General features: G+C 42.6%; 4 protein-coding genes, 2 non-coding genes and 5 pseudogenes across 11 annotated transcripts; 5 read left to right on the plus strand and 6 right to left on the minus strand.

The window, feature by feature from the left end:
* Window positions 1-1,036: 1,036 nt before the first annotated feature.
* WNT5A (Wnt family member 5A) lies at window positions 1,037-12,167 on the minus strand. The gene is made up of 4 exons (XM_008146325.3): window positions 12,073-12,167; window positions 10,593-10,843; window positions 5,634-5,926; window positions 1,037-1,546 (listed from the first exon to the last, which is right to left on the minus strand). Exons 1-4 carry the CDS (start codon window positions 12,150-12,152, stop codon window positions 1,088-1,090), a joined length of 1,083 nt encoding a protein of 360 aa, XP_008144547.1. The 5' UTR covers window positions 12,153-12,167; the 3' UTR covers window positions 1,037-1,087.
* Window positions 12,168-42,539: 30,372 nt separating this feature from the next.
* On the minus strand, window positions 42,540-919,618 carry ERC2 (ELKS/RAB6-interacting/CAST family member 2). Its single transcript, XM_028152806.2, has 17 exons — window positions 919,563-919,618; window positions 887,738-888,534; window positions 769,219-769,635; window positions 664,771-664,845; window positions 637,947-638,102; window positions 625,969-626,136; window positions 564,543-564,710; window positions 517,437-517,574; window positions 510,129-510,269; window positions 506,376-506,516; window positions 492,234-492,427; window positions 486,467-486,478; window positions 450,736-450,871; window positions 385,153-385,313; window positions 257,262-257,409; window positions 222,412-222,546; window positions 42,540-42,894 (listed from the first exon to the last, which is right to left on the minus strand). The coding sequence occupies exons 2-17, from the start codon at window positions 888,392-888,394 to the stop codon at window positions 42,613-42,615; spliced, it is 3,129 nt and encodes a 1,042-aa protein (XP_028008607.1). The 5' UTR covers window positions 888,395-888,534; window positions 919,563-919,618; the 3' UTR covers window positions 42,540-42,612.
* Window positions 609,111-609,860, plus strand: LOC103290412 (proteasome activator complex subunit 2-like; annotated as a pseudogene).
* On the minus strand, window positions 727,911-727,985 carry LOC114233325 (small nucleolar RNA SNORD72). Its single transcript, XR_003619477.2, has one exon. It is a non-coding gene; the product is annotated as a small nucleolar RNA SNORD72 (small nucleolar RNA).
* Window positions 901,695-905,303, plus strand: LOC103290456 (60S ribosomal protein L35-like; annotated as a pseudogene).
* A 50,197-nt stretch (window positions 919,619-969,815) lies between the features above and the next one.
* LOC114233319 (60S ribosomal protein L17-like) lies at window positions 969,816-970,376 on the minus strand (annotated as a pseudogene).
* Window positions 970,377-971,994: 1,618 nt separating this feature from the next.
* Window positions 971,995-972,241, plus strand: LOC114233327 (small Cajal body-specific RNA 13). Its single transcript, XR_003619479.2, has one exon. It is a non-coding gene; the product is annotated as a small Cajal body-specific RNA 13 (non-coding RNA).
* Window positions 972,242-985,462: 13,221 nt separating this feature from the next.
* CCDC66 (coiled-coil domain containing 66) lies at window positions 985,463-1,049,885 on the plus strand. 2 transcript variants are annotated; one of them, XM_028152802.2, is made up of 19 exons: window positions 985,469-985,528; window positions 987,994-988,058; window positions 988,719-988,744; window positions 998,062-998,497; window positions 999,953-1,000,118; window positions 1,000,284-1,000,387; window positions 1,002,023-1,002,144; window positions 1,002,830-1,002,931; window positions 1,025,890-1,026,021; window positions 1,027,870-1,028,099; window positions 1,028,312-1,028,396; window positions 1,030,612-1,030,773; window positions 1,035,580-1,035,724; window positions 1,036,187-1,036,318; window positions 1,045,861-1,046,354; window positions 1,047,239-1,047,279; window positions 1,047,974-1,048,209; window positions 1,048,423-1,048,544; window positions 1,049,793-1,049,885. In XM_028152802.2, exons 1-19 carry the CDS (start codon window positions 985,518-985,520, stop codon window positions 1,049,883-1,049,885), a joined length of 2,904 nt encoding a protein of 967 aa, XP_028008603.2. In that variant the 5' UTR covers window positions 985,469-985,517. The 2 variants fall into 2 exon arrangements, 1 of the variants encoding a protein (XP_028008603.2); XR_008554460.1 differs by lacking the exons at window positions 998,062-998,497; window positions 999,953-1,000,118; window positions 1,000,284-1,000,387; ... (11 more) ...; window positions 1,048,423-1,048,544; window positions 1,049,793-1,049,885 and adding an exon at window positions 989,910-990,114 and having other exon boundaries at window positions 985,463-985,528.
* LOC103290431 (SPARC-like) lies at window positions 1,014,243-1,015,081 on the plus strand (annotated as a pseudogene).
* A 105-nt stretch (window positions 1,049,886-1,049,990) lies between the features above and the next one.
* On the minus strand, window positions 1,049,991-1,109,933 carry TASOR (transcription activation suppressor). 5 transcript variants are annotated; one of them, XM_028152796.2, is made up of 25 exons: window positions 1,109,840-1,109,933; window positions 1,109,081-1,109,455; window positions 1,099,771-1,099,916; window positions 1,097,961-1,098,053; window positions 1,097,041-1,097,113; window positions 1,096,174-1,096,265; window positions 1,095,545-1,095,697; window positions 1,093,687-1,093,811; window positions 1,091,536-1,091,567; window positions 1,090,757-1,090,862; window positions 1,088,281-1,088,384; window positions 1,088,098-1,088,201; window positions 1,072,040-1,072,112; window positions 1,071,882-1,071,953; window positions 1,070,244-1,070,942; window positions 1,066,596-1,066,996; window positions 1,065,241-1,065,379; window positions 1,063,950-1,064,009; window positions 1,059,429-1,060,228; window positions 1,056,205-1,056,327; window positions 1,055,190-1,055,349; window positions 1,054,612-1,054,720; window positions 1,052,966-1,053,144; window positions 1,052,591-1,052,758; window positions 1,049,991-1,051,737 (listed from the first exon to the last, which is right to left on the minus strand). In XM_028152796.2, the coding sequence occupies exons 2-25, from the start codon at window positions 1,109,424-1,109,426 to the stop codon at window positions 1,051,280-1,051,282; spliced, it is 4,815 nt and encodes a 1,604-aa protein (XP_028008597.2). In that variant the 5' UTR covers window positions 1,109,427-1,109,455; window positions 1,109,840-1,109,933; the 3' UTR covers window positions 1,049,991-1,051,279. The 5 variants fall into 5 exon arrangements, with proteins under 5 accessions (XP_028008597.2, XP_028008596.2, XP_028008598.2 ...); XM_028152795.2 differs by having other exon boundaries at window positions 1,059,429-1,060,351; XM_028152799.2 differs by having other exon boundaries at window positions 1,051,647-1,052,010.
* A 4,067-nt stretch (window positions 1,109,934-1,114,000) lies between these two features.
* Window positions 1,114,001-1,115,555, minus strand: LOC129147173 (ornithine decarboxylase-like; annotated as a pseudogene).
* Between the last annotated feature and the right edge of the window lie 20,871 nt (window positions 1,115,556-1,136,426).

A 1,136,426-nucleotide genomic window follows, 5' to 3' on the forward strand; every position in this document is an offset into this window, starting at 1 on the left:
TTTGGATACCCCGGCCTCACCTCCGCAGCGGGGCAAGGAGGGCTCAGGCAGGGCTGGGGTCAAGTGGGAGGGCGGGTTTCACTCTTCCCCTGCAAACAGGTTTTCTGCTCTGGTGCAGCGCTGAACGGCATTCAATTACCTTGGTGTTTGGGCGGAGGGTCTGTGAATGGAATCCGTTTATTATTTTGATTATTATCATTTATTAACCAAGTATCCCTAAGAAAATTACAGTATATTTTCCTTTAGATTCAAGCCAACCTCCCCCGCCCCTCTCCAAACAAAACGTCTACAACCCAGAGTCATTCGGGGATGCTTTCCCGATCTGATAACCTAACTCCTGTAACAGCTTCAAATCAGTCTTAATATAGGAGTTTTTACGTTTTTCCTTTTTTTATCCTTTCTGAGGCTTTCCTCCCTGCTCCCCAAGTTTCAGTAGCTGTTAGAATGGGACCATCTGCGCATGGGATGTTGGAGAAGCATGAGATACATGACATACTTTTTTTTTTCTTTGAGGGAAATGAGATTCTCGCTCTTAAGTTTTAAATTGCCATTGTGAAAATGTTTCAGGCTGGTAGCCCCTGGAGAAAGGGGAGGGGGCCTCATTTTGTTTGTTTGTTTCTCAAGACCTTTCACCAGAGCATTTACAATTCATTCTGGCTGAATGGAGCATAGACTTGGACCAACCCCTTCCAGCTGATGCTACCTGCCCTGCACAACCCCACGGTTGACAAAAAGAAAACGTATTTCCTTTACCCTCTTGATGTACACACACCTAAGTCAGGGTATGTGTTATTTCCCCCTCATCCTACACCATCAAAAGAAGTCTTACCTTTTCAAAGATCCACAAAATAAATATTTTCTTGGTTCCCACCCTCCATTATTGCCAAATAATAATTATAATATTAATAATAAACCACAGAGTTCTTAGATGGGAACAGAAAAAAAAAAATGGTTCCGGTTGCAATTCTCGGGGGGAAATAAAACAATATTAAAAAAAAAAAAAAAAAAGGACAAGAATCACTGTACTTTCTATAAATAAGTGGGTCCTGGGAACGGGGCTGGGTGACAGGCGAGCGGCGGGCGCCCACTATTTGCACACGAACTGGTCCACGATCTCCGTGCACTTCTTGCACTTGACGTAGCAGCACCAATGGAACTTGCAGTGGCAGCGCTCGGTCTGCACGGTCTTGAACTGGTCATAGCCGCGGCCGCAGCACATGAGCTCGCAGCCGTCCATGCCCTCGGACGTCTTGTTGCACAGGCGGCCCTGCGTGCCCAGCGAGCCCGTGCTCTCGTTGCGCACGCAGTAGTCGGGGCTGGGGTCGATGTAGACCAGGTCCTGCGTGGTGGGCGAGTTGAAGCGGCTGTTCACCTGCACCAGCTTGCCTCGGCCATTGAGCCGCATGGCCGCCGCGCTGTCATACTTCTCCTTCAGGGCGTCGCCCACCTTGCGGAAGTCGGCCAGCTGCAGCCAGCACGTCTTGAGGCTACAGGAGCCGGACACCCCGTGGCACTTGCAGGCCACGTCGGCCAGGTTGTACACTGTCTGTGGGGACATGGGACAGTCAGTTTACAAACGCATGGAGGAACCCGGGGGGCAGGCAGGGCTATGTTAACAAAGCTCCCCTCCACCTTCTGGCTGGAGCCACGTTCCCCCCTAAAAACTAGGGGCTGGGCTGCTTCCTCCTCATTCTCCACTACCCAAAGTCTGTACTGCTTTCTTTTTTTTTTTTTTTTTTAATATATATTTTATTGATTTTTTACAGAGAGGAAGAGAGAGGGATAGAGAGTTAGAAACATTGATGATAGAGAAACATCGATTAGCTGCCTCTTGCACACCCCCCACTGGGGATGTGCCCGAAACCAAGGTACATGCCCCTGACCGGAATCGAACCTGGGACCTTTCAGTCCGCAGGCCGACGCTCTATCCACTGAGCCAAACCGGTTTCAGCTGTACTGCTTTCTTTAGACCTGGGGCGGGGAACCTTTTTTCTGCTATGGGCCATATGGCTCTTTATCACATCACTCGCAGGCCATACAAAATTATCAACTGCTATATTGGTTCAAACATTTAATTAACTCACCCCTCGCAGGGCCAGAGCAAATGATTTCGTGGGCCTTATATGGCCCCTGGGCCGGACGTTCCCCACCTCAGCTTTAAACAGTCAACAAAGTAAGTATGTTCTTAGCCCCTCATCATTACACATCATCATCATAAACAGCCACAGCTCTTTCATAGGAACAGGAAAAATGTGTTCCACTTGCCTCTGTGTTGTCGGGAAACAACATTAGCAGCAACTAATGCAGCCTGAACGCTCTTCCCAGAGACGGTGCGAAACTCTTTACCTGCGCCGCCTGGATTGATCCCCACAACCAGCCTATGAGGGCAGCGCTATTATCGTTCCCATTTCACAGAGAAGGAAAACGAGGCCCAGAGAGGTGGGTGACTTAGCCAACTAATGGGAAGTAGGGGTACCAGGATTTGAACCCAGGCAGTTGGGCTCCAAGCTCATGCTCAGTGACTTGCCTATGGGTACCCAACTGATTAAGTGGTACGGCTGGGAGGGGTCCAGCCCGGGTGGGATTAGGGCTCAGACCTTGGCTCACTATGACTATTAGTGCTGTGTACCCGCACTGTATTAAGAGCCTTTACATTCTTTTCTTTCATTTAATCCTCCCAGCAATGGGATCACACAGGCTGGATTAGATGGTGACACACGGGCACAGAGAAGGAGAGTGGCCTGCGCAGGTCACACAGCTGGAGTGTGGGAGAATTGGGCCCGGATCTCAGATCTTCTCCCTCCTGCTTCCTGGACCATCCCTACCCCTCCCTCCACTGCCTAGGCTAAGAGCACCCACCTGGACCCAGGCAGACCTGGATTCTCTCCTGCCTCTGCCTCTGAATTCAAGCTACGGGCATCCCCTCTCGGAGCCTCCACTTCCCATCTGTGTAGGGGACTGTGGCGGCACCAGCCTCGCGGCACCAGCCTCACAGCACTGTCGTCAGGATAAAATTAGAGGATGCTCAGAAAGTACTGAGCGTGCAGGATGGAAGCAGTAAATCTGGTCTTTCTCCAGGGTGACAAGGGCATGGCATCGGGGCCCTTCCCAATCACCTCAGCCTCGGGTCTGGCCTCAGAGCACTGTGCCCAGCAGTCTGGGAGGTGGCGGCTGCCTATTTATAGCCCTGGCGGCCCACGGTGCCTGGACCGGTTACCCTCCAGGGTCCCAGTGCTGTTGGCAGGAACCTGGAGGCTGGAGTGAGTGAGAAGGCTGCTTCCACCCAGCACAGCCACGACCTTCCTCCAGGGGGTCTGCAGGGGCTTTCTTAAAAAGGGGGCCCGGGTGTATCCCCTTGGCATAAAGAGTTTCAGGCACAGCTAGTCTAAGGAAGGGTTTTGCAAACATATTTAACCTTCACTCCCCCTTGAGGAAAATAAAAAGCTATGTCCCGAGGAGATGCTAATGGGATTTCCTGGCACAGTGTCCAAATTCCCTGCCCCACCCCCACCACCCTGGAGAAAAACTGTCTTTTATGTAACCTCATCCGCCAGGATACACGCTCAGCTCACTGCTTGCATTAGAAAACTTAGGGCAGGGGGGAGAATCCCTCAATATTAAAAAAATGCAGATGTTAAATGAAATGATAATATCAAAGGTACTTTTCCAATTCTGCAAAATTCCCTCCCTTCACCTGGAAATCCCTTGACCTGTTCTCCTTGGTTGCTAAGCCCCTGATGACTTTTCTACGTGGGAGAAGTGTAGGGAATCTTCAAAGATGGACGGAAGCACCTCAGATGGGCAGAAGGGGCCCAGAGCAGCAGCCACATCTCTGTCCCAAGGGCATGTCCCGTCTGAGAGAGTCAAGGTGTGCGTCTCTGCTGAGCACAAGAGCAAGGTCTCTGGGCTCCCAGAGAGAGCAGGGGTGACATGCCCGTTGCACAGCCTGGGGTGGGCCACCCTGGGGAGAGAGAGTTCAGACACCCTACGGTGGACGACCTGAGGCAGGGGAGGCCACACTCCCTCTGGAGCAATTATCTGACCCCTCGGGGCAGCCCAGGCGAAAACCTGCAGAGTTCAGTCCGTCCCCGACACCGCCACATGTTTGGCATCAAATCCGAGTAGACAGGACAGCTGGAATGGTCTATGTCTTCTCCTCCCTAAGGTTTAGCATTTATCAAGCACTTTGCTACTGGCCAACACTAAAGGAAGACCTTTGGCAAAACCAGAGGAAGTTGTGATTTTGTGGGTAAGAAAGAGTCACGTATTGGTATTTCACATGATCCCCCTTAGTGCTCAAGATAACTTCAAGCTAATGCCATGGCCATTTAACAGATGTGGAAGTGTGGAAACGGAGGCTCAGAAACAGAAAGGTCCAGACAGAACTGGATTTTAGATTTCACTGTTTCCAAAAGCTATATCCCTTCATCCCTAAGCTGTGATGCAGGAGTTCAATTAAGGAAAAAAAAGCACAAAGCACCTGGTTTATATCTCACTCCTTTAATTCTCTTCCACAGCCATGAAGTGTTTCTCTAGGCCTCAGTTTCCCAATCTCTAAAATGGGGGTGTGCAGACAAAGGGTTCTAAGGCTCCTTCCTTCCAGTTCTGGGTATTTTCCTTTGTGATTATCTTCCCTTCTCCTCACCCCAAAATACAGAAGGGTGAAGTCTCTGAGCAGAAAGTCCCTGGCACCTACCTTTCCCAGGGGCTCTGTGAAAAAAATAATGACCCTGGTTTTCAATGCTGCCAAAGAGAAGTTTTCACCCCTTCATTTTAGAGCAGCCATAAAGTGCCATGTGCTTCCCCGCAGGGAAAAAGGGGTCCTTTTAACTATTGTGGAGAAGCATTTCATGGCCCCACCAGGGGAAGGAGGGAGCAGAATGGGGACACTCAGGAGGGCCTGCAGATTCGGTCCCCTCTGGGCACTTCTGAGTGGCCCTCTCATCCCTCCAGAGGCACCCACAATTGGCCTGATGGTCAGACTAGAAAAAGGCTGTAGTTTTCCTATAAAAGCGCTCTCTCTCTCTCTTTTTAAGAAAAGCCTTCAGTCCATCAAGCTTGCTCTCTAATGACATAGGGAAGAGGAAGAGAGGTAAGTCCTGGAGACTGGGGTGAGGGCTTCTCAGCTGGGCACTTACTGGAGAAAGAACTCCCTCTCCCCAAGGTAAGCCCAGCCACAGACCTGTTCCAGGGAGGAGGGCAAACACTGCTAACTTTTTTACTTCCAAGCTGGGCTGGCCAGTGGCCCTGGGGACTGATTAAAGGGGCCGAGAAAGCTCTTTGTCAGGCTCCTGCAGAAGCACCTTGGCTGGAGGGGGCCCAGGTAGCACTGACCCCCACGAGGCCTTTCTGGGGGGTGTGCCCCTCTCCAGAGAGGCCTGAGGTCTTGGGGTGGAGGGTGGGGGAGTGGGAGAGAGCAGGAGGAAGGGGAGAGAAAAAGAGACAAACAGGGAGAGAGGGAAGGAGACCAGAAAAGATAGAAAGGGAGTTGGAGACAGAGAGAGGGAGACAAAAGATGCGGAGAGACAAAGAGACAGGCACCAGAGGCAGAGGGAGGGGTGGAGAGGCCGGAAGAGGCCCGGCTCGGTTGGGGGGAGACAAAGGGAAGCAGCGTGGACCCCCCGGGCACTCACCCTGCGGCCGGCCTCGTTGTTGTGCAGGTTCATGAGGATGCGCGCGCTCTCGTAGGAGCCTTTGGCGTGGATGCGCTCCCGCTCGCGCGCGTCCACGAACTCCTTGGCGAAGCGGTAGCCGTAGTCGATGTTGTCGCCGCAGCCGCCCCACAGCCAGTCCCGGGGCAGGTCCTTGGGGCGCGCGGCGCGGCTGCAGCCGCAGGTGGACAGCTCGCCCTCGCGGCACGCGCGGCTCATGGCGTTGACCACCCCCGCGGCGCTCACCGCGTACGTGAAGGCCGTCTCGCGGCTGCCTGCGGGCGAGGACGCGGGTCACCGGGCGCTGCGGAGGGCCCCCCCCCAACCCCCCCACTCACAGCAGCCCCTGGCCCGGGAGGGTGTGGGCGGGGATGCTGTGGAGATGCTCGCACACGTGCTGCCCGGGGAGGGACGGGGACCACGGAGGGCCCCATCCCCAACATACTCTCAGGCCCTGCGCCCCCCGCCCTGCTGCTTCCCCCCAAATAACAAATAAATAACAAATAACAACGCAGCAGCAAGTAACAAAGGAGTGGCACATCCCTGAGACCTGCGCTCTTGCCTGTCAGAGCCAAAGGCAGGATTCTAGGCAGTGCTGGCCTGATTTTCTCTCCAACTCTTTTTAAAATATTGGAAACTTCTTATTTCCAAAAAACGCACAAGAAAGGAGTCATTGAGGGGAAAGTCAGAATTTGGGTAGACTTCCTCACATATATTTTAGTGTTTGTATTATTTTCACATGGCGGGCGCACAGCAGTTGCCAGGCTTGGAGCCTCGGAAAGTTTGAGGCCCCAGTGGGTGGCGGCCACTGCAGCAGCCACACGGTGGCCACGTCCCCTCCTCCTGCTGCCTGTCCCCTGGCCCTCCCGCAGCACTAAGTGTGTCCCAGGATGAGGCTCTAGGCTTTCCCAGTGGAGCATTTTCTAAACGCATCCCTAGACCGTTATCAGGGAGCCGCTTCTTTCTGAATCCCAGGCTGACTGGACTGAGACTTCTCATCTAGGTGAGCGTCTCCTTTGAAAACAGCCTGCGGGTCTGCGGTGCCACTTCTGCCACTCCCTGCCATCCCGCGCCTCAGTGTGAGAATATGACAGCAAGAAGGCAAAAGCACCATCTCAAGGGGAAAGACCAAAAAAAAAAAAGCTTCTTCCTCCCTAAGACTTGTAAAGAATATACAAACCTGAAACAGGTTTCCCCTTCCCTAAAGCTTGCAAACACTGCCCCCCTGTAAAACAGGGGCCCTGTCTGTCAGGAGAAAAATGGAGGTTATCACAGACCGCCTTAATCTCCACTTGTACGTGAGGACATTTCTAAGCCTAACAGAAGCCACTCAATAAAAAGCTGTACGATGAGGGAGAAAGGGTTAACACCAGCAGGCCAGCTGAAGCTGGGTCTGGGGGTGAGCTGAGGGGGGCTCACTTTCCTCAACTATAAAATCAGAGTATTGAACTTGAAACCTGGGCGGGAGGGAGGGATTCTCTGACACTAGAATCCCTGCACCAAAATCAGTTTATCCCGCACTGCAAGTGCTTGCTAACTGTTTTGTGAGGAGCGGAGAGGGGTGGCGATGCAACCCGGCCCCAACCAGAAGGGTCCTTCTGCAGGGGGACGGCTGTGCCCCTTCGAGGACCCTTCCTTTTCCTGGGACGTCTGCTCCAACCCCATCCATGGCCATTTCTGACCCCACCCCCACCCCTTCCAGGAATGGCGATGGTTCCCATTTACCACAGACCTTCCCTCCCACATTTTAAAAAATGAATAACTTGAGGCGTGTGCTGGTGGTTGGCAGGAGGATCCAGAAAGTTCCTGTGGGGTGTGACATCTATCTTGCTGGAATTAGTGAGGCAGAGAACATGGGAGGGAGTGGAGAGAAATGAGGAGGGAAGATAGATTCTAGGGAGTTATTTAAGGATGAGCACATAACACAGAAAATGCTGTGGCCCTGGATGGGAGGCTGAGGGAATACAGAGGTAGCTAGAGGAAGAGGAGATAAACAATCCTTCAGAGATACGGAAAATCAGACCCTGTCTTGTGAGTATACAAAGCATAAAAGGTCTTTTATACCAGACACAATCATGCTGCTTGTTTCAGAAGTCTATCTTGAGCAGTTCTTTTTTTGCCCCAGAATACGAACCTGGTAGAAGTCTCCGAGCTAATTGGTCACTGCAGGGGAAACGTGGGTTTGAAAGGGGCTCTTTGGCTAACAGCCTGTGGCTACAGTCATCCTGGATGGAATACTGCTGCTTCTCCTGGGTTTCCCTCCCTGTGAACCTGCATCCTCTCCCATCCTCACACTCCTTAAAAATGGTGCCTCCCTGACATAGCTTTTCACAGCATGGAAACAAAGAAGGGACGGAGACAAAAGCTGGAAGAAAGGGTAGCATGATGAAAAATGAGCAAGTTTCCCAAGTGAAGAGCGGGCCCTTCACCAGGCGATTGTGTACAGTGCCTCCGAGGCCATTGGTACCCTAGAAAAATGAGTTGGGGAGGGGGGTGGAAGTGGCAGCCCTGGGTTTCTCAGACACTGGCCCCATCACAGGGTCAGATTCTCACGGACAAGAATTGCTCTCCATGTCCCTGATGTCCCAAGTGCTTTGGACAAGAATTGCTCTCCATGTCCCTGATGTCCCAAGTGCTTTGGACAAGAATTGCTCTCCATGTCCCTGATGTCCCAAGTGCTTTGGACAAGAATTGCTCTCCATGTCCCTGATGTCCCAAGTGCTTTGGAGCAGGGAAGTGCGCGCACACACACACACACCTTTCATTCTTAAAGGTGTTCTGAACTTTCCCTCCCAAGGTACCCTTAAATGGAAAAGTGAAAACGAAGCCACTTTCCCACGAATGGGGTTGGGTCCATGTTCCTCTTCCACCAAAAGCTATTCTGTTTTTTCTTCTCTCCAAATGTATTTTAAATTTGAGAGAGAGAGAGAGAGAGAGAGAGAGAGAGAGAGAGAGAGAGAGAGAGAGAGAGGCGGCTCTGTTGTTGCTCCAACACAAGCCACCCAGCAGCAGCTTTCTGCCCTGAGACCCCAGGCACCTGGGGAACTGTTGGCAAGGGAGACGGGGCATCTTCCCAGAACAGCAGCTGACTTGGAGATCCTGTCTAGGAGGGCTCCCTCAGAGGCCGTCCCACCCACTTCCCATGGACCCAGACAGACAGTACCACACAGCTGAGGACCAGAGAATGTACTTGCAAGGGACAATTAAATATAGGCCTTTGTACCAAGGGTTCTGCTTGTTCCCCGAGAAGCAGGCTCTTTGAATCTTGGACCACATTTTAAATAAATCTCCAGCAGAACTCAAATCCACTTAGCAAATGATAGCTTATTCTGAACATGTTGGCCCAAAACAGGCTGCATATACAGACAAGAAGAGGATCTGAAACCAAAGCTGTGTCCCAGTGACTACACAGAAAAACAGTTCCAACTGCTGTTTCCCTGTCTGGTTACCATCAGAGGTGTGCGATTTTTGCTAACTCATATTCTTGTGAAAACTGGCCCCACAGTTGGAGGGGAAGGCAGTGTAGGGGCACGCTGTAAGCAAATGTAAGGGGGGAAGGCTGACAACATGCCATTCTGCTATCACTTTAAAAAGAAGTGTCTAGTTCACCCACAATATCAAAATGCAGGGGAACTGAATCTCCACCACACCCCCTGTTACCTACATAAGGCAGCCTATATTCAGGGAAAACTGTTTCTGAGGCTGAACTCCCAGCTCCTGATCCAGTATATACATTAGCACATTTTAATCATTAACAGGAAGGACAAAGCCCTAGGAAACTTTGCAGGCTGGGGCTTCAGACCATTTTCCCATTCAATTAGAAGACTGGCTTCCAGACCTGTATTATTTTAGTTTATGAAGCCGCTTGGCTCAAACATCCACTGACAACTCTTTTTTGTTCTCAATGAATGCACTTTTCAGGGTTTTTTAAAAAAGCATTTTATCCATCCGTGACGGATATTAAGCCAACTTTTTATCTTCAGTCAGTATAAACAGTTAATTGCTTTGATAGATTGCTTCTTATTTTAGGAGTTACTGCAGTCATATTAATTATAAGGGCTTGTTTTGCATAAAAGAAAAGAGGCCTAAAATATTCACACCAGAAAACGCACACAGGACCTAGTCTGTCAGACAGCACCCTGTGCTATTAAACCAAACCAGAGGCAAACCGATGTTTCAAATTCTTTGCCTTTTGTCCAGTTTTAATGCCATCTCCTCCCTGAATGGAACAACAAGTTCAACAACATATTTAAAATAAAGAATCGCATTGTGAGTGATACAATTAAACTTTTTCTTTTAAGTTGCTAGGTTGAGGTCTGAATGAAGGATGTGCTTTTATATCAATTGCCAAAATCGCAAATGTAAATTGAACCATTTCTAATTAAAATTCTTTCAGGGACTAAAAGGAAAGCTTTTAACTTATAGATCTCTATAGCCTCAGGGACTATCTATATTAGGAAAATTAGAACCTGATTCATTTCCAACACACCCAGCATTCCGAAAGATGACAACTTTTAGTTTGCTGCTTGGGCCATTTGAATTGCGGCTTAAGTTAGAAAACTGTTAACAGCTAAAAGAGTTTTGGAGCTTAAGAGAGTATAACTGACTCAGCTTTCCTCATCTACTTTTGAGAAACCAAAATAAGTGTGCTGCTTCTATTGTAACCAAAATGTTTCTTAGAAAAATTACACGTTCAGAAAAAATAATGGCGTCTTAGATGCTCCCCTCCTGATTGGGTGAAGGAAGTCCAGAAGGTTAAAAAAAAAAAAAAAAGGAGTGTGGGAACGGGAATTAACACAGGCAGCAATAAGGACACAAATCCCTAAGCCACTATTCTGCTGGAAGATTCCCTGGGGATCAGGCTGGTCAGGAAACACGAAGGACTTTTTCTAGGAGAAAGGTTTATAGATATATTTAAAAATATGTGAAGTGGTCTCCTACCTATCTGCATAACCCTGCCAAACACGGAGGTGTTATCCACAGTGCTGCAGTTCCATCGCCGATGCCGGAACTGATACTGGCATTCCTTGATGCCCGTCTTCGCGCCTTCGCCAATGTACTGCATGTGGTCCTGGTACAAATGGCAGAGCTTCTTCTGTCCTTGAGAGAGTCCTGCCAGCTGGCTGCAGAGAGGCTGTGCTCCTATGATATATACTTCTGACATCTGAACAGGGTTATTCATACCTAGCGACCTGGAAAGGGGTGGGGGGAGATGTGCGTTTAAGATTTACGTGAACTCTCGAGGTGGGCCCCCAGAAAGCATGTCAGCAAGACATAGTTCTAAGCACACAGATGCTTTTCTCTCCTGCTTGTCCTCATGACAAAGTATGAGAAGGGCTTCATAAAACTCCTCTGTTTCAGCTCCACTCAGAAAACGGAGGTATTGTGTAGTCCCCATCCCGCCATCTGGCCCCTCAGAGTTTTCAACTCCCTTCCTTGCCCCCACCCCTGCCGTATACCTGAACCAGTATTTCCGAAACCCACTCAGAAAAGAGGTAAACAGCGGTTTCGGGACAAATCTCTGACCTTAGAGAAAGTGACTCACTCACTTTGCCCCACAAATTGGACCGATCTGCCTTGAAAAAATGTCTGAATGCCGAGGAAAGTAGACACAATTAGACACGGGCGGCAGATAGCAGTTCCTTTTGACTGATGGAAGAACAGTGGGACAAGTATATGGACGGGAGAAACTTCACCAACGCTCTGGACAGTTTAAAAGGGCTCCTTATGTATGATTGTGAAGGACCCAAGACAGGGTATCCAGTGAACAGCAGTCATGTTTGACAGTCAGAAAAACACTGCTCATTCACAGGGAAAAGTATCCAGAACGCCGTCAAAAATAATCCTCTGGATATACTGCAGCCTATCGGCACGGGCCCTGCCAGAAAGAAACCCTCTCATTCAGGGACATGGGACTACTTCAAGTTCACCTTTTCTTGACCGAATTTCGAGCCCAAATACTTCTCGACTTGAAGTTCAGCTGTCCTCCTAGAACTCTCCCTACAGTAGACCCTGAAGGTTAATAACCTCAAGTGACAGAAAAATAAAAGTTGGAACTCACTTTTACTACCTAGAGGTGGCAAAAAGTAAAATGTACAGATAGGCTTCCAGTGATGAGAGAAGCGACTTTTGGTTCCCTTTCATTATATGATGGACTACAAGCACGCATCTGAACAAGGGCCTCACAGAAACAGGTCTAGATTTATAACTTCTGATTCCCTAGGGAGCTAAAGATAAGCTTTACAATATTAGCAACTTCAAAGAAAATTCTTATTTAAAAAATACATGTAAATAAAAATGTATATGTGTCTTAGATAAATGCACCCAAGCTCATGTTTTAGCTTTAAATATGGCAGCATAATACAAATGTATCTTTTTTTAAAAAAAAATAAAATAAAATATGCACGTAGAATGAACTTACCACCAAGAATTGGCTTCTATTACAACCTGGGCGAAGGAGAAAAATATGGCCAAAGCCATTAGGAAGAACTTGGAAGACATTGCACTTCCAGCCGTCCCCAAAGCAACTCCTGGGCTTAATATTCCAATGGACGTCTGGAGAGGGAAGAAAGGAGCAGATGTTTATTGCCTCTCAGATAATTTTCAAGCATACAAGTTTAAACAACGGAAGCATCCGGGTCTCTTAAGTTTACTGTTGATTGACTGCGCTTCTCCTCCGTGAGCTGTTTGATGAGAAGATATAGGCAGTTTCTTTTTCCAAATGAATCCACCCACGCAACCTCACCAGGAAATCTGATTTCTCTGGGATCCTGCGCGCGGGGCACGCCAGCGGATTACAAACATGTCTCAATGCTGTTGAGTCAAAGCCCGGGTGCCAGGCGCTGCCTCCTTCCTGCTCGCTCGCTCGTGTCCCGCACCCCCTCGCTCCCCTCTAGTTCCCGCAGTGCTAGGTCCCTCCGTGGGAATTCACTTGGGACCCCGCCGCCACCCTCGCCCTCTCCCCGACCTGGGCCGAGCAACAAGTGGAGCCGGAATTAATTCCAAGGGCGAGAGGAGCGCGAAGGAGAGTGGAGCGCGCCGCCGGCGGCTGCGGAGGAGGCGGGGTGGCCGGCGCGGGGGTGGGGGGTGGGGGCAGGACGCGGGAGGGAAGGGCAGGGGGTGGGGGGCGAGGCCCGGGGGAGCAGCGCGCGAGAAAGTGCCCAGCTGGGAAATGCAGCTCTGAATTAACATCGTATGTTTCATAATCAGTTTACGGGCCGCTTTGGGCGAAGCCACTTCCAGAAGGGGGAGGGCAGCCTGGTTTTCCTCAGGACGCTCCTCAGCCGGATTGGAGCTGGAGGAAGGAGATGGGGGGCACAGGAGTCAATGGAGAGAGAGAGAGAGAGATCTGCTCTCCCAACCAAGGAATCCAGAAAACAGGGCGCTCCCTGGGGCTCAGCGTACTCTTGCGTAAGGATGGCACCCCAGAGGAAACAAGGAATCTGGGTCCCCATTGTACTCGGACAGGACCCCTTCCCTGCTCTCCCCACCACCCTCCTCCAAATTCCTTTTCACTCTCCCTCCCGACCCCACTCCTGGCAGCTGCCTGGGAGCAGGGGGAAAGGAAGCCAAGGGGGACTCCAGTTTCCTTTGGTCCTGATCTGGAGTTGTCCGCCACTTCGCCGTCGTCGCGGCACCGTGAGCCTGGCCTTGGAACACCGCCACCCCACCCTCCAGCCCAATTAAAACTCGGCCGGGTCAGTTCTGAACGGCGAGGGTGCAGGTGGAGGCCAGAGCTGGTTCCAGTGAGCCCCCCGACGACGGGGCCAGAGATGCGCAGGCTCGGGCGCCGCCGCGGAGACCCTGGATTCCAGGGCGCAGAGGGCCTGGCGGCGAAGGTTCCAGTCGTCAAGACTTTCGGGGCGGGGGCGGCCTTGGAAGCTTCCGCTGCCCTTCCTCCCCACTGGTGACTTCTCCACCTGCAGGCGGCGGCGGAGCAAAGCGGTGGCGGCTGCGGGTGGGAGGAGCAGGTTTCCAAAGTCCCCGTTTACATCTCTGATAAGTTTTAACCCGGACGCGCTGCGCCTCCCGCAGCTCCCAAGGGACCCCTTCCTCGGGAAAGGATAGGGGAGCCTCTTCCAGGCGACAGGAGGGCCTGGCCGGGAACCTTCGCCATAGAAGGGGCTGAGGGGACCTAGGCAGCTGTGGCAACACGCAGGGGCTCAGAAGCTTGCCACGGCTTTTCCTGGCCAGCCGCCCCTCTGGCCCGGACACCTCGGGGGGCTTCTTCGAGAGGAAATGCTTATGTGGTCCCCGGTGCCCGCTAACCAGGGCTCCGGCGCCCGTGGCACACTGGTCCTCAAAACGCCGTTAAGCTGGGGGCGCATCCCAGAGAATAGAAACCTGGGGTTTCCCCGGCCTTGGAGAGAAGTCTTCCCTCCCCACCCCCGCCCGGAGTGTCAAGTTTCCTCCAGGGGAGGGGGGTGGGCTGCGAGGGCTGCCTTCGCGCGCGCGGCCCCTGATGCAAAGTCGGCTCTCGCCATAGGCGGCCGAGGCCGCGCGCATCCACTCCGGCACAATCACACTCCCGCACGTTCACACACTCACACGCGTGCACAGATACACGGGCTCCGACGTGCTTCCCAGACGGCGGCGCTGGTCGCTGCTGGCCGCGCGCACTTCCCGAGCTTCCCGACGGGCGGGGCGCGCGGGGCGGGGCGCGGGCAGCGGAGAAATTGATAACAGATTCGGCGGATTACAGGGGATCTCTTTGTTAGAGGGGAAGCCACACAAACCGAACCCACTCTCGGCCGACGACCCCGAGAAAAGCCCACCTATTCCCAGAGCTGGGGCCAACTAGTAGTGGGTCACGGGGTCTCTGCAAGCCGGGTCTCCCCAGCTCCAGGCTGGGGTCAGCCAAAGGTATCCCCAAGGGGCTCCGCAGGAGAGCCGGGCGAGTCGTGTCGCCACTTAACCCCGCGCGCTTGCCCGGAAACACCTTGGCCCTCTTCCCCCATCCAAACCCCGAGCAACCCAGAAAAGGCCCCACAAGTTTGAAATATTTAAGGAACCTACCGCGAACTCCCTAATAAATACATCGACTCTGTTGGGTAAACACCCCTGCCTTGTTTACGAAGAGATCTGATCCGAAAAGACAGTACGAAAGGAGACCTCTCCGGAGACTGGGACACCGAGCGAGGGTGAATCAAAACTCCTGGGCAGAAGCTAAGTTTACCAAGAATGGACTAAAGGTTTTCAAAAGCTTTCAGAGCCCGGGAAAGCTGGCTTTGCAAGGACCTCGGAACCTGTTCCTTGTGTGGGATGGGAAGGAGGGTGCATTTGAGAGTTCCAAGCGCAGGGGAGGGGTGAGGTTGGGGGTGAGAACGTTAGTGCGCCCTTGTTTCCAGCCCAGAGCAGCTAATCGTAGCGGCTGCTTATTCTGTCTCTCCTCCAAAGCTTTCACGTTAGATTAAAGGTGTCCCTAACCCTTCTTTTCAACCGGGTTGCGGGCGTGGAGTGATAGGAGGTAAGAGAAAGGAAACCATCAAGCTGTTTGGAAAACGTTCGCGTGCCACGGAAAGCACCGCAAAGCACTCGCAAACCTCCCCGAGTCCTCCGCCCGCCGCCCCTAAAAAGAAATCCCACAAAGGCAGGGCGAGTAACCCCGACCCTGGCCGCTGGCGCTACCTCACTCCGTTAGGGCATGCCCTTCCACCAGGCTCTTTGCGTCCAGCACTCCCCCCCCCCCCCCGCGCGCCCGCCCGTCCGCAAGTCTCTGGAAGTGGAAATGATGGGGGAGACCAACTTGGAGGAAGTGAGTTGGACCTGGACTCACGGTGTCGAAAGGGGTAGGAAACTCCAAGAATCACAGCTCTTGGTGGGAAATAAACCTTGTTTTCCCCACTGCGATCTCTCCCCCAAAGCAAGGAGAAAGATGGAGAAAACTGCGGGAGAAAAACTCGATTGTTGTGTTGGGCTGTCCTGCTTCAGGAACGCCAAGAGAAGTGGGAGGGGAGGGGAGGATGAGCCGGTCAAGGCTGATAGGAGGTCCGCTTTGGGGGAGCAAACCTGGGTGCAGGGCGGGTGGGTGGGCTGCGGCCGCCCCGTGCTGCCGGGATGTATCCAAAGCGCAGTGGCGGGATGGGGGGGGAGGGAGGGAGCTTTCGGAGCCCAAATCATTGCAAGGAACGTGAGCAGCCTGTGATCGCCCTGACGCAAAACCAACAGCAGGTCCAGTAGCAAAGGGTCTCCAAGGGAGGAATAGTAGCCAAGTCTAGTTCTGTCTGTTCCCTGCCTTCCATCGTCCACCCCTGGGACAAGGCTCTCCAGACCGCAACCCCCCCCCCCCCCCCGCCTCACACACACACACACACACACACACACACACACACACACCACTCCTACCTTCTCACACGAAATGTCTAACTCTCAGCACAGGCTCTCAACTTTATCCAGAGGAAGAGCAGAGTCCGGAGGAAGGAGAAAGAAAATGAAACATCAGTTCAACCCCCACCACCTCCCTTCGGAGGCAGTTTCTACTGCGCTTTTTAATAGACAAGAAGCTGAGGACCAGAGAAAGCAACACTTGTCCTCGATTACAGAGGACATTGGTGAGAGCGCCAAGACCAGACCCGAGGCCTCCTAGAGGGCAGCGCTCTCGTTCCAACGCCTCGGAGAAGAGGTACCAACTCTTGCTCCGCCCGCCCCAGCCCCGTTTGCTGGGTTGTGCCCTTGGCCTCTTCCGCATCGCGGTGGCGGCGCAGTGCAGCGGGTCCTCTGGGGGGCCTCGGAGCGGCCCTCCCCGGAGAGGGTGGGGTAGAATGTGCGCAGCCAGAGGTGGGAGCTAGAGGCGAACCCACTCGCCCCATCGAACTGAATCTGAAGTGTCCTACCTCCAGGCAGCCAACAGGGGGCAGCCGGCACCGCGCGGCAGGGAAGAAAAGACTGCGGGGAAAAGCTGAGCTCCCGGCGCGCGGCGCTAACCCCTTGTGCACTGGAGCGCTCCAATGAGGGGAGGGAAATGGCAAGAGAGTCTTGGGTCGGCCTTCCGGAGGGGAGGGACGGTTCTCCTTTGTGGGGCGGTGCGGGACCAAGGCTTACTATACCCAAGACCCAAGAACAACTGACCTTTTTTACACGCAGGACACAAACCCACATACTCGGACACACAATTCCGCTGCCTCTCCATCGTCTGCGCGCTCTCAGCATTACCCTCTCGGAACTCCCCTGGCAGAGGCTGTCTAGAAACTGAATCTCCGCATCTGGCTGAGCCACAGAGAGCGTTGGCGGCAGGGCAGGGGCCGAGGAGGTGTGATCGCACCGCTGGCTACAAGCGACTTCCAAACAGCGAGTTGTCCATTTAAAGAAAGACGAGAGGAGAAGGGGCCCCATGCTGGACTAGGTTTAGAAAGTAAAACAAGGCCGCGGGGGTCTCCCGGTTAGCGGGTTTTTAAAAACCCTTTGGGGAGGGAGAATTTGCTTGCTTTTAGGAAACATCCTCATTCCAATTTCAACCTTATTTTCTAGAAGACGGAAAAAGGGCGAGATCACCAAAAATGGGAAGGATAGAAGCTTGGAGGGCAGCGAGAGGAAAAGTTATTTGAAAAGTAGCAAGTTATATTGCAGGAAGAAATGTTAACTTTTCCTAAAAGTGAACTCTCGGTGACCCTCGGAGTGTGTGACTCGGCTTTAACATACAACTGACAATTAAAACAAACAAGAGTTCACAAACTGCCCCCCGCCTGCTCTCCCAACGCAGACGCCCAAATGTTTCCAAAGGACTAGGCGGGTTCCGCGCAGGGGGCCTGGGCGCGATTTCCCCGCGGACAGGATTAGAGCCGCCACCGCCAGTCCTCCCCGCCCCCATCACCGCCGCTAAGTGCCCAGCTCACCCAGTGGCGGCTAATAATGCTAATAACGCGACCCTGCTCCCTAAGCCGGGGTGCGCACTGGCCCCCCGCCAGGCACTCTTAAAGGTACAGGCCTGCAGCACTAGGGTTCCCTGGCCTGGACGAGCCTGCAACCTGGCCTCTCTGGCTACAGAGGGCGAGGGGTGCGCTCCTCTGGAGCAGCTGGCCCCTAGTCCGGCTGCCCAGCCTCCCAACCAAGGAGGCCACTTCCCCTTTCCAAGCCCTGGCCCACACACCTCCTCGGTGCCCGCGCAGTGGGCACTTGGTAAATATTTGTTGAATTGAATCATTATCCTGTTACTGAAATATACATAGTAAGTACACTCGAGTTTCTCAGGGCCAAAGGGAAGTTAAGTCGTCTGTGAACCGCACTGTTTTTCTGCCTTGGCTCTTACTAACCTTTTCTCCAAAGTCGAAAAGGTTTACAGAACGTTTGGTGAGACAAGAAGAGGTCTCAGGGAGACAGAAGTAGTGCGCAGGGGGTGGGGGGCGGAGGGTAGGGGTCCCTGCCAGCCCCGCGGGAGTTCCGTTCTCTGGAGGCGAAAGGAGAAATGGAGGAATAGGAAGGGGTATGGGGGTTGGGGAGGAGGGGGATTCAGTTAACTTCCATAAGAAAAAAAAGTAAAGGTAAAAAAAAAAAAAAAGTGGCGAGCGTCGGAGGAGCAAAGAACACCTACCTTCATGGCGAGGGGGAGGGGGCCCGAAGAGGAAGTCGCCACCAGAGCCAGGGCAGCAGAGAAATCCAAGCGGAGCGGCCGGTTAAGCCTGGGGGGACGACACGACACAGAGCTGCGGGATCCCACTGGGCGCGTCCCGCAGGCGCAGGGAATCGGAGCCGAAGCGGTTCCTGGAGCCCGGGTCTGGGGGCCCGAGCCTGAGCAGCGCTGCGATGCGCCCGGGATCCGAGGGGGCGCGGAAGCCCGGCGACCCGCAGCAGAGACAGGGCCGGGCCGAGGCGCAACAAGGGAGCCGCGGGTCCGGCGAGGGCGCGCAGGCGACTGCTCCGCGGCGAGGCGCTCCCTCTCCAACGTCCATCAGCGACGGCGGTAATTAGGGCTTTCCAACCCCAAATGTGGGCGTGATTGTGCAAAAGACTTTACAACAAATAATAAAAAAAAAATTCTTCACAAGAGGGTGAAAAAAAAATGCCCCACTACTCAACTATGGCCTGAGGCGAAAGGGGGGGGGGTGATCCGTGCGCCCAGGTGCCCCCAGTTCATTCACACCACGGATTCTGCAAACTCCTGGCGGCTCACGCCCTCCTGATCTCCAGCTCCTCCTCTCCAAGTCTGTGGCCGAAAAGTCTGCTTCCAGGCGCTGATCCTGGGGCCGCGAGTGTGCGGACGTCTGTGTACACACAGACACACACCCAAACACACACACACACACACACACACACACACACACACACACACACACACACACACACACACACACACTCTCTGCAGCGCTGGGGCCCCAGAACAATCAGGCGCGCACGGCTTTTTCTCCGGGAGATGCCGCTGAAAACGCACAAGTCGCCATCCGAGCTGTAAGAGTCAGCGCCAACTTTTGTCCTTTCATTTTAGGGTTTGGCAAAAAGGGAGCGCAAAATGGGTAGTCGTCCCCGGACGTTCTGCCGTACGGTGGTTTCGGGGGGCGATCGCCCCAGGGGAGACACGGGCTCTCCCCTCCCCACCCCCTTCTTTCTCTCTTCGGGTTAATCCCCCTCGTTCCCCCGCCTTTCCAGGGCGAAGGGCGACGCGAAGCGAGGGCACCGAGGGCGTGGGGCTGGGGAGGGGCGAGGGGCTCCGCGGCGGCTGCTCAGCTCCGGAGGTCCATGGCCGGCGGGGCTGCCCACCTTCCTCGTTTGGCGCCCGGGCCCGAGGGGCGGGAGAGCGAGCGGGCGGGCAGGGCGGCGGGCGGTCGAGGGCCCGGCGGCGGCGGCGGGAGGAGCTCGCTCGGCGGCGGCCGCACGGAACCGGACTCTGGACGGCGGAGGCGGCGTCGTGGAGCGTGCAGCAGCCTTCCACGCGATCCTGAGCCCCGCAGACAGGCTGACCGACCGCCGCGAACGCGTCCCCCCCACCCACCCCCGGCCCTTCTGGCCAACTGCCGCACGCTCTCCCTCCCTCTCCGCACTCCTTTCCCCTGGTGTTCTCAGAGAAGAAGAAGAAAAAAAAAATTTTTTTTAAGTTGCAGAACCAAAGGCTGCTGAAAAGAGAGAGGGAAGGGTGGGGGGGGGAGAGAAAACTCAACTTTGCCTATGCGCATGCGTGGTGAGGCCGGCCTATGACAAACTCCGCAGGATTTTAAAGCCGTACCACGGGCTGGGGTGCAGGGGGGCGGGATACAATCCCTGCTCGAGCCCCCTTCCCCGGGCTCCCCATCCCCCAGGCATCTGCTGAAAGAGAGAGGTCCGCTCCGCAGCCGCCGTCTGCCTGCAGCCGCTCTCTTCGCTCCTTCCAACACCAGGGACCTGCAGGAGGCTGAACCCCAACTTCCCGGGCTGGACTCTTGGGCTTGCCTGTCCCAGGCCGCTTCCACGCGGGCTGCTGCCCTGGCACTGAACCTCTTGGAGGATTTCCTCTGCATTCTTGCCCTTGAGGGGTCCCCGAGACAAGGGTGGGGGCTGGAAAATCGGGTAGGTAGGCACACGCATCCTGCAACACGCTCAGGGTAGTAGATTTGGGTGCTTGGGAGCGAGATTGAGCATCTGACTAGGACGCTGGAGCATCCTGATGTGATGCCTGGTCTTGCCAGGTGGATCTTGGTGAGCGTCCCAAGGTGAGAAAGAAGCCTGCAAAGTTCAGCAAAACTGGGTTCCCGGCACTGGGACTTCTGAATACTTCCAGACACCTGGGCTCAGGCAGGGCAGGGTTGGTGGATGAGTGACCCCCACCTTAAGGCCTCCAAACAATGCCTCACACTGGAGCGCAATTCTTGTTCTCAATCCTCCCCATTCTCCAGACATTCCCGGTGGAAGACACACACACACACACACACACACACACACACACACACCTCAACACACCTCAATTTCAGTCATCCATGTGGCATGCACTTGACCTAGGGGCAAAATCCATAGCCAGGGGTACTTGGGGTGGTGGCTGTTTTGTTTTTCTACTTCCCTGCCCTTGTCCTACCCCTGGCTGATCATCCCAGCCTGTGCAGGGAGAGATTCTGGTGACCCGCAACACCCTTGGCTGGTCCTTCCTGCTCCTTACTTGTCTCTGCTGACTGGACCCCTCCACTGCCCTGGCCCAGGGCCACCCTGGCCTCCCTTGCTGGGCACATCAAAATGTCAAGTGTGGGCTTTCCACGAACTGCAAGAGATGCCCTTGCTCCCAGGGGCTGGCTTTCTTTCTCCAGGGAAGAGGGAACCCAAGTTTATCAAAGATCCCCTTGGGACCTCTCTCCACCTCCTCTCATTCTCTCTAGGCCTTCACCGCTTACCCATCAGGTGGGCATTTTCCAGTTTTCCAGTCTTTCCTGAGATCTGCCCATGGGAGATGAAGGCTAAACAAGAGGGCTCTGTGCCTGGCAAATCCATCCTCCCCCAGTCCCTCTCCCCACTCTGTTTTGCCCAGCCACTGCCACCTGGGGTTCTCCTGGCTGGGGAAGCTCAGTGGCTCTGGGCAGGCACCGCAGAGGATGCCTCTAGAATCCATTCCTTGGACCCAGTTCCTGGGCGGAGGCACTGAGAGGTGGCAGGAAATGAATTGGTTAAGAACGCAGCTCCCAGAGGGTGCTGAAGCCACTGGCACCTGAGTGCCTGGAGGCAGCACGCTCAGATGATCCTGTTCCTAAGAAGGAAAGGGCCCTTTCATGTAAGAATTTGCTCCATTCATGCAATCAGCCCAGAAACACTGGCTACTGAACTGCAGACCTTTATTATTTGCTCTGATTCTGAATTATCTGGATAATTTTCTGTTTCTTTCCAATTGCTTTTGCTTGTTTGTGTTGACACAACCCCAACAGTTTCATTTCCTGCTTTGTTCTTTCCCTTTGTGAAGGTGGTGTTAGATAGTGGTTAAGAGTTTGAACTCTGACATCTGCAGTTCCAATCCCCTCTCCCTTACGTCCTAGCTGTGAAAGCTTGGACAAGGCATTCAGCCTCTAGGTGCCTCAGAACCCCCTTAAACACATACAACAACAATAACAACACAACCAACAAAACCAGGGGAAGACAATGACCTGTCACACAACAAAGAAAAGCAGAAAGACAATGACCTCCCTGGTAGGGATAAAGTGAAAATGCAAAGGAAGACCTTGAAAATCAGGGATGTGGGGAGAATGAACGGGCATGATCACGAAGCACTTAGGGTGGGTCGGGCACTAATACCTGCTCTTCTACAGAAAGCAGCTCTGACAACAGACGTTTTTGCCACTCTTTTGGTGGCAAAACTAGACCTCACGTGACAAGGCCATTTATAGTCTTAATTTATCCCAGTTGGCATGAATGTTCATACAGTTCACAGAAGAAATATGAACAGTGTTGGATTACTGGGTCCTTCCCCAGACCTCACGGAGGCTGTTTGCAAACGAAATAATCATATGCCCTATTTTATCTTTCAAGAAAAAATCCCAAAATTTCTGACAAACCTATCGACCCCGAGGACTTCAGGTGGAGGGTTGTGAATTTGATTTGATGATATGAATAATGGGTGTGCTGAGACGACACGGTGAGAATGGAATGAGCTCTGTGGCCGTGTTTTCATGGCTGTAGCCCCATGCCTGGCACTTAGTAGTTGCTCAATTAATATTGGTTGAATGACCAAATAAATGCATGCCTGGATGAAAAGGTTATTTCCAGAGAAAAATGTCAAGGGGAATCAACAGGAAACCCACTTTGACCCTTCAGTCAGAGGGGGGAGGGGGGCTACTCTAGAAAGCCAGGCTCAGTTGCAAAGCTCGTTCCAAGATGGGTCTTGACTGCTTTGGCCGGGCAATGGACAGTGCGAAGGAGGGGAATCCACGCCTCTCCATCTCCATCCCCAGAGGCTCTCTTCCACAGATCTCCAGCTCCTGGATCCCCACCTTCCCCCATGCGCACCTCGTGTGTATCTGGGTGTATGTCCACAGATTGAGTCATCTGCAGACACACTAGCAAGGCATCACCACGCTCCCCTCATTAAAAATGCTTTTGAGTCTGTGGAACAAATAAATCAATATTTTTGGCTGCTCTCCCAACAGGGTTATTTCACAAAACAGAGTGCAAGATAAGGAATTTATGAACCATCTCATCCCTGTGCCGCCGTTCCCAGTGGGAGAAAGCAGAGCCAGGGTTGACATTCTGGGAAAATCCCCCCCCCCTTTTTTTTATGCCAGGCAAATAATATTTTATGGCCCTGGGTTTTATGGTGGCGTTTTAATGATCCGCTGTAGAAAGCGGGTTTTCTCTCCAGTCGCTAGAATTTGTCAAGAAGGGCTGGAGGCCATAAAAGTGGGATGGGCCCCAGGGACAAACAGGCTCCATCTTCTGAAATAAACTAATAAAGAGTCCCAAAATGTTTACTCCTTCACCTCAGAGTCAAGACCAGCCAGGCTGCCTGGGAGGGGCGCCCAGATGGAGCACTAAATGGGACAAAGAGGCCGGAAGGGGGACCACCACATGGCCACAGTCAAAGTAATACGGTCACATTGTGTTCTCACCGGCCACTGGCCTGGGAGGTACAGAGGCTCCCTGCGCTTCCGGGACATTTTTGGACACTGACTCAAGGAGGCTCCTTGAAAATCTCAAACTCTCCTGGCACTAGGCCTAATCACGGTGACCTCCTAACTCAGAGCCCTCTTTATTTGTGTAGTCAAGTGCTTTGGGGCTGCGGGGAGGGGGAGGGCCTGCATGGATACTGGAATTTTTTTTTTTTTTTTTTTTAGTTTTAAGTAATTTCAAAGTCCAACAGAACTGAGTCTGAACCCCAGCTCAGCCTCATACTGACTGAGTGAGCCTAGCAGGGTCACATCCCCATCTAAGCCTTGATTTCCCCCCCTCCCCCCCGTGAGGTAGAGTATGTAGGGGTCTAACAATTGAGGTAACGTTCAGAAGGCCCTGGTGCAGCCTCCGCTCGTGGCAGCAGCTGCTGTGATTATTTCAACACTAGGCATGTTGGTCCCTGGGTCCTGGGCGAAATTCTGAGACAAATGAGTTGCCTGAGGAGGGAGGAGGCAGGGGTCCCAGGAAAATGGAGGGAAATGTGGGAGGCAGTTATGAAATTATCTGCCATGTCTGAATTCGGTAAGGATGAGGCCAATCAGTGCTGAGATAATAATGAGTATTACTTCCAAATAAGAATCGCTGGTAACATTTACTGAGCTCTCACTATGTATTAGAGGCCAGCTACTGTTTAACTCTTCATGTCATTGCTATGTTTCATGCCTGCTCCTTCATAGGGTAAATCCTATTATTTGCACAATGTGGAGAAAAGGAAAGGTTCAAAGAGATGGCAGTTTCTATAAGCCCAAGGTTTCTGTGCTCAAACCCAAGAGTTAGAACCCTGGTACCCCGACTCTAAGTAACAGAGGCTCAGCCCCCATCCTTTATCTACTTCCTAGAGGCCTGGTGCATGGATTCGTGCACCAGTCGGGTCCCTCGGCCTGGCCTGCGGGGATAGGGCCAAAACCAGCCCAGTGCAAGAATTCGTGCATGAGGCCTCAGTATGCATATAGGATCCTCCCCCCTTCTCTCTGAGATTCATCAGTCTGTTCCATGTTTCCATGCCTGTGCATTGAGCATCTTCCCGCTGGTGGTCAGTGCACATCATAGCTACCGGTTGAACAGTCGCTTCGGCTTTTATGTATATAGATGACTGAAGACAAAACTATTTTGTAAAAGGTGTTTCCCTGGTTCCCAAATGCACCCACACTTTCCTCTTGGCCTCTCCTACACAAGACTGACATTAAGAGGAAAGAGTCTTTCTTGAAAGCTCTGATTTACTCCAGGAAGCACCAAGCATGACACCCACCAGAATCGGCCCTACCAGGAAAGCCTGATTCAAGTCCAGTTCTGTGGGACTGTTAAGATTTGTCCTGACTTCACTAACTGCCTTACCACGAAGCTATGACTTCCCTGCCCTCATTCCACCACCACCGTCAGGAACCACAGCTTCCATACTGAGCCACCCACCTGGATTCTGACCTTGTATGGGCAGTGTCCTTTGAATTCCCTGCTCTCTGAAAAGGGCTTGGTCTGGTGCTCCAGGGTTAGCCCTGATGAGGACAGGGGTCTCTCTCCCTCGTGCAGCTCAGATCACATCATTCCTCTGCTTAACGTCCTTCAAGGACTCTCCAGTGTACCAGATAAAGCCCAAACAAGCCAACCTGCCTGCAAGGCTCCTCAGAACGCATCCTTTGCCTCTGTGGCTCCCTCTGCCTGAAAAGCTGTTTTTCTGATCGGGGACCCCTCACTCCATCAGGTCAGCACCTTAATGTATATACTAACTTAATGCAGCCCCCACCCTCCCTGCCAGTGACTCTGTTTGATTCTCTTCTTTCATCCCAATCTAAAATTATCTTATTTGCATGCATGTTTATTTATTTACTAGAGGCCTGATGCACAAAATTCGTGTAAGAGTAGGCCTTCCTTCCCCGGCTGCCGGCACCGGCTTCCCTCTGGCACCTGGGTCCCGGGCTTCCCTCCGGCTGCCCGCAGGCACCCAGGACCCGGGCTTCCCTCGCAGCCCGGCTTTGTCCAGAAGGTCGACCGGAAGGACATTGGGAAGGTTGTTCAGCTGTCGGGTCTAATTAGCATATTATGCTTTTATTATTGTAGATTTGTTTGTTTTATTTTTCCTCTCCTAAAATGGGGCCGGGGTTTCACCTTTCTTGTTCAAAGCTTTAACCTCCAATGACTGGCACAGAGAAAATGCTCAGAATGAATGAATGAATGATCATGCCCATAGCCAGATAATGGCTAAGCAAGGGTTTGAACTTTGGCACTTTGAGTCTAAAAAACTTAACCACCATACTTTATTTACCTATAAATAAAGACAAAACTTTCCTAAAAGGTGCTTCCCTGGATCCCAGAATGTGTCCACATTTCCCCCCGGCCTCTCCCACACAAGGCTTACCTTAAGTGGACAGGGGCTGATAAGAGAAATAGCTTTCCTCTGAAGAAAGACAGTATCCCATTACTCTCCCCTCTTGTCACGTTGTTTTTTTCTGAAAAGTTGTTTTCCCTTCACTGGCCTTTTCTTATAAAATGGTCAGTTTCGTCAGTTTCATATTTTATGTGGGCCACTGGGCATCTAGATGCTAGATTTAGGATATCGATTTACCGTTTTGGGGCAACACAAGTCCCTTCACTTACAGGAAAGAAGCTTTCTTATCTGAGGGACAGAAAAAAATGCTGGAATTTTTATTTTGTCCTATTTTATCCATTGTTTACAATTTTCAATATCTTGTGCCTACATCTGTGTACCAGGATTTAGAAAGCTGCGTCAGGCATTCTCAATAATTACTTTTGTTCCCAAGCAACCCATTACACAGCCATCTCCTTTGGGTATGTAAGAGCAGGCTTTTAAAATCTTTAGAAGTTCCATTTTCTAGAAGGAGAATCCAGAAAACTGTAATATTTCCCCCAAATTTTGGACTTATATACTTTGAAACCAGCTGGCAAAAGAATAAGATGTCGTTAGAAAGCAGCTGGGTAAAGCATATGTTTGGTTCTAGCTAGATTCTAAAACACATCAAATCGATCGCTTTCCAATAGGAAGTAAGGGCAGTCCTCCTTGCATGACCTGGAAAGCCGACCTGGAGGACACGTTGGAATGAGGGCTACGACGGACTCGCCCTGAGAGAAAAAGTGACATCTCAAAACTGAGTAAGAATGTGACCATCCCTTCTGGTCAGTTTCAGCTATGAGACACTAACTTTTTAATATCAAACCAATAAGTGAGAAACATTTTAAGTAAGAGAGATGCAGAATAGCCAAATAAAAAAGCCAGAGTTTAGCTATCTAGTCAATTACTTGGTCTGCCTGACACCAAACTGTGCACAAGAAGCTGATGACATTTTTAAACTTTTCAAGAATGTTCTGACATCATAACAATTTCACATCTTATTGAATCTTAACTGGAGTGACTCTAATATGATATCACTCTTCTATGCAAATAGCCTCAGCCTACTTAAAAGGGACCACAAATAATTCTAAATAGCAGAATTAAATCCCAATTCTTTTTAATGTTGCATACTTTGCTGCTATAATCATCAATGCTCAGTAAAGTGACACTGTTATGATTTCCCAAACCTGTCTCAATAAATCAGTGAATTTTGGATAAAGGCTTTTTTTTTCTTCTCCACCCAGTTAAACCCTTGATTCGCTGTTCTGTAAGTGTCCATTAAGGTCCAGTGACAATTCATTGACTTTGAAAAACATGAGAAACACTCCCAGGGAAAAAGATCCCAATGTCACTGAATGTATTTAAAGTAAGTGGTTTTGACTTAAGCAAAGATTTCTACTTAACCCAGAAGAAAAGCAGTCATTCCTTGGAAATACCACAGAATTGAGGAAAGTGAAATGAATGATGGCAAAGGATTAAATTTACCTATTCCAGCCGGTACATATATCTACTGAGTATATACAGGAACACGATGGCTCCACTCACGTGTCATTTGTGGACAGCCCTCTTCTTCTCAACCCAGGAGCATGATCCTCTCAGTCATGCAGATATGTCATAACAGAGATTAGTCGGTACATAAGCGACATCCCTTCCTCGTTCTGCACGCTCATTTCAAGGATGTTTGAACATATCTCTTTGCTATTTAAAATAGGATTCAATCCATATGATAACAGCATCTATTTCAAAATTCAACAACAGAAAACAGAAACAAATCATAAATTTTGAGAGTCTGTTTATTGGGACTGAGTTATAGCTAAAGGAAATAAAGAGCAGTTTAACATACATGGAGGAAAAGCACATGAAAAGTAATAGCTCTAAGCTTAACTGATAGGCTACTAATTCATTCATTCATTCATTCATTCATTGCATTGTTTGCTCATTCAACAAATATCAATCGATCATATACTATGGATCATCAACCACTCATTTAATAAGCATATGGTACACCCATTCATTCCTCAAATTAGTATTGTATATACCGGATCACGTTGGCTTTTTCATTTTAGTCAACAGATAATTATTGAGCACTTACTGGGTCCTAGACCTGAATAGGCCTCACAAGAAAGTCCCACATGGATGGGTGAGATGGAAGCCCCCGAAACGTTTTTTGTCCACCATCCTGATGTTACTGCTGCTGGCTCAAGGTCACTGGGCCTGTGGCCTCTTGGTTCAGTGGGTTTAGAACAGGGCTTAAAGGGCTTCAGAACCAAGTTCAACATTAGGGATTTCTCCTTGTGCTGGCTGGCCACCCTAGAAGCCCTACGAGTGTTCAGCAAGAGAGAAGGGTTGCCTCAGAAGAATCATTTGCATATTGCCATATGCCTGATGCCGTGGTCACATGGCATCTTTTTACTTATTTTTTGTTTTGAACCTAGCTGTGCAGTCTCATAATGGTACATTCTTCAGTCTGCTTCCAAACTCACTGTTGTGATGGAGAGTGTTCACTTGGGCCATAAAACGGTGAACATGTGTTTGAATGGTGCCCCCCCCCCCCCCCCCAAGACAGGAGTTTGAATCACAGGTGGTTCATCTGTTTCTTCCTTTTTTTATGTTAAACTTTCCTCAATTACCTACTATGTGCCAGGAATTATGTAGATATGGAGAAGCAGAAATGAAGGAGCCATGGCTCCTGCTCTCAAGGGCTCACAGTGAAGCAGGACATCCAGACACGTGCAATAATGATGTGCAGTGTGGTGCTTATTAATGCCACACAATGAGTGTGTGTGAGTCACAGCAATAGAGGAAAAGCAGGCCTGTTATTAAAGAAAGAAGATACAGGACTGTGTCAGCTCTGGAGACAGGGCACCTCCTCTGAACGCTTAGAGCTGTTGCATGTCTAGCACTATTTTCTCCTGCCTCTGGTAGGAGCACCTCATTATCCTTTGAGGTTTCACCTACACTTGCCTAACAGGCCAAGTGATTTAGCAGGGCTGGCTTCATCCCCTGAGTCAAGGGTATGAGCTTGTGACTCAGGCTTGGCCAATCAGAGAAGAGTCATGTGACACAGATCAGTTTTTTGTTTTGGCTATAGTAGGATAGAGGAACCAATTTTCCTTTGAGGACACTAACCTGGTCGGCTGTACATGTAGAGTTTCTGGGTGAGGGATTGGGAAGGACCACATTATATAAGCAATGTTTGAAGTGAAGGCAACAAAAATAAGCCGAGTCCCCAAAATGGAGGGGAAACGATACATTGGTCTTCTGACTTTGTTGGAGCCCTTGGTAAGGCCCATATTAACCAACCTTGCCAGTCTTCCAGGAAATCAGTCTGCATTGGTTTTATCACTTTCAGTTCAAAGAGTTTTGACGATATACAGCATTTGCTTGTTATAGAAAATTAATATTTAAGTAAAAGAGGCAAAGTTGGGCATTGGGTTAAGTGGCAGATAACCTGTTCCCTGCTGGGTTTGGACCAGCTCCCAGAGACCAGAGACAAAAGGAGATGTGATCTGAGACCATCCTCAGTTACTGTGAGACAGAGCATCTAGTCAGGCCAGGAAGAAACAAATGGGAGTGAACATTCAAGTATGAATGCTGTGTAGTGGGAGGAGATTCCATTGGCAAATCAAGCAGGGATTTGGGGAGCACTTTGAGGATATGCTGGTGAGGTCCAAGCCAGGAAGAGAGTATGTGAGGGGTTGGTTTCTCTTGGAGACAAAACACTCGGAAGCTGGGTGAAGGATGATGCAGCCCATGACCTGCTCCTACATCTAGGGGACAGCCGGATTGCACATATTGGAGACTATCAGTGGGAAGGTCAGCAACTACCTTGTAAAAGTAGACTCTTGAATGCTGTGGTCTCTCCATACTGTTTCATTGGGAAACATAATTCAATAATTTAAATAAATTAAATCCATTAGGGTTGACTTTGAAACTTAAAATCCAAATATTCACGAGGGGAGAAAAAAAAAAAAGACCGTAGATTCACTCTGCCCATTAGGAAAATAATATTAAATAACTACATTTTCAATGTGGATTCATCAATTATTCCAAAAAAGTACTTCTTGCAAGCTCGTGTGCCTGGCACTGTGCTATGGGAAAGGCTACAGAGGTGGGCAAAGCTTAGATGAAGTTCTTGCCCTGATGCTGCTAACACACCTCCCCTGCCTAAGAGATCTCCCTCTTCCCTGGTAGTGAACATGTTCATTCATTTAGTCATCCATTCCATGGCTATTTATTTGCACCAACTTGTATAAATATACACATTTATATAACAAAGTAAAAGCTAAAATAGAAGAACGTTTCAGGAAATAGCTATCCTTTCAGGTTAAATTAATTGTTTGGTAAATTGAGAATGTAAAAATTAACATGCAAAACCCCTGCTGTGCTTCTAAAACTCCCATTTCATTACCTTCATTAAAAATGGAAAACCTGCTCATTTCTTCTTCAGTAAATACAGGGGTAAACCTGCTTGACACAGTCTTCAAAGAGTCAGCATGCTGGTGCAGTGGTTAGAGCAGTGGTTCTCAACCTTTCTAATGCCGCGGCCCTTTAATACAGTTCCTCGTGTTGTGGTGACCCCCAACCATAAAATTATTTTCGTTGCTACTTCATAACTGTAATTTTGCTACTGTTATGAATCGTAATGTAAATATCTATGTTTTCCGATGGTCTTAGGCGACCCTGCTAGCAGTTCTCAACCTTTCTAATGCCGCGACCCACAGGTTGAGAACCACTGCTGTAGAGCCTAAGACCATCGGAAAACACAGATATTTACATTACGATTCATTAACAGTAGCAAAATTACAGTTATGAAGTAGCAACGAAAATAATTTTATGGTTTGGGGTCACCACAACATGAGGAACTGTATTAAAGGGCCGCGGCATTAGAAAGGTTGAGAACCACTGGTAGAGCGTCGCTGTCCAGTACCGGGGTCGTGAGCTGCATGTGGCTGTCGAGCACTCGAAACGTAGCCAGAAATGCAAAATATAAGCTGAATGTCAAAGCCTTAGGACAAAAAAGAGAGGATTCTAAAATACCTCATTAATAATTTCTATGTTGAAATTATAATATTTTTGATATATTGGATGAAAAATATATATTCTTGAAATTAATTTCTCCTGCTTCTTTTTACTCTTTAGAAAAATATGGTGCCTAGCAAATGTAAAATGACAGATGTGGCTTGCATTATGTTGGACAGCACTGGGTTAGAACAGGACTCTGACGTCAGAGCGAGGATTGAGATCTGGCTTCTCTATTTAACAACTACATGGCCCTGGATAACGTAACCTCCCCAAGCCCTGGCTCCCTGACCCCCCTGTACAGGGGCCCTAACAGTCCCTGCCTCACTGGGCTGTTGCGACCACTAAATGAGAAAATGCATTTGCAGTGCTCAGCACAGGCTGGACACGTCCTTCCTTCTGAGTGAAGGTCAGCTCTTCAGAGCCACTGCAGGACTGCACCTGGGAAGGCAGGACACTGGGCCAGGTCACTAAGGACAGGAAAATGTGCACGAGAACTTGCATACATCCCTGACACTGAGTCGTTTCCTTTGGATTTGCCATCTCCCTAAATCTCAAGTGCTGGAAAAATGAGGGCACTCTTCATGGACAGTCGTAGAGAGCCGGGTTCCGGGAAAGCACAAGGTCTGATGCGTTAGGAGTGGGTTGATTAAGGGCTAGTACTCACTGGAACTCCTCGCGGTACTGGGAATGCATGAATCACTGTTAACAGAGATGATGTTTCCTGAGAGCAGACTGTGTGCGGGACCCGTGCTAAGCATTTCACCTGAAGGCCGTGCTCCCAAGGCCCTGAAGCACTGGGATGGGGAGAGGTTTGCTCAGGGTCCCCCAGCCACGGGTTGGCAGAGACAGAACTCAGCACAAGTTTATTTTACCCCCAAAGTCAATCTCTATATGACTGGAGCAGAAAATCCCGGGTGATGTTTCATTCCCTGTGACCACGAAGTCATGCAGCCTTTGTCAGAGCTCCGAGGACTGCTTAGAGGAGGAGGATTGGTTTACCTCAGAAGTTCCAGATGATTGCACCAACACAGGAGAACCTGAGATCTCCCAGTCATGCAACGGTCTGCTTTCAAAGGTTTCCAATCCTTAGTTATAAGGCAGCAAAGAGCGTCCATCTATAATAACTGCCCCATTAAATGCAGCCCTTCTTCCCTTCGATTCTACAACATTCCCGGTCAGAATTGCAAAAGTGGTAGAACTTTTCCTCTTGAGAATTTTCTAGGACCTTACAAACATGACCCCATTAATCCACTCAATACCCGGATGAGATAGGTAGTTGGAAGTTATTATTATTGCCACTTTCAAGATAGAAAACCTGAAGCCAAGAGAGATTAAGCAATTAGTCCAAGGTCAAATGGTGAGCTAAAGACAGACCTGGAAATGAAACAATTATCTTGTGAAATTCGACTCAAATGCAAAAAACTGATTGGCTAGTTACCACCACGTGCTACTATCCGGGTAGGTGCTCTCCGTGCGAAAGGACTGGCTTTTCAGCGAGATTTCTGCAGCTGCATTGGACTGAATTTGTATGGAGGGTTTTAATACCAATGTTCAAACTGACATCAGATTTTCCCAAAATATTGTCTGAAGGAAAATACAGCTCTTTGCTCCAAATGTGGTATCCATTTTACCTAGCTCTGCTACATTTAATCATACCTATGAGCACAGTTTGGGAGGATAAAGGGTGAATTGTTCTACCACGAACTCCTGCTTCTGCTTTCTTTCCTTCAGAGACAATCTGTGGCACATGAGAAGGTTTAGGTGCATCTTGTCATTTGCTCTGATGTTGAGACTAAGGAAAGATGACCATAAACTATCTCTGAACTGTACAAAATCTGGAACCCAACTACTCACCTTTGAGCTTCCCATCACTTTACAGTCAAATATCCTTCACTCTTTCGAGCTGTACACGTTTGACACCCGGTGACTTGTTTGAACCCAAGTTGGGGAAAGAGAAGACTTCCTGGTGAGGGGCCCAGGCCTTAACAATTCCGAGGGCACGTGCACAGAAACGCGGCGTACTAGACAAAATGCCACTAATGATTCCTCTCTTCCAACTTGGGAAAAGGCCCCGCCCCTCCAAACACCTGGAGCAAATTTTTATTTCTCTCGGCCCACCTGAGTCTTTGGTTATTTAAAGTCAACTGCTCCGTTATCCATGCTGACTGGTTTGGGGCAACATGAGATATAAAATGTTGGAAGGGAAATAAGGCCCATTTCGGGAACTCGGTAGGAGGGCATCTACCCTTTCAGAAATGCCACGTGCCATGCTCTGAGCTTGTTCCTTAAGAATTCACAGTCATCACTTTGGGACTTGTTGAATCCTGGCTTCTTCCACTAGTTAAATCAGACTCGTGGGCAAATTCTTCTGCCATGACTTGCCAATTTCTGCACGTCCAGGAGATTTGGACCAGATCATTCTAAGAAATTCCAGTTCTGTCCCCTAACACAGCTTAACCTGCTCAACCTTTCCTCAGCCCCCTTGGTCCTGTGCTGATGTGGACAGCTCCTTCCAGAAACAAACTCAACTCAAGCCAACGCCAGGAATGTTGTGTTGCTCATGCACAGACACTGCTGCAGGGGCGAAAGGGGACGGGGATTAAGCTTATCCATTTTCTTCTTTCCAAAAATCAACACTTCGGGGGAATCCAAAGGCAAGACAGTTCCTTCTCTGTAACGCACTTCCACCTCCTTTCTCACAAACTGAAAACATGATGCTCAGAAACCGAAGCATTTTCCATTAGAGTGTGGGGTCCAAGCCCAACATCTAGCAAAGGACTGTCTTGAGCATTTCCAACTGAAGTTATGGTGTCTTAATATTTCCTAGCTTGTTGCTGTCTTGGGATATTTGCATGGAGCCCATTAAGCTGCCCTGTTTGAAGGCTGGTGAATAGCATGGCATTATTTGCAAACAACCATGCTGTAAAGTAAACTACAAAAGGCAACTGCCTTACCCAAGGAACACTAAAGACTAAGGCCATGGATTTTGGCCACAGGCAAGGTCACCGATTCCCAACCAACCCCCAGCTAATTCTAGAGTCTTCTTCTTCTTCGAGACGTGTGCGGGATTTGGGAGGGAAGGGGAAATGGGCCTGTCCAATGCAAAGTCTTCCGATGGCAAACAAATGCTTTGCCACGCCGGTATTAGTCCTTTTTCTGTTTTTCTCACCAGGCACACATTTCTTATCATACAAGTCAAGCAGGTCTTTCCTGCATTTTAAAAAGCCGGTGCTTTATTGTCCAAAACCCTTGCTCTTGAGTGCATGTGTTTTGTGGAAGTACAAGTGGTAATTACACAAGTCTTTCCTTCCCTGTCATTGGCAACAGTCACCAGGGAAATTTACAGCCCCCAATATCCAGATCTGGAAACTGGTTATTAAACGTGGTCGAGGAAAACCCTGACGTGGCAAATGGCCTCCGAGCAAGCAGCAGCTCGGCAGCAGTGCTTGTGAGAGTGGCTGGGAGTCGGCAAGGGACTGTCAGTTTTGTTTCATTGAACATTTTTGCTATTTATGATAATGTTACCACTACTTATCGTTATCATTTCCGTTTGCTTAGAATACATTATGTGGCTGGCATTACATTAAGTGGCCACTTGATCCTTGGGTGTTTGTTTTTTTTTAAACAATCTCCTGGGAATATTTTATAATTTTAGGATGAGGAAACAGACACAGAGAGGCCACGTAACCAGCCCAGGGTTGTTGGTCTGGGACGTGGTGGAGTCAGGGTTTTAACACCTCCAGAGGCTTTGAACTCAGGTATGATCAAGAGTCAGGCAGGAACACACCGGGTGAAGCTGGCCAGGGGTAGCCTTTCAGAGAATAAGGAGGACAAGGGAGAAATGGCAAGTGTATCTAACACCTCCCCAGGCTCCCAGACTCCAAGCTTACCTCTGCTGTCCTGCCAAAACATTCGGAGGCCTAGTGCTGGCCAGAAATAGCTGAAGCCCGAATTCATCCCACTAGCCCTTGAGTTCTAGTCTCTTTAATTTGAAATTTGATTCATGCTTAATGGCATTAAAAAAAATCTCAGGATGCCTTAGCCGGTTTGGCTCGGTGGATAGAGCGTCGGCCTGTGGATCAAAGGGTCTCGGGTTCAATCCCAGTCAAGGGCACGTACCTCGGTTGCAGGCTCCTCTGGCCCAAGCCCTGCTCAGGGTGCGTGCAGGAGGCAACCAATCGATGTGTTTCTCTCACATCGATGTTTCTCTCTGTCTTTCCCTCTTTTTCACTCTCTCTAAAAATCAATGGAAAAATATCCTCATGTGAGGATTAAAAAAATATATATATCAGGATAACCTTTTAAAATGAAATATAACATACAGAGAGAAAAGTAAGCAAATCTTGAAAATATCACTTGATGAATTTTCCATAACTGAACAAAGCCATGTAACCAACTTCCCGGGACAAGCATCACAATAGTGCCAGCATCCCAGACACTCTTTTCGCCTTTCCCAGGCACTAACATCCAGAAGGTTAGCCACTGTCCTCACTCCTAACCCCGCAGATGAACTTGGTCTGCTTCTGAGCCTTGTATGCATAGATTATATAATATGTCCTCTTGTGTTCACCTGCTTTCACCTAACTTCATGGGAGATCCATCCATGTTGTGGCATGTGGCAACAGTCTTCTCAAATCTGTTGTCTGAGACATTCATGTTGATATGTTACACCTGAGTGCCTGAGGAGGAAGAGTTCCTTCTCTGAACACAGGTTCTAGAAAATGAAATAAGTCACTCTAGGATCTTGTTAGAGTTATGAAGGGACTTCGATAGTTAAAAGATTTTTCTAAATATTTTCTCATTTTTCTCCTCTTATAGCCCATGTCAGGTAGTTAGGAGACATAATTCCCATTGGTTAGATTGAGGAACAGAGGGCGCCTGCAGGTGTGCGAGCGCATGTGGTTATACAATTGAGATTTCAGCTGAGCTGCCTTGATTGCCAATGTGATGCTGAACGCACACCGTGGTGCTCCTCTCTGGGCCAAAAGGCCTTTCAAAGGAAAGATGAACCGGTCCCTAAGGTTGTTTGCTGTGTGCATTCAACGTTTCCCTCCTCAGAATTCATTTTCTTTCTTATTCCAGGATCCACCTTTCCCCTTCTTGATCCCAAGATTGAGGAGGGGTCCATTCCTAGCAGCGAAGAGCACATGATTCCACCCCTTGGCAGAGAAACATAGGTTGTGGGGTCTCACACGTAACCTTGAGGGAGCTCGGGAATGCATTACCATGAAGGGTGCAAAACCAAGAAAAAAGAGCGAGAAGTCATTTCAGTTTCTGGAATAAGCCACACCCAAAACCCACTACCTCTAAACTATTTATTGCACGAAGCCATGCATGTATATATTTATTTTTGCTCAAAGTATCTTGTGTTAGTTTTTTTTTTTATTCTTTTCTTCTGAAGGGGGGGGGGGCTTACAAAATAAAAAATCCTGAAAGATACATTTATTTAAATCCTCACATTTCTCCTCCCCAATTCAAGGAGCCGTAGCGTCCTTATCCAGTGAGTGGCAGCTATGTAGACATGGAGGTTTTGTCTTGAATTTATGCAAAGTTGCTCTCCTGAGTTCTCCTTAAGTGAAGTCACTGTGTTGACACAGACAACGTCTGTTTTGAAACCATAGAAATGTTGGCTTTGCCTTGTACTTGGGAAAGGGTCTATACCACCCACATCGACCATTCCTGCCATAGATGCTCACGTAACCTAGCCCGGGAAGGCAAGGCTAAGGGAGGCAAAGATATTGTCAAGGGGTAGGGGAAACTCGTCCAAACAACAGAGCTCAAACAGTCTTCGTCCAAAGGCTTTTGGAATTTCTTGCCCTCTAGCCAGTGTATCATCTACACTTTCCACAGAGTGACAGAGATTTATTCATTCATCTCTGCACGTTAGAAACCCATCATGGGGCGGGGAGAGGAGGGGGGAGGAGTAACTGCAGTGGAGACTCCTGACAGCATGCCTGAGCCAGGTGATCAAGGCCAGGACTCACGCTGAGAGTGCCTGCACCTGAGATGATGTGGTGAGAAGGGTGCTTTACCGCTGTGGTCCTCCTCCCATAAACCAAACCCCAGTCTAATCATGAGAAAAAGATCAGACAAATCCCAGAAGATGGGCAACCTACGATAAACCAGACCCGGGCTCCTCAAAAACATCACGATCTTCAAAACAAGGAGCTGACCACTGTGAGAAACTCACAGCCAAGAGAGCCTACGGAGGTGTGATGTGGTCTCTGTGTGAGATCCTGGAACCGGAAGAGGACATTAGGTAAGACTCAGGGGATCTGAGTGAAGTGTGGACGTCAGTTAATGACCATGCATCAATGGTGCTTTCATTGGTGAGCCCTTACTAACGAAAGGTCTAAATAACAGAGGGAACAGTACGTGTGGGCAGGGGGAGCTTATCTGAGAACTCTCTGCACTACCTGATGCATTTTTTGAAAATCTAAGACTGTTCTAAAAATAAAGTCTATTAAAAATGAAGTTTATTGGAAAGTCCATCACTGGATTTCTATTGCTGCCGGAGGCTTTCCTAAAATTCAGAGACCCCAATGGGTCCTTGCAATGATTTTAGGTAGTTCACGTACAGTCTTAACCTTTTGCACTCGGATGTCGAGTGTGACTTGACATGGTTAGCATCGGTAGCAGCTTGAGAAAAAAGCAAGCGAGGGCAAAGGGTTAAACAACCCTGAACCACGTGGTTAAATGTTCCTTCAGCGACCACTTCTGAGTCCTGATTCAGTAAGAAAGAGGGATTCCCCGTTTAGCCCTGGAAACACTCCTCTAACCATTGCCAGCCTCCCTTTCAGCAAAGAGAAAGCTTCAGGCTCCGAACTTTGTCCTCGTTATTTTATTGTTCTTATATTTGGTGGTGCCTGTGTACTGAAAATGATCCTACTTGCTCATTTCTGATAGTGGTATTTCTTTACATAAAGTAAGCTTATTAAAATAAAAATGTGAGCCCGTTTCGTTTTTTAAAATTACTTACCTCCAATGACATACTGTCTTCAGATACATAAAAAACCAGGAAAGTGGTATTCTAATGACTGAGGATGGGACCCTGTGGCCAACAGCATTCTGCCCACACCCCTCAGCAGGGCACTCCAGCCCTCTCCCACCTGGGGACACCTGTCCAGTCTCTTATCCCAGATGCTCCACCCTGCAAACCCAAGGATGCTAGGGGGTCCGAGGTGCTGATGCCCAGGGCTCAGAAGAAATCAGAAGGACCCATGGGGTAGCTTAAATCCATGTGCAGCTTTGTCTGGACTCTCTTTCACAGGTGGCTTCATTTCCATTGGGATCCCTGGCCATTGTCCCATCATATGGGTCAGCTGTGGTATTGATGAAGCAACCAATTCCTTTAGCTCCTGTGAGCTCTATAGGTGTGTTAGAGACCAAACCTACTCCAGGGAAGCCCTGCTGGGTGGGTGTGGCGAGCTTGCACGGCCATGGCATACTCAGCCCCAGGGCACCTTATGTGCCACACCAGCTCAGCCAGGTTCAGTGACCCTGAGAGGGGACGGTGAAAGATTAGAAAAGACAGATAAGAGAATGAAAGCTGGGTCTCGGTGGGACGCTGCCTCTCTGATGGAGAGACAGTGCCACGGACTACAAGCCGTGTCTTTATTTTATAGCAGATGCCACCAGGCAAAGTAGGGGCGTGGTCAAGATGTTTACAACATTCTCATGGGTTTCGATCCCACTCAATTACATGCACCTGATCAAGCTTTGTTTACTTGCAGCCTATATCACTTAGGCACGTGGGGTTACGTGTTCGGACCATAGGTTCAAGCTTACAACTACAGCTGTTGGCTATAATTGTGCTGGGAGGGCTCTGCTCTCCAAGCTGGGACTTGCACGTGGCCATGAGAGGACTGTGCCTTCTCATTAGTCCGAGGCTTGAACCTGTCCAAACTCTGTAGCCGCTCTCCACAGGTGGGTACCAGTGGAATCTGAACCCCAGCCCCATATGTCCCCTCCCATCTGAACTGGGGCCCGATGCATCCCCGAAGCGGAGGAGCTTGCTGAGCTCTGGGTCCAAAACCTGACTTCACCATGGACCATCTAGAGCAGTGGTCGGCAAACTGCAGCTTGCGAGCCACATGCGGCTCGTGAGCCGCGGTTTGCCACTCTGTTGACTAATGAGTTTGCCGTCCACTGACCTAGACTCTCGATACCAATAATTACAGGCTGTTGTTGTTCCTTGTGATTAAGCCCCTATCCCAGAGATCGGCAAACTCATTAGTCAACAGAGCGGCCGTAGTTTGCTGACCACTGATCTAGGGAAACTTGGTGAGACTTGTAAGCTCCCTGGCCCCCTCTTCTTTTTCTGTGAGAATAATAGTTCCTACCTCCTGGGGTTACTTTGAGGATAAATGAGTTCACATAAGCACAGCACTTACCACAATGCTGGTTCCATGGAAGTCCTCTATAAACACCCGCTGTTGCTGGTCATCTCTGTGGTCCCCACTCTCCTCACTGTCATGTGTGGGGCCTGGCAGTGCCACCTCCTGGGACTGTTGTCAGGAATAAATGAGCCGGTGCACATTAGTCCTCAATGCTGTGGTCTGGCTCCTAGCAAATGCTCATGTTTGTCCGTATTTACTAATTAGAGTAGGATTATTCACATGGATTAGTAATTCCAAGAATTAGAATGTCTCTCCAGTCGTTTGCAACAGCAGTTCACAGATACTAGGAGTAGTCAAGGTTGATTTGCAAGGTCAGAACCTCGGGTGCACCCAAATCAAATCTGTATGGCAGGACTAGCTATTGCTTCTGCCGGCCCAGCGTTCTTCTAGAAGACAGCCCATTTCCCGCTTTGGAAACTGCCCCTCCCACATGCATTAGGCTTGTCAATCACTAGGCCTCACCCTCCAACTCCCTTATAAGGTGATTGGATGCGTGCTCCAAATGAGCCAGTGAGAGTCTCTTTAGGGGCTGATAGGGATGTTGCGGAGAGAGGGGCTCTCCTCTAAAACCCAAAGCTGTTGGGAGTCAACTTTGCCACCAAGAGAGGAGAACCTAGCAGAGTGGCGTCAAGCCCCTGGACAGTGCAGAGGACACAGGGAGAAGAGGAGGAATGGAGAGAGAGGGGCAGAGGGAGAGAGATGAAAAGGGAAGCATTGAGAGAGACAGGCAGAAAGGGAAGAGGGAGAGGGAGGGAAGGAAGACGGGAGATACCGTCAATGACTCATTTTTTTAACATGAACCTCTAGATCCAGCTATGCATAAAAGGGAAATTTATGCCTTGGCTGTTCATAACTCCCCTTTTCCTTTTTATATTTTTCTTCAAGTCCATAGGTTCTTCAAATGGGGTCCCAAGAAAATTAGAAACCACCACAACTGGAGCATTTATTAGAGATGGAATGAACTCACTTCAGAAAGAAACAAAGTTTATTTGATGAATATAAATAAGGCGATCAGCACAAAGTACTTCTCATACACATGGTAACAAATTTATGAACTGTACAGACCTTGTACGTTGTACTTCTACTAGACACGAGGTTACAATGACTGGCTAATACATGCCCACTGGTAGTTTCTGAGGGTTCCTTAGTTTTATTTATTTATTTATTTCATATCGAAGTCCATAATCACAGGGTCAATATCACAACCCACATGCCACTCACTTGAAGAAATATTACAAGAAGCACTATCGAACGAGGGTCTCTGGGAAGCAGATACACTGACCCCTGGCAGCATTCAAACGCCACTCGACACAAAAACTTCTCAGGTAGAACTCATGTCAACACATTGGAGGTCTCGTCATAAACACTGTTTAAAAGTAAATCGAAACCCGCTTTCAAATGAAAGTTGACACGCTGTTCACGTGCATACTGGATACACAAAAATCATTAAATACAAAAATTGAGACTGTACATGGAAATCAAATCGGGCATAAAGGACAAGTCTGCTTTTGCGCAAAGCAAGAAGACCAACTTCTCCCAAATGGTAGCCTCAGCTTCTCTTTTTTTCCAACTTCGTTAGGATTAGGGGGGACCTGCTCAAGTTCGTGCAAAGGAAAGAGCTTCCCAACATCACAGTGTTTGTTGTAAACCCAGAGACTATTTTTAATATGTGAAAAGGGAAATTTTTTGTAACCCCCAAACATCAGGAATATTACAAGAAATGGGAAAAGATGCGATGTTAGAAAAATTAAAATTTTCAGGGACTAAATGACAGGCCCCCATCAATGTAGGCTCAATGATATCGTTAATTAACAAAAGTGGGGCAAAAAATGATCCCCCAAACAATAGCTGTGACAAAATTGGCACATACTTAGGAAGAGCTAACGCTACACGTTTGGTTGCTTCTTCTGTTTCAAGGACCCCATTTTTCCGTCGTGGGTTTCCTGCTTCCTACTTCAAGTGTCAGTTGCAGAGTTCAGGTCGGGACTTGGCTGTAAGAGACAGCGAGGACCCCCTGGGTGAGGACATCCACGCTGTTCATGGGGGCATGTTTGTGGCCTGGGCTCTCCGTGCAACATGGTGTGAACACGTGCTAAATACACTTGCGAAGAACTCTGCTCACTTTTCCAATCGAGACCTACATCCCTTTGATAAAGGACAGACTTTTTAAACATGAATGTATTTGGATGGTTTATGCAACACGGAAGCTTGACAGAGCTCACTATCACTTACAAGGACGAAGCCAGAAGCAAGAAACCTGCTTGAAATCTATGACTCCTAATGCACCGAGAATGAACAGTGCAACCCAGTTTCATCTTTCCCGACAAACGGGGTAGCCTGTCTTTTAAATATCTCTATGGCTCACGGGAGAGGTCCAGTTAGTTGCACCAACATTTGAAAAAGTAATAATAACGACTAAATTCAATGCAAGATTCAGAAACATCGGTTTAGAATCCTTTTCACAGCAGCAAAGAAAGACAACTATATTTATTAAGGCCACTCATGCTTAAATTCACTGTTTGTCCTTTAAAAATGCAGATTTTAATCTTCCACTTGCATACACGTGGAAGGGTTTCTTCCATTGACAAAAAAAAAAAAAAAATGGATCAATACAAGAGCTGCACATGTTTGCCAGACTTGGTCATGAGCTTTATGAAGTTATAACACTTTATTTATTTTTTTTTATCTTCAGAGGAAGCAGTAGGAGTTTAATTCTCCTTAGTACCATGTCACTGTATGTAAAAGACCTCAAAATTTGGTCTCTTTCCCTGGCATGTGCTATAAATAATGACTGTACCCACAAACATGTTGTGTAGAGCTATATACAGATACACAGCTTTTGTGATTATTTCTCATTCATCAATGTTTTCATGTTTGATGCTGAAAATGCTTTGGAATCCATGTTGGAGACTTTTTTTTTTTTTTGAAAAATTGAGAAATGACCCTTCATTTACAGAAGATCTAAGCTTATATTGTTTGCACAGCATTTGGATCTTGAAATGTGAATGAGTCCCAGCTTCTTCATGGAGACCTGCGTGTACGGGAATAGTAAGAGTCTGAGGCTCAGCCACACCCCGGCCACGGGATGTGTGGACCACGGCATAGAAATGTACAGGTGCCTCAGGCTTTTGCCACTCTCCAGTACAGTGACAGGGCAGATAAAATCATGAATGACCAATTTAGATGTGCCATGCATTGTCAGAGACACACACCACATTCTCATAAGGCGATTTCTTGGCAAGTATTAGTGGTTTAAAAAATTGATTTCATTTCCAACCTGGCCCAGAGGTAACTACTGGTTTACACCATCAAAATGTGGTTCTTCGAACAGCGGATTAAAGAAATAGAGGAGGGTAAAGGCTCGCCATTTTTTGGTGTTTTGGTTTCTTTGTCAAACACTCCATGCACCTTGATATACAAACACTGCCAACACCACTCACTCACAGAACTCATCCTTTTTGATAATCCAATGCATTCCGAACGACCTCTCAGACTGAACAGGCAGAAAAGCTGGAGATGAAGCTTGTTGTCCGACAGAAGCTGCATCCACAGTTAGTAAAATCCCACGGAGTTGAAATTTATCCAATGATGTTGATGTAACAAATAAAAAGTTATCAAACAATGATATTCAGAAGAGATGATCACATATTTAATGCCCAAATCCCGACCAAAAAATAAAAATTAAAAAAAATGGAGGATCTACCCTTTTCCTCCTCTGCCACGTTCTTCCTTTCCAACATATGAAACGACATGGGATGATGAAGGGAAGATCAGGTGGAACGGAACCGTGCTCAGCAATGGAAGGGAGACTCCTTTTCAGTCCTGATGAGCATTCCACGTGGTGATGGACGGGGGCGTGAGCCGCACGGCAATGGATTATCAGAATATTGCTGCAGAGCTGCGATTTCCCTTTAGTCAGCCCTTCTGATAGCTGCAACAAGAAAGCACATCACTTAGCATCCCGGGGACTGGCCATGGTATTGGAGGCCATCCTGCCTGGGGCTCCCCACCTCCACCCCTGCACCGACCCTCCTCCACTCTCTAGGGTTGGGGTTGGTTGCGATTGGTAAGGAGAGGGGTTAGCAATGAGGAGGAAGCATATAGGAAGGACAAAGTGAACAGAAAGTTAAATTATGTCCTGCAAACACATCTGAGAAAGAGCCCCTTTCAAAACATGTCACACGTAGGTCTCAGCTATCTCCTGATACGCAAAAAGAAACGGAAAGGAAACGTTTCAGTGGTTATTTCGATGTGATCAAATTATGTGCCAATTTTTCTCTCTCTGCACTTGTCTACAATGAGCATGGTGCTTTTTTGTTTTGTTATTTTTTTTAACTGGACTTTATAGAGATTAGAGAGTTAAAGATGGTTAAGACCCCAGAAAACTTAACATTCACTTACAAACCATGTGCAACCACTTAAAAGAACACTGGACTCGGAGATTCCGCATCCAGGGATAGAGCCAGAACCCATACACCAATGTGCATAGCAGCATTCTTCACAAAAGGTGGAAACAACTTGCAAGTGTCCGTCAACAGATGAATGGCTAAACAGAAAGTGGTGATGTGGAATCCTGTTCGGCCCTTAGAGGAAAAGAAGTTCTGACACATGCTACAGCATGGATGAACCTTGAAGACATGCTAAGTGAAATAAGCCGGCACCAAAGGAGAGATACTGTATGATTCTACTTACATGAAATATCCGGAAGAGACAAAGTCACAGACGCAGAAAATAAAGGAGAGGGTCCCCGGGGCTCCAGGGGAGGGGCAGGAGGGGCTGTTGCTGAGTGGGTACAGGTTTTCTGTTTGGGGTAATAAGAAAGTGCTGGAGAGGGATGGTAGCGTTGGCTGTACAACTCGGCATGTGTACTTAATGCTACTGAATTGCCCACTTTCAACTGGTTAAAATGGTAAATTTTATGTTTATTTTACCACGATAAAAACACATTTTAAAAAAGAATATTGAGCCCGGCCGGCGTGGCTCAGTGGTTGAGCGTCACGGTTTGATTTCCATTCAGGGCACATGAACGGGTTGTGGGATCGATCCCCAGTGTGGGGTGTGCAGAAGGCAGCCAATCAATGATTTTCTCTCTCCCTTTCCCTTACTTTCTGAAATCAATAATATATATATATATATATATATTTTTTTTTTATTTTTTTTTTTAAAGAATATTGACATCTCCTTAAATAGAGCAGAATGTGGCACAGTTGGCTTTCATCCCCACATCTCAAGGCCTGTGTGTAAGCTTAAACCCAGCCCTAAATGCCACCTGCCACCATGCGTTGGCAGTGCTCATGCCCTGGGAGCAGGTATCCAGAGAACCTTAACTTTTCTCACTGTCCCCAGGAGAGGCCCTGAGTGTGGGATACACTGCGGCCGGGGAAGAAGTAGCGCAGGGGGGAGAGGAGAGGACCATCCCGCATCGACCCTTCAGATGATGGCTTTCTTCCCCGCTGATGCTCAGCTTTGTGTGCCTGCCTCATTATCATTCACATATGGCCTTTGAATACTTCGGGAGTTTCCGGGCATATGGCAATAGTGCAGCTATCTGGGGAATATGGCGGGGCGGGGAAAGATCAAACAGGCGCACACACTCACACACGTGTGAGCCATTCTTTATACGCGGCCTGAGCTGTCTGATTTGGTGGTGGATGCGCGGCGCTTCTCAGGCCACACTGACTAATGAGCGCGCCAAAGGTGCCGTGTCCGCCCGGGTAGGCCGCTATCGCAAGCCACCGTTAAACGGTGCTAATGAAGTATGTGGCTTGGATGAACTCTGCTCATTCAGACTCTGAGGAGTTTGGTGTAACCCTTCTGGTTAAGAAACTTGAATCAGAGCAAAAAAAAAAAAAAAAAAAATGACTTTTGCAGAGCCAGAAAGCTAGGGAGTTCCTAGAGCAGATCATATTACTCATTCTGGCACATAAAGTCTCTGCAAACTCCGTATGAAAATTGTAAGTCAGAGCACGCTTTCGGCTCCATGAGCTGTGCATAGCTCTAATTCTTTTGTGCATTAAGCATTTCTTAATCATCCCTTTAAAAGGCTGACCAATATATTAAAAGGGCAGGTGATTAAAAGGTGGAGAGAAACCCGAAGTAGTACGAAAATGCACCGCTCCTATCTAAACGACGGGGAAACGAGTGAAAAATAATTACAGTGAATGTCCGATGTCCTTGATGTTTTTCCAAGATAAAGTAGCAAAGGACAATCATTTATTCAGTTGAGAGAAGATGTCCAGCTGGGTAGCAGGTCACAAGGCAAAACACAGTGCCTTGCAACCGCGGTGCAGTGTTTGGGGGTGCGGCTTGTGCTGCGGAAAAGAGGAGTCTCCAACAGTGTTGCGCCTCCTTCAGTCAGACAACCCGTTTGCCAGGAGGCCTAACTGGATTAGAGAGAAAAAGCTCCAGTGACGTCGCCTGCAGCTGGACACGCTGATGATCCCTGGTTGAGGGACAAACACGCATATGCTTTAAAAAGATGTTAAAAGGAGGTGAACTGGGCAGCCACCCACTGAGAGGCAATCTCTGGCCAGACGTCCCCCACCTGGAGGGCCACCCAGGCCCAACCTGTCCCCACGCATCCTCTTTTGCAGCGCCCAACTCTGCACCCTCCGCGGTGCAGCCGGCGGTGCTGTTTCCATAATGGCACCGACTTCATCTTCATCCCAGGGCTACAGCCCTCATTTCCAATCCCGTTGCCTCGGGGTGGAGGATGGAGGGTGGACTTGGACCATGCGGGCCAGGGCCACCTGGCCCCTCTCTCTCCAGCACCACCTCCATGCCCCACCTCTGCTGAGCCTGCATCTGCAGGCCTGACGCTTCCCCTTCTCCCGCCTCACAATCTTTCCTTTCTGACATGCATTGACGCCAACCCTTGACCTGACCCACCCCTACTTTTGAGTCCACCTCAGTTTAGATGTTGCGTCTTCCCTAGAGGCCTTTCCTGACCCTCGGGAAGGTAGGATGCAGCACAGGAAGTCTCGCACATGCCGCGCTGTCCCCTTCTGGTGACTTGTCTAGACTTTTATTGATCAACATGACAGCCGCTGGCCACGTGTGGCGACTCCGCCCTTAGAACATGGCTAGTCCAAACTGAGATGTGCTGTAAGCGTAAAATCACGCAGGGTTTGGAAGTTTAATATGAAATTAGTTTTTCATACTGATTTTGAATGAATATAAATCAACATTAAATTTTAGCTTTACTATGAATATCATTTTTTGTGTCAATTTCATGTTAAAATGACATTTTGGATGTACTGGATCAAAGTAAATGTATTATTATAATTAATTGTACCCCTTATTACTCTTGTTAATGTGGCTGTCGTTTTGTGGCTCAGACGTGGCTTGCATTATATTTCTATTGACAGCACTGGTCTGGGCTTGACAAGGGCCAGGGCGGGCCAGCCTTGCTCAGTTAGGGTCCCCTGTGCCTTGCACAGTTCATGGACCGGAACAAGCCGATTCCCTCTTCCTTGCCCACGTATCAGAGAGCACCTAGAGTAGGCAGAATCCTAACATCACCCCCTGGCCAAAGACTTCCTGCTCTTTCCCCGGCATCCGGTCTGTGAACATCCCATAGCAGGATCATGCCTCCTGACAAATGTAATTAAGGCTACTAATCACTTGACTAAATTAATCAAAAGAGAGGTGATCTGAGTGTGCCTCCTTTAATCACAGGAGCCCTGTAGTAGCAGAGACATTTCTCGCATTGGTAGCAGAAGGCAAAGTCAGAGCCTTTCCTGGAGGGACATGCTGTGCTGAGATGGAGGGAGCCACGAGGCAAGGACTGGAGCGTGTACTGCAGGAGCCGAGGGCAGCCCCCCGCCCACAGCCAGCAAGGAAACAGGACCTCAGTCCCACCACCACAAGGAATTGAGTTCTGCCAACAACACTTCCCTGCAGCCTCCAGGTTCAAGTCCACCTGGCTAACACCTTGACTTTGACTTTATGAGACTACGGAGACAACCCAGGGGAGCCTGGCTGGTCTTCTGACCTACAGAACTGTCAGATAACCCATGGGCGTTCTTTTAAGCCACTCATTTTGTGGTGATGTTGTTATGCAGCAGCAAAAAGCTAACGTAGCTCTTCACTGTACTGGACGATGCCCGTGGTGCCAAGGACATAATGGTAAAAAAGACAAAATCTCTGCCCCCATGGAGCCTGTATTTTCGGGAGGAAGATAGACAACAAATAGATGCACAGATAAATAAAAGCACGAGGATTTTAAAAACGTGTGACTTGAAGGAAATGAATAGAGAGCTGTGATAGGGATGCTTAGAATTTATTCAGCGACTACATGACAATCACGAGGTAGATATCAATTTCATTATATGGAGAGATAGCCACCATTGTTTCAGTGAAAATAGATTACAATTCTACTTGTATAATTCAATCTTGCATCATCACACACATAAACACTTGCAAGCGTAGGTAGAAGGGTATTGTTAATAATGATCTCTGGGTGGTGTTTTTAAATTTTCTTCTTTAAATTGTTATTGTTGTTGTTGCACTGTTTGGATATTTTAAACCAAAGAATGTGTAACTGGTGTCACAGGAAAATAGAAAGCTATTTCCATTGTGAAAAAGCTTGACTTGGTTCTTCTGAAGGGAGCCCTGCAGTTGGTGTTCTGGGTGGGGCTGTGTATGGGGGTGGGGTGCGTGTGGGTGTAGGGTTGCATGTGGGGGTGGGGGTGCATGTGGGTGTGGGGGTGCGTGTGGGTGTGGGGGTGCGTGTGGGGGTAGGGGTGAGCTGAGCCCAGCAGTGAGATTCCGCCCCCGGACCAGCGCCCCCAGGAGAGCAGGCTATAAATGTGTGGTGTCTCACAAATATGCCTTCAGACTGTTTTTCTTTGGAATAAAGACACCTGCCCGATTATGGCTTTCTTCTCCTGGCCATTCAGTAGTGATTTGCAGAAACAGGCTGGGAGAAAGGGGTCTTTGGTAAACACGGAGGGGTTAAAGGGGAAACTGTTTAATAACAGTAGTAAAACGCGGGCTATTTTTGACATCTGGGTTAATGTCCATTACGCTCCATGTGCTTTCCAAATGTGTGCACTGTGCCCCAGGTACAAAAACAGACACCCATTCACCATGGCCTGGACGCCCCGACCCTGCACATGGTGCCCACATAAAAGCGAGCCCCGGATAGGCTAATTAGCAGGGGTCTGAAGAGGCGCGCTCTCGCGCTGGGGCAGCGGGCATTGTGCAGAGCAGCTCCACTAAGTGACTCCGCGCACAGGAAAACCCAATAGAGTCGTTTCTGCTTAAAAAAAAAAAAAAATCTATAACTACATCTGTGTTATTACTTAACATCTTTTAAAACGGGCCGGAATGGGTTTCCCATTTTCCTCATGAAGATTTATTTATTATTGTTGTGATCAAAGTGGCAACAAATTATGTTAAATCATTTAATTTTCTTGATAGGAGCAACCACCTTGAAGCCATAATTCAAAAATATGAGTGGAGAGCAGCATTTTACCTTGCGAGTGGCCTCCTACAGCTCCACGGGGCAATAAAATGTAACACTTCAGAGCCCGATGCTTGGGGGCGGGGCGGCCCAGCAAGCCTGGGCTCTGAATTGCAAACTGCTGTTTGGGATGAGAGCTTGAGGGTGGGCAACTGAGGGACTCCAGACTTCATCTGTGGTTTCTGTCTGCTGGGGCAACTACTCACAGTATTTTATTTATTAATTTATAGATTTAAAAATTTTTACTTATTGATGAGAGAGAGAGAGAGAGAGGAGAGAGAGAGAGAGAGAGAAACATGGATTTGTTTTTCGGCTTATTTATGCGATCGTTGGTTGACTCTTACATGTGCCCTGACGGGGGATGGAACCCACAACCTTGAAGTATTTGGATGACACTCTAACCAACTGAGCTACCAGACCAGGGCCAGTATTTTAAATGAAGGAAATCAGAAGGGCACACACTGCCGAGTGTCCTTGGGATTTATTTTTGACATCACTGTGGTCAGAATTACTCATGGCTAATGTTTAGTGCACGCTCTCTGCCACGGCGCTCTGTGCTTTTGCTGTGAATTCTTTCAAACCAGCTGGACGATACCATGACACCAACCTTGTTGCTAGCCTGGAGCAGATATGGCAACTGAAGCTTAAGGGAACTGAATGCTTTGGGTCAAATTCCCACCTTCCTGGCATCTGACTGAACCCACATCTCCTCCATCCAGAGCCCATTCTCTCTACCACGAGGATTCTCGAAGCCTTAGTCTTTCGTGTTCTTTCCGCAGAAGTACATTTTTGTTTAAAAGCCTTGGTCTTTTGTAAGCTCTCCATAACACCTGCCACATTTAATTAATATTTTTCTTTAAAATACCTTTTCTAAAAACTGAAATTTCCTTTTTAAGAAAGATTTACTTAATACCGTAACGGTGCCAGTATTTGCCGACTAGACATGCTAATAATCGCACAGCTACTGAAATGAAAGTGCTTGCCCACCTAACACCTACAACTGTCCCCTGCGGGCGTGCAGCGCCCTGCCTGCCCTGGGCCCTGCCTCGGAGGCCGTGCCCCTGCCCAGCGGTGCCCTTCTCCAGCGGGCTGCACCTGGCACGTGTCAGCTGGGCTTGCCCGTAACCTGGGCCGCCGGCCACCCCAGCAGCGCCTCCGGAGACAGTTTCGGCTCGGCGAGTATGGACCGGGCTCTTTTCTTCTCAGAGACAGAGGCAGCAGAAGTGAAAATCGGAAGTCTGCCACCCAACATCAGCGTTAGGTATCCCGTGTAACTTTGAAAACCTTGGTTGAGAGGAAATGTGCTTTTAGTTGTAATTTTTTTTTTCTTAAAATAACACCTTCTTTAGCCTGAGAGACTGCCCACAAGCCAAAGGTGTTTGTCATTCTACTCTCAGGTTTCTCAATCTTGGTCCTGTGGACCTTGGGGCTGGACGGCTCTTTGTTGTGGATGCTGGCCTGTGCATTATAGGATGTGTAGCAGCATCCCTGGCCTCTGCTCATTAGATGCCAGTAGCATCACCCCTTGCCCAATCATGACAATAAAAACTGCCTCCAAATATTGCCAAATATCCCCTGTGGGACAAAATCACACCCAGTTGAGAACCATTGTTCTAATCTATTTTTTTTGGGTATTTAATTGGTTGATTGGGCTGTTTTAAATATAATTATATTTTAATAAGATGTATTTGCATACATGCCTCTACCAACCTGTATAAGATACAAATAATTTGCAGACAGAAAGCTCAATTTGTAAGCTGCCATCATATTATTTCAGACACGGCTGCAGAGATTTAAATGTCCTGTGGAAATGGTTACAACCTAAGCAATAAAAACAATAAAAATGTACAACGTATCTGACATAAAATAGAAATGCCACAATCCTGAGATAGCAAGACACCTAAGACACTTGCTGAGCTAAGTGAAAAGGTAAAATCTAGTTTAAATTTATAGCATTCCTTCAGTGTCCCTCCAGGAGTTTGGCATTTTGCCAGGGTTCCTTGTTAAAAATTTGTTAAACGTGTTTGGCATTAATGCAAACACAAAGTGGTCATTTGTTACAAATTCTATTGGAATGCATTCATTTAAGGCAATGAAGTAGTTACTAGAAAAGAAAAAAAAATGTTCATTAAGTACATTTTAAAAATACAATGATGTATGCAGTGTGTAACTGTGGCGCCCTCGTGGCTATATAAATCGCTGACAGAATAACCACACATTGTGTTTAGTTTGAAATTGGAATCTTTTAAACATAACTGATAGAACAAAAACTGGTTTTGTTTGTTGTCAAAACCGATGTTAGTCTTTCTTTTCTGAACTAGTTAAAATAACCAAAAGTTTGGCATACAATTTCTAACATCTCAAACCAGTGGAACGTATAGGTTAAAATAATGCTTTGGGGATCTTTGGGGGGTGCAGCGAATGACATGGGAGACAAGGCTGATTCAACAAACAGAACGCCCGCGCCCCAGAGAGGGGAAAATGGCCGAGTCATCTGGGGGAACCCCCAGGAGAACCCCACTCGGGCGGGCCCACACCTCAGCGATCTCATCTGTTGTCTCAGGTTATTAGGTTACCTGCAGAGGGAGAACCGTCTGCTTTCATCACGGAGACAATGGAATCCTATGAGCAAATATCCTAAACCCGGTGTATAGAACGTCCACCTTCCTGGCCCACCCTGAGTCCACACAAAGGAATTATTGCTGAGTCATGGTGACTCCTCAGCTCCTGACTCAAGGATTCTGAGCTCAGCTTTGGGAGAAAGGGGGCTATTTGACATCACCACAGGGCCCCTAACTGCTTGCTAAAAGCTGATCCTCAAGGTGAATAGGAAACTCACACTTCACAAGACTATTCAGAAATTACTCACCGCTTTCTCCTTACCCCTCCCGCCCCATTCAGACATACTTCTTGCCCTGAAAATGTCCAGATCATAGAATCCCAGTGGTTTGGGAGCCCCCAGCCCAAATCCCCACAGCCCCTGAGCCTCTCTTAGGCTGGCCTCTTCTGCCATCTGAGGTGTGTATTACCAGGCTGCCCTGGAAGGGGATGGATGCAGGGTCTCTGGGTCCCAAGCTCTTGAAAACATTCTCTAGTTCAAGGGTAGAAACCTTCTCTAGTCAAACTTAGACAACACCTCGCACCCTGCACGTGGCCTGGAGGAGTTTGCCCTTTCCCTTCACCTATGCCATACAGAACCAAGAAGCAAGGAGTCCAAGACCAGGGAGAACATACTTAGCTCCGGAAGCAACGGGATACAAAAGGTAAGAAACACACCTGCGCATTGCAGGGCACGCCCTGGTGTTCCACTAGAACAGTGGTCGGCAAACTCATTAGTCAACAGAGCCAAATATCAACAGTACAACGATTGAAACTTCTTTTGAGAGCCAAATTTTTTAAACTTAAACTTCTTCTAACGCCACTTCTTCAAAATAGACTCGCCCAGGCCGTGGTATTTTATGGACAAGCCACATTCAAGGGGCCAAAGAGCTGCATGTGGCTCGCGAGCCGCAGTTTGCCGACCACGGCACTAGAAGAGGGGTGGGCTCTCTTTGAGAAAAGGGATACAGAAATAGTTGGCTGTTCCAAACGTGACGAAAGTATACGGCCCCATGTACCCATCGATAGGGCCTTGCCCTTGTCTTGGGAAAGGTCTGAGTACTTGAGGGGTTCAGGGTGTAAGCCCCATTAGCTTCACGACAAACCTGTCTGCCTGAAATTAAAGCTGATTTTCCAGACAGCATTTTCACATTCCAGTGAGAATAACGTGAAACCCATTTCAGTTCCCTTAACTGGAAGCCATTCAATGCTAGGATGAGCGCACCAGACAAGGGCGTCTCTGAGGCCTGGGTGCTAAGAAAGCTTCCTGGGCAAGAGCGAGACGCCCCTCCTGGGAAAAGGAGCCGGCGAGGTGTTTTGGAGAAGGCGAGGACACGAAGGCACAAGCTGACATCTCAAGTGTGCCGACCAGAAGTGACTGGGAGGACAAGTGTTCTCCACAGGATCTTCCTAGAGCCAATCATGGCAATTAGTCCCCGGGATTCGAAGGCGCCCTTCCCGCCTCACCTCGCTCATGTGGAATGCCATTTACTCTTGGGCCAGGGACTAATTAGGGGTCTCTTTTGAAGATCAAGGTTTTGCGATCCCTGCTTCTTAATAACATGGTGTGCCTGTCGGCCACCTGGGTCCAGGCGAGACCTCCCTCTCCCCCCTCCCCAAACAACAGGCACTGCCTTAGGCCAGGAGCAAGTGTGGGCAGGAAAGCACACACATCCAGGCGGTGAGCAATTTAACCTCTTCCCCACCAAGGTCCTGCCGCCCGGGGCTGGCTGGGCTGCCCAGACATGGAGGCAGTTGGCCTGGCTTCTCAGGCAGGGCCGGCGGGCTGCGGGGCATGCAGAGGAACCGCGGGCAAGGGGCACACGCCAGGCAGGCAGCTGCGTTCTCGTACGGAAGAGAGGCAGGAAGACCGCTTTTCCGGGCGAGCGGTAAGTCAAGGGGCTCTTTCCCTTCGCTGCTTCACCTTGGGCCGTTTCCAGAACGAATGCTGAACGCGACTGGCTGAGGAAGGCTGCAGGCAGAGGGGGGAGGACACTCAAGTGCACCTTCTGGAGCCCTGGCCTACCTGTCCCCAGACCAAGAGGCTGAGGCGCCGGCCTCGGTGGCCCTCTCGTCAGGGCCATGGCCTTGCTGTAAGGAGGCGGGGCTGGCTGCTATGCTCTTGAAGACATGGCGGCGGGGGCCGGGGGAGGGGGGGGGGGGGGGGACAGGCCAAAACAGCAGGAAAAGTAAGCTGCAAAGAATTAAAGTTGTAACAACTTGGGCAAAGTACAAACAGCCAGCGAGGTCGGTCCTTTGGCTGTTGACACACTCTGGCCTGGGTCGGTTGTGGTCACTAAACCCATTAGCGCTCCGATGTGGCAACAGCGAATGCAGCAAGTTCAATGTGTTTTTGTTTAATTTCTAAATGCTGGGTGCACGCCGGCAATGATGGCCGGGGAAGGCAGGCAACCTCCCTGCCATAAACACAGTCATCGTTGTCAGCAATCTGAAAATCATTGTTTAAACTATTTATTTCTGGCAGATAGGGGCTGCACGGAGTTTTGCATTTGATTAGCTGTGCTTTAATTTTAACATGCTTCAAACTTTTTTGTGTGTGTTTTCTAAGCAACCACCAAATCAGAGTTTCCTGCAACAAAAGGAGGAACTGGCCTTGTTGGGGGAGGAGGAGACTCCCTGGGTAGGTGGAAAGGGAAAAGGAAAATGTACAAGCTCAGGCCGGCAACCAGCTGAGGGAAGTCAGGCTCTTTAGAGAATCCAGGGCCTCTGAGTCCTATGAGCCCCAATTCACACACACCTGAAAACAAAGGCGTGGGAAAAGCTACCCCATTTTGCTCTGGAGAACTGGATGTGAAATGGGTTCTTAAAGGGACACAAAGGCAAATTCAGTTTAGGTTTACATTGTCTTCGAACTTCGTTTTTTAAAAGTATGAGAATCAATCTTTCTTTCCTTCTTCCCTCTCTTCTTCTCTCCCTCCCACAATGTTTAAAGCATCTACCAGGAACAATGCTAAGTCCTCGGGACTGTGGTTGAATGAGGCAGGCACTAGCTCTGACTTCATGGAATACGCGTCTAGTGAGCATGGAGGACAGGGGTGGGGAACCTTTTTTCTGCCGAGGGCCATTTGGATATTGATAACATCACTCCCAGGCCACACAAAATTATCAGCCTAACAACTAGCCTGCTATATTTGGTCAAACATTGAATTAACTCATCCCTAATGTCTTTGCAGGGCCAGGCCAAATGGCTTCGTGGGCCTTATACGTCCATAGGCTGGGCGTTCCCCACCCTGATGTAGGACATTGCATTCAACAAATAATTAATCTGCACGTGTGATTAATTCGTTAGAATCGTGCTAAGTACCGAGGAGAAGAATGACCTGTCAACATTCACTGAGCACCGACTCTTTTGTTTTATGGCAAAACTGGTCCTTACACTCCGAAGAGGTCGCTGTTATGAACCCATTGTGTCGCTCCAGAAATAGGCACAGAGAGTTCAAGATAGACACTCAAAGTCACACAGTTAGTATGTGGTGGGACACACGGAGATGTCAAATTTCCAGCTTATGGGAACACATTAGGGCCCTGGTCTGACAGGAGGGTTGGAAAGAATTTCCCAGGCAGTAACATCTCTGATGGTGTACAATGCCTACTGGACGAGAATCTCCCCTCCTCCTCCTTCCTTTTCCCCCTCTCCCTTTTCTCCTCCTCCTCCTCCTCCCCCTCTCCCTTTTCTCCTCCTCTTCCTCCTCCCCCTCTCCCTTTTCTCCTCCTCCTCCTCCTCCTCCTCCTCCTCCTCCTCCTCCTCCTCCTCCTCCTCCTCCTCCTCCTCCTCCTCCTTCCTTTTCCCCCTCTCCCTTTTCTCCTCCTCCTCCTCCTCCTCTTTCCCCTCCTCCTCCTCCTGCTCCTCTTTTGCACAGTGCTAATTGAAAAGTAAGTCTGAGGATTTCTACGCATTCCTAGAGTTTTGTCCAGACTCTCTCCTTTCAAATGGGTTTTTAGCCTGTGCTTTGTGTCTTTCACCATGAGCTCACCTACAGCCTCCTTCAAAAGCCTCCACTTTAGAGCATCAAGGCACATGCATCCTCCTTCCCCTCCAAGAGTCTGCACTGTGGCCTTCCAGCTTCACGGTATTTGGGATGATTAATCACTTTTAAATATGAAAAAAATTAACATGTCTGAAGCATTCTTCTCCACTGTCAAATGTTTCGCTATAACTTAGATCCAGAAGGTCTCCTTTTCCCAGTGATTCCAAGGCAATACATTTTCTGTTGAAAATTCAACGGCAGAAATCCCATCCAGAAGCCCCAAGCAATATATCTTAACATCTTAATTTCATTTAGGAGGAATGCAGTGATTGATCATGCATCATCCTGAGATTGAGTGAACTATCTGGAGGATTCCAATCTATTGCTTCTATCCAACTGATGGGATATTCACATGTCTTCTGGCTGCAGGAGGCCTTTGGGGTCCAAGCTGTCTTTGAAGGAGTGGGATGCTAAAGAGATTACTGAGGGAGGGTCTGCCTTTACCAGCAAAGTGTAACTCCAAGGCTTGACGTGCTCAAAATCAGAGCCTCCCCCAGTGATGACCAGGAGGTCTGCTGCTGAGTTACCCCCACTCCTCCATCCCTGCGCATGGAACCTTACGTCCCCGCCCTCACCTTTTCATCGGTAGCCTGGAGAGGCCTGGGAAAAACCTTGACATGAAATCTACTTGGCTCCTCATCCAGGAGAGTTCTAGTTAACCTAAAGCTGTTTTGTGAGAAAGGAATTTGTACTGCAGTATAAACAAAATGACACCTTCCTGGGCCAGGTGGGCCAGGCCCTTGGCATTGTAGCTGCCATTTCGGTTTCCATACAGGACATCAGTATACCCTCTTCTTGTTGGGTAGGGTTGCGTGCTCAGCAGCATAACTGGCCAGAATGATACTGAACAAGATTCTTGGAGTGCCTACGGTACCACTGCTCTTGTGAGAGACGTGTGGGTGGGAGCAGGCAACAAACACATAGCCCTCAGACCCAAGTGTCTGTCTCATAATGGTAGATCCCAATTAAGCACCTCGTCTGTGTGTTACACAGTTAGGTTTCAAGAAACACACACAGAAGAAGACGCCTCTCACATGGCAACCAATCTCTGCAAACATGCACAGAGTTTCCTCAAGAAGCCCACTGACTAACGGATCACCTTAGTGGGACACAGTGATGTCCCCTCCAAAGAATGATGTCCCCTCCAAAGAAAGCTAAACCAGCAGAGGTCATTGCTAAGGGAACCTAAGGCCAGTCACACCGGCACAGTGCTGAAAAGCAGGCTTGCCCTCTGGACTGAGCTGACATTTAAATCCCATGCGGAAGTCTGTACTTGAAGGTCTGCAGGGAGCACAGGGGTCCCCAGTCCTATCTCCAGCTCCTGCTTAGGGATATAAGCGAACTCCGTAACCTTCGTGGGGAATGATGGGCTCCACGTGTAACCGGGGGAGTAGCCATGGGCCGTCAGCGGGACCCATTCTCCCATCTGTTAGGAGGTTCCGAGCTATCACCAATGCTTCCCGCTCAGGTGTGGAGGCGCCCTCAGAGGAAGTGCCTGCGCTGCTTTTGTCAGTGGTCACTTTGAAGATTAAAGAGGGGGAAGCTCATTTTCGTAATTCATAACTGACTGGAAGTTTCCCTATTAAATCCCGAGGTCCTGGCAGGGGGCTAGCTTAACTCTTCTAAGACGGACCTGGCCTCCAGGATTGAGGACTAGGAAATGCCCTGGGGAAGAACTGGGTCCGAGATCAAGGAGCTAGGCCATGACAAAGTGGCCACCTGAGGCATGGTAGCAGCAGGTTCCTGAGCCCCCCTTGGAGCCACCTCCAAAGCCCAGTGCAGGAGGACTGCCTATTTCGCTAGCAGTCACCACGTGACCCAGGACGCACCAGGGTTTCGGCTTTGCGGCAGAGGACTTCCTCGGGACCCAGCCCCCTCTGATTTGTTTCCTCCTGTTAGAGTTAAAAGACACACACACACACAACGCCAAGAGTGGTTAAGTATCCTGCCCAGAGACACATCTAAACTAGCAGAAGCTAAACCAGGTCAGAGGCAGTTCAGTTGTTCCATTTAAAGAAGTGTAGGAATGAGAAGGGACTGTCCCAAGGTCACTTAGGTAAGAGGTGACCAGCGTAAGAATGGGGCCATTCCTTACCTTTACCCAGTGAGCTTCCTGGCCATGGCCCTGGGCTGCATTTCCAGACTCTTCCAAACCAGGGCTCTCACTGGGATGGGGCGGGGTTTCTGGAAGAACTCCCATGGATTGGCAGTCGCTTCTCTTTCCCTGGATCAGCGGCCAGTGCAGCCCAGACCCTCGGGGAGCAAGGCTATCAGAAATCAGCAAAGAGAGGTCAAGGGCACCTCACTCCTAGGCCTGGGGAAGGCTGGCTGGCATGTGAGGGGGCAGCTGGGACTCAGACCCCTGCAGGTCTCCCTACATCTCACCATGGCAGGGAGCCAGCTCCAGCCTGCAGCCCAGCTGGGTGGCAGTCCAAATTCAGGCACCACCTAACTTCTGCACTTGCTCAGGCGACTCCATTCCTGGGCCCTCAGACTGACACCCAAGGATGGATGGGAGGGATGACGCTGCCCACCTGTGAGGGTTGCCATGAGACAGGGCCTGACAGGAGCTCTGCACGTGAACACCCATCACTTCCCCCCTCCCCAATGGGTGAGCTCCGGTAAATCATTTAACCTCTGAGCCTCATTTCATCTACAAGGAGAGGGTAATATGCTAACCTGTCCAGGCGGCGGAGAAGATAAAATACAGTGAGCTGAGCCTACAAAGCAGAGCAGCACAAGCACAGTGACATGCAATAGGTGTTCAATGACCATAGTTCTTATTACTCCTTCTCTATAGCAGCCCAGACAGAGCGGGGCATCAGGACCGGTTTGATCCAGAGTGCAGAAAGCACCAGCCTAGGTTCTTGAGAGAGCACATCTCAGGGGCCTGGAAGGAAAAGAGGCAAAAGAACCCACACCTTCCCCCAAACTGCAAATTCCACGCGTCCGACCCGCGGCACGTCCGGCAGCCGGCCACCTTGGCAGCCTCCCCTTTCTCTCTGGGCCCTTCCTGTTGGCACAGCCCACCCGCTTTACAAAGCCCCCGTCGGGGTTTTTCACGGCTCCAGCTGTTAGATAAACTTTCAAGGATATTTCTGTGGCAGGTACAAACCTGGACAGGAAGCCTCCGGAAGAAATCCTAAATTAATTATATGTCAACATTTAAGCCACAAGAAGGAGCAGTTGTCATAAATTTTGGGGAGGTTAGAATCCAATTTTAGTTGTAAATGCGAGCGAGCTCACTGACTCACTTGTGAGCGGTGCCAACAAAATGATATATTTTACATTCTTTCACAGCTTGTTTTGGCAAAACACAATGAAAAAAAAAAGGGGGGGGGAGATTACCGTTTTTATTCTTCAGTGGGCCAAAATTCAATCATGCAAAAGAGCTACACCACACATGTGCCAAAGCAGAAGAAGTTAGCTCAGTTTACCCACGTTTCCCATTGCCTTCCGACTTGATTGAGAAGGCGGGGGGCCGGCGGGGGGGCTGAAAACTCCCCAGGAGGCCACAGGTCTGCAGTCCCCTTCAGCATGGCCCAAGGCTGGGCGCTCCCGACAGTGACAGTGAAGCAAGCCGGCCTCAGGATGCCCTCCTGGTTTATCCCAGCCCTGACCAAACCCTGGCATAGCAACAGTCCCCTGGAGCACACTTCCCTGAGCTCTGGTTCCCGGTTGGATTTGGTGGCAGGTGTCATTGGCAGAAAGGCAGGAAAAAAATCTTCCATTTTCACAAGATTAGGAAGGCAGCTAAGCTCCTGTTACCCCTTTTGCTTTCTGCTTACTTTCTTTTATCCAATCAATTATTCAATTCATAAAGCACTTATTTTTGCTGGCCACGAGCTGGGCCTGTGAGGGGAGTAGGATATAGACCCTGATCTTAAAGTGCTGCAGCCAAGTCAGGGCCATGGAGGAGCAGAGGCAGCTGCCACACAGTGATGTGTGAGTACCGCGGGCGGGCGGGGAGGCAGAACAGGGAGCCGGGCACCTGCTCACGTGTCAGTGAGGCTCAGCAAGGACTCCTCCTAGGAGCTGCCTTCCAGGTTGAGAAGTGAGGAATAAGGAGGAGTTAGCAGAGGAAGAGGGGAGGGAGGAGCTTTCTGACTAGAGGAGCAGCTGATGTAAAGGCCTGAAGCATTCAGAACCGGGGCGAGGCCTCCTCAGAGAGCTGCCAGCGAGAAGGACAGCTGAGTGCAGAATGTGAACAGGGAAATGGGAGCCACAGGGCAACAGGAAGCAAGGCCCGGCCACATGGGACTTTGTGGCTACATGGAGACTGGATGCTTCCCTGAGGTGGTGGGATAGCACCAAAGGGGAGTGATCGGGCCACACGTGATTGGGGCAACATGGAGGCTGGATGGAGGCAGCTGAAGAGGCTGTGGGGCGGTGTATAACCTTGCCTTACGGGACAGACAACCCATGGGTGGGGTGTAGGTTGAAATCTATCCCCTAAAAAGATATACTCAAGCCCTAACCCTAAGTCCCCGTGAATGTGTCCTTATTTGGAAACAGTTTTTACAGATATAATCAAATTAAGATGAGGTTATACTGGATTAGGCTGGGCCTTAATCTAATGACCCATGTCCATGTAAGAAGAGGGAAATTTGGACACAGGGAGAATGCCACGTGGCAATGGAGGCAGAGATTGGAGTGGTACATCTACAAGTCAAGGAACACCAGGGGTTACCGACAAGCTAGGAGCTAGGAAGAGGCAAGGGAGGATCCCTCCTAGAGCCTGGGAAGAGAGTATGGCCCTGCTGATGCCTTGATTCTGGACTGCAGAACGGTGGGGAATGCATCGCTGATGTTTTAAGCCATCCAGTCCATGGCACTTTGTTACAGTAGCCCCAGCAAGGAGGCAGGGTGGGCTGCTGTGTCAACACTCCCAACCCTCTCCCCACAACCCCAACACAAGCTGCCTGTTCACTGACACAGCGGGGTCATCTGAGATCCAAGGATCATCGACACTTGACGCTGGCTCCCTGGGACCTACCTGGTTGAGCAACCACTGCTCCGTAGCCTGATACGGGCCTCTCCCAAGGGTGGCCAAGCGTGAGAGTTAGCCCCAGAAGTCAATATTTGTCCACAGGCAACAGTTGTGTTTGCATTATGGAAGCCCCAACAGGTTGTTTTTGTTTTCCAGAAATTTCAGTCTGTGTGGTCTTCAAGCCAGGGAGTGACCTTGTCCTGAGGAGACCCCTGAAGATGAGCAGGTTCTGGCAGGCAGCGGCTCAGGAAGTGTGGGGACTGGCTTCAGGGCCGTGAACTTCGGGGGGCCCTGCAGACAATCCCCCGCTTGTGCTGCTGGTGGGCTGGACTTCCTCATGCAGCTCAGCTGAGCCTCCCGGCCGGCCCTCGTGCTAACCCGCTGTTCCCAGCTGGAAGCGCTAATGTCATCCGCTTCCCAAGGACACCAGCTGACACAGCTGATGGGACTGAGGGCCAGCAGACGCACACATGGCCCCATGCCTCCTGCCGCCCTGGCTCTGCCTGAGGGGGGTGGGGGTTCAGAAGGCACCTGCAGGGTGACTCGGAGCCTAGAACAGTGCCTGGCACTAGGAGGGGCTCAATACACGAACAAGTAAATGAATGAGGATCATGGGCTGTTTACTCCAATTGAATTGACTTCAATCCTGGTCTGGCTCATGGGTAGCTGTGCAACCCTGAACAAGGGATTGTATGTTTCTGGGCCTCAAATGCCTCACCTGCCTCACCTGTGAGATGGAGATATTAAAAATATAGAGGTACTGGGAGGATTAAATGAGATCATACACATACGTGCTTAGTGGAGTGCCTGACAGAAATCAGGGCTTAATAGATACTAGCCATCACAATTATCATTATGTTTCTTCATGGAATCATGTGCCAATATAACAGAAGTGCTAATATTTGCCAGTTCTAGACTCAAAGCTGGGGGGCAGGGGGAGGGGAGAGAGAGAAGAGACGGGGCAGAAATCCTCATAAGTACTGTTTGCAAACTCCCTCTATTGCCTTGACCACCGCTGGCTGTCGTGACAACTCTGTGACATAGGTCAAGGCTTGTCACCTGCACTTCCTATAAGAGAATCTGAAATTCCCGGCAATTAACTCAGGCAAATACTTCCTAGTGATGTGGCAGAACAAGACCCAACCGCAGTCTTCCCATCACATCCAGACAGAGCACAGAGGCACTCAGGAACTCTTTCCTGAATGAATGAGTGAGACCCGATTTCAAAATGACCTTCAGGAACAGGCAGGGATGCGAGGGCTGAAGAAGTTAAGATGGAAGCACCTTCTTGGCGCCCCTTCCTGCGTGCGTTTGTGCAAGTCAGCACCCTTCTCTGACCCCTGTCCTTAAATCTCATGGAGTTCTCAAACCCTAGGAGAAGGTGATAAAGAGGAACCAGAAGTTACTGACTAGCAGTTATTTAGTTTCTGGAGCCTCAGTTTCCCCACCTGTCCATGGATGAGCGCACAGGCCTGCTCTGAGGCTCCGCCGTGATCCATACATGAGAGGGCTCTGCTCTACCAGCAGGGCTGATATTAAAAAGGATGAAGCAAAATATGATGGCAGGTTGGAAAAGAGAATCGGAAGGAAATGGCCCAAGATAAGAATGCATTAATATTAACCAACAGGTTTCCTCAGAACAGAAAGCAATGAAACAATAATTTTAGGGAAACAAAACCCAGCCTTGGGAAAGTCTGCCAGAGGGAGCGGAAATGAAGGCACAACCAAGTGGCCCTTGGCTTACCTATCTGGAAAACACAAGATAAAAAAGATTCTTTGTAAACCAATATTTGTAAAAGCCCCACTGGGCTTTTTGCCTGCACAGACTGCCTATTATCTTGGCAAAGGATGAAAACAAGTGACTTCTTATTTAAAACAAGCATGAGGCAAATTCAGGTAATCGTTATCGCATCATCATGAGCTACCATTTACTGAATACCTACTATGTGCTGGGCACTGTGCCAGGAGCTGTGCACAGCTACTTTATTTGGGAAATTATTTTAGCACTCTCACAAGTCAATCATACATATATTCACATACTTTTTATGAATTTGTTGAACAGCTATTTCTTAACATGTTCAGTATGTGCAGAATATGGCACTGTTTGGTACACGTATGATGATGAACAAGGTCTGGTCCCTTTCTGTAAGTCAAGATTTCTCAATGTCAGAACTTCTCTAATTCTGGAGCCAACAGTTATTTGTTTGATAATTCTTTGTCATGAGGGAGTGTGCTGTGAATTGTAGGAGGTTTAGCAGCATCCCTGGCCTCTACCCATGTGGATGCCAGTAGCACCCTAGTTTGATGACCAAAATTGCCTCCAGATCTGGCCCTGTCCCGGGGGATGGGAGTGAGGGGACAGTTCCTAGTGGAGAACCACTGCCTTAACTAAAAAGATGAAGAAAGTGAATCTCAGAGAGGCAAAGTCCAAGGCTGCCCCATTAGGAAGAGCGTCATAGCAAAGGCAGAGCCAGAGCTGATTTTTGGCACGGACATGACTTTGTCTCTGCATGCAGAGATGGGGAGGTGGGCGTTCCCAGGCCAGAGCCACCGTGATCTTGTCTTGTTTACTATCGGTTCATGTCCACCCTGCAGCTCTACCTGTGCATTTGTTGGCTTTTTCTCTCCCTATCTGCTAGATCACATCACAAACATTTAATTCTTCCAAGTTGGAGAAAACTCTAGGGAACCCACATTCTCCATCCAAGACATCCTTGAGTACTGCTGGGAACATAGATCAGTTCTCGAGTGAGTCCCCCCTGGATGGCCCTTTGGAACACAGTGCATGGTAGATTCCTTAAACAGTAACCCAGTGGGGGTGCGCAGAAAGTCTTAGAGAATTTTCAGACTTCAAAGTTTGTGTCTCTGTTCCAAGAGTAGCCTAACCTTTGCAAAGGTTACTCTGCAAATACATGCGAGTTAAGAATTCCCTGGGAGAATGTCTGCCAGGATCCTAAGCCTACATTCATATCTAATTTATAATCTCCCTGGAAAAAAAAAATGGGTTCCTTTTACAAGGAGCTCACATTACCCCTGGTCTGGCATTGTGCAGAGGAGTGACAGGTGCAATTTATGTGAATAATCACCGCAATCAGCCTCGCTTAAGAAGCAACCAGGGACTTATCTCCAGAGAGAGCAACAGTCAACCGTCGCTCTCCAGAATGCTTCCAAGGCTACTGGTCACGACTGACCCAGTTTAAGGAAACTTTCGGAGCAGCGGTCGCCAACCGGTGGTCCGCGGACCGCTGGTGGTCCGTGAGGTCCGAAAGGTTGGCGACCGCTGGTTTAGAGGACTCAGCAGAAGTAATGCAGCTGTCTATTGAGATCTCGGATCCCTGGCTTGGGAGAGTAGCATTCTAGTTCCAACCTTGCCATGAACTCATCATGTCACTTTGGAACAAGACTTCCCCCTTCACTGAGCCTCGATTTCCTCATCTGTAAAATGAGGTCACTGAGCTAGATGAGAACAAAAGATTTGTCTTGCTTTAAGCATTTCACCATTTCCCACTGATTTGCCAGAAGCGTCCTCTTCTCCATAGTAGTCGTGGCCTATAGCCTGGGAGTTCCTCAGGGGAAGGACTATGGAGATGATGACATTGATAATAATATCTCAGGGCAAACATTCCTTGAATGAATGACTCAGCAGCGAATGTGTGTGGGAGTGGTTTTCCTGCAATTTGAGAACGGAGCTGCCTCTGCCATCTTATTTGATCCCAAACCAAGGATAACTTACTTACTCTGGGGCATAAGGATTTACAGGTTTGTGAAAACCATCGTGTGGACCAGGGGTTGGCAAGTTAGTAAAGGGTCAGAGAGCATATACTTTAGGCTTTGTGGGTCTTATGGTCTCTGTCACAACTACTCACTTCTGCAATTGTGGCATGAAGGCAGCCATAGACAGTAAGTAAATGAATGGGTGTGGCTGTGATCCAATAAAACAAAAATAGGTGGCAGGCTGGATTTGGCCACGGCTGTCGTTGACTGGTCCCCGTGTGTGGCCAAAGCCTCTGACATGTGTCCTCTCCGTCTTGATCAGCCCTTGGTGCTCTGGGAGTGGAGAACAGCACAACCATCTCCTGAAATATCTGCAATAATAACAGCCTCCTCTCTCCCTCCGCTCATCTTCCTGTGCTCAGAGCTACCAACATCTCCTTACAAGAGCCCAAGATTATTGGCATCAAAAGCCACCCTGTCTCCCTGCATTAGGTTGGGGCCTCAAGAGCCGGGGAATGAGATGGAAAGGATGGATAGAAGGGGTCACCCATGCTTGGCTTATCCTCCCTAGAAAATCAAACCCAAGTGTGAAAGGAGTGATGATGCCCAATTACTGCAGGCAGAGGTTGCAGGTGGGGTGGGTTCTGCTCCCACCTGAACACAGTTTGATTGCGAGGTCATCACATGGGGCTCCAGAGCCCAGGTGACCTTTGAAGTCTGCTCAGGGAACCTCATTATGTTGCATTTCTGAGTCGATTTCTGCTCTGATTTTTCCCAAGTCTCTTTGCCCTTGCATTCCTTTGACTAGATTTTTGCCTTGATAGAGAGGCACAGGTGAGGGGAGGGGAGCCATGGAGGGAACCAGGAGGAAAGACCTGAGTGTAAGTGAATAATCCACCCTGGGGGCCGTGGCCTGCTACTCCTAGGGCTGGACGTGCTAGCCAGGGTATCTTTAAGGAGCACTAATTCTCCAGAAGGCAAGACTCCCATCGCTTACCAACACAATTTGGAATTAATTGATGCAACCCTCGAGTTGCAAGCAGGAACCCCTGCCAAAGCAAGCACAATGTTTCCCATCTTGTAAAGCAGTCACTGGGAGTAGCTTCTAGGGAAAGGAAGCCAATCCCTCCACATGACAAGCCACCCCTCCCTTGCCCCTTGAACATGAATGTGTTTGCTCAGCCCACGGCCTGCCCCTGATGTGCATTTGCGTCGCTGCTGCCATTTTTCATAGTAATGACTCTCGACTTCCTGCGAGCAGAATGTCAGAGCACAGCCAGGTCCCCAAAGATTCTCGGTTCCCTTTAAAAAGATGATAAAGGGGGGCTTGGCGGATAACCACACGCACAAATCACCCACGCTCATGATCTAGTCAGGAAAGGAGGTAATTCTCCCCCTGATTTCAACCTGCTGACGGGAACGCTCAGCCAGGCCCCCACTTCCCGCTCAGGGATAGAAACCGCTTCCCCTGCCTTTCCTAGAAAGCCCGGCTTTTCCCGAGCCACCGGCGACGACAGGACACAATGCCCCTCTTCTCTCTTTCTCCAGCATCAACGTATTGAAAGAGTTTTAAGGCACAAAGCAAACCTGCGGGGCTCCGCTCACTTGTTGAATGAGAGGCTTGGAAATTTCACAGTCATTAAACACGCTTGTAAAAAGGTTGGCAAATAAAGCCCAGGGCACTGTCCTCCGGGCTGCAGCCTCTGCATGCTGATGTCCCGTGTCCCAGGCTGCTTCAGCCCAAGACTCCTGGGCCATTCCAGAGCACTGTTCGGGCCCAGCACCCCTCCATGGCAGCCCTTGATCTCTATGGGGTTTAAAGACAGCCGGGGCCATTTCAAAGGAACTGTGACTCCCAGGAGCTGCCACAGGAATGGAAGGACCACAGGGCTAGTGTCTAGTCATTCCTGGACCTGCGTCCCTGTCCCAGCTTCAGCATGAACACATAGGGCGACCTGGGTTAAATTGCTCAACTTTTTAATGTGTTGATCCGGGCCACTCCAGGTGTACGGGTCACTCCCTCTGACTCAAGGACCAACCCAATATCATTACTTTCCCTTTATCATGACAAACATCACCTGCAATAGGGTGTCCTATTATGTCCTAGACATGAGCTAGTACTGAGTATAGAAGTCAGTAAGACCCATCCCTGCCCTCAAACAAACAAGCAAACAAACCTCTCCGTCTACTCTCCGTGTGATAGCGACGATGATGCTTACACTGAGCACAAACCAAATGCCCAGAACTCATCAGTTCTCCCCAAGTTCCTTTTAAGGATGTGCTCTTCTCATCCTACTTTGAGATATTGGACCAAGGACCTAACAGGTCCAGACACAGGGTCACACAGGTGTTGAGTGATGGAGCCAGGACCAAACTTGGCCTGACTGTGGGTCCCTCCCAAGCTGCACTCCCTCCGCAAGGACACAGAGGTGGCGTGCGTGCCTTCCTCTCCTGAGGGTGCTCTCAGGTCACCATTGCACCTTTGCATTCATTCCAGAACATTTTACTAAACCCCCGCAGGTGCCAGGTGCTGAGGTTATGGGGGCCCTGCTCTCACAGGGCTCACCATGGAGCAGGAAAGACGCCGCACACACACACACCTGCCACCTTTCTTCCCAGCTGACAGGACTGGCTAGCCTGGTCAAGGTTGGAAGGAAGGCCCGTTTTCCCAAAGTACATTTCTCACCTGATGGGGGGACTTCCTTGGTCAGCAAAAGATGTGTCCATCAGGGGACAGAGTGAAGTCTGGCAGGGGAGTCACAGACCGAAGTGGCCAGGCCTCCTAGGCATGGAGGCTGAGGCCACGTTCAAGCAGCAAGCCGAGGTGAGGGGCGGGGCCGAGGGGGAAGCACGGGACCAGAGATTCTAACCAGGCTCAGGGCTCCTCAAATGTCCCCCATCTCCCCTCTATGTCCTTACTGATAATGGCAGTTTTCATGGGAGTCATATTAGGAACCACCAAAGGTTCAGTGCCCTGGGCCAGACATCAGGCTGAGCGCAGGCTGTGTATTTTGGCATTTAACCCTCACCACCACCCTTTTTGGTGGGTGACCATATTCCCATCCCAATTCCGATCCTACTCTCTGCATGTTATCAAGAGGAGGCAAAGGAACCAAAGAGTAGAAGATAGGTGGTAAGGTGAGAAGTTGGGGGTGAGGGGAATAGAGAGGAGACCCAGAGGCAGTTTCCACCCTTTGCCTGGTGTGCAGAGCAGCTAACAATACAACGAAGTGTGTGACCCTCCTGGGAGGAGGTGTGTCTCAGGACCTGGTTCTGCTTACCCTGGATGCTCATGTGCCCACACTCCCTCCAGGACAGCTCTGAATTTTCTGTCTTCTATGTTTTGAGGTTCCTTTTTACAATTTCCTAGTAACTAAAAGTTCCGTATGATTTTGTTAATGTACAGAAAGTGAAACCCTGAGAGGGTAGGTCACCCAGAGGGTGAGTGGTGGTGCAGTGAGCTGGTCAAGAATATGGCCTTGCCCTGGCCGGCGTGGCTCAGTTGGTTGGGCATCTTCCAAAAGGTTGCTGGTTCAATTCCTGATCAGGGCATATGCCTCGTAGGGGGTGTACAGGAGGCAGCCGATTGATGCTCTAATCTCACATTGATGTTTCTCTCTCTCTCTTCCTCTCCCTTTCTCTCTCTCTCAAAATCCATAAAAATATTTGTTTAAAAAAGAATGTAGCCTCTACAAGCAGTGGCACTGGGTTTGAACACCAGCTCTGCCACTTCCCAGGTGCCTTGGGCAAGTTACACTGTTTCTCAAAGCCCAGTTTCTTCCTCCTCTGTACATAGAGAGGATGCACTGGGTGGGTGGGAGGATTTGCTGAAAACCTGAACTAGAGAACTTATCTCAGAACCTGGCGCAAAGTCATAGCTCAACAGACAGTAGCAAGTATTATGTCCAGTCTCATTCAAATGCTCACTCTTATTCTTGGAGTGAGGCTACAACCTCAGGTTAGTGCCAAGCAATGACGTGAGGTTCCCAGTCCTTTGAGAACCAGGACCCAAACAGAATAGTGTGGCCCCCAAGCCTTTGGAGAGAAAACAGTTGAACATCATGGTCAGTGGAAGACATAAGGGTGAAAATGTGCGTGTCCCCAAGGAATCCAGCGACTGCCGTCCAGCCTCTGAGTCAGCCTGGGGGACGCGTGGCTGTAACTCACCCCAGCGCTTTGAGAATGTAGCTTCGTCATGTGTGATGTTGGCACATGAATGGGGCTGTCCATACCCTCTCCAGGCCCATGACCTGGGAAAGGGTTGGGACCATCTCCACCATCCCACAGCCTCTCCATCCCTCGTTATTAAAAGAAAACAATAGCTTAAAGCCCCAAATTCCAATCCATTGTCCCCAGTGTGGCCAGAGTGAACGTACCAAAACGTGAAAGCCATGAAGCCCTCTCTTGTGTAAGAGCCTGCAGCGGTCCCCACTGTTCTCAGGAGAAAGGCCTGAGGCCAATTCACCCACTTCCTTCCCGTCCCAGCTGCCTCCACTGTGCTCTGGCCTCGCCTTTCCTTAGCACCTGACAGACTACAACTCACCCTCCAGGTCTCAGGGTAGACAGTGGCTCCTCCTCCTGAGTCCCTGGTCTGAGTCAGGTGACCCTCACCCCTACTCCCAAGGCCCCCATCCCCTCCTCCCCCTTCCTGGCACTGCCCACATGTATCTGCCTGGTCTTCCCAGCCCCACTGAGAGCCCCTGGGGACAGGGACCCGGTCTGCACAGCCCACCACTGCGTCCTAGCACTGTGCCCAATGCACAGATGTGCTCACTAAATACTTGTTGATGGACTAAGCTGCCTTGTTGTAGGGTTTGGGGTAAGGTCTTACGGGATCCAAATGTTATCAGTCTTTGTCTAAGGCGCTGAAGTCATAAAGTGACATATTGTGAAATATAGAAAGTGAAAGAAGTTTATGCTAGTAGTAATGAATCTGAGCCTCCTGCCTCCTGTGAAGGGGCCACAAGGGTGTGGGCAATGGCTGGCGCGGGAGCCCCCCACTCTCCAGACTCGGATGTCAGGAGACCCTGCTGGCAGCGAGGCAGGCCCTCCATTGCTCTGGCAGCAGCTGCTGGCTCCCGCCCCTTCTGCCCAGTGCCTCAGCCCGACCGGAAGGGACTGTGAAACCTCAAGCTTTTGCCTTGAAATTAGAGGCATCTAAACCTGTAGCTTAAGAACTTTTGCCACATGTAATTATTGACCTGAGACATCAGTCACCTTCAAAAATTCTGCGCTGACAGAGGGCAAAAGAAAAGCGTCTAGAATATCAAAAGGTAAAGAAAGGGTCCAGATTAAAAAGGGAGATGCTAGGATGGCTTTTCCCAAGCCCTAGCCTTTAATTGACTCCAGTCTCTGTGAGCACCTCGGCCTCCTTTGTCAGCATGCTGGGAGGTGGGCTCCCCACGGGTAAGTCGCTGCAGACCTGTGCGCCAGCAGTCACATGTCCCCGAGGAATCCCCCCCTCCCTGCCATGCTGGTGCCACGAGCAATCAACGTCTAGAATGACATGCGCTGAAAGAATACTCGGAGAGGCTGGACAGGTTTGGAGCATGGAGGTGGAGGGCAGTTTCCCTCAGGAGCGATATCAGAGGGTGAAATGCCAGCCCTGAGACCCTATGAAGTCTGGGCCGAAGGAAGGTGGGAGTTGGACTGCGTTTGTCATTCCAAGGTCAGTTGAGCAAACTTCCTAGTTGGCTCATTCCTTCAGGTTCTGGCTTACCAACCTGTGAAGTGGTTCTAGAGACAATCATTTTAGAGCAGAGGCATGTTTTAAATAGAACAAGGGCCCTACCTCTCACACAGGCTGCGCCTGCAGTTGGGTGAGCCTCCAGTTCAATAGGGATGCAGGGTGGGACTATTTCAGAGCTCAAGAGAATTAGAAAGACAAAGCAGAGTACTTCCCGCAGAAAGCCTTAGAGACCAAAGTCCTGCTTCTTCTGAACAGAGAACACACGCAGTGGGGACAGACTTCACCATCTCTTTTTGTTGTTGTTTTATTTGCATTTTACTTTTCTGCAAAGGAGCCCCCCCCAAAACAAACCAATGGGCTTTTGAACCACAAATGCAGCCCTGCCTATTAGTCTAGCACCTTGGTCGGCAAACTGCGGCTCGTGAGCCACATGCGGCTCTTTGGACCCTTGAGTGTGGCTCTTCCACAAAATACCACGGCCTGGGCGAGTCTATTTTGAAGAAGTGGCGTTAGAAGTAGTTTAAGTTTAAAAAATTTGGCTCGCAAAAGAAATTTCAATCGTTGTGCTGTTGATATTTGGCTCTGTTGACTAGTGAGTTTGCCGACCACTGGCCTAGCAGAACACTGCATGCCCCTCTTACATTGTGGAGGAGCCCAGCACCTTGGGTGTGTCCCTCTGGTGGGTGTGTGGGAGGCAGTAGGGAGGAGATGCCGTGTAGGACCAGCCTGTCAAATCCTTGGAGTTCATTTAGTATAAAAACAGGTATCAAAAGGAATGTCAAGCAGAGAAATCTAAATACTAATTAAAATTTGTTTAGTGACTACAGACAGACCATCATCTCTTTCTCTTTGGGTTTCTGTCCCTAGCTCTTTCTTTTTTTCTGAATTCCCTACCAACCCGTGGGACTGCTGGGCAAAACCCAACTCTCCTCCGGTTGCTGGGCTGTGCTTATTAAATGTGGATGAATGTCAATGTCACCCAGCTCATTAATAATTGATTTCCAGCCCTGTCTCTATTTGCAGAGCAGAAGCCACTTACACAGTCTATTATTCCAACTCTGTGTGCGGGTCACGGGGCCAAAGAGGTTCCACCAGGGGTAACCTTTGTTGACAGCAATCACCATGGCAACCCCACACATCTCCAGCCTCAACTCAGATGCCCCAAAAGGTGCACCGCGGAGTCCTGCCTTGCACTGGGGACTGGGCTGGAGTTTGTGGAACTAAACAGCCATATGAGCAACTCTGCTGGCAAAGTGGGATTTTTCTCTTTCAATTTTTTATCTTTGTCAAGCAGAGTTAACAAACGCTTTTGGAAACCTTCACAGAAAAGGGCATTTTCAGATTTAAAAAACAAAACCCTGTTTTTCTTTCTGTCTCCTCGGGCAAAAAACAAAGACAAAGTAAACCCCCTCTGGCTGCTTTTAGGTCATTTTAAGTCAATGAAACCTATCTAATCCTGGAATAACCGAGTGTTTCTTTTCCACAGACCAAAGGCTGCAAGCTTAGACGGGAAGAATTACTGTTTTGCTTTTAACCGCCTATTAATATTTTGTCCTACCAGCCATGCTTCCTCTATCCCTCTACCTCTTCTTTGAAGATTTCCCCACTAAATTAATGTTTAACAATTAAATGAAGCCAGCGGAGAGTTTTGAAAGATCCACACAATTACGGATTGGGTGGGCAGGCAAAGCCTTTAATTTAAGTGGGAAATGTTTCCCAAATTATGGCCTGAGACCTCACAGCTAATTACATAATTTTCTGCATCTGAAAAAACATAAGCTGAGAAAACGCAAACAGAATCACACTGATAATGAGAGAGAAAAACCTGGAAGTGGGTCCATCTATTATTTTAGAAAACAGAGCTACTAGGCATATTGAGGAAGAGTGAAAAAAAGAAGCCCAGTGGTAGAACTCCGCAGGGTGGGCGAGATCGGCTATCCCATGTCTGTCAAGTTGAGGCAGGGCACCTGATTTAACCAGGCTTGTGGCCAAATACATTTGAGAGATAGTGTGTATTTCATCTACACTTGGAGGTTTTCCAAGGCACATTTCCATATTTAAGGCTCTAATAAGTCCTGCAATAAAACAACATTTTATTTTATTCAGAATTGGCCAAATTGATGTGGTTTTCTAAAAAGAATACTTAAGTGATGTTTATTGAGATAAATTAAAGATACTTAAAAATACTTATTTTTAATAAATAATACTGATTTAATACATCCCTGGGAAATTTGTGTTTTTTTTTGTGTGTGTGTGTGTGTGTATGTTTAAGTAAAATTTTTGTGATTCTGTGGGACCTGTATTTCTCAGAATACACTCTCGGAAACGCTGATGGAGCCCCATACCTTATAAATAAAGATACTGAGTCCCAGAAAGAGGAAAGGATTTGCTCAGGTCCCAAGGGCATCTTAGGGGTCTTGGAGGAAGAGGAGGGTGGGTGGCTGCCTTCCCAGCCAGTGCCCTGTGAATTGGCTCTCACTGATGCCCTACCCAAGAGATGAGACTATAGCATCAAGACACAGGCCGGATGGCCTTCAAGTCCATGATCAAGGTAAGTCAGTGTGCCTTTCTGTGGCATCTTTAAAAGATGGCACTTTATAAGTGAGAAGGCAGGATGCACTTGGGGTGATGTGCACCTGGGAGACTGGGTGCCATTCATGAGAGGAGGGGCCCCGTGAGCACTCATGCCACTCACTGCACACTTTTCTCTTCTGCTCTGGCTGATGCTAGCTCCGTGTGGTAGGAGTACTCCAGACAGCGCTAGGAGTAGGTTGGTGCCCTTTAAGGCTTATCCTTGCTACAAAGTATGAGCGCTGAGGAGGCTGGGGACTTGGGGTAAGAGGTAGCCACTCGGGAGAGGAAAATATAAGAGTTAATGAAAGCGTGGCCTCAGACGTGCTGTTTGGGCGCAGGACGTGCCTTCTTATCTGAGGGCTTAGATTTCCCGGCTGTAAGACGAGGGAGGTGAAGCCCCGTATCTGGAAGGTGCCTCCCAGCTTTAACATTCTTTATCCTATTCTCCTGGGAGTGACACTCAAAGCCACAGTCACACAAAGGCTGTGCCAATGAATAGCTGCTTTTAAAGTCAAAATCCTCTTCTCTGGGAAAGAATCCTCTTTGTTCCTGTAAAGAGCAAGGTCAGTTCAGACCAGCACCCCACAGACCAAATGCTTATGCAAAGCTCATGCTGTTTCTGGGAGGCACCTAGGCCCATCCTGGGAGGGGCTGGCTGCTCCTTGCTCCCCAGGGACTGGGAGACCTTCAGATAACAGCTTCTCTTCTTATAGTCTGGCTCCCACTCCCTACAAAGAAAGCAAGAGGTGCAGATATGCAGAAGCCAATAAATATATACATAATGATATATCCAAAGTTTTCCTTGGGAGGGAATTTCAGAAACTCAGATAAGTTAGGTCCCAAGTTTGGGTTCGGCTCAGGTCTCCCTCCTGATCAAAAGTCCCCATTCCTGAAATGCTATCTGATAGAAAACAACTTCATTTAGGACATCAAGCGGTGAAGTCATCAACTTTTGAAAAATATCAACCTCCCAGACCACCATCTGTTATGCAAGCTACATGCAATGTACAAGGTTGCTAATTTTTTTGGCCAGAGCTTCAAATTCCATGCTTTTAAAAATTAAGATGACAAACAACTTACTTTTACAGACTTTACGCCAGCCAAAAATACTCCTGCTCCCCCTCAGGTCCCAGCGAAACCACAGCTGTGATGAGAGTCAGGCCAGGTGCTGGCTGGGGTTTGGACCCTGCATCCCCGCTGATAAGAGCCCTGGTGGTGGGGAATCTAAAGGGTCAGTCATGCCTTTGCATTGTAAATAAAAGGTAGGCATGGTCATTCCCATTCTTGGTTCTTATCTGGCTTGTGCATCTATTATCTCTGGTAAGAAACATTCACAAGACAGTTTAATGATTCATCAAGAGGAGCTTTCACATCTTTATGTTGCCGTCTCCAACATGAGAATTGGACATTTCTCAGCACATACCATCGACAGAATGCAAGAATTGTGTAGCTAAGTGTCTACACAGAATGGGTTGTCTCGAAAACCAGACAAAGACTCTCATTAGAGTCCAGATAATAATCCAAGCAGGAATGTTTTTGCCCTGATTCGTTTCACAAACATTGAAAATAGGCAGGTCAATGTGCTCATGCGCCAAGCCAATGCTGTTTGAATCAGCCCAGTCCCAAACACACGAAGTCGAGAGGGTAGTCTTGAAAGACTTTTAAGGGTTTCCTCAATTTTTGTGCCAAGTACCCTTTGCTGAGCACCGACCATTTTGCAGGCATGGTGAAAAGCAATGACAAATACCAACTTTATTCCTCACAGCAATCCTGCATAAGTCAATAGTTTAGAGCCCATCTTATAGTTGGGGAAATTGAGAGTCAGAAGACCTAATTTATCCAAGATCACAGGGCTTGTATATGATGAAGCCAGCTTCTCTCCCCTACAGCCTGCAGGAGACGTCAATTCTGGTTCTTTTCAGTACAGCTAAACAGGGGTCACCACTCTCTTTGCCCCTTTACCGCTAAATCGAAGGCTGTGGAAGATTGCATCAAAGAGAGGACACTGCTGAAGATGGCAAATAGGTCTCATCTAAGAGTGCTCATCGAGAGATGAGCTGGCCCTGGCTGCCTGGTGAACTCTATTCACCACGGCTCAGTGAAAAGAGAGCTGGGAGGTATTGGTGACACCAGCCATGAGAGAGAAGAGTAATGGCATCTGTAGCAAATATTTTCTGACTCCTAACTATAGGTGATATCAGGACCAAAATTCATCTCCTTCCTCTCTCTCTCTCTCTCTCTCTCTCTCTCTCTCTCTCTCTCTCTCTCTCTCTCTCTCTGTCATCCCTTGAAAACATGACACTCAGTGACTCTATGACATGCCACCAAACTCTACTTCCCCAGGGACTTACTCTAGCAGGGACATAGCCAAGAACAGGAAAAAAAAAGAAAAAAAAAAGATGGTGCACCCAAATCATTTTCTCACTTGCCCCTTCTCACTGATAACTGCTATGGGCCACCTTTTTCATCCAAATTGTTGTCAACTTCAAGGGGACCTACTACCTTGCCTAACAGCAGACCAGATATCTCTTCCCTGACGCCAAAAGGAATGTTCAAAGACTTCTCCAAGTCTTCTAATGGATTCCACTGTGGCCAGTATTTATCTTCCTTTTGCATCCTATTTCCATCCAGAAAGGCAGCTGGTCTTCCTACTCAATCATATACAGTCACTCTCGGCTTCTGTCCCTTAGGAAAAACCCTCTAGAGGGGTCCCTCCTGGGCTTTGGCCACTGGGTGGTCTCCTAGGGCCCATATCGGCTCCAAGCGTCTATATCCCCAGTTACTAGTATACTTTGCAAGCTGGAGAGGGTCCCCCCTCTCCGGGGCCTGCCTTGCTGACTTCCTGCGCCTGCTGTGTCTAATCTGTCCTTCCATCTGTCCCTGAACTCCATCAGACCTCCGTCTCTGGGAGGAATGGGGGAGCAAGGCTGAGAAAACAACAGAGGCTGTTGAGGAGTTGTTTGGGAGGAGAGAAATAGCAAAGGGCTGTCCACGCGTAAGCAGTCAAAAATCTGAACTCTGAGGGAGAGCTGCAGGGAGACAGGGTTCATATCAGCCAGAAACATCGAGGGCCAGAGCTTAGACTAATAGGAAGAAATAAAAGATGGGAATGCTTCGGCTGGACATCAAGAAAAACATCCTGATGAAAAGGGAAGGCTCCCATGTGGGGGACGTTCTCATAAAGATGAGTGAGTGGCCAGGTCACTGCTGCGCTCCCCGACTCAGCTCCAGAGCGGTATAAACAAGGCCGCCCTGCCTCAGCGGGCTGGAGGCTGGCCTCCCTCCAGCTTCCCTTCCCTTGGAGAAGACCAGGATGGTGGGACATGTAGGTGATGCAGCCTGAGGTCAATTTTGGTTGGAAGAGTCAAGGAGGAACTTCAGCTAAATCGAGAAAAACAGGAGTGTGGGGAAGGACATTGCTGGTCCAGAGGGCCTGGAGAAGCACGGGGACTGAGGACTATGGGGAAGGATGCTGCTGGTTCAGAGGGCCTGGAGGAGCATCGGGACTGAGGAGTGTGGGGAAGGACATTGCTGGTCCAGAGGGCCTGGAGGAGCACGGGGACTGAGGACTATGGGGAAGGATGCTGCTGGTACAGAGGGCCTGGAGGAGCATCGGGACTGAGGAGTGTGGGGAAGGATGCTGCTGGTCCAGAGGGCCTGGAGAAGCACGGGGACTGAGGACTGTGGGGAAGGATGCTGCTGGTCCAGAGGGCCTGGAGGGGCATCGGCACTGAGGACTGTGGGGAAGGATGCTGCTGGTCCAGAGGGCCTAGAGGAGCCTGGGGGACTGAGGACTGTGGGGAAGGATGCTGCTGGTCCAGAGGGCCTAGAGGAGCCTGGGGGACTGAGGACTGTGGGGAAGGATGCTGCTGGTCCAGAGGGCCTAGAGGAGCCTGGGGACTGAGGACTGTGGGGAAGGATGCTGCTGGTCCAGAGGGCCTGGAGAAGTGCCAGGAACCAGGATAGCATGAAACTCTTCTCTACTGCTGTGTCTCTGTGCCTTTTGGACGTCCCTGCTGACCCAGTTCTGGTGCCTCACTTGTTCTGCAACCTCATAACTTCAGCTTGCACGTCATGGCTGCCCTGGCCTCTCTTGCCTCGCCAACCTTTCAGCCTTACTTCTCACTGCGAATCCACTCTCTCTCCTCAATTCATATGCCCAAGGACAAGAACCTCACTGGCCCACTTCGTCAGTTCCCGGAAAGCCAGTTTGCAGGTCACTATCCCGGTGATAAGGTGGCCAACCCTCATCCAGTCAGCAATGGTTGGGCAAGGCTGGGTGGTGGGGTCTACACAAGACTGTCTACACAGCAGGAATTACGGGCAGGGAAGAGGTTTCTTTAGCAAGTGATGTGGGCCTTTGGTTACCACCAGACCCGTCTGGGACTCTCGGTCCTCCAAGCCCCAGGTTTCAGCCTCCCCATTAGATCCAGACCCCCTCCTGAGCTCCAAGGCTTTCTGGCTTGGGCTGGGCTAGTGCTCAGCAGATGGGAAAGAGGCCACCTTCCCACTCACACATCTGGCCTGGTGACCAGCTACTGGGTTTATTGGGCCTCAACGACAGCCTTTTATCAGTGACGGATGTGCCATTTGTTCCCCTCCCCCTGCCCAATTCTACCACATCCACCCTTTGCTTCTGGCTGTGAAGAGGTCGGTCCTTCCCCACCTACCAGGTCCCCGTCTTCCCCCACCCCCATACCAATCCTCTATGAATTGTCCCCTAGGGGTTGTTTTCCTCTCACTATCAGAGTCATTCGGGTACATCTGAATTCCAGAATGTTTGCCAAATGCTGGCTCCTTGCTTGATATTCCTTGAATTTGTTAAAGAAGTCATTTTAAAGTCAAGGAATCACTTCTGAGACCCTTACTGGGGCAAGGAGAGTGGCGTAGTGGGTGGGGGGAGACGATGCAATAATGACCATCACTCAACACAACAATGTACAAAGCATCTTAGTGCTGTGGCTATGCCCAGATCCGATCCTCAAAGGACCCTAGGAGATAGGACTCATTGTTATCTCCATCAAGCCAATGACGAGATACATCTCAGGAAGTTTAACTGCCTTGCCCAAGGCTGGGATTAGTTCCAGACGTTACATTGGACATCCATGCTAGTCTTTACGACAGGTATAAACTTTTGCGGTTGTCATTGTTATATTCGAGCCACACAGTCCAGGATAGCTCCTGCTCTCCTGGTCTGTTGTATTGCACCTTCGTTCGTTTGTATTGCTGGTTTCACTTTTATGGCTAAAGGAGTGCTTCCTCCAAAGGACTTCTCCTCTCTCACCTCACCAGTCACCAAGTCCGGCTGCTTTCATCTTCAGAATGTCTCCGGGAAGCGGTGCCTATGTCTCATGCTCACTGTCACCGCTGCCACGTCTCTGTCCTAGTCTCCCACATAGCTTCCTCACAGGGCTCCTGTCCTCCAGTCTCACACCCTCCCTGTGCACACTCCAAACTCCAGATCCTATTCTGTGACTGCTGGGGAGGGACAAGGAGGGCATGGTGAGAAGCAGGGAGCCGGAGGACATGCTGTGGGCACGGATGTCCTGCTGCATTTCTGCAAAGCAGTGAAGGCTCGGGCTGCGTGCCTGGGGGCAGGCGGACAGGTCACGGAGAGCACCAGGCCTGAGCATCTGAGGAGCAGGACATCCTGTGGGTGGGAGTGCCAAGGACAACTTTCTCCCACTGGCAACTCTCTTCCCCAAGGAACACTCGGCATCAGCAAGTCGCTGCCTCCAAGAGAGAGTTTCTGTGTGTCACATGGAGCAGAAACGGTACAGAGAATGGGCTGAAGAGGAGGAGTCCCATGGAGAACAACGGATGCGAGATGGACTCAAGCCCGAGGCGCCGAGGTAGGACCCACTAGGCGGGGACCTCCTGTCATTCTTATAAGAAGCGTAGAGCCAGGTTTTGGGTTCTGGTTCAGAGCAGGGCTGGGGAGCTGGGAGCCACCTGTTCCCGGAGGAATCCATGGGGCAGGGGAGCTAGAGAACCCCATTTAGGGGGCCCCGAGTCTCCTCACCCCATTTCCAGTGCCTTCCTTAGGGTCTCTGAGCACGCACAGCGGCCCTGCTAATTCTTTCAGAAGGGGATGGAGAGAAGGAAGGTAGAGCAGAAGTGGGGACCCAGTGGGCTGGAGCCAGGCAGCACCGCCCTAGGGAAGGTGGCAGGAGAAGCTTCAGATGGGGTGGGGCTCCATTGTTAATTAATGTAATGAAAACAAGAATAACAAAGGCAGCAGGTACTCAGGGGCCAGGGGCTGTGCAGGGCGCTTCCGGGTCTCAGGGCTGCTCCTTCCAGACCAGGCTGGCTCCTCTGCCGGAGCACCCTTTCCTCACCTCTGCCCAGCCTCTGCTCTACGTAACATTTCGACGAGACCCTCCTGGTCACACTAGTAAGGCTGTTCCTCACTCCCACCCCCACCTCTTCTTCTGGGCTGCATTTTTCTCCATCGCTTACACCGTCTTCTGACATTCGGACATCATTTCTTTATTTCTCATATTTAACTGTCTGTCTCCTCCACGAAATTCCAGGCCCCGTGAGGGCAGGGATGTTAGGCTATTTTGTTCACTGCTATATCTGGCACAGACGTCTCTCAATGAACATTTTAGAATGAATCTTACTTAACCATCACAATGACACTCATCAAGCCAGGTGTTGGGGCTCTTCCCATTTCCTAGATGAGGAAACTGAGGCTCAGTGGGGGTTCGGAACCAGCTAAGCACAGACAGCCAGTGAGTGGTGAGAGAGGAAAGTGTGTGTGTGCCCAGGTCTCTGAAACCCGAGAGCAGTCTCCCCACCCCCAGCTCTGTCACTCCAACTTATATGGGACATGAGGACTTTGGGCTCGATTATTTCTCAGACTCTCTCTCCTGAGGCCTAAGAGCCAGTTTAAGTCCATACTTACTTCCTCAGAGGAGGCGGGCTCACAGGTGGTTGGGGCGCTCCCAATGGCATGAGAGTCCCGTGTTTTCCATTCAGTAATGGGACCTGGGGACACTTCTCGACATCTCTGAGCCTCTGTTCCTTCTACTGCGAAGGGAATGATAGCGCAGGTCTATCGGAGAGTCAGGAGGTGGCCGGACACAGGCAGAGGGCTCTCAGAGCCTGGCACCAAGCCAACGCTAGCTGTTCCTATCTCGGTCATTCTGCTGCCACCCGGGACCCTTGCCCCACTCACCCGGCCCTGTTTCTGTACAGTCCCCCACCACTGACTGTCCGGCCATGGGGGAGCACCCCGGCTTTCCTATGCTCTAGGTCTGCCTGGTCCCAAGAGTTCAGTGTCCGAGAGGCAGGGCAGGGCCCAGCGGCTGTGTTTGCTGCCGGCAAATGTTCCTGGAGCCTTGTTTTTTGTTCTGTTGCTGGGCCATTTGTTTTTATAGCTTATCGTTTCTGCAGGGGGGCTTTGAAAGGCTGCCATTGCTCCAATGGATGTTTCCGGTTCGCCTCCATCAAGCCCCCTTTAATGAAAACCAGTTTAAGGTCTTCTTTCTCATAAAATGTCTCATTGTTGCCCCAGCAGCTCCTCTTTGGAAATAATGAAGATGAACGCTCCCTCCGCGGGTAGCACACCAACCCCTCCGCGGCAGGAGAGCCTCGCTCAGTCCCCAGGAACTTCCCGAGACGGAGAAAGGAGAAAAACCAGGCAGCGCAGCCTCCACTGGGAGCAGGCCTGGAGGCTGGCTGCTGCAGGCGCTGGGCATGGGGCGTGGGTCCTTGTCAAGCCACAGGAATGGTCAGACCAAAGGGTTTCTGCTATGGAAGGAGGTCTCCTTTAAGCCCCTCTGCAAGCACGTGAGGCCTAGAGACCTCGGGTCACACACAGCGTTGGGTTCGTTGGGGCGCAGCTGGAAAGGACGCCAGTCCTTCTGGGTCCCCGCCCAGAGCTTTCTGTTCTGGAGGACTGGGCGAGACGAGGACCTTCAGGTTTGTGAGGCCTCGGCCAGGATGGGATGCCTGAGGAGGACCTGATGGGTCTGCAGTGGGGCCAGGGAAGCAGCTCGTGGCCAATTTCACAGACAGCAGGAGGCCCCGTCTGAATACAAAACGCAGGATTTCAGATGCACGTGCCTGACCGCCCAGGCACTCCGGCAACCGGCTGATGTGAGCACCCACAGGAGATCGGTCCTCTGCAAGCAGGCCGCGTGGGGAGGGCCCTGCACGGCCAGTGGTGCCTCCAGGAAATACGCCCATTTTCCTCCTTTCGGTTACCCTTGTGCTAATAAGTCATTTGGAAGTACTCTGCCCATCAATAGCTTTGTTAATCGTTTCAGGAGATAAAGGGGTTAAATATTGTTGACTGACTTGGGTTCTCTGCATAAGTGACGTGGACTTTTCTCCCTTAACTGTGTCTCCACACTTACTCCTGATTTGCCCGTCCCTCCACCTGCCACATGTGCGCCCTTCTCTTCTGGGCAGGAAAGCCAAGAACAGAAAAGGAATGGCCACGAGGGAGCCTTGCTCGTGTGCCAGCAAGGAGGTGACCTGGGGCTGAGCCGGGAGTGAAGGCACCCCAACTCTCTCTCTCTCTCTGTGCCAAGCCTCGCGTCCAAAAGCTGTGTGTCCTTTGATGGGTCACGTGGCCTCTCTGGGGTCAGTGCCCCCGCTGCTAAGTGAGGAAATCGGTTGAGATTAGGGTGACACACGTGTGTGTTTACTTGGGCACCAGCGGTCCCATCGTGGACGTGGAAAGGCCAGTGGGAAGCTGGGAGAGTGCCTCACCCACTACAGGGCAGCCGCCGCCCTGCCCCAGCCAATGCCGCTTCTCAGAAATGGAGATCCCCAGGGGCCAGACTGTCCATTTCTCAAGAGAAACTAAAAACCTCGATTTTTTAATACGAACCACCAAATTCTTAAATCTTGGCAATAAGATCACACGTTTAAGACGCAGTGCCTGCAGGCCAAAAAGAAGAAGAAAAAAAAATCCATTTGTTGATCTCTAACGGAGTCCCGGGTTTAAAACTCTATGATCCACACTTACTTGTTGTAAAACAGAGATCTCAATTTGGCTGCGCAAGACAGGAGCTGGGGCCCGGGCTCCCCACGATCGCCCCGGGGTTGGATCTCTTTGTCTGGGAAAGGAGAATGCGATGTCTGGCCTGCGTCCAGCGTGGCCTGACTATCAAATGGGGTCCCTTTTGCAAAAGGACTCAGTGCTGGGTAGAGTGTCACGCCCCGGTTATCCTCATTATCTAAAGTTATTCTCCTTACCGAGGGGGACCCAGGCCTAACCCCGGGGCTCAGCAGCCGCCTCGGAGGCTGCACTCCCAGCGCAGAATGCCTGAGACAATGTGGGAGCCAGATGCGCAGCAAACACCGCCTTACCTTTCCCCCCCAGCGCTTTTGTAACGTTTCAAAGTCATTCCACATTCATGAGCTCTGATATCACTAAACAGCTGCCCTGCAAGGCCCTTAGGTCAGGTACTCTTGCATTCCAGACGGGGAAACTGAGGCTCAGAGATAAGGGTGACTGGGCCGAGGGCCCAGAGGAAGTAAGTGGCACGAGATGGAGGTCCTGTGGGCTGCTGCCTGCTGGCCATGCTTTCTGGGGGGGCAGCTGCTTACAGATCATGCACCTTTCTAAATACAGGCTCAGTGCATGGGCCCTGGCCTAGGTGAGCAGCAAGACAGCTGAGGGAACTTGGTAAAGAGTACTTTTCGTGGCAGTAAGAACAATGGTAAAAGCAGCAGCTACTTCTAGCTACTATCAACACACACACACACACACACACACACACACACACACACACACACACAATGTTAGTAAAAAACCTTTTCCATGGCATTTTACTGTCACTCAACAGCTGCCCTGCAAGGCCCTTAGGTCAGGTACTATTACATTCCAGATGGGGAAACTGAGGCTCAGAGATAAGGGTGACTGTCCTCAATAACAAGGGTGGGTCTCATCCAATCAGTTGAAGGCCTTAATGGAACACAGAAGGCCTTAATTCTTTCCGAGCAAGAAAGAATTCTGCCTGTGTCTTCAGCCTACCGGCCTCTAATTAGATTTTAAACTCACATACTTTTCAACAGGACTTCCAGCCTGGCCCAGCCCGGTCCCTGTGCGCCTCTGGCCTCTGTGATCTCACTGGCCTCATGCGCCCTCCCGCTCCCCAGGCCTTCTTGCCTCCTCTCGTCTTCAGGGCTTTGCACCACCTGTTTCCCCGAAGTTCAAGCATCACTGCCTCCAGGGTGCCCTCCCTGAAGACCCCGCTCTTGGTCATATTTCTTTGCTCTGAACTCTCGTAGAATCATGGTCTTTACATCAAACTCCTTATTCCAGTTTGTGCTTATATGTTTGGGAGTGTGATGATCCCACTTAGTTCCATCTACTCCATGGAAATCTAAGTTGTTCGAGGGTAGGGGGTCTCATCATTTTGTATTCAGTGTCATAACTACTATACTAGGGATGGTGTACAGTAAATACTTGTTGGATCAGTGCATAAATAACTATGTGAATAAGATTATACCCATCGCCTCATGTAATTCTCTCCAAACTCCATGAAATAGGTACTATGAATGGTTCCTTGTTGCAGGTGGGAAGCCTGAGAGTCTGAAAGGTCAGTCATTTGCCCAAAGTAACACCTCTGGTGGGATGAGGTCAGGATTCGGCCACAGGTCCACCTGCTTTCCAAATGTCCAAGCAGGCACTACTCAGCAAAATAAGATAGTGAGCCTCTGGATAGCCAAGGATCTCCAGAGGAACAGAGCCAACCAGGTGTGTGTGTGTAGAGATTAATATAGATAGGCAGAGAGATGGATAGAAAGACATATTTTAAGGAATTTTCTCACATGATGATGGAGGCTTGGAGAGTTTAAAATCTGATGGCAGAGGCTGATAGGCTGGAGACTCAGGCAGAATTCCTTCTTGCTCAAGGGAGGTCAGTCTGTGTTCAATTAAGGCCTTCAACTGATTGGATGAGGCCCACCCTTGTTATGGAGGACAATCTGCTTTATTCAGAGTCCACTTACTTAAATGTTCATCTCACTCGCCCCCCCAAAAAAAAACAACAACAAAAAAAAAACAAAGAAAATAGCAACAACAAAAATCACCACCTTCACAGAATAATGTTGGAAAATACCTGGGCATCATGGTCCAGTCACATTGACACATAAAATTAAGCATCACAATCTCCCTGTGCCCATCCCTATCCATTGTTATCAAGAAGTGGCTACACTTGCTTCACATACCCCCCCCCCCCCCCCCCGCAACCCCTCCTCCTTCCTCTTCTCCCTCGTCTCCTACTTTTCCTTCTCCTTTGTCTTCTTTTTCCTGTTGGTGAAGTGTTTTGAAACATACCCCCTGGTCCTATATCTGTATACCCCAATCTACTTTTGCCCTCAAGCCTACCCAGCTTTAATGCATGCCCATGTTCTCTGCACCTCAAACAGCGGGCTCCTGTCTTGGAGGAATTGGGCCTCTCAAAATACGGAGAAAAGGCATCATGGTGCTCAGGGCCCAGTCTCCACAGTCTGAAAGCTGAGCTCTGATGTGTGCACAATTTCCATGGTCTTAGCAAGTTTGCACACAAGTTGACCTTGGCCAGGGGTGGGCTTGGGGGGCAGGTCTCAAGGCTTGCTCCTTCCACTCCAGAAAATCCCTCTCTGATTTTCCACAGCCACACATTGTTTTCATGCTCACATTACACCGTCCTGCTCCCCCGTCCGTTTATTGCTTTCTCCTCCCTCTTCCTCCCCCTCATTCTCCTCTTCTGGCTTTGAGGAGTCTGGACGTTTGCACACTAGAGAAAGGGACCCATTTAATCTACCGTTTTTACAAGCTTTGTAAACAAGGTACAGTGACTGAATCATGGAAAAATGCATTTTATGCGAAAAAGTTCATTATATGACTTTGTTCTATTAAAATAGCCTGGTGGAACCTACCCCACCCCCGAATTTGAGAGAGAGAGAGAAAGAGAGAAGAAAGGGACCTCTGGCAATGCCTCATGGGCACGCATGTCCCATAATGCCACATCCACAGCCATATTTTTGTCGCTATAGAAACACTCGAGGGGAGTTTTCCTTTAGGCAGGAGATACAGGGGCTTATTTTTTTGTTGCTTTCTAAGAATATCTTCCTTAAAAATTATTTTTTAATTGTCAAACAGATTTAGGAACTAAGGTTAAAAAGCGACCAACTGAATGAATTCTTGTATTGAGTGGTTGAATAATTTGCAATCATTCCTCTACTTTAGTGTCATTTGTTTTGACTTTTGTAACTTAATAATTCTGTGTTGTTATGATTGTGGGGCTTCCAGATTTTTTCTATTTTTCTTATGATGATAACAATGGCAAGTTATTCAAATGCACCGAGCGCGGTGCTGAACGCCCCACATTAATAATTCTGCTTAATCCTCATGAGAACCTGATGAGGACACAGGACACGGAGGCTTTTCGGGGTTAAGTAACTGGTCACAGCTAGAAAAGGATGGTGCGGAGACCCAAACCTCACAGCCAGGCCTCTGCAGCATTTAAAGTCTAATATTCTAAGCTTAAAAAAAAAAAAATGAGGACAGGAGACCAAAATATACTCATAGTCATGGGATTGTCTTTTTAGGAGGTAGGAATCTGGATGACTTTCAGTTTCTGCTTTAAAGTTAGTAGCATTTTCACGAACCTCGTCCAGCACGCATGACCAGTGGTGAACCTGAGGGGGGGCGGTGAAGGATTAAAGAAAACAGACAAGAGAATATAGCTGTTCTTGGTTGGAGAGACAGTGACAAGCCTGCAAGCCGAGTATCTATTTTATAGTCAGATCCCACAAGGCAAAGCAAGGGCGTGGTCAAGATGTTCACAAATTCTCCCCAGTTTCGAATCTACTTAATTACATGCACCTGAGAACTCTATCAAGCTTTGTTTTGGCAGCACTTGCTGCACCTCCCGAAGCCCACATCGCTCCGCCACCTGGGACCACAGGTTCGGACCATAAGGTCAAGCTTACAACCATAGCCTTTGGCTATAATTGTGCAGGGAGGGCTTTGCCCTCCAAGCTGGGACCTGCACGTGGCTTTGCCACGAGAGGACTGTGCCCTCTCATTAGTCTGAGGCTTGAACCTGTCCAAACGCTGTAGCCGCTCTCCACATTTGCAGATTTTCTAAATCTGAAATCATGGAAGAGGGTTGTTATCACTGCTTTGTGGAGGAAATCATGTAATCCAGCCTAGCCTTTGGCAGGGAAGACTGAATGTCTTCCCAGAAGTGCCTCAATCGTTCCGAGAGGAGAGAACACAAAGTATGCCGGAGTCTGTATACTAAGCGAGAATGCAGCCTTCTGGACCTGGCTGAGCCAGCTGTCCACTCCTCACCTGTGATCCTGTGGGCGAGCTCCTCCCTTTTCCTCCTCAGTCATTCCATCTGTAAAATGGGACTGGTCTATTGAAGGACACTCTGGCTGTAAACTTCTTTGACCTCTTAAATTGCTTATGAAACAACTTAGATGGCCTCTTGATCACCAAACATCCAAAAACACTGCTGCAGGGGAGCTGGCCATAACCTCATCAGTAGGAGGGAGTTTCAGGCACTTCCCACCCTTTTATTATGGTTTTGAAGCCAGAGGTTGAGAGCAGCGGGCCTGATGGGATGAGAGGGGCCTCTCAGGGCTGTGGCAGCGGACACGGGCCTGTGTTCAGGAGACACCGAATGGATGACACCCTCTCCCGGGTAGGAAGCCTCTCAGGCTACTGTGATGGGCTCTTTCTTCTCCCGCTCCTGCCTGGGCAGCCTTGGAATCTCATCAGTGCAAAATAAAGGCACTCGCAGGCTGCATGGTTGTGATTTCCCCCCGCTGTTTCCCAGGAAGCTGGGTTTCCACACATGTGCTCCATGCTGCAGGCCGCCCTTGTTTTCAACCAAGACTTAGGGCTGCGCCCAAGGGCATGGCCAGCCTCTTCTAGGACATCCTGGGTTCTCAAGGCCCGAAAACATCTCCCGGGGGGTTGGGAGGTGGGGCCCAAGGAAGGCTGCAGCTCGCTACTCTGCCTCTAAGCCTTTAGCTCCCACAGCCCTGGAAAGGAAGGGAGCCTGTGAGGCGGGGCCCCAAGCGGACCCAGAGCTCTGGCTCCCAGACAGAACCTTCACCAGCGACTCTGCGGGTCCCACTCCCCGCCACCACACCAGCCACCTTGGGGAAGTCGGTACCAGGCGCCACGGAAAACAATCACAACGCAGGCACAAATAATGGGAATAATCCTAATAATCTGAGACCCGCCGCCCTTGCTAACAGGACCGTAAAGGGCATTTGTTTCTAATTAAACACCAAAACCCTAAACCTTTCAACTCTGCATCCACAACTACTGTAAATGTTTATGAAAAACGGGAAATTCTCCTTTAATTCAAACCATGCCAGCAATGCGTTTTCATTGTCTCCACCGGTGCAGAAACCCTATCAGCTCCAGCTTGAGCACATCTGAGCTTTAAATTAAGGAAGGAACAGGCCTGCGCGCAGAGCGGAGCCGGGCAGGACCCGCGTGAGCAAGCCCCGTCCCCTCTCCACCGCCAGGCGCTCAGACGTGTCTCAGGCAAAAGCCAGAGCGCCTTCCGGAAAGAGAAGTGGGTACCAGAGGTGCTAACATTTTGAGGGGAGGGTTAGGCTTCCCAGCCAAATGGCTGTGAGTGGAAGTCCCAGAACCCGACCAACTCCTGACCACCTGGGTGACCCCGGGCCACGTGGTCCACACTTCCCGGTCTCGGGTTCTTCAAGGATCAGTGTGATCCCTGAGAGGAAGCCCTCAGCACAGCAGCCAGCAGACCGAGCAAGCGGCGCCTCTGGGCTCCCTCTGCGCCTTGTCAGTAAATGCCTTAGAGGGGCCGAAACGTCGCCCGTCACGGAGGACATGGGTCGGGGAGGAAGGCTTCAGCAGGAGGGAGCAGTAATTCCCACATCACTGAGCCCAAGAGCCCTGGAACCTTGAAAGCCTCCCCACCCGATCTTACTCTGCAGGTCACAGCGCCCGGAAACTGTCACCTTGATGCCCACACGGGGCTGCGGAGTTCCCAGAGCAGGAAGAACCTCTGCCTCCTTGATCGGAGGGTGCCAGGCCGCCCTTGGAGACAAACATTGCACATCGGTAGAGAAAGACAGAGCAAGAGAGAGCCCGAAGGACTCACTCAACAGCATTTCCTAACTCTTCACCCAGCCTTAAACATTGCGGGGTCTCCTCTGCAGGTCTTTGAGAGGAAGGGTTAGGACCTAAAATCTAGGGCTGAATCATCCTTTCTCTCACTCTGGATATTCCCATGCTCACAGTGTCAGCAGAGTCCAACACAGGGGCACCTTGCTGCCCTCTAGGCTGATAAAGGGGCCTGGGTGTTCACCCCAGAGCCTCCAGTGACCTTACCTCCAGGAAGGTAGCCCGAATTCTCATCTCCTCGCCTCTGTCCACATGCTCTAACCCCAGCACCTTCCACAGAGCATGTGACTCAGCTCAACCAATCACGGTATCACACACCCTGGCCCACAGTGACTCATTCAGATCCTATGAGGTGTACTGAGAGTTTTGCTGAACTATTGGAACAGAGGAGCCTTTTCTTTGCCAATGGACCTGAACCTGAAAGGATGATGGCTGGTCGCCCTCGTGCTGCCAGGTGGAGCCTGGGGAAGTAATCAACACACAGGAAAGTAAGGCACAGGGTGGAGAGAAGCCAGGTCCTCACCATATCAATCGAGCCCCTGGATCTCACTGTGCCTGAAGGTGGCTCTCAAGCATCCAATTCCACAAGCAAATACATTCTCTCGTTTGCATATGGGATTTCTGAGCTGTTTTTTTCTTTCACTCACAACCGAGAGAGTTAAAAAGAGCTGACTATGTGATGGAAGGAGGCAAAGCCCATCAGCCACATCCAGCAGTTAGTGGAAGCCCGCTCTGTGCCAGGCACTGTGCTAGGTACACTGATTCCAGGATATAAACACACACAGACCCAGAGTTTATACTCTTTCAGGGGAGATGAGACATGAGCTTGAGTGACCCAGGTGGTCAGAAGACAAGAAAATATGTGAATGCCGTGAGAGGGGGACAAAAGTTCTGTGCACACGCGGGAGTGAGAACTTTCCTCTGGCGAAGGGCCTGAGGCGGCTGCGTGGAGACGGCACTGGAGCGCCACTGGGAAGAAAGCTGGGGTTTGACATGCAGAATCTGGGGTGGGAAGTGACAGGTGGCACTCCTGGAGGGGAAAGTGTGAGCCAAGCTGAGGGAGACATGTTCTGGGATGGCAGGTGTCCACGCTGACAGGTAAGCAGCAGGGAGAACAGCGGGCGAACAATGGAAATTTTGGGGGCACAGCCAGGGCCTGCCTCCCTCTCAGGGCACCTCTCACGTCTTTGTCTCCATCCTGCAGCAATTCTGGCGGAAGTTCTGCCATCTTGGGCTGCTGAGGGCAAAGGTTTCTACAACAGACCGCAGCCTGCAAAGGAACCTAGCTTTTGCTTATTTTAGCCGCTGCTGGAGGGAATCCTTTATGCGTGGAGTAGTTGCCACTTGAGTTCTGCTATCTCTGAGAGGGAAACAGCTCACTCTGCATGCCCCAAAGGCTGCTTCCAGCTTAAAGCCACGCAAGGTGGGCAGGAAACCCATTTGGAAGAAGCCTGAGGGGAGGAGCACGCCAGTCAATGCCCTGCATGGTCTGGCCACTGCCGACTGCTTCTCACTCTACCATCCTCTTTGCTTTCTGCATTCGCTATGGCCTCCAGCCACAGGGCCTTTGCACAAGCTGTTCCCTCTGCCTGGCTCCAACTTATCCTTCAGACCATGACTCAATTGCTACTTCTTCACGAAGGCCCCCCGTCAGCCCTACCCCCACCCCCGCCCCCGGACCTCCAGGGCTCAATCCTCCTACTGTATGGGTTAATGACCAGGATTTCAGAGTCAAAATGTCTCGATTTGAGTCCAGCTCTGGTGTTTACTATGCCTGTGAACTTCCTGTGCCTCTTTTCCCTCCTCTGTAATATTGGCATAATAATGGAGAGGCTCTATAATGGCAACAGCGCTAACACATAAAACCACTAAACATGAACCATCATCATATGACCTCAGAGCACCACATCCTTCGGCCTCTCTGCCTCTTCCCAGATGTAATTTAATATATTCATGTAATCCTTTGATTGACATCTGTCTCTGCCAACTGACTGAAGGCCCCACGAGGCAGGGGTAATGTCTGGTTTTGCCCACTGTTACACCTTTAACACTTAGTGCACTGCTGGACACACAGTAGGTGCTGAATAAATATCGCAGGTACGAGTGAAAGAATTCAAGTGGAAAAAAGTTGGACCCCAAATATTCTTATCATTTGCAGAGACCCTGATCTCAAGAAGTCCCTCCAAGTAACTCAGGAGTGATGTCTTAAAGTTGCAAACATCTGTGGTTACAAAAGATGAGGAAAACAGGTTCCAGAAGATGCTCCCGCCACTGAATTCCCCCTAAGCAATTCATTTCCTCCTTCACACTGGATACAAGGCTGCGAGTGAACATGGCCAGCCAAACAGATGCAACACTCCGAAGTCAGCAGAAGTCCGTCTGATGTTCATCAAGTGACTATAACTCCTCTGCTAGCATCCCTCACAGTTCCAGAGAAGTTTCTGTGTTTGCGACCTTTGGCCCAGATTTTAAATAATATTATGCTTTGCTCTGCAATGCTATTGTCTGAGAGTTTACATGTTTGGGGTATGTTTTTAATATGCGCCTCATACCACGGGATGGGCCAAAAATCTCTGAAGTATGGAATGTGTTAGAGATAGAGGGGTAAACAGTGGTTTACATGCCAAACTTTTGATCCATCCTTGCTCTGTGGTCCTCTAAATGGGCGGCTCAGATGGAAATGACCAAAAGTGGGCATGGCTTGCAGCAGGGATGTGAGCCTTTCCCCTGCAGAACCCCTCGCTTTAGTCCTGCAGCAAGGTCTGGAGAGGCAGATGCGCAGGGAGCACGGGCCGATGGAGGCAGAGGAGGCGGAGGCTGGAGCCTCACCTCTGGATCGCCCGCGGCACGCAGCTCCGTCTGGCACGGGTTTCCCCGCAGCAGGACTCTCCGACCCGCTTCCCCCTCGGCCCGAGTGTCTGAGCCAGCCCAGCTGTGCTCACTCCACGCATCCCTCTAGGTCTGAACCACATAAATGTTTTCCTTCCCGGATTGTTCTGCCTTCTGCAAGTTTTCTACATCTTCCTTCCTTCCCTGAAAGAAACCTTTCTCCAACTCAGGTTCCGATCGCAGGCAGCGTCCCTGGAGTGTAGTTCTGAGCCACAGTCCCCTCTCACAGTGGCTTACTGGGGGCACAAGGTGAAATGCATGCACACACCCAACGCCCACACACCACCCTGGGACTGAAGCCACAGCTCTGGGCGCCCGTAAAATCCAGCCCCCTCATATCTTACCAACCCGAACTCCCACCTCTCAGGGGGTCCTCCCTCAGTAGCTTATTTTAGGTCTCAATCGCCACCTGTTTAGCAACAAAGTTGTTGGAAATCAATGCTAGAAATTTAAATTAGCCACGTCAGACAACACGTGTGTCCCGAGAGACCTGGCTGATGAAATGAGGCCCATGAACGTCCCTGATGGATGGGCCTGAGCCCTGGTGGGCGAGGTCTTCAGGGTGCAGCCTAGATTCCTCCAAACTCCACCCAGAGAGGCCTCTGAGGACAACACCCTCGGTCCATCCATCAACGTCCTCCTTGCCTTTGGCCTCTCTCCACTGGAGATGGCGAACAAAGAGAGAACAAGAGAGATTAATTTCTTTTTAATCCTTCCCTTCCAGCAAGGGCCTGACCCCAGACTTTGGCCTGTTTTAGCTCCGTCCCGGGCAAGGCCATATTTCATGCTGAATCATCAGTTTCTAGGGGAACAAGGCACTTACCCCATGGGGTATGGATGGCCATCCTATCTCCCAGGAGCTCACGGGGGCTGCTCAGACATGATCTCATCCATCCCCACCCTCTGGAGCAAGGTGGGGGCAAGGAGCCTTATCTCGGCTGGGCTGCTGAAGAAACGTTAGCCCAGAGGTGAGGCACCCCCTGGAGTCATGAAGTACCAGGAGCAATGCCCACGCCACCCCTCCTCAGCTCCGGCAAACCCTCACAGCCCAGCTCTTCTCTGGCAGGAGGTCAGCATGGTGGTGACAAACTCATTGGACCTCCAAAGCCGCCACAGGTATATGAATGGGTATGGCTGTGTCCCAATAAAACTTTATTTACAAAAACAGACTGTGTTCGGCTCACAGAACAGTTTTGCCAACCTCTGTCTTAGTATAAAGTGTGACAGAGATAGAGTTCCCAGTAAAGAAACTACCTTAGAATGTCAGGCTGGATCTCACACTCAACGTGGGTACTACTGCCATTGGGCCCCATCGTTGTTGTGGGGCTGTCTTGTGCATTTGTTAGCAACTCCCTGGCCTCTAGCCCTGAGCTGCCAATAGCCCCCCTGGGGAGCAAGATTGCTCAGAAGTTGAGAACTACTGGGTGGAGAGAACTTAAAGAGATCCTGACATCTGAGTCCTTTCAACAGCTGTCCCTGCCCAGGGCTACCTAGCCTAGGTTTGCATACCTGGAGGCAGAGGGATGCTTGATGCTTGACACTCTCACCTGAACAACCACTCCACATGGAATCAGAATACTCAAAGGGGTGCCATAGCTCCCACTTACTGAGCACGTCCCAGAGCCCTGCTCTGCACTGCATGCCCTGCACGGGCCATCGCACCAACCCTATGCAGTGGCCACTGCTTTCCCACCTCATCAGGGCAAAGCCAGGTGCCCCCAAGCTACACTCGTGCAGAGTCCACGCTGGTTCTGGCCGGTGCCCAGTCTTCCTGAGGTCTCAGGCTCCTGCTCAGTGACATAGGAATGATGACAGCACTGCCCACGAAAGGCTGCTGGAGGCCCAAAGAGATGGCTATGGGAACATCAGTGCCGTACTGTCACTGGGGCTGACGGTCTCTTTCTATAGGGAGCCACTACTTCTGGGTGGCTGCCTCCCTAGCTTCCTCCTAAGTTTGCATTTTTTTTTATTTTGGGTTCTGGGATCCCTAAGTCCTTCTCTGAGGTTCTCTTGGGAGCCTTTGGAGGGTGGCAGTTAGCCAGATGCCAGGTCCCTGAGTGCCAGTCCCTTCATCCAGAGCACCTCTGCTTTTATCTTCTGGACACAGAGTCTCAACATGCGATTCCTTTTTGTAAAATGGGCTCAGCTGTTAAATGGTGCTAAAAACCACCACTCTAGGGCCTTCTTCTCTACTTGTGGGCCTTGAACCCACATGTTCTCAGGCTCACCTGGGAGACTGTCAGATATGCAGAATGTCAGGCCTCACTACAGACCTGCTGTGTCAAAGTCTGCATTTCCACAAGATCCCCCGGGGAAGCACATGCCAGGGAAGTCTGAGCAGCTGTGCTCCAGGGGCCTCTGACGCAGAAATTCACCTTATTTACCCTCCTGGGAGCTCCTTCACTGGACAAGGGACACTGCTTCAACCAAGTCAATCCAAAGCCGAAGTCCAGAAATCCTTTAAAAATGCACAGATTTCTGTAAACTGCAACAGAGGACAGGGCCCAGAGCAGAGCACCTTGTGGATGAAAGGTGGCCCTGAGAAGAGGAGGCCATTTGCCCTCCTGGTTCTGCTCTGGCCTGAACTGCTTTGACCAACCAAGTATGGTGAAAGGGATGCTCTGGTCCCGCCTGCATAGACCAGCAGCTTTGGCCTTGGTTTCCTGGTGCCCTAAGTGACCACGCAAGGAACCAGACTACCCAGATGGAGAGCCACAGGGAGGGCTCTGCCAGGACATGGAGAAGCAGGGCCCTGTGAGACCAGTCTCCAGTGGTCCCCACCAGGGCACAAGCATGCACTGAAGCCTTCTTGGACTTCTTCCAGCCCAGCCACGTGCTGAATATCCTTCGGTGTGACCTCAGTCCACACCACACGGAGCCAAACTGCCCAGCTGAGCCCTGATGAAATTTCTGAGCCACAAAATTGTGAGATATAAGAAAATGGTTATTTAAGTCACTAGCTTTTGGGTAGTTTGTTATGCAATAAGAGATAACTGGAAAAATTTCAGAGAAAAAGCTATCATATGGTCAAGTCTTAGACCAACATTTGTTAGAAATATGATCAAAGAGGAAACGAATGATCAGAAAGCCATTGCTGTGGCAGGGCGCTTAGGCCATGGTCGTGGCAGACTGTTGACCCCTTAAGCCTTAACGTCCCCTTTCTGAGACACTGAACCCTTTCCCCAAGCAAGACACAGGGAACCAAAGGTCAGAGGGTGTTCCAGACCGCTTCCCTATAGCTTAGGATGCAAACTTGAACGATTGGCTCATCAGCGTACCAATGGCTACAGTAAATATGACTTCATCAGTTCAGGCAGATGGGTTAAGTGATATAAGCATATTCCCAGTAGAAAGTACACCAAACTATTGCTTCTTTTCTTAGAGAGAAAGAGGAGAAAAACGTTGGGTTAGAAATCAGACATCTTGCTACTTAGAAGCAGCTCTGTCACCTTGGAAGGTGACAAGCTTTTGTTCTTGGGAAAATTCCTTTACATCCCTGATTTTTCATTTTTCCATCTGTCCATTATGGTTTTATATGAACTCAGAGATGATCATATATAGGTCTTGGGAGTTCGTGGAAGACCCTCTGAGATGGGTTGTGCTTATGTGGGTAGAGAAAGGTAAGAAGGAAGATTCAGCGAACTGGGGCTGGGTCCTTCAGCTTCAACTCAACCAAAGGCATTTGGCAGAGTATTTAATTTGAAAATAAAAGCTAAAACCATTCCTAAATCTCACCAGTCTTCACGATTTGTGAGGGTTCTTCTAGAATCCTCATCCTGAAATTCCTGGCTCCTCATTTTGAGCGGGTGTGGTGTGGCCACTGCACCTTTACAAAAGGTAGGCATAGTGGACCACTCTTCTTTTTTCCTGCACAGTATCCTCCACCTTCTTCTAAAAACAGCACCCCAAATGTGGGGGAAGGAAACCACCCATCCTCCATTCCCATTCTATGCCCAATCGAAGAATAAGCACGTGACCAGACATGGTCAACCAAAATGCAGCATCCTCTTGGCTATGGCATATTTTTCAGCAATAGATGGCACAGGTCCCAAACCACCCCAATGAGAGTTTGCCCTGGACTTTCCCTGGAACGGCTAGGAAAGCAGCCATCTCTTCATGGGGTTGTTGGATGCCAGCCTGGTGCTGACAGCAGCCCATCTTGCCACCTCAGTGTGAAAGCCAGCCGAAGAAGGCATCCAACCCAGAGGAGAGCAGAGCAGAGCCACGAGATGGAGAGGAGCAATATCTTGATGACATCCTATGTGCTTCTGGACCCAGCTATATCTGAAGTCAATCAGCCCCTGGACCTTATGGTTATTTAAGCTGAAAAATGCCCCCCCCCCCCACCTTCCTTTTAAATTAAGCCATTTGAGTTGGCTATTTGTCTCTTGAAACCCAGAGTCTCAACTAACAGAGTACGTATATATAGCTTAACTGGGTCTGCGGATGTCATGTGAGAAAAGTGTAAGTGTGCTGCATGCCCTGCCTGCGGAGAAAGCAGCCGCCCAGGCTGGTGATGAGAGTTTAGGTGACACTGACCAATACCCAGCTCACTAGCCCAGTTGCCCTCCATCCCTTTTGTCCCATTTCTTCCCAGCTGCACCTTCATTTACCGAGCTCATCTTTCTCCAGCCAAGACATCCCAAATGACATGCTATTGAAAGACATTTCTGTCCATGCTAATACCTGCATTTAAAATTTTTTGTTGTTTTTTTTTTTTAAAAAAAATGATCATGATGTGATAGCAAATGAATGTTGGCAAATTACCAACTGACAGGCGTAAAATTTTATGAACATGCACATTCCAAAGGAATGTGGAAATAAGCCATCTACTGTAGTCCAGTTTGGCAGAAATATTACAAAAATATAAGTTTGGCATATATTGTAATTCATTTAAAGATGCTTAAAAATACATCCATCAACCTTGCACGGAAGGTCAAAGAAACATATGAATCCCAAATAAACAGTAACTGATGTACAAGGAAACGGCCTGAATCTCAGGCCCGGATACCAGAGAGAATGCACACATGTGAAGAAGATGAGGCTTGCTTGGAAGGCTGAGCTTCTAAAACCTTCATCGATGTTTAGAAAAGAAATAATAATGACTTCTTAGCACTAAGTAGGGTGGACTGTTTCCCCCTAAGTGGCCATCTCAATTCTGCTCCTCAGAAAGAATTTTGCTAACGGACTGCTGAGTTCCACCCTTAGAGTCTATATTTTTTACTTCAAGGACCTTATCTGTAAAAAAGAAGAAAATGAGCACAATAGATTGCTCTTGCATGTGTGGTATCTGGATCCCCTCCACCTCATCATGTACCCGGAGGGGCTTACCCAGCCCCAGGATGGATTCTTCACTGGGACCTGGCTAATCGAAATATTCAACCCCAAGTCATGGTGATGGGTTCAAGCATGGCAAGTGGGCCAGCTGAGTCTTCCAAAAGACCCTAAGGTGAGAGAAAGAAAGAGAGAGAGAGAGAGAGAGAGAGAGAAGAGAGAGAGAGAGAGAGAGAGAGAGAGAGAGAGAGAGAGAGAGAGAGAGAGAGAGAGAGAGAGCTCTTTTACTCCAGAATCCAGAGCAGAAAGGACCGTGAGATTTGAGGAAATTGCTACCTTTCCCCCAGCCTTCTGTAGAAGGAAGGGAATGAGGCCAACATGATGAGAGAAGCAAAGAGGAGAGATAAATGCAACACGGGTGGGATATATATCAGATAAGTGAGGGGGAGAGAGAGAGAGAGAGAGAGAGAGAGAGAGAGAGAGAGAGAGAACCTGAGATCCAGCTGTGCAGGCACACAGAATCACCCTTGCCTGGACTCCTCAGGAACGTTAGCCAATAAAGATTCTTTTCAGCTCCAGCCAGTTTGAGCTGGGCTCCTGCCACTTGGAACTGAACTAATTTTGACTGATACAGTTACCCACAATATTTGCAGCATGATCAAGACCATAAAAAAGTTGGATACAGGAGAAGGATGACACGGGTCTTACTTCAAAGGAACTCACAATCTAATTGTGCTCAGTTTGGTAATGGTTTGCTAAGCATCTATTCTGTTCCAAGGCCTGTGTGAGGTGCAGGGTGATCCTAAGATGAATATGACACAGGCCTCCTCCTAGAGGATCTCCCAGTGGAGCCAAGAGGTGGCTTTCTTCTTGGTGTTTTGAAGGTGGAGAGACCTGTGGCTATTTGGGACCAGGAAGGCACCGTTCCGCTCCTGAAGAAGGTGAGCGAAGTCTAGGGAAAGAAGGAAAGCTTGGGGGATATGGAGTAGAGTGTTTTAGTACAGTGGGAAAATATTCAAGAAAGAAGCTTCCTTCATAGCTTCTAATCTCCCAATTGTATGTGGCCTATATTTGTACACATTTTAACCATTTGTGAAACTGGGGTGTGCCTCATATATTGCTTCAGTGCTTGAGTCTCAGCTTCCCAACTGTCATGTGGGAATAACCATATCCACGTGCAGGATTCTGTGACAGAATCACTGCTGGTTGTCCACCTACTAAGTGTTAGACATTCTCCTTAGTCAAAGGCCCTCTGACTCTGAGATAGACACGTGGTGACTAGAACAATGGCTGTATTTCCCAGCCTCTCTGCAGCTGTGTGTGACCACTTGTCTAAATTCTGATTGACAAAATATAAGCAGAAGGGTTATTTATATGCAATGCCTAGGATGTGTCCGTAGGGGGAGAAGGAGGGTCCTTTCTTTCATCCTTCTTCATCCCAGTTGCCCAGAATATAGCCCTGAAGGCTGGGCTTGAGTGGCCATTTTGCATCTGAAGGCAAAAACCTGTCCTGGGACAGGGATCAGCAAATGTTTTCCTTTCGGGGTCAGATAGTAAGTAGTTTGGGCTTTGTGGGCCATATGTTCTTCGTGGCAGCTACTCAACTCTGTTGTAGTGAGAATGCAGGCATAGACAATACGTAAATAAATGAGCATGGCCGCGTTCCAATAACACTTTATTTACAAAAACAGGCGGTGGGCTGCGGGCCAGTTTGCTAGGATGAAAGAGCAGCAAGTTAAAGAAACCAGGGTCCCTGATGACATCATGACACCCCTTACCTGAACACGGACTGCCTCTGACCAGACTTACTTTATATGAGAAAAAAATAAATTTCACGATTGTTTTAGAATGTCTGTCATTCTAAGCCAAACCTAATTCTAACTAACATAGTTGTTTAAGGAATGAATAAATGGTGCATGTAAAAGATTCAGGATAAACATTAAAAGACAAGTGGATATTAAATAAAATGGGTATTTCATAATAATAACCAGATAGCTCTGTTCCAAAGAGCTTTAACCCACCTCCAAGCTGAGGACTCCGTGGGAAGACAGGGCAGGAGTGCGGGCCACAGGCATTGTGCGCGGATTAACCCTTTCTGCCCTGGCGGTGCTCTCTGTTCCACGGGGGTCAGGGAATGTACTCTCCTCTGCTCTCCCCAGCTGGGGTTCCTTCCCAGCCCGCTGAGATGCTGCCACCAGGACGACAATAAACCACTCAGACAAGAAAAAGTGCCCCAGTAGATTAAACATAATAAAAAAGATGTGACTGCTTAGGCCGTGTAAGCTCACTGGGTTAGAGCGCCCAAGCTTGGCCGTAAGTCACCCTCTGGCAACTGAAACCACATGAAGCACAGTGTTGAAAACTTGCTAAATCATTTGTCACTCAAAGGCTTTTAAAATAAAATCCTTTCAGAAATAATCATTGGATTTCAGGCTCTGAACCGCGGGCGGCCCTGAGCTGGATGTAAACGCTCAGCCTCCACGGGCACGTTCAACAGCGACTGCAATCAGGGCCAGGCGAAGGCGTGCTGTCGAGTTTCAAATCCCAAAATACGCTCCTTTCAAATTCCAAATGTTTTCCTCCTTATGACTCAAATGAAATCATGGCGCCCGGTGAGGAGGCAGGCAGAGGTCTCTACGTCTGGGGAAATGTCCTGGTGCTGAGTTTTCTGGCTCTGGACTTAGGTTTGGTGTTTGCTCCATGAAATGAACTTCCTACTGTGTGTCATAGAGCATCTGCTCTATTCTGACTGTGCGGGTCGAAATCCTGGCTTCCTCACTTACCAACTGTGAGACTTCTCATCTGCAAAATGGGTGACATGAAGAGTTAAATTCACTCATTCACTCATTGTAAACCAAGAGTTTTGAGCACCTATTGTGTGCCAGGTACTGTGATATGTGCAGGGAACAAAGTGGACAAATGCCATGGGTGTATTATGCAAAGTAGCAACTACTCAGTTAAGGCTTGCTATTACTATGCTAATAATCCACTCACATAAAAACATGTATGTATATATATTAGACCACATTCTAGGTGCTAGAAATCCAGAGAGCAATGAAAGAGGTCCTTCTTCTCATAGTACTTGCAATATGAGTGCGGAAATCAGACAATATATAAGCACATAGCCTAGCCCAGTGGTCGGCAAACTTATTAGTCAACAGAGCCAAATATCAACAGGACAACGATTGAAATTTCTTTTGAGAGCCAAATTTTTTTAAACTTAAACTTCTTCTAACGCCACTTCTTCAAAATAGACTCGCCCAGGCCGTGGTATTTTGTGGAAGAGCCACACTCAAGGGGCCAAAGAGCCACATGTGGCTCGCGAACCGCAGTTTGCCGACCACGGGCCTAGCCCATGTGCCTCAGTTGGTTGGGCATTATCCTGTGCATTGAAAGGTTGCCGGTTCAATTCCTGGTTGGGGCACATGTCCGGGTTGTGGGTTTGTGCAGGGTGCATGCAGGAGGCAGCCAATTGATGTTTTGTTCTCACATTGATATTTTTCTCTCTCTCCCTTCCTCTCTCTTTAAAAAGCAATGATATATCATATATGCTATATAAGTACACATAAACAAGATCTTTTCCTATGGTTATAACTGCCATGAAGACAACTGGCTGTGGTTATATGATGGAGAGTAACCAATGACAGTGTGGGCAGGGGGCACTCCAGGCAGTGGGCTGGGCGTGTGCAAAGGCCCTGAGGCCAGAAAGAGCTTGATGTGTGTGATGAACAAAAGACTAATTAAGCAAACGGAAAGGTGGTCATAAGTGCAGTTGAAGAAGTGGGCAAGTCCCCCATTATGGGGGACTGGGAAGCCCTAAAAAGTTTTGGATTTTTATCCAAATGAAGCAAAATCCATTGAAGGATTTAAATCTGATTTTTCTCTTAAAATTCCGGTCTTTATGAATGTATAGAGACGAGACGGGGTAGAAAGAGGATGACCAGCTAGGAGACTGCTGTGGTCCAGCTGGGAGACGATGGACTGGTGGTAAATGGTGAGATGGTAAGAAATGGACAGTGGGAGGCCTGGCATACTGGGTACAGGAGGTGAAAGAAAAGGAAGCGATAATAATGATTCCAAGGTTTTTCAGGAGGACTAGATCTGGAACGAGGGTGAGAAGACACTGAGATGGAGATTTCCCAGTGGGGTCTGGAGGCCTGCTCTGGGCTTTCGAGTCATCACCCATGGATGGAAGATGAAGGCAGGGGGACGGATGAGGTCACTCCGGTGATTAGTGGATCAACAGACAGCAGCCTGGAAAATCTCCTTCCGGCCTTTTCGCTCACAACTGTTTTATCACTATCTGGTGAGTTTCACTCCTGGTGATGGCTTCCCTCTTTGGGCCCTTCTAATCTGTTTCCTTTTAGAAGGTGGCTGTTTTCAGTGGTTTTTCATTTCTTTCTCTGGACTAATTTTATTGCTCATAGCCTTCTCTTCAGCTGCCTTGGCAGGGAGATGCTGTATATTAAAATAGTTATTATTTTATTTTATAGCCCAGTCCAATCTCTATTCAGCTCATTACAAGTCTATGGGCCCCACTAGCCAAGTACATTTCATAACGGTGAGCTCTTCTTGAGAGGGAAATCTCATGTTCTCTTGGTATCTCCCAGAAGGCTGCCTTCTAAGTTGTGATGAATCTCATGTGGACACAAGAGGCCCACAGTTTGGGTCAGTTCTACTCAAGCCATTGTCCTGTTCAGCTAAGCAAAGCTTATAAAGCTGGAACCCATGTGGTCTACGCTCAGAGTGTCAAGAAGGTGAGAGAAGAATCACCCAGCAAACAATGGTTAGGAGGCATCTCAAAATGAACATTTCCCACACCTTGCTCCTGATCATCATCAACCGTCCCCTCCTGTAATCTTCCCTGTAGTCTGTGGTGGCAACTCCATTTTTCTAGCGGCTCAGGCCAAAACGTTGGAGCCCTCACTGACTTATGTCTTTCTCACTGCACATCAAATCTTTCAGCAGATATTGTCATTTCTCTCTTCAAAGCACATAGAAAATCCAACCACTTCCCTTTGCCTCCACTGTCACCACCTTGGTCCAAATCCTCAACATTTCTTTTCTGAATTTTTTTAAACTAACCTTCCTGCCGCCGCCTCCATCCTGTCTCTTCTAAAGTCAGCCAGAGAATTTCCATCAAAATGAAGTCAGATCATGACAAACTCTGCCCCAAACCTTCCAATGACTTGCCTTCTCACTCACAGCAAAAGCAGGAGTCCTTACTGTGGCCTATGAGGTCTACACAGCCTGTCTTTCTTCCCTCTCTCACTCACCCTCCTGCTGCTCTCCCAATGCTCACCATACTCATATTGAGAGTCATGAACACACGGCAGACACACACCCACCTCAGGGCCTTTGCATGTACTGTCCCCAGCAGCAAAGCTCACTCCCTCACCTCCTTCAAGTCTTCACTCAAATTTGACATTCTCACTAAGGCCTTCCTAAGTATCCCTATCTACAATTGCAACTGTCCTGCATGTTTCATAGCTTCTGCTTTTGTGGCTCTATTCTACTTCTTCATGATATGAAGCAGAAGCACTTATCATCAACAGACAGCTCACATATTTATCTTTTTCAAATGGCCTGGCTTCCTGCACTGGGATATAAGCGCATGGATTTTTATTTTGTTGGTTGCTGTACCTCCAGTGCCTGGCATACAGTAGGTGCTCAAAACAACCTTGTTGAATAAATAAATTAACTAAAAGACTCTCTTTAAAAATTAAAGTTTTTTTATTGGATTGTCTTTGCTACTAGGAAGGGCACTGATCACATATAAGCCAGGACACACCATGCTGTGCTGCAGTAACAAAAAAATTGAAATCTCATTGGCTTTACACAGCAGAGTTTATTCTTCCTTCATGCTACGTGTCTACTGTGGGCCATCATGGGGTCCTGCCTGTGGTGGTGACTTGGGCCCCATTCTGGCACATGCTCCCAAGGTCAGGAAGGCAGGAGGAAAGGGGCAAGGTGAATCACAAGAGGCCTGAAAGCTTCTGCCCAGAAGTGATACACATTCATTAGTCAGGGCAAGATACAAGTGCAAGGCTGACTTTAAGAGGAAGAGAGGAGGAATCCTGCCTCGTGCCCATAGTGAGATTGGGGAAGGACCCGAATGACCACCCCAGTCCAGAAGGGCACAGTAAAATCCCCTCCATCTGCATTTACTTCCCCCATTCCCTACAGACTCCCCATTTCCTCCTGCCTCATCCCCCAAAGCTCCTCCAACACACAACTCTCCTTTTTTTCTCCAAGGACACCCCTCTCCAGCCCTAACTCTTCCCCTGGACACACACACATCATTGCCCAGATTTTGCATCACAGAAGCCAAGGACTGGATTCAGCAGGGTTGGCCTCCCCGGAAGGTGAGCCTGGTGACTCAGCTGGCAAAGCCAGACCCTTTTAGGAGGCTGGCTGAAGGGCAGGTCTGGAAAAGCTCACATTATTAAGCTTTGTCCAGTAGCTCGGGCCCATGGCACCCTGCCCACAAGCCAGAGCATAGTGCTGGCTGATTTCCACATGGCTGACACCAGGATCTTAAAGGGATTGAGGAAGATCCAGCCTTTTGGCATTATGTGCCTTAAAATATATATATATCTCTTAAGATTATTTTTTTAAATGCATGGAACCTGCGATGGCTAACCAGACTATTTGACCAGCAGAAACACCCATTTCCTTTCCTTTTCCTTTTAATAGAGATATTACTATGTCAATAACTTCGTGAACGCTTAAATCTTCATTCGCCATTTAACAAATTTCTACTGACTGTCAACTCTGTGTCTGTTACATAGTGAAGAAGACAAGGATCCTTGTCTTCAGGAGATGAAATTCTTTCAGAGGTGACAGTGAACAAGTGAGTAGATGGTAAGTGATATGGCAAGAGTAGAGGTGAAGCCGAGGAAGGGGCTGGAATATGGTGGGAGGCGGATCTGTTGTCCCAGGCCATGGCAAGCACAGTGGGCCTGCAGGAAGATTATGGTACACTGTCAGGTCACCTGTGGCCCAAGCACACAGAACGGAAAGCCAGTGTCCCAGGGACGCGGTGGGTGGCTCTCATCACCCCCTCCCCCAGGGACCACTTCTGTTTCTTATCCCCTTCTCTGCAGAGTGATGAAAAAGGCCTGGGTTCTCCATTTTCCTCACCTTTCATTCATCTCTCCTTGGGACCATTCCAGGAACTTCTGGGTAATGTGATTGAGGGAGAGGGGCTAGAAGTTGCCTCTGGACCCACTTCAAGGAAATGCCTCTGAAACCCCAGAATTCATCTCACTTCAGTGAGCAGGTACCCTTGTCTCCAAGGAACCGAGCAGGCAGCAACTTTCCAACCTATCTGATTAAACAAACATACAAGAAGACCACATTTGGCCGCAACAAAAGATTCCAACTCCCTCCATGATTACGGGGCCAAATCTGAAGAAGGAATCTGCACTCATTCCAATAACCTGTTAAAGTTCAGTGGCTGAAAAATCTGCGGAACAAGCCGGGTCCCGGCGTGGAAGGGGCAGGGAGGGAGCACGCGCTCACTCTGCCAACGGGGAGGGAAAAAATTTTAACGAGGGCGAGATAAGAGCCAGACGTGTGGAAATATTTCTCTTTGAGGATATTCTTTGTACCAATTACTCTTCAAAGATATCACGTTAGCGTTTTTGGCACAACTTGACAATTAAATTAGACGAATGGTTTTCAATGTTTTTGCATCTGATGGGCCTGAAACTCTTCGTAACGTTGACATGTTCAGCCTGTCACACACGTTTTAAGAACTTTGGCAAGTCGTATAAACACTGATTTCAATTAAGTAAAAAAAAATCTAAAAAACATCTCACCATTCACCTTATTTTAAAAATGACACGACAAGTAATTAATTGGGCTTGATTATCATTATGTGGCGCCCGAAGTTTCGGGATAGAAAGAAACACAGCCGATACGTTTCTCCTTGGTGCCTTCCAAGATGGCACTGCTTCCTGCACTCCTTGACTCTCCTCTCCTCTCCTCTCCTCACAAAGGTCCATGGTGCCCCGAGTCACCCCCCTTTCCATTTCAGGCTCCAAAACGGTTCCTATCTGGTGCGTTTGGTCCCGACCCCATCGCAGGAGGAGGATGCTGTGCTGGACATCGGGAAGGAGAATGTGAACCTCAGCCGGAGGAAGAGCAAGTTCCAGGTCTTCTCTCTGGGGTTCTAGTTTCCTGGCTGCTGATGTGACAGTGTCACTCGACAAGACGATGGTTTCCAGGCTGGTTCCAAAGGGCCTGGGATGGGAAGGGGCGTGTGGACAGAGGGCCAGGTGGGGCTGCAGCAGCCGCACGACGCAGGCACTGGAAGAGGTGGCTGCCTCCGCAGGACATCTCTCCCGGGAGTTCAAAGAGCTCGGACCATATCCTCGAACGCATTGCTACCCACCCGGGGGAAGAACAGATGGCCTCTGGGCTGATAAGCCATCAAGGCTGGGATGTGATAAGGAAGTTCAAGGAGAAATCTGAAGCCCTGGAGCGTCCCTTTTCTTCTCTGCCTTCCCCTCACTTCCTGCCTTTCTCCTCACACCAGTCATTCTTCCCTTCTCACTCCTGACATGCCCCATTCTCAACCAGGTTAGTCAGTTCGACAACACCACTAAAGAGCAGCAGTGCTCCCGTCTGCACACCCACGGTCTGGGCAGAGGTGCTTCGGGGCCATCATGATAATTGCTTGTGAAAAACCCCACAGAAGCCTGCTCTTACCCTCTTTCATCGCTCAGTGCATTTTATCACGATCAGTTATCTGATGTCTTGTTCCTCGCTGGATGGAAAATTCCATGAGGACAGGGATCAGGTACCCCCTCATCGCCCCAGAGCTGAGCTGCATTAAACATGTCCTTTTATTCGGATGTTTTGACATTGGTGCCTTATGACCCTAGAGGGACTGCTTCTCCCAGGGTTAGCCAATACCTAGAGATAGAAAATGACTTGTGTTCCTTTCACATGCAGCCAACTAACCAAAGCCCATACCCCCAAAGACCTCCTTCATGGGGCATTCATAGGGCTCTTATATTCCAAGCCTAATCGCCACAGGGCCAGACACCAGACAACTCTAGACAGCCTCTACCCACCCAGAGCCTGCCCGAATTATTCCAACTCGCCAATCCTGATCCGGTTTATCCTTCCTTTCCTTTCCTGTAGAAACCACAACAAAACCTCTTGCTCTCCCTCCCCCACTCCTACCACCACTCGACGAAGCCCCAGGGTTAGGACATGGCATGCCTCCTCTTCTTGGGAACTGTGAGTTGCCAATTATTTTTTTAATGACAGCTGCCTCCTGGTCTGTTGGCCTCACCAGACCTCCATAATAATAAAGCTTGCATTTTAAAACACTAGCACAGTGCCTGACACATAGTAGGTGCTCAATTAATACTTCAGGGGGACTGACTAAATAAATAAGTAGATGACTCTTCTGATCCTTCCTCCAAACGTTAAAGTCCACAAAAATTCCTGTCTATTGTTTCCTCAGATTTCCTCACAAGATAATGTCAACACCAGGCCACCCACCTCGGCCAAAATTCAGCCGGTCCCTCCCAACGCAGGGAGTACTGTTCTTCCGGCCATCTGCAGGGCTTGGGTGACTCAAGGAGGTAAGCCTGAGAGTGTTGCTAAAGGGAGACGCTGTTGGGACCTTGAAGGGCTGTCTCTGGCTGCCCATCACCCTGAGACGTTCCAGCCTGCAAGGAGAACCAGGACCTCAGCCAGGGAGCCTTGCCTTTTACGGTTCCATCCTGGCAGCACTTCAGGAACAGCCAGAAAGCAGCCTGGGGCCAGGCAGGCTCTGTCACCCACTTATGTGTACCTGGGCCACCGGCCTCCAGCTAGAAAACCACTCCCCACAGCAAGAGGCACGGGGATCTGACATAGGAATGTGGTTGTTGAGGGGACACAATGCCCAGCAATTAGCTTTCCTTACGCGCATCCCCAATCGTCTCCCATAAATGCTGTGTGGCATCGGAAAGAAAGGACTGAAGCAATTCCATGCTGCAGTAACACCAGAGACCATTTTTGACCCCTGGGGATATTTGGAATTTTCTAGAAAATAAAAGGTAACGTTAATGGAGCAGTGGCTGCATGCCAGGCACCAGAATGAGCACTTCCTATGGGTGACAACCAAACCTCACAATAACCCTGCAAAGGGGTCTCACTACCCCCATTTCCAGATGGGAACATGGAGTTTAACTGGGGTCAAAGGACTTGTTCAAGGTCACACAGTGAGGGGGCCAGGTTTAAGCTGGAGACATCTAGCTTTAAAGTCTGTCCAGTACCCTATGAGACCCCCTTCAAACAGCCAAATTCTATTAAATGTTAAAAATGGGTGACTTCTCAGGACCTCAGTTTCCCTCTCTCTACTGTTCCCCACTAAGGGGCTTTTTATCCTCTATTATTTTGACTCAACAAGTGGCATGTCCACGCACTGCAGATTTTCCTAGCTGAGGAAGCTGAGAGGTGTTTGAAGCCCTGTGTAGTCTGTGTGACTTTGAGCAAGTTGCTTAACTTCCCTGAGACACATACACAGGAACAATATGGTCCTCAAGAAGATGTGACCCCAGAACCCCAATCACTTTCTAAGTATTTGCCACCTATACCACCTGCTTCCTCACCAGTATTCCTGTCTCAAAGTATTTCTGGAATGTTATGGAATTACAGGTTATGGCACTTAGAGGGGTAGGTAAGAAATGGGCTTTGATGTTGGACAGATTGAATCTTACATCCAGTACTTAGCAGGGAATATTTAGCTTTTTCTGTGCCTCAGTTACAGAAAATGGGCACTGACAATAGTCATTGTTCCATAGAGTCATCTGAGAATTTTTTAAAATATATTTTTATTGATTTCAGAGAGGAAGGGAAAGGGAGAGAGATAGAAACATCAATGATGAGAGAGAACCATTGATCGGTTGCCTCCTGCATGCCCCACACTCGGGATCGAGCCCACAACCTGGGCGTGTGCCCTGACTGGGAATTGAACCATAACCTCCTGGTTCATAGGTCAGTGTTCAACCTCTGAGCCATGCCAGCCAGGCTGAGAATTGCCTGAGGCATTTTGCATGGAGCTGGGCAACCAACAGTAAGCACTTCATAAATGTTGGCCATTAATATGATCTTTATGACTACACTTCATGCTGACTCTATTCTTTGCATGCCTCCTACATCAAGAATGATGATGTGAAGAGCAATAAATGCAAGGGCAGTCAGCATGGTGGGGTCCACGGCAGCCATCTGGCAGTGAGCTGGAAGGCAGTGCCAAGAGCCAATGTCACGGCTAGTTGGAGGCAGGCTGTAAAAGGGAAGACTGGCAGCCAAGCTGGGTGACCCACTGGGCTACCCCCCATTGCAGTCCCTCACAATTGCTATTATTTCTTCCTCCATTTGCTCAGCCAATGTCTGTCTGTCTCGTCTGTCTGTCCCTCGGTCATCTGCTTGCCAGAGTCAGCTGCCTGGCCCTTCCCGAGCCCACGTGTCCCTGCCTTATCTTCACCCTGTAGGCACATACCTCAGTCTCTGGCAAAGCCTGGCATAGGCCATCAGCCTAAGTAAAATCCATCCTGTCTACAAACTCTTTTGGAGTGAACTGGAGCCAGGAATTTCCATAGTCCTAATGTGCACTGTTATCCTATCTTTAAACTTTTCTGAAATGAGAATAGTTTACATTTGATGAGTGCACCTGATATGGGGTTTCTTCTTATTACCAAAGAGCTGTTAATAAATGGGAGGGGCATTTAGAATTGAGGGAATATATTTGTTTGTCTTTGCATTTTGTGAAGAGATTAAATATTGTCCTGCTAGGGTTGGTAGTAGTAATGATCATCATTATTACCATTCTTAGCAGCTACTTTGGGTTGAGTTCTTACAAGGGCCCAGGGCTTTACATGTGATATTTTTAATCCCCATAAATCGAGCTCTGAAGTGTAGGTTCTGTTATTCCCATTTGACCAATGAGGAAACTGGAGTCCATAGAGGTGAAGTGACTTATCCCAGGCTTCATAACTGTATGGCCAAAGGGCTTGAGTTTGAACTTAGGCCCACTTGGATCCCAGATTTCTCCTGTTTCATCTACACCATTTGGTAGTTACTGTTTGTCTCTCAAATCCCTCATCGAATTTTTGATAGGATCTTCCTTTGCCAAAGTCCCTTGAGGGAACATTGCAATAAAATAAACATTTATCTCCCAAGTAATCTGGCCAATCATGAACCTAAATAAAAGGATGCAGAGAATAAATCGGTCCTTTGGTGATGAGCCCTCCACCACTAGATAATGTCTGATGGGGTACCAAGTAAGAGTCCTGTGGCCTGGGGTGAATCACTGGGCCTCTCTGAGCTTCCACTGGCTCTGTATTCAGCAAGTGTGCCATGAGAACTAGAGTCTCATAGAGCCATTGGGGATTCCAGATGTTTGCAGGGGACCCACCTAGGATAGCTCAAATGATAGTGGCTCTGGTACCACAACTGTCCCTTCGTCATGGCTGTCCCTTCAAGCTTCAAAGTCCCGTAACTTCTCCTCAGAGAGTCAGAGCCCAGATTAACTATCGCCAGTCCCCACCAGACACAGGTCACAATGGGACCTCTGTTTCCGTGGGGCCAGTTTTAAGACCTTCACTGATCCCCACTGCCACACAATCACCCACTGTCCATCATAGAGAAACCATACATGAAAGGAGTGGCAACTTGGGGGTCCCTCTTGTGAACTACTGGCTCACAGGGGGTCTAACTCCCTATCCCTTTCGTGGTCTGGGCAGCCCAGAGGTCTTCTGGTGGACAAAGCACAGTGGACTAATTGGGGTCCTGTGCTGGGTCCAAATCTCCGCTGCCTCACTCTGACTAGCCTATGTGACCGCTGGAAATCATGCAACCTCACAGTTACCACATCTGCGAAAGGGGATGATGGAAAGAAAACCACCCAGCAGGGCTGCTATAAGAAGTCTTTGGCGAGGATGTACATGCATTAAGTACACACGGATGTCACCACTGTTCTGATGCTCGCCAACCAGGATGCCACACCTGGGTCCTGGCCCCAGAGGCCTCCACCCACCTCCACCCCCCACCACGTGTTGGCTCAAGAGCTTCTCTAGCGCCACTAGGGGCCAAGGGCAAGGCAAGGAGAAGGAGCATGGGCGCCCTCAGAACATTTCCAGACTAAATTCTACCCCCAAGGCCCTTAGTTGAAAAGTCAAGCTTTAGAGGACAATCAGAATAGCAAGAGCAGCCAGGCTGTGCTGGAACTGTGCTCAGCCCTGGGCTGTGCATTCGACATGTCTGATTGCATTTAATCCTGACCATAAATGCACACACTGGTACTTATACTTGTCCATCTGACAGAGGAGCAAGCTGAGACTCAGACAAGCTCCTGAGTGGTCTGCTTAAGGTCACATGGCTAGTTAATAACAGCCAGAATTCAAGCCCAGGTCTGGGGGAGTCTCAAGGCCCATACCTTCACCTCTCTAGAGCCCTACTCTAACATACAGACATTGATGGAGTCCCTGCCATGCACCAGGAACTACTGGCTATTTACACCAATTATCATATTTAATGTCCTGCATGAGTGCCCTTGATGCAGCATTTTCCCTCATCGTCAAATTGCTGTTAATAAATGGAATGGGGCATTTTAAAATGGAAGGAATAGACTCATTTGTCTGTCAAAACTTTATAGACTTAAAGCCCTTCGAGGGAGAGATACATAATTTTACAGATGAGGAAACTGAGACTCAGAGCGGGGAGGGGACATGCCCAAGGGCAATGATACACCAGGACTGGAACCTAGGTGTGCTGGGCTCCAAGCCGGGGGCCTGAGGCATGCTGTGTTGCCACCCTGGGGCTTCTCCCGGTGTCCAGCGCAGAAACAGGAGCAGGAGCAGGAGCAGGAGCAGGAGCTGGGCTTGCCTTTCCAACTCTGAGCCAAGATGGGAGGCAGAGGACCGGCTTTGAAGAAAGCCTACCACCTTTTGGTCCTCCCACTGGCCGAGCGCCCTGTCAGTCGTGCTACAGCCTCCGCTCTCTGCTACTGGCCTCTTCCTGGCTCTTAGCTCTCAGCTCCTGTCCTACGAACCTTGTCGGAAAATTGTAGCTCCCACGTGGTAACACATGTTAGCAACACAGCATCATGAGAGGCTCAGGTCAGAATCTCCTGGCGGGGGCCAGGGGTGGGGGGGTGGGGATGCCACACCCTCAGGGCCCCTGGCCTTTCCTGAGCTCCCTTTGGAGTCTAGGACCAAGGCTCTGGTCTCTCTCCAGAGGAGGGGTTTGCCACACTTGGTCCTAGACAGGTGGGTGATAAAAGATCAAAAGGCGAGCTCAGGCTTCTGGCTTGCCAACCACCTCTGTCTGCCCTCCCCAGAGCCGCCCTCCAGGCCTCAGAGGCCCAGAGCAGCCCCTCTCCACCGGCCACCTTCTCTTTCACAAATGATTAAAAAAATCCCCTCCTGCTCTTAATTGCATGCTGTGTGTTCAGATTTCCTGAAGTTCATGAACTGCTGTGAAATTTAAGACAAGTCTGCCTTCCCGCTGCATTGCTACTTTTTAATTCTAAATTCCACCCACCCTCCCTAGGAAAAAAGAAGAAGAAAAAAAAAGTCAAGCTGATTCAAAGAAAATACATGCCAGTTGAAAGGAGAAAGCCAGCCCCAAATAATTCTACTAAAAGAGCAGTGAGAGACAGGGTACAAGTAATGAGGTTATATCTTCATAAAGTCCCTTTATTTATGATTCCCAAGGCATTGGAGGACACTGGCCCATCAGGGCAGGGTCCCAACTAGAGCATCTGCGCCCAGTGGTTGCCTCCATTGCTCAGGGTGCTCCATAGACACCGGATCCCATGTTCGAGGGCCTTCGAGGTGGGTTGGTGGGCAGCGTAAGTTAGAGGGGTTTTATAGCAGGAGGAAGAGGCACCAAACCCCTAAAGACTTCCTCATCATCCCCTGACGAGTCAGGCTGAACCTCAAGCAGAGCCCAGGTCACACAGCACTCCTGGCCTTGGAGAGGAATCCACTGGGCGGTGGCCACAGGCCTTTAAAAGATGCTTTGTGATAACAAAGACCATGTCTGGGAGCTTTGTTCGGCCTCCACAGTCCTGTGTAAGAGAAAGAGCTTCCCTCCAAAGCACCCCTCTGAAGCCAGGTGAAAGGAAAGGGGAGAGATTGGATAGGACATCATAGCAGGAGTTAGGGATCGAAAATTCTAAGAAGAGCTTTCCCAAGGCAGGCATTTACCAAGGCCTTGCTGGGTGTGAGGCAAGGGAGATGGGGAGACAAAGGAGCTGTGGTCTTCCCTCAGGGAGTTCGCCATCACCTGATGAGAGCACAAGTGGGTCAACAGCAGGCTCTAACAAGGGAGTGTGTGCCGAGTGCTGTGGCAGGGATGCAGCGGGTCTGCCCATGTAGATCCTCCTCCTCTGAGTCGCCAGCATCTCTCTTCCGACTTCTGTGGTTAACAACTGGTTTCCTGCAGCCCCTCTTGCCACGACACAACAGCCAGAGAGTGGGAAAAACAATACCGAGCCAGTCCCCTGTATCAAAGTCCTCACTGCCGTCTGCAGCCTCCACAGTTCTGCCCCTGCCCCTCTTCCAGACATCTTCTCCTACCATTCCCTTCCTAGATCATTATCCCCAAACCCTGCCTGGGCCTTCTTTGTTCCAGGAAAACCCTTGCCTCAATTGTTCCCACAGTCAGCGTCCTCTAATAGCTCAGATCTTGCCTTCCCTGTTTCCTTCTCAGAAAGGCCTTCACTCAGCTTCTTATATGCAATAGCCTGTGCAAGTCTCTCTTTATCATGTGACTCTGTTTTAATTCCTTCAAGGCAGTTGTTCCATCTGAACTACTTATTCTCCCCGAATTTGTTAACTGATATATCGCCAGTCTCCCTGTATTAGTTAGCTATTGCTGAGTAACAAAATACCCCCCAAAAGTCAGTGGCTTAAAATAGCAACAATATATTACTTTCATGAGTCTACAGGTCAACTGGGAGATTCATCTGGTTTTTAGTGGGTTCCTCATGTGTCTACAGGGGTTAGTCAGTTGGCTCTGCTGATCTTGGCTGGGCACTCTCACAGGGTTGGAGGTTGGCTGGCTATGACCTGGTCTAGGTGTCTTGGTTGAGACAGCTCAGCTCTGCTGTACATAGCCTCTATTCTACCAGCAGGCTAGTGTGGGCTTGTTTCCATGTGGCTAGAGTTGAGAGAGAAAGGAGGGGGTGCGTTCACAGGAGTTCACAAGGCTTTAGCTCAGAACTGGCATACTAGCATTTCCACTGCATTTTGATGGCCAAAGACACTCTCAAGAGTAGTCCAGATTCAAGAGGAGACAAAACAGAATTCCACCAGAGAAGCTGCAAACCACATTGTAGAGGGTGTGGATATATGGATCCTGAATAAATGGGGACGTTTTCACAGTCAATCTACCACATTCTCCTTCTCCAATGTAAGTCCCACAAGAGGGAAGACCTCAGTGAGCACTTGCCATGCACCACACACAGCTTTAACCACACCCTTACACAGTATACATAACTCATGATCAGTGTTTGTCAATTTCTTTAAAAATGGCACAAACCCCTTCACAGCACTGGATTCTGGGACAAGGTTGTGTTCCGGGTGAGACAAGTTACAACAGGCATCTGCTGTATGGGGCTGTGCTACGCTGGGAGACGTATTTGCCCCATGGGATATCAAAATCCACGTAATAACAGGTCATGTTATAATGAGGTTTCGCTGCACATGCTTGCTCTCAATTTAGACAGCAGGGCCTGCCAGGTCTTCCTCCAGCTGCTGGCTTCAGACCTCTCTTTCCAGAAGGATAAGAACTACCTGTCAAAATGCAAAGCTCTAACAATGAAATATACAGCGCATGCTGTGGGAAAGCCCTCGGTTTACTTCCACAGGCTACAGCTGGTGTGCGCGGCTGAGATGATTCATTCCTCCACCCAGCAAAACAAGTCCGTTTACAGGGTCTCCCCAACAGAACACATCCTCGGCCTTTCACAGGCTGTGCTTTCGGCTCATGATTTAACCTCCTCTGCGTCGAAGAGCGGCAGACTCGGCAGACTCGTGCTGGAAAAGGAGGCTCCTTCCTGAATTGCTCTCTCTTCCAAGGCAATATACTGTTACATTTCTAGGAAACCAGAACTTCTTTTAAATCCTGCTTCAAGTATCTACACATTCCACGCTAAGCTGCAATGCTTAATTTAATATCTCCACAGCAATGCTCACATTTTACACAATAGAGCCCACAGCCTGAGGGACCCAGGAAGAGAACGCAAAAGGTGATACAGTAGTTCGGGATGATTGTACATAAGATGAGGCAAAAAGACCGAAAAGCAAGAAGGGTTTTTGCCACAACTGTCAAAAGTGGATGTAAATGGCCCTTTAGAGCAGCCCCAGGGCCATCTTTTCTCCCAGGGAAGCTGGAATTGTACCGGGTTCCACTTCTGAGAGGCGGGTGCTGCCAGAGGCTAAAGAATAAAGACATCACTAAGCTGAGAACCTGAGGGCAAGAAACGATTTCAGCCACAAAAAAAGCAGCAAAGGCTTTTCAATGTCAGGAAATCTGGAAGAAAAGACAGAGGAAGGAGACTCTAAAGAGGCCAAGTTCATTTCCTTTGGAAGTCACTGCCTGGACCCGGGGTCCTCAGATTGTTACCTATTCCCAGGAGAGCCTTGAACTCATTTTTCCAAATCCAAGGTGCTAATGGCTTTCATAAGGGCGCTGGCTGGAGCGGAACCGAGAGCATGGCAAGTGTGACGTCCTCATTTCCCTGGGCCTGAGCAGTGTTGGAAGGTGAGCCTCTAGATTGACTACATACATACTCTGATCCCCGTGATGCTTGTCTTCCTCAAACCCACCAGGAACATCACCGGTTCATTCATTCATTTAATGTAGATCGAATACCCCTAATATGTGCTATGTATTGCTCTAGGCTGGCCTGCATGGGACTTCCAGATAAAATCAATAGTGAAATACAAGAGTATGTTAGATGATGATGTGTCAAATAAACTAGCGAAGGGGGTGGGATTTATTTCTACAGAGGGTAGTTAGATGAGGCCTCCCTGAGTAGGTGATATTTGAACAAAGGCTTGAATGAGATGAGTGGTTATCTGGCGGAAGAGAATTCTAGGCAGAGAGAACAGGCAGTCGGCTGATTCTCATTTCAAGTGAGCTCTTGAGCAAGCCCAAACTACTGACTGTCTTTGTGCCATATCTGTCTTCATAACGCCACCTGATAGTCCTGAAGGGCTGCACGTTGAGCCTTCCCATGCCTGAAGGAGTAAATGCTGAGCCTGACCTTGACAGTGTTTGCTAAAACAGATAGGATAGCATAGGTAGCCTGAGTTCAAGTTTAGATTTTATTATAAACCAGCTGAGGGGACTTGGCAAGCTATCTAGCATCTCTGAGCCTCAGTTTCCTTGCCCTTGACCAACTCAATGTAGTACATGGTGGATAAGAAGTGTATGAAGCTTCAGAGGCAAAGCTGAATTTGAAAAAGGACTAACACTTGTTTGCTGAGTGCGCGTTACACAGGTGCCTTAACTTTTGTGGGCTTTAGTTTTCTCATCTGATAAATAGGACTAATAAAGGCTAACTGCAAAACTATTAACTACCTATCCCAGAGACAGAACATAGTCAGTACCAACTAGCTATTGTGTTACTTTCATGGTTGCTGTTATGTTATATAGACCAGAACATAATGAGACAGATATTCTTTTACTAAGAATTACCCAGAGCCTTTAGAGTCAAAGCAAAATTGCCATATTCTTACCCACCAAATGCTGACCTTTAGTCTCGTTGCATTAGTGAATATGAATCTAGAGAATTCATATGTGAAATTAAGTATCTCATAGCTATTGGCTAGTGTCCAATGCAGAAGCATGCGTGTGTCCTTTGTTCATTCATTCATTCGCTCTGGAAAAAAAGGCAAGGATGCACCACCTGATACCAGCTTCCCTAACAATTTGGTGAGTGCAATTCTGTCAGCTACTATGCCCGGTCCTAGACTGGTATCAGACAATATGTGATGGTGGAAGCTGGGGAACCTGCTCAGCACAGGCGACAGAACTAGCCAGGTGTATGATGGGAACGTCCTGACTCTTCCACATATGCCAGGGCTCGTTGAGCTGCCTCTCCCCTATGGCCCTCAAAGGGCAGCAGAGGGCCTAATAGTAGTCCTTGGCAGCGGGTCCACTACACCCCTTCTCTCTAGCCTCCTATCCCAACACAGGCCCAGGGGTTGGGAGTCCGAGTTCCCAAGACTGCCTGGGCCAGAATCTCGGCTCTTCCACATAATTAGTTAAGCAATTCTGAGTAAGTCACTCCACTTCCCCAAGCCTTTGGTTTTTTATGTGTAAAAGAGTAATCACCACTGTATCCACCTCGGAGAGGACTGCAAGGATTAAAGGAGATAATGCGGGGAAAGTGTTTCTTTAATCACGCCTGGCCCTGGGAAAGCGATCAGTAGACAGCCAGTATTATTATTGTTGGCAATCATGGGAGCCTCGGAGACCCCACAGTGTAGCTCATGCTGGAGCCAGATGACCCGGGTTTGAAGCCTGGGCCTGCAGCTTCCTAGTTGTGAGCCCCTGGGACCAGGTGTTTAACTCCTTGCAGACTCAGCTTCGCCATCTGCAAAATGGGATCAATAGCAGCACCCACTTCCTGGAGCTTTGATGAGGACTCAATGAGTTTTAACAGGCACGAAGCTCTCAAGCCATGCCTGCGTTCCATCAATGTGCACTAAAGACAGCTGCTATTGCTGTCAGCTACTCATGCCAGGTGTTCTGGGCTCCGTTCCTGGCTCTACCCCATGTGTAGCTGAGACTCAGAGGAAAGGCAATTGCCGGCCTTGCGAGGAGGTTTTGAAACCACACCTCTCCTACCTTCCCATTCACTCCACTCAACACGGAGACCCTGAACACAGAGCAGACTTGGGAGACTCTCCACTCTCTCGCCCACAGGTCACTTAAAGGAGCCAGCTACGGCCTCGCTCTTGACTGCCAAGAAGCAGCCACAGTCCACATCTCACGGCGAAGCCTGCCTTTTTCCAGAGCCCCCAGAGTGGGGCTAGAAGGACATGTTCAAGGACAACATAAAACAGAGAGCAGCAATTCCTCATTGAGCTGGGGAGACTGACAGGGGACGCCACCTGCAAGTTGGAATCACCCACAGGGCACTCGGGCATTCCCATCCGAAGAGGGAGTGTCCAAACAAATGGCTTATTTCAAGCTGAGCAGACCTTTGATTTTATCGCCAAGTCAATGGACTAGGAGAACCAGACTTGCCTGCGAACGCCCGGGGAGTTACAAATCCAAATACGGCCTTCTCTGCTGTTTCGGGAGCCTGATGTACGTCAGTCCATTTGGTGGTGGGGGTGGGGGGGGGGGGAGCGCAGGCAGACACTGGGCGCTTTTGAGCTGCCTGCGCTGCTGAGGTCCCCGCAATCTGGTGGAGCTCCCCCGTTTACTATAAAATTCAAGTGGTGCCGTTTATTCAGCCCAGATTCCCTGGCTTGTTCTAAGTGGCATCCAGTAGTCTCCACAGCGGTCTGTGCTGTCTGCTGGGCAGCACTTAGCAGGTGGGGTAAGAGCCTTAGAAAACTTCTAAAAGGGGCCTCTATTCCGTTTCCTGTTTCTTCTCTGTCAGGGCTCAGGGTTTCGCAGCAGTAACTGTCCTGGGGCATCCAGTGGCCTGGTCCAAGGCTAGGCCCCTGGGGCTCCATTCAGCCCAGTGCTCCTCCAGCAAGCAACTCCACAGCTGTGACCTCAGGCCCTAAATAATCCAACTAAGGGTCCAGTTATTAAGATATGAAGAAAATTCCCAGCATGCCCCTTTCCCTTACCCCTGCAACTGCTGGGGTTCTAGACTTTACAATGCGATCTTTGTCATATGGTGTTGCTGAAAATAACCAGCAAGATTTCTACCCAAATGCCCTTGTTAGAGAGCTCTTTGGGGGACTTCACCCTGGAAGACAACAAAACCCCAAGTCGTATCAGTATGTTTAATTGTTCTTCCCAGTCATCCAGGCCCAGGGCAGGGCTACTTAGGGGCCTCTGTGGGTTTGAGGTTTCTCTGACCCCAGTCCTTCCTCTGTGGCCATGTGAACCACCTTCTTGATTATTAAGAACACAGAGTGACCTAGAAAAACCCCCAGGTTTCATGGAAATGAAAGATCCGCAAACAAACACAGCTGGCTTGGGCTTTGATGCCGATAAACAAAGCGAGGCAGAGCAGAACCGCAGAACGAAAATCAAAAAACCAGACTGAAAACAAGACAAGAAAATCCTTTCCCCTCAGCCTGTAGTGGTGGGAGGCAAGGCGCAAGGAAGCTTTGAGAGAGCAGTGTTTGAGAGCAAGGCTTCCCCGAGGGGAGGCGGGGAGCCCCTGGGCTGCGTCCCCAGGTCACGCACAGGCCCCCCGCTGCGGGCCTGGCATTCTGGCACTGGTGCTCCTGAGGTGACCCTGAGCTGGAGAAGAAACAGTGATTATGGGGGGTAGAGGAAGAACTAAGAGGAAACCAAGTGGGGGGTTGATACTTCCCCAAAGGGAGAGAATTGGCTGAGGGGACCACATTTCTAAAGGGAGAGCGATGTGCTTGCAGGAGGGAAAAGCAGGCGCCCACAAGCTCTCCGCAGATGCAAGCAGAGGACCCTGGTGTTACACGGCCCACAGACGCCCTGGAAAGATGTGTTGAGTGCCTCTTGGACTGCGCATCTCTCCCTGCCTTTCCAGGGCTAATTCCCAGCCATCCCAGGCCAGCCGGAAGGAGGATCCCAGCCACGATGCTTAGAGAAATGCTATTCATAGATCCCACGCTACTCCGGGAAAGATTTTATAATTAAAGTGTAACTCCATGTTACTGCATTTGAAATGCAACTATTACCAAATATATCCCCCCATTCTGTGTTTGCAGACAGAAACACAGTCATGGTTGTTAGCTATTTTTAAATATCCTAATGCTTCACATGTTTGTGACACAAAATGAAGTTCCTTAGCGCCCACCCCCTCCCCAATCACATTTTGCTGCAGGAAAAAGAGAGACAAACTCCTGGAGAGGAGTGTTGTTGTCACTGTATCATTTCTTCTCTTCCACAGACAACTTGATGTTGTTTATTACAATTTTTACCGTGAAATATTTTAAGCATGTAGAAAAGAAAGTATTTAAAACACGTATATTCCCACCATCCAGTGGAGTAAATAAATCTTAACATTTTGCCATCTTCCCTTTAAATCATTTTTCCAGGAACAAAAAATATAAATATAATTTAAGTCCCCCACATCCTTGATTTCCATCTCCTATCTCCCCTAATCCCAAAGTAAACACTAATGGAAGTTGAGAGTATTATTCCTGTGTTTGTTATACATCTTATTGAATGCTATACATTTAATGCTGTTGTTCTCTATGTTTCCATTCATTAATATATGTAGAATAAATCTTCAAGTTTTGAAATTTTAAAGAAATGTTATCATACGATATTTATCACCCTTAAACTTGCTTCATTCACTCAACATGATGTTTTTGCTATTTATGCATGTGAATGCAATTGGTCCCAGTGCATTTTAATGCTGTGATGTCTCCCACTGCATAGATATACCAGAACTCCTACTAATGAACATTTAGATGAACATTTTGAGTACCATCCAAATGTTTGCTAAAGCTTCAGTGACACTAATTGCACATGTCCCCTTGTACACAGATTCAAACAACTGCCTAGGGTATCCACCTAAAAGTAGAATTCTATGTCATAGCAAATGTCTACTTTCCACGTGACTAGATTTTGCCCAGTCATGCTCCAAAGTGGCTGTCAAATCCATAGCAGAGCCCTAACTGGTTTGGCTCAGTGGATAGAGCGTCGGCCTGCGGATTGAAGGGTCCCAGGTTCGATTCCGGTCAAGGGCATGTACCTTGGTTGCGGGCACATCCCCAGTAGGAGGTGTGCAGGAGGCAGCTGATCGATGTTTCTCTCTCATCGATGTTTCTAACTCTCTATCCCTCTCCCTTCCTCTCTGTAAAAAATCAATAAAATATATTTTTTAAAAAAATCCATAGCAGAGCCAGGCCATCCACGTCCCCTGCGGTCACAGTGCCTTGTCTACTGCGCTGGTGAGAATACTGCTCAGTGGTTTCCATGTGCCAGGCCCTGGGCTAAGCTCTTCACACATGTTATCCCGTGGATTATCCCATGTAATCCTAGCAATGACCTTATAAAACAGGTCTTATCAACCCCGTTCCACAGCCAGGAATCGCAGGGAGCCACTCACACAGGGTCAGCATGACAAGGAGTGCTGGTTGGTAATAGCAACCAGCTGTCTGGCTTCAGAACTCTTAAAAAGTAAATACTGTTGCCTTCAGACCTGCAAAAACGCCCCCTGTCACTGACCAGACACATGATTGGAAGCCACAGAGAGAATAAATTACCCATGGGACTAAAAACATGGTCTGCATTCCTAGCTGAACCCAGAGCTCTGACTCCTTACTCCCCACGTGAGCCTGGCACAAACATCGAGCTTGTTTCCTCAATGGTTTTCCTCAAGGAACCGGCACGAAGCTCCACGCTGAATGGCGTTAAGGGAAGACATCCTTGTTTCTGGAGCCCGGCTGTGATGGCATTCACAGACCCCAGCCCCTCCTTCCAGGAACGTACCTCCAGCCAGGGCCTCCCCACCATCAATCAGGGCGCCTTGGAGCGCATCAGTCATGCAAACCATTTGGAGCACTTTTCCAAGAGCGGGAACAACATCATAAAGCCTTGGCAATTGAGTCGGAACAAATGGATCCTAAAGGTGACTTTCCACTTAGGCCCCAGTAAGCCGACGGAATGTTAAAAAGACACATGAACTTCAGCAGTGAAAGCAGAGAGCGAGAGGGAAATCCCTCCTCCTGATGAATCAGTTCCAGAAAAGCCCTTTCACCAGGTCCGGTCCCCATCCATCAGCACCATCGTCAGAAGATGGGAAATGTTGGCTCTCACTCTTAGCACCTCTGTGTTACCGTTACCCATACTCTGAGTGTGGTCAGAGAAAATGGGTCTTGGGACAGAGAGCAGGAAACCCTGACTGAGGAAGATGCACATCAAAAAAGGGGGCTCCTCCTTCCCAGGCGAGACCCAGAGGTGCTGACCTCCGGATGAGATCGCTGTGGGGCAGCAGCTGGGCCCTCAGGCTTCAGTGTTATTCACAGAAAGGCACCGATGGGTCACCAGGGTCCCTGGGATAGTTTCAAGTTCACCCACTGGCCACACCGCCCTTCTAGAGAGCTGTAGGAACAGAGTGGTGGACTGAAGCCAGTGCTGGTACCATAACCATGGCTTGGGGTATTGCAGAGGACTCTTGGGAGGCAATAGGATCCCAATACAGAGGAAGGGCAGGCCAAGAGTTGAGCACAGACTTTGAGAACAGTTGGACCTGAGTTCACTTATTAGCTGTGTGTCTTGAGAAAGTAATGTAACTTCTCTGAGGCTGTTTCTTCAGTTTTAGAGGGGGGAGGAAGTATAATGTCATCAACTTTAGCAGGCTATTGGAATGATTTAAAAAAAACGAATGTGTTTAGAGCACATAGCATGGTGCTTGGCACATTGTTAACCTTGCTGCCCACTATTCTAGAGATTCTGTGTAATTTTTTTTAAAGACACCCTTCTTCAAGACACTTTACAGCCATCAGGCAGAAATAATTCTGCAAATCTTCAATGACTATGCAGTGAATGGTACCCCCTGGAGTTGTGCAATGGACTTGACCAACCATAGCATTGGCCTTGCACATGGTAAGTGCTCAATAAACAGTAACTAATTTTTATTCATCAGAATAAAAACTACCATCACCCACAGGCCTCACGAGGAGTCTTTCAGACGGTACCAAATTCCTAAAGGAGGTTGTAAAGGGTTCCCAGGACTCTAAGAAGTGTGCAGAGCTCATGTGGGATTTGGGAGGGGTGGTGTGCGCAGGGCAATGAAAGGTTGTCAGGCAATAGTCCCAGCAGGAGACAGGCAAGCAGAAGATTCGGAATTCTCAGGTCAGGCCCAAGAGGCAAGCCTCATCAGTCAGGGGCAAGGTGAAGGTCTGACAGCTAAGAGGTCATCCGGAGCTCAGCCTACCTCCCAGGACTGCACTGAGGAGCATATGGGGGCAATAATACATGTGAGAAAAAATGCCTGTGAACTACACAGCACACCGAAGGAGTTATTACTACCTTTCACTCACCCACTTCCACTCTACGAAACCCTCGTCCTCCCAGCAGCCATGGGAGGTCTTGCATTCTCAAAGCAGTTATCAAAAAACCACTTTATTCATTTCTTAATCAATTATGAAGAGAGACAATACATATTTTTTTAAAGACAATTTCACTTAAAAGGATACAAATGGGCAATTTTTAGGACAAAAAATGGCCAGTGAACACATGAAAAGAAGTTAAATCTACGTAAGAGAAATAAAATAGAAACAGTGAGACAGCTTTCCACTCAATAGCCTGGGAAAAAATTAAGACTGGTGATGCCCAAAGCTGGCAATGTTATGGGGCAATGGGTGCTCCCCACCCTATCGGTGGGTGCATAAGGTACTTTCAAACGTTGCAGAAACCGATGTGGAAGTCTCTATTGGAATTTAAAGAGAGTGTACCCTCTGACTCTGAAGCCATACTTCTAGGAGTTGATTCCACAGAAGTAAAGCCGCCATAATACACAGCAAGTCATAAACGTCCATTTGCTGCAGCCTCCTTGGTACCAACAAAAAGACTGGCAACAACCTACTGCCCATCGAAAGGGTGTGACTGAGTAAATACGGCTTTCCCACACTGTGAAACAGGATGCTGGTTAAACACAGGACGGAGATTTACATATACTGACCTGAAAGGAGGAACTCCATGTAGTATCAGTGAACTGCAATGACCCCAAAATGCAAATTGCGGACCACAGTCCTGTAAAAAGTATGTATCCAGGTCTGTATACATGTAAATAGGGAAATGTGTTTCCAACTGAGGGGGAGAGTGGGAAGGACAGACACCAAAATGCCAAAAGGAGCGGGTGCAGAAAACTGGCTTCCTGTTTTATATCTCCATGCATAACTAGAGGGGGTGGAATTGTGGTTGATTTTCACTTGTGTTTTTAGCATTTGCAAACAATTTTTTCAAAGCATGTGCTCTTTATAGAGCAGTGTTTTCATTTCACTCTTGTGTTTTGTCTCTTCTCTTCCTTAGGATTGTGTTCTGTCACACATGACCCCTTGTGTCCACCTCGGTGGGACCTCGCACTGTGATCAGGAGGGAGGTCTCAGATGTAGAAGGTCTAGCGGACAGTCTCCAGACATCGGGGCTGGAGTGGCACCCAGAGGGGGTTAAAATGAATCAACATCGAGTTTACACCCTTTGTTTTCCAACACAGACACAGAGACCCAGGGCCCAGGCAGAGCCTGCAGGATGTGGTTACTCATGCAGACTAGGAGCTATTTACAAAGAGAATCATCACTCAAAACATGAGCGTGTGTGTGGTTCTGATGGAAGAAGCAGCTGACTGAGGCCCAAACCAAACATCCCCAACAAGGATAAAAAGCTCATGTCTTGGCTGGGTTCTGGGGGTCTCTCCAGCCAGGTTCACTGCCAACACTGACCTTCTCTTTGCCAGACCATCTGTCAAACACCTCATCTTCATTATCCTCATCCTCTCCACAGCAATGGCACAGGTCCAACTTGTCCCATTTTTACCAAGAAGGAAACTGAGGCTCCGAAAAGGTAACCCAGTTGCCTAAGGTCACACAGCACATAAGTGGCCGAAGAGGATTTTAAATCGAGTTATGCCTGTCTACTACTCGGACACATAGGTTCTAAAGAAAAGATGACTTTCCTGTCTCAAAGGCTTTTTGTAAGAAATATTTGTGGGAAAGAGCAGTGCCCAAAAAGATGCCAGCCAAAAGCGGGCCTTGTGAGGAACATCTCTTCAATCATGCCAGGCTGACTGCCAACGAATGTCTGGTGAGGCTTCCCCGGGCGGTTCCAGAGGGTGGGCAGGGCAGGAAGCTGGGATTCTAAGTGACCCAGCAAAACTGGAAGGGTGGCCGGGCCAGACGCAGCCTTCCTAGAGCATATGACTGGCTCACTGGTGAATCCTGTGTCCTCAGAAGCTGCCGCCAGACCCAGGAGGACAAAAGCCACTCATGCTGACTCAGGAGCTCGGGCCACTGAGGGCATGTCCCCAAGCCCAGGCACAAGCTTTGCTCGTTCCCTTTTTCTCATCTGTTGAAAAATACCTGATCTGTAAGCTTTTGTTTTGAAAATAAACACCCTCTAGGATTCTGCACACTCTAGGCCAATCCCTTTAGCCTTTATTGATGCTTCCATCTCTCCCCTCTGCCCTCTCCTTCTGAAGACATATTTTTCTTTTATTCTTTGGGGATTTGGCTGACAATCGATTTCTCCATGCTGGTGGGGTCCTGGGGAAAGGTAGAAAAAGATCTTATTTAGCAGGGAGGGTGGAGAATGTAGAAAGAGTGGATGAGAAGGAAACTGCTTCTTTATTTAGAACCCATTTTCATCTCTTTTTGCCTTGCCCGGACCATAGCTCTGTCTATAATGACAGATCACTATATATTTTTAACATTAAAAATAAGAGATGACTAAATCACCTTGGATCAGATTACTGAAGAAGTAGGAGCTAATTTATCTGTAAGCCAAACCAATAGATGAAGACATTAGGTGGCTCAATCTAAGCCATTCTGTAAAGCCCTGCTAAAAGTATCTCCTTTCACTGGCCCACCAGTGGTAGCTGACATTCTACTATTAGAAAGTCATTCCTTGGAATGATATTGTGCTGCTAAAATGCACATCGGAGTAATAGTCCCTCATACTTGCATAGAATAATGGGATATTTGAAGATCTTTATCTCTCTCTATTAACCCATTCAAATAAATTCTATGAGTACCTCCTATATACCACATAGTAGATAACAGGCTAATGATGGAATGGCAAGCAAGAAAGACATGACACCCTGTGCTATAGAAGGGCACAATAACAGGGTAACCAACTAGATAGACCTGGGACTACACTCCATGCCCTTGACTCTTGAGCCTGTGCTCCTTCCACTCAACTACCTGTCACACTAATGCCTGGGTGGGATGAGACATTACACCTTTGCAATCTTCCTCACCTTGGTGCAGATCATCCAGGGATTTATTTCTATGTAATAACCATCTGAAAGCTGGGCTGAGTATGGGGAGAAGGAAAGGGAGGGGCCCATGGGTGAAGTGGGAGCAGTATAGGGCCATCTGTGGGATTACAGGGTATTTATGGTACACAGAAGATCCTAGGGATAAAATCCTTGACCTTTAAGTGTAGGGGACAACACTCAACCCAAGTGAGCTATACCTGCCAAGGCTCACCTTGTAACAGAAGGTCAAGGTCATTTAACATGAGCCTCACAGATTACACTGTTCCTCACCCATCTGTTCACTGGGGATGTGGTGGATGCTTTTATGGGCCAATCAACTTCTCCTCCTCCTTTTCCCATTCCTCCCAGGACTAATATCTACTTGCTTTTGTATTTTCATACTCAGCTTCCCTTGGCTCCTTCCTCTTGGTCTAAACATATACTTTATTCTCTCTTATCTAAAAAAAAAGTATTTCCACCCTGCAACCTCCTCTCTCTCTTCCATGTCTGTGGCCTCCATGCCCTCACCTCCCAGGTACTCCTCCATCCTTCTTCTTTCACTATCCCAGTGATTTTGTGTCCCAATACCAAAACGGAACCTTCACAGACAAAAGTATTGGTCTTGCTCAACCTTCCTCATCCTAACCATTTCTCTGATATTCAAAATTACTGACCTTCCCCCTCTACCTGGAACTTTGCCTTTCTTTGCTTCTGTGACATTACAATCAGCTTCTGCCCCAACCTCCCTGTTGGCCCTCTCTACACTGCCTTCTCTAAGTTCCACACTCATGTACCCAAATGACTAAAGAAAGAGAAGTTGGCAAAGAAATGGCAGAGAAATGTTCAAAGAAACAGAAGAACTCCAGGACATCTAATGTCATAGATGCCAAGGAGTGAGCAAGCTTTAGGAAGGAAATGGATGTCAAAAGGATCAAATGACTCAAAGTAACACTTCTTAGCCTTTTAAAAGACAGGTGCAGGCCTGAGAAGAAAGTTGTATGAGTGAAGTAGGCATTTGTGGTTTTCTGTCTATAATGGATTTTTATTCAAAAAGGACCTCCTAATGACTGAACGTATCCAAGTAGAAGCTGGGGAACTATAGGGCAGGTAATAACATATAATTCTGCCTTTTCTCAAATTATTTAATAAACGTCTCTCAGCCTTTTTCAAAGGACTCCTAACATTCAGTTATTCCCACTACCACCACCACCGTCTTCATCACCATTATCACTACCATCATCAACATCCTCATCACCACCACCATCATCTCTATTACCATTGTCTGTACCAGCAGCATTGCATCATCATCATCATCATCATCTTTATCATCTTCATCACCAAATGTCTTTAAATGGTCCCCTACTATGTACCAGGTTTTGTATTAAACACTTCGCATATATTACTTTACTTGATGTTCATATCAACTCTGAAAAGTTGATTTATTATTTTAATTTTAAGGAAAAGAAAAACAGAGCTCAGAAGGGTTCATTAACTCATCCACTATCACACACTTAGTAGGTCCTAGAAGCAGAATTCAAATGCTGATCTGCCTGACTAGGGACTTCGCCTCCCATGTTAGGCTGCTTCTCTTGAAATGCAAAAGTAGACAAACCTGCCAATGACATATTCAAGGAGCTAATACAGAAAAGGAAGTTCCTTTAAAAATAAGCAAGAAATCTTGCCATAAATTGCAAACTTGTTGATTCCAGGAAAGTTAACATTCCTGGCCCTTTCAGCACACGCAGTTTCCAGCTTGTTAAAATGAGAAGACTCTACATTTGTTCATGAAGAATTTGGCATCTTCTGAAAAAATGTTGAAAATATAGTGCAATGATCAGAAGATAAAAGTCTTCTCTTTTCTTATTTGCTTAGAAGGACCCAGCCGTTTAAAATGTTTTCTCTGCTAATATACACAAGAGAGTGTATTAATCCCAAATCAAGATATCTGTTTAAATGTAGACCAAAAGATTGAGGTCACAAAGACATAGATATAACTTGCTTATCTTTAACAGGATACACTGAAGCTAAATAGTGGTTTAATAGCAATTTCTAACATTTTGTCTCTTAATGGGCTCTGCAGGATATTTTTACATTGAAATTTTTCCTGTCCAATACTGAAGTTCTTCAAAGACTCTCTTCTCATCCCTTACCCCTTTGGGAGATGGCAGGGGGAGCTGTGCGGGGGGTAGGAGTGGGCAGCAAAAAAAAAAAAAAAAAAAACCTCTTCAAATCCTTTTCCAAAAATCTTTGGCTGAACAAAGACTTTCCCATTTAAGAGCAGGTGACAGTAAGATCTCTCTCATAGGCAGCACATTAAGACTCTCTGCAGAAGTAAACAAATCCATTATGATGAAAGCCGGACACTCCTCGGGGCCAGGATCTAATGAAAATGTCAGTGTTTTATGCAGTTTAAAAACTGACAATTCAACAGTTTTACAGGAGCCATTTAACGTTTATCATCACTTACAAGAGCTGAAATGCAGACAAGGAGAAGGGCAACAGAAGAGACTGTTTGCTTAGAAGCCACACTGTTACCCATAACCCATGAGGATTTTACAGTTTGTCAATGACCAGGACCCTCAAGTAACAGGGCACAGGTCTTGGCAAAGGCAAGTTGGAAATCCATACTCCAAGATACAATCTTCACACTGACCATGTTCTACACTTGCATTTACACCCGTGCCCATTAAAGAGAAAACCACTGGGAGTCAGGACACTAGAGAAAGCCATTAAATCAACTGAAGGAGGTGCATTTAAGGGCCTGTGAGTGTTTCCCAAAATCTGCAGAAGATAATATCGACACTATGAAGAGAAGACAAATAGAATATGTAACTTCCAAATCAGTAGAATAGAAAATAAAAAGAAATAGAGAAAGCACAGTCAATTCAAACAGAGCAGTAGAGAAAAGAAAAAGAAAAGGAAAACACACCCATGATAATAGGACACACAAAATAAAAAAGACAAAGTTAAGTGCAGATGGATTAATTACAATAAACATAAGCAGCTTAAATTCACTCAAAAGGCAGAGACACAAGATTTTAAAAAAGCTTTATGTTATTTATGAAATGGAAGAAAAACGCTGAAAAATAAAAGGATGGAAAAAAGCATTATCACACATATTAACCCAAAAGGTATTGCTACAGCAATATTAACAGATAGAATTAAAATTATTTCCCTTGCCTAGAAAACTGTCCTTATTTTCCAAGGCTTTTGTGGGTGTATGTGTGTGTGTGTCACCTCCTCAGAGAAGCCTTCTCTGATTATCTTAGGTAGAGTAGCTCCTCCTATCCCTATTCATTATTATACGGCTCTATTGAATTTTCTTCATGCAATTAGCTGGTCTCTGAAATCACCTTGTTTGTTTGTTTACTGTTTTACTATTCCCCCTCCCCCCTCGCCCCAAGTGAAATTCATCTGCAATCTCTCACTCCTGGAATGGAGCCTGACACATAGTAGGCACTCAATAAGCATTTGCTGGTGTCTGCCTGACTAGGCAGCCTGCAGTGCTCAGAGCCCCTCATAGAGGTAGAGATCTCTCTTCTACAACAGATCACATTACTTGAGGATTATTATTATATCTGCATATCTAACAGATGCCAAAGAAATGGTTGTTACATAAACTATGACCTGCTGTGTGCCAGAAGAAGTCTGAAACCCCGAGAAGCCATGTGATCAGCTCAAAGCCACATCTTGTTAATGAAAGTGCCTGATTCTTGCCTGGAGAATCACTCTGGTTCCCTGCAAGTGACCGCTGTATCACATCCTATCATGCGTGGAGACTGCAAATGAGGAGAGAAGACAACTTGGAAATATTTTTCTCATCAAACTCAGTGTTTCTGTTACTGTTACATATATATGGTAGCCTTTGCCAAATTTATTAAAATGAACTCAAATAATCATTTCTTATAATAACTGTATATTTATAAGAAATGCATTTTCCAATTAAAGAAACAAGGGATAGAGCTTAAAATAGTAGCTTGTTGACGCAAAACCAGCAGTGTGAATGTATTATCAGCCCAATGGTTAAAGAAGAAGGAATCACTGTGTGACTTTGGACAAGTTGCCTAGTGAGCCTCAGCCTTAGATTCTATCTCTATGAAATAGTCATAAGATCAGTACAAACTTCATAGCTTGCTCTGAAGACTAATTAGATTAATCCAATGAAGCACTGAATATAGTATGTGTCCCGATGAGCCTGATAAATGTCTCTAAGATTTCAGACTTGTGCACAGCCAACTCTATTACTTTGCATTCGTCGTTTGCAAGATTTGCTCAAGAAACTGGTTTTCGATCATCTGCCTTCCGGAGCTCTTCCGGAGATGCAACACTGTTATGGAATGAGTCTTAAAGCTCCTTTGAATCTGATTAAATCCATTCCTTGTTAGAGCTGAGCTAGAACAATCCTGGCGATGCCAGATGTATTTGTTGAATGGCCTTTTTACTGAAGATCTCAGGAAGACGAGGCTGCTGGAGGGGCAGCCAAGATGACAGCACTGATTAGCAAAAGGGGCATATTGTCTGGCACATTCTTCTCTGACCTAACCCTCCTCCTGCCTCTGAAGGAACTATTCTAGAGTGGAAAGTTTCCACCAGAAACATCTGCTCGCCAGATCTGCCCCGACACCGTAGCCACTGGTGAGAGCCATCAGGCATTCAGGGGTTTTTTTCCTTTGGGTTGGGAGCTACTTGACAAAGGCACAACCCAACTTCATGTGTATCATGAACAACAGGAGCAGCACAATTTCGATGGGGACTCCTTTTCAAGATCAAACAATTTTGCATACCCCTCCCCCCAAGTAATAGTATTTCTCTTGTCATTTGATTCAGAAAAACACCTGATGATGAAAAGCTACTAGGAATTCAGTAATGTTTTAAAATGAATTGTTCATTTAGAAGCCTCAATACTCTCTATACACATAGTCAGAAATTGCCACACGTATATTTATGCGGCATTGTGTGGGTGGGGGGTGGGGGGCATTGAGCTGTTTAGCATGGTCCATGGCCTCTGCCTTTTAGATACCAGTAGCACCCTCCTCACATCCGACCTGAAACAAAAAATGTCTAAGTCTCAGGGGTGAGGGGTGGGCAGAACTGCTCCCAACTGAAAATCACCGTGTTTCACTCTCTCCACATTCTACCTTGCTCTAAGGGAAGCTGTTTGGCAAGCTATGCTGGAGAAGAGGGGGTGGGGGGTGAATATGGGGCAAACAGTGCTTAATTGGAATAGGTGCGAGATTTTGATTAGGTTGATGACAGTAATGATTTTTGTCGATGCAATTATTTTGTACCTCAGAGTTGATCTTGTAAGTAGAGTTTTGAGGATAAAAAGGGCCCTGGACTGTAGACCAGTGTTTGATTCTCACCCTCACCAGGAGCCAATCATGCAACCTTTTGGCAAGTCACTCCCTCCCCTGGCCTCAGTTTCCCTATCAGTCTAAAAGCTCACAGGGGGCACTGAGGCAGAGGATGGACAATGGAAGGGGACGTCTACCACCCACCACCCGCTAAACATGTAATAATGGCCTCACAATGGGCAGCAGCAGCAGCTAAGAGCTCAGTCACCAACACCAAAAATACATCCGTGAAATAACGCACACACTTGCGCGTTATCCCAGAATATAGAGATGTAATGTATGAAGGGCAGGATGATGGATATGGGCATTAGATAGTGAAGAACCTGAGGATAACAGATGCCCCAGAAGAAAAGGCTGAAACTATGAAAAGAAGCAATAAATTCATGTAGATGGAAAACATATGTAGCAGGTTAAAAGGGCTTAGTGAACACCAGGAACATGTAAAGGAGGCAAATACTAGATATAGTCTGGCAAAAGTATTGACTTGTCTACATAAAGAAAAACACAGTTCACAAGCATCCAGCAAGAAAATAGCAGGCTGCCTGGAGGAGCACCAACCTGACTGCCCCGGGACCCAGCAGACATAGCAGCGCCTCCCACTCCCGCGTCTGAGACAAGGCAAGCGTTTGTGTCTACCATCTTCCCCACCCAAGTCCCATTTTTTTTGTTTGTATAGATGGGATTTCAAATCAAAATGCTTTTGGTTTTTGCACTTTACCCCTTTTATTTTACAAGCCACTTTGGCATGTGTGTTCTTTGAATCCGTGGTTTATGACCATAGTTTGTGATGGTCAAGACCAATCCAGGAAGAGGACCTGGGCCAAGAAGAGTGCCGATGGGAGCAGAACACTTGTCCAGAGTGCAGGTGAGCTGGGCACAGACCGCACGGAAAGCTTCCCAAAGTGCATGTGACACAGCCCAGAGCAATTGAGTCAGAATCCCTGAGGTGGGGCCTGGGGGCGGGGGTGCCCACTTGGTTCTCATGAGAAGCTCGGGTTGGGTGGGGACCCATTGACATTGACCCTACAGGCCCTGGCATGTGGCATCTGGACAGGCGACTGGAGAGGCAAACCTAGACATCATCCACCCTGCTGCTGACCACAGCCAGCCCACCACCTGGCCCTCCTCTGCAGGTCCCAGTCAGGGCTGCTCACTGTGCTGACAGTGGCCAGGCAGGTAACAGGAATGAGGGGCATGAGGGGTGTAAGCAATGCAGACATTAGTAAGCATAAACTGGAGAGGGCAGTTTACAAAGGGGATTGCTGTGGACTCTGGGAATATGGCCTTGTGTAGCTGGGTCACCTAATCCCTCCCCCACCCCCGATCCAGAAAGCTAGAGTTAATGTGCTATTTGCAGGTTTTGAGGACCCTGTGTGGGCCAGCCAAACTGGCACCCGGGCCACAATTGACTTGTAGGTTCTGTTTGGCATCACAGGCTCAGATTTTTCAGGTCTGCAGAAATGGTCCATTCGCTTTACTCAAAGAAACCCTCTATCTTCTCAGAAACAGCAGGTAGAAACCTAGATGTTTCAAATGACTTTCATCCTTAATTTAAGTTTTTAAAAATCCTATCAGAACACCCAGAAAGTGAATTGCTCCCTGTCAGTTCTGTTCACCCAGGCTCTGTGCAGACGGCCAGTGAGCCGTGCTTGGGCACTCCACATGGCAGAGCACATGCCCCGAATTTCCCCCTATGTGTCTGAAGAGAACCAGACACACTCAGAACCTGGTACCTTGGACTGTCGCTTCTGAATGGCAGGAGAGGGTGGAACAATGGGACTCCTGCATGTTCAGTGGGACTAGAACATGAAGGGACCCAGACGCCAGAGCTGGTTTTGTACCTCCTCTCTGCTAATCATGATGGACGGTGAATTTACCATGTGCCAGGCATGGTGTTTCGGTACAGGGTTAAGCAGTAAGTCCTCCAGAACTGCCTCTGCATGGGCGGATGATAAATAGATGAATCAGGCATCGGTTCTATTTCACATTCTTGAAACCAAGCCTCTGCAGTACAAGGGTATTTGGATTTGCAGAATCCCTTCTTTCATTTGTCAACTATTTCTGAGAGCCAGGTTTGTGCCAAGTCAGCGTGCTGGGCACCAAGAACAGACAGAGAGCCTACCCTCAAACTGTGCTCTGGTTGGGACAGATGCGACATGTGTAGTGACGACTCTTGGTCAAGAAGGCAATGGGCAGAGGCAGTTCCTTCCTTCTAGGAGCTGCTGGTCACACTCAGCAAGATTCTCTTAAGATGCTCAAATGCCTCGCCAAAAAGCCATGTTAGCTCCAGGGAAAAATACATGCCCCGCCCCCCCACCCCAGTAAGCTATGTTCTCAAGAAGGAGACCAGCAGAGGCTCCCCCAAAAGGAGGGATCTCAGAGGGGAACCAACAAAAGGAAGAGAAATACATGCCCAGGTGCTGATGTCACACTTGGGAACCATGCACATGCTGATGTCACACTCGGGCAGGGTGCACGTGCTGATGTCACATTCGGGCATGGTGCACCTGCTGTTAGTGGACACGGGGAAATCGCAGTCCCTGCAGCTCATCCTGCAGGGAGACTGTGTGTTTTCACTGCAGACTTTATGCTGTGGCAGCTTCTATGGACAGAGTCCAGCTAGTAAGGGAGGTGGTGCCAGCTCCCTGGGGACACTCTCACTTACCCACTCCCCTAATGCCACCAATCTAGACACATCCTCCAGTTCTCAACCTAAACCCACAGAGAGAGCCTGCCCTCCTCTCTCCTGTCCCAGCTCCCTTACCCTTCCAAGTGTGCAAATGCATTTGTGGTTGTTTGCTGAAGTCCTGGCCTGCGGGCTGTGGGATCCTGGGGGCAGGGACAGGGCATGCCTGTCTTGTTCACAGCCACCCAGGGCAGACTAGCTGAGGGCTTCCTGGCAAGTCAGGGAGCTCCCGTGCTGAGGAGACCTCTCTGGTTTCCTGGAGGAACTGGATGAGGCAGGGGAAGCTGAGGCGCCGGAAGCCAGCACTTCCCACCGGCCTCCCTCCTGGATGGCTCCTTCACACCGGCCTTCCCTCCTCTGCTGACCATCTCAAATGAGAGGCTCCTAAACAGCCAGTAATATCCCAAACTGCATATGCGACCCTCAAAAAATACTGCCGGGGACTGGGAAAGAACTGTGGGTAGTCAAAACCAAATCCAGACCCAAACCCAAACCCAAACCATGGCCCCTGTTCTTGGCTCGACTCATCCTAAATCCTTAAGACACCCTCTGCCTCTATTTCAAGTTGGTTTTTCTTTAACAGATCCTATTTAAAATGTGTGTTCCCTTCTTATTGTAAAGAGAATCCCAAGGGACCATTTTTTTCACACTTAATACAGATCCAAACAGCTGCTTTGTTCCCAAATCACATGGCACATTTACTATCCCAAAGATCAAAACTGGCATTCAGCAGTAAGTTTCTACAGAGCAAAAGCCTAACGAACACGGTTACTGTCTCCCCTAAAAGTAAGTGAAGGTACCAGGAACCACGCATTTGCTCTGGGGACGTGCTGGTGCCACGCAGGGAAGTTCACCCTCAGCATCTCATGCCTCCAGCCACTTTACTCGGCTACAGTGTGTGGCTGAGCACTGTGCCTGCGGGATTGACTCTCAACAAGAGAAATCAATACAAGGACATTATGCTAACACTCAACTACATTTAATAGTTCTTTCATGACCCCTAAGTCCTCTCAGATGGCTATACTATAAGATGAGGCCACTAATATTCATTATCACATTAACATATGATCCCAATATATGCAAGCATCAATATCCTATCTAATAAAGAGAGAATATGCTAATTGACCCTCACACCATCGCAAAGATGGTGGTGCCCACAGCCAATAAAGAAGGAATATGCTAATTGACTGTCCCCACCCTCAAAGATGGCAGTGCCCACAGCCAATAAGGAGGGAATATGCTAATTGACTGCCCGCCCTCAAAGATGGCAGCACCCACAGCCAATAAAGAGGGAATATGCTAATTGACTGCCCTGCCCTCAAAGATGGCAGTGCCCACAGCCAATAAGGAGGGAATATGCTAATTGACTGCCATGCCCTCAAAGATGGCGGCGCCCACAGCCACAAGATGGCGGTGCCCAGTCCCTTCAGCCCCGCCGGGGTGGTAGGCGCACTGCATGGCCGGGCCTGTCCCCAGGCGGGTCCGGCCACTCTGCGTGCCTGCCTCCGGAGTCCCCCAGTCTCCTCAGCCCCCCAGCTGCCCAGGTCTGGCCCAAGGTGCAGGCAAGCCTCAGATGGCAGCTGCCCAGCCACCCATGGCCGCCCGAGGCTCAGGTAACCAGGGCCGGCCGAGGCTTGTACTGCCGGCAGTGGCAGCAGCAGAGGTGGGATGGGGCATTGCCTTCCCCTTATCACTGGGTCGCCTCCCGTGCCTGAGGGCCCCCGGACTGTGAGAGGGGGCAGGCTGGGCTGAGGGAGCCCCCTCCAGTGCATGAATTTTCATGCACCGGGCCTCTAGTAGTAATATATTAGCCAATAGGAACATTGGTTTAGAAATATTGTGCCATAGGAAAAAATACATCAGTGACCAAGCCTATTATTTAACCTTTGCAATTCTCTCTCTTGTTCTTCATCTTCCTCAACATAGATTCCTGCTGAAACCACAGTCAGTGGGGGTGTCTGGGGAGCAGAAAGGCCAGTGTGAGTGGCAGAGCGCCAGGGCAGGGAGGGAATGCACCAGCTGAGGCGGGCAGGTAGGCAGGGGATGGAGCATGTTAGGCCTTGTAAGCCTAAACCACACATTTACATTTATTCCTGTACAAAGGGAACTGCCTGGAGAGACTCAGGAAGTGAGTGTATGCAGTAATTCACATTTCGTAAAGGTCACTCTGCCCAACTGATGGATGATGCCCTGTGCCCTGACTGGATCACAAGCCCCTCTACGATGGGGATAGTGCCCTCCCTTATTGCCCTCACCTCACACACTCACACAGGTTTCACACCACCAGTTCTCCAACTGTTGTGTGCAGCACAATCCCCGGGAAGCTCTTCCAAACCCAGCTTACTGGACGCGCCCCCCCCCTCACCTGCAGAGTTTCTGATTCAGAAGGTCTGGGTGGGGCCTAAGAATCTGCATTTCTAACAAGGTCCCAAGTGATGCTCAGAAGCCCTTCCTGGTCCAGGCAGGGCACTTATCCAGAGACACAGAACCATAAACAGACTGATGAATTTCAGAGGGAAGGTGGGAGTGGGGAGAGGCAGGCGGGGAAGCAGGAGAGGGAGATATTAGCCGGGGAACTTGTATGCATATATGCAGAGCTCATGGACACAGACAAGGCCTGGGAGAGGTGGGTGCTGGGAGGAGGCGGGGGTCAATGGGAAAGAAAAAAATAAAGAGGACATCAGTAATACTTTCAACAATAAAGACAAATTTAAAAAGAAAGAAAGAAAACTCCATAAGTTAAAAAAAAACACACACACAAATCTGTTCGCTGAATAAGTAAATCAGTCAATGAAGGGACATGAAAGTGTTTTCTCCAACAAAACAATAGAAACGACCAGCGGTTTGAGTTCGACCTACGATGGCAATCATTGACTCTAATTTCCCTTCTTTTCTTAAATGAGTCCTTCACCAGGTGACAAGGGACTACGCTGCATGCAGAGGTACTCCGAGAGGAAATAGATGGTGATTACACAGGATGAGACGCTTCAGACACTGCATCACCAAGCTTAATTATAAATCAGATGTCACACAAAGATTTTTTTGTTTGGATGGTAACTTCTGTAGGCAGCAATCGCCTGCCTCAGTCCAGAAAGGATGTGAGATGGGAGGCATCCCTGGTGCTGTTCCAAACCGAAATGAAACCCACTTTGCCTGGAATTCATGGCCAAGCCCACCATGGCCCATCCTGCCCTGGTCAAAGTGCACAGCGCTGGTGAGCACACCCGCTCTAAGAAGAGGTGTCCTGTAACGTTGTGACAACTGTGGGTGGTGCAGGTGGGTTACTGGGCATATCGGGGGAGCACTCTGTAAAGACTATAATTGTCTAACCACTCTTCTGTACACCTGAAACCAATACAAAATAATACTGAAAGCAAACCGTAATGGAAAAATAAACATAAATAAATAAATAAAAGACATTGAAAAAAAAAAGAGGTTGCTTAAGCTCTCCTTCTTGAAGGAACCCTCAAAGGTTCCAGTTTAGATGTTTATTATGCCAAAGCAGAGATGTTACTGATGGATATAAAGTAAAGAGACTCAGAACCAGCAGAGGAAGAAAATGCTTCAGACTGAGGAGAGACCACGCTGCAAGAAGCAGCCGGTCTCTGAGAGCTCCCCCTGCCCACCCCGGTGAGGCTGTGGTTGCCACATGCAAATGCCCACCCACCCAGAAATGACGATTGTGGCCCCACTGCCAATGGGCAGTCCAAACTTAGGGATGGCTGGGGGTTGGGGGGCTCCTTAGGAAGGCTTCTTGCCTGAGGCCTACACGGTCATCCTATCCTATCTAATAAATAGGGAATATGCTAATTGGCCCTCACGCTATCGCAAAGATGGCAGCACCCACAGCCAATAAGGAGGGAATATGCTAATTGACTGCCACACCCTCAAATATGGGGGCACCCACAAATACAAGATGGTGGTGCCCAGTCCCCTCAGCCCCGCCAGGGCGGCAGGCATGTGGCAAGGCTGGGCCCACCCCTAGGAGGGCCTGGCCGCTCCATGCACCTGCCTCCAGAGTCCCCCAGTCCCCTCAGCCCCCCAGAGCTGGCCCGAGGTGCAGGCAAGCCTCAGATGGCAGCTGCCCAGTCGCCCAGGGCCACCCAAGGCTCAGGTAACCAGGGCCAGCCAAGGCTTGCGCTGCCGGCAGTGGCAGCAGCAGAGGTGGGATGGGGGCGTCACCTTTCCTTCATCACCGGGTCGCCTCCTGCCCCTGAGGGCTTCCAGACTGTGAGAGGGGGCAGGCTGGGCTAAGGGACCTCCCCTCCAGTGCATGAACTTTCATGCACTGGACCTCTAGTAGGTTCATATTCTGCTTAGGGAAAAAGCTGGCTAGACATACCCCAGAATTGTACAGGGCTATAATTAAACACCGAGGCATGGTCCTAAACAAAATCTCATCTATTCAGTAGTTATTTAGGATCTCATGGTCTAGGAAGTTGACCTGGGAGGGGGGATTCAAAACATCAAAAGCCAGCGAACCAAAACAAGAAAGACCATTGAAAATGATAGATGTTAAAGAGCAAATAACAAATATAATAGTCATGAAGCAGGAACCAATGAATGAACCGTACTCTATGTCCACAAAACAAGACACAAACAGCATAAGGCCCATGTGACCATTTACCTCATGTGGATGAGGAACCTGGGTTCTTGTTCTATGCTGGTGGGAATCATGGAACAGTCTATGAATTAAATACAAAAATAGCAATCCCTACACTCCAGGAAAAACTGCAGTGCGTGTGAGCCCCCGAATCCAAGGTCAGAGGCAGATTCTCTCCGAAAGCCCGTTCCCCACGGCATGTGCAGTTACCCACCTCCAAAAGGGTACAAGTAAACACTGGACCTGCTCTGGCGTTACACTGCCACGGCTCCTCCCGCTGGCTCCCTCCTCTTCTTCTTTAAGACAGGTAAAGGTGGATCTCTTGAAGGAACTGGGGGCTCCCACTCTAGGCAAAGGTTGGACAGGTGATCAATGTACAGCATGAGATTTGACTGTGCCTCCGTGCCTCCAACAGAGCTGGATCATCTGGGGCAATGAAAATTATAAGCAACAAGAGAGTGGTATTAACAGCAAGGGTAGGGAAGCCCACGCAGCACACACCACGATGCCCTACGACACCCAGCGACCATGCCTCTCCTAATTCAGTCATTCCAAACATACTCATCAAGCACTGTGCCAGGCTCCGGGGATATAGGAGTGACAGATATAAACACAAGCACGGTCCTCATAGAGCTCATGGGCCGTTTTGAACAAGGAGACAAGCAATTAAAGGACAAAGGAACTTAGAGGGAGTATAAAGCAAGGGCAGCCAACCCAGACTGGTGGTCAGTGATCATGGAAGTCTCCCTGGAAGAAGTGACATTTAACACGGAACCCAGAGGGCCCATTTAGTTAGCCAGACAAGTCTGGGGTGTGTTCAAGAGTCTGAGAATGTGCAAGAATCTGAGGTGAGAAAGCGTGGCTGGTGTGAGGGGCTGAAAGCCCTTTGTTCTCAGCCATTCTCCAGCCTGTAACCCTCCACCCAACCAGAGCACCAGGCCTGGGGTCTGCAGCTCTCATCACAGGCTGCTCCTCCAATCCCCATAATCCAGTCGTGTTTCGACCTCTTCAGTTGGGATCTCAGGAAAGGAAAGAACTTGGAAAATAGTTTGTTCTATAAGAAGATAGAAAAGCAACCACAATGCGGAATGGAACACCACACAATGGACCCCGCCATCTGCTTTCTGCACACCAGCTTGGCGGGTGAGTGACCTGCCATGCTCATTCCAGGCAGTCCGAACAAGACCCTGGACTGCACTTCGGCTTCTTCCCTTCGGCTCTCACTTTGCCCTTCCCTTTCCTCCAAGTCCCCAGGAAATCGCAGAGGGAGCACCTGGCCGCTCTTCCCCCTGGTGTGTTTAAGGCCACCACACACACAGGATACCTCCCCTGCGCCTGATGCCACGAAAGAAACCCAGAAAGCTGATGAAGCCAATCTTGTCAGGGGCCTCCATGCAGGAGGACACAGCAAAATAAACAAAAAACCCGTGAAAGTCCCAGTAGCTTGAGTGTTGCCCGGGGTTCTAGCTGCCTTTGCATGAAAGAGACCACGGAAGGGGATGGTTTAAGACATAGCAATAAGTACGCTGTCATTTTACCAAAATGCACAGTCCAAAGTAGCTTCCCTTTACATTTTCACATTATCATATCATTCAAGTCCTGCAAACACGGAGAGAAACAAAACCCTCACTTCTAAAAAGCGGAGCACGCAGCTATTTTTCAGACAAAGAAAGGATGTCTTTTTTAACCGATGACAACACAAATTTGTTTAGGTTTTCCCTCCACTAAGCAAGTAAGCAATTAGGTTTTTTCCAATAAAAATATCCCCGTGCATGTGCAAACACCAGAGGCAATCATATAATTACCCTGCCCAATCAGATTCAATTGCTGACAGTTGAGTTCCCACTGCTCATTAACTTCAGATCACAATGGGGTCTTTACGGAAGCCCTTTCCCGTCTCTTTACAAAGGTCCCTGTGATGCTGTGAGCAGTCCCAGCACTACCTCATGTAGGATAATCATCACAAAATGGCCAGGGCCAAGGCCAGCCTACTCTGACTTCCCTCTGAAAAAATAAAAAGAGAAACTCGAAGAAAGACTGGCTCAAACACCCTGGCTTCATTTGGGGATCCCACTTCTAAATATAATAGTAACCTTTCACCCCCACACTTTAAGTGCCGTAATTATATAATTAAAACCAATTATGTCATTTAACAGAGACTTTTTCAAGATCCACAGCAAGCCAATTACCTCACTCATTGACCTCAGAAGATTTCCCTCACTGACCTGCAACAATGAGGATTGGGATAAATTTAGACCCCGGCTTCCGAAGTGACAGCCATGGACCAGCTGGATGGGTTGTAGCTGGTCTAGATTCTTCTGGATTCTAAAAGCTGAACTGAATTCATTGGCATCTAAAACAACTACTTGTGTGCACTTGATTTTCAGAACCACCCTAAAAGCATTACTACTTCCATGATGCAAATTATAAAAAGCAGGCAGGGAGAGAGTTGTGGGGTTATCTCAAACTATGCAACCAGTTCACGGCAAAGCCAGGCATTAAGGACGAAGTCAGGGCAAGGACTTGAGTCTTCCACTGCAGAATCCAAAGCCTCTTAACAGCAAGTAGTGTGTGTGTGTGGGGGGGAGGGTGGGGAGCGGGGGGGGGGGGTCTGTGGGGTATGTGTTTATTGTCCTGGGCATCCATTCTTCCTATTCTGATGATCTCACCCCAATTTTTCTTTAAGGCAACACATCTGCCCCACTTCCAGCACACATGGGTCACAAGAGGCTCAGGGGTGTCACCTCAGCCTCAGCCAGTCAGCTCCTAGCACCCCCCTGGCCACAGCATTGGTCAGGGATGAACAACTGACCCAATCAACACCAATGAGAGACACTGTGACTTTGCTGAGAATCCTGGGAAAGAGTCTCCCTCTTCCTCAGGGGGCTTGTATGCGAGAGGAGGTGAGATCGGCTGGTTGAACAGCCACAGAGTGAGGGAGAATGGAGCCGAGAGACAGAGACGTAAAGAGAAACTGGTTCCAGGAAACTCCCTGAATCCCTTCGTGTGGACAGCAGCAAGCAGCATTTAGAACACGGGCAGCATACAGAGCACCACCACCGATAGCTCCATTGCAGGGACGGAATTCATTGACCAGGCTCTGAGTCCTGCCTCCTGCTCACCACACAGTCACATGCCTCCTATTTCTGAGTTATTTAAAGAACATACCATTTTATGGGCAAGAGGAAGCACTTTAATCTGCAAAATGATTTTTATCACAAACTAAACATCCTTGCAATGTTTTGGTCCTCTCTTTGGTCAAAGTTGTCTCTCCTTGGAGCTGAGACAGCTGTTGGTGCGGAGAAGGCCTGCCTCGACCTTGCACTTTGCCCTGCTCAGTGGTACTCTTCTCCTCTCCAATTCCTGGATCCATAGGGGATGTGAGACACCAGGGCGTGTGTACTCATCAAAATGGAGCACTTTCTTTCTTTATTCCCAGGCCTTGAGGAAAAAGAAGAAAAGAACAAGAATTCCTCTAACGCAGGATTTGCAACCTTGGCTCTACTGAAGTTGGTCTTGGAACTGCCTTATAGGATGTGCAGTAGAGTCCTCTGGCCTCTACACACCAGAGGCCAGTAGCACCCCTCTCCCCGAGTTCGGACAACTAGAAATGTCTCTCACATTGTCCAATGTCGAGGAGTCTGGCCCAGATCACCTCTGGTTGAGACCCACCGCTTTAATAGAACGTTTGAGGTCTGTATTGGATTTGCCTCACAGCATCTTTGAAAATATAAGTCCCTGTAGTGCTGTGGTGCCTTCTACTTAAAGTGTGAGGAGTGAGGGAACCACACCCTCACTAGAACTTTACAAGGGCATGTGGGGTACCCACGGAGGAGCGCTGAAGGAACAGGAGCTTCCACTATGGCAGCACTGCTTTCCATGGGGTCTCTGAATCCACGTAAGACAGTTACCCCTTAAGGACTAGGGTGGAGGAAGCTGTACCAATAGAAATACTTTTGCCTAAAGACCAGAAAGTGGAAAAGGAGAAAGTTAGAAATGAAGAACAGGCATTGATAGTGAGAGAGTTCCAAAGTGGGCATTTGAATTCCCATTTCCACAGGAAAGACAATGAAACCTTAAGACTGTTGCTGGGTTTCCTGGATTCAGGTTCACCCAAGAGAGGAAGAGGCTGGAGCCAAACAGAAATGACCCTCCAGCAAAGACCTAAAACTCACTCCGCAGAGAAAAAGCCCAAAATGGTAAGGCCTCACTTATTTGGACAAATGTGGGTAAAGACACTTAAAATAAGCAACATTTAAGGATTTATAGATATTTCCCCCAGGAAAGGCATTCACTTTCTTTGCAGGGCTCCTTCCTTTGAGAAGTTAAGATAGAATTCACTTAATTAGCATATGCATTGGCTAGCCTTCAGGAAGGCCTTTGAATTGGTTTGTCCTCTCCAATGAGCTAATTAGTTATATCCTCACCCAAGCAGCACCCGGGAACTCCACAGGGGACTCTGATGAGGCTCTGCTTCAAGGCACAGACTTCCGAACACCCCCGAGTACTGATTTCTGATCAAGTCTGTCTGAAGAATCAGGTTGGTTTGTGTGTGAAGACTGGTCTTTCGTGGGGCTTCACTGGAAAATGTTTGGGTTCTAGCAATTTCCCTCACCAGAAGTTCCAACGCCCTGGGGTTGGACATGTGAATTAGGGAAGTTAAGATGATGAGAGTTAGGTCAGCACAGCTTCCTCAGTTCCCAGGCAGCTCCCCTCTAGCCAGCCGGCACCCAGTTCTGGCTGCCCCATCCTCTGGCCCTGCATTCTCCAACCACTCTCACTTCTCTCCTTTGACCAGTGAAATCTGGCTGCTAGAGTGTGACTATGTCTCAAATGGAGAAAGAACAAGAACAAAGGAGTCTCTGAGGAGACTTGGCCCTCTTCCCATTGTTATTTCAGGCTTATTAATTTTTGTTTTGGTGAAAAGGTAATGTTTAAAACAAACAATAACAGAAAAATAGAAGTATCCATCTGGAGGCTCTGTAGAGGTCAACAGGGACTCTTACAAGCTGAATAAGGAGCTGTTCTTTGTAGAATTTAGTAAGTAAACCTGGAGGAGCTAGTCCTCAACTCTTGATACATAGAGAATGAGTTTCTCAGGGCATCTTCCTATGGCTAAGCACCCACAGCCCACCCCACTCTACTGGTTACTCATTCCGTGATCAAAGAGAAGAGCAGCCCCCTCCAGTCCAGCTAGCACTAAAGCCACAGGATGGGTTCAGGGTGTTTTGATGGAAGTGCCTCCTGACTGAGTCCACCCACTACCCACTTACTTTTTTATTCTGAGTTGCAGACTAATTTGAGGATATGATAAAAACCATAAATCCACTCCTCAGAATAAAGCATGAAAGTGCCTAGATCAAATATTTTGTTTGTACCAAAGACATTAGTCAAGATAGGAACACGGATCTGCTTGAGCAGACATGTGCCATTATTTCCTAAAAAACAAACAAACAAACAAACAAAATAACCCAAGGCTCTATATACAGCTTAAGACAAGTGCTGCCCTTCCCAGGTCCTTCTCAACATGAAATGTAAGAGAGGCAGTCAGTCTCCTTAGGGTGGCAGGTGTCACCGCAGGTCACCCTCATAGTCAGTGTCTGACCAAGATCACCAACAGCAGCAACTCCTTCCTCCAAAGGTCCAGCAGAGGATTGTCACAGTGCTGGAATCCGGGTGCCCTAGGAGGTGGCCTCTAGAGATGAGCTTCAGGAGATCTAGAAAGTTTGTGCATGATTTGATCTAGGCACTTTCATGCTTTATTCTGAGGAGTGGATTTATGGTTTTTATCATATCCTCAAATTAGTCTGCAACTCAGAATAAAAAAGTAAGCAATCGTTGTTATAAAGCTATCCCTTATTTTTTTAAAAAAACAATTGTCTTAACTATAATTAACACATAATGAAGTTCATCCATTTTTCCGGGTGAAGTTCAATCTTGAGTAAATTGATAGAATTGTGCAACCATCACCACAAACCAATTTTAGAACAGGTCTATCACCTCTGATCCCGTGCTTGTTTAGAGTAAATGTCCCTTAATTTTTGCAATAAAAGTTCCACGGTTGAAAGAAGGCTCTGCATATCTGCAGAGCTGATCCACTTCCCCTTCTCAAGACCTGTACTAAAAAATTACTGGTTCTTGATCTGAAATTCAAATCTAAGTAGGTGTGCTGTATTTTTATTTGTGAAATCTGGCAACCCTAATCAAAGACCAAAGCAAAATTAAGCAAGTAAATCAGTATTTGTATCTAAAAATAAATGCACTCTTTGGGAGCACTGTAAGTAGACATGCGTAATTGTATCAACTTTAAGCCTTCTGGGTTCAAAGATGGCTAGAACCTAGTTCCAGTGAGAGTTTAGATTGAGAACTAAAGCTGCAGGAACAACCTGAAGAATTCTGGGCCCGACTGCTGTTTCACAGCAAGCCTGGGCCTTGGGTCCTCATTAGGTTACGTGCTGCATTTGCCTTGAAAGGCTAAGAAAGTGAATGTACTTGTTAAACTTGTTAACCTAATCAGAACTTTAGGGGCACAAATTATAAGGAAATCATTTTTAACCCTTTGAAGGCTACAAACCCCTTGGAGAAAATAGGATAAAAGTTAGGAACTTTCTCCATAGAAAAATGCATGTATACACATTCTCAACATTTTGCATAGAATGTTTTTGTTGTGGTGTTTTTTTTTTTTTTTTTTTTTTGGGGGGGGGGGGTGTGTGTCAAAAATTCTGTGACATTGGAAGGGTCTAAGAACTCCGCAAGGGCCTGGGCAAGTTGACTAAAGCCATCCCGAATCAAGCCTTGCTTTTCTTTTCCTTCCATCCGAGTGGGAAGGGAGGGGTCGGGGCGATGGGAAAGGAACTGGGGAAGGCAAGGACACTCAGACATCAGGCGTGAGAATTATAGCAACTCACGGAACGCCACCGGCTCCAGGTTCATCGTCCGTAAAATGAACAGATCAACCAAGTCTGTTTTCACAGGTTATGCTGCTCACGCGGATCTAACTGGCAGGGATCCGAGAAGGGCCCTTTCAGATCCTGGAGCACTGCATGAGGTTTTGTATCAAAATCAGTTTCAAACCCACTGGACTATACGGTCCCCAAGGGCATCAAGGTTCTAAGTCATCAGGTTATCTGACTGCAGACTACAGAACAGAGGTCAGGAGACAGCTGGGGAGGAGCTGGGGGTTCTTCTTCTTGGAGCCCAAGGGGAAAGGCCTTTATTTGGCAGGGACAGCGCGAAGGACAGCCTGGTCCTTCCCTCTGCAGTTCTGCACCGTGTCTTTCCTCCTTTGTGCTGCTCCCCCTTCCTTCATGTGGAAAACGCAAACACTGCCCAGTGTTGTTGTTGTTTTTTTTGGCAAGATAATAATTTTTCTCCAATTCCATGAACTTAATGTAATTAATATCCTATTGGGTAATAAAGATACCCAATGATCTCTTATATCATTATATTATAACACACCAACTACAATAGTACTTCAAATGGATAAAGGACATGGATGCCCAGCTCTGTGCTTTAAAAATTGTACCTTTTTTTGTGTGCCTTGGAGCACTTACAAAGTAGGTCCCAGGAGTATCATGACCATTTTTCAGAAGAGAAAACTGAGGGGGGAAAGTTAAGTGACTTATACAACTCACCCAGCTAGCCAACGACAAAAAGGGATTTCAAGTCCTAATGTCTACACTCACGGCCACTCTACTATGTTGAAGAGATTATTTATGCAACTATGCCTTTAAAAAGATAAGGTTTTATTCATTTATTTTTCTCTCAAAAACAAATAATCTACCACTTTAAGCAGATCTACCATGTGCATATTTATCACCTCAAAGGAAAAGATATTATTGAAGTTTGGTCTTTTTATCTTATCCACCCTTGGTCCTTGAAACAGCACAAGAAATGTGTACAGGCTGTTATTATTTGTTGTCATAAGATAGTAGTGACACGCTGGGAAAAGCACGCTGGGAAGTAATGCTCAGGACTCTGTGTTAAGACTTTTCTTTTTTAAACAGAGCTTGTTAAGTCACAGACAAAGTTGACAAATTTCATGGCTTAGTCATGGCTAACATATCAGATTTCACGGTTTGACGGAGATTAACAAGAAAATCATATTAGAGTTACAACTATTAGCAGATTCTTAGATATTTGGTAAGGAAACTCCAAGCTCTCCAAACTCTCCAAACTCCATTGCCCACTGCACACCACGGTCATCTCCCCCCCCCGCCCCCCCCCCCCGAAAAGCTTCGGTGAATCCAGGGAGAGCAAGTGAGGCCCTCTAGTGCCCTCAGCCCCCTCCTGGCTCCCTCCCTCAGCGGTGAGCCAGTGCCTGATGGGCTCCAGGGACAGGTCTAGCCTCCATGGAATAAAGCAAGGTTTACACTTATGACTCAATCCCTAAGAGTGCTGGGAGAAAAACTCACACGCACCCTGTTGGTCCATAGCACAGGCAGCGTGCCCTACCATTGCATGCACTACGGAGAGGAATGAATGATCACAGTTGTTGAAACTAAGATATTTTGGGTAAAAATTAAGTCTTCACTTGTTCGGGAGGAGGCAGTTCAGCAGAGGCCTTGTTAAAAGGAGTGGCATGCAAGCCGACATCAAAAAGCCTGCTGCCTGCCCAGCCATTTGGCCGGAGGGCTCTGCATATCCTCTTTCAGGTAGGAGCCCCACTAGCCTGTCAACTTTGCATAAAAGACAGCCAATTTGTCAGCCATTTGCTTTAATTCTCTTTCCCAGTCTCCCTCATGATAAACTCCCCATACCTTCTGGTCTTCAATATCATATATCTGACTGGAGGATGGAAATTCACTGGCGGCTGGGACCGGTTTCCTCCCCCGGCGACCCTCCTGGGTCTTATAGGATGTCCTTAATCAGAACCACATTCCTGGGCTAGAGGAAGTCCCGCACAGACACTATGGCAAATTAGTTTCAGAACCTGGAGGTCAGGTTGGGAATAAAAGCTGCAGTTATCTATTGTGTTTTCTTTAGTTGAGACAATTAAGGCGGGTGCCTAATGCAATGCGCAGGGAGACAAAGGCCCGGGAAGTAGCAGCCCCTTAGGAAGGCGCTGCATGGACTGTGGAGCCTTACTGGCAGCTGTGGAAACGGAGAGACTCCCGCTCCCGCTCCGGGCATTCTGGACTGGAAGAGGGATTTTCTCATTTACCCAGAGAGGCCTGTATAGTTCAGCAGCACCCTAGGTTGGTGAAATAAAAGGAACTTAAGGTGTGACAAGTTTAGTCAAAAAATATAGTTGTCAACTAACTGTGTGTGTGTACACATATATACAAATCTCTCTCTATTGCAATACATATGTGTGTTAGGTAGAAAAGCATATTTAATCATAATAACAGTCATAACAGCTGCCATTTATGATGTTCTCAAGTGACAGGTACTGTGCTGAACACTCTCCATGCGATGTTCCATTGATGCTCTCAACAAACTAGCATGGCAAGGACTATTGTTCCTATTTTACTGATGAAAAACCCCTTCAATTAGCCACAAAGTTAACCACCGAGCCATCGTTTGAACCCTGAGCCGGGGTTTGGAACCACTGGGGCACACTGAGCCCTGGGCCTTCTCAGCAGTTCCAAGGTGTCTCTGGGAAGAAAGACAAATTTCCCGGTGGGTGGGGATGAGCGGGTACATGACTTCACTAACACGCGGGTGTGAAAGAGCTCTGCCTTCAAGGCTGGGGGGTGGGGGGTGAGAAAAGAAGACCTTGTTGCAGAGACCCAAGACCCCCCTCCTTCCCAGCTCTGCCCAGAACTAGCCTGCCTGGGGACACGAAGAACCAGAAGGGCCAGCGCTTAGTGGAAATCTGTCTCCCAGCCAATTTCAAACGGACAGCCTGCCCTTCTCATGAATGGAATTGCCCTGGAGATTTGAGGCCAGAAACATTTCCAGTGTGCCCCTACCTTAACTAACACCGTGGGGGCAGCGGACAATTACAAAAGGAATGGACTTTTTCATCAAAAGCCCTTCCATAAAACCATTTCCCAGGAAATGTAACACAGCATGGAGCTAGCCGACTGCAATTTTCCACCAACAATGAGCATCGTGGGGCACAGGTACTATATTTAAACGATTTTCCTCCAGCTTTTTGGCAAGACTCCCTTCTCAAGGAGACTCGGGGTTGGGCCGAGGTCTCCTTCCCCTCCAGCCAGCAGGATTGGAATGTTTAATACAGCCCTGTGTCTTCAACACCCATGTGTAAAACGCCAATAAACAAGCCGGCAAAGACCTGCAGGCCTAATTGCCTTTTAACTCCACCAAGATGATAAACTCCCGGAGCAAGGAAGGAAAGACTCCCAGGGATTTAACAAGTTTATCTGCCTGCCACTTGAACATTTTCTGTCTGCCTACACTTCAGTGAATTCGCCAATAAAAGGATAAAAGGGCCCCGAACCTCAGACCCCTCAATGGCCCAAAAGCCCCAGATTCAAAACGTATGGCCAGCAAAAACTAACCCAATAACGGAACCCTGTTCCACGTGTTTGTGAGGTCTGGAGCGGGGAGAGTGGGGCCGCTTGCCCGTTTCTAGCACCCGCCATTTCCTGTTTATTGACCACGGCCTACAAATCTTCACCGACAATAAAGGAAACTGTTCTCACAAGGAAACCGGGAAAAGCAAGTCATCCAGAAACCTCTAAAATTCAGGCCAGGGGACTGTACCAACCAGAGAGAAGCCATACGGTGAGGAGTGGAATGTGATCACTGATGTGATGAGCATCGAGCTCACTCGGGAGGGACATTTTTCATCTTCCCCTCCCTGAACTGCCGTTCAGGGTCAGCATTCTAGTTGCTTTTGTTGCTCTGCACCCTACCACCCAGAAGAGCAATCCTGAGAACTCTGTACCAGTTGGAATTAAACTGGAAAAGCAAAGGAAAACAAAACCAAAAGACTTGGGAGTAGCACAGCAAGATGGTGCCATTCAAGACATAAACATGGGGTGAATGGGCTTAACCGCTCTGGGGCTACTTCAGGATATTTACCAGTACACATGTGCACCTTCCTTTGTGGGGATTTATTCTAAAGAAATTATAGGATAAGCTCGCATAACGGTAAAGCCCCAGGAGCTACAGCATCCTAACAGGAAACGTTTTAAAAGAACTAAATGCTCATCATTAAGGATGGTGAAGTAACACAAACCGGCTATGCTCTGCAGTTACAAAAGTGATACTGTGGGTACATATCAATTAGTGTAAAAAGGTGTCCAACATACAATGTTAAGTTCAAAAAGCAAGTTTTAAAGGCATTTATAATATGGCATCACTTTTTTTTAAAGAGCCTAGATATAGGTAAAAGACTAGAAAGACATATAACCTCGTCAAAATCTCAGTATTTCTAGATAGTGGAATTCTGCAAAGACATTGTGGCATTTGAAATTTTTAGTAATAAAAATGTGTTTCCTTTAAAATCAATGAGGGCACTAAAGCTAAAATATAAACTATCTCATCATCATAAACCACCACCATTACCACCATCACCACCACCACCATCACCACCCCCACCACCACCACCACCACCATCACCACCACCACCACCACCACCACCACCACCACCACCACCATCACCACCACCATCACCACCACCATCATCACCACTCTCTTGATCAACTGGAAGAGAATTACAATTCAAATAACTTATGGAAAGGAAGATCCAGCTTTCCTTTCTCAAAGAACATTAAAAGATTTGATCTTGATTTATCGGCACATATAATTGTTGTTTAAGTGTACTGTCCGATGAGTTGAGAATGAATGGTAAAACTATAAGTGGGCTCAAAATTCCAAAGGGTGTATTTCCCAAGGTGGCCCAGGCTTCTCTCTTTCCTCAAATCAGGATACAAATGCTGAGAGCTCCTCTATTAAGCCGACCTGTTCCACTTAATAAAACAAGAGCAGCCCTAGAGTAGGGTGCTTGCCAAATGAAAAATCTGAAGCACTATTTTTCTATTAAAATCTCGTCCATGTTTTTCCTATTGGAACCTGGAAACTGGACAAATTCTGAAGGAATCCAAAGGAATTTCTTTAGAAAGGAATTCTGTTAACACCAAAAGCTCCCCAAGCACTACACAAAGCAAATGCTAGATTGCATTATGCTGAGATGTAAAAGCAGGGGTTCAAACCCAACATGACCCCAGAAGGCAGAATGTGTCCTTCGCACAGGCTTAGTGTGTATCGGGGCTTATGCGTCTGTACACTGATCCCCGTGCATTTCTGCATCTCCCTGCTTCATAATTTCATAATCAGTTCCAGATTTTTTATTTCTCTCACAGTGTAAGGCACGGAATTCTGGATCGGGGAGATGCAAGGTTTAAGGGTATGGAAGTACAGTGGAAAGTATGATAAAAATAAAACCAAAACTGAAGTTTTGTTTTGTATCCACTGAGAAATAACAAATTGAATGCACACCTCAGGACCCATTAGAAACTGTCAGAACACTGAATACATATTAGAACATGGACACATGTGCAAGCATTTCATGTGTAAAACTGTTAGAACATGGACTCATGTGCAAATATTAGAACATGGACACATATGTAAACATTTCATGTGTATAACACAGCCTTTTGGGGGGAGTCCTTACCAATGAATGGAGCTATGGGAAGCTAAAAGCCTTGCTATGTGCTGTAATACATCAATGATAGGTCCGACTGCCAAAGCACTATAATGCTTCTCTCAAAATTCAGAACTCCGTCCCTGATACACAGAGTCTGAAAGGTCAGGTTAATCCAGGGTAAGTTCATCTCTCCAGTTCAAAGATACTGGTCTCTCTATGGGTTTCAATCGGAGGTTTCTTTGAAGGATTGTTCTCAAATTCATTAAAGAAATTTCACTGACTTCACAGACTTTGTCATTAAATAGATAACCTGAGCTCTTCATTGCCCTGCAAAATGACTGTTCCCCTTTGAAGCTCTGCAAATTGGGATTAAGCTGGCTGCTTGCCTTTTACCCGGAAGATGACTCCACGCCATGGATTCCTGAGCCCTGGGCAATCACCTGGTTGATCAATGACATCAAATATATCGCTTTAACGTGTCTCTTTCAAAATGCACACCCTTTCATGGGTTGGCTTTGGTATAATTGTTGCTTTGGATGTAGTAGTACTGCTGGATACTAATGCCCTCCCTCAGTAAAAATCTTCACCAGACTGCATCACGTTTTGAAAACCCAAGTCTAATTTTCAAGCACGTGGAATTATTCGATGCATCAGCTCCCCATTCAAAGGCCCAGAGGCTGAGGCATCTCATCAGACCCTGGCGGGCTCTTTGGAACAGCATTTACTTGCTTTTCCCAATGACTCTGCACATTCCAGAGAGGGCTCGGTATAAACAAATACCCCAGCCTTCAGCTTTCACCCTCTAACCCCACCGCCTGCTTCCTGCGCATCCCGTAATCTAAAACATCTCCTCTTCACAGGTATATGGTCTTGGATTTGTCACGGTGAACGGGAGACTTTACAAGACCAATAAAATGACAGCTGCACGGGGGGACGAGGTGGCTTTTACCGGCTCTGAAACACCACTGCCTTTAACTCCCAGGGATCAGGAACTTGAAAGCACTCGGATTCACTTAGCTCTGTGTTTGTCATAAAGTTAAGGCTAATCAGATTTCCCCCAACTTGCAGCCCTATCTTAAATCCCCAAGCTTCTCCTCTGCAAACTTAACTGATGGAAGATGTGATTATGCCTTCTCAGGCCGTAAATTCTAATATTTGCAACATAACTGTTGTCATTTAGGTCAATTAAGATGCTTTTACTGGCTCCGAACAACTACCTATGGGTCCTGCCCAATACCCTGACGGTGGTTTATGACCCCAGGGTGATTGTATCTCATAGGGATATGAAAGATGGCTGCACGGAAATGGTCACGAGGCGCTTGAAGCATTTGCCCCATATTACGGTCAACCCGTGCCCATTTCCAATCCATGTATCCCTGGAAGCTCAGAGCCCTTCCTTGGCCATAAAAAACACTGTTGGATCTAAGATTCCCCTTACAGTTGGTTTCTTTGATCACCTTTTCTCTCCCAGAGACCTGGGAGGGGAGATACCGCCTGAGACACTCCGTGATAAAATTCCCCAGGGATGGGCTGGCCAGACCCAGCCGGGAAGCGCCAGGCTTTCGCACGTACGCATTATACCCCTAAGGACAAGTGGGCTTACTTTCACCTGGGGCAGAGCGCTTCCTCGTGACAGGCAGAATAGGCTGACAGCGAAGAAAGAACGGAATATATTTGGGGATTCCAAATAGACAGGTTGCAGCTTCTTTTCCCTGGAGGAATATCACTTATTTACCACCATCTTCCTCATGCTGTTTCTTCTTTCAACAAGGCCCCTGGACCCCCACTGCATCCCAGGCACTGTGCTAGGTGAGGATGCAGAGATCCGGGAATTCCCAGCTGGCTGTAGACACAGAGGCACGTGAATAACGAAAACACAAAGTGCTCACAGACACAAGAAAGTGCTTTACAGCCGATTCTGAAAGCACTGAGAAGTGGCATGTCCACGTTTGCGTGGGAGGGAGGTGGTCAGGGAAGGTTCCTTGGGAAAAAGGATTCCTAGCCTGAAGCTTAGAAAATGCATGAGCCCTGCCAGTGTGGCTCAGTGGGTGAGCGTCGACCTATGAACCAGGAGGTCATGATTCGATTCCCAGTCAGGGCACATGCCAGGTTGTGGGCTCCATCCCCAGTAGGGGGTGTATAGGAGGCGGCCAATCGATGATTCTCTCTCCCTCTCCCTTCCTCTCTGAAATCAATAAAAATATATATATTTTAAAAAGATGAAATGCAGGAGACATCTGGGCCCATTGGAGGAGAAGAGCATTGACAGCAAGGAGAACAAGAGCAAAGCATGGGTCTGGGAAAGGCACGAACGGGTGCGAATGCAAGCAGGTGTGTGTTCCGGGGCCTCGCATACCTGACGGGCCGTGGGGAGCTGAGGCTGGAAAGGAGAGCCAGGGCTAGACCTGGTAGGGCTTTGCATTCATGCTCCATAAGCTATTACCTTTCCTGTTCCAAGGAGATCTGGCATAATGGCACCCTTTTCACAAAACCAACTGATATAGTTGAGGAGGAACTTCTTTTTCCCACCCAAATATGTTTGCCCCATACCTCCAGTAGCAGCTAGCATCGTAAAATCCTCCAGTCTAACTTGACTGACATAACTCTTTGAACCTCCAGTCACACCTCCCTTGGTAGAGGACACTTTGCTTTTGATTACTATCTGCAGGAGCCAGGTAAAATATCCCAAATTCTACCCGGCAAACACATACTAAGCGCTGACTCCAGACAAGGCTCAGTCCTTGGATGAGTCAGAAACGTGGAGGAGGAGGAGGGGTGACCTCAGCACGCAGTGTGATTTTGAGGTGCACAGCGACACACCTTGAGCCTTAATATTTAAAGGGCTTTTAAGAATTGGATTTTTTTCCTTGCGTTTCTGATGATGATAATTTGGTTGGATTTGGCCCAAAACACCCAAAGAGCACAACATCTCCTCGGCAACAGGAGGGTACCGGTGTGACAGCTATGCTCCGGCAGCAGCCATTGAAAGTCTGCTGTTGGGAAAGTGCAAGCTATCAGCAATGCCCCGAAATTAGCTGCTTAAATGTACTGCAGGGACCCAGGGTCAGAGAGTGACCGTGTGAGCCAGGCAGTCACAAGTTTCTCAAACCGATCCAATCTGTAGCTCATTTTCAAGAGTAGCAGTTTTTGCTGCTGCTGAAAATTTTAAATACTTGACTTTGCTTGTTTCTGCATAATATCTACCTTGTTCCCAAATGGATTAAGGTACCTAATACCCAATAGAAGAGGCTCTTATTACTGGAGAAGGGAGGAGTGAGGGCTTGAGTCACACCCCGCCCCCCGTGCAAAGATCCAACTTGTTCCAAGTGGGACTGGGATAGTGCTGATGAAATTTGTAACGCTTTTCTCAAATAGAATATTCTGACTTAACACATAATTCTCCAGGTGCTGCTGAGTGACAGGGGAGGAGCCGAGAACCCATTTCTAGAGGAAGTCTGGGAACCATGAGCTTCATTAGCTGCATAAGAGTCTCAGCTAAAGAATTCGCGCTCGCTCATTTGTTCTCTGTGCCCAGAAGGGCGTTTACCGGAATCTGACCCACAGGGTAGTGCCAGGCAGCACAGTGCAGTGCGGCCGCACTGGCTCTACCGTGGATTGGCATTTCAGTTTCAGCATTTGGGAGAGTCACCTGATCTTTCAATTCCTCAGTTTCTCCATCTGGATATGTAATTAACAGCAGTCGTCACCTCAGAAGATTATTGTGAAGAGTACAAGAGTTAATACATGTAGACAGTGCTTGGTGCATTTTAAATGCTCAATAAACATTAGCTGTAATGATTAATTTCTGGACCTCGGTTAAGTACAGAGAGAACAAAAGAAATAAAGAGCATTACTTTGTCATAAGGAACTTATAGTCTAGATGGAAACAAAACCACCATAAAGGAAACCATTGTGATCAAGAAAAGGAAATTCTGGGGTAAATTAAGTTAGGACTCTAAGAGCCCCCAGAGGTCAGGAGAGAGAGATAATGACATTTACAAAATTTAGAAGAGGCGGGATCCAATAGGTGGTTTAGACAGAAAATAGGGCATTTCAGATAACGGCAAACAATAGGCATGAAGACATGGAAAAAGAAATAAACAGTATATATTTTTAGAAGAGGAAAAAATACCTCATTATCTGGGAATAGTGGAAAATCTATAAAAACTGCCCAGGGGACCTTCGGGAGGAATAAGGGGACAGGGCAGAGGTACTGAGCCTCATGAGGTTGAAAATAGGAGGAGCTGGCCATCTGTCCTAGGAGAGGGACGCAGAGGAGGTGGTGTTGCAGGTGAACCTGGCTGAGGCTTGCAGGTTAGATGAGCTGGGAGAGTTCTGACTCAGCAAAACCACTGAGAGGCCGCTGGAGGGGTGAGGCGATGTGGCCCGCACCAGACCACTGCTGAGAGGACAGACAGAAAGTCGAGGCAGGGAGAAGAACCGCTGGCCTTGGCCAGTGACCAGACATCTGGCCCTGAGGTATAAATGCACAGGACCTGGGGTTCCACGGGAGGGGTCTGAGGCCCAACACTGCTGCTCAGCAGGCCTGAGCTCAGGGCACCGACTCAGTGTGAGTTCAGCTTCCTCCTTTGCACAATGCATGCAAGTGCTTACTTCACATGAATGACTCCTGGCTCATCCCCAAGTGGTCAAAACATGGTAACCATTTCTTTGGTGTTGGTATAAAAAAGAAAGAAAAAAACACAAAGCAAGAAAACAGACGTTCTTCTAAGCCACTGCCTGAGACCCAGGCCTGGTCGCTTCCTGGAGACCTCATTAACGTTTAACATCAGCCATTTAATGCCTCAGAGACAAACAGGTGTCCGTATGAATGAAGACTCGTTTATTGTAGCTCATTCAACACATACCGAACTCACACTCATGTCCATCTTGACGTGGAAACCACGTCTTTCCGAAAATATCAGACCAAAAGAACATGGCGATAACTTTGCTTCATTTAAAAGAAATAGCTCAAGATTAAAAAGGTAAGTACTTTGCACTTTATTTCATAAGAAGAGGGAGGAAAAGGGATGACACATTGTACCAGTGATTACCTGCCCGCTTTAAGCCCTGTCAGCAACACAAAGACTTAAACTGAAGCTAAATCCAGGGCCCATTATCCCTCTAAGCCCCTGTGTTAACTCCAGGGACTGAGAGGCTTGTCTGCATTTCTACGGGAGGTTCGTGGTGGGTTCAGAAAACGCTTAAAGAAGCGCCCTGTTATCTTAGGTAGGTGTGTTCTGAAGAATCTAAACTGAATGTTCTTTTGTCTTAGTTCCTGAAAATGTTTCTCATCCACCTAAGTTCCCGAAGTCCAACTTGCACAATGCAAATTGCAGAGGTGGGTTGTGTTTGACCTAATCAGCCTGGAATGAAACGCCAAGGAAGCGGGTAACACGGGGAAATTAAATTCTTCATCAGCATGCCCTTTTGACCCTTCGCACCAGTGTCCTTGATGGCCCTGCGTGTGCCAGCCTTCGCTTCCCTGGTAAGCTGTGAGGTATTTGAAAACAAAGTTTTGAGAAAAGCCACAAAATCAAAGAAGAACAGGCAAAACGACCTGCTGCTGATTAGTGCTGATAATCAGCTCTGGTGGTCACCAATGGAAGGACTTGTGACCCTTCCAGGAACCAGCAGGAGAGAAATGATAGAGTAATGTCCCTATTTCTACTAAAGCATATCCCCTGAGGAAGGGCCCCTCCAGTCCACAGACTCTCCTGAACTATGGCATGCCTGAGCAATTATTTTTTCCATCGTTTATACATGCAACTGACGAATACTATGACATAAATGAGCTTTTACAAGCCAGCCCTGCTTCCTTAATGAATAGCCCAAGCCAGCGATTGCTTTGATTGCGGAAGGAAATAAATGGCTTCTCAAGGACCGTTGGATAAGGTGGCATTGGAAAAGGAACCCCTCAGATGCATGGAACAGAATTGCTACTGCTCCCCAGAGGCATAAAACCCAACGAGAAATACCTTTAGCTACCACAGAAGTTCCACAAATACCCATAACGTGTTGCCTGTGCATAAGAGCACAGGTTGTAGGTTCTATGCATTATTTAAGACCCACGTGCCCTGGGGCAAGTAACATCTCTGAGTTTCAGTTCCTAGTCTAAACTGGAGCCAATATTTACCTACCTCACAGGACATCATACAGGTCTTCAGAATAATGCCCACGAAGCATTTAGATTTCGCCTGACATGTGTGAATAATTCTGGAATATTAGCTATTGCTATTAATGTAAAATCCAGAAAAGCACAACCTTTACCCACTGGACAGTGTTGTTACTCAGGCCCAGCAGTAAATTCTTTTCCGTGGAGAAATCCTCCCTGAATGAGGCAGGAACAAATCAAAATTGGGCTTCAGCTCCATAATAATGATGGGTCAACTGTTTCTTAAGAAAATTCTCTTTTCTCTGGCTCTATTTAACAATCATCTTTAGCACAGGAACTCAGACTGGCCATATGGGTGATCCAGTATTGTCATTTCAATACTTTAAATGTGTAGACAAGAGTAGAGGGAAGACAATTGGGGCCAAGGAGCTGCCCAGGCCCTTGAAAACCTTTCAGTTTAACTGCCTCATAGTAAAGACACCAGGAGGGAAAATGTCTTGCCTTGGGACACCGGTCATGAAAGGGACAGAGGAAGGACTAAAATCCTCAATCCAAGACTTTCTGGTCACTGCCACTTTTCATTAAGAGATGAGCGGTTCCTTGGAGGTCTAGTAGGAATTAACTGTAAAATCATGTGGACTTGGTGCCATTGTTTTTGGTGATGAGGAAGATGGTGGGGCCATATTTTAGCTACTGATTCAGTTCTTTGGTTACTACTGTATTCAAGCTTGCTTTCTATTTCGTTTTGCGTCAGTTTTGGAAATATTTATCTTGTCAGAAAACTGCCTATTGTATCTGGTTTTTAAGATGTATTGGCACGCCTGGCTGGTGTGGCTCAATGGTTGAGCACTGACTCATGAACCAAGAGGTCACTGGTTTGATTCCTGGTCAGGGCACATGCCTGGGTTCTAGGCTCCATCCTCCCACCCCGCCCCCGGTAAGGGGCATGAAGGAGGCAGCCAAAAGTTGTTTCTCTTTCATTGATGTTTCTATCTCTTTCTCTCTCCCTTCCTCTCTCTAAAATCAATAAAAATATATTAAAAAATAAAATGTATTGGCACAGTTATTCATTACACCTTTTATAATAAAAATGTCCATATTGTATCTGTAGTTGTCCCTGGTTTTCTTCCTAACAAAGCATTTTGTACCTTCTCTACTTTCTCTGGTTTATTAAACCTAGATGAAGGTTAGACTATGGAAGGCACACCCAACGGAACTTGCTGCCACAATGGAAACCTCCCATCATCTGTGCTGTACAATATGGATGGACCTGCCCTGTCCACTAGCCATCAGCTCAAGTGAATCCTTCAAATATGACCAACAAGACTGAGGAACTCAAGTTAAAATTTAATTTGAATTCATTTAAATTTAAATAGTTACATGTGGTTGCCACATTGGATCTTTTCAAAAATCAGCTTCTTTTTCAGCTTTTTTGGTGGACCAGGTCTTATTATTTATTATTGTTGTTTTCAATTTTATTTATGTATGCCTTTGGCTTTGACAAAAAATGTCCTTCCTTTCACTTTGTTTACTCTGTTTTTATGAAGACCAGTCATTCGTCAAGAAACAGACTTGGGCAGCGTTCTTTCAAGGCCCGAATTCCTTCTTCTTTGGATTCGAGTCCCAAAGGCTTGGTAGGAAAGGTCCATGAAAAGGTGATTGAAGAGAGAAGATGAAAAGCTAAAGGCCTCCCAGATGAAAGCCAAGCCCGAAACCTGGCTGTTAAGAATATTTTCTCTCCTCCGAAAAATGAATGAGCTGAATCCAATGTGACACTAAAGGAAAATGAAAATGCTTGACGAGCAGGTTGTGGACCTGAACTCCCATGTAACTGGATTCCTCCTTGGGACTTCAGGCTCCGACACATGATCCTTTGTAGAGAGGGTCCTGCCAGCCCTGCTGAAATCTGGACACCAACGGGCCTTTTTATTTGGGGAATTTTTAATATAAATGGAGTTGAGAACCAGGAACTTAGCTCTCTGGGGATTTCTGCCATTTGGGACGAAGAGGTGGGGATAGAAGCAACAGGAAAAAGAAGCAGATGAACTACTGTAAAGGGACAAAAAGAAATCTCCCTCTGCCTGGAGGGAGTCGGTCTCCAGGCCTGGAGATGAGAGCCCCCACCATAAAGCAAGAATTCATTACACTTCCCGTCCCCCCGGCCTCACAAGAGCTTGAGCCAGCATGCAATATGTATTGTGAAGCTCGGTATCAGAAGGGATGCCAGGGCGGGGGTGACGGCGAGGCCGCAGCTCCCAGAGATGACCAGAGCCACTGAGCGATGAACTCTGGAAGGCTTGGACTGCTGCTGCTTTGATGCCTGGGGTTGGGAGGAATGGGAGAGGCTTACTCCAAAGGGACTCTAAAATGCCAGAGATAAAGGGAATGAACCTGAAACACTCGGAAACTTGTGGAGAGCACTTCAAGCAAAGTTAGTCTACCATTTGAAGTTTTCCTGGTGATTTTACTACAGTAATTCAAGGCTTAGAATATTCCTTGCCTCTTGCTACTTTGGATCGTACTCTAAATGGCCAAAGAATCCTAAAAACTCACGTTATGTAATTATACCCAGAAAGCTACAGACTCAGGTATTAGCTGTTCCATGATAATTTATCTCATTAAACAACCAATTACAGTTCCAGGCAGTAGGCCAGGGGTTGGGCTCACAATGGTAGCCCGTTTAGATAAAGGTACTTCTCATGAATGGATATTCTACTGGAGACAGGCAGACATGTTCGCAAATAAATAACATAATTCACATGGTGACAAGTGCTATCAAGAGTACAAAACCGAGGAATGTGATAGGGAGGGCCTGGAGGGCAGGGGGGAACTTGAGATTGTGGGGTCAGATAGGGACGCTTCCAACAGTCACAGCCTAGCTGAGACCTACATGAAGAGAAGGCATTAGTCTTACACAAGGAGCGGGAAATGGGTTCCAGGCCCAGGAGACAGCAGGCTCAGAGGTCCTGGGGTGAAAATACAGTTGGGATGTTGGGGGATAGAAAGAGAGCCAGGGTTCCAGGAATGCAGTGAACCAGGGAATGTCGACAGGAGGGAGATACAGGGGCCAGACCAGAGGGTCTCTCAAGAGCCAAAGTAAGGGCTGTGGATTAATCAAGGCTCATGAAATATTTAAGGCCACTCTCCTAACACACATTGTGAGCTAAGACAGTTTTTATCCTTCTTTAGTGACTCCAAGTAGAATAGACCTTGATCTGGGCAAGATTTCCTCAAAGAAAAGGCAGATCACATTGGTGCTTTGCACTCAATTAGTTGGGCAAGAAACCAAGTTCTTCCAAGAACTCCCCATGTTCTCTGACCACCAAAGACACTAGTATCGGGGCTTCACAGAGCTCAGGGGCCTCCCTGGTGGGCTCACGGTCAACTCGGGGAGGCCCGAGCCCCTTGGCAATCATCCCTGCTTCCGCCTCTGGGTTTTGCACAAAGATTTTTCCCCCTCCTCTGCCACTGGGAAAAGTACATAAAAATAGGTGTGCCACTTGAAAATTAAACAAAGAGTAAGTCTCCAGGCCAGCTGGGCTGTGATCTAGATAAAACTGGAGAATCTAACAGTGGGAAGTCACGTAACATAAAAATAAGAAAGCAAGAAAGAATCGTGGCAGTAATGATCGGTTTGGAAAAAAAAAGAGAGAGAGAGAGAGAGAGAGATGGAAAGAATTTGGAAGGTAACAACTTCCAGATGGTCCTGGTGGTGAAGATAGCTATATATAGAGAAAGAGGGGCTAATTAGTTCCTGGGCCGAGGCCCCAGTTTCTGTTAAGTGAGTGATTGTCTTGTGGTGGTTTAGTTCAATACTAGGGGACACACACCACATCGCGAGTAAATTAAGTATTTGGGTTTTTTTTCTCTCTCTCAAGCAATAGGAATTGCCCAACCTTAATACAATTAATTAAGACTCAATGAATGTTTAATTTAGTTCTGGTGCTTGTACCGGGGACACAATGGGCTCTTTGTTTTGGTCAAGGCTCCTAAATATTGGAAAAAGGGAGACAGGCGGAAAGAGAGCAAGGGTTGTCAACAGCTTTTCCCCAAATGCTCGGATGCACAAGTTGGTTTCCAAACGTAACAGCCAATTCCATGAAACCCAAGAGAATGCCCTAGAAAGAGGCTGCGGGCCTTCCAGGAGAAAAGGAAAAATACTGCCTCACGCCTCTGGGTTGGCACCGAAAGTTACAAGCCAGTCTTTCAAACACCCTCTCCCAAACTCTCGCTCTGCCAACTAAATGGACCATCTTTACAGTGCATGCTCAACTACACTCTCACTTGGTTTCTTCCTGTTTTTGAGTCAGGAGCTCTTGGCAGCAAAAAGAAGGTTTGAGAAAATGTGGGCGGTAGGAAGAGTGGTTGGAATGCTCCTTCCAGAATACTCTGACCGAATGGGCAGCTTTGGGCCACCAACTATCAACTGACAGGCGGCTGGACAGCCATGTGGGGATTTTTATCACAATTGAATCCACACTCTTGGCTCCTGAGAGAATTCCACAAAGAACAACAATAACAACATTAAAAAGCGCTTCTGTTATTTACTGTGTGTCTACTGTGCGTCAGCCCTGTGTGTGGTGTTCCATGTAGATTATCTCACTTAACTTTCGCAACAACGTTGAGTGGTCAGGGTTCTTATCATCCCCTACGGAACACATGTGGAAGCTGAAGCTTTGAGATGTTAAGTCCTTTGCCCAAGATCTCATAGCTAGTGAGTGGAGGAACTGGGATTGCAACCAAGGAAGCTTGATCCTGGAGCCTGCACTAGCTCTTGCTCACGCCTGATACTGTGCTAAGTTACTCGCTGGGTGAACTCCCGCTGGGTGGATGAGTTAGAGGGGTTGCCAAACAGCTGGCTCTCTCTATGCACACCAGCAGAGGAAAGTTGGACATCTAAGCCAGAGGGCAAACGTGTGCTGTGTGCCATTTACATACCAACTTGCAGAGCTGGCAAGTGGTGAGAACTACTGATGGATCCACAGAACAATGGCTTCCCATCTTGGTCAAATTGGGCCAGAAAATTAACTGGTTGGAGAAGAGAAGCATATGAGGCTCAAGTCACTTTTCCTGGAATCTGGTCCTGTTTACTCTTAATCCACTGCTGGAAGGCTGTCAGGCTCTGGGAGACAGGGTGAGATGGAGATAAGGAAGCAAGGATTATTGTCCCAAATTCCCATCTCTCCTTTCTCTTAAGTTTGGTTTCAGTGAAAGCCCAAGGGGTGACCCTAAGACAACTGATTTGGCTGTGTTAATTGTCTCCAAGCCTCACCCTGTACTATAGGACCTTTGGTAGCCTGAGGTGATTGCAGTCAACCTAGAACTTGAAGTCTACTCAGAAGATGTAGCTCATCTAAACTATCATTACAATGTAGATCTCTTGGGGATAATTTAGACCAATATTTTCTTACTTCTAATTACCACCACCTATAGCCAAGACCCTCAATACCATTCTGTGGAAGAAAGGAACAGAAGAAAGGAAGTTGGTTAGCTAGCTAAGTTTCTAAGACATTAAATGACTTATAAAGGGTCACCAGATTATCAGCAAAATCAGGACAAGAACAGAAGTATCCAAATTCCTAGTTGTGGTCTTTCCATTATAGCATCCTGAAAATCTACAAGCTGATCATATGTCCATCTATACATCCAGTAAGAGAATCCTTATTGCTTACTTTCTGCTAGGCATTGAAAAGTGCAATGATAAGCAACTCTCTTCTTTTATGGGCTTTAAGAAAAGAAACCAATTCCTGTACAGTGCCTGGCCTAGAGAAGCCCTCAATAAATGTTTGCTGCAGAGAAGGTACTCCATAATATTTGTTGAATGAATGAATGGATGGATGGATGAATGGGTGGGTGGATGAATGAATGGATCAACCAATCAATCAATCAGCAAGTAAAGGAACAAATAGAAGTGAGTCCAGCATAATCTGCACCGCTGGGCTTTAAGAACATTAGGCAATAGGGTCTGTGGAGGAATTACTCCTTCACGTGACCTTCCCTAGGGGGTCTTGTGTTAGTTCAGGAGCAAAGATCTCAGGACTCTGGAATCAGAAAGACTTACATTAGAATCCTTCCCTGCCATTAATACATCATGTTCTCTTGGACAAATCAGTATTTTGTCCTCTCTGACTCTTGTTCTTTAAGAGGGCAAAATAGTAGCACCTTCCTACCTTCCTTGTTAGGCTGCTGAGAAATGAACTTGGTAAAGTAAAATGCTCAAGAAATACAAGCAATTCCTACCAGGAGTTCCTATCAGTCCTAACTAAAAGCTTCCCTATTTTATCCATCCATTCATCCATTCATTTCTGTATCACACTTCCTATTTACCAGGCATTATCTTCACACTCTGGAAATATAAACACCCTCAATCTTCAGAACAACCCTCCCAGTCAGGTACTATTATCTCTCATTTTACAGACAAGGAAAACAAAGAGCAAAGAGGATAAATGACGTGGCAGAGTCACATAGATAGAAAGTGGCCGAGTTGGGATTCCCAGGGGAGCAAGCAGCCTGGCCCTGGAGTCCATGCACTTGGCCAACACGTGCCCCTCCCGCCAACAGTGGAAAGAGGCTCACTTCCTGTCCCCTGAAAACATGAATGGCTTTTTCGCCACTATTACCACGTGATTGGAAACTCGGGGACTGTAAGTTTCAAGAGATCAGCTCCTTATGCTTTTAAAAGAGTGTGATCACCAAAATGGCCACGTGAGACCGAGCGACAGGTTCATCAACACCAGGCCCCCGGCGACTGGACACGCACCACCAGCTGTGCCAGTGTGCTTTCCCATACACAATACAGCTGGGTTGGTCTGCACCTGGATATGTACCAGGAGGTCACAGTTCAATTCCCAGTCAGGGCACATGCCTGGGTTGCGGGCTCAGTCCCTAGTGCGGGGCATGCAGGAGGCAGCCGATTAATGATTCTCTCTCTAAAAAAAATAAAATAAACATATTAAAAAAAAAAAAGATATACAGAGTGCTTCCTTTACTTCTCTATCTATCCATCTGCCCAGCACTTTGACATGCCAGGACTGTGCCTGGCACCGGGGCTATGCAGACAAGCAAAACCAACTGCCTGCTTTCATGAAGGTTAATTAACTAAATTCCACAAATTGTGGTAACATGACACAGGATATGAGGAATAGGAAGGACAGGAGAGCACAGAGGAAGGGGACCGGCCCAGGCTGGGTCCAGGGAAAGTTTCCCTGGGGGAAGGCGAGGGGAGCATGGGTTGGAATGAACTGGGCCAAGGAGGTGGAGGTATAGATGGTACTACATGGAATGACCCAGGCCAGGGAAAGAGCATGTGCGCAGGCTTGATGGGAAAGAGAATCATGAGACCTTCCCGGGCAGGCCCTTGCCTGCCTTGCCCATGGTTAAGCACCCGGTCCGGCTGGGAGTGCAGCGCGGCCAGGTCGCTCCTTCCGCCACACGTCTTCCTGCCCTTTATATAGCACGCAGTCCCATGACCCTCTCGTGACAGTATTTTTAGAAATTACACAGTGACTAAAAGGATCAGGAACACATTAACCTTTGAAAATAAAATACTATTTTTCAGCCATACCAAATCTACATAAATCTGAAAAGTAGTCAACGGTACTATATTATTTATCAATCCAGTGGACAGACTGGTGCATTTCAGATTTTATAAAATAGCTCCATTCCCTCGCCCACAGGTTCTGATAATGCAGAAGCCATTGGCTGGCATATGTGTCTCCCCCTGCTGGGCTGTGAGCTCCTTCGGGACTGGATCCTTACTTCAGTGCTTTGCATGTAATAGGTGTTTAACTTAACATGTGCTGATGCAGCAGATACACACGTGGGCACTCAGTGGCCTGTCACTCATTCAACAAATATTTATTGAGTGCCTATTGTGTGCCAAGCACTGGTCTAGAATCCGGGACTGCAGCGGTGAAAAAAATGGGTGAGGTTTCTCCTCTTTTGGAGCTTACATTCTACCGAGTCCACAAAGAATTAATCATTCATTTCTCCTTTGACCCTTCATGCAAAAGCAAAGCTAAACCTTAAATGATTTTGTCCTTGAGCCTTTTTAATTAAAATAAAGATAATTCAGATAATACACCTCTGGAGTCCCCTTTTCTTGGTGACTAAAGGCCTCACCATGAAATATACCACACCTGAGGTCAAAGGTCTTAGATGGAAAAGGCCACGTGCTCCACCCGCCTCCCACGTGGCCCGTTAGAGGCTTCATTTGTGTTCCCAGACCAGGCACCCCTTCAGGCGTGGTGAGTTTGTCAGCATTTATCAAATGCAACAGAGATCTCTGCCGGCTTAGCACAAAGGGCCTGCTCCCTCCTCTCCCCAGGTATGTGGTTTTTACAGGGGATCTGAACGGGTGGCTAGGAATTCAGGTCATGACTGCTCCAGACACGCAGACCGTTTATAAGAATCTGCTCCTGCCATAAGTAACAGGCAGAAGTTGAGGTAATTTATTTTCTTTAAATATTCCATTTTATGTATCCATGCCTTCTCCCAGGGTATCCAATCCACAGACTGCCTTGAAGCTAGTTGGGATGTATGTACACCATACATCCACATTCTATTTATTGGGACCAGCTTGCTCCATTTCTACAATCCTGTCTGAATTCTACCTATTAAATATTGTCAGTCCCGGCTGTAACCTAATCCTGGCCGAGCTTCACATGCAAGATGTAATCTTGACAAGCCATTTGGAATCTCTTCTTAAAAAAAAAAAAAAAAAAGTAAAAGCCAGCATTCTTCCAGAGGAATGAATCAGTCAGATAAAAATGTCTACAGGGGAAGCCTAATCAGTTCACATGAGAGCTTGTCAGTAGAACCTCTACTTGGACTGTGCGATTACACCGTCTCCATAAATTGTCATTAGCGGGAAGCGTGGTCCATTCAGCTAAGATGCTCCTCTCTTATTTCCAGTTAGAAGCTCGGGTTTGCATTTCTCGGATGGGGATGCTGGCAAAAGCCACCACTAGAATGAGCATCAAAAACAAATGTCACTTTTGCTCCCTGATAAGGGTTCATTATTAACCTGCAGGATGGCATCTCTTCTCTCTCCCACCACGGTGTGGGGAGTTCTGAAAAGGAAAACTTGCCTCACTTTATTCTTTCTTTCTTTTTTTTTTTTTTTTTAAACATCCTTTCTCTGACCTCTTATCCAGATAATCACCGGCTGATTATTTTAAAGGTATGCTAATATTTAGACAAATCCTCCAAGATCTCTTTCAGGTTGGAACAGGAAATGCTTTATGTCATTTTAATGTTTATCAACATTAGTGGTGAAATCATGTCATTACAAGGGAAAACATTTTCAGATGATTTTTTGATACCGTTTAAAGCAATTAGTGTGTGAGCTCAGGACGGCGCACAAGGAAGAGCCATCTCAACAGAGGCTGTGCCAAGTCAGTAGTGACTCCATTCCCGCATCACGTTAAATAACAAGAGTTTCCATCAGCGATTTGTAAAATAAATTGTTTTCAGCATGTTTATCTTTCCTTCTCACAGCAATCTATACTAATGGGGGAGGATAAGAACCAATGTGATTCTAATCCTGGTTCTGCCACTTGCTGGCAGCATGACCTTGGGAAAGTCACTCGGCCTCCCCCAGCCTCGACTTCATCATCCGAAAAATGGGACGATGACCTCATCGACTCACACAGCTGTTACAGGGATTGGGCACAGCACCTGTGACATTTTGTGGGCCTAGCACAATGTATAGAGCACCTGAGATGAATACTTATTTGTTCCATGAATGGATTGATGAATGAATCTATTCCTACCAAAACTATAATGTTCTAGATCAGGGGCTGGCAAAAGTTTCCTGCAAAGGGCCAGAGAATAAATTTGTAAGGCTTTGGGGGCCATATGGTCTCTGTCACAATTACCCAACTCTGGGATGTAGCACGAAACCAGCCACAGACAATAAACAAATGGGCATGGCTGTGTGCCAATGAAACTTGATTTGCAGAGGCAGGCAGGGGACTGGATTTGGCCTGCATGCCATAGTTTGCAGACCCGTGTTCTAAAGGCCTAGCCTGCTAATGACAAACCAGACTAACGCTCAAAATGAGGGCTCAGTCATGACTTACCAGCCCAGTGTTAGGTCAAGTCATTCAAAGGGAAGTAGGAGGCAGTGAGAAGTCAGTCCCTCCCAGCTTCACTCCAACCATTTGTTGGTCCCATCACACTCTCCCTCCCCATGGTCAGAACCCTTCAGTTACCACAGGTATGCAGGGGTCCTTCCAGACATCTGGGGACTCTCCATCCTGTACACCAACCTGTTCCACCCAATTCCTTCTTGGGACCAGGCTTGTGGTGAGGCCCTGGCAGGTCAAAGGCCCTACTGGAATGCACCCCTTCTTTTCCTACTCAAACCTATGATGACCCTCTTTTGTCCCAAATCCTCAGAGCTGGAGATGGGAACTTTCTTGTCCACACCCAGGCAAAGAAATGGAAAGGATGGGCCACAGATGCCAGATGCTAAAAGAGGGGCTAGAGCCTTGTTAAGGTAACATTTCTACGTGCTGAGTGCCTACTGTGTTCCAGTCCCTGCTCAGAGTCTCCCACTGCCTACCCTCCTACCCCTGGGTATAGAGGGAGAATGAGAAGCTCAGAAAGCATGGACGAATTGCCCAAAGGCACAGGCTGGGCACAGGGACTGGCACCCAAGCAGGACGGACCGACTCAAAAGCCCAAGTTATGAAAAACCACTCTCTGCTCATGGGTACAGTGGCAGCTCTAACCCAGTGAGTTCTCACTGGAGCAGGCTTTCAAAGTCAGTCCGATTTGCAAGCATTTTACTTACTGATATCTTCACTTGCTTTTCAGCATTTGTCCCACTAGACCATACATTGGAAAGGAACTGATCTGCATACCAGCACAGTTCCTGGCACACTGTTCATCACACATTTGCAGAATTAGTTAAGACAGAATAATAATGAGAACATTAGATAGTAGTTGCTACTATTAGAATTTCATGGGAGGGATCTCATGGCCAGGCACTGGGCTAAGAATTTGACATATTATCTCAACAAACCCTCCAAATCCACATGTTATTTTTCCCAATTTATTGATGATAAAACTAAGGTTCTGAAAGGTTAACCCTTTTAGCTCAAGGTCAGAAAGCTAACAAATGGCAGAAGCAATAACTGAACTCAGGCTCTTAACTCAGATTCCTCTTACTTCATTCAGTTCCCCCCACACAATGATCGCCCTTGTCCCAACCCAGACAGTGAGCCCCTTGGCCCAGGGCCCTGTTCCTTCCACAACAAAAAGTCATCTTTTCCCTTTCTCCCCGACCATGTTTGTTTCTAGTGTCTGAGAATTGCCTTCACCTATAAAATCAGGATAATTTTCCATTGTCAACATACATCCTAACCTCCTCCATGGGGTTTTTGTGAGAATTAACTCCATTTGCAGCTATTAATTAAGTTGTTAAAAGTACAAGTAGCTTTTTCTCCATTTTTACATGGCTTCCCAAATGGTTAATGCTGATTTCTTTCTTGGTGCAAACACAAGGAGCTCATAACTTTTCAATGGATTATGAAAGTTCTCCCCGCAGGGGCTCTGCAAGGCAGTCATCACTGGGCATAGCTCTGACATGACGTCAGTGAGTTCAGTCCTTCCCGCGCTAATGGTGGTTCTTAATAATATTATTGGAATTATTATTACCTTCAATTAAAAGGTTGGCCATGAATGACTTACGACTTCAGAGAGATTCCCCAAAGAATCATGCTGGCCTTTGCTGTCTTTTTGCCAAAGGGCTCCATAAGAATGGGCACCAGAGTCCTCGCCCATCCCCCCAGTAAATATATTAATTAATAAATACACTGCATTCAAATATTTTATGATTTTTGGCTGGTTACCAGCTTTTAAATTGACTTCCTTAAAGGTGGATAGGGCTGGCTAATCACTACCACTTTGTTTTGAAAACGAAAAGGAAGTCAGGAAAACTTTAATTTTTTTTTTTTCATTTTTACTCACCAAACAACATTACAGTATATTAACAGTGCAGCTGCAGCCTTCACAGAAAGGCCCACCTCTTATCTTGCTGGAGACAGGGAAGCACAGGAGTGAGTTTCAAAGACACTATGGTGAATGTCCCTGGTGAAAGCACTGCCTATCACCCCTCCCCTGGACACTACCCGAGGCCTGGAGAAAGGCCTTCGCAGCCAGGAGAACTCTTCATTGGGTCCAGGATCGGGGAGCTTATCTGACACTGCAAATGAGCTTAGAGCTGGAGGTCCTTCTCAACAAAAAAAAGCTGGAACATGTAGGTGAGGCCAAAGGAGGGCTTTGGCTGTGTCTAGAACCTGATGCTCAGACAGCATGGACACATGTCACCCAGATCTGGGAGACTAGGTCTAGGCGCCAGGACAGGAATACTTCCTTCATCTTTGGAGTAGTGTTAGCATCCCCTCAGCCCAAATGCACAGAGAGGAGAACAATCTCAAGGGTATGGGGACAAACATTGGGGACCCAGATGCAGAATTTCACCAGAGGAATCTCTGTGTCCAGGAAAGATGGTGAATTATCCCCAGGAGAGAGAGCCAGGAAGCTGGGGTGCCCACAGAAGGGAGAGAAAGCACAAGCTGGGGCCAAAGAGGAGGAAGATGCTGGGACACAATGTCTGGTTTATCATAAGCACATAAATGCTTGTTAGACTAATGAACAAATGAATGAATGACTGGGAGAGACCTGACATCCTGCTGGGCCTGGAAGCTCTGTCGACTTACATCAGCGTCAGCCGAGAAAGATTATCTGTGTGCAGCACGTACGCTAATCTCAACACATAGTCAAGAATGTGCTCCTTTGCTTTCAACCCAACCAAACCCAAGGCAATCAACTTGCATACATTATGGTACTTTTGTTCCTGTGGGGTGTGTGTTTAATCTTTGTTTCGAATAAAATATTTACTTAATCCCCTGGGCTGCTCACGAGTTTATCAAGAGCAGGGAGAGGTGTTTTGACCCCTGGGGCCAGGCTGGGAGAAGTGGCCCATCACTGGTGACCAGGCCCACCCACAGAGGGCGGTGCCCCAAGGACAGCTATGCCAAACCAGGAGGAAGCAACTTTGGGAGGGCTTCCCTGGGAAAGATGTCAGGATTCATCCAGCTTGTCTGGCTCAGTGGTTGAGCATCGACCTATGAACCAGGAGGTCATGGTTCAATTCCCATTTAGGGCACATGCCGGGTTGCAGGCTTGATCCAGTGTGGGGTGTGCAGGAGGCAGCTCATCAATGATTGTCTCTCATCATTGATGATTCTATCACTCTCTCTCTCTTTCTCTCTCCCACTTCCTCTCTAAAATCAACATATATACATACATATATATATATATATATATATATATATATATATATATATATATATATATTTAAAAAGATGCCAGGACTCACAAGTAAATCCCCTGGCTGCATTTTACCTCCCTGGGGGGATGAAATCCATGGCTGTGTTGGAACAGCCAAGTCCCAGCCTTTATTCTCTGTATCCTTCGTGACTAATATCGCCTCCTGCTTGCTTTCTTCATAGCCAGTCCTTGTCCATCCTCCCTTGTCAAGGAATGAGATTCCAGACTTTTCACCAAGACTCCCAGTCCAGAAATGGCCTTGCAGCCTGATCCTGTCCAAGTTTCTGTGTGTTCTTGACACATATTATTGCTTTCCCAAACAGAAACCTCCCAAACAGCTCGATCTGCCCTAACTTGCTAGAGTTGACTGTACCCAGTGAGGTCTCCTACTTTAGGCAAATCTATACTAATAAAAGGATAATATGCTAATTAGACCAGACATCTTCTGGACGTCCTTCCTGACAAAGCCGGGGGTGTGGCTGGCCGGCAAACCACCTGCAGCCCCTCGCCCAGGCTGGCACCATCCCCTAGCGGGAACCCCCACCCTGATCAGGGGCGGGGTTGGCCTGCAAACCCTGTGACCCCTGCCCTGGTGGCCCCGCCCCCCAGCAGGGACTCCCACCCCAATCTAGGGCCCCCTTCAGGGCAGGCTAGCTGGCCCCCACCCGTGCACCAGGCCTCTATCCTATATAATAAAAGGGTAATATGCAAATTGACCTTAATGGTAGAATGACCAGAACAACCTCTGGACCAGTCACTATGAGGCACACTGACCGCCTCTCGGTCCCTTCCCCCCGCCATCAGGCATCGATCACCCGATAGTGAATGGAGAACCAGGGGTGGGTGAGGTGGGGGGTGGGGCCGGCTGTGGGCAGCTGGGAAAGATGGCCCTGATCGCAGGCCAGGCCTAGGGACTGTACCTGCACACGAATTTCGTATGCTAGGCTTCTAGTATGTCTATAAGTCTGGCCAGAGACCTGTAGCTTGTGGCCTTGTTCTGAGATTGGCCAATGAACTTTGCTCCCCTAGGAATTGAGAAAGAGGGATTCCAACAGACTGAATCAGTCCTTGAAAAGGTGGTGGGGACATGCAGGCTATGGCAAGAGTATAATGAAGGTGGAGGAAGTTGGCTGACAGGGGAGAAAAGAACACACTAGAAACACAAGACAAACATCCTGGTTTTCCCCTCTCCAGACCCAGTCCTGTGCAGCTCAGCTTTCTGGAGGCTTTTAACAAATCTCTGCAGGAGACACCTTTCTGCCTGCTCATCCTTCGGTGCAGTTTATTTTTGTAGCAGTATCTTGACTTTGATCCTTCAGAGAATCATACTTTGCCCATTGTCAGCCCCTGGTGACCAGGCCCATGAAACAGGCTTAATTAATAAAATATCCTACTTCTTAGCTCCGTGGTGACTGGTTCATGGATGGGACTGTGGCAAAAGTTGGTGCAATGAGTTTCACTAGGGGACTTCTGCTGGAACTATTAGGGAAAAGGCTCCCATGCTCCTGGAGTATCTCTATTATCTATATATATAAAACCCTAATATGCAAATAGACCGAACGGTGGAACAATCGAACAACTGAATAACCAGCTGCTATGACGTTTGCTGACCACTAGGGGGTGCGCGGAACATGGTGGGCATTAGCTGCGGTGGGATGGTGGAGCAGGTGAGTGGGGGCGTCAGACCAAGGCGGGGTGCTGGTCGCTGCCATTGGGGCGAGCCTCTGGTAGCTACTGGAAATTCTTTGCTCCCGTGTGCTGTGGTCCTGTCCAGCACTCGCACCTGCCATGGCGCCGGCCCCGCTTGCACCTGCTGCCAGCTCTGATCGCCCCTCAGGGCTTCTCCACCTCCCCCTGCTCCTGAGGGGTGATGGGGGCAGCAGCCACTGCTCACACCTGCTGATGGTGCCAGCCCTGCTGGCACCCACTGCTGGCGCCGGCCCCAATTGCTCCATGCCATCAGCGGGTGCGAGCAGAGCTGGCGCAGTCAGCATGTGGGAGCAGCGGTGGCTGCGGGAGCGGGTCTGCTGGCAGACAGTGGACCAGGGGCCATGGTGGGAGGGGCCGGGCAGGGGCACAGAGGATGGGCCGAGACCCTCCTCTGTGCCCACCGCAGCCTCGCGGCCCACAGTTCCTTTTAAGGTGCAGGAATTCGTGCACTGGGCCCCTAGTCATATGAATATATAGGGATGTCAGCAGCTGTTTTTCTATCTTATGGGGAACCTTTTGGTAGAATTCTGTTAAAGAATAAAATATCTTTAGGAGAAAGCAAAGCCAAAAGGTGGTGAGAGACAGAGTCCTAATCCTCTGGATCCAGTGATACCTGAGGCCATTACACCTTGACTCTTCAGACATAAGAGCCAATATGTTATTCCCTCTCCTTTAAAAACTAGTTTGAGTTGCTGCCAGAGTCCTGACTACGTCTATTCCTCTTGGATGCAGACAGCCTGGATAGGGCACTGTCTTGGCATCACAGAAACCTTCCCTCTCAGCCCTGTCCCCTTTCCCTTCCACTACTTAGCTTCTCAGGAAAAGGTGTTAAAAGAAGAGCAGACATTTCTGCCTTCAACTACCGTGGTGCCCTTGTAAGCTCCACACTCCCTATCTAGCCATCTTTCCTACCCATCTTGCTATCTCATGACATTTCTCAGTCTGATTCAAGTAGTCTTATATGTCTTCTGAGAGCATAAAAGGATCATGAGGGATATTTTATAGTGAAGAATAGAAGTGTTGCCCCTTACTTCCACCCAAATTCCATTGGCCAGAACTGAGTTGCACGTTGGAGAAATGGAGTCTTCCCTTATCTCCAGGAAGAAGAAGCAGTGCAGGTGAGTAGCCACTTTCTGCTGCACTGAAACCCACTGGCTCATAGCAGGCCCTCACTATTCATTGAATGAATAACCAATGAGGAAGATGTAGAGCTGGGGTTTGTGGGAGATTCAGAGACTCCTTCTCACACTATCAGGGAAAGAGGAAAACACGTGGAACCTGTTGGTTTTCACTGGTGAGCACTTTCTCCTGGGAGGAGCCTGCTAAGTTCCATGGCTGCACCTCAGACCTTCTGCAGACCAAAGTTTAACTGATTTATTTTGTTTTCTACTCTGTTATGTGCTCTTCTTGTAAGTACATTGTACCATTCCCACACCATCCCAGTGTGTCAGAGAGCCTGTCCAGTGCGGTGAAGAAAGGGGTGATGGGGGCAGCAGCCACTGCTCGCACCTGCTGATGGTGCCAGCCCTGCTGGCACCCACTGCTGGCGCCGGCCCCAATTGCTCCATGCCATCAGCGGGTGCGAGCAGAGCTGGCGCAGTCAGCAGAGGGGAATTCGCTTGTTACACATCATGTATGGAATTAGAGGTGTTTGACTCTTAGGACTCAGCAGTTCAGAAATAGATGAGGCTCAATGTTTTCCTTGACTGGAAAAAAGATATTTTTACCCTGAAAGTCACAGACATACAGGAGCATGTATGCCTCTATGTGCTTACAAAGGAAATAATTATGAAATCTTGTTGCCACGTGATTTACCTGGGTTTCTATTTTCATGATAAAATATGGCATAGAAATGTACTCTTGAGAATTTTAGAGACATTTTCCTGCAGTGTTGGTCCACTTGTGCTCGTGGGTGGGGCTCTGCACACACGTGCTGCTCACACTGTTATGGTGGGTCAGCAAGTGCACACGTTAAGCAAGAGGTTGTTTTTGTCATGGGTATAAGGCAGGTCTGAATGATAAAATTTTTATGCTTTTCCCTCCCATCAATGGATGTCTTTCAGTTACAGATTAAGCACTTCAGCCTTTTATTTTTATTTAATAATAATTTTCCCCAAAGTGACCCCCCCCCCTTTTTAATGGATTACCTTCTTGTAAAGTTAAATTTTTAAATTTCTCCCTAGATATCTTTTAGGTCAACAAAGAGATCAAAATTATATGTATATTGATACAGTAAACTATTTTCCGATAGAATCAAGGTGTTTTGTTTGAAGAGATATTATCAGACAAGTTTTATCAAGGCAAATAATGGGATTAGCGATCAGACTGAGAATGAGACTTTTTAAATACTTTTAATAACACATCCTAGATGATTGAGACGATTTCTCAAAATCTTATTCTGCCTTGAGGTAATCATTATGAGCATCAATCATCTCGTGGATTCAAAATTCTGGTAAATGCAATGTTAGATAAAAGAGGATCTCTAAAGCTGGTTCTCAGATATGATTCTCTGCTCAAGGCACTTGCAACTATATCAGCAAGCTGAATTTTACCAAACTGGGAGGGATTTGCACACATATTCCTTATTGGAGCTACAATCTTGAGCAAGTGACTCAACCTCTCTGTGCTTGCGTATCTTCATCTGCAAAATGAAGATAATAATAATTCCTACCTCTTATATTTATCAGGAAGATCACACAAGTTAATACACAGAAGATACTTAATAGAGTACTTGGCATAGGGTCAGCTTTATTGCTATGATTATTTACTCATTAATTTTCACCATATTACAGGGCAGGCTGATCTTTCTAGAAATTTGTGGCTGCCATTCATAGTAAAATCAGATTTCAGTCACCATCTAATATTGAAAATAAAATATTTAGAGAAAAGTGAGTGTTAAATTTTAAATAAAACGGGACTCTGAATTATGAATGCAAAGCAGTTTTTACTATAAATATTAGGTCTCTGGGTTTCAAGATATGTGGAAACAATAATGAAAGCCAAACTCGCTAATGCCCTCCAGACTCTGGGATGCTAGGGTAAGCAAAAAAGTGACTGTGGACATACAATGATAAAGGGGCCTTTGTGGACAGGATGAAGGGGGTCAAAGAGATGTCAAAAGTAGGGTGGGGTGTGAGAGGGCAGCATGGCCCCATGCACAGGCTCAAGGCCCAGGCCAGGCAACCTGCGTTAGAGCATCCGTGAGCTGCCAACAGGTCGGTTGATCTTGGCAGGTCATTTGAGTCACAGCACCTCCATTTTAGCATCTATAAAATGAGAAGAATAATAACACCTCCTCTCTCTTCAGTCTAAAATGAAAAAAAAAATGAAGAATGGGGAGCACTTCAAAAGTGAAGAGTTAAATGTGTAATTGTTTTACTACAATTATGCATTTCTTGTGCAATAAGGAAAGACTTTGTAAAAGTTACTTATTAAGAAAAAAAAAAGTTAGTATAGTATGTGAACATACAGAGTTGACTTAATGTTACAGAAAAAGTGAGGGTTACACCTTGGGAAACCCCAGTGTTTGAAATGCAAGAGTAGGCATTACTATGACTTTGAGTGCGTTTCCTAATTTTTCTCAATGCTCAGTTTTTCCAGATGTTAAAATTAGGATAAGCCCTAGCTGGTTTGGCTCAGGGGATAGAGCATCGGCCTGTGGACTGAAGGGTCCCAGGTTTGATTCCGGTCAAGGGCACATGCCTGGGTTATGGTCTCGCATGCAGGAAGCAGCCGATCAATGATTCTCTCTCATCATTGATGTTTCTATCTCCCTCTCCTTTCCTCTCTGAAATCAATAAAAATATATTTAAAAAAATTAGGACAATACCACACACCCCATAGGATCACAATCAGCAACAACAACAACAACAAAAGAAAACAAGATATAAACTGCTCTGGCTCTTAGTAGGAGTGTGTGTGTGTGTGAAATAAATAATATATGATTGGGAGGCAGGGGTACAGATCAAAGGTGGTTTATATCTATGATCTGGTATCTATGATCCATGGATAGACATCTAAAGGGTAGATGAACCCCTTAAAATTTGATTTGTGCATTTTCTAGAGAGAGACTCCCCAGTTATCATGTTCCCCATCCAAGGGGTCCAGGACCTTGAGAAGATTACACATCGCCAGTGTAGACAGGGCGGTAGTTAGGCTGATGGATACTTGCTTCCCATGTTGCCCACTACTCCTACTCCAGAGCGCATGAACAGTGGTCATCTGGAGCAAATACACCAGTTACTCCTCATTGGAGGAAAACTGGGACCTGGAGAAGTGCACCCCTTTGCCAAGGACCAAAACATAATAGTAAATAGCGGAGAAGAGATTTGGGACTTTATCTTTAAAAATGAGACTGAAATTTTTGGAAATGCGTGCGTGTGTGTGTGTGTGTGTGTGTGTGTGTGTGTGTGTGTGTGTGATTTTTTAAAATAAAATGTGGGTTACAATTTCAACAACTCACTAGATTTTAGAAAGTAAGTGTTGATTTACTTGGCCTATTTTGTCTTAACCTGGTTGTATGAGTGCATGATATGACATCCTTCACTTTCAATCAGCACAGTCATTAAGAAAGAGCATGACATTCACAAAACTATGGAACCTTGTACCACTTTCCCAAGGATCTGTCATAAGCCTCTAACATCCAATCATTCACTTTGAAGCCCCATCTCTTTTTAATGGATAACAAGTTATCTTCATTTGGTAATGAATTTGCATGTGACACAAACTGGATTTCAAACATCAACTTGATAAACTGATTGGGAGTCAGGGGTACAGATCAAAATTTGAAAAATTTGCTACTTCATTTTGTAAGTAATGTATATTTTCACTGTATTTCTGGGTGCTGGATCATTCAGAAAAGACAGATTCACAAAGAATTGACTCTCAACATAGTGGGAGGCCCAGCATGAAATAGGGAAGGTGTCTAAGTGAGGCTAACCTCATAGGTGGTCAATTAATTCCTGAATGTTTTCATATTATGACAACTTTGGCTTTTCTGCAATCTTTGAACCACCAGCCTCTGAGAGTGAATTTTCGGATAAGGGGAACCCCTACAAAATTAGTACAGACTGGCACTGGGTCGGTACAGGGACAATGGCCCCCCTCAGTGCATTCTCCCATCGTTGCCCTAAAGGCTGGGGAGGGGGAAGAATACAGTGTGTGTTAGTACACGTGAGGATCAGTCCATGCACTCCAGTCTAGTGTGGAATGAGGCCCACATTCCAAACCAACTTCACAACCCGCCTTTATGTTAATAACAACTCGTTTTTACTTAGGGGAGTGCCTATCCTGCACTTCTGTGAGAGTGAAGTTCCGCTTATTGTGCTTCTGGATAGCAAGGTGGGCCTGTGTCTCTCTCTTGCATATCAGTTTGCAGAAAGTAATTGCCCCGCGATTCTTAATCCAACCCCTTCACGCATTCCTTTCTGCGTTGTTCCAGTTTGTCATGTCTGAGCTGTCACCTGGGCGCTGACCTTCCTTTGCTAAAGTCCATTCAAGAAGCATCTTTATCCTTTGAGGTGTCTGGGGCAAAGATGGACTGTTTTGACTGACCTGGCAAAACATACACAGATCATCTTTTCCCCAAGTACTCGAGTGTTACTTCCTAAAGAAAATCAATTTTTTAAAATAAAATGGTGGAATTTAGACTCATGACTTGTTTTTTTTGGGGGAGGCTGGGGGCGGGAGGAGGTGTTATTATTTTGTAAAAATAACCTAAAAAATAATAACATTTGTTCTTTTTAACCAAAACCTTCTGTGCCAGATAGTGTGCTAAGCATTTTCTATGCACAATCTATTTTAATCCTGATAATAAACCCTCCCTGTGAGTTTTGTTTTCCCCAGGGGAATGGAAGTTTCATAAGGGCAGGTACGTTTGTTTTTTTGTTTCTTGCTGCATCCCTGGTGCCTAGAACGGTGCCTGGTAGAGTAGGCACCCAACCAATATCTGCTGAATAATGAAGTATTCTCCATTTTCAGAATGGGAAACCGAGGCACTGTGAGGCCAATTTTAAGTACTGCGCCCAAAGCCACAGAGGCAATAAGTGACAAATGATACCTCAAACACAATCTAACGCTAAAACGTACACTTGAAGATAGGCTTCCTCCCATCCAAGACACACACAGACACCCACACATTCACGCTCCAATGCACGCAGCCGACACACACACACACACACACACACACACACACACACACACACACACAAAGAGGCTGCCCCAGCTCATCTGCTTCCTCTACCTTCTGCTCAGCACTGGTCCATTCCTGAAGGAACCCCCTCCCCGGTCCCCCAACTTGTCCTCCTCCAACAACAGTCTCCGAGGATCCTTCTGTGGCACTGTTCACCAGCAGTTGGTGACCTCCCTGCCCAGTTCTCATCCCCCATGCTGTACCCCCTGCCCCCCAAAGTCTTGTTAATTATAACCACCACACAGTCTACACCCGCCCGGGAGAGAGGCTGCTTGGCAGCAGCTGCGAAAGCTGAACTAAGTTATTTGGGGATTAATCCGCTGCTGAATGTAGTCTTACAAGTATGGCTTTGGGAGAAAAAAAAGATAAAAGGAGCTAATGCTGTTCGTATAAATGTGAACTTATATACAACACAGACACAGGCACACCCACAAGTACGTTGACTAAAAGTTAAAATATGATTATCAAAGGATAAGAAGGACTTACAACTGTAATGTAAAACATTAAGAAATACGTCCTGGCTTTCTGTGTTCTGCAGGGATACGAGTGTGCTCTGAGCCAAGGAGAGGGGAAAAAAAGAAAGATAGCAAATTGAAATATCTTTAGGTAGACTTAAATATAGCTTCGGAGATTATAATTCAGATCAAGGCTAGAGCTCCATTTCAACATTCCTTTACTGCTAGTAATATAACAAAGGCCTGCAAATTGGGAGGTACGTCTGCTGGGGAAGAGATGCTTATCTGATCTCAGCCCATCTTTCTTCATGTTTCAATCCCCGAACAGCTGCCCTCCGCTTGGTGAGAATCCCAGCAGTGGCACATAAAACTCAACAGGCTGGGAGCCCGGCTGACTCAGATCCAGCTGAGCCGCCTCGCCCTGCGGTGTGCGAGGGGTGGATGGATGTGGGCTCCGGGCAGGAAGTTCCGGCGGCTGCTGGCAGGTAGCTGCCATGCCCCATAATTACACAGTGCCCCCTGTACCCTGATGGGGGGGTGGGGTGGTGGCAAGACAGAGAGAGATAATGAGGCCCTAAGAAGGTGGTGGCCCAGGGCCAAGCATGCTTCTAGAAGCTGAGGGTTAGAGAGGGGTGTTCATTTGTTCATTCATTCATTTGTTCATTCATTCATTTAAACATCTATGGAGCCAGTGCAGTACAATCATCAAATGCACAGGCTTGTGGGACAGACTCGAGTGGGACTTCCAGCTTCCCCATGAACTGGCTGGAGACTTCTGGAAAGTTCCTAAGCCTGACCAAGCGTCAGTGTCCTCGTCTGCACAGAAGGAATGATAGAGAGTCCACACCGCATAGGGCTGCTGAGGGTGCTACCAGTTAGTGCAGGCAAGTCTCTTCATACACCGCCTGACTCACAGTAAGTGCTCAATAAATAGCAGACATTAGCATGATGGGAACAGTCATTTGGAAGGCATTAGGGACGCGTCACACTGGCTCCTGCCTCCTAGGTCACCTTGAAACAGTGTCCAGGGGAAGTTCCCAGGGAGGAGGAGGGACCACTGGGCGGGAGTTTGTCTACCAAAAGAGCATCGCGTGTCGGAGACCTGGCTGCTGCGGCCCAGGCACCAGGCAGAGGCTGGAGCACGCAAAGGGCTCCCAGTGGCTCCGACACCCAGAAGCCGTGTCTGTCCTCAGGCTCCTTCGGGAGCCGTGTCTGTCCTCAGGCTCCTTTGGTGGTCACTGGACGGGAGCAGCAGCGGGGGGTGAAAGTGGGCAGGGGGGGGGACACACGACCGACACACCGAACAACCTGCCGCTCTGAGCCCCTGATGAGGAAAGTGGATCAGGGACATGAAGGGAGGTCCCTTCGATCTCAGTGTCTCAGGACCTCAGGCTTATGTCCGAGATCAGTTCCCTGAGGGCGTCCTGGGAGCACGGGTTTGGGAGGTGTCCGCCCTCAGAAGCATCCCAGGGCCATGTGCATCACTACACCTGTGACATGCATCAGACTGTTTCCCTCTTGGAGCCTGGCAGTGCTCATCAGCACAGTAAAGGCTCTGAGAAGTCCTGCGACAAACCATCTGTTGGACTTAGTTTGGTTCAAAATGATTCCAAGTAACTTTTTAGTAAGGCCCATGTCCCAATCTTCTCATTTCATACCCCAAAGAGTGCAGGTCCAGATCTCAGGATCATAGTCAGGGCACTCCTAAACCTAATCCTAGCTCTGGTGAGAAGCTCTTTGCCTTCCCCCTTTCCCCATGCAGCCAGGGCACCGCGGGCCTGTGCTGCTGCTCCTTGAAGTAGGTGGTGACAATACTGACACTTCTGTCAAGCAGAAGTCATTCAAGGTGACTGCCTTTTAACACACTACTAAAAACAAATCATAAAAGCCCTCTCTGAGATGCCTGATGGGGAACAGATTTTAAATGCAAGTTGTGGGAAGATATGCTTGTGGGTTAGGAGACAGAGGAGGTAGGCAGGGCAAACAACTCAGGATTCGGAGTCCCAGCTCCTGCGTCCGGGCCCAGCCCTCCCACTGCCCACGCCGGCCACACGTGTTGACTCTCTGAGCCTCAGTTTCCTTATTGTAAAACAAAAGGGTTGCTTTCTTTTAGTTCTGGCTGTCTATGTTCCTAAAAGCCTGGTGGAACCCACGTGGACTGCCTGGCATTCTGGGAGTCAATCCACCTCGGCAACTCCCATCCCTGCCTGGGTGACACTTATGCTTCTCTGCCTCCTCACTCTGGCCGCACGGCACTCCCCTGCTCAACAACCCCCCAAGGCGCCCTAGTTCTTTAAGAAGGACATTCAATCTACTGACCCTAGACAACCGACCCTGTGCAAACGGGCTGCTGCCCACCTGTCCAACTTCTCCCACCGCCTTCCTCCACCACCCGGGCCTTCTTTGTGCTGGCTCCTCAGCCCAGGGTCACATCCCACATCAGACCGTTCTATCTGAGGCCGCATCCTCACCCTTGGGCTTGTCCACCACATCACCTCATCTGCTTCTTTGCATATATCACTATCTAAAATCATCTTACTTATTCATTTCTTTACCTGTTTAATTTCCGACCCCTCCCAAGAGAATGTAAAGTCCCCACAGGCAGAGTATGTTTACAGCTCTATTTTTACTGCTTGTTTAGCCGCCACAAAGACAGGCAAGAAGTCAATTTCAATGGAATGAATGAATGAATGAATGAATGCAGTGTCAAGTACAACCCTGCTTACCCCTTCAAGACCCAGGTCAAATAAATCTCTTTGAATTATCCCGGTAGAACTGAAAAGCCACCCTCTTTATAGTCCCAAATCCTTTGTCTGGGTCTCTCAGAGGACACTGAATGTGACACTGCCCTCACCGCTTGGAGGGCAGGGACCTGTGTGTGCCATTCTCTAAGTCCCTGGCCATTGCTGGAGGCTGGCCATGCAGGTCCAGTGCACAGAATATTAATGGATTGCTCTTCTAGAACCCAAATGTCTCTCCCTGTTCACACAACCAGGGGTCTGCTGCCTCTCCAAAGAAGATCAGTCATGGGAGGTTTAAAGGTTACCTTTCAACTGTTTACATGTGTGTCCACCATGAGAAAGATCTGGAAGTCATGTGATCAGTGGAAGGAGCATTTAGCAGAAGCCTTGAATCCTGGGTTCTAGACTCAGGCCTCGATGAGGGACCTTGAGTCCCCTCTCACCTCCTGAACCTTCCTTATCGCTTTATCATATGGAATAGATTGAAAAACATGGAGCATGACTACCCTCCGGCCCTCACCTGTTTGACACTGAGGCTCAGCCCTCCATATTCTCCCTCTGACAGCCCACCCACAAGATGGGATAAGGGCTCTGTCTGATAAGTGTAGACCAGCAAGTATTTGGCCAAGAAAATCTTATGCTAAGAGAAACAGGAGATCATCCTTTGTGCTCTAACTGGCGTTTTAATTCAGACTCAATCTGCCAAGGACCAAGCAAACTGATTTTGGTATCTGTTCAAGATTCAGACTTTTCACAGATTGCAAAAGAAGTCAAAATCACAGCGGCTCCCAACCCCATTGCATTTCATTGTACCCAGCCTTGCAGGTTAGCTTCAAGGCCTGCGTGGTCGGCAAACATTCCTGCTGGCCTGGAAAAGCTCTTCGGTTTCCCCCACTCAGTACCTACCAGCCTGTGAGACCGCAGCTCTGAGCAGTGGGCGCGCCGTTTCCCACTCCTGTGAGCGTTTCGGGGCGCGGAGCCTGCCTTCTTTCAGAGTCTGCGGGCCTTTGCTAATTTGTATGACAGCTTCAATGTAAATAGGACACATCTGCGTGGGTTAAACAAATAGCCCCTCGTTGTAAAGGGCAGTGTACTGTGTTTATTTATCATCTACAACTGGAAATCGGGTTCTGTTTCTGGTCTAGAACAGATGATGGTTTGCGACAACCTCTGAGGCATTTTGGAATCGTTTTAGTTGACTATTGACTTTAAAAATAATTTTACACTCATTTTACTTTCCATGATTCTTTCTCCACTGCTTAGCTGGGGGAAGACAATGAGCATGCGTAAAGGGGGTATTTATGTGGATCTCATGTATCCCATAAGGTATACACACCTGCCAGCTGTCAGCTGTCTACTGTCTGCTGGTGAGCACGCTCCTCTTCCTACTACTAACAACCCCTGTTTGCTGGGCAAGTACTTAGTGCCAGGCAAAGGCCCCCTACATTTTCTCTCCTTTGGTCCCATCAATGACAGAAGGACATACTTGTCATCATTATCTGAGAAATGAGGGAACTGAGACACAGAGAGAGTTAAGCATACTAAAACTGTAAGCGCCGAAGTTGGTATCTGAGCCCACAGCCTATTTTCCTAATCATCTGAAATATCTTGCAGGAGTCTCACACTTAGCTACTGAGCTGGGCTGCCAGTCAAGGAATACATACAAGCCTAACAGTAAATCTTGGCTGGTGAGTGAAGGAATTCATTCAAGACAAGTAACTCAGGTATAGAAGTGACATCTAGTTTTACTTAGACAATTATCTATCTTAAATTTTAATACACTTTACACATACACACATTTCATATATATATATATATGTGTGTGTGTGTATATATATATACACACACACACACACACACATATATATATATCCGTACATACATATATCCAAAAATCATATATATATATATGTGTGTGTGTGTGTGTGTATAAAATCACTATTTCTGTAACCATTTTTTCTGACTTCTTCAATTCTTCACTTTAATTCTCTTGAATTCAAGAGGTAAAATAATAAAACATTACTCCTGCTGGAAATAATAATATGAGCCATCAGCTGGCAGCATTTTTGATTGCTTACCACAGGCTGGCAAGTTTGGAAGCACTCTGGGAAGTCCCCTTGAAAAGTGTAACAAATTACTGTAATCTATCAAAAGAGCACCACAAGCAGCAACAAGGGTTATACTGGTGTGGAAAGATGTCCCAAATCCGTGAAGTGTAAAAGGGGGTAATTTACATAGCACAAGTTCCTTCCTTCCTTCCTTCCTTCCTTCCTTCCTTCCTTCCTTCCTTCCTTCCTTCCTTCCTTCCTTCCTTCCTTCCCCAAGGATGCTTTATTGACTTGAGAGAGAGAGAGGAAGGGGGAGAGAGAGAGGAAGAAGGAGGGAGGGGGAGAGAGAGAGAGGGAGAGAGAGAGAGAGAAAGAGAGACCTTGATGTGAGAGAGAAACATCCATCTGTTGCCTCCCGTACGCACCCCAACATAGTTATGTGCACTGACCAGGAGTCAAACCCACAACCTTTTGTGTATGGGGCGACACCCCAACTAACTGAGCTGGGGCAACAAGCTCATTTTTTGTAAAAACGTGTTGTGTTTGTGTGTGTGCAGACAAGTCTGGAAGAATCTCTGGAAGGACAAAGAGGGGCTGGATTGGGGGGCGTTGAAGAGGGTCCTTTCATTTTCACTTCATGAATCTCTAGCCTGTCTTTTTATGAGCATATACTTTTACTTTAATAAAAGCAATAAAGATGACATTTACACACACTCCCAGCCAGCTGACATCGGCAGCCCCTACCACTGTGAGCCTTTGAGGTGACTCTGCCATTGAAGCCATATCTGCTTTCCTGGGTCACCCACCGGCTAGCTGCAGCTCTATCCCAGAATGCCACTCTGTCTCAGGCCTCGGGGCTGGCTAAGCAGCAGAAACACACAGAGCATCTTTCTGTGAGATTTTTGGTCATCCAGGTCTCCCTGCTCTTCCTGGCTACCTCCCCCCGTGGCCTCACCCTCTGCATGCAGCAAAGGACAACACAGGTGGAAACTGCTTGTGCCCCGGACAAGGGTGTAGCCTTAGCTGTCTTGATGAGGAAGGTTTGCTACAACCCAGCTGGTCAGGAGGAAGATCAGGAGGAACACACAGATCGCAGCACCTGTGCTGAGCAACCCTCCAAGCTTGATTCCGCCTTGGCCCCTGGCCTGTCCAGCGAGCAGCCACACTACGCTCACGCACTGGAACGAAAAACTCACACGCCTGGCTTTTCAGAAGGCGCGCGGCCTGGCCTCGCTGCAGGACACACGTCGGGTGCTGGGTGGCAGCACCTGCCAATCAAACAACGTTTCCATGTGAACCTCCTTCCTCCCCAAACTTTGAGAATGTGGTTTTCAGCCTGACTTCCATGTATCAGGGCTGAAGTTTCAAGGACGCATCTGGACAAAATATGCTTTCCATATAGGCCAACAATTTATTTATTTATTGCTTATGACATTGTACTTGGCAGCTAAGGAGATATAAAACAATTTGAACCACTCTGCAGAAAACGGTTGCAGAGTTGCCACTGGAGACCCCGGTGGAAGATAATGGGGGAGAACGGAATCTCGTAGATCTTTCTGTAATTGACAGGCAGATCCTCGAGAGGCGAGCGCGGTGAGCAGGCATTCCTGTCAGGAGCTCACATCTCTTTCCAGCCTCAACTCCTGCTTTGGCACAAGCAGGAGACCAGAGCCATGTGCTGGGAGCCTATTCTGATGGGACAAATGAAGCCAGGGTGAAGGTCTTCGCCATCCACCCCTATTTGCGGGGGTAGAGGGGACATTTGAAGGGTCTCTTGCACTCTTGCTAGTGCAGTGGCTGGTACTGGCTGCTTCCTTCTGCCCCTCTCACACTGCCACTCTGGGGGTCCCACCCACCTCCAGCTGCTGACCATGGCCTGTCGCTGCCCGAGGGCTTCTCTGGCCCCCAGGGCCCACCCTGCACAGGCTCCCGGAGCAGCCCTCAGCCAGTGACTGACAGGAGGGTGTGCACACATACCCAGTTCCTCACCCTCGAGCAGGTGACTCTGTGGCACGTGTCTGACACTGATAGCCCCCTGCAGGGGGAAGCTCCAGTCACCAGTCACCCAGTGATGACTTGAGAACACCCCTTTATTGGCCTTCCCATCCCTACCCCACTCCCCTGTCCCACGCCCTATTGATGTTTTCTGGGGTCCCATCCCAAAGAAACTGCTTGTACTGCATCCTTGTTGTGGGACCTGCTCCTAGGGAGACCCAAACTCAGCCCCCCAAATCCTGCGCAGATTTTAAGGCAGAGATGGTAAAGAAAGCTCCAAGACAGTTTCTGTTACACAGGCTGGTTGTTTGGCCTGCTGAGTCTTTAAAAGAATTCAAATGAGTTGCTCTCATGTAAAAATGGGATGTTTCACAAAGAAATTGAGAGCACAAGCTTTGGAGCCTTAGTAGACCACACCCATAGCCTACCTCTTCAGTGACTAGCTATTTTTTACTCTTATTGTACTATTGGATGTATTTCTTAATCTTCCTGGGTCTAGGTTTCCTCCTCTGAAAAGTGCAAGTAATTCAAAGGTCTGCTCAAAGGATCAAATAATGCAATGTGCGTAAAGCCCTGAGGAGTGTCTGACAATGGGAAATGGCCAATAAACGGAACAATAATTATGGCTGTGATTATATCATGCCCTGTGTGTCCCCTGCAGCTCCGAGGTATAGCTCCCATCATAGATCTCAAATAATTGCTAAAGTGACTTGAACCAGGACTCAATAATGGACACAATTTCTATTCACCAGGACTCAAACCGGCTTACTAAAAAAAACATTTATTAGTTCTTGTAACTGAATTATTCAGGACTAGTCTGGCTTTAGGCAAGATTGATTCAGGAAATCAAACAACGATTCCAAGGATCTGTCTTTGCCTCTCTCTCTCTCTCTCTCTCTCTCTCTCTCTCTCTCTCTCTCTCTCCTCTCCCCCCCCCCTTTCCTCTCCTTTTTTACATCCTTCTCAGGCAGGCCTCTCCTCATGCTGTGGCTCAGGGCACCCCAAACATCACTATGCCAGCTTATGGCTCTACAGAACAAGCATTTCTTTCTCCAAACAGTCCTAACCCAGTCTCAGAGCTGAGACTCATTGGTCTAACTGGTCATGTGCCCATCCCTGAACCAATCATAGTGGCCCAAGGGATAACTCCCTCTGAGTGATCAAGTCTGGGGGTGGGGTAGAGGATGCTGATTGGCTGGCTTGAGTCATGTGTCCTTATCTGACACAGTGCTGGGCAAAAAGGTAAACTGTCCAGAACTGCAAAAACTGAAAGGAATTCAACAAAGAAAATCTGGCTGCTGATATCAGAAAAGAGGAAGGCAGATTATGTGCAGAACAAAGCAGTAGATGGTAGCTGGATTCCATTGCTAGGCATTGAATGCATTTCATATACTTGCTCAGGAAAATCTCCCTTCCTTGCTGCAGAGCCATAGTCATAAGAAATGGGCTGAAGGCCCATCACTGTGCAAGTGGATCTGTGTGGTCCTGACCCATCAGCCTGTGTCAGGGCTCAGCTGTGAGTTCATGGCAGCCACAGGTGTTTAACCAAGCACATGCCACTAAGCCCCAGGCTCGCTGGCTCTTCCCAGAGCCCAGTCCCAGCTGACTGGCAGTCCTGACGTGAAATGTCAATACCAAGAGTCAAGAGCCCTGTTAAGACATCACAGAGCCTTAGGGCACATGAGGTGGGCAGATGATAGCTGCACTGACCCCTCCCGGGGCCCACAGAGCAACCTGCACTGCACCTTCAATAGGAAAGGCATTCTTCTTGGCAGAAAACAAGGGCCGGGGACAGAAAGAGAACGTTTGAAACTGCGTGTCATTTCCTGTTTTGTTAAGGGATCGGGACTTTGTTTTCTTGAAAGCTTTTATCCTTCTGTCAGCATATTCCAAACAATCAGGAGGCATCATCTGCTCAGAAGTCCCGACACCATCCTCACGGCGCTCGGCCCCAGGCAGCCGAGGAAGATGTGCTTCCTGGCTGATCCCCTCCTTCTCAGGCCTCCACACACGACGGACTTAATCCTCTCTCACCTCTGCAGACCACAGCTCGGGCCTGTCAGCCAGAATGATATTTGGATGATGATTCAGCCAAGGCAGGCCTGGCTGTCATCCTAGACTCCCTTTTCCCTCCACCCTGCCACCAAATCCCTTTGACTCTTTCCCAGATATCCATGGAATCTCGCTGCCTTTCTCCATCCTTAATCTCACTCTCCTTTACACATACCACATTCTCTAGCCTCCCAGTGGTTTCCCTCACCCCTTTCTAACTCTTCCACCAGAGAGATCTGTCTAAAGCACCCACATCTGATCATGTCTGATCAGCTCCCCCCGCTCCCCATTGCTTTCCAAGTTTACATATAATAAAGTTCAGTCCCCTTAAAATGGTAGAAAGCCTTTCTAACCTCAGTCTCTGATATCTTCAGCCGAATCCTTTGTCATTCTGCCACTTTGCCTTCTATACTCCAGATCAATTTATGGACATATGCATGTTTCCAGATCACACCTCCATTATGACATCCCTCCATCTGGGACAGTCTCATATTTATCTGGCTAACTCCTACTTTTCCTTTAGGCCCCAGTTTAGGAGCCACTACCTCTGGTTTCTGAATCTGCGGTTGGCATTTCTCCCACATACTTTCATGGCATCCAGTACCTTCTCCACCACAGCATTTCTCATACCAGCCTGCAATTGCTTGCTTATCCATTCTTCTTTCTCTAGCCTGGGAGATTCATGGAAATCATCTTATTCATCAATGTATCTTCAGCTTCCAATGCAAACTCTGGCCCATGAGAAGCTCGGTTCATATTTGTTTAATGTTTGAATATGTGAGTGAATAAATGCAAGAAGGAATTTGTTGCATGCTCAGACTTTGCATTGACTGAGTTTGAGGTCACACTTTCTGTACAGGCAACTGAGATCACATCCCGCACACTGCCCTTCCCAGATAAACTGTCAGTTATGCACCACCCTTGCTCCACTTGATACTCCTTTTGGCTCCTTATGTTTATGTTCAAGGTATAAAAATGTCTCCAGCACAACTTACACCTCTGGAATTGAGTGCCTGGTGCAGGGAAGAGAGTGCAATCTTTGATACAATCTAGAGCAAGTGGGACCTCCAAGGATTTGAAGAGAAATATAAGAGTGTGCACTATGCTTTGGCTTGAAGAACCCAGGGGCAGGGGAGAGGAGTCTTTTGTTTCCTTGACCGCCCAACTTTGATTTTTTTCCTCCTTGCTCAGCATCCGACAGGATAGGATTCCAAGGGCACCGAAACAAGGTCAGGGGGCCTTTATGTGATAAAAGGCATTCCTGGATGTGAACGTTTAGCAAGAGTTTAAATATCAGTGATTTAGCCCATATTTTATGGGGGGAGGGGTGTCACAGTGGTGCACTGTGAAATAGTGTTGATGTGCATAGACTTGGGTGTATGCCCCATAGAGACGGGGTTGAGTCCCAGCCCTGCCATGTATAAGCCATGTGACCTCTGCCTATGGTCCTAAGCTCTCTTAGGCTTGGTCTCTCATCTGTAAAATGTAGATGATGATAAAAGCACCGATCTTTGTAGGGCTATTGTAAAGAATAAGGTAGCGAATGTACCTAAAACACCAAGCACAGCACCTCTCACGTGGTAAGAATTAAGAAAGTCTGAGCTCTTCTTATTATAACATTGGTCCCCACCCTACTTCTGATGCTAGGGAGTAAGCAATGCACCAGCCTGCCCTATGGGCACATTTCTGCTGTTCAACGCATAGATGTCAGTTCATAGAGGTTGGTTTTCTATTGTTGCCGTGAAAAATCACCACATATTTAGTAATTTTCTGATCTCTCTGCCCTGGGTCTCCCAAGACCAAAATCAATGTGTTGGCAGGTGGCAGTCTTTCCTGGCCCTCTGGAGATGGATCCACCTCCAAGCTCATTTGAGTCCTTGGCAGCATTCATTTCCTTGTAGCTGCAGGACTTTCCCTGTGGACTGTTGGCTGGGAGTCAACCTCAGCATCAGGAGGTCTCTTGCAAAGTCAGGAGGTCTCTTGCATTCTCTGGCTAGTGGACCCTTCCTCCATCTTCAAAAGCCTCTGCTTACACATAGTGTCCCTCTGACCTCTCCTTCCGCTTCCCCTCCCATCCCTCTTTCCTATTCTTCCACAGGTCTCTGACTCTCCTGCTTCCCTCTTCCACTCGAAGGGCCCATTTCATTACACTGGGTCTGCCTGCATAATCCAGGATACGCTCATTAGTAACCTTAATTCACCCCACGCCTAGATTAGGTTTGACTCCCAGGGGATGGGAGTTTGGGGAGACATCTTTGAAACTCTGCCCACCACACCCTGTTAGTTACACTTTAAAACCTGCAGCAAAATTCATGTCAACACAGCACACTCACTAGGTTCTAAGTTTTGACTATTTTGTAGATTTGGCTTAGCCGGGAAGAAAAACATGAAAAAGTTACTTTCAAAAACAATGACCACCCTTTCCTAACAGATTCATCTTCTGTTCACTATCGAGGTGTTAAGCCATTTATCAGGGAAACTCCCCTGATTCTTCTCGTTTCCACTTTCTGCTCAGTGAAGTCCATACCATTTTAAGGCATTTAAATATTGTAACTCTAAGGTTTTTATCTACAAGGCTCAGCTCCAACTTTCAAAATCTGAGCCAGCAGTGTCCAAACATGGAAGGTTCTCAGGCAATCCTGAGTTATTCCAACAGGACAGCATGGGCCCAGAAACTCGAGACGCAGGTTGGAATACATTTGCCAGTTGGCAATGAATCCTGTTCTCATCAGTTTATCAAATCCATCTGATGCATAAAATTAAAACTCTGAGTCTCTAATCTACAGCAATACTGGCACATCTGCCCAAAGATATGTACACAACATTATTTACTGCAGTCTTATTTGTCATAGCAAAAAATAGCAAATAATATAAATATCCACCAACTGTGGTAGTTAAATGAACCTTGGCAGGGGAACGCCGTGGAATACTCCTCTAGCTATTAGAAAAGAATGAGGTAGACTCATATATACTAAAATGGAAGGTTTACCAAGATACTCTGTTAAGTGAAAAATGCAAAGCACAGAAGCATCAGTTTTGCATGATCCCATGTGTGCTACAAAGGACACTTATAAATGTGCATGTATTTGTAAGTGTACATGAAAGGAACATCTATATTGTTCTGGGGAGAAGTGTGCAGTTGGGGAGCAGAGGGAAAGGGACATTTGGGTTTTACATTGTTTACTTCATTGTCTTACAGTGAGAACTGAATCATGAATTAAATGTAGACTAAATAATACATGGGACATACCACTGAGAAATGATCTTATTTGAAAGCGTTTCATAAGTTAAAGCCCACCCATATGCAGCAATGAACAACCTGTGAACATCTCAGCTGACAATGCCATGCTTACTCACGGCCGTAGTAGAGCTAAGCACAACACAGGCTAGACAAGAGAGGGCTATTTGTTCTCTAGTTTCTGAATGACTGTGGCACTCCACAGACCTGGCACATTGTACTTGTAGAATAAAACTACTGGCACACGATTTAATTTGGGAAAGCACAGTGTCTGTCTTTGACGAATTAAAGCAAGCAGACTAAAATCGTGGTAGAGATGGATACAAGATTCAACCCAGTCTCCAAAACGGATGGACAGAAGGGAAGTGGTTTCTGTTATAGAATACAGGCAAGGAGGATTTGGAATATAGATAATCCTGCTCTACTTTAAAATAGAACAAAACAAAGAAGCCCCTGAAAAACAGATCCTAAAAACCTGACTCCAACCCCATGCAGCCCCCTGGGATAAAGCTCTTACAGAGTGCAGCCCCCGGGCAGCCAGAGAAGGAGAAAGGGGCTCAGAGGAGGGGACGTTCCCCACAGCTCTGCCCCTCCATCAGTGGATTTCGGGGGCTGGAATACATGATCGCTAAGCTGCCTTTCAGGGCCAACCTTCCGGCAATCTGTAAGGGGCTGCTCAGGTGGCTCAGTGGCCTCAAAGGAGCTGGAACCAGTTCTCTGAGCTTCAAAGGAACGGAGAGCCTCGGGTTTGCATGTCAAATGTCAGAGTAAACCTAAGCACCCGCCCCCACCTCCGCTGCAGATCACCTGTCAGGGGCTGAGCTGCAAGAGGAGTTGCCCCTCCATTTGGAAGGGCAGGCTCGGAAGGGAGGCAGAACGTGGCGAAACAAGCCATCCCCGTGTCAGCACACAACTGCACTGTCTTTAGCTCTCTCAGGCCCCTTTTTACTCTGAAAGCCACAACTGCACTTTGGATTTACCAACAGTAAATAAGTGACTAAGCAAATAAACACAAAAAGCAAACACGAGGACTCCGGGCCCGGGAATGCAGGGAACCCCGTTTCCAGAGTTGCATGTTCATTCTTAGCCGCTATTGGTCTGTTTCTGCCAATAACCGAGAAACACGCTGTAGTGTGACTATCCTGTGAACCATGAGCTTGTTTTTAAATTGTACCAGATGTGCATCCACTCACTCAGCCTTGTGTTTTCATCCAATTTTTATGTTTTGATGATGTACACTCTTGCCACTCAAAGTGCGGTCCACACACCAGCAGCATTAACCTCGCCTGGGAGGAGGGTTGCCAGATAAAACAGAGGAAATTCAAAGTTAACTGGGCAAGCCAGCTTTTTCCTCTCCCTCGCTCAGTCTGGCAAGCCTACCTGGGAGCTTGTCAGAAATGCAGACTCTCCCGCTCCACCCAGACCTGAGGACTCAGATCCGCCTTTCATAGGATTCCGGGTGGTTGTAAAATTCAAGAGGCACCACTCTCCTGGATTCCTGCGATGTTAACCTTTTACTCTGAGGCAGATTCTGAGCTCACATCTCCACCAAATGCAGATGAAGAGAGGAATCCGTCAACAACCACTTCGGCTTGTGTGTCTCCCTCATCGGAGAGTTTCCTAATGTATTCTGTGTGCAGACGGGGGTGTCATTCCACCTGGGCACACATGGCCTCCCACTTTGCACCACTGATCAGCCAGAGCGGGTCCTGGGAGGGGAGGCCAGGCTGTGTTAATTGCTTGCTGGGTGGTGGGGAGGAGGGGCGGGGTTACCATCTCGCCTTTGATCAGGAGGGAGAAGTAATGGTTTTACTTACATCCTGCTTTGTCTCCACACAGGCCCAGCGCCCAGGATCCATTTCAGGCTCTCTCTTTCTTCCTAGTGTTCCCTTACTGCCTGCATCCTGCAGCCCAGGGCCTGGGGTAGGGGGGAGGGAGGCGGGGGTAATAGGGGACACACCAAACGCTCTTTGTGGTACACCCACATGACAGCCTTCAAAATGGAAACAATATTTAAGTTAAACCTGAAAGATCAAGTCTGCTCAGATCTCACAACACAGGGAGCTTTGGAAACAGCAGCAGGTCTGCGTCTGATGGGGAGAGGAGAGGCCCCGTTACCAGCCCGAATCCCCATGTGGGAATCAGCATTTCCCTTTATTCCTTAGGAATAATAAGGATCATATAATGCACCCAGACAGAACCTGGAGAGTTTCAGTGTCTTTACAACCACATCCCTCTTCAATCTGCACAACCAGATGGGGGTGAAGGTGTAGGAGGCGGTCATCGTAGACAAGGTCCAACCAAGTAGAGGCAATGGAAAAGTAAAATAAAACCAAGACACTTCCTTTGACTGGCACATTCCCTGACTCCTAAAACAGTGCTCTTTCCCCTGCTCATAGAGGTTCATGGATTTGGTCACCCCAAACCGCTCAGACCTCAATAACCCCTCGTGAGACTTCAGAGCTGGAAGAAACCTTAAAAAGATGCACAGAATCCTGTTATAAGTTCAACTGTGCCTCCTTGAATTTCATGTTGAAGTCCTAACCCCCAGTACCTCAGAACGGAAAACATGGTCACTCAGATGCAATTCATTAAGATGAAGACCCTGATCCACCATGAATGGCATCCTTATAAAAACAAGAAATCTGGACACAGACACACCCACGCAGGGAGGACCCCATGTGAAGACAAAGGCAGAGACTGGGGTCTTGCATCCACAAGCCGAGAAATGCCACGGCTTCCAGCCAACCAATAGGAGCCGAGGAGGGGCAAGAACTGGATTCTCTGCCCTCAGAAGGGACCAACCCTGCCAACCCCTTGACGTCTAGCCTCCGGAGCTGTGGGGCAATCAATTTCTGTGGTTTAAGCCACTCTGTGGGTGACACCTTGCTGCAGCAGCCCTAACACACTAATACGTACAAAGCTTAAGGTGGGAAGACTCCACACTCTGTGTGCCCGTTTCATGGCCCCTCCCATTGAATCTGGGAGGTAGGAATGAGAAATGAGGCTGAGGCTCACAGAGGCTGAGGCACTCAGTGGAGATGGCACAGCTAGCAGGTGGCCAAACTGGATTGACACCTGGGCAGTCTGAGTCCAGATCCTGTCTTCTTAACCACAAACGTCGCAGCCTCGGGTGCAGTGGCCAGGACAACCGATTAGCATCTACTGAGCCCTTTCTGTGAATCTGCCAGGCACTTTTAATAACTCATCACACAACCACGAGGTTTCGTAGAAGAGGAAACAGAGGCAACGAGGTTAAATGACTGGCCTGAGGTCATTCCTCCATCAGGGAATAGAGGTTTGAACAAGGTCTGTGAACGCTAGCAGAGGCCCAGCAAACTCAGATTTTCTGGGTTCTCAGTGGTAGGTGTGTGTCCCTTCCCAGATCAGCATCCCTCTCTATGTCACCGGCAGCCATCACCTTTCTGAATCTCTATCCTGCCACAGATGCACGCACAAGCCTTTCCGACATTCATTTCCTCCCCACCTCTATGAGAAAGCGTCGCTTCCCCCAAGTGGTGCAGAAGAAAGTAGGTTCATGTGGCAAAGTCTATGAAATTGCTTCAGTCTGTGGGTCAAACTCTGATAATGTCCTAAGTCAGTCCCAGGAATTTTTCCAGGGCCACACACTGAGAGCGTATCTGGGTGTGGAACAGAGGTTCTCAACCAGGGGCAATCCTGTCTGTCCCTCAGGGGACCTTCACCATTGCTGGAGGCATTTCTGGTTGTTACACCTGGGGTGCAGGGACGCTACTGGTCTCTAGAAGGCAGAGGCCAGGGGTGCTGCAAACATCCTGCAATGCACGTTTGCACAGCACAGACGTGTCCAGCCCCAAACGTCAATAATGTTGAGGTTGAGAAATCCTGACTTGGAGTGTGCCCAGAAGAGGCAAACTGCCCACGTGTGAATTCCAGCTCCATGGCTCACTATTCCACAACCTGCGGCAATTAAACTCTCCAGGGTAACGAATTCTTATCTCCAAAGCGAGACTCATAGTCCCCACCCCGTGCCTGACTCAGTGTCACCCTCAGGATGGTCACCCTCATTATTTCCAAAGCTGGGAGCGAGGCACCTGGCCATGGGCTCCAGTGGCTGCTGCTCAGTTGTCCCAGCTGCAGTTTTAGCTGAGGTCGGCATTCTCGGATCTATGAATGGCTGACTTAGGCACTTAGCACACGCACAAAAGGCAAGGTGCAATGTACAAGGAAACTCTTGTTTCAAAGTAAAATCATGCACAAGAAATAATTTAGGCCATCCCTCTCTAAAACCTTTTTAAAAGTATTTAAGAAACTCCTTGTGGAATCTTTTCCAAGGTCTCCATTTACCTATGCCGCTGGCATTTACACAGCGCTTACAGCAGGCCAGACACTGCATGCTTTGGTGGAATTGATCCTCAAAACAGCCTCGTGCGATGGGCACTTCCTTTCCTGGTTCTTTTTTAAACAAAGCCACTTCTCCTGAAGCATCAGAACCCAAGATCAATCAATGCCTTGTTAAGTTTTCATTCTATATTACTGTTCTCCTTACTACATTATAGCTTTTATCTTCTAATGGATTCCCCAACCCTCTCCACGAGCATTGGAACTTTAGCAACATGACAAGCTTTGTGGTTCACCTTGGACACCTAACACATGGTTTAACATGGGAAATATGCATTATACAGTATGTACAATCCATAATCAATCAGATATATAACCACTCTTTGATTTCTCAACCCTGAGTCAGTTGACTTAACCCACTTGGGGAGAGACTTCGGTATGCGGTTTTAGGAGCTGGGTCTGAAGAGCGCTTTGCCACATGGCGGCCACATCATACCGAAACAAGAGCATGGCATGCCGGTGAAGGACAAAGGTGGGCTCCAGCCTGGACCCTCCACCCCCCAGCCCTATGACCTCGGGGCGTGACTTAGCCTCTTCTCTGTAAAGTGGGACACCTGAGACCTGCGTGTTGGGGTAGAACAAGACTAACCGGAGTTACATGAAGGAGGAGAAGACATTCGATAATGGCCGCTCTCCATCTCTGCTCCTTGTCTTGACTCGGATTCCACGGCCACAAGGCTCATAAGACTCCATTGGCATCTGTTAAACTGACCACAACCCTACACTTAAATGTCATGGTGTCACTTTCCTATCTTCTTTTAGTTCCTTTGTGTGTTACCCATCTTGGCTCCTGACCCTGGTGTTCAGGCCTCATCATACAGCCCTATGTCAGACAACTGCACTGCCCGTGCTAACCTGCTGCTATCCAGAATCAATGGCAATGTGGGTCATGCAAGGTCAAGTTGCCCTGGGCTAAAGTCCGGAGTCCTTGGACTCTTCTTAGATCCTCATATTGACAGATAATTAAGAATATATCTGACTTGGGTAAAATGACTCAGGAGAGCAGGGCCTGTTTCTGTCCAACTGCTATGGAATTGTACATAGTAGATATTCGAGAAATATTTGTTGAACTAATTGCTAAACGGGTGAGCATTAGTTAAGTGCTACATAATGAGGTATGTGGCGCTCTTCCCTCCCAGTGTCTTCTTTCATTTCTTTTCAAATAATCGGAATAATTTGTAGGCAGGAGCACGAGAGCTTAGCTTTTAATCTCATCAACAAAGAACTTTTCCAAAGAGGAGACATTCCTTTGGCCTTGGTTGTTGGCATTTCAGATGTAATTACATTTTTCACCCTAAAATTTCCCAACAAGATTAAGCGTCACACACAAAGTTTCCTTAACCCTCTACTCAAAAGTTTGCAAAGGAGCTCTGCCCACTTTTCACGGACTTTCTGAAGGATGCCAGCTGCCGGCAACCATGAAACATGAAACACAAAGGCCTCGTAATCCCCTGGAACAGCGCCGCCTGCACAGCTCTGCGGGCCTCTCTAAGAATACGCCAGGGCCTGCAAGTGTGTACACGCTTTTCTGCAGAAAGAAAGATGCAACCTTGCCTTTCTCGGCAAGCTGTTTCTAATATTTCCTTTATCTGTTCCGGATCAGACAAGATAAAATTGTACACATATCTAAGCAAAAAGGCAGCGTTAGCATTTCTTTGTACTGTCACTTGCTTTATGGCCTCTGTGGGAGTTCCTCCTGCCTTCACATCATGGTGATGGTTCTGGTAACAGCTGAGAAGTTTTAAGCTTCTCCGGGTACCTGATTCCAATTGGCTATTCACCATACTAGTTTATTGGGACTGTATACGGAGGGCTTTTGAATTTGTGAGTGTAGATTTTTTGTTGCCTAGGCTGTTTGCTGGCTCCTAGGCAAGTTAGGTCCAACCCATTCTGCGAAGGGGGCTTTTGGTCCAAAGCATGAGAACCCCAAAGAGACCGATTACATTTGTTTCTTTGAGGATGTGAATCCACGTAAAGTAGTGACAGTGGTCAGACTGGTGCTCAGTGACCCCCACTCCCCCCCACCCCAGTTCAGGAGACAGTCACTGACCAGACTTTTAGATCTTTATAATGAGCAGCAGATACTCGATAAATAATTCCAGAAATCCTGATGCTGCAAGACTGTCAGAGGTGGTCAGTGAAGAAGGTATCAAAGGAGGGGGTAGTGGGAAGAAAATAAGACAACACGGGCCAGTATTTATTGAATGCTTACTCTGTACCAGCCCTGGGCTAGCATGTTAAGTCATTATCCTATTTGATCTTCACAAGAACCCCCACTTTGCAGATGAGAACTCTGAGGCTCAGAGAGACTAAATAACGTGCCCGAAGTCACACAGCTACTAAGGGACAGATCTGGGAGGCAGAGCTCCCACCCTCGCTCCATGAACTCCCACGTGCAAGATGGACATTTTATTCATGAAAAGGATGAGAGGAGGAAGATGAGGTGAAAGAAGGTGTGAGGAGAAGGGGAGAAGTGAAACATCCCGAGATGGAGAGGAGGCAAATGGAGCCCTTGTTGGCTGTCTTCATGATTTTTGGAAAACAGGCCCATCTTCTCTTTCCCATGAGAGGGTACTGAGTGGGGAGCTTGAAGATTGAATCAGAGATCTGAAAGGGTCACCTTGGGGAATGCAGTGTGACTCAATACAGACAACCAAGAGTGCTGGAGAGGGGCTTTGGAGTCATTTGCACCTGCTTCAAATCCCAGCTCTGACATCCCTGAGCTGTGCAACTTTAGACAAGGAACGTCCCCTCTCTGTGCCTGTTTCCTCATCTGGCAGGACCTACCTAGTTATCACACTCGGAGAGAAAGAAAGGGTTGGCTGGGGTGGCTGTGCTTATTGTTCCTGGCCCGTTTCTTCCCAGACCCTCGTATAGAATTAGCGTCCCCAGAACATATTTGGGGACAGCTTTGCTGCCACCTGCCTTCTCTTTAGTCTTTAAGATGGGCTACTGCCCTAGCAGGTGGAGCTACCACCACTGTTCGGGGTAGTTGACTAGGAGCCCACAGGACCCTATGCCAAAGGGATGAATGGCCTGAAAAGGAGAAGGCACGAGGCCCAGCACCACTGAAGCTCTCATTTCCCTTCCTATGTGCGGCAGCTATGTTTGCCCAGTGTTTACCTGAAACTTGATGGGCATCTGGAGGCAGTATCTAATACGAGGTACAAAAAGAAATCGGGACCTTTAGCCAGTTGCCTTCAGGAGGGAAATGGCGCTGGGGCTATGATGTCAGTAAAAGTGAGAGCTGCCCTCTCCTGTACCATGCTGCCTTCCTCACGCCAGCCACTTCCTAAGTCCGGGCTCAGCAATTTACTTCTATAATGGCCAGATAGTAAATCGTTTAGGTTGTGGGCCAAAAGGCAAAATCAAGAATATTATGTAAGTATTTATTTATATAACAAGAAAGAAAACACATTTTTACAACAATTCAAAATCTAATGAGTGCATTTTTATTTTTGGTAATACATGTCTACTAACAAGAAGGATGGGATTTTTTTGGGGGGGAAAAATCCTTTTCATTTAATTGTTCTCTGTCATCAAGTCTATTGCAAATGTTGAGTGCTTACCATGTTCCAGCCCTGGGCTAGCATTTTAAGGCATTATCTTATTTCATCTTCACAAGAACCCGCACTCTGCAGATGAGGACCCTGAGGCTCAGAGAGTCGAAGTAATGTGCCCAAAGTCACACAGCTACTAAGGGACAGATCTGGGAGGCAGAGCTCCCACCCTCACTCCATGAACTCCCACATGCAAGATGGACATTTTACTCATGAGAAAGGAAAGGACAAGAGGCGGAAGATGAGGTGACAGAAGGTGTGAGGAGAAGGGGAGAAGTGAAACATCCTGAGATGGAGAGGAGGAAAATGGGGCCCTAGTTGGCTGTCTTTATGATTTTGGAAAACATGAATCTGTCATCAAATCTATTGCAAATGTTCATGCGTTGCTATTGGCCTGGAGCGGTATTTTATGCATTTCACCTTTGAAATGTCTGTCCAGGGCTGGTACAGATGGGTGCTACACATGGCGCGCAGCATGCTATCAGGTCTCACTGCCCTGCTGCCGGCTGTACTGTGCTGAGCGAGGTACAAGGCTGTGAGCATGCCCCATGCTGCCTAGTCAGAGCCACTCAGCGGCCACTGCAGTCCAGAAGCAGCCAAAGGCAGCAAAGAAACTAGTGGACCTGGCCATGCTCCAATATGAATCATATTGATAGACAAAGGAATTTCATAAAATATTTCACAAAATATTCTTTTGATGGTTTTCCCAACAGTTTAAAAAGATAAAGAGAATTTTAGCTTGTAGGTTGTACAAAAGCCGCTGGGGGTGAACAGGTGGGCCATCATTTGCCCAGCTCATCTATGCCTGAGGACACTGGCCTATCAAAGGCTCTGCGAAGGCCTGCAATGAAGAAACCTATTTCATTCAGCTTAATCCAGATGTTTTCAAACTTATTTGAACACAGAATGCTTTCATTATAATTTTTAAAAACTAGTGTCTCATCCAATACCATCAGCTCTCTAAGGAGCATCTTAAGGGAATTACTACTACAGGGGAAGGAACAGCTGACCAAGAGTCAGATGTTTAAGTTCATGTCCTACCTTCCGTATCCTATCTCTATATCTCTGGAAAAATCTCAACGGTTGGAATCTCACTTAAAAAAATATAATCCTCATCGAGGATATGTTTTTCATTGATTTTAGAGACAGGAAGGTAGAAAGAGAGAGAGAAAAAAAAACATTGATCATTTGCCTCCCGCACGAGCCTCAGGGATTGAACCCACAACCTGGGTATGTGCCCTGACTGGGAATTGAACCTGCCACCTTTCAGTGTATGGGATGATGCTCCAACCAACTGAGCGACACTGGCCAGGGTGCAACCTCACTTTTTTACATTATAGAAAGGCATGGTGCTACCTGCCCGCCACCTTCACAGAGCTGAGCGGGGATCAGATGAAAATCGGGGATGGACAAGGGTATTTTCTCTGAACTGCTAAGGGAGCTGTCAGTGACACAGAAGTGGGAGAAGCGGCAGTGTCAGCCCTCAGCGCTTTGAGGACATTCCCAGCGATGGTGGACTGGGCACAGAGCTACCGGCTGAGGGCTTCCCCTCAGCTGTCCCTGCCCTCAGTGTTTGTGGCATGGCAGTGACCAGCCGAGGGGAGATGGAGAGAGCCCACCCTTCCCTGTGCCCAGCCCCTGCCCAAGCTGAGAGGCCCACCAAGGAGAGGTACCCAGTTACATAAAGCTCCCCAGGGCCTCCAGGAGTGGGGGTCCGAGCCTCCAACCAGGTGCTCGCGCTCACCCACGAAGCGTGGAAACGGCTTAACAGTCTGGCCTCGACAAACACGTTCGTGCATTTGCAATTTTCAAAAATCATAACATGGAGAAAATTCCTCCGGCGCGTCTGGGCTTGCGCCCTCACCCACAGTCACCGCCTTATCTGCCACATCGGGTTTCGCAGAGTCCCCCGCCTGTTGTGTAAGGAGGGACTGGAGTGCTCTGGGCTCTGAACACTTCCTCGTTCTCCCTCGCTGTCCTCCACATTCCCTCCAAGGGAAGGACAGCTCTTTCCTGCCACTAGTCCCACTGAAAGGCCTGCAGGCTCAGCTGAGTCTGGGAGCTGCTGGTGGAGGTGCTGTTAGCTGGGCCTGTCATTGAGTCATTTCTCTCTCAGGAGAGAACAGAGGTGCTTTCATTCCCTGGTGTGTCACCTGCCTGCAGACAAAGAGGGCGCGAAGGCTTTCCTCTAATGTGATTTCATCCTATCCCCAAGCCGGTGCCCGGCGCCAGGGGATACAACAAACACATGAATAAACCATACGTGCACCCAACAGCGGCAGCAGGACGCTCTACCTGCAGACCCTCGCCAGGACCCAACACCACGGCCACGGAACTCCCCTTTTTAATCACGGAGGGCTTTCGTTGCAGTACAGGGATTTCTACAGAGACTCATCTCCAATAATGCAGTGACATCAGAGGTCAAAGGGCACTGAAAGAAGAATGATGCTGGGGTCAGCAGGGCTGCTAATCCCACCGGCTGACTCGGGGCAGCCACAGGCACCCGGCTCCCTTGCCGACACCTGAGTGGGAAACAAGCAGCCTCACGTGCTGCCAAGCGCAGTGGCACTGGGGCAGCGTTCGCCACTCCCACCCTCCCCAAGGGCTGTTCCGTGCCCGCCCCAGCCTGAGGCTCTCCGACTGGCCAGGGCAGAGCAGACATCAAAACTACACACAGATGTCAGCATGTCCACATGGAAAGACAATCATGGGGCACTGAGTAAATAACAACAGTAACAGCCTTGAGCTTAGGCCAGCACATCCGAGTGGTGGAAGCAGCCCTGGCCGGTGTGTCTAATTGGTTAGAGCAGCGGCCAGCACACCCAAGGGTTGCTGGTTCAATCCCTGGTCAAGGGCACATACCTGGGTTGCAGCCAATTAATGTGTCTCTCTCACATTGATGCCTCTCTCTCTCTCTCTCTCTCTGTCTCTCTCTCTCTCTCTCTCTCTCTCTCTCTCGTATCCCTCCCTTCTACTGTCTCTAAAAATCAATGGGGAAAAATATCCTCGGGTGAGGATTAATTAAAAAAAGAAAGAAGCAGTGGTGGAACCAGTATGGGAACTGGGTCTGCTTGACTCCAGAGCCTGGTGCTCCCCACCCACTCAGCACCAGAAACCATGCAAAGTCGGAGTCTGTGCCGTCAAGTATATATTGGCACGGCCATCTCCGTATAGGAACATGTGCTTTAAAATGGCACTTTTTCTGAACGAGAATTATGAGACATGTTTTTTCTTGATTCCTCATCAAGCTTTCTAAGTTTTCTAGAAAAGTAATAAATGGGGGAAATGAAGCGGTAGCTGTAACATTTAGGTTTCCGGTGAAAGTGGTCTTTGTGATATTCATTTCAGACCTTGTCCTGTGTTTTCCTCTGAAGGATGAAGGTACAGTGTACACAGAGGGCTCTTTAGCCACATGTGGGCTTTGCCTTTTCATTCTGGGTCTAACAGGTTTCACTGAGAAATGATCTTCCCTCAAAGAGGTGATAACACGCTTCCTTCTGTATCATTCCAGCAGTTCCGTTATCAAGCCCTGGGTGTGCACAGTGACCCAGGCACTAAGGAGATGCTTGGAGAAGGACCTCAGCTGCCCAAGCCCTGCGACCACAGTCATTTCTGGAGGAGCCTGACTCATGAGGACACACAGTGGGGTCACAAAGAGCCCAGCTGGCCCTCAGGCTCTGGAAAGCTCCTGAAGAAGGAAAGAAACCACAGGCAGGGCTGTTCTTCATGCACAGAAGCATCCCAGAGATCCTGTCACCACGGGAACAGCCCTGTGCACTGCAAGGCAAGTGGGACCCAGTGCAGGAGCTGCATGGGAGAGCTGGGCAGCCTAGACCTGGACCTGGCAGATGTTTTCTGTTGTTGTGTGCTGCTAATCCCAGCATTTGCATTATATTTTCTGGAAAACATAGCTACAGGGAATGTATATTCCTGTCCCCAAATCTCTGATAGGCACATTCCTAGGAACGGGGCCTTTGGCCACCCCAGGCAAAATGAGATTGTAGAACCGATTTCCTGGGGTCATCTGACAGCCAGGTGGGCCAGCAGGCTCCCTGCAGAGGTCATCTTACTCTGGGGAGGCATAGATGGGGAAGCCCTGAGGATAGAGTTAAGAGGAATCTGGGCGTGACCAATGGCCTCCAGCCAATTGATGCCTCAGTGGCAGAGAGGAATACAGCCATTGCAGTTGGTGGTGGCCATAAATATGCACTCTTACTTTGGATGTTGCTGTCTGGTTTCCCATTTTGTTGGGGCGACGGAGATGGTTGGAAAGAGACAGAGCTGGACTTCCTCTCTCTGTAACACCAAGGAAGTTCTGGCTCAGCTTGTTAACATCACCCATCAATGGATGGCTTCCCAAAGCCGGCCTCCGAGGAGTGTCTACTCTGGGTCCACTGGTCTAGGAAGGAGAACTGAGCCTTCGCCAACCCACACTTACATGTCCCAGGAGGAATCTCTCATGCGCTCCCTGAAAAGGCCTTGCTGCCCTATGTTGGAATGCTGGGTATGAGGAGTTGTGAATCAACACCTGACACTGAACAGTGTCCTGACATCACTTTAGTGGTTGAGTTCTTTAAAAACCCTCCCATCTTCCTGGTCACTGTGGGGATCCTCTGGAAAAGAGGGTGCATAAGCTTGTGATGTCCCAGGTGCAGGACACAGGTTACGGGTGGGATTGTCACAGTGGGTGATGCATGTCCCGGCACCTGCTAACATCCAGACAGTGCTACCTCCCATTGGTGCTGTCTTCTCCCTGCTCTCACCCATGGCTGATGTCCCGAAGTCTACTTGGCTTACTATTTTTCTTTTAGCTTTCAGTTTTCCATACTCCTCCCACCCATAGCTGTCTGATTAATTCTCACCAGATGTGTGTCTGGATTTCTCCAGATTTGTTATTTTCCCTCCATGTTCCTAACCTTCTTCGGGCCATTTGTGTGATTTCTCTGACCTCGCTAGTGTTTGCAACACCTCCCAAATTAGTGTCATCTGCGACGTTCCTTCACATGTCCTTTTCTCCCCTTTACAGATCATTAATAAAGAGGTTAAACAGGACCAGACCAGCACCACAGTGTAGAGCAAATGACAAAGGGGTGGGAGAGGCTGGGCTGCTCCCCGGGCGCCAGCCCTGGCACGGGGAGGATGCAATGCGATGCAACAGCCCTCGCTGGACTCCTCCCGCCTCTGGTCCGCGTTCATTTATCACCACTGTTTGTTTATGCGTTCCCGGCCAGCTCTCAGGTCCTGAGAGTGTGGTCCCATCCAAGCCAACATGCAGTGCTTTGCCAGGTAACTCTTCCAAGCTCCAGAAAAAACCCACGAGAACTTATTTACTGTTCTTAATTCAGCTTAAACGTTTCTACCCAGCACCTGAGTCCATTGGACTTGAGAGCAGAAAAAGGTGGACTGAGACATTATTAATATTACTCTTTTCTCTCTTCCAATTCATCAGCTCACATTGTTTATTAAAATTTCGTTGGCTTTTCACTAGATTTTTTTTTTTTTTCCAAAAGAAACCCTCTGCTAGAGATACAGACTAATCTGAGGTCTCCAGGCGTCAAACCTGCCTTTGCTATTCCCAGATGTCATAAAATTAAAGGTGACTGAAGAGGGTGTGCTTTTAGGGTACACATGCTTGCTTGCTCTATCATCTATCTATCTATCTATCTATCTATCTATCTATCTATCTATCTATCTATCCATCCATCCATCTATCTTTCATCTTTACCCAAGGACATTGTTTCCAATGATTTTTAGAGAGAGTGGAACAGAGGGAGGGAGAGAGAGAGAGAGGGAGAGAGAGAGAGAGGAGAGAGAGAGAGAGAGAGAGAGAGAGAGAGAGAGAGAGGTGAGAGAGTCACATCAATTGGTTGCATTGGGGATTGAACCTGCAGCCCAGGTACATTCCCTTGACTGGGAATTGAACCCACAACCTTTTAGTGTGTGGGCTGATGCTCTAACCACTGAGAAACACCAGCCATGGCAGGATACACCTACTTTAAACTGCTAGAAGTTACGTAGCTGGCTTATGTAATTATGGTCCTGGAATAAATTTCCCCTTTTTATTTTTCTTCCTTCTGAATTTTCTCTTACATCACCCCCCCCCCCCATATTAAGATGCAAACATACAGATACCTTCCAGAGGAGCAGAGATGCCAAAGAAGAGGCACCAGTGGCAACAGGGGAAGGCAACAGAGCAAAAGCACGTACCCCAGCAAAGAATCCTGCCACTGGTGCTTCTGAAACAGCTCATGGCTACTTCAGTTTCTTCTCATTGTAACTCTCTAAAACAGGATGCTGAGAGCCTCTCTTAGAGAAAATTAACAGTTGATGCTTGAACAGCACAAGTTTGAACTGCACAGGTCCACTTATGTGAGCCCTAACCGGGACTCTGTGGATGCAAAGGCCACCTGTATGCATTGTTTTGCACCATCTTATATAGGGAACTTGAGCATTCTCGGATGTGGGTATCCACAGGGGGTCTTGGGCCAATCCCCATGGACACCAAAGGACAACTGTAAAGTCTTGGGGGTGTCAAAACTTTTACGTAGATTTTTGACTGTGTGGGGAGTCAGCTATCCTCATCCCTACATTATACAAGGGTCCACTGTACATTCAGAATTTCAAGATGGGTAGCCATTCATTATAAGCAACCAAAATCTCACGAGGCCGCCCCTTAATTGACAGAATTCTTGATTCCTAGGTAGTTCAGGGGGTGCAAGAGCCAGTGGCACCATCCTCCTCTCTTGGTCCTTTACAATCTCCTACAACTTCAGGAACATGGATTTTTATAGAACACTATGCCCCACACATCTCCGCAACCCATGACTGCTGATTTTCCTTTGCAATCTTTGATGCTCAAGCTCTCTCCTTTCCTTTGAGAGTCAGAGGAGCTGCACACTCTTGACATTAGGCTTCATCTTTGCTGTAAACTCAACAGCCTGTATGTCACTGCAGTGAGAGGCCAGAGACACCCTCCTTCCTCCCTGCCCCACCCCCCCCCCCGCCCCGTGGGCAAACAGGCAAATGGAAAACAGGTTAAGTCAAAGTCTGCCTCTCCCTTGGTCAGGCCAACTGGACACAGCGGGAAAACTGGACTCTGGATTCCTCCCGAGGCCACACCCAATGGCCTGCTCTGGCTTTGACACCCATGGTTGAAATCTGGAGGCATTCTCGATGTAGTCCTTTCCCTTACCTCCCCACCCAAGTGCTCCTGGCTTCCCTTCCTAGTCTCATCTCCAGTTTATCCATTTGTCTGCATCTCCCCCACGGATACCCGGGTCAGCACCATCAGTTCTCTCACAAATGACGGAGCAGCTCCTACTTCTGCTCTTCCTGCCATGACCATTCATCTTCTACAAAGCAGCCAGGGTTTCTACAACATAAATCAAATCATGGCGTGTCCCTGCTTAAAAGCCAATGATTTCCTTTTCTTTTTTCTTTTTCTTAGGCTAAATCCCAAACTCTCTCCCTTGGTCTACATGATCTGACCCCTTCCCACTCCTTCATCTTCATCTACTGCCTTATTCTTTACCCAGAGTCATAGTCTTCAAGCTCTTTCAGTCCATAAAGCTCTTTCCACCTCCAGCCCTTTGCACATCTGCCTGGAACCATCTCCTGGGTGGTCCACATCCTGGCAGAGATACCTCCTGGCTCTCTTCCTTTCAAAGGCAACATAACACTCATTTCCTTGGAGAGATGCTCTACGAACAACCTTTTGGAAGTAGGTTCCTTTTGTTAATCTCAGTATCTTTCTGTCTTCCATGAAAGCAATGATAAAAATGTATAACGATTCCATTCATATTTTTAATTCTATATGATCTGTTTTCCTCAACCAGATTGTAAGATTCACAGAGTAGCAATCACATATTCTTCATCATTGTTTTCTCACTATCTAAGCAAGAAGTTAGCCATTTGATGCAAGAGCGGATGAGGAATAAAAATGATTGAATGGACGAGTAAATGAATGAAAGAAAAGTCTCAGTAGCCAATGGCAGGAGGAGGAGATGCTTAGCCATAGGAGGTGTAGGCTGAATTAAAAGCAGGAGGGGTAAAGGAAAGCCTCCACTCCACAGACAAGCCAGGACTTTGGTGGAGAAGACTAAGAGCCCCGGGCTCCTTCCGAGACTTCCTTCACAGCCACAGGATTCCTCCTGCCCCAGGGCAAGCGCAGGCCCAGTGTCTAGACCCTGTCTATGAAGGAAAAGCAAGAAAGCATCAACTTTCAGGCCACAATAACACACACCTCGTTCCAGTTCTCGCTGCGGGGAGGCACACAGGGAGTTCCCAGCCTCTAGCACTGCTCTCTTGTACAAAACCCCTTCCCTCTGTGCCACGCACTTGCCCTCCGTAACATGGGCCACGTGCTGGTGGCACGGAGCTACCATCTTTCATTTCGAACAGGACGTATCTACTGGCATGACAGCCCCATGCCAATACTTGTTAATGCCCACATCTGTATTTTTAGGAATCAGGACCGAAAAGTTTGCATGTGTTTTCAATCTAAAATGACGTTTTCCTTTCTAGTGATTTAAGAAATAAAAATGACCTTGTGCACTATGTCCACCCAATTACGAGAGTTCACAGTGAAAGCAGGAACGTTCAAATGTCAAGGCCGACGCGGCACTAGGTCTCACAAGGTGCCTCGGTTTGGTCCCTCACTGCCCCACCTCATTAAATGTTCATAACCAAGGTGCTCTTGGGGGCGGGGGGGGGGGGTGGGGGGGCAAGGAAAGTGCCTCCATTCAATGGAAATGAAGAGTTATTTGCCCACACAAATAATTGCCACATCAAGTGGATTTTCCCGAATTAAAATCACGGAGAATTAAGTATCTGCTTTCCCGTATTTTGCGAAGCAAGACAGAAAAGGCAGTGAGGGCTCCAGGAGCACATTTTCACGCTCAGAAGTGGGGGGCAGAGGACAGCGTTTGAATATGCATCTCGGGGAGGCCCAAGAGGGAAATGTGATCCCCTGGGCTCTCTGTAGGAAAATCATGACAGCAAGGCAGGCCAAAGGTCAAGTCCAGCCTCCAGAAAAGAGGAGTAGGGATGAGCCAACAGGGCGGGGAATAGAGAGAATTTGGAGGCAGAGTATATGGTGGACCCACTGTGTAATTTACAGGACCCAGTGCAAAATGAGACTGTTGGCCCCCTTGGTCAAACATTATTAAGAATTTCACAGCAGTGACAATTTCACAGCAGCCAGCGTGGCGTCTCTCTGAGCTGGGGTTCTGTGGACTACATGGGTGACACGCAGATAACGCCCAGGTGGGGTGTGAGGTTGGGGTGGGGGAGGGAGGCCAGCTCTAGGGGCTGTCAGAACGCGTTAGAAAAGCAAACTTTGCCCAGTCCACTTTGCTCTCGGAAAACAGCACCCCGAATGATCACAGTGAGAGAAATCAATCATGTCTCAGCCCAAAGTGGCAAGAAAGGGAGGGGCTGGTGGGGTGGCTACACTAATTCTGATTTGTTGTCATTTTTGGAGCTACTTTTCCTAAATTATGGTTCATTTTAGCACCAAAACACCAGGTACTTCAGATACTATTATGAGCATATTGCTGATGCTTTAGCAAAGTAACGTCTTGTAATGTTTCTTTTATAAGGGCCATAAATCACAATATTCAAAACAGTTAATTTTTAATGTGCCACTATTATCCATCCTCAGTTGTAAATTTCACGTCTCCTCGGGCCCCACAGATTGTAATGTGACTCAGAACGTGCAACGGCTGTTCAAAATAGAAGGTTCCCCAGCATCTCATTATTTCAGTCCCTAAGACACGGTTTTAAAAGCCTGAAGTTATCTGAGTAAACTTGTTTAAGGGAGCCATAAAGAAAGATAAGTAGTTTTCCTCAGAAGCCTATAAAGTTTATTACAACATATTTAAGGGGGATTACATATTGACTAATTTTCAGAAGACAGTAGTTTTTCTGGGGTTCAGGGTGTTGGGGGAAATTCATGAGCAGAGCTAGGTCTTCTATGGGCTTGGGCACGAGTCCCCTCTGAGGATGACAGCACAGGTCCCATCTCAAGGGATGGCAGGGCAGATGCCATGAATCTTACAAAAGAGCAATAAAAATCTTTACGATTCAGGAAAGACAGAGATGCAGCCTCACGCCCTAACCTCTACGATGCAGAAGCAGCAGTATCATAGAAATGCTGCAAGTAGGACCCACACTTCTCACGCCAACCCCCCAAACTCCTAGAGCCTTCCTCTGCCTACCCCATCCATGCATGTGGTGGGCAGATTAGACACCTTTGTTTTTTAATATTACAAAACCTTTCCTTCTCATTTAATATTGTTTTAGGTCCATTTATTTTCTCTCTCTCTCTCTCTTCTCTCTCTCTCTCTCTCTCTCTCTATCTATATCTATATACATATTATATATATATATATATATATATATATATATATATATATATATATTATTGATTTCAGAGAGGAAAGGAGAGGGAGACAGAGATAGAAACACCAATGATGAGAGAGAATCATTGATTGGCTGCCTCCTGCATGCCCCCCATTGGGGATCCAGCCCACAACCTGGGCATGTGACCTGACCAGGAATGGAACCATAACCTACTGGTTCATAAGTCAACTTTCAACCTCTGAGCCATGCCAGCTAGGCCAATTTATTCTTTTATTAGCTTTTCTAAGTGTGTAAATATGGTATTTCTCTTAAAAATTTCCCTAGACACAGGGAGAATTTCTCTGGTTTCCCCAAGTACTCATACCGACAAGCTTCCCTTTGGAGCCACTTTGCATGGAAAAGACACAATTCTGGTACCATTCTTCCCTTTACCCGGGAAAAGGAGAAGCAAGGAGATACTCCGAAGTCACCAGGAAGAAGGTTCTATTGGCGGCAAAAAGATCCAGAAGGTGTTACATCTTTACTTCCCAGAAAGCTACTGTATCTGAAAATCAACCCCCGTGCCTTTCCTGCCTTTCCTGCAGGACCAGAGGAAGCGGCCTGACTCATTGGTGGGACCTAAGACAGCTTCAAACCAAGCAATGAAACACACCCACAGGCAAAACACAGCAGCGATTGTTTTAAAATTCACCCAAGCCCCACTGCCATGAAATAGGGAGCAAGACTTAAGGAAGGGGCGCCTGTTAAGTTTATGCAGAGAACTGCCTCTCTAATCACAGACCTGGTGGTGCTCCAGCTGTGACAGTTCATGTTTGTCCCGGAAAACGAACTACACATTCAGTACTCTGACCATAAGAAAATCACCATGGCACACAGTCTACCACAGGCCTACCATAGTCCATGTCACATAGGTATATGCAACTCCAGGGAGCTGTGGCTTGGTGTTAAGCAGCCTGCTGTGTCCCGGAGAGATGAGTCCCAGCAGCAAATGTCACTAGAGTTCAATGTCCCGTTTATAACTGTGGCAATACATGTACCACCATTCCATTATAATGCATATAGGACGGAAATAGAGGGTGGGTTCTTCATAGCTAAAAGCCAACCTTTAAAAGAGCAAAACATCCTAAAAAATGCAATGCGTGACATTTATAAAGTAAAGCTCGGTAGAAGTGCAATTGTAAAAAGGCAACAGATATGGCACTAATGAGACCTGTCAACATTAATATTTCTATTCTAATTCATTCAGAGAGGTCCAGTTACCCATCCACCATTACTATGCCGTGATCCTTGCGTTCTCTTCAGAACTGCCAGAGAAGAGGTAGCACAATCCATTAAATGGGCTTCTTAGAGATGACAATTTCAGCTCCATAAAAATGTATGTCGTTCTGTTTTCCTTATTCCTTGTCAAACATTTGACACAACCAGAGAGATGTGAGAGTCACACCACACTGGCAGATCTGGCAAAAGCAAACAGTGCTGGAGAATTGTGACAATTTCTGAGCCCACGGCCATGCTTTTAAAAAGTGTGTATAGATTCTAGCAAGGGCAGAGTTTACCTCTTAAATAACACAGAAACATTGGAATCGTGCTTGACCCAGCCCCAACAAGGCAGAGCAATCACGTGGTTTCAGGGTGGCAGGGGGTGGGGGTGGGGAGGAAGGAGAGGGCTCTCAGGGATGGTCACAAAACACAGAAGCAAACACAGGGCACGGTCACAGACATCAGCAAGCACGATCGATCACGCACACAATACAACACCAGAATGCAATCTTTTAAAGAAAAACGATATAAAAGATGGTTTCTCACCCCTCAAACAAAACTGGAACTTTGGTTTACAGGCCCGGCTATGCCCATATGCCCTCCTCGTCATCCTGCGGCCGGCCCGGGGGAGGTGCACGGAGAGGGGGTGAGCACGGAATGAAAGAAGAGAAGGTTAGTTACACCGTGATGCCCTGGAAAGGCACACCGATCTTCACTTTGCTTTTTCATCTGAAAGCACCAGAAAAAAAAAAAAAAATCCATAGTAACTTCAGTTCCACATCACCGACTTGTCAAATACATAACTGAGTTTTGTATCTATGGCAACCCCCACACAAAAACATTCCGCCCACCCAGCTCTGACTCTGTGTCAAGATTGGATTAGGAGATTAAAATTAGTCTGCATTAGCAGATGATTATTTTTGGGGAAGGCATGCCATCCGAATTGCATATGCCTAAGAAGTAGATTAAACCTGTTAAGTAAGCAGAGAAGTAATTACAGTCATCAAATACCCTTAATTTCTCTTAAGCATAAAGTATCAATAAAGGCTGGAGAAGAATTTTTTATTAAAAAGATCTACTTGGGTGGAACAACTTTGGTAGCATGCGATAGTTCACACTGGCTCAGACCTGCTGTGGACTCCATTCCTCAGGTCTGTTTTGCTCTCAGCATGAAAGAGGAAGTGCATGCCACGGAATGATGATCCATTTGCAACCAAATAAGTTTCAAAGAGAAGAGTATCCTTCCAATTCGGTGCAATGCTTGCAGAAAGGCAATGCTGTTTAACTTAAAATTGTATTCAACTGTGGATAAATGGAAACTTATTTGGTCTGAGTTCTTGTTGTTGAAAACATTTCCAGAATGGCTCTGGCCACTTTCCCCACTTAGTGAAGTGGCAGATAGGCAGGGGAGTTTAATCTTTGAAGACAGAAGTGTATTCACAGTAAGACCAGCATCACAAGGTCTATTTTGAACAAGAGTGTTCACTGTTCCCTGCAAGGATCGAGAGTGTAGACGACCCGGTGGTTCAACTCCTGTCCCACACGCACTTTGGGGAGCTGTGTCTTTTAACAGGTCCCTGATGAAACCAGGTTTTGCCAGGGCGTGCTTCTTGGTTTTAAAAACCAGGACCAGAAAAAAAACAAAAAAACACTTGGAATATTTTCTCACTATTTGGAAACTTACTGCTTAGGTTGTTGCAATATTAGGTTGAATCATATGAAAATGCCAGTATTTGGCCATTTCTGATCTAGAAAAACAGCAATTTCATACAGTTCAATCTAATCTTGCCAATAGACAAAGGTATTGTGCATCTATTAAAATATTTAAATCTGTGGTCTTGAACTGAATTTCATATAATTTATTTCCTCTCTATTTCTTCATATTTTATTTTATGTATTTAAAAATATTACTTGGACAAGAGGTTCAGAGAGTTCACCATATAGGGTTAAGAATCCCCACCTGATATGAGTCCATTAGGAGATTTGCACACAGTCAGAACTGCATAATTTGGTATGGATTTGCACTGGACAGTTTAGAAAGGAATATTCTGGTAAAAAAAAAAAAAGGTACAGTTGATAATTTTTGGCTGGATCTTCTCATGTAAAATTGACCTTGCTTGTCACTACACAGTCTAGTAATTACTCTTAACAAAAAAAAATTCCCTTTTTTCTACATAACTTGAGAAAAGTGTGTTTTTACATTCATTAAATGTCCTTTCAGTTCCTGGAGAAAAGCAAAGTTGGTCTCCCTTTTTTATGCTAATAAAGAAGGGAAACTCTACAGCACCTACAAATGGGTTGCCAGGGGTCTAGCAACCCCTTGAACTTCACTGCAGAACCTGTGGGGATGTGTGGAAGTGTAGTTCTCTGGATGGAGGCTTTCATCACAAGGTTCCTGAGCCATGGAGTTACTGCTGTAGGGAAATTTCAGGCCCAGAGAGATGCTGCGATTTGCCAAAGTCAGAAAAAGCAACGCTTTCCCTCTAAGGCAGCCTGCAGCCTCTCCTGACGGCTTCTCAAAGACTACAGTCATTCTCCTTGCAGAGCAGTTTATTTCATTTTGCATTTAAAATCCAAGAGCATGTATACATTCAGTTTGTTTCAAATCCATCCCCACAGGGTTTCAAATTTTTAAAAAAGAAGAAAGGAATAAAAGAGGAAAGCCACTGTCACCAAAATCGACCACTATTTTCTTAACAGTGAAATGTGGTCAAATGCAAATCACTTTTAGCAAATTAAATACATTAAAAAGTGGTAATTAATTATGATTGAATGAGACAGGAGTTGTAGCTTGAAAATATACACTGCCAATATCACTACTGTGCCTCGTCCACCGTAGGGATAAAAAGGAGCTCCCAGATGTCGAGGGTTATTAAAAACCAGATGTTGAGATCGACGTCTTGTATGCCGGTGAATAAAGTAAAGAAATATGACAGTCCAATATAAACTTTGCTAACATTTAACATGGCAGAAATGTGGATAAATTCCTTTACTGAACTTGTAATATTATGCTTTTTTTTCTCAAGTTTTTAGTTTCTAAGGTTTAAAGTTTTTTTAAAAGAAAATACAAAGGGAAGTGGTGGCCATTTCTGCTCTCTCTAATCTTCAAAGCTTCAACATGAATTGACCCTAATCACCGAGTCATCTGGGTCAGAGCGAGTGTCTGCTTGGGGAATAAAAAAGAAAACGCAGGAGCTAATCAGAGAGGAAGCACCAAGGAGTTCCAAATGCTCGCAGCTGTTAGACTCCTGCACTGCCTGCATCTTGGGATGAAACATTAATTCGCTCAGCAACCTTATGGTATAGAAATGTAAATTCGGGGACCAAAAATAAGAAACAGATAGGTATCACTTGATCACTAACTTTATGCCAAGTTGTCTAGCAGTACTCGGAGTTTTAAAGTGTGCCTCCCAGGCCTGGGAGAGTCTGTCTCCTCTCCTTGCACTGGTTGTTCCAGATGCTGCCTGTGTCTGCTCCCTCGTGTGTCCTTCCTGAGTGATGGCTATGCCAGGAGCTGCCAAAGTTTCCGGATGGAAAGAGAGCCTCTAGTCCATCAGTCATCCAAGTGCCTTTGTCCACAGCATCTGGGATGGAAACATCCAAGGTGGGCGGAAGCCCAGAGCGCAGTGACCACACAACAGCAAATTTTGAAGAGAGAGGAAGCTTAACTATCAAATAACCTCCGGAGGTATCTATGGCTACAGAGGTGATATGAGGCCTTGATGGCCATCCTGCAGTCCCAAATGCTGGGCCCTAAAGGGATTCTCTAAATTCTGAGATAAAACAAAATTCCTCACCAGATGGGCCACTCACTGGGCCATGCTGATGACAAGATCTAAGGGCAAAGGACTGAGTCATCGCTGACAGGACAGGAGACTCACCATTATGGGGAGCATTTATTAGCCCCAGAAAAAAAAAAAAGCTCGGGAAGGAACTCTATAATCTGGCATGATGAATAGCCTGGTGTAAACCTTTAATTGGTATCTATTTTGAAGCTTTAGGTACAACCAGCAGGGCAAGCCCCAGCCATCACTGGATATTTAGAAAAACAAAAACAAAAAACCACAACAACCCCCCAAAAAACAATAAACAAAACCTGGCAATTCTCTTTGACTTGATAGCCAGCCTTTTTTTCCTGAAATCAGAGGATGAGGTTCCTGACGGGGACCTTACTGTCACGCCTGTTCTATCTGGAAATGAGAGTGAAATTATGGCAGTATCACCTTCCAATCAGCCCACTGCCCCTCTGAGAAGTCAGCCACTATTTCTGTCAGGAGGAGAGGGGAGGAGATGCAAGGAGAGTGTCCTGGTTGTAATAGGGACAGTCACCAGGCCCACCCTTGCCCCCAGTTCAATTCAGGGCTTCTCTGACATTTCCTGAAAATTAAAAAACCCAGGACTCGGCAGACTTCAGCTGCATGAGTCATGAAAGCAGGACCATGGTGTGGGATTTATGATGTGCCCTGCTCCTGGGTGGGACCAACCCCTCTTGGCATATCCAGCTGAAGGTGTGGCCAGAGCTGGGAAGACAGGTGCATGTGAAAAGGAAAATGGGCCCTGAGACTCTTCAGGGCACTAGTAAGTTTTCCCTCAGGGTCAAGTTCAAACCTTCCCTTTGAAGACCTCCCATTTATGTCTGTCACCTCTCCTGCCTCCTAGAATGCCTAGCCCTTGGATGGGTGCCTTTGTTCAGGTGATGAGGTCAGGAATGGCCATGACCTCTTATAGGATTTGTATTTATTACAGCTTCTGGGGCCCATTTGCAGACAAAGTTCCCCCAAATAATAGGAAAATCCTGTCCAGGTTTAAATACCTGATGGGTGCTCTGTTTAAATATAACTGTTACCTTATCTCTGACCTGGACTAGAAATGAGCCAGCAGGTATCAGAACCTGACCCAGGTTAGAGGCAGTGTGAGAGCTTTCTGTGCTGCTTCCCTGAGTCTCACCGCAGCCCCATGGCAGGCTCTCCGTGCAGATGTGGAAAGGAAGGCTCAGGAAGAAAGTTCTGGTAGCTTGCGACCAGACACCTGGAGCTGTGGGAGCCAGGGTCAAATGCCAATCTGTCTGACCACAAAGGTCTACCCTCTCTTAGATGGGGGCTGTGAAGATTGAGAAAGAAGAGCTCATTTTGACCTCGGGCATTTGCCGGTTCTCTGGGCTCAGCTCTCAAGTATTTCGTACTCTGCAGGCCTCTCTCCAAGCTGTTGAAGGTTCGGTTGGAGTTGGATGGTAGGACTTAGGGTGGGTCCCTCTGGTTCTTGGAAGAAAGGGCACATGACTCTTAAATGGGCATGTCACCAGCACCCCAGAGGTGCTTCCTCAATTTCTGGACCATCGTTGTAGGGCGACGAAATAAGTGAGTTTTCTATTTCCTTCAAGCAAAGCGATCCTGACAAACCAGGGTTTGGTGCATGGCGCTAGCTCCCTCAGCTGAAAGATATCAGAGACCCAGCTGAGGTGGAAAGGCCAGAAGGTTCTATGTTGGCCAACAATACCATTCCGGCGCCCAAAGTCAACATCTGCTCCACGCTGAGCCACTGCCAGATAGCCATAAAAAGGGGTAGCGGTGGGCACAGGATTTACTTTCGCTCCCTCGTCCATCAGTCATTAGTACTCCGTTTTGTTAAACACAGTGAACATTAGGTTTTCACCATGAGTCTGGTTCTGCCATTTCCTGGCTAGTGGGCAACCAAATCCTCAGGCCCCTTGGCCGTGGTTGCCTTAAGAAAGAACATGGGATCATATCCTGACCCTGACACATCATTAGGCTGCCAGGTGAATTAAATTGGAAAATATAAATTAAAGCACTTTGTGGACGTTACAAGCATATATAAATATAACTGGACACACCACCCCTGTTGGTAGCATTTGATAATTTGTTACTATCATAACAAGCTGTTTGATTTTGCACTACGGTCAAGGGCAAAAGGGTGTGTGAGAAAAGACTCTGGTACTGTATAAAACCATCCTTAGACATTTGAGCATCGCTGGGCTGTGTGAAGCTAGAGTTTATTCAGGTCATTCTTTAGAAGCTGAAGCAATTTTTTGAATGCTGTTGTTCTGTAAGTGAGGCAGCTTTCCGAATCTGAGTGTGTGCAGGGTACATTCGAGAATGTTTCCAATCCCCCTTCCTCGGCTGTTCCCTTATCTTCGGAGTGTGGCGAGCGCCTGGAGTGTGTGATCCAAACATGATCCTTATTACATCAGTTCCAGAGAAGAAGGGAGGCAACGGTGTTTAGCAATAGAAAATGGATTTCCCTGCTTTGAGATGTTTCAGGGTTGGCCACCTCCTCTCAATGGGGGAGCTGCGGCTCTGCCTCATAGACAAATGTGAGTGGATTAGAGCAGCGAGTTGAAAAGGAATCAAGCCGCCGATGTTGCCAAGATGAGCTACATCTACAAGCCGGGGAGTGCAGGCTGGGTCTGAACACCCCTGCTGACTCAGAAGATGCTGCAACAAATCTCTTAATGAGACCCTAATACTGCAAACTAGGTTTAAAACTAAAAGGAATCAGTAAAAGGGGGGAGAAATCTTTAACCCAAATAGAGTTAAGACTGGAATTGTCAATAGGCTCAAATCTCCTGTAAGGAAATATCCTTTAACAGGAGGAGCCTGATGCATTAAGCAGCTCTGCCTCTTTCCCATCGGTGATGGCCCTACCTGGCAGGTTTATTGAATCGTGCCCGCCTGTGCTTACAGGTGAGGAATTAACATCACACCCAGGTTAAAGAGATTTGGCAGTGACCTGCTCACCTGCAAATCCACCCTCCCAAAGGCTGTGTCACCCCCGCCGCCTGAATCCTCTTCTGTGGCTTGTAATGGTTGGGTGAGCATGTAACTGCTCTAGAGGAAGGAGCGGTTAAATAGCTCTCACAGCAGCTCAGACATTTGTCCTCATTTCCTTCTCTATCTGTGGCCTCACAGAAAGCCAGGGCAGGGCCACTCCAGAGTTTCCGCTCTTATACTCGGGCAAACAAATGCCTGCCGCCTCCTTCCCAATGCTCAGAATCACATATGCCTCTGGCTCGTGTCTGAGTAGCGTTGGGGATGTTTAGTAGTCTTCGAGGCATAAAGGAAAAGTAACATCTGAGTTATCTTTCTATTTCAAGTACTTAAAAACATGTGTTGCGTTGGAAATGCAGCATCTTCCCATCAACTCTATGATTAAAAAAAGTCTCAGAAAAGGGGAAAGAAACAGGAAAATAACAACTTATAACAATGTGTGGTGATGGATGTTAACTAAACTTATTCTGGTGCTCATTTCACAATATATACACATATCAAATCATTATGTTGTAAAACTAAAACCAATTTAATGTTAAATGTCAGGTATAAATTAGCCCGGGCTTGTTTGCCTCAGTGGATAGAGCTTCAGCCTTGTAGACTGAAGGGTCCCAGGTTCAATTCCGGTCAAGGGCACATGCCCAGTTTTCAGGCTGGATCCCCAGTAGGGGATGTGCAAGAGGCAGCCAATCAATGATTCTCTCTCATCATAGATGTTTCTATCTTTCTCTCCCTCCCCCTTCTTCTCTGAAATCAATAAAAATTTAAGAAAAAATAATTGATTTTTTTAAAGGAAAGAAAATAGGCAAATGGCTCACAATATTTATTTCAAAATGTACCCAGGATATCTTGGGTTCTAGTTGGCAGGACTGGCCCAGAATGGGAACAGGCGACATCTCTGAACCCTTCTCCCATCCGTAAGCATCAGCCCAACAAGAGGTCTCTTCATGGGCTTTTTAATTTGGCATCTACACATGAAACCAAAGCCCAAGGCTTCTTCCAAGAAGTGGGTCAGGAAATTAGATTTGCAATGCAAAAACAAACAAACAAAAAACCCCCAAACAAAAACAAACTCTATTGTCCCTGTTGCTCTGAATTGGGCAAGCTCCAGCCATCCTAGCTTGGATGGGAAATGGATATTAAAAGCCTAACACATGTAATTTTTCTTATTAGGTTACTGGCATGGGGAGCTAACATTTTCTGGGTTTTTTTTTTCCCCCCAGTTGTTCTGTAATGATACTGTAGTAAGCTCTGATACGTGGTAAGTTTTCTTATATGCAGGAAATGTGAAAATGTATTTACACATACACACACATATATATGTATATATAATGTATATTCAAACATGCACTCCGGGGAAGTTAGGGAGAGAAATTTCTAGTTAAACATGATCTTGAGAAATTCTTCCATATGTGGAAAAGTCCTCAGTTCATCTGACATATAGCGATACATACATATACACACTCAGGACACTGTGTATACATTTATCCCACATTCATTTAACCTCAAAACATAAAATAAATTTTTTTCTTCCCGAAGCAAAAGCTAGGGATAACAACTCTATATACAGAATCCATCTTCTGGGGGCCATGAAGCAAGTGAAACCCCTCGTCTGCTTGTTAGAATTCAAAGGGCTGCACTTTGGCTAGTCTGCGGTGCCCAGAGAGCAGGGCATCCATCACAAGCCCAGCCCAGCACTTCACGGAGGAGGGGCCTAGGGTGGGTGTGGAATCAGAGCCTGGAGTTGGCTTACTGAGAAGTAAGGGGTCCGGGGAGGGGCTGCTGTGACCCCTTTGTTTTCCTGGTGGACCATGTGATTCCACCAACTCTTTGTTGACCAAACATAAAATGCAGGCCCCAGGGAGGAGGAGAAAAGCAGGGAAGTGGTTTACCTCACAGTCTGGGGCCAAAAAATACATGCGGCTTGCAAATATTGTCAGTCGACTCCAGCCACCACCTCACAGAGGCCCTGATTGTGGGCATGGCTGGGAATCCCCCTCGTCTGGGAATGCTCTGCAGGACACTGACGAATTCTACCTGAGAGCAGGTACCAGGACTCAGGTGTGTGCAGTGTGGACAAGGGTGGCAGAGAGAGAGGGTAAGAACCCTGAGTTGACTTTACCTTATGGCTCTTTTGTCTGTGGGAAGAGGGGAGAGGGTCTCAAACCAAGGTAACCAGGGAGAGGTGTGGGAAGCCACACTGTGTCTGGCACAAGGACAACAGGAATAGAGAAGAATAAAGGGGAACAGGTGACATGCGGGGGGAAGTGAGAGGAATAAAGTCACAGAACAGACAAATGGAAACAGAGAAAATAAAAGTTGAGGCAAATGGAAAGAGAACTGAGATGACATTTTAATTCAACTTTGAAAAACAAAAGAAACAGGATTAACATTTACTATAATTTAATGGGAAAGAGAAAAGCACATTTGCACTAGAGGAAAACTTGCTATTACAGCCATGCAACCATATTAATACATTTGGTTGCACAAATGCATACATACTAACATCCAGAGAGGCTGGCCACCAGTGTACAGAACCCAGGGACTCAGGTCCTCATTTGGGGCCTGTTGATTTTCTGGGTGTGACCCTGGATAATAGACAACCTCTCTGAGCTCCAGGGTTTTGTGTGCTTTTTGTTTGTTTGTTTGTTTTATGTTTTTGTTTTTTTTTAAATCTGGAAATCCTTTTCTTTACCTTGAAATAGTTCCCAGAGGTGCTGAGGAAACAATGTACTCAACAGACATTTATGTTATATTACATGCCAGACAGGTGTGAATGTGCTTTGCAATATGAAAAAAAAAAAGGATATGAATAACATATCAATTATCAATTTAAAAATATACTATGCCTTCATGCTCCCAGACTTTAACTCTTCCTTAGAAGTAGGATTTCTGAAGTAAAATGTGAAACGTAACTTTTAAATGTGGTCCAAAAATCTCCTGGTAGTGAACATGTGTGGAGCTTCCCAACTCCCCTCAGGGAGCATTTCATTGGAAGGAAGGAGAAAGGAGAGGTGCGTTCTGGGCTTGTAAGTGACCACATGCTGGGGGTTTCTAGCCAGAAATGTTTAGGCTCTTTGCCAGGTAGGGCTCTACACATTAGATTCAGAGAGGCAGATGCTTTAGCAAGTGGAAGTGACACTGAGATCCAGGACCTAAAAGGCGCAATCTCCAACCCAAAGCACAAGCACAGAAATGCAAGTCCTGGACCCAAAGGGGGACTGAACGAGACCTGGCATTGTGTGTTGGCTGGAGTGTGGGTTCACTCTGAGGGTCTGTTTTTTTTTTTTTTTATCTACAGGTTAGCTCATACCTGGGAGCCACTGGAAGGAAATGAATGAAATATGACTTTTTTTTTTTTTGGAACAATGAAAATCATATGATGCCTGGAAAAAGGACTTGACATCATAGATAAGGCAAGGAAAGATACTACAGACAATAACAGGTGATTCTGATGATGACAGGTACACAGGGCATTGAGAATTTAAGTTTCCACTTAGCTTTTCTAAAATCAGTCTTGGCACCTTCACTAAAAATAAAATCACTGTGTCCCCAGCCTGTTCCAGTGACCCTTTGGTCCTTACTGTTTCTCAAAGCTCACCAGCAGCTTGTCACAGGAAATATTTGTTGTCTGCCCTTGTGCTCACTTCTTGGTTGGAAGGACTTCCTGCAGGCATTACTGGGATTGTGTGAATGTCCTACTTGGACATATTCAATGACTATGGCCATCCTGGGGGTCACAGGGCACACCGATGGTTAACTGCTCCTTTCTCGGCCACTGGACTGCCACAGCCCCCCTGATTCCTCTTACATGTCCTCCAAATCCTCCTTCCCCTCATCACACTCATTTCAAATCCCCGAGGGGTTGCCCATTTACTATTATCCTTGCTTTTCTGGGTCCTCATCCTTAGAGTGGCTTCCTTAGTTCAGCCCTATTGGGCTTTGGGTGGAATAACGCATTCTCAGATGTTATACCTTTGAAAAAGGCATCCCAGGAAATAAATGAAAGGGGCACTCTCATTTTCTGCTATGCAAAGCATAGGGGAAATTGCTTCAAAACTCCACCTTAAGATGAAAAACACTGCTGGAAACTAGATCAGCCATGTTTTAAACTGGATAGTCTCCTTCTTCACCTGATACTCTGAGAACAGTATTGCTCAGAGCACAGATGTTACTAGAAAAGAAAAAACAAGATTCTATGATCAAATAAATCTGGGAAATGCTGGATTAAATAAAATTGGAGAGCTTTCTTTCTTATATGACTTTTTCGATCCTTTGATCTGCTAATTGCACCAAGATTCTCCAAGATTGAGTTATAATATGCAGCACTTTCCCGAAATTCTCTACCCAATGAATCTCTGTTTCAAGACTTTCCTCATGGGACTAATGTTCCAAAGTTACTTTGGGAAATGCTAGTCTAGACTTACAACCCTTGGATTCAGTTTCTCCCGAGGAGAAAGCAAAACCATAGTGAAGGAGAGAGGGACAGGGAAGAAATGGAAAAAGAATCTAATTCTGCAAACCTGGCAATACTTAAATTGAATTTCCTAAGGAAAAATGAATTTCTCTGGAAAAGTAGCAAAGTGACTGACTGTTTATAGGTCTTCATTTTCACGTTCTGATCTCTTAATAAATCTCAGAAGATAATGTCAACATTTGCAGGCCCTCTTCCCGAAGACAGTGACGGTCAACCTTCGGGGCACAGGAAAGTCGGGGCTACAAGATTGATGGGAAAGGAACTGGGAATCCTGGAAGCGATATCTTCCTGTTAAGTTAGTGCAGTGAGCATGGGTCCATTATGGACATTTAGTTCAAATCTCATTCATATCATCCATTATTTAGACTCCAGTGTTGTCACACACTGATATGTCTGTCACATTCTCTGGAGAAGTAACTCCACTCCATGCATATTAGCACATATGCTTACACAATTATGTGTAGAGTTCATAATCAATTGGGACAGGCTTCCCAGTCTTTTAAGACTGTTACACTCTGCTCTAACCGGTTTGGCTCAGTGGATAGAGCACTGTCCTGCAGAATGAAAGGTCCCAGGTTTGATTCTGGTCAAGTGCATGTACCTTTGCTTGCAGGCACATCCCCAGTAGGAGGTGTGCAGGAGGCAGCTGATCGATGTTTCTCTCTTATTGATGTTTCTAACGCTCTATCCCTCTCCCTTCCTCTCTGTAAAAAAAATCAATAAAAATATATTTCAAAAAAAGGACTGTTACACTCTGGGACTTGGATTTATAACAAAGCATATATTGATATAAGAGTTTTTGATGATTCTGAATCTCAAATCTTCAGTATAGAGAGTCATTTCCCTAGACCTCAGACAGCTAGTCAAAAAGGGCAATATTGTCACTGGGGTCAGCCTCCTCATATCAGGTCCTTGCTTAGCTCTTCTCTTCTAACTGAAAATGTGCAACAAAGGAGCCTACTGCTTTGCTGACTCATCTTCCTACCAGTAGCAATGAGAAAGGTGTGTCAGAGGTCCTGATGACATACCTTAGCCACACTCCTCAAGGAATGCTAGCTCTTCTGGAAAGGGCCCCCGACCCCGAGCCATGATCCTGCCCTATGACAACCTCTCATGTCAATGGACAAACATAAAAGGGTCAACCAAGCAGGCAAGTACTCTAGTTTATGATTAAAGACCTCTGGAAAAGTAGCAAGAGATAAGCTTTTGTAAGAAATATCATTCATAAGGCAGATAAATTTGATCTGGTGCCCTGCGGGTATCGGGACATATTAGCATGCAAGTCTCCATGATGAAACAAGCCTGTTTGCTATCCCACCAGGTCCTTGTGCAATCAACTCCCCCAGTTTGGCTCCAAGTTCTTCTTTATGCCCCTATGGAGCGTTTTATTCCTGTCTTTCTCAGGGGAAGCCCATGTGGCCTTTTAGCACCAAATAAAGCCTCACACTCACCCCTCATGGGGGAAGGTTGAGGAACAAAGTGTAGGGACCAGGAATCAGAATGAAGAGATGTGATTAGCAGGATGCCAGTTATACTGGGGCAGGTGAGGATGGTGGTGGTTGTGAGGGATGAGAAATGAAGAAATAAAACCAAATCAAACTAAAACCACAGTCATACAAGATAATGACACAAAAATAATATCCCTTTCCACTTTGCTGGTCTCCAAATTGAGAACCATTTCTAGCTAGTGACATGCACTCGTGCCTTTCTGTACTTGGCCTCAGAAACTGACATGTCCTGTGTGTGAACACCTTCTGCAGGTGTTCTGAAAAAGACATTCCAAAATAACCCGCCAGTAGACACTGAGCCAGCAATAGTGCGTATCTATGAAAGAAGAAAAGAGGGGAGGAAAGAACATGCATAACATAAACAAGAACAGACAAAACCTTGAGGTGTCTGAGGGCAAATGGTTCCTAGTACAAGGGTGGGGCCAAGCTTGGATTGGGGGTAGGGGACCTCCGGTTTGAGCTACCTCACTACAAGCCCTAGGGAGCCCTTTTTATGTTGTAGACTATACAAATGGCTCCCCCTGGAGTTGTGCTCCTGGTAAAATATATTGGAGACTTGTAATCTTAACTTCTCTTTTGGGATGCTAGTGGTATGAAGTGAGAATAAAACAGAGCCATCTGAAAAAAAAAAAAAGCTTAGGAGCATATTAAGCACCCTTTCCTCCAACAAACAATTAAAAACCTCTTCACATAGGTCATTCCAACAAGTTCACCCCTCACATATTCAGAAATACATAACAAAGGCATTCATACTTAACAAGATGCTTCTATCCCATTACCTCTGTCTCCGTCCCTCTTGAAATTACAATCTAAGTTATGCCAGGATCATAAAGGGAAGGTCCTAATACAATCAAGGCGGAAAAAATGCTAACATTGACTCTATCATCCTGCTAGCCTGCATCAAATTTAATCATTTCCATGAAACTCACCTTCAAGAGTTTTAATACTAAATGCTGTAAATAGTTTTTGCATTTGGTGGGTGAATGCAAAATAGTTAAAAAAATCACAGGAGATTCTTGTGTTTGTCAATCCATCTTTTCACATGCTTTACTGAGTCAAGGGAGAAGACAGGGTCCAAATCAAAGAAACCCGATCCCCTTGACGTCACTGGGTGTGTTGTTTAGCCCCACTGCTACTTTGCATCACTAAGGAATTTTCTAGGAAAGTGCTCAGCAAACTCAAGGCCTCTCTGGTTGCCAAGCTCGTGGAAACAAAGTGCTTTCTCTTAAAACTGAAAAAGACATTCCAAAGTAAGCCACCAGTAGATACGGAGCTGGCAGTAGGCTGCCTATCTATGAAAGAAGAAAGGAGGGCAGGCAAGAAAATGCATAACATAAACAAGAACAGACAAAACCTTGAAGAGGAAGGAGAAAGGAAAACATTTAGATTCCTTGAGTGATGGAAATAAATACCAAAGCTATTAGTTTCAGTTCAAAGAACGTATCACTTTATGCTGTTTATTATTTCTTGAGGATGATTTATTTTATCTTAAAATATCCAAAGGGTAGAAGGGGTCCTGGAGGTAAGTATGAGGGAACTGACCTGGTCGGGAGAGGGCCTGTGATTGGAATGCTGCGACCTCCCAGGAGACCGGTGGTGGTGGTGGTGGTGGTGGTGGTGGTGGTAGTGGTGATCCTCGTCGTAGTTGTCTGCCATCAGCTTCATCCTGTTCTGGGTCTGTTCAGAGCAAAAGCCAGGGAAGACTCTGTCAGGAGCGAGAAGCCCAGCCAAAGACACCCAGGGCATCATTATAGCACCTAGAGGGCTCCCTTTGCTCCTAATCCACAAGTTTCCATTTGTAGGCACATCGAGACTTAAAAAGGAAAGCATCACGCTTTGGTGAAAGAGGCTTCACCACACCCTTGATGCTGCTTGGACCTTGGATCTGCATTTGTAGATGTAACTGTACTTTCCCACTTGGTTTAAAGGGGAAAGGATGGACTCATCCAAAGGTGCTTTGTTTTACATTGTCAAGCGATCACAGAGACCCAGAGTCAGCTTGCCACCATAGACTGCCAACAATCACATCCTATGCTCTAGAGCAAGCAAGACAAGGAAGCCCTGCATGAAAAGATGGGAGAGGACTGGGTGGAGACACGGAACCACAGACAAACAATGGTCTTGCAGGACAAGGCAGGAAATCCACTGGAGAGCTGCCAAATGCAAAAACACTAATGGAGATGGTTTGTTGCCATGATGACTTATGGCGAAAGAGCACTCTGTGGACGTTGTAACTGATAGAGCTTTGGGGGGAATTGAGCAAAAGGGGCAGAGTCGATGGAGAAGAGCTGACCACTGTAATTTACTCCCCACTATGATTGGCACAGGAGGCAAGCCACAGGTGTCACAGTTAAACCCTCAGGGCCTTAGAATTGTTTTATTGTCTTGTTTCACTATGCAGGGCAATAACATACCAGCGGCGAATTGACCTAAAAGGGTCACAGAATCTAGAATAATGCTTAAAAGGCAGATAAAATTATCCAACCCAGAAAGCTTTTAAAGATGGTTTTAGAGATAAGACTAACTGGATTCAAGTCCTGCTGCACTTCTTTGCTGGTTTATTTTAGTTAACTATTTCTAAGACTCAGTTTCCTCAACTCTAAAATGGGAGGGAGAGTGCCTCCCTCTCTACGATGAAGCTGGCACAATACGGGCTTGCAATAAAAGGCAAATGCTGTTGTTATTATTATTATTGTTATTTATTGTAAGGCACTTCTTATTTTAAAATATTTTTTTATTGCTCTTTACAGAGAGAGAGGAAGGGAGAGGGAGAGAAAGAAAACCATCAGCTGCCTTCTGCCTGTTTCCACTGGGGATGGAGCCCATAACCCTGGCATGTGCCCTGACTGGGAATCGAACCAGCAACCTTTAGGTGCACGTGATGACGCCCAAGCAACTGAGCCACACTGGCCAAGGAACCACTTCTCCTTCTTGATCCGTGTTTCCTTTGCCTGAGACACCTCCCACAGACATCTTCCCTCACCTCTAACCTGTGTGTCTGGCTAACTCACAGCCTTTTCCTGACCCCAACCTTGAGGCCAGGTGATGTGTGCCTCCTACCACTCTGTACCCACAGACTTATCTATCCATCTGTTGGTAGACTCGCGGCTGTTTCTCTCATCTGCCTCTCCCCAGAATCCAGCCCAGGGTCTAGACAGTGTATTCTATGCCTGTTGCTGCAATGTCTGGCTGAAGGAAAGAAGGGGTCGTGACTCTGAGGGATGCTGCCATTCTAGAGGCACGTTGCACCATTGTTTCAGCCAGAGGAGGTCACTGAGAGGGGAGGCTCTCTCATGAATCACGTAACAATCTCACTGGTAGCTTGAGATGACGACCAGCCATCAGCACTTTAGGAGAGCTGGACGTCAGAGGCGGGCAGAACCTCCAACTAGTGGGAATTTTATTATGTGATATAAATAATGCTCTGATAATAATTCTGGACCTCACACAGTGTATTCTTGTAGTATTTTCCACCCACAATCTAACTTACCCTCAAAACGTTCCTGGGACATATTATTACTCTCTCCTTCTGCAGCTAGAAAATTAAGGCATCGATTTCAACCCCCAGAGCCTCTTTCTTGACATAGGGCTTGGAGGTTTTCTGGGTCCTCCAATTCTGAATCGTTAGGCTTTTCCCCTTGCCCTGCTGTTAGCAAAAATGGCAAACAGCTGAACAGGTAGAAACCGCTTCCCATAAATGCTTCGATTCTGTTAAGTCTTGGAAACACCTCACATCCCAGTTCTACCTGCCAAAGAATGTCTCATGATTCACTCATTCCATTTTTTAAAATGTGTACAATATTTGAATGGCCCCAGAGTAGATGTAAAAAAATGCATTATATGGATGAAATCAATAAAATTAGAGGGAAAGATCCACCTAACAATTAAATTAAAAATCCCAGGAAACCTTTGGCAGCTGATAGCATGTCTGTCCTTCATTCACCCCCTGACAGTATCAGAAGACCCAATGGACAAGGTATGTCTTGTGAGAAACAGAAGGTCAGTTGCTGACTAAGTCCTGAGATCTCCCAGATGTCCCTTATTTGGCCAACCCTGGTACAGGAGATGCTGAAATTCAGCGTTCACACCTAAAATTCCAGTATTGTCAGGAGCCTGTTACTTTTGAACTTGTGAACTAATAAATCTGGAATTGTGTCTTCCAATAGAATTCCGGGGCCTAAAGGGAGCTATAAAATCTGCTCTGGCCAATAAGGAAGGGACTTGCCCAAGAATGAACGATGGAGCCTAAATGAACAAATAATAATGGCTATTGTAAATATCATAATGTTCTTACCCTTTGGGGAAGCTCCTGTGATTTTATGAGATTATTTTCTTACCAGTGACAAGCCTAAAGTTCCCTACCTTTGAACTGTATCCCATAAAAGAATGTACAAGCTAAACAAGATGCTATATGCAGCCCTAAATGTGTCTGCTGAAATGAGGTGTTGGAGAGTAGGCATGTCATGGGATAAAGACTGTAAATGAATGATGTCATCTTTCCAATTTGGTGCTGAAATATAAATAAACCACATTGTTCATGTGAATACCAGATCTGGGGGAAATGTACACAGAGCAATTGTGAGCGGAAGAGGCTTCTTTTGATTAGTCTGGGCTGAAAGAGAAGAGTGTGAAACGGAGATGAAAAATGAGAGTTTGGCCTGATACTCTAGACTACTTTTATTTATCTTGCTTGTAACATATCCCCTAAACTGTGAGCGATTTCTTACAGGCTGGTTGCTAGTTTTTCTTCTATAAGAAAGTTTGACCAATCCTGCTTGCTTAATTGTCAGATTGGAAATAAACCTCTTTTAATTTTTTTTAATCTACACTTCCTATCCTCTTTACTACCCAGCTGTATTTGTTTCCTAACACACCAAGAATGGTCGGGAAGGATAGGAAACCATGAATAAGACTCCCTAAAGGCTGATGGAGGGTAGAACAAACAAACAAAACAACACTGAAGAAAATTGTAGCAAGCTTTGGTACAAGGATATTATTCATTCACATAACTTCAGACACGTTTATTGGGTGATTCCATGCATAATGGTTCATATCCCTGTAGCCATCACCTAACACGAGGTGCCTACCACAAAGCCTTAAACAGTAAATCTGGGCAGTCACAATTGCATTCCCAGGAAAACTAATATAAAGTTGGAGAGGGTAGCTTCCCCCTGCTCTGCACTTGGGAACTCATGGACTCACTTAGCAATCCACTGAAGCCCGTTTTTATTTCCTTTCCAGTGTCTACCAAATGGCTGACCTGACACTTTTGCTTTTGGCTAACAGTGTTTTATTGGTTTTACGATATTATGTCATGGCTGCTGAGACCAATCTAATCAGATTTCATTTTCTACTTCCCTTTTCTTCCAGGCACCACCTTATTTCTCCAGGGCAATAGGATCCTAACAGCTCTCCTGCTGTACTCTTGCCTTCCATCGAGCACAATCTGGAGCCAGAGTGACCTCAGACCCATGGACTCCCTGGCTTCAAGCTCCTCACAGGCTCCCACGGCCGCAGGAAAAGAGCCCAGCTCCTCCGCAGCTTACAAGGCTCTTGGGAGGTGACTGCCGTTCACCTCCCAGCCTCACCGCTCATCTCCTCTCCCCGGCCCTGGGACATGCGGTCTCTGTTCTGTCATGCTGTCTTCCTCTACCTTTACAGAATTATACCCTTCAGTTCTTCTCCTCTTAGCTTTGACACCATCACTTCCAGCAATGCCTTCCCCAAACCCGCCTCAAAAGGGAGTGAGTGCTCATCCACTTGCCTTCCCAGAATCCTGAGCCCTCCTTCAACTTCTCACTCATCACAGCACTTACCTCAATGAATGGTAAATAATCATGTGCTTTCTTGGCTTCCTCCACCACTAGGTTGAAAATCTCTGGAGGCAAACACTACGTCCGAATTACCCTTGTACTCAACACCTAGCCCAGAGTCAGGTGTATTAGTAGTAACATGTGTGTGTTGAATAGATGTAGGAATGAATGAATGAATGAATGGAAAGGGAATAGGCTACTTGGGAACAAATGAAAGAAAAAATACACAATTAGGGCCTATGATGGGCCAGTTGACTATGTAACTCTCCATGTGAAAGTTTAACTTTCCCTGTTGTATATTTGTTTTTGGTTGTTGTTGTTCTTAGACATGGGGAGAGCAAGATAAATGTTCTTTTTCAAGAAATATTCCATTCTTTAGTAAAATGGATCCAGTGAGATACTCCATGATGTCCCCGTTTTTTTTTGCCTCATTAATAATGAAGGGGTTGGAGGTGTTATGGGTTAATTTCCTTACTATACCCTAGCCTTTGAAAAAGCAGGGGCCACTAGAATACTTTTGTTAGCACCAAAGTCAACCATGGAAAACTGAAACTTTCTCCATTAACGAAAATCCTGATGAACACCATCTGTGAAAAGGTGCCATATATTCCATCTCTCTTGACATTTCTGAAGAGTTTATCCAAGGAGCCCTTGAAACAGAATGAAAATCCTTGATTGACTAGTAATAGACTCAATAGCTTAATGGCAATATGTAGCTATAAAAGTGTAATATTAAAACTGCCTTTAAAAATATTTTAGCAAGGTGGCAATAACAAACTATGCTTTGATCAGTCATCTGGATCAAGTTAACAATAAAACCTTCATGAATGTGGTTTTAAATAAGAAAAAATATAAGATCTGTTGCTATGGGATATGGAGATAATACCATACAATAGCAATTACACTTTATTCTATCAGGTTTTCCTTTCTCCCTCTTTCTTTCCAGAAATATCCAAAATAGTCCAGAACTATTCTACTGATCTTATCTTTGCTAATTCAGAGCAAGGTCAACAGTTTTTATCTCTGAGTAAAAGATGGAGAAACCAGATAACAAGTGACAATGAAGAAGGGAGGGATTTCCTGAACATCATCAGGCCCACAGGGCAAAGAATCATAACGGAGTGGGCCGGGGTTCCAATGCCTGGGTCACTCTTAGAGGATAAAGTGGGAGGATACAGCAGTTATCAGGAGATATGCTGCCTTGGGGGCTATATGAAAGTAGGAATCAGTAATGGAAAAGATTCTACTGAGGACCCTGCACAGAAATTCATTCAACACTCACTGAACTTCTGCAACTACGAAGACAAGTGCAATGTGTGCCAGGCTAAGTGCTTGACCAGTATGCTTTCGTCAAATCCATGCCTTTGAGGTAGCCATTCTTATGAGGAAACCAAACCCATTATGGCTCAGCTAGTAAGGTAAAGTGCAGGACTTAAATCCAGATTTCTGACTGCACAGTCCTACAGGGTGATATGGATAATCAGAGGACTGACTACAACACGATATGGGAAGGAAATCGAGAGGGAAGGGACTGTTTTGCATCAGGGGTGGGGAATGTCCGGCCCGTGGGCCGTATAAGGCCCACAAAAGCATTTGGTCTGGCCCTGTCAAGGCAACCGTAGGTGGGACTCGAAATTCAATAAATCTAAGAGCTTTTTTGATAGCAACATAAATTTATATTAAGTGAACTATATTAAGCAAATCTATACTAATAAAAGGGTAATATGCTAATTAGACCAGGTCAACCAGACATCTTTCGGACAAAGCCACGGTGGCAGTGGCTGAGGCAGAGGTGGTTAGGGGCGATCAGTCCAGCAGGGGAGCAGTTAGGGGTGGCCAGGCTGGCAGAGGGGCAGTTAGGGGGCGACCAGGCCGGCAGGGGACCAGTTAGGGGGTGACCAGGCTGGTGGGGGACCAGTTAGGGGGTGATCAGGCAGGCAGGCAGGCGAGTGGTTAGGAGCCAAAGGTCCCAGATTGCAAGAGGGATGTCCAACTGCTGGTTTAGGCCCCATCCCTGAGGGGTCTCGGGTTGGAGAGGGTGTAGGCTGGGCTGAGGGGACTCCACCCCCCCCCCCCCCCCGTGCACGAACTTCGTGCACCGGGGCCTCTAGTGATGTTATAAATATCCAAATGGCCCTTGGCAGAAAAAGGGTTTCTCACCCCTAGTTTACATGAATGTCCAGAGGCAGGAGGAATCCCCTCCTAGCTGAGGACAGGGGATTCAGATAAGTCTCCATGGGTCAGGTGCCCCGTGAGCTAAAATTTGAAAGTTGGCGTGGATATGGGTATAAGGAAAAGTGGGCTGGGGAGATTCCATTCTAAACTCACCTTCTAATCGCCTTGAAAGGAAACACAGGTCAATATGGGGAGTGGGGGGTGCATACGCTGCATTCTTCGTTGCTTTATTGGATGTGGAGAGAGTAGAAAACATATTTGAGATAATTCACTTTCTTACTTCTCAAAAGAACTTAAAAACTTGGGTCATTTTGGAAGGAATTTAGGACAGCCATAGCCATATACTCTTATGCTCACACTTGTCAAACTATGACATTTCTGGGAAAAATGCACCAGTCTCTTGACATTTATGCTTTCACAGATATCTACACAATCCACTGCTTTTGCACCAGCCCCGTTTCAAAAATTCATCTGACCTCTCCCAAGTCATTCAGCCGATCAGTCCTATAACCAAACAGAACATTGATGAAACTCTGCCTCCCAACTTTGTTGAAGGCACCTCCCTTAGTCCTTATTTATAGACAGAAAATTAGTACTGGTAGGTCACCAAGGAGGGTTCAGCCGCTATTTTTGTACCTACTCTTTATGTAGCCTTATTTTATTTTAATTGTTACAGAGAATCTCAGTGCCTCTCCACAGCCCCTTGTTCTACCCTGGAGGCCACCTGCAGCTTGAACAGAGACTCTCACTGAACTTCTGCAACCGCAGATGTGCTGCTGTCTTCCCACCTCAGCACCCTACATCTCTCTCTGCCTGACATCTTCCTCTGGCCACAGGTGCAGGCTTGGCCAGGGAGCAGGGCAGACCAGAAGTGCTGGGGAGCTCATGTCCTCAGAACAACTCTCGATCTGTGAGGGAGGGAGGTAAGGAATAAATAACCAGCTTCCTCGCACCTAGTGGGACAACACTACAGTGTGTTCTGGAATGTCCCAGTAGGTCCTCAACAGGGTGCAGGGCTGTTGGTGATAACAGAAAACTGCCCACAGTGTTCCTTTTTTTTTTTTTTAACCTTTACCCTTCCCTGTCTCCCTTCTCCATTTTTTCACCATGCTTCTTGGGACCACTACCCAAATAAACCACCTGCTCTAAATTGTTGTCTCTGGATTTGTTTTTGTGGGAATCCCAGCTCAAACCCTTGTTGAATGATGGACAAGCATGTGCCTAACTTTTGTATCAGACTAACGTTCCTGTGACTATCAGGCCTTTCCATGCTCAACTCTTGAGATTTCCCATCACCTACGGAGACAGATCTCTCGCTTTCCTTAGGGAAGTGACGTGGGCCTGGCACTAATTCTTTTTCTGCCAAATATTCATTCTGAGACTCAGAATGAACCACTTTTCCATGAGCCTCTGTCCCTAGAACAGAGGTAAATGGGAGAGGTAGGGCAGAGTGTCTTTAGCATGAACCAAGCTCCATATGGACAGATGCTGGTCTGCTGTTCTTATTCCTGACTTCACATTTTGTGGAGGTTTCCTTCCTTCCTCCCTCCCTCCCTGCCTCTCTTCCTTCCTTCCTTCCTTCCTCCCTTTTCTTTTCTGATAAAATCAGGGGAAATAAATTTTTCTGGTAAACAACGTCCTGCTGCCACTTTAGAAACCTGAGGAATTCCACAAGGGGTGACGGACAACGCCTGTCGCCAGGGGCATCACCACTTCTGTTGTGCGATCAGCCAGTGTAAACCGTGGGGGGAAGTTATTTATAGAGAAAATTCTATGTACTCTGCCGATTAATGTGGAGATTGGGATCCCGAATAGTGGCAGAAAGAAGACTGGCACTGTGAGAGGGAGCAACCTGCAAACATCAGTGATAACAACCAATGCCTGCCTAGTCCTTCATCCTGTCATCTCACGGAGTCAGTCCCACCAACTCCGTGATGTAGGCTGGAGAGGGCTGTAGTCGGAATCTTTAATAGCTGCTACGACAGAGGCAGAAACTCCTAAGAACCAAGAGTGACTCAAAAATATATGCCCTGAATATCAGCCCTACACAGAGGCTGTTATTATCCCCAATGTAGAGATGAAGAAACTGAGGCTTGGAAAGACTAAGAAACATGCCAAAGATCACACTCCTAGCCAATTTGGGACTATCATTCCAAAGCTTCCAAATTAACCACTGCACTCTGCTGCTCAGATCCATAAAGACTAACTCCTCATAAAATTAAGATTGATCTGGAAATGGGCCCTGACTCTCTGGACAGTGACCCCAGTCGGAGCTGAGAAGAGAAACAGCTCACTTTGATTTTAAAATGCGATGTGAAAAGGATGGAACTCAGACACATTATAAATCTTGATCAAGTCCCAAGGGAGTCGAAGTTGGTGACCTCTCCTAATACAAACTCAATCGTCATTATCTACCATCCACGTTAATTTTGAATGCTCCAACCAACGAGACAGTTTCGAACACATCAGCAATCACAGACAGACAAGGACTTTCTAACATCCTGCACACCTCATGATGGTGGGGTCTGGGGGAAGGGAAGGCCCCAGAAGTTTCCACCCCAAAGTTACTCAGTTAAGCACAGGTCTGTTTAATTAAGTAGTGGGCAGCACATGCTATACTTAGCTTTTAAACACTTGTAAAGTCCTCTTCATTCATTTATCTTACTTGTCACTGACAAGCTCTTCAAGGACTGTAACAGTATGCAGAGCATGAAGAGCCTGGGTAAACAACACATATTTTATGTGGAGTCTAAACTGTTTCAACTCGGAGAGTCAATAGCGGGTTTCTGAAAAAGTCCCAGACTCTCCCAACAACCGAGGGTGCGTTCTGAGCATGGTTTATGAGGAGCTTCTTTAGAAAGGGAGCTTCAAAATCAAATCCCAATGTTTTAGCTAAAAGGAAAAAAAAAATAAAGGAAAAAGGGGGAGGCCAAGAAGATAGAAAAGGAGGGACTAAGGAAGGAAGGAAAATGAAAAGAGAGGAGGTAAGAGCTCAGCTAGCATGGCTCAGTGGTTAAGCATATTCCTATAAACCAAGAAGTCATGGTTCAATTCCCAGTCAAGGCATGTGCCCAGGTAGTGGGCCTGATCCCCAGAGTGGGGCATGCATGAGGCAGCCAATCAATGATTCTCTCTCATCATTGATGTTTCTATCTCCTTCTCCCTCTCCCTTCCTCTCTGAAATCTATAAAAACATTTATTTTTTTTTAAAAAAAGAGAAGAGGCAAGAAAGAAAAAGAGAAGGCTGTTTGTAAGCATTGGAATTCAGCTCTAAAACTGGGCTGACAAGGGAAGGAAAGTTCTTCATTCCATTGGTATCTTCAACAAATGTTTACTACACTGGCCGAGCCAGAGCTGGGATCACCAAATCATCTCCTCAAACAATGAATTAAAACAAAACAAAACACCGCAGGGTATGGCCTAACAGAATGGGCTGCTGGACACTGACAGCGTGGCTGCCTATTCGATGGAGAACTTAAAGCGGTTGGTAGCCCAGCAGCACCTCAGGAAGGGGCAGAGAGAGTCATGGCCAGGAAGAGACGTGTCCACATCTCTGGATTGATTCACAGGGAGTAAATGGACTTTTAATACCTATGGATTGACTGTGCAATGTATCTGAATAAATTAGAATGCATTGTGACGGTGGTTCTCAAAGTGACAGAAGCTTGAGACATTCATCAGAAGGAAAGAGCTAAGCAACTGGGAATGGCCTTGCAAACAGCAGAGACCGGACATCCAGAGCAGCCCAGGGAGAATGACTGGGCCTGAGCTGGAACTGTCCGAGGCCGGAGGACGTTCTCCCTCTGGGGCCAGTGAAACCTGGGCCTGCTCCCAGTTCTGAAGCTGAGTGGAAGGGCACAAATCCAAGACCTCCTCGGCACCTCACCTCCCTCAAAACAAACAAATGACAACAAAAGAGGGAGAGACAGGAGGGTGTGAGCAATGCAAAACATGTGGTGGGGCTGCTGGCCCTGCAGCGCACTGAGAGAACCCCAGGGAGAGGGGCGGTGAGACCGTGAGCAGAGGTTTGGCAGGAAGGAGGGGGCCTGGCAGCTGGGGGAGTGAGAGGCAGACAGGAGAGACAGCTAGGGCCCTGGACAGAGAACAAACCCCTCTCCCAGCTGCTTTCACACTTGGGTGAAACAATTGGAGAAAATGTAAACACCCTCATTAGTCGTTTTCCAATCAGTTGAAAAACAAATGGGAAGAGAGAAATGGCAGTGGAGTGTCCCAAATACCAAATCTATGAAACATTCCCCCAGGCATCTATCTACCTTCTCCTCGGGCTGCTGGCCCTGCTGCCCTCCCTGTGTTTGGATTTCCGTGCCTTTACTGGCTTTAAATGGGATGACCTAGGACCAGTTTAGTTCTACAGGGAAGGAAAGTCTGCCCACATATTCCACTCTGGATGGAAGATCTCCATGAACCCTCCGGAGACACACAAACAAGACAGATATATCATTTACCACACCTTCTCCTGTGAAAACTCACCCCAAGAAGAGGCAAAGTGGGACTCTTGGGCGTGGGGAGCTGACAGAAATCCAAGTGTCAGAAAGGATGAAATTACATTCGAATTCCATCTGGAAATGCCCAGTGTGTTGAATCACACTGCTTTTTTACCCCTTCCCAACACATCAGATTAAATTCATCAATGGATACATATTGAAGATCAATTTCTCTTGGTTACCTGCTTAAGGTAGACTCCAAAAAAGCCTCATTTCCTATGACCCTGCAGTTGAAACAGCGTTAAGTACAAAACATCCAAATGTATTTATATTTGAATCTGCACAAAAATAGATATGAAAGTATATCACTAATGTTTCTTCAGAGCGCTAGGAGAAGTTGAGGTGATTTTCTCAAAGACTCCTGAGGATTTCAGGGGCTATCTCAAGTTTCTCTCCTACAAATGAGGATTGGCTAGAATGACCCAGATGCACACCATGTTGGTTCTAGGCCACACCTTAAAGCAATGAATCCAAGCTCCCTATTTCACAGGAGAGCCTGAGACTCCAAGGGGCTGAAGGTTGGTCACAAAACCCAGGAGAAAGCCCAGATACCTGCCGATGAGTCAGGCCCAGCCCTCCCCTGCCCCGGGCTGTCTTCCGATTTGATTGGCATGCGCAGACAAGTCCACCTGCCCACGACCAGGAACACCAACCCACCTCATGTCTTTCGCGTTGCATTCCAAAGCACTGTGGTATTCATTTCCATTCTTGCAGTCTGAACAGCATCAAACACCTAATCATTTTGGTCTCAATGCCTACAGATAAGTTACAGAATTTTCCATTTTCTTTCAGATAGAAGCCTTGGTTCTCTAGCAGAAGTACTGATTTAGCTTTATGTTTCTTCTTTCTATTAACACCAATAAGTTTTTCATTCTAAAAAGCATACATCCTATCTATGAAATATTAAATAGTACAAAAGACTTTATTTTTTAAAAAAAAGCTATTCCCTTTCCTTCCATCCCAATAACCAGTCTCATTGTTAAGAATTTCTCCCAGTCTTTCTGGAAAATTTTATGCATAATGCAAGCACAGACACACACAAATAACCTTTAAAAATGAAATGTCTCATATGTCTCAGACATCTTTCCATGTCAAGATCATGTTTGACTACCTCATTTTTAATAGCAACATATTATTCCAGTCTATGCATATATTCTCTTTATTTACAAGTCTTCTGAGGTATTAAAATAGTAGGCAGGAAACTTTGTTTATTTTTTGTTGATTTTAGAGAGAGAGGGAGAAAGAAAGAGAAAAACATTGATTTGTTGTTCCACTTATTTATGCATTCATTGGTTGTATGTGCCTTCACTGGGGATTGAACTCATAACCTTGGCATATTGGGGTGATGCTCTAACCAGCTGAACTAACTGGCGAGGGCCTCTTTGTTTGTTTTGTTCAAAGATGTATCCCAAGCACCTAAAACATTGTCTGGCACATAGTTAATGTCTATTGAATGAATGAATGAATGAATGAGTGACTGAGTGAATGAATGATGGGCACTTAGATCATTTCCAATTTTTCATTATTCCAACAATGCTTCAGAGAACACTTTCCCAAAGGTAAGCTTTGCCTGTCCTCATGAACTTGTTTTCAACAAGGATGGATGCTTAAACATATAATAGCTGTTTCTATAATGTGCTAAATAAAGAGATTTGGGAGAGATCCCTGGAATAGAGTATACATATTTTAAACTTTGAAAGATATCCACCAAATTTCCCTTCAAAAATGTTGGCCAACTTCCAGTCTGCGCCTCTTCCCTTATACTGTGCCAACACGGAGTCTTTTCAAATTCTTAAATCTTCAAAAATCCGCTACATGGAATACTGCACCCCATTCACATTTCCCCAATTATAATTGGAGGCTGAGTAGCTTTTCAGTCATTTATTGGCCATTTCCATTTCACTATCTGGGAGTCTCCTTTAATGTCCTTTAGTCCATCTGGGAGGGGGAAGGCGTGGGAGGCTTTTTTCTTACTGTGTGTGAGAATAATTGTATAGATAGAGAGAGCAGTGAGCTGCTTTGGGGAAGGGAAGAACCTGAGTAAAAGTGGGAAGAGAGCAAGTGAAAGCAGGCTAAGTGGAAACAGGAAAATGTGCACAGACTGGGTAGATTTGAAGAGGCCACAATCAATGGAACACATTAACATCTGACATGCTCACTGCAGCAGGAGAGGGAAAGGGAGAAGCGGGAGCTCGTTGGTGTGCTGGGATGCAACAGAGCCAGCCCCTTCCTTTTGTGCCACAGCCCTAGCAGGTGGTGGTTATAGGTGAACCATTGGCAGGAGAAGTAAAATTATGCTTTACTTCTCTGCAAAAGATTTCCATTTTTTTTCAAAGCCTGGGTCATTCATGGGAGAGTACTGAGCATGTAAATGCCACTCATCATGCGTGTGTTGGTGGAAAGAACCTAGTGCAGCCTTCTTACCCAAACAGGACTTGCTGTGCAGCTGTCCTGGAGGACGCGTGATCACAAGGAGAAGGAAAACTTAACCTCTTATGAGACACGCGTTAAATGGCTTAAATGGGATGGCCCCTAACTGACACATTTTGAGCTGTGGCTGCAGTTTCAGTCTACCTGCCCTAATTCTGCCGTGTTGGAGGTGCCCAGGTTTTGAGACATTTAAATACAGCTAAGCCCATGGTCTCGAGCTTATCTAGCCTAACCGTTGTATCCTCTTGACTGGTCATTCTCCACTTCTCCTAGTCCCCGCTCTGGACCCCATCGCATACGGGGTCATCGCAATGTGTCAGGGCGTTTCTTAGAGAATAATTCCCTGAACAGGGTCTGAATGCAAACCTTTACATGTATCCTTCCCTGCACTAAACACAACTTTATAATAATTAATATACTCCGACACTGCATTGATTTCTTAGCATCTGCTGTGCCATGATGACTTGTTGTTAGATTTTCAATTAATTAAATGCATAACCTGGTGGCCAGTTTCCCTGCCATTCACACACACACACACACACACACACACACACACACACACACCAGAATTCTAAGTTTAAATTTCATTCTTTTCCTTACGCATATTTACTTTAGACTTATCCTAACAAGTCTGGGTTTATAGTTCCATTCTGCTGAGGTATTTCTCAGTTCTAATGATGTCTCCCATTGTTTTATAACCTCAGCTTTGAAGCATCACACTTTCAAAGGCTGCATATACAGTTGACCTTTGAACAACACGGGTTTGAACTGCATGGGTTCACTTATATGCTGATTTCCCTCCAGTAAATATACAGGCATCCCTCCATATCTCTAGCTTTGGTATCCATGAATTCAAACAAATGAGAATCGAAAAGAGTGTTTTCCATTCATGGTTGGAAATACCAGGATGCAGAGGGTCAGCTGTATGCATCCTTCTCTACACCATTTTATACAAGGGACTTCAGCATTCTTGCGTCTTGTTATTTGTGGGGGTCCTGGTACCAATTCCCTGTGGATACTGAGGGACAGATGAGGCTAAGTTTATAGGGGAGCCAAAAGTTCTACACAGATTTTCTACTGCCCTGGGGTCGGCACCGCTAACATCTGTGTGTTCAACTGTAATCGGGTCTGTGCTCATTTTGGAAGGACAGAACACAGTGCCTCTGGCAACCTCCCCAAGAGGTGACAGGATTCCCTCTTCAACCTGCTGGGATGGAGGTGTTCAATCCACTATAAACCCATCTTGCTGAACCACCATTCAGTCCTAATTTCTCTGTTTGGTAAAAAGATAAACGAATAAAAAATCCGTGTGTGTGTGAGTTTGTTGTGTCAGATGCCTCACTGAAGCGCTGGTGCCTATGCCTCCGCCGCCATCCCCTGCCCTGTCCTACATTAACCTTATGAAAAACGAAGTGAGTTCAGCATTGCTTCATTTTAGTGAACAAATAGAGGATCTCGGCAACTGCTGACTTTATTGCAACTTCATGAACGCACTTGTCATTTAGACATTTAGAGACAAAGTTCCGGAGGCAGGTAAAATTCAGAAAAGCTAAGAAAATGGAAAGTTAATTTCCCTATTCTTCAGGTGCTTTCATCCTGTTGGCAGGATTGTGAACTGGAATAAGTTTTCTCAAGGGCAATTTGGCATTATGTACTAAAATTCAAACTATGCACGCCCTGGGGTCCAGCAATCTCCTCCTGAAAAGAAAGCTGGACAGGTACACAGGGATGAAAAAGATAAAAAGATATTCACTGGGATACCGATCCCAGTAGCAATTAATGAGAAGTAAATAAAATGTTCATACATCTGGATTTATTTAATAAGTTACTAAATATCCATTATTCATATAAATAAAATCCCCAGAAGCCATTTGAGAGTGATAGATATTCTGTTCTGGCCGGGTGGCTCAGTCGGTTGGGCATCGACCAGAAAGGCTGACAGTTTGATTCCCAGTCAGGGCACATGCCCAGGTTGTGAGCACAATCTCCAGTAGGGGGTGTGCAGGAGGCAGCAGATCGATGTTTCACTCTAACATCGATATTTTTCTCTCTCTCCCTCTCTCTCTCTCTCAAAAAAAAAAAAAAATCAATTAAAAAAATCTTAAAGAAAGAGTGATGGATATTTATATTTATTAGTAGGAAAAAGTATCACATATAATTCCTGGAAGTAGTAGATGATAGTAAAACAACATGTTCATACAAAATAACATAAATATCTATATATAAATATCTGCATACACACACACACACACACACACACACGTATGTATACATGCATACGTAAATATGTGAGAAAGACCCAGAAAGATAAACACAAAATGTTGATGGTTATTGCTGGGTGACTGGATTTCATGGAATTTACATTCTCCTTTATTCCCTTCCACATTTCTTGAATAGTCAAGAAAAGGAAATAATAACAAAACACTAAAAATGTTCTTGGCTCCATATATAAAAATTCTGAGCTACAGGTTATTTTGAAATTAGAAGGAAATGGTGTTGAAATCCTTTCAGTTCAGGGCAGAGACTCCTGAGACTGGCCTTAGGGTGCTTGGACGCCCGCGGTCTTTCATGTTGACCTGCAGCAGCCCAGGATTAAACGAACCCTGCTTTAAGGCCACAGCTCTCCTCCCTCCAGCTTGATCCCCTAAAGTCCTTGGTACTCTGAACAACCAGCATCAACAATCTCTCTCTAGCCTAGCGAGCTAACACAGTAACTTCTTCCTCCAGAAGAGGCAGTTAACAAACCTGGGCCCTTTCAAATACTGAGGGATGCGAGTACCTCACACGGCAGTGAGAGCCGTGGCTGTGGCTGTGCACCACAGCTGGATGGAAACGGAGAGGCTCCCAAGTCCCTGTCAGGCTCAGAACCAATACACTGGTGCCAAATTCAAGTCCTCCCCCAGGAGCCTCAGGGCCCTCAGCTGGATCAAGTCACTGTCCATCTGAGTTTTGCATCATGGGCCAAAGATTGGGAGTATCTCTTTGCTGGGTCTTTTCAAGTTGGGAGAGTTAATAGTACAGCTTCAAGTTCAGGAAATATCTTGTAATAATACAGTGTTTGCAGTAATGTATAGGCTAAAGTCATGCAAAAAATATTTGTCTCATTCCCACACACTGAACTTGGTAATTATATAGGAGTTTGGACATTAAGGACCCAGACATAAAGGAGTAGGTTAAAAGCATAATTATGGCTCAGAAACAGCATGTGCCTGGGGACATTTCAGGCCTACTCCACAAAATAAGAAAATAGAAAATAGCACCCAAAATCAAATAGTCTCTCTCTCTCTCTCTCTCTCTCTCTCTCTCTCTCTCTCTCTCTCTCTCGGAAATAACCCATTAAAAGAATAATGCACCATAATGATTATTTAGGAGCAGATATGAGTTGGAAACTGGTAGCAAATAGGGCCTTTAGTTCTGGGATTTTGACATTAATGGCCCAAAGGACTTCTCAGTTCCTGAAGCTTTCAGGGCACTATTTGAAATTCGGGCTACAGAGGAAAGACGGCAGATCCCCATGTCTCACAGACTGTATAATTGAAGGAAGCTGTTATTTCATCCTCAGTATGGCCGGGGTGGAGGTGCATTAATGAAAGGCTTAGATCATCCCTGACCAACTACTCTTAAATATGCAGAAAACAAGAACAAGCCCTAAGAGGTGCCCACGACTCAGCCGACCCAGGGCAAGCTGCACGCGCAGAAATGACCTAGCCACCAAATCTCAGAAGCCATTTTGTCATTCATAAAACAGGTTGGTTCTAACGTGCTTCGTGTTGACAGTTTTCATATCATACTCCCCCTGAATACACAGTGGCTCCCCACGGTCTTGTGTGTCAGAGAGAAACAGTTCAGTCGCCAGGCAAGGCCAACCTCTACCTTTCCTTCTGAACAATCTACCTCCTTCCAGCCTCCTTCATAAAAACTCTCCCCAAACATGGCCGGTCTGTAACCCCATGTGCACACAGATCCATCTCTATCCTAGCCAGAAAGCATCCCTCCCTACTAAACCAGGCCCTACAGCGTCCATCACAGCTGGGCTCAAAATGGATCCCATTAAGATAAATTCCATAACTGAAAGTGTCCTGGAGAGTGAGGAAAACTAGAAGTGGGATCAGAGGGCCCGGGTCAAATGGTCAAAGTTAGGCCACTTACCAGCTGTTTAACGACCAGCAAACTATTCTTCAACCTCTCTGGTTTTGTGCACAGGGCACCTGCAGGCTGCTGGATATCCAGGGAGGTGCTCTAGGTACCTGAGCACAGTCTGTGGCTTCTGATTCCTTTTTACAGCCCTGGAATGCCTGGACCAGGGCTCAGACCCTCTTGGTGCTCAACAGGGTCTGTGGACCAACGGTCTCTCTTACCCGTTATCATTGTGTGCCCTGTGCTGACAGGCTTATCTCTACTCCAGCCCTCACCCTGCTACATGGTCCTGTGACCACCTTTTCTTGGCACAATTGCAGCCCAAAGACACCCCAATTCTTGCTATTTATTTCCAGTTGACATTTCTGAATTGCAAGGCTGTCTACATATATATAGAGAGAGAGCAGGCATTTGGTGACACAATGATTTCCACCTTTGGAGGTTGATCACTTCCTACATTAGATCAAAGCCTCCAAAATTCTGGGCTATCAATCAGATCCATTGACTTTTGGTGTTTCTCCCCTGAGATTCTGAACATATAGGTGGAAAGGCTGGCCCTGGAGTTGGTATTTAATGAAGGTGGGGAAGAAGCACACCAGGCCATTCAAAACACAGCCAGTTTTAGCTGCAGTTGATATAATTATTTTGAAAATTAAGATACATGTAAATTGCTTTTGAGAATTTTGCCATGGGATAGCCAGAAACACTAGAGAGAACTGGAAGTTAAAATAATAATCTCTATCCTCTTTACTATTCTTTCCTCCCCCCCCCCCCCCCCCCCCCACACACACACACACTCATTTGCAACCTTCCTTCTTCCTCTCTGAATGGATGAGGCATAGCACTAAGCCTTTTGGAGTTCCGTGCTGGGGATCACTAAAGCGGAGAAAGGGTCCCTGTTTCTCACCCTCCCCTCTCAGTAGCCCTTGCTGATCAGAAAAGGATCCCTTCTACCTCCTTTTCACATTTTCTCTCTTCCTCCTCAGCACTGGGAACCTTTCATGCCTATAAAGATCGTGGTGAGGTGGGTATGAAAACCAGCATGAGACAGACCAGCTCTGTCCCTGAATGAGTGTGTGGTTTTTGGTTGGTTTGTTCCAGAAGCTCTTTCTTTGTGATTTCAGCAGTGTGAAAGGTCTGAGAAACACCCTCACACCTGGCAATCCACCAGGAGGATATTGCTTTACCTGGAGGAAAAGACCCCTGCATTCCCAGAACTTTCCTTTGCAGTCTCTGAGATCCACAGAAAACAAAATATAATAATTAAACAAACAAACAAATGAATCAACAAATGAACACTAGAAGTGATACTCAAGACTTAACTTCAGCTGGTCCAAGGTAAGGAGAATAATGTCCTACAAATCAATCAACAGACTGAGCAGATGCTGGGCTGCTTCCTTGATCCCTATCTGGATTCCCAGAGTTCCACGGAACATTCCAAAAGTAATTTGGCTTTCGTGAGCAGTGCACAGGGACTAACGTTTTTCAACAGAATTTCATAAGGAGACAGGGGAGATGATTTGGAGCCCTGGTCTCGGCAGAAGCTGAACATTGGGTGTGGCTAAGAGGAGAGAACTGGGCTTTTTATATGAGCACTCTTCTGAAAACCACCCCAGAGATGAAAAATCACCTGCCCGAACCTCACGGAGAAGTAATGGTGGATCTGCCCAAGAGGATTCCTGCTCATAAAATTGCAAAACAGACCTGTTAATGCAAACCTGCAATTATGACCAGAACTTGAATCTCACTTAAATAATTTTGCGGCTATAACACAACTGATTAATAACCCCTCACCTGATCAGACTTGACAAACTTGACAAGATTCGAGTCCCCTAAAGATGACTACTGGGCATGCATGACTGACAACCAAACTGTGTGGGAGGCTGAAAAAAGAATGGAGAACAGGACAATAGTTTTCAACCCAAGCAATTGAAAAGACAAGACAATGATTTTCAAGGAAAAACTGTTTGGCAGGGGGAAAAAAGAGAGAGAGAGAGAACCTATAGTCAAGAAGATTTTTGGACTAAATTCCAGAAATGGAAGTAAAAGGACAGGATGTGCCCAAGGTCATGTGGATGTGGATGTGGGTGACCCAGGAACGGAATGTGGAATGCCTGACTTCTAGCCAACACCTAGCTCCTTCCGCTTGGAGGAAGGAGGACCAAGATTGAGAAGGATGCTCAGTGAATGCTTGGGGCTGTACCTGAATCCTCGCTGACTCTTTCATGCTCAGTGGAGTTATTATTAAACTAAAGCATCACACATCACTCTAAAATTTTCCTCAGAGAGAAATTCTAGCTTTCGACTTCCTCAATTCTCTTGGTCTTGCTCAGAACATTAATATTTGTTGGACAGCCTGTTTTTTGTTGTTTTTTTTTTTTTTTAAGTGGGAAGATATTTCAAAAATCAAATATTCTGGTTTGTTTCAAAGAATATGTTCTCAGCTAAAGTCATGTTTTCTTCCTGTGGGGGTGAGCCACAGTTGGCCACGATTCACCAAAGTTTCCACCAGCTAACAATAAAAAATGATGTCCCATTCTCAAGAAATAAAAGAAAAATTACAGGAAAGTTGTGCATTTCCGTTCCAGTCCCCAAAGACAATCTGAAGAAGTGGTCAACATGCCAAATTAAGCCATGCGAATTTATCCATATCTAATAAGGATTAGCAAATGTCACAACACGGAACACGGCCTTGACATAATTTATATTCCAACTTCTAAGGCGCTGGGTTCAGTGTGGTCTCATTCCAGCCCGGACCTAGGAGGAGAGGTGTCTTTGGAGAGTCCCAATCATGTGTGTGACAAGCAGGAGGGCTCTTCACGGGACAAAAGAAGGTTTCTTGACACAGAAACAGCACCCTCACAACCAGAATGTGGTGACTGAGCTTAAAGAGCTAACCACCCAAGGGAGATGCAGGCGTTTCTCCCCTCCCGCCCAAGATAACTGTTCTGGAAGCTGCAGAACTGGTGATGGAAGCCTCTCTGCCTCTTGCCAAAGCTGGGTGTCCACCTGCAACTTGAAAAGCTTTGGAAACAAGTCTACGTTACATATTTGGAGCGAGGAAGAGTAAGACTCCTGAACTTTGGGCTAGCCAGCTCTGATTGGGTCTCCTCCACCCCATTTCTCATCCATCCTTGCCAAAAGCACAAAGAGGCAACTGGGACTTTTGCTCAGAGTATCTGCTATTAAGATAAATCAGCAACACTTAAGTGTCTTTGGTTCATAAAAAATAGTCCCCTGGAGATGGCTCTTCCCCTCCAAAATATCAGCTTTTCGTTTCCCTGCCTCACCGAGGATTGCATCACGGGAAGGCTCAGGAACGCAGCTCTCCCTGAAAGCCCGGCCTCATCTGGGAAGCCTCAGAAGACCCTGGCCCCAGCAGACCCCCCAGGAGTCTGGACAAGCAAGACTGGGGCTGGGAGGTCTGGACGCTCCTTTCCTGGAAGGAAGCTTTCTGAACCCACTCTGAACTGGGTTCTTTCAAGGCAATGTTTGTACCTTCTTCACTATTTATTTTTCTCCAAGGATAAATCAGGGTCTGGCTCCCAGAGAAGCAGCAGAGGGGGGCCTGTTTATGAACATTGCCACTCAAGTTCTTTCTTCTTTGGTCTGGGGAACAAGTCCTGTAGAGCAGGTTTGTGTCAATGGATTGTCACCAGAGACAGTTTGGGACCATCACTCCTCAAAGCACAGTGCTACCCTGTGGGGAACAATAAGATGGCCCTGTCCTTGCACCTCAGAACTGAGGTCAACCTCCTGCACATTTGTGCAGCCCTCAGGGTAGATACCTTCATGATAATGCTTTTCTGTGAGTCAGGTAGAAAACAACATACCCATTTTACAGGAAGGCATATTGACCAGCCACCATCATATACTAATAAGTGGAGATCGGTCAGGATTCATTACTTGAGCAAACTTCAGAGCCTTCCTTCCTCCCTGTCGCCTTTACAATCTAGAATTCTCAGATACTCCCTGGCGGGAAAGATGGCAACTTCATTGCAATGGGAAAACAAAGGGGCTCAGAGTGTGACTCCTACAGGCAGATGCACTGAGCATCTTTCTCGACCACTCACCAGCTCTGTGACTTGGTTTGTGAGGATTGTAATAAAACAACCAAACTATAAAATTGTGCTTAGAATATAATTTTTTCAAGAAATGATAGCTGTGTTAATGTCTTATTGAACAATGCACCCCTCTACTCAATGGCAGGCTCCATGAAAGCAAATACTGCCATTTGCTTGAGCATCCTCAAAGTCCTTGGTGTGTAGATCAAGTCCTCAACATACTACTTGTGAATATGCTGGAATAGTCTGTGACTATGAAAACTAAAGGAGCTTAGAATTCTTAGTCCACTTCCTTCATTTTACAAATGGGGAAACTGAGTCTGTGAGAGAGAAGCCAAACGAGATACCCAAGGTTTCTTAGTGTTTTGGGGTCAGAGTTGAGCTGGAACTCTGACCCCCAGATCCATTCTCAGACCCTGCACCTTTTACTGCCTGCACGGGCGTCCCTGCCGAGGCGGGCTGCCTTGTTTTGTTTAACGTTTAACATCCTACTTTCTACATGGCTGCTGTGTCAGACCGCAGAGCATCGGGCCCCCACACCAAAGACGGACAAGAGAAACTCTGCCCGGCCCTGTGGCCCCCACACCTGCTTCCTCCCCTGGCACCCAAAAGGGCTTTGGCACAGCCAATACAGCCCGAAGCAATAGGGTGTCTGGCTGGCTTCTGAGCTGGGTTTGTAATGTTAGGAGTGCTGGAGCATGAGAGAGAGGAAATAAAGCAGCCTCGAGATGATCAGTGGATCGGAGGTTTCTGGGCGTAAGAACCACCCTGGACTGAAACCTTCTGAGTTGCCGTTTGTGTTCAGTCGATTTTCATTGTTTTCTGAAATGACAGCCTCTCTGTCCAGTCTGAACTTGTAACCTCTTTGCACAATTCCGTTCCCAGACTGTGTCAAAGATCACCCGAATATAGATTTGCTAGCTGTGTCCGAACAGGCATTTCCCAATGGCCTATCAGGGCAGAGATAAGAGAGTGGGGTTTTGGTCCTTGTGTGTTTATTTTATTTTTTTAATACTCGCATCTAAACATTGGTGTTGTGGGGTTCTGGCTCCCCCACCTTGTCAGCTCAGCAACTGCACTTGGGACTGGGACCCGAGGACAGATGACAGCTCTCCTGGCTGGTCTGTCCTCACAAGGACTCCCTTCCCACACAATGCTCCCCCAGGCTCACCCCGGCAAGTCTTTGCTCACATGTCCCTTTCTCAGGGGGAGTCCCAGGGACACCCTATTCACAATTACTTCCAAGACACCTCACAGACCGTTTAAATTTCCCCTCACACAAATGATTGCCATCCATCACACCAGGTATTTGATGTCATTGTTTCTCACACGTCCCTCATAGAACACATGCTCCCTTGGGACAGGGATATGTTCATTGCTTTGTCCCCAGTGTCCAGACAGTAGATGGCACATAGTATGTGCTCAATAAAGATTTGCAGAATGGACTGCTCCTGTTTTCCCATGCCTACTCCCCTAAGGAGTTGTAAAAATCTCCTCTGCCTTCTGCTCTCTCAGCTTACTGACCATTTACATTCCCTGTAGTAATACTCTGCCCCAAATCTGAGTGGCATGTTATCAGACTGTAGCTTCAATGAACTTAACACAAATAGGTGGCATTTATGTAAAAACTTACAAATGTCAAGCACTTTGTAGGAGAGAGCTATTTCTTAGTTCTCTAAAATCCTCAAAATGCCCAGAACTCCAATATTTAAACTCTGGGGCATTAATCGTAAGAACAATAATGAAAAAAATATTTATGTACTGAGATGTTTATCAAATGTGATTATAAAGGTGAAAAACTAGGAATTAACTGAAATCACAACAAAGAGAAGAATGATAAAATTAATTATGGCAATGATGGAAGTCATACAACCAAGATATATATTTTTGAAGACTTTTAAGGATGTGGGAAAATGCACACCACATTAAATGTTTATAAGGCTAAAAAATCTTTATTATGCAGTATGTCATGTCTTTGTGTAAATATGTATATAGACAACGGAATGTAGGAAACTATAAATCTTAATGACAGTTACTTCTGAGTGGCGGGAATATGGGGGATTTTAGTGTTTTATTTACATTTTCCGATGTTTCTTTAATGAACACATATTATTTTTATAATAAATCATTTATTTATATGCTTTCAATTATGAAAAACTATCATTTACATAATAAGGATGGTTAAAATTAAGTCCTTCTTATTTATTTATTTATTTTAATATATTTTATTGATTTCTTTACAGAGAGGAAGGGAGAGGGATAGAGAGTTAGAAACATCGATGAGAGAGAAACATCGATCAGCTGCCTCCTGCACACCTCCTTCTGGGGATGTGCCCACAACCAAGGTACATGCCCTTGACCGGAATCGAACCTGGGACCTTTCAGTCTGCAGGCCTACGCTCTATCCACTAGGGCCAGTCCTTCTTATTTTTTTAATATAGTTCATTATTATGGGTTGAATTAAAAAAATAAAACAAGAGTAAACATGGGAAATTCTGGAACTTTTAACTATGCCGTTAGCATGTCACAGAGATGAAAAAAAAAAAAAAGTGGCATCTTCCCCAAAAGAAAAATGGATCTGAGTAAGAGTAAAGAAAGACTTGCCCTAGCTGGTTTGGCTCAGTGGATAGAGCATTGGCCTGTGGACCAAAGGGTCCTGGGTTCAACTCCAGTCAAGGGCACATATGTTGGTTGCAGGCTCCTCCCTGGCCCTGGTCAGAGTGCGTGCAGGAGACAACCAATCGATGTATCTCTCTCACATGGATGTTTTTCTCTGTCTTTCCCTCTCTTCCACTCGCCCTAAAAATCAGTGGAAAAATATCCTTGGGTGAGGAAGAACCAAAAAAGAAAAAGAAAAGAAAAGAAGATAAACTACTGGCAATGTTAAATTCTGTGTTTGAGAACTATCTTCCTCTAATGAAAAATCCTTTTCCTGTTAAATTATTACTTGGAGAGAGAGCGAGAGCGAGAGCGAGAGCGAGAGAGAGAGAGAGAGAGAGAGAGAGAGAGAGAGAGAATTGTGAAGCTGGAAAGGGCGAACTGGGTTTGCAACTCTGCTGATCAACAACAAAATCACTCTGATTTGAACACAGCTATTCAAGGGCCAGGATGAAGTGAGGAGGGAGGGGGAAAAGGACTTTTCTTTCATTTTGAAATTCAGCATTAGGAAGACACAAGGGCAGGAAGTCGGATCTTTTTTCAATTCATTTGAAATGATAAGGTGAAGACAGCCTGGAAGGACTTTTAATTATATGATGAGAGGAAAGAAAGGAGGGAGAGAAAGAAATGGATCAGGAGAAACCTGTTTTTATATGTTCAATGATGAAGAAGAAGATGGAAAACTAAAGGGAAAAATGACTTTCAAGCAGATATCTTGAGAATGAAATACAAAGGTTCCAAGAAGCAAGTGCCAACATTTCATGCTGGAAAACAGGAAATGCAGCACGCGGATCAGCTCCCAGCCCTTCTCCCCAAGGCAGCTGGAATGCCTGGCGATGCAGGAAGAGATAAGTCTCTCTCCCCAGCCTGCACATGTGACCTCAGGTCATGGCAGGAGCCTCGGGGCCCTGGGGAGGGGCTGGGAGTGGTGCTCAGGATCACAGAATAAAGCCTTCTTCTTATGCTACCTTTTAGCCCCATTTCATTGGGGCTATGACCTGAACAAGGTATTGCCCCAACTTGGGGGCATCTGCTGAGAAGAGCATGGGAGAGCCTTGGAGTGAGACCCCCCCCTCACTGGCTGTGGTATCAATTCCTGGACCTCAGTTTCCTCAACTCTGAAATGGGATTAATTACATCTAGTTTACAGAGATGCTAGGATTGAGATAATATATTTAAAATCCCTACCTGTGGTCAGGTATGCAGTAAGAGTTTAAAAAATTGTTAGTCCCTCCCACTCTAAAATATGAGTAGCAAAGCTATCACGAGGAGCAAGAACACTGGACATGTTACACCCACACTTGTTCTCATGAAGCTATGCCTAGCTAAGATCCCCCAAATCTACCCTGTGCAACAGTGGGGTCCCTCTCTTTCCAGAATGAGATGGCTCTGGTGGTGGACAGCTTGGGAACCTTCCCCATAGACACTCTGCTTTGGCGGTAGATCTGAATGTTCTCGGAGGCAGTCATGAACAGGTTAAAGTGGAGGGGATTTCAAACATGTCTAATCCAATAAGAGGCCTGGTAAAACATGCGTTATCACTTAAAGAATAAATGTTTAAAAATAGAGCACAGATGTGAAATTTGAATAAAAAAAAGAGAGAGAGAGAGAAAGAGAGACAGCGCATGAGAGATCTTCTTGGCACTTGTACGCCCTTCTCTGTTTTGGTCACCTTCAGCTAAGCCTGCTATTCCGATGTGTTCTGCCAACTGCTGGATGCTGTGGGGGCGCCTCAAATCACCGAAGCGAAGTTGGCAAGTCGCGCTGTAGCTTAAAAGTCAGACCCACCTCTCCTTTTCCTGCAGTTCTGAAAGCAGGACAGCACAATGGTAAAGTTGGTCTTTCCAACATTTTCACTTAAAATGGTATGCTTGAAAAGCAAAGAGTAAGTTCTTCTAAAACTAGCACCATTTATGCTAGGGTTCTTGAAAACTTAAGAGAAAGTATCACAGTTCCACAAAAAGATAGGCTATGGATTGCCAATCGTAAAATTCTTAAGAATATCTACTTCTGTATGAAGCATTCCCTGACCCCTGCGATGCAAAGACTTCTGAAAGCTGGTAACATTTCTGCAATCCCCAAACAGCAGTCTTCTGTTTCGTGAACTGTCTTTTACCGGTGGGAGAAATGATAAAAACTCAAGGCTCAAGAGCAAAGCCAATACCTCCTTCTATAGCCAAGAGTGCCCAGCACAGCCCCACCAAAGGTGCTCAGGGAAGAGAACAATGGTAGGTTTTAAAACATGGCTTCATTCGATTGATAGACTCAGAAAGTAGTCCATCGGGGTCAGCCTGATGTTTTGGGAAGAAGCACTCCTAAAGGGATTTGGGAAACATGGAATTGCAGAGAAAATACTCTGCCTCTGAGATCTTTGCGTATTATTTTATGGAGCAACTAGACAACTGAATGGATTCCCTGAGCAGCAGGGTTGAGGCACGAGCAGCCTGGAGTAAGTAAGGAGTATCCCCAAGCTAAGAGAGCAGACAAGGGTCCTGACCAAGGACTCGGACACTCGGAGGACATTGTTTTCAGTAGCACAGAGTACCTTTACCTCCATGAGAAAGCCCTGTCCCTGGCCTGCCCAGGAGAGATGTAAGTATTTCTGTTTGCAAAGGGGATTCTCTACAACATACTGTAAATATCCTTGGCATTGAAGGCAATGATAAATAGAGATGTGGCTAGATTTTACCAGTGGGACATGAAAAGCTTAACCCAAAGTGAGTCTGCAGTGAAAACCAATGCATTTGCATTTCAGCAATTCGATCTGGGCAAGTCTGCGATGCATTACAATGCTGGGATCAAATCAAGCTTTTCTGGAGCTCATCCAAGGACAACACGAGGCTATGGGAACCCTACTGCATGGAGCTCCTCCACTGCTGTTTAATTGTGCTCACCCCCTGACTATCAGCGAAATTCAAAGTCATCTGCATACAATGCCATGGGCCTGTCAATAGGAAGCACAACGTAGTGTGGCCTCCAGTAGAGGGGGAAAGAAATGCCTGACCAACCATCCCACTGGGGAGCTTCCCACCTCCCCTGACAGGATGGTTCTACCTCTGCCAAGATCCAGTTTTGACTAGGATCACACCCTTAACCACCAGCTGTCGTGAGCACTTTCAGGGTCAGCTCTGCCTTCTCCTTTTCTTGGCCACACCTGTCTGGATAATTCTTGGAGCCAGTCCTATGACCTCTGGACAACTTGGTGGTGGTGGGGGGGGGGCAGGGGGGGTAGGAGACTACCCAAATAGATTTCACTACGCAGACCTGGCATAGCCTCCAGAATGTTGACCTGGACATAGGATTATTTTTTTTTTCCTCTGAAAACTCTGGGGGGAAACATAGAGAACCAGTGGCCTAGTCTCCCGGTCTTAACACTTTCCTGCTACCAACTGACCAGCGTATTTACTGGTAGCCAAACGCAATGCCCAAAGCTGGCAGGGAAGGAAAAAGAAAAGAAGTACAATTTATCTCTGATCACAAAAGTATTCTAACCAGTTCTGAGAAATAAGCTGGTTCTAATTTGAACTAAACAACAGTGTCTGGCCCTCATTTTAAAAAGGCATTTTCATCAAGGATGTGCGTATCACTCCTTCCACACACAGGGGAGCATTTGGGAATAAGGCTTAGGGGGTAAGATTTAGTTTTAAGCTTTCTTCAAAAACCCTTTAGCAGCAGGAAAATGCAATGATTTCAGAATTAATTATTTTGATGTCAGTCCTTTCTTCAAGGGTGGAGGAAGAGCTGGAGGGATTGGATCCAAGACACAAAAGAAGGAAAGATGGTAATTTTTAATAATATTTTTAGAACTACTCTCCCTAGAGCAAGAACGCAAACAAACAAAAAACTTCACTCATTCTCAATTGAGACCCTCTCCAAAAACTGCAAAAATCTGGAAGCCAGATTTTTTTTTTTTTTTTTTTAGAAAAAGGTGGAGTAAAAGCATCAGAGGTGTGTGCTTATGAAGAAATGGGATTGGGAAGAAGAGAACAGATAGTCTTATCTGTCTACAAGAAACTATGATTAATGCTTTATCTTTTTTTATGCAACACGTAACCGAAAGTTAACCTGTACTGCTCTCTTACCTTTCCACTGTGCTCAGCCCACAACTGACGTTGGCGTCAACACGTGAAGAGTATCATAAAGATTCTTTTGTTGTTAGGCATAGTTGGAATTTCTGAGCTCATTTCATATCACCTTCTCTGGCTCTCCTGACAGATGCTTAACTGAGTGCAGGTATTTCTAGGCAAACTGATTTATGAGATGCTCAGTTTTCAGGGATAAGATGGAAGGGCTTTCTTTATAAAAGTAATCTCTGCCATATCCGGAAACTCACTGACAGTTTAGTCAAGAAGAACCCCCCAAATTGGAGAGGATTTGAACTAGAATATGATGAAGAAATTAAGAGAAAAGGTTGAAAATGGTCATGATTGCAAATAATTCATATGAAAAAAGGTGTTGCTGTAAAGTGTCTTGCGACATGGTAAGAAAGGACACGCACCATTCTGTGGTCATCATTTGGCAAACGGGTCTCATCTCTCCTACGACTCCTATAGGTTGGTGGTGGTGTCTGCCTAGAATACTGGGATAAGAAGAATTATGCAGTTAACTCTTGTTAAAAGCCATAATTGATCAATGATGTCTCTTTTTTAAAAAATAAGCTGCCCTGGAAATTCATTCATTCATTCATTGATTTATACATTTCACAAATAATTGCTAAATGCCCACTATATGCTAGCAATTGTGCTAGGCCTGCGGATAAATGGTCAGCAGAAAAAGTCATGGGTCCTCATGAAGCTCATAAACTAGCAGGGTGAATAATTACTACTTAAGTACTCACAAAGACAAATGCAAAATTGTTTCTATTGCAGTGTAACTAAGTGATGTACATATGCTATAGGAGTGCCCCAGTGGGGGTTTGACCCAATTGAGAAAGTCCCAGAAGGCTTCCCTGGAAAAGTGATGTTGAGCTGAGATTGAGAAGATGAGGGGGCATTGACTAGGTGAGAAAATGAAGGAAATGTATGCCAGGCAGAGGGAATCACATGTGCCAAGCAGAGAGCCCATGGGTCTGAATTTGCCTTTATCCCAACAGCGAAGCAAGCCAGGGAAGGTTTTTCAGACGTGAGGGCTAGAGGGTGATGAGTATCATAAAATGTATATTTAGATAAGATCATGCTTCTGTGGAGTGAGGTCTGAGAGCCTCCGGCTTGTCCTGGAGGCTGGTTGCATTTCTCCAAGGCACAACCATCACCTGAGTAGGCCAGGGCCAGTACTGTCCACCTGCCTGCCTCCTACAGCACACGGCGTGCAGGATTGTGGAATCCAGCGGTGTGTTGTTGAGACTGCCAGAAAGTCCAGGAGGGCGTTTTGTCCTAGGGCCTGTTCCTACTCTATTTGAAAATCTCAGCAGTGTGACAAGACACTCTGGCTTTAGCTCTTTGTGGCTCCAAAGAAAGTGGCAGTGCTTATTATTACTATTATTATTGTTATTATTATTATTATTATTTTATTATTATTATTATTTTAATCTTCACCTGAAGATATGCCCTTTTTATTGATTTTAGAGAGACAGGAAGGGAAGGAGAGAGAGATAGAGAGGAACATGATACATTGATGTGAGAGAGAAACATCGATTGGCTGCCTTCTGCACACATTCCAACCTGGGATCAAACCCACATGAATCAAACCGTGACATTTTGGTGTACAGGAGGACTTTCCAACCAACTGAGCCACACCAGCCAGGGTGTGGCAATGTTTTTTAAAATGCAAGGAAAGCTCTGGGATTCCTTGGAGGCCAGAGCTGGGGGATTTGGAGAGTAGGCTCAGTTGGACAGCCTTAAACAGGGCACTCTGAGTGGTACCCAAAAGAGACCCCCCCTGTTCTAAGGCTGCATGGCTGGTGAATTCTGCTTTCTAACTGCAGAAATTATCTGCTCCAAAATATACCATGCTTAGAAGATTTTGCACTGGCTGTTCTCTCTGCCAGAACACTCTTCCCCTAGGGCTCACTCTCTCACCCACTTCATGTCTTTGCTCAAATGACTCCTTCCCAAGGAGGCTCACCCTGTCTACCCTATTTTACAGTGTCACCAGCCCATCGGTCCTATTCTGGAATGCCTGTTCTCCCTTATACTGGTCTATACTCTTCTTTTTCTATCATATGATATACTTGTTAATTATGGTCATGATTTATTGCTTTTCTCCCCACCACCCATTAAAAATGAAACTCCATGAGAACGGGGACTTTATTTTGTCACTGAGGTATTCCAGAAATGCCTAGCATGTTAACACAGAAAACACCCGTAATGAATAGCTGCAGCTACCCACCTCTGCTCATCCTCGTGCCCCTGGGCAGCTTGGGAGGCACAGGCTGATGCATTGGAAATAGGCTCCTCTGATGGCTTCTGTGAGGGGGCTAATCCATGGCTCACAGTGATGCCATAGGGAGGTAGTATTTAGCCAGCTAAAAGCAAAGTATTGGCACTCCTACAGCAGTGGGGCACAACTCTGCACTGCTACGTATGAGTGGTATGATGGTAGTTGAGTCAGCTGGTCTCTCAGAGCCTTAATTTGATCAACTCAAAAACGAGGGTGATGCTTTTCTCATTGGGGCAGGTAAAATATCTATGGGGATGAATCCCCAGCACCTGGCACAGACCTGGCACATGTAGGTATGCAATACATCGGTTGGTTGACTATGAGGAAAATGTGAGATAATGTTTGTAAACTTACATATACATAAAGCACTTGACATAGAACCTGGCATGTGGGCATTCATTCACACAATAAATAGTTTCAAATCCTACTATGTGCTTGGCAAAGTGCAATAACTATGGGGATTATTGTATGAGCTACTCATGTCCAGTCACTGGGAATGCCATGGGCAGTGTAGAGACCTGCATGAGATGAAACAAGCTCAAAAGGCAGTCTGAAGAGGGTGACACCTCTCGTGACCCAGTCTGCCTCAGCATGCTTGCAGAACATCAGGCAGATGAATACCCACATCCATGGCTTTCTCTCCTGTTAGCCTGGGCGCCTAAAACAGCTCTGCTCACTCAAGCCAGTCACACAGGTGATGATAACTGAGGTTTGGGACCTTCCCTCCCAGAGACGCCCTCTCTTATTGATGTCTATGTGGGCTGGATACACAAATCAAGTAAATTTAATAATAAGCTTGTTCAGTGCAGGCCGGAAGCTGAGGTCTAGAATTCCTGACTTGCCTGCACACCGCTCCCCAAGTGCCTGGATTTGAGGGATGGGAGGACACCTGTATGCTCTTTCTCCCACAGTTCCACAGTATATTCTCCTAACTGTGCTCTATGAGTGGTGACTCCCAGGCATGTAAAAAGCAGCGATAATGAGGTCAAAACCAAGCTGCCTCTGAGGGTTGGTAGTGATAAAATCAATTATTATTAGCAGTATTAATAGCAAGAACACCTCACAAATAAGCAGCACCTATTATGTGCTAGTCATACACAAAGCACTTCTATATTCATTACATCTCACAACAACCCATTGCATTAGGTTATTAGCCCAGTTTACAGATGAGAAAACTGAAGTTCAGGGAGGTTTAGTATCTTGCCAGGATTGCTCAGGTAACAAGAGCTAGAAGCGAGATTCACTCCAGATAGCACCTGCAAGATCCATTTATGGTTGTGTGGCAAGGGTCTCTTCAAGCATCACAGTGTGCCCAGCTGTAAAGCCTGAGCATGGCACCCGACCTCTTTGGACCTCTGGTCCCTTCTCGGTGAGAGCATCAGTCCTTCAGTTGTGTTGGGAGCTCATGAGTGTATGTATGCAAAGCTCTCAGATCCATACCTGGAGCATGGTAAGAGCCAAAAGTATTAGTAATTACTGATGTGATTAAAGAGCCTAAGTCTAAGAGCTCTGGGCAGAACCCACTCTTGGTGAATGGCTGGAGAACATTCTTAAGTGGGGATCTGGGCATCTAAATTCAGGTTTACAAAGGTAAGGGGACCTCACACTTTCTGCTCTACCCTTCTGCTTGTCACTCTGAACTCTTTCCTGAACCTGGTGGGGCATGCGTGGACGGACTCAGGTGGGCCACCCCAAACCCGAGCGCTATTGCTTAAAGCTGTGTGTCCTGGGCTGGTTCTTCCACACTCGGAGTCTCAGTTATGCTCCTAGAAAAGGGATGTAATCCTGGTACCCACACCACAGGGCTACTGAGCGGATGGTAGGACAGCATCCTCTGGACACCGGACACATCCTGGCATCGAGTAAACACTCAGTAAAAAGAGGGTGCTTCATACGCAAATGGATCATTATTCTTAGAATCATGACCATTTACAAGAACACAATCACTGATGTGCCCTTCCTTGCTCTGTGGCGGGGAGGGTGGGGGAGGGTTTCAAACCGACATCACCGAGGAGCCCATCCTCCTCCTTTGCTGCCTCTTCTCCCACAACAGCCTTTCAGACCTGCCTCGGCCCAGGCAGGAGCCTAATTCTGCATGGCTGGGGTTTCCCAAGTGTGCCCCACAACACCCCAAACCAAGCCTGTCGTGAAGAATGAGGGCTTTGTGCGGTTTCCCAGGAGCACGCTGAAGGCCTACACTCAACCCTTCCTGGAATCCTACACTCAGAATCATGCATTTCCATGATACTGAGCAAGAAAAAAAGGAGCCTTAAAAAAAATCCTTATTGGGAAAAGCACGGGGGTATGTGGGGGGCAAAGGATCTAAGAGACAGAAAGAAAAACCTCGTCCGCTATGCCTGACAGGAGGCCTCTGGCAGCCTGGGCTCTGCAGCGATGCAGGACCATTTCAGAGGGGCTGGCCCTGTAGGGGACTCACCAAGTCTGGAACCCTAGGCAAATGTGTAATAAATGAAATTGCATTACAAATTAACACATAATGCTATCATTTATGGTTCCAGACTTTATGGCTACCAAGTCCTGGAAATCACCAGAAGAGGTGAAGGTCAAGATAGGATGTAGCTCTCACGCACCCCCACCCTCCATGGCGGGGGCAAGTGTCTCCTTAGCCACTGACTGACCTGAGACCTTTGGATCATGTGTGCATCGTAGCTGGACCCGTGGTACTTGGCCGTAATATCTGGGCTGTAGCAAGCATCACAAGTGCATGGTATATTCGAGCTCAGGGGCTGTTTCCTAGGTCTATAAACCTGTGGGAGAAAGCTACAATGGTTAGGTGCAGGAGGGGAGGGTGCAGGGCGCACGGGGAAGGAACTAGGAGAAATTAAAGAAGGAGGCTCATCTTGACTTTCTGTGGCCAAGTGGGTGAAAACCCCAGAGTAGAAGATGCACAGCCCCAAACAAGAGGTCAGATGGAAGCGGCCCCCGAGCCCCGGGGCCAGCGCTAGCAAGGCATGCCGCTCTGTGGAATGACCCCCATGACTGGCAGTGCCTGGGACCCTCCCTCTGCAGGAGAAGGTGCCCAGGCATGGTGGTGGTCCCTCTCTTTCAGCAAGGCAGCCCCATGAGAAATGGCCTCTGGTTGAGGGCCAAAGGATGCCTTTTCCTTCCTGAGGAGGAAGGGTTGGCCGAATTGTGAGGAGAAGGGACTTATGCCTTTGGGCTTCCCTTCCATTCACCTTGCACCTTGTGCTCAGCCCAGATCAGCCTAGCAGGCAGCGGGCCAGTCCTGGGGGCTGAAATCAATGTGGACACACTCCGCGTGGTACCATGTGGCATTTAGAGAATTTCAGAGCCACATGGGGCCTGAGCTAAGATGTGGCAGCCACCTTGTGAGACCACAGAGCATTGAGCCATAATAGTTGCTAGGTTTCATAATGAAGCTAGGATCTGAGTGAACATTTGAACCATTGCTTCCAAAAGCTCCCAAGTTATATAGAGAGGAGAAATAATGCCTGAAGATTTCAGGGATGACTTTGCAATATGCTTCAGGTACAATTATTTCCAATGAAGCCACTTCCAGAAGACCCTCCAGAAAGCAAATAACATTGTTTGCACAAATTAGGACTTTGACCCTCCTTCCTTTTCCCTCAGAAGAAGTACAGTGGCCTAGTGAGGAGGAAAATCAGGATAATGAGGTAAACAGGTGATAAAAAAAATTAGACTAAATAATGGTCCGGGAGGGCTCCAAGCATAGCCTGGCGGTGCCAGGGGCTGGGAGATGTCCCTCGGCCAAAAGGTCCAGGAGAAAACAGTTAAAGAGCCAAAGCTGGAAGTCTGGTGAGAAAGAAATCTAAAGAACTGGATGAGGGAAGTTATTTATAGGCCCAGAGAGTGAGCAAGACAGAAGATAACGGGTCCAATGGGAGAGAATGTGCCCAGAATTTAATTAGTAGTTCCTAGGATTTAGTCAGAAGTCACACAAAGTCCACTGGAAGGAAGAGAGCTGAGAGCTATTTCTGGGGAGATGAGGCTAACACAAAAGAAAGGAAAACAGCGCTGGTTGCAAACCACACAAGCCCAGGCACATGCAGCCCACACAGAGAAGCAGTAAAATGGTGTTCCAGTGACAACTCAGGTCATTTCACTCCTACCTGCTTTCAGCTGCTGGAGCCTGCAGGATGGACATGGGAAAATGAAGAGCTGCTAAACCCACAGGAAGCACCCAACGGCCCAAACCCAGCAAAACACACCTGACGGGCAGGAGGCCCCACCTGCTGCTTTAGCTGGTGCACCAGTCGGTCTTTCTCCCGCTTGAGGGCCATCACTTCTTCCTGCGTCTTTTTCTTTTTGGAGGCGGACAGTTCCAGCAGGGCGATGTTTGCATCTTTCTCACTGATTGCTGCAAGCAGAGCTTCCTGTCTGGTAAAATAAAAATTATTGTGATGATGTGTATAAAGTGGGGGAAAAAACACCATTTGTCATTTATAACTGAAATGAGCCACGGAGTATTGTCTCAATGAGAAGGAATTATGGATAATGCTTAAGACAAACTACCTCCTTGACTCTCAGAATAGACAAAGTTGTGTGGGTCAGAATCCCTGAGACCCACACACTGTATCCTCTAAGAGGTGACTTTCAATGGCTTCACAAGATAAAGCGGCATATAAGAAATGGAGGGAGTCCACATGAACATTTGCTTTTAAAACCCCTTCATCCATCTACGCATCTATCCATCAAGTCATTCATCGATATGCCTGTCCATCCTTCCTTCCATCCATCCATCCATCCATCCATCTACCTATCCATCCATCCATCCATCCATCCATCCATCCATCCATCCATCCATTAGCCAGGTAATGTTCTAAGACAACTGGACAAAATTGGGCAGCAACTTCAATATCAAGTATAATTTTTTCCTGTAAGCTTTCCTTTTGAAGGCAGGCAGAGATATTTACTAGGGTTCCCTTCCCATTTTCAATGCAATTAGTGAGGCTTTCTTGCCATTCCACCAAAAATCATTTCTTCCTCGGGATTCCATATCTCAGTAATCACAGCACCATCTATCAAGTAGCCCAAACCCCAAACCTAAAGTCGTCCTTGATTCCTTTCCTCCCTTCTCTACCCAGAGCCAATCAACAACCTCATACATTCCTTATCTAAACTAATCTACTGCTAGGAAATGTTCCCCAACCACCAGCATCTATTCACAATGCTCATTCACTAGTCTCCCTGGTACAGACAGAGGCCCGGTAACCTTTAAATACATTCTAAGTCCGGATTGCATGAATACATTCTAAGTCCGGATTGCATGAAAAATCCATTGCATCACTCTTTAGACTTCAAACCCAGAGCCTTTACTGATGCCTGCAACTCGTTACACCAACTGGCCCTAACCACCTCTGTGAGGTCATCTTTTTCCATTTCTCCCTCCTCAATCATTAGGCTCCAGCACACTTTGTTCCTGAACTCTTTTCTAATCCTTGAAAATGTTACACTTGTTCTCACCTCATAAGCTTTGTCTTGCCATTGCCCCTGGCTGGAATGGCCTCACCTCGCAGCTCCCTATCCTTCAGGTCTCAGCTCCAATGTATCCACTTCAGACAAGCCATCTCCAGCTGCTCTCCTTGGCAGTGCCTCTCCACCTGGCACCTGGTGCCCAAGCCTCTGGCCGGCTACATTACCCTGGCATTTTTTGTTTTATTTCATACAACTCTTCACTATTAGAAAGGATCTTAGATATTGATGATTTTTCTCTACTTGACACTCCATGAAAGGGGAAGCTTCTTGGTCTTAGGCAGCACTAGTTCTCCAGCTTCTGGCAGAACACTGAGCACATAGTAGGTGTCTAAAATGTTTGCTCAAGCAATAGAAAAGTTCACTTTATACTTCTCAAAAACGTTGACGACACCATGTACAACTCTTCTCATGTAAAAATAATGACAATGAGTTGACTCCTGACTACTCTCTGGTCACTGCTTACTCAGAAAAGTGTTAAAAGTTGACTCCTCTAATTTTAACAGTCCAATTTTATTGCAATATCTATAGCAGATTTTAATCTGGAATTTTCTGGAACCATTATTAACTAGGAAATGGTTCACCTGGTGTGTTTTATTGAGTGCTCCTTTCCACTGAGGGAAGTCTTGTCCCAGCCATTGTGTCACTTCAGCCATTGTTTAGATAATTGAGAAGACCCCACAATCCCAGGAAAGCCTCAATATTGGGTACTTTTTTTGCACACAAGTCCCAGGACTAAAACCTGTTTTGCCTTTCTTTAATCCCCACCACCAGACCAGACCCTCCCCAGATGACTGGACAATATGGTCATTATTTAGATCTCAGGTCTCCCCCACCCCTGTTCACTGCAGGGATCTGTATGGACTTTTCTGGGCCCCACTAATGCCAGGCAGTAGAAGCTGCTGACTGAGGCTCAATCAGATTTGTGAGCAGCAGAAATGTCAGGAGAGAGCCCTAACTGGTTTGGCTCAGTGGATATAGCGTCGGCCTGCAGACTGAAAGGTCCCAGGTTTGATTCCAGTCAAGGCCATGTACCTTGGTTGTGGGCACATCCCCAGGTGGGGGCGTGCAGGAGGCAGCTGATCGATGTTTCTCTCTCATCAATGTTTCTAACTCTCTATCCCTCTCCCTTCCTCTCTGTAAACAATCAATAAAATATATTTTAAAAAAAAGAAATGTCAGGAGATATCTCCACTTTCCAGAAGAAAACCAGTGCAGGCTGGACTACGAATAGCAGCATTAATATCTAGCTTTACACAGCCAGTCTCTTTCTGGGTAGCATCCTAAGACAATAGACATGCTTGTTGTTGATGGCCAATGCATATTTATACATAAGGCCAAGCTGAAGAGTCTGCATGGACTTCAAATCTCTACTCCAACTTAGCTACAACACACCCAAGGTGATTGCAATATTTTAGCACACTCTGCCCCAAATGAAAATGTCCAAGTGAAATTTTTCAATGGAAAAAAACTTAAAAATAATTGGGAAAATTGGGAGTTGATAGCAAATTATGCTACATCCCCATGACTCACTCTTTACAGCTATATGCAGCCATGTAAAAGGTTGATAAAAAAATAATATAATATGTGAAAACAGTTATGTTTGGTGAGAGACAATTCTCCATGAGTCTCGTATTTTTGCACACTCTTTATGAGCATAGGCACTATCTTCTTTTCTCACATTTTTTTAAAGGATGTTTGTATAACAAATAGCCTTGGAAGATAGAGGGAGTGTCTCTGTTAGGATCAAAGACTAGCCATGCTTACAGCCCTGTATAATAGTGTCTCCTTCCAGAGCAAAGGGCAGGCATGTTACTGCCTATTATAAAAGGTTTGGGCTCCCTAAGCTCAGGGTTGCCCTCCTTTAATGCAACCCACTGCAGGTGTAGCTATTCATCTGGCCCATCTGCCTTGTTTTCATGGAACTTGGGGAAAGGAGAATTGATATAAATGTGCTGATGTTGCTGTCTGCACCTTGAGCAATAAAGTCCTTTGTCTCTGACCTAAAAGTCTCTGGTTTGCTGCCTGAATCCATGACACTGAACCAGGCTGACCTGTTAGCATACCATAGGGGAAACCTCAGGCCCTTCACAGTTCTTCACATGCAAATATCTACACAATAAGATCCCAAAACATAAAATTCTATTCCCAGGAAAAACAAAAACAGGAAGAAAATGCTAACAGTCATTATCTCATAGTGGTAAAATGAATAGGCTATTTGTAATTCTTTTTCTGTATGTACCTTTTTGCATTATTCTTCCCTTCCACAAAGTATCCTAAGAGTAAAGTCTAAAAAATTGTAAATGAAACTTACAAGATTGTGCCTTCTAAATTCCTTTTGCCCTATAATCCCATAATTTAATATTTTCAGAATTTAACATATATTTCCCCTGTTATAATACTATCAAAAGTTCCAATACATTAATTTCTAATATCAAATTTTTATTGATCATATAAAAACATATCAATTCCTAACTCTTTACAGATGTTATCACTAAATACAGCCCCAAATCTAGTTACATTTAAATCATTTTTATAAAAGTACATTTAAAAACACTCATCAATATTAATATAAATATAAAAGAATCAATTTTGTTCTTCATAATCTTTTCCTCAGTGTCCTTTTTATTTTGTTTTATTTTGTCTGCTTTTGGGTAACAAATCTATTTATAAGTAACAAATCTACTTAGAATGATAGAACTCTGTATAAAATTAGTGTAAGAAGGGCTACATCTATTTTGAAACCCTCATTTAAATATTGACTGTTATTAATGAAAATTTACCCTAAAATACCTTGATTGAACTCTACATTTAATAATTTTAGTCTATTTAAAACAAAGAGTAATTGCCAGAAGGTAATAAAAGTATATAAAACTAGACAAAGATGATCATTTCACACTTAGAAAGAATTTATGATGCTTTTAAAGCTATGTCTGGCCATTACCTATTTCTACAGGAATGCCAGGTAGAGCAAACTCTTAATTCTAGGGTGGCAGAATCAATACATTAATTTTTTTAAGCAACAAGCTTTATAAAATGAATTTTAAAAACTCTTTATCAAGATGATACATTTTAACTAATAATTTAGATCACTGAGAGCTAATTCTGCGGTTAGGGACTTTCATTAACTCTGCTTTAAAAGTCAGGGTGGTTTTTTTTTTTGTTTGTTTGTTTTTAGGGTGAGGATTTCTGAACATCAGATTCTACACCTTTACAATTCCCATAAGCCACTTTGCTGATACATACCTAGAGCACCTAATGATGAAGACTTTACTGAAAAAACACAGAGGTCTATTTTGAGAAAATGGCAAACACTGGAATAAATTAAGAAACATAAATCGAATCTTCCTGCTTTTTCTTTTTCCAACAGGGAATTTTGATCCAGCCTTTCCCATATTGGGAAAATAAAAGAGGTGCCGTGTCAAAAGAATACCAGGGACAGGGCACTTGGATATAAATTGGAAACACAAAGAAAAATCCTCATTCTTTTCCCCAGCAGGTGAATCACCTTCTAGATCCAAGGCCAGATGGACATCACTTCAGAAATTGTTACTGTCCCGTCGACCTGAAGAAAGTGTCCCATGAGCCTGAAATCGCGTTCAGCACTTCATCTGCCCTCTTTGCTTATTCACAGACAATGCAGAGAGAACATACATACTCATCTTTAGAGTTAGTGAGGTTGAGGATATGCCAAAGGCTTGCCACCTTATCTTTAGAAACTGCAATGTTCCAGTGCACAACTACTAAGGTGATCTGTCTATGCCCCAAAATTCAGCTTAAAATATAAAAAGGGAGCCCAAATACGCTAGGAAGGAAGATAAGATAATGCGAAGAGAAATAAATCTATAACAGCCTGCTAAATGCCAAGCTAAGAAAGCGGACCATGGACAGCATTTTATCAAAGTGCAGCCTAAACAAATGTCAAGGGGAATAATTTCTTTAACAAATATGGGCAACAATGGAGTGAAACAGGGGGCAATTCTGTGCCCTTGCGTGCATTTAGTCAGGGCTAACAATGGATAAAAATATGTGCATGGACACATTTAATAACCCTAAACTGTCATTCAGTTTGTAGGAGGTAGTCAAGATATAGCTAATAAAACACCAAAAAAATGGTTTTAGCCACCCTGGGAAAAAAATTCTCTATGGAATAAAACAAAAGAGGGCTGAAAGGTGGCTCCCACTAAGATAAATGCCTTCTTTTGAGTGTTGGCTGTGGTTAACCTTCTCAAAGAGAACTCCAGAATCCGGATGGTAATACATCGCTACTTCACTTATCACAGTCAATTTAAAAGGGAGCTTTATAAACATTTCTATTTCACTCCCTGTTGCTGTCTTTCTATTAATGATGACTTGGGTTGGGGGGGGGAGGGCATCTAAAATTAATTTTCCAAGTTGTAAATGAGGCAGGCTAATTAGGAAGTTATAAATTGGTTGGGGGGGAGAGGCATTAGCACATTTTTTTTTCTGGTGGGATTTTGTTTTAGTTAGCTGACCCATCTTTAGGAACACATTCAATTACAAAAGCAGATGCCTAAAAAAACGCACTCCATTAAGAAATGTTTGGATAATGACATACGAGGGAGAACCTACATTATGTATGGTGCTCAGCCCACAGTCATGTTCTAATCATACTGTGGGAAAAAAAAATTCCGCTCAATCAACTTTGCCAGTTAATTACTGTTTTCTTTCCCTCATGACCCTGAATCTTCCACCATAAGTTCAGTAGGAGGTGACTTAAGACAGCCGGTGACGAAAGATCCTGTTCAAAACAGCCTCTGTCTCACCCCTGGGGTGAGGGTAGGTGAAGGTTCGCTGCGATCAACCCTGGAGAAAGATGCTCATTTGCCTACATGTTCAAAGCTGTATTTTCACATGGCATCTTGAGAACGAAAAGGCTTTCGATATCAATTCAGATCAACACTCGCCACCAGTAAAACGATGCATTGTGCATGCAGAGGGGGGGCCATGCAGAAAACGAAGCCGCTCACCTAAGGTGGGCCCACGGGGGAGATGCAGTGGAACAATCATGAGTTTTAGCAAGGACAAAGAACAGACCAGACTTGTAAAGGCCAGGCTTTGGCAGCCCAGACTTCTTAATGCGGTTTGCTCTCTGTCGCCCACCTAAAACTGACCTCAAGAAATAGTTTACTCCAATTACGCAGAATTTTGTCTTTGAAACCTAATAGCACATGACTGGAATTTCCTCACACGGGGGCCAAAGAGTCTTGTGGAAGCTCTTTGCTCCATGCATTAGCCCCGGCATGACTCGGGGAGGCAGCTAGCCCACCCTAGGGTTCCTCTAAGTGCAACTGGAACCAGAAGCTCGAAAAGGCCTTCAGGGCACTAAGATGCAAATGCTAGCGCCACTTGGCATTCTGCTACAAAGGGGTGTTGGTGAGAGTGAGGCCCACAGGGAAAGGCCCCAGGCCGGAGGAGGGCAAGTGCCAGGAAGAGCTACTGCTCCATCCTGAAGTGCTCTCTCCATTCCCATCCCTTCGGTCAGTGGTCAGCAAACTGCGGCTCGAGCCACATGCGGCTCTTTGGCCCCTTGAGTTTTTAGCAAAGGCCAGCTTAGGAGTACCCTAATTAAGTTAATAACAATGTACCTATCTATATAGTTTAAGTTTAAAAAATTTGGCTCTCAAAAGAAATTTTAGCCCAAACCGGTTTGGCTCAGTGGATAGAGCGTCGGCCTGTGGACTCAAGGGTCCCAGGTTCGATTCCGGTCAAGGGCATGTACCTTGGTTGCGGGCACATCCCCAGTAGCGGGTGTGCAAGAGGCAGCTGATCGATGTTTCTAACTCTCTATTCCTCTCTCTTCCTCTCTGTAAAAAAATCAATAAAATATATATTTAAAAAAAAAAAGAAATTTTAATCGTTGTACTGTTAATATTTGGCTCTGTTGACTAATGAGTTTGCCGACCACTGCCTTCGGTGAATTGATGGAAAGGCAATGAGAGATGAAGGGACCACTGCCCAGGTCCTGGCAGAGGACATGTGTGAGGTAGTACTGTTACTGTGTGCCTGATCACCAAAAAACTTAATTTTAAAAATAGAGGAAGATACAATACTTCCTTTGATTATGTTAGCCTATATGATTTCTGCTTAACTACACAAATAAAATATCATTCAAGACCTAAATGGTTTGGCTTAGTGGATAGAGCATCGGCTTTTGGACTGAAGGCTCCTGGGTTCAAATCTGGCCAAGGGTACATGCTCGGGTTGTGGGCTCGATCCCCAGTCTGGGGCGTGCAGGAGGCAGCCGATCGATGATTCTCTCTTATCACTGATGTTTCTATCTCTCTCTCCCTCTCCCTTCCTCTCTGAAATCAATAAAGAAATACACACACACACACACACACACACACACACACACACACACACACAAACATATATATATTAAAAGCGTAACATGCTAATTAGACTGGACGTCCTTCCAGATGACCTTCCGGATGAAGCAGGGGCTGCCAAGGGAAGCCCAGGTCCTAGGTGCCAGAGGGAAGCCGGTGCAGGCAGCCGGCGGAAGGAAGGCCTACTCTTGCATGAGGCCCCTAGGACATATATATGTATCATTCAAGTCCTTCCTTAAGAGGAAAAGGTCCTGGTTTAGTGTCTCAGCATTGGAGTTGAGTAGACCTGCGTTTGAATCTCCACAATACCTTTTGTTTCTATGACCCTGAGCAAGTGACTTAATGTCTCTGCAACACAAATTTGCTCTTAAATGGACTAAGAAGGATAACAGGAACTCTCTCTTAGATTCTTGTGAGATTTAGATGTGATAATGCATGCAAAGATTTTGTTCAGTGCTTGACATAACTATACAAAGGTTAGCAATTATTATTTCATCATATGGGCACCACCAAATGTAAAGATTCAAAAGTTTTGTATTATTTTCTACCGGACTCCCCTCTGTAAATGTAAATGTGCCAGCGGGTCTCTTAATTTAAAGACAGACTCTCAGAGAAGCCTCTGAAATTGGTTTCTGTTAAGCTGCACATTTGACTTCCATGAGCTGCTGTCTGTTATGCAAACAAACTTAAAGAAGAAAACAGAGTTTGCGTGTGAAGAAGAATCTGTCTATCATAAAAGCATCCCCTCCCAGCCAGGTCCAACTTGATCAATAGCTGTTCAACATCATTCCATCCAAACTGCTAGGAAAGGCCACTCACAGAAGTGGGCAAGGCGTGATTTCATGCAGTATGGGAAATGGAAACATGTTCTAAAAGGTGACCCTTTAAAAGTCAAGGTCAAGTGCAAAATCTAACCAAAGTCAAACAACTTCAAAACAAAAATTCTTCCATTATAAAAAACTTTTTTAAAAGTTGGTGAATTTGGAAGGCAGGGAGGGCAAGTGAAATGTAGGGGCTCCGTGATCCATCAGCAAACCTGGCTGCGGTGTATGCTGTGGTGATGCACATTCATTCTTGTTAATTCCTGCTCAGTGATAAGAAGACTTCCCTGTTGACCAGTGAACTCTGCCAAGGTAGCTGTCTATGTAAAATACACCCAGCAGCCAGACTGCCTGGGAGGGTTATTGATGATTGATAATGAGAAACCAAATACATCTGGGCTTCACTGTGAGCCGGAGCTTTGCCCAGCATTCCCCTAACTAAACCTACTGGCCATGGATAATCAGTTAGTATCAGGAGACTTGCCGAATCACATTAAATTTTTCATTGGAAATGAACAACTGTCAGAAAATAGGTCACTGACTTCAAGGTTTAGCCCCCGAGCCATCTGATCGATTATTTTTTTTTCTTATTGGTGAGATGAACGTGCATGTATGCAAGTGTGTGTTTAAGTTTCCAAAAGAGAGTATATTTTAATTTTCTCTCTAGTATATATTGAGGCGACTAAGATTTGCTAGTAAGTCTCTGCACAGAACAGCAAATTGCCCTCCTGTATCTTGAACTAAAAACTCCCCCTCTTAATTTGACATTTTTGTGCTAAATCAAACCTCCCTTTGTTTATGTTTACATGAAATAGAATATTGCCATCGGCTAAATTATAATGAAAAACACAACAGATTGTCATGTCATTGCTGCAAGAGGGATACGAGCAGAAGGGGGCACATTCCAGAATTTCGTTAACACAACATTTGAAGAAAATCAAATTAGGGTTCTGTGAAGCAGATCTTTGCTGAGAGAAATACAAAAAATTGAGTTCGTTGGAAGCGGCTCCTCTGAGCGAGTTCCTGTTCCTGGGGAGAAAAAAGGCCGTGTGCTCCTGCTCCGGGGAAGGAAGCAGAGTGGCGTGTCTGCATGCTCCGTGGGGATGGCAGTGGCCAGGCAAAGCAGGCTTCTAGGAGGGGCAGGAAGGCATGATACGGCTAACCAGATTCCCATCGACCTGACGCTGTTCTTCCTGGCTGTGCCTGCCACAGAATTGAACCACAATTCCGGGAAACCAACAGGAGTCTTCCTTTGGGATGCTGATGGCTTTTTGAGCATCCTGGGCCATGCAATTCCTCACCTCAATGTCGTAGTGACTTTGAGAAGTCTAGCCTTTAGGTCTGCCATCTCGTGGCCATTGCAATAAATACCGCCCTTTGCTATTTTTCCCAAAGTAGTTACACCTCCATAATCTATATTCTAAAAAGTTGCCACAAAGGGTGCTTATTAAACAAATGAACTTTAGCCACAGGAGGGCTCCACAAGGCAGAGGGAGCTAGGGCATTTCACATTCCAATCGCCTTTCTGCTCTAATTTTTCATTCCTGATGAAAGCCTTGATTCAAATGATCATTTATCAAATTACTAAATAATCATTTGGCACAGGGTTGGGCCTGCTAAGAAATCGGGTATGAGGTAATAGGCATGTTTTAGGTGCCTTTTTTCTTTTTTTTTAATGGACACATAGCTGTTTCCAAATGAGTGAGTCTCTGCATCTCTGTACTTGCCATAGACTTGCTAAGAGAATATTCAGAATAAAACAGATTATAAATGCAAAGGGGCTTATTGCCTGAAAATTAGGAGGGTATGTTTTCCTGGCAGTAACTTAAAGTCCAAATGACAGAGTTCAAAAATACATACATCAACCTTCTGAGGACAAGAAGTAAGACCAAATTTGTCACAGATCCAGGTTAGAAAGAAATTGCTAAAATGCCCCCAGGAAAACACACTGAGCCAGCCTAATGCGCACTCAGCACTGCTTGTTGAACGTCAACTGCACGTGGCCATCTACTCAGCAAGGCTTCCCAAATGTACCAAAACCCCTACACCAGCAGGAGGTGCAAGAGCAGATTTAATGACCCTAAATTAATTTCAGTATAGAACTATACACTTGATGTATTGCATTGCTAAGCAACTGATTAAAAAATCATATATATATATATATATATATATATATGAAAAAATCAGCTAGTGAATCCAGAAATAACAAGGTATATCTGTTAGTTACCTGAAATTTGAAATTTCTGGATTCCTTAAGACAGTACGTGGGACACTAGCAGCGTGTTTCTTCTCAGAGGGTGAGGGAATGTGAAACCAGACAGCGGATGCAGAATGAAAGAGTCTGGTAAACTACCTGAACGCACTCCACATCTGGAAAGAATCGTGGGGGAACCAACCCGAGACACAATGGTATAGAAAGCAGTCTCAGATTTACAGTATGGGTGGCCTTGTGGCTCATGGAAGCGAAATTTCCACTCTGGGAGGAGCAGTCGCCAGAACATTTCTGGAGTGAAATTAGGAAGTCCAACCTGAACCAACTGAACTGTGCGTGTTCCTTTGGGTGGCTGTTCACTGGCCATATAAGCAAATCAACCAGATGCGCAGAGCCCAGATCTCCAATGCCTTCAACACACATTTACTACGCACCCACTGTATGCCAGGTCCCAGGGACAAAAGCACAAACCAGACAGGCACCACTCCTGCTTCTGCGGAGCTTATAACACAGCGGACTCCAGAGACTCTCCAAGGTCATGAGCTGGCTGATCCTACAATGACACCCCCCTCCCCTCCCACCACCACCACCACCACCACACACACACACACACACACACACACACACACACACACACACACTAAAAATAAAAAAGAGAAAGAAAGAAATACCCTTCTATTTCCATCAGGAACACATATCAGATCATCAGCAGTAGCATGTAAAGAAGATACTCATGAATCCCGTTTACCAATCCAAAGTCTTGGCCTAAGAATCCACACAGCATTTCCACCGATATGTATCAGATCCTGGGATAACTGATTCAAAAGCTCCCTCCCATCCCGTCCTCTTCCTTCTGAATGTCTAGTGCAAGCCAGCTGCAATCCAGAAGCTCAAACACCAATAAATACATAGAAACACGAGACCTCATATTCATAGCCATTAGGCTGAATGATAAGTGCACTTTTTGTGTGAATCAGAAGCAATCGAATGTCAGTGATTTCATACAGTTCAACCTTCCATAATAATAGCAACTTTACTGGTTTCTTTGTTTGTTTATAATATATGCCCATAGATAATTTTAATTATTTATCACTTCTATGGGCAAAGATTTAAAAAGTTGAGGTAATTTCCTCTCAGTATCCAACTATTATCCCCCATGTACCCAAGACTAATCACTCGAGGCAATTAACCCAGGAGAGAGCCTGCTACACAGATCACAGGGGAAGGAGGGGTCCTAGCAGCCCAGGATGGTAACAGGGGCCCCCAGACCTGGAAAACCACTTAGTGAGACGCTTCCTGGTGACCAGACTCCAACCTGACACTGATTACCACTCCCCAAGATACTGACCTGTTGACTGATTGCTTTGAGATCAGATCATCGATCTCCCAGGACAGCCTTGAGGCTGCCCAGCCCCACTGAGCAGCAATGGAGCCTCTTCCTTTAGATTTGAACTTCAAGTCACAGGACATAAGGCAGAAGTCAAAGCAGAATGGGGCTGCAGAATTCCTAAAGGGGTTTTCCGAAGTCTCATTGATGAGAGGCTCAATAAAAAAAGCATTCTTGAGGACAGCAACACACTCATGGTGGCAGCCTAAAAGAGCAGTTGAATGTCAACCAGCGTCTTAATATCCCCCCCCTTCCATATCTGAAGAGACTTTACTCTGGACAAAATACTGTGCTAGGTGCTATGAGGGATTGCAAACTTTTCTGGTAACGAAAGCAAATGCAAAGGAAAACTTTAATCACAAAACAAAGATAAACAATTGTTGATTAATGACTCCATTGTTAGAAGGGAGGATAAACAATTATTAATAGTTATCACTTTGTTTGTTATAGGCATATGTGAGGCCTGAGTAGAGCACATTGTTTCATTTAGTCCTCTCAAATTATCCCCCAAGGAGACAGCTGTTATTATTCCTATTGTGAAATTGAGTGAACTGATGCTGTGAGATTTAAGCAGATTGAACAGTCACATTGCTTTTAAACGGTGGGACAGGAATTTGGATCCAAATCTGTGTGAACCGGTCAGTTCACAAACATGCTTGGTTGGAGGAAGGAAGCGACATCAGTTTGGTCTGGGATGACAGGGCTGGGCGTCTCAGAGGACAGAAGAGATGGCTGGGTGTGAGGGAGGGCTGGACTGGCGGGGTTCTGGAAGGACAAGAGAGACTTCCTGCTGGGGATAAGTGTCTGAGGAAAAGCTAAGAAGATTCAGTCATTTAAAATTATTTCTGTCTTCCTTATTTACATCCCCATTTCCAGCTGCGTAACTTCCATGGATTAGTTAAGAGACAGTGTGGCCAAATTAAGTAATTCCTAAGTGCCAACCCAAGGACTGGTACTAGCTGGTGCTGAAGTCTTCATACACACATACACACGTACTTACACACATACACACTCATTTACACATTCATTCACATACATGAAAACATAGATAAATACTGTAGGAATAAGACTGCCAGCACTCTTTCTAGGTATCAGCAATTGAATAGCCTTATGTAACTTAATAGCTTAATTAGGTTGTCAAGCTTTATGTTGGTTTCAAAAATATTTTTTCATATTATTGGCCCATTATATCCAAAGTCTAGAAAGCACGCATTTGATTGCCAAATATTACGATACTGGGGGTGTGTCTGAGGAATACCTGGGGCATTCCCTTTGGTCCTTCTTTACTGAGCACAGGTGGGGACTTACTTGTCCTTTGGAAAGTGCTTGATGTTGCCCTATTGCTGAGGCTCCCAGGCAGGCTGTCCCATCCATGTCATGCTGCACCCCAGTTCTTCCTGCGAAGTGACCATTCCTTGGGCATCTGTATGAGATAGCCTATGTCCTTGGGATCTAGGTGGAGAGTCATCTTTAATTTCACAAACAGGCCCTGTTAGGTCTTTCTGGGGCCTTCAGTGCCCAGAGAAGAAAAAGAAAAGCTGAGTTGGTCAACAGGCATCCTTCGGAGAACCACGCCTACAGGTGACCAGAGGATCCAGTGGGAACTATGACATACTCTGCCTCTCCTTCCACTGTCCCTTTTGTTGGGATGTGATGCAATCTTTATATGGATAGAGCCCGTGAATGTGGGAATAATCAGTGTCTGGGAAGACTTGGGAATATGGTAGTTATTCCTTTAACTCTCTGCTGTGAATATAGGTGAGAAGTGCTCCAGGAGAAGCCTGAGATTTGAACTAGGACCTAAGGATGGAAGTCACAGGTAGTCATACGGCAAACGCCAGTCCAATAACAGGAAGGACTCGAGCCAAGTCACAGCTGTCAAACAAGAGAGCGAGCTGCCTCGTTCCCATCTCCGAAGGCACTGGTGCAGACAACAGAAGACCGTGCTGAGCAATTCCCAGAGAAAGAATTCTCACAAACAATAAGTGGTGAGACTAAACACATGTTTTGGTTAGGTTTCTTTGAATTGCAAGTAACAGAAACTGATTCTGGCTAACTTAGCAAAGAGAGGAAGTATTACAAGGATACTTGGATAGATCAAAGGAAAAAAAGAGCTAACAAGTGAACTTTGGGAAGGTCAGTAAGCAAGTCGCTCCAGGACGCTCATAGCAGGAAATCCCAAATTTTTCATGGGAAGACATACCATTTATGTAATAACTCTGCTACAACCTTCAGGCCTAATGTAAAAAGAATGATGTTTGACCTTCCTGGAAAGAAACAGATTGACCCAATCCAGGTTATTCAGTTATGGCCTGGGGTCCCCGTCACTGGGAACCCACCCTAAATAATGAAGTCACATTAAAAAAAAAACAGGGGGGGGGGGGGCGATAGCTATGATTTGAGGGCTATCCTAACTGGCAATTACGCTAATGGTCTATAGCCTGAAGGGTCTGTTTCAGTGGTGTGCTGGAATTGGTTTTTACTGGCTAGTGAAAGTCAATTATATGCATCTCTTTCCAACTCCAGGGCAGTCTGTACCTTGGCCATGGTAGAAGAATTTATACCATAGAAATTGGCAAACACTATGGATCAGAGTTTTTCCTTTTCATTGACCTGGTTTATCAGCACACCATTGGCCTATTTCAAGATTGGACAGTCGTTCCAAGACTGTTATACACCCCAGAGGACATGCCATAGATCCCACAATAGGGAATATATAGCTAACACTCACCAGCACTTTTTCTATGCCAAACACTATTCTATAGCAGTACTATAGTAACATAACACTATACTATACGCTATACTGTTCTAACTCCTTTATGAATATTAACTCATTCAGTCTGCACAAAAATCGTATGAGGCTGGTACTATTATTTCCCCAGTTGACAGGTAAGGAAATAGAGGCAGAATGGAGTAAATTAATGGAGTGCAGATTTGAACCCAGTCAGTCTATAATAAGTCCTCAAAATAAAATAGACAATGTGTGGCTGTTGTTCTGAGTTGTGATACCTGTGACCCAGAAAAATACAAGCAACTCAACCACTTTGAACCCTCGGCTGGATTCCAATAAGAGGATCACCCCTCAGTCTCAAGGCTGATGTCAGCGAGAACGGCCCGGGATAGCTCTACAATTAGTGCTTGGATGTTCGTTCCTTTCATTACCTCAGATGCTGGGAGACTGTATCCAAATCCACAAGCTACCACAAATCCAGGGGGATGAGAGGGGCTCATAGCATACAGTGCCAGAATCCCCCACGTGAGTGCCAGCAGCATTTCAGGACTCAGTGGGAAGTGCACATCCCATCAGTGTTCCCGAATGGGCCATGATGCCACCACCGCAATGAGAAAGGACAGAAAGTCTGAACTTCCCACCTCCCTCTCTCACTAGTCCTACTGGGAGGCAGACATGGAAAACTGCAAGCAGGGGCCTAATAGAAAGGTCGCCACCTGACTGTAGATGTGTGCCTTGGACAAGTCACTTGACTTTACGCATCTTAGCTGTGGGACTTGTGAAATGGAAATTATGTTATCTACCCCTAAGGTCACTGAGAGCTTCAAATGAGCTGGCCCCCCAGGAAAGCATCTGGTAAGCTGAGCCATGTCACCACTGGAGTGAGCATTGCTATCAGCAGTATCCCTACTCACATGGCAAGTGGGCTCTGAAGCCCGGGCTGGGACAATGCAATTTGATTCATCTCAAACAAAATGTGATATGATCCCACTATTAATTAACCCAAACTAGCCGAGCCGCTGTCAAATCATCAGTCCAAATGGCTGATGGGAGTTGCAGCTGGGACAATCGTAAGTTTGTGAAGGGAAAATGACGATCAGAAGGCAACACAAGCCAGCTTTCCTCTTCCAATGATTCCTTGAGAGAAGTGACCATAATCCATTGGCAGGAAAGACAATCGCTATTTCTAAACAGACTTTAAAAATTATTCATTTTGTGTGGTGAAGGCCTGGGGGAGGAGTGGTGTGGGTGCAGGGTGGAGGGTGTCAATGGAGGGAAAAGAGGACATCTGTAATACTTTCAGCAATGAAAATAAATTTAAAAAATTGTTAATTCCCATAATGAGAATTTCCATAAAACGAGAATACCCACTGAAGATTTGTTGAGTTAGTGAATGTGATATAAACCCTAGTTCTGCAGCACTATCTGCTGTATGATTTTGTGAGGTCAACTGACTCTGCGAATCTCCGTTTCTTCACCCATAAAATGAGAATAATAACCCTCACTACCTGGGGCAAGTGGGGAAGTATTTTGGACTTACGTTCCTGAGAATTATATGAGATAAAATATGTAAACCATTTAACACATTTAGTTGGACACAGCAGTTATTATGGTAAATGTAAGCTGTAGTTAGTATGACTATTATTATTCATTTACTTCATTAATTTACTATTATTATCAGCTACAAGATAAATATGTTCAAATCACCAATCGCCAAGGGAGTAATATGAGTATTCCCAGCTGCTAGAGACAAGACGAGAGAGCTTTTGACTTATTTATTTTTTTAACAAAAAGGAATGTTGAGTAACGACTGTCTCAATTTTCTGTATTTGTAGCGAAAGACTCAATGTGTTTACCATGGTCTCACAAGCCCACTTGCACACACTTGAGCAAATGTAAATTGGAAAGTGGAAATGCATTCTTCTGATAAGTACAAGAAGAACTGCCTTATAAAACTGACAGTATTCCAGACGGCATTTCCACTCTCGATTTGGCTTTCTTTTCTTTTAATCACTTAGCAACTCTTTTGAATATCCAAATCCAATATTTCAATGGATCTTCAGAGCCAAAAAGCTTTCTGCAAAGGATTAAAGAAGTAGCAAAGTGTCATGAAGAACATGAATTCGATTCCCTTGAAGGAAAAAATAAAAGTTGTGTCTATTGCCAGGCCGGTGTGGCTCAGTGATTGAGCATCAACCTATGAACCAGGAGGTCAAGTTTGATTCCAGGTCAGGTAGGGCACATGCCCAGGTTGTGGGCTCAGTCCCCAGGTAGGGGGGTGAGGGAGGCAGCCGAATAATAATTCTCTCTCATCACTGATGTTTCTATCTCTCTCTCCCTCTCCCTTTCTCTATGAAATCAACAAAAATAAATAGTTTTTAAAAAGTCATGGCTATGACAGTTCCCCGTTTTTATGTAAAGAATTTTTTAAACTCCACAAAATTATAACAGGAAAAATATTAACAAACTTCTATGGTCAAATGAACGAAAGTCCCATCAATTTATTTGTAGTCTCTTTGAATCTCACATAGTCGCAGGTGCTAAATGTCTTTCTTTGTCCTGTTAAAGAAGTCTGAAATTCTTAGAAGTTTCTATGGTAAACAACTCAACATAAGCCAGGACAATTCTTTGCTCAAATGGAATGAATTTAACTTCTAGCTTAAAACATATATAAAGTATCTATAACCCACAAACTGTAATAATATAGCAAAATAACTTGTATTCTTAAGTGACAGCTGCATTCTTTAAGTCATTCCTTCCTCTTAAAAAGGGAGGATGAAGGCGATACAGCAAATGTTCTGATATGAAGACCAACTCTCCACTTTTACTTTAAAAAACTAATTAGGAATAAAATGCTGAGCTAATAATTGGCTATTCATCCTCTTTTTTTTTTCCTTCAACTTAACCATTTCCTCAAAGATCAATCTGCACTTCATTTATTTATTTCCACATAAAGACGGCTTATAATTCGCTTAACCCAAGTTTGAAATACTGGGTTGTCTGTAAATATGGAAGCGCCTGGAAGAAGCCCCGGTAATTGGTGCTTTTAGCCGCCCACTTAATCTTGCTTAAATTACCAGCCATTCACCATGAGGAATGACCGAGAGGCACAGGTTGAGTAACCACCAGGATGGCAAATGCAGGGGAGGAGGTTAATAAAGATTATTGTCAGGAATCTGAACTGCTATTCCAAATCGCGGGAACCAGCAAGTCACAAATTAAGAGCACTTGCTAACTAGAAGCGAGGTGACGGCCAACTGCGGTAGTTAAGATATTATTGCTTCTGTAAATGCTAAACTCCAGTATAAAGTAGACGTGTAATCTTCAACTCCCCAAACACCCCAATTTGGCCACTAAAGATGCTGTTTTACATTTCCAAACATTTTCCCCTGTCACTACTTTTTATACTTCAGTTCTCAGGTTGTAAGTATTTGTTACTTGCAAAGAAGCCACCTTTGAACACTGAATCATGGGAGGCATTTGTAACGAACCGCCAATGCCGCCTGCCAAACAAAAACTCCCCGCTGGTGACATGACCACCTAGTGACCTCTAAAAATGTTGTAACAATGTGAAAAATAGCTCCCTCTTGTAGGAAACAGCAATTTTTTAAATTAAACGTACATCGAACGTTCGCTTACATACAGATAAATGGTGTTCAGAGTCACCTTCTCTGTTTCCAATTTCAATCTTTTGAAACCCAGCCCAAACCTAAATAAATAAACGTTGATACTAAGAAGAAACTAAGAGCTCAAGAGCCTTGTGATTTTGCAAACAGCTTTTTTCCATTTTTGAAAATCTAAACTCCGGGCCAGACACTGAACAGGTAATGAAAAGGAACAGGCCTGGCAGTCCCTCTGTGCTTCTAAGCTGAAAACTACGTCAGGCAGAAATAAGTGGCTATAATTTGGCAGGCTTAATGTCTTTAAAAGTTTGCAGCTTGCTAGAGAGAGAAAAAAAGTTTTTTTTATAAAACAGTTATAACATTTACAAATTGAAACACAATCACTAAGCTAAAAAGCCACCTTGACATAATTTCATTATGCTCAGACTTTTTAAACATATTTTTATCATCTTCAAGTGTTGTTTTTTGGTGTTTTTTTTCACCTAATAAAATAGCAGGCACTGATAATTATTAAAAACTGGGGCACCGGGAGGCTTTTTGATGCGAACATAATCTTAGGTGACTGTAATATTGGAGAATTCCGTTTATACTGTTTGACATCCAAATATTCAGGGCTGGTCTCACTTTAAAAGGTGCAACGGAGCTTCCCATACACGCCCAATGGGACACGAGGAATGGGAAATTGGACTTGACAGTAAGGGTTTTTGAGGCTGGGGATCACTGTTCTTCCGGTTAGCTTATCTTTCTAAAATTTCAAAATTAAAAGTCTCAGAGCAGCAGGAGTACGACATGTCAAAGGCTGTTTGACTTTAATGTGTCTGTTGTTCATCCTGACATCTCCTTCTGATGAATTATTTCCAAACACTGGCCCAGGCCACGAAAAATCAGATCAGCTTGAAAGCAAAGTGGCACCAGCAACTGTTTGTTTCCAAGCCATTAAAATCCTGGGAGATCACTCATTTTAGAAAGGGTCTAGCCCTTGCCTCTTTGAATCTCTCACCTAGCCCCACACTGCACCCTGCTCCTCTCTTGGTTCCGAACCCCTCAAAGCAAGTGGACCTACTTTTAACTGTGATTTTAAAAAATAATAAAATGCATAGAAGAAAGGGAAAAAAATGCATATCCAAATCTATGTTAAAATATGCTTCTACCTTTCCAAACGTTAGCTTAAAACCCACTTTGTTTACATGTGAGCACACCGAACTTAATACTCTGGGTGAAGTGCTCCACTCTGAACGGAAAACGATGCCCCTTGAAACTAAAGTGCATCTTGGCAATCAGGAAAGAGCACCGAGTGAGGTGAGTGTAGAGCAGGCTGAAGTATTGCCATTTACCACAGAGGGTGGCTTCTCCTTATTTTGTGACTCTTTCCCTAGCTCTAATTAGCAGCTCCATCATATGCAAGTTGTTCTAGAAAACTTACTCTACACAAGAGCACTGTGATGTTACTGAGCACAAAGCAGATCAGATTTCTGAAGAATCCCGGAGGTAGCAGACGACCTGCCTTGCGGACCAACCGCTCTGCCCCAGGCTTTGGGGTGAGGCAGTTCACACCAGCAGTGTGATTCGAGCAGAGATAAATCCGAATTCATCTACTAATTACAATCATGAATATAAGGTCAGTGTAATGAAATTGTAATAGGTGGATCTACAAAAAAAAAATTCTAGTGTCGGGGAATGTTCACCCCACAAAAGTGACAATATCAAAGGATTCAACCGAATAATAAAGTGCCTTACTTTCTTTATCTGTGAAATGAGTCTCATAATAAGGATCTCACCGGGTTGTTGTGGGACGTCAATGAATACTGTAAGCAAGGGACTTAACACAATGCCTGGCACATGGTGCGCATTCAGTGACAGTAGGAGGAGGAATTATAAACTATAAACAGTGCTCATTTTGAACATTCTAATCGTTTTCGGTGATTGCCACTTACATAAGCAAGCACTTCTTATGAAATAGCTTACAATTTAAGAAATGGAACCACTCCTCTTAGTTGATATTAACTAAGTGTTTCCAGTCAGTTTAATATCTTTAAAAGTCAATTTTATTCTAAGTTCAGATAACACTTCTCTTTTGTAAAAGACAATTCTATTAAATCAAGGTAAATGTATATATATGCCAATTTTATGTCGTTTTTATTTTCTGTATTCAAATAAAAATAGGGACCCTTGTTTATCATCTGCAGAGAATGACATCTGATCACTACCAGTGTGGCTAAAATATTAACTCTTTTCCAATCTCTTGGCTATCCAATATTTCCCAGCAAGTCCCTGAACTGTGCCAGGTGACTCTAGGAATCTGCCATTGTCCCCCAAATTAACATGGACTGTTCTAAATTCATGAGGAAGAGACAGAGCTCCAAAGGTTGTTTCATCTCCAAACCCTCCATGCAAAAACTGCATCGCACTAACTTATGCAGTTCTGAAAACGGAAGGGATTGGAATCTACGGCTGAGACGGTCTAGGGCTCTGACATGGGTGGAAGCCAAGTCCTGGAGCTTGGACGCCCCACTTCCAAACTACGCACACCACAGGCACGCCGCTCACACCCAGGAAAATCACAGAAACCTGTCTCCTCTTTCAAGTTTTTCCCAGAGATCCGTCATTCCCGAAACCGCTCTTCTCGGATTGGTCTTGTGACAGAACCCTTCAGTGGCAACAGGACCTTCAGGAATCCTTGGACTTTAAGATCCCTGCCCCCATTTTACAACTTTCTGAGTTAGATTCCCTTGTCACCCAGGACACTGCCAGCAGCACACTGTGGGCTGGCACTCAGACAACGTGGGCCATGTCTTTTGCCAAAAGAAATTCAGCCATTGAATCTAAGAAATTGTGGATATTGGATCTTTCTGCTCTTCGTCTTATACATTGAAAGGCAAACCAACGCCCTTGCAAAAAAGCTCAAACTGTGTAGTAACATTTTCCAAAAAGGTTACAGTGGGTTTATGTCAATGAAGGTGAATGGATGAAATATATTCTTCAGCGGGGTTGCTACCAACAAATAAGGTTTATGTATATTAAAAGAGAGTCCACTTTGGAAATTCAAAACACTTGGCTTGCCAAGGTGAGGGCTAACCACCGAATTCCACCAGATAAGGTGGTTTTATATTTTTCTTTTTAGATTATAGACTCTGACTAATTCTTGATATTTTTAGCTCTTTGCAGTGGAATTTCAATTTGGAATACGATTTTACTCCCTAACAATTAAGCCGAACCTCAAAAGCAACTCTGTTTTACGACATTTCAGGCTCCCCCAGTTACCTATCAGTGGAATTCCTCCTTTTATACCAATCCAGCAAGGCATAAATTATGAACAGTGTTCTAACAGAAACAGGCTCCCCGTTGGTACACGGTTGTGCCATTTCTCCTTCTCGTTTTGAAAATTACAATCACATTGCCATTTTAAGAAATAGCTTTCTACCGTCTTTATGAATATAGGATGACTACTTCCCCAGTTCACCTACATGCCTGATGTCCCACTCCGTCCTCGGACATTCCCTCCATCTCCTCCCCCTCCCTGGCAGTCCGACCAGCTGGGACATTTTAGTCTCTTTCATTAAAAAAAGAAGGTTAAGGTCAAAATAAGTATGACAAACATGGTAGTATCTATTCTCAATACTCAAGGACGAAAGACTAAACAACAAAAAATTGTAACATTCAAATTCACTAAATGTATGACGAAGAATTGTGTTTTCTTCCCTTGCAACATAATCATGAAGGAAGAAGGGGTTTTTGGAAAACAGCAGACTTTACCTTCAGTAAATCTAGTCTTTTAAATGAACCCAATCATTCATTTTACAGCCCGCATTCCTTAAATTTATGTTTCCAATTATCTGAGTGACTGACACTTTCAAGTTTTACAGTTGGCTTTGGAGAGCAGCGCACGTAAACTTACATAAAGAATATTTTCATATACTAGTACACCCACAAAGAGTAAGGAAATTGGGCTCTACTGTAACGAGTTCATCTTTGAAGTTTTAGCATTTTGGTGGAAGGTTCTTTAAAAGTAAATTCCAACACTGAGACTTTCCACAGCGCAAACTTCATTATGGGGTGTAGCTTCTTTCCCGACGATGTCAGCACCCTTCCCTGACATCAGCCCCTGCCAAACAGTAGTCTAGTGTCAAGGTTATCACATGAAAACAGACCGTGGGCTTCAGTGTCATCCTTTTCTAATCGCTGATAAAGGCACATTCACAGCACCCACAGGGTAACGCATGGACCTCAGAGAGCCCGTGACAGCACAGGTAAATTAATGTGCCTCCCACCGCCCCGAGTCAGGGAGCAGCCCCGACTCTTCAGCAACACATTCTGAAGCCCTTTTATCTTCCAATCGCCTTCTTCCTTGAAGGTAACAGTCTACTGTCTGTAATGTAAGCAAATATCTCAGGTTGTAAAAAATTGATTGGGGGCCCTTTGCAGACCTCAACCCAGTGTTTTTCATAATAGTCACATGGATCAGCGCTTTGATAATTCTGCATACAGCCGCAGAAATGCTTTCTTCTTTACTTAGCTCAGAAACACTTGACGAATGAGTAGCAAAACTTAGTTGCTATGCAAAACATTATTAAAGTATTTTCACATATCTGCTGGGAAGAAAAGCGAGTGAACTGTGATGCACAATTAATACATCGCTTCACAGTTAGAGGACTGGATCACCGTAGCAGGTAAGGTTGGGAAGACTGCCCCGAGAATATCCCTACTAAATGCTCGTTCCCATCAAATCTGGCTTCACACAGTGTGTCTGCGTGAGAATGTGCCATGTAAAAACAACTATCACATAAAATAATCCAGACACAACACCACTATTATTTGACACATATAATAAGCAAACGGCATCAGTTAACGGAGGAATGAAATACAGCAAAGGATAGTGGTTTGGGGGTGCCTTGACTTGTTTCTGGAATAACAGAGGCTAAAGAATGGGAAAAGAATGATGGCAAGTCATAAACCCGCCCCTGAAAGAGAGTCGGTGGGCCCAGGGTGCACCGGACAGGCCAAATGAGGAGACAGGTGATGCAGATTAAGCACCCCACGTGCTCACTGTGTGACCCAGAGACTCTGCCAACATTAAGGAAGATGCTGTGAGGATCAAAAAGATAATGCACTGACACTGATAATGCAAATAAGAGAGTTCGCTGCTATCACTACTGCGATTGTTCTTATTCCTGCTATGCCTTTGCTATTATTGTTATTTATTACTATAACTGGGTGTCAGCCAACTTATTCTGTAAAGTTCAGTAAATATTTTAGGTTTTACAAGTAGGAGTGTCAGATTCCTCAAATAAAAGTACAAGAGTCCCTTGACATTTTAATTTCAGATAAACAGTAAATATGCATCCACTGTTTATCTGATTCTTTAATAATGGAGGCTCCTTATTTTGTCTGGCAACCTGGTTTACAGGCCATGGGTTCTCCACTTCGACTTCTTGGTTCTGCTGTTGTGGTTTGAAAGCAGCCCTGAGAAGACATAGACAAATGGGTGTGGCTGTGTTCTAATAAAACTTTATTTATAAAAACAGATGGGATGATGGGATGAGTTGGCTCATGGGAAATAGTTTTCCAACCCAGAACACAGTTCAAAATTGAGCCTATACTTAGTGAAATGATCAGATGTTAAGAAAAGGATGGACTACCCTAAACATGATAAATGGAACCTTTTTTTTTATTATTCATATAAACAGTATATGCCTTTGCCACTGTCTGGATACAATTCCTAGGTTTCTCCACTTGCTACTGTGTCCAGGAAAACATTTCTAACATTGCAATGCACCTAAGAATGTAATTATTGGAAACCAATTACATGTCCCCAAATCCTATCAAGTATAATAGATACACACATGAATGAGATCTTGTCCTTAACTTTAAGGGTCTCTAACCCAAATCATAAGAATCCTTTTCTTTTCTTTTTGAGTCGTATTAAAGATCATTAGTATTATAAGCTAGTTGGGTCAAGCAATCCTTCCAAGGGGCCAAGATTGGTAGAAGAAACTAAGGGGCCTCAGCTGGCTCAAACCTAAGCAGGCAATGTGGCTTATGCAGACAAATGGCATCTACTCAGGTCATTCACCTAAATGTGGCAGAAAAACATAATCCAACTGGGATGTTTAGTGAAAGAAGAAAAGGCTATAGCCCTGGCCAGGATTGCTAAGTGGTTAGAGAGGGTCTCGGGTTCGAATCCCAGCCAGTGGCATGTACCTGGGTTGCAGGTTCAATACCCAGCCCCAGTTCCAGTGCATGCAGGAGGCAACCAAGCAATGTATCTCTCTCACATTCATGTTTCTCTCTCTTTCCCCCTACTTACCTCTCTGCCCCTTCTAAATATCAATGGAAAAGATATCCTCCGGTGAGGATTACCAACAACAACAAATAAAACAGAAAAGAAAAAGTTACAATAAAGGGAAGCAGAAAAGAGTGGCTGAATATTCACAGGGCTATTGTGTGGGGGAGAGACTCAGTTTATTCCATATAGATTCCAAGGGACCTGAATTATTCCATGTAGCTTGAAGTGGCAGAACCAGAGGCCAATTCAGTTCAACATCATAATTTTCTACTGAACAAATACTAAGGCAGCCAGCTGGAACCTGACCACAGGTAGGCTACAGTCTATCTAGGAAGCTAGAGGTAAATGCATAATTAAAGAGGGCATCAGGGAGGGGACTTGCTTAGGAAATGGCAATATCGGGGGATGTCAGGAATGACCAGGGTTTGGCCAGAAGAAAGGGTGGCAGACAGTCTGCAGGCCGATGGGAAAGCACTGGCAAGTGCTAAAAGTATAGAGACAGCTTGGGAAGTAGAAGGAACAACAAGAAGTCGGTGTGTCTAGGGTGTGAGGTAGGGAATCAGAGGAAGAATTAACTGTCTCCTAGGGATGCTGATGAGACACTACAGAGTGCAAACTAATTAGTAGGTAGGTATTACTTTTACAGAATTAATGTGGCCCAACTTAAGGAAGAGATGCTTACCGTTGAGGGAATGCTGCCCACCCATCGAATTCTCCCAGAAAGGGGAGAATGGACATCTTGACAGAGACTGTGGAGAGAATTCCTGCTCTCGGCAGGGGACTGCACTCACGATGAAGATATATTGTGTGTGTCTGGCATTAAACAAACCAGATTCAGAGTCAGACTCTGCCTCCTACCAACTGGGTGACCCTGGGCTTCAGTTCTGCCATGTTTAAAGGAGGATGGTTTTATTGTCCTTGCAGGGTTGTTGTGAAATTTAGACATGATGGATATCCAGTACCCAGCGGAACTGTCTGGCACATAAAAGGCAGTCAGTAAATAATATAGATTTTCTGACTGTAAATTATGGACAATTTCAAACATACAGAAAAGGAGTGGAGAAAAGTATATTAGACACCCACAAGCCCCTCACCAAGACTTCACAGATATGCCATATTTTCCCATCTTTTATTCCTGAAATATTTTAAAGTAACTTGTACAGCAAGACATTTCTCCCCTACACATATCAGTGTGTGCTTCTGAAAAATAAGAACGTTTTCATATAGAACAGCATCCAATAAAATAAAGAATAATATTACAGTTTAAGCCTCTCCATTTTTAAATGTTGGGTTTCTCATGATATAATTTTATGAAAATTATTTTTGTGAATTCACTGACTTATACACGAGACCTGCCCTATTCGATCCTTTAGAGTCACCAAAACAAGTTATAAATGTTAACATCCTCAGAAACACTTTCCCCATTCCCTTATCCTTTTAGTTCAGAATAAGGTTTTTCAAATCTTACTTTTGAGCCCCACAATGTTCCCCAAATTTAGAGAAAGTGTTTACCTCTCTGAAGACCAACTATTTTAACTGAAATTATGTCTCTGCAATAGCCTCATAACAGATTAGGAAACACCGTTGTAATTACTGGCCCCATTTACAAGCAATTTCTCTTTCTTCTTAGGCAATTATCACTTCTTAAGCCACTCCCTCAGTTCTGCCTGCACCACTCCTGGGGAGAGAATTGCCCTCTGCCACATCCACCATGACCTTGAGTTGTGTCTACTTGTTCATGGATCCTTCTCCCCTGGACTGTGTACACAGGGCCTGCACTCACAGTCTCCAAGACCTTGCCCAGAACCTAGCTGATGCTAACCCCACAGTAAGTATTGGCTGAATGACTACATGAATGAGTAGATGCCTTACGGCTCTAGTCATGCTGTTATTTTGCACGTCAAACTTTCCTAGACAGATCAAAAGCAAACTCATATAATCTGAAAGTCTGAATTAATTGTTTCTAAACTAATAAGGTTTCCTGATAGGATCTTAGGCAACCCTAAGACATGTTGGCAATCATCGAATGAATCCCCGCTTGTACTTATTCACATATCTCCAGAGGACTCATCTAAGACCACTAACACCCAACAAAAACCGGGGGCCTACAAACAGAGGTGCGGGGCCTCCTTTTCCCGTCTTTTATGCGAAGAGAGTCTTCTCCACTGTATGTAGCTGAATGTGACTCTGAACAATGGAACACAAGCCAACCAGGCCCATTTTTGGTGGGGCGTTTCTCCCTTTTGGCAACACGTAGGGTTAGAACACGGCTGCCAAATTCTAGAGCCCTTCAACTCTGGGCCAAACTGTCAATTCCAAGAGTTACCTATTAGAGCAATTTCTAGGAGACGGGTTTTAATCCAACTCAAAATAGCTTCTTAGAAGTTGTCAACAGACTACTGGTTCTTCCAATGGTCATAAAAGTAAGTCTTAGTCAAGTCTCCCTACAAGTTCACATGATCTATTTCTTGCTGCTGCTTCTTTTTTGACTGAATGAAGCTGAAATTCCTAAGATAGAGAATTCAGATCAGGACACACATGTGATGGTAGTATCCTCATAAATCAAATTATGCAAAACACATGCAATTACCCACATTACCTGCTACAAGAAGAAGAAAAAAAGGCTTTTATTTGCCTCCCAAGACACAAGAATGATCTGAAATCTACTTTTCTTGGCAGATTAAGTTGCCCATCCATCTCCGGCCCTTGGTACCTGTTCCAGCTGGTATAGGTTCTGCAAAAGCCAATCCCAAAGGTCCCAGATTCACATTTAATCTAGAGGTAAACGCAGCAATCAATCTTGCCCAGTATCTAAGAGAGCTATTGTTCTCTCCTCCGTGACGTAGCACGTGCAGCTATTGTTATGGCTTCCTGCCCTAATGACTCAAAATGAACATTTTTAGACAATCTAAACTGGCAGAGGCATCCTCAACAGAGGGATACACATCAGCGAGCGGGCTGTTACTTGAGGATTTTCCCTAAGGTTTAGGGAGCAGCTGTCACTGGCGCTATGACATCATGCAGACAGTGCATTAATGCAAAACACTGCACACGCTGCTTTCAATAGGGGCAGCAGTCTAGATCCCAGGCTTCAGGAAACCTTGCCGGCATCAGTACAGCTACTATTCAGTTTGGTTTTAGTGTATTTTGCTAAATAAAATGATTTAGTGACCCCACTGTCTCTGTTTTATTTTTCATTAATCTCAGAAAAAAAGTGTGAGAGGGCAGTAGAGTCGGATGTGGTCTTTGAATGACTCCAAACTGGAGGACAAATTTGCTTGGGGGCTCAGACCCCACACAGGGAGTGCCCACATTCTGCATCCTGGACACAAAGGGAACGGTGGGAACCTGCTGCCCAAGGAGGAGAGACTCACTTCAAGGTCCAGTCTATTCACGGCAGCGCTGAATCCCAGCCGGTCCCCGAGATGACCACTGTCGCCGAGAGCTGGCAACAGCAAAGCTATGGGCTTGGAGAGGTGGCATCTGCTCCACTTAATGTTAGAACATGCCTCCTGGCTCTCTCCCCAAGGAAGGGGAACAGAGACCCAAACAAAACACAAGAGGAAGGGATGTAGTGTTTGGGTGGATGACTTTAATTGGATCAACAACAGTATGAGAGCTCTCCTTGTTTAGCCTTGGAAATGACCCAAGGTGGCCGGGCAGTGTTGGCATTTTGAGTGGATGTGGAGGGGAGCAGGCTGACGCTCACCCCAGAAATAGTGAGGGTGCTGAGCAAAGCGTGGTACAAGGGCTGAGAACCCTCAAAGGAGGTTCTTAGAGGGCACTGCTCCCTCTCTCTGGCCCCACCTCTCATGTCTGGCACAGGCTGGGAAGGGTTGATGATCCTCTCAGAGCCCCCAGGCATGCTGGGAGCTGGTTATGTGCAGAACTCTGGGACTATAAGCCAGAACTCACCTTCTCTGAAAGCCCAATATTTGGGGAGAAAGGGCTGTCAAAATGCACGCTGTATTCCTACTTTGCCTTCCCACCTCCTCTTCCTAAAACAGGAGACCTGAGTATGGTCACCTGCCGGCTCTCCCACATCGTAGCCCAGTTCACCGCCTCCTCCTACCATGTTCTTTCCCTTACCGATGTCCCATAGGTCATATAAACTTGGGGTTTAGAACGTCTTCATTTATTCCCTCATTCATTCAGGCACAAATACTTATTGAGTACCTACTGTGTGCCAGGACCTGTGCTGGACATCAGAGATAAAGTGGTGAGCAAAACCAGGCAAGTGTCCTGCTGCCTTCATGGAATTATGGCTTAGTGGGGGGTGGGTGGGAGGAGAGACATTAACAAGTGGGGAAGTGCTAATTAAATAGTTATATAAATAAAATGTAAACTTTGGAGTTCCAGCAGCATAATCAATTAGCATGCAGTGTTTATAAAATGTAAACTGCTCAGAGGGCTTTGGTGTTTTGCCAGGGGTGCTAGCTTCCAATTCACTACCACCTTCTTCCGTTACTAACAGATCTGCCAGCTCCAGAGCGGCTGGCTCCAGGGGCTGTCGAAGGCCCCAGAGGCTTCAGCAAGGCAGTCCATTCCATTTTTGCTGGCTGTCCTTGACTTCAGGCCAGTGCGAGGGAAGTAAAGCAGAAAAATCCCCGTGTGACAGGTGGCCAGCTCCTCTCAGTCATGCCTCCACTCTCAGCCTAGCTTTCCTTAGGATGCTCTGAATTCGCAGGAGATAAGGAAGCCCTTCATGGATTAGACCTCTAAGGAGCGTGCCTAATCAGACATGCCTGGATCCATGAAGACTCAGCTTAAACCAGGGATGGCAAATAGTCTTGCTCTGATCCATGAGTGATGCCCACCAGGAATACTAGGTCGAAGAGGGTTTTAAAGCTGAGCAAGAAATGATTGCTTTGAGTGATAGGGATGCCTGCGATAGACATGAAAGTGAAATGTCCTCCCTGTGGCATTCAGCCTGTGAACACACTCACCATTCATTCAACAAATATTTGAGTGCCCACTATGTACCAAATGTAAAAGAATGACAAAAAGGCTAATTTAACAATTGAAACACAGCTGGTATGAGCTGTAGAACTTAGTTCTTCATGTTCACTACTATGTCCCCAGCACCAAGCCCAGTGCCTATCACAGAGTTGGTGTTCTTTAACTCGTTGAATGAATGAGTAAATGAATGAGTGAGCGAATGAATGAATGAGTAGTGGGAAGAGGCTGGCTTATGGATACCCAGATGGAGAAATGGGGTTATCCATGAGCAAATCAGAGGGAAGAGCACACCCAGCAGGGGAAACAAAAAGAATAAAACTGTGAGGCAAGAATGACCTTAGAAAAAGTAAGTCAAGGGGGCTGGAGCTTATAGGTGGGAGGGAGGTTGTTTAGGGAGGCAGGCAGTAGGCAAAGGCAGGTTGCATGTACTAGCACTGTATGGGGTCAAAGCTATTCTTAGAATTATCATTTATTTTTATTATTGAAAAGGCTATTTCCCTTCGTTTCTCTCACCTACGAATTGCCACTCATCAGAACTGAGCCCAGCACACGGGAATTGTAAAATCTGCCAAGATGGAAAGGGCCCTGGCCTGAACCAGATCCAGCTAGGTCATCCTCATTTTCATTCTGAGCAACCCCCTTCTTCCCACTGCTCAGCCCCCAAACCTTAGTGCCTACTTTCACACCCCCTTTCACACCCAACTTTGTATATTTCAGCAGTTCTGCTGGCTCTGCCTTCTAGATAAATCCAGAAGAGGGCCACCACACCCCACCTGCTGCCGCCACCTGGAGTGGCTCACCATTATCTCTTCCCAGATTATTGTGATGGCCTTCTAATTGGTCCCCCTACTTCTGCCCTTGCCCCTGCAGCCTTTGCTCAACTCAATCGCAAATGATCCTCCTGAAATATTACATTGAGCAAGAAAAACTCTTCACAAAGGGCTCCCCTTTTACTCAGAGTCAAGCCGAAGGCATCCTGATGCTTCTACTCATCCTTCACCCACTTCCTCGGCCTCCTTGATGGTCCCACCTCAGGGCCGTTGCATACACTGTTCATTCTGCCTAGAATGTTCTTTTTCCCAGATATGCATTTGGCTGGCATCTAACCCCCTGCAACCTTTGCTCAAATCTTACCTTCTCTGTGAAGGCTTTCCTTAACGAAAAACTCCTAAACTCAACATTTCATATTCCCTTTATTACTTTATTTTTTTTTCTCCTTAGCACTTAACACCACCAAAATACCATATAAGTTCAACACTATGAAATTGCCAATTTTTGAAATTGCTTATACAAATGGCAACGTCATAGGGGTCAATCTAGTATTTTTCTTCTTTGTCTTGTTGGTTGTTTCTCTCCCCCTCTAGAACATGAGAGCAGAGATGCTGGGTTTTGTTTGCTATAATCCCAGAACCTTAAAGGAATGCTTGGTACAAAGCTGGCACCAGTCAACAGTCAATACAAAGATGATGACTTGGTGACTTGGTGTTTCTGTTTCAGTAACAAACAAATAAACAAACAAACAAATAAATAAATCAAACTGCTGACAGGTGTTTCGAGAAGAGGAAATTTTGGTTAAAAGTATCCTGGGCTCCTTGAAAGTGCACTGGGAAAAGCTCTAAGGGTATTTTTCGGTTCACTAAACACTTGGGATATACTGCAACGAACAGAGATTACAGAGGGAAAGAAGGCGACCTCTGTATATATACTTATCCAATTTGAGATTCTTGTCATTTTATTCTCCTCTCCCCCAAATTTGGGCTGCTACCCCTGCCTGATGCCCAAAGGACTCTAACCAGAAGCCCCATAATCATAATCTTTTTGCAAAACATCCTTCTGGCTGCCCTGCTTCAGTTAAAGCAGTAATTAACCCCACAGCCTTTTGAGGCATGGAGCACCCTCTTTTAACACACTTTCAATATGACACACTCGGTCTCAAACCAGGCTGGGTGAAACACGGCCCTTACTTCAGGGAAGAGGACACAATGGGACATAACCACAAAGCTCCCAGTAATCCAAGAACCACCTACATGGGTTGGGAAGAAAGCTCGTGCAGGGAGGCTTATGTCAACATCGGTTCTTCTAGCAAGTTCATGTGATTTCCACAACCCAAGCTCAGGGCCAAGTGTGCATTTAGACCCTGGGGAAGGGAAGTTCTGGAGCTGTGGCTTGGAGCAGGACGACAAAGCGCTCGGGGACTCCCAGACGCCATGGTCCTTTGTCAATGTTAGGACGCTGCGGAACCCCCTGTGCTCGGCTCTCCTGCCCCTGGGCTTGGTTCTCCCAGTCCTGCTCCTTAGGTGCCCCCGTGGTCTCTCACAGGCTCGGTTCCCAGATGGTGACATTGGTCCTCACTCTGCAGGCTTGGCTTTGCCAGGCCAGGCCTTGGGAGGCGCTCATCTCCCCCACCCTCTGCCGTCAGCCTGGGAGCTGCCACAGGTAAACAGCACGGTCTGGCTCAGCCAGGAGGAACCTAATATGTTTTTCCAGTCAATTTGCTTTGTTTTCCATTTAAAAAGAAAGTCCCTCACCAGAATATCAAGCCATTAATATTAACTAATTACTAATATTTATTTTAGCCTGGTTAAGAGAATGGCATGTTTTATACGTTTTAGAGACATAAAACACAAGCCAAATTTGGTTCTCGCCTCATTACATTTTAAATTGCTATAGGTCACTGCTTAACACCAACACTAATTCTAACTCCCTGCTCTAACCAGAGAAAATGTTTCAGTTCAGCGGGCATTTTACGAACGTCACCACCCTTTACACAGCTGAAGCAGGAGTCCGCCTTGTCTCAAAAGTCGTCTGTCTTTAACCTCCTTCCACAGCTTTCAACCTACCAAACTTCAGGGAACATAACTTCTCTGTCTTTAATTTACGATGCCCTCCCTCCCCCTGTTATTTCCCTCCCTCCCTCCCTCCCTCCCTCCCTCCCTCCCTCCCTCCCTCCCTCCCAATAATAAAGCTGAGAGAGAGAGAGGGAAAGAGAGAAATAAGTGGAGAGATGGGACACAGTGAGAGAATATAATGAGAATGCCCTCCCCACACTTGACTAGAAACATCTGATCAGAAAAATACTTTCCCTTCTTGACCTTCTGACAGTCATAGTAGCAGAATATTAGTTACAAGCTCAAATCAACGTTTTTCTGACAGTCTGTGCCAGTTTGCAGATAATTTGCTTTGTTCTGTGTGAGGTAGGGGCATCCCGGAGGAAAAGCCTGTGTGTCAGTTGATTCAGATAATCCATCTGCCTTTCAGTTTTAAAGGACAGGACACAGGTCCAGTCTGTGGACCAGAGGGGAAGAGGATTGGGAAGGCAGCTCGGTGTTGGCCCCGCAGCCCAGTCTCACCAGTGGATAGAGAGGGACTAAGCCTTGTTCTACCCGGAGACTGGGCAGGAGAGTCCCCTTGCCCAGGCTCCTGCTCTGAGGACCTGCTTATATTATAACATCGACACCCAGCCCCCACCCCGCCTACACACACACTTTTTTTCTTTGCTGGCTCCTTAAAAAAGTTTTTTGTTGTTGAAATTTTAGTAGCTGACCAAGTAAACTGAAGTTACAAAGAAGGACACACCAGCCACACTGGGTCTCCATCTGTCCTCCTGTCTTAGGCCCTGACTATGTCAGAAGCAGGCCTGTCTGTGCCCAGTGAGAGAGGAGAGGGTGGAAACTGAAGGAGACGGTGTCATGAAGAGGGCTAAGGCACAGGCACATACTGAGGCTTTAAGTCCTCGGGCACCAAATGTGACGGAGGGGCACAGGCCTAAGTGGAAGAGAAGGCAGACACCTTCTCAGTGATGCGGCTGAGAGGATACAACAGGATCCAAAAGGAGATGGTCCAGGGCCTCGCTAGGACCATCAGCTTGGGATTCTTGAAACCCGAGGAACCTAGGAACAGAGGGGAAGTCCTACCCAAAGAATGACGCGAGTCTCCGCTGTACTTCCTGAGGGACAGAAGGGGCCGGTTCAGGGGCCTGCTGTGAGCCAGCTAGTCCGGGGCGTGCATTCTGGGAAACATGGGCTGGGGCTAGTGACCTCAGACGTCCCACTCAGGTTAGAATTACCATCAGTATTAGTTTCAGTATTAGTGCTAATAGTAGCTTTTCTGATGTATTCCATTTGGCTGCTGGGTCTTGGAGAAACGCTGTGGACACTGGTACCTACTCAGTCACATCTTTTCTGGAATCTCTTGCAAAGATTGACCTCTTGTTTACAGGCCTAAGTGTCTTCCTTCTCTCCATCCCCCCTCTCATTCCAAAAGACAGTGTTTTCTCCCCCAAAACAAATGGCCTTGCCAGGCAGAAGCACGTGGCCGCGTATGGTTCCCATCTGGTGTCAGCGGTCCAGTGCCAGGGGCATAGGGCTTTCGGGTGGCATCTGAAGGCCCAGGCATCACCAGGGGCAACGGGGAGGCAGAAGGCACCCAGCCAGCGCAGGAAACAGCTGCTGCTGCATCCCGGTGAAAATGAAATTTCTTGTGGTGTGCTACTGACGTGGCTAAATGGGGGTGTCCTTAACCTACACCCCAGGACACACCCTCCAGGCCGCCTCTGGATGGAAGGCCAGCAGCAGCATCAAGCGCAGACTCCCTCCTGGAGCAGCAGAAGGAGGAGGAAGCCAGGCTTTGTGTCTAATCTGAATTTATTTACGATAGGCTTCCAGCTCCGCTGGAAATGTTGCTCATTACCCAGAAAGCCAACTCTGTGCAAGAGAATTTACAACTTGAAGACGTAATGTGATGGAGTAATCTAGATGTTGATTTATAGTAAATTTCCTACTGGCATGAATTTTTATACAGCAGGCTTAGCCAATCCCCCTAACCGACAAATAATGCTCAGCAATTATACACTATCAGGCAAACATGTTGTAATGTACACTTTTACCCTTAATCCTGTATATAAATTTTACTTCTTACACTGTGTGGTTCTCGTCCACATGTGAATTTCAGAATACTGTGCCCATTGAGTGTACTGTTTACCATGGCCAAATGCGACATAATTGACTATTTCCTATTTGAGGCGATTTTTCAAAATTCAGCTTTGTAGGGTTTCTTTACTTATGTTTTTTGAAAGAAACAAAACTTTCAGGACATAGGACATTTCCTTGATAATGGTCTCCATCCCATTAGGTAAGATTGTTAGTGCTCACTGATGGTCAATGTGATCCTTTTTCAATGGAATAAATAAATCCAAATAAATACAAATATTTTATAATTTTTAAAAAGGGATCTTAGTACACTGCACCCATGTGTACATGCACATATGCTTATGCATATCTACCTGACTACATGAAGCAAGTATGTACTAGTATGTACCTGCACACAGGACTAGACAATGTAGGTGTTTTTTCAATGTTGCCGCTAGTGGTAACTGAGGAGGAAATCAGGTCCTCGGGAAATATGGTCTGGCCAGTCTGGCTGTTGCTAAAACTCTACTTTTGGCACTTTTACTCTCCATGCAGAGTGGTCTGATGAGAAGGAGGAGGGCAGAGGAGGAGGAGAAGGCTGAGGAGGATCATTTGTTGAGTGTCAACTGTGTTTCATGTACCTAGCCAGACATAATGCCAAGTTATTTTATTTCCCAATTTAACTTTCAAAATCTTGGCCTTGGGAGAACTTTTGAAAAGACATGAAATCCAGACACTATTAAAAAAAAAGACTGAAATTCATATAATTATAAAAGTTCTATGGAGCAAAAAACTGAAAAACCACAATAAGAAACCAAAACCAATAGCAGCGAAAGACCTCACACAAGCAAAGGTGTAAGATAAATGACAATTAGGTAAGCACATTTCAGATAAAGAATCTGTATTCACAATATGACTAATGAAAAGGTCCAATAAATAGCCCAGCAGAAATATGGACAAAGGATATGAATAGACAAATCACTGAAGAGAGACAAGCAAATGACTCATTGGTTGAAAGATGTTTACACACACCAATAATTAGGAACACAAAAAAATGAAAACAACAAAAGACATACTTCTTGGGAAGATTAATCAAGAAAAAAAATGGGGGCAGAGAGACATCAAATAATTATAGAATGACCAAAACATAAGAGAATATAACAGATAAAGAAGAGATTGTAATAAGGACAATGGAAATATATGTGAATAAAATGGATAACACTCCGGTAAAATAAAAATAATAAAATTTATTGGGGAAAAGGAAGCTAATGTAAATGGACTAACACCCTTTAAAAAAATCACAAAATAAATGGAAAATGTTGTCAAATAATTATCACCAATAATGGCCCTAGTTTTGAGTCACTTAACAGGAGAGCATTTTTATACTTTCAAGAAGACCAATTTTTTGACTGCTTAAAGAGTTCTGGAAATATAGATTGCCTCACAATTTAATTTTCAAAGCGCCATAGCTTGGATACATAACAGAAGAAAATATAGGCCAGTTCCATTTGCGACTATGACATAACAACCACAAGTCATAATACTTACAAAGAAAACCCAGCAGCACACTAAAAGAAGAATACTAATATGGCCACGTGGAGTAAATTCAAAGAAAGTAAGGATAGTCTAATCTTAAGAGTTCTATAAGGTAACTCATCATATTAATAAGTCAAGAGAGACAAATACACATGGAATCATCCGGATTGATGCCTCTTAGTCAGGGTATACCTCAGAATCCTGGGTCTGGTTTCTAACCATGGCAAATTTTCCTGCAGTATATTTGGAGCAAGTCCTGGTCTTTTTACTTTTTTAAAATGCTCTTTGGAAATTCTTACATATCTTTTGAGAACCACTTATTCAGAAAAATGCTTAAGAGACATGTGATAAAAATGAAGCAATTCCTAATATAAAATCATAGATAACTAAGAATAACAGTATAGCTCTTAATAAGAATGATCTCATCTGAATAGTAAACATAATGATAGTGAATTACTGGCAAGAGTCACATGAAAACCAGGTACAAGACAAGGGTATCCACTACAGTCCCTAGTACTTAGTATTAATTGTTCCAGATATTCTAACTAAGCAATAAGATAAAAAAGGATATTAAACCATAGGTATTGTGAAAGTGAAGTCCAATTGTGATTATTTACAGTTCATATGATTATCTATTCAGAAAGTGCCAGTCAACTAAAAGACAACTGGAACTAATAAAAATAATTCAGGAAGGTGACAGGCTAAAGAAATTCACTAAGCTCTCCTATAACTTGGAACTGCCAGTTGAAAAAGACACGGGGAATAGTTTCCATCCAGTACATCCTACCGTCAATAGGTATGTAAACCACCAATAAATAAACAAAAAATCAATTATGAGTTCCACTTTGAAAAATATCAAAATGGAAAAAAATTGCATCTTAGAATTAAACCCATACAATAAGTAAATACAAATAACATACAACATTTAAGAACATCTCAATCATAACAACTACTATTTACTGAATGTGTAATATGTGCCAGTAATTTTATGGAAATGAGTGATTTACATGCATTATTTCATTTCCTACTCAGAATTCACTCCTAGTGGGGACATGCCAATACTAGACTAATTTTACCCTTGCACCTTTTGCCCAAGGTCACAAAGCTAGTAGGTGGCCTAGCCAGCCAAACCTCCCATGCTCCTGACCATATGCTCTCTGGCAAATATCTCTCCCCAAGGGTCTGGGAGTATCCTGTTCAGTAGTCCTAGGTTGTGGGTCAGTAAATGATATGCCAAGAAGCACTCATAAGAGTCCAGATCTTTCCACATCACTATTTAATAAACCTTCCTACGTGTGGAATAGCAACAAAGGGCTATGAAGGAAACCACTGGTGAAGCACAGGGCCCCGGCTTGTGGTATGTCACCCAAACACATTTGGACACTTTGTCATGGCTGTTGTTTTGGGCTGTTGCCCAAGACTTCGTATTAGACTTTAGACAAGGAAGTTTGCCTTTGCTAAGCTGAGTACTTTGTCAACATTCAAAATAATGCCTAGGCAGCCACAGCACAGCCCAGGAAGGGATGGCCGAAGCCGTGACATTTTGTGGAGGACATCCCACATTCATCCCCGCGTTTCAAGTTCAGACCTGCCCTTGGGAACTCTTCCAGAGTCCTTCATGTGAGAGTGAAAGCCAGAGAAGCATTGGGAAGGGAATGAGACCCTCTATCCCCAAAACCAAGGCCCTCACCACCAGCCCTTCTCTCCTGGGTAAGTGCTGAGAAAACATTCCCGGACTTCATATGATCCTAACGGAGGTCTGGGGGAAGGGCCATTTGTTGTCTGCAAATTTTCAAGTTTATATAATGCATTCATTGAATTTTTAAAAAATCCTTCTGTCATGCCTCAGCTCCTGGCTCCCTTATCTTCTCTGGAAAAGTCTGAGGAGAGAAACAGCCCTTATATATTAAAATAATAAGAAGAAAAAGAAGAAAGAAGAAGAAGAAGAAGAAGGAGGAGGAGGAGGAGGCATAGGAGGGGTAAAAGACCATATTGGTAATGCAGCCTTCATTCAGCTACTGCCCTATAGAATGGGAATGGTTGACTGTAAGAGAAGGGACCTGAGGGGCCATCTCACTGCTCCTCTCCGCTCAGGCTCCCACACAGATTTACTGGGACTATCAGGCAGGGGCATCCCATATTGGTTCCCACTGTGCACCTGAGGCATCCTCTCATAATTGTGAGGCTTCCTCACACCTCAGCTGGAATTCCTTTTCCTCCCACCTCTCCAGGGGAGGCAGCCTACCGAGAGAAGTCTGCCTGTGTCAGGCAGACCCTCGTACTGCTATCAAAGACCATAGGAGCCTTACCTTAGGGTAATGCCAGCATCTTCCTGGGTTCCTTGGGTTGCTCAGTCCCATTACTTTTTCTGCTTATCCTCAACTCCTACATCCTCACCCCTTCCCGCTGCATCCTTTTGCATTTCAGCAAAAGGTACCGCTATCTGGCTATTTAATCAGGCCAGATACCCTTGCCCTCCTCCCTTCTGACCCACCATTCATCCATTTACTCACCCTGAATCAGTACTTTTCTCTCTATTTCCATAGAGAAGACCGCCACCATATCACAGGTCACAACCCCAATAAGTTCCTTACCGAATATCCCACTTACATCCATTTATTCAACAAATACCTAGTCCCTACTATGTCCCAGGAACTCGTCTAATTCCTGGAAACACAGCAGTAGAAAAATAAAAACAAACCCAGCAAACCAAAAACATCAGGGAACATGGAGCAAGGAGTATTGTGTTACTGATAAGCAAAGGATACATCTCCTGGGAAGATATGGGCACAGAGGCTCTCCTGCTCCCACCCTCCCTCTACCAGGCCCTCCCTCACCCACTCCCAGCAGCCAGAGCCATCTTTTCCAGATGCAAATCAGATTAAGTGACCTTTCTACTTGAAACATCCACTGACATTTGGAATGATGTTCATCACCACCACCCCCACCATCAGTTTTTGTCACTGCAAGTAAGATGCATCAAATGAGTATTTGACAAATAAATAGTTTTACCATCACAGTGAATATTTACTCTGTGCCTACTGTATGCTTGGTACTCCATCTGCTTCTTCGATTGCAAAATACTGAAGGAATCTGTAAGGCACACTTGTTACCTCCAGGTCATACAATCCAGTTATCGAGGCAACAACTTCTTAAGCACTTACTGTGTACCAGGAGTTTGATGGCAAAATACAAGCAAAGTTCCAATTTCCTCCTGAATTCTGTCTTCCCACAGGCTCTCTCTTAGGCTTCTAATCTTCCCACGGCTGTTCTTGTGCTGTTTTATGTACAGTGGGTACTCAATAGGCATAATGAGCAGACTAACATTGTGTATGTTCGCTTGACAGCATTTTTGTTGCCAAGACAGGTAAAATATCCCATATTTATATCATTATGACAACAGTATCAACAACAATAAATACTGCCATCCACTGAGCACCAGATTAACTGCTTTCTTCACGTTTTCTCATGTAATGGGCACTGATTTACTGCAGCTCTATGAGGTGTGGCTGTTTCATTCCCATTTTACTAAAGAGTAAAGTGAGGCCCAACAGATAGCAAATAGCAGAACAGGGATTGACGTCTCAGACTCCAAAGCCAGAAACAGCTAGTGTGGCCACCACACCAGAGGCCCCAGAACGGGGCACGTTCCTGCAGTTATCCTACAGTGTCCCGCACAGAGAGCCCCAGTGTGCCTTCTCGTCCACAAATAATTCTCACCCAGTAGCACCTGCAGGGATGCAGTGAATACTCACCGAAGCCTGGAATGAAGGATTTATGTTTTTACCAACGCCTGCACTTCACATGGAAGAAACACATGTGCTCAAAAGGAAGGCATGTGGGCTCTGCCTGGGTTCCAATGCCAGCTTGGCCACTCCCTGGTTGGGTAACCAACCCAGGCCTCAGTTTCCCCCGGGGTAAAAAGGAGTATTTCTAGTACCAACAGGTACCTTAGCATGGTGCCTGAAATAATTGTTATCTTAAAACTATTTTATAAACAAAGGTAATTTTTCTTTTTGTCTTTTAACTGTTTACATTTTTTTTTTTAAATTACTGATTTCAGAGTGGAAGGGAGAGGAGAGAGAGAGATAGAAACACCAATGATGAGAGAGAATCATTGATCGGTTGCTTCCTGCACACCCTGTCCTGGGGACCGAGCCCACGACCTGGACATGTGCCCTGACAGGGAATTGAACTGTGACCTCAACCAACTGAAGTGTGATGCTCAACCACTGAGCCACGCCGGCCGGGCCAAATGTCACTTTTCTTAATCTGACAGTCCACCTATCAGATTACATTTACTAATGCTGAACTGGTTCAATTGCAAGTAATGAGAAATGTAACTTCTACCTTTTGAAATATTTTGCTCTTTGCCCTGGAATGTTAGCCCTAAAGCAAAATATTTCTGCTGACTCCACTTAAAAATATTATTATGGTCTGCAAGGTGAATTCAGAGGTAGATTGGTGGCATGTTGTCAATATGCCCATCACGTAGGGTTTCCAAGTTTGGAGAGCGCGCATCCTTGAGAATATAGTAAAAACAGTCATCTACCTTGCATCATAGCTTACCCCTACAGGTGACAACATGAAGATCACCAAACACCCATTCCCAAGGCAGGGTCCCAACAATGAAGCCACAGGTAACCGAGAGGGCATAGGATAATAATCAGGAAATTAGGGTCAGCTGTCTAATATTCAACATGGTTTGGCTTCCTTGGCAGTGCTATAGCTTTCACCCCTGATTGCTATAGGTTCTCACATTTCATATCCTTAAATGTAAAGATTTTTTTAAAAAATTAATTTCATGTTATTAAGATATTATCTTAAACTAGGATGTTTTCATTCTGGAGGGGAAAAGCACTGGTTATAGCAGATAAAATTTACTGTGAACAGACACACACGGAACATGGTGTTTGGGGAGTAATTTCTCAAAGGTTCCGTAAGAGGCAGAGTCCTTTGTCTTCTGGATGTCTGCGTCCGTTCTGTTTTAGAGAACTCTGACTTGTTTCTCCCGTCCTTGTGATTTTCCCTTTATATTCACAGAGGAATGGAATGACGGCTGAGAGGAAACTGTGATTCGTTTTACAGGAGATTTAAAATTTATGAATATGTCACAGAAGTTCATCATTCCCATCTTTGCTGAAAAACAAAGAGTTTCAAGGGAGTTTCTATAGAGCTTGTCAAGATTCTTCATTTCGGTTACCAATTTATGGAACTGTGTAAAAAAGGCTGCCTGGTGAGGTCATAGGGCCCAAACCAGTCAGATCAACAACAGGACTCTGGGAGACTCTGAAACACTTTGTAGGAACTCATCAATTACGTCCCAAGGGAAAAAGCCTCCCATGGTCTGTTCACTGTTTCAAATCCCTCTCCAAGCATGGGAGCATGATTGGGAGAGTTTTCTTCACCCTTTTTACATTTTACCATCCTACTATTCCCTTTTCCTCCCACATTTTTTTTTAGGTTTTGTGGATTCTACTCAAAGTAAGTCTACACAAATCACAGTAACGTGGGTGAAAATCTTCCCTGATTTTCAAATTATGCTTCACTCATCATCCACAGGAAGCCAACTGGAAAACATCCCTTTGTCTCTCAGTATTTATCAGGAGTTAGTTCTTTGCATGTGGCTGGGGGAGTTGCTGCCTAAAGCTAGAGTTTCCACAAGTGCCAACGAAGGAAAGAGTTGCTCATACGGGCTTTCATTATATATTACTTAGAATTTAATACATGTGGGTAACTCTGGATTAGAAGGAACTCTGGACAGGACAAAACTTCTGTGCCAGAAAGCATTGCAAGGGATGGAGTCAGAGTACAATGCTGGGTGGGGTGCAGAAAGGGGAAAGGTCACTTCCAGCTTCGGGAAAGACTTCTTGGAGAAGGTGTCATTTGAGCTAGGCCTTGAAGGGATGGTAGGATTGTTATGCAGGAATAGAAAGAAAAAAAAGGAGCATTTGGCCTAAATAGAAAGACTGAAAGAACTACCTGGAGGTGGGATCATTCAGGGTACACAGGGAGAACCTTAAAATAGTCCCAATCAGAAGACTTCCTTAATATTTCTGCTTAGCCTTTGAGTGTTTAGAGACAGAGAGGGACTTCATAAATTAACCACCACCATCCTTTGACTTTTCACCAAATCTCACTTCAAATTATGCTAAAAATGGGATGCTATTAAACTTGTAAAGTTTTAAGGTTTCCATCACCACTTTTTCTCAGTTTCTTTTTGTAGCTAACATCTGTCCCTTTGCTGTAATTTTGAACTGGTGTTTTCTTCCTGTCTCCATGGGCAATGGTGGCTTTCCCTGTCTTTACACCAACTGTCTTTCCTCCCGTCCCAAGTCCCCAATGTCCTGCATTCCTCAACCTCAACTGTGAACCTCACATGGCATTGAAGGGTATTGTGCCTTGTTTCAATGTAAAGGCAGTGAGATGTGCCTCCTGAGACCTGTGCAGTCCACATCTTCCCACCGATGCTGCCTGGAAATGCTCTTGACTTTCAGCAATGCCTCTACTTGGGGTTGGATCCTTGACTGGGTCTCCACAAAGCCAGCCCTGCACCACCTTCTGCTCACAGCTTGTTTGCTCCTGCGCCACTGAGTTCAGTCTGATCGTTTCTGATCACGTCTTTAACGTATCAAGGACACAAAGAATTCTAATCCTTTCCTCCAAGGTGCCAGCTACTTCTGAGTGGGTTGAGTTCCAACTCAGTGGTTACAGCGACTTTGAAATCAGCCATGTGTTTAAAATATTGAACAAAGACTTAGATCTTGAAATGTGCATTTATCCTTTCACTTATTTTCTTAATTCATGAACTGACTACCACTTATGGATCCTGCCTGTACATCTGTTTTAAATGTGGGAATTTTTTTAAAATTCCTTCATCATTTGAGTTAAACTCTCCATGGTATGTCACACACGGCTTGCAATATGCCAACATACAGTGGAACAATTATCTTTTCTTTTGCAAATCTGATCGAAAAGGAGCCAAGTCTTGTCCTTCTGTGGAATGTGTATGAATAGTAGTAGGGTGGAGGGGTAGGGGGACCTTTAGAGAGAGCCAGTGTCTGGTTTACCTTATATTTTGGAAGGGATTACGGAGCCCTCTACACACTGAATCTAATGCCATGGTAATTATTCAAGTGCCCTCTGGGTGCCAAGGCCCATGCCCACTGAGTTCATTCCAGAGGGACAAGAGTCTAGTCTCTGCCTTTCCATGCTAGAATTAGGCCACACAGTTAATTTCATGTATGTGACTATGAATGTGGATGTGTGCATGAGGCTCTTCTGTGCTGTTGCTGATCATCTATATATATAAAAACCTAAGTGATCATTATGACGGGTCACTATGACGATGCACTGACCACCAGAGGGCAGACGCTCTACGTAGGAGCTGCTCCCTGGTGGTCAGTGCACTCCCATAGCCAACTTTCCGTGGTCGGCCAACCTCTCGAGGTCCCTCCTCCCAGCCCGCCAGCCACGATGGGCCCCGATCGCCGCCCAGGCTGAGGGACTCCATCCTGCGCACGAATTCTTGCACCGGGCCTCTAGTATATCCATAATTTTGTGATGCTTACTATGAGCCAGGCGCCATGTCAAGTATTTTGCATAAATGTCTCATTTAGCCTTCCCAATAAGTCAGTTATATTGGCTAAGTAATAACAGTTTATAGATGAATAAACTGAGTCTTGGAAAAGTAAACATCATGTGAACCAAATTGTGTCCACTGCAAAGTTTGAGTTCTTGACCAATACCCGCATTGCACTTCTGAATGTATGTAGTGAAGTCAGAGTCCTGGGAAATATTGATGCCAGATTTTGGCTGTGGCTGGAATGGAAGGAGAGTTGAATGAGCCCTACCCAAGGACAATGGTAACATCTCCCTCAAGATTGTGAATAATGAAAAATGCCCCTGGCCCATATCCTAAAAGAAATGTCTATTCATCTCCAGTCCTTAGCAATGCCACTCCCAGGACTAAGTATCATGCTTTGAGTCCCTGTGCTGGAGTACATATGGATGCAACATAAATTATGGGGTTAGATAGAACCTGGTGTTAATACAAGCTCCCCTAACCACTATCTTATTACCTTAGGCAAGGTACTTAGTGTCCTTGAGCATCAATTTCCTCAGCTGTGAAAAAATGGGGATATGAATAGTGTCTATTAATACCTAGTAGTTGTTATGAAAAATATGTTAGATAAAGCCCAGTTCCCAATTGCTAAGAAATGACTTCAATTTTTATTGTTGTTAGCCATGCTCAGCCATCAGATAGAGGGCTTGCTTTGGCATCTTAATTATTTCTTATGAGGCAGAATATTTCACCATTAACTTTTCATGCATTTTACCTCATATAAGATCTTTTTGTTACTAATATTTAATTTTATTTTAAATGGAAAATAGAAACAAGGGAAATAAGAATCATCAATCTCCCCAGTAAGTATACAAAGACCCAAAACAGATCTCCATTAATCATAAGAACTCACTGGAGAAAACTTACTCCACATCTGACAATACCACCCCTGCAGACTCAAAAGAGTCTCAGGGTCAAATATTCAAGAACCCACAGCTCAATCCCAAAGAAGTGTCTCATGCTAATTTCTGAAACACAGAGGCTTCCTAATTCTTGGACATTTTAGTGTCTATGAAAAGAAATCCATGTCTGGATCACATCTCTCCAGCCTTGAGAGATTTTTGATGTACACCCAGACCCCAGTCCCAAGAATTATTGACTAAGAAGCAAGAGCATATCCATTCTTGCAATCCTTTCATTATGTGAACCACACAAAATAGCCCAGTGCTTCCAGATCCTTCTACATTAGGCTTCATAACCCAGTGAAACCCATTTACCTCAAATACTGCTTATACTGAATCTCACTACCTGCCTTCTCTCATCTGCAAGCCAAGGAGAATGTGGCAGGAGTTGGGCCAGCTCTAGGGATAAAGAGCCATGTATCTGCCTTAAAATATGGTCCAGAATCTCCCCTAACAATCTCAGAGTCCCTTAAACACCAGGTAGAAGCCACTCCTCAAAGGGCATCTTGAATCCTAGTCGTGTACTGAGTAGGTGCCCACGAAAGTTTTGTTTTTCCCCAGAAGGATCATTAGCTAAATGGAAAGACAGGAGGCAATTCAAAACAACAACAAAAGCAATACAAAAGCATCTTGATCCTCTTGTCCTGTGGATTTTTGTCTTAGAAGTTATGTTCCTTAAGAATTCAAGCTTGTTCCTAATTCTCATCTGGATATACTGAGCCTGAATTCAATCATCTAGATACACAGGAGCAATGGGCTAGGAGAGGGTCCATTTGGGTGGCATATCAATTCTGGAGCTGTGTGGTTATCTGGAGACCTTGAACACACGCCAACTCTTCCCTGGGTCTTGGTTTCCCAGATGTAAACATACACAGGCTAGAATGGATGGCCTACAGTTACTAGTAGCTCTGTTCACTTCTCAGGTCTAAAGTTTCCATTTTAATTTTTGCTTTGTTTTCAAATAAATGTATTTATTGGAGAATAACATGCACACAGAAAACTTCACATATCGTGAATGTACAGGTCCATGTATCTCACAAAATGATCATACGTGTGTAATACTGTCTATCTTCAGAAAGAGAACCAGTCAGCACCCAAAGCCTCCTTGTGCACTATCTGCCCCTCCCCAACCAGGGTAACCACAGTTGTGAGAACTAGCACCATAGTTTGCTCATTTGGACTTAATGGGATGACATGTTCTTTCTTCCTTCATGCCTAGCTTCCTTCACCCAACATGTTGGTGAGATTCATCTTTGTTGTGGAGATGTGTCACAGAAGCTCACTGTCATTGCTCTGGAGTACACCACTGCATACATAATACCACCAGCTTAAGGTTTAATAGTTATGGTTACTACTAGATGTCCAACTTTGTCCTAACCCACAGCCCCCTGTGATTATCCTGCAACAAGAATCAGAAAAGCTGAACTGCCTGGACCATCCTAGGAGAGACACTTTGTTTTCTGCATCTTTGGGCCATGGATGCTGTGTTCCTTCTAAGTCCTCAGGGGCCCATGCCCATAGAAGCTGAAAGCAAAGTGTGAACAGCACCAGACTCATTTAAGCAATACCTTTATGTGCTTGCTACTATTCCATGAGACTTATACAGATAAAAACCCAGACGCCTTAGCAGTTTCCAAGCTAAAAAGACAACAGTAATGCATAAAGAGATTAAAGACACAGGCAAGAAACCCAATACACAATCTAGTTTAGAGAAAATCCTTCCAGTATAAATGAAAGAAAATAACATGTGCAAGAAGAACGATGCAGGCATTTTGTGGGGTTATATCAGGTAAAAGTGCTATTGTTTTTCCAAACAATTAGTCTGAGAAGAACTCACAAGGAACACTAGACGAAAAGGCACAGGCCTGTTGTAATCTGGGGATAATAAACTGGAAAGAGTTTAAAAAACTAGCCACATTTTTAAAAAAGGAAATAAAATCCTTCCCACTTAATCAAATGATCAAACATTAAGGGTAATGATCCTGCTGGTGATGCTGAAAGGCTAGAGAAGTTCCAGAGCCATTGTCCACATCCTTTGACAAGGCCAGGAGACCTTGGCATCCATGTGATTTGATTTGGCAGCCAACACTGACACTGTTGGGACGTGTCCGCCTGAAGGGAGGCTGTTCTATTAGCCAGATCTGAGGCAATGACTTAACCTCACAAGCCTGGACTATTGCAACATAATCTTAACTGAGCTTCCAGTCTCCAACTGTGACCCCTTCCCTCCATCCTCTGAACTGAAGCCTGAAGGATGGTCCCCAAGCACAAACCTAATCATGAAATGCCTCCATTTAAAACCCTCCGATGAGTCTCCAGTGGCCGCAGGATAAAGTCCAAATTCTCCATTGGCTTTCAGTGCTCTTGGGATCTCACCTCTGCCTACCTTGCCTTGCTCACCTCTCATCACACTCCAACCATATGAACTTCTTATTGCTCCCTCCACTAGAACTCTTTCCCCCACCCCACCGCCAGCCTTCACCAGGCTAATTCTGCTGCACGGCTCTCAGGGAACTCCCAGTTTCTCACGAAAGGCTTCCTTGATGGCCCCTCACTGCCCATGTCCCTCCCACAACACACTGATCACGGATTGCTGCCTGGCTCCCCGCTGAAGCAGCCCTGGCCAGTGCTGTACCCTCACCCCTCAGCACTTGCAGAATCTGCCAACTGTCAGTCCTATTGTGGACGCCCGCAACTCCACCTGCGGGCTTCTTCTTGGCCTGGCCTGCACATACATGGGCTTCTGGGCGCATCCTCAGCTAATGGTGTATGAAGATGGAGGTGAATGCTCCAGGTGTCTCCCCCTCCAGATAAGCTGCTTGCACTCAAATCCTTTCCGAAAGCCTGATTCTGGGGAAACCCAATGGTCCTATTGCCCAGATAGACTGACAGCTCAGTAAAATGAGGGACGGAAGTCTCCCATTTATCAGTGGGCATCACCAGTGCTGAACACATGCCTGGCACATAGTAAACCAATGTTTATGGAATAAAAGGGATGTGACACTCAGTGAACACTTATCTCACTGTTGGTTTTCTATTTAAAGGCAATATGGAGCCTAGCAAAAGCCACCAGCTCTGGAGTCAAAAGACCTGGGTTCAATGAAAAAAAAAAAAAAAAAGGACTATTCCACTTCGGATTAGTGGCCTGGGGCAGGGGGGTGGATGCTGAGACGCCTGAGCCTTAGCATCTCTTCTGTCCAAAGAGGGGTCTTTTTAAGGCTCACAGAGAGCTGTGTAAAAGTGGGGGGATGACACAAGTGTAAACATTTCTTATTTTAGGTGTTCAGATAATTCTTCATGACTGAATTGGGAGAAAAATATATCATCCTAGCAACAATCAACACTTGTGGTGGGAAGAAAAAGTTGATGAAAATAGGGGCTGGGTAAACAGTTAATTTCACTTGGAGAGTAGAAGCTGACATCACTTTTTTGAAAAAGATCATTTACATTCCAAAATAAAAGGATTAAAACAGAGTAAAATAGGCTTTAAAAAGTCTAGGAATAATTGCTAAACATAAATAGGCATAGAAGAATATGTCTCTATCTATCTCTTTATATATATGACAGCAGACTTGTAATGAACCATATAATATGAACCATCTCAACATGTTTTCTTGAGTCACTGTTGACATACAATATTATGTTAGTTTCAGGTGTACAACATAGTGACTAGACATTTATAGAACTTATGAAGTAACCACCCTGAAATGTATAGTACCCATCTTACACCACACTTAGTTGTTACAATATCAGTGACTCTAGTCTCTATGCTGTTTTATATCCCACTGGCCAGTTTTAATAATGCGGTATTTGTACATCTTTTCCCTCCCCCCTTTTCACTTTGTTTTTCTTCCTCAATAGATCCAAAATTCCGAAACACAAACACATACATGCTGAGAATTTCTCAGCTCAAACTAAAATCAAATGTCATCTTCATAATGAGATCTTCATAAAATCAAGTATCTTCATAAATACTGCTTTTATTTTTAGAGACTTGCCAAAACCTATATTAATCCACCAAACTACATACAGGACTAAGTAAAATATAGGACTAAGTAAAATAATATGAGTGAAAAATTAGAATCTGGTCTAAAACAATGTAATTCTTAGTTGTGTCCAATATGAAACATTAATATGAAATTAATTAAACATCCTTTGACATCTTTTTAATTTAAAGGTCAACCTTTTATTTTATTTTTTAAATATATATTTATTGATTTCAGAGAGGAAGGGAGAGAGAAGAGAGATAGAAACATCAATGATGAGAGAGAATCATTGATTGGCTGCCTCCTGCACATCCCCTACTAGGGATCAAGCCCGCAACCCAGACATGTGCCCTTGACTGGAATAGAACCAGGGACCCTTCAGTCTCCAGGCCAATGCTCTATCCACTGAGCAAAAATAGCTAGGGCTAAAGGTCAACTTTTAAAAAAGAGCCAAAATTTAGAAGAGAAGCATAAACTCATTTTCCTTCCCTTCGTTTAATGACTGTTCTGGAGGCAGGAGGAAAACGGAAAACTCTGATCCTTCATCATATTGATTAGCACTCTATAAGAGTGAAAAGTATGTGAAAATTTTTACCCCAATGTTCTCAAAGTCAGTGCTTCCAGGGCTGGGCTTTCTCTCCAGACCCTCACTCATGACTGTGTATCTTATGTATCCATGCACATGGAGGACATAAAATACATGTCAAACAAAATAAAGCAAGTTATTAAGTACAACGAAACCCTAAATCTTGGTGGAAGTCAACAGATAAACAGACTCTAACAGTAGAATAGTCTAAATACACAATGCATAATTCATGGTTAACTCAAGGCTGGGCTTGTGCAATATTTCACCGGCTTTCCATTGCAGTCTTTGAGGTTAAGACTGGGTAAATTGCACTGCCTTTGCTAACTCAGCAAAACTCTAAACAATAAAAAGATGGGAACCCATCTTTTCCAATACGGAGAGTAGGCAAGAAGGCAGAGGGTGGAGAGGGTGTTATTTAACTCTTGAAGCCAGACATTTAAAACAGTGCTGTGTACTAGGCTACTCACTATCTTATTAACAGGTCACTTTATTGTTGGCAAATGTCTATATCTTTTTCAGGCTATTGTGCAACTAAAATGAAGAGAGCTGGCCAACCTCCTTCACCCTACTCCACTGCTCACCCTGTGCTCAGTACACAGTAGGCATCCAATAAACAGTCCTTGAAGGAAGTTCCTTTTGCTTTCCATTTGTTGTCTCCTAGATGCAGCAATGAAGTGCACATGTGAATATATAACGCCCAATACCAATAGTAACAAAGACCTAAATAAAAGTCAACATCTTCATCCATATTGGGGCGAGGCAATATCTTATATTTATCATTTCCCAAATTGTAGGATGAGCTAACATGAGTGCACATGACAAAGCTGATGAGACAAAACCAAGACCTTGGCAGCTGCCCAACGGCCACAAGTGAGGCTCTGTACCGCTAATAAGCACCATATATCCCAGAGACTAGAAAGTTGAATGGGTTGTGGGATACAGTGTAGACTACAGTGTCATTTTTGGCAACTAAGAAATAAGCGAGGGAAGACAAATGTCAAGTCATCACCAGCAGAAAGTTCATGTGCTTCCTGATAATGGGAGAGGCTGGTTGGCGATGCTACAAGCCTGAGCCTTGAGCAGGCCATGGGTCTGTCCAGACAGCAGGATTGGTGCTGAGTTAACTGTGGATGCAATTACATTCCTTCAGGGAACTCTGCAAATATTTGTAATAATGGAATTGAAAAGAATGTCAAGAACAACAACAACAAAAAAGGTGAGAACTGCTAGTTTAGTCTTTCTAAGCTAATGGGTTCAACCAATTGTTAATGTCTTCTTTGGAATATGTTGTGGTTGTTTCCTGATCAAAGATCCAGGTGAACATCCCAATAACAGAATGTTTGTGACAGACAGCGTCTGCAGGACTGGTTTTAGCTACAAAAGCCAACCAACCTCCTTCCGCACACTCCATCGCCCCTCCCTGTGCTCCGTTCACGTGGGCATCCACAGAGCAGAAGAGATACTGGGCCTGCTGTTTTGATTCAGTGCCACGAGAAGGTTCTCCCACACTTTACATGTTTAAAGGGGTGGTAGAAGACAAAAAGATGTATTTTGATCATTACACAAGTCATGTTTGATATGTTGACTATATAAATACAATAACAAAAAATATAGAAATTAGTATTAAAAACAAGTAGTAAAACCTAGATGAAGCAGAAGTAATTCACACTGACTCTGTTTAAAGGGATAACATTATCCCTCCTACGAATAAGCATGTAATTCAGCACATCTGTCTACACTTAACCAAAATACCGAAAACCTTACTACTTTGCTAATGAATAAAGAGAGAGGCAGACCAATAGAAAAATGTGAGTGCTAGCTCAGAACTTTCCAAACATTTAGAAGGTGGTGGTGAGTGAAACTTTTTTAATGTGTGATATACGCATTTTTCCTTGGAAATGCCTAAATATAGAAACAGTGCCAGATCTCTGCACACAGGCACACAAATTTGAATTTTTCTTTGGACCTTTAAAATATGTATTGAAAGCAAAATCATGTACCTTTCACAATATGAAAAAAAAATCCAGTGCTCTCACAATATGTGCCTTCTCTAAGCTGCACTCAGTGTTATGGCACCAGCTTTTATTGGGGGCTCTTACAGGAGACAGCTCTGTGAAAACCACATCTGCATTTGCTGGAAAGGGCTGTTGAGGGCATTATCCATTATGTGGTTCAATATTCCTATAGAAAATCACACACAAGAAACTCCTTTTAATATCTGGTGCCAGGAAAATCTCTATCTCCAGGAACTAGTCTGTTTCCTCCTTTCTAATAACAAAAATGGTACAATTTATCCTGTTTCCCTTTTTGCCCTGGCTGCCAGGGAGTTCAGGGCCAAATTTGATGATCAATCATAGTAATTAAAGTGGACTTTGTGGTTAGCAGAGTTACTTCCACCAGGTTTTCAAGGCTTTATTTTCAATTTGTATTTTTATTAATCATGGTGTGTGTGTGTGTGTGTGTGTGTGTGTGTGTGTGTGTGTGTATTTGCAAACATGGCCTTTATTGTACTTCAATTCCTTTTTGGAAGACAATGGATTATGTTTACTGCATAAAAGTAAAAGATCCAGAAAGGTCAAACTATGCTTTCTCCTGGAACAAATAGTTTTCATTCACAAGTGTGTGAGCATGCATATCTTGTCTTTTTCTTTGGGAATAACCACTTTTATACATGTTAAGTGTGAGTCAATGTTAGTACACCCGTACAAGTTTTATTCTGTTTATGGATTATTTCTTTTTGACAAAATAATATATCTTTATTTATAGTTGATGCTTTTCAGAAAATTAACCCCATAATTCTGCAAAACGTAGTTACGCTCACAGTCCTTCACGAAGACCTTAAAGTTGGCGCTGATGGTTTGGCTGAACTTACAGAATCACTGCAGAGAATTCATTTATGTTACATTTACCAAATGTTTGAAATGGACCATCATGTCATTTTCCCTTTGCTTCAATGTTTTCTTTTTTTTTCTTAAGTAATACATATAAAATTAATGGTTGATTTGCTTCAAATGGTCTATTTTCCTGCCCTGAGCCTGTTCTATTAGCCAGCTTACATTTAAACATATTTTAGTCATATGGATTTTCAACTAATAAGCAAAACACTGCTTTCCAAAAACCTAAGAAAAGTACATTAACTTTCTTTCAAAGTGTTGTTTTAAAAAAGCTCCACATTGAATTCCCAAGCTTGGGACAAACCGGAAAGATCCCATGAGTTTTTAAACCGTATTCATTTCCCTGAGCACGGGGGCTCTGCCTCCCGGATGGCACAGTGCATTCAGTCCTCCTGTCAGTAAGAATTTAGGAAGTCATTTCTCTTTAATGGTTGCCAGACCTCCTGGATAAGCGGGGGCACTTTGCTTTGCCCTGGATCTCCATTGAGAATGCAGCCTTCCTACTTACTTTCCCCTTCACCACCCTAAGAACACAGGAATCCTGCTGGCAAAAAACTGTTTTGACCCCTGAATCATAAAGCTGTACCCTAACAGTGGGATTGTTTGCAATTAAGTAACTGATCCTTTTCCTATTTAACTGGAGTCAGTTCACTTGATACTAACACCAGGCTTCTGCAAGCCCACCTCTCCACCCCCCCACCTCCCACTCCCTTGACAGGTCTCCAAGAATAGCTGGTGGCTTTGTTCTTCAACTCTGCACATAACCAAGAGACCAAGAGGCCACGGAGGGACTGGAGATCAGCATAGGGCCTGGGATCACACAGACCCACCTCAGATTCAATCTGGGGTTTGCTACTCACTAGCTATACAACTTTAGGTAAGTTACTGAATTCTGTGGAACCTAAGACTCCTCATCTGTAAAGGGTGGATACTAATAATAGTACCAGACCTGCCTCAAAGGGTTGCTTCATTCATTAGTTAAATATTCAGAGTACCTACTATTTGCCAGACACTATGTTAGGCACTCGGTACACAGTCAGAATATACATGGATCCTTCCCTCATAGAACTTTCATTCTAATTGAGGAGTGAGATACTGAATAAACAAATGAGAAATAGAAATTCTGATAAGTGCTCAGGATGAAATGACAGAACTCTTTGGCAAGAAACAAAGAGAAGAGGGGGGGAGGGGTGTGTGCACAGAAATGCCTTTATAGAGGGAAATCAAGGAAAGCATCTGAAGTGGGAAGTATTTAGGTTATGATTTAAAGGCTATAGTGGAAAAATCAGACACAGAGCATGTGGAAGGGCAGTCCAGGAAGACGAACTGACTGTGCAAAGGCACTAAGAAGGCAAAGCCTGGCTTTTTTTTTTTTTTTTTTTTTTTGAGAAAGTGGTCCACTATGTCTTTTTTTTTTTTTTTTCCCACTGTGTCTTTTTTTCAGTGGACTATGTGAAAAGGATATCCTCCAAAAAGAGGTTAGTGAATATCAATGTAGATTCAACATGCAAAAGGAAAAAAAAAAAAGTGATCCAGAGTTTAGAATAGATCAGGTATCAGGAAACTACTGCCTATTTCTGCAGTAAAAGTTTTATTGAAACACAGCCACATTCATTTGTGTACTCTCTATGGCTACTTTCACACTACAACAGCAGAGCTGAGTAGCTGGAACAAACTGGAAAATCTAAAATATTTACTATCTGGCCCTTTAAGAAAACGTTTGACAACTCTGAAACAGAGCAACCCTCCATAAAATGTAAGTTAATACCGTATGATTCCAACTATATGACATTCTGGAAAAGGCAAAACTGTGAAGAAAGATCAGTGGCTGCCAGAGGTTGGGGGACATAGGAATAAAAATGATGAGCACAGAGAATTTTTAAATCAGCAAAACTATTCTGTATGATACTATAATGGTGGATATATGTCATTAGCAATTTATCCAAATCCAAAGGGTATATAACACCAAAAATGAGCCCTAATGTAAACTATGGACTATGGATGATAATAATGTGTCAATGCAGATTCATCAGCTGTAACAACTTTACCACTCTGGTGAGGGATGTTGATAGTAGGGGAGACTGCATGAGTGAGGGCAGGGGGTATATGGGAGTTCTCTACCACTCAATTTTGCTGTGAACCTAAAACTAACCTACAAAGAAAATCTATTTTCTTAAAACAAAATTTATATGATCAGCAGCAGCAACATTTAATTGTAGCTTAAAATTTGGGGGGAAGGGGGAAGGGAGGGAGAGGTAGAGAATTGAAGTACATTTCTCTATAAATCAGGCCCCAAACTTTACTTTTCTTTGATTCCACATAAAATACAGCAACTCAAACTGAAGTCTCCCCTGAATTTAAAGAAATCTGAGTTCTTAACAAAATTAGTATAAATGTAATTATTATTATTATTTTAAATATTTTTATTGATTTCAAAGAAAGGAACGGAGAGGGAGAGAGGGATATAAATATCAATGATGAGAGAGAATCATTCATTGGTTGCCTCCTGCACACCCTCTACTAGGGATCATGCCTGCAACTAGGGCAAATATCCCTATCAGGAATCAAACTGCAACCTCCTGGTTCATGGGTCAACCCTCAACCAATGAGAAACACCAGCTTGGTTAAATGTAATTATTATGTTTAAAAAAAGATAAACCATCTTCTAATCAGTGGTGGGGAAACTTTTTTCTACCAAAAATAAATAAATAAATAAATAACAACAACAACAACAAAACTTTAAAATAATCACAGAGGAATGCTAGTCACTTACAATTAGCCAGACATCAGACTTTTCCACAGCAACTATGAAAGCCAGAAGTTAGTGGAATAATATGTTGCTGAGAGAAAATAACTATCAACCTAAAATTGGGTGATACAAGGATGAAGATATGAAGACTGGAATAGCAATGACCAAGATGGATGCATAGGTAAATACTGGTACTTGTAGCTCCCACAGCCACATCAAAATTAAAACTAAAATATAGAACAACTATCATTCAGAACTATCTGAAATCTGGCTGAATGGAAGTCCTACAGCTAGAAAAGTAAAAAAGAAAGCATATTGAGACTGGTAGGAGGGGCGGAGGCATGGAACAGGCTGGTCCAACACCCATGTGTGATTTTTTTCACTCAGGAGGGAAAAAAATTTTTTCAGCTGCAGAGGTGGCCCATGAGAAGCAAAGGTCCTAGCCCCACACCAGACCCCAAGCCCAGGGTTCCAGAGCTTGGAAGAGAAGTTCCTGTAACTGTGGGTGATAAAAAGCAGCAGGGATTGTGGCTGAGTGACATGGAGGCTGCTGGAGTCCCAGGCAGTCCTCATAAAGGGCTGCCACACAGTTCTACTGCCTCTGAGCTCCAGCGCTGGGTGGTGGCATTGGGGGAACCAGGGACATACAGAGAAGAACTGAATTGTCTGTCATTTGGGCAAGAACTCAGAGGCAGCTTTCTCCCAGACAGGGGTGTTCACAGGGGTCACTGTTCTTGTGCTGGGACCTCCCCCTGATGCAGAGCTGACTGGTAGCCATATCTGAGTTTCCATCAGTGTGGTTCACACTGTTGGCTCAGCCCTGGTGGTTCCCTGAGACCCTATCCCATCCAACTTGCAGCCCCACCCAAGCAAAAAGAAAAAAGAATCCTAAAATATGAAGACAGTATAAGGAGCCTCTGGGACAACTTTAAGCATACTAACATTAGCATTATGGGGGTTCCAGAAGGAGAAGAGAAAGAGCAAGATATTGAAAACCTATTTGAAGAAATAATGACAGAAAACTTCCCTTGCCTGGTGAAAGAAATAGACTTACACGTCCTGGAAGCACAGAGAGTCCCAAACAAGAAGAACCCAAAGAGGTCCACACCAGACACAACATAATTAAAATGCCAAGGGCTAAAGACAAAGAGAGAATATTAAAAGCAGCAAGAGAAAAGCAGTTAGTTATCTACAAGGGCACACCCATATGACTGTCAGCTGATTTCTGAACAGAAACTTTGCAGGCCAGAAAGGAGTGGCAAGAAATATTCAAAATGTTGAATAGTAAGGACCAACAACCAAGATTACTCTACCCAGCAAAGCTATCATTTAGAATTGAAGGTCAGATAAAGAGTTTCACAGGCAAGAAAAAGCTAAGGAGTTCATCATAACCAAACCAGTATTACATGAAATGTTGAAGAGTATTCTTTAAGAAGAAGAGGAGGAGGAGAATAATAATAATAAGAAGAAATATGAACAATAAAATGGCAATAAATACATATCTATCAACAACTGAATCTAAAAATCAAATGCACATAGAATCTAATGAACAAAGTAAACTGATGAATAAAATAGAATCAGAGGCATGGAACAGAATGACGAATCTCAGACAGAAGAGGGGAGAGGAGGCAGGAAGAGATTAACCAAAGATATTATATGCATATATGCATTACATATGGACACAGACAACAGGGTGATGAAGGACTGTGGCAGAGTGGGAATGGGGTGAAGAAGGGGGTGGGGGCACAAGGACATCTTTAATACTCTCAACAATAAAAGTTTTTTAAAAGTTAAAAACAAACAAACAAAAAAGAATGAAGGTGAAATAAAGAGAATTTCAGAGAAACAAAATTTTAACATGTTTATCACCAATAGATCTACACTAAAGTACTTGTAAGAGCATTGAGGATTATAAGCTAAAAAGGAAAGTTTGACCTATAAAAAGAAATGGTAAACAAAGTAAATTCTTTTAAAAAATAATTTTAATGCAACTTTGTTTAGAATTGCCTAAAATAACGTATGATTTGTTGATAAAAAAGAGAATAATCAAAGTACTGGACAAGAACATGTACGTAGGAGGATAATGAACAGATTTAACATGTTTTTTCATCTTTATATTGTCTAGAAGAGGGAATTAATTGGCCATGCACAGCTCAGTCATACATAGAGTCTTCTTCTCACCAAGGCTGATCTAACTATTACCACAGCCGAGTACCAAATCTGCCACAGCAAAGGCCAATTCTAAGACCTAAGTATTTGCTACCCAAGGACAGATTGATGACATTGGACTTCTCTGACTTTGAAGAGGTCAGTGTGTTGATTTAAAAATAATAGAAATTTCCTATTTATGAATTGTCCTTCTCTTCTTTAGCACTTCTGCCAGGGTAACAATTCCTGGACATACAAAATGCCTTACATATCACATGAAAATTTATAGTATCACCTCCAACTATGGGACATATTTCACAGCAAAGAACGTGTATCAATGAGCCCAATAGCTCGAAATGCTGTTCTAGCTGAGGGAAAACACACAAAGAGCTTGGGATACTATCCTATAAAAATGCAGTTTATGTCTTAAATCACAGGCCAATATGTAATGCCATCTCCCTCATAGTAAGAATACATAGATCAGAAATCTAAGAGAAAGTGGGAGTGTTTCATTAAAACATCTAATAACTCACTAGCAGAATGTTTGCTTCCACCAAAGGACATTATCATGGTGTGATGAATTAGAAGCTGAGATCATCCCTTGCCTATCATCCTCATTCCATTGAGCCAACAGTCAGGGGAGGAGGTCACCATTACTACTATGCAAATGGTATAAGAAAGCAGATAAGTGTAAACCAAGGATTCAATGGGTGCAAGGAAAGTGTAAAACTGTAATAACCAATAAAGTCAAGGTCATAAAAGACTTAGATCTTGTAGGAATTAAGGTGTGGATCACCCTATTGAGTGAAGAACCCTATCTAGCTGAAGTGCCAGCAGAGGAAAGAGGATCATAGAAGAGGTGATGGAAGAAAACCATGGCCAGCTATAGAGATGGGGGCTCATTTTACTAAGTTGTTTCCTTTTAAACTTTCACCCTCTGCTATCTTACAAGACTGGTAGTAACTCAAGCTTTAGATAGGAATATGACTAAACTGACATTGCTTCAAAATGATACAGGAGACGTGGTGACTTCACACCTCTCCTATTTTGGGGACATTAACTTTACACTGGAAGGAAGGGTGAAAGTACATGCTACGAGGTCAATGGAGTAAACCATGATAGATTTTCTCCGTTTGTCCCTCTACATCCATTTCCACTCATCTCCTCTTGCTTTCTTCCCCACATCAATGTGCTCTGTGCCCTCAGGCTTCCAGCAGAATTAAGCTAATTGCAAGAGATGGATGTAAAAAGTGCATTTATCCCTTTGGTTCCCACCCTGTGAGTTAACTTCAGATTGGCTGTGTCTCTTGACAGAAGGTTATTATCCCTCTCAAAACAGCTTTATCTGATGCTCACTTCTTCCAGACTCTGGGAACCTCTCCTTCCCTTGTCCCTTTGGGCCTAGAAGAGGTGAGATCTCTGCTACTGTAGCCCTGGGTTCTGTATAAACCCTAATGGGTCCTCTACACCAAATCCACACCTTTGGAATGAATCCTTTTATACAATAAGTGTTGTTTAAATGATCTTTTATCAAATCATTTTGGTTTTGATACAATTAATATATAATATAGAGAAAACATTATAGATGAGTGAATTTTTAAAAGTAGAGAATGCCTTATTTCAAATAAGAATAAGATATTTGATTTTCATGCTGACCTATAAAAGGTTAAGAATTATTGTCCTGGCCAGTATGGTCAGTGGATAGAGAGTCTTCTGGTAGATGAAGGGTTATGGGTTTGATTCTCAGTCAAGGGCATGTACCTGGATTGCAGGTTTGTTCCCTTCCCTCTGTCAGGGTGAGAGCACTAGGCAACCTATCAATGTATCTCTCTCACATCTAAGTCTGTCTTTCTGTCTGTCTGTCTCTCTCTGTGTCTGTCTGTCTCTCTCTTTTCCCCTCCCTCCCTTCCACTCTGGCTGAAAAGCAATGGAAAAAATATCCTCATGTGAGATTAACAACAACAACAAAAGAATTATATACTTCTATCCTATATTTAAATACCTGGCCTATAAATAAAACTTTTAGAAATTTTTATATACTTAGAAAAAGTGAAGTATTTGTTGAGAAAATCACTGAGTCTAAGTGAATTTTGTCTGATGAATTAACAAAAAGTCAGGCACTTTATATGAAGAGTAACCTCCCCATTGTCATAGTCTCATGAAGCCACAGATAGTTTATTTCCACAAACATCTCCTGCATCACACCCTGTGGGAGCCCATAACAGCTTCAGGGTCTGGTTTCTCCTCCTGGATATACAGTGTGGCTGGCTGCTAACTATTCATCATTATGATTTCAAAGGATGAAAAGTTTGCTCTTGTGGAATGTAGGTATTCTTGACCTCTGAACTCCATTGTTCTGAAGCCAGGGGAAAATATGAGAATGCTGGCGATACTAAACAAATCTGATCAGGTCATGTCTGGCTTCAAAGAAAGATCAGCAACTGACTGCACAATAGTCTACAATTTCCAGTATATTCTTCTCTATAACCCTGAAATGTTGATAATTAACTGCCTACTATTCTAAGTTGAATTTACTGCCTTTTTATTTTAATTTTAGTAAAATTAAATAATTGTTTTTTGTAAAACATTTTCTAATGACATTGAAAATATAAAGTAAGTGATTTTCCCCACAATCTTCCCATTTTCCACTGAAACATGAAGATTAAAATATATGTTCCACATTACAAGAGTTTACTGGGAAGAATGTTAATGAAGAATGCCAACAAAACTTTATGCTAATTTCTAAAACATAATAATAAATAAGGGAATCTTCAAATCAAAAGTATTTTTAACAGATGAATATTTACTATGAGATTGTGGTAATGTTTTTTGCAAGGGCATCCTTTTTTTTTTTGTTTTTTGCACAATGCAAGGGATATTTTATATCTGGTCCCCTGTTGATTTATATCAGTTTAACTGCCAATATTTTTAAATTCATAATGAAACTGCACAGATCTCAACTTATAAATATTTATCTATACAGTTAACAACTGTGAACTGTGGTGGTGTGTCATACTGTAAACACAGTCATGGAATATTGGTTCATTTTGAGAACAGATGTTGGGCCATCACCATGATGGGGCTGATTGAAGGAGACACAGTAATGATTTAGTCCCTTTCTTTCTAGCAACTTTGAAAAGACATAAGTAAATCCAGGGAAAGCAAAACTTGAACTTGCCCTACTCTTCATTTCCGCCATCATGGCAGACATTATTAAACGCTCCTAGAACTCTTCTGCACTCTGACTAATCAGCATCAATGGATTGTAAGGCAAGAGCAAACTATTTGCTGTGGTTAATTTTTGTATTCTGCAATGGTTCCTATATACTTTTGTGTTCTTTAAAAAGAACATTTTGGTTAATGAACAGTCACCAACTCAAGAGGCAGAGAGAATGATGAGGAGTCTACTGGGTTTGCCAGGTGAACACAGTTAGTCTACCTGGTTTATCTGTCTTATCTCTTTCAATCCTCTCAGCAGCTCTGGAGAAAAATGAGGCTAAGCAAGATTAGCTCCTTGCCCCACAATCCACAGTTGAGAAGTGACAGAGACACACTCCAACCAGGAGATGTGGCGGACTCCATGCCAGAGTGCTTAGCTCCTCTGCTACTCTGCCATCTGGTGACCAATGGAATCCAGTCACTTTCTGCAGCAGGAATGCATCTTAAAAATCAACAGCAACAACTGGCAAAATGAAGTCGCCACCATCACGCTTCCCACTGCCTCCATCAGGGTCTGTTCTATTGAGGGCAGGCACCCCCGTTCTGCATGGACCTAGTGTCTGAAAGCACTGGTTCCTGCTGCTTCCTCCAAGAGGTCTTCCCCTTGCAGGGTGATGACTTGTTGGAAATTAGGTGGATGATAGAGCTTTATGAATGTTAAAAGCCACAGTGCCAGACAATGTGATTTAGGATTACTTACATTTAGCCCCCCCAACGATCATACAGGAGCAATATTTTTAGTCTTACTTAACAGGTGAAACAAATCAGGAAAGAAGAGAAGGACCCTACAAACCTTAATTAAGCACCTACATGTCAATTCTGTTCTAGACAGGTGACATACATGAGCTCATTTAACCTTCACAATAGATACCAAGTATATATATTTTAAATTCTCTGTGGCAATTTTTATTTCCATGTCATCTACTATGTGCTTAAAGTATTTAATTTGTTTATTATCTTTGTCCTGTCCCCCCCCCCCCATTAGATGCTTCATTCCATAATGGATTCAAATTTTGGTCTGTTTCATTTACTGCTTTATCCACAGTAGTGCCTGGCATAGTAGATGGGCAATAAATACTGGTTGAGTAGCTCAATAACTTGCCTGAGGTCACACAGCTTGGAACTGAGTCCTCTGTCATCTGAAACCAAACACCACATGAACACCCTTGTATGACTCAGGGCTAGTAGAACGATAGAAGAGGCCCACAGCAGGCAGAGGGCTGGGGTTGTACAGTAAGGATATGACTTGGCAGTGCATTTCACAGGGATAATGGCATATTTTGACCAGGGGTATCTTGAAATTATTGCTTCTTCACAATAACAAAAAAGAAAAAGAAAGAAGATTAGTCTAGAGATAGCAGCTCTATGACAAAATTTAGCAAATTCTTAAACTAATGGTCCTGATGGGATCATACCAGCAGGAGGCTCTACCCACAGTTCCTCCTTGCTACTTCCCTCCTAGTCTCCAGCCCCTGTGTGGTTCAGATGGCTGCTATTCAACTCAACAAATACTGACTGAGGGCCACCCTGAATCACCTACAAATGGTAGCTGGGAAAGATGCATCCCTAGTCCTAAGTAACTCACAGTCTACGATGCGGAGAGAGGCAGCGAAGGTTTAACATGAAGCATCATGAAAGTGATAACAGCAGCATACAGTAGGAGCATGTACAGAAGGAAAGACTGTCTATCTGAAGGCTGCATCAAGGAAGACTTCAGGAAGTAGGGGTCATGTGACCTGGGCTAAGAAGAGGGTCACCACCCCAAGAAAAGAATCATCCCAAAGTTGCCGCCAAGCTGAAGCAGGGAATCTCGGATTCCTGGAGCACTAGGCCAAACTGAGAGGTGACTGAACTCAGCCCAGTGGTTTTCATCGGGCCTAAACAAGGGGTAACATGTCTAAAGGGTCCCCTGTGTGCCAGGCACTATGCTAGGGGACATTTGACAATGTCTACAGACATTTGTTACAACGAGGGGGATGCCATTGACATCTAGTGGGTAGAAGCCAGGGAGGCTATCAATATACTGCAATGTACAAAACAGACCTCCACCCCAACCCCCAACAAAGAATTATCAGGTCCAAAATGCCAACAGTGGCAAGGGTCAGAAAGCTTGGCTTAGAGCAAAGAGCATGAGCATTGAAGGCAAACAGACCTGGGCTCTGCCCCAAGTAGCCAAATTACACAAGGTGACTTAGTAGCCAAGAGGTAAATGACTTACCCTCACTGAGCATCACTGTGCTCATCAGTTGGGAAAAGATAGGAGTCCTTACCTCACAACAGTTACTCTTTCATTCAGCAAACATGTTGAAAGGGTCCCCTACCAGCCAGGCGCTATGCTAGGTCCCAAGACACTGCAGTGGGAAAGATTAATGCAATCCTCATCCTCATGGAGTTAGGCATGAAAATCAGGCATAGAGATGAGCCATAATCACAAAATGTAGAGATGCTACTGCAGAGATGTGTTGGGGCTAAAGGAGCTCCAAGAAGGAACATCTACCCGAGACAAGAGGGATGCAGCCCAGACCCAACTGCAGCCATACAGATGTTCTCTAAAGGGTCAGACAGCAAACACGGTCAGCTTTGTGGGTTGGGACCTCTGCCACAATTACTCAGCTCTTCTGCTGTAGCACAAAAGTTGCCACAATATGCAATAGGTGGGCATGGCTGTGTTCCAATAAAACTTTACTTATCAAAACAAGCAGCAGGCCCAATCTGGCCTTCAGGTCATTGTTTGCCGACATCTGTGCGAAGGGATGCAGGAGCAGTAAGATGGAAAGAGCCTGGGTTCATGAGTGATGGCAAGGAACCGAACTTCCCTGGCCAGGGCCCAAACACAATCTTGACATTAAAGAACACAATCTCTCCTTTCACAGAGCTTATATGTTCAACCCCTCAAGTGATCTGCACAATATCTTCTGAGCAAAAAAGGAGAGATATTACTTTCCACCCTTCTGCCCATAGTTTGATATGATACAAAACTGGGAATGAGGGAGGTAAAATGCTTCACCCAGAGTATGTTAAGAGAGGAAAATGGGGCCCGAGTCCATGTCTAAGCTGAAAGTACTAGTAACTTAAAAAGTATGCAGTTCAGTCTGATTTTCCCATCTCACTGGTGAGAAAACTGAGGTCCAAAGAGGTTAACCTTTCAAGATCACAAAACTAAGTTAGAAGTAATGGACTTGTGTGGCTTGGGGGAGACAAACAATGGATGTTGATATTTGTTTGTTTGAAATTGGGGAGGAAAACAACTCTACTGTCTGTTTTCCCTTTGTTTTCCCAAGTGAAAAGATCCAGAGGTAAATGTGTGCTTCGATTTTTAAATCAATTTTTATAATCAAATCACAAACTCCTATGAAACTTGGAGGTAATAAAATTTCCAGAATTTTGACAGATTTCTGGAATTTATTCAGTTTTCTAGAGGAAAAAAAAAAAAGGAATGAGTAAGATATTTACATGTTCCTGTCAAATAATGGCAGCTGTGTTCCTCAATACAGCCCTTATTCTACTGAATCCTTTGGCTTTTGGAAATAAGATGGGGGAGGGGACTGCTAATTATGTCTGAATTGAGATGCTAAAGGGGAGGCCTAAGCAAGATTCACCTTTCTGTTCTCAGTTTCCCCACATCTTTGCATAGGTTCATCTCTTTTTTCCAAAGCATCTCACGCCATACCCTGAATTTAGAAAGATGAACATTCCAACACAGCTCCCACGGCAGGGCCCTGGGCCAGGTTGCCACTCAGGGAGTTGCACATCTTGGGAGCTGTCATTCCCTGTCTTCCTCAGGCTGGCACACACACTCAAGTCAGGCTCCTAAATTCAATAAGCCAACACACCTCTCAAAAGACAGAACTAGGCCCGGACAGCGTGGCTCAGTGGTTGAGCATCAACCCATGAACCAGGAGGTCACAGTTTGATTCCCAGTCAGGGCACATGCCCGGGTTGCAGGCTCGATTCCCAAGTGTGGGCATGTAGGAGGCAGCCCATCAATGATTCTCTCATCATTGATGTTTCTATCTCTCTCTCCTCCTTTCCTCTCCAAAATCAATATAAATATATTCTTTTTAAAAAGACAGAACTTGGACATGAAAATGTTAGAAAACGAGAGCCATGCTGTTGATTTACATTTAAGCCATATATTTTACAGTACTTAGTGCAACTGTGTATAATATTCATAAGCCTGGTATTCAAAAAAATATGGCTGACTGTGAAGTTCTGGGGTCGTAACCAAATACGTGGGAGCTCACCCCAGGACCATTTGTCTCTCGACACAACCAATGCATGAAAGTCCCACACTTAGCTGTCCTCCAAATAGGTTGGCATCCATGCCTCAAATCACAGGGGTTCTGTGGTACGATATTAGCTGGAACAACTGCTGGCCAAATTTTTGATCCTCAAAACTGCAGGGGAAATGTGCCTACAAACCTTTTCAACACAATTTCAGATACACCAAATATGTTACCACCAAGGGCATCTCAGGTGGAGAACACTTCTGCTGGCTTCCAAGCCCAGTGCCAAGGGGACCAGGGAGGCTTCTAGTGCAGGGATGTTTTTCACACTGAATAATCCATGATGACAAGATTTTAAGGAGGCAATCCATCTCCTCGCAAAATCTGTGTAACTCCCTTGCATGTCTGCAAATCATCAGGCAACAACTGTACGTTTAAAAAATCTGTCTTAATAGTCTGTTCATGCGTGCATTTTCATATTCTGACATGTGCAAACATTTCTGCTCCTTTTTCTTTCTTGTTGGATTACACACACAGTTCATATTCTAAAATAAAAATAAAAAACTCAAAAGGAAAAAGAAAAACAACGAACTATGATCTCATCAACTAAAAGTAAACAATTTTTGGACCCTTGTAAATAACTCTCCAAATATTTGTTTCTCTCATGCACTCTTTTCCCCTCCCCTCTCCTGGGCAAACACAACATGCAGACATATGCATCCTAAAATGAATGTATATACTACACATACTTTTTTTTCACTCAGTAATATGTGCAGAATGTATTTTAATGAAAATAAATGCATATCTGTATTACCCCTTTTAATGGCTATGTGGTATTCCATTATGAGCATGTATAAACATATGTATGTGAACAACATGCCATTATTTATTTAATTAACCCACACAATCTTTCCTTTCACAGAGCTTATATGTTCAACCCTTCAAGTGATCTTCACAATATCTCCTGAGAAAAATGGAATGTCTCTTTTCCTTCCCTCATCTTCATAAATGATTCTTTAATAAATGGGGACATTGATTACCCAGATCCCTACGTATTTGTCCAATTGTTTCCATGGGTTAAATTTCTAAAAGAATGGCCACAACAAAAAATATCAATATTTTAAAACTTCGGAAGCCCACGATTCCTGCATTTGGATGAGCGTTGGTCACAGCTCTTCAACAGAACTCTGTGATATAGAAATTTCTACATCTGCAGTAGCCACTAACCTCAAGTGGCTACTGAACATTTGAAATGTGACAAGGACAACTCCAGAACTGATTTCTAATTTTCTTTAATTATAATTTAAACAACCACATGTAGCTAGTGGCTACCAAAATCATCAGATGAACTCTTCAGAGGGAATTTGTCATATCAACCATATTTCTTCATGTCTCTTCTTAAGGAATCCATATACAATCTTGTTTTTTTAATGTTAGAGAGAAGGAAGGGAGAAAGAAACAGCATGAACCTAGGTATGTGCCCTGCCCGGGCATCAAACCCACAACCTTTTGGTGTACAGGATGATGCTCCAACCAACTGAGCCTTCTGGCCAGGGCCCATACACAATCTTGACATTAAAGAACACAATCTCTCCTTCCACAGAGCTTATATGTTCAACCCCTCAAGTGATCTTCACAGCATCTTCTGAGAAAAAAAGGATATTATTTTCCACCTCCCTTCCCCTAATTTGATATGATACAAAACTGGAAATGAGGGAGGTAAAATGCTTCACCCACAGTAAGTTAAGAGAGGAAAATGGGGCCCAAATCCATGTTTTCTGCTCTTCTTCCATTGTTCTTTGCTTATAGAATTGGCTTGTGTCCCCTGAACCTCACACACGTGGAGTTCTGCCAAAACCTCAGCCTTTGCCGATGCTGTTCCACTGTCTGGGACACTGATCTAGTTCTTTCCATGTTGTCTACCTACCTACACTTCATATTTCAGAAATCAGCTCAGATGCCACCACCCTTCCTCCAGGAACCCTTCCCTGTATGCATCCCCAAGGCCTGGGTCATGCATGTGCCCCATTCCTCAGCTCCTACAGTATTCTCCCCTCACCCCAAGCATAACACTTCCCCTCATGCTCATAATTGCCTGTTCTGCAGAGGCAGGGGTCATGTCACTGTTGCTCACCTCAAGACCTTCAGCAACTAGCAAGGTGCTTCCCTCATGTAGTAGGCTTCAATAAACACTTGCCAGATCAATGAGTTAAAAGCATAATAGAAGGAGGAATCCCCAAAGCATGTTTGTTAGGAGAGAAGATTCTAAGGTTGAAAAATAATTAATAATCAATAACTAATATAAACAAACCCATTAAACAAATACTTATTGAGTGTCTGTGATGTGCCAGACACTGTGGATTCCAGATCCTGACGGTTCCATAGGGAATAAACGAGACACGACCACTGCTAATATCTGATGAAACAGATAATCAACAAGGCACCCAGTTATCAATGGTGGGGAATGTGATGGAGATCAGCAGGGCAGTCAAAAAACTCGAGAAAATACCTACTTAGAAAGGGGCTAAGGGAGGATTCCTTGCATAGGGAACAACATATACAAACTTTAGGAAAGAGGGTGGGAGAGTCAAGGATCTGAACTGGGGCCAGCGCGGCTGTCGCCTAGTGAGCAAGGAGGGCAGGAAATGGAGATGAGGTTGGGGAGGTAAGCTGGGGCAGAACACACAGGGCCTTGAGGACCATGCTAAGAAGTTCTTGGTTCCCGTGCCCTCATATCTAATCCCCAGCTCTCCCTTACTTTAACAGCTTGCAAGTGTGCCCCTGTAATTTCTGACTATGTCCTCAGAACAGACTTCCATTCCTGATGGCCAGAGTCAAGACTGGCCACTTTGATGATTTCCTATCAGAGGCAGCACTCCCATCATCAGGCCATTAACATAAGGTCCTATCTTAGAAAACCCGGACACTTGTCTGCAGACGAAACCTTAAGACTCCATTCTGTTTCTTCTGGCACCAGAGGTGTTTAGAAACCCCAATAACCCAGTTCCCACTGCCTGACCTTGGCTCTGAGGACCCCCAACTCTACTCCATAGGCAACCCACCCTAATGTGTTTGAACCATACTCTTTTGCTTATACTTGTTCCTATGAGTAATGTCATTACATGGATATGAACTAATTAATTTAGAAAAATGAAGTTATTCAATAGATCTCAACATGAATATTACTTTTTTTTTTTCATTCAGTGGGATGTAATTATAATCTATCCATGTAATGGATACATCTATATGATGTATCTAATCTGTGGCTTCTCGTCACAGTAGTCTGCTCTATGTATTCCATCACATGGGCCCATCAAGGTGCTAGAACCCTATGTTGGCCCTATTGTCCATTACGCCAGCAGCTTCACAGTTGCACTAGCCACATTGTAAGTGCTCAGTAGTCACCCAGAGCTAGTGGCTGCAGACCATTCTATTGGACAGCCTGGAGTGAATGGTTACAGAACCAGGAATATAGCTCAGGTTGCCTCATCCCCTGGTTCTGTCCCACTATCCATGCTGTTTCCAGGACAAAGGCCCCTCCTGTTGCAGCCCCTGACAGAAGCTCAGCAGACAGGAAGGTTCTTTGACACTTCCTTGCACTGAGCTGAAAGGGCACTGGGGAGCCTGGGACAGTCTGACGAGCTGGCCAGCTCTGGATGCTAACTAACCTTTTGCTCTGCACCAAACATTTTTCTTAACAAATGAGAAACTAAGACTGATGGGAGGCAGAAATATTCAGCATGTGTAAATAGTTACATAAGAGAAAATAAAAACTTGCTACAACACCTTCAAAGAGCTGGCCTTATTATAAATGCCAAATTCTTACCATTCCTTCAAAATTATTTCCCCTATTAAATGTGAGACCCTCCATCAAAGCCACATTTGCTCGTTTAGTCAACCGCTCGCCTAGCCTTGGGCGGCACACGCTTTTCCACTTCTTCTCATGTAACCCTCTTGGCTACTGTGAATGCTACAAAACCCACTTCAAAGCATGCGAGAGGCGGGGACAGGATCTACGAGACCAAGAAGAAAAGATTCCGGGGATGGGATAAGATATGAATGTTGGAGAGGAAGATAAAAGCATAGTTAGGACATCTTTGCAAATGCAGGAGCATGAGCAACTTGTAGATGAAACAGAATAAAAACAAAAATAAGATTGTATCCCTGGCATCACAATCAAATGCCTTTTCCCAGAACCTGATTATCAAGAATCCTAAAATTCAGGCGATGCAAGTTAGAAAAATGCTCATTGGTTGTTAGACATGCATCATCAAATCCTCAAGATCACTTCATTTTCTCCTTTTGATTCTCTTGACAACCTTGCAAAGTACACAAAACTAGTAATAGTATGTTCATCTTGCAGGTGAGAAAACCATGACAATTCCAGCTTGCAAATTGCCAGAAATACAGTATCTACCAAAGATTTCCTGCTATCAATTCTAAAGTTTTGACAATATGTTGTTGCGTTTTACTTTATTTTTCCTTTCGAAAGCATGAATCAGATTCGCTACCTCTTCCCTTTCAACTTAAACCTAGAGTGGCCAGGCTTCAGAAAAGAAAGTCTTTCAAATCTGTAGCTTGGGCATGAAATAACAAAGAAAATAGAAAAACCTGCTGATGTGGTCCATCATTCTATCAAAGTAGTTAAATAGCAGATGGCACGCTGTAAGATACAGGTGGGCTGTAAATGAGAGCCACCTACTTAGGAGCCTACGTGAAAGCTGGGTGAATATTAAGCTCTACTCACCTTTCTCCACGTCCCGCATGAGAGCATCTTTCCTGGCCTTCTCCTTCCCATCAAACTCACAAACTGCAACCCCACGCATACCTTGATCTGAGCCTGGTGAGACCCTGAACAGAGAATCCAGCTGTGGCATACCAGAATCCTGAACTACAGAAACCGAGATAGTACAGGGGAGATGTGTGAAGCTGCCACATTTGTGGAATGTGTTATGGCAACAACAGGAAACTAATACAGGAACTTCCTCCAGAAGCAGCAGGCCCTGAGACAGACTTCGACTCAAAGCTTTTAACTGGGTAGGTGATCCCCAGACACTGGTAAGAGAATGAGGAAGTGAGCCAATAGGGAAAGAAAATGCATTCCCTGAGCAGTTACTTCTGCGGGGGATGGATGGAGGCGCAATCCCACTGAACCTCTGGGAGACCTACAGAAAGTGCCTCAGGTGTCCTCTCTGAGGGGAAAGAGCCAGCGCACTGGCCCACCTGCTCCCACCTGGCCTTGGTGGGCCTGCGCCCAGCGGCATCCCTTCTCCAGCCCGTTCTATAGTTCCTTCTCCCTTACAGCCTCTCCCCTGGGAAAGGAAAGCCACCTGGTCAATTAACCCCTTGGAAAGCAGCAGAGACTGAAATCTTACTCCTTGAGTTGGCTATGCACTTACACCATGACTTACAGGGAATGAGGCATGTTTAACCTTCTCAACAGTACAGCTCAAATGGAGGACGTTAGGATGGTGCTGATGGGAGAGGCTTTCCCAGGCTCCCTACTGCCTCATCTCCATCCTGCCCCCTTGTACATCTGCTGGCAAGACATGTCTGACCCAAGCCCTTCTGCAGGTGCACCTCGCCCAGTGCCACAGCTCTGTGCGAACAGGTGTGAGCCCCATCCAGCCTGTCTGTGTGGCCTCTCTCCACACCACTGTGTGCATCTAACCTCGTGGGGCTTCTCCAGGGAAAGTCACATCCTATATAATAAAACCCTAATATGCAAATCGAACGAACTGCGGTGGTGTCTATGACTCGCACTGAGCACCAGGGGGCAGACACTCAACGCAGGAGCTTCCCCCTGGTGGTCAGTGCGCTTCCACAAGGGGAGCACAGCTCAGCCAGAAGCCAGGCTCATGGCTGGCGAGAGCAGTGGTGGTGGCGGGAGCCTCTCCGGCCTCCGCTCCAGTTGGGTGGTAAGGAGTGAGGGGTCCCAGACTGCGAGAGCCCCAGGCTGCAAGCTGAGGGCACCCCCCCCCCCAAGTGCACAAATGTCGTGCACCGGGTCTCTAGTTATCAATAAAAATCATTATTCTTGTTCACCAGTAATGATGACAATAAATCCAAAGGACAGGACTGAGTGCGTGGGGACATTCTGAGGATGTGGGAGACCCACGGAGGAACTGGTTTCTGAGCAGGGGCGTGATTGTGTCTCTCAGATAAAATCTCACTCCCACACGATTCCATTGTTTCAAGACAATTTGAATCTCACCTTTCTTCAGATAAGGCTGAGATTGCAAAACAAGGAGCCTTTTACAGAAAGAATAACCTGAATTGTTCTACAGAACATATTGCATCTGAAAACAGTATTCCAGGAGCAAGCAGAGCAGGCCTAAGGGAGAGGCCTATTAAGTTACCATGAAAGGAACCTGAAAACATGTTCTGGTGTCTAGTATGTGTGGCAGTGCAGGGAAGGTCCTGGATGAGACCCTGCTTCTCAGAAATGGCAGATTGCTCAGAATATTAATATCTAAAGTCTCATATACCACTTAGCACCGAATGCTTCCAGTCCTACTTCTCAAACTTAAGTTTTGTAGGAAACACCCAGTTCCCACCCATGCCCAATACATGCTTGTTGTTTTCTATTTTCTAGACCCTGGGTGAGGCATTCTTTAGGTAATACTCATAACCATCTCATAACCATCTTCTGCTATTACTAATAAATCCATTTTACAAATGAGGAAAGTAAAGGCTCCAAAAGATTAAGTCCCTTGCCTAACTAAAGTCACAAAGAACTAAGATTTGAACCCGGCCTGCCCTGCTACTCTGATCCCTGCTTCAAACATTTCCCAGATTCTAGTGTTCACACTCGAACATGTACAGATCAGGTACCAAGTGAGGTACCTGTGAGGTGAGAGGTTCTCTGCATCACACCAGCCCTGACTGAGCCGCGGCATCCACACCTGGACACTTCTGGAGCTCACCCAAGAAATGGCAGTCCTTGGGAAACATGTTATTATAAGAATAACCTTGAATCCAATCTCAGATACTTAGAGAAAAGTCAACTATTCCGAAACTTGGTTGAGGCACTATTGTGCAGAGGATAAGACCTTGGCCTTAACACCTTTTGAGCTCACCTACTTGTTTCCACCGATTACTAGCCAAGTGGCGTGTGGAGCAAAGCAATCCCAGTTTCCCCATCTGTCAAGTGGACCCATGTATAGTATCTGCTCATGGGGCTGTTGTAAGGATCAAATGAAATCATGCACATAAAAAGCTCTGCACTCTGCTAACAAGCCCTCAGTGCATGTTAGTCTCATCATCAGCGTTATCACCTTATAGATGCCCAGTTCTTTGTTTTAGTGGTGAACCTCCAGGTGCTGAGGACTCAGCAATGCCAGCGAAATCATAAGAACTGCCCTCCAGCTTTCTAACAGGACAAAGCCCCAGACCTGGCCTCTCCTTGCTGACCTTTGGCACCAGCCATTGATGGCTTGTCACCACCTTTCTCACGGGGCACCACATGTCTGGGGATCATGAGTAAGGTTTAAAATCATGATGGGACCGTCAAGTGGAATTCCTTTTTTCTTTTGGCAAAACTGCCAAGGCCTTGCAGAGCTGCTCTGGAAGGACATCATACCCGAATGTTTCCATTCATTCTAGTGACATTTGTGAAATACACACTCCTGGCTGGGGCCTCCCAGATGAATCAACCTGGTCCCTGCCCTGGAGGAAAGCATGGTGAAGTGCCTTTCATCCCACCAGCGGAGAGCAGGACCTGGAAAGAGCAAACAAACCCTTAAAACCAGAATTCAAAAAGAGTGCTATCACCTCCCATGCTAGATGAATGCTGTCAGCATAAGTCTCTTTCTGGATTAAATATTGACCAATTGTGAGGTGTTGTTACACAGATAAGATTTCTATAAAACACACAGTACAACGGTATAACAATCGTTCTTCTTTCAAAGAAAAAGACAGGCACACAGCAGCTGATCCTTGGCTCAGATAGATCCAGGTCTCACCGCTGCCTGGCTCCTGCAGGTGCTGGCAGGTGACCTAATCATCTAGCCTCATTCTCCTCATCTGCAAGGTGACAATGTCACAATCACCCACCTCAGAGGGCCACTGTGCGTGTGGAGTATGACAAGGCGGTTAAAACAGCACAGCACCTGGTATTCAAAAATTATTAGAAATGCTTCTTCGTATTTTTTTTAATTTATTAAATTGATTGGGGTGACATTGGTCAACATGCACATATAGATTTTAGGTGTGTGTTTCTATGTCACAAGATCTGTATATTGCACCGTGTGCCCACCACCCAAAGTCAAATCTTCTCCCACACCCTATATTAGGACCCCCTTCCCCCCACCCCTTCCATCTGGCAACCACCACACTGCTGTTTTTGTTCATGAGTTTCATGTTTATATCCCACATATGGTTCTTAGCTTTCTGACTGACTTATGTCACTTAGCATAATGTTCTCAAGGCCCATCCATGTTGTTGCAAATGGCACTACTAGTATTTCGTCCTTTCTTATGGCTGAGTAGTATTCTGTTGTGTATATAGCTTCTTCTTATTAAAGTGCCTCAAACTCATTAAACAGATTCACTGGCAAAAATTCAGCAAAAACGCTACTGATGGATTTAGAAAAGGAATAATAGGTTTCTATTTTCTAACGTAAAGCTTTCAAAGTTAACATGCATAACTTGTCTCTGCAAATCCTTAAGTGTCCCTGTGTCCACTTGGGCAGTGAGGAAGGGGTTCGTCTTTGCAGAGACCAGAATATACTTCAAGGCTGCCAATGGCGCGGGCTGATGTGGGTCGCCCCCTGGAAATTCACTTTCCTGCATTAACGTTCAACGGTCCTCCTCTGCTGGGCACTTGGGGTTGTGGTTTGAAGTAAATGCATTCAAATAAACATCTTTTGGTGCCAGAACTGCCATAGGCACATACTTTTCCTTCGATAGTCCCGGGAAGTGGTTTGCTAAATGATTGTTCTCGATTAAAAACTCATGTGTTTTTTCAGTCCAATATGGGTCACTGCTTTGAGTGAAAGATCCCCTTGACATGGCAAAACCTCCACTTGTGACAAGCCAGTGCCAAGTATGTCTTAACCAGATGCAGCCACTGAATTCCATGTAAAATCAGATAATGATGGTTTTCCCCCTCTCTGCTGAGCAAATATCCTCGGCTTTTAATCAAGTCTCCATAGGAAAAACCTCTATGTAAATAACTCCACGCAGTACAATGGATTTAAAACTATGGTTCATCTCAACTTTCCTGACCTCTGACTGTTTAATCTGAGAAGGACCTGTGCAATACCAACTCAAAATAAAGCGACTACAATATTTATTTTGGCAGATATCATACAGATATAATAGAAGGACATGTGGTGAGTGGAAATTCTCCACCACACACAGAGAGAAGAGAAAGGAGAGGATCTGGAGCCCGTTTCTGTTTTCCCACTTGTGGGACAGCATCTATTGGATAATGATGATATTAGGACTGCACAGACACGTGCCGCTCTGAAACGCTGCACCAGACCCCGGACTTGCACAGAGAGCTCCTGCCCTGCCCCTCTGGATGCCGAAAGGGTCCAACGGCAAACCTGGGAAACACGAGACTTTTCAGAAGGGCTGGAGCCTCAGCCTGGCTTCATTTCCTTTCTTGTGGGCACAATTTGGGTGTCTGCAGTTAATTATTTGCAGATGCATTTCTGCTGCATGCAATGGACTGAGTTCCCAATTAGGCTCTTGCAGGTGTAATTAGCAATTTCCCCCTCACTTTGAGGGGGCAAGTGGATAATTGTGCCCATGAGGTGGCAACGGTTCCTGACCAGGTTGAGCAGAACGCTCCATGGCTGGTTGCTGGCTGGGCATCTAGCTTCATGAGGCGGTGAGCTGGGCTCCGAGGAACAAGCATTGGGTGTGCACCCGGGGTATAGAAGTCAAGTGCTGCATGGAGGGCAGGTTAGGAGTTCTCCAGTTCTTCATGTCCATAAAAGAGCAGGGAGCCACAAGACAGCATTGAGGAACAAGGACCACAGGTAGGTGCTCTGTGGCATATGGAAGTAACAGCTCTGGGCTGGTGACATTCTGCGGTTTTTAAAAACTAGCTCTAAGAGAGGAGTGGACCAGGACTACAGAATTAACCTTTTTAAATTATTATACCCATTTTAAAGAAGATAAATTGAGACACGTGGAAATGAAGGAACAGACCCAAGGTCACAAGGCTAGTAAGGACTAGAACCAGATCTCAAAGCCAGGCAGGCTGGCTCCAGGACATTAGCTAACTTGCCATTAAAGGTGAGAAAACTTTCAAAGGAGAAGATAGAATCAGGCAGTTAAGGATTTGCTCTGCAGGACACAAGATCGTTCACTTATTCATTCATTTAACAATTCAAGGAACATTGGTGAGTGCTGTGGTCCGGACACTCTGTGAGGCACCAACATACTAGTAAGAAGGAGGGCAACAGACTTCTTTGCACATATGTCAGGTAAGTGTTTTATAATCTAGAAGTTTCCCTGGCTGCTTGTTTAATGTGGGGAAGAACAACCGGGAGAGAGTAAGAAAGAAGGAAGGAAATAGAATGAGCAAAGGAGGGAGGGAGGAATGAAGTGAGAGAGAGAAGGGGGGCAAGAGCTAAAGAGAACGAAGAAAAGGGGGAAAGGAATCCTTTTAAATTAATTTGTCTTCTGAAAACAAATCCCTTCGTGAGAGAGGGAGAGAAGTCACATTAACCAACCAGTGTGATTATAGTGAGGAATGTTGAAGAGAAACCCTGCCGTACCTCCAGATGCGTAGTTCTTGTTTAACTGCAAGAGCAGGTGTTCCATGGGACTGCCAAAAATTATTCCCCACACTGAAATCTGAGCACCAGCATGGACCCAGGCTCCCTGGCCTGTGCGGCTGAGGAAGGGGTCAATGCTACTCAGCGTCAGAGTTCTCGGCTGTCGACCCAATGCACAGCAATGAGCTCAAAGGATCTCTAGATGTGAAGGGGCCAAGTGCTGCTGAGCCAAATTTCATGCACCCTTTCCCTTATTGATCAACCAACTACATTCTGTCATCTTTACTGAAGCCCGTTTTAAGAGCATAATTGCACATTAACCTATTGTTAGCATGAGTGTCTTAGACTGAAACAGGATCAGCAGTAGTGTTTCCTATCTTGCCATTAAAGGTGAGAAAACTTTCAAATGAGAAGGTAGAATCAGGTAGTTTGGTCATTCCTAAAGGATGACCAAAACCCGACAGAGCTCCAGGACTGGAAGAGGCCTCCCACTGCTGCCTGAGGAGGCTGGTGGTCACAGCGAGAGCTGGCCCAGGTGCGCGCTAAATTCTTCCTCTGGAACCGCCATTCGATGCTCACAACAAAAGTATGAACAGCTATGAATCTACAAACCTCCCAACAGCTGATATACAGGGTGTCCCCAAATATGTATACACACTTTGAATAATTATACATTCCAATGGGTTAAATCTGAATAAAAAGGAACATTGGAATTCATAATTATTCAAAGTGAGTATACATTTTGGGGACACCCTATATATTGGGAGCCTCCATGTGCCCTGCACTGTGCAAAGCTCCTTAAGGAAACCATATGACAATGGAGACCATTTCATATGAATCCTTTTAATCAATACGATTGGCTGGGGCTTACCGAAGTCTAGCACCTAGCCCAGGCACACAGCTGGGGGGAGCAGGGCAGAGAGAGAATACATGCATGCGGATACGTTCACTTTGCCGCCAGCGTGCACGTGGTTTAAAAGTGATCTCTCCTTTGATGTTTTTAGGGCCTAACTTAAAAGCTCCAAACATATTTTCTTTTTTCTGAGAGGGTGTTAAGGACATTTCCACTGTAAACTTCCATGTTGCTTTACTGGTTCCATTACATAGATGGACATTTATTCCACTGGCTTACTATAAAGCCAGGCAAGAGCACATTTTAGCTGTCATTTCTGAATTGTCCTGAGGTTTGAACTTGGTACAGTGCAGTCACTCAGGAGATTTTGAACTTGGCATGGTGATAGTCATTCAAAATAATTTCCTTTAAGATCCTCACTTATTCCACAAAGACTTTAAAAACAACTAACACCTAGGGCCTGTTCCTGAAATCTATGCTGTTACAACTTAATCTTCAAATCACTCCACTAGGGCCAAGACCTATTACATCCCTTTAGTTAATTCATCCTTGGGTGGGTGGGAAGAGAGCAACCAAAGAACTTGTATGCATATGTGCATAACCCATGGACACAGACAATGGGACGGTGAAGGCCTGGGGAGGGGGTAGAGGGCGGGCTATAAGGGGTCAATGGGATAAAAAAGGGGACATCTGTAATACTTTCAACAATAAAGATTTTTAAAAATCAAATAAATTACCCTGTCTTACTATGACGTGCATGGCAATAGGGGCTGAGAGACCCTTTTAGTGAGCCTGTTTGATTGTTTTTCTCCTCCTCATCACAGACTGTCATCAGCCAGACTGTTCTTGACTCGCAGGAATTGTTAATAGTCATGCTGCCCGGCATCTCCAGGGCGAACCCCTCCCTTCACTCACCAGTCAGACATGGCTTTGCCAGTATCCGCCTGGCCAAACCGATGAGGTCAGGTACAGTTAGTTCTTTCATTTCCATTTTAAAAGACACAAAGGGCTCACTTGGCCTCTTTGTGCTGAGTTAGCAGACCCAAACTGGGTCCATTCTAATGAGACATTTTATGCCCACTGTAATAGAGCTGGCCTCGTAAGAAAGCTGGTCATGGGCAATCACCCATCTGAGTGATCTGAAGTGACCCTGGAGAGTTCACCTGCCCCAGAGCCTTCATTTCCCAGCATTCAAGCTGGACCACATGTGATGCTCTTTGAAAATGCCAATATCCTCCCAGAGGAAGCACAGTGGACAGCGCTTGTCTTTGCTGGCCCAGTACCCTTCACATTTTGGCAAATGGCCTCCTTGTTATGCCCTGTTGTCCTGGTGAATATCTCAAGCATGGATTCCATTCCTTCCCACTTCAGGGTGGGTATGTTACCCAGTCTGGGCCATAGTGCATGTCCCTTCTCCCCTTCACCCCCACCCCCCAGCAAATGACTGGTTCAGTGGTTTGTTTGAAGCCCAGCGGGGTCCAATAGAGATGAAGGCAAGTGGAGACTGCTGTTCATCCACTGCATGGAGAAAACCCATCACTAATAGAGCAGGGCATGGAATTAAAAAATAAACTCTTTTGGTACAACCACTCTGAAAAATTGTTTTTGCAATATCTGCTAAGGCTGAAAATAAATATATCTATGACCAAACCATCCTATTCCCGAGAGAAATATACATCTATGCTCACAAAGGAAACATCACAAATAGCAACACTATTTGTTATTGCCTCAATCTGGAAACAGCCTAAATGCCCATCAAGAAGAGAATAAATAAGTGAATTATAATATAGCATGCCATGAAATAATGTACATCAATAAGAATAGGTAAACTATTAAACCGTATACACACAACATGAATGGATCTCATAAATATATGTTGAGTCAAAGAAACAGACACAAAGCAATACATACTGCATGATCCCATTTATATAAAGCTCAACAGGTGAAACTAAACTGTGGGGTTAAAAGTCTGGATAGGGGTTACCCTCGGGAAGGTAGTGACTGGAAGAGTGTAAGCGGTTGCTACAGTGATAATCTTGTAGTTCATGATCTTGATGCTGTTCCCTGGGTAAGTTGAGTTTGTATAAAACTCATCAAGCTGTACACTTAGGATTTGTGTTCTTATTGCATGTATGTTCACCTTGAATTAAAATTTGGAAAAACTCCCTTACTTCACAATGTTGCAACTAATGGACTTGCTACTAAAACAATCCTTCCATTTTGGGCTTTGGACTGTGTAAATGGTTACCACTTTTGGCCTTCTCAGTTCCATCTGTCTTGCTCTCTTCTTTTTGCCTTTTCTCATTTCCAACAACCATGTATTGAATGCTTCAGGTATGAAAGGTGGAGGACACATGAGCCAGAATCTTCAGGTAATTCTCCTCATTGTTTTTGCTGGCACCTATGCACTCACCTTCCATCAAAGGAGGAGCTTTATTAGGGCTAGAGAAGGGAGCTGATGATATGGCCTACTAAAATTAATAAGCTTTCTTGAGACCCACAGATGTGTAGTCCAAATGCAAAAGATGAGGCAAAAAGCATGGCAGACACTATTTACTACACTCAGTTTCTCTTCTCCCTGGATGTAGCCAGGTTGCATTTTCCAGACCTCACGGCACTTAAGGATCCATGTAACTAACTTCTAGTTAATGAAGTGTGAGTGAAAATCATGTAAAAATATTAGTTTGCTAGGGCTGCCAGAACAAAGCACCATAACAAAATACCACAGCCTGGGGGGCTTAAACAATAGATATTTATTTGCTTACAGTTCTGGAGTCTAGAAGTCCAAGATCAAGATGTTGGCAGGTTTGGTTTCTTCAAAGACCTCTCCCCTCAGCACATTTTTTAAAAAAATTCTTTATTGTTTAACTAGAGGCCTGGTGCACGCAATTCATGCAGGTGGGAGGGGGGTCCCACAGCTCTGACTGTGCCCTCTCGCAGTCCAGGAGCCTTTGGGGGATGTCCGACTGATGGGGGGGCAGGCCTAAGCCGTCAGTCGGACATCCTTAGAGGCTCCCGCAACTGCCGCTGCACTCGCCAGCCATGAGCCCGGCTTCTGGTGCACTGACCACCAGAGGGCAGCTCCTGCATTGAGCGTCTGCCCCCTGGTGGTCAGTGCACATCATAGCGACTGGCTGTTCTGCCGTTCGGTTGATTTGCATATTAGCCTTTTATTATATAGGATGTATTACATAAGTCTCCTTTTTCCCCCACTGACCTCTCCCGGGCTGCCCCCAACCCCCAGCACACACCCTCCTCTGCTCTCCCCTCCCCCCTGGCTCTGTCCATTGGTTATGCTCATATTCATGCATACAAGTCCTTTGGTTGATCTCTTACTCCCTCACCCCCCCCCCCCCTCCACCTTTCCTCATAGTTTGGATAGTTTGCTGTGTCTTCACCTGGTCTTTTCTCTGTGCACACACATCTCTAATGTCTCTCTGTCCATCCAAATTTCTTCTTAAAAATGCCTCAGTACCAATACTGGGTCAGGGCCCAAAGTAAGGACTTCATTTTAATTTATTAACCTCTTTAAAAGCACTATCCCCAAACGGGGCCATATTCTGAAGTATTGTGGTTAGAGCTTCAACATAAGAATTGGGTGGAGGGGGTGACACAATTCAGCCCATAACACTATTCTTGATTCTCCAGGCTCTCTCACCTCCCACCAGCTGGTCATCAACATCCTAGTGATGTTAGAAGCCATAAGTTGAAGATGGCCAAGCCTCCATCTTCCTGGGTCCCCATCATGATTGTGTGGGAGCGAGATCCTGTTAATTTGGACCCTACTTAGACTATGTAAGCGAGAGGAAAGAAATACTCCTGTATAAGCAAGAAAGAAAGTTCTATATGTTTGAGGATTTACATGTTCAAACTATCTGTTAAAGTATTAGTTGGTTCCAATTATTATAAAGGCCAATGCATTTTTTTTTAATTTTGTTTTTTACATTTTGCCAAAAATCAGCCAGGGTGCAATGATTAGTTATGTTGAGGGTTCTGAGAACGCCCACAATACTTTTATCATTTCCAGCATTATCACAAGGTTTACTTCAGTGTTTCTTGACATGTTATAAAAGTATAGTATCCTGGGCCTCAATTCACACCTGCTAATAAAAATCTCGGTGCATCTGGAGCCCTGCATTTTAGTAAGCCTATATAGTATGTCACTCAGATGAACACTAGCATTTAGGAAGCATCACCTTATCCGGTAGCCCTCTTTCTAATTTTTAATGAACACTGAATGGGTATAGCAAAGCTGTTTTGCCTAAGTGTGGTTAGATATTGAGATAAGGCTTTAGATTTTCTCCATGGAATTACTGAACATGTTCATTTCTATTTCTTCTCTGTTCTAGATAAAACAAATAATTCTTTCTTCCCTTTAATCAACACTACTATATGATGATTTACCACTGGATGGAGGCTACAGCTGGAACTACCATTTGTTTACTATTATGACTTATCTTAGTAACTTTCCATTGAAATTACATTTACATGGGTAAGGAACTTCACTCAAAGAATTTTTCCTGGCGTCCTCATTTCAGGCTGTGAGCAGGTTTGCTTAGCTTTCAATGTCAATTTCATGTTGAGTCAGAAAATAAGTGAGTCACCCTGAAATATTCTTACTCCATTTTAGAAGCCATACATCTGAGTCTTAGGATGGGGCATTTCCCACATTAGTATTTTTGGATTTTAACAGTTGTTGACAAATAAAATGGGTCCATGGTCAAAGTTATTGGGAAATAGAACATAAAAATTTATCACCTATCTTTATCTAATGAGTATATTCTGAACCTTTAAATATCCAAGAGTAGGATATACTCTGTAAAATTTCCCAGACTTAATTTGCCCCCAAGTGTTTGTGTATCTGTGTAACTACTTACAATATTGCTGTTCTTCAGAACACAACATCCATATCAAAAATCTCTAATAATTGTTATTTAAGATTATATCATGATGATTTTTTTTTACTAACATAGTTACTTCTAAATGTTCTTATATTAAGACCATAGGTATGTATAATGGTTCTTTCAGTCCTGTGATAATATAGGCCATCTCTGAAAAGATATTTAAAGAGAAGAGCTCTCCTCTACAAAACTAGTATTTTGTCTGTGGTGATATTACAGAGCCCTAAAGTTAATGCAAAATTATGTAAACTGGAAAACTGTTATATTTGCTAAAGTTAGTGTCATTAACTACTGTGTTTAGTGTTTTTGTTGAAATGACCTTCGGTAACCACCTGGTGTGGATGGCAAGATGTGCCTTCACTTTGCCCTCCTGTGCCAGGGCAGGGCTGGGTAATCCACCAGGCACTATTCTAGCAACTTTAGCCAGTGTGAGCCTCAAAAGGACTACGGACACAGTGCTCCAGGAAGTCACTGCCAAACAACCTGAACATGACTCCAGTTGGCCTATACTACTGAGTAGTTATCATTTTCAAGAGTCTAGAGTTAGAATGCACTAATTGGAAGACTAACTATTTAACTTTGGCAGGTTAGATAAACCTACTCTGAGCCTCAGTTCCCTCACCTGGAAAAATAAAACATCAACAGTATGTATATTAGAGTTGCTATGAGATTAAGTGAGCTAACCCATGATGTGCACACAACAAAAAGCCTGACAACACGACTGTTTAATAATTTTTTTTTTTAAAGAATAGTTTATTGGATTTTTAGAGAGAGGGGAAGGGGTAGGGAGAGTGAGAAACATCAATGTGAGAGCGCAACATTGATCTGCTGACTCCCGCATGCCCCCTACTGGGGATCGAGCCGGAAACCTCCTGGTGCATGGGAACACACCCAACCAACTGAGCCACAGCGACCAGGGCTATTTAATAATTTTCATGTGTTGTGTGCTCTATTAATAAACACCCTCCCCCCATTATACAAAAGGCTGACCTGAGGCCCACAGAGTGTCTTAACCATGTCAAGTTACTAAGTACAAGATCCATGATTTCCATTTCGGTGGTCTCTCTCCTATGTTCATTGTGCAGGAAGCTTTTATTAAATTTATTTGTCAATTAGTAATGTACATCTTCCTATTTTATCTCTAACTACTTAGATTGTTTTAGGAAGATTTAAATAGCTTTCCAATAGAAGGGCTGGGAAGGCATGTTCTGGACTGGGAAGCGTTCCAACTCCTCTGCCCGATTCTCCTTGGCGCCAATGGTTGTCAGGGAAGACCCGGCTGTAGTGAGAGGTCACCGAGAAAAGCACAGCCTGTTTCACTTTAACAACAGCCTCACTTTCCTTGTTACTGACAATGCCCTCCTTTACATTAGCTATGACCCCCAGATGGCTGCCTTAACAAAAGGAAGTGACACGATCTAATTGTTCTGGATTCCTCTGCAACAATTCCCTCTTGGTTAGGGAGCATTCCTGGCCTTATGCCAATATATTTATTTATTCCCTTGGTGTGTTAAAAAAAGAAAGAAATGATAAAGTCACATGGCCAAAATTAACCCCTCAGTGCTTCTACCAGTGCTATGTCTGATTATTCATAAATGCCAATGCACACGTGGGATAAGACAGGGACTGAATAATCTCTACACAAATTTAATCAGTCAATCTATCATGGAAAAATCTTGAGCATAATATAACTCCAGTCCTTCTTTTAATATGTCCATTTCCATAAAATGAGCAGACACCCTCTCTGAAAACCCTAGTCTACCCCTCTCCTGGTACATGGGTTCCTGTGAATTCTGTATTTCTTTACCCCCAATACTGACCAAACCTGGACTTGAGACTGTGGGAAATGCCAGGCATCATTGGGAGCCAATGATAGGACCAAGAATAAAAACTCAGCTGCAGAGAGTTCCAGAATCTCTGATCAATGCAGAGCCCCTCATGAGAACTCATCATGTGTGACATTTACAAACCTGTTCCACGCAGAAGCAATGGTGGGAGCCACACAGCGTGGCCCGTGTTCGGTGCATCCATCACAGTGGTGGACGCGATTGAAACCAGCTGGAAGGCTGTCAGCCATTTTAAACACTCAGCTTGGATTACAGCTGTGCTACCAACTGAGACTATTTAGAAAAATCACTTAAACACTAAGAGGCATGAAAGAATAAATTCTGAACTGAACTTTTAAAGAACATGGGAGAAAACTGCATAATGGCAGGCAACATTTAACCCTTCCAATGATGCCCCAAAACTTCCATGGCTAGCCAGGATGGAGCAGCCACTACAGCTGCCCTCTCTCACTGATTACAACCAAACACTCCGGACAAAACATAAAAGCAACTTCCTGAAAGTGATGTGTCAATAGCAGCCTATGCAACTCTAACTCCAAGATAAATCTTGTCTTTTCCTATAGAATTGGGGAAAGAGGCAGCTGAGCTCAAAGGAGGGCAGGGGAAATTCCCTTTTCCCCTCTTTTGTTCTCTCCCAGTTTTGACCCAACGGGGGGAGGGGGGAACCTAATTATAGAGCTGTGCTGCAAAGGCTGGGGCAGTGGGTGCATAAGACACTAAGAGAAATGCCATTTTTTCTAACCAGGACACTGAGAAAGAGGGCCCTGCACACTGCAGAATGTGGAGGAAATCCTGGAGAGGAGAGAGCTGAAGAAAATCCCGCAATTCTGTGTGTGAATCAGGAACACTACCAGGCCTGTCCCTCAGCTATGTGTGTGTCATGTAGATCTAAAGCCTTTGACAATGGAACTGGCATTGGAAGCCCCACTAACAGAAGCTAAAACAGAATTTGCAGTGTGAACCTAACTAGAGTGACTGCCTGATAAGCAAACAAACAAACAAACAAACAAAAAAACCCACAATATTCTCCAGAGGATTTTAGCAGGACCCAAAGTCTGAACTACATAGAATTTAAAGTATTCAGGATACTTGACATACAGAAAAACAGGAAAATGTGACCAATTTGCAAAGAACATAACCGATAGATGCCAACACCAACACGATGGAGATTATCAGATAAAACTTTAAAGCAACTATTATAACTATTCTCCTTAAGATAAAGGTTAAAACACTTGAAGTAGAAAAATACAAATTCTCAGCAGCTATACAGATTATAAAAATAAAAGTAATTAAAAAGCATTCAATGTCCAATGGCAGAATAAAAATAACCTTGAAGTTAAATCAATAGAAATCATTCAATCCAGAGAAAAGGGAGAAAAAAAAATGTAAGGAAATATAAACACTGCCTCAGAAACAATATCAAAATGTGTTAAATTTGTGCTAGGAGAGGCCAAGAAGACGAGGAAGAGTCTAATGCTGGAAGAAAAAAAAAAAAGACGTTTTATTGTTTTTTTAATGGCAGAAACTTCTGAAATTTGGTAAAATATATAAATTTCAAGAAGCACAGCAAACTTCAAACAGGATTAACTCAAAGAAAAACCACAAACAGCTACATCAAAACCAAACCACTAAAAACCAAAGTTTTTTTTTTTTTAATTCTTGAAAAGAGCTAGAGAAAATGGCATCATGTGAGGAAGAGAAGAATGAGTGGACTGGCTGTGTAGCTCTCATCAGAAATCATGGAGAACAGAAGACAGTGGGGCAAGTTCTTACAAGTCCTGAGAGAAAAATAATGTGATCACTTCAGCAGAAACAGGAAGTGTCCAAATCATGAACAGGCCAGAGCTGTCTGCATGGACCATTTTAACACTGTGATGTAGGTTTCAGTCAGTACAAGAAGGGGGAAAAAGTTTAAAACATCTAAATTTAAAGGAAAAAGTGAAATTATCATTTTCACAGACTACATGATAATTTCCATAAAAATCCTAGAGAATGTTAAAAAGAAAGGTACTAGAACTTGAGTGAGTTTAGCAAGTATATGGAGATAAGATCAATACATAAAACATTCAAAAATAAAGTGCATTTCTATGTACAATGTACAGTCAAAAACTTTCTTTAAAATTTATAACAGAATAATAAAGGTAAAAGAGGGATCTATCTATCAAAGAAACCCATAAGACCTTACACTGAAAACTATAAAATGTTGCTCAAAGAAATTAAAGGTCTAAATAAATTGAGAGGTAGACAGTGTTTTGGATTAAAAGGCTCAATATTATGAAGATGTCAATTCTCCCCAAATTGATCTATAGATTCAACCCAATCCAAACCAAAATTCAGATATATTTATAGAAATTGACAATTTGGTTTTAAAACTCATAAGGTAATGCAAAAGACCAAGAATAGGCAAACCACTTTGAAAAAGAAGAAAAAAGATGGAAGACTTACACTATATGATCTCAACACTTCATAAAAAGCTATAGTAATTGAGATAGTGTGGTACTGGCATCGGCATAGATAAACAGATCAATGAAAAAGAAGAAAGTACAGAGTTCCAAACAAATATACACAATTTATGATCAACTGATATTCAACAAGTGCAAAGGCAATTCAGTGGAGAAAGGATAAATTTTTCAAAAAATATTTCTGGCCATAGCCAGTTTGGCTCAGTGGATAGAGCATCGGCTGGAGGACTAAAGGGTCTCCAGTTCGATTCTGGCAAAGGGCAAGTATCTCATATCTCGGTTGCAAGTGTGGGAGGGAACTAATCAAATGTGTCTCTCTCACATCGATGTTTCTCTCTGTGTGTCTCTCCCCTTCCCTTCCACTCTCTCTAAAAATCAATGAAAACATATCATTGGGTGAGAATTAAAAAAAATAGTTCTGGAACAATCTGATATATACATATATATCTCAGATTGTTCCAGAACTATTTTTTTAAAATATATATTGTTCCAGAACTATTTTTTATATATATATATGCACAACCCTCCACCCCCACAAAAACTAATTTTTTATTCATACTTCACACCATCTATCTATATATATATAAAAGCCAAGAGACCAGAACGCCGGAACGACCGGAACAACCACTTGATTTGACATGCACTATGGCCCTGATCGGCCCACCCACCCCAATTGGGAGCAGGGCCAGCCTGCTGACCTCCTGCGGCCCCTCCCCCATCCAACCGGCCCCGATCAGCCCCAATCAGGGCAGGCCGGCCAGAACCCACCCGTGCACAAATTCATGCACTGGGCCTCTAGTATACAATATTAATCCAAAATGGATATTAGACCCAACTGTGAAACCTAAAACTATAAAATGTCTAGGAGAAATCTTATGAGAAAAATATTTGTGTCCTTAAATTAGGCAACAATTTCTTAGCCATACTGAAAATGAAAGAAAAAATTTATAATTAGACTTCTAAAAATTAAGAATATCTGCTCTTCAAAAGACAATTAAGAGAATAAAAAGACAAAGCTACACCAGAAGACAATATTTGTAAATCATACATGTAGTAAAGCAATCAAATACAGAATATATAAATAACTCTCAAAACTTAAAAATAAAGAAACAAACAACACAATACAAAACAGAAAAAAATATCTTTAAAAACACTTTGCCAAAGAATCTACAGAGGTGGCAAATAAGCACATGAAAAGAAGCTCAACTTCATTGGTCATTAGGGAAAGAAATTAAAACCACAATTAGATGCCACTACATGCCAATTAAAATGGCTAAATTAAGAAGACTGAGCATACCAAGAGTTCATGAAATTTAGAAGAACAGAAGTTCTCATATACTGATGGTTGCAAAGTAAAGTGGTATAACCAGTTTTGAAAAGAGTCAGCAATTTCTTAAAAAGTCAAACATATACCACCATATGACCCAGCCCTTTCACTCTTAGGTATTTACCCTAGAGAAAAAGAAATACTTCTGCATACAAAGACATACACAGGAATGACCATAGTAACTTTGTTTGTAATCCCCCCCAAATTGGAAACAACTCAAATGTCCAACAATAGGTAAATGAATGAATAATATGCCAAGATTACTGGAATACTAGTCAGCAATAAGAAGGCATGGCCTATTGATTCGTGTACTATGGACAAGTGAAAATAAACAAGTCACAAAAGAATACATATGCACCACATAATTCTATTTATATAAAATGCTAGAAATTACAAACTAATTTATAGTAACATAAAGCAGATCAGGGCAGTGGGATGGAGGGAGACTGGAGAGGAAGGACAGATGGACTACAAAGAAGCATAGGAAGTTTGGGGAAGTAAATGTCAAAATCAATAAAGTTTTACACACTAAAATACATGCAGTTTATTGTAAGTCAATCATACCTGAATAAAGCTGTTAAAATTTCAACTAATAAATTCTTAAATATAAAAAATCTGGCAGCAACCAAAACAATATAGCAGCTATATTTTACTGGGCACTTACTATGTTCCAGGTGCTACATTAAATACTTTTTATAGGTTATATCACCTAATTCTTTTAGAAACCCTAAGGCACATACTATTAAAGGGAATCTGAGATACAGAGAGAATATATTTGCCTGAGGTCACGTGATTAAAAAGAGGTACTGCTGGGATTTGTTCCAGAGTCAATCATCTCAGTGATAATACTATGAGGAAATTGAGATCCAGACAAGGCCACACAGAGCTGGGGACCCTTCCTAGATCTGTCTGACTTTAGAGCCCTAGCTATTCATTGTTCATCATACTACATCCCTTGTTGTAAACATCCTGACAAAGACGCACTCGTCACCCTAGAATGACTATGAAACTTGTGCTATGAAACGTGTGCTTTCTGGCCTCCATAGTCAGCCTCGATGGGGCCCATACTCACCCTCCCTCAGTGTTCAGATAGCCAACAACTCTTGCATGAGTGAAAGCTTACCAGCAACATTTTCTCGTGCTATAAAATGGAAGAAATTAAAGCTCAGAAGAAGGTTAAGAAATTTGCTGAAAGCCACACAACAAACAAATAGTGGTAAAACTGGCAGACAAACTCCCGTGGGCTAACTCCAGAGCTAGATGACTTCGGACTCTCTGGAAGAGATGCTGAAAATCTGCCTGCCAGAAAATCACACCCTCTAAGACAACCACAAGTGACTCAGAGGTGTTGAAGGGCTGCAGATGAGCCGAGACAAGCTTACAAAGGAATGCGGTTGTACTGTTCCAAGGACACACCATGAATGCTCAGGTCTCCTGGTCTCTGAAGACAATGCATTCCAAGTGCCCAGTCCTCTTGAAGAGTGGAAGGCCTCTACTGTTCAGCTGTCCAGCACCCCTGTTATCTCAAGGTTAACTAATTATTTTCCTTTATAATTCACTGGAGACTGATAACTATTATTTCCCTGTCTAACACATACTTACAAGTGCCTTGGTTAAATATAGGTTGCTAGGTATTGGGATCAACTTTTTTTTTTTTTTTTTTAGCTCAACTTTACCAAGGTCATTTGGACTCAGGATTCTATAACTAGCCCAATTACCTCAGAGAAATTAACATGTGAACTGAGTAACACAAAGAAAATTTCCTATTTTCTCAGGTTAAGATCTGGGAAAGGACAGGTAGGATCACAGGGTTTGGCTGGCCTTTTCCCTGATTAATGGGAACTTCCAGAGAACAGAAGTGAGTTGAAGAGCTTAAAGAGATGAGTTCCAGCAGAAAAAAAAACATGTAAGAAAGACAAGTAGTGAGAGACAGAAGTAGAGATCAGAGCCCATGAATAAAAATATATGACATAGTTATAAGGCTCCAAAACCACATAGGACTGATAGTAGTTTTCTACTACCCATTACCCTCTTTTTCTTTAAACATATTTTTATTGATTTCAGAGAGGAAGGGAGAGGGGAAAGAGATAGAAACATCAATGATGAGAGAGAATCATGGATCGGGTGCCTCCTGCATGCCCCCCACTGGGGATCGAGCCTGCAACCAGGCATGTGCCTTTGATGAGAATGGAACCCGGAACCCTTCAGTACACAGGCCAATGCTCTATCCACTGAGCAAAACCAGCCAAATCTCTTCTATAGCTATGGAATTTTAGCTGGTCTCAGCTAAGGACTACATTTTTCAGCTTCCCTACCATGGGCTGTGGCCATGGGACTAAGTTTTGGCCAAGGGATGAGTGTGTTAGGGATGTACAGAGCATCCAGACTGTGCCCTTAAAAAGAAAAGGAATTTGTTGTTCCCCTGTCACTTATTCCACCTCTGGTGGTTAGAGCACAGACTGGAGAGAGGGAGCTAGAGAAGCCATCCTAAACCAGGAGCTGGAAACTGTCATGTGTTGAGGATGGCAGAGCAATACAATCAAAGGGGCTTGGGTCCCTTGCACTGTCAATCCACCAAGGCAATCCAAGGTGACCGAGACAGATTGATGTCAGGAATGAGTAAACTTCTCTTATATCACTGACTAGATTTGAGGATCCTTTTGGTATAGCAGCCTAACCCGACTCCTAATTCATATGCCAGATCATACAAGACTGATAATTAGAATAATGATATCAAATTATTTTGATGGAAAGGAGGATTTAATTTTACTGCAACAAACTCTTCTGGACCCACATCCTCTAACCACCAGTTCAAGAAGAGATCAAAAGTGTGATTTGTGGTCATAAACAAAGAATCTAGAAAGTGTAATCAAGTCATAAAGCCAGCTCAATTTCCCCTTGCAGCTTCTTTCTGAAGGCTTGGAATAGTACAGGTTCAGCGTGAATTATTTGGGGGAGGACTCTTGATGCTGAAAAGCACAATTCTTCTGTTCCCTTAATCCCACTGCAAAAATGTGTGGCCCCGATGCTTTATGTCATACCTGTTGGCTCCTTCCTTTGCAAAGACTCTAGTTGTTACCTTAAAATCACACTGGATCATATTAGTTCTTCTCCTCCCAATTTCCTTTCCTGAAAACTTGAAGCCTCCATAATATCACAATGAAGTATTGTAAAAATATAGGGTAACAAATGTTTTCCTCTGGGCTTGGTAAATTGGAATGGGGCAAGGATTGTGCATTTACACCCAATTTACTTCAGACCATATTACCTATAGAATAACTTGTGAGTTCTCGGATAAAAGCAAATCATGGAAACCAGGCCAAAGTAAATGAACATTTTTCAGTTCCTTTCAAATATTAAATACTGATATATTCCTCCAGAAATATAAAAATATACAGCAGCACCGTCCATTTTCATGCAAAATGCAGTACACACACTCTCTACCACCACTTTTGAAAGGCTGACCATATACATTTTGTATATGTCTCCTCCCAGAATTTCTACTCATGAGTACATAAGCAATAGAAATATGCACAAATGCCCACTCAAACACCATTAGTAGAATGTCACAGCAGCCCTATTCATGGTAGTTCCAAAATGAAAACAGCCCAAACATCCATGAAAAATAGGATGCATTTAAAAAGCAAACAAACATGGTATACTCCAGCAAGGGTTTACTCAATTAGAATGAGAATGAATTGACTACAAGTGCACACAACCATATGGGTGAATCTCACAAATGAAATGTTATACAAAAGAATCCTGGGAGAAAAGAAAACATACATTATGATTCTAAAAGCATACATTTCATAACCAAGCATAGTCTACAGTGTTAGAAGTCAGAAGAGTTATTCTTGGGAGAAACAATGACTGGGAGGGTATGAACTCTTCTAGAGGGCACAGGTGTTCTGTGTTGTCAGCTAGGTGCTGGTTACATGTGTGTTCACTTGGTGAAAATTTACCAAGCTGAAATCATTTGACTTGTGCACTCTCATGCATGCATGCTGTGTATCAATTTTAAAACAATTTTTAAAGGAATACATCAATCCAAAATATCAGATTTGTTATAATACCAAAAGCAAAGGAAAGGGAAAAGGTTGTTGCTACTCTCCATCTAAAACAGTAACACTAAAGAATACTGTGAACATATCTATAAAAATGGATAGAATGGTAGAAATATCTGATAATAATACTTGGTTTGATGCTAACAAAATATAACTTCAATACCAATTGTTTTACTTACTTGTAGCAATTTTCACTCTTACACCTCACCATTAAAATTATTTAGACTCTACCTTTTACACTGGAAATCAAAAGATCACTTCAGAATATTTAAAACCTGGATTATTCATACAAAACTAGAGTGTACTAGGCTTATAATGTCTAGAACACTGGGTTCAAGAAGCTTGTTGTGTGTAAAGGAGTGAGGGTAACTCAGCCTCTAGGTGTCCAACTTAATTTTTCAATAGAGCAGCCACCTGCACTAGAAGTTGTGCAAACAGAGCAAGCAGCATATGAAGTTCAGGCTGTCTCTTAAACACATATAAATTTGGCATAGAAATGTCGGCTAACACCAACCACCATTGTGAATAGAAAGGACTGAGGGAATGTCTCAGGGAAAAGGGCAGCCTCTGAATTGGAAATTATTTTTGTACCGATTTAAGTTCTGTCTATCCATCTACCCACCTACCTACCTACCTATCTCAGCATTGATTTTGATTTGGGGTTACGTTTGTAATAGGTGTTTTGTTAGGAGAGGAGATTTCAGAGAGATGGGAGGCTTCCACTTCCAAGACAGTCAGAGCTCATAAAGACATGGTCGCCTGTCCTGCCACTAGGACACTTAGCAGAAAGCTTGTGCCGTCTGTAGGGTAAATGGCAAAGCAATTAAGCAAGTGCCAGACCCACTGATTCAGACATCTATCTGCTCTTTTGGAGGTAATAGAAGATCTTTTCAGGCGTGAGCTAAAAGCCAGAAACCATGAAGAAACGATCGGTAGATGTGAAAACGTGAATGTTTAAATGGCAAATGCACACATACACACACACACACGATTAGAGGAAGTACACTGTAAAAAGACACATAACACATTTCAAGGAAATAACAAAATTTTCCTGGGTTTTGTGCAACCTAGAAACTCGAGGTTCTTCAGAGTTCTACTTAGTTTGGTTCACACTGTTATTATTCAAGGCATGTTAATAATTGGACTCCAGAGCTTTAGTTTTAGATACCTATTCCTTATCTCTTTTGTTTAGAGGCTTAAAAATAGCTTTTATGATAGTATTTTTTTAATTTTTAATTTTTTTGCTTTTCCTGCCAACCTAACTTTTTAAAACTCTAGGTAAGCCATCTGCTCTCATTGAAACGGACCACAACTAAACTGCATTTTTAAAAATGACTCCATTGGATCACACAGGTATCACACCAGTGTTGGCCATGGAAGCCTGTCCTATTACAGAGAGGACATAACAGCAAAAACAGCCAGGGTCTCAGGCCCCTTGCAGAGAACACAGAACCTTTACCGGCAATCATCTTCAGGCTTAATCTGTTCTTTTATTACAAAAGCAATGTTTAGTTCTCGTTTACAAATAAGTGATGGAGCAGGATGTGCTTTAAAATAATTACACCATAAGAAAAAGTCACTTGCTAAGAATTTTCTATTTTACTAATGCCCAACATGTGGATGTTTCATGGTAATTCAATTCCTTCATTTTATGGATGAGGGAAAGCTGGCCCAGGGAGATCATCAGAACTGTTAAATGTCACACAGCTACTTAGTGACAGAACAGGGACGAGAACAAGGTCTCCCAGCTCCAGCTCTATCCCTCACGACCTCCACACAGCCACCCAGTGCCGTTACCAGATGGCCTGCACAGAAACGTAAAAAGTTCTACAAGGGCCGATAGCAGAATTAGCGAAGAGAAAGGCATATGGATGCTTTTGAACTCTCCCACTTTCATGACCCAAGTTCCTCCACAAAACCAGGATCTCACTCTGCATTTGCTTGTGCTGAAGCCCCAGTCTTTAATGTCTCACTAAATCAGAATAAATGGATGACAGCGTAGAAATTTATTTCAAAACTACTCAATAAAATATGTCCTGCATTTTTCTCCAGATTTTTTTCCCTGTAAGTGACTGGCAAATTCATTAACCTTGACAAGATTTCTCAAACTTGGCACTTTTGACATTTGGGGCTGATAATTCCTCCTTGTGGGGGCTTCCCTGGGCATTGTAGGGTGTTCGGAGCATGCCTGCCTGTGCATTATAGATGCCAGTGCCATTCCCTCCTTCCTACTCCCACCCCCTGCCTCAGTTGTGAGAACCAAAAATAATGTCTCCGGTTATTGTCAAATGTTCCCTGGGGTGCCCAGTAGTCCCTGATTGAGGACAACTGATCTACAGAGACAGCATGCATCCGTGCCATTCATGAGACACAAGAGTTTGATGACTCAACCAGCTGCACGTTAACAGATACATACAGAAAGTGCTTGGGCAACACAAATTGGCTTGATATACTTTAATCTGCTGACATCAAACACACTCACTCTTGAAGACACTATGCTAAGTGAAATAAGCTCATCACAAAAGGACAAATACTGTAGAGTTCCACTCACATGAGGTACCTAAGTATGCAAATTCAGAGACAGAGAGCAGAATGCTGTTTCCCAGGGGCTGGGGAAGAGGAAATGGGGAATACTGTTTAATGATTACAGAGTTTCAGCTGGGGAAGATGAAAGATTTCTGAAGATGGCTGGTGGTGACGAGTACACGACAATATGAATGTACTTGATGCCACAGACTGCACACTTCAAATGCTTCCAGTGGTACCTTTTATGCTACGGATATATCTTACCACAATTTTTTAAAATGTTTATTTTTTTGTCATTGCAAGCAAAGCCTAATTCCATAAAGCTAAAGTACCTTCACATGCTTTTAAACTCTCATACAAAGAACCCAGGGTTTTCTGTTGCTGTTTTATTTATTTATTTTGGTTTGCTTTGTTTTGAAAATAAACTCCATCGCTGAGGAATTCAAAGACTAAGAAAATCCCCCTCTTAATTCCTGGCCAGGCTTTCGTGGGCGGCAGCAGCAGCAGCAGCAGCGAGAGGGCTGAGGTGCTCGGCAGAGCAGCACGCACACACACACCAGGGCGCAGGCCCTTGGGGAGGCCCCCTGATTTAAGAGTCTCCCCTGTGTGAAACATAGCAAGTCCAGATCCCCCCAGGACCCGGCCTGTGGGCCATGTCGGCCCAGAGCCCTTCCAATTGCCAGGATGCTCTTGACAAAAGACGGTCTGGCACTGAGCGGCAAGGCCATTATTTTCATTTAAACCATACATGTCATGTCCTGTTTGTGAGAAACACGTTAAACAACTCAGAAACACATTCACACTGGGCTCCAAAGTGGGATTCACATTCCTATGGGCTGGCGTACTGTAAACTGCAGGGGGAGGCTGGTGGGGTGGTGGGCTGGCTTGTCCACCCTTGTTCTAACAGAGGGCCCCTCTCCGAAGCTCAGCTGACAATGGGGCCTTCTCTTTGTTGTTTGATGTGGGTCTTACTGTTTTCTTCAAGTGCCTAAAGAATGAGCCACATTATCCATGAGAGGCCAGAACCTTGAATTTCTTTAAGATTCTCTCTTAATAATTTGTATTTCCATTTAAAAACAAAAGAGTAAGAATTCAGCCAAGGAAATACCCCTGAGGAAGATGACTGCCCCATTTCCACCAAATTGCAAGAGCAGATGATCTGTCTACCATGACTGAAAGGCATCTTGGAGACTGAAAGGCATCTTGGAGATGTAAACGACCCCCAATAAAACCAGAATCTGTTGTCCTGAGCCACCTCCTCACAAGACCATCGTGCATGGAAATATACTCACCTATAACACATAAGCTGAGAAAGTAATTCACTGATGGAAGAAATAACTACCAAACATAAAACTAATTCAGTTAAGTGTAATTGCAACTTACTCTGCCGATCTCTTATTCAGCAAATAGATAGTATTTACATGCAAACCTTCAAGAAAAGTACATTCTCAAATATTAAAACTAGAACCCAAATCTAGGCCTTTGGCCAAGTCAAATAATAAACAGTGTGATAACTATGTCTGCTTTCGTGCTGTGACATTTCTTTAGGGGAGAAGATTTATCATTTAAACTGTACATATCACATCCTGTGGAAGTTTTTAAAAAATGGAACTATTTCCTCCAAATGCTAAAGGCAGATTAACTATAAAGAAAATGTGAATCAAACAGAATCAAAGTCCTGTAGAATCCATGAAGAGTATTTTTAAAAGAACCATATAATTAACTAGAAGCCCGGTGCATGAAATTTGTGCACGGGGGGATGGGGTGTGTCCCTCAGCCCAGCCTGTACCCTCTCCAAGCTGGGACCCCTTGAGGCATGTCCAATCCCAGTGGGATCAGGCCTAAACGGGCAGTCAGACATCCCTCTCACCATCCAGGACTGCTGGCTCCCAACTGCTCGCCTGCCTGCCTTCCTGATTGCCCCTAACCGCTTCTGCCTGCCAGCCACCTGATCACCCCCTAACCACTCCCCTGCCAGCCTAATTGATGCCTAACTGTTCCCCTGCCAGCCTGTTTGCCCCTAACTGCCCTCCCCTGCAGGCTTGATCGCCCCCAACTGCCCTCCCTTGCAGGCCTGGTCCCTCCCAAGTGCCCTCCCCTGCTGGCCATCTTGTGGTGGCCATCTTGTGTCCACATGGGGGCAGGATCTTTGACCACATGGGGGCAGCCATATTGTGTTTTGGAGTGATGGTCAACTTGCATATTACTCTTTTATTAGATAAGATAGAGGCCTGGTGCATGGGTGGGGGCCAGCTGATTTGCCCTGAAGGGTGTCCCGGATCAGGGTGGGGATTCCTTTGGGGTGTGGGGTGGCCTGGGCGAGGGGCCTGTGGTGGTTTGCAGGCTGGCCATGCCCCCTGGCGACCCAAACGGAGGCCCTGGTACCTGGGATTTATTTATCTTCTACAATTGAAACTTTGTAGCCTGGAGTGGAGCCAAGCCTCCTGCTTGCTCCATGGCAGCAGCCATTTCTGTTGGGATTTATGTATCTTCTATAATTGAAACTTTGTAGCCTAGAGTGGAGGCCAAGGCAGGCCAGGGCTTCAGAAGCTTGGCTTCCTCCATCACCAGGGGCAACCCTAGCCTCCTGCTCTTTCCAGCTCCGTGGCTGCCACCATTTCTGTTTGGATTTATTTATCTTCTATCATTGAAACTTTGTAGCCTTAAACGGAGGCCTGGGCCGGCAAGGGCAGGCGGAAAGCTTGGCTTCCTCCATTGCCTGGGAAGCCCAAGCCTCCCTCCTGCTCTCTGTGGCCGCAGCCATCTTGGTTGGGTTTATTTGCATATTCGCTCCTGATTGGCTGGTGGGCGTGGCTTGAGGGTGTAGCAGAGGTACGGTCAATTTGCATATTGCTCTTTTATTAGATAGGGTTAGAACAAAAGTGTAGCCAGCAGAATTCCTAAAAGCCAAAATAATACCAACCAGATTCACTGGGGAGGTGAAAGCAAATGATAGAACACTTCATTTCCCTTCCCTTGGGACTGTCACTTTCCTTGTTAAAGTATCCAAAGGTTCTGCAGTCATTTAAATTTTGCTTTGGCTTTGTGTAAAGAGATATCTCTGGCTCCTTAAATTCAACTGGTGAATCGTATTAAACTTGGCCATTACCCCCAGGTCCTGTTCTTTCCTCTCTGGCATGTCTGTCAAAGAGGAGATGAGCATCCCGCCTCTGAGGAAGATGAAGATCATGTTCTTCCTGGAACGACTGAAAAAGAACTTTATCTTTGCTTTTACTACAAATCCAAGAGGATGTCCATCACAGGCAGAATGGATTCTCCTGATATTAGTTACCAGCACCAAAACTAACCTTGGGCCTGGGGTTGGTTAAGAGATCCCGGTTTGGTGTCTTTGGACTCAGCCTGGCATGCTGGAGGCTGTTTGGGTCTACCAATGCTCCTGTGACAGTGAGTGACAGCTCTCTGTCATATTCCACCCAAAGGATGGCTTAAAAGAAAGAAAGATGAAAGGAGATACTCTGGAGCCCAGGGAGAACTCTGGGGCTCATCATTCATTCTTCATCCACTAATTCATTCCATACACACACACACACACACACACACACACACACACACACACAGTGGTGGTGAGTGCAAGCACTATTTATAGTGGTGCTGATTACTGGGGCGGGGGGGGGGAGGGCGGGAGTAGGAGGTGAGGGATAGGGAAGCTGTACCCTAGAGAAATGTAAATTTAAATCCACATAAAAACTTGTACCCATATATTCATAGCAGCATTACTCACAACAGCCAAAGAAAGGAAACAGCCAGAATGCCCTTCAACTGATAAATGAATAAATAAAATGTGGTATATCAACTCAATAGAATATTATTTGGCAATAAAAAGAAATGCAGGGATACATGCTGTAAAATGCAGGAACCTTAAAAACACTATGCCACGTGACAGAAGCAAAACACAAAAGTTCACAAACAGATTTTGTTTATGAGATACCCAGAATCAGCAAATCCTCTGAGACAGAAAGTAGATTAGTGGTTGCTTTAGGCTGGGAAAAGAGGAAAGAGAAATGACTGCTTAATAAGTATAGGGCCCTGGTCAGGTGGCTCAGTTGGTTGGAGTGTCTCCCTGTACACCAAAGGTTGCGGGTTCCATTTCTGGTCAGAGTATGTACCGGGTTGCAAATATTCTGTGTTAATTTTATTTGTTTTTAAAATATTTTTTAAAAAATAATAATATATTAGTGTAAGAGGGCATAGAGTAGCAGTGGAGGTACTATTTTAATGAATGTGATCAGAAATGCCCTCTCAGATAGGGCAACACTGACATACAAACCTGAACAACCAAATAGCTGTCTTTCTTTTCTTTTCTTTTCTTTTCTTTTCTTTTCTTTTCTCTCTCTCTCTCTCTCTCTCTCTCTCTCTCTCTCTCTATTTCTCTCCCCTCCCCCCACTATACCATCAAAGCCCTCATATTACCATCATCTTTTCATTGTGGCAAAATATATATAACAAAAAATTTGTCATTTAACTATTTTTATTTACAATATTGTGCAATTATCACCACCACCTATTCCAAATACTTTCAATGCCTCTAATAGAAAACCTACATCCCTCTTTTAATGCTACAATTAGTTCATTAATACAGAAGACAAAGCAAGAAAAAGAATAGGCAATTTATAAAAGAAAAGGTGACTGGGGAGTGTACTTATATCACTGTTCGGTTCTCTCCTGTTCAATAAAAAGCAGAGGATGACAATGGCAATAATTGTGTTACACAGGCTACTCAGCCTCTGTGTCCACAGACAGTGGAGGTTGGGGAGGCCGAGGTAGGGAGAAAGAGGTGTCTGGCAAGATTAGCCTTTTGTGAGCAAAGTCCTTCCCTCATCACGAAACATTTGTTTTTCACATAGTTTTTGACTCCTGGGGAGAGTGAGAAATGGCTAGGACCTCCCCCATCCAAGTATTCTACAGAATGAACAGCTATCCAACCAAATCCGGATCTAAACATCCCAACTTCTGTGCCGTGAATAGTACAAAACTTCAAAACAGAGGTATTTTTCCATATCTTGACATCAAACCTTAATAATTCACAGAAAGAACAGTGCTTTTTTTTCACTTTAACTTGTAATATATGTATGTATGGATACACACACATAACTAAACCTCTGCTTTAAAAAGGAAATGTACTCCACTTAAAGACAAAGAAATGCAAAGATGGCTTAAATTTTATTGGTTTGAAATAATCAGCGTTGGTTCCTATTAAACACAGAGTTCTCAGCTTTATTTTCTCATAATGTCATTCTTATTCTGACTACAACCTGGTTTATATATTACATGTCTTTGGTATTTGTAAGAAGGACTTTAAATTTACAATGCTGGCAAGAGAAAAAGATTTATACACTCTAAGACGTAAGCCTTTATTCAACATACTTAAACATACTTAAAACACTACTGATAGGAAGCTGCCATAAGGCAAATGTGTGATCTAAGCAACTATTTGAGCAAAAATACTAAAAGGAGCCCTCGCCAGTTTGGCTCAGTGGCTAGAGCGTCATCCTGTGCACCGAAGGGTCCCAGGTTTGATTCCAGTCCCTCCATTGCAGGCTCCTCCCTGGCCCGGAGCCCTGGTCAGGGTGGGTGCAGGAGGCAACCAATTGATGTGTTTCTCTCACATCTATGTTTCTGTTTTCCCTCTCTTTCACTCTCTCTGGAAAAGCAAGGAAAAAAAAAATATCCTCGGGTGAGGATTACAACATAAAAAATACTGAAAGGAGGTTCTGATGTGTGCTGTAGAGGCACCCTGATGCTCAGATGAAACTGAAGGTAGGAGTCGGGGCCCTGCTGAAAGGCAGCCCATCTCCAGCGGTAGGTGTGTCCGATCTGAAAGTATTCTGATGCCAAGGTGAGAAGGAACTTTTTGATTCAAAACACATGTCTCCATGCTAAGCAGCAATACAAAAAATACTCTGCAATACAACTAGGCTGAAAATACCGAAAATGCAATTCCTGCACGTTCTCCTTGAAACCAGTAACACCGTAGAGCTGACCGGGCAGGTAGAATTTAGGCAGGACCCAGCTCCATCTCTGAACCTCTCTGGGCTTCAGAGATGGAGCTGGATCCTGTTTCCCTGGCATGCACGGCCTACATTCTCCATCTGCCCACTTGCTGAAGTCCAAGCAGCCGGCCTCCCCAGCACCCTTACTTCCCTCTGCCCAGCCCAGCTCCCCTCCTCAAGGCACTGGCCTGCTCCTCTTGCAGCTCCACGTACCCTCAGTGTCTGCCACATTGCACCCAGCAACTTTTTGAGTGGGGCACAGCCATGCACTTGTCTCAGCAAGCCCTCAAACTCTGACCACTGAACACTCTCCAACACTCTAGGCTCCTCACACACACCCTTTCCTGACTGCCCCTCTTTCTTTGGGGGCATCCTTTCTGGGCAGCTGGAGGGAGTTTGTGGGACTTCTCAGCTGGGGTTCACTGTGCTTAGGTCCTTGGAATCACTTTGCTCATTAAATAATCTCTTTCCTTCATTTTCCCCTCTTCTTGTTCTTCCTCTCCATCCCACCCTCGGTGTAACTCTAGACTCTTTAGAACACCTCCGCTCCTGCAGGGCAGCACACAGCAGTGCGGCGGAGTCTGGAAGTGCAGGGGCTGCTGAAGCTGTCTTCGCGGCTGTCCCAGCCACTGGGGCAGGGGTGTAGAATGACCTTAAGTCTCCAGGCTCCCTACCACGCCAGCCCGGCCGGGCTGCTCCTAATGAATAACAAATGGGCCTTCCCGATGCATTTGCTCAGGACAAGCTGCCATTACAAGCCGTTTTGTTTTTTTAGGATTGTGGTAATGTATCATCTTGCTTAGCTGGATGTCATCTCTGAGAAGGTCACCAAAGGTATGTGCGCCCTTCCCCTTCGCTTCCCTCCCACCCGCCTACACCCCCATGGCCACCCCTCCCTTAAAGGAAGGTGTAGCCAACACGGATCAAGGACTCAACACCTTTGTTTGAACCTAGGGAACCAGAACATCTAGGATCCACTCTTGCTGACTGGCGATACGTGCTCCCCGTGTTTGGAAGAGAAATTCTGCAAAAGATGCTACATCTCCAGCACATAGAGAAGACAAGTCACCAGGGGGCCCCAGGGGATGGCATGGTGCCTTCAACACTGATTTAGGGAAGGGGGGGAGGGTGGGGGAGGGGAGTGCCCTTTAGAGTAGAACTTAAAAAATCAGATCTTGATTCACGGAGTAGAAAAGGTTTACTTTCCAAGCCTCCTACTATTCATCTTCATTTCACAGATATTTAAAGCATGTATTATGTTGCTATGGACAATTAGCCTTTTATCCAATTTTACTTGAGAATTTAATTCTCCCACCCGAAGGTTTTAATTATACCCTCAGCCCCATACTTAGGCTCGGTTCCTGCAGCTGGAAATCTGCCCCAGTGATGTTATAACCTTGTTAATGTAACAAAAGAGGAGTTTACTTAAAACTGGACTGACTATGGACTTAAGCCAAATTTACTTGAAAGAGGAAAGAGTCTGTCAAAAATCCTATAGTAAACACGGCAAAGCAGTTCTTTCATAGCCTTCCCTTAATTCATAGCGACAAGCAATTTACATGTAAGTGGATTCATATGCTCTACCAAGAGGCCGCCTCTCTCTAAACTGGGGTGGTGTGCTCTCCCCACCCCCCAGTGCAACCCCCCCCCCCACTTTCTTTTCTTTCCTCCCTTTTAGTTTTTCCCCCTCTCTTTCTTGGTATGTGGAATAGGCCATTCTCCTTAGTGGAAGAGCATAAATCCACAATGTTTTAATCACCCCAAGCACAATTAGGGCCTCTAAACATTTACCAAGCCAGTCGCTCTGAATAAAGGCAGCTGAGATTCTGAAAGCCACTCTTAGACCTGACTGTTGTCCTGTCAAACCCGCACTTCCTATTCCGTTGATGCCTGCTTAGAAACTCCCTGCTAACGAGGAAAGAGTGTGAGCCTTAGGTAGTTGTTGCTGATCAAATACCAGAACCCACGTTTTTCTCTGTTGCCAAAATCCTGCAGGGCTTCTTACCTTCTACTGTTAATTAGATTACCTTTTTCCATCCACACACTAACAGAAAACATACATTAGACTAAACAAGATATGACAACAAGGAAGGGTTGGAGAGAGAGCCTTCTGAGAAAGCATTAAAGAAAAACATCACTCTTAATATCACTGTAGAAAGGCAAAAAAGAGGCTGCAGGTAATTTCAGCCTGCAAAAGGGGAAATCCCTAACATTTTAAAAGCAAAAATCAAAAAATTAATTGCCCCCAAGTAGAAAGCCAGGCCAGGGTTTGCTTTAGTTACATTATTTTCAACTATGCTCTTTGACAAAATCCATCCATAGCAAACAACTGGCCAGCACTCAAGTTTCTTTCATGCACACTGAAAATTTAATTAGTTCTAACTAGATCAAAAGTTGTTTTCCCCCCTTTTGGCATGTATCTGTATCATTTTTGTGCTGTTTGGAAGCTGCTAGACATCAAAGGCAGATCCATCATTCTTGGGGAACCTCCACTCCTCGGAGGCAATTCCCATCCACCTCTCCTTCCATGCTACCGGACCTCGAGGCAGCCAGGGGCCACTCTGGGGGAGATGGGGGTGGGTTGCCCTCTCAGACAAGCACAGAGCTCCTTCTCACTCGGAGCAGCACCAGCACCAGTGACCTGACTGTTCCTGAGTTGCCCCTAGACAACCCCAAATAAACCATTGCTATGTGCAATCATGATGAGTCCCCCAAGACACAGACCCCCTGAAACACAGGGTGGGGCAAAAGGCGGTTTACAGTTGTTCATATGGAAAATAATACAACAATTAAGAAACAATAATACAAGAACAAACTGTTTCATATACTCACAACTCTAAACCTCCTCTTGCCCCAGCCTGTATATGCTAAGATTGAGAGATTCCAGAACCTAGCATGCTTTAGTCCATGGCATGGAGACCTACTTCACCTACTCCAAAGTTAACCTAACTTTTTTTGGCCTTTTAAAATTCATTCTAAGTTCTTTAGCTCTAAGCTTTGAACTGGGTTAGCAAATGACTGGGCAAGTCCACTATCCATGGAGAGCTTTCTTCTCACAGGAAAGCTTGGAGATCATAAAGGCACAGGCAGAAGGCAAGGGTGATCACCCCAGGCCTGCTCCACATTAAGCCACATTAGCTGTGTGCTTTAGGGCAAGTTTACTTAGCTGCTCTCAGCCTCAGTTTCCATCTCTGCGACCTGGGAAGAACAGCTCCCTCATCGGGAGTAAGATGGAAGGCACCGAGCCTGTGCCATGTCCTACAGGCTGACCATGCCTATAGGTCACCCTCAGGAGCTGCTGGACACTGTACTCTAATCAAAGGAACCACCGCCACTTCCAGAGGACACAGTTGTAGTGTTGCCTGCTCTGGCTTTTAACTACAAAGGTAACATTGTTCTAAGATCCATTTTCGTATGATATGCCGTGTGCCTAGAACTGAACTAGGAGCTATTTACATAGATTATATTTTCCTTCGTCAGAAGAGCAAGCTCTGTTGGCTCCACATTCTAGCTACTTCTTCACCCACTCAGAGTCCCTGGCACATGTGTGGGAGAAATCGTGTAACCCATATCAGGCAAATGAGTAGCAAAAGTCCTTGGAAGAAGCTGTCCCTTCCCATTAAAAAAGGATGTCCCGGCCCTGGCCGGGTAGCTCAGTTGGTTAGAGTATCATCAAAGTTGTGGGTTTGATTCCCGGGTTAGAGCACATACAAGAATCAATCAATGAATACATAAATAAGTAGAACAACAAATCAATGTTTCCTTCTCTCTCCCTCTCTCATCAATTAAAAAAAAAAAAATGCCCCTCCCCTCAGGTAAAGTTGTTTGGTGCTTACCCTTCCTTCTGCTAGAACGCAGAGGTGATTACTGAAAACTGCAGCAGCAATTTTGCGAAATAAAGACAAAAGCTGGCCATGGCAAAGGATAAAATAGGGTGGCAAAAGTAAAATACCCTACACACTAGGACTGTCCGCCTCCTGAGTTATTGTTATGTGAGAAAACATATTATTCAACGTGGGGGTTTTCAGTTGGAACAGGCAAGTATATTCCTAGCTGATACCTCCCCTGACCTCTCTGTCGCCCAGAAGAGATGGCTACAGGGAAGAGAGCATTTCTGGACGCCCTGCAGGTCCGTCTGGGCCTGTTTAAGGAAGGACTGGATGGCAACTTGAGACGCACAATGTCTGCCGCCCAAACCCGTCACACTTCCCCTCTACAGCCTCACCACATGCTGCAGGATCACACAGCACAATTACTAAATCGTGGTTTTATCACTGTCTGTGATAGTTTGGCTTCCCTTGGGTTCCAAAATATTATGTTTAAAAATCTCCATACTTGCCCTTGGTTGTGTTCCAAAAAGAAAAGACATTACTGGCGTGCATGTGCCTTCCTAAGAAGCACTGACAAGAGTACATCTTGAAGTGAGCACATTAATGGGTGTCCTTTAAACCCTCTACTTCCCATTTTCCCATTAGAGCCTCCTTAATTTAGCACCCCAGGATTCTACTTAAATTACCTTCTTAGTTGGGATTAGGGGAGCAAAAGGAGACCACAGGGCCCTGACCCTGACAGTTCAAATTGTCAGCGCCAGGAGACTGACACTTTTCTCCCCACTAATCCCGCGCTGCGTGGCATGGTCTCAATTTCGAAGAAATCCAAATGCTTATGCACTTAGCCAATCCCCAAGTGCTTCAGATAAACTCAGTACTGAGTAAGTGAGGCATTTATGGATCTTGAATATCTCTACTTGCTTGATGCCAGGGCCTCAATATTTTGATAAAGTGATGACAAGAAGAACACAGAGAACAAAAAGTAAGAGCAACAAAAATACTGTAAGTACTGTACATGGAAAAAGTAGGAGCCGCTGGAATTTATTTTATATATTAGAGAACGAATGTACGTCCATAATGCAATTTTAAAAATGTAGATTTTGGAAGCCAGATTGGTTTTCCTTCCTTTTTTGAGGAAAGTGAAGCAGATTTGGATTCAGAATATTCAAGGGCAATTTCTAAAAGCCACTTTGAATTGTCTTCCTTCTGAATTTGCCAAAAAGTACACTGAAAAGGACTTTAAAACCCTGTCTGTTGCAACATTGTCAAACAAAAGTATAATACATCTAAATTTTCTAATAACCACATTAAAAATGTAGAAAGTAACAAGTGAAGTTAATATTTTTATGTAGCCCAATATATCCAAAATATTTTAATATAGTTAATATAAAATTATTTTATACTACATTTTTATCCATTTTTTTCATACTAATGTAATTTATATTATTTTTTCATACTAAGTTTTTGAAATCAGGCATGTGTTTTATACTCAAAGTTCACCTTAATTTGGACTAGCCCCATTTCAAATGCTCAATAGCCACATAAAGTTCATACCTACTGTACTGCATGGCACTGGTCCATAATACCAATTCTGCACATACACACACACTCACATAGAGTCAGTGGCACAAAGACTGTCAATAGCAGAATAACATGCATGTTTTTTGATCCCTTCTACCCATCCCACACACTTAGTGAAGGGTTGGGCTTATAAATCAGCATCAGGTATCTTATAGTTTAATCTAGATAAAACTGCTGATAGCCAACTATTTTTGACCTACAAAAATGGCAATTTTGTGTGGTTCAATCTAATATTTTAATTTAAAGTTTTTATGAGAGGCAGAACTTAGGCCCACAGTCAGCCTCCCCCCCAAATAAATCACTAATTTGAGTGGTTGCTGACGGCAAGAGTATGGACCACTATAGTTCTGGTCCAAGAGCAGCAATTCAATAACTGCTAAAGTGGTTAGCTTCTCTTTTACAGGCCAATACACAGTTTCTACAAGCCTGGCTGAAAGGTAATATTTGATCAGAAAGCCAGACACTGGCAATGACAGGTGCTCCAGGCCACTGTATGCTTGCAGCTCAAGGCCGATGGCTGCAGATGCCTAGAAGCTCATCACTTGGAAGCCTCAGAAGCTCCTCAGACTCAGTCTTTGCAAATGCATCACCTCCAAAACCTCCATTACCACCACCATCATCATTATTATCACTCTCATTGGTGCCATCATTGTATTTACCATGACCCCTATCTATACCATGACCTTCATCATTGGGTCATCACCATCACCACCATTATCATCATCACTTGTCATCATCGTCACCCTGATCACTACCAACAGCAGTATCACCATCATCACCATACTTCCTATTTAATAAGTTCTTACTAAGACATTTTCATTCTTTCATCCATTGAACTCCTATGCAATCATTAAGACCTAGTTTAAATATTACCTTTCAAAGTTCTCCCACCTCACAGACAAATGAAGGGCTATCTCGCTTCTGTGGAACCACTGTAAAAGTCCTTTGTACATGTCTAGGTTATAACATAATGACCCAATTATGCAATCTTCTCTCCCTGCTTTCAGCTCCTAGCACTCAGTCAGGCACCTATCGAAGGACTCAAAATAAATATCAATCAGTTTAATTCAAATGCATAGGTTTCATTTCAAGTGCATTCACTGGCTAGTACATTCCTTGGATGCTGAGATAAAAAAATGATTTTGAGGATAACTGATATTTCTAATCAGTTTTATATATTCTGCTTTCAAACACAATGTAAATAAATATGAACATAGACTATAACGTGTATATCTTTGTAGATTACACAGCACTATGCAGACCCCCCTTTAATAGCTTTATAGAGATAAAATTACTTTACCATACAATTTGCCCATTTAAAGAGTACAATTAAATGGGGTTTTGTATGTTCAATTTTAAAATCATCACCCCAATTGAATTTTAGAAAATGTTAATTGCCCCAGCAGAACCCTATACCATTACCAGTCACCTTTCCCCTCCTTTTCCCCCTAGTCCTGGGCAAAGATTAATCTACTTTCTGTCTCTTTATATTTGCCTATTTGCATATGAACTGGATCCTATAATATGTGGTCTTTTATGACTGGCTTCTTTTATTTAGCATGATGTTTTCGGGGGGTTTCCATGTTGTGCTATCTATCAGTACTTCATTTCTTTTTAATATCAAATAACATTCCATGTATGAATAGGTCTTGTTATATGTATCCATTCATCATCAATTCATCCATTTGAGTTGTTCCCACTTTGGGTGATTAATCATAATGTATCTGTGAACATTCATGTGTACATTTTTAGGTAGATACATGTTTTCATTTCTTTTGGGTATGCACCTAGGAGTAGAATTGCTATATCATATGGGAGCTCTGTGTTTCACATTTTGAAGAACTACCAAACTGTTTGCCAAACTGGCTGTATCATATTATATTCCCGTCAGCAATGTATGAGGGTTCCAATTTCTCCACATACTTGCCTTTTTATGTCTGTCTTTCTGATTATAGCCATCCTAGTGGGTGTAAAGTGGTATCTCATTGTGGTTTTGATTTATATTTCCCTACTGATGCCAAACATTTTTTCATGCACTTACTGGCCATTTGTACATCTTCTTTGGAGAGATGTCTATTCAAATCATTTGTCCTTTTATAATTGGGTTTTTAAAATTTTATTATTGAGTTATAAGATTACTTTATATATCTGGATACAATCCCCTTATCAGATATGACTGCAAATATTCTCTCCCATTTTGTGAATTGTCTTTTCTTGATGGTATACCCTGAAGCATAGAAGTTTTTAATTTTTATGAAGTCCAACTTTTTTCTTTAATTTCTTGTAGCTTTTGGTTTTATATCTTAAAAGGCTTTGTCCAACCCAACATCATAAAGATTTATACCTATGTTATATTGTCAGGGTATCATAGTTTTAACTCTCACATTTTGGCCTATGATACATTTTTATTTAATTTTTGTATATAGTGTGAGATAGCCCTTTACATAGCTTAGAGTTTTCAGAACTAAGTAGTCCACACATTTTTGTGTGACTCATATACACGTTACCAATAATTTCTTCTTCAATGGCAACAATACTCAAAGTATGCTATCTCATGAGCATTTTAGAGAGAGACCTAGTATTCTTGTCCTGAGAATTTTATACGGGGAGAATCTAGGAAAGCTAAAAAGACTGTTCCTCATCAAGACATTGTTAATATTGGCAATATTCTCAAAATTTGACTTTATGTTGTTCTGTGATATCTTTCATTGTCTCGATTTCTATATTCTAAATATTGAAAATTCAATAGGTGTTTATGGTTTCTTAGGTTTTTGTGTAATTTCTTCTTCCCTCCTTTCCTCTATCCCTTCCTCAGTCCCTCCCTTCTTCCCATCCTTCTTTCCTCCTTCCTTCCTTCCTCCCTTCCTTCCTTCCTTCCTTCCATCCTTCCTTCCTTCCTTCCTTCCTTCCTTCCTTCCTTCCTTCCTTCCTTCCTTCCTTCCTTCCTTCCTTCCTCCCTTTCTCCCTTCCTCCCTTCCCCCTGTTCAACTCTCCTCCTGCCTTTCTTCCTATATTCCTTCCTCCCTACCTTCCTCGCTTATTTACTTCTTAATTTCTTTTCCATTTCTCCTCCTAACTAAAGTGTAAGCTCACTGAAGGCACCCTCTAAGGTCTTGGTCATCTTGGAAACCACGCCCCACCACTGCCCACACACTGTGCCTAGAATAGGGCCTGGTATATGGTAGGTATTTGATACGTGTTTTAGGGTTTAATGTGAATAGTCAAACTCTATCTATGAGTTCCAAACCTAAACAATAAGGATTCCCTTCTCCCACAGTGACTGTAAAGGCACTATTCTATCCATATTCAACTAAAAACATTTGTTATATAGTAACTGGTGAACAAGAAGCATTACTCCATGTAAAAGAAAAATATCAAGAGAAAAAACAGTAACAGTGCAATCACGACAATGTAAAATGTACTATGTATGGGAAAAGAGATTAAAACGAAAAAGAACTCAAAATGTCAAGTCTTTTCCTTGGGTAAATTCTTTCTTCTTCCTATATGACTCACTACTCTTATTCTGAATAACAGTAACACAATGAATCAATTATCATCCAGTCTAAATACTATTAAATATCTAGCACTCAGAAATTCTGAGCACCCAATGCAGATAATTTTCTATATTCATTTGGCCCTGTCATGATGAGAACATAGCTTTTCCTCTTCTCTCCTGCCTTACTGGTCATGTGTCAGTATGTATTAAACATACACTTGTACATATTAAAGATGAATTTACTGGCTCCTTAATCTCTACATGAAGTAACCTCTATACCTCTGGGGTCATCAGGAAGCATGTGAGTGGGGTGGGGGTGGGGCATGCACAAACACAGTGCACAGGTAAGCCCTGCATCTCCACCAGGCAGGCTTTGCTCCTCAGGTGGGGCAACTGCTCAGAATATAACCTGGATCTAAGATGCAGGGACATCTGCTGGATTCCTGTAATCAGTTTGTTGGCTGGAGTTAAGAACCCTGGAGCCAGTACTTGATCAGTTCTGCTTTGGGTATCACTGTGGCCCAAGAGAATGATGCTAAGAGACTTTCAGGAGACAAGGGCATAATTCAGTCAGCTTATAAAAAGGGGCAGGAAAGCAATCCCTGGCAACAGAAATCAGCTCTCTCCCGACTGATTTTGGAGGGCCCCTGTTCTGAGGACTTCAACATCAGAGGCCAAGGCTCTCCTGCTCTTCCACTGGCTGCTGCTCAATAAAAACACCATCCTGTTCCATCGTTTTCATCATGATTATTTCCTCAGTTAATAAAACTTAAAGAAAGCATGTTTTCAGGGATGCTAAGGGGCAGAGGCCCATTTTGGCTGAGGTAAACCTTGGCAGGAGTCAACACTTTTTTCCTAAGGTTTTATATTCTTTTGGTAAAATTGTTGTATTATTTCAAAAATTAAAATAATAAAACATTAGGTTATGCAATGGAAAGTGGTTCAAGTTTGCCACCACAGATTTTCGTGTGTGTACTTTCAGTTGCATTAAAAAGCTAAACTCCAAGCTGGAGTTTTAAAAAATTTCCAAGCTCAATATCTCCCTGAATAATTCCAGCCCACTTCTGGGAGCCTCTTTAATTGTGTACCTTATTTTTTTAGTCCTTTCTTATTATAAACATATAAATTATTTCTAATACCATCATGAAGGAAAGGTAATGCTGAAAATTTCATATCCAGTTACAGTTGACCAATATGAACGTAGACAGTGTTACTAGACATTGTGGAGATAGCATCTAATGGCAGCTTGGGGAAAAGGACTTGGGTTAGTAGTCAACTTTCAATGGCCATGTGTCAATAAGAATATGACAATGGAGTAAAATGGGGGTCCTATCCCTACTTGGAGGAAAATTACTTGTTTTAGGGCAAAGACAAGGTTAGGAGACAAGTATGTTGTGACAGATTAGCTATTACTGCCTAATTATGGGGGTGACATTTTTGAACCCTTGCCCCAAATCAATGGCCACTTTCAGGAGAATCTTCCAGAGCTGGTTTTGGCCTTTTAGCAGGACTCAATTTGTTCAATCATTGAATTACTTTATTGGCCATTTGAATATTGTATTTGATTGAGTCCCATTTGAACACTCCTCCTTTCTCCCTTTTACACTTGGCCCACTTCTCTCATCCCTTAGGTCTCACATGAGCTGTCCCTTCCTCCTGGAAGTGTCCCCCAACCCCCATGCTTCCTTCCCCTCTGGATCAGATGCCCTAATACCCCAAGACCTCCCTTATCAGAGTTCTTACCCCATCTTCTTCATTTGTGCCTGAGCTCCACTAGGGAGGAACCATGTCACAATGCCCTGCCCACAGAAATGCCCTGTGACTATTTGTGCAGAAAAAGATGCACAAATATCCAAAGGAGATGGGTTAAAATAGGGAGAGTCCTCTAAACATGTTACAAGAAGAAAAGAAACAAGAGAGTACTTTCAAATTAAGATGAGAAGGCTTTGCGTGTGGATAGTATGGGGAGAAGACAGGACAGGAGAACAGTCTTAAATACTCAAAGGTAATAAGAAGGACTAAATGCTTAAGGGGCCTCAAACAGAAAAATGTAAAAGAACTGAAGTATGAGAGGGTGAAATGATAAAGAAAGGTATCTCATATAATAAAAGGCTAATATGCAAATAGACCGAAGGGCGGAACAACCGAACAACTGGTCGCTATGACGTGTGCTGACCACCAGCAGGCATGTGTGGAACGTGGCGGGTGGTGGGCGTCGGCCGTGGCAGGTTGGTGGAGCAAGTGAGCAGGGGTGCCAGACCAAGGTGGGGCGCCGGTCGCTATCATTGGGGCAAGCCTCTGGTGGTTACTGACAATTCTTTGCTCCCGTGTGCCCTGGTCCTGCCTGGTGCTTGTACCTGCTGCCAGCACTGGCCCCCTGCTGGCACCCGGTGCTGGCCCTGATCTCTTGGTGCTGTCAGCAGGTGCGAGCGTCAGCTGCTGGCCCCAATTGTCCTTCAGTGCTTCTCCACCTCCCCCTGCTCCTGAGAAGTGATCAGGGCCGGCAGCCACCTCTCGCACCCACTGCCAGCGCTGGAGCCACTGCTCACACCCACTGCCGGCGCCGGCCCTGCTCGCAACCACATCCACCCAGTGCTGGTCCCTATTGCTCGGCGCCATCAGCAGCTGCTGGCCCTGATCACCCCTGAGGGCTTCTTCACCTTCCGAGCTATTGAAGGCGATCAGGGCAGCAGCCACCACTCGTACCCACTGATGGTCCCAGTCCCACTCACACCCGCTGCTGGTGCTGGCCCCAATCGCTCTGCCCTCAGCGCATGGGAACGGCAGCAGGGGGAACAGGACTGCCAGTAGACAGGGGACCAGGACTGCCAGTAGACAGGGGCTACAGCGGGAGGGGCTGGGCGGGGGCGCAGAGGATGGGCCGAGACCCGCCCCTATCCCCACTGCAGCCTCAAGGCCCACAGTTCCTTTCAAGGTGCATGAATTCGTACACTGGGCCCCTAGTTATAGTATAAAAAAAAACACACAAATCTTTTAAGAGAGGGTTTTCTGAAAAGAGAATGAGCTCCCCCAGAATGCTGATGAGTGCATTTACTAAGACTTACTAAGTAGCAGATCTGGGCTAAGTGTTTTATATGCATTAACTCATTTAATCCTCAGAGGATCCCCATAGGGAAGGGTATGTCATTTACATACTTGGCCAAGGTCACGATGCAAGTAGAATAAGTGGTAGTACTGAGATCCAAACCTAAGTCATGTGACCCCTCAAAGCCCAGGTGCTTGACCCTTATGCTAATACACTTCTCATCACCCTCAGTGCCAGGCAGAGGTTAAAGGACCCCTTCCCAGAGACGCTGTCAAGGAGTCAGGGAGCAGCACCAAATGAGAGGACAGGCTAGATGATATGAAAAACTAAGTTTCCAAGGTGACACTCAATCTTGCTTGGCTCAAGGGCAACTGTCAACTGAAATATAACAGACATAAAGTCTGTTTTGGTGTAGAACTCAAGCCTTCATATTTCCCTACCATTCTGAGGTACCTTCTCTCCCCATCTTCTATTGCAGTTAGGGCTAGAATGCTGCCCACGTTCTTGGCCCAGCTACTATAGCTTCTTGAGTCATTCTCCTCTAGAACAACTAGATTTGAAAGCCAAGCTCAAGGCAGTAATCTGGCTCAACCCAACTAATTCCCATGGTTACCTAGGTGAAGGAGAGAAGGGCACATAGGATATTTGGATATGGAAACCATTCCACTGCTCCCCCAAAGCACCAAGGTTGTATGTACAATGAACAATCAAGACTACAGTGAGCTTTGGGAAAGCAGGGACTATGTCTGAGCCATGACTATATCAGCATCTAGTGCAATGGGAGAAACCTAATTATTGCTCAATTAAACAACGGTTGAATTAATTAATGAGCAAATGCTCTAGAGTAACCCTGCATAAATTAATTTTATTTTCCAAATGAAATGGGAGTTGCTGGGGACAGCGGATATGATCATTAACAAAAATAGAGCAAACAACTGAGTGGATATGTTCTAGCTTCACAAAGATTTGGGAGTCTAATCTCATTACAAAGAGAGCTTAATCTCAGCTTCATTCTATGCAGAAAAGCTATCATTAGTCAAGCTTCCAAACCCTTAGGAGTAGAGATGTGACAGGGTCACCGTTCATGGTCACACGTTGAAAGCGGTTTTTTGCTTTATTTCTTCAAAATCCTAAAGAATTCCTGTTCAGTCAAGAAGTAGAAAAGAGACCCATTAAGAAAAGGCTTTCACTTCCAGTTTTGTGTAGAAATGTCAAGGATCCCTAAGAGATAATGAAAACTCTACCCAAGATGTAATTATGCCAGTCCTGGGAACATTGACACCTAAGTGTAAGCAACAGAGAATAGAGCTGAATATCAATGAAGGAATGTGTCTAGTGGTGTTAATCCTTCTGATTCCTTTGTATAGTTCTGCTGAATGCTCCATTTTGCTGTTTTATAATAAGATTTAAAAAAAAAAATTAAAATCTAAGCCTCTCCCAGGGAGTTTCAACTTTATGGGGAAAGACCTTCATTAGAATTTGCCTCCACTTTAAAGGATTTGCAATTTGTTGTCAAAATGTTTACCTGGAAAAAAATGTTTATATTGAAATATTTAAGGATGAAATGATATAATGAGTGGGATTTGCTTCAAAATAACCTAGGGATAGGAATAGGAAAATGTGGGATAGAAAGGAAACAGGGTTGGCCATGAGTTGACTAATTACTAAAGTTGAGTGAAGGATATACAGGGGTTCATTTCACTTTTGTATATAATTGACATAAAAAACCAACAACATTTAACTGTAATTTATCCAAGCCCATTGGGGCACCAATTAGGAAAGAGATGATCCTCATAGGAATCCTCTGCTCTATTCCATGGAGGTACCCCAGGCTTTTGAAGGAAGAGAAACCACCACACATCAATAGCAGACTTATAGTCACATCTCACTTGCTTGTGCATTTCTCCCCAGATATCTGCATGGATCCCAGGGCAGGCTTCTCAAGGTAATTTATAAAAAATAAAAAAAATGCCCTAGTAGGGAATTTTCAATTGACCAAATTTCTTTCAAATTCTCTTCTCTTAATATGGGCATTTGATAAAGCCACCTTTCCAAGTGTAAAGCTTATCTAACCTTAATATATTTTTCATTGAAAGGCCTTATAAGTCTCCATGGAAAAACTTTGGAACTAAATACAAAATAGTTGCTCCAGAAACATGAGGTGCAGGAAATGCTCAAATGTAAGAGTAGATTTCAGAAAGTTCATGTTGAAATCAGTTGTATAGAAATTAAGTGTCTATGTCTACGAGCCAATGAAAATGGGTCTAAATGATGGCCAAGTGTCTATGTTAGCCCACTAAAGACTGTTATAAGGATACATTGTTGAATGCAGAAGAGACTTCTTTCTAAGCTTTCTGGATCGACTTGGTCTGAGGTCATCTGTCTCCAGACTAGATAAGGCCTAGGTGCTAGGCATGAGCCAGTGTGCAAACTCGACTAGTGCCACTAACACACTGATTCAAGCAAGACCCATAGCATCCCAGGAAAGAGCTGGGCTGCTGGTCCAAGATGAGAAATTATAAACATACACAGGCTAGGTCTGGACCAGCTCTTTACAATCAGGGCTGATTTTGCCTTCTGGAGTATTTCTGGCAATATCTGCAGACACTGTTGATGGTTACAGCTGGAGGAGGGGATTGCTACTGGCATCTAGTAGGTAAAGGCTAGGGATGCTACTAAGCACAGGATAGTCCCCACAACAAATAATTGTCCATCTCAGTGTTAGTAGGGTTGCTGTTGAGAACCCCCAGACTAGAGCAAATAGTTGCCACAATTTCTTCGCAGGCTCCATGCATGGAGGAATGAAAGTGCTCAGGAGAGCAAAACGCAGAGCTGGCAAGAAGAGGGGAAAAAGAGGGGCACGCATCTCCACCAATCCCAGGGCCAATCTAACCCCAGTCCTGTAAATTCAGCTTCCTACAGGTCTCCTGAAATCGTCCACTTCTTTCCATCTCCACTGTGAAAATCTCAAAACAATCTCTGCCTGGAAAACTGCAGCAGCTTCCTAACTAGTATGCTCACATCTGACTCTCCTCTGCCCGAAAGCCAGAGGCAGTGTGGGGCAGTGGTCAGAACAGTGGTCATGACAATCCAGAGGTTCAAATTTCACCTCTGCTATGTGACCTTGGGCTAGTTACTTAACCTTTTTTACCCCTGTTTCCTCAAATGTAAAATGGGAATGATAACAACACTTCGATTGTGAAGATTCAGTAAGTCAATGTTTACAAAGCACTTTAAAAGTTTCTCACACAGGATATGTATACTGTAATTGGTTTTTATTATTTTCAAATCATAATTCCATCATGTCACTCCATTTCAATGGGTTCCTGTTCACTTAGAATAAATATCAACAATCTGAGCACAGCCCCCAAGTCCTGGGTGGTCTGGCCACCCCTCCAGCCTCAATCTATCCCTTTGGTCTCTGTGCTCCAGCTACAGGGCCTCCTGTAAGCTAATGGAAGGCATGCCACTCCCTCCTGCCACAGGACCTTTGCACAGGCAGTCCCCTCCTCTTGAAATATGGCCACCCACCTAACCCCTCTTCACCTAATGAACTTCACTCACCCAACACATCATGGCTCATAACCGCATCCCCAGGGAGCCCTTCTACTACCGTCCGGGTGTTCTCATTGCTGCTCAAGCCTTTCCTTTTGTGCACACCTATCCCAGCTGTAATTTTGCATTCAGATTTCTAATCCTTTGATCAGACATCAGATTGTTCACTCATTCTGTCAATAAATAGCTTTGACTGCCCAGAATGATTTGGTTTATGATTGAACTAGTGCCCTGCACAGGAATCCGTGTGCCAGTAGCTCGCTGCCGCCCTCCAGTAGCTCTCCACCCACTGCCCCGCCCTCCTGTAGCTCCCCCGCTCCAAACCTCCTCCTGTCCCCCATCATAGCTTGCTGCCCTGCCCCCTCCTGTAGCTCTCCGCTGCCCGCTTGTAGCTCGCTGACCCACCCTCCTGCTGATCCGTGATCTGGTCCTTACATGGTCTGTCGTTACCATTTGCATATTACATCTTTATTATATAGGATGAGTCAGTGACTGTCCAAATGATTGACTCAATGAGGAGTGCTTAGCTTGCACCTCAGTCGAGGGTGCTGCATTAGAGCAGTTGCTGCTGAATGCTGCAGCGCCTCTACTTCATGGAAACCCCAAGTGCTCTGAGCTTGGCTGGAAGGATGTCCCACAGCCTGGAGGCAGCTGATGTGTACTATAGCCAGGGCCCCTGAAAATGCTCTTTCCTTCCATCTCATGAACCTCTTCTTGACTCAGTCAAACCAACTCCTCCATGCCTGCAGATAGGGAGGGATTATTTTTCCTTGTATGTGGTGGGAGCAGGGGGCTGTCTCCACTCATCCTAATCCTAGGGCCGAGGCTGACTCTAGGAACATCAGCCGCACAACGTTCTGGGGCCAGGCCACAGCAGTCATTCATGCTGAAGGGTCATTTGGAAGCCAACTGTTTTCAGAAAACCACAGAATGGCAGTTTTGTTTTAGTGTTTTGATTTTAGCATCAAGTAATCTGCTTATTTTTCCAAATTTACTTAATATGGGAAATGTAAACACTTTCTAACAACACTTGCTCAAATAATCCTATTAACTTTCAGGCACGTGACCTTGGCACCAGGGCCTTCTGGCTGTTCCCATCTGGGGCTGGCAGGAAGCAGGGTCCAGCACAGAAAGGCCCAGTGAGGAGACGTCAGTGAAGGGACTACACGAGCAGAGGTAACCAGGGCTCATGAAACAAATCAGACGGGTTGAGGCACCTAGAAAGTGGCAACGGAGGGCATTTGCTACTGCACTTCAGGCCCAAGGGACAAAAGGAAACATGAGTTAATGTCCGTGCCAGTGGGCGCCACGGGTGGAGCCCTGCCTAGAGGAGCTCTGGTCATGGAGAGAAGTCCCTCCTGCCCCAAAGCAAGAAGGGGACAGGGAGGAAATTCTCTAACCTTTTTCACATCCCAGCCTCCCACCTCTGACAGTGCCTCCTATGGGCCCTGGACCCAACCAAGTGTCAGCCAGCAAGGGAGCCCCAGGAATGCAGCACACGGGGGCAGCTTTCCTCCCAAAGAATGGCAGGAGCAGGAGGGAGCCAAGAATAACTGCTGGGCCCACCCAACCCCATCCTGCCTTAGAATAAAGCCTTAGCTGACAGGAGTCTTAGAAATGCATTAAAGGGAGATTTTTCCAAGAAAACTTCCAGAGATAGAGCCAGGAGGAGAAAGAAGCCCCAAGCTCAGGGCTGATGAAGTGCACACACCGACACCACGTTCAAAACCGAAGAGAAAGACAGCAGTTTCACTTTCATCCTCACTGCACGCTGGCACCGGCCCGCAGTGAGCTCTGCAAATCTCTTCAAGTAAGCGCAACACTGGGGGTGAGGATAAGAGAGTCTCCAAGTTGGCCACAGCCTCCTGCGGGTTCAGTTAGATCCCAGGGATATTGGCTTAACCCAAAGATCAAGTCAAACGCTGCATTTCAATGTTCACAATCTGCTGGTTCCCAAATTCCGTCACTGGAAAACAAAAGACTTGGCCATACTTGACTGGTGGCTTGGCTTTGGATGATAGTTCTCAATTGCTTTGCTCCTGGGAACTGAAGGGTCTCCCTTCAACACCTCATTCTCCAGGCAAGGTTGCCAGAGCCAGCCCCTTCTCTGCCCCCAAACACGTGAGCATGCGCACACGTGCACACACACACACACTCCTTCTCAGGTGCTTGATCTGCCTCCTGCCCACTACTCAAAATTAGAATCTAGCAAAACAACCAGTATGTTGAGGAAATATATTGAACTCCACCCGAATATGTGGAGGAAAGGTGGAGGAAAGGAAGAAGAGTGGAGAGGAAGGTCAGGCAAAGTGAAGGGCAAGAGGAAAAGAGGAGAAAGAAGAAAGAGATTGGGTGGAAGAGAAGGTGGGGAGCGGGGAGGGGAAGAGGCAGCTAGAAAGAAAAAGAGTATTATTTTCATCAGCATTCTTTCACTCCTTCCACAAACTTTTATTAGTTCTTCCCAGGAAGCAAGAACACTCAGAGCCTTCCCCACCTCCATGCTATGCTTCATCCTAAATTCTGTAAGTCTAATTGACCTGGAGGTTTTATGATGTCCCCTTCCAATGAGGACGCAGATCTTGATGTTTACCCTCTCCATTCTCAGGGTTGAGGTGTCCCCTGATTATATATGCACTGTATTTTACCCAAGTTTAGGAGATATTACGGGGAGACAAAGACCACTGCCCCTCACCCAGGGATTTGCCCCAAGTCCCACCCTTCATAGTTCTGGCAGACAGCTGGCATCTGGGCAACAGTCTGCTTCCCACTGATGCCCCTGGCCCCTGCTCTGGCATATATTCTCCCACCTCTGCAATGTCTTCATTTTTCTTCTATCCTTTCTGCTCTTACCAACCATGGCAAGAATCGGTTCCCTAAGAAAAGACCAAGCTCCCCAGAGGGATGTGGTGAGAGAAGGAACAAATGGAATGGAGGGACAAAGGTGGAGAGAGAGTAAAATTTATAGGGCTGACTAGAGGACTGGCCCATTGAGGATTATCCCAATTTCATCCTCTTAGTTGACATTTGGGCAAACTGACGACCAGAGAGAGCCGCAGGTTAATGAGTAATAGAATACTGCAGCTGGAGAGGGTTGCTGATCTGCTAAACTGTAGGTATTAATGGATCAGGTATTCTGAATCTTAGCCAGGATTGATATCTTAAAGGGAGTACAGTCTCCTGGGAATTTGGATCTGAGACCAGTGCCAATTCCACTAGGGAGCTACCTGGGGAGCAGGTCTATAGCCCCAAGAAAGCAAGCCAAAGTGAAGAGGTCAAAATCATCTACACAAAATGCAAGTCCCAGGCCACCAGGCCCTCTGGGATCACAATTCTGAATGTGAAAACCACATCCTGTGTGAGTTCTCTCTGAAAACAAATCAGGTTACATTAGAGATGAGATCCAACAAAGCTTTTCTCTCTTCCCTCATTAAATAAACACACATCATTAAAAAGGGAGGCTACTTATGACGGTTTTTTTTCACCCTCCACCATTGGCAGTTGGGGCTGGGTAATTCTTTGATGTTGGGGAGGCTGTCCTGTGCATTGTAGGATGTTTAGCAGCATCTCTGGCCTCTATCCCTAGATACCACAAATGTCTCTAGACTTTGCCAAATGTCCCTGGGGGCGGGGGGGGGGGGGAGGGGGGAAGGGCAAACACCACCCCACCCCCTTTCTGGAGTAAGAACCACAGCTTTAGAGAATAATAGACTATTAACACGGTCATATGAGTCCAGGGCCCTGTTCACAATTAGAAATTCCAGGTCAGGCTGGCTGCGGCTCACTCAGCTACAGCTGCCAGACTCAGGCTGTGAACTCCAGTCCCAGGAGCCCTGCTCACTGCACCAGAGAATTCCTGTTTCAGGACTTGATGGATGACCCAGGCTATGCTGTCTGCTCCTTGGTTTCTCTTTGTGTGATGTAGCTGCCCCATTCCTTGCCTCCTGGGGCTAAACCTGACAGCACCCCCACAGCATACGAGCAAGTTCTTTACGAAATTCCTCAAGAGGATGTTGCTCTTGGATTAGAAGAAAGGACCATAACTGCCCCCTTGCCTTGCTATGTGTGAGGAGGGTGGAAGGCCATACATTTCTCTTTCTCTTTTTTAGTGGGTGACCTTCCCTACCCCATGGAGCTGCTGTGAGGGCGGAGATAACATGAAGTATGGCACTTGGAATTATTTAAGCTTTATGATTCACAGGCATTTAGATTATTTAACTACTGATTATGATTATTTAAGCTGAAAGATTATACTGCTCTAGCTCAGAAAATGTTTGTATTTCCATTAAAAACCACCAGGCCAAGGGCCCTTTTGACTGACATTTTTTCACTATTAAAACTATACATACAGTGCATGCTTTTGGCCAGAAGACAGTGTGGCCCTTATTTTGTTTTAAGATAAGAAAGTTGACTTCAAAGGCTGCCTCCAGCCAAGTCTCTTTCTGCCCCCTCCCGCTGCCCCCACCCAGCTTGTTGTCCTGATCTCCCAGGCAAGTTGGAAGAACCACCTATGGGCCCACTGCCTTCAACTATTTAATCAAAACTGGCTCTGCCGTTCCCAGACTTAGAATTTCAAGAGGCAGTGCACTCAATGGTTAAGATCATGGACTATCATGTCAAACAGATGTGTATTTGAGTTTCAGGTGTCTGGGCCTCAGTTCCTGCATCTACACAGTGGGGCTAACAATACTAGCCATCTCACAGCAGTGGCAGGGATATGCTGGTGAAGAACTTAGCTTCTGCCTGACATGTTATAAGCATTTAGCAAATGTTATTAATATTAACATTAATTAATGGTAATATTAACCCCATCCCCCAAAGTCTCCATGCACTGGAGGGTATATATGCCTGGGCTAGCTTAATTCTCTGCAGGCATTTTCATCAGAGATAGTCATCCATTCCTTAAAGCAGGGAGAGTGAAGGGCCCTTGATTCTACCTGACATGATATGTAACCACTGACTCTGTATCATTTTGTGAAACACATCTCTGCTTGGCTCATACAAACTCTTTATATCTAAAGAGTTTTTTGTGAAAAATAAATGCAATGTACAAAAAAAAAAAAAAAAAGATAAATTTTATTATGGGCCCATTAGAGAGGGCAGTGTACTGAACCAAGCAGTCATTCTTGGCTTTTGGGGAAAGTTCCTGATTTCAAATAGCGTTACTCAAGAGAAAGAAAAAGATGATTCCAACATCTCCTAACGATTTCCATGTTTCAGGTGATTTATTTAATGGAGTTAGGAATAGAATTCCACACTGGAAGGAATTGCGAAGACCACCCTGCCGTCTCTTCCTCAGATATGGAAATTACCTCTAGGGTACCCAGAATGGGTGATTTCCTCCCCACAGGATTTGCTGACAAAACTTCAGGAGCTGCCTCAAAAGGCTGCAGAGTTCCACAAAGCATCAAAGGAGGTTTTCCCCTCCAAATTCTAGATCCCACCTCTAGTGCAATCTTCCAAGGCAGCATACACTGAGTGGCCAGATTATTATGACCACATGACATCTGTAGGCAAATTAGCCATACACTGCATCATATGGGATATGAAAGCCGAAGGCCTGTCTGAACACCTTTGCTGTCTGCAGTTACCAAGATAAAACGTCTCCAATTCGCACAGGAACACAAGGATTGGACAGTCGAGCACTGGAAAAAAGTCATGTGGTCCGATGAATCATGTTTCCAGTTGCATCATGCAGATGTCAGAGTGAGAATTTCATGGAAACAGCATGAAAGCATGCACCCCACATGCATGAGTACAACCCTTCAACCTGGTGGGGGCAGTGTTATGGTTTGGGGCATGTTTTCCTGGCATGATTTGGGCCCATTAATTCATGTGGAACAACATCTGAATAGCACAATATACCTAAGTATCGTTGCTGATCAAGTTCATCCTCTCATGTTGATGGCGTATCCCAATGGAGATGGCTTCTTCCAACAAGACAATGCGCCATGCCACGGTGCTCATATTGTGCAGGAGTGGTTTCAAGAGCATGAGGGAGACTTTACCTTGCTTAGGTGGCCCCCACAATCACCAGATCTCAATCCAATTGAGCATTTGTGGGATGAAGTTAAAAGAGCCATCAGGCAGCTGGTTCCACAACCATCAAATCTCACAGAACTGGACAGTGCTATTCATCAGGCATGGTGTCAGATGCCTCGCATCACCTTTCAACATCTCGTGGAGTCAATGTCAAGAAGAATCGCCGCAGTATTGAAGGCAAAAGGTGGCCCAACGAAGTACTGATGGGGTGGTCATAATAATCTGGCCACTCAGTGTAGATCAAGTCCAGTTCTTTTCTTACATGTCAGCCCTTTAATAGTTGATGGAAGCATCTGCCTCTTTGCCTTCTCTAGACCTAGAACCCTTCACCCATCAGCTATCCCAAGTGAGGCAAGATGTTCAGTTATCACTCAACCTGTTCACTCACTACATGACTTGCCCATAGTGTACCAACCCTGGTACCCAGAAATGAACTAAATATATACTGAACACACATGCATATGAGCAAATGTCTGTTAGAAATACTATCTCTAAAGTTGTCGTTTGCAAAGTTGCTTTTAAGTGCTCAGTGAGATATCATATGAGTTGGCACGTATCTTTTCATATTTTATTTCAGCCAAGACTGCTACTTGTTCCCAACACCCTTTTCTCCCTTCCTCTTCCATTGGTACTGGGTCCCCTGAATGTTAACTGGACATAGAGTCACCCAGCTAAAGGCTGCATTTCCCTGCTAGTCTTGCAGCTAAGTGTTACTTGGTGACTTAAATGATGGCCCATGAACCCCTTTCCCCACCCTGGTTCTTGCACCTACTTAGAATGTAAGATCCAGGAATAAAGGGGTTTTTGTCCTTTCTGTTCACTTAGAACAGTGCTTACATCAGTGCCGAAGGCATAGTACAGTCCGTGCAGGCCATGGATGCTCAACAGCTATTTAATGAACGAGCTGTTCAGTGATTCAGCTGTTCATGGATGGTACGTGCCACCTAAAGGACAGAGAGGTTCCTTTCTCCTTCTGCCTTTCTGCTGGCTTGACTGTGGCTCTAAACCACCAGTTTCAGGGTTGCAAGAGAGAAACAAAAATCATGAGTGGTAAGCAACTCATGTGCATGTGTGTGACTGCCTGCAGCTCAACACAGCCGATGTTGAATGAGCAGTTCTTCATGACTGTAATGCCCTTTCTCTGTGCCACCTGTCCTCCATCATTGCAGGCAACTGAGAAAGCTGCAACGAGCTTATCAGGGTCCTAGCTGACTCGGTTCATTTTTAGAACTGAGCAGGTGGTACATAGCAACAGACAGACTGTGCCATTCTAGGACATATTGCCATATTACTTAATATGTTTAAAAATTGGACACGTTGAATTTCTTCTAAATAAACCACTGGTTAGAGAAAAAATTGTATTGTAACCAAAAAAAAAAAAAAAAAAAAAAGCTGAAAGCATAAGGCAAGTTGAATTTGAAGACAGAATCAGTGTATGCTAACTGTTTTGGGTTTACCTAACATATATTAACATGTAATATTTAAAAATAACTTTCTCATAAATGTGTAATTTCATCCAGTCCCCATAACATCTCTGTAAGTTGGTATATCCTTCTAGCAACTAAGTTTATCAATTTTAAGTAATGATTGCCTTCAAAATTCCTCTCCCAGGCTCCATTTATCCTGTGTAAATTGCCAGGCACTTAGGATTCCTCCCTGAAGAAATGTGATTTGTCTTTTCTCATGTTGGCATGAAGTAAAGAATAAATTGATTATATTATTTTCTGCGCCCTGCCTCTCCTTTGAAGGGTACTTACCTAATGAGTAGGTCTCTCAAGAAGGATCCTAGATCAAAGCGGCCAACAGGATAATGCCTTACCTTACTGTAAACTTCTTAAAATAACTCAATGTATACAAAGGCTTTTGAGGCTATCTGGAGAAGATGTCTAAAATGCATCAAAACCCAGTATATTAAGATGAATCTCACAACATCATCAGATAAGTTAAAAATGTAGAGGTCCCCTTAAAACCTTTCTATAACATAAACACAAGAAACCACCAAAAAAATCTAAAATACACACTTTGAATTATGTAACTATTAACCATCTCTCAAAACCCTTATTCACTCAGTATTTATTACTAAATGGAACATATCAGTCAGCTTGTCTGTCTGCCTATTAAATTACTGTGCAAGTTAAAACTGTCCGAGCAAATGCACATAGATTGTAAGTACTATATCTCATGGCCTTCAGCTCCTTTTAGCCACAGATATCAAATTCACCTGCCAGAAATTAAATAATCGAGCTTTGGTTACTGGAATGTAAGCTTATTAACCAGCATTAATAAAACCAAACATATAGAATGATGTTCTTAATATTATTTTAATAAAATCCCTTTTAAATAGGAGCAAATGTAACAAAACTGAACCACTATGAAATGTTTTAGCAAGAGGTTTTAGATATTTTGAAGTAAAGGAATAATCTTATACACAAGGGAAAGCCAATATTATGCTCTTCTATGGCTGGAAACTGTTAGTACCTTCCAGTGTGAGAATAATGACTGGCAGTTAGAATGCCAACCACTAAAGACCAAACTGAAGAAAGAGGTGCTGCGGGAAGAACCCTACTTGAAACTGAGGCAAAGGCCCTCCTTTGTGGTCAGTTCCCAAAAGGGTTCTCAGGCTGTAGGAGGGCACACTGCATTTTCCATGTCCCTCTCTACCCCAAATAACCATAAGGATCTTTACCGTTGGAAATAGCTTACTAAGTGGGATTCCAAGCTTTGGTTATACAAGAATCTACTTTATTAATCTATCTATTAATTTCTTTCAGTTATTTGTCTGTTAATTTCCTTCAGTCATTTTACTAAAATGCAAACTGGATAAGGTCATGGATTTGTCACTGTTCACTTAGAACAGTACCTACCACATGATATGAGCTCAATGAATATTGTAAGTTTTTGAACTAATTTGTCCTTTTATTCCTTAAACACTTATTCGATCCTTACCACATAACAAGTTCTAGATATCCAATATTAAAAGGAAATTCCACTGTAAGTAAAATGAAACTAACTCATGAAAAATCTTTAGAGGAATAAAGTAATATTTTCTAACTTTAAATTCAGTCTAAATTTAAACTAAGAGGATAATTCCCTGCCCTGCCACAGAAGAATGGCAGGGAAAATGTATACTATCTGGCACTTGTCCCAAAATGATATAACACAAAACAAAACTCTGGCCCTGGACAGTTTGCTCAGTGATTAGAGCGTTGGCCTACACACTGAAGAGTCACAGGTTTGATTCCCAGTCAAGGACACATACCTGGGTTGCAGATTTGATTCCCTGAGCCCTGACCAGGGTGTGTGGAGAGGCAACCAATAGATGTGTCTCTCTCACATTGATGTCTCTCTCACTTTGATGTCTCTCTCTCTCCCTCTCTCTTAAAATCAATGGGGGGAAAATAGCCTTGGGTGAGGACTAACAAAAAATAAAAATAAAAGGAAACAGTTGGTCGTGGGTGTAGCTATCAAAAGGTGGCATGAGGGATCTTTATAATGATGTAACAATATTGTGTCTTGACTATGATGGTGGTTACATACATCTATACATGAGTTGAAATTGATATGTCTCAATTTCACACCCACTCACACATAAATAAGTGCATGTAAAACTGAGTAAATCTGAATTAAAGTTGATGACTGAACCAATATCAATTTTCTGCTGTGATATTGTGCTATAACTATGCAAAAGGTTACCATTGAGGGAAATGTTGGAAATGTACAAGAGACTTCTTTCTACTGCTTCTTGTAACTGCATATCAAGCTATAATTATTTTAAAAGAAATGGAACTAAAGAGCAGAATGCTTATCAAAACATTCTTTATATTACCAAAACATTGGCACCAAGATAAATGTCCAATAAAGGAGCGAACCTATATGACAGTACATTGAGTAATTACAAATATAATTCTATGTTTGTGACAGGGAGGGTATTCCCCATTCAGTAAACAAAAGAAGCAGGATTTACAAACTATAAAAATACGATCTACTTTTGTTAAAAAGTAAAGAGTATTTATAAAGTTATATACCAAAATGTCACCAGTGTCTATCTTAATTTTGCTTCTTCATATTTCTTTTTCTTTTCTAAAATAAACATTATTGCTCAAACAAATATCTAAACCGCTTTCTATCCTCTGGGTGGGGTTCAGATAAAGTCTATGGAGCTCTGGAACCAAAACCAAGACAGGTAGAAAGACTACATGGAAAGGCATTCTAGTTCCACATGAGGATGAATGAGCTACCTGCAAGAGTCATGGGCATGACCATCACATTATGACCCCATGACTTCCACTGTGAATGCTGTTTCCCAGGACCTGGGGAATTCCTATCCGTAATTAAATGGATGGGAGTCTGGCTTATGCAGACTGGGATGCTGGACCCGCTGCTTTCCAATTCTAAAACTCTGTGCCATTTGATTTTGCAATGGATTTAACAGACACCACCTTTCATTCCAAAAGCCCCTTTTTATATTTCAAAGCATTTTCACATATGCTGGTTTATATTAATTTCAGTTTAGTACTTTAAAAAAAAAATCCCTACAACAATTCTATAGAGTAGAGACTATTATCACCTCCATGTTGCTGAAGAGAAAACAGAGGCAACCAGACAGTAATCTCCTGTTAGGGATGAACGATGAGATCATATCTCCCGACTCTTGGCTTAGGGCTCCAGCTCTTTCCTCTAACACCACACAGCCTCTCCCTTCCCACCAGGGACTGGAAACTTGGTGGACTTGGCTGAAAGTTGCCTGCATGTTGCCTGCCAGATGAAAGAAAATCAACAATACCTGGCACAGAGTGAAAGTAATTCTGCCAATGATACACACATCTGACTATTCCCACATACTTAGGTTGACTTGGGTTAATGTCGAGTAACCAATATGGCAACTCAGCTTAACAATCAAGAACAATCAAACCTGTTGGAGGACTTGAACAGCCCAGGAGGCTAATGATTCTAGTTGCTGTTCTCAGTCAATACAATTGCCTCGTACCTTTGTCCACACAGTCCTAGAACGGAGCCATAAGTGGGGTTCTGGGCCAGTTAAATAGTCAATGGGGCTCATATTGGGCTTAGTGAAGCAGGGCTTTGTTACTTTTACCAAAGGAATTAACAGAGGAATTTTGTATTTATTTTGTAGTGGTAGCAGATTAAGCACTTCAGAAATAATGTGGCAATTCACCAAAAGAGGTCTTAGTTAGGTGCTATCTGAAATCATGAAATTAAGTGGGAAAACATACACATGGAAAAGGTTTATATGTTTTAGAAAAATAAATCCAAATTTTAGATAAATGATACTCTTCACAAAGTATACTAAACGAATGATATATTTTCATTGGCTGGTAGCACCATTTACACTCATATATTCTGTTCCATGTGCCAAGCCCTCCTCTGAGGACCTCAGAACCACCCCAGGAAAGTGGTTAGAGGAGGGAACTAGAGGGTCAGTGACGGGCAGGTCACTTTCCTTAAGTCACCAGCCACCAGGTAGAAGCAATAGGATTTCTAGGTCTGATGACTCCCAAACCAGCATGCTTTGCCATTATCTGTTTTCTCAAAATGTTGAAAGAATATGCTCTCTTTATGAAAAGGAAGGAATGAAAATTTCCATAAAATGGCAAAATAAATCATTCCAGGAGATAGTTAACTTGGAAGCAATGAGAGAAACTAGGCTGCATATGACCCATAACAGCACACCAGGAGGCAGAAGTGAACAGATGAATGGAAAAGAATAAAGGCTGATGAAATCAATGTGCCCGTAGTGAATAGATTATTGATTGAGGCGATAATGTCAAAAATGCTTGAAATACTATGCTTCTTAGTTACATAAAATCCAGTCTCCGCATTCAATCTACTCACTTATTCAACAAACAAGTACTGAGCACCTACCACATGCCAGGCACAGTTCTAGGCAAAGTTCTGGGCTGGGTGGTGCTCACATGACTTCTTGAGAAAACGAGGTAATAGAAAGAAAGCTTGAGGTAGAAGGTTTTGGTTTTAATCCTGGCCAGATGGACTTAAGCAAATTACTTGAAAGCTTTCTGAGTCTCAGTTCCCCCACCTCTAAACTGAGGATAAAAATATCTGTTTTCATTATATCATCTTTTATTAGGAAAAATTTGAGTTTATATGTGAGAAAAAACTACTTATTCTTTGGTCTTAGAGAAACTGAGGTAGTTGATGAGAAATAAAAGTTTTGTCCTCATTATTAAATCTTTCAAAATGTTTCACTCCACATTTTCCATGATCTAAGCTCTCGGGTCTAATGTTAACCATGTGTAAGGCGTGTGGGGTCAGGAGAAGGTCATTCTTCCATACCTAGCCACCAATTTCAAAGTCTATGTTACAGGCTTAAGATGTCATCGTTATGTACATTTCCCCTGATTGTGGAAGGAAGGTGGATTGACATTATTTTTTGGTGCTTATTTTATTTTAAAACTTATAGAGAGACATGTTGCTTCTTTAGAAACAGATCCATAGCAATTGATTATTTCTAATATCTTTGAGTAATTTTCTCAGCTATGTTCTTCCATATGATATTATTTCATTGTGAGAGCAAAATAAGATCTAGGTGGAGATGGATGTGCCATAGGCCCACAGGAATGACCACTGCCCAGCATGCAGCCGTACTTTATTGATTAAATCAAAGAAAAGAGATTGGATCCAGTCTCCCCCCTTACCTAACCTTCCCCAGAAGGGGTGGGGGTGCGGTAGGATTTCCAAGCCTGTTTTTATCAGCTCAGCAAATCAGAGTCCTGCTTTCTAAACAAAGAGGTGCCAACCTTGAGACTCTATGAAAGCCAACACAAGCCAGGCATTGTACACAAGTGAAAAGAATATAATTAGCAAAGTTATAGTCACAATTAGGAAATACCTCCTCAGAGAAGTTTCCACTTAACTCGGTGCCCTGCTCAAATTACTATTGTGCTTAATGAGCCTCGGTCTCTGGGCCAGTTCAGACCTTTGTAACAGACCTAAGAATGCCATCCATGAAACAGAAATACAAAATCGAATGCTCAATGCTTTGTTCTGAATCACAGATGTGAAAAATGTGCAAAATGGATCATGGGAAGCTATAATTTAAAAAAAATAAGAAGTGTAGTCCCGGAAATGACTAGTCAGGTGTTAGCTAAATTATTCTTCCTCCAAGCTCTTTCTTCATCTCCTCCAGCCTTCCCTTCCCCATCCCTAAAGAGAGATCAGAAAAGAGAGACCAGGAAATAAAAATGGGTACTCACTTCATCTCCAGGATCTCCTCCAGCTGTTTCCTCCTTTCTATTCGGAGGTTGGCCAAGTGCGCTTCCTTTTCAGCCAGGGACTGCTGTGTGGAGGCCAGGCGTGCCTTGGTGGCGTCCAGCTCCTGTCTGGTCTTCTCCAGGGCGTTCATCAGCTCCTCTATCTGAAAGGCACATGCAACGGGCTGTTATTGCTCCTTCATTCAAACACAAGGCCTTGCTTGCCAGCCTGTGTTCAGAAATAGACACAAAGAGCCATCCTTGAAAGGGACACTGTATCTTGTTTACTTTGTTCCTGGTTAAAAACAAATGTTTCAAACACCGGAAAAGTCCCAATTTCTCCAAGATCCTCATTCAACTGAATTGTCAAATAACCTTCATAGAAACCCATTGATATATTTATTAGAAGTGGAAGGTGAGTGACCTGACCCAATTTCAACGGCGTCTGGCAAAAATCTAAGATATTGCCTCCCAGTGGGTGGAAGGCAACGTTCAAAATGCACTGCGCCTGGCACAATATACTTCTGTGTGTAGGCCCCAGAGTATTCTAACAGCAAGTTAATCTCCGTGTTTCAGAGGTATTCATGTTTGAACCTATCAAAGCCTTGTTTGGCAAAACTGACTTGATGTCCAAGGGGCCTCACCTCACCTCCCAGGCTCACAGTCAAGAAGCAAGATTTGGCCAAAGGTAAACAGAATTTCAGCCACAAAAGGTTCAAGTTTGGTTTGCCCCTGAAGTCTGAGAGGGCTCTAAACTTGAAATAAATGACATGTAACTTTTATAGGGTGCTAATACACCATAGAAATAAGCCAGACTATCAAATAGCCAGGGTTTTCAGCCAGGTTCCACCAAAATTGGACCAAGAAGCCCCAAAGCAAGGCCTTATCCTCCCAAACCACTGGGGGCTTTTAAACACCGATGCACAAGAAGCAGGGCTGGTGTGTATAGCTCTGGCGCAGGGGCTTCCGTGGAGAAGCTGGTGGCATGCCATCCCTTGCAGCCACCCTGATTTAAAACTATGGAAGTTCCAGGAAGTTTCTAGATTCCAGATCTGATGTTTGGGTTTCTAAGCCACCCCTTTCAGCTAAACTTGGCAGAATGGGACCATCCATCACTAAAGGCAAAGGAACACACTTCAGAATGTGTCAGTGACATGTTAAGTTCCAATTCATAAAGACTTTCTACATAATTTCTGCAGCTTTACGTGGAATTTATTCAGAATAAGCCTTGTAGTTCACATCCAAGGTAAATTACAGGCTTTTAAGATCATCAAACTCTCCATTTTGCCCTGATAAAAAGAGGAAACTTGATGACCATGTAATGTAACTCAAAGCAAAACCCAAAACAGCTTAAAAAGCAACGAATATAAAGGTTACCCTATTAAAGTCTCAGAACCTCACCTGCTTAATTGGAGAATAACAAGCATTATTCTTTAACTTTACAAATATACAAAAATTGAAACACAACCACAAAGCTGTTTAGTTTCTCACCTGAGTCCAGAGAATGCCATACATATGACTAGAAGCCCTTCTACAAAGCAGTATTTGGTGAGGCTGAAGCAGAGGTTTTGTTTTTGGTGCATTCAATAGCTGTGTACAGAGATCAAGAGGGGTCCAAACAGTGGCACAGGAAGACGCTGAACTCACCTCCTCCCACTAATACATTGAATGGACACCCGCAGACAGAGCAATTCCACCTGAAGAAGAACTGGGGGCTGGCTGAACAGTGTCTACACGAGAAATGACAGAGACCACATAGAAACAGGCAGGAGAGCTGTGGGAACCCACACCCACAAGTCAACTTGCAATAGGGGTGGAGCACTGAGGACCCTCCTGCAGACACACTGGCCCTAGGGTACAGCACAAAAGCAGTCACTTAAAGGGCACCTAGACTAAATGGGAAAGAAATCAATCAACTGCTTAACTCTAGAGCATCTGCCAATTTGGAGTGGGGAGGCGGGAACTCTCTCTGGGGTTGGAGACTCCAGAGAGCACATTTGTTGTGTTCCCCCACCACCTTGAGTGCAGAGACAGGAGGTCAATCAGGAGCTCTAGCCAGCTGGCCAAGGCCTCCCTAGTGCACCCCAGGCTCTAGGCTCCAGGTCCCAGGCCCACACTGGCTACACCACTTGCCCTGGGGCTCCAGCCATAGCTCCTGTCCCCTCCCCTTAGCCCATGCTAGCTTCAGCTTCAGTTTCTGGCCTGTGCCCCTGACCCCCAAGACTCTCCACAGCCTGCCCCAACTACCATTTCCACCTCACCTGCCAAGACAGGCTCTGGTGTGGCTCATCCCTGGAAACCCTTGGGGGTCACCTGTTCTAGCTACAGTTTCAGGCCCTGGCACAGCTTGTCCCAGGAATTACCATGGCCCATGCCCACACCAGCTACGGATCCAGCCAGACGGCCAGACACCTGGCACACTCACTCTAGAAAGGGGAAGCTCCTACACAAGGCCATCCTTCAAGTCCAAGAGAGGCTGCTATTTTCACCGATTTCATAGATTAAAACTCAGAGAAACAACCGAAGTGTGGAGACATAGGAATATGTTCCTAACGAAAGAACAGAACAAAATTCCAGAAAAAAACCTAAATGAAAGAGACAAGATTACAAACCTAAATGTAATCTACCAGGTAACAAATTCAAAACACTGGTGACAAAGATGCTCAACAAACTCAGGAGAAGAGCAGATGAATTTAGCAAGAATGTCAAGAAAGGGACAGAAAATATAAAAAAGAACCAAACAGAACTGATGAATACAATAACTAAAATGAAAAATATATTAGAGGAAATCAACAAAAGATTAGATAATACGGAAGGCCGAATCAACAACCTGAAAAACAGGTAGTGGAAATCACAGAATGGGGGGGAAGAAGAAGAAGGAAGGATGAAGAATAAGAAGGAAGGAGGGAGGAGGAGAGAGGAGGAGGAAGGAGGAGGAGGAAGGAGGAGGAAGGCGGAGGAGGAAGGAGGAGGAAGGCGGAGGAAAGCGGAGGGGGGAGGAGGAGGAAGGGGAGGAGGGGGAGGAGGGGGAGGAGGGGGAGGAGGAGGAGGAGGAGGAGGAGGAGGAGGAGGAGGAGGAGGAGAAGAGAAGAAGGAGAAGGAGAAGAAGAAGGAGAAGGAGAAGGAGAAGCAGAAGAAGAAGCAGAAGAAGAAGAAGAAGAAGAAATAATAATGAGGCCCTGGACAATTTGGCTCAGTGGATAGAGCACCGGCCTGGGACCAAAGGGTCCTGGGTTCGATTCCAGTCAAGGGAACGTACTTTGGTTGCAGGCTCCTATCCTGCCCGGGTCCTGGCTAGGGCTCCTGCAGGAGGCAACCAATTGATGTGTTTCACATCGATGTTTCTCTCTGTCTTTCCCTCTCTTTTCCACTCTCCCTAAAAATCAATGGAAAAATATCCTGAGGTGAGGATTAAAACAAAAAAAGAAAAAGAAAAGAAAGAAATGACAGTAAGTTTAAGGAACCTGTGAGACAACATCAAGCATACCAACATTTGCATCCTAGTGGTCCCAGAAAGAGAAGAGAGAAGAAAAAAGAACAAAAAAACCTATTTGAAGGAAAGCGTTTGAAACCTTCTCTAACTTGGTGAAGGAAACAGACATCCAAGTCCAGGAAGTGCTGAGAGTCCCGTAGGTGTTTAACCCAGAAAGGCCCACATCAATACACATCATAATTAAAATACCAAGTTTCCCTGGCTGGGTAGCTGCATTGGTTAGAGCACTGTTCTGATACTCCAAGGTTGCAGGTTCAATCTCTGGTCAGGACACACATAGAAGAAGCAACCAATGAATGCATATATAAGTGGAACAACAAATTGAAGTCTTTCTCACCCTTCCCCTCTCTCTCAAAAAAAATAATAAATCAATAAATAAAAATTTAAAAAATCCCAATAGTTAAGGATAAAGAAAGAATCTTAAAAGCAGCAAAAGAAAATCAGTTTGTTAAACAAAGAGGATACCCATAAGGACTATCAGCTAATTTTTCAGCAGAAACTTTTCAGAACAGAAGGAATGGCACAATATATTCAAGGTAATGAAAGAAAAAAACTAAAACCAAGAATATTCTTCGCAGAAAGGCTAGCTTTCAGAATTGAAGGAAAATAGTTCCTGAGACAAGCAAAAGCTAAAGGGGTCCATTACCACTAAACTGACACTATATGAAATGTTAAGGGGGCTTCTTTAAGTGGAAAAAAAAGGCTAAAAATAAAAAAATGGGAGAAAAAAATCTCACTGATAAAGGCAAACATTTAGTAAAAGTAGTAGATTAACCAAGTATGAAGCCACTATTAATGTTAAAAGAGAAAAGTAATAAGATCATCTGTAACTACAATAATACATTAAAGGATACACACACACACACACACACAATGTGAAATATAATGCCAAAACACGTAAAAGAGGGGGAGGGGGTAAAAAATGTAGTACTTTTAGAATGTTTTTGATCTCAAGTGACCATCAACTTAAAATAGAATGCCATAAATATAGCTTGTTATAAATGGATCTCATGGTAACCACAAACCAAAAACCTATAATAGATACACAAAAAATAAAGGGAAAGGAACTCAAATTATTAAAGTCATCAGTCTACAAGAGAAGAGAGAAAACGAAAAGAACAGAAAAGGACTACAAAACAATTAATAAAATTGCAATAACTACATACCTATCAATGAACACTTTAAATATAAATGAACTAAATATTCCAATCAATAGATATATGGTGGCTGGATTAAAAAAAGAAGACATAAGCATATGCTGCCAACAAGAGACTCACTTCAGATGGAAAGACACACTCAGCCTGAAAATAAAGACTGGGAAAACACATTTCATGAAAATTGAAATGAAAAGAAATATGAGGTAGCTATACATATATCAGACAAAACAGACATTTAAAAAAAAGACTGGAACAACAGGGACAAAGAAGGGCATTATGGTACATAATGAAAAAAGGATCAATCCAACAAGAGGATATAGATGTCAACATCTATGCACTGTATATAGGAGCACCTAAATAAAGAAATAAATATTAACAGACATAAGTGAAGAGATCAGAGGTACTACAATAATATTAGGCAACTTCAACACTCCACTTATATCAATGGACAGATCTTCCATCTACAAAATTAACAAGGTAACAATGGCCTTAAATGAATGCCATTCAATCCAAAGGCCTTAATAGATATTTATAGAACATCCCACCCCCAAACAGCAGAATACACATTTCTTTTTCAAGTGCACATTCTTCAGGAGAGACGACAGTAGGTCACAAAACAAATCTCAATAAATTTGAGAACTGAAATCATATCAAGCATCTTCTCCAGTCACAATGGTATGAAACTAGAAATCAATTACCAAAAGCTCTTAAAAAATACAAACACGGGGAGGCTAAATAACATGCTACCAAACAATCAATGGTTAATGAAGAAATCAAGCAGGATATAAAAAATAAAATTTCTTGAAACAAATGAAAACATAATGATACAAAAATCTATGGGACACAGCAAAAGTAGTTCTAATTCATAGAAATACAGGCCTACCTCAACAGTCAAGAAAATCTCAAATAAACAGTCTAACTTTACATCTAAAGGAAAAAGAAAAAGAAGCACAAATAAAGTCCAACATGAATGGAAGAAAATAATGAAGATTAGAGCAGAAATAAATAAAATAGAGAATAAAAATATGTATATGATAGAAATTAAACTAAAAGCTGGTTCTTCATAAAGATAAAATGGATAAAACTATAGCCAGACTCATCAAGAAAAAATAGAGGGCCCAAATAAATCCAACCAGAAATGAGTGGAGAGATGAGAATTGAAAACACAAAAAATACAAAGAATTGTAAGAGAATACTATGAATAGATACACGCTGACAAACTGGAAAACCTAGAAGAAGAAAAAACAGATTTCTAGAAACATATAATCTTCCAAGACTTAATCAGGAAGAAACTGAAAATCTGAACAGACCAATTACTAGTAACAAAAGTGAATCAGTAATCAAAAAACTCCCCCTCACCCCGCCAAAAAAAAAAAAAAAAAAAATTAGGACCAGATAGCTTCACAGGTGAATTCTACCAAACACTCATAAAGAATTAATACCTATTCGTCTGAAACTATTCCAAAAACTTGAAGAGGAGCGATAGCTTCCCAACTCATTCCACAAGCCAGCACTACCCTGGTCCTGAAACCAGACAGAGACATGGCTTTCACATTTATCAACTGTCTCAGTTTCCTCGTCTGAAACAATAGCACTTCTCATAACAAGTCCTAGTAAATGCAAGTGTTAAACGAAGCAGAAGCCAAAATAAAAACACTTAATACCTTTTTAAAAGAAGAGGCAGCATAGCACAGTGGTCACGGACAAAACTGGGGGGCTAATGCACTACTAGTAGCAGGGTCACCCTCAGTGAGTTATGAAAGCTTTCTGAGCCTCAGGCATCTCACTTGTAAAGTGGAAGTAAGAGCAGAACTTAGTTCAAAGGGGTCTGGGGAAGATTCAGTGGGTTGACATGTGTGATCCCCTGAGAACAATGCCTAGTACTTGGTGCCTAGTACCTGGTGTCAGCTTTTATTAATACAGTGCCTGGTAAGTATTCACCCCAGGTTACGTTTGCTTATGACTGAATTCAGGATTTTGTGCTTGCTGTCAACTACCCTAAACCAACCACAAACACATGCAAACCCACCCCTGTGCTAACCCCATCGGTCAAGGCTCTGACATGGAGCCTGGCCCGCTTCACTGGGTGCAGTGAGTAAAAGAGGTGGGAGACCTGGGACAAGTTCTGGCTCCACCAAGAGAATCTCTGTGGCCTTAAGCCAATCTTAGGCCAATACTTCCTAAATGTCATTGCACATTAGAATCCATTGGAAAGCTTTGCAAAATCCTAATGCCATGGTCACACTTGTACCAATGAAACAAAAATACACGCGAGTGGGAGTGAGGCATCCGTATTTTCTTAAAGATACTGATGATTCCAATGTCACTGCAAAGAGCAGCCAAGTCTGGGAACCCTGGACATTACTGACTTCTCTAAGTGGGAAGGAAACAGAGCCATATACAGGATTGTCAAAAGCATACAGGGAGATAATATACACAAAGTATCCAGCCCTCGGCAGGACACCCTGGGAGTGCCCGGTGCATGACAGTGACCATCGTCCCTAGAATGGCTGCTAACCAGGCTACCTCTACCCAACCCAAGTGCCTCCAGTTCTTACTGCCTGCACCTGACTGTCAACCACCTAATCAAATCCACTTCCCACTTCTGCTCAACTATTTCATGTGTGTGCTTAGTTGCTACAACTAGATTGTAATCCCCTGGTGGGCTAGGACCATGTCTCTGTCTTCTCTGGAAGCCCCATAAATACCTGCCACAGCACCAGGGTCCACACTCAGTAAATACCTGAGGAAGGGCAGGAAGAGGAATGCAAAATCGTGACTCTGAAATACCCTCCTCCTTTGACCCACTTAATGCAATGATGGATGAAGTGTAAGCTCGAACTTGAGACTTTCCTACTCTATAAATCAGTGGTCCCCTCGCCATCCTCTGTTTGCCGTCTCTTTTCTAGGGAGATAAGGAGGCCCAGTGACCCAGCTGCTCAGGACTTATGCCCATTGCCACCCCAGCAGCTGCCAAGCATACCCAGGAACCTGCAAGTTGCAGGATGGCACAATAACAAGGTTCCAGGTTGAGCTGGAGTAGAAGCAAGTAGCTCTCCCTCCTGCTATGCTTTCCACAGCGTCGCCACAGGGCCTGGGAGATGAGCGCTCCTTCCTCCCCTCATCCCCGCCTCAGCCTCAGCCTCAGCCTCAGCGGGCGTACCCTGTGTGCCCGGCACTCTGCCCGCACAGTGACAGACCTGTCCTCAGAAGCTGTCTGGCTTGGCAGGCAAGCTTAAATCAAACAACAATTTAATCACAGCTGTGATTTAAAAATTCATTAAAGTACTGAGTGATGAGCAAGAGGAAAACAGGAGCCAATCCTGCCCGAGGCCCATGGCCAGCCTCCCTGAAGCAGGCATGCGGAGTGGCCGCTGAAGAGGGGGGTGAGACACACCTGCTGGTGACCCCCCTGGGGGCGGGGATCCTGTTCACAGGGACCTGCTGCTGGAGAATCCCAAGGATTATGAGCCAATAGACGCTTTGGAGAAACCCAGCAGGAAAGCAACCCATTTGTGTCCATTTGACACAGCATTTGCTTCTTTTAGAAGCACATCTCTGGGAAATTCACCAGACAGTATTTCCTGAGTGGGGGGAAATTTTTTAGAATGGCTGTTTAATTCCTAAAACACCAACCTCAACGAAAACAGAATTCACAGCAACCTCAGAAGTCTTCTATATATGTAAGATATTCCATTTAAGATAATTTCATAATAATAATAATAATAATAATAATAATAATAATTTCCTAAAAGATCCCCAGATATGGCAAGACTAGTATTCTAATCTTACATCTATAAAGCTAAGATTACATTTTAAAATATATTGGTTATAGAACATAATAATTAAAGGTTTCTTCAAGCTAGGTGTCTAGTTTCACCAGCTAAAAAGAAAAAAAAGCAAACCTTTAAATAACTATATGTCATTTCTGCTTTGATTAGTCATTCTATGTGGCAAATCATAAAAATTCTCTTACAAAATGGCTAAGTTACCAGGACTACCCCGTTGTGTTTGAATAATGCATAGCTCTGTACCCTTTCAGAATAATGAAGCCATCAAGTGAATTTCTAAAGAGCCTCGTGCTTATAGCCAGCTCTGCAGAAACTGTCGGGACTTTTAAAGTGAGCAGCAGAGCCTTAAAACAATAAAATAAAAAACCTGTTTAAGACCTGAAATCATTAACATGTGTCGACTTACACTTACACATACATTTGTGTTGTTTAACTAAATATTTGAAAACCAGCTTCTCTCTCAGTTATCTGCCAAGAGCCACGCTCCGGGTTCTGTGTGTCTCTTCCCGACACGTGGCAATGGCCGGTGCTTTTCAGAGGCGTGCTTGGCAAGGGCTGATCTTCAAATATTTTGATAAAACGAATTTATTTTTCTTGAATTATACGTCAGTATTGAGTTAGTATCTATTTTGTGTTAATAATTTGGACTCTTTAAACAGCTTTGAAAGCTTTATTTTAAAAATAGATGGGCTCTCCGGGCCTCACCATCACCATCCCTCCTGGCTTTCTGTCTTCGCTCCATCCAAGAGGATGGCAGTCAGTGTGCACAGAGCCAATGAGATCCCCGCGTCTCGGGTCACAGCAAAACCGGAATGGGAACTGGTCTTGTGGGAAGAGCTGGGATTTGGCTCAGTTCAGCTCTGGACACCGAGAAGGTCACCCCGAGATCAGAAGGTGAAGGTAAATGCCAAGACCCTGCCTTCTTGACAGCAACAACTTCTCAGACAGAGGCTGTGGGCGAGAATCCTTAAAACAGGGACCACTAATCTTATTTTTCCAATTACTCTTATCTGACTTCTATCTCCACCTCCTCCCTACCTCGCCATGGCTGCCTTACAGTGACACCTTTTGGAAAAGGTTGAAACTGAAAATCCCCAGGCTGCTTTCTGCCTGGACCTGACCATCACGCTCAAGCCTGTGTTTGGGCTTTGTGTTCTCACTGAAGTTTAGGCATCCAGGAGCTTTGCTTAGATGTGTCACCTCTGATCCTTCAGCTGCAAATACCGCATCAAGTGTTCGAGCTTAAGCTCTTAGATTCTGACTCCATTTTAAATTCTCCCTTTTCCCCATCTCTCTCCAGGCGCATGAAGGAAACTTCACACCATAATAAAAAACGGGGGGAGGAGAGATGTGCAAAATATGTGCATCTGATGTCACAGATGCGGTTAAATGGACAGTGTTGAGCCGCAGAGGAAAGGTGTCTGCAGGAAGCCTGAGCACTCATTCAGGGCGGCGCTGTGGCACTCCCTGGGAAAGGACTGTGTGGGGCGTGCTCCTGCGTCCCGTTGGTGTAGGTACTGCATGGGCAGCTGGGAGGTACTCTGTTTATGTGTGCACCGTCTGCAGCACGGCAAAGAGCTGGCCTTTTCTCTAACAGAGTCTGGAACATTCTTGAAAAGCAGTTGAGGGAGTGGTTGGTTAAGAATGTGGACTCTGAAGCCAGAGGGCTTAAGTCCAATCAGGAACCAGCGTGCTGGCCCTGTGATCCTGGGAAAGAAAGATACTTGCACTCTATGTACATCAGTTTCTTCCTGTAAAATGTGGTAAATAACTGTACCTCCTAACATCCTTGTGAAGTGACAACAGTTACAATAGTTATGAGCTTGGCACATAGTAAGCACGCAGTAACCTGCAATCATTACCAACAGTGATGTTAGTTTAAACACCGGCATTTTGTTTTCAGCCTATTAGAAGGTAAGCAAGCAGGACAGAGGGTTACATTTTCTTACATTTTCAGAATGACACAGTATTTTTCATCTTCAATGGAATGGTGAAATGTTTACTACTAAGTCTAGTTATAACAAACCAAATTACCATTTCGGTAATCACATGCAAAATGTGTGTTCATATTTTAGTTTTAGCTAAATTCCAAACACAGTCATGCAGGAACCCAGGAAGTTATGAGAGCTGTGTTGTCCAACAGAACTCCCTGCTATGATGGGGGGATTCTCGTCAGAGCTGTCAATACACATGCCACTAACTACCCATGGCTGCAGAACTCTGGAAATGTGACTATGCAACTGAGGAACGGAATTTTCAATTTAATTCCATTTTAATTTTAATGAACTGGAATTTAAATGTAAATAGCCATATGTCTAGTAATTACTGTATAAGAAAGAGCCAGAACATCTAAGTTTTACCACTGTATTGTCCAAAGGTGATGTTTAGAAATCATTTCACTCTTTGTAGAAATTATACCTTTTATGAACATATGAGATAAACTTGAAATTCAGTATAATTTACTAATTATACTGAATAAATTCATGAATTACTATTTGACTATGTAATTCCACTTTAGGAATTAATTATATGAACATAATAAGGGTTGTGCCTGGAGGAATTTATTCTTAGGATATAATAAACATGTTCATTATAATTTATATTTATTTCTTATATAAATCAGGGTAAAATTGCGTATGTATATATGTACATATGTGTGTGTATGTGTGTGTGTGTGCGCGCGCACGCGCACACGTGTGTAAATGTTGCAAATAATGGGATACTAAATCACAGACATCCAGTTGTTATGTTGGTCAGACATTAAACACTAAGTAGAAAGATTTAATGTAAATGAAAGATGTTTAGGAAATCCTAAATGAGAAAAGCAGGTAAGTAAATAGTAAATACAATACAATGCAACTATGTGTGAGCTTTTAAATGCATATTCATAGAAAGAAAGATGAGAAGAAAATGCGCCAAAATATTTATGGCGGGTTTGTTTCTAGGCTTAGAGATTTCAGGTAATCTATTATATTCTTCTTGGTACTTACTGCAGCAAACATGAATTATCAATGTTAAAAAAAAAGTAAATTTTTTAAAAATTGCAACCAAGGAACATCTGCATAGAAAGTACTTCAGCTCTCATGAAAAAATTAATTGCTGGTAGACCATAGCTTCCCAAGGCCAGTGGTAATAAAGCAGAACTGAGAGCAGGACGGGGCCCCCTGGTGGCAGTTATGGGGCAGCTACCCTCAGCCAAAAGGACCTCAAGACAGGCTACACTTTCAGGCATGGCTGCTTTGCCCCTGACAGTCACTTAGATTTATGCTGATTATAATCTGGGTTCACCAGGGAGTGCCGGAGTGTTAGTGACTCCAGAGCTGTCAACAGTCACTCCTGCCACCTCCACCCTGCCCACCATGTGCTTGAATGTGGCTCATTTCACCTTGCTCCCTACTAACATTCCTATGGGTTTTGGAAGTTCAGCATGGTTGTTTGCTTGTGATTTGTTGTTTGTTTGTTTTGTTTTGTGCCTGTTCAGCATTTTCTGATTTTGTTGTTGTTATCATTTTGTTTCTGCAGCACACAAAACACATTGTCAGGCCCTAGAAAATCAAAACCATTTGTCTATGCCACTGGGCCACCTCTATTAGTAAGGTCTATTTATTCCCATTCAACAAGTCAGGGTGGTGTTGTCAAACAGACCTAAGTTTTTGCAATGCAAAGATCAATTCTGAGGCAATCCCAAGGAGGCCTGACAGAAGGAGGCCTCTTTGACTCTGCAGGAGATCCTGTTGATGGTGACAAATTTTAATCAGCCCAAATCAAGCCTGGCTCCAGTCCCTTTCTTGATTCCTTCAGGATCCTCGCATCACAGTTCTCTCCTTAAGTAGTAGCTAGTGGCCTCCCTAGTGCCACCTTGGTGCTTGAATATATGTAGTCTAATGCATCTTTGTATCTTCACACTGGGCCCAGCATCGCAAACACACAGTAGCTGGTCCACAGATAGTAGTGGGAGGGGTGCCCAGATGGAGAAAAGAAGAGAAGGAACTATACCATGGAACAATAATCATTACCTCTGATTTCATTAATATGGTTTCCGAGATACCATTTGACCCTCACATATTCCCAAAGAAGCAGGGCATTTAATTGATGGATAACCCAAGCTCAGAAAGGTAAGGTATTTACCCAAGAACTGCAGATGGCTTGCTCTTTTTGAGGATGTGAGTCTGATTATTGGGTTCGAATACAATGAAACAATTGTTAGAGGGGGCTACACTGAGAGAATCTGGGAAGAAACTCTGGAGCATGATTCCCTCAACAGCAAGGAAAGACCTTGGCTCATTCTTCTAGTGCCCCCCTTCCTGAGCACAACATCTAACATACTGCCAGCACCCACAAATGCATGGATGAACATATTTAGTGAATGAACCTTGAGTCCCATTTGAGTCACTGGAGTAGAACATTCACTATGTGCTTTGATTTTAGCAATGTTCCAAGTTATCTTAGTTGACTTTTCTATTTTCTATTACTATGTAACACATTACCACAAATTTCACAGCTCATGGTTCTGTAGGTCGAAAGACTAGGCAGGAAGCATAATATGAGTAGGTTCTCACAAGATTGAGATCAAGATATTGGCAGACTGCATTCTCACCTGGAGCTCACATAAAACAAAATGAACATGACAAAATACTCTCCACTGTTTAGTTCCCTTTTGCTTTAAAGATATAAAATTGTGTTTCAGAATGTATATAATCAGAGAAGTTTCTTAACTTGATAAAGAGCAATTACCAAAAATAAAAAATAAAAATAAAAATCTACAGATACCAATGGTGAAAGACTGAATGCTTTTCCTCTAAGATCAGGAGCAAGGAAAGGAGACCTGCTCTCACCATCTTCCTCAGCAGTGCTTAGAGTTCTAGTCACTACAATAAGGCAAGAAGAATTAACAAAAAGCATAAAAATTGAAAAGGAAATTATAAAAATGCTCTTCTTTGCAGATGACATAATTATCTCTGTAGAGAACACTAAAGAATCTACACAGAAAAGCCCAGAACTAATAAATGTATTCAGCAAAGTTGCAAGATACAAGATCAACATAACAAAAATCAATTGCATGTCTATATATTAACTATTAACATGGGAAATCCAAAATTAAAAACATACCTGAGTGGCTAAAATAAAAGTAGTAACAAACACCCTGGCCAATGTGGCTCAGTTGGTTGAGCGATGTCCTATGCACCGAAGGGTTGCCGGTTCAATTCCTGGTCAGGGCACATGCCCAAGTTGCAGGTTAAATCCCCAGTCAGGGTGCAGTATGGAAGGCAACCAATTGGTATCTTTCCCTCACATCGATGTTTCTCTCTCTCTTTCCCTCTCCCTTCCTCTCTCTCTAAAAATCAATAAAAACATATTTTTTAAAGTGGTGAAAGTAATGAATGCTGGTGAAGATACAGAAAAACTGGGTCCCTCTTACATTGCTGGTGGGAGTGTAAAATGGTCCAACTGCTCTGGAAAACAACCTGGGAGTTTCTTGTAAAACTCAGCATACAACTGCCATATAACACAGAACTGCACACTTTTTATCATTCGTCTCAGAGAAATATAAACTAATGTTCACACAAAAACCTGTACAAGAATGTTCATAACATCTTTGTTAGTAAAAGAAAAACAATGGAAACAACCTGATGTCCTTTAACTGGTGGACAGTTAAACTGCGGTACATCCATACCATGGAACACTACTCAGCAATCAAATGGAAGGAAGTATTGAGACACACAACTTGGAGGAATCGTCAGTGAATTATGCTAACTGGAAAAAAGCCAACCCATAAAAGTTGCATCCTATAGGATTCCATTTATATAATGTTCTTGAAATGACAAAATTGTAGAAATGAAGGACAGATTAATGGTTGCCAGGGGTAAGGGATAAGCATGGGGGAGGGGTTGGGTGCAGTTGGAAAAAAAAAAAGGGGCAACATGAGGGGTCCCTGAGGTGATGAAATGTTCTGTATCTTGACCTTATTGACATCAACATCCTGGTTGTGATAAACTGTAGTTTTCCAAGAATTACCACTGGGAGAAAGTGGGTTAAGATCTCTCTCTCTTTTCTTAAAACTGCACATAAAGCTACAATTATCTAAAAATAAACATTTTAATTAACAAAAAGTACGTACACATATATTAGGCATACACTTCTGCAGGGAAAAGAAAAGACGGGACAAATTCTGGGGGAGAAGAAGGCAGATGCTCACATATGGTCAATGAGGCCATTCCCATCCTCTGTAGGAAGAATTCTCCCCAAAATGTCACAGCTAGGAGGATTTCAGCAGAGAATGTTCACGCCATGCATGCCTTTCATTCCCCAGAACAACGACATACCCATGTAATACTGTGAGCATTCAAATCAACGGCTATTAAATCAGGATGTGATGTCCTAATTAGTGATAAAAAGGTAAAGTGATAAAAATGTCATAATTGTGGTTCCTTTTTTTACAAAACTATTGCACACACAAACAAGAAGACATTGTAAAGCACCATGTTCAATGATAGATACTAGTGCATCATAAGCTAACCCTTAAAGGCCACCAGCAGGTACTGGTTTCCTTAGTATTATAATCCAAATCAGTACAAAATCATAGTAAAGCTTCATTATCCTCCAACTAAATACACCCCTCAGACTGCTGGCATGGTTAGCGCCTCAGTGGGCAAAAAGCAAAAACCAGGCGCAAAGTGCCAGAATGAACTCTTCTTCTTCAATGTCTCCTGTATTTAAAACACTTTATAGGGGCTTTATGTTGACCCTGTGGCTTCTACAGAAGGAAACCCTCCCAAATGCCTCCCCAGGGCAGAGCACCCCCCACAGTGACCTGGCTCCCTCCTGGGACTGCAACATGGAAAAAATAAGGCTTAATTGGTGAACCTTGGGAAAATCGCTTCATACAGAGAAGACTCAGAACAAAGACTTCCACCCAGTCAGTTCTCCCTAAGCACAAAGCAACTGGCGATGAGTGTGAGACCTCAGACGCAAGGCGGACGGACAGAACCTGGATGCACTTTCTGGCTGAATAGAGGGTGACTCCGTCTGATTTCCTTCCAGCCTCCAAAGGAATAAGTAGGGCCCAGTCACAGCAGCAGTCTGCTCAATTCCAGTTCTGCCTCTCTTCCAGTCTAAGGCATCCATGTGCTGCTCAGCATCCTCTTCCTGCTGCAAGGAACAGTCTGCTGAGCTGATGAGAACAGAGTTATGACACTGGGTTCCCAGGACCAGTTACTCTGCTTCTCACCTGCCTCTGCACCTGAGAGATTGTCTCCTAACCCCCTACCCACCTCCCCCCCGCCGACACACACACACACATTGGTCCTGAAAGGAGCCGGGAGGAGAGTGGATAGATGGTAAGGGTCGGTCAAATCCAGCCCACTCCTATAAAAACAACTAAGACACACATCCCGCCCAGCGTAATGTTCATGCTTAAGAGCAGCAACTTTTGTTTTTTTCCCAGATTACCCTGACGCATGGGAGCACCGACTGTTAATCTGAGCAGAGACAAAAACTACTCTTATCTTAATGTGCGACACTTTGTTCTTCAAAACCCCACAATTGTGATGAAAGGTACTCTGTCGGATGGCATAAATTATACTCACACATTCAACCCCAGGCTTCACCAAATACTTGTATCATGATTTGGAAGTGCATGTCTATGTTTTCCCCAAGGGACATTTTCTACAATTTATGCCTCTGGACCCTTTTGAAAGTAAGTGACTTTTTTGTTGTTGTTAATCCCCATCTGAGGATATTTTTTCCATTGATTTTTATAGAGAGTTGAAGGGAGGGAGGGGGGAAGAGAGAGAAACAAATATATGAGAGAGACACATTGATTGGTTGCCTCTGGCACATGCCCCAACCAGAGCAGGGGATCAACCTGCAACCCAGGCCTGTGCCCTTGACCAGGAATCAAACCTGCAACCCTTCAATACAGGGGTCAACGCTCTAACCACTTAGCAACACCAGCTAATGTGATGACTTTTTTTCCTAGTAGCTCTTTTTAGGTATATATTTCATTACCAATATGAGATTGCAGTCTAGTCCCAAATAAAGTGATTAAACATAACCCTGAATCAGACATAACCCTCATATTCAAACAGTCTCAAGACAAACATCAGTGAAAACACTGGGTTCCTGGCTTTAACGCCAAATATTCACTTAAAGATCTGATTTCCTCAGTTGGGACGTTTTTCTCCCTTTACGACTTCTCAAATCTTTAAATCGCTTTGTTTTAAAATATTTCTCATTATTTCTCCCCTCTTTTCTTCAAGAATTAATACTGTCATAACCGGCTATCAGGAAATCATGGGAGCCAAGCTTCAACAGGGGAGGCAGTCTTGATGTTTAAAATAACTAACCACCATACTTATATGGAGATGAATACCCCATTTTGATGGGTCCCACTCAGTAACCTCAGAGGCGCCTCTATCTGGGCAATAGTTCCTTTTGGACGGAAAACAATTAGGCTGTGTAATGTGCTGAATCCCTTCAGATAAACTGAGCGCACACGGCCCGGCCACTCTCGCGCTGGCTTCAAGGCCGGGGCTGTCAGGCCCACTCCTCTGGTTAATGTCAGTAGCACTATGTATAAAAGGTGACTCCAGTGTGTACAAATGTTGATCTTTGGAGAAGTCATGCCTAGACTCACACACACATCCACTCTTTCGTCCACTGGGTCACCGGCAGGAACAGAGGGCGACCCCGAAAGGGGCTTGCCAAGCGTGGAGTCTTACTTGTCAGGTTACCCTCCCTCCCCACCCCACCCCCGGGACTTCCCTGCCTGAGATTAATTCATAATCCTGTTTTGTGTTTAAAAAAAATCCAGGTTCTGAAAGCCCTGCCTTTGAGACGGTCTCAGAGGCGACAGGGAAATGTTCTAATAGACGGTAACAAATTAAGTGCCGATGCAAGTAAGCGCCGAGAAGAAAGGAACCGTGTGGAGGCGGTGGCACGGAACGGTTGCCCTTGTCCAAAATCATTTCTTTACGGTTCCCAAGTAGATACTGAAAACATAATTTAATGGCTGGAGTACCTGCAGGTTCAAAGAAGCAACGCCGAACCCATCTCTGACTTTCCTGCACAAGCTCAGCGAAACAAAGATGCCCCCGGAGCGAAAGCACAGCCGGGGTGCCGAAGAAGCACAATATTCGCCGGTGTGACTTCCAAACTGAATCTCATCTGCAGACCGAACAGTAAGAAAGCTCTCCTCTTGGCTCCGAACAACCCTATTTTAATGACAATAAAATTGTTTCTTCCCTTGCCAACCTCATTCTACCCCCTTTTGTGACAAAGTTAATGTCCAGAAATCTTCCTTGTACAACTCTAGCAGACCTGACCGAAAACAGGCAGGAATTCCCAACGCTGTAGAAACCATCACGGACATATTCTCATCGGAATTATTCTAAAGAGTGTAACTCGCCCCACCCCGCAGGGATGAAAAAGAACGCAGGGGGGACACAGTGCTGAACGAGGTGGCCACATGAACGTGTCCCCTGTGATCACCTAGGTGTGGACAGGGACAGCAGCCCTGGGGCATCCTCTGCTCAGAGTCAGAGAGAAAGAAAAGCCTGCCAGCTAATAATATAAGTTTCTGTTCAATTTGTGACTCAGACTGGGTTTGCAGTCATTCTGCTAAGATTTAATGTGCCTTCAGATAAACTGAGCGCACTCAGCCCCACCCTACAGAGAAGAAAGAGAACATGGGGGGGTTGGAGGGGGGCACAGGGAACATGCTCCATATCTAATGTTGGCAACGTGATGACCCATTCAAAGGCAAAGGTGAGCATGTAGGGAGCATTTCTACCCAGGTGCATGTCTCTAACAAAAGCAGCGCCAGCGACCAACTGTGAAAATGAGGAGGCGAATCCCCAATCTTGTTACTCAGAGTTTGAAGCTGCATGTGGTGTGTGTGTGTGTGTGTGTGTGTGTGTGTGTGTGTGTGCGCGCGCACAGCATCCTTTCTGTCCTCTCCCTCCAGGGCCCCCTCACATGCTCCCACTCTCAGTGATAACTGGGGGTGAATTTGTATTTCCCGTTTTTTGTACTATGGGTGGAAGGAGCCAAAAACCCTACAATTGAGCAGACTAAGGTATTTTCACACCTATAAGCACTGACTTACAAAATCAAAATGTAGTTTTAAAAGAGGCAGTATGGTTCCTATTGCCTTGCACATAAAAGCCCAACTCATTTCCATGGCCAACAGGAGCCTGTATTATCCAGCCCTTGCCTGCCTTCTCAACTACATCCCATGCCACGCTGGTCCTTCCCTGGGCCTCATAGGATCTTCCTCCTTTACCTTGCCTCGTTTCTCAGCCCCCTTCCAGGCCCTTTAAGCCACAAGCATCTTCTCACCTGTCAGGCCTCAGCATAAATGCTACCACCTCCAAAAGGTCCCTCGAAACCTCTTAAAGCAGCTGCCTGCCTGCCGTCTATCACTGGTATGCCTCATCTCAGCTCCAAGTGTGTTTCCTTTGTAGCATGTATCACAGTTTTAAATTACTCTACCCAACACTTTCTTTATATTCTATTCTCATTTCCCTCTCTAGGCTCTTTGCTCCAAGTCTAACACACCCACCTACTTATCTGTAATGCCCAGCTGGGGCCTGGCACATGGCTGACACTTAGTAAATACTCACCTAACTCATAACTAGAATCAGCCAAAACAATACCACCCGATGCTCACACCAGTGGTTCTCAAAGGGGGGTCCCCCAACCACCAGCAGCACCTCCAGAATTTGCTGGAATGCACGTTCTCAGCATCCTCTCTCCTGCCCCCAGGCCTCCACCTATTGAATCAGAAACTCGGGGGGTGGGGGTGGGGGGTCCAGCCCAATGAGCTCTGTTTTAACAACCCTTCAGATGCACTCGGATGCAAGTTCAAGTTTGAGGACTACTGGTTACATGCCATTCAAACTCCAGTGTCATAGACCTGCCTCTCTTAGGAAAGGAAGAGCGAGCACTCTCTCATAGGGGAGTTATCTTTGCAAACAAAGGAACAGTGATCATTCAGCCCAGAAAGGATCCTAAATTCACAAATACATCTGTGTTTGGAGAAAGGACTCCAATGTATGCCCAGGATACACTGGCTCATTTCTGCTCCTGCAGGCAGAGGGATCAGGCTGGGTCTGAACCTGCTGCAGCCAGACCATCGACAGGAGACTCCTGCCCTCTCCACAGGGATGGCCCAGAAAGGGCCCTACCTTGCCTCCCCATCCCCACCTTGATGGTAAGGTTTCTGAGGAAGACTTGCCTTGCCATCTTTGCTCCCTGGCCTGGACCAATACCTGCACAAAGCGGTCACTCAGAAGGCGTTTGCATAAGAACCACTGGCTGAAGTACCTGTCCTATTCCCTGTACAGCTGCGAAGAAACAAACAGGGGGTTTTGCCTGCTGGTGTATTAATGGGCTTTAATATGAGAACAGGGGTTCGAAACATGAGAGAGCTGGTGGTGGGTGTAGGGCGCAGTCAAGAGGATCCAGGTTCAGAACCTGGCAGCTTGCTGCTGTATGTCTCTGGCCAAGGTACCTGACTCACTGAGCCTCCAATCCCTCCACTGCACACGGAGACGACATGCCCTGCCACATGGGGCAGCTGTGGGGGTTGCGTGAGGTTGCGGGGCAACCTGCAGGCAAATGTGCAGCATAAACCAGGCATGTCATGGGTGCTTAGGACACCGTCACAGACAATTGTAACATCGCTGAATTGTTCAACTGCAGAAAATGGACCAGAGTTCTGTGCCTCTGATATAGTGTGTGTCCTGGAAGCATTAAATGTAAGAAAGTGAGAGACATTCCTGCCCATCTCATAGCTTTCAATGTGATGGGAAATAATCAAATGGGAGGAAACACAGGCTCTGAGGCTAGGTAGCTGGTGGCTCAAATTCCTTCTCTGCCACTTACCAGCTGTGTGACCTTGAGGTAGCCACTTACACTCTCTGGGCTTCTGATTTGTTGACTGGAGATAATAATACACTTCACACAGGGTCATAGTGAGGCCCGGAGATTAAACTGTCTATGAAACACTCAGCCCTGTGCCCTGCCCTTGGTAAGCACTTGATAGATGATAAGTATTATTCACTAAAACCAACAAGAAGCAGAACAGAATTCCTTCTCTGCTTCACAAGAGGCAGAAGCCGAGTGTTAGAGGCAGAAACAAGGAGATGATCCATTCAGACAGGGGGACGGACGCTTCTCAGAGGGATTGCATTGAACAATGTCTTCAAAATAGGGGTTGCAAACACTGGCAGGACGAAGAGGTCATCAAGGAGTGAGACTGGCCAGACAGGGAAAGTGCTCCTCACCTCCCACTATTTCTACCAGGCAACATGCAGGTTCCACGTGGCCAGATCCTCTTATCAAAAGAAGAAAAATGATCTGAATTTTTCCTGTGAAGTCTGATTTTTTTTTTTTTAAATGATGCCTCCATTAAAAAGAAAATCCTACCTGAATTCACATAATACATTTGTGGGCCACGTCTGAATCATTGGCTACCAGTTTTGACCTCCTATTTTAAAGGACAGGTAGAATTTTGTCAATCAGGGATGGTGGGGAGAACCTTCTAACAAAGAAACCGGATGGGCGAAGGCGGTGGGGGCAGGACAGGCCAGGACATGGTGGGAAAGAAGACAGTTGCTCGGGGACGGAAAGGGAGAGGGTGAGGCGCAGAAGGCCAAGAAACAACAAACCCTTGGAGATGGGTTCCAGGATGAGGCTCAGGCTGGAGGGACAGGTAGATCTAGGAATGCTGACAGGGACCAGGAAGGCTTTGAAATGCCCGAGGAACACAAGCCTACCAAGCCACTCTCTCCCTCCCTGGGCCTCAGTTTCCCTCCTGTGAAGTGAACTCCTGAATTAAATGAGCTCTCAGTTCCCTCCCATCCCTTTCTGCACCACTCGGGGTGCCAGAGACATTTCCTCACTGGGGACCCTACATGCAGCTCCTGGGCTCTAGTCTGCGGGGGATGTGACTCTAGGTCACCATCAGGAGGGTCGGGAAGGAAAGGAGCCAAAGTCTGTCCCAAGGGCCACCTTGACCAGCCACCTTGACCAGCCACCTTTCCCAGCTGACCGTTGTAAGACAGAGGGAACTGGAGGCCTTCAGAGAAGACTAGATCCCTCAAGGAAGCAGCAGCTCAAATGATAACAATCCCCTCCTCTGAATGTCTGCCTTGGGCCGGACTCCGGTCTATTTCCTGGGCAGGATTCTTTCATCGAATGGGGCAGGTCCTACCCTTCCACACCAGGCACAGAACGGCTAAACAGGCCCGAAGTCAAATAGCGAGGAACTGCAGGATGCAGCCAGGCCAGGTTACCGCTCTGATCCAGCACCTTGACCCCAGCCACTCCATCAAGCCGCCTCCCCTGCTGGCTTTCACATCTGTGTTTTGGTTTGTGTTGCTTTCACAGTGCTGCCAAAATCACGTGGCAGGACAACCCAACTGGGAACATTCTTTGGCCATGGATGCGAGAAAGGCTAAGGACTAGGGCTCCCTCTCCTGCTCTGGAGGGTGACCCAAGATTTGAGTCCTGGGGAGTTTTGTTCTCTTCTTGACAGGGAAGAGAAGTAAATGGACTTTGATTCCAAAAACCTGGAATTTTGGTCTGAGGAGTCAAATTGTCAGAATGAGTTTGGATGATTGGGGAATGGTGGGACTTGTGAGATTTGGATTCTACCTGGTGGCTGAAGGGGTGGTGGATGCCACAGATGGCAGGGGCCTGCATCCCACTGTCAGCAGCCCCCAGAGAGTGAGGAGACAAGGAGCCAGGGACCCAGTGCTGAGGGCCAGGGCTTAGAAGTGTATTAGCAACTCTACGTTAGCAACCAAGCATCCCAGAGGTAGCCACCTGGACCAAAGACTAGAGGTCTTATCGCAAGCACTCTGGGTAAATAGCCTTAGGGTTCTTATAAGAACCCTGAGAGAGAGAAGGACTCCCCACACTGTCTGAGATTTGGTTTTCTGCCAAGCATGGCTGATGTGGAGGGGGTGTGTGATCTAACATTTGATTTGACTTAGAAAATATAAAATATTCTGTTTTTGCACCCAAATGTTGTGGAATTAATTTAGCCAATTATAACTACTTGCATGAAAAAATATTTATATTGAGAAGGCTTCATATGTTTGAGGAATTTCATCCATCTGATTATGGAAAACCTTCTCTCTCTTATGCACATATGCACTATGTATTCTAATTGTCTTCTCTTTAAATTCTCAATTTTTATGTTGAATCAGTAGCTAGTCTACAAGTTAAATATAAAACTAAAAAAAATGTATATACCTTTATGTGGACACATAAAATATTTGTTTCCATTCCCACTTGAAATGAGAGACAAGGTAATAATATAAGGTTTTACTAAGCTCTAATATCAATACATACTAAACTATATCATAAAGGGCCTGTAGTTGTGACACAGTAATGGCAGAACGACCAAAGACTGGTCACCAGGAGGCTGCATGCGCGGCGAGGCACGGGCAGGTGTGCGGGGACTTGACTCTGGGTCCCGCATCCCACCTGGCACAGTGGGAGTCAGTCTGGGTCCCACGTCCTGCCCAGCGCAGCGGGAGTCATTCTGGGTCCCACCAGCGTGGCGGGTCTGGGTCTTGCGCGATATTGCATGCTGGGCCCCTAGTTAAATAATAAGTATTAATACTAATTAACAATTATATGGCATTTACTCTGTGCCAGACATTGATTTGCATGTGAATAATTGTTTATAATCCTATTTATTTCTTACAACACTCTTTTGAGTTGTAATTCCCATTTTGTAGATGAGGAAACTGAGGCACAGAGAGGTTAAGTAATTTGCCCACGGTCACACAACTAGTAAGTGGCAGAGCTGGGATTTGAACCCAGGCTGTGAGGCTCCAGTCTTTGGTGACCACTAGCACACTTTGCTTCCTAGCATTTATTGTAAGGATCAAAGGTGGGGTAGTTAGCATTTAAAGCTCTCTATATATTCATTCATAAATTCAACAAAATTTACTGTAGCACTATGCCAGGTATGCAGGATTCAGTCAGTGCCCACACTCCTGGTATTCACAGTCTAGCAAGGAACTTGCTCTTAATTCCCCCTCTCGTTCTCTCACTCTCTCTATCCCAAGGAAATTACCCACATGAACAGAATTCATTTCACAACTTTATCCAAAAGCTCACATGCACATATCTTGGTGATACAGGTAAGTCTAATACACATATCTTGGTTATGCAGGTAAGTCTCATACACAACAGGTATGAAAATAAATATAAATTTTTTAAAGCTAAATTTTAAAAAAATCCCTTTATTGATTTTTAGAAAGAGAAAGAGAGGGATAGTGAGATAGAAACATCAATGAGAGGGGAACATCATCAATTGGCTGCCTCCTGCACGCCCCCCACTGAGGACTGAGCCAGAAACTGGGGCACGTACCTTGACCAGGAATCGAACCAGTGAGCTCTTGGTTCCTGGACCAACCCTCAACCACTAAGTGACACTGGCCAGGCTTAAAAAGATTTTTAAACAAAAATCACAAATATTGATCTCACAACTCAAAGATAGTAGGACATGGTCCAATTAGAAATAACCTCAAGTTGCTAAAACATGTAAGCATGAAAATCTAGAAGGCTGGAAAAATAACATTTGCTGCTATTAAGAGATTTATTTTGTATTTATAGTTCACTGGTCAAATGTGATTCATAAACATCCTGGGGTCGGAGGTCCGTTTAAATGTAATATTCTCCTATGTAAGGAAAAGAGCATTGACTTCATCGCAAGGCAGGCCCTGCTGATGGCAGAGGAAGACTGGAATGTGCAGATAATTATCTTTAAGGCAGTCAGCGGCTATATGTCTCCTATAATATCACCTTTCAGATCAAGCCAAGACATTCCAGTCTGAATCAAGGTTTATTTATGAAAGGATTTAACACTTTTAGATCCTATATTGCTTGGAGGACCACCAATTTCATTCCCAAATATCCAATTTCTTCAATTTCACAGAACATGAATGAGATTTCAGGTTCCCATATGTGGAGGGAAAAGTTTAAGACACTAAAATTCCTTTTCTTCAACGACGTGAGTTTCTTTGCTAACACCTCCAAAAAACAAAATCACCACTAGGGACTGAAAGTAGAAAATGCCCTAAGTCATAAGGCCACATTCATGTAGATATGACCCAATTTTCAGGTAATTCTAGCTGAAGGGGCTCCCGTGTTCTCCTCAAACTTGAAAAGTCAAAGGAGCAATTTGATTGTGGGTGCTCCATATGGGCCACAGACAGGAGAGAGAACGGCCCTTCTACCAGCAGGACAAGGAGAGACACAGAGATGTCCAAAGAAAGCAACAGAGTCCAAATGGACATGTTGGCATGATCTACTGGAGGGAACCGTTCATCTTGAAGATTATATAAGTTCCTTCATTGGTGCTGCTAGGGACTGATCAGATATCCTTTTGGAAGAACTGGCATAAACTAGCTTCAACTTGACCAGGGCTGGCACAGGAAAGTGATAGTACCTGCTGAGGAGGAGAGAGATAAGCAATCGCAGAGGCAAGAGCCCGCAGCCCAATATTTCAATCCTGCAAAGTTGTCTGATGATAGCCCAGGCTAGTAAAAAGGATAATGATGACCATGAAGACCAACATAGATATGAAATTCAATGTATTTTTATAGAAAACATTGTATTAGTCATTTGATAACAGTAACTAATTTTAGTCATTTGATGATTTAAAATAATTTAGTAGGAATTAAGCAAGGGAAAAAAAAGAAAAATCATTTTTTGCTAAAGAATGATCAAATGCCTTAACTTTATTATTACCTATTAATAGGTATTAATTACCTTTTAATTAATCATTAATATAACTTTAATATTATGTTAATTAAAAGAGTAATATGCATGCAGTGTGAGTATATATTTATTTATTGATTGATTGATTTTCACTTTTGTATCTTTTAAGTTATTTTTGTAAAATTTTTAAATGACAGTTGCCATACAATATTATATTAGTTTCAGCTGTACAATGCAGTGTTTATACATTTATATAACTTATGAAGGGACCACTCCAATAAGTCTAGTACCCATATAACACAATACATTGTTATTAAAATATTATTGACTATATTCCCTATGCTGTACTCTATATTCCCATGAATATAATTATAACTGCTAATTTATACTTCTTAATACCTTCACCTTTTTTACACATCCTTCTAACCCCCCTCCCATTTGGCAACCATCAAACTATTCTCTGTATCTATGAATTTGTTTCTGTTTTATTTGTTAACTAGAGGCCCAGTGCACAAAATTCATGCATGGGTAGGGTCCCTAGGCCTGGCCAGCGATCAGGGCTGATCGGGGCCTTCCAGCTGCCAGCTGGGGCCTCTCTTCATTTTGAGCCACCCCCTGATGGTCAGCACATGTCATAGCAAGCGATTGGTCTCCCGGCTGAAATACCACAGGGACATTTGCATATTAGGCATATATATATATATATATTGTTTTTAGGTTCTACAAATAAGTAAAATAATATGGTATTTCTCTTTTTCTGTCTCACTTATTTCACTTAGCATAATATCCTCTAGGGTCCATCCGTGCTGTCATAAATAACATTGAAAAAAGAAATTGAAAATACAAATAAATCAATAGGAAGAATTAATATCACTAAAATGTCTATACTATGCAAAGCCATCTACAGATTCAATGCAATTCCTATCAAAATACCAATGGCATTTTTCACAGAACTAGAACAAATAATCCTAAAATTTATGTGGAACCACAACAGGCCCTAAATAGCCAAAACAATCTTGAGAAACAAAAACACAAGGCCAGGACCCAGAGAACCACTGGTGGCCATTTTATAGCCTTCCAGACTTCTTTCCATCTATGTCCATCACTCTAACAAGTCAATCTCACTATAAATACTGCTTTGTGGCCTTCCTTTTAACTTAAGCTCCAGGGATATTTTCCCTGTCAAAAATATTGATCTCATTCATTCTTTAATGGCCATAGTGTAATCTATAATAGCCCTCTCCCAACAGTCCTTACTTCCAAGTTTTTAAATTTTATAAATAACTGTACAAAAGTAATCTCTGAATATCTTATCTGCTTTTGATCCAGTTATTACTTAAGGTAAGTTCCTGGAAAGGCAGTTGCTAGATCAAAGGGCACATATATCTTTAAAGAACAGAATACACACCGATAAACAGACCTCCTGAAAGATCATACAAACCCAGAGTGAAAGGCATACGTTATATTCTTCATTTGGTTTCTTTGTATTTTCAGGGGATATTTTCTCTAACTTACATTTTGCTTAAAATTGCATATGTAAATGAGAAAATTATAGGTGGTTATAGAAAAATAAAAGGAAAAGAAAAGGGACAACTGGAAGGTAACTTTTTCCAACAGAGAATTCTAATCGATGGGACAGGTTTTGCCTGGAAAGAAGATGGGGACACAGGACTCTCTAACTTGATGCTACTGTCCATTACACCAACCCTCTCATGCGCCCTTCCCACACCTGGTCATCTATGGTGGAGAATGCAGTGATCAGTAAACATGAGTGTCCCATCCTTTCAATGGTCATAGTCATCACTCTATTAATAAAAGGTCATTCTGGCTTTTCAAAAACAAAATAATGACTTCCTCTCTTTTCTAGGAATAGCTCTCTTCAAGGCAGAGATTCAAAAGTATCCTCACTGGGTTGAGTTAGGACTTCCTAATTCCCTTCCCTCACCCTTAAACCAATAAAACACTCCTGCTTTTTCCTATTACCACAAATAGTTGTTTATTTGTTTTTTGTTTTTGTTTTTTTTTTTAAAGAAGACATAGCCATCAAGCTTAGGGGGAGAGGGGAGCAAAAGTGATACATTTAAAAAACATATTCAGTTAATATTTTGTCATGAAGTTCATTAACTATCATAGAGAGAAGATGCAGCATGAGATAATGCAGAAATTAGTCAACAACTGAGGGTCCTTTTTATGGACTAGCTTCCTACCAAACAGAACTTTGGGTTTCGAAATGCCCTCTGTTCTAAGCCTCAATCCTTCTAATGTCAAACCTGGCTAACCTGGGGTGGAAGGGAGGGCGGGACTGGGTCTCTTTTCTTTAAATATTAAATTATTCTTAATGCTCTATTTTGGCTAAGAGTGAAATAAAAAAAATCAGAGAACTGATGCTAAAGAGATCACCTTTAACACTTGAGAATACTGCCAGTTTTTCTCTTTAAAAAGTTTTTTAAAGAGTGAAACCTACCTTTACCAAAATCCTCTTTCTGCTGATACATACAAAAGTCTCTTACCACTTTTAGAAAGCCATTGCCCTGTAGGTCTTCCTCTCCCTAGACACAGGTCTGATAAGCTCATGAATTCCTCTGATGCAAGTGACTCCTTGGCTAAGCATTCCCCCAGGCCAGGAAAAATGATTTGTCCATTTATTTTAGCGTCTGCCAACCAGCAGATGTACAAACATGCAAATCTAGACTCACGAAGGAAGCAGCTCTTCTTAAGTTGATGTTGAGGACTTTTTTGAAGCTTATCCCACAGAACCAGACACCCACCGTTGGAAGGCAAAACAAGAGAAACCAAAAACATGTTTCCTTTTTAGATGTGCCTCTTTCTAAGCACTAACTAAAACTGCCGTCTTTTATTTGGGCACAGGATTCAATTTTGGAAATGCATATGAAAATCAAACAATGAATACAGAACCAAATATTATTAAAATGCCTTGTCTTTCAGATCCAGTCTTATATGAAACACTAGAGGCCCGGTGCTCGAAATTTGTGTACTCGGGGGTGGTGGTGTGTGAAGCACTCAGCTAGGCCTATGCCCTTTCGCAGTCCGGGAACCCTCAGGGGATGTCAAACTGATGGCTTAGGCCCGCTCCCAACCACCGCCTCTACACTTGCCAGCCATGAGCTGGCTTCTGGCTGAGTGGCGCTCCCCCTGTGAGAGCACACTGACCACCAGGGGGAAGCTCCTGCGTTGAGCATCTGCCCCCTGGTAGTCAGTGTGTGTCATAGCAACCAGTCATTCTGCCATTAGGTTGATTTGCATATTAGCCTTTTATTATATAGGATATACAATTGTCTCACATTTTGTACATGCTATTTATTTAATCAAGTCCACAGCTGAAAAGCTTATATTCGAGTGTCCCTGATTAAGTCTCTGGATGGGCATTTGTCAAGACATTAGCAATTCCCATATTTGTCTTAACTATATTAAGTATATAAACCCTATGCTCGTTACCATTATTTTTAGCAGCTTTTAGAATAAAAATAAAATTAAATTAAGCTTATTTAATTACACAATCATTTTGTACCAACTAAGATTGTGATGCTTACAAAAGACATTCTCATAGAATAGACAAAAAGGATCATATATCTGATCTAAAAGAAAAAAGTCTGAATTCAGTATATAAAAAGACATTGCCAAGGTATCTATATACACTGAGTAGCCAGATTATTATGATCTCTGAATGCATAATAATCTGGCCACTCAGGATATATCCTATATAATAAAAGGCTAATATGCAAATTTTCTCCTCTACCAGGAGTTCGACCAGAAGGCAGGCTGGCCAACCACCCATGTCCCCTCCCCCTGGCCAGGCTGGCCAGACCCCACCCATGCACGAATTCATGCACTGGGCCTCTAATACACACACACACACACACACACACACACACACACACACACACACACACACACTGAGTGGCCAGGTTATTATGCATTCAGAGATCATAATAATCTGGCCATTCAGTGTATATAAAAGGCTAATATGCTAAGTGTCCAATTGCCGAACCAGTCGCTATGACGTGCACTGACCACCAGGGGGCAGTTGCTCAATGCGGGAGCTGCCGTGACGCGCACTGGCCATTTACAGAGAAATGGCACCACAGACATGATGCCCACAAAGCAACACTCAGCTTTCCCCAAGTGGGACACAGGCCCTGCCACCAACCCAGAGCGACACCGCACCAAATTGCAGATGATGCTTCTGAGACCCCATGGCACAAAATGCAGCCCACAGCCCAGCCCAGCCTGGAAACTGTGGCTGTGGACACTGGGTAATGATGTCATGTAGCATAGCCCGGCTTCCTCTCCCTAGTGACTAGCCTCCTTGGAGTTTTTTCAGTCTAGGAACACGACTTGCTTTATATCCAAGTGGGAACGTTTTACACTTTAACCAAATGTCTGTGAAGCGTTTTCCCATGCCTCATCTCATTTGATCCTCACAGAAGTCCTGGAGTAGGTAGACAGGAGACTTGGTGGAATCCTATTTTCATTAGCCAGAAAATGGATATTTAGAAAGCTTAGAAACTTTACCCAACTGAAAAGAAGTAAGAAATGGTGGACCTTGAAAATGACTTCAGGTTTTCTCATTGTGCAGAATATAGTCAAACACTGCTGCAGTTAAATACTTTACCCATTGTTCTCCCTGCGGGATCTACAATAATAATCTGCTTTGTGTTGATATTTACTGCTGTGTTGCTGACGATTACCTGCAAGATAAGTTGGGGTGTTTCACTAGGCTGGGAAAAGTTTAGCTATATCAGAAAGCAGGTCTAATTAAGCAAGTTTATCTATATATATACACACATACACACACACACATAGATAGATAGATAGATAGATAGATAGATAGATAGATAGATATAAAGTTCTCACTGGCACCAATCGCACACGTGTATTTTGATCTGTAATTGTCGATCATGAATTTAGTTGACACTTCTATTATAGAGAAAGGGCGAATAGCAATATTAAAATATTTCTTCTAATTAATTCCCTTTCAATGTGCATGATTTCATGTACCAGGCCACTAGTGCAGGATATAAAAATCAAATACAAAAAAATAAGAACCATGTATATTAATTTATAACATGCCTTGGCTTCAGGAAATAAATTGCTGGGTCTTTAATATTTTAGGCCTATTATTGATTGTGAGAAGAGTTGAATTGGTTTGGATTCATAGGGGACACATAATATTTGAGCCAGCAGGGATTATTCTTATTGATGTCAATCCACCTATCTACAAGTAATGTCTTTCCTGTTTCATTGGCTGAGGGGTTGGCAGCAAGATAACCACCCTCATTAGAAATATGTGTATATAGAAAGACAACAGGCTCTAATGAAGTTATTGGGGAGAACTGACTTTTATCTATTGGGCCTATCAAGGGGGTTGGGGCTTACTTTATTCACTGCTGTGTTGCAGAGAGTGAAAATGCTAGATAAGTAAGTTCCTAAAAAGTTAGGAGCTACAGATTACTTCAAAAGTTATTTGACTTTTTTAAAAAAAATCATGACTTTTTAGATTGTAAGACAAAAATAAAATATCACTAACATTTTCTTAATGGTTTATAATTTATGTCTTCCAAATAGGATGTACATATTCACAGTATTTGTATAAGAACAACCCAACCCACACACAGCCTCTGCTGACCCAGAGCATGAACTTCACCTTGAGGTCAAGCCAGGTGATTCTGAAAAGAGGGCTAAATCCTTCAACCACTGCCAATCCATTCAACTCACTGTGGCAACAGAGTGGTGAGTATTTCGGTCTCAGTGACCTAAAGAATGAGTAATTCACAAAGCACCCAATTTATTCCCATAAAATGCTTAGCATGCCAGTTGACTTTGGGCTCAATTTACACAAAAATCCAGGTTTTTAGAAAGATTTACTCTAGGGTTTCCAAATGTTTATTGCCTTGCTGACAGATTTTTAGACTGATACTTGTAACAGGTCATTTTTCACACCACAAGGAATCCAGAATGTGATTCCAGAACATGGAGCAAAAATTGTCTCTGAGAGTCTAGTTGATATGAAATTACTAAATTCTAGACTCTATGCAAGCAAGTAAAAATACTTCTTATATGAATGATCATATGTGAGATAGTACAGCATCAGCAAAAGTTATATGTACCTACTACCCCTCCCACTCACCCTCACTCTACAAGGCTCATGCTTACTGGTATTTTCTCTGTTCCTCACACACACTGAGCTTGTTCCTACCTCAGTGACCTTGCCCTTGCTCCTGACACCTGGAGTCCATTCATCCCAGTGCTTTGCAAAGTTGGCTCCTGCTCATCATTCAGCTTCAAATTAGCCCTCCTACCTCTCCAAGCCACACAGTAAATACTATGGCCTACTGATTCCCTTCATAGCACATATTACAATCTCCAATTATCTTATTCATTTTTAGAAATATATTTCTTGTTACTGAGGGCTCGGCCTTTTCTCCCTTGTTCACAGTCACATCCCTAGTGCCCTGAACAATATCCAGTACAGAGAAGGTACTCAATAATGTTTCTAAGTAATTAAGTAAAAATCCTAATTAACCCAAAGTACTGGGGTTCTGCATTAAACTATAGTTCAAAGCTATTAGGTATGGCTTGCATTGTATTCTAATTACTCCATTATTGTAAAAATAAGATACAGTTCAGATCAGACATATGAAGATCATGTTCATGATCTACAGAATGAAGGGGATTATATTAATTTACTAGTTCCAAAAGTTCCATCATGAAGATACCCTGTTGTCGTTTTCCATGATGCCAATGTTTTAAAATAGTTTGTTTTTTATATTGGTAGTGTATCCTTATGAAGTTTCTATCAGAATTTTTGAAAGATAGCAAATAGCATATGGATAAAAAAAAGTGTACAATGAATGTTCATAGCACTATTCCTCATGATAGCCAATAAGTGGAAACAACCCAAAAGTCATCACCTAATAAATAGATAGATAAAATGAGGCATCTCCAAATATCTATACAATGGAATAGTATCATTCATAAAAATGAATGAAGTACTACGATGTGCTATAATATGAGGGAGGCTTGAAAACATTACCCTAAATAAAAGAAGTGAGACACAAAAGAGCACATATATGATTCCATTTATATGAAATGTACAGAATAGGCAAATCCATAGAGATAGAAAGCAGATTAGTGGTTACCAAGGGCTAGGAATTGAGGCAACAGAGAAGGAGAGGGAAGGCAGAAATGGGGAGTAACTGCCTAACGGGTACAGAGTTTCCTTTGGGGGTGATGAAAATGTTCTAAAATTGATTGCAGTGATGGTTTCACAACTACATAAATATACTAAAAAACCATGGAAGGTATACTTTAAATGAGTGAATTGGATGGTATATGAGTTATAGGTCAATGAAATTATAATGTACATATATTTTTAATGGCATGAAGATACCAATAATATCTTTTATGATTAAACTGGATGATTAAGTCTCATCCAGACCTAAAGTCTACAAATAAAGCTCCTCCAGGTTTACATTGCTTTAAGAAAATGTCAGCTGCTCTAACTCTGAAATCTTAGTGGCTTATGAGAAGTTTATTTCTAGCTAAAATAAATTCCAATCAACAGCATGATTGTGTATGGGGGAGAGGGGGTGGAGGCAGTGATGTTCACTCTGAGCAGCCATTTCCATTCTTTCCGTCTAATGGTGCCATCATTCTGGAACCTGAGCCTCAGAGTTCCAGTGGATCTTCTGTATTTGGCCAGTAGGCAGGGACAAGAGGGTTCAGTAAATTACACTTTGGTACTAGATTACCAAAGTAACTATATGCCAAATCAAAAATGGCAAAAATCACTTCCATTGACCCAAACTGAGTAATATGGCCACCCCTAACTACAACACAATCTGGGAAATGGACTCTATTTGTGTGGAGGAGAAAGAGGAATCAGGTTTTGTTAAATGTATAGCAAGACTTAGCAGGGATTACTACCTAAAGAAAAGACACATTTAGGAGGGACTCAGGTGCACCTTTCTGTCACACACACAGTTGCTCCAAAGACAGTCTGTCTTAGCAAATAGTTGGTACCAACTGGAGAATGAATTGGTAAAACTAGTTTTTAGAGAGAAATTTGGCAACAGCTAATAAAGTTGAAGATATGGTAGATTAGAAAACCTGGCCACAACATTTTGCATCTTCTCTTATCCCTTAAATCCGGGCCGGCCTTGTGACTTGCTTTGACCAATAGAATATGGAGGAGGTGTTGCCATGGGCAATCCAGAGCCTAGGCCTTAAAAGGCCTTGCAGCTTGTGCTTGAAATGATGCCTCAATAAGGTCATGCTGTGAGGTAGCATGTGTACCCTACAGGAGAATGAGAAGCCATATGGAAAAGATCTGAGGTAGCCTAGACTACAGACAGTCCCAGTGGTCAGACATGTGAGTGAGGCCACACTGACTATTCCGCCATTGCCACCGTCATCTGATTGCAGCCAGATGAGGAAAACTAGCAGCAGCACACCGCCCACACACAGCACTGTGTAAATCATCACTTAGGCCAGGAAGTTTGGGGGGTGGGTGACACAGCCATAGATAACTGATACAGAAATTTGACCTCTGAGTATAGACTGCAGAAAAACTCAGACATTAGCCCTAAGAGAACGTCTCAAAAACGTCCACTACAGTACTATTTGTACAAAGAAAAACACCACAAACAAAACTAATATGTCAACCATTACAACAAAAATGGATATTTCATAGAAGATTTAGGTAGCCAATGGAACACTACACAGCATGAAAATAAAACAAAGCTACAGAGCCCTCGCCAGTGTTGCTAAGTGGTTAAAGTGTCGCCCCATGCACAGAAAGGTCATGGCTTCAGGTCGCAGGTTCAATCCCTAGCCCCGGTTGGGGCATATACAGGAGGCAACCAATCAATGTATCTCTTTCACATAGATGTCTCTCTCTATCTCTCTCTCTCTCTCTCTCTCTCTCTCTCTCTCTCTCTCCTACTCTCTCTAAAAATCAATGGAAAAAATATCCTCCTAGGGTGAGGATTAACAAAACAAAAAACAAACAAAAAAAGCTACAGGTTTCAACTTTAAACTTAAAATACATACTCTTAAGAAAAGAAAGTGACTATCCCAATGATACATATTCAGTCATCAAATATTTATTGAACACTAGTAGGTGTCTGGGATAAAGCAGTCATGAAAACAGACCACAAAAAGAAAAACAAACTAAAAAACCCTGCCCTCAGTGAACTTGCATTCCAGTGCAGGGAGAAAGAAAATAAGTCAAGTGTTCAGTCACCTGGATGGTGAAAAGTAGGAGGAGGTAAAAATTACTAAATGGTTAAAAGTCCTAAGGAGAATAATGAAGAAGGGAAAGGAGATAAAGGATTGGGGGGATTTGCAATTTTAGATGGGGTAGCCCGGAAGGCCTTAGGCAGAGGCTTTTAAATAAAGCCTGGAGGCAATGGGAACTACAAGTGCAACGTGCCCTGAAGCAGAAGGATGGCTGGCTTTTTCAAGAAACAGGGAAGAGGCCAAGGAGCAACTGGCCTAAAGAGTCATGAGAGAACTATGAAACCATGTACTGTGCATTTAAGAATGTAGAAACAAGCAGTACATATAACTTGATAAATATCTAGTTTTAAACGTCCATAGTGGTTGAGAACACATACAACATGTCAAGTAAGTATAAAAGTAAGCAGGAAATGATACACATTAATTTCAGGATAGGATTTCCTTTGGGGGAAATGGAGGTCACTGGATCAAGATGGAGTATAACAGTTTCTTTAAAAAACGTCAAGCAAATATGGCAAATTTTATTATTTATTTACTTATTTAAGTAAAATTTGTTTAGGGTGGACAAATAGGTTTTAATTATAATACTCTCTGTATTTTCTAGTATGTTTGAAACATTTCTTAATTGGTTTTAAAATGAAATAAAGTAATAAATATTTAATCAACAGTCAGCAATTGTTGACATGAGGAGACATAGTTGGAACACACACACAGTGAGAAGGGAGTTTATTAATTGTCCAAAAGCTCAACTGGCATCTGGTTGGGCCACACTAGGAAGGACACCATCTCTCTTCTAGAGGCAACAGCCACCACATTTCACACATCATATTATGTAGGATTTAGTCCATATGTAGTTACCATAATTCTATTTTGAGAAAGGCAGACACCAACATCAGTTCTACTTTAAACCTGTAGTGCCTCTCTATCTGATTCTAATATAATTTCCAAGTTTTATATGTAAAACTAGAGGCCTGGTGCATGAAAATTCATGCACTGGAGGGGGGGTCCCTCAGCCCAGCCTGCCTCCTCTCACAGTCCAGGAGCCCTCAGGGGTGGGAGGTGACCTGGAGATCAGGGGAAGGCGACGCCCCATTACACCTCTGCTGCTGCCACTGCCGGCAGCTCAAACCAGCCCTGGTTACCTGAGCCTCGGGCAGCCCTGGGCAGCTGGGAAGCCGACATCTGAGGTTTGCCTGCACCTTGGGCCCGCCCTAGGCAGGTGAACAGCCGCCATCTGAGGGTTGCCTGCGCCTCGGGCCGGCCCTGGGTGGCTGGGGGGCTGAGGGCAGGTCCGGCTGCACCATGCGGTTGCCACACCCCCAGCGGGGCTGAAAGGACTGAGGGACTTCAGCGGGACTGAGGGGACTGGGCGCCGCCGTCTTGTGGTTGTGGGTGTCGCCAGCTTTGTGATGGTGTGACAGTCAATTTGCATATTCCCTCTTTATTAGATAGGATTACATTCCAAATAAAAGAGCGCATGCTTCTGAAAACTGGACAGGAAGAGAGGTTAGTAATAATGACAGTAACACACTGCCTTATTGAGTGCTCTGTATTTTCCAGTCCCCTTTTCAAGTTCCCATTTTGAGTATTAGGTCATTTAGTCTTCCTAAGAGTTCTGTGAGGTAGGTACTGCCATGACCCCCTCAGACCAATGAAGGACAGAGGTTCAGAGAGCTGAGTGACTTGCTGAGTTCACACAGCTGAGAAGTGATTAATCAGGCTTCATACCCAGGAGCCTATCTGGTGGCAGAGGCTGAACTTAAACCAGTAGGTTCTGCTGGGAATGCAGAAACCTCTGAGCACATCCTAAACTGCTCCCACAATTCACCACTTGTATACTAAAGTCAAAACCAACTGTGGATATGTTTGTGTGACTGGGCAATAAATAATTAACTATATGTTTCATATTCACTTCAGCTCATGGGATTATAGGCTTCAGTTGAATCAATGTGAATCTTCATTGCCCACCAACATAAATTTGAAATTTTGATGTCTCTTATAAATAAAAAAAATATAAATAAAACTGCATCCAAAATAGTTATGACTCTTTAAACTGTTTAAAATTTTAAAAAATTTTTGCACATCTGATTTTATGTTACTCTTTTTAAAAAATTATTGAATTTATTGGGGTGACATTGGTTAATAAAATTACATAGGTTTCAAGTGTACAATTCTATAATATACCACCCAAAGTCCACTTTTATAAACACTATCATCCTTAAGATGCTATTGGTATTTGGAGAGAAGGAGCAAGGTCCAATTTAGCTCTGAGAAATGCCTCCTGATTCTCATTGAAAACTGTATTTATTTCCCTAAAGGCTATATATTCCCACATATATTAGCCCTACAGAGTCATACAAAGCAAAGTTTGGGAACTGCTTCTCAACTGGGAATTCTCAACAAGGCAGGCCAAAATTCACTGCCATCACAAATGAAATGATCAAAACGAAACATGGTTTTAAAAGGAGAGAGATCTTAAGACCATATGAATATAATGCAAAGGCATCTAACATCACCAAAACCAAAGCTAAAAAATGTAAATAATCTTATCTTTAGCCACAAAAATTAAAAAGAACTAGCATGTCACTTTTCTCCTAGCTTTAGTTTAATAATAGGAGATTAAACATGTATGCAACCCATATAAGGAGAAACTAACCCTTATAACTGAAAAAATCATGTTTGGTAGAAATTAGGTGCAATAGCAAACATAAAAAAGTCTATGGTGGTACATCTGAAAAACAAATTCACTGTTAATCACTTCTTTCAGATAATCTCTATTGCTAATATGCTTAATATTTTCCCTCATTTAAGCAAATGTTTGTTTAAAGAAAAGAAAAAGATCAGACATGCATCTCTCTCTATGTCCTTGATAAATTCTAAGCTTTGTGTAGTATCAATCCAGAAGTACTGTCTCATCCTACACAGTAGCTCATACAGAGAACTTTGACCAGAAGCCTTCCCAAACATACCTCTTGCCATCATTTATTCTTTAAAATAAGAGGACTAGAATCTTCTGTCCACTGTCCCAGAATGTTTCTGATATATAGTTCAAATGAGTGACTTTAAGGAGATTAAAGCTTAATTTAAATTATTTCTATTACTGGAGTCAAAGTAAATTCAATGCTCCCAGAGTGATGTTTCTAACAAAACCAACTCAAATTTCGCTTCACTAAAATATAGCCAACAGAGGGAAAAACACCATAAACATAGTAATTATGGTGAAGTAATCAAAGGCCTCTACACTCAGAAAAAAAAATGTCCTAAAAATGTCACTTGTGGGTTTTGAGGGTTTGGAGCCTTGAAAGGGACCTATTTTAAACAGAAGTCAAGAGGAAGCAACACAAGGTGGATCTCTCTGTCTCTCCTCCCCTTTCTCTCACTCTGGGGAAGGAGAAGACACAAGTTGAGAAATCAAGCAGCACTTCTCACCCCACCCCATTCTTTCTCTGTCTTCACTTCTACAGGAGCTTCAAAACACCCCACTTTACATAGAATTCCCTTCCCATCAGATTCCCTGGCTTGTAATTATCATCAAAGGGAGCTTCTATAGGTTGACTTCGAGAACTTTCGGGCCCAAAACAGGCGAATTCCTGGCTGAAAGTGGTTCTGTTTTATTCTCTTTAAAGAAACCAGCAGTGTGAATTAGCTAGAAGAGTTGATTCAATCTGAATAGACATTTCTCCAGAGAAGATATACCGTAGGTGCATAGAAAGATGGTCAGCATCTCTAGTCATTAGGAAAATGCACATCAAAACCACAATCAATTGCTACTTCCCACAGACTGACTGGGATGGCTGTTTTCAAACGTGTTTGTAACAATGTGGAGATTTGGAGCCCTTCACGCACTGCTGGTGGGAATGTACAGTGGCAAAGCCACTGTGGAAAAAGTGTGTCAATTCCTTAAATCAATGATTGTAGAATTACCATTGGATCCAGAAATTCATCTTCCGGGTGTATGTTCAGAGGAATTGAAAGCAGACTCAAAGAGTGTACATAACAGCATTACTCACAATAGTCAAAAGGTAGAAACAACCCAAGTGTCCATCAACCACTAAATGGATAAATAAAATGTAGTATAGACATGTAAAGGAATATAATTCATCTATAAAAAGGAAGGAAATTCTGACACATACTACAACATGGATGAACCCTGAAGACATTACCCTAAGTGAAATAAGTCAGACACAAAAAGACAAATATTGTCTGAGTGCCCTCATATGAGGTACTTAAGAGTACTCAAAATCATAGGGACAGAACATAGAACGGTGGCTGGCAGGAATTAAGGGGAGGAGGTGCTGAGTTTCAGTTCAGGTGATGAAAAAGTTCCGGAGGTGGACGGTGGTGACGGCTGCACCTCAACGTGGATGTACTTAATGCCACTGAAATGGACACTGAGAAATGGTTAAAACAGCACATTTTATGTTATGGGTATTTCACCACAATAAAAAAGTTGACTCACAGGATATAATGGTTTTCATTAAATCAGTAACCTGCCATTCTGTAGCTCCACACCATTTAGTGTATAAATATGATGCTTTCTGGTTACACACGCTCTCCTCTTAGTGACCATCCGAGCCAAGGCCAGGCTGCCGGAGGCAGAGCACTTGTTCATGCCTTTAAACTTCCTCCTACTTTAGGAAGAAAGCACTAGCTTGAGACATGGACCCCCTTTCTCTAATGCATAGGCCCTGACAGACGGAGAATCATCCACAGCTCTGCTTTGTGCTGAGGCCCCTGGGACTTCATAATCCTTCCCAACATAGGGTTCAGACACCAATTAATCAGAGCTGTCTGTCAAAATGAAATCTATTTGCCATAATGGTCTAGCTGGCAATCTAGTTATTTTTACACAAACTCAAATCTTACACATTAAAAAACAATTACAATTAAGCTGAATACACCAGATTATAGATGTAAGGAGACAGGTGTGTTTTGTCAATCTCTGTCCAAGCCTTTTCATTGTCTTGGATTCTGACAGGTACAGGGCCAGGGTACAAGAAAAACACCTTGGGTAATACAACTCGGGGGACCAGAGAGAGAGATTCTCATAGCATAATAATAAAAAGGAGACATGCCCATCTAGTGAAATCTCTTGTTATGAAAGTCCTCATTGTCTTCCAGAGCAGGGGTGACAAATTGTTTCAGTAAGATGCTGGTGGGTAAATATTTTAGATTTTGTTGGCCATGCAGTCAGCCTCTGTTGCACTCAATGCTGCTCTATGAAAGCAACTATAGATGATACATAGACGAATGGGTGTGGCTGTGTTCAAATAAAACTATTTACAAAAACAGGTGGCACGTGGGACTTGGCCTGTGGGCCATAGTTTGCCAACCAGTGTGCTCGATGTTCTATCTTTAGTCCAGATCTCTCTGAAGGCCTCTTTCCCCTTTTCTTTTACCTCCTTCAGAATTTAAAAGCTATTTCTACCTATACTTAACCCCCAATATTGCTGAATGAAAGGCAACTAGCAGAGCACCAAGCAGGAGGTGGAGAAAGGCAAAGACAGAGGATCCAAGAGGACTGATACCTTTGGCAGGGGGTGATGCAGGTAGAGTTGAGGAATAAAGCTGAGGGAGGATCTGTGTGGTAGGGGAGTCACTCCTGAATTTCCATCTACCCACAATAGCTGGGTGCACTGGGTTCTGTTATTCCAATCTACCCAACATGAAGCCCATCTGCATGGATGTGCTCTTGGATCCTGTGTGTGAGCTCAATGTCGCTAGGAGCCAGTCTGGCTATGGGCTGTGCTATTTGGATAAGAGTAGTACAGGAAGTGATTTCCTTAGATCGCTCTAGAAACGGGTGCAAGGCCTGTTCAAAGCTAACCCAAGGTTACGTCATCAGATAAATTCTGCTCAACGACAATTAGATACACCAAGGTAAGCATGGAGCGAGGCATAGCCAGCCTGCCTCAGTCCTGGGCCGTCCGCTCTGACTCACTGACTCTGGGCAAGCCTGTCCGTTTCTTGTATTGAGAGTGGGAATCCAAATGCTGACTCCACACAAGGATGAGCAAGGAGATCCATTCCAGGTGATCTGCCTTCAGACTGAAAGATAACAGCTAATAAAGGGAAGAAAACTCCCTCATCCCCACAAGGATTTGATGCTCAGCCTTCAATGAAACTTGGAACTGAAGGCACTGTAAGAGATAAAGGCACTTGGTGTGGAGAAACAGGAATGCAGAGAACTGATAGGGAGAAAAATTGTGACTTGAGAATGGAATTATAAAAGCCCCAAAGCCAACACCTAAGCCAGTCTGCAGGAACAACCTAGAGCTTCTTGGAGAAGTTGACACATACCTGAGGGACGTGAGAATAGGCAGGAGTTATCTGGGGAACATAAGGGGCAGTGGGAGCATTCTAAACACGAAGTGAAGAACCCCAAGGACCAAGGCCCAGGGACAGGAAGTGTATGTAGGGAGTTGTTCTGTTCAGCGTTACTAGCCTCTAAAGCTGGAGGCAGGTTCTGGTGCAAAATGAGACTGAGGGTTAGGCCAGAGCAGAACAATAGAGGGTCTCAAATGTCCCAAGAAAGACCAGAGTTTATCCTGCATGACGGCAGAGGTGTTGACGGTATTAGGTAGGGCAGTGATAAGGAAATGTAGAGTCAATGAGAACAGAATCAGGCTGGAAGCAGAGGGGCCAGCAAGAAGCCAGGGCCTAAACCGAGCAAGAAAGATCAGAACAAAGGCAGGTGACAGAAGGGATGGAGAGGAGGGTGTTGATTCAAGAAATATTCACAGGCTAAAGTCAGCGAGACCTGTTGAGCCATTAGATGTGGGGTAGGGGGATGCACGGGACAAGAAGGAACTAAGGGTGACTCTGAGATTTCTGGCCTGGACAGCTGGGCAAATGGCCAGGCTATGTCCCTGTGAGGCCAAACCACCACACACCCCAATATAATCTTTACAACTACAGAGAGAGTCACTCTCCCAGAAAACAGGCAATCTGGAAAAAGTTCCATAGATTAAAAGATGCAAAGACAAAACCAAGTTTTGAAATATCCCTGTAATAAGTACTGAAAATCATAATCACACACATATAAATAAAAGGTCAGCCGAGATGAACAGCTATCCGACGCTACCATTACACCAGGTTTCACTCCACAAGGTACTGTAATATTTCTACAATGTTTCAATGTCCTGCCTGCAAAATACACAAAGCTACAAAGTGTATATCACATGTATGTCTGGGTGTTTTACAACCACCCCGTACCTCAGATGAACACTGCCCTGTAGTATTTCATTAGAATATTTTAAACAATGGAGGAAATTTTAGTAAGTATACTAGTATATTTCAAATTACTCACCCAGAAAAAAGATTAGAGTGGCTGGGCATCCATTTACTGTTTAGGTTTATAAATTATTATTAATCCTATAACTTTTTAAATAGTTTCAAGTTGTCTTAAATGACAGTGGTAGGGGCTTTCAAAACCTGTTCCCTGAGGGGAATTCAGGTCCACAAAGCTGCATCTAAATTCAAACCAAGATCCAGGATCCTGGCTTCTACATCCCAACTGCCGACCTAATGGAACATTTTATAAAAAATACCAGAGAAAGAGCCCTACACACTGAAGGGCACACTGGATCTCATGTAATTTATCAAGTTAGTTTCACAGACTCCTATCTCCCAGTTTTATGTTATGAAACATGCCCGTGTGCCCTTGACAGCAGGTTGGAGGAGATCTCCATGGGCCTGCAGAGGCAGACCCTCCAGCTGGGCTGTGGTGAGCCCTCCCACACCTTCTCCTCCATAGCACTCAGCAAGCTTATCATTAACTCCCTGTTGAAGGTCAGTCTTCACGTGTGGAAGGCAGCTGTGAGGGTGAGGGTCTTGTCATCTTGTTGATTTCTGTAGACCCAATGCTTAGGGCAGTGCCCAGCCCTACAGAGAAGCCCAGTAAGTATTTTCAAGTCACAAACTACCTCCAGGGAAGTTCGCAATTCTTTAAAAAAAAAATATAAACATGTGTGTGTGTGTGTGTGTGTGTGTGTGTGTGTGTGTGTGTGTTTAAATTGATGTATAATCTATATAATAAAGAGCCAGGGTCGTAATGACCATTATGACAGAAGGCTCAACCAGACCGGAAGTCAGTGCTGGGTTGCTGTGCGACCCAATACTGACTGGGGCCGCTGCCGGTGCCCCGACCCAGCACTGACTGCCTAGGGCAGTGGTCGGCAAACTCATTAGTCAATAGAGCCAAATATCAACAGTACAACGATTGAAATTTCTTTTGCAAGCCAAATTTTTTTAACTTAAACTTCTTCTAATGCCACTTCTTCAAAATACTCACCCAGACCGTGGTATTTTGTGGAAGAGCCACACTCAAGGGGCCAAAGAGCCGCATGTGGCTCGCGAGCCACAGTTTGCTGACCACGGGCCGAGGGGCCTGCGGATCAAGCCCAGAGAGAGGCCTGCAGAGAGAGAGGCAGGGTCTGATCCATAGCCTCTGTGGCAGCCATTGATCAGAATTTGCCTTTCTTTCTCTCCTGGCCTGGCCAACAGCTGCGCCTCCATTTCTCTCCAGGCCTCTACCAGGGCTGCTGATCAGCCCCGACTTTCTGATCAGGCCCTATTGATAGGCCCAGAGATGCTGACTGGCATAGAAACTGACCAATCAGAACCAAATCTGGGTGAATGTAAGGAGACAATAGCTGCCTAGGGGGTGGAGCTTTTGACACTGACTGGCATAGAAACTGACCAATTAGAACCAAATCTGGGTCAACTGTGAGGAGCCAATGGCTGCCTAGGAGGCAGAGCTTTTAACACTGACTGGCATAGAAACTGACCAATCAGAACCATATCTGGGTGAATGTAAGGAGACAATAGCTGCCTAGGGGGTGGAGCTTTTGACACTGGCATAGAAACTGACCAATTAGAACCAAATCTGGGTCAACTGTGAGGAGCCAATGGCTGCCTAGGAAGAGGAGCTTTTGATGCTGACTGGCATAGAAACTGACCAAGCAGAACCAAATTGCCTAGCAGAGGAGGGCAGTTGGGGGTGAGATCAGACCTGCAGGGGAGGGCAGTTAGGGGTGATCAGGCAGGCAGAGGCAGTTAGGGGCGATCAGGCCAGCAGGGGAGAGCAGTTAGGGGCGATCAGGCAGGCAGGCACAGAGGTTAGGGGTGATCAAACAGGCAGGCAGAGGCAGTTAGGGGCTATCAGGCAGGCAGGCAGAGAGGTTAGGGGTGATCAGGCAGGCAGGCAGAGAGGTTAGGGGCAATCAGGCAGGCAGGCAGAGAGGTTAGGGGTGATCAGGCAGGCAGGCAGAGGGGTTACGGGCAATCAGGCAGGCAGGCAGGTGAGTGGTTAGGAGCCAGTGGTTCCAGATTGTGAGAGGGGTGTCCGACCGCCGGTTGGACATCCCCTGAGGGGTCCCCGATTGGAGTGGGTGCAGGCTGGGCTGAGGGAAGCCCCCGCCCCCTCCATGCACGAATTTCATGCACCGGGCCTCTAGTCTATATATATAAAACTGTAATATGCAAATAGACTGAACAGCCGAACAACCGGTCACTATGACATAGGCTGACCACCACAGGGCATGTGCAGACTATGGCGGGCATCAGCAGCAGGCAGCAGAGCGCGTAACATGGTGGGCGTTGGCCACGGAGGGATGGTGGAGCAGGTGAGCGGGGGCGCCAGACCAAGGTGGGGTGCCGGTGTCTGTAACTGGGGCGAGCCTCTGGTGGTTACTGAAAATTCTTTGCTCCCATGTGCCACAGTCCCACCTGGCGCTCGCACCTGCTGCTGGTGCTGAAGCTACTGCTCGCACCCGCTGCCAGCGATGACCCCACTCGCATCCACAGTCGGCGCTGGAGCCACCGCTTGTACCCGCTGCCAGTGCCTGGCGCTGGTCCTGATCACTTGGCAACATCAGTGGGTGCAAGCAGCAGTTGCCGGCCCTGATCAGCCCTCAGGGCTTCTCCACCTCCCCCTGCTCCTGAGGAGTGATCGGGGCTGGCAGCCTCCTCTCGCACCCACAGCCAGAACCAGAGCTACTGCTTGTACCCGCTGCCGGCGGCGGAGCCACCGCTCGCACCCGCTGCTGGTGCCTGGCGTCGGTCCTGATCACGCGGCACCATCAGCAGGTGCGAGCAGCAGCTGCCAACCCCAATCGCCCTCAGGGTTTCTCCACCTCCCCCTGCCTCTGAGGGGCAATCGGGGCCAGCACCCGCCTCTCGCACCCACTGCCAGCGACGACCCTGCTCACACCCTTTGCCAGCGCTGGAACCACCACTCACACCCACTGCTGGTGCTGGCCCCGCCACACCCCCAGCCGGGGCTGCGGCTCACACCTGTTGCCAGCGCCTGGCGCTGGTCCTGATCGCTTGGCGCCATCAGTGGGTGCCAGTGGCAGCTGCTGGCCCCAATCACTCCTGAGGGCTTCTCCACTTCCCCCTGCTCCTGAGGGGCGATTGTGGCAGCAGCCGCCACTCGCACCCGCTGCTGGTGCCGGACCCAATCGCTCCACACCATCAGCAGGTACGAGCGGGGCCAGAGCCATCAGTGCGTGGGAGCGGGAGCGGGGCCATGGTGCGAGGGGCTGGGCAAGGGCGCGGAGGATGGGCTGAGACCTGCCCCTGTGCCCACTGCAGTCTCGCGGCCCACAGTTCCTTTCAAGGTGCATGAATTCATGCACTGGGCCCCTAGTTGACATATAACATAATAGTTTCAGGTGTAAAAAACCTTTCTTTATGTAGTTCCTAACAATGTCAGAATTGAAATCCAGATCTCCCAGTACACCCAGGGTGGGGAGGATCACTCAGTTCCGAGTTAGGTCCCTGTCCCTCCTTCTTAGCTGTCAGATTGTTTCGGGACCCATCTCATCCCAATTACTGGTTCCTCTCCCACCAGGCCCTGCAGAGCCAGGTTCCTAAGCTGTTCTCCAGAGCTTCCAGGCTCTTCCAGAAGGGAACAAAAATTCCATTTAGATTTGTCTCAGGTTTCATGTTAAGATCTATAGAGATTGAGCATGGTGTTTTTAAATGGCACATAATAGGGAAGTTAAAAAGATAAGCACAACCTCAAAGTAACTTCTTAGAACTAAGCCTTGTCTCACCCAATTCCTTTCTCTTTAAGATCAGAGGGAATGACCCACCCCAGGGAGACCCACCATCCTTTTGTTCCCGGAGAGGCAACCTAGGGATTCTCCCATCTCCTGGTCCAGGGTCCCTCCTCCTCAGCCAGCAGATAGAAACTCTCACTCCTAACTTCCTTTTTGTATCTGTGGATCCACCTCCGTGGATTCAATAAACCACGCATCAAAATATTCAAAAATAAAAAACGTTATGTTTTGCTGACATGTACTAAGTAGTTAAGCCTATGCTAACTGCATCTGTACTGAATGGATGCAGGTTTTTTCTTGTCATTTTCTCCTAGATAATATAGTATAACAACTACTTACATAGCCTTAACCTTGTATTGGGTATTACAAGTAATCTAGAGATGCTTTAAAGTACATGTCAGGATGTGTGTATGTTATATGCAGATGCTCTGCCATCTATAATAATAAAAGCATAATATGCTAATTAGACCAGACAGCTGAACGACTTTCCGGATGTCCTTCCAGATGAAGCCGCAGTGGCAGGGGCCAAGGCAGAGGTGGTTAGGGGCAATCAGGCAGGCAGGCAAGTGGTTAGGGGCGATCAGGCAGGCAGGCACAGTGGTTAGGGGCGATCAGGCAGGCAGAAAGAGGCAGTCAGGGGCAATCAGGTAGGCAGGCAAGCAGTAAGGGGCAATCTGGCAGGCAGGCAGAGGGGTTAAGGGCAATGAGGCAGGCAGGCGGGTGGTTAGGGGCAATCAGGCAGGCAGGCAGGCGAGTGGTTACGGGGTGATCAGGCAGGCAGGTGAGTGATTAGGGGTGATCAGGCAGACAGGCAGAATGGTTAGGGGCAATCAGCCATGCAGGCCAGTGGTTAGGAGCCAGCAGTTCCGGATTGCGAGAGGGTGCAGGCCAGGCTGAGGGAACCACCCCCCCCCATACACAAATTTCGTGCACTGGGCCTCTAGTTTTATATAAGGGACATGAGCATCCTGAAATTTTGGTTTCCTGGGGGGTCCTGGAACCAATCCCCCAGGATACTAGATACTGAAGGAGGGCTGTATTTCTGTCCACCAATTGTTGATATGCTTCCTGAGTCCTGGGCCCTGGGGAAATGGTTATGGCTTCTTCAAAGAAGGAACTCCCGACTCCCATAAACAAATAGCTCTCTCTAAAAGGGCCTGCTCAGAGCTGCCCCCTGCTGTGCAGTCTGAGTCTCCAAGGCAGGACTTCCTCCTGGTGCACAGGGGCCCTCCTGGTGCACAGGGGCTCTCCTGGGAAGGGCCCCTGAACCAGCCACACCCCTCCTTGGCCCCTTCCCTCCCTCATCAATTTCTTCCAGAATCTACCTCTGGCCACCAACCCAGGCTGAGTTCAAGTTTTGCATATTACTTTTCTGTTGACTTCCACTATTCCCTACATGGCCACTTTCATTTCATTTCAATGTGAATGGCTTAAAGCTTGCTTTCAAATAGACAAACACAAAAGTAGACAAAGCTAATACATAACTTGTAGGTATATGCAATTGGGTAAAAAAATGGACAACAGAAAGTGCAGTAGATTACCACAGAGGTCAGGCAAGCAGTTGTTTTTGGAGGGAGATGAGTTGGTTTGAGCAGGATCTCTCCGAGGGCTGCTGGGATCACTAGAAAGTTCTAGGTCCTTTCATGGGTGGTAGATTCAAAGATGTTATAAATTCATTAACGGGATATGTGTTTTAGCTGTTTTCTGTATTTATATTATACTTAATAAAACATTTTGTTTTTTTAAGCTCTCATCCTCTTTGGCTCTACAACTTAATTCAGGAATAACAATCAACTGGATTTCTGTAAATAGAGAAAATATACAAGTCTCTTCCCATGTTTCTGCAAGTTCTCATCACTGCAATAAATATTTCATATCCAACTTCCACTTGCTTGTCTCCATGAATCAAAGCAGATCTGCTTGAAGACAGAGAGTACGTGTAAGGAAAGCTGGACCCCAGAAAACTTTGGATGATGGACATCCTGGAGGATAAAAGGCCTGAGTAGTCACTAAAAATATAATACCTCTGTCCTTTCATGTCTGTTAAAGTCCTCGTAAGAATGGCTGAGTTCCGAGAAGAACTTTGAAGCAGATGAAAGCAATAATGATATTATTATGACATCTCTTGTTGCACTGTGCCTGCAGCTAAGTATTTAATGGACTTTATCAAAGTTAATCTTTGAAACAACCAAAGGATATAGATGTTATTTTTCTTGATAATTCTATATGGCGTATATTGCTATTCCTCTGACAAGCCAATCCTATCCTCACCCCTGGATCTTTGCACACTCTGCTCTCTCTACAACTCTTTGTGGCTGGCTCCTACTCCTCCTCCCGGTCTTAGCTTACATGTCACACACTCCTCACTGCACAATTAGCCTTCTTCCCCATCCTGGTACCCATTAAAGAATAGTCCCCACACTTCCAGCACTCAGAAAAGAAACTGCCCCATTCCTCATTTCCTGCTCACAGCTGTGGTTGAATCTTCTGAAAGTAACAGGTCACCCTGATGACTGAGCCATCCTAGACTTCTTTCCCAAACATACACATACCGTTTGAGAAAGAACCATGAAAGAGCAAGCAGTTAACACACAGGCCAACAACAACAAAAAAGTTCTTGTTTAATTACTATTAAGAATAAAGGAAATAATGGTGCGCAGTCATAATCACCAATCTTCAGGCTGGGAAGGGAGAGAACCTGCCCTCTATGCAAAGATAAAGCCAAGGGAAAGAATCTTAATTTCTCAGCAAAACAGCTATATATGGGTTGGTTAGGTCAAGTCTTAATTACAAACTTTCAGCAACAATAAAGATGGCAAATGAAATCCTTCAGACATTAGGAGAAGGAGTAATAAGAGCCTCATGCTTTCAGTCCAATAGGGGAGCATACAGTCTTTCTAAAATTTGTATCAGAGCTAAAATGCATGTTTAGCTTGGTTTTGTGGTTGCCTCTACCGCCTGCATGTGCCCAGCATTATAAATACTCCTCAGGGGTCCGGCCTCCCTCCCACACCCTGTAGCATCAATCAAATTAACTAAGTAGCCTTTTGGAGGGTGCTCTGTGGCCCAAACCAACTGGAGGCAAACCGCTTGCCACAGGAGCCCTGCCATTTCCTCCCCAGTCTCCTTGCTCCTGTGGCCTCCGGCCTGGAGACGGTGTCCAGTCTCTCACTTTACGGGCACCCCCTGCCTACCGCCTGCGCGTGGGTACGCAGGACCGTATTTAGCTCAACCTGCTCATACTTCACTTGGCCAGACCAGGTGAAGCCAGGCACCAAGTGAGCACAAAGAAGAAAGGCTTTCTGTGTCAAGTATCTGTCTGTGTGAAGGCAGTGGCTTTTTAAAGGCTACCGCTTTGGTGCTTACGCGCCAAATTCTTTGGGTATTTAATTTAGAGGCAGAAAACATAGTCATTGAATGCCCGCAAGCAGAATTAAGGAAACTGTGATGTTTCAAGGTAAGAGAAAGACAACGTGGGACTGGATATACATATGTGAGTATATGCATGTATGTACATCCATAGATACCACATGTGCATGTACATACATCCATATATACCATATGTGCATGTATGCTCAAACAATGAGGGTATGGCTTGCTGCCAAACATTAAGAAAAGCTTTAAAAATTTATGATTCTGGGAAAAAGTATATGAAGACATAAATCTTAGGTTTTTCTCCCAGTCAATGTTAAAGTACCAGAACAGGCGTGCAAATCATTAAAATAGTATAATCCCCTAAATTGAGAGTTTAACCTAAAATTGAGGAAAAAACTAAAATTGACAATGGCCTCAACAATTGTGTCAGAAAATGACTGATTATTTGGTCAATGATAACTACAGTATCAGTGATGACGGCAAAGTAATTGTGCCCATCATTTCCTGAGCACGTCCCATGTGGAAAGAACTGTGTAATGACTTTACATTGAGGTGTCATTGATTCATACAAACCTAGGAGGAAGATAGTCTTCTTATCCCCATTTTAAAACTGAAAAAGCTGAGGCACAGCAAGATTAAGAAATCTCAACGTCACACAGTTGTAAACTGGAAGAAGGGAATGGGTTCCAGGCCTATGCAACTCTAGATTAAAGAATTGAAAGTGAGACCTGGCCAGTGTGTCTCACTGGTTGAGCATCGTCCCATGAAACAAAAGGTCCCTGGTGGGATTCCTGGTTAGGGCACATGACTGGGTTGTGGGCTTGCTTCCCAGTATGGCGTCTGCAGGAGGCAGCCAATTGATGTTTCTCTCTCTCTTCCTCTCTCCCTTCCTCTCTGTCTCTCTCGCTAAAGAAAAAAAAAAAAAATCAATAAAAACATATTTTAAAAAAGAAGATTTAAAAGTGATAGCCATTGATAGGCAGCTTCCCATAGGAAATGGGAAATGGGAAAGAAACAAAATCAAATCTAGATAAAGAAAGAAAATTATGAAAAACTCAAGGAACTTCCTGGATATTTTAGGCCTACAAGGAGTCAATGTCATCCACAATGTAACACTGTTTTAGCAACATAGAGTTTTTGTGTGGTTGTGACTCTGAGTCTTTCATGGTATAGAAGCAGTCATTTGAAAAGTTAGAAAGCCAATCAGTGTATTATTTAGATGATGCATAGAAACTGGCTTGCTTCATTTCAAAATGAAATAGTGTGGTCTGAAAGAGAAAAGGCAAATTTACAAAATATGCCATAACTTTCCCATTACCGTGCACATCATCTATTCTAAGCAGTCACCATGGGGCAGCCTTTTCTCCAAGGCATTTTGGGAAGCTGGCCTTTGGAACCATCTCCAGAGCTGGGCACAGATCTGTGACACAGTATCATACCAGCAGCATCACTTTATAGTCACATGTATTCTAGAACCAAGTCTGGGAAAGAAGGCTGCTGATCAAAATAGGAAACTCTGGCTTTAGGAAAGAACGTGCTATGATTACAAAAGAGCAAGGTCTTTTGTGTGGCTTTTGGGGGCCAGAGAAGGGCCAGAAAGCTTTGAGTAACAGCTGCCATGCTGGGAATTGTGCACCCGTTCCACTGGGCGATGGGTAAGAAGGAAAACATTCCTTGGGAAATATGAGTGTCCAAAATGAGACTATTTGAGATGTTGGCAGCGACACAGCCATGTGCTCACACAGACTTGGTGCTCCCTACCCAGTGCCCAGCACGCAGCAAGTGCCCACTGCACATTGTCAATGACTCAATGACCCATCTGCCAATTAAACAGGCTCTTTACTAGTGAAAAATTCGCTGTTCATACAACAGTTATCATGTCAAAGCCCTGACCACTCACAAAAGTATGACTTTGTTGGAGAACTGAAATACGAAGAAAGCCTGCTCTGAGGGTCTGACGCTCATTTCGCCACCTCTCTCCAGATGTTTCCATCTGCAGACCGTGTTTCCTAGATGTGTGCACACGGGGTGCCTGCCACACAGGCGGTCGCCCTGAGGCCAGGTGGGATGGAGCTTCCCTTGGCCCCTCATTCTGCGGCCCCTCCCTGCTCTCCTGACAGCCACTCCAAGCAGCTTCCACTGAGGACAGTGCCCCCTGCAGCTTAAAGGAGAAAGGACAACAACCAGGGCAGACCCCTAGAGATGGACATCTTCAAGGGCCAACAAGAAGGTCTCTTGCAGGAAAATCCTGTTCAAACAAACCTCATGACAAAAATCTAGATGGCACTTCCTCTATGTATGGTCAGCCACTCATTTATTCCCATATGTGTCAATAATAATTCATAAATTATTATTATCTTATTACCTATGGGCACTGGAGATGACAGAGTTGAGTAAGACACAGGTCCTCACTGCCAAGGAGGTGGCCATGGAGTGCCAGTCAGAACATACCCCGCTGCTCTCTCCCGGGCCCAGCTGCCCTGCTGACCAGCGTGAGAACTCTTCCCTCCAGGTCCTTCTCCACGCTCTGCCAGGCTGCTGCTCCCAACCCACAGAAATGCTAGGAAAGCTCATTCTCCATTCTGCTTATTTATAATTCTTCATTACTCAGTTAGTCAAAAATATTTATTGAATGCCCACCACAGGCCAACCCTGCTCAGGACACATTTTAGTGAGGGAGATGGACGAAGTCCCTCGCGCTCATGGGAACGGCAGCTGGGAAACGAGTGCACAGATAACTGTGCATTATTATTTTTAGGCTGGATATGCAGGATAAAGAAAGATAGAGTAAGGTCGGGACATGAAGAATGACAAGAATAATTCATTAGAGCACTCAAAGAAAGCTCCTCTGAGGAGATAACATTTGAGCACAAAGTGAGGGAGTAATTCACGCACATATTTGAAGAAAGAATGTTCTAGTCAAGGGAAGAGTAAGTTGCAGGATCCAAGGGCAGGAGAGGCTGGGAGACTGGTGTGCTGGAGCAGTCGGTGACGGGGGCAGCAGGAGGAGAGGGGGATCTCAAAGAAAGCCAGGGCCAGTCACACAGGGCGCCGCAGCCTATGGGAAGGTCTCAGAGAAACCCTCACAGATATGAATGTTGACAACAACATGACATCATCAACACCCTCATTAGCTCCAGCCAACAGATACGCCATGCTGCATGCTGTTTTCTGAGTGACCACAGCACTGGGAGGTGGGTACTAGCATCACCTGGGATTCAGGAACTGAACAATCTGGCACACATCACACAGCTGGAAAGTGCCAACATCAGGGGTCACCAGGAGCCCATGATCTTAACCAGGGTGGTAAAAAAAAACACTTTACAAAAAGCAGTTACAATTATGGATGAAAAAGAGAGAAAAAATATTTACCACTACCAAAAAGATTCTAAAACAAGCCCTTTTCATATCGTGTGAATGGATGTCAGTGGCCTCCAGTGGGTGGCTCACACATAGATTCCCAAAATCCTGGGTTAAACCCCTCAGAGGTGAAGGTGGCTAGACGGAAAAGCCCCTCTGGGTGGGGCGGGGTCACTGGCTCCAGGGGGAGGATGCCTGTGGAGAGTATGAGTGAGATTGGACCATTAAGTACAAGAGTGGCAAAAGAGTAATGTGATTGTAGATGTAACTACATGGACAAAACAAACATTCTAAGTAGACACCTTGACTATTTGGTCTAAAGCCTTACTAAGTTTATATATTGACACTTGAGAGAAAATTGTTCAAATTTCTCTTTAAGAAGTAGGCGGTGGCTTTATAATCAGCGTAGCTTATATTTGGTGATATACAGTGCTACTTCCTGACTCATACATGATGGAAGAAAGGGTTCATCAGAACCAGAGACGGGCCCAACACTCAGCCTGGAAATGTTACAGGAAACCCCAACAAAGCTAGGGAGCGGCCCCGGGGGAAACTCAGGCTGCCCTGATCCACATAGTCATCTTCTGTATGTGCTGCTGCCTAGTCCCACCTACCAAAATGGTTTTCTTTGGGCCGTGTTCCCGTCTCCCAGTATGTCTTATATGATGCTTACGTCTCATGGTTTTGTCTGTCCAGCAGACAGGGTGAAGGGGAAACAAGACTCTCGTCTCAGAAACCCAAGAGTTCAGTACAGAGCCCTACACACATGGCTGCAGAATGAATGGCTATATGAACAACAACACTTTTATTTCATAAGCATTTAAAGTGTAGAGATGTGACTTTATGTTTACATGGGGGGCGGGGGCGGGGAACAAACCATACGCATTGGAAACATTACAGAATCTGTTAGAACTGAAGAGGGCTCCCCCAGCACCTGTAACATTATCTCCCAGATTTCCTAGTCCCTGTAGATGCAACTCTATCCTGGCCTCAAATGGTGGGCTCTACGTGTATGTGGTAATTCCTGGGAGTGGAACTTTATCCAGGTGAACCAAGCCGCAGTCTGGTGCGGCCTTAACCGCCCATTTAGAGTAATGGGAAAACAGCCTTGTAAGATGAGTAAGAGCGTAAAGCCACCATTGAGCCGGGTTAAGAGAGGTGCAGTTCATTCAGAAATTATAGGCCCTTTTATGATCAGACTCGGGCATCCAGGAGACATACACTCAAGGTTTTATTGTTTCACTGTGAACATTTTCAAATGTGCGGTTTTCTAATTTCTCATAAAGATCCTTTCACAGCCAAAAAAGTACAACCAAAATAAAAACAAGCCTGCTGGTAATGACACAGGGACGCTCTGTACTTCATTTTCAAGCCGTATAATTGATTCTGACAGCAACACGGGAACCTCACGCACTATATTCCACACTGCCAATGAGCTGCCCAGCAGGAAGGGGTCCACACTGCACCCCAGTGAGAACTAACAATGGATACCTTAAAAAAGTCAATTTTGTGTTTTAAGCCTGGACTAGTTTCCACATCTTCCTCCAAAACATTCATCATCCGATTTGGATTGGGGGCACAGCATAATGTGAGCTTATAATCAGAAGTCAATGCAGACCCCCAGAGTCAAGGGTGACAGATGGAAATACCACTATGCCTGCCACAAACATTTTTCAAGTTTGCTTCGCATGAACTTTTTAAATGAGGTGCAGTTTTTAAAAAGGCTATCAGACGTAGAATTTTCTTGGCCATCGTTCTGACAGAACTGTTTTTTGAATCAAGTGGCAGGCGCAAAGCCATCCCGAGATGCCCAGGTGAGTTCTAACTCAGCGACGATGATATTATGTTAAATCAAAAGTATCACTGCAGAGCATGTCCGACCTTAAGTTGTAATCAAAGAGCTGATTGCATAGCTCAGTTACCAGCACTGTGACTTGCTTAGCCCAAGTTCCATAAAATGCTAATTCTTTGCAATGTTAATAGATATTCCAGAAAAAAAAAAAAAAAGGATTTCTTTTGTCAAATGATTTGGAGAAATTTTGGATAAAGAGATATTGAACCCTTCTCTTGACTGCAGGACTTCTCCGTGTCTTTAATATGCTAATATGCATGGTGGTTCCTTAAGAGAAGGACAGAGTCTGTACTGTTTCCCAAAGGCATTTGACAAATGGAACCCTTTTTTCTAATAGTATTTTACAGGACTTCACTTTGATAAACATGCTTTGGGAAATGTGAACCTAGATCATATCAACTGGGTTTTTGTCAAATTAGTCTGTTCTATTTTCCCACAGCTCACTATGACCTACCCCCAGAGTCCAGGGGGAGAAAATAGCCCCTATTGACATAGTGGCTTATTAAAACAAGTGTCTACATCACAAACAATGACATTTGAAAACCACATAGCTCCTGCCCTTGAGAAATAAGTCTGGAACCCAGGTGGTTCAATTCTGAGGAGTTCCTGCATTGTATATCTTATGTCCAGACTGTCACTGGTCTAACCTTTATCTTTTACCAAAAAAAAAAAACAATTGGTAGGTGTATTATTATAACTGACTACTCTAAAGAGAGAAAGTATAATGCTTTAGTACATAGTACAAGAGTCTCCTCAAAATGGTAGCTTTGCACTTTAAGTGGAGAACAGAAAGGGTTCCTAGAATATATTATATTTAAGCCAGATAGTGTATTACAGACTGGTCTTAAGGAGACCAGCTTCTCCCCGTTTCCGAACCTCCGGCGAGAAGGCCTCCTGCCGCTAACATGAATGCTCTGCATGGGCTGCAACATCCCCACTGGCCCATGAGCTGCCCTCTCAGATGCTTTTTTTAAATCATCACATGTGTGCATCCTTCAGTGAGTCCCAGGACCCCAGGGATTGAGAGTTGAAAGAGGCCTTACCCCACACAAGCCAACCATTTTGTACATAAGAAAACAGGCTCAAAGAGAAAAAGAAAATCCCTCAAAGTCACACAGCTAATCAGTGACTGAGCCCAGATCGAGCCCAGGATTAACCTGCAGAGCTGAGGTTCGGAAGGCCTTCTGGAAGCTTCCGCTCCGGCTCCAACTGCAGACACAACTCGTTGTAACCTCTTTTGAAAGGTCTTCATCCCAGAGGAAGCAGCAGCCCAGGAAAATATGTTCCAGAAAACTTACAGAAGCTGCTGCAAATCAGCTGCCTGGTAAGGACACCTTTGTTGGAAGAGAAGACCTTGAGATGTTGGAGGGTAAAGAATCTTGACGTACTGACTGTAAGTCCCAGCAGATAGCACAGAGCCCTCAAAAACCACCAGTGAGACTATGTGCTGAAAGACCTTACAAGCCTTTAAGAATCATTTCGTTTTATCCCATTACGCAAAGGAGCTTATCCACTACCCCATAAAACCCATGCAAAGCCTCTTCACCCAAGTTTCCACCATCTAATTGTTCTGTTTTTGAAGTAGCCTGACCATCACCTTCACTGTCGCTATTCACTGGATGATCTAAAGCATATAAAGAAGCAGTTCTGCACAGGAGAGGGGGAGTGCCACGCTCCTGGCTGAGGCCTGGAAAGAAGGCCAGGTCTTTTTCCTGTTAAACATCACCAGGTCTCGATCCTCTCACTCACAAACTGGTTTCACAGACAGTAGCAACCTCATTAGCTTGTTGGGAAGATTAAACAAGTCAATATGTGTACCGAGGAACTTGGCCCAGGAGGACTGGGTTTGTAATAGCTGCTTGTATTGAAAAGGAAGTTGAAGGTGGGTGGGCAAGAGGCCTGTGTGTGTTTGCCGTGGGTGTCGGAGGGGACAGTGCGACACATTGGGTGTTCGCTGTAAACACAGTGGTGCACTGCCCAGATCCTCTTTAGGACTGAGACGCTCATTTCCAGATGCCAGGAATGTGCCTGCCTTGAGAGATGCCCTGCCTATTGGTATGCCTTCCTCAGGAGTTGACTGAATCCACTGACTTGCTGATGGGGGGGTTACAGAGGTACAGCCCTATTCTCTCATTTGGGGTCAACTCCTTTCAAATGGCCACCCCAACTGCAGACCAACGGAGGGGACCTGCTGAGGCCTTTGTTGGAACATTACAATTCAAGTTCTCCAGGCCTATCCCTGCATCTCTCCCTTCCTGAGAGCACTCCCAGGAACCTCCTCCATGTTAATCTCTGACTGTCAATTTCCCAGGGAACTCAACCAAAGACTAACCCCCCTGGCTTAGTTCATTGCCCAATAAAAAATAGCAGCTATTATTCTTATTGTTGAATTGTCTAAGTAATCCACTTGTTTTCCATGACAAGAGACTTCCTGAGTCTCTTTATAGATGACATCCCTTTATGGATGAGAAAAAGAGGCAAAGATATAAATAACTTAAACCAATTTTTATTTATCATCTAAAGAGTCCTAAGCTCCATAGTTTGTTCTCACAGCCGTTTTCTCCACCACTCACTGGTCCCTCTTTAGTTACTCTAATTTTAAAGACATAGAAGAGACATACTAGATAAGAGAATACCATGTTTGTAAAAAATGCACAAAGCTTAGCTTATTGTGAAGGCATAATTTTAGATCATCTTAAAGGGTCAATCTATTATCCAGCATTAAGGAGCACAGGCTCAACCTTTGGGCTTGAAGGCTCAAGGTTCAAATCCGCCTGAAAGCAGACACATTTTATGGAACCCGTGGGCTGCACAAATAGCACTGGACAAGGATGTGAAAGGGCCAGGATCTGGTCTCCCCTCTGCCAACAACTCCCTCTGGGGTATTGGGTAGGTTATTTGCCTTTGCAGGGCCCTACTTTCCTCATCAGCAAAACAAGGAGCTTGTATTCAATAAAGTCTAAGGTCTTTTCTAGCAAGAAAAACTTATGATTGCTTAACCTTACAGAGTTTTTCCAGGCACCATAAAGAAATAAAATGCAAAGGGAAAGTGTAATAGCAGAGAAGAAATTAAAAGTATCATAAATTCAAATTACCAACTTCCCAAGTGTGTATTTCAGAAGAGACTATTAAGTGACTAGAAACAGATTTCATAGTTGAATTTACCTTTCACAAGATTTTTATCTAAATCATTGCCTATGTCATTGTCATTTCCCTAATCTGGAGTGTCTGAATATACAGCTTAGCCATGCTCTGGACAAGCCATATGTCTGACTTAACATTTTAAAAAATTAACCATGCCCAGTTCTCTGCCTTGGGCAGCAATGTGCTGAAACACCAGCATCTATGATGTCAGGATGACATGCACTGTGATTTGCAGGTGGCCCCTGACTAACCTCCAGTAGCTGTATCTGAGGGCAAACCTGCAGTAATTGCCCTGGCCAAAGAGAGCTGATTTAAACGGACTGGCTCTTTTGATGCACGTTGAACACAACTGCCCCCTAGGGATTACTGAGTCTCCTGTGTGAGTTATTATGTAAATTCTACCTTTGAAAAAATTATAAGGTGTGCAGTCAGAATTGTTTTCTTCTTTCAGTCCGCTTGCCTTCCATGTGTGGGTTCTTCGGTAATGCCTTCACCATTTCTACTTTGAAGATTATACTGTACATGCTATGGATTCAAGTAGAATACAAGAATATTTAGATGCTCCAAGCACACACCTCCGATGTCTCATTTCTCAGTGGCTTTTAAAGCATGACTTCTGGTTCAGAAACGTTTGCCTAAGAAAGCATTTTCTTCAGTGTCCAAAAGCTGACTGAGCCTTTGCCTGACCTTCATAAGAAAAACTCTGAAGCCTTGGTTCCTCCTCAAAGCTTTGCCTTTTAGGAGACCTATGATTACAGATGAGTCACTGAACAACTGCCTGAGGCTCAGTTTCCTCACCTATAAATGAAGATATACAAACTTGACCCACCCAAACCTCAAGGTCAATGGGAGGATCCCGCATGAAGCTCAGGCCCTGAAAGCCCTTCGTGAAGCTCACAGGGCTCAGCTGAGATGCATTGCTATTATTACTACTGACCAAACTGATCACCAGCAGTGAGTTTAATACATATATATAAGCCTAAGCGACCATTCGACTGTTCAACCGGTAGCTATGAAGCACACTGACCACCAGGGGGCAGACACTCAATGCATAGGCATGGAAACATGGAAGAGACTGATGAATCTCAGAGGGAAGGGGGAGGGCAGGAAGAGATTAACCAAAGATCTTATATGCATACTAGAGGCCTAGTGCATGGATGTGTGCACCAGTGGGGTCCCTCGGCCTGGCCTGTGGGGATTGGGCCCAAACTGGCAGTCTGACATCCCCTAAGGGGTCCCAGATTGCGAGAGGGCACAGGCCGTGGGACCCCCACCGGTGCATGAATCTGTGCACTGGGCCTCTAGTAAACATATAAAAATGATGTCTCCAGTTTATAACCCAAACCTCCTTCAAAATAAACCCAGAGGTCAGAGTTAAAGGTAAATTGAACAAAAGCAGATGCTACAAGGCAAGCCCTCCATCCTCGCTCCATAGAGCTAATGCCCACTCTGTCCTGTAGCACCCCTCTATGGGCTGATTCTCCCTGGAGATCACAGGAACATGCATGCTGCCTTCCCCCTGACATTTCAGGGACCAAAGGGCACAAAATGGGATAACAATTAAAAAATAGTCTCATCTCCTAGTCACCTCTCTCAAAATGAATAAGAGATTACATATCATTCTACCAAGACTTCTTTTCCAGCCCCCAGCCCCCAGCTCCCAGCCCCTCCGGCTTTGTTATCCCAGAGCATTTACAACTCTGCTCCCATAATAACAGTGATTTCATTTGATAAATATGTTGCATTTCATTCTACAGGATCTTCAGCCTTTGACAAACAAACATGCACTTTGCTGAGGACGGCTGAAGAGCCACTAATGGAGTGAAACCCGAAAACCCTTCAGAAAAGAATAATGAACTCCACTCCATCTCTAGGGGGTAATTTAGGAGGTCGATTAGGCAACACTTGATTAAGGGTAAACCTCTCTTTTCCATAGAAATATATTGTGTTTGTACAGAGGGGCTGTATGAAGTGGAGGATTAGTCACAAATCCTGAGGAAAAAGCAGGAGACGTTTCTCGAAGAAATACGCAAGTTACTGCATATTGGGGAAAACAAGTAATGCTTTATTGGGAAGAAAGGAGAAAAACTCCACACACAACAATTTTATTTACTGGACTTTACTAGTACTTGGCTGCTTGGAACATTTCTAAGGAATGGTTAGTTCCCAAACACAGTGCACAGGAGGCCTGGTCTCCCTGACAGTCCTTGATTTCCTACGAAGAGTAGGGACTTCAATCCAAGGCTACTAGAAGCTGACTGTCAAGTAAGATTTTCTGAGGCTGCCTACAGAGATCTGCTACAACAAAAGTCATTCTGGACTCATGGGGAATGAGAGTGTGAAAGAAAAACAAATGTAAAAATGAATCCCCAAGAACAGAAAGCCCTTCCGCATTAATCTTCAGTCCTACTGGCCAATGTTTGGAGTCCTCTGCAGACTGGCGTATACCTGAGTGCTTTTTGTCATCTGAAACTATGAACAACCTGGAAACATCGGATGCCTCTCAGTCTACATTTCAACACCACCACAGACTTTATCCACAGTTTAATGGAACATCCCAACCTCTACCCATCACGGTAGAAAATCGCAGGACAAAGGAAACACATCACTGTGCTAAAAAGATCAGACTAAGTTAAAATGAAAATGTAAATAAGTGTGGATTTTTCTTTTAAACTGGTGTTAAGACAACTTCTCTCACCTTTCCATATGTTGAACAAGATGGCTAAAATGGAGCCTCCCTAAATCACTCCACACCATGTCTACCCAACAGCCATGAAAACTCAGAACTAAATAAACGTGTGTTGACAGTGATGAATCTCCTAACTCTGCTGGTCAGGTTTCTTCTAATGGCAGCAGGCAGAAGTGCACCGTAACAGGCGAACATAGATCACCACTAGAGTAACCATTTTAAGCTTGGGGAATTGAAAGAGAAATTAACTCATTGACATGGAGAAATGAAAATATCGATATTAAGGCTTAAAAATTGCTTCTTAAAACATCAATGTCCCTCTGCAAAAAAACAACCTGGTGAAGCTTGGGAATTCCATAATGTTTTGCTGAAAGCTAGGTATGTGTAAGGGTTCTGTTGCTTGTTGCACTTCCTCTGTTAGCTGATTCCAAATCTAATTGGAGGAGCAAAGTCAAAGAAGTCCCCTTGGAAAAAAGATACGGATGTCCAGAGTTGCACAAATTGGAAAATAAAATTGTCTTTTGAGCTTTTTTGCTTTTTTTAGAACTCTACTAAAAGGACAAGAATAAATGGGAACATTCATTTGCTTTTTAAACTGATCACACTTGGGCTTAACCACTAGCAGAAAAGAAACTTTACAGTTCCCTGGGAACCTATAATTTGGAAACGGAAGCACACAAGAACAGACTTTAGTTTTCAGGCAATAAATTGAAGAGAATTCTGCAGACATACAACAGAAAAGGAGTATAAAATATTGGCTTGTGCACTTCTTAGAATGTTAGTTCATTAACTTGATAAGCTGCACAGGGAAAAATGCAGCCAAAATCTACAAAGATTCCCACTGGGATTTCACATTGGCATATTTATTCAGCAAGAAATAGCTAGAGGTTGGAGGGGGAAATATGCATCCCGTCCTGGTAGAGACGATTTAGTGTGAATCTCCGGGAAGACACCTTGTTGAAAAATCTCCATGTGGCCTCTAAGGGGACACACGGAAGCCCAAAGCCCCAAGGACAGGCGTAAATATCATGCTCCATCATCTGTGTCCTGGGGAACAGGTCTACGAAATTATACAAGAAAATCACAGTCTTTCACATCGACTTTTCACACATAATTCAGCATAAACTTGAAAAATATTTTAATTTTCCCTCCTTCTTGCCCAAAATGTTTTTGTAATGCTTTATTGGAAACTTTCATTCACTGGCGTGTGCTCAAGATCTGTATTACTCATCAGTATAAAATCGTTAACAAAGGATTTGTCAGGCGATACTTCCAATGGGCACTGTCTTCTATGGTTAGAAGCTCATTAGCTGTCTCTCTGGGAGAAAACGCTAATAACTGAACCTGTAGGTTAGGTACTGTGCTAGGCTCTTTCATAAACTTCATCTTATTTGAACCGTCCAGGAAGGTACTAATTGTAATCCCCACTTACAGATTAAAAAGGTGAGGGTCAGAGAGATTCCCTGCCTTACTCAAGTAATTACATAGTCTTAAACTAAGGTATTTCAGACAAAAAAAAGAACTCAGGACAAACGCACTAAACGGCTAGCTCTTTATTTACAGTAGGAACAGTGTGTCAGGATGTGCAAGAGATGCTACACACCAGGGGTCAGTTCACCTGCACGTGTGCTTCACTGGACCCACGAAGTGTTTAAAACCATTGAACCAACTTTCTAAAATCCACAGATTTCATATAAAGATTCACACGTTATGGCAACCAGAAGGCCCCTTGACTCTAGGTCCACCTTCATGGCAGCAGTCAGCCAAAACTTGGTGGTCCCCATGCCTTCTAATAATGCATGGACTCACAGTTCCCACCACTCTCTATTACATCCACGCAAGCCATGCAGCAGCAATTTTTCATTAGGCTTATGTTCTTGTTTTCCTTATAAAGGAGAACCATTTCTCCAACCGTGTCTCTTTCGACAGACTGAATGGCTGTCTTGCCCCTTTACTATGTCCTCTTTGTGGGTTGAGTGCACTTCCCCAATCCTGTGTCTCCAATTCTCATACCAACTGGTTGAATCTCTTCAATCTTCCTTTGGAACACGATCCAAAAGCCATTATTGTTTCTGGCAATGTTCGGCCTTAGATTTTTCTGGATGTAATCTCTATTTGGCTGAATCATGAAGTCAGAGTACCCAACCATTACAAAATACTTGTGTAGAAAAAAACAAATTTTGTAGGTGCCAATCACACAACCATCAGCTAATCAACCAACCAACCAACCAAGTAAACCAGATGCTAGGTGACTGAAACTTAAAGGGCTTAACAGGCTAACTTATAAACAGGAAGCACTTAAAACAACAGCAGTATAAAAAAAACAAGTGCCCCCAGAAAGGAAAGTTCTGCCTTCAGAAGGCAGTAATTGCTACATCTGAGGACATCTGCTTAACAATCCAGGAAAGTGGGAGTTTTACTCTCTATTAACCTTAACCAGAGACATTTTCATCAAAATTAATCGTGATTACTTTTTATTGCATTTCAAATGCTGTCCGTTATTTGGGGTGGTCAGGAATGCAACTAAGCAATTCCAGACCAGGCTATCTTTTATGAATAAGTCTATGAGGTAGTTACTAAGGCTCCTTATGAAAATATTGCTATACAAAAGTTCATGGGTCAAAACAAGACATTAATTTCCATAACTGGATGTGTCCTTAGAAAAGAAAAAAAAATGACTATTTATAGAAAAAACAGAAACTTTGATGCTCAATGCATATCAGAGCAGAACTGCATAAATACCCATGTGCAGCATGGATACTTTTAAAATGTTTCTTTTACCTTTTCTTTGTTATTATAATAATAATTAAAAAGAGAAAAAGAAAAACAAACAACAAAAAAAACACCCTATCATTAACACTTATTTTGAGTACAGCTTGTGTCAAGTACAATTCTAAATTTTTATATGCATTGACACTTTATTTTTATTTATTATTATTTTTTAATCCTCACCTGAGGATATGCTTATTGATTTCAGAGAGAGGAGAACAGAGTGAGAGAGAGAGAAAGAAGGAGTGAGAGAGAAGCATAATTTGAGTGAGTATATTGATTGGTTGCCTTCCATATGGGCCCTGACCAGGAATCAAACCCACAACCTAGGTATGTGCCCTGATAGAGAATGGACCCCACAACCTTTCAGTGTATGGATGATGCTCCAACCAACTGAGCCACACGGGCTGGGGCTGCATTGACACTTTAATCCTCACAACTCTGGAGTAGGTGCAATTATTATTCCCATTTTACAGATAAACTAGTCTTAGGGAAGTTACGTAACCTGCCTAAGGACATTCAGCTAGTAAATTTTGAAACCTGGAATGAATCATGGACATTCTAGCTACACAGTTAGATAAAGAAATATAGCAACAACACTTACCTCACTGTCACAACGATCAATTGATCTGTTATGTTTTGTGCCCTGACTGTATCTTGCTCTGTGCTACCTCTGTACCTGCCTGGAGGGCCTTCCCTGCTGCTCTCTTCCTACCATGTCAAACTCATTCCACCCCAGTCCCTGTGAAGACTCTGAGAAGACTCTCTCCAAAGTTTTCTCACCCTCCTCTCTTAATTCTCCAGAACCCTCACCATATCCATAATCTCCCCATATGACACTGATATGAAAAAAAACAAATGTGGCTTTGGTTGCCCAGCACCCCTTTTGGTAACAGAACTCTCTTTCTTGTGGGAAATCACCTGTCCCCACTCAGCCAATGGGCTTTGGGTAAGGCTACCCCCTGTCCTCAGGATCAGGTCATGTGATTTATCAGCCTTTGAACTTTATCTAGAACTACTAAGAAAAGACTTTTCTCCTTCCCCTGGGCCAGCGGTCGGCAAACTGCGGCTCGAGAGCCACATGCAGCTCTTTGGCCCCTTGAGTGTGGCTCTTCCACAAAATACCACGGCCTGGGCGAGTCTATTTTGAAGAAGTGGCATTAGAAGAAGTTTAAGTTTAAAAAATGTGGCTCTCAAAAGAAATTTCAATCGTTGTACTGTTGATATTTGGCTCTGTTGACTAATGAGTTTGCCGACCACTGCCCTGGGCTAACAGCGCTCACAGACTCTGTGTTGGCTGCTGGTGGCCATCGTTGGCATCACTGTGGACCACCTTCCTGCGAATCAAGGCAACGAAGAACAATGCACACCTGTGAGTAGGATAAAGTCGATTCCTGATGCCATAGTCTGCAACTAGGAGCCCCGACTAACCCAGTTGACGTAAGAATTAAACAGCTTCTATAAAGTAAACAACACAGAATCCAGCATATGGAAAAGTTTAATAAATAGTACCTAATCCTGTTAATACTTCTCTACATTAGTTTCTTGAAGGTGGAAGACCTGGAGTCAGGTTCATCTCTACTCCATACTAGGATGTCATTTCATTACTTTTCTGAGACTAGTTTTACCATATGTAGAATCACCATTTTTGTGAAGAATAAATGAGAATATGTGTCTGGCAAGGCAATAAAATGTTCTACAAATTTAAGTTAACTGTTATCTCAGTCTGTAGGCTCCAATCTGACGTCTCATAACTCATAGGGAAAAGAATTACAAAACCCTGGGATGTAATTTGCCAAGAACATTGAGGAGGCTGTGGATTCAAACAAGTGACCAGTCCATGCTAACTAAGGTGGTCCCAGGGCTGAACAAAGGAGCGGATTCTAATATTGTGCTATCCAAATCAGGCATCAGTGCAAGGAGGCTTGACTGGCAACCTTCAGGCACCTCCTGGACACAGAGAGAAAAGAAACTACTACGAAGTCATCCCCTCGTGCCAGGCTCAGTGCAGGGCATGTTCTTGCATTTCTTTCTCCGGAATAATTTATTTCTCTTCGGTTCAATTAAAAAGAACAACTATGAGTACATATTGAAATTATCTAACTTCTTCTATCTCCAAGGAGGAAACCTAATATATAACTGGAGAAAGACACTAATTAATAAGCAAAATTTAAAATGAACTCAGGCCAACTTGAACTTGAACTGCTCTGTTTAAAGGCCCACAAATAAATAAAGGAACTTCAAAGCAAATGCCCTGGGCTAGCTTGATTGTTTTATTGAGCACATGGAGAGAGCCCCTTTGCCAAAAATAGGAATGGTTAATGAGGAAAAATGGGTGTCTTCAGTGGGTCCATTGGTTTCTGAGAGCCATCCATTTAGAGATAACTATATTCCACAGAGAAGACAGAATAATGATCTGTCTCAGACCCTCAGAGTTTTAAGCAAAACAAAACCAGTTTTATAAACTGTCTGAGATCAACTTCATGCATCTTTTCCCAAATACCTTCTGGGATAATAGGCACACATTTCCCTTCTCCTAAAACCAAAGTAACTTCCATAATTCTAAAAGGAAGACATTTCTATGTTTTAAGCTTCTTGCCAACTATATAAACGCAGCCCTTAGCTTTTAAGGTAAAGTGCAGGAACCAAGAGAACCTGTGAAGCATCAGTGGCCTCCCCCGTAATCGGCTTTTCTTGGACACCATTTTGAAATGATGCTCCTCACTACAGAGACCTCCAGGTCCCCTGGGGGTACGTGGTTAGTGCTGGATTCAGAGCAGAGGTACGCCCACTGCTTCTGCGCATGTTTTCCCACAGTAGTGGCTACATGTCAGAGCAAGTCGACCTCCAACTATTCAGGCAAGAAGAGGAGAAGCCTGGGCTCACCTGCAGGTGCTGGGAGGTGTCAGCCATGCTATCTTCCCGCCTGCGCACTTCCTCCAGGAGCTGGGCATTCTTCTTCTTTTCCAGCTGCTGGTTGTGCTTGAGGTTGGCCACCTTCTTATTCTGATCCTTCATATGCCTGAGAAAAGTCAGCACAGCTGGGTTAAATTCAACCACTGCAAGGTCGTACGTGATCACAATGGAAGTGCTAAGTACAGACCCGTATTGATATGGGTTCAGGGAGAGTTGGGACTTCAGAATATTCTATTAATTCAAACACACATAGGTATGGAGCGCCTACTTCATGCCAGGGACCAGAAGGGCACTGGGGCTGCAGTGGTGAATAAAACAGGGATAGTCTCCACCCTCCTCATGGAGCTTGGAGTCCAGTAGAGGAGACAGACAAGCACCAAGGAGACACAACTTGGGTTTCCTAATGTTGAAGGAAACACGTAGCATGTTGTGAGAGATGATGTGCCTTGCATGTGTGGAAAGGCGGTGGGTGGAGCAGATGGCTTTAGTCACTGTGTCTAGGAAACCTCCCTAAGGAGACAAGACTGTAGGTGAGACTCAGAAGAACCAGCCAAGAAAACACCTGGGAAGGAGCCCCCCAGGTAGAGAGAACAGCAAGTATAATTCCCAAGGCAGGAAAGGACCTGGCTACTTCTAAGAACTGGAAGACTGCAGGGAGGTAAGTAATGGGGTGGGGTGGGGTGGGGTGGGGTGAGGTGGGGTCGGGTGGGGTCAGGTGGGATAGGCGATAGAACTGCAAAGGTAGGTAGGACTCATGGTATGCTGGGCCCTAAGATCTGTGATGGAACATTTATTTTCTTCTAAGTAAGTGCTTGCTGTTCTAATTATTATTATTCTTTTGGATCAGGTTCTAGTCTGAGATCATAATCCATTACTTTGATTTTAAAATAACAATTACAAGGCTCCAATCAACTACATTGTCATCACTTAGCTCAAACAGAATAACACTTTGGCTAATCATCGTGCTAAATAAGCCCCAGTGCTTGGACCAAAAGTTCTCAATGAATCTATAGGATGTCAAAGTGCAAAATCATAAAGTGATCAAGTGAGTAAAAGATTAAGGATTAAGGGTTAAAACAAAGAAGGGGAGGGAGCAGTTACAGGCGTAATGTGGACTATTTCACCAGCAGCGTTTAGCAAAACATTCCACAGGGTTAGGCAACCATGTCCACGGCAGCTGTTATAAATCTAATCCAACGTGTGAGGAGGCAGGAGGGCCCTCAGAGGGCTCAGGAGCAGTGATTCCAAAGTTGGAGAGCCATGGAGCAGAATCAGCAGGGGACCTTTTAATCCCTTCGCTCACTCTCCCCGGCCTTGCTAAGTGGGCCACTGTTACTGAGCCCCGAGTCCCAAACAAGTGTATTGAGAACCACTTCCCTTATGGAAGTATGGATGAGATGAGAACAAGGTGATAAACAACAAACAGGCCCAAATGAAACAACTAATAATCAAATGGAAGCATTCTCAACAAGAAACTCTAATCTCTAGTGCTCATTAAATTATAGACGTGTCTACTTCCTCCTACTCCAAGAAAAAGCAGCTCAAGGGAATTGTTTATTGAGCTGAAAAATCTTCTATTAGGGGCCCTGCTAATAAAAAATATTCTGAACCAACTAAATATTTGGCTCAGTTGGGTCAGAATATTTATAGAACCAACTGACTCAGTGATTTAAATATTTCTTGTGATACCTATTAAGAGGATATAAGTATATAAGGTAAGACAGAATCACCATTATTTGGATTGGATTACTAGAATTTCGGTCTGATATTTCTCTGCTTTAACCAGATACAGTAATGTACACATATGATACTACCAGCAAAGTCTACATGCTAATCTACTATTAGGAGAGTATTGTTTGGTTACTAGAGAGATGTTAAGAATGACCACTTGCTGCCTAATTGAACAGAGGTCTAGTAGTTCCAAAGTGCATACTAACTCAGGGCAAGTACAATTCCTAGTTCCTTGGAAGACAAGGCCAGTGAACGGTAATAGGACATGATGGAGAGGTCAGTATTACCGGTGAGATTGTTTAATTAGAGGACATGTCTTACAAAGAAATACTTTTTTTATTACTTTGGAGTACACCCTTAAGTAGAACTAACTGCTAAACGTCCCCCGTCCCCCCCGCCCCAAGTACCAGTGATAAATAAGACAGATTATAATTGCAAACATCATTTTGCAAACATCACTTAAAGAACTCCCACAAAGTTCCCAAGCAGACCTTGTTTTCTGGGATACTGCAGGGATTTTTTCAATCCAAAAAGAAGAAAACATTCCAAATCCATGCACCCCTTAAAACTTTCCTGAATTAAGAATGAGCAGCAATCAACTCATGCTATATAATTTCATACAGGAAAATATGCAATTTTAGATGCACAGTTCAATGATCTCTGACAGATGTGTTATGCCCATGTAATTACCACCACAATCAAGATATGGAGCCTTTGCATCACCCCAGGAGTTCCCTTGCGCCCTTTCACAATTAATCCCCTGCCACGACCAAGGCTTGGCAACCACTAATCTGTTCCTATAGATAAATGGAACCACACCGTATAGACCAATTTGTGTCTGCCTTATTTCACTCAGAATGCTGTTTTGATTATTACTGATTAACAATGCAGTTGTCAGGATCAGTAGTTAGTCCATTTTTGTTGCTGAGTAGTATTCCATACATGGTTATTCTAAAGTTTGTTTAGCCATTCATATGTTGATCAATATTTGGGGGTGTTCCAGGTTTCTAGCTATGAAAGTAAAACTGCTATGTACATTAAAAAGAACATAGAATGGGTGGCTAAGAACAATGGAAACTGAAGTTCAGACACTGATGGAGGCATCTCTTCAGTCGTCTCCAACTATTCCTTCAAATACCACCTTATTTAAGACACTAGCAATTGGGAAAGAAAAGTAGGGTTTAGAATGGCACAACTTGGGATTTGGGCCAATAAGATCCATGCAAAATAAGGTGATGAGGATGATCATCTTGTCTTTGTACATGTGAATATCAAGAGATACATGTAAAGTGTCCATAACTTCTTTGTAGGATTACTAGGGTTTTCATATATCTTTCTAGCAATAGAACCCTTCCTTCTAAGAAAAGCTTACTTGAAAGCCAAAAAGAGAAAGAAGAACTGCTCTGCCAGAGGTAGGAAGGAGGAAAGGAGTGGAGTGGGATGGGAAGAGATGGGCACCTCATCCACTGGACAGTTCCCCTCTCAGATGCTCATCAGGGAAGCTAAGGCAAGCTGTGGGGTAGGAAGAGAGAGTAGGAGGCAGGTAGAAAAAGTCACAACATTTAAAAAATGTTAGATCCCTTGGAGAAGAGAAAATACCCCCACACAAGCTCACTAGACACTTGTTGAAGGAATGACCACAGTGATTCTTGCTAGTAGTCACTTCAGCATTTCCAAGAATAAGATGTGTAAGTGGCCTATCAATCAGCACACTTTCCCCACCTGCAGAAGTAAACACACACCGCGTAGGTCATGCTACACTCCGTATGGCTCTCAATGGTCTCTAAAACTCTGTGGGAGTGCAAACCACCAGCCCTCGGGCAGTGCTGCCTGAGAAGAAAGTGTCTCTGATACCAGCTTCCCAAATTCCCTCCCCTCCCCCACACCCCCCAGGCAACTCAGGTTCCAAGACCACCAGAGACTGACCTACTCCATGTCTGGGGGGAAAGTTATTTTGGAGTGATTTTTTTCTCCAGGAAAACAGAATTAAAATATATATAAAATGCAAGTTTTTTTTTTAAAGCAATCATGGGGGTGCAGTTTGAGAGTACAGTGATATGGCCAGTTTTTAATGTTTGCCTTAAATTGACCAGTCTCATTAAGCAAGTCATGTCACTTTTCTTTTATTTTTAATGTTTTTATTGATTTTAGAGAGAGAGGAAGGAAGAGGGAGAGATAGAAACAATGATGAGAGAGAAACATCCATTGGCTGACTCTTTCATGACCCTACTAGAGATTTCCCAAAACTTTGGCATGTGCCCTGACCAGGAATCAAACTGGTGACCTTTTGCTGCATGGGATGACACTCAACCACTGAGCCACACCAGCCATGCAAGTCATGTCACTTTTCAAATTCAGCTATCATTAAGGAATTTGGATTAACTGAAAAAATTCCAGCAGGTATCTAGATCAACAATGGCTACTATAAAGAATGAATGTCGTTCATGGTTGGGTAACTAAGTTGGGTGGAGCATCAACCTGATATGCCAAGGTTGCAGGTTTGACCCCTGATCAGGGAACACACAAGAATCAACTGATAAATGCATAAATAAATGGAATGATAAAATGAATCTCTCTCTCTCTCTCTCTCTCTCTCTCTCTCTCTCTCTCTCTCTCTCTCCTCTCTCTCCCTTCCTCTCTCTCTAAACTCAACAGATAAAAACGTCAGAGAGGACAGACTCCTGCTAGTTTCACTTGAATAATCCATCAAAGTAAAATCAGAACATGTTCTCTAACTTGCTGCTGAGAGCTGGTCAGGCCTCTAGAATCACCTGGCTGGGAGTATGAGCTGGGAGTTAACTATGTTTCTCCAAGAATGTATGTTTATTTGTATAGAAAAGAGAAAACCACACCTTTGCTTTCTTTAAAATCTCAGCAGAAATCAGATGCCATTTTTTACCCATCTGCTCTCAAAAACTTGAAATGATGGATAATATCCATTGTTAGAGAGGAGGCCAGAATCCAGCGCTCTCATCTGTGGTCAGCAGGAGTGTAATTGACAAAGGCATTTTTGGAAACCAATTTGGCAGGATCCACCAAAGTGCACAGACACTTTGCCCAAGCAAACCCACTTCTAGGATAGTAGCCTATAAAAATGCTTGTCCAAATATATATCTACAAAAATTTTCATTACAGTGCTGCAGAAGTGAAAATTTGAAAACTGCCTCATCACCCACAAGGAACCTGGCTGAGACCGAGTACATGCGCACCATGGAACTCTGAGCTAGCTGAGGAGATGAAGGCAAACCTGAGGCATGGAGATGGAAAAACCTTCAAGGCATAGTGTCAACTGAAAAAGAAAACAGGTAGTAGAATAATACCTATAGCTGATCTTGTTTATCATAAAACATGGAAGCCTGTTTGGATGGATATATACAAGCATGACTGGACATGGAAACTCCTAGAAACCCCTCACCAGTCTGTAAACAATGGTTCCCTTTGAGGAAGGGAATGGGTTTGGGGGATTTGCGTGTGCGCGCATGTGTGTGTGTGTGTGTGTGTGTGTGTGTGTGTGTGTGTTACAAAATACATATAAGAAAATGCACAGATATCAATGATTTTGACCAATCAAAATGCAGAGCATTGCCATCACTGCCCAGAAGTGATCAAGGTTCTAACCTTTATTCACATGAATCTTTGACTGCTCTTGCACCGTGTACACATGGAACCAGAAGCACATGTTCTTTTCTGTCTGACTTCTCGGGCTCAGCATAAGGTTTCCGAGATGCATCTGTATTGTTGTGTATAAGTTCCATCTTATTGCTGAGCAGCATCCCAGTCCATGAATATACTACAGTTTCATTAGCTATTCCCTTTTTAAATGGATATTTGAGCTGTTTCCAATTTTTTTTTAAGAATAAGATGGCCATTCCTGTACTAGTTTTGTGTGTGGACGTATGTTTTCTTCTCTCTTGGACACATAACTGGATGGGGGTTTAACTGGCAGTGTTACATGGAGCCATCCCGTGGAAGACAATTTCTGGGCTGCAGTTTTCTAGGGGCAGCTGCGGCAGTAGCTAGGAGTATAAACCGTGGAGCCGAGCCGCAAGGCTCACATCAGAAACCATGGCTTTCTAGCTGTGTGACCATGGGCAGGTCTCTTAGCCTCTGTTCCTCAGCTTCACTTATAAAATGGGAATAAGAATAACCCCTGGGGGTTACTGTGAAGAGCTGACGAGTTAGAGCAGGTCAAATGCCTAGAACAGGCTCCAGCACACGCCCTCTGTTTCACGTTAGCTGGAGGCAGGAGTGTAATTGTGTCTTGTGCAATGTTGGGAACACACATTTAGGGTCTGCTTCCCACACCGGAACAGCAGGTACTCCAAAGGCCTCATTCAATGAACTTCGGAATGGGTTATTAAGCGCTTTTTGTCAGACATTTCACTTCCACTTGTACTTTTCTTAATAATAAGATGAGTTACATTCCTGGAAGGTTATCTTAATGGAAGCATTGCCGGAAGGTCACAATGAGCATGGGTAAATGAGCTGGGATCCCGAGGCGCCTACACAAGCAGATGGGCCACACACACACAATGGAAGCTGACAATGAGTGCTGCGTGCAGAATTTCCAATAATGAAAGCTTCTACTTTTAACCACTGAGATGATCCCATTTTTGTAAAGCTTGTAAATACCATTCAGTACTTCAGCGTAGCTATAAATTTCAGAAACCTAGCATAAATAGCCCAGAGGTATTTTTACAGCACATACAAATGTGCTAAATGTCAGGAGCACGATATTCCTTCCTGGAAGAGGAAGTATCTGGCCGGTTGTGGCTACTTGAATCCAGCCCTCCTCCCCGCAAAAAGTCACCAGGAGGGCCAAGGTCTTAGGACTTAGGTCCAGAAGGAACCAGATCTCTTGGACTCTGAATTTGTCACAGCATCCCTAGCGAAGCCTGCGTGCTTGGCTCCCAGCTTTGACAACTGCCTAAGTCCTTGCCAACACCCTTGAGCAGGTGCCCACTTATCTCCCCATGCTTTCCCTCTCGGCTTTCCTCCTCAGTGGTCCCTCCTCTGCTCCTACCTGTGGTCCTTGCCCCTCTCACTCCCGGGAGGTGTACCCTCCCGTCTCCCATCTCCTGTATTCCTAACTCCCTATGGTGTTTGAGGCTTCCCAAGAACCCAGAGACAGGGCCACCTTCAGTTAAAGCACACAATGACAACACACCTCAAAGAGACACCATTTATCATTGACCAGGCCCGCAGGACATCCCAGAACCTGATAACAAAGCTAAAGAAAGAAGGTGTTAGAGGGGACCGAGTGTTCAGATATGAAACCTGAGAAATGAGCTTCCCCGAGGCAAAGAGAGACTCAGCCGTCCACCTTGTAGTCTCAGGTTCCACTGACAAAAAGCTCCTTGGGGAGATGATCCCAACAGGCTGTCCCTCATTGGGCCTGAAAAATGGTTAAATCATTTGAGACCAAGGTGGGACAGTGTTGCTAGACTGGCCGCACTGTCATCCCAGAAGCATCCTTTACCAAGTGTGGGACTCTGGGCAAGTTATCTCACTGGTGTGTGTGTGTGTGTGTGTGTGTGTGTGTGTGTGTGTGTGAGAGAGAGAGAGAGAGAGAGAGAGAGAGAGAGAGAGAGAGAGAGAGAATGATTTAATTAACCTAAGGCTCTGAAAATCATTAGGTTTCCTGGATGAATCTGCCACACAAGTAGACACGTGTAGTGTGTTTCAGATCCTGACACCTGACTGCATCATAATGAATGTGGTTCTCTTCTTTCCCTACAGACAGGGTTAATCAGAGATGAAAGTTTGAAGGTGATACAATGAGTGAAGATAAAAGTAGAAGCTCAACAAAAAAGGGGAAGTAAGAGATCAACAAAGGACAGTAACAGATAACAGGGAACTTAGGATGGGACTCCTGGGACCACAGGGGAACCCAAGACAGAGCCAAGACAGAAGATTCAAACTCCTGCCCTGCTCCCACCTCATACCTTTTCCTTGCACATCATTTACTTCTTTTCAAATAATAAAAAAGGGAATCCAAACACTTTAAAAACAAAACATTTGTCTAATTGCCACAATTCCAGGGAGCATTGTGTCATTCTAAAAGCCTACGACTCCGCTGTTGGACAGGGGCACATTAGGGCCAATTTGGTAGGGTGTCAGTTGTATTTACAGTTTGGGGTAATATAAAAACAGATGGAAACTGTGAAATTGACCCCTGGGGGGCTAATGTTGGAGGAAACCAACATTCCACAGTCTGGCCAGAGGTTGGGGGCGATTTGCCCAGACAATACACAGCCACAGCAACCTGTGAGCACAGGGGCACTTGGTACATGCAAGACCTGTTTTTATTGCATCCAATCTGGAACTAGGCTGCAGCAGCCCAGACCCAAATTGAAGCAAAGGCATAAGAAGATAAAAAGCTTACATGCTGATTTTCCAAATTAGAGTATAGAAGAAATGTGTCAATGTTTATATTATTTCCTACCAGAAATCAATGCTAAAATATTACTAAGTAATAAAAAAAACACCCTCTTTTCTGGGTGTCATATTATGTGTCAGGCACTGTACTGAACACTGTAAAAATATAATCTCAGTTAAAATATCATTACATGGAGGATATTTTTATCCCCATTTTATAGATTAAGAGGCTTAGAGAGGTTAAGTAATTTGCCCAACATCATACAGTTAATAAACAGTGGATCCAGACTTTGAAACATCATTGCTATGATGCCCAAGCTAATGGTGTTATCTATTATGCTATATAAAAATAATAAAATCTTGCCGAAACCGGTTTGGCTCAATGGATAGAGCGTCGGCCTGTGGACTTAAGGGTCCCAGGTTCGATTCCGGTCGAGGGCATGTACCTTAGTTGCGGGCACATCCCCAGTAGGGGGTGTGCAAGAGGCAGCTGATCGATGTTCCTTTCTCATTGATGTTTCTAACTCTCTATCCCTCTCTCTTCCTCTCTGTAAAAAATCAATAAAATATATATATTTAAAAATAATAAAATCTTGTTATACATTATTATGAGGTCTTTGCCTCAAAAAGAAATGGAGCATTCTAGCCAGGACTGGACATGCCTTTGTGAGAGTTACAATCTCTCTTCTCTAAGAGGGAGGCAAAGCACTAGCCTCAGTACGCAAGCCACCCTCATTCAGGGTCTGGTCCATCTGAGGTATGGCTTATCGGAGCATCCCAAAGAGAGACCAACACTGAATCTGTTTTCCACTGCTGCGTAACAAATTACCACACAGTTAGCAGCGGAAAACAACACTCACTTATGATCTCACACTTTCTGTGAGTCCCAACTCCAGGCACAGCTGGCTGGTCCCTCTGCTCCCAGGATTATCGGGCAAAAATCAAGATGTTTGCAGACTGCATTTCTCATCTGTAGGCTTAACTGGGGAAGAATAAACTTCTGGGCTCACTGGGGTTGTTAGGTCGAAGGATTCCTTTCCCTGCAGCCTTCTGAATGAGGCTGCCGTGTTCACTGGCTGTTGGCGGGAGTGGAGGCTGCCCCAGGTCTCTCAGGAGGCCTGGCTACGTGGCCCTCTCCATAGGCCATTAACAACATGGCAGTCTGATTCTCCCAGGATGGCAGGAGCCCTCTCTCTGCAGTCTGCTAAGAAGACATCTTGTATAATGCAAAGTGACCACGGGAGTGGCTCCATCACCTTTGCCTAGTCTATTCCCCAGGTACAAGTCACAGGTCCTGCCCCTGCCGCACTCACGCGGAGGGGATGGTGAAGGCTGTGGAGCCAGGGCTCTGCTGGAATTCCATCAGTGCACGCCCCATAGAACTTGCTGCAATGGACACGTCCGCTTCTCTGCTGTCCAGTGCAGCAGCCACTGGCCACATGTGGCTACTGAACACTGGATATGCAGCTAGTGCCACTGTGGGACCACGGTTTTCAATACTGTTTCCTCTTAATTAATTTAAATAGTTACATGTGGCTAGTGGTTACCATAATGAGCAGCACAGACGCGGACTTGAACCAATATCCAAATTATTCATTAATTGGTTTTGAAAACTTTTTAAACCTTTATTTTATTCTGTTTGTGTTAATCTTTCAAAATATTTCGCAATCTTTTTACTTCCAATTTCGAACACTTCTCGGGGACTATTTACTACAGTATCTATCTGCCAGACTTCACTTTTCCATTTTCCAAACCATTTTCACCAAAGCAGCTAAGGCATCTGGAAGGGCTAACTTATGGCCAGCGAGGGGTTATGGAAATTTATGCATCCTTGCACTTCCCCCAGTGCTTATCCCCATGGCAACACAGTGCAAAGCTAAATGCCTGTCCCTTCCACTCTTCTTCTCATAACTCAGACCTCTTCTAGCTGTTAGTCTAATGTCAATGAGTAAAACAGAATCGGAGGTGGGTGGTGGATAAAATGAAAATCAATGAAGGAAAACAAAATTGCAGAATTATCAGCAAAAAGTGCATAAACCACTTCCCCCAATTACACGAGGAGACAGAGCAAACCACTTCCCACATGACTGCCTCAGCACAACGAACCACTCCCCAAACACAGCACTGCGACCACCTGTTCCAGTTTCACTGGCTGATGGTTTTCTTAACTCGGTGGTTTACAAACAGTGCTCTGGCGGGGCTGGCCCTGGGGGATGTTAATAACTGTTACCACAACAAAATAAAACAAAAAGAAGGGTTAGGCTCAAATAAGTTTTGAGAGCACAGGAAAAATAAATGTGAACACTGCAGGAGTTTTCAGAGCCTTTACTATTGTAAAGTGCACTGTGAATCTCCAATGTGGAACGTGGTAGAATGTGTTTATTGGACTTATTTGATCCAAACCCTTTTCCCCCCAGAATCATGCTACTAAATTATTGCTCTAAGGTGTAAAATCTGAGGAATGATAGTTTTAATCAGGGTTTCCTAAACGTTGGTCATTAGTGTATCATCTCAATGATTTTTGCAATACCCTAACTACCTGTGCCACCTAATATTTTTTCTTTAAATGCTTTTACCTTACACACCTTTTAGTCTTAGATTCTTTCTAAGCAACCATTAGTGAAATCATGTTTGCTCTGCAAGTTACTGATGTTCCAGTACAAAAAGGCATAGCTAATAAAATTCATAAATGTTCATCTGTACCACCTAAACAGATCCTACATATTAAACACATGTAACTAATGACAACAGAGATTCCCAGGTACCACTTAAGCCAGGGCTAGAAATGACAGAGACAGCATTTAAGAACAAGGAGGAAGTGGAACGCCTTTCCTTTGCTTTTCAAAAGCAATACCAATGGGCCATCCAGGCTGAATCAGGTGGCCCTGGATCAGTTCTAATAACTTCACACTAGAGACAGGTCGAAAGTGACCGTGGGGCAGGGTGAACTTAAGAGCTGGGACTCTGAACCTGATTGCATGGGTTCAAATCTCAACTCAACCATTTCTTCACTGAAGAACCGGGGACAGGTGAATTCATTTTCTTGTAACAGTTTCCTTATATTTAAAACCAGACTTTAATAGTAAAATAATACTTACTCAAAGGAGAAATAAATGAGATAATGTCTGAAGAGTGCCTGGCATATAATAAGGGATCTATGGATACTACCACATAGTAATTTTAATAGTAAGGAAAGAATAATAATAACAGTGGCATCTTTCCTCCATGCATCCAGGCTGGCTTTCTGTGGGGGACAGACACCTCCCTTTACTCAGGGACACCTGTTCCAGGACACTGTGCTGGACCAAGCTGCTGGAAAGAGGACTCCCATGCCCTCAATCCCTCAGACAGGGACTCACCACATACGGTGAATATGGCACCAATCTGGAGTCCTGGCTTATCCATGGTTTAAAGCTCAGATCTCAGGAGGCAGTGAGACCCGGTGATTGAGTCGATTCAGTGCTTCCAGACTCTGTGTCTGGGTCACAGGTTTGCCTCTGCCCTGACTGGTTGTGTGGCCTCAAGTCTGGGGTCTGATCTAAGTTGCTTTAAAGAATGCATATGCATATATGCATAACCCATGGACACAGACAATAGTGCTTTGAAGGCCTGGGAAAGGGGTGGTGGAGGGTGGGGAGGGAGAAGACATCCATAATACTTTTAACAATAAAAATAAAAATAAAGCAATAAAGACATAAGTGTGTGGCTTTTCTTTGTCCTCCTGATTTTGTGGAGCAGAATTCAGCTCTGCTATGTAAGTTATGACAAGTCCCAGACACTTCCCAGCCATAAGATCTGTTTGGGCAGCTCTTATTCCATCTGTCCTTCCTGGGACCCATGCACTCCTGCTCTCCCAACTGCTCCTATAGAACGGTCTTCTACTTGACAATGGTTACTCAAACCAAAGCGATCAGAGAATGCCAAGAGCCAGCCTAGACCTCTGTCCGTATCAGGAAGATTCTAAAAAACACAGTGATCTCTCAGGCTTCCTCCAGAGCCTGCCTGCAGATCCCTGACCCCAGGAACTCCAACCATCCCTTCACACTTCCTCTTCCTGGCCCAGGCTATTTCCTCAAGGGACACAGCCCTCCACACTAGAGTCCTGATGGGATGTTCACTGGAAGGATGCAGGAGACCCCTGTCCATCCACAGTTTTTCCTGCTCTTTCTAGCTTCTACCTGGGTGGCAATGCTTCTGGAGTTCCCAGGTGCAGAGTGGCCCAACTTTTAGGAATGTTGTCCCATCTAAAATCAACACAGTGGCCACCAGGACTCAGGTTCATATCCATGCATGCTACAGGAGGAAGCATTTTATCTACCTCTCTCTGGACTAGGACACGTACATGTTAAATCCTTGGGACTCTTTTATGACCCCCATTATAGACTAGAAAAGTGAGGAAGAGCAGTAACAGGCTCTTCCAGTTAGTAGGAGGAAGAGCTGGGTTCATTCCAATCTGTGAGACTCCAAATCTCATGTCATGTTCCTAACCTCCCATTGCTATTTTTTGATTTATCACACTGGCTAATTTCCTATCAGAGCTAACCAGAATAATCCTTCCACTAAAACAACCCGCCTTTACCTGGCTGCAAGATTGCTTTCCCAAAGCTATGTCACCACCACTCCCCATCAGCAGTTCCAATTATCATCTCTTATTCCCACCAAAGAAAACTCTGCAGAATATTCCTACATCAGGAGATACACACACACACACACACACACACACACACACACAGGCAAACACATATTTAGTTCACACACACACACATCCTTCTTATCTTTATCTCACACACACAAACGTAAGTACACACATATATATTCACATTTCTCTCTCTCTCTCTCTCTCTCTCTCTCTCTCTCTCTCTCTCTCTCTCTCTCTCTCTCTCTCTCTCTCGTCTCTCCTTCCCTCCCTCTGTACCTCCCTCCCTCCTACACAGACACACCTGAGTGGTGCCTGTGAGGGCATCTCTCCTTTAGGCAAAGGCTCTATCCATTGTATAAAACCGACACCATGGGACACTAAGAGCCATCTGAGACTCTGTGAAGACAGATGGACAGACAGGAGGAAGCCTGCTCTAAATTCCTCATACAGCATCCAAGGAACCCATTTACACAGTGAATAGCTGATGTTTGGGGAATCACTGAAGTTTTACAAAATTCCTGCAGAATAATGATATATAATTCAGAAATGAAAAATAACTTAAAGTCATACTGTATAGACTGGTTTTTTATACCAGTAGGTAATGTCATATTAATTTTCTTACTTTAGGAGAAAAACACCATTAATATTAATTAGGTGAATATGCAAAATATTTAAGATTCAAGATAAAGCAAAAAAAATGAAACTCATTTGCCAAAAGTGCCTGTTTTGCTCTGCTAACAGTGTCTCAATCTCATATTTTTCACCCTATTTAGTGATTTTTACTACTATCAAACCCACTTGCCGGCATAAATCTTAAATTCTTTCTTGTTACACCTTGTAAACTCAGAATTCTTCTTCATCCAAGGAAGAGATCAGAAACAAGAAAGATTTTCCCCTTTCCCAACTGAAGAAACTTAAAACCCTATAAATTGAACATAGCCAAAGCCCAAACCAGATAAAAGCAACATTCTATTAAAAATAATCTGTCTAATTAATACTAAATTTTTGTGACATCGTGAACTCAAGTCCTATGTGGGATGTATTTTAATTAATTTTCTTTCTATTTGATCTTTTCTTTTTTTAAAAAAAATTGCGTTTAATTTGGATCTTCTAGAAAACTGGGCTATTTGTTTACATCCTAAATGTAGACGTGAAATACTAGGGAGCTGTAGCTTCCCTAGCTGTTGGCGTTTCCGTAGTGTTGTTTGGTGAAAACTGTTTAAAGAAAAAATCCTGGCAACACCTGAACACATGATGGTTAAAAAAAATCAGACCTTTCTCACTGACTGAATTGTTGGGAATGGAATATTTTATGATACAGATTTACAAATTTCTATGAACTGGAAACATTTCCTGGGCAATTAATCAAGGGGAACTTTTATGTAGAAACACATCTCGATTGAGCTACTCACAAATGATCCCACAAGCTGCAATGACTAATTATAAGCCTCAGACCAGGGCAGTTTGCTGAAATGCTTTTCTGCAGGCCATTAAAAATACCATGACAACATACAAACTCAGCAAGAAGAATAAACTAACTACGGGAAGTTACAATTACAGAAAGGAATTATTCAAAGCATGTGACCTTTGCACAAAAACGATGCACGTTTATGTGATACTACAGGCTCTCCTCTCTTCCCCCCTTTGATAGGTCTGGGTAATTCCCACCAACATTAATGAGAGATATGTGCTAAAAATGAATAGCTGCTAACTCCAGCCATCTGTGCATTCCTGGTACAAATAAAATTGAATGTCATCACTACCCTATTGGATTTCTCGGTAATGCTCTTTGCTGATAAGAACTTTGAAAAAATACCAATGGCTTTTTTTTTTTTTTTCTTTTCCTTACTCATACAAAGCATGCCCATTCCCCCTGCTACATAAAGGAGTCTATTCTACTCTGAATCCAGGCAGCCACTGAGAGGTGGGGTGAGATAAATCCCTTCTTATCAAGATAACTGTTTCCCCACTCAGTATAAATGGAGACAAAGTATACCCAGACTCAAATGATTAAAATGGCCAAATTCTTAGCAGGTTAACTCATTACTTTTCATCCTTCCCCTGCCAGCCCTGAAAGCTAAGTAGCTGTCTTAACAGCCTGCAGCCATCACTTCCAAACAACTCTCTTGCCCTACAGCTATACTAAAATGGAGTTAATTCATCTTTCCTTTATGAATTACTGGCTGTCAAGAATTTGAGAAGGTCCCAGGCTTTAATGGAGACCTTTGGAAAGAGAGACCGTGTGCTGGAGAACCCAAAGGAGGCATGCTGGGGAGCCAGGAAAGCTGGGAGACGGGAAAGCCACTCACCGGCCGGGCATTAGAACTCTCTCTATATTTTTAAAGGGAGAGGCTGGTGTGACCTCTCCAAGCACAGCTAAGTGTCTCCTCAGTGAGAACTAGGCATGTACAGCACATAGGGCCATGCAGTGCTAACCCCCTGGGCACCAGCCAGACCATCCTCAGCAAGCCCAACCTTTCCAGTGGCCCCTCGCCTACCCTCCTCAGGGGTGTGTGCTAAATCTTGTTTCTAGGAACCCAAGGCTATAATGATCGGGTGGGTCACTTCTTTCTCCCAAGCTGCACAGAAGGCTGTGGTGCTTTGGACCCTCTCCTAGATTTGATCGTTAGACCTAGTTTTATATGACACAGGACGACAGAACTGCGGAGAGTATGTATTAGCTTGGCTAACAACTAAAGAAACAATGGCAATCAGAGCTCACTGGAGCAGCGGCATAAATTTCCTTTTACGGCACTGTAAAATAAGGCCATACCTGAGCATGTACATGGGCAATCTATTTGGTTGGAAGTAGCTCAAATTTGGAAGTTCAGTCGTATCAATAGACAAAAGCTAAGCGAATGTTCAAGGTAAAGTCCATTGCAAAGGTAGCTAAGATATCACTAAAACATAGTAAGCATCTATCTACTTAATATCAGCGACCACATTTGTGTTTGTAGGAGTATGTTTGGGGTCAAGATTACATTTTGAAAAAGTTCTTAATATTTGGTAAACTGTTCTTAACCCTAGTTCAGGGCACCCTCAGAAAAGCAGTGCCAGTGTAAAACTCCCAACTGGTCACTTCACTGTAAGCAACATATTTAATAATAAATATAAAAGTATACATGCACTTACTTTCCCTAAGAACATAGTTTTTTAAAGATATCCTTTCAACTTGTTAAAAAAATGTTACCTATTGTGTACTGGACTGCATTTTTTAAACAGAACACAGCAAATACTAAAATTATTAGCTCAAAAGAGAATATAAAAATGATATCCTATATAATAAAAGGCTAATATGGAAATCAACCGAACAGCAGAACAACCAGACCAGTCCCTATGATGTGCACTGAAGTGGCCAACCGCAGATCCGGCCCTGCCCGATTGCCTCACCCCCACCCCGGGCTCAGGTGTTGAGCGTCTGCCTCCCCGCCTTTCTCCCCGCCCCCCCCCCCCCACTCCCACCTGTGGCTTGGTCACCCGAGGAGCCGAGGCCGCTCCAGCGAGTAATGAGCTGCGTCCACACGTACAGCGCCCTGGACGAGACGCCCACAACATCAACCTGGCCAAGTTCACCCAAGGCAAGTGCTCCACCCTCATGGTGACTGACCTGGCGGCGGGGGGCCTGGACATCCTGCTACTGGACAACATCATCAACTTCAGCTTCCGGGCCAAGGGCAAGCTCTTCCTGCACCGCGTGAGTCGTGTGGCCAGGCTGGCCAAAGTGGCACAGCCTACTCCTTGGTGGCCCCAGATGAGGCCCCCTACCTGCTGGACCTGCACCTGTTCCTGGGCCGTGCCCTCACCCTCGCCCGCCCCCACGAGGAGCCCTTAGGTGGGGTCAGCGTGGACGGCGTGCTGGGATGGGTGCCACAGGCATGGTGGACGACGAGGACTGGGGCCTGCGGAACACCCCAGAGGCGTCGCTGGAGCTGCGGGGCCTGGGCCGCGTGGCCGACAACGCCCAGCAGCAGTACGTGCGCCCTCACCAGAGTCCATCAAACGCGCCAAGGAGCTGGACCTCGCGGGGCTGGGCTTGCACCCCCTCTTCAGCTCGAGCTTCGAGGAGGAGGAGCTGCAGCAGGTGAGGCTGGTGGACAGCATCAAGCAGTACCGCTCGCAGGCGACCATCTTTGAGATCAACGCCTCCAGCTGGGACCTGAGCAGCCAGGCGACGTGGGCCAAGAGGCAGAAGGACTGCAGGGCCATCGCCAGCTTCCAGCAGGAGTGGCAGGAGTGGCAGGAAGGTGGCTGGCCCAGCCCTGAGCTGCCCAGCACAGCAGGCGGCGCAGCCTGGGAAAGAGGAGGAGGAAGAGGCGGCAGGAGAGAGCGTGGAGGACGTCTTCACAGAGGCCGTGGCCGGAAACGGCAGCAGCCAGGACCCGAGCGGGGAGCCAAGAAGCGGAAGGAGGAGGCCCGGCCGCTGGGCCAGGATTTCTATGTCTCCTATGGGCCCAAGGACTTCCCGTGAACGGGCCTGAGCGTTGGAGGGGACAGGGGCGCCTCTGAGCAGCAGGTGGCTGGCGCTGTCCTGGACCTGATGGGGGACGAGGCCCAGAACCTGCTCAGGGGCCGGCGGCAGCTCAAGTGGGACCGGAAGAAGAAGCGGTTTGTGGGACAGTCAGGACAGGAGGACAAGAAGATCAAGACAGGAAGTGGTCGCTACATCAGCAGCTCCTACAAGCGGGACCTCTACCAGAAGTGGAAGCAGAAACAGAAAATCGCCACATGCTCAACGCCTGAGCCCCAGCGGGCCGCCAGCAGTGGGCCCTGTCGGCGGCGCTGTTTCGCCCCATCCGGACAGGGCATGTGCAGGAGGCAACCAACTGATGTGTTTTTCTCACATCCATGTTTCTCTGTCTCTCACCTTCCCTTCTACTCTAAAAATCAATGAAAAATGTCCTCAGGTGAGAATTAAAAAAAAAAAAAAAGAAAATATGTACACATACACACATATACAAAAATACATGAATATTGGGGGGCTGGGGGGCGGGGCCCCACAGGTGCATGAATGCACCCGGCCTCTAGTATCTAATAAGTATCTAGCATCCAAAATATATAAATAACTCTTATAGCTCAACAATAAAGAAACAAAGCACAATTAACAAGTAGCAAAGGATCTAAATAGAAATTTCTCTAAAGAAGATATATAGATGGCCAATAATCTCCTGAAAAGATGTTCAACATCACCAGTCATTAAGGAAATGCAAATATAAACCCCAATGGCATACCACTTCATACTACTAGGATGGCTATGATCAAAAGAGAAAACAATAACAAGTGTTTTGGTGAGAATGTAAAGAAATTGGCACAAATATATGGTGCTGGTGAGAATGTAAAATAACACAGTCACAGTGGACAACAATTTGGCCATTCCTCAAAAAGTTAAACATAGAGTTACCATATGATACAGCAATTCCACTCCTAGGTGTATAGTAAAAAAAAACACACACAAAAACACGTTTAAACAACAACTTGCATATGAATTTAAATATCAGCATTATTTATAATAGCTATAAAATATAAATAGCCCTGAAGCTGATCAAATAGTGAATTGATAAAATGTGGTATACCCTATAATGAATATTATTCAGCATAGAAAGGAATGGAGTACAGATACAAGCTACAGTGTGAATGATCCCCAAATAAATGATGCTAAGTGAAAAAAGCCACTCACAAAGACCACATTTTATATGAACCAATTTATGTGAAATGTCCCAATTATGCAAATCCATAGGGACAGAAAGTAGATTAGGGTTTGAGAGAAAGAGAGAAATTACTAGAGAAATGAGTTTGACTGCTAATGGGTGTGGGGTTTCTTTCTGGGGTGATAAAATTTAATTCTGGAGGTGATGGTTGCACGACTTTGTGAATATACCAACAACCATTAAATTATAAGGGTGAATTTTATGGTATTTAAATTATATCTTAATAAAAATTACATATGCTAGTAATAAAAAAATTAAATAGTACAAAAAGTTTATAAAAAGAAAAGATATATGTATTCCCCTTCCACCTCCCCCAATAACCACTTTCACTGTTACGGGTTTTTTGTCCATCTTTTCAGACATTTTTTATGCATGATGCACAATTAGACACAACAAGCCCCTTTAAAAACACAATGGAAACTGCTAGACATTTCTAACATGTATCGGACATCCTTCCATGTCAGGAACATATAGACTGGGGTGTGGATAAAGGGGCTGGCGAGAGACGTGGGGCTGAAGGAGGGAGTGCCAGGCAGCAACCTGAACTCCCACTCTCTGGAGGAGCCAGGCTCTAAGTTTCTACATTTTCAAATGTCTATGAAAACTCTGCCTGAATGTCCCTCAGAGCTCTATGTGTTCAAAACTAAATTCTCAACTGTCCCCTCTCCAGAGCCAAAGGCCACCCTACCTCTTTGCAGCTTCTCTACCAAAGTCATCCTGGATGCGGAGTCAGGAGTAGGTCCGCCTTCTTCCTAACACTTCTGCACGTGCAAGGGATCACCACGACCCACCTTTTAAATGTAATTTAGCATACCTACAAACCCCGTTACCTCCTTTCTATTTGTATTGCTGCCCTCTTGGCTCAGGCCTTTGTTTCCTTTGTCCAGACACTGAAACCTCTTATCTGGTTTGTATGTTGCTTACCTATCTGTCCTTCCATCCATTCTTCATCTACTCACCCAACGAACATATACCAAGTACTAACCGTGCACCAGGAACTGAAGACACAAAGATGAAGAGAAAATTATCTTTAACATTAGAAAGTTCAAAGTTTAGAGGAAGGGAGAAACACTTAGCTGAAAAAAAAATCACAAGATATTTATTACAACATTCTACGTACTGTCAGAACACAAGGTGGAACTACTGTCCTTTGAGAAGAATCAGAGAGTGACATGTGAATTGAAACTTCAAGGATGAGTGGGAGCTTGCACGAAAAGAGGAGGAAAGGGGCATTTGATCAATGGGAAGAGTTTGCTTAAAGGCAGAGAGATGGAAATATCTAGCAAGTATAGGGAAGGGAAAAAATTCAGTGATGCAAACACAGGGTGGAAAATGAGGAGGTACAGGAGCTTTGTGTGTATATTGGGTTTTAAGATACGACTTGAGCCCTGGCTGGTGTGGCTCAGTTGGTTGAGCATCATCCAGTGCACCAAAGGGTTGCTAGTTCGATTCCCAATCAGGGCACAAGCTCGGGTTGCAGGCTCAATTCCCGGTAGGAAGTGTGCAGGAGGCAACGGATTGATGTACTGCTTTCACATCGATGTTTCTCTCTCTCTCCCTCTCCCTTCCTCTCTCTTTAATAATCAGTAAAAATATTTTTTTAAAAGGACTTGAAAACCACCTGGGGCCAGAGTGTGAAGAACTTTATAGACGAGGCACAGAGTTTGCTATTCTGTCCAATGTCTGAGGAGAAGGCAACAGGGTCCTTAGGCACTGGGTGTTGCCTCAGTGAATTTATCTGGAGTCGGAGACGAGGCGAACTGTGACTCTCTGGAAGCTACTGCAATAGACCAAACGACCAATGAGGACAATAGCACTGGAATGGGAACGACCAAGACAGTGATACAAAGAAAATCCAGTGAGTCAGACACAGGGAGGGATGAGTCAAGGGCCACTTGGAGGTTTCTATCTTAGACACCCAGGTGGATGTGGACCAGTTCCTAAACCAACACCAAATGCACCGAGTAGTGATGAGTGAAGGAAAAGGCGGTGAGCCCAGTTTGGGCTATACTGGAAATACAAGGTAGGCATCGTCTAGAACACGATCAGCTCCCCCTTGCCTTCAGAATAAAAAAAAATAATAATTATTTTTATTATGGCAGACAAGAAAGCATCACCTGTGCATGTATCCACGTGGCCCTTGCGATAATCTGGGTTCACATCCAGAGTGACCGTGAGAAGGTTACCAATAACCTCCCTAAGCCACAGTTGACTCATCTGCCCATTTATTTTTACTCACACTACTCTCCGAACAGGGTTGTCATGAGGATTAGAAAAAACATTGCCCACCATTGTTCTGCCCAGAACCTGGCCCATGGAAAGTGCTTAATGAATAGGAGCAAAGTTTCCAAAGAAAGGCACTTAGAATTACTTTTCCCCAAAATTAAGTTAAAAATATAGTGTCACTTGAAAGGTCTTGTGTGCTTTTAAACTTGACAAAAGTTAGTTGATGGCATGATAAAAAACAATAACCACACACCCAGCAGATAACACTTAAAATATGGAAAAGTTAAAGAAAGCTGTTACTTGCCGAAACCGGTTTGGCTCAGTGGATAGAGCGTCGGCCTGTGGACTCAAGGGTCCCAGGTTCGATTCCGGTCAGGGGCATGTACCTTGGTTGCGGGCACATCCCCAGTGGGGGGTGTGCAGGAGGCAGCTGATCGATGTTTCTCTCTCATCGATGTTTCTAACTCTCTATCCCTCTCTCTTCCTCTCTGTGAAAAATCAATAAAATATATTAAAAAAAAAAAAAGAAAGCTGTTACCCACTCTACCCAAAACATCTTCATTTTAGAGGACCGGAGAAAAGTAAAATATTAACGGGAGATGTGAAGGTAAACCAAACAAACTGACAAACAGAACAGAAACCCCACGCTCTTCAGCAGCTAAAACTGGGAGACGCGCACTGAGCCGTTCTATCGAGCATACAGACGCACTCACTAACATTTACAAGTTGAAAGCTTAAAGGTTTGTTTGCTTCTTAAAGCAGCTCTGTAGGAGGAAGACCCTGCATTTGGATGGCATGACACCTGCCCTTTGATCTAACATCATCATGAGAAAGAAATGATCCCACAGTCTGATTGCTGCCTGGACAGGGCACTGGCCCACGGGTTTGAATCCTCGGCCTTTGTTATTGCTGCCAACCCTCCCATTCGTCTCAGACAAGATCAAGGGAGATGCGGATATTATGCTCAGAGAAGACCATCCCTCTATCAGACAGTTGTTTTGTTTGGGCTGATTTTTTTTTTTTTCCAGAAGGAAAATCATCATATATCACAACAAAGACCTTTTTCCTTTTCAACTTTTATGCTGCCGGACTTCTCTGATCCCACTGTGTGGGGCCATGAAGAGCAGTCTCGAGAATGATTCCTGGAAGAAGTAGAAACCCCTCCTGGAAATACATCTTTTTTCTTGGCTTCTTCCCCAGAATTCCCCACAGGGAGCTGTGTCAGGCAGGCAGGAGGATGGATGGCCTGGGGTCTTCCCCCATCTCTGCCGTCGAGGTTTCTTGAAGCCCATCCAGAGCTGATGACTGTCTCCAGTCTACAAAGCCGCGGCTGCCTCCACAGAGGCCCACTCACAGGCCCACTACTCAAACTCTCTTCGCAGAGAGAAACTCCACAGCCCCACAAGAGAGGGCGCAGACTCGGACCAGCAGCTCCAAGACGGCTGCTGGCCCTGCCAACACAAACAGCTTCTCAACTTCCATTATAAGAGGTTTTCATCAACACGTGGAACCCTTTGTATTACAGAAATAGCTTCCCACCCCAAAAGAAGCACATTAAAGAGGGGTCCCTGTGGTACCAGGAGTTCTTGGGCCAAATCAATTTATCCTAGTACAGAAATCCTCACGGCGGAATAGGATGCAGTGGTTGATTCTGGGATGTGGAATCAGAGCAGCGCGTTTTGAATCCTGGCTCCATTAATTAATAGCTGTGTGGTAGTGGGCGAGTTACTTAACTTCTCTGGGCCTTGTTGTCCTCAACTCACAAACGGGACTACTCATAGCAACTACTTGGAGTTACTATAAAGAAAATGTGAGAGAAACCTTGAAGAACGAATAGCACCATGCCTAGCACCAAATCAGTACTCACCTCAGGCTTGTCTTACTTCTGGTGCTGTGACGGCAATAGTAACAACTACAGAGTACTCGGGCCAAGGATCTGCCTCCGCACCTGTGTTTTCTCCCTGCCATTGCAGTCGCTAGGTTGTGTTTCTTTGTGTGTGTGTTTCTGTCTTGCAGGCTCTTGTTAAAACAAGTTTAGTTCCGGAAACTAAAGGATAAATACGCAGGCTGGTGAATTTTGTGTTTTGTCTGTTTGCTCGTTAATTATCCTTGCATCTCTTAAACTTGTTCCCTCCTTTTCACCTCTAGGGCCACCACCTTATTTCAGCACCACGGTTCCCTCTAGCCTGTGCTGCTGCCGACCCCTCTGGCACAGTGAGGCTATCTAGTTAATCCTCCTAAACGATACTCCCCACCGTGCTCTTCCCGGGCTCAGCGAGTTCCAAACCTTTAGCTAAGCACCGGAGACCTTCCCTGTCCTGGCCAACCTTTCTGCCCATCCTCCCCCTGCTCCAGAGCGGAACTACGGAACCCCACCCTCTCTTCTGATCATGCCCTGTACCTTCCCACCTTTGTTGCCTTTGCCCATGCTCACACCTGGTTCCACATCTGATAAAATCTTTCCCTTTTTTTTTCCTGCCCCAGTGGAAATACCATCACATTCATGGAAACTTCCCCAACCACTCCCTCCTCTGAATGCCCATGACATTCATAGAGCGTTTGTCACACTCTGCCATGGGCAATGTCTCTTTGTCTGGTTCCTGACTTCCATTCCAATCTGCCTACTAGACAGGGACACCCAGCTATCCCAGAGCATCCAACACACAGCCTGGACCAAGCCTCTCTGGTCTGGACTCCGGCCCTGTGTTCGATACCTCTTCCTACATCCCGTACCAGTGAGGCGGGAATCCCAATTGTGTAGGTGGGTTTCACTGAACCCAGGGGAAGCTGAGAAATTAGGCTTCCCAAGAAGAAACAAAAATGATATTCCTGCTGGGCCTCAGGACGGGAATGCTACCCAGGAGAACAAGGGATGCCCACCACACGGCTGTGCTATTGCCCGGGACAGCAGAGCTGGCTGATCTGCCACCACGTCCACCCGGTTGACTTGCCCCTCCTGTGAGCCTCAGTGGCTCACATTCCGCTCTGCATGCCTTTTCCGTAGCTTCTGCTCACTCATGATGTCTACCTTCTCATAACTTCAGTTCTTTAGAACTCACTTCACTAATTCATTCTATAAATATTAACCTCTACTCTTCATAGGCACTGGGTGGATAGGACAGGTCCATTCTAGGTGGAAGTCCCACTCTAGACTGAAAGACAGATGTTAAACAAGAATTAAGATGGTGCTTCATGTTCTAATGGGAAATTAGAATTTATAGCAGACAAACCTAATCTGGGCTGGGCCAGCTCCAGTGAAAGGCACATGAAGGAAGTGACATTTAAACTTCACTTGACCTAGAAAAAAATAAAGTTATATCCATACTTCATACCTTACAGATAAATTCCAGATGGTTCAAAGACTAAATGCAGAAAATCAAACCATAAAAATACCAGAAAAAAAAGGATCCCTGGACAATTATTCTTATACTCCTGTAGTATAGAAGAGGTTTCTAACTATGACACAAAATTTAGAAGACCTAAAAGAAAAGACTGAATATGATTGATTAGATAAAAATAATTTTAAAAAATTTCTGTGTAGGAAGAACCAAGATGGCAGCATAGGTTAACCGCCTGTATTTGTTGCCTCCCACAACCACATCAAAATTGCAACTAAAATACAGATCAACCATCATCCAGAACTGCCTGAAAGCTGGCTGAGTGGAAGTACTACAACTAGAGAGGTAAAGAAGAAAGCGCACTGAGACTGGTAGGAGGTGCGGAGGCGCAGAAGGGGCTGGTCAGGCACCCATGTGTGCTGCTTTTTTAGTCGGCAGGGTGATCGCCTCTGCAGAGGCTGCCAGGAGGAGCCAAGGAGTCCCAGCCCCACACTAGACCCCAGCCCAGGGTTCCAGAGCTGGGGAAAGAAATCCCTACAGGCAGTAAGAACTACGGACTGTAAAAACCAAGTACAGATTGGGGCTGAGTGATACACAGGTTGCTGGAGACCCAGCTGCTCCTCTTAAAAGGCCAGCACCACGAACTGAATTTACAAACTCCCGCTTGCTCTGAGCTCCAGAGCCAGGCGAGGCTCTGGGGGACCCAGACACATACAGTGAGAAACTGGACTGTCTGGCATTGGGGCAGGAACTCAGGGGCAGCTTTCTTCCAGATTGAGGTGCTTGTAGTGATCATTGTTCCCATGCTGGAACCTCCCTGGTGCAGGGCTGACTGGCAGCCATTTCTGTTTGCTCAGCCCTGGTGATTTCCTGAGACCCCACCCTACCCAATTTACAACCCCACTCAAGCTGTGCACAGCAGCTTTTGCATATGAATGGTCTGTCCTTTCTCAAGCCTTAAAACCTATCACACAAGCTGCAGCTGGGTCAGGGAGCCCCAAACCTAAAGGCCCAAGACCCGGCACCAGCACCAGTCCACCTTGCTTCACAGCTGGGCCTCGTCTGGGCACTTCCAAGACTATAACAGATTACAACTCTTCACATCCATAAGCGACACACTCAAGGGGCAGACTCAGTGAGCACCCCACTAAAGCAACTCCTGCTCCATAAGGATGTCTCCTGCACAGCAGCTCTCCCACTGTAGTCTCAGCTGATCCCCATAACCAATTGGCCTGGAGGTCAATTCCTCCCAGTGACACCAACAGTAATCAAGGCTCAACTACAATAAAACTGTGCACACAGCCCACAAAGGGGTGCACCAAGAGTGTCCACCTCAGGTGATTGGGGAGGCTGAGCCACTGGGCCCTATAGGACATCTACTACACAAGTCCACTCTATCAACTCAAGGAAACTTAGCAGCTACCCAATACATAGAAACAGACACAGGGAAGCAGCCAAATGCAGAGACAAAGAAACATGTCACAAATGAAAGAAATGGAACAAAGCAAACTACTGGATATAGAGTTCAAAACCAGTTATATGGTTACTCAAGAATCTTCTAGAAACCTCTGAGGAACTTAGTGAGACTTTCAAGGATCTTAGTGAGAATGCAAAAAAAAAATGGAAAAGGACCAGTCAGAAATTAAACTGACTGAAATAAAGAATAATATACAGGGATTCAACAGTAGACTATAGGATCCTGAGAATCAAATCAATTATTTGAAATACAAGGAAGCAAAAAACACCCAACCAGAAAAGCAAAATGAAAAAATAATCCAAAAATATGAAGATAACATAAGAAGCCTCTGGGACAACTTCAAGCATACCAACATCCGAATTACGGGGGTGCAAGAAGAAGAGAGAGATCTCTGCAAGATACTGAAAACCTATTTGAAGAAATAATGACAGAAAACTTCCCCTACCTGGTGAAAGAAATAGACTTAACAAGTCCAGGAAGCGCAGAGAACCTCAAACAAGAGGAATCCAAAGAGAACCACACCAAGACACAGCATAATTAAAATGCCAAGGGCAAAAGACAAAGAGAAAATCTTAAAAGCATCAAGAGAAAAACAGTTAGTTACCTACAAGGGAGTGCCCATAAGACTGTCAGATGATTTCTCAACAGAAATTATGCAGGCCAGAAGGGAGTGGCAAGAGATATTCAAAGTGATGAATAGGAAGAACCTACAACCAAGATTGCTCTACCCAGCAAAGCTATCATTTAGAATTGAAGGTCAGATAAAGAGCTTCACAGAAAGAAAAAGCTAAAGGAGTTCAATAGCACCAAACCAGTATTATATGAAATGCTGAAGGGGATTCTTTAAGAAGAGGAAGAAGGAAAAGGTAAAGATAAAAAATATGAACAACAAAGTGACAACAAATACATATCTATCAACAATTGAATCTAAAAATCAAATGAATAAAAAATCTGATGGAATAGGATCAGGTGCATGGAAATGGAACAGACTGACAATTTGACAATTCTTAGAGGGAAAGGGGTGTGTGGGGGATGCAGGATGAGATTAGACAAAGATTTTATATGCATGTATGCATTACCTATGGACACAGACATTAGGGTGGCGAGGGCCTGGAGTGGGGTGGGAACCAGGTGGAGGTATGGGGCGGGGGGTGGACATCTGTAATAATCTCTATAATAAAGATAAATTTTAAAAATACCAAAAAAAAAATTTCTGTGTAACAAAACAAACAAAAAGAAGACAAACTGGCAGGGGGAGTATTTCAAACTAAAACCAAAGATAAATGGGTGAAAGTAAATATAGAAAGAGCCTCTACAAATAAATAAGAAAAATACCAACAAAAAATATAACTTATACATGTACTTAAAGATGTCCATCTTCACTTGTAATAAGATAAAAGCAAATGAAAACCACACTTAGAGGCCATTTAGGCCATTGCTCCCCTTCCATATTGACAAAGATCAAAAAAGTTTGAAACCCATACTGCATTGGCAGAGTTAATAAAAGACACTCTTACATGTAGCTGACAGGACTGTAAATGGTTTAGTCTCTATAGGAGGCAACTAGCAAAATCTAGCAAATTTAGAAATGTATTAAGAGCAGTCTATGTGAGAGGAAAAGACATGAAACAACATAGAAGTCCTTCAAGGGATACTGGCAAATAGAACAGGATGCAGAGATAAAAGGAATGGAGAGCATTCGGGTATGGGTATCGAAAGATTACACCACCTTCATAAATATCGTGCTATAAGTCCTATTGCTTGCTTCCATCTCTCTAGTAGCTGCTTTGGGAGATAGTTCTAGTTACATCATAGTGCCTACTGCAAAGTAGACACACAATTACTATTTGGTGAAAGTAAATAAGCTAATGCATGAAGGAAATAAATGGGTGAAGGAACACACTTGGGTACTATTTGCATCCCCAATAAATTAGTTGCACCCCAAGCAAAAGCAGTCATTTTTCTGCCTTTGTATTCTATTCTATTTTTCACCCATAGAGTATTCATTGAGTTGGAGTAAATTAAGAAAGAGTGGCAAATATTAAAATCATCAGAATTCCTTACAAAGAAAATCTCCAAAGCTTTTATTAGATATACTGACAACATAGTATTTCCTTTAGAGAAACACACATAGTACCCACTCATTTTTAAATAGGTCCCCAAAATGTAGATATACGTGGATACAAAAGGGCTGGGGCTGAGTCCTGGCTATTCAAGACTACTTCTCAATATGTATACTATGAATTTTCTAGGTTCACTTATTCATATTCTTCAAGAAAAAAAAAAACACAACAACATTCAACAGATCATAATGTTTCTAACCTTCCCTCAAAATCTCTCCATGGTTTAAGGGGAAAACTCAATTGCTTTATTCTAGCCACTGCATTTTCCACAACTAGGAAAGCAAAGGAGGCGGCCTTGACAGGATCATCTCCCACTTCTCTTGTGCATGAACTCCCGACTCTCTCACCTGCTACTCTTGGCATGAAAACCTTCGTCACAACCATCACCATGACACAACCATCACAACCATCACCACTTAATGAACATCTATGATGTGCCAGACCATGCTCCATACTCAATGTGCATTCTGGTCACAAGCTCATGAGGAATGAGGTGTAACACAATTGTCTCCCAATTTACAAATACAGGGACAGGCTTGTATGGACACATGTGGGCGTGTGTCCAACATGACGCAGCTACGATGCTGCTGCTTCTTAGGATGGCATTTATTTCATTTTCTATATGTAATGTTCTGATGATGGATAGCTGTTTGCATAACCTGGATTACAAGTGTAATACTAATATAAAGCAATAACAGGTCTAGGATAGATGACACATGCACGATCCAAGAGCAGTGCTTCTTTATCTGCTCAGGAATCCTTAAAAAGCCCCTGCTTTGCATGTCGAGGTGGCAAAAGAGCACCCACACTCACCAAAGTGATAGGACACCTATGTGCCAATTGGCCAGAGAGTGTTTCTCACCAGGGCCCACTCATCGCAGGTTATCAGAAGATTCCCAGCTATTCATTATTATACCCAACTCATTCTCTCCACGGCAATTATCTGTGAGCAACATATCCTGCTGTCCTTGGAACCATCAAACTGACATATGATTAAATAACAGAGGGCCCCGAAGTTAAATTTAAAACCACTCTCTTACACTTCAACTCACACATCACATCAAGATCTGTCCGGCCATGGGAATATTCTAGCTGATCCACGGAGGGGCTACTCCATTCCTTCACGTGCCCCTCTGAGAAAGGTGATGGTTACGTTCTCAAAACTTTCTAAAGATACTTTCCAGGAACTGAAGTAAAGTTTTGTAAAAAAAAAAAACAACTCCCTGTGTGAAGTCCTGCCCTCGCCCCACATGAAAATATCTTAAGAGTTGCTTATGTTCACCGTTGTGTCTTCACAATTATGTGTGGGATCTCTCTCTCTCTCTCTCTCTCTCTCTCTCACACACACACACACACACACACACACACACACACACACACACACAAACACACACACAACAGTGTATTTATTCAGCACACTGAGAATCACAAGCCTGTCAATTTCCATTGTCAGAGTTACAGTAAAGCATAAGTTACTGCACACTCAGATATATTCAGAAAGACCAATAAGAATATGGTTATGTTAACAACATTACCAGTTAGAAAACAAACTGCAAGAGAAGGTCAGTGGGCAAGCTGCAGTTAGAACGCAAGCATCCCTGCTGCTGGACTCAGAGGGCGGCAATCGTGGCTCTTCAAGGGGAGATTTGTTTTCATTCCCTGACATACTCTATAGTTCTAGAATTAATGCTTTTCCTCAAAAATAATTCTGCACAACCCACTTTATTTTTGCAGAAGCTACATTTGGAAAAACAACATTTTGCATCCCCAATAAATTAGTTGCACCCCAAGCAAAAGCAGTCACCGTTCTGCCTTTGTATGCTATTCTATTTTTCACCTATAGAGTATTCATTGAGTTTGGAGTAAATTAAGAAAGAGTGGCAAATATTAAAATCCATCAGAATTCCTTACAAAGAAAATCTCCAAAGCCTTTATTAGATATACTAACAACACAGTATTTTCTTTAGAGAAATACATACAGTACCCAGTCATTTTTAAATAGGTCCCCAAAATGTAGGCTTCGCAAAAATGCAACATTACTCAGTGTGAAAATTCCACACACCTTCACCCAACGCTAAAGAAAGTCCCAGCCACCAGTTGGATAGGTTTCCCTACAACGTGAGCTGGTATTGTGGATAATGAAGTGATAGAATTCACATTTCATAAGAAAAGCCATATAAAGGAAATAAGATATTATTTTTCTAGAAAGTGATTTATAATAATACTGAGAAGCTATTTTTTTACATTCCTTCCCCTTCTCAACATTTACAGAAAAGGCTAACATATCTTGAGAGATTTACTATTTGCTGATATTCATACACATGGTAGTACCAACAAAAAGCCAGGAGTACGGGAGGAATGGGGATGGGGGGGGGGGGAGGTTTTGGAAAACCACAAAATGGTTAATTCCACCAACTTGGTATCTCTTAGTCTGGAGCCAGGACTTTATTAGGCCAACCTGCCACTATCTCTTAATTGAGCTGCTGTTGTTCTTACTGTTGTCATTGTTTTAACAGATCTGCACATTGAGAATGGCTTTTCTCATCTCTGAGGAACTTCAGAAACATACTGCATCACAAAACGTTTCAGCTACAATTGTGTTCCTTCATCTTCCTCGCCATCCTAGAGCAGCGCTCGCCAATTGGTGACCCGTGGACCACTGGTGGTCCGTGAGGTCCGAAAGGTTGGCGACCGCTGTCCTAGAGGCAGGGATAGAGCATCAGAGTGGCAAGTCAAGCGAAGACTAAACAGCCGAAATAATACAGGGCACAAAGCCCTCGTTCTACAAACTGGAGCTGCCTCAGCAAAATGTCAGCCATGGCAAGTCCCACCAAGGCCAGGTCAGAAAGGTGCAAGAACCAAGCCCTGGATACACCTCAAAGGTTCAAAACCATGTCTAAATATAGATCCCACTTTATGTTTGCAGGAGCTGTAAATCAGGGAAAACAACTTTTTTCCATCCCCAATAAAATATTTGCACCCAAAGCAAAATCAACTGATTTCTGGCTTTCTACCAGTTCTGCTTGGGCATAAAATTTTCTGACACTTCACCAGAAATGTCAGCGTTAGTATAAGGCAGCTTTAAAGAGGGAAATGATTGTCTGACCTGTGGATAACCCCTCAATCCCAACAGGAAAAAGGAGTTTTCAAAAACACCTGAAACCCCGTTTTTCCAGTTATTAGTATAAATGGGAAAAACTATTTTTCTTAGTGGCCAAATCCTTCCTTATAGGAAGTGTTGGTCTTTGAATTCAGTGAGGGGAGAAGCCATGCCTTTTTACTGCGATATTCCCAAAGCCCAGCACAGACCCCGCCATGGAGAAGGATTTCAGTGCATAGTCAGGAAAGGAGGGCAGGGGTGGGAGGGAGAGAGAGGAAAGGAAGGAAGGAGGGAGCACAGGAGAGGGGGGGGAGAAGTAAGGAGGGAAGAAAAGAAGGGGGAGAGGAAAGAAGGAAAGAAGGAAGAGAGTGGGAGAAATGGGTAACTTCAGGAGGATTTCCCCTCTCCTTTTACTAGTGATTTGTTTTTCTTGAATTTTCAAGAATCCAGCTTCATAGAAAACCAATCATATCTTTTCTTAAGGCTTCCCGTCTGGAGCAAGAGAAGATATCCAGGGGAGTGAACTTGGCCTCCAGAACCCACCACCAAATCTCAGTGGGGGCCCAACAAAGGGTGGCAGGAGGGAGAGGAGCTCATGCAGGGACCTTTCTTCAACAGTTTTTTTCAACAACATTCAGGAGTATGACTGGCCCCTCCAGTGGGTGGCACACACGCATCCAGCTAGAGACCCGTCCAAATTCCAGGAGCGTCTACTAGGGAGACGCTACAGAGATTAACCACCTCCATTTGAGAGAAGGTGTGACATCGGGAAAAGGGGTCAGAGAGTGCACTGAGGATACCAAGGAAGGGAGAGATTGCTTCTGCGGGGGGAGGGGGATGGTTCAGAGAAGGCTTGGTGTGGGAGCGACACCAAACTGAGCTGGCCCTGGAGGGGCAGGATCTGTGTACAAGAGACCAGCTCTGGCCCTTGCCAATTTTTTCTCAGTGGTTTGAGCAACAGCCCAGAGACTGCAAGGTTGGGGGTTCAATACCACTCGAGGGCACGTACCTCTACCTCAGTTGCAGGCTCATCCCCGCCCCAGTCGGGCCATGTTTGGGGCATGTGTGGGAGGCAACCCAATCCATGTGTCTCTTTCACAATGGTATTTCTCTTTCTGTCTCTCCCCCCACCACCACCACTTTCACTCTCTCTAAAAAACATAGGAAAAAGTATCCTCAGGGGAGAATTATCAACAGCAACAACAAAGAGAGACCAGCTCAGGCTGGGAGGTGCGTTGGGGACAGGCATGAACCTCGTGGCATCTCCACAAAGGGCCTCATGGGATCTAGTCTATGAACACAAACTTGGGAAACGCAGACTGAGCACACGGCACAGGCCTTGTCAGAGACTTTACTATGTAACTGGGGCTGAAGCGGCAAAACATTCAATCCCTAAATCAGGAAGAATGGCTTTGGGTGGGATCCCCAACACCTTCACTCACACGCTGTACTAACTTGAGCAAAATATTTAGCTTTCATAAATGTGTTTCCTCTTCTCTAATATGGAAGAAATGACATCCTAACTTCATGCAGTTGTCATGAGAAGCAAATGCTACCTAAGAAGTGATGAGTTCAGTGCTGGCCCTTAGCTCATGCTCAGTGTAATGACTGCTGCTGCCACTGCTGCTCTCTCTATCAGCAGCCGCATCCGTGTGCATCGTGAACATAAAACAGAATGCAACGTGCAGCATTTCTTCACCGGCTCCATCAACTTCCCAGCAGCTAGTTTTTGGAAATGCCAGGCCAGCAGGTAGGGCTCAGCCTAGCACATAGTAGGGGCTCACTCCAAATTCGTGGAGGAAGTGGGGCCAAAAAAGACCCTAGGAAGAGCAAATCGCTGGGCAAGATGGTTTTCATTACTTCCTTGGGCAGCAGGCCTCTGAGGTCCGGGAGGAGTGACTTCATCTTTTGCTGGAAGAATGAGGGATTGAGAGCGCAGGGCTCAGCTTTGAGGAAGCATCACAAAGAGTTTATTTTGGTAGAAGTGTTTGAAGTGACTCTGTAACAATGAGCTCATGCCTGCTGCCAGGTGCCAGCCGTCAGCCGGAGCCTGCTCGCCAGGGGCATGCGCCAGGCCCATCAGACACGTGCACTGCGGATCCCAGAAGACCGGCTCCAGGGGCAGCCCCTTCCTCTCCGAGAGGGGATACTGAGGCACAAACAGGAAGCAGCTGGCCCAGCACCCAAAGCACACTGCAGGCTGAGAGAGCCCTGGAGAGGCCCGAGCCTTCTGGTTTTACTTGCTTGATTCTCTGACAGGATTTTGAACGGATTCCCAAAGGATACTTTTCCTCCTTCTCCTTCTCCTTCTTTCTCCTTCTCCTTCTCCCTTCTTCTTCTCCTTCTTCTTTTCTTTCTTTTTTTTTTTTTGTCAAGTGCTGCACACATTTATCTAGATAACTTCATTTGTCATAAGCCGCACACTAATCTCACAAGGAGTTCCTAGAAATGAGCACATGTCACACACACCTTCTCCTGAGCAGGGGCAGGAGCCGCTCGGCCTCTCGGGTTTCCCCGCGCTGCGTGGAAGGAGAGGCTGGACTGCGGTGCCGTTTCCGCAGTGAGAACCTACCTATGCAGGGTGAGACTATGACATTTGCATTTTACCACGCCCGATACCTAATAGCTGTCCACCCGGATCGAAGCGTGAGTGTCTACATAGAATTTGAAAAGGAAATGAGGCCATTTACAAAAGTGGTTGGAGGGGAGACTTTCCCATGGAGCCCACAGCACACAGAAAAGATCCGGGGGGTAGTGAGGTTTTCAAACTTCAGACTGGGCGAGAGGGAGGTACCGGGCAGACTACAAACTTCTACGGTAAGAAAGATCAGGCTTTATTTTTAAATATATGATGACTGTATACACACACTACACACACGCACACACACACACACACACACACGGATGGATCTCAGTTGTGAGCCACGTAAAGAAAGCACACAGGCTAGCGATGCCGTAGTCACCCCTTGTTACACTTGGTTTTAGTTTAGCTGGTAAACCTGGAAGTGGTTGGAAAGAAAGCACAGCTAACCCTGGCAACTTGTCAAAGCTCAAAAAGGCTTCCAGGACTCCACAGACTTTTTTGTTTCCAGGCTCTCCCGCCACTAAAAATAAAACCAGAGGCTGTTTACAAGGGTTGTACCTTTCCTCCAGCATGTGCATCTGGGGCAGGAGGTTAAACGATATCGAAATTATCTGAATCGTGATTCTCCCACTCCATACAGTCACCCGAGGTGCCTTGGCCTGAACCCTTCACCAAACCCACTCGGCACACCTGGCCCCTGGTCCAGAGAATCCCCGTAGCCTACAACCTCTCGAGCCCTAACCCAGCATCCGGTCTTCTGAGAGGCAGAGTTCATTCACCAGGAAATAGGAAAGAGCTAAATACTGTGAAGGAACGCCTATGGACACATCGCCGGGCCCAGGCAGGGAGCCCGATCTGTTACAGCGAAAGGGGTCTCCCGTCCCGAGGGCCTCAATATCAACAGGCGCAGACTAGGGTAGCAAAGGGAAGGCAAAGGAGACAGAAAACAAAAAAGACAGGCAAGGAGGAGAGCGCAGAGCTTCATTACATGAGCGGATCCAAAACTTGGAGGCAAGGTTTGGATAGCCCGTGGCCGAGCCCCTCCCTCCCCGCCCACAGTGTGATGCCTGTTTCTGCACAGAGAGGCCCAGAAAGTGACCCAACCGTCACTGGGTTTCTGGAGAGAGCAGCTCTGCAGGGCTGTGCTTTTAGTCTCTGTTTAGATCTCTGTTTGGGGGACTATGGATTCCCGGTTCCTTCAGTGTGACTTAGTGCAATCAAGACAGTTTCCGGGGCCCACCCCATGTGGCATGTGGGAATAGCAGAGGAGGGGTTCATTTGCAAGGACTACAAGCCACAGGGGTTGGGAGCAGGCAACAGGACAAGATTGGTACGTGGGCAGGAGGCCTTGTTCTAAAATTGTTTGCTGCTGGTGTAAATGCATTGGTCTGGTGGCTTTGGTGATGAGCGGTGGACAGGATATAAAGAGGTGCATTTAGAGAAGAATAGAGAAAATAATATAACTTGCCTTTCAAAAGAGCAATTGTGTCAGCTATCAACTTAATGTGACTCCTTTTTTAAAAGTAAAGTCTAGATCGCACAAATCATACAATGAGCATCTTTTAGTAAACTCATCGATTCAATGATAAAGAAATCACTAGATAATTCTACATATTATCAAAAAGAGAAGTCTTGCCTCATTTAAAGGAGAACCAATTATTGACCCGGGCCCTCTTTCTTAGAGGAATCAAACCTGGGATGTGTGTTCAAACAAAATGTCCATTTTGGATCTTATTATTAGGGTGCACACAATCCACACTGAATCTAGTTTTACATTTGGGCCAATATGCTATTCCGTAGGTAATTAAAGTATGTCTTATGGCTAATAAAAAGAAAGCTAAAAAGTTAAAAACCAAAACAATGACAGGAAATAACATGTGTGTACAATATGTTACTAACATACTGATAATTTTCAAAAGTGACTTTAAAAAAAGTATTATAAATCTTTCAAAACACAGTGATTTATTAAGCGAAAAGTCTCAATGGTTTGCACTATTAAATCTGGCTTTTAAGTTGCTGTGTCACGGGCACATCTTTTGTTCTATTCTCCGAGGTTAAATTTAGCATCCTGCGTTTGTTTTTCCCACTGCTCCATGTTTTATCACCATGCAGTCAATTTTGCACTAGGGAGTTTTCCTGAGGATTCCTCTTATTGATTTTATAATCCAGGAACAGAATGTATCAAATAATCCAACAGCGATTTATTTCCATCTTCTTCTTCGCCTTCCCCCACTTATACAGCCTTCTCGTAAAATAAACCTTCCCTAGGCATGGGATGGAAAAAAAAAAATGTGGTGGCCTGAGCAAAACCATTTCAGAAATGTGTTTGTTAAACAAGTGCAAGCAGTAAATTGAGCTTAGGAGGGAAAGGCAGTTAGAAGAAAAACTGAAAGTACTAACCTGAAAGTCAAGCTGATTGGAGCAAGGGTGAAAGCAGCAATTTGGAGGATAAGCAGAAAGAAAAAGGGATAGCAAAAGAGAATAAAAGGGAGGAAATGCATTAGTTTTAAACATACAGCCAACAGATGTTATATTAGCAGGTTTTATAACCAAATGAAGGACAATAAAGCAACTTTTATCAAGATATTACCACCACCACCCAAAAAAAGCTGTGGGCACACACCATAAGCTGTTATACTGAGTATAATACCTAGGACACAGGTACCTGCTCTCACACCCATCGTCACCACAGGCACTGATGTGAGCCAGAGGTGTGCTCTGGCAACCAGTGGCAGAGCCTGCTCTTTTCGGGAGGAATATTTTAAAAAGTTCCTATCTGTGTGCATGTACAATTCTTATTATTTAATAAAATGAAATGGAAATTGCTGAGGTATTAGAGTGGGCGGTAAGCACCGATGTCAGGAGGATTTTATTTGAACCAGTAAGTCGGATGGTTATACCCTATGAGATAGTTTTCCTTCCTCCCTGAAAACGAAAAGGAGCCGAGCAATTTGGCTTTCTGTTCGAAGGTTTCCATCTGAGATGCTCGCAGAGCGCTGCACCTCACGATGATCAAAGACGCCACGAGGAAGGCTTCTGGTGAGGGGCCATCAGCCTCCCAGGAAAGGACAGTCCCTTCCAAAGCTGAAAGTAATTTTGTTCGGTTGTGAAAAGGAGAATCGTACTTCATCACTGACAATATACATCCACACGCTTGATCACTTATTCGTACAAAAACATTTAGCATGCCCTTCTAATCAGTCAGAACAATAAAATCTCTAATGCCAAGCAAAATTTAAAAGGAAAAGATACCATGACCCCCTTCAGACTCCCTCAGGAGCACACAGTGGGTGTTCATTTTGTCAACCTGTAAAATACCATCGGCAAAAAGCAGAGTGGGTTTACCAGCTATCTACTCAGTGGGACCCCACCATTCTCTACTACTAAGAAGTAGCTTTAAGCATTTTGCACAGGACAGAAAAACAAAACAAATCCTCAGGAGAAAGCTTAAACAAGAACATCTCCAGTGAAAACAGCATTGACTGTCATGATAAACAGGAAAGAGAAAAATTCAAGATTATGCACATGGTGAAAGCATCGATCTGGTAATTCCTGTAACTGAAATCCCCCTGCAGAGTATTCTGTAATTATGAACGCACAACTGCTCAAAAATAAGAGATGGGTCAGGCCATGGTCAGTGTGGGGACGCTGGGGATGCTGGCCCCAGCTGCTGTTTCAAATTCTTCTGGATCAGAGGTGTATCAAGTGGAGATTCATGGTCAAGCTGTAGGGAATGCTAAATTGAAATAGCAAGCCAACATTTAAGATTTAGTTGATTTTTCTAAGCGTTCCTACTTTTCATCAAATTCTCAGAGGATCCATGATATCCATGACCTTCCCCTAAAGGCTGTTAGGGATGGTGTAAAACCACCTGTCACTTATTTTAAAGAAAGTTCTGCAAATATAATAACAAACATAAATGGAAATTACTTAGGAAGATGAGTTTATATCAAAACAAATAGAATTGGTATCAAGTTTCTTCCATGTACCAGGAGATTTCAAAACACACTATCACAGTTAAAAATAAACAAATAAAGCTTAAGTTTACATTTTGTGAAAAGAGTTCTGAAAGGAATCAGAGGAAGTATGTCAGCACATTATTAAACAAATTTAGGAGAAAAAAAAATCATAGCCTACTTCTCAACCTTAGATAAGGCACCTGTGGGCATCTGAAATGATGCCTCGATGTCCAAACATCAGGTGGCATTGGTCCCGACCCAGGTAACGGCGTGCCACCTGGGCTTCTGTTGTGATGTTCTATCTTAGGAGTGGAACCGAGGGAGCCGGCCTCCTCTCCACAGTGGGGAGGGATGTGACTGATGGCTCGACTGGGGCAATCCCTGTCCTTTAGACAAATGCAGCAAAGCCCCTAACATATTTAAGATAATTACATGAAAGGGCACCTGCCTGATTCCTTCCCATGGGTCAGATGCCAGAAATCACCTGGCCCCGTGCTTGCTTGGCAGACTCTGTTCACCTCTCTCCTTCCCCTAAGGCACCAAAAGGATTAATTCTGAAACTAACTAAAATCGCAAGACCCTGATGGGCACCAATACAGAAAGGCCATCTATTTCACTGTCTCTAATGTTCAGTTAGCTAATCGATTGTGTAGGCTACATGCTATCTAGCATTGGTGATCGAATAAGGACCTCAATTCTCAGGGGCTTGCTCAAGGCCTCCCGCCCACCTTGTGCCAAACTTCCCCAGAGCAGCCTGCGGTCCCAGGCAGCAGCTCCCCGCTAGAACCATCGGGATCAAGAGCCCGGCGTACGGCAGAACTGCACGTGGGGACCACACTGGAGCAATATGCACTTTGAAAGGCAAAATCTTTAGTGGCTGATGAAAAACATCACTCACGTGGAATTTAAGAGGTAGAGGCATCCATGTAAGTGCCGGGCATGTGTTATTTGGAATGTATACATTATGGAGAAAATAAAAAGTGGGAAGATGAACGAAACAGAAAGCAGGCAGGAATTGCCCTTGGAGAAGCAGGCCAGTGTCAGAGTCGTTGAGTTACTCCTAACCCCATACCTCTTGCTGCACAGGACTGAAGTGCTGGGATGTTTTAGAAACTAGCTGCCTTGAAAAGGAGGCCTTTCCACTCTGGTAGGTCACATTACAGACCAGAGACCACAAATTTATTTCAAGTTCAATTTCTTGGTTTTCAAAATCACAAACTTAATTGCAAACACTCCTCCGTGACTCCAAAATGGAGATATATGTCACATTGCTAAGAAATCTTTAGTTCCCAACATTATGAGGTATGAATTTGGCAGCCTAAGCCAGCAAATGGAGATACTGCCCAATGTGAACAGGGCTGCCTGACGAGACGAGGAAGATGCGTGGTCGGAATTTACATGTAGCCCGTACAGCAGCAGATAAGGCTCCAGAGAGACAGGCCAAGGCTGCGCGCTCCTTTTCCCAAGATGTTTCCCCTCTTGATCTCCACCCCCAAACTCCTCAGGGGCCTGGGCTGAGGCTGGGGCTCAGACATTTCCCAGACTGTGCTCTGCTGCTGGACCCAAGACACAGGCAGGCAGAGAGCTGGGACGGAGTCAAGTCCCAGCACACGTTTTATGAATTACAGTGCCTGGGAGGCATCAGCTTTAAGGAGAGGCAAAGGCAGAGATAAAGAAAATGTGCAGAAAGTACATAAAGATAAATGCCTGTAAAATCACTGTTGTCTTAATGCATTCCATATTGAGGAAATAAAAACGTGAATATTCTTGATGATTTAATGGCCAGAGCGTCCAGCTAAGACCTGTTTGTCCACCACACAATGATGCTTTTTTTATGCAAATATTTATAGTAGCTGATCCTGATTTTCAATTACAGTTCTGGAGAGCTGGTTTGGGGCAGAAAAATGCTTTCTAAATGTGGGGCACATCAGTTTCCCTCATGAAAGCTAATAAAGATGAGGCAGACCTCCCGAGCCCCAGCTGCAGTGCCTCTCTGCTGGCTGAGTGACTATTTGGTGCTACACACAGTCAGTCCCTCATGTGTCAGACCTGGGTTCAAATCTAGCCTTTGATTCTTATAAACACTGCCATCTTGAGGAAGTTACTTAATTTGTATAAAGTCATAGTTTTCTCATCTAGAAAATGGGGATATGTTGTGGGTAAGATGTAGTGGTATGCAGTATTGCAAGTCAAGTGCTTAGCAGAGCGTCTAATACACGGTTAGCGTAACCTATTATTGAGATTCCAATTACTATTATTAATATCACCAGTATAACTATCTAAGGCATCTTCCCAATGGGGCTCTGCTTCCCAGAGCAGTGGATGAGGGGTCCGGAGACCTACATTACAATGATGTCTCTCTGGCCACCAGGCCAATCCAGAGGCTGTTCCACCTGCCAGGGCCTTGGGTTTTTCACCAGTGAAAGAGGCATGACCATAACTTCCCTGTGATCTAGCTGTTTAAGAAAAATGTTGGTCTTAAAATGTAGCTCCAAAATAGCCAAGTAGACGTATCTAAAATTAACAGTGTTTTTCAGAACCAGTAAACTGGCAGGACATTTCCACATTTTAACATTAAAATAAAGCCCTTTAAAAACATTTTAATTTGTACACTTAACTCAGGAAAATAAAGTTTTGGTTTAATTGCTAAAATTAGTCTCATTCAATAAAAATCAGATTATTACCAAACTAATGCTAAGATTTTTAAAAGGTTATTAGCTGATTTGGAGTTTGAATATATTTAATACTATATTTGAAAATGTCAAAATTTTATTGAGAACTAATCTGTCCATTTAATACCAAGCCACGTAATATTGAGAATTTATTTAACATCCAGCTTTTCATAATGGTATAATCATCCTATCTTACACTGGGAATTGGTACCTACCAAGTATGATACTTTATTTATTTAGTTATTTAGTTAGTTATTTATTTATTTATTTATTTATTTTTGTTTATCCTCATCTGAGAATATTTTTCCATTGATTTTTTGGGGAGAGTAGAAATGAGAGGGAAAGACAGAGAGAAACAGTGATGTGAGAGAAACACATCGATTGGTTGCTTCCTGCATGAGCCCCAACCAGGGCCCGGGCTGGGGAGGAGCCTGCAACCAAGGTATGTGCCCTTAACCAGACTTGAATCCGGGACCCTTAGGTCGGCAGGCTGGCGCCCTATCCACTGAGCCAAACTGGCTAGGGTGATACATTTTAATAAGTTATTAGAGATACACTTCTAACAAGATCCACGGTCACACAGATGGCATGAAGCTGAGGCAAAATCTGAACCCAGGTCTTTCTGTTGCTAAAGCCCATGATCTTTCCACACCCCATAGAGAGCTATTCTGCATATATCCTGAAGTCTGTTGGGCCCGCACGGGTGTCTTGGTCAGAGCTGGCAAACACTCACGGATTTATTCAAAATTGGCTGATCTCTTCCATATGCACTGAATCTAGGAAAGACAAATTCTTCCTTATTACTGAACCAATAAGGAATCCTGAAAGGTTATGGAGTTACGTAAAATTCTTTCCTTATATGAAATACAGGAAAAAGCACTGATGGAAAGCTTATTTTTACAGTTCTTACTATGCATACATACAATATGGACATGATTTATCTAAAAATCTAAATACTCTGGAACCCTGATATAACCGTCTTTGTTTTTAGACAGAATTTGCTATCAGGTAGGCCTGCCTTAGACCCTCTTCAAACGTATTTATTTACCAAATGTCATAAGGTCCTCTTAAAAGATAAACCCCAAGATGAACTTATCGTCGTGTGCCAAAAAAACACTGCAACTCCTTTCCTTTCCCCAATCTTGAATGAATTCCCAACTACCATATAATCTTCCATATTCTTTGCTTGAGACAAACCTAAACCACAAATGTTTGTCTTTGATGGGGGGGAAAAAAGACACTGAGGTTTCAGGTAGTCAAAGCCTTAATTTCTTACACACTTTGCTGGCATCAATGCCAGACCACTATTTTCTTACACACTTCAGAAGTACATAAGCCATCAAAAGATAAGCCAAATGCCTTCTGCGTAGCCCACAGAAACCCAACATCATCCTAAATAGGCCAAACTCCTCAGACGTAACTTGTCTCTGACTCGAAATGTGAACGTGCATTCTAAAGCCAGGTGCCCTGAGATGGTAACTAAGCGATCGATGCTCTCTCGCTGTGGGCAGTTCACAACGTGACTGCAACATTTACCTCTCAAGTTCCGCGATCTTCTTGTCCTTGTCGTTCTTCTCATTCTCCACCTCCTTGAGGATCTCCAGCAACCTGTCGACTTCAGCTTGGGCCTTGCCACACTCATCGCGATAGTACGATGCCTCTTTATCAAGCTGTTTTATTCGGTCTGCAAACTCGGGGTTCATCCTGGAGTCATCTTCAATATTATGAGCCTTCAATATTATATTTTTAAAGAATGGAGTTAAGACAACAATTTAGAACAAGAGATAGTGCAGTCACCAATTGCCCAGAAATTACATTGGGAGAACAAAATAATAATCACCAAGAATTATGGGTATACTGTCAGTTGAAAGGCAAAACGGGAAAAATCACACACGTCAGCTATCTTAGAACAGCGTTGATTTTAAATTATATTACAGTTTCAACAGAGAGTTTCTTTTATTGTTGATATTTTATTCCATTAAACATAGCTACTTTTTTGCTTTTTTGCCCACCAAACATCTCAGGGGAGGTGGGGGTAGGGACTGCAATGCTACCTGGTCATTTGTCAAGCAGAACTAAAACTATTGTCTCACAGTCAAGAAAGCAATTCATACCAACAGTTTCCTTTTCCAATACAGAGAAACCGAGATAAAACAACATTAAACCATCAAGGGCGTATGCAAAGCCAGGTAGCATAGAAGAGACTGGCTTCCTGATCACTGAGCACTTCATCCCACTGAGAAGTTTCAGCAGAAGACGCAGTTTGAAAGGAAGACTTGGACGTGAGGAAGGGCTTTCCAGCTAACAGTCATACCCATAAATTCTTGCTCTATTGGTTAAACTTAACCTGAACCAGGAGGAGGAGGAGCTAGTTCATGAACAAGCACACAGACGAGAATCGCAAACACATGCATGGATGGGTGGCAGCTTTACACACGAGCTTTACACACGAGAACAGACACGGCAACAACACAGCAACAACACTGCAGAATAATTTGCAGCCAAAGTATTTGTGGTTTTGTGTGTGTGAGACTGTGTTATGGCTTTTTTTCCTCCAAAAAAATAAACTTTTGGCTGAAATATTCCCGGACAGATGGAAGTAGCACTGCACTGCGATGTTTTGCCTACCCCTTGTTTCCCATTATTCCTAATTGGCTTCTTCAAAGAGCAGGCAGGGAAAAAACAAGTTGTGTAACAAAAGTGCACAGTCAACATAGAAAGTCATCTATGTATGTATCTCCAGCATCCATGTGTGAAATAAAATGTTAACAATTTATTAGGATGAAGTTGTTCTGCTGTCTTGCTATGGAGAGCAAGTGTTCATTGTGTTTTTGTACACCTTTTTTTTTTTTTTTTTTTTTTTTAGTTTTAGGGAAAAACAAGGCAAGCAAGCTACAGCTACTGTGGGGTCAAATGAATCATGCATGGTTAGAAAAATTAATACTAATACTACTGTTAAAAGGTTGACAGTCTTTGCAATGATTTAGTAGAAAAAAATTCAAAAATTAGTATACATAAAATAAATTTCTTATTTATGACAAAATAATCATTTTTAGAATAATATTTTGCATGTAACATATTATTTAAGCATGAGGATAGAAGGTGAATAATTTGCTTTGAATCTCCTTAAGATCTCCTTATTCAAGAAAAAACTTGACTATACAAAAGATCTTGGAAAAATATAACAATTCAACATACTATCATGTACTAGCTTACCCCCTTTTACCAACATTCCTCAGAAAACATTTATTTTTCATTTATTTAGTTTGTATACTGGGTTTTGTTTTAATGTATTAGTAAATAGTTCAATGTAATTAAAATAATCTGAAAAGGAATATTAAGCAAATTTATCTTCAGGAGTTTATTCATCTAATAATTTTATTTTAAATTACAGTAATGAATATTTTCATTTGTTAATCTCCCCTTTTAAAAGTAGAATAGATAAGAGAAAATACTCCATATAACTACTTCTATTTGTGATATTAAGAATCAACTCATTAGTCTTGTAACAAAAAATATTTATAATACAGTTTTTAAATTGCTAAAAGAATTTCATGTTAATTCTCTTCTACTTCTATAGTATTTTACCATTATTGTTCAGCAGCTAAAAACCTTTTCATGACATTTTTTCTCAAACTACCCAAATAATAACATTAAATCTTTACAAAATAATTAATAAACTGAGTAATGAGCAGCTAGAAACACTCAAATAAATGAATAAGTACGTTTTGATGGCTTACTTCTGACAAGTTAAAATTCCTTTTTGACTCAGATTTAAAGATACACAAAGAGCTAGAAGTCAGCCACTGTGGTTTATTTTGGTTGCTTTTATTCTTAAGATTATTATTATCACTATTTTTAATAAGTGGGTACAGGATTACTAGTTGTAAGACCTAGATTCTAAGTCTGGCCCTGTATCTTATGACGGTAGGTAAATGAATTAGCCTCTCTTGGGACAGTGAAAGCTACAAAATGATAAACATGTGAAAGGCATTATTCATTTGTTTTTATTATGATGATTATTTTATGCCATGTATCCCATCAAGTAGGGCTTGTTACAAGCTAAATTAATAGGTTTATTTAATTTTCATTGACAAGATACTACATATGCCTTAGAGAAGCTTTGCTGCCAGGTTCACAGAGGAAGCTGCTGGCAACAGGTTTATGAACACATTCCTAATTTTAGTTCCTTGAAGAGAAGAAAATGATCCAAGGCTAGCTTTCAGCATGGGTGTGAAATTAGATGGGCTGGTAGTCTTTTCAACCCCAAAAGTGGGTATGGTGAGAGGACTCATGGGAGGTTCAGAGGTACCGAAACCCAAGGGGAAAACATGCCTAAATCTAGACCAGTGTTGACCTCGTGTGGCACTAAAGTTAGGTCATGTTATTAAAATGAAACCTACGCCAAGTTGACAGCTGACTGGGTGTCTGTGAGATCATACCTGTGGGTGCTCATGATTCTCCCTTCTAAAAGGAATGGATAACCTCAAAAATACCTTTGAGTTAAATACATCTATCCATCTCTACCAATATCTACTGATTTCTGGGCAAAATGATTTATGTCAAGCCACCTTCAATACTGGTGCCAGAATTTTTGGAAGGGTTATTAAATAAAGGTGCAAACTGATAGCATTTGAAACTGCTTTAAGCCAGTAGAAAGCTGTAAGAAAGAGTCTCATAGAGATGGGAGAGGAACAGCTGCTCCTGGGTCACCACCAGGGTCTATGCAAACACAAAAGGGAAGAGAGGGGTCCATAGGACTGAAGCCTGGTGAGTGCCCAACCCAACCTGAGTGTTGGATCCAAAAGTCTCTATGGGATTTATAGAAGATACTTCAGGTAATCGGCTCTATTCAGCCCGAATCACAGCATCTTAGAGGATGGGCTGGAATTGTTAACCAGGATAGCATGAGTGTATTATGCTGTGGACTACGGACACGGGGGTGATATTATATTAAATAAACACAGGAGAACTTGAGCTTAGCAAGCCAATGCTTTCTTCAAAGTTGTAAGACCAGAGCCTTCATCAAAAAGGGGGTGAAGAAAGGAGTTATTTGCATTTAGGTAATACTCTTGCCTCTTCACATTGTGGCATGGGTTGTCTAATCTGGACTGGCAGCCCCTGGTGGGGATCTAAAGTAGATAACAGATTTGGGCCCTAATGTACTTTAGACACTGACAGGGGGAAAATAATAGATCTATTTGAATAAAGCATTACCTGAGCAATTCCTACCATGGCATTCTGACCCGTTCAAGGTTTAGAATGAAAATGTACAGTATTTATTGCCCCACTGAATCTGCTGGCTTGAAATTAGCTCCCCCAAAAGGCCAGGGAGCTATTGCCCATTCCATGCTTCCGAGGCATAGCATTAGCCAGGAATCTAGCTCTAGAAAATGCAAATTGGTGTGGCTTTTCCTTTAATGATCTCAGGACTTATTTATCATAAATATAGCCAAGTACATTATCACTTTCAAAGCTACCTACCAGTCATTAAAACCAAAGGAATGCCAATGAGCATTCTTTTCTAACTGTAGAGATTTTATTTTGCTGAAGACACAGCTCAGTTTAAGAGGAGATCCAGGTACACAGTTCTGCCTCAGAATATTTCTGGTAACTTCTAGAGCCACTTTCAAGGATTGTATAGAAACAGAAAATTCGGGGAAGAACACCACAGAAATGTCTATATGACATATTAAACCAGTAAGCTTAGCGGGTCCCCCAATTATGTTTCTTGGATTTCCACAAGGAAGGAAATTTCCCCATAAGCGGGAATAACCAAGATACAGGCTGCTGTAGCCTTGGCATGTGGGTGTGAGCTGATTCTGAAAGCTCGAATCAAGCACAGAGGAGAAATCTAGTCATGACTTACTAATAAAACAGGTGGTGCATAACAATACCCAGGGGTTCTATTCATGAAAGAATTTAGAACTATTTCAGGGAATAGAGCAAAATTTCAGATAAATGCTATATCTAAATCAAAGTTAGGAGCAAAAAGTGGCTGAAGCCGAACCAGGGATTGATAGTATCAATTCGACAAATTACAAGTTTATTGACACTCCTCATGTATCGTTTGGCCATTGATTATTTTCAATAAAAGTGGTAGTTCATCTTTCCAAGTGCATGGAAAGGGAAGCATTAACTTTGGTCCAGAAACCTGCTGTGAAACCAGGCAGGGAATATTCAATTATAATATTATATAACATTCTCTCTTTGAAATGAGCCCCAACAATTTTCATAAAAAAAAACCTTTCTCTCAAACAAATGATTAGTCCTGACCATAAAGTGCAAGCAGAACAGTAACTCGTGTGTCTTCCCTGCGGTTTATGGGTTGTAGCAATAATTTGCTAAATGTATGCGCTGTGAAAATATGATTCTCAACTGTGGGACCTACAGGGGTTTAGTGTCTGGTAACAGCGCTTTAACACTCTGTTCATATCCTAACAGCGAAGCAGGGCGTACAAACTACTTTAAACATATTTGATTTCACTCTTCTAAAAGAAATTATAATGTTCACTTAACTCTGAGTTAGGAACAAAATATTACTTTTTAAAATAAAGTTTTAAGGGTTATTATATAGCTCTAACATAAATTTTAAATTTTATTTTAAGTCTAATCAATTAATAGCATATAGCTGAGATTAAATAATACATTTGGAAACTAATAACAATGAGTCTTACACTATTTACTTCTATGGAAAAGTATTCTTTCACAAATCCAGCTAAATACACCCAGAATGTTCACAATTTGCACGTTATAACTATTCCTAAAAGACATTTCTTTTTGTAGATGGGACAAATAGGATATTTATAAATAAACATAAACAAATGTTCAAAATAATGTTTCTGATGTCACATACACAAAATAAAAAGACTCAACTGTATGCTTAATACTTTTTACATCTTTCAATCAAACAAAAAAATAATTATTAAGGTAATACCTCTAACTAAGAAATCACTTAAAAATAGCAACATAGAGAACTGAGGTAATTGCCTAGATATTCTAAAACAAAACATGTAACTTCAAATCTTAAGTGTCACTTCAAATGTTACTTGAGTTCTTCAGATATTGAAAGCCTGGATCAAGTGTGAGGTGTGTGTGTGTGTGTGTGTGTGTGTGTGTGTGTGTGTGTGTGTACATGCTATGAGTATGTCCTGAATTATCTATCTTGAATCACCTCTTAAGTAGTTGTGATTTGCGATTTGCCAGTCTATGAGTGAATAAACTAAATTTCAAAAATAGACTAAAAGTCATAAAAAGAAACTACTGTACTAGACAAAGACTGTGAAAATATATATAATTCAGCCCAGCATGTTCCTGGGATTACACAGTCCTATAATGACAAATAAATCAGAAAGACTTCACTGAATATTAACAAGATTTCCCCACACACACACACACACACACTGGACTAGCAAAATGCTTGATCTTTTTCTTTTAAACCCTTCTGTAAAATGTGAGCCCTGCAAAAGATGCATTTACAGAAGAGACAGGATTTCAATGGCTAGTGACCGGGCAGGGGACTCACATGCATGTGGGAACATCAGAGGCGTCTCAGGTGAGCCCTGGCCAGTGACAAGGTTGCCCCAGTGCCTCCAGATCAGTCACTTGCTTGGTAGCAGTGAGGGCATTATACAAAGCATTAAACTTAGGACTGAGAGGTCTAAAGGTTTGTTAAACATTTGTAACAGAACTCAGGATACCATCGCTGGGCACAACAGCCTCTGGGACTACCGCAAAGAAGGTATTCCAGACTGATAAAAACACACACACATATTATCTGTCTAGAATTAAGAACTAAGGGAAGAAAACAACTCAACTGAAGATAACCTACAGTGTTCATAATAACAAGACAAAACTACTTTGGGAGTAGAGACTGGTAGTTAAGCTACAGAAAGGTTATTATTATAAGAAATAATAAAGATACAAAGGCAAAGTTTTAGATTCCTAAGAAATGGCATTAGAGTATCACTTAGTACAAAGGTTTTTAAAAGTAGGCTTATTGCTACTTTAAGAAAACATTACTCCCAGGAGGATTTCAAAAAGCTTATTTACTCTGATTTAGTTTAGACTGATGGACATAGGACTGACTGTAAAATTATCTTATTTAACAAAAACAACTAAGTTATAATTCACGAAATTTATAGGCGGCCATATTAAAAAGAAACAGAAAAGAATAAAATTAATTCCATAGTTACCAATAACTGGTTAGAAAATAAAAGGATAACTATAGCATTCACAGCAGTAACCTAAAAATTATATATATGGAAATGCTTAAGACTATACTTTAAAAGTAATACCACAGGCCAATAATAAAAAAATATCAAAACTTTACTATAAAAGATCACTGAAATAAATAAAAGTTGTATTGAATTCATGAATGGGGAGAGATAATATTGAAAAGATATCAAACATTCTAAAATTACTTTATAGGTTAATTAGTATCCAAATTAAAATCACCAACATGTGTGCTTTTTAATTGAAAGTTGAGCCTAAAGTTTACTTGGAACAATAGAAAATTAAAAGCTAAGAGCATTAAAACAAAACAAGACAAAATGAAAAGCAGAAAGCAATAGGGTGGAATTTGTTTCACTAGATGTTTAAAAATACTATAATGACACAATAATTAAAATTCTGACCCAACAAGCAATGAACATTGATAAAAATGAACAGAAGTTCAGAATCTAAGATATTTGTCCATACGAAAATTTATTATACAATAAAATAGTGTCAAGGTCAGAAGATAAAGAAAGATTATTTTTTGTTTAATGGCACTGAGATAACTAGTTGATCCATTGAGAAAAATATAAAGTTGAAACCTCATCACTCACCATGCATCAAAATAAAATAAAGGTAAGTAAAGGGGTTAAATTGATATAAAAATTAACATTAAATTTTTTAAAATATAACTGAGAATCTATTCTTAAAATCAGAAATGACTTCTAAGTATAAAGGCAATGAGGAAATCTCAAAGGGAAACACAGGTCAAAAACCTAAAAATACTTCTCTATGTTAAAAAAAAAAAGTTAAATAAAATTTTGTCACAAATTTAACAAAGGTTCTATTCAAAGCATAGGATAACTCATACAAACTAATGAACAAAACAGTAAACTGAAAAGCAAATGCTTAAATGATTTAAAGGAACACTTTACAGAAAAAAGTACAAATAATGTGTTAAAAATCTCAACCACACTAGTAATTTTAAAAAGGAAAGTAGAAATGAAAAAAATGCACATATACATTTGTCAGAGTTATGTAAAATGATGGTTCTTAGTGTTGGTTGAATGTGGCAGAAAAGGCTGCCTTGATTCAGTGCGGGAAGAAATGTTTCTTGGTAGAACTTTTCTAAAATGCAAAAAGCAAGAACTATTGGGAGTTTTTTAAATCACTGGCCAGGAATTTATTCTATGAAAAAAAAACAAAAAAACAGAAATGTTGGAAAATTAACATAAAAAGATGTTCTGCGGAACATTGTTTATATTGGCAAACGAGAGAGAGAGAGAGAGAGAGAGAGAGAGAGAAGGAAAGAAACGAACAACATTTGGTGAATGAGAAAATAGAGTGGAATAAGTTTTAAAGTAGTGTTTTGGAAGAACAGTGAATAATATGAGAAAATTCTGATATGTTAATAAAAATTAGGATATAAAACTCAATAAACACTGAGACAATTTTGTGAAAAGAAATACAGTATTAGATTTTTTTTTAAATGAAAGGATATAGGGAAGTAGAAAGAAAAGAAAGAGGGGAAGAAGGAAGAAAGAAGGGAGGGAAGGAGAGAGAAAGGAAAGGAAAAAGGAGAAAAGGTGAAACGGAGAGAGGAGAGAAGAGAACAGTAACACCGAAAAGATGTCTGGGTTGGGAACAAATCAAATGTTCCTAGTGATTATCTGTGTGTAGTGAGATGTCTTGTTATTTTTATTTTTCTCCTATGTCCTTCCATACTTTTGCAAATTCTCCACTGTGACCATATATTATTTTTATAACCAGAAAAACAGTCATTTTTTAAAAGACTATTAAGGATAGGAAATTCATCATGCTGCAGCATCCCTATCAGTCCAAAAAAGAATTGGACCCTGAGAATATGTGCAGACAGAGAGTTAAAATAATGAGAGCCTGGCTATATTCCCAGGATGCCAAAACAATGGGTTAGCTTAATTAACTCAGGGGGGAGAAAAGGCAGTCAATGACTTTTGAATTAGTCACCTAAAGGACTTAAAAGTTCACTTTTGCATCCTGGGGACCCATCACTGCGGTGAAAGAAAGGCAAAGTCCAGTAAGTGCCACGTCATCAACATTTCTGGAAATGGTCTAAAGTCCACAGAGCTATTTCTTTGGCCCAACCTACCCCACCAGGGATGGTGAACTCCTACCCTGCTCCTGTTAAATCTGGGCTCCTACAGAGACAAAGCCCTCCCCATGTGCCTAGTACACCCCCAAAATGTGACATACTTAGGTTTTCTTACTATCCTTAACTAGCCAGAATGACACAATTTCAGTGGGATTCCTTTGTATATTTTTTTAATGATCTAAGGAAAACACTCATTTTTCCCAGGGTCAGTTTTCAGGCTTGAAGATATTCCAGTCTTATTTGTCTTTCCTCACCTCCACCCTGTCTTGAGCCTGCATATTAAAACTTCCATTCAAATGTTAAGGGACAGGAAATTTGGATTTTTTGCTGCTCTGCTAAAAATTGTATTTGGGCAAAGAGGTTAATAAAGATGCCCCAACAGGGCATGAGGAGTTCAGTTTGCAAAAATAAAAGAGTGGAGGGTGGAGCCTGAATCTGATTAAAGACACCCAGCATCCTGGGTGTCATGTCTTGGTTTCTGGAGCAGCGGCTTAACAAAAAAGTGGTGGGCTGAGGTGTTTCCTTTATCCATCCCACCCCTTTTCCTTGGGATGGGCATTTATAAATAGGTCATTGGAATGCGTGATGGCACAGATCACATCTGTCAAATGACAAAGTCTGGTCACCTTCAGGTAATATGTCTCCCAGTAAGCAACTTGAGCTGACAAAGCAAGAAAAGCCCTTCTTTAAACTATGTTAAAGAAACAAACTGCTTCACATAAATGCATCCCTGTCATTAGGACAAAGGAAATCAGTGATGGCATCTTGACCATTTTACACATATTTTTACTAGTCACCTGTTTGTGTACCATTAAGCTATAATCAGAACTGTTACTATCTGTTGTTATTAGGAGGCTCTGTTTTAGTTTGTCCTCAGACAAATGACATGTTTTTAACTCTTATAAAACCCACAATAATGTTAGGCATTTACCAGTCTCAAAGAGTATAGCCCTATTTTTAGATCTGAACCTATTTTAACTTCTATCGTTTGAATGTAGCACACATTGACTTGTTTGCTACATGAGTATGCATTTAAGGATCTAAGAAATAATTCCTTGAGCCTAGATCTGCGGCTGACCTCTGCTTTTCTATAGCCTTGGCTTGAAGAAGGTAATATCAAAGCTGGCAACATTTCCCTGAATTCTTAGTTTTTAAATTTCACATTCAAAAGAAATGGCAGTGGACTACGCACAGGTCATTTCTTCTGACAAAACGGAAATGGGAAGAGACTCATAAATATTTTCCAAACCTCCCCAGTATGACACACTGTGACATGTGATCAATGGATCCTCATGCTTTGATATGTTACAGCAGGAACTTTCAGAAATGACTTACTGGGTTGTACATCTGATTGAACAACTGCTCAGCTTGCTACATTGCAAAGTTGGGGAGGCATTGAAGCACAGACAGGGAAAGAAGGAAAGATCCAGAAAAACAGCATTAGCTCAACAAATTCAGTGCATTTGCACAGACAAACTGGTCGTTAAAAAAGAAGAAATTTCAGTTTCTAAACATTCCACAGTGAAAGTGAGAGGCTCTGGGGAAATAGAAATGTTGACTTTGGCTCCTAGAAAAGAATAGCTGGAATAAGAAATTTAAGGTTTGTGTTACTTTCCCTTTCTCAAGTTAAATAACCCATGAAATAAAGAAAGCTGTCCACTTTTGATGATACATGAAGTGCTGGCCTCTAGCAATGAATCAGGAGAAGTACTTTTGGCCAAGCTTGCAATTTATTACCTGAACTTCAAAGATGGTAATAATAAAAGATTAATTAAATCTTATCATTGAATTTATAGCTCTTCTTTTATATTAACACAAGCCTGAATTTTCTATTCAGTCTAACTTTAGAAAAACATAGATCAGCAAACAGCAGGTTAGCAATAGCAAAATATCAGTAAGCAAGACTTTACAGGATTAAGAGTAAATGGGAGAAGTAAAAATTTCAGTCAGCAGGAAGAATAGAGGGAACCAAAATACATTGTTCATTACCAATTTCTACTGTTAGTTTGTAATTAATAAAAAATATCATTTTTAGTGACTATCCTACTATGATCCAAGTGTTTAAGAATTTGCAATGCTCTCCTTTCTATGTTGTGTAGAGCGTTCAATGTTTGCGGACTTACGTGTACAAAACATTATTTTAAATAGTACTGTCAAGTTCTATTTCTCAAATACCTGCATCATTAACTTGGGGACCAACAGCAAGGTGCAGAAGGTAAAATACTGCAGGAGATTTTTACTTTGCTTTACACTAAGACATGTGCCTTTGAAGAGCCTGAATTTTTTTGTTTCTTCAACTTTAATAAAGTAAATGATAACTTTACCATGGTTAAAAAAATACCCTCCTCAGAAATTAACAGAGTGCAAATAATAACATTGCACATTGCTATTGCTTCTCAATTGATTTCTAGTCATCTAAGGTAAATTTGCTTTTACAAATCAAACACCAAATACTCTTTCGAAAGACAAATCGATCCATGTGTCCCTGACCAGTTCTTCTCCATCCCTAGGTGTCTATTTAAGATGAATGAATGCACTAGTTTATAAAGCACACACATAACTAGTAGTTATGCATTATTTGGTTAGTGCCATTTTATCAGCCTATCAGTAGAGATTTCCTCACATGAGAACATTTGATTGCATTGTTTTTAAGACCTGGGATGGAATGTGTAAGAAATAGTTCCTTTTCTGCCTGTAACCATTTTTCAACACAAAGTATTTAATTAACATAGTACAGTAATGGGTTAAAAGCAACTATGTATGTGGAATGTTTTCCACAAACTTTTATATAATCACTCACTTTACTAATTTCAAGAATTGTTTATAAGACAAAAAAACAAATTTAAATCACCATTTGGATTCCATTGTCACTGGCAGACAAGGTTTCTGTTCAGCTAAACACATCTACGTTGTGTAGATTTTTATGGCAAAAATACCTGGACACTCACAAATTGTGAGCAAAATTCCATTGGGAATTCATGGTTTATTTATGACATAATAAAACTATTATGTTTTCAGCTTTCATTTAGTAACCCTTTATATTTTATTCACAAGTCACATACCCTTTTATTTAAAGGGAGGCCCAGACACTCCTTAAGCTTTTATAGCTGCTTATTTTTCCATGAGTAAATGATGTGTTTATATGTATATTCACATACTGTTGGCTTATATTTTCAAATATTTCATGTAGATCTCAATTCTTTTTAAGGTGATGGGTACTTGAGGTTTTTACGGAACTATTTATTAACAGAAATTAAAGACTACTAGAAAAAGTATTTTAAACTTTTGAATTTAGTTGATGCTAGAGAGCCAAAAATAACAAAATAGCATCTGCAGGTTAGGTATGAAAATATTTAAATTATAATTAACTTATTTAATCTTACTATACTATGCATTTAGGAGACACTATAAGCAAAGATTATTTATATACTTAGAAATAAGTTATACTTTCATAAATAAAGTCCTTTAGAGCAAGACAACCATATTTGCTACTTTAATTCTAGTGATGTGGCAGAATATTAAAATATTGTCAGGAATAATGCTAAAATGTTTACAGAGCTTGATTTGTGAATTTCAGTATATGGCATCTTCCTGTGTGTTAAAGGAAACCACATGCTCAAAATGATTTCTCGGTCTAACCATAGCTATGTTGAAAGAAACAAAATTGAACTGCACAGATGCTGATTTATTAAACTAGTCAAGTCATATATACATGGAAACCATAAGCATCAATATGTGAACCTCTCCCTTTTAATTCATTACTAGAGGATTCCAAATCTCATAGATGACTTACACTAAAAGGGAGGGTGTCTAGAGAAATAACCTGCAGAAATAATGTATGGCATGCCCTCATCTCTATAATGGCTCCTCAGAGTTGATGAAGGTGAGATAACACGAAGGACCATCAAAGAGAGCCAATGACATCCCCTCTTTCACAGAGTTATCTTAGAGCCTGCTTTATGATCACAAAAAAGCTCGGTAAATAAAAAGTACATTTCTTGGTATGCACGTGCATGTATAACATATTGCAGAACACATGTATATATGTGTCAAGAATGTATATTTACACCCACTGCTTGAATAGCCAAGTCAATCTCCATTTAAACACCCTCAAATGGGCAATTTAAATTCTTCTATTTATTGTTCAAAATTTCTGCTTAACTGGAAATTGCTTGGAAAAAAAAAGTGAGATGTTGAGTAGATTGGGAAACAGATTTTGCAATATAGAGATTTCCTTGCTGTTTTGTTACAAGGGGATTTGATCTGTATATTTATCTTTTCTGCATTGGTAAGGAGACTTTTTTTTAGTAAGAAGTTTCTCATGACAATTTCCTAAAATTCCATGGTAAAGTGAACATTGTATAATCAATCACATTTCAGTTACATATCGCATCATACAAAACAGTCTATTAAATTTTAAGATATCCAGAATAAATTCTCCACAGATATATAATGCTTTCACATCCCTATCACCCATATCATAGTTTCATAACTTCAGCAAATAAATCCCCATCCAATGTGCTGTGAATTATACGCAGTCAAATTTTTATATGCTTTGTTTCATTTTTTTTTTTTAGATTCTTCTCATCTCCTTTGAATAAGTCTATATGTTGTCAAAGGGAAACAAAATGCTTAAACTCATAATGTTATGAGTTTGTGAACAATGAATGCAGACGCACCAAACAACACAGGGAAAGAGTCAAAGGCACGATGCATGACTGGGAATGTGCTCCACAGAAATGTCCAGCCCAGGGAAAACATGGGAACGCTGCAATATAAAGACCCTGCATTCTTTCCCAAAGCCTCACATAAAACAAGCTTCCTCAGAAAGCAGGGCCAGTTCAGGTCAAATAGAAATAGTCATCCCACAGATATTCCAGGGACTTGACTATTTTGGTGAACTTCTAGAAATTTAATGTTGTCAGGTAAACTTTGCAAAGTTCCAATAGAAAAACTGACCTGTTCCTAAAAGTAGTAAAAGTTTATCAAAGTATAACCGGGCCCCTGGATTCTTTGGTTGGTTGCAAGTATTTCCATTTATCTCTTTTGGTAGTTGAGATTTGCCCAGAGAGTAATGGCTGGCTTTTATATTTTGTTTTTACTTCCACTACTATTTTCATGTATTTTTCAAATTTTTTTTTTTCCAGACAGGAAACCTAAGATAATTTTTCAGGTTCACAGACAGATTTGATGCAGACTTCTTAGGAATAAAGTTAAGAGTGTTTAATTCTTTTATCAGCAGACAGCGGAAGATAAGGGGTTTGTTTCTTTTCCTTTCCCATTTTATAAATTCATTGCAAAATGAACATGTCTTTTTCTTCGGCCTCACTTACCTTTTTTAACTGCGCTTCCAATTTGCTACATTCTTCTTTCTTTTGTTCGATGGCTATTTCTAGAGATTTTAATTTCGAGTCCCTTTTCAGCCCTGCTGAGGCTAATGAAGATGCGTGCTCCTTGAGGTCAATTAAACTAGACTGCAAGAAAAAGAACACCCATAAGGAAGGAAAACACTGCCATTCCTACCAGCAATGCCTTCTATTTGAATACATTGATTCTATACATAGCAATAAAGTGTGCGTTAGGCAGAAAGAGTAAATATAGTCTTACTAACGTAACAATAGTCTGCTCTGGCCAGGAAATTAAAGTTGGCCAGCTTACAGAACCGAGCAGGATCTAATTGCAACAGAATCAAATGTGACCGAATGGTGTGGTCAGTAAATGCATGTTTCACGTCTCCAAGTCCTGCTAATGATCTAAGTCCCGAGGTGGTCTTTACGTGTCATGGCAAAACAGACACCCCGCACCTCCATTTACATTTATTGCTGTCAGGTCGTGCAGACTCGAAGACAAATAGGAAAGAAAACACGTACTTTAGTGCTTTCCCACCCTCCCTCTCAGGGAAAACCACGCATAAAAGAAACACCCTATTAAGGTTGTGATAAAATTCCATTTCTTTAACAGACAAATGGCCAATGGGTTTTCAAACATCTTCTGTGTAATCGAAGATACAATTATTTTAAAATGTAGAGTAGACTTCTCTGTTCCGGTCCTCTGTAAATCCAGATTCAGCAGATAGAATGAATCTCTCCAACTCGGACACGGGGTCACCTAAATTGTTCCATTCATCATTCACACCCAGAAACCAAGGGCTTCCCTGCACAGTCTAAATTCTAAAAAAACTAAAGAAAGAAGTAGTTGCATATATATATATATATATATATATATATATATATATATACTAGTAGCCCGTTTGCACGAAGATTAGTGCAATAGACCTTCATTCACCTGGCTGCCTGCACCAGTTTTCTGCCGGCACCGGGGACCCAGGCCTTGGCTGTGGCCACCGCCTTCTACCTTCTTTCAGGGTCCCGGCTTGGCCCTGGGTGGTGGCCTTGGGCTCGGCTGCACCCAGCGTCCCTGCGACCCGATCGCAGGAGCGAGCCGACCCCCCAGGTCGGCTCTCTCCTGCGATCGGAGCAGGCAGCCCGCTGGCGCCCAAGGCCCGGAAAGCCCCGGGCGGCTTTCCGGGCCTTGGGCTCCGCCGCACCCAAGCGTCCCTGCAACGGTTTCCTGGTGGGCGTGGTTGATGGGCGTGGCTTGGTTGGTGGGCGTGGCTTGGGCGTAGCGAAGGTGCGGTCAATTTGCATATTTGTCTATTATAAGGTATGATATATATATGTGTATATATATATATATATATATATATATATATATTTATATATATATATATATCACAGGACATAACATTGCTGGCTGGGAGGGCAATGTCCATCACTAAATATGAAATCATTAGCAACATCTCACTATGGGACTAAATTGTTCAAGTTTCACCCAATCAGAAGTGTGCATTTCCTATACACCCCTTTGCAACACACAGGTAGACACTAAGCACTCAATGCTCTCTCGGTACATGATGTTGATACTTTAATTCTGGGCTGCTTCCCGGGCACTGGCATCAACACCTTGTTGATGAAACTACTACCACCATTACCCAGCCAGCAGCCCAGCTCCTAGTAACCCTCTGAGGGGCAGGTTAGCCATTCCTATTCTTCAGGTCCGGAAACTGAAGCTCCCATGCGCTACGTGTCTTTTCCAATGTCACCAGGCTATGAAAGGGAGATGCAGGTCTCAAACCCAGGTCTCCATCTCAAATAGCAATACTCTTTATCATATCACTCCACCAGAAATAATAAAGGACCTTATACGCCACACATCCTGTCCTGGTGAAGACTGTTACCGTCCCATCTCAATTATAAGCTCCCTGCTGACAACAGTTACCTGTTGTTTTCCAGATAACTTTTAAACTGCTGGGTGTAACAGCACTGCATGTCAACTTGGCTAGCCTGTCGTCCCCAGTTCTTCAATCAGACACTAATCTGGGTGTTGCTGTGAAGGGATTTTGTAGAGGTGACTAACATCTACAGTCAGCTGACGCTAAGTAAAGGATATTATTCTCCATCACCTGGGTGGGCCTGATCCTAAACGTTGAAAGGTCTGAGGAGCAGAACTGAGGCTTCCCTGAGACAGAAGGAATTCCACCTGTGGACTGCAGCGTCACCTACCCTCTGAGGGTCTCCAGTCTGCCCTTCCTGATGAATGATGGACTTGCCTCTACATTTTAAAATGAGCCAGCCCCCCGAAGTATGTAAGCCAATTCCCTGCAACACATTGCTTAATATGGTTAAATTTCTTAATGCCCTTCTGTTTCTCTGGTGCAAGCCTGACAGACTCTGCCAGCCCGGTGGCAGGCACATTATTATACAGGAACAATAAATGTTTGCTGAAATGCCTGTCTGAAATTCATACAGAGTAGGCACTGTTTACAAAATTATTTTCATTTAAAACTTATGCTCTGCCATGTCATCAAGATCTCGTTTCAAATAGGGGTGTGTGTGTGTGTGTGTGCGCGCGCGCGTGTATTTCAAGGTGCAAACCCATGAAGAACACTTGCCATCGGCGAAGAACGCTGCAAAGCTCTGTGCTTCCGTCACATATCAACTACAGTAGTTATAGATCCCCAGTTTGGATGATCAGGAAATAGGGTAGGAAGAGGATTTATGTTCTTTATTTTCATATACAAACCGTAATCTCCTCTCTAAAAACTTAAATTTTCAATTTAAATTTTAGGGAGCATAAATTTTGCTTCTGAGTTTCTTCCAAACTCCTATTACTCATCCATTCTTCCCTTCTTGGATTCCAAATTTAGACTGTACTTTGATTCCTACAGAATTATCAGAACCCATTGGTTGAGGTAACAGTTTGCCGCTGGGAAATGGGCAATGCTGCAGTGATGGAGCCCAGCAGAGCAAAAGGTCTGGAACAGCCCTGCAGGAGAGGGTGAAGGGACCATGAATAATGGCACCTGTCTCAGAGTTTTGGAGACTGAATAATGCGCATTGCTGCTTCTCAAACCTCCTCCCCAAAGCAACCCTAAGGAAACTGAAGAGTATTGGGTTATAGTCCAAAGCATCCTCTCCATAACCCCCAACGAGAAATTTCTTTAAAGTATATTGTTTTACTGTAAAAATGCAGGTGAGATCTGTTTTCTGTTTCCATGTTTGCTCCAACATAAAAATATTATTTTAAATTATTTACCACCATGTGAAAATGATGTCTCAGAAGAGCAGCCACATTTAACCTATACCTTTGTGTCCAGCCTGGCACCATATCTTTTAACCTGGGGATTGAGTGATCCATTTGAGATGAATGTAAATCACCCAGCCCCAGGATAAGCACACAAAAGGCCTTCAATAAAACGGAGCTGTTATTATTATTACTGATGTTTCTGTTGTTCTCTCAAACAAAAAATATCATGGGACAGTGACATCCAGGCCAAGGCATCAAGAAGAATTTCAAGGAGCTACACCACATGCAGCTAGTAGAGAAGGTCTGCATTGAGCATCACCAATGAGGAGAGTTACAGTATGTATTTTCCTTTGAATTCAGACAGCTTTACCAAATAAGGGTAATGATGTTCCCCAAGCCTTCACAGAGGCCCTCAAACTTAGTCTTCAGTCTCTTGAGGCTGCCATGAATAGGGGTTTATGAGGACTATCAACATGGTTCGTTTGTTTCTCCAGACTCACCTCTTTCTCAGTCAGCTCAGCTTGCAAAGCATTGACCTTCTCTTTCAGGTCTTTGTTCTCTTTTCGGAAAGATTCTATCTCTTCTAGTCTTTCCCGATCATCTCTTTCCCGCTGTTCTTTCAAGCGCTCAATAATTCTTTCCTGGGAGGCAATTGTAAAAAAAAAAAAAAAAAAAAAAAAGTGAAACCCCATCAGTATAATATGGCAAGACATGCTACCAAAAGAAATGAGGCACCCTGGGTCCGGGAGAGACCATGTGTCCCTGGATCCAGGTGAGGCCTTGTGCAACTAAGCCCGGGTGAGGCCACGTGCCCCTGGGTCTGGGAGAGGCCAAGCGTCCCTGGGTACGGGTGAAGCCAGATCCTGGGTCCGGGTGAGGCCGTGCGCCCCTGGATCCATCCGGGTGAGGCTGGGTCCCAGGCCCGGGTGAGACCATGCGCCCCTTGGGTATGGGTGAGGCCACGTGCCCCTTAGTCCGGGTGACGCCGTGCCCCTGGGTTCGGCCGAGACCAAACCAGAGGGAGTCGGACCTCCATTACCACCATTTGTCCACCATCCAGAGCTGAGGGGTCAGTGCTGACATGTACACATAAGGAACTACTGGACATTGAAATTGGGTCTCAAAAGAACTGTTGGTCCAGGGGGAAGCTCGCTACAGATTGATTCATTTGCCTGTCAGCATAACTAATATTGCTCGTCTCACATTCAGTTCTTATTAGTATATATCTAGTGACATATGATCTCGCTCATCTAGGGGAAATGATGAACAACATAGACTGAGGAACAAGAACAGAACCAGAAGCAAGGAGGCATCGATCGGACTATCGGGCCTCAGAGGGAGGATAGGGGAGGGTAGGGGGAGGGTGGGGGGGAGGGGGAGAGTTCAACCAAAGGACCTGTATGCATGCATATAAGCCTATCCAACGGTTAAGTTCAACAGTGGATTGGGGCATGCGTGGGGAGAGGGGTGGGATGGGAATGGGGGGATGAGGACAAATATGTGACACCTTAATCAATAAAGAAATTTAAAAAGAAATGAGGCAATAAATGTAAGAAATTCTCTACAAGAATCAATACACAAGATTAAAAACTGGGTGTGCGAAGAGAGGCATAACAGACGATCAATACAGCTTTTGACTTGTTGATGAAAATTAGCATCATAGAGTCACAAGAGATATTGATGTTCAAACTCTGAGGCTGTTTTGGTTCATGGTGGTGCTTGGAAAATGTCAAGAGCAATTCCAGCAGAGAGAGGTTCAGGCACCAAGACCCCAGACCTGCCAAAGCCTTGCTGGCCCCACCCTCTCTGCTGGCCTTCCCATCTGACAGCAGAGAACTTTCCTTGGCTTCTGAAGACTCTTCTCTGACCAGAAAGTGGATTGAAGTGGGGCAGGACTTCGGACTGACTCAAGTGAAAACTTGAAACAAAATTAAGAATTAGCTGATTGTATATGTGATTGTTCAATGTGTCTTAGAGATGTTTATTTACTTTCAGATTTTTTCAGTGGTTTATTGGCAATCTGTAGAGACTCCAAAACATCGCTTAAATTTGAGCAAAGTTCACATCGCAGCTTTCCTTTACTGAGAGCTTACTATGTGTTAGGTACTATAACCTGCCTGCTTACCTAGTCCTCAGCACAACAGCGAGGTCTGAACCACGGCTACTAGGAACAGTGCAGAAATGAGGAAACCCAGGCACAGAAAGGTCAACTGACTCATCCAAGGTGGCTCAGCTCACAAACAGAAGGCCCAGGCTGACTTCCAGGGATCTCTTAGTCTTAGCTAAGCCCATAAAAACAGACTGACAGCAACATATGCATGGAGCCATCCAAAGAGATCTGAGGACCTGTCTGCCCATGACTTTCATACTAAAATAAAAATACTATGCTGGCCCGACAGGTGTGGATCAGTTGGTTGAGCATCATCCTGTGCACCAAGAGGTCGCTGGTTTGATTCCTGGTCAGGTTACATGCCCAGGTTGCAGGCTTAATTGTCGGTAGGGGGAATGCAGGAGATAGCCAATAGATGTTTCCCGCTTTCCCTCTCCCTTCCTCTCTCTCTCTAAAATCAATAAAAACATATTTTAAAAAAATACTACTCTGGTAGACAACGTCTCCCAAACTGAGCAACTTTACTGATATCAAAATAAGAAACTTTTTTTTTTAAGGAAGGTTCCACTTGAGAAAAGTTTGATTTAGATTTCTAAAATTTGTTTCAAATTACTCAACACATATCTGAACTTCCTTTTTGAAAGCATCATTAAAAATTATTGGTGTGGCCCTGGCTGGTTTGGCTCAGTGGATAGAGTGTCAGCCTGCAGACTGAAGGGTCCCAGGTTCCATTCTGGTCAAGGGCACATGCCCAGGTTGTGGGCTTGATCCCCAGTAGGGGGCATGCAGGAGGCAGCCGATCAATGATTCTCTCTCATCATTGATGTTTCTATCTCTCTCTCCCTCTCCCTTCCTCTCTCTGAAATCAACAAAAAATATATTTTTTAAAATATTGGTGTGGCAATGACACTTAAATATCCTGATATTATCTTTTATATTCTTGTAAGTACATAGTACAAGACAATTCCTGATGCATAAGACAATGTAGACTGGTGTTTAATGCAGAGGGAAGTTAGTTGGAACACTGAGTCTGTGATTTAAGATGCCCCAGGGAAGCAACTGTTCTACCTCAATGACAATAATTTATGTATCTAATGCTTTCAAGGGGGTAAAAAACTACCATTATTGTTTTACAATTATTTAAAAATACTTTAAAATGAAGTATACTATTACAATAGTGGGGGTAGAAATAGAAAAAATGAGTCATTAATAGCCTATATTTGTTTCTTCTTGATTCCAGTTACAGTCCTATTTTACTCTGTCTGTGACACTGGTAAGTGGATGATTATGTGATCTACAAAAGAAGGAAATGTCCTCAGTGTATGGGGAGTCTCTCAAGGGCTTTTAACAATTTCAGCAACCGTGCCCTTGCTGCCTTTTGCCTACACTTAATGCAAAAGCCTTCGAGCCGGTCACCTGGCCACCAGGCCCTCTCCATCTCATCACGTCCACCGCATGGCTGTTGGAGTGACATTTTTAAAGCCCCAAACTGATGGTGTCACCTCACTATTTGGAAACCTTCCCAAGAATCACTCTGGCCTGGTCATGTGGCATTTATTCCCACTCAGCACCCTTCACGTGGCTTCCAGCATGCCCATCCTCCCGGGCCAGCTTCTCAAAGGGCAGTGCTCACATCCAAAGGGCTGGGCAAACTGTCTGGCATACACCAGGCAATTAAAAAGGCTGATGGAAGAAATAAGGACTCAAATGAGGGATCATCTTGTCTTCAAAGGAAGGGAAATAAAACGAAGTGTGTGTGTTAACATCCGGAAGGTGTCCGAGTCATTTGGAGAGCAGGTTGATTTGCTCTGAGCACTTGTACTATTGACTGGGCATTGATGACAAAAAAAATCAGCAAGCAGTATAACGTTTTTAAGTGTTATTGATGATTCAATACTCCAAAATATTTCTCCGTCAATCACAAAACTAATTTAACTGTCAGCCGCACAGGGCCAGATGTCAAAAACATGTGTTAAAAAGCCCTAATATGCCATGATCTACTTGATTAACAGCTAACTTGTAGAAATTCCAACAATGTGTTCTTGTTTTAGTCTTATTTGCATTGGCAAGTGTTCCTGGTGCACTCCTCTGGCTCTGCGCGGTCTAATCTATTTGTGCTTTATCACTGGGTGGAACTGAACTGCAGTGGCCTCCGGCCCTGCTATCTGCTTTTCTCCGCTGCTTATCTACCATGTGGCCACAGCAAGGCTTGGGAGACCACTTTACAAACACCAGGGGTTCTGTCTGCTGAGCTTCTGTGTGTCAATCCTCGGACTAAGTCATACTCAATCTTAACTTGCTAAGTGGCATTATTTTTTTCACACTCCGAATATTTGAGTAAGTTCCTGGAAATGAAAAGGAACCACACACTCCCTGGGATGTAATAATCCAAGTGGAATGGTGAATAATGCCTACCAGGTTCTATTCAATGGCCAAAAGACAGCGAATAATTCAATGTTCTTATGACTCTATAATGTTGAATTAATCGTTTTATTTTTTGCACTGTGTCCGCGTTCCAGAGGATCTATTCAATTCTGTGTGGATAAAATTAGAACTTATGAGGGAAAGGCCATTAAGGACATGGTAATGTCAAAAGCACAAATATCAGAATGGTTGAGATTAAGTCCTATTCCATCACCTGTGAGCTGAGTGGCCTTAGGATCCTAATATGGGGTAGGCAACAAAGTCCCAACCACGGGCCAGCTGAGAACCTAAGGGACTTCCTGGAGTGCTGGCTCAGGAGTTAGCTTGTGCCACAGTTGATTAATGATGTCTGCCCAGGGCTCAGAAATGGCCAATGGTGCTGCACATGCACCAAATTTTTAATTTCTGGGTCAAGTCATTTTCCCTCACTGAGCCCTCTGCCCATCTTACAATGGAAGAACATAGATTTAGTGTTTCTCAAAGTGTGGTCACTGACCATGTGCATCAGAATCACTGGGCGTGCTTGTTAAAAATCACCAGTTCCTGGCCCCACAGTAGAGCGATTAAATCAGAATCGCTAGGAAATGGAACCCTGGAAACTATTTTTTAAAGAAGCTCCTAAGTGATAAGATTATTTGAATGCACACCTAAGTTTGATACCCATTGCGATAAATACTTAAATCTACTATTCTTTGCCCCATGATAGAGGACCTTACCATTTCCTATTCAGTGTTTTTGTCTGTGCTTTTCAAATATGCTAGCATTGTGGCTGTGCCACCATCTGAAAAGTCCCTCTAAATAAATCTCTCTGTTTGCTTTTATTCTTCATTACTGTGAAAGGCAAAAGAGTCGATGCAAATAAGGTTTGCAAGCTAACAGCTCACAGGTCAAAGCTGGCCCACAAAGCTATTTGGTTTGGCTTGAGCATTGTAATTTTTAAAAATCTGAACGTGAATGTTATGAGACAGGTCAAGGACTCTCCAGCTCACCACAGTTACCAATAGTCCCTACTGCATCACACCAAACCCACTTCCCTCATTTTAGTTCCCTGCCAGGCCCTCTGAGACATCTAAGCTCTCAACTCCTCATCTATGGTGCAATTCAGCTTTCATGTGCCTGAGACTGAGGCCCAGCAAACTGAACAATTACGGTCCAGGCAGGGCCCCAAAGGGACCGGAACTTAGCGATCAGCTCATTTAGACGTGCATTTTGAAAATACAGTACTAGCAGACACAGAAGAAGGTAGCCCCTCTTGGTGCTATTATCAGGTAGTGGAGGCAGTTTGAGGGGCCAGACTCCCACAGACCTCAGCTTCCTTCCCAGTCATCCCCTCGGCCTCAAAGGAAGTGCTTAAGGAAGGGAGTAGTTTCAGATTTGGGAATTCTTTGGGATTTAAACTAGAATAAATCAAATCTTAATAGAGCCGGGGGAAAAAAATGATAAAATCCTGCCAAGAATTCACGACATGGAAAATTATATGGTATATGTTTACTTCTGTAAATTTGGAGAAAGAAAACAAGTAGGCTGACATCCTATCGCTCAAAAACTGCAAAAGGGAGACATAATCACTAATAGTTTTGAACCAGCATTCCCTCATTCAGATTTTACAAACAAAACTACTGCAGAGAGCTTTGGCAATACAGTCTCAAAGCTAAAAATAGAAGAATATCTTTCCTTGAAAAGCCATTATATTTAATCTTCTTAAAAGTCTTCAAATAAAATCGTCTATCTTATAACTTAACCTAAAGTTATAATATTATCATTTTAATAAGGAACATGAAAGCTAGCTAGCCATAGAATATGACTATATTTTTCAGCCCCTTTATTTCTAACATAGATCAATGGCTCTCAGACTAGTGAACATAAAGATGACCTGGGCGCTGGCTAAAGTGCAGACTCCCAGGCTCTACTTGAACTTCCAATTCAGTCGGCATAGGTGGTGCCTAATAACAGATTTTCAGCATGCACCTCCTGGTAATTCTGAAGTAGAAGTCAAAGAAGACTTGTTTAAGATACACTGGTTTACAGAACCGGGGGCCATTTAATCGAATTTTCCCATCCCACAAATGGGAAATTTGAGGCCCTGGGAGAGAGAGTGACTTGACCTCTGCAATCCCATGTAGTTACTTATTGATTGTCTGTCTCTCCCTCACCCTCATTAGAATCTAACCTCCATGACAGCCAGGATTTTCACCCATATCCTCTGCAGCAACTCCACTGCCCACAGCAATGCCTGCCATCTGGCGGGGTCTCACTCAGTCCAACTCCGCTGAGCACTCCCCCATGCACATATTATTACACTAGGCAGGGGGAAGGCGAGCTAACCACACATAAGTAACACCCAAATATGGGTGCACTTCTTGGGCTTGGAGTCTAGCAGAGAAGACGGATTAATCACACAGGCATAGATAAAAGCACAATTAAGACTGTGGCATGAGTTCTGGGAAGTTCCACGCTATCCATGAGAACACAGTGAAGGATTTTACCGATGAGGCTGCCCTGAGAAAGTAAGTAGTAAAATAATAACAACAGCTGTAATTTATTATACCTATCGTTCTAAACAAGAACGGAGAAAGAAACTGAGGAAGTGCAAGGTGAAGTCACTTGCCCAGAGTATAAATGGCACACCTAGGATGTGAAGCCAGGCAGTCTGACTCCGATGTCCACATTCTTAACTACTATGTGATATAGCTTCTCAGGAAACTGAGCTCTCAGAAGAAAAGGAGTCAAGTGTGCAGAGAGTAAAGAACATGCTAGGATCAGTGACAGCATGTGCAAAGGGTCTGAGGCAGGAGGGAACATGGTACACTTGACCATCGAGAAGGCCAGTATAGCTAGCACACAGGGGAAAAAGGGAAGAGAGATAGGGGGTGAGGCTGGAAAGGAAGGAAAGAAGGAAGAAAGAAAAGGAGGAAGGAAGTGGGGGACAATAAGAGGGAGAAAGGGAGAGGGAAAGAGAAAGTGGAGTAAGACAGACAGATCAGATGGAGGGATGCACCCTATGGACCAGGTTAAGGGTTTTACTTTTTATCATCCAAGAACAAGGACAAGCAGGGCCAAAGGTGAGGTGCTCAGGTTTGCATTTCCAAAAGACACCCTTGGCTTCCGTGAGCCGAGTCTACTGAAGAGGGCTAGCAGGGGAGTGGGCGGCCCAGCTGGGCCTGGGGGCAGTGTGAGTGCATGGAGAAGAGAGGGTACATTTAAATGCATTTGCAACATCTCCTCCCAACCATGTTTCCCTGAACCCTGATACCCCTGCTTAGTCCAAGCTCACCTTCTCTGACAAGGCCTCCTCGAGCGTCGCCAGGGCAGTGTCGGTGTTACTGGAATCTGTCTGCAAGGACTTCACTCTGTCCTTCAGATTGGTCAGCTGCTTGTCTTTATCCCTAAGTTGTTCTTGCAAGTTTTCAATCTGAAAATAAAGATCACCATATTTAATGCATGGGTTATTACACATCCAGGGCCAAGAATCCTGAAGTGAACTTGTTTAAAAATATAGATTTGAGATCACGGGAATTGACCGCATTACGAGGTTACACTCTGACTTAGAATGAATGCTGTTTGGATGAGGCCTTCCTTCTCCCACATAATTCAAGCTTGCATTTAAAGGGTGCTAGATGAGCAGAATACCAACCTCCATACAAATGCAAGCCCTCCAGACATGTAAGCACTATTATTTCTGTTTCTATCCCCTCCACCAGCCCTCTAAGTCTCTCATCCAGAGACCTCACCATGGTGCAGCGAATCAGAGAAACACACATACAGGGTTTATTCACTCCGTGAACAGAATGGGTACCCAGTCTGCACCCAGCAGCGTATCAGTGTATAGCAGAACCCATGTAGTCATTCACTCACTCCTGTATTCAGTATTAAACCTCGTGATATGCCAAATGTTGTCAAGTGGCTGTTTCAAAGAAACCACATGAAAAGCCAAGTAGGTTATCACCAGGAGACTGTTAATGGGAAGAACTTGTGATATAAATCAAATGTAACAAGTACTAAACACTCCATTTGGCAACTAAGTCATGTGCTGGCAACCTACCAGGCACTTTCATCCACTATCTGCAGCCTGAAATAAACACGCCGAATAGCGGGCTATAACGCCTGCCCGGGAGCGGCAGCCAGGACCTGGCAGCGGGCATTGGGAACATTATCATTCATGCTTTTATTCTCTGCTTTCAAACCATGTATTTCTTATCTAAGGATTTAAAAAAAAAAAAAAAGCTCCACTGTACAAACAATTTATTCGTATTAAGGGTTTTAAAATGACAAGGAAAAATAGCAGTACAACTCTAAGATAAGTCCATTCAAAATATTTGTATTCTGCACCCAGTCTTTCTCAGGAAATCATTCCAAAGGCATGTTTCACAATGTGTGACTCAAACAAATTTTTGGATTACTTGATCCATTTAGCATGAATCTGGAATGGCACTACACATAATGACCGTCGTAGCAGCAATAAGGAGGCGGAGAGGGTGACAGCGGAGGTGGCGGCAGTAGCAGCATCAAAACAGTTCTGAAAACAAAGACGGTTATCCTGCAGGGTGAGGCTTGGCGAACTTTTCCCATGGTTACAAGGGTAGTGGGAGAGCAGAAATGGACTTGGTCTCCTTCCATTCTCCCTTCCCTCCTTCCTACATTCCTTTCTCCCTTCTTTCCTGCTTTTCTTCTTTTTTTTTCCATTTGCCAATGTATCTTTAGTAAGACATGTTTTCCGCCTTGAGACACATATCCTGGAAACTCAGGTTATAGATCAAATAATTAAGCTTCTCCTTCATCAAAATGTAATGTGTTCCTATCCAGCCACCACTGTGAGAATTCACTGTCCCTCCATGGAAAACAGGAAAAAAGGCATCATCATCTGCAGTCAGAACGGAGGCTTCCTCCGTGCCAGACAAGTGCTCAGAGTTATACACCATAAGCAAATACCTGAGTGAGCAAGAATACGGACGGTTACATGTCAAACTGATGGTTGTTATATAGAAGAAGCGAGCGACCGAGCGGCCTGACTCTTCCCACAGTGCATGTTACTGTTTGGAGTACACCCCCCCCCGCCCCCTACAGATACATTTGTGTAAACATGTATGTGCAAATCCATGGTGGTTCTGAGCAAACCGATTAGACACACCTTGTCCAACCTGCAAGACGGTGCCCCGGACAGGGTGGAGGGGACCTTCTCTCAGGACATCAGCCCTGGGGCAGTGGTAGGCACAGATTTCAAGGGCCTCTGAGCACTGGAATCGCAGGCTAATGGAGTCTGGCTGCGAGCCTCTGTGGGAACCCTGGGGCCTCCCCCAGATTACCAGAAAAACAAAGGAGGTTGAGGATTAGAGGTCCTCCCGGTATGCAGGTGGGAGGTAAGAGGTGAAGAAATGTGGGCGGGTGAGGCCTGGGACATACAGCCAACATATCTATTTATCTCACACCTAAGAACCAACAGAAGAGCCGATGTTATCGCACGCCAGCCTGCGTAGCAGATGCGGAATGTGTAGAGCAAGGAGCGCACACTGTAAGACATGAGGCACAAAGACTCCAAGAATGATCTTAATAGAGAAGCACATGGTACAGAACAGTGTGGGAAACCCAGTCTCTGTGTAAAAAAAATAATAAATCTTTAAGCACACAGTTATGTAGCTACTGAAATTAAAACATTTTCGGGGTTGGGGGAAACATAAGAAACTTTACAGTGCTTAACTTTGGGGAAAAGGATCTAGGGTGCAGAAGGTAGAAGGGAGTTTCTGTTTCTGATTTTTGTGCACCTCTATAGTTTTCGGCTTGAATTTCCTAACCATGTGGGTTTTATTAATTTTTAATGCCAACTGAGATTATCTGACTGGTGAGATTATGGGTTATCTTTAGTTGATATTTGTATATAAAAATAACATTATATACAAAAGTAAATAATAAATAATTATGTAAATAACAAATGCCTACTTAAAATTAAATTGTTGCCCTAACCGGTTTGGCTCAGTGGATAGAGCGTCCGCCTGTGGACTGAAGGGTCCCAGGTTCGATTCCAGTCAAGGGCATGTACCTTAGTTACGGGCACATCCCCAGTAGGGGATGTGCAGGAGGCAGCTGATCGATGTTTCTCTCTCATGGATGTTTCTAACTCTCTATCCCTCTCCCTTCCTCTCTGTAAAAAATCAATAAAATATATATATTTTTAATTAAATTGTCCAAGTTACTAACAATTACAGATTGTTGGTACATTTAAGACATTACGTAAATATTTAAAATCACATTTGCATACAAATGCCACTAAATGGAAAGAGTAGAATGCAAAGGGGGTTGGGGGGAAGCAGAATATAAAATAACATGTTTGTTAAAAAAAAGTTTTTACATAGAAAAAATACATATATAAAAGAAACTCACTAAAATGTTACTTTTTGGTAATGGTGTGACTAATGAATTCACTGTTCTTCTTTATACTTTCCTACATCTGCCTTGAACATAGTAAACAGGAGGCTGGGAAGCCAGGGAGAGGGGAAAAAGCCCAGAATGATGCCCAAAGTTTTGATGCAAATGCTAATGTAGACACTGTTGCCTCAGCTGCTGAATACTAGAAACTGAGCGCAAACCCAGCTGTCACTGACCACTGGACACCACCACAAGCCCTGCAGTCATGCAGCCCATGGCCCAGACCTTGCAATCGCTGCAGCAGAGAGTCCCTCACACTCCCAACCTCCCAGCGACTCTGGGGCAGATACACCTAAGGAACAGGATGAAGGTAAGGCACAGCCCACCTGCAAAGGAATCTGAGCAACCACGTGTTGCCATTTTCAAGTCCAGCATGAGAGCCCCTTCATAAGCTCAGGGGGAAATGCGAGTATAGATAGCCAAAAAAAGACCCATATCCACAACAGCAGGGGAGCGCCCCAGTGTTAGCTCCTGAACCCACAAACTACATCACCCAGGAGGAATTACCATATTTTTCTGTGTATAAGACAACCCCCACTTTTCCAATCCAAAATTAAGAAATCAATATTTTAAACATTTTGCTGGTTTTCCTCTTAAGGCCTTCTTCTTTTTTGACATCTTAGGGAGTTGTTCTTCCTGTTTTCTCCACTGTCTGATCACACAGTGGGAGGAGGTCCAAATTGTCTCTTTGCAGCTCTATTTCCATGCTCTTCTGCATAGTTGATTACATTCAGTTTGAATTTTGCAGAGTAGGACAATTGCATACCTGTATTTATCTTTTTATTTTTTGACATCTTTATTGGCTCAAAACACTCCAGTCCCTGTTGCATCTGTGCACTCTCCGCCTCCACCTCCAATTACGGCATTAGCTGATGTCAGTAACAATAAGGCTCGTGATTGGAGGAAGCCTGTTTGACAAGGTATGGGCAGCTACACACCCATGAGGCTCCCTCCTTGGCTGACTTCCATGTATAAGACGCCCCACGATTTTCGTCTTATGATTTTAGAAAAAAAAAAAAAAAGAGCATCTTATACACAGAAAAATACGGTATTCTGAACCCTCTCTCTATGAAGCTCTCACAGGGCTATACATCTAAGCTTTGATTCAGACATTTGGCCAAATGTAGTTCATGCGACCCTTTGTTACCAGACTGTGATAAGAAAACTACTACAGACACGGAGAGTGTCTGAATATCACTCCAATATTCAAGATCCTGGGGGATGGACTTCTCACTTTGAGCAATATATAGACCAGGTGAGATGTTTTTTAACAAATGTGTCACATGTGGCCAGAACCACACAGTTATCATACACAGTAGGACCACATATTGTTACATGACAGATTGGAAATTAAAAAAAAAAAAAAAAAATAGGACGCGACCCTGGGTCTGGGAGAGGCCACGCGCCCCTGGGTCCGGGTGAGGCCACGCAACCCTGGGTCCGGGTGAAGCCGGATCCCGGGTCTGGGTGAGGCCGTGTGCCCCTGGATCCGGGTGAGGCTGGGTCCCGGACCCGGGTGAGGCCGCGCGCCCCTGGGTCTGGGAGAGGCCACGCGCCCCTGGGTCCAGGTGAGGCCATGCGCCCCTGGGTCCGGGTGAAGCTGAATCCTGGGTCCAGGTGAGGCCGTGTGCCCCTGGATCTGGGTGAGGCTGGGTCCCGGGTCCAGGTGAGGCCGTGCACACCTGGGTCCAGGTGAGGCCACGCGCCCCTGAGTCCAGGTGAAGCCGTGCCCTTGGGTCTGGCCGAGACCAAACCAGAGGGAGTCAGACCTGCATTACCACCATTTGTCCACCATCCAGAGCTGAGGGGTCAGTGCCGACATGTACACATAAGGAACTGGTGAACATTGATATTGGGTCTCAAAAGAACTGTTGGTCCAGAAAGAAACTCACTACAGACTGATTCATTTGCCTGTCAGCATAACTATAATTGCTCGTCTCACATTCAGTTCTTATATCTCTAGTGACACATGATCTCGTTCATCTAGGGGAAATGATGAACAACATAGACTGATGAACAAGAACAGAACCAGAAACAAGGAGGCATCAATCGGACTATCGGGCCTCAGAGGGAGGAGAGAAGAGGATGGGGGGAAGGGGGGAGAGATCAACCAAAGGACTTGTGTGCATGCATACGAGCCTAACCAATGGTTAAGGTCAACAGGGGGTTGGGGCATCTGTGGGGAGGGGTGTGGGATGGGAATGGGGGGATGAGGAAAAATATGTGACACCTTAATCAATAAAGAAATTTAAAAAAATAAATAAATAAATAATAAAATTAAAAAAATAAATTAATTAAAAAAATAGGTTGCTTGATACGCACAAATATGTAGGCCTACTAATCTCCCAATGCTTCTGAAATACCTTCCTATTCCCTTTTTTTAAAAATTGTGGTAAAAGACACATAACAAAATTCACCATTTTAACCATACAGTTCAGTAACATTAAATACCTTCATGTTGTGTAGCCATCACCACATCCATCTCTCTGGTCTGCATTTGGTTCTACACAGTTGTATCTCAGGTATAGAACCAGCAAAGTCAAGGTGCAGAACAATCCCATCACCACACAGATGCCCTGTGCTGCCCTTTTTTAACTGCACCCACTCATCTCCTGTCTCTGCCCTATCCCCAACCCCTGGCAACCATGACTCTGTTCTCCATTTCTATAATGTTGTTATCCCACAAATGTTACATAAATGACCTGTGGGACTGGCTTTTTTTTTCACTCAGCACGATTCTCTGGAGATCCATCCAAGTTGTTATGTTTACAAATAACTTGGTCCTCTTCATTGCTAAGTCATATTCCATGATATGGATCTACCAGCTTGTTGAACGATTCACCTATTAAAGCATACTGCTGTTTCGAGTTGGGGCTATTACAAATCAGCTACTATGAACATTCACGTAGAAGTTTTTTCTATGAATGCAAGTCTTCATTTTTCTGGGATAATGCCAGAGAGCCACTGCCAGGTCATGTGGGAACTGAGCAATTTTAGTTGTATAAGAAACTGCCAAACTTCTCCAGCGTGGCCACGCCATTTTACATTCTCGCCAGCTACGTGTGAATGTGCTGGTCTCCCTCCATTCTCACCACCTTCTGGTGTTGTCGCTATTTTTTATGTTAGTAATTCTACATATCACTGTAGTTTTCTTTGCATTTCTCTAATGACTAGAGATTGTGAGCATCTCTTCATATACTTAGTTGCCATCTGTAGATCCTCTTCAGTAAATTTGCTCGTGTCTTTCGTGCATTTTCATTGGATGCTTTTACTGCTGACTTTTGACAGATCTTTATATGTTCCAGATACCAATTCCTTGTCAGATATAAGACTTACAATTATTTTCTGTATTATTTCCCAGACTGTAGCTTGTCTTTTATCCTTTTAACGGATATTTCACAGCACAGAAAAGTCCAGTTTGTCATCCTTTGCTTTGTGGATCATGCTTTTTATGTCAATTCTATGAAATCGTTATCAAGCCCTAGATTCTGAAGATTTTATCCTATATTTTTTTCTAATAAGTGTATAGTTTTCTGTTTTACATTTAAGTCCATGATCTACTTTGAGTTCATTTTCATTAGGTGTGAAGTTTAGGCCAATATTCAAAATAATCAATTAGGCATATTTGCATGGGTGTGCTCCTGAATTCTCCACTTTTTCTATTGATCCATGTTTCTATCTCTCTAACAATACCACACTGTCTTGCTTATGGTAGATATATAGTAAAGGTTAATACGAGTATAGTGATACATACCATCTTATTCTCTCTTTTTTTAAAAGATTGTTTTAGTTAAACTTGGGCTTGTGCTTTTCAAAAAAAAAATTTATAATAAGCTTGTCTATGTAAATAAAAACCTTTGTCAAAATTTTGATTGGAACTTCATTAAACTAGTCAATTTTTTGAGAGTTGACACCTTTACTATGTTGAGTCTTCCAAACCATGATTACAGTACATTTCAATTTGCTTAAGTCTTTTCTGATTTCTTTCATTAATATTTTGTAAATCTCAAAATAAAGATGCTATACATGCTTTGGTACTTTGACGTTATAATGAATGGTATTATATTTTTAATTTTAGCCTCTACATATTCATTGTAGAAATAGAATTAATTTTTGTAAGTGATCTTGTATCCTGAGAATTTACTGAACGCATTTATTCATTTTAGGAGGGTTTTTCTGTTTTTTTCTTTTCAATTATACCATGGGATTTTCTATGTAGACAATCATGTCATCTGCAAAAAAGGAGAAAACTTTGGAATGCATGTTGCATAAAAGTGATGAGAGTAGATATCCTTGCCTTTGTCCTAAACTTAGGGAAAACATATTTAGTCTTAATGATGAGTGATAGATATTAGGTATAAAGTTTTTTTGCAGATATTCTTTATCGAGTTGATGTGGTTTCCCTCTATTCCTAACTTGCTAAGAGTTTTTATCATGAATAGGTGTTGAATTTTGTAAAATGCTTTTTTCTATGTTAGTTAATATGACCATATATTTTTCTTTAACCTGTTCATATGTTGGATTATAATGATTGACTTTTGAATGTTGAACCAGCCTTGCTGTACCTGGGATAAATCTCACTTTATCACAGTATATATTATTATTTTAACAAATGTTTGCTTTTTATTTCTAATATTTTGTTGAGAATTTCTGCATCTCAGTTTATGAGAGATAGTGGTCAATACTTTTAGATTGTGGGGGTTTGTAGGTTGTTGTTTTGTATTGTCTTTTTCTATTGTTAGTATAGAGGATATCCTGGCCTCAAAAATTAGCTGGAAAATATTCCCTCTCCCCTTTTCAGTATAAGACTGAGTAAAATTAGTGTTAATTCTGTCTGGCAATGATCTCCAGTGAAGCTATCTAGGCCTAGAAGTTGCTTTTTCATGAACCTTTAAATTAAACATTCAATTCATTTAATGGGTATAAAACTATTCAGGTTGTTTATTTCATCTTTTTTGAGTTTTGATAGTGTAATTTCTGGATTGCTGAGAAATTAGGCCATTTCTAATAAGCTGTCAAATGTATGAGTATAAAGTTGTCTATAATATACTCCTACTTGTCAATGACTACGGAATCATAATATCTTCTATTTCTGATATTGGGGATTTATATTTTCTTTTATCTTTGTCAGTGTTGCTACTGGTTTATCAATTTTGCTGATTTTTCTCTCCAAAACAGCAGTTTTTAATCTTATTGAGTTTCTCTATTATTTATGTTTTTAATTTTATGTATTTCTGCTCTATTTTTATTATTTACTTGCTTTAGATTCATTTTTTTCTTCCTTTTTTTGTTTATTGAGGTAAGAACTTTGATTATTCATTTGTGATCTTTCCTCTTTTCTAATATAAGCATTTGATGCTATAAACTTTCCTGTCAACACTGCTATAGCTGCATCCCCAACATTTTTTTTTAATATATTTTATTGATTTTTAACAGAGAGGAAGAGAGAGGGATAGAGAGTTAGAAACATCGATGAGAGAGAAACATCGATCAGCTGCCTCTTGCACACCCCCTACTGGGGATGTGCCCGCAACCAAGGTACATGCCCTTGACCAGAATCGAACCCGGGACCTTTGAGTCCGCAGGCCGACGCTCTATCCACTGAGCCAAACCGGTTTCGGCATGCATCCCCAACATTTTGATATTGTATTTTCATTTCCACTCAGTTATATGTATATTTTTCCTGTGAAACTTCATATTCAAAACATGGATTATGTATTTAGTTTCTTTGACCCATGAATTATTTCTACATTCTTATGTCTTTCTATTATTGCTTTCTAGTTTGATTCCATTATGGTCATAGAACATATTCTAGGAATTCAATTCTTCTAAATATGTTGAGGTTTGTTTTACAACCCAGAGTATGATCTATCTTGGTAAATGTTACATGTGCACTTGAAAAAAATGTAGTCTGCAATTGTTGGGTGGAGTGTTCTATAAATGTCAATTAGCTCTTGTTAGTTGGTAAGAGTTCAGTTCTTCTGTATCTTTGCTAATTTTCTGTAATTAGCTTATCAATTACTGATTTTGGGGTGGTGAAGTCCCAAACTATAATTTTTTGTCTATTTCTCCTTTCAGTTCTATCAATTTGTATCTCATATATTTTGAAGCTATTCTGTTTGCTCCATACACATTTAGGATTGCTATGTCATCCTGGTGGAGTGCTTCTTTTATTATGTCATAATGTCACCCATTGTCTCTAGTAATTTTCTTTGCTATGAAGTCTACCTTATCTGATATTAACTTAGCCACTCCTCCTTTTTTAAATTAGTGTAAACATGACATTTTTTTTATTATTTTTACTTTCAACCTATGTCAGTGTGTTTGAAGTGAATTTCTTATAGACCTCATATAGCTGTGTCATATGCTTTAAAAAGTCCACTCTGACAATGTATGTATTTTAATTGTTATATTTTGACCATTGATGTGTCGGGGCTTAAGTCTGCTATTTTATTTTATTTTTTTCTGTTTATTTCCTCTGTTGTTCACTCCTCCATTTCTCTTACATTCCTGAGGGTTACTTGAAATATTTTTAGGATTTCCTCTTCATTTATTTATTGAGTTTTACATTTTTTAAGCAATCGCTGTGTGCAATAGAGTTTACATATGCAACATGTCACAACCTACTGCTATAAATATCTTAGCAATCCAAATGGAGTATTGGAATTGAACTTCATTTAAGACCTTAATACCTTCCCCCATTTTCCATACAATTGTCCATTATTTCCTCTACATACATTGAGCACCACAAAACAAACTGTTACGATTTTTGCTTCAACCATCAACTATGATTTAAAAAACTTACAAGAATAAGGATACAATATATTATATTTACCCACATATTTTTCCATTCCATTGTTCTTTTTTCCTTTCTGGAGTTCTAATTCTTCTTCTGTTAGAATTTCCTTTCTGCTTAGAGAACTTTTTTTAGTCCTCCTTTAAGGACGGATGTCCTTGTGACAAATACTCTTGGTTTCCCTTTGCCTGAAAATGTCTTTATTTCTTCTTAACTCCTGAGGGATACTTTCACCAGCTAGAGAGTTGTGGCTGACAATTTTTTTTTCCTTTCTGCATTTGAAAAATGTGCCAAATCGTTCTGGCCTCAATGGTTTCAGATGAAAAATCCTCTGCTATTTGAATTGGTATTCAGTCTCCTATAAATATTGAGTAGTTTCTCTCTAGCTGCTTTCAGATTTTTATTTCAGTTTTTTGTTTTTAGAGGTTTGATTATGATGTGTCTTGGCATAGATTTCTTTGGGTTTATCCTAGCTGGGATTCACTCCTCTTTTTGAATCTGTAGGTTTATATTGCTTGCCAATTTTGGAAGTTTACAGCTATTACTTCTTCAAATACTTTTCAGCCCTTTATTCTTTCTCCTCTCCTTCTGGAACTCTGACGATATGCTAGGTATTTTGCTATTGTCCCACAGGTCCGTGAGCTCTGTTCATTTATTTTCCAGTCCACGTTCCCTCTGTTGCTCAGCTTGAGTAAGTTCCATTGATCTGTCCTTAGTCCACTGATTCTATCTTCTGTCATTCCCACCCTATGGAATCCTTCCAGTGAGGATTTCCAATTTCTTTCAAGGGAATTTGTAATTACTTGTTCAATCAATTTTATAATAATTGCTATACATTTTTTTTTTGTCAGAAAACTAATATCTGATTCATCCTGGTGTTGGCATTAGTTGTCTTTTCTCATTCACATGGTGATTTTTCTGGTTCTTGCTATGACAAGTGTTTTCAATTATAGGCTGGACATTTGGGATCTATGTTAGAAGGCTTGTTTTGTTTTCCTATTTACATCTCTATCTATTTTAGCAGTCAGTCGCCCTGCTGCAGTTCAGTATGCAGTTCTGGCGGACCTCCCTGGTTTGCTGACACTCCTGCTAGGTGCAGAATGGCTGCTGCTCCAGGGACTTGGAGCTGTGGAGAGCTGGGCCTGTCCTGGTGCTGTTGAGGAAGCAGCTGTGGGCAGCTCCAGCCCACTGCTGCTGGGAGATGGGAGAAGGGGGATGGGTTGGCTAGCAAAGCTGTCATGAGCAGACTTGGCCACTGTGAAGTCCTAGCAGGCTTTTCCTTTCCCAGTCCTTTGGCCTGGAGAGCAAGCACTCCCTTCTTTTCCTCATTCCCTTTTACCTTCCCTTCCTCTGCCCTCCCTCTTCCCATCTGCCCCCTATTTCTGAGGACAGCTCAGGGTTGCAGGGCTCTCCAGCCCCAATCTTGGGTATGTGGGAGATGAGAAGAAAACCCAGAAAACTTGCCAAGGTACTCATCAATTCCTGAGGCCCCCTCTTGAGTCCTCCTTCTTTCCCACCCTTCAGAGTCCTTTAATGATTGTCTATTGAATTAGCTCTAGAGAACCTGAATTAAATTGTATTTAGAGAGAAGGAGCAAGGACAAGTGGAGGCTACTCTATCTTCTCCCATGACTGGAAGACACTCAATGCTTCTTAGAAATTGTTCGTTTAATTTGTTTTCAAAATCCCATCCTGATTTAAAATGAAAAGAAGCAAATAGCTTTTTTTTAAGTGACCCAGAAAACTAGTGGTGATGGAAGGATTCAGAGTCAGACTGTCTGACTCCAGAGATCTCCCCAGCCCTGCACTTGGGCCTCCCCTGAGCTACCCAGCCCCTCCGGCACCAGCAAACCTGGGGCTCTGTTCCCACCAGAGAATGGAGGAAGAGAACCAGAGTCGAGCTGGGTGGTTAAGTAGTTTCCAAGTCTCGCTCCTCTGTTTGAGATTCACTCCAAAGTAGCATAAAGCTACATGGCCAACAAACTCAAGCAAACTCTGTGTTGGTGGATATGTTCTCCACGAAAATACAGAACACAAAATAAAGACAGGACTGGCATGACACCACTAAGAGCTGCATTTCCTATCATGAGGCCGGCACATAGTAGGCCCTCACTAAATATTCCTTGACTGTAAACAAAATGAAAGGACCCTTTGAAATACTGCATGAGCCTTGGCTCAAATTACATTCCACCAGACAGTCCTTCAGAGAACAACCAACCACATCATGACACCCTGTGGAATATTTGAGACACTGCACTCTGCAAATTCTGCCAAAGTCCAAATTCAAATGGATGGGGGTGGGGAGCCGGGGGAAGAGGTAGAGCAGGAAAGGAAACGGCTCCCCAAAGTGCATAATCAACACTTAAAAGTCTAGAATGCTCTTTTATCGTCGGCAGTCTGACCCCAATGGATAAGCACTCTCAACTAAAAGTGCCTGCTTCCCAAGCTCGGTGCTTATCTGAATTCCAGAACATTTATATGATTTCCTTTCTTTTAAAACTAATTTTAAAATATAATCCAAGCCCTAACCAAGACAGCATGTTCCCAAATAGTATGGAATTTTGTGTAATTTTTCCTTTAGACATAAAATGAATAGGCAGCAAATTTAAAACATCCCCAAATTGTTATAAAATAGAACATCCTGAAAATGTCCAGTGATAAAATGACAGGCAAGGTCCAAGGGAGCTTCTAGAATTCTCATGATGTAAAAATATTAACAAGCGGTTGTTGTAGACAAGATCTTCATGGCTTGCTAACCATGGATAAGCATACAGACAGGATAGGGGGCGGGGGGTAAGAGGTCTGGATCCTCCTAATGGGGAAAACTCCTAGTGTCAGACAAACTCATTTCTGCTGACTTGATAGTCAGAAAGATGATTTTACTTTTATTTTTTGCATAAAAAACTAAAAACCCATCAAATATATAAATTCAAAACATTTCAACTGCCATATTTTGAACTCCCCAAAATAACCGAAAAATAGCAATGTATACACAAGGAAATCACTATATGCAACAAATATACATTTGCGCACACATTGAACAGTAAATAATTAAATAATTTTTATGACACTGATTTTATCTGAAAGTCATAGCTTTCAGATTTCAGATATATTACATAGTTTTTGTATCAAGTTTCAACAATACAGGGATTGGGGGGCTGGGTGAAAAAGGTGAAGGGATTAAGCAAAAACATACAGACAACACTATAGTGATTACCAGCGGGACAGGGGGGTGGGGGGAGGTAGAAGAGGATACGGGGGAGATAAATGGTGATGGAAGGAGACTTGACTTGGGATAGTGAACACACAATACAATATACAGATGATGTATTATAGGAATGTACACCTGACACCTATACAATTTTATATATAATCAATGTCACCCCAATAAATTCAATAAAAAATTCAAGCATGTACACACCTGTCATTATTATAGACATGTTTACTTATTCCAATAGTATCTGATATCAGAAAAATTGGTTTGCTTATTGGAACACACAAAACACTATAGAAAAGAAGAATTAAAAAAGAAATAATAAAACAAACAGAAAAATCTTATAACATCTTTAAAATTTCATGAAAACCGCATCTAGATAATTCTGAAGCTCAGATACAACTGATCTTCTGCAGACTTTTGTTTATGTATTTTCTTTTAATATTTACACATTTAATTTCCACTCCCTAATTCTATTCTAAACTTGAAACTGAGTTAGCAAGTTACTACCTGGCTTTCATACTTGTTTTGTTCCTATTTAAGTCCTACGCTGCATTTCAATTGCAGCTAATTTGAAATTTTAAGAACATCGAATAATCTTTGACCATTTAAATAATGTATATTTTAGTAATTTAAAAATTGCCAGTAAGATCACCAAAAAAAAAAAAAATCATTAAGCTCTTCAGAATAAAAGCCTTTTCTTGTCCACACACTGCCAATAAACAGAGTGCTAATCGTGTCAGTTTTTTGGCCACTGTCTCAAAAATGCTTCTTAAGTTCTCAAAGGATTAAATTAAATCTCACCTGCAGACAGGCTTTACAATTCCGCCAAAAACCTAGTTCTCAAAGGAAAATTACTTTCATTATCTTAAGTTAAAACCAAAGATTCTGTCCTTTGGAATTTGCAAGAAAATAGCAGCATCAAAGAAAACAATTCACTTCAAGAGCATTTATTCCTCAAGACCCTGCCTAAAAGAATTCTTTAATAGAGAGTTCATTTGGAGAAATATTTTCTCAAGGTCATTCCAAGACAGCCATAAAACTGTGTCATTTAAATTACTTCCAGTTGATGTTTTTTCACAATTTTGACGGTCTTCGTGAGGTTTTAAGAGGATTTTTATTTTTTAAAAAAATTATTTATCGTCCTTGTTTTGAATTATAATTTTGGCTTATGCTCTCTTGCTTTTCTAAGAGATTATTAATCTTATGAACTAAACATTTAAAACCCATGGAGGGAATAAAGATTAAAAATTTATTTCTCTTGCGTTCAAAAGTGAAATAATAAAAGAAAACGAATTTGAGAGTAAAAGTATGTATGCCTTTTTTTAAATGACAGCACACTAACTAGTATTCAAGAAACTATTTTCCACCAAGATATAAAAAAAAAAAAGAAACTATTTTCCAACTCAAAGTATTCTGTGCTCTTTAATTTAATTTAAGAAATACTTAATAGGATAAAATACTCACATTGCAGAAAATTTCCTCCTAAGAAGAGATAGCATTTCAAATAGGTTCCCCCACCGGTCCCCCACCGTGTTGTTATAAGAGCCACTGGGGGGAGAATTAGGACCTGGTTCATTTTTAGACTCTTGCATCTACTTCCTAAATAAATAAATCCCGGCTCTTTCTCCTCAAATCAAATACAAACCCAGAGGAAGGCCGGGGAGATGAACTACTAGACTGAAAACTAGAAACGTTATGTCAAAGCACCCTACTTCATTATTTGCAGACAATTTATTTTGCTATTGGTTAGTATCCTTCATGCTAAATGTTCTGTCCCCTACAGCAAATGTTCCATTGCAAAAACATAGTAACATGTGCTGGGAACAGAAACCACCAAAGCAACCGTTCCGGTGGCTACAGAATGCCTTTGTGGTAGATTAGAAAAAGGCACATTATTACCGAAGCTCAGAAGGCATGAATTTCACTGACAATATAATTTGTAAATAACAATAAAAATTAAATTCTGTTCCCGTTGGAATAAAAACTGTGAAGTGGAGATTAAAAGTATATTCTACCACCATCAGGCTATATCTAAAAGAAGGCTCTGTATTAAAGGCAATATTTGCAAATTCACTTTTTATTTTCATCTTGGAAACAATAAGTGTAAATGAAGACTAACATGGCTTCATTGAGGTACATGAGCATAACCTGTTGGAGGATCATTCTGTAACTTAATATTTTTTTTCTTTTAACTTTTACATTTGATTCTTCAAACAATGTGCTTTATGTACACTTTATAAGTCTTGCCCAATCCCAGTCCAGAATGGCCCTGACAGGATCTCAAAGATCGGTCTAACCTGTGCCCTAACTCCTTTCACTTCAGATGGCTTTCCTTAGGGACATCTCATCTTAAGTGTCATTCTAACTAAAGCTGTGGTGTGCTGTCAGAGCTTCACAAATGCTATACAATCATTCTGAGCATATGTAACATTTTTCTCAAATATTTTGGAAACTAAGCATGAAAGGATCTCTGGATATGAAGAGATTGTATGAGGCTAAGGCCGAATGTCTTCTCAAGAATTTTTGTGACACAATGAGTTATGTTCTTTATTGGAACAAAGGGGTGAGTAGACAGAAAGCCCACAAGAATGTCCTTCAGCAACCCTTGAGAGACTCCAGCATCCAAATGACTTACACAACTAATACAGGCAGGAGCCCACAGGGCTGGCCTGTTTCTATCACTCACTGTGTTGTGATGAATCGCACATCTGCAATATACTCCCTTATCAAAATGCTAAAATTATCCAAAATAGTATGTCTTCCAACTTGACCACATATAAGAATTATCTGGGTGCCTAATAATGCACGTCCCTGGGCCCCAGGACCAGAGGTGCTGGCTTATTAGGTAGTGGGGGAGGTTTGGTAATCTGCATATTTAACAAATGCTACAGGTGATTTTGCTAGAACAATCCATGAATCAGTTAAAAACAAAACACTGGAACTGAGCATCTATATATATAAAAAGCTAAGTGACCAACCATACGTCCAGCCCATTGGCCGGCTGGTACATATAATGCACACTGGCAACTTAAAAATAAACGTTGGTTTGCGCATGCGCAATATTTGTCCCCTCTGACACTGGCCTCCCATTTAAATTAATTCAAAGACAGTTGCCCATGATGCCAGCATTTGCAATGACTATTAATAAATCACAAGGACAAACTCTAGACCAGGGGTCCTCAAACTTTTTAAACAGGGGGCCAGTTCACTGTCGCTCAGACCGTTGGAGGGGAGTCGGAGAGTGCGGGCGCACATTCCACACATGCGCACTGTGGGCCTGGAACAAGTCGGCTGCTAAGCAGGACAGGCGGCGGCGGCAAAAACACCCGGAGGGCCGGATAAATGTCCTAGGCGGGCCACATGTGGCCCGCGGGCCGTAGTTTGAGAACTCCTGCTCTAGCCAGAGTAGAAATATTCCTACCTGAACCCGTTTTCGGAAACGGTCAGTTATATGTTGCTTTCTCTCAAGTTCAAAGAGCATGTGACGTTAAAGTTGTAAATCCTTCATCACAAGGGAAAGTAGTCAAGCACTCTGAAAATGTTTTTACTCTTAATGTGGTATACAGGGAGATATTAGAATAAGTTTAATCAATTTATCAGTCATTGTATCAATGTTGTTTTTATATCATGTTTTTGTTGTTGCTATATTATGTCTTTGTTGTTGTTATATCATGTTGTTATTGTTTATTTGTTAATCAATTTATATATTATTTTCATGTACATTTTACTAATTTTCTTTCATGGCTGACACTTCTATTATAGAGAAAGGGTGAATAGTGATATTAAAATATTTCTTCTAATTAATTTCCTTTCAATGTGCATGAATACGTGCACCGGGCCACTAGTCTTCAATGAGAAAACAGGGACTGGCCTGGGGAGATCCAATCTCCCTGAATAGCTCTGTAAGTGGGAAGTCACCAGTTACTTATGACAAATCCTATATCCACTGCCAAAACCACTGGAGGTCTGAGATATAACCAAGAGGCTGAGGGTAAAACGAACACCCATAAAAAGAACAAAACCTGGTGGATAGAGCTGTAACATAAATGAAACAGATTTTGTATAGTCTCTGCCTCTCAAGTTCCTGAGAAAAGAACTTCATGGAATTTCATATGGATTGGAAGGAAAGGAGCACAAAGAGATGGTGAACAGCAAGCCTGCAGGCCTATGATTTAAACCCTGAAGCTGGACAGAGGAGCTGAAATGGTTAAAGGGGCCTTTCCTTTTCTTCCTTTCACAGTTTAACATCGTTCATCCCTTCCAGCAGTGCCCATCTGCCTTTGAGAGGTCTGATTACGGCACATGCAGCATTTACAAAATAAAACAATGGCACAGTCTCCGGGTTCATTCGGTTAATGGGAAGGAGTCTGTCTTCTGCAAAGTGTCAAAAATTCAATCTCATCTGCTAGCTCGACACTGAAGAAAACGGAAACCCGCTTTTTCCCCTCAATTAAATTCCTTAAGCTTTCCCGCGAGGCTTGTCTCATTCTGAAATCGGATATTTAAAGAAGCAGTCTGCTTTTGTTTATGCACTTTTGTTTCCTATTAAGATCTAGAATGTGTTTTGTTCTTTTCTTGTCCAACGCAGCTTCCCACCTGTAATTTCTGAATCTCATGGATCGATGTTTCAAGGTGGCCATCAACAACTTCTGTCCTTTGACAATGAACTCTGGCCCCCTAATGTCGACTAAATGAAAAAGTAGGACTTGAACCCAGGTCTACCCGATTCTAAGCACTATGCTTTCTTTAAAAACAACAACACAGTCACCTAGCCACAACTTCAATATTTATTTTTAATTTTTTAACATGGATGGAACACAGAGTGACCAAGAACAGCTCTTCTATAGGCATTTATTCTGGACTGATATGACTACATACTGTTAACATGTCCCTTTGCCCCTCCCACAGATAGGCTCATAAAGATCAAAAGTTACAAGACAGTGCATAGTAAACTGTTCATAGTAAGAAAATCAAGGAATCTTTTTTCCCAATATTGAGCTGATATTTGAATGTTGGGTATCTTTGCAGACATAGAGAAGAAGCCAGACAAGCTCCCTGCCCCCATAGAGCTTATGTATATTAGGGGGCAGAGTTAGTAAATAAGTCAATACATGTTCATAAAGCACTAACTTCAGACAGTGATAAGTACAACGTCTATGAAGAAAATAAACCAGATCAGGGAATAGAGAGTGATGGAGTTGGAACAGTCATGTCAGATGGGGCACTCAAGAAGACTTCTGGGTGGAGGTGACATCTGAACTGAGACATGGATGCTATGAAGAACCTAATAGGGAGCATGACAGTGCAAAGGCCCTGGGGTACAAAGGAGATGGCGGAGTTCAGAACATCAAGAAGGCTTCACAAACACAGCTGGCAGACGGCATCCGCCTGGCAACCAAGCTTTCAATTTCCAAAGAGATGTGATGGATATCTCTGCAAAAGCAGAGGCAGTCACCCATTCTTTTGTTATTTACTTATTCCCTCATTAATTTAACATATAATTGTTGCTATATGAGGGCTGGCTAGTTAAATGATTTACAGAGATTTGTTTCCTGCCACAGGACTCCTAACCTAAGTCAGTTCACCCACAGTTTATCAGAACAGTCACCCCAGAGACAAAAGAGGAGCAAATTCTGATGCCTGGAAACCCAAACGGAACCTCCGGCTGAAATGCAGATCGCGCCGAGGTGAGCTCAGGGTTAGACTGGCAAGCCTCCGGGGTCAAGCAGAGTGAGTGGTGCTCAGTCTCAGACCTTCTGGGTGGGATGCAGGGATACATTCGTGAACCTCAAAGAAGCCAGGATTCTATTTTGAGGGGCTCTACTTCAATCAAAGTTGTAAGAGGGAGGAAAGAACCTGCAGCACCAAGGTATTTTGTGGTGCAGAAACCCGGCGAGACTCCCAGCATTCCAGAGCCGTGTCCTGATGGCAGCACAAGCAGGCCTGAGAGAAGCAGGAATCTCCCAGGAGCAACGTGAAGCCACTCTTTTAAAGGCCCCAGGCTCCAATCTCTGTGACTGGCATGATAGTAGTTTCCCTAGATACAGTCATTTAGTCAACAGATACCAGTTGAGCACTGGGCACCCACCAAGTCCCATGAAATCATTCGGTCTGTCCCTGCCAAGGCATTAGGGTGAGTTCATTAAATGCTTGACCAAAAAGAGCCGGCTAATTTTTAAGTTGATAATTTTGTACGGCTCTTGAATGATCTTATAAATACCCAAATGGCCCTTGGCAGCAAAAAGGTTCCCCATCCCTGTATTAGGTACTGGGACATAGCAGTGAACAACATAGCTCCTGTCTCCAGGAGAAAGCCCAGAAATAGACAGGGAATTGCAATCTGGTGGGAGAGTGTCCATAAGCATAGGGCCAGGGTGGCACCTAAGAAAAGCACCCACCTCATTCTGTAGGGTCAAGAGAGAGCTACTGGAAAAAGGGACACCAAGGCTGAGAACCAAGGGACAAGTAGGAGTCAGCAAGGTGGGAGATGAGGTGGCAGGAGAGGAGAAAGTCTCAGTCTGAGGGAAGAACAGTGCCAAGGATCAGAGGCAAAAAGGAACAAATGTTTGTTCTAGGGTCTGGAAGAAGTTCCGAATGGCTGGAGAGAGTGATAGGGGCAGTGGTTGTACCACAGAGAAGTAGCCTATGGCCTCCAGATGAGACCCGGATGTCAAAGGGTGTTGTGGGGGTGCTCAGGACCTTTATTCTCAGGGCATTGGGCACCTTTAAAGTTTGGAGCAGGGGATGGCATGACATGACTTGTGTTTGGTGAAGATGGCGCTGGCTGCTGTAGTTGACTATGGGAGGGCAGAGTGAAAGGAGGAAGAGCAGGGAGCCCCACAGCCATGCAGACAAGATTACTGTAAAGGGTGCATGTGGCAGTGACTGGACAGCTTCACCAGGTGAATGGACAAGCAACGGCAGCTCATCCATGCAAGGAATCCTACTGGGCAATGAAAAGGACCAGACCACTGATACCCACAACCGCATGGATGAAGCGCAAATGCATTATGTCAAGTGAGAGAAGCCAGACCCAAAGTCTACATATGCATGAATCCACTGATATAATATTCAGCAAAGGGCAAAGATAGGCCCTGACCAGTTTGGCTCAGTGGATAGAGCGTCGGCCTGTAGACTGAAGGGTCCCAGGTTCGATTCCGGTCGAGGGCATGTACCTTGGTTGCGGGCACATCCCCAGTAGGGAGTGTGCAGGAGGCAGCTGAATCGATGTTTCTCTCTCATTGATGTTTCTAACTCTCTATCCCTCTCCCTTCCTCTCTGTAAAAAATCAATAGAATTTATTTTTTTTTTTTTAAAAAGGGGGCAAAGGTAGGACAAAGCAGCAGACCAATGGTTGCCAGAGGTAAGGCCCACTGCAAAGAGGCACCAGGGAATTTTGCAAGAGGATCAAATTGTGGTATATCCTGATTGCTGTGGTGGTCACATGACTATGTGCATTTTTTACAGGTTTTATTTTTACTTTAAGGCACTTTTAGAGAAGTTTTAGGTTCACAGCAAAATTGAGAGGAGATACAGAGATTTCCCATATGCTATCTGCCCCCACACAGGCATAGCCTCCTCCATTATCAACACCACTCACCAGACGGGGACATTTGTTACAATTGAACCTACATTGATCATTGTAATCACCCAAAGTCCATACTGAACACTACAGCTCACTCTTGGTGTTGTACATTGTATGAGTTTGGACAAATGTGTGATATCTATCATTACAGTATCATACAATTCCCTGCCCTAAATATCCTCTGAGCTCTGCCTATTCATCCCTTGGCAGCCTCTGATCTAATCTATTCAATGTCTCCATATTTTCACTGGGTGCATTTTTTAATGCATCCCTCTGCTCCAACCAACTTCTGCCGTCTATGGTCTCAGCACCTACACCTCTTCATGACACTCCCTTCAATTAGTCAGGTCATTAACTCCATAATCACAATTGAGACCCGCCTTTTGTTTTGACTGTCATTTTCCACTGAGATCAGGGACTCCTTCTCACTCACCCCCTGCTATTCCAGACTCTAGCACATAGTAGGTCCTCAATACATGTGCTAAATTAATTTCAACAAATTGCTCATTAAAATTATTAGATCTTTAGAAGATGCTCTGGGAAATCTTCCTGGTTCTTCTAAATTAGTCGTTATTGGGAAGCAAGTGAAAAACTCCTACACAGCTTTTGCAACAAGAAGTAAGTGCCTTCCCCACCCATTTCCCTGATGCCCGAAGCTGAAGTAGTGAAGACAAGACACACCAGCCAGGACCTACTTAGAGTTCAGGATGAGAGGCTATAAGCTTCATGAGAACTTTGCTCTCCTTGTTCTAGAATGAATGCAACTCATGATTAATAGATACAATAAGAGACCTAGGAATCCTTTTCCAAGGCCTCTTGGAACTCAGATAAGTACTAGAATAAAAACATTTACCAACAGATTAAGGTGGTTTCAACATTTCCATTATAAACCCCTATTTTCAGAGACTTATATGATAAGCCAGCTGTAAAACTTAATTCTAAACTGAAACTTGCCAAATAATGGTGAACTATCTCCACGGATTTTTTTCCTTTCTTTTCTCTTCTTTTCTTTTCGTGTCTTTCTTTTTTATTTATTATTTTTTATTTTTTTTGAGAGAGAGAGAAAGAGAGAGAGACATCCAACCTTGGGCCATATATAAGTTACTAAATTGTCAAAAGAGAGAAACTGAAAGGCAGTTTTCAGTGTTTCTTTAAATAATCCTTGTAGAGAGAAAATATCTTTGTTTTCAACCTTAATCTTGAGAACTGGTGATCAGGATGAGACCATTGCACAAGCATGAGAAATGTTTTCATGGGAAAGTTGACTCAGGCAAAATAGGACAACTTCCATCAACACAGCACACTGGGTAGCCAGTTAAAAACAAAACAAAACACAAATTTAACCTGGTCACATTTATTTGTTAGAGTTAGTGTCCCAAGATGTAGGAAGACGGGACCCCTGCTGTTCTTTAGACACAATAAATGGAGCATAAACTATGCTCTCTTAGGTCCCTGACAGCCCCAGAGAGGAAAGGAGACTTTGAGAAATGTCGGCAATGCATACACTGCCCGTTTTGCTTAAAAGAAAGTATACGGGTAAATAACAGTCTCACAATCCCAGCAATGTGCCCTGGGCCCAGACTATAAAATCTCAGCATGGCTCCAGCCAAGTTTGGAGGCAGCACCATCCTGCCCTATGGCTAGTTTAATGATCATTACACACTTGTTTGCTCTGTGCAAAGCCACAGATTGCTCTCAGCAAGAAAAAGAGAAGGAGCTTGAGATGATGTGGCCACGTGGATTCTGTTCTCACTCCACCTTAGGCCTTAAATTAGAGACATTAAATAGAGAGCCAACATTATGGAGAAAGGCAGCACAGTGAAGTGCAAGGTTGGCTAACTAGCCAACCACCTGTTTTTGTAAACAAAATTTACTGAAACCCAGCCATATCCATTTGTGTACAAATGGCAGAACTGAAGAGTGCAATGGAGACCATCTGGCCCTTTAAGAAGCTATCTGTTGATCTCTGGTGCAGGGGAGATGAAGAGATTAGATCTCTGTGTGACCTTAGGCAGGCTAGCTAATCTCCTGAGCCTCCTCCTCTTAGTCAACTGTAAAATGGGATCTAAAATATAATGATACCTATCCCCTGGGGCACTTGTGGTGGCTACAGGAGTTAATGCCTCTGTAGAAAGCTGGGGGGAATGTGATTTTAAAAGCTGGCACCTGAATTTCATTTGGGGATCAAGTCACCCTTGCTTCAGGAAATGTGAAATATTACACAGTCCTTTTCACATGGGAAGGATGAAGGCTGCAGGGATGGTCTGCAGGGAGGCAGGAGAGCATACAGAGACCTAAAGTCCACTATACTCAGCAGGGGTAGGGTGGAAGTGTGAAGGAACGTAGACAGGTGGACCAGGGAGAGAAGCAGGCAAGAGACAGGGCCAAGCACCTGGGTAAGGTGCTGGACTGAGCAGACATGGGTGAGCCAGGAGCAACTCCTGGCGAGGAGTCGGGTATCCTGAGCCTCCCCATCCTCACGTCTGCCCCAGTGTGACCTGCTCTCCCCCTCAACGTTTCAAGAACGGCTCCTCACCCCACGTGGCTGTGTGAGTGGGAAGAGTGGACATGAGGGGATGGGGCTGTGTTCATGACTGGGTAAGTACAACAACCAGACCCCTTGCAGGAAGGAGATGTAGAAAAGCTCAACAGAGCAACAGGGGTGGAAAGTCACAACTGAAGGGCATCCTGAGAACAGGCTCTGAGGGATGGCAAGGACCCCTGGGGAGGGGTGGGCATCGGATTGGATGTGAAATAGGACAAACCAGCTGTATTGACTCATCTCAAAGGACAGGTGAGCTCAGCTGGCACCTTAGCGACACACATCAGGAACTCAGCTTAGAAACTGTCACATAAAACGCTGTCCTGATCTTTCATACGGACTTGCCTTTATAATTACTGTTGTTATTATCTGCAGGGAATCAGAAAACATGATTCCCATTGCTTTTCTAGCTCATGATCTCAATAAAACCATTTAACCACTTCTGGACCTCAGCTTCCTCATCTGCAAAAATGGGAATCACTACAGCTGCCCTGATGACCCCGTAGGGTTATGGAGAGAATCAAATGGCACAGCCTGTGTCCTATGAAAATGGCAAAGTCCCATCCCAATCTAATGTCGCATCATTAAGAAGTAGTTGACTTTTTTTGGTAAAACATTAACCAGTCTAACCCCTTAAAACCAACACTTCAGAGATCGTGAAGCAGTTTACATTTCCCCCCTCTTAATTCCAGGCCATAAAACTGGTAACCTCTTTAAAGTGGCACTGGGAGATAACCAGGAGGCAGCCGGGCCTGTGCAGCTCAGGGTCTCCTCTCCCATAGGCTGAGACCATTTACTCAAAAGTGCACCTTTGAACCATCTGTGAACTCTTCCATCTCTCCCAGTTCCCACTAAGTTAAACTTTGCTCACAGCATTCAAGTGCATGGCAGTCATTATATCCACTTTGTTTTCGGATTATGGCCATACTCTTGGGAAAACAAATGAGAACAATATAAAGCATCCTTTTAATAAAACTGTGTACAATACCTGCGTCCTGACCGAGGGCTATAGACAGGGCTGTTTTTTTAGGGGATGTCAGGTGGTGCTTACAGAGAAAGAGCAGGACTGTGCCCACACATGGCCCCAAGGGGTGCATCTGCTCTGAACTGGAATAGGGAAGAGCAAACTTCGCTGAGCAGAGGACAGCAGGTTCAAGGGTTTCCAAATAAAAACTCTGGAGAAACTCCATTGTATACCACTATAGCCAATGTTATTGTGAGATAATATATGAGTGAAGTGTAGACACCGAACGTGATGGGCGTACAATATTACTGAATATAACTGGACAAATGCCATTTGCATAAATGATAGGAGGAAGAAATATGATCAGCTATTATGTACTCAGTGTTTATTATGTCCATGTGCTCTGCTGGGTACTTTGAACAGTCATCACCCCAATTCAGTCTCACAACAATCCTATGGCAAAGAGATTCTGTGTTCTTATTTTATTGATAAGGAAACTGAGGGTTCAAGGGGAAACTAAATTGAGTAAGTCCACACAGTTAGTAGGTCACTCAAGATACCATCTTTCTATAAAAACACAGGTCACCTTTTTATTTATTTTACTTATTTATTGATAGTTTTTATTTTTTTAAATAGTTTATTGACTTTTTTTTTTAGAGAGAGAGAGAGGAGAACGAAGAGGGAGAGAGAGAGAGAGAGAAACATCAACGTGAGAGGGAAACAGGGATCAGGTGCCTTCTGCACACCCCCTACTGGGATTAAGCCAGCAACCCAAGCACGTGCCCTGACCGGGAATCGAACCAGCAACCCTTCAGTGCATAGGATGATGCCCAAACAACTGAGCCACACTGGCCAGGGCACAGGTCACATCTTTCAAAACAATGGTTAAAATCAAGTGGTTTTGTCAATACTCAAACAAGTTTGAAAAACTGGTGCAGTAACATAATCAAAAACTTGTTTTCAAAATGCTCCCATTTTGATTAAGCCATTCAAAATTGCCTTCATGCTCAGTATTATGTACTTTTATATCAAAAAGCAATTAAGATCTGACATAGGCCAAATGTTGGTCTTCAGAAGGTCACAGCCTTTCTGGCAGTCGATGTAATCCAATATTCCAACACAGGGGCTCCGAAAGACAATGCTAGTGTTGGGTTGCAGCCCTGGTGACGTCAGGCTAGACACAGGCCCTCTGTGTATAAGCTATCAAAGCCTCACTAAACTTGAACTGAAATACTGAACACTGAGACCTGGGCCCCTTTAATCAACATCTGCTCAACAGTTTGCCTCTTTCCACCAGCCAGCAGAGGGAATGTGATACAGCCTTCCTGCTATAAAGCCTGGGCAGGCCCCAGGAACAACCTGCGCATGGGTGCAGGCTACGCGATGGCAGTGCTCCCTGAGGGGAGGGCAGACGTGGGGAGGAAAGATAGGCACCGGTTGCCTTCAAGTTTCAGGGATTTTCTCTCCCAGAAGAATAGCAATTGAAGCAAGTCATTTTCCTCCCTTCCAAGGGATGATATCATTTTTTTCAGACAATAAAATTCATGGAAAGTGAAATGATTTGATTATCTTTAGCACCAGTAAATTTTATTGTAATCCACGGCCAAATATATTTATGTCTGGTTCTGATATACAACCTTAGCATCTATTGTTCAGGAGAAATTTGACTTAAAAGACATTAGTCATCAAGTCTGCCGCAAAGAGTTCAAGTACTTTTTCTACTAGACTGTCCCGTATAAGAGGCGAGACAAACAGACTGCAGCGGCAATGGAGGCTGGCTTCCAAATCGGCCACTCTCCAGAGGCCTGGAGGCCCAGAGGCCCGGAGGCCCCGTCACTAGCACAAGTGGGCTGCAGAGACTCTTCTTGTCTCCAGCGAATTCATCCCACCTCCACCTCTGGGCCCAGCCCACTCCGAGTCTCTCCTCCTACCTGCACTGCCCTCTATGTTGAGTTGCCATGCTGTGATTAGTGCTGTCTGACCACATTTCAACAACAATAACAACAGTGGTGGATCCAGATTCTGAACTGGGGGGGTTTGAATTGGGGATGAGTGGGTAGGAGAGGTTCTTTAAAAAAAAATAGAGAAATACCTTAATTTTGCAAAATTTACAAAAATATATAAACACGAGACCACATTGCCAGGGCTTTGGAAGAGACCTGCACCAGGGAGGGGCATAAACTTGAGCACCATTAGCTTCCCAGAGAATTCACCTTTGTTAAGGAATCATGAGTGCTCACTAAGCAATGTCCAGAAACCCCTCAGATAGCCTGCCTGCCAGGCCCAGGCCTTAACCATTTGCCATGTGACAAGCCTTTCTTCATCTGGAGACAAATACTTTTGAAAACCTGTCCTTAGAGGACACTAGGTTTGGTCTTTTCCATTCCTGAGATAATCCACATCGGTCCCCAAAATGAGAGGGAAGGAAAACATGAAATGTCATTGAGTCTTCACAGCTTTCTCAGTGTCAAACAATGGTCACACACTTGCTATGACTTTGTGATGTTTCTCTTTGGAAAGAGGAGAAACCTACCTCTCGAAGCCCCAAATAAGAGAGGGAGAGTTACAATTCAGTGGCCCCAATGTCAACCACCTCATATAGTAAAGAAGCAAATCAACCATACTGACTGGTTATGTCCTTGAAACCAATGTGGGGTAGATGTGTTTCTTGTCTAGGACTCGTCCGAGAGTGAGGCTCTGCAGGCACTGCCCAGACATAGGAAGCACTCACATGAAAAAGGCCTCAACCTTCAGGAGCTGAGCAATCAGTGTTGGCCATAACTGATCGTTTCTTAATGTCATCTGAGCAGAAAATAAAGGGTCATGTGGAAAGCACTTTCTGGAGTTTGTCTTTAGAGCTCTTACTCCTGCACTCAAGTGCCTTACTAAAAGAATCAAAAAATTGAGTAAGAGTTTGGCAAGAATAAAAGTGTCTACCCTGATCATTTGGTTAAAAATTCTTAACAAAGAGCCAGGCACTGTGCTGGGCCCTTGTCACTCATTCTCTCATGCATTGTCACAACTTCTCTGTGGGGTTGGTACTGTATGTTTATTGCTGAGACTGGGGAAACTGAGGCTGAGAGAGGCTTAAGAACTGATCTAAGCCACTGAGTCAGGAAAGCAAGAAGCCAAAATTTAACTCCAGGTGCTTTTTGCTTCCCATTAAAAATATTTTCATTTCTCTGCCGAAACCGGTTTGGCTCAGTGGATAGAGCGTCGGTCTGCGGACTGAAAGGTCCCAGGTTCGATTCCGGTCAAGGGCATATACATTGGTTGCGGGCACATCCCCGGTAGGGGGTGTGCAAGAGGCAGCTGGTCGATGTTTCTCTCTCATCGATGTTTCTAGCTCTCTGTCCCTCTCCTTTCCTCTCTGTAAAAAGTCAATAAAATATATTAAAAAAAATATTTTCATTTCTCATCTTCCCCTCCTTCCTTCACACATACACACACATCATGAACAATGGCTAATAAATCTTAACACTTATTTATTTTATAAACTTTTCTATTTTCATTTTAATTGTGATAAAACATAAAATTTACCAACTTAACCATTTTAAGTGAACAGTTCAGTAGCATTAAGTACATTCACATTGTTGTGTGATTATCACCACCATCCATACCTAGTACTCCTTTCATCTTGCAAAACTATAATTCTGTACCTATTAACAATAATTCCCCATCATAACACGTTTTGACTGTTGTTTTTTTTAATTTGTCAGCATCATGCCCCACAGCTTCTCAGCTTGGCTTTGCACCTGTGGGATCTTCAGAACTGCTGGATTATTCTCAACTGCAAAGTCTATGGCAAGACCCCAGCTGATTCTGGTTCTTGACTTAGCTGTGTGGTTCTTCAGCCTAAGGTGTGTCTAAAATGCAGCACCAAATTAACTTCTAAGAACCTGGTTTCCTTCTGTTCAATTGGGGTAAGTACAGGACTACCTAACTGTCATGAGGGTGTCATGAGGATCAAGTCAATATTCCACACATATTTATTCAGCTCCTACTTCATGGCTAAGGCTGGTCTGTGCACTTGGGCTCCATCAGTACACAAAACAGACAGCCAGCCCTGCCCTTGTGAAGCTTAGATTCCATCAAAGGGAGACAGATGAAAGACAATAAACAGAATTAATAGGTGATACAGTCTATTGAAAGGTAAAATATTCTGGGGAATAAAACAAGTAGAGCAAGGTAAAAAGGGTAAAGAGTGGTGGGTTAGAGGCAAAAGGCCACACTACTGCAGAATAGTCAGGTCAGGGATCCGGGTGAGCTTCATTGAGAAGGTGACAGTGGAGGAGAGACCTGGAGTTGGTGAGGAAGTTACCTAACACGTAACATGTAATAGCACGTAAAGTAGATAACATAGTGCCTGGCCCACAGGAAATGCTCAGTAAATACTAGCTATTATAAAATAAAATAATAATTACAATGATGTCAGCAATCATAAATACCCTCTTGATCTTGCCCTCAGAAGGGCTGATAAAGCTACAGAAGGGACATTCTTTTACTGTCTCCACCCTGCTGCCTCTTCCATCAGATGATGGACTCCTTACATTAAATCTACATGCACACGTGCACACACACACACACACACACACACACACACACACACGTCCTATACTTCATATATCTATGGAAAGGCAGAACATTACAAGGCTTCTTTGGCTAAGGAGGTCGGTGACTTTGGGCAACTTCCTTCAGCTCTGAAGGCCTCCCTCAGATTCCCCATCTGAAAAATGAGATGCCCTCAGGCTCCCCTTTGCCTAGAAGGCCTTGCTGAGCAATTTGGGAATGCTGGACTTATTCCCTGCATTTAACTCTTTTACCCCAAATCACACCCTATAGTGTCACATCACAATTCTCTCTGTAGTCCTGTAGGAAAAAAACTGTGTTTCAATAGAAAGCTATTATTTTTATCAGACTCTTTCAGGTTATCTCAGTCTAATCCTTCATTGTCTTTGAGCTATTTTACAACTAGATAAATCAAAGATAATTCATAGCAATGAAAATAATTCTTGTCTATGAACATTCAAATTCTAATCTGTCTAGTAGGTTATACTGACTTCCCGCTGCTCTTGGAGAAAAATCAGGTTTGCTGCCATTTGCACATCCATTTCAATATTTCTGATGTATAAAGGTTTCTGTTCTATGGGTTCTCTCTCCAGTTCTAACATCTGCCTGTTTCCTTCACGAATTAATGAGTTAACGAAAATCTTTAACACATGTTCATTTTATATGTGTATCAGAGTCATGATTTTACCGTTTTTTAAAAATTACCTTTAATAGCTCTATTTCCTCTGCTATCCCAGGAACATCTTAGTATGTTTGTACATTTAAGGATGTTTACTGAGTGAATGAACAGTGAATGAATGAATAAACAAATGAACAAACTCTCTCCAAGAGCATATAGGGATACTATGTGCACAGAGATTAAGAGTAAAAATCAGATTACCATCTGGCCAGCATGGCTCAGTCGTTGAGCACTGACCTATGGACCAGGAGGTCATGGTTCAATTCCTGGTCAGAGCACATGCCTGGGTTGCAGAATCCATTCCCAGTAGGGGGCGTGCAGGAGGCAGCTGATCGATGATTCTCTCTCATCACTGATGTTTCTATCTCTCTCTCTCCCTCTCCCTTCCTCTCTGAGATCAATAAATATATATATATTTTTAAAAATCAGACAACCTCAGTTCATAACCTATTGCTGCTACTTACCAGCTGCATTGTGCACAGTGATTCCCTATACCTCACTTTTCTCATCTAAAAAATGGAGAGAAAAAACTCAGGTGGGGTCAATAGGATTAAAAGAAAGAATCCGTGAAAAAGGCTTAGCATTACGCATGGCAGCTTTGAAAGTATTCAGTAAATTGTACCTATTATCATCATTTTTAAACAGGTTGACCATTTGGGCAATTGTACACATTCTATCTTTCTTCAAGCATCCCCCAGAGTGGCCCATACCCAACAGGTGCTTCATAAAGGCTAATGACAGTGGTGGGGACCACAACAGGACCAAAACCTCCTGGCCTGCCAAGCTTAATAAAGTGTGCTATCCATTCTTCCAGACCACTGCTGGGGATGTTACAGCCTGACCTTCTATTGATCCCAACATCGTCCCAATGGACCTTGTTCCATTGTAATTTATTACAAGAGCCAAATTGAATCCACATGACAGTGCTCAGAGCCAATTCTCATTGAGGTTCTCCCCATCCCCCGCCCCACCCCCCACAGCCCCCAAAGATTTGTGGAGACACTGAATTAGATGATTTACTCAATTCCAGATATTACAGCTATTGAATTCCTTTCTTTAATCTTGCACGTCCACCTAGAAAACAATAAAGATGGCCTGGCATGATTTGTTCCGTACTCTCGTAAATTTATTATTAATGTGGAGTCTGTAACCTTCACTTGCCTGCTCAATTCTTCCCAGCCATGGTCTTTATCTTGAGGAATTCAAGTTGGTTGTTGCTACTGACATCTCCTATATTCCTCAAGGCTGAAATCTCAGTTAGAAAGAGGCAAGTCCAGAAAGATAGCTCTCTGGCTGCAGGCATCACTGCACATAAATAACAACAGGCCCGAGCAGAGTCTACATGCACATTTGCCAAAAGATGTCTGAGCAAATTAGCGCCTCCCCTGCACTGTAAGGTAATTCAATAGCTAAAATTGACGTTCTTGATTTCTCCCTTCAATTCAACACAGGGTTGGTGTCTCGGGCCCTTTCCCGTGTCACAGCTCATTGCTTTTGTAAGCATTTTGGACATTACTTTCTAGCTTCTTCTTCTCTCCATGGGCTAGACTAATCCGCGCTGACACTCCAATTGGGAGACTTATCTAACCGAACTAGTTTGTCAACTACCATAATACTTATCACAGTCTCTGCTTCGTTTCCAGGTCCTTGATTGTAGAGACTCCACAAAAGCAGGAAGGGGACTTTAAGGGATGAATTATTCAAAGAAAAAAAAATGTAGCTTAAAAATTTTAAGTAAAGGCCATGTGACACTGATGTGTAAAAATATATAAACCACACAGAAATGTACAACAAATGTTTAAACTGTAAAGGGAAATGAAATACCAAACCAAAGACACAATTAGAGTTCTTCACAAGGCCCATAAGAACTCTTCCTAAGGGTTTAAATTGTTACATGACAAGTAGCATATATTTCCTTACAAAAAATTGCCATTTTTATCAGAGATTTAAGCTAGTTATTGTAAGCAGAGCAAATACATAAGTTACCTTGGATGCTTAACTAGGTCTGTATCCAAGACATTCAGTCAACTGACATAAAATTATTTTAAAGGGGAAGTTTGAAATAAGGCAGAGGAAGATGAGCTGATACAGATATGGATGTACTGGTAAACATGCATTACTGTGACCAACTTAAATTAGTGAATACTGGTAAATGCCTCATATCACTTATAGGAATATTTTTCATATTATAAACCATAAGTCTGTCCTTAAGGTTAAATTTTTATTTTGGTCACTGCATTATGTAATAAAAATGGGTAAATATTCCAATATAAGAGATTCCATTTTTAAAAAAATATTTACTGTTGAAAGTATCACATAGTCCATTCTCCCCCCAGCCCCCATTGATCTCTTCTAGCCCACCCCCACCACCAAGCCTTCACCACTCTATTGTCTGTGTCCACGGGTTATGCATATACTGGTATGCATACAAGATCTTTGGTTCCATTTTTAAAATCCTAATTTGAGTTTTTAAAAAGAAAAAGCTATTTTATTATTTCTTTTTTAAAAAGAAGATAAAATATGGTACTCACACATAAACTAATTATTTTAAAATAAAGTACTTATGCATTTAGAAATAAAATAAAAATAGGATAAATAATAAACAATAAGAGGATACTGTCTAGCCTGGCCGGTGTGGCTCAGAGGTTGAGCATCGCGACCTATGAACCAGGAGGTCATGATTTGGTTCCCAGTCAGGGCACATGCCTGGGTTGCAGGTTCCATCCCCAGTGGCGGGGGGGTGGGGGGTGCAGGAGGCAGCCAATTGATTCTCTCTCATCAATGATGTTTCATCTATCTCTCTCCCTCCCTCTCCCTTCCTTTCTGAAATCAATAAAAATATATTTTAAAACATAAAAATAAATTAAAAAAAGAAAACTTGCTTTAAAAAAAAATACACCGTCTAATTCAGGCTTCAGAGCAAGACTACACACCTCGGTGCACTCGAGGCCTGCCCTGAACTTTGCTGTGGGGAACCTGGTGTACACTGGACCAACCTTACAGGTTTAAAAGACTTGGCCAGTTACCATATACCTGCTGCAGGGGCAAAAGGAACATCCATGATATCTGCTGGCCATTCTCCAAACCAGTGCTTACTATGAATGCTAGAAAATAGAGGTGGATTTATACAAACTCACCCCTATTGCAAAATAATGATAGAAAGTCCTTTCTGCTTATTCTAAACATACACAAAAGTGCTGGTTTGTTATCTATTTAAAATAATTTAATGTCATCATTTCAACACATTACACACACACACACACACACACACACACACACACACACACACACACCCCACACACATACACGCCTCTCCCTGCTCTTCAGGACTTTCCCGCTAGTCCATCGCCAGAACGCTTTACCCTCTCTGACTTCCTATAGAACTTTGCTAGTGTAGCATTAAGGCTGTGGATTCTGGCCTCAACTCCGACTTGTGCTCACCTGGGGGAAGGCATTTGCTTTCTGGCTCTGAGACCCCTCCACTTCTCAACAGGCTGAGTGAAAGGAGGCTGTTTCTCAAGCCTTCTTCAGCGCTAACTCTACACTGTAACAACTGGCTTCGGAACATCCTCAGGGGTGAAAGAACCACATGGGTATGACCCAGAACATTTCAGATACTAGGAGTTATCTTTAAAGTATTATCTTTAGAATGAACTATTGATAAAGACTGCAACATGGATGGATTTCAAATGCATTATGCTAAGTGAAAGAAGCCAGATGTAAAGACTCGATATTATATAATTCCATTTCTATGACATTCTGGAAAAGGCACAACTATAGGGATGGGAAACAAATCGGTGATTGCCAGGAATGGGGCTGGGGCGAGGGACTGACTGCATAGGAGGCAGCACGAGGTGCTGCGACTGTCCGGTGTCATGGTTATGGAGCTACTCACACAAGTCTACGCTTTTGTCAAAACCCACAGAACTGTACAACACAAAGACTGAATTTTACTCTATGTAAATTTAAAAATCAACTTAAAATTATCTTTATGAAGTAATTCCATTTTCTTTCCAAGTTCAATAGGTCTAGCACATCAAAACTGATTTTTAATATAATTTGTTAAGCACCAATGGTGATAGACACTTTGTTCACTCAACAAATACTTCTTAAACACCTACTATGTTGAGAAGAATTGAGACTGAAAGTGAGATGTGAGCTTATCCTCATCCTAAAGGTAGGGAAAATGAGGCAGAAAAATATGTAAGGAACTTGCCTCAGGGTAAAAGCAATTTGAGATTCATAATTTGAGATTCTAAGCCAGGCTGTCAGTCCCTGCTCCAAACAAACAAATTATACTGAGGCATGCATATAGGTACGTATAGAGGGTGTTCCAAAGAATGTATGCACATGTTAACAGCTGACAACTCACTTAATTTTCACTCCTTTTTAGGTTTAACTGATTTAAAATAATGAGAGAAGCCAGATTAGGCTCTGAACAAAGAAAATTTATCCTAAAGTACAACTAGACTTTTTTTAATGGGGATACATAAAAGATAAAAGTTTACGGTACAAAACTAGTAACAGTCGACGAATTGAGGGCACACAAATACCGAAGTGATTCTTGATGTTTGGTTCATGTTATCAGCAGTTCCTGGACCAGAACGGTCATCAGTTTGAAAAAACAGGCATTGACCAAAAAAATTATTCACTTCTGTAGATTCTTTAAAATGTTGAAAATGAACTGTATGTTAATAAACACTGACTTCATAATCATTCAAAGTGTATATACATTTTTGAAGCACTCTGTATGTGTGCTTGCATATGCTTTTGAAGCAAAAATAAGGTCAGACTATAGTGATGAGAGTGTGAGTAAATGCATCCTCTGACCCTTTTCTGTACATACATATCATAAGGAGTTTATTTCAGTTCATGGAATAACAGGAATGTCTTTCTATCACTAAATATTCTTCTATAACATCATTTCTATTGGCTGAATTTCCCTGGAGGAATATACCATTATTTATTTAGTCACTCCTCTACTTTATAATACTTTCACTGATCAGACCAAAAAAATAAAGAACCATGCTATGAACAAGACAACAATCTATGACTACAACCCCAGTTGTTCCTTAGGATGAGTTCCTTTATGAAGAATGGGTAGACATAGCATCTTTGGTCGACAGCCCAAAGCATCTGTCTTCTACCCAGCTACCTGACACATTATACCTCCCATCTGTCCCTCTTAAAGAAGGCTCCTGGACAGGCTCTAGTGAAGTGTTGTTTACAGGGAACTGCAGCAAAGGATCTGCATATCCATACCTACCTCTTCCCTAACCGCGCCCCCCTACCCGCCCCTTCATCTCCGCCTCTAGCTGTTCACAAGTTCACAAGCATTATGCTACCCTTCATTGGTGGTTTCATAAGTCAAAGTATCATATATGACCTACAGAATTTAACTTCATATTTCAAAATTAAAGAAAGCAATATCTCCACGCCAAGTCAATTGGTGCTATTAATTGGAGCATATCCTGTTGGCCTAGCTTTGCTTCATCCAGACTTTAGTCACAAGAAAGCTACAGAATACAACAGAAACTTGGAAAGACCTCACCTGTGGGAGAAAGTGACTTACTTCCCATTATACCAGCAGGAATGTCTGACGCAAACAGTAAATACACCTCCTTCCCCTCAAAAAAAGAAGTACACCTTGTTCAACTCTATCAAATATTTTGAGTACATAAAAAGAAATCTCAAACTTTCCATGAAGGTTGTTTATGTTAAAATCTGAACAGTGTGTTACTACTGAACAGTCACTTTATTATGCACTTGTATAAGTTTGGTCTTGCTCTGTACAAAATACCACCAACAACTTAATGGCTTAAAACAGCGTCCACTTATCAGCTCACAGTTTTGTAGGTCAGAGTCCAGCACAGGTGGCGGGGTCTCTGTTCAAGATGAAATCAGTGTCAGAACGAGTGCTTGTCTGGAGGCTCTAAAGAAATATCTGCTTCTAAGTTATTCCTGCTATTGGCAAAATTCAGCCTCTGGTGGTTTTAGGGCTGAGGTCCTTGCTGCCGCTGCTGGCTTGTAGTGGGAGCCACTTCCAGCCCCCGCCCCCGGGGCTGCCTGAATTCCTGGCCATGTGGCCCTCTCCATCTTCAAGTCAACAGTGGAGACTTCCTCCTGCAGCAAAACCCCTCAAATTTCATCCTCTGACTTCCCTGTTTCTGACCTTAGGATCCAGATTTAAAGGGATCCTGTGATTAGGTCAAACCATCAGAGATGATTTCCCTTTCTTAAAGGCAGCTGTGCCACAGGGCACCATCCAGTCATGGGTGTTAATTACACCACAGTCAAGGTCCTGAGCATTATTCAGGGAATGTATACCAGGGAGGTGGGAAATCTTGGGGCCATCTTAGAATTCTACCTACCACAGCATTTTTGTTAGAATTGTAAATTACTTTTATAAACTACAATTATGTTATCCAAGGGCTGATTACAAGTTGGTGCTATTGCTGTTTCTCAAAAATCAGCAACCTGAAAAGGAGGTAAATGTGCTAAAATGCCATGATGGAGGCACCGTATACTCTGTACCATTAATTTAGAGTTTGACTTCTGTGAAAGTAGTCTGTTTAGAGCAATTACAACTTTGACTTTGAAAAGCGTACAGTATAATCAGGTAAGTATAAAGGGGGAAATGGCAATGAGACTGCAATATCAGAACAGTACGAAGGTGCCCCTTAGCCACAATAACTGTGGGTTATAAGCCCCAATAACACATTACCCCTAATTGACACTTATTCTTATGGAAAACTTAGACACATATGATTAAAGTTTTGAATTATGGACTTCTCGTGCAATACAACATGATAAATGCTAATATAGATATGTTTAAACTCTTCACAGCAAAATAGAGTTCATTGCCAAGTACAGGATAAGTAAAAAAGAGAAATTTTTCCTTCCCTGATAAATAAGGGTGATTTAAATCAAATGGCCTGTGAAGTATGTGGGAAGAAAAATGGAATCATCTCCAGACTGAAATAGGTAAAGGCTCAACCACCTCTAATCCCATCACATGAAACAACATCTACTGGCAGCTGGGATGAACAGGTATGTCAAGATGCCTGTACCCATTAGGATAGCAGCCACAGTCAGTGCACTCTGGCCATTTTTAATCTAAATCTTCAAGGGACTTGCAGGTGGTTATAAACAAAGCTTTTTAAAAATCCATCATGCTATGCCAAAGCAATTTCTTCACAGATACAGCTCCTAGGGCAATGGAAACTAATGAGAAAATAAACAAATGGGATTACATCAAAATAAAAAGCTTCTGCACAGCAAAAGAAACCATCAACAAAACAACAAGAAAGCCCACTGCATGGGAGAACATATTTGCCAATGTTATCATCGATAAGGGTTTAATCTCCAACATTTACAGGGAACTCATACAACTTAACAAAAGGAAGATAAACAACCCAATCAAAAAATGGGCAATGGACCTAAATAGATACTTTTCGAAGGAGGACAGAAGGAAGGCCAAGAGACATATGAAAACATGCTCAAAGTCACTATTTATCCGAGAGATGCAAATCAAAACGACAATGAGGTACCATCTCACACCTGTCAGAATGGCTATCATCAACAAATCAACAAACGACAAGGGCTGGCGAGGATGTGGAGAAAAGGGAACCCTTGTGCACTGCTGGTGGGAATGCAGACTGGTGCAGCCACTATGGAGAACAGTATGGAGTTTCATCAAAAAATTAAAAATAGAACTCCCATTTGACCCAGTGATCCCACTTCTAGGAATATATCCCAAGAAACTAGAAACACCAATCAGAAAGGATATATGCACCCCCATGTTCATAGCAGCACAGTTTACAATAGTTAAGATTTGGAACCAGCCTAAGTGCCCATCAGCAGATGAGTGGATTAAAAAACTTTGGTACATCTACACAATGGAATACTATGCTCTGTAAAACGGAAGGAACTCCTACCATTTGCAACAGCATGTATGGAACTGGAGAGCATTATGCTAAGTGAAGTAAGTCTCCCCACAAATGAGTGAGAATATCACATATTCTCACTCATTTGTGGGGAATATAATGAACAACATAAACCGATGAACAAAAACAGATCCAGAGACAGAGAAGCATCGATCAGATGTTCAAACCGCAGAGGGAAGGTAGGGGAGGGTGGGGGTAAGGGGGAGAGATCAACCAAAGGACTTGTATGCAAGCATATAAGCCTAACCAATGGACGCAGACAACAGGGGTGAGGGTGAGGGTGAGAGCAGGATTGGGGGAGTAGGGAGGGTAATGGGGGGATAAGCACATATTTGTAATACCTTAAACAATAAAAGGGGAAAAAAAGGGAAAAAAAAGAACAGCGGGACTTCTTTTATTAGTATTAACCCCAAATAAATTTCACACCATGGGGCCAAAAAAAAAAAAAAATCCATCATGCTAAAAGTGAGTACAGAATCTAAGGTCTTAGAAGCAAATGCTTAAAAGAGATTTTTTCCTCCCAGCTCAGAACTAGCTCTGTCACTGCATAAGAATCAGTTCTCGGAATGGCGCAGCCCTGAACTGCATTCTGAATTAACTCAGATAGTCACCACTGCCACTTGTAAGTCACAAGGGACTGGAAGAGGATATTTATAATATGGAAGTCAAAATGATTCTCAAACCTTAATAACAAAATACATTTGATTGCTAGAAGACATAAAGAATACAAAAACTTCTAACTGTGATATTTATTTCCTAAATGGGGCAGGGAAGTGTGGTCCATCCATATGAAATTGCTTCTAAATCCACGAAATGCACTGTACTGCCTCTTCTTTGCAAATGCTATTCTCACTGCTTTGACTGGGCAACACCTCCTAGTCCCTGAGATCTTGGTTTAGTCCTCAACTATTGCAGAAGCCCTCCTTCACCACCCCACTCTCCAGAAGGATGAGATTCCCCTCCTATGTGCACCAAGGACCTGGCTGGCATAGCGCACACCACACACTGCCCTGTAATTGCCTGTTTAGTGGATTTTTTCCATGAGTATGAGCTCCCAGAGGACAGAAACTATAACCTCTTCAATAGCCTATGGATCCCCTAGTGTCCAAAGAGCAACCGGATCATTACAGATGCTTCACATGTATTGTTGGTTCACTGGATGGGAGGAAGGAAGGAAGCCCTGACCAGAATAGGGGAATGGTGCTCCAGGCCTCAGAGGCCAGAGGGGCATGGAGAGAAGAAAAAGGAAAGTGTAATCAGAGCCCATGTTCTGTCTCTAATGGTCTTTGTGACTCTAAACAAGTCATTTCATCTGTCAGGACCCCTGTGTCCTAAGTGAAAATGAAAAGGTTGGACTCAGAGGGCCCATCAAGTCTCTTCCCGATATACTGTTTTCACATCTTTCTGTCTTCAGGATCGCCCATGCTTCATCAGCATTCCCATTTTAAAATGTCTTTTAAAGTCCAATAGGATTGGGTTGCATTCCGTAGAGCCAAGGGGTTGAAAGAGGCAGCTGAGGACAGTGCCTAAAGAGGCTGAATGAAGGACAGTGCCCAAACCTCGTTCACTGCTCTAACAGAAGGGGACATTTTTAGCCTTGATTCTTTGGATAATAAAATTTCATTTCATCAATGGCATCTCTAAAAGAAGGGCAACTTCAAAGACTTTAGAAAAAAAGCAATATACACGAAGGGGGATGGTAAATTCAATGCTTCACAAAGAAGCTTCCGTTTACCAAGGAAGCCACAACTTCTACTCAAGAGACACAAAGTGACCTTCGAAATATCACTTCACCAGGGCTATATGGACTTCTGACCAATAGGATCAACTGATAAAACCACCAAACTGTTTGTTTTTTCCCCAAGGCTAATAATTTCAGCCAAGATTATTCCAGGCTTGGTGATTGCTTGTCCTGTGGAATTTAATTGGCACTAGAACTCTTGCATCAACTTCCTGCCATGATAAAGAAGGTATTAAAGATGCCACAACGAAGACCCATCTGCTTAGACCAATGACATACTTCTACTAGAATACGTATAGACAATTCGTTAAATAATATAGTAAGTTAGCCCTCTCACAGTCCAGGAGCCCGAATCGATGGCCCCAAAGAAGTAGGCCACACCCACCCGGCCAGGGCTCTGCTATGGATGCCCCAAAGAGGTAGGCCCTGCCAACCCAGCCAGGGCTTCGGCAGTGGATTGCCCCTCACAGAGGGAGGCCCCGCCCACCCGCCAGTCAGTGGCCTGGGCCTCCCTCTTTGGGCTCTTTGGGGTGATCGTGGAGCCCCCCAATTGATCGATCGCCCTGCTGGCCCGTGGCCTAGGCCTCCCTCTACAGGGCGATCATGGGGCGATGGCCAGGCCCCCGACAAGTAGCATCGCACCTGCCTTGGCTGGCCTGGTGCCAGTGGATGTCATAGCGTGGTCCTGGATGGTCATCCCGATAGTCGTTCTGCTGTTCAGCAGTTCGGTAGATTTGCATGTTATACTTTTATTATTATAGATATTTAAGTAACTGCATTCAGTCCACATTGAACAAATGTTACCATATCACAGGTGACTAGATAAAATATATAAAAATAAATATTAGCCCTAGCCCGTTTGGCTCAGTGGATAGAGCGTCAGCCTGTGGACCAAAGGGTCCCAGGTTTGATTCCAGTCAAGGGCAGTAGCTCAATAGCAGGCTCCTCCCCAGCCTGGGCCACATGCAGGAGGCAACTAATTGATGTATTTCCCTCACATCAATGTTTCTCTGCCTTTCCCTCTCTCTTCCACTCTTTCTAAATCAATGGGAAAATTCCTTCAGTGAGGATTAAAAAAAATAAAAATCTTCATTTGAAAAATAAATAAATAAATATTAAATGTAAATATAGGAATCACATTTTCAGCCCAAAAGCTGACCAGCAACCCCCCCCCTAAATTAGTTGATATAATTAGTGTGATCAGTTTAATAATTCTAATAATTCAAATGTGTTATGTATATACCCTTTATGGATAATTATATGTGAAAATTATGAAATAGAAATAGTTCAAAAACATCTCTCTCTCTCTCTCTCTCTCTCTCTCTCTCACTCTCACACACACACACACACACACACACACAATGTGTACACCTCTGTAAACTGCCTCTAATGGTGCTAGAGAAAAGTGTAGCTAAAATTGTTAATCATATCAGCTGTAAAAATTATTTTAAGAACTTACTTTTTAAAATACTATCTAGAGGCTGGGAGCAGGAAGAGCCAACCTGAGGAGAGCAGTCCATACACGGGAAGAAAAGGACGCCTGCAGACAAGGGTTCGGTCTGGATAGTTATTTGCTTGGCAGGGAGGGGTCTCTTGTACATTGTAGGCTGATAGCAGCATCTCTGAGTCTAGCCACCAGATGCTGAAGCAATTCTCAGTTGTGACAACTCAGACTATCTCCAGACATTGTCAAATGTTCCTGGGGAGAAGGTAGTGGGTTGTACAGTGTTCCCTGGTTGGGAACCCACAGCCGCCCTGGTTGCACTCTGACCCCTAGATGCCATCCCAGTTCCTGCCTGCAGATGCAGAGGGAGTTGACCTACACCAAGGTCAGACATCAGGTGACAGCTCACTGCAAAGTGGAGCGGCTTCCCAGACAAGGTGGGGAGTCCCCTGAATCGTGGGTTCATCTGTGACCAGTCCAGGAAAGCTATGTAGATTTCCCAAATCATCTGTTGAGGTCTCAGTCCTTTAAGCCAAAAAATCAAAACAACTATGACAACAAAAATGATGCAATCCTCTGAAAATGAGGCAGCAAAACAATCTAATGGCTTAGAATATTACAGGCAGAATCTCGTGGGGGGAAGATAAACAGAAACTGAAGGTTACAATGATCTTTACTTTTTCTTAATATGGCTTAGCATATGCTTTTTAAAATTCAGAACTGGTGTTGTATTTTACTAATTTAATTGCTTTCCTATTTTTTATCACATTATATAGTAAAGGCATCTCTGCCTGCTTGGTATTAAAAATAGACAGCCTGTGTATCAACCTTAGGTATGTTGCTCAAATTATAGTTTAGCTAATTCCTAAAAGTTAATGACCTCACTTGTCTGAGGGAGGCAAGATCATAAAGTAGAAAAATAGCAGAATAGTGTGGTGGTTACGAAGAGCTCCATCCAGAGTCATCCCTACCCTGTGACTCTGGGAAGTTACTCTCTAAATCACAGCCTCCAATTATAAAAATAGGAATTATGATAGTACCTACATGCCATTAGGTTTGTTATAAGGACTCATAACCTAAGGCTGCTAAGCCCTGAGCACAGTGTCTGATAAATAGTAAAGGTTCTATCAGTAGATAATCCTCTTGCTATAAAAATTATCGTTTGCATGCTTGTAATTGGAAATGACCATGGATAATCAGCAATTTCATTGTGTCACTCTTAGAAGTGAGAACTGGATGAGAAAACATTCTCTTTGCAGAACATGACAGTATTCTCAATAAACGCTACATTTTCTTTTATTAAAAAGGAAAATGAGGGAAGAATAACCAAGCTCCCTTACTCAAGGTTTCATCCCTTTTTACCTTTCCAGTGTAGTGGAACCGAGGCTGGAGGTATAGATGTGGGTAGAGCAATAGCCATTCCCTCATCTGTGTTTTATTATTCATTGGATGGTTCCCTCCTGCAGCCCTCACAGAACATACTGTCCTGGGAACAATGAGTTTGATTTGACATTTCACTGGGGCAAATGGCTCTTCTCATAGCTAACAATATTCTGGGGCCAAGAGTGGATCTCCAAGTGATTTCCCTTCTTCCAAGTTCTCATTCATTCAGAATTTGCTGATATAATTTATTCACCCAATGCAAACTGATTGAGGATCATCACCTGCCAAGAATTTCGCAAGGAGCTGGAGGTATCTTGATGATCACAGTTGGGGCACTCAAGGAACTTAGCCTGGGAGGAAAGCCAACATTAGCTAGAGGGATGCATAATTTCCAACTGAGCCAGGAAGTAGTTCTTGAAGAGTGTAAAGCCTCCCTCAGCCTGCAGAATCAGCAAAGACTTCCCTGAGTAAGTGACACAAGAACCGAGTGGAAAGCTCAGATGGGAAGCTTGGAACCGCGTTGCCCAGATTCCTTCTAGAAAGGGACTGGTTTCATATGTGTGAAATTTTGAACTCTGTGTCAGGACTTCCAATCTTGGACCAACAACATGATGTAAGGGGAGAGTGAAGAGGGGAAGAGGGCAGGTGTCAATAGAGAAGAGGGCAGCTGTCACCCGACCAGACACCCCTGTTTATAAGATCATGGCACTGTCTGCCTTTTCTTGGTCTCAGAGAGCTGTCCTGGTTTTTGATGATCACTTTAATCTGGTTCTACGAGCCAGACACTGGGGCTCTGGATGATCTTGCAAAAAATTCCCTTTTGCTTAAGGTACCCAGAATTAGCATCTGCCGTTTGCACCCATCAAGCTATTTGCATGCCACATTGCTTTCCTCCACACTTATAGTTAGGATTATGCGTGTCTATCTCCACAACTAGACTGTCAGCTTCTTGAGTTATTTCTCTTTGAACCTCCAGGACCCAGAGAAGTGACTGACTGACAGTCAGCAAATGCAAAATGAATTTGATTCTGCACATGTTCAAAAAATTAGGTTTGCCAATATTAAATACAAAAGTTTAAGTGGATGATTAAACACCGAGAAAGAGCTTGATTGAGCAAAAAAAAAAAAAAAATGCCTTACATCAATTTCACACTAATGTGGAAATCTCTATGCTCTGTAGTTATCTTCTCAGATATTACTTGTTTAAATAAATTGCATGGAGAAACCCAGTGTGCTAATAACCATACTCCTGCAGCATCCTTGCCTCTGAACTTATCATCATTCAGCACTTTTACCACCGCGCTTCCAAATGGGTAAAGCTCCTGAGGTGGGCAGGTCCATAGCATCACTCCCAGGAGCCACCCCCACTCACCTGTCTTTGCCCTTTTCAACCCTCGGGGCAATCCGGGAAGCCCAGTAGACAGCAAGTGAACTTGGCTTCCAGAGAAATCACCATCTGTTTTTCTACCCCTAATAAATAAAGTGCCTCTGCTCTATAGATTCGCAGTGCTGTGGAACTGCGACCTAGAATGAAAATGGAGATAGGTAGTTTTTTGGGGGGCCAGTTTAATGGCTTTTTTAAAAAGATCTTGGATAGTAGGTTTATGCTCCAAGAATCTATGGCCTGCGTAAATTTTATCTGGTTCAAATAATACTACCATGTCCTAAAACTTGGGTATTATACACTTCCAAAATGCACAATGTCGTCAAGGTTTTATGACATTTCCTACAAAAATGACTTCACAGTCAGGTAGCACTTCATCAGCTGCAGTTTGAATTCAGGTATCGGAGCAGAATGCAGCAGGAAAACGGTGCTGCTCCCCTGACTTCACTATCTCAGCCACAGGGGGGTATTCCACTGAACAGTTTTCATCCATGCATCTTTCTATTCCCCCATAAAAAGAATTCCATATCTTGGATTATGGAGTAGAACCAAAACTATGGTGGTAGGACCAAAAATCCATTACTGATGACTTCTATTTTCCTACAAAAGCTTGATCAGAGATATTCTGCCATGTGGGGGGAGTAGGGCCAGCGTCTATTCAACTTCACTTCCTTCTTCAAGTAGCAAAACCGTTAGAGTATCAGGTCCGTGCCTGCTGCGCAAACATGTGACCCCATCCATGTGGCTTATGGAGTACACAAGACTTCTGAGACCCAGAGCTCTGAAGGCGAAGCCGACAGATACGAGGTGCAAGTCTAGCCTCACCAGGTTAAACGTGGCTATGAAAGGAGCATACCTAGTTCTACTGGCATCAAAACACAGCGCTCACTGCCAAAGGGTCTATGAGGAAGAAATATTGAGTAATACGGCACCTCTGACATTGACATGCGTTTGTTATTCTTCTATGCCAGTCCATCCTAACCCAAAGCTTATGCTGTTCCAATCCAGGCCTGCCCTAACCCAGCTAATTATGCGTGAATTTAGGCAAAACACTAAGGAGTATTCAGTCCCAAAGACAATGTTTCAATGGCCCATTAGCTTCTGTATTATTTCCATATTCTGAACTGGGTCCTGAACGGTGTTCATCACTGTAGGGGTTGTTTCTCTTCCTCATCGCAGGTATAATAGAACTCCCCCGCCCACTCACTGTGTTGCCAGTGGTATTAGTTCCTCCCCAGATGTACTGGGAAACACTCAGTGAAAAAGACTTGAAGCGGAACAACCTCTTCAATTATACATGAAGTATTTCTTCATTATCTACATGGTTTAAGTAAGTGGACTTGTGATCATGTTGCCCAAGGAGCCGTGGTATAACCAAGGGCTTTTGTTTTAGGGCTTGCATACTGGTTGCCAAACCTTTGAGTCTGTCCGTGGAGAAAAGTTTAAAATTTCATAAACTATGCACATCGGCAAAAGTGGACATTTGTCCCTTCAGCATGAAAAGTGCCTTTCCCAAATCTTTACTGAGATTATTTTTTATTTCTCAAAAATGAGGGTGCTTAGTCTCACCTCCTGGTAAAACGAACACTTGCGATCTTCTTCCTAGATTCATTCCCACATAGGGTGTCATCGTCAGAAAACTAGAGGAAATGAGGCGTATTCCCTTAATTTGTAATAACCATCTTATCGTATTTTCCCAGAGACAAAAAAAACTTGTATCTAGATTGTATGACCTTGGGTTACCCTACCATAAGCCTCAGTTTCCCTCAGTTTCTTGGCTGAATAACTGTACCTGCTTCACAGAGTCCCAGTCAAGAGTAAGTGAAGGAAAAAAAAAAAAAAACAACAAAAAGTGAAAAAAATAAAAATAAAAGAGTAAGTGAACAGTGCATGTGTATCCAGCACACAGCATTCAACAAAAGTCCGTACAATGAAGGTCAGTTTTGTCCTCATTCTCTGCTTGGTATTTAAATGAAAAGACTTCTTCTGAATCCTCAGCACATGTTCCAAGAACTTCCACTTAACTGTTTCTCTGTTAGTCCCGCCTGCCCTAGACAGCCCCTTTGATTCAGAGGTCCTTGGTGGTCCCTTCCCGGCGATCTTCTAATTATCTGTATCAATTAGCTGGAACTTCAAAAGGGGGATCCAATGACCAGGGCCTTGTCTTTAAAGATCTTGCCAGAAATGAATTAATAATGTGATCTCTCTGATCACCAATATCCTGAGTGCGGTGGGCACAGCTACATGGGCTTGCGACTTGTGCAGTTGCACAGGACCCGCACTCAGAAGGTTTTGATGCTCTGCTATTACCCCATCCTGAAATTCACAATAAAGTTTGAAAAAGGGAGCCCCACATTTTCATTTTTCACTGGGCCCCACAGATTATGTAGCTGGTTGTGACTGGAGAGTTTTGATTAGAGTGATGTGGACTATTTTAAGTTAAAGGGATTGCTCTAGCTACTGTTTTAAGAATAGGCTGTAGGAGCCCCTTGCTGGTTTGGCTCAGTGGATAGAGCATCAGCCCTACGACTGAAGCATCCTGGGTTCGATTCCAGTCAAGGGCAAGGACAAGTTCCTCAGCTGCAGGCTCATCCATGGCCAAGGTGCGTGCAGGAGGCAACCAATCGATGTGTCTCGCTCACATCAGTGTTTCTCTCTGTGTGCCTCTCCCCCTTCCTTCCATTCTCTCTAAAAATCAATGGAAAAATATACCCTCGGTGATGATTAACAAACAAAAAAAAGAATAGGCTGTAGGAAAGGAAAGGGTAGGAGCAGGAAAAACAGCTAGGATGCTGTTGATATATACAAGGTGAGAGATGATGATGGCAAATGACACCAAAGAAGAGACCAGTTAGACTCCATTTACCTGATGCTACGGCACAGGTCACCAGCCACAGGCCTGTCTATGGCAGTGTCCTTGCCAGCTGGCTTTGTGCTCACCACTGGTTCCTGCCCAGTTTCCATGCTGGCTGCCTGCTTTGTACTACATTTTCTTACAAGAGCAGGTGTTTTCTCTTCTTGCCTACCTTTTTCCTATGGTCCCCCCAAAAAAAACTGCATACAGTAGCAAATGGGATTCTCCAAAAGAAAATCAGATGTTGTCACAAAATCTGGATCCCCCCCAAAGGAGAAAATGAGCTGCTGAAAGAAGGAAGGAAAGAAGGGCCCTACCCAGGTCATGCATCTCCTGTGTTAGGTCACTGTAGTCGGGGCTCACTACACACTCCCTATGGTCTCTAATTAAGTAATGGATGTGAACGTTGACCCCCTCCTAAAATCTGTATGGGTGTGCAGGATAAAACCTACTAAAGCTTTTGTATATACAAAATGCATCTAAAATATCTTTAAAACCGATAAAATACTTTGCTCAACTCTCCATAAGGAACAAGGAAAGACTAATTTTTTGAACTTGTTTTCAGACTTACATCTAAATTTGTACAATTCTCTCTATGGTTAAGCTGGCAAATGAAAAGAAAATACCATCACTATTTAGTTTCCAGGTAATCAAATAGAAAACTCAACAGGCCTTGCTTAGAAAGACACGATACAACCACGGGTGAGTGCCATACCAGTCAGTTACAAGCTTGTACTGCCTAATCTAAATTTCTCGAAGAATACTCTCTGCTTCTCAACATGCTCAGAAATGTCTCTGCCCTGACAGAGCATGGATGATACCCATGCCCAGCCTGAAGGGCACTGCCAGCTACTCACCTTTTTCTGAAGAACATTGATTTTCCTTTCCTTCACTTCTAACATATCCTTCATGTCACGAATCTCCCCGGCCAGCGTCCCCTTCTCTTCCGTGAGATCCTGCAGCTGTTTTGTTTTTTTATTGAGAAAGGATTCTTTCTCTTCCAGGCGTAATCTCAGCGCATCTACCTGAAACCAGGAAGAAGAAAGAAGGTAGTGGTTTCGGGGCGGAGTCATCAGGAGGCATCAGTCAAGCCCGGGGAGGGGGTGGGATGCAGCAGGCCTTCTGAGCACAGCGTGGTCACACCACTGCTCACGAGCATCTCGATGCCACGCGTCTGTCAGTCTGTCTCTACCTTAAAGCCCCACTGCCTGTGTATCTGAACAGGGATACATTTTTTAATGTAGACTTTTTTATGAAAGAAGATGTTATGAAAGAGGAGTGTGTCTCCGCGATGCCCAGGGAGGGCATAGCACTCACGCAGCAGCATCCGCCAGGAACCCGGAGAAGAGACATGCCGTGAAGGAACACTGACATGGAGAAAAACACTCCTAAATTAGAAGAATACAGCCCTGCCAGCGTGGCTCAGTGGATGAGCGTTGATCTATAAACCAGAAGGTCATGGTTCGATTCCTGGTCAGGGCACATGCCCAGGTTGCAGGCTCAATTCTCAGTATAGGGCTTGCAGGAGGCAGCTGATCAATGATTCTCTCTCATCATTGATGTTTCTGTCTCTATCTCCCTCTCCCTTCCTCTCTTTGAAATAAATAAAAATATATTTTAAAAAAATACATTTGCCAAAAGGAAGTAAATGCTGCTAGAGGGAGAAAATGTGGAAACGACACCCACTCGCCAGCTTTATGAAAGACTACTTTCCAAAGAATAAGAATAAAAAGAGACGAAGCATCCCCAAAGTGCCTGTTTCTACCTTACCTCAAAAATTAGATTATTACAATCCCTGCTTTTTAAAGGTCAGTAATAAAATGAAGAAATGTAAGCTTTATTTTTTTCCGAAGACCACATGTAAAAGAATTACATGGGCGCTGTGGGGTGTTTGAGTGAAGGAAGATTTTAATCCTCACTCATACCCGGAATTTGATAGGTAGGAACTACATCGACAATCAGGAAATAGTGCTAAAGCCTGTTAGTTATATTATCAAAATAACCAGGCAAAACGAGTAAAAGTTTGTCTCAGGGAAGAAGAAATGGGACAGGGATAAGTAGGGGCTGCTGCATCTCACAGCAAATTGTGCTCACTACACTAAGAGCAAGAAAACGTTAATGAAAAGGGGAAAAAAGACAAATTAAAAAAAAAAAAGATGCAGGAATGACATAATGAGACACAATAAACAGCAACGTAAATACTATGAGGACAGAGTCAAAGGCCTTACTTGGAACAATGGAAAGAGAGCATGAGGTGTCAGGCTGGGGTCTGCCTCTATCTGGCTGTGAGGATGGGGACAAACAACTCACTCCCCCCACCCAGCCTTTGAGCCTCAGTTTCTTCCTTCATAAAACCAAAAGGTCGGAACAGAGTGCCTGACATTTTAGGATTTTAAAGACAGGAATCAATCTTAGGTAGAATACATCATGAAAAGTTGATGCTACTAGAAAGAAAAAAATTATTAGGGTAGAATCTCCATTTCTTACACACATTCCATGAAAGGGGTGCCCAAGTTTGACCTTCCTAAAGGTCAAAAGTGATGAGGAGGTGGGTGAGTAGAGTTTTCCCAGTTTCTGTCCCTGAGAGGAGGATGAAGCTGGGAGGTCCCAGCAAAGGAAGGGGTGACAACAAGAGCCGGAAGTCCAGTGGGCAGAAGGACCCTGACTGCAGTGTGGACAGGACGGGTATCAGTGACTGCAGAGGTAAGAACTGCAGACTCTTCAAACATCTGCTCTTCTCACATAATTACCATAGAGATCTAGGGGCCAGGAAGGTGGGGGGGATGCTCATGTCTGGGGATCTTCCCTCCCCTAAATGAAAATTGATTCCAGTTGCACTGTAGTTTAAACATAGAGATTCTCGAGTGACCTGTCTTTGTTTAAAGTTATCTTCACCTACCAATCTGGAATAAAATCAATACTTGTCTTTGGATTTTCATCGTGTCAGGTAGAAAAGAAATATTTTTTATACGTAAAGAATGGCATCTGTGGGTTCCTTGTAAATTGGCAGGACATGCTGAGCAGATTAGGGCACTGGTTATAGGTAAGGGCTTACACTCCGTTGTGGAGACTTGAACACAGGCTGACCAGGACTCAGTGTGACTCTAAGAGGAAACTGTGGTCCCATTAGCCCTGCATTCCAGCTATGAAAGATGGGTGGTCTCTACCAGGACTAAAGAAAATACCCAATATCCCAAACTGTGATATAAATCAATTGCAAAATGGGAGGTAGTGCGTGGTGCTGATGAGGGTTTAGAAAAGAGACTCTGTATTGATGAAGAATACACGTAGCATGTGTAGCGCCTTCTCGCCATGCATGACTTATCAGTGCCCAGCTGCATCTTCCTGAGCCCAGAAGAGATAAAAATAAACAACCCTGGCTGGAAGAATTTTCCTCCAAGAATAAAACAGAGAGCAGGGATGGTCGTGATCAACACACTACTCGTAACACCCAAATTCTACATGGCAGGAGGACTCTGTGCCAGCTCAGGTCTTCGGCTTAGGAGTTTATTTTCCATGCGCCCAAAAGCATGTACTTAGCTTCAAAGGAATTTGAATCGTGCCCTTCAATCACCTTCACTCTATCTTTACAGCTTTGCACAGTCTCCTACAATCAAGAAACAAAGCTTAAGGGCCTTTTTTTTTCCTTTAAGACAAAACTTTGACCTGAACTGCATCCAATTCTCAACCAACATTAGCCCCGTTTGCAGTAAGCAAGTATGACATCATTCCTAAAGTCAAATTTTGACTTCCAGATGGTGCAAAACCGCAAGCAGACGCACGGGCCTTCTGATGCACAGAAGTTTAAATACAGGGAAGATCAAGCAAGAAAGAATAGAGTCTATTAAAAATTGGAATATGTAGTTTCAAACTGGGTATCAATGAGTAGGATTAAAGTCGCCCTCACTAATATTTGGACTTCACTCAACAGTGTACATCGGTCAAAAAGAATCAGAAAGGCCTTGAAGTTTAGATTATAGTCCAACATCAGGTAGAGACATAAAAGTTAAAATGTTAGAGAATATGAAATACTTTTCTTTGCCTCTTCACTCAACACCAAATAATTTTAAGGGCCCTTGACTCTCTCTCTTAAACTTTGGCAGTTGACTCAATAATAAAACTTGGCAAAGCAAAAAGCACTATTATTTCCCAGAAAAAAAGAAAAGAAAATTAGAACTGTATGATATAGTCAGTGCATAAAGACCCATCGGTTGAGTTTCCAATTTTTACATCTGACTCAACTGCATGGGAACTAGTCACCTAATGTTAAAAGTAGGACAATCTTTTCATTTTAGGAGAATTACTCATTTCCTTCTGATCCAATTATGTGTGTATTTGTGTATGTGTGTGTGTGTGCGTGCGTGTGTGCACGCGCGCCTGCGCGCTTAAGCCCATATAACATATGAAAATTTAACCTTTTATCTGGCAGTATAAAACACAAAACATTTGTTATCACTTCAGTTCCAGGTAATAACTTGAAAGAAAAGGACCATGGCAACGAAATTGGCAAAAATTGCCAAAATCGGAGTTAAACATTATTAATCTTCATGTCAGCACCCAGGAATTATAACCAGCTCCAATGGTGAGGTATGTTTGGAGAAGTTCTGTACATCAGGCTCCCGACCTTGCTGCCATATTTTACACGGGCCTTCAGAAACAGCTTTAATGTTGTGACAAAACACTAAGTGCTACTCGATGTGTCATAAATAATTTTTTTTAAATCAAATGGTTCGTTCCAATGTTACAATGACTGCAGCAACACTTGAGAGAGAAAAAGAAACACTTGAGAGAGAAAAGGGGCCACTTGAAATTTTTCACGGATTAAGTACCACTCACTTGACAACGCTTCGGGAAGTGAATAAACAGGGTATCGCAAAGAACAACTTTCAAAGAAAATGAAGCTGGAGCCCTCACAAAAGCTCCTGATACAGTTTTCTTTCACATTCAAAGTTGAGCGTGTTTGTTTTTCCTAATAGGAGACTTGGGTTAAGGGTGTATTTGAAGTTGATTCAACTTGCAATCATTCAAATGGGAGTCAGCTTCGAGGTTGGAAGGCTGCACAGTGGACACAGCCTCCAAAGACACAAACACTAAAAATACCCTCAAATGTAAAACTTGCTGTGGGAGTAACCACCGCTTCTCACTCGCATCCAGTTTCCCTTTCCTTCCTGAACACAGGGAAGGTCTCCCTTGCAGGAAGATGGGGCCATTTGTCTTATTTAAGAAGTAGAAAACAGAAGCGGCACACCTCACTTCTCCATGCTTCCCCCTCCCCGCTCTGCCCCTTCCCCAGAGACCGTGGAGGCTCCATGTTCAGGATGGCGGAGCTACAGGACAGCAGAACCTCCATAAATCTGGATCCTCAGGAGACTGCAAGAAGGAGGAGCATCCCCTACCTTCCGCCCACCAATCCCCAACACCCAACCTGGGTCGTACTTACAATACGATGCGTTCAACTACTCAAAAATTATTATAATAATTCCCCCCGTTTTTGTTAAGAGGTGGGCACCTTACAAGTAGAAAGATTTGATTGTCTTTGAGATTATCACAAACCTGAAAGAAATAGGGCTGCTGTACCTCCCGCTACTCCTTCTATGTGTCCAATCTCAGCATCTACTTTCTCCTATACTTTCCCCCCCCAAATCCAAAGAGAAGGGAAAGGACAGAGAGCCAAGGGCAGAGCTAAAAGGAAGAGGTAGCAGAACCCTGGGGAATGGACTCAGAGGTTCAAGTTCAAGACCTTAGGGAGAAGAGAGAAAGAGATTGAAGAGGAAGCGTCCCCTTAGGCCCACTGGCTTACACTTCCGTTTGTATAGATAAGTGGCTCAAGGGGACAACTCTGTTTTGCAAAAGTCTCTGCATTATAAATATATGTGTTCAAGCAACTCGTGGAAATGACCAGGGACCTACCCACAGGCCTTCCAAAGGTTGAGAACAAAACTAAGGTGTTATGAGCAAAATGAGGATAATAACAGTACCTCCTTCATCAAGTTATTTTGGGGACTAAATTGAATAACATGTAATGCACTTAACACAGTGCCTGGCACCCAGAAACACTCAATAAATTTTTGCTATTGTTATTATATTTTATTATTCCACTTTCCACAGCCTCCAAGCCAGTGATTTATATACTGTAGGAATGCAATAAAGGCTGCTAATCAACAGCCCTCAGGAAAAGTGGAGAGCCAGCAAATAAGGTTTTGTGCTCTAACATGTACCAGGGTGTTATATTGTCTGTCATTTACTTTAAATTATTTCAGCATACCTTGTATGATATGGGTGTCTGTGTGGAGGGGTGTCTGGGTGGGTGTGTGTATTTCTCAACAGGGAATAAATCCTCCAGGGTAGTTAATTAGCCTTTGAAAGACTTCAATTAAAAGCTGGCATGCCGGAGTCAGCTACCAAAAGTGCCTCGATATTCTTTATATTGATGAACACCTGAAATTTGGTCAATTAGCATAATTGGTGTGAGGAGAGATTTTTCCTTGTTGTAGTGAGTGGTGTTTGAGATGTGTGGATTGCCTGGAAATGTTGCACAGGCACTTGACTCTTACAGGAACGAGATTTCAGGCAGTGTGTCCAATGGCATATGATGCAAGCCACATCCGTAATTTTAAACTTTGTAATAGCCACATTAGAAAAGTTAAAATGAGGTAAAATTAATTTTAAGTATATTTAATCTACACTATCTCCAAAATGTTATTACTTAGGATGTAATGAATATGAAAAAAATTACTGACATTTTATTTTGTATTGTCTTCAAAATGCAGCATTCATGTTACACTTTCAGCATATCCCAATTAGAACTAGCCATCGTTCAGATGCTCAGTGGCCTCATGCAGCTCAGGGCTACCATATTGGACAGTGCAGGTCCATGGTTAGTAAGCCCAAAAGTTTCAATCCATCGATTTCTCTCTCCTCTGAATAAAGATGCTTTCGGGAGGATTCTGGCCCAACAGCAAACAAGATTGTCTGAGACCTGCCATAGGCAGTATCATCACACTGGCCTAATGGGAACCTTCTGTGGCCTCAAAAGGACAGAGAGCTTCAAGGAGCACAGCTGAACAACTGTGATATAAAACCAAGAGTCCCATAGCCATCCTTTCTACAACCATCAGAGGCCAATGACCTCGACCAAAGAAAACCACATTAAGTGTCAATGACCTAATGGGCTTGGTAACTCAGCTAGCATGATCTCTTAGGAGTCTTGTTGAAAAGAAGAGTTCAGAATAATCATTGCTTTTTAAAAGTTCCTGCACCCAATCTCAAATTATAGCAAAAGTTGCCTTTCAGAAAAAAAAAAAAAAAATGTCCTTCAGTTGCTGTTCATAAAAAAAGTGCTATTAGGTGAGGGTGTGTCCGACTCTTATCTTATGCTAGAGTTATGGCCTTCTATTCTTTAACATTTGCAGCTATTTTTATTTCAGAGTTCTCTTCTCTGTAGGTACTCTTGTCTCACCAATAACTAGAATTATTTACTTATTCATTTAAAGAATATAAAGACTAGATTTTGTGTAAGGCATTGTTCTAGTTAGAGATACAGTCTTTTAGCAGGACCGTCAAGTCTATGACCTACTGAACACACATCTGTAAAGTTGGGAGTGCGGTACAGCAAGTTTTTATTATGTCAATATCATTAGTAAACAAGATTTTTAGGACATGATGAAAGTAATACAAATATAAAATCTAAAAACTTATGCAAAATCCTTGTAAAAAACTGTACTGACAAAAGGCTAATTTGTAGATGTCTGTGTTTATTAGTGAAAATGTATATGTGCATGTTTGTGTGCTATAAAATAATAAAATTCATGATTTAATGACTATCTATCAGCTAAAATCTAACCTGGTATTCAACAAAATGGTTTATTTAACTGAGGGCTACTCTTGACTGTGTGATCTTGGAACACTAAATGTCTTTATTGAGCTTTAAATAAGTTTGCTTTATACCTGCTCCACTGTGTTCAGCATCATTTTGGATTCTAATAAATTTGGGTCTAAAAAAGCTTTTTAATACTAATAAGTATAAACACATGATTTTTTTTTTCTTTTAAAAAATGTTTTCTAGCTTTGCCCAATAAAAAGCCTTAGAAAAAGTGACCAATAGCAATGAGAAGCCGTGCCAAACACAAAATTTTAGGTCAATGGCAAGAAATATAGAAACGAGTATAGAATACCTCAGTGAGCCAGCCCGCAAGGAAATAATAAGGACCAAGTCTTCTTACTGGCCAAGGACCAGAGAATTTGATGCTGTTCTATGGACAGACACTAGGGGGCAGGAATGAAGGCTGGGACAGATAGGGAGCTAGGGCAGCCAACCATGGTGGAGGCCCTGATAGCCACAACTAGGATGCAGGCGCTGCAGAGGGAGAATGTGGCTATGTTTGAGACACATTTTGAGATACAATCAAGATGCTGGTGGCAGGACGGAGAGTTTATATGTACAGGGATAAACGGAAGGAAGGAATCAGAGATAACTCCTGGGATACTGGCTGAAGCAACTCCACAGGTAGTGGAATTATTGCCTGTGCTAGTAAAGACTGGGAGAATCAGACTTGGTGGTAGGAAATCAAGAGTTCAGTATTAGGTGCATATAGTTTGAGATGCTAGAAAACATCCAAAGGGCAAACGGCTACATGACTTGGAATCTCCCGAGACAACAGAACTTAGACTAGAGTCTCACCTACATGTGAATGAGCAGTCCTGTAATTATATCAATATTCCTCCGGCAGATGAATTAGGACAACTACTCCGTGTTTACAGACTGATTCCCACTTAGATGCAGCTGCCTGAGATCAAGTTTGAAATATGGTAGTTGAATACAAGAGAATCCCTCTCCTAAAAGGGTCCCTGATTTTCAATCTTTAGTTTACAAGGTCTCTTCCCTCATAGTCCAGAGAAACAAGAGATTTGGTCATTTCAATCATTCCCGTAAGCTCTTCCAGGCGGCTAGTTAATGCCAATGACGTGTTTACCCTCCTGGGGATCAATGCAGTCAGGAGAGGGATACTGACTGGAGAAAAAAGGATTGTAGGATCCCACTTCTGGGTGCTGGCTTTCACCTAGCAACCACAAGCTTATACATTTGACCAGGGGGGAAAAAAACCTAACTTATATTTTTAAAATATAAAATTTAGATAGCACAAATAGAAAGAATAATGCCTGTATTATAGAGTGCTCCATAATTTACAATATACCTTTCGGTTAAATTACAAATCTGTTCTCTTACACAATTTCAATTCAAAAAGTAAAATTCAGGGATATTTAGCATTGTATAGCCTCATGCTGTGCTTATGAAAGTTAAGTTACAATCACCAGCTTGTTAATAACACAGTTGAGATTTTCAGGTTGTAAAGATTCATTTTGTCTTACCTGCCTGTCAAAAAATTATACCCATGTCCCACATGCCACCTACTTGAGGCAAACAATGCTGGGTTATGAGTGCTTTGTATCACCTACAGGGAAGAATTCATATCATATGTGGGTTAATAATCCAGCCAACTTTATAAAGCCTGTTTTCATACTTAAGTTTTTGGCTACTCCTTACACTAAAATTAGGTGGTTTTAAGTGACTAGTCCAAAGTTCAAAATTTAATGTTCAGTTCTGTTCCAGCAAATTTCTGAAAACACATGGGAATTGTAACTCATGTGTTAATACTTAAAGTTTTTGTTAATAAAACTTCCAACACTAACCTTACCTCATTGAACTTACCTCACTGGTTTTTATGCTTACTATAAAACTATAGCTGTCATAATATTTTTGAATTACTACAAAAGGAAGTAAGCCATTCCAAAGTCAATGTTATTTTGCAACATGATGATAGTTATAAATTCAAAATACTTAAAACCAATTTGCAAAGCTATCAATCTTAGTGCCTCCTAACATTTGAAGAGCCCATCTTCAAGACATTTACTATTACAAAAAAACAAGTTTAAGAAAACACTATGTATCATTCATACTGCACTTTCACTTCAAGTAAGCACATTAAATTTAAACATGAACACTCATTTTAACATAAAATTTTTAAATATTGGTCCTGCTGAGATATTCCATGAACTTTCTAAGCTATCACTGAAGGCCAAAGAACTGAAATCACTGATAATTTAGCACCAAGATTAAGTAATAATTTTGTGATCTCAAGGTCAGTGCTTTCCAATAAATCCAAATAAGTAACCTCCACCCAGGTATGCTTGACATATGTGTAAATGACTAACACGTTAGGAGCTGTGGTCATTTTATTTTCAAAGAGAATTAAACCCATATTTTAGTCGTGTCTCCCAAATCAGGGCCGGTACTCCTGGAGGATGGGGAGCAGTGTTCAAAGATCCTTGAGTCTGCTACAAGGATTGCTTTATGTTGTCTTTTCTTTTGGATGGTGAGCTCATATTTAAAAAGGACTTATTCTGGATGATGTAAATAACTCCTTAGAACCAAAGATTGTGAAGAGATTTCAATATCTGCCTTTGTGTTTGCACGTAAAATTCTTTTGGGGTGAAATGGAAAAAGCACAGGACTTCTTATTTCTCTCCAAATATTATATTCCCTCCAATATACTGGCCATGGGACATCATGCTGACCATGAAACAAGGGTTCGACAGCACCATGGAAACCACAATCAGTGAGGAAACGAGGTCACCACACAGCACACCACTCTGCAGACCTCCTGCGCTGGCACCTGTGCCGAGCGGTTGGCTCCATATTCATATCAAATGTAAATTTACGTCCAGCAAACACAGCTCTTTTCCATATAAAGTTAATACCATTAACTTAAATTTTATAGGCTTTGACATCATATTTTCATTGAGTGTGTAATTTTTATTTGGTTTCATAGTTCTGTGAGGCCTACAAGCATGCCTACTCTTATCTTCATACCTAATTAAGTAACACAAGTAATAATTATTACATAAAGCAATCCTGGCTGTCTACAATGTTCTTTTTATTATTTTTTCTTCTAAAAGGAATTTCTTCCCACGTGTGAGACATATAGCCCTAAAATAAACAATATTTGTCCTTTAAAGATCCTCCTGAGTGTTGTGCAAAAATGAAATGCAGGGTGACAATGTGTTCCTTGATCAAGCTGACTTGGGAAACGCAGCTTACTCTCCTGATTTATGGTACACATCAGCATACTAAAGCAAAGATCTTACTTAACTTGATTTAACCGCAGACGCCATATTTTTAAAGAACACATAATAACCTTCAAAGGTAGTTATGAAAGATTGTTCTCAAGTATCTGTTAGTCGCAGCATAGATATGAAATGTTTGCGTATGGTGAAATGTGGACACACCACAGGATTAGATTCAGAAGACCTTGACTCAAAGTAAACTACATTCAGTCAAGCTGTCCTCCATGGCTATCTGTGTGTTACGTGGTGTGCAGCGTGTCTTCTGTAATTCTCAGGGCCACCTGTGAGGTAGGTTTTGTTTACAAGTAAAAACCGTAAAGCTCTGAGAGCTTACAGGTAGATTGTGCTAAAGCCCCATCTTCTAGTTCAAGATCTATTCCACCAGCTTACATCCCAGTTCACTTTTGGCTCTGTGGGCACCTGGGGTTGAGACCTTTGGGGAAGTCACTTGCTTCTTGAGGACTCAGCTATCTCCTCTATAAATTAACAATATTTTGTTCAATGACCTCTAAGGTAATCACCTACCCCAAACTTACATGATGTCAGGAGGTGAGTGATCCAGATACTAAAACATATTTTAAAGCTTTGTTAATTAAAGCATTTTGGTATGGATGCAGTAAAAAAAAAAAAAAAAGCAGACAAAGTCCAAAATAGATTCACATACTTAAGGAAATAAGGAAATTTGGTATAGGATAAAAGTGGCATTTAGATTCAGTAGAGAAAATACATATTATTCAATTAATAATGGCTCAAAACTGACTACTTATCTATAATATGTATCTAAGTGGGAATAAGAAAAGAATGTTTGCTGAGTGTGCATAGAATATTTCTGAAAAAACAAATAGTCAAATAACAGTTTATTAAATATCTACTTCATGCTCAGTTGTTAAGTGATAAAAACAAGAATTAAATTAACAGGCTAGTTAATTTCCCTTGTAAGCTAACTACAGCATCACACCAACTACTACAGGGACCTAAGAGTAAGATAAATCCAGTCAGACCCAGGGCTCCCAGAAAATGAACTGATGAGCTGCATCTCCAAAGGACCCCTCCGCAGGGCAAACAGGCAGCCGGTGGAGGAGACCATCTGTCCTGGAAGAGTTCCTTATGGTGGCACATATTACAGCTGCTATGGTTTTTCATCTAGTATATTAATACATTGTTGGAAGGCAAGAAAGAATAATAGCTACAAGTAGGGGGTCTTAGCTAGACTCCTCAAGTGTTCCATCATTTACTGAGCATGATTTAGAGAAAGATACAATCTCTCAAAAACTTCAGTTCCCCCCTCAATGAAATGAAGATAATAATAGTACCAATGCCACAAGATTAACTGAATCAAGGCTTGCAAGGTGCTTTATAGAAATGTATTAAGAAATAGAGTAGAATAAATCAATAAACAGTGGCTGCTCTTCAATAGTAAATAGTGATATACTAGTAATTTATGATTACCATGATAAATTATATATTGCATCAGACATATATGAGTAAATTTAGTCATTGGTATACTATATGTTAATATTCTACCAGCTACCATAAAAACCTAGTCACACTGATAACTAGGATAACATAAGCTAACACCTATGGAGGAGTTTCATGTGGACCATCAGCCCAATAACTTCGGACAAGTTATTGCTTTCCATTCTACAAGACCCAGAGCTACACAGCTTATATGCAGCAAAGCCTAGACTTGAGCACATGTCTGTCAAAATCCAAAGGGCCCGCTTGGAATATCAAGCTCAGAAAGGGGAAAGCATGGATGACAAACACAAGAGTGAAGATGAACATAAGATGAAACAACAAAAAAGGTAAAGTTGCTAAAATTATAAGCAGTATTGTACCCTTTCTGGTATACTGGTAGTTATTATTTATAGTGAAAACATTAAGCCTTTGAGCGGTCTTCAGGCTGTCATGGTAGAACTGTAATTTATCCTATCTAATAAAAGAGTAATATGCAAATTGACAGTCACTCCAACACACAAGATGGCCGTCCCCATGTGGTCAAAGATGGCTGCCCCCATGTGGACACAAGATGGCCGGCAGGGGAGGGCAGTTGTAGGCGATCAGGCCAGCAGGGGAGGGCAGTTGGGGGCGACCAGGCCTGCAGGGGAGGGCAGTTGGGGGTGACCAGGCATGCAGGGAGGGCAGTTGGGGGGAACCAGGCCAGCAGGGGAGAGCAGTTAGGGGCAACCAGGCTGGCAGGGGAGGGCAGTTAGGGGCAACCAGGCTGGCAAGGGATGGCAGTTAGAGGTTACCGGGCCAGCAGGGGAGGGCAGTTAGGGGCAATCTGGCCAGCAGGGGAGCAGTTAGGCATCGATCAGGCTGGCAGGGGAGTGGTTAGGAGGTGATCAGGCTGGCAGGCAGAAGCGGTTAGGGGCAATCAGGCAGGCAGGCAGGCGAGCGGTTGGGAGCCAGTAGTCCTGGATTGTGAGAGGGAGAGAGGGACGTCCAACTGCCCATGGATCGGGCCTAAACGGGAGGTCGGCTAGGCTGAGGGACACACCCCGCTGTGCACGAATTTTGTGCACCGGGGCTCTAAAATATATATATATATACACATACACACACACACACACACACATATACACATGCATATATATATATATATATGTATATAAAATATGGTTATTATATATAAAATATTATGTTTATGAATATATATTAAATTATATATGCTATAAATTATATATTAAATTATATATAATACATTGTACTTATATGTAATACATTGTATATTATATTATATTATTATTTCTATATCATATTATTTCTATGTTATATTATTATAGCATATTATAATAATACTAGAGGCCCAATGCATGAAATTCGTGCAAGAGTAGGCCTTCCTTCCTCTGGCACCGGCCACCAACAGGCACCCAGGAACCGGGCTTCCCTCCAGCTGCCGGCAGGCACCCAGGACCCAGGCTTCCCTCGCAGCCTCGGCTTCGTCTGGAAGGTTTCCGGAAGGATGTCCAGTCTAATTAGCATATTATGCTTTTATTATTATAGATATTATATAAACAATAACATATAATATATACTACCAAGTTAAATCATATATTGTTGCTGCCATATATTATATGCACAGTTGACCCTTGAACAACACAGATTTGGCAAGTCCAGTCTGCACTGCCCTCCCTCTGCTGAAGCCCAGGGTGAGTGGCTGTGAACAAAAATCCTGTGTCTGGCCCTTTAAAAAGAAAAGTGGCTTTGTCTCCAGCAGGTTCCTCTCTCCCTGGTGGATAAAAGCCCGGCCACCTTTCACCTCTGGATGCTATGTGGGCCGCTGATCCTGGCTCTGACGCTCTGGGCTGGGAAGCCCAGCCTGGAGTCCAGGCCTCACTCCTCTCAGGAGAGACCCCCGTGCCCCCTGCAGCTGAGATATCCCTCCCTCCACAGCCGTGCCTGCCCCCTGTGGGAGCGGGCCAGACCCTCTGGCCACCCCACCCTTCCTACCAGTCTTGAGGTGGTTTCTGCCCTTCCTTGTTTGTAAGTCTCTTCTTCAGCTAGTCTTCAGCTGGTAATTCAGGGTAAATGTTTCCCAGTTTCGTTTTGTTGCCAATTTGGTTCTGGGAGGAGGTGCAAGAAAGATCCACCTACTCCACCACCATCCTGAAACTTGCCCTTAATAGCATTTTCTTCTCTCTAGCCTCCTTTATGTTAATAATACATCACATAATGCAGGTAACATACAAAATATGTGTTAATCAACCGTTGGTTATTGGTAAGGCTTCCGGTTAACAAGTTAAGATTTTGAGGAGCCGAAGTTACATGCAGATTTTCAATTCCACAGGGAGTTGGTGTCCCCCATCAAGTCTACCATATATAATATATGACCACACATATCAGCTCTGTCCTCCATTCATGTCTAAAATTCCCTGAACAAAAAGTTATCAACAAGAAAACCCTGCAAAATTCTTCCTACAGGGTAGATACCATTCCCTCTATATAGTCTTACAATGTGAGCTTTCAACTTGGGCCAAGTACAAGGTGACCAGACGTCCCGATTTTGGCAGGACAGTCCTGGTTTTTAACAATTTGTCCCGCGGTGTTTTAAAAAAGTCCCGAGTTTTGGAAAGAATGCATGACAAGCTAGGGAACGGCGGGAGAACGGGAAGGGAAGTTCTATGAAAATTTTTGTTGCTCCATATAGACCAAATTTTTAATCAAGAACCCCCATCCCCACCCCCCAGTCAATGGTGTCCTGCTTTACCAATGTTAAAATCTGGTCACCTTAGCCAAGTATTTACTACTGAAATGATTTTTGCAGATTTGATTTTTTAAATAATGAAAACACTCCGCCTATCCTAAGATATTCAGAAACCTCTTTTACACACACAAATAGCTGAAGGAAAGAAAAATTTACCACTAAAGTTCCATTGCAACACAACCCACCAGGGTTTGTGTTAAATTTAGGAACACACTTTTGTTTTAAGCCAAGTTGAGGCTTCACATCACTGGCTTTAGGAAGAGCATAAACGATTCTGAAATGGGTGGTAACACTAAACCCTGTGCAAATTTACCTTGGCCAAAGCAAGCAATTGTTTCTCTGTTGGGACTTGTTACAGACTCTTCCAACTTGGAAGCATTTTGTTACTAAGGAATAAACATGGAGCTGAAAATAAAATAAGCTCTAGGAGTGAAAACCAATTAAGGCAGAAGCAAGAACTGCTATGAAGTTTTTAAAATATTAAAGTCATGCTACATACATTCTTTGGTTCTTTTTTTCTTTTTTTTTCTTAAAGAAAAATGAATAGCCATCCCTTTCTGGTTCACTATCATTACTCCTAAAAATATTTACTGTGATCACAGCACTATTATGCCACAGAATATTTTGGTAGGGAAAATCTGTTTCATCTTGCAAGTTTCCTGTGCATAAGTAAATCTATTTACTGCGTAATGATTCAACAATATTCTATTGTGTTATTCTTGCAGCAGTGGTTTCTTTGTTTAGAGTCCTACAACTTTATGAGAGAAATCACAAGCAAACTGCTTGAAGAGTAACAATTAGTGATTGGGAGTTCCCAACATTTTCACATCTGAAAATAAGGAGGCTGAATTCACTAATTTAGTTCCAAATTTATTATTCTACTAGAGGCCCGGTGCACTAGATTTGTGCACTGGGGTGGGGGATGGGGGTGTCCCTCAGCCCAGCCTGCACCCTCTCGCAGTCCAGGACCCCTCGATTCCCCCCAGGGATCGGGCCTAAGCCGGCAGTCAGACATCCCTCTCACAGTCCGGGGCTCTTGTAGTCCAGGACCCCTCGCTCCTTACCACCCGCCTGCAGCAGGGGCAGGAGAGGCTCCCACCATCGCTGCTCCACTCAACAGCCATGAGCCGGGCTTCTGGCTGAGCAGCGCTCCCCCTGTGGGAGTGCAATGACCACCAGGGGGCAGCTCCTGTATTGAGCGTCTGCTACTTGGTGGTCAGTGTGCATCATAACGACCAGTCATTCCACCGTTCAGTCAATTTGCATATTATGCTTTTATTATTTAGGATATGGTTAGTTCATATTCTACAACACTGGAACCATCAAGCCACCCACAAATGAAGGGACTGTTGTTTCTGAGAAGCTTGATATCCTTTAATCAAACCTGTTCTCTAGGCATTTACCCATCTACACTAATAAAAGAAAAATATGCAAATTGACCATCACTCTGCTACTTCTAATATGCAAATTAGAAGGCCAAAGATGGCGGCCGCCCAGCTGCTCCAGGCACGGAGTGGCTGGGCAGGGCAGGACACCTGCTATGAGAGGCAGGGCGGGAGGCAAAGCGATCTACAGGAGCGGCACTCCGGCCACAGCAAAGAGGAAGATGGCAGACTCTGGCCGGAATCTGCAGCAAAGACAGTAGACTCCGGCCGGAGTGAAGGCCTGGGTCCCGGGTGCCAGAGGAAAACCGGTGCTGGAAGCCAAGGGAAGGAAGGCCTATTGCACGAATCTCTTCGTGCAATGGGCCTCTAGTTTAAATAATAAGCATTTCAGTTCAATTTAAGAGGAGACATAGACCGCACATTGCATTGCATTAAGTCTTACAAACTGAGTGTCTTGGATAGAAAATAACTAAAAATCATAGCCCCACCTTTTACAATTATCCACTTTACAGAGAAGGGGGGAATGTGCTGACAGCATCCTATCTAGCTGAAATGCAAGAAAAACCCAGAAATGAGAGAAGTCATCAAAAAGGAAGTACTGTCTGAGCCAGAGGGGCGAAATATGTCTAGAGACTACAACTTTCTGATGATGGAGAAACCAAATGCACCAAGCAAGTTCTATTGGGGATTCTTAGGAGTATGGCACTCTATTGCATTTCAAATACAAGCCAGTTTTCACAAAAGACAAGGTGAGTAAGGATGTTGGGAGGGCAAATATGGACAGACTCCTTTATATCCCCGTAGAATTGGAGTCTTTTAGAAACTGTCATAGTAACCAAGATGTCCCAATAGCTTCTGTAGATTTAGAAGCAGAGCCTGAGGAAGGTGTTTCTTCCCTCCTGAGGAAGGCTTCTGAAGCTGTTTCAATGCCAAACACCCCACTTCCCTTTTCTCCAGCTGCCCTGCTGTGCCCTTTACGTAATTGCCCAGACTTATTCTCCTTTCCTCCTCCCTCTTCCCTCTCTTCTACACCGCAGCCCCCTACTGACCTAGGGGACAGGCGAAATGCAAAGTCAGACCAAGATAGACTAGAAAAGTATTCTGAAATTCTGATAGCTTCCTCTGGAGAAAAGATGGTCTCAAGCAGAAGGGAACCAGCAATTATAGACATTTCTTGGATTAGAACAAAATTAAGGAATCTACCTAAAGATTTCTCCAACTTCTTCCAGGTCCCTGATGGGTTCACAAATGAATTTAATTTAACCATTAGAACATGTGATCCTGGCTATTCTAACCTACTCCAAATAATATAAATACAGGTTGCTGGGAGCAAAACAACAGAATTACTAAATAGGATTGTCTGGGAAATTACTGTAGAGGCGTTTATTTTTATTGTGGAAAGCCAGGTCACCTTAAGAAGGGCTATAGAAAACTAAAATGGGATTTAGAAAGAGAAAGGATCAGTAATAAGCATGGGGATGCTTTGAGGACTATAAGAGGGCATTTGCCCTTCTCCTTACTAACTTTAGGAGAAACTGAAATTACCATCTAAGGTTCTTATAGATACTGGGAATGCTTTACCTGTTTTTAAACATACCAAACTAAGCTGGCTTCTCCCTTGGAGTAAAGCTTCTGCACAAATGGTAGGGATATCTAATCAACCAATGTCTGTTGGTCCATTTGTTGTTTGGATCTTCACCCAAGGATATGTTTTTATTGATTTTTGGAGAGAGAGGAAAGGAGAGGGAGAGAGAGAGAGAGAGAGAGAGAGAGAGAGAGAGAGAGAGAGAGATCAATTGGTTGCCTCCCATACACTCCCCAACCAGGAATCGAACCTGCAACCTAGGTATATTCCCTGATCAGGAATCAAAACCATGACTCTTTGGTGCACGGAATGGTGCTCTAACCAACTGAGCCAAACTGGCCAAGGCCAATGTCTGTTTTTAGGTCAACACCTGTTCTCTTCCAACTCGGGAATGTTACAGAGCAATATATAATTTTGCTAATCAAAGCTGCCCCAATTCACCTGATAGGGTGAGATCTTCTTGAATCCAATGATGTCCACATATCCCTTTTCTAGAAGGGTGACATTTATTTAGAACTAAATAAGTCAGATACTGAACCAATTGGGAAAATAACTATTTTAAAGGAACCTCCACAAGAGGAAATTCATCTTAAGACTGACTAAACATTTGTTACAAGATGTTCCAATGCAACTTCTCCTTTTTTCCAGTCACCAATATCCTTTATGCATGAACTGGAATTAAGCCCTTTATACAAAATTACACTATAAAGGGGCTTTTAATTCCATGTACAAGTCCCTGTAACTCTCCTATCCTTCCAGTAGAGAAACCCAAAGGGAAACAATGGAGATTTCTACAAAATCTTTTAGCTATAAATAATATAGTTAGTTATCCCCAGACATCCTGTGGTTCCAAATCCACATAACTTATTATCAGCTATTCCTGTGGACTGTCAATGTTTTTCAGTGATAGATTTATGTAGTGCCTTTTTTTTCCAGTGTTCCTGTAAAAAAAAAAAAAAAAAAAGACAAATAATTCTTTGCTTTCCCCTAGGAAGATCACAAGTTTACCTGGACAGTAATGCCTCAAAGATATACAGAGAGTCCCATCTATTTCTCATAAATACTAAAAGCAGATTTGAATGGTGTTGAATTTTCCAGATATTTCACTCCAATCCAATATATTTACTTTACTTTTATGCTCTAGAACAGGCCTCCTCAAACTACGGCCCGCGGGCCACATGCCGGTGTTTTTGCCGTTTTGTTTTTTTACTTCAAAGTAAGATATGTGCAGTGTGCATAGGAATTTGTTCATAGTTTTTTTTTTAACTATAGTCCGGCCCTCCAACGGTCTGAGGGACAGTGAACTGGCCCCCTGTTTAAAAAGTTTGAGGACCCCTGCTCTAGAACATATTAGACTCTCAAGAGGACACAATTAACCTATTACAACAGCTCTCCAGAAAGGGACATAGGGTATTAAAAGACAAGCTTCGAATCTGTTTACCCCAGCTAAAATACCTTGGTTATTTAATATCTAAAGAGGGGTTGCTAATTAACCCTGAAAGACTAAGAGAAATAATATCCTTTCCTCTTCTAAAAACAAACAAACAAACAACAAATAGCTTAGAGGGTTCCTGGTCTGACAGTAACCAGTCAGACCCAGGAACCCTGTAAGCTTTGCTACCTTCTTTGTAGAATAAATACATCCATGATTGCATTTTGCTTTACTGACAATGTTCTTGTTTCTAGAAATGGTTTATAGAAAACTCCTATAGATAATGCTGGCTTAATCTGGTTTACAGATGGATCTTTGCAAGATGAACAGGGATGTTTCTGAGCTGGATATGCAGTAACTTCCATGATGGACATAAGTGATGATTCTTATTCAGATGAATAAGATTTGATCAACAAGCTGAATTAGTATTTCTAACTCAGGCTTGTCAATTGGCCAAAAATCAAATAGGCAATATTTGCACTAATAGTAGCTATGCAATTGGTATAACTCACAACTTTAGAATGTTATAGAAGCAGTGAGGCTTCTTGACTTTCTCAGGGAAGCCCATAAAGAATGAAAAGTAGGTTGCAGAATTATTAGATGTCATACAAAAATTGAAACAATTAGCAATTATCAACATTCCAGAACATTCTAAAGCTGCCACCATGAAAGCAAAAGGAAATCATATAGCTGATGCAGCAGCTATACAGGCAGCATTAAACTGCCAAATTATCCATTCCCGAGAATGATCCTTGCTTGTTATTGATTTCATAAGTTACTCTCTTTTACAGTTCCAACAGACAGCTACAGAAGAAGAAAAGTGAATATGGCAACAAAAAGGGGGACCTTTGACAATAAGATATGATTTGGACCCAATCAGAAACCAATCTTACCTATAGGGGCTTAATTACCTATATGTGAACATGTACATGAGCTAGCATATTATGGGTCCTAAACGGATGATTTCATGGAGTAAACAATATTACTGGAAACCTTCTCCTGCTGTAGCTCGTAAAGTGTATAGCAGATGTTCTATCTGTCCAAAATATTACCCTGGAAAATCACTCCACAGGTCCCAAAGACATTTCACACTTCCTTTACATCCATTTGAGGTATGGTAATTGGATTTTATGTCACCATCTCAAAAATACAAATATGTGTTAGTTATGAATTGTATAGGTTGCATCATTCCCTTGCAAGAGAGCAACAGCCTTAATGGCAGGTAAATTATTATTGGAAAAAATTAATATCCAATTGGGGAATTCTCTCTGAGTTATGTTGACTTAGGGACTCATTTCACTGGGCAAATAATGCAATCCATTTGTAATGTTTGATCTATTTTATAGCATTGTAATTGTGCCTATCACCCCAGTCCTCTATGGATTGATGAAAGGTACAAATCGTACAATTAAAACCCAACTAGGTAAATTCTCAGAAGCTTCTAATCCCCTTTGGTCCAAAGTTCTCCCTATAGTGCTCCTCAACCTGAAATCTACTTATTTTAATAAACATATAGCTTTTTCCACATTAAATAATCATTGGTCACCCTATGCATCTGGATATGCACATGAACCAATCTTACTAAAGGAGACATTCTGTATTATTATCAAGGACTTATTAACCAGCTTAAATAAATTGGTAAATTAGCTGATTCATGTCACAGTGTGTTCGTGGGAGAGGAAAACTTCAAATACCACTTCAAAGAGATTTTGTCAACTGGAAAAGACAAAAATTAAAGACTCTCCCCAACACTGTTGGAAGGACCTTATCAGGTTCCCAACTGTGAATGGACATCTGCCCTTATCTCTGACATTCACCTTTGCCTACAGCAATCAAAAACTTCTTGAGGATGAGAAGCTGCCGAGATCAGAAACAGACAGCTATCCCAATGGACAAGGCCTGTATACCTACAAATTGTTATTGAACTAAAAAAAACACAAAAAACATTTGTCTGATTGTCTTTACCTGTCTGCTGATAACATTAGTCATAATGATGATTATATTTGATCTTTGTCTTTTCTCAAACCTTGTGTATATAACCCGACTGTTAATAATTGCTGACCGTATATAAGTTTTGTATTAATAATAATACTCTTTTTATGGGTTTTCCATTGAAATTTAGAAGGAATATTATTGCAAAGAAAGGGGTGTGTGTGTGTGTGTGTGTGTGTGTGTGTGTGTGTGTGTGTTGTGTTTATTTTAAATTTATTTTTATTTAGTTTATTTATTTTTCTATAAAAGTAAGTAGTTTGTCCTAATAAATTGGTTAATTCTGAATGAGTAAAAAGAGACAAACTAAGAAGAACAAGGGAAGTTATAGAATGTTAATAGAAAAAGAATATTGAAAATGGAATTTTATGTATAAATGCTAGAACCCAATTATGGGAATGTGCTTACCCCCTAACCTAGGACTACTGATTGTATTAATTCAGATGGAAGCTGAGTGGCTATGAAATATGGCCTCTAGAACTGCTACTGAGGCACAGGAAATTTACTTATGAGACTCTTACTGTGTTCCTGGCCTTGGAAGTTTTAGATAGTAATTGTAATTTACAGCATTATGTTCTAACAGCCTTGTCCCCAAATAAACCCTAAGGTTACAGTTCTCAATTGCACAACTAGCAGGAATCAGATTAATAATGAATGGCACTTGAGTGCTTCCAATGGAAAGTAGATGGTCCATAGTAAATGGGAGCCCATCTCATGGTCAGACTGTGAAAACTAAAGAGGTAAACCATAGGACGTGTATGCATATAAGCATTGCCAATGGACACAGTCACCAGGGGGTGAGGGCATTTACTGGGGGTGGGAGTGGCCAGAGAGAGGTCAATGGAAGAAAAATAATAATATTGTAATAGCTATGTACAGGCTAGGCAGGATTCTTGAAATATTAGGGGACCACTCTATAAAGTATATGATTGTCTAACCATTATGTTGTGAACCTGAAACTAATACAGAATAATATTGAATGTGAATTATAATGGGAAAAAATTGTATGTTGTATGTTTTTCATCCTTATAATAAAAACAATAAAAAATAAAAAATAGTAGCATTAATAAAAGACACAAATTTTAAAAAAAACTAAAGAGGTAAATGATGTGCTCTCAAACTATAAGTAAATGTTATGCTAGATGCAAAATACAAAACGTGAGACAGACAGCAAAACTTGGATCATGATAGCTTTATGTTAGAAATAACCCAGAGTGTTTTTCTTAATAAAAGCCTCCCATTCACCTGCTCTTCACTTTCGAGAAAAATTTGGCCTTGACTTCCATCGAAGGTTATGGTCTTGCCCCGTTCCCAATGGTCCATCACTCAGCAAGACAATCATTAACACTAAGGCCTCCTAGTAATGAGCCTTTCTAGCACCAAAGGACCACGTGATCCAACCAAAACTTGGTCATCAATGCATCCTTCTGGGTTGATTTATGTTGGAAAGGGGGACGTGATGAAAAGGAGCCACAGACTAAACCTGACAAGCTCAGGGTAGGCCTGCATGGTAGCCATACAAAAGCAGAGACCTAAAGTAATGGCAAAGGATGGTCTGAAATTAAAACTTAACTAAAAGTGAGTCATGGCAGGTACTCACGTCCTAGGCCACTATCATCCTTGGCAAAGGTCAATCTTTATCCGTAACGGAGCCTGTCTAGTGTATTTCTTGCATCTAAGATAACATACTTTTGGAATGTCAGAGTAATCGCTTTTTCCCATACCCCACAGGGCACAATCTCCCACCAGCACAAGACCAGGAAACCCCTCACTGTTTTGTCTCCCCCCATACCATCTCTCTGTGCTGTAAATGTTCATTGTTAACTATCCTGTACCCACCAATGTGAAAGAAGTATGTGTCTCTCCATTTTACTTTTTATCCAATTCCAGAGATTTCCCCCATTTGCTTTCTCCTGCCTCCCTAATCTACCACCAATGAATTTCATGTAACCCTCCTTATGCCTCCTCCTTTGATTGTAATGTATGAAATAAACTGCAAAACTGCCATTCTCTGGAGCATTTTATCAATCCGTTGAGATTTTGCTTCCTGGAAATTGTCATCAGTTTGGCTTAAATAAAGTCTTACATATTTGGAAATTTATTTCGCCGACAGTGTCCTTGCTCTCAGAAGCTTACCTGGCCACACACTGCAGTATGATTTAATCCTACACTTGACAAACTACACTTCGCATACACAAAATGGATGGAGATTTTTTGTTTTGATTGCTAACAACTGCTTGTATTGTTTAGGCCAGCGATTTTCAACCATTTTCATCTCAAGGCACACCTAAGCTATTTACTAAAATTCTGCAGCACAAAAAAATATATGTTTACCAACCTGACAAAAAAAATAGGTATAATTTTGATTCATTCACCCCAGACAGTTACAGTTATGTTGGCTATTGTCATGTTTGTTTGTTTTTAATTTGACAATTGAAGGGAAAACTGGTCAGTGCCCCTGACTAAATAGTTAGGTATTGCATGTTTTAAAAATTCTTGCAGCACAACGGCCAAAAATCACTGGTTTATGCAAAGGAGCAAAATACAGTACCTAAAAAAATTCACCTTTATCAAATGCTATATTTTGCCATACTCATAAGAATCCCCATGAACTTGGCAGAAACAAAAGCATTTAATGAAATATCGTCCCTCAGAAGATCAGGGCTAAGGCATACTCCCATGCCATTCCTTTCTAGTTCATCACTAGTTACTTGATTAACATTAAGTTTAATATATTTATGGTTGTACCACAGTACAGTAAAGGCTATAAAAATGAACTCTTGGTTATTTCATGACTACACATGCTATAAAAATTACAAGGAAGATGGAATCACAAGGGAAGGAGCCTAAAAACTCATTCTCTTACCTCTGATAACTGTCCTCAACACAGAAATTTCAGGGTAAATCAAATTAAGGAGAAAACACACACACACACACACACACACACACACACACACACACACACACACACACATTCTTCCTCTGTTTTTCTCTTCTTGGTACAGTTCTAAATGCAAAGTTATTTTCCAGGCAAAGAGAAAAGAAATTCTGCTCTCTCCAGCCTCTGTAAAGACTGTGAAAGTAAAGATCCATTTCATTGGATAGGACGAGGCCTGCTCTGAAAAGCAGCCACTCTCTGATGTGAACGGCCATGAGTGGGCAGGACCTGCTCTCTGAGCTGTGGGCATGGGGCCTCCAGCCCGCACCTCCATAATCCCCTTCACACATTAGGAAAACAGACTCCACAGAGCTGCTGACACCACGTACTGTAAGAGCACTTCCAAGGTGAACAATAACAACAAAGTTATAATTGTAAAAAGAGAGACTGTTTTCCTTCAAGTTCACATTCACATACATGCCTTTGCTGTTTTTTGAGGGGCTTCATTGTTGTCTCTCTTTAACATTATGCTAAGTGAAATAAGCCAGTCAATGAAAGAAAAATACCACATGATCTCAATCATTTGTGGATAATAAAGAGCATTATAAACTGATGAACAAAAAGATAGATACAGAGGCAGTAAAGCATCAAACAGACTGTCAAATTACAGCGGGAAGGTTAGGGAGAGGTGGGGTAGATAAGAGATCAACCGAAGGACCTGTATGCATGCATATAAGCATAACCAATGGACGCAAAACACTGTGGGGTGAGGGCATGTATGGGAGTGGGTTGGGGGGAGGTAATGGTAAGATATGTACACATATAACACCTTAATAAAAAATAAAATAATAAATAAAATAAAAAATAAAATATATATATAAATAAAAAATAAAAACAACGTTGTAATTAATACTAACAAAACCTCTTGCTATTTAGTCAAAGCATTAAGTGCTACATGGCAGCCTGAGGGGATGATGATGAGCTAGAGGAGTATTTCCTCCAGTTTTCAGAGGACAGTGAGCATCAGGAAAACGAAGAACTCAGCCTGTGAGCCCACATCCACTAAAAGGCAGAACCGAGCCTCCTCTGCCCATCAGAAGAGCCTGGACACTAGGGGGCTGGAGGACATAGGTAACAGACAAGCGAGATCCAACAGCTCAGCTCTGTGCCTCTCAAATCAGACCCAGAGAAGCCATCATAGTTTTAGTGTCCCAATAATGTAAAGGAGGAAGTCATTCGTTAGAGAAGAAAATGTACAGGGCAGGAAACACTCCTCCCAGCGAAAGGAAATGGGATTGATCTGCCTCAGAGGAGAGGATGCATGCTCAGACCAGCTGATCCCAGGAAGGTAGGCTGGAGTGCTTGGTCCAAGAAGCATCACAGCTTCCCCTGTTCCTCTGTAGCCTGTGTGGGTGTTGGGAGCATAACAATGGATTTTGAGCCTTTTTTTTTTTTTTTTTAAGAATTAAATTTTAAATCCAGTAAAACAGGGCACTTTCAATAACAGTTGTTACTGGATCTCTGTCACCTGGATGTTCTTACACTCATATTTTATTCAGATGTTCCCTGACTAACCTTTCCCTCCCTTAACTTCACTTACAAAGCAGACTGAACACTGGAGTCACAAATGAAGTGCCAAGGAGGTCAGGCCAGTGACAATAAGGAGTAACTCTGGCAGAGTGGGGACAGGGCAACCTGAGGGCACGCACATCATCCCAGGCAGCAGCCAGCCAAGGCCTCGCCCACCCAGGCTCGCCAGAGGATGCCATGGCAAGGCTACAGAGCTTCTGCCTATTCAAGAGAAACTAGAAATCTATGTTATTACTAGAGGCCCGGTGCACAAAATTTGTGCACTGGTGTGTGTGTGTGTGTGTGTGTGTGTGTGTGTGTGTGTCCCTCAGCCCAGCCTGCACCCTCTCCAATCTGGGATCCCTTGGGGGATCGGGCCTAATCCTGCAGTCAGACATCCCTCTCACAATCCGGGACTGCTGGCTCCCAACCACTCGCCTGCCTGCCTGCCTGCCTGATTGCCCCTAACTGCTTCTGCCTGCCAGCCTGATCACCCCCTAACCACACCCCTGCCAGCCCGGTCGCCCCCAACTGCCCTCCCCTGCTGGCCTGGTCACCTCCAACTGCCCTCCCCTGCAGGCATCTTGTGACGACCATCTTGTGACCACATGGGGGCGGCCATCTTGTATGAGGGCATGATGGTCAATTTGCATATTATCTCTTTATTATATAGGATGTGACATGTTGTGATTTGTTCATTTCTAACATTTTTTTTAATCAAGAAAAAAATTAAAGCCAAATAAGAAAATTGGGTGAACACAGAAAACTAAGTCTGTGGATTGGGTTCACTTTGTGGGTTTCCAGCTTGTAAAACTTCTCCTAAACATAAGACAGTTAAAGAATAAAAAGTAAGTTAAGATCATTTCATGTATAAGAACCCCCAGAGAAAACTTCTTAACAGTTTTATGTTTTCCTAAGAAAAGATTTACTTTGAATTTACAATCGGACAGGAAAAATATGCAATTCTGTGTCCCTTCTATCGACATTTTGATATTCTAAAATTAAATGTTTGAAGGGGGAAAGTTAAGTTGAATTTCTTCCAATGAACCCATTCATACTGATAAGCTGGTATTTTGGAAAGGGGGAGTCAGGGTGAGGACTTTGAAAACTTGTCTAAAAACATATGCATTATTCACCAAATTGATACTTTAACACTATTTTCAGAATTTTATTTTAATTATTTTCTTTGTTGTCAATACTGACCAAGTGCCAGGTTTTATGCTGAGTTCAGAGGAAATAGTGGTGAATGACATAGCCTGTCCTTCTCACTGAGAGGATAACCTGGCAGGAAAGACAGGCAATTGTATAAGCAATCCCCATAAAGCCTGGCTACCTGTCATAACAGGGAAAGTGGAGAGTGTTGTGAGAGCACCTACATTAGTCTAGGATGAATTAGGGAGAACTGCCTGAAGGAGGAGGCATTAAAACTGAGACTCGAGGAGATAGAGATCAGTGAAAGAGAATCTGAGATAGAAAAGACCTCAAATCTGTAGGCAGGAGATAGTGCTCTGTATGGAACCTGCAAAGAGTTTGAGGCACCTGCAGACTTTAACTGACAGGGTTGGGTGGGGGACAGGAGGGGAAAGGGGGAGAGAGTCCAAAAAGCTGCCAGACCTTGGGATCAAAAAGAGCTTGAAGGGATTTAAGAGGTGAGAAGATACAGAGTAACTGAGTGTTAAACAAGGAACCTGAGCTAAAAGGAAAGGATGGTTGAAACTGCAAAACTAGCCTGGTGTCCACTCCCTGTAGGAAACCAATAAGTACTTTTCAGATGAATGAATAAATAAACAGAGGAATGAATGAACCGGATCTCCTTTATTGAGTCACAAGTAAAGAATTGAGAATTGAGACCATCTTTGTCACTATGACTTCAATACGACTGTTGACTCCCATGTCAACATCTTACTTCTTTGTCCCAGGAAATCTTTGCCCAGAAAACACAAGGCTGTAAACGAATAAATAAATTTACTATTAGCGTCAGAAAATTCTCATTGATTATTTTATTGGTGACAATAATCTATTCATCTGGTCAAACCATTCACTTATCTTCAACTTTTGCTATGTCCACCAAACCTAAAATTTTATATCACAAACGTTGGCCAATTCCAACTAGTTCTGTCTGAAAGGTCCATTTTCAGCCACTTCAGCCAAACCTCAAAGCCCTATAAATATTCCACTTCTAATTTCCCCTTCGGAGAAACTGCGGAAGCTTTGTCCAGGTAGTGTGCTCCCTCACTAAGATTGTGATAAATTTAGCTGGTGATATTTTGGGAAGCGCAACAGAATGGAACTACTTTTTAATTTCTTTAGTGACTGGGCTATGTGCCTTTGAATGTGACAGGGCTGAATCACATGAGATCCCAGATTTTTTTCAGTTATATTTTAGGATCTGTCTAGGATTTTGAACTAAAGCTAAAATACCACATGCACTATGTCTTTTTTTTTTTTTAACATATTTTATTGATTTTTTTACAGAGAGGAAGGGCGAGGGATAGAGAGCTAGAAACATCGATGAGAGAGAAACATCGACCAGCTGCCTCCTGCACACCCCCTACCGGGGTTGTGCCCGCAACCAATGTACATGCCCTTAACCCGAATCGAACCCAGGACCTTTCAGTCCGCAGACCGACGCTCTATCCACTGAGCCAAACCGGTTTCGGCCACATGCACTATGTCTTAAACCATCCACACAGAACTTCATTTGTTTATTTAAAAACTAGAGACCCGGTGCACAAAATTCATGCACGTGGGGGGGGGGGGACTCAGCCCGGCCTGCACCCTCTTGTAATTCAAGACCCCTCGGGGGATGTTCAACTGCTGGTTTAGGGTTAAAACCGGCGGTCAGACATCCCTCTCACAATCCGGGACTGCTGGCTCCTAACCACTGGCCTGCCTGCCTGCCTGATTGCCCCTAACCACTCTACCTGCCTGCCTGATCACCCCTAACCACTCGCCTGCCTACCTGATCGCCCCTAATTGCTCGCCTTCCTGCCTGATCGCCCCTAACTGCCTCTGCCTTGGCCCCTGCTGCTGTGGCTTCGTCTGGAAGGACGTCTGGAATGACATTTGGAAGGTCATTTGGCTGTCCAGTCTAATTAGCATATTACGCTTTTATTATTATAGATATTCATACGGTACCTACTGTGTTCTACTGTTTCCTGTACCCTGGGAATAACAGTGAATAAAACAGCTTCCTGTCTAATAGGAAGAGGGAAGAGGAAAGAACAAAGACCTCAGGCCTCATGAAAAGGTGAAGGAGGTGAAAAGAGTTGGCAATGTGGCAAGACAGTGGAAAATGTTCCTGGTAGAGAGAACTGGTACAAAAAAACAAGGGAGGACACACACCTGGTATGCTGGCGCAACAGCAGGGAGTGGAGTGGTTGGAGTGGAGTGAGCCAGGAGGACAAGAGGTCAGGAGGTGGAGTCATGAGGTGAGGGGAAGGGTTAGGAGAAGGGTTAGGAGAGATCATATCAACCTGATGTCACTTTACCTAAATAAAAATGTAATTTATTGGGGAAAATTAAATACTTACTGAAAAAGTAACTGTTCAAACTTCTCATTCTAACAAAATAAGTGAGAAACATAAGACATGATCCCACCCAAAAAGAAAAAAATTTCTATCTAAATTGATAAAGTTATTCCTTCTAAAATGGCAACTAGTGAATTTTGTCAAACTTTAAAAGAACAAATAATTTCCATATTAAATAAACTACTCAAGAACATAGGGGAGAATATTAATTTATGCTACTAAGAAATATAATTCTGATCTCAAAACCAATCTAGCTATATGTGTATAAAATTGTCCTTATTAGTATAGATAGAGAAGTCCTAAATAAAACTAGCATATGAAATGTAATATACTTTAAAAATAACACTACAGTAAATAGGCTCTCACCTGGGATATGGCAATAAATAAATTTTTGTTAACGGGAACACCATAAAAAAAGCAAAGTAGGAAAGCCAATAAGCACTTGACTTGATTTAAAACATCATGTAATAAAATGCAACTTTCATTCCAATAACATTTTAAAAGGAAAATAGAAGCTCTCTCAACATTAAGAAAACTATCTCCATAGCGAAGAACCATAGTGCCATTATTGGAGAAACTCCTTAAACATTCCTACATCAAATGGAAACATAAATGATTTAATATCTTTTTAAAGTTTGACTACTACATAAGAACCCACAAAAAAATGTTTTCCAAGTAATAGACAACAAAGGAATAAAAACATTATTTGCCTTAACATATTATGAAAATTGAAATGACTAAGAAGTTTTCATAATTCTTACAATAAAAGAGTAAATGAACAAGAATACACACACATCCTATCTAATAAAAGAGTAATATGCAAATTGACCATCACTCCAACACACAAGATGGCAACCTCCATGTGGTCAAAGATAGCTGCCCCCATGTAGACACAAGATGGCCACCACAAGATGGCTGGCAGGGGAGGGCAGTTGTGGGCAGTTGGGGGTGACCAGGCCGGCAGAGGAGGGCAGTTGGGGGAGACCAGGCCAGCAAGGGAGGGCAGTTGGGGGGGACCCAGGCCTGCAGGGGAGGGCAGTAGGGGGGACCAGGCCCGCAGGGGAGGGCAGTTGGGGGAGACCAGGCCTGCAAGGGAGGGCAGTTGGGGGAGGCCAGGCCTGCAGGGGAGGGCAGTTGGGGGGGCCAGGCCTGCAGGGGAAGGTAGTTGTGGGGGACCAGGCTTACAGGGGAGGGAAGTTGGGGGGGGGGGAACCAGGCCTGCAGGGGAGGGCAGTTGTAGAAGATCAGGCCAGCAGGGAGGGCAGTTAGGGGTGACCGGGGTGGCAGAGGAGGGCAGTTGGGGGAGACCAGGTCTGCAGGGGAGGGCAATTGTGGGCAATCAGGCCAGCAGGGAGGGTAGTTAGGGGTGACTGGGCCAGCAGAGGAGTGCAGTTGGAGGTGACCAGGCCAGCAGGGGAGGACATTTTGGGGGGACCCAGGCCTGCAGGGGAGGGCAGTTTGAGGGGACCAGGCCTGCAGGGGAGGACATTTGGGGGGGACCCAGGCCTGCAGGGGAGCGCAGTTGGGGGCGGAGGGGACCAGGCCTGCAGGGGAGGACAGTTGTGGGGGACCCAGGCCTACAGGGGAGGGCAGTTAGGGGTGACCGGGCCAGCAGGGGAGGGCAGTTGGGGGCAACCAGGCCTGCAGGGGAGGACAGTGAGAGGTGACCAGACTGGCAGGGGAGGGCAGTTAGGGGCAATCGGGCCAGCCAGAGAGCAGGCTGGGCTGAGGGACACACACACACCCATGCATGAATTTCATGCACCGGGCCACTAGTATGTATATAAGTGTACTATACACTGTATACTTCATATAAACATAAATTTCATAAGAACATCACAAAGATACAGCACACAGGAATAAACTTAAGGGTCATAAAGTGACCGAAAGTCAATATCTAAGATTTTATTGCCTATGTATTCTTCTCAGATTTTTATGGTTTCATGACTTATATTTAAGCCTTTAATCCATTTTAAGTTTGTTCTTTTATATGGTGTAAGTTGGTGGTCTAGTTTCATTTTTCTCCTAGTCCTGTCTAATTTTCTCAGCACCATTTATTGAAGAGACTGACTTCACTCCATAGTATGCCCTGGCCTCCTTTGTCAATATTAATTGACAAAAAAAAAAATATATTAATTGACCATATTGGTGTAGGTCAATTTCTGGGTTCTCTGTTCTGTGCCATTGATCTATATGCCTGTTCTTGTGCCAGTACCAGGCTGTTTGGTTACAAGAGCTTTGTAGTATAGTTTAATATCCGGTATTGTGATTCCCTCCAACTTTGTTCTTCTTTTTCAAGATTGCTGCAGATTTTTGAGGACTTTTCTGGTTCCATATAAATTTTTGGAATATTTGTTCTATATGTGTAAAATATGCCAATGGTACTTTAACAGGGATTGCTTTGAACCTATAGATTGCTTTGGGTAGTATGAAAATTTTAATTATGTTAATTCTTCCAAGCCGTAAACACATGATATGCTTCCTCAGTTTATTTCTAGAACCGTTTTTCTTTCATTCATTTCTAAAAATAATTATCCATGGGGTACACTTGATCTACAAACTAGCTTAGGGAGAATTGATTAATTTAAAATAAATAAATTAATTAAATAACTAATATATTCTGAAAGGGAAGTAGAGGGGCAGATGACATCGGATTTCCTCCCACTTCCTCCCAAAATCTAAGGTCAACTGAACTAAACTGGGGAATATTCACCCTGAAATACCAGCTGAAGAGTGGCTGAAGAGGAGACTTTTAAACAAGGAAGGACAGAAACCACCTCAAGATAGGGTGGGGACCCAAGAGGCACTTGATGAGCTTTAAGCAGCCACAGGCCAAGAATGAGGAGGGTTCCCCCGGGAGAAGATTGAGACCAGGACCCCAGACAGGGTACCTCAGCCAGGACAGCCAGAGTTGGCAACAGCTGCCCAGGCAGCAACCAACAGTGTTGTTTAGTAGCCAGAGAGGTGAACTGCCCGGAGGCAAAGCCACTTTTTTAAAGGACTGGCGCACAGGATTTTCTTTCCTAGACACTCACCCTAGATTTTGGCAGAGGGAGGGTGGTGTGGACTGAAGTCACTTGAGGAGAGTCAGGTGTGGAAGGAGTTGGGGAGAGTGGTGGGAGGATGGCTGCTGGAAAAAGAAATTTTGTATTGAGGGGAGCAGTCTACCTTCCTATCTAGAACACAGAGTAGGGAAGCCTGGTGCTAGATACTGCACGAATATTTTATTGTTTTGACTGACAAAAGAGAGAGCCCCAAAATAGAGCCAATTATTTATAGGAAACAGATGAAGAGTGGTTCAAAATCAAGGAAGAAAAACAATTCAATTGCATCAGGATAAATTAGTCAAATGGAAAATTTTAACTTAGATTTATACTTTGCAACATATGATAAAAGTAGACTCTGGTTGGATGCTAAAGAGCAAGGTTTTTCAAATAAAGTCTAACTGGCTATATAATTATACTCCAGCCACCTAATGGAATATGATGTAGTAGTGAAGGCATAGGTCAGCTATCTCTTTTGGGTGGAATGAGTCCTTAGGCATAGTTAGTCCTTAGGCATCTAACTATGGACATGGGACACTTAAACTTCAATGTTTAAGTTATTATGATCTTGGACATGGACCATGTTTTCAAAAAGAAAAAAGTAAACTACAAGCATACTGGATGAGGCAAAAGTAGGTTTACAGTTGTGAGTACGTGAAACACAGTGTTTATTCTTATATTATTACTTATTACTTATTGTATTATTTTCCATACAAACAACTGTAAACCTACTTTTGCCCCACCCTGTATTTAAAACTGCTCAAATGCCAAGGTATAAGACAACAAGCTGAAATTAGAACAGAGTACTTCTCTGATCTTTGGAACAACCAAAAAAGTGAAGACAGAAATGGTTGACAGATCCAACTATATTTATAGCCAAAAACTTAATGAAAACCTACAAAACCCAAATTCCAAAGGCAAACAATAAAATGGGGTAAATAGTTGCACCAACGGGGACAAAGAGTTAGTATCTCTAATGTACAATTATACTAAGTAAGAAAGAATCCACCATGGAGAAAATACGCATAGTAAACACAGCATGAACATATACATAATCCTGTAAAGTAATTAAAGTAGTAACCAAGCACAATAATGTTATGCTAAACATTTTAACAGAGCCAGTGCTAGCACGGTTGTGGAGAATTTCACATCAGTCTTTTGCTAAGGCATTATATTTGGTACGTAAGTTTAAAAAAGCAATTTAGAAACATGGTTATATTCTTTGACCCAGCAATCCGACTGTTCAAACACATTTACACTGAAATTTATCTACAATAGTGAAAAATTGTAGAAACAACTGCAACAATCAAAAGTAGGAATGTGGCTAGGGAAAGCACACCACCCAGTGTGATTAAGAATAAAAATAAGGAAGCTTATAATCATATGAGCACACTGTTAATGACATTATGTTAAGTTAAAAATCACAATACCCTAAATTATAGGTATATTATTAAAGTAATCATGTCAAAAATAATGTGAACACAGCATAACAAAGATGAGAAGGGAACATGGAAACAATTTTGAAAATTCTGTCATAATGTTAAGACTGTGATTGACTTAAACATTAATAATGTCACCAGAGCACATTAATAATACATTAAAAGTGGGAGAAATGAGGATTTTTGAAACGTGGCCTATAGGCAGCACAGAAACAGGTTAGCATGTAGAATGATTGACACTAAATGCAGGCTTATTAGATTCTACAAATCTAAGTGGATATTCAGAGACTTATCCAGAATGAAAAGCTATGGAAAGCCTTTGAACTCATTAATCTCATATCTACCAAGGTCACCTCTGGAGTCCAGGACGCACATCTGCTCTTATTAGGATGCCCACCCGTTCCTGTGGAATACCCCTGCCTCTTCTGATTATTGAGCTGATCATTCCCTACCAGGTGCTTTCACAGGGCTGTGGGGGGAAGCCCACAGCCTGACAATGGCTCAAGGACTCCAATTCGCTCTCCAGTTGAGGGCATGAGACCTTGACATCCTCATTACAGACCCAGGAGTGTAACCCTTCATAGCCTTTACAGTAGGAGAAAAATCAGCAGAGTCAAGGTAGGAATGTGCCATTCTAACATCACAGACTTCCAAAATGTCCAACAAAGAAATATTGGTACTCCACTTGAAAAAATATGTTTAAAGGGAAAATATGTTTTCAGGCATGAATTGCAACCCAGAGCTTATGCTGAAGGAAATTGCCCCTGGGGGTCGGTGAGGGTTAGGATTAGGGTTAGTTCTATGAACTGGCGCCCTGCCCTTCAGTTCTGGTGTCTGCTGGAGATTCGCTTTCTATCATCCAAGGCCAGTAGATGGTTTTGACAAAAACAAGAAGACAAGCAACCAGCTCACTCTCTCTTTCTCTCCCCCTCTCTCTCATCAACTCCTAGAATGTGCCTTCTGATTTTGGTGTTAATGAAGTCCGAAAGAACCAAAAGGCAAAATCTGCCAAATAAGGAGAAGTCAGAAACACAGCGGCTTGTTCAGAAAGAGAAGCAGAGGGCCTTACGGAGCAAACACTCTCAGCAGCACCTGCACAAGAAGACATTTCGTTAGTTGTTCATACTCGTCATTAAACCATCTAAGCCCGGGAGAAAACAAAGATGATGGTCTGAAATTCATTCATAGGATTTCAAGACAAAGCCGGTTTTACCTAACTTTACAACAGCCAGATTCCAGTGAACCATGTCCCGGCTCCGCAAGAAAGGCCAAATGGCTCATTATGTGAAAAGTTCCAAAGACTGTTTTTTAATGTTTAGCAGTGGTTTGCTTGGCTCGGCCACTGCAACAAATATTGCTGAACTGTTTAACTTAACGAGAGACGTTTAAAAGCTAAAAAGCCCAAATTCTAAATATGTAATTCATAAAACAGCATATTTTCTTTAATTCATTTTCTCAAAGTTTACAATATCTGTACTAATTCTCTGTAACCAGATATGTTCTGGATACATTCTCAGAGAATCTGTGCAGAATAAAAATTTGAAACATCTTAAAACTAACTAAAAACATCTTTCTAGTATGCTGCGAGGCAAATGCTTTTTAGATGTTTTGCATTTTTATGCTAAACAGTGCAGCTGCGATTGATAAAAAGCAATCAAGCTAATTTAAGTCAATCAATTCCAGGAGGTTCTCATCACTTGGATAAAAATGCTCTCTCACTCCTTAGAAAATAAATAAAGATTTAACAGAGTGAATGTATTTCCCTGACTCTGCTTTCTTGCCATTCCAAAAGCAGCATACAGCCAAGAAATCGTGGTAAGCAATTTCTGTCACTAGGTTAAAGCATTAAGGCAAACTTTTGAGTCATGTTTAATTAAGTAATCCTGGCCAATAGCACATTAGTAGAGAGTAATAAGCCTTGAATGAAACACACACACTCATACACACAGGTACCAAACTGCTGTTAGAGAGGCTATCGATTTCTCTTTAATCACTAAGGGGAGTATCATGTTAAACAATGTAGTTCTGGCTGGTTGTCATTATTAAAAGATGATCCTGGAGTTTTAAAGTCACAATTTAAAATATGTAAGTTCAGGGATAAACTGGAAAGCAGAGTTCATGCATTTAGCTAACTTCTTACATTATGAGAAAACCAGTAGGAATGGTTACAAAGTACTTTACCATGATGAAGATAATGCATGTTTGATATTTGGGGTGGGGCGGGGAGGGGAGGGGAGGAGAGAGCCTAAATTTACTATTTCCACTACCAGGTCAGCACTCCATTCCTCCTGACTGCAGAATTCTAAGATGCCCGCACACATGACCTAACAACGAAACCTGAGCAGCATCAGGAAAAATAGACCAAAGCCATTTGGTTTTCCAGGGAAGTGATCCCCAAGAGGCATCCATGAAAAATCAGTAAATGCTTTTCCGCCTCTCTTGGTATAAAACCCTGGTTGAGTTATGAAGCAACTCCAAATATTCACTTCTCCATCTTATAGATGGGGATGTTAATATCCATTTTGAGAATTAAACTATAGTACTTGACAGGGCTCAGCATACAAGCTCTATTAATAGTTGAGACCTCATAGTGTTCTGTCTTTGACGGGCACTGTGCTAAATGTTTTACCTGCATCCTATCATGGAATACGGAGGCTAAGGTTGGAGGCAGGTATTCCTATCATCCCTGTTTTGCTATTGAGAGAACTAAGGTTATGAAAAATTAGGCAAATTTCCAAAGATCACATCATTTGTCTAGTGATAGAGCCTGGATTAGAACCTGGGTTCCTCACACACAAAGTCTTTGCTCTTAATAGGGGGTGGCCTCTTCCTGGAGTGGACGACGCACTGCCGAGGAGGGTAGGACTGCCTCGGGCATTGGCCCTCGCTATGCTCAGCTCAGTGCGCACTCACAGTGGATAGCGGGTGCTCAATGCCTGGTAAATGGAATTGATAATTCTGGTCATGTTTGAAAATTATACATTGCAATTGTCCATCCACTGTGCTTTGTCACTTATTCGGTAATGGGCCATTGCCTGGACTCTCCAGGTCAATGTGAATTTGACATAATCCTTAGAATGGACCCATTTGGACTCCATTCCATATAAGTAGCTGCTAAGACAAAGACAACTGGCCCGATGGACAGCTTTGTCCTCAATGGCTGTCCTCAGCAATCACGAGGTGAACCAGTGAAGAGCTTGGCCCTGGTGGACACTCCGGTACTGCACACCCACGTCACCCTCCCTAGTCCAGTGACCTTGGCCAGCCTCAGTTTCTACAAATGTAAATCAGGATGATAAGAGGATCCCTTCGAAAGGGTGCTGTGAAAGTGGTAGCATGTATGTGGCATAAGGCCTGCCACATATAAAGTGCTCAGTAAGATATTCGAAATAAGGACAAGAAATCATAGTTGCAGCTCACGAAATACACGGGAAAAACCACACCAAATGAACGCCTGCTCTGTGCAAGGAGCTCATCCTAGTCTACAATGTATTGTCATTTCAGCACCCAATGAGCAGTGCAAAATGTTCAAAACAGGCTGGGAGCAGTCACTATGGCAACAAGAACCAGCTTCTCTAAGATACAGGAGTTTAGAGGTGAGCAGATTTGACAGTGGGAAGGAAAAGTCAAGACTGCTCTGAGCAGAAAAAAAATGCAACAGAGATGCTGTCCCAGGAAAAAGGAATGGGCTACCCTGGCCACAGTGATGACTGAGGCAGTCATTTTACCCACTCTACCTGGATTAACCATGGGACATGGTATGGCATAGTGATCGACAGTATATGCAAGGGCTTTGGTGTTAAGCAGGCAGGAGTTAGAATCTCAGCTCTACCACTTCAGAGTGTGTGGTCCAGAGCAAGTTACTCACCTCTGGGCCTCAGATTTCTTGTCTAGAAAATAAAATCGTTTTATAAGGACCTATGACTGACGTGAGCAACATGCTTGGGCACAGAGTAAATGCTCAGCCCATGGAGTGGTAGTGTCTGTTACTAATATGAGCAGGGCCCATAAAATGGGGATATCTCTCCTTCAGAGGACTGTTGTAAGGGTTCAAGGAGATGACACACAAAGCTCCCAGCATAATGTGTAAAACACCATAGGTGAGTAATACATGTGAAGCATTATTGTTAGTAATGGCAGTAATAATACTGACATAAGACATACTAGCATGAGGCTCAGCAGTTAGAACAGGGGTTTCTAAGAAGATAACAAAAAGAAAGAAGATAACATTAGGAATAACAATAAATAGCAGCAGCAGCATATTATATGCAGGTACCAAGCTAGGTCTCTTCCATGCATTAAAGTGTTCCCTTCCATAGCCCCATGCGAAGGTCATGTGATTTCAAGTTTTTCATTGAGGAGGCTCCTACCACACTGTTAAGAAGGGACTGCGAAGTTTTTGGTAAAGAGCCAGGAAGTAAATAGTTTTGGCTTTGCGGGCTCTATAGTCTCTGTCCCAACTAATCAATTCTGCCATCGTAGTAGGAAAGCAGCCCTAGACAGTATGTAAATGAACTGGCATGGCCGTGCTCCAATAAAAATTTATTTACAAAAGGAGGCAGCAGCAGAATCTGGCCTGTGGGTCATAGTTGTTGACCTCTACTTTAAACCATTAAAATGTTGCGGTTGTTACCTCAGCAAAACCTAGACCAGCGGTCACCAACATTTTGGACCTCACAGACCACCAGTGGTCTGCGAACCACCGGTTGATGACCACTGACCTAGACTATACCATCCTATATAATAAAAGGGTAATATGCAAATTGACTGAACCGAACGGTGGAAAGATCAGTATCATGACATGCACTGAATACCAGGGGGGGCAGATGCTCAATGCAGGAGCTGCCCCCTGGTGGTCAGTGCGCTTCCATGGAAGGGGAGCAGGGGGAAGGGGGGGCACCACTCAGCCACAAGCTGGGCTGAGGGCTGGCGAGCGCAGCGGCCCGCCTCTGCGACAGCGCTAAGGATGTCAGTCGGACATCCCCCGAGGGTTCCCAGACTGCAAAAGGGCACAGGCCTGGCTGAGGGACCCCCCACCCTCAGTGCACAAATATCGTGCACTGGGCCTCTAGCCTGATATAATTACTATTGCACTTGACAAAGGAATCCTGATAGAGAGCTACAGAGCAGAAACAGCACGTTTATGCTTCTCTATGAGAATGCAGTATTCATCAAAATGGGACCATGTAAAATTGCCCTGGATTTAGATCGTGATTTAATCAGGTTGCATAATATCAGGGTGCTTTCACTGCCTTGGAAAGAAAGCATACACTGGACCATTTGGCCAGAAATGCTATTCCATCTTTTTCTCCCGGGGTTTACTCCCACTCATCTTTCGGATCTCAGATCTTGTATCTCTTCCTTCAGGAAACCCAGCCTAGAACCACCTTTCGTTTGGGCAGAGCACCTAACCTACTTTTTCATCGAAATTATATTACTGAGATTATTTGATTAATATCTTTCTCTTCTACTGGGTAATGAACTCCAGAAATGCCGAAGCCATGTCTGCTTTTATTAACTGTGGCATCCCCAATGCATGACCCAGTGCCTGGAACATAGTTGATATTCAATAAATATTTGTTGTGCCATAAAGCATTTAAGACAGATCATTAGTAGTCCCTTTTATTGGTGACTCACACAGCTGCAATGACCCATCCAAGGTAACAGAATTATTATGCAATAGAGCTCTAATTTAACCCAGATTTGGCTGATATTCAAGCCTTGATCTTGAGCAGAATACCCCACTGCCTCCTAGGGATCTAGGGATAATATCTGTGGGAAATAAAAGTACAAGACTGCTTTAGCTGAAAAGTCAGAAAGTATGGAGGGAGTTGAGCAATTACTTCACAATAAGAAAGCTCAATTTTTTTCTTTGATTTACAAAGAGATTCCAAGTGATATCTAACAGATGTCTTTTGGATGTCTTTTGTTTGGCTGCACACTATTGCAAAATAATTTTTAATTAGTTTTCAGCATTGGAAAAATAGAGGTTTCCCACCCCACCCCTCCCCCAAAAAAAGTCTAGATTTCTTGCTTCTCTTAAAGTCAAAATATCTGGCAACACTGGAACTCTAGTTCCTGAGGGCAAGAATCAGCCTTAGATTGAGTGTCTGTTCTCCAATTACAACCGTCTCCATTCAGCTGACTTCTCTGAGTTAAGAAACCTGCCTGGACCTTGTCACATTGATACGGGAACCACAGGTTACATTGAGGTTCAGTGGAGGCAATTTGGGGGAAGCAAGCTACAAGCTGAGTAGAAAAAGAAGAGAACTTGGTTATTTAGTTTCTTTTGGAAAGGATATCAAAAGTAAAGAAGGAAGGAATGGAGATGGAAGGAGGGAGGGAGAGAGGAGGGAAGGAGAGAAATTGCAGTGTTGAAATTAGAAGCCAAAATAGAAATATTGGGGAGGTGAAAAATTTTTCACCTTGGTTGTAATTTTGTAACTGTGTAAGTAAGGAATCAGGGCGGGAAGAGGAAGCAGTCCTGGAGCACATGGCAGTGATGGAGGGAACATCCACAGTGGCTCCTGGGAGAATGACCTTAGTATCATATGCTGGAAGGAGTTCTGCAGACTTGAGGAGTTGTCCATGTGAAAAACTCTTAGCAACTATTTCATCCAAATCCTCCACATTTGGGAGCTATATTGAAGAGCAGGGGTCAGCAGACTGCTCAGGAAAAATCTGCCGTTTTGCTTGCCCAGACCTCTGATAACCTTAAGAATTAACCTTCAGAATTGTTAAAGTCTGTTTTAGAGCACAGTTGGCCAGTGAATCCTATCTAATAAAAGAGAAACATGCAAATTGACCATACCTCCGCTATGCCCACACGCCAAGCCCACCAGCCAATCAGGAGCGAGTATGCAAATTAACCCAACCAAGATGGTGGTGGCCACAGAGCTGGAGCGAGCAGGAGGCTTGGGTTGTCCCGGCGATGGAGGAAGCCAAGCTTCCCGCCCACCCTGGCTGGCTCTGGCCTCCGCTCAAGGCTACAAAGTTTCAATTATAGAAGATAAATAAATCCCAGATACCTGCTTCCAGCCAGCCCTGGCCTCTGCTCAAGGAGATGCTGAAAAAAAAAAAAAGCAAAAAAGGAGGTGCTGGGAGCTTGGGTCACGGGGGGCCGTGGCCAGCCTGCAAAGAGCCATCAGCCCCTCACCCAGGCTGGCCAGGCACCCCAGCGGGGACCCCCCACCCTGAAGGGGGTGTGGCCAGTCTGAAAACAGCCCTCAACCCCTCACCCATGGGGTGAGGGTCCCCGCTTGGGGGGTTGGCCAGCCTGCAAACAGCCATCAGCCCCTCACCCAAGCTGGCCAGGCACCCCAGTGGGGACCCCCACCATGAAGGGGGTGTGGCCAGCCTGAAAACAGCCCTCAGCCCCTCACCTAGGCTGGCCAGGCACCCCAGCGGGACCCCCACCCTGGTCCGGGACAACCTTCAGGGCAAACCAGCCAGCCCCCATCCATGCACCAGGCCTCTATCTATACTAATAAGAGGGTAATATGCTAATTAGACTGGGAGACCTTCCAGGAGACCTTCTGGACGTTCTTCTGGACAAAGCCATGGTGGCAGGGGCCGAGGTAGAGGCAGTTAGAGGCCAAGAGGGGAGGGCAGTTGTGGGTGATCAGGCCAGGATGGGATGGCAGTTGTGGGTGATCAGGCAGGTGGGGGAAGGGGCCGTTGGGGGTAAGCAGACTAACAGGGGGGCCAGTTGGGGGCGAGCAGGCTGTCAGTGGGGGTCAGTTGGAGGTGATCAGGACAGCGGGGGAGGGGGGCAGTTTGGAGTGAGCAGGACAGCAGGGGGGCAGTTGGGGGCGAGCAGGCCAGTGGGGAGGGAAGGTGGGGGTGAGCAGGCCAGCAGGGGGGAGCAGTTGGGGGTGAGCAGGCTGGCAGGGGAGGCAGTTGGAGGTGATCAGGCTGGTGGGGGTGATCAGGCTGGAAGGGGGCATTTGGGGGCGAGCAGGCCGGTGGCAGGGAGCAGTTGGGGGTGAGCAGACCGGCAGGCAGAGTGGTTAGGGGCAATCAGGCAGGCAGGCAGGCAGGCAGGCACGTGAGCGGTAAGGAGCCAGCAGTCCCAGATTGCGAGAGGGATGTCCGACTGCTGGTTTAGGCCCGATCCCTGTAAACCGGCAGTAGGACATCCTTCGAGGGGTCCCAGATTGGAGAGGGTGCAGACCGGGCTGAGGAACACCCCCACCCCGTGCACGAATTTTGTGCACTGGGCCACTAGTGTGTGTGTATATATATCCTACCTGATAATAGACAAATATGCAAATTGACCGCACCTTCGCTACGCCCACCAAACAATCAGGACGAGTATGCAAATTATCCCAACAAAGATGTCGGCTAATTTGCATATCAAGACAGCATAGAAGGAAGCCAAGAGCTGCAGAAGGGAGCAAAGCTGCGGAGAAGCAAGCAAGCGGGGGGGGGGGGGGGGGGGAGAAGGGAGGAGTGGAGGCGGGGCCGGGGGAGAAGGGAAAAGCAGGCGGGCTGGCGGAGAAGGCGGGCCCGGGACAAGGGAGGAGTGGAGGCAGGGCCGGGGGAGAAGGGAAAAGCAGGTGGGCTGGCGGAGAAAGCGGGCCAGGGGACAAGGGAGGAGCGGAGGTGGGGCCGGGGGAGAAGGGAAAAGCAGGTGGGCTGGCGGAGAAAGCGGGCCAGGGGACAAGGGAGGAGCGGAGGTGGGGCCGGGGGAGAAGGGAAAAGCAGGCGGGCTGGCGGAGAAAGCGGGCCGGGGGACAAGGGAAAAGCAGAGGCGAGGCCGGGGGAGAAGGGAAAAGCAGGAAACCCTATTGCAGGATTTTTCCTGCAACGGGAACGCTAGTATATATATAAAAGCCTAATAAGCAAATTGTCCCCACAGGAGATCAATCGCTTGCTATGACATGCACTGACCACCAGGGGGCAGTGTGAAATGAAGGAAGGCCACGGCTGGCATCCAGAAGGCCCCGATTGGCCCTGCTCGCCTGCCAGGCTATGGACCCTACCTATGCACAAATTTCGTACACCAGGCCTCTAGTTTAATAATATAAATCACGATACTGTATCTACCATAAGGAAGGAAGGTTGTTTTAGTTCCTGGTAGTAAAAGTTCTGATAAATTCAAAAAGAAAAACAAACAAAAATGAGGCTAGAATTTTCCATGCATTAAATTGTTCCCTTCCACAGCCCCATGCATAGGTCACGTTATTTCAAGTTTTTCATTTAGGAGGCTCCTACTATACTATTACTACAACAAAACAAACAAACATAGCTGAAGGAGCAGCGAGACAGGCCAGACTGGGGTTGAAATCCTGCACTACCACTTCTCAGCTACACCTTTCAGATATTTACTGTATTTCTTGAGGCCACAGTTTTCTCACATGTCAATGCATCATCGATTTTGCAAGACTGCTAATCACAATTTACTAAAACAAGGTTTTTAAAGAGTGCAGCCCACAGATGCTGCTTTCCCAGCCTTCCATCTTCCTGGAACAGAAAGGTTAACCATTTTCATCCAGTCTTCCTGTCCCACTCTTGAGAGTATCAGTGAACCATACAGTTATGACATGATAAGGACAATTATAACATCCCTGATTTTCAGCAAGTACAAATGGCTTTCCCTACAGCCAAGAGTATTACTTCAGAGATACCCATGCCTCCTGTGAACCTACCTATACGTAGAAAGCATACTAATTATGCCTTTATGACATAAGTAACTTCGGAGATTTTTAATTCATTTTTAAAATATTTTTTTATTGATTTCAGAGAGGAAGAGAGAGTGAGAGAGAGAGAGACATCAATGATGAGAAAGTATCAATGATCAGCTGCTTCTTGCACACCCCACACTGGAGATCGAGCCAACAACCCAGGCATGTGCCCCAACTGGGAATCGAAGCATGACCTCCTGGTTCATAGGTCGATGCTCAACCACTGAGCCATGCCAGCTGGGCAATTCATTTTCAAAAATACAAATGCTCCAACTTGCAAAGATCACAAGCCCAGGCAGTCAGTGTATTTAAATACTTTTCCTTCTCAAAAAATAGTTATTGCTTCTTAAGGCTGAACTTTGAAGATACTGTTTATCCTCTGCATGTTTAATTAAAACTTAAATTTCACTCAGAAATTCTCATTAAAGCTGTCTCTTTAGAAGATTATTTTGGGAACGTTAGTATTTTCTTTTACTAGGTGTTAATGTAAACAGGGCAGTTTACTTCAAGTTTTTCTAGGGGAGACCACAACGCTCACCCTGCCCTGCAGTTCTGATTCCTCCCTGCAGCAACAGAAACCAGGGAAAATTACTGCCACGTGTGCCTAGCCTGCAACCCACACAGCCGCATGGGCTCACCTGCAGCTCCGCCAGCCCCAGGGCTGACACCCTCCACAGCCGCCAAATAACACAGGACTTGACCAAGACTACTTTGGTTTTGCCCAAATAGGTGAAGGCCACACGGTAACACAGCCCGGCTCTTTAAGACAAGTCTGTAATAGCCCTAGCTGGTTAACTCAATGGGTAGAGCATCGGCCCGCAGACTGAAGGGTCCCGGATTCGATTCCGGTCAAGGACATGTATCTGGGTTGCAGGCTCGATTCCAGGCCCTGGCCGGGGTGCATGAGGGAAGCAACTAATCCATGTGTCTCTCTCACATGGGTGTTTCTCTCTGTCTCTCCCCCTCCTCCCTCCCTTCCACTCTCTCTAAAAAGTCAATGGGAAAATATCCTTGGGTGAGGATTAACAAACAAACACACAAACAAAAACCCAAGTTTGTAATAGAAACATTGGAAACAGGAGAATGATTGACTAAAAGCAAGTGAGAGGAGTGAGCAGCAGCTGTGGACAGTGACGCAGGTCTGTGTGGACCAACATAGAAGAATCTCTAAGAAACCGTAATAGAAAAAAGGAAGTTATTGTTTTTCATACCCAATATGATCTCATTTATGTTTGTAAAATCCCCACTTAATACTATGTGTAAAGTATACAAACACACAGAAAATTATATGAAAGGACACCCCCCCAAATGGCAAGGGTGGTTACCCCTGGAAAGGGGACATAACTTCAGTGTGTTCAGGAAGATAAAAGAGAAATGTGTTCTACATTTTAAAAAAATTTTTTATTCTAAGAATTTTATAAAAATCGACAATACAAATATATTCTTGCATTACTTTATAATTTAAAAATAAATAAAAGTCTATTTTAACTATGCCACTTTGCACATATACAAATTTTGTAAAATAAGACAGCCCATCAAGAGGTGAGCCCAGAGACCCGAGATCTAGCAACTGGAGCAGCATGGCCAAGCCTTGTGAGATGCGCCTGAGCGGGGAAGCCCGCAAACAGGTGGATGTCTTCAGGCAAAATCTTTTCCATGAGACTGAGGAATTCCTCTACAGATTCTTGCCACAGAAGATCATACCTGAATCAGCTCTTGCAAGAGGAGTCCCTCAATGTGGCTGACCTGACCTCTCTCCGAGCCTCACTGGACATCCCTATTCCAGACCCTCCACCCAAAGATGATGAGATAGAAACAGGTAAGCAGAAGAAGAAAGAAGTTCCTAAGTGTGGCTTTCTCCCTGGGAATGAGAAGCTCCTGGCCCTGCTTGCCCTGGTTAAGCCAGAAGTCTGGACTCTCAAAGAAAAATGTATTCTGGTGATCACGTGGATCCAGCACCTGATCCCCAAGATTGCGGATGGAAATGACTTTGGGGTAGCAATCCAGGAGAAGGTGCTGGAGAGGGTGAATGCAGTCAAGACCAAAGTAGAAGCCTTCCAGACAACCATTTCCAAGTACTTCTCAGAACGTGGGAATGCTGTGGCCAAGGCCTCTAAGGAGACCCTTGTAATGGATTACCGGGCCTTGGTGCAGGAGTGAGATGAGGCAGCTGATAGGGAGCTCGGATCCATGGTGCTGGACCTAAGGGCCTTCTATGCTGAGCTTTATCATATCATTAGCAGCAACCTGGAGAAAATTGTCAACCCAAAGGGTGAAGAGAAGCCATCTATATACTGACCCCAGGGCAAGAAGAAAAATAAATTACCAATACTTTGTGTGGAAAAAAAAAAGAGAGAGAGAAAAGAAAGCCCATCAAAATCAGGTATCACCAACCTCATAGGACTCATATGAGGATAATTTGACATCACAAATGGGCTTGGCATGTGGTAAATGTTTAATAAACATGATCCGCCACCACTGTGTCAGCTAGTGATATATAAGACGTCCTGTTGGCAAAATGTGTCAAATTGCATTAATGCCATTAGTAATTTCATTCCACTAATTTTTTCACTTGCAAGTACCTAAGGGGGGAAAAACAACACTTCAATTATATTAACCATCTATACAGTATATATAAAAGCCTAAGTGACTGGTCGACTGGCCTGTAGCTATGGCACGCACTGACCACCAGGGGGCAGACGCTCAATGCAGAAGTGGAAACCACAGGCATGGAAACATGGAACAGACTGATGAATCTCAGAGAGAAGAGGGGAGGGAAGAGGGAGGGAAGAGATTAACCAAAGATCTTATATGCATACTAGAGGCCCAGTACACAGATTCATGCACTGGTGGGGTCTCTCGGCCTGGCCTGCAGGGATTAGGCCGATACCAGCTCTCTGACATCCCCTGAGGGGTCCCAAATTGCGAGAAGGCACAGGCCAGGCCAAGGGACCCCACCAGTGCACCGGGCCTCTAGTCAGTAACAAAGTATTCGTTTGCCAAAAGAAATACATAAGACCTGTGAGCTTTAGAAATGCTCCTAAGTTGAATTACAAATTTCATCCTGTAGATAATCAAAGGCCAGAATAAGGTTTTGTGTAATAATTTCTCTCTAAAAGACTGGCATCATAGCAAAGTATTATGAAATGAAAGTAAGTGTAAAACTACATTCACTTTCCCATAGTGGTCAGTCAGTGGGGCACCTTCCTGGGCTCTGAAACATTCCCAGAAGATAAATGGTGATGGAAGGAGACCTGACTTGGGGTGGTGAACACACACAATAGTAGATAGATGAAGTGTTATAGAATTATAAACCTGAATCTTATGTAATTTCACTAACCAATGTCACCCCAATAACAAAGAAAAAAGATTCCTTGACATAAAGCTGGAGTGGGTAACATCAGCCTGCGGGCTGTAGAAGGCCCACTAAATCATTTGCTCTGGCCCTGCCAAGGCATTAGGGGTGAGTTAATTAAATGTTGGACCAAATAGAGCAGGCTAATTTTTAAGCTGATAATTTTGTATGGCACCCGAATGATGTTATAAATGTTCAAATGGCCCTTGGCAGGAAAAAGGTTCTCCACCCCTGACATAAACCCACACCTTCAACAGCTAAAGAGAGTAAATTGAGCAATGCTAGATGTTGCAGAAGTAGGAAAAATGGAAGACAAGATGGCTCCACCTCAAGAAGTGTACAGCCAAGTTCGAGAACAATTCTGGAAACTCAATGTTAACGACTATGCTGAGAGAGGGCAGAAAAAGTGACGGAGGCCATGTCATCCTGGGATTATGAACACAAATAAATGTCTACCAGGACCTAAAGATATGTGGAGAAATGAACAAAAATATATACCCAAAGCAAAGAAAGAATTGGAAATAAGCTTGCCAAAAATGTATCTGTTCAAGTTCTACAACTGAACGAAAGTATTTTCAAATCGCCCATGTCTTAATTCTCCCTCAAATCTCACATAATTTAATGGGAATACCTTCCTTTTTTATGTTTTCAAATACACTCTACAGTACATTAAGACATTTTGATAAAGATCTTAGTTCTATTGTATTTCATCCAATATGTGGCATTACTTTGAAATTCACTTTCTAGAGAAAACTGGCTTAGTTCTTCTAGACTGGGATTTAAATGAACTCAATTTACAAAACACACGCTGACACATTCTAACAAGTCCACATCGAATATGCTTCACCTTTTATAGCATTTAAGAGGCCTCAAAAAAAAATTAGCATGGAGAAGTAATAAAATTAACAAGATTTTACTACCTGTATTTCATCTTTTACATTCTTTCTCCTTCTAAAGTATGGAAGGAAAATATTTAGGATTCCTTGAGTCAAAGTTACGTTTTACTAATCAGAAAACACCCAGATTGTAAGATTAATAGAAGAATCCAAGCAGGCAAAATAAGGTTTTCTAAACCTCTAGGCTGAGAGTAAAATAGAAATTAGATACTCCGATGACTGATACCAACCAATGTGGGTAAAAGAAATGATGTCAAGCAAAAATCATGTGGCCGATGTCTGCGCCTGGCAGCCCAAGCCATTTCCAGGGAAGTTGCTGTGAACTGACCCTGCCTAAATGGAATGAATCATCAGCAGGTCCCTGACATCAGCCAGCTGCAAAGTCTTACAGTGACTGACTAGATTGAAAAAAGATTTCCAAAAGCTTCGACATAAAAAGCCCAACTGATTCAGTTTCCCTATCGGATTTCCCAGTGCTTTCTCCTAGGTCATTTATATCCAAATTACGCCCACCCCCTCCATAAAACAAAGACTACAGAAAGTTAAAACAGCACTTTTTCCTTCTGAAAAGTGTAAGTTAGCTGGCTCGATAAAAGGCCTGAAATCATCTTCAGGGTCACCATCAAGATTAGAATAATTTAGCAACAACAGCATCTGTAAAAATGAAGACATAAATTCCAAAGGTAGGTGGGAGACATCTTATGGCATATCCATGTCACTGATAAAGAATTTCAAAGAATCCATGCAAGCCACTGAGTCGTTTTATTTTTATTTTGTGTTTAATGTTTTCTTGTATAAATATCAAACACATATAAAAGTACAGAAAAGAATATAATACATCTTCATGTACTCATTCCCCTTCTTCAACAATTTTCCACCCTGGCTACTCTTGCCTTTTCTAGGACCCCAATCACTCTCCTTCCGGCTAGCTCCCTAGTTATTTTAAATCAAATCCAAGATATTATATAATTTCATCTGTGAATATTTTAGTATGCATCTTTAAAAGATATTTTTCTATACTAAAGGAAAAAAGTCCATCAACACACCTTAGAAAAATTTACCAATGATTGCTTACTGTCATCAGTTCAACCTTCAAATTTCCCCAGCTGGCTCACAATTTTACTATTTGCTTATTTGAATCAGGACCCTAAGATTCATGCATTATGATTGGTTAATATGTCTCTGAAGTTTTTAATCTTCAGTTTCCCTCTCTATCTCTCTCTCTTTTTCCTTGAAAGAAGAAGAAAAAAAAAGGGTCATCTGTACTGGAAGAGTATCCCATGGTAGAGAGCTTGCTCACTGCAACCTTTAGAGTTGTTTGCCAATTTTCTCTTTATCTTCTGTATTTCTGGTAAGATTCTGGTTTTGTTTTCTGGCAACAGAGTGTGCATCTATCAGGAGGCATTTAATATTTGATGTGATAGCCATTGATAGCTCTATCCTCAGAGTTACAAAATAGTGAGAGTCTAGTATTCTTTCTTCATTTGTTAGCTATAAAGAGAATCTTCTCTTTGTCAACTCTTTGACTACCCTGAAATACAATTTATGTGAAAGAATTACAATGATTACTCATTTCTTTCCCTTATTTATCAGTCTACAAAATAATGTGTTGATTCCCTAGTATCTACAAAAGAGGTTTTATATTAGTTATTTTATGTGTTGTTAATACTCAAATTCTTTGTCCAGTGGACAAATTTTTTTATTTGCTCCTAAGCCTACAGTAATTTTACTTAACTTCAGCAATTATATATCTGTATTTCCTTTCCCCCAAGCTCTGAAAATCCAAGCTCTTACTAACACCAACAGAAACAGTCATTTGTTTTATCCCACTCTTCACACACACTCTTCTATTATGCCTTAGAATAATAATACTCAAACTATAGCCAATAATATAAATACTGAAAAAATTTTCAGATTTTTTGCGGATTTTTTTGTTCTGGATTATGTCGCAATAGAATTGTACACTCAAAAGTACTGTGTTTTAAAGTCACTTGGAATAGAACTGCTCTGTGTGGTTATACCACCACTCAGATATACAGATAGGTTAATTTTCCTTTTAACTTTTTAGCGATTGCCTTTTTAGATTTAATTTTACTTTACAATTATGCAAAACATTTATGTGGTTCCAAAGTCAAACCTACAAAACAAAATATTCAAAGAAGCCTAGGTTCTCTCCATGTCTACTCATTTTACTGCAAAACAAGTAACTTCTTTGTCCATCAATTTTTAAAATAATATAAACAAATATATATATTCATATATATATACATATATGCAAATCTCTTAGGTAGCATATCCTATGCACTTCAACCACGTCCTATTTTTTCACTTAACAATATATTCTAGAAGTCATGCCATATCAGTATATAGAGAGATATTCTTCATCTTTCGCACCGCTACATATTAATCCATTTTGTGGATCACAGTGATTTGTTCAATCAGACCCTTCCTGGTAACCATCTTGGATGTTTCCAGTCTTTTACTATTACAGATAGTGTTGCAATGAACAGTCTTGGATATTCTGTGTTTTTGCTGTATCTCTGGGATCTATTTCTAGAATTGGGATTGCTGAGTCAAAGGTAAACATGTGTAACTTGCCAGATGTTGCCAAAATTCTCTTCTGAAAGGGGATATACCATTTTGCATTCCTACCAGCATTGTTATTAGAGGGCTAGTTTCCCCCAGTCTTACCAATAAATAGAATACATTTCAAATCTTTGGATTTTTGACAATCTAATAAGTGAAAATTATTTTTCAATGTAGTTTTAATATGCATTTCTATTATGTGTTAGGTTGAGTATTATAAACTAAGCACCTTTTACATTTATTTTTCTGTATGCTACCTATATATCAGGCACATTATTCCATAGGATTGTTGGCCCTTTGTTTAACAACTATATATTGGGGCTATGAACTCTTTATTTGCAGCATAACTTATAAGTATATTGCCCAAGTTATTTGTCTTTTACTCTGCCTATAATAATTTTTGCCATGCAAAAAATTCTTTATTTTATGACATCAAATTTATCAATCTTATACATTATTGGAACCAGATGTTGATTCATAGTAGAAGTTTTCCCCAGACCTAAGTTATAAAGGAGTTAATTCATGTTTTCTCCTAATACTAATATTAAAGCATCGCCTAAGACTGGATATTTCTATTGCTACCATGATGCAATATCTCATGTAATTCTCTCACTACACCTCTAGTGATACAGGAAAGCAACAATAAATCCAATAGATATTTTTGGAGTTCCTATATGATGTTAGGCATTGCTCTCAGAGATCATATACCCCAGTGAAAATGCCAAAAGGTCATTTTCTTTAAGAAGCTTATATTGTGATGATGTTTTCCTTCAATGTAAATACTAGGTTTATAAAGGGTTAAAATGAATACTCAGGTGCAGTACAGTAAAGAAAACCCCAGTGAGGCCACAATGACCCATATCAGAGACATTTTATCCAAGAAAGTTGTGCTTGAAACTTTAAGGATTTATAAATGAAAAGAGCTCCAAGCATTAAAATAAGTTGTCCTTTGGTTAGGTGCTTTCACACCCTCACTCAGAGGCATGGTTATATACCCAAGGTCTCTGTGGGCTTGCTCTGTCAAGCAACCGACATTCCACTAGATTGAATCCTTCATGAATCAATCCCAGTGGGTACTCAAGGACAAAAAGAACTACAAAGAATCCTTAAACATTTTTCAATAATCATATTATGGATGATAATGTTGGCAACATTTATCTCTTGTTTACTTCGATATTCCTGGCACCTGGAACCATGCCTAACACACAGTATATAGTAACAAAGAAGGTTACCAAAATAATGCTGCCTACCTAATTTCCATATTTTAGTGCTCTGTCTCTTTCTGTCTTCACACACACACACACACACACACACACACACACACAGTGCAAATATGATTACATGTTTACAAATTAAATCTGTAAAATTCATGTACATCTATCTGCAAATGTTCTTTTTGACCTAGGGTGGGACTGAGGTTGAAGAGTTGACAAATCCTGAGGTCTAGCACTCTGGCAGTCCCTAGCACTTCTAGGCAAGCATTTTGCTCTGCCTGTACAGCATCCAAAAGAGCAGCCAAAGGCGGTTCCCCATGGAGAGAGCGGACCCTTCAGGCCCCGGCGTGGCTGGCACGAGGCTAAGGAGTCACACTCAGTAACAAGAAGTAGGACCTTCTCTTTCCCTTCGCATTTGGCCAGATCCTAATGGCACAACTTACGATGTGTCCAGTTTCAAATTAGCAACTGCCAAGTAGTATTTCAGAGGGCAAACATCATTCTGTTATAAAAGAATTTAAAAAATCACCTACATTTGAAAATAAAATAATAAAATAAAAATAATAAAAGATGCAAGAAAAAATTTCCCACACTTCAAGATAGAAACACTTGCAATGAAAACAAACTTGTAGGGTTAAAATGATCTTCATCCACACAACTTATGACCTCAAGTTGTATTCTCTCCCTCTTTTTTTCCCTAATAAAATAAGAGAAAGAAACCATACGTCTGTATGGAATAAATACCTGTGTTTAATTTTAAAAAGAATGAAGTCCACTGGAAATGGGTAAAGGATTCTTGCAGAAGCCCCGCAATTTCACTCCACTCTTCAGACTTCGGTTTGGTATGTAAACAAGCACGTAAAGAAACCCAACCACAGCGACCGTGAGCCTTTTTCCAGACGAGTGGGGGCAAGTGTTACCGACGTGGGTCCAGTGTCAGGAGAACATAATCACAGTGTAAACTGGCTATTTCCAAATGGTGCCCCCCAGAAGGAAAAAAAAATGAATGGAAGTACTTAATAAATCCTGTTTTCCATAAAATTCATACCCTCGCCCCCCGAAAAAGAAAGAATGTGAGCTCAGGGGTCAGGGAGAGTTTTGTTGGAATTCCCTCCTTCTAAATTCTGTCATCTCCTTTTTAAAGTGGAAATTCAGCTTCCCACAGATATGACAGATATACATCCTTGCTTTTCCTGCAAACCATTCACCAGTGAGCAACACTAACCAGTGGACATGCAGTTTGTCACGGACCATTTGCTAATTGGGTACTGTCACTTCCAGTAATAGCGTAATACAGTACAGAATATGCCTTTTTCAAACAGAAGTAAAACCAAATAAAAATACCAAGGGTCTATGTCTTTTCCGTCAAGGAATATAAAGGGCTCTGGATCCATCTCTACACACCAAAACAATGGGTGCAGATTATGACAGGATTCAATATTTAGCCACACAGGTCAAATAACATCCCATGGAGCTCAAAGAGAAGGGCCAAATTCTTTTGTCTCACTAGAAAAATAAGTTGCTCAAAATAAATTGACAATAGGCTAAGGATTGGAAAGTTTTTGATTAAAAAGGGATTTTTGTTGGAACACTTATAATGAGAGTTGAGCTACAGTAACAATATAAAATTGAAAGCAGAATTACATACAAAACGAGTACTGTAAAATATCATTATTTTAGTACAATGGAAAATAAGGTGTTTGTGGTTTTACTCTATAAATTCTGTGTTGTCTGCTCATATGTATTTCTTCTTGGCTGTCTTCTGAATAGCCATTCCGACTTCCGAGGCCTCTGCACCAGCCTTCGTTTGTGGCGGTGAGGAGGGTGAAGGGGACCCACACAATCAACATCTCCCAGGCTCAACGTTTCCCCTGCATTTTATTGACTTTTCAGGACTAATTCTCGTCCACGCATCGCATTGGTGTTCAGTTACAGGGCAGACAATGAATGTTCCTAATCCATTTAGTGTGCTGACAGCCATGTTCACAATTTATAGGATTTCCTTTTAGACATCTACCTATTTCACAGTTCATTAAGATTCAAACTGAACACCTGTGTTTATGAAGTCAAAAGCAATTTTATACTAACAAGGTGTTAAATAAGGCATTCTCTGAAAAGCCTGAACAACAATAACAACAACAAAAGGACGAGACGCTTGGCCTGTGGAACAGACTAATGTCCGTCGCTAACCTGCATCATCCTTTAATAGACAAAGCATCGCATGGACCTGCAGCCAACAAGCCTAACACAGCTGGATTCCTCCACCAGAAGTCTTTCAGGTTTTGCCTTCAGAAAGCAAGAGCGTGAGGCTGCCGTACAAAGTTCACCCGGGTATCTAAAATCTGCAAAACAGCTACAAATTTCAGGAAGGAAAAATGTGGCCCCTTCAAACAATGTCTTCACTAGCTGGAGAGAAGGACCATTTCAGCATTCTGGGGCCCACAACGCCTGACCCTGGCTCATTTTTATGTGACCCCAAAGTTTTCACATCATTAATAAAGAGAGAATCAAAACAAAGCCCACCGACATCAGGGGAGGGGGAAGTGTGTAGTTTGGCACTGCCATCGTACATACCCTCAAAATGAAAAAGGGGAAAAGGGAAATGCACGTAGCAGAGGTGGTGACCCCTATAACGACTGTGGTTCCCAGGGCTTTTTTTCTACTGGTAATAAAACCATTTTTGCAGACCTCCCAATTGTGGCCACCATGATAGTTACAGCTTGCAGGTTTATGTCTTTTGCTTGCAGCTAAGAGTGTTATCAATAAAAATTGCCAATGATGCTTTTCCTGGTCAAATAAAAACATTTTAAAATGTGAAGTCAGCGACAGGATTAGAATGGAAAAATACAAGTGATGTTGTTTTGTCTATTTTTTTTTTTCCAACAAGCCCCTTAATGTATTCATTTTAAAGGCATCCCTTGCAAGTCTTGAGAGGGAGACAACACCCCCCAATGAGGTCCTGGGTGATTTGACAGTCTTCAAAGTCGGTTGTGTCGGATGCTACCGACTCTCTTAGAAAGCACCTCACTGTGAAATGCCGTGATTATGAAGCGCATTAAACAAAAGTCTATCTCGGAAAGCACGTTTGACGTAATATTCTTGGAAGGCTGGGCTGAAGGGTTAAAAGGGGCTTTTCTGCTTGCTAGTCCACCAAGGCAGGAGGCAAAAAGGGGAACTGAAATGACAGAGGGAGTAAAGGAGACTCCTGGGAAATCCACCTTACGTATGTGACAAATATTGTTTCATTCACTAAAAAACCCTCTTGCTCAAAACATGTGAATTCAGAAGAGAGGTGTTCCTTAGTATCTGGAATAGTTTGCAAAGCCCTGTGTGAATGCAGCTGGCCCCACAGTCCCAAGAGGCCACAAAGCATTCAGACTCCTTAGCATGGTAATCTTTACGCCCAGGAGTCTAGCCTCACCAGAAAGTGAGGCAGAGGGTTCATCTCAATATGAGCAAACCAGGAAACAAGGACTCATGAAATTTGTCTTCTCCATGGAACAACAACATTTTGCTTGGCTTTTATTCTTCAGCTTGAAAACTGACAGCTCAAGCCTGCTCTCTGGCTGTGTTATGACACTGAATCATGCGTGACTCAGAGACCAAAAATCGCTGCCACCTCCTCCTCCACCAGCACCTTGCACAACCTCCCTGAAGAAATGACCATCACCACTTCTGTTAAAAATGCACTTAATAATTTTTTCATTACAAATGTATAATACCTGTATCATAGACAATTTAAAGATCACCTGAGTCTCCAACATAAAGAGAAAATACAGTAAGATAATGTTTTCCATCCTTTTACTATTTTTACAAAGTGTGCATGTATGTGTGAATATATGTAAATGTACATAATTGTAACATCTTTAAAGAAATAAAAATTAAATATTACACAATGAATTCTTCTTAATGCACTAGGATTCTAGACTTCAGGAAAAATGTCACCATCTCTTGAGTTTGGACAATATCCTCCAATATTTTGGCCACAGTGTTATTGTTATTATAGCCATATGTTACTATGAGGAGTTAAACCCCTGAGTTATTCATTCTTATCTCTCTTCATAGCCAGTTTACTAAGCATTCTTGCAATCCCAATGAACTCACCTATTAAGACATAATTATAAAACTTACAATAAACTTTGACATGAACATTAAATGTGATAATGTATGTCAGTCCCTTGACACAAAGGGACTCATGGAAGGCCCTAGATTTAGGGTTAAAAGTTCAGGATTTGAGAGCTGAGGCCCTGTCACTCATCATTCTGTAGCCTTGAGTAAGTTACACATCCTCTCTGAACCTCTATTTTCTCATCTTAAAAACAAACAAACAAACAAAAAAACGAGTCAACAATACCAACTTCACAAGTTGAAAGTCAAGGGTAAAATAAAGTATTGCATGGGACACACTTAGCCACAGTTCCTGGAACTCAGAATGGCAGCCACAAGACACTTGGTGGACATTTGGGCAATACAATTAAATTTAAAAGTCTAAGACCAATAGCTCCTGAGATTATGGATCCAACCTTATCCAATGCTCAATAAAATATTGTCAAGTGATACCTCCCTCATTTAGACAAGATGAGAGAAGGGTCTTTCTGAAGTACAGCCTACTGAAGCATTTCTGAGTAGATGAGGTAACATCTGAAAGAATCAAGCCAGCAGAGTGTCTGTAACCCCATAAATAGCATCCCCTCTCTCAATGAGAGCCAAGTTGCTTGAGTGTGGACTCAAAATAAATCAGCTCTCATCAAAACACAGAAAGAGTACCAGAGTAATCACCTTAGCAATATGAACCTTCCAGTATGAGCAATATGAGTGGATATTTCATACAGCTTGCCTACTTTAGTTTTCAAAGGAGCTAAACATTTATCTCTTTTTATTTCCTCTCCTTCTTTTACTTACCCACTTTAAACAACACAAAGAAGGTAGTATATAATTAAGATATTGTGTGAAATGATTAATAACCAAAAATTCCTGAGCATTTATGGTACTATAAATCAGTTATCTATCATAAATCCATATACCCAATAGAATGTTGGCTGGATGAGGGCTGAAACCATAGTTTGTACACAGTAGTCATTCAGAAACTATGTGTTGCATGAAATCTATAGGGCAGAAATCTTTCATGTGAAATTCTCAGAAATGCTTCAGGGCATCTATAAACTGCCTGAAATTACATTCATTATTGCATGTGAATATGAGTGTGTATGTGCTGAGGTGAATGTTCCTAGGGAATAAGCCTATAAATTGCATGAGAGTCTCTTCTATATGGATTTCATTTAAAAAAACAAAAACAAAAATGCTATGGACCTTTGTTATGGAGCTGCCACTAACCTAACCTGCATGTCTTCAAGAACACAAAACCCTTATATTCTGTCTCCATTAATGGGCTCTCAAGTAGATCTCTTCCCTGACCTATTTGGAACAGCAGTGAGTATAAAAGCAAGCATCGCACCACTGTCATATAACACATCTCCCAGAAAACATGCAAAGGAGTTGTCACATCTGGCTGTTACAAAACATGCTGGGCTGGTGAAAAGTTGCCGGGAAATCCAAAGAAATCTCTTAATTTGGGTCTAGAACCATTAGATGGCACTTTTATAGTAACTTCATTAAAAAGTGACTCCATTGAAATGTAAAAGTCTGAGTTCTGTATCTGTGGACACCAAAATCTCAAAGGAGTCCCACAAAGGCAGAACACACAGAATGGATGATGAAAGAGAAGTGAGCTAGAGCATTCCCCAAACACCTGTGAGATACAATAAAAATAATAACAGCAATGATGATAATCAACACCATTTCTAGCTAAAACCTTTTACCGGAGTTAAAGCACTTTTCACACAGATGCATCAGGTTGACACAAAGACTGCCATTTTATAGGTCAAGACATGGAGGCTCAGAGAAGTTCAAGTCTTATCCACGTCACAGTTATCCAATGGGAAGGCTGAAGTATGTCCACACACCTCCCACTTCTAAATGCTGTGTTCTTCACACAACGTTTTACTTCAGACCATAGAATAATATCTAGACCTCTCTTCTAAATTTCTGGATATATTAGTAATTATTTTTAAATATTTAATGATTTGAGAGAGAGGGGGAAGGAGAGAGATCGAGAGATAGAAACATTGATGAGACAGAAACATCATAGATCAGCTGCCTCCTACACTCCCCCAACTGGGGATCAAGCCAGCAACCCAAGTTGTGCCCTTGTCGGGAATCAAATCAGTGAGCACTTGGTTCATGGGTCAACACTCAACCACTGAGCGACACCACCAGGCAGGTAATTATGTGTTGAAATCAAGAAAAAGCGAGGTGCTAAAGAAAACTAATTTATTACCTCTATTGCCATGTAATTAATGTGTTGGAGGATGGGGATAAGTTGGTACATAAAAAGCATCCAGGAAAGTAGCAAAATAAGAAACGTGGCTTTAGGGTCCTTTGAAGCTATTTTAAAAAGTAAAATGTTATGTTAAGAGCTATGTGGTGTATCCCTCTGTGTGCATAATTATTACTCCATTGATTTATTGCTCACATGTCAGAGCATCTGGGCATTTATGCAAGTTAAAACAACCAACCCAAGAGCCAAGCCACACAGCCTCAAACCCAGACAACTTGCCTCCCACCCCTTGCCCCACTCTTCATCCTGCCACCTCCCAAACGAATATTCTGATAGTAAGAATCTTCCTGGCAGAGATGAACTGTTAAACCAGTGACATTATCATGCACACCATATTCTAAAAGAGTAGCTAAAACCAGTTGATAGCACAAATTTTCCAGAGAAACCAGCAAATTTCTTCTACTTCTAGAAAGAACTCTCTTCTGTTTTGGCAAAAGCTTTTAAGGAGTGACTCAGGAATCAAACTGGAAGGAGCTATCACATGTAACCTCCTGCAAGGATGAGCCCTGATCTGGCATATGGGCATAATGAAACATAACATATCTACTGAATACTCATCCACTAAGGTAGGGAGACTCCTTAGAGGTGGGAAAATCACTTTAATATATTGCACCCTGTTGCCAAAAATCCTTTGCCTATGATCCAACAATTAGAGCAAATTTTAACTGAAACTGCTTCCCCTAAGAGATGGACATTACTGGGTAACTGTCTCCATTTTTATTTACAGAGATCTTAAAAGAAGAAAAAAGGCAAAAAAGAAAATTCCTCTGATGTCTCCAGCTGATAAAATCATTAATCACACGCTCTGAACTTCAAAGCAGAAGACGAGAAAATCACCTCACTTTCTCTGCACATGGAGAATAATTTTTCTACTTCAAAGAACCGTCTTTTTTATTGGGTCATTTTAATTATTGAACGTGGGATGGAAGCTATCCGCATAATGTCACCACTGTCTTTTTCATGAAATATACATAGGCCTAATTTGACTACATTCATTCAAGAGGGAAAACACCAAGGAGAGGATAAGAAAAGGGATATGGGCTGGGGATACAGCTCTCCTCAGTGCAAGGGAGCAGGAGAAAGGAAGTAAGCCTTTCGGGGCTGACTTTTCTCATTCCTTCCTCTTGGAGAGAAATCATCAAGAAGCAGACTGCCTATTTGGGCAATTCCTCAACGCACTGCCTTGCTTCTCAATTCTCCTCCTACCCAACACATGGCAACACAATCACACTACCTTTATTAGTAACTAGAGGCCCGGTACACAAATTCATGCATGGGTGGGGGTCCCTCCGCCTAGCTAGCAATCAGGACCGATTGGGGCCGATTAGGGAGGGCCGGCCAGGGGGAGGGACCACCAGAGGTTGGCTGGCCTAGGGAAGTTGGCTGTGAGAGCGCACTGACCACCAGGGGGCAGCTCCTGCATTGAGCATCTGCCCGTTGGTCGGTGAGCATCATAGCGAACTATCGACCTGTTGTAACCATTGCTTAGGCTTTTATATATACTAGTATGGATGCTGGCATTATTGCCAACTTCAGACAACTGTGGGAACAATCAGTTGATTTGTGAATAACGAGTGTGAAGAAAACCTTGGGCTCCAGAACGAGGGTCAGCAAACTATCTGGCCCTGTTCAGAATAAGACTGCTAGAGAGAGGTCAAGTCAGGCATTCCAATCCCCACTCGGCCCTTTTCCCACAAAATCACAATGCCAAGAATTGGCAAATTTCTTCTGTAAAGGGCCAAAGAGTAAATATTTTTAGCTTCGTGGGCTATACAATCTCTGCAGCTACTCAATTCTGCAGTTATAGCCAAGCACAACACTTAGATACTAGTAAATGAGTATGGCTGTGTCCTAGCAAAACATTACTTCCAAAAATAGGCTGAGGGTGGGATTTGTCCACAAGCCATAGTTTTCAACTCCTATTCTAGACAAGTGCTAGATACTAGAAACATTCCAGCACTGTGCTAGCCAATACAGCACTCATTAGCCATAGCTGACCATTAAATACTTGAAATGTGGCTAGTGTAACTAAGGAACTACTTTTTAAATTTTACAGAATTTAATTTTTTTTTAGTTTTTATTAAATTTACTAGAGGCCTGTTGCATGATATTCGTTCAAGAATAGGCCTTCCTTCCCCTGGCTTCGTTCCTGGTCACCCGGGAGCCTGCAAGTCCTCGGGAAGTTGGCTGTGAGAGTGCACTGACCACCAGGGGGCAGCTCCCGGCAGTGCACCGCTCCTGTAGCTCCCTCCGCCACCCTCCTTCCCCTCATAGCAGGTGTCCCGCCCCTCCCTGCCGCTCCACGCCTGCATATGCAAATTAACCTGCCATCTTTGTCTGGTTAATTTGCATACTCACTCCTGCTTGGCTGTGGGTGTAGCGGAGGTATGGTCAATTTACATGTTTGTCTATTATTAGGTAAGATTGGGGTGATATTCGTTTAATAGGATCATATAGGTCTCAAGAATATATAGGTTTCTATGATACATGATCTGTATATATATCATTTTGTAGCCACCACCTAAAGTCAAATCATCTTCTGTCACCATGCATTTGGCCCCTTTACCCAGAAACTGCATTTTAAATGTTACTGACTTTTAATCATTTAAATTTTAATAGACATAAGGTGGCTAGTGGCTCCAGTATTCGATAGCACAGTGGTAGATTCTTCTCACTGCTCCTCTTCAAAGCAGATTTAAGCCACCTTCCAATCAATGGCATAGTTTAAAAATTTTCCTTAAAAGAGAAAATATCCATGCTTCCACATTCAGAATGAAATGACATACAACTGAAAATTGTATTTCTTAAATGTGGAATATCTACATCATTGAAGCTAAAATAAGTGTTTGGTTTGAATCAATCAAATAACAGCAATTTAGCCAATGTGAAGTGCATAGGGGCTAATTCGGATCCATGCCAAGACTTATCCAATCCGGAACCTGTTTCCTGTCTCCTCTGAACAATGGCCTGCACCTCCACTGAGGGCACAGACCTACTGAATGGCCCCATGAACTCCTAAGGCAAGTCCAAATCTCCCCACAGACCCAAAAATGTATACATTCAAAGACATGGTTCAAGAGCACAAGAGGGAACACGCATCTCAGTTAGGCTGCCTTCTCCCAAAGTGATCACATCGTACGCTGCCTCTACACGGAAACTGGGCATTCACCACATCCTTCGCTACTGCCCACACGAATAATTTATTTTCTGCCAACTGTTTTATTTACACAATAAGTAGCTTGTGTCCTGCATTCCTTAGCCATCCCCAAAATATAATTCAATGAGGAGAAGCAAGGAAATAGGATAGTAATATGTTTGTTTATTTTTTCTAGGTGTGAATAAGAAATAACAAACCAGCTTTTCCTTTAAGAAACTTGTAAAATACCAACTTTCTTCAATGGGTAAAAGAATATTGAAAATTAAGGAGACTCTTTAGAAAGTAAGAAATCTTTGGAATCATAGGTGCCAGGAGGGGGAACTATATAAATATATAACAAAGGAAGGTAAAGGACATTCTGACTTTTTAAAATGGTTTCTGATAAAATAAAAACCATTCCAGATCCGATCATTTATTTTATCTGTGGTTCCCAAATCTGAAAAGCTCTGAAAAAATGAAAGAAAAAAAATCCAAGTATGAAGCGAACTCCCTTTACTGGCACAACCTGAAGCAAACTGGCAGAGGGTTACTTATATAGTCTTTATTTATCCACTTTAGGGTGAGAATTTCTTTTTCTGCAGAAATATCCATGTGTTTGTATAACACTCCCAGCAACCTCACTGGGAGTGTTACACAATCTATGATACATGCAGTAGGTCTTACCTTTCCAAAATCCACCCAAATATCCGATATCCAAAACACCTCTTGCCCCAGGGTTTGGATAAGGAATCTTCTAAAGAAAGCTGTTCAGGTAGAACATTTTCTATCAACTCAGCATCTGCTGCCCAGAATCCTGAGACAGTGCCTTACCTCGGTTTGAAGAATGGCAGCCCGCTGTTCTTTGGCAGTAAGCGACTCTTTAAGCACTTCAATGTGTTGCTTGCAATCTGAATTTTGATTGCTAAGGGTTTCAAGCTTTGTTTGTAAGGCAAGAAGTTCTGATTCCTTCTTTGAAAGTTCCTGCTTCAGCTGATCAATCTGTAAAACAACAAAATTGGAAGAAATTAGAAGCCACAGATACTACTCTCTATTTGAAAACTACTAATTTCTCTTATATTCCTTTCGTGTGTGTGTGTGTGTGTGTGTTTTCTTTAAATGACTTATTTCTTTTTCATAGTTGGTGATTATTATTCCAACAATGCAGGTTTGATGAAAAAGATGGTCCTGGGAGTCACACAGTCTTGGGTTCTGGGGAGGCTCTGCAAATGTGGCGGAGAGTGTAGGAAGCCAGAAAGGTAAGGTCAGCAGACAGCCTTCCATCTTCCACCCACTGAGAACCAAGGCTCACAGTAGAAAGAAGGCTTCCCGGCCAAACCTACTATTCATCTATGAAACCAAACACAATTCACCAAGATCCTCAGAAGGGAAAACAGGGAGCTAATGAAGGTACTTCACCTAAGACATAACCTGGACCTTCTCTACTATTCCATGCTGGAAACAATCATTCAAGGGCATTATTTGACAAAAGAGAATTCTCAGCACCCCCCCCCCCGAAAAAAAAGTATTGGAGGTGTTTCGTTTGCTTATATTAAATACTGAGGAAATACAAAAGAAATAAAATATATATAAAGTATAAGGGAAAATAACACAAGTAATAGCCATCATTCAATTCACCAAAAAAGGTTATTAGAATTATCTGTGCTCCAGCCCATTTCAATCTCCTTCTTTCCCCCTTCAGAAATAATTCCCACTCTAAATTTTATGCTGATCATTTTCTTGCTTGTCTTTTCAGTTCACCATGTGTTTTTTTTTCCATCTGTAAATGATATACCATTTAGTTTTACCTATTTAGGTTTTTTAACTTTGTTTGCAGTGTATGTTTTGTGGGATTTTTTTTTTTTTTACACGTTAGGCTTTTTTCTACTCAATCTTATGTCCTGGAGATTAAATCGTGTACTGTACAAGCAATTTGTTTGTTTTCATTGAAGAACAGTATTCCATTGTAAAACTTCACCGCGGTTTATTTGTCCATTCTGCTGCTGATAGACATTTGGGTTTGTTTCCAGGTGTTGTTGGTTTGTTTTTTTTCCAGGCTATTCTGGCCTGGCCAATGTGGCTCAGTGGTTGACTGTCGACCTATGAACCAAGAGACCACAGTTTCATTCTAGATCTGGGCACATGCCCAGGTTTCAGGCTCGAACCCCAGTGGGGGAACTGCAAGAGGCAGCCTATCAGTGATTCTCTCTCATCATTGATGTTTCTCTCTCTCTCTCCCTCTCCCTTCCTCTCTGAAATCAATAAAAATATATTTTTTAAAAGTGTTATTCTGAACATTCTTCTATATATCACCTGGTACATACTGGTATAGTAAAAATAATCTAAAAGTTACATTGCTGGACCACATAGTATACACACCTTCAACTTCACTAGACAAACAAATGTTTTCCAAAGCAGTTACATTAATATTCATAGTCACAGGCACGGTGTGTTCATCACTCCACAGCTTTGCCAATCTTATGTCACCAGCGTTCTGCATTTCCGCCTGCAGAAGGAATGGCAGCCTCGGCCTCCTCCTGCTGGCAGCCAGCCACTGTGCTAGAAGTCAGCTATCCTACAGCCGCCGTGCTCCGAGGAGGCCATACCAAACACACAGCGGGCAGAGAAAGACAGAGAAGCTGGTGGAAATGATCATTCCTTTTGTCTTGTTCCTGATCATAAAGGGGAGAATTTCAATGTTTCACCATGAACGCTCGTTCATGTTTGTCTTAGCTTTTTATAGGCCCTCTTAGGTTTCAGAAAGTTCCATTTTATTACAACTTTGGAAAGAGTTTTGTTCTGTTTTTTAATCCTCACCCAAGGATATGTTTACTGATTTGAGAGAGAGGAAGGAAGGGAGATGGATGAGTAGTTTCAGTCTTCCATATTTTGATCTTTGAATCTGCCTCATCTGTTAATCACTTAAAGGTGGGTTAAAAACACCTACTTAATGGTGAAATAATAAATTCTTCCCTATAGTTCTACCAATGTTTAGCTCTAAAAATGGTTTCTTTATCTTAATGTCTACAAATTCATTCCTTTAAATGTTATGAAATCTTTCATTAGCTGCATTTTTGATAGCTTTATTGAAATATAATTTACATACCATAAATTCACCTCACTAAAGTGTACTATTGATGGTTTTTAGTATTTTCACATCATCATCATGGTTGTACATGTGAATCATCTCAAAATAAAAACCTTTCCTCATCTCAAAATGAAAGCTTGAAACCATTAGCTGTCCTTTTCCATTCCCCACCCTCGACCCACAGCTGTAGGCAAACAATAATCTACTTTCTGTCTCTATAGATTGGCGTATTCTGGGAATTTTGTATAAATGGAATCACACAATATATGTACTTTGTGACTGGCTTCTTTCATGTAGCACAATGTTTCAAGATTCATCCTTTTTATTGCTGAGTAATATTCCCGAGAATGAATACAGCACATTTTGTCTATCAACTCACCAGTTGATGGGCACTCATGTTGTATCTATATTTTGGCTATTATGAATAATGCTGATATGAATATTCATGCACCAGCCTGGGTGGGCATGTCTTCATTTCTCTTGGGTATATACATAGGTGTAGAATTGCTAGGCCATGTGGCAACGGTATGTTTAGTATTTTGAAGAAATCCAAAATCATTTGCCAAAGTAACTGTAGCATTTCACATTCCCACCAGCAATATATGAGGGCTCTAACTTTTTCATACTCTTACCAGAATTTGTTATTGTCTGTCTTTTTCATTATAGCCATTATGATGGGTATAAAGTGGTATCTCATTATGGTTTTCACTTGCATTTTTCTAACTAATGACACTTAGCATATTTTCACATACTTATTAGCCACTCATATATCTCTTTTGGACAAATATTATGCTTTCTAAAACTGTTTCTTTGTCTTTTATGGATTTTTTGATACAAATAGATAGGTTTCTTCCTATTTCTCCTTTTTGGGGTACTTTGAGCCTCCTGATTGTGGATTGGTACCTGTCATCAGTTTTGGAAAAGTATCAGCTTTTATTTCTTCAAATATGAGTAGTGATCTACTACATCTTTCCTTCTGGAACTCTGATTATACTGTTAATTGACCTTCTTTTTCTATGTATCTTAACTTATCTTTCATGTATTGCATCTTTTTATTTAATTTATTCTGCTCTATTTTCTAGTTTATTAAGTCTCTCTTCTTCTGTGACCCTCCTCTGTGACAACTTTGTAGTGATTCATTGAGCTTTGAAATTTGCATTTTTATTTCCCATTTCTAGAAGTTCTCTTTAAATTTGCTTGGTATTTTAATTTATTTTTAAATATATATTTTATTGATTTCAGAGGGGAAGGGAGAGGTAGAGAGAGAGAGATAGAAACATCAATGAGAGAGAATCATTGATTAGCTGCCTCCTGAATACCTCCCACTGAGGACTGAACCCACAACTCAGGCATGTGGCCTGACTGGAAATCAAACCATGACTTCTCGGTTCAAAGGTCGAGGCTCAACCACTGAGACACACTGGTAGGGCTAAATTTTCTTGAAATTTTTATAGTCTCTCGACTTTTATTTGTATTCAAATACCTTCTTTTATTTATTTAAACATATTAATCACATTTATGTCATAGCGTTTGTCTTAAAAGTCCAAGTCCTAAAGTTCTTGCTACCTGGCTCTGCTATCTGTTCTTTCTACTGACTCACTTACGGTGGCTTGCTTTCTTGCAGATTTTCTAATTTAAAAAAATATTGTGCCTTCATTTTTTTTGGTAACTTTATCTACAGAAATACTTTGCAGCTAAGTTAGCATGCAGCCTTCCAGAGCAGTTACCTCTGCCAATACCTGGGGCCCTACCAAGCAAGGACCCCTTTAAACCACATCCTCTACTTGAAGATTCTGGATCACCTCACACTGCACATCCGTGCAAGAGCCAGCTGTGGGTATAGATTCTCAGAGATGGTTTTTTCATCTTCCACTTGGCTCAAAGTTTTAAAATATATACTTTTCCCTGGAGTCCCCAGTCTGAGTGAGAGGAGAGTAGAATTGGGAGGTTATTTCTGGTTAAACCTCACACTGAAGGGTGATGCTGTCCAGGATCCCAGCCTTATGTGGTGTGGTAGCAGAACCCCTATTTGACTCTTCATCTTGAGCAGGCCCAGGATTCTACCTCTTTTCTTAAATGTCCCTGTGACTGTGAAAATCAAAGCTCAAGTTCACCTGTCTAGCAAAGACTAACAGGAAGATATAACCAGTGCTCTACTGATCACTCCAGCTCCCTACTTTGGCTTAGTTTGGGCCCTTGTGATTCTTTCTAACTTGACAGTTCACAAGTACATTTTTATTTTATTTTCTGTATGTTTTAAATTTATCTTTATTGTTAAAAGTATTACTGATGTCCCCCTTTTTCCATGTGTACCTCCTCAGGGGAAATATGTTCTAAAATACATTTCACCCAGCAATTTTTGTTGTTTTCAGCAACTAAAACTGGCATAAATAAGGACCAAGCTACTGACAATAACTGCTGAGCATGAACCTGAGTGAGATGCTTAAAAAGAAGTGAGACCATCTTCAGAAGTGTTCAGGTTGCACGATTTACTAGAAAGGTTTATATGGAAGGAGATTTCATTCTCAGGGAGAAGTCAGACTGATCGGGGGGCAAATAGGTTGCATCGTTCTTGCCATATCGAGAGGTTTCGTAGTGGCTGGCCGAAAGGTAGTCTTGAGAATGGTTCCGAGTTTGCATGAACGTTCACTGGGAGAGAATCATGATTGATTATCAACATACTGTGGCATGTGTAAGCAGGTGGTGGCACAGCTCAGGTACGTGCAACCCATGAGCTACACTATTATTGTCATAATCTAATCATGTGAGTTGATCATTTTTATCTGGCATAGAGAAAGAAATTCTCTCTCGCTCGCTTTCTTACACACACACACACACACACACACACACACACACACACACACAGAGTGTAAGTAGAGGGGAAATTGGGGTTAGTATTACCTAAAATTACAAAAGAAAAATATCTGTTGTGATCAGCAGTCTTCTCAGGGGATTTGGCTACAAATCACAGGCAGTTGACCTGACAGCACAGAATCTAGTTGATTCCACATATGAAATTTATTTATCTGAAAATAATGCTAAAAACAAAACTTTCAACTCTACATGCCTATGCAAAGATGATGCTTATAGTGAAAAACCCAACCTGTGCTAACTTCTACAAATATTGGAGTAGAAATCCACTGTGAGAGTGGGCTATTGAGAGAGAAATGTGAATGAAATTAACTTGATCGACAAAATGGTATTTTGGTAATAGAAAGGAAGAAAATGGGAGGTTCTGCATACACCTACTTTATTCAATAAAAACAGACTGATAATGATAAAACTCTTTCAGTCTATAAATATTAAATACACAGTTGCTTTAAATAGCTTTCAGACTATCACTGCCATGAGATGAATTTTAAATAAATATTATATGCAGACAATAACAGAAAAAGACTTTTCTAGAGGGAATATAGTTATGGGGTAAAAAAAACACATTCTTCCATAAAAATATGCCTTTGGCTTCTTTTATAGCCATAAACTCAATAAAAATGGAAAGTGATGCAATCGAACATACATGAGAACGGAGGAGGGGGAAGGCTGTCTGGGTGATGGCAAGAAAAGCCCATCGGAATTACATCCGCGCTTTGTATGGAGTCCATGTGGACATCAGGCACACTTCATCTCGTCTGAAAGCTCTTCCACCGCTTAGATCTGTGACACAACCAACACCCTGAGAAAAGGACTCCGCCAAGGAAAACAGCTTCTTTGTCACTGCAGATATGGCCCTCGTGTGTAGCAAGGGATATGCGTGTTATCATGCAGTTTGGGTTATGAGGATTGTAATCCATCAGAGATTAATAAGAAAATGGGTTACAAATTCCAAATAAAGGAGGGGGGTGGAACACCACAGACTGGCGTCTTGGGCGAACTCTGAAAGCAGAGGGAGCAGCTAATATAGAAGCACTGGGATCGGTGGGTGAGAAATGTGTTAGATGAGGAACAAAGCCTTGTACAGAACGAGGGATGCCATCCCTCTTTCCCTACCAGAAAAACGTTTATTTATGTTACTTCCCATTGTTAAAGGCTTAACAGTGCTCCTGAAAGTAATTCATGCTTTTCACAGCCTCTTAGTTCTGCCCTCACAGTCTGATCCCTCCAAGCTCTCTGGGGAGGCCTGTTGGGACAAGGGGGATTCAGGGGGGTGGGGGAAGAAGGTGTAGAAATTGAAGTTTCCAACAGGGAGAGTGGTGCAGCCATCAGGTATCTCAGAGCCTCGGTACTCAGGGATAATGTGCAAGTGCCAAAGGGCTTACAAGACGCCAGAATCTCCATCCAGGACTGTGGCCAGCATCCCTCTGCCTTCGCACAGCTGAGTTTCTGAGATCTGCTTTTACATTTTTGCAATTCACCTTCCAGCTTTCCAGAAATGTTACATCATAGTTTTTCTATGACATCACATTAACAAAAGAAATTTAGGTCTTCACTGCTGCTTAATTTAATCACTGAGCTTTCAAGAGTCCCTACCAGTCCCAGGATCTGCTCAGCATCAAAATAGAGGTGCACGCCCTTTCACGTGACTATTAAAATACTTCCTTTCCCTCCAGCCTACATGCTTGACTCATCTTAATAATTAAGCAGAAATTCCTTTTCATACCACAACATTGGAACATTGTTTCTATGTCAAATTTCACTGAAAAAGTATCTTCAATATAGTACTTCTATATCTAAAAATGCATTTGTATATAACAATTATTATTAGCTGCCTTTATTATCTATTTGGAGCAAATCATTACAGATTGAAATGGAGACTGATTTAACCCTTTGCACTCGCTTTTTTTTCTCGATTCCTTTATTCTAATGCTAACCGTGTCGAGTCACACTCGACATCCGAGTGCAAAAGGTTAAGATCCTGCACTGTTAATGAAAAAGAATCAAATGCTGAGTCAGTTTTATCAACAGTGAATCATAAAAACAATTTCCAGTTAAAGAGTATTTCAAAAATATCAGCAAATGAGAACATGGATATGTGAACAATATTAGGGGCTATTTTTTCATAATCAGGTTGAGTTTATCTTGTCATTGTTTTTTAAAAAATAGAAAACTCCTGCCCTGGCTGTTGTTGCTCAATGGTTAGAGCCTCGGCCCACTCACTGAAGGGTTGTGGGTTCAATGATGGTCAAGAGCACGTGCCTGGGTTGCAGGTTTGTTCCCCAGCCCTGGTTGGGGCATGTGCAGGAGGCAACCAATCAATATGTCTCTCTCACATAGATGTCTCTCTCTCTCTCTTTCTCTTTCTCTCTCTCTCTCTCTCTCTCTCTCTCTCTCTCTCTTCCTCTAATTCTCTCTCTGCCCTCTCTCCCTCCCTTCCACTCTCTCTTAAACAACAAACAAAAATAAATGGGGAAAAAAAATCCCTTAGTGAGGATTAACAAAAAAATAAAAAATACTAAACTTACAAGTAAGCATGACAAAACACGCTTTGACATCTGGTAACGAAGTACTCAGGTCAGTCAGCACCTCCAAACCTGGTCTTGCACACAGTGGTTATTCTAGGTGCCTCTCCAAAAGCTCCTGGTAAAGGAGAACCTTTCTGGGCCACTTTTAAGTTTTCCACACATTCATTACAATCAGCAAGAAGAAGGAACAATATTTAACTGCAATTTTAAGCTTGGTTTCCAAAGAATGTGAGTCCCCTCCTTATGCAGCATTTCATAAAGATGTCTGAAATATTCTACCATGACTCTTTGAATCTTTATAAACCATTAAAACAAAAGTTTGTAAAGTCAACACTCCTAGCCTCAAATCTAGCATTTTCTGTGAGTTGGGATCCAAAGTCCTTTTGTGATTTCCATTTCTATCACTGCCTCAGTAAACCCGGTGACCTTAACAATTACTTTTCTATTTCCCAAGTGAGTTTCAGAGCCTCGAGGATTTATAATTTAAAATTCTTTCCTGTTTTGGAAAACCTGTCATTTCACATAGATTTGAGTTCTTCCTACTTCCCTATCTGTGTGAAGTTGGGGGTGGGATGATATTTTCACTTATCCTTCTAGGTTTTCGCTAACATTGATTTAAGTCTGCATTCTTCATCAGACTTGTCATTGCTGTTTTGACAATCTGAATATTTAGACAAAAAAATACTAACACCTCTAAACCTAAACAACCTGCCTGCATTGCTCTAGCCAGAAGTGAATTCCCCTCCCATCAAATCTTCAGGGTAGTGTTGTTTTGTTTGTTTGTTTGTTTTATATTTTTATTTATTTCCAAGAGGAAGGAAGAGGGGGAGAGAGAGAGAGAGAAACATCAGTGATGATAGAAAATCATTGATCGGCTGCCTCTTGCACACCCCCTACTGGGAATCGAGCCGGCAACCCAGGCATGTGCCCTTGATCAGAATAGAACCTGGGACCCTTTAGTCGCAGGCTGATGCTCTATCCACTGAGCCAAACCAGCTAGGGCATTCCGGGTAGTGTTTTGAGTATATTTCTTTACTACGCGGTCAATATGAATGGACGGAAAATACTTTGAACATGCACTATTTTTAGTGGGCCTCAGTGGCTAGCTCAGTGCCATGTGCTAAAAACAATGTTTAACAAGTCTATGGGGACTGCAATACTCAGACTCCACCAATGACAGCTTTATCCATCCATACAACTCTGCAAAATTAAAGAGTTCAAGAGACCCCCAATGGTGACGCTAAATTGTTCTGTCAATGTGTGTAACCAACTATTGCAAAAATTAACTCCTCACATATCTGTGATGATTTGACAAGCAATAAATATAGTCATGTAAACTTTGTTAAAAAATTGTTCAAATAGGCAACAATGAACCATAAAATATGCTAATGATCTGATTTTAGACACTATCAGCCCATGCCTATCCAATTTCACAAATTCCGTGATAAATGGTTTAGCCACTGGAATCAGTGCACACAACCTAAGGGATCCCAAAAGCACAAGGCACAAGCACCCGGGACTACATGTTTAGCGATAGCTATGTCTTAACAGAACTGCTAGGCCATTCCTAGGTTAAGTAAGGAATCAAAGTAGAAGAAAAACAAGTAATTGAAGTAATGGTACGAAGTTTGAGCAATAACTGTTATGGTTCAACCCAATAAAAACATTCTTTCAATTGAGAAAATATAAAAAGATAACTCTTAGGGGTATTTTTTATCTAATTTTTATCAGTCTGTAAGGGATATGACATTATAAGAACTCATTTTAATTTTATTTCTTAGAATCCCTTGTCCCCATTAATCAAATTAAATACAACATGTATTATTATTATGTTTGGTTATACTTCAATAATAATGGGTATAATTATGAACTGTGAAAATTAATAAACAAAACCTCATTTAAAATGGAGTCGGGAGACTAGAAAACTGTCATGCACGTGTAGACCAACTGACCCCGAGAAGAGGAGACAAGCCTTGCATCTCTGACAGGAAGCAATGCCACATTACTACCACAGCAGGAGGAAGGAAAGACTCCTCCTGGCCCTGGAGCAGCTCAGCCAATGGGAGGCTGCCATAGCTCAGCACTGAAAAGTCACTGTACTTTGAACTTGCAGTTTCCTCCAACAGCCCCTCCCAAGTCCACAAAACTCCTCTCTTTTGTTTCTCTGTATGTGTGTGTGGTTTACCATTAGACCGCATGTCCCGAATTGCAGTTCTCTGTTGTTCCTTAATAAACTATTTTGCTGGAGAAATACCAGGCAGTGGATTAAAAGTCAACAGCTTTTTTTTTTTAAGCCAAGAACTTAAACTACCTTATTTCATGTAATCCTTTAGGACAACCTCGACAGTGGGTGGTGTTGCCCCCATTTTATAGAAGAGAAAAGTGTGGTTGGGTGACTCTAGCCACTCCGCAAAGCCATGCTGCCAGCAAGGGCAGGCTAGAGACTCCCCAGTCTGCCTTCGCCCTCAGCCTGCACTCTTGCCACCCTGCTCCATAACTCCCTACAATCATTCTTCTGGCCTGACCACATTGGGAACCAACCCTTCAAAGTAAGTCTCTCAGACAACTGTGGGCCAGTAACAGTCAGGACTTATTTGCTGAAGACCATAGAAATGCTTTATTTACCTGGACAGGAGTCCATGGTGTGAGTGAAGTTTACAAATTTCATGGCAGTTTTCGTTATAGTAGAGGCTTGCACTATCTCCCACCATGCAATGACAGGGAAGGGAGGAAAGGTTTTAGCTGAAACAATCGTTTTCCCCCAAACTTATTGTGTTCACTCAGATCTGTGCCTCTGGTCTTCATTCCTAGAGAAATTTGGTCATCATCTGCAGGCCACCCTGCAACTGTGCTTGCTGCACCTCAGCTTAATGAATGCTCTGAGAGCGAAGGACTGCAAAAATGAAACCAGAAGGCAGGGCTGAGCAGGAAAACCTATTCTGCATTTTGTGGTGGTCCCTGAAAGGAAGGGGTTAGATTCAAACCCACTGGACATTATCCTTCGCATATCTCCACTCCTTGATCCACATTTTTATTCATAATCTCAATGTCAACTTACAGGTGGAAAGTTGGCAGAATTAAGTACAGTTTTTGTTTTTTCTCTTGGAAAAAACACACATATGTACACACAAATACATATGAGGTGAAGCAGATGCTAGATATTATTATTTCCTCTCTATAATTTGCAAATGTTCTGCAATGAGTATGCATTTATTTCACAACTTATAAAAAGTCAATTATCATTTAAATACTTTTTCTCCCTACTCCCACTGCTTTCTCACAGAAATATGCATTATTCGTAAATCTGCTACATTTTATAAGGCAATAAAAAAGAGTAAAATCTAGATCAAGAGCAGGAGTATTTAAGAGCAAGTGGTTGAAAACAATTTTTTAATTGGTGCAGTTATTATTTTCAGAAGCAAAATGATTTAAAGACAGTAATAGATAAAAGCACCTCAAAGTCTTATTAGACCTATTTGGACTATTCATATAGTCAATAATTATATATATGTAAAAATAATAGATATTCAGGTGCATGGTCCATTTGTAGCCCAGTTCAATTTTGAAAAATATAAGACAAATTTTTCAATACTAGCAATATGAAATAAATTAATGAAACATGTTACTATAATAATACATAAATATTCCATTGCAACAGATAACAATAATAATAATGACCACTGTCAACAACAATGCCTGACATTTGTAGGGATCAGACTAGGGACTATGTGCTTTAAATGCATAATCTCTTGGGATCATAAAAAAAAAATGATAGCGGCAGTTTTCTTTTTCTTATCCCTGTTTCATGGATGAGGAAACTGAGGCTTAGAGAAGTTGAATAATTTGTACAAATAGTAGCATTTGGGACTCAAAGTCAACTTTTGTCTTAAACACTATACTAAAACCTAAATGTCTTCATATCATTCAAATCAGTTAAGTTGACTTCTAAGATCACCTTTTGAGAATCATCTTCTAGGGATGGACTCAAAATGTGGTAATGAAACTTTTTAAAATAGTTTTGGAAATTTAGAAAATTTGGAAGTGAGAGGACTATTAAAAAGTAATTTTAATTCCCAAGACAGAGCAACAACAAAGAAACTCATTAGAAAATCCTGAACCCCTGTGTAGGTGGAATTCTACAAAGGTTTTCCCTGATTTCTTTTTGGAATCTATGCATCTGAACTAAAATTTTTGCATTCCTCTTTCTTGTCCATATATTTCATGATATCATATAAAGCAGATTATGTATTTGGGAAAAGAATGTAAGTAAACCGTAACTTTCCAGTCACACTAAGAGTATAAAAGTTTGTAACTCTGGACCATACCTTAGTTTTCATGAACTTGGAGTGACTTTTGTAAACCTCTATTTGTTTGATCTCTTCTTCACGGTCCTCAGTGTTCAGCACACCATTGGCTTTTAACATCTGGATCTCATCCTCAAGATCCCTTATGTTTCGCTCCAATGAAGCAATTTTTGTGTCCTGTTTGTGAAATTTAAAAAAAAAGAAAAGAGAAAGAAAGAATTGTTTTTAGTGTTATCAAAACAGAATTTCAGATAGGAATTTTGGTAGTAATACATTAACTATGATGTAGACATAGCCGTGAATTCAGAACATTTTTTTTTCACTTCTAAGGAACGTTTATGGGATTATTTTTTAAGCTCCTAATAAAGATCATGTCTCAATAGAATACAGAGGTACCTAGATACGTTTGCCTAATATCTGGGAATCAAATTACCAAAGCAATAGTGATAAAAGTGAAAATATCATTTAAAGTGGTCACATTTTTAATTTAAGATATAGTTTACCACTGTATATTCTTAAGTCTACTTGTAAACATAAAAACGGTGTGTTCGTGTGTACATTCTGTGGCTGGTTTTATAAGGCATGCTTGGAATTTGACTGTGAGAGAAAAGGAAATTAAAATCTACTAATGGGAAAAAGGATTCTCATCTAAAATGCAGACATAAGTGAAATTAAATAACTGAAACTTGACTTAGTATGACTGATACACTAAATATTAAAAGTTTTATAGTAACTGGAAGTAATATATCACAACGTCATGATTTATTTGGCAAGCTGTCAGCTCCTAGCATTGCAGACACATTACTACCTTGAAGGGTATTTCTAACCAATTGATTTACAGTAAAAAAACAAAAACAAACAAACTGAGAATGTAGGATTGAGGAAAAAAACAACCATAGAGAATTTTTTAAAGGAAATGACAATCTCTGTACACACTATAGAACATAATAAGAAATGAAGCATTAGAAAGTAGAGAAGAGAAAGCTCTTATGGGGGGTGGAAATCATCCCTCAAACTTGATTATTAAACTCAAGTGAATCTTGTAAATGAAACATGTGGAAAATTTCACTTTAAGTTTTTCCACAATCACCATCTACCTGCCATTTAATTGTATAGATTCCAGGAGCTTATATACATTTACAACTGAATATTAATTTAAAACAAATCACCAACTCATTTCTTAACAATTCTTTAAGAATATAAAAAGTTAAAAGTTCCAAAATAAAGACGATGAATAAGCTATTCAATTCATAACTAATTCATTAAAAGGACTTATCAACAAATGTGTCCATCCTGACTTTGTGACCATTTTCTATTTTATTTCCCTATATTATATGCCTGAAACATGTCTCCTGTGGCAATATAATAATTGTTATTGTTGTTAACATTGTCATCATAGTTAAAAGGAAAACAAGGATCGGCAAGAATGACTTATTGAGCTCCACTGTCTATGTGCCAAGATCCAAGTGCTCGAAATGCTGGAGAAACTTCTATTAATTCTCAAAAAAAAAAAAAAAAATCCAAGAAGATGAAATAAAGAAATTCTGAAATTTGCAAGACTATTAAGGAATGGTACATTCTGCAGTATTCCATTTCCTTTAAAACATATTTACTGCATTTTTTTTAGTCACAAAAATAATACACTTTAAACTCATTGAAAATGGAGAAAATCCCCTCTGACATCATTAATGTTTTTACATATAGCCTGCCAGGCTTTTTTATTTTAGATGCAATTTCTGGAAGTCTAGTATACTTCCAGTTTGAGTGAGGGGAGTGTTATGGACTGAACGTTTGTGTGCCTCCAAAATTCATATGTTAAAGCCCTAACTAGTAATATGATGGTATTTGGAAATGAAGCCTTTGGAAGGTAGTCAAGGTTAGATGGGGTCATTAGAATTGGGCCCTTATGATGGGATTAATGCCCTCAGAAGAAGACACACTAGAAAAGTTGTGTGTTGTGTGTGTTTTTTTAAGAAAGGGTTCTCCCATGCAGGTGCGGATTAACAGAAAAAACAAAAACAAAAACAAAATAAATGGCAAAGATTAAAGACAAAGAGAGAATCATAAAAGCAGCAATAGAAGAGCAGTTGGTTGCCTACAAGGGATCTCCCACAAGACTGTCAGCTGATTTCTCAACAGAAACTTCATAGGCCAGAAGGAATTGGCACAAAAATATTCAAGTGATGAAAAACAAGGACCTATAACCAAGACCTATAACCCAGCAAAGCTATTATTTAGAATCAAAGGACAGATAAAGTGCTTCCCCGACAAGAAAAGGCTAAAGGAATTCATCACTATCAAACCAGTATTACAAGAAATATTAAAGGATCTTCTTTAAGAAGAATAAGAAAAAATATAAATTAAAGATACGAATAATAAACTGGCAATAAATATATATATATCAATAATTACTTTAGCCCTGCCCAGTGTGACACAGTTTGTTGGAGCATCTTTCCATACACCAAATGGTTGTGAGTTCAATCCCTGGTCAGGGTGTGCATAGGAAGCAACTGATAGATGTTTATCTCTCACATCAATGTTTCTCTCTCTCTCCCTTTCCTTCTATCTCTTCCTTTCTCTCTTTCTAAAATCAATGGCCATGGCTCTAGCCAGTTTGGCTCAGTGGATACAGCGTCAGTCACATGGACTGAAGGGTCCTGGGTTAGATTCCAGTCAAGGGCATACACATGGGTTGCAGGCTCAATTCCCAGCCCTGGTCAGGACATGTGTTGGAGGCAACCAATTGATGTATCTCTCTCACACTGATGTTTCTCTCTATGTGTCTCTATCCCTTCCTTCCACTCTCTCTAAAAATCAATGAAAAAATATCCTTGGGTAAGGAGTAACAAAAAAATAAATAAAATCAATGGGCATGTTATCAGGTAAGGATTTAAACAAAATACAATTACTTTAAATGCAAGTAGATTAAATACTCTAATCAAAAGACATAGGGCACCTAAATGGATAAGAAAACAAGACCCTTCATATGCTCTCCACAAGAGACTTCAGATCAAAAGGCACACACACACTGAAAGCAAATGAATGGAAAAAGTTATTTTATGGGGGGGGGGGGGGGAAACAAAACACCTGAGGTAGCAATACTTATACCAGACAAAATAGACTTTAAAACAAAGGCTATAATAAGACATAAAGAAGGACCAATCAATTCCACTTCTGGGTATTTAACTGAAGAAACCCACATTACTAAATTGACAGTACATATGCATCCATATGTTCATTGTTGCATTACTTACAATAGCCAAGATATGTCAGCAACTTTAGTATCCACCAATAAATGAATGGGTAAAGAAGATGTGGTACATATATACAATGGAATACAACTCAGCCATAAAAAAGAATGAAACCTTGCCATCTGCCACAGTATAGATGGACCTAGGGGATATTGTGCTGAGTGAAATAAGTCAAACAGAGAAAGACAAATGCATATAATTTTACTTATATGTGGAATTTAAAAATAAACAAACAAGCAGAATAGAAACAGACTCATAGTTACAGAGAACATTTGAAAACTTGCCAGATGTAAGGGCATTCAGGGGATGGTCAAAAAAGGTGAAAGAATTAAGAAGAACAAATTGGTAGTTACAAAATAGTCATGAGATGTAAAGTACAGCATAGGGAATATAATCAATAATATTGTAATAACTATGTATGGTGTCAGATGGAAGCTAGATTTATCAGAGTTATCACTTTGTAAGTTATATAAATGTCTAATCACTGGGTTGTATACCTGAAACTAATCTATAATTTTTTTTAAAAAGGGTGTAATATGCTAATTAGACTGGACGTCATTCCAGACATCCTTCCGGACAAAGCAGAGGCCAGAGGGAAGCCCTGGTCTCAGGTGCCAGAAGGAAGCCGGTGCCGGCAGCCAGGGGAAGGAAGGCCTACTCTTGCATGAATTTTGTGCATTGGGCCTCTAGTATACTATAATTTATACATCAACTGCAATTGAAAAATAAAAAATTATTTTTAAAACATTATGTTTTTAAGCCACCAGTCTGTGGTCATTTTGTTATGCCAGTCCAAGCTGACAGAGGTAGGGAGTCATCCTTTGTGACTCACTTGAGCTCTGAGACATGAGAACTCCACATATAAAAAGAGCAGCAATAAGAAAAAGGCTATTGAAAAAGAACCTCTAAAAGTTCACAAGGGTGTTGTTAAAAAACAAGTCATTTTAAACATCCATGTTTTTTTCTGACTATAAAATTGAGACATGTCATTGTAGAAAACTTAAAAAGCTATTGATAATTACAACTGTCCACAATCACATCACCCAGATATACCCATTAACATCTATATGCCCTTGAAAGCCTTATTTTATTTTTACTTTAAAACATAGAAATGATAAATATCAACATGACATAGATTTCTTCCCTTTATTGAGATGTAAGTTGACTATTGATGAGATGTACAAATATCTAAGTAGAATATTTATGAGTTACTGTAAGTTAAGTGTGAAAGAAAGGGCCAGCGTTTCTGCTTTTCCTATATAAAATCTCCTGGAAATTCAGACCCGAGTCTAAAGTGACCAACCATATTCATATGTATGTATGTGTGTATGTATGTATATATGTACACATATACATGTGTAAATGTGGTGTGTGTGTTTGTGTGTATGTGTGCTATGATTCACTTTGTAGTCCTCACATCTTATACCTTATTTTTTGAATAACGCTTGATAGTATTTCAGGGTTCGATCATGTAGACAAGGGAAGAAGACTCCTTCAGCCTTCCAGTCAATACTTGATGCTTTAGTTAGCAATGACCACAACTGCCAATTTCAAAATGGGTTAGAAGGAGCTTCCGCTGGACTTTAAAAAACCACACACTGCTAAAGAAAGATCAGACTGAGGTAAGATAGAAAATATCTTAACACAGAAAACCCTCTTGGCCTATAAACATCTGAGCTAAAATTTCATCAAATGGTGAATCACATTAACTTTTACTAATTTTCTTAAATTAACCAACAACTTTCCTTTTCCTTACAAACTTCTTTTTCCCTTTAACCTTAAGGTGTCCCAAAACAGAAGGAAGAGGAGAGGGAGGGGAGTGGGTATTGCAGAAGTTACTTTAATAAGGGTCTATTTTTTTCTGTTCTGACAAATATTGATATTCTTACATAAAAAGTCAATTTCAAGGGCTGTAGAACTCACACCTGAAATCATGAGCATATAGAAAAGGAGGTAGGAAAATATTATCAAGATCTAGAGAAACAGGTACAACATACATAGATACATAAGATAGTGTATTGACGGTGCCCAAGAAGATAGTCAAAATTCTGAACCAGAGGAAGACAAAAAATAAAAGCAAGTGAAATGTCAGCATGTCAACTGACTCACTTTGAGGAATTCAGGGAGAGAAATGTTTTATTTTTTAAAAATCTCTAAAACTAGGTAAATGACTAGAAAGATACTTATGTTTAAGTAGGGCTATGAAAGATTGAAACTACTTCACAAGTCCTGATGGCTCAATGTGGCACATAGATGGATCCTGCCTTTCAGAATAGATACCAAACGCACATCCTATGTAATAAAAGGCTAATATGCAAATTGTCTCCTCGACAGGGCTTTCAACGGGGAGTTCGACCAAGGGGCGGGACCAACCAGCCAACCACCCGCGGCCCCTCCCCACAGGTGGACCCCACCAGTGCACGAATTAGTGCACTAGGCTTTCAGTGTTCAATAACCCCCGCATTGATCTAGAATAGAGAGAGAAAATTAAATAACAACATACTAGTAGGCTGTAACATCATGAAAAGTAACATTTTAAAAGATAGAGCAACATTTTACTCCCAATTACCAAAGATTTCTTCATCTGAACATCTTCAAATATTATTTGTAACTGATATTTTTAAATTATATATTATGTAGTGATTTTCAAATACTCATCTTGATTATGTTTCACAAGTAAGCAAGCTCTCGAGGCAGAGAATTGTGGGCCTTCCTTAGAAATGGGGAAAGTGAAATACAACACAGAACAGCCTCCACAGAATCCAAACACTCTGTGAAAAGGGGCTCCCAGGGTCAACTGCCTTGGAAATGCCTGTTGGGCATTCCCAATGCACATCAGCTCTGAAGTACTGAATGCTCTGGAAGTACTGCTGCCAATTATTCTTTTTTCCCAGTGTTACCCTAAAGGAGTCAATTCTTGGGGAAGAAATTGGGACTTTAATGATCACATTAAGCTCATGGTTATATACAAAAGTGAAGAATCAAAACAATAATTTGGATTCCTCAAGGGAAAACATGCCACGATGACCCCCAATTTAAAATAACTGGGGGGTTTCAATATGCAAATCACCTTGTCAGCATCTGTCACTCAAAAGTGGTTCACTGAGTGCCCACTCTGAACCCCAGCAGGTGAGAGAACAGACTCCCTGCTCCTGGAACGCAGCGTTTCCTGTCTCAGGTGGCATTCTTCACAATCCTGCGATAAGACAACCATGCAATTGTTTTGCTTTTACACTATTTTATGGTTAAGGACTGTAAAACTGTGGAAAACAAAGTTTAAGGAGAAAAAAATGTGTTTGCTTCACTCCCCACTAGTTAGGTAAAAAATATCTGAATGGAGTGTCTCTTTCAAATAATTTCTTCCCACATATTCATAAAACATACTTGTAAAAATTTGATATATAAATTGCAGATCATAACTCCTACTTAAAGATTCATACCCAAGACTATTTTACATCTATCATTCCAAAACTAATTGATGGGAAACTAATAAATAAGCTACTGGAATTGAACCCCTAGTAATGAACTACCCAATGGGCCCAACTTGCTGATTCTTAAACCAGCCATGAATATTAGCACCAGCCCATGAGCGCAGGAACTATAGCAAAGAGGATGGAAGTCAGGTGGGAAGGCTGAAGTAAGTTTCTCTCTGCTTTATCTTTCTGTCCAAAATAATCTCTGGATTTTTCTAGGACATGGTCTGCTATAGTCGATAGTAAACTTAAACACAGGGAGTTATCTCTTTCCTTCAACAAATATATATTGAGAATCTTTCGGGTACCCATCACTTTGCCAGGTGTGTGAGATCTCGACAAGATTCATAGGCATCCTTCTCTCTCTAATAGGGAATATAGTCTAGATCCCTGTTACTCAAAGTGTTGTCCACAGACCAGCGCCATTGACATCAGCTGAGAGGTTTGTAGAAAAGCAGAATATCAGGCCTGAACGAAGAACTACTGAATATAAATCTGCGTTTCCACAAGGTCTGAGGGTGAGCATGGCATTCTAAATAACTGCAGGCGTCCAGCATATCCAAGGGGCAAGACTGACCAAAGCAGAAGAGACCAGGACAACTTTACTGCCCAAGTATATTTAGAAAAGTCTGAACCTAATCTCAAGAACTATCCACCTTGGCCTGAGTGTACAGAAACCCTGGGAGTAAGCTTTCTGGAGCATCTTTGCCAGTCAGGATGCCTTTATTGCCCTTTTCATGTTTGTCAAACATTACATTCCCCTTATACAGCAAGAAGCCGATTTCAATTCCTCTCAAGGAACTGTGAACACTGAAATGGTGAGTAGGGGGAACATCCAAAAAGCAACATCATTTAGTCACAAAAAGTAATAATTATGTTCTTGCTGAGTGTCACATTGCACTTTCCTTTCAAATACAGTAGGAATTACTGGTTTCACTTTAATATCAGGCCAAGAAAGAAAACACTAGCAGTTTTTACAAAGCATGGAACTCACTGTGATCACATATCGGTCTACGGACGTTGATCAACAAACTTAGGGCCAATTTGGTTTAAAGAAGAAGACGTGATCTAATGTTCAGGAAACGTCCCTACATAATTATATTACACTTTATTTAGAATAAAATTCTAGACTATTATTACTGGATACCACAGAGGTTCTTGAAGTCTTAAGCTTTAGAAATCATCTACTTGTAGTTGCAAACATAACTGAACAGCCCTTGGTCTTAGGCTATCTGAGTAATGCCCTTCCTTTGGAAGGATTTACTGTGTGGGATTAACCGCGGTTATGAGTATGTGAGGCCAAGTGAAGCACTGCAGGGAAAAAAAAAAGTCGGCTTGGGCATAAGCCATGTTAAGAGAAACAACAGAAAACAGAAAAATCAAAAACGTGTCTTCTTGGGCCTTATCAAACTGTAAAGAGATGATGACCTAAGTTAGAAGATGACAGGGGACATGCTGTTTTTTGTTGTGGTGCTTTTGTGTTTGATTGTTCAGATGGCATCTAATGCTTTATAGCAAAATACTAGTATACACACACGCGCAGTATCAGGATAGACTACTTCAAATGAAAAGCCATTAGGGTGCTTTGGGGTTTCTTTTCATGGTCTCATTTTCCTACTGCTGACTCATTCTCAGGAAGCCCATGCCCTGGGAATGTCCTTCCTGTCGGGCTGTTTCTGTGCACATTACTAATGACCCACGGGCAGAAGATGTGTCTCTAGTGGTTCTTGCTGGACACTATGTGACCTCTGAGGTTTTGGTCTCCGTGTGCAAATTTCTTGTTGCCAATGGACTCAAGCCTAACAAAAAAGAGCTCAAGGTGAAACAATCCAGCAGACCCTTTGGAGAGTCACAAACCTGGATGCAAAACGAGGACCACGCTCAAGGGCATGTTAATAAAGTGACAAGTGAAATATAGCACATGAAACGTGCCTACTGCGGAGCCTCCTCCGGGAGAGTACAGGGCCACCATTGTTATCATAAGCCCATTGGCCAGTTCTGTGGGGTACACATGTAGAAGACCACAGCGACTCATTTTAGTCCACCCTGTGTAACATCACAAGCACGTCCCTAATCTTGCTAACCTTGTAAGGTTGCTATGAGAACTTAGTAAGTGACATGTAAACCTTCCAGAATCTTAGTGAACACAGAGTAGGTACTCTATAAGGATTACCTTCCTTCCTATTTCCCATGGTAGCATATACCCATTACTTCTTTGTCAGTCTGTTCAGCTGCTTTTCCTTTGGGGGACCACATTTCCCCGATTCCCTGTGGTTTTCATGGGGTTTTGATGTATGACTCTGCCCTGTGGCAAGTTCCGTGTACCCTCTGGACACAATGATTGATCCAGGAATGCATGCATGATGCCACCGGGCCAATAAGAGCCATTTTAAGGGACTGACATAAATCCTGGGGCCTCTCCTTTTCTGAGTTTATGCTTCTCCCTTCCTGAGATTATAGATCAGTGATGGCGAACCTATGACACGCATGTCAGTGCTGACACACGTAGCCATTTCTGATGACACGCGGGCCGCATGCAGAGGATGAAACATTTGCTGCTCCTGAGGATGAAACATTTGCGACTAGAGTCTTGGAGTTAGTTTTTTCCTCAAAGTGACACACTATCTGAGTTATGCTCAGTTTTTTGGCGAAGTTTGACACACCAAGCTCAAAAGGTTGCCCATCACTGTTATAGATGATAAGGAAAACACAGGCCTGTAGCTGGTTGTAAGCTTCTTTGATTCATGAATGAAGAATCTGCCTGAATTATTGGGCCTCTATAACATCATTTGAATATCTAGATACAGCTACGTCTTAATCATCCACTTCCCAGAATACCAAAACACAACAGCAGTGTTTTGGCCATTTTTAACTGTATATTATAATATGCAAGTGATAGTGTGAAAGATAACACCAAAATATAATTAGATATAATATTCCGTAAGGCTACAGTTAGAGATGTCAAAAATGGGTTAAGACCACTATAGCTGAGTCAAGAAAACTAGAGAAAGTACAGAAGCTTATTGTGGGGTTTGGAGATGGATAAGAATCTATACTAATAAAAGGGTAATATGCTAATTAGACAGGATAGACCGGACGTCCTTCCTGACAAAGCCAGGGCCTGGGTCCTGGGTGCCTGTGGCCTGCCAGAGGGAGGGAAGCCCCAGTCCGGGTGCCTGCGGCCAGCCAGAGGAGTGCGGGGGACGAGGCAGAGGCAGTTAGGGGCGATCAGGCAGGCAGGCAGAGTGGTTAGGGGCGATCAGGCAGGCAAGCAGGCAAGCAGTTAGGAGCCAGCAGTCCCGGATTGTGAGAGGGATGTCTGACTGTCAGTGATGGGGCCTAAACCAGCAGTCAGACATCCCCCAAGGGGCTCCCCAATTGCAAGAGGGAGCAGGCCAGGCTGAGGGACCTCCCCACCCCCGTGCACAAATTTCGTGCACCGGGCCTCTAGTCTATAATAATAGAAGCATAATATGCTAATTAGACCAGATGTCCTTCTGGACCACCTTCCAGACAAAGCCGGGGCTGTGAGGGAAGCCCAGGTCCCAGGTGCCTGCTGGCGGCCAGAGGGAAGCCAGTGCTAGCAGCCAGAGGAAGGAAGGCCTACTCTTGCACAAATTTCATGCATCAGGCCTCTAGTAAGTTTATAACAGAGAAGATGAATTCTTTCCAGCCAGAAGTAATAATACACATGGTGTACAGCACATATTATTTAGTAAATATAAATTGAAAGAATAAGAGAACAAGATCTGAGTATGTATCAAGGAGGGGGAAGAAGACAAGGCTAATTAAAAAGTATAGATCACTTTGTGTGCAGAGGAGTTAGAAATGAAAAGAAGGCGAGGCTGAATGATAGCCAGTCTTCAGAACCCAGCCAAGAGTTTGCACTTGGGTCTGTCTGGGCGTCATTTATAACTGGCTAAAAAAAAAAAAGTCCAATAGAATGGCCTTTGGGAAGTTAATAATAAAAACAGAAGCCAAAAAGGAAGTTGAGACAATAGGAATGATGGATCACCATTCGCCAACATGGTTGAGAATTAAGGATAGAGAAAACACTGCAGGAATCACCAAAGCAGAGGGTAAAATCATGAAGAAGTCACAGAAAATAAGTGAGTGACATTTCAAGAAGGCAGAGAAGTCAAAGAAAATGTTTGGAGAGATTAAAGGCTAAGAAAAAAATTAGGGTATCATTGGTGACATGAGGGCAGTTTCAATGGAGTTTTCTTATCGTCATTGGAAACTGAACCCCAGTGTTTTAAAAACCATAGAGTGGGAGGAGATTGCTGAGTCTTTCAACAATCACTACAGCACAGGGCAGGAACCAAAGGAACAGACACCATCTGGAGCCCTGGAACCAGGTCTGGGAAGGGCCTGCAGGGCCAGGGTTTAACTCTTCAGTTGCTGGGTTGGGGGAATCCCAGGGTAAGGACTCTGGTGAGGAGGTGCTCTGAGGTAACCAGAGAAGTACTTCAATAGTTTAACAAGCAAGATAACTGCACCTGTGCCTCTCAGCTGAATAGCAGCCCTACACAGAAACCTGCTCCAACAAACACTGCAAGCTTTCTACATCCCCAGTGCATGGAAGGAAGCACTGACTAACCCAAATCATTTCCCTCTCCATGTGCCTGTGAGCCACACTAATGCCAGTGCCAGGCTGTGGACCTGGTGCTTCAGAGTCATCTAGGGAGTGAGTAAAAGCTAACGATGATTTAGTCCCACTCCAAAATATTCCATTTCAGGAGAGGAGAGGGTGACACAAAATCTGTATTTGTCTGTTGGGACAAACACACACACACACACAAATTTACTTTTTATACATGTTTTCCCTTCTGTTTAAGTTAAATATATAAATATACTAGAGGCCCGGTGCACAAAATTCATGCACTGGGAGGTGTGTCCTTCAGCCCAGCCTGCACCCTCTCCAATCTGGGACCCCTCAAGGGATGTCTGACTGCCCGTTTAGGCCCGATCCCATCGGCAGTCGGACATCCCTCTCACAATTCAGGACTGCTGGCTCCCAACTACTCGCCTGCCTGCCTGCCTGCATGATTGCCCCTAACTGCTTCTGCCTGCCATCCTGATCACCCCCTAACCACTCCCCTGCCAGCCTGATCGACACCTAACTGCTCCCCTGCTGGCCCAATTGCCCCTAACTGCCATCCCTTGCCAGCCTGGTCACCACTAACTGCCCTCCCCTGCTGGCCCAGTCACTCCCAACTGCCTTCCCCTGCAGGCCTGGTCACCACTAACTGTCCGCCCCTGCAGGCCTGGTTCCCCCAAAATGCCCTCCCCTGCAGGCCTGGTCACCCCTAACTGTCCTTCCCTGCTGTCCTGGTCGCCCCCAACTGCCCTCCCCTAAAGGCCTGGTTGCCCCCATCTGCCCTCCCCTGCTGGCCCGATCACCCCTAATTGCCCTCCCCTGCTGGCCTGGTTGCCCCTAACTGCTCTCTCCTGCTGGCCTGGTCCCCCCCAACTGCCTTCTGTAGATTTCCTGATCCTAAAATGGATAAAGTAAGTACTTACTTCATAGGGTTTGGGGGAAGATTAATGAGATTTTTCTAGGCTTCCTGCCTTTGGTCCCATTTTGCAGTTGTCTAAATGGGAGACTGTCTGCTTCATGAAACATTAAATAACATGTGTTGGTATCACCTAAGTTGTCTTCTTTAATCATTTTTTAACACCTTTAATAATCTGGAATGGTTCCCTCCACAAAGCCTTCCCTTGAATAGGAGAGAGGAGTCCACATACTGGGCCCTTGCCATCTGTCCCCAGGCCAACCTCAGAGAGTCTGGCTTCCGAGAAGGTGCTCACCTAGAAGCTGGGGTGTTTGGGTCCTTTCTCCCACACAGCACCTTTACCCTTAAAGGTCACAGAGCAAGGTCCAAAGAAAATAGCCCAGAGCCTGGGGCAAGAGGAAAGGGAGGAAGAAGTTTCAGAAACTGCTTCCAGGTGAGAGCAGTCCTCAGTGTTCACAGCCCACCCTCCCTCAGGCCAGACGGACATCACCGTCCACATTCATCAGAATACAGTGAGGGTTTGACTTTCCAGAGGTTCCGGGAAATACTACTTTGCTATTTCAGGGAGTCCTAAAAAGATGGTCACGGACCATTCTTTCTCTTCCAATGCTCTTTAGGAAAAGGCTGGGTGAAGAAGCTCTCCTTCCTGACCGTCCAGCAATCTGAACTTGCTCTTCCCGCTCCTTTGAACCCCCTGCCCCAAAGCCTCCAACAGCCCAGGTTTGGGGCTTCATTCTTAGGATTTCTAAAACATACCACAAATCCTTCTATGTTCCACCAGTTTGTCTCATGGAAAAAAGCAACAGGCGGCGGAGGAATTCAGGCCACCCCAAGTCACCAGTGCGGCCTGATGGATGTGGAAACTGGACCATGCCTCAGGGATGAGACATGTGACAGCCGGCACACTGTCATTACTGAGCCTTGAAAGGGGAAGTTCACATGAGGCCTGTGGTAACTTCTAAACCCTGCTGGCCAGGGCGCATGCCAACGAGGAAATTGCAATCCCTAAATAAACAATAGGCTGGGAACCTGAGCACCAGCAAGGGGAGGGGAGGGACTGCGGGCCGGAGCAAGGCTGGCCAAGATGGAGCAAACAAAGCAAAGATTTCAAGTTTGCAAGAATGTGATGTCAATTCAGACACCCCAGGCAGGCCCTTTGAGAATCCAAATAGCCAGTCGCCGAGCCTCCAGACTTGGAAAATTTTTGAAAGCAGGACACCAAGTCCAATCCTTCATATGCCAAATGAGAACAGCGAGAGCCAGAGGGGACAAGTGACTTGCCAAAAGCCCAGCAGCCAGAAAGCTTAGTCCCTAGGCCCACTGGGGGCTGCTATATTTTTTTCCACTGCTTTCCCCTTTCAGAGATGCTTTTAAAGTCTTTCCACAAGCAAACTGTGTGTGTATTCAGAGCTAAGACTGACTGAAGTAAGTTTGTGAAATTCCTTCTCTCTGGTGGTCCTTGCTCAAATGTACCACCTCTTTTTTACAGGGAAAACTACATTTCCAGGCTGAAAGGGAAGGGATGGAGAACAAAAGGATTCCTTGAGCATCTACTATGTGCTAGGGTTTTCCCATGTCTAACTCCACTTTAATCCCCACCATAACCCTGTGCAAGCTGGCATGGCATCATGGTCCCATTTCACAGATGGGAAGGCTGGAGCTCAGAGAGGCAGTAAACCAATTCTAATTTTCATAAATAACCTAACCTTCTCTCTTTTTGAGCCTTCTCAGTTCAGCAAAAGAAAACAATAATAGAAGAAACTGTGCATCTTAAAGTTTTTTTGAAAAATGGTTTTTCTTCTAATCAACTTATTGTTGTTGTTCCTGAATAATAATTCCTAATCATTCCTATACAATGAATGCACAGTAATGAAAACATAAAAATTTGGTGGGGCCCTAACCAGTTTGGCTCAGTGGATAGAGCGTCGGCCTGCAGACTCAAGGGTCCCAGGTTTGATTCCGGTCAAGGGCATGTACCTTGGTTGTGGGCACATACCCAGTAGGGAGTGTGCAGGAGGCAGCTGATAGATGTTTCTCTCTCATCGATGTTTCTAACTCTCTCTCCCTCTCAATTCCTCTCTGTAAAAAAATCAGTAAAATATATATTTTTTAAAAATTTGGTGGGGAAAAAAAGAGAAAAAAAATCCTTTATAATCTCCCCATCCAGGATTAGTGGCAACATTTTGGTACATTTTCCTCCCCCAAGCTTTTATTCCACATTGATAAATATATCTCTTTTATATATTAAGAATAATAAGTCTCTAACTTCTATAAACTTTAGGTATACATCTCTTAGTTGGTTATTTCATAGTTCTATTTTTATGTTTTACTTTGTGTGTGTATTCAGAGCTAAGACTGACTGAAGTAAGTTTGTGAAATTCCTTCTCTCTGGTGGTCCTTGCTCAAATGTACCACCTCTTTTTTACAGGGAAAACTACATTTCCAGGCTGAAAGGAAAGGGATGGAGAATAAAAGGATTCCTTGAGCATCTACTATGTGCTAGGCTTTTCCCATGTCTTTGATTATATATCAATCAAAGTTATTGATCTTTTCCTTTGTAATATCTTTATTTCTACAACTTTATTGATATATAATACTCATACCATAAAATTCACCCTTTTAAAGTATATCATTCAGTGGCTTGTGCGACCATCACCACTGTCTAATTCCAGAATATTTTCATCACTCAAAAGCCCTGTACCCTTTAGCAGTCACTATTTTTTCTCCCCTCTCCCTAGTTTCTAGAAACCACTAATCTATTTTCTATCTCCATGGATATGCCAATATTAGACATTTCATATAAATGGAAATGTATACATATGTGGCCTTTTGCAACTGGCTCTTTTTGCTTAACATATGTTTTTAAGGTCTATCCATGCTACAGCATTTCTTTTTATTGTTGAGTAATATTCCACTGTATGGATATAACATACTTTTATTTTTCCTTCAAGATAATGGAAATTTGGGTTGTTTTGGCTTTGTGGCTATTATTAATAACTAGAGCCCAGTGCGTGAAATTCGTGCACTGGTAGAGTCCCTAGCGGCGAGCAGCTGCCAGCCAGGGCCTCCCTCCCTTCCCCAGCCAGCCACGCCCACGGTTGAACTCCCAGATGATCTCCTGGTGGAGGGGACAATTTGCATACTACACTTTTATTATATAGAATGGTGTTATGAGCATTTGTGTATAGGGTTTTGTTTGTAATTCAGTTAAGGTGTACACTTAAAAGTAGACTTGCTGGGTCACATGGTACCTCTACGTTTAACATTTTGAGGAATGGCTAGATAGTTTTCCAAAATGGACTGAACCATTTCACATTCCCACCATCAATATATGAGGTTTTTCCACATCTTCCCCAACATTTGTTGTCTTTCTTACTTTAGCCATCCTAGTAGAGGATAAATTGTATATAACTGTGGTTTTGATTTGCATTTCCCTAATGATAAATCTTGTTGGACATCTTTTCCTGTTCTTACGGGCCATTTGTATGTCTTCTTTAGAAACATGTCTATTCAGATTATTTGCCCAATTTTAATAGGATTATTTGCCTTTTATTGTTGTGGTGTTCTTCATTTCTAAATGAAATTTTAGATTAAAGTATATTACATATAGAAGGTAGCCATGTCACAGATTCCCAGCATGATGAGTTATGACAAAATGCTTACACCTGGGCACATGGAAACCAGATCATGAAATAGAATATCACTTGTACCAAGAAGCTTCTTTCACACCCCCTCAACCTCCACACGTGCCTTCTTCCTCCAGATTAACCTCTACCCAACACATCTAACACCACTGATTACTTCTGCCTATTTTTGAAACACATATAAACAGAATCATGTTATATATGTACTTGTCTGGTTTCTTTCAACACTGTTTTGGGGGTATTCAATTATGTTATTACATGCAACAATGGTTTGGTACTTCTCATTGCCATACAGCAACTCACTGCATGAATATCCACTATTTATCCACTCAACTGTTAATAACTATTTCATTTGTTTCAAGATTTTGGTTAGTCTGTACATAATTATGTTGTGTATCTTCTTTTTAAATGAGATCTTGAACAACCATCATTAGATTTGCTCTTAGATATTTTAGGTGGTTTTTTTTTAATACCATCAGAAATAATACAGTTATCTAAATTTCTTTTTGTAATTGTTACTGGTAAGTAGAAATATGATTCATTTTAAAATACTGACAACCTATCTGACTAAGTTCATTTATTAATATAATAGTTTATACATGGGTTCATTGAGACTTCTTACACACAAATTATGGTGCCTGTGAATAAAGGTGGTTTTATTTCTTCCTTTCTAATTCTTATACCATGGATATCCAGAATATTGTTCAATAGAAGTGAGAGCAATAGGTATTCTTGCCGTGATCTTTATGTCATAAGGAAAGCTTTCAGCATTTAATAATTAAATATTTTTTCTGTATCTTTCTTGTAGCTACCTCTTATTAGATTAGGAAAATCCCTTTCTGATCTGTTTGCTAAAAGTTTTGAGTTTTGTTTTTTGGGAGGGGGTTTGGCATGGATGGATGTTTCACTTATCAAATGCTTTCTCTGCCTTTATTGAAATTATATTAATTTTGCTCCTTTATCCCATTAAATAACATGTGATATTTGGTAAATAACATTAATTGATATCCAAAAGGTAGTCCTTGTGTTCCTGGAATAAGCACAATTTAGTCATCGGATTTAATTGTCATTGGATTCAGTTCACCAGGATATTTTATATCAGGTTTAAAAGAGATAGCTTGTACATCTCCCTTCTTGAAATGGCTTTGTTAGGTATTAATATCAAGGTTGTATTGGCCTCATAAATAAGATGGGAAGTGCTCCCCTTTTTAAATTCTCTAGAATAGTTTCTGCATGATTGATGTCATTTTTTTCTTTAGATGTTTAGCAAAATTCACTGAAAAAGCCATCTGGACCTGCATTTATTTGGTTTGCTTTCTGAATTATGAAGGGTTTTGTTGTTGGTAATAAATTCTAGAATCATTTTTAATATATGTAACTACTCAGATATTCTATTTCTTCACATGCAATTTTAACAAGTTGTTTTAAAAATAATTTTTCTAAAAATTTAACTCTATGATCATAATGTTGTCAATAAAATCTTCTCCTATTTTTAATGTCAATAAGATTGATAGCCCCCTTTCATTCCTGATAATGGTTACTTGTGCTATCTCTATTTTTTCAATTATAACCAGAATTCGCTTTTTTTTTTTTAATCTCTTAAAAGAAGCAGCATTTGGTTTAGGGGTTCTCCTCTAGTATATGTTTGGTTTTTATTTCATGAATTTCACCTTTTATCTTTATTTCTTGTTTTGAATATTATAATTACAGTTGACATTCAATATTATTTTATAACTAGAGGCCTGGTGCATGAAATTCGTGCACAGGGGGGGGGGGTGTCCCTCAGCCCAGCCTGCACCCTCTCCAATCTGGGACCCCTCGAGGGATGTCTGACTGCCCGTTTAGGCCTGATCCCACCAGGCAATCGGACATCCCTCTCACAATCCAGGTCCCTCCCCTGCTGGCCTGATCCAACTGCCCTCCCCTGCTGGCCTGATTGCCCACAACTGCCCTCCCTTGCAGGCCTGGTCCCTCCCAACTGCCCTCCCCTGCTGGCCATCTTGTGGTGGCCATCTTGTGTACACATGGGGGCAGCCATCTTGTGTGTTGGAGTGATGGTCAATCTGCATGTTACTCTTTTATTAGATATGATAGAGGCCTGGTGCATGGGTGGGGGCCGGCTGGTTTGCCCTGAAGGGTGTCCCGGATCAGGGTGGGTGTTCCCTTGGAGCGTGGGGCGGCCTGGGCAAGGGGCCTGTGGTGGTTTGCAGGCTGGCCACGCCCCCTGGCGACCCAAGCAGAGGCCCTGGTATCTGGGGTTTATTTATCTTCTATAATTGAAACTTTGTAGCCTGGAGCAGAGCCAAGCCTTCTTCTTGCTCCTGGTGGTGGCAGCCATTTGTGTTTGGATTTATGTATCTTCTATAATTAAAACTTCGTAGCCTTCAGCGGAGGCCTGGGCCTGCCAGGGTGTACAGAAAGCTTGGCTTCCTCCATCGCCGGGGCAACCCTAGCCTCCTGCTCTTTCCAGCTCCGTGGCTGCCGCCATTTCTGTTTGGATTTATGTATCATCTATCATTGAAACTGTATTCTTGAGTGGAGGCCTAGGCCGGCAAGGGCAGGCTGAAAGCTTGGCTTCCTCCATTGCCAGGGAAACCCAAGCCTCCCTCCTGCGCTCTGTGGCCGTAGCCATCTTGGTTGGGTTTATTTGCATATTCGCTCCTGATTGGCTGGTGGGCGTGGTTGATGAGCGTGGCTTGTGGGTGTAGTGGAGTGATGGTTAATTTACATATTACTCTTTTATTAGATAGGATAGTTTCAGGTGTACAGCATAGTGGTTGGACATCTATATAATTCACAAAGTTATCCCCCAATAAGTCTATTACCCACCTGGCACCACACATGGTTATTACATTAGTATTAACTATATTCCCTATGCTGTACTTTACCTCCTCAGGACTATTTTGTAGCTGTCAATTGGTTCTTCTTAATCCCTTCATCTTTTTCACTCAGGCCCCCAAGGCCTCTCCCCTCTGGCAACCTTCAGTTGGTTTTCTGTATCTATGAGTCTGTTTCTGTTGTCTGTTCACTTACTGTGTTCTTTAGATTACACACATAAGTGACCTAATATGGGATTTGTCTTTTTCTGCCTGACTTACTTCATACACAATAAGTCTAGGTCTATCCATGCTGTAGCAAATGGTAAGATTTCATTCTTTATTGAGGCCGAGTAATATTCCATAGTATACATGTACCACATCAACAAAACGAAAAGACAACCTACTGAAAGAAAGAAAATATTTGCCAAAGATACATCAAATAAGGGGCTAATATCCAAAATTTATAAAGAACTCATATAACGTTTTATAAAAAACAATCCAATTAAAAAATGGGCAGACCTGAATAGACTTCTCCAAAGAAGACTTACAGATAGCCAGCCGGCATATGAAAAGAAGCTCAGCATCACTAATCATCAGAGAAATGCAAATAAAAACCACAATGAGATATCAACTCACACCTGTCAGAATGGCTACCATCAATAAATCAACAAACAGCAAGTGTTGGTGAGGATGTGGAGAAAAGGGCAACCTCTTGCACTGTTGGGGGGAATGCAAATTGGTGCAGTCACTGTGGAAAACAGTATGGAGCTTCCTCACAAAATTAAAAATAGAACAACCCTATCACTCAGCAATTTCACTTCTGGGTATTTATCCAAAGAAATCCAAGTCACTAATTCAAAAAGATATATGTAACCCTATGTTCATTGCAGCATTATTTACAATAGCCAAGATATGGAAGCAACCTAAGTGTCCATCAATAGACAACTGAATATCTTTATTATTTCTTTTCTCTAACTCTCTTAGGGTTTAATTTAATCTTCCGCTGCTTTTTAAACTTAAAAAGTCTTCTCTCAACCAAACTGAATGACTCGCTCTTCCCAAGATACTCCTCATACTTTCCAGCCCCCTTGCCTTTGCTCATATACTTCCCACTGTTAATAAACCATCTCTCTCCACTTATCAAGATCATACCAATCTTTCAAGGCCTTCAAGTACTACCTCCTCCAAGAAGTATGCCCTGTCCCTCTCTCATTTGACATCCTCTAGCCCCTGCAGCCCATTTTGCCATTTTTATGTCTCTATTTGGACACTGGTTTATGTATTTCCTTCCACAAGCGCCTTAAAGACTGAGCACTCATTTTTTCTGAAAGGCTCTCCATGGTACTGGGCACAAAACAGATGCTCGATAAACACTCCTGTTTGTGACTCAACCTCAGGAGTTGAATTCACACCAACTAAACCTGTTTATTGAAGAAATAATCAACTGGCAACTCATTTAGAATCAAACACATCATAAGGAGCGTTTGGGCAAAGAAGAAAATAAGTCTCATTTTTAAAAAAATCTTCCTTGCCTCTAAATGACAACTATATATCATACAGAGCTAACATTTAACTTGACATTTTGCTTTTTCTGGCTATCACTTCAAACCCACATTTCCCCCCTTATTTAAAGAAAATAGTTAAATAAGACAAAGTTTTTTTTAAGTTGAAAGATGAGAAGATGAAGAAATTTCTCAACAACAACAAAAAAAACAAGCTAAAGGATAATTTTTGGTATTGTAAATGGATAGTGCACACCAAAAACACAAGGCTTTCCAAACTTGAATGAGTTATGCTCCACACTATTATAAAGATTTCAGGGCAAGACTTGAAAGTCAGGCGGGGAAACAGGGCATGTATTGGCTGTAGCGCACATATTTGGAGCCTATTTGGAGGGCTGATAACACATGTGTAAAAAGGGTGAATCTTGCCTTATGGCACAAAACACAACACCGGGCCTTTCCAAAAATACCAAATAAACCTCTCCAATTCTCATGAGCTGCCTCAACCTGTTCTATGATGCAAACCTCAGTGCATAATTTTCAAAGTAAGAGTCAAATGAAAAAATAGTTGAATGGACAAAGGACCTAAATAGACACTACTCCAAAGAGGACATACAGATGGCCAAGAGACATATGAAAAAAACGCTCAGAGTCAATGATCATCAGAGAGATGCAAATTAAAATGGAAATGAGGTATCACCTCACACCTGTCAGAATGTCTACCATCAACAAATCAACAAATGATAAGAGCTGGTGAGGATGTGGAGTAAAGGGAACCCTAGTGCACTGCTGGTGGGAATGCAGACTGGTGCAACCATTATGAAAAACAGTATGGAGTTTCCTCAAAAAATTAAATATGGAACTGTCATTTGACCCAGTGATCTCACTTCTAGAAATATATCCTAAGAAACCCAAAGCACCAATCAGAAAGGATATATGCACCCCTATGTTCATAGCAGCACAATTTACAATAGCTAAGATCTGGAAACAGCGCAAGTGCCCATCAGTAGATGAGTGGATAAAAAAAGCTGTGGAACATTTATACCATGGAATACTATGCAGCAGTAAAAAGAGAATATCTTACCCTTTGAGACAGCATGGAGGGACCTGGAGTATATCATGCTAAGTGAAATAAGTCAGTCAGAGAATGACAAGTGTCACATGATCACACTCATATGTGGAATCTAAGTAACAAAAATAAACTGATGATGGGAGTGGATCCAGAGACATGGAAGCATGGAACAGAGTTCGAAATCTCAGAGAGAAGGAGGGGGAGGGTGGGTGAGTGGAAGTTAATCAACCATAAACCTTGTATGCATTATGCATAACCCATGGACACAGACAGTAGGGTGCTAAAGGCCTGGGGTGGGGGAAGGCTGGAGGGGGTCAATGGGGGGGAAAAGGGAAGTATATGTAATACTTTCAACAATAAAGAATTGTAAAAAAAAAGAAAAAATAATTGAATGTATGGGCCATTTTCAGTAAAAGCAGACTGGAGGATTAGAGTGTGAGAACGTTGGAGGAGAAATCTGTGTTCAAATTTCAACTGCCAACCACTAGCTGTAGAACCTTGGGCAGGTTGCTTATCTCCTTTCAACCATGGCTTTCTCATCTGGCAAATGGGGCTAATTATGCCTATGCACGAGTTTTTATATGTCAGGTACCCTGCGCCGGTGTGGCCAGTGGTGTTCGAGCTGTAGCCTTTCACTGTGGTTGTTATTGTTGCTACTTTCCTTCATAGCCACAAAAGGAGACAGGCAAAATTTAAATCCTAAAGGACATCATAATGGCTTGACTAGAAAAACTAGGCTTGACACAAATGTTATATGAACACATCATCCTGGGATAAGAAATTATTCTGAGTTCAGTGTTTAGACTCAAACAAGTAACAGTTCAAAAGATAGATGAAATAGACACCTAAACAAACAAAAAAAATAAAAACACTTCAGCCATTACAGTTTTCTTGATTAGATCCTAAGACTGGAATTAAGTTCACACTGGAAATTGGGATGCATTCAGTGGCCTAGAACTGAAATGGCTGAATTTGATGAAGCACTGAGATCTCTTTTAGGGGAACTTAACCCAACTGCAGGTCAGCTCAACCACATGGAGAAGAGTAGTCTCCATGCCTGAGCACCAAGACAAGGCTGATTTTTAGTTTTAATAACAAAAATCAACCTCACCACTAGAGTTTAGAGTTTTGCATCTGAATGCAAGTCACACTTTTTCATCAACAGCAAAACTAGAAGTGGACAATTCAGTCAAGCTCAGTCTTGAATTGCTTACAATGCAGCCCCCCCCCACCCCACCCCCTCCATGGTGGGGACAATTTTACTAAAGAAGAACCACACATGACACACAACATGTGCCCTAGTTGGTCATGTGACTGGAAAGCTAAACACCCACAATCCTCACTTCAATTGCCACAGAGTCATTGTCACATGGAGACATTATGCCCCCAGCCTCTTTTTAAATATATATATATTTTTTATTGATTTCAGAAAGGAAGGAAGAGGGAGAGAGAGATAGAAACATCAATGATGAGAGAGAAACACTGATTGGCTGCCTCCTGCACGCCCCCCACTGGGGATTGAGCCCGCAACCCGGGCATGTGCCCTTGACCGGAATCGAACCTGGGACCCTTCAGTACGCAGGCCGAAGCTCTATCCACCCAGCCAAACCGGCTAGTGTCCCCAGCCTCTTAATCTTTAAGAACAAGTTCACCAGATTAAGTATATTTTCTGCAACTTTCACTAAAACCATGACATCACTAATATATGTCCCATTTGATACATTTGATAAATTCTGCTGTTGTTAGGGCTAGAATAAGACTTGTTTTACTTGATGAATGAGTGCCATTTAATTCACAAGTAAAGGAGAACTAGGGAACTCCATGCATTTTATTTTCAGCCTGAGTTGTTAAGTGTGAGTGAGGTTCTATGCTTCTATGCCCTATCTCAGTAATTATTATTCTGGGATTGACTGGGTTTTCTGCGTTTGTTGTTTTGTTTTTTTTTTAAACCCAGCTTTCTTCCTGTTCCTTCCCTCTATGACTGTTGGAGCTACTGCAGCCACCTTGTTCAGACAGGCGAAGAGGTTGTCTGAAAATAGAGCTCACATGAAGGAAGCCAAAACAAGAGTGGACTGAGAGGAAATGAGATCTGTCAATATCTCTTGAGCCCCTGGATCAAGCTGTGCTTGAAGAAATACTTCTGTTGTTTTGTGTTGTGGGTTTTTTTCCCATTGATATGGGCCAATAAATTTCCTTTTGGCTTAAGCCATTTTGAATTAGATTTTCATTCATTTACTAGTAAAAGTTCTGAGTAACAAAGAAAAAAATTTTGAGATTATCTGACAAGTACTGCCATTACTGTAATTCATTTCCCTTTTAAAAGAAAAAAAGTAAGGAAGAATAACACTGGATACAGCTTTAGGGATGAACCCAAGAAAATGAAACTTTTGGACATCATGTTTACGCCATGTAAAAATTATAATAAAAGTAGATTAAAAACACATTCTTTCAAAAGACTTAGCATTAACAAAAGAAAAAAGAGGGTAAAAAGCCTTTCAGCTGCCCTTTTTATTGACAGTTCTCCATAACAGCAGAAAAAAGGATCTGAGTAAAAAAAAATTTAGACACAAAAGCAAGAAAGAGAAAAGCACTGCAACATCCACAGGAAAACTGATTTTTCGGAGAAACACACAGTGTTCTAACAGTGCAAACCAGGAACATACCTGCCAGGCCAAATCGGGGCCAAAATTAAAACTTGGAGCTCCCTGCAAGAAGATAAATCACAAATAACTTCAATGCATTTTGCTTCCCTTCACTTTCATTCAGGTGACCCTCCCTAGGCTCAGCTGGCTGGTAATGGATGTGATGGCCCCCAATGGCCCTCCCCATGGCTTGCCCCACAGAGACCTTCACAACTCCACAAGTGCGAAGGGCACACAGTGAGTCACTGCACAGGTGAGATTGTGGTTCTCAAGTGCTTGACTTCACAGATTTTCACAATAAATACCCTTCTAGAGTTGATGCAAAGTATATGGGTGGTGAAGATGAGAAGTCAGAAAGTCTCCCTCAGATTCACTAAGTAGCAAGGGATAAGTAGGAATAACTTCTAAGCCCTTACTTCACATCACCTCCCTGAAACTACTCATCAACTTAACTCTTGGAAAGCTCCCTTTAACTCCAGATTTTGCCAAGGCGCTATAGATGACACTGATGTTTACCCAAAAGTGTTTAAGTTAAAACACAACAGGTTCTCAAATTCCACCCACCAGAATTAAGGGTCAGATCTATTTGACAGTCAACCCTATAGCTTATAAAGTATTGGTTGCCAATATTCCCTCCAATTTAAAAGGGATGTAATATATATATATAAAAAAAAAAAACACAAAACACACACACACAGATAAGATCACAGCCTCTATCACAAGCTACACACATGGCTGAGGAAATGACCCTCTACCAGCTGCCTCTGTAATTCAATTTATGCATGCTGAGTAGATGCTAATGAGACTCAGACTTCTCCACTGACAAAACAGAAGGCCATACTTTGTAAATAAGCAGGCATCCAAAAGATAACAGAAAAACTCCAGGCACAATTCCCTGACAAATACATTGGTCATCATTTGTCCTTAACCTTTTGCACTGGGATGTCAAGTGTGACTCGACAAGGTTAGCATCGGTAGCAGCTCAAGAAAAAAGCAAGCAAGTGCAAAGGGTTAAAATGCGTTCTACGAATCAGGATCATTGGCATCATCAGAGGAAAACTCCAGACTCAATTTACTGATAATATATGGGTATAAATTTGCCCTAAGAAATCATGTTTTTATGCTTACCCACGTAGATAGCCTAAACAAGTGTTTTTATTTATTATTTTTTGTTTTCTATCAAAACATATGATGTTAAAAACAGTAAGCTAGAATCAAACAGATTTTCTATTTATTAAAGTCACAAATAAGTACTAATTGTCTTTATAGTGACCTCTACTAGAAAAATGCCTACAGCACTGGGAGAGATGTCATTCCTGGCTTCTCCAAATAGTTCTGGGACACATTTATTCTTTTATTTTTAAAAAACATACAATACTTTGGAAATAGATTTTAGATGCACCCTCTTTTCCATTACTAATTGTGTGGATATAGGTGTGGAGGTGGGTAGAAAAGGGACTGAATGATTCTTTGCAATAAAATAAAATCTTTAAAATTAATTTTTTATCTTCTCTTTCTTTTTTTTTCTTTCTCTCTTCCTTTAATTTTTTTTAAACCTTATCAAAGTTTCAAGTTTGGTTCTAATGTGAAGTGAGGATGAAATCTCAGTTATGAACCAATCTCCCTCAGTTGTAGAATAAGTTTCGTTTCAAAATAAGTTAAAATTACATAAATTCAAAATGAATTGATAAGCCAAAATTAGCAATTATTTTTAATCTTACTGGCAGTTGTCGCTTTGATTATATTTTTCAAACCAATTTGCTGCAAATGCATTATGAGTGCCTTGACTCAGGTAACCTTCGGGAGACATATAGTTTGAAAGCAAATGTTCTACATTATTTCCACAAAAATCTACTTGGATGAAGACACTGTCATTGACTAGAGAAAAAAAAACTAAAACAGATTTGTACATGCCAAAAACTCAGTGGTTCATATTAATTTATTTTTCCCCAGAACATGGGAATTTTTGGCAGACAATTCAAAATTATGTGCTATAAGAAAGACAGAGAAGTCATTATCCTATCAGCAAACTTCAGGATTCTCTTGCAGGCTGTTGGTGACAGCAAACTCTTAAGTGTTAAGCTCAAGTGTAAAATTACTGAATTGCAGACATTGTTGTTGCGGTGTTGTCATGGAGCAATTTAAATCAAGAATTATTTATTCTTAAGATAAATACTCTGTTTTCTTCTGGCAAAAACTGGAAGTAACAAGACTTCAAATTTCTAGATACTGACCAAGCAATTGGTTTTCATTTAGATCTATTTCTTAATCGTAAGTCGTGATTTGGCCACCATCATTTACATCTTTATTCTTTAAATGCCCTCAATCCATCCAGGAGTATCTTTGATCCTTTTAAATAGCATATTTCTATGCTTCCACAGCTAAAGAGGATACCTGGAGAGGATTTTAAAAAGTGTTACCTACAAGCTTGGCTAGGAGAAAATACTGGAGCAAAAAAAAAGAAGGTATTATTCTTTGATAAGCAAATTTTGCTAACAGCATCATTTAAATTATTTAATGACTCCATTGCATATAAAGCCAAATCTTAGTTCCTCTAGGTGTCTTTTCATTGCAATGTGAGTGTGAGGGAGAAATATTTTTTCCAGGGTTAGAAATTTACTTTTAAAGCATACACAAAACCTCCCTTAAGGGAAAAAGCATCAGCAATGCCCTGGAAAGGAACCCAGCTCCTTTCAGCTCCTCTCAGCCAAGGGATACTTGAGCCCTTTATTCTTTTGCTCAGAAAAGGAATCTTAAAGGGCCGAGAAATTAAATGTACCCAGGAAGGCAAAAGACCCAGAATAAAAGCACTTACCGGGGTGCCTAGAGAAAAACACAACATTCATTTCACATGTTTGTTAGGCACCATCAAGTTAGAACAAACTCCAGAGCCACGGCTTTTTTGACAAATGTGAACAGCTCCTACCTTCATCTCAATGACAGTCTGGAGAGCCTTCGTCTTGGCTGGCTCCGGCTGAAGTTGGCTTCTCCGGTGCAATTCCTGGGGAGGAACACGATAGAAATAAGCCTGACGGTTCATCCTCCTGTTACACCATGGCCTTTACACAGGTGCCACACAGCCCACCGGGTGCAGGTTTGCTGTGCACAGACATAAACAAGCCACAGGTGCCTCTCCCCCCACCCTCCTTAGCATCCCTCCTGCTTGGAGCCCGAGTTCCGGTGAAAGGCTCCTGGCACATGCGCTATTTCTGAAACTTCCATCAATAATTAATGTCAACTGTGACAAAGCCAGCAAGTAATTATAGTCCAAATACTGTTCAACACTGGGGCTGTTGCCCAGCCATCAAATCATAATTTACTAAATGACATTGCTCTGTGCTCCCAATACAAACACAGCAAGAAAAACGGAGGAAAGAAAATGACTAATGTGGTTGCAAATCTGTTGCACGCATGGCATTTAGCTACCGAGGTAAGTTTGAAATGAGCAATTTAAAACCTTTTCAGGACAACTATGGCACTTTTTGGAGTAAATTGATCTGATGAAATCCTGTGAATCTCTTCCTTCCTAATTTACAGTTTCAGTCCTTGTTCAAAATCACATGTGTGTGTGTGATATGTTTATGCGCTTGTGATGCCAAGAAATTAAAATTGGCGTTAATATCAACAGTGTTAGTGGGGAGGCAAATGGTTAAAGCCAGATGTAGACACAAGAACTTCTGGAATATGATGGCTATTTCTTTAGATAAAAAGCAAACAATATAATTGCAATTTTAAGCTTGAAGGCCCGCTTTTTCCATGCCTCTTCTCAAAAGAACAGTTCTATTTAGACTAAAAGATTGTCTTGGCAGAGGAGAAGAAACGAACAAGGTTTTTTTCTTCATGCTTTGATTTTCTTAGTAATAATTATCAACAGTTTTATGAGAGTAGCCAATGACAGGTGTAAACAGAAGTGCTCACACATGCTGCTGATACAAGTTACCTCTGAAGTAATTCCATTAAGAATCATTTGAATTGTAAGTCACATATGGACTAATTCCAAAAGTTTTATTTGCTTCCAGAAAACTCATTTAAAGTCAACATGGAATAGTTTTAGGCTTTTACATTCCATTGGTCCACAAACATTAAAAAAGAAAGAAAGAAAAGAAACAGCAACAACACATACACACACACACAAAACAAAACACAAAACAAAACAAAACAAAACAAAACAAAACAAAAACCTTGGACATTAAAGAAAGAAGGTCAACATAATTTCCAGCTTTTTCCAAGTAAGGACATTAAAATTAAGTCTACCTGCACCACTACCATCTATTATCATTGTCACTTCATAAAGATAGAATATATTGTCGTAAAAATTGTCAGAAGAACAGAATCCCACAAGAAAAGATAGTCCTTCCCAGGTTAAGATAATACCTTATTACCTTTGTTCTTATTTGCCAGCAGCCCAAGAAAACCTGGTCATGCACCATCATGCACACTGCGGAACCACAGCTGCAGCTCTGGACCATAGCCGTGGGGGCAAGGAAGGGAGCATAATTTCTTCTCAAAGTCATCACTAGCACAAATCAGCAAACTTGTGCAAAACTGTTTCTCAACCTCTAATTTAAGAAGAATTGGAATAGAATCCGTGCTTCTTAATGATTCAAAATGGCCGGACATCAGTTAGGACATGTTTCCCCTCTAACATATCCCTAAAAGGGAGGGAGTCAAGTATTACTGAATCCACTTTAGGATGGAGTCAAGATCCTGTGTCCTTTTGAAGTCCCTGCACTGCAATGATCTGGTAAAACACTGGCCATTTGTAGGCTCCATGGTGATGGCAGAGATTTTCTGAAGGAATGACCTTAAAAGCTGCTTCCTTCACTGTGCATCTACAGTGTCCCTGGTCCTACTTGTCTCCTTCAAGCCTCAACACTACCTATGTGGAGTGTGATCTGTGTGGTGAGTCCTGTGGGCTGCTGGTAAACCTTTAACAAACAGCACCCACCAGGCCAACTTCATGCTACATAAGTGGTGTCACTGAGTGCAGAATTGGGAAGAGAGGTGCAATAACACCCCATTGCATAGTATTTCCACCATATGGACTACGGACACAATGGATAGAATAACCTCAAGAGCATGGAAAATAGTAAAATATAACAAAAATTAGGAAAATGTGAGCTCTTAATACAAGTTCTTTAATTGTGAATTGGGATATTTAATTTGTAATATAGGTTGTTAAAACAAGTTTCCACTATTCAGTTATCATAGCTAGCACAATCCAGTTTCCAGCACACCACTGGGTGAATCACATGGTCCATAAAAATCTACTTAGCCCTAAACATTAATTTCAAGATAACTGGAGAGATCACTGGATCAATAAAATCTCATTGATGAGAAAATGGAAAGTTAAGTCACTTGTCAGAATTGTTCCATAGTAAGTGGGAGAAGAAATATAATTCACAGGTCACTGATTCTGATACTGTTATGGGTAGGGAGCTGCCCATGTCCATACCCGTTGACAGTAGAGGAGGACTTCTTGCAGTGTCATGAGAAAAGGAATTTTCTGAAATTCACATGGGAGAATGAGTGACATTTATTTGCATTAAATTACATCCCTGAGTTTCCAAGGTCCCATTTCCCCTCCATCCCATCAAGGAAAAGGTCCCATTTTGCTTTCAGCAGAGCTAGGATAAAAGCTGTTGTCCAGAGTTGCTGTTTCATGTTTGCATGGTCCAATCCAGCACCAAACTAGCTTAGCTTGTGGTTCCCACTGCAGCCCATCAGCCCATTGCATGTGGAGTTTGCAGGACCACAAGGCCATGAAGGGAACACAGGCAGGAGCAAAGCCAGAGGAACAAGAACGCCAAGAGAGAAAACTCCTTCATCTGGAAGATTATGCATATCCAAATTTTTGGGCTCGCAGTGGCCCCACCCCCTTGACCAATGATCTCTGTTCCAGGTTAGACTAACAGGCACCTTCCCCACATCTCCCCAACCTTAGAGCGAATGCACCCATCTCCCCTTTGTTGGACCTTTCCCCCAGTGATTTTTGGGAAATAGACCAGTGGTTCCCTGAAGAGTGTGAAGTTGCAGCTTCCTGGTAAAGCTGCCCAGATGGCATGCTTACAAGGTCTGGCCTCCCTTTTGCTCATTTCCTATCTATATATATAAAAAGCCAGCGACCATAATGACCAGAACAACTGGTCGCTATGACATCCATTGCGGCCAGTGAACCGGCCTGATCGGGGGAGGGGCTGGCTGGCCAACACCCATGGCCCCTCCCCCCAGTCTCCCCATTCTCATTGGCCCGCCCCACACTGATCGGCCCACAGCCCCTTCCCCCAGCTGGCCCCACCCAATTGTCCCCCACCCCAATAGGGGTCGGGGCAGGCCAGTCAACTTCCTGCAGCCCCTCCTCCCAGCCAGCCCCACCCCCAATCAGCCCCTCCACTTCGATCAGGGGCAGGGCTGGCCAGCCAACCACCCATGGCCCCTCCCTCAGGCTGCTGGCCCCTGATCGCCCACCCACCCCATTTAGGGGTGGGGCTGGCCAGCCCATCACCCACAGCCCCTCCCCACAGCTGACCCCACCCCCTATTGGCCCAAGGCCCCTCCCCCCAGCCAGCTCCATCCCGATTGGCCTCCCACACACACCAATCGGGGGTGGGGCTGGCCGGCCAACCTCCCCCAGCCCCATTTGGGGGCGGGCCTGGCTGGCCCACCACCCACAGCCCCTCCCCATGCCGGCCCAGCCCCCAGTCAACCCCCCACCACAATCAGGGGTGGGGCCTGCCGGCCAATTGCCCACGGCCCCTTCCCCCAGCCAGCCCGGCCCTGATCTGGCCCCAATCGGGCAGGCCAGCCAGCCAACCTCCCGCCGTCTCCTCCTCCCGACAGGCCCAGCTCCGTACTGTCAATTGGTGTCAGGCCGGCCGGACTTCACCCATGCACGAATTCATGCATTGGGCCTCTAGTTATTAATAATTACCTAATTACAATGGTAACAATACCATGTGGCATCAAAAGCATCTTAACAAAGAAACATGAAAATGAAATCCAGGATAATTTCATATCATAGCCAATCCCAGTTTCAAAATAAAAATCATAAGATAATTTTAAGAGAGAGGTTAAGCTTGCATAAAACAAATAAAAATAACCAAGAAGCATCAAAGTACCACAACAAAAATAAAACCCATAAGGTAAAGACATGTGCTGTTATAATTTCTGCCAAGCACCAAAACATTTTTAAGGGAAAATATGCACTAACAAAGCTAAACTTGTAGCAATAGTTTTACAAAAATGGAAACAGAGTTCTCTTTACTATAATTACACAAGTTGTGCTGTAATATAAACCAGCTCAGAATCCAGATTGGGCCCTTACCCTCTGTGTCACTCCATAACAAAGAAAATAACATCTCCAATTGCTGATGAATTATAATTTCCCTTTCTTAACTACACTACTTTTCAGTCAGTCCTGACTTCATGGTTTCTGAGGATCACCTTAATTCTGAAGATGTCAGGTAAGTGAAGATTGTAATCCACATGCAGACTTCATGGACTATCTGAAAGTCCCACCTTAGACATTTCATTCATCTCTGAGATTTGGAAACCTTAAAATGCTCACTCTGACTGTAGCCAAGAGGACCAGTTGTCCACTAATAAAGATGCTCCTCTTCGTTAATGTAGACGAGCAATTCTCAACCTTTTTCATTTCATGGCACACATAAACTAACTACCAAAATTCTGTGGTACAAAATTCTATAGTTATAATTTTGATTCATTCACACTGGAAAGCTATTGTTGTGTTGGCTGTTGTCATTTTTTTATTTGATAATCTAAGGGAAAAGAGTTCAGTGCCCCTAACTAAATAGTCAGGTATTACATGTGTTAAATATTCTTATGGCACACTGGTTGAAAATCATTGGTGTAAAGTGGTTGTTAGGAAGCCTCATCACTACCACCCTTGTTTGGAGATGAGTTCTGTGACTTACTTCTGGCCAGTGGAATGTGGGTAGAAATGAGAAACTCAACTTCCATAAATAACTCCTAGCACAAGCATGTCAAACGCGCGTCTCACGGGTTTGCTTAAACGAGGCCTATGGCCCACAGCCACGAGTTTGACATGCTTGCCCTAGCCTATCTTCAACTCGCCCATTTCCCTGTCTGCTGGCTAGAAGTAAAGGACTTCAAGACCCAAGAACCTGGCAGGACCCCAAGATAAAGGAGCCTGGGTTCCTGAAATGCCATCTGAAAAGGGTGCCAAGCACCCACATTGGATGGTGGTATACATGAAAAATACTCAGTTAGCTTCTGTAGAGATGTACCTGCGGAGATCCCAGCTCTCTCTCCCTTAACTACTGCAATAGCTACAAAGAGGCATCATGCCAAATTAGCCCTCCATTGTGTGTTGCTTTTGAATCACCAACTGATTGCAGTGTGTGAGTACTGGCCAAATTTTTCTAAAGAGACAGTAAGATAGTTGGTGCTCCAGCTCTCCCTAACCATCGAAAGATGGGCCCACTATGCACTGAACTTAAACAACTAAAGAATTTCACCTGGGCAGCTGGTATAGGTATGGGGGGTGTACAAGATTTACATTATTGTGGTAGTTTTTAAGTGACAGTATTAAATCATCGAGAGTGGGGGTACTTATGGTTTTCTGAGTCACAGATCTCTGTAAGAATCAGATGGAAGATGTGGATTCGCTGCAGTAATGGGCACAGAAGCACACATAGACAAAACAGTGTATACCCTTCAGCTGGTCCACAGGGCCTGGTCCAGCACGTGAGAAGTTTGTCATTAAACCAGACTGCAGGCTAAAAACCATTTATTGAGAGAAAGGAGCACTGAACAGAGGATTGGGAATCAGGAGTCACAGTTCCAGACTGAGACCTTGGACACACACAGCCCTCTCTGATCTGTAGAATAAGGAGCTTTATGACTGGGTTGCTAATCGCCCTTCCAGCTCTGAGAACATCCAGACTTTGAATAGGCAGCTGCCTCGGAAATGCTGATTTATGCCTGGTATTTTTAGTCACATCCATTCTCAGTTTTAAAAACAGAGTAAAAATAAAAGAAGTAAATTGGCAGCATCACAAAATTTAATATCTCACTGTAACACTGATCCCCAGCTTATATATTTTCCTATAATTTCATGACTAGTTTGGCCTTAGCTGGTCTAAAACTGCCAGCTCCTCCAGGTGATCAGCATGGAAATATATCAAGAACCCAGAATTCTGAGCATGAAATCTCCGGTGGTCATTGGGATGACATTTCTTGGCATTAATGAGCATCTGGAGTCTAGTGAGTTAATGTGGATGGATACTAGCTCTCAAGATGAGCCTGGCAGAATAATGTTTGCATGCACCATACAGAGGCGGACAAATAGTAGATTTATAGTTGTAATGATAACACAATAAATAATAAATAATAATATAAGAATACACTCTGTGTTTTGTGTAATCATAATTGTAAACCTACTTTGCCCATCCATACATTTCTTCAGTAGACAAAAAAAAAAAATTAATACTTAACTCTGGCCTTTCCCTCTTACTTTTCTGGTAATCTGCCACTGTGTAACAAACCACCCCTAAACTTAGCATTGTCAAAGCACCTCCATTTTAATATGCTCATGAATTCTGCATCAGGAATTCACAAAGGACAGAGTAGGAAAAGCTTGTCTCTACAGCGTGATGTCAGGAGGCTGGAATAGCGAGGACGGGTGGATCCATTTCCAAGATGGTTTCTTCACTCATTTGCCTGGTGCCTTGGATGGAAAAATGTCTTGAAGGCTTGAATTAGCTGGAATTGTCAATCTAAATATAGCTGTCCCTGTGGCCTGGGCTTTCTCACAGCATGGCTGCCTCGGGATAATACAAGCTCTTTGAGTGTACAGACTCCAAAAGCAAATGTTCCAGCAAATAAGCCAGACACTGCATGGCCTTTTATGACCTAACCTCAGAAGTCCCATAGCATCCACTTCCACAATGCTCTGCTGGTGGAAGCAGTCATCAGCCTGCACAGATTCCAGGGAAGAGTACCAAACAATTTGAAGACATATTTTAAAACTGTCACCATTAAGGAACAAAACCAACTGGAGAAACCAACAAGAATGCAGTACTATAATCCCAAATATTAATTCACATCAATTTTAAGATATGGCAGATTCACATATTCAAATAATCATTTGATGCAGGGGGTACAGGAGATACAGCTGTGAACCATACAGACAAATATCCCAGCCCTCATGGGGTTTCATTTCAAATTCCAATGGGAGAAAGGCACAATAATTTTAAAAAGGAGACCAAACCAGTTTGTCAGAGTGTTATAAAGGAAAATAAATCAAGAAGGTGGAATGGAACATGTTGGGGGGTTGGGATAAATTGCAATTTTTAAATAGGGTGATTGGGGAAAGCTTCATAGGAAAGTGACATTTGAGCCAAGAGCTAAAGGAAATGAGGGAACCAGTTGTGCAGATATTCCAGGCAGAGGGAACAGCAAATGCTTAAGTGTCTGGCTAGAGCTGCATAAGGGATGGGAAAGTAGGTCAGAGAAGTTCAGGGGTGGGGAATAATGGGAAGAGGGGTCTTACACTTGGAGTCCATTGTAAGAATACTGGTTTCACCCTGAAAAAAATGGGAAGCCATTGGAAGGCTGTGAGCAAAACAAAACAAAACAAAAACACCATGATATGATACACTTTCTTAAATGATTATTCCAGCTGCTGAATTCAATGTGGTCTGGGGTTGGGGATGGGAGGAAGAAGGGGGAGGTGGTAAGGACAGAACCACAGGGACTAGGAAGAAGCTATTGGAATAACCCCAATGATAGAATCTTGGACCAGGATGACAGTGGAGGCTATGAGAGGAGTTGAGTTTGGATATCTGTTGAAGGTGAGGCTGACTTGACTTCCTGACAGATTGCCTGCAGACTAGAGAAAGAGAAAAGTAAAGACTTCTAAACTTCCAGAAGTCTATTCCAAACAGGAAGAATGGAGGTGGAATACAAAGACAGGGAAGACTGGGGAGAAGTGGGAGTTATGGAAACCAAGAGTTTGGTTTTGCATGTGTGAAGTTTGTGATGCTATTAAGCATTGAAGTGGAGATGTTGAGTAGGAGGTTGAATAGATGAATCTTTATTTGAAGGGAGAAGAGCTACAATTGCAAATCTGAGATCAGTGAATAGATAGTAATTAAAGCAGAGAGCCTAGATAAGATCAACTAGGGACTGAGCATAGAGAGAAGTCAGAGGACTGAGCTCAGGGGCAATCCAACATTAGGGATAGGAGAAGTGAGGAGGAAGCAGCAAAGGAAACTGAGAAGGAATAGCTAGTGAGGTATGAGGAGGACAGGACTGTAGCATCATGGAACTCAAGAGTGAAGATAATGAGTCTAGGATACACGAGTGACCACCTAAGTAATTGCTGCAAAGAGGTTAATAGAATGAGGCCAAAGGACTGACCACAGGACTTAGCAATATGCAGGTTATTAGTAACCTCATTAGTAACCTTGACTACAGCAATTTTGCTAGATAGTATGAGTGAATGTTTGACTGAAATGTGCTGTGGGAAAATGGAAAAAGAGAAGGAACTCAGGCTACTATATTTCCACAGATTTAATTGATCATTTCTTTTATCAAAATCCTTTAAGATTTGTACACCCATGTTCATAGTGTTACCACAATAGCCATAAGATGGAAGCAAGTGAAATGTCTATGAACAGATGGACGGATAAATAGAATATTAGCCTTAAAAAGGAAGGAAATTCGAACATCTGCTACAATATGAATGCACCTTGAGGGCATTATGCTTAGTGATATAAAGCAGTCACAAAGCACACATAGTATATAATTTTACTTAACTGAGGTATATTGAGTCATCAAACTCATAGAAACAGAAAGTAGAATGGTCATTGCCAGGGACTGAGGTTTAGGGGAGAAATAGCAAGTTGTTAATGAACACGGAGTTTCATTTTGCAAGATAGAAAAAGTTCTAGAGATTGGTTGCAAAGCAATGTAAATATACTTAAGATTATTGAACTGCACTTAAAAATGGTTAAGATGGCAAATTTTATGTTTTGTGTGTTTTACCACAATTTAATTTAAAAAATATATATATAAACTTAACAGAAAGTGTTGAAGTTCAACAACTTTTTTCACTGCCATTCTTTTAGGGAGAGACCATCCTCTTCAAGTTGGTGTCTTTCCCGTGCGTGTTTTGTGCTTTTTACATATGTATGTCCTTGTAAGTGGTATAAATCTAACAATAGAGTGCACTGTTTTTTCATTTACATAAATGTCAGCCACCCATATTGCACGAAGCTTTTGCATGTCGGTTTTGACCTCAACAATATATATGTTTATGTAAATTAAGTGTTTCCTACTCTTCTTTTTTCCATTACAAACCATCTTACAATAAAACTCCTAGACATGGGAAAACCCTGTTTTAGGTATCTTTATACCCTTAAATTCACAAGAATTCTAATCTTTTCTAGAACAATCTGTTTCTTCTGTTTGGAATAATCCTCTACCCTTTTATTCTCTTTTGTCTACAGAGGTCAGTAAACCATAGCTCATGGGCCAGATCCAGCCTACCATCTGTTTTGGTAAATAAACTTTTATTGAAATAAACTGCTTGCCCATTCACTTACTTATTGTCTATGGTTGCTTCCATGCTACCATGGCAGAGTTGAATACTTTGACAGAGACCATATGGCCTCGCATATGGCCTTTTAGACAAACAGTTATCAATCCTGGTCTAGACAAACTTCTATACTCATCCTAGTCATCTCAGAAAAAACACCAGTTCCTAATGCGGTCGTTGAGCTATGTCCACAGATCCTCTGACATTCCCATTATAAGGTGAAGCCTAAGTATCTTCTCCTTAACCGTGGCCTCCACTTAGTAACTTACTTCTAATAAATAGAATATGGTCGGAGTGACAAGTGTAACGTCTGAGACTTGGTCATAAAAGACATTATGGCTTCCTTCTTGATCACATTCTTGGATTACATGCTCTGGGGGAAGCCAGCTGCCCATCATGAGGACACTCAAGCTGCCATATGAAGAGGCCTAATGGCATGAAACTGAGGCCTCCTATGAACAGCTACGTGAATGAGCCATCATGGAAGTGGATCTTCCAGACCCAGCCAAGCCTCCAGGTGCTTGCAGCCCTGCCCAGCAGCGTGATTGCACCTCATGAGGGACTCCAGGCCAAAGCCATCCAGGTAAATGACTCCTTCTTTCCTGACCCACAGAATCTATAAGATAATAAGTTATCTTAATCCACTAAGTGTTTGTGGTAACAGGTTATGAAGCAATAGATTACAAATATGTCACAAAAAGGCTATTAGCTGATCCTCCAGACTAATCTACATGCCACACACTCATATACACTCATAGCATTGTGTACTCTCCTTCATGTCAATGGCTATGACTGTAATTTTACAATGACTTATAAAATTAATGACTCAAGTCCATGTTTATCAGTGAGGGCAAACTTCATGAGCACACGGACTCTGTATGTCTATTATATTCCCAGTAACCAATATAGTACCTGCCAAGCATAAGAACTCAATAAATGCCGATTAATTGAATGACACAGTACAAATAACATTGTACTTATAGGCCTAAAAGTTCATCGCTTTTGATTGAAAGGAGTCTGTTCTGAAGGACGATAATAGCTAATAGTTACTTATACACGGCTATGTTGTACTTAGCACTCTTCTAAGCACTTTATAAATATTAAAATATTTAATCCTCGCATTAACCACCTTACGGAGGTATTAATATCATCACCATTTTTCACTCACAGAAACAGAGGCAAGGAGAAGTTAGTAACTTGCCCAGTCCACTGCATTGCACTGCTGGGAATTATCCCAAGCAGTCTGGTTCCAAGGTCTCTGCTCCCAGCCACCATACTACACTGCCCATTTACCACTTGGCTTTGACTGGATATTTGAAGTTGACACCGACATCTCTACTGGTCTCTTTCATTATAGCCATCTCCTTATTTCTCCTTTAATTCAATCTTCCATTTCTCTAATCCCATCAGCTCTTTAAAAGCTCAGAACTTTCTCTGACTGGAGGCAGCAGGAGAGATTCAGCAGATGGGGAGTCAGAGAACCTAAGCATGAAAAGGATCTGCTGGATCTGCTGTGCCATTGCTGGTTCTGAGATGTAGGGGTCATGGGCAAGGTCCAGAGGAGGCCGCTAGGGGTTAGAGGTAATGGGGATCTCAGTCCTACAGATTCAAGGAACTGTATTCAACCAATAACCGAGGTGAGCTTGGAAGCAGATTGAAGTCTCTAGAAAGGAACACAGCCCTAACAACACCTTGATTCTGGCCTCAGGAGATTCAAAGCCAAGGAAACAATTAGCAGTGCTATACCAGGACTTCTGGCCTGTGAGCTAATAAATCTGTGTTGTTCTACGCTGCTAAACGTGTGATCATTGGTTACGGCAGTAATAGAAAACTTTCATAGGTTGGTTAATCTTTCACTAACCTTTGGACTATGCTGTTAGACAGCTTTCTACACTGAAGCAAATACATGCCCTGAAGTTTCTATACACTGACCTTTGTTCTACTCATTCAAGGACACAAGAACAAATCAGGTTTCTCTCCTCTGATGACAACTTCCTGGTCCAAAATCTTTCTTACTCGAGTCCAGCTCTGGCCACTGTCTTATATGGCATGGTGCCAGCTACCTCAGCGGTATCCATGCCACTTACTTTAGTCCACCTCTATGACTTAGGTCAGATTCCTGAGAAGCAGAGTCTGAGACAGGGCTTTTGTGCAGACAAGTTAAGCAAGGATGTTGTTGTATAGGAGACTGAGCCTGAGCCCGAGCCTGGGGGAAGCTCTAAGAAGTAAGCTGTGCTGCAGAGTCTGTCCCACTGAGTCAAGGAGCCAGACTTCTGTACCCCTGCTCCAGTCAGGCACCACCTGGGGGTGGCCCTGGCACTTCTTGTGGGGAGGGGGAAGTTTGGCATCTCCAGCTACCCAAAGGCACACCTCCAGTAAAGATCACAGGTGTGAGTCACCGGCAACAGCACCCACAACCACTGGAAGATGGGCTTACCTGCCCAGTGACGGGATGCCAGGGGGCCTGAGCCAGGCAAAATTAGCATCTGCGGGAGCTCATGGTTCAGAGGTTGTGTACAGAACTCCTGGTTTGGTCTAAACAGTCATGGACTGGGGCAGGTTGGATTCCATTTTTCTTATTCTAGATAAGTGAATTTAAAACTTTTATTTTAGCAGTATAAGTTTGTTTTGTTCCCAAACAAAAGCTTACATCTCTCTCTCTCTCTCTCTCTCTCTCTCTCTCTCTCTCTCTCTCTCTCTCTCTCTCACACACACACACACACACACACACACACACACACACACACCTACTTGATAAAATTAATTGATCATCTATGCTGCAGACAGTGTGATAGCTCCTTCAGATAGGGAGGAAATAAAACAGATTGGTCCCTGTCTGGTAGAAAGGGCATCAGAAATATGTAAAGAAAGAAATTAAAAATTACAAATGTATACAGATGATAAATGCTGTGGATGCTGAATACTGAGATGGAGATAATGGGGGAAGGATAAGGTCAGCCTACTGAACATGGGGTTAAATTTCTAATTCTCTAGTTCTGAACTGCAATATCAATTAAGGTACTTTATTTTTTCCTGTTATCATCCCCTTCACTTTAATTTTTAGGGATTTGACATTTATATTCCTTAAAATGTGGTCACCACAATAAGTCTAGTAACCATCTGTCACCATTCAAGGTTATTACAAAAATATTGACTATTTTCCCTATCTGTACATTATAACCCTGCAACTTCTTTTTTTATCATTGGGGGTTTGTACTTCTTATTCCCCTTTATATACGGAGGAAATTTTCATCATCGCCCTCCCCTCTGGCAACGCTCAGTTTTTCTCTATATCTATGAGTCTGTTTCTGTTTCTGTTTTGTTTTATTTGTTCATTTGTTTGTTTCTCTAGATCCCACATATAAGTGAAATCATACAGTGTTTGTCTTTCTCCGACGTATTTCACTTAGCCCTGTAACTTTAATCTAGTGTTTGGGGAAGGCCTCCCAGAGAGTATGACATTCAGCCAAGGTCTGAACAATGAGCAGAAACTGGCCATGCGGACACTGTGGGGAGAGTGGTCCAGGAAGAGGGAACAAAGAAGTGGAAAAAAGTGGATCTGCTAGGGGAGGGAAGGGGAAGAAAGGCCTTGAGACCCACCACTCAGGCCACTGCAGACACCCCTGAGGTACCTCCTGGGAATTCCAGGGTCCTCAGAAAACCATTTGAGAACCATCATCATAGGGGTCATACTTCTAGTTCCAGATTCTAAAACCAGGTTGAAGAAAGTCACTGGTTTTCTGTCCAGCTGCCCTCAGGGCCACCCAACCATCATTCCGTGTTTCTGGATCTTTACACACTTTTCCTCATGACCCTTTCTCTCTCAGAGCCTTGGAGAGGGTGTGGGAAAGAAATGGCCTGGCAGCTTCACAGCTCCAGCCAGAGGGCCCACTTTGGAGATGCCAGCAGGGGGTGGCATATGAATCAGCTACGTGTTCCCTGCACACCCCCACAGCCCAGATGGCTGCACATCGCAGGAGCAGAGGGCGGCGCCCACGCAGATGACGCTCTGGCTGAAGACACACCACACTTTCGACCATGAGGGAACAAACACTCTGTGGCAGTGTGGTGACATTTTTACAGAAAAGGGCACGGTCTTCTTTTGCTCTCTTTACCATCTGCAGTGAAACCGCAGAGTGTAAAATTCTGAGGGCTCACAGACGTGGAAAGCAGCTCATAGGAATGAGCTGGTGCAGTGCCTCACTCACAGCAGAACGTCTTTCATATCCCTGATGTGGGGCACTGAGCTGAAGCTTGAGCAACTTCAGATCTGGAGGGTCACGCCTCCACAAAGCAATGCTGTGAGTTGGAAAGTTCTCTCCTTGACTCAAAAATATGCTCCCTCTAACTCTCCTCCATTTGGTCTGCTTTTTTTGATTACACAGAATTTAATAATAATACTCACCTGACCATTCATGGAAGTCTGGCCATGTCTTAAACACTGTGCTAAGTACTTGACATGAAATATTTCATCTAATTCTCACCCTAAACTTGGGAGGCAAGCACAAATCTTATCTCCACTTGTCACGAGGAACCTAAACCCCAGGTCCCAGTCTAGGAGCAAGAGCAGGGGGATCTGAAGCCAGGTTCTAGACCTGAGGAGCTGTCTGGGGATAGCTGTGAGTTGCTATCTAGCCCTGCAGCACAGGGCACACCCTCCAGCACATGGGTGAAACAAGAGCACCTAACATCCACTGCCAAGTGCCTCTCTATGCCTGAGGCAGTTTAGGTCCTCTTCATGGGCTCTCTCACACAATCCTCATTTTACAGATGAGGGGATTAAGGCCCAGTGACGTGAAATGATTCGGTGAAATGGATGGATGGATGAATAGATGGACAGATGAAATAAGTTCACATCATGGTCTCAAACCAAAGGCAGAAACCATTTCCTAAGAAGAAGCTTCATATCACCCTCCAATCTTTTCCCACACTAACTTCCCCAAATGCCCTTCATCCATCCACACTTGCCCAATACAGTCCCCATGCCGTCCGTTCTACTGCATCTTTTCATTCACTGCAGTCTCTCAATGGCCCAGGTCAAATCCCATCTGCTGCAGCAGGCTATACATACATACATACATACATACATACATACATACACATACACACACACACACACACACACACACACACACACCCTTCCTTCTCCTCCTACTCTTTGCCTTTATTTCCATTAGAATGCTGATAACAATAGCCAACATTTTAGAGTAGTTTCCATGTACCAGGTACTATGCTAAAGTATAGACATTCTGTGTCCTTCAATCTTCCCAATTCTCTCCATTTCACAGGCAAGGAAACTGAGGAACTAACTGGCCTAAGATAATACAGTTCACATTTAATCGCTAGCCTGTGTGCTTAGTCATTATTACCCAGTTCTTTCCAATATTATGCATGCATGACTATGTGTACATTTTCCATGGGGGCCCTGGGAGGGTGAGGCAGGATGTGGCATTCAATCCCTAACATATTCCACAGTGCCTGCCCACTGTTGACACTCACCCCCGCTTGCTAAGCCTGGTTGACTTCCTTAAACTCCTTCTGTGTTTAAAATGAGGTTAATATTGCCCAGCCAACGTGGCTCAGTGGTTGAGCATTGACCTATGAATCAGCAGTGTTGACCTATGACCAGCAGTGTTGAGCCCCTGAACCAGGAGGTCATGGTTTGATTCAGAGTCAGGGCACGTGACTGGGTTGCAGGCTCGATCCCCATTAGAGGGGTTGGGGTGGAGGGGTGAAGGGAAGGCCATGCAAGAGGTAGCCGATGAATGATTCTCTTCATTGATGTTTCTATCTCTCTCCCTTTCCCTTCCTTTCTAAAATCAATAAAAATATATTTTAAATGAGTTAATATTTATAACAGGGCCTGGCACATGGTAAGCATGAAATAATATGCCTAAATAAACAAACAAATTATGTGAGATGCTACACATAATCTCACTTGTCTTCTATCCATTTACGTCTACTCAATGTTGTTCTAGGAAGACTTAAGGCAATGTTATCCCTTATAGACTTAATGCTCGAGGGCACAATATTATCCCCATCTAAGAACTGAGGAAACTGAGGATCAGAGAATTCATGAACTTTTGCTCAAGTCAAGGAGCTAGTGAGCAGCTGAGACAATTTGAACTAAGGCCTCTCTGGATGCAAGAGACCATGCTTTTCTGTTACATGGGGTTCAGACTTGGGGCCAGACAGGAATGGAAATCACTTCAAGGTGGACTTGATACTACGTTACCTGAATCTGGTGCATTCCCTTCAATGAAAGGGGCCATGGGGTCTTAACTTGGCGTGAAGCTGAGCCTGAAGAGGTGACTCATTGGCTTTAGCGATGGCCCAGTGGGCAGTAAGAAAGCTTTAGAGACTGTGATACAGGCAGACCCTAAACCTTTCTATAAGGACTCCCCACTAAGCAGTACAACCAAGGCCAGCAGCCACCTCCCAACAGAAGGGGCCCTAAGGGCAGGGGCATCCATTGAGCTGTCTCTACTTATAAAACATCCCCATTTTTATTCTTCTCTGTGTATAATTGTTTACTTCATTTACAAAACAGGTATATGATGAAATGACAGTTTATATTAATGATTTTGGGGTAGAAAATTTACTAATATTCACAATTAAAAGAGGTGTTTACAAAACAGTTTTAATAAAAAAAAAATACACTACATGGAAAAAACATGACTGAAATAATATATGTCAAAATGCTACCAGAGATTAGTTACAGGCAATATCATGAGTGATTTTCATGTTTCTTTTTTAGGAATCTACACTTTCTAAATTGCCTAAAGGGAACATGCATTAATCATAAAAATTTACACAGACTTGTCTTTTCTTTAAACTGCTAATGCATGATCTCATGTTAAATGCAACAAGAGCCCATGAGATACTATTATTATCTCCATCTTGTAGCTTAGGAAACTGATACTCAGAGCGGTTAAGTCACTTGCCCAAGCTCTCAAAACCTTGTGAGGGTGCAGTCAGAATGTGAATCTAGGAGCCAAAACCCAGACTCTGGGCCTCAGAAGGACAGCATGAGCAAAGTCGTGGCAATAAACTAACTGGGTAAAGGACAATTCCTCACCTAAGGTCTTATTTGATCTTCATAATTTTCTTGTGAATTAGACAGAGCTATGACCTTGAGGCCAATTGTGTAAATCAATAAACTGAGATATGGGGAACTTAATTAGCTTGAGAAGATCACCCAACTAGGTAGCCATCAGTTCTGATCAAAGTATTCATTGCCTAGTGTCTACCAGGCCCATAAGGTCCCAACAGCAAGTGAAGCATCTGTCTTGGGCATTGATGTCTTGGTAATTCTAGCACATAGTAAGTACCCCCAAAACAGTAGGCACTCACAAATATTTGTTTGAAGAATGAAAGAATAATTTTCCAAAAAAATAACATGTTATAGGTTAAATGGTGCCCACCCCCCAAAAAAGGTATATCTCATCAGAAGCTGCAAGTGTTACCTTTTGTGGAAAAGGGGCTCAGTGGATAGAGCGCCAGCCTGCGGACTGAAGGGTCCCGTGTTTGATTCTGGTCAAAGGCATATGCCCAGATTTAGGGCTCAATCCCCAGTAGGGGGTGTGCCGGAGGCAGCCAATCAATGATTCTCTCTCATCATTGATGTTTTCTCTCTCTCTCCCTCTCCTTTCCTCTCTGAAATCAATCCTACCTAATCCTACCTAATAAAAGAGAAACATGCAAATTGACCGTACCTTCGCTATGCCCACAGCCAATCAGAGTGAACAAGATGGCGGTTAATTTGCATATGCGGGCACTGAGCGGCCTGGGTCCCAGAAACATCCTCCGGATCCAGGTCTCTCCTAGCCTGTAGGCCCGCGCTTAGGTCCTGAGCAGCAGGGGTCCCAGAACGCCCCCTGGCCACTCAGAGCCTATGGGTGCAGGACCCAAGCCGCCTGGCAGGCGGGAACATCCTCTGTCGTTATAGTGATGCGGGGATGTTCCTGCCCTGCCCCCAGCAGCTTGCAAAGGCTCAGGCACAAAGCAGCGGTTTGGGGCCACGCCCCCAGCCAGGCGCCCAGGACCAGGGGCTTGCTTCTGGCCTCTGGGGTGTGCCAAGACCCTGGTGGCCACCGCTGCATGCTGCCCAGGGTCCCTGCATGCCCCAAGCCTGGGGCCCATGGTAGGGCTGGCTGCTGGCCTCTGGGGTGTGCCGATACCCTAGTGGCCACCACTGTGTGCTGCCCAGGGTCCCTGCATGCCCCAGCCTGGGGCCCATGGTGGGGCTGGCTGCTGGCCCCGGGGCGTTTGGAGACGGGGATGTTCCCGTCCTGCCCCAGAGGCTTTCCAAGCTCCAGCACCAAGTGGCGGTTCGTGTCCACGTCCCCAGCCCAGCGCCCTCCACAGGGGGAGGGCTTCTGGCCTCTGGGGTGTGCGGAGACCCTGGCAGCCACCATTGGGTGGCAGGGACACACCCCTAGCCCAGTGGTCACAACCCAGGGGCTGCATGAGCTACAGAGGATACACCTTTTTAAAAAAATATTGTATTGATTTTTTTTTACAGAGAAGAGGGGAGAGGGATAGACAGTCGGAAATATCAATGAGAGAGAAACATGGATTTGCTGCCTCCTGAACACTCCCCACTGGGGATGTGCCTCCAACCAAGGTACATGCCCTTATCAGGAATCAAACCTGGGACCCTTCAGACTGCAGGCCCACGGTCTATCCACTGAGCCAAACCAGTTTGAGAGTAAATACCTTTTCTGACAACTCATTGGCTAAGCTCCCTGTAGGCCACCAATTGCAGTGTTCTTGGTAATCTGGATTATAAGAATCCAAGAAGGTGATCTAGGGTTTTTCCACCACACTCCTGGAGGAAAAAATGAAGGTCCCTTGAGGGGTCCCAGATTGGAAAGACTGCAGGCTGGGCTGAGGGACAACACCCGCCCCCTGCCCTCCCCCCTCCCCCGTGCACGAATTTCGTGCACCGGGCCTCTAGTTATATATATATATATATATATATAAAATCTAATAATAGACAAATATGCAATTTGACCGCACCTTCGCTACACCTAAGCCACGCCCACCAGCCAAGCCACGCCCACCAGCCAATCAGGACGAGTATGCAGATTACCCCAACAAAGATGGTGGCTAATTTGCATATCAAGACAGCGTCGAAAGAAGCCAAGAGCTGCAGAAGGGAGTAAAGCTTCGAAGAAGCAAGCAAGCTGGGGGGGCGGGGGGAGGAGAAGGGAGGAGCGAAGTCAGGGCCGGGGGCGAAAGGAAAAGCAGGCGGGCTGGTGGAGAAGGTGGGGCGGGCGACAAGGGCGGAGCAGAGGCGGGGCCAGGGGAGAAGGGAAAAGCAGGCAGGCTGGTGGAGAAGGCGGGGCGGGCGACAAGGGCGGAGCAGAGGCGGGGCCAGGGGAGAAGGGAAAAGCAGGCGGGCTGGTGGAGAAGGGGGGCGGGTGACAAGGGCGGAGCAGAGGCGGGGCCAGGGGAGAAGGGAAAAGCAGGCGGGCTGGTGGAGAAGGTGGGGCGGGCGACAAGGGCGGAGCGGAGGCGGGGCCAGGGGAGAAGGGAAAAGCAGGCAGGCTGGTGGAGAAGGTGGGGCGGGCGACAAGGGCGGAGCGGAGGCGGGGCAGGGGTGAAGGGAAAAGCAGGTGGGCAGGCCGAGAAGGCGGGGCGGGCGACAAGGGTGGAGCGGAGGCGGGGTAGAGTGCAGCAGGAAATCCTATTGCAGGATTTTTCCTGCAACGGGAACACTAGTATATATATTTATATTTGAAAAGGAGAGACAGACAGGAGAGGGGAAGACAGAGAAGGTGACATGGAGTTGCTGGCAGAGACAGGAGGGAGTGCCACCGAAGCCAAGGAATGTCCGGAGCCACCAGAAGCTGAAAGAAGCAAAGAACAAAATCGCCCCTAAGGCCTCCCGGAGTTCGGTCCTGCTGAGGCCTTTACTTCAGACTTTGGACCCCTGGAGCTGTGAGAGAATAAACTTCTGTCCTTTTAAGCTCCCAAGTCTGTGATAATTTGTTACAACAGCCCTAGGAATCTAATACACCCCCACTAACAGCAACACAGGTGTGGACTGCACTTTACAGTTTATAGCACTTTCATAGACACCACTTTTCCTGACCTCAACAAAAGCCCCAGGGGAATGCAAGGTTATTTGATCCATTTCTTTCAGATCAGCACAGTGAACGAGTAACGGGATTTACCCCAGGACAGAGATAAAGGCCGGGGTGCAATGCAGGTAAAGGGGTGGCTAATTCTCATGAGCTTTAAATGCTGGGCTGAGTCGCTTGAGCTTAGTTTATGTGCTTCAGGAATCACAAAACCAGAAATACACTCAGTGAAGATGAGTCAGACAGCAACCTGAAGGCTGGGGAGATCAGTAAAGGCAGAGACCATCGGGAGCTGTTCCAACACTGAGAAAATGGGGGCTGCAGAGGAGGCTGTGAGCAAGGGGAGGAGGGGGACCACTTGGAAGACAACCAGGCCACACTGACAACAGCTGCTGTTTACTGAACCCCTCCGCTAGGCCAGGCCCCACGCAACTGCTGAAGGGCATTACTATGCTGCATGTCTAATCCTCACGAGGTAACCATGGTTCCCATTTTAAAATGTGAATCTGAAGATTAAGGAGCTCACTTGAGGCCACCCAGCCTTGGAGCAGAGGAGGCCAGTCTTGAACTGACACCTGACATGGGCACCCACATGTCCCACTGCAAGGTGTGGCTACAGAGACAGTAGTTGATATGCAGCTTTGGGTGGAGGAGACATATGTTTTTTTAAAAATGCTGGTCATAGGAGCCACCATTGAAAATGGTGGCTGTGTTTTTTTGTTTGTTTGTTTTTCAAACAGTGCTGGTAAAAATGTGAAATTTACCTGTAATCCCTCTATCAGACATAACTGCTATCAACAGTCTGGCATAACATGCTTTCCAGCCCTTTTCTCCATGACTGTGTGCACACGTGTATATGCAAGGGATTGGAGGGTTGCATATATAGGTGTGTATATGCGGAACCATACTATACATGCTATGGGGAAGTCTGCTGTATGCACTTAACATGAAGTCATAACAATCTGGTCCTTTATTTGGGTTTGATCAGCAGGGCAACAGTGGGTGAAGGGCCAGGGGGAGCAGTAAGAGTGGTCCATCCCATGGGGAGAATTTTATTACTGGTATTGTTTAGAAAAACCAGAGCATTGTGAATAAAAGCGTGCCCATTTTTATACAGCTTGTTTCTAAATCCTCCACAGACAATCCACAGTTATCACCTGTGCCTAGAGAAGGCCACATCTACCCCTGTCCCCTTTGACAAGCCACTGGGCTAGGGGAATGGTGACTTCGGTGGGTGTGGGCAGACAATGGGGGCGGGTGTCAGAGATGGGTATGGCTCATCGGCTGGGCCACACAATGGGAGTTTCACACTATAATCTTGTTAGACAATTGAGAAAACTGCCCCCATCTCCTTCTCACAGAAACCTTGAGAAAATATACGAGGCAATACCCACCATGTCTTTTGTGTACTTAAAAGGAAAAGTATCAGAAAAGGTAAATTTTAAGTATATTAAAAATACAGCCCATCTTCAATGGAGTCCAGGCAACTGCATCCATAGTCAGGCAGTTCCCCCCTAAACTCACTGCTGAGTGGCAGAACAGAGGACGCTCTTCCTTCTTTTTTTCCTTCCTTCCTTCCTTCCTTCCTTCCTTCCTTCCTTCCTTCCTCATATCAAAGATCAAAACTTCTTGAGATGAGTTATTGAGAAAATATAAGGGAAATCGAACTCTAAAACTGCTCTAAAAACAATCAAGTTGTCCATAAAGACACAATCAGAGTTGAGCTTCTAAAAACTGTAATGGCATAATTTTCCTGTTGGCCATTCCCTTGAAATAATAATAGAACTGGCAAGTCCATTCCTCATAAACACTTTCATCATCTTTGGCTTGACAAGGCCTAGCTGCTGAGCCACAGATAAAAGTTTCTTCAAGATAGTAAATCATGAGCCATATGTCAGAAATTACCCTCCTCTCCTGTAAATGGGACTGTACCTCCTTTGTCCTTTCCAAAACAGTGGCGGGATTTGGGGCAGCCAGACTCCCATTAGAATCCCTGGAATAACACTGCTAATCCTCAACATGACACTTGGAAGACTCTGAGTCATGTTTCACAACAGTATTTTCAGTGTCTGCAGACACCATGTTTATAAAAACAGGTTCAAAACAATAAAAAAGATAACTGAAAACTGAGTCCCAACTGCCTCAGGTGTGAGCAAAGCCCCAGGTGTTGGCTATGCCTGTGCCTGAGACAGGCATCATCATGAGAGACTGTCACCATGAAGAGAGAGCCTGGGCTCTGCAGACCAACGTCCTGGAATCAGATCCTGGCTCCACTAATTTCTAGCTCTGTGACCTTGAGCACGTAACTTAACTTCTCTGTGTCTCAAGTCAGTATCTATAGAATGGGAATGGAAATAGCACTTGCTTCGCAGGGTTAAGAGAATTAAGTGTAATAATACAAAAGCTTCTAAACTTTCTGATGGACATTTTCTGAAATACACTTCAAAATAGACCTCTGACTATAGCAAACATGTAGTCATATGGCCAGAATGAAAAAGTAGCTGGGAAATGCAATCCAGTTGTGAACCCATGAAGAATAGGGGAGTGGGGTACTGGTGGCAACAGCAGCCCATAAAAATGGATGTAACGGAAATAAATTCCTCTACTTACTAACTAAACATGAGAAACTCGGCTATTTCTATTCCACTCCATTATAACTTAATTTTTTCATTTAAAACATGTTGGTCCTGACCCAATCAGCTGAATTTCACAATCCACTAATATTTTGCAATTCACCATTGGCTCAGCAAGTGTTTGTTGCTGTTATTGACAATGGTGGTGGCAGTGGCAGTGAGCAAAAGGACAAACTAGATACTTTCAAATTTTTTCAGAAAATTCTTGGTACTTGGGTTCACAAGACTACAGTGAGGACATGCTTGGGTCCTGACTTCAGGGACTAGGAGTCTGAAACATGTATCTAGAAACAATGATCCATACCTAGAGCCCAGACTGCCCTTGGAACACATCTAATTACAATCACACACTGTAGAAACTAATAGAAATAAACATGCACACACACAACACAAAAGTGTGTGCATAAGAATTTAAAATGTCACTTAAAAGAGACCAGAGAAGAGATAGATGAGAAGAAACATGACAAGGAACAGGGAGGTTTGCCCTCTGTGAATACACAGCGGCAAGCACTGAGCCCAGAGGAAGCCCAGCTTCTGCTTTCCCAATGAGCACACAAGCGACGCATCAGGTCTTGCTCTTCATGTCCTCGGCCTACAAATCCCTTACAACTCGTCCACAAGCTCATACAGTGTTCTTCCCTGGCATTCGTCATGTGCTAAGGGAGTTGAACTTCCTCTCGATAGTCATGGGGAGGCTATGTAAGGATTCAAGAAGGTTATGGCGTGATCAGATGTACATTCTGTATAGATAGCTTGGGGCATACGGGATCTGACCTGACTGGAAGCAGGGAGCCGGGCGAGGAGGCTGCTGCAGTCATAGGTCAAAGAAGACAGTGGCCTGAGCTAAGGCAGAGATGGCAGGTAGAGAAAGAAGAGCCCTGAGTCAGAGGCTACACAAAGGTTCAAACTCATAGGTTTTGGTGACTGACCTGGAAATAAGAAAAGTCCTCCAAGGAGGATGCACAGGTTTCTGACTTGAGCCACTGAGTAGATGAAAATGCTCTTTGTTGAGAGGAGAAACACAGAAAGGGAAACAGGAAATCTGATTAATTAAATTTTGTACATGCTGTGGTTGAGGCACCTGGCACTCAGTCGAAAGATGCCCAGTTTGCATGAGTTATATGGACTAGAAGTGAAGTAAGAGTGCTGTGGAGACCCAGATTTTAGGATCATCAGCAAATGAATCTTGGTTAAAATCAGGGGGTCACCCTGGGACTAGATCTAGAACTATGAAGACATCAAAGGCTAACCTCATAATCTCAGTGCTACCAGCTCACTGTACAACAGAAGGTGGAAGGTGGGAGAGGGAATAGGAATGAGCTTACATGCTCACTAGACAGAAGAGGCAATAGCATAAAACCCCAGTGACTTTGGATTACGATTCAGTTTCTTTATTCATCAATAGGTATTTATTGAGCATCTATTACATGACAGGCACTGTGCCCGAGACTGAAGAAACCGTGGTAAACAAGAGAGACATGGTTACCCACCCATGATCTAGTGGGTGCGGCAACTGAAAACAAGGAAGCAAATATAAAATGAAATAGGGAATACTATGAAGTAATTATGGTGCTGAAACAGAGAATATCAGGGAAGTGGGAGGATCAACTTAGATTCTACTCAGTGAAGTCATCTCTTAGTAAGTGGCATTTAAATGGAGACCTCAAGGAAGAGGGGAAGGAAACCCAATGGGGAGGGAAGCAGAGGAAACTAGATTTTAGTCAAAGGCAAAGGAAAATATTGGATGTTTGGAAAACTGACAGAGCAGTGTTCTGGAGCTTAGAAAGCAAGAGGCATGTTAAGTAAGGTTAGCTCATGGGAAGAAGGTTGGATTTCACTCTAAACATGAGAGCCATTGAAGGTATTCTAGCAGGAGATTACATGATCTGACATGTACTTTGAACAGCATCACTCTGGCTGCCATGTAGAGAATGGATGAAAGAGGAACTCAGGGCCACCAGATAAGAAGTCAACAATGATGGGGGTCTAGACCAGAGAATTAATTAGGAACACGGAGAGGAGTCAAATGTTTCTGAAATATAACTCTAGGTATAATTATCAGGGCGTGATTATAAATAGGATGTGGTGGGTGAGAGGAACAATTACAGATGATTCCTATGTTCCCAGCTTGAGCAACTGAGTAATTTGAGTATCTCTCTCTCAAGGTGACTGTGGGAGATGAAGAACATAACCAGAGTGCATCACTCAGCACCAAGGCCAGCACTTCAGGTGAGCAGCTATAAACAGGGCTTCATCTTATCTTTCTTCCCGCACAAGACCCCCACCAAAAGCAGGTTCTCCATTACACAGAACCGTGGACTGCTCTCTGAACTTCTTTCCCATACATTTTGCCTACTCAAACAATCATGGGGAGGGGGGGACCCTAAAAAAAACTATCATTTTGCTAAAATAAATCTTTCCTCCCACCTCAAACAAGTAACTCACATTAGCCAGTTGCTCCCACCAGTGCCACCCTCAACCAGCTGAAAGCATGCTTACCCTCATGCCTATGACTCCAAGTGGCTCTTGGCCAAAGATGCGAGTCTAGAAATTCCCCCAAGCAAAATTCACGTCCCAGAGCCAAGCCATCACTTCCAATAACATATCGCACACTAACACCATTTATATTTTAGTGACTAAGCTAACTTCCTGCTGCTTTGGCGAGGGTGACGAGGAGAACATCCTGCAGATATCTCAGAGGGACTGCAAAGACCTCGAGCAGTACAAAAGGGAAGCAGTCGGGGACGGAGAGGGGGGTGCGGGAGCGGGGGGCGCGGAACCAGCTTATACCTATTCGGGGGGACTGCTCATGTCTTCCCAACCCAGTTCAAAGAGCCAGTTGTTCTACATTTACCAGCACACCAATGAAAGCAGCTCTTATTTTCAAGGTGCCACATAATGGGCACTTACTGTGTACCAGGCACTGCGCTAAGTACATTACTCATGTCACCTCACTGTGTTCAGCAGCCCACAGACAGGACGCTAGGCCTGTCAGAGCACCCACCACTCATCTGGCCACCTCACTCCTCCTTGCCTAACGCTCTAGTTTCCCCTTCTCGCCTCACCCACTTTCACTACCATCTCCCTTACATCCAGCTCAGTTCTCCTTATGAAATCTTTGCTGGGTCCCTCAAGAATTAAATCCAGCAAACTACCTACCATGTACCAAGGAAAGAGAATGACCACTCCTTCGGTGTCCCGTCTCTAACATGCACGGGCTTCTCTTGTGGACGTTTGTTACCTGGAAGCTTATCAATTTGGTTTATCTGAAAACACTCATATTCATTTTTTTACTTTCAAAACATGAGATGCAATCATTTTGGGTCAGTTTGCTCTCCTTGGAAAAACTGTAAACCTAAATTTTATTCCTCTTTATTTCTCTTAATTATCCAAAACACATTAAATACCCTTATAAAGAGGGAAAGGAAAATTAAAATTGCAAAATCTGATTATGTTTTTTTGTGTCTGTATAAACCCTCCTGAAATGTCCTAATTGAGGAATTCATATGAAATTGCATTGTGATCTAAAGCAAAGGACAGTTGGTAACCATAATGCAGACTTCTGAGTCCCCAAACTCAAGCTCTTAAGAGACAACCACGCCCTAGCCGGTTTGGCTCAGTGGATAGAGTGTTGGCCTGCGGACTGAAAGGTCCCGGGTTTGATTCTGGTCAAGGGCACGTGCCAGGTTGTGGGCTCGATCCCCAGTAGGGGTCTTGCAGGAGGCAGCCGATCAATGAATATCTCTCATCGTTGATGTTTCTATCTCTCTCTCCCTCTCCCTTCCTCTCTGAAATCAATAAAAACATATTTTTAAAAAAGAAACAACAAAGCCTATGATATTAACTGCTTTAGAAAAATAAATTGCATTCCACAACCACTGACATTGAAATCACATGTCCTAGATCCAAAGAATCTTGGGTCTTCAAGTTCAGCCAGCTCTTGAACAAAAGACAAAATGGCATTGCACCTGGGCTCATATTTACTGGAAGTCACTGTAGAAGTTTCTTTGTTTAGCTGAAACCTCAACCTTTTAAGGAAAACCTTTCGGCCCATTACCCGCTTATCAGAGTTACTGAGGGAAGGACTGAGGCCTGACAGCCTCTTATGCTACAGTAACTCTAAGAGCTATGGAAGCTGGAGGAAGACAGATTTTCCTGGTCACTTTTGTAGTTCCTGACCTTTGGCTGAAAAGGAGTACAATTAAGTCCTACCCATCGTAATTAGGACAAAAGGGAGAATTATTTCTTACTTGAGCAAAAACCAATGACCAAGCTATGGTATTCTGTCTAATTATATATAATTTTACAGTATTTTCTTTAAAATCTGCATCAAGCCTTTTTTAATGACTCAACAAAATATCAACTGTACATGTTCCAGATCCAATGCAAAGGCGCATTCCTCTAACTATATTGTGCTTATGACAGATCAGGGATTGAGCACCCCCTGAATCATCCCATTACTTGTTCACTATTCTCCCAAAAGGAAGTATATTAAAACCACAAACACAAAAGATAAACTGAAACCTTGGAAACAGGAATTATAATACTTATTTACAATGAAATTTGGAAGTGCTAAGTAAATGTTATACCATTATAAGCCCGTAGACTAACCCAAAAAAACAATTTTATGTAGATGATCCGGTGGGAGGTATTTGTTTATTGCCTTGGGGAAACACAATACAACCTTGAATGTATTAATCAAATAGCTCTACATTTTATGAAGATGAGGTGAGGGTTGGGGGGATGTTGCCTTGCTCACACCACTGTACCCCAACTCCCAACATAAGCCTGGCATGGAGTAGGCGCTCAAAAACATATTTGTGGACTGGATGCATGATTTCATTTTACTTTTGCTCTGCTATCTCTAAGTTCTCATTTTTATTAAGAGACATACACAAGCCCTAGCTGGGTAGCTCAGCTGGTTAGAGCATCGCCCGATATTCTGAACGTTGGGGATTCAATCCCAGGTCACAGCACATACAAGAAGCAACCAATGAATGCATAAACGAGTGGAACAAGGAATCCTTGAGTCAGCTCCTCTCTCTCTCTCTCTCAAATCAATAAATAAAATAAAAGAGATACATACACAAATATTTCAAATTAGTTTCCCTGAAAAATTTAATGTGATATATACATTTAATTAGATGCATATTTAGAAAGCACTGAAAAATCTTCCTGTCACATCAATAAAGACATAGCAGTGCCCCCAACAGAGTCACTTATGCTCAGCATGAAAGGTTTTTTTTGAAGAATGGAGTGTGTGTGTGTGTCTCATTATGAAGCCACAAAGTTGGATTCAGGGTGAATTCTGTTTCTTCAAAAGTATTTTCACATAAACCCTTTTAACACCCCATAAAACTCTGCCCTTTCTTAACATAACTGCTTGTCCCAAGTAGAATCGCCATTTCTTTGAACAAAAACAAAACAAAACACAAACGCTCAAACCCAATCCTTAGTATCTGCCACCCACGCATCAACATCTCCTTCATCAAAGGAATTAGCAGGGAATATAGTAACCAGGTTTTGTCTGCCCTCAGATTATTTTCCCAGCCTCAGACACCAAATGTTTTATTTTATTCATAATTGTGTGTGAACATACATAGAATTGCTACAGAAAGTTTCCTCCTTAAGCCCATCTCCAAATTGTCTCCAAGTCCAGGGTGCTCTCTTAGAAAAGGCGAGTATCTTCTTATACTTTGAGTCACTGGAGTACACTGCATTCTGACAGGACCCCAATTACTCTAGCATCTGATTAATGTCTGTCCAAACTCTTGCCCGGTGGCAAGACCCTCTGTAGCCAGCTAACTGTCTAATAGCCCACATCATCAAGACCCATTATCTTTTATAATGTTGATTCTTTGTGTCCAAGGACTGTGGTTCAGACAAACTATTTAAAGGCCTTAAAAGAACAACAGCCTTGCCAGCTGTGGGCATGGCCACCAAAACTGCCATCAGGTCACAGGCCAGATGCATCAGATGCCAGGAGCAAGACTAAGACAGAGGGAACACCCAATTAAGAAAACAAATCCACTTGTGTTCCCAGAGGAGAGCACTGGGCAGCAAATCCCACGGGCATGGAGACTATCTAGCTGGCAATATCCATGGTGGCAACGCAACTTCCTTGCCCAACTCTATTTAGTTGATTTCTTAAATTGTATCTCCTTTCTTGTCAAATTTTGTCTCGAAATTTTTTAAATCTTAAACCAATTTTATCTCCTTTTTTCCCCATCCATGTGATTCAATTCTACAAAATCACATGTAGAGCTTCTTACAGCAACTGCCACTCACTGCTGTTCTTTTAACTTCATCTGTGACTATAAGCTCATTCGGGAACTGGGATCATTGTTGAGCTCACTACTTGTCAGACAGTATTCCGGATTTTGCCTTGCAACCATATTTTTTCTTGTAACCATAATTTCTGTTTTACAAATGCGGAACAAGAACAAGAAACACTAAATAATTTTCTAAGAACCCAAGTCTCTAACACCAGGATTCAGGTTTTAACCATGATACACTCTACTGCCTCCAAAGCTTTTGGTTCTTAGAATTTATACAAGATGTTCTCAACTGAAAGTCCCCAACTTTCCAAGGATGAAGAGACCTTTCCTAAGATAAAATACTTTATAAATTGACATATAATGAAGAGCTTAGCATAGAGTCTGATACATACTAAACACCCAAAAAAATATTAGATGTGTTATCATCATTAGCATTGTTGTGAAGAACCTCAGAATAGTCACTATACTTTTTAGGATACACCGATGATGATGCTAATGAATGAATAAATTTCATATCCATTATAAGAGCATACACCCTCATTTAAAAATTATTACAAAAAAATACTTACAGAACATACAGAATGGCTCAAAAGTAGGTTTACAGTTGTTTGTATGGAAAATAATACAATAATTAATAAATAATAGTACAAGAACAAACTTTCACTTACTCCCAACTGTAAGCCTACTTTTGCCCCCCTGGGTTTGTGTGTGTTTGTGTAGACCTTGTAACACACAAACATGTATATGTGTACTTGCACATATACCCACATGCACACACACAAACACACACACACATCCCAGACTCAGAACTCCTCTTGAGGTCCCAACTTATCACTGAGCTGTATGCCTGAACCCTCTAGCAGTCCTCTTCCTCTCATTCATGGATAGTATTCTTTTCCTCCAAAGACTCCCAAATGGATTTTCATATCATGCATGTCTTTATTTAATTTCACCACTTTTAACATATCTAAGTGTCCTCCTAGGCTGCTAGATAAGTCAGCCTATACCATAAATATAATAATTTCTCATATACCAATAATAATTCAATTAAACAATAAAAAAAAAACTTGATGGAGATAAGCAAAATGAAGGGCAGCTCCAAGGGGGGAAATAAAGCATTTAGAAGATGAGAAATAGCAGAGAGAATTATCATCAGCTGCTCTCCGGTTGCAAGAAAACCTTGAGATGTTTGGTGCCGGCCTCTCTATGACAATAAAATGTCTATTTCATGGGGACTCAAGACTAGGGATTCTCTTTAATAATATTTCCCTGATTATAAAAGTAACATATGTTATTTTTGAAAATAGAAAAAATACAGAGTAGTTCAGAAAAAAAGAAATTACTATGTCTCTACCACACATAACTATGAACATTTTCCTATACTTCCACCTGCCTCTTATCCATGTATTTATTTATTTTTCAAACTATTTACAATCTGTTTATATTTCTATAGTTATTCATAAAATAAAAATGAATTATATACTAATATTATATTCTATCTTTCTCACTTAGCATTATATCCTGAGGTATCTCCCACTAACTACCTTCAAAAACATTATATATAACTAGAGGCCTGATGCACGAAATTTGTGCAAGTGTAGGCCTTCCTTTCCCCAGCTGCCAGCACTGGCTTCCCTCTGGCACACAGAACATGAGCTTCCCTCCAGCCACCAGCAGGCACCGGGGACCCGTGCTTCCTCGCAGCCCTGGCTTCATCTAGAAGTTCGTCTGGAAGAATATCTGGTCTAATTAGCATGTTACGCTTTTATTATTATAGATGGCATTATAGTATTCCATCTCATGGGCTTAAAAGGATGTTAAAGATTACATCTACCTTTTATTTACATTTAGAAATTTGAACAAAGGGTTGGGAGAAGGTAAATTTTCTCAAAAGAAATAATGCTTTTGGAAATGATTTTTATGGAGTTCAGTTACTTGGTAAACAGCAAATAAAAGGATCCACCCCAACCCAGGCACCCTGAGATTGGGGACATATCTGTCTTGTCCACAACATGATATCTTCAGAGCCTAAAATTTAGACTCCCTGACACAATAAGCATTTATTTCAAGGCAGGGACAACCTGGGTGGGTAGGCTTTGAGTTTGGCATTTTCAGAACACTCAGTTCCTCAATCACTGTGAGCCTCTGCCAGATGGCATGGAGATAAAGAACTAAAGGGATTGCACACATAATTGTATTTTATTGTCTCATAGATGGCATTTTTACTAAGTGTAAACTGCTTCCATTTTGCAGGCATGCAAACTAGTAGACAACACAGCAAAGTCAATTGTGGTAATTTCATCCCCCAAATGCATAAGGGTTTATCAGATCCAGACCATGTGGGAATAAACTGACACATCTTCAGGCAGACTTTCCAATCACTCTCTTCTGGGACATGACTGAGCAGCGTAGAATTTCCATGATTCATTCTATCAAATCATAAAGATGTCAGGGGGACTGCCACAAATGTTGGCAGGGATACTAAGTTCATTCTTTTTGACTGAAAAGACAGCAATTCCAAAATTCATAGAGAGATTCTGAACCAATATTTTAAAATGAGATTTTCTGCCCACAATTTAAATAAAGTTAAATCTACCAAGCTCTGTTTCAGTCAACAGGTCAGGAATTCAGGACACCTCCTCATTTTACCCATACTTGTCTTAAATTGTAGTTTTAAAGCAATGCTTTTCTATATTTTATTATTTTTTTTAGATGTAGCAACAAACTGTGCTAAGATGCTATAAATCCCCAATGCTCAGAGCAGCTAACAAGAAAGAGCAACCGACACCTGAGGAAGGGGGACATTTGTGCTGTTCTTCATACTTAAGATCTTTCTTGGCCCTAGACTGTGGCCGGGAGCTGATAACTTCGCAGAAGTTGACTCAGTGACAAAGGACACCTAGTGCCTCATTAGAAAGAAGAGATGCCCACACCAAACAGTAGGAGATTCTAAGCTCTACAGCAGGAGAGAAAGGATGAGGTCTAAGGAAGTATAGCCAGGCTACTGATATGGAGTGAGGGGCTGCTCTTCAGTTAATGGGCACATCCATTAGATAAAACAAAGAACTTGGATGTGAAAAACAACAATGGGCCCCTCTGCAAAAATGAAGTTGCCGGGGGAGCCAGGGGTCAGAGCAGTAGGCAGGCTAGAAAATTGTAGGGTGGCCAACTGCTTTAGGAGCTCAGGCTCAGAAGTGGGAGCATGGGAATGGAGTTGAGCTCCCAAATCCACTCTCACCCTCCATCCACTTTCCATGGAGTAGCCATGGGGTCAAAACTGACCCCTCCTTTCCTCTGCTGAAACCCTTCTAAGATTCCCCATTGCCCAATGGGTCAAATTCAAGCACCTTAAAGTGGAATTGGCAACCCGCTGCCTTTCTGCCCAGCCGCCTTTCACACCACGGCTCTCCCCGTCTCACTAGCCTTAGAGCTCAGCTGAGTTTGGCTTCTGCTGGAGACCATCACTCACACTTTTCCCGGCCTCCAATCTTCACCCCTGCTGGGCGTCCCTCCTAGTGCACTTCCTTCTGCCTGGCCTGCTTCTGGGCTCTATTCATGTCTCCAGATGCGTGGCTTCACTTCCCAGACTAGGTGTGGTCCCCTCATAGACAGTGCACTTCTCATTCTGGAAATGTCCTTTGAGGTGCCTTTTAGATGCTCAACTCCACGAAGGCGTAGAACACCTGCCGATCCACTGCTCTCTTTCCAATTCCTTGCAGAGCGTGCAGTAAATAAGCAGCACTCAGTAAATATTCGTTAAAAAGGTGAACAAATAAACTTTCAAAGGGTCTCAGAAGGAAGACCGTTGGATCTTCTGGTGCCGGAGGCCCAAAGACCTCTCACAGGTAGAGATAAAAGGAGGGTTTGTCTAAGGGCCCAGGTCCACCATGGCTGCTGCCTCTCACTGTAACTGAAGGGTGTCAATAATCCCATGTATTGTCCTCCTCCTTTTTAACCTACACACAACCACCAGGTCCAGATGTCAGAGAATTCTCAAGCAAGCTGACGATGAAAAATACAACTGACATTTTAATTAAAAGAATGGCATTAGGCCCATTCAGACAGAGCAGCACTGAGTTGAAGGGGAGTATAGTTCCCTTTTTACTTCACTCTGGACAACATACTACAGCATTAAAAACATACTTTAAACACAAATAAATCCCAAGCACTCACTTTAAGAGTACTTTTACAATCAGCAGACATTTTCCCAATATTATCAGCAGGACATATGTAAACACATACTGTAGTAAATTAAAGAGCAAGTTCCTGATCTTATTGTCTTCCTCCTAATTAACTGACAATAGCTTTCTTTTGTTCCAGTGAACTGATAAATCAGACATATAAGTAGAGAACTTGGTAAGGGATTCTAGTCAGTTGCCATGGAGATGTGCAATTGTGGTATTTCCTTTAATAAAAGTTAGTATCCACAGGAAAAATAACTTTTTGAGCTTATCTAATTGAAAAGAAGGAAACATGCCAAAAATGGTACATTTTAATATTTGTGGCTCAAAATCTGTTTTTAAGCCTGGAGAATGCATATATAATAAGGCTAAACGGTTTTTACATAACTTAATTACTGTCCGATGGCACATTCTTCATGGAATCTACAGAGGTATTCTTTGTACTAAGAATTATATTCTATGCTCTAAAACAAATAATACATCCACTCTGTGGGTGTGGGCTTTTACCTTGAGCTTAAGTTAATTATCAGGCATTCCTTGGGAAATTCCACAACTGAAGATTCAAAACTGAATTAAGCTAAGTAAACTGTCAGGGCAAGAGATCTCCATTAATGAAGGAATCTTGGATAGTCCTCCGTGCCTTCTCAGTAAATGGTATTTCATTTATAGCTCATTGTTTAGATTTGCACGTTATAAAGACTGTAACATCAACATGAAAATTATTTGACCAAATGAAGTCATCCTTGATATTAAATTAATATTAATTCAATAGATGATTCCTCATACCCATATGAGCATCTACAATACAAGGACTACATACCGATGCTTTCATCTCACAGCAACCCTATGAATTATACGTTCCCAGCTCCATTTTACAGAAGTTGGAACTAAAAAGTCAAAAATTAAACCTTTGCATTCTCAACAGGGATGGTATCACCACCAGGGGGGGGAAATGGTTCTGATATGATGAGAAAACCTTAGATACTACAATGGTTGGTAGTCCTTCAAAGCCCAACCTACCCAATAAAATCTTCTTGCCTAGCATTTAATTTCTCTCATTAGGGTGAACTTAAATTAAATTTTTCTTCTTAGGTGGGGCAATAATAAAAAAAGGTTGAGGAACACTGGCCTAACCTCTAGTACATGGACCCATTTATTTATTTACTGATATTTAGGGCATTTCTATGGGTCAGGCACTGTGTGGCGACTAGGTGTACAGTGGTGAACAAAACAGACATGGACCCTGAGGGTCCCAAAGCTTCACACGTATACCAGGTAGCCACATAAGTAAATGTACCATTCCAAACCATGGAGAGTGCTTTGATAGAAAAATGGGCGCTATGAACATGAAAGGTCAGTCTCTTTACAGAAGTGGCCTTAGGCTGGAACTAAAGGGCAACAAAGCTCAAGGGCAGCAAAGAACAGCAAGAAATAGCACTGAGCTTAGAAAACCAGCCAGAAAGACCATGATGCCTTGAGAACAAGGAGTTAAAAAGAGTTTGTGCTCCCTGATTTGAGACGCTTAAATAGCTTAGTGGTCAAAGCTTTAATGCTGGTAATCTTGGGCCATTTATTTTACCATTTTGTGCCTCTATTTTGGCAATTGAAAAATAAGGATAACATTGCCCACCCAGAGCTGTTATGAGGTTTAAAATGGAAAGTGCCTGTCATGGTAAAAGCATAAAAAATTGGTTGTCTATTGTAATTGTTTATTATTAACCCTTTGCACTCACTTGCTTTTTTCTCGATTCCTTTATTCTAATGCTAACCATGTCGAGTCACACTCGACATCCGAGTGCAAAAGGTTAATACTAGAGGCCCGGTACACGAAATTTGTGCATGGGGGGGGGGGGGGGGTGGGGGGGGAGGTTGTCCCTCAGCCCAGCCTGCACCCTCTCCAATCTGGGACCCTGGTGGGATCGGGCCTAAACGGGCAGTCGGACATCCCTCTCACAATCCAGGACTGCTGGCTCCCAACAGCTCACCTGCCTGCCTGACTGATTTCCCCTAACCGCTTCTGCCTGCCAGCCTGATCACCCCCTAACCACTCCCCTGCCAGCCTGATTGATGCCTCACTGCTCCCCTGCCAGCCTGGTTGGCCCCAACTGCAGTCCCCTGCAGGCCTGGTCACTCCCAACTGCCCTCCCCTGCAGGTCTGGTCACCCCTAACTTCCCTCCCCTGCAGGCCTGATTGCCCACAACTGCCCTCCCCTGCTGGCCTGATCACCCACAACTGCCCTCCCCTGCCAGCCATCTCGTGGTGGCCATCTTGTGTCCGCATGGAGGTGGCCATCTTTGACCACATGGGGCTGCCATCTTGTGTTGGAGTGACAGTCAATTTGCATATTACCTCTTTATTAGATAGGCTAGCAAATAGAAGCAGAAAATGGCACAAGGAACAAAACTGAGCCTGGCCTCAATGTGCAGGTGCTAGTGATTGCTTACTCGCTTACTTCCTGCAATACCTTGGTTGGGATTATGAAACTCTCTGCAGAGAAGACTAGCTTCAGACACACATGAGGACTTTCTAATCATGGTCATTTCCATAATTAGCACTCTCCCCAGGTCTCACTACAGCATGCCATTCTGCATTTTCCAATGTAGGAATTCCATGAAATGTGCTATGAAAAACAGGTTGTATGGACAAATGGATTTGGAAACACTGTCTTCAATGTAGATAACTGAGATTTGGGTTGCAAGCCAGAAATTGGCTGACTGAATTGGACATGTATCAAAAAGTTAGGATCACTGTGAAGGATGGAAAACCAGGCTGGGATGCCTCACAGCTAAGATCACAACACAAAGCACCAACAACACTCAACCTGGCATAAATGTCCCAACCATCACCACTGCACTGACCACGGCACACTGACCACTGTAATTGGCCCTAGAGCTTGGATGCTTTAGGCGGGACCACTGCCATAGATGGTGTCACAAGTGCCTACTCAAATTCCAGAACTACTGCATCTAATTGGCCAAGTCAAGGTCACCTGCTGGAGGGATGGTTGCATGGGAATCTCGAAAGTAAGCATCTGATATTTTCCATTTCTTTGAGGGAGTCAAGTTCTGTTTCCTACCAAGATTCCTAAGGTAAACATAGAAAGGATACTATGATGCTAAGTGCAAGAAAAACAGAAAAGATGAATGTCTACTATAACAACACGCGATAAACATTTTCTATCAGGACTCTTATCAATAAAAATTGAGTATGCACTCTTAATATCTACATGTATTTATGAATTAAGTATATGTAATATTCTAATACTATGTTAGATGAAGCAACCTGTTAAAGTCATACCCATACACAAATATGTTAGAGGCACACAGTGAAGAAAGGAATTTCAAATTCCATAATTTAATTTGATGATTTGGCAGCTGTCATTAAGATTCTCTTTTGTTCTCTAACTTTTGTCAGACTAACATTAGGTGCTGACTAATCATTAGCAAGTACGTGTCAATGACACAGAAGCCACCCACTTCTGCAAAACTGGAAAGTGAATTTAAGCAATGATATTCTACTGGCTTTGGTTATAGAAATCAAGGGATGTCATTTCAGAGCCCAGCAAAAAGTTATCAGCTCATGGAAAAGACAATCCTGGAGGACAGTGAGTACTTTACATAGAGATCTGCTCAGCTGCTTTGAACCTCCTACAAAAGAGAAAAACAAGGCAATAGCCCTGGCCAGTGTTGCTCAGCAGTAGAGCATCAGCCCTTGGACCAAAGAATCTCGGGTTCAATTCACAGTCAAGGGCACGTGCCTGGATTGCAGGTTCATTCACCAGTCGCATGCAGGAGGACACCAATTTCTCTCTCTCTCTCTCTCTCTCTCTCTCTCTCTCTCTCTCTCTCTCTCTCTCTCTCTCTTCCTCTTCTCCCTCTTCCCTCCCTCCTTCCTTTCCACTCTCTCTAAAATTCAATGGAAAAAATATCCTCAAGTGAGGATTAACAACAAACAAACAAACAAACAAACAAAATAAACAAACCCCAAGAAGCATACAGGTCTTGCCCAAAGGCATGGTACCTACCTCCATGGAAGTATCTGCCATTTTTACACAAAATCTAAGGAGCATTTCAAAATCCCTAAAACAATCTGTAAAACAGTACAATGAGAAACTCTGGCATCTTCTGACATAAGAAGGTAAGATGAATTATGGAGGAAGCTTAGATAATTCACTCACTGGTATAAGGAGGGTGCCATTTTACTGTCATTTACTGTCAAGAGCATTAAAATGTTTTTAGTAATCAAAGACAATGTTACTAACAATCCATCATGGGATTCCAGATGGTAAAAGATATTGAGGGTGCTGAATAAAAATTAAGTGCTGAGAATGGCAGATAATACAAAAGGTATCCTTGTTTATTGAAAAGGCATAGCAGGTTATGGTCATAGATTATATTCTCTGTTTTCATATTTGTGAGAAATGTCCACAATGTACATTTGAACCCAGGGACCTGAGTTCTTTTAGCATCAACCATACCACTTTTTTCTCTTTTCCTGACTTTTTGCAGATGATGCCACTCTGCATGGAACACGATGGGCACGAATATACCACCAGCAGCAGCACTACCTGATCCATCTACCATCCACTGGCCAACTGCAGTCCCTCCCTCAGTTCTCAGCTACAACATCACTTGCTTGGGAAGGCCTGCCTAACTGTTTAAAATAATGTTAGGTGGGGGGGGGGGGGTGGTGTTTGTTTGTTTGTTTGTTTGTTTCCTCACTTGAGGATATTTTTCCATTGATATTTAGGGAGAGTGGAAGAGAGAGGGAAAGACAGAGAGAAACACATCTGTTGGTTGGCTCCTGCATGTGCCCTGCGCTGGGGAGGAGCCTGCAAACATTGTATGTGCCTTTGACCAGAATCAAACCTGGGACCCTTCAGTCTGCAGGCTGATGCTCTACCCACTGAGCCAAACTGGCTAGGGCAGGTGCTTTTTTTTTTTCTGACACTCCCCATATGCTACCCTCCGCTTTCTGAACCATCACAACACTTTTAACTACTTACCTAGTTTTTTGCTCCACTGGAACAGAAAGTTAGAGGACAGACACCACACTGATCTTCAGTAATGAATTCTCTATACCTTGCCCATAGTAAAGACTCAACAAATATTAAATAGATAAATGGCTGAATTAATTAATTAATTAATTAATTAATAAAATCTGCTATTGCTGGATGCAAAATATATCACTGTCACATTATTTCTATGGTTCAAGTAACCATACAAAAGCCTCCTGGTCATGACATGTCAAGATGGAAAAAATACATAAAAGACCCATATACAGACTCATTCAAGTCTGACCGAGCTTCAGGCAATGCCCAAACCTTTCCTCCATCTTGGGAACAACCAGTTCCCAGAACAAGTTGGCTTCTGATTGAAACCATCGTACTTTTCCTCTCTCTCAAGTCTTCCCAATAAGCAACCATCTCCCAGCTGGGTGCCTTCTGCCATGCCAGGAATGAAGACACACTGCACCACCACAGACCGAGCTCAGGAAAGGGAATTTAACCAGCTCCCTCTGAAACACAGGGCAGCCATCCATGTCTGTCAACAAACGGGGCTCTGTGGAATCTGGACTGTCCTCACCTCTTCATTCTTCAATGAATTTTTCAAAGGGATCTGTGTGCCTAAAATGAACATTTTGGAAACCAGAAATAGAGGACCCAAATAGGTCAATATGAATGGTCCCATTTGAGGAGATTCCTTTGCTGGGAGTACGAGGCTGTCAGCACTGTGGTGGGACCTGTTAACCACTGTCCCCATTCCACACACCAAATGAATTATGTCCCTTAGTTGGAAAAACATTTTCCCCTAAACCAAGACGGCATACAAATTGAAGGCAACATATGCTAGGAAATGGCAACCACGTTTGTCAAATAGAGAGGGGACAAATTAATAGAGGGAACAACAAACTCAAGGGTTACCAAAGAAAAATAGCTGAGAAGTGACAACCAGTAGCTGACTTGGCAGGATAACCATATTTCTGGGGACGTTTTAGCCCTGCAATTTCTGTACCTCTCCCCTTTTTTCAATTCACTGCTTCTTGGCACCTGCACCTGAGCTGCTGAAGCTTGCGTTGGCACCTCTCCGTAGTAACTAATCATGTCCCAGCGCTGGTGGTCAGCCAGAGGGTGGACACTTTACCAACGGGTCCTTACTCCCGGAGTGACCATTTCAATGTGAGAATGTATTTGCAATTTTCTCTCCACCAAATACAATTCTTAAAATATTCTACAATACATCATCTCTGACGGTTAAAAGCTGCCAAAAATGCATGTTATTACACCCACATCCTTCTTGTTATACTTTTAGATAAGGTTACATCAATATGTAAAGAGATATCTGTAGCCACTTAGAACATGAAGAACAAGAAAGTGATACGCAGATTTTAAGTTTTTGTATGTCTACCGTGTCAATTAGATTTACTAAGTAATATGTACATATGTACATGCAGAGTTGCGCATAAGCATAAGCTTATTTTTGGATTCAGATCAGCAAACAGGCTCAGGCGTAGCATAGCCAAGGCTGGCCAGAGTGTGGAAAAGCAAGCCCCCTCAAATGTCATCAGTGAGTGTCTGAACAGCACCATCATTTATAAGATCATGTGGCAAGATGTTAATTGACTGGCCCACCAATCCTACTGCTTGGAATTCACCCAATGAATTTATTTATACAAGGATCTTAGCATTTATGTAAAAGAATCTAAAAGGCAGCACTATTTATAACCAAAAGAAAAAAAAGGCACCCAAATGTCCAAATCCAGAATAAAGAGGAAACAAGAAAGATAAAAAGTATCAGAAATTCCTAGAGGTATGGCTTGGGTGGGGGTGAAGGGCTTTTTATGGCAGTGGAATGGGGATGGCAAGGTGAGAGAAACAAAGCAGGTGAGGAGTGTACCTGTTGATTATTACAAGGAAGTATTGTCACAGTCTATTTATCCTGCCTCATGGTATTTGAGAAACTTAACACAGACCTTTGAGCTTCTTTGAAATTAGTGTGTGGTTGCTGGGCAGAGACACCATGTAAAGATGGACTAGGTGGGTCCAGGCTCTCTCAAAATACACACAACCACACACAGGTTTTAATATGCAAGTATACCCAAGGTTACAAGCCCTTTTCTACTCCACATACACACATGTGTTCTACAAATGAACAGTGTGGAGCACCCTCACATGTCATTCTCTTCTACCCCCTGGGAGACCCAGAGATACAAACAAAAATAAGAGGCTCTGTGCACCCACCAGGAGCCAGGCACGTGCTAAGGGCTATACATGGCCACCAGGCAATGGCCCACAGGCCACCCAGGGAATTCCCCTCACTCAGCTGTCATCACCTCCTCTCTGGTGGGAGAGGACCTGCCTTCTCCCCTCTACTCTCTGCCCTTTTATTCTCCCTGCCTGACCATTGTTTATCCTGTTACTCTCCTCAGGTAACCCCTTTCTCATGAACAGCATCATCTTTCACATTCTCCCAACCTCTCATCATCCTTCCTCCTCTACCTGGGTTCTTTAGTAAATCTCTCTCTTCAAAAAATTTCTATCATAAGATTTGGTGCCCCTGTCTTCACGCCTCCTCTTTTCTCCCCATTTGTTAACTGCTCCAAGGGGAAGCTGAAACTCTCAGCATGCTAATAATGGAGGGGGCGGTATTTTCTGACATCGGGAGCTGGCCTGGCACTCATAGCTAGATCATATTTGGACATAAATGACCTCACAGAACACCAACTTCAGACAAGGTTACACTGAGACCATGATAAAGTGAGACAAAACAAGGTCGCATCATAATTTCATCTAAGCAGAGACAACCATAAAATCCCTGTGCCACCAACAAAATACCAAGCAACCCCTTCCCTTGGCTAATACCAGTGATTGCTGCTTCCTTACCAATGACGACTTGATCTTTGCCCTCGTCTGCCCTCCTTATAGGTAAGATATTTAGCTATTCAGTCACAGAATTACAGCCACTTTCTCATGGCTCCAATCTAGAGCAAAACCCCATTCCCTGAATCAACCATCCCAAGTTCAAATCCCGTAAGAGATTTTGCTCCAACGCCCTCTCTCAAGTTTCACCATAGTGACTCCTCAAGTTTCACCATAGGGTGTGTGCACTCTCACTGCAACAAGTACAACAGGTACAACAAGTGTGTCCCTGGTGGCCACTGGCTGGACACTACATCAAGGGAAATGAAGCTCTATGTTCTGAAGGAAAATGGGGTGTCATCCTATTGATAATTCCACCCCATCAATAACCAGTCAGCCAGCTACTCATTCCCAACTTACAGGGCTCCTCCTCAGATCAAGCAAACCTGCCTCCCCACGCAGTAGCTTTATGAAAAATGAGAATGATGCCTCATGCAATTGCATCATCCTTCTGTTTATTGCTCACTATTGCAATTGAGATGCTTTCTACCATTTATCAATGAAAATATATAATATTTTAGCTATATTAATCGCAGTAAAAGGGCCTGAGGCTTTAATCAAGAAATATTATTGTAATTTGCTCCGAGATACAAATTACCAACCTACAAAATATTTCATTACCTGTATCTGATTGCTCCCATGAGCAATTAAGTCTCCCACGGTAAATTAGAGAAAATGCCTCCAGCCTATACGCAAGAAGACTGTTTCTGATTGTGTGTGTGTGTGTGTGTGTGTGTGTGTGTGTGTGTGTGTGTTTTAACTAATCCTCTGCAGACTCTGTGGATCCGGAATTTTGTTTTGTTTGCCATCATCTCCCAAGCACCTAGCACCATGCTTATGACATAGCAGAGGCTCAAAATATTTGCTAACATTTTCTAGTTATATAAAATTTAAGGTACATGCAAAGGAATAATTATATTTTTAAAAGACAGGAAAGAGATGTGAAAAGGTGAAAGTTTACAGAGATGAGAAGACAGCCTCAGGTACCAAGGGAATGTGAAAAGGGTCTCCATCCCACCCCCAGGCTACTCTCCCAGCCAGTGGTCATGGAAGAAGAGTACACACAGCACCGAGAAGTCCTAGGCTCACAGGCTCTCCTGTACATCCCAACTCCTAACATCCTTTCTGGTCACATGTACCTTCTTGTCGGGGACTCATCCAGACTCCCTGGCCTCTTATTTTTGACCTCTTCATCTACATAATCATTTCATTTGCTCTACTGCAGTATGCCCACAAGACCTTGTAAACACCAAAAACTAACTCCTGTTTAAAATCCTCATGCTAATATCCTGTCCTTTAACCTCATTTTTCACACTCCATCTTCCTTGCTCAACTACCTCCACCTCATCCTGATCCACAACCCATGGACCCCATGACTTTATCATCAGCCCTCTGTGGTCATTTCCCCACCTGCCTTGCTTAGATTCCAAATCACTCATTACATGATTGGTGAATTAGGTGAATATACTCAGTATAATGTGGAAGCTGTGTTGATGCATAAACAATTTTTCAGAGGCAATGGGGAATAAGAATACAGCAATAAATTTACAGCCTCCAACAGGAAAAAAAGGAAACAGCTCTCAGCTTGGCTGAAGTGTTTTCAGCTCTATATTTTTTTTAATTTTTAAAATACTTCCTGCGTCTGGACTTCCTCCCCAGAGTCATGTCCCAGCCTTACCTGGCTCTCAGGTGGTAGCAAGTTGCACTTCTTTCTTTGACCTCCTTAATGAAAGCCTTACTCAACTCTGTTTCCATTTGTACTGTCTCAGCTCTCAAAACCTAGCTCTTCCATCCTATTCTTTTTTTGTGCTTTTTTACTATTTCCTGAGACCCCGACAACACCAAGAGTTGGTGAGGAGGCAGCTCAATTGGAACACTCGTACAATTTAGTGTAAGAGTAAATCAGTACAACCACTTTGGAACACTATTTGGTGATATCTACTAAACTACCCTGTGATCCAGGAATCCACCCAAGTGAAATGAGTGAAGATGTCCACCAAAAGCTTCTGTCCACAGAAGCTTTACTTATAATCAACAGAAGCTGAAAACAACCTAAACGTGATGAAGACAGACAAGCATACTCAAGCAATGCAATATTACACAGTAAAACACAATTGCTAATATGCATAGCGACATGGAAGAATTTCATATACATAAGAAGCCAAACATCAGAGTATATGCAATGTAAGTCCATTTATATGAATTTCAAGGACTGACAGAATCGTGGTCACCTCAAGGGAGCATAACTAATGGGGTGGGGCATGAGGGGTCTGTTGGGGACAGGAAATGTCCTATTTCTATATTTGAGTGGTGATTATATGAGTGTAAACATTTCTTCCATTTTTTGTGGGGGTTTTTCTTTGTATTTGTACTTGCAACAAAACATACATAGCATAAAGTTTCCCATCTTAACCATTTTAAGTGTATGGTTCAGTGGCATTAAGTACATTCACAGTGTTGTGCAACCATCACCACCATCCATCTCCAGAATTTTTTTTATTTTCCCAAATTGAATTCTATACTCATTAAATAATAACTCCCCATACTCCTACACCCCTAACCCATGGCGGCTACCATTCTTCTGTCTGTGTAAATTGGACTATTTTAGGCACCTCTTATAAGCAGAATCATATGGTATTTGTCCTTTAGTGATTGGCTAATTTCATTTAGCATAATGTATTCAAGGTCTATCAATGTAGAAGGTTGTCATATCTTCCTTACTTTTTAAGGCTGAATAATATTCATATATATCACATTTGTTTAACCATTCATCGGTTGGTACACACGTGTGTTGTTACCACCTTTTGGCTATTGTGAATAATGTTGCTATAAACATGATATTTAAATATATTTGAGACCCTGCCTGCTTTAAAATTTTTGGGTGTATACACAAAGGGTAAAAAAAGTTAAAAATTCATCAAATTGAATGTTTAAGATGTGTACATTTTGCTGATTAGAGCACTACAAAGTAATAAAAGTGTAAAAAAAAAAACAAAAACTAAACACACACACAAAAAAACATATCCCTGAAATAGCCTCTAGAGTCCAGTGATGGGCAACCTTTTGAGCTTGGTGTGTCAAACTTGCCAAAAAACTGAGCATAACTCGGGTAGTGTGTCACTTTGAGGAAAAAACATCATTTTGCAAATGTTTCATCCTCAGGAGCAGCAAATGTTTCATCCTCGACATGCGGCTGCCTCAGCGGCCACGTGTCATCAGAAATGGCTACGCGTGTCAGTGCTGACACGCGTGTCCTAGGTTCGCCATCACTGCTCTAGACAGACTTAGATGCCTGCTTGAGCTGTCTGTTTTCCTTGGTAAGAGGTAATATCAATTATTGTTTTATTAGTGCTCTGGTTACAAATGTGCCTAGGTATTGAATAGTCTATAGCAATCCTATTTTTCTTATAGGTCCCAATATTTTATTTTTTAAATCCTCACCCGAGAGTATGTTTTTATTAATTTTTTTTTTTTTTTAGAGAAAGAGGAAGGGAGAGAAAAAACATCAATGTGAAAGAGAAACATAGACTGATAGCCTCCGAGGTGCACCCTGACATGGGATCAAACCTGCCACTTAGGTATGTGCCCTGACTAGGAATCAGACCCACAACTGTTGGTGCAAGGGATGGTGCTCCAACTTACTGAGCCATCTGGCCAGGGCCCCAATATTTTTAATGCATAACTTTAAAGAATGAATTTTTAACACTGCATATATTTTGTTTTAATTCTTACTAATTTGTAATATAATTATTTAACATATATTTGGCAGTATTTATGTTTAGTGAAGATACAGCAATAAACAAAACAAATAAAAGTCTCTGCCTTACCTATGGGACAATAGCAAGCATACCAACATTTGCAACAGAGGGGTACCAGAAGGAGAAGAGAGACAGCAAGAACTGAGAACCTATTTGAAGAAAATAACGATGGAAAACATCCCTAACCTGGTAAAGAAAATGTACATATAAGTCCAGGAAGCACAGAGAGACCCAAACAAGATGAACCCAAAGAAGCCAACACCAAGACACATCATAATTAAAATGGTCAAGGTTAAAAGACAAGGAGAGAATCTTAAAAGAAGCAAAAAAGACACTTAGTTGCCTACAAGGAAGCTCCCATAATACTTTCAGCAGATTTCTCAACAGAAACTTTGCAGGCCAGAAGGAATTGGCATAAAATATTCAAAATGATGATATGCAAGGATCTACAACCAAAACTACCCTATTCAGAAAAGCTGTCATTTAAAATTAAAGGAGAGATAAAGAGCTTCCCACACAAGAAAAAGCTAAAGGCGTTCATCACCATCAAACCAGTGCTACAAGAAATGTTAAAGGGACTTCCTTAAGAAGAAGAAGGGGGTTAAAGAACATAAATATAAATTAATAAAATGAAAATTACTATAAACCCATCAATAATAACTTTAAATGTAAATAGGTTAAATGCTTCAATCAAAAGATATAGGATAGCTGAATGGATAAGAAAACAAGACCCATACATATGCTGTTCACAGGAGACTCACTTCAGATAGAAAGACACACATAGAAAAAAGATTAGAAAAAGATATTTCATGCAAATGAAAACAAAAAAAAATGCTGGGGTAGCAATATTTATGTCAAACAAAATAGACTTTAAAACAAAGGTTATAGTAAGAAACAAAGAAGAACATTTCATAATGATAAAGGGAACAATCCAACAGAGTACATAACTCTCTTGTAAATATTCATGCACCCAACATAGGAGCACCTAAACATATAAAGCAAATATTGATGGACATAAATGGAGATATCCACGGTAATACAGTCATAGTAGGGGACTTTCATATGCTATTGACATCAATAGATAGATCTTCCAGATAGAAAATCAACAAGGAAATAGCGGCCTTAAATAGCACACTAAATCAGATGGATTTAATTGATATCTTCAAAGATTTAACCCCAAAGCAGCAGAATATACATTCCAGTGCAAAGGGGACATTTTCCAGGATACATCACATATTAGGCCACAAAACAAGTCTTAATAAACTTAAGTAGAGTGAAATCATATTGAGCATCTTCTCTGACCACAATTGTATGAAACTAGAAATAAATTATAAAAAAAAAACTAAAAACCACACAAGCACATAGAAGCTATATAATATGCTACTAAATAATGAATGGGTTAACAATGAGATCAAGGAAGAAATAAGAAGATACCTTGAGGCAAATGAAAATGAAAACACAACAACCCAAAATCTATGGGACACAGCAAAAGCAGTCCTAAGAGGGAAATTCCTAACTACTGGTCTACCTCAAGAAATAAGAAAAATCTCAAATAAACAGTCTAACCTTACACCTAGAGCAACTAGAAGAACAACAAACAAAACCCAAAGTAAGTAGAAGGAAGGAAATTTAAAAAATCAGAGCAGAAATAAATGAAATAGAGTCTAAAAAAATATAAAAGATCAATGAAAGCAAGAGCTGACTCTTTGAAAAGATAAACAAGATTGATAGACCTCTAACCAAACTCATCAAGAAAAAAAGAGAGAAGACCCAAATAAATAAAATCAGAAATAAAATAGAAGTAACAACTGACACCAAAGCAATACAAAAAATTTTAAATATTACAAACAATTATATGTAACAAATTGCACCAACTGGAAGAAATGGATAAATTCCTAGAAACATACAATCTCCCAAGGCTGAATAAAAAAGAAACAGAAAATCTTAATAGACCAAATTAAGATAACAACATGTGTCAGGTGCTGACTAAGGGCAAAGCATCATGACATGTGCTTTATCTTCTTTTAATCCTCACAACAACCCTAAGAAGTAGGAACTTTTATTACCCCCACTCCTTTTTTTTTAAATGTAGAAACTGAGGCTTAAGCATATTTAAGTTACTTGGAATTCAAATCAGGACAGTCTGATTCCAGGGCTTGTGCCTTTAAGCATCATACTATATACATACCTCAGCTCCTATTCTGAAATCAAATTAAGCTCTCTACAGCATGGTGCTCTAATACCTTGAGTGGCTCCTTAAGTATTAGGAAAAATGTATTACACTCAGTGTTCAAAGCTGTTCCTGCCCTAACTTTCAAGACCTGTCCCTCACACTTCAATCATTGAATGGATTTCCTGAGCCCTTCACCCACCGACTCATCCCTTCCAGTAAAAAACCAACTCATTACCCAAGACCTAGCTCAAAACCACCAGCCTTGTAGCATTCCCCCAACCAGCTGTGCACATGGTGCAGCATCTCCAACTGGCTGCCTTGTACAAGAGCCTTCCAATCAGAATTCCGTGGGAGTCCGTGACATAACTGTCAATGCATTGTAAATTAAAGAGGTTGATTATGCAGGGGTTATAGTTATGACACATTTATCTGCACTAAACATACTTCTCTATCTTTTTCCGCCACAGAGAAACAGGTCAGGCCTGACAGGCTGAATTTTAGCAATCAATCACTAACATTAGCTGTTCTCTTCAAGAACAATATTATTCACATTGTCAACAGTGACTTCAGTAACAGACACATGGTCTAGTTACTGCCTATCAGACCATTTCCCTCATAGAATGTTTAAGTAAGAAAAGAAAATCATTCTAAATAAATCATCTCTTCAGTTGCCTCTAAAAATACTCTTTGGTCACACAAAATAAACATTATACAATTTACACTAAAAAAAATTTCTTTATAAAATATAAGATCAAGATATATTTCTTAACTGTAAAGTAAAACAACCCAAAATAAGGCCCTAGCTGGTTTGGCTCAGTGGATAGAATGTAGGCCCGATAATAAAGGGTCCCGGGTTCGATTCTGGTCAAGGGCTCGATCCCCCACCTGTAACCAATCAATGTGTCTCTCTCACATCGATATTTCTCTCTCTCTCTCTCTTCTCTCTCTCTCTCTCTCTCTCTCTCTCTCTCTCTCTCTCTCTCTCCTTCCCCTCCCCTTCCACTCTCTCTAAAAATCAATGGAGCCCTAACCGGTTTGGCTCAGTGGATAGAGCATCGGCCTGTGGACTCAGGGTTCCCAGGTTTGATTCTGGTCAAGGGCATGTACCCTGGTTGTGGGCACATACCCAGTGGGGAGTGTGCAGGAGACAGCTGATCGATGTTTCTCTCTCATCGATGTTTCTAACTCTCTATTCCTCTCCCTTCCTCTCTGTAAAAAAATCAATAAAATATATTAAAAATCAATGGAAAAATATTCTCCGGTGAGGATTAACAACAACAAAATAATAAGAAACAAAAATCTTCTCTTAAATTAGATACATGAAATTAAAAAGACTAGTTTTGGGATAATCTCCCAAACCAAACAAGGGTCTCACTCAGAGGGCTTTCTCCTAACAATCTAGAATTTCCTTCCTTTTAAATATTTCAGAAAACATCCTCCCACGCTCCATTGGTCTCCAGAAGAGCACGGGCAATTATTGGCTGTATCGATGTTTGTGACTTCACCCTGTGCAACAGTCACGATGCCAGTGGGGCACAAGCAGGGATAACGTGCTCACCCAGCAACCCAATCAGAAAACTGAAAGCGGAATGGCCAGGCCAAGAAGTGACTGCATCTCTATCACACATCGCGCGGAGAGCCCCTGCCCATCAGGAGCGAGTGGGTCTGTGACCAACACCTACACTGGGGAACCAGAAAGCACGTGGGACAGACACTTGGAAAACCAGAATGGGGAGGAAGCACTTAGGGAGAAAATGTACCCTGCAGAGGAAACCTGGAGTTTGTTGACGAAATTGGAAAGAAGGGAAAGAAACAATCCTATCTTGGCAGCGCTGCTGCCTGACAATGAGAGATGGTTATCCAAAGACACACGAGATGGAGTAATCCCTCATGGTTGCGAATGCTACTTCTCTGAAATGCAGTGTGTACAGGCCTCACGTTGGCAGCAGTCTTGAGTTTGAAACCTGAATTGCCACCTGTGACCTTGGGAAACTTACTCTCCTTGACCTTCAAATCCCGTATCTAAAAAATAAAAATAGTGCCTCCCTCAGGGATCTGAAGATTGAGAGAACACTTAGAAAGCAGACAGCACAGTGTCTGCCATATTGCAAAAGCCAATAAATTATAGTTGCTATTATTACCATTTTATTTTTATTAGTGGAAGGCATTAAAACAAAGATTTGTCGTCTAAAGCTGTGCTGCCAATACCACATTTCGTGATGATGGAAATGTTTCTAGCTGCTACTATGGTAGTTACCAGCCACACGTGGCTATCAGGCCCAAGAAATATGGCCTGTCCAATAGAGGAACTGTTTTTTTTTATTTTAATTAATTTCAATATAAACAGCCACATGTGACTAGTGGCTAATGTACTGGGTTGCACGAATTTAAAAGAACTAAAATACCACTTTCCTTTGAAGGAAGCATGACCTGGCACAATGGCTCTAAAACCCATCGGCAGACCAGTGCCAATCTGCCATCAAGTTTTCATTAGTCCACAGCAAACAAACCAAAATGTTCAATTTTATGAATTTTTCACAAAGCTGAACCAATTCCATTTAAAGCACTACTGCTCCTTTTGAGATTGGATGTTCACTCTAAATTTTTATTAATTTATTCATTCATTCAACAAATGTCTATTATAAGCTCTCTCTCTATGCCAGGCGTTATTCTGTGGCTATGGAGTAAACAAAACATTTTCCTGCTTCATGGAGCTTACTTTGCAGTGGAGGGAGAAAGACCATAAACACACACATATACAAATAATTAGTAATAATGAAGCAGGGTAGGGTAACAAGAGGGGAAAGGGAAGGGGAAGGGAAAGGATTAAGGAAACGCGCTCCCATACTGTGCATTGGAGCAAATACATGAAGGAGATGGAAGTGAAGGCGCTAGCCCTGCAAGGCAGAAAGAGCACTCCAGGCATAAGGCACAGCAAGTACAAAGGCCCAGAAACAAAAACGAAGGTGGCATGTCCAAGGGAGAGTTTAGTGTTGCTGAAGCAAGTGAATTGTAGAAGAAAAGGTTAGAGCATTTATCAGAACCAGACCACGCAGTGCCTGGTAGGCCACTCTAAAAACTTAGGCTTTTTTTAAGATAAGATGGTGTTTTTTGAATAGTTTTAGGTTTTTAAAAGTTACAGAGATGGCTCAGAGAGTAGATCTCTCAGCCAGCTTCCCCAATTATTCAACATCTTACACAACTGTGGTGCACTTGTCAAAACTAAGAAAATAACATCAGTGCAACAGTATTAATTAAACTCCAGACTTTACTCAGCTTTCACCAGTTTTCCCACTAATGTCTTCTTCTGTTCCAGGACCCAATCCAGGATACCACGATGTATGAAGACACGTATGTCTTCTTAGTCTCTTCTGCTATGTGACAGTTTCCCAGTTCTTACTTATTTGTCACGCCCCTGCAGTTTTAAAGAGTACTGACCAGGTATTTTGTAGACTGCCATCAGTATGGATTCTCTGAGGTTTTCCTCATGTTTAGTCTGGGGTTATGGGTTTTGGGAGGAATACCACAGAGGTGAAGTGGCCTTGTCATCACACTCTATCAGATGATGATATGATATCCCCATGATTTATTACTGGTGAAGGACTCTGGCTTTTATTCCAAAAGAAATGGCAGCCACAGGAGAACTTTGACCAGACGACAGATATGGCCTCAGCTTTTAAAAGGATCATTCTGGAGCCCGGCCAGTGTGGCTCAGTAGTTGGGCATCAACCCATGAACCAGAAGGTCACAGTTCGATTCCAGGTCAGGGCACATGCTCAGGTTGTGGGCTCCATCCCCAGTTGGGGGCATGCAGAAGGCAGCCAATCAATGATTATCTCTCGTCTTTGATGTTGCTATCTCTCTCCCTCTCCCTTCCTCTCTCTGAAACCAATAAAAACATTTTTAAAAAGGATCATTTGGGAAACAGGCTATTGGAGGCAAGAACCATGAAGAGCAATAGGGAGGTTATTGAATGATTCAGGTGAGAGATGATCATGGTGCTTTAGGCTAGGATAGTGGCAGCTGATGTGGTAAAAAAGGGTTGAATTCCAGGTATACACTGAAAATAGAACCAACAGGATTTGCTCATTAATTGGATGTGAGATGGGAGAGAAAAAGAGGCCAAAAGATAACAGTAAGATTTTTGCCCTGAGCATCAGATAGGAAACACACACACACACACACACACACACACACACACACACACACAGGCCAAGAGAATGGGGGGAGAAGAGATTAAGAATCTAGTTGGATTCATTTCATTTGCAATGTCTATTAGACATACAAACAGAGAGGTGGAATAGCGATTGAACAGATGATTCTAAAATTCAAAGGTGAGGTTGAGGCCAAAGATATAAATTTAAGAATCATCAATAAATAGATGGTATCTGAGGCCATAAAATGGATGAGATCACCCAGAGACTGAATGTTGAGAAGAGAAAAAGTCTAAATTGAAAATGATGAAGGTAGTTGATGATAGCTGTGATTTTTTTTTTAATTTTCTAATTTGGAAAAATTAAAAGCTGGCAACCCTATAGCAATCTTTGAAGGTTTGGTGGCATACATATAAATAAAGATAAATATACTCACTATTTTACTGTATCTTGTTTTGATTCTTTTTACTCCAAATTTCCTGAGAACCATAAATAATATCGCCAGCTCCCTTTGCTATCTTTAGTAGTTTTTCATAGGTTTTTCTGGAAGGCATTCTTTTTTTTTTTTTTTTTTTGACTGGAAGTTTATACTTTGAAAAGGAGGAGGAGGCACGAATTTCAGGGCTTTGGGGGCATGGATGCCCTGACTGCAGCGAGGCTCGGAGAACAGCAATCACTTGGTGCTGTCTCATGGCCCAGTGACACTGGTGAGCGGTATGCAGTGGTGTTTAAGGGCAGAGACTTTGCAAGGGGGCGTGGGTGTGTCCCAGCTCAGCCACTTATCAGCTACAGGACCATAAATCAGTGCCTTCTCTCCTGGAGCCACTGCCTGCTTCTCAGCACAGCAGGTTCTTCTTCTAACGCACTGAAGCCCTACACAGTGTCAAGGCCCCAAACCTTTGACCAGCTGCAATCCTGCTGCAATGCTGCAGACAGAACCAGAATGAATCTTCCTCAAAGCAGTCCTCTTCCAGTTAGGGATGGAGGCGTGAGAAAACGAATTAATGTCACAAGCCACCATGTATAACCATGTGTTCCAACGCCTGAACCTCTACCAGCTGCCTTCCTAATAGAGAACAGCACTGAGGTTTGTGATTTTCAGATTAACAACCAATAAATGAACATAATCCCAGGATGATGACCTTCTTAGAGAAAGCTCAGAAAAGGAGCTAAAAGGAAACCAAGGTTTATTCCAGATCTTACATATCACGTGTATGCAGGAAGCAGGGCAATTGTAAACAGTATTTCCCCCCTGTCTTCTCACACAGTGGCTACCAAGCTTTACTGTGAACCAAAATCACCTGGAGGAGTTGTTCAAAGGTGTGTTGCTGGGCCAACCTCAGCATTTGTGATTCAGTAGGTCTGGGATGGGCCCTGAAACTTTGGATTTCGAACAAGTTCTCAAGCGATGCTGAGGAGGCTTGGCCAAGGACCACACTTTGATAATCATTGCTCAAAAAAATGCCCAATATGTCCAAGCCTCAGTGGAGAAGATTGGAGGGGACACTAATCTCTTATTTACTTCCAGCAGGGTCATGATTGATGGCCCAGGATGCCTGCAAGATTTTACCATAGGATTTGCAAATCCAGCCCCAGATAGTTACTGTATGAATCATTTTCCAGCCATGCAGAACTTCCAGGAATCCGTGGACACCAAACCACACACTTTTGAAAGCCTTCCCTAAAAGGAAAGCTTATGAGAAGCCCAGAGGATATGAAGTAAAGACACTCAAAAATAAATTCCACAATTACTTCATAGCAACACTGTCAAACTTTGACATAACCAAAGGCCATATGAAATATACTAGAAACTAACTACACAGCAAAACCTAAGTAATTTTAAAAAAAAAGTAAGAGGGCCTAGCCAAACTGTGGGAAAAAAATTAAAAATAAATAAATCTTAGTACTTCTTTAAAAAAAAAAAACAACTATACCATAATTGCGGACAAATAAGAAAAGGGAGAAAATTTCAGTTAAAATTGCTCTACATTATAAAGTGCAAATAAAAACTCAGAATTATGATACTTACTCAACAAAATTTGCATTCCTAATTCAATGAAGCATGAGCTGGTGAGTGTCATAACAGAAAAACAAATGTACTGAACACAGAGGGAAACAGACCATCATACTGGGGAAATCCATATTGAGATGGACCTATAAGAATGGAAGGGAATCCCAGGTAGAAGCGCACAGCAAATACCAGGTTCTAAAAATAGACACAGTTCAGGGCACATGGGGGAAGGCTGTAAAATGTGATGAAAGTGGAAAATGCCCTTGGAAGTATAGTAAAGGGTAAGGCTATTAAAGCAGGATCATGTGAGAACCCCAAAGACAACCCATCAGAGTTTGGTCTTGCATCACAGTTAACAGGCAGTAAATGAATAAAAGTGCACCCTGTACAGGAACAAGAGTATCCATGTGAGAATGCAGAATTTAGGCACAGATATAGTAATAAGCAATACCAGGTGCCAAGTCTGAAAATTTTCTTGAGGTCCACACAAAATGGTAGGAAAGGAAGTGAGAGAGATCACGTGTTTGACTGCACATATTCTCACTCTTTCCCCATAATTAGGCACTAGGCAGAAGTGGGGGGATGATCCCAGTTGAGGCCCTACAAGAGATTCTAATCCAGCACCCTCTATTGGGAATCACTTCTAAAAACCAGAAAACTGTCCTCAATGTTCTCTAATATCAGTGGAAATGACAATGAAAACATAAGCAGAGGCTCAAGAAATCGCAGCTCAAACCCAGACAAACCAGGGTGTTGAGTTCCATGACATGACCTTTGTTGCCGCTTGTGACCCCTGCTTGTACCTGCTTGTATCTCTTCAGAGGTAAGATGGTGGGACAAAGGAGAGAGGTGTGGTGGAAACGTTCAAGCCTTTTTGCAGAGGCCAATGTACAAAGTAACTGGACCTATTTGAAACCATTTATCTACAGGTTTTATTCTGATACTAGAGGCTGGGTGCATGGATTCATGCACCAGTAGGGTCCATTGGCCTGGCCTGCGGGGAGCAGGCTGAAACTGGCTCTCTGACATCCCCCTACGGGTCCCAGATTGTGAAAGGGCACAGGCCAGGCCGAGGGACCCCACTGGTGCATGGATCCGTGCACCAGGCCTCAAGTATGCATATAAGATCTTTGGTTAATCTCTTCTTGGGCTCCCCCCTCCCCCTTTCCCTCTAAGATTCATCAGTCTGTTCCATGTTTCCATGCCTGTGCTTCTGCTCCTGTTGAGCATCTTCCCCCTGGTGGTCTGCATGTCATAGCTACCAGTCAGATGGTCAAGTGGTCGGCCAGTCGCTTAGGCTTTTATATATATATAGATTAAAATGAGTATAAACAGCCAAAGCAGGGGATTGGGGGGAGGGGGAGGAGTCATCCGTGTACTCTAATGAAATTCTCAAAGAGCCATCTTCATGGCCACCATGTGGCCCAGGCTACTACTATTCATGCTCACCTTGGCATACAATAACCTCCTAGTGTCCAGTTTGCTTAGGAGAGTCCCAGTTAACGTTGTCCCAGTAAGTATTACCACCTTCTTTCATTCTCAGAAATGCCCCAGTATGGATGATGTATAGTCACTCTACTTCTTATTTATTCTCACCTCACCTCAGTCCTTTCTCCACATCATAGAAAAATTATACTTATTACATTACTACAGTCCCTGATTACTTCCCAGCTTAAAACATCTCCTTGGCTTCCACTGTGTTGGCACCAAAGTCCTACATTGGCTCTTTCGTGCACCTTTCCTTCTATCCATACCAGAATTCTTTAGTTCCTTGAGGATACCAGAGACTTCTGCTCTGGGCCCTCACACATGCTGTTCCTGCTACCGGGAATGCTCTTCCCCATCATCTCTCTTTCTCCGCTAATTCTCACTCAGCATTTGGAACTCAATCCAAAAATCACTTCCACAGGAAAGCCCTCCTTGAGCACCTCTTTGGACTATGCATATGCACTTATAGCATCACATGATTTATAGCATCACATGTGTGACTAAATGCTTGTTTAATGTCTGCCATGGAACACAGCTCTCCGAGGACAGGGACTTTGATGGGGTTCATTCACCCCTGAATACTCAGTGTCTAGAACAGTGTCCTCAACATAGTAGGTGCTCAATTAACATTACTGAATAATTTAATTCACTTAGATCACATGTTACAATTTTTTTTATGTAGAAAATAAAGTCACCATTTGTAAAAAGACTTCATTTCTTTCATCAGGGGAGTAATTTCCCATTGCTGCTGTTACAAATGACCACAAATTTAATGGCCAGAAATTACACAACTCTTCTATCTTATACCTCTAGAAGCAAAAAGTCCAAAATGGATCTCTCAGATTATAAGCAAGGTGTCAGCAGGACCATGTTCTGAAGGCTTTAGGGAAAATCAAAATCCTTTCCTTTGCTTTTTCCTGCTTCTATAGGTTGCCCGAATTCCTTGGCTTATGGGAACACTCACTGCCAAAGCCAGCAATCGTGTTACTCTGACATCTTCTTCCATCGCCACATCTGCTCTGACTATGACTCTCTGCCTCCCCCTTTCACTCACAAGAACCCCTGTGATTACATTGGGGTCACCCAGATCATCTAGGCCCTAAATTCTAGGGTAATCGCCCCATCTGAAGATCCTTAATTTAATTACACCTGCAAGCTCTTTTGCCATGTAATTTAACATAATCACAGGTTTCAGGGATTAGGATAGCCACATCGTTGGGGGTGGGGGGGCGTTATTCTGCCTACAATTTGTTTTTAATGCACCTCTCCCCTTACATGAATACTAATAAAAACAATAACATCACCCGGCTGGCTTGGCTCAGTGGTTGAGTGTCCACCTATAAACCAGGAGGTCATGGTTCCATTCTGGGTCAGTGCACATGCCCGGGTTGGGGCTCAATCCCCAGTGTGGGGCATGCAGGAGGCAGCCAATCAATGATTCTCTCTCACCACTGATTGTTTCTATCTCTCTCTCCCTCTCTGAAATCAAGAAAAATATATATTTTTTTAAAAAAAACAATAACAAAAATGAGACTCTATTACAGTTTTATATCTTAGAGAATCACTATGAAGGGATGGCAACAAGAAAATAAACACCATTCACTCTTCTTGGAACAATTTCTCATGCACCAGACACCTCAGATGACTCACTCAACTGAAAGCAACTGCTTTCATAGCCCAGGTGGAATTGTAGTAACATGGCATAAACAACTGAAGAAAATGCTTTTCCTTTGAGTGAGCTTTATTTTATATATATAAGCTCAACTGTATATTTGGAGAACAGAGAATTTAATTCCATTAAAATTCATGTTTTATACCAACACCCCAAAAATGCAATTCCATGAGCCAGACTATTACCAATGTCAAAGGTTTTGACCCACAGTTCTTAAGAATTTTTCGACCATGGACCCTGGAGTTTCTGGGACATACAGATGACCAGGGGTATTTTAACAGAATGGCTTCCGTTGGAATGTAGACACCATGACTAACAGCAGCAGTAGCAGAAACATTTTTCCTTATAGTCTTGAAACAATTCATTCTTCCTGGTTTCCTTCCGTTTACAGCTTTCAGAGCCTCCCCTGTCCAGAATCCCTTGGTCTCTTTTCCTTCTCAGGGAACCAGGTGTAACTAAAGGCCACATCATTTTTCCTCTAAAATCTGGAATCTTCCCTTAAACCCACCACCATGCACTGAGTTCTATCCAGAAGGGTTGTGCCAACCCGGCAACTGCTTACCCATGCAGAAAAGCAGGTTGGGTTTCATCCAAGGACCAAATTTCCTGTCTTATTTCTTGGGTTTGGCTTTTCTTCTTCCTCCTTTAATTTATTTCTGCCTTATCCATCCATAATCACAACAAATAACACTGAATGCCTGATCAATACCAACCTGAGTGTTGAACTGCAACAGTGAACCAGGCAGGTATGGCCCCTGTCCATATGGCGCTTACATTACATTGGGGAGAGAAAATTAAACAAACAATTATACCAAGAATTGTAACAGTGATGCTTAACCATGCTAAGTCAAAGTATAAGTCACAAAACGGACTGCACATGGGTCAAGTCTAAACAAGAAGTTTAAACAGTTGCTGTTATTTTTTTTAAATAAGAAAATGTCACTATAAATAAAGGAATTTCTGCTACTCTTTTTTAAAAAATGACTACTAGCTTTCCCTTTTGGCTAGCACAGATGGTTTCTGGTTCCACAGTCCTCTTCACTGCCTCTGTCTCCCTGACACTGAGCCACAGTTCAACCACCTGTCATCATGTGTATGCTGCTGTTTGTCCCACGGGCCTGTGCTACCGAATAAAGTATCCACTAGGCCCGTGATCGGCAAACTGAGGCTCGCGAGCCACATGCAGCTCTTTGGCCCCTTGAGTGTGGCTCTTCCACAAAATACCACGGCCTGGGCGAGTCTATTTTGAAGAAGTGGCGTTAGAAGTAGTTTAAGTTTAAAAACTTTGGCTCTCAAAAGAAATTTCATTCGTTGTACTGTTGATATTTGGCTCTGTTGACGAATGAGTTTGCCGACCACTGCACTAGGCACATGTGACTATTTAAGTTTTTATTAATGAAAAGTTGCACTAGCCACAGTAAGTGCTCAATAGCTACCATATTGGACGAGGCAATAGAGGCCACTCCCGTCATCACAGAAGGCTTTACTATCAACAGCCCATTTCATTCTCTACATCACACACGTCGCTCCTATAGGCACACCAGTTTACAAGCCCTGCTTCAGGACGATATGTGGTTGTTTAACCCTTTGCACTCACTTGCTTTTTTCTCGATTCCTTTTATTCTAATGCTAACCGTGTCGAGTCACACTCGACATCCGAGTGCAAAAGGTTAAAGAGGAGAACCAAACTGGATCTGGAAATTCAAGGAAGGCCCTCCGTGGATCTGGGTGCATGAAGGATGCCAATGTTCGCTGGTGGAAGGCAGCTGAAGGAAGAGTGATCCAGGCAGAGAGAACAGTGTGTAAGGGAATCTAAAGTGGGACTTACACTTACAGAAATCTTCCCTGATTATCTAAGCCCGCTTCCTATCTCCTTACTGAAAACCATCCCTGTGTAGCACATATCCAAGCGGCAGAAGGCTGCGTATAAATTCAGATCTTCAGAGAACACTGCCCACTTTTTATTTTTCAAGTTTCACTTGAAAAACCACCTCCATTTGAAGGGCACATACTTTTCTTCCTCTCCGATTCAGGATGATGGTTTCCAAGCCTGAGTCTATCAAGGCCCCGAACGTGAAGGCCATCTGCTGAGCAGACCGTTTCCCTGGGAACGGCACGTGCTCTTCTGGAGTGAATTCCACTCAGTAGTGCTCCTCTCTAAAGGACAGTGACTTCTCTGTGGAAGAAGGCTTTCTCGGATTTTTTTTTTTTTTTTTTTTTTTTAGAATTCGCCTCCTCTGTGAAAATGATGTGACTGGGGAGTTGTTTTGGATCCCATGTTGCTAAAAGCCAAGCTTTTGCTAACAGCTTCTCAGGTGCTGGGCCTATTTATTATTTGATGCATTTTGGACCCTCGGTCGTAAAACTATGGCAGCTGTTCTGACCTTTCCAATGAGGAGACTTTGCTTTTCCTGGTCCGTGCAACCAAATGACAACTAACTCCATGCAACTCAATGACAACTACTTCTGAACCTTCATTGGTTCTGTTGGAAATAGAGAGAAAAACGGGTGGCCTAAAAAGCGCACAGCTCAGGGGTAAAGCAAGACATGTAAATGAGTGTAATCCCTACAATCAATGCAAAAATAGACATGTGATAGGTCTTAGAACAACCAATACATGTGTTGGGGAAAAACATCAAGGCAAGTGGACATATGCAGCCTCCAGGGAGGGGGGAACCAGCTCTCGGGCAGTTCTTCCACTGACCTCTCAGAGGAAATCCAGGGGCAGCATTGGAGGCAAAGACAAACCCAACTTCCCTGCCTAAGCCCTTCTGCCCACTTTCCTCTCGCAGATCCTTGAGACCAACAGGATCGAAGGTTTTATTCCCGTCATCAGACTCCCGCACCCACAATATACCTGCCGGCACCTAAAGCAGCATCTTACACTTCACTGCCTGGTACTCTTCCAGCATCAGTGAGGATCTCCATCACGCCGCCGGATGACAGCATCACCCTTCCTGGACTCCACATGTGTTTATTGCAAGAAAAAATATAAAATCCTCCACGCTCGAGCCCTTCCAGTTGGCCTGTCTACTAGTTGCTTGTACTTTCATCTTTACTGTGAAGCAACCTTGTTAAAAAATTTATTTTTCAGGTGCCACCCCAGATAAATCGGCCTTTTGATCAGGGAAATCGCATGGTGAAATTAAGAAAGGACACATTTTCCTTTTTCTGGGAAGGTTTCGGGGATGTCAGTCACTGTAAAAATCTTTTCCTGGGAATGCCGTCCACATCTGCAAACTGTTGCTGTAAGACCTATGCAGAAATCCATTTAAGAAGAGAGCTTTGCTCCATGATAAGCAGTCTTTCCTGGAAAATGCCAATCCGGCCTCCTCGGCTGAACTAGAAAGTCATGTTGCTTTCTTTTTTCCTATGATGGGACAGAAGGAAGTGATTCACACACCTGAATTCCCTAAGAAATGGAAAATTTCTCACAGGAGAATGTTTTGATAGCTTTTCTTTCTTTCAAAGTCACGACGTGCATGTGAATTTTAAGGGTTCCTTAAACTTCAGGAACTTAAGATGGGAAAGAAAGAAAACTTAAAATGGGAAAAAGATAATGTGAATAATACCTTACTTAAATGAGTTCTGTCTTTTCATTTCTTTCCTCTTCTTACATATTATCAGAAGCAAGCATGTTTGCAAATTACAATGTAGATGGTACAAGTTTGTAGTTTGTGACGAAGATATCACCATCCCTGCACAAACAGTTAGTTGCATAATGTTGTCCAAGCCCCTCAACCTCTCAGACCTAGACCTGAGGGGCCCTTGCCCTGGGCCACGCACATGACAAACTTCAAAATGAATTTTTTTACTTCCAATCTCAAAGGAAGTTTTGTTTTTATTTGGTAATCACCTGAGCCAATGGGAGGGACTCCTTAGCTGAACTTGGCCCCCAGGGCAGAGGGTGCTGATCTGAAAACCATGGAGAAGATGAATACAGCCTCTGCCCTTACCAAGGACTAAATGGGTGTCTGGGTATATCAGACACCCCCGTAACGCTGCTCCCTCCCTCCCTCCCCCCACCCCCCAGCTCAGAGGATGTGGACCTAGAGGCACTTAGAACCCTCTGGAAGGCCCTGGTCAAACAAGGATGGCCTATAGGTGGAGAGCCTGCCAAACCCACCTCTCTGGGGAGCTGGGCAGGTCATTCCCATTTTGGGCTGGGGACTCAGAGGTCTGGGGCCTGGGCCAGCTCCCACCCTGCCCCGCTCCAGCACAACCAGGAGACCACAGGACTGGCACTAGAGAGAGTGAGGCTCCTGCAGCCTCCAGGCACTGGCTGCAGCCCCAGGAGAGCAGGCAGGCAGAACTGGCTCACACAGCCCTGGAGCTCATTTAGATACTTGGTCTGTGGGTCTCCATTAGCGCTTGCACTGGCCCAGAAATGGTAGGGGCATCCTGCCTCAGGTTCCTTGTCTAAAATGTCACACTTTTCACTTAAATACCTTACTTAAGGTAAAGCAAGGGGAAAATTACAATTTAAGATGTCAGGGGGGAAAAAATAAAATAAAATTTATTTTTCCAGTGTTATTCCAAGAAGAAATCTTTGAATGAATTGCAACTTCTGGCTTGCCCTTTCCTACCTCTCGGGTTGCATGCCCTATAAAAAGAATGCCATTAAGTAAAACCATGGTTTGAAATGCTTAGGGATACATACACACAAAATACCGCAAATACCACACTGTAAAATTCTCCATGTGGTATAAGAATCACAGTTTATCGCTCTCTAATGATCAATCGGCAATTAATATTTAACCACGTCCTTACACGGAAGACCTTCTCTAAAATACACAAGAGGAAAAGACTATGTTGAGATTATTTCAAGACTCAGCATTCAAACCATAACTTTAAAGAGAACAAATAAATAAAGCCATGCCAAAAGGAGCCCCACACGACACACACTGAGGAGTATTTGCTATTATTACTTAGAAGCATTAACTTTAAAAATATCTAGAGATGTCAGTTGTGAAATACTAATCTGAATTTTTCATTTTTCCGATTCTTTATGCTAATTACAAAGACAGATGTGCTTACTATTCACAATGCCTAAACCATAAGCACAGTATAAGAAACAGCGTTCCCCTTCTGATCAGAAGCATAAATAATGTTTCTATATTATGTCGGATCCCTATATATCACAGGACTGGTTGAAATGTATCTCTGGCTACTGTAAATCATAACTACAGTTCAGCGGAACCTCCTCCCTGAACGCAGAAAACAAGCACATAGCAATGAAAGCTGGGGTTACACACAACTTGAGTGTGAGTTTCTTCATAGCCCATTTTAATTGATTTATATAGACAGGAAAGAGAGGGAACATTAAACCTTTTACAAACCTTCCCAAGCTCTCCTAATTAGGCCAGTCCTGCATAAAGAACTTCATAGTTTTAGAAAATCTGAGAGCAATGAAATGAAAATGAGATAAACTGGGGGAAAACACAAATATTCCAACACCTGTTCTCAAATTCTGTGCTTCTAACAAAGGGAAAGTTATAGGTAATAGACACAGAGGGCTATGGCCAGGTTCCTCACTGGACCACAAAATGGCATTTTTGTCCATAGTTTATCTTTATGAAGAAAATCTGTGAAACAAGCCAAAAGCATCAAAGAGCACAGAAAAAGCCATGCTTGACATGAGAAGTTTATTTAACAGAACATTAACTGGGACATGTAAAGTAACTAATCTCTGTCAGGACTTACGGTACTAGTTGGTGTTTTGTTTTGTTTTTAAAGCATTTGAATCTTTAGTTAAAATGTTCTCAAAATCTTTCTGTCTAGCAAGTGTACATGTAAAATCTAAAATATCTAAAGTAAATGGCACTGTTCTAGAAAATATGTAAGGCAGTACTAAAACATCTACCATATTTCTCCAGACTCTAAGCCACCATTGATTGTAAGGCATCTTAATTTATATCCAAAAAGAAAAACCGTGTAATAATTACACCATCAAGTGTGAGACGCATCCCAATTTCAAAGGTGCTAAACGTGTAAAGTAAGTCATTAAAATATGAAAAACACGTACAATTATGATACTTGAAAAAGCTAGAATGAGCATTTGTGTATAATGACCACTTAGCAAATACTTGCAGAATAAATGAAAGAGAGAATGACTTTACAAACAACTTTCTTGGTAGAAAAGTGGGATGGGTAAAACTTCTACCAAGTTTTATGAATAAACTCTGTGATCACAGAGACAGATGGTTCTCCTTCATCAAGCCCCCTCCCCTGTGACTCTGGCCCGGCTTTCTCTCCCCATTAGCGCTTCCACAATGTTGCAGTAAAAAGCACACACTCCAACACTGGTTTTATACACATACCACATACATACACACTCAGCCACACTCTAGAGCAGGCGTCAACAAACTATGACACGCACTAAACCCTGCTGCCAGTTTTGTAAAGAAAGCTTTATTTGAACAGAGTCATGCTTTATGTATTGTCTATGGCTGCTTCTATCATGCTACAATGGCAGAATTGAATAATTGCAAGAGATTAAATGGCCCAAAAGCTTGAAATGTTTATTATCTGGTCCTTTTAGAAACAGTTTACCAGGCCACTAGAGCAGGGGTGGGGAACGTCCGGCCCGCGGGCCATATAAGGCCCATGAAATCATTTGGTCTGGCCCTGCCAAGGCAACTGCAGGCGAGACTGAAAATTCAAAAAATCTAGGAGCTTTTTTTCATAGCAACATAAGTTTATATTAAGCAAATGATGTTATCACTATCCAATGGCCCTTGGCAGAAAAAAGGTTCCCCATCCCTGCACTAGAGCATAAAGCCCTAAAGGGCAGGGGCCATATAGAAACTGGTCTTACTCTCCCAGCAGTACCTGGCATCAAGCACAGAGCAGATAATGTATGCTCAGTGGTAGATTTTAGTAATCTAAGGGCACCACACCTCTAAGTTAACCTGAAAGGCCTTGTGACACACAGACCTTTTCCCACTTACCTTTATTCAGGCTACTTCCATTACTAGAGGAATTGCTTTGCCCTCCATTTTACCTTTTTGTACTATTAGGATTTAGTATATATTTCAGTGACACACTTGCTGTCTGACTAATGCAAAGACTAACTACATCTATCTTCCTGATTCGGTTCATTGAATAGATGCTTTAAAAAACAACAGATTTTAATGAGTTAAGTGCTGACATCAATATTGAATTCATATGTCCAGACATTTATTTTTACATCACTCACTGAATAGACGCTTTGAGGGTCATCGATTGATTGTCTTTCACACAACAAACAATACATACAAAGAAGAAGCATTAGCCTCCTAACAGCAAGTCAAGGCACCAATTATTTGCCAGTTAGGCATACCCTTTGTGCTACTGTAGATAAAGAGCTACTAAATAGAATTAGACACAACACCCACCCTCACTTAGACTTAATCTTCTTTTAAGTCTTCATTTCAAAGTAAATAGCATGATAGTTAACAGAACCTCCAGTTGTTGATATGGGGAAGATCCATTAAGTCATTCAATCAGGACTTTTAGGTATTTACTGTGTGCAAAGGCCCTGGGGCAGCTGGAAGGATGTACAGTCATGGCTCCTTACCTTGAGGTTCGTACAAGACAGCAACAAGGGTACTGGTGTGACCAGCTCTAATGAAAGGCAAACCAAAGAACACAGACCTTTGGGTTCCTGAAGAGGGAAAAATTCATTTTGAGAGGATTGGGGGTTGAAGAAGGAAAAAAAGATCTCATGAAGGAGGTTTTAGGGTAGATTTTTAAAAAGAGAATAACCCAGCCGCTGTGGCTCAGTGGTTGAGCGTTGACCCATGAACTAAGTGGTCAGATCTATTCCAGTCAGGGCACATGCCCAAGTTGTGGGCTTGGTCCACAATAGGGGGCGTGCAGGAGGCAGCCAGTTGATGTTTCTCTCTTATTGGTATTTCTACCTGCATATCCCTCTCCTCTCCTCTCTCTCTAAAATCAATAAAAACATATTTAACCTTTTGCACTTGGATGCTAATCGACACGGTTAGCATTAGAATAAAGGAATCGAGAAAAAAGCAAGCGAGTGCAAAGGGTTAAAGGAGAACAAGAAGAACCTTCCTGTGTGAGGAAGGAATAAAGGCACAAAGATGGGGATGCATCATCCCTGGTGCATCTGTACGTGCTCAACGAGGGGAGCTACTATGATACAATCACGAAATGTACCTATTCTGTGCCAGGCGATATATCTGGGAGCAAGACTCGTTCTCCCTGAAGACAGAAAATCTTCCTCTAAAGCTGACTGCATATTGTCATCACTCTAGTCTAAGGAGAACACAGTGTGGGTGAGGAATATGGTGGGAGACAAGGCTCAACACACAGGTTGGGATGTAACTGTGAAGTGCCTGGGATGCCAGGACAAAGAGGTTGGATTCTATGCTAAAGAATACTGTCACGTTTTAAATATCTATGTGATAAATTAAATGCATGTGTATTTACTATCTTGTGAGTTCTGCTCACATTTGAGGGCACTGGAGATCATTTTAACACTAGTCTTCAAAACCGGTTGTCTTTACAGCAAAGTACAGGGCAAAACCTGAATTCAACTCACTATGGAAAGTACCACCACGCCTTCTCCAGCGCTCAAGCTTGCTCACTTTGAGCAATACAGAAGGGAACCCAGTGTACGTTAGCACAGCAGCCGATGTACCGCTAGCTGTGGATTGGAGGTTATTTCCAAATAACTTTAACTTAATACACACTCTACAGTTTGCCAGACCTGTATTTTTGTGTGTTAATGAACACACACCTTTAGTTTTATTTTAAAAAGCAACAAAAGTTCCTCCACTACCTAAATGCTTCTTTATAAAGTAGCTTCAGAAGAGGTGGGAAGAACATGCTTTTAGCAACTTAATCCCCAAACAGCAGCCCCATGGCTTTCTCAGGCATGTCCCACCAACTCTTATGTCCTAGCTGGACTGTTTCCCAAAAGGCAGCTTCCTTTGCCTCTCCCAGAGTGGTACTTCTTCCCCAGTCATCACAGTAAGTCAATTCCCAGGTAAAATACTTATCCTCATGACTTGCCTTCCCCTGATTTACTAGAGCAATTTAATATTTAAACATTATCTAAACATTCAATAAAATAAACAAAATATTTCTTGGCAAATTTATCTTCACTTACATATGCTTATTAGGCTAACCCAGGGTTTCTCAACCTTGACACACTGACATTGGAGACCAAATAGTTATTTGTTCTGCGGGCTGACCTGGGCTTTGTGTAAGGTTTAGCAGCATCCCTGGCCTCTTACCCACTAATCGCCAGTGGGTAAGTTTGGTTGTCACACCACACTGTGACAACCGAAATTGTCTCCCGTCACTGCCAAATGTCCTCTGGAGGTAGAATCATCCCCTGTTAATAATCACTGATCTAAACTCATTAGTTCCATTTTAGAGTAACAGTAAAAGGTAACCTATATTGAGGTTTACAATTGGCTATCCACTATTACAATCATGTTTATAAGTTAACTCATTTAATCCTCGCAATACCTCCTTTTAAAGATGAAGAATTACTCAGAGAAGATAAGTGTCTTATCTAAGGCCAGACAGAACCATTTATTGAATCCAAGCCCACTGATGTCAGAAGCTTGGCTCTTAACTACTTCACCTGTTTGCCTTTCTTAAAGGCACAAAACTGACAGCAGTAGACCAGGTACAGGCTCTCTCTTTCTTCCCTATTTTGTGACCCAACACACATTAAGGACATATTATTTGCATAGCAAAAGCTCTTACATCTTCCAAGGAGTAAAATTCAACTGTTTAACAACTGGTGCCGCTCAGGCATGAGCCAACCCATGGTCCTAAACAACACATCTGAGTATGCCCAGCCTCCTAATGCCGCAGGCTGAATGCCACCTGCATTTTCCTCAACTGAACTTTTGTTTTGCTCAAGCGGGCACTGCCTGGTCAAAAGCACCCACTCATAGAGCACCTACAAGGCAAAGAGCACCAAAACTGGACATGGATACTAAAAAAGTAAAAGACCAGATCCTTGATTTTAAGAAATTTGAAATCTCATGGGGCCAAAGCAACCAGCTACAAAATGACTCAGGAGGACTTACAGCACATCACAACGGCAATAACCTCAACTTAAGGTAAGGAGAACACAAGCTGACTGCGTCAAAACTTAGAATCCTGTATCATAAAAGGCTAATATGCAAACAGACAGAACGGCAGAACAACTGGAACAACACGGTCACTAGGACATGCGCTGGAAGTAGCCCTGTTAATAATCACTGATCTAAGCTCATTAGTTCCATTTTACAGTAATAGTAAAAGGTAACCTATATTGAGGTAACCACGGTGCGTGCACGGAACATGGCGGGCATCGGCTGCAGTGGGATGGTAGAGCAGGTGAGGGGGCGCCAGACCAAGGCGGGGTGCTGGTCGCTGCCATCGGGGCGAGCCTCTGGTGGTTACTGAAAATTCTTTGCTCCCATGCACCACGGTCCCACCGGGCACTTGCACCTGCTGCCAGCGCCAGCCCCACTCACACCCACTGCCAGCAATGGAGCCGCCGCTTGCACCCACTGCCGGCCCTGCTCGCACCCATAGCCAGTGCCTGGCGCCAGTCCTAATCTCTCAGCACCAACAGCAGGTGCAAGCAGCGGCTGCTGCCCTGATCACCTCTGAGGGCTTCTCCACCTCCCCCGCTCCTGAGGGGCGATCAGGGCAACAGCCACCACTCACACCCACTGCTGGCGCCAGCCCCAATCACTCGGTGCCTTCAGCGGGTGTGAGCGGTGGTGGTAACGGGAGCGGGGCTGCCAGCAGACAGGGAACTGGGGGGAGGGGAGGACGCAGCGGGAGGGGCTGGGCGGAGGCACAGAGGATGGGCCAAGACCTGCCCCTGTGCCTATTGCAGCCTCGCAGCCCACAGTTCCTTTCAAGGTGCATGAATTCGTGCACTGGACCCCTAGTTACAGAAAATTTTTCTTAGAAACAATTTTTAAAAGCAAGTAATCAAGCAGGCTAATAAAACGTTGTGGATTAACAGTACTTAACAAGCTTATTTAATGGATGTGAAAATGACCTCCAAACAAATTCACCTATCAATTTGCTTAAATGAATATAGCGTTCTATGATGGCTGAAAGCTATTTGTGCTCTTTAGTAGGATAAACATTTCCCTTATGCTCCTGTGTAATATATTAATTTGCTTAGCAAATCCTCTGCAAAGGTAAACTTTGGCCCAGCCCATACAAACTGGCACACATTTTAAATGAGTGGATTATTAATTAATTAAGCTTTTACTTCAGATATAATTGACCTCACAACTATTAAAGCTGATCAGAAATAATGTGGGGCGGGGGGTTGGGGGAAAGGGGTTCTCAGCCAGTTTCTCTGCATAGTAGAATAACTTGGACCTTATTTCCAGGTTATTGATCTAGGGGGGGACTTGATGTTTGCTTTTTTTTTTTTGGTCCTTTAATCTTTTATTCTTTTAATCTTTATTGTTTAAAGTATTATATATGTTCCCTTTTTTTCTCCCATTGACCCCTTACAGCCTGCCCCTGCTCCCATCCCCACCCCAGGCCTTCATCACCCTATTGTCTGTGTCCATGGATTATGCATATATGTATACAATTTCTTTGGTTGATCTCTTCCCACCCACCCACCCACCCACCCCACCTTTCCTCTGAGATTGGACAGTCTGTTCCATACTTCTATGTCTGTGGATCTATTTTGTTCATCAGTTTATCTTGTTCATTCGATTCGAAGCTCCTTGAATTTTTCTAATGAGCCCCAGGGCTGAGAACAACTAGACCAAAGGAATGTCAATACAAACTAGGTATCAGGAACTCTGCACACCCCACTGCAGACAGTAGGCTCTTGCAGCCCAAAATCAATCAGCTCTTCTACCAGCTCCTACACTGTAACCTTAGGTAGGTTTACTTCTCTCTGATCTTTGGCTTCTTCATCTGTAAAATGAAGATGTTTAGTGGAGTAAATGAGGAAAGCCATGTAAAGCTTAGCATACTGACTAAAAGTACTCATTATATTTTATTTTTTTAATTTATGTTTATTGTTGAAAGTATTACAGGTGTCCCTTTTTTTACCCTTTGACCCCCTCTTCCTACCCCCCCTCAGGTCTTTATTGCATTATTGTCAGTGTCCATGGGTTATGCATATATGCATATAAGTTTTTTGATTAATCTCTTCCCTTCCCACTCCTCTCCCCCCCTCCACCCCCACCTTCCCTCTGAGAATCATCAGTCTGTTGCATGCTTCCATGTCTCTGGATCTATTCTGTTTGTCAGTTTATTTTGTTCATTAGATTTCACATATAAGTGAGATCATATGATACTAGAGGCCCGGTGCATGAAAATTCATGCACTGGAGGGGCGGGGGGGCTCAGCCCAGCCTGCCCCCTCTCACAGTCCAGGAGCCCTCAGGGGCAGGAGGTGACCCAGCGATCAGGGGAAGGCGATGCCCCCATCACACCTCTGCTGCTGCCACTGCCGGCAGCACAAGCCTCAGCCAGCCCTGGTTACCTGAGTCTTGGGCAGCCCTGGACGGCTGGGTAGCCAACATCTGAGGCTTGCCTGTGCCTTGGGCTGGCCCTGGGCGGTTGAGGAGACTGAGGGATTCTGGAGGTAGGCACGCAGAGCGGCCGAACCCGTCTGGGGGCAAACCCAGCCGTGCCACCCACCTGCCGCCCCTGTGGGGCTGAAGGGACTGGGCACTGCCATCTTGTGGCTGTGGGCACCGCCATCTTTGAGAGTGTGGCAGTCAATTAGCATATTCCCTCTTTATTGGCTGTGGGCGCTGCCATCTTTGTGAGGGTGTGATAGTCAATTAGCATATTCCTTCATTATTAGAAAGAATTTGTCTTTTTTCTAACTGGCTTATTTCGCTTAGCATAATAAACTCTAGGTCCCTCCCAAAGAGTTAGAGGTCCTTTTTTTTTTTACTGTTGCAGAGTATCCCATGGTGTAAATGTACCACAGCTTTTTTATCCACTCACCTACTGATGGGTACTTGGGATGTTTCCAGATCTTAGCTATTGTTATTAACACTGCTATGAACATAGGGGTACATATTTTCTTTCTGATGGTGTTTCAGGATACTAAGGACATAGTCCCAGAAGTGGGATCACTGGGTCAAATGGTTACTACAGGCTTTTCAGAAGAGGTAACTTTTCAGTTGCATATTGGTCTTGATGGTAAAAATAAACCTATGTGCCTCTGTCTAATAATTTTTCATTTTACCAGTTAACTTCTTTTTAAAGGGGGGAGTCACAAAATTCAATGATATACTATATGGACTTCCTGTTTATAATTGACATGCAACCTGAAGAACAATTTCATTTGCCCATCAGGCATCCAAAAATCCAACTGATGTGTTATTCTTTGCCACTTAAATCTTTGAGGTCCCTGAACTATTTCCGACAGCCCTCCTACCCTTTTCAACAATTACACAAACATTTGCACCAGCCCCGAATACTAAGGCAAAAATATGTTTTCATCTACATGGTTCCTTGCAATAACTAATCCTGCAAACACAATAAAGTCAATTCCAGGCGGAGCTGAATTTTTTTACAGTATTAGTTATAAACCCCTAAAATAATTTATAATGGAAATTCTGAGATGTCCCCCACTATGGAGGATGTTGGTCCTGGGCCCAACGACAGAACATGTGTTCACAGGCGCACACAACTGTATGTGTGCAATACGCACACACAGAAAAGGGTTCCTTTCACTTAACTCAAATTTATTCAGAACAGTTTTATGTTATTTATTTTCATGAGTTTTAGACAAGATCTTTTTTAGCACATTACAGAGGCCTGGAGGGGCTTTCTGCATAAAAGACAAAGCCAACCACTGTTAATGCAAAGTATAGTAACTCAGTGTTTTGAGAAATACGGCCAAACAGATTTGAATATGAAGCCATTGGGCCAAGAAATCTTAGTGTCTAGAGCTGAGAGCAAAATTGGCAGTTGAGTTCTCACTATCAGGAGATTTCTTGCTACCTTGTGGTCTCTTGGCGTAGCCTGGCTCAACGTTACACAGATTTATATGCATGCTCCACAAAACATTTCGGATGGAATATTTCATATCATTCGTGTGGTGATAAAACATAAGTCATGAAAGACTGGATCTGCAGTCTTTGCTGGGCCTCTGTGTGACATTACTTAACATTAATCCTTCTAACACTCAGTGTGTTCATCTGAAAATGCCATAGAAATAGCATCTGTGGTGCTCTCCCTCTTGGGAGCACGCCCACGCCTTTCCCATCCCCCTCTTCTTCCCCGCAGGTGTGTCCCCTTTACCTTGCTCTTTCTCCTAAGCTCCAGGGGCCCTCCCTTTACCTCTGAAACTTGTTTCCTGAAGCCACTTCTTCTGCAGCTCACTTCTTCTACCTCTGTGACTTTCTAAACTTTTGCTTATAGTTTGAAAGAAAAGGAAAACAATAGCATCTATCCCAACATTTAATCTGTGGAGATTAAATGAGCTAATACATGTAAAATGCTTGGAAAAAATACGTGCTCAATACATATTAACCATGATAATTATTATCTGTTTTACCTGACATTTCCATTATTAAACCACACTCACAAAATTTACATCAAAATTCTCAAACAGATATTCTAACACAAATTGTTTTATACTCTACTATGCTAAAAGTCTAGCACCCCAAGGTGAACTAAAAACCAGGACCCATGCCATGCTGAACATTATGGAAGAAGAAGCTGAAAGAAAACACACACGCACAGCAATTAAAGCAACAGATAGCAGCAGATCTGATAGGCTAAGAAAATCACAATTCAGACAAACCTACCTGTAGGAAGTCTGAGAATTTTAATGCCCATGGGGTGCTATTTGAGGTTCATAAAGCATCTTTACTGGAATAAGATTTAAGAGGCCTTACAAAGATTTTTACCTTCAAAAACTCGCATTGAAAGAGCAAGATGAGACACTAGTCGCAGAGTTTGGCTTCTTATCCTCCCTCCCTCCCCCCACTACCCCCCCACCCCCTCCCACACACAGACAGACCGACATGCATACACACATATTTCAGGTAATTCAGGAAGCTGTTCAGGAAGCCTTCTCGTTATATTTTTAAAAGCTCCCTTTCCATCATTAAAAAGGCACACATTTCTAATAGGTAAACATCCTTCAGTTGGACAAGCTCGAAGTATGACTATTCCTAAGTAAAGTTGCCTTTATTTTCCAAAACTCCTGGGCACACTTAAACCAACGTGTGAAATTCCATGAACTCCAGGCAGGAGGTGAGGGGGTGCTAAAGTGCTTAAGCTCACAACAGTGAGACCCAGTGAAGGACAGACGGACTAACCCACAGAACAGCAAAATCTGAGTGCGTAATAGCAAATTATTTTTAATAAAGGGCCAATCAAAAGTTTACTAGAACATGAAGGAGACTTTAAGAGACCACTTTACACAGCCTGCTGGAAAGCGAGACCTTCTGGAGGTGCACGCCCACCTGAATGTTACAGCATTTCAGTCCCCTAACAAAATCATACACACGCTGATGGCTGAAGACCCTGCTCACCCATCACGGAAAGTAAAGAGGGTCCCAAGGACCACCCGAGTCTCTCAAAGTCTCACAGTTCCACGTTTCAGGTTGATCAATAGAACAACGCAAATGTCTAATTAAATTTTGTCTGGCTAAAGTCTCATGTAAAACATTTTTTTAAAAAGAAGATATATTGGCATTGTTCAGATACTGGTAGTGTGTTTTTTTAAAAAGTTAGCTCTTGTGAGAAAAAAAATTAATATACTATTTCAATCTCGGCTGATATTTATCCCTACAGTTGACACAACTGTTTTATTTTCAAATGGCTTATAAAACACTACTAGAATGGCCTTAGAATCAATTTAATAACTGATCTGCATTCTCCCAGTGCATGGGAGACACAAGGTCCAAAAATGTCCAAAGAGAAACCCATCAAAAATAAAAAGTAAATCTCATTCAAGGGTGCCATCTAGTGGGGAAAATCGGGTGGCTGTAATGGTGCTAAGCAACATTTGGATCGTATGTTTAAAACCCCAGGATTTTGGATTTGGAAAAAACTTAGTTCAGTGTTTCCCAAAATATGTTCCTTGCTAACAGTATTCTGTCATCAAATACATTGAAGACACTGTGGAAACACTGGGTGAAACCCTGTGGAAAATACGTCTTTGCTCCAGAATGTCTCACAACCTAGAATATGCTCACACACGTTGGGAATCTCCAAAGGGGGATGCGGCATTTCTCACATGTATTTGATCAGCGCAACTCTTTACTTGTGGATGCCTCTGAAGTCCTCACAGACCACTGGAGCTTCTCAGAACAATGTTTAGGCAATGCTGATCTACTCCAGCTCCTCCCTCCACACTTACCCAGGAGGGCTCCAGCAGGGTAAGTAACTTGCCCTGGTTCCCAGGACTGCCCAAAGCCCGTCAAGCCCACTGCAGGTCTGTCTTTGTAACTGAGGGTGGATGGAGGTGACCTGAGGAAGGTCCACCACAGGACACTCTCCTTTGTCCCTCTTCTCTGGCATTCAAATTCTATTGTGCCTGTAAACTAGAAGGACACCGTATTGCACTTAGATTAGATAGACTTAAAACTAAAAATAATATTCCTCTTTCAAGTTCTGATGGTTATTATTTTCTAAATCTGGCTACAAATTGATCTTAATGTACATATCAACATGGGTGATAGTTCACCTCTATAAACTGTGCTAACTTTAAAGTTATACTTTCGCAGAAACACAATTTACATGTGGGAACGTTATTTCTGATGCCTCCCATACATGTCCCATTTGAGTGTAAGCCGAAGGGACAACCACAATACCTAGCAGTGATTATGCAAATCAAAAATCAAAGAAGTATGGGCTAAAATGATAAGCTTGAAGAAAGGCGGATCTTAGGTACCTCCCCTACCTACCTCAACTACATAGGATAATAACAATGGCATTACAATAGCAGCTTCCAAAGCTATTGCTACAAATTATCCTGAAAAACCAAAATACACTTTCATTTGGTTGTGTTCATGCACATCCCGAGGAACCTACGATGCACCAGCGACACAGTTCCTTTTGGAGAACTGAGTGCAGGTGGTGACGGCTAAGTGGCCTCAGGCTCCACATCCTCTAGGGATGGACGGCCAGAGCCAAAGTGTCCTGTTACCTGCCCTCTGTACCTTCTGAGCTGGCTCCATAGCCCACTCCCTTCTCTTAAGACTGAAAAATGGGATAATGATAACGTCAATGAAGATTAAAGAAATAAATGCAAGTAATAAAGTACCTTGTCACTTTTAAAATCATTTTGATGGTTACATAATATTCTGTCACTGCTACTTTCTATATTTGGAAATTTTTAAGTTTTCTCTTATTTAAAAGAATGTTCTCTTATTTAAAAAAAAAAACACTTAAGTTTTCCCTTATTTTTTTGTTTTTTGGTTTTTTTAAATATATTTTTTATTGATTTTTTACAGAGAGGAAGGGAGAGGGATAGAGAGTTAGAAACATCAATGAGAGAGAAACATCGATCAGCTGCCCCCTGCACACCCCCCACTAGGGATGCGCCCACAACCAAGGTACATGCCCCCGACCGGAATCGAACCTGTGACCCCTCAGTCCACAGGCTGACGCTCTATCCACTGAGCCAAACCGGTTTCAGCTTCCCTTATTTTAAATGGGGGGAAATTGTTCTCAGTTTCTTTGGGCACAAAACTCTTTCTATTGTAAGAATTATCTCCAAAGGAGAGGTTCCAGAAGTCTTATAAGAATCAAAGGTGAAGACTCATTTATAGTGACGAGCTTTTTTCCTACCGTGGTTGTCCCAATTTACATCCAATCTCCAATTTCTGATCCCTCGGTTCTAAAAGGGAGGCTTGAGAGTAACCGTAGGTGAGCAGACCCCTCTCATGTGGTCCAGGTCAGAATGCACAGCAACTGAAAGGCTCAGGTGTCTGCACACACATTTAGACTTGAATGTGAAGAACCGGCTCCCATATTCGAGATGCAAATTGTAAAGACTCCCAAAACTCTAAAGCCATACGTTTCCAAAAGGACTTGTACTTCTGATAGGAAAAGAAAGGGGGGAAGCCCGGCCAGCGTGGCACAGTGGTTGAGCATCGACCTATGAACCAGGACGTCACGGTTCGATTCCCAGTCAGGGCACATGTCTGGGTTGCAGGCTTGATCCCCAGTGTGGGGCATGCAGGAGGCAGCCAATTGATGATTCTCTCTCATGATTGATGTTTCATCTATCTCTCGCCCTCTTTCCTCTCCCTTTCTCTCTGAAATCAGTAAAAATATATTTTAAAAAAAAAGAAAGGGGGGAAGTTTTTAATTAGGACCCCAAGTCTCAAAACGCTAACAAGAGATTTAACACGTACATATAGGATTGGTGTTTTAATCAGATTAACAGAGACCCAAGTACAGAGTGTTAAGTATTATCAGTGAGATAAAAGTATTATCAGTGAGACTGGATGGGTTAGGAGAAGGCCGGTGTCCAAGTTTGAAATTGGCACTGCTTTGTACCAGAGAGCTGGCTGTGATTGCTTTAGATCTGCCCTGGAAGGCTATCTCTTATGCTGCTCGTGGATTCCAGCAACAGGACGGGGTGTTGTAAAGTGACTCTAAGAGGCAAGAACTGATCAGAAAGACTTAATGGTCCCTCCCACATCCCCCCAACTCCCACTATACTCAGCCTAAAAGTTAACTTTCCTCAGGAGTCCCTAAACCACACAACATTTTTTTTTTTACTTCTAAAACTCTTTTGCTTTCTGAGGGTTTTCTGACGGACCCACAAATGTTTTCAAAGGCTTGGCTCTGAGTTGGATGCACAGCACATTAGAGACAGCTAATCCACTGAGAGGAGGCTCAGCTCTGGTTTATTTTTCTTTCCTTACCTTGCTCAGAACCAGATTCCCAACATACCAAGTAGTCAGCTCATGCTGCCACACAATTGAGCAGTCATTCATTCATTCCAGTATTTACTGTGCTCTTATTATGTGCCAGGCTCCATGCCAGGTTCTGAGAACCCAAAATGGATGTTAAGTCGATAACTCCAGCCTCATTCATTTACCAGTTGTGTGACCTTGGTCAGGTAAGCCAATTTCCCTGAGCCTCAGTTTCCTCAACTGTGACATGTGGGTTAATAATGGAACCTGCCTTAAACTATTAAATAATTGCCCAGCTGGTGTGGCTCAGTTGTTGAGCACTGACCTATGAACCAGGAGTTCACGGTTCGATTCCCCATCAGGGCACATGCCCAGGTTGTGGGTTCCATCCCCAGCAGAGGGCGTGCAGGAGGCACCCAATCAATGATTCTCTCTCATCATCGTTGTTCTATCTTTCTCCCTCTCTCTTTTTCTCTGAAATCAATAAAAAATATATAAAAATATTAAATAATTATACATATCTCTCAAATTAAGTGAAATAATATACATAATAAACATGATTCCCAACACCTGTTAAATATTCAAAAAGTATACCTTAGTCACTAATATGAAAAAATAAGCAGCACAATTAATTTAGCTGCTTCTGGTCAAAAATTGTCAAAGCAATTGTTAATAGACAATCTATGTAATACCTTAATCAATAAAGAAAATAAAAAGATTTCCATGAAATCCCTCCCCCCAAAAAAAATCCTGTATAAATTAAACTATCATGTGCTTATTATGGAAAACTGGTAAAATACAGAAAAGCAATAGAAAAGTGTCTATCATCCATCTTATCATATAATAATAATCACTCTTATCTCCTTCTATATCTATTATTTTCATTGTTGAAATCACACTATGTCTACAGTTGGTTTGTCTTATTGTGGTAAAATATACCAAACATAAAATTTAACATTTAAAAAAAATAGACAATGTGAACAATATAATCTTATATTTGATGTCCAAATATACCAGGTAGGGCAAAAGTAAGTTTACAGTTGTTCATATGAAAAATAATACAAGAATTAATTAATAATACAAGAATAAACTCTGTGTTTCGTGTACTCACAACTGTAAACCTACTTTTGCCCACCCTGTATAATGCTATAGCTCTATAACTGAATATCAATGTAGCCTACAAATTCCTAATTCTAACCCTAGTGGAGATTAAAGGTACAGGTGACTTAACCTTGCAAGTAAAAGTAACTCAGTCATCACTAGTTACTTAAAAGACCATCAGTCTTTTAAGATTCTTTTCTTTCCCCATTTCTCATCTACTCCTGACTTCCTGACACTGGAAAAGCAACTATGGGGCATGCTTGCCATCTACAGGTGGTGTCATGTCAGAGTAGCTGGTGCACCTGGTTTGCATGTTGACTTCTGGCATCAACTACTGATGACAATAGCCCCACCATGGACTCCAACAAGGTCCACCAAGTCTTTTTGCTGCCCATCCAGGTCTCCCCAATCTTTCAACCCTCTCAGCATCTGCCACAGCTCCCCTTGAGGACTCGGGACCTCTCTGCTGCTGTTCCCATACCACACAGGAGCTTGGGTCCTCTATGGCTGTCCTCAGCTATCACCACTTCACTCACGAGGCCAGTTGAATGTGCATCTTCTAGTCTCCCCCGCTACCGCCCCGAGTGCAAACTCAGTTCCCCGACTGCTCTAGATTCCTCCTGAATTATCTTGGGAGGTTTCTGGATCTGAGAAGAGCATACCTAATTCTCTCTTCCCTCATGTGAAATGGGTCTCTTCCAGGTACCCACTTGCTTTGCAACTCCAACCACATCCCCTTTGGAAAAATAAATGGGTCAATATGCTTAAGTACTTAAATGGTTATGACCTTTTGAAGTGCTTCATTAACCAGTTTCCTTCTCTGTATAATCCAACCTAATAAAATAGTAATATGCAAATTGACCGCACCTTCACTACGCCCAAAGCCACGCCCACCAGCCAAAGCCACGCCTACCAGCCAATCAGGGCGAGTATGCAAATACCCAACAAAGATGGCGGTTAATTTGCATACGCTGAGGGAGGGAGGAGTGAAGACTGAAGACAACTTAGAAGGAAGAGGGAGGAAAAGCAGAAAGCAAGGTGGCTGCCAGAGGGAAAGCCCCGGCGGGGCGGAGCGGGGCGGGGCGGAGCGGGGAGGAGCGGGGCGGAGCGGGGCAGGGCGGGGCGGAGCGGGGCGGGGCGGGCGGCAGCGGCGCTCGGGTGCGGGTGCGGCAGCCGCAATGACGGCGGCAGCAGCAGTGCACGCAGTGGCAGCAGGCCGCTTGCAGGATTCTTCCTGCAAATGGGCTACTAATAGGGGTAATAATTGCCCATCTCACAAGGACACTATGAGAATTAAATGAGAAAATATAAGTAAAACCTCTAGAATGAAGCAAGTGCTACCCACCCCTTCTAGGTTTTCCCCTTCCAGGTGACCTTCCAGTCACTGCATTCATATGTATAAAGTGTGCTTGTTCCAATAATAAAACCTATCCTCCCTGATCTTACACCCTGAAAATCCATTTGCAAACATGTGTCCCACGTTTCTGCCCACAAAAATTAATAAAACCTTGCAATTCTTTTGGCATATAAAATACCTTAATGCATCATAGTTCAAAGTCTTCATCAAGTATAAGCAAGCTTGACAACCATCTGCAGTGTAGGTGCCTTAACCTGAACAGCCCCATCCTTATCTCCCCAATCCCAAGGCTTTACTTCCCACCCTGGGTTACTCTTGCAACACACATTTAGATTTTCACTTACTTTACAAAAATCAAAACACTTGAGGAAATTAGGTAAGTAAGAGGCCATTTTCCATGGCATCAGTTCAAGGCCAAATTAATGTACTGATTTTTTAAAATTAGAGCACTTGGCACATTTTCAGCCATTATCTTGTGAACATGAACTTCTCCCCTTCAGCAACTCTAGTCATATCTTCCTTTTTTAAATGTGATTGCACCACAGAAAGAAATTTAGCATCTCTGCCTACAAAGAGAGAAAATGGGCTGCCAGAGACCTAAAAGCAATTTCCAGCAAGTCCGTAATCGCAGAGGCCCATCTCAGCTTGCAAATTCACACTGAGGATTTTTTTTGAGTTGGAGACATCCTGTCAAGGTCACAACCCACTTTGGCTCACAATGAAGATGCACAATTAGACATCGCAGAGAGACCCTCTGCTTCAGAGCAGCAGCTTTGACAGTACTTTTCAAAGAGCACAATCCTTTCTTCCCTCTTCTCAAGTCATATTCAGAAGCCCAGCAGAGCAAACAGGGCAGCCAAAATGCTCTGCATGAAACAGGATTAGGGGCTCAGGTGGCTCAGCGCGCCCTGCCGGGTCTCACCCCATGGCCTGCCTCACAGAATCCCTCAGCACTGCCTCAGATAATCTAAACCAGGGGCCGGCACATTGTTTTTCTGTAAAGAGACAGATAACATGCACTTTCAGCTTTGCAGGCCGTGTGGTCTCTGTTGCAACTGCTCAACTCTGCTGTTATAACGTGAAAGCAGCCAGAGACAATATGCAAACGAATGTTTGTGCCAGTCCCCCAATAAAACTTTAACAAAACAAGTAACCAGCTAGACGTGGCCTGGGGGCTACTAGTGTAGTTCGCTGGCCCTGAATTAACTAATGACATATCTTTTTATTGTCTCTTGGTTCACATGCTTTTTAAGATAGAGAAGCCGAATATCACAGAAAGCACCAGAAACTGTATGTGGTACATCCTGAACTTTGACTTATTTTCATTTTACCCACAATATTTACCAATGTTATGAAAATTGCACCTCATTCATTTATCAGGTGGCTGTTTAGGACCTTAAAACTATATTTTACTCTTTAAATCATGATCATGTCAAATGTAATCTTTCATACACCGTGAATTTTAATTCTTGGTAGATGCATGTTCACTGCAATTCTATAGATTGGTACCCCTTCTTCTAAAAAACTGCATTTCATAAGTATCACATAAAATTAGGTTTTTCCCTTTCTCTCTCATGTGTAAATAGCTGATACTATGAAACACAGAACAGAGTCCAAAGAGTTTCATTATAATAAACATTATATCAGAGTAGCTGGAATGCAACACCTATAGGGGGAGAGACTTGGGTTTTAGAGTAATTTTTTATATAATGTCCTAGATACTGCTTAGTATATTCTATTTATAGATTTACATTATGCATTTATGCTATATGACATATGGCATGATATACCATTTGAACAACAACCAGGCAGAGTCCCTTCCCTATGGGGTCATGGAACAGAGGGCCCAGAAGGCATATTTGTTCCATGTGGTCATCCCCAGCAAGCCAGGCCTGGCTGGAGCAAGGATGAAAACTGACCCAAGCCAGGCCCTCTCCCAGACTCCAGATGGACCTATAAAGGGTAAATTCAAGAGCTCTGGGTTGGCTGATTGTATCACGTGAACCGAGATGCCCCACCGGTCAAGCCTGTCCTCAGAGGGGCCGGAACATTCCAGCAGCCCTGGGGTCCCCATCTCCAGCCTTCCTCGAGGCCAGCAGCATCCCGATTCCACAGCCGCCCTTCCAGGACAGATTCCTCTTCCCATTGTGCTAGCTGGGCTTCTCGCAAGCGGAGTCTTACTTCCACACGCCCTGCTCTGCTCCAGTTCTCATCTCCCCTTCCAGCCATGCCTCCCAGTCTTCTCCAGAGAGAAAGCAAATCCGGTTCACCCGTCTGTTTGGTCTGTGACTGGGGAAAATGAGCGCTATGTGAATGCTGCGGAGGACCCTCAGGAAACCACTCCTCTCCCCTAAGTCCTGGGACTCTCTGCCACTGCCAAACACTTTCTTATGGGAAGCAGATGAGAATAACAGACCTTCCATAAAAGTTTAGTGAGAAGCTGACCAAATAAGGTAAAAGAAGATTGAATGAGATGTCACCAAGGGCCCTTAATTTCTGCACCATGTGAAACAAAAAACAGGAGAACATCGCCTCCGTGTCCCACCCCAGAATGACAGCCTACAGTGGCTCCCAGAGGCCTGGCTGCAACCCAGGCAGCCCTCTGTGGTCGCCCTGGAGCTGGGTGAGCCGAGCCAGCATGGGGGCCAACCTCTGCAAAGCGAAGACGGCAGACCCAGCTTTGGGCTCCGGCCATCAGACCCCAGCGCCTGCATATTAACCAATGTGCTCGGCCTCTTCCCCTCTGACCTCTTCACCTCCTTTCACCCCAGTCCAGTCCATCCCACACCCCACTCCAGATCATTCTTCCTTAGGGACAGCTTTCTTACTGTCACTTTCTTGCTCAAATTCAGGCCAACTGCAGAACGCCATTTTGATTATGTCTCACTTTTTCACAAAACCCTTCAGTGGCTTCCTGAAGCTCTAGGATAAAGTCTTGACTGCTCACCAAGGTCTACCATATCTCATAAAATACCTCTCCAATGCTCCTCTTCGGCCTCATGGAAACCTCTCTCCCTGCTGTCCACTCTGTTGCAGGTACACAGACCTGTGCTGTCCCGTATGGCGGCCACCAGCCAGGTGTAACTAATTAATTCAGTCCTTTGCTTGCACCAGCCACATTTAAGTTCTCCAAGTCACATGTGGCTCTGGCTACCACATTGGATGGCACAGCTCCAGACTTTTCTTGGTTCTTCCAATGGACCCAGCCCGCTATTGCTCCAGCCTTTGCCTCCACTCTCCCCACCGTCTCCTTCCAGGCCCTCCCCTTGAATTTCTTTTGATCCTTGAAGTCTCAGCTTACATACCACTGATCCAGGAAGCCTTTATTTTTTTGGGGGGGGGGGGGGGGGCTGTGATTAGGTTAAGTAACTGTGTTAAACACTCCAAGGCATATTTAATAATTAAAATGATTTAACTACACACAATCTGTTGTTTCCCATAAGGACTGGACATCCTATGATCAGTTTTATCTACAGTACCTGGTGGGCAACATCCTGAAATTGGCCCCCTCTCAAATGCCACTTACTTCAGGGCTTCCCAACACTTAGTGGAAATTGTTCATTCCTTGCACCTTTCATAGACTAGTTTGACAGTACTGCTCTTCCCGTGTCTCTTCCCCCTGCCCTCTGCTGTATGCCTAGAAGGGCAGCGGCCATGTCACCCCAGCACCTAACACCGTGTCTGGCACACGTCTTGCACTCAGTGATGTGAGTTGGTGGGGCATCACTGACTCTCAAACAGAGAATCTCAGACAGTGCCATCAACAAGCGAACTGGAAGGATTAACAAGGATGATGGCAGGATAGAAAATCCAAAAGGAAATTATCTGAATAACATCAGATTAGAGAAGCTGCTGGGAAACCTGAAGAAGCTCTCCAGCATATTTCTGGCAAATGACCCTTTTTAAAAAAAAAATGGTAGTGCAAAGGCCAAACACTGAGTGGCATGCTAGCTGTCAATTTTACCAGAAACATTTCGGCCAAATGAAAACTGATATCTGAGTTTCATTCTTTAATCTTTTTAAAAAGTAGCACATAGTTCTACTTCTCACCTGCATTTTGTAAGATTTGAAAACTTATTTAATACCACTCCATTTCATTTTCAAGATGAACATCCAATCTAAACTTACCAGCTTTATTCTCATTATTTACACAAATTTTGGTCCCCAATTTCGGTCCCGATTTGATCCCAATATGAATACCCTCACTTAAGGAAGAACTCCCTCTTGGGAATAAAGTCTAATTCCCTGTAACAAATTAACATGCCAAAGACGGACCCTTCTTTGGTCTCCCATTGGTGCTACAGAAGTTATCACCTTAGCTGTCTCACAGCACAAGCTAAGTCCTCTAAACAGAATTATCCTCTTACCACCCACATGGAGACTGACCAAGGAAGGCATTTTGAGAAGAAGCTCACAGTAGCAAGAAGAGAAATACAACAATACTAGCCCATTTCCATTCATTTTATGCCCGTTTAGGTAGAAGAGCCTGAAAGGACATAAAGAGCCTTTCACTCTCAGATCATTTAACTTACAAGGTTGTAACAAGTTTTACTTTTAGTCTATTCAATCAGCTTTTAATTGACTCACAAATGCACTATAAAAGATTTCTAATATACATATTTGTTCCAGCCCCCTACACACTCATAGGAAGTAAAAGTCTGATAAATTTTCAGTAGGCCAGAATAATACAGAATTTTTAGTTGGTGACACACAATTAAGAAACTGGTCACATTATATTAATCCTAACTGGTGTACATGACTTGCCTTTCCCACTTAATCCAAAGCAAGTCTAATTACTTTTAAGTTTCAGTCAAACCTTCAAAGACCAGAACAGACAGGCTGGGAGTTTGATAAACTTTACTGTCACCGTCTAACAAAACAGGCTGAGGGAAACATATTGCTTTCAAAGTTCTTATTCTTCTCCTGCCTTCTCCCAGACCTTTCCACACTATGCTCAGCTGACATCCTCCTGTGTCAAGGAATAGGAATTTTAACCTGCTATGTGGCTTCTCCAAATATAGTTACTTAATGTGATGCCATTCCTATTTTCTAGTTACACATGGCTTGGTTGAGGTTAAAGACATGGTCAGGAGGGTAAGTAATAAAGGATTTTTAAAATTTTAGAATCCATCATTGGGGGGGGGGGGGGAAAGAAAGGAAATATCATAAATACTAGTCCTTTGGCTAACATTATGAACATACAAGATCCAAGCAGATTAAATAAAACTATGTTACATGTTCAGATGTAAGAAAGGGTATCTGGAAAGAATGCAGAGTTCCTAGCACCATCTCGACTTAAAAAGAAGTGAAGGCAACATTCTGAGGCAGGAGATCCCTCCTGGTCCTGATCTCTAGTCCTTCACAAGCCCTACTTCACCAAAGGAGACATCTCAACACACGCTCAGATGATCCAAATTCTACACACTAGGACACATTCAATTTACTCAGAGATGGTCTGCTCAGACCCTCATTACTTTACACAATCCTGACAAGTTTGGCAACCTGATGCCCAATCTATGGTGCATTAGCAGTAAAACGCTGAAATGTGAGAGAAATACTAGAGACACCAATATGTCAACAGGGATAAGTGATCTCTAGCATTATGGGGGGAGCCCCACACACACACACACACACACACACACACACACACACACACAACACCAAAGGTGGACATTAGAGGAGAAATCTGAGACCACTTAGGAGAGAGGCAACTAAGCTTATTTTCCCAAGACCATCCAAAGGCACCCACCCCGTCACTGGAAAGAATAACAGACACTTCTAATCTTGGACCTGAGCTATGAAGAAACAATTCCAATCTGCTCAGGACACACTCTGAGTAAGAAAGCCAGGAAGTATTCAAAAAGCTGTAATTTATAAAGATTTTCCTCAAAGTGGTTAATCATTTTTGCACGTGTTGACATGTAAAGAGCAAGGCTCTGGTACTTGGGGAGTTGTCTTCTGAGGAAAGCTCCTTTCTCCCACACCCTCAGCTGACTAGGCACTGAATGGACAGTCCACGTTGGAAGCCGTTCCAAGGATAGCATTCCAAAGTCAGCTATAACAACAAACAGCAGATGTCCTGAAGAGGCACGGAGATCTCCTCCCCACACCCCAAACTGTTTGAGAAGGAAAACATAGACCACCCACTCCCCCACCCCAAAAAAAAACAAAAACAAAAACGTGTGACCAGATAGGCAATTGATTTGAAAAAATAAATCGCTACGTTTCCAAAGAGTACACAAGAGCACCTTAAAAAGAATGCTTTTTTTTAAAAAAAAAAAGACAAATCATTCTCATTATTACAAAAAAGTAATCAAATAAAGTTCCCCTTGTACAACTGCCAGGCCCACAGGCAGTTCTTCCAACATGAGATAATCAAAACTAAAGAATTTCCTCCAGGGATTAGACACTTCCAAGTAGCAAATTTCCATTTTAAAATAAGCATATGTATTGCTGTTTTCTCTAGCGCAACAGTGTGGACGGCCCTTCAATATTAAATTCTAGTTTCTCAACTCCTATAATGGAGGGAAACAGTCCACACTCAGGGTGGGGTCATGCGAGAGTATGAACCTCCTACCCCCTTCCCCACCAGCACCAAAGTACTAAAATCCATCAACTTAGAGAAAAACAGGCCTGAGACATCTGGCTGAAATGCAACCAACGTGGCCAAATAAGTATGTTCCCATCATCATGGTGGGCTATTTATGCACTTATTGATAACTTCTTCACCTGCTTCTAGAAAGACCCAGAGGATCCTGCCTGATGAGCTGCCTAAAAGACCCGCCCCGTACTTTCCTCACACATTTTCGTTATATCCTGAAAAAGTTTACTGGACAAACCACAAACTCATCCAAAAACGCTCCCGAATACACGCAATGGTAAGGAGAATGAAGCCACCCAGTGGTTCCTCCCTTATCCTTCCTTACCTCATCCCTAGCACAGCATGCAGCAGTTGGGTGGCCAACTCCTTCCAATTTGCCCAGCACTGTTTCAGTTTTTAAACTGAAAGTCCTATGTCCTGGAACTCCCTTATTCCAGGCAACTGGGACAGTCGATCATCCTACACAAAACAGTGACATTCATATATCTCTGTGGACAGCGCCCAGAGATGTGGTTATGCACAAACCCTTGTCTTGAGTGGAAATCTGTTTGTCAGGCTTGGGTTCAAATCCCATTCCTTCCACTTCCTAGCAGTATAAAATTCACCTCTCTCAGCCTCAGTTTCTACATCTATAAGATAAAGATAACAGAATCTGCCGAAACCGGTTTGGCTCAGTGGATAGAGCGTTGGCCTGCGGACTGAAAGGTCCCAGGTTCGATTCCGGTCAAGGGCATGTACATTGGTTGCGGGCACGTCCCTGGTAGGGGGTGTGCAGGAGGCAGCTGGTCGATGTTTCTCTCTCATCGATGTTTCTAGCTCTCTATCCCTCTCCCTTCCTCTCTGTGAAAAATCAATAAAATATATTTTAAAAAAAAAGATAACAGAATCTTCCTCGGGAAATTATATGAGAAATAAGTGAGATCATGGATCCAAAGTAAGCTTTCTATTATATAAGCTATCTAATTTTGCACCTATTATTTCAATCATCATTATATTATAATCACATAATTCCATTTTAACACACTAGTTGAAAATTTCATAACTTTAACTCCCATTGAAAACTAATTGTTTCCCTGCATCTTACAACTTTAGGCTTGTAGTTGAGAACCCTAGCACTGAACAGCCATAAAAAAATGACATCACCACACAGAAAAATATATATAAGTGGTATCCTTCTTTGCAAACCAGTGAAAATGACCAATTGGGGCACATCCAAATCCAAGAAAAACAGCCCCAAGAGTTTACCACTGGAAAGATAAAGCAGATTCCCGTGCCTGGTCCTGTCAGTCACTGCCTTCTGTCCCTCCTGCTCTGCCACCTAGAAGAGCACCTGTCACCTGTGTCACCAACGCTGCTGCGTGTAAACAGGCCGAGTTGAAACAGGCATTCCCCTCCTCGGTGACTGTTCAGATGCAAGTCCATGAAAACTGCGGACTAGCTCTAGAAAGGCATGGAGGTAACGTGGAAATACTACAAGAACATGTGTAAAGGGTGTCAACCCAAGGTATGACATATGACAAACGTGTGCGTCACATGACCAATGCTGCTAGGTGAAGAGCCCTCCAATCCAGGAAGCAAAGTCCTGAAGAAGAATGCACACGAGATGTAGTCTCATGTATGAAATGGGTATCGCTGTCCCCATCTCCCCAGCACAACCACTGTGCTACCTGTCTTCCTTCACATCAGCTGATCTTCGACCAATCTGAGCCAATGGGATTCTCCAGTATACCCTAACTAGCGCTTGCTGGACTTAATGTTGGTAAACCCCTTCAACTTCTTAAATTATTTATCCTTCACTTGGGGAAGATGGCAACATACACACAACCATCAGCAATAGTTCAAGATGAAAGGGATATTCAAAGACACCCCTTTTATGCAGGATTTTTTTTCATATTCATCAGATGGAAATTAAACAAATTGTACTTTTCTATGGCTCTCGGTCCCATTCTGACTTCAAGGATAATGATCAGTACTGTCTTTGCATACTAGCATAGAAGCTCCCAAAGAAAAGAAAGATGGTGGGGCCGGCATGGTAGGCTTGTGCAAATTAGAAAAGGAAGTCCCATCCTCAAGATACTTTACCTCCATCTGCCAGAAAACTTGCTATCTAGTGATTTTGTTAGAACATGGGACTGTGTTGCCACATTCTAACAAACTGTCATAACAGATATGCAAATCCATGATGTCCACGATACACAAGGTGCCCCAGAGGTTTGCAGTACCCAACCTACACCTGAACATTGCTCTGGACAACATCCCTTCATCTTCAAAGCCATAACATCACAACACCTCAGGTAAACTACTTGTGATTTGCCTAAAAAGTATCTCCAAAAGTCAGGTTCATATATTGCTTGTGTGAGTGTGTGATTGCATGGACCTATTTTAGACACTATTTTTAAATGAATTTTGCAAAAAAAAAAAAAAGAGAGAGAGAGAGAGAGAGAGAATTGTCTATGTTGAGTTAGATTACTGGCCCAAAGCCGTGAGAACAGCTATTCTTGATATGTCAGAATGAGAAATTTAAAAAATATGTATTTTATATGAAGGCAATGTCATAGTGGGAGAAAGAGAAAATGGGGGAATTCTGGAATCCTGGAAAAATCAGTTTATTCCAAGGCAAAAATATGTACCCTTATCTTGCATACTCTAAAATTTTAACAATAGTCATAAAAATAATTGCTCTATTTCAAAATCCACTTGACATAGGATAGGAATAAAGTTTACCAGCATGGACATCTTCCTTAAATAGTTTTACATTTAGCTGCCACCAATTTCACCCTTCCCACCTTTAGAATCTGGCCTCTAAATGAGACCATTAACAGTTCACAAGACCCAGGATAATGGGTTTTCCAGAAACAGGATCCCAGTTTCCCAAGCAATGGCAAGGCCAGACCACAAGAGCCACAGCTCGAAGAAAGTAGATAATTCAAAAATAAAAATTCGTAAACAAGCAGATTTTTTATGGCCCTCTGTACTGCAGAGCCCTGACTCAGACACATTGTTTTTCCTCGACCTCTTATATCATCACTACAAGTAACTGTGAGTGCAGCAGGGCCAAGTAAAACAGCTTTCCAAAGAGAGGAAAGCAACCCAGCCCACTGGAGTGTCTAATAGGGGCCAGGTGTCCTTTTTGCTGCTTCAGCTGGAATTCCCCCTTTTTAATCTCACATCACAGAAGGTTTTCTTGATCCCATTTTATAGAGGAGGAGGCTGAGTCTCAGAGAGGTTGAACAACTTGCCGAGGTCACACAGCTATCCGTGGGAAGCCCTGTTTGGCTTCCAAGCTCTTGCCCTTCTGCTGCAGCACACTGCCCTGGGCAGAGCTTTAGGCGAGCACTTCCCCACCCTTCATGTGCCCACAGGTTTCCTGCAGATCTGGAGACAGTGCAGATTCTGGTTCCAGGGGCCGGGGTGGGGCCTGAGGTGCTGCACTTCTCACAAGCCCCCGAAGATACAGAAGACCTGTGGGTTGTTGGCCCACACTCAGCAGTAAGGCTTCTGACCAGTGGTTCTCAAATAGGGACAGTGTTGCCCCCTGGAGACATCTGGCAATGTGCGGAGACATTTTTGATGGCCACACTACTGGTGGTGAAGCTCCTGGATGTTGTAGGTGGAGGTCAGTGATGGTGCTAAACGTCCTACAACTCCCAGGGCAGACCCCCAACCCGAACAAACATCTATCCAGCCCAGAATGTCAACAGTGACGCAGTAAAGAAACCCTGTGTTGGAGGTCCCAAGTTCCTTTAAACTTCTTCCAAAGCTGCTGTAATGTTGCAAACTTGCACTGGGGTCAAAGGTAGCTCTATTCTCCTAAAAGCCCAATAGAAAATTTGATGTCATGCAACCGATGGCTAGAGCATGATAAAGTTTCATTTCCTTACAAATATTTTGCCTTTATTCTGAAGAAAATCAAATCAGCTGATCACAAAGAAGGGTTTCACACGCTGCCCGAGTTTCTAGAAGGTCTTTGTTTCTTCACCCCCAAGGTCACAATGGAAAAGGCAAAGGATAAGATTATTTTTAGATACAAATTTTATAATTTCCTGTTCTGGCAGCTCAGACATTTACCCGGTTGACAAGGATCACATGAAACCATCTTTTATTATTCAGCATTGGCCATTGCTGCCCACCATCAACATCATGCTGAGAAATTGCAGGGCTCGTACCCAGCATCCACTCAGTTCCTACAACTCAGTAAAGAAACCAGTCATTCATTTGAGTCTTTAATGTTCATAATACCAAAAAAAAAAAAAAAAGCCTAGTTCAATTTCAATATTTTTCACTGAAGTAACCATGCATTACAGCATTAAGAGAATCTTCAAATGTCACATTGTTTGATTATAGCACAGGCTTTAGGAAGAACACATTTGAATATAATGTGGGTAGCAAATTAAGGTGCGGTTAGAATTAGATGGCTTTTGGGAGGGTCTAAGAAAAAACATCATATGAGCTAATGTACCAGACCCCCAGGCTGTACACATCTTTCTGTCTTTCCTATCGTATCCATCAATGGACGTTCCTGCTCCTAGCCCAAAGGCCCCACCCTAGTGCGGCCCCCAAAACAGGGTCTCTGTCATCTCAATGTCCCTCTCAAAATGCAGGCTAGATTTGAAGGCTCTGACTGAGTGAATGAATGAATGAATGAATGAACTTTCATGCCCTTGAACACTCAGCTCTCTGGGGTCTCCCTCCTCTCTGGATATTTCCTTGTCAGTTTTTTCCACTGTTTCCCTTGCTCGTTCTTTGTCCTAAACACAGATAAACCCCAGCTCTAGCTTTGGGCCTCCTCCCTTTGTAGAGCTCTAAACCTTCCCTTTACAAACAGTTCCCAAACCTCCATCTCTAGCCCAGTTTTCTGCCCTAAAATACAAACCTGTATTTTCAAATGTTAAATTCATCTTCCCCTCCCCAAATCCTGCCTCCCTCATAACTATCGTAGGTATTATCAATGGCCCTATCCCCCAAGCGGAACGCTCCAGCTTCTTTCTGATAGCTTCCTCCTCCTCACCCTTTACATCCTTAGCTGCCATGCCATGTGGTTCCTACTTCAAGGCATCCTCTTCTATTCCTTTCCCAGTCTGTTCCCACTGTCATCACTCAATTCCACCTCACGAATGGTCTCCTACACTCCAAAACTAATTCACAGGTACAGGATGAAGGAGACCAGCATAGGAGATGGTTGTAGACAGCGTATAGGTTGTAACTGGTCCATGAAAAGCCCTCATGACCCCAGATGCTGCACTAGACCCCACCACAGCTCTCTCCCACACACAAAGGAGGTAATGTACCAGACGGTTAGGAACACAGGCCCTGAGGCCACTGTGACTGTGACTCCCTATAAGGCTTTGGGAAGGGTAATCTACTTCCCTTCGACCCACTTTTTTCATCTGTAACAAAGGGAGGTTAATCCACTTAATAACATTCTGAAGAAATTAGAGTGAAACTGGGATGGTGAAGAGAAGGTCACTCTTGAGTTTGCATAACTCAGTACAAATATCTGTGCCCCAACAAGTGACCTGTAAAATGCCGCCAGGTGAGGTTGGATTCTGGAGAGAGAAATCAGTGGTTTGTAAAGGGAACGTGGACTTGCTTTACAAGGAGACCAACTGATGTGAAGGTAACTATAGGTTATCCCTTCCTCACCTTTCTTCAAAGAAACATCAATGATATTTGTTGAGCCAGGCCCTGTGCAAAGTGCTTTGCATAGGTCATTTCATTTGAGACCAAAGAATAAGCTCACGCAGGTGAATGAAAAGGTTTTGAAGGAGGCAAAGAAAACTGCAGATCAAAATTATATTAGGCCAGAAGTCTCCTATAAATTTCACTAGCATTCTTAGGTCTCTTGCAAAACCTCAGAACTGCTCTTGGAATATAACAACAAAAACAATTAACCCCTTAAACAATGCAGATGAAAACACCAGGGGAAGAAAATAATTGAGGTTCAAAATAAAAGAGAAAAGAATGAACGTATTAGGAGAGAGAAAATGATTTTAAATAAAGCATAATATAAACCAGATGAGAAACCTAAATAGAAAAGAAAAGATTCAAAGAAAACAAATCAGAGAGGAGAGGGAGTGGGTCGGGGGAAAGGAGCTAGAAGTTATTTTGACTTTCTACAGATCAGTAGATGATACAATGGTTCTCATTTCTGAGGGCAAGTGCCCTGTGTGGTCTTAGGCAAGTTACTGAGCCACCCTGATTAAGTAACGGGACAATGTCAGCACCTACACCTCACGGGTTGCTCACAGGAGTATCTGAGGACAGCACCAAGTTCTGTACCTACACCAGAGCCTTCCATTTTAACAGCAGTGGTGAGGACGATGATGATTTATGCTAAAGACAGCACCCTGCCAGGACCTCCCAAGACGAGAATCCATGAACCTTCCTCTATTCCTGTGATAACCCTCAGACAATCCTTGCCACACAGATTGCTTGGGAGGCTGCTGCGATTTCGGGAAATGTGGTCATTTTGGACCATTCTCCTTGAGTCCTCTATGCAAGTAGCACATTTGTGTCTGGAAAGCAACAGAGCAAAGCATGCAAAGATAACCTCAGCCCAGAGAAGCGGGGAAAGATAATGAGTTCTTCCAAAAGACTGTGTGTTCCCTGGGAGAATCCTGTGTCATCACATGTCAGAAGTCTCCATGCAGCGTAAGCATCCTCATGTCCCCACTGAACTCCCGCAATCCCTCTACCTGTAACAGTTGCTCAAGAGGCAACCTCAGGATACCCACTGAGGTTAGCACCTGGCAGGTTTGTAAGGTGTATCAAGTTTCCAGTGTGGAACAAGGATCCAGTCATCACACAGCATGTTAGTCTGTCTTTTAAAGCAACTAAAGCTTGAGCCCTTAAAATAGTCTAATACCTGGCATGCATCATAAAGGCAGTACAACAGAGACCTTTGGCCAGAGCACCGCTGGCTATCATGAAGGTCCAGTGGAATATCTACATGAAGCGCCATTTCTACTGGCTAAGGTGCAATCAGGTTGTGCCTCTTCCTTCTTATACGAACTCTGCCAGGATGACAAAGACCTCCCCTGCCTTTTAAAAGAAAACCACCTTGCAATGCATTCCTATTTGGATGTGGATAGAAAAGGCAATGCTTTAAAGAATATTGTTGGTCTGAGCCAGGATAGTTTCCAGCACACGGAAACATATGCATCGGTGGCTAGGGAGCTCTTAATTCCAGGATCAAGTGATTAAGTTGAAAGAGGTTTGGGGGGGCGGGGGGGCGGGCGGGAGCGGGTTAGCAACTATTTAGAAAAATATGTTTAAGTCTGGCCAAGAAATATAAGAAGAGAGCACTAATAAACCCACAGAAATGAAGGTTACAGTGGTAGCTAATCTCCATCAATAGGGTTCTGAGTAGGGGGTATGCTGAGTGTTGATAAGACATTTCCTGGATATAGGACCACGGGCCCCAGTGTGTGGCACTAGAAGAATGCAAACTCGGCCACGCATCTGTGGACTCTCTAAGAGAAGAGCACTTTCCTCTATTAATACCTTTTAAAAACATGCACCAATTCATGCTGGCAGTTCAAATCCTGCCATCAAATTTCAGTAGATGATGAGGCTGAGTTGGAAAAGTCTGCAGGATAAAGAGAAAAACTCGAGTCTAGAGAATATTTGGGGTAAGGGGAAGAATAGTGAACAGAATCCTATAGCCTCAACTTAAAGTTTAAGAGTCAGGAAAAGAGGCTAAAACTAGAGGACTTGGTTAAGTGGGTCAAAAAACAAAGGTTTCGATTGCATAAAAAGCCAAATGTGAGTTCAGATTTTTCAGTGTGATATGCATAAATGCTGCTATTTATACACACAAATATTTGCCTTTACTTGAGATTTAGTGGGACTCTGCTTGAGGCAAGATTTTTTAATAGTAATAATAAAAATAGTTAATAGTACTTAGAGCAAAGCATGTGTGGTCATGATGTTTTAAAGGGGAGAAAGAAAAGGTAATTCTGAACATCTGTACTACATTTCCACATGATAAAACCACCACACTCCCAAATTATTCTGAAGTTTGGGGGTAGGGCATAGTGTAGCAGTCCACGTAGAGAAATGTTTATTTAAAAAACAGAAAGGGAGACTCAAAGGCCATTTTGGAAAAGCAGGGACAATATTTATTGTAAAATAAAACTGCCGATTAATAGCGAGAGTCCAGTAGTCAAAAAGTGAAGTTTATGTGTCTACTCGGATCCATAATTATTACCTCTATAAATACTCCTGAGAATCAAGTCTTTTGTTTTCACAAAATCTCAACCTTCCCAAGTGGTACCTCAGATCAAAATACTATCCCCTAACCCCTCCCTTAGATTTCTTTTCCAGGGCTTTCCTCATTCCTAGCCTTAAATTTTCTAAGAGGGAAGGAGTAAGGGAGGGGTAGTCAAAGGCAGCTTCTCTCTCAATCTCTCTCAATCCCACCCCATCTCTCTGTCTCTCCCTCACTTTCACCTGTACACACACACACACACACACACACACACACACACACACATTATTGATTTCAGAGAATAAGGGAGTGGGAGAGGGAGAGAGAATCATTGATCAGCTACCTCCTGCACACCCCCTACTGGGGACCAAGCCCGCAACCAGACATGTGCCTTGACCCAATATAGAACCCTGACCTCCTGGTCCATAGGTCTACCCTCAAGCACTGAGCCACATCAGCCAGGCTCTTCTGTTTTCTTTTTAGGCTCAAAGCCCCACCTCTCCTCAGCACATCTGTCTCCTAGTTCAATCCACTGTAGTCAGTCTTTGGGTCAAGGAGTATCAGGCTCCGGGCTGCCCTTCCTCAGTAAAACAGAGCTTCCAGCAAGTAGGGCTGGGAATCACTGCCTTTGCCACAGTCGCAAGAAAGATGTATCAATCACTCTACACCAGCAGCTCACAGCCTGGAGATTTTGTCCCCCAGGGAATATTATGCAATGTCTAGAGACATTTTTGGTTGTCACAAGCGGGAGAAGGAAAAAGGTGCGACTTGCTTCTAGTGAGTAGAGGCTCCGAATGCTGCTAAACATCCTACAAGGCACAGAACAGCCCCCACAACACAGAAGTATCCTGACCCAGATGTAGTCAGTGTCAGATTGTGAAACTCTGGGGTACAACCAAGGAAGCAAAATCCCAATGATATGCTGGGTCTTCCCCCAATACTAAAAATGCTATACTTTCAAAAAAACAAAAACAAAACAAAATAAAATGCTCACACAGCTGGCAACCCAGGGTGCATGGTACCAGAAGAGATCTGACCACTTTGGGGGCTGAAAAAGGGGTGGTGGGTGATGAGAGGACTTTCTCAGTTGTCAGGCCCTGGCTTTACTTGATTAGAACACTTTCCAGAAGGAAGCCTAGCGATTCTTTGTCACACCCACAGTTACTATCTGTAAAGACTTCTTCACAGGACTTGTATATATAGTGCACAAGTTCCTTTTTCAGGCCATTTCCTTCAAAGCAGCCACAAATTTTTAAAACACTAATTGTGCAGGCCTGAAAAGTACCAACAAACACGGGCATTAAAAATAAAATAAAAAGGAGTTGGAGGAGTCGGAAGTCTGTTTTAATTGTCAGGATTCCTAAATCTTTTGGAGTGTCAATGCAACCTCCGTTCCTCTGCTACCTTACAGGTTAGTGAAGACTTCACACACACAGTCCCTTTTTAATCCACGTGGGTTTTTCCCCAATGACCTACCACTCCTGAAAGTGCTGCAGACTTCTGTGGTAAGGGGCACTACTCAATGTGCTGTGGCTCTGGAGATGACATCATGGGTCCAATAGTATTAAAGAAAAATGGGTAGAAACGACAGAAAAAGTATTGTCTCTTCATTTAAAAACAAAAAAACAAAAAACCTCAAAAGCTATACACAGAAGTAGCAAGACTTGATATTCATAAGCATAACTAATTGCACATAGGCTTCTAACCAAACATCTTGATTCAAAAAACCACTTACTTGCCCGGCCAGGGTGGCTCAGTGGTTGAGCATTGGCCCATAAACTAAGAGGTCACTGGTTCGGTTTTCGTTTGGGACACATGACCGAGTTGTGGGCTCAATCCGCACTGAGGGGCATACAGGAAGCAGCCGATCGATATTTCTCTCTCATTGATGTTTCTATCTCTCTACCCCTTTCCCTTTCCTCTCTCTAAAATCAATAAAAACATATTTTAAAAAAACAAAACACTTATCATCTAAATCAGGAGTCACCACTCGATCTTAAAGGGCCAAGGAAGTAAATACTTTAAGTCTTTGAGGCACATGAGGCAAAATAGAGGACATTATATTGGTTCTTACAAAACCATTTCAAATGCAACCATTAAAAACCCAGGCCATAAAAAATATATAAATACATAAATAAAATTGTAAAAACCATGGTGGGGACACATTTAGCCCAGAGGGTCTCATTTTGCCAACTCTTGATCTAAAGCAGTGATTTTCAACCCGTGTGCCACAAGAATTTTTAAAACATGCAATACCTGACTATTTAGTCAGGGGCACTGACCTCTTTTCCCTTAGATTATCAAATGAAAAATGACAAGAGCTAACACAATAGCCATCTGGTGTGAATGAATCAAAATTATACTTTTTTTGTGAGATCGGCAAAAAATATATTTTTTGGTGTGCTGCAGAATTTTAGTAATTAGTTTATGTGTGCCATGAGAGGGAAAAGGTTGAAAAAAATCACTGATCTAAGTGAATAGTAAGTCTCTATAATTTTCACTCTAAAGTCTCACTCCTTTTTCTTTCTTTTTACTTTTTCCACAAACTACACATGTAGTATAATTATATTTTTCCTTTAATTAGAAGGGTTCATATGTCCAACTGCTTTATATCCAACAACTTTATATCCAACTGCTGTAACCATAAGCCACACCGAGGAGTCACCCAGCAACCATTCACCTATTTAATACTATTTAATACTACCCGAAACAATGAAGATGTCCTTTAACCTATATCCCAAACTGAAAACACAAATAAAATTCTCCTTTCACATCCAAGACATGGTGGATGGAAAAGTAGAGTTTGCTTTACCAAATTTTAGCCAATTGGAAGAGTAATGAAATGAGGCACCTGTCAGTAGGTTTTAAACACAATTTTAATGTCTCACAACACAGAAAGAAACTGAAAATACACATCAAAAACTAGATTAAAAGGCCCAACTGGCGTGGCTCAGTGGTTGAGCATTGACCTATGAACCAGGAAGTCATGGTTCAATTCCTGGTCAAGGCATATGCCTGGGTTGCGGGCTCAATCCCTAGTGGGGGGTGGGGGGCATGCGGGCATCAGCTGATCAGTGAGTCTCTCTCATCACTGATGTTTCTATCTCTCCCTCTACCTTCTTCTCGGAAATCAATAAAAGCATATTTTTTTAAAAACTAGATAAAAAGGAAACTCAGTTTGTGGAGGCAAAGCATTTCTTTTAGGCAATGAGGTAAAGATGAAGGGGAAAAATGGAAAAGGCTGGCTTTGAACAGATGAAATGCGGAAGGTACAACGCTAACTCCAAACATGCAGTACTGCTACTTGCATTTCCACCAGCCACAGATGGGCTGAGAAGACTTAGCCCCAGTGCTGCCTTCGACATGGCACTGTCTGACCTTTTCACTGCCAGTTACAGGCCCTGAGGAGATGTGGCAAGAAAAAAAGAAAGAGGAAAAAATGGAGCCTTTTGGTACTTACAGAGAAAATATCCCTGAACAAGAAGTCAGAAGACCATAATTCTGGTCTCTGGTCTACTCTGTATCAAGTATCTGCAGATTATCTTGAGCTAAAGGCAATTTTAGTTTTAGGCTCAAGAGAGACTTGCTCATTCCTTGACTACCTAGAAGAACTTGAATTAGGGGCCTTGCCTGTAATGGGAGATTATCAGGTATCTCTTTTTGACTCACCAAAATGACAGGGCAAACTTCTACTAGTGTTTATTAAACATCTGCTCTTATCATCCTGCAATGACCCTCTGAGGGCACGCAGGCACCTTACCTCATCATTAGCCCAGAGTGTCTTGCATACCTCTGAACCTCTCCTGCATGTAGGATCTCTTACTTTCTCACGTGTGCAAATTTCCCATACATATATATCTATTAAATGTGGTTATTTTCTCCTGCTAAAAATAAAAAATAGAAACCCGTGGCAGTATCAAGGAGCGGCTAGGAACAGGTGCCTGGAACCAGCAGACCCAAATTTGAGCTCAGACTACCTACTTTGAGAACCTGGATCAGACACATCACCCCTCTGGGCCTCGGCCTCCTCATCTGAAAGGCAGGGGAAACCACACCCACCACGGAGAATTGGAAGGTTTAATGGCATTCCCAGGAAACTGATCATCAGAGATGTTCCTGAGTGCCAATCCGTGTTACATGTCATCACTACTTAATTCCCCTCACAGGTTAGGGGCAGCGTCAGAGGAAATCATGAAAATGGAATGTGTCCTGTAACATATAAAGCCCCCTCCATACATAAAGTATTAATTAATGTTCCCACCCAAGACACCAGGTCCTGACATAACTGACCCCTCTCAGTGGCCATGGCTGCAGCTTGTGAAACACTGAGGAATCCGCAGTACGGCTGCCACAGGACTTTTCTCCGCTGAGGTTTCATTTGTGGTGCGCTTTTTACCAAAGATGATGGTAATAAATTAGGTCAGGTTAACTAAAGAATATTTTTCAAAGAGAAGCCGCACCCTCCAGGCAGAGCAGCAGGACAGAGCGATGAGGACAGTAATCAGTCTCTCCCAGCATAACCCCCGCCAGTCTCCCCACCTGCCTCTGCCCTCCGCTTTCTCTTTCTCAGCAGGTTCCGAAAGGCTTTGTGCCTAATGGCTCCCTGGGACTCCACCAGCCTGTGTGAGCTGTGAAAAGCAACCAACTACACTCATTAAAGTCAATAAAGGGTAAAACCTGAACCATTTCAAATTAGCATAGTGTTCAAACTTTAAAGAATGTATTAAAAGTTAAAGATAAGGCAAATGTAAGTTGTAAATGATAAATTTCACTTATGTCACTGGTTATTGAGAGGATTAAGTGAAGTACTTTATGCTGGGACCTAATTCGCACTCAATAAAAGTATTTGCCATTGCTTTTTAAAAAAATAAAAAACAAAAAAATAAAGATAAGGCAAATGATGCTAAACAAAAACGAGAGCATTCCTTATGTCTTCAGGAATGAGAAAGGAAAGGCTGTGAATCCTGCTTTGGGACCTGTGGTTAATCAGGGTCCAGAGAGCACTTTTCTGTTGAGATGCTTCATTGGCATCCACCCTGCACAGAGCCCTTGGAGAAAGTGAAACTCGGAGAGAACGAAGGGAATCTGTACCACGTTGGCATCAGTCAATGAAAATTCTATGTAATCTCAAAAGGCATATCATCTTCAAAAGTAAATGTTACTCAGAAAGAGGCATGAAGGAGACTCTCATATGCCATTCCTTGGTCTCCTCCTAAATAACAAAAGGAATAAGTGACAAGGCAGCCTTCAGAAGGGTCACACAAGCTGGGGACTAGGTGGTCACAAATTGGTGGTGTGTGTGTAAACAACAAACCAGTGGCCTATAGTCAGAAACACCAGAAACACCGTATGCACTTGTGCCGAACTTGATCACTTCCTCAGCCATACTCTCTGCCTGGCTGGACAGCGCCACCAGTATTTCATCCAGCTCAGCACATCCAAAGAAGTTCCTCAATCCCAGTACCGCCTGCTGGTGACTCACCTGCCCACTGCCCTGCCATCAGCCCACATCTTGGCCCACAATAGTGGTCTGCTCCTTGCAGCTCCCAGCACACAGGTCCTGCCTGCAGGTGGACATGACCTTCCCCCTCAACTTCTGTGACCACCACCCAGATTCAGACTCTTGGTCACCTGAACAACCACAGTATCCTTCTAACCTCTCTCCATGCCTTTAGTCCCTTCCTAGCCAATCCACTAGCAATTAGCACTAACAATCTTTTCTGATCATGCCATGGTCCAGGGAAAATTCCTTCACAGGCTGCCCAGAGCCTACCTAATAAAGGCCAACCCGCTGTGTCCCAGGGTCAGAGCCCTCAGTGACCTGACCTCAAACCACCTGCTCACCTTTATCTCCTTTCCCTTCTGACAGGTGGAATTTCAGCTGCTCCAAACTCACTGTGCCCCAAACCCACCACAGCCCCGCCCCCACATGCTTGGCTCAGCCATTCCTTTTCCAATCACACTTCCCCATCACCCATGTGTGTTTGAAATCCTTCCTGCCTTTGAGGTCCAGCTGTCATCAGCTCTCCTACTCTAAGATGCAGAGCATTGAAGTGGCATTCGAGGTCCTCTGGGCGCACCACTCTGAGAAGTGGTAGCGTGCAGTGTGCCCAGTGTATTCTCTGGAGACAGACTTCCCAGGTTCTGGTCTTGGTTCCAGCTGCGCTAAGTGTGAGCTGTTTCTCTATTGCCCACCTGAGTCCCCAAACAAGACCGAAAACCTGCCCAGGGTGCCCCCACAGCATCCTACACGTGGACATTCAACATGTGCCCAATGCTGTCCAACACACCTTGAAAAAAATGAAAGAAAACTTCGAATTAATGTTACCCGCAAAGTTACTGTTCCGCTCCAAACACAGAGCAATGAGAGAGAAAAAATAAAAGAGCATGGCACTTAAATAACCATTATAAACTTTTCCAATACTGGCAAAATACACCACAGAGCAATTCTCAAGGTATTTTTTAAACTATTTTTTCACTTTCAAATATTTATTGAGCACCTGCAGGCTCAATATTTGAGGTCCAGGAATATTGATGGAATGTACAGATCAGATAAGAAACTCACTTTATTAAAATAGGGAGAAATTTTTAGGTTCTATAATATATTTATAGGAAACAGCTCTTGGAAAAGAGAGTAAGTAAAATGATAAGTTTATGCAGTCACTTGTGTTTGGGGATGATTTTTCTGATAAGCTTTGTTGGTAGAAACAGAATATATGGAATCTGTAGTCAGAATTAGAAATGCCTGCATTGGCAAAATCATGGCTCATCCAGCAAAATTGGAGACAAGTGTGTATTAAAGAGAAAGAAGCCATATGGTTTAGAGAGAGGAGAGACTAGGGTGGAGTTTAGAAGTTTCGGCAAAGATTATATGGGGGAGGTTTGAGCTATAAGTAAAAGGTTTACGAGCTCAAGAACTTCTAGGTCACAAACTTCCCTTGGTGGATCTCCCACTGGCCTGGAGACAATCTGGATAAATAAAGTAGAAGATCAAGAATTCAGCTCTGACCAGTTTGGTTCAGTGGATAGAGCATCAGCCTGTGAATTGAAGGGTCCCAGGTTTGAGTCCAGTCAAGGGCATGTACCTTGGTTGCGGGCACATCCCCAGTAGGGGGTGTGCAGGAGGCAGCTGATCGATGTTTCTCTCTCATTGATGTTTCTAACTCTCTATCCCTCTCCCTTCCTCTCTGCAAAAAGATCAATAAAATATTTTTTTTTTAAAGAACTCATATTCCCTTGTCCTCCTCCTCCCTCCTTCCCCTTTCCTCCCCTCCCACACAGCATGGAGGGAAGCCCAGGCCCGGTCTCATGAGGGGTTTACTTGGGCTGGGTTAATAGCAATTGTGGCCACTGATGACTTGACAGCTCTTCTGCCCTTGCTCAAGGGGATGAACATAGGAGATCCACAGCGGAGCATATATCCCTCCCTTTCAAACATCTTACAGGGCAATGCGTCCAAAGACTCCTGACTCTCCTCTGAGGACCATCCAAGAATACATTAAGGAGAGTGGATATAGGAGGATCCTGGTACATAAACCCACTTTTTCTTTAATGAGATCAGTAGTATTTTGGGTCCTTGATTACTAAAACCTTTACATGGAACAATATGTTCTTTGCAGAAAAAGCTAGAGAACAAGGTAAACTATTACTACATCAAACAATGTCTGACCAAATCAACCTGGATCCAAAAGCATCAGACAACACCAGTGAGTAATGCTGCATTTCAGCCAACACTTCAGCTCACATTAGCACATCCGTTGTAGTTCTTGGGCAATCATCTTGGTCTTCCAAATAAGCTGAGATCATAATCTTTCTGTTGTTGTTTCCTGCCAGGCACAGAAGTGGTTTCACCCTCAGCCTTTTCCAGACCACCGAAACACAAGACACTAAAGCAATCTGACTCTCCCGTGTGCAATTCCTGCCAACTCGAAATCTCCTGAAACAATAGGCTGCACAAGGCCAGTACTCCAGGAGGTGGGGTTTATACGAGGTCCAGCACCTTTGCCTAAAAATGAATCATACCTGGTAAAAGCACTAGGTCTCTATTCCCCAGCATTACGCCATCTAGCCCCAACAGCGTCGAACCGAGCAAAATAAAAAATAAATCAGGAACACACTGAACTGAAAACTGCAAGTATATTTTAAATCCTATTTTAGATTCATTTAAATTAACTGAGGTCAGGCAACTTCTTTATTCATCTGGGTTACTCTTACTGGTTTAATATCAAAAGCAGTCAGCCACATTTTCCACCAAAAATAAAGAAATTCCCTAACAGAAGAACACTCTAAAACTCAGTAGAGATGTGGAAACAGCTCACAATAAACTATCGTCTAGAACAACTAATGGAGAAAATTGCTGTTATTTGGCCATGGGAAACAACTCTCTGTATATTATTACATAGTTTGCAGGTCACAGATTAAGAGCACAATTTTTATTTTCTAGCATAGCATTCTTCCAAGGTGTTTAACAAACAACACCGGTGCAACAGAGAAAAGCAAGTCAAACAAGGTAAGTGTGAGAAGTTCTGCCTTCCCTAGTCCCCTCCTTGGAATGACTGATGCATATTTGCAGTAAACTCTATGAATCCGGCATTTTCCCACATTTATTTGGCCCTGCAGTCTGTTTTCTCTTAGAGAAAGATTTTTCTAGAAAAGGGATATAATGAAATGGTCCAATAGCTAAGACTCTGAAGTCAGCCTGATTCAAATACCAGCATAACCACTTGTTAGTTATAGGCAAGCTTCATAACATCACTTTGCCCCTCAGTTTTCCCAGATAAAAATTGTCAAAACAATAGCAGCTACCTCTTAGGTGTGGGTCTTCCAATATGAATGCAACAGTCTGCTGAGAGCCTTACATGACTGGTTCCTTTTTGTCACTCAGATCTCAGTTCACAATGTCACCCCCTCCAAGAGGCCTTCCCTGACCACCAATATGAAGTTGGCCCCACCCAAGTCACTAGTTCTTCATCCTCTTCTTTTCTTCATGATACTTCTCTGTTTAACTGTTAAATAGATATTTGTATTCTAGTTGACCCCAATAGAATACAAGCACCATGTAGTCAAACGTTATCATTTATCATTGCTCTATCCCAAAACACATCCTCAAATAAGTATTCATTCAATGGATGGATGAATGAATGAGGTGGCTGTGAGAATTAGATGTGAATCACATAAATCATTCTTTATAATGCCTGACACATGAGCATCAATCTAGACACTGTTTTGAAAACTTTTGATGAATGATGTGGTTAATGCATTTGAAATTCTGACACTTTAACTTGCCTCTTCTTACTGTATCATGCGCAAATATTTAATGGCATTTATTTAGAGGTGTGTTGGTAAATGGGCTTTCAGGAATGGGGCAGGTGGGGGAGTGCAGGTAGCATTTTACTGATTTCCATGGTGTAAATACTCCCACCATGACCAATTTCAGCTATCAATTGTTTAAAAGCAGGCACACAAAATTCCAGAAAATAAAACATATGGCTCTCATAAGACAGTACAAGTCTTCTCTGGGGAAGGGTCTTTTCAGGCCTCCAAGTTTTGTTTGTTGAGTTAAAGTTTAAAATTTTTTTTTAATTTAATTTTTTGCCCTAGCCGGTTTGGCTCAGGGAATAGAGTCGGCCTATGGACTAAAGGGTCCCAGGTTCAATTCCAGTCAAGGGCATGTACCTTGGTTGTGGGCACATCCCCAGTGGGGGTTGTGCAGGAGGCAGCTGATCAATGTTTCTCTCTCATCAATGTTTCTAACTCTCTGTTCCTTTCCCTTCCTTTCTGTAAAAAAAAAAAAAATCAATAAAATATATTTTAAAAATATTTTTTATTGATTTTAGAGAAAGGGAGAGAGAGAGAGAGAAAGAAAGAAAGAGAGAGAGAGAGAGAAACATCAATGTTGAGAGAGAATCATTGACCCGCTGCCTTTAAAATAAATTTTTATAGAGAGATTATTTTTTCCACATTCTCCCTTTTTGATGAGTCAAAATAAGGACTACCCACTGCCTGGTCTGATACTCAAGCAAACTAGTTGGATGTGTTGGACTGCATTTTCTGTGAACTCTCAGACTGGTAGTATTTAAGGCTCAAAGCATAATCTATATCCATATCAGACCAGTGTGAGGACCAACTAACCTCATAAAACACAATTTAGTTTAGATTTATTTAAATGGAGGCATCGACACAAGAGAATCAAGGGACCATCTATTACGTGCCACCAATGAGCAGAATCTGATAACAGAGTAGGAGTGACTCTTATCCTGACCCCAAGATTCCAACATAGAGTGAAGGTCAATGCTGCAGATGGAGGTTTCTCTGGCACCACAGACTTGCTGTACATGCAACATGACCCCTTGGCACCGAAAGCAAAGCATCTGTGTTTTTCAAGTACAGCAATCTACCAACCAGAATTTTGAGATGACACAACCAAAATTCAAAATCCACAGTTACTCAACATGCAAGTGATAACATGCCAATGATTCTTGCTTCTCTTCTGTAAACTATATGGAAAGTCTATGGAGTAAGGCAGGAAGAGACTAGCTTCTAATCCACTGTATCAGCTATCTATTGCTATATAACAATTACCCCCAAAATTCAGCAGCTTAAAACAACACACATTTATTATCTCACAGATTCTGTGGATCAGGAAGCCAGGCACAGCTTAGCTGGGTACTCTGCTTCACAGTTTCTCACAAAGCTGCAGTCCAGGTGTCAGCCCACGGCCTCCCATCTCATCTGAAGGCTCAACTGGGGAAGGCTCACTAAGTGGTTATTGGCAGTTTTCAGTTCTTTGTGGCTTTGTAGTGAGAGTCTCAGTTCCTCACTGGGTACTGGCTGAAGGCTGCCCCTAGTTCCTTATCACAAGGGCATCTCCCACATGGTAGCTTGCTTCATAAAAGCAAGCAAGTTGAGAAGGCAATAGAGTCTTTTAACAAGATGGAAGTAACAGTCTGATGTAACTTAATCATGGGAGTGTCACTGGCATCCCATTACCTTTGCCATTCTCCACTGTTTAGAAACAAGTCACTAGGTTCAGCTTATACTCAAGGGGAGAGGATTACACAAGGGCATTAGGGATCATTGGGGCCATCTTAGAAGTCTGCTCACCACAACCAACCTTCTTGGAATATGATTAGGAAGACCAGGTCCAACAAAACACCTCTTTAAGCATCTCAATGTGAACCCAAGCCATGTGGTTTCCTAAGCATATTGCTAAGGTCTCGTGAAAGCAAGAGAGAATGAATACTGAGGACATTAAGTCTGAAAACACAAAATTCTGTTCAAATAGTCTAACTCTAAGCAAATATAATCTACATCAGAGAAAACCCCTAGGAGCTTCTGTATTAGTACGTCCCAACGTGAAAGCCATTTTTTCTGAACATTGAAATGAGTGACTCATGGGAAGGGCTGCCCATCTGAGCAGGTATAGAACGCCAGGAAATCTAGTTTGGCCTAGAAGCAAATACATTTTGGAATTTTTATTTGTTGCTGTAGCATAATTTGAAAATTTACTTCATGCCATTTTACTGCCTACTATTTTCTGTGAGGTCTGTGTCTCCCACAGCAATACAAACCCATCAGAGTGGCAAAGAACTGCTGTAAAAATGTCAAGCCTTAGCTGTCACCCACCTTCTACCTAAGCTCCATCCAAGCCACATATTCTCAGATACATGAGCATCCCAACATTCAATGGTGGTGGCAGGCCGGAGAGGCTGCTTCTGAAAGACTTGGAATGATTTAATCCACTAAGTACACAACACATAGAAAACGTGGAACACTCAGTCCTAGATGAATGTGAGTGCAAACAACAAAGATTATCTTCAATCTAAACGTTCAAAAGTGCTCTGCACACATTTTACCATGCTTTCCAGAACTATCTATATGCTTTACTTTCTGAAAATTCTGCCCTTAATTCAGCTATAAAAAATAATACTTAGGTGTACTGTTTTGCTAATCACCTATTCATTTTGCTCCTCTAGAGAGATGATTTTTGGTAAACATCTAAAACGTAAACAGTACTGTACAAAGGCCCTGAAACAACCACCATCTGTGGGAGAGCAGCCGTGAACCACCTTAGAGCTGACATGTGCTGCACACGCCTGGACCCTGAATTCGTGTTGAATAATAATGGAACATATGTGTGGTGAGCAGAGACAACAAACTAATGCAAAATTCCAGCTTGAAGGTGATAAGCAGACAGGGAGGTTATAAAACAGGTGACCAAGGGCATTTTAAGGCTGTAGATGTCTTCCAACCTGTGAAAACAACTTGATAACATATTTTAACTCGTAAAGTATAACTTCGGGGCAATAAAGGGAATGTTCTTACCTCTCTCAGATGTATGTTTTCCTTCTCTTTCTGGTCTAAAATCACCTCCAAGTGGCTGACTTGAGACTCGGCCTCTGCCACCCGCCGCGTCCGTTCATTGTCTTCCTCCAGACTTTTGGACGGCAAACCTTTACTTTGTAACATCTCCAGAAGCTTTTTGATGGACTCGTCTCGGGCATTGAGGGTCTGTTTCTGCGTTTCGATTCTCAGCTCCATTTCCTCCAAGGTCTTCCTCAATAGGAACAGCTCCTTGGCCTGCCGGTCATGCTCGGCTTGCAGCCGCCGGAAGTTCTCCTCTGTCAGCTCGATGGTGAAGTGCTCGGCGCCGCGGTTGCCGCTCTCTTGCTGCAGGAGGTGGTTGAGGTCTCTCTGGGTTCGCAGCTCATCCTGAAGGGCCTGGATTGTCAACTGCAGGTGCTGTGGATGGAAAGACGGGGCAGGAGAGGAGACAGGAGAAAAGTCAATGGCAACGCCAAGTGCTGCGTGCTGGTCCCGCACCATGAAGATGGGATGTTAACCATGAGGTCCACGGGGCCAGCGTGAAGTCCTCCGGGGTGACTTCAGAAGCATGGGACAGCACATGGAGAGGGGGAGTTAATTCAATGAGGCTTTCTCAATGTCTTAGGAGGAAAGAAATGCACACATACACAGAAACAGTATACCAGTGTCAGTCACGAGGGAAATTGCAGTCTACGGTTTTAATTTAGGAAGTGGGAAGGGTTAGAGGGAAACTCACAACACACCTTCTTTATGCCCACAGTGCTCCAGACTCAGTATTCCTTGTTTCCTAAGGGGTTCTTTATTCTACTATCCATTATTTTCCATGATAAATGCATGTCCATTTAAAAATAAAAATAATAGCATCCACTACAAGTAGACACAAACAAGGACTTTATTTTTACAAATAAAGCTGTGAACAGGTTTAGTGAACAGGATTACTGCATCTGCAAGCAAAGGGAACAAAGGCAGACGGAGACAGACACTCAAACACATGGGGAAGTGAGGCTGTGCGGAGTAAAACAAGCGAGCTGCAAAGAGTGGACAAACCTTGGTTCTTCTGGCATCCAGCAACTGAACAGCATGGGAAATGGAAGAAAAAAAAATGAAGCAAGAAATCAACACAACAAAAAGTCCAGTGCAAGCAAAGGATATTTAACAGAAAGAACTTAATCAACATAAAGTATCTTCACAGAGAAAAAAAAAAGAAAAAGAAAAACAATTTCTTCTTAGCAAAGACCCATAAGCTACACGGAATCTACAGTACTGATGCTTGATAAATGTGATTTTTTTTTTTAAGTGAGGTTTATTCCACCTTTTCTTTTCCTAAATCTCCCTGACACAGTGAGTCTTGGGTGTGTTACTATGGAGAAAAGCACAATACTCCAGAAGCACCCACACCTAATTCCAGGTCACCCTTTTAACCAAAATTACAGGGAGAGCACCAGAGAAACAAAAGCATTACCAATGTGAGACGAGAACCCCTTGGAAGAATGAAATAATGATACATGTTATAACATAGATGAAAATGTGCTAAGTGAAAGAAACCAGTTACTAGTATTGCATGATTCCATTGATATTAAATGTTCAGAATAGGCAAATACATAGAGACAGAAAATAAATTAGTGGTTGCCAGGGCCTGGATAGGGAGGTGATAAGGAGTTACTGCTAAAGTGTATATGGTTTCTTTTTTGGGGTGATGATGATGTTCTAAACTTTATTATATTGATGGTTATATAACTTTGGGGATATACTAAAAAAAATTCTCAATTTTATACTTTATATATTCCTCACCCAAGGATATGTTTATTGATTTTTAGGGAGAGAGGAGGGAAGAAAGAGAAACATCAATCAGTTGCCTCCTGTATGCACCCCAATCGGAGATTGAACCTCCTACCCAGACATGTGCCCTGATCAGGAATCAAACCCACAACCTTTCGGTGTACTGGGTAACGCTCCAATCAACTGAGCCACCTGGGCAGGGAAGTGGTGCGTTATATTTTTTAAAAATAACTCATAATGGCCATCGTGAAATACGTACCAGTTGCTTATTCCCCCTCAGTACCCTGTGAGGCACTGTGGCACATGGATGCGAAAGTGAGTACTTGACCCCTGTGCTCTAGGAATTTCAGTGGAAATGTATAGATGAAGTGTATATCCGTGATAATTCCTACCACAAAGAGTTGTTGTGAGAATTAAATTAGCTAATACAGTACATATAAAGCTCTAGGAAGTACAGAGTAATGACTTATACTGCCTCAGTCAGGATAGGGTAGAATATGCTGCTGTGACAACAGCAATAGAAACCCACATGCTGAAAGACATATCCCACCTGAGGTGCTGAGGACACAGAATCAGAACTCTTAAAGCTCAAAAAGACCTTAAAGACTCACATGTTGACATCATTTTACAAATGAGAAAATCAGATCACACAGGTGAAATGTCAGGCGCAAGAGCACACAAACACTGCCAAAGCCAGAATCTCTGTTTCTGAGGTCCTGGGCTCCATCCTGGGGTGTATTCCAATAACCCTGAGAGTAGACAAAAAGGGGGTGGCTCTCTACTTTAACGACTAAGGAAATGGCAGTTGTGTGAGAGGCAGAATGAGCGATAACCTACATTGTTTCACTTATACATTACTGGGTCCTGTCCAATAGCTAAGTAGCATGGCACACAACAAGGACAGGGACAATTGATGGAGACCTCCTTTCTAAGGCTTGGAATTAGACTGTTAGCTAATTAGAATTAGCTATTGGAACACAAACTCAATAAAAACCACCTCTAAAGATCATATACAATAAAGGGAAACCTCTCACAAAGCCAAAGCACCTTTTCTGAGGGTCAAAATTTTAGAAAAATGATGCACAGTTTTCAATTCCCCCTTCCCAGATTATTCAGTTCCTTCAGGCTGAATCACTCCCCTTCTCAACTATGAAAGCACATTTCTCTTACGGCAGGCACCCGAGCCTCACTTCAGCTTATGACCTACATCAGGTGCTTGTTACCTACATCAGGTACCTACCTACAAACCAGCAACCTGCAAGGCTGGATTCTAGGGCCATCTCTTGGAATCTCCCAGTCATCACCACAGTCTCAACTTCCCAAAGCCTCGACCACTCCTTCTATGGCTTTCATTCCACGGCACAACTGGAAAGAGAAGCCCTTCAATGTCCACCTACATCAGGAAGGACATCACCACATGATCCCACCTCGTACCTGTGTCCCAGTCAAACTGCTGTCAACTCAGCACTTGTGGCACAGGTGAAACAGGTGGCAAAAACATTCTCTTCAAGTACAAAAGTGAGGCTGTGGTTGGATGAGTATTCAGAAAGCTTTTTACTCCCCACCCTGATTCTGGGATCATCTCCAGTGACTCTCAAAGAATCAAAGCTCAGAAAGCAAACCCCTTTCTCCACAGCCTGCCACCGAGGACATCACGGAGGGAAGCAAAGCAGGTGTGGCAATGGGCATCCAGGCTACTCCTTCCAGTCAGTCCACTGGGAGAACAAACAGAATGCGTCACATCTATCAGGATCCCTAGACTTTGACCGGTTCTTTTTAACCTTTGCCCTCCACGCTTCATCACATGCTTTGAACTCTGCCCTGGAGAGTACAGACTAGCCTCATCTCCAGTCCACAGAAGAAAAAAAGGTTTACAATCATCGGTCTGCCCTTTAAACACAGGTAAACAAAATGGGAGCTGGAAAGATTAGTCTGTCCAATTGATTCCAAGTCTCAGACAGTGAAGGAGGTTACAATGACTTCTCTTTCTGGTATTATGGCAGGCTACGTTTTCTGGTAGGCCCTTCCAGTATGCTACAGGTAGATAGAAGCAAATATGTCTTTCAAAGCATTGTTGTGCTTTTAAAAAAAAAAAAAAAAGTAATCTCCAGGAGAAAGAGAAATGAGCTTCTCAAGGGCAGGTTCTGGGCCAAAATTGGATTATACCCCCAAATCTAGCACATAGTAGGTATTCAATAAATAGAGAGTGCAATATGGGCAGGAAGATGAAAGGACCAAAGGGGAAATTGTCTCCCCAGACAGTTGGCACAAGGGAACAATGTGAGGGAGAAGGGGTTTCCATTCCTCTTTGCTTTGCTGTAGTTAGGTTGGGGGTGAGGAAAATGGTAGGGAGGGGGAGTGTGTCCTTGACCTCAGATTACTCTGTCCCGTTCTGTCCTCCAAAACTAAAAATGCCTCACATCCACCAGGTCACTCGGCTGACAACACTGCTCCGAAGCTGCCAGCACTACGTCCACTCCACAAGGGGATTAACAGGGCAGGCTTACGGGATTGGACTGCAATCACATCATTAGCTGATACAGGCCAGTGTCTAAAATTGAGGTTTCCTCCAGCCAATTCTAAGAACTTCATTTTGCACAACTCTTAAAAGCTCAAGAAAAGGAGAAGAATGCAAATAAAAGAAACTAAGCCACACTTGAGTTTATATGAAAGAGGAGGAGGAATATCCTTTGCCTTAGCCAATGTTTAGGAGGGTGACCTCCAATTGCTACTGGAGTCAGAATCTAATCCAGATTTCAGAATATCTATAGCACAGAAAGGTAAATAGAATGAATATATATATATATATATATATATATATATATATATATATATTCATATGATGTACATGGAACACACAATTATTTAAATAGGGACTAGCCAGATGTTTAGAATCTACTGTGTCTTATCCCCAAATATGGAAAATATGAGTTCCTGGCAGATTTGAAAAAAAATCTGTGACCTTAAGCTCTTTTCCATACTATGAGGAAAAGACAAAAAAATGATAAAGTTTTGTACTATAAAGCAGTTTACGGTTTCATTGCTATGAAAACTGTCTCTGAGCTATATAAAAATATGAATTGGCTTCTACCCAAAAGTCTTGAACTTTTTTTTAATAAATCCATACGGCTTCTCAAGCAAGGGTTTAACATAACTCTTTCAAAGAAAGCGGAATCTCTCTGCAGACAACTTGGCCTGCTCTACTTCTTCTGTGACTTTATTTTCCTATTTGTCATTTCCCAGTTTGTCTCTAATCAAATTTTAAGGGCAGGTTCTCTGATCCCTCTTTCCATAATCCCGTAGGCAGGACGCACAGAACTCCTCCTGGCTCCAAACCTTCATGTGTGTGAAAAGACGAACAGCAGACGTTGGCGGAAAACATATGGCCCCATGTGCTGTGGAAGAGTTGCTCTACTGAGAAAGGTATAAAAAATTAATATTTGGACATATGGTCCTAGGCATTCTCCTTTAGGATAGAGTAAGGACACTAGGTGATTCTTAAAAGCACCAAAGTGCGGGGACCCTGGGTTCCTCGGGCAGACGTGCTGTCAGAGATAACTGTGGAACCCACTTAGGTTGATAATATGTGACATTGTGCCAAGATTCATAACACTGGGAACAGCATCCATGGGAAAGCCCTCTTGGCAGCTGCTTTCATAAGCGAGGAGTTCTGGTTTTCATTACAGACCAATACCATTAGGTGGCACCGTATCAAAATATTGCACTGAGCTGAGAGTTAAAGATTTACCCTCTAAGTCCAACTTTGCTACTAACCAATTATGTGATCTGGGTGAAATCACTAAACTTCTCAAGAGATTCCAAGCACAGTGGTGAAGAGCTGGGTTTTGAGTCCTACATCTACCTATGACAGTCTGTGTCACCTTGGACAAATTACTTAAGTACTCTGAGCGTCAAATTACTCATCCTTAACCGGGAGATAATAATCATAACTAATGTACAGGGTTCACACAAAGACCACATGAGATGCTCATCAAGTAAATGAACAAGTTCCCATAAAGCACAAAACCCAGGGTCCTGGCACATACAAGTGCTCAATAAATGTCCACCATAATCACCACTGTTGAGACAGAGGTGGTGGCTAGAGGCCTGCAATTAGAATTTTTCTCCCGTTTGAGCATAAAAACCAAATTAACATAAATTTTTGATCATCAAGTAAGTGCAATGGTGGGAAACTAAATGCTAAGCGCTTTGGCATTTTTTAAATAAGGGAAAACAAAAAACAGTTGTTTTAAGACAAACTCAAAGACAAATAAAATTGATTTCCCATTAACTGGTCTATAAATAACTCTACAAGGGGCTGCTGGAATACCAGACATTTCTGTTTTGAAGGTCAGGGTTCTTTCCCTACTATTAGTCAGTAATACATAAACAACTAAAGGATAGTAGCATCACCTGCCGTCAACTCTGCTCAACCGGGTTCAGGTTTAAAAAAAAGTTTCAGAAGTATTGATATTTTTCAATGTGTTCAGAGAAGCAACCCAAAACATTCAATCATAGAAATTATGTTTAAAGTTGGAATTTTTGCATTATTAATAATCACAAGCAGTTGCTAGAAAACAAGATCCTTTATTTGAATTGCTTAGCAAATCTTTAAATGGCATTTTAAAATCTTACTACAGTTTCCTTCCCTATCACTTCCTCTTCCCTCTCCAACATGTTCATTACACAAAGCTGCTAATAATTTAAGTATTTTTTAAATATTCTTTATTGATTTCAGAGAGGAAGAGAGAGGGAAAGAGAGATAGAAACATCAGTGATGCGAATCATTGATCGGCTGACTCCTGCACGCTCCCTACCAGGGTTAGAGCCCGCAACCTGGGCACGTGCCCTGACTGGGAATGGAACATTCACCTCCCAGTTCATAGGTCGACCTTCAACCACTGAGCTAATCTAAGGATTTTTCATACAGGTAAGAGGTTTTACCTAAACTAGTATCACTTCGAATAACTAAATGGCAGGCATTGAACTGCTAATTTTTCCTTGCTCTGATCTACCTGGTTTCCTTAACCAAACTCTAGGCCTTGCCATTCAAAGTTTTCATAAGAAGAGTTTTTTCCTAAGTACTCTCCTGCTTCTCCCTGCTTGATGGATCACTCCTCCCCTGAGAAGGGGGAATAACCTCCATTCTATTCAGAGAGTGGTCATTGGGCCAGCAGCATCAGTATCACCTGGGATCTTATAAGAAAGGTAGAATTCAGGTCCCACCTCAGACCCACATTTTAACAAGTGGCCCATCAGAGAGGCACAAAAAGGTTTAAGAAGCACTTCTCTAGATTTCAAAAAAAAATTTCACTACAGATTCAATGCAATCCTTATCAAGATACCAATGGAATGTTTCACATAACTACAACAAATAATGCTAAAATTTATATTGAACCATCTGAACAGCCAAAGCAATCTTGAAAAAAAAACAACAAAGTTGTTTTCAAACTATACTACAAAGCTATAGGAATCAAAACAGACCCATAAGTCAAAGGAACAGAATAGAGAGCCCAGAAATAAAACCACAGTTATATGGTCAATTAATCTACAACAAAGGAGGAAAGAATATATAATGGAGAAAAGATGGTCTCTTCAATAAATAGTGTTGGGAAAACTGGACAGATACAAGCAAAAAATTATGAAACTAGACCACTTTCTTACACCAAACAATCCAATGGGCAGAGGACCTAAATAGACATTTCTCCAAAGAAGACAAACAGATGGCCAACATACACATGAAAAGATGCCCAGCATCACTAATCATCAGGGAAATGGAAATCAAAATTACAATGAGACACCAGCTCACACAGTCAGAATGGCTGTTATCAAAAAGCCAACCAATAACAAGAGTTGGCAAGGATGAAAGGGAGCCCTCGTGCACTGTTGGTGGGATTATAAACTACTGTAGCCACTATGGAAAACAGTATAAAGATGCCTTAAAAAATTAAAAGTAGAACTACAATACAACCAAGCAATTCCACTTCTAATATTTACTTGAATACAAACAACACTAATTCAAAAAGATTAGTGTACACCTATGTTCATTGCAGCATTGTTTACAATAGCCAACATATGGAAGCAACCTGGGTGTCCATCAATAGATGAATGGATAAAGAAGATATTATAAAGTATAGTACTGTAGTAAAGTATATATACACACACACAAAATAAGATACTGGACTATCCTGTCTAATAATAGAGTAATATGCAAATTAGGCATCACTCCGCAACAAAAATGGCGGCCCCCATACCCACAAGATGGCGGCACCCAGTCTCCTCAGCCCCGCTGCTGGAGTGTCTGGCCTGTCCCACCAGCAAACAGAGCACTGAGAGCAGGGCATGTTTGCTTCCTTAGTGCTGCGGCAGCGGGAAGCCGCCAGGCCTTGCACACACAGAGCCAGCGGAGGAGCAGGGCCTGTCGCCATGGCGATCGGGAAGACGCCAGGCCCTGCACACATGGAGCCGGTGGAGGAGCAGGGCATGGCATCTTCCCGATGGTCACCGCGGCGATCAGGAAGATGCCAGGCCCTGAGCACATGGAGCCAGTGGAGGAGCAGGGCCTGTCGCCACGGCGATCGGGAAGACGCCAGGCCTTGCACGCACGGAGCTGGTGGAGAAGCAGGGCCTGTCACCGCAGCGATCGGGAAGACGCCAGGCCCTGCGCACACGGAGCCGGCGGAGGAGCAGGGCATGGAGTCTTCCCGATGGTCGCCGAGGCGATTGGGAAGACTCCAGTGCCAACAGAGCAGGGCATGGCGGCTTCCTGATCTTGGCAGCCTGGACGCCGCCAGGCCCTGCAAAGCCGGGCATGGTGGCTTCCTTAGTGGGGCAGTGGCAGGGAAGTCCCCAGACATGGCAGACAGAGCCCAGACAGCAGGGCTTGGGGGCTTCCTTAGTGTGTCCGTGTCTGGGAAGCCCCCAGGCCCGGCAGACAGAGCACACTGCAGGGCATTGGGGCTTCCTTCACATGGCACATGGCGGCAACAGGCAGAGAGCGACAGCAGGGCATGGGGGCTTCATCTCCATGGCTGCAGGGAAACCTCCAGGCCCCACAGAGAGCAGAGAACCATGGGGAGTGGGCCTAAGCCATCAGTGGGATATCCTCTGAGAGCTCCTGGATTGTAGAGGGTACAGGTTAGGCTGAGGGACCCCCATGCACGAATTTCATGCACCCGGCCTCTAGTTACTTGACCATAAAAAGGAATGAAGGAAACATTGCCATTTGTGACATGAGTTGACTAGAGAGATTATTATGTTAAGTGAAATAAGTTGGACAGAGAAAGACAAATACCATATGATTAAACTTAGATGGAATCTAAAAAATATACTAGAAAAACAATAACAAAGGAACAAACAAAACAAAACCAAAACAAACTGGTATATACAGAGAACAAACCAATGGTTGCCAGATGGGAGGAGAGTGCGGGGATGGGCACAAAAAGGAAAGTGGATTAAGAAGTACAAATTTCCAGTTATGAAATAAATCAGGGGGGTGTATTATAGGGAATTACTCTGGAATAATTACTCTGGAATTACTCGGGCATAGGGAATATAGTTAATAAGACCATATTAACTGTATACAATGACAAATGGTTAACAGACTTATTGTGGTAGTCACTTCATGAAGTACATAAATGTTGAATCACTATATTGTACACCTGAAATTGTTTTCTAAAAGCTTCAGACTTACTACTACTTTAAGAAATGATTATTTGGTAATTGAAAGGTGGGGAATAAAAATAGTACTGTAGTAAACTACTAGTATAGTACTGAAATGTTCGTTTATGTGATTAAGAAAATCTGGGTAAACTGTGAGTAGTACCCCTCAATACAAGACACTATTAGATAAAGTAGTCAGAGGGTCATTTGGTCACTCATTCAACCATTACTGAGCTGTGTGCTATGTGATAGACATGTATACTATTTCCTCTCCAAGTCAAAAACGAAATCTTAAATATAAGTAAATAAATTTTATTACCTATAAAATATATTATCCTATATAATAAAAGCCAAATATGCAAATAGACTAAATGGCGGAATGACCAGTGGAACAACAAGTCGCTATGACGCATACTGACCACCAGAGGGCAGGTGCCCTGCAGAGGAAGGTGACCAGTGGTGGCAGCGGGGGGGTGGGGCTGGCGAGTAGGCGGCACCAGGCCGGCTAAGGCAGGTGCCATTGGGAGCCCCCAATCACCCTGCCAGTCACCTCACAGATCAGCCCTGATCGCCAGCCAGGCCTAGGGACCCCACCCGTGCCCGAATTTCATGTACCGGCCTCTAGTTATAAATAATATTGTAAATTATGTGTTAACATATATACTGTTTATTTTTAAGGGATACATAATACCTAAATTTGAATTCTAACTGTTATTGAATGTTATCATTATTTAAAGAATAGTTTGAGGGAAACCTAGCCAGGTAGCTCAGTTGATTAAAGCGTCATTCCAATATACCAAGGTTACAGGTTCGATCCCCGGTCAGGGCACATACAAGAATTAACCAATGAATGCATAAATAAGTGGAACAACAAATCAATGTGGCTTTCTCTCTCTCCTCCTCCTCCTCTCCACACTGTCTCTAAAAAATCAATCAATAGGAAAAAAAAAAGGCAGTCTGAGGGAAACTTTAAAAAGTCATCTGAAATGTCAGTACTAGGGTTTATGTTCAACTGTTTTATTCATTCCTTTTAGATACCATTTCTGTAAGTATGTCTGTGTTCCCAATGGAATTTTAAGTGACTGAGAAAACCAGTAAAATAGTCTGAGATGAAACTTCTTTTATAAATTATAACTTGAATAATGTATAGGGAAAACATGACCATACTGGTTCCTAAGATACCTAATCACTCAAACTCTCTGTCTTTCCATTTTATTAATAAACTAGAATCAAAGCCCTATGCCATTATTTCTTTCTCTGGTGTGAAGAATAGATACCTATTACTGTATCCAAACAATGGTTATGGTCTTTAATGTGTGTGTGTATGGAGAGAGAGAGAGAGAGAGAGAGAGAGAGAGAGAGAGAGAGAGAGAAATATAGCATACCCCACAAACAAAAATATGGCCAACATACCATAGGAAAGGAAAGTAATACAAATAAACTAATAAACTAAAAAAATATATACACTGAAATGATAATTGCTGGGGATCTGGGGGATGGTAAATGACTGTTAAAGCATATGGATCCTTGGGAGGAAGTGATAGAAATGTTTTAAAATAGATAGTCACAATGGTTGTACAACTCTCTGAATATACTAAAAATTGCTAAATAGTACTTTGTTAAAGGTAAATTTTATTGTACATGAGTTATATCTCAATAAAGGTATTAAAAATGATGGGAGGTAGGAGCGTTATGAATGCCTTCTTTTCTATTTCCCCTTTTCATTCAAATATTTTTCCAAAAATAATTTTTGAATGCATACTACTACAGACTGGATATTTATATCTCCCCCAAATTCATATGTTGAAACTTAACCCCCAATGTGATGGTAGTTATAGGCTGGGCTTTTTAAGGGGTGACTAGATCATAAAAGGGATTGGTGCCCTTATAAAAGGGGCCCCAGAGAACTCCCTTGCCCCTTCCTCCATGTGAGGACACAGTGAGAAACACCCCTCTCACCAGGAAGTTGGCCTTTAGCAGACACCAAATCTGCTAGCACCTTGATTTGGGACTTCCCAGACTCCAAAACTGTCAGAAATAATTTTGTTTGTTTGATTATAAGAAAACCATAAGGATAGTCTGAGATGAAACTTCTTTTACAAAATAATCTTTGATTCAAAACAATCTTTATAATAGCAATGGTAGTAGATTCTTCTTGAGGGCTCTGCCCTAGCTGCTTTGGCTCAGTAGATAGAGCGTCGACCTGCGGAATGAAGGGTCCCGGGTTTGATTCCTGTCAAGGCACATGTCCTGGTCACAGGCTCGGTCCCCAGCAGCCACTCAATGATTCTCTCTCATCATTGATGTTTCTATCTCTCTCTCCCTCTCCTTTCCTCTCTGAAATCAATAAAAATATTTTTTTTAATCTTCTTCCCTTTGTAGTGTCTCTAGATGGACAGGGTCAGCTGATGGATTCACGGTGAATGCCTGGCCCACGCCAGAACAATTCTAGATTCTGTCCTGGATATTTCCAGTTTGGAGCAAGAAGAATCTGAGATGAAACTTCTCTCTCTCCCTCATCCACTCAATCTCTAAAAAATTAATTATTTCTTAGTTTATGGCAGGTGGGCAGAGGGAGGGGAGGAGAAAGCTTATGGCAGGTATCTCAGTCCATTTAGGATGCTAACAATACACCATCATCCTGAATAAACGTAACCATAGCACTAGGTGAAGGTATATTGTGATAGCATCCTAAATGGACTGAGGCACCTGCCATAAACTCATCACTGCTAGATTAGTTAAGATTCTTTGAGTTGCAAGCAACAAAAACCAACTGGGCCTAACTTAAGCTAAAGGAGGCAATGTATGGAAAAACATCAGAGTCTCTCCCTGAATCAAAGCAGAAAACAAAACCCAGGAAAAGAAGGAAGCTGGACATAGCAAGAATGGCTGCGAGAAGCTTATGACTTGGTCTTGAGGACTCCTTACTCCAAACTGGAAGTAAGCGGGACAGAATCTGGAATTGTCCTGGCATGGGCCAGGTGTCCACCCTGAATCCATCAGCTGACCCTGCACATCTGGAGATACTACAAAGGGAAGATTTGTTTAAAGGTGGACAGAGACCCCAAGAAGAATCTAATACCATTACTGTTATAGTTAAAGATTGTTTTGAATCAAAGTGTGAACGATATAATAGTGCTATGGTTATGTTTATTCAGGGCAAGGAATTCCTAAAGGGCAATATATACAAGACTCAGGTGATCTTGATGGCAGAGACATAACCATGCCAGTTCAAGCTTCTGACCCAGCAACAGACATGATAGTTAAGAGAACTTGGAAAATTTCAAATTAATGTCAGATAATTAATAATGAGAGTTCTACAGATCTGACTGAGAATAATACATCCAATTAGAACCCTGTCTTTGATGCTAAACAGCCTTGTGTCAAGCGCCAACTGGATGACTCACTAGCTATGGGGTCAATCTGATCACTTGCTAGCTGCTGGGTCCCCCAGGCTTGGGTGGGCTGTGTTGACATTAACAGGTATTTCTATTCTCTAGAGTTTCTAGCTCTTTTTGAAGCTGCTAATAATACATCCATCTCACAAAACTGTGATGAGGTTAAACAGGTAGCACACATCAGATACTAAGCAAGCACCATTCCAGCCAACATTAACCTATCATTTTAAAAAGCTGCTGTTATTAATAGACAAACCTTCCCAAAATGCAACGGAAAGAGATGAAAGGAGAGTGGGGGAATGTAAGATTACGTTTGACTGTGTCATGTACAAATAAAACCTTTAACCCGGAAGAACTTTTTGGCTTGGCCACTTCAGATGCTAGCCTTTCCATACCAAATAAAATACTTTGAAAGAATGGCCTGGGTTTTGCTACAAGCTGGTATATGCATTTTAAAGAGTCAGCAAGTATTTAACAACAAAATCACTAAACATAAGTGAAGAAAAAGATCAGAAGGATAATCATCTTTGCTTCTTTTTATAAGGGGCCCAAAGAGGGGACCACTCCTCACCTGAAGTCACAGCGGAGATGGCACAACCGCTAGTTATAAAGCTCAAGTCACTGCTCTTTCCCTCCCAGCCCCATGCACCAGTCTGATTTGTCACGGGACTGCAAAAAGTCCTGTTACCACATCATTCGCGTCAAGGCATGTGCAACAGCTGCCACGAGCCAGGGTCCACACTGGAATCAAACATCTTGGGCCCAGGCACATTCCTTCCACCGAGTACCCGCAGTGGTGCAGCTGCTGCAACCACACCCAGGGTGCCCATGGCTGCAAGCCTTCAGGAGCTGGAGCCCATGCTTAATTCCAACCAGTATGAGGTAACTCCCCTCTCAGAGAGCACTTCTTAAAGAGCACCTTTAGCCCTAGTCGGTTTGGCTCAGTGGATAGAGTGTCAGCCTTCGGACTGAAGGGTCCCAGGTTCGATTCTGGTCAAGGGCACATGCCCCTGTTGTGGGCTCGATCCCCAGTAGGGGGCGTGCAGGAGGCAAGCCGATCAATGATTCTCTCTCATCACTCATATTTATCTCTCTCTCTTCCTCTTCCTTCCTCTCTGAAATCAATAAAAGTTGTTGTTTTTTTTAAAGAGCACCTTTAGGGACTTTTGAAAGATTTAGCATTTTTCGACCTGAGAGCTTAAAGACATTGAAAAGGGTTTATAGGATCTTTCCCCCCAAAAAATATGTGGGATAAATATCAAGAATAAAGGGGTCACTTAAGAACCTGAAAAAGATTATGGTAAGTCACAGACTACCCATGCTATCATTGGGTAAGCCAAAGCAAAAAAATAAAGATAGTATCACCAAAAGAATATGTTATATCACTGAGAAATAAGATCTCTCGATACTACTCTTGAATAATATAAATTTGAGGTTATTCTTCTTTTATCTGGATAATTTCGTGTGTATTATCAATAACAAAAGTTTTCCTTAGCAAAAACTCAGAAACGCAAGAATGCACTTATGAGCATAAATATATATTTCAGATGCTTTGAGATTCTTTTTCAAATCTTAAACCTGTGAAAGAGAATAGAATTTTCTCCAGAAGGACAGCAAAAAGTATGTTTAAAAAAGGCCTTGCAAAGTGCTTTTCTCATCCCTGGATATTTATTTTGTTTTATAATTCATTGGAGACTTTTAAAGTTGGAAAAGGAGGAAAAAATGGCTTTCCAATTTGAGTCTGGAACAGAGCTAACCTATCAAGTCCAACGGGGATATAAAGAAAGTATCTAACGGTGCAGACACTGCCGGGGCCCGGAACAAAAGCATTATTGAATGGAAGAAGAATTTAAATTGAAGCAAGCTCTAATGTAATACCTTATGAATTCCAGGTCCTACTGCCATTTTCCTAAATAAGATGAACTATTAGTCCTGGGTTACATAAATTTCAACATACCAGAGCCCTCAGCAAGTTACAGGGAGGCCAATGGCAGCTTGAATCCATTCATCTGTACACTATTTAAAATGCATGACTATCCCTCTCATCATTATTTGCATCCTTGCCTGTGGACTAGGAGAAGTTTATGAAACCAATGGAGATAAGGGCTTGCAAGTTAATTTTTTGCTGTATCTCTGAATGTTTCATTTCTTTAGTTTAAAAATGCAAAAGAAATAAGAATGGAAAGAATTGTAGGCTTTATGGTTTTTTTAGGTGGAAAAGAACATAGAATGAGTTTATAGTGTGCAGTGTCTGCACAAAGACTCTTCACTTATTTCTCTAAGTAAGCTTTGAAATCACCTTTTAAAGGGGCAAAGAAAACTCTATTATTATAGGAGTAACTGAAATCCAGAGCAGGAGAAAAGTTAGGAGCCTGAGTCCCGGGCTCAAGCAAGAACAGTTTCTACTGATATTTATGTCTATACTGTTTCAACTCTGCAAAGTTATTTGCCCCCAATTTCTTCTACTGTAAAATGAGGATAATACAGTTGTGGTGATGAGCAAATTTAATTATACCTGGTATTTACATTTATATACCTTAGTACAGTCTATGAATTGAATAAGCAACTTCTCTTAATGTTATAATTAGCATTAATAGTGAAAACCACCATTATGCTGGAAAATATCTTTAAATGTTATTTAACAACTTATTCAATGAACTCTTAAGCAAGATAACACTTATTTTTCATCAGCTAGAAAGCTTTTTTTTTTTCTGTAAAGAAGTTTTTTGTAAGGATATGACAAACTCTTCCACCAAGCCCTCTATCTAACAACTATTATGCTACAAAGAATTCTTCCTTCATTTGAGTCGACTCAGAGAGTTAGAGTATAAGCTCATCGTTCATTTCTGCCACAATCACTCCCAGGCGACATTCACTCAAATCACTTTACTGAGCATGTATTCAGTGTGCTAAGCACTATGCTAAGGCATTGAGGATCCAAGGACAGAGAAAGCATGACACATTTTCCTTGGCCTTGAGAAGCTCTTAGTCAAGAGAAAGTGATAAACGTGGAGACCAGTAATCACAACAGAAAGGGATGTGAGCAAAGGGAGCGTATACAAAGTGCTGAGGCAGTGCAGCGGGGGAGGCATCAGGAATGCCTCCTCCTGGTCTGAGCATCAGGAATCCACAAAGGAGGTGATCTCTGAGTGGAGCGTGGAACAAAAAAGAATTTCCCAGAGGCAAAAAGGGAAGGTGTTCTAGGTAGGGTGACAGGTATAAGCAAAGACATTGTGTAAAGAAATCAAGGCATGTTGGATAGAAAAAGATTAGAGAGCTTGGAAGGCATGTATGAGCATCAAGAATGGCAGGAGGCAGCTACAAAGGTGATAGGTAATGCTCACCCGTGAAGGGCCCAAATGCCATAGAAATGATTCAAACTTCATAAAGCAGAAAGTAGTGTAAATGCAGTGTTACGTGCTGCATGTTGCTGGGCTTACCAATGCATTCTCAAAGGTCTGTGAGTTTTATAAAAAGTTAAATTTTCTTTGTTTTAATTTTAATGATAAAAAAATAAAATTACCTGAAAAGTTAAGGCATAACTTTTCTTTTCTTTTATACATTTATACAAAAAGTACCTATTGAACATCTATTATGAGCCAGGCACAATACCAGGACTGAGGCTATAACAATGAGCAAGAGAGACAGAGAACTTGACTTTGTGGGACTTAAAATCTCATAAGGGGAGACAATCAACAATCAATAAACAAATAAAAGCATAACATATTATGAAACAGTATTACATGAATAAATTAAACATGAACATGGTAAGAGGGTGCTAATTTTAGATAGGGTAGACAGGTAGTCTCATGCTTCTTCATTATCATGCTATTTAAGCAAAGACCTGAAGGAAGGAAGATATTTGAAAGGTATTTTTAGAGAATAAGATTTTATATCTCCACAGTTGCCACAAACATTCTTAAGAGTGAACAAGAATGTTTTTACTTTTAAAAAATTGTACATGCATAGTCCTGGCCAGGTAGCTCAGTTGGTTAGAGTGTTATCCTGATATGCCAAGGTTACAGTTGCAGGTTCAGTCCCTGGTCAGGGCACATACCAGAATCAAACAAGTGGAACAATAAATCAATGTTTCTCTCTCTCTCTGTTTCTCTCTCTCTAATAACTAAACAAACAAACAAACAAATAAAAGTATGGGGGAGAGGGGAGTATTTTAGAACTGGAACACAGCCTGAAAGGATAGGAGATTAGAGGCAGTGAGGAAGCTATTGAAATAATTCAAGGGAAAAGGGATAGTGGGGGCCTGGAGTGTACCCTACACTTCTGTTTTTAGCAACATGACAGAACAGATAGCTATAAACACCTGGAAAAGCTAGAGAAAATACAAAAATATCACTTTGTATGCATAGATGAATGAGCATAAAGAAAGTACGAGAGGTCTTCAAGGGCCAAAGCAAAGAGGAAAACTAAAAATCAGATTGGTGAGAGTTGCTGAGGATTTGGCTATCAAGGAGTCAGGCAGGGGTGGGGGAAGGTAAATTGGAAGGCAGGGGGAACGGCTGAGAGTCCTCCATGAAACTGGATCAGTGAGATGGTGAGCACCAGCACATGAAGATGATAGCCTGCCAGAGGCCAAAGCATAACAAACATTTACATGAAAGTGCAAAAGAGACCTTGGAAGGCCAATGGACCTTGATCCCAGCAGGGCTGAGTATCAGCACAAGTTTGCTCCTGCTGTGACTGCGATGGCTTGAGGCGATTTCCTGACCTGATAATCCTTACATTGTTTACCAAACTTTACCTTTGATCTGCCTGTATGCATTGCTAAAGGGAAAATGTGTACTCAAAGTGAATAAAAAGCTGATGGGACTGGACCCAGTCTCTTGGCGCCCCTTCACGAAAGAGGTTTCCACCTGGCCCCCCAATGCCTTCAAAATTTGTATTTGTCGTATAGTGTATTCATTGTGTCCTTGGCCCTCCTGCAAGTCATCCTAAACCCGCCATGAAGGTCATGGCAATAGCCTGAACTCTGAGATCAGGGCAAGATGAAAGTAACTTCTCCAAGGATTTACCTTAATGTGAATTTGGGGTTCATTTTACAGTCCCTGAAGGCCTTGGAACACCCAAATAGAGAATAAAATTAAATATGAAAATGATCCCAAGGTGATACTTGACTAAAACAGACATAAAAATGTTCTAGAGTAACAGTCTCTTAACCCACACCACATAGAATCTCAGAGGTCAAACACACTTTCAAGAAAAATTAAATTAAAAAAAATTTCTATTACTCATTAAAGATTGAGAGGAGCAAAATCTTTCCAAGAGGGTAAGTAAAATTATATTCACACCCAAACATAGCTAAGCAAAACTACAGAATCTAAACACAAAGAAAAGATTTTAGAAGCAACCAACGAGAAAGAGCAGATTAACTACAAAAGAATAATGTAAGATGACCATAGACTTCTCAAGGGAGCAACAATAGTTTGAAAGTGGTAAAAAAAAAAAAAAAAAGTTGAGAAAATAACTCTCAACCTTAGAATTTTACTCCCAGTTAAACTGCCAATAATGAGGATGAAATAGAGATGTCTTCAGACAAACACATAGCTTACCACTAACATAATCCACCTGAAACAGTACTGGCTGGATAAGAGCCAAATTTCAAGAAATTTTGAGAGTCAGTTGACAACATGTTAATAACTTGAACTAGGCCATGGTGGGAGTTTTTACACCGTAGAAATGAGCAAACACTAAAATTCAGGGGGGCATTTTGCCCTCAGGGAACCAGCTGTTATATATTTAACAGCACATCACTAACATTAAGGAACTTCTGGAATATGTTCTTCAAGAAAACAGAAAAACCTAGAAGGAAGACTTGACACGAGTATAAAACAATATAACGATGATAGCTAATTTGGGGGGTCAGGAGATTATGTCAGGAAATCGCCTTATGCTATGGTAATAATTTCAAAATCTCTAAGGCTTCAAACAATAAATGTTTATTTCTCCCTCATGGTAAATATCCTTCAGGGGTTAGCTGGGAGTCTATAGCCTCTCAACAACCTCATCTCAAAACCTTCTTCAACAATTGCTACAGGTCACATGGTGAACTGCACACTGGCTCTTTAAGCTTTCCGTTTCTCATACTTCACTGGTGAAAGCCAGTCACATGGCTGTTCATAATTTCAAAGAATATAGGAAAGTACAATACTACCATATCCCCAGGAAGATGTAAAAAGAAAAACATGTAAGACCGGGGGCAAATGGTTGGTGTTAAAATGTTCCAAATTCTTCATAGATTATTTTTTTTTTAGAAAACAGAATATAAAAAGGTTAACTATAGACTTTAATTCTAGTGTACATGTTACATTTTAAAGGTAACAGAATGAGAGTAGAAATATAACTTTCAAATATGTAGGAAAAGAGAATTTTTTAAAATGCAAACAAAAGAGAAAACAGACCTCTAAAAGGCAGGGTAAATTGGAAGCACAAAATAAAACAGTAGAAATATATCCAAACACATCGGCAATTATAATAAATGTAAATGGAATAAACTTACCACCTAAAAGGCAGGGATCATCTGCTTGCATTGTTTTTAATGTCTGTAAGAACTACACCTAGCACTTAAGGACACAGAAAAGCTGCAAGTGTAAGAATGGATTCAAAGCACAGGCATGGAAGTCACACAATACCAGGTAAAACCTCAGGCAAATCACTTATCCTTTAAGGAGTGGCAGTTTCCTCATCTGGAAAATGATCTTTACAATGTTACACTTGTTCCATATGTGAATAATGTTACAAAGTTCACAACACTTCACAATGTTATTAGGATTAGATGAGCTGTGTGTAAAGGGCTTGGTTGATAGCAGCAGACTAGCAAATGATAGCTATCTCCTTATAAGTAACTCTATCTGTCCATATACAGTGGAGTAGAGTGTTTGCTAACAGTGCTTCAAATATTCCTCCCATTAGCCAGACCCATCCCTACCCTCATGCCCCTTTGCAATGTGACTTTATCACACCTCCCATCGAAAAGTCCACTCTACTTCTCCACCTCTTGAGTCTGGGCTGCCCTTGGCCTTGTTTCAACTAATAAAATTCAGAGGTGATGTATGTGAATTCCAAGCCTAGGGCTCAAGATGGCTTACAACTTCCATTTATATTCTCTTGAGACTGCTATCTCTAGCCAAGATGGAGTTACAGAGATGGAATAACTTCCTTGCCTGAAACGGCTCAAAAACTGGACAGCATACATGAAACAATGGTTTCAAGAACAGTAATCCCTGAGATGGGAATCCAATGAGGTGAGCACTATAACTGGCCCAGCATAATGCCTGGAGACAGTGTCCAGGCTGCATCATAATGGGGAGAATCTCAGGCAAAGACCTATGGTCACTCTGATTTTAGAGAAATCTGGAAATATCTAGTCAACTAGAGTTCACAGGGAAGAGAGGTGCACAGGGTCCCCCTTGAGCTATTAATCATCACATGTGTGTGAAGAAACTGCCTGAGGCCAGGGAAAGAATCACAAAAGAACGGAGGAACTCAAACTTGGAGCTCCCACTTTAGCTCTCTAGATGTGAAAAAGTTCAGGCTACCCTATTTGAGGATAAGAGATCATGAGAAGAGAGACCTAGCCAAAAGCCAACACCAACCACCAAGACAAAAAAAAAAAAAAAAAAGGCCATCTTAACCCAAACAGAATCACTGCATTCACCAGATGACTGCAGCCTGATGAATAACTGACCCTTGAAGAGATCAGCAACAGAACCATCCTGCTGAGCCCAGCCAAGCCCAGGCAAAACTAATGAACCTCAGAACTATGAACAAATAAAAGAGTTGTTTTTAGTCTCCATGTTTTGAGCTGGTTTACTACACAACAGTAGAGAACTTATACTCAAGATGTCTAAAGCAATGTTGTATATACAAAAAAGTGAGCCATAAATGTTCAGTAAATGGCCCTTCCCTGCTATCCATCAGCATAAACCAATACCTAAGGTCAGCCAGCCCCACTGCAGCAAGAGCCACAGTCTCCTTCACTTGCAGGAAGTTAAAACCATTATGGAAACACATGTTTTGAATCAAAGAACCCTGAAATATCAGAGCTCAAGTGTCACATCCATTGTGAAGCACTCTCAAGATTCTGCTGATAGAAATATCTACTCTTCCCTCTTGTTTCCATGCACCTCTGTCAGCATATTCTGTGGGCCTCCTATCCCCAGCAGCAGTGGATGTGGGATATAGCTAAGTAGTTCACCTCTTACTTGTGGTGAGTCACTCAGCACAGTTCCTGTCCCCAAACAATAACCACACTGGATACAGCATGCTGGGCTATTTCAATCCTGGAGAAAGAGGTCAGACACAGAGACAGGATTAAAGGATGACTAAGGAAGCAGCTCTGTGATAGTGATGATGGAGGGAACTTGCTTTAAATTTATCAGGACACCCCCCCCCCCCACCACCACCACCACCACCCCAATGACTGTCCCTATCCTGGTGTGGAGAAATCCTAAGCAGTTTCAAAAGCCAAGAGTCCACAAATAGTTTAAAACTCTAATGAGCTCCCATGTATCTCACCAAGTCCATCTACTTCAAAATGGGCATCTGCTCGCTGCCCTTGGTCACTAAAAAGTTAGGAGTTCATGCTGATCTGAAAACCCCAGATGAGCCACAAGCACAAAATATAATTGAACCTGTAAGAAGGTTAAAATTTAAAATCAGCCCAGCTGGCATGGCTCAGTGGTTGAGCGTTAAGCTATGAACCAGGAGGTCACAGTTTCATTCCTGGTCTGGGCACATGCCCGGGTTGCAAGCTCAATCCCCAGTGTGGGGCGTGCAGGAGGCAGCTGATTAATGATTCTTTCTCATCATTGATGTTTCTATCTCTCTCTCCCTCTCCCTTTCTCTCTCTGAAATAAATAAAAACATACATTTTTTAAAATTTTAAGTCACCCCCAACCCCTGTCTACCTCTGAGACTTCATTTTCCACTCTTCGCACCTTCACTCACTAAGGCTCCAGTGACCCCAGCCTCCTTATTGTTTCTTGGCATACCAAGCATATACCTGCCTCAGGGCTGTTGCCTTTGCTCTTCCTTCTGCCTGAAATGCTCTTCCACCAGATGCTATTTGGTTTAGTTCTCTTCTCAAATTGAATTCCTTAGGGAGACCCTCCTGGTCTACTCCATCTAAATTAGGAACTCTGGAACCCAAGCTCTTAAACCCAAATGCTATGCTTCCAGAGAGGAAATGAAATGAATGAATGCATGATTATGAACTAGAGGTGTCCAATGTGAGTTGCTCTGGTCATAGCCTATTCTAACAATTCTGTCCATCCATAGCCAAGCTCCATGTCACATGGCCCTGCTCCTGGCTCTCCCCATTCCAGCAGCAGAATGGACCAAGGATGTTCTCACCCATAGTCTGACGGGGCCATCAGATGCCTTTCTGAGAAAATTAGAATTGGAAATTGAGAACATGAGCCATTCAATAGAGGAAGCAGAGTTACAAAGAGTTCCTCAGGAAGGTAAACCAAAGCCCCTGGGAAGCCCCAGTTCTAAGGAAACAAAATGGACACAGAGAAGGCTTTGGAAGATAGAGGTGAAGTGGGCAGAACAGAGCAGGAAAGCCATAGAAATGCCCAAGAGAGCAGCAGACTTAGATCCCAATAATGCTTTAATTTCCGTTTCAGTGAACCCCTACCTATTTTTTCTTGAGGTAGCTAACAGTGTCAACTCACCCAATCAACCATATTGTGATAAATTGGTCACACTAAAACAAACTACAGGACAAAAAACAGCATTCTTGTCCAATAGCTCCTTCTCTGGAACTGTTCTCCAGAACTACCTTGAATGATATGCTAATCCTGAACACGCAGGAGTGAAAATGGGAATCGATCCAGATTTCAGATTTTCTCTCTACCACTGTGACCTTCTCAAGGTCACCAACTTCTGCAGCTCTTGGCCCTTTCTGACCAAAAGGGGGGCTCCTGAGGCCCCACATGGCTACGTTGTTCAAAAGGAGGTTCCCACAGGACAACTGATGGGCCTCTAGGGACTCATTCCTCTTTCTTTATACCATGGCCCTCTCATTCTCAGAAAACAGCAGGCTAGAGACTCCATGAAGCCATAGTTAGGCACCTGCTGCACCAGTCCTCTGCTCCTTTGCTCTCTGTGAACTCTCCTCAGTTGCAATGATTTCTTTTCTCAAGGGTCCCATCTCTGGATCTGAACCCAAATGCTATGCTGCCAGAAAGGAAATGAAATTAATTAATTAATTAATTAGTTAGTTAGTTAGTTAGTTAGATAATTAATTATTATCTCTGCAATCTGGCTTTCTTTGAGAATCCTCAGTCCATCAAACTTGGGCTACACATGTCTAGATTCCACCTATAGTAAGAGATCAAATTCTTTCTCAGAAACGTTCCATGATGCCTAGGAGGCATATGAGCCTACAAAGTGGGTGCTGCTGCCTAACTCCACCTGCTGAACAGTTTCAATTCGGTCCCAGTCAAAAACATCCCCTTAGAAGACCACTAAAAGATAATGGACCCATATTTACATATCACTCCTATAAGCACCCATCCATGCTGCCGTCCATGCAACACTTACCTCCCACCAGATTCTCTCAAGGGAATCACAGAAACCCTAACCAGAAGGACCCTAATTCAACCCTTCCAGTTTGCATATGATAACTGAGTTATAGCAAGGCAAAGAGGAAGCTCAGGCCCAAATGAGCCAGGCATGAGAAAGAATTCCTTTGCAGGATCTACCCTCTTCAAAGCACAATGTGGTTTACTTCAGAATGTAACTGAAGGCTGACTTGAACAGGGTTATCGTATGCAGGAAGCTATGACCATTAAAAGATCAGTAAGATCTAGTCTTCCTCTTCAAGGTGTTTGTAACTCAGTGGTATACCCACATATTTATAAAATAAATAGGCATTTGCACATGCTATATTTGAGGCAGAAATAAAGTGCTCCAGCAATTTAAATCAAGGGTGTAAAAGAATAAATGTGACCAGGAAGAGCTCCAAGGAAAAGAAGGAATTTGGTTCATCCTTGAAGGCTCTATTCATGCTTCCAGTCTCAGCTGAATGTTTCCTTGTCGCAGAGATTTCCATGACCTCACAGGCTGGGTTTGTGTCCAGGCTGTACAACTCCACAGCACCTTGATCTTTCTTTACTTTCACAACTGACTCATTATCTCCCATGTTTTTCTCACTGGAGCAAATTCCATGAACTCTCATCCCCAGTATCTACCAGAGTACCTTCCACAGTATAGGTGCTCAGTAAATAAATGTATGTGTATGCACGTGTGTGTGTGTGTGTGTGTGTGTGTGTGTGTAAATGAAATTACACCCATATTAGAAAAGAACGTGCAAATGGGAATTTTCAGAATAGTTTATGCAAAGGCAGGGAAGTGAGAAAAGGGCAAAAGAGAGAGGTGTCAAAGACAGATAGTAACAGAATAATAGTATCAACTAACATTTACGAACTCCTTACAATGAGTTCCGGGTATGGATTCTCTCATTTCATCCTACCAACAACTCAAAGAGGGAGGCAATATTATTATTTCTGCTCATAGACAATGTAACTGGGGTAGAGACAGGTCAAGTACTCACGCAAGGTCACACATCCCTAAGGTCACATATCCCAAGGTCATACACTAAAGAGCAACAGTTAGACTGGAATCCAGTGACTCTGATCTCAGAAGCTGAACTCTTCATCACCACCTGACACTGAATTCGGAAAAGAACTGCAAACTTTGCGAAAAGAGAGAGAAGGAAGCCTAGCTTTGGTGTTTGAAAAAGTATAGGAGCATCTCCTCTTGAGAGCTAGCTTCTGGAAGGATGCAGCCCCATCTTAAAAGTAATTCAAGTCAAAGTGGTGGAACAGCAGAGCAATGGACAAGTCCATGGACATAGAAACTTAGGTAGTTCCCTATTTCTTCCAACTGTGCCTCACAACCTGTGGTCACCTTCTTTTATTCTCCAATAAAGGACACTTGTGGGTCCTGAAAATAATTAAAAGCAAAATCTTTTTGCAAATTACAACATGGGAAGTAGACTTCTGATATTTAAAATATTTTGTTGTAAACAAACTGAAGTACAAATTCTGTTTTGGGGGAAGGTTAAGAATTTCTTAACTTTTCTCTTACTCTTTAACCTAACTTCATCTTTTACTCTTTAACCTTACATAAATCAGGAAAAAATCCAGTTATAGAAAAGGTTCAACAACTAAAATCATTCAACAGTGGTACTTTTTTAAAAACAGTTCAAATGGTCTTCCAAAGCAATGTCTGCTTAAATAATTGTCTGATAGAAAAATAAGCCAATGACTTCTATGACTTTCTAGTTTCTGATAGATTTTGAAGGTCCACCATATTCTGAAGTGGACACAGTTCATAACTGTTTGTTTTATAAAATATCATCCATTTTACTACCTAGTCTACTACAAAGGAACCAGAGTCGGGTGACTTATTCTTTTCATCTACTCCCCTTTTCCTTCAAACCACACACACGTGTTACACGCATCTGGTTGTAACCACAAGACAGTTATTCTTCTGCTGCCATCAATTCTTATTATTCTAAACAAATTCCTTAAATGCTTGCTAACCCTCTTCCTATGTCCAATCTATAAGATGATGGGAACAGAGCAAGAAAAATATGCTATTTTATTCCTTAATTTTTTATGTAACATCGTCATAAAAACCTCAGGGGAACCCAGGGTTGGCAAGCTCCAAGACTACATGAATTTTACCTCCAGGAGCCCTACCAGATTCCTACAGTGAAGATGAGGGAAAATTCCTTGGTTCTTCCCTCAGGGGGCTACGGAAAGTAGTCATTTAGCAACACTCCCAGAGCTTTCTATTCTTAACAGATCTTCCCTCAAAGGAAACCTAACTAACTGAGGAAAGGGAAATACCCAACTCAGGCTCCCTCTAGCCTTCCTATCTCTCCTAAGGGGGAAGATAAAACAAAGTTGAGAAGCACAGCCCAGGGCCACAGGCTCACTAACGGACTGATTACTAAGAAATAACTTTAGACAAATTTTGATTAGATGCTAAATACAGTCCTTTCTAGTTTTCCAAGTACTTTCATGTATATTTGCTCACTTCAGAGGAGGTAGGGCTTTGGGAGGTGATTAGGCCATGAGGGTGGGCCACTCATTAATGGGATTAGTGCCCTGATAAAAGAGACCCCAGAGAGCTCTCTTGCTCTCTCTGCCAAGTGAGGCTACAATAGGAAAATGGCCATCAGCAACCTGGAAGACAGCAGGCGCTGGAACTTGACCATGTTGACACCCAGATCTTGGACTTCTAGCGTCCATAACTGTGAGAAATAAATTTATATTGTTTATTAATAATCAGTCTATGGTATTCGGTTATAGCAGCCTGAACTGACTAAGACACCCTTTAATACTATAATTGCCCTCCTAGGAATCATAACCAAGAGGATAGAGAGCCTCTTTTATTTTGAGAGAGAGAGAGAGAGAGAGAGAGAGAGAGAGAGAGAGAGAGAGAGAGAGAGAAGGAAAAGAAATGAAAAAAAAAACACACAAAAATAACAACAATATGGACATTGCATTTTCCATTTACTTGGCCTTAATAGTAAGAATATGGTACTTTTGATCCAAGAAATTAATCCTTTGGAGAAAGCCATATATTCATTTCTCACTGAAAAGTTAAAATTTTTAGTCCATGCTTCCAGATCCTTTTCCAGTATCCAACACGTGGTCCCACTAGGTTCACACATAGTAGCCCCTCACAGATAAGAAAAAATCAGTTAACTGGACATATGAGCAAATTGTCAGAGATGGTTCGTTAAATCTTTATGCTTTCCTTCCTTCATTGCTGGTAAGAATGTAAACCGAAATGACCTCTCAAAGGGCAGAGCGGCCATCTGGATCTAGAGACTTAAATGTGTGTCTTCCCTTTGATCTCCTAGGAATGGCACCCAAGGAAACCATCCGAAAGGTAGACAAGGATTTGGGTGCCAGCATATTCTTTGCATTTCCCATGTTAATAAAGTTTAGCAAACAACTTTCATGTGTGATGCTGGAGGAATGGTCGACTATGAAGCAGAGAATATAAAAATCCTATCTCTAACGTATATTCTTTGCAAGGGAAAATGCCCATGATAAAACACTAAATAAAAAGCCAGATTCAAAACTGTATAAATAGTATTAAAGCAATCTGTCTAAATATAATAATTAGATAAATTATTTTACCTTTACATATATGCATATAAAGACTATAAAGATATACTCCAAAATGCTAACTAACCAAGTTGCTACCTCTGGCTAATAGAATTATTTTTTGTTTTCTTCTTTATACTTTATCTCTTCCAAATGAACATATATTTTTTTTCACCAGAAGAAAAGAAATCTTCTCAATGAATAGATTTTAAAAAGCTATATTCACCTTTTAGGAAATTGATTTGCAATATCTATAATAGTCAAATCATCCCAGGGAAGTGCTAACTCATTAAAACACAACAAAACAGAAAATTCTAATGAAACACATTCCAAAATATAATTCCAGTCACCTTCATGAGGCTCTTCCTCACATTTAACCCATTCCCTCCCACTGTAATTTATGCCCATTTAACTTGCTTTGTAATCTTGTCATTTGCCTTTGAATACCTAGGGTGTAGTATAGTTTAGTGCCTGACATAGGAATACTCAATACATGTTTATGTAATCTCAAGTGCAACCATCCAGTGGGGTATGGGAGCCATGTTTCATTATTCCTTCAAATGTTCTTGTCCCCCTTCTTCTAGCCACTGTTCCCCTTTGGCTAACTCATGTTCCCTCCTCCTGGCTCAGCTGGGGCTATTGGTCACTTACAGCCCCTTCCCCCCCCCCCCCTGCCCCATGGCTACACAGAGAGACTATTCAGGGAGAGGGGCTATGGGCCACGCAGGGTCAAAGTCCTTCCCTAAAAATCAATCTGGTGATATCGGGGAAGAGAAGTACTTCCTCCCACTGCACCACAGATGCCAGGTATGAGAAGGGGCACAGAGCATCTGGGGACCATCTTCTCCAGCCACACGGAGGAGGCCGTGTCTGCAGGGTGACTAAAGAAAACTAACAGGCAGAGGGAAGAAGGGCATGAATGAAGAGAGACAAGGCAAGGGCTGGGGAATGATATCACAGGCCAGGAGAAGCATAGACCAATGAAGGCACAGAGAAAGTCCTGAAGCCTGAGACCACAGTTTTAGCCCTGATTACCCCATCCCTGCCATTTAGCTTTCATTCTGTTCGTCCCAGCTATAGTGGGACAATAAATTCCCATTTATCTTAGGCTGATGTGATTTGGGTGTCTATATTTGTAACTAAAACTATCCTGACTTCTTTATGTCTATAACATGTGATAGTAAGTTAGAATCCTTAAGAAATATAACATTTAAAAACCTATTTTGTTACTGAGAGTCTAGGGAAAGACCATGTCTGATAAACTTACTTATTAGTACATCTGACAACATTTGAAAAGTTGCAAAGCTGATTGATACTGATGATAAAGTTGACCCCAAAAATCTCTCATAAAAAAATTGAAAGTGAGGCAAAGTTTATAGGATCTATATATATAAAAAACCAGCGTCCATAGCGACCGGAACAACGGATGACCTGTCACTATGATGCCCACTGTGGCCAGCGAACTGGCCTGATCAGGGGGTGGGGCCGGCTGGCCAACCTCCTGTGGCCCCTCCCTCCAGCCAGCCCACCCCCAATGGGCCCCTACAACCCTGATGGTCCCACAGCCCCTCCCCTCACCCAGCCCCACCCCAGATTGGCACCTCCCACCCCAATCAGGGGCAGGGCAGGCTGGTCAACCACCCATGGCCCCTCCCCCAGGCCGCTGGGCCCCAGTCAGCACCCCCACACCATTTGGGGGCAGGGCCGGCTGGCCCACTGCCCACAGCCCCTCCTCATGGCTGGCCCTGCTCCCAATCAGCCCCCCAACCTCAATCGGGGGTCAGGCCTAGCGGCCAATCACCTGCAGCCCCTCCCCTGAGCCAACATGGCCCTGGTCAGGGCCCCAATTGGGGCAGGCTGGCTGGCCAACCTCCTGCCATCTCCTCCTCCTGACAGGCCCAGCCCTGATCTGCCCTGATTGGGGCCAGGCCAGCTGGACCCCACCCATGCACAAATTCGTGCACTGGGCCTCTAGTTGGAATATAAAAATGTATATATTTTTTGAAGGGTAGCTTCTAAAAGGTGGTAGATTCTCTGTTCAAATAGACAATGTAAGAAGACTATTTAACATGCTCACAATGAAAGAACCAACTCAAAGGTCATTCATCTCAGGGTCTCACCTGCTCTCAAGTTAGTATATAAAGGGCCCATATGGGACACAGAGATGTCAGACACAATTTTTCCATGATTTCACAGATCCCTGACTAAAGTGATTGTTTTTTAACCAAATTAGAAAGTTGTAATTAAGAAAAGTGGGGGAATATTCTGATAGGCAGCCACTCCGGCATGCACTGTATGTAGACCAAAAAATTTTGTCTAAGCATTATTTTTTTAAATATATTTTGTATTGATTTCAGAGAGAAAAGAAAGGGAGAGAGAGTTAGAAACATCAATGAGAGAGAATCATTGATTGGCTGCCTTCTGCACCCCCTTACTGGGGAATGGAGCCCGCAACCTGGGCATGAGCCTTTGACTGGAATCAAACCTGGGACCTTTCAGTACGAAGGCTGTCGCTCTAATCCACTGAGCCAAACCAGCTAGGGCGCCTAAGCATTACTGATGACCCATAAACCATAAGATGAAATGCAATACCATGGGCAGGACACCTTAAGCTAATGGAGCTTTATAAATTAGAAGGCAATGTCTCACAGAAAACAGATTGAGAACTAAAAAATTACATATTAAAAATCCAGATCAATCGGGCAGCCAACCAAAAAAGCCACTTAAACAATAATTAGAAGCTGAGTTCATTTAAGTTAGGACTTACTTGAAAGCTATATCTGGGGATAGGGAAAAAACTCTGCATGTGTACTCCACTGTGAGCCATGCTTCCATCCATTCATTCACCAAAATAGCGAACACATGAGGTATGCAGCTGTGTGCCAACCGTGGAAGACCTGGGAATAAACAAGGTGGGCGGGCCTGCCCCCATGCAGCTTACAGTCTACAAGGAAAAGCAAACAGTCCACAAGAACTTTAAAAAAAAAAATAACAGAAGTATCTACTTCAGCTGGTAGGTAGTTCAAGCAAGTACACTGAAGCTGGCTCTGAGGGGGAAGAAATCCCAATTGGACACAAAAATGGTGAGAGAAGAGCATCCCAGACAGAAGGAACAGCAAGTGCAAAATCCCTGAGGAGAGGAGTAGGGTGTATTAAAGGTACATAGAGAAGTCTAGGAGGAGAGACAGCACAGTGCAGCTGGGGAAAGCCTGGACCCTGGGAGCCAGGGAAGCTGGGCTTGAATCCCAGCTCTGCCTGGCATTTACTAGCTGTGTGACCCTGGGCAAGTTAATTGACCTCTCTGTGCTTCCTATTTAAAATAGGAATAATCCTACATAATAAGAGAAGAATATGCAAATTAGGCCAGGACTTCAAGACCAGTTCAGGAGGCTGCGTCATGACCAGCTCAGAGCACACCACCAGCCCCAGTGGACACATACCAAACACCAGGGCTTAGGTGGGCTCCAAGCAGCCGCAGCCCCAGCCCCGGTGCTGCCCAGCTCCAAGGCCACTCCCATGGGGGGTTCACGGGCAGGCACACCCGTGCAGTCTGCCCTGGGAGCCTTCCTGCCTTGGGAGCAAGGCCCCAGCGGGAGGGCAGCGCCACCCAGCTCCAAGGCCACTCCCGCCAGAGGTTCGCGGCCAGGCACACCACGCCACCTGCCCTGGGAGCAAGGCCCCCAGCAAACCCATGGACCCGCCCAGGGTGGCGTGCTCTGAGTTGCACCACGGCCGGGACCAAGGCCCCCAGCAGACCTGTGGACCCACCCAGGGGGGCGTGCTCCGAGCCGCCATGGCCAGACTGTGGCTTAGGCAGGCCCGCTACCATGGGAAGCGGCCTAAGTTGTCAGTAGGACATCCCCTGAGGGCTCCCAGACTGTGAGCGGGGGCAGGCTGGGCTGAAGGACACCCACCCAGTGCACGAATTTCGTGCACCGGGCCTCTAGTACTTTGTATAAAATGGGTTTATTAGAATAGTGCCTGGTACGTGGAAAAGTGTTTATTGATTATTGCGGTTGGAACACAGAGATAAGGGGAGAGTAGCATGAGGCTGGGGAAGGGCAGCTGGGGCCAATCGAACAGGGCCTTGGTGAGAAGACGTATATGCAGACATTTTAAAAAGGTCTTTTTAAAAGATTCCATTGGCTGTAATAAGGACAACTGACGGGGTTGGTGGTAGTAAATGTAGACGTGCCAGCTAGCCAGTAAGAAAGCTTCTGTGGTGGGTGGCTGAAGAGGAAGAAAAGATCAATGTAAACAGTGCTGAGGCCATGGAAAAGGTTGATCTGACATCATTACTCTATATGTTTAAGATTTCTACTGCATCACTAATAAAAACGCTTATATAGGAAAGCCAAACACTGACCCAGTGATCATTCATTACTCTGATTCCTATTAGAAAAACAGAAGGATATTCTATAACCTCAGAATTTTAATGGGGGCACGGGAGATACTATAGTCCAGGCATAGTCTGTGACACTTTGAATGGATGAATACTTGAGGCAAAGGCTCAACACAAGGACCGGCTAAGCCTGACCTTAACGGGGCATAAACCAAAACGACTAAAGAGATGCTTCAAGCTCCCAGATAACCCATTTCTTCCAGGTTTCTTTCCTTCTGGAAAAAAGAATCTTTCTTTAAATGAATGGCTGCCAACAGACCTGACCCACATCTGCAGCAGGAAGGCACCTGTCCACTGTGCCAAACCACAGTTCCCACGCTCTGCCGACCAGGTAAACCCAGCCTCTCTGCAGAGAGGTAAGAGCACAGGTTTGGGAGTCAAGGAGCTCAGACCCAGGTTTAGGTCCTGGCTCTAGCACATGCTGGTTATGTGACCCTGAGTAAGTTACCTAACCTCTCTCTAAACCCCAGGATCCGCATCTGGAAAGCAATTGAACCTGTCTCCACAGTTGTTTTGAGCAACACCTGATATACTATTTATAAAGCATGTCTCACAGATTCTCATACAGAGTAAGCACTTAGTAAGTGGCCATTGTGGTTACTATACATCTTTCGTTCCTGCAATGCCACCAGAACTGGGGATTAGACGAGGCAGAGAGAGAAAACACTGCTGGTATATTGGTCACCTGTTTGGGGAAACTGGCATATCGACTAATAGTGAAGATACTCCTACCCCATGCCCGGGTACTTCCACTCCTAAGTGTACACCCAACTAAAGTGCACCCCAGGTGCACCAAGAGACAGGAGTAAGAGAGCTCACAGGAGTATCACTCATAATAGCCCAAAACTGGAAACAACCCAAATGTCCATCAACAGTAGAATGGAAAACTAAATGATGAAATGATGGTATATTTATATAATGGAATAACACACGGTGCCAAAAATGAAGAAACCATGGCTACACTCAACAAAAGGGATAACTCTCAAACCCAATGCTGAATGAAAGAAATCAGACACAAAAGAACATACTAGATGATTCCATTTTCATAAAGTCCAGAAAATGGGAAAATTAACTCTGGTGTTTAAGGATGCATACTTAGGTGGTACAAGAGTAAAGAAACGAGATTGCCATGAAGTCAGGGGAGTGATTGGCTGTGGAGGGAAGAGTGGGGTTGTGAGTGGGATGGAGAACACAGGGGCTTCTGGGCTTTTGATTCTTGACCTGGATGATGGTCACATGTTTGTTATATAGATTAGTTCAGCTGTACGTGTTGGTTTTGTATACTGCCTGTATGTATGCCATAATCTTCAATAGTTGAAAAACTAATCATTCTACCTGCTCCCGCTAAACCGTGCCTCTTTTCAAGAGTGTCAGGGCCTTGGGGAATGTGGTCTCTGCAACTAGGACCTTTCTGAACCCCCTGTCTGCTCAAACTAAAACCCTTAGGGGGCTGTCAGGCAGGGAGGATGCGGGAGAGGTGAGGAGGTAGACCCACTACCTAGGACTGTCGTGCTAGCAGTGTCTATCCCAGTCTCAAGGGATATTCCCGGAGTCAGCCCTTGTCTTGTGCCACTTCTGACACATGAAAACGAAGGGAAGTGAATGAAAAGGCTTATAATTGGCACCAGCAAGAAGTAAAGAACACGAGGAGAAATGCCACAGGGACTATTCACTCAACATATACAAAGTGCCAGGCCACAGTGACTGTTCCAGGGATGGGTATATGACACAAGCAGGGCCAAAGTCCTTCCTAAAATCCATTCTCAGGGGAGAGAAGCCCTTTCCCCTGAGGCTGCCAACCTGCAGGATGAGTCAGGAGCTTCTGGAGGCCACTCTCCCCAGCCATGTGGAGTAAGCCACATCTGCAAGTGGACAAAAAAAAGCAGCCAGAGGGGGAAATAGGATTGAAAGTTGCAGAGAGGTGAGGCAAGGAGCTGAGAATGGTGCCTCGTGCCAAGAGGAACAGCGGCCAGCTGAGGCAGAGAGGGGGTTTGGAAACTTTGAGTGCCCGGTCCCACCACTGATGCCCTGATTTCGGCAGCCTGACCTCGATTCTGTCCTTACCTTCTGTGGTGAGACAATATGGGTCAGATTTGGTGCTCAATTCTAATAACACAAAGGAAAATAATATGCAGAACTTTCTCTTAAGGGTATCACAGTTTAATTAGGAAAACAAACATATCAACAGATAGTCAAACAGCATCACGAGAGTATATGGAGGTGGCGCATCTTAACCAAACTAGAGGAGGAGAGGGAAGGGTGAGGGAAAGATTTTGGAGGAAGTAAGCTTGGGCTGAGCCCTATGGAATGCTTTGGATTCATCAGGGAAAAGGTGAGGCGAAAGCACGGTCTACGAAATGAGTGGGGATGGCGGGGCAGCTAGAACAAAAGTGGGAGCGAGAGAAAGAATGAGTGGAATGCTGAGAAGAACCTTGGTATTGCTGGAAGGAGGTGTGGTTGTCAGGAGAAGCCAGAAAGGTGGGTTATAAAGGAGCCCAGAGCCAATGAAGAGAGCCTGGACTTTGTCAGGTAGGCAAAGGGAGCCGCCTTTTGAAAGCTTTAATCAGGGGGAAACAGGGTCCAATTTCCCTTTTAGAAAAATCAAGGAGATGTATCCTAAGGCCATTGTCTAACAGAAGAAATACATTCTCTCTCTCTCCTCTCCTCTAATTCCAACAGCCTGAATCTCCAAAACTTGAATCAGCCTAAAGGTTTATTTCTTGCATTTGGCACCCTTCAGAATGTAAACAATAGGGACAGCTTATGATGAGAGCAGCAGACCAGCTGACCTGGAGATAGGTTCTAACCCTGCCCTGCCACCACAAGGCCTTGTGAGCTATCTTCTCCGTGGGCAAATGAGGATTAACAATGTCAGTTCTGCATGCCTCAGAGGGCTGTCGTGAGAATGATGAAGTGGGTCCAAAATCACATCCCCAATATCTTTGAATCTGCTGAAGGACTTTGGTAAAAAGTAGCATCCCATTGTAAAATAGCATAACAGAGCACACATTATGCATTCTCTTATTAATCAAAAAGATATTAATCCTACATTTGGTAAATATCTAAGTTTCATTTCAAATAAATTAACAAGGCTTTCTCATACCTGTACATGTCCAATATTATATTTGGGGCAATCTGTTTTGACTTGACTATGTTTTCTCTATTAAGGACAACATTAAATATTATCTATCACTAAGAAGATATATATTGGTAGACACCTAATGTTTAGCTCAAAATGAAAGAAATTAAAACACGCTAAAATATGTTGAAAACACAAAACTTAATAAAATAACACCGGTACCCAGGAAAAGTTTTCTGCAGGTAATAAAGCACTGGTACCTCAGCAGGGTATCAAAATCCCTTAGGAAGAATAAAGTATTTCCTAAAATTAGGTAGCCATATTGCCTCTAAGATAAGGCTACACAAACCTAGTGGGAGAATTACTGAGGTATGGGGTTTTTTTTATCTAATTAATTTACAGAAGATATGTTTTGAGCATTTTAATTGCCTTGGGGAAAGTTTTCTCTTAATGGCATGCATAATAGTCTGACAACCGCCCACAAGGTGGCACCAAACTCATGCCCAGAAGACAACCAACAGATATTTTTTTAAAATCCTAAAGCAGGCATTCCAAATACTCAACAGCTTCCTTTATAGCTTAGCCTCAACCACGAGCCAGATTTATTTATATTAGCTTCTCCTACCTCTAGATGATACAAAAGGTAAAACTTATTGCCGCCAACAAGAAAACTTTTAATGTAGACATACCTCCTCTCAAGATAGAACTGTTCTACTTCTGTGCAAAGTTTTCAACTGGGGAAAAAAAAAAATAGTATATAAGACCTAAAAATAAATGTCCCATTTCTGGGGGGTAAAAATCCTGAAACTAATTTAACACACTGAATCACACCCAGAAGCTGGTCCCTCTTTCCTTGTTTTAAATTTTATTTAATTGAGCTTAGATGAGGCCATATAAATCTTTAAAGAACTGAATGTTATTTAAAAACTGAAACAAATCTGCAATTAATACTTAATGTAACAGGTCATGGTTATTTTAAAAGGAAAAGATCTATTATTGGGGACCTTCTCCCTTCCCCTTCCCCCTCCAGCCTCTCCCATCTTACAAAGGCTGTTCGCCTCTCCCATCTTACAAAGGCTATTCTACGGTGAACTGGTCTAGGCTGGCATGGCTCTCTGGGAACCGATAATGAAAGTCATTCTGGAAACAGGCACAATGTGTCACCACTGGGTTAGGTGATATTTCTGCCAATTAAAAACAGAATGTGCCGGCCCAAGCCCCTGGGAGCCAAGGCTTCCATTTTGAAAAAGCAGAGGTTGTGATAGATGTATGAATCTCAAAGGGCCCAGCTTCCTGTTAGCATGAGAAGAGAGAGCTACCTGTTAGGAAGAAAAGTATCTGTTCCCATTTTCAACACCCACCACAGATAAGAGTGACCATCTGTGAAGGCTTGTGGCACGAGATCATCCGCCTCTTAGAAAAAAACCTAAAAGAAAAGAACAAGGTAGTCCTGGCTGGTGTTCTCAGTGGTTAGAGCGTCAGCCCGCAGACCGGAGGGTTGTGCGTTTCATTCCTGGTCAAGGGCATGTACCTCGGTTGCAGGTCTGATCCCTGGCCATAGTTGGGGCACAGGTGGGAAGCAACCACTAGATGTGTCTCTCTCGCATCGATGCCTCTCTTTCTCTTTTATTTTTTTTCTCACACACACACACACACACACACACACACACACACACATATATATATATATATATATTAGTGAGGATTTAAATATATATACAAGAAAAGAACAAGGTAGATGAATCTCATTCTCAGACCACCAAGTTACCTATAACCAAGCATCATCCCGGGCATGCCTGAGAAGGTTCCCTAATCCTATTAGCAATCCTGAATCATTTGTTCAGCCTCCAGGTCATTGCTCCACTAAGGAAACACCCTGAACTGCAACCCCTTGGCTTCTATATATTTGTGATTTCTGAAAATATAAGGTGAAATTCCTGTTCACTTATTTCTGTTTCCTAAACAAGGCATCACACATCCCTAGACCATGTGATCTCAGGGACAAGACATTCATTCGGGGAGGTTAGTAAAGGTGCCTCCTGTAGCCCCTGCTGCCCAGCGGGGCAGACACTCCCCCGGGCTGGCTGGGAAGCAGGGAGGCAAAGGGAAGCCAGGATGTGGTTGCATTACCAATGCTCTTGGAGCTGCTCCCTTGTCACTCTGCATTCTGCAAACCTGCTGTGCCCACCCTGCCGCCCAGCTTCTCCTCCACGTGAGGAGAAATAGAACTCCAGCTTCTCAAAACGCATCTCTCCTCCAAGCAGTCTAAGCTCGGGCAGCCTGGCAGACACTGTACCTCAAATGTCCCAGACCTTTTAAAAAATGCTGCAGAAGCCCTTTCCTTACCTTGATTTTTAAACCAAAAATACTGCTTACTGACATCACAGAAGTGAGAACAAATTCATGCAGTAAAATGCTGCAATCACAAAAGGCGGTATCATTTCTCTTAATTTACTAAGCAATGTATGAAGTGTTAAGACTTTAACCAGGGGATGGCATAGAGTTTCAGCGTTAGAATCCATAATAAAAAAATATCCCTAGTGATGCCGCTTTTCACTACCATTCACTAGACAATGGCATTTCAAACTTTTTCCTCTCATGGCACACAAACTAATTACTAAAATTCTGCAGCACACCAAGAAATATATTTTTTGATGATTTGACAAAAACTAGGTACAATGTTGATTCATTCACACCGGATGGCTATTGTTGTTTTGGCTGTTGTTATTTATTTATTTTTTATTTGGCAATGTAAGGGAAAAGAGGTCAGTGCCCCTGACTAAATAGTCAGGTATTGCATGTTTTAAAAACCCTGTGGCACACCGGTTGAAAATCGCTGCCCTAGACATTTTCCCTATGCCAGCTACTGTGTTAAGCATGTGTCAGTTTCCATTTTAAAATGTATTTCATAACTGCAAACTTCCAGAGGACCCATGGCAAATCCGTGAGTGTGCCCTTCTGTACCGTTCAACACACATTTGCCACCAGGCTGGGACAAGCACCACTATGGACACAGAGATAAAGACGAAGCAGGGGACCTAGCCCCTGGGAGGGAGGGGAGCCCATACTGGGCACCTGCAAGGTATGCACCAGCTACTGCCAAGAAGGGAGCAATGACACACCCGTGGATTCTAGACCCCACCTTCATTAGAACAGTCCTTAACTGAAGAAAGAGGAGTAACATGGAATACAAAATTGAATAGAGTGGAATAGAGAGAAGTCATGAAGAATTTGAGAAATGTTCTCTCATGGATATTCTCCTTTAGCTCGCCAAGGAAAAATGAATTATCTAAGAAAGGGGGTGTTTACTCTGACGAAGTTCAAGCCCTTCAGGCTGTCTTTGCCTGATCTTCCCTTGGCGCAGCCCTCAGAGAACTCTCTCTCTCCCCCTCTCCTCTCTCTCTCTCTCTCTCTCTCTCTCTCTCTCTCTCTCTCTCTCTCTCTCTCACACACCCTAGACTGTTACTTAGAAGCTCCACAGCCAAGGTTTCCCCACTAAGCTGTCAATTCCACGAGGACAGGGGCAGGGACTTCACCCTGCTCATCACTGTGTCCCCAGTGCCTGAAACATAATAAGCACCTGATAAATAATTGTCAGATTATAGACTTTCACTTTTTAGATAAATGGACTTTCTCCCCCAAAAGACGTTAAGCTCATCGAGGACCAAAAGTGGCTGGTGTCCAGGAGGTGCAACAGAAATGTTCGCTGAATAAACAGCTAACGTTAGGCCACAAGACAAGTTGCCTAAACTAAATTATTGCGCCTTGTTGTAAAGTTGGGGTTTTTAAATCAGACATTTCCTTCCTCCACAAGTCTTGTCCACGTCAGCTTTGCAAATTCTGTTGTTTGCATTCCAAAGCCACAGTATAATGCCAGACTGAAGAATTCAATAACAACAAAGAAAGGATTACTTATTTCAATACCCTTATCTGTTGAAATTTAACATTCTTTTTCCCCCAGAGAATACACTGTCTGATGCCTGGCTCCTAACCCAGCTACACTTGTGTTACTAGGACTTATCAGAATAAACAGGCAGAGACAGGCAGATGGATATTTCAAATATCACGTAAAACAAAATATCCTTTTACATTTGTAAAATAAATATGATTTCATTGCTCATATCTCCAGGATAAAGCAGAAAAGAAAAAGCAAAGAAAACAAACATAAGAAAAGGACCCAAGGCCTCTCAGAATGTCTAATAACCCAGGTCAGCGATTTTCAACCAGCATGCCGCAAGAATTTTAACAACATGCGATACCTGACTATTTAGTCAGGGGCACTGACCTCTTTTCCCTTAGATTGTCAAATAAAAAAAAGATAACAGCCTTCCAGTGTGAATGAATCAAAATTATACCAATGTATTTTTTGGTGTGCCACAGAATTTTCAGTAATTAGTTTATGTGTGCCATGAGGTAAAAAAAGGTTCAAAATTGCTGACCTGGATTAAGCTATCCACTTAAGCCCTGGAGCACAATCAAGGTTCTACAGTCCAGACAAGAGCCCCTCCCTAGCCTCATCCTCCCCTTCCCTCTCCCCCTGTCTCTCCCCGTCTCTTTTCTCTCTCCCTCCTCCTCTTCCTCTTCTCTACCCTCCCCATTAGCACACTGAGAGAGCCTGACAGCAACAGGCCTTTATAGCATGTGTTGAGCACAAAGCTCACAATCACTGTAACCAAGTGTCTGCCTCCAATGAATGCCTGCACCGTAGCTCAGAATGGAGAGCCAGGAGCTGTTCCCCACTCCACTCCCTACCCCACCCCTCCACACCAAAACCTCAAGAAGTGACAAGAAGAAAATACTATCCTTTAATAAAAGATATACCCTAACACCAAATACAATGCATTTACTACAAAAAATGGATTTAAGTTATCCCCTCAGTAAAAAAAAAAAAAAAAAAAAGATTTTTTTTTTTCCTTTTATTAAGCCACCCCATCACACCACTGACCTGAAGCAAAAATAAAACAAACAAGCAAAACAAACAAACTCATAGACACAACACTATGGTGGTTACCAGAGGGGAAGGAGGGTGGGAGGAAAATGAAGAGGGTAAAGATGGTCAAATATATGAATGGAAGGAGACTAGACTTTGGGTGGTGGGCATTCATTGTTGTTCTATAAAGTGGTACACCTGAAACTTATATGATGTTATTGGCCAATGTTACCCCAATAAATTTAATTTTTTAAAATAAATCAGAACTGGAGAATTTTCACTACATTAGCTCATTCCATGATGCCCTGGTGAGATGGGTCGTTCACTCAACAATGACTGAGGGCCTGCTAGGTGCCAAAGGTCATTACACTTAATCTTCTCCTTATCTGTTAGGTATTTTCATGGCAGGTCCATGTATTCCCAATTCTAAGCACAGTGCCTGTTACACGAAAGAAAAAGAGATGTACAACCGATCTTTGTTTGATGTGTCAGTGGAATCGTTACGGGATATGTCAATGAAAAACTAAGGTACCGCTTTCCAATGTGCATGCTCATTCTCAATGAGGCCACTTATAGCACCAAGTTATACTACCATGATTCAGTTTACATTCTCCCAAAACAATGAAGTTTGAATACAGGTTTGCCTAAATGTATTCTGTTCAATCATCTAGTCAATAACTTCTACTGAACATCTACTTTATGCCAGCCAGCCCTTGGAGACATTAACAGTAAAAAAAAAAAAGTGAGCACAGCCCAACTCTCGTGGAGCTTACAGTGTATCCGGAAGAGCAAGCATTCAGCCAAACATCACCCATAAAAGTTGCAGTGGCTTACCAAAGTAAAACACAACTAAGGTATTGATGTGGTGCGACCAGGCCGGCAGGAGTCTGACTCCAAACTCAACATTCTCCTGCTCTACTGCAGATGCCTCTAGTACAGTGGTTTTCAACCTTTTTTATCTTACGGCACACATAAACTAATTCCTAAAATTCTGCAATGTGACCAAATAAAATAGGTATAACTTTGATTCATTCACACTGGACGCTATTATTGTGCTTGCTGTTGTCGTTTTTTTATTTGACAATCTAAGGGAAAAGAGGTCAGTTCCCTCTCACTAAATAGTCAGGTATTGCATGTTTTAAAATTTCTTATGGCACACCGGTTGAAAATTGCTGCTCTAGTGTAATGTCCTATTTGGAAAGATTCTGTTAAAAACAGCTATCATCTGTTCAAGAAACATGGCATTATTCTGGTTTCATCAGCAAGTCAAAACAACTTCCCATATTTGCCTATTCTCCCAGAAAGCCAAGGTTCCTGGTACTCACTCACATTTGGACAATGCCTTTATTTTTTCAAATGAAGATCAGTCTTGTGTGTTTGGTTTTCAGAGTGTGAGAGTTAATTTTCTAAACTTATGTGTCCTAGTCTTCTGTTTTAATATCAAAACTGAAGAGAAACTGAAATGTGCCTTATAGAAGAAGTCTGCACGTATTTTCTGGTAAACAAATGGGCATGGCTATATTCCAATAAAACTCAATTCATAAAAACAGACAGACAACCATATATGGCACACAGGTTGTAGTTTGTCAACCTCTTCACTAAAGGATAAAATCCATTAATAACAATACAGTAACTTTGGGGTATATTATAAAAAGACCACATTGGAAACTAGTGTTGTACAAGCTGGAAACCTAGAGATCACAAGAAGGGAGGTGGGGCCTTTTCCTTCCCATTGGCTTCCTGCTCCTGTGGGTGTAGCCCAGCCATGCTTCCTCCCGTAGCAGCATTTCTTTCCTGTTGCAGCTGCTGAATCCAATAAACAGTCTTTTTGCGATCAGCCCCTCTGTGTCCCCTCAGAGACCACAATCCCAGCCTGCCTCTTCCTCAAGTCCAGGTCCCAGCTTCCTTCCCCTCACCTGAGCTCGGGGACTCCAAGACTAACCAGGACACCAGCCAGGTGGTACCACCTCTCAGAGTTCCGGGTTGAGCTCAGAGGCCTCAGCACCAGCCATCATCTTGGAAATGTGAGTTCAGCCCCACGGGGTCCCTCTTCCAAGCTTCTAAATTTTAATAAGCCCAATACTAGGTGTGAAATGCCTCCTGTAGTTGCTACTTCCATGATACATTAGTGTTCTTTTAATGCCTTTTCAATTCTTCATTATCAAGTTGGTTATTTTTTGTTGTTGTTGTTAATCCTTACCCAAGGATATTTTTTCCATTGCTTTTTAGAGAGAATGGAAGAGAGGGAAGGAGGGGAAGAGAGAGAGAGAAACTTCAATGTGAAAGCGACACATAAATTGGTTGCCTCTCACACAAGCCCTGGTCAGGGCCGGGGATCCAACCTGCAACCCAGGTACTATGTGCCCTTGACCAGGAACCAAACCCGTGACCCTTCGGTGTGCACGCTGATAATTTTTAATATTAAATTCTCTCTGTTAAAATAATTGGTGTAGCTTCTGTCTCCTGATTCAACCCAGACTAATTCAAACACAGTCCAGCAATTTCACAATAACTCACATCCTCATTTGTGTTTTTGAGCACTATGAAGTGGACACAAAATTCTGTGTTTTACTTAAAATCCAATTGCTGCTCTCAAATACTCCAGCTGCTCCTGGGCCTGACTCTTCAAGAAACTTCTCTTCCCCAGAAATTCCTTCTACCCTTTGCTTCTCCTCCGGTCTCTGTAGTCTTCCTCCTCAACTCCTTTCCTCCTAATTCTCCATCACAAAATCCCAAGGACCCGTCTGCCAAAGAGGATGAGCCTCAGAGGGTAGCAGAGCCGAGTCTAGAGTCCAGGGCACTTGGGCTTCCTTCTTCCTGCCAAAGATTATAAAATGAAACACTCACCCCAGACTGAAATGGGAAGCACAGGAGAGAAACCGGCCAGGCATGAGACTCTGGGACTCCAATATCACCAGACTCAATGGGCAGTGTTGCAATTACCCTCACCATTAGAGAGGAATAGGGAGCTGTGAGTACTGCAAAGTGTGTGCCCTGTCCAGATGTCAGAGCTTCAGCTTTTCAAGGGAGGCAAAAAAACAAAAAACAAAAACGTAATATTTTTATGCAAAGTCTCCAAGTCTTAAACATTGGCTTAATATTATTTAATATTCTGTGCAGGTTAAATTAAATATGCCCCATCCTGCCTGTATGCCTTGTATGTCACTACTGCCCTGTAGCAGCCCTAAATCCATTCACTCTATTACATTTTCTTGACAAAGATTTGATGATTAACACTATTATTTTTTACCTGGATGGGTAGCTCAGTTGGTTAAAGCATCGTCCTGATACACCAAGATTGCGGGTTCGATCTCCAGTCAGGACACATACAAGAATCAACCAGTGAACGTATAAACAAGTAGAACAACAAATCGATGTTTCTTTCTCCTTTTCTCTCTCTCTAAAATCAATCAATAAATCAAAATTTCAAAATAAAAGTGTGTTTTAAAAAAACAAACAAACTATTTTTCAATAGTTACCTACAGGGCTCTGAATTATAACAGCAAACCAAAAACAGAATTTTTTTCCTGCCACTTTTCCAAATACCACCAAAGGGGGGGGGGGGGGGAAGCAAGAAAGAGTTGAGTAACACAAGATACTACTTGATTTAAGCCTTTAGAAAATCTGGGATTCTGCTTTTAAAATATTAACAGAAGAAAATAGCTCTCTAAAGCAAAGCCTTTAGTTTATTTTAGCAGAAGGTGGTAGTGCTACATTATTTTTAAAGTAATATTTACAGAACAGTTTGTTCTAGAGTTCTAAATGGCACAAATAGAGTAGGCCTGGTATATACACACCAAAATGGTGACAATGAAATTAGAGCTTAATCTGGTGGTAAATTACCCTCTGCTCATCTCACCAACACCTAAGGCTCCGAAATGGAGACGGCATCATATGAATAAGTAGACCATTTGGGTACCCATTAGGGCACACACCCACTTACCTCTCAACACCCCCCCCCACCCCATATACAATTACCCAATCTGTAAGAGAAAGACAAACACTAGCTCTATAATTACCAGATGTGAACTTAAAAATCATGCCCTTTTAAAAGCTAAGCTACATTTCCCAGCCACATTTTATCAGCCTCAGAGAAAACTCCATAGCATGATGCTTGCTGCCTAGGATGTCTACTAACACTGACAAAGTGAAATACACCAGCCTGGGGAACAAAGCAATGTCAGTACTGCTAGGGTCAGGGATAGGTATGGAAAAAGGGGGTTACTTTCTTCTTTCTTATTACAAAATGCCCCTGTGTGTTATTACTACAGAAGGACTGAATTACAACTTCCCACAGCCAACTTGTTTTGCTTCACCTCCACAAAGTGCTTATTGTCAACTATAGCAAGAACTGGCCTACCTGAAACCCACAACCTCACTCTCCAAGAGCCAGCAAGGAGTCATAAAGGCCTCTGCAGAGTTTACACAGTTGGCACAAAGGCCATGCCCTAAAGACGCCTTGGGGACCTATTGTATCTTTAGTCCACTGACTCTTACTTTTGATTTCAAAGTTGACAGATCAGACCCGGGAAATTTCAGTGTAGAGACAAATCAAAGGCACGCGGATAAGAAAAGGACATACTATCTACACTAATAAAAGAGAAATATGCAAACTGACCATCACTTCGTGATGCCCACCAGCCAATCAGGAGTGAGTATGCGAATTAACCCTACAAAGCTGGTGGCGGCCCCACCCCCCAGCCACTCCTGGCCTCTGGGCAGCACGCATGCAGGCGCGGAGCTGCGGGGCAGGACGCCTGCTATGAGGGGAGGGCAGGGGGCGGAGGGAGCTACAGGAGCAGCACTCTGGCTGGAGCGAAGACTGAAGGCTCCGGCCAGAGTGAAGACGGAAGGTGGTGGCCAGAGCAAAGGCCTGGGTCCCGTGTGTCGGAGGAAAACTGGTGCCAGCAGCCAGGGGAAGGAAGACCTATTGCACGAATCTTCGTGCAACGGGCCTCTAGTATATTGTGAAATGCCAGAGCCTATGGTGGAGATACCATATGTTGGAGAGAAGGAGATGTGTTAAAGAAATGAAGAGCAATGTATGGGCCCGTTGCTCAAAGTGGGACTTAAAGAGAGAGTGCTACTTGTTTGAAAGGTGGGAAGAGACTGAAGTCAAATAAAGATGGGTAGGACAGAAATAGGCCTCAATAGGAAAGGAACCAATCTGAAAGAGCCCAAAGGGGCAAAAATACCATGATTCCCATAGCTGTTAAAGTAGCATCTGATATGTTTAGTGAACTTAGGCATTCATGTTCAATGCCAAGTGCTTCACCTGATTTCTCTTATTCAATTCTCTCAACAACCCTGTAAGGTGGGTATTATTATGTCCATTTTACAAATGAAGCTACAGAGGCTTAGAGAGTTCAAACCCAAGGTCACCTGGCTAGGAAAGGGCATAGCCAGAATTGAATTTCAGGTTTGCCTACTTCCAGAGCCTGCCCTGGGAGGAGAAGTGGGAGAGGGAAAGGGAGAATAGGGAAAACATGATACTATGCAATGATGGAAAGCACCACCATGCCCCTGACTCTCTGTACTCTGTCTCCAGGACTTACGAGGGCAAGGACCATGCCTCTCTCGCACAGTGTCTGGTACATGGTCTGTGCTTCTCTGCCTGATTCTTTCCATAGGGCAATCCTATAATGTAGGTATTGATGTCCCCACTTAACAGCTGAAGAAACAGAGCAATTGTTTAAATCAATCATTCTAAAAGAGAAAAAAACTTTCCCAGTAAAAGGTAAAACCAGGTGATTGTAACAACCAAATGACTACCCTTGTCAAACAACTGGCAGAATTCTGGGAAGGAAAATAAAGCAGAACTACAAAGGGATGCAAAATAAGACACCTCGTATTTATTCCCTTTTCTCTGATATGTGAGATAACATAACTTGCAATGACATCAGCAAAGAAAACAGCTCTCTTTGTAAAAAAAAATTTACTTATAAGATCATACCCTTGAAAACAATGATGCAGGAGAGAGAGAGAGAGAGAGAGAGAGAGAGAGACAGAGAGAGAGAGACAGAGAGAGAGAGAGAGAGAGAGAAGAGAGAGAGAGAAAGAGAGAGGAGAAGAAGAAGAGGAGGAGGAGGAGAGGAAAAGAAAGAAGGAAAGAAAAAGAAAGAGAGAGAGATTGAGAGAGAAAGAAAAAGATTGAGGGATAACTAACAACCCAGAAAACTAGGCAGCTCATTACAAGTTCTCTTCCAAATTCTGCAGAATCACGCTTGAAGTGACAAATGTGAAGAGGAAGGAGCTTCACACCCAGAAAGTCAGGAGAACTATTTTGGTGAGGTTTGTTAAAGGAGGTGGCAGAGTGCCTGGAGGATGAGTGCACAGATGTAGCTCCAGCACATGTATTCATTCATTCATGCATACATGTGCGTGTGCATGTATGCATGCCACAAACATTTACCAAGTCCCTACTTATGAGCCTGGCTCATCAACAGAAGCTGGAGGTACTTTAGGGAACTAGACATAGTCCCTGCCCTTAAGAAACTCACAATCTGCTAGAAAATTTTGGGCAATAAGTCAATTAATACTACCCATAATGGGATATATCCCAGGGATTCTAGGAACTCAGCCTGGGGGAGGAAAGTTTCAGAAGTGACAAAGGAAAGAAGTGGAAGGAAGTTTGGAGAGGTTATCAGAGATAGGGTTTTGCATGCTATGTCAAGAGTTTTATATGTTATCCTGAAGGGAATGGAAAGCCATTCAATGTTTCATTATCAGGAGGATTACATACCTAGATTGACATTAAAAATAAAAATCAAGAGACACTGTGGACAATGGATTAGAAAATACTTTAGACTGGAGGTAAGAAGGTGGTAAGTCAAGAGACTATCGCAGTCGTTCAGGCTAGAACTATTTAAACCTAAACTAAGGTCAAGATGGGAGAATGAAAAAATCAATAGGAATTTGGGACCAATATAGATAGGGGTTATGAAGAAGAAAAAAGGAGCCAATGATGGCTTCAAATTTTGTGGTTTGGTTGTGATGGGGATGGGATACTGGAAGCATTCCCTAAGAAAAAGACACAGGATAAGATTGGGGGACAGTAGCAAGTTCATACCTGGACATGTTGAGTTGAAAATGCCTTTCCTTGTGAAAGCTCCTAGTCATGTGTCTCTACATCACACTCACTGTATTCGCTGTCAATTGCTACAAAACAATATTAGCACAAATTTAGCAGCTTCAAACAACATGCATTTATCTCATCGTCTCTATGGGTCAGGAGCCCAAGTAAGACTAAGCTGGTTCTTCTGCAAGGCTGTGATCAATGGGTTAGCCAGAGCTGTGTTCTCATCTGAAGCTCAGCTGAAGACTCCACTTCTTCCATTTCTTAGCTCACGTGATTATTGGCATCATTCACTTCATTGCAGACTGCCAGAGTGACTGGAGTCCAATTACTGGCTGTTGATTGGAGTCTACCCTAGGCTGCTTGCCACATAGCCCTTTCCATAGGTATCTGACAAAAGTGCAGCATTCTTCTTTGAAGCTACCAAGAATAAGCATCTCTTTGCAACCTAATCATGTACAAGCAATTACGTACACACCATCACTTTCGCTGTCTTGACAGATTCAAGGGCAGAGGACCATACAAGGCATGAATCCAGGAAGTGGGAATCCTGAGGTATACCTTACAGTCTTCCCACCACACTCATGTTCATTTGGTCTCCAAAAGTTGAAAACCCTTGGACCTGCTTTCCTTTTTTAAAATATATTTTATTGATTTTTTAACAGAGAGGAAGGGAGAGGGATAGCAGAGTTAGAAACATCGATGAGAACCATCGATCAGCTGCCTCCTGCACACCCCCTACTGGGGAAGTGCCCGAAACCAAGGTACATGCCCCTGACTGGAATCGAACCTGGGAACCTTCAGTCCGCAGGCCGATGCTCTATCCACTGAGCCAAATCGGTTAGGGCTGGACCTGCTTTCTTTCCTCCTGTGGCCCCGCAGCCTAAGCAATTAGATACTGAGTGGTATGCAAATATAGAGCCACAACCAATCTATCTCCCTCAATTCAATCTCTTTCATGAAACCTTCCCAAGGAGGCTCTCCCAACCCTCTCCCCCATTCTGGTCTCATAGCACTTAAAATCTAAACTAATGGTTTCTAGAATTTGAAGATCAAAAAACTGCATAACCTCGTAAAGAAATAGTAATACTGTATATTAAATGCTTACTATATCTCACTCACCATACTGGAAACTGTATATGCAGTATTTATTTAATCCTCACAATGATACTAAGTTAAGTGCAATATTATTCCTATTTTACAGATGGAAAAAAAAAATAAGACATGGAGAGACTATCTGACCCAAAGTCAGATAACTAATTAAGTGGTGGGTTCTGGGCAGTCTGACTCCAGCGTCCACACTCAAAGCCAGTTCAGGCACCTAAACATCATCAGTTGCATTTTTAGGATCTTCTGAATGAGAAAATACAAAAATAGCGAAAAGCTACTTTGAGTTCAGTAACAGTTTTGCATACATTTGTAGTTTTCCCCCCACAATAGAATCTACAAATATTTACAAAACACAGTGCATAAGTGTGCAAACACTTACTCCCTCCACAAACCGTGAGGACTGGCAACCATTTGCAGAGCCTCACAGCTCTCCCCACATGGCTCCTCAGCTGGGCACCAGTGGCTCCTGACACGTTCTTTTGGTACTTAGATTATAATCTACATCAGCAGTTCTCAACAAGAGGTGATTTTGCCCTCCAGGGGACATTGGGCAATGCCTGGAGACATTCTTGATTGTCATGACTAGGAAAAGGGTGCTACTGGCACCTGGCAGGTAAAGGCTGAGGATGCTGCTAACCTCTTCCAATGCACAGGGCAGCCCCAACAACAAGGAATTGCCCTGCCCAACGTGTCAACACTGTCAATCTTGAGAAACACCCATGTATATCAATATAAAATTCTCTAATTATTTTATATATAGTTGTCCTAACTCTCTGTAATAAACTTGCCTGACATCAGAACAGGGACTTCCTGAGTTCCTCGGATCACCCCACCTTTCCCAACCTACGCCTGAATTCCAAACATGGTGAGTATCCAAGAGATATGTGTGTTTTTTTAAGTTTATCTTTATTACTGAGAATATTACTGATGTCCCCCTTTTTTCCACATTGACCCCCTCCACCAAACCCCTCCCCCCAGGCCTTCACACTGTTGTCTGTGTCCTTGAGTTATGCATATATGCATACAAGTTCTTTGGTTAATCTCTCCTCACCAACCCCACCCATACCCACCTTCCCTCTGAGATTCGTCAATCTGTTCCATGCTTCTATGCCTCTGGATCTATTTCATTCAACAGTTTATTTTGTTCATTAGATTCCACATATGAGTGAGATCATGTGATACCTGTCTCTCTCTGACTGGCTTATTTCTCTTAGCATAATACTCTCCAGGTCCCTCCCTGCTGTCTCAAAGGGTAAGAGATCCTTCCTTTTTACAGTAGCATAGTATTCCATTGTATAAATGTATCACATCCTTTTTATCCACTCATCTACAGATGGACACTTGGGCTGCTTCTAGATCTTAGCAACTGTAAATAATGCTGCTATGAACATAGGAGTGCATACATTCTTTCTCAATGGTTTTTTTGGAATGTACTAGAGTTCCCTTTTCTCCACATTCTCCCCAGCACTTATCATTTGTTGGTTTGTTGATGGTAGCCATTCTGATGAGTATGAGGTGATACCTCATTGTCATTTCAATTTGCATCTCTCTGATGATTAGTGACTTTGAGCATTTTTTCATATGTCTCTTTGTCATCTGTATGTCCACTTTGGAGAAGTGTCTATTTAGGTCCTTTGCCCACTTCTTAATTGAATATTTTGTCTTCATTTTGTTAAATTGTATGAGTTCTTTGAAATTTATTTCAAGCATACAGTAGGCTTTAATTCTACAAGAGTTATTTATTCAATGATGAATATGTTCTCTCCAAATTAAGAGCTTCTACATTGAATTTACTGAAGGCCAATTTACTTCAGGAATTAATATAGCCCTGCCCTGAGCAGCCTCTGGCACCTGTATAGTAAAATTAGCAAACAAATCCTTGGCTTAGAAAATAGATAAATGAAATATGCAAGGTTGAGACAAATAGGCCCGGACGTACCATCAAATGCCAAGGACTGGAAGGTATTTATTTTCTTACACAACTACTCACCCCTTAAGAAAGCCAAGGACATGCAAATAGACTAAGTTCCAAGAATTACCCTTTTATTTTTTTAATCACAAATCATTGTGAGGGAAGAGAAGGAAGAGAACATTGTTCTAAAGCATGTTAGGTGTAGTTGCTGAATGATAAAAGAGCTCATCCTTTGTTAGCACAAGTAGACACCTTATAATTCTAGGAAGAAGAAGGAACTATTATTCCATTTTCAACATAAACAAATATAAATTGCCAGACAATGAGTCAAATGACTATTCCAACAAATTTTCTACCAACTAGGGAAATGTCTGCTGTGGATTCCCATGCCCCTGTGACCCAGTCCCAGGGTACAATCTGGTTCCTAATTCCCTCTCAGGTAAACAAAAATCAAGTCCACTGAATCCAAAATAACCTAAAATCTTTGGGACCACGCACACACTGCTGAGCACCTCCATTGCTCTGTCGGCTCCAGCACTGCGCTACCCAAGGGGAGCTGATGAACAGACTGGACAGGAGTTGACTGTGGAGGAGCTAGAGTTTCTGAAGTTCCTCAGGAGCGTCTTGATTACACCCAATTAGTGAGGCTGTTCAGAAGCCCAGTGAATCAAACAGCCTGGCAACCCAGCACAGTCAGCGGGGCTGGAAACCAAGGCCATTAGCTCCCACTGTTTCCCACCTCTCAAAGAATCAAATCCAAGCTGGTGGTTAAAAGACAATGGCTGCTTTGTACAATCAGTAACAGATTATTTTTAATGGGAGCACCAGAGATTCAAAGCAGTTGGGAACCTCCAAATCACTAATAGTCACATTTGGGATTCTCTGGAGATTGTCCTTTTTAAAAATATATATATTACTAGAGGCCCGTTGCATGAAGATTCATGCAAGAATAGGCCTTCCTAAAAAAAAGGGAAAAATGGAGATATATGTACTACTATGTGTAATACTTTAAACAATAAAATAAAATTTAAAAAAATAAATTAATTTAAAAAAATAAAGAATAGGCCTTCCTTCACCTGGCTGCTGGCACCAGTTTTCCTCCGGCACCCAGGACCCAGGGCTTTGCTCTGGCTGGCCAGGGAACCTGCAGTCTTCGCTCCCAGCCAGCCAGGAGTTTGCAGTCTTCGCTCCTGGCCTGAGCGCTGCTCCTGTAGCTCCCCCTCCACCCGCCGCCCTCCTCCTCATAGCAGGCGTCCCGCCCCGCCCAGCTCCTCCACGCCTGCAAATTAACCCACCATCTTTGTTGGGTTAATTTGCATACTCACTCCTGATTGGCTTGTTGGAGTCACAGAGGTACAGTCAATTTGCATCTTTCTCTTTTATTAGTGTAGATATATTTTTATTGATTTCAGAGAGAGGAAGGGAAAGGGAGAGAGAAATAAAAACATCCGTGATGAGAGAGAATCATTGATCAGCTGCCTCCTGCACGCCCACACTGGGGATAGAGCCCACAACCCAGGCATGTGCTCTTACCAGAAAATGAACTGTGACCTCATGGTTCATACTCAACTACTCAGCCACACGGGCCGGGCTGGAGGTTGTCTTTTAAAAGTAACAGATTTACACTTATAAGAACCGAAAATGAGACAAGCAATAACAGTTATGTCTCATTTTCGGTTCTTATAAGTGTATTTCTAATAGCACATGATCTCACTCATCTAGTGGAAATAATGAACAACATAGACTGATGAACAAGAACAGACCCAGAAACAAGGAGGCATGGATCAGACTGTTGGGCCTCAGAGGGAGGGTAGGGGAGGGTGGGGGTAAAGGGGAGAGATCAACCAAAGGACTTGTGTGCAAGCATATGCGCCTAACCAGCGGGTGGGGACAACAGGGGGGTGGGGGCATGTGTGGGGATGGGTGTGGGATGGGAATGGGGGCATGAGGACAAATATGTGATACCTTAATCAATAAAGAAATTAAAAAAAATAATAATAATAAAAAAATAATAAAAAAATAATAAAAGTAACAGATTTAACCCTCAAATAGAATTTTCCTAGGCTAATTGGAACTTTTTTCTTTGAGCTCCCTGACCACATGCCAAACAGCAACAGGAAACAACACAGGTATGTGCCAGGGACTAGGATAAAGTGGCCTGGGGGTAAAGATCACCTCAGCATTAGCCTAGTTCTACAAGGATCAATGAGCTCACATGGGTAGATTGAGCCCGTGACTACTGGCCCTCACTTTATTCATTCTACCTACACTGGCTGAGCATTTACTCTCACATGTAGCACCTTTATTCTGACGTTCCCTTCCTTACCAGGTATCTGCTTACCCAGATCCTACACATTCTTCACAACTCTAAGAAGCCAGCCCTGACCGACTTCACCCAGCATAGTTTCACATGATTCTCTGAACACCAGGCATCAAGGCAGCAGTTTGTTGAGCTCTCATGATGTTCCACACAGGATGCCCAAATCTTTATACAACTGACCTAATTCAATTTTCCTTTGCCAAGACTATATCATTAACCTCAGTTTACCAGTGAGAAAACGGAGACTGAGAGAGGAAAAGTCACTTGCCCCAGATCACACCGCTAGTAAAGGGTAGAGCTGGAGCTCAAGCCCATGACAGTCTTGGGCACTAAATCGAGGCTCAGGAAACTTTGCCATAAATGGCCAGATAGTAAATATTTTAGGCTTTGCAAACCACATATTCTCTGTCGCAACCTCTCAACACTGTCTTCAATTGTAGTGTGAAAGCAGCCTCAGACTATACATTTAAAAAGGAAAAAACCTGCCCGGCTGCCCAGCCGGCATGGCTCAGTGGTTGAGTGTTGACTTATGAACCAGGAGGTCACAGTTCAATTCCTGACAAGGGCACATGCCTGGGTTTCAGGCTCCATCCCCAGTGTGGGGTGTGCAGGAGGCAGCCGATCAATGATTCTCTCTCATCATTGATGTTTTTATCTCTTTCTTCCTCTCCCTTCCTCTCTGAAATCAATGGGGGGGAAAAAATTTTTTTTTAATCTCCGGGCAGTATGCTGCAATGGTTGAGCACTGACATACACCAAGAGGTCGCCCGTTCAGTTAAATTCCTGCTCAGAGCACATGCCCGGGTTGCAGACTCGATCCCCAGCAGGGGGCGTGCAGGAGGCAGCCAATCCATGTTGATGTTTCTTTCTCATGAATGTTTTTATCTCTCTCTCTCCCTCTCCCTTTCTCTTCCTCTAAAAAAAAAAAAAAAAAAAAAAAAAAATCAATAAAAACATATTTACAAAAATAGGAAAAAAAGATTCTTAACTCACCAACAGTATGAAAATAGGATGGCCCATCTGCCTATATGAAACATTCCCCTGTGTAAGTCAATGAGTGACAGCCATTCTGACAGGATGAGGTGGTTTCTCTGATGGTTAGTGATGTTGAGCATCTTTTCATATGTCTATTGGCCATCTGTATGTCCTCTCTGAAGATACATAGATACAGAAAATGGTGTGGTGATAGCCAGAGGGAAAAGAGGGTTGGGGGAGGTTGAAGAGGGCAAAGGGGGGGATACAGTAAACAGGGACAGAGAGAGACTTTACTTTGGACAATGAGCGCATGATGCAGTGCGCAGACGATGTTTGTTGAGTTGCACACTTGAAACCTGTATGGTTTTGTTCACCAATGTCATCCCAATTAAGTAAATAAAAAACAAGTAAGTACATACAGTCAACAGCCTGCCAGGCCTTTGGCAATGCTGCCCCCTCCCAGTGAGCACAGCTCCAGATTTACCCACTTGGCCTGTACGCAGGGCTTGTTGAAGCCAGACTCTGTCTGTGTTTCCCGAAGACCTCACAAGTACCCTCCCACAGAGCAGAGATTACTATTCGCGTTCGAGCGGATGTGCTTCGAGAAGTGAAGAAACTTCACACAAGGCTACCTCACGGGTTAGGAGTGGGCTGAAATGTGAACCCAAGCAGCCTGACTCCAGAGCTGCCTTTCCCATTTCCACAGCCAGTATATGACCGGGCCGACGGAAGCTGGAACCGCGGCCTCTTCAGTGCAGAGTCCTGGCCGCTTGGATGCTCTGCTACAGTGTGTGTGTGTCCGCAGGAGATATGTACAGGCCCACTGCAGCCTCTGGCCTCCGGCCGCCTCACCACTTGGACCAGGCAGAAAACATTTCTGCTAACTAAAGATCAAGGGTCATTTCAGAAAGCCTGATTTCATATTCCATTGTCAAACTGTGATGAATGATCTAAGGGATCAAATACATCATGTCCCAGAATGTGATTTTGTAAGTTATGAATAAATATTGCAACCACCAAGGAAATCACCTCTCAGAGCCCCTTTCGTTTCCAGTCCCCACTCCAGGTGTGCCTGTTTCCATTCTGAGACAACCGCCTGCCATAAGCTACGCCAGCATATAACACCTCCTCCTCCGTAAGACTTCCGCCCTAATTCTGCAAATAATGGATTAAAGACAAGCCCCATGCTGGCTGAGCAGATAAAAGGGGAAAACGAGTCCTGATTACCAAGTAATACATCCTTGTTCTCCCCAAGGGCTGACATGTCATCTGGTGGTGCAGATCTGGGTTTACATCTAGAAAACTAGTTTATTGCTGGAGTGACCTTGAACCTCACTAATCCTCAAGTTCCTCATCCAGAACATAAGAACAAAGAGACGATGGCACAAGTTATCAATTAAATGAAACAGTATTTCTAAAGCGAATGACCCAGGTCTAGTCCCACTCCCTGCTCTTTCCTCTTAGGTGAGGATTTTATTTTCAAGCCACATGAAACAGAGTAACTGCCATAGTGCCTGTTGTTTTACTTCCCATACATGTTATATTAAACTTCCAAATAGTTATTAGCTTAAGGCAAACAGTTATTAGCACTGTGATACATTTAAATTAGAATTATCTAGATTTTTTTAGGTCTACAATGAAGTGTAAAAACGAGTTAATAGATCAAAAGCATACTTTGATTTAGCTTACACACTCAGTGCAAGTAAACAATACAATTATCACCCTCTTGGCCAAACACAACTCGGTTTACAAAAGGCAACTACATCCAAAAATGTGCGGTAGACGGCCACTCAGGCTGGTGGCTTAAGCCGTGAGAACTAAAGCCAGGCTCCTGGGTTCACATTTCAACTCTGATACTTAGTAACCGCAGATGTTGGCATATCCTTAGCCTTTCTGAGACTTGTTATCTACATCTGTAACATGGAATGATGGTGCCTGCCCCAGGAGCTTCTTACGACAGTGAAATGAGAAAATCCATGTAAATGCATATTAAATCGATATAAGTCCACATTAAATGTAAAACAATTAATACGCTTCCTGACTCCTTGTAAGGATTCAATACCTGCGGTTATGATTATTAATTTTTAATTAATGTTGGCTCATTACTATCATTGAGGAGATTCTAAAGAAAATGCAGGTCTGCAAGAAGAGCTGAAAAAGAATGCTGAGCAATAAAATTACTGGGATGGGTGGATGATCTAAGGTGATACCTTGACAAGAAACATACTTTAACATGTGTGCACATGTGCATGGATTTACAAAGATGTATATATGTACAAATTCAGACATGTTTGCTAAAAACTCCACCATATTATCATCGTGCCTCGTGAATCTAACCAGACTGGGGAGTCTATCACAGAACAACAGTCAAGTTAAAATTAGATCATCGCTGTCCAAATGAAGACACTTTCTCAATTTCCTTTTTTTCTTTCTCTACTTCTTGTCACCCTCCCACAAATGAACCTGCTTACCCATGCCAAGAATATACCACTCAGAATTGAGATCAGGAAAAAAAAATTTTTAAGAAAAATGAAAAACCTAGGAGAGTAAGGATATCAGAGAAAGGAATCATAGAGCAGCACCATTTGGCCATTCACACAGTAAGCACTGTGAGCTGCCTGCACAGACACTATACACCTCTGTGCTGTTGTCTCTAACCCTTATAACCAACGTGCAAAGCACAGGTGCCCCTGAACAATGTGGGGGTCAGGAGCATGGACCCCTGTGCAGTCAAAAATCTGTGTATAACATTTTATAATTGATGAGAGAGAGAGAGAGAGAGAGAGAGAGAGAGAGAGAGAGAGAGAGAGATCAGTTTCTTGTTCCACTTATTGATGCATTCATTGGTTGTTTCTTGTAAGTGCCCTGACCGGGATCGAACCCACAACCTTGTTGTATTGGGACAACACTATAACCAACTGAGCCAACGGTCTATGGCCTGTGTATAACTTCTGACTCCCCAAAAACTTAACTACATTTGTCCCCCAGTATTCGAGGGGGATTGATTTAAGGACCCCTTGCAAATATCAAAATCCTACAAATGCTCAAACGCCTCATATAAAATGGCATAGAAAAATGCCTACAGTCAGCCATCCACAGTATGAATTCCCAAACACCCATCTGCTGGTTGCATCCACAGATGGGAAACTCAGGGATATGGAGGGCCAACTGCATATTTATTGAAAAAATCCACGTGTAAGTGGACCTGCACAGCTCAAAACCATGTTGTTCAGGGTCCACTGTACATATTCTTATTCTCGTCTCATAGATCAGGAAATCAAGGCTTTTAAAGATGAAGTGACTTGCTCAAGGCCACACAGCTGGTAAGTGGTGTGTCAGCATTTGAACCCTACCCTCTCTGGTAACAAAAACTCTTCCTAATAGCCCCTGACACTTCTCCAAGTTCTGTGACAGGCATGGGGCCCTGTATAAAAAAAAAAAAAAAAATGTAGGTTAGCTCTTGCCCTCAAGGTGCATATAGTTTATCAGGAAGGAAAGGCAGAAACAAGAAATGATGGTACAAGGTAAAATATATGCTCACCAGAGCTAAAAATAACGTGTTATGAGAGCTCCCAGGTGGAAGGAACTCAATCCAGAGTGAAGTAGTAATGTGAGAGTTGGGTATTAAAGGATGAATAAGAGGATGACAGACAGAAAAGAGGGAAACAGGCATGCAGGCTTGGGATCATCATGCAAATGGAAGCACAGAGATAGGAAAGATCCTGGCACGTTGGAGGTAGTAAGATGAGAGGTATATGACTGAGTTGTGAGAGAAATGAAAATAGGCTAAAGAAGAAGACTAGAGGCTGGCCGTGAAAAGTCTTATGAGCCATGCTATAAAGTGTGGAGTGGATTCTGCTGACAAATAGCAGGCAGAAAAAGACCAGCAAGGCAGCTGCTGCACCAGGACAAAGTAAAGATGAAGAAGGACAACGGGGTGAAATGATGAACTGAAGGCAAATTTATGGCATAGAGATGTCCTGGGAGGCATGGATATCCAAGGCTGACATTAAACACATGGAAGAAAAGTGATGCCATCTCAAAGGAGGGCCTACCAGGCAAAAACAGCCCACAAGAGAAATAAGGGAAGTATTGAATCCTTGATATTTAAGACACACATTGAAAACAGAACAAGCCAATAGCATACTTTATTTAAAACAGTAAGAAATAAGAAAAGAAAGTTTCTAAAGTGAAAAAGTGATGTAGATTAGCCCAAGGTTTCCACAAGAAACCAGCAGAACTCAAAATGTTGAAGGTAAGATTCTGTTTTAAGAGGAACTTAATTAAGAGGAATAAGAAATTGAAAGCAACCAAATTATAAAAACAAACACACTAAGTCTGGCTTGGAGATGAGACCGCTGGACCATGGCATACTCACAAGAACATCAAGAAGTGAACTAGACAAATAAATATGCTCTCCCATATTTATTCCCTTTTCATCTTGCTGATGGTTTCTTTTGCTGTGCAGAAGCTTTTTATTTTGATGTAGTCCCATTTGTTTATTTTCTCCTTTGATTCCCTGGCAAATATCACATGATCTCACTCATATGTGGAATCTAAAGAACAAAGTAAACTGATGAACAAAATAAATCCAGAGACATAGAATTATGGAACAGACTGTCAAATCTCAGTGGAAGGTGAAGGTCGATGGGTGGGTAGAGATTAACCAAAGAACTTATATGCATATATGCATAACCCATGGACACAGACAATAGTGTGGTGAAGGCCTGGGGTGGGGGTGGAGGTGGAGGTGGGTGGGGGCTCTAAGGGCTCAGTGGGGGAGGGGGGAAAGAAGGACATCTGTAATAATTTCAACAATAAAGACAATTTTTTTAAGTGAACTAGGCTGAAAAGGGTGAAGGGATTAAGAAGAAAAAAAACAAAAAAAAAAACTTCATATCATAGACCCAGACAACAGTATGGTGATTACCAGAGGGAATGGGGGAGGGTGGGAAAAGTAGAAGAGGGTAAAGGGGGATAAATGGTGATGGAAAGAGACTTGACTTGGGGTGGCGAACACACAGTACAATATAGAGATGATATATTATAGAATTGTACACCTGAAACTTATACAATTTTATTAACCAATGTCATCCCCAAAAAATTCAATTAAAAAAGGAGAAAAAGTGAACCAGTACCATCAGAGTGGAGTTTAACCAACCCGAGTAGTAGAGATGGTACACAGTATACTGCTATAGTGACTGGAGGGGTCACACCCACGGGCTCGGTTTTCTGCATTTTCCCTTAGGAGAAAAGCATATATAGATGAGGAGCGTGGGTGCGGGTACAACCCAGGAAACACAGAGACCTGAAATGACAGCACAACTTCCTTGTTATCCTCAACACCACTCCTGCGATGCTGGCTGCAACGCGTGACTCACACTCAGGAATTAAAGGTTCTCCCGAAAAAGCTGTTTCAATTACACACACCCCTTCTACAGGAGGAAGGTGATATATTTCTATGGACGCAGGCAGAATTTTAAAGCACAGCCAATCCTCTGTCTGGAGGATTCAGGAGCATTCCCAATAAGACAAGATAAAGACTAGACACTTTATGGCATGCCAAATGAAAGGAAGGACACTGGTCGACCAAAATAGGAAGAAAGGTCCATAGACCAAGCTGCCAGGAAATCATGGAGGAATGTTAAGTGTTAGAGATGCTAAGTTCCTTGGAGACTATCTGGTCCAACTTCCTGCTTTATAGATTTGAAAAATAAAGACCAAAGTAAGAAAGATACTCCCGCCTCATACAGCACATTGAGAGAGGAGGAATGGGGAAAGACAGAGAGAGAAGTAGAAAGGAGAGAAACCAGGACTTCTCAAACCTTCCATTCCAAGATGCTGCTTTTCCCAGGGTCCAGAACCCAGCACCTCAAGAAAAGCAGCCACCACCCCTACAGATGGGCTCAAAACCCTCTGGGGGAATGAAAGGGAGACCAGCAATAAGCCAGTCACACCTTGGAGCACTCTGAATTACTGATTTCAGCGATGGGTGGAGAGTCTCTTTCAGTTCACTCTGAGCCTGCTCCCTGTATTGTGAGCACCTCGTGTGCCTCAGATTACTTTTCTATTTCTCTATGAAAATGCAGGAACAATTACATATGAGTCTATTCAGAGGGGGCCATTAGTTATTCACATCTGTAAGGGGGTGAGAGTGGGCGCTTCCTGACAGATGCCATCCTCATCCCACGAGAATGCTTGTCCCACTGGAGCAGAGGGACCCTGCTCTGGAAGCTCTGTCCAACAGCTGGGAGAGAGCTCCCCCTGACTCACAGCGTAGCCTCTCTGGAAGTTTCGAGCTTTCTAGGTTTCTTGAAAATCTGCCCAGCAAATGTCTAATAGACGATGTTGTCTCCTCATAGCCAGGCCTCCTTTGAGGGAGGTAAATAGGATGGCTACGATTCGTTTTAAGGACAGTCACATGCAGAAACGAGCCGCAGTCAATCTATGTGGCAGTCTAATGAACATCATTTCTTCATAAGACTTTCATGAGACAGAGGCAAATAAAGAATTGAATCTGTGAATGGCAAGACATTAAAGAACAGACTAACAATAGAGCAGAATAGAAAAGACCATCATAAGAAAGATTAAATGTGTAATCAAACCTTAGGAATAAACTCCTGATGAATAAAAATGGCCTTAATTTAAAAACAAAAATAGATTTGCTGAATTTCAATTTGAAGAAGCCATCCACAGCATAAAAAAAAAAAAGAAGAAGAAGAAGAAGAAGAAGAAGAAGAAGAAGAAGAAGAAGAAAATATTTCAGCCTTAGGATTTAAGCCCCTGCTTTCAAATCAATTAATCAAGTACTCATGACTGCTGGCTCTGGCCCCAGACACCATGGGACATAGGAGGGAAGGTATAGCAGGCTTCTTATCCAAGGTAGCTGGAGACCCAAGTTGGTACAAGCAAGGTGTACAGGACTGAATTAGGGAAAAGGGAACGTATGCAGTGAGAGGCAGCAGTCTTTAGGCTGTTACACAACATCCATGTGCTTCTTCCTATCAAAATATGTCCCAGGGTGTCAATTTTCTTTGTTGTTGTTGTTTTTTAAGGACAACCAGAGAGTGACTTGTGCTTCACTTTAAACAGAAAAAGCATTTTTATCTATTAATGCCATTTTAAAAATCAAATTAATCTTCCAACCTTTAGTCCAGTATTTCTCAAAATAAAGTCCAGGAGCTACCTGCGTAAGAACCAACCAGGACACGACTTTAGAATGCAGATGCCTTGGCCTCCTCCAAGTCCCAGTGAGGGAGGACCGCTGAGGTGAGGCCACGGAACTGGCACTTTTTATAAACATCAAGGGCAGCTCTACTGTTTACTCAAGTTTGAGGACTAGAGCTTCCAAAATTGCCCTATCCTCGGCCTCTGCCATAACTGTGTTAGGGTGCTCTTTCTAAAACAGAAATTTCATGTCATTCTTCCGCATAAAACAAGAAAGAAAAAAAAAATTGCTATTCCTTCACTGCCTACAAAACGAATCCAAACTCCTTGGTATGGTTTATGAAACTCGGCCGGCCGCCACTGTCTAGACCCTGCCCAACTGAGAGCCTTCTCACAATATGCTGTTAAATTAAAAAGTTGGCCACAAAGCAATATGTGCATCTGATACATGCTACAACATGGATGAAACTTGAAAACATGATGCTAGCTGAATAAGCCAGACACAAAAGGACAAGTGTTGCATGATTCCACTTACCTGAAATATCTTCATCATGCAAATTCATAGACAGAAAGTGGATTGGAGGTTAGTAGGAGCTGGGGAGGTGAGGGGAGTGGGTATTTATTTATTTTTTTTAATATATTTTATTGATTTTTTACAGAGAGGAAGGGAGAGGGATAGAGAGCTAGAAACATCGATGAGAGAGAAACAACGACCAGCTGCCTCCTGCACACCCCTTACCAGGGATGTGTCCGCAACCAATGTACATGCCCTTGACCGGAATCGAACCTGGGACCTTTCAGTCCGCAGGCCGACGCTCTATCCACTGAGCCAAACTGGCTTCGGCGGGAGTGGGTATTTATTGCTTAATGATTACATAGTTTCTCTTTGGGGGTAATGAAAAATTGGGGGAAATAGTAGTAACAGCTACATGACATTGTGAATGTAATTATCACCATTGAATGGTACATTTAAAAGTGATCAAAATGGCAAATTTTCTATTATATATATTTATCGTTATTTTTTAAAATAATGTAATATACCAAAAACCACGGAATTATACACTTTAAATGGGTGAATTACATTGTATGTAAATTATATCTCAATTTAAAAGTACATAAAATACTAGTGTGAGAGACAGGGAGGATATACTCCTAAACACTAACAGGGATTAATTCTGGATGGTAAGATGCAGGAGATTCTATTTTCTCAGCTTTTCTACATTTACCCAATTTTTCAGAATGAGCATGTGTTGTGTTGCCTTTATAACCAGAAGAGTAAATATAATTGTCATTTTTAAACTGCTAAAAGTTTAAGCAAAATAAAAATAAGACACAAGGTGCTGAAATGCCAGGGCAGACACCTGATGCTGCCTGTATTCTTCTTCACAGAGCAAGCCCCTGGCTACTTCCAGGTGCTTATGATGCTACTAGAGGCCCAGTGCATGAAATTCGTGCAGGGGGGGGGGGGGGGGGGCCCTCAGCCCAGCCTGCACCCTCTCCAATCTGGGACCCCTCGAGTGATGTCCAACTGCCCATTTAGGCCCAATAAATGGGCAGTCGGACATCCCTCTCACAATCCAGGACTGCTGGCTCCCAACTGCTCGCCTACCTGCCTTCCTGATTGCCCCTAACTGCTTCGGCCTGCCAGCCTGATCACCCCCTAACCACTCCCCTGCCAGCCTGTTTGCCCCTAACTGCCCTCCCCTGCAGGCCTGGTCACCCCTAACTGCCCTCCCCTGCAGGCCTGGTCCCCCCCCCAACTGCTCTCCCCTGCAGGCCTGGGTCCCTCCCAACTGCCCTACCCTGCAGGCCCGGTCATCCCCAACTTCCCTCCTCTGCTGGCCTGGTCACCCCTAACTGCCCTCCCCTGCAGGCTTGATCGCCCACAACTGCCCTCCCTTGCAGGCCTGGCCCCTCCCAACTGCCTTCCCCTGCTGGCCATCTTGTGGTGGCCATCTTATGTCCACATGGGGGCAGGATCTTTGACCACATGAGGGCAGCCATCTTTGTGTGTTGGAGTGATGGTCAATCTGCATATTACTCTTTTATTAGATAGGATAGAGGCCTGGTGCATGGGTAGGGGCCAGCTGGTTTGCCCTGAAAGGTGTCCCTGATCAGGGTGGAGGTTCCCTTGGGGCGTGGGGCGGCCTGGGTGAGAGGCCTGTGGTGGTTTGCAGGCCTGCCATGTCCCCCGACGACCCAAGCGGAGGCCCTGGTATCTGGGGTTTATTTATCTTCTACAATTGAAACTTTGTAGCCTGGAGCGGAGGCCCGGGCTGGCCAGGGTGTGCAGAAAGCTTGGCTTCCTCCATCGCCGGGGAAACCCAAGCCTCCCTCCTGCTCTCTCTGTGGCCGCAGCCATCTTGGTTGGGTTAATTTGTATACTCGCTCCTGATTGGCTGGTGGGCATGGCTTGTGGGTGTAACTGAGTGATGGTTAATTTGCATATTACTCTTTTATTAGATAGGATGTCTTGGTGGCTAAAAGAAGGGACTCTGGAGAATGCAGCCAGGGACTCTGGAGAAGACTGCCAGGATTCCACCACTAACAGAGTTCCTCTCAGAGGCTCTGTTTCCTCATCTGAGCAATGGGCATAATAATGGTAGATACTTCATGTTATCAAGAAACTAAATGAGCCCTAACTGGTTTGGCTCAGTGGATAGAGCGTTGGCCTGCGGACTCAAGGGTCCCAGGTTCGATTCTGGTCAAGGGCATGCACCTTAGTTGTGGGCACATTCCTAGTAGGGGGTGTGCAGGAGGCAGCTGATATATGTTTCTAACTATCCCTCTCCCTTTCTCTCTGTAAAAAATTAATAAAATATATTTTTTTAAAAAGAAAGAAACTAAATGAGACAATTTACATGAAGTGCTTATAACAATGTCTGAATCCAGTACTTTGACCTAAATGTTTAGTCAACCATCAGCTGCTACTGTTTTTATTGCTGCTATTGCTCTATTATACTCATGTAAGTATGAGTTATCTGTCCCTACTAGAGCAGGGATTGGCAAACTATGGCCCCAGAGCTAATCCAACCCATCACACGTTTTTATATGGCCAAAAGCTAAAAAGAGTTTTTTACATTTTTAAATGCTTGGAAAAAATGAGAAGAATGATATTTCATGACATGTGAAAATTATATAAAATTCAAATTCCAGTGTCCATAAATAAGGTTTTATTGAAACACAGCCACTCCTATATATTTACATGGTATCTATGTCTGCTTTCAAGCAGTTACAACAAAGACTGTCTGGCCTGCAATGCCTAAAATATTTATTATCTGGCCCCTTGCAGAAAATGTTTACTGATCCAAAGTCTCTTGCCCAAGGAGGCCTCTTGTACCTGCTGCTCATGGTTCGTCAAGTCCGTTTCAGCATGGGGTCGGACCTGGGTTCCGTGGATGTTTATTCTCTGGTTGGTACTACCCATGTTTTGCTATTGGTTCCCATTTATTTGGAGGAATCTGGACTTCCCTTTCCATCCCTCTTTGCCATTTTTGTCCTTCTATTTTGTGTTGTGCTACCCAAAAGCATTGCCATGAAAAGAATCCCGGGGTAGAATACAGGCAATAGACCCTATGAGCCTGTTGGTTGAGCTAATTGCACAGATTAGTGATTTCGTGGTTCTCACAGGACCAGTGTCCATTTGGACAGGATTTTCTGTGGGTCACCAATAAAACTGGGTACGGTTCTCCTTCCACTTCTACTTTTTGACCTGAGAGTTTGGGAGTTTGGTTTTAATACAGAAGGAGCATTCTCTCAGGTCTTCCTGTGAGGAAGGCACAGATTGTCAGGTCTGTGTTTGAAAGCAGCCAACTGTCAGGTTGAGGGTCCAAGCACAAGCATCACTTTCAACAGTCACCAGCTCTCATGGGGTCAGCGAAGTCTAATTCCTCTCCTCCTCCAGGAAAAATTGCTGTGCTCTTATACAACCCTTACTGTACCTATGTCTACTAACTCTACCAAGGCTACATTCCTAGAGAGAGTTTGACTTAAAATTGTTTGAGAGATAAGGTATCATGGGGTGGGGGTGAGGGATGGGGTAGAGATTTCTCAGGCCTAATGGACAGCACTTTTGGGACAAAATTCTGATTCAAAACTTGTTTCACTAAAAGATTCTGTGATCAAAGTTGATAAACAATTTTAAGCAACAACAAACTAGACTCATTGCCCTTGTAAATCCTCACCCCCTTTATCCTCCAGTTGTCTCTCTACATCCAGCTCTCCCTCTTTCCCCTTATCCTTCTATTCTCGCTCCTTCAGCACTTTCGTCAATTCCTCTTCCCTTATCCGTTTTCCAACGACTCTCTTAGGACCCTAAGATGCCAGTTGTATCTAAAGAATGACTCTGGTATTCAGGCAACTATAGAATTTAAACCTTGGACCTGAGATAAATGAAGAACTATACAAAACAGTTTTCCTAAGTCTAGACAAGACCAGAAACTATTCATAGATCAATTTATAATTCTTGTGAGTGCATATGACCAGGTTTCGGACTTTTATCAATTTGTACACATGTCTCTTGGAATCCTGAAAAGTAGGGTAAAATTTTTCTTAAAGTCATACCCAAAACATTTCCAATAAAAATAGATTGGACTGGCCAGCCAGTGTTGTTCAATGGTTGAGCATCTACCCCTGAACCAGGAGGTCATGGTTCAATGCCCAGGTTGTGAACTTAGTCCCCAGTAGGGAGTGTGCAGGAGGCAGCCAATCGATGATTCTCTTTCATCATTGATGTTTCTATCTCTCTCTCCCTCTCCCTTCCTCTCTTTCTAAAATCAATTTTTAAAACATTTTTTAAAAATAGATTGGACCATAATTCAATCATGCTGAGAAATGACAAAACTATAAAAGATTCTCAGGATAAGCTGAAAAATAACTTTCAACAACATTCAGCAGTTAAAGAAGGTGCAGGCCTAACAGCCATTCTTTAATCTTGGCCAAACGTACTACTACTAGCCCTAATGACCATGTGGTCCACTCCCCTAGGGACACATTAGTTATTCTCCCATGAATGAGTAACTAAAAGGTCCATATGTTTAGGGATTTCATTTCAAATACTAGATTCTGTCCATAGACATGGCATACTATTGCAAAGGACTCATGTACTACGCCCAGCCCTATCACCAAGTTAAGCGCCCCTTCCTACATCTTCCTAAACAGCCTCTTCATGATCTTCTGGATATTTGTCAATTGGAAGAAACAGCAGAGAAAATCTTCTTGAACCTTGTTGTAAGAGACATTATCAAGTACTCTTAACAACAAATACAGTGGTGAAACTCCAAGGACTTATTTCCTGGGCTCACCTTTCACAATTAGAGAAGCAGAATACCACAGAACTGAAAGGCTACTCCAATATGGAGAGCCTCTAGAATTAGTCAGTTTTCAGAAGTAGACAGCTGGCCCAAGATATTTGGAACAAGCTGGTGAGCTTGGATAAAGGACAGTTTCCACTCAAGGCATTGGACCAGGTCTCCTATCTAATTCCTGTTTCGTTTTTCATCTGCCTCCTTATAATTATTCTTCTCATTTTCTATAGATCCCTGATTGTTGTCCATCCAAAGTAGCCCTTTTGCTCTTTTCTTTTCTCTTAACATTGTTAGGTCAAAATATATTCATTCTTAGATTATCCAAAACAGTAGCCACTACTTTAATCTTACTGATTGCTGGATAGCCCATCCATCACTGGATACCCATGATATAGTCCTGCAGGCAATTCCAGTCTCATCAAATGAGACCATAGGGAATTACGGTCAACGGCATTTCCATTCACATCTATGTGGACAAATGACCTTAAATAAATTAATCTGTGACTGCTAGTGACCCGCTCTCCCAAAATATATATATATATATATCTAATTGCTACAATCTGTTGTTCACATCCTTGGTAAATTCACATTTGAATTCAACAAATTTCCTAGAATAATGGTCAAAATATTTACCACCCAAAAGAGACTCTTAGAGATTCAAATATGCAACTGAGCTAATTTGAGGCTCTGGTTCTGATCTCATGTTATAAACAACTCTTTGTTCTGATCTCATGTTCTGATCTCATAAACAACTACTTGTATCCAGTATGTGCCCATATCTGCATGAGCACATACTGGATACAACTCATTTTGTGGCCGAAATGCCTGATTGTATTTGCCTCAGACTAGTACCTCATGCACTTTAGGGATAATATCCTAAGACCTGCCCATGCACAGACACTCTTAATTCTATAATTCACAAAGCTTGAGCATGAGCTCCAAAATGAGGCCACCCTTGATTATTCCAGCACTCTACCTGGGGAAATGATTGACTCACTGTTTATGCAAATAATCAGAGCAATGTTCCCAATCTTACAAAAAGAAACATCTGCAAGAAATTAATAACTAACTCTGGCAAAAGTTATTAAAAATACTTCTTCCCTAGATGAATACAGATCAGTCTCAATTCATTAGCAAAAACAGTGATGGACCATTGCATTGCTCAATTTCTGGTTGGCTAGTCATGGTGCTATCTGTGGCACTGCTAATACTGCTTGTTGTGTTTGGATCAATGAAACAGGAAAGGTAGAATAAGCTAAACATTGCCTTAAAGAAATAATTACTTGGCTTTCTACAGTTAATCCTCATGGCCTGTAGAATTTGTTCTCTTGGCCTAGGTTGAACAGTTGGTGTCCCTGCTTCTGAAACAGCTTATGGAAACTATTAATTGTTCTCATTTTTGACATAGTGGACAAATGACTATCTTGATAATAAACAAATAAAGTCAAGAAGATCTTGCAATACACTTGACAAGGGGATGCAGGTGAAGGTCTGGATTTCTGGCCTTTCCTGAATTGGTCAACCACTCACAAGCAAAATAATGATGAAAAGAGAGGACTGAAAGACTGAATATGCAAACGTACATGGCCAATAGAACTCTGACCCAAAAACTTTGTTGCAACCAGCCTTCAACAGTCAGGATCTGGTCAATTATTGTAAGCTTCCCTATTTTTTGTCCCTGCTTCTAACTCAGAAGAAGCCAAATATTCTCCCTAAAACCAATCACATAAGATGCCTTGATTCTAGTTAGCCTACCTATAGCTTCCCATGCCCACATCCCCCAATTAAATTGGTATAACTGGAGGCTCCCCCTTTTCACTGTAGAGCTTTCCCACTGCCTCTAAGAGTCTCTGTCAAATGCAAGTGATGGTGGCTGCCTTCCTTGTTATATAAAACAAGTTCTGAATAAATAGCATCCGTTTGTTCTCATTTAGATGATCTTTGTTTATTTCCATACTACACGTAACTACACACACACAAACAGCAGGGCCATGTGCAAGGCACTAGAAATCTCAGCAGGCATATACGGAGGGTTAATTTTCAATAAGGGAGCACATTCTCACCTCCACCCTACCCACCAAGGGCTCAGGTGCAATTGCTACCACCTACAAAGATGCCCTTCCCAGGCAGGTAAACTTTGCTTCTTTCGATAGCCTGACATTCTACCACTGCACCCAGACTCTGCTCAGAGATGGAGCTGTTTAACCATATGCCATGGCACAGCCCAAAATGGGTCACCAGTGTGCTGAGAAGTCATTGGTCCCCAAACCACCTCCTGAGCCAGGCATCTCTAGCCATGGGCAACTTCATCTGCTCACTCTAGACTGGCGTGGAAACATTACCATTTCCCGTACGTGCTATGGCTTGAGAAAACTGGAAAGGCACTACTAAGGAGGTTCCATGCCACCTGACCGTTGGATCTCCCGTGCTGTATGCCAGCCTTTGCCCTAGGGAGGAATTTGTATGAGCCTATGGGGCTTTGGCAAGATACACCAAATGAGAAGAACATGGATTTGATGCTATTGATGGGTAAGAGAAGTAACTCCAAGGAAATGAGCTGAAGAGTTCTGTGGTTAGGGGGTATTCCATGCTTTCAAATTCTGAGAACTGCATAAGCTACAAGTTGTAGCCTGGCTCCAAACAGATGGGGCCCATAATATTCTCACATCCTCACTGATGGCAGGGCATCTAAATTACATTGATTCACATTATCAACATTAAGGAAGATTGCTAATTATATCATAACAATATATTTAACAGTCAATATAGCTCTCGCTATATTCCAGGCACTATTACCAAGCATTTCACATGTTTTTTTCTCAATCCTCACAACAGCTCGGTGATACAGGCTCTATTAATGAACACTTTGGGTAGATAACACTTTCTTTGGCTAAGAAAACTGGAGCAAGGTCACAGAGCAGAACAGGAGCTAGAGTCTAGCTATCATCTGTTAGACTCCATACCCTAAGCTATTAGCCTGGAATTTGCATCCCATATCTGACTGACCACGTGTTAGCAACTCTGGTGTGATAGATTAATATGAAGAAAAACAAATGTATACAAGGGAGAAATCAGTGTTACTCATCAAGTAAAAATGAAATTCTAATTTATATCAAGTCAGCTATTAATATTATGACAATTCTAATTAGTTACTTACATAGCACTTTTGACAAATATGGAATATAAATTCCTTTTAGTGGTTCATTTTATTGTGGTTTTAAAATTGAATTTGTGCCAGTAATTGTCTTGCAAATTATTTGAGATGACAATCACTGAGGTAATTTCATGTATTATAGGTCTATTTTATGCATCTGGCCAGCATTTCATCAGCATTTTCAGCTTAATTTTAATGGAAATTTAACTAATATATTTAATCATAATGATTCCATAAAGTTACATGGAAGCCAAGCTATTAACCAATCTCTAGATCATAATAATATTTGTGTTATTTCAAAAAAAAAAGTAAATTCAGTAACTTGCTCTTTTTATACAGAGTTAATTTCTATAAACTAAAAAAAGAAAAGAAAAGGGAATGTGAAAGTCATTTAGTCTATTCAACCTCCGGATATGTTACTTCCTAAATTTGAGTATAGGATGTAAATAATCTGGGGCCTCGCCATATCGTGAAAACATACTTAAGACTCAACAGAGGATTGGCTGAAGAGCTTTTTGCTCCCCTCTCTCACCATTCCCACCCCTCCCCACTTTATGCTGAAAATAGACAGCCGCATCTCGGTGTAAAGTAGCAATTTTCATCTTTTTTCATCTCATGGCACAGACAAACTAATTACTAAAATTCTGTGGCACAACAAAAAATATGTCCTATTTTTTGCCACTCTAACAAAAAAAAAAAAAATAGGTATAACTTCGATTCAAGTATACCAGACAGCTACTGTTGTGCTGGCTATTGCCATTTTTTATTTGACAATCTAAAAGAAAAGTGGTCAGTGCCCCTGACTAGTTAGGTATTGTATGTTTTAAAGATTCTTGTGGCACACTGGTTGAAAATCACTGGTCTAAAAAGTAAGGGTCAGCAAACTCATTTAAAGGGCTAGATAGTATGTATATATTGTAGTCTTTGCTGACCAGATAGTCTCTGTCACAATTACCCAATTCTATCCCTGTAGCACAAAAGAGACAAAAGTTATCATATAAACTTAATTTTATTTATAAACAAATACCTGTATATCTAAATTTTATTTTTTAATTTATTTTATAAACTTTATTTATGAACATGGACATTTGTTTTTTATGTGGTCTGAAATACTATTCTTTGGATTTTTTTCAACCATGTAAAAATGAAAATGCATTCTTGCTCATGGGTTATCCAAAAACAGGAGTGGAACTGACCTGCCCTCAGGTCCTAGTCTGCTAACACCTGATCTAAAGCAGAGTCGCCCCGTTTGTTTTTTTATAATCACATCCTCAGTCAAGTTCACACCTTGCATTCCCACCTCCATGCAGAGAGGTCATCCAGTGTCTGTTTTCAAGCAATACATACAGCTAATTCTTATTAAGTGCTTACTGTATGCCAGGCTATGTGTGAAGGGCTTTGGGTATGTCACTTCATTTATTCCTCTCCGTAACCTTAAAAGTGGGTTCCATCATTACCTCCATTTTATAGAGGAGGAAACTGAGAGTGGTTAAGTCATTAAACTGCAATGTGGTAGAGCTAAGCAGTCTAAGTCCACAGCCCCTGTTAGTAGTACCCCTATTACGTGCCTTCCTAAAAGGCTTCTGTGGGGCAGGAGGCAGGAGGGAAAAGTTAAAGTCAACCAGGAAGCTTAATATGAAGAATAACAAAGCAAAAGTCACAACCACCAATGCAATAAGAAAAGTTCCCATGTCCACATTTACTTTGAAAATGACTAGTCTTGGTTATCTTCTTTATTTAATGCTAAAGTCTATCAGTGTTGATGTGATAATATTTACCACTGAATGTGAAAAACTGGTGTCTCCCCAAATCTAAGTGAGCATCTATTCAGTGTCCGGGAAGGATACCTTCATGTTTTACCTTTTCTGGAATGGATGAAACCAGGCACCCCTGTATGTTCTTCCTTGTACTTGCAGAGGACCCAGGATGCTCCCAAGCTTACCAGGTCATATCTGCCCATAACAAGGAAGGTACATAGTAATCTCTCACCCAAACCTTTCCCTCTGGGAGAGAGACTCCAAACACTCTTCTTGGAATTAGGAGGCCAGTACCCTGGAGGCAGAGCTAGGTGTGGGCGAGGGGCAGAAAAGAGAGAATGGAGGCAAGGGGAAGTGAACTCTGGTGCCAAAGAGGCTCCCAAAATATGGAGTCTAATAGGGTGGAAAGAGGCAAGAATTAGGTTTAAGGTCAAGGGTCCTTGGTTGGGGTCAGGCAAACAGAGTGGGTCCAGGAAACCTAGTAGGAGGAAGAACTTGGCAATAAATATGCACTGAACATTACTTTATGTCACAGATTTAAGCCTTGGGGACACAGCTGTGGACAAGACAGACATGGTTCCTGCCCTCATTGGTTTTACAGGCTATTATAAGAAGGCAATCCACTAATGACAATAAAGGTAGAGGAACTTACAATGAGGAAATACTGAATCCTATGGAAATACCAGTTGGGAGAGAACCACAGAGGAAGCTGTAATAGGCAGCCTTTAAAATGGTTCCCAATGTTCCCCACCTCCTAATATGCATGCCCTTGTGTAATCCTCTCTCCGACCCATGTCCCCCACCTCCCAGCCTTGAGTGTGGGCTAGACCTAGCAACTTGTTTCTATTGAATAAAATATAGTAAAAGGGATGGGATGTCACTTCTAAAATTAGATTATTAAAGACGGTCACTTCTGCCTTGTTTGCACCCTCTCTTTTTTGCTCTCTCTTACACGTTCACTCTGAGGGAAGCCAGCTGCCATGTGTGAACTGACCTATGGAGAAGCCCAAGTGGCAAGAAACTGCAGACAGCCTCCAACAACAGTCCATGAGGAACTAAGGCCCTCAGTCCCAAACCTGCAAGGAACAGGATCCTGCCAAAAACTCATGGGTGAGCTTGGAAACAGATCCTCCCCCAGTCAAGCCTTCAGATGACACTGCAGCCCCAGCTGGCACATTGATTACAACTTGTTAGAGACGCTAAGCCAGAGGAATCAGCTAAGCTGCTCCCAGATTCCTGACCCACAGAAATTATGAGAAAATAAATATTCTTTAAAGCCACTAAGTTTGGGGGAAATTTGTTATGTAGCAATAGATAAACTAATAGATAAACCAAACCAATATGCTCAGAAAATACCCATAACTCTTTTTTTTTTTCCCAAACTTCTCTTATTTCCCACAAAAGAAGCAGATTATATGGTATTCACTGCCAAAGTCCAGAAGCTCTGATAGGGTAACAGTGATATCACAAATGGAAACCATCCCCCCCAATGGGTGAGACTGAGCAGGCCCTTACTGTTTGACAGAGAATCTCACTGGCTCCCAGAAAAGAAATGAGGTGAAAGAAGAAAGTCCCTCTTTTACCCTGGGCTGGATGTAAGAGTGGGGCAGAGTAGGGGGATTCTAGTAGAACCAAAATGGCACAAAGGTGTAGTAAATAAAGAGGTCACCATAAACAGGAGGCTGTTTCTAAAATATAATTCAGGAAGCAGTAGATCAACTGGCTTCCTGTAGGTTTACTTGTTCAGGGGTAAGATGCACATATGGTTATAAGGGTTCTTCAGTGCTCCACAGCACCCTGTTTTCCGCCCCCATCAAATCTTTTAAGATGCTGAACTGCAAATGAACTAATTACTATCTAGTTTCTCCTATTAGAGAGGACAGTGTTGGTCTCAGTCACCAAATGAGCAAAACATGATCCCACTGCTGTGACAGGAAATATGCACAGAAAAGAGCAGAAAGGAATGCATCAAAACATAAACAATGATGACCACTAAATGGAAGATTATAATCCTTTTGTTATTTGATTAATGTGTCTGTATTTTCCAGAAGTCTTTAATGCAGAAAGAAATACCAGAGACTATCATAAGACAGACTTTTTGGACCCTATGAAGTTTATGTTTACAATTTGATAATCTTGATATTGCTGCCATAACTTTCCATATTCAGACACTTATTTATAATAGGTTATCATCTCACTTGTCCATTTTTAACCTGAAAACTAAATTCTTAAGCGCCATGTAGAAACTTTCAAATATAAATTAAGAGATCAACACCTGCAGAACAATATTATGCGAACAGCTACCATAGACTTTCATCCTTAAATAGAATAAACAACTTCACACCTTGGGCCCCAAAAAAGATATCAAATGGGAGAACATATTGTATTAAAAATAACCACATGAGCATCTTTGGATTGTGCAGTACACATTGGCTCCAACCAGTCTTTAAAATGCATTGGCGCATCCAACCTACAAAACAAGATTACCCCCAAATGCAGTCAATTAAGTAGAAGGAGAATGTGTGTGTTTGTGTGTGTGTGAGTGTGTAAACTTCACATTTTTATCATGAATCACTGGATACTGGATAGATCACAAAAGCAGCGGAAAACGGCAACTCTCCCAAAAGGTCACTACCTTCTATTTTTTTTTTTTTGGGGGGGGGGGGTGGAGAAAGGCAGCCCCCTGAAACTATCCTCCAAATGTACTCTAGATTTATACTGACAGAACACATTTCTTCCATATAATTCCAAGTTCCAAAGAGCTCAGTATCATCCACATGTCCCCAGTTTAGAATTTCACCAAGTAAGCCAGACAAATTGGGCTCGGAGACATGCTGCCATGCCTGCCTAGTCACGGCTATGCCCAGAGTGTGCCAGTAACAGTGGTGGGCATGTGCACTGCAACAAGGCGCTCTGATTCTGGCAGAACACTTCCATGTGAGAAGCCCTGCCTCTTAGGTTAGCCCTGCACAGCCCAATGGAAATATAATGCAAGCTGTCTATGTAATTTTATGTTTCCTAGTAGCCACGTTTAAAAAATGTAAAGTCAAACAAGTAAAATTAATTTTGATAATACATTTCATTTAACCCAATAAATATTATTGGTTACTGCTGAGATACTTTACTTTTTTTTTTTTTTGTGCTCAGTCTTTTAAATTCCGTGTGTATGTCATACTTTAAAACACATCTCAATTCGGACAGCCCACATTTCAAATGCTCAACAGCCACATGTGGCTCCTGGCTACTGTATTGTATTGGAGAGGTACAGTAGTACTCACCTACCTGATTACTCAGTAGAGACCTTTTTGTGCTCCTTATAACGGAGCAAGATAGTTCATCTCTCAAGACTGTAAACTAAATCCCAACCACATAGAGATGCAAAACAACCTGGGGCAGCTTCTATTCACTCATGCGGTAATATATACTGAGCACCTTCCATGTGCCAGGCATTGAATCAACAGCTTTCAATAGCTCATTCCATGTAATGCTCACAACAACCCTATAAGAAAATACAACACAATCCCCATTTTACAGGTAAGAAAACTGAGACACAGAAATTAATCTGCCTACTACACATGTCCAGCAGATTGTGGTGGGTGCTTGGATTTCAACCCAAGCAGGCTGATTCTAAAACATATATTCTTACCCACTGCACTTTCTCAACAATGGGAGTAAAGTAGGGACAGGAGATAAAAGGTTAAGAAATCTTAGTCAGATATGAATGTGCGTATCAGAAAAGATGCGGGGAAGTATTTGAAAAGGCTGGGACAAAAACGCAGGTTTGTGGTACAGAGATAAATTCACCTACAAGGTAAGGAAGGGAAGAGAGCAAGAAACATGCTCAAGGGGAAAAAAAGAATTGGCAACCAACTGAACACTTTTGTGTCAACAATTGGTGATGATGGTGATGATGATGACTGACGACAAGAACTTACGTTTGTGTAGCCGTTGCTCCCAGTCAGGCATTGAACTAAGTCAGGGTTTCTCAACCCCAGTACTGTTAACATTTGGGGCCAAATTATGGCTGTAGAGGTTGTTCTCGCATCATAGGATATGTAGCAGCATCCCTGGCCTCTACCCACCATCTGACAGTAACAAACCAGGTGTGCTGATAAAAAATGTCTTTAGACATTGCCATATGTCTCCTTGGGAGGCAAACTTTTTCATAACTGAGGAACTCCTGTACTAAGTGCGTCACATGCATTATCTCAGGTATTCTTCACAGCAGCCCCACACGGAAGCAACCTTATAGCCCTCACTTTACTGATGAGAAAACTGGGGGTCTGCTTGGGCAGCTGACCTGAGGTCCCACCACTAATAAGTAAGAAAGCTAGGACTGGAATCCAGGTTTGTTTCATTCTAAAGCATATTTTTACTGCTGGTCAATATGAGTTTCCGTCTCATCTCAGATTCGCACACAGATTTGCAAGCTGTCCCCATCTCTTCTGATCCCAGAGAGGAATAGAAACAAAACATCAGCTACACCGCTCATTCATGAGGAGGTCTCCGCCTCCCAAGCCCTCTTTAGCTTTCCCTTTGGTCTTCTGCTCTTTTGGCTCTATTCGTACCCATGTTTTCAAGGTTAATTACCTTTCAGAAAATCAGTGTAGTATGAATGAACAAATAAGTGGTTAAAGCCTGAATATACACATATGGAGAGTATGTCCTCGTGTTCTTAATATAAACATTTAACCGATTGCAATTAAAAAACACAAATGTGTTTTTTATGAGGAAATTAATCTACCAGCCCATCACCTTTGATATCCAGTGAGAAGTGACTAAACATGTAAACTTCACAAATGGAGCTAAAGTTTAAACTGCTACAAGTTGTAAATTTATTCTTGAAATATTACACACATGGGAAACAGAAGCTAATTATTTTGTTCTATTTCAGTATGTGAAAATTACTTATAATCTGTCTGTTAAACAATTCAAAATTATTTTAAATTATAATTGACTATCAAACTAGGGCAATTTACACCTACAATCCCTCTGAGAGTACCTGAAAATTGTGAAAGTAGCAGAAGAAAAACACTTCCATGTGTGTCAATTTCTTTCTGTTGCTCAGCCTCATTCCCCCAGGCTAAAAAGACAGAAAATCAGAAAAGTTTCACACAACTGACTAATAAGGAAACACTTTTCAAGCACTGGAAGTTTTACATTATTTGATTGGACGCTGCCAAGGAAAATTCCGTGACTCTCACACTTAAAACAAGCCATTATTCCAACATTGTTCATGGGGAATTTTATTTCTTTAAAGAGGAGAAAAAAAGGGGGGGCGGGAATCTCTTGTCATCGTCTCATTGTGCTTATTGACCATCTCCACTTCAATTCAACAGCAACAGAAATCCAAATGCAGTGGTCAAAACCAACAGGTCTTTGGTTTTCCTCACAAAATAAGAGGTCTGGAGTTAGGTGGCTGCTGACATCAGTTGTACCACTTAATGATGCCATCAAAGACCAGATTCTTTCACTCTTTCTTCACTCTTTGTATCACGTAACAGAATGGCCACTTCAACTCCAGTATGATGTCCACGGTCAAAGTACGAGGAAGGAGGGAAGGGGGAGGCATCAGCTTTCCCAGAAGCCTACCTCTAGCCATTTCCTCTTATGACTTAGTGGTCCATGGCTTACATGGTACATGATCACCCCAAACTACAAGGGTTGCTGGGAAATTAAAAATCTATAAAAGAAAATGGGATTACCTTGACCAGTTTATATCAATCATGTTTCACCTTCTGGGACTGGACTTATGGCTGATCCAAACAAAATCAATTTCTGTTACCAAGAAAGAAAGTGAATAACAGTCGTTGGGTAGAAATAGCATCTACCACAACTTTCCTGCTTCAATTTATAAATGTAAAACAAACGCATGTTTTGCTTTCACAATTTTTGAAGAACTATGATGGGCCAGCCATTATGTAGGCACATTTTAGGGGCTAGAACTGGGTCAGACAGTGGCTCAGTCTGGAACTTAACAATTAGGATTTATAGTTAAGCCAAGGAGATAAGGCTTGACTACAAACAACCAGAAGTGAGCCATGTTAAAAATGTACAAATATATACTATTAAAAATGTGCCAAAAATGTGTTTTATTGAAATGGCATTTATAGGAATGTTGCTAATCTATAAGAATTTAAAACTTATATTGAGATTATGTTCAAATTTTAGCTAAATTATAAATAGAATACAGACATTAAGGAATAGCAAATCAACTTAAAAATGCAAAAATGCCATGAATTGAAATTCTTTACATTTACTTTGAACGTATTTAACAATTTGCTATTATTACTATAGAGCTCCATACACACACACACACACACACACACACACACACACACACACACAATCTGTTATAAAATTCAACAGTTTGACCTTCATCGAATTTTGCCTAAGCCTCAAAGATTCTCATCACACCATGGGTGTTCTTGGTTTCTCTCTTAACCTGTGCAATGCAAAGTGATTTTCAAAAGCCTCTAAAATGAACACGCCAATAAAATAGGCAGTGGGCCACACTAAAGATTAACTCCCTGCTGTTCCTCCCTTGTTTATTTGACTCTTCAGAGCCTGCCATTTTGCGTCTGTGAAACCTGGGATTAGGTTGGGCAGGTGCGGGATAATGTTCTTTCACCATGACAACACCATTGCGTCCAGGCCATGGAGAATGACAAGGAGATTGTATAACCTCTCTAGTAGGGCTATTTTCATCGCCTGAGGAGAGGCTAATCAAATTCTATTTCAAAGAAGAATATTACTGCCCTTATATCACCTCTTTCTTTTCCAAAAGTGTCCTCCTAAGAAATGTATGATCCAGATAGCAATGCTAAAGAGGTGTGATTGGATAAGGAGACAGAGCAAGTCCCACACCCCTATCTCTAGCTCTCATTTTCAACAAAGGCTCTCTGCCTGAGGCAGGAATAATTTGGTGTGTAGGAAAAGCTAGAATTAACAGATGAATATTTTCTTATCCATTTGTAGACAGATATGATTCTCACAGATGATTCCTGTTTTCACTTTCCATTCTATTCCTCCACATGATCACTTCTTTCCTTTATACTTTTCCAGTGTCATAGTTAAATATCCAAATCCCAACTAATCATTTTCATAATAAATATTTATGGAGCACAAACTGTGGGCTAAAACTATGCTCAGCCCTGAGCATACAATGGTATCCAAGAGAATCCACAGACCCTGCCCTCATGGAACTTAAAGTCTAGCCTTCCTGTGGCTATTTTAATGCTACCTCCTCCAGAAGGCCTTCCATGATTCCTTTCCTTAGTCTACACATGCTCACGGTGCTCCATCCTCACTGTACTTTTGGTCTGTATCATTTTCCACTCTGTATGGCAATTATGTACATATTTCATCTCCCCTGTCCATTCATTCATTTTTTAATCCCAACAGCACCTCACCCAATACCTTGCTAATAGGTGGCACACACCCCCAAAAAAATTTAGAAACTGAATAAAAAACACAAGAAATAAATGTGTCAGCCTTTAAAATCAGCACTAATTACATTCCCAAAGTCTAAGGAGGAAGAGAAATTTATGAAAATCATGGAACAGTAGAACATTCATAGTACTAGAAGATGAAGAGTACAAAAATTATAGTGCACATATTATATAACTTTTTATTTTGAAAAGAGGAACAAGTACTAGCCTACTTTCTAGACTGATGACACTCTAGCTAAATGGGAAAAGCAAAAAAGATATGCCAGTCAAGTAATAGCTGTTAGGTGGAAAGTATTGATCACAGGGGGGAAAGTATTTCATGGGAGGAGGGAAATACACCAAGGAGTTAAGTTAATAAATGCAAGAGAAACTGTGCTAGTCAGCCAGACCTGGAGGTGAGAGTCATACTTCATGAAGAAAGAGAGCAAAATGCAGAGAAAAAGCAGGTCTCACCATGGAATGAGCTGTATTGTTTTAACCACAAGAGTAAGACACATGCCCTAGCTGGTTTGGCTCAGTGGATAGAGTGTCAGCCTGCGAACTAAAGGGTCCCAAGTTCGATTCCGGCCAAGGGCACATGCCTGGATTGAGGGCTCGATCCCCAGTGTGGGGTATGCAGGTGGCAGCCAATCAATGATTCTCATCATTGATGTTTCTATCTCTCTCTCCCTCTCCCTTCCTCTCTGAAATCAAAAAATAAAAATATTTTTTTAAAAAAAGAGTAAAACACACAGAAGAAAGTTGACTGAGTAGTGCTCATGATCTCCAGAGCTACCTACATAAGATTCAGTTCCCTGAGAGGGTTACCCCAGTCCATGACAATGGCATGAGAATGAGAAAAGCCACCTCCACATGAAATGAAAACATCCCACCTACAATGGCAGGTGTGGTCCACACCTGGTCTTGTTAGTGCCACCTCAGGGGTTGGGCCAAGCAAGGAAGACCAGACATTAGGTGGAGTCTGTGTTCTCAAGGGAGCTGGCCTGTTGCTTCTCCAGCTGACTTCGGCTAGAGTCAGCAGAGGCAATAAATCATCATGTCATTGTCTGGTTCCATTATCTCACTCCGTCTACCCTACTTGATTCTGCTGCTTGGAAGGAAATCCCAGAAATCAGGAAGCCCACACTGAGAACCCGTAGATGTTATTCAGAGCATTCAAGAAGCCTACAGGAATCTGTCACTCCCTGACCTAAGAGGGTGAGACCCATCCACAAGGAGGCCAAGAACAGGAAGTGAACAACTAACAACAGCTCTGAAAATGCAACTTCACAAAGGTTGCTAAATTTTACTGGTTAAATGTACAGCTGACTCTGAAAGGGAGCCTAAAATAGGGCTGAAATTTTAACAATGAAAAATCATCTCAGTTAATAATTCCTTTTTGCATTCAAACCAATGACAGACAGTCAAGAAAATAAATGACCATGTTGAATTCAGAAATGGAATAAAGTATTCTTACAAAGAAAAAAAATAATCCTTTTCTCAAAAACCTCTCTCAACAGGATAAAATGCCCTGATTAATAACTATTTACTAATTAGCTTTTCCAGCAAGTGCATTTTACCTTCCACAAAAGATCTATCACTCAAATTCTTGGAAATCCTCCCACTGAGTTTCAAGGAAAATAATGACAACTAACTCAACAATGGGTTTCTAATGATGTACTTATTCCTACAACAAAAATAGAATTTCATGACTTTCTTCTTGTAGCTTGCTTTTCAAACTAAACTAACTCCAGGTCATTTCCCCCTTCCCCTAAGTGATTAAGTAATGAGAATGTTATAAACTACATTAACAGTGAAAAGCAACACAGGACAGCAAATGGTAGTGGCTGGTTGCCTGGTGCTTCGGGTTCAGAAGGATTCTAAAGCCAACACTAGGTTTAGTGGGGAGAAAGTCTCATAATTGATTATTGATTTCTGCCATTGGATGTAATCTACTGCTTTGGGTCTAGGTCACATCCAAGACTAACAGGAAGCACTGTTCATAAGGACCCCTCCCAGGTGAGAGGAGACGGCCCACGTAAGGTTGGATTCTGATAGCCTAGCAGAGCTGTGAACAAAATGCTCTGAAGGAAAACCACTGAACTTACAGCACCTGCTTCGGTTTCTAAATGTGATTCATGCTACGTCAGCCTGAGCTTTACTTTCATCATCAGTTAAATGGGATAACGGCTCTTGCACTCATCTGAAAGGATGGTGCAGGGTTAAAATGAAAAGCTAAGCGAAGCATTCAGACCACAACCTACCTGAACACCTTTCAATCTCATACGTAGGAGACATTCCAAAAATAAAAGCTAGTTTGGATTCCCAGATTCCAGCACTGCAAATTATTCTCCACTGAAGATTGCCCTAAGGAACAGGAGGCTGAGTTCCCGACTGGCCTCTGGACTGAGGAGGTCACAATTTCACTCCACCTTGTTTCCTGGTCACAGTTTTCAGGGTGCACCATTGACTACACCCCCCGCACCAGTGAAGAGGTAAGAACAAAATAATGTCAGCGATTAACTTCTATCTAGAACTTCAGAGTTCGTCAATCATTGACCAAGAGAAAACCCTCATACCAACTAGTGGTATCATCATTCCCATTTTAGGAATCAGGAGACTGAGAAAGAGAACGAGTAAAAGAATGGGAAGCGGAGAACAGGGAGAAGACTGCAGCACTGATTCTAAATGCCGTGTCATGTCTACTGTTTAATCCCTTCACAATAGACCCCCTTACTTTTTAGTTTCTTATGGCTAAACCCAGGTGGCATTGCTGCTTAGCAATTTTCTCTCTGAATCTTTAGGGTAGTCTGAAGTATAGTCATCAAATCCTGTACTCCTAAAGCCTTTTTATCAATTCAAGTAAGTAGGTAAATTATGACAGCCGAACGATGACCCTGTAGTTTCCGTTATCACTTAGGAAAGGAATAAAGGAAATGAGCTTCAGTTATAGAGGCAGAAATTAAGGTTTCATACAAGGGCGAGTGTACTGACAAGGCAACCACGTACAGAAATGGGTTACTAATGAGATTTGTATAGAACATCTCTCCGGGGGTGGGGGAGAAAAATGTGCCTGCAGTCGGATACTATTTTTTTATTTGCCAAATTAAAATAGGCCTATGGGCTTTAGGAAATTTCTAAAAATAACCTTCTCTGTCCCTTGGGCATCATACTATCCCAAACCATTATCTGATGAAAGATTAATTTTTCCACTCCATGGATACTATTCAATTTTAAGTCAAATAAAATACTTACCAGTTGCCTACTGTGTACAATGCACAGTACAGCGGATGACATGCTGTGCAATATATTCAAGTAAACATATTATAATCCTGTAGTGAGGATAATAACAAAGATATGATCCTCTGCTAGATAAAGGTGAAGAGACACTTCAAAGAGACAAACTAGTTTTTGAATTTTTAAAAATATTTCAAATATAAAATTATCAAGATGCAAGTGGATTTATCCAAGCAAAGGTATATACGTATGCCCATATAACATTTAATGCCATCACAACAGTTTTATTTTTTTTTACAATATTTTTGGCCCCTAGTTATGGAAATATCTCACATCTTTGGCTCTTCATCCTGAACCAAGGTAACTTCATGGAATAATTATTTCATCGTGATATTTGCTACCAACAAAAGTATCTGTCTATCTTCATGGGGCTTATAATAGGACAATTTGAAAATAAAGTAGTGGGCATGTGCACAGTGACTCAAAAATTCTTGTTTCTCTGGGGAGATGAAAAGGATTCACATCGACTCCTTTACTCAGATGCATTTCGCCCAAAGGTACTAACACTCATTAACTTCTATCTACCCCAGTTCTTTGACCATTGTATTAGGATTCACCACAGCATAAAGTCCTCTTTCAGGACAAACCATCAGAATGGGGAAGCTAACTAGCTTTCCATCCCAGTAAAGAGGGGAAAAAAATCCTTGAGTATTTATCTTAAAGTATCACTTGCATTAAGGACTTTTAGACAAGGTACAGTAGGAAATGGTTTCCTGTAAAGATGGTGGTGGTTATGATCAAAGCATCTCAGTGAACAATCTGAGCTATTTCTAGCCTTCTCCATTCTCCTCACTGGCTACTTGCTATGGCAGGCAAAAAGCCCAAACAAGTTGCCACAGCCTAGGAAGTCTTGCCTGACATAGCAACCACCCACCTCCATAATCTCATCTGAAACTATTCTCCCTTCAACTCATTCTTGTCCATGATTCTTTCCTTGTTGCTCCCACTTGCCACTTCCACCTTGAAGGTCTTCACACCTGCCATTCCCATTGCCTGGAACGTTCTGTACTGCCACCCTCCCCTAGTCAGCCTTCATAATACAGCTCAAATATCAATCCATCAAGGAAGCGCTTTCTGCTCTACATGGGTGAAGCCTGTTATGACCCCCAATGATGTGCTCTTTCCATTACACTTAACACAATTCATTGTTTGTATAACTATCTAGTTAGGATAGATCATGCTAGACTATTAACTCTTGAAACCAAGGATTAAGTCTGTCTTTTTCACCTGTATATCGCTAGTAGTTAAGACAGTTTCTGGCATATAGTGGGACTTTAATATATTTATGGAATAAATGAATGAATCAACTGAATTAAACTATAAAGTTATCTAACCAAAAAACTTTCTCCTTTAATTATCTTCCCAAATCAAACATGGGCCCGTTGACTGAAAGCCAGGATCAGCAAACCATCAGCTATACTACCATAAACCTCTCTGAAGGCTGCAAACGTACCACAGTACAAAGTTTAGTGAGCCATCAACTGGAGTTTCTTTTTTCAGGTATTAAAATGTTCTAAACATGACTGTGGTGATCAACTCTGAATATACTAGATATTATGGGATTGTATATTTTAAATAGGCGAAGTGTATGGTATGTGAATTACTAGTATACCTCATTAAAACTGTTATTTTAAATTTTTCTGACTCTAAGATATAAAAACCAAAGTACTGAGGTCTTAAAGTACTTTGTTTCAAACTTTAAGTCCTTTAAGTTGTCTTTGGATTTGGCCTTCAATTATTAAAAGGAAACTGGAGTTGTTTTGTGGCTTAAGAAAGTATTCGAATGGATACTGTGATATTTTGAATGAGACGTTTGGGAAAGAATACTTTTCACCAGTGGGCTGGGATCTCTCCTTCTCACATGAACAGACAGCTCACCAAAGAGGAGCTCCAGAGTGGTGCTACCCTAACATGCTGACAAAGAACTCAAGAAATGCAAACTGAAATGAGACTTCATATTTTTTGCTTATACTACTGGTAAAAAGCTCAGAATTGGAAAATGTGTGGTTAAAGAGGAATTCATACTCACTGTTGGTGGGAGTGGAAATGTGCACAAGCATTTATGGAGGGCAACTGGGCAATAGCTATTAAAATTTTACATGTTTATATCATTTTACCTAGATATACCCTCCTAGTAGTTCATTCTTCAGAAACACTTGCTCTCTGTGTTGGGCAATCCTACCTAATAAAAGAGTAATATGTAAATTGACCGTCACTCCAACACACAAGATGGCTGCCCCCATGTGGACACAAGATGGCCACCACAAGGTGGCCAGCAGGAGAGGGGAGTTGTGGGCGATCAGGCCAGCAGGGGAGGGCAGTTGGGAGGGACCAGGCCTGCAAGGGAGGGCAGTTGGGGGTGATCAAACCTACAGGGGAGGGCAGTTAGGGGTGACCACGCCAGCAGAGGAGGGAAGTTGGGGGCAACCGGGCCTGCAGGGAAGGGCAGTTGGGGGGGACCCAGGCTTGCAGGAGAGAGCAGTTGGGGGGTGACCAGGCCAGCAGGGGAGGGCCCTTAGGGGTGACCAGGCCTGCAGGGGAGGGCAGTTAGGGACAATCAGGCTGGCAGGCGAGCAGTTAAGCATCAATCTGGCTGGCAGGGGAGTGGTTAGTGGGTGATCAGGCTGGTAGGCAGAAGCAGTTAGGGGCAATCAGGAAGGCAGGCAGGAGAGCAGTTGGGAGTCAGTAGTCCTGGATTGTGAGAGGGATGTCTGATTGCCCATTTAGACCGGATCCTGGTGGCCTAAATGGGCAGTCGGACATCCCTCGAGGAGTCCCAGATTGGAGAGGGTGCAGGCTGGGCTGAGGGACACACCCCCTGTGCACGAATTTCGTGCACCAGGCTTCTAGTTATTTATAACACTGAAAAACTAGAAACAAACCAGATATAGTCTGTCCACTCAATAAAATATTTGGTAATTGTTTTTTAAAATGAGGTGTTTTGCCTGGCCAGTTAGCTCACTTGGTTAGAGAATCGTCCCAATACACCAAGGTTTTTGGGTTCGACCCCCCTTCAGGGCACATACAAATCAACAATCAACCAATGAATGCATAAATAAGTGGAACAACAGATGGATGGATGCCTCTCTCTCTCTCTCTCTCTCTCGCTCTCGCTCTCGCTCTCTTCCTTTCTGTAAAATCTATTTTAAAAATCTATTGTTAATATGTGCATAGGAAAAATATAAAAGAATATACTCTGTATTTAATGATAGTTAATATACTAGTAGAGTGATGGGATTTCCATTTTTCATGTTAAATATTTCTTTCAACTTTGAATTTTTTGAAATTCAAGTTTGAATTACATTGTTTCTGCAAGCAAAAAAAAAATTTTTTTTTAAATTAAAGGTTTTTAAATGTCTCCCTTTCCTTTGTTTGGCCCACTGAAGAATGGGGAAGGGGATCGCAGCAATAACAACTGTCTCCAATACTAGGAATAGGAACAACTTTCTACCTTCCACTGTGAAAAGTCACTCCCCTCCGGTTTTCTTATCTCCCACAGCCCTTCCTTTCTTCTTTCTCTACTTTCAAACTTAGCCACTTTCTACCTCAAACTACTGAATGGCAATCAATCAATTCTTTAGGCTCCTGTTGAAGCACAAATTCTAGAAGACAAAGGACTCGACTCACCATATCTCTAGGTCCTTCACAGCACAAAGAACAATGCTTGTACATGGTGTTCTGGAGAGCTTCAGCAAGCATGTCAGAACTTTATAAACATAGTATTTATTTCTTAAGTTTTTTATTGGTTTTGGCTTTAAAATACAACAGAAAGAAAAGATAAAAATGTCCTCCTCGCAGTCTGGATTCTCAGTTCTTCAGTGCTTGACAATGGCTGTTACCAGGGTCTTATCCAATCTTTCAGAGACAGTCTATATACATGCATGTAACCCTACAGCCTCTTTCTTTACACAAATGGTAAATACACTCTGTTCTGTAGCTTGTTTTTTTCACTTAAAAAATTATGCAAATGTTTCATACTGGTACATACAGATCGAATTAATGATGCCTTCTTTATCATGTTGAAGGCTTCCCAATATTGCATTTTATGGCTATCCCCTAACTAGGTTAGCCAGTCTCTCCCTGACATATTTAGTTAGTGTATTATTTAGGACTAGAAGCCCGGTGCACGAAATTCGTGCACGGCGGGGGGTTGTCCCTCAGCCCAGCCTGTACCCTCTCCAGTCTGGGACTCCTGGAGGGATGTCCGACTGCCCGTTTAGGCCCGATCCTGGTAGGATCGGGCCTAAACGGGCAGTCGGACATCCCTTTCACAATCCAGGACTGCTGGCTCCCAACTGCTTGCCTGCCTGCCTTCCTGATTGCCCCTCACCGCTTCTGCCTGCCAACCTGATCACCCCCTAACCACTCCGCTGCCAGCCTGGTTGATGCTTAACTGCTCCCCTGCCAGCCTGTTTGCCCCCAACTTCCCTCCTCTGCCAGCCTGGTCACCCCTAACTGCCCTCTCCTGCAGGGTTGATCACCTCCAACTGCCCTCCCTTGCAAGCCTGGTCCCTCTCAACTGCCCTCCCTTGCAGACCGGGTGCCTCCCAACTGCCCTCCCCTGCTGGCCATCTTGTAGTGGCCATCTTGTGTACACATGGGGACAGGATCTTTGACCACATGGGGGCAGCTATATTGTGTGTTGCAGTGATGATCAATCTGTATATTACTCTTTTATTAGATAGGATAGAGGCCTGGTGCACAGGTGGGGGCCAGCTGGTTTGCCCTGAAGGGTGTCCCAGATCAGGGTGGGGTTCCCTTGGGGCGTGGGGTGGCCTGAGCGAGGGGCCTGTGGTGGTTTGCAGGCCGGCCACGCCCCCTGGCAACCCAAGCAGAGGCCTTGGTATCTGGAATTTATTTTCCTTCTACAATTGAAACTTTGTAGCCTGGAGCGGAGCCAAGCCTGCTGCTCCCTCCAGGGTGGCAGCTATTTCTGTGGCAGTTAATTCACCTTCTACAATTGAAACTTTGGAGCCTTAAGCAGAGGCCTGAGCCCCGCCAGAGTGTGCAGAAAGCTTTGCTTCCCCTGTTGCCGCCGGCAACCCTGGCCTGCTCTCTCAAGCTCCATTCTGCCGCCATTTGTTTGAATTTGTTTACCTTCTATAATTGAAACTTTGTAGCTTGAGTGGAGGCTTAGGCCTGCAACGGCTATTGGAAAGCTTGGCTTCCTCTGTTACCTGGGAAACCTTGCTCTCTGTGGCTGTAGCCATCTTGGATGGGGTTAATTTGCATACTTGCCCTGATTGGCTGGTGGGCGTGGCTTGGCTGGTGGGCGTGACTTATGTAGTGGAGTGATGGTTAATTTGCATATTACCATTTTATTAGAGAGGATAAGATCTCACTGTGCTCAGATAACAGTGCCTTTCTTTTTTATAAAAGTGTGGAAGTGATAGTACAGGGCTGTTCTGTACCCTACAATGGAAGACACTCTTGTCCCTAACCTCTTATTATTCCACCAGGCACATCCTCCAAGTTCCCTTCATGGTCCAAGACAGCTGCTCACACCCTAACTACAATGTCCATATTCCAGCCAACAAAGAGAGGGAAAAAGGAGAAAGGCATGCCCCTCCCTCTAAGTGGACTTCCCAGAAGCTGTACAAGCTACCTCCACTTACAATTTAGTGACATGGTCATACTTTGTCACAAAGAAGGCTGGAAATGTAGTCTTCACTCCAGGCAGCCATGTGCCCAACATAAATTAAGAATTCTTTTACTACAGAATATGAGAAGAAACCAAGTGTTGGAAATAATACCATCTCTACCACAGGTTTCTTCCAATCTTTTGCAAGTCAAAAAAAAAAAAAGAATATCCCTATGTATCTGCATTTGTACACTTGTATGAGAGTATTTTGGACAAATTATTATAAAAGGAATATGAGAGGTTTTAGAGATCCTACTCCAATTCCCTCATTTTACAGATGAGGATTGACACCTAAAGAGGTGAAATAACTTACCAAAAATCACAAAATTAGCTCCCACAGAGTAGGGTTGCCAGATAAACTAAAGAACATACAATAAATATGAATTTCAGATAAACAAATAATTTTTTATTATAAGTATGTAACATGTAATATTAGGGACATATTTATAATAAATAATTATCCCTTGTTTATCTGAAATTCAAATTTAACTAAGCATCCTGTGTTGTTGGGGGGGGGGGGATTTTGGTGGGTTTTTTTGTTTATTTTTTTTTTTTTGCTAATTTTTGCAACTCACTTCAGCAGAGCTAGGTTTAGAATTTAAATGTCTTGACTTTCTATCCCACAGTGTTTCCCACGTAAATCATGGCCATGTCAAGTGGACACTCAGTTAATAAATGAGGTCTCATCAACAAAGCACACCAGCAATCCACAGACAAAGAAAATACCTTGCCAACAAAGATTACCTTTTATAAGGGCTCAGACATCATGCTTAACCAGGCCATATGCTTAAATTAATTGCATTTTTCAATGTCTTAGATACATGGGTGACAAACCAACCACTCCACAGTGGTTATAATCAATGCTACAATCCAAAAGCCATTACAGCCCATGTGCTCCTCTTTAATAGAAAATGAACTTAAATCAAAGCCGACTCCCTGGGCCTGGAAGAAGGCAAACCTTGCCAGAGTTCTGGTTTATTATGCATGCAGAGCGGAACACAAGGATGCAATCTAGATATGATAAAGCAGTCAGAATTCCTTTGAAATTCAGTCACTTCACCATAGTGATAATCTCAGGAGAGGAACCAAGCTGGAAACCACAGTTACACCAGTAAGTACATTTCATTACATTCTGTATATATGGCTTAAAAAACTAAAAACTAACGAATTAGGACCTTCTCATATCCTTTCTTTGTGATCACAAATAAAGAGCTCTGCATAATTTTTCACATGAAAAGATTTTATAGATACACATATTTTTTATAACAAAGAAATCAAGAACCTTAGTTCTAAGGACGTTTTTCATTCTAAGTAATATACATTATTCCCCTAAAAGAGAACTACCTTACGTCTTAATTTTCCAAAATTTAGCACACTAGGTCAAAAATAAATAAATAAATAAGAGAGCCTGATTATAATCCAGTCTCTGGGTTCAGCTGCAAATTTCCAGGAAACATAAAGAACAAAACAACATTTTAAACTCCGCAGGAATATATTCAACGAAATCCAGGCTGCGGGAAATTCTACAGGGCAAATTATCTGGTCTCTTCAATAACTAAATAGCAAATGGGGGGGGGGGGGGGGGTGGATCAATGAAATTTTAAAAACACCAACCAATCACAATGTGTGGTTTTTATTTAAATCCTGATTCAAACAAATTGTTATAAAACAAAAAACCAAAACTAATGCACTTATGAGAAATGGGAAATTTGAACACTGCCTGAATAGCTGATAATATTTTTAAAGTATAGCTCATTTTTCAATGCATGAGATAATATTACGACATTTAGAACTTTTTAAAGGTCCTTACCTTTTAGAGATAGAGACTAAAATATTTACAGATGAACTGATAGGCTGTCTTGGCTCTGCATCAAAATAATAGAGGAGGAAGTGTGTGGGGTGTGGATGGTGTAGGAGTGGCCACAGGTTGATGGATTGGGAAAGATGATGGGAACACAGGGAGAAATTACACTATTTTCTGTTCACGCTTCTGCATGTTTGAAATGCTCCACAATTTTTTAAATTTCTAGTACATGCCAAAAAATAAACTAAAGCCTATAGCATATTTATAAATATCTGAAGTATGGTAATATTCTATCAGAAAAAAATTAATGTAAACAAACCCCATTGCTTCAGATCCTATTATGAACATTACATTAATTTAGGCAAAACACTTTGTCTGGATTTTTTTCAGAAGCAAGGATTTTACTTCCCAGTTATGAATTAAAATGAGGAAAAACACTACATGCTACAGTTATTTAAAACATTTAATTTTCCTACAATCCGGCAACATTAAGACCTCTCTCCTAAAAGCCAATTACTATTTTCCACCAACAAGTTATACACAAACCCCTAATGGATGATTTTGCTAATACCTCAAAAACCATACTGTGAAGCAATTTTTATCAGCTGCCCTTCCCTGGAATCCTCTGTTCGTTTACTTTCTTCCCCTGGCCCTTCACTATTCTGAAAAGAGGGAAGCAGCAAAGTCCCAAGGTCGCCCAATATAAACAAGGCTGTGAAAACAACCTGTGAACTTTTCTAGCTCCGCTAAAATGTTTACATCACAAAAGCCCAAGTAATTTTTCATTAGGCCCATTCGACCAGGAGGTATAAAATACAGAGTGTTTTTTGCAAGCAGAGCATCAGTTCAGTCTAGGCATCTTGTGAAGTGAATAAACTGCTCCAATGAAGAAACGGAGACTCTGAATTAACATCAAATGAGACAGTTGACGAATAGTTGACTTGAACTCAAATCCTCCAACATCAGTCCCAATAGTCACCCATGCCCTCAATATAAATACATATCCACATGCACAAATATTTTTCAACCTAAATTACTATACTGTAACCTAATCAATATTTCTCTCACCAACATTCTTCCAAACATCAAAGCCCGCCTTATTATGCAAATGGCTGCAGGATATTCTATGGCAGAAATATGCCACAATTCATTTAGCTAATCCTTTAAATTGGCTCTTTAGGTTTTCTCCAATCTTTGCCTTAGTAAAAAATACAAAAGAAATGGATGGGCCCAGACTGGGGCAGTGGCCCTGAGCAAAGCCAAGGTCCACAAATTATCTAAGCCTGACTATTATCAAGGTTGACTAAAGCAAAATATCAATGATTATTTATTTACTACTGGCCCGGTGCACGAAATTCATGCACATTAAAAGGTAATTAATTAGAGGAAATATTTTAATATTGCTATTTGCCCTTTCTCTATAATAGAAATGTCAGAGATGAAAGAAAATTAGTAAAATGTATATGAAAATCTTCCTCCTGTCAGAGTCTGGGGCGTGCTGCGGAACCCAGAGTCAAGTCCCTGCTCACCCACGAGTGCCTTGAAATCACGTGAGACCCAGACCTGGCCAGACCCACCCCCATTGGGTGATATCCAGAACCGACTGACCCCATCCCCATCAACCCCTGCCGGGCGGGGAGCACAGCCTCAGGTCTCCCATCAAGCCCTGTCAGGTCGGGGGCGGGCAGCCTCAGGCCCCCCGTCAAGCCCTGCTGGGCTGGGGGCTCAGCCTCAGGTCCCCCGGCCTGGCACTGGGGCCGGGGACACAGCATCAGGTCTCCTGGCCCGGTGCCGGGGCAGGTGGAGCGGCCTGAGGTCCCCCAGCCCAGCGCCTGAGTTCCCCTGTCAAGCCCCGCCAGGCCTCTAGTATTAAGATAATATGGATATCCTACACTATTGGATATTTAGGTCAGTTTCCATGTTTTGCCAATACTCAAAATAGAATAACTATGATGAATATCTTTTTTACTTTGCGTGCACATAATTCCTAGAAGAGGAATTACTGCACCAGAGAAAATAATATTTTTAAGTCTTGATACCTATTACCAATTTCATTCCAGGAAACAGGTACCCACTTAAACCTCCAAAAGCAGTATGTGTTTTTGCTCATTATATGTGAGCGGCTATGCCCATCTCACCACAAGAATGTGGGCTTCTAAGCACTCCATCTCCTCTCCCAATGGGTGGAGCCAGACCAGAGAGGAGATGCAAAAAGGGGCCGAGGGAGAATTAATTTCACCCTCTCCATGAAACTGTGACTCCTCACTGGCCATCCCAGTATCTCACATCCAGGCTGCCTTCACAGTTGTGAGCTGTGTAGCTTCATAGAGCCCCAGGCTAAGCAGAGCCCCATGATTGGCTTAATGTCTGTCATCAATAATTTCTGAACAAGGGTCCTGCATTTTCATTTTGTACTGAGCCACCAAAATGTTGTAGCCGGTCTTGCTCAGACCCTGCAGTGCCCTGGAGAGTGTGATGCACATAAAACACACTCAAAATTTTCCCCAAGTAGAACAATATTATTGTACTTATAGGAAAGGGGGAGGAGAAAAATCAAACTAAATCCACATTAAATGCATTTTTAAAGACTATGCATTTTTTTCAAAAAAAGTCATTATCAAATTACTGCTTAACATTGTTAGTTACACAGACATGGGGACAAATTGGAAGTCACAGAGATCCAAAAGAATCATGCAAAGAAAAAAGTAAACAAAAATTTTCAAAACATAGAGAGACAATAATTCAGACAAACACTAAGTTCAAAGTCAATGAGAATTTGGCTTTTTCCAAGACTATATCATCTTCCCAGTGGGTTCTTGAACTGAATAAATGTGATTTCTGCTTGGAAATTTTCCTGAAGGCCATCTGGAAAATTGAGACAGACGGAATAAGTGTCTTTTTATTATTATGAGCCACATAAAACAATTGTTCTCAGGAGCCAATAAAAACTATTCCAGAGGAACACAGACCACTAATCTTGCTACCCCAACCACTCACCAACCCTAAAATTTAATAGACTATTAGTATTCCTAGTGTGAACACTGCCCTTTCCCCAAGTTTTAGTTAAAGCTTAGAGGATCAAAAAATATTAGAATTCTGCAGCTAGATTCTCAGGGGAGGGCCTAGACTTCATCAGGCCAAAATCATTTTCAGTCCAAGTCCAAGTTCATATCTTCCTCACGTTCCATGCAGACATTGTTGAGAATGTGTTTTAAATCTGGTCTTGAATAAACTGTTTCAGAATGACATAGGGTAGTTCTTAAGAATGGTGATTTCTGGGCCCCATGCTGGATCTTCTGAATCAATATATCTAAATAAAATTTCCAGGACTCAGAAATCTATATTTTTGACCAACATGGGGTGAACCAATGCAAAAACCAGAGTTTCTCACACTTCATTCAGCCTCTGTGCACACTCATCAATGGGGGATTTTGTTAGAATGCAGATTCTGATTCACTAGCTGTAGGTGGGGGTTTAAAAGTGGACATTTCTTACAAGATGAGAGCAGTAGTTCCCACCCTGGCTGCAAATTAGAGTCACATGGGGAGCTTTTTAAAAATGTATTGATTTTCAGAGAGAAAGGAAAGGAGACGGAAAGAGAGAGAAACATCGATGCGAGAATAAAACATCAAAGCAAGAGCGAAACATCAATGGCTGCCTCACACACACACACACACACACACACACACACACACACACACCACCACCACCACCACCACCGAGGATCAAGTCTGCAACCTGGGCATGTGCCCTGACCAAGAATCCTTTTGGTGCAGGGGATGATGCCCAACCAACCTAGCCACACTGGCCAGAGCCATGGGGAGCTTTTTAAAATCCCAATTCTGGGGGTGGGTCTAAGATGGAGGAGTAGGTGGATGCTAAGCTCACTTCCTCCCAAGAACACATCTAATGTATATCTACATTTAGAGCAATCCCTCCTGAGAGACAACTGTAAGCTAATTAAACAGCTCTGCACAACCAGTAAGAAAGAGAGAGAGAGAAAGAGAGAGAGAGAGAGAGAGAGAGAGAGAGAGAGAGAGAGACCTCATAGAGAAGGTTGGAGAACCACAAGAGCTTTCCAGAAGCCGAGGGAACCACCCAGGACAGAAGGAACTGGTGAACACCACTGTTCATATTTCCCTTGCATGTGGATAGCAGGTGGAAGCTCCATCCAGGTTCTCTGGCCAACCTGCAGGGCACTATAGCATGTCTCCAGCCACGCTGCCTGGAGCTAGATCCAGCAGAAACAGAAGGGCTCCAGAGCATGCATATAAGAGACCCTGCCACCCAGAGAATGATTCAGCGGGTAAGGCAGATTGCTGCTTCCAGAACCCACTGGGCTTCCCACACATGTGGGGCTTCCCTGGCTGGACAGTGTGAAGCCAGCAAAACACTGTGGTCCCCGCCTACAGGGCTACTCTGTGCAGAGAAAGTGTGGAGATAGTAAAGTGCTACGGTGTATTCATGTGGAGCTGCCCCACCTGAAGAGAGTGTGGAGCTAGCAAAATGCCATGGTACCTACACAGGGGCCTGCCCCGTGTGGAGTGAGTGGTGTGCTGCTGTGCACACATAGGGCTGTCCTGTCAGGAGAGGGTACAGAACTAGCAAAGTGCTACTGTGTATGCACACAACACTGCCCCATCTGGAGAAAGGGTGAAGTTGGCAGGATGTAAAGATGCAGGCTCATAGAGCAGCCCCCGCAAGATCCCACTCTGATGAGGGACAATTAAAGCAACAGGGCACACACACACAGAGCTACCCTACTGAGTGACTGGGGTGCAGCTGAGCAAGTGAGAATCTGCACTGCAAAAGAGGGTGCAGAACCAGTAGGGAGCAGCTGTACATGCATGCAAGACTGGGCCACCCAGAGAGGGGGTGGAGGTGGTGGGACATTGATATGCAAAGCAGCCCTGCCCAGAACCTCCTCTGACAACAGACAGTTAAAGCAACAGGGCATGCCAAGAACACACCAAGCAGCCCTGTCTACACCAGGCAGTCCCACCTGAGTTAGAAAGGCAAGGAAGTATGCATATACCAGAATACCTCACCTGGAACCCACTCCTTCAAGCCAGGCAACATACCAGGCACAGCACGCACCTGCCCCAACTACAACCAGCCAGCCAAAAGTGTTCAACACACAGTCTACACAGAGACCACTTTTTCAAGACTGGGAGCGTCAACTATCCCATCCGACTCAGAGGAACAATGACAGAAGATCAACAAAATCAGTAGACAGAAGAATATGCCCCAATAAAGAACAACAAAAAATGCAACAGAAAAACCCTAATGAAACAACTAAGTAATTCGCCTGATAAAGAATTCAAAGAAAGAGTCATAAAGATATTCAACAAACTTGAGAGTAGAATATGGGAACTCAGAGAGCACTTCAACAAAGAGATAGAAATGTAATTAAGAACCAATCAAAGATGAACAATACAATAACTGAATAAATAATACATTACATGGAATCAACAGCATACAGTGGAACCTCGGTTCTTGAACTTAATTCATTCCAAAAGGCTGTTCAAAAAGTGATTTGTTCAAAAACCAAATCATTTTTTCCCATTAGAAATAATGTAAATTGAATTAATCCATTCCAGACCTACAAATGATTCCCTGTTTTAACCTTTCTTCTATAAGGTACATGTCTAATGTACTGTTTAGTCTATAAATAAACAATTCCTTTCTTAAACTTATTGAACCACCCTCTATTAGCCTTAAACAAATCACTTTCAGCACTCATTCTAGGGTTGTCTTTCAGGTCAGCATGTAGCATTTTCACTTTTGCACATATCACTGCCTCCAAAATGCTGTCACCACTACCTGCCTTGCATTTATCCAAATCAACAACTGTTTTTCTACCTCTTCAATTGCCTGTGATCACTGTTTCTGAGTACTTTCACACCCTTAGCAACATTAGCACTCTTGATGGCCTCTTTATGTTTTAAAATTATACTAATCGTCCATTTCACCAACAACAAAAGCATTCTCTCCTTTGTTGCCTGAGAGATGCCTTTTGTCATACTGAGGTATCAGGATGAAAGGGTTGTCAGGTCGAAAATCGAAGCTTGTTTGACAACCAAGACAATTTTTCTATGAACAACTTAGTTGAGAACCGAATTATTTGAGGGAGGAGACATTCAAAAAACGAGTTTTGACTGTATTAGTTAATACAGGAGAACAGATTAGCAACCTGGAACACGGAATCGTGGACTTCACCCAATCACAATAGCAAAACGAAAAAAGAAATTTAAAAATGTGGGTAGTATGACACCTCTGGGATAACATCAAGAGCTCTAACATTTGCATTATAAAAATTTCAGAAGGAGACGAGAGAGAGAGAAAGGGGTGAAAAGAATATTTTTAGAAATACTGACTGAAAACTTTCCTAATCTGGGGAAGGAAACCGACATCCAAGTCCAGGAAGCACACAGAGTCCCAAACAAGATAAACCCAAAAGACTCACACCAAGACATATTGTAATTAAAATGGCAAAAGTTAAGGATAAAGAGGCAACCTTAAATTCAGCAAGAATGAAACAAGTCACATACAAGGGAAACCCCATAGGGCATCACCTGATTTCTTAAAAGAAACTTTGGAGGCCAGAAGGGAATGGCAGAAAATAATTAAAGTACTGAAAAAAGGGAATCTACAACCTAGAATACTATATCTGACAAAGTTATCATTCAGAGCAGGAGGAGAAAGAATTTCCCAGATAAGCAAAAACTAAAGGAATCCACAATCACTGAACCAGCCTTACAAGAAATGTTAAAAGGTCTTCTTTATGCCAAAAAGGCCATAACCAGAAATAAGAAAATACAAGAAAGAAAAATAATCTCACTGCAATAATCACAGTGAATCAACCACTTAAAAAGCTAATATGAAGGATAATAAACAATAGTATCAAAATTAATTATAACTACTATAAATAATCAGAGGATACACAAAACAAAAAGTATAAAACATAACATCAAAAACAAAGACTGGAGGAGGGAATAAGATGTAATGCTTTAGAATGTGATTGAACTGAAATGCCTATCAACTTAAAGTAGGCTATTATAGATGATAGATAGATAGATAGATAGATAGATAGATAGATAGATAGATGATAGACAGACAGATAGATATGAATCTCATGGTAAACATAAAACAAAACACATTAAAAATACACAAGCCCTGCCCTAACTGGTTTGGCTCTGTGGATAGAGTGTTGGCCTGTGGACTAAAGGGTCCCGGGTTCGATTCTGGTACCTTGGTTTCGAGCTCAATCCCCAATAGGGGTTGTGCAAGAGGCACCTGATCGATGTTTCTCTCTCATTAATGTTTCTAACTCTCTGTCCCTCTCCCTTCCTCTCTATAAAAACCAATAAAATATATATTTTTAAAAATAATACACAAGCCCTGGCCTGTGTGGCTCAGTTGGTAGGAGCATCATCCAATACATCAAAAGGTCATGGGTGTGATTCCCAGTCAGGGCACATATCCAGGCTGCAGGTTTGATCCCCGGTCAGGGTGCATACTGACCGATGTTTCTCTCTCACATTGATGTTTCTCTCCCGCTTTCCCTCTCCCATTTTCTCTCTCTAAAGTCAATTTAAAAAAATACACAAAAAATGAATAGAAAGAAATTCATGAAAACCAACAAATCAAAAGGAAAGAGATCAAGAGAACTAAGGAACAGAGAACAACCACCACCAAAAAAACAATTAACAAAATAGTAATAAGCGCATGCTATCAAAAATTATTTCAAATGTAAATGGGCCAGACAGGAAAAGATTAGACTTTGGGTAGTGGACACATGATGCAATATACAGATCTTGGAACATAGAAACCCACAACTGAAACCTACATGCTCATGTTGACCAATGTCATCCCAATAAATTTAATTTTTTTAAAAAATGTAAGTGGCCTAAATGCTCCAATCAAAAGACAAAGGGTGGCAGAATGGACAAAAAATAAAAATAAAAACATGACCCATATACAGTATATCTATGGCTTACAAGAGACTCATTTTAGGTCAAAAGACACACAGACTAAAAGTAAAGGGATAAAAAAAGATAGTCTATGCAAGCAGAAACAAAAAGAAAGCTGGCATAGCAAAACTCCTATCAGACAAAATAGACTTTAAAACAAAAAATATAAAAAGACACAAAGGAGGACATTACATAATTTTAAAGAAGTTGATCTAAGAAGAGGGTATTTCAGCTGTAAATAACTGTGCACCCAGCATCGGAGCACCCAAGTATATAAAGCAAATATAAATGGACATAAAAGCAGAAATTAACAGTGATATTATAATAGCTGTGCACTTTAATACTCCATTTACCTCAATGGTTAGATCATCCAGACAGAAAATTAAGGAGGGAATAATGGCCTTAAATGCCACACTAGAGCAGTTTGACTTGATAGACATCTATAGAACATTTCACCTCAAAACTGCAGATTACACATTTTTCTCAAATGCACATGGAACATTTTTCAGGGTAGATCACATACTAGGTCAAAAAACAAGCCTAAATAAATCAAGAACATTGAAATCATATCAAGCATATTTTCTGACCACAATGGCATAAACTAGAAATCAACTACAGAAAAAAAAAAAAAGAAAGAAAGAAAAAAAAACGTGGACAAAACCACAAATACGTGAAGATTAGATAACATGCTTTTAATTAACCAATTGATCAAAGAGAAAATCAAATAGGAAATCAAAAACTACCTTAACACAAATGAAAATGAAAACACAATCTTATAAAAATTATGAGATGCAGCAAAAGCAGTTTTAAGAGGAAAGGTTGTAGCTATACAGACCTAATTAAGAAGCTGGAAAAATCCTAAATAAACAACCAAAATTTACACCCAAAGGAACCAGGAAAAAAAAAAAGAACAAACAAAACACAAAGTAAGTAGGAGAAAGGAAATGATAAAGATCAGAAAAGAAATGAGTGAAATAGAAAAGCAATAGAAAAGATCGATGAAACTAAGAGCTGGTTCTTTAAAAGGGAAAACTGAGCATCTCTAAAAATCTCACATAAAAATTATCTGTAAATAATGAGAAAGATGTTGAAATATTAACGCCTCCTCCAAGAGCACATCAAAATGCTCCCCCAGCCACCTTCCATCTGCTCGCCCGCCTCTTCCAACATGAGCACAGCCTCACTCGGTTTTCAGCTCCGTTTTCAGTTTATTTAATGTCTAAAAAGATTAAGCCAAAAATTGTTTTAACATGCTGCAAAGTATAATCCTCACATTTCAGACACATTTGGACACCCTAATTTAAAATATGGTGGAAAAATAGCATATCTGTAGACTGTTTCTTGCCATATTTTAAATGCATCCTTCATAAAATTAATTTCTCTATCAAAATCATATGCATGAACTTAACTTCTAAGTGAAGTCACAACAGCAACAATAATAGCAGCTAACACTAACATTGTTCTAAGCACTTTACACACTCATTCATTTAACCATCTTGTAATGTTATTATTATCAACTCCATTTTACAGAGTAGAAGACTGAGGCCCAGAGACACTCAGTGACTTTTTCAAGGTCACAGGGCTGATAGTAGCAGAGCCAATGCTTGAAACCAGGGCTCTGGCTCCAGATTCTGTTTTTAGCCATTATGCCAAACTGCCCACTACCAAGTTTTAATCTTTCTTTTCCAATGTCTGTGGTCATTTTCATATTGCAGCATTAAAAAAGCTGGAGGGTGAATGTAGTGGGTTGAATAGTGGCCTCAAAAAAGATGTCTAAATCCTAACTCCCTGAACCTGTAAATCTGACCTTATCTGGAAAGAGTCTTTGCAGATGTAAATAAAGATCTCGAGATGACAAGTGTCCTCATAAGAGAAAGGCAGAGGGAGATTTGAGACACAGAGACATATGAGGGAGAAAGTGATATGAAACAGGCAGATATTGGAGTGATGCATCTGCAAGCCAAGGAATACCAAGGGTTGCTGGCAGCCAGCCACCAGAAGCCAGCAGAAAGGCATGGAATGTATTCTCCCTCAGAGCCTCTAAAAGGAACCAACCCTGCAGACACTTTGATTGCAGACTTCTAGCTTCTACTACATGAGGGAATAAATGTCTGTTCTTTTAAGACACCAAGTTAGTGTTACTTTTGATGGCAGCCTCAGGAAGCTAAGGCAGTGAGTCACACAGTAGGCCCAAAAACCTTGAACAGAAATCACATCTTCATTTTACAGATCAGGACACTACAGCTCAAAGTGAGGAATTCATCAATGTGCTGTCAGTCACACAACAGGTGTGTCACAGCCAAGCCAGACTCTAAACTACATGCTGGTCTCCCAACCCTAGGCCAGCCCTTTGTTCAGTATCTCTTTCCCACCTCTTTGAGAGACAGAATTGTACATGCATTTTAGAACCTGACCACCCAGATAGGTGTCCTGATTCCACAGTTTGCCAGCTGTAAACCTCCATTTTCTCAACTGTAAAGTGGGAACAGAAATGACACCTATCTTACAATATTATTTTAAGGAGAAAATAAAGCAATATATAAGCTTGATATATAGCCGCTCAATAAATGTTAGCTTTACTATTATTTTATTCCAATATCTATTTAGCTATTGATAAAGGGTTAATTATAAAATCAGGAATATCACAGTGCCTAGCGGGGAAACTGATAGACACATTAGCAGCATTTATCTTTATGTTTGGAAATTGGTGACAAATCGTATCCCCCAATTTCTTATGGGGGGGGTGGATATCAAGATATAGTCCCAGTACCGTAGATGTGCACCTCTCTGACAGTCTTTATTGGCCCTACCCCAAAAAAGGAGGGCCTAATCTGATTGGCCAGTGACCAGGGCTTTGACTGGAAGATGTCTTGTTAGTGGACACAGTACTATAACGCAAAAGGAACACAATGCCCCACTTCCTCTCTCAGCCAGCCCCAGCAGGGCAAGCTGGCCCTGAGCCTCCCATCTTCTTCTTGCTCTTCCATGAAGACCATTCTTGGAAATACTGCTCTCTCAAGCAGCTCTGCCATCCTCCCAGCTTCCCAGCCCTGGGACCAGTAAGTCAGTAAAGGCCTTTCCCTGCCTTACAGGAGTGGGCCCTGCCCGCTCTCTTCACCCTTTCACTCTGGGTATCCACGTGGTAAGCACACCAGAGCCTCCTCTTGCTAACTCTGATGTCCCCGGAGCATGATGGCTACATGGGGTCAGCATGCAGCAGGATGGTCATCTTGGGATCTGGTGGGGAGGCTTTTTGATTTCTGTCCTGAATCAAAAATCCCTGCATGGAGGGATCCCGAGCTCATCCTCAAAAATTAATAAAGCCATACTCTGTCTCCCTGTGACTGCTGGACATCAGGTGTATACCCGCCTTGGTCAGACACTGAAGAGAGGAAATAAGAGCACTAGCTTTCAAACACCAGAACCGCACCCAAATTCCTAACAAATTCATATTATTTTCTGATGGTAAATGGGTGCAATGAGCTATGTTATCTCAAAGAATAATACTCATCATAAAGTGTCCCCTGATATACTGAACTCCCTATTAATCATCTGAGTGATAATGCAGACTTGAAAAATACCAAGAAAATGAAACACTCGGGGAAATGAAAGTCATTTCTCCCCAAACCAAATAACCATCAATCTGTTTCAATGGTTATCCTGCTCTAATTATAGCACTGGATCTACACATATACACACAAGCATACACACCCCTCCCCTTGCCATATCTCTCCCAATGTAAAATCCAAGCCAGCTGCTGGAATGAAGCTAAATACTATTGAAATGAACAGTGGCCTTAGGAAATGTGGGTCTGGGATGCTGATTTCATCACAAACATAATTTCTCTGTTTGCCAGTACTTTTCCCAAGAAGTTCAAGAACCATGAGCAGCTGTAGAAATCCAAGTCATCAGAAAAATCAAACAAAGGATCTCCTCTCCTCCAAAACAAATGCCCTAAAAGGACCTCAGTATTTGCCTTCTTAGCATCAGATGCCCGGCACCTTAATCTAAGGTGAATTTTTTAAAGTCCTCTCTTCCCTTTTGTTCCATTTATTTGTGAAACATGATCCCTTTCACTCCAGGCCAGCACCATACTTTCAGCATCATCCATAATCATGTCAATTGTTTTTGACTTTCAAGCATTAACCAATAAGCCTTACGCATTTCCCTTCCCCAAATATCCAAAAGGAGGTCCTTTCCCATTTCCAATCCTGTGTCAGTGTATCATAAATTCCTTGAGGTCAAGAAAATGATTAAGATGACACCACAACCTCCCTCCCCCCCCCCCCACCCCCCCAGCCCCACACACACAGGTAGAGTCAGGATTCTCACCCAAGACTTTAGGGCCAAAAGATGCACATATTTCTCTAACATCTGGAATTTGAAATTGTTCACCTTTTTTACCTTCAAACTAAGAATGAACATCTGTCAACCAAGAGGTGGACTAGAGCACCCAGACAGACAACACCCCACCAAATATCCAACAGGAGGTCCTAAGGCAAGCAACAGCTGCTTACTCCAGCTCACCGGGTTCAGGGCTACCATCTGGCTGGTGTTTAAGAAAATTCAGAAATCCAGGTTTTCACACGCTAACTAATTCCCAAGGTCACGCAGCCAACTTGTGGCAGAGTGAGAATTAGATCTAGTCCTCCTGGCCTCATGAAGCCCAAGAGGCCTTGGCTTTATACATACTTGTGTGTTTCATTTCACAGCTATTTACCAACAACTGCTATATTCAGGGATATAATCTATAATAATAAAAGCATAATATGCTAATTAGACCAGATGTCCTTCCGGAGGAAGCCGGGGCTGCGAGGGAAGCCAGGGTCCTGGGTGCCAGAGGGAAGCCAGTGCCCGCAGCCAGGGAAAAGAAGGCCTACTCTTGCACGTATTTCGTCCATCGCGTCTCTAGTTTTTAATAAGTGGATAGATGGATAGATGGATGGATGGATAGATGGCCAGATATTAATGAACTGAAGTAGAAAGCAAGACATAATTCCCAAATTTACAAAATACCTTAAAAAACTGACACAACATTCAATGCATAACTATCATCTTCCTTTCTAAAATAATTTTCATTTGCAATTGACATTGAATAGGAAATAGATTAGTCTAAAAACAAAAAGTAAAGCAAACAAAGAATTTCTGTTTAAGCCAGAGCATCTTAGTCATAAGAAAGCCGTGACTAAGGAAGCACTGTAGCTCTGTGATCCACAGGTAAAAGCCATTCTTGGATTACTTAAGAATCTCTTTCCCCCTCTGCACTCTTGGGAGCATGGAGTATATTTCTACAGTATTTCTATCAAGATGCTAATTAGCACAGCTGAGAAATGCCATCAACAGCAAAAGTAAAATTAGCCTTTACTTGTAAAATTTCTCCTGGGATATGCTGGTGGCTCCTGTCTCAACCAAATAGAATAACGGGCTAACTGTGTCATCCCACAGCAAGCAATGCACCCCATCAGCAACACCTGAATGAAATCACCAACACATCAAACTGGACTGCCAACATGTCGACCTTGGCCTGCTGCAACCACACCTGCCTCATTGTAGCCCCATGCCCCCATCAAATCGCACTCATGAGTCTCGTAACACTGACAGTTTTTACCATCAGGGCACTCTTAATTTCCTTAAAAAAATTTAAGTAGCTTAGAGTTGTGGCATGTTTCAGCCAACATACACCTTTGAGACCATTTTATTCAGTGATGCAGCAGGAAAAACTGAGGTCCAGGAAAAAGAGGTAATTTGGCCAAAATCACATCGTGTTTGGCATCTAAGTTAATTCCTAGTCTGGGGCTTTCTCTTTTTGATAAACCAGTCTCCTTAGGTTAAAGGGTACTTCTTTCACTCCACAACTAGGAAGGTCTCTATCTGGACCTTTTCTAACTACCTCCTCCCTGGATTTGAGGAAGAGAAACCCCATCCCCAAGGTTGACCTTACCTTCTCCTTTCACTGTGACTTTTTTCCACCAATAACCCCTCTCTCTACCAGCCCATTCCCTACAAGTTAAAAATGTGGTCAAGTATGTCACACATTAGTGAAAGGATATTTCCTCAAACTCCGCATCCCCCTCCAGTTACCACTCTTTCAAGCTAAGCTCCTTGAAAGAAGAGTATAAAAATCAACATTACCACTTCCAACCCATTGCAGCCTAATATCCACCCTCTCCAGTCCATAATAATGTCCTGGCAGAGGCCATGAGAAAGCCCATTCCATCAAACCCTACTTTGCCTCACCACCAGGATCAGTGAGACTTTGCAACAAAACATGACCAAAGAACCAAACTCCTGATCTCTCCCTTCCTGAGTCTCCCCAGTGTTCCAAGCTCAAATCCTTTGACTTCTTTTGTTTCCTCCCCCGCACTAAAATGGAAGCTCCACACAGGCAGGAATTTTTGTCTATTACCATACCCTCAGCACACACAGGGTCAATGTTTGTTGACTTAATCCACTTCAGCCATTCAGTCATTATCTTGTTTGAACCCCTTGGGGAGCACCAGTGATGTCTCCCGTGGAAAGTGGGAGGTACATCTAAAGGCCAGTGGAGAGATTAGAGTTAGAGAACTTGATTTGGGAGACCATTCTTTTGATATAAACTACTAAAGTGTCATTTATAAGAGTTTTAGCTAGACAGAGCTGATGCAACAGATGAATTCAGTAGGCACAGATGAGCAAAAAGGCCCCAGTCTACAAAAACCAATTAATCAATAAATCACTTTCCCTGAGTCCTCAGGATTCTGGCTGGTTGGATCAGTCTATCTAGACCTGAAGGCCATGTGATCTTCTTTGGGCAACTGGAGAGTTTGTCTTTCCTGAGGGATCAGACAATAATACTTACTGGAATTTTTTCCTATATTACTTCCTATGGAGAATTAAAAAATCTACAGTTTCCACCTTATGCCACAGAAAATATTTTAATGCAGCCTACCAGAAAATGTGAGTCTTCCCCTTTTTCTAGATATGGCCCAAAGTTTTCCAGAGCAGCCATCTGCAAATCAGCATGAACTGGCTTGGATTCAGCTAAGGGGGTCTATACCTCAGTCGAGAAAACTCTCCTAGCCATCCCCAAGAAGTTCATCCAAATTTGGTTTCAAGAGAAGGATATTCTAATTGCACTGACTCTATAAAGGAGAGAGAACAACAAGACAATAAGGAAAAACTGTTCTCAAGATTGTGATATGGTACCTCCTTGGCATATCACAAAAATACTTGTGTATCCAACGATGACAGTTTGAAGATGACCTCTCTTCTCTCTCTCTCTCTCTCTCTCTCTCTCTCTCTCTCTCTCTCTCTCTCTCTCTCTCTCTCTCTCTCTCTCTCTCCCCCTCTCTTCTAGAGTTAACCTGACTCTGAGGACTAACTCTGCATGGGCTCAACCCCAGCTCTGCCACTTGCTAACTATAACCTTGGAGAAGTGACTTCCCCTCTAGCATTGCCTTGCTCACATATAAAATAGTGATATCATTAACAGTATCTACCTCACAGTGTCATCATGTGGATTAAATGAGATACCATATGCAAGCCCTTCAGCACAGTATTTGAAAGATCATTATTTCACTTAGAGTACATGTAGGAAGTTTTTTATGGGCTATAGCCGCTATACTGATCATTTTTATTCTTATCAATGAAACATACTTTAGTGACATGGGTGTGCTTGCCTGAGAAAGTCAGGAGCCCCAGCCTTCCTCAATCCCTTCCAGAAGCCCTACCCTGGCTGGTTCTGGGAGGATGCTGTATCTACTCTCCTAGACTCTGGCTTGGTTTCTACAGAAAAGAAAGCTCACATCAAGGGCTATTCTCAGAAAGGTAAGTAAATTTGGCAGGCTCAAACTTCATGCTCACGTAAAGTTCCAAGGTAGAGTCAATTGTTCATAAAAAACTAGGTATATCACTGCTGTATTCCTTACTCATGTTCTATATAGAAAAAAGAAATGTGTCTCTAATGATTTTCACTAGACAGTAAGGGGACGACTCTTCAGAGTCTTCTTCAGCCCTTAGCATATAAATAGGAACACAATAGGTACCAAATTAACCCAAAATCTTTTGTTCCTTGCTCTATCACAAATGCCTACAGCATAATTTAATTTACAATACTCAATTTCATTTGCAATTACAAAGAAGTAAAATAGAATTAACAGAGGTGAATTGGGAATTTAAGTTCCCCAAGACAAACATGATGAACTAGAAGTCCTTATTGAAAATATTTAAACATGTACCTTACTATGACACCCAACACTATGCAAACTCTTTTAAGGTCACTTATTCTGGAACTAGAATCTACCACCTCTAGTAATTTCTACTTGAATACATTTAGTGAATGTGGTGCAGTATGTCTATAAGTTTTCACCGTACTGATGTACACACCCTTTAACTATCCCCAAAATCCTGGCACATGTCCCCTACTTCTCAGCATAAATTGAATAGTAGTGAGCTGAAGACATGTCTCATATTACCAAAAGCTCATTCATTTCATTAAGTACTAGGAACTACTTATTCCTACTACACATGCAATATTAATGCAATACCTAAATATTCTTAGATGCCCTTGGGATTCAGAACACGGGTAAGGAAGTGAAGTTACAATTCAGTTATACATACTTTTTTAGGGAAAATGACAAAGTTTTCATATGCTCAAAGAGCACATGATCCCCAAAATTAAAAACCACAGGCCGAAATTTTTAAAATCTGATAAAGCACATTTCATTTATTATTTGCTGCATTTATGAATTTGAGCAATTTCTCATTGATCAGTATGTGCATTGTTCAACTTTGTAACTTGTATATTTACTTATTTTTACTGGTTTCAGTATTCCTTGGGATCTTCAAAAATTTTATATCAATATTTCAGAAACACGCCTAGTTTTAAAAGTTGCAAATCCTAACTAGCACCATAATATCATCCATCATGGAGAACCAAGTCTAAGGGAGTTTATAAAAAGTGGGGATTTTAAGACTTTTACGGAGGATGCAATCTGACATATAAGCGAGCCATGTGGGGCCACTAAGATAAGACAGCATGAATTGATCCTGGTGTCAGTGAATACCACTTCCAGAATTTCTCCATTGGGCACAATCAGAGGTAGGGGTTGACAAGGTGGGTGTGAAAATCAAGAGATTCCAGAAGGCTCCTGAAGTTGCTGCTGAAATAGCTAGGTGTAGACAGGTGAGAGTTGCTAACTTTCTTTGATTGACCTTGGTCTTCCTAATAAGTGAAATAAGGCAAGCTCCCAATTATGTGTGACACAAACATGTTTCCTGGCAATGGCTGCCCTTTCCTCCTACCCACCTACCCACAAGCTGTATTGCTAGAGATTCTACCCATCATGCCTCTTTTTCAGAGTCTCTTTCCATAGCTCTGCTGTGGGGGATGGAAGGGTGGAATACGGATCCCATGACTCTCTTGGCCACAGCTAACTGGAACTAGAACAGACTTGGGATTCAAGCTGGCCAATCAGATTATTGGTTCTCTGAATTTGAAACTGAAAGAGAGCAACTTGAGGCAGACTCCAATGAGCACTTGAATAGAGAAGACACATGCTTTCCTTGAGTGGCCACTTTTTCACAAGCCACATATAAACACATAGCAAGAGAGAAAACAGAGAGTGAGAGACTGATTTTGTCATAATTACTATTTTCCAAATGATTTTATTCTAGCCCCCCAAAACACCTGCCCTACCTACCCTTAAGGTCTGGGAGGAACTCTTATATGTTCTTAGTAAATCCCTTCTTTTCCTTCAACATGCTTGAATGGGTTTTTACTACTTGCAGTTACTATGTTCTCTCTTAAACAAAAAGTAATTGAAGGATTTAGTAAATGAGTGAGTTGGATTCTCAAAGAGGACAAAGAGGTTTCATAGGGAAGTTGATGGGAGAGAAGGAAATCAGGAATGCTGGCACCCAAGAGGGGAAGATCTGACTTTGAGACACAAGATTTGGAACAACCCAAAAGACAAATCCTGAATAGGTGTGACCACCCAGTGAGGTCAGAAACCACCTGAAGAGGAAGCTGAGAGGTGCCATTTGAGGGACTCTTAGGCCAGGAGGCAATTTATGTGCCCTGAAGTTCCTGTGGATGGAGGCAAGGTCAGAAAGAATTCTAACTGAATTAATGAGATCATCTTCAATAAAGTCCAATAATCCATAATAAAGAGCTGCCCCATCCTTAAAGCTCTGCTCTGTGAATCCAGTAAATTTATCAAAGTCATGACTACCTGAAGAATCTGCTGGATCTTTAATGAAGCATACTAAGCAATAATCTCTCTCATTTCTCTGCTGTGGATTTAATTTTCCAGTCAGTCATGAAGTTGCTCCTCCTGTCCTTCTGGACAGGTTTCCAAGAGAGGAGTGTTCATTTGGCATTTTCCTCTGCTCATTTACTTGACAAGAATGCATTTGCTCCTTCCTGCTTGCCCTCTCTCCTCTCCTGCTCCCAGCAATGTGCTTCCTTCCTCATTCTTGCTTTCCACCCTTTCTGCATACCAAAGAGACAGCATCTTGAAGATATAGTCAGGCAGCACTGCTACTTCCACTCTATACTAGGCCTTCCATTTCAGCACCAAATTCTCTGGTTTTCAAGTAAATCTGTGTGTTCCCTTCAAGACAGTGAAAAGAAAACAATTTTGGGGCTAAGCATACCTAGATTCAAATCCAACTCTACCTAATGGTGATACCTCAGGCAGGCCACTTAATCTCTCTGCCTTGTTTCTCATCGATAAACAGTGATGGTAAATGTCTTACAAGGCTGTTGTGCTCTCACACACAGAAAGCAACTAGTAAATTCCAGGCACATAGTTGGGGCTCAATAATGCTTATTCTCTTTAAGAAGAAAAAAACAACAACTCATAGACACAGACAACAGTATGGTGATTACCAGGAGAAAAGGGAGTTAGGGAAACAAATGGCGATGGAAGACTTGACTTAGGGTGCTGAACGCATAATACAATATACAGATGATGTCTTATAAAACTGTACACCTGAAACCTAAATAATTTTATTAACCAATGTCACCCCAACAAATTCAATAAATAAAAAACAAAATGTTTATTCTCCCCCCGCCTTTCAAGATCAATGTCAAACATGGACCAAAAAAAAAATACACCATAAAAAATAAATGACAGTATAAACAAATAATAGGTTTAAAAACAGTTTTCATTTCCTTAAAGGTGTTGGAGAGTGGGAATTTTTGAGCACTACTGAGGCCGTGGACTATGCCCCAGATAGAGTCGTCAGTGCTGACACCAGGCCAGGCCTTGAGATAGGGTCTCACGGCCCCTTCCCAGCACGTAGGCCTTCTTTCACAGAACACTGTCAGCTTTCTGAAGAACAGGATGACTCTGTGAATAACATGGTCGTCAATGGCATGATCCTGACGTTGCTTAGGAAAAACTGTTTTGTCTTGGGTTGCTTGTTCTGCAAAAACAGGTTGTGGTTAATGGGCTTAAAAGTGGTCTTGCTCAAAGGGTCGCTGCTGCTCTCTGGTCCCCCTGAGTGGAGAAAGGCAGAGCAGTCGCCGGCCGCCTGGCCAGCCGGCTGGCCAACTAATAAAGGCTCCCTAAATTTTAATTTGGTCTGGACTCCAGTGGTCGTTCACTCGCGTTCGCTCCACAACAAAGAGTTGTTCATTTCCTTGTAAGATTGATCCCTATTTACCAAATGTCTACTTCTAAAAGAATTCAAGGTGTTTGAAGACTCATGTGTAATAATCCAGGTCAAGATTTTTTTATTAAGTCATTCACAATTAATTCCTTTCCTCAAAATCATGAAACAGGTTTTATCTTTTATGTCATTATTTTTAAATAAATGTATACATTTTTAATAATTTTTTTAATTTTTCAATTACAGTTGGCATACAATATTATATTAGTTTTAGGTGTATAATCCAGTGATTGGACATTTATAACTTATGAAGTAATCACCCGATAAGTCTAGTACCCATCTGACCATATATAGTTACTACAATATTATTGACTATATTCCCTATGTTGTATTTTATATCCCTGTGGCTATTCTATAACTAACAATTTGTACTTCTTAATTCCTTCACCTTTTTCACCCATCTCTCCCAACCCCTCTCCCATCTTTTGAAACCCTAGCCCCCCAACCCACCATATATACATTTTGATTATCATTTTACAAAGTGAAAGAATTGACTGCAGGCAAATTATCAACTCAAAACTTCTCAGCCTTGTACCTACTGACATTCTTGGCCAGATAATGTGAAGGGCTGTCCTATTATTCATTGTAGGATGTTTGCAGCATCCCTGGCTTCTACCCAGTAGATGCCAGTAGCATATCCCACCCAGTTTCAAAAAAACAAAAATGTGTCCAGACATTGCCAAATATTTCCTGATAGGCAAAATTGTCCCACTAATTGAGAAGTTAATTTGACCAATATACCTATAGTCAAACCAGATAGTACAAGCGCAACCATGGGTTTGTAAGATATAAAGTAGCTACTCAGTCTTTACTTCTCTACAGAACATTCCTGCTAAAAAACAAAATGGCTGCATATCGCTTCCAAGATACAATCAAATGCTGGCTTCTCAGAGAAACGGGGGGAAAATGGCACGTGCCAGAATTCTGTTTGTCAGGCTGCCCCAGCTCTTGGCTGCATGCCCAAATTCTGCCTAAAGCCTACTTCCCAAACTTCTTAAAATGCTTTCCACAGCTTTCAGAACCTGACCTTTGCAGCAGCTTTGTGTGTGTGTGTGTGTGTGTGTGTGTGTGTGTGTGTGTGTGTGTGAAATAGATTTACAATTTTCTATATTCCTGCAAAGCCAAACCACTTACTGAGTCCAAATGCCAACTGGGGATGGTGGGAATTTGCACACAGATGTCAGCGGACTCCAAAACAACAACACAAGAGCTCCACCTGCAACTAATTATAGAAACCGAAATTGCACTCTGGCCAGAAGAGGCCAGGTTCAGAACCCACCCCATCTGCTCTGGCCGATAAAATCACTCTGTTACTCTTTCTCCTGTCAACATAGACTTGCTTCTTAAAATCCTCTGGGGATGCTGTCTGTAGGGAACTGTATCAGGCAGTGAATGCTTTGGGGGAGACCACTCCCTCTGCCTTCCCCTCCTGGAGCTAGGTTTCAATAAGTGTCTTTGGCACAAGTGAGACTAAAATCTCACTGAAATATTCCACAATGTTTTCTTTGGTTGTGAGCTGTTGCTCTCCCATAGCCAAAATAAAGTGATCCAGAGAGAAAATGGAACATGGAAGTCATTTAGCTCTCCCAAGGTCCAACGTACAAGAATGTTTATTTTCCTCCCATTAGCCAAGTCTTTCGTAAGAAAACCTGGGAATAAAAATCTCTAAGGCTACTAATACAATGCACATGGCTGATCCTAGGGCTGACTGCAAGAGATTACTGAAGCAAAAGCCAGCTGACATCTGTGACAAAGACGTATAGTTCACTTCAAATCATTCCCCTACACTCTGGCAAACAAAGAAATCAACTGTTGGCTCAGTGCCATCTCATCTATCTTCAGAACCAAAGGAAGTTTTTACCTCCCCATGGAAGGCATTACAATTGTGGTTTCAGTCTAAGTAGATCATTGCCTAAATCTGGACCAAAGTTTTTCCACCTTTCTGGAAAGGTAGACAAAAGCTACAGTTCTCTGAAAAGCTGAGGAAGACTATGTCAAGATGAGGAAGATAGACACTTATTTTGCTCCTTCTAAGATTCAACGTTCCAAGTTATATTATGGTGCTAAGTTAGTTCATATTATCCAGTTCCAAATCCATGTGCCTATGTAACATTGGGAAAAATACACATAAGACACACACATTTCACACCAGAGTTTAAATGAAAACATATACACAGATATGACATGACCAACTTCTTAATTTCTCAGGTCTCTTGACAGGACTTATAAGCCCTTAAACCATTTGGAGAAAGAGAGTGACCAAGCACAGCTCAAGCCAGTGCAGCAGACATCTGTGTTTGTCCCAGAGCATCCCTTCACCCCTCATCGCAGTCACTTTGAAATCTGCTCCTCTCCCAATGCCTGCTGTTCTAATAGGGTCACCAGTCATAGTAACCCCTTTTCACATACCTGTCCCCATCCCTGCCACATGCACTCACCAAGTCTGGAGGCAGGATATAACTAAGGCAGGACCAAATCCTTCCATAAATTATCCAAGCAGGAAATGAAGACATGGGGATCTCTTAACCCTTCCGTTGTGGTACTGGCAGCCAAGACAGTCCACCACGTGAAGGAGAAAACGAGGCCTGCACATAGAGGCAGACACCGAGAATCAGAGATGAAGCCATGGGGAGACCATAGTCCTGCTACAGTTTGAGGCCCTGGGTCCAGTCAACCCCAAGCTCCACACCTGAGCCTTCCTGCAATTTAATTACAGGAACTAATAAATTCCTTTTTTGCTTATTCGGGCTTTGAGTAGCATTTGTGTTGCTACTTTGGAATATTGCCTAATATCATTTAATATAATTAGTAAGTAGATTTCTTCATTCTAATGTGTAAAGTCCTTTAAGATCTCATTTCACCTCCTGAAATGCGCCTATTTTACGACCAGTAATTATTATTAGTAACACTTATCAATTAATGGTTTTCTATGTTTTATCAGTTAGGAAGGTATTGAGCTGCAAGTAACAGAATATCCAACCAAAAGTAACTTAAACAATTAGGGGTTTATTTTCTCACGTTACTAGAAGTCTGGAGGCAGTCACTCCAGGTGCTGGTGCACTGCTCAGAGACAGCAGGGCACATGTATCCATGCTCATCTCGGTCTCTCTTCCATAGTTACTATATAGATGACACAGCTGCAAGCATCACATCGGCACTCAAGACAGGAAGAAGGGGATAGAAGCATTGCTGGTGACATTCCTTTTATCGGGAAAACAAAAGCTTTCCCAGAATCTCCCAGATTTCCACTTGGGTTTTATTTGAGTTTTATTTGCCACATACTTAATTATTCCACTCTCTGCTTTGGCAGGGAGTAGATTTCGCTGACCTCACTAACTTTGGCCTTGGTCACATAACATGCTTTAGGCAATAGAATGTTAGTGGGTATGATGCCAACCAAGGCTTTAAATGTGTTTGGTTGGACACCTGATGTCTGTGATCCACCATGAGAATATGAAACCTTAAGTAGCTGCTGCTGTGAGAAGAAGACATTGTCATAACTGAAACCAACTTACAGACTAGAGCCTGGTGCCCTGAGTCCAGACCTACCCAGCTAAGTTGCCGCCAACCTGCAAATACGTGAGGGAGAGATCAATGCTTGTCTTTTTGAGCCAGTTAGATTTGGGATGGCAAGTTCCACAGCATTCCTGCTTAAGATAACGTTTCATAGTCAAGTAAGTTTGGGAAATTACTGGCTTTAAAAAATGTAATAAACATTTTTTAACTGCAAGAGTCAGAGCATTTCACATGCTGATATGTTGTATTAGTTTTGCCATAACAAAGTGCCACAAACTGGGTGGCTTAAACAACAGAAATTTATTGTCTCAGTTCTAGAGGCTAGAAGTTGGAGATCAAGATGTCAGCAGGGTTGATTCCTTCTGAGGACTCTGAGGGAAGGCTCTGTTCCAGGCCCCTCTCTTGGTGTGTAGATGACTGTCCTCAACCTGTCTCTGTATACTCTTCCCTCTGTGCATGTCTATGACTGTCCTCAACCTGTCTCTGTATACTCTTCCCTCTGTGCATGTCTATGTCTGTGTCTAAATTCCCCTGAATTAGGGCCCACCCTAATGACCTCATTTGTACTTGGTTACCTCTGTGAAGACCCTAGCTCTAAATAAAGTCACATTCTGAGTTACTGGGGGTAAAGAATCTAACATATCTTTTGGGGGAGATACAATTTAACCCATAACATATGCATTATGATTTCGTCCTTAGGATAGTCCTTAGGTCAGGACTATCTAGCCTATTACATCTCAGGTTTATTTGACCAGAGAATACTCTTTGGAAAATGCTATTTCTTCAGACACACTTTGGAAATACTGGCGTTGAGGGATGCATGGGTCTCAGACAGATTAGTAGAAGGAATGGAGCCTGGAAGAAGGCACAGGGATAAGACAGGTCTATTTGAGCTGTGAATTTATTTAAGTCCTACCTACAAACCTGCGGGGACCTGACACTCAAGGGCGGAGCCCTTGGTTCCACAAACGTTCAGTGCTCAAGGTGACTTGCAGTGGCATTTCACTGTCTCCTGGCCCTTCACAAGACAGCTGCCTCACCACCTTTTCAACAGGAGAGAGAAGGGATTCTATCACCCATTTCCAATTGGTACAACTCTTCATATCTGGACACTCACAATAAAATAAGTATTTTAAAACAGAATTGAATGACCCCTATTGAAATGACCCTGCAGTTATACAAATAAAAAGAGAAAATAATAATAAAGGAAACACAGAAATGTGATCTATCTTGACCTTTTCAAGTTACATGCTCAGAATGAGAATCAAATCATATATTGCAAATAGCTCAAAAACCCATATTAATATCGATTTAGAGTAGATTATTTCCTATTGTGTTAAGCCAGAAATAGAAATTATCATATAACCATTGCTTAAAAGCCGTAGCATTCCCCAGATGGGTTTACTTACACTTCTTAGGTTACGTTTCCCAATGACCTTGTCCCACTTCTGCACACATGAGACGGATAAATATTAAATCTAGTACAATCTCCCAGTGTGTGATGCTATTTATATTCATGCAGATCCTCAGCTAGCCATGCACAACTTAGGGAAATGTTTAAATATTGTTTTAGGTACACCTAATTTGGAAAAAATGATCCATTAAAAATACAAAACTAAAAATTGCATAAAATATCCAAGAATCTGAAAAGTCAATAAGTTATATGCGTCAAGCTGTAAGATATAAGTTCCTATGAACTTTCTGTAAATTTATTCTCTACCATGTTTTCTCTCTCTGATCTCCATCAAACAGGTAAATAGAATGGAGCTGTCAAGAAAAAACAAACAACCATATAACCTTTTAAAGAAAATTGGGTCCCTTCACACCCATGTAGTTGCATTCTTCCACCCCTAACCCCACACAGGCCATTAAAATATTAAGGGACTGCCTCAAGTGGCAGCCAAACATCCATTCTAAATTTTTTCTCCTCACTGCTGGTGTGACACTGAGAGCATGGACTATGTGTTCATGCCATTCCAAAGAATTAGCTGTCATAATACACCACCCCATTCTTCTTCCATTCAGGAAAGAACATCATGAAGCAGAAAGCATAGGGATAACTCTGCATCCATGCACTCTGGTTCATACAAACAAGCCAATGATTCCAAATGTCAGTACTGTAACTCTTAGTAGTCACAAATGCATTTCTACTCATGCAGCTCTGTATGGCTGAGAAGTAGGGCCTTGGAGGGGGGTCTGGGGTATAATATCCATCCAGAAACCTGAGTAGTATCATCCCTTAACACAGGAGAAATTTGGTCACAGCCACCTACCACTGGCTCCAAGATTTCAAACAGTCCAGTATTTCTTGTAACACAGGAAGGGCATGCAACATCCTACCTTAGATCTTGAGTTGGGTTCAGCTCCCTTGGTAAGAACCACTACAACTTCAAAATCTACTGCAAAAGAACATGTGAGGGGTAACCCCCAACAATACTGTGCATAAGGATAAAAGGTCTATGCTAATGAGCATTAAATTCACAGAACTATAAATACCATAAGCACGAGCATTCTAGCTTTCTCACCTTCACTCAGTAATGGACCTGCCTCTCATTTCTATTCACATAGTGCAATTCATATTGTCATAGGTCATCTGAATTTAAGTTACTAAAATTCCAATTATCCAAATACTCTCTGGTAGAACTATTTGATTGTTGTAGATTAAAAAAAAAAAACAAACAACATAATCAAGTGTCCCCTATCTCTTATACATTCTTTTCTCCCTTGCAGAAAATGTTTCCATGTCTTTTCCTTTAAAGGGTAATTATAGTAAGTGATAGTAAATGGTAGAAATTCTAAACATCACAAAAACCATTTATAGGAAAAACAAATAAAGTCCTAATTAAGAATGAAAGTACTGCCCAGCCGGCATGGCTCAGTGGTTGAGCGTCGACCTAGGAACCAGGAGGTCAGGGTTCGATTCCCAGTCAGGGCACATGCCCAGGTTGTGGGCTCGATCCCCAGTGTGGGGCGTGCAGGAGACGGCCGATCAATGAGTCTCTCTCATCATTGATGTTTCTCTCTTTCTCCCCCTCCCTTCCTTTCTGAAATCAATAAAAATATATTTTTTTTAAAAAAAGAATGAAAGTACTAAGTAAACTAAATCACATTCTTAATCATTCTATCAAAACTACAGATGCTCCTCAACTTACACTAGGGTTACATCCTAATAAACCAATCATAAGTTGAAAATATCACAATCTGAACATGCATTTCATATATCTAATCTACCGAACATCATAGCTTAGCACAGCCTACCTTAAACATGCTCAGAACACTTACAATAGCCTACAGTTGAGCAAAAGCATCTAACACAGGAACACACGGTAGAGTATCAGTTATGACTGCATGGCTGACTGTGAGCTGCAGCTCACTGCCACTGCCCAGCATCACAGCAGAGCATAATACCACATATTGGTAGCCCAAGAAAATATCAAAATTCTGAGTACACCTTCTGCTGAATGCATATTGCTTTTGCACCATCATACAGTAAAAAAATAATAATAATAAGTTGAAATATCGTAAGTCAGGGACAGTCTATAGTCATTTTTTACATCTAATCTATATGAAGTATGCTCTTCCTATTATAGTAAGATTCTATTTACAGGTCAGTGATTCTACAAGAAGGTAGTGAACATAAAGTTAAGATTTAGATGTTGGCACGAAATAAACCAAAGCTTGAAATTGCAGCTCTGTCAATTATCAGCTGTATGAACTTGGGCAAACTGCTTATTCTCTCTACATTTATTTTTCATCTGTAAAATGAGACAAAGTCTAGCACCTACCTCAGATGACTGATGCAAATACTAAATAAGATAAGGTACACAAAGCTCTAAGCACAATGCCTAACACATAATGGCCCCCAACAGATGTCTGCTGGTAGCAGCAGCAGTAATAATAGAAACAGCAGCAGCAGCAGAAGTCTGCATTGTTCCCCAAACTTTATTTCATCTAGCTCCACTTTTTGACAAACATAAAAATCCCACTGGTAGAAATTTCTAGTGCTCCTTCATATCTAGTTTCCTCATATCTAACTCTCCTTTCTGGAAAGAGGAGAGGACAACACCTCCCAGCCCCTTGCAATTGTGTCTCTTCCAATCCAAGGAATTGAGAAGCCAATATGCCATTCCTAGGCACTCTCGCTCTCCTGTAACCATGTACCAAGATGCAGAAAGCCTGGATCCGGAGTCACTGCCTGGAGGAGAGCTACTTGACTTGCTTCATACTTTAGGTGAATACAAAATAAATCTCTGATGTGTTAAGCCACTGAGATTTGAAGCTTGTTTATTATTGCATCAGGATCTACCCTATCGTGACCAATAGGTACTCATATACCCCTAAAAGGGATCCTAACAGGCTTCCAAGAGGGGAAGGAGGGGCACTTCAATGTTTTTTTAAGTAACTTGCTTTTTGGCAATCTTAATATTCTTTATTTTGTAATACTACCTCATATTGCAAGTATATTGACTTTTCAAACTCTCCATGCTTCTTCCTCCTTTTATATTTAACCTAAAAATAATAATTATATTATACTTATATTTAATATACAGATTAATACTAGGGCTTTCACTGGGTCTATGTTACACAGTTATATATCACCCACAGCACCCAAGGTAGCCTCTGATCATATAGGTTCCAGAACAAGGAAGGGGTAATGGGAGCAGCCTAAATCAACTCTTCCCTTGTTTCCAGCTTAGGGTAACATGGGATAGTTAAATAGAATTGTGAATGTCACCTAGTTTAAACTGATCTAACCCTGATGAAATGAACAAGGGGTTTTATATGTTTTTACCACCCGGCTGGGATGGTTCAGTGATTTCGTGTTGACCTATGAACCAGGAGGTCATGATTCGATTCCTGGTCAGGCACATGCCTGGGTTGTAGGCTCGATCCCTAGTCCGGGGTGTGCAGGAGGCAGCCAATCAATGGTTCTCTCTCATCAGTGATGTCTTTATCTCTCCCTCCCTCTCTGAAATCAATAAAATATATATTTTAAGTGTTTTTAATAGGAGTTAAATGGTTCTTTGTGTCATTAAAATTTACTTCAATATACTATTTATTTTACTTTGCCTTTTCCATACTTAATTTTTGTGACTGTCATAGAAGACAATATATTAACATAGTAGCACATCATGCAATTTATAAATAAATATACATGTGTAAGTGGGAAATCTATGCTCAAAAACATTTAATGGTCGAAGCATAAAATAAAAGTAATTTTGGAACTGACAGTTTAGAAAACAGCTTTCAATTTTGCCACTACATGCATTATTCCTAAGCTTCTGTAACCATTTCCCAAAACAACTAAAAAAGGAAGAAAACCAGTATAGGACTGGGGAAACACTCATAGCTGTAACAGGTTCACAGGATTTGCATGAACTAGCAAAGTCAGAAAAAAATATAAATAACAGTGAAGAGCATTAATTTGAATTAGGAGTAAAGGACAAGGCTTTCTGTTCCAACTGAAAAATCTCATTTGCACATCTGAAAACTAGCAGACTGTCAGATAACCAAAGGGATAAGATGATTGCTTTCCACACTCAGAACAAACAGCAGATTCTCCGACAGATTAGAAATGCTTCTATGGGTACTTGGACTCCACAGGGAAGCAGACAGCAGGGTCCACAAATGACCCTAAGAAAGGCAGAGCACTACATTAGGCCAACATAAAGATCACTTATCGGAGAATCACGAGTTTAGCCAAATTTAAATTATCTCAAATATCTGGAAACGTTTTTAGCCAAATGGCATAGCACCATCTATTCCACATCTCTTAGCACTTATCTCACTACCAATAAAAGGCGAGGCTGGGATTTAAACCCAGGAATGTCTGACTCCAAAGCCCTTATGAAAATAGCATCATATAAATGAGCCTCACAGAACAGGTAGGATGTGAAAATCAAGACTGGCTTGGGTTAAAAGGGAAGAGGCAGCGAGAGGAGGTGCTGTGACATCCTCTAGTAGAAGATAATGGAAAGAGCAAAGGTATGGAGGTGGGAAACCCTGAATATTTACAGGTAGTACCACATGGTGGTTCTGGTAGCCTAGGAGATGTGGAGGGAGGTGGTATGAGATAATGCTGGAAAGGCTAGTCAGGCTTTCCAGGGGAAGGCTCAGCCACAGAAGCAGACTTCATTCTGGAGGCAATGAGTAATGACTGAGGGCTTTAAAGCAGGGAATGGCATAACTTCAGGTAGATGCTGGGAAAACTAATCTTGCTATGGCATGGAAGATGGATCAAAGAAAAGTATGAAGGTGCCTTGCACATAGTATGTGGTTAATATTGAATGGATGAGGCAAAAATGTGTTGTGTTTCTCTAACATATCAAGCCCATTCTACCCAACACCACTTAATATCGTTCACTTCGATATTTAGAAAAACAAACTCCACTCATTCTAGAAAGAAATAATGCTGCTGATACTTCAAAAAAATCAATTCACTGGTCAGATGTGGTCCTCTAAATGTTGCTATTAAAATGTCTACTCTTGCCCGGCCAGTGTGGCTCAGTGGTCGAGCATCAACCCATGAACCAGGAGGTCAGAGTTCGATTCTCAGTCAGGACACATGCCTGGGTGGCGGGCTCGATCCCCAGTGGGGAGCATTCAGGAGGCAGCCAATCAATGATTCTCTCTCAGCATTGATGTTTCTGTCTCTCCTTCTCCCTTTCTCTCTGAAATCAATAAAAATATATTTTAAATGTCTACTCTTGCAAAAAATTAACACTTTCCTCTTCTATTCAAAGGACGTATATCTGAGTTGCTGTTGTAACTGCTGAAAAAGAAAACAAAATTAACCAAGTCTCCAAGTTAGGCAATGACAAGTGATCCTCCCTCTTCCACAACAGTGTGAAAATGTCATTGGAAAATAAGGAGGTCACAAGCTGTAACCTCATATTTCCTATGCCCTCCTGTAGCCTCCAAGTCAAACACATACTAAGTAGGAGCTTGTTTGATAATGCCGAACTTTCTTCTACACAGGTCATGGTACCATTTGCAAAGCAAAACACTGAGATGAGCCATAACCTACCTGATTTTCTTCATGGGAAACCCTCATCTGCTCCTTGAGGACAGACATCCGGGCTGCTTCTTCTTTCCTCAAGACTCTCTCCTTCTTGAGCTCAGGACTCCAGAAGGTCTTGATACTGTTCATGGAAGATCCCAACTTGCTATCCTTGATGTCCAGCTCTTTCCGAAGGAGTTCATTCTCTCTCTGCAGTTCCTTGAGCTGGGCCTGGAGGTCTAACATTGTGCTATCCCTTACCTGCCTCAACATGGAGGGGACCTGGTGGTGGTGGTGATGGGATGAGCTGGTCAGACCTACATGTTGATCTGTGTAAGAAAGGACATCTGTGTGGGAAAGTCCAGCAGAAGCAATATTGGGACTACTCCCCATGGCTGTGACGCGACCTCCATATACAGCTCTGTTTGTGGCCCTTCCCAGAGTCATGGTGCCCTTTGGGTAAGTTGTCGAAGCCACCCCCTCATGATCACTCAGATACATGGGTCCAGACGTAGCATAGGCTGCATTAAGGGACTGGATATTCTCCATGGACAGAGTCTTGCCCGCTCCTCCACCTCCCCCACTACTTGTTCTTCGGTGGCCCAAACGAGGAGACCTTGGCAAGCGAGGAGATCTGGAAGGGCTCCCTTCCAGATTGGTGATTGTTCTTGCGCTTCCATACATTTTTCTTCTATTATGAGGTGCGACTGAAGAGAAGAAATGCTATACTAAGTTGAGGATAAAGCCAAAATTTTCACTGTTGGCCAGAATTTTCACTGCATCCCACTCATAGTCTGTACCAGAAAATTACTCCCATCAGAGATCTGAAAAATGAGAAAAAGGATCATCAAAAACAAACTTCTTTAGAACTCTCACTATAATTTCATTATGTTTTTAAATATATAGACAACCAAGATGTCCTCCAGTAGGTGAATGCATAAATAAACTGTGGTACATTCAGATAATGGAATATTATTCAATGCTAAAGAGAAATGAGCTATCAAATCATGAAAAGACATGGAGGAAATTTAAATGTATATTACTAAGTGAAAGAAGGCAATATGAAAAGGCTACATAATGTATGATTCCACCTAAAAGACATACTGGAAAAGGAAAAACTATGGACACAGTAAAAGAATCAGTAGTTGCTAGGGGTAAGGATCAGTGGTTGCTGGGAGAGGGATGAATAGGTGGAACACAGAGGATCTCTAAGGCAGTGAAACTACTCTGTTTGATACCATCATGGTGGATACATTTCTTTATATATTTGTCTAAACCTATAGAATGTACAACACCAAGAGTGAGCCCTAATGTAAAATATGGGCTTTGGATGATTATGACGTATCAATGTAGGTTCACTGTTTGTAATAAATGTACCACTCTGGTGCAGGATTGATAACCGGGGAGACTGTGTATATGTGGAGGCAAGAGCTCAGTGGGAACTCTGTTCTATTTTGCTGTGAATCTTAAACCACTCTAAAAAAATAAAGCCTATAAAGGTAAATAATAGGTAGATATCAATGGTGCTAATGATAGATGAACAATAGGTAGGTAGGTAGGTAGATAGGTAGGTAGGTAGATAGATAGATAGATAGATAGATAGATAGATAGATAGATAGATAGGTAGGTAGGTAGGTAGGTAAGTAGGTAGGTAGGTAGGTAGGTAGGTAGGTAGGTAGGTAGGTAGGTAGAAAGATAGATAGATAGATAGATAGATAGATAGATAGATAGATAGATAGATAGATGATAGATAGATAGACCCATGTTCATTTAAAAAGAAAAGTGACCCCAAAATTTTACTTACTACATCTAAACATTTTGTAAATTCTCCCCACCCTGCTCCTAAGCAAGGTCAAAATTTCTCTGCGCAAAAAAAAACCACTAATTGTTCCTTAGGAAAATGAAGCTCTGTTAAGTGACAGTTGGAACCTCCAGAAAATTGATCATAGGATGTCTCATCACAGAGGCCTGAGTTATAAAATACCCTGTCCTGGAGGCATGACCCCTACACACAAACGGCTTGACAGTGACTCTGAGAAGCTGTTGCTTCCTAAGATGTCAAATAATTGTCAACCATGTTGTCACCTCCACTCTTGTACCCACTACAGAAATCACTAGCCCATCACAGTCCTCTTTCCCATTAGGTTCAGAACTCTTCTCAACACAGCACTCTAGATGGTTTACCATCAATCAACTGGCATCGATATGTGATTTAGAACCTATAGGCCATCTTGGAAAAAGAGGTTGCTCAACTAATATAGGTGGCTCCCTACATATAGCCGGATCCTAAGTGCTATCATCAGAGATGACAGTCCTGTCTCTTTCCCCTTTCACATACATCTTTCAGACTGGCCTTGGGGAACTGTGGGGACTTCTTTTGCATTTCTGCTGATCTAAATATTCATATTAACCATTCCACACCTGTACAGAAATGGCACAGAACAGTGCACCATGTTAGAGTCCTTAGTTCCATAACCCCTAGAGAAAAGAAGTAGAAGCTCTGTGTCACCATTACTGAAGTAGTTTGGTACAGAGTTTATGCAGCCAGGGCTACAAACTGTGATTATCCAGTCAGTGCTGGTATTCAAATGGCCTTAACAGGATGCATCACGGCCTCCTGCTCTTTCTCTTCGGGTGTGTTTGGTGTACACTCTTTTTCTTCAGCTTTAAGATAGTAACAGCACAGATTCTGGAAAGGGCCAAAGTGAGGTTCAACTCTCCACTCTAACAACTGACTAGCTGAGTGACCTTAGACAAATTATTTAACTGTTATGAGCTTCCTTTCTCCAATCAATAAAATATGGGTAATTTCATCTAACTCATAGTATCCTAAGAAAAAGACGATGTTTATAAACCACCTAGTTTGGTGCCTAGCAATAATTTCTGTTGGTAGTGTCAATAAATACATTAATAGTATTATACAGGGCACCTTTTATTTTTACCTGCTTATCATTCATTTCTCTCCTCCCCATCCCTACTTTCTGGTAACACTATCTCTATTTTCCTTAGAGAAATTGTCCCAACCTTCTACTCACAGTCATTAGGTTATATAAGGCTGATTCCCTCTAATCCACCCTGGATAGGGTTGGAGTGAGAATATGAACCAGGCCTGGCCAGTCATCATAGTCCATCCCTCAAACATGGCAGATGGTTTAGGATGAACATGTGGCCCACCTTGGTCCAAAAGACTCCATACCATCATTTTAGATGAAACAACTAGGAAAAATAAGCTCTTTTTCAGCTGGAATTACTTGCTTTGAAGATGAACTTCTTAGTACTACCATGTAAAAAGGGCTTCCCTGAGACTGAAGCTAATGCAAAAGAAGTCAGAGCCAAACTTTTAATAGTATGAAATCAGACCAGGTGACATCACTTGAAATCCTGGATCCAGCAGTCATTGAAACTATATCCATCCCTTGGCCATTTTAGTTACATATGCCAGGCAGACTGACTGCATTAATGGCCCCAATTCCTGTATCTGTCCCCTTGGCAGTGCCCTCACAATCTGTCCCTGGGTTCTGTTGCATGGCTTGCTTTGGCCAATAAGGAGATAACGAATGTGAAGCAAGTGGAGGCCTGAAATAGCACTTGTGTATTTACTCGCTTGCTCATTTTCTTCTGCCATAGGAGTTAGAACATGCCCAGTCTAGCCTGCTGGAAAATAAAAACATAAAGCAGGGTCAGTGTGTCCTAGCCAATAGCCAGCCCCAAGACATCTGAGCAAGCCCAGCTAAGATCAGCAGAGGTGCCTAGTCAACCAGCAACTGACTATAGATGCAGGAGCAAGTCCAGCTAATAGCCACTGAACTCCATACACTCATGGACTAAACAAATGCTTCTTAGTATGTCACTGATGTTTTGTGGTTGGCTGTTTTGCAACATTACTGGTTCAACAGGTAACTGATATATTCACCCGTAAAATTTCTACATTCAATTCTAGTTGGGGTATCTGTCACTTGTACCTGAAAAAGTCCTTACGTATCGTATGAAGAAATATTTTCCATAAATGCTTCTGCTTTCCCTAAAAATTCCCTACAAAGAATTATATGCCTGTCTCTAACTAAAGAACTTAGTTTCAAATGTTTCCTAGTACATTGCTCAGAGCTTAATTATGTTTTACTTGATAATAAACAAAAAATCATTTTATATCTAAGATTTTTGCAGAAATAACCTGTTGTGTTTTTTAAAAGGGTAAATCAATAGTTCTAACCATTGGAATTCAGTTTACATAAATGATGAGAGACAGACAGTGAAATAATGTGATCTTTACATGAATATTTAATGAGATGAAAAGATGTTCATGCCTAATGGGGTTGGGGGAGAGCAAAGAACAGACTGCAAAACATTTCTATGGTTTACTCAAACTTTTGTAAGACACATGCACACACACTAACTAGCAGAAGATTAAAACGACACACATCAAAATGTTAACAGTGGTGGGAATCCAAGGGATTTTCATTTTTTTCCTTTTGTTTACTTGCCTTAAATTTTCTATCTATATATATAAAAGGTAAGCGACCGAGCGACTGAACGACCGGTCCACGGTTGCTATAACGCACACTGACCACCAAGGAGCAGACGCTCAACGCAGGAGCTGCTCCATGGTGATCAGTGTGCCCCCACAGCCAACCTCCCGCAGTCCCTCCCCCCAGCCAGCTGGCCCCAATGGCCCAAATTGGGGTGGCTGGCCAATCTCCTGCGGCCTTCCCGCGGCCCCTCCCCTCAGCTGGACAACCTCCCTCGGCCCCTCCCCTCAGCCAGCCAACCTCCTGCTGGCCAACCTCCCACGGCCCCTCCCCCAGTCAACCTCCTGCAGCCCTGATCGCCCCAATTGCAGGCCAGGCCAAGGGACCCCACCCGTGCACAGATTCGTGCACAGGGCCTCTAGTACTATATAAAGATTTTTCTATTGTCTTTTCATTCTCTATTTCATATATTTCTGCTCTGAACTTCGTTATTTTCTTCCTTTAGTAACTTTGGGCTTCATTTGTTCTTCTTTCCCTTGTTCAAAAATAGCCAACGGTAAGGGTTGTTTTTTGGTTGTTATTGTTGTTACACAGCAAAGAACTGAAATAGTCACTTGATGTTTCATTGAAAGGTTATCTAATCATTTTTGACCAATCACCTGTTATTAGACACAGGTTATTTTTAATGGAAATATCATAATTAATATTCTGATTGATAAAACTCTATATACATCTCTTATTACTTCCCTAGGATAAAGTTATAGAGGTAGAATTATAAGATGAAGATTTAAAGTTCTTGATACCCACTGTCAAAATTCCCCCCAGAAATGTTGAAATAACTTACACTGACACCCTTACCATTTGGCTATTTTTCCTCCACTGCCTTTACTCTTTACTCTCAACATATCTTGGAAGCCACTAGCTTCTTCTGAGGCAACTAAAAATCCCTGAAATGCCCAAATCAGGATCACAGCTCTGCATGTTCAGTAAATACACCTTAATGAGGAATACCAATACTGTGCTAACCAGCTCTGCTTTGGGCCAGTGCTTCCGAGACAGTGTGGCCAATGTTCAGATAAACAAGGTTAATGGGGTTTTGTTTGTACACCAAGACTTCAAGGCACTAACGTGCACTGTGACTATTCCAAAATTGAGTATACAATGTAGCTTTCTCCAAATTTATTTGAGAGAAGAACCCTTTTCCCTTCAAAACACCTGAAAACTTTTCCCTAACCATTCGGACTTATTTATTTAATTAATATTTTTTAAGCATCAGCTTCAGTCCCAGTGTTGAATGCTGAGGATAAAGCAGTGGCTGAGACAGACACAGGTCCTGCCTGTGGGAAGTTTAACCATGAGGACAGACTTTATCAGAGTTTTCTTCATCACAAATCTAACATGGTTTGAGGGGAAGGTGGTTACAGGAACTGGGCATTGCTTTAAGGACAGGGACATAAAATTGACCAAAAAGAATCAGAATTGAGCTCTAACAGAGTAATAGAGAAGACCAAAATGATGACTGGTTGGAATTTTAGCCTTACTAGGACAAGAAACAAATATAATTTTGTATTTATTTTTCAAACACCCCATATGGAAGACAGAACGTCAAAAGGAACACAAGTGAGTCATCAGCAGTCTGTGTGTCTAAGAGATGAGGAAACAGGTTGATGTTGCTTATTCCAACATCCCACCAGACAAGAGGTATTATGTACAATTCCACAGAATTTAGCAAATCAAATAAGAACTCAAGAGAACATTAAAATGGTAACAGAATAATTTCTTCACCACTATACATGTGCTTCTTGACAGTAAAATATAATTAGCAACCTAGGCCCAACACATTACTTATTAGAAGTAGTCTCTTCTACCAAATTTACAAAGAGCAGGGATGGTTTACTGGAACAATTTCACCTGGAAAACACATAGAGTGATGTGGTTTTCACAGATGGGGTAAAGGCCAGTTGATGTCCCACTGGCATGGCTCAGTGGTTGAGCGTCGACCTATGAACCAAGAGGTCTCAGTTCGATTCCCAGTCAGGGCACATGTCCAGGTTGTAGGCTTGATCTCCAGTGGGGGGCGTGCAGGAGGCAGCCAATCAATGATTCTCTCTCATCATTGATGTTTCTATCTCTCTCTCCCTCTCCCTTCTCTGAAATCAATACAAAGATTTTAAAAATTAAAAAGGCCAGTTGTCATGGTAAGCCAAAGGTGAGTTCCCATGGCTGTCGTGTCCCAAGTCTCAGGATTCCTACTTGTTCCACTGAGTCACCCCAGCCCCTCCCCCTGCCCCAGCTGTGTTGAGTTGCCTGATACAGTTTTAGGCGCTTGTTTTGACACTGCGGCTTTTTCGGTTGTCGTCTTCTAATTCTCGTCTATCCTGACTTGTTTTTTGTTGTGTGTGTTTTTTAGTTCTGTAAAATGAATCCCTGAGAAACAGCAAAAAGATCAACTTTATTCAGCAATCAATAATGCAATAATGTCTTCTATTTCCTATTACTGACTTCAAGAAAACCATTTCTGAGCTTTTCCCACCTATAAATGCATTGCAGGAAATTAGGTAGCAGTTAAGATCATACTGTTTTAAATATATTATTATGAAGCCACGATAAGCTCAATCATTGAGCATTCTTGTAAACTCTTAAAAACACCTGCCTTCTTGTGTATTTGTGATGTACAATCCTCAGAAGGATACGTTATTAATAAGACCAAACTGTACACAGAAACAGAAATGTGTTGCTGAGAATGACCTCAAAGAAATTAAACTGCACAACACCTTTCCCTTTAAAAGCACCTCATGAATAAAATTCGAAGTCCAAGAATTAGTTCCATTTAAGGCAACAACGCAAAATAAAATCAAAGACAGTTTTATGAACCTAAAAGAATACTTTCTCTAATTGAATATGGATTCATAAATAAAATATACACGCATCCACTCACTCTCTTAAATGGCTTAAGGACTCGAACTGTAAGCTTAGAAGGAAAGAAGGTAAAGAGAGACTTGATTCCTCTCTACCTCAGGCATCTCAGACTATCATGGTCTGGAACGGTCTATTTTAAGACAAAAGCATTTCCTGCTATGTGCTCTAAATTAGGTTAAGTTTATTTCCACATATCTCAGTCTCAGTCCATCACCTGAGCCCTGCTGACAGGCCATGTGAGCTGAGATCATCAGTATCTCCCAAGATTTAGCCCAACTTAAAATATTCTCTTTTTTTTTTTTTTTCTTTCCTTACTGGCATCCTTAACTTTTTTTAAAAGTTTGTGTAACAGACTCCAGTTAATTCTAAAACCATTCCAGGGGAAGACATGGTGCTGAACAGATCTCAAGCAAGAAGTGGCTGTCTAGGAGCCAGATGCTGCCAGCAGATGTGCTGTATAGGACTATCCCAGTGCTCTTTAGAATTTTGATATAGTTGCCAACATAGAAAGATACGGACATTTCACATGAAAATCCAGATTCTAGCTCCTGAAAAACCTGAAAATCTGACAATGTCAGGCCTACTTCCCTACCTGGCAATGACTGGTGAGAGCCAATCAGCAGCTGCCCCTTCAAGAAAGAACATGCACCCTCCAGTCCCCTCCTCTCCTGTTACCTTACATTCAGTCTCACTTTCTCATGCTTGCCCCTTTAGGCATTTAAATTTTACTACTTCTACCCTTATAAAAGAACTTAGATAAGACTTCATCTACTCACCACCCACTTCAAGTCCATTACCAAATCCTACCAATTCTACCTCCAAACTTCTCAACCTGTTTCCTTGTTTTCTGCTTCTACTATCACTACCCAATTGCACCGGCATGACTTCCTTAAGCTATCCCTTACCCTCCTCAAGCATGGTCACGCCTCTAATTCTCCTCTTCTATTCCTCACACATCAGCAAAACTATTGTAAGGTAACAATTCTGATCACAAAATATCTCCCCTTAAAACTGTCTAGTACTTCCCAGTGCTCTTTGGACAAAGAACAACCTCCTTCCCGTGGCCAGAGGCCCTACATGATCTGGCCAACAGTTCCAGCCCCTCTCCTGCCACTCTCTCCTGCACTGACTCAGCCCAGGTTTTCTTTCTGTTGCTCAAATGCATCCAGTCACTTCCTATCTCAGAGCCTTCACCTGTGCTGTTCTCTCTGCAGAGCTGATTCCAGTCATCCTTTAGAATCTAAACGGACCACCAGTTGCCGACCGCTGGTTTAGATCACAGCATCGACAGTACACCCTCCAAGGTCTATCACATCTCAGCTATGTTCTTTCAAAGCATAATGCCTTTTTTCATGGCATGAATGTATTTTTTAATAAGAGAAGCTGACTTCATCTGCCCTACAAGGGTCTTCAGAGTGGTTCTCTGATTTAGATGATAATAGGGGTGACCAGGTAGCCTGGGTCCTCTGGTGAAGGTGTAAGAAAATCTGTTGTAACCTGATCAAGGATGCCCCTCCTCAGATCCTTGGTTTGAAAAATGGAAAGCCCTGAAGGAGAGGAATTGATATGCACAAAGGATTCTGGAGCCTTCAGGGAAGGAACACTGACACCCCAGTCATGATGCCCAGGATTCAGAGTGAGATCCGTGGGAGGAGATAAACATGGTTGCTAATAAGACTAACGTTTCCAGAAATAAAGTAAATACTTCAAAATAAGAGGATGTCCAGGTTGGTGACTGGGACTCAAGACAAGTGTCCCAGGCGCCATGGAGAAGCTTATATGTACAGAGCATGTGAGTGAGGCAAGAAGCTAACAGAGGCCCAGCACGCTGTGTAGAACCTGTGCAACAGGCGCAACGTGTGCATGGACTGTAACTCATAAGGAGGCCCATGTGTCCTAGCAGGGTTCCCCACAAGCAGACGCTGAGATGAGGGTTTAGGTGAAGGTGGTTGAAGGTAATCCCAGGAAGTACGAAGGGGAGAATTTGTCACTAAGACAAGGAAGTAAAAAAAGTCCATTCTAGGATATCTTTTAAGAAGATTTCTGTTGTGTTCAACTGGGCTCAGTCCTGCTGGAGGAGCTCTGAGAGACGGTGTAAAACCTGCCTCGTAGTTACACCTCCATTCATCTCGGGCAGAGGGCCGCTCCCTGGCACCTCCAGCCTGCACTGCAGGAGGCCAAGATAAAGCTCTCATGTTTCCATACAGAGATGTGAGTGGGTCATTGATGGTCTCTGCTACCCCACGCATGGCACACCTGTGGCTGAGCCTGGCCACTGAGAGACCATACAGTAGTGACTATGAAGGGCACCAGCATCTTTCAGTCCAGGAAGGCCAGCCTCAACAGTGACACCTTGTGGCAGAAAAATACAATCAAGTGGCGGACTGGTTGATCCTCCTTACTTAGGAGCAGCATAATCTCAGGGGAGAGGATCAGGGGAGGAGACAGGGAGAGGTGGAGAGAGGTGGGAGGGAGCCCTAGTGAAAAGACCTGGACTTCCAGCTAAGAGGGAAGGCAGGTTCCAGCATATCTGGTTTAATTTAAACAAATAAAACTGGGTGCAAGGTTGATGTTTTTTAATAGAAATCCATATATGACCCAAAAGCTCTATCACACTTTATAACTCCATATTAATTTGTGTGCACATTTGTTGGGATCTCTCTTCCCTCCTACTTTAACACATACACTGCATCCTCCGGGCTTAACATTCATTCTAACATTTGTGAGGTCCAGGCAAGAATACAAATGGAGGCACAAATACCATATGTCTGTACATTTTAAAGTTAAAATCAAACTAACAAACTGGAAAAAAAAATACATTCTATCCTTCTACCTTGAAAAGGTAGCGAATAAAGATGTGGGTGTTGAAGTTTGAATTCTGAACTTAGAATTCTTGGGCTTTTCATAGTTCTGGCCAAAACATGGTAATAAAAGGCAGGCCTGCCCCAGCCAACATCCTTCTCTCCCCACCCCTGGCTCAACATGTGATTTCTGAAACCTGCACACCAGGCTAGCTCCATCTGCAGCAGGGGCCAGCAAACTTTTTCTATAAAAGACCAGATAGTAAATATTTTAGGCTTTGTGGGCCATTTGGTCTCTGCCACAACTACTCAACTCTGCCATTTCAGCACAAAAACAACCACACCATTTGTAACCAAATGAATGTGGCTGTGTTACAATAAAACTTTATTTAAAAAAACAGGCATGGATTCGGCCCCCAGGCAGTAGTTTGCTGGCATCTGACCCATACTTTCATAAATAGGTACCCCTCAGCCATTCTAGGATTATGGATATGCCCACTGTAGCATGGATTGTCCTCCGGAGAACGGACCTGGCAAAGAAGCCCAAGCAGACCGTGGAAGACAACTCAGGGTCATTTAGGCAGGGAGGTCCCAGGCCTGTGGGTACCCAAAGTGGACCCTGGAATGCCAGGCACAGGTTTCAGGTGGGCACCTCCACTTGGCCCCAGGCAGTCAAATGAGGCCTTCTAGACTCAGCCTCTAAAGTCTGAGGCCCTGGCAGGGGCTCCTCCTGTTATTATGACACTTTCATCATATCACTGAAATCACTCCCATGGCAGTTAATGAAACAATTCTGTAACTGTAGCCAGAGAGGTGAGACATATCCTATATAATAAAGAGGTAATATACAAATTGGCCCTCACACCCTCACAAGATGGCTGCCTACAACCAGGCCAGCAGGGGGGTTAGTGAGGGATGACCAAACAACTGAACAACAGGCTGTGTGGGGAGACCAGGCCGGCAGGGGGTGGAGGGGGGGGGGAGGGCGGGGGCAGTTGGGAGCAACCAGGCCAGCAGGGGGGGCAATTGTGGGTGACCAGGCCAACAGGGGGGCAATTAGGGGTGACCAGGCAGGCAGGGAGGGGGCAGTTAGAGGCAACCAGGCTGGCAGAGGGGGGTAGTTGGGGGCGACCAGACCAGCAGGAGGGCAGTTAGGGGTGACCAGGCATGCAGGGAGGGGACAGTTAGGAGCAAGTAGGTGGGCAGGGAGGGGGCAGTTGGGGGCGACCTGGCCAGCAGTGAGGGGCAGTTAGGGGTGACTAGGCAGGCAGGCAGGTGAGCGATTAGGAGCCAGAGGACCAGGATTGTGAGAGGGATGTCCGACTGCCCCCAAGGGGTCCCGGATTGGAGAGAGGGTGCAGGCTGGGCTGAGGGGAGCCCCCCCCCCCCCGTGCATGAATTTCGTGCACTGGGCCTCTAGTATTTTTATAAAATGAAAGAGGGGAGCTCAAAATCAGATCTGGTTAAAGTCATATCTCTACTTTTTTGACGTGTTGCCTTGAGCAAATTACTTCACTTCTCCAAACCCCACTTTTTTCATCTATAAAATGGAGATATTAGCAATACTTTTCACAGTGATTTGGGAAAGATTAAATAAAATGATAGAAGAAAAGTAATTAGTACAATGCCCAGTACACAGTTAATCTACACTAATAAAAGAGAAACATGCAAATTAACCATCACTCCACTATGCCCACCAGCCAATCAGGAGGGAATATGCAAATTAGAAGGACAAAGATGGCGGCTGCCCAGCTGCTCCAGGCGCAGAGTGGCCGGGCAGGGCAGAAGGCCTGCTATGAGAGGGAAGGCGGGGGGCGAAGGGATCTACAGGAGCGGCACTCTGGCCACAGCGAAGATGAAAACTGCAGACTCCAGAGTCTGCAGCAAAGATGAAGATGGCAGACTCTGGCCTGAGTCTGCAGCGAAGATGGCAGACTCCAGGCAGAGTCTGCAGCAAAGATGAAGGAGGCAAAGACCAAGAAGGCGAAGGCCTGGATCCCAGGTGCAGGAGGAAAACTGGTGCTGGAAGCCAAGGGAAGGATGGCTTATTGCACAAATCTCTTCATGCAACGGGCCTCTAGTGTTCAATAAAAGCTAATTTTGATCATTCCAACGCTACCAGAATAGGGCACAATGATTCTGAATCTCAAAATTGTCTTCCAATTCTCTCAGTTCACTAACTTGCCTTGTCTGATACTCCTGAGTAAAACTTATTCCTACTATTCAAAATGCTCAAGACATCGACCATTTTTTAAAACTGGAAAGAAAAATGGTCATCTTCCCATCATCTGCAGATTACATTATGCATCAATAGGTATTGAAAGTCCCAATAATAAGCTATTTCTTCTTCAAATGCTACAATGATATGAATCAGGAAAACAAAATTTAAAAAATGTCCAGCTTGACACAGCAGGGATTTTTTTAAAATGCTTTCCCATCATTCTCCAAGAAGCTGTCTGCAACTGAAGCACACTCATCCACACATCACTACTCTCTCCTTTAGTTCCTCCAAACTCGTTTTATAATTACTGTTTCCCATGTGCAGATCTAGAGTGATTACATATTTTATAGTAAGGTGCTTGAGTAAAGAGGCTGACTATATTCCATACTGCAAGGTAAGGACTCTGTATATCCAAGTATTAGTTAACTGCACTTTCCATTAGCTACTTTCATTACTTTAATTTCAAACTCTAACAATTTATTCTAAAGGGTTAAATTTAAATTCTAAAACACCTAAAAATGTTTGTTAAAGAGACAGACCACTATCTAATACATAGCTAAACACAAGTTTAAAATATATATAGCAAAACCTCAAACAACAAACAGTAAGAATAAAAAATAATTTGAGATGCTAAATCAAATTATAAAATATTATGATTATTATAAAATGCTGATTATGACATTACTCATTATCTAATAAAGTTTTTTAAGTCTAACAAATTAAGCTTGTTACACTGAACAAATAAATAAGGTTTTTTTATTTGTGAATTTCCTTTAATCTGCAAATGTAAAATGTCAGCTGGCAAAGCTTTCAGTTATAGTGTACTTACCAAAAAAAATTCAGGAATTATTGGGTTTTTGCACAAATAATCCTCAATCTGTCAACTAACAGATGTTTCAGAGAAAATGATAAAAAGGTAGGACAATAACAACATCTTGTCCCTAAAAATCCAATTACACAATTTTTCTACATTTAAAATCAACATGTAAGGATTGCATTTAAATAACCTTTTACTAGAAAAGAATATATACATAATCATAATCACATACTCAAGGGAAATTTTTAGCAAAAATTATAAGCAATTCCAAAGGGGAAAAAAAGACCACAATCAATAGCAAGGAATGGGAAATGGCTTAAATGTGCAAATTTCAGAGACAAGCATTTAGCTCTATATTCTGGAAAGATGATAAAAAACAAAACAAATGTTATATCCTACTTCTGGGGTCTCTTAAAAATGACTGATCACCATGGAGGAATCACATGAGCCTTTACCAAGGGCCATGTTCAGGGGTCTGGAATAGTACTCAGAAACCCCTCTAAAAACTGAAATCATAGGGAATGAGAGTTAATAACTGCATTAAGTCATCAAGTAACTGAGTTAAGCCTTTTAATCAGTGTATGGATAAGAGTAAGTTTAAGTAAGACAAAAATGTATTAGAAGAGAAATTATGGGACATGATTCAAATCTACTCAACAAATATTTCTAGAGAATGAATCAGTAATATAATTTCCGACCTTCAAGAGACCCAAATCCCTCCATTTTTCAAGGGAGCCATAGCCCCCTTATTCAGGTTTACATGAGGAACTCTAACTACTGTGCAAAGCTGCCAGGTATGTGAACACTGGAAATAGATTAGAGCTTTTCTGGGAGGGGAGGGTGAGGTCTCAGATGGAGAGAGGCCTATGAAAGAGGAGTACTAGAGAGAGAAAATCGTTTTTCAACCTGGGCAAGAACTGAAGAAGACAGGAGAGACCCATAGTCATGTATATTAGAGAATTTACAAATATCATGAGAACTTAAGGTTGCTTTTATTTCAATAATCTGAGAAAAAATAATGTAAGGATATTCAAGATCATCACCACAGCCATGCCCATTGAATTTGGACAATAAACCATACCCTAAAGAATCACTATGGGTCAATGAGAAAGGGAAAAAAATGAACTTGGGAATCTAAATAATGTGTTCTGACCAATTGAAAGGTAAAACTATCAAGCTCCTCAGCATAGCATAAATAAAAGTTTCACAGAAGTTGAATACGGTAAATATGATGAGAGAATTGAGTCATCACCCAGCACACAGCAGGGTAGACCAGTTGACTGCCAAAGAACCCGCCTAAAATAGTTGGCATCATATTCCAGTTACAAGTAGCAATTTAGTTAATGTGGCTAAATTGGTGTTATTAATTTGAATTAGTAGCATTAAGTGTACTTAATTTCTAAATTGATTTAGGTTTTATGTAGGTGTACGAGTGCCTGGCTGGGTAGTTCAGTTGGTTGGAGCATAATCCTGATGTACCAAGGTTGCAGGTTTGATCCCTGGTCAGGGCACATGCAAGAATCAACCAATGAATGCATAAATGAATAGAGCAGCAAGTAGATGTCTCTCTCTCTCTCTCTCTCTCTCTCTCTCTCTCTCTCTCTCTCTCTCTTCCTCTAAGAATCAATAAATAAAAATGTTAAGCGGTAGGAGCCCTGGCCCATGTAGCCCAGTGGTTAGAATGTGGACCCAAAGACCAAAGACTCACAGGTTCAATTCCTCCAATCAAGGGCACATACATCAGTTCAATCCCTGGCCACTTGCAGGAGGCAACCAATCGATGTGTCACTCACATATCTATCTTTCTATCTATCTATCTATCTATCTATCTATCTATCTATCTCTCTCTCTCCCCCTCACTCCCTTCACTCTCTCTAAAAAAAATCAATGTAAAGAATATCCTCAGATGAGGGTTAAAAAAAAAAAAAAGCTGTAGGCGTTTTAAAAAAAATAAAGTAATTTATGTTTAATAATTAAAAGTATTCATTAAAATAGCAATAATATAAGTCAACCCTTGGGTTCTACAAGAAATTATCTTCTTTAAAAGGGGCCTCATCCAACTTGGAGAAACGCTGGTTACGTGATTAAACATACACTGGGTTTGAGTCCTGAATCTCACATTTGTTATCTGAGAAAGCTAACAAACCTCTCCCGGCCTTGTAAGTACTTCAGTTAGTAACAATGGTCTTGGGAATAACAATGGGTACTACACAAATATAAGGTGAGTTGTGATTAAATCAGAGAAAGCCTAAGAGTTTAGCACAGTGCTTAAGGCTTACTAAATAAATAACTCAGTACAACAACAACCCTCATCACCATCAATATTAACTACAACACCTGTGTTGTTTTCTTAACGTATGATCAGCCAGTTGTTAATAACCAGTTCTTTGTTCTCTACTAATTTCACATGACTATGAAAGCCATTCCATTCTGAGCCCTAATGTTCCCTTCGATCTCGATCAGTTCTTGAAAGACAGTACAATTGATTGATACTGTCTTTTAAGAAAACTAATACTAGCTATGTGGTTGATTTTACATGGATCCCAGGAAGGCAACTAGACTCGTAAGTACAATATGTTTTTCCTTATGAGTAAAAGAATGACAAAATTAAACATGTGGCACTGGGTCTAAAAAGGTTACCTGGTTTAAAAGTGTGCTAAGCAATTTGCACATGAGAGTAAAACTTTAGCCAGTGCAATAAATGGCACCATTTATTCAAAATATTCACTGTCCTCTCTCGTTGTCTCATTCCCTACAGTGTCCCTCCCACAGGAGGAGAACCCTCCCTGCCTCACTGGCATCCGGCTTGGCCATGTTCTGTCAAATGTAACATGAACTCAGTGGCATGCCATATCCAGACAGACGTGGTAAAAGCCATCTGATGAGTAAACCACTGTGGGGACTTTTTCTTCTCTACCGTGAGAATGGCCCCTCCAAGAAAGGGACTCCTCTTCCTGCCTGAGTCCCAGAATCAAGACAAAATAGAGAAGAACCTTACACAGCCATGAGATAGACAGCCATTGAGATTTGGAGGCTACCTCAGCCTAACCTAGCAACATCTGACTAATACACCCAGCTCGCATGGATGCGGCACTGAAACGAAATATTCAACACTTGGGTAAAAACATAGGGCAGCACTTTCTCACTGATTTCTCGCATTTCTGTCCTCCTTTGCCAGAATACCAATCTAGGTAATGTCATCCTTTCAGGGACAAAATACCTCATGTTAGGTCTCTAGGTAAATGCAAATCACTTATAAATGATATCTCTTCAGACAAAGAAACACATAACCAAGCATTTTAATTATCTCCAAATGTATATTTTCTTTATCATTCCTAGTCCCTGATTTCTTTCCTAACAAACTGCTGTTCCTGGTACTTGGACATCAAGATGAAGGCAATCGTTGGAAAGGCTCGAAGGAGGATAAATCCTGCTGATAACATAGTCGTGCAAACAGCTCACGTGAAGGCCGGGAAGCAATAATGGGTGCAGGCTGGAACTCATGACTCAACCATCAGGACATGCCTGAGTGCCTGTCCTGGAGCACAGCCCCATAGAGAGTCCAGGGGTGCCTGGCCCACGCATGCCTCCCACAGACTGTGAAGAGAAAGGGGGACCCGTACACCTGTGATGCCATCGTATAAGGCTCCATGAATTCCAACTGCACCACGTGATACCGCTGTCTTCCCTTGAGCAGATCCAACCCTGAGAGGTCCCCGAAGGCAATAACTATGTCTCATTCATGTTTGCATCTCGCTGCTGTAACACTTGTAATTAAAGGCAGCTCAGGGTAGAACAGGGGAAAGCAGGGGCTTTGAGTCAAGAATCCAAGACTCAAATACCAATTTCTCCATTTACCTGGGTCAGGCCCTTGTGAGCAGATGCTGGTCAGGGCCCTACTAATGGACTTCTTTTGAGTCTTGGAAAACTGCTCTGCTCTTGCAGGAGGCAAGATGAAAGTGCCAGGGAATACCTCTTTCTCTCCGAGCAGGCGGCGGGCGGGCGGGGTGTTCAGCCACGGCCAAGATTAAGGCGGCAAGAGGGAGCTGCTCAAACAGCTGGGAGGACTTGAAGGTGGAGCCGTCCCAGCCGTCTGTAGCCAACGTGACAGGCGGCGCGGCTTCCAAGCTTTCTAAGATCCGAGTTGTTCGCAAGTCTATCGCCGGTGCCCTTACCTTCATTAACCAGACTCAGAAAGAGAACCAGGAAATTCTACAAGGGCAAGAAGTACAAGCCCCCGGATCTGCGGCCCAAGAAAACACGTGCCATGCGCCACCGGCTCAACAAGCAAGAAGAAAACCTGAAGGCCAAGAAGCAGCGGTGGAAGGAGTGGCTATACCCGCCGCGGAAGGACGCGGTCAAGACCTGAGCATCAATAAAGCACAAACTGGCTGACAAAAAAAAGAAAGTGTCATGGTGCCATGGAATAAAGAACAACTGACAGATATAATTATACACCAATGTTCATGGAAGCATTGTTGACAAGAGTCAAAAGGTAGAAACAAACCAAATGTTAATCGGCAGATAATTGGATAAACAAAATGTGGTGTAGAAACACAATGGAATGTTATTCATCTTTAAAAAGAAATGAAATTCGCCCTGGTCGATGTTGCTCAGTGGCTAGAGTGTCGGCCTATTCACCAAAGGATTTTGGATTTGATGCCCAGTCAAGGGCACGTGCCTGAGTTGCAGGTTCGATCCATGGCCCCAGTTGGGGCAAGTACAGGAGGGAAACAATCGATATGTCTCTCTCATAATGATCTCTCTATCTATCTATCTATTTATCTATCGATATCTATCTCTCTTTCCCTTCCCTCCCTCCCTTCCACTCTCTCTCTCTAAAAAAAAGGAAAAAAAATGGAAAAAATAGCCTTGGGTGAGGGTTAACAAAACAAAACAAAAGAACTGAAATTCTAATTCATGTTACATCATGGATGAACCTTGAAAATGTTATGCTAAGTGAACTAACCAGACATAAAAGAACAGATATTGTATGATTCCACTTATATGAGGTACCTAAAATATAGCAAATTCATAAAGAGAGGAAGTAAAATAGTGGTTGCCAAGGGCTCGGAGCAGGAGGGATTGGGGAGTCATTGTTTAATAGGTACAGAGCTTCAGTTTAGGGTGATGCAAACATTTTCGAGATGTATAGTGGTGATGGTTACACCACATTGTGAATGTACGTATCACCACAGAACTATACACTTAAAACAGTTAAACTGGGCCTGGCCTATATGACTCAGTGGTTGACCATCAACCCATGAACCATGAGGTCAGGGTTCAATTCCCAGTCAGGGCAGATGCCCAGGTTGCAGGCTCAATCCCCAAGTAGGGACCGTGCTGGAGGTAGTCAATCAATGATTCTCTCTCATCATTGTGTTTCTGTCTCTCTCTCCTTCTCCCTTCTTTTCGCTGAAAGCAAGTAAGTAAATAAATAAATAAATAAGTTAAACTGATAAATATTATATTATGTACTAGTAGCCCGTTTGCACGAAGATTCGTGCAATAGACCTTCATTCACCTGGCTGCCTGCACCAGTTTTCTGCCGGCGCCAGGGACCCAGGCCTTGGCTGTGGCCACCGCCTTCTGCCTTCTTTCAGGGTCCGGGCTTGGCCCTGGGCGGTGGCCTTGGGCTCAGCTGCACCCAGCGTCCCTGCTACCCGATCAAGGCTGGGAAAGCCTAGGGCGGCTTTCCTCGGCCTTGGGCTCCGCCACACCCCAGCTTCCCTGCAACGGTTTCCTGGTGGGCGTGGTTGATGGGCGTGGCTTGGTTGATGGGCGTGGCTTGGGTGTAGCGAAGGTGCGGTCAATTTGCATATTTGTCTATTATAAGGTAAGATATTTTACCATAATAAAAATAAATGTTTTCAAAAACAGCTGGCAGGAACTGCTTCTTCATCCTTCATGTGAGACCATCCTAAGGCAGGTGTTTTATGCTACATCCAGAGTTTCCTTGTGAGATGAGCCTCTAGTCATGACTGCAATAATTTACTGAATGATGTCCCATCCACTGGCTGCCTTCTCCTCTCTGTCTGCTGTGCTTTGTTCACCTACTATTGTTCCCTGTAAATCCCATGTAATTACTTGCACTAGAACACTTGTCTTAGGGCCTGCTTCTGGGAAAACTAAACCAAGACACATAGGCAAGTTTCTTAACTTCTCTAAATGTTCATTTCCTCATCTTGAGAAATAATACCTGGATCGTGGAGTTATTGTTAAGATTAAATGAGATAATTCTTGACGTGCTTAGCACAATACCTGAAACATAGCAGGCACTCACTGAGTTCCTTGGATTTCTGGTCCAATAGTTATCTGCCGTTTTAATAAAAGCTAAACTATGTCTCTCCATTTCAAGAGCTATTGTGTACCATCTTCTATCTGATTAATATCTCCTATGATTTAACACTCACCATCTAACCACAACAGGCATCAAAAGGAACTGGAATTTTGTATCCAACTCAATCCTTGCCTTAGAAGTGGGTTGAGCCCATAAAGGATATTAGACAAGCTCCCATATATCAACAAGATCCTCCAAGGCAGACAGACCACCACCATATCCTCCTGACCTGCGGAATTAATTGTACACAAAACTTAATTCTTATCCTTCTTTCTCTTTGGCTCTGAATCTACCATCGTAGCATCACCAAAGCTTATGATGAGGACTAAGATGCATTTAGTCTTTTCCTGTTCCATGGGGCACAACAAATGAAACCATGGAATCATAAAACTCCATTCAGGTGTATCCTTTGTGAAGGACCATTTTATGTGCTTTGGTTTCTCTTTACTTGTTTGCCAAAATACAGAGAGAATTTTGTTAGCACAATGATCACCCATGCCAATTAGCAAACCAAAGGAATAGGTTACTGACTCTGGTAGACTCTCCTAAGTAAGACTAGTGAGAAATCTAAATTCGATTCCTTACTTTTATAGAAAAGACCTTTTTAAATATGTGGTTTTTAAAAGTTGACTAGACTTACAAGTTAAAAAGGAAAGCTCTGTTCCCCAAAACAAATGAATGACAAAATCCTAGATTACATATCGCCCTTTATCATAATCCCCAAAGCTTTTTTCCAATATTGCTTACCTCCATAGCATTTTACTCTGTTCTTATCTCTCACAACTATTTACAGATGGCCAACCGAAGTCTAAAGCATGTCCATATTGAGCATGTCTAATGGTTTCCAACTTTGCCTCAATTACATTTACATTACATTTATGAGGCTCATACTACTCCCAATATCACTGCCTGCATTTTCCCATTTTCCACTTACTTTTTATAAAATAATCAAAAGATTCAAGAAATATTCAAATGATTACACAAACTCTGATATACAAAAATGGTGATGCTAATGAAATAAAACTACTTATTAGCAAGTAAGGCTATGACATAGTAGCTCAAAACATTGGCTCACAAGCTAAAGCACAGAAATCAAGATTAACATATGAAAGGCAATGTAACCATGTACCAACTAACATCAGAAAAGTGGTATAAGTCATACAAAAGTAGAGTCAGCCGAAACCGGTTTGGCTCAGTGGGTAGAGCGTCGGCCTGCGGACTCAAGGGTCCCAGGTTCGATTCCTGTCAAGGGCATGTACCTTGGTTGCGGGCACATCCCCAGCAGGGGGTGTGCAAGAGGCAGCTGATCGATGTTTCTCTCTCATCGATGTTTCTAACTCTCTATCCCTCTCTCTTCCTCTCTGTAAAAAATCAATAAAATATAAAAAAAAAAAAAAAGTAGAGTCAGAGGCAGCTAATATGCATGGGACATGGAATACAGTTCCAGTACATAACTCCCAATTTTGCACATTTCAGGGAATTATTAAACCATTTCCATTCATGAACTTTCTCACACCACTTTCAGAAGGTATACAATATGAATTACTCCAAGTATTTCCAATTCTATTAGTCTAACAAAGTCAGCTTAATTACATCCATTAACTGCAATCATTTGCAAAGATTTTAAAACAAGATCCACACTCTTTGTGCTCTACTCAAAACTCAGGAAAAAGAACTGGGCCCCTGATGACATTCAGAGATTCTCAAAACCAACAAGCAGTGTGGAGTTCCACTACAGATCTTTTATCAGGAGCAACTTCACTTGGAAAATGGTCTTTTAAAGTTATTAAGGCTAAATAAATTGTGTTTGGTCAATGAAATTAGAATGGGCACTGCTAGGATTCCTAAGGCCATATTCATAATCTTTCTATTGTTTTCCAGGTCATCCTGCCACTCTCTTGCCCCAATTTCAAACCCCATGCTCCTATAAACACCAAAAGCAGGTAGTCATTGCCATGAAATCCCTTGATGGTTAAGCTTGAACTTCATCTCCTTAGTGGATCACAGAATCTTCATGCTTGTCACTCTCTCTGGCTTCTCTCACCATCCCTCAAGCTACTCTCCAGTTCCACTGGTCCCCTTTCACCTCCCCAAACCCCAAATCTCCTATTCTCTTGCTGACCTTTGGACCTAGACCACTCCTTGTGTTATTTGCACCATCAAAACCAATCCCACTCCAGCTAACTTCACTTAGTGCTCCACCTCACCTTCTTTAAGAAGCCTTCTTTCATCCTTCATGCATTAATCTCCTAAGTCTTCCATGATAGCCTGGGTGCTCCCCTACAAGAGCTCCCATTACAACAGCCTTCTGATTTGTCTGGCTACAATCCCGAACCTTCCAGAATCACCTGCTCTGTTAATAGTTGCAGAGGGCTGGCATGAAGCAAGCACACGCACATACAGTAAATATATGATATAATGGCTTAACTCTTTGTCAATAAAATCCATGATGAAAGCACACCAGCCATTCTTATTTTCTAGGATAAAATGATACTTAGTTGATCCTTTGCATGAGAAAAACTGTTGTAAAAATATATCATTTTAGCCCAGCCAGCATGGCTCGGTGGTTGAGCATCAACATATGAACCAGGAGGTCATAGTTCGATACCACTCAGGGCACATGATCAGGTTGTGGGCTCAGTCCCCAATGGGGGGCATGAAGGAGGCAGCCAATTAATGATTCTTTCTCATCATTGATGTTTCTATCTCTCTCTCCCACTCCCTTCCTCTCTAAATATCAACATATATATAAATTAAATATATATATATACACACACATATATATGTATATAATTTTATATCTGGAAAAGGGCCAGATGATTTTGAAACATATCAAGAAACAAAGATCCCCCAAATAAGAAGAAAGCTAGTGGCAAAGCCAGAAATGGAACTTCGGTCTCTTGACTCACAGATCAGTGCTCATATCTTTATATCCAAAAGAATCTGCTCTGAAGTTATTCTAAGCAACTATTCATGTTGCTGAATTCAAGGGGGCCCCTGCCAATGTATTCAAAGCCTGTGTATGAAAAGACAGTTCTTTCTCAGACTTAATAAAAAAGGGGGAAATTTCCCTTGTGTATCCTGACTAACTGCTCCATGCTCACAAGCCTGGTGAACAGCAGTCACGGAAACTCAGTTGTCTTTGTACCCAGCATCATACAGAACCTATTGCAACAAGCTCGTAAGAATGGCCAAGCTATCATCTCCTTCACTACCCTACCTCCTACTTCTTCCCGTGAAGACGTTTCAAGAATAAGATAGCTAATGAACCAAAGTGGGGAACAAAGAAGAGGTAGGAGGAAATTTTACTTTAAAGGGAAGAAAAAACACACATCACCAGAAAGAAAGAAAACACATCAAGAGCCCAGTGTGAAAAGGAATCAGCAACACTGCTCCCCTAGCATCCTGCCCTTTGAACCACAGTCTTGCTCCTCCAGGGGATATTAGCTTGGAGCTGGCTGGCAGGAAGGCAGTATGAGTAATCTGCCTTAAACAAGGCACAAGAAAGCCATCTTGTGTCACCGAGAAAATAACCAAGGATCATGATAACAGCCCAACTTCACATCTTCCAAAGCCACTCAACCTTGTACCTTCAGAGCAGAATTCCCCAACCCCCGAGCAGGTCCCAGACCCCAAACCCACCCTCAATCACCTTTGGGCCCACAGAAGATTCACTTCCCACTTCAACCACACCCACCTTGTTTTAGAGAAATCCACTACCTAAGAACTAGTAACTACAGTGCATGACTAGATTCAATTTCTTATATAAATCCCTGCCCTTGTTTGCTATAATTAGCCATACTGTTCTAGTGGAAAGCCTCTCACAGTTTGCATAAGGATCTGAGAGTATTCCGAAAGAACAGTCACATTACTCAATTCCCATTCAAGTTCTTGTCTTCTAAGCCACTAGGAAGTTGCCTTGAATTAATAGTTTGCTTTTAATACATTTACGGGGAATGCACTTTGCTGCCTGCAATTCATTCATACTCAAATCACAGAATGACAACTACCTTTAGGGGTAGAAAGCTGTAAGGCAGGAAAAAAGCAGGAACACTATCAGACAACCCCACACATACCACACGATACAAGATAATTAAGTGAGCAAAATGTAAAATCTGAAGAACCAACCATGACAAAGTCAAGTTTCTGGTATAAGGCATCTATGAACACTGCCACTGGCCTTCCCACTACAGGTATATCCCAGAGATGCCCTCTGACCCAATCCACATTCCTCACCCGCTGGAACAGCAATCTCACTGTTGACTTCCAGGAAAAAGTCATCACTTAGCTCCTTCCTGAAATTGCTGGCTCTCTCTCTCTCTCTCTCTCCCTCTCTCTCTCTCTCTTAATTTTGTTAAGTGCCCAGTAGGTGCCAGCAAGTAGAGATTTCCTGGAACTTCAAAGCAACAAATGTGGAAGGTGCAAGTGGAGAAGGAATGTCCAAAAGGTGAAAAGCAGAATTTGAGGCACAGCCCTGGAAAACAGGGCTAAGAAAATCCACTAGGATAGAACTTGAACTTTCCCAAGAGAGGGTTGACCAATTATATCAGCAATTAAGTCAGTGAGTTAGTAGCTTTGAGTGTAAATCACACAGAGGAATAGGCCCTAGTTGTGAAAGAGAGATAGCCTGGATCTTCTTGATAGGTTTGTCATTGACACTGGTAGGGCTCAGCTGTTGCTTCTGTTTTAATCATAGGGTCACACACTGCTCCTACTATGTCCAACAATAATTTAGCAGACTTGAGAGTCAGTTAGGACTCAAATTCTGGCTCTGCCATAGCATTAACTTTGAGCATATTCTTCTGTTCATTCATTCAACAAATATTTATTAAGCATCTATTATGTGTCAGACACTCTTCTAGACACTGGGGATTCAGCAAAAGGCAAAAGCTCTCGTCTTCATACAGCCTATCTAATTCTTTGAGCTTTAGTTTCCTCATCTATAAAATCTGAATAACCTACCTCTATGGACAATATGAAATAAGGGCATAAAGCACCTAGCATATAGTACACTCAATAAATGGTGTCCTTCACCGAATACAGAGCAAACCTATCCAGGACCCCCAACTAGAGTATAAGCTACAAATGAAGAACTATCTATAATTCACTTCTATATCCCAGTGCCTCTCACATAGTAGATGCTCAATAAATATTTCACAGAGCAATAAATAAGTATTCAATCAATAGCAGCCATTATTATGGTAACTGTTCATCATTACTCTTCCCCAAGCCACTGAGGTGCTATTACCTAAAAAGGTAACAGGGCATTAAAGACTTTTCCTAAAAAGAAAAGCAAGATGTGCCCTGGTCAGGTAGCTCAGCTGGTTAGGATGTCATCCCGATATGCCAAGGTTGTGGATTCGATCCCCAGTCAGGGCACATTCAAGAAGCAATCAATGAATATATAATAAGTGAACAACAAATCTTTCTCTCTCTCTCTCTCTCTCTCTCTCTCTCTCTCTCTCTCTCTCTCTCTCTCTCTCTCTCCTTCCCTTCCTCCCTCCTTCTCCCTTTCTCACGCTCTCTAAAATCAATCAATCAATAAAAAGAAAAGCAAGATGCACTCCACCATATATCTTCAGACTTCTACAACATGAAAACAAATGTTATCAAGCACAAGTATTCCAATTCAGAGACTCTATCAGTACAAAAACCTGCATGGACAGCTATTGTAGATGCCTGCCTTCTTCTTTCCTAAGCACAAAGTAAGGACAAGTTGGCTTCAGGTTGATCCCAAAGACACTTAAAAAGTAAGTTAAATACAGTTTAGCAGATATGCTAAAAGATTATCGTCAGTAAAGATAAGCTAAAGAAAAGTGCTACATAAACAATCATAAAATTCTGATGAATTCAAACAACAAAGGTTTATTTCTCGGTCACGTTGTAAGTCCGATGTCAGCTGACTGAAAGCTTTGCTCATTTAGTGACGCAGGGACCCAGGCAGACGGAGACTCCATTTCAACAGGTGCTTCCTCGACCATCATGCGGTAAAAGAGAGTGCTGGATGGTCTCACTCTGAAAATTAAGTGTTCCAGCATAGAAGTGACACAAGTCACTCCCAACATATGCCCGGAAAGACAGGAAAAGGGGCTGTGGGAACATTAACAGTCTCTACCACCGATGATACTAAAACACAAAAAGCTGTGGAATAATAAAAGGATTTATCCCAGAGAATGTTCTAATAAAACATCTGGACAGCTCTAAGGTTCACATAATCCTGGACCTGGGAGGCTGTGTCGGATCATTTTAGAACAGTGGCCTCAACATAAAGGTACCTCAGACAACATAAACCTGGACCCTGAATTTCCAGAGCAACTCTGCTTTTTTCTATAAATATACTGAGGGTCCGGGTAAGCTTTCATTTAGGGAACAAAAAAGGGCCTACAGCTGAAAAACATTTGAAAAACCACAAATGTAAACCAAATCCTTTATTTTACAGATTAAAAAAGTAGAGAGAACAGAGGGGGAAAAAACAGGAAGTTAAAGTGACCCCCACCTCACCCCCAAAAAAGCTCCACAATGTTTAGCAGATGTAGAAATAAGTCCACTGACAGAATGTGTTGTTCCATTGCACCACCCTCTGGCTTTACCCTTCATCTCAGCTACCTTGAACTGGCACAAAGGAGCCAGACCTAGACCAAAATCATGTCACAGGGGTTCATCAAGGGTTCAATATATGATATGGATGATAAGTAGAAGTCCCCACCCTACTGCACTAAATAATGATTCACATCCTATTAGCAGTTCTCTATATTACCCATTCGCTACTTTCTGGCAAACGTGAAGCCATTAGTAGAAGTTAATACTAACCTTCAGGAGACTTTCATTTTTGTTCTCAGATTACAGGTTAACAGCCAACTATGATATGTGTTCACTCAATTCCATTTCCTTATGGTCCCAGCTTTGCTTTATACCCAGCTTTTCCTCCACCTTCATTCACACTAAAGCATTGGGTACCACATACTTAAGCTCAATGGTCCCCACCTCCAGTCTCCATCATTTTCAAATTATCTTATACTTGCTAGTCCATGAAATAATACTCAAACTTTTCAACCTAGAATCCAGGTGTCTCTCAGTCTAAACCCAGCCTATTTTGGGAACATCATCTCCTCTGTGGTATTTATCCTGTCCAGCCAAAAACAGGATGAGTCTCTCTTCTCTCTCTCATCCTTGGGTGAGGATTAAAAAAGGAAAAAGACATAGCAATGAATTCTAGATCTTATGATAGTTCCTTAATCTGAGTTTTTATGTTCTCACTGATAAAATAAGTTTGAGAACATCTACTTTGAGAGGCTCCTGAGAAGGTATGTATCAGTAAGGATTATGTTTGACTACAAGTAACAACTGGTAGTTTATAAGTAAGGAATTTGTTTTATGCAATAAGTACAGGAGAAGGCAGTTTAGGCTGGTGCTATGGCTCAACAATGTCATCGAGACCAAGATCCTTCAAGGTTCCCATTTTCTCATTCTTAATACATGGTTTCATCTTGTTGTTGTAGTTGGCTGCTGCCCCTCCAGGCATTGCACCTATGTTCCCAAGAGCAGTAAGCAGAAAGGGGCCAAAAGCTGTTGGGGCATATACCAGCCAAGCGTGTCCTCACTGAGCTTTCAGGAAAGCCCCCATCCAACAACACCCACTTACATTACTATAAGACCTGAGCCACTCTAGGCTATAAGGGAGTCTAGGAAAGGGAGATAGACATATTCCCATCTCAAACAAAGCTGGGGTTCTTTTAGTTAGAACAGAATAAATGTTGAATAGCCAATCAGCAAGGTTAAATTAGATATTTTATGTAAAGTGTTAAGCACAGTAACCTCACACATAGTTAACTGTTCAATAGAAGTTAAACTATAGCCTGACCAGCGTGACTCAGTGGTTGGGCATCAACCTCTGAACCACGAGGTCTCAGTTCAATTTTCGGTCAGGGCACATGCCCAGATTGCAGGCTCAATCCTGGTAGGGCATACAGGAGGTAGCCAATCAATGATTCTCTCTCATCATTGATGTTTCTCTCTCTCTCCCCCTCTCCCTTCCTCTCTGAAATCAATTAAAAAAAATTCATAAAAAAGTTAAACTATAATTGCTGCTATTATTATTATTATTCAACTATCTTACCCTCTAGCCAAACAGAATAACTTATTATATCCAGATGTGCTCCTTCCATGTCTATTATATCCACCCCTCTAACTGTATATCCAACACTATCCCTGGTTCAAGGTCCATGAAAATGCCATTTCATCCATGAAGTCTTTCCTGACACTCCTAAGAAGAGGTCCCATGGTGGCAGGACCCACATCAGATAAAAACTTCTTGGAATAATTTAAGAAATTCTTATACATTCTTATACCTGTTTTTACAGTCTAGAATCAAACATGGTATGTTTCTGAAATGCAAAAGCTAAACAATTAAGTTCATATGTCATAAAGCTAAGAGACTGAGGGGATAAAAACTGCACTCCCCCAGAATGAGAAGAAAAAAATTATAAAGTTCTCTAATAACACCATGCTTTTGTGGGAGTTCAGATAATAGTTCATCAAATATTCCCTCTCTACTATGGGCAGAATCTACTTTTACCTATGGATATTGGGGCTTCCCCATGTGACTTGCTCTAACCAAAAAGGTTGCTAATGGAAAAGACATTTGCTTGTGCAATTTGGCTTGCCACTTGAATCCAGTGATCTGCCCTAAGAAGAGCATGCCCCAAGTAGCTGCTATCCCTTCAGCTTGGGCCCCAGAACACAAGTGGAATAGACCGGAACTCAGCCTGCAGCCTACAGCAGAGACACCCCAAGGAGTCCAGCCTCCGACAGCCAAATCACATTCAACCTAAGACACATGAGTGTGAGAATAAATAGACCTGTTGCTGTAAGTCAGGGATTTTTGTTATGCCCCAAAAGTTGACTAATATATACTTTACCATTTGATATATTTTAGCACTTCTTACATATTCATTCATTTTTTTCTTCACATAAGAAAGAACAGGCTGAAGAATCTCTGCCTTTGGTACACGCAGTGATTTCTATCTTTGGATCAACTGATTTAAATTTATGAGACTACATTATCATTAATATCAGTGCTTTTTTTGCATTCCATTTGTTCTACTAGCTTTCAAAAATAAGGAAAATGACCATAAAGTATCACGGAATAATATAAACATTGCTAAAACTAAACTTGGTTAGCCAAGTAGGTCTCTCCTATAGACAGCCAAAATGTTAACTTCTTGGCTGATAAAAGGTGTGAAAGGATGCCCTAGTAGATTGTACAAAGTCATCTCCACCAAAGTCAAAGATTATCTGTTAAGGTGAGTCTGTGGACTCCAACACCATTCATCGAAACACATTTTTCAAGATGCCTGTTTTGGAAAACCATAACCACTGAATTTCGCCAGTAGGAAGACGTTGATAAAGCTTAAGTTTTGTGACTTTTCCAACATAGTAAAACAAGATGGTCATATTATTTTAATAAAATAATTTTAAATAAAATTATATTCAATCACTAATGAAAACCAGTCTCTTTGTAAGTGAAAGATAAAATAAAATTCCAATCCCTTAGTGAGAAAAGAGCCAGTTGAATGATGTTAAGAGCATGTATTTGACCAAGACCTATTAAAAATTCCAATGGGGGAGGAGAAAGGGGAAATGGGAGATATCTGTAATACTATCAACAATAAGAAATATATTCTTTTGAAATCCCAGTTGGAAATTTAAAGTATCAAGTAAAATGGAAGAGTGGATTTTGTTTTGTTTTACCTTCTTTTAAGTCATTATTAACTTGGGAACCAAATTTCCATTGGGCCAAAGCTGACACACTAGAAGTATATAAATCACAAAGTTACTAAATTTGCCTATTTAGTGGAAGCAGCAGCCTTCAAAGTGGCAAGGCAAAGAGGACAATACAAAGGCCATGGACATCGCAGTGGACTCTTAACAGAATAGGCCATATGTATGTTGAGATAGCTTACACTTCAGACTGGACACATGCAGATCACACTACCAAAATTTGAATTCAAGGCCATCGCCAAGGTCATCGCCTCGGGGTCAGAGAAACCTGGGCTCAAATTCTCACTTTCACACTTAGCTGTATCAAGATACTTAATTCCTTTAGTGTCTTCTATCTATAATTTGGGGATAATAATAATAGCTACCTCATAGAGGTTCTGCCAGATTTTAAAAAGATAATGCATATAAAGTACTCAGCTACGTGCTAGCACATGAAATAACAATGATAATGATAATAGTAATAACACTACCTTGACAAACCCGGCTCCTACATGAAGACTGTCCTAATCAGTGAACTCTGGCTCATAATCTGCTCATGAAATGCTGAATGCACAGGTCTGTATTCACATCCAGGTACAGCTTCTATGAGGTGACAGCTCTCCGGATCAACCAGTAATTCTTCTACTGAATTCAGGCAGGAGAATGTTGAAAAATAAGCTTTTCACTAACAGAAAATTAAGAAGGACTTGGTCCTTCCGCCCACAATCCATCCACCCATAGAAGTCTTGCTAGGGAAAGCCGCGTTTCCATCATTACCCACACACCACCCCTCCAAACTGTGCAAGGCTTTTGTTAAAGCACAGAAGCAGACGGACAAGATGGCTCACTTTCTAAGCAAACTCACCTCAAAGGCAAACTCTTCTACTCTCCAGAAAGGATCTGGCTTGACCCCACTGCCACCTCCAAACGGACATCCCAACTGGAAGTGAAGAAGCCAGCCCTCACTTCCAGAAGTTGAGGTACACTGTCAAAAACTAAAAGAACCCCTTCTGTCCGCGGTAATCCTAATAAAGCATGCTTGTCTGCTTCAAAAATATCTCATAAATTCACCCATCAGCGCCAAGAGCCAAATGCTGTATAGGCTGAGAGACAATGCGACTTTACAAGGACAGGAGACCATCGGAGACAAAGTGCCACACCCTTCCCAAGACAGCTCAACAGTAAAGGGTGTCTCTTAGAAAGGAAGAAAAGTCTGACCCCCAACACCCTTCCCCCCACCCCCATTTCATTCTTTACACAGACCCATTTCCTTTTCATTTTTAAATCAATGGCCTGAGCATCCCCAACTCTACTACAACTAATAAAGGGGTGTGGGGGGGGGGGTGGAAGAAACAAACACAAGTCAAATTATACTTGCTTCTAAAGCCCATTTGGAAGAGTTTTCTTCCCGCTCGTCTGCCTTTCACAGCTGGAGCCCCATACCTGGTGGACACCAATGGTTAAGGAAAGCCACTGATTTTAAAAAGCCAACCAGGAAACTAGCCCTGACAAGTGGGGAACTGCCCTCCTCTCCCGAGCACTGATTGGCTCTTGGGGTTCCACGGTCCCCGTTCTGCCCACGTAAATGGCAGGTGTGGCTGTCAATCACTCGGGGCGCTGACAATTCACCGCTCCGGGAGTAAATTGTCTTTCCTCTCGCCGAGGCAGGTAGCCGCCTAACATCGATCCGCTCGCACAGCGCGGACCCTCCCTCTCCGGGGAGGAGAACAGAGACCCTTCAGTACAAAATAAATAAGACAGGGCCAACCGGAGAGTTTACGAGCGCACCAACGCACTCGTCATCTCCACCGTCCTAACATGATCCTCCAAAGGCTTGGACGGTCATTTAAAAGGAAAAAATAGGCACAACCCTCGAGGTACCCCTTTTCTTGTATAATCCCGAGAAGGTGAGGGGGAGGGAAGGAATGTCGTTCAGGTTAATGTCACACCGTATTCGTTTTCATACACCACCACCCCCTCCCCTTCCCCAGTTAACCCAGCTTCATTTTCCATGACACGGATTTTTTTTGATTTTTTTTTTTTAACACGCTCCCCTCGGAGTCCAGGGAGGCAGCCTGGGACCCCACCCCCCCGGGCTGGGGCTGCACCTTTCCCTACTTTGTTCTGCTTGCGGTTTCCCGAGACCCTTGCCCCGCGAACACCCCACCCCTTGAAGCAAGAGGGGGCAAGAGTGGGAGCTGGAGGGAAGAAAGGCGATGGCAGGGAGGGCGGCCGCCGGGAGGGACTGCGGGAGGTGGCCCGGCCGCCGGGACGAGCGCGCCGGGGAAGCCGTGCACTTGTTCCAACCCGGGGGCTTCTCCACGGAGGCGAACCCGCCTTCAGGCCGCCCCATCCTCTCCCCCGCCCCCAGAGAGCCCCGGCCGAGGCGGGCGGTTCACCCCTCGGCTCCCCCCCGATAACGCATTGCAGCTCCCCAAGAGTGAGGGGCGCCCGACGCGAGAGATGCCGGGGCACGGGCGCCCCGAGGGAGCCGGCGCCCATCGGCCCGGCCCGGCGTCGACGTCTCACCTTTCGGATGCTCGCCCGGGGCCGCCCCACATGGATTTTTACAACCTCACGTCGCCTCGGCCCCGGGCGGCCGGGAGGAGCCGGAGCCGGCGCTAGAGTGCGAGCAAAGCCGGAGCGGGAGGTGGAGGAGGAGGAGGAGGAGCCGGCTGCAGGGAGGGAGGCAGCAGGGAGGGTGCGCTCCGAGGGCCCAGGCCCGCGCGGGGCCGGGCGGGGCTGGCGGCCGAGGGGGCGGCACCCACCGCAGTCCCGACACGCGCGCTCGCGCGGCGCTGAGCTGCGCTCCGCGGGGCCACCCGCCGGCGCTCGGCGCTCTCTCCCGCCGCGGCCCTGACTCACATTCCCAGCATTCCCGGGGAGCGTGCGGGGGGGGGGGGGGGCGGGGACGCGGCGCCTCCGCGGGGGGCAGCGGGGAGCTCGGCCAGGGCGTGGTGCGCACGGCGGGGGTCTTGGACGCGCCTTCTCCCGGGAGGCCGCTGCCTGGAAGCAGCTGGTCCCCGTCTTCCGTGCCTGACACCCCTTCCAAAAGCTGCCAGCCACTCCCGGACTAGTCAGGTGGCCTCGGCGACAGGGGCAGGGCTGGCACTTGGTGGAGAGGCTGCAACTATCTTGCAATTTAAGCTGTGGAGTTGGGGTCGAGGTTTCCACACCCCCGCACCCTCCCCTTAGCTTAATCTTCTTTAGGATGGATGAAGGGATCTCATAAGACTTTTTTTACTTGCTTGTACCCCCAAGGAAAGGAGAGAATGGAATAAAGGAAGGGAGCAAGAAAAAATACATCATCATCATCATCGTTACCATCATTCATTGAGTACCTCCTCTATGCCCTGCAATGTGTGTGTCTTCCCATTTAAGGAAGAAAGATAGTGTCTTGAGTTCATTCATACACACACACACACACACACACACACACACACACACACACACACACATCTCAAGGTGAGGCGCAGGAGGAGTTGGAGACGTTTTTTCATTGGAAAAATCTCCCACCCAACAAGTCTGGAGCCCCACCTGCTACCATTTTATATTAGCCAGGGGATTCGAAATGTCATAGGTGTCTCCAGATTTGGTCTCTCACCGAGAGTCCATTCGCAGGCCTAGAGCAGTAATTTCCTTCCATTCCTGATGAGTCTGCTTCCAGCAATGTCAGTGGCCAGATAAGACTATCTCCTGCTGGGAAACTCAGACGAATGAAGCACATTTAGCCTGGGGATGTCTGGGAGAGCAGAGGTATGGGATCAGCACAGCGACTACGGAGGACTCTGATGGGAATTCAAATATTAAAGGAAGGAAGTGGGTGCTGAAAGAGGAGGACGCCTTTCTGTTCCCGCCCAGATGCCCTGTTCCTTAAGCCTTCCTTTCACATGATTGGTATTTAAGGTTTTTCACAGATTCACGGCCCCAGAGGTCTCTGCGCTCACCCTCTTCTTTCCCTCGGTCACCAAGGAATCGGCACTCATTTTGTTGGCCCGGATGCTCCCCGGAGAAACCCAAGCTACACTTGTTGTGTTTAGTTTCCCATGTACATCCTAGACAGCCTGGGCTGAAAAGGCTTGTTGTATACTAAAGCCTTGTCAAGAGTCTGTGACAAGTCCTAATGTGACCCGTGTTTATTGAGTACCTCCCTCTGTGCAGCACTTACATTTTCTCAACCACTCTCACAGAAACTCTATGTTTACTATCTTTCAGAAAAGTCAGGTAACATACCCAGCCGAAAATGTATTTAAATCTATGCCTACGGTCCACCAGTCTTGGCCACCCATTCTCTTAACCTTTGATCCATGGATTCTAAACAAGAATCCTTGTACTTCCTGGTGACCATTTCTTGTTTATATGCCTCTGTACATTTTCTCCCAGAGGGAAGACCTATGGTTCTCAACAGATTTCTTTCACATTTGGGTTCTTGAAAAAGGTAAGAATAATCACTTCAACTAGAAAACAACTTTATGTAGTAGAACAAGGATTAGAAATTTTAGTGATATAAGTCATCTTTACCCTCTCTAAGACTTAGTTTTCTCATCTGAAAATTAAAAAACTGAACTAAAGGATCTTAAGATCTCTTCCAGAGCCAACATTCTCTAACTGTGTGTGTGTGTGTGTGTGTGTGTGTGTGTGTGTGTGTCAAAATGCTTACAAGTAGCCACTGCAGGTTCTCACCTTTGAGGACAAAAGATTATAAAACATGCTATGTTTTATTAAACCTGTTATATGGCTTCAGGTTTCCTGTTCGTGTTTTTTTTGTTCGTTTGTTTGTTTTACTTTGTTTTTCACATCTTCCTCCATCGTGGCAATCCCTTCTCCAGCAAGTCAGGGCGAAGCACACACCTTTATGGCAGATATTTTTTCTCACATATTTATTCATTCATTCACCCAACAAATACTTACTGAGCATCTACTCTGTGTTGTCCTATAGGTTCAGAGCCCTTGCCCTCAAGGTCTGTCCAGTACAGTAAGAGAGAGAGACAAGAAAAACAGGCATTACAATACCTCTTATAAAGGGACAAAGCTCTGGAACTGTAGGAGCACACAGGAAGGACAGCCAACCTTTTCCCTGAGGTTCAGAAAATGCTTCCCAAGGAAATGTCTTAAAATTTGCCTGCCACATGCAACTTTCCTGCGTTATCCTGTGTTCAGCCCAGACCAGCAAGCAGCTAGAAGAGATTGGATGTCTGGTGGACATCTGCCCCTGGGCGAGTCCGCAGTATTTGAGACTGGGCCCTGAGAATAAGTCAGCCAGTGGATCCTGAATGGTGAGCTTGTAGACTGTGGTGGTCTACATCAGAACTATGGCACCCAAAACCATGATGCTAAAGTCATCAAGAAATGAGCTCTAAGACTTTTGCCAAGCAAACTGGTCTGAGAGAGGAGAGTAGACAGCCATGTTAATCCTCATAAACCTGCCCAGTGGGTTGACATGCTAGCCAAGTGGCCCTGTAACTGAGCACTGGTTGAAAACAACTGTTTTAGTTGGACAATGATGCAGGGTCATAAAATAGCAGCAACTACTTGTCTCTCTTTTTCTTTTTTTATATTTTGTTCATTATGGATATTTTGCATTCATTCTTAATTCAGCAATTGCAAAGAAAAATATTTATATAGCCCATACTATGTGCTAGGCCCTGTTCTGAGCATTTTGTATGTATTACCTCACTTATTCCTCACAATCACCCTTTAAGATACCATTATTATTTCTATTTTACCAATAAAGACACTGATGCACAGAGAAGTAAAATAATTTAACAAGGCCACACAGCTAGAAAGTTGCAGGACTGAGATGCAAACCCAGGTGTTGGTTTGCAAACTGGCCCCCTTACAGGGAGGGACTGAAAAGAAAGGCAAGTCCCTGCAGATTGGTAGGCGGCAGACTTAATACATACAAGGCTTGTCTTGGGTAGCCAAAAGCCCCATAGATCTCCGCACCAGCCCACCAGAATCTAAAAAGTTTACGTAGAGGCCTGATTCTCCCAAGAAAATGCCCATGGCAGAACATACATTCCAAGGACAGGGAAGGGAGTGAGGAGCCCTGGATTCCCAGGTCTAGCTCCTGGGTAACTAGCAATCACTGTCCTCTCAATTACTTCCTCCAAAATCAACAAGGCAAAATTAATTGGACTTGATGAGTGATTGGATGTGGGATATGAGAGAGGAGCCAAGACTGCTCCTAGGACTCTGATTTGGGCAACTGGATGGATAATGTGGCATTAACTAATACTGGAAATACAGGTGGGAGGCACAGGTTTATGGAAAATTTATAAACAACTTACGGGTTCAGTTGGGTCATTACACATTTGAGGTGCCAGGAACCTCATGATGGAGATATCCAGAAGGTGACTATCTCATTGTGCTTTGAGGTCAGATGAGAGATATATGATGAAGACAGTGTATGGGAGTCATCACATTTGGCAGTTAGAACCATGGGCATGTCTTAGTAACCCAGAACAGTCACTGGCCATGGAAAAAATACAGTTAGATGAGAAACAAAACCCCTACACAACTCACAATTATCTGTTCTTCGTAGGCATAAAGTCATTTGTACATGTCTCAGGGTAGATTTTAGTTCAAGAGAAACATCAATAGTCTGCTATAAAAGTAAAAGGCCCAAATAACTACCCACAAACAACACCCCCCCAACAGGAAATAATCACCCGACACTTATGAAGCCAACCTATTGGCTTAACTAAACGAATTCTCTTTGCCAGGGATGTTTTAAGACCTTTGTAGCCTTAAGCATCGCAGCAAGCATTTCAAAATCCAGCATCATCGAAATATCTTTTTTTCTGTGGAAATTTTTGAAAGATTTTTAACATCACTTTTCATTATTTAACTAATTCATTTTATTCACTTTTGGCTATGATTTGTCCATAATTATTAAGCATACTCAAGAATTATTGTGAGAAGAGCCACAGCCAGTTTGCTCAGTGGTTAGAGCATTGGCCCTGGACTGAAGGGTCGCAGGTTCAATTCTCGGTACATCAGTCAGGGCATGTGGGAGACAACCAATTGATGTGTGTGCCTCTCTCTCTGTCTCTCCCCCTCCCTTCCACCCTCTCTAGAAATCAATGGGAAAAAAATATCCTCAGGTGAGGATTAACAAGTAATAATAATAATTTTTGTGAGAAGAGAAGAAAATTCAACCAACAATTGTTTTCAAATGGAATGAAATGTTTGTAAATATGAAAAACCTTAGTATTATGTTTTGCAGATATTTACAATTAAACATTTATTAATTCCCCACTTATAGTTTTCTGTAAATCTGCTAAAATGTTGATTAAATGTTCATACAACCTAAAATTACATCAACTTCATGAGTAGATATTGTTGCAGTCATTGGGGATTCCTTACTCTGCTCCTGGAAAGATGCGGCAGATGGCCATGTTCAGCCCTGAGCCTGGGCTGTGTCTATGTGGTATTTTCCATGAGATACTGCCCATCCCGACGGCCTCCTCTTCCTCCCAGTTCCCTGTTGTGGCTATTTAAAGGTAAGTTTATTAGCACATTTTAAATTGGGCTAAAAGCTGTAAAATTAAAAGGACTTTTTACCAGGCCGATTTTTCAAGAACAACTTCCAGATGGAAAAGGCCCTTTGGAAGCCCTCATGGAGAGGAAACACTACAGATGCAGGTTTTAAAACCTTCAAAATTCTTCGGGCTTGAATAGGCCTCACCCAGATCCTGGCTCTTTTAGACTTGTGCTTTTGGCTACTACAGCAGTTACATTCTAATATCACCATGCTTTCCTTCTAAAGTGCTAAGGGCATTATAGAGAGTTAAGCTATTCTAGAAACCTCTGCAAAGTTCTTACCTTGAGTCCATTTGCATTTCCATCCATGCAGATGCTGAAAGGACCTAACAAAACTTTTAAGTGAGCTAATAATGGGATTCATTACGTGAGAGAAAAATAAAATTGGGAAGAGGATGTTGAAACATGAAAGATGTTTGAGATATCATTCACATAGCAAAACCAACCTTTTTTCAGTTTCCCTCCAGTGGCAAAAGTTTGGCACTTAATAGCTGTGTGTCTTCAGATAGTTCTTTACCTAGAAAATAAAAGTAGTTCATAATTTCTTCCTAATGTGGCTGCGATAAGGATAAACTAAAACCATGCAGGTAAAGTCACACATAGGAATGGTGGCTTCTGTGCCCAAAATGCTGATCATGTTAAGGTAGTGGTCGGCAAACTCATTAGTCAATAGAGCGGCAAACTGCAACTCGAGAGCCACATGTGGCTCGCGAGCCGCAGTTTGCCGACCACTGTGTTAAGGCAAAGAGTGACATTTCCATGTAACATTGTCAGGAATTTTCAATGAATCTAATGAAAGTCCATGCAAAATGGTCAGGACTAGGGTTAAACTAGCCTTCAATGCAAATTTAAGGAGGAACCAAAACCTCAGTAATCAAGGTAAATCATACCTTAATATGATCGTTTTGGAAAACAAATCAGCAAACCACAGCCCGTAGCTCGCTGCTTGTTTTGTAAATAAAGTTTTATTGAAACTTCTAAGGAACAAAGGAACAAAATGAAAAAGAGCTGGAGCTTCAAAAGGGACTTTATGCCCTGAAGTTCCAATCAAAAATGTCATATATTAGGAATGCTTACTCACAGCCCACTTCCTGATGATGCACTGGAAGCTGCTGAGCATGCCTGCATTCATCTATTATCTGCACAGCCTGGAATCTCTCTGGGCAGGGGACAAACACCGGCCCAAAGGATGGGTTCCTGTTTTGAGAGAACGGGTAATAAGCCACCTGGAAATGTTTCCTGGGGCCAAAATGGACTTATTTACCCAACTTAACCTAGAAGCCTAGGTCCACAAAATACCAGCTTTAGGCTACATATGTGAAAAATCACTGAGATAAATGTCTAAATGCTCTCTGAGTACTCCATAAATATGAGCCATTTTATAATAATAGAAGAATCATTAATGTAACTTGAAGAGTGGAATCTGCAGTAGTACTGGAAAGATAAAAGTGATGGGCCCATTAATCAGCCTGTCTGGGGACAGGAGCCAATGCTAGATAAAGATAGAATGGGACCTGGGAAAGCAGGAGAGGGTGCTGGTTTTCTTTCCAAGCTTAGGTATATATCCTACCGCCTACAAAAGTGGCTCAGGTGAAGTTCTACCACTAAGCAATTCTGAGAGACAGTGCAAAGCTTCTTAACTTATGTTGCCAAAAATTCATCCATTTCTTGAAACAGGATTTGGATCAGGTCTGAGAAACAGGGGTTCTTTTTCCAAAACCACAGACTTAACTACACAATTAAATGAAAAGAAATGAACTTGCTTGGAGGAGAATAACAAAAGAAAACAAGTTATTTTAAATGATAAAAAATATGTACCAAATTGGCCACAGCTTTAGAATGATTGTTCCTGGGTTTGATTAATGAGATACATTATCAGCAGAACAAACAAAGAGCTTACTGGTTTAGGACCATTTTTAACTTAATCTTTTAATAAAAACCTTGTTTACAAAGTTTTAGCTTATAAAAACAAGAGGAGGGGGTTGTAAAATAAAATTCAAGCATCCCAGAAAAAGGTGAAAATCGGCCCTCAGAGACAACCAATCACTTTCAGCGGCCTGGTATGTTATATTCCTTTGGATATTTTGAATGTATATTTTAACAATAACAAGGCCCAATTATGGTGGCTGTCTTTAGTATACCTTATCTCCTCCTTCTGGCTTTAGACCTGCCCTTCAGGCTTCAGAAGTTTCACGTTGCCTTCTCTCCTTGGCCATATCCATTGCTCCAAGGGCTAGACACATGACCACAGCCAGGCCAATCAGAATCCTTTCCTACAATTTTCAACTGGAGCTCTGTTTTCTATTCCAGGAGCTCTGAAAATGTAATAACAGAGGTGGTGGCTTCCATGACTCACTCTTATAGAAAAGTTGCAAACACTGAAAAGCAGAGATAAGAGGCAGAGAATCTTGGCCCTGGGAACATTCAGGTCCCTGACTCCATTGCTGAAGACTCTGATGCTAAACCCATAGTAAGCTTGGCTTTTCAGTGAAGTTATTCCCCATGGTTGTCTGCCACTTGCAGCCAAGAAAACCCTAATATACATACTTTTCTGCTATTTGATTTTATTCAGCTGAAGTTGTGTATATGGTGGGCAATTTCCATATCAGTGCACATCTCCCTCTTCCTTTCCCATGACTAAATAACAGCCCATTGTATGCATGAATGTTTATGACCTTTTTCTAGAGCCAGGAACACAAGGAGGTTTGAAAAGAGATAAACAGAAGAAATTATATTCAGATTGAAGAGCTGCAGCCACACAGGAGTGGTGATGATTGTTATGTAAATGAGAGGCCAAGGCTGATGATGTTTAAGTAGCATTTATTCCCCAACCCAAAGGCAGTACTCATCATACCTGCCTGAGGGAGAGTAATCTGTGGCATATATTATCACCCCTGCTAGATGACTAAGGACTATGACTATGTATCCATTTCTTCACCAGATCTAGTAGTAGTAAAGTTGACGTGATTCATTCATTCAAAGGGTCTTTAAATCTTTATTTGTTAGAGGAAGATTGTGAGTGACATTGAGAGGAGGTTACATTTGCATTGGTTGTTAAGGCCTGGAACCAAAATTCATTCTTTTGTGACCTTGTTCAAAAATAAAGTTTATTGGAGCATGATGCGTGTCAGATGCTGCTTCGAGTGGCCTATGCCCTTCGACATATTGAACATATGCTGCGCGTCTGGATTTTTTTCTAGCAGGTGTTTCGGGACGAAGAGGGAAGAGGGTCATACGTTTGATCACAACATCCACAGCACTCGGGCTTGCCCTGGATCATGTTCTGTAAAGTACAAACAGGTAGAGAAAGGGTAATTTCCTAGATCCTTAAGGCAAATAGTTTGTGAAATAGAATTCGAGGGCCTTTTGAGGCCTCAGGAATTCAGACTAATGTTCATAGAAAATCCACAGGGGGAACTATTGCAACTTCCCAAGAAATGAGCTCCTTGCCATTGCTGCTGCATAACACCCTCCTCTCGCACCACTCTACCGAGTTAACTTTTATTTAACTTCAGCCTCAGCTCGCTTTGGCATTTCCTACAACAGCTCTCTCGGAGCCCTCTGTTAGGTGTCTGTACTAGCAAATCCCATTGCCTCCTGCACTTCTCTTTCATGGCTCTTGATGTTGCCGGTGGAAATGAGGTTCTTTCATGGAGTTGCAAGGAAAGCATTCTGGGAACCCACGTATGGGAGAATAAGGTACAGTGGTAAGATTAATTGTAGAAGCAAAATCGAAGGACTGTCCCAGATTCAGCTTTGTCCCACTGTGAAAGAAGTCCAACCTTGTCTTCTTCAGGCCAAGAACAAAGGTCAAGATCCAGAAATTTCCTGCCATTGGTTCAGTCCATATGAAAGCTTCGTCCAGTCCAGTCTTCGTCCCCATCAGGCTAGCTTAATCTCTGTTCCCAGCTGCACTCCAGCAGGCGCTGTGCCCAGGCCTGCCCTTGGAGCCACAGGCACCAGGCAGCTGCTAGGGCCACATGGCTGCTATGGAGAGAGAACGTGTCAATGAATGGAGCAAGGGCATGGGGGTGGGGGACAAGAGAAAGAGAGCCCCTTTGTTGGGCTGATTATATTATCTTGGGCTTGGGAAGAACCAGGCATCCCTTCAAACTAACCAATTAACTTCTCAATCTTTCATGAGCTTCTGATGTGTCCTTCCCCTAACCAATCTAATCTCTTAGATCTTCCAGGGTTTTCTGTCCCTTATACAATCTGATCCTTTCCCCAGGCTAGATGGCGGCGCCCCTATGGTTGCCATCTTAATTTCCATTGCACATGCCTCATAGTAGAAACACCTCCCTCTTGCAATATTGGCTTCTATTGGGCATGCACCTAACAGAGGAATTTCCCCTCCTCCTTTCCCCAAAAACCCATGCGAGGTTGGCAGTTCTCTGGGGAGATTGCAAAGCTGGTCCTTTCTTCCTACATGGGAGAGGGAGGAGTCTTAATCCCCTTGGCAGGGCAATGTTGCAATCCCCTGGGAAGTGTGTGAAGCTGTAGCTTCCTAGTAGATTAAGCTTCTTAATGTCTGACTCCCCTTGCTCCCTTCCTTTATTAATATCTACCTATCTACACTAATATTATTATAACCACAATGGAATAACTGTTTGGTTCATGGTCTCAATGCTTTCCACTCACCTGTATGCCCCAGTCGCATCAGGAATAGGACCATTTCTGTTATGTTGACCCCACTGTCATGATATAATAAATATATGTTGAAAAATTGAGAAATAAAACTTTTATTCTATGAATTTCAACTCAAGAGTGGAACCTCTAAGAGTAGCTAATTTGCTATTAAGAAACTTTCCTTATGAAAATCAGAAGAATATCTTTAATCCATGTAACCAAAAAAGCCATGTGATGTCATATCACCTATATTCTATGAAATTAATTAGTTATTGGTTTCAGGAAAGAAAGTGATAATTATAACAATTAGCACTAGTTGGATGTATAACTGGCTATATCCAAAAAGAAATTGGAAGAAACTAAGATAAAAGTAGGTTTGCCTCTCTCACAGACGCACTTGAAAGTGAGGGTTCTAGTGATGTTCACCTTCTCAATGCACCTGCAACATTAGGTTTTAGCACAACATTGAATAGAAGAAATTCTGAGATAGCTTCCCCTTCCCAGAGCCAGCTGAGCCTTTACTTGGATCCTCTCTGTGAGAGAGGACTCACTTATACCACAAAGCAGTCCCTTCTATTTTTGAATGGTTCAAAGGGTTAGACCAAAGCATATCTGATTCTAATTCTACTTATCCAAACCAGAATGAATGGATGTATGAGTAAATTAATATTTACTAATTCGGAAACCAAAATGAGGCTCACTGAGCTACTTTAAAATATAACAAACCTCTAAGTTTCTTCATTCTGTGTGTAAGTTGTGAGCAAGCATGTGTAAGTATGTGCATGTGTGTGCACGTATATATGTGTAAATATAATTGTGTCTTGTCACATCAACATATGGCAGTGGGTTTACATGATTCTGGGTTATTTTTATAATCCTCATTAATACTCAAAGCCATTAAAAATCAACACACTTAAATATAGTAAAATTAATTATGGACTAAACCCATAGATAATTTTTAATATAGGACAAGAGATGAAAAGCCCAAAACCCTTCTTCTTGAGTACAGAAATACACCAAAAGGAGTAATTCTTTAATTGCTTCTGATTAGAATAAATGCCCAGTGTGTCCTGGATCTCCAGGAACATGACTAACACTTGCCTCACCTTGCAATGATTGCAGATGAAGTGTGGGTGGAGGTGTGAAAATGGTGGGTATCGCCTCAACACCACCTCCTCCTCTAACCTTACAGTTGAAATCGGGCACCCATTAATATCCGTGGCCCTGGAGGCTTTTTCCAACATGTGTGTGAGAATATTAGAGAAGCTCAAATATTGAGTCATTCTTTTAATATTTATATATATATATTTTTTAAAAAAATATACCTTTATTGATTTCAGAGAGGAAGGGAGAAGGGAGAGAGAGACAGAAGCATCAATGATGAGAGAGAATCATTGATTGGCTGCCTCCTGCATGTCCCCTCCTGGGGATCAAGCCTGCAACCTGGGCATGTGCCCTTTACCTGAATTGAATCTGGAACCCTTCAGTCCGCAGGCTAATGCTCTATCCACTGAGCCAAACCAGCTAGGACTATTGAGTCTTTCTTGAAACAGATTTTGGGAACAAGTAGCTTGGTATTTAGGAGACTGTGGCTTTGGAGACCAAGAGACCCCCAAGTTCCATGAGGTCTACCTCTAACTCAGCCAGGTGAACCTGGGCAGTTTTTTTTGATCACTCAGTAGACAAGGATAACACCTCTTGTGATTGTTATGAAAATTCCATGAGATAATTCAGAGAAAGCTCTCAGCACAGTGCCTGGCACAAAGTAAATACTCAAAAGTGTTAGCTACATAAATCTGTCCGTGGGGTGGTCATATCCAAGACCACCCCACGGACAGATTTAATTGCCAACAGCGTTCGTGTGTTCTAAAAGCTCCCCATCAGACAAATCTAACGTGTAGCCAGCATTGAGAGCCCTCATTCATTTTTGATCCAAACACTCACCAAGAGTGAGAGGACACCTGCTATGTGTGACTAAGCTCTCATAGCCAATCAATTACATGCTTCAGAAGGAGGAAGAGTGAATTTTACCTATGGGACTTCCTGATTTGCATGCTGGTTTGGAGGCAGTTGATGGGTGGTTGTTGAGAAGGCGAGGAAGAGGGTTACACTAGTCTTGGGAAAAGACTGAGATGGGTGAGGACAGCTTAGAGTCTGTTTCAGATACTGGGGATGGTCTCCACCCTCTGCCCTAGGAAGTCATATCTGAGTTTTGTGCAGAGGTAGCCTCTAAGCCAGAAGTGATGGAGCCACTACCACTGGGTGAGGGTCTGTGAGACCAGGGGGCACAATTAGGGCTGATTCAAGTTCCAAATCACAACAATAATGGTAACAGAAGCCACCATTAATATACATACGCATGTCGAGCAATTTACATGAGTCAATAGCAATAGCTGATATCCACTGAGTGCTTACTGCCCACCAGACACTGGTCTAAGGGCTTTGCAGGCTTAATTTCATTTAACCTTCAGAACAGCCCTCTGAAACAGCTACCATTCCAGCCACACTATAAGAGAAAAGGGAAGCTCAGAGAGGTGCGGTGACTTGCCCAAACTCACAGGGCTAGTAAGGTCAGACTCTGAGTAGTCTACCTCCCAAGTCCAAGCTCCTGACCAATCACAGGACGACTGAGACTCTCCCCATCTGACACGTTTGAGACAGCTCCAGAATGTCTGTCTATCCCAGCCTTCAATAAGCAACTGCCTCTGCAGGGGTGCTGCCACCGGATATAAACTTGTACCAGCCTCCTCACAGCGGGCTATGCTTAGGTGTTCCCATTTTAATTGTCAAAAGCAGTGCTCAAATAGATCTGGCCATTCAATCCACTTTGTCAATCCGAAGCTGGCGGTCTGTCAAAGCAAACACTGCAAAAACACTTAAGGCAGGGATGGGGGGCAGGTTTAGTCTCCAGCGGGGATGAAGATTAAAGAACACATTTCTTCCCCTTAAAACATAAAATGACAAACGAACCTCTGCTCTTAGGCACTGGAAACTTTTCCCAGGTTATCAACAGTAATTGCAATGTGTTGAGATTTGCAGTATCTCCATGGTTCTTCTTTATCTCCATCTATTGAGTTGAGAAAATGCATAATTAAAAGTCACCCTTGCCAGCACCTTCACCTCAAGGGACTGAAGCACTTCCATGTCAGAGGACACAATGAGGACACAATGAGGTCAGCCAGAGGACACAATGAGGTTTCTGGTTCATCTGCGCCTTCAAGATTTGCCTTTTGACCTGTGACCTTGCGTAAGTAATTGTACCACAAGGAGTTCATTAGAGGAAACAGACAGCAGGATAACTGACCCTCTCACAGTGGCAGCCCACAGAGGAAGATCCAAAGATAAACAAATAAGGCTTTATGCTGTCCCTGGGTTTCATTATGGTCTGAGACTATTCCCTGCGATAGAACATATTCTTTGTGTCATTTACAACCCACTACAAGTTGACACTAATGACTGCTGGTAGCACATTTTAGCTTTCCATTTGTTGGATTTATCATCCTCCTAACAACTATTTGAGGAACAGAGTGCTGATTTTATCCCCATTGACAAATAAAGAGACTGAGGCATGGGACTTGCCTAGTTCTACATGGCTGGGACTAGAATTATGACTTCTGACCTCTCCAATAAATTCATAACCAACCTGCTTGTACAGAGATTGATTGAGGGCTTCCGTCTTAAACAGTCTTTGAAAGTAGGAATAATAAATGAAGATGCAGCTATGGAATCCAGGATGGGGAAGATTAAACATGGGAGAACTCTTGAGCTAAACTTGAAGGACTCACTTAACTGTAATAGAACCAGCCACCACTCATTGAACACTTGCTGTGTGTGAGGCACTGGGCCAAGAGCTTTACGTACATATATTTCCTCACTTAGCACTCACCACAATCCTGGGAGGTGGGATGTAGTATTCCTAATTTTCAAGATGAGACACCATATCCCACAAAGTAACTCTCTCCAAATCTGGGCATTTCTCACACCAAGGCCATTACTGCTTACCAAAACACCATGCTGCCCTCTGAAATTAATGGGTTGGGGGAAGGAAAGGCATTTCTTAAAGTAATTCAGTGGTCTGAATAGTAGTAGTCTATCAACTTAAGATTTTGCATGCCAAAAAGAAAAACCAGACAAGTGTTTAAGAGACATTGAAACCATTTCTACACTTGCCATTGCTATATATAGCATGGTGGAGCGGTGAAGCAGGCTGGCTGGCTTTGATGCAGGAGAGACTTTCTAAGCTTCAGTTTCCTCACCGGTAAAATGGAGATAATAATAGCACCGCATAGTGCAGTTGTGAGAACTCAATGATTATAATATATAAAGCATTTAGCACAGCTCTTGCTAAATTGTGAGCACTCAATGAAAGGCTGCTGCTGTAACATCATAGCAATGTAATGAAATAGTTAATAAAAAAGAGAGGTGTAATAACTGTAATAAGCAAAATATTCTGACCTCAGATCATAACTTCGCATTTTCTTCTTTGCTCATAACCATTTCTCATTGATAGGTGTTTTGTTGGTGTGTTTTTCTGGAAGCTTATATTTGTGACTTTGTTTGGTAGGCAGGGTTTTGGAGTCATTATACAGTGATTGCTTCTGCTTGGAAAACAAAAAGCCAGAACAGCACCAACAGCAGGTGGAAAGATGTGATTTATTAGCTCTTCTCCTGTTGTGAAACCAGCAATGCAGATGCACCAGGTGAGGGCCATGCAGGAGATGAAAGTGATATTGGAACATCCACCAACTGGCATCCAATTATATATGGGGAATGGCCTTTCTTGTTTAAGGTGAGGAATACCGGCAATGGGCGGCAGCCCAAGTGTCTGAGTATGTTCACTATGTGGGAAGAAACAGCAGCAGCTCCAGCTGACTGGCTACCTGTCGGGGCTCAGTGCCATTGGAAGTGTCCTGAACCCCAAGAACTTACTGATACTCTTCAAGAAACCAGACAGAAAAATTCTGCATGCCTACATCCCAGAAAATCAATGTTTTGTACCCATGTATCTTGTATGAGTTTAAGATTCCATTTTCACACCCATTATCTATATGACCTTGGGCAAGCTCTTGCCCGCTCTGATCTACTTGAGCACTTATTTCCTTGTATGAAAGTTGGTTATAATAACAGAAAATTCAGATTTAGTTTAGAAATAACATAACACTGCTCTGCTTCTCATGTAGAGCAGCGTTTCCCCAAGGGTTGAAGTGCATTCCATGGAATGCTAGTTTCACGAGATGCTACAGAAGAGGAAGTGGGTACCAGAAACCTCTCTCAGAGATTCCCAATGCAAATTAGCAAATTAAAGGTTCTGAGCAAACAAGGTCCTGCAGTATAGAAACTCATCTGTATTTAACTAGGTGTTTCCCAGTTATTGGTCTATGCCATAGACTCTATGGAATCCTTTTGTCCTTTAACACTCATTTAAATCCCATGAAGCTAGTGTTCCAAGGAATATACTTCGGTTCTCAAATTTTCATGTTCATTGGGATCCCTTGGAGAGTTTGATAAGACAGATTTCTCAGCCAAGCCCCTAAAGTTTCTGATCCAGTAGGTCTTAGGTGGAACCCAAGAATTTGCATGTTTTACTATTTTCTAGGTGCTGCTTGTATTGCTGATCCAGGAACAATACTTTGAAAACCACTACTTTGAGATATATATAATTACACCCATTTTTTTTTTTTTTTTTACTGACGTTCAGGCTGTTTTGCTAGTAACTCTGGGCTATAAAAATCCGTATTAGTCATAGAAGTTAGATCTGAAACAGAACTTGCATCCATCTATTCAACCCATATTTATTGAGCACCCACTTGTGAGGCACTGGGGTAGGATAAGTGAAGAAACACTGGCAGGGTATCTGTGCCTTCAGAGGTCACAAAATACAATAAAAAAATGAAGCTAATTGTAATAAGAACTACAAAGGGCATGATGGGAGAGATTAGCATGGGTACTTAGTTTAGGCTGGTCTGATTAAATATGGCCACAGAGACACATAGCACTTCCTAACAAGAGGCGGAATCTATTTCCCTGCCCTTTGAATCTGAGCTGCCCTTGTGACTGGCTTTGACCAGTCGAATATGGCAGAAGTGGTATTATGCATGTTCCACAGTGTAGGCATCAAGACGCCTTTGGCTTCCGTTCTCACCCTCTTGGAACCCTGAAACCACCTTATTGTGAAAAAGCTGGCGTGAAAACCGTGTGGAGAGGAAGAGACCCACTATCCCAGCTGAGCCCAGCCCCAGGTCAGCCTGCCAGCTGACTGCCGCTGCATGAATGAGCCCAGGCAAGACCAGGAGAACCATTCCACCAACCCACAGAACTATGAGAAATGATAAGCGCTTGTTATTTTAAGCCACTGAGTTTTGTGATGCTTTGATACGAAGCAAAAGCAATAAGGGATCATGCAAGTGCTCTGGGAGAAAGATTATTTAGGCTGAAAAATGAGAAGGAGTTGGGAAGGCAACAGGCAGAGTAGGGAGAGAATTCCAGGCCAAGAATGATAAGGGTCCTGGCTCAGGGTGGGCAACTCAGCTTTTCCAATAGCTGAAGGGAGGGCCCCGCAGGAGGGGGTAGACTAGAGCATGTCGTAGATGCTGTGACAAGCCATCCAGATACTGCCCCCGCCCCCCTTCAAGACTGAAGCGCTGAATCCCCTGGCTTCTGCTGGCAGTGATGACTGACCACTCAGCCAATCCCTCTCTGGGAATTGATTCACTTTGGCTGAAGAGAGCTGCTTAGCCTAAGGTCTTAGGCCTCCCTGAGGGCAGTTGGCATTCAATGACTTCAATGACAAGTCTTCATGCCAAATGGAGAGGGTTTGGGGGGCTAGATAAAAATATGAAGGGAGGAAGAAGCACAAATTGGTAGCTACAAATAGTCATGGGGATATAAAGTACAGCTTAGGGAATACAGTCAATAATATTGTCATAACTATGTATGTTGCCAGGTGGGTACTAGACTTATGGGGCGATCACTTCATAAATTATATAAATGTCTACCACCATGCTGAACACCTGAAATAAATATAATATTGGATGTCAACTCTTTGAAAAACAATAAATAATAATAATTTTTTTGAGTCTACATGTGTATGTGGAGGAGAAACAGGCCTACCTAGTTCCTTGCCACAGCGATTCAGGATAACTCCAGAACTTTCTGTGGCATCAACTGAAGTTGTGCGTGCATCACAGTGTAACTTCTCCTTATGCCCAATCCTGCTTTCCTTATTCCCCCTGTCTATGGATCCCAAGCACACACCAACAAACTTCCATGCAAATCGCCATCTCAGAGTCAGCTTCCTGGAAAACCCAGAGTACTGGGGAAGGATATTGGGGGTTGGGGTAGGACATGGGAGGGTCAGGGAGAGAGACTATGTCAACAGCACAAGTGAAAGAAGATAGCTTGGACTAGTGTAGTGGTTTTGGGGATGGAAATAAGCAGACGAGTTTGGGATTAAGAGTTAATGAAAGATGAGGAAACAAACAAGACAGGATCACTTAATAATGCCATGAAGAGCCAAATAGGAGCCTGAGACGAAAGAAAAACCCATGATACTGATTTGGTGTTTATTTAAAATTTTGGTAGTTTGTTCATCATGGTCTTTGATTTTTAAAATATTATTTATTTTTGTGGGTTTTTTTGGCACCCCGTTGACTTTTGCACCGAAGGCCTGCCTCAACAAAAATATCTATTGTTTTAAGACACAAAGTTTTGGAATAATTTGTTATACAGCAATAGATAACTAGTGTATTAACTATCAGTCCTCAAAGACTGTTTCTTAATCGGTGAAATAGGGATAATATATTTCACATGTTGTTGTTTTTTAATCCACACCCAAGGATATGTTTTTATTGATTTGAGAGAGAAAGGAGAAAGAGAAGGAAAAATATATCTATATGACACAGAAACATTGATCAGTTGCCTCTGAGACATGCCCTCTCTGGGGATCAAACCCACAACCAATTTCTGACTGGAAATTGAACCCACAACTTTTGGTATATGGCACAACACTCCAACCTACTGAGCCACCCAGCCAGGACCACATGGATCTTTTGAAAGTTAATTGAAATATTTCAAGAAAGTCCTTAGCATGCTGACTGTCACAAAATATTTCAATGTATCCACAATTATAAATAAAATCATAAGTTACATCCAGATTTTAAAATCCCAGAGTAATATTGATTACTTTTTACAGAATTCTAATGAGAATTTCCTGTTCTGCTTCTTAAATAAGTTTCTAAATTTTCTCTATATAATTACCTTCCTTTTTAGAAGTTTAGACCCGAGGAGCAATGTCTAGTTGCTTAAGAGCAACTGGTAATGCTTACTGTTTCCAATGGAAACAAGGCACCAGGAGGTACTATCATCATTACTATGAACATTTATTGAGTACTCATGAAGTGTTAGGGCTTCTAAGCACATCATATACATTTTGTCATTTAATCCCCCACGTCACCTACAAAGCAAACATTCCCCATTCCCTCAAGTTATTCCCCCATTTTACAGGTAAGTAAACTGAGGGAGGCAGAGAGAAGATCAACCCTTGGCTCAAAGGTACAGCCAGAAGGCACTTGCCTCCAGCCCCAGTGCTCTGGAGGGCTCCACAGCTTGTGTACAATTTGCAAGTGAAAGTATTTCCCTCATTCCCAGCTGTGTCCTTGGTTGAGTAAGTCACCTTTCCATTGCCCACAGCAAAAAAATCATATCTGAGTGTGCTCACCCAAACTAATCTGAGTGTTTCATCCCTCAGGAGTTAGCCATTTCAAGGATTTCTCTATTCATAATGTGAATTGTAGGCGGATGCAAAGTCAGCACACTGAGTCTTACTGGTATCCTGGCTTTTGCATGAATAACAGCGTGTGCTGAGTAAGAGCTTTGGTGATGCTTTAATTCCCTCCCTGTGGCTTTCGCCTCAAGAATTGGCTTACTCCACTGCTGTGGCCTGATATGCCAGCACAACACAGCAGCCTTCTTGGGTTGCAGAACTCTAATTTTCTCGGTACCTTATGGTCTCTTTTGCCCTTGAACTACAGATATCGACTTTTCACTTTAATGCACATTACCTCGAGAAATTCAAGGCCAAAGAAAAACATTCCAACAGGCCTGCCTCTGTAGGGATTAGAATTGAGTAGGAAATGGAAGAGATTGTATGAGGGCCATGTTTGTTCCCAGGGGTCCAGATGCCTGAGAATCACTGAGCAATTCCCTGCATGGCTGGAGGGCTTACCTTTGGGAGAATCAACCTGTTTGGAAATGTCTGATTTTTTTTTTAACTTAAAAATAAAATCTGATGTTTGACATCCAGAAGGCATAGTATTATAGTTTCACTTTTTATAGTTACTAAAATAAAAAATGTTTTGGGAAAGGAGGTCATTGTTATTAGTGTACTAGCAGATTATTTTTTAGTGTTTGCTAAGCCCATATTATTTTTTAGTGTTTGCTAAGCCCATTGCTAAGCATCTACCATATACTTTTTAAAATATATATATATTTATTGATTTCAGAGAGGAAGGGAGAGGAAGGCAGCCGATTAATGATGAGAGAGATTCATTGATTGGTTGCTTCCTGTAAGCCCCCAACTGGGGATTGAGCCACAACCCAGGAATGTGCATAGGTCGATGCTCAACCATTGGGCAACACTGGCCATGCACCTATCATATATCTTTTATTCCAATGTTTCAAGACGTTTAAAATCATATCCAATTGAAAATGGATGCCCCTCTAAAGAAGGTATAAATATACTAATCTAAGAAAACAAAACTGTAGATCTTCTGGGTTATAGAAATCCTAGAAAGTGATAGAAGCTTATATACTACACTATCTGTATAAGAGGGGGAAAGGAATTCCTTATTCATGCACATTGAGGACCAATTTAGCTTCATCAGTCCATTCGACATGGTCTAGAGTGTTTATCAAGCACTCTTCTGGAAAGGTCCCTGCCAGCTGGAGAATTCTCTGAGCTAACATTCATAAAAATTTACACGTGAACGGGCTTTTGAGGTCTACGCATTAAACACTTTCTTAGTGCAGAGCTTCCTCCCTGACATTCCTGACAGATGGTTTGCAGATGCAGAACTAACTCTAGAACTACCTCCCTTAGCAAGTCCCCCCCCTCCCGCCCCCTGCACCCAACCTTGGTCAGAATTCACTGCTACTCCTAACATCACAGATGCTATCATTGTAACGAACATAAAAATAATTGCAACTTACTGAGCACCTGCCATGCATCAGACACTGCAGTATCAGTACAATAACCATGCATAATAGGTATGACCATGCCCATATTTCAGATACAAAATGGGATAAACTTGTGCAGTAACTCATTCAAGGTCACAAAGCTAGAAAGTGGCAGAGACAAGTCAAATATGAGGGGGTCTCAAGCCTGTACTCTCACTGCCCTCTCCATGCCACCTCTATTATATCTGCCACATAATAGCATGTCACATTGGAAATACTCTGTACTCATCTGTTTCCTCTCCACTGGTAGTAAACTTCTTGAAGACCAATATGGTGTCACATGTCTTCTGTGCTCCAGTCTCTACCATTGTGCCCAACAGATAGCAGTGTCGCAATAGGCATTGTTCACTGAGTAAGTCATTTCCCTGTACCTCTGCTGCCCCAAAGCCTCAAACCCTGATTCCAGATCACTTCCTCTGTCCCTCTTGTATCACGCTAATGGAAGCTAATAATCAGGAAACAAAATGTATTAATGTAGATTAAAATTCTTCAATCAAGTGACATGGATGAAAACTTAGACTTGGAAGAGATTCGGTGTGCAGAAAAGTGTGATTAGGTGAACATGCATGTTTAGAACCGTTTTTATGTCTGTTGGTTAAAATAGAATCCATTAAGTCAATATGAGAATTCAGCCCAGTCAAGGAAGAGACATGATGAAGAAAGTGTGTGTGAGAAAAAGATTTTTGCTGTTTAAGCTACCCAATCTTCTGAATTTTATTATACCAATCTGAGTGGACTTAAGACACTTCCCTCTAAAGTTCCTTGGCCTCTTTGGTAGTTATCACTGCTTTGTTCTGTCTTTGTATCAGATTTAAGTCTATTCTTAATGCTCCCTTGTTCACACAATGCTTCATCAATATGCAACTTATTTCCCAACACACAGTATCAACTAGGAAAAACTTTGGCTATGTAAGCCCTTTTTATTCTAAAGTGCCTGAAAGGAAGATATAGATTCTGGACATTCAATAAATCTGAATTGCTTAAATAAGCTAATTACCAGGTATATAATTTTGAATAAATTAATCCTCAGTTTTCACATCTTCAACAAGAAGAAGATTCTATCTTTTAAATAAAATTTATCTGAGATTGTAATGAGGATTAAATGAGATAAAACTACTTGGCACACAGTATGTGCTCCAATAAAAGAAAACTATTATCATTGTCATTTTGTTCTGAAAGCACATCTGGGAAAGGGGAAATGGTCTCATCCAGAAGGCACAAAAACCACTGCAGATTCACCTTTCCAGTGGACAAAGGAGTATATATATATATATATATATATATATATATATATATATATATATTCTTTCTTTTTTTTTTTCTTGTTTTGAGATGGGCCAAACAGAATTTTACTGATTGGAAGAGATAAATAACAGAATCCTGATTCTCCTCTCCTCACTGGCATTCCAGAATGGAATGCTGCTTGGCTCATTAACATTTTCTAGTCCTATGAGTTCTTACATTTCAGTTTAAATAGCAATTTGATGCAGCCAAAGAGGTTTGCATAACAATATGTTCTATTTACTGACCATGCAAAATGTAAGGATAAAGAAACGTTCAAAGTTGGACTACTAGTCCCTGGATGTGAAGACCCTGGTTTTTGCTGTATTTTAACTTTTTAAAAATGTCAATGTTGCAAATGTGATTCTGAACAGACTCTACAGAAAGACACTTTAAGCATATTAACATCTTATTAGAAAACTTCTAATTCCCCACATGTAGAAGGGGGTGTGACCTGTTACAGGATTGCAGCTTTTGCGATGATTCACCCCCTCACACACACATATACTGACACATCAGAGGAATTATTCTGCAATTTTACTGTCTGCAAACATTGATAAATCTGGTACCTTAGATCATTTTTAAAAGAATCTGTTGCAATATTCACCCTTTAATTTAGACTCTACAAAGGATCCATTGTATGGCTGGCTCAAGATTTTTTCTCACTCCCCAAAACTTCACTCCCCCCGTAAAGTCAAGACTTTAATCAATACTAATTGAACTTGGCATAAGGAAATTTTAAAATGACTCATAAATTAGCACAGGCCCATGATTTCTCAGATCGGTGGATTCCGCAGAGCAGCACCTGAGACCTCACAGCCAAGAAGCCTTAGTGAGAATGAACATGTGAGCTGATCTATTGAGTTGCCAAGGAACTTTTGTGATTTGATTCCTAGTGAGAAATGTCTAGGGTAATATCCATCTCACTTGTTAAAAGGGCTTGTCATCATGTCCTTTGCTGGGGACCAAAAGGGAAAAACTTAAAGAAAATCAAATTTCCTAGTGCCATTAATTACATAATGGAAAAGAATAAAAATTTTTAAAGGATGCAGACTCAGGGAATAGTAATACATCTTACCTCAATTTTTCAGTTTACATAATTCCTTCTTATCTTTTTAAAGGCATTGAATGGCGCATGATCATTGCATGTATGAATAATAATACAAATGTGTATCAAACAGCAAGCGGAAGGTCCCTCACCTTTCCCATGACATCCCGTCTCTAAATAAAACCTCCCATTAATATTTTAGTGTATAGCCTCCTAGGTTCTTCTACCCAAACATATGCAAATTTCTTTACCTTGTGCTTTTTAATCCAACAAAAATGGTATGGATTTCTTTCCTTGCCTATTCATATAAATCAACCTTCTCACTGTCTGCATATTAATCGCTGAACCACAACTTAACCCACCTACTGCCAATAATATTTAGGTTGGTTCCAGTTTTTCACCACCATAAACAATGGTATATAATGTCTGCATGATTGCAATAAAAATATATTACGTATTTATTAATATTTCTCTAAGTCAAATTCTTAATGTGGAATTATTGAGCCAAAAAGGAAGTCATTGATACTTTGATAGATGCTACCAAATTGTCCTCTAAAGGGTTGTGACCATTTAAACTCCCAGTAACAGTACACATCCATACTTATTTCTTGAATCCTTAACCAATTTTGAACACTGTAGACAGTTTCATTTTTACAAAGTTTTTATTTCCACATTTGCATTTACAATCTCTCATAAAATAGTAAACTGAGGATCCTGGCCATGTTTACAAACTATGTTACAAAGAAGTTTAAGGTTTGTGTTCTTCAAGTTAATTCAAGGCAATAAAATCTTTTTTTTTTTAAGTATCTTCTTTTCCTAGGCCATATTCTCTCCCAATTATTTGAAAATAAGGTAGAAATTACCTCTCTATTGTTAGTTGGAGCTTCCACCCCAGGTTTCCAAGTTGCCAATATCATCAAAATTCCTAATGGCAAAATGTTATCTCTTTTCTTGGGTGAGGAGCATAATGAAATACTACCACTTGACTACTTTTCCCTGACATCCTAGAGCTGATTCATTCTGGAATAACAGCGAGGACGAAAGAATTCAGGTCAGTCCCATACTTCAAATGACTCTCATCTACAAGGCTTGGCAGAGGAAGCTCCAAGAGGTTTTCTAGGTCCCCTCCAGTATGTTTCCCTCCAATGAGCTACTTACCCTACACACTTCAGCACCTGGACAGCTCTCTCGGCACCAACTCTAGGGGAGATCGTGGTAAGCAGCTGTTGAGCCCTCTAGTGGTAGCTTTAGTTGTTGCACAACTTGTCCTTTAATTACTTAACTAATAGTACATTATTGTTATGAAAAACCCAACCTTTTTAAGAATATAGAGTAAATGTGAAGTTTCCGTTACCTTCTCCACTTCCCCCTCCTCATAAGTAAGCACTGATAATATACAAATCGCAAATACTTATCAACATCTTTTGTTTTGCGAACAGATTCATTCTAGACCCGTTTTGCTTTTATTTTCAGCTAATAAAATTCTTAAGAGTTTTTTTAATCCTAAGTCCTGGAAGACAGTATGGAAGAGTGGTTGAAAGTATGTGTGCTAGCAACAGTTAGGTTATGAATCCTAATTCTGCCACTTCCTCATTGTCTGACCTGGGCCAAATCACTTAACCTCTATTTACCTCAGTTCACTTATCTGTGAAGTAGGAATAACAAAACTTCATACCTCAGAGGGTTTTTAGGGTAAATAAATGATAAAATATAGATAATTCAATAGCTCTTAGCTGCTATTATTAATATTAATTACACAGTAACTGATACATAGAATTCCATAATATAGATGTATTATGAACACTTTAGCATATATGTCTTTATGCCTATGTAAAAAGTAACTTTTTAAAATCTATTTCCAGCAAGAGAGTGAAAAACTTTTCAGTTAACTTCCAAAGACTCCTAGAGTCCACATTATTGGTTGACTTGCACAGTGCTGCTGAGAGGGAGGGAGAGAGAGAGAGAAGAGAGAGAGAGAGAGAGAGAGAGAGATACTCCTCTGAGAGATTCATGTCAGTATAGGGATACGTGCTATGAAGAAAAACAAATCAGAGAAAGTGCATAGAAGAGACGGGGGAACAATAGTAGATGAGGTAATTAGCAAAGGCTACCCCATCTATACAGGACGAAATTAGCAAAAGGAACCTGAATGTAGTAAAGGACTAAACCTAGCAAATGGTTTGTAAATATATGGAACCAGGAAACAATCTTAACTTTTCTGGTTTCTTCCCCTCCTCCTACAATGAAAGCAAAACCTGTACTCATATATGGCCTATCCTTCCTACTTACCTATATATGACCTTTAATTATCATTTTGCAGGCAGGACTTAATTCCTTATGCTTCATAGTCCCCCCAGCTTCCCACCAGACTGGGGTCCTGGGCTGTGCATTTTATGGACTCTCAATTTTAACTGGCTGGGATGTGGCAGCTGCTCCAGTTAATCTTTTGAGGTTGCTATGCAACACAGTCCTTGGCCATGTGTACTCACTCTATTCAGTGACATGGGAACGTGAAAGAAGAGGCATTCAAATGTCTAATCCATGAGTGTCAATATTCTAAACAAAATGAGTCCTTCACTAGGGCCTTGGGCTGTAGCCAAAGAAAAGCTATTTTATGCTGGAGCAGTCTGTTAGATGTAGGAGTTGATGCTTTAGGTATGGGCCTAAAGGCATCCAAAGGTATATAGAACCTATTTTGCTCTAATGTATTTTGTTCTAGGTTTCAATTGTTCCTATTAGGATGCTTTTGGCTGCAAGTAAGAGAAAACCAAACTTCAATTGGCTTAAAAATAAACTGTGTAATCTCATTAAACAAAGTATAGAGGTGCCTGACTCCAGGATGATTTCTTTGGGAGTTAAAAGGCATTATTAAGGATCCATATTCTTTCTATTTTTCTGCGTTTCTATCTTTAGCAAGGCAGGGTGAAACCTCAGGCTTCTCTCACAATTCCAAGATGGTTGCCACAGTTCCAGTTATCATTGCAGATACAACAATATCCAGCAAAATACAAACCAAACAGGGAATTGTGCCTTAGGGTGTGTCTCACCATCTAGGAAAACCTGAAAAGCCTCCAGAATTTTCACTTCTGATTGGCCAGAACTGAGTCACATGTGCATATCTATCAATAACTGGCGTACCTGGAATGGACCTATCTCTGTTTGCATGGGCATGAATAGGGCCATTTCTCACAGAGGAAGGTGGACACCTAAACCAAATTGGGGTTCTTCTATTAGCCAGGAGTAAGAGGGTCAAGATTGTTGGGGGTTGGGTTCTAGGTCACTGATCACTTTGTTAGGGCTGTTATAACAAAACAGCACAGATCAGGTGGCTTAAACAACATAAATATATTTTCTCACAGTCCTGGAAGCTGTAAGTCCAAGATCAGGGTATCAGCAGGGTCATTTTCTTCTAAGACCTTTCTCCTTGGCTTATAGATGGCCATCTACTCCCTATGTCATCACATGGTCTTCCCTCTGAACATGTCTGTGTCCAAGTGTTGTCTTTTTATCTCATTTAAATATATTTTCATTGGTTTCAGGAGGAGGGAGAGGGAGAGAGAGATAGAAATATCAATGATGAGAGAGAATCATTGATCGGCTGCCTCCTGCAGTCCCCCTATTGGGTATTGAGCCCACAACTCAGGCATGTGACATGACCGAGAATCAAACTGACCTCCTGGTTCATTGGTTGACGCTCAACCACTGAGCCACATTGGCCAGGCAAGTTTACAAAGACACTAGCCATATGGGATAAAAGCTTAACCCTAACAACTTCATTTTAACTTAACTATTTTTAAAGATCCCTATCTCCAAATGCAATCACATTCGGAGGTATACTGGGACTTAGAATTTCAACATATGGGTGGGACACAATTCAGTCCATTACAGTTATCAACAATGACTTCCACTGGTTATTTGTAGAGTAAACAGAGTTCTAGCCAGTGTTGCTCAGTGGATAGAGCATCAGCCCGTGGACTGAAGGGTTCTGGATTTGATTCAGGTCAAGGGCACATACCTCAGTTGCAGGCTCGATCCGGGGCACGTGTGGAAGGCAATCAATGGATGTGTCTCTCTCATATCGATGTTTCTCTCTCTCAGTCTTTCCCTCTCCCTTCTACTCTCTCTCAAAATCAATAGAAAAATATCCTCAGGTGAGAATTAACAACAAAAAGGAAAGAAATCCAAATTACACATTATCACACTACCCACAGGGACCCACTCTACATATCCTTCCAGTCATTTCTTATGCCTATCCACCTAACATGGAGCTATTTTCTTTTTATTAGAACAGCATTATACTGTGCCTACTGCTTTGCAGTGTGCTGTCTTACCATACCTTGAACACCTTTCTATGCCTTTATTTTTTTAACAGCTGCAGAGTATTACACTCTATGGATTTACCACTATTTTCTTACTGAATCTTGTGTTGTTGCGTACTTAGGGAGTTTCCACTTTTTATTATAAACAGCACTGCAATGAACATCTTTCTAGCTGAATTGTGTTGCTTCCCTATCACTATTGAGGGCATTATGAACAATTTGTAATTAATTATAAGTTATATTTTAATGCCAATATTAATAATTAATATAATTATTAATACAGTTACTAGAAGCCCATTGCACGAAGAGATTTGTGCAATAGGCCTTCCTTCCCTTGGTTTCCAGCACCAGTTTTCCTCCAGCACCTGGGACCCAGGCCTTCGCTCCAGCCAGAGTCTGCCTTCTTCGTCTTTGCTGCAGACTCTGGAGTCTGCAGTCTTGTCTTCGCTGGGGCACTCCACTCCTGTAGATCCCTTCGCCCTGCCCTCCCTCTCATAGCAGGTGTCCTGCCCCGCCTGCCACTCCACACCTGGAGCAGCTGGGTGGCCACCATCTTTGGCCTTCTAATTTGCATACTCACTCTGATTGGCTGTGGGTGTGGCGGAGGTACGGTCAATTTACATGTTTGTCTATTATTAGGTAAGATTGTTAATAATTATACTTATTACTTTTTAATTATCTTAAAGAATTTTAAAGATCAGTTTCTAGTAGTGGAATTTCCCAGCTAATCTTTCCTAAATGCTGAGTCAGGAAGCCCTGGGCCTTACGGTTGTCATGTCACCAGGAGTCACCTTCATCTCGGAGTAGAGAAACAGCTCAGAGGAGGCAGAGAAGGCCCAGGGAGCTGCTTCTCTGCGCCACAGAATTCTTTCACCCCAGAGAGTGAGTGATCTGTCATTAATTCTTCCACTCCATGCTTTCCTTTCCTTTATAATCAATTTGGGGAAACATGTACAAAGATGTATGTGTTAGAGGCCAGGAAGCAAAGGGTTTCATGCTACTCGGTTCAGTCATAAAATGATCCCAATATTTATGAGCAAGAAATACAAATGTTTTGGAAATCTCCATCTATCACTCTGAAGTAAAACCGACACTTAGAGAGAGAGAGAGAGAGAGAGAGAGAGAGAGAGAGAGAGAGAGAGAGAATTACCTCATCATCATGTTTTTGTAAGTTGGTTTCCAAGTCAAAACAGAAAATGAAATACAGACACAGCCTTATTGAAGGCCAGGCTGTAACATGAGCAGAGTGGGGTAGGAAGTACACAGGGCTGGGCACGGGGTGGTATAAGGCCCTGGCCTGGCTCTGTGGTGCTGCGCACAGGTTCCCTCAGGTGTCCCTGCCAAGCCCGCAGACTGTGTTCCGTTGTCACAATAATAAAAATGATATTTGATATGGGAGGCTTTCCAGAAGATTAAGACTCTGCATCCCTATCAGACATTCCCAAGCATTGAAAATAACCAGAGAATAACATCAGTTAATTTTTCAAGTCTCTTATTTGAATTCTTTGGTCAGTAATTTTTCCAACACGGCTTTTACCTCCACATAATCCAATGTCCTTTCCACACTGTCTACCTCACTCAAAATAATAAAAGCCAGACTGTAAGGTCCGTAAGGACAGGGCCATTTCTCCCCCCTTCCCCCAAACCTCTGTCTGAAGCACAGTGATGCTTGGTACCTTTGGAGAGAGAGAGAAAAAAAAAAGAAGATTGAGTCGCTAACATTTACTGTGCAGTTGGCATGTGCCAGGGACTGTGCTAAGAGCCGTATAAACATTCTCTCATCACAGCCCTGTAAGGAAGGTGCTATTATTTCCTCCGGTTTACAGATAAACAAACTGAGGCTGAGAGAGATTTTTAATTTTTACCAAAGTCAAACTGCTAGTATGCAGCAAATTGAAACTAAATCATGGTTTGAATTCTAAACTTGTGCTCTTCACTATGACCTATGGAGAAGAAATTCAAACACTAGCAACATCCAGCATCTTAACAGAGGATGACTTCAAAGAGAAACCAGAGAACTGGATCTTTTAAGTGCCATGATTTCCATCTGCATTTATCTATATCTATATCTATATCTATATCTATATCTATATCTATATCTATATCTATGTCTATATCTATGTCTATATCTGCATATATATATATATATATATATATATATATATATATATATTATTGATTTCAGAGAGGAAGGGAGAGGGAGAGAGAGAGAGAGAAACATCAATGATGAGAGAGAATCATTGATAGGCTGCCTCCTGCATGCCTCCCACTAGGGATTGAGCCAGCAACCCTGGCATATGCCCTGCCTGGGGAATCGAACCATGACCTTCTGGCTCATAGGTTGATGCTCAACCACTGAGCCATGGCGGCTGGCCCTAAGCTTAACTTTTTAGCATTTAACCTTTTGTCTTTTAAGTCATCTAAGGGCACCTTATTTATATTCTAAAGAATTGTAAATGATACATAGCGTTAAGAAAATTTCCACCCGAGGGTGTACAGCACAGAGCTATAACTATAGCAGTAACATTTTATTTCTTTTCAAAAGCAAAATCTGAAGCAAATTTGGCAAAATGTTAACATCTGTTAACTTTGGATGGTGGGTTCTTGAGTGTCTGTTATATTACTTTCTGTGCTTATGTATACTTGAATTTTTTCATGATTAATAAAAAAATGTGGGAAAGAAAGAAAAAGTCTTGTAGTTTGATACCTTTGATTAGCATTTTTATTGGTACTTACAAATGTCATTTTTTTTAAATCCTCACCCACGGATATATCTTCATTGATTTTAGAAAGAGAGGAAGGGAGAGGAAGAGAGAGAGAGAGAAACACTGATGTGACAGTACACACCCCGACTGGGAATCAAACCCACAACCCTTTGGTGCAAGGGACAATGCCCCACCAACCGAGCCACACAAATTAAGGCTGTCTTTTTAAAAATTATTATTACAGAAGATACGTGACTATGTGCTCATTGTAAAAACTGTCCAACAGTTCAAAAAAATAGAAATTCCTTTTATTCTTCTTCAGTCCTTTTCTTTTTTCCTAGTTAATACTCAATGTTAGTGTATTGTACATCCAGATTTTTTCTGTGCACATATAGAAAGGAAGGAGGGAGAGAGGGAGGGAGAGAGGGTGGGCTATGTGTGGTTATCTAGATCTATAGGTCTATCTCTATCTATCTGTCCTATGTGGGACCACACCACTCATCTAACATGTTTTTCTTTTTTTAAAAAAAATATATTTTATTGATTTTTTACAGAGAGGAAGGGAGAGGGATAGAGAGTTAGAAACATCAATGAGAGAAAAATATTGATCAGCTGCCTCCTGCACACCCCCTACTGGGTATGTGCCCGTAACCAAGGTACATGCCCTTGACCGGAACCAAACCTGGGACCCTCGAGTCTGCAGGCCGACGCTCTATCCACTGAGCCAAACCGGTTAGGGCCTAACATGCTTTTCTTAGTAACACATCTTTCCATGTCAATTCATAAAGATCTACCTCTTTTTATCTATCCATAATATGTCATAGTGTGGATGTAACATACTTTTTTTTTTTTTTACGAAGATTGCTCTATGTTTAGGTTGATTCCAATGTTTTCTCATTTAAAACAGTGCTTGAACATATCATTTTATGTTCATTTGTAAGGATTTCTGTAGGAGAGATTCTTAGAAATAGAATTTCTGAGTCAAAGATATGCATTTTTAAAATGTTGATATATAGCAAAAGTGTGCCCCAAAACATACCCATTTCCCTGAACCTTCACTGACCCTATAAGCAATCAACCTTTAGAAGTTTTGCTGCATTTATCAAAACTACATCTAGGAATCTACTACACAGATGTACTCACACATATGTTAAGTGATGTATGTACAGTGCAGTGTTAATGGGAAAATACTGACAAAATATTTCCACTGGTAAGGAAACATTAAAATAGACTGTGGTATGTCTGCACAATGAAAAATATTTCCCCTGATAAGGAAGTATTAAAATAGACTGTGGTATGTCAGCTATAAAAAATATGAGCCCTAGCTGGTTTGGCTCAGTGGACAGAGTGTCGGCCTTCAGACTGAAGGGTCCCAGGTTCAATTCTGGTCAAGGGCACATGCCCGGGTTGCGGGCTCGATCCCCAGTAGGGGTGGTGCAGGAGGCAGCTGATCAATGATTCTCTCACATCATTGATGTTTCTATCTCTCCCTCTCCCTTCCTCTCTGAAATCAATAAAAGTACATTAAAAATAATAATAATAATGAGTAAGCCCTCTAGGTACTCATAGGGTAGCTCTTGAAGGCAGAAGAGAACAACAATGTGCAGAGCAGTTATGCAGTGCCTGGCCATCTGTGCTAACGTGGTGGTGATAACTATACATGTTTCCTGTGTGTGTGCATTGAAAGTCTCTGGAAAACTGCAGAAGATACTGATAACATTGGCTGCACCAGCGGGGGGTGGAGGAGGGGGGGGAAGGAAACTAGAGATCTGAAAAGGACAGGTGGAGAGGGACCTTTCCCTGTACGTTTTTTTGTTTTTGTTTTTGTTTGTTTTTTTTTAAATATATTTTATTGATCTTCCACAGAGGGGAAGGGAGAGGGATAGAGAGCCAGAAACATCGATGAGAGAGAAACACTGACCAGCTGCCTCCTGCACACCCCCCACCGGGGATGTGCCCGCAACCAATGTACATGCCCCCGACCGGAATCGAACCCGGGACCCCCCAGTCCGCAGACCGACGCTCCATCCACCGAACCAAACCGGTTTCGGCTCCCTGTACGTTTTTAGAGCCTTTTTCATTTTTATCGTTGAACCCTTTAAAAGTACTACCTACTCAAATAATTCATACAATTTGAATGAAAATATAAAATATTTTCCAAATGGCAGATGAAAAATGCTCTTGTTGGTACTTTAGAGTGCCATTTTCTAATTGCTGGTGAAACTGAGCTTATTTTTTTGTTACCGGCCATCCACACACAATTTTTCTGTGAACTTGCTGCTTATATCTCTTTCCCATTTTGCTAGTGAGTTGTTGGGGTCCCCCCTCCCCAAATGTTTGGCAGCTCTTTATATATCAGGGTTTTTTTTACAGTTTTATGGAGATATATTTTACATCATAAAATTCATCCATTATAAGTGTATAGTTCAAGGATTTTTAAAAATATATATTTTCATTGGTTTCAGAGAGGAAGGAAGAGGAAGAGAGAGAGATAGAAACATCAATGATGAGAGAAAGTCCTTGATCGGCTGCCTTCTGCATGCCCCCAACTAGAGGTAGAGTCAGCAACCTGGGCATGTGCCCTGACCCGGAATCCAACCATGACCTCTTGGTTCATAGGTCGACACTCAACCACTGAGCCACACCAGCTGAGCTAATTCAAGGATTTTTACCCAATTATAAAGTTTTTCAACTATCACTATATACAAAGGATGTTAATTCATTGTTCCAGAGTTCTTTGGTGCCTCTTGATGACATAACCCTTTGCAACATAAGTACTTGAGGAAATGCTTTTTCCCAATCTGATCATTGTCTTTTAGGTTAGACTGATATGGGTAGTCAAAATTTACCTAGTTAAATTTGAACAAAGGAAGACAGATGTGACAAAAACAAGAGACAAATATTAGTCTCTTATGGCTATCAAGAAAAATAAAAAGGCTTCACTATCAAACAGATCAGATAAAATATTATTTGACTTTGTCATTATTTTCATTTATGAAAAATAAATATGAACCATGGATGTCTGAGTATATGTATCACTATTAAAGTAATTAATATATTAAAATCTAGTACATGAAGAAAGGAGCTACTTTTGAAAAGTTATAAAAGATACAGATAAGGCCATGTGTAACTTATACAGTATAAGAATAATAAAACAAAACCTGTGATCCTAAAACAGTACCTTGAAGTTACTTGTGAAAAAAAGGAACTTTTCTTTTTTTTAAATATATTTTTATTTCAGAGAGGAAGGGAGATGGAGAGAAAGATAGAAACATCAACGATGAGAATCATTGATTGGCTGCCTCCCGCATGCCCCACACTGGGGATTGAACCCGCAACCCAGGTATGTGCCCCTGACCGGAATCAAACCCAGGACCCTTCAGTCTGCAGGCCAAGGGCTCTTTAGCCAGACTGGCTAGGGCAAAAAAGGGAACTTTTCAATAGGAGGATGACACCCTCCCCCACCTCCAATGCAGGAACCACCTGGGAAGTGTTGATGCTTCTGCTCGGTGACAGCTCTGGGTCTCCTGTCAATTGCACCAGCCTCTGAATTTTAAAAATAACCAAAAACAAGATAACTGACCCCTCTTTTCTGTACCAAACCCCATATCTGGCACTTTACAATTAGTGTCTCAATTCTCACACAACAGTGTGGTGATGGCAGCATTTTGACAGATTTACAGATGGTGAACCCGAGACAGAGCGTGAACTACCTTCTCCAAGGCTGGAGGCTGCGAGGATTTGCACACAGGTCAGTTCACCTAGAGAGTCCAACTCCGCAACCACTGAACTCTACTGCCTCCCAAGCCTGCTAAGGCTATTAAATGATTCTTGAAGTTTTTAAGTCTCACATTGGTAGGTAACTTTCTTTTCCCGGATGAACATGTACATCATTTCTCATCAATCAGCAGTGTGTGTGTGTGTGTGTGTGTGTGTGTGTGTGTGTGTGTGTGTGTGTGTGTTTTACTTTCTCCATAATAAATCTTTTTTAAGTTGTCTAAATAACTCAAAACACAACAGGCCTATTCTGTCTTTTAGATCTTCCTGGGCCCAAATGGATTTTTTTAAAAAGCAGCTTTGACCTTTGGAGCCCAGCTGGAATTTTTTTTTTATATTTTAAAACTATGGACAAATGATAAAAGTTTCACCTGCTGCCCCCTTTCTCTCCCTGTGAGTCAGAGGCAGGTATTTAGACGGCTTTTCTGCAGGCGAATAAATACAGATGAAATCTCTTGGTAGGCATACCATTTTGGTAGTGATCATTTTCTACCTGAATTTTCATCTTTGAAGTTCAAAGGGGAGCTAGAAAAACAGTTCAGCTCCATAAACAATGTTTGCACGGTTCTCCTGGCTAAGCCTAAATTGGATTAAAAAAAGCCACTTCCCTTCAAGAGATCTGTTTCTGAGAGCAGCCAAAACTGTGGGAGTCAGTGAAAGAGTTCCGAGAACACCCTCTTTCCTGAATCTAGAGTCATACATCTATGCTGAGTTATTCATCTATTCGGAGTAATTTCTTCTGCCCTGTGTACTCGGCTCCTATGGCAGCTAGAGGTGGTCAAGTTGATTTACCTGGGCAGTGCGAGCATCAGTGGGCAGCTTGTCTACAGGAGAAAAACAAGTAGCTTCAGATCAATGGGTAATTTATCTGAACCCAGACTACATCCGGTTGCCAGGTAAAATGCGTGCCAGCTACTGCATGGGAGTTGTGTTGCTTTATTCAAACATTCACAGGCAGTCAGTAGCTGACACACTCACTGATCTTTTAGAATAGAAACGTCCCCAGAGGCATGCTTGAAACAAACATGTTAAAACTAGTTTGAAGGACTATTTTCAAAGAAATCCAGCAATTGACACTTCTGTGGCCAAAAGAAAAGCCTATTGTTGGACTTGGTCTCGGTGACAGGCCCTTTTTAAATATATACTTATCCCCTGCAGAGCAAGTATTACTATTATCCATATCTTAGTGACGAGGACAGTCCAGAGAAAGAGGCTGCACTGCCAAGGACACACAGCTGATGCCTAACCTGTGGTTATGTGGCACCACTTCCTGGGCTTTTTATCCCCACCAAGCTTATTAACCTTTTTTTTTTTTTTTTTAGGTTCAGCAGACTCATCAGTGACTTCTTGGACTTCACAACTTTGAATTCATTTAGGTCTTCATCTTTCTAGCAAGGAACTGAACTCCCTCGATAATTTCATTTCAGGTCATTTGCCATCAAGATTACAAATGACTCCCTTTCAAAAATGAAACAATGTTGATGCATTTATAATCATTCCTCTGGTTTGCAGACCTTGGCTGCATTTAATCTCCAGTCACAGAAGAGGTACTTCCGGTCTTGCGTTATAGTTTATAGAACTGTTAACGTATGAAATCATTCAAGGCTGTGAAGAATTTTTGTGAGTTTATTGGAGCCAAATTGTGGACAATTGCCAGGAAGCAGAATCTCAACGTATTGGGATAATGCTCCGGAGATTGGTGGCTTTTCACCTAATTTTATAAATTACCGTTAAAGGTGGAGACGTAAGTGAGTTGCATGAAATCCACTGGTGATAGATTAGGGAGGTGGGAGAAAGCAAAGGGGGGAAACCTCTGGGATTAGATAAAAAAGTAAAATGATAGACACCTGCTTCTTTTACCTCAGTGGGTACAGGATAGTTAACAGTCAACAATTAACAAGATAACAATAACAATGAGGGAATTTGTGGGCTCCACCCTGACGCCCTGGTGCCATTTATTGTGCTCTGAGGAGTCAATATACGTTACCCTGACATTCCACAGGTGAGTTATCTTAGATGCAAAAAGATAATAGGCTCAATGAAGATCAAAGTTGATCTTTGTCAGGGAAGATACTGGCCTAGGATATGACTACTCACTATAAACTGCTTTTTAATTAAATGTTTTAATTTCAGACCATCCTTTGTGATTATGTTAGGTCTCTTGAGTTTGCAAGACCACCATGCAGGCCTTTCCTGAGCTTGTCAGGTTAGCATGTGGCCCCTTTTCATCCAAAGAACAAAAATGGAAATTATATGGAACATATGCTGCCCCCCACGCCTCTGTCAGCTGAGGAAGACATTGATAAACAAACGTGGTAGTGGTGAGAAAGCAAGCCAAGAACAGATAACCCTCCCCTTACTTGCTCTACCATAACCATGCCCTTGGCTTCTGTAATCTCACTTGTTTCTTGCATCAGCCAACCGCCCAGGCTGCCACATGTTTGGAAAGATCCCTAAATACCCAGAAGCTTATCTATATATATAAAAGCCTAAGTGGTTGGCAGACTGGCCGACCGGCCGGTAGCTATGACACACAATGATCACCAGGGGACAGACGCTCAATGCACAGGCATAGAAACATGGAACAGACTGATGAAACTCAGAGGGAAGGGGAGGAGGGGGAGGGTGGGAAGAGATTAACCAAAGATCTTATATGCATACTAGAGGACTGGTGCACGGATTTGTGCACCAGTGGGGTCCCTTGGCCTGGCCTGTGGGGATCAGGCCAAAACCAGCTCTCCAACATCACCTGAGGGGTCCTGGATTGCGAGAGGGCAAAGGCCAGGCCAAGGGACCCCGCCAGTGGTCCCCTGGTGGTCAGCGCACTCCCACAGGGGGAGTGCCGCTCAGCCAAAACCCGGGCTCACGGCTGGCGTGCACAGAGGCAGTGGCGGGAGCCTCTCCCACCTCCGAGGCAGCGCTAAGGATATTCGACTGCCAGCTTAGGCTTGCTCCCCAGGGGAAGTGGGCCTCTAATCATGTATAAAAATCCATGCACTGGGCCTCTAACCATGTATAAAATAGGATCAGAACCTGGACATGGTGCTCAGCCTCTGGAGGTGACTCCACTGAGCCAGCACCAGTGCAGAATAAACAGTCTTTTTCTGAACCTCCAAGTGCATATGGTTTGTCGCTTCCCACCAACCTGATTTCTGTCATCAGTGTGACCAGACAATCAATGGGTCCGGGTTGCCTGCACTACTTCAGCCAATTAAGCAGAAACAGGGTTGAAACATATATGAGCATTTACTCTGCAGGTCATCCACAAAAATCTGCTCTGCCCTCTATGAGCCAGCTGCTTATATTGGGTAGAAGGAAGGAGATTACATGGGGAAATAGGCAAAAGGGATAAGAATGGGTATGCAAAATGGGCAGTTTACAGGTAATGTGGCTGGGGGTTTGCAAAGGCCTAAGGGTATGCAAAGAGCTGGAGTTTTACAAAGAGCTGGTGCTTCTGCTTCCTACAACAAGGTTGTTGATCTTTCCATGATAATAGGCAGCTCCTGGATGTAGAGGATGGGCCTCATTTCCAGGTCAACTCCCAGGTCCCACCCAGGTCCCATGTGCAACTCCCAGCCAGGTTAGAATGTGTTTTCTTTATTCAGAACAAAACACAGTTAACAGAGCATGATTAATCCTATATAATAAAAGGCTAATATGCAAATTGACTGAACTATGGAACGACCAGTCACTATGACATGCACTGACCACCAGGGGGCAGACATTCAACGCAGGAGCTTCCCCTGGTGGTCAGTGCACTCCCACTCCTGGTGAGTGGCACTCAGCCAAAACCCGGGCTCATGCTGGCGAGCACAGCGGCAGTGGCGGGAGCCTCTCCCACCTCCGGGGCAGTGCTAAGGTTGTCTGACTGCCAGCTGAGGCTTGCTCCCCAAGGGAAGCAGGCCTCAGCCATCAGTTGGAAATCCCCCGAGGGCTCCCAGACTGCAAGAGGGTGCAGGCCAGGCTAAGGGACAAATGCCGCCCCCCCCACCCCCACCCCCCAACCCAGTGCACAAATTTCGTGCACTGGGCCTCTAATATTTCTTATAATTATAGCTGGTCCTCAATATTCTATCTCTGTCCTTAACAGTAGCCTTCCCTATAGGGTTCAGGGCTGGCCTCACAATCCTTCTCAATCTGACATTTCAGGCAAATCAATCAATTAAAATTGGCAAGAGATGAAATTCCCTTGCTATCACCAATATAGGAAAACCCCCTTTAAGCTTATTATATGTAGAAACCTCTCTTAATTAGTAAAATGTCTGAAGTACCAAAAATTACCCAAAATAATAATAACTGCTAGTATACACATCTGAAATTCAAATTGTCTTATGTAAATCAAAATGTAGCCCATAAGCAAGAAGAATTTGTAATTAAATCAGAGCACTGGCCAAATAGGCTTTTAATGTAATCATAGAAGCACCTGGTGCTGCTTCCCAGAAAACTGAGGTCTCTGGACACCCAAAGTCCAGGTCTGCTTTTTATTGGGCGTTGGGATCTTTAGCATTTCAAATGCAATTCCCAGTCAACCAATCAAAGGAGCTGTAAAAATAATCTGATTAGAAATGCAGGGGAATTAAATTCCTCTTCTCTTTTTCTAAAAACCTTTTTTGTTTATTCATTCACGTAGCAAATGCTTACTGAGTGCCAACTCTGCCGGCCAGTGCTCAGTGCTGGGGATGCAAATGAGACCTTGGGAGAGGCAACTCTGCCCTCCTGATTGTGCTCCCCTGGCAGCAGCTTCACCTGTGGGCAGTCAAGAGGGGCATGGGGCACTGGGAAGGGAGAAGGAGGCCTACAAACTGCTGATGTTGCTTGTCGTAGATGCTGCTGCAAAGAGCTTCAGAAGCTTCCTGATACTTCTTTTTGAACCACATGAGCATTTAACAGCTGACATATCTCAAAGGGAAAAAACCCACAAAACCATAAGCACAAATATGGTCTTTCAAGCTGCCTTTTTCCATGGAGAACGCCAATGTAGTAATCCCTTGAAAGAATTACTCACTATAACTTGAGGATAGCAGACCCATAGCCAAATGTTTGAAGACTCCTTAATTTCTCCATCTTATTTTAAAGAGAAAGAAATGAAATTAGGGGAAATGGGCATGTGAGTTAAAGGTAGGAAAAAGAGAAATAAATACTGTATATTAATTCCCATATGTGAAATAAGAATTCTTTTGGACTCTCCTGTGGACTTTGGCAAAGTTTTTTGACTTGGATATTTGAAATATTTGACTAGTCGAGCTATATATTTTCTTCTAAGTTAAGCTAACACAATGATCCTTGCTAGAGTGCTAACGCCACACGGGCAGGAATTGTCCCCATCCCCAGCACCTAGCACCCAGCTCCACACCTGGCACAGAGTAGATGCTTGATAAATAATTAAGGAATTAATAAGTGAATAAGCAGAAAACTGATCAGGAGAATGGTGAATTATAATCCACTTTCCATACTTATCATTTCCATTTTACCTTTGCGGCTGGCGTGGTTCAGTGGTTGAGCGTTGACCTATGAACCAGGAGGTCACAGTTCAATTCTGTGGTCAGGGCACATGCTTGGGTTGTGGGCTTGATCCCCAGTAGGAATCGTGGAGGAGGCCACAGATCAATGATTCTCTTTCATCATTGATGTTTCTATCTCTCTCTCTCCCTCTCCCTTCCTCTCTGAAATCAATAAAAATATTTTTAAAATAAATAAATAAATAAATAAAATCAGATTGCTCTAGTGCTTTCTCTAATACATCATGTGCATAGTCATTTCTCTGGGCATTACTGAGCTTGGGTGATTTCCTTCCTGACATATTCTCCTGCTTTGAACTGGGGGGGAAATCTGCAGCTTTGAAGGGTGCTATAACTGTGGAAACAAATGTCAACATATTGGTTTTACATTTCAGGCCTTCCTGATATCTTTCCACTAAGTCCTAGCTTGTTTTGTTTTGTGTTTTGCTTAGATTGGCCAGAATCAGTTGTCTTGTTGCTTGCAACCCAAAGATCCTGGCCCTAAGGCCCCTAACCCTCTGAGTTCAAAGTTATTGAAACTTACCTGATAGTCTGGAGTTAAAAGAGGGCATGGTTAGGCCCACTGTGGGCCCACTGGCACAGGCCCAGGTTGGGGCTCAATCCCCAAAGGATGTCGGGGTCATACAGGAGGCAGCCGATCAATGATTCTCTCTCATCACTTTTGTTTTTATCTCTCTCTCCCTCTCCCTTCCTCTATGAAATCAATAAAAATACATATTTTTTTTAAAAGATGTAGAAGGAAAACTGGAAGCAACTTATATCACAGAAGCCAAAGGCTTACATAGTAATTAACAACCATAAATGCCTAAGGTGTTGATTTAAATGAAAGTCATTGGTGAACTGAGAGCAGTCTGAATGGACTGATTGAGGATGGGCAACAGTCTCGTTGAATATCCATACAACAAATAAATAGTAAAAGAAATTCAAGAGTTAGAAGGGTTTGTTAAACTGGATGATCCTTTCCAGGCTCCTTCCAACCCTGAAATGATGTGATTCCAGATGCCCTCCAAGGAAGATCTTTCGAGATCCCTCAAGCCCTCCTGACCTGCTGGTGGCTCCCCACGTTGTTTACATGTCAAACCAGCCGAGTCTCTGCTTGCCCTACTCATGTCCCATGGAATAAAAATCCAGGGAACTACCAATTGCTATGTGGTCGGGACCCATGATGAAAACTAAATATCGCTTTCTTTATGTCATCACATAACCAACAGTTAAGCAATAAAAATTTGCCAGACTTTAAAGGAAGTGGTGGTTTAGAAAGCGGCTGAGTTCATAAGCGAATCTGCAAGTGTCAAGTTTAAAGTTAGCCTGAGAAGAAAGGAGTGGAGTTAAAGTCACCCGAGGGCCTGTTGGAAGGATTGTGCATTGTCCAACTACTCCAGACTTCATCCCAGGGGCCGGCTCAGAAGAGGAGGGTCCTGTCCACAGATCAAACCAGCAGGGGCTGACACACTCTGAGAGGGCCACGGGGAGCCGGCATGGCCAACAGCCTACACAATTGCCAGCACGCTTCTCTGGGTTTTGAAAAATGAAATTAACTTGTCGAGTAAAAAAAGAAATTGAAGGCAAAGATCAGGTTTTCCAACTAAGTCAGAAAGAAAGCATAGCAGAGATGTTTTTTAAATGCTGATTTAAGAAACAAGAGTTTTCGTCCTGGTTTAGTTACTATTAAAACGTGAATCACAACCCTTCTCTGCACTCAGTGTCTACACCTATAAAATCGGGGGTTAGAACTAGATGGTAAGCAAAGCTTCTGCTTCTCTAGTGGGAGTAGGGCGTTCCTAGCATGGGTTTCTACTGTGGAGGTTCTTAGTACACGCTACAGTCACAGAGTGGCTTGTTTAACAGCTGTCCTCCCACCAGACTGTCAGCCCCAGAGTAGGCACAAGCCTCTCTGTCCACCACTGGTACCCAGCACCCTGCAGTGCTCGATAGCTGCCTGTTGGAGGAAGTGAATACCAAATGCCAGCTCCAGTGCCTGGAAAAGGCCGCTCCAGGAACAGGTGACTGGGTATCAGTCCTTAAGAAGAGAGCCAAGAGCAGAGCCTCCCCCTTCACTTTGCCTCTACGTTTTTATAAAAGCCCAGCAATGGTCCATAATAACTGGTGACATCTTAAAACACTCCCCTCATCTCTACATAGAGCACTACCATCCTGTCTTATGACTTCCAGATAAACCAAAATTAGAAACTGCATCTCAAGTCAGTTACTTTGAAAAAAAAGAAAATACTGTTATGTATGTTTCTGGCATGTTCCGAGGAGGTTAATTTGACTTGGGGTGCTAGGAGGATGAACAAAAGAACAGAAAAGCAAATACTTTAAGATAAAACATTTTGTTTGTGATTTTCCCTATAGAATAGGTCACTAGGAGTGGGATTTCTAGACACTGAGAAACTCTATAAGTTTCCAGAGTTACCCCCCAAGGATTATTCACTTTAAAGTGATTAATTTGATATTATGTGAATTTCACCTCAACAAATTCTTTTATTTATTGATTGATTTGAGAGAGAGAGAGAGAGAGAGAGAGAGAGAGAGAGAGAGAAGAGAGAGAGGAAAAGAGGGAGAAAAACGTCAATTTGTTGTTCCATATATTTATGTGTTCATTGGTTGATTCTTGTATGTGTCCTGACCAGGGATGGAACCTGCAACCTTGGCGTATGGGGACTACTCTTTAACCAATTGAGCTACCCAGCAGGGGTCAATAAATTATTCTTTTAAAAAGATAGCATCTTAAATATATTTTTTTTCTTGTGAATATGCAGTTGTGTTTTTTTTTTAAAAAAAAAAAACCCTCTGTATTAAACATTTAATTGAATACAAAAATTAATTCTAAATTAAATAATTCTTTTTGGAGAAAGGCCCAGAAAAAGAAGATAGAGCTGCTCATAACTCATTGTTAACTTGCAAAGGCTTCTGCATAATGAGGTTCAGTCAAGTGTTTGATAATGAGCAGTTCATTTGGAGCTATTTTTCCAAAATAGAGGATGCTATTTATGAAATGATTCTTCGGGTATTTATAGTCAAATGCTAATCTTTGGTTTTTTATTATATGGGAAGACTCCTTTTTGAAAACCCCAAGTTGTGACTTGAGTAACTAAAGGAGCCTAAGGGTGCTTCTCACTGATGATGGATCCTTTCTCCTCCTCAGAGCCTATGCTTTTAGGCCAATGTCATACTTTGCTAGGGCCACCACAAAAGACATGCATTTCCTCCCAGTTCTGAGGCTAGAAGTCTGAGACCAAGGTGTCAGCAGATTTGGTTTCCCTTGATGCCTCTCTCCTTGGCTTGCAGAGGGCACATTCTCATTGCGTCTCCATATGGTCTCTTTCCTGTGTGCACACATCCATGGTGTCCCTCTGTGTGTCCAAGTTTCCTTTTCCTGTAAGGACACCAGTCACACTGTATGAGGGCCCACCCTGACAGCCTCACTTTAACCACTCATGTCTTCAAAGTCCCTGCTTCCAAATAGAGTCGCCTACCGAGGTACTGGGGGTTAGGGCTTCAACATGTGATTTGGAAGGTATTCCATTCAGTCCATAACAGGCAGTACCTAAACTGACCCAACAGATTACAAAAGTTTCAAATAATAGCACAATATTAAAATGGAATCAACCTTACCATTGGCAAAGACAGGCAGTTTCAAGATGTTTTTCTTATTTTGCTTCTGTCGCCAAAAGAAAAAAAAAATATTTAAAATAGCATAAAGATGCTTTTACTTTCCAAGAATCTAATTTTTTTGCTAGGCAAGGCCTAGTAATCAATGAAGTAATGAATCCTAATCAAGTTCTGGATAATGTTAATACTCTTTTAAAGTAATGGCGCGTTGTAGATTTCACTAAATGAATATTAGAAGACAGAGGGACTTATTCCCATTGGGAAATGCGTGACTTTTCTGAGCCTGATTCCCAATTTGTAAAGTAGGAGTGATACCCATCTTGTCTATACCCCTGGATAGTGTTGGAAAGACTTAGAAATAACTTATAAGAACAGTAGTTCTAATCTATGAAATGCAACATTAATACAAGGTGAAACTATTAATAATGACATCCAGTGTAACAAATGGCAGGTAATGTGATAGTTTAAACAAAAAACGTCCATGACTGTAAGCTTACCTTAAAGAAAGGGTTTATTGATCCAAATTCTAGCCAGAAAAGACCAGGTTCTGGAGGCATGTAGCCTGTACCGCCAGCAGTAGGGCTCGGTAAAAAGCACAACCATATCCGAGGCCCACTTTCCGAAGCTGACAGGAGCTTTTACACAGTATGTTTCCGGGAAGAACGATGTAAGTTGTTTTAAAAGAATTTACATTGGCTACTGATGAGGAAGGTGGGAAAAAGTGAGGGCAGGGATAGCCAATGATAGACACCCAGTCTGTAAGGGAGAAATATTTACTACTTTTGCTGGTTATGGGCGACAGTCCTGCAAGTTCATGCATATGCAGGATGCAGTGGCATTTGTGGTGGCTACAGAAGTTCATTCAAAGCTGTAACATTCCTTCAGAAAGGTGAGCGGTCTACTGTTAGTTGCCCCACAGCTATTAACTGATTAAATATCCATGTCTCTGTCGCCATAATTTAATTTAGGGCATCTCGGAATTTTTCTCTCGTCAAATTAAGTAAGAAGTTTGTGACAAAACGGAATTTTCGCGTGGCCTTTACTTTTTCATCTTGGTTTTACTTCAAGCATTATTGAGTGAGTTTAGAAGGAGTAGTGAGGTGTATATTTTTTGCCATTAAGCAAGCTGCTCCTTCCGTTAACTAAGAAAAAGAGTCTGGAGGTGGGGGGTTGGAAAAGGAAGGCTCTCAGCCAGATTCTAATTTTGTTTCTCTCTATGTATGCATTTTTTTTGGACTGAGTTTGAACTCAATCAGTACTCCTTTTGTGACGGAAATGTGTGAAGTGAAGGGGATTTGAGAATTGGACCAGTGTCTATGGCAACACATCGTTCTAAGAAACAGCAGTGCACTCCAGTACGCACTACCTGATGGCAAAAGAGAGGAGCTGGATGGATGTCTGCAGAAAGGTAGCAATCAGCTGCAATTTGCCTTCTGTAAATAAGGATTTTCTTTCTTTCAATGGAAGTTCAAAGCTTTTCTTTTTGTCTTTCCTTTCCACATAATGCTCATCAAGGAAGCGTTAGGCTCAGAGAAGAGTCTCACAATTGGTCATTGGTTTCTCTTTTCTCTCTTGTTAGTTGCATGTTGTGAATACTGTAGGAAGACTGAGTTGTTAACACTAATTATTTCCACCCGGATTTATTATTCAACTTTGAAAATGTCATTCCTCATATATCTCTTTCTACACTTTACTCTGAAGGTTCTAGGCAAGATAAAGATAGATATACTAAAATGTTCAATGAGCAAATAATGTCAGTCGTTCATAAATCCTCCCAGAGAATACAAAAACAACAAAGAATAATTTCCACATCATAATTTAAACTTAATATAACCCTGGTATCAAAACAAAATAAGGAATATACAAGAAAAGAAAGTTCCATGCCAATTACATTCATAAACATCAAAACAGGAATCCTGAAAATATGGTAAACTAAATTATGCACTGTCATCATAACCAAGTTGGGTTAATACAAGAGATGTAAGATTGGCCTAACATTAGAAAAAAATTTTAGTGTAATCAATGACATTTATAGATTAAAGGACAAAAAAAAAATCATAAGATCAACTCAATAGGTTGAGAAAAAGTATTGAATAAGATTTAACAGACACAATAAAACTTCTCCTAAGTCTCAGTTTTCCTTAACCTGTAAAAGGATAACTACAAAATATCTACAGCAAATATATATTTTTTAAAGATGTTGTCTTTAGTTTTCTTTTTTTTAATCTTCACCCAAGGATTTTTTTCCATTGATTTTTAGAGAGTGGAAGGGAGGGAGAGAGACAGAGTGAGAGAAACATAGATGTGAGAGAGAACTGAGGTACATGCCCTTGACCAGAATTGAACCCAGGACCCTTTAGTCCATGGGCCTACACGCTATCCACTGAGCCAAACTGGCTAGGGCTTTTTTTCTTTTTTAAAGGTTTGGAGGAGAAGTTGATGAGTTTAATGAGTTGGTTTTACTTTTTAAAAAATATATATTTTTATTGATTTCAGAGAGGAAGAATAAGGGAGAGAGAGAAAGAAACATCCATGATGAGAGAGAATCATTGATCAGCTGCCTCCTGCCCACCCCACACTGTGTTCCCGATCAGAACACAACCTGGGCATGTGTTCTAATAGAGAATCAAACCGTGGCCTCCTAGTTTATAGGTTGATGCTCAACCATTAAGCCATACCAGCCTGGCACAAATATTTTTTGTAATGGCAAAATCTTAAGTCTACCACCAGCAACAATCCTATTTAGCATTATACGAAATCCTAACCAGAAGAGTAAGAGTGAAATGAAATGAAAAAGAAATAAAAGTAACTGAGGTTGGGAAGGAAAAATGTAAGTTGTTTATTTGAAAATGATATAATTGTTTATATAGAAAAACAACAACAACAATAATAATAATAGTAATAGTAATAGTAATAAATCTATAGCCCTGGCTTGTGTGGCTCAGTTGGTTGAGCATCTTCCTGTGCACCCAGTTCCATTCCCGGTCAGGGCACATGCCCAGATTGCAGCTCAATCCCAGGTAGGGGACATGCAGGAGGCAGCCAATGGACATTTCACTCTCACATCAATATTTCTCTTTCTCTCTTCCTCTCCCTTCCTCTCTCTCTCAAAATCAATAAGAAAATATATTTTTAAAAATCTACAGATTACTGAATTAATGAAGTTATGAAATATTAAGATTAAGAAACCCATGAATAATAAATATTCAATGTTGTTTTTTTAAAAGATACTATTTACAGAAGCAAAAGCAACTATAAAGATATCATTTGCAGAGTCAAAAACTGTGAAGTACTTTAACAAGTGGCTCAAAGACTTTAACATAAAAAACACACAACTTGGAGGGCAGGGGAGATTAATAGGTGGAGCACAGAGGATTTTTAGGGCAATGGAAATACTTTATGATATAATGATGACTATATGTCATTATACATTTGACTAAACCCATAGAATGTACAACCCCAAGAGTGAAACCTAATGTAAACTATGGACTTTGGGTAATAATGACATGTCAATGTAAATGCATCAGTTATAACAAATGCATTACTCTGGTGGGGTATGATGATGGTGGGGGAGGCTTTGCATATGTGGGGACAGGGTATATGTGGGAAATCTCTGCACCTTCCTCTCAATTTTGCTGTAAACCTAAAACTGCTCTAAAAAATTGTTTTTAAATTTTAAAAAAACACACAACTTGGGAATGTTCTGGGGTAGGGAAAATTTTCTTAAGTAAGAGACAATGTGTGTAAATAATATAATAAAATATTTACATATTTTATTATATTAAGAATTTTTGTTAACAAATACACCATAAAGAAAATGAAAAGACAGGTAACAAACTGAAAACTTATTTGTGCAATCCATGTAAATCACAAAGGATTAGTATTTGGAATATATATAAGAATATGCCAATAAGAAAAAGACAACCCAATATTAAGAGGAGAATGCACATCTAATATATAAAAGAGCAAAATATAAATGACTTTGCACAGAAGAGGATATACAAGTAATTAATAAAATAGAAAAAAGATGAAACATTTCCTTAATAATTAGAAAAATGCCAACTAAAACCAATCAGATACCATTACCTATATTCCAGATTGGCAAAAATGAACACATCTGAAATACCAAATGTTGATGAGGATTTGGAACAGCAGGAATACTGGTGTACTGGAAACAATTTAAAAAACACTTGGTAGGAATATAACTGGAAACAATTTAAAAAACACTTTAGCTCTATCTGGCAAAGTTGAGTTTGCAAGAGCAGAAACCAGTATAAATTATTTATAGCAGCATTGTTTCTGAGAGAAACAAACAAAAACTAACAAACAAAAAATCATGTAAACAATATAATTGCTCATTAACCTTTTGCACTCGGATGTTGAGTGTGACTCGACACCGTTAGCATTAGAATAAAGGAACCGAGAAAAAAGCAAGCGAGTGCAAAGGGTTAATAGGTAAATGGATTTTTTTAAAGTGGCATGTTCAAATAACTATGTTCTATACAGCAATGAAAGAGTGAACAGCGATATGGGTGGATCTTAGAAACAGGACATTGTGTGAAAAAACAAGTCACAGACTACTTGGAGTATGAACATATTTATTCAAAGTTCAAGAAAAGAACAAATAAAATTAAACAACATACTGTGAAGGATACTATATTAATTTGCTAAGACTGCCAGATTTCCCACATATACCCTGTCCCCACATATACAAAGCACCACAGGTTGGGTGGATTAAACAGCAGGAATGTATTTTCTTTTCTTTTTTTTTTTAATTTATTTTTATTTATTTATTTTTTTAAAAATTTCTTTATTGATTAAGGTATCACATATTTGTCTTCATCCCCCCATTCCCATCCCACACCCCTCCCCACACATGCCCCAACCCCCCTGTTGTCCTTAACCGCTGGTTAGTCTCATATGCTTGCACACAAGTCCTTGGTTGATCTCTCCCCGTTACCCCCACCCTTCCCTACCCTCCCAGGAATGTATTTTCTTATAATTCTGGAGGCTAGAAGTCCAAGATCAATGTATGAGCAGAAATGGTTCTTTTGAGGCCCCTCTCCTTGCAGATGGCTGTATTCTCCCTATGTCTTTACATGCCCTTACCTGTGTGCATGTGTGTGTCCATGCACACAGGTAAGGGCATGTAAAGACATAGGGAGAATATTTCCTCTTCTTATAAGAACACCAGTCATATTGAAGTTAAGGCCCACCCTAATGACCTCATTTTAACTTAATTATCTCTTTAAAGACCTTATCTCCAAATACAATCATATTCTGAGGTACTGGGGCGGGGGTTAGGACTTCAACCAATGAATTTTGAGGGAACACAATTTAGCTACACACACACACACACACACACACACACACACACACACACACATGCAAAGTTATAAAAAAAAAACCCAAAAATAAATTAATTAGATAATCAAAATAGTGGGTCTTCTTGGGGCTGGGTGAGAGATGAACCCAGGAAAAAGCACACAGGAGACTCCAATGGTCTTTGTGATGCTCTGCTTATGTGAGTGCCCTGGTGTCCATTTATTGTGTCCATTAGGTATGTTCTTTAGTGTGCTTGAAAATTTCATAATGATAAACTTCTTTTAAAAAAGAAAATAGAAGGTACTTATATCAGGACAGCTTGTGCATGCAACAGGAATCTAACCAAATTAGCTTAGAACATGTGTTGGCTCAATATCTGAGAATATTAGAAATCGAGATGGCTTAAACATGGATGGATCCTAGGACTCAAATGTTGTCATCAGAGTCCTCACCTGCTCACTCTCTCCTCTCCTGCATACTTCCTTCCATTGACAGAAAGAAGTTCCTTTGGTTTTGAGCACAAAATTTGCTCAGTTTCCCTGAATATTTTTCATTGTTAGTTGTCATTCATATTTAAATTATTTGGGTTGCTCTACAGTGAAATAGCAAATTAGTATCCTGGACAAATTTTTATGCCTCCCCAATTCTTTTAAATCTATAAATAAAGAACATTTCAGATTAAAGTTATGGTTTTTTTTTCCTATTTCCATAGCTAAGTCATTTCAGACAATAATAGGGTCCTGAAGTTCATAGTCTCGTAGTTTTGAAATATGTAGCTAAGTCTATAAAAGATGCAGAGTAAATTCCTGAACATGTGTTAATTGTGAAAGTTCCATACTAGCTCATCTTTTAAAAATGTGTGCTATACCATTATTAGATAACAAATTCTAATATTCACATTTGTTTCTTTTGAAATATCTATCCATAACCCAGAAAAAAAGTAATTATGTCTAAATGACTAGATAAAATGTTTTCTTTTGGACTGGAAATATAATCACTCTAAAAATCCAATCTCAAAAATACTGAGCTTCAAATTAAAACACTCGGGGAAAAAAATTATCAAGAACAGAGAAATAGCCCTAGCTGGTTTGGCTTAGTGGATAGAGCGTCAGCCTGTGGACTGAAGGGTCCTGGTTTTGATTCCAGTCAAGGGCACATACCACATTCAGGAGGCAGCCTACTGATTCTCTTTATCATTGATGTTTCCATCTCTCTCTCCCTCTCCCTTCCTCTCTGAACTCAATAAAAATATATATTAAAAAAAAAGAAAGGAAAGAGAAATAAACAAAATAAGTTAAAAAAAATAAAAGAAATAGGGTGGGTGTGGGCTAGAAGGGGTCACTGGGGAGAAAAGAGGGACATCTATAATACTTTCAACAATAAAGATAAATTTTAAAAAAAGAAATAAGGACATTTACATGATGAAATGAAACTACTTTTGTTTGTTGTTACAATATTAAACCCAAATGGGCTCATGCAAACTTGAAGAGAGGTAACTTCAGGGCTTTCCTACTTTATAAAGTGGTGGGATTTATACCTCCAGAAAGAGACACTAGATGAAATGACAATTACAGAGGGCTCTCCTTGACAGTGGAAACATTCAAGAAGACTTGAACAAAGCACCTGAAAGGATAGAATTGGATCATATTTCTCTTCTTTATAACTCTTGAAGATATATTATTTTGCACACTGGTCCAAGAAGAAAAGAAATATTAAAAAGTAATTACAATACATTCAGCAGACATTATGCATAGTATGTACCAGGGACTCCACTTATTGAGCTCTTATTATGTGCCATGGACATGTTAAACTACAGTATATGCAATTTCTTCCACATTTTTCTCTGGATTAATTGAATTTAACTAGGACAAAACTTCTGTAAAGGAACAAAAAGTAGATCAGTGGTTGCCTGGGGGCAGAGGAGGGAGTGTAGATTGGATGTCTTTTATTTTTGAAATTGGATTTTTGAGATTGATGGGCTTGCCTAATCAACAGCAAACATTTTGTAGTAGTCATTTACATATAATTTCCTTTTCAGGCTATGGTTGTTTCAAAAGAAAAACCTAAATTTAAGAGGAAACTTTTCAGAGTAATGGTAGTGTTTTAAAACTAGATGGTGGCTTGCGTGCTTCAGGTTTGAGTGTTGACCTATGTACCAGAAGGTCACGGTTCAATTCTCAGTCAGGGCACATGCCCAGATTGCAGGCTCATCCCCCAGTTTGGGGCCTGCAGGAGGCAGCCGATCAATAATTCTCATCACTGATGTTTCTCTCTCTCTCTCTCACTCCCTCTCTGAAATCAATAAAAAAAATTTTCAAAAAAAATAAATAAAAAATAATCAGATGGTGGTTATGAATGACTTTTACAAAGGTTTTCCCCCAAATCCTATGAATTTAAAAATACAGCCCAGCATAGTATTGAAACTTTGAACTAGTATTAAAAACACTTCTGTGTACCAGCCTTTACATGAAATAGGTATTTGTGCATGAAAAAACGTTTCTAAAGAACAGTTATAAAATTTGATCTATGTTTTCTTCACTTTTTTTATTTTACAGTTAATAATATATTGCTAGAATTTTTAAAACCCAAGCAAAATATTTATGTCTAGAATAAACATTTAATTCTATTTAGTAGACATGTTGTAAGGTGTCATATTTAATTAATAACTACAGGCACAGATACAAAAACATCTATCTTGGTTCTTGCAGTTTATGCAAATTTCATATAATTATTCTCTACAGAGAGTTCATTTAAAATAATTTTTTAAACTTTCATTTGCATTTATTTTATGCTGAATTTATTCCCATAGCCATTAGTTTTTGTTTCTTCAATTTTTTCTGGGGTATCTTTTTCTTCTGTGCCACCTCCTCTTCTGGTTTAGGAACCATCTGCTCTTTTTCAATAGGATCACCTCCATGTGGCAGGGAGAGCTTATGTGGGGGTTAATCAGCCAATGAGCTTTGTAAATTCTGCACCATTTCTTGGGGGTTTTATTCACCTAGATGTGCTCAATGACTAGAGAATCTACATCTAAACCCTTAAGTTCAGCATTACTCTCTGCACTTTTAAGCATGTGCAGTAAAAATTCAGCTCTCTTTTTGGGCCACTGACCCTGTGTCCAGCCCCAATTTTTTGCTTGGGCACACCTACCAACTCCAGAATTGTAATGACTGAATGGCACACATTGCTTCTGCAAAGGGACATCCTTCAGATACTTGGTGACTTTTGAATATGCATACCCTTGATGGCCGGGGCAGTTTCACAAGTGTTCTTAAAGTGAACATGAAGATTTGAACCTCTTGATTTGCATGATTTTATAGGATTATTTCAAGTGAATAGCGAGCCATCAAGCCATTTATAGGAAAAGCTAAAATAAAATTTCTTTAGCCCTGGCTGGGTAGCTCAGTTGGTTAGAGTGTTGTTCCAATATGTCAAGGTTGGGGGTTTGATCACTGGTCAGGGCACATACAAGAATCAACCAATGAATGCATAAATAAGTGGAACAATAAATCTCTCTCAAACAACAACAACAACACACACACACACACACACACACAAAAAAAAAAAACACCCCACAAAACAAAGAAAACTTGCTTTAAATTATGTATTTTCCTTATTGTGAGCTACATAACATGATCCTTAATATCATATCACAGAAAGCTACAACTTGATAAAATTTGACTTAATTTTACTGCAAAATGTTTATTCAACCTCTAGGTCTGTATCAGCTAAAATACAATAAAAAAGTAATCACTTGTGTCCTCAGGAAAGTAAGTGACTTCATGAACTCACATTTAAATTTTTTTTTCATTAATTGAGGTACCCTGATATCACAAATAGGAACAGGTGGAGTCAACTGTAAATCTGTGTTTATGTCAAACTTGCCAGATGCTGAGAGAGAAGTATAGGGTATAACACAGGCTCCTCTAGGCACGGGTGCTTTGCACACACTGTTAGCTCTGTAGCATAGCTTCATTCATCCCTCAGATCTCAGTTTTGGCACCTCTTCTGGTAGAAAGTCTTTCCTTAGCTCCCAAATTAGATCAGACTTATTTGTTGTACTCTCTCCTAGAGGCATTCATTTCCTTCAGAGCATTTCTGTGGTTTGCGATTGTATAATCATTTAACTTAATGATTATACAATCGCAAACCACAGTTCTATCCTACAGGGGTGTTCTATCCTACTCTATGTGTCTGATTTTCTGAGTCATCTCAGACCTACCCTCAATCCTACCCTCCAGGGAAGCAGAGCCCCTGTCTGGCTTTGCTCTTTATTGAAGACTAGAGGCCTGGTGCATGAAATTCATGCATGGGAGGGGAGTCCCTCAGCTCAGCCTGCACCCTCTCACAATCTGGGACCACTGGCTCCTAACTGCTCTCCTGCCTGCCTGCCTGATCTCCCCTAACCACTCTGCCTGCCTGCCTGATTGCCCCTAACCGCCTCTGCCTCAGCCCCTGCCTCAGTGGCTTTGGGAAGGACGTTCATAATGACATCTGGAAGGTCATTCAGTGTATTCAGCTGTCCCATCTACTTAGCATATTATGCTTTTATTATTATAGATATCTCTTTCTCCTAACAAGCACCTGGAACATAGCAGATGCATAATGTACTCACTGAAGAAGGAAAAGAAAAATATACTAAATTATTTTCCTAGAGCCACCTTTCCTCAGGTCCAGCCAACTTTACTAAGAGCAAATGGGACCCTAGATGGTTTGGCTCAGTGGATAAAGTGCAGACTGAAGGGTCCTGGGCTCGATTCTGGTCAAGGGCACATACCTTGGTTGCAGGCTCAATCCCTGACCCTGGTCTGGGTAGGTGCGGGATGTGTCTCTCTCACATCGATGTTTCTCTCTCTGTCTCTCCCCCTCTTTTCCACTCTCTCTAAAAATCAATGAAAATATATACTTGGGTGATGATTAACAACAACAGAAAAGAAGAGCGAATAGGGATGATTAAAGTTACATATTCAGTGCCCTAAACTAGCACATCAGACTTGCAGAAGAATCCTGCACCAGAGGAAGCTGAGGATGGCTGCTCAAAAGCCAGCCCTTCCATGTGCGATTTCCCTGATAGTTCCTGGGGACTGTTGCTACGGTGATAATGACTGTTCCATGTCATTTTCTATCCACCAACAGTAAGAGAAACTTTGCAGTTGAGATATCGTTTAACAGATGGAGTGGTTTCCATTGGACACTAAGTACTGCTACAAATTTTAAAATAAATAAATAAAGTTACATATTCGGAAAGCCATCTGATTGTGACCATACGCCTTGAAGCAAGTCCATCAGATCTGTTCTGGGATTTAAATTTTCAGGGGATCACACAGGAGGACAAACCCTTGGAGGTGCAGTTGTCATCTGGAAGGTCTGAGGCCCCATGGAGATGGGCTGTCAGCTTTTGTTCCATTGGGGCTTTTGGGTCTATGCTCTCTGAGTTATGATCCTCCAACTTTTCTTTAAATCCCATGAGCTACTCCAAAATTTTTAATTTTTCTTAATTTAGTTGGAGTTCATTTCTTTTGCCCATAGCCAAAGATCCCCAGCTGTTATATCTTCCCACCTCTTTTACTATGATAAAATGTAAAGACTTCTACATTGCATACTTCTCAAGACTAGGGATTAATGCTGTAAGTTTCAGAAGAGCAGCTGAAGGAATATACTACATTTAACCAATGCAAATGCTCAAACTAAATGGTTGTTTCCACCTGTGGTTTTGAACTCACCCAGAGCACGGCCTTTTCTAGCCACCCCCCTTTTGCATCTCTAGCACACCTTCCTGCACCCCGAATCCTCCTTCATTTTTCATCTGAGCTATGATGTGTGGTTCCTTTCACATCCAATGACACTTCATCAAAATTCAAACAGCTTTTTAAGCCCCAAACCCCTAAAATATAAAACCGCAGTCTCATGAACTCACTCATTTCTCTCTAGGTTCTTACCTCCACCTCATCCTTCCTCCTTCCCTTCTATCAGAATAACATACTCCTTCTGCATCAAGGCCACCTGCCACCTCCCACCTGTCTGGTCTCTTGTAGTCCCATCCTTTCTGTCACAGCTAGCATTCATTGAGCCAAGGACAGTTCCAAACACTTGGTGTGAATTACCTCTTTAAATCCTGAAAACATCCCTGTGAAGTTGGGAGTATTATTGCAAATCAGGAAAATAAAGCTCAGAGAAGTTAATTAACTTGAGTAAGTTCAGTAAAGATTGGGTCAAGACAATTTAACTCCTGAGCATGTGCACTGGAACATGTTTTTCTGCCTCAATATATTTTTTTCTGCCTCAATATTTTAAAAATTTCTCAATTTTGTTCAAATCAGCACCACCACCACCAATGAAAAATTTTCTTGATCCTACATCTTCCTGTGGCCTTTTTCTTTATCTTCCAGTTTTCACTGAATCCAGGTCCAGGGGCCACTTGGGCCACTTCTCAGCTTTTCTCCTACTTAATCGCTGCAGTACTAGTCATGCCAACCATTTCCTCATTAAAATTAGGGGCTTTCTTGGTTTCCATGAAGCCTCTGACACTTGCTCTTTCTCTCCTTCCAGGACCACATCTTCTCAACCACTCTAATCAATTCCTTTTTCTTTTTCTGTCACTCCTTAAACATTGGAATTTCTAAGAGTTTTATCAATAAAAGCCTGAAACTCAATTTTCCCCTGCCCCCGACCCCATTCACATCTTTCTATCCTTACTCCTTGTTCTTGTTAAAGCAGCATATGTCACCCAATCTGCCTCTCCCTGTCTCCCCCCACACTCTCATCCAATGGTCAGAAAATCCTGATAGTATTTTTCCTCTGTAGAAGTTTAATTTGGGTCTTTTAAATATATATATGTTTTTGCTGATTTTAGAGCAAGAAGAAGGGAGAGAAAGAGGAGAGAGAGAGAGAAACATCATTGTGAGAGAAACATTGATCAATTGCCTCCCGTACGAACCCCGACCAGGGACTGAACCCAAAACCTGGGTATGTGCCTTGACCAGGAATCGAACTGGTGACCTTTCAGTACACAGGACGATGCTCAACTCACTGAACACTAGCCAGGTTGTTGAAAACTAGTGTATCATCTATATCTCTATGTCACTTTTTAAATATATGCAATAGTTGCAATAACTTTTTATGTCATTCTCTGTTAATTCTAACGTCTGTGTGGGTTACCAGCCAGTTTCAATTGATTGATTATTCCTCTCATGTGGACCATGTTTTCCTACTTCTTTGTATGCCTGGTCATCTTTAATTGAATGCCAGACATTGTAACTTTTACCTGTTGCATACTGAATATTTTTATATTTCTATAAATCTTCCTGAGCTTTGTTCTGGCATGCACTTAAGTAACACAGACACAGTTTGATCCTTTTAGGGCTAGCTTTTTTGATTCGTTAGGCAGGTCCCAAGCAGTGTTCAGTCTAGGGATAATTATTCCTTAGTACTGAGAGAAAACCTTCCTGTTTGATCTGCCCAATGCCATGAATTATTGGTCTTTCTAGCGCGGCTGATAGGAGTAAGTACTGCTCCTGGCTCTGCAGGATGCATCAGGCACTGTTCACTCTACAAGACTTGGCCTCACACATGTGCTGATCAACACTCTACTGGATCCCGGAAGCATCCAAAGCAGATGTCCAGGCTCTCCCTCTCTGTTAGCGCTCTCCTCTCTGTCCTGTGAACTCAGTCCTCTCTGCTCTGTCCGAGGAACTCAGCTGTCCTGATCTCTCCAGACTCTTAGCTCTATCTCCTCAATCTGGGGGACCACGAGCCCAATAGGGTTTCCCCTCCCTTGCAACACAGTCTGGAAACTTTCTCAAGGCAGTAAGCTGGGGCAATCAATCATAAGGCTCATCTCATCTGTTTCCTTTTTCGCAGGGATTTCTGTCCTTTGTTGCCTGATGTCCAGTGTTTGGTAAGCCATTGTTTTATATATATTGTTGATTGTTGTTTCAGGTAGGAGGGTAAAGCCAGACTTGTTTTCCCATACTGACCAGAAAAGGAAGTCTATGAAATCTAATGGATCAGCTTGTCTCAAACGTTTGCAATCCATTTTTCTCACTTTACCAGAGCCTCATTTTTTCCCTAAAATATTAATCTCTTGTTATTCCCCTGCTGCAGACCCTTTTATAGCACTCCGATTGTTTATGCCTTCATGACGAGGTCCCTTCCCATCCCTCTACCGCCTCCACCCCTGCCATTTCCCCGTATGTTCCATTGGCTCTAACCAAATCAAGGTATTTATAGTCTTCTCCATCCCACTAATCAGCACTTACCACTAAGTGCCTATCAGCACTTACCAGCACCTGCCTCCAGGTCTTGGCCCACATTGTTTCCTCTGCCTGGAATATTCTTTCTCATCTCCCACCAGGTGAACACTTCTTTAACCTAGAAAATCCTTTTTAGCACATGTAAACTTTTGCCACCGAGTAGAATTGCTCCCCTGCCTATTGTACCACTATGAACTAAATATTGTGCATGTCCATTTTTACAGCACTTATCACTCTGTATTATATATATTTGCTTATTTCTCTGTTTACACTAATATACAGAACATTCTAAGAGGGTAAAGAATGTACTTTCTTTATATGCCCACTGTTCAATTTATGCAACCAATAACTATTTAATGAGCTCTTCACCATGTCTGGGCATTTCCTATGTCCTAGAGATACAGCATTGAACAAGACAGAGTCCTTGCCCTCATGGATTTTACATGGGGGTGAAAGAGGCAGTTAATGCACGTAGAAAAGTACAGCATGTTTACAGAACAGAAGAAGTTAGGATGTTGTTACCATCATCTGGGGAACAGAGGTGATATTAGCTTGGAATAGGATGAGGGAGAAGGGGGAGAGAACTGGACCCACGTGAGATGCATTTCTAAGATAAAGTCAATGGGCTTTGTACGTGGGTTTGTTGGAGGTGAGAAGGGAAAAGAAGAAAAAGGATGACTCTTATATGATAGATGCCTAATTAACTCATGTGTGAATAAGCTCCTTGACAATTGAAAATTAGTTTTAAAAAGATGAACCTATGGATTTGATTCAGAATCTAAGTGGCCAATATTATCAGGACATTAGCCTTATACAGACTAGTTACCAGAGAATAGTAAACATGGAGCAAAATGGGTGAAGGTGGTCACAATGTACAAGCTTCCCGTTAGAGTATAAATAAGTCCTGTGGACATAATGTGTGGTATAGTGATTATCCTATATAATAAAACCCTAATATGCAAATCAACCAAACGATGGAACAACCGGTTGCTATGATGTGCACTGATCACCAGGGGGACAAATGCTCAATACAGAAGCTGCCCCCTGATGGTCAGTGTGCTCCCACAGGGGGAGCGCCACTCAACCAGAAGCCGTGCTCATGGCTGGCAAGTGAAGTGGCAGTGGCAGGAGCCTCTACTGCCTCCGTGGAAATGCTAAGGAGCAGCCAGCAGAGCAGTAAGGAGCAGCGAGTAGGTGGGTGGTAAGGAGCGAGGGATCCTGGACTGTGAGAGGGATGTCCGACTGCTGGCTTAGGCCCAATACCCTCGGGGATCGGGCCTAAGCCGGCAGTTGGTCATCCCCTGAGGGGTCCCGGACTGCAAGAGGATGCAGGCTGGGTTGAGGGGACATCCCCCCTCCCCCAGTGCACGAATTTCCTGCACCGGGCCTCTAGTAGTTAATAATACTGTATTGCATATTTGAAAGTTGCTAGAAGAGTAGATCTTAAAATTGCTAATAAAAATTATAACTATGTGTGGCGATGGATGTGAACTAGATTCATTGTGTTGATCATTTTGCAATATATACATATATAGAATTATTATGTTGTACACCTGAAACTAATATAATTTTATACATCAATTACAGCTCAATAATAAAAAAGAATAGTAATGTTAGGTTACCCTTACTTACTGTCTGACCTTACTCAAGTCATGTAACTTCTCTAAGCCTCAGTTTTATCATCTGTAATATAGAGATAATTCTAGTATCTACGGTTGAGTTTTTCTTTTTTAGGAAGAAATTGAAGTAACACTTTTAAGTTATTTAGCACTATGTCTAATATATAGTAAGTGGGAGCTTATTTCAATATGTTACTAGTGAAACAACCAATCAGTTGATTGTTTTGTTGTGCTATGTTCAAGAAGAATATCATGATTAAAACTTTTGTGATTCTCTGTAAAAAAAGTTAGGTAATTCTTGCTGTGATATATAGTTTGTGTTCTAGAAAAATTAACAAAGCTTTCAAAAATATATACAAAATAAAATAAAATTAAACTGTCACAAAAATCTCTCCCACTGAATGAAAATTCTATAATGATTTAATGCCTCCAAGCATCTTTCTAAAGTGGCCCATTTTCAGATATTTCTAACATGGGGAGAAAAGCCCATCTGGTCAATCTTCTGGATGAAGCAAGGAGTTCTCAGTCCTCCTGAGCCTTTGCGGGAAGCGGGGAGAAAGGTGGGTGGACCCAAGGAGAAGATGGCTGTGTCCCCAGCAGGGAAGGAATAAACAAGGTCTGTCCCCAATTTCTTTGGAAATTAGGAGCAAGCGAAGACAAACACTGGTAAGCAAAATGAGAGAGAAGAGTTTCAGAATAGGCAAGAGAATGAGAAGGAAAGAAAAACAATCAGGGCCTAATGAGGGCAGCTCCAAAGGTGGGGAAGGGAAGATGCTGGGTGATGGGTGTTGGTACACATTCTGTGAGAGGGGAAGTGGAGGGAGACAAACGAGAACCCTCCAGGAGGGTAACAGTGAGAGTGGGTGGAGCCTGGCAATCCCCACGGACACTCACCCGTGGTAATATTGTGTACCGATTGTCACAGTAACCCCAAATGCTAATTACTATTATTATCTCCATTGTACAGGGAAAGAAACTGAGGCTCAGGGAAGCCAGTTAGCTTCCCCTCACCGCAGTGAGCAGCAAAGCAGGAATTGAATCTGATTCTGTTTAATCAGAGCTTGTACTCTCCGGTGTCTGGCTGCACTGCCTCTAGTTCTTGCTAATGGGAGGAAATCAGCAGGGTCAAAAGGATCTGGGGAGGGGAGAAAGAATCTGGGAAATGCAAACAGAAAGTACTGGCAACATTTTCTATCTTCAGTTCTTAAACAAAAATAGATTCAATCTTTGTGTTCAACTTAAAAAAAAATGTCTTGCAAAAAATGTAATCTTACACTGTGGAAATAAAACATGAAGATTCTTAATTACTTTTCTGTAAGGGGATTATTTGCCAAAGTCAGACTGGATGTACTAGTTCAGACAATCACTCGTATCTTGTGAGAATGAGGGTTGTTCAGTATCTCTTAAGAGGTGATGATTCCCATTTCTGCTTAAGAAGTAGCTTTTACTTTATTAAGAAGGTATTTTTAATGGGCTTAATATAATTAGAAAATATGTCTCTAAATCCCCAGGAAGAGTCACGACACTATAATTTTATATTTTCTATGTTAACCATTTAAAATCACATTTTCTTCAGCTAAAATAAGTTTTATCTGTGAACATGTCTGCATGTTATTATTGTATAAGAAACTAGACCTACACTGCCATCTGCTGTGTCACGATTAGGTGAAAATCTCCCACATAAACTGGGCTTGAGCAACGCAAAATATACATATGAAAGCCTGTATAACTTTGCTTTGTGGACAAGTAGTGCAGTTTTATATTTCAAATTGTATTGTAGGCATGAGGAGGGATGTGTGTGTGTGTGTGTGTGTGTGTGTGTGTGTGTGTGTGTTTACTATGACATGAAAAAAATAATAGATAATAATGTAACAAAACTTGTGTCCCCACCACCTGTCCTTGAGGAATCTGAGACCCTTAGTGGGTGCCTGATACTGTGGATACTATTGAACACTATATATACTACTAGAAGCCTGGTGCACGAAATTCATGCATGGCTGTGGTCCCTAGGCCTGGCCAGCGATCAAATCACGAGCGTCTGGTGTGGAAGGGCAGGTCCCAGCTGACCTCTGGGCCCTGGGCAGCACCTAGGCCTCTGGGCCCCTACACGCCCCCCCTCCACCTGAGTCATGGCATCCAAGTCCCCACGTGGAGATGCAGTGAGCACGGCTGGACTCCGCGGGCTGGGGCACAGCGTGGGCCTCTTGGCCACCCAGTGTCGCTGCACAGAAGCTGGGCAGGCAGTGCACTCTCTCCTGGCCAGCCTCACAGACTGGCTCCTGTGCGAACCCACGGGGAGCTCAACTGGCCTCTGTGGTCCTGGTAGCTACAGCTGACTCACGGGAAGACGCTGCATGGGGTGGGGTGGGCTCCTCACAGGCACTTGGCACCTGAGCACAGGGGTAGGGGGGTATGTGTGTAGGAGGGTGTTGGGGGGGGGGCTTACTGGGCATGCAAGCCCTGGTGTCCTGGGGGAGGGTAGCAGGGGGAGTGAAAGCGAACTTGGAGGACACCCCGCATTCTCACTGCACCCCCGCCCCCATCAACCTCGCCCCCAGGTAGCCAGCAAGAGGCCGCAGCGCATTGTCAATGCCTTCCATGTTCCGTGCTGCCCCCTGGTGGTCAGCGCATGTCATAGCGAGTGGTCAAACTCCCCGTCTCCTGGTCGCCCGAGGGGACAATTGGCATATTAGGCTTTTACTATATAGGAATATATACTAAGTTTTTTTCTACACACATATACCTGTGATAAAGTTTAATTTACAAATTAGGCACAATAAGAGATTAGCAACAATAACTAACTAAAATAGAACAGTTGAACGGATAACTGGGGTGGCTACTAACTAGCAAACAAGAAGGTGGGGTAGGGGAAAAAGGGGAGGGGGAGTGGGCAGGGGAGTGTATACAGTGTGTATTCAGTGTGGATACGCTGGACAAAGGGATGATTCCTGTCTGGGGCGGAATGGAGCTGGAATGGTATGAGATTTCATCATCTACTCAAAATGGTGCACAACTTTAAACCTATGAATTGTTTATTTCTGGAATTTTCCATTTAATATTTTTAGACTGCAGATGACCCCATGTAACAGAAACTGTGAAAAGCAAACTTGAGGATTAAGGGGAGACTACTGTACTATCAATACCATTGATACTACGTGTCATTCGAGGTGATTGCACACAACCAGGAAAGAACTGGTGGCAGCCCACAACCCGGGATTCTGTAGTCAAGGAGAGAAGTAGAGCTGGTGGTTTCAGAGCCACCCTTACGGAGGTGTGAGCATGAAAACGGAGAGAGAGGGGAGCAGTCAAAGGACTCAGGAGAGGAGCAGGGCCACAGGAGCTAGAAAAGAAAACTGGACCGGTCAGTTTGGTAATGAAATACTGCATACGGATGATAAAATGCTCCTCCAGCAATTCTTCCCAGCACCTGACCACTGTCGCTGGCCATGACTGAAACCTCGGTGTGTGTTTTAGCTTATAAAGGTCCTATTGAACCTGAATAGAGGCAATCCCAGGAGGAAAGATATTGACCCTGAGACATCACACCATCTGCAATTATTCCTTCCCCACCTCCTTCAGCCCTTTCATGGGAGAATAAACTGGTTTAGATGAATATCAGGCCACCACCGAAAGAGGAGCGTGTGGTGTCTAGGTTATAAGGAGGAGAAAGTCATCTCTTTAGTGGTTCTCAACCTTCCTAATGCCACGACCCTTTAATAGAGTTCCTCATGTTGTGGTGACCCCCAACCATAAAATTATTTTCGTTGCTACTTCATAACTGTAACTTTGCTACTGTTATGAATTGTAATGTAAATATCTGTGTTTTCCGATGGTCTTAGGCGACCCTGCTAGTGGTTCTCAACCTGTGGGTTGCGAGCCACAGGTTGAGAACCGCTGCTGTAGAGCCTAAGACCATCGGAAAACACAGATATTTACTCTAAAGTTTAGATGCTATTGCTAAAGAGGGATCTTAAACATATTTGTGGCAGGCCACATCTTTCTGAGTCAGGTGGGTGTCTGTGCTTTTATGTTTGCATGTACGTGGTGGGGGTGGGGGGGCGCGGGAAGGGGACGATGTGAGATGAGGAAAGCTAGGGCACCCCAAGCCATTCACCGCTCTAAAACAAATTCTACAATTTGCACATCACAAAAGGACCAAATCTCAGTCAGATCTGCAGAGCTCCATTCTTTTTGGATGCTATACTAGGAAGAAGGTGTGCTTTACGGAACAAGAATATGCACTGGTTTTATTACTGCTTTAACAAATTGTCGCACACTTGGTGGTTTAAAACAACACAAGTTTGTTATCTTACAGTTATGTCAGAACTGTAAGGTCAAAAGTCTGATATAGGTCTCACTGGACTAAAATCAGGGTATTGGCAGACTTGAGTTCCGTTTGGAGGTGATAGAAATCACAACAGTGATTGCCAAGAGAGAGGGTGGGGATTCATAGACAGGGCTACAAGAGAACTGTTCTATGTTGTGATTGAAGTGGCATTTAAATTGGTATGTAAATTTACCAAAACCCTTTGAATTGTACACTTAAAATCTGTGCACTTTACTATCATAATTTTTTAAAGTCAGTTTTTTATTAATAAAATTTACATATTATAAGGAGAGTGCTGTTAAACAAATGAGCTCTAAAATAGACAGCAATATGCAAAAACACCTGAAATACATAATCTTCTCAAGCAGAATATGCTATATTCATACCTAAATCAGTTAGTATTCAATGTCCATCAGATGATGGAATGAGCCTCACTGTTATGATTCAGCTCTTTAAGAAACTTTATATTGGTATTAAATTCATGCTATTCATGAATGCCTTGGGAGATCAAAAATGTAATTCTACAGTGATCAGTTTTTTTTTGGCTCAGCTTCCAATTCATACTTTATGCGAGGGGGCTGGAGAGACACTGCAGGAAGAAAGAGTACTGTGTCTGAATCCAGTGTACTTACGTGGCAGGGTCCCCAGAATCCAGCTCCTCAGCAAATGAGGCTTCCCCCAGTTCCCAGCTCCTGCAGCAGGGGCAGCCTCTCGAGTGTTCAGCCCCCAGCACACACAGCCTCCCCAGCACTCAACTCCTGCAGAGCACAGTGGCCGGCAGCACACAGCCACCTGCAGTTCCCCCAGCGACCCGCTCAGGCAGTTTTGTAGTGGAGGGGCCTTGGTGAGACACCTTCCTGAACAGATTCCTCCAGGACCCTGGGAGAGGCACAAGCCTCCAGCAAGGTCTGTACCTCAGTCCTGGGGACAAGGAGGCTCTCCCGTGGGCACTTTGTCTAACTGGTTCTTATATCTGTTATTCCTGTAGTTTTTAGAGCTCTCTGTACTTCTTACTACCCAACCTCTCAGTCCACCAATCTCCTGTTAGAGTTAACAATTCTCATATTAAACTTTCCTTTGTTCCAATTATGGCGTGACTTCTCTCTCCTGATTGGACCTAGGCTGATGCAAACCCCCAGAAGCAAAATAAAAACATGATTTTTAACTTAAGACTACCTTATCAGGCACTTGATAAAAGCAGCAATTTATTCATACAGAGATAAAAAACACACAGTATTTAAAGAAGGAAATGATTTACACATTTGGGATTTAGGTGACTAAGCAAAATAAATGCATATGAAGAGATTTTTCTTATGCCTTTTTACTGATATAAACAGTTCAAATAATCATAATTACTTTTGTTTACTTTGTGGTTAGCAAGATATATACATTCATCATCTTAGGAAGGTCTTCCACTGCCCTTAAAATTGACTTAATTGAAAGTTAAATTCAGGGGAGTCACAGACAACTAAATAAGTTACAAGCTCTCTTCCCTTCTTAGTAAAAAATTTTCAAAACCTACTGTCATTTTAATGAAAACATTTCTTTTTAAATGTTTGTTTTTATTGATTTCAGTGAGGAAGGGAGAGGGAGAGAGAGATAGATACATCAATGATGAGAGAGAGTCATTGATCCACTGCCTCCTGCACACCCCACACTGGGGATTGAGCCCATAACCCAGGCATGTGCCCTGACCAGGAATTGAACCGTAACTTCATAGTTCATAGGTCGACACTCAACCACTGAGCCATGCTGGTCAGGCAGAAAATATTTCTTTGTAAAAACTCTCTCTCTCTCTCTCCACACACACACACACACACACACACACACAGGCACACACTATTGGTTCTGTTTCTCCGGAGAACCCTAACTAACACACAGGGATTCAAACAGACACCAACATTCACTGCAGCATCATTATTCACAAGAGCTAAAACATAGAAACAACCCACCTGCCCATAGAAGAATGAATAAACAGATGTGGTATATTTAAACACAATGGAATATTATTTGGCCATAAAAAGGAGTGAAGTTCTGATATAGGCCACAACACAGATGAACCTTGAACATTATGCCAGAAAGAAGCCAGGTACAAAAGGACAAACATTATATGATCCCACTTATGTGAAATACCTAGAATAGACTAATTCATAAAGAGACAGAATGAGATTAGAGATTTCCAGGGGTTTGGGCGAAAGAAGGATTGGAGAATTGTTTCTAAATGAGTATACAGTTTCTGTTTGAGGTAATGAAAGAGTTTTGGAAACTGATACTGGTGATGGTTGCACAACATTGTGCCACTGAATTGTACACTTGAAAATGGTTTAAATAGAAATTTTTGTTATAGATATTTCTATAGCAAAAAATAAAATATGTAAAGGTTAATCATTTATTAATAAATATACTATGTTTTTCGGGAGAGAGAGGGAGACAGAGATAGAGAAAGGATCCTTAACGCCACGTGTAATCCTTGATTGGCTCTGGCTTTCGAAATAAAAAGCTATAAGATACTCTTAGTATAAGTGGGAAAGTTAAATAGAGATGGAACATAAATAGGGACAGAACATTTGATGTTATCATGAAATTGCTAACTTTCTTTAATATAATAATGCTATGGTTAGTAGAAGATCATATTTTTAGAGATACATGCTTTAATGTTTATGGGAAGTGTTATAATGTCTGTAACTAACTTGCAAATAGTGATGCAAAAAGAAGTGTGTGTGTGTGTGTGTGTGTGTGTGTGTGTGTGTGTATTTAGGGGGATGGGGATGGGTGTGCCTGCCTGCTCCTGTGGGGACAGAGAAAGAAAGTTGATAAATGAAATGTGCAAAACATTAACAACTGTCAAATCTAGGTAGAGGATACAGGTGTTCATTGTACTATTCTGTCATTTTTTTTTGTTTACTTAAACATTTTCATAATAAGTTAGAAACAAAATAAAAAATTTAAAGTCATACCATACTACCTCCCAGAAATACTCCTGTTAACATGGTGCTTTAAATCCTTTTAACCTTTTTTTAAAAAAATATACATATATAGAAAAGAATTCCTTAAAAACAAAGACATGGAGTCAAATGTACATTGGTACGTCTTTATTTATTCAGTCAAGTAAGTTAACAGATGTTTACTTAAATATATTCTCTACATCCCAGGTACATAGTAAATAGTAAAAATCTCATTGAGTTTTCACTGAATGTTCCAAGAGAATTCAATGTGCCTAATTTATTACAACTATAGTTTGTCAAAATCACATAAGAGTAGATGAAAAAAAAACTGTGAACTTTTAGTAACTGCATTGTCATCCAGGGGCATCTTCATCATGAAATATAATCCAGTCGAATTTTATAAAGTTGTCATTTTTTAAATTTTTGCTGTCCATTCGTTTAAGAAATATGTACTGTCTGTACTGCTCCGCGCCAGGCGCTGTGGCGATAGAGGCGAATGACATCAACTGTCTGCGGTGAAGCTCACGCTGACCCGGGATCTTCAATGTATTCGTGTCCTGATTGGGGAGTTCAGAGAACGGGCTCCTATTTTACCTACTATGGTCTCCAGGGGCGCTTAGGGTGATATTTGGAGGATGCATAGGAGTTAGACTCATATAACACTAGATTGGGTCGTGCACGGGCTCTGGATCAGTGCGTGACCCTTGGACAAGTTGCTTACCCGCTCTGTGCCTCTAGGATCATGTCGGAAAGCTGAAATAGTAGACATGAGGCGCTTAGAGCCATGCCTGGCACCTAAAAGCTTAATTTGCTGAGCACTTGCAAGTGTTGCCGCTAATTTACAAAGAGCTGCAATGTGCTAGGCTTCGTGCTGGAGGTCAGGGCAAGAAACAAGCCAAGCCCTGCACCCGCCCTAGTGGTTTCCTCCCTTACCCCTCTCACTCATTGTACACGTAACCAAGCCTCTCTATTTGGGGTATCAAACTTAGAAAACGTTAATTTCCTAAAAATGTGTATGCTTTTTGTTTCTCCCTGTTTTTGCCACCTCCACCTGGGCTGAGGCACTTCTCTGAGGGCTTGACCTCTGGGGCGGGCACAATTCCGAGAGACGGAGGCCTCTCCCATCCACGTGTGCGGACCAGGAGCTCCAGGTGGGGCTCGGGAAGCCGGTCCCCGCACAGCTGGGCCCGACGAGCGCACCCACCAGCAAAACCAACCCCGATTGGTCCTCTCTCCGCCTGCCGGCATCTCTGTACCCAATCGGCGTTGAGCTTCTTCATCCGCTCCGGCAACCGACGTACACAAGGGGCTTGGGCGTCCGTGGAGGGGAGCGAGAGGTCAGGCCATGAACTTGGGGTAAGCTGGGGTGAGAAAGGGGCCCCACTTGAGCGGGCGTGAGGCTGGGTGGGTCCTGGGGCTCCTCAGAGAACCTTCCGGGCCTGCGGCGCCCTGAGGCGAGGTGGGCGGGGCTCCGGGCGGCCTTCACCGTCCGCCACTGCCCTCGCTTTCCACTTCGCTACTGAGTTACAACCCCTTTTCCCTCCGGAGGGAGGAGAGGCGGGCAGGAGTGGAGTAAACGGGGGGTAGAGGGAGAGGCGGAGGGGTGCGATGGAAAGGCCAAGCTGGGCGGGTTCCCGGGGGGGAGCCTGGCCCGTGCCGGTTCTCTGCACCTGCCTGGGGAGCCTGCGGATCGTGCGGGCGCGCGGAGGAGGAGGTGAGCGCCCGCCGCGGGGCCCAGGCCCCTCGGAGTCCCGGGGTTTCCCGTGCGCCGCGCCGGACAGGCCCCTCTGTAGGCGCCGAGTAAATAAAAAGGGACTGCTGCCTGGTTTTCATCACTGGGAAGTTTAATAGTGTAAAGAAGGCGAGAAGTCACCTAACGCAGACTACTTCACACCGTTTAGCGCATAGACTTTTTGTTCTGGTGTTGTGGGGTCGAACCCTGAAGTCAAAAATAAGACCACCGGAGGCTGCTGATGGATTAAAAAAAGCAGGCAAGGATTTATTGAACTGGCCAGGACGGCCGCCCCGTCCCAGGTGTAGGCAGTCCTTTTAAAGGTCCAAACCACAAAAGTTTTCCTTTGTTCTAAATTCTAAAGTCTGGGAACAGCCTGCAGGGGGGGTTCCCAGCCCCTGCTGGACATTATTGGAATGTGGCCCTATCTTGGGAAAGCAGGTTTTTACAGAAGCAGGCCCAAGCGGAGTCGGTAATCTCTAAAGGTTGTCTACAGTTTCTACTCCTGGAGCCACTGAGTCAGTGGGAATCCATCTCCTGTCGTCCTGGTCCACAGGCACAGGAACATGACCTCTGTGAGTCTCCAGGTCTCAGTCTGGAAGCTGAGGTAACCAACCCCCCTATTGACCAAGCAAGCAAGTGCGTGCAGAAGCCAGCATAGCAGGGTTCAAGTTCCAACAGCAGTTTTTACCCAAGTATGGTTGCTACCATACTTCACTAGAATTCAGGGAGGAGAAAACGGGGCAGCCTGGGGGAGCTGACCGCGCAGCACTGCCACACAGACGTGCTTTGCGGTTTCACTTTGTGTGTGTGTGTGTGTGTGTGTGTGTGTGTGTGTGTGTGTCACCCACGTAAACACGAACTCCTCGTATCCCTGCAGCAGGGAAGCCCTTAAAACCGTCTTTTCCCGGGTTGGATCCTCGGCAGTACGTGGAGGTGCCTGGTTTTCCCCTCCCTGAGAACACCACCTCCTATTTCGTGTTCCTAATCGGACCTTTCCCAACCCCTCTCTCCCGCCCGAGTTAGTTTTGTCTCTTGGAAGTCACTTTTGTCCCACCTTTTTTCTTTTTTAACTGAAATGGTAAATTAACTCTGTGGGCTGCTACTTTTGTTTTTAGAGGAGTTTTTATGCAGACCTTCACAGACGTACAAGTTTGTCTACTGGTACTTTGTGCTCTTTGGTTTGACGCGCACCAATGAAAAGGACAGCAGCCGGCTCTGGCCTGTGTGGCTCAGGTGGTTGGACATCATCCAATCCCGAGCACTTAAGGGTTGCCGGTTGCATTCCCCCCCAAACAGGGCACGGGCTCCATCCCCAGTAGGGGGCGTGCTGGAGGCCGCCGATGTTTTTCTCTCTCGCCCTCCATAAAATCAATTAAAAAATCTTTTAAAAATGCATAGCAGCCACAGTTTCTTACAGAGTGCAGGGAAAAAGTAGATTTACAGTTGTTCGTATGGAAAAATAATACAATAGTTAACAAATAACACAAGAATAAATTATTTTGAGTACTCACAACTGTAAAGCTACATTTGCCTTCCCTGCAGATTTATTGTGATAATAACAAATGTGTCAGTAAATGTGAATATATATTAGTTGAAATAGAGTGGAACTCTGCGCTCATACAGTGAGTAACTGGGGTGGCAATGTGATAGCTCATTTTCAAATAATGCACAAGCATGCCATAAAATATGTTAATCGTGAGATCATTATGAAACTAATAAATGGAGTTAGACATGTTTTGCTCCTTTAACTTAAGTGAGGAGTTTTAGCATTATTTTTTCCAGTCTAGAGTTTTAAGAATTAAATGATAGTATGATAACTGAATTAATTTGTTGCTTACCAGTAACAAAATGAAGTGTCAGGTTAAAGATAATTCTTTTAATTATTGGAAAGTTTCAATAATGTGGAACTCCCTGTAGTTTTTAGTTTTATCTTGGATTTAAAGTGTTTTTAATTAAAAGAATGGTTTAATATTTATAAGATTCCTGTATAATTCAAAAGAACAGATTTACTCTCAGGTTCAAGTGATCATTTCTGGCTATTTAAAACGTTGCTGTTTCTTACAGACAACTTTCTTTTATTTTGCAGAGATGGTTTAAAGCTTGAAACTGAATTATTGGATGGAAAAGCCAAGCTAATATTGTCTCCATATGGTATGCTGGAATCTAAAAATGTTAACTTTTAAAATTCCTATATAAAACTTATACTACTTTAACTGACTTTTTACTTGTAATAGAGGGATATTTAAATGGTACTTTGAAAAAAGCAGTGTACCCTAACTTCCTCAAATTTATTTTTAGCCAATTCAGGGTACATCACTGCTTACCACTGTCAGTATTCATGAAAGTTAATGTTCCAATATAGTTCATGTGTTATATATCTCTTCATTATATTTGCATATGGCAAATATCCTAATTACCTAATGTATAACCTAAGTGAAAATGTACTTATTTATGTTCTGTGCATGTAAAGAATGTAATGTTTGAGAAAATTAAATCTACAGTAAGACCACAGTTGCTAAAGCCATTTTTCATATTAATTTTAAAACTCAGAGTATATGCTTTGGTAGTCTTCTTATTCACATTATTTTCTTTTCCCCTGACCTGTTTATATTTTACCTTGGAAAATAAAAATGAAGTACAAATACTTGAACCATACTATAAAACAACACTCAGGACCTAACGTTAATGCTTTTTGGGGTTAATATTTCTACTGATAGTAATATCTTAAAACAATGCTAATTTAAACAAATTTTTATAACTGCCTTAGTATGTTTTCAGTTGATAGTTAAGTAATTTTTTTTTCTTTTGTAGAACGTAAATCAAACATTTCTGTAAAGGTAAGCCAAACAAATGACTTTAACCTGACCTATTTTCAAATGTAAAATGTGGTTTTCTTACAGTGATTTGAAAATAATCTGTGCTAAAATATTATAAGGGGTTAGGGGTGATGGTAAGAAGTTATTGTTCCCTTGTCTTCAGGCTGATTCTTTCACAGGAATGGAATAATAATTTTTCTGTTGTAAAAGCCTTTTAGAACCTTTTCTCTAGATCAGTGCTGGAAATGTTCTAAAACTCGTGCTTCCAATATGGTAGCCAGCCACTAGTGTAGGTGGTTATTGACTGAGGAAGTGAATTTTAAATTTTATTGAATTTTAAATGTAATAGCTACTGTACTGGACAGTACAGTTCCCAAGATGTTTAAAAATAGATATTCATACTTGAAAACAAAAATTTTTCTTTTCATACTCATTCCATTTTTAAAACATTTTATTTTTCAATTACAGTTGACATTCAATAATTTATATTAGTTTCAGGTGTACAGCATAGTGATTAGACAATAATAAACTTTAAAAAGCATGCTCACCTGGCACAATACACAGATAATACAACATTGACTGTGTTCCCTATACTATACTTTACATCCTCATACTGATGCCATTTTTCCACACCAGAAGGGTATATTTGACTCACAAATTTTTATATGCATTTAGCTTTCTCCTTTAAGAGATCAAACTTGAGCTTAATGATAATTTTTCTTAATTTTTTTTTTTTTAAATCAGGAACCCATAGTGCCTTTTTCTTTCTTCTTTTTCTTTTTTCTTTTTGTTAATCCTTATCAAGGATATTTTTCCATTGATTTTTAGAGAGTGGAAGGGAGAGGGAGAGACAGAGAGAAACATCTATGTGAGAGAGACACATTGATTGGTTACCTCCTGCAGGCACCCCCGACCAGGGCCAGGGAACCTGAGACAAGATACCTGCCCTTGAAAGGAATCGGAATTGAAACTGGGACCCTTTAGTCGGTGGGCTGACACTCTAGCCACTGAGCCAAACTGGCTAGGGCCATAGTGCCTTTTTCTACAGAATTACATTACCACTATTAAAAAAATGTTTGATATCACTACTTTGTACTCTTTTTTTTTTTCATTTTTAGATTAACATCAGCTGAAATTTCTACTCTGTTCTTCCTTACAGTATTCCCTTTTTCCCTTTTCTTTGCAGCATCTTAAAGTTTTTCTTGCATGTTTATGAATGGAGCCCATTGTGGATGATATGGCACTTTTCAACTCTGAGCCCTTGATGTCTTTGCTGTTTCTTCCAGGTTTAATCAAGGGGGAGAGGTTGTTTTAGTACCCAACATATTGATAAATGGATGGTGATGATTAGAATAATTCCACAAGCTACCAATAAAAATTATTTCTCTCTGTATATGGTATATATACTTATATACATTATGTGTTCCTTAATGTTTGACTACAGATTGTGTATTTTTTCCTGGCCCTGCCCTGTTAAAATATTGCAACTATTTTTATTTGAGTCACATTAACCAGTACAGTCCCCCTAGATTAAAAGCAACTTGTATTAGATAATTTCTACCTCCCCTAGCCTCTATTCTCTCTAATATGTTCCCTCTTTCATTGTTGTCCTTGATGGACTTGCTAGCTACACTACTTTTGTGAAGACATTTAATTGTCTTTTTAACTAATTTAGAACATCTGGAGATACCTTTCATGCCTATAAATAAAGTTACTAGTCATGGACTTTTGGTAGAATCATTACAAAATTTTATCTGTGGTCTAGGGATATTTTACTCTAGTTTCTAGAGTAACTAATAAGTCTCAGATGATGTTGATTTTAAATGATATATCTTAAAGCAAATTGTTTGGATTTATCCCTGTTGCTTTTGGATCTCCAAAATACTGATAAATGGTAACCATGAGGTGATGGTTATGTTAATTTAGCTTGAGTATTAGGTGATTATTTCACAGTGTAGACATGTAACAAATTATCGTTGTATACCTTAAATATACACAATTTTTAAATTGTCAATTACCTCAGTAAAACTGAAAAAAAATACTGATGTAAGTTTTCCTTCTATATTGATTTTATTTCAGGGAGCTATTCTTCCCTTATTTACAGAGCTTGCCGAGATCCTCCTTTTTTCGCAGAAGATAAAAATCCCAAACACTAGTATTTAATTTCCTTTTTTGTTTTAATCAGTTTTTTAACTTCTTAAACTTCACACTTTGGCAACTGTATGTTGAATTCTTTTTTTTTTTTTTTTTTTAGTAATTTATTCATGAATTCTCTCTTCATAGTGCTTTTCTTTTTTCCCACTGGGGTAATTTCCTACTGTACCTATCTATAATTGTTTTGCCCATTCCTCACAGGTTGAAATACTACCATCTTCATGGTGTGCTCTTTAAATAACTCAACTCTCTCATCATCAAGTTTAACACGTGTGGTCAGAGAACTTCCTTAATTCTATCAAAATCTCTCCTGCATTTTGAATCTGTGTTAATGAATACGAAGTAAAGATAGTTACCAGCCTTATTTCTTAGGCTTATAGGAAGATAAATGAAAAAAAATTTAACCCTTTGCACTCGCTTGCTTTTTTCTAGATTCCTTTATTCTAATGCTAACCGTGTCGAGTCACACTCGACATCCGAGTGCAAAAGGTTAATGATTTAATGTCATGAATAATTTATGAATTCTCAACTCTTAAAATTATCTCACAAATTATTTGAAATATAAAACATTAAAAATTTTTGTACAGGTTTTTCTACATGTGAAAATTAAAGTAGTGACACACTAAAGGATATATACAATATTAGTGCTAGGAAGTACATTTTATTTTATTTTTTTAATATATTTTATTGATTTTTTACAGAGAGGAAGGGAGAAGGATAGAGAGTTAGAAACATTGATGAGAGAGAAACATCAATCAGCTGCCTCTTGCACACCCCCTACTGGGGATGTGCCCGAAACCAAGGTACGTGCCCTTGACCGGAATCGAACCTGGGACCCTTCAGTCTACAGGCCGACGCTCTATCCACTGAGCAAAACCGGTTAGGGCTAGGAAGTACATTTTATATACTAGTATATATTTTTAATCCTCACCGGAGGAGTGAGGATATTTTTTCCGTTGATTTTAGAGAGGGTGAGAGAGAAACATCAATGTGACAGAGACACAGTGATTGATTGCCTCCCACACGTGCCAATGGGGGAGGGGATCGGTCCTGCCACCAGGTAGTGCTCTTGACTGAAGCTCCAACCACTGAGAATGCCAGCCAGGGATACACATTTTTTATTTTAAAACGTTACTTTTCTCTGATTCTGGCCTTGGGATCCTGGCCTCAGAAATTGTGAAATCAGCCAATATTAAACCACTGCATTGGATACTATCTTTATATTATAAAAATATTGGTAGAATTAAACTGGGTAAAAGAGCAACATGCTACATAAAAATGTTTATGACAAAGACCCTCCTTTTTGAGCTATTAAAGTCATCTTATTCCATAACCACTAGGGAAATGATCTGGGCTACATTTTTTTCTTATTAGGTAACTTGAATATAATTGAATATTTATTTGGTAGTTTACAATTTTTTGTTGTCTCTTTTCATTGTTCTTTGGCATTAAGCTACAAAAAGTATTCAGAGTTGAGCTGAATGTATAGTGTCCTTGTGCCAAGTTTTTTCTTACTACTTTGTTAAATATTTTTTAAGATCTTTTCTGTATATTATTTCTTTGTTTTTGCATTTGTTTCTTATTTCTTTTTTTGTGTATATTATTTCTGATGTAATTGTAATGTGGTAAAGTAATCTAGTTAAATTAGGGCTCCAATTAGTAGCCTTCTGTTTAACAAGGATTTACTACACTGTAAAAGTCCAATATATGTATAGAGCTGTATTCTTGGCTTTATTCTGTGACTGAGAGAGAGAGAGGAGTAAAACCTAGTCTTTGTTTCCTGGAAGTGGGAGTATCAATCAGGTAAATAACTATATAATACAAGAATAAAATGGGTGTCATATTAGGGTTATAAATAGAAAAAAAACAGCCCTCACTGGTTTGGCTCAGTGGATAGAGTGTCAGCCTGTGTTTGATTCTGGTCAAGGGCACATGCCTGAGTTGTGGGCTCCATCCCCAATAGGGCATGTGCAGGAGGCAACCAATCAATGATTCTCATCATTGATGTTTCTCTCCCTCTCCGTCCCTCTCTGAAATCAATAATATATATTGAAAACATTGGAAAGAGCAACTCTTTGTGGTTTGAAAAGACCAGGGAATGCTCATTAATAAAGTGACATTTTAATTAGAACTTAAAAGATGAGAGAGATGCCGAAACCGGTTTGGCTCAGTGGATAGAGCGTCAGCCTGAGGACTGAAAGGTCCCAGGTTCGATTCCGGTCAAGGGCATGTACCTTGGTTGCGGGCACATCAATGTTTCTAACTATCTCACTTCCTCTCTGTAAAAAATCAATAAAATGTTTTTTTTTTTTTTAAAGATGAGAGATATTTATAGTCAAAGAAGTAAGGAAGTGTATTCTGAGCTCACGAAATGGTGGGCAAAATACTGAGCTACAAAGCGTAATTTGCATTTGGGTAATAGTGTGTACCTTGGGAAGTGTAGAACATAAAGCTTGGCGGGGTTACAATCATGAAGAGTTTAAATGAATACTCAGTTTGAATTTATTTGATCTTCATGTCAGGAACATTAAAGAATTTTTGAAAAGTGGGCTAGATATAATTTAATTTGTGTTGTAGGGCTTCAGGCAACTCTGTGAAGGATAGTTTTATCATAACATCTGTTAAAGAAGGGGAAAGAAGTGAAAGATTTTCAAGATATGTTAAGGGAATGCACTGCACTTAGCAGTTCAAGTGGGACACTAGAGAAATGAAATGCTCAACTGCTAATGCCTCAAAAAAAAAAAGGCTAGTATAAGTCAAAGAAGGGTGAGATTAGTAGGAGCTGTAGTAGTTGAAAACTAACTGAGGTGCTAGGGTTCAGTTGTATGTGCAGTCTGCTGATAATTTGCTTAATCTACAAAGTGGTTTTCAAAAACCAGAATGAGTTGCCAATGTCTAAAAATTGGAAAATTTAAAGTAAAACATGGCATTCTTGGTTCCCTTGAAATATTGGATGATCTAGTAAATAGATTTTTTTTTTAATAGTGTAGTATTTTTTTTTTTTTTTTGGTAGTGTAACTTTGTTCTCCTTTAGGCGGAAAAGTGCTGTTCAGTTTATCCTAGCTCCCACCCAGTCTACAATACAGTAGGTATTTGAGTTTTCTACCTCTCATTTTCAGAATTCGTTATATTAAAATAGCCACAGGGATGGGAGAATACAAAGGCATTTTAGATTGTGGTATTGGTATCAAAAGCCTAAAGCTAGGAATAAATAGGTGTAGGTGAGGTGAATAGGATAATAAAGGAATCTTGTGGCTGATTTTACAGGGATATTTTGAAAAGTAGGACAAAATGGGATTGGTGAATTGGTCAAAGTTTGGTTGTGTATTATGTAATTTACTGAAAGACAGGGAAAATTGGGATATGATAATCTAGATGAAAGCCATTTGGCATCTACTTCATTCCTTGATAGCAAGAATATTGTCTTATTCAACTTTACACGTCCAGTTCTTTTTTCCATAGTGGTGAGCACATAAAAAACACTTAATGATTAAATGACTATTGAATTATTTTAGGTTAGTTGGGTTTCCAGAAATGTATAGTAGATTAAATGGGATAAATTTGAGATAGGCTGGCTGTGAACTAGTAATGAAATGAAAACCTGGTTTTAGGCTTATTGTTGTGTAAATGATGAGAATAAGGCTTGAAAGAACCAATACTTGCTGTTTAGCTAAAAAAGCCTAGAAAAGGAAGATAAAGAGTCAAAGATAACTCCATGGTTTCTGGTCTGAGAGATTAGAAGTAAAGAGCCACAGAAATGGGATATTTTGGAAAGGGGAGGTAATTTGGAGGAGAGATGAGGGATAAAGAATTCATTTTTGAAAATGGCATAGTTAAGGATAGTCATTGAACAAAAATTTATTGAACACCTAGTGGGGAAAAAGAGCTAGGGAAGTGGGAGTGAAAATAGAGCAGGAAACCTACAGTTTTAAATAGAATGGTCAGAGAGGACCTCACTAAGCTGGTGATATTGGAGCACATATTTGAAGGAGGTGAGTGAATGAGCCATATAGAATCTGAAGGAAGAATATTCCAGGTAGAGGAACTGACTAGTGCTAAGGACTAAGACTGGAGCTTCTTTTAAAGAACAAGATGCCCTGGTGGCTAGAGGCTAAGAGAAAATGAGATTAGAGATGAGATAATGGAGGCAAATGGACCCGATCATTATGTCTTCTTTGGTCAGAGTGAGAAGTTCAGCTTTTCTTCCAAGTGAGATGGGAAGCCATTAGAAGCTTTTGAAGAAAGTGGCATGCTCTGGCTAACATCTATATCATAAAAGGCCCATGGTCGTCATGCCATCACGCTATTACGGCAGGCTGGGTGGGCGTGAGCTACTAGAGGCGGAGAGCTACTAGCAGCAATGGGCCGGGCGGCCAGCTGAGGCAAGCGGAAGTGAATTGTGTGCGCTGGGCCTCTAGTATTAAGATAATCACAGTGGCTGCTGTGTTGAGAATAGACTGTGGAGCAAGGGTAGAAGCAGGAAAACCACTTAGAAGGTTTTTCAGTAATTTAGACAAGGTAGTGGCTTAGAACAGAGAGGTGGCAAGAGATGTTTAAGAGTAGTGTCAGATTCAGGATATATTTTGGAGATGGAGCAAAACAAGGTTTGATGACAAATGAAGCCTATTAGAGAAGATTCAAGGATAATTGCAAATTTTTTGGCATTAGTAACTGAGATAGGAAAGACAGGGGAGGAAGTTATTAGGGGCAAGAGGGAGATCAGTTTAGTTTGGGACATGCTGAGTTTGAAGTGTCTACTAGAAACCCAAGAAGAGATCTTGGGACTGAGCCCTAGGCATTCCAGCTTTAAGAGATCTGAGAGAAAAGGAGGAGCCACTAAAGACTGAGAAGGAGTAGCAAGAAGAACCAGGATTGTGGAGTCCTATAAGTGAAATAGAGAAAGGGTCTCAAAATGGGAGGAATAATCAACTCTATCGGACACTGCCAGTAGGTCGAGTAAGATGAGAGTTTGAGAATTGGTAATTGAATTTAGCAATGTACAAATTATTAGTGACCTTGATGAGCAGTTTGTGTCAGGTGGTTGGGTGAAAGCTTGGTTGGAATGGGATTATAGAAGATGAGAGGAGAAAGTGGGATCAAGAATTTTTTAAGATGGCAAAAAAGATGTGAGCAGTGGAAAAGAAATGGTGATGATTCAAGAAAAAGCAAAGTATTGCTAGAGAGAGATTCTTGAGAAAGAGGGTTATGGGATGTGTCAGTAACAGGAGGGCAAGCAGTTTGAGTACAGATGCTGATATAGATTTGATGGTAGAAACAAAGTTTTTTTTTCTAAATGCTTCCTTGTGAGATTTTCAGTGAAATATTAATCAAGGTCTTCAGCTGAGAATGAGTATGAAAGAAAGTATTAGGGGCTAGGAGAACGTTGAGATTGTTGCTAAATGAATGAGATGAGACTAAATGAACTTTGGAAATGTGTGCCTGCCAGGTAGCATGAAGAGCCATTGGTTGTTCTTGGGTATGTATTTAAGATGAAACTAGATGTTGTGACTGTGTGTTTTTCTCCTTGGATGCAGGCACAGAGTAGGTGAAAAGTTAGATTTTACCATGTTTGGGATTTGCCAAGTGTATGTGATATAAGAGCAGAGGAGTTGAGAATGGAAAACAGTGATGGTTTTGGTTGATCATGGAATTTAAGATTGGTAAGGAGGGATACAAGGACAAGAGGAAGGTGGTAGAATCAACATTATAGATTCCAGCAGAGTTAGAGAATTGTTGGGCTATGTTAAGAAAGTTAAGCTGGAAAAAATAGGAGGTAGTGGTCATGTGCAGTGCTTGAAATAGATTATGGAGGGATTGCAATTATGAGTAGTTACAAGGTCAGTATAAGATATCACTATGGGAATGAATAACTGAGGTAGTATGAAGGACAAGCGTATAGGAGCAGAGTTCAAGGAAATGAGAGACCAAGATATTGGAAGAATGATCTATGGATATGAAAGCACTGATAACTAAGACAGAGTTATGTTAGAGGGATGATGACCCATGGGTTAAATTATTCAAGGAATAAGGGCTAGTAGCCTATCTACACTAATGAAAGAGAAACATGCAAATTAACCATCACTCCGCTACCCAAAGCCATGCCTACCAGCCAATCAGGAGTGAGTATGCAAATTAACCCAACCAAGATGGCGGCCAGCCACAGAGCTGGAGCAAGCAGGAGGCTTGAGTTTCCCCGGCAATGGAGGAAGCCAAGCTTCCCGCCCACCCTGGCCAGCCCTGGCCTCCGCTCAAGGCTACACAGTTTCAATTATAGGAGATAAATAAATCCCAACAAAAATGGTGGCTGCCATGGAGCTGGAGAGAGCAGGAGGCTTGGGTTGCCTCTGGTGATGGAAGTAGCCAAGTTTCCTGGCCGGCCCTGGCCTCCGCTCAAGGAGGCGCTGAAAAGAAAAAAAAAGGAGGGGCTGGGACCTTGGGTCGCCAGGGGGGTGATCAGGCCAGGATGGGACAGCAGGGGCTGTTGGGGGTAAGCAGACCAGCAGGGGGGCTAGCTGGGGGTGAGCAAGCTGTCAGTGGGGGTCAGTTGGAGGTGATCAGGACAACGGGGGGGCAGTTTGGAGTGAGCAGGCCAGCAGGGGGGCAGTTGGGGGTGAGCAGGCCAGTGGGGAGGGAAGGTGAGAGCGAGCAGGCCAGCGGGGGGGGGGCAGGGTGAGGGAGAGGGCAGTTGGGGGCGAGCAGGCCGGCAGGCAGAGTGGTTAGGGGCAATCAGCCAGGGAGGCAGGCAGGGAGGCAGCCAGCAGTCCCGGATTGTGAGAGGGATGTCTGACTGCCAGTTTAGGCCCGATCCCTGTAAACCGGCAGTAGGACATCCTTCGAGGGGTCCCAGATTGGAGAGGGTGCAGGCCAGGCTGAGGAACACCCCTCCCATCCCCGCCCCGTGCATGATGTAATCATGACATGAGATTCAGTGCTGAAGTAGAATGGAGATGTCCTATAACAACTAGAATAAAAGTTCTTCATATACTTTATTATTCTGAATAAAATATTTCCAGTCATTGGTAAAGCTTTCAAGTGAAGATTTGCAAAGGTTAAAAGTTAGTTTCTTTTGGATATATATTAGCTAAATGGGGAAAAGTTTAAAGGCCTGATTTATCATATATATCAAGATAATTATTGATTTTTCATGGGCTGTTATAAAGAATAAATTTTTGGTATCTTAACAGATGGGAAATAAGACCAAGATTGGAAAATGTCCTTTAAGAACAAAACAAACCGGATGCATTCTAAAATCAACACAAAATACTTGTATCAGTAGTGAAAAACTTTTGGAAAAGAAGAGAATTGGTTCAGAAACGTCACTGGCAAAAGGTGAAAAAAACAGTATGGCTAAAGATTTATGCAAGCAGTATGCTGATAAAGACTGTTTTCATATCCGGAAAGAGAGTTCACCTACAACTCCTAAAATACCGAAGACTAGAAACACCTTAAATACACCTGTAATAGCTAAACAGAAGCCTTGCAAAAATCACATCACAGGTGAAAATATGAATAGTAGTTTGGTGTGTCTAACACAAGACCAGCTACAACAGATTTTGATGAATGTAAACCACGGAAATAGATCCATGTTCCTGACTGAGAATGGAAAGGAGGAGGAAACAAGTAAGACTTTCTGGAGTTTTAATACATTTTATTGATATAAAATGTTTTAGAATTTCAGGTTCATCGAATTTTTCATAACTGTGCCTCTTATATTCTATTTTAACGTAACAATTTTTTAAAATGATTGGTCTCTTAAGGTAAATAAATGTACAGGATTACTTTTATAATACGTTATATTTTATGGTTAATGCCCAGAATATTATTCTCATGAGCCATAGCCTTAAGAAATCCAGTTTTCTGTGAACTCTAGAAAAGATGTTAACACAGATCACTATTGTACTTATATTAGAATGTAGAAAACCTTACTTACATTAAAAAGAATTATATAAAATGTTCCATCAAACCATTATAGTACTTCTAGTGAAAATTGAGGGACCCCCTACTATGAAGATTTGACTTGCTTGCTGAAAATGTTGATTTTCCTGGCCCTTACATTTTGCTTTTCCTAACTCGCAATCCATGCTAAGGATTGGCAGCACTGTCTTTTTAAAACACAAACTTGAAAGGAGTAGTAGAATATTACATGCCTTCTGTTTCAATGATCATAATTGTAAGAAGCCTTCTTGTTTCAGCTTTGAGCTGAGGAATTGTGAATATGAGTAGAAATATCATTAACATTTTGTGAGGCAATAGTGAAATAAATAAAATTAACAGTCACCAGGAAGAGTTCCCACTACTGGTTTGGAGACCAGGTAGCTGGTCTCCAAATAAAGTATATGAAGATATACTCCCAAGGTGCTGAGATGGAGTCATCTACCTTCTCTTGGTATTATCCTTTGTTAAATGAGAGCTAGATTTTGTCTTGTAAGTCTAGAATTCTACTTCAGAGAACAAAAAAATAAAAACTTAGCAAAGATAATGAGAGAAAATATCAATAAAGTTAAAAGCAGAATTTTCCTAGTCATATAATGACCTACATATTAGATATGCTTTTTCTTCACTAGAAGAACTAGCTTGTTAAGGAGCAATGTAGAATAATTTTTGAGCCAAGCATATGAGTCCAAAATATTTGGAATAGATATAGCTGGGGCATAAAGCCAGTGGTCCATGGTAAAGTTTTTCACTGATTTCCCAGCTAAATTAGGAAAAGGTAGTGAGTTTTTCATAGAGCTATTTGCTTTTATTCTCAATAAAGTTGTCAATTGTGTTTTTGTTTATATTATTTATAGTATATGTTGGCAGGAGTAAATGGAGGTTTATTTTTGTTGTTGCTTATTGTTTGATACAGGAATTTGTATGGCTCTGGCCATACATCTGGGTCATTGAACCTCTGAGGCTCAGTTTCCTTTTTTGACAAAAAGGGAGTCATAATACCCACTGCAAAGATTGCTGTGAGAAATAATTAGGTGATGTGTAAGGCAATGTTTTTTAAACTGTATAGCAGTATGCTAAAATAAGGTATTGTAATAGATGCAATTTTAGTGTTAATTTTAAAGCATGCATTTTACTTCCTAGGTCAGTACAGTCTACATTTAAACAGTATTCCTAATCCACAAAAGGATGAGAACATTATGGGACTACTCCAAAAAACTGAGGTTGTGTCATGTGTCCAGGATGAAAATAAATCTATTTTAAATAAAACTCAGGAGACATCTAAGCAGTCTGAGCAGAAAATTGCCATGTATGTAACTCATATCTTGTGAATATGATTTCTTCTTGACTTTCTTGTGAAATATTAACTCTGAAGACTTAAGAGCTAGTTAAAAGTTTATTACTGAATACTATGGAGTATGTTCTGTCAAAATGTATAATAAGGTTTCAGTTATTTTTTTGTGTTTTGTCTCAGAGAGAATGTATGGAAACCAGCAGACATATTCAGTACTCTGGGGGAAAGAGAACGTGATAGAAATTTGTTGGAAGCAAAAAAAGCCCAGTGGAGGAAAGAGCTTGGTAATTATTAACACCTATTATTGTAGTTTGGTTGGCTTATAGAATATATATTAAGGATGAAATAGATCCTTCAGTATATTATCAAAAGTCTTATTTTATAACATTTGCCATTTAGAGGAGTTCTCTGTAAATGTATAAAAAGATTGTGGTTTCACATTCGCTTAGGTTGTACCTTTTTGTTTTGGTGTGTACCAAAAGCCAGAGGTGAGCATTGATGTCATCAATATCATTCCTAACCTTTTCTCATTTCTTGAAAATCCATTATCATATTTTTCCATTACAGAAATCCTGTGGGTTTAAAGATGGTTTTATTTAAAAATAATGGAGTTCATTTTTAAAAATAAACTCAAAATAATTAAAATGTTCTAATGAAGAATTATCAATATGATATCAATTAGTGTATTCCACACAAAAACAAGCTTATTGCTTTTTTGTCAGCCTGTAGAAACTGTATAACAGAAATACTTATAATTTTTGTTAGGGTCTTAAAATATTGATAATAACTTAAGAAACTCCCATTACTTCTTGGACTAGACTTGGAGTCCATAGTTTGGAAAATACATGAAGTAACAGTTGTACTTTTTAGAAATAGCTGTACTAAGAACTTGAAGATGGGCTTCACCCTCCTGTAAGCCAGTCATGCTGATACAGGATGGTGATGTAGAAAAAGAGATAAGCAGAAGAATTAGGGAATGAATTGATATTGGAAGTGATGGTAACAGAAGAATGAAGAAATTAAATATGTGGTAGCAGTGTCAAGAGATTTGGAGATCTGATCTGTGTTTATAGTATAATTTCAGCTTTAAATATTTTTAAATAAAATTCAGCTTATCAAAATACAATACAAAACTTCTGAAGTAAGATATGGAACTACTTGGAAATGTCTGAAGTGTTTTATGCTTTAATTATTATCTTTAAAAATACAGTTTTCTTTTACTTGATACTGTTAGAAAAGCACATCTTTCTTTGTTAAAGCTGTGCTTTCATTAGTTTTCTTGGAATTTAAATTTCTATATCTTTGAGGTTTTAAGAACTATTGATTTTGGGCCTTGTTTATTTATATTGTTTTGTTAACACAAGATTTTATATTTTTACTTTTTTCACAGTTATGAATAATGCTGACATTTATTAAATATTTATTTTGTGCCAGGCCCTGTACTGAAATAGGCCCTATTATTTCTCTTTTTACAGAAGAACAATCAGGTTTAGAGAAGTGAACAGTAATTTGTCCATAGATACATAGTGGGGAAATAGTTGAACTTGGATTTGACCCCCAGGATTCTCTGAATCCAGAGTTGTTACTTTTGAGTCTCTTACTAATAATTGACTGAACATTTCAGGAAAGTAGAACCTAAGAATAATTAACATAATATAAACTATGTTGTCCTGAAAAAATCTCTTTATTGATAATTGTAATAGACATTATTACATCCATTTGTGCCATGCTTAAATTTGGTTCTGATTAAATGTTTTATTCCATATCCCTTAAAATGTTTCTCTTGTGAGTTAATCTCCTCCTTACAAAACAATTTTAATCTGTGTTGGAATCTGCACTCTTTAAGAAGGTCATGATTTGTTTACGTGATTTTTTTTTACAGTTATTGTACATTTTTTTAAAAAGGACATTATTTCCAGATGAACAGGTTGCTTTAAAGAAGAAAGAAAAAGAAACTCCTGAAAAATGGAATAATACTTGGGAAAAATCTGAAAGTGATAAAATAGTATGGGAAAAAGTTCAAATTCTTGACCAGTCAAAGGTAAGAGTATCAAAATCAAGCATTTATGGAATATAAGACATCTTAATTGAAATTTTGTAATGCTAAGTCATGTTCAGATCATAAATTTATTTTTAAAGCATATTATTTATATTACTGAAGGCACGCTTCGTTGTTTTTTTACTTTGTTTTTATTGTTTACACTATTACAAATGTCCCCATTTTCCACCCCTTCCATCTGGCCATCACCTCATTGCTTTCTGTGCCCATGAGCTATGCATATTTGTTCTTTGGCTAGTTCCTTTACCCCCTCTCACCCAGCCCTGCCTCCCCCTGCCATACTTATTAAAAATATGTATATATTTCTATTAAATATTTTTAAAAGCATATTTTTTTAAAAAACTTATTTTTCAGATGCTATTTGAGAACACTGTTATTTTGAATTAATTATAATCTCAACTAGTCTCTGTTTGCATTCTGTAAATTATCTTACTATGTTAGTAGGTATCAGCCTTTAGGCACCATCTTTAGGCTCTTATAAAAGAACTACAATTTTTAAATGTCCACAAAATTCTACCACTGACCGTGTGGTATCCACTATAAGCTTATCAAATCAAACATAAGTACATACCACATGTCCCTCAGGGCTTGCTTTGGAGAACTTTAAATTTTGCCTGTTTGATATGAGAGGAAGAAAATGTGCCTTTGTTTTTCTATTTGTTTTTAGACTTCTGGTAGTGTTTCCAGCATTCTGTCACAGTCTCCCAGTCAGGTAACGGTGGTCCAGGCTGATGGTCACTCATCATCTAGAGCTAGTCAGATTTTAGAGGTAAGTCCTAAGTGTCATTACTTGGAATATATATGGTTTTTAGTACTTGATCACTATGTAACCAGTTTTCTTTGAAGTAGTGAATGTAAGTATTATTTTTAATTACCAGTTAATATATACTGAGTACATTGTGCTCTTTAAATGTAAAAAATGTTATAAGCTATTTCTTTTTTACACATATAATCCCTTCTTCCTAGGGGGCATTTACATTTTAACAAATGTCTTCTAAAAAATAATACAGTAACCTAAAGGGATGATTCTGGTGGTAGACATTTTCATTCAGCACTGTAGATTTTTTAAAGGCCTCTACAGATTAGATTGTTTGCATGGCTGTTTATTCTGCTCCATATAGGGTTGACTTACCTACATCAGTTTTGTAGTTTGTTGATAATTTTACATTAACAAAAGAATGAAACTTGAATTGTATTTTGCCATGTTTCCAAAAGCACTTTGACTGTTGAAAGGCAGTAAATTAGTTTTGATAGACATCATTTGGAAAAAATCTGTATTTCTGGGTGATAATTTAAGTGTAAAGTTTCAAAATTAATGCATGTAGATACTACTGAAAACTACACTAAAACTACTCATGAAGTTGGTGATAATTGGCTTATACTTTCAAAATTAGGATTGAAGAATCTTTAATGCTAAAAATATTAAGTATTTTTCGTTAACAAAATTTAGGTTGAAATGTTAGAATATTATTTATTTTGTTGATTTGCATGGTTCTTTAGGTCATTTATTACCTTAGAGTAACCCATACTATTTTCATTAGTGCAAATAAACCATTTGAGGTGATGTTATTTGCAAATAAATAACTATTTGTGTGTGTGTGTGTGTGTGTGTGTGTGTGTGTGTATAATATATATCCTATCTAATAAAGAGGGAATATTCTAATTGACCCTCATGCCGTCGCAAAGATGGTGGCACCCACAGCCAATAAGGAGGGAATATGCTAATTACTGCCCCGCCCTAAAAATGGCAGCACCCACAGCCAATAAGGAGGGAATAAGGTAATTACTGCCCTGCCCTCAAAGATGGTGGCGCCCACAGCCAATAAGGAGGGAATATGCTAATTGACTGCCCCGTCCTTAAAGATGGCGGTGTCCACAGCCATTAAGGAGGGAATATGCTAATTGACTGCCCCGCTCTCAAAGATGGCAGCATCCACAGCCAATGAGGAGGGAATATGCTAATTGACTGCCATACCTTCAAAGATTGTAGCACTCACAGCCACAAAATGGTGGCGTCCAGTCCCCTCAGCCCTGCTGGGGGCAGGCCTGGCACTACTGTGCACCTGCCTCTGGAATCGCCCAGTCCCCTCAGCCCCCCAGCCACCCAGGACTGGCCCGAGGCACAGGCAAGCCTCGGATGGCAGCTGCCCAGCCGCCCAGGGTCGGCCTGAGGCGCAGGCAGGCCTCAGATGTCAGCTGCCCAGGGTCTGCCTGAGGCGCAGGCAAGCCTCGTATGGCGGCTGCCCAGCCACCCAGGGCCACCAGAGGCTCAAGTAACCAGGGCTGGCCGAGGCTTGCACTGCCGGCAGTGGCAGCAGCAGAGGAGTGATGGGACATCACCTTCTCCTGATCGTCGGGTCGCCTCCTGCCCCTGAGGGCTCCCGGACCGTAAGAGGGGGCAGGCTGGGTTGAGGGATCCCCACTCCAGTGCATGAATTTTCATGCACCGGGCCAAGTATGGGTAGGGTCCCTAGGCTTGGCCAGAGGGACGATTGGGGCCTGCCCGCCATGTTTTGCGCTGTCCCCTGGTGGTCAGCACACGTCTAACTACCGTTCAGTTGAACTCCTCCCGTGGGGACAATTTGCATATTAGCCTTTTATTATATAGGATAGTTAATGAAAGCATATGTCCCTTTTTTAATAACCCCAAACTATAAAGTTATTTACATTTTGGAGTCAGAGTTGGGGGTTGGGAGTGGGAGAAGGACAAGAAAGCAAAATGTGCTAAATCTATGACTGAATAACCAAAGGTTAACCTTTTGCACACGGATGTCGAGTGTGACTCGACACGATTAGCATCGGTAGCAGCTCGAGAAAAAAGCAAGCAAGTGCAAAGGGTTAAAGAGTATGATTACCTACTTATTCTTTTACTACTTAAATGCAGTTTTTATGTATTTATTTATGAATGTGGTAAGATTCCTAAAAGATGCTGTTGAAGGAAAATGAATTGTGTGTTTTTTAAAAAATCCCCTTTCTTAAACCTGTAAGCAGTTGGTTTCAGAAATCCCAGCTATACTAGGACTATTTTATACTATTTGAATATTAAGTTAACTTCTTCATGTAATTGAGAGGAGGAGAAGTTTGGTTGTAGGCAGGATCACCAAGACCTATTTTGTTAGAATAATGGCTGACATATAACAAGTGCTTAATGAAGGTGTCAAACAAACTCAAAAAGAGTCTGGAGGCTTTGACTAGAAATAAATGATAAAGATTTATTCAAGGCTTTGCAAAACGAAAATACAACTAAGCAAAAACACAGAAATGTTCTGAAGAAGATAGACAAGTTAAGAGTTTTTATAGTAAAAATACATTCTTGAGAATAATAAGTTCTGCATTCTTAGCCCTAGGATTGGTCCAGGACAGTTATCGGTCAGATATCAGGCAGTCTGGATGGTATGGAGGATGGGCGCCAGGAGATCTGATCATATCTGGTGGTCTGGATAATGGACATCAGGTGGTCTGTATACATGAGTCCTTGAGGGGGTAACCAGGGTTATCTGGAGGTCTGATGTATATCCAGGCATTGATGTAGGACTGGGAAGTTCAAAAGTTTTAAGTTCTCAGGCTAAATAAAACTTACTTGATTTTAGTAATTTAGCAGCTTGACTATAGTGACTTCATTATATTGCTTCACTGTATTCCTCAGAGGTTTGCTGTAGTTGTAGTTTACAAAGCTGGTCCATTTGGAACTCTGAGGCTGTTGAGGATCAGTTCTCTTAACAGGTTTCTTTTCCTCTCTCTCCTCGATTCTCAATCCACTACCTTAATTGAATAGCCCTATATTCTCATCCCTGTATTGTTCAGCCCAAACGTTCTTTTACACTGTGTAGCTTAAAACTCCTTTTGTGTTTCTAAGATACTTACTTACAGTCTCAGCCATTTTGAGAATGCCTTACCTTCATAAAACTTGTCTTTTCCCTAATAACTAACACTCCCTGAGAAGTCTTTTAAGTACAGGGAGTATATTCTAATACAGTGGTCGGCAAACTCATTAGTCAACAGAGCCAAATATCAACAGTACAACAATTGAAATTTCTTCTGAGAGCCAAATTTTTTAAACTTAAACTTCTTCTAACACCACTTCTTCAAAATAGACTCACCCAGGCGGTGGTATTTTGTGGAAGAGCCACACTCAAGGGGCCAAAGAGCCGCATGTGGCTCGCGAGCCACAGTTTGCCGACCACAGTTCTAACATGGAGTAGAATGTGAGGCTGTCATTCTACCAGCTTCTTATTGCTACCACCAAACCATAGTTCTTCAGTTGGCCAACAACAAATTCTATCTAAATGTTTCCTTTTTATTTTTGTTTACCTTTTTTATTGTGTAAAATGTATATAACATTTTTATCATTTTAATGATTAAAATTCAGTGGCACTAACTCCATTTACATTGTCACGCAACCATCACCACTGTCCATCTTCTGAATTCTTTCATCATCCCACATTGAAACTACTCATTAGACAATAACTCCCCATTTCTCTCTGGCAATCACCATTCTACTTTCTGTCTCTATGAATCTGTCTATTCTAGGTACCTTTAAGTGTAATCACACAACATTTGTTCTTTGTGTCTGACATATTTCACTTAGCATAATGTTTTTAGGGTTTGTCTAAGCTGTAGCATGTATCAGAATTTCATTTATTTTTAAGGCTGAATATTTCATTGTATGTGTAATACTAAATTTTGTTTATCCATCCAAATGTTGGTGGATATTTGAGTTGTTAGCACCTTTAGGCTGGTAATAGGAATGATGCAGCTGTGAACATTGGTGTACAAATAATCCCTGAGTCTCTGCTTTCAGTTCTTTTGGGTATATACCTATAGTAGAATTGCTGGACCATCTGGTAATTTCATGTTAAATTTTTACCTATTTTAATATGGTGGTTTTATATTTCTTGGTTGTAAAAAAGAAGGAAACCTTACCCTTTGCAACAGCATGGATGGACTTGGAGAGCATTATGCTAAGTGAAATAAGCCAATCATAGAAAGACAAGTACCATATGATTTCACTCATCTGTGGAATCTAATGAACAAAATAAACTTACATACAAAATAGAAACAAACTCATAGAGGACGGACTGACAGCTTTGGGGGGAGGTGTTTCAGGGCTGGGTGAAAATGGTGAAGGGATTAAGCAAAAAGAGAAATAAGCTTATAGACACAGACAACACTATGGTGATTACCAGAGGGAAATGGGGGCCAGGAAAGAGGATTAATGGTGATGGAAGGAGACTTGACTTGGGGTGGTGAGCACACAATACAATATATACAGAATATGATGTATTACGGGAATGTACAACTGAAACCTGTATAATTTTGTTAACCAATGTCACCCCAATACATTTAATAAAAAAGAAAAAAATTTTAAAAAAATTATAAGTTAAAAAAAAAGGAAAACAGTTATGAATGAAGCACTTAACCAAAGGTAAGGCAAATTGAAGAAGCATTTGTAAGAAATCTGAGATTTTATACCTTGGTGTAGAGTTTGTTGTTATCTATACAATATGATAAAACTAAAAGGAGAAAAAACTTTTTATTTTTATTTTAAATATTTGTACTGACTTATGGAGGGAGGAAGGGAGAGGGAGAAAGAGAAACATTGATGTGAGAGTGGAACATCAATCGCTGCCTCCTGCACACCCCAGTCATGGGGATCAAGTCCACAACCCAGGCATGTGCCCTGATTGGGAATCAAACCAGCAACCTTTTGGTGCATGGGATGATATCCAACCAACAAGCCATACCAGCCAGGGTGAAAATATATGCATATATATTTTTAATATATTTTTATTGATTTCAGAGAGGAAGGGAGAGGGAGAGAGAGATAGAAACATCAATGATGAGAGAGAATCATTGATTGGCTGCCTCCTGTAGGCCTCCCACTGGGAATTGAGACAGGACCAGGAATTAAACCCTGACCCTCCTTGTTCATAGGTCAGCAGTCAACCACCGAGCAACGCTGGCCAGGTAGAAAATATATTCTTTGTTTTTGTAGGTTAATCATTGATTTAATTAGTTCTTAATAAAGCCTTCCAAGATGAGGCATTCTATATTTGGTCATCCAGTACAAAAGCATGGGAAGTGCTCTACTTATTCAGATCATTTTGCTTTCTTTATTAAATTTTTTTTTAATTTAATAAATCTTTATTCAGTTTATTACAGTTCCTCTTTTTCCCCCCATAGCTCCCCTCCACCCAGTTCCCACCCCACCCCATGCCCTTACCCCCCCCCAATATTCTCATCCATAGGTAAAATTTTTGACCAATCTCTTCCCGCACCCCCCGCACCCGTTTCCCCCCAAGAATTGTCAGTCCACTCCCTTTATATGCCCCTGATTCTATTATATTCACCAGTTTATTCTGTTCATCAGATTTTTTATTCACTTGATTTTTAGATTCACTTGTTGATATGTATTTGTTGTCAATTTGTTGTTCATTTTCATCTTTACCTTTTTCTTTTTCTTCCTCTTCTTAAAGAATACCCTTCAGCATTTCATATAATACTGGTTTGGCAGCGATGAACTCCTTTAGCTTTTTCTTGTCTGTGAAGCTCTTTATCTGACCTACAATTCTAAATGATAGCTTTGCTGGGTAGAGGAATCTTGGTTATAGGTTCTTGCTATTCATCACTTGGAATATTTCTTGCCACTCCCTTCTGGCCTGCATAGTTTCTGTTGAGAAATCAGGTGACAGTCGTGTGGGTACTCCCTTGTAGTTAACTGTTTTTCTCTTGCTGCTTTTAATATTCTCTTTGTCTTTTGCCCTTGATATTTTAATTATGATGTGTCTTGGTGTGGTCCTCTTTGGATTCCTCTTGTTTGGGGTTCTCTGCACTTCCTGGACTTGTAAGTCTATTTCTTTCACCAGGTGGGGGAAGTTTTCTGTCATTATTTCTTCAAATAGGTTTTCAATATCTTGCTCTCTCTCTTCTTCTGGCACCGTCATAATTTGGTGTTGGTATGCTTGAGTTGTCCCACTATCTTAATATTTTTGGATTCTTTTTTCTTTTCCGGTTTTTTGCTTCTTCGTATTTCAAATCTTTGACTTGATTCTTGCGATCCTCTAGTCTGCTGTTGGATCTCTGTATATTATTTTTTATTTCAGTCAGTGTATGCTTAATTTGATTGGTCCTTTTTCATATCCTGAGGGTCTCACTAAATTTCTTGGAGGTTTCTAGAAGATTCTTGACTAACCTTATAACCGTGATTTTGAACTCTATATCCAGTAGTTTGCTTTCCTCCATTTTTCATTTGTGACATGTTTCTTTGTCTCCGCATTTTGGCTGCTTCCCTGTTTTAATAAGAGTGGCCTTGTGTGCTAGGTGTCTTGTAGGGCCCAGTGGCTCAGCCTCCCCAATTACCTGAGGTGGACACTCTTGGTGCACCCCTTTGTGGGCTGTGTGCACAATCTTGTAGTTAAGTCTTGATTGCTGTTGGTATCACTGGGAGGAATTGACCTCCAGGTCAATTGGCTATGAGGACCAGCTGTGTCTACAATGGGAGAACTGCTGTGCTAGAGACACCCTTATGGGGAAGGACTTGCTTCAATGGGGCTTTGGTCCTCACTGAGACTGCCCCTTGAGTGTGTCGCTTATGGATGTGAAGGGTTGTAATCTGGTATGGTCTCACACTGACCACTGGGTACACTGGCTCTTGGCTTTCCAAGGAGGTGCAAAGTCAGCCACTGCCTGAGGCCACTCAGCAGGAGCTACAGAGAAATCTGCAGATTCCTCCTCTTTGTTTGTGGTTTGGAAGTGCCCAGATGAGGCCTAGCTGTGAAGCAATGCTGGCTGCTGCTGCAGGGCCTTAGGCTTTCTTTTGGATGCTTTGGAACTCTCTGACCCAGCTGCAGTTAGTTAGGCTTTAAGTTGCAAGGGAACAGGCCATTCATATGCAAAAGCTGCTGCGCACAGCTTGGGTGGAGTTGTAAATTGGGTGGTGTGGGGTCTCAGGAAATCACCAGGGTGGAGCAAACAGCAATGGCTTCCAGTCCGTCCTGCCCCAGAGAGGTCCCCGGGTCTCTGTGTCCCGTGGCCCTGTGTAGGAACAATGATTACGGAGAGCACCTCTGAAAGAAAGCCTCCCTCGTGTTCCTGCCCGATGCCAGACAGTCCAGTTTCTCCCCGTATGAGTCTGGCTCCCCAGAGTCTCGCCCGGAACTGGAGTCCAGAGCAATCAGGAGCTTGTATCTCCCTCCTGATTGAAAAAAACAACAGCGCACCCAATTGCCAGCCCATTTCATACCTCCGCACCTCCACGCCTCCTACCAGTCTCAATGCCCTTTTTTCTTTCCTTCTAGTTGTAAACCAGGTTTCCCGTGGTTCTGGATGATATTTGTTTTGACTTTTAGTTGGAGTTTTGATCTGGTTGTGAGAGGCAGCAAGTATAGGTGTTCACCTATGCCGCCATCTTGGTTGTTACGAAAATATATTCTTAATAACTAAGTAGAGTCTAGTTAATATCACCATTGATGAGTTGGTAGAAGATGGCAAGATCAGAGGATGTGAGAGCATACTAAAGTTCTTGTCTTATTAGAAGAAGACATTTATAGACATCAAATTAAAGAGAGGCTTAAAAATAAAGTGGGATAAACTGAAATGTAAAATTAAGATAAAAGAAATAGGACCATCAATAAATATTGTCTAAGTGAACTAAAACTCACTGACAGGTTGGAATAAAGAAATCTAGAGATTTTCTAGAATAGAAGACATACCTAATGCGTAAGAACACAGCAAGGTGGAAAATAATAGGATTTTAAGAACCACAATAAAGTTGTTATTGTTACACTAATAAAAATAAGACAAAAAACATTATTGGGGCTAGTGAGGGTTATAAATATTAACAGAAGATTCAACATCAAAAAGGTATAGCAATTTTTAACATGCATGTACCTAGCAGATGAATAAAGGCTTAAATATTTGAATCGAGAAATTACTAAAACTTCAGAGAAATTTATAAATTCTTTATTAAAGGTAGATTTCAACATGGAAATCAGCATATGGCAAGTTGGTTTTAATGAACATATCAGATTCTATGTCCAACAATTAGAAAACATTTTTTTCAAGCACACATGAATAATTATAAAAAGTGGTCTGTGTTGAGCCACAAATACTCAGTAAAATTTTAAGTAGCTATTATATAAAGTGATTTTTACCTACAAAGCAAGTAATTTAGAATTTACTGAAAAAAAGATATTTTAAGCCACTACATATTTGGAAATAAAAAATCACAGTACTAAATAATTTGAGAATTAAAGAAAAAAAGAATTGAAATCACAAATATTTGGAACAGAAAGATAGTGATTATTTATGTACATTCATCAAAATGTGAGATAGAGTAGGATTCAAGAGAAATTACATTAAATAAGGAAGTCTTTAAATCAATATGCCAGCTGCCCATCTTAAGTTAGAATTAACCTAGAATAGAAGAAACAGATCATGAAAAATAGGAGCATCTGTAAAATGCATAACATACAAAGCTGAAAATTGCCTTTTATTTAAAATACAAAAATCTGTCAAGACTGATCAAGACTGAATACAAAATAGAGTGAAAATGCAATAATTGTAAGTAGAATGTAAATCATTAGTAAATGAATATCTTATGCCAACAATTGTGAAAACTTAGATGAAATGGATAAATTACTGTAAAAATTAATAACTTATAGGAACTGACTTAAAAAACTTGAGTAGTCTTGTAACTGTTAAAGTAAATGTAGATCTTATTAAAAAACTTTTCCCACAAGTGAACAAAATGCCCACATAGTCTGACATTTTCTACCAAACTTTAAAGGAGTAAATACCAAATTTATTTAGGTTACTAAGCAGTAGAAGTATAGACTAGCCCACAATTAATTTTAAAAGCCTGGTATAAACTTGATATTAAAGCCAAAAAAATAACAGAAAAGGAAGATTAGATTTATTTTGTTTCATGAATATACACACATAAATCTTAAAGACTATTAGCAAGTAAAATTCAATAATGTGTATCATGAGTAAGATAGGTTCATACTAGGTAGTTAAGGAAATTTTTAAAATCCACAAATGTACTGTTTCTTTTAATCCAAGAACAGAAGATATCTCAGTACAGTAGAAAAAGCATTTGATAAAATTCGAAACCAGTTCATTAAGAAAAATGACTGGAAATTAGACTAGAAGGGATTACCAATTGAACATTAAAAGCAAAAAAACAAAACCCTAAAACAAACATCATCCTAAATGAGCCATTTTAGAAGTATTCCATTTAAAATAAAAAATGAGATGCCCTGGCCTGTGGTTAGAGCATCGGCCCATACACCAAATGATCACAGGTTTGATTCCTGGTAAGAGCACATGCCTGGATTGTGGGTTCTATCCCCAGTGGGGGCGTGAATAAGGCAGCTGATCGATGATTCTTATTATTGATGTTTCTATCTCTCCCTCTCAAAAATCAGTAAAAATAATTTTTTTATAAATGAGTATATTATGAACAACTTCTGCCAGTACATTAGAGAATTCAGATGAAAAATTGACAGGTTGTTAGAAAGACATCACTAAAATTGACACAAGAAATAGAAAGTCTGAATGAATATATTAAAGAAATAGAACTTGTCATTAAAAACTTCACAATGTAGACTCAGGCCCAGATAAGTTTAATGGTGAATTCTTCCAGAAAATTAAGGTAGAAGGGAAACTTTCCAAAGTTCTTTATGAGGGCAGTATCCTCCTATATAATAAAATCCTAATATGCAAATCGACCAAATAGCAGAACGACTGGTTGCTATGACGTGCACTGACCACCAGGGGGCAGACGCTCAATGCAGGAGCTGCCCCCTAGTGGTCAATGTGCTCCCACAGAGGGAGTGCCATTCAGCCAGAAGCCGGGCTCACAGCTGGCGAGCGCAGCGGTGGTGGCGGGAGCCTCTCCTGCTTCCACTGCAGGCTGGCAGTAAGGAGCGAGGGGTCCTGGACTGTGAGAGCCGGACTGCAAGGGGGAATGTCTGACTGTTGGCTTACGCCTGGTCTGGGGATCAGGCCTAAGCCAGCAGGTAAACATCCCCCAAGGAGTCCAGGACTACAAGAGGGCACAGGCCTCTTGTAGTCCTGTGAGAGACCCCCCCCCCACCTCACCCCCGCAAGTGCATAAATTTCGTGTACCGGGCCTCTAGTAAGTAAATAAAAACCCGATGCCCAAAGCTATTAAGACAAATATGTTTTGTAACAAAACCTGACAAAATAATACAAGAAAGAAAAGTGTTAAAAATAATACATCATGATGAGCTGGGTTTAAGTAACACAAACTAGGTTTAACATTCAGAAATTGAGTCACTAAATTTGTAGAAATAATAGGTAAATTTAATCACAATGGCTGGATATAAAATGAATACACAAGTGTCACTGGCACAAAATTGAAAGCTGACATAAACTGAACAATTTGTAAAATAAAAAGATAATCTCCTTAATCAAAAGTGATTACTAAGATATTGTAAAATATAGAGATGAAGAAAATTAGCTAATTGAAAAGGATTTACATCTAGAACATATCTTTTAAAAAAACCAAATTATAGGAAAACTCAATTTTTAAAAATAGGCTAAAGATTTTGAACCGACATGGCTTCAAAGAGGATATATGACAAGCACATGAAAACTAGGATTTTTAGTCAGAGGATTTTAAAGTAATTTTCAAATTCAAATTACCTCTATCCCACCTCCTAAAAAGTGTTGTTAGCTCTTTATTTTGCTACTCTTCCTCTAGAACAGTGGTCTGCAAACTGCGGCTCGCGAGACACTTGTGGCTCTTTGGCCCCTTGAGTGTGGCTCTTCCACAAAATACCACGTGCAGGCAAGCACGTACAGTGCGATTGAAACTTCCTGGCCCATGCGCAGAAGTCGGTTTTCGGCTCTCAAAAGAAATTTCAATCGCTGTACTGTTGATATTTGGCTCTGTTGACTAATGAGTTTGCTGATCACTGCTCTAACTGAATACACATTGGGGGAAACTTAAGAAAAAGAAAAGAATTAAACATTTCCTAGACATTCCGCAGACATTGAAACTGCTGAAGTTCACTCAGCCTGCTGCCTGCCTGCCACTGAGGGTTCCCTGCAGCATGAAGGCCTGGCTCTCCTTTCTCCTTTTTCTGGTTTGGAAAGACTTGGCATCCCACAGCAGAAAGCCCTGCTTGATGAGACAGAGGTGATGGAGGAAACGGTGGCTGAGGTGTCTGAGGTATCCAAGGGAGCCAACCCCGTCCAGGTCAGAATAGAGTTTGATGAAGGTGCTGAGGAAGCTAAAGAGGAGGTAGTGGTGGAAAACCTCTGCCAGAACCACCACTGCAAACTTGGCAAGGTGTGTGAAGTGGATGAGAACACCCCTATGTGCATGTGCAGGACCATGCCCCCATTTGAGAAGGTGTGCAGCAATGACAAGACCTTCAACTTCCTGCCACTTCTTTCCCATCAAGTGCACCCTGAAGGGGGCCTCAAGAAGTGCCACAAGCTCCACCTGGACTACATCGGATCCCTCCCTGGACTCTGAGCTGACTGAATTTCCCCTTTGCATGTGGGGCTGGCTCAAGAGCACTCTGGTCACTCTGTGTGAAAGGGATGAAGACAACAACCTTCTAACCAAGAAGCAGAAGCTGTGTGTAAACATGAGAATGAGAAGCACCTGGAGGCTGGAGACCACCCCATGTTGCTGCTGGCCTGGGACTTCAAGAAGGAATTACAACATGTACATCTTCCCTGTGCACTGGCAGTTCAGTCAGTTGGACCAATACCCCATTAACAGGTACCTGTCCTATACTGAGCTGGCGGCACTGCGTGCACCTCTCATCCCCATGAAGCACTACACCACCTGCTTTTTTGAGATCTGGACAAGGACAAGTATATCGCTCTGGATGAGTGGTCTAGTTCCTTCAGCATCAAGGAGCAGGATATCAATATGTGATCTACAGTACCTCCTCCACATCTCCACTGGTTGCTAGTGGGAATGGGCTTCTTGTGATATCCTAAGAAAACGAATTTTCTGAGAGTCCCACAGGAAGATGAGATATTTTAGAAAGCTTTATGTCTGTGGCATCAAATCCGAGTTTCCATGGTTCCATTTCGCTCAGTCCTGCCATAGAAGAAGTCCCATTTTGCTTTCAGCAGAGCTAAAATGAAAGCCAATGTCCAGAGTTTCCATTCCATCTCTGCACAGTCCAATGCAGCGTCAGGCTAGCTTAATTTGTGTTCCCAGCTGCAGTCCATTAGTCCATTGTATGTGGTTATAGAGGAAATACGGGCAGGAGCAAAGCCAAAGGAACCAGAGAGCCAAGAGAGGGAGAGAGAGAGCTCCTTTGTCTGCAGGATTTTATGTATTCCCAAATTTTCGTGGGCTTCCAATGACCCTGCCTCCTCTAACCAACCCATCATTCCCTAGTCTTGAATGAGGCAATTTCCCTTGTCACCCCAACTCATTGCACATGTACCCATTTCCCCCTTTGTTGGACCCCTTCCCACAGTGACCTGCAGGGAATGGACTGAATGGTAACCTGGAGAGTTTGAAATTGTAGCTTCCTGGTGATTCTGCCCAAATGGCCATGCTTATAATATCTGGCCTCCCTTTTGCTCCTTTCCTATTATTAATAACTACCTAATTACAACAGCATCACTGGATTCTCTCTTTTTAACCTTCCCCTTCCCATTGCCTCTAGTATTTAAGATGTTTGGGTGGTTTGTTGTTTTGCCTGGGGAATATACTAATATAGATTTAAATGAACACATTAACGGTGATAAAAATGGAGATTGTAACCAAGTCATGACATCTTAGTTGTAACTCCGCCCCTTGCTCAACCACTAACCATCCCATTTTTCTCTGGCTATTTGAAGCACTGCCCATTGTTTTAGTGGCAGATAGGTGGGAACTTTGATCAGCTCACACCTGCCATCAACCCTATTGCATCTTCATATTTGTTAGGGTCGCTGAAGGAGGAATGCATGAGGCCAAAAGGGGTAAAGAATTATGAATGTATTTGTCATCTGGTAACCCAGATGGGCTGAACCCCAAAATGGCACCAGCCCCCAAAGACAGGGAGTCAGAGGTTTTTAAAGCACTCTAGGCAGGCTTTCTCTGGGTGGAGAATTCTCTATGCAGGTCCAGATTCTGGGAGAGATAATGGTCTTAGCAAGTGGAATGTGGTCTAAGCAAGTGGAATGTCCATTGTGAAGTGGCTTAAAGGTCAGTTCCCAGGGGAGGGGTTATCGATTCAATTATTTGATCAGACTTAACATTCTAGCCTTTTTGTTTTATGGAATATGGACGATGGTCATATCTCTCGTAATTCCTGCTGATGTGGGACGTCAAGATCATGGGGGGATGGAATTTGATAGTAGTTGGCTGGATGAGTGGTCGCAGCAGCATGATTTCCCCAAGAGACTGGTTGGTGAAGGCTCAAAAACGGTCCTCTTGAGTGACTTGGGAGGTAAAAGCTGGTCCGAGGTTGCCACAGCGTCACTTGTCTAGTTTTACTGCTTTTCTGGGCTTGGAGCTGAAATACAACTGAGGTCTAGATGTTATCTTTAGGGAGGAAACGGTCAGGGGTCTAAATTGCCTGACTACTGATATGAAAGGGGAGGCGAGGTTACCCTGGGGGTGAGGCTATTGTTTTCCCAGTTTTGCCCCTTGCTAGGCATCCAGAGCTTTCTTGTAGGTCCTGAGACAAGATTTCAACATAGAATGAGCAGTGGTTAGACTCCCTATGGCAGTTTCAACCCTTACTGTGATGCCCAGGGTTATTAGAAGAGGGATTATCTGGACTCCTCTTTTGTGTCAGATATGATGGGTTATGGGGACAGGTAAAGACTGATTATTGGGGGCTACATCTACAATGGGTGAGAGATAGACAAAGGTACAGCTTTCTGTCCAGTTGATCAGGAGGCAGATGTATGGGTTTTCCTCACAGAGGAGGAAAAATCCCTGATCATGGAGACAAGCTGAAAGGTATAGAGAGAAGAGGTGGACTAAAGGGTATGAGGTTTCTTTTCCCAGTTCAACACACCCAAGTTGAGAGGGTACTCGTCATGGCACTACAGATAATGGGTGACAGATGAGTGCTTGAGATTCTATAGCAGTGAAAGTGGGCAGGAACGCTATAATGGGCTGTTAGCCAAGGGAAAAGAGAAAGGGAAGGAAAGGAGCAGGTGAAGCCTGGGGCCTGTTGTGGCTGGATAAGAATGGAAAAGAAGGGAGGCTTGATTTGCCTGGGCTGTAGAATAATTACCTAGAAGGGTGTCTGCCTTTTTGAGAAATATAGTTCCCTTTTCCTTTTTATAAGCTAGAGCAGTGGTCGGCAAACTCATTAGTCAACATAGCCAAATATCAACAGTACAACGATTGAAATTTCTTTTGAGAGCCAAATTTTTTAAACTTAAACATCTTCTAATGCCACTTCTTCAAAATAGACTCGCCCAGGCCATGGTATTTTGTGGAAGAGCCACACTCAAGGGGCCAAAGAGCCGCATGTGGCTTGCGAGCCGCAGTTTGCCGACCATGGTGCTAAAGTGATTTTTGCATGATTCCTTCTCTTGATTAGTATAGGGATGGTGGTATGCACTGAAGAAGAGTACAAAAGGCAAAGCCAGGAGTCCCTGGCAAAAGTTGAATTCGTCTGGTTTAGGAGGTAATGGGTAAAGTTAAGTGTTCATTTGAGATGAATGGAGGTGAGAAAGTTCCTTATGGGTGTAGGAGAGGAGGGTTGGTATAGGATGAGAAGGAGAGCTAATCCCCACTTCCAGGGTCGGGATTGTCCCAAGGAGAGAGAAAGGGTTTGTTCAGGACCTATAAAGAAGGAAGTCTCATCCCATGGGTAATCGAAGTCCCCTTGTAGAAGGAAGTCCCATAGAAAGGTGAGAATCCTGATGTAAAGGGAGGGGGGATAGTAGCTAGTACCTGGAGAATTGTCTTGGGAGAGGAGGTGGGCTTTCCGAGAAGTCAGGGTTGGTAGGGTCAGTACATAGGGGTCACGTGCATGGGTGCTCACTCATTCGTCCTCTTCCTCTGAGATATGGGCACGGTGGAATCTGATGGGCCCAATCTGGTGGCTGTAAAGTTGGGGGACTCCAGCTCATGTGATTGAGGTTTTCCAGGGATGGGTTTTAATCTGGAAAGGGAGAATCATGGAGTATGCCCGGATAGTATAGCTGCAATTGGGGCAGTTAAGAGTATCTGATAAGGGCCTTGCCATCAGGGCTGTAAATAATTGATGGATCCCTTTAGGAGGAGAAGGGGGGATGTCTCCTGTAAAAGTTGAGGGAAGACCTGATCAGCATGTTCTTCAGTAATTGTATGATGAGATTTAAAATGGGGACTTGGTCTCCGAGAGGTATCTCTGTGGAAGGGAAGTTTCCTAATAAGAAGGGTCTTCCATACATGAGTTCAAAGAGACTAAGAAAGGAGGGTGCATGGGGGATTGCCCTGATGTACATAAGGGCTAGAGGTAGGAGAGTAGTTTAAGGTTCTTTAGTTTTGAGAGTTAATTCCTTAATTAAGGAATTTGCCTTTTCTACCTTGCCTGAAGATTGGGGCTGGTGGGGGAAGGGGGTGTGAGTTCCACTGGATGTTCTGTTGAGGAGACCTGTTGAGTCATTTGAGATATGAAAGTAGGTCCATTATCTAATTGTAATGAGGTGGGTCAGACATAGTGGGTAATGGCTTCTACCCAGCCTGAGACTGGGTTAAAAGATACTTGGTTCTTTTAATAGGGGGCATGCAAGTGAAATCAATTTTCCAGTCTTGTCCAGGGATTTGGCCCCTTGACTGTGAGTGGGGAAAGAAGGAGGTCTAACCTGTCCTTGGGGAGATACTGAGTAACAAGTAGAACAGGTTTTGGTGATATCTTGTAGAAGGGAGGCTAGGCTAAGACATGTGATGAGGGGGTTAAGGAGTTGTAAAAGCAGTCTTTCCTATATGTAGGGAATGCGGGCCTGTCCCTGGGGAAGGATGTATTTTCCCTGAAATTTTAACCATGGACCTTCCTAAGTGGCCCCAAGAACTAATAGGACTGAATTCCTCTGGAGTGTATTAGGGTGTTATATGAGGTATAGTTAATAGTTGGGGAGATGGGGGGCTTCCTCTGAGCCGCTGCCTTGGCTTCCTGGTCTGCTTTGTTGTTTCCCTATATTACGGATTCATTCCTGACTTGGTGTCCTTTGAAGTGTATGACTTTTAAGAAGTGTATGACTTTTTAGAAAAGGGGAGAGAGGTTCCTAAATACCAAGCAGGAAGGCCTATTGAGGCTTTCAGTGATAGTGTCAAGGACTGTGAATGAGCGGTGGAAATAAAGAAAGTCTGGGTCCTGACTGGTTTGGCTCAGTGGATAGAGTGTCGGCCTTCGGATTGAAAGGTCCCAGGTTCGATTCTGGTCAAGGGCATGTTCCTTGGTTGCCGGCACACCCCAGTAGGAGGTGTGCAGGAGGCAGCTGATCGATGTTTCTCTCTCATCAGTCTAACTCTCTATCCCTCTCCCTTCCTCTCTGTAAAAATGCAATAAAATATATTAAAAAAAAGAAAAGAAAAAAGAAAGTCTGGTATCAGATATAAGGGCATAAGCAACAGGAAAGAGCCTGGGTTGGGCTGCTTTAGCTTACTTGGAGAGAAGGGGTCCCTTTGGACATCAGGGGTGATCAGGTCCTGACTTAATGGACAACACAAACCTTCTACCTAGTCACAAATAACCAGCTTGAGTCAAAAAGTAAACAGCCAGCATTTACATTTATGAACACACTTTAAACACACTCTTACTTTTAAGAAAATATACATTCAACAAAGTATAAGAGATCTTCTGTAATAAAAACTAAGGGCAGGTGAATTAACACTTGTCTAGCAATCAATGTTTCAGTATTTATGTATTTAAAAATATTTAGATGTTTATCATTTAACCCAGCCATCCTTCAAAGACTTTAAGTTATCAAGACTTTGGAAAATTATGTATAGGCATTTGAGACTGGAGAAAAGGCAGGGGGAGGAGAGAGCAGGCCCAGTAGCCTGTTCTAGGACTGCAGTTTCCAGGCTTCTAGCAGCTTGGATTTAAAACTGCCACACTTTTCCTTAGAGATAAAACATGCTAAGGTTTGGGTGATAATGAGTTCAGCAGGACTGTTAAGTAAGCGTTTGCAGTTTTGTAGTAAAGACAGCCATTCTTTGGGAAGAGGGGGTGAGAAGGTGCTGACGTGAGAGCAGTTTTCAGAGCATTGAAGGGTGATAGTGCTGGCCTTGGAATCTAAAGGCTTAGTGAGGGGGTCCCTTCGCCATGTCATGTCATAGAGGAGCTTTGCAAGAAGACTGAAGTTAGGAACTCAGAGGCAAGAGTACCCAGCGAGCCTGAGAGAGTATTTCCTGTTTAGAGGAGGGGACAGTCATTTAGGAGATAAGGCCTTTACATTCTAAGGAATGGTGTGGCTTTGTGGGGTGAGAGTGAAACTGAGGTAGGTGACTGTCATTTGGGACAACTGGGTTTTATGAGGGGATGCGTGGTAGCCCTGGCCAGACACCGAGGTAGAATGGGAAAAGAGTGAATGGGGGTATTTAGTAAGATGCAGTGTAGAGGTGAGGTGGCTAATGACTGTGAGGCTAGCCTTTCAACCCCTATAATAGAGACTGAGAAGGAGACAAGGGTCCCAGCGAATTTGGAGAGGGCAGAATAAGTGGCCCCATGTCAATTAAAATGAGATTGGCTTACCTGCCACCGAAGTCATTACCCGAGGCTCTGTCCTGGTGATGTAAGTCTGTGGGGCCTTGTCAGGGCCTGGGCAGCTTGAGTCTTCAGTGGCCAGTCCCAGGAGGTCTGGGAGCTCCAAACCAGATCTAGAGGGTGGCCTTGCTGAGGTCCAACCTGGAGGGGCCAGACTATAATCTGATTTCCAGTGGCCTTCCTTTCCTCACCTTGGGCAGGGCCCAGGTGGGGGTCTCGGGCTTGGGCAGGACTTGATTCAGCATCCTTCCTTGTTGCATTTAAAGCATGGGCCCAGAAGGGGCTTAGCCCCTGACTTACCCTTGGTTGGAGGACCAGCACTTCATTTGGGGTTCGTGAGAGCGGTAGCTGGGAGCTGCAAGGCCTTCATCTGGGCCTCAGCCTTGGACTGATTTTGCCTCTGTTTTTGGATTTGGGTCTCCTCGTCTCTATTATTAAAAACCTTAAAAGCCAGGTTAATGAAGTCGTTTTGAGGGGTTTGTGGACCTGTGTCTATTTTTTGAAGTTTATGGTGTATGTCGAGGGCTGATCGGGATATAAAATGGGTGTTCAGAAGAAGGGCTCCCTCTGGGGAGGTGGAGTCTCAGGTGGTAAATTTCTGTAAGGTCTCCATGAGGTGGAAGAGAGAGAGAGCTGGGTTTTTGTCAGGGCCTTGAGTGATTTCATTAATTTTGTCATAAGAGGCTGTTGAGGAGGGTGGTCTTTGGGTATTTGGGCCTGAGAGCAAGTGTTAGGTGGAAAAGGCTGTTTTGGAGCTTGCATTCTTGGGTCTTGGGCTCTCAGGGGCTGGGGGAGAAGGTGGTTGCTGGTTAGGAGGGTCTGGGTTTTGGGGATCAACTGCAGGTGAGGGAGAGGATGTATAAGGGGGTAGAGATTGGTGGTCTGCTGGGTCAAAAGTAGATTCAGAATTAGAAGTGTTGGGGGTATGATGTTTTGTGTGAAGGAGAAAGATCTGATGGGTAGAGCAGGACTGAAAGAGGATTGGGACTGAAGGGTGAAAAAGGCCTAGACATAGGGAATCTCTGACTATTTTCCATTGCAGTGACAGCAGTTATCTAATTGTGCAATGTGTTAAAATTAAAAGTGCCGTTTGAGACTTATTACCTAGTTTATATTGTGGCCAAACAGTGTTACAAAATAAAATAAGTTGGTTGGGCATGATCTCGCTCGTGAGTGTGCAGAGGGAGTGTTAGCGTGGCTCACGAGAGAGGAAGGGTGAATGACAGACCACAAATCCAAAGATGACTGTTTAGGCCTGGCGTCCCACTGCTAAACAAATCACCATGCGAAATGAGAGGTGACCTTCTGGACTGGGCGTCCCCAATCTAGAAAGACCCAAAGCCAAATGGCTCAGGAGTCTTCTGGTCTAGTGCTAGGACTTTTGAGACAAGAGACTTTGGATAAGTTAGTGAGCGAGAGTGGGCAGAAGACTCGAGACAAGGGAAATTGTGGAACATCAGTCACCTAGAGAAGATTGGCTGGTGTGGGATGGAGGGACAGCAATGGAGAAGGAGAGATTCTGGATCCAGCATCCTCCTTGGCTGGTTTGGGAGGGTCCATAAGGGAGAGAGGCCTAATCGAGGCTAGCAATCGAGTCACCCGAGTAGGATTCAGAGGTAAGCCCAGGTTGAGCTGCTGCTGCCTACTGCTCTCCGAGTAGCAAACTCAGGATGATCAAAGCTGGGACAGTGGATCCCCATCCCAGTGGAACCCTCCCAGGTGTCAGCACCAAATGTTAGGGTCGCCAAAGGAGAAATGCACGAGGCCAAAAGGGGTAAAGAATTATGAATTTATTAGTCATATGGAAACCCAGATGGGCTGAGCCCTAAAATGGCACCAGCCCCCAAAGATGGGGAGTCAGAAGTTTTTAAAGGAATCTAGGTTGGCTTTTTCTGGGCAGAGAATTCTCTGTGCAGGTCCGGATTCTGGGAGACTCCAGAGGGGAGAGAGAATGGTATTAGCAAGTGGAATGTGGTCTAAGCAAGTGGAATATCCATTGTGAAGTGGCATAAAGGTCAGTTCCCAGGGGAAGGGTTATTGATTCAATTATTTGATCAGACCTAACAATTTTTGCTATTTTCCTGTTTCAAACTGATGCTCACCAAGTGTGACTTTTGTTAATTTTAAGTGTTAAAATTATTTCAGGGTGGTGGCTGGGGAGAGAGAGGTCTTTCCCACATAACCTGAAGGTAGGCAAAGGGAAGTAACAGACATGTGAGGTTGGCAAGAAGGTTTCTGGGCCTAGATGATCAGTGGGGGAAGAATTCCCTGGAAAATCTACCAACCAGAATAGCAGACAACTAGCCTTGCTTGCCTGGGCTGGCTATGTTAACAAAAATATATATGCTCTCACTTAAACCCAGTTCCTCACCATTTTCCTTCTCATCTTCCGGTGCCATTTTTTTTTTTCCCACCATTTTTTTTTCCAACACACTTTTTCAACACCATTAGTTCTCTGGAATCCATCAAGCCTGAGGGGCGAGGGGGATTGAATCACCACATCCTACTGTCTTTGGGAGAGGCAGGACTGGGAAGCTGTTTCAGCCAGGAAAGCCAAAATCAAGAGTGAGGTGTAGGCCCGGCCAGCATTGCTCAGTGGTTGAGCATTGACCTATGAACAGGAGGTCACGGTTCCATTCCTTGTCAGGGCACATGCCGGGACTGTGTGGGTGGGGTGTGCAGGGGGCAGCCGATCAATGATTATCTCTCACTGATGTTTCAGTCTCCCTGTCCCTTCCTCTCTGAAATCAATAAAAACATATTTCTTAAAAAGAGTGAGGTATAGAAAGTTATAAAATGGAAAAAGTGGAGTTCGTGAATTGGTTTTGTTTTTAGAGGTGTTTTGTGTGGTTTTTTTTTCCAGTTTTGGATGGCTGTCATGAGAAATGTTTCCTTTGCTTTCTAGCATGTTCCTTCTTTCCTTCCCCCAACCCTTCCCCCACTTTTTTTTTTTTTTTTTTTTTTATTCAGGAGAAACTTCAAAGTCAATGGGATGGTCAGATCATACAGGTTGAGAACTCATTCCCCTCCAAGCATTTCATGAAAAAGCTGCTTATTAATCATGCAAACTATCACCAGGATGTGGAAAGTTTGACAAATTTTTTTTAAATAAAAGAAACAACTTAAAAGAAAAAAAAGATTTCAACTGAAATGAATTATTCAGGTGGCAAGCAAGTGGGTGGTAACGGCTTTGTAAACATCCATGAATAAGAAATTGAAGACTGCTCTGAGCAGTGTGCTCTGTTGGTTGGAGCATCATCCCATACACCAAAAGGTAGCAGGGGTTAGATCCCTGTTGAGGTGTGTTTGGGAGGCAAACTATCCATGTTTTTCTCTTTCTTTAAAAAAAGAATTAAAAAAAAAAGAAGTTGAAGACTTAATTGAGAGAGCTGATTATTACATTTCCCACTCGGTTGTGTAAATATATGTGTATAAGACATTTTTTGAGCAATTTTAGGAATTTTCAAGGTATTTTTGATTTGTGCTAAATAATTTGCAGCTCTACTGAAATTTGAAACCAGATCTGGTTACATCAGACTTCAGAAACTGATTACAGAATTCTAAGATAATACGGTGCCAGTGTTGAGAATTTCTTACAAGGAGTTCAAAGGGCCCTCATGTTTTTCTTTTCCATTTTGACTTCTAAAATAACATTTCTAGAGATAGAAGACTTGTTGAATCACTTACCTGAGGATAATCTTCCTTTTGAAGTTCTCTTTTAGGTTTAAATAAATATGATGGTTTTATTTGAATTTGTTAACGATATGTAGGCGTACCTGAGATATTAAAAGATTTTCTTTTTGTATAAATATTTCCTTTGATGAAAGTAATTGTTTGTAAACTATGAGCTTTTGTCTTTGTTTCTGGTATAAACAAGGGCAGATAGTAACATTTGGAGGTTTATTGCCATTGTATTCTGTCAAACTATTTAGAATTACATCTTGCAGTTATTTCACATAACAAAATGCTTGTTGCTTAGCTGTTGCATTTAAGGCAATTTGAGTAGAATACAGTACATTCTTTTCTTTTTGTTAGAGCATACTAAACTCTCATAAGGTAAAGCAACAACAAATTTTTATAGTACTCTATTTTTGTTTTTTGCTTTCTTAGAATTCAAAACTTAATCTGGACACTATAATATTAAGTTGTTTGATAATTTCACTTTTTAATTTTTATTGATTTTTTTGAGAGTGGGAGGGAAAGAGGGAGAGAGAGAGAAACATTGATTGGTTGTGTCCTGTATGTACCCCGACCAGGCATCAAACCCACAATTTGGGTATGTGCCCTGACTGGGAATTGAACCAATGACCTTCCGGTGCACAGGATGACACTCAGCCAACTGAGCCACCTCAGTCAGGGCACACTATGTTTTTCTTATTGAAATGACATAGATGGTGATAGGGCTATAGTAGCAGAAATGGAAAAGAAGGGTATCCTAGAAAAAGACATTACTATTCAATAGAGAAAGTTGGTCTCCTAGCCTCCTGGCTCTGGGTCCAAAGGCAGTATTTTTTGTATTTTGAAGCCAAATGTAAAACAGTATCCATCTATTTTAAATTATCAATGTAACTCCTTTCCAAATCTAAGTGAGACTACTTTAGGTTAGAATTTTGGGAATTCGATATCATTGCTTTGGAGAATTTTCTATTTTTTCATTAGAAATTTTCCTTTCCTTATACAGGGCGGGGTAAAAGTAGGTTTACAGTTAGTTGTATGTATGGAAAATAATATAATAATTAATAAAAATTCAAGAATAAACTGTGTTTGTGTACTCAGAACTGTAAACCTACTTTTATCCCACCATGTACTTATCTTGTATCTTTCTTTATGTTACAAATATGATTCTGAAAATCAGAACATATCTACTTAATTCTTGTATACTAGAATTTTTTGTTTAAAATTATTTCTGTTCTTAAAAATAAATTTATTATATTAAATTTGTGTAAACTTTGGTGAAGATTTGTACATATAAAGTGGTTAGAAAAAAAACCCCTGTATTTAAATGTTATTGATGACTATTATTTAGGAAGCATTACTGCCAGAGCACCCTTTCAGTGGTGTGAAACAACAACAGCAGAGCAAATGGATTGAAGAGTTGAACAAACAAATAGAAGATGATGGGCAAAGAAAAACAGAAGAAAAAATTGTATCTTCAAAGGTAGCTTACAAAGTTTTATGGATATAAATGGAAAAAATTTCAAAGTGAAAAAATCTTTTTCAATTACAGTTGACATTCAATATTACATTAGTTTCAGGTGTACAGCATAGTGGTTAGACATTTATATAATTCATGAAGTGATTCTCCCTTGCCATAAGTGTAGTACCATTTGGCACCATACATAGTTATTATATTACTAGAGGCCCGATGCATGAAATTCTGCAAGAGTAGGCCTTCCTTCCCCCAGCTGACGGCACCGGCTTCCCTCTGGCACCCAGGACCCAGGCTTCCCTCCAGTCGCCGGCAGGCACCTGGGCTTCGCCAAAAGGATGTCTGGTCTAATTAGCATATTATGCTTTTATTATTGTAGATTACTGTAGATTGAATACTAGCATATTCTCTATGTTGTCTTTTACATCCCTGTGACTATTTTGTAACTGCCAATTTGTACTTATTAATCCCTTTATCTTTTTCACCCAGCTCCCAACCAAATCCCCTTCCATCTGGCAACTGTCAGTCAGTTTGTTCTCTGTATCTCTGAGTCCATTGCTGTTTTGTTTTTTATTTTTGTTAATCCTCACCCAAGGATATTCTTTCCATTGATTTTTTTTTTTTTTTTTTTAGAGAGAGTAGAAGGGTGAGGGAAAGACACAGAGAGATACATTATTGTGAGAGAGACACATTGATTGGTTGTCTCCCACACTACCCCCACCAGAGCCAGGGAGGAGCCTGCAGCCGAAGTACATGTCCTTGACTAGAATTGAACCCTGGGCCCTTCTGTCTGCAAACCGATGCTCTATCCACTGAGCCAATCTGGGCTTTTTATTTTATTTTATTTTTAAAGATTCCACAGCCTGACTGGTGTGGCTCAGTGATTGAGCACTGACCTATGAACCCAGGGGTTCAGGGTTCGATTCCTGGTCTAGGCACATGCCCGGGTTGTGGGCTTGATACCGAGTGTGGGGCATGCAGGAGGCAGCCAAACAGTGATTCTCTCTCATCATTGATGTTTCTCTCTCCCTCTCCTTTCCTCTCTGAAATCAATAAAAGTATATTTTAAAAAAAGATTTCACCTATAAGTGGTAAAAATCTTGTGGTATTTTTCTTTCTCTGTCTGACTTAATTTACTTAGCATAATACCCTCTAGGTTCATCCATATTGTTGCAAATGGTAAAATATCATTTTTTTATGGCTGATTATTGTCCTATTGTATTTATGTACCACATCATCTTTACCCAATTGTCTGTTGATGGACATTTAGGTTGCTTCCATATCTGTTCTATTGTAACTAATGCAACAGTGAACAGAGGGATGCATGTATCTTTCTGAATTAGTATTTTTGATTTCTTCAGATAAATACCCAGAAGTGGAATTTCTGGGTTATAAGATAGTTGTTTTTAATTTTTTGAGGAACCTCCATACTTTTCCATAGGGCACAGGGTTCCCTTTTCCTTATATCCTCACCAACATTTGTTGTTTGTTGATTTATTGATGCCATTTTGACCGGTGTGAATTTCAAAGTTTTTAATCTTAAGGCTATTCTGTAACTATTTGACAAGACTAGATTATATGAGTTATTCCACATTTATTCTGGTGACACTTTCATTGATGCATTTAATAATGTATTTTGCGTAGTTTCTTGTAACTTTTTAGAAATTTCCTTAGTTCTTTGAATTTCTCTTATTCTCCAAGCTATTTATGGAATAAATATAATAGGCAGCTTTGTTAATTTTTATGATGCTTATTCTGCTGTGTGGTGACTTAGAAATCATGTTTGATTGTCATTTAAGGTTTTATATGTGAGAACAATTGGAAACATTCTTAGCAATTCTTATTTGTCATGATTAGGGTGAGGAACATGACAGATGGGCAATGCATTATGATTCTCAGTCTCAGCTGTCCTCTCGGTCAACATACAAACAACCAGAATACTTCTGTATCTCTCCGGACCCTCAAGAGCTGGCTGACATCAGCAGTGTTCATACACCTACAACTGGAAGCCAGATTGAACCTTTAGAAGAGGAGTATATAGCAAAACCTGTTAGAGGTGCAGCAATCCCAAACAGTCAAAAAACAAAGTAAGTTTATACTTCAATATTTATTGTTTTAAAAAGTATGCTTTTTTAGGACTTATTATATTTATAGTATATCAGTTGATATTCTATTTCAGGTTTGGTATTTTTCTATAAAATAGATATGATTATAGATATATTCCAAACAAAAATGATTTAGTATCTCGTTAAATTCATATTTTGGTGGTTTTAAATAGCCAATGTATCTATCTTGCCAGCTTTCTCCGTTCTATGACTGCTCTCTTGGACCCAGCTCAGATTGAAGAACGAGACAGGCGGCGACAAAAACAGTTAGAACATCAGGTATTGCATTGTAAAGTATTGGTTCTTTGCCTTATTTATGGCCAATAGATACCTAAGTAAATGGAAATTAAAAATTCATAATAAAATTACAGCATTAGCCTTGTCCAATCCCTTGATCAATCTAATCCCTACTCCCAACTGGCATTATGTTAAGTTTATACTCAAAATGCTGAGAATCAGTATCTCATAATACAGCTACCTGCTTTCCAGAAGAGAAGATTTTAAAAAATACGTTTTTATTGATGTTAGAGACAGAGGAAGATGGAGGGAGAGAGAGAGAGAAATATCGATAGGCTGCCTCCTATATGTCTTCTACTGGGGATTGAGCCCGCACCCCGGGCATCTGCCCTTCCTGGGAATAAAACCAGTAACCTCTTGGTATATGGGATGATGCTCAACCAACTGAACTATACCAGCTGGCAGAAGGGAAGATTTTTTTTTAAGCAGGAGAAAAGCATACAGATGTATTTATTTTATTTATTTATAATATATATTTTATTGATGATAGTATTACAGATATCTCCCATTTTCCTCCTCCCTGCCCCTCCCCACACCCCCAGGTCTTCACTACCCTATTGCCTGTGTCCATGCATATCCATATCTATAAAAAGCTAATATGCTAAGTGTCCCTCCAACTATGATGTGCATTGACCACCAGGGAGTAGACGCACAACACAGGAGCTGCTGTGATGTACACCGGCCATTTACAAAGAGACAGCACTGTGGACCTGGTGCCGACAAAGCAATACTCGGCTTCCCCCAAGTGGGACACAAGCCCCACTACCACCCCAGAGCAACAGCCCAAAACCTCGCAGCCAATGTTGCCACAACCCCATGGCGTAAAATGGAGCTCACAGCTCAGCTCAGCCTGAAAATGGTGGCTATGGGCACTGGGTAGTGACGTCATGTAGCAACACCCAGCTTCCTCTCCCTAGCGACAGGCCATTTAACAATAATCGGCACCACGGACCTGGTGTCCACAAAGCAGCAAACACTTGGCTTCCTCCAAGGGGGACACAGGCCCTGCCACCACCCTGGAGCGACACCCCACCAAATCGCAACTGACACTGCCGAGACCCGATGGTTCAAAATGCAGCCCACAGCCTAGCCCAGCCCGAAAATAGTCACTGTGGGCACCGCGTAATGATGTCATGTAGCAATGCCCAGCTTCCTATCCCTAGCGACTAGCCTCCTTGCAGTTTCTTCAGCCCAGGAACACAACTTGCTTAATAGCCAGGTGGAAACATTTTACACTTTAACCAAATATCTGTGAAGCATTTTCACATGCCTCATCTCATTTGATCCTCACAGAAGGCTTGGAGTAGGTAGATAGGAGACACAGTGGAATCCTATTTTCATTAGCCAGAAAATGGAGATTTAGAAAGCTTAGAAACTTGAAAAGAAGTAAGAAATGGTGGACCTTGAAAATGACTTAAGGTTTTCTCACTGCTCAGAATATAGTCAAACACTGCTGCAGTTAAATATTTTGCCTTTTGTTCTCCCTGCGTGATCTACAATAATAATCTGCTTCGTGTTGATATTTACTGCTGTGTTGCTGACCTGAAAGAGAAGTTGGGGTGCTTCACTGGGCTGGAAAAAGTTTAGCTAACTCAGAAAGCAGGTCTAATGAAGCAAGTTCATTATATATATATATATATAAGGCTAAGTTAACCCGCGCATGCATGATACAGATAAAGCTCTTGCTGGCGCCAGTCACACGTGTGTTTCAATCTGTCATTGTCGATCGTGAATTTGATTGACACTTCTATTATAAAAAGCAAATAGCAATATTAAAATATTTCTTCTAATAAATTTCCTTTCAGTGTGCACAAATTCATGCACTGGGCCATTAGTAAGTATATAAGTTCTTTGGTTTATCTCTTCTCTTTGGGTCTTATTTTGTTGATCAATTCATTTTGTTCATTAGATTCCACAGATAAGTGAGATCATGTGATAGTTGTCTTTCTCAGATTGGCTTATTTCACTTAGCATAATATTTTGGAAAGATTTTTAATGTATAGATTGCATATATGAAATGGTACTAAATTTTAAGTTAATATTGGATATTTTTAGTTCTCCTGAATTCTGTCAGAATGAGAATTTCTGTATACTGACAAACTTATTTGTTTTGGTGTTTGGTTTAGAAACACCAAAACAAATGCATCCTGGGTTTTTTAAGTTTGTGACAGTGATTTATATGATTATTTATATCTAGAAAGCCATCACTGCTCAGGTAGAAGAAAAGCGTAGGAAGAAGCAGTTGCAAGAAGAGCAAAGAAAGAAGGAAGAACAAGAAGAGGAGCTTCGCTTAGCACGGGAACGAGAAGAGATGCAGAAACAGTATGAAGAAGACATACTTAAGCAAAAACAAAAGGAAGTAGGTATTTATATTCTAACTGTAATATTTTAGAGTAAAAGTGGATGTGTTCTTAAAGTAAAAATAACCAAAAGTTGAACATTTTTATGTATTTTGAAATTTTGAAGCTTTATGGGGAAACATTAAAGCTTTGCATAAAAATAGTTATGAAAGTTGAGGATTCTGGAGAAGGTTTTATTTCAAATGATTAGTGATTAATTCACAAATTCTATATTGCTTGGGTTTTTTTCTCTGCTAAGAAGGAAGTCAATATGAGTTATAGCATAAAACAAAAGTTATCCATGTGCTTGATCTTAAAATGTTTTCTAAGCAATTATTATTATATTAATAAATATTCTAGAAATGTTAAGAAAATGGTTGGCCTTTCTGTCTGTGTCTCTGGTCAATAGAAGCATATATATGTAGAGTGATTGACAGGGATTGATAATACAGTTTGTTGCTGTGTTAGAGGTTTCCTCTGTGCTAATTAAGGGTCTTTTAAAAAGAATAGATATCCAATAAATAAATAAATAAATAAATAAATAATAAGTTAAAAAGAGTAGATATCTGATTGGCTAGGAGAATTGCTATATTAAATGGTACAGACAGTATAGGTATGGTGGTGTCAAGTTGAATTGACAAAGAGCAACTCATACATTGACATCAATTACCAAAGATTCTTGAGGTTTACAAAGTAGAATATAGAGCACTTCCTGTGGTGCTGAAAGCCAACATTTTCTTGCCTTTTGCACTTGCAACCTTCAAAATTAGTGAAGGGATACATGGTCTGGGTTCTGATTTCATTATGTTGAATAGGCTGAGTCAACTACTATGAAATAACTATGTATAGTTAACTATGTATTGTTTTTTCATGTATAACTATATACATGAAAAAAAATCAAAAGTATCATTTGCTTGTATTGCAATAAATGCCCATAAGATTTGTGTTTTACCTCTTAGTAATCTATTTTTAATCTTAATAGAATTCTGATGGAATTGACCATTGGTTTAGAAACTTTGAAAGCTTTATTAGTATAAACTCGAATGTAAACAAGTTCTTATATTTGTGGTCTAACGAAGCTGTAGAAAAAAATTAGACTTCTGGTCAAAATGTTGGAGTAGATAAAGGTGCTCATCTCTTCCCATGATTACATCCAAATTACAACTAAACTGCAGAACAGCTATCACTTGAAGTCTAGCTGAACAGAAGTCTTATAACTAAGGATATACAGAAGAAGCCAGGTGGAGACTGGTAGGAAGCACAGAGATGTGGATCTGGCTGTTTCCACACCTGCATGTGGTGGTTAAAAACTGAAAGAGATATCTCAGCTGCAGAGGTCCCCCTGAGGAGCAAGGAGTCCCAGCTCCATACCAGGCTCCTCAGCCCAGGGGTTCCATTGCCGGGAAGAGAAGTCCCCATAACTTTGGCTTCAAAACCAGCAGAGATTGTGGAGTAAGATGGAGTTGTCCTGGAATGCACAGACTTGCTTGCTGACAGTGACTCACTCTGAAAAGCTCAGGGGACATATGGAATAGAACTGAATTGTCTGGCTTCAGGCCAAGGGTTGTATGGTTAGTTTTCTCCTAGACTGAAGTGCTGGCAGAAGCCATTGTTCCTTTGTTGTGCCCAACCCATACCCAGCCTTCAGGCTTAAGTGATGCCAGATCATCCTGGCTAACACCAATCATCCCATCTGTTGATTCCCTGATACCATGCCCCACCCAACTTTTGGGCCCACCAAGTTGCTTCCAGTGGCTTTTCCATACAAACAGCCTGTCTTAGCTCATGCTTCAGACAGTCCTGAAACCTCAAGGGTTCACAAACTCCAGATAAGTAACATCAGGCCTCATTGTGTTCTGTATCTCTTGCTAGGCAGCCCCAACTCTGGCACTAGTGGGGCTGCCTCGCAAGAGAAACAGAACACAATGAGCCCAGCATCAGTGGCAACCATCTTCAAATTACTCTGTATCTTATACCAAGTGGCCCTGAGCAGGGCACAGGCAGTAGCTGACTTTGGCTGCACCAGAACCTCTCCTAAGAGGCTCCAGAACAAATACACCCAGTGGCTAGCTTCAGACCACACCAGAGTACCACCCAATCACCTCCACAAAGCATACACCAAAATGGTAGACTCTGCAGGCACCACAGCCTTGTTGAAATGAATCCTGCTCCATAGGGTAAATCCCTGCACAAGAGTTCCTGTGCTGTAAACAAGGCCAACCTTCACAACCAATCAGCCTGAGGGTCAATTCCCCAGAACACACAACCCACACATAGGACCAGGTAGACCAGTTAGATTGAGCCAGTCAGTCCTATAGAACACCTATTACATAAGGCCACTGTACTAAGACTGGTAGACATAGCAGCTCCACATAATACATAGAAACAAATACAGGAAGGCCGGCAAAATGAGGAGACTAAGAACCATGTCCCAAATGAAAGAACAGAAAAAAACACCAGAAAAATAATTAAATAAAATGGAGTCATGCAATCTACCAGATGCAGAGTTCAAAACACTGGTTATAAGGCTGATCAATGAAATTCAGGGAAGAATGAATAGATGATCTCAGAACTTCAACAAAGAGATAGGAAACATAAAAATGGAGATAGAAAATTTAAAAAAGAGACAATCAGATGTGCAGAATACAATGACTGAAATGAAGAATATATTTAGGGAATCAACAGTAGATTAAATGAAGCAGATATTTGGGAGATAAAGTAGCAGAAAATACCCAGTCAGAACAGCAACAAGAAAAAAAAAAAAAAAAATGAGGCTACATTAAGGGGTCTCTGGGACAACTTCAATCATACTAACATCCTTATCATAGGAGTATTAGAAGGGGAAGAACGAGCAAGGAACTGAAAATCTATTTGAAGAAATAATGATGGAAAATTTTCCAAACCTGGTGAAGAATATAGACATACAAGCCCAGGAAGCACTGAGAGTCCTAAACAAGATAAACCCAAAGAGGCCCACACCAAGACACATCATAATTAAAATGCCAAAGGTTTAAGACAAAGAGAATCTTAAAATCAGCAAGACAAAATCAGTTAATTACCTACAAAGTTGCTACCACAAGACCATCAGCTGATTTCTCAAAGGAAACTCGTAGTAGGCCAGAAGGGTTGGTATGAAATATTTAAAGTGATGAAAAGCAAGGACCCACAACCAAGATTACTTTATCTAGCAAAGCTATCATTTAGCTTGCCAGATTAGAAAAGGCTAAAGGAGTTCATCATCAAACCAGTATTACAAGAAATGTTCAAGGGACATTGAACATTTGTAATTGAAAAGACAAAATAAACCAAAACAACATATGAGTAACTACATACATACCAATAGTTACTTTAAATGAAAATCAAATGCTCCAAATGAAAGAAATAGGGTTGCTGAATGGATAAGAAAACAAGACCCATACATATACTACATACAAGAGACCCACTTCAGCTAGAAAGACACAGACTGAAAATAAAGTGCTGAAAAAAGGTATTTCATGCACTGGAAACAGCAAAAAATCTGGGGTAGCAATATTTATATCAGACAAAGTAGACTATAAAACAAAGGCTATTGCAAGAGACAAAGAAGGACCCAGCAATTCCACTTCTGGGTATTTATCTAAAGAAACCCCAAACACAGATTCGGAACAACATATATATCCCTATGTTCATTGCAACATTATTTACAGCAGCCAAGATATGGAATTAACCTGTGTCCATTGATAGATAAATGTGTAAAATAGGTGGTACATATGTACAATGGGAATATTACTAAGGCACAAAGAATGGAATCTTGCCATCTCCAACAACATGGAATTGATGTAGAGGGAATTATGTTAAATTAAGTGAGTGAGTCAGAGAGTGAGTGAGTGAGTAAATACCACGATTTCACTTGCATGTGGAATCTAAAAACCAAAATAAACAGCACATAGAGAGACTCATAGATACAGAGATCATTTTGATGGTTTGGCAGATGGAGGGGAGGGTTAGGTGAAAAAAGGGAATGGTTTAAGATGTGCAAATTGCCAATCATAAAACCAGTCATGGGGATGTAAAGTACAGCAGAGGGAATATGGTCAATAATATTGTAATGCCTATGTGGTTGCAGATGGGTAGGTAATACTACACCTGTTGGTATGATCACTTTGTAAGTATATAAATGTCTAATCACTATGTTGTACTCCTGAAAGTAATATAATATTGTATGTCACTCTAATTGAAAAATAGCCTGGCCAATGTGGCTTAATGGTTGAGTGTTGACCTATGAACCAGGAAGTCACAGTTCAATTCCCAGTCAGTGCATATGCCTGAGTTGTGGGCTCTATTCCCCATGGGGGTCATGCGGGAGGCAGCCAATCAGTGATTCTCTCTCACTGATGTTTCTAGCTCTCTTTCTCCCTTTCTGAAATCAATATTTTTTTAAAATAAAAAAAAATTAAAATTGTATAAATCAACAACAAAAATCCAATGAAAGAATGAGCAAAAGTCTGGAACAGGTACTTTACCACTTTACAGAAGAAAAACATCCAGTGAATATTTAAAAAGTAGCTCTGTCTCATTAGTCACCAGTGAAATGTAAATTAAAACCACAATGAAATGCCATTTTATATCTACTAGAGTGACTAAAATTAAAGACTGCTTAAAAAAAAAAGATATTAGAATGTAATTCTTCAAAGGGAAGGAGTTTCTCTGTTGACTCTTCTACTAGTATCTTTAATACAACCGGGTACATAGTAGGAGCTTAGAAAATATCTACTGAGAGAGAATATTCAAGTTTGTATGTGTTTGGTAATTTATTTAATACATTTTTTTTACTTCAATATTGATAGGAAATTATAACTCTCAAGACAAATGAACTCTTCCAGACAATGCAGAGGGCACAGGAGCTGGCACAGAGACTAAAACAAGAACAGAGAATCCGAGAATTGGCTCAAAAGGGACATGACACTTCTAGATTGATTAAAAATCTTGGCGGTAAACTAGAATTTTATTTGTAATATTTTTTGAAGTTGACTTTAAATAATTGACTATTTTTAACACCTTTAACACAACTAGATATTTTTAAAGGAATTTTAGACCTTGAACTTATGTATCTTTATAATACGTATTTTATTTGGGGAATTGTCTTAAGACTACAACTAAATAATAATGTACTTTTCATATATGTTTTCTTACTTTGCTCACAGTAGGTAAAGTGATTATTCTGTACCTATTTTTATGGAGACATCTATTGAGTAGTCTCCCTATATTCAAGAAGGGATTAAAATGCAGGTAACTTTTTATAAGAAACATTAGACTAGCCCTTCTAAATTATTTTGCATTGTTTGTATTGATTAATTAAAGGCTTGCGCATAGTTACTGCTATTCATAATTTCTATTAATATTCCTGAACTATTATGTTATCACATAACTTATTTCTCTGGCCATTTGATACAGTTCAAGTGGAATTTAATGAATCTACTGACACCATTTCAAATTCAAGACATGGCTTGGATGAAGTCAGTGGTAAAATGAACACCTGTATCAATTCTACGAACTCTCCTAAGAAGGATACTGGTGTGCAAACAGGTATTTTTTAGAAATTATTATTTGGTTTAAATTTTACTTAAGATTAAAGTCATAATTGTAATTAAGTTCAATTAATTTAAAGAATTCAAAGTTTTCGGTAAATTAAAATGTAAAGGGATCTCTTGGTTTTTTGGTTCTTTATAATAATTTTATTGAGATATAATTCCATAGTATAAAACTAGTGTTTTTTTGAAGAGTACAGTTCAGTTTTTGTATTCAGAGTTGTATAACCATCATCACAATGTATTTTAGAACATTTTTATCACTCTAAAAAAAAACCCAGTACCCATCAGCAGTCATTCCATTTCCTCCCTCCTCTCCCATTTCTAGGCAACCACTAATCTACTTTCTAGCTCTAGATTTGCCTATTCCAGACATTTCATATAATTGGAATCATACCTAATGTATGGTCTTTTTGTGTCTGGATTTTTTTTTTTTTACTTGAACATAATGTTTTAAGGTTCATTCATGTTGTGTTATGGGTTAGTACTTCATTTTCTTATATTGCTGAATAATATTCATTTTATGAATGTCCTACAATTTGTTTATTTCTTCATCAGTTGATGGGCATTTGGGTTACTTGTACTTTTTGGCTATTATGAGTATGCTGCTATGAACATTCATGTGCAAGTTATTCTGTAGATATATACTTTCAGGGCTCTTGGGAGAGATGAATAGCATTGCTAAGCCATATAGTAACTGTATGTTTAGCATTTTGAGGAACTACCAAACTGTTTTCCAGAATACTTGTACCATTTTATATTTCCACATAAGCAGTGTATGAGGGTTCCAATTATTCTATATCTTTGTTCACAATTATAATTGTGAACTAATGATGTTGAGTAACTAATGATGTTGAGCATGTTTTCACATGCTCATTTAAAAATTTTACATAGTAACATGGTAATATTCATGTTGGGTGAGTACCATTATCAGAGGTCTTCATGCTTACATGAATTCTTTCAGGCCTTTACCTATCTGTCTGAAAAATCTTTTTTTTTTTCTGTTTTTAAAATAATTTTCTGCTCTTTACTTTCTTTTTTTTTTCAATTGAGGTATAATTGACATGTATATTAGTTTCAGGTGTACAACATCATGATTTAAAATTTTTATATTTTCTAAATGATCACCACAAGAACATTTAGCACCATACACAGTTAAAACTTTTTCTATTGATGAGAATTTTTAAGATTTATGCTTTTAGCAACTTGCAAATATTCAATATGGTAATTTTAATAGTTGACCATTGAACAACATGGGTTTGAATTGTACTGGTCCAGTTATATGTGGGTTTTTTCTGATTGACCTGTGTAGCTCCATTGATCCACACAGTTTCAAACCCGTGTTGTTCAAGGGTTAATCTGCTGCCAGGAATCTGAATATGCAGGGCCAACTGAAGTTATATGTGGATTTTCAATTTTGCTGGAAGTTGATGCCGCTAACCTTCACACTGTTGAATGGTCAGCTGTAGTTACCATGATGTAAATTATGTCTCCATGTCTTATTGTATAGCTGGAAATTTGTTTGTTTTGACCCTTTCACCAATTTTACCCACTTCCTCTACCACACCGACTGTTCTCTATATCTATGAGTTTCTTGCTTTTTAAGTTTCCACATATAAGTGAGATTACTAGTATATGGTATTTGTCTTTCTCTGACTTATTTCACGTAGTATAATGTCCTCAGGGTCCATCCACGTTGACTCACATATTAAGATTTCATTATTTTTTATGGCTGAATAATACTCCATTGTGAGTATGAGTATTATATGTATTCATACTAAATTTCTTCATTCATTCATTCATTCATGGACACTTAAGTTGCTTCCCTATCTTGGCAAGCTATATATATAAAAGCCTAAGCAACTGAATGATCGGTCCACCACAGCCGCTTCCCCTCCCTAGACACTCCACAGGAAGAAATGATTTAAAAGCGGCTGCCAGGTGGCTCCCAACAACCGGCACAAACATCAGCAGGATGGATCCAGATCCCAAGCTGGCAAGGGCGTCCTACTGCCCACCTGGAGGGCCAGAGCCTCTCCCGATCAGGACTGACTGGGTGTGAGCCTGTGGCAGGGGCAGCGGGGCCAGGATGACCGACCAGGAGGGGCAGGTGGCATTGGACTGCCGGTATCATCCCAATCCCCGCAGGCCATGCCGAAGGACCCCACCTGTGCACGGATTTGTGCACAGGGCCTCTAGTCTATATCTTCTATACTAATAAAAGGGTAATATGCTAATTAGACCAGATGTCTTCCAGATGTCCTTCCTGACAAAGCCGGGGGCGTGGCCGGCCTGCAAACTGCCCAGGGCCCCACCCCCAGCGGGGACCTCCATCCTGATCGGGGGCGTGGCCGGCCTGCAAACTGCCCCAGGCCCCTTGCGCAGGCCAGCCCTGCCCCCAGTGGGGACCCCCACCCCGATCCAGGACCACTTCAGGGAAGGCCAGTTAGCCCCACCCGTGCACCAGGTAATATGCAAAGTGACCCTAACGGCAGAATGACAAGAACAACCGCTGGACCAGTCACTATGAGGCGCACTGACCACCTCTTGGTCCCTTTCCCAGCCATCAGGCACCAATCACCCGATTGGGGGTGGGTGGTGGGTGGGGCAGAGCCGGCTGCAGGCAGCTGGGGAATATGGCCCTGATCGCAGTCCAAGCCAAGGGATTGTACATGCACAAGAGTTTCGTACACCAAGCCTCTAGTATATATTAGGTGTACGGTTAATCATATTTTATAGTCAAAAGAAAACATGATAATTTCAAGAGAAACATCAAAGTGCTTTATTCAAAGTAATGTCCATCGCTAGCTACACATTTCCCCCATCTTTCAGGTAATTTGTGTATTCTGTCCCAATAGAATTTTTCTTGTTTTGAGGCAAACCATTCAGAGACCCAATTTTCCACTTCTTCATGTTTTGAAGTGCTGCTCAGAAAGTGCATGTGCCATTGATCAGAACAAGTGGTCATCTGAAGGAGCAAGGTCTGGTGAATACAGCTGGTGGGTTAATACTTCCCAGGCAAGATCTTTTAACGTGTCTTTAACTGGTTTCGAAGTGTGTGATGGTGCGTTATCATGAACCAAAATTACTTTGCCGTGTCTTCTGGCACATTCTGGTTGTTTCACAATCAAAGTGTGGTTCAAAATGATTATTTGTTGTTGGTAGCAATCAGTATTAACAGTTTCACCTGGTTTTAGAAGCTCATAATACACCACACCTTCCTGATCCCACCAAATGCAGAGCGTGGTCTTCTTTCCGAAGCGATTTGGCCTTGTAGTCAATGTTGATGGTTGACCTGGATCAACCCATGATTTTGTGCCTTTGGGATTCTCAAAATAAATCCACTTTTCATCACCAGTCACAATTCGATGCAAAAAAGACTTTCTTTCGTGCCGTTGAAGCAACATTTTACTGGTGACTTTGGTTTTCCACTTGTCTTTTGTTCAGTTGATGTGGCACCCATTTTCCTTCCTTTAAAATCATTCCTATTGCTTGTGAACGATCAGAAATTGTTGCTGAGCAACATTTAATCTTTCTGCAAGTTGTTTTTGAGTTTGACATGCATCTTCATCCAATACTTGTAATTGTTGGTCTTCAAAATTTTTGTTGACCTGGACGTTCTTTGTCTTTCACATCAAAATCATCACTTTTAAAGTGTTTAAACCAGCATTCACAAGTATCTTGAGATGGAGCATGTTCACCATAAGCTTCCTAAAGTATTCAGCAGCACTTTTCTTCAAAATTAAATAATGAATTAAAACTTCCCGCAAATGCTCTTTTTTTGGTATGGTAGGAAATTTGACATTAAGTGTAAAAATATCTATGATGTTAACATCTTCAGCAAATTTGACATATGAAGTTTTGAAGCTTGTTGTCAATACAACAAAATAGCATACATATCAAATCGCATATATACCAACATGTGTAACTCCATCTACTGAAAAAAACCTGCCTTATTAACCGGTACACCTAGTATATATAAAAAAGCTTAAGTGACCGAGCGACCGTTTGACCGGTAGCTATAACACACACTGACCAGCAGGGGCAGATGCTCTACACAGGAGCTGCCCCCTGGTGGTCAGTGCTCTCCCACAGTGGGAGCACCGCTCAGCTGACTGACGAGCAGCAGACGCCAGGCTCACAGCTGGCAAGCGCAGCTGCAACGACATGAGCCTCTCCTGCCTCCACAACATTGTGCTACCTAGTGGAAGCAGGCACAGCGGGGCCGGGATGAGCAGAGCGGCATGGCGCCCGGCCTGGGCTTGGGCTCCTCCCTGACTGCCTGCTGCTTCACTCACTACTACATCCCTTGGGGGATGTTAGACTGCCAGTTTCGGCCCAATCTCCGCAGGCCCTGGGGATCGGACCGAAACCGGCAGTCCAACATTCCTAAGGAGTCCCGGGTTGCAAGCGGGCACAGGCCAGGCTGAGGGACCCCACCAGTGCACGAATCCGTGCACCGGGCCTCTAGTCTTGAATAAAAGTGGTGAGGGTGAACATCTTTTGTCTTGTTCCTCTTATTTATTATGTTGAGGTACATTTCCTCTATACTCACTTTCTTGAGAGTTTTTATTACAAACTAGAGGCCTGGCGCACGAAATTTGTGCACTCAGGGGTCCCTTAGCCTGGACTGCACTTCTCACAGTATGGGAGCCCTTGGGCGATGTCCGACTGATGGCTTTGGCCCACTCCCCATGGGCCTGTCAGTTGGACATTCTTAGCGTTGCCAGGGAGGTGGGAGAGGCTCCTGCCATTGCCGCTGCGCTTGCCAGCCATGAGCCCAGCCCAGGGCTTCTGGCTGAGTGGCACTCTCCCTATTGGAGCGCACTGACCACCACGGGGCAGCTCCTGTGTTGAGTGTCTGTCCCCTGGTGGTCAGTGCGCATCATAGAGATTGGTTCCGTTGTTCGGTCTATTTGCATATTAGCCTTTTATTATATAGGATGTAAGTTGAATTTTGTCAGATGCTTTTCTACCTCTATTGAGATGATCATATATAACCTGTATTTTTTTAAATATATTTTATTGATTTTTTACAGAGAGGAAGGGAGAGAGATAGCCAGCAACATCGATGAGAGAGAAACATCGACCAGCTGCCTCCTTCACACCCCCTACAGGGGATGTGCAACTAGGGTACATGCCCTTGACTGGAATCAAACCCGGGACCCTTCAGTCCACAGGCTGACGCTCTATCCACTGAGCCAAACTGGTTAGGGCTAACCTGTATTTTTTATTAAAGTGGTGTATCTCATTGATTGATTTGCGTGTATTGAATCATCCTTGTGTCCCTGAAATAAATCAAACTTCCTCATGGTGTATAATTCTTTGAATGTATTGTTGAATTCACTTTGTTAATATTTGGTGGGGATTTTTGCATGTGTTCATGAGGGGTATTGGGTTGTGATTATACTTTTTTGTGGCATACTTTTCTGGTTTCAGTATCAGGGTAATGCTGGTTTTATAAAATTAGCTTTGAAGCATTCCCTCCTTATCTAATTTTTTTTTTGTGAAAGGATTGGTAATAATTCTTCTTTGAATGTTTGGTAGAATTTACTAGTAAAGCAGTCTGGTTGTGGACTTGTTTGTTGGGAGGTTTTTTTTAAAATATATTTTATTGATTTTTTACAGAGAGGAAGAGAGAGGGATAGAGAGTTACAAACATCGATGAGAGAGAAACATCGATCAGCTGCCTCTTGCACACCCCCTACTGGGGATGTGCCCGCAACCAAGGTACATGCCCTTGACCGGAATCGAACCTGGGACCCTTGAGTCCGCAGGCCGACGCTCTATCCACTGAGCCAAACCTGTTTCGGCTGTTGGGAGGTTTTTGATTACTTATTTTCCTTACTAGTCTGTTTAAATACTTCTTCACAATTAAGTCTTGTTAGATTTTATGTTGCTAGGAATTTATCCATTTCTTACAGATTCTAAAATCTCTTGGTATATAATTTTTCATAGTTTCATGATTCTTCATATTTCTGTGGTATCAGCTATAACATATCTTTCATTTCTGATTTGAGACCTTTCTCTTTTTTTTCTTGGTGAATCTAGCTGAAGGTTTATCAATTTTATCTTTTCAAAGAACCAGCTCTTAGTTTCATTGATCCTTTCTATTGTCTTTTTAGTCTCTCTTTATTTCTGCTGTGTTCTTTATTTCCTAACATCTACTAACTTTTGTCATTATTCTTTTTCTAGTTCCTTAAGGTATAATTAGGTTGAGATTTTTCTTATTTCTTGATGTAGGCATTTATTATGATGAACTTTCCTCTTGGGATTGCTTTCACTACATCCCATAACTTTCAGTTGTATTTCCATTTTGTCTCGGTATTTTTTGAAATTTGATTTCTTCGACCCATTGGTTATTGAGTACATGTTTAATATCCACGTTTGTGATTTTTCAGTTTCCTTGTAATTCATTTTTAGTTTCATTCTATTGTGGTTGGAAAACAGTGTTTGGTATGATTTGTCTTCAAAAACTTATTGACTTGTTTTGTGCTCTTACACATGATCTATCCTGGGTAATATTCTGTGTGCAATAGAGAAAAATGTGCATTCTGTTGCTTTTGGTTGGGCTGTTTTGTGTATATCTGTGAATTACATCTGGTCTAACATTTCATGTATGGTCAATATTTTCTTATTGATTTTCTGATGTAATTGGGGGTATTAACATCTATTATTACATTGCTATTTCTCTCTTTATGTCTGTTAATAATTACTTCAAATTTTTGGGTACATAAATATTTACACATTATATCCTCTTGTTCGATTGATCTTTTTATCGTTATATAATGTCCTTCTTTTATCATCTCTTTATTTTTAGTTTGTGTGTGTCTGTACATCTGGAGTGAGTCTCTATAGCCCTCCCTTATCCACAGATTCACTTTACATTGTTAACTTTGATTAACCGTGGTCCAAAAATTTTATATGAAAAATTCCAGAAACAAACAATACATTTTTAATTGCATGCCATTCTGAGTGGTGTGATGAAATCTTGTACTGTCCTACCTAGGACATGAATCATTCTTTTGTCCAGGAAATCTACTCTGTATGTGCTACCTTCCCATTAGTTATTTTGTTATCAAACACATAGGTCAGTGGAACAAAGAGCCCTTTAGTCACTTGTAAATTTAAAATTCTAATCATAAGTTAGTCTTTGCAAAGTGGTTGTTCAGTTGGTTATACAGTACAGCTGTGCTAGCTGAGCACATCACTGAATACTATAATGTAACTAGTGGCCCGGTACACGGATTCGTGCACATTGAGAGGAAATTAATTAGAAAAAATATTTTAATATCGCTATTTGCCCTTTCTCTATAATAGAAGTGTTAGAGATGAAAGAAAATTAGTAAAATGTATATGAAAATAATAAATTAACAATAACAACATGACATAACAAAGATAGGATATAAAAACATTGATAGAAACAATGACTAATAAATTGATTTAACTTATTCTAATATCTCCCTGTATACCACATTAAGAGTAAAAACACTTTCAGAGTGCTTAATTTCCCTTGTGATGAAGGATTTACAACTTTAACGTCACATGCTCTTCGAACTCGAGAGAAAGCAACATATAACTGACCATGTTCAAAAACGGGTTCAGGTAGGAATATTCTACTCTGTCTAGATTGGCACCAGCAAGAGCTTTATATGTATCACACATGCACGAGTCAGTGTTTGTTTTTAAACTGCCATTGCATGTCATATGTGCCGGTCAGACGGACGTATGGTAGGTAACTTAGCCTTTTATATATATAGATAAGAAAAAAAGATACCGGAAATTTTCTTGAGTGTTTTTTTAGAATGGAAAGTGAAAGGTTGTATGTGAGTCAGCAATAATCTGCAGGGAAAGCACAATGGTATGAGAGATATGAGATAAGGACTTAAACTAGTTAACTGCCACAATATTTTGAATTTAATTTAAAAAGGTCCACCACTTGAGTCTGTAGATGCTTATGGCATATAAATGGTAAAAGAACATGAAATGCATCGTGACTTTATAATAACAGCAACATTTCCCTGAAAATTTGGTTCCAAGAGAGTTCTTTTTCCCCAGTTCCTCTGGAATGAAAATGACTGAAGGATATTTTCCAGATCCTTTTATTTTTATGTACTTTGCTAATTTCAAACTAAGAAAACTTCACATCTCACAAGATATTTTTTACATTGCTTTTGATGAAGTTTTTTTGTCAGTTATCGTTGATAGAAAAAATGTAGACTTTTTCTCAGAACTATACTAAGGTATACAAGATGGTATTACATATGGTGTTTATATATTCAAGTGAAAGCCAAGACAATCCTGTGGAAGGTTTTGTTTAAAAAGTGGTCTTAAAAAATGGCCTATATTATGTGATGCTACGAATGAATCATATGAAGTTCTAATATATAGTATAACATAATCAAGAATAGGGAACATCCGGCCTGCAGATTGTAAAAAGCCCTGCCAAGGCATTAGGGGTGAGTTAATGACTTTTGACCAAATATAGCAGGCTAATTTTTAAGTTGATAATTTGTATGGCCTACAAATGATGTTGTAAGTATACAAATGGCGCTTGGCAGAAAAAGATTGCCCACAACTGGCATAGAAGATCCACTTGTTTGAGAAACCTAGGGTGGGTAAACAAAGTTAGAGAAGGAAAGTGGAGTGGAGCTTGCTGGGGTTGGGAGAGTGTATGAAATGGGAGATTCTGCTTAGTGGGTACGGGGTTTCTGTTTGGGGTGATGAAAGGTTCTAAAATTGTGTGGCATTGAAGGTGTGCTTGATACCTTCAATGCTACACAATTTTAGAACTGTACACTTAATGGTTTAAAAGCCCAGCAGCAGGCTCAGTGGTTGAGTTTTGACCTATGAACCAGGAGGTCACGGTTTGATTCCTAGTGTGGAGTGTGCAGGAGGCAGCAAATCAATGATTCTTTCTCATCATTGATGTTTCTATATCTATATCCTTCTACCTTCCTCTCTGAAATCAATAAAAAGGTTTTTTAATGGTTTAATGGAGGAAATTAGAACCCTTGTGCATTATTGGTGGGAATATAAAATGGTGCAGCCACTATAGAAAATCCTATGATCTAGGAATTCTTGTATACCTGCAAGAACTGGAAAGTAAGATCTCTAAAAGATATTTGGACACCCATATTCATAGCAGCATTATTAACAATGGAAACAACCTGTGTGTCCCTTGACAGATGAGGGGATAAACAAATGTGGTATACAGTGTGTATTACTGAGCCTTATAAAGGGAAGAAATCCTGACACATTCTACAACATGGATGAATTGAGGACATTATGCTAAGTGAAAATAGTCACAAAAAGACAAATACTGTGCCTACTTACATGAGGCACTTAGTAGTAAAATTCATGGAAGTGAAGTGGGAGGAAGAGGGGGTATTTAATGGGTATAGAATGTGTTTTAAGAATTTTAAGAAAAACATTTTAGAGGGCAGTAATTAATACAACGCTTATTATTTTTTAAAGGGTAAATCTTGTTAGGTATATTTTAACCACAATTTTAAGAATCATATTAAGCTCTTTTTTCAGATGACTTAAATATTGCAATATTCACCAGTGCAGAATCACACTGTGGATCAGTAATAGAAAGGGAAATTATACATTGTTCATCTCCTGAGATTCCTGCAGAATTTAATGAACAGTTTAACACTCAGAAAAACAAACAAGAACTAAGAAGTCAGAATAAAGGAGCCAACTTCGAAAAAGAAAACAGTTGGTGTAATGACCAGTGTAATCAGTTCACAAGAACAGAGAAACAAACAAAACATATGAAGAAATGTTCTAAAAGACCTGAATGGAATATAAATAAGCCACTCAAAGGGTATATTCCAGCATCAGAAAAGTACCCTAAACAGCTTCAAAAGCAAAGAGAAGAAAAAAAAGTAAGAAGGCAAATGGAACTGCTACATTTAGTAGAAAGAAATAATCCTGGAAACCTCTCTCAAAACAGAGGCACTTCACCAGTTCTTCCTTCATCTCATCAAGAAACGGAGCCAAAGTTCAGGTGGCATTTAGTCAAAAAGGTAAAGAAAGCTCTTCTATCTTAAAATTATTTAAGAGCATGTATTGATGTTCTACATTGAAAACACAGTTCCCCACACGTATGTTTTCACAAGGCTGTTTCAATGTCTGGAGTTCTAGAAGTTTTCTTTGGTTTACACTGGGGGGTGGTAAACTATGGCCCATGGGCAAATTCATCCTGCTGCCTGCTTTTGTAAATAAAATTCTGTTGATACACAGCTATGCTCATTCTTTTATGTATTACTAGAGGCCCAGTGCACGAAATTCGTGCACTGGGGAGGGTGTCCCTCAGCCCAGCTTGCACCCTCTCTAATATGGGACCCCTCGGGGGAATGTCCAACTGCAGGATTAGGCCCGATTCGGGCCTAATCCTGCAGTTGGACATCCTTCTCACAATCCGGGACTGCTGGCTCCTAACCGCTCACCTACCTGCCTGATTGCCCCCTAAATGCTCCTCTGCAGGCCTGATTGCCCCCAAATACCCTCCCCTGCTGGCCTGATCACCCCCAAGGCTTTTATTAGTATAGATCTTTGGCTGGCTTCACACAACAGCTGCTGTGTTTAGAGTAGTTGCAACAAAGACCACATGGCCTAGTCAAGTGTTTACTATCTAGTCCTTTATAGAAAAAGTTTACCCTTAAATCTTATATAGATTAAAGCTGTTCTTTATTCAAATATCCATTCAGAACTTATGATCCATATAGACAGAGGATAACTTATAAAATCAGAAAATAATGGATTGGTTCTGACTCTGGAAAATTACAGTCTATCTAGTATCTTTTATTCAAATATTATCCTTAGATGTTTTTTAACAAATAAACACTAAAAGTATTGTGGAAACATATGCAAATACTATTACTACTTACTGCATTTATCCATCTTTTAGGAAGAAGAACCTCTGAAAATTAGTTATTTCAGCAAAGAAAGGTATGTTATGAATAGATGGATTTCCATAGTTACTTAGTACTGTGTATGTGGTACAAGAGATACAAAATATTTGCTCAAAATATAGGTGAGGTCAAGTATATATGTATATGAAGACAGAAACAGGAAAGTGTGATTTTGAGGTTAGGAATAGAGGTTTAAGGGAAAGGGTAGCTGGCATTTAAAATTACCTAGATTTTGAAGGCTGTTGGATTGGGTTTAGGTATGTAAACAGTGTCAAGCTAAGACATTTCTGCTTGGATTTGGGGGAGGGAAGAAATGACTGGTGTGGATAATGAAAAATTCAGTTAACCAATGAGAGATTTATAACTGTTACAATTTTTATTTTATGTCTTTATGTAAGAACTAGCTGGTTCAGAGTTGTCTCAGAATATGGCTCTAACAGCAAGTTTAGGTCAGATGTAAGTACAGTACTTTAGGATGAATTGAGAAACATTAGAATTAAGTAACCTTGCTAGTGTTGACCCCCAGGATCTAGTAGTTTAATCCCTACCCCACCCCAGTGGAGTATACCTATCTTTAACAAGTATTATTAAAAACTCAACTTAATCCCATTCTGTTTCTAAAGGTGTTATAAGTACATTTAGGATAAATTGAAATGTAATTAAAGATTAGATATGGTTAATCTGAAATATATTATTTACATTCGTCCCTGTGTGTTTTTTTTTAAATACAGGTCTCAATCACCACCAGTTTCTGTGATGAAAAACAGAACTCAACAGACACTGAAAAAGAGTAATTACGAAAGAGAGAATCTGATCTCAGGAGGCAATCAAACAGAGTTATCACCCAGGATTTCTGAACCATCTCATTTTATTCCCTATGTTCGAACCAATGAGATCTATTACCTTGATCCAGATGCACCATTGTCTAGGCCTCTAACCCAGGATCCTCAGTACCAAAATCCACATAGTAAGTATTCTCCCCTTTAATTGTAAATTCAAAATTGGTATTCCTATCCTAGAAAGTACCATAACAAGATTTGCCCAAGTTTTTTGAGGTCCATTATTAAATTCTGCTCGGTGCTTTCCTAGGACATAAATTCATTATGAATCCTTAGAATATACAATAGCATAGTGCTATATGTATCATAGAAATGTTTTTGTCATTTTCATCTGACTTTAGATTGTGACCAAGAACAACGACAGCTATTTGACTCGGACAGGGACCCACTTCTTAATCCTAATTTGGTGAAAAACAGGGATAGACAGCAAGCAATCCTAAAGGGACTATCAGAACTGAGACAGGTATGAACTTTTCTTTTGTGGATGTGACTTTACTAGTGTTGGGATGACTGTTTTACCAAATGCGTGGTTGGTTACATGATTTATGTGACTGCATCCCAGTTAAAACAACAACAAATCAGTATCTACAGGTTTGGGGAAAAGTAGATTTATAGTTATATGTGAAACAGTTTATATTTTCTGTAAGAACTGGAAATCTACTTTAGCCCCACCCTATATGTTATTCTTGAATTGCAACGTTTTAAGAATTTCCAGCATGAAATGATACAGTTCAAATATTAAGACATTTTTATTGAATGAAAAACAAATGCATACATTGTAAGACATGACCAATCAATAAGACCCTAAAACCAAAGGCAGAAAATAAATATACAATGATGGTATAAGAGATTCTTAGAAATGCAGTTCATGCTTTTTAAAAGTGGATGTGTTGGCAGTGTTTGGAATTGAACATTGACATAAGTCCCAAAGAATAATAGAATTCAGTATGAAATTATACGTATAACCTTACTCACTTACTCAGACTACTTTTTATTCCAGACCAATTACTGTGAATTCTAATCTTTCTTAGGTAAAAATAAAAATCACTATTTAAGGCTATAATTCTTGTCCTTCAGTTAGCTTAAAAAAAAAAATAGTGGCTTGCAAAATTTTTCTGCAGTTTTGATTCAGTGTGCCTTTTGTATTTGGAGAAAATACACTGCCATTTTAGGAATGCCTTTTCCCATGTTAAGTCATTTATCAACAATGCCTCTTGCACTGCAAATTGGTGATTCAAGTACTGCTTACTAGTTCTTTCTATAGACCTAGAAAATCATTCTTACTAACACAGGATTATGAAGAAAGTGTTGTTTTTTAATGATAGGTTTGGTTTCATATAGATTTTTACCTAAAACTTCTTTGTGAAGACAGGTCAGGATGAAGGAATATGATGTACACATTCATCCAGCAGGGTTTTGTATTAGCCACTAATGTTAGTGCAGGCAAGATAAACACTAGAGCACTTGGCGGACAGGAAGAAGGGGGGGAATCTCAGCCCCATAATGATATTGACTTTAAAAAAGGCCATCCCTATTTGTTTCTATACTAAAAGTCTAGTGTGTGAATTTTTTTGAGTGATTAAATTTTAACATGACTAAGCTTAAACTCTAGCCAAGTATCTGAGCTTAATACAATTCTGGATTAACAGGGTAAAATAGGAATAATTGCAAGTCTGCTACAGACCTTACTAACATATCGATGTGATTTCAGGGCCTTCTCCAGAAGCAAAGGGAGTTGGAAACTAATCTCATGCCTTTAGCTGCCAATCAAGAAGATAATTTTAGTTCTTCATTTTCAATATAGAAAATCAAATCCTTCACATTTGTCTTCTAAATTATAAAATGTCCTCATTGCTTAACTGTATTTTTTTTCAAATAGCCTATTTTTAAATTCTTATTTAAAACTTGTATATTCTGTAGTAAAATGCTGTATATGTATATATAATAATTTTTTAACAATAAAACAGTTTTCTGCTTTGTCACAATCTGGGTATTAGGACTTACCTTAATACAGCCTTGGAGTCTGTAATCTGCTAATAGACAATGTTCTTCCACACTTTTTAAATACCTATGTATTTTGCTCTATAAAAGATTTAAAAGTCGTCTTTTGAAGTGCCAAAGGAAAAGTCTGGTTTAATATATCCCAACTTCTACAAAAATAACCGATTCCATTTAGGCTCACATGGTAATTTTTTCTTCCTGTTTTTATGACTTTTATTGTAGGAACTACAGTTTTTTTCAAAAACATTTACAAGTTTGCATTAGTAATGCAGAGGCAGTTATTGGCAGTAGCTGTGGGTTTAAAATTTGTCTCCACCACATACTTATCTGTGAATTTAAGAAGTTATTTTAATCTAGCATTTAAGTACTTACCACCTCAAAAAGATACTTCTTTTCTAAGACTACCAGTTTAAAAATTTATAGGCAAAGGGTTTGTTCCAAATTGTCCAGTGCCTTTAATAAAACCTATTTTTTGAAACTGAATTTGGCTAAGTCAAGGGCCACACAAGCACTAGTAATTAATTATAATTAATTACCAAGTGCTCTAAAATAATAGGTTGACCAGAATTTTAGCAACATGCCAGAAGAAGAAAAAAAATGCTGCCTGGTATTAAGGCCTAAGTCTTATGTACATAGTTTATCTAAAAAAATGAAACGGAATTGTTAGATAAATCTTGAGGTATTGAGCCAAAATCCTGTAAATATTTATTAGTATCACTGGCTTATACCTGTATAAAAACACTATACAAAAGCTTAAGTGAAAATAAATACAATAGTTGATACATCATTTCAGCAAAAGTAGTTGGTATCATCTAACAATAGAGGAAAGCCATTGCTGTTTACTATCCTTTTGCAAACACCTAGTTTTATATATAAAACAGACTTCAATTTGAAGCCAAAGTACAGATGACATACAAACATAAAACTTAAAAAGTGCCAACATGAGATAATTCAAGTACAATATATGTTAAAAATATATATATATATATTTATTTCAATTTTCATATGCTTTAACTGTTACAGGCCATCATGATTTAAATAAGAGGGGGAAAACATTTGAGTAAGGACAGAAACCTCTTGCTTAAAGAATGAAATATAAATTGTTAATTCACTTTTAAGAAACAGAAAAAGTCCATTAACAACCTATGTAAAAAAAAGTTACTGTAATTATTTTTCTTTTGAAGATGGCCTGGAAAATCATTTTTCCCCCAAGCTTTCAGTATAAGCAGATAAAAAGTAATTTTCACTTTCTTGAGACTGACTTGATGAAAGGGCATATGGTGTTCCCAAAAATGTCTGGTGAGTGAGAACATTAAAATGACTACACTGATGGGACATATTTAATTGATTTTGATAAACTTGAAAGTTGCTATATGAATCTTGTTCAGCTGAATTGTTCTGTCCTTCAGAGCTTACATCAATAGAAGCTCTCTCTTCAGAATCAATTTGGTAAGTCTTATCTTCTAATAAACTTTTTTGCACGTCAAGAGACGATTGCAACTCAATTTGAATATTCTTATTTTGATCTGTTCCACGTGATCCTTTGGTCTCTTTCGCCAATATTTCTGAACTGCTGTACACTTCTATTTGTGAGATTTCATCCCCTGAATCCAGAGACATATCCTCTTCATCCTTTTCATCGTTTTCTAAAAGAGCTACATTTAAAAAACAAAAAGTCCTACTCTATTGAAATACACAATTTAAATTTTAAAATTATACACTACTCACACAATATAATGCGTCAGGGTCTGCAAGTCCACAATCCCTTAAATCTTGGTCTTCTGCCACAAGTTCACTTAGTCACAACACTCACACTAGGTGTGAATGTCCAGATAATCCGATGCTAAAAGCTTCTGCGAAATGTGTTCACGTTTAATGTTGGGAAATCCCAACTCCCAGCTCCAAAGGGGTTAATGTCAAAACAGCATCTAAAGTTATACGGTAATTCAGTATTTGACAAGACAAATACAAAATAAAAATTCTGACATCTAGCTTCACTGGATTACTAAACTGGTAAGCTCTATCAAATGATCTCTGCTTTTCATCAAAAACAAAAAGACATCTTTTACATAAAACCTGGAACCAAAGCAGAGGCCATTGCACAAAAGACTAAAGCTATGGATATCCCTACTACTTTGTATTAAATTATTTTGTACATCTGGGGATATTTAGTACCCCAATGTCAATTCCCCACTTCTGGTGTCCTTTTAAAAAAAAATATAACCCCTTCACTGACAACAGCAGCCAATACAGCTTACAATACCTCAAAGAGAAAACGCCTACTTTATAGTATGCAGTCCACAAAAACTAACAGCTTGTATTGACTACTGTGTAATAAATGAGATTTTGTGTATACTAAAAATGATAAATTCATTGAAACACTTCCCCTGAAGCTGTTTACCTGAGGTGTGAGTGGTTTCAAAATAGGCATCTCATCATATGGAAAGAGTGAAACCATTCCTCTTTTTCTGTCTGCCTTCAAGAAAATGAAAACTACTAAAACATTACCTGACTGCGACTCAAGATTCTCATTAGCACCAAGCAGTGGAAGGTTTTCTTCTTCTGTGCCCAAGTTGTGATAGCCCACGAGATTTTTAAAGTTTTGCATAAAAGCTTCAGCAGATGCAACTACTATTCCACTATCTGTATAACTGGAGGGCATCTGGATATTCTTTTCTAAATTAAAAAAAAAAAATGTTTTGAGTGTAAAATACTTGAAAATGTACATGGACAAATGCTGATGCCTGCTCCCAGCCCTCCTAAAATTCTTTCCACCACCCTTTTCAGGATCATATCTTAACAGTCAATACCCACGATGGCCCCACAAAATCCTTTCATCCACATTCTTATATTCAGAGTAGAAAGCTGAAGACCACTGCTTACCTGTTAAAAAGACTACATGTCGTTGCTGGATGTTCTGAGCCTGAAGTCTAATAAGGCAGTCCAATTCTGGAGCATTTCGAGCTTGTGAATCGCAATTGTGGTAAGACAAAATTTCAACCAGATGTTTCTTCTGATAGACATTCAGAAGCGTCAACAGACTTAGAGCTTTAGCATTCAATCTGTGAAATTAAATAGTTCAGTATCTCCTAAAATTTACTGTGGCAGTTTCTGCTTCAAATTTAAACTATAATCTCTAACTTGAGGCAACTAATGACAACTGCACTGCTTAGCCCACTGCCGGAGAGAGAGAGAGAGAGAGAACAGCAACTGTGCAAACCACATGTCAAGTTCAGGGGTTTCTCTGCAGGCAGAGCCCGAGGGCCAGCTGTTTCCTGTAGACTAAAATCTCAACCAGTCACTTACTAAGTAACAAATTACAGTTCTCTTTAAATTTAGAACTTTAGTGAAGGCATAAATGGGTAACAAAAAAAGAAATGAACAACAAATGGTACAAATTACTGACTATTGTCAGGAATAGGATGGTATTAACTTTGCACAAGTTAGACCTTTGGGCCTCAGTACTGCTATCTGTTATGTAAAGATAAGATCTAAAGGTAAAACAAGCTTTTAAAAAGTAAATTACTACCGCCAGGCTGGGTGACTTCAGTTAGCTGGTGTGTTGTCTCCTACACCAAAAAGGTTACAGGTTCAATTCCCAGTCACATCACATGCCTAGGCTGTGGGTTTGACCCTGGTCAGACCACATATGGGAGGCAACCAATCCATGTTTCTCTTCTCCCTACCCCCAGTTTCTCTCCCTCTAAAATCTGTGAAATTAAGTAATTTAGTATTCTCAGGTGAGGATTAAAAGAAAAAAAATTACTACCAAAAGTTAAATACTTTAAAATTATTTAAGCATGAATTTCCCTAAGTGTGTACCATGGAATATCAATAAATATTAGAAAAATTTTGTGGTCTAAGTTTAAGAAATGCTGGTTGACAAAATGTAAAACAGAATTCTTAACTACAGAGTTTATCAGATCCTTACATATGTGAATACATTGTATGGACTCTCTAGTATAAGATACAGGATCCCAAACTCATCTGATTACATAATTGTTTGTGTAGCCTCCCAAAGTGATTGTTGCTCCAAGGTTCACACTTTGAGAAGTGACTTTTGGCCATGTAGGTGATTAGGACATAAGTGAATGTCCTGATCACAAATTCCTATATCATGGTGAGACCAATCTTTGTCTCAGTTAAGTGTGCTGTTATTAAATTAGCAGCGTAAGGTAACCCTCAAATGGGAGAGAGCCTGATCTAGTTAGCATACACACTTCAGTAAAAACAATAAAGACCACTGATTATTCCATTCTGATTATTATTCAAAACCCCCAAGTAGCAAAGGTTAAACCAATTTTACCTATAGACATAACTAGAACTTCAGCAAACTTCTACCTAAGCAATATCACTTGCAAATAGGTTAGAATAATTTAGTATCACATTCCCTTATGGCTGGCTAAGGAAAAACTGAACAGCACCCATAATCTATAAACACAGAGAAATTCAGAAAGAAATTTTGTCAACATCCACATGCACAAAATGTTAAATCAACAACCATCATATAGGTTTTTTTGAAATCTTACCTGCCCAGTTCCTTTAGTTTTTTCTGAAATTTACAGTGGACTTTCCATTGCCATTTTCCTTCTGGAGTACTAAGTTCTTCAAGGAATGTCAAAAAATTTTTAAGGTTCTCTGTTAGAGATAATGAAGTTGATTTTAAATTCAATAAATAACAAGTACCCAAACTTAATTACAAAAGAAGTATATGGTGATATTGTGTAGAAACACCTACATTCCTAAGTAGTATTTTCTTTCTCTCCCCCACCTCTAAAGGAGACACATTTTTATATTCTCTTTTAGATCTAAGAACATCACATCTACACATTATAAAAAAGAACATGTTGATGATAATAAACCATAAGTAATCCAAGTGCTGTAGGTATAGAGAGCCTTACTTGCTTTAGATCAAATTTAGAGGAAATTATTTGTAAAGACTAGAATGGGGAATTTGAGGTAAAAAGCTCAAGAAAATGAATGGAAATGTACTAGTTATCTATGACTGGCTGAATGGATAATACAATAACAAGTGTGATTGAGTTATTATTGAGAAAAACTTAGGCAAGACAGAAGTTATGTGCTCAAAAGAATGCATAAATCTTACCAACTGTGATAACTTCTGGATTTAGAATGGATTCATCAGACACAATAAAACCTCCAGATATAAATAATTCATTGTATGTATGATTTTTAACATCATCCAGACTATCAACACCAGCAAAACTAACGCAGGGGAGCTTCTTTAAAGTCACCAGGCCAGGTACCTATTTAAGTACCAAAATAAAAACAGAAATAAGGACAAATAAGGGAATGAACTGACTCTAGTGTTAAGTAACCTACAAGAGAAGAAGTATTAACAAAATGCACTATGGCTAACCTAAGCCAAGCACAAAATAATATTCCCAACATTATTTCCAAATATATAAACCAACATTTATGTAATGGGTACCCACCATGACTAGAGAACACTCTAAGGAAAAGGCAGCATAGATCTGGAAACAATTAAAAATGCTAACTTGTCTGGCCCTGTGAGTACAATCAGAATTCAAATGACAATAAGAACCTACATAATACTGAACAGTTAGGAAAGGCTTCAAAGGGCAGCAGGACTTGAGAGAGGCTCATAAGACTAAATGGATATGCATGCATATAAGCATAACCAATGGACACAGACACCAGGGGGTGAGGGGCAATGAGGGGATAAGGACATATATGTAACACCTTAATCAATAAAGAATAATAATAAAAAGGCTAAATGGGGTACCTCCAAATCTAAGGGATAACGGCCAGTTTGGCAAAGGGAGTAAAATTGGGTTTTACCCGGGACATACAAATGAAGAGATGACAATATAAAGGGAGAGTCCGCAGACTTGAGTGACATAGAAGGCTTGTGATGTGCTGCCATTTAAAATTTTGCAGGGGTAGAGACTTGAATCTCACAAGCTGATTCATAGAAGGGTCGTTTAGGTCTCAGCCCTAAATATCCAAACCTCAAAGTTTTATCTCCTTTAAAGCTTATGAGGATATTTTAAAAACAGTTTTAGTTTCAAAGGCAGTAAAATTCTATAATAAGGATGTTTTTGTAACCAAAATAAGTTGTAAAATTTGACTTAGTCTACCTTGTGAATGAAGCCTGCAATGTCTTCATTTTGAATAATAATTAATAGTTTATCTAATTTTGATCTTCTTTCCAAAAACTGTTCTGGATGACATTCTGTATTGCCTAACTTGATAAGATATTCCTGTTAAGAAAAGAAAACTAAATCAACATTAAAAAGTTCTTTTGCAAACATCATTTAACATTAGAACTGCAAAATAAACTGATAAACTTAAGTTAGATCCAAGGGCCTCAGGGATCATCAAGTCTGCTCTTATTGAATCTACAGCTCAGAGCTGAATGGTCAGTCACATGTTACAATGCTATGCAATCAAAGCCAAGTAGATGCCCGTGTGGGGTATAAAAAACACACACAGTACAAACAATGGATTAGCCCAGGTTCTTAACCCAGCTCCACTACTTATTCTAGGCAACCCAGAGCCCAATCATTAACCTCACTCCCATTTTCCTTTTCTTTCAAAGCAGGCCCTTGGTTATCTGCAGCAATGTTATTGGTATACTCCTTCAGAGTTACAAACCACTTTTCTGACCACTGTAGCTCATTTAATTCACAACATTCCCAAAAGGGTACTACCTTTCAAAGGACACATGTAGTAGTCCAAGCAGAGCTCCCTTCGCGTGCTGGAGGAGTCCTGAACTCTGAAGCAAACTGCAGGATCCTGGAAGTCACATTCCTCATTTCTCAGACACAGGAGCAAATTCATATTCTCAAGGTTGGCAGGCTAGTTAGCATAAATCTAAACCCAGCTTACCTCACACCCAGTCTACTGGTCTTTGTATCACACCCAAAGGGGTTGTTTCTATGGAGCCCCAAACTATAGTAGATAAAAACAGTTTGGTTTTGATTTAACCTGTAAAGCTTCTGGTCAGGTAATAAAAAGATAAAATTACTGTCAGGCCTGCTTATAATTTTTGGTCTTTTTACATTAAGAACTTTAAATGAGAGTTCATTTTAATGCATACAGTAAACCCTCGATTTAATGGACTTCGGATTTAACGGACAAATTTTTCAGTCTGCATGTCATGTGAAAATTAACACCGTTAATTTTAAAATGCTTTTAACCAATATTTGCTTATAATTAAATTTACAGGTTAATTTTTTGTTATTATTTCACTGTTATTTTAAACAAATTGTAGCGAATTGGCCTGTGTTGGAAAAAAAACACTGGTAATTTCGCTGACATAAATATTACGTATCTACAACTAAAGTATACATATTTAAATCCAAGAGTCACCGCTCATAGCTGAAACCGGTTTGGCTCAGTGGATAGAGCGTTGGCCTGCGGACTGAAGGGTCCTGGGTTCGATTCCGGTCAAGGGCGTGTACCTTGGTTTCGGGCACATCCCCAGTGGGAGGTGTGCGGGAGGCAGCTGATGGATGTTTCTAACTCTCTGTCCCTCTCCCTTCCTCTCTGTAAAAAATCAATAAAATATATATTTTTTAAAAAGTCACTGCTCATAAACAGTGTTCAGCAAATGATCTGTTGTCACGTAGCGTGACTCTTTCTGCAGCAGTTTCAACACATGCCAGCTGATGTTCTGACGTGCGCTACACCATGCCCCAGTCGTGTGCATTTGTTTACTCTTGGTGACTAGTGAATGCAAGCATTTACTAGACCTAGTCAGTATACATTTTAAATTCCTGTAATAGAAAACATTTCTGTGAAATTAAACTTTTCATACATAAAGTAAAAACAGGTAAACTAATTTATCAATTTCTTAACATACGCATTCGGAAAACCTACTTTATTATATAATGGACTTTTGGCTTTAACAGACACCCCCTCACCCGAATTAGTCCTTTATATCGAGGTTTTACTGTACAATAACAAATCAGTTTGACTCCAGAAATCTTTAGGAAACTTAACATTTTATCCACAGTTTTTATTCTTTGTAACATTTTTGCCAGAAATATTCCAATGGATATTGATTAAAAGAATTAAAGTTCCAATCTGATTTCCTATCAGATTTGTAAATCAGAGCTTTCCCATCCCTAAACAACAGAAATATGACGTAATCCACTCTAGACTGAATTAAAAGCATTTCCTGTGTGTTATAATCAGTTTCAAATTGTGGTGGGGGAGGTGGAGTAATGCTGAATACACTAGGCCCTTGGTTCTCATCCAGCCCCACACCAACATGCAGTTATGGCCCAAAGAGTACCATCCTTGGGCACATGTTCTGGCGGTGGGAAAAAAATCGAGAAGCTCTATGTTCAATCATACAAGGCAAAATGCAACCAAGGAACTGAATTCCTAGTAAGTCTGGTTGCATCCTCCCAAGAAACCACAAAGAATTAAAGACACACTGAGCACTCTCTTTCATTTCCATGCTCGGTTCTCCTGGGCACACATGAAGCATGCTGACATTAATACGAGATCCCCTAAGTAACAAAGGCTCAGGACATATCAGTAGCATGGAGTTTCTGGGTCACTCTGGGCTTATAAGCCACTTATTTATAGTTTCTTCTGCTTTCTCTTACAAAACAATGAGAAATTCATCATGGCAAGTAAATTATGTAAGTGGAGCACATATTTATTTTAAAACCTAAGGTATTCCCTTAAGGAATTAAAATCCTACAGGTTAGTGAATTCTAATGTCTTATTATTAAACCCATAGAACTGTTTGGATATATAATTTACATACCTATTATTTTGTAGACCTATGTCTAACCCTATACACACAAATACATGTGTTGTGTTTTTTTAAAACCAAAAACCCTCATCTACTCTGTAGCTTCAGTAGAAAAAAAAAATCTTGCAGTGAAGAATCTTTCATGACTGGGGAAGTCTTTCAGAATCATAGTATTTTTTGATCAATAAAAATAGGGAACCTGACATGATCAGGTATCAAGAAACACCAAAATATATTATCATTAGGTTATTCCTGGATAGTTTATTTTTTTATTTGATAAAACCAATGGGGTAAATACAACTTCCTTTACCCCTCTGTATCTTTCCCTCCCTGTCATTAAAAACCCAAGTATGAAATACTTAAAATCTTTGAATAGTTTAAAGGTATTTGCAGTATGTAACAATGGCCTTTAAACAATAATCTAAATTCTAAGATATTTACATCACTAGGTTTCAGTTTAGTTGAACTTAAGTCTTTCATTCCATTCTGCATTAAATTATGAAAATATATTAAAAAAACAAAACAATTCTTTATAGAAGTCAGACCCAACATGACAAGTTCATACAACATATAAACTTCTCTTTTAGTTACCTTTATTTCTTTACAGAGCACGCTCTCTTCTTCTTCATGAATGTAAAATTTCACAGTATTTCTCTGGACATCTTTCATGATTTTAACCAAACTGTTAAATACTTCAGGTTCTAACTTGCTTATAAAATTTGAAAGAGCTGGCTGGGCAGAAATGTCTACATCACTGGGTGATTTTGTTTCTTTTTCTGGTTCCTGAGCAGTATCATCAGGTACGGTATGATCAGAAGTCACCATTAGCTCCATGGCATGGTGTGGCTGGTTCACTTCTACTTCAGTTAAACCCAAAGTTGAAGAAGAATACTGCTCATTAGAGTTGGTGTCTTTCAAAGTATCACTACAAAGTGGTTCAAGGTGTTTATTGAAGTCACTTGAGGAAACTGGTATGACATGTCTTCCTAGAGAATTCAATGCTATCTTAGTACCAGAACCATTAAGACTGACTGGTGGCAAATTCCCACCCTTGGCTGATGCTTTGATAATAATAGAATTTAGTTTCTCATGCAAGCCATCTACAAACTCCTGTACACCAGCTTTGGAAGTCTTAGAATATATGAACTCAGAAAGTCGTTTCATCTTCTCTTGTGTTGAAAAGATAGGTGTGGGAATTCTACTGACATATGAAACATTCTTTTGCTTCAAAATCTCTTCTATCTTCCTAGAAAAGAGATTGTATTCTCCTAACACTGTCCTCTCTGTGGTTTCGTTCACTGGAGGCGGCTCTGCTGCTGGCACACACTGCTCCTCCACTGTCATCACCTGACCTGTTAACACGTCCTCCTCAGTGGTGCCCTTTAGTGTGTCTGTAAATGGAGAGGATGGAAACTGGTAATCAGAACTTCTCTGTCTACTTATTACCCGGGGGTCGTTAGGAAAGGCCTCCTGTGGTGGCAGATACACCAGTTGTTCTTCTGGTGATTTCATACCTATACAGGAAGAGTTTATTATAAGAGTAATTGAAAAAAATAACATTTGAAAAAAACAAACATTTTTTTTGAGAAAAAAAAAAGTCAGGTCATTAGAACTAATTACACATTGGAAGGCAGAATAAAAATCACAAATAATGGTGTGAAAAGGGCCAATCTGGCATCAATACAAGTTATTTCTGCTTCCCTACCTTTCTGTCTGACTTCAATAGACATGTTTTAATCAGGATAGTCAGTTGCAACAGCTTCTCCACCCCTATATTCTTTGTCAAGTAATGTCTACTATCTATGTCTATAAAAGGCTAATATGCAAAGTGTCCCCTTGGGAGTTTGATCGCTCGCTATGATGTGTGCTGGCCACTAGAGGGCGGTGTGGAATGAAGGAAGGCTTCGTGCACATGGCGGGGGTGGGGGGCCCTCAGCCCAGCCTGCACCCTCTCCAATCCAGGACCCCTTGGACATTCCTCTCACAATCCTGGACCACTGGCTCCTAACCGCTCACCTGCCTGCCTGCCCAATCACCCGTAACTGCCCCCCTCCTCCCGCCGGCCTGGTCACTCCTCATTGCCCCCCACCCCCGCCGGCCTGGTCGCCCCATGCAGCCTGCTGTTTGGTTGTCCCTCACTGACGCCCCTGCCGGCCTGGTCACCCCACGCAATCTGCTGTTTGGTTGTCCGTCTGGTTGTCTCGGTTAATGACAGCCCCTGGCTTTTTATATATTAGGATAGTCTTGATATGAAAATTTGAGAGTAAGGCAATTGAAAGAATGCCAAACTAAAATGATGGAGGAATAACGTCCAACTTAAGAGTTGCATTCATGATGTAAGATAATTAATTTTATGTTTCCAGATTACTTTCTCCTATGAGGTTGCTTAATGGATTTCCTACAATGTTAGGGACTTCAATTTATCAGGGGGAAAAAGGCTCAATAATACAGGAAGAGAACATATTTCAAAGTTGCATTAAGAGTAACATTTTTGACAGTGCTTTCTTAAGTATTTTTATTTTGTTTCAAAATAATTCCAAGAGAAATCATTTAAGATAAAGAGGTCATTCCACTAGCTGATGCTAATAGAATTATTTAACTTTTGACTCTTTGACAACTAGCTCAACCCATAAGATCATAATTCCCTCCCTGCCTACAAATCCTAAATTCAAACAAAATGTTTTTGAAATTACATTTCAAAACAGGTACCCTAAGTCCCTTTTCAAAAACAAGGGGAAAGACCTTTAACAACCATTTAATATTATATTTTAGAAAAAGAAAAAATTTCTGATCTTTATAAGATTGATACTACACAATTTTATCCTTTAAAAAATTACTAATTTTTAAAAAATCTTAGCCAATATTCCATAACAAATTGCTATTCTAGTATATGGAATGGTGCCTCTAAATCAGAAAGCCCAGGTACTAGTTTTCACAACTACAGTACTTTAAAGACACAGTGAATTCCCTATTCACCTAGGTGTAGCAGCATGCCCCCTTTACACAAAATTCAGATTTTATTTTCCCACACTCACACTTTTCTAAAGGTTTTAAACAGCCTCAGCAGCAGTCAGCTTGTGATATTTCTCTATCAACCCCAGTGGTTACCATGAACCACTATAACCATTAACTGCTGTAAAGGTACAGTCCGCAGGGTAAGAAGACCATAGCAGGTTTGTAGGTGGAAGAGAAGGGGAGCAAAATATCCAATACCATGGTACGAATTAAAATTGTATTAACTGGTAAGTCAGAAAATTCAAGTTCCAGAAAATAACTCAGTAATACTGAATATTCTTCTTAAATTTCAATATGGGGTCTAGTGCATATGTAAAATGTTTGTGCTAGGAGTGGAAGATTTACTTTTTGAAGTATTTTATGTACTTCTTGAATTATGTACCATGTCAAATGCCTGATTTGTTTAAATAAAAAGATTTTTAATTGTACCTCATAAAACAAATGGGTTGAGGACCACCTGTAATTTAAAAACTTCTGAATCACTTATTTTAAATAAAATACTTGCTCCCAAAAATCTATAGCTATAGTTCACACCTATAAACTTATTCTTGAAGGGCTATCGATAAAGGGAATTTTTAAAAGATGAAATATAACTTAAATCTTCCTGGGGAATTCTCCATATTAAAAAAACTCTAAACCAAATCCATTTAAAAAATGCAAATGATCACTACCTAATTTTATTTTGCACAAATTTCCCCTATATGATTTTAACTGGTAGGTTGACTTTATTATTTTTAAAATGTCTTCCTCAATTAATTAAGAAACATGTCAATATCCATAATAATGCATGTTTTCTATTGTTATTCAAGCACTGCAATACTTTGACTTTTAAGTGAAAAGCGAGTAGTATTCAGATATTTGTACTTTTAATCACAATATATGAAGATGGCATGCCAAATAGCTGATGCTGATGAAGCATTTTGAAGTATAAACAAGATACCTGCTGCTCCTAAAGAGAAAGAATTACTGATAGACACAAAACACAGGTGAATCCCAGACATAATGTTCAGTGAAAGACCCCAAAACAAGAGGACAGGTAGGTCCCATATATCTTAAATTCAAGAACAGGTAACACTAATCTATGATGAAAGAAGTCAGATTTAGTGGTTACTACTAGGGGTAGGGAGAGCACTAACTAGGAAGATGCAAAAGAAAGCCTCAGGTGCTGCAAGTGATCTGGATGGTGTCACCTACGTGTATCCATTTAGATCATCTTTATCTAGGAAATATAATAGCTTTCTTCAAGAGAATCTTGAACTAAAAGTCATTTTAATTACTAAAAGAGAGGAATAACTGTAAAGAACTACTAAAAATTCAAAAATCATTTAGCTTTCCTCCCTCCCACCCCAAAACCACTTAACACGTTAAGCACCATGTCAGTCACCGGTGACTGAAACGGAAAGGAAGACAAAATAGGCTTGGCGCTTAACGTGTTAAGATTTCTAAAAGAGTAAGATCAACAAAACGATAACAAGTAAAAAAGACCCACTACCAAACTCTAAGAAAACAAAACCTATGACCCATGCAGGGATGTTGAATTGACTGAGCTCAGACAGAAGACTCTTTTAGTTGCACCCACTGCAACTAGCTAATCATTACTACCTGTAAATGTTTCTGGAATCCGAAAGTTCCCTAATCTCTAATTTAAATTATCTGCAGGAATTAGCTTTACAATTATAAGAAGAATTGGGTAAAAAAATTTCAAGATTAGGAGTAATGTACCTAATAAATGGCTTCACCTCCATGTATTTGTATAAATTTAAGAGAAACTTAAAGACTGCTTCACATAAAATATCCTACAGAAATGGATTAAGAAAAATATTCCCAAATCATCACATCAGATAGAATTGACTGTAGATGAAGAAAACAACTGTAATCTCTATGAATATGTAGTGACTTCTTTGAACACATTCTTTATACAAGAATATTTGATACAAATCAAGTAATGATATAAAAATGATATAATCCAAATTTTCTGTAATTAACAGAACTTAAATGGATGCCCTTAAATGGATTCTGATGGAAGACCAGAATGCAAGTAGCAATTCTGAAGAAGGGCACAGTGGGAGGGAGGAAAAGCAAAGGGAGCCTTCTCACCTGGCGTTTGTTTTTCACCATGCTTCCCCTGCTGGTCTTCTGGGCTTCTTGCATTCCCTCCTGACAGAAAGCATCCATTAGATTTGTAGACTCTCTTCAGATATTGGTGATACCTATTAAGCAGCTCTGAGACAACCCCAAATGCTAACAAATCCAAGTAGTCCTTCTTTTGCCTAAAATAATCCTGAAGGCTCATTCAGAAATGGGAAGTTGCTTCTCTTTCTATTCAGGTGATGATGGAATATCAATACCTAGATATTGTGCCTTCGAATGGCTCTGAAATTAACTGTAAAGGTATCTAAATGAGGAATGGTTAGGATAATCATCTTGTACCCATTACTTCCTTATTCTTTTTTCCCACTCAAACTGACACCTTCAGCTCCCAAGTGAGAAACAGTTGCCTCTCTACCACCACTTCTAGGCCTCTTACCCTCTCTGGTAAGGTACTAAGTAGAGAATGGTGCTGAAGCCCAAGGAAATTCATCAAAGTTTTAGAAATTCTTCTCAGAATCCTTGGAAGTCTCAGTAGCTTCTAGGTTACAAATCAATCTACTTTTTTCCCTTTTAAAGGTTAAACAAAGGTCCAGAAATGGAAAAGATGTGCCCTGGAAATATTTCAAAAAATGCTTAGCTAACAAAGATGAATAAGAACTTAGAATATTAAGATTATGTATATATGTGCTCATACATGTGTTTGCACAGAGAAATTAGGATACTGCAAAATGAACTTTCAACATTTGCTAAACTATTCTTACCCCATGGTTCATTGAGCTTCCCAGGATATTTGCATTTCAGGACATTCTCCAAGATATGCCAAGATAATTATGCCAAGATAATCCAATACTAAGAAATCAAATTTCTTTTAAATAGATGAACCTCAATATGACCACTTCTTTGATGGCAGCTTGTTATAAGGAAGCTTATAATTTGAGCAGATAGCATTTACTGGCTGTCCAAAGACCATCACTGCATCTCTGTATCTACCTCACCTTATTAGAAACTCAATTTCTGCCAATAATTTTCATTTGGAAATTTACATGCTAAACTCTATACAGAGAAGAAGCATGTTTTAAGTCCCTATTTCTTAATAGGGCTTTTTGCAGAAACTTGCTGATGCTGACCAAGAACAGTAACACTTGATAAACATTATATTGCTCAAAGTAAGTCACTGAAGATGTCAGAGCCAAGACAAAGCACTCAAGAGTAGGATCTAGAAAAAGATGAAACCCTTCATGAAACTGGTCCCTAAGTAAAACCAAGTGAACCTAATTCCCAGTACACTTGTTCTTACCTGTAATTGGAATCAGTTTCCAATGTATTTCAGTCTCTTCAACATTTGACTTAGATTGTTTATGGAACCCATGTTCAATGGGAATGTTGGGACACAAACTGCAATCTTCAAAATTATTCATGCTAATTAAATTTGGTTCCTAAAAATTAAGAGGACATATTCAATAGCTTTCTTTTCAATTCATTTTAATGTCAAGAATAAACAACCATTTTTTCACAGCAAATTCACAGCCTTCAATTTGAACATTGAAAATTAGTCAAATCAACATGGTAAATTAATAATACTTCAGCCTTACATTAAAACACCTTTCCTTCAAAACATAATTTGATATTGAATTAGAACTGAGGTTGGTCAACTTTTTCATTCAAGCACCAAGTATTTTAGGCTTTGCAGGCCATATACTCAGATACTCAGCACTGCCATTGTAGTGCAAAAAGCAGCCAAGGCAATACCTAAACAAATGGGCATGGCTGTGTTCCAATAAAACTTTAGTTACAAACATAGGCGGTGAGCTCAATTTGGCCTATATCAACCCAATTTAGAGTATTAAACATGTTAGGAAATGCTAACAACATAAATTAGTTTCTCAGTGCCTACTTTACACATCTTCCCAAGTGAGCCTCTGACAATCATCCTCCCCCTACATTAAATATCTGAAAACTACATGGACAAAGGCTAGGGACATACATATGACTTTTAGCCAAAGGCAGGGAGAGAAAATGAAGGAAGAGTAAATTAGAAATAAGCCCTTAGGATGGTGCCATCCTAGTATTGTTCCTCAGTAATGTAGCCACTTCTTGGGGGAATATAAGGCTACTTCTCAGCTAGAGATCAGTACTCTAAACAGAAGTCATAAACTGGATGCCCTGTCAAGTAAGGCTGAGTGTCACTTCAGTGGTAATCCTAAAGGCAATGCATTTTCCATTCTTATTTGTAAGAGAAAGACAAAGTACCTAACCTGGTTTGTAACACTAGTGCACTGACTTTACTCATCTGCTTCACCTATGGGTAATGGTATTTCCAGCAGAAAGCCAATGTTTCGAGAATTCAACTTTATTATGAAACGATATGGAATTAACTCCCAATAAGCCATTTCTGAAAAATAGATGGTCTAGCCTTAACGTTATCACCATAGGTAAATCTTAGGATTATCCATAAACTTACAAGCAGGAAGGAAAACAACTACTTCTCTAGTCAACTCTTTGTAAAAAGGGATAACTTAGAAATACTATCCTGGACACTTTTATTGAAATGTTTTCTTTTTAAAAGGGAGAAAAAAAACCATTTAAGCACACCCTCTCTTTCACACACACATTCACAAAAGCAAACAACATAATCAAAAGATATAAGCTTACTTCTTTCAAATGCAGTTTATGGTCAGTGCCTACTTCACTGGTAGAAAGAGCAATAGGATACTTTACAGATGATGTATCAGCGTCTAGCAATGGGCTCTGAGTGCCCTTAAAATGTGCATTTTCAATTTTTGCACAAGTAAGCTGCTCATATTCTTTCTTATCTGGGTTAGAATTCAATTCATATTCATGCTTTTGCCTCAGCTCTTCATAGGCACCATCAGAACTCAATCCTAAGGCTTTGTTGACTGTGTCTGTCAGGGATGCATCAGAATTGCGTGCATTTGCTAATGTTTCTGATAGCCAATTAAACAGCCTATGGATGTCAGCAACACCAGAGTTAGAGGTATCCTCCTGCTGCAAGTCAGTGTCATGCCCAAGTGAGCCAACGGGCTGTGGAGACTCTGAAGGGAAAAGAGAAAGAAGTCATCTCTTAAAGTTGAGTTTGGAAGGCTAGCATAATAATTTTAAAATTGAATGTACAAAAAATCATCATAGACATTTATGGGCAGGAACTCAGTAGACTTTACATGTACATCCATCCCTTACTTTACAAATATGACTGGTTCTAAACTTTTGCACATAGGTCAAAATTCCTATTAAGTGAAAATTTATTTACATAATTTGAAAAATCTATTAATGGATAAATGAGCTCAAACATCAAGTTGGTAATATGGATGACATATTTATTAATGACCATACTACAGTTACCTTAAAATCTACTAACAAAATCCCTAAGTCAACCAGATACTGGACAAGAGATAAAATATTTGTTGCTACTTTGTAAAATATTAGGAAGATATGCAAATTACACTAAAGGAAAAAAGAACTCATGACTTAATTTCGAGTTCTATCTCCTTTATAGCTTTTACGTTTTGTCCTTAAGATACTGTCTGACATTCTTATCATCTAAGCCTTATCTCAACTGACTAGATTACCTAAAGAAATCTACACTAACTTTGCACTAAGAACAGAAGGCACTGTAAGAGCTGGTTCAAAGTGGGTACAAATCTGGGAATTCTGCACAACAATATATTTAAAAACTTGCAAAGGGTGTAGACATTCAGAAAGTCATGTGCTTTTAATGCTGAAGAAAGGTAAAACCTGGGTAGGGTATAATGTACCACAGCAAAAAACATCAAAGAGCAGAGTACATGCTATATGATTCTATGTACATATAGAGCAGGCAAAACTAATCAACAGAGGCAGAAAGCAGATCGGTGTTGGGGTGAGATTAGCTACAAAGGAGTATAAGGCAGTGTAATAAAAATGTTTTATATACTGGAGTGATAGTAACATTAAAAATGTTCTATATATTGTAGTATTAACATAGCTATAAAAATTCATCAAATTGCCCTTAAAATGGGTACATTGTATATAAATGATATCTTTAAAAGTTTATGTTAAAGAGGGTAGGGAGGATAGAAGGTTACCTCTTATAAAATGAGTGAGTTCACCACCAAATCAAGATCGGGGTATTTTAGCCCTGCCCGGTGTGGCTCAGTTGACTGGAGCATCCCCCTGTACACCAAAAGGTGGCAGAGCACATACCTAGGTTATGGGTTCAATTCCCAGTCCGGTTGGAGCGCATACGGGAAGCAACCAATCGATGTTTCTCTCACATGTATGTTTTCTCTCTCTCAAAAAAAAAAAAAAAAAAAGAAAAAAAAAGAAAAATCAATAACATTTACTTAAAAAAAGATCAGAGTATTTTAGATGTTAGAATACAATCTTTAAATCTCTAATTTTAGTAATCAGAACTAAAGTGTGCAAAATGACTACAAAGAAACAAGTGAGGGACACCTAGAAATGCAAGTCTAATCATCACTGTTCTAGTTTAATTAACCTATCCATCCCTTCGCCCTGCTGCATTTCTCCTGTGGTCTATTATAATTAGCATGGCTTCACCATCATTTTATTGATAAAGCCTGATTTTCACCCACACTTTTTCACATGTACAAAGTTAGTCATTATCAGCTAAAAATGGCACCAAACTTTATTTATCTTGCCTCTCATGTGCTCAGTGCTAGGAAATAGAGCCAAGTTTAGGAACAATATTTTAGAGTTAGTCAGAACTGAGTTCAATCATGGATTAGTGAACTACATAGCTTTAGATACTTAATTTCTCTGAAATTACTTTCTCGTCTGTAAAATAAGGATAGTAATGTCTAGTATTCAAGAACTAAATGAGTCCACATATGTAAAGCACCAAGTACATAGGAAGTTCTTAAGTCTCAAGATACATGTTGACAGTATGGATCAGACACAGTCAACAGGTTCAGCACACAGCAGAAATCCAACATGAGCTAAAGGAGATGAAAACCATCAAGGAGCAGAACACCCAGAAATTTATTCTGGAGGGATCTGAACTGCAAAGATATGAACGCTTGAGAGAAATTAAAGATGCTTCAAGAAGAAAGAAATAGAAGTAAATGGCTAATCATGACATATTCTGAGAAAGATGAGCTTTAACCAAGGAGCATGTGAGGGAAGAATGGGAAATATGGCTACTCAGGACAGATGTTGCCAACCCAGAAAAAAAACCTGAAAGATGAATACAGAAGCTGAGATTGGTGGCAAATTAGCAAAGCAATATTGAGAAGAGCATCATACTGAAGTGAGTGATAGAAGCCAGGAAGGCCACCCAGGTGATAAGAATACAAAGATGGTACGTTAGAAAAAGTTATTGAAAACAACACTGTCAAATAAAACTCTCTGTAAGGATGCAAATGTTCTTGATCTGTACTGTTCAATGAAGTGGTGTAGCTGGTTTAACAAAGGAAATTAATTTTTGTTTCATTTAAATTAAACTTTCTGCACTATCCAATATGGCAGCCACTAGCCACATGTTATTTAAGATCTGCCTAGTTAATAAGAATAGTAGCAGCAGCATAAAATGTAGACTGTTACAAAAAAGGTCCCTGAATATAAAGAAACATATTTCATGCTTATGTACTAGCAATGTAAAGATCTTAAAAATATAGATAAAAAGTATTTTAAAATAGTTGCAATATTGAAACACAAACTTAAGACAAAGGCCTCCCATTTCTTCTTATGTCAACTAAAACAAAAAAAAAGGCAAAGGAAACTAGGGGAAAAAAAGTGGGGGGGGGGGCAAACATATTACTGGATTCCCAGGGTAGAAAAAAACATGTCTATGCATCTAAGAAATTTTATTTTAAAGTTAAGAAGATTCCTCTCATTAACACCCCTCAAACTCCCGAAAATTCTATACTTTTCCAATTATAAAATTAAAGAAATATAAAAGGACAAGTGGTCCAATTAATAGGATAAAAGCTGAGAATCCTTTATTTTCTCACATTTGTCTACGCTACACAATTCAGAAATCCAATGTGCTAGGGTAGGAGTTGGCAAATAACTGTATTTTCTGTGAAGGACCGGACAGTAAATATTTTAGCCTTTGTGGGCCATAAAATCTGTCCCAACTCTGCCATGGTAGTGTGAAAGCAGCTATGTATACACATAAATGAACAGGCATGGCTGTATTCCAGTACTTTCTTTACAAAAACAGGCTGGACTGGCTTTCACTTTGCAATCTGCAGACCCCTATGCTAGAAGCAAGGACAGAACTACTTTACTATATTTTTGGTTATTATTGTTATACTGTATAAGAGCAAACTGATACTTTACCTTCATACAGATGGCAATTTTCAGCCAAATTACTGGTTTTGGCGAACTTCCTCATATTTTCAGGTAGATCCTCAAGCTTCCTCTTCAAGACAGTTTTGCTTCTCATATCTTCTGTGTCTGAGTCCCCACCCACATTTTTTTTCCTAGACTGAATCAAATTAATCAATTCTTTGACTCTATCCTTATCATAATCCAAAGAGTGAGATGACTTCTGCTTTCCAGGTTTAATAGCCTCACCCCTTGAGTTATTTCGTTTCCCAAATTTCTTTTTTGTGCCATTCATTTCTTCGTGGCCTTCATAATCTGAAAGTTGACCGAACTGTTGAAGTTTTCTATTGTCTTCAAATAGCTCTTTTAACTGACAAATAGGTAACTGATACATTTCAGGCCGGAAAATATAGGTACGCAAACAATCATCAATATGGGATTTATTTCTTGGAGCTGGGTATAAGAATTTTTTATCATCTAATCGTGAATCATATGGAAACATAATAAACTCTCGTTTACCTGAACCAAAACCTCGCTTAAAAAATTCACTTACATACTTTTCAACAACAGAATGAAAATTTATACTATTTATATTTTTGAATTCCTTTCGACACCGAATCAAAGCAAATTGTAAAAACTGAGTTATTTTTAATATATCTGGCATGCTCTCGTGTCTTTCCAGTGGTGCTACATTGGTTGAACCTTTTTGTGCTGTAAACAAAAAGAGTAAGCCATGTTAGCAATGAAGAAACTAATCAAATACAGATCTACATATTGTCAAAGAAATGTTAACATTCATACATTAATGGTGAACCAAACTCGTATGTACCTTAATACATATATGTAACATAGAAATATATGAATCAGATGTTTCTAAGTCTAGGGTACTAAAACAAGCCGATGAGAAGCTAAAACAAAGGAAATTATACAACATATTTTTAAAGGGAAAAGTACCCACTCACTGAAGATCTCATTTCCTTTTGTAACTAGGCCTTTCAACTTGGGGCAAGCAAAATATAAGAAATAAAGAAGCAGGGCAAGATATGAGGCTCCTCACAAGATAGCCCTACCCAGGATAGCAATGGCACTCTTTCCTGTTATTACAACTTCGTAAGAACTTTATCCCTATAAGGAGATATGCAGGCACTGAGTGCTATAACTGAGAATCTCATTCTTAATCCAACAGTGAAAGCCATTAGTGGGAACTTTATCTTAATATAGCACTAAAGTTATCTCTTAGGAATGGTGAAAAGCAAATTTTGTCTGATATCAGTGTGAAAAATTCTAATTAATTTTGAATGGCCTAATATTTAGCCCAGCACATGATGCTTTTACAGTTGCTAAAATCTGAATGCAAAAATGAACTAAGATTTTAAAAAAATCATATTTTATAAAACCCCCAAAAAGCTATTGTGTTATAACAATTACAATTAACATTTAGTAGGGAAAAAAACTATTAAAACCCAAATAATTTTTCATAGTAAAAAATAAGTCAAGTCATATAATTTGTACTTTACATTGCTAATAGCTCTTACTACCCCCAGTATTTCCTAAAACATGATGTAAGAAAAACAAACTGCTTAGGGAGTTATCTGGAAATTTTCAATATACGTATCTATAAGACTGGATTTAGACAGTCAAAGAACTTACAAGTAACTATGCCTCTAGGTTCTTGAAACAGAAACAAAGCATGTAGGATTCGAGATCTGGCAGTTTGATGTTCTAAAAAAACAGAAGTCAAATTAATTGGCAATGTGTTTTACCTAAAACCTTAAAAAAGAATTATAAAAATTAAAGACATTACCTACCATATGGAGAAACCATTTGAAAAGGAGAGAGAAGAAAAAGGTATCCTCGGTCTCCCAAAGGTTTAACAAGAACCTGCAGTTTTAGAAGAGGGAAAAAATTTAATCTGCTTTATTATTACTAACCATAAGGCAGATACAGAAGTTTCTGCTAATTAGTTCTTGATCATCTTTAGAAAACATATTGCCCCTTAATTGTTAAAAACTCTTCTCCAACTCTGCTAATTCACAGAACTCTAATAAAATATTCTTTCGTTTTCGTAACTTAAATGAGAAAATTCCTCTAATTTACTGTGAAACCAACTTGCTGATTTTCCCTTGACACTAAAATACAAGGATCAAACTAAAGCTTTCAAAAGCAATTCAAAAGACATGCTAATTGCAAAGGCAGTGTGCTGGATGTTGGAAATATAAAACAAGTATGACACAAATGCTGCCTTTAACAGTTCAGGCTAATCACAAATGAAATGTGTTGCTAATTCTTCAGATATTTAATGAAAATCTTTCACACATAAGGCAAATTGCCTTGCCAGAAATAACTTCAAAGACAATATAAGATCACAAGTAGTTTATAATTGGGTGGACAGAGCAACACAGGAAATAGCAATAATTAGATTAAGACAGACAAATTCTTAATAAGATTTACAAAGCAAATGAAGGGAAAAATACAGTTCACTTATGATCAGAAAAGAAACAAAGTGTACTGGAGGTGAATTTTGAAGGATGGGTACAGTGCCAAGAACCTGAGATTGGGGGAAGGACATTTCAACAGAGGCAACATCATGAACAAAGGCAGAGTTATAATATGATAAGACATCAGAATACCTATGACTGGCAAAAGGGTGAGGACAGATTAGGACAAATGTCCAAGACAAGCATACAAAGAAAGATCCTAGGATAAATTATAAAAAGACAAGAATGCCAGGTTAGCCAGGAATGCACTGGAAAGTATACCCTTTTGAACTGGAATGATTCCCTTCAAAGAAAACTTGTGCTACAAATTCCTATTAAATAATTCCAATAAACAAAATTTGTGTATGAACCCATAATTTTAAGGCTGAAAACTGACTATGCTACCAATTTACATTTAATAAAAACATTGAACACTCAAAAGGTGGACAATGTACATAAAAATTTTGTTTCAGACTCAAACACTTTTATTTAAAAGTTTTATATATCATATCCTTTATAACATTTTGTCCAACTCCTGGTTGTCAAAACAGGAAGTTGGAAAACACAAACAAAATTTTCATGTTTTGTGTGGTCACTGAGGAAAACAATTAGATTCTTTTAATTTTTCACCCACTCCAAATACCAGGCTTTTAAAATTCCCCTGGCTTAGTGGTCTTTATAAAGACCACTGTCCTCAATTCTAAGGGAATCAACACCCTAAAAACACCCAGCCAGACAGGCTTTAGCAGTAATATCTGTGACTTTAGCTCAAAGAAAGTTTAAGCCCTCTAGAAAAGGAAATACAGCCAGCCAGCATGGCTGAGTGGTTGAGCATCGACCTATGAACCAGGAAGTCATAATTCCTGGTCAGGGCACATGCCTGGGTTGCAGGCTCAATCCCCAGTAGGGGTGTGTAGGAGGAGAAGATCAATGATTCTCTCTCATCATCGATGTTCCTATCTTTCTCTCCCTCTCCTTTCTTCTCTGAAATCAATAAAAATATATTTTAAAAATGAAAGAAAAGGAAATACATACCTATAAACTCTGTGCTCCTACTGCCTCTATTTGTTACATCTTACTGTTTTTTTCAGAAAATAGTATTAACCCAGTCTGTGCATTTTTATTATTTGACTAGAGGCCCAGTGCACGAAATTCATGCACTCATGGGGTGAGGGGGGCGTCCCTCAGCCCAGCCTGAGAGACTCCCGCCACTGCCACTGTGCTTGCCTGGCTACTGGCTGAGCAGTGCTCCCCCTGTGGGAGCGCACTGACCACCAGGGGGCAGCTCCTGCATTGAGCATCTGCCCCCAGTGGTCAGTGCACATCACAGTGACCGGTCATTCCGCTGTTCGGTCGATTTGCATATTAGCCTTTTATTATATAAGGTTCTACTATTTTGACTTTTCAATAACAAAACAGGTAATTAATGTGGTACAAAAATGCATTAAAATATAAAATATTTTAGCTCACAATCTTAAATGACCAAGCTTACTTAGGAGGAAATAATCTACTCTAAGTGAGATTCAGCAGAAACAACAGATTCAAACACCCAAGGGCTTCAAATTGGAATTATCAGATGCAATATATACAACAACAAATATGAAATGTTCAAAGAAATAAACAAAATAAATGGCATAAATGGAAACACATTCACACAAAAATCAGTATACAAATATTCAAAGCAACAATATTCATAATAGCTAACGCATTATAGCTGATGAATGGACAAAATGTGGCATAATCCATACAATAAAATATGATTCAGCCATAAAAAGGAATGAAGTAGTGATATATGCTACAACATGGATGGCCCTTAAAAGTATTATGCTAAGTGAGAGCAGCCAGGTACTATAGGCCACATAATGCATGATTCCACTTACATAAAATGTTCTGAATAGACAATCCCATACAGACAAAGGTAGATTAATGGTTGCCAGGGACTGGAGGGAGGAAGAAATGCAAAGTAAATGCTTAATGGGTATGAGGTTTCTTTATAGGGTGATGAAAATACTCTGGAATTAGATAGTGGTGATGGTTGCACAACACTCTGAATCTACTAAAAAATCACTAAATTGTACACTTTAAAATGGCTAAAATGGTGAATCTTATTTAGATAAAAACAACATCAAGAAATATCAGAATATAAACTCCATCTCCTAGAACAGTGACCAGTACATAATAGGTATTCAACAGTATTTCTGAAAGAATTAACAAAAATATGTTATAATAAAATGAGGCAGATCTCAAAAAGAATCAAATGTAACTTTCAGAAATATTCTCTGTGAAATTAGAAATTCTATGAATGGATTAAACAGCAAATTACACATAGCTAGACAGAATTTGTAAACTAGAAGATAGCTATGATGGAATTATTCAGAATGCAACACAGATAAATAAGTAGAAGAAAAATTCTAGTACAAGAGAATGAAAAGGTCTGACATATGCTGGTTCATAGTCTTAGAAAGACAGTCTAAAGAAAAGAAGGAGCCCTGGCCAGTTTGGCTCAGTGCTGAGAGGGTCGGCCTTCGGACTGAAGGATCGCAGGTTCAATTGATTCCAGTCAAGGGCACATACCTCGGTTGCAGGCTCAATCCCCAGCCCTGGTCAGGACAAGTGCAGGAGACAACCAATCGATGTCTCTCTCTCTCACAGTGATGTTTTTTTTTCTCTCTCTCTGTCTCTCCCGCTCCCTTCCACTCTGAAAATCAATAAAATAAAAAAATCCTTGGGTGAGGATTAACAACAAAAAAACAAAAAAAAGAAAAAGACATAAATCTGAGATAATGACTAATATTCCAAAAATGAAGATAAGTCCACAGATACAAAAAAATATATACCACGCTGGTTAAATAAGAAATCTACACCTAGATATATTTAATGTTAACTGCAAAACATCAAAAAGATTTCAAAAGCAACCGGAAAAAAAAGAGGTTCTACAAAGGAACAATAATTACACTGATAGCTGACCTCTCAATAAAAATAGAAGCCAGAGATACTGTAGTATATAATCAAAGTGCTAAGAGAATATCAATCCAGAATTGTGTACCCAGATCCCAACAATGCATTAAAGAATATGCATTTTTCTCAAATACAAGGGCATGTACAAAAATTGACTACAAAGTAAATTTTATATCAAATCTCAATAAATTTCAACTAATCACCACCTGTTCTGATTAAAATGGAATTAAATTAGGAAAAAAACAAAAAGACAAAAGTATTCTCATAATTTGGAAATTTAAAAATATACCTATATATCATGTGTAAAAGTGGAAATCATAATAAAAACTAATCATAATAAAACATATGGAATGCTCTCCTCTCAAAAACCACACATAATCTTATTGGGGTTTTTTAAAACTGGAATTGTATTAAATCTGTAGATCAAATTTGAGAGAATTAACATCTTTATGGTACTGCCTTAACCATTAGCAAGATTATCTCTTTACTTTTTTTAAGATCCTCGCCTGAGGATATTTTTCCATTGGTATTTAGGGAGTAGAAGAGAGAGGGAAGACTGAAATATCGATGTGAGAGAAACACATTGATTGGTTGCCTCTTGCATGGGTCCTGACCAGGGCCTAGACCGGGGAGGAGCCCACAACTGAGGTACATGCCCTTGACTGGAATTGAACCTGGGACCCTTTAGTCCACAGGCCGACACTCTATCCACTGAGCCAAATCGGCTAGGACTTTTTACTTCTTTAGAGTATTCTTGGAATAGAATTTTATAATTTTCTAGATATAAGTCTTGCTTATTTTGTTAGATTTATCTATTGCCAGGCATCTCATATTGTAGACAGTATTTTTCATTTCAGTACATTTTCTATTATGTATATAGAAATGTAATTGATATTTATATGTTGATTTTATGTCAGATCTATATAAAATTTGAATTATTTATTTCTGTACATTCTTTAGGTTTGCTATATAGATTTTATTATCTGGGAACAATACTGTTTTGGTTTTTCTCCTCTAGTCTTCATAGTTTTTATTTTTTTCTTGTGTTACTGTGCAATCTAGGATCTGTAGCATGATGTTGAATAAAAGTGGTGATTGCAGGTATTTCTGTCTTCTTAATTTTCAAAAGAACACTTGCAATATTACCCATTAAGTAGAAAGTTTGCAGGTTTTTCATAGATACCTTTTAAATGTAAATTTTTTCAGTTTAAATTTTTGTCTTAACCATAGTGGGTTTTGAATTATATTGGGGTTTTTTTGTTGTTTGTTTGTTTTTGCATTTACAAGATAGCCACATGATGTTCTTTCTTCTAGCATGGGGGTCTGCAAATTACAACTTGAAAGCCAACCCAGCCTGTTTTCTGTTTTTGTAAAGAAAGTACTGGAATACAGCCATGCCTATTCATTTATGTGTATAGATAATGGCGGAATTGGGACAGAGGCTTTATGGCCCACAAAGCCTAAAATATTTACTATCTGCTCCTTCACAGAAAATAGTTATTTGCCAACTCCTGCACTAATATTATTAGCACATTGGATTTCTTTTTGTTGTTGTTGTTGTTTTGTTAATCCTCACCCCAGGATATTTTTCCATTAATTTTTATTTATTTTTTCCCATTGATTTTTAGAGAGAGTGGAAAGGAGAGGGAGAAAAATCGATGTGAGGGAGACACATTAATTGGTTGCCTCCCACATGTGCCATGACTGGGGCCAGGATGGAGCCTGCAACCAAGGTCTGAATTGGGTAGCTTAGACTAATGTGAGAAAATAAAGTATACTTAGCTTTTATCCTACTAATTGGACCTCCTGTCCTTTTATATTCCTTTTATTTTATAATTGGAAAAGTACAACACAGAATATTGGGGGTTTTGCAGAGTATTGCTTAATGAAAGGAATCTTTTTAGCTTTAAGTTAAAACTTCTTAGATGTATACACATTTTCCCTCCCTAGGAGTTCAGTAATATATTTGGCTTTTTCTTTTTTTTCTATATTATATGTGATGGTTAGTTTTATGTGTCAACTTGACTTGGCCACAGGGTGTCAAGATATGTGGTCAAACTTTACTCTGGATGTTTCTGAGGATGTTTTTGGATGAGTTTAACATATATATGGATAGTATGAGGAAAATAGATTGCCCTCCCCAATGTGGGTGAGTCTCATCTAATTAACTGAAGGTTGAATAGAAAAAAAGACTGACCCTTCCTGGAGTAAGGGGGAATTCCTCCTGCCTACCTGCCTGCCTTTGAGTCAGAATATCAGTGTTCTTTTCCCCACATCTTTGGACTCAAACTGAAACATCAGCTCTCCTGAATCTCTGACATTCAGACTGGAACTACACCATCAACTCTCCTCAGTCTCCCAACTTACCAAATGCAAATTTTGGGACTTTTTAGTCTCCCTAACTGTGTGAGCCAATTCATTTATTTTCTGTGTTTGTTTTTTGTTAATCCTCACCCGAGGATATTTTCCCATTGATTTTTAGGGAGAGAGGGAAAGACAGAGAGAAACACTGATGTGAGGGAAACACATCAACTGGTTGCCTCCCGCACCGGTCCTGATCAGGGCCCGGGGCAGGGAAGAACCTGCAACCAAGGTACATGCCCTTGACGGGAATCAAATCCAGGACTCTTTGGCCTGTAGGCCAATGCTCTACCTACTGAGCAAAACTGCCTGTGAGCTAATTCTTTATAATAAATCTCTCTGTCTCTCTCTATATATATATCCCATTGGTTTAGTTTCTCTGGAAAACATTGACTAATATACCACGTAACTATCTTGATAAATGCAAAAGAGCAGGGGCAGGGGCATTAAATAAAATTCAAAACCCACTCATGGTTAAAAAAATAAAAAAATCTATTAAGAATGTTCACAGCAGAAACAATATTCAAATTTAGGGACACTGCTCTCACAGGTTTTTTTATATTAAAGTCAACTTCTAAATTAACTTGATTTACCACCAACCAAAAGAGCTAAATATAATTTTACTTATTTTATGACTCTCCCTGTGGGAAAATAAACTTCCCCAGATTTCTCAGTGCTCCTGCCAAAAGCCCTCACCTTCCATATTATATAAAGATAGGGAATGTTGCTTTCATTTTTACCAGAAATATTTTGCTGTTTACATACCTTAAGAATTATATCTGTAACAAATTATACAGTTAATTGCTCTAATACAAAGGATAATTAAATTTCTCTTGTTCCCCTGAGAGTGCCAAATGGGTCCCCAAGAAGGCAGAGGTGACAGCACAGATTAATTCCTAGTTTAAGTCCCAAGGTGACAGGAAGACTGAGAGCTTTCTCCTATTTACATTTTAAGTAAGAATGAGTCCTAGGAATTCGGACATGTCATCAGAACCAAGAGAGCTAATATTCATTAACATTTTCAGAAGCCTTTTCAGGGGTATAGGGAGGTAGCTGCTTGCTTTCCTTTATAAGCAAAGAAAAATCATTTTTCTCACCCCTTATCTATGGGATAGCTAATCCATAAATAAATGACCTGTATCTTGTTGCATCTCCCTAACAGCAATGACTAGGGCAAAGGAGGGACAATACATTTATTACTTACTATAAGGTATTCACTATATTTGTCTCTGAACCAGAACACCTTGTGTAGATCCAAGATAATAAATTATTAACAACCCAATAGTCCCAATGCAACTCTCATTATGAGAAATATGAAAAAAGTAACTATCCTATCTAATAAAGAGGGAATATGCTAATTGACCATCACACTCTCACAAAGATGGCAGTGCCCACAGCCAATAAGGAGGGAATATGCTAATTGAATGCCATGCCCTCAAAGATGGCAGTGCCCAGTCACAAGATGGTGGTGCCCAGTCCCCTCAGCTGCGCCGGGGCGGCAGACACATGGCACAGCTGGGCCCACCCCTAGGCAGGTCCGGCTGCTCCATGTGCCTGCCTCTGGAGTTCCTGAGTCCCCTCAGCCCTCCAGCCGCCCAGGGTTGGCCCGAGGCACATTCAAGCCTCGGATGGCGGCTGCCTAGCTGCCCAGGGCCAGCCCAAGGTTCAAGCAAGCCTCAGATGGCAGCTGCCCAGCTGCACAGGGCCGGCCTAAGGCACAGGCAAGCCTCAGATGGCACTGCCCAGCCGCCCAAGGCTCAGGTAATCAGGGCCGGCCGAGGCTTGCGCTGCCAGCAGTGGCAGCAGCAGAGGTGTGATGAGGGCGTCGCCTTCCCCTGATCGCTGGGTTGCCTTCCGCCCCTGAGGGCTCCCGGACTGTGAGAGGGGACAGGCCATGCTGAGGGACCACCCCTCCAGTGCATGAATTTTCATGCACTGGGCCTCTAGTAGTTAGAGTAATTTCCAATGAGGTGCAGGAAAAGGAATGCTACACAAAATACCTAGGTCCATTAGATTCAGGTAGTGTATTCTTATAGAATGCCCATTCTCCCTAAGATCTAGGATCTTACTTCACTTCTTGATTCTGGAAAGACCCAGTCCTCCAAAAACCTTGCACAGATTAAGAACAAAATGCCAGCATCCTTCTTATCCATCCAAAGATTCTCATTATTAGGAATTGAAGATATACTATGATTGTCTGATAAACTGCTCACTGTCCAGATTCTCAATATTCATTCTCTGAAATGTAAAAACTATATGATTTGGAAAACTCACCACATCCAAACTATCTATCTAAACTTTCACTTTTACTTTCTGAACTCAGTAATTGAACAGATTTTGATCATGAGGAACACTTGTATTATAGCCAGGCTTTCAGAGGAAAACAAGAAATCCTCCTATTATAGAGCTCTGCTTCCCCGCGCTCCCCGACCAGCCACAGCTGCACGTGGTTGAATGATCCAGAGAAGAGCCAGGCCCCGGTGGCCACGTGGATGAGGTCACACTGAGGAATAAGCCTCTGTGATCTGAACTGCTATCTGGAGAGACGGCCCATAGCCTAGCACTGAATGAGACCAACAGACAGAGAGGAAGTCAGGCCTTCCATCCAAACTGAATCCCAAAGGCCCCCTGAGTGAGCTCAGGCCCTCAGTGACACAGATCCTGCCTCAGGAGAGAGAGAACTACATAACCAGACATCTGGAGAAGAGAGACCATGGGCAGACAAATAAACAGCCCACATATGAAAGAAAAGCAGACATCACCAGAAAAGGAAGTAAACAAAATAGAGGCAAGCAATCTATCAGAAAGAATTCAGAGAAATGGTCATAAGGTGGCTGAAAAGAATGGAAGACAAATTCGACAATGTGAGTAAGAACCAAGAGGAAATGAAGAACCAAGAAGAAATGAAAAATGACATTGCTGCTGTAAAGAACTCAATAGAAAGCATCAAGAGTAGACTAGAAGAAGCAGAGGACCGCATCAGTGAGCCAGAAGACAAGATGGGAAAAAATATCCAAATAGAGCAGCTTCTAAAAAAAAAATAAAAAGCAGGAGGAGAGCCTAAGGGAACTTTAAGACAACATGAAACATAACAACATCCGTATAATAGGGGTTCCAAAAGGAGAGGAAACTGAGCAAGGAATACAAAACCTGTTTGAAGGAATAATGACAGAAAACTTCCCTGATATAGGGAAGAAAAAACCCACACAAATCCAAGAAGCTCACAGAGTCCCAAGCAAAATGAACCCCAAAAGACTGACACCAAGGCACATTATAATTAAAATTGGCAAACACCAACGACAAAGTAAGCATCTTAAAAGCGGCCAGAGACAGAAAGTTACATACAAATAAACCCCCATCAGACTAGCAACTGATTTCTCGACAGAAACTCATCAGGAAAGAAGGGAATGGAAAGAAATATACAAAGTCATGCAAAGGAAGGGTCTGAATCCAAGAATACTGTACTCAGCAAGGTTATCAATCAAAATTGAAGGTGAAATCAGGAGCTTCACAGACAAAAAAGGACTAAGGGAATTTATCACCACAAACCAGCAATGCAAGAAATGCTAAAGGGTCTGCTATAAAAAAAAGAAATAGGAAGTGAAGAAGGAACATAGGGGTAAAGAATAAAAATGGCGACAAATAAGTAACTATCAATAATAACTTTAAATGTAAATGGATTAAATGTCCCAATCAAAAGACATAGGGTAACAGATTGGATAAGAAAACAAGACCCATATATCTGCTGTCTACAAGAAATCCACCTCAGAAAAAAAGATGCACACAGACTGAGGGTGAAGGGAGGGAAAAAGGTTTTCCAGGCGAATGGAAATGAAAAAAAAGCTAGGGTAGCAATAATTATATATGACAAATTAGATCTCAAAGTGAAGGACATAATAAGAGATAAAGAAGGCCACTTCATAATACTAAAGGGAGCAATCCAACAAGAAGAAATAACTCTGGTAAACATATACACACCCAATACAGGAGCACCCAAATATATAAAAAAACTCCTGAAGGATATCAAGGGAGAGATTGACAGCAATACAATCATAGTAGTAGACTTTAACCCTTTGAACTCGCTTGTTTTTTTCTCTATTCCTTTATTCTACTCGGGATTTAATTTTTTAAATACCCCAGATTTTACAAAGCGTGGCAGTAGAATAAAAAACTGGAGTTTCTTTTCATACAAACTTATTTATTTGGATTTTTTTATATTTCAAATTATTGATACATTCAAAGAGTAATTTTAATCTCGACATCCAAGTGCAAAAGGTTAATACCCCACTATCACCAATGGACAAATCCTCTAAACAAAAAATCAGCAAAGAAACATCAATCCGAAATGACTCACTAGACCCGATGGAATTGACTGACATCTTCAGAACATTTCACCCCAAAGCCACAGAATATACATTCTTCTCAAGTGCACATGGGTCATTTTCAAAGATAGACCATATGTTGGGGCATAGGCAAAGTCTCTTAAAATCCAAGAAGATAGAAATCATATCAAGCATCTTCTCAGACCACAGTGGCATAAAACTGGAAATCAACTACAATAAAAACAATCCAAAGAAATCATACGCATGGAGACTAAACAGCATGCTATAAAACAATGACTGGGTTACCAGAGAGATCAAGGAAGAAATAAAAAACATCGTGGCAAAAAATGACAATGAAAACACAACAATCCAAAATCTATGGGACACAGCCAAAGCAGTCTTGAGAGGGAAGTTCATAGCTCTACAAGCCTACCTCAAAAAAACAAGAAACAATGGTAATAAATTACCTAACCCTACAACTCAAAGAGTTAGAGAGAGAGCAATAAGAAAAGCCCAGTGTAAGCAGAAGGAAGGAAATAATAAAGATCAGAGCGGAGATAAATGACATAGAGATCAAAGAAACAATACAAAAGATCAACAAAACCAAGAGCTGGTTCTTTGAAAGGATAAACAAGATTGATGAACCTCTAGCCAGGCTCACCAAGAAGCAGAGAGGACCCAAATAAACAAAATCAGAAATGAAAGAGGTGAAATAACAACAGACACCGCTGAAATACAAAGGATTGTTAAAATATACTATGAACAACTCTATTCCAACAAACTGGACAACCTGGAGGAAATGGACATATTCCTAGAAAAATATAACCTTCCAAAACTCAATCAGGAAGAATCTAAACAGCTCAATAGGCCAGTAACTATGGAAGAAATTCAAGCAGTTATCAAAAAGCTTCTGTCTAACAAAAGCCTGGGGCCAGATGGCTTCACAGGAGAGTTTTACCAAACATTCAAGGAAGAACTAAAACCTATCCTCAGACTATTCCAAAAAATTCAAGAGGAAGGAACACTTGCAAGCTCCTTCTATGAAGCCAGCATCACCCTAATACCAAAACCAGATAAAGACAACACAATGAAAGAGAATTACAGGCCAATATCCCTCATGAACATAGATGCCAAAATCCTCAACAAAATTCTAGCAAATCAGCTCCAGCAGTACATCATACACCATGATCAAGTAGGATTTATCCCAGGAATGCAAGGATGGTACACTATCCGCATATCAATACAAGTGATACATCACATAAACAAATTGAGAGATAAAAATCACAGTCATATCAATTGATGCAGAAAAAGCATTTGACAAAATCCAACACCCTTTCTTGATAAAAACTCTCAACAAGGTGGGAATAGAAGGATCAGACCTCAACATAATAAAAGCTATATATGATAAACCCACAGCTAACATCATACTCAAAGGGCAAAAACTAAAACCATTTCCCCTAAGAACAGGAACAAGACAGGGATGCCCACTCTCACCACTCCTGTTTGACATAGTACTGGAAGTATTAGCCATTGCAATTAGACAAGAAGAAGAAATAAAAGGCATCCAAATTGGAAAAGAAGAAGTAAAGCTGTCCTTATTTGCAGATGACATGATATTGTACATAAAAAAACCAGAAAGACTCCATCAAAAAACTAATAGATTTAATAAATGAATTCGGCAATGTAGCAGGATACAAAATTAACGCCAAGAAATCTATGGCATTTCTATACACCAATAGTGAACTTACAGAAAGAGAGACTAAAAAAACAATCCCATTTACCATCGCACCAAAAAAATTAAGATACCTAGGAATAAACTTAACTAAGGAGGTAAAAGACCTATACGCGGAAAACTACAGAACACTGAAAAAAGAGATAGAGGAAGATATAAACAAGTGGAAGAATATACCATGTTTATGGATTGGTAGAATTAACATCATTAAAATGTCCATACTACCCAAAGCAATCTATAGATTCAATACACTCCCCATTAAAATACCAATGGCATATTTCAGAGACCTAGAAAGAACTCTCCAAAAATTCATCTGGAATAAAAAAAGAACCCGAATAGCCACAGCAATCCTGAGAAAGAAATGTAGGAGGGATCTCAATACCAGATTTCAAACTGTATTACAAAGCCACTGTTCACAAAACAGCCTGGTACTGGCACAAGAAAAGACATATAGACCAATGGAATAGAAGAGAAAATCCAGATGTCAACCCAAACCACTATACTCAATTAATATTTGACAAAGGAGGCATGAACATACAATGGAGTCAAGACAGTCTCTTCAATAAATGGTGTTGTGCCGAAACCGGTTTGGCTCAGTGGATAGAGTGTCGGCCTGTAGACTGAAGGGTCCCAGGTTCGATTCCGGTCAAGGGCATATACCTTGGTTGTAGGCACATCCCCAGTGGGGGGTGTGCAGGAGGCAGCTGATCGATGTTTCTCTTTCATTGATGTTTCTAGCTCTATATCCCTCTCCCTTCCTCTCTGTAAAAAATCAATAAAATATATAAAAAATAAAAAAAATGGTGTTGCAAATATTGGACAGATACATGCAAAATAATGAAACTAGATCACCAACTTACACCATACACAAAAATAAACTCAAAATGGATCAAGGACTTAAACATAAGATGGGAAACCATAAAAATACTAGAGGAATCCACAGGCAGCAAAATCTCAGACATATGCTGAAAGAACTTCTTCACTGATACTGCTCCTAGGGCAATGGAAGCTAAAGAGAAAATAAACAAATGGGACTACATCAAAATAAAAAGCTTTTTCACAGCATAAGAAACCATCAACAAAATAATAAGAAACCCCACTGTATGGAAGAACATATTTGCAAATGTTATCACTGATAAAGGTTTAATCTCCAACATCTACAGGCAGCTTAAACAACTTAATAAAAGGAAGATAAATGATCCAATAAAAAATGGGCAACGGACCTAAATAGAATTTTTTTGAAAGAAGACAGAAGGAAGGCCAAGAGACACATGAAAACGTGCTCAAAGTCACTAATTATCTGAGAGATGCAAATCAAAACAACAATGCGGTACCATCTCACACCTGTCAGAATGGCTATCATCAACAAATCAACAAACAAGTGTTGGCGAGGATGTGGAGAAAAAGGAACCCTTGTGCACTGCTGGTGGGAATGCAGACTGGTGCAGCCACTGTGGAGAACAGTATGGAGTTTCCTCAAAAAACTGAAAATGAAACTCCGATTTGACCCAGTAATCCCAACCCTAGAAATATATCCTAAGAAACTAGAAACACCATTCAGAAAGGATACATGCACCCCTATGTTCATAGCAGCACAATTTACAATAGCTAAGATTTGGAAACAGCCTAGGTGCCTGTCAGCAGATGACTGGATCAGAAAACTATGGTACATCTACACAATGGAATGCTATGCTGCCATAAAAAAAGAAAGAATTCTTACCATATGCAGCAACCTAGATGGAATTGGAGAACATTATGCTAAGTGAAATAAGCCAGTCAATGAAAGAAAAATACCACATGATCCCACTCATTTGTGGATAAATACATTATAAACTGATGAACAAAAAGACACAGAGGGAGTAAAGCATCAAACAGACTGTCAAATTACAGCAGGAAGATTAGGGAGAGGTGGGGGAGATAAGAGATCAACCTAAGGACTTATATGCATGCATATAAGAATAACCAATGGATGCAAAACATTGGGGGGTGAGGGCATGTTTGGGAGTGGGGTGGGGGGGTAATGGTAAGATAAGTACACATATAATACCTTAATAAAAAAAATAAAAATAAAATAATAAAAATAAATAAAAAAGAAATCCTCTTATATAATAAAAGGCTAATACGGAAATCGACCGAACAGCAGAACGACCAGTCGCTATGATGTGCACTGACCACAAGGGGGCAGACACTCAACACAGGAGCTGCCCCCTGGTGGTCAGTGCACTCCCTCAGCCAGAAGCCAGGCTCACGGCTGGTGAGTGCAGCGGCGGTGGCGGGAGCCTCTCCCACCTCCATGACAGTCGGACATGCCCCAAGGGCTCCCGCACTGCGAGAGGGTGAGGGCCAGGCTGAGAGATGCCCGCCCCTGCCCCGCCCTGAGTGCACGAATTTTGTGCACTGGGCCTCTAGTGTAAATATAAACATATACTCACATGTATTGAATGTGCATGCATGTGTATGTATGTGTATGTTCTAAGATGCCTAGCCCAAAGGTTTCTAACCAGTTGTTCAAAGAGTTAATGCTGGGTGTCCACCAATTCATAAGTTTACAAATTCTACCTATAAATTTGTATATAACTTGACGCTACCATCTAAAAACAATGGATTGGTTAAGCAAATCTATATGTATACAATGAAAAATCTATGTAGACAATTAAAATGAAGTTGTGGGTTCTGAAAATCAGTGATACAAATCTCCATTTGAATATCTGGAAACTGAGCCTCAATAACATGAGGAGTAAAAATAAGTAAACTGCTGAATAACCTGCATTAAATGGCATTCCTGCACAAAAAAAACCCTTTCTTTCTTTCTTTCTTTCTTTCTTTCTTTTCTTCTTCTTCTTCTTTCTTTCTTTCTTTCTACTGGAATATCTGATTAGCATTTAAACATGAGCTCACCTGTATCTCATGTTAACAGAAACTTTGGGATAGCCACTACTCTTCTCTGCAACCACCTCATCTCCTTCTGCTAAACTGTACATATTAGCATCACTCCTGAACCCATCACAATCTGATGCCTGAAGTAATTTCTCTACCTAAACTCAATATATTCAATACCCACTGACCTGGAGTGGGGTAGGGGGCAATGGTAAGATATGTACACATATAATACCTTAATAAAAAAAAAATTAAATAATAAATAAATAAAAAAGAAATCCTCCTATATAATAAAAGGCTAATATGCAAAATATGTCTTAAACCAGTCTCATCATTCTTACCATTCTCATCCAAACATACATCACCCTTTATATTAATAGTTTACTACCTCATCTCTCTCTCCCTCCTTGTCTACATAATAACCAAGGTAAGCACAAAACATAGATTTGATCATGCTACATACATAATCAAAACCTCATCCAACTCCCTTTAAAAACCATTGCTCTTACGATCAAGTCCAAACTTCCAAATATTTGAACACTGCCTGCATGATGCTGTAGCCTCCTACACCCTTTTCCAGCCTCATGTTCTACCACTTTCTCCAAACTACTATAATGTTCTTTTATTTCTTCAACCTCACAAAGCACCTTTTTTTTTTTGAATCTTTAAATATGGCACTGTCTCTACTGAAACCATATCTATCTGAATAATTCCATGTATCACTCTGTGTGGTCTAGGACAGTGGTCGGCAAACTCACGAGCCATGGTTTGCCGCTCTGTTAACTAATGAGTTTGCTGACCACTGGTCTAGGAGAACAGTCTCTTTCCCTCAGTTTTTACTTTACTATACAACTTACATAAATACATGACATTCAAAAAGTATTTTTTTTAATATCACAGTCACAACTACAAAATACAACAAAGATACTTCACGGGAAGACTGCTCTGTAGAAGGTCTAAGTATCATGGCTATAAAGGAGAGTATCAAAGGCCACAGTAAAATGCTGTAATTAAATGGTAGCAACAAAAACAGAGACCTTGTGGTACTCTCAGAGATAAAAATGAAATAAATAGAAATATTAATATGATCACTTATTAGTAATTTCTAAGGGAGAAAGAACGTTTTAAATTTTACTCACAAGTTTTTCTTTCTCTAGTTTTTGCAGTAAACTCTCCATGTTACTTCCAATTCTTGTTTTTTCTACAACTTCATAAAGACTGCAATACATTCCATTCTTCAAAACTAACGTAAGAAAAAATACATAGTAAATATTCAGATTCAAGTCTGCTTCTTATATTTCAGTAAAATTAAATTACTTCACCTTCATTTGAACCGAAGTATGCTTCCCTGTAAAACAGTGCTGGAGGAATTTTCTGTTTCAGGTGATCAATACTCATAACTGTTTCAACATCTAGCTTCTCAGGACTGAAAGAAAATTGAAAAAGCATATTTCCTTACATGTATTTTTAACTCTAGCAATGATATCTCTCTCTCTTTTACACACACACGCGCACACGTCTTGCTGGAAAACAAAGAGCATATTTATTAATACTGTACTTTAAAGAAGATTTGATATGGGAAGTCCAAATGTACAGGTAAATAGATACATAGTCTGGCAATATTACCAACCTTCCAAATTTAAGGCAAAAGCTAATTCTACATGCCAATCCTATCTAATAAAAGATTAATATGCAAATTGACCGTACCTCCGCTACACCCACCAGCCACGCCCACCAGCCAATCAGGAGCGAGTATGCAAATTAACCCAACCAAGATGGCTGTGGCCATGGAGAGAGCAGGAGGCTTGGGTTGCCCCCGGCAATGGAGGAAGCCAAGCTTTCCACCTGCCCTTGCTGGCCTAGGCCTCCACTCAAGGCTACAAAGTTTCAATTATAGAAGATAAATAAATCCCAACAAAAATGGCTGCGGCTATGAAGCAAGCAGGAGGCTTGGCTCTGCTCAAGGCTACAAAGTTTCAATTATAGAAGATAAATAAATCCCAGATACCAGGGCCTCTGCTTGGGTCTCCGGGAGCCGTGGCCATCCTGCAAACCACCACAGGCCCCTCGCTCAGGCTACCCCATGCCCCAAGGGAACCCCCACCCTGATCCAGGGCACCCTTCAGGGCAAACCAGCCGGCCCCCACCCATGCACCAGGCCTCTATCCTATCTAATCCTATGTAATAAAAGGATGATATGCAAATTGACCGTCACTCCAACACACAAATGGCTGCCCCCATGTGGACACAAGATGGCTGCCACAAGATGGCCAGCAGGGGAGGGCAGTTGGGAAGGACCAGGTCTGCAAGGGAGGGCAATTGTGGGCGATCAGGCCAGCAGGGGAGGGCACTTGGGAGGGACCAGGTGTAAGGGAGGGCAGTTGGGGGTGATCAAGCCTGCAGGGGAGGGCAGTTAGGGGTGACCAGGCTGGCAGAGGAGGGAAGTTGGGAGTGAACGGGCCTTCAGGGAAGGGCAGTTGGGGGGGGTGGAGATCCAGGCCTGCAGGGGAGAGCAGTTGGGGGGAACCAGGTCTGTAGGAGAGGGCAGTTAGGGATGACCAGGCCTGCAGGGGAGGGCAGTTAGGGGTGACCAGGCCTGCAGAGGAGAGCTGTTAGAGGTGACCAGGCCTGCAGGGGAGGCAAGTTAGGGGTGACCAGGCCGGCAGAGGAGTGAAGTTGGGAGTGACCGGGGCTGCAGGGAAGGGCATTTGGGGGGGATCCATGCCTGCAGGGGAGAGCAGTTGTGGGGGACCAGGTCTGCAGGAGAGGGCAGTTAGGGATGACCAGGCCTGCAGGAGAGGGCAGTTAGGGGTGACCAGGCCTGCAGGGGAGGGCTGTTAGGGGTGACCAGGCCTGCAGGGGAGGCAAGTTAGGAGTGACCAGGCCTGCAGGGGAGAGCAGTTAGAGGCAAACAGGCTGGCAGGGGAGTGGTTAGGGGAGCCTAACCACTAACCACAGGCGAGCAGTTGGGAGCCAGCAGTCCTGGATTGTGAGAGAGATGTCCGACTGCCCGTTTAGGCCTGATCCAGGTGTTCAAATTGCCACATGGAAAATATATCTAATTAAAATTTTTTGTATTGATTTTAGAAAGAAAAAAGGGGAGAGAGGGAGAAAGACAAAGAGGGGGAGTAGGAAGAGAGAGGGTTAAAGAAAGAAACATTGATATGAGAGAGAAACATCAATTGATTAGGTTGCCTCCTGAACGCACCTGACCAGGGATTCGAACTTGCCACCTTTCAGTGTCTGAGACAACATTCCAACCAACTGAGCCAAACCAGCCAGGGATAGGATAAAACTTTAAAAAATCACTTTTAAGATTTAAATTCATTTAGAAAAAGTTTTAAGCCATGAATGTGTATGACTTTTTAGCCCATCCTCAAACCAAGACAGAAAACCAGAGGGCTTATTGTGCCAATTAAGTTTCTAAAGATATCAAATCCATCTTTTTAAAAAACAAACCAATACTGATATAAGTTCTTATGGACCAAAGTACCAATGTAAAATTTAAAATATATTTTATTGATTTTTTACAGAGAGGAAGGGAGAGGGATAGAGTTAGAAACATTGATGAGAGAGAAACATTGATTCAGCTGCCTCCTGCACACTCCCCACTGGGGACTCGCCCGCAACCGAGGCACATGCCCCTGACCGGAATCAAACCTGGGACCCCTCAAGTCCCCAGGCCGACGCTCTATCCACTGAGCCAAACTGGTCAGGGCCCAAAGTAAAATTTAAATATAAGTAAGAAAGAAAAGCAAATAGAGAAATTGCTATTTTTTTGTAATATAGCATACTTACAGTTTGATAGGCAAAAAAGCACGAGTGGCTGACCTCAGAGAAATATAGCACAAAAGCTTTCCTTTGTTTAAAAGCTGTCCTTTCCACAAGGTGTAGTGAAATTTATCTAAAAGAAAAAAAAAAAGGGACACAATTCTTGGCAACCCAGAAGCAAATATATGTTTACTGGAAAAAAGGGGAAAAAAATCTAGAAATAAAGTTTTGTAGAACAAAACAAAACAAAATATTTGACATTTTTATTTACAGGAGAGTTCAAATATTAGGTAGGGTTTTTTGTTTAAGCTACTGTTTCCCCTACAAAATTATTCCAGCTGCAAATAACAATTTTGTCTAAATGTCTTCATATCAGAAAGCTGAGGAGCAAAGACCATATAGTCTACCCTCTTATTTCCCCCAAAGGAGACTATATGAAATCTGGTTAACTACATGAATCCATACTATGTCTCATATCTTCTACTCAATCTCTTTTCATTGTGGAGAAACCTGACCTAAACCTTTGACGAGTTTAATACTTTTAAAAGGCTGAATTGTGAAACTTGTATTGTTTACTATTATCAATCCAAGTGGTCAAACCTGATCTATTCACAGCAGCAGCAGCTTCTCAAGGACACCTTATACCTGGATGACCAAATGTTGATGCTGTATCAGAACATGGCCTCACCCTCCTTTTCATACTTTGTAGACTCTCATTCATTATGAAAATAAATCAAAGCACTTAATTCATTAATTTTTTACTATGTGCATGTACTCTTTCAATTTAGAAAACTAAAGAATCTTACCTGTGTTTCTATCTGCATTAAAGCTGTTAGATCTACAAAAAAAAATTTTTTTTAATTACTAATTGTTAATATAAAAGTTAACACTCAGGACTTTGAGACAGGTGCTATTTTTAATGGCAACTATACAAGAGAATTAAATTCTCCCTCCAAGTAGGGGGAAGCAGTTAATTACTTACTATAATATTTAATAAATCCAAGTTTACCTGGAGAAAAGAATTACTTACTTGACTTGAATTACCTTATTTGCCCAAAATTAAGATACTGTTTTACCCAAAAATATCCATCAGGAGAAAACAAGAGTCCATTAAAATCTCTGTTAATTACTTTATCCTATATAATAAAGAGGTAATATGCAAATTGACCATCACTCCAACACACAGATGGCCGCCCCAATGTGGTCAAAGATGGCCGACACAAGATGGCTGGCAGGGGAGGGCAGTTGGGGGGGGGGGATCAGGCCTACAGGGGAGGGCAGTTAGGGGGGATCCAGGTCTGCAGGGGAGGGCAGTTAGGGGCAATCAGGCTGGCAGGGGAGCAGTTAGGCATCAATCAGGCTGGCAGGGGAGTGTTTAGGGGATGATCAGGCTGGCAGGCAGAAGCCATTAGGAGCAATCAGGCCTGCAAGGGAGGGCAGTTAGGGGTGACCAGGCTGTCAGGGGAGGGCAGTTAGGAGAGACTAGGCTGGCAAGGGAGGGAAGTTAGGGTTGACTGGGCCTGTAGGGGAGGACAGTTAGGGGCAACCAGGCCAGCAAGGGTGGGCAGTTAGGGGTGACCAGGACGGCAGGGGAGGGCAGTTAGGGGCAATCGGGCTGGCAGGGGAGCAGTCAGGCGTCAATCAGGCTGGCAGGGGAGTGGTTAGGGGGTGATCAGGCTGGCAGGCAGAAGCGATTAGGGGCAATCAGGCAAGCAGGCAGGCGAGCAGTTGGGAGCCAGCAGTCCTGGATTGTGAGAGGGATGTCTGACTGCCTGTTTAGGCCCGATCCCAGTGGGCAGTCGGACATCCCTCAAGGGTCCCAGATTGGAGATGGTGCAGGCTGGACTGAGGGACATCTCCCCCACGTGCATGAATTTCGTGCACCGGGCCTCTAGTTTTAGTGGTAAGATTCAAAGAAATGGCTTCAATACATATTTAAATGTAATCATTCATCATTCAATAAATATTTACTAATATTCTAAGTAACAGGACTACAGGGATGAATAATTCCCCTGCCTTCATAGAGCTTATAATCTCATGAGGTAGACAGACAACAATAAGAAAGGTATTTACCAGATGGTGATAGTTTTAAGTTCTAAGGAGTAAAAAAAGACACTAAGAGTACACAGGTTAAAAAAAAAAAATCACAGAAGACCTCATTAATAAGGTCACCTTTAAGGAAGTGTAGGTGTACATTATGCAACTAATTGGGAAAGAGAAGGAACAGCAAATGCAGAGGCCCTGAGGCAGGCACATTAACGGTGGCATTCAAGGTACAGCAAGGATGTCCAATTAATGCTTATTTTAAATGCTATGAAGGATAAAAGATGGAATCAAATAGGAGGCAAAGAAAATTAATGGACAGTCATTATTCCTGGGAGTATGACCTCATAATTATTAAAGTGCTGAAAGGCACCAAAACAAATGTATCATGGAAATGATAAATACAGACACATACACACATACAGAAAAACGCAAATGTCTCGATATCATGTGAATCCATACTTGGTTTCCAGGACTAATCACGGTATGAAAAAAGTGTTAGATCTCAAACAACTAAAATGAAGACAACACTTTGATCTGGAAACTAATAAAGAGGTCAACCTCAAAAATATATTTTTACTGATTTCAGAGAGGGAGAGAGAGATAGAAACACTACTTATGAGAATCATTGATTAGCTGCCTCTTGCATGCCACTGGGGGTCAAACCTGCAAATTAGGCATGTGCCTTGACCAGGAATCGAACATGACCTCTTGGTTCATAGATCGATGCTCAACTAATGAGCCACACCAGCCGGGCTACCATGCCTTTTTAAATCACAATGAACATTTATGTATCTAATTAATCTTAAGGGGGGAAAAAATGGGAACAAAACAAAGTGCTCCTTCTAAATATGCAGTCCAAGATATATAATATAATACCATTCTGAATGATGCCCAAAACTCCTAAACCTTACCTTAATGAAGGTACAAACTTCGGAGGTTGTATATCATCTTGGTAAGTAAAAGACACAACTGCATATGGACACACGTGTCTAGGTCTTCGCCTTAGTTCATCAAAGCCATACTCATAAAAGTAATACTAAAAATAAGAAAATGCAAAATTAACTTAAGAAAGCAAAAGTATAGAGTGGGAATCTTGTATTTATCTGCCTGGTTTTTGAAAAATATAACACTTAAATGTGCCTCTACCAGAAAATATCTTTAAGCACTGCTTGCCAATTTAACTATAATTTGTACTTTATATTCATTTTATGATATAAAATATTCTGCATATATATATATGATGCCAGAATACTAGTAGGTTTTCCAAAAGTTTATTTCTTGAAGAGTTGACCATCAGGAATATGGTCAACAAATTTCCTCATAAAAATGTTACAAATGGGGCTCCCATATCAGCTCAGAAAAGCCAATTTGATACAAAATTAAAATACTACAGACACAACCTCAACCAAACCTACCATGTTGTTCATCATGTCAAAAGGAAAACATAGTCTTGGCTTTCACTGCAGACAAAGCAGCAAGAGAGATCACAAACATAGGTAGGTGACCCTCTTCCTACTGCCAATCTGCATCTCCCCTTCACTTATTCACAACATTCATTAGACCAGGGTTTTGTGACTTGCAGACTAATAGTTTGCCCGGCTAGTGTGACTCAGTGGTTGAGCGTGTCAACCCATGAACCAGGAGGTTATGGTTCAGATTCCTGGTCAGGGCACAGGCCTGGGTTACAGGCTCAATCCCCAGTAGGGGAGTGTGCAGGAGGCAGCTGAGCAATGATTCTCTCTCATCATTGATGTTTCTATCCCTCTCCTTTTTGCTTCCTCTCTGAAATCAATAAAAACATTTTTTAAAAAAAGAGTGCCTCAGTTTATAAACAAGGCATTATCCTTCAAAGTCCATTCCCTTGGGGTAATATTGATTTCAATGTTGTTGCTCTGAAAATGCCTGGAAAGTTTTTCGAAATATCAAGCCAATTTACAAGTTCTTCTAGAAAAGTCAATAATTACTGTAAGTTTATATCTCTTACCTACCAATACTACCACTGTCCAGAAGGTAATCAAATGAGTCTGTCCAGACAACCTTGGTGAATATAATTTTTGCTAAAAGCCCCTACCAACAGGTCTTGCACACTGAGATTCTTCAGAAAGAAAATATTAAGTTTTTTAATTTAAATATCAATCGGCTGCCTCTTGCACATTTGTTAGAAACATTACTTTAAAAATGACCTTACTTTATAGTCAAACATCATATAAAACACAATGACTAAAATTCATCAATTAGAACACTTTCAAGTATGTGTAGTTTACTATGTATCAATTACATCTGAATAAAGCTTAAAAATTAATTCGAAGTTTGCATCTTAAAAGTTAATAAAAGTAGAAAATATTTTATCAAATCAATAGTACAAAATAATATGAATTAAGGTATTTCAAGGGGCTTCAACTCTACCTTGAAGGATGAGTAGTATATTATTAGGCAAAAACTCTCTCTAGGCCAAGAAAAGCCAAGGCTTCAAAATGAAATGAGGTAAGGGCAGAGCTCATAAAACAACAAAAAAACCAAGATGGAAGTAACAGTGTACAGGCAGGGTGAGCTAGGCTAAGGATTCTGAATATTATCTGTAAGTCTATATTTCTAAATTGTCTTGGAAACACTGAACAAACAGCCAAGACACTGGAGTCTGGGAATAATATGTGGAAACCAGAGCCTAGACTGGTGTGGTGGCAGAGAAAACTGAAAATAGGACATTTTAAAGTATTTGGTGACAAACAGGTATCATAACATAACACTAAAATGGGTTCAGGTACCTACTTGAGTAAGCTCATAGGCTCGGTAAGCCAAAAGTGATGTAATTCTATTGGCATTCTTCGACATGTGACATTCATGCTTTGGTGTTGGATCCAAAGCACTTTTAGATTCCAAACTTTTTACACCCATGGGTTCATATATACTTTTTATTTTACCCTAAAACAGAGAAAACATTTTAAGTCCACCCAAACCTAATTATTGACTATATTATTACAGACTATTTCTTTGAATATAGATCACCTATAACAACAGTTTTTTTCCTTTAATATCTGATAATAAAATAACACCCAACACATTTTGTAAATATTGAAGAAGAAAAAGTTAACCATAAAAAAAGTGTTGTTTGAATTTATTTTATAACAAAGAAAAAATTTTATTCACAACACTTTTCACTAGCCTAAATGACATTACCAATATATTACCCTCCTTTCTTCATTCTATTTTTTTGGAAAGGAAAGGCAAACTCTAAAATACAGTAAGCTTACATCAAAGATGGCAAATCACTCTCAAAAGTATCTTTCTATACCAAACACAAGCAAGCTGTTTTTTAATTTAATCTCCTAAAAACAGGGTCAACTAAAATCCAAATCAAATGTTGTCTTTGATATATGAAATGTAAAAGTTGAAATTACCTTCATTATTTTAAAAATAACAACATCACCCACTGTCCCAGCTTCCAAAGGATTAGCTTGTAACAAATCAGGATACCTAGAAAGATAGATACCTAGTAAAGAGAAAAAATTTTTTTAATTTAAATTTGAATGACACAAATACAAAAAAATATAAATATTTAATCTAATGATAAGAAATGATATGACTGACACCTTTTTAAAAAATGTAATGACAGTAAAGACACCTTATATTTCACCAAGGCAAAAATAAAACCAGAATAAAACCTTAAACTAATAGAAAATTTCAAAATCCACTAGTACTCGACTAAGACCAAAAAAAAAAAAAAGATACTTAAAAAAATTTCAATTTGGATAGCATGCAAAAATCAGAAACAAATAATAAAACTGGTTTCACGTCACAGAACTTAAAATCGGTCTCCTTTTCTGGGACTATGACAACTAATAAAAGGGTAATATGCTAATTAGATCGGACATCTTCCAGACGTCCTTCCGGAAAAAGCCATGGTGCAGGGCCGAAGTAGAGGTAGTTAGGGGCGATCAGGTAGGCAGGGGAGAGCAGTTGGGGGATCAGGCCAGCAGGGGAGAGCAGTTAGGGGATCAGTCTGGCAGGCAGGTGAGTGGTTAGGAGCCAGCGGTCCTGGATTGGGTCGGGCCTAAACCGGCAGTCGGACATCCCCCAAGGGGTCCCGGATTGGAGAGGGTACAGGCCAGGCTGAGGAACACCCCCTCCCCCCGCCCCCGTGCATGAATTTTGTGCACCGGGCCTCTAGTACATAAATGTAATGGTAAGAATTGCAGTAAAATCAAGTAATATATTTTTAAATGGCAACTTCATAGTACACAAATGAAAAAAGAAAAAAAGATTACCCATGGAAGGACTGCCAAGAATTGTTATTTTGGACTGGCCCACTTGTAGTCCTTTTTCACATATGCTTTGAACCTAAATAAACAAAACACTTCATCTTGCAATCATAACACATTGAAAGTGTGAAAAGATATTTTGTAAACTTGTTTTAAATAAAATCTAAGTTTCTAAACTATGTATTTTTAACATTATAGAAATTTTATATGTAAGACAGTTTATGACTAAATATTAATGTGAAACTGGCTTACACTTCCAATGTAACCATAACTGGAATCCAGTTTTGTTTATGCTAGATACTCAGAATTCATATCGCTCATATATAAGCATCCCATTTTAAAGTGAATTAAAACTATTTAAAGAGAAAGTAACTCTGCCTAAAAACCTTCAATTAAAGCCTGGCCGGCATGGCTCAGTGTTTGAGCGTAGACCTATGAACCAGGAGGTCATGGTTTGATTCCCAGTCAGGGCACATGCCCAGCTTGCAGGCTCAATCCCCAGTAGGGGGTGTGCAGGAGGCAGCCAATCAATGATTCTCTCTCATCATTGATGTTTCTCTCTCTCTCTCCCTCTCCCTTCCTCTCTGAAATAATTTTTTTTAAAAGAATCAATTAAAGATGAAAAACTGGTTCCAAGCACATATAACCAACAATAAAGGAGATAATATATTTTAATAAAGGGAAAATTATTCATTATCAACCACATTCTAAGGTAAAAACAATAGGTTTTGTCAGGAAAAAATGAGCACCTTTGAAAAACAAATCACAAAACAATGAAATAGCTTTGCCTCAGTAAATTATTTCTTCTACTTATACATCAAGAAAATGTTACTTATAATTATGAAGTATACTGTTGAATAAATGAAAAATTAGTAACTAACAATGGGAACATACTCAAATTGCTTTTTTTAAAATGAATCACTTACCTGATAGCGATTAACCATCAAAAATGCATAGGATTCTGAAAGTTCTTTATCTGAACGGCCATCAAACTTCAGTTCTCTTCGCTTTTCTGTAAACTAAGTGAAATTAAACCTATAAACAGCTCTGTAGCATGTAATTACATTTTTTAAGCTAAGAGTTCAGTAATTTTATTTCTAAAAAACTCCAAACCTACTAAAGTACAAACTGTATTTTCTCTCCTTATAATTTCTGTGTTCCCATTTTTTTACTGTTTTAATTGGTTCTTTACCTTCACAATATAGTCAAATGAGCACCTAGTATTTATCAATTTTAACTTAATTTCTATTAAAATTTTACAACTCCAACTCTCTAATATATTTTTAAGTTCATGTTTTAGTTATTTTTGGATCACTCATTTTAACATGGTGCACTGCAAAGAGTAAGTAGCTTAATAAATCTGTTGAATGACCCACTTCTAAACTATAAACTCAATTAGACAAGGAAAAACGTTTCATTTCTTTATAAGTGTATTTTCAATGCTACGTACATAAAACACGCTCCAAACATATTACCAGGATAAAGAGCAACTTGGTTTAAGTACATCTGAACTCTAAGTCACCCAAAACTGCTGGCTTTTGCTTGTATCTAAAGATACAAGATAGATACATTCAAAACATGGAGCCCATATCTAACAGATTTATATGTAGTAGACAGGCCATTATTGATCTTTAATAATATAATCAGAGAATCTATAGACTCAATTTTCATATAAAATTAACAAATAATCTATCATAAAATTAAACCACATCAAACTACCAAGGTTTTCATTTTTTCTGAGAGTCAGTAACATTAGAGATCCTTTCAAAGTTAAATTTTGGTAACACTGAATTAACCAACTTAAAAAAAAAAATACAAAATTAATAGTATTTTATGTACATTAGAAAGCAATTTATACATCAAATATTTCTAAACACCTCATTTGCATTACTTCAGAATTACAAGTTGGCTTTTCCTAAATCAAAACTCAAAAGAATATTCTAATACATATATGAAACATAAATTCACTATCTAACATGCTTAACTGTTTCCCCCTGTTCACCCTTTTTCACTAAGAATTTCAACTATTAAGATAATCCAAACATCAACAGTTTTGGGGGGGAGGAAATTAAGCATATCCTAAAAAAATACACACTTGATTTCATTATGCTCCAATTTAGGCATAATAGATAGTTAAAAAGATGTCATTTAAAACTAAATGATTTCCCTTCCATAATTTGGCTTTCCTAAAAACTTTTTTTAAAAATATATTTTTATTGATTTCAGAGAGGAAGGGAGAAGTAGAGAGAGATAGAAACATCAATGATGAGAGAGTATTATTGATCAGCTGCCTCCTGCACACCCCACACTGGGACCGAGCCTGCAACCTAGGCATATGCCCTTGACCAGTATCGAACCTGGGACCCTTCAGTCCGCAGGCTGATACTCTTTCCATTGAGCCAAACTGGCTAGGGCTAGCTTTCTTTTTTTTAATCCTCACTCAAGGACATGCTTAGAGAGAGGAAGGTAGAGAGAGAGAAAAAAACATTGATGTGAGAGAGAAACATCGATGGGCTACCTTCTGTACATGCCCCAACTGGAGATTGAACCTGGAACCTAGGCATGTGCCCTGACTGGTAATGGAACCAGCAACCTTTCAGTGCACAGGACAACACTAAGCCAACAGTCATTCCGGCTAGGCAAAAACTTTAACATTTTTAAAGAAAAGAAAAATAAAACAAATTCCAGGCTACTAACTGATTCTGTAGAATCTGACAATTACAATTTAAAACATACCTCTTTTTCCAAAAGCTCGTTATGTACCAAGCAAGCACATTTATAGTTAAAATTCGTTACTGAGGTTGGTTCAAGGTAAGATGAATGGAGAATATTTAAAACATCTTCAAATTCACGAGATCCTGGAGTTAATGGCTGAAAAAGTGCTAAAATAAAAAATATTAATTTTAAGATGGATTCTTAAATGCAGTTTCTTTTATTTTTGTGGCTTTTACATAAAATTTTCAAAGGCTTCAAGATTATCTTACTTGGTGATATGCAGAAGAGATACTTATTGATTCACTAAAGAAAAATTAAAAGCAGTTGCCCAAATCCTTTAGCAATAAGCACCTCACATTAAACATGCACACAATGTTATAATTTTGCAAATCTTAGGGATGCTACATTAGGCAACCTAAATTGCCTAGACTCTCATATGAACGTGCCCATATACTTAACTCCTATTTTTCGTTACATTGAAATAGTGGACCATTTATTTCACCAAACTGTTTACACCCTAACTGATAAAGCATAAAAACATTGAATAAAACATTTAGGTGTCTATAAAAGAAAATGTGTTTAGTACTACAGTTAGATATGCTACATCCATTGGCACCTGGTATTACCAACAAGTGGTAGGACAAAAATTGATTACAAAAACTTAGTGAAAAAATGTGAAGTTTTAGAGTCAAACCCGAACGCAGATATCCTACCATTTTTTGGCTTTATGGAGACCCTGGGTAAATCAATTACTTAACCAAACATAAGGTCAATTCTCTCATTTGTAGAACAAAGAAATTTAGCTATCCTAAGTAACCACTATATGCCACATGCCACACAAGACAACACATGGAAAAGGTTCTAAGCACAGCATCTGGCAAAAAGACAATAAAGGTTTTTATTCCCCACTCCTCCAACTATTCCACACTCCACTGTATTTCTAAAATACTTAAGTCAAATATCATTCTTAGACCAGTGGACTACTAATTTAATAACCTCAAATTTCTACTTTATGCATGAAATGGTTTAACTTACTCATAAATTTCAAATATCAAGTATATATACACTGAGTAGCCAGATTATTATGACCTCTGAACGCATAATAATCTGGCCACTCACTGTATATCCTATATAATAAAAGGCTAATATGCAAATTGTCCCCTTGACCAGGAGTTGGACCAGCAGGCAGGCCGGCCAACTGCCCATGTCCCCTCCCCCTGGCCAGGCTGGCCGGACCCCATCCATGCATGAATTCATGCACCGGGCCTCTAATACACACACACACACACACACACACACACACACACACACACACACCGAGTGGCCAGATTATTATGCATTCAGAGATCATAATATTCTGGCCACTCAGTGTACATATACATTTTCCTGAAACATAAAAGGAACCACTTATTTTTCACTGTAGATAACATGTCTTATTACCATTCTTTCAAAACACTTAGTCAATAAATGTCACAAAATACTTATGAAAACAGTGTTCTCTTATACATACTCTTTTTTTTTTTTTATAGGAACTTAATTGATTTCAGAGAGGAAGGAAGAGGGAGACAGAAACATCAATAATGAGAATCATTGATCAGCTGCCTCCTGCACACCCCCTACTGGGGATCAAGTACACAACCCACGCATGTGCCATGACCAGGAATCAAACCTTGACCTCCTCATTCATAGGCCGACACTCAACCCTGAGCCACACCGACCAGGCTCTTATACATATTCTTTAAGGTACTTTAGAGCAACAGCGAATAAGTTGTTTTTACTGTTTTCTCTACATAGTTTTAAGGTCATAATGTCAAATGATATATCCATTCATCCATTCATTTACCAGGCCATATATATTTTTACAAAAGTTTCTGTAAAAATGTAGCTTTCAATTATAGAATGAGTATCAAACAAATGGTTACCACTACTGTGGGATCACACACTAAAAAACTTTTAAAGGAATAACATTAACATAGTTATAATACAATAAAGACACTGAGAGTAGTAGGGGAAAAAAATAAAGCACTAAAAAAAACCCCACCCTAATTAGTACTATATGAATATACTCAATAATCCATAATAATAAAAGCATAATATGCTAGACTGGACAACCTTCCGGACTAAGCTGGGGCTGCAAGGGAAGCCCGGGTGTCAGAGGGAAGGAAGGCCTACTCTTGCACGAATTTCGTGCAACGGGCCTCTAGTCTATTATAAGATCCATGAGAGCAGTGACTATATCTACCTTGCTCATTACTCTAACTGTACTATGCCAGTAGTCAGAATTGTAAGCATTGGCCCCAAGTAAGTTGAATGACTGAATGAGTAAAGGAAAATAAAACTTGACAAAGTTTATTCTCAATAAAAAATGATTGCCATCATTTTTTGAATGACAAATTCAACAATTCAGTAATATATAAAACAAAATGAAAACTCAAAAAAGGAGAAATACACTGTCTAAATTCAAATCTATTCTGTAGAATGTGGTAGGAAAAACGTTTTTCTTTGTGACTGTCCCCAACTAAATTGAGAAAAACTTGGCAAGAAAAACAGCATGTGGACTAGTCTTACAGGCTTTCATATCCCAAATGGACCAAGCATGATTTAAAACTACCGTATGATTTCACTTGGAACCTAATGAACAAAATAAGAAAATAAGTAAACAGACAAAATAGAAACAGACTATAGATACAAAGAATAGACTGACAGCTGTCAGAGGGGAGGGGATTTGGGGTGCTGGGTGAAAAGGTGAAGGGATTAAGCAAAAAACAAAACTCATAGACAAAGACAATATAAACAGTATGGTGATTATCAGAGGAAAAGGGGGGGTAGAAGAGGATAAAGGGGAATAAGTGGTGATTGAAGTAAATTTAACTTGGGTAGTAAACACAATATACAGATGATATACTATAGAATTGTATACCTGAAATCTATATAATTTTATGAACCAATGTCACCCCAATAAATTCAATTAAAAAAATACTTGGATAGTTAATGCATGGTAGATTTGTGGGGGTTTTTCCCCCATTGATTTTCATAGAAAGTGGGAGGGGGAAGAGACAGAAAAACAATGATGTGACATGAATTGGTTGCTTCCCACGTGCCCCAACAATGGCCAGGGATCAAGCCTGCAACCAAGGTACACGCCCTTGACCGGAATCGAACCCAGAACCCTTCAGTCCGATGGCTGATGCTCTATCCTCTGAGCAAAACTGGCTAGGACAATTTGTATGTTTCTAAACTAACAAAGTGACCTCAGATATCTAAAATATGCCAAAAAGTATCATATGGCTTCAAATTTCTAGGTAATTTTACAAGTCTTCATAAAAGAAATGGCTTTCTTAATTGAGCTGCTCCAACACTATTTCTACCATCAATCTAATCATAAGAGAAATATTAAGTTACGTCATATAAATTTATATAGCAATTAACATTTAAGTTATTTTCAAAAAAGTATTTAACATTTCTGTTTCATCCCAAAGTATTGTCCTAAAGAGAAACTATTTTTAAGAATTCAGGTCAATATGCCCATAAATGTAGCTTAGAAATTTAACTATTCTGTTGTGAATGTGCATTCCCTGGTGGTCTATTTTGTCATCCTTAATAATACTCTAAACACTAGATATACCCTGGTCAACATATCCTCACTTCCTTTACAGATAATACATATACACCGTAATCTTAATTATGGACCACTTTTTGAGGCAAGAATAATAAACAACCCTGTGACTATCCAAATGGAGAAGATAACATTTTATGTATTAATCATCCATTTCACTTAAAGGAAATCAGTATCCAATATTTTGTTCTCTGGATTCTGACAATTACTGAGACTAATTAGTGGGTCATTACTACTTTTCAGATATTATACAAAGAGCTTTACATGCATTACCTCACCTAATCATCAAAACCACCCTATTTAATTTAGTTCATTGTGCCCATTTCACAAATAAAACTGAGACAGCTGAAGTTAACTTGCCCAAGGTAACACAATTAATGAATAGGGAAGCTGGGATTCAAATTCAGGCTGCCCAGAGCTCCAAATCTTGTATCCTGAACTATAAGTTAAAAAAAAAAAAAGTGCGTGTGTATAAGTGATCAAACTTTATTTCCAAGATCTAGAATATATATATATATTCTTCTTCCTCACTTTAGAAAAGAAAGTCATATAGAACACTTAAGACATAGGAAATTACCTATAAAACAAAAAGAATTTGATGCCTAGGATTATGCTATTTCTACCCTCTTATGTCTTCTCTGAAATTTTTCTCATTGTAATGCATTTAATAGGGCCAAAAGCCATGGAACCCTTTTTTTTTGTTTTTTGTTTATAAAGGTTAGCAGCAGGAATATATTAAGAAACATACAATTTTACTTATTTACATGACTTCCTTCAAATGCACACAATGATTCTCAATGTGGCTCAGTGGGTAGAATGATGACTAATGAGTTGATTTCTGATCACAATTCGTAAGATTTCCCTATCATAACTTAAATTTTATAGGATTAAAGAAGAGATTTACAAAGGCACTTGGAGATTTGTAATTCAGATAAGAAAACACTGTATCACAGAATCAGAACTAGAATCCAAATCTCCTGACCCCAAGTCCATATTATCACTAAATATATTTCATTACTGGTAGCATACAAAACATACTCAAGAATTTAAAAGTTATACTTACACAGTTGAAAAAGAAATAAAATTTAAGTCATCAAATAATTCCTTAGTCTAAGGAACATTTTTCCACAATTACCTCTACCAATTTATTTAGTGTCAATGCTGATCTTTGTGTTTCTATTAAGATTGTGTATATGTATATATACACAATAAAACAAGCTAAACTTTTAAAAGGTGGACTCCTTTTCAAAATACACAAGTGGATAATATGAAGTATACATTCAAATTTAAAGTGACTAATTCATGGAAGAAAAGGGAATAACAAAGTCTGGGGATCACATGTGGTCTGTAATTCTCTCTGAATCAACCTCTTTGAAGTCTACTAGTATTAATGATTAAAACTCAATAAATATCCATTTGTTCCTTACAATAATTAAGTTACTTTAAAAATCACTTTCCTGCTGAAACTGGTTTGGCTCAGTGGATAGAGCGTCGGCCTGCGGACTGAAAGGTCCCAGGTTCGATTCCAGTCAAGGGCATGTACCTTGGTTGTGGGCACATCCCCAGTAGGTGTGCAGGAGGCAGCTGATCGATGTTTCTCTCTCATCGATGGTTCTAACTCTCTATCCCTTCCCTTCCTCTCTGTAAATCAGTAATTTATTTTAAAAATAAAATTAATTTTCCTTCAGTCTAATAAAACTGCTACAGACTTTAGGAATGGTGTTTTCATCTCTAAATCAAGGTTGAACATACTGCAGAATTAGCAATGAATACGCTGGCAGAGATCTACAGAGACAAGTACAAATATGACACTATTGACTTTTTCTTTGGACTAGGGACAAGGTCTAAGAAAATTTTACTTCCATTATCTAGTATTTATATGCATCTATCAAACATTTTATGTGAATAACCAGATTCTGCCTACACTTTTATTCTCAGGATTACTTCTGTGTAGAGAAATCAATGGTACTTAGAGCCCAGTCATTCATACAGAGCTACTGAAACACCATGCACATTTCCTTAAGGAGACAGTTCCAAAAACAGTTACAAATTTTGTGGGAAAAGATGGGAAGTGAGGAGAATTAGTCCAAGACTAGACCAGTATGGATGCAGGTGTATGATGATACACATGCACGAGACACCCGTACATGAGCAGTTAATCTTGTGCCCTACAGAAAACATTAACCAAAACACGTTTTACAGAAAGTGATTTCCCAAAACCTTTGGAGGGAAAAACCATATCAAATACAATTACCATTTTAACTTACTTTTGATGACTTACAGTATTAGATTTTAGAGTAAAAGAAGGCAATAGTAAAATGTCTACTGAAAAAATGCAACTCTACAATTTAAATGTAGAACAGTGCCTCTTTACACTACTATAGAAAACAGCCCAGCCAATAAATAACACAACATATATTAGAGTAAAATTTTACTCTTCCAGTCAATAGTTAGGTCGTTTAATCTGTCAGTACTGACGAAATGTATTAATTTTATAATGAACATAATCTCAATTCCCCAGGGATAAAGACATGCTGAACATTTCTAAATTTAGGTTAAAAAGGAACACTTTTGCCTTAGCTGGTTTGGCTCAGTGGATAGAGCTTTGGCCTTCGGATTTAAGATTCCCAGGTTGTGGGCTCAATCCCAGTAGGGGGCATGCAGGAAGCAGCTGATCAATGATTCTCTTATTACTGATGTGTGTCTCTCTCTCTCTTCTTCTCTGAAATAAAAATATATTTAAAAAACACTTTTTAAAATAGATCAACTCAAAAACTAAATAAAACTCATATATTAAAAAGAGAAGTCTTGCTACAGTTTGAGTAGTGACAGGTACTCTACACCTAGGTTCAAATTCCAACTTCACCGTTTACTAGCTGTGTGATTTGGGCAAGTTATTTAACCTCTCAGTACTTCACTTTCCTCATCTATAAAATGGGAATAGTACCTACCACATAGTATTGTTGAGATTTAGTTAACACATATAAACTGCTTAGAGTAATGCCTACAACTTATTAAACATTATAAAGTATTTGACAACATTACTTAATTAGAATGGCAGTATTTTGGATGTTACCCTATTGTCAAGACAAAGAAAACCGAGTCAACACGTTACTATACTCACATAGTATTTACCTTTAAGGTACCAAAAATATTCAAGTCCTAATCTTAAATTTCACTGGAAAACATAGCCACAAATAAAGGTTTCCCGTATTAAAATATGAATGCAACAGAACCTTTGATACTTGAAAAGTTCAAGCAAAGGTATCTACTAAAAATGATCTACTATTCATGATTAGTAGACTTATACCTAGCCAAATCTTACACCTTTCAAAACTTCCAAGATGATTTTGAAATTGTGAAATTCACAGTATCTGCTGCACTGCTTCTGATAAAGCATTTTGTTTTAAATAATGAAGCCCTAGCTGATTTGGCTCAGTGGACAGAACGTCGGCCCCTAGAAGTGTCCTGGGTTAGATTCTGGTCAAAGGCACATACCACTGTGGGCTTGATCCCTGGCCCTGGCCCTGATTGGGGCACAAGTGGGAGGCAACCAATCAATGTGCCTCTCTCACATCAATGTTTCTCTCTGTCGCTCCTCCTCCTTTCCACTCTCTAAAAATAAATGGAAAAATATCCTCTGGTGAGGCTTAGAAAAAAAAAATTTAATTAGAAAAAAAAATAATGAAAAGTTGAATTTTTCTACTAAATTCTATCAAGCACCAACTGCTTTCAGCTTGGACAGAATCAAGTCCATGGTGGTAAAATAGCTGTTTATTTAATTTTAAAGGCCCTATTTAAATCATTTTAATGATTGCATTATTTGAATAGCTGCTGCTCAGTGTATAAATATTTAGGCAACTTAAAAATTACTCACTTCCACTACACATGAAAAAGTCCATTGTGTTATATTTTCCTTATTCACAACCTCCCTAAGAAGAAAAAGGTAACAACCTTTTGTCTCTAAGTGAAAATGGCAAATATAAATTTTCCCCAAAGGGCATCAGACTCAGGAGAGAAAACAATTTCATATTTCCTAATTTCTGAATTATATCCACTTTTAAGTGTGTTAAAATACAGCAGCTTCACAATTTATCTTACTTAAAAAGACACAAAACACAATGCCTCTCAACACTTTCTAGTGCCTTCTCTCATTTCAAACCAAACTGTGAAGGTTTCTAGGCCAATTTTCTGATCCTATCAAAAGGTACTGGCATATCATAAACCATGATATGCCAATAAACCATTAATGAGGGCCCATCTGAATTTACTTACAACCTATTACCAATTGATAATTTAGACTGGGCATTAACTTTCCTCATAAAGCGCCCTTTACTATACAACTGAACCAAAAGCACTGACAACCTTGACCTTTACAAACATCCTCTTGAACCCGGAACATATTACATTAACTCATATTACATTAATTTATTTCTAGAAACATCCTCATGCTGGTGGACCAAAGGTAACTTCACCTTTGTCACTTTTTCTCACAAGGATCTTCTTGGCTTTGTCATCCAAACAGAAATTAACAGTATGTGTACCTAACTGATAAATGGCTCTAACAATTTCAGTTGGGCAAATGGAGTTGGCTATGCACGTGGAAAGAAGCACATGCTTCATTCCAGATCCTGTCTTTACTAAATTATGTTTTCTGTAAATAAATAAAAATGTTCACTACGGTATTTTCCAAAGTAAATCATGACAAACTGAACCACGCAGTAAATAAAAAAAGAGGGTTTAAATTGACTTAATCCAGAACATCCCAAATCACTGGCTAGTCAAAAATAGTGCTATAATAGGAAACAATAATTCTGATCTCCATTAAAATGTCACAAATATGGCAGTAAGTTTAAAAAAAGATAAACGTAGTTCATGTAACTGTTCCCATATTGGCTCCAAAAATTTGGATTTTTTTTTTTTATCTGAAGTTCTCAGATGCAATATCAAATTGGAGACTCTTGGGCATAAGCTAACCTCTCCCTATTTTTTTTTTTCCATAGGGAAGTTACTGCACCAAGGGCCTACCTTCCCATTCTTCTCAAATACAATATAAAAATACACTAAAGTTTGGATTTAAAAGGAGAGAGAGAGAGAGAGGCCTATTTAAGCAAACGCTTCAAAATCAAGAAAAAAAAAATCTACATGGAAATGAAGTGTGATGGAAAATAAGCAGTGTGCATGAATCACATCTAATGGAGATTTCTAGACAAGGGAAGACGCTGACATCCAGCAAATTTCAAGTAGACGCATAGAGCTGAAGAATTTCCACAGGGAGAAGCACTTGTGATCCTCTGAACAATGAACGGCCTTGGAGAAAGCTCCAGAATCCGTGGCCACGGGCTATTTCCACCGTGAGACTTGTCAGGAGCATCTTTAGGAGGACACACCAGCTTCTCTGCCTTCAGGGGTTGGGAGGGAGGGGCTCCGAGCACCATCTTTTCTCTCTGGGAGCTGCAGCCTGACGGACAAGCTTCAAGCCCGAGCTCCTTCCAGCTTCCTCGGGGCAGAGGGGTAGCCGAGGAGCGTGGCTCCACCACTTTCCTCTCGCACCAGGCGCAGCAGCTGGGCGGCCGCGGCGGGGAGGGAGCGGCGGCCGGCGCTGCAGGCGTGTTTACGTCTCGGATGGGTGTGGGAAGAGGAGACAAGAGACTCTAATGAAAAGATGGAGGGGGGAGAGAGAGAGAGGGGGTTTGGGGAAGAGGGAAGCACCACCTTTCTTTTCTCTGCTCTTCCTGGGGATCTGAAAAATCCTCCTAACGGGTTTTTCGGGCTCTTCGAGGCCTTTGGGGAGAGCGGCCGCGCCCGCCTCAGCCGAGTCCCGAGGCTGCTCTTGGCTGACGCTCGCAGTGGCCTCGGCCGCCGTCTCCTCGGGCGCCGCGCCGCCGCCGCCGGGCTCCCAGATGCTGGGGCCGCCGCCGCCGCCGGCGCCATTTTGTGGGGAAGACTCGGGCTGCGGAAGCGCCCGCTTCATCTCCTCGTCGCCGCCGCCGCCGCCGCCGCCACTTTCGCAGCTCGAGTCCGTCGGCGGAGAGGCTTCCGTCTCCGCAGCAGTCGCCATCGCGCCGGCGTGAGCAGCCCAGGAAGCTTCTGCCAACAAGGTGAAGGGGGTGGGGGGAAGGGGTGGCGGGCCAGCCTGGCCGCCTAGCTGCTCTCAGCCCACCCTCACCCTCCCCCCCGCGCCGTGGCCTTGGGCCGCGCTCCCGACCCAGGAGCCTCTCGAGGGCCCCAGAGCGGGCGCCCCAACCGTGCCGCCAGGCCCCAGGAGCCGCTCCTCGCCCGTGCCGTCCGTCGCCGGCCCCCGCCACTCAACGTGCTCGCGTCTGAGCCGGGAGGAGGCGGGGTCCTCGTGGACCGCTCCGCCAATGGGGGCGCGGCGCCCACCTCCGCGGGCGCGGATACGACCGCGCCGGGGGGCGGGGCCTCGGGCGCTGGAGCCCGCCAAAAGGGGCGACCGCAACGCCCCGCGGATACCTCGACGCCCGCCGGCCGCGGGTTGGATGGGCCTCAAGGCGAGCTGCCGGCGCCGAGGCCGCGCCGACCAGCGCTGTGGGTCATGGAGGCGCGACCGAGCAGGTGTCGCCTATTTTGAAAGAGAACTACCTTCCTTGTCTGCGCAGGCGTTACACCAGCCAAAACGGGATGACCCCAGTCTGTGGAATAGATGCAAATAAAAGCCTGTAGAGGAGATAAGAGAATGAGCTGCAGCGCAAGAGCCTGAAAGCCTCCGGCAAAGCCTCACCCGAGTTCAGCGAGGTGCCATTCCCCCTGGATCTTGCACCTTGACAATAGATTACTTCCACCAGCCCCCCCCCCACTCTTTTATCTTTTTAAAAAATATTTTTTGATTTTTTTTTTTTTAAGAGAGAGAGGGAGAGAGGAACATCAATAATGACAGAGAATTTTCCATCGGCAGTCTCCTGCACGCCCCTCACTGGGGATCGAGCCTGCGACCCAGGCATGTGCCCCAACCGGCGATGGAACCCTGACCTCCTGGTTCATGGGTCAATGCTCAACTACTGAGCCACACCAGCTTAAAGAGTTAGAAGCGGTTGTCCGCCTCCCGCAAGCAGTCACTACCTGGGATCCTTTGATATGACTTCAGCCTAGCGTTGACAGGATTTGGTTCTGGTGAGCTTGAGGGCTGCTGACTTAAATTGTTTTCCTTTGGTGTCTTTGGTTTCCTATGGTGAGTGTACACTGAAGAAAAAATATATTCATTAAAAAATATACAGCAAGTGGTACTTGAAAATAATGGTCAAGTCGAATGCCTTTTGAATAGTTTTTGCTGACTAGGTTGAAACCACTATCATTGGTTATCATGAGTACAGACAGGATTTTCTGGTTGCTGTCTATATGCGAGACACTGGACAAGATGAGTTACATCATCTCTATTTAATCCTCACAATAACTGTCAGGGAGATACCACAGGTATACCTTGTTTTAATGTGCCTTGCTTGATTGAGCTTCAGAGATGTTGTGTTTTTTACAAATTGAAGGCCAGACTCTCCACCTGCAAAAAGATTACAACTGGCTTTATTGGACAAAAAGATTACAACTGACTTTATTGAGGTCATCTGCAACTGAACCTACAGTATATCTGAGCTATGCCTGTATTATGCACAATTTAAAATATGTATTTTTTAAAGTATTTCAAGACCTTGAACAAAATGAAGTTATGGAAATCAGAACTTGAAGTCAGGTCTGTTTAACTCCATCACAAAGTACTTACACCTGACTACTTCTCCAAGACCTAATCTTCACAGCAGCTGTGCACCTTTATGTATTTTGGATGAAGACATGAGGATTGACACCTAGTTTAGTCTCCTGGCAACAAGATCAGGATTGGAACCCAAATCTCGATTCTCAAACTCCAGCTGTCTCCCAAGGAGATAACTGACCAAACCTATAATTATAACAAAATTCTAGGCCCGGGGTCGGGAATGTTTGCCCCTCGGGCCATATAAGGTCCAGGAAATCATTTGGTCTGGCCCTGCCAAGGCATTAGGGGTGAGTTCATTAAATATTTGGCCAAATATAGCAGGCTAATTTTTAAGTTGATTATTTTGTTCGACCAGCGAATGATGTTAGAAATATCCAAATGGCCCTTGGCAGAAAAAAGGTTCCCACCTCTGCTCTAGGCCTTGCTACTTAAAGTACATCCTCAAGAGCTGCAGGAAAGTTGAATTCCTATGTCCTGTGATAAACATCCCTGTATGGAATAACAGCCTATATGGAAAAGCTAATCATGGTTTGCCCAACCTATTTGAATCAGCTGAGTAAATGGAAGGACAATGAGTGTAATAAAACAATTATTCCTTTTAGTAAACAGTTCATGTAAAAACATGAAAAAATACTGATGAAAACATTATCTGAGCTATATTAAAACAAGATGCTCATTTAAAAAACTTATTGATTTCAGAGAGGAAGGGAGAGGGAGAGAGAGACAAATGGTGATGGAGAAAATAAAATAAATAGGAAAGGGCAGCCCAAGATCACACAGCAAACTAATAATTACAGTTAACATGCATTGAGTACTTTCTATATGTCAAGCACTGGTATAAGAGTATTTTATGTATTATCTCATTAATCCCCACACAAAATACTAATGTTATCTCTATTTAACAGATAAGGAAACTGAGTATTTAACTTTCTTAAGGTCATCTACACTAATAAAAGAGAAATATGCAAATTGACCGTACCTCCACAACACCCACCAGCCAATCAGGAGTATGCAAATTAACCCACAAAGCAAAAATGGTGGGTTAATTTGCATACACAGGTGTGGAGCGGCTGGGCAGGGTGGGACGCCTGCTATGAAGGGGTAGGCGGTGGGCGGAGGGAGCTACAGGAGCGGTGCTCCGGCCGGAGCGGAGAAGACTGAAGGCAGCAGCTGGAGCGAAGGCCTGGGTCCCGGGTGCTGGCAGAAAACTGGTTCTGGCAGCCAGGGGAAGGAAGGCCTATTGCAAGAATCTTCGTGCAACGGGCCTGTAGTTTAGATTATAAATGGCAGAACCAAGATTCTAACCCAGGCAGTCTGCCTCCAAAGTCCATGCTCTTAATAACCGCTATATGCTAACCTCTCTTCTTAGTGGCAAAACAAAGTCCAGAACCCAATGCATTTTCCACTTTGCCATTTCATATCACTTCCTCAAACAGTTCTTTAAAATACAGGATATAAATGGAATAACTCAGCAATAATATCAGTATTACTGATGCATAAACCTTTGACTTCACAATTTTACTTCTAGAAATTATAATACAGATATACATACTCATTCACATTCTTAATGTTTATTCAAGGATATCCACTGTTGTTTGTAATGGGACAAGTTTTTGTAATAGCAAAGGATTGGAAACAACCTAAATATCTATCATAGGGTATATCCATACAATGGAATACAGCCATATAAAGCAATGAAATATTGATACATGCTACCATGTGGAAGAACCTTGAAAATATTATGTTAAGAGAAAAACCAGATACAAAAAGTCATATATTGTATGATTCCATTCATATGAAAGTTGAAAATAGGCAAATTCATAAGAATAGAAGATAGGTGGTTACCAGGGGCTGGGGAGAGGAGAGAATGAAGATAGACTGCTAATTAATTATAGGATTACCTTTTGGGGTGATGAAAATATTCTGGAACTAGATATGCTGTTAGTTGCACAACTTTGTGAATATACTAAACCCCACAAATTATACAGTTTAAAAGGATAGATTTTATAATATATGGATTATATCTCAATTTTTTAAAAAACAGAGAACATATGCATTCCCTGAGGAGATACTCCAAGCAGCAGACTCTCCCATCGGCTTTGAAGAAGCAAGCTGCCATGAATTCTACAGCTGCCAACAACTTGAGAGCACTTAGAAGAAAATTCTTTCCTGCTGAGTGTACAGGTGAGAAAGCAGCCCAGCTGACACAATGATGTCACCGTTGTGAGACCCAGGCACAGAAACCAGCTAAGCCATACCCAGACTCTGACATATAGAAACTGAGGTAATACATGGATATTGCTTTAAGCCACTAACGTTTTGGATTTGTTACACAGCAATAAAAAACTAATATAGAGCCTAGCCGGTGTGGTTCAGTGGTTGAGTGTCGACTTATGAACCAGGAGGTCACAGTTTGATTCCAGTCAGGGCACATGCCCAGATTTTAGGCTCGATCCCCAGTGTGGGTTGTGCAGGAGACAGCCAATCAGTGATTCTCTCTCATAATTGATGTTTCTATCTCTCCTTCTCCCTTCCTCTCTGAAATCAATAAAAATAAATGTTTATTTTTTTTAATTTTCAAGGTACTTTGTTGTTAAAACAGGTCACAACACTAAGCCTCTGGCCTGTTCTGCCAATGTACAAGCTACAAATGTTTGCCCAGCAGCTAAGGGGCACTCTGCAATAGCATGTTTAAAAATGAATAAAAATCCATATAAAACAAATATTCAAATAGTTTCCATAGGAACACAGATAAGGGTGACCCTGTCACCTAAGCCTTCCACCTTGTTCCATCTGTGCCAACCCCACTTTAAAAGACATTTCAAAATTATCAATAATTAAATTAAATGGTTCCCCCCCCCCCAAGTCCCTTAAGTCAAGTTACACTTGCATAACAGCTTCAAGAATGGCATCTACACATTAACAGGAGCTGAAATCCCACTCTCCCAGCCACCAGACACAAGCAGAGCACTGGCGTTTCTGCTTCTCCACCTCGGGCTGGAAGTCATTCTGGACTTGCCACATCAGTTGCCATGCCGACCCTGACATCACATAGTAGATGGTCTGCCTCTGGAATCCATTGAAAATAGAAGCAGCAGCCAAAACCGGTCTGGCTCAGTGGATAGAGCATTGGTCTGTGGACTGGAGGGTCCCAGGTTCGATTCCGGTCGGGGGCATGTACATTGGTTGCGGGCACATCCCCAGTGGGGGGTGTGCAGGAGGCGGCTGGTCGATGTCTCTCTCTCATCGATGTTTCTAGCTCTCTATTCCTCTCCCTTCCTCTCTGTGAAAAATCAATAAAATATATTAAAAAAAAAAAAAGAAAATAGAAGCAGCAGCAATGGTGTAAGCACCCATGTTTTCAAAGAGCATCCAGTCCCCCCACATGCATCTTGGGTAAGCCGCAGCGCTCCACAATGCAATCGAGGCTGTCACAGGTTGGTCCCACATGCTGGATGAAGAATACCTCTCATCTGGTTTGGGACTCTTCTGCAGAAGGCGCTTCATGTGACCATGATCATAGAAGATGCAATTAAATGATCCATATACTCCATCACTCATGTAATACAAAAAGGTTTTTTCACTTAATTCATCTTCATCATCAGAGCCTGTTTGTTCCTTTAATACCAGTTTTTTGGCAATTATATTAACTGCAAACGTGAAAGCTGATGCAACATAGTATCTGCCTGGCTCAGCTATGAGTGTCACTCCCGAGTCTGTTGTAAAATACTGGGTTGATTACTGTACTCAGATCCAGGAAAGCCACCACCAATATCCAGCAGATACATGTTGAAACCAACCTCAGCTTCCATGTCAAAGACACAGTGGGCATCAGAGATGGCCTGCATGAGGATCTCAGGGTCAGTACAGCCACTTCCCATGTGGAAGCTGACACCAATGACATCAATATTTAGCTCTTTTGCCTGTTCCAAAAAGAAGCTTGCTGGTTTTAAAGTATGGCATCAAATTTTAACACTGAGACCACGGACTGCTTCGCAATCCGTAAAACCAACTTTACCTTTGGATGTGAGCTGGCAACTTTCATCAACTCAACTTCACTATCAAAAGTCATCATCTGGATTCCATTAGTGGCATCATATTTAATCAGAAACACTTGTTTACAAAGATTTGCATAGATAATCCTCCCTGGAGGCACCCCAAGACTCTGCACTAATTGTATTTCAGTCTTGCTGGCATAGTCAAATCTCATCCCGATGACAGCTGGAGTCTTCACTATGGTTCTGCTATCACTGCATTTGACTGCGTAAAAGGGGTATACCGAGGAAGAGCTTTTAACCACTTCAGATGTTTCTTTAGAATGTCTCCCAGATCTGCAACAGAGAAGGCATCCTTATCACTGGAAGAAGAGACTTCATCAATTTTTTGGTCTAGAAGGTCCTGGGCAGTAAAGCCCTCATTGAGGAAATGGCAGTCAAACTCTTCATTACTAACGTTGTTCATGTTCATGGTGTTTGGATGTTCCAAAACGCAACACAAAGGAAAATGAAGAGGTAGGATTTAAGAAATTATTACCAGTTGTTCATAAATGCATCTCTCAGGAATTCCAAGTCCACAGAAGATGGGCATCCTCTTGGTGCAGCAGTAGAAATGCCCTAGGAGTGCAGGGGCGCCCCATGGAGGCCTCCCTCCCGCCCCCCACCTCTACTCTCTTTAAAAATCAATGGGAAAAAAAACCACCCTTGGGTGAGGATTAACAACAACAAAATTAACATAGAGGTTACAACATGCCTGGCATTTTTTTAAGTGCTTTACATATGTTAACTTTATTTAATTTTCACATAACTCTATGAAGTAGGTACTTTTTTTTTCTGATAAAGAAGCTCATTATGTGCAAAAAAAAAAAAGAATAGAATGTTAGCATCTGTACCCTGAAAGGGAAATGTAGTTAAGTATATGCACTTATTTGTATAAAACTTTTGTGGAAGGCTACAAAAGTAACTAGCAAATTGGTTGCCTGAGGAAAGGGAATGGTCTGGAAGACAAGTGGGAGAGACTTTCACTTTATATCCTTTCATACTTTAAAGCAAAAGATTTTTTAAAACCCTGTTCATACAAGAGTGAAACAGTAATATCTTAATAATCATCCAGAAAGCCAATACAATAATTTTATGTTTTGTTTTTTCTTTAATATATTTTTATTGATTTCAGAGAGGAAGGGAGAGGGAGAGATAGAAACACCAATGATGAGAGAGAATCACGGATCGGCTGCCTCCTTCACGCCCCCTAGTGGGGATCGAGCCTGCAACCCTGGGCATGTGCCCTTGGCCAGAATCAAATCTGGGACCCTTCAGTCTGCAGGCCCATTCTCTATCCACTGAGCCAAACCAGCTAGGGCTATGTTTCTTTTTTAAAATAATTTGAAATTTTTTTCAATTACAGTTTACATACATTATTCTATTAGTTTCAGGTGTACAACACAGTGATTAGACATTACATTACTTACTAAGTGATCATCCTAATAATTTCACACCCATCTGACACCATATATAGTTATTAGAATATTATTGACTATATTCCCTATACTGTATTTTACATCCCCCTGACTATTCTGTAACAACCAGTTTGTACTTCTTAATCCCTTTACCTTTTTTACCCATCCCCTCAAACCCTCCCATCTGGCAACTGTCAAAATGTTCTCTGAATCTATGAGTCTATTTCTGTTCTGCTTGTTCATTTTGTTTTCTAGATTCAATTGTTGATAGATATGTATTTATTGCCATTTTGGTGTTCATATTTTTTATCTTTTTTCTTCTTCTTAAAGAAGACCTTTTAACATTTCATATAATATGGAGGTATGACCAGCCCATTCTGTGTCTCTGCCCCTCCTACCACTCTCAATGTGGTCTCTTCTTTAATTCTATAGTTGTAGGACTTCCATTCAGCCAGATTTCAGGTGGTTCTGAATGATGGTTGTTCTGTAGTTTAGTTGTAATTTTGATATCTTGACTGGAAGCTCCCATATGTTTCTATACAGAGGAATTATAGACTTCCACATGCTAATCATAGCAATTAAGTAAATATATAATCAGAGTTAAAGGATTCACACATAGTAAAACAAAAGCATTAATAATGTACCTTGGAAGTGAATAAAGTCACTAATAAGAATTGATAGTAACAACAATCCTTAACATTTGCAAAGCAATTTCATGTGGGGTATTTTTGTTATGTTTTGTTTTGTTTTTTTAGGTAAAAGATGTTATCTGATGCTCACAAATACCTGAATCTTCAAACCTTCAAGGTCACACAGCTAGGAAGCCGCTTTCTTTCTTTTCTCTCGACATTTTCATTGAAATGCAGCTCTAGGGAAAGATAATAGAGGCCAATCAACAAAACCACCACTAATAGATCCAATTCATAAACTTTAAGGATCTTAGAGATTAATTAGTCTGGTCATTGTATGAATAAAGACAGTATTATAAGCCTACAATTTCATTGCCTATTCAGATGCATTTAAAAATATGAAATTGCCATTCCTTCCATTATGCTTAAGCTAAAACAATAATCTCATTGAGCAGATATTTCTTGAATTTGTCCTAAGAAAGTATAAGAAAGACGCTTTTATTTTGGCAACAGTCTGGGATGAAGTTCACAGAAAAAGAACCCTAAGTTGAAAATAAGAATATAGTTAGGGATGAGCAAGTATGCAAGTATCCCTTAAACTACTATGCCAGCTGATCTGATAACTACAAATCTCCACTAAATCCAGTAGTTAAGAGCTGTGACTAAGGTTTACATTTTTGTTTCCTTGTTGAGTCAAACTCTTCTAAATCTTCGGTTACATGTAATGCCATGGATGAATCTTACAGGCATAATGTTAAATGAAATAAACCAGACACAATATTATATACGGTATGATTCCATTCCTATGAGTTCAAGGCCAGACAGAAATAATCTATGGTAATAAAAGAATAGTGGTTCCCTTGTTGGGAGAGGGGGTGGTATATTGACTCAAAGGGGACATGAAAGAACTTTCTGAAATTATGGAAATGTTCTATATCTTGATCTAGGTGATGTAACAGAGACAGTGTATACATATTTAATTTTTATTGAACTGTACCCTTAAGAGATATGCATTTTACTATGTGAAGTTATTCAATTAAACAACAACATAAGCAAAATGAAACAAAACTCCTCTACAGGTTCTCATTATCCTATATAATAAAAGGCTAATATGCAAATCGACCCAACGGCAGAAAGACTGGTCACTATGATGCACACTGACCACCAGGGGGCAGCCGCTCAACACAGGAGCTTCCCCTTGGTGGTCAGTGCACTCCCCCTGTGGGAGCACTGCTCAGCCAGAAGCCGGGCTCACAGGCTGGCGAACGCAGCGGCAGTGGCGGGAGACTCTCCCGCCTCCGCAGCAGCTCTAAGGATGTCCAACTGCCAGCTTAGGCCTGCTCTCCGGACATCCCCCAAGGGCTCCCGGATTGTGGAGGACACAGGCTGGTCTGAGGGACACCCCTCCCCCCCAAGTGCATGAATTTCATGCACCAGGCCTCTAATTCAAGGGATAATAAAGATAAGAATTCTTCATATGACTTTTAGAGCCCTGCTGACTCTGGCCCTGGTTGACCTTTCTCTGTCCACTCCTCTTCCCTAAACTCCTTCTTGGTGCTTCCTCAGTCTGGCACACTTGCTGAGCTCCGCTGGCCACATGGTCAACCTTAGCACATGCTATTTCCCCAGTGTACTATGCTCTCCTCACTTTCTTCCTCCCCATTAGCTCCTGCATTTCCTTTGGTTTAAGGTTCACGTCCTTGTGTAAGCTTCCTTGATCAACCCACTTCTGTTCTAGCTTGGGTTCCCCTCTGGGGTGTTCTCATAGAACCTTGTTCCTTTCACCCAGACTATTCACATCCCACTCAATCTGTGACTACTCCCTCCTTTGTGGAATTATTTAATTTAAATCTCTCTCTCTCACTAGACCTTATGCCCCACTTCATGGGCTGAGGGGAGATGTCTTGGTTTACTTACCACAGTATTCCCAAAGCCTGACAGTAAATATATACTGGAACACAGTATATATTTACTAAATATGTTTTGACTGCTGAGGACAACACAGTGGCTCTCTGGTATTTTCTGGTAAGACAATCACTTATATAACCTGATTTGGGTTTATCCTATTAAGTATTTACAGGTTTATCTTGCTTTAAACAAACTGGCTTCATTATATGGGAATCTAGATTTACCCAAAATATAAATTAGGGTGTATCTACCATCGCTCTTTAAATGATTTATACAAATTCAAAGTGCCTTTTACTGAATTTGAGAAGACAAGTAAATTTCCTTTGCCAAATTCAAGACTTGTTGAAAATCAAAAGGATTTAACTTTTGGAAGTGATCATTGTGTTATATCAGCTGGTTGACCAATATAGGCCTAGTTACAAGATCATTTACACTACTGCCATTTCCACCTGAAGAAAGACTCAGGTTTATACTAACTTCACATTGTGTTTGTGGAGTTTTCTAAGAAGGAGGTTGGTGCACAAAGAGAAAAAAATGCTCAAGAGGAAGTGGTACACTACAAAAGTGCAAAGAGTGGTAAAATATGTGGAAAAAAAAGTGTCTTAGGTTTTATGTTTTTATAATAAAGGAGGGCAAAAGAAACTTGTATAGGAATTCATGTTTTCAGAAGGATAACGTCTCATCACTCAATTAAGAGGAGTGAATAAATTGGAGGGAAAGGAGTAATACTACAGAAAGAACATTTGAATACCTCCATATAATTTATCATATGCTTTCTTTATTCTCACAACAAATATTTCTTAAGGACTCTATCTGCTACCAGACCCCAGAGTGGGCTTCTGGGAAACCAACTAAAGTAACATTCATCCTGCCCCTGGGTTTATAGTCTGGTGCTCCCATCACCTGATTTAATCTTCACAGCAGTTGCCAGAGAAATATTGCCACTTTTAGCAGAGAAGGAAATGGTAGCTCAACTGTCTTGCTGAAGGAAACACCACTATACTAGTAAGTGATGGACAGGACTCAAATTTACATCTCCTTATCCAATTTCAGTCTCTTGCAACTACATTTGCTTGTAGGTCTCTGGGATCTCTAATTTGTTAATCAAGGCTCGCAAGAGAAATAAAGATAAATTATGAAGTTACAGCACTAATACTTTTTAATCACTCCTCTATGTATCTCTTCTCCTCCCCTGTTTGTCCCTCTATTATTCTCAGTGAATAGGAAACTTCCCACCAACACACTTCATTTTCACTTTTTTCCTAAGGCACCTAGGATTTGTATGTAATTTGTGGACAGACAGAATTAAATCAGTCTTCCAGTTTCCTTGACTGACTAACACCTGGACTGAAAATTTACTTCCCTTTTATGTCACATGACTCAGGTTATTGCTTTATTATTTGGTGCTTCATAGGACCAGAAAGCTACTCAGACTTTAACTTTGGATATTTTCTCCACAATGCATAAAAGCCCAATAATAAAAGGTATAGCTGACATGACCTCTTGCTACATAGTAAATACTGATTTTTAAAGGACCTTAATTAGCCCTGGCCAGGTAGCTCAGTTGATTAGAGCCTCTTCCTGATACACCAAGGTTGTGGGTTCAATCTCTGGTCAAGGCACATACAGGAAGCAACCAATGAATGCATACAAAAACATGTTTTTCTCAATTATCTTCCCACTTAATGTAAAAATATTCCTGGCTAGGAGAAATATGCAAAAATAGATACTTACAAAAATTACAACCTAGAATATCAGTAACCCCCAGTGGTTCTGAAAAGATAGGCAACTAATTACTATTTTAAGTTTTCTTCTAAGAAGTCTTTGGGGAACCAGCCAAGTTTAAATAGGGTAATTATAGGTCTATGGTTGCAATTTACATAAATTATAGAAACATAACACCAGACATTTATCTAATTGAAGACAATATGGTGTTTGGTTACATATCTAGAGAAATTCTACATGTGGTTTGTGCCATTCTCTTGAGAATCATATTCTCTTGGGACAGAATATGCTTGCTAATAATGTTAAAAAAATCAGTCTTGCTTTATTTCTTAAAAACTCAAAACATATATTAAATATAAAATACTATTTGTATATATTTCTTTAATAAAAATAGTATTAATATAACTCCATAATTCCTTTAGAAGATATTTATACACATTCCTAACAGAGATGTCGATCAGTTACACTCACCGTTATGTGCTGCTTCTTTCTTTAAATGTGAATGAACTCTTCACTCTTTTAGTCAGTCTGTAATCATAGGTCCTATGACCTTAGTTGAGTTTATGTTTCCTGTAAAAATAATAACAATGTAAGATATTTAAGACTGTCAAATTTTACAAGTATTTTATACTCTACATAAGTGTGAAGATGCTATTTCTATAAAAAGCATATTAGAATTTAGATTGTTGTAGAATTGCACATAAGTTGTCCTAAATATTTAAGCTTCAGAAATTATTCAAGCAAAATTCCACATCCCTATTTCCTACCTAAAGAGGTCTGAAATAGAGTCAAATTGCAAGTTTTATGTGTCGTGTGTTTTTTTTTAAATATAATCCTATATAATAAAAGCCTAGGTGGCATCGCACAATGTCGTCACAAGATGGCTGCCCCCATGTCATCACAAGATGGCTGCCACAAGATGGCCACCACAAGATGGCTGCCCCCACATTGTCACAAGATGGCCACCACAAGATGGTCGCCACAAGATGGTCAGCAGGGGAGGGCAGTTGGGGGTGAGATCAGGCCAGCAGGGGAGGGCAGTTGGGGGTGACCAGGCCTGCAGGGAGGGTGGTTGGGGGCAATCGGGCTGGCAGGGGGGCAGTTAGGTGTCAATCAGGCTGGTAGGGGAGCAGTTAGGGGGTGATCAGGCGGCAGGCAGGCGAGCGGTTAGGAGCCAGCAGTCCCAGATTGGAGAGGGTGCCGGCCGGGCTGAGGGACACCCCCGTCCCTCAATGCACAAATTTTGTGCACCGGGCCTCTAGTACCATACAAGTCTGTCTCAATGCCTCAAATAACCTCCAACCACAGCCTATCTACAGTAACCTAGGACACTTACGAGACAGGAGAATGCCTTATGCCCTCATACTGGGACACCACAACTTGGAGATTACTACACCAATGCTACTGGTACTCATTTATTCAACTTGTTTAGTTAGCAATTACTTATTGATCAACTTGTGCTTGCCAGAACTGTAACTGATGCAGGAATTAAAGACAGACATATATCCTGCCTGAAAAGACAATCAGGCAAAGGAGGCCATCTAGTAGAGACTCGGAGTTAGCAAAGGCCAGAGAAGTTTAAGTGGAAGGGAGCATGATAGGAATCTAGGTAGAGAGGACAATAAAAGAATAAAGATACCACTGTGAGAAGCAAACAGATTTATGCTGCAGGGAAGCACAGCTGGTCCTGTGATGTACAGGGTGAGGCAAGAAGTTGAGAGGCAAACTGAGCTGAACCACAGACCTGACATATCTCCTGCTTGAAAAGATAAGAGGTAAGAATTTAAAGACTTTAGGTAGAGTTTGTGTGTGTGTTTTTTAAACAAAAACAGAAAGTGTTTTTTTTTTTCTTTTGCCTTACAATCTGCCTTTAACTGTAATTTTCAAATGGAGACCTATACAGCAGAAATAACGGCACAATGTATAGATGGATTTAGAGGATGGGAGGAAGCTTGTTCAAATATGTGTAAGCTGACATTTTCATTCAAGTTTATTAATGCAGAGATTTCTAAATGGGCCACCAGCTTAAAACATCATCTTTAAAACAGTGAGAAATAAACAGCTATTATCTTGTGCTTTTCTCCTCCAAGAACTTTGTTTAAATGGTCATGGCTCCCCTTCCATGGAAGGCAGCTAACTGCTGTCACCATATCAAGTTTTAACCAGACATGTTTTTTGCAGCCATCCACCCACTCAGTCCATCTCATTTCCAAGTTTCCCACATAGGCGAGTAGGTTCTGGTTAATAAAACTTACTGTTGCGTGAAAGACATCAGGCAGTGAGGATGGTGTGATCAGCCACCTTTTTGGCCAACAGCATGGCCCTCTCTGCCTCCATGTCTTTAGGATAAGTCCACTCTGGCGCAGCAGCACTCTCTTCAGGCTGCTGGTTAAATTGCAACCTTGGGGCACAGCCTTACAGCAAGCAGCTTCTTGTGTTCGGAGAGAAGGGTCAGAGAAGGAATGCGCACACCCCTTACAAACAAAAATTCCTCACAGAACAGGGAATGTCTTAATACTAAGGAAGTAACGGTCTTCCTGTTTAAAAAACCAGACAACTCAGGAGGGTCTGGACTAAAGTTCTGTACTCAAAAGAGGGAAAATCAGGCCTCAGAACGTCTGGCTTTTTTTCTTTTTTTTTTTTTTTAACTTCATTTCCTTTTACGAGAGTCCAGAAAAACCATAGGCAAATAAAAGGCGTGGAGGTGATTTAAGGTCCCATGTCACCCAGTTTTAAAAATCAGGTAAGTAAAGCCACCTTTTCTGTTTAAGGTGGTGAAGTACATTCCCTGGCAAATGGATAATAGTATTACATTTTCATTTTCCCACTGTACCCCTCAGTTCATCCATGCCCAAGAGGCTGCATCAGGAGACAACAGGTTTTTCCAGGCAGAAAAGATGAAAAAACAGACTTAAAAATTCAACAGTCAAGTGGTTGCTTTTCCTAGAGACACAGCCAGAATACAAGTAATAACAAATCCTATCTCTTAGATAGTACCCAGATAAACAAGGGAATGAGTGAATTTAGAAACAGTGCCGCTGTTGTAGTGTAACCACAAATCGCACAAAGGACACCTCAATCAAGAAGTCGAATTATGGAGTCATTTATTCAAAAGCCGGCAGCTACGAGGGGGCAATAACACTCGTAGCCTCAAAATGCTGGCATCATCAGGCTTATAGAGGCAGAATATCACAAAGGTATCGATTACATCTTTGGGTTTGGAATGAGGAACCTGGTTTGCACAAAGCAGTTACAGAAGCAAAACTGAGCAAGTTAGTTATCTACAAGGATTAATTATAGTTTTGGGTCTTTGGATCACTGAATCAACCGAAACACGTTATCTGGTGCCACTGAGGCAATTTAGAGTAATTGTGCTGTCCTAGTCTTTGGACCACTGAGTCAACCAAAACACATTATCTGGAGCCCCTGAGGCAATTTAGAGTCCTGGTCTTCAGGTACAGAAGAATGTGTTTCGATGACCAGTAAGATCACAATCAAGGGGATATTCAAACCACCAACAATGGAGTATTCAATCGATTGGGATAGCATACTTAAGTTCAGAAAATCATAGTAACTTTTCTATTGTTTTAGCAAGCCAAATAAGTACAGAAGCCAAAACAGCAGGGTTAAAGTTAAACTGCAGTTTCTACCCAAGATGATTGCTACCATGCTTCACTGCACCCAGCAAGTGTTACCTAAGGTTCCGTTTATACGTATGATGGTGGATGTTGGGTCCATATCACACATTACCTTTACAACAGGGGTGGGAACCTTTTTTATGCCAAGGGCCATTTGGGTATTTATGACATCATTTATGGGCCATACAAAATTCTCAACTTAATTAGCCTGCTAGCCCTAACTGTTTGGCTCAGTGGAGAGAGCAGAAGCCTGCGTACTGAAGGGTCCCAGGTTCGATTCCGGTCAAGGGCACATGCCTGGGTTGTAGGCTCAATCCCCAGTGCGCTCACGCTCACTCGCTCTCTCTCTCTACCCCCTCCCCCCCAAAATAAATTTAAAAAATATATTTTAAAGTAATTAAGTACTAATAAATATTTCCTTGTTACCAAAACAAAAATAAAAGTAAAAATAAAGACTTTATGTAGAGGCTGATTCAATCAGATGTGCATTTTAGACCAATCATTCTGGTTTCTGTTATAGAAGGTGGGTTTTAGGGATATAACCTGAAAGCAAGAAGACCAGTTAGGAGACTGTTGCAAAAATCTAGGCAAGAGATGGCTTGGGACTTCACTATTCTTGGTCATTGTCAGCCTAGACACAAACAAGGCTGTGTTACAGCGTAAGAGAATTTCAAAGGGAAGAAGGAAAGAGATGGAAGAAATCAATAATAGCTACTGAAGAAAGCAATTACTGTCCTCCTTCCCACCACAATCCTGTTTTAAATGTGTCAGTAATTTAAATTCTCTGAAAAGACCAAATAGTAAACCATGAAATGATGCTGCCAGGTGTTTCAAAATAAACCATATAAAGAATGGAAATGCTTCCAATTCGTAATTCAGATGCAGAAGACATATAATAGTTCACAATTTTTAATCCCCTGTAAAGCATTATAGGTATTTTTCCTATTGAAATTATTTAACAGAGGACCACAGGGTTTGAAATGGAGTGATAATGAGAAGACTGAATGTCTTCAGATTTCTTTCTTTCTTTTAAAAATTATTAGTTGATTTATTCAGTAACAATAAGCCAAGTCACAGTGAAATAAATTACTTGCATTTGAACATGTAAGCAGTTTATTGTCTAAAAAATATCCCATTTAGCAAAGATGTATGAACTCAATATATTTTGGGGTTATATTGGCCTTTAGCATGTATAGCTGAGCACTATAATATAGAAAACTCACTTACTAAGGGAAAAAAGATGTACGTAACTTAATCTTCTCCTCATCACTTCACCCAACCACCAACTTTCCTTCTGATTTGCCTCTTTCTTTTGTGACATTAACCAGGCGGATTCCAAACTTCATAGTCACATTTGACCTTTTCCACTTTGTAATTTCTTATATCCAGGAAGTCACCATTGAATTCCTATAAAGTACTTTGTAATCCATCACTTCCTGCCTGCTCTCACAGTGAATGGCTTAAGATACTCTTTTTCCATTCTAAGACTAGTTTCAGGCAGTATCTGGTGTGTCAAAATTGGCTCTGTAACATTTAAATGTACAATATTGTTTTTAAAGTAAAAAATAATTTAAATGTGTTTAAAAATAAAATTTGAAATCAAGCACTTGCAGAATATCTAAGACACCTCCTTGAAGCTTAAGGCTCTGAGAAAATAATCTAACACTGGACTAATTTGGCACTTCATAATCTCCTTATTTTTTGCAAAAAAACACAGACCCTCAGGAGCATATACACAAACAGTCCAGCAGAGAGCAGCAAAACATCACTAACCAGTTTTTTTAACCCCTCCCCCCAGCAGCTTTTCTATATTGCCGAACAATTAATTTTATGTTTTTAAATTATAGTTGATATACAATATTGTATTAGTTTCAGGTGTAAAACATAGTAATTAGACATGTATATATGTTACAAAATGATCATCACGATAAGCCTAGTCCCAACCTGGCACCAGACATAGTTATTACAATATTATTCAGCAGAAGAGTCGTGTAAGCATATTTGTTTATATATGTACTAGAGGCCTGATGCACAAAGATTCATGCAAGAATAGGCCTTCCTTCCCCTGGCTGCTGGCACCAGCTTCCCTCTGGCACTTGGGACCCGGGCCTTTGCTCTGGCCGCCACCTTCTGTCTTCGCTCTGGCCCTGCCGCCCTCCTGTAGCTCCCTCCACCCTTCGCCCTACCCCCCCCCCCCCCCCCCCATAGCAGGCGTCCCACCCTGGCTGCTCTGCACCTGTGCACGCACTGCCTAGAGGCCTGGAGTGGCCGGGACAGGGGGGTTCCACCAGGGTCCTGGCCCGGCCACTGCCATCTTTGTTGTGTCAATTTGCATATTCCCTCCTTATTGGCTCTGGGCACCACAATCTTGGTTGCAGAGTGACAGTCAATTTGCATATTCTATCTTTATTAGATAGGATATGAATTAGTCTATCTTATAGTAATCATGAAATTGTAGCACTTATGTTTAGGCTGACTAGATTTCTTTCCAGAATTCTGAGGCTGCTGAAGGCTTTTGGATGAACAGAACCTGAGACAATAGCAAGAGGAAACAAAGGTGGGCCACAATGTCTTTTTTAAAAAATATATTTTTATTGATTTCAGAGAGGAAGGGAGAGGGAGAGAGAGATAGAAACATCAATGATGAGAGAGAATCATTGATCAGCTGCCTCCCGCATGCCCCACATTGGGGATAGAGCCTGCAACCCAGGCATGTGCCCCCAACTGGAATCGAACACGGGACCATTCACTCCATTCACTGAGCCAAGCCAGCCAGAATGGGCCACAATGTCTTAATGTCTTAACGGGGTCTTTGGCTGGCGGTTTGCCAACTCTTTTACAAAAAATATTGTGGTTTAAGGTACAAAGGGATTCTTTTTAAAAAATATGTTCTATCTATGTGCCTGAGTTTCCTCATCTGTAAAATGAAGATCATTGCACCTAAACCACAAGGGGTTGTTGGGCAGATTAAATGTGAAGTGAGTGGAACACTAAGTGTTCACTGTTTTATTTATTTTTTTTTAATTATGGCAAAAATACATAAAAAAATTTACCATCCTAATCATTTTAAGTGTATAGTTCAGTAGAGTAAAGAACATTCACATTATGTATAACCAATTCTTGGAACTGGGTCCATGTTGCACAACTGCAACTCGATACCCATTAAACAAAAATTCCCCATTCCCCCTCTGCCAGTCAGTGGTAACCACCATTCTACTTTGTCTCTGATTTTGTCTATTCTAGGTACTTTATATTAGTGGAATCATACAGTATGTCTTTTTGTGATTGCCTTATATACTTAGAATAATGGCCTCAAGATTTATCCATGTTATAGCATGTATCAGAATTTCATTCCTTTTTTTAGGCTCACTAATATTACATGTTATGGTATATACTAGAGGCCTGATGCACGGAATTCATGCAAGGGGCTCGGCCCTCGCAGCTGTGGCGGCTTGCCTCAGCCTTCCCAGCTCTGGCTTCATCCGGAAGATCGTCCGGCTGTCCGGTCTAGTTAACATATTACGCTTTTATTATAGCAGATACCTGGTATATTCTAGAACAGGAATTTATAAAATAATTTCGGGACGACTGCTTTCAGTCACAGTGGAATAACAAAGATCAGACTTATTCTCCCACTAGAAACAACTAGGAAACTGGCCAAAATATAGAAAACAATTGTATTCAGACATGAGACTACACACAGTATGGATCATAATTCCCAAGGGAAGGAAACCAAAAGGTAAGCTTTACAACCATCCCAGATATTTTATTAGAGGCAGTCCCCAGGCTGTGGATGCAGGAGGGATGATGGAAGCAGAGCCCAGCACCCTGACTGAATTGAGAATCTGGGGAGGCCAAGGTTGTCAGGCCGAACCTTGGAGAATAGGGAGCTATGCAGAAAAACAGCCCCAGATATCTGAATAGGAGGTCTCCTTGACCATGCATGTGTAAATGAACCTTCGTGAGGCAGGCCAAGGAAGACTGGGTAGTTGTAAACGGAATAATACTCAGAGCTCTTACTGGATGAAGAGATGTGGAAACTTCAATTAGCCAGTCCTCAGTAGCCAATGTAGTGCACAGTAATCAACTGAGCCACTCAACAGATACTGAGACAGGTCATAACTTAGTAGTGATATTGAACAATTCCCAGAATAAAAGGCTAATTTACATCTATTGTAGCAAAAATTAAAATAGGCCTTGAAAGTATCAAATTGACCTGTATAATTAGCTTACCTGCTTACCAGAACAAAGCCTAATATTCTTTAAAGTAAAACAATATTCAGACACTCAAATGGCCAGTATCCAAACCTGAACTCATGGTATTCTTCCCGAGGCTTGCTTCTCCTCCAGCATTTGCTGTTCATTCTCCACATTGCAGCTGGTGCTCTTCTCTTTCTTTTTTAATCCTTGACTGAGGATAATTTTTCCATTGATTTCTTGAAAGAGAGTGGAAGGGAGAAATAGCGAGAAACATCAACGTGAGAAAGACATATCCATTGGTTGCCTCCAACACACGCCCCTACTGGGGATCTACCCGCCCTTGACCAGGAATTGAACCTGAGACCCTTTGGTTTGGGGGCCAATGCTCTAATCACTGAGCCAAAGTGGCCAGGGTGCAGCTGGTGAGCTTTTAATTGAAAAATTTTATTGACATAATTATAGATTTACATGCAGTTGTAATAAATAATACAAAGAGATCCTGTTGGCCCTTCACCCAGTTTTTTCCAATGGTAACATTTTGCAAAACTATAGAATAATATCACAACCAGGATATTGACATTGATAACATATGCCAGTCATATTCAGATTGCCTCAGTTTTACTTGCACTCATTCGAGGAACGTGTGTGATGCCAATGTTGGATTTTTTTTTTTTTTTTTCATTTTATAGGTGCCTAGGCTCTGTTCATTTCTTTCTTAGTTTTCTCTGTGTGGTTCAGATAAATTCTGTTGATCTTTCCAGAAGTTCCTGATTCTAGTGTCTGTCATCTCCACTTTACTATTGAGCCCATTCAAAGAGGTGTTTTTTTAAAAAAAATTCTGTAATTGCATTTTTAAGTTCTCTAATTGTCTTTTGATACTGTTTTGTGTTTCATTTCTTTGCTGAGATGGTCTATTTTAAAAATTTTGTTTCAACAGACTCTGTAACTGATATTTGAAGTGTTTTTATGACAGCTGCTTTAAAATCCTGGTCAGATAATGCCAGAATTTGACATATCTTGTTGTTGGCATCAATTGGTTGTCTTTTCTCATTCAAGATGTAATTTTCCTGGGTTTTGGTATGATACATGATTTTTTTAAATTGTATTCTGGGCATTTTTTATTATGTAAGGAGACTGGGTCTTAATTAGGTATTTTATTTTTAGTAGACAATTACCCTGTTTAGCATGTCGGTCCTGCCCCAATTTTGTGGACTGTGGCTCCAAGGCAGTTTAATTTTCAGAATGCTGATGGGGTTCCCACTGGTTCTTGCTGGTGCTGAGGGAGAAGAAGGGTTGTCTCTAAGTTGGGGAGGTGGTCATAGGCCCATGGGGACAAGTTTGCTTCCTGGGCTTGTTGTTCCTGGTCCCTGTGGTATCTCTTGGTGGAGAAGGGTGTTCTCAGGCCTGGTGGGGATGGAGAATACTCCCCTGAAGCGTATGGTTAGCAGGACTCCTAAGAAATCCCCTTTGCAGGTGGTACTGAGTTCATCTGGTGTTGCCAGAGGGACTTCTATTTGATCTGGGGAGGCGTGAGCCTATCTGGGCTGCCTTCTGTTGCTAGGTAAAGAAATGCTGGGCATGGATCACCTTCTTCTGTTAGGTCGGAAGACCCCTGCCACTGTGTGTTCCTCCAGTCCTGGGGTCCCAAACCAGTTCACCTTCCTGTCACTATCCTTCAGAGTTTTTCTGTGGTTGCCTCTTGTGTTATTTCTAGGATTTATACTTGTACTTAGTGGCGAGTAATAGGGAGAAATGAGCCTGCACCATCTTATCTGAACCATAAGTCTGGTTAGTCTTTATTTTTTATTTATTATTTTAATTGTGGTACAAAACACAGATCACAAACTTTACCATCTTAAGTGTGCAGTTCAGTCGTGTTAAAAACATTCATGTTGTTTTACAACAGATCTCCAGAACTTTTCCAACTTGCAAAACTAAAACTCTATACTCATTAAAAAACAACTCTCCATTTCCTCCTCCCCCTTGCCCAGCTCCTAGTAACCACCATTCTACTTTCTGTTTCTATGAATTTGACTACTTTAAATACCACCTATGAGAGGAATCATGCAGTATTTGTCTTTTTGTGACTGGTGTACTTCACTTAATGTCCTCAAGGCTCACCCATGTTGTACCATACAACAGGATTTTTCTCTTAAGGTGAAGTAACATTCCATTGTATGTATATATCACATTTTCTTTATCCATTCATCCACTGATGGACACTTTGTTTCCACCTCTTGGCTATTGTAAATAATGCTCCTATGAACATAGGAGTACAACTATTTATTCTACATACTGTTTTCCATAGCAGCTGCACCATTTTACATTTCTACCAACAGGACACAGGGTTCCAATTTCTTCACATCCTCACCAACACTTTTTGGTGCTTTTTTTGTTTGTTTGTTTCTTTCTGTTTAATAGTAACCATCCTAATGGGTGTGATGTCAAGTATCTTTTCATATGCTATTGACAATGGTTCATCTTTTAAATTTTAGATTTATAATAGGTGAGTAGTGGTATCTCATTATGGTACTAAAGAATTTCAGTTTTGGGTTGGTTTCTATTGTTTTTTTTATATTTTCCTCTTCACCATGGGTTACATTTTCCTGCTTCTTGGCATGCCTTGTAGTCTTTGGCTGGCAGGCTCTGTGAATTTTACCCCGTTATGTGCTGGATACTTTTGTATTCCTATAAATATTCTTGAGCTTTGTTATGGGATGCAGTTATGTTACTTGGAAATAGTTTGGTTCTTTTTGGCCTTTCTTTTAAGACTTGTGAGATGAATCACAGTACTGCTTACTAGAGAGCTAATTATTCCCCACTACTGAAAGTAGGTCCTTCTGAGTACTTTACCCAATTACACTATTCTAGTGTGGTTTGTGGGAACAGGCACTATTTCCAGCATTGTGAGTTCCCTCTAATCCTTTTGGATAGTTTCCCCACCCTTGGATGGTTTCTTACATGTGTGCACTGATCAGCACGTAGGCGAGCGCCCGAGGGGGTCCTTCTGCAGATTCAAGGTTCTCTCTCCATGCAGTGCTCTCCTGTGTGCTCTAGGTTGTAGCTGCCTTGGTCTCTGTCAACTCTCAGCTACATCTCCTCCACTCAGGGAGTTCACTGATTCTACTGGGCTCCCCTCCTGCACTGCTGCCTGAGAACCCTCAAGGCTGTAAACTGGAGCAATCACAGGGCTCCCCTTCTCTCAAGGTCACTGTCCTTCATTGCCTGGTGTCCAGTCTCTTCATAGTTTCATGTATGTTGTTTTTCTTTTTCTTTTCTTTTGGTTGTTTCAGATGGAAGGTAAATCTAGTCCTTGTTACTCCATAAGGGTTAGAACGCAATACTTTTATTAAAATTTTTTTAAATTTATGGATTGTTGTTCCACTTACTTATGCATTCATTGGTTGATTCTTGTATGTGACCAGGGATTGAACCCACAATCTTGGTGTATTGGGACCATGCTCTAATCAACTGAGCTACCTGACCAGGGCTAGAACTTAATACTTTTAAAGAGATTTAAATAATAAAAGTCTTTTCTATTTTTCTACATAGTTGCATTTTAATGCTCTTCATTCTGTTGTGTGGATTCATACGTCCATCTGCTATCGTTTCTATTGAAAGAAGATCCTTTAACATTTCTTGTAGTATCAGTCTGCTGGTAGTTAACTTAGCATTTTTATACCAGAAGATAAAGGTGAGGAAATCTCCCCAAGAGAGAATAATATCTATGGGGGGAAATAGGAATAAAGAGATAAGCATATCAATAAGAAAATCAATCCCGGAGGTAAGAGGCCACATCCAGGAGGTTCAAGATCTCTCTTTCTGGAGCTCCTGAAAGAGAAAACAGAAAATTGTAGGAAGGAAAATACCAAAAATACAGGGAAATATTCCAGATTCTCTGAACTCAAAACCCCACCCCCTCCCAAGTATGCAGCACAATGAATGAAAAAGATCCAGGCCAAGGCCATACATTTGAGAGATTTCTTAACACCACGTGCAAATTTAAAAGTAATTATTAAATCCTTCCCTAGGCTGGAAGGAATACTGGAATTCAGAGTGGAACTGTGACTTCATGTCAAGAGATGCAGCCAGCCCAATGAAAATTATAAACTCTTAATAGTTCTCAGAGTGATTTCCGATTTCACATACACCATTTCACCTTTTAAACCGTCTGAGGGTTTACATTGTCCCCATTTCACAGACATGGGATAAGTAGGTACACTGAATAGGAAACCTAGAATGACATTTTTTCAAACCTTCACAGATAACACAGATCACTAATATTTAGGTGTGCTTGTTTCTGAACATGTGTAAGTGGACAAGTTGTTAGGAATGCATATCCAGTTTCCTGAAGATACAGAGCCTGGTTCCTAATCCACCAGGTCATGTTTTTTGGAAGCCGTTTCCAAATTTGTTCTTTTGTAAGAAAAAAAATTTTGCTTTGCTAATTGTGATCAATTTCTTGTCTGCAGTTTTTTTTTTTTTAAAAAAGTATTTTATTGATTTTTCACAGAGAGGAAGGGAGAGGGATAGAGAGTTAGAAACATCGATGAAGAGAAACATCGATCAGCTGTCTCCTGCACTCCGCTTACTGGGGATGTGCCTGCAACCAAGGTACATGCCCTTGACCGGAATTGAACCTGGGACCCTTCAGTCCCCAGGCCGATGCACTATCCACTGAGCCAAACCAGTTAGGGCTTGTCTGCAGTTTTTTTTGTTAAATTATAGTTGCCATACAATATAAATGTTGAAACACTATGTTGTATGTGAAACTAATAAGATATTGTATGTTTTCCAGGTCAATTAACAAACTGCCTCTTTGGGTAGATGAACAGAGCTGACTGATATGCTTCGTTGGTAGGAGATGTGACATGAAGAGCAGTGATTGTTCTGCAAACTTGTTTGCATAAGTACCCTTGAGGTACATTGAATACAGTTGTCTTTTCTCATTGTGTTTTCAATCTCCATCATCTTCAGATTCCTTCTGGTGGGTTTGGGCTTCAGGGACCCTCTTCAAATTCCCTTCCCGCACCGTAATTCTACAATTCTGCCAATAAACAAGATAGCACGATTTAAATGAATCAACTGCATCAATAAGACGGCTTTTTCTACCATGCCAAGGGGAGCCCAAGTGGTCAGACATTCTCTTTATCAAATCTTCCAGTGTCCTCAGGCTGGTGGAGAATTTGTAGGTGGGCATGGACTGAATTTAAATGAAAAGTTGAGTGGCTAGCTCGCCAAGATGGAGGGTTGCTGTTTCCTGTAAGCACAGAGACATGGTTAAGAAGGACTTGTTATGAAGAGCTCTTCAGTCTCAGCTGCTGCAAACTGTGCTAGGAATGGAAACAAAAGCAGTCGGTGGTGGTGACCACAACCCAGAAGCTGAAACCACACTCCAATTTTGCACAAAACTGCTAGTTGTGGCTCTTCTCTTTGCTTGTGACTTCATTTAGACTGTGAGGATTACATTTAGTTGTGTGTCAAATACCATCCTGAAAGTAGACTGGGGAAAACCATTTTGCCCTCAGTCATTTGTACTAACCCACCTATTGTCAGTAAAGATGTTTTCTAACATGTTAGCACAGAGTATTGAGGTCAGTGCAATCCTGGAGTGAAAAGTGGAAGGAAGAGCCCAAGTGGCCCTGAAGAAGGACAAGAAGGCTGAGAAGGAAGGAGGGGGAAGGAGACAAGGAGAACAAGGAGGGGTGAGTTTTCATTTGGAGTTAAATTTATGTGAATATTTTGATTACTCTGGAAATTAACAGTATGTTAAAGAAAATGGTAAGAGCTTCTTATAAAGATAAGACCAATTACCAGCTTTATTGGGCCAGCATGCTATTGACAATTGGTTACCAGTAGCTTAAAACTGTTTAATTTTTTCATCCTAAAACCCCTCTTTGGGGGAATACAATAAACCCTCAATTTTGTGGACCTCGATTTAACGGACTTCAGATTTTTTTAAAAAATTAAATCTTTATTGTTGAAAGTATTACATATGCCTCCTTTTTTTTCCCTCCACTGACCCCTTCCATCCCACCCAATCCCCCACCCTGGGCCTTCACCACCTTATTGTCTGTGTCCATGGGTTATGCACATATGCATACAAGTTCTTTGGTTGATCTCTTCCCACCCACCCTCCCCCACCTTCCCTCTGAGATTCTGCAAGGCATGTGGTAATTGGTTGTATTGTCACGTGGTGGCATGACTTTCTGCAGCAGTTCCCAGGGGACATGCCCTAAGCCACGCCCCAACCATGTGCATTTGTTTCCTCAAGGTGGCTGGTGAATGCAAGCATTTACTAGACCTATTAAGTATAAATTTTAAATTATTGTAATACATGTAGAAAACTGTGAAATTAAAACTTTTCCTACATACTTAACGTTAATTACACAAACCTGTCTACCTAAGTAAAAACAGATAAGCTTAACTCATTTGTCAATTTTTTCACGTAAGCATTCAGAAAACCAACTTTATTGTAAAATGTACTTTCAGCTTTAATGGACACCCCCACTCAAATTAGTCCATTATATCAAGGTTTTATTATAAAACTAACCAAAGAATTTTAAAGTGAAATTTGCCTTCCCTTGTTTCATCTTGAGTTCTTCAACAGTCACCTATGCTAACAGTGAGATCCAACACTTCTTTTCTATAAGAATTCTGACTTATCACCTGACACATACTAGTACTACAGATTCAAGATATAGTTGTTAAAAACTAATAAATGGATAAGTGGGTGATCAGAGAATGATCTTAGAAATACTGAGTTATGCAAAAGCTTTGATAGATCAAAGGAAAGCATTCATTTCAACCTGCACTCTCTTTCAAAGTTTGCATTTGGGAACAAGCAAAAATTTTGGAAAGAACCTCCCGGGAGGTAGTTGAAATTTGATGTTTGTAGGGTATGGACTGTACACAAAGAGGACAACATTTTAAGGTAATTTATTTGAAATGCTCCCAGAAAGTTTAAGGCCATAATACAAAAACATTCATTTCATCAGAACATTCATTGACTTTCTTCCCAAAGGTCAGCTCTTGACAGACCTCTTTTCTTGACGCACTGGCCAAAGTGTCCGATGGCTCCTGCAAAGAACAAGTCATTCTTTTTCCCACCATCAAACACCTTCTCTCTGCTTCTCTCTGCAGCAGGGTCATTCACTCCCAAAATCAGTAACAACTTGAGAAACGAAGCAGTTTTAAATAAACTTGCAATAGAAAAAAAAAATTCACCATGGTTAAGATCTATAAATACAGAAATAAGCTTACAGGGTAAAATTGACCACAGTACTTTTTGTTTCTGAAAAATAAGTAATATACGTTGTTTCTATATTGATAAATCTTGTCACGCAGCTTCTCTGAACGCACATGATAGCTGTACGTAATAAAATGACAACATAGTATTTACTGCTTTCTTTTCTGTAAACTTGAAAGACACAGAAGATTTAAAAAAAAACCTTTTGGCAATAATTTAGCATCATTACTACTAGTGCTGGTGTGGGTATAACTTTGCACAGGTCACCCCTAATATTTACACTCACAGGAGCTTTTCTGTGTATTCGGTTAACTTTTTTTAAGGTCTATGACACACTCTGCGCAGTAAATCAAGGCTGGACAAAGAGATACTAGTTTGGCTACCTGATCCTAATTAATCACGGAGTTAACGAAGTTGGCCTTTGGAGACGGTAACTGTGATTCCCAGTGCAGAGCCAGAGATGGCAACCTCAGGACCCAAGAGCAGAGCCGGAAAGCCCGAGGCTCTGGCTGCTTCCGGAAGGGTGCTGGACCTTGC

This window comes from Eptesicus fuscus, chromosome 18 (assembly GCF_027574615.1).
Source record: "Eptesicus fuscus isolate TK198812 chromosome 18, DD_ASM_mEF_20220401, whole genome shotgun sequence".
Classification (NCBI taxonomy): Eukaryota; Metazoa; Chordata; class Mammalia; order Chiroptera; family Vespertilionidae; genus Eptesicus; species Eptesicus fuscus.

Coding starts and splice junctions, on each gene's coding strand:
- WNT5A (XM_008146325.3), bottom strand. CDS start 12,152: ATGTCTTCCAAGTTCTTCCTAATGGCTTTGGCCATATTTTTCTCCTTC. Junction 10,844..12,072: donor ATAGAAGCCAATTCTTGGTG/GTAAGTTCATTC, acceptor ACCCCTTTCCAG/GTCGCTAGGTATGAATAACC. Junction 5,927..10,592: donor TGGCAGGGTTATGCAGATAG/GTAGGAGACCAC, acceptor CCTCGCCCGCAG/GCAGCCGCGAGACGGCCTTC.
- ERC2 (XM_028152806.2), bottom strand. CDS start 888,394: ATGTATGGAAGCGCAAGAACAATCACCAATCTGGAAGGGAGCCCTTCC. Junction 638,103..664,770: donor AGACTGTCATTGAGATGAAG/GTAGGAGCTGTT, acceptor TTTCACAAACAG/GACACAAAAATTGCTTCATT. Junction 42,895..222,411: donor ACAGGCCCTCTCCCGACCAG/GTCAGTTCCCTC, acceptor TTCTTGTTGCAG/CTATCAGAAGGGCTGACTAA.
- CCDC66 (XM_028152802.2), top strand. Junction 988,059..988,718: donor GCTAATATTGTCTCCATATG/GTATGCTGGAAT, acceptor TTTCTTTTGTAG/AACGTAAATCAAACATTTCT. Junction 1,047,280..1,047,973: donor AGTTATTTCAGCAAAGAAAG/GTATGTTATGAA, acceptor TTTTAAATACAG/GTCTCAATCACCACCAGTTT.
- TASOR (XM_028152795.2), bottom strand. CDS start 1,109,426: ATGGCGACTGCTGCGGAGACGGAAGCCTCTCCGCCGACGGACTCGAGC. Junction 1,071,954..1,072,039: donor TCAAATGGTTTCTCCATATG/GTAGGTAATGTC, acceptor CTGTTTTTTTAG/AACATCAAACTGCCAGATCT. Junction 1,060,352..1,063,949: donor TGGTGAAAAACAAACGCCAG/GTGAGAAGGCTC, acceptor CTTCCTGTATAG/GTATGAAATCACCAGAAGAA.